The sequence below is a fragment of the Eulemur rufifrons genome, chromosome 29 (assembly GCF_041146395.1).
Source record: "Eulemur rufifrons isolate Redbay chromosome 29, OSU_ERuf_1, whole genome shotgun sequence".
NCBI classification, from domain to species: Eukaryota; Metazoa; Chordata; class Mammalia; order Primates; family Lemuridae; genus Eulemur; species Eulemur rufifrons.
The window spans coordinates 77493374-78590922 of record NC_091011.1 but is presented as its reverse complement, the minus strand read 5'-3'; the positions used below and the strand labels follow the sequence as shown (position 1 = coordinate 78590922).

Below are 1097549 nucleotides of genomic sequence, written 5' to 3'. Positions count from 1 at the left end.
AGGAACTCACATTTTAATATCAGAAACTCAGGATGGAATCATTATGATGGTTAAACTTTAAATTTGGATTAGAATTACTTGCAACCAAGGCAAAAGCAAAAAATACACATTAAGGTTATGTAAGTCTCACTGTCTGATCAAAGAAAGCATATTATTTAATGGGAAGAGACAAACATTTCCCTTGACATTGAATTCTAGAAGGCTTTCATTACATGACTCTTTATCTAAAGAACAATGAGTAATATAATGGGCAATGCTTTTAACAAAGGTTTGTAAGAGATGCAGAAGTGTGGCTATTTCTTATAAAAGATCACACAAAACCTCAAGGAATACTATTGGATTGTAATTCAGTGACAGCTTCCATGGTAGGAAACAGTGATCATTAAAAAAAAAAAAAAAAATGTACTTAAAAACAATAGGGCCAAAATACCTACTTCTCTCTTCCCAGGTACTGACAGTCAACCAAAACACGTAACAGAGGGAAAACAAGGCCTGGCCCAGTGGCTCACACCTGTAATCCTAACACTCTGGGAGACTAGGGCAGAAGAATCACTTGAGCTCAGGAGTTCAAGACCAGCCTGAACAAGAATGAGACCCCATCTCTACTAAAAATAGAAAAAGTTTGCTGGGAGTGGTGGTGCGTGCCTGTCATCCCAGCTACTCAGAAGGCTGAGGCAGGAGGATCCCTTGAGCCCAGGAGTTTGAGGTTGCAGTGAGCTATGATGATGCCACTGCACTCTACCTGTAAGACTCTGTCTCAAAAAAAAAAAAAAAAGAAAGAAAGAAAAGAAAGAAAGAAAGGAAAAGAAAAGAGAGAGGGGAAAACAAGACCTTCCAAAATATTTTAAGTGGGTCAAATGAAGAGGATAATATTTAGGCATTCACTAGCACACACCACCTTGGTGAGGGAAGCGGTACAGAGAAGCCCTAGAATTGGATTCCCTAAACTTGACGTGACTCTGGCCCTTCTAAACCCTCTTAATATCATTGTAAATTGGCTCAGAGTGGATGAAGAATAAACTGGAATATGCATAACAGTCTTCAAAACTTGTTCATGCCCTTTGACCTGGCAGTTTCACTTTGGGAAACTCCAAGGGAAAAAAAATGTCCAGGGCAGAATGGGAGGAGTTCAAAGCAAATATTATGGCATAGGGCTTGAGAGTAAGGGCACTGCAGTGTGATTGTCAGGGTGTCAATTATTTGTGAAATTTATTCTTTGTGAAACTTACAAGTTACTTAATCTCTGTAAGTCTCAATTTCCTCATCTTTAAAATGGGAATAAAAGTAGTACCTGCCTCACTGGGTTGTTCCGATATTAGATGAGATAATGAATGAAAAGTTCTACTTGTGCCTGGGATCTAGGAAGCTCTTAATAAGGTTAGTGATAATTATAAAGGTCTTGAGAATTTAAAACCACTCAAAGCTCAAGGATATGAAACTAAGAAAACTATGATATATAAACACAATGAAATACTAGATAGCTATTAAAATGACATGTATGTAAACTAACTTTATATAAATTAAGTGTAATATAAAATGTCAGAACACAAAACAGTTTTGCATATTGACTTCAACACAGTAATAAGACATGTGTACATTAAAAATAATCCAACAGAATGTTTAGAGGTAGGAACAGAATTTAATGCTCTGTTGGTTGCTAGGTAATGTTTCTAGGGTTCATAGTGAATTCTTTTTCAAATAAACTTTGTTCTCAGTGCCAGGAGATTAATTTCTTAACCTTTTTATTGTGAAGTATAAGACACACAAAAGTGCTCAAAACAAAAATGCACAGCTTAATGGATTTATCAAAAGCAAACACCACCCAAGTCAAGAAAATTAATGGCCAGCATCCCCAGAAACTACCTTCCTAATCACTGCCCTTTCTAGGCATGCATCTTGAAACATGAATTTTGCTTGCTTTTAAAACCTATAACTGGAATTAAACAATATATATTATCTTATGTAGCTGCTTTTTCTCAGCATTGTGTTTGTGAGATTCATCCATGTTGTTTCATGTAGCTGTTGTTCATCTTCATTGTTATATAGTATTCCACTGTAAGTAATATATCACAATATATTTATCCAATCTGTTGATGGACATTTGACTTATGGAAGAATGTATTTCCCAAAGAGGATTGCAGCAGTATCTCTCAAAACAAGTTCTTTTTACAACGTGACCTTGACATTCCTCCCATTAGGAGGTGGAATCTATGTCTTTCCCCCCTGAATTTGGGTGGGCCTTTGCTCTGCCTTAGCCAATAGAGTACAGCAAAAGTGACTTCTGAGGGTATGTTGTAAAAATGCCATGTACTTCCCCGTTGTTCTTCTAGGATGCTTACACTTGGAATCCACCACTTTGTTTTGAGAAAGCCCAAGCTACAACACGGAGAAGCTATGTACGTACGTACCCATGTTCTGGCTAACAGGCCTAGGTGAGTTCCTGGCCAATAGCTGGCATTAACAGCCAGATGTATGAGTGAATAAGCCCTTAGCTTATTTGCTTGTTATAAGCCCCTCACCATTGAGTTACAGCCTTTGAGTCTCCCCAGCAGAGGCCATACACATTGTGGAACTGAAACAAGCAATCCCTTCTAGGCCATTTCCCAACTCTGATCCACAGAATCTATAAACATAATAAATTGGGGTAGGTTTATGCCACTAAGTTTGAAGTAGTTTAATACACAGAAATAGTATCTGGAACAAGACTGTATACAGTTTTTAGTCATTACAAATAAATATTCATGTGCATGCATTTTTGGGGGGAATATATAGAGGTCATATGTTATGAATATTTTTAACTTAGGTAGATAATGCCAAACTTTCCCCAAAATTATTGTAGCAATTTTGACTCCCACCAGCAGTATATGAGAGTTCTAGTTCGGCATCCTCACTAACATTTGATATTGCTAGTCTTTTTAAATTTCAGCCATCTGGCGAATGTGTAGCAGTATCTCATTGTGGTCTTAATTTGCATTTCCCTGATTTCTAATGAGGTCAAGCATTTTATAATATGTGTATCTGGCATATGGTCATAAAGATATTCTCCTATATTATCTTCTAGGAGCTTTATTATTTTGCCTTTCACATTAGTAGCAACAATTCCAGAAAGTACTGTGATACCATTTCATTTGTTTTCCCTCAAATCATTTTCTTGTAGCCATTTATATCCTATCTAATCCAAAATGAGGTAAGAAAGGCAGAGAGGATCTAACCCTGGAATAGTCAGTCTCCTGTTTCCAGAATTTAGAATTTCCTAATTGCAAACCAAATAATAAAATCAAAATCCTAAGGCCCTAGAAGAGTGAAACTCTTTATTCTTCAAGCAGTCCAATCCAAGTCATTGGGGACCCAACCTCTGCAGAAGAGGTCACCTAGGTTGCCTACTTACTCTGGTCTCCCCATCTCAGCCCTCTCTCCCAAACCAAGTTCACTTGAAGCTGTGGCTTTCCACCTTTCTCACTGTGATAGCCAAACAAGCATAAACTTTTTCACTCCCATCTGGCCCTGGTGACTAAGACAAGGTGATTAAGTGGAGTGCCTCTTCTGAACACTGGATCCCCTGATTCAGAGACAAACACAAGATGTTAGTTCATTTTCACTGTAACTTTAGACATTTCCATCTTGGCATTTGAGTTACCATAGAAGGATTAGGATGGATTCTCTTCCTGGGGGTTGCTACCCGTGGAATTCCAAGGAAGTGAGATTTCTAACTTGTTCTTTTCTAAGATATGAGACCAATTTCTTCTTCCTAGCCAGGAAAGGCAAATGGGAAAATATGTTCCATTATCCTAATGTTTTCTGCTATACAGACTCTAACAGTCATTCACTTCCTTTCCCCTTCTTTTTTCTCTTCCTCCCATTCATGTTCCTTCTTGTTTATGACTTCATATTGTTAAATGGCTTTGTCTCTTCCTGAAAACTAAAAATAACCAAATTATAATTAAACAGCACCCCAAAAAATATTCCACCCTTATGCATTATTTACCTTAAAGATTTTTAGCCTCCATCTCATAATAGTGTAAAAACTTTCTAGGGCCAGGAAATGCAAGAGAGAGAAAAGGAGTCAGAACATAGTGGTAGCATAATAAAGCCTCCCAGAAAAGGTTGTAATTGGTTAGGAGGTGGTGGTACTGATGAACTTTTCTCCAACAAGATGGTCCCGAAGTGCTTTGGTGCTCACAGAGGCCCTCACCTCCCTCCGACTCCCAATCTCCATAAGGAGGGCATTTCTCAGGGTCAGTTCCCGATGGGGGTAGAAAGGGGGGATGCTTCTGGTTGTATAATGCTAGAGAAAAGCCCAGAAGTTCAGTTTTAATCACTCACTAAGGGAATAGTATTGCTGTTACTCTGCAGGACTTGGTCCTACCAGCCCTGGGCACTAGCCAATACAATATAGCGTGTACCCTAGAAGGAGAGCAAATTGCTTCTCTTCAGTGCCAGCATGATTGATAGCTATACTGTTCTAACCTCTAGACAGAATTCACCTAGGTGAGAAGAATGAATAGGAGTCAGTCCCAAGTGACTATAAAACAGCAGCCCAGAAAAACAGCAAAAGACTCTTTCCTATTTTTAGTTTTTTGCTTAGCTTTGTTTTGTTGTGCACCATTTCAGTATACCTGTATAATCCACATGCTTTTAAGTTCTGATGGCTAAGAAGTCTCTTGTTGCCTTCTATTGGTGCTTAAGTAAATTATAAAAGCTACCATTTATTCAACCTCTACAATGGGGCAGGCACAGTACTAGATACTTTATATGGATTATCATATTATCTCATGAAATTGCTATAATAATCCCATAGGGGACATGTTATTTCCATTTTAATGGCAATAAAACTGAGGCTCAGGAGGACAAGTTTCCAATCCAGTCTATTTGACTTCTAAATTCAAGCTCCTAGTCCTTCTACCAGTTAAACTATTCATGAGGCATTGTTTTTGAACGCCTCAGAGACCATCCCACCCTGCACAAAGGCTGGGATCATTGCCAAAGACCTCTTCCATTTCATAACATTCACTGTGCATGCCCATTGTTTCTTACTGCCCACTCATCTTTGTTTTCCCCATCAGATGAGCCCTTTTTTCCTCCAGTCTTAGAAACAAATGCTGGGTTGGATGAATCATTGCTTCAAGCTACTGTGGCAATTCTCTGTGTTCCTCCTACAGAAACTTTTATCCAGAACCTTAAGTAGTTTTTTCCCTTTTTTCCAACTTGATTGTCTGTCCTTTATCTGCCAAGAAAAGTTTTGTTCCTACAAATCAGAGATTAGAGGGAGTCTCCTCTAACCTCTTTACTGGGTTAAGACAGAGCTGACAATATCTGAGAAGTTTCAGAAGACCTGGGAATGATTTTTAAGAAGGAGATTTGCTTTAATAGACCTTGATTATCTCCAGCTCAGATTCATTGCAGGGCCTTTTCCCCCTTTTAGGGATTTCTTCCTCCCAGGTCCTTAATAGCCAAACACTGCCCAGAGGCAGCAAGTAACTTGAGGACTGTGTTTTCCAGATGGACCCTGGTCTTCTTCTTACCCTGAAGCCTCAAATTTTCAGTGAAAGATAGGATGAATTTAAACTGAGATCTAAAAGCACCGACAGGAATATGATGACCAGTAGAAAGTGGTGCTGGTTCCATGGAGTGGTCCCCAAAAAAGAGCTCGCAGTGAGGGTGAAAGGAGAAATGGCATGTTGGTGAGAGCCAGGAGAATTACTGCCTTGCTGGGCACTCCCTCTACAATCCCTGATCAGGAAGCAGGGTAGGGCCTCATCCTCAGGGCCAGGCAGGAAAGGACTGAGCAGAAGGTGCTTGTTTCTTAGGATGTGGCTTGGAAGGGGCCTGATTCTCCAGGTCTCAATGCTAAGGGAGTACCATAGCAGAGGTGCTAACGGAAACAATGGAATCATTCACGGTGTGGGTTGAATTGCGTCTTTCCAAAATTCATGTGTTGACCTCCTCATCCCCAGTACCTCAAAATGTGACTATCTTTGGAGATAAGGTCGTTATTGATGTAATTAGTTAAGATAAGGGCATACCAGCACAGGGTATGGCCCTAATTCCAATATGACTCGTGTCCTTAGGAAAAGAATGCAAAGATAGAGTGAAATGATATACAAACGCCTAGGATTTGAGTTATGCCGCCACAAGCCAAGGAACTATCAGGAGGGGGTAAAAGGACTGGAATAAATAATATCTTAATCACAGACTTCTAGCCTTCAGAACTGTGAGACGAGATAAATTTATGCTTTTAAGCCATTTAGTTACAGTAGCTTGTAGCAAACGAATACAATTCCCTATGATGAAAAGAAAAAGGTGAACTAGTGTTAGTTTATTCATTAGATAGCTGAGATCCCACTGCAAAAAAGTATCAGGGTTTGGCCCAAGTCTCAGTTTTTGTAGGCAATGTGCTCCCCTCCACACATTGGACAATGGTGTCTTCCTACTGTCCCTTGATGGGCAGGACAGAAGCAACCAGAAGTCCAGAGGATGGAGCTTCCTGTGCCTTCTCTTTCTCCATTCCCCTCCCACACACTCCTCCCTCCTACTTCAAATTTTCTCCCTTTGTCTCCTACTCCATGAATTTTTGAGATTGCAGCTTAAAGGTCTTCTAAAAGATGAGAATAGATTGGGAGAGGAAGAAATTAGAAACTAGGAGGCAGGACTCACTCTGGCATCTTAATTCCTGTTTTGCCCCTATCTCTTTGTTGCCTTTCTGACAACTCAGGGGTTCTTAGTCTTCAGTTCAGAGAAACCCAAGCATCTAGGGTGCAGGGTCCCTCAGCTCACCCGACTTTCTTTCTATGTTCGGACTGAGAATCACAGAGTACCCTGACCGCTTTGTCACCCAGCCAGCAGCAGGTTTTTTTCTAGCAGATTTGAACCCAACACGGGGCCTTGAACATTCCCCTAGGCGTTGATAAAGGTATCTAGGTTGTTGCTCAAAACACTGAAAGAAACTGGTCCTGGTCAGGAGCTAAATTCCTTAAACTCTCATATAAACTCCATACCCTGACCCCTTGCTGTGGACAGACCTAGGTGGAACATGCCTGTCCTCTTGCTGTCTGTCTTGAGGATACACTGCAGCCTATTCTGCATGCAAGTTCCCCTAATAAATGCTTTGGACTGATTGCTCAGACATTTAGTGCTTCTCTCTTTGGAATCCCAACTGGCCCCATCTCAGGACAGTTTGGGGCACTGCCCTGTGGGAACCCCCTTGCCCAGTTTGGTGGGAGGAAACATGGAGAGAGAGGCCAGGTACCATTTCCTATTTGAATTGTCTCTGTGGTTTTGCTGATGAATTTCTTTTGCCTTGTCTTTTCTCTCATGTGGGGCTCTCCCAAAGCTCTAGATATGTGAACTCTGAACGCTAAGGACATCTGTTCTTGCTTCATAGACTGAAACCTTTGCACACTTGCTTTGCTTTTACCATTCATCTTCATAGACTGACATCTCCATTCTTCTCCAGGGCTCCATCAATAGCTCTAAAAGCAGCTTTCATTTTTTCTTGAGACCAGGGTGTCAAAGAGGAGGAAAGTAAAAGCATATGTAAGAACTCTATCAGACCTGTAATCTCAGCACATTGGGAGGCTGAGGTGGGAGGATCACTTGAGGCCAGGAGTTCGAAACCAGCCTGGGCAACATAATGAGCCCCCGTCTCTACAAAACTAAAAAAAAATTAGCCAGGTGTGGTGGTGTGTGCTTGTAGTCCCAGCTACTCAGGAGGCTGAGGTGGGAGGATTGCTTCAGTCCAGGAGTTTGAGGCTTCAGTGAGCTAAGATTGTGCCACTGCACTCCAGCCTGGGCAACAGAGTGGGACCCAAACAAACAAACAAACAGCAATAACAAACCCCCCCCCCCCCATGATGCTACGTGAAATAAGCCAGACACAAAAGGACAAATACTGCATGATACCATTTATATGTGGTGTGTAGAATAGGCAAATCAAATTCATAGAGACAAAGAGTAGAGTAGAGTTTACTAAGGGCCAGGGGGGCTGGGGAGTTATGATTTAATGGGTACAGAGTTTTTGTTTGGGATGATGAAAAAGTTCTGGAGATGGATGTTGGTGATGGTTGTACAACATTGAGAATGCATCTAATGCCTCTGAATTATACGCTTAAAATTAGCTAAAATGGTAAGTTTTATTGTGATGTATATTTTACCACAATTAAAAAGAAAAAGAGAAGAAAAGAAAAGAAAATTCTAGAGGTAAAAATCAGCATTCTTTACTACCAATCCAACATAATTACCATTCTTTCTGAGTTACTAAGATCAGCACCTTTGGGCAATTGTGTTAGAGAATTTGATTGATCTTTTTACTTGTTGTTTTAAAATAAATTCCTTGTTTTTTCAAGGAGAAGAATAATTCCATTCTCAGACCCAGCTTCCTCTAACAGTGCCAATAACATCCAAAGGATTTCACTCTGTTAAGTTTGAGTCTGTCTTTTCCATCCCTAGAGAAAGTCCAACACATGGTACGGGTGCTGGCACCCCAAGGCGCTAGCAGCAGCTCTTTCCCAAGCCTGCATCTCCTTTTGCCCTTTCTGTTCTGTGCCAACTCCCCTTCCAGTCACATTCCAAGGCTCTCCGGAGAAGTGGAGAAGAGGGAGCCTGGGTTGCTGACAACAACCCTCCCGCTCAGTGTCCCTACAAAGTACAGAGCACTGGGCAGAATGCAGGGGGCACCCCGGTGCTGACCCAGGGGGCTATCGGGGTGTGCCAGCCTCCCACGTGACTGACCAAGGTGGTTGGGGCCGAGCAGCTCCAGTAAGCGTTCTCTCCAAACACTGGTTGTTGAAACAACTATAATTAAACATTCAATTATGAGAAATATTACATAAAGACAACTAAGAGAAAGAATTCAAAATACCAGAAACTGAAGAGAAGCCAGCATAGTAGGTGGAAAAAGTGTTGCCGTGAAAGGTCTAAATGCTGGAGAGTGGGAGAAGAAAAGAAAGAAAATGAGAGAGTAAAAAAGAGGTTTCCTCTAAAGATTAGTATTGGGCTGTCTTTCAGAAAAAAAAAAAAAAAAGAGAAAGAGAGAGAGAAAGAGAAAGAGAAATAAATTGGAGCCTCTCAGGGAAGGCTAACATCACTGATTTCAGGTAGTGGAGACTTCAGAGAGTAAGAGCTGTTTTGATCTAGAACCAAGAAGTGGACCTGAGGACCCGGAAGAGGAACTGGGTGAGCTGAGGGTTAGTGGTAGAGGAGAGGCCAGCTGGGGTGATCATAAAACCTGGGACAATGGATCAGTCAAAGTCTGGTTATTGTGTTTAATGGTGCCAAGCCAAAGACAGTAATGAGACTTGATTTATAATTATCTATCTTTACATAGCTTGTTCTCTGGGTAGTGTAGTGCCTCTGTTGGGCTGAGCAGGTGTTGCTTTGGGGGCCTTTGTGGGCACAGTAAAGATGAAGAGCTCTGGGACAGAGGTAGGATCCTTATTCTTAGGGAGTGAGTTTTCTTTCCCATTGCCTTTGGGTCTCGTTAAGCAGTAGAAAGGTACCCAAGCTGGAGTACTGAGTTTTCCTATGTGGGGTCTGTCATACACTTATTTTCAGGGATGGTTAGAAAAAACCACTATGGTCCGTCCCCTTTAACCTAGGACGGGACAAGTCTCCACAACCTCTTCAGAAAGCATACAGGTAAAGACCTTGGGTCACTGGTAACTTAAGATACTCATCCTCTTCCCTTTAAAACATGCAAAAGTTTTGGTGTATTTCAAAGGCAGCAGGAAGATAGCCACCCAACTATCTCCTGGGCAAGGTAATCCTAGGTCAGAGAAGGAATTTCATATTATAGGCTAGTGAACCTGCAGATCAAGAGGGCCAGCTGAAGAAGCAGAGAGACAGACATGACAGCAGCACAGAGTCAGGGCAGGGAGGATGGCCGGCGGTCTCCTAGACTGTAACTACTGAACTCAGTCCATAGATAATAATGGTAACTATTGGTGCATAGTAGCAGTAGTAATAATATCAAATACTTACATAGAGTGTTCTTACATATGTTAACTTATATAATTCAATAATTCCATGAGGTAGCTACTATCGTCATTTCTATTTTATAGATGTAGAAAACTGAAGTACAGAAAGTTAAAAAAATGTGAGCTTTACTAGCACTCTGGGAAGCCAAGGCGGGAGGATCGTTTGAGCTCAGGAGTTCGAGACCAGCCTGAGCAAGAGCAAGACCCCATCTCTACTAAAAATAGAAAGAAATTAGTCGGACAACTAAAAATATATAGAAAAAATTAGCCAGGCATGCTGGCGCATGACTGTAGTCCCAGCTACTTGGGAGGCTGAGGCAGGAGGATTGCTTGAGCCCAGGAGTTTGAGGTTGCTGTGAGCTAGGCTGACGCCATGGCACTCTAGCCTGGGCAAAAGAGTGAGACAATGTCTCAAAAAAAAAAAAAAGAAAAAAAGTAAGCTTTAAAAAAAGGATGTAGGGCCGGGCGCGGTGGCTCACGCCTGTAATCCTAGCACTCTGGGAGGCCGAGGCAGGTGGATCACTCGAGGTCAGGGGTTCGAGACCAGCCTGAGCAAGAGCTAGACCCCGTCTCTACTAAAAATAGAAAGAAATTATCTGGCCAACTAAAAATATATATAAAAAAAATTAGCCGGGCATGGTGGTGCATGCCTGTAGTCCCAGCTACTTGGGAGGCTGAGGCAGTAGGATTGCTTAAGCCCAGGAGTTTGAAGTTGCTGTGAGCTAGGCTGACGCCACGGCACTCACTCTAGCCCGGGCAACAGAGCGAGACTCTGTCTCAAAAAAAATAAATAAATAAAAATAAATAAATAAATAAATAAAAATTAAAAAAGGATGTAAGCTCAAAGAGGGCAAAGATTTGTCTTTTTTATTCGCTGCTGTTATCCCAATGCCTGGCACATGTTCAATAATTATTTGTTTAATTAACAGTTAACTGATCTAAGATCATGCAGATGGCATGGCAGGGCTGGGATAAGAAATGAGGTTTGATGTCTCTAGAAGTCCTACTGTTAATTACTGAGATGTACTGTCCTAGATGCTGTTATAGGAGATGAGCTTTGTGTGTCTCTCAGCCTGAGTTATATCTGCCTAATAAACCTTGTTCTCACCCTCAAAGCTGGCTATCTGAGGACACACTTCCTAACTCATTTTATGAGGCCAATATTACCCTAATATCAAGAGAAAAAGACATTACAAGAAAGGGAGACTATAATATCTCTCATGAACATAGATGCAAAAACCTTTAACAAAATATTAGCACATCGAATTCAACACTTATAAAAAGAATTATACCATCACCAAGTGGGATTTATTCCAGGTACACAAAGCTGGTTTAGTATTAAAAAAATCATTCATTGTAACCCATCACATCAACAAGCTAAAGAAGAAGAAATCATATAACCATATCAATTGATGTAGAAAAAGCATTTAACAAAATCCAGTACCCATTTGTGATAAAAACTGTCAGCAAGCTAGGAATGGAGGGAGAACTTCTTCAATTTGATAAAGAGCATCTACAGATATCCTACAGCTTAAGTTCATCAACTGTAACAAATGTATCACTCAGGTGGGGGATATCGATAATGTGGGAAGCTATGCATGTTTGGGGACAAGGGGTATATGGGAAATCTCAATTTTGCTGTGAACCTAAAACTGCTCTAAAAAAAAAAGTCTATTAAAAAATACATATTGCCTTGGATAGGGAGTCTTGATATTGTAAAGATGTCAATCTCTCTAAATTAATTATTTATAGAATCAAAACTTTTTAACTTCACAAAATACTAATGCTCAACTGAAAAACAAACTTAAGCAGGACAAATAAAAAATTCTGAACAAAGATTAATGTAAAGGGGACTAGCTCTTTCAGCTATTTAAAATATATTATAGCACAATTATAAGTTTGAAAGTGTAGTAGCCACATGGAAATAAACAATAAAGCTGAATAAAATTTCAGAAGATTTAAAAAAAACCCTACAACCAGATTCATACTTAATGGTGAAAAACTGAATACTTACCCAAGATAGGGAACAAGGCAAGGATGTTCTCTCTTACCACTTCTATTTAGCATCATACTGGAAATCCTAACAGGTACAATAAGACAAGAAAAGGAAATAAAAGATATATAGATTGGGAAGGAAGAAACAAAACTGTCTTTGTTCACAGAAGACATGATTGTTTATGTGTAAAATCCCAAATAATCAATCAAACAAACCTCCTGGAATTAATAAGTGAGTACAACAAATTCTCAAGATATAAAGTTAATTTACAAAAGGCAATTGCCTACCTTTATACCATCAGTAAACAATTGGAATGGAAATTTTAAAATGATGCCATTTACCAAAATGAACCACCAAAAAAAGTGAAATACTTAGGTATAAATCTATTAAAACATATAAGGCTTTATATGGGGAAAACTATAAAACTCTGATGAAAGAAATCAAAGAAAATCTAAATAAATAAAGAAATAGTCCATATTCATTGATTTGGAAAACTCAGTATTGTCAAATGTCAATTCTTTCCAACTTTATCTATAGATTCAATGAAATCCCAATCAAAATTCCAGCAAGTTATTTTATAGATATTGACAAAGTGATTCTAAAGTCTATATGAAAAGGCAAAGACATAGCTTAGCCAATGCAATACTGAAGAAGAATAAAGCTAGAGGACTCATATTACCCAATTTCAAGCCTTGGTATAAGGCTACATTATCAAGAAGACAGCATGATATTGACGAAAGAACAGACTCATAGAGCAAAGGAATAGAATAGAGAGCTCAGAAATTGATCAACACAAATATAGCCAATTAATCTTTGATAAAGGAGCAAAGGAAATTCAATGGATAAAGGATATATTTTAATAAAAAAATGAACCTAGACACAGATCTTATATATTTTATAAAATTAACTCAAAATGGATCATAAACGTAAATGTAAATTTTTTTTTTTTTTTTGAGACTCTGTTGTCTGAGCTAGAGTGCTGTGGCATCAGCCTAGCTCACAGCAACCTCAAACTCCTGGGCTCAAGCGATCCTCCTGCCTCAGCCTCCTGAGTAGCTGGGACGACAGGTGTGCACCATCACACCCGGCTAATTTTTTCTATATTTAATTGCCCAGCTAATTTTTTTCTGTTTTTAATAGAAACGAGGGTCTTGTTCTTGCTGAGGCTGGTCTCCAACTCCTGATCTCAAGCAATCCTCCTGCCTCAGCCTCTCAGAGTGTTAGGATTATAGGCGTGAACCACTGTGCCCAGCCCGTAATATAAAATATAAAACTATAAAACTTCTAGAAGAGAACATAGAAGAAAATCTAGAAGACCTTGGATTTGGTGACAAGTTTGTAGATACAAACCAAAAACATAATCAATAAAAAGTTGATAAATTGGACTTTATTAAAATTAAGTTTTCTTCTCTGCAAAACACACTGTTAAGAAAATCAAAAGACAAATCCCAGACTTAGAGAAAATATTTGCAAAACATATATCTGATAAAGGACTCATATCCAAAATATACAAGGAACTCTTAAAACTCAACAATGAGCAAGGCATGGTGGCACATACCTGTAGTCCCAGCTACTTGAGAGGCTGAGGTAGGAGGATTACTTGAATCCAGGAGTTTGAGTCCAGGCTGGGCAATATAGTGAGACTCTATCTCTTATAAAAAAATAAATAAAAATTAAAAAAAACAATAAAAAAATGAGCAATCCAATTTTTTAAAAATGGGCAAAAGTTCTGATCAGACACTTCACCAAAGAATATATACACATGGCAAATAAGCATATGAAAAGATACTCAATATTATTTGTTACTAGGGAATTGCAAATTAAAACAACCACCAGATCCCACTATACACCTAAGAGAACAGCTGACATACAAAAAAACTGAGGCAAGTATGCAAAGTAACCATTGTTGCTAGGAATGCAAAATGGTACAGTAACTTTGGAAGACAGTTAGACAGTTTCTTACAAAGTTGACATAGTGTCCGCATGCAATCTGCTCCTTGGTATTTACCCAAATGAGCTAAAAATTTATGTCTAAATGAAAACCTGCACATAAATGTTTATAGTAGCCTTATTTACAATTGCCAAAACTTGGAAGCACCCAAGATGTCCTTTGGTGTTCTTCAATACGTGAATGGATAAACTGTGGTACATTTGTGCAATAAAATATTATTCAGCAACAAAAAGAAATGAACTATCAAGCTATGAATAGACATGGATGAATGTTAAAGGGAAAGAAACCAGTCTGAAAAGGCTGTATACTCTGATTCCATTATATGACATTCTGGAGAAGGCAAAACCACAGCAATGGTAAATAAATCAATGGTTACCAGGAGGTTAGGGGGAAGGAGGAAGGGTTGAATAGGTGAATCAACAGGATTTCTTAGGGTGGTGAAACTATTCTGTATGATACTGTAATTGTGGATACATAACACTATATATTTGTCAAAACCTATAGAATTTTATAACACAAAGAGTGAACCTTAATGTATGCAAATTTTTAAAAAATCATGTAAGAGGTCAGGAGATTCTAAGAATGCAGAATGTGACAAAATAATCAAACTGTATTACAAATGTATAAAACCACCTGACTGAAGGGGGTGGGGGTAAAGGTGCTGATTTAAAGTAACTTTGGGAATGAGTGGAGTCTGTAAGATTAAAGATAAAAGAAATTGTACATAAGCATTATAATCTAGTTGATAAAGTTGTTTCCTATGAGGATTTGTGTTAACAATTCTGATGCTACAAAAATGTATACTGGAACTGAACGATTAAGTAGATATATGGTGGATTATGGGAGCCAGGTTTCTTACTGTTGGAGTGGGAGTTTATAGATAAGCAGAGAGGAAACTAGAATGATCCATGTAATAATGGATTAGAGCTGGAGACATCAGTATGAATTTATGTTTAGTTTAACATAGATAGAAATGGTTACAGATGGAAATATTTATAGATATGTGTATATACACAGGCTATACACACATATATTTCTTTGCTCTGTCAGCTGAGAGAACTAAGAAGCACTGACATCCCAGTAGCAACAAGCACAACCGGTACCCAGATGTTGGTTTCTTATACTACTTTTCAATAAAAGGAGCCAGGGCTCCTTATCGAAATGGCTGATAGTAGGACTGGGGCAGGAAATATACAAGGTGAACTTGGAGCATCTGGTAGTATCAGAAAGTAAGGAAGTGCTAAAAAAAAACAAAACACAACAACAACAAACAAATAAACCAAAGCCCACAGTAATGGAGGTATGCCAAAGGATAGAGTCAACTGAGTTTCAAAGTTGGAACAATTTGAGCAACAAAATAAAGTAGTATATTGGATTATAACCCCCCATATAAGTTTCCTTATAAATAAAATAAGTCCATACTGATATAAATAAATTATTGAATCAACAAATGAATGAATGAATACATAAATGAGAGAGAAGAGACAAATCTCCCCAGCAGAAGACATCCACATGATTTATGTAGATATTCCACTCTCAAGTAAATGGAGCAGAACTCCTTACTCCTTAAGTGTGAGTTGTGCATAATGACTTCCTTAGCAAAAGCACTGTTTGGAAATGGGGTGGGGGAGAGCAACTTTAGTGGACAGACCTAACAAACACTATGTCAGCCAGGTGATCAAGGTCAATATCAACAGTGATAAATCATGTTCACACTATATATACCCTTGATATGACATGGTAAAAATGATACTTTACCTCTTTGGTCTTCTTCCCCTGAATCCATAAGCCCAGTCTAATCATGAGAAAAGCATTAGACAGATCCCAATCAAGGGATATTACCTGACTCCTCAAAAGGGTCCAAGTCATAGAAAACAAGAAAAGTCCAAGACACTGTCACAGCCAAGAGGAGCCCAAGACCATGATTCATTGAAAGTGGTCTCCTGGAAAGGATTCTGGAACAGAAAAATGACATTAGGAAAAAACTGAGAAAATGTGAATAAAGTATGGGCTTTAGTTAATAATAACGTATTAATAGGAGTTTATTAATTATAACAAATGCACCATAGTAACGTAAAATGTTAGTAGTAGGGAAAACAGTGTGGGGTGCTGTGGGAACTATCTGTACTGTCTTTGAAATTTCTCTGTAAATCTAACATTATCCTAAAAAATAAAGCTCATTAAAATAAAGTTTACTTAAAAACAAACAAACAAACAAACGGCTGGCTATCTGCCTCCCCAGATCATCCGGTGCAAAGTAGGGCCGGTGGGGCGAGGAAAGCTTCCAGGAGAGCAGAGCCGGCAGTTCCCAGGGAACAGAACGGGTTTCCAACTTCCAGTTCCCAAACCTTCCCCACACGGTCAAGCTGGGTGCTCACGCGGACCCACGGAGGCACTCTCTGAGGGTGGCTGGCAGAGTGTCTTTGGACCGCCCTGGTCGGCTGTGGTCGGGGCATACAGTGCCTGCCTGTCCCGGTGACTGGCCTGGGCCCTTCACAGGCTGCGCTTCACATCCCGTGGGCTTCCTCCCCCAGCGTCTTTAGGCCCTTGGCTCCAGCCCCCGAACTCCGCAGCTCTGCGGGAGTTCACTTAGGGGTGTGCAACTCACCACCCCACTCGACTCACGGTAGTCTTGAGAGAAACAAGAGGCACGGTTGAGTGCAGAGGTTAGGAGCTTACGGTGAGAAAAGAAGGGCTTTTTTGTGCCCTAGTGCAAAGCCACGGCTAGGAGGGTGTGCTCTTCACTCCCTCTGGGAAGTTCAGAGCCAGGGAGCCGGTTGCCCGCTTTCCGGAACTGAGCTGAAAGCCGCGGGGATTTGCAGGGAGAGAGTTTTGGTGTTAGAGCAGAGTTTGGGCGGGGAGAGTAGGGTAACTGCATAAAGTTTGGGGTGGGGGTGTGTGCAACTTTAGGGTGAAGGTCCCAAGCTCAGGAATATCCGTGGAATATCCATGTTTTTGTAGCAAGAGCACCACTTTGACTTTAAAGTGGGAGGCGTCAGCTGCCTGAGAGTGGGTTTTTGGACAGGTGGCGCGTGCGCTCTGGATAGCTGAGGTTTGGCATGAGATGGGGCTCTCTGGAGAGAGGAAAGGGGGCCAGGACCCCACCGTCTACTAAAAGGCGCTATAGGAAGGGGTGGAGGAAGCCTGGAACTGGTGTCACCTCCCCAGCGGGTGCCAAGAGCCTGCGGCGAGGTGTCAGACCAAAGCCGGCGAGTCCCTGCGCTGGCCGCGCCCTCTCCTCTCCAGCTTTACGCACGGGCTTTGGGTCGCCTTCTGGCCCCGTCAGGAGGGCAAGGGAACTCCAGCCGCCTCTCCTGAGGATAGGACTTTTTCCACAGCCACAGGGCTTTGTACTAGGGGTTCCCAAAGACAGAAGAAGCCAGCGCTCAGGACTCTGCATCAGGGCAAGGGACAGGCTGGAATGGCCACGGCTGGCCCTGGAGAGGGGCGCACAGCCTGGTTGGCGGGTGGCAAGACCTATGAGTTAATGTATAATTGTGAGCAGATGGCGGGGGATGGCGGCAGCCTGGGGCCTGGGCCCAGCTAATGAGGGACAATTAGCCCTAGACCCGGTGGGGGTGGTTGAGAGAGTCAGACAGTGAAGGCAGATATTTGCTCCTCAAACAGTCTGGCGCGCTGGGCAGAGGGCTGAGTGGCTGAGCCTTTGGGCTCGCTAGGCCCCCCTGCCAGGGCCCTTTCCCCGTTTTCCCTCCCCTCATCACTTGTGGGTCGAAAGCCTCTGTTTGTTCAGACCTGAGAGCACGTAGTCATAAAGGCGGAGGGAGAGGGTAGTTTATGGGGGAAATCACTGCCACCACCATCTGCCAGGGCTTGTCCCTTCTCCCCCTGACACCCCTATCTCCGCCCCCATGCAGCTGTCTATGGGAATAGCTGGTCAGGGCATGAGCCATGAGCCCCCAGATGCAGGGGCAGATCCAGGGGGGAGGCATGAGGCAGGAAAGGGGGACTAAGAGCAGGGCCACCACAGGCCTTGCTGGGGACCTGCTCTCACCCCAGCATGGCTAAGCAGAGTGACCAGCAGTCCCCAGCTGCCCTGGGATGGAATGGGCTCTACTGCCTGGGGACATGTGCTGTCCTGCCTGCGGGTGCTGAAACCACTTGCTGCGGTCTCCCCTGTGCCCCGGGGCGCTGGCCCAGCCTGAGGAGGCTGGAGGAAGCTGGAAGAGGAAGGAAGTATGTGTCTGGGTAAAGTAGGAAACCCATTTTTGTGAGACATTTGGCTTTTGAGAACAAGAGTTCCTAACCCTAGGATCAAGCTAAATGTACAACACCCACTCCCACCCCCCCCAAACCCAAAGCATTTACCAGTGGAATCCAGTCTTCTTTCCTCTTACTTCTGGGTCTAGTCTTACTGTCCTACAGCCTGCTTACTTTCTGCCTGACTTCTGCAACAGTGTCACAGAATCTGAGATATAGAATGGACCCAAAGGCTTTCCATGTTGGCTTCTTCACACACCCCCCCACCAGGGATCTACCCAAGACCGTGCTGGCAACAAAGTTCCGTGCACTGGAGGTCGTGTTTCACTTCCAGCATCCCACTCTGCAGGAACCACCTACCCAGCAACTGGGGCCCCTCATCCCACAATGGCCCAGATAACCTGTGGTGTCTTTTGTGGGAACAGCAGTGCCATTAATAACTTAGAGTCTAAAAGCACCAAATCCCTAGTGGAACGGAGCCCAATAACATTTAGATATAGCAGAAGGAAAAACAGACTGCACGCCTCCTCATAAACACCCCACACGCATGTCTAACTACCCTCAGAGGCTCATTCCTACCACCACTACCATTTCAGTGTTCTGAAGTTCAGGATCTCCTTGCTTCCAGGCAAGAACTCAGCCTTGATGTCACCTTGATCACAGAGTCCATTGGAGAATTGGTGAGGATATTCCCTGGGGAGAACCAATGCTATGTGACATACATTCTTCTCCATTTACCCTCATTCTCTCAGAGTTTTAGGTACTAACTCAGTCAGTATTTAGATATCAGTCTATATACCCATCTATCTTTTAGAGTAATACACACATGACCCAGAAGTCGTCACCAAAGCTCAGGCATGTGTGTTCTGGTTAGGAAGCTGTGTTGGTGGTGGTGCTGGAAGGCTCCTTGTGCTCCTGTGCATTCAAAGCATTTGGGACACAGTCTGAAGTTCCCCATCTTCCACATCTCTGTTCCCTTCAGGAGTACTGGTCCCTGTGTGCGTGCTCTCTGGGTCCAGGGGGCCTGCATGAGAATGGTTCTGTCCCTGCTTCAGGGTGATAGGTGGATACAAAGTGGGCTCTGAGGACTCCCCATGGAAGGACACAATGGGTCATTGGCTGTGGTTTGCCCTGCCTCAGGGCTGGTGTCAGTCAGCCCATGCACACCTCCCTCCTCCTCTCTCCTCTGCTCATGGCCTGTGACATCACTGGCTGCTCCCAGAAGGCTGCCCTCTGTTCCAGAGCACAGGCTCTCTGTAGCTCTGGACCCCCTGGCAGGACTGAAGCAGGAGCAGAGTGGAGGCTGTCACCAGGACCAGAACACCACCACCCCTGGAGACTGCAGGGGTCTCAGGAGCCCAGCATAAGAGACTGAGACCTCCCACTGACGCTCCCACCTCATTTCCTATACACAGGTAGCTCACCTGCAGGCTCATTGTCTGCTCTGTCTCCCATGCTGTCTCCATGTCTTTGTGTGGCCAAGCCCAACTCCCCTCTGTCTTTGCAACTCTCCACCCTCCTTCCCCTTCCACCCCCATCCTGCTTTCCCATTTTGCCAGCTCTGGTTACTTTTTCAGACAAGTTGATGTGAATGTTGGGGATGTGTGGGATGGCTGTTGAAAATGGGGTTTCTGTTCGTGAGTTGGAGCATGATGATTTTAGGTTTGGAGATTATTCAGGATTTGATATTGAACCTGCATCCCCACTGCTCCTTTGAGTTCTGGTCACTTCGGAGGACTAATCCTATCAGGGATTCCGGGTTTGGCTGATACTCTCAGCTCCTTCTCCTTGTCCTGGCACAGCCCTTTACATTCCCAGCTCGACTCTCCTCTCCCCATTGTTTTGGTGACAATTACACAAACATAGAGCAGGGGTGGGGGCAGAGAATGACAGCCAAGGATTAGAAGCCAGAAATTTTGGCTTCTGGTGAGGAACTGGCTCCCAAACCTTGAATTTTACTCTCTGGGTGGCCCCCAACTTGTGGGAGCCCCAATCTGTGCCTCGGTTTTCTCTTTGGAAAAACCTCTGCCTTCCTTCCTACTTTCTGGAGAGATGAGAATTTAAAGGGGATTGTGTCTCTATCTGCCTAGAAAGGAGTGAGTAAAAGCCAATTTAGCTACTGAGCTGAAAAAGTAGGCTCTGGATTCCATATTTTTTGGAATTCAGCGTTGTTCCACCTGTGCTAGTCTCTTCTCCTGGGTGGATTTGTCATCTCTTGGAGAGCAAAGACCTTGTTCCTTTTCTTTTTACTCCCTTCATCCTGAACAACCAGCAGTGAGCAGATGCTTAATACTTTATTCAGTAAATAGTTGCAGGTGAATTAACTGAGCCAAGATGATGTGGTTATTATAAGAAAGTTCTATGCAAAAGCTGTTCCCTGGGTTGACCGTCAGCCCTGCTGGGGTTCCAGGCACGAAGGGAGGTAGAGTCCCATGAACTTCTGATGACAGCAGGAAAGACATGGGGGCCTGTGACCTGTGTCCCTTGCTACCCAGAGACTCTCTTGTGCTCATGATGGCTTCTGCGCCAGTCACAGATATCCCTCTTCTTCTTCCCATTCCCTCCCTTCAATACACTTTCAATAAATATTAGTTGAATGAATGAGTGTGGATCTGAGAAAGGTGGTCTTTGCAACAGAAGCTTAACTGTGAGATCTAGAACCCCTCAGAGTTAACAGGAACCAACAACCCCAGCAAGTTAGAGATGCCAAGAGGTGTGTCTTCTAGGAAAAGCCAGCACTTTAGGCTTGTTCATCTCTACCTCCAATGTGTGGGATCAGAGTCCCAATGCCTGGGGGGCAGAGCTGAGCCCCACATTTCCCCAGGGCTTCCTGGAGAGTATAAGAAACAGGCGCAAGCCCTTCCTCTGAAGTGCTCTGTACCATCCAGCTGGTGGTTTGGAGAACCTAACCCAGGACTGCCTGATAGTGAAGGTAGAGCCCTGAACTTGGGGACTCCAGAGTCTCTGGCTCCAGTGTGTCAGCCAGGACTGAGATGGCCCATGAGTGGTCAGAGACAACAGCTGCCCATTTGGAAAAGGGAAAGCGTGAGCATTCAGAAGCATCATCCCTTTCTACCTCCCCGACCTTTTGTCACGGATGTGTGGGAAATGAGAACCCTCCCAACGCTCCCAGCCCCTTGCCAGGATATTCAGAAAGATCCAGTCCTCCACCAACTTTGATGTTTTAGTTCATCACTTCAGAGTTTAAGTAAGAGGAATCCTAATTTGCTAATTTTAGCCAAACTCCTGGCAAATCTTAGAAACTTGACTATCACAAAACACTACATCTTAAGACCATTCCAAGCAAGAGATTTCATCCAAATAACCCCCTATTGTTGCAGACCCACCCCCAAACCAGAAAAGAAGCTCCTAGAAGGAACTCCCCTTTCCAGTCTTCCCAGTTAGTTTCCTGTCCCTCTGTGGAGGGCCAGCCTGGAGCATGCAACAGGACGGTAAGGAGCCTGGAGATGGGAAGGTCTCAAGGCTTGGCTTCCATCAACACAGTTGCATCTGCCATTGGCCAAAGTTCTGGGGGAAGCTTTTTCCAGACATTCCCTCTGCTCCACCCCACGTCTCCTAGATCAGGAGAGTCACCCAAGAGCCAGCTGCCAAAGAAAGTGGCAGGTTTTGAGAGCCTAGAAGTGGAAGGCGGGCATCCTCCTGGGGGAGGACTTTCTCCGTGGTGGGAAGCCAGCCTGGAGGGGCCTGAGTGACCCTCTCCACAGGTGGGCGGGGGAGTGGGGAGAGGTGGGGTGTGGATGTCTCTTTCTCATGCCCAGGGATCAGCAGCGTGAATCAGCTGGGTGGGCTCTTTGTGAATGGTCGGCCCCTGCCTTTGGACACCAGGCAGCAGATCGTGCAGCTGGCAGTCAGCGGAATGCGGCCCTGCGACATCTCACGGAGCCTTAAGGTAGAGTTCCAGGGCCTTAAGAAGCAGGGAGAAAAGGCCTCTCTGGAGGCAAGAGTCTGGGCTGTTGCAGACTCTGAGGGCCTTTGGGGCTTGGGCTACTGCCTAGAAGACCCTCTTGGAGGCTGGGAAGGGGAGCTTCAGGCTCTCACAGGTGAGGTTAAAGTCTCCCCTCCACAGCCTGTTCTAGGAAGTCTCACTTTGCCTTGTGGCCTCCTTCTGTCCCAGGGATATTCCCTTTCCTTCTGCCCATTGTGCCTCACCTGTCCCTGCTTCTCACCTGACTCAGGTATCTAATGGCTGTGTGAGCAAGATCTTAGGGCGTTACTACCGCACGGGTGCCTTGGAACCCAAAGGTATTGGGGGAAGCAAGCCTCGGCTGGCCACACCCCCTGTGGTGGCTCGAATTGCCCAGCTGAAGGGTGAGTGCCCAGCCCTCTTTGCCTGGGAGATCCAACGCCAGCTTTGTGCTGAAGGGCTTTGCACTCAGGACAAGACTCCCAGTGTAAGTATGCTCCCCTGCCTGCTCTGGGGCTGGCCAACAGGCTGTCTGGGGAGAATGGGAGCCCTTCTTACTTGGCAATGTGGGCTTGCCAGGCTGGGGAAAGGGCTCCTGGGCCCTTCTGGCCCATAAGTTTCTCTTCTCAAAAGTGATGGTGGAGAGAAGGTGCAAGCGTGGGGAGAGAGAAGAGGCTGCCCCTGGGAATGACGTGCGGGTGGAGATGGAGGGGAGAAAAGATAAAGGGGGGAATATCCTGAGGATGCAACCCTGGGCTGTGCACCACGCCCCCACTAACACCCTGACATCCCAGGTCTCCTCCATCAACCGAGTCCTGCGCACACTACAAGAGGACCAGGGACTGCCCTGGGCACAGCTCAGGTCACCAGGTGGGTCTTGGAGTTGCCCCCAAGGACTATCAGAGCCAAATCTTCAGCATTTTTACAGTTCTCAAAGCCCTTCTCATTCTTTCTTGGATCACCTGCATAACAACCCAGTAAGGAGGGCCAGACAGGGAGTCTCATTCCCACCTGGCAGAAGAAATCTGAGGCTCAGAGAAGTAAAGTGACTTGCTCAAAGTCACTTTGATGGCAGGGCCTGGAACTGAGCCCAGGTCCCCTAGCCCCTTGGTTCTGCTGAGAAAGAGGCAGGACTGATGTCTCAAATCCTCCCTGGGCCTCTTGCACAGCTTCTTAGAGTTCCTTCATGTTCTTTCGGATCACACAAACCTGGAGCAACCCTGCTGCTGTTTCCCCCCAAACACTAAGTGTGACCCCAGCAAGGTATTGAGTGCACTTCCCACCAAGTGTCCTTCTGGTGATCTCCAAGTTAACTGTGAATGCCCCACCAACTCAGCTCTGCACTTGCACCCATGCTGTCCCCTGGGCACAGGCACAGGAACTCAGTGACTCCATCTGACCAGAGGAATCACCGCCACAAACTGCCATAAGCCCGTGTCCTTCTTTGCAGCTGTTTTGGCTCCAGCTCTTCCCACTCCCCAAAGTGGCTTTGAGGCTCCCCGGGGACCCCACCCTGGGACCGGCCACCGGAATCGGACTATCTTCTCCCCAGGCCAAGCAGAGGCACTGGAGAAAGGTGCTGGGCTGGGGCAGATGGCAGATCAGAGGGTGCTCAGTGTGACACAGAGGCAGCAGCCTGAGGCCTGGGGGCAAAGGTGGAGAGGTGTAGGCTGTGGGTGGCCCTGCATGGGGAGGAAGGCAGTTTAAGGTTGTGGCAGGTAGGGAGTGAGGCCAGGGAAGACCCCTGCCTTCCTCCTCTCCCTGTGCCCTTACTGCGTGAGCCCTAATCTCTGCAGAGTTCCAGCGTGGGCAGTATCCTGATTCAGTGGCCCGTGGAAAGCTGGCTGCTGCCACCTCTCTGCCTGAGGACACTGTGAGGGTGAGTGAGCTCTGCCACAAGGTGTGCACAAACCACAAGGAGAAGGAGTCTCTGCCAGGAGTCTGTGCCACCAGGGATTTGGGTTCTGATGAGGTGGAGTGGGGACAAGGAGGTGGAAACAAATTTGGTGCAAAAACTGGAGATGAGAACCTCCTTGTTCCCCTTCTGCTGATTGCTCGCCTCTCTTCCCCACCCCAAGCCTCTGAGTTGAGGAAGGGGCCAGAGAGCAAGGGTTAGAGCAGGAGGAAGGACGTGAGGCCTGAGGAAGGGTCACGTTCTGAGCAGAGGCCAGGAACACATGGTGAGAGCAGCAGGTGCCAGGTGGCAGAAAGCACAGCCTGCTACATCGTCCTTGTCCTCCCTCAGGTCTGGTTTTCCAACAGAAGAGCCAAATGGCGCCGGCAAGAGAAGCTCAAGTGGGAAATGCAGCTGCCAGGTGATTTCTCTGCACATTCATCCTTCCAACATTTACCCAGCACCTCCCATGTGCCAGGCCCTGTGCCAGACACTGAGCACACACAGTACCTGTGTTTAAGGGCTGCACTGTTCTCTGCCATGGGGAGGAGGACAGTTTAGGGTTGTAACAGCCATCTCCTCCCAACTCTGCCAGAAGTTGCTGCCCTCCCTGGAACCTGCCTGCCTCTCACTGCACTCCCCAGCCCCACCCCCAAATCCTCCCTCTGAGCGGAGCTACCCTCCCCTTATAGGTGCTTCCCAGGGTCTGACTGTACCGAAGGTCTCCGCAGGGATCGTCTCTGCACAGGTACTCTGGAGGAGAGGGAATTTGTGTGCTGGGAGGACCCAAGGGCTCACTGCCTCTCCCATTTCTGGGGAAGGCCTGAGCTAAGATCCATGACTCCCCAGGGCCCCATAGTGCACACTTCTAGAAAGTTCCATCCCCATAGTCTACTATGTGAATGGTGCCCTCTGGAGTTGTGCAGGATACAGCTTGGGTGGCAGGCGGCCCTGGGGTCCCAGACCTTCTGAAGAGAAGTCGTCACTAGCAGCTAAGGATCTCCTCTCACTTTTTCCAGCAGTCCCCTGGCAGTGTGCTCACAGCAACCCTGCCTGCCCTGGAGCCACTGGGTCCCCCCTGCTGTCAGCTGTGCTGGGCAACGGCACCAGACAGGTTTCTGAGTGACGCTCAACCCCAAGCCCGACTCCAGCCCTGCTGGGGTAAGAATTCCGGCCTGGCCTCAATCCTGAAGGGTACAGGGAGGGCCCATGGACTCTTTGACCCCCAGAGGCATGGATCTCCAGTTGAGATCATTAAATGAACCTTTGTACAGCTTTCCTCATTCCTTGCATGGCCCACAAAGTTGGGGAAACTAGCACCCCCTGAGTCTGTAGCACCACTGATAGCCGCCACAGGTAAAGGGGGTAGAACCGAGATTTGAGTGTGTACATCTAGGGTAGGAAACTGAGGTCTCAGCCCCTTCCCTAAAGTCACTTTGAGGGGTAGAGCAGGAATGATAAGCCCAAGCTCCCTTCTCCTTCTCCCTGCAGGCTACTTGTCCCCACAGCCGAGTTCCCGGGACTCAGTACTACTTTGCCGTCCGCGTCCTTCCTCGCCACTCTTGGTGCCCCTCAGGCCCTGCCACGGCCTGGCTCCCTGCTACTGTAAGGCCTGGGAGGAGGCAAGAGGCCCCGAGAGGGAAGGAGATGGGCTAGGGGGCATCTAATACTGTCCTGCTCATGCAGACTGTGGCTCCTTCCTGTGGTCTCCCCCTCATGCGTGGGCCTTGCCTGGCCCTGCCTCGCTGCCCCCTACCCCATGCACCACCTGATTGGAGGGGCTGGAGGAGCGACACCCACCTGCTTCTCACATTGACCTTAAGAGGTCTTCACTCAGCAGTAATAAAAACATTTTTTGTTAGCAGTGTTCTTGTTGTCCATCATGTTGTCCCCATGAGTGTCCCTATGCCCACCCCTGTATTTAACAATTATAAACAGTTTTCCCTGTCATCTGTCTATATCTATCATCTAATCTATGTGTGTATGTATCTAATCGATGTATTTATCTATGTATCAATGCATCTATCATGCATGTATCTATATACAGATATATGTGTCTATCTGTCTTGGTGTTTGGGTGCTCATATGCCCACACATACGCGTGTGTGCACAGACACACACTAATATTATATCACGGCACTTCATCCCTAAGTCTTCCAGCACGCATTGCCAAAAAATAAGGAATTTTTCTCACATAACCACAATATCTCATCCACCTCTAAGAAAATTTACTGTAATTCCTTAATCTAAGAAAATAGACATCAGTTCCCTAATTGCTTATGTATTTTTTGCCACAGCAGGAAATAGAGTGAAAATCCACTTTTCATATTCTGCTTTTCATATTCTGCTTTTCTACATGCTCCAGGGTCACGTTTCCTTGGTTCTTCTTGGCAGCAAGTTGCAAATCGTTTCAATTCTTTCCTTCTGCAGAGGAAGCTCTAGGGCCCTCCTGGGAGGTCTTGGGATGCAGGGAAAGGGGGAAAGGAGGTGAAGAAGGGGATATTCGGAAAGGAGGATGGGCTCATCCCTCTAGATTCTTTTCCTTTTGAAGGGCAGGGGATGGATGATGATGGTGCAGGGGTGGGGGAGAGGGAGTTGGGGCACGTTTGTTTACTCCCATCTAGAACAGGCACTGACCCTGATGTCCTTCAAGAAGTCTCTTTATTACCAAATACTCTTGCGCTGTGCTGGTCAATAAGCAGTCGCCAACCACCTGTGGCTATTCAAAATGTAATTAAAGGCCGGGCGCAGTGGCTCACGCCTGTAATCCTAGCACTCTGGGAGGCCAAGGCGGGTGGATCGTTTGAGCTCAGGAGTTCGAGACCAGCCTGAGCAAGAGCGAGACCCCGTCTCTACTAAAAATAGAAAGAAATTATATGGACAACTAAAAATATATACAGAAAAAATTAGCCGGGCATGGTGGCGCATGCCTATAGTCCCAGCTACTCGGGAGGCTGAGGCAGGAGGATCGCTTGAGCCCAGGAGTCTGAGGTTGCTGTGAGCGAGGCTGATTTCAGCCACGGCACTCACTCTAGCCTGGGCAACAGAGTGAGACGCTGTCTCAAAAAAAAAAAAAAAAAAAAAAAGTAATGAACAATTCAGCTCCTTACTGGCCACATTAGCCACATTTCAAATGCCCAACAGTTACACGTGGCTCCTGGCTACTGTGTGGGATGGTGAGGATTTTTGAGCGTTTCCATCAGTGCAGAAAGTCCTATGGGACCACACAGCTCTGGAGTGAAATTTCCAGGGTAACAGGGCACACTCTGCTCCTGCCCTGCCTTCTCTATTTCAAGCTGGATGCTCTGCTGGGAAGAACTGTCCAGGGAAATAGTTGAGGTTTTATGGGGTGACAAAAATAAGACAGCACAGCCTGAGAATAAGCCAGGCACTTCAGCGACAGGGCTGATGTCGGCAACAGAAGGAGCTACTCAGTTGAGGCCCCATGGCTGGCCACTTGTGTGTATGTGTGTGTGTGTGTGTGTGTGCACACGTGCTTGTATATCCCCCACACGCACGTGCCCAGGCATCTGAGCGTGTGCAGTAGTCCCCCTTATTCATGGTTTGGCTTTCTGGGTTTCAGTTACCTGTGGTCAACAGCAGTCTAAAAATATCAAATGGAAAATTCCAGAAATTAACAACTCATAAGTTTTAAATCACACACCATTTTGAGTAGCATGATGAAATCTCACGTCTTTATCCTGTCTACTATGCTACCCACCTGCTAGTCACTCGAGTAGCAGTCCCGGTTATCAGATCAACTGTCATGGTATCTCAGTGCTTGTGTTCGAGTAACCCCTATTTGACTTAATAATGGCCCCAAAGCACAAGAGTGGTGATACGGGCATATTGTTATAATTGTTCTATTTTATTATTAATTATTGTTGTTAATATCTTACTGTGCCTAATTTATAAATTAAACTTTATCATAGGTATATATGTTTAGGAAAAAACCTAGTATATATAGCATTTTTGGTACTATCTGTGGTTTCAGCATCGGCTGGGGGTCTTGAAACGTACCCTCTGCAGATAAGGGGGGACTACAGTTTATGAATTTACAGAATGCTGAGGAAGAGATTCTGCATTAAATAACCTCCGAGGTCCTATCTCTATGAAGAGTGTATCCCAACTGTGCATCTTTGGTATGTTCTTACTAATCTCGAGGAAAAGAGATGCCTTAGTCTCTAGTATTTTCAACCTTTACTTATTGGATTAAAATTATTTAAAAAATTCTTTTCTATCTCTTGAGAAGCAATATACTTTAAAACTTTCGGCCGGGCGTGGTGGCTCACGCCTGTAATCCTAGCACTCTGGGAGGCCTAGGCGGGCGGATCGCTCAAGGTCAGGAGTTCGAGACCAGCCTGAGCAAGAGCGAGACCCTGTCTCTACTAAAAATAGAAAGAAATTGTATGGACAACTAAAATATATATAGAAAAAATTAGCCGGGCATGGTGGCGCGTGCCTGTAGTCCCAGCTACTCGGGAGGCTGAGACAGGAGGATTGCTTGAGCCCAGGAGTTTGAGGTTGCTGTGAGCTAGGCTGATGCCATGGCACTCACTCTAGCCCGGGCAACAAAGTGAGACTCTGTCTCAAAAAAAAAAAAAACTTTCCTCCATCCAAACCAAATCTCTCTCATGTTCCTGTTTCAGCCTTCTCTTCTTAATGGATTTAAAAATCAGGCATTTATTATGATATGCAGCAATTTTTCCAAAGTGGGGAACAGGCAACACTGTTGGTATCTGAGAACATTTTAGGAGGCAATGTGGATGCTACTTTAAATAACATTGAGTCAGAAGTGAGAAAATCATCCCCTTTTTAACTCCCTTTTAATTCTGGTTGCACCAAGGAGAAAGTTTCATTTTGGTCATAGTTTTTAGTGTCTCTTTCATGGTTGTTAATCTCCTTTAGTAACAAAGGGAAAGGGAGACTCAGGCTCTATGCCTTGGGCCAGGAATGAAAATCTTACTAGGATTTGATAACAGCACTCTGTTTTCATTATACAGGTATACCACGTTATATTCTTTTTTTTGTAAATTGAAGGTTTTTGGCAAGTCTATCGGCACCATTTTTCCAATAGCATGCACTCACTACCTGGCTCTGTATCACGTTTTGGTAATTCTTGCAACATTTCAAAACTTTTTCATTATTACTATGTCTGTTATGGTAATCTGTGATCAGTGATCTTTGATGTTACTGTTGTAATTGTTTTGGGGAGGCTACAACCCACGCCCATATAAAATGGTGAACTTAATGGATAAATGTCACATATATTCTGACTGCGCCACCAACTGTCTGTTCCCACTTCTCTCTCCCACTCCTTGGGCCTCCCTATTCCCTGAGATAAATGCAATTAGGTCAATTAATAACCCTAAAATGGTCTCTCAGTGTCCAAGTAAGAGTCACACTTCTCTCACTTTAAATCAAAAGCTAGAAATAATGAAGCTTGGTGAGGAAGACAGACTGAAAGCCAAGACGGGCTGAAAGCGAGGCCCCTTGTGCCAAACAGTTAGCCAAGTTGTGAATGCAAAGGAAGAGTTCTTGAAGGAAATAAACAGTGCTACTCCAGTGAACACATGAATGATAAGAAAGATAAACATTGCTTTTAGTGGTTTGGATAGAAGCTCAAACCAGTCACAACATTCCCTTAAGCCAAAGCTTAATCTGAGCAAGGCCCTAACTCTCCTCAACTCTACGAAGGCCGAGAGAGGTGAGGAAGCTGCAGAAGAAAAGTCTGAAGCTAGCAGAAGTTTAAGGAAAGAAGCCATCACCACAACATAAAAGTGCAAGGTGAAACACAAGTGCAGATGTAGAAGCTGCAGCAAGTTATCTAGAATATCTAGCTAAGATCATTGATAAAAGTGGCTACACTAAACAATGGATTTTCAGTGCAGACAAAATAGCCTTCTGTTGGAAGAAGATGCCATCTAGGACTTTTCATTGCCAGAGAGGAGAAGCCAATGCCTCACTTCAAAGCTTCAAAGGACAGGTGGACTCTCTTGTTAGGGCTAATGCAGCTGGTGACTTTAAATTGAAGCCAATGCTCATTTATCATTCTGAAAATCCTAGGGCCCTTAAGAATGATGCTAAATCTATTCTGCATGTGCTCTACAAAATGGAATAACAAAACCTGGATGACAGCACATCTGTTTACAGCATGGTTTATGGAATACTTTAAGCCTACTGTTGAAACCTACTGCTCAGAAAAAAAGATTTCTTTCAAAATATTACTGTTCATTGAAAATGTACCTGGTCACCCAAGAGATCTGATGGTGATATACAGGAGATTAATGTTATTTTCATGCCCGCTAACATAACATCCATTCTATAGCCTATGGATTGAGCAGTAATTTCAACTTTCAAGTCTCATTATTCAAGAAAGTCATTTTGTAAGGCTATAGCTGCCATAGAAAGTGATTCCTCTGGTGGATCTGAGCAAAGTAAATTGAAAACTTTCTGGAAAGGATTCACCATTTTAGATGCCATTAAGAAGATTTGTGATTCATGAGAGGAGGTCAAAATGTCAACCTTAACAGGAGTGTGGAGGAAGTTAATTTCAACCCTCATGGATGATTTTGAGGGTTCAAGACTTCAGTGGAGGAAGTAACTGCAAATGTGGTGGAAATAGGAAGAAAACTAGAATTAGAAGTGGATCCTGAAGATGTTACGGAATTGCTGCAATCTCATGATAAAACTTGAACAGATGAGGAGTTGCTTCTTATGAATGCGCAGAGAAAGTGGTTTCTTGAGATGAAATCTACTCTTGGTGAAGATGCTGTGAACATTGTTGAAATGACAACAAAGGATTTAGAATATTCCATAAACTCAGTTGATAAAGCAGCAGTACAGTTTGAGAGGATCTACTCCGATTTTGAAAGAAGTTCTACTGTGAGTCAAATGCTATCATTTTCTAAAAACAGCATCACATGCTACAGAGGAATCTTTAGTGTAAGGAAGAGTCAATCAGTGTGGTAAACTTCAGTGTTGTCTTATTTTAAGAAATTTCCACAGCCACCCCAACCTTCAGCAACCACCATCCTGATCAGGCAGCAGCCATCAACATCATGGCACGACCCTCCAACAGCAAAAGGATTACAACTCCCTGGAGGCTTAGATGATTGTTAACATTATTTAGCAATAAAGCATTCTTTTTTTTGAGACAGGGTCTTTCTCTGTTGCCTAGGCTAGAGTATAGTGCTGTTATCATAGCTCACCGCAACTTCAGCCTCCTGGGCTCAAGCAATCCTCCTGCCTCAGCCTCTTGAATATCTGGGACTATAGGCATGTGCCAATACACCCAACTAATTTTTAAAACTTTTTTGCAGAGACAGGGTCTCATTATGTCGCCTACCTGGTCTTGAACTCCTGGGCTCAAGCCATCCTCCCACTATGGCCTCCCAAAGTGCTAGGATTATAGGCATGAGCTACCACACCATACCCACTCTTCAAGTATTTTTAAATTAAGGTATGTGCATTGGTTTTTTAGACACAGTGCCATTGTATACTTAATAGACTACAGTATAGTGTAATCATAACTTTTATATGTACTGAGAAATCAAAAAATTTGTGTGACTCACTTTATTATGATATTTGCTTATTGCTGTGGCCTGGAACTGAACCCACAATATCTCTGAGGTATCCCTGTATTTATTTCTATAGTCACTTTCCATTTATGGCATGTGATTCTGGTTTTCCATTTTATGATAATGATAAAACTATGCCTTCCTAGAACTCTGGGAGGCCAAGGCAGGTGGATCCTCTGTGCTCAGGAGTTCAAGACCAGCCTGAACAAGAGCAAGACCCTGTCTCTACTAAAAAAAAATAGAAAGAAATTATATGGACAACTAAAAATACATATGGAAAAAATTAGCAGGGCATGGTGGTGCATGCCTGTAGCCCCAGCTACTTGGGAGGCTAAGGCAGGAGGATCGCTTGAGCCCAGGAGTTTGAGGGTGCTGTGAGCTAGGCTGATGCCACGGCACTCTAGCCTGGGCAACAGAGTGAGACTCTGTCTCAAAAACAAAAAACAAACAAACAAAAAAAAAAACAAAAAAAAACCTATGCCTTTCTAAATAAATATATTTAAGAGTCTATGTCAATAAAAACATTAATAAGGCAGGTGGTAGGTAGCTAAAGGCCAAAATCATGAGGACAGTGCAAAAATGACAGGCATTCTTTGATGGAAAGAATAATGGACATTAGAGTCAGAAGACATGGGTCTGAGGCCTAGCTCTGTTAATATTAGTCATGGAACCTTGGGCAAATCCCTCCAGCTCCCTGTAAAAGAGGAAATACCCACCTCACTGGGTCAAAGGTAACGACAATGTGGTGAAATGTGGTAGGGGAGGTGGGGGTGAGCTATACAGGCATAAGGTGTTATTGCCATTACCCTATGCCCACGGGATTAATAATCCTTCCTTCTTTCTAAACCAAAAAGACATTTAAACTCACAATTGGATTCTGACTCCTTCAGGACAAGGCTGGCTCCCTATGAAGTCCTTGGGAAAAGCCTAGTGGTTCTGGGTGAGGATGGGGAGGATCAGTGGAAGAAATGGGTACTATTTGGTGTCCCCTCTTCTGGACAGAACTTAAAGCTTTGGCCTGGGGCCTCAATGTCCACCCGCATCCAGACCCCTGCTCTATACTGAGTCAGATGCACACCAGGATCTTGGGGGTGGCCTGTTGTGATGTATTGTTCTTTGAAACAGGTGTTTTGCTAAACTGGGTAGGAAAAATGTAACAGATATTCTTCTCTTGGATCTTGACTCTGGGGTTCCTGCTCTGTTTGGTGCAGTAGTCTTTCCTGGAGGATTTGCATTTTGGTAGGTGGCCTCCCATTGACCTGGGGAGGAAACAGGAAATAGAATCCTTCAGTAATCAGTCATTTGCTGATCTATGGCTTTTAGAACACTGGGTAAGATCCTGTGGGAGGAGAGAAAATAAAGTGATTTGTCCTATCCTTGATGAACACCAGACATATGTCAAGTTAATTTATAGGAAAAGGCTTACTAGCTCTTTTGTTGTTGTTGTTGCTGTTTTGAGAGAGAGTCTCACTCTGTTGCTTAGCTTAGAGTGCTGTGGCATTTTCGTAGCTCACTGCAACCTCAAACTCCTGGACTCAAACCATCCTTCTGCCTCAGCCTCCCTAGTAGCTGGGACAATAGGCATGCACCAACACACCCTGCCAATTTTTTCTATTTTTAGTAGAGACGGGGTCTTTCTCTTGCTCAGGCTGGTCTTGAACTCCTGAGCTCAAGAGATTCTCCCATCTCGGCCTCCCAAAGTGCTAGGATTACAGGTGTGAGCCACCATGCTCGGCCACTTACTAGCTCTTGATTCCAGGTCTGTCTGATGTCAAAACTGAAGTGCCTTCCACAACAAGCAAGGAAAGCAAGGTTGTGAAGGGACAGGACTAAGAGCAAAGAGGTGCCCTGAAGAGTGTAAATAGGGAATGATGGAAGGGAAGAAGCATGTTAGGGAAGCAAACTTTATGTGAAGATGACTTTGGATGGGGACAGATCTGGTGGCCATGTGCTGCTAGGGAGCCCTGGAAGCCATACACATGCTGGTGAAGAGCCTGGAACCAAGTGGCAATGGTGCTAATCAGGAAGGAGCAGGCACTCAAGAGGCATTGTTAAGGAAGTACCCAAGAACCTCCAGCATCTGGTGAAGGGAGAGAAAGGGAGGATGGAGAGATGGTGCTGAGGTTTTGAGCCTGAGCATCTGGGAGGGTGGAATGCCTGGGTATGCCTGGGATGGCAGGAAGAAGAGAATCACCTTAGGAGGGGAGGATGAGGAGGCTGACTTCAGCTATGCAGATTTTGAGGGACTGGCAGGACGAAGTCAAGTCAACTGTCCATGAGGAAGTTGGAGAGAGATGACGTTAGGGCTCAGGAAGAGGGTCAGGGCTGGAGATAAATGTCTGAAATCCAGGGGTAGGGATAGAAAGCCCATAGGATAGAAATCACATTTTTTTTTCACTTATACACATAGTTAAAGTCACCTATATTCCCCGAAAATGGGGAAAAATTCTGCATCTTAGTGGAGAGACAGAGAGGCAAGAACACCTCACCCTGTCCCCTCCAGGCTTTCTTGCAAGCCTGAGTGCCAGTGCAGCATAATAGCAGGAGACTCAGATGCAATTTCTTCTCCTCTCTCTACCAAGTCTGGGTTTAGAAGCCCTCAAGGAATGGTACAGATTTGGAGTAAATGTCTGGAGTCAATCAAATTGTGGGACGGAAGTCATCCCATGCATGCATTTTGGTCTTCCCATCACATGTTCTCACCCACCTCCCTTCTCCTCTCACCCTCAGCTCCTGCCCCCCAGCCCCCAGCCCCCAGCCCTTTACCCTCTTTCCCTTACCTAAAATTCCCAGATACACTCTTTGGTAATGTCTTCGCTGTCTGCCAATAGGGTGCCACTGCGGTCCGCTCGCATGTAGAAGCCATTGGGTGCCAGCACGGTGAGCAAGTTGCTCCCCTGGAGCTCTACACAGAAGTTGAGGGCAAACTTTCCCCACGGGCGAAAGGTGCCAAAGGACGTTATTGACCAGAAGGATCCACCCTGGGCTGGGGAGGGAAGAGCTCAGGTTCATGGGCTGTTCTTCCGAAGGAATTGCTTGCTGCCTCGAGGGGGCTTCCTGGAGGCAGACCACCCTCCCCTGGTGCCCCATCCTGCCTGTTGGCAGGTCTGTTTATGGAAATGCAGGAGGGTCAGTAGGGTTCCACTGGTTTCTGTTCTGCTAACCCACTCTGGGGCTTTGAAGTCTGAAAACAAACAGAAGCCCTGTTTTTTCATTTTATGATGAGCAGGCTGAAGTCTGAGCTGGGGATAAGGCAGGGGCCAGATTGTGAACCCCAGGGGCAGGCAAGAGGAGCCACTCACCCTGGAAGTGGTAGATTCCCTGGCGACAGGGTAGTAAGTGAATGCAGTCGGGCTGGTCCATGTTGCACTGTATGAGGTCACGTTCTGACGAGGAGCCCACGTACCCATACCGACCCCGCAGTGCGAGGAAGCGGCGGTTAGCTAATCGAATCCCAAATTCCTCATTGGGGCCTGAAAGAAGTAGGAAGGAGTTATCTGGATGGGCTGCCTCTAGATGTTTTCTCAGATGGAAGCAGGAGGGGGAACACTAATTGCAGAAGGGTATTGTCAATATTTTAACATTTAACGAACACCTACTATGTGTCAGGTCTAATGTTAAGTGCTTGTGGAGTGTTTGTGAGAGCACTTAGCACAGTGTGGAGCCCAAGAAATTTTAATATTCTTCCTTCCTTGAGATGTGTTGATCTATTTAGTCCTCATGGCAACCGTGTGAAGCACCAGGATGAGTATCATCTCTGCTTTTATAGACAATGAAACTGAGGTTCAGAGATGGTTTGTTCAAGTGATAACAAAAATTCAGCAACTGAGAGAGTCTCCAGACCCAACTCTTCTGACCCAACTCCAGTGCTTTTTTTTTTTTTTTTTTTTAAATCATATTCCACTTCCCTCTGAAAGCATCCCTGACTTGGAACAACCTGGCAGCAGGGCTGCTCAGCTCACCTGGAAGGGTGGCACCGGCCATCAGCAGACCATTGGCTGCAACGCCCAGGAAGCGCCCACTGAGGGACTGCAGGATGATCCTGCCACAGTTCCACTGCACATGGAAGAAGGTGTCAGACTCCAGGGGGTGCCCGTCAGCCATCACTACCTTGTGGCGCCTCTGGAGAAAATATCAGGAACAGGGACAAGGAGTGAGGATTAACAATCTCAGCCTTCTTCCCATCCTTTGTATTCCCAGACCGTCTTCCCACAGCCCACCCCCCACCCCCCCGCCAGCCCTTTTCATTCTCCCAGAGTCTGCTTTGTGCCTTCATAAACATAAACATGTTTTTCGAAAAACATGTTGTGGCTCGCCCACTTCCCCCAGTCTGTGTCATGTCCCAGAGACAGCATAAAAAGGGGGTCAGGATATCTTATGGAGAGAAATGAACCTCAGCTCTGACTCCCAAATTATTTTGCAATGGATCATAGATGTAAAAAAGTGAGAGCTAAACTATAAAATGTCTAGAAGAAAGCATAAGAGTTCTTTGTAACTTTGGAGTAGGCTATGATTTCTTCGGGTAAGAAAAGCAGTAACTGTTTAAAAAGTTAACAAATTCAACTTCATTGAAATTAAAAATTTGCTTCTCAAAAGATACCATAAAGCAAGTAAAAAGGCAAGCCACAGATTGGGAGAAAACATTTACAATACATATATTTGGCAAAGGACTTGAATTGAGAACATGTAAAGAACTCTTACAACTCAAAACAAATGGCAAATAACAAATGGCAAAAGATCTGAACAGACACCTCACAGAGAAAACATACAAATGGGAAAGAAGCACATGAAAAGATACTAAAAATGACTAATTATAAGGTAAATGCAAATGAAAGCCATCAAAAGAGGCCATTACACCCCCACTAGAGTGGCTAAAATGAAAAAGACAGGCAATACCAAATGCTGGTGAGGATATGGAACACTTAGAAGAACCCTCATACATTACTGGTGAGAATGTAAAGTGGTATAGTCATTTTAGAAAACTGATTTTCTTATAAAGCTAAGCATGCATCTAAGATATGACTTAGTAATTCCATTCCTAGGTATTTACCCAAGATAAATGAAAATGTAGGCTCACAAAAAGATTTGTTCACAAATGCTCATAGCAATTTTATTCATAATAGCCCAAACTAGAAACAACCCAAGTGTACATCAACAAGTTAATGGGTAAACAAATTTTGTTTATGAGTAGTATTACAGAATACTACCCAGCAATAAAAAGGAATGAACTACTGATACATGCAATGTCACAGATGAATCTTAAAACCATTGTGCCAAGAAAAAGGAGGACATGTACCATACATACTGTATGTTTCTGTTTATATGAAATTCCAAAGTAGGCAAATCTAGTCTATAGTGCAGAACAGAGACCAGTGGTAGCAGGGTGGGGGTAAGGGTGGGAAGAAGGATGGAGGGAAACTGCAAACGGGCAAGATGGAATTTTTGTGGTGACAGAAATATTCTCTCTAACTTGTGGTATGGTTATGGCATTGTTGCACGAGTGTATATATTAATATTTGTCAAAACTTACAGAATTTTATACTTAAAATAGGTGTATTTATAAAACAAATATATGTACTATACATATTTGTACATAATACACATAATTTATAAATATGTATATTATATAATTTGCATATATTTAAATTATACCTCAATAAAGTTTTTTTTTTTTTAAAGATGCTCCATTGGGTGAAAATGCATGTGTATAGACAAGGGTCTCCCAGCTCACCTCACAATCTGGTCATCCGCCTTGAAGAAGGGGAAGCGTATCTAGAGAGGGAGAGCTCAAAGCTTAAGGTGTCTTTTGCTCAGAAAGCCAAGGTCTCACCTGGGCTAGGTAGTAGCCAGTGGCTGTACGAAGCTGCAAGGTGGGGCTCTCACTGTCACATTCAAACTGGAACAAGGACATCGGGGTCAAGCGCTCAGAGGTAGCACGTACCTCAGCATCTGCAGAGGAAGAACATGTCAGTAGGAGCCCGAGTCTGGCCTTGCCCGCAGTCTCAGCCCTTCCTCCATGCTTTATAACTGGGCTTCCTTCCCCCTACTTTTCCTCTCAACCTTCAGCACCTTATGTCAGACCATGGTAGTCTGCAGAAGACCCAGGTGACTTTCCCCTAAAGCCCGTATCCCTGCTTTTCTGTCCTTCTCCATGGCACAAAAGGTCCCCTTGGGACCCCAGAATCTTCATTATTAGCAGATTCAAAAATCCTTGCTGATCCCAAACACATTTTCCTCTTTTCGGCAGCCAGCCCTTCCTCCCTCCATGGCTGTGTTGGACCCAGCACTTGCCATAGGTGACTGAGATGAACCTCCGACTCTTTGTCCTGAGGGTGACCCAGGTGGGGCAGTGCTGTAGGACGAACCACTCCTCACCCCTCACGGGATTAGAACCGAGGCCCAGGAGCAGATGTGTGCCCTGTGCATACAACATTCCTCCTTCTCCATCGCACAGGGCCACAAGCCCTCCAGGCCGCACTTGCATGTGAAAAGCTGTCTGCGATGAGGGTTGGGAGACCAGCCGGTCTACGTGGGACAAGAAGTGGTGTGTCGAGGTCTCCAGGTGGTAGCATCCATCTCGGAAATGCAATAGGAATCCACATTCCTCCAGGCAGGGGACTGCTGCATCCACCCAGATGCGGCCCACGGTAGGGTCAGTCCGGGCATAGCAGCGGTGGATGGGGCTATAGAGGATCACATGGACATGCAGGGCTGGCCGGGGTGTCCACATGTGGTAAGCTGAGAGGACCCTGGAGTTGCAGAACACATCTTCACCATTGGACTCCAGATAACGACCAGAGATTAAGCACTGGAGTGTCCACTTGCTGTTACGGTGAAAACGGAGTAGGAAGCATCCATCGTGGCTATTCCTTGGCCGGCCGTAACACACAGTGCCATCCCCTTTACACAGCAGGTAGAAGCCCTGCAAGCTCTTTAGTCGTACCACGGCCTGTGTCTCATGCTCATTGCTCACCAGGAGCTCACAGGTCTGCAGGCATTGGGAGAAGAGGGAAATCAGTACTGTTGCGTGACTAGTTGAGGAGCACTGCAACCATCACCGCTATTGTCACCCCAGCACCTTCGTCAAGACCAACCACCTCCACCTCCACATCAGCCCTGGTGTCTCCTTGCTGTCAGCCCTTCCACCCACCCACCCAACAGTAATTAAAAGATCTCTGGGCCCTGCCACCACTGGAGACATAGGGCTTCTCAAGGTCCAAAGAGAAGTTCTAGATGCCCACTTCCTTCAGCTAACTGAAGGTAAACCTCCGTCTCCCTTCCTTGATCCCATCCTGTAATACCTAATCTTCCAAGAAATGCTGTGGTTTAAGAGTCTTACTTTTTTCTTTCCCACCGTTGCCCCTGGACAGCACACTCAGCCAACACCTCCATCCCCAAAGGCTGCTTCCCCAACATGGCAGGAGAAAAGCAAGAGCTCTCCTAGGCTCCAGGGAAAAAGACCGGAGCATGGACAGTTGAGATGCAATTGTCTGGTTCAGCTGATCAGCCTTGTTGTAAGTGAAAGGACTTTGCTTCTGCTGAACTCTGGCACCCATTCCAGAGGTGCCTATATTCCTCTCTCAAATGAAGACCAGTACTGCTAGGGCTTCCACAGTTCCCCATTTTCAACCAGAACAGAAACAGAGGCCTTGCAATAACTCCACTGGTCCAACTTCCCCTGGATGTCCAGAATTCTGCCTTCCAGCCTGGGCTTTCCACCTCTGCTCTTTGTGATGACACAACCATCCTGTGCTGAGACAGAAGGTAGGGAGCAGCCAGAGGGACAAGACAGCAAAGCCAGGGCTGAGGCTTCACCTTGTGGAATACGTTTAGAGGGGAGATGGAGCAATGGGGACCTGTGAGCAAAAGCCTGGAGTAGAAGGGTCTCGGACTGGCAATGACAGAGGCTAGGAAAGTGATTAGGTTGAGAGTGCACCCCTGCTGCCACACACACACACACAAAGAGCTTGGCCACTAAACTGATTCCAGTACAAGTTTGCCTTGTTACCTGTCTCCTGCCCAAACTCTTTGCAGTAGCAGTGACCGTATTCTTGTATGCCTCAAAGGTGAGGTAGGTTCCTGCCCAGCTGATGAGCCCAATCCTTAGGTCCTCAGCCTTGGGATGTCTGTGTATCCATTCCACCTCATCCATGGGGCCAGTGCCACAGGTGATGACTCTGTCCGGCCCAGCCTTCCCCCCAGGGGTGAGATTCTACAGGCCATAGGGCCTGGAATAAGGCCCGTAGTACTCACCACAAGACGTTCCCAGTGGGAACTTCCAGGTAGAGCCTGGCCGGGGGCCCAGAGCCTCTGTGACCCGGGAGCATTGTGACTGTGAGGGCTGCCTCTTATCCCACCACAGCGGGGAAAGGGCCCTGGCCCAGCAACGTCAATCCGTGGCCCTGAGGAATCGGGTCCAGAGGCTCCGGCATCTGCCCTCTTACACCACTTCGGGCACCAAGGTAGGCTGATCTGAGACTGGGAATCAGAACTTCAATTTGCAACCTTAGGCAAGTCCCTCCCTTTCTTTACCTCTGTTTCTCATTTTGATAACAAGATAGAAGTCAACTTCTTTCCTCCCTAGGAAATGGGTTCTGCCTGGCTCCCTTCTGGCTCAAGTATTTTTTTAAGTTCAATACCCAAGGAAAATCTATCAGCTTTTATGGCCCTTGGGAGGATGAGGCCAAAATGTCCAGAAGTTACTTTGCAGGAAATATGAGGAAACTCTAGATAGATAAGCAGTGAGGATCAAATTACCCATATTAATTGGGAAGGCTGGCTCAGAACCAGGTTAAGGAGTGGCTGAGGTGGAAAGAGCACGGAGCATCCCACCTCATCAACCCATAGCTGCACTTCTGGTGGGTAGGACAGCTGGCTGGGCAGACAGCCAGAGCTCCTGTAAGAATACCAGCCTTTCCCCTCCAAAGAGTCTCTGTTGTCTAGTAGTCTCTGGGACTCACTCCCTGCAAAGCTCAAGGGGAGAAAATCTAGCCCAGAACCTGAAGAAACTAACAACATAAAAAAACAGAGAAGGGCAAACATAAATAATGGGTTTTGTTTAAGCTTTTCTGGGATCCAAAGGCAAATGGGTAGAGTCAACCACACTTGGAAAATAGGCCACAGCCCTGGTCCCTTACGCATGCTTTCCTATTCCTCATAGATGGGGTCTTTCTGGGTAGAAAGAACCCCAGTGCTACACAGTAAGGAACTGTAACCCCCAGGCTTCACCAGTGTTTTGCAAAACAGGGCTAACAAACTGCTAGTGCCAGCATCATCTGCGTCATTTTAAGTATGCATATTGCTGGGCCTCATACTAGTCCTGATGAATCACATTTTCTGAAGCATACCTCAGGACCCGTATTTTAAACACACATTCCCTTCCCCTCAAATTTTAACATGCAAAGCAATCATTAAGAACTGTTGCTCTAAGTAGCTAGGGAATGATGGGGAGTGGAGCTATATGGTTTATGCAGCCACGAAGGTAGATACTGTTGCCTTCAGCAGAGGTTCCTTGGAATTGGGGAAGGAATGAGATTTCTGCCACTGGAAACCCTATAGTATTTCCAGCCCAAGAATAAGGAAGGAGAAGCTGAGCTGGATGAAGGTGTGTTTTTGTGTGGTGGGGGCTGGGGGTGGGTGGTCCTGCAGCTTTAGCTTCTTTGAGCCTCTCCCACATTGTCTCTCTGCACCCAACAACCCAGCCTCCCATTTCTAGGCTACAGACAACACCGTATACAAACCACAGCAAATTTATTACTCAATATCCAGTGCCACATCATAGCACCACCCGAGCGCTCACCTTCCCCCACCAACCTGGCCCCGAAGGTACACCCAAAACTGAAAAAACAAATGTAAATCCAGATCCCTGCTCCTCCTCTGAAAGAGGGGGCCTTGGCCAGGAAGCCCCTTCCACAGGTCCCAGCAGGCAGGAGAGTGGACCTCTCTGTGGCCAGAGAGAGAGGCTCCAGGCTCCAACAACAGAGAGAACATGCAGGCAGGAGCAGGAGCAGAGGCCTGTGTCTGTGGGGGTGGAAGAGTGGGAGGGAAGGGCACTGCCTGAGGAGTCCGGGAGTCTGGTCATCCCGGGGATGCACGCGGGAGCTTCTGGGCAGCAGGGGCCTGCCCCTGGCTGGTTAGCGCTTCGACAGCTCATGGGACAGCCAGTCCAGCCCATCGTACAAGCCTGTGCCTTGGGTGGCACAGGTGGCCTGGACGTACCACTGTGGGAGGAAGGAAAGAAAGAGGTCAGCAGCAGAGAAGAAAAGGGGATGCCTTTACATCTGTGCCCCAGCTCGTGGCTCCCCTGGGGAGGCAGGATCCAGCGTGAAGGGGGCAGGACCCTTACCGTGCGGCTGCGCAAGTGCTGTAGCCCCAGCTTATCAGTCAGCTCGCTCACGGGCATGGCGTTAGGCATGTCCTGCTTGTTAGCAAACACGAGCAGCACCGCATCCCGCAGCTCATCCTCTTGCAACTTAAAGGGGAGAAGAGAGGGTGGGACCTGTGGACTCAGCTCGCAGCAAGGTCCCCAGGCTCCCTTTTCCCTGCTGTGTTGGGGAGTCCCCCCTCCTACCTTCTAGCTTCTCTGTGGGAAAAATACAGTATCATGTAGTCTATTGCTAAACACAGACATAGAGTTATTAATGAGCTTGAGGTCACCTAAGCTTTAAGTCCAAAAAAGCTCTTTTTCTAATTTGAGTACTTGCCTTAGGTAAAATGACAAAATTTCCAAATGAAAAAGCAAGAATATAAGATGACATTTTTTCTACCACATATAATTCTCCTCTCCCCACCAACTTCTAAGACTCAAATGTAAAGGCATGAGAATTAAGGGGAAAAGTCAGTCCCATCCTTACCAGGTGAGATACACAACGTGTTTATGCCCACAAACACAAACTCGCATTCCTGGCCTTTGATGCCTCTTGGGGGTTCCCTGACTTCCATACCCACCGAGATCTGCCTGTCCCCAAGCCAACAGATCAGTTCCCAGGACTGTGGGTACTCACCATCTTCTGGAGTTCATCAGCAGATTCCTGGACCCGCTCCCGGTCATTACTGTCCACCACGAAGATGAGGCCCTGGGCAGGGAGGAAGGAAGGAGAGTCTATCACTCCCACCTGGGACAAACCCTAATCTGGCCCTTTCTCTCTTCTTCCCATTTTTAATTGTGCTGACCCTTCCCATCTGGTAAATTGCTACTGAGGCTCTGCAGAAATCCTAGCATAAACTAGAGATGCCACTGCAAAGGATACAGCCTTTACCCTCAAGGAGCAGTTTATCTAAAGATGTGCAAAGGAATAGAGAGATGTGTGATGACACTAAATCAGGCAGCGTGGCCCTAGAACCCTGCTTCTCAGGAGAAGTTCCAGGTGGCTAAGTCTAAGAAGACTAAGGCGAGTTCTGAAGGATGAGTAAAGGCAGGCCAACCAAAAGAAGCAAAAGCAGGGAAGGGTTTTTTCCTGGCTTGGGGGCCCAGCCTAGGCCAATATCTCAGTCCTCCCAGCCCTAACACCTCTTTCCCTGGAGTTGGGAAGTCCCCCACACACTCCACCTGAGTGTTCTGGAAGTAGTGCCGCCACAGAGGCCGAATCTTGTCCTGGCCTCCCACATCCCAGACTGTGAAACAGATGTTCTTATATTCCACTGTTTCTACATTGAAGCCTGCAGATAATTGGAAAAAAAAAATATGAGAAAAAGTCCCTAAAGGAAGGAGCTCACTAAAACTACTAGGATCTCAGCAGGAACACAGAACCAGAAAGCAACGATCAAGGCCCAGGAGAACAGAGCCCCAAGAGGACCAGCAGCCAACAGACAGGGCGGGGCTAGGTCACATCCACCCCGCAGGCACGTAGAGATACCTTGACCCACTTCTCAAGTAGCCGTATCTGATGTCAGGGTCGGCGCCAGGAAAGGGGCAGAACCCGCAGCGGACCCCGAGGAAGCCCGCCGCGGCGCTCCCGCTCCTCCCTGCCTCGTCCCTGGGCTCACCTATGGTCGGGATGGTGGTGACAATCTCCCCCAACTTGAGTTTGTACAGGATTGTGGTCTTGCCAGCCGCATCCAAACCAACTGCAACGGAGAGGGGCACAGGGATGGAGATGGGAGCGAGGGAGCCCCCTAGAGACCAGGGAAAGGGAGAGGCCAGGGCAGCTGATGGTGATCGGGGCGGAGAGCGGGAGCGCCTCCAGGTGCGCGCTCGTATCTACCTTCGGGGCCTTGAGGGCAGTCTGGGTGGCGTGCGCCAACTCCGGCCCCCAAAGTGGACGAGGGATGGGAGAGGACTGGGAGGTAAGGGGCACGGGAGGAAGGCCGCGCTCCTTTTAAAAGTCGTCTCCAAGGGCGGAATCCTCCCTTCTTACCAGCGGGGTTGGGGCGGAGGGAGCTTCACCCCACCCAGGCCCACAGCTCCGGGTCTCAGGCCCCGGGGGCAGCGCCGCGGACTGGGACCCGCCCGAGAGCAGAGGTACCGGGGAGTTAGGAGGTGGGTGAGTCGGGGTCAGAGACCCAGGTGAGCAGGGCTGGAGGGACGCGGGGGCGGGAGGGCTGCGCCGGGGCCGGCGCCCCGGTCCGGGCCGCGCTTGCTATGCCTCACCCATGAGAATCCGCATCTGCTTCTTCCCGAAGATCCGCGAAAAGAGCGCGGACACGGTGAGGCCCATGGCGGGGCCCGGGGGAGGGGGCGCGGGCGCGGACGCGGGGTGCGGGCTGGAACCGGCCGGCCGCGGGGGGATGGGGCGCAGCAGCAGAAGGCGGAGGCTCCGCCGCCGCCTCCGCGCGTCCCGGCCCGCCCGACGTCACCGCGGGCCCGCCCCCGCGGGCCCCGCCCCCAGCTCGGGCCCGGAGTCGCTGGAGCCGAGCCGTGCTCCGCAGCGCGGCCGCGTCCCGCGCGGCCTCCGGTAGGGAACGGGTCTGGGTCAGGCCTGTGGCCGCGACATCGGCGGCCCGAGCGGGGCTGAGGAAAGGCTTCATGGCTGCATACCGGCGGCCGGTCTCCGAGCTCTAGTTTGTTGCGTCCAGCCCCCTGTGGGCTCCGGTTTACCTCTTGGGAACCAGCAGCACCGAGCGTGTGCGCCACCCTCCTTAGGGGAGCGGAAGCTGAGTGCAGGGGGCTTAGTCCACCCTTTTGCCCTTTCGGCTTCCACCGAGGGCTTTTCGCGGAGTACGTGGTCGTGTGAGTGTGCCGGAGGTAGGGGAAGAAGATGCCCGAGAAGTCTCTGCTAGCTTTCATGGATCCTTAAAACGTCTACCTCATAGGTCCCCATCAGCGGAACCAGTGGAAGATTCCTAGCCTTGGGCGAGTGTCACAGACCCACTCCTGGACTAACTGGAGAACTCCGCCTTCCCTCGATCGCCCTGTGGACACCGTCTTTCAATCCAGGCGCAGGCTGCCTTTCTGAAGCTCCTTTTTCACTTTGCTACAGACTTGTGGACCTGGATTATTAATGCTCACCTATCTAGGATTTTGTGAGAATCTTGCCTCCCTAAAGCCAAAGAGCTTCACATGTAATTTTCCCCTTCATTTTAGCATCTAGAAGAATAGTAAAATAGGAATTAAATTTCTTCTATAGTGGGGACGAGCTCAATGTCAGGCATCTAACAAATATGCTTAACAGGTGCCTGTGGAGTTGAACTGGACTGACAGGTTGCTCAGTGGAGCAAGGCAGGCGTTATGCCTATTCCAGATTCCTACTGGGCTTCCAGGATCCATGGCTTATGGGCTAGAGGTGAAGCTGAGCTGAAAATCAGAAAACTTTCACTCATTCATTCACTTTTCCAACAAATATTTATTGACCATAAATAAATGTGAAAGCACTATTTCTGGCCTTAGTTCAAATCTCAATTCTGCCATTTCTTGAGGATTTGGCTTCAACAGTATTCACAACCCTTCCATTATTTTCTCAGGTATAAAAGAAGAGAAATTTGTTCTAACTCAAGGGGTCATGGTGAATATTAAGATGATGAAATAATGTAACTGCATGTTATGTATAGTGCAGCTGGATGTTATTTGGGTTACTAAATCTGAGTCTGAACACACCTCTGGGGCTTGCCCCATCCTACTTGCAAAGTCTGTAAGAACAGACTTTGGGAAACAGGTGTGAGTGAGGGCATGAATTTCCTCTTCTCTTCAGTCATAGACTTGCATTCATCAGAAGGCTTTTACAAGATTGAAGAGTACATCTTAAGGAGTCTCAGTATAATAAGAACTAGTGATCACCAAGTCAGGTCAATTCTATATTTGGCTGTCTTATCAGCCTCTTTCTCTCCATCTCTGTTGTCACTACTTTATTTCACTGCCTTCTCTTCCCCATGACTGAAAGAGCCTCCTTACAGGTCTCCTGCCCCTTGGTATCTGCATCCTGTCATAAAAGTCTTGACGGTGCCTCACTCTTCAGATTAAAATCCTTTCAGGCCTTAGTATCACCCAAGATAAAACCTAAATGCCGTAAGTTGGATCCCCACCTCTTGTGCCAGCCCCATCTGTTGTCACGTCCTTCACATACCCTAAGCTACTGCCTTGAGATGATTCTTAATGATTCCTGGGTGAGTCCCTTCTCCTAATTGTCATACCACTTTGAATATAACCATACACACTGGTGTGACAGCAGGACTTGTTTGCATGTCTGGTTCCTCACTAGATTGAGAACTCCTTGAGGGCAATGCCATGTCTCTTCATGGTGTTATGACTTGGCACAACACTTGGTATGTTCAGAATCAGACTAATTTGAATAGAATTCCTAAACTTACTAGCTGTGTGACCTCGGGCATGTTTACTTAGCCTCTCTGTGCCTCATGCTCCCGTATCTGTAAAATAGTGCTGAGGATACCCCCTGAGCAGAATTATTGTGAGGCTCCTGGCATGTAGTCAGCACTCAGGATAGACCTCATGGCTGTAGAGTGCTCTCTACAAATATTTATTGAATTAACTCACTAGAACTAAGGATGGGTGCTATTTTACCATATGCCGACCAGGTGCCAAGACTGCTAGAAAGGGCTGCAGTTTTCATAGTCTAAATGGGAGTCTTAATTGTTGCCCTTTAGGGCCACAGGTCCTGAGCCCCAAATAATTGGATACCTCCTTCACCTGGATGTTGGGTGAGAACGCAGTGCGACGTCGCCCTCTGTCGCTCGCTGATCGTAGCCCGAGGTCAAGCCCGAGCGCTCTCACCAAACCAATACCACTCCCGCGACCTCGACTTAGCTTGCTCAGCTCTTCCCAAGGCCGGTCCTCTTCTGTTCGCCGCCGGGTCGGGTACTCTACAGGCCACCTCCCACCTACAGGCCTAAGTGGCCCCACACAACTCGCGCCCGCTGACGTCACTTCCCGCGAACCCGGAAGCGCCGTTGTCGCTGGGTAGCTGTAGCTAGGAAGTCGCGATGGAGCCGCGCTCAGCGTAAGCCCTTGGCCGACCGCGGGCCGGGTGGGTCTGGCCCGGGCTGCTGTGGCCCTGACGAGCGGAGAGTGCGGAGCGGCTTTAGGGCCAGTGAGGACGAGCCCTGGCGGCGTTGCCCGCCTCCCGGGTAGGACCCGGTCCCGCCTTCCGGGCCTGGGACCCAGCGGGCGCCCTTGCCAGGCTGCCCCACCAACCTGCTTTTGGTCGCGGACAGCTGGGTACAGCGGGTGTGCGGCCCGTGGCCGGACAGCCCCCTTCCTGTCCTGTTAATTCCCCGCTCGCGTCTTCGCGACCCTTTCTCGGGCTACCGGAACGCTGACGTGGAGCTCTCCGCTCGGAACTCCCATGGAGAAGTTTGGGATGAATTTCGGGGGCGGCCCGAGCAAGAAGGACTTGCTGGAGACGATAGAGACGCAGAAGAAGCAGCTCTTCCAGTACCAGGCACGGCTCAAGGATGTGGTCCGCGCCTATAAAAGCCTGCTGAAAGAGAAAGAGGCGTTAGAGGCCAGCATAAAGGTGCTGTCGGTGTCCCATGAGGCAGATGTGGGCCTCGCAGGTGTCCAGTCGCCAGGCCTCCCCTTTCCTGACTCTGTGGATGACCGGTGCTCCACGCACAGCGAGGATAGCACTGGCACCGCCACCAGCTTGGATACTGCGGCCAGTCTCACCAGCACCAAGGGTGAGTTTGGACTGGAAGATGACAGAGCTGCCCGTGGTGGACCACCACCTCCGAAGTCCGAAGAGGCCAGTGGGTCGGAGAGTGGCGTTAGCAGTAGCAGTGGGGATGGGCCATTTGCAGGTGGGGAGGTGGACAAAAGACTGCACCAGCTGAAGACTCAGTTGGCTACTTTGACCAGCTCTTTGGCTACAGTCACCCAGGAGAAGTCCCGCATGGAGGCTTCTTACCTGGCTGACAAGAAGAAAATGAAACAGGACTTAGAGGATGCCAATAAAAAGGCAGAGGAGGAGAGGGGCCGTCTGGAGGGAGAGTTGAAGGGGCTGCAGGAACAGATAGCAGAAACCAAAGCCCGACTTATCACACAACAGCATGATCGGGCCCAAGAGCAGAGTGATCATGCAGTAATGCTTCGTGAGCTCCAGAAATTGCTGCAGGAGGAGAGGACCCAGCGCCAGGACTTGGAGCTTCGGTTAGAAGAGACCCGAGAAGCCCTGGCAGGGCGGGCATATGCAGCTGAACAGATGGAAGGGTTTGAATTGCAGACCAAGCAGCTGACCCGTGAGGTAGAGGAGCTGAAAGGTGAGCTGCAGGCCATTCGAGACGAGAAGAATCAGCCGGACCCCCAGCTGCAGGAACTTCAGGAAGAAGCCACCCGCCTTAGGAGCCATTTCCAGGCTCAGTTGCAGCAGGAAATGAGGAAGGTAATTATCCTCATCTCCTTTAAGTATTAGTCATTTGACTTAAAGTGGGAAATACTAGTTTTTATTTTTCTCTCTGGTAGTTAGAACTGAGTGGCTACACTGTCATTTTTGATGCTACCTGAAAAGTTCCACTAGTGAGTCCTGGGACATCCTGTTTTATATAGTGTCAATGACATACGCAGGGCGTGCCTCCAGCAGGATGTGGAGTTTCTGAGTGTGGGTTGGGTTGGAGCCAGACGACTCTGAGCTCTTGGGCATTGGCATCTTACCAGCTGTGCTCTACGAAGCAATATAGTGGCAGCTGTACAGTGAAAGGTGGTGTGTATGCCTATAGGTGTGTGCCCATAAGTAAGGTGGCTGAAGGCAAAGGAATTTTCTCAGAAGAAATAACCTCTTGTAATTGCTTTCAGTCAAGATTTGTTTGTTTTGGAAAAGTGCTATTTTAAGGTGCCTCCTTTCCATGGGGAGAGAGAGCTCCAACTCAGTTTTGAAATTCCAGGAATATTGGACTGGGAAAAGAATGTTGTATAATTTCTTATTCAGATTTGGGGAAGCACATGATAACCAAGAGCAATGCACTTTATGTGTGAGTTAGGGGGAAAGTGGAAGCTCTAAAGCAAAATAACAGCAGATATATAAAGGTGCTTAACATTGTTTGCTATAATATGTATCTTGGAGCAAAACCCAAGCAGATTATAGTAACTTTTGTTAGCTCCTGAATCAACAGAAAAATCGCCAGTTCCCATTCTTGCTAGGCCATCCCAATTCTGTGACCCTTTTGCTCCCCTCTCCTGCCTTCTCAAAGTTTGCTATGGGGTTTGTGGCTTTTCTGGGTGCATTTTTGTCTGTTCGAATGTTTTGCAGACAGCCCTTGCAGAGGATCAACTCCGTCAGCAATCTCAGGTGGAAGAGCAGAGGGTAGCAGCCCTAGAGAATCAAATATCTGAAGTGTCTGAGCTGCTGGGCACCTACGAGAAAGCCAAGCAGAAGGACCAGCTGGCCATCCAGAAGCTGAAGGAGCGCATTCTGCAGCTGGACCTGGAGAATAAGACGCTGGCTCTAGCAGCCTCCAGCCGGTCCTCTCTAGACAGCCATGGAGATGAGTCCAGTCTGGATGTCAATGTCCTGAAGGATAAGATGGAGAAGCTGAAGAGGCTGTTGCAAGTTGCAGCCAGGAAAAGCCAGGTGACCCTGGATGTGGAGAAGCTCTGTGACCTGGAGATAATGCCCAGCTCGGAGGCTGCCGATGGGGAGAAGGCTACTGCACTCTACTACCAACAGGAGCTGAAACAGCTGAAGGAAGAGTTTGAGAGGTACAAGATGAGGGCCCAGGTCGTTCTCAAGAGCAAGAATTCCAAAGATGGTAACCTGGCAAAGGAGCTGGAGGCAGCCCAGGAACAGCTTGTAGAGTTGAAGGAGAAATATATCTCCCTGCGGCTGTCCTGCGAGGAACTGGAACACCAGCACCAGCGGGAGGCTGAAGACTGGAAGCAGGAGCTGGCCCGCCTGCAGCAGCTCCACCGGCAGGAGCTAGAGCGAAGTCAGCTGGACTTCAGGGACCGCACACTGAAACTCGAGGAGGAGTTGCACAAGCAGCGGGACCGTGCCCTGGCTGTGCTTGCTGAGAAGGACTTGGAGCTGGAGCAACTGCGTTCTGTGGCCTTGTCCTCTGGGCTGCCAGGACGCAGAAGCCCTGTGGGTGGTGGGGTTCCTGGGGACCCGGCTGACACATCTTCCCCAGATAGCCTAAGTCAAGCGCTACAACTTGCTGCAGCCAATGAGCCCACTTTCTTCCTGTACGCTGAGCAGCTGGCCCGCAAGGAGGTGGAGATCACATCGCTGAAGAAGCAGAAGCACAGGCTGGAGGTGGAGGTGCATCAGCTGCAGGACCGGCTGCTGGAGGAGGGTGAGCGGCATCGTGAGGAGGTTGGAGCCCTGCAGAGCCGCATCGAAAAGAACATCAGGGACCAGAGCAGAGAGGGAGCCAACCTGGAGTACCTCAAAAACATCATCTACCGCTTCCTGACCTTACCTGACTCCCTGGGCCGCCAACAGACTCTCACAGCCATACTGACTATCTTACACTTTAGTCCAGAGGAGAAACAAGTGATAATGCGGCTCCCAACCAGTGGTAGCTGGTGGTCTTCTGGCAAGAGATGATGCCGTTTTCACTAACTCCTGAAATTTCTGTGCCTCTTTTATGTGGGAAGGGGCAGGCTCTGGTTTCTACTGCCTATTCTCTTGGATTATCATTTATTACTTTACGGTGTTGAAATCGGGAGGATGGGATGTTCTGCCAAATGCCATTAATGCTGCTTTGTCTTTGGGCCCTAGTGGTACTGAAAGTGTTGGGACAGCATCTTCTCGTGGGGTGTATGTGAGGGGAAGGGCGGGGGAAGAGGTTAGGACTGAGAGGTGCAAAAGTTGGGAAAGTAGTAAGAATCCTTTACAATTTTTTGTTTTTGTATTATGTTCCTAGCACAGATCTAGGAGTAAATGTGACTCCAAAGGGAGTTCAGGTAATTTCTGAATAGGCACAGTGACCAGCTGTTTTCTCCATCTCGTCACAATCTGAGTCTGGTCCATTGCTGCCCCAATTCTCTGGGGACATAAAGCCAGGCTGAAAAGGGACCAGGAAGTTTGAAATAGTGACAGATTGTCTACTAGTCCAAAGGGCCAAGGAATAGTGAATTCATTCTGGAACTGGAAAGCTTGGTCTAGTTAGGGCCTAGGGACAACCTGTGCTATCTAGACTAAACATACCACTTGGGACCATCCTAGAGAGGGCTCTGAGCATCAGTTTGATCTTAGAGACTTCTTGGGTGACCTCCTTTTGGTCTGGATAGGGTTAAAATAGACCTCTTGCTTGTCCCTGCCTTAACCTGTCTACCTAAGATTGGCCTGAGATTGTGAGTGAATGACTTTGCTATCTTTTCCACAAAGGTGGAACTTCATGAAGAAATAAGATCTTAGCTTCTTACAGAGAGGAGTCTGAATAGTAAGCTCTGGTCCCGTCTGGATATAAGGAGTTAGCTCAGAGATTTACTCCCAGCTGTTTCTGCCTTTGCAGGGACAGGGAAGAGGAGGAAGATTTGCTGCAGAAGATTCCAAAAGATTGCTGTTACTCTAGCCGGAAAGTGGTGAAAGTTCAGCTGAAGCTGGGCTGAGGTACTTTCTGCCCTCTGGGTCTTTACATAAGTAGGTTAACTCTGCTCTTTAAGGAAAGGCAGCTTGTTATTATGGCAGTCTGGAAAGGAGGTTCTCAAAAAACTTGGGTTCAAATATTATCAGTGCCTCTGTTCTTTCTCCTATCTGCTCTTACTGGTTATAGATGTTTCTGGACCCTAAAGACAAATGCTTGGCCATTAACTGAACTAATATGTATTTTTCTGTTATTTCATTTTAGAGGTCTGTTTTATGAGGGTTTAGAGTGCAGACAACTAAGTGTTCTGAACGAGAAACTAGGTGACCAGGTTTATCTACAGTGAGCAGACTTAAATGGAACAGAAGATGTGTTCAAATGATAATGATATAAACCATGGAATCATTAAACCTAAGTGACTTGACTTGTGTGTTTCCTTAATGGTATCTATATCTAGATAAAAATAGAGTGAATGTAAATGATGAATGAAAAGGATGGGCATATTTCCATATATTAATTCATGAGCTTAAACCCATCAGTGTTTTAACCACTTCAGTTACAACACAAGTTTCCTAGCCTGGAATTGTGTGTGTATGTGTTTGTGTGTAGGCAGCTATACTGGAAACAGCTTTTTCATGGGTTTAGTGGATGGGCTTCAAACTTCTGTAATTACTGCTTCAAGCTCCGGAAGTAATCTGCTTATGAAAACTTTATTATCCTTAAAATCAGGATTCATCATCTCTTGGAAAAGTATCTCAGGACATCAAGCTAAACTAGATAATGATAATAATAGACTTCCTTAGTTTTCTTGCCCTGTTCCCTCTAAATGTATTAATAGGATATCTTGTGATTTCTAGGTGGCTGTGGACAGAATCAAAAGATCCATCGTCCCAGTTACCTTCCTGGGAGTAATAATTCCTGTGCTTTTGACTTTTGAGAAGATACCAAATAGGCAAAGAAGCAAGTCAATTTCTGATTAATAATTTTAAGTATCTTCATATATAGCTGTGAGTGCTCCCAACTGAAAATAAAAGACTTGATCACCTCCTACCTCTAAGGACACTTAAAGCCTAGAAACAGGCAATGTTAATGCAGACATGCCAAATTCAACCTTCCTTGTCTCTACACCCTCTTCCCCCAAATAAGTTTTCCAGTTATTTGACTGGTTTGCCTATGATAGATACTTCATGAAAGGAAAAGGAGAGCGAGAGTGAAAAAATTGAGATCAGAAGCAGTCAGAGAAAAATAAATTTTCCTTGGGCCCTGGTCCCAGAATATTAGACAGTAGAAGAGGTGTGTTAGTGAGGTAATGAGACTGAGCCTTATTTATTTATTACCACACAGTTCAGAGAGGATCACTGTGAAGGAGATGGAGGGAGAAAGTGGAGGGAAGGCCATCTGACCACTCAGCTGTAAGGGTTTTCTGCTCTCTCTTTTTCTCCCTTTTTGGGTACCTCCCATCTAGGGAATAAACATGTCCGTATATCATGCCCTAGATGTTGTTATATTAAGTTCCTGTCCAATATCCAGAACTCCAAGGCTCTCAGTGTTGTCTCGTGAAGCTGCTAGTAAGGGTGGTTTTTGCTAATTCTTGTCAAGTATGCCAGCATCATGTTGAGCTATTTACACCCTTTTGTCATTTACTCCCCTAGGTGCTCTTATGTCCCATTTTACAGATGTTAAATTTGCCGAGGGTCATGTTTGAATCAGGTCTCTTTAGCCCCAAAGCCCACTTAATCTGAGTGTGCTCCTGCCTCCTTAGCACTGGGAGGGCCAGGGCATGTCTCCATAGATTTCTAGCGCGAGAGAGACTGATCTCTAGGCTGAACTGGGCTGGTGCAAGTGGAGAGAATGACTCCAGCTATAAATTTCAGCCAAGCAAAATTGCTACGCTGTAGATTTGAACAGGCCACAGTGCTTCATAACAGCCCTAAAGCTGCTCTGTTCCCAGTTTCTAGTTTGTTGCTAACTTTTGAACTCAAATAATTCTAACAAAATGAAGACTGGGTACTAGCTATTGCTTCAGTGCGTTCCAACTGTTACCTCTGGTAAAGCTGAGGAAACAGCGTTGGGAATTGGAAAGAATCCTCCAGGATGGATCATTTTACTCCCTTCCTCCCACCCTGGTTCCCCACTTCAGGCAGCTTGGTCATGTCAGATAGATGGTTTTTGGCACAAGGAACTAGTTGAAATCCAAGTCCAACCTCCCGCCAGCTGTGTGACCTTGGTAAATTTCTTAATCTCTCTGAGCTTAATTTTCCTTTTCTTAAAAATTCTTTCTTGTTTGTTTTTTGGAGACAAGGTCTCACTTTGTCACCCAGGCTGGAGTGCAGGGGCGTGATCATAGCTAACTGCAGCCTCAAGCTCCCACGCTCAAGTGATCCACCACAGCCTCCTGATTAGCTGAGACCAGAGGCGTGTACCACTACGCCTGGCTGATTTTTAAATTTTTTGTAAAGATGGGGTCTCCCTATGTTGCCCAGGCTAGTCTCTAATTCCTGGGCTCAAGTAATCCTCTTGCTTTGGCCCTCCAAAGTGCTGGAATTATAGGCATGAGCCACCATGTCTGGCTGTGAACTTAATTTTCTTGTAATGGGGGTACTATTAATAGTACCTGTTTCAGGGTTATATCCTCGGTCCTCAGATTAAAGAAAAGCTAAGTACATATAGAGCCAGCACAGTATTTGAAACAAAGTAGGGGCTAAAACACATTCACTTCCTTTTTTTTTTTCTTTTCTTTTCTTTTTTTTTTTTTTTTTTAGACAGAGTCTTGCGTTGTTGCCTGGGCAGTTTAGTGGTGTCATCATAGCTCACTGCAACCTCAAACTCCTGGGCTCAAGCAATCCTCATGGCTTACCCTCCCTAGTAGCTGGGACTCCAGGTGCATGCCAGCATGTGTGCTTAATTTTTCTATATTTTTGTAGAGATTGGGAAGGGGCTGTCTCACTATGTTGCTCAGGCTGGTCTCGAACTCCTGGCCTCAAGCGATCCTCCCATCTTGGCCTCCCAAAATGCTAGGATTACAAGCATGAGCCACTGTGCCCAGTCCACTTCTTTTTTTTCCCCCAAGAATGTTAAGTGACAGAATTGGAAACCAGACTGAGGTTGTCTGGATTTAAATCCAGTGTTTCTTAATTACAAATTTTTCTGTAAAGAAAAGGAAAAATAACCACTGTCTTTTATTAAGTGCCTACTATGAGGGAGACAGCATTTTCCCAATATTATTTTACTTGACTCTCACAACAGTCTTGTAAAGTTATCTGTTTTGCAGTTGAGGAAATGGAGGCTTGGTGAGATGATATGGATTGGCCAAAGCCCAGAGCCAGTCTTGGCAGAATCAGGAATCAAATACGTTTGTTTATGTGGACCAAATGGCCCAGGCCCTTTCTGCTGTCTGTGCTGTCTCCCAGCAGAGGGCAACATGGAATACTGAAAACACGTTGCTCGCTGAGAAACGAAGGGGGCTATGTTTCTGGCACGGGCCGGGGAAGAAGGGTCCTTGTCCAGGTAGTCCCCTCTTCAGAGGCAACTGACTGCCTCATAATTGCTCCGAAGCCTTCTGCTTCCCTAGCAGCAGAGCTATTTCACACCGAAAATTATGAAATGGACTCTTTTGTTGTAAGTCAGTTTTATGGCAGTTGAGTAGTGACAGCCTGTTTTTCCTGGGACCCAGATCGGGATAACCTAAGTATCCAAGGCGCTGACAAACTCACAGTGCAGGGAGCCCAGAAAAGCAAAGGACGCTTGGAGGCCAGTGACCCTTATAAGAAGGAAAACCCTGTCCCTTGACTTTAGCAAGGAGACCATCTCTGGTTCAGTGTAAATTCATCCAACGCCGTGGTCTACTGCCGAGGGACTAAAAGGTATCTCTTTCATATCTGAGAGAAGGAATCTGAATATTGATACCACCTTATACAAATGTGTTTTAAAATGTAGATTTACACATAAATTTTATATTAATTGAGGCTGTGCTGTCCAGTCAAAATATTCGGAGACTAGTATTTAGAGTAGGGTCTGTTGTCCTTCCCTTAGTTGAACAGCTACCAGGCCTTTGAAAATGAAGCCTCCTTCTAGGTAATTTCACAGGCCCTTTGGGGACATCCTGCCCTGCTGTCCTGTTTACTCCACTGGGGTAGGTGCCCAACAGGGAGCCTCAGCCAGCTGAGATGAGATTTGAGATGAGTTGGAAGACCAAACTTATTAATATTTGGTTTGGTGGTGTTTTTGAATGCCTGCATTTTATCACCTGGTGAGTGTACATTTTTCAAATCTAGGATCCTTAGGCGCACTGTTCCCTCCACCTTGAAAATCCCTCCCCCATCCTGACCCTTGTAGTATGATCCTATCCTTTAAGACTTGACTGAAATGTCACTTCCTCCATCAGTGTCTGTGGTACCCAGGGATGCTCAGGTGCTTCATCCTCTGAGGTCCCTCAGCACTTCGTTCATACTGACCTTGGACGCAGAAGTTATTTATTACACTTTCATTTTTCAGTTTACTTCCCTGTCTCCTTGAGTTCTCTATAACCCCCTCAAGGTCATGCCCATGCCCCATTCATCTTTGTGCTCTCAGGGCTTTTCATAACCTCACACACAGAGAGTGCTCCATAAACAGCTGAATGACCAAGAGACTGACAAAAATCAATACTGATCACGTCCTCTCAGAGCAAAAGCTTCAATCTTTGCTAGTATTGCTTTCTCCCCCTCGTCATCTCTTTAGCCATACTAGTGGATGTGCTTTGTTTCTTTAGGTCTCTGGGAATATGACTAGATTGGACTTTAGGTAAAATACCTTCCTTTGGTTGCTAGAGGAGTTGAGGGGCTAGTCTTAGTCCCATCAGGGAATTCTCTTCAGAGCTAATAGGAAGATCACTGAGAAAAGGACAGTATAAGATGTGACAAGTGCTTTAGGCTCAGGTACAAGGCCCAGCTTTGGGCTGCAGGTCTCACTCCTGATGAAGACTCCAGCAGGAAGCCTCCCGTCGGTGTGAACCTGTGCTTGGGAGGCCCTGTGCGTGAGGGCTGTATAGAGTAGGCACCTCCCCTACTCTAGGAGTAGGGGAGGGATTAGGAGTCTTCCTTTCCTCTCATGTCATGCTGTGGCTGTGGCAAATGGAATTTGTTCTTCCTCTCTCTGGTGCTTAGGCTTAGTCATGAACAAATGTTGCTCTTTTTCTGTGAGTTGACACTTGGTCCTTCAGACCAGCACCCAGCTTCTGGAGAGGGACCAGCCACGATATGCTTGCCTGGCGTGAGGTAAGAGTCGAGAGTGGCACAATCTTTCTCTTCTGACTCTTACCAGTGAGCTTTCTGGAAGCCCCTCGAACACCTTGGTCAGTACTTGTGAATGGCCAGTGGTCAGTGAGTCCCCTGGGTACGGAAGGAAACAGCATTTTCAGTGATTGGTGAACCATGCTTTGGAGACACCTGAGGCAAAAATCACTCAAGCCAGCAGCCCCTGGTCCTTCAGCCCTCAGGGTGACTCATCATATCTGGGTGTTATACGCACCAGAAGGATGACTCCTGTGATTGTTCCTATGATCCTTTCAGGTTGTGGTGGCCGACTTGGCTGGGAGGCCTAGGGAATCAGAGGCTGATCTACCAACCAGAGTGGATCCACTAACCTGGCATGGGTGACGCTGCTGCTGCACCTCACCTCACCTCACCTCCCCTCCCCTCCCCTCTCCTCTCCCCTCCCCTCTTCTCCTCTGTCCCTCTTCCCATCCCCTCTCCTCCCCTCTTCTCCTCTGTCCCTCTTCCCATCCCCTCCCCTCCCCTCTTCTCCTCTGTCCCTCTTCCCATCCCCTCCCCTCCCCTCTTCTCCTCTGTCCCTCTTCCCCATCCCCTCCCCTCCCCTCTTCTCCTCTGTCCCTCTTCCCATCCCCTCCCCTCCCCTCTTCTCCTCTGTCCCTCTTCCCATCCCTCTCTCCCTTTCAGCCCTGATGCTTCCCCAATATAAATCGTGATTCCTGCCATGAAGTTGCTCACAGCTTGTTGAGGTTCACACACATATTCATCCAAACTGCAACTGCAGGAGGACTCTGTACACCAAGAGCGGAATGATCAATGGCTCACATGGAGGGTGGGGGGCAGGAGTGATCCCGGGTGAGGAAGAAAGGCTGCAGGGTATGCGCCTGGCCGTGAATGATGATCTGACTTTCATAGGTGGCTTAGGTGGGGAAGAGCATCCCCCACGGAAGAAAAGCAAGCCCATGGCAGGTTTGATATCGAGGGAGGGTAACATTTATGAAATCACAGAATGTTAGACCTAGAAAGGATATTAGTGCTTGTTTGGGCATGCCCCTCTGTTAACAAAAGAGGGAACCAAGACCCACGCAGGACAAATTGGATCATTCACAAGTGGGGCTTAAGAGTAAAGTAGAAGCTCTTGTCCAGAGTGTTGCATAGTGGCTGGATGGCTGGCAGAGCAGGGTACCAGATGCATGGTGGGCTTGTGCACTGTCAGCCTGGGCTCTGAGGGAGGGCACAGTGAGGCTACAGCCACAGGGCTGCAGGCAGCAGCTCCATTGATGTCTCCTGCCCCTGCTCTTGGGTATGTTAGACGGCTACAACAAGGGAAAGAGAAGAGGCCAGAGGGATGGTGCTGTTGACTGGCCAACTAGCGATACCTTACCCAGGAACTCCCACCTGTGAGTGCTAGTGTTTAGGGACCAAAATTTTAACCCTACATGTGAAGCCTGGAACATTTAGCTTATGCATATAAGTTATACAGTCATTTGTCACTTAGCCACTGGGATGCATTCTGAGGATTGTGTCATTGTGTAAACATCATAAAATGTCCTTACACAAACCTAGGTGGTATAGCCTACTACACACCTGCACTCTATGGTATAGCCAGTTGCTCCTAGGCTACAAACCTGTACAGCATGTTACTGTACTGAATACTACAGGCAATTGTAACACAATGGTAACTATTTGCATCTCTAAACATATCTAAATATAGAAAAGGTACAGTAAAAATATGGTATAAAAGATAAAAAATGGTACATCTGGGCCGGTCATAGTGGCTCATGCTTGTAATCCTAGAACTTTGGGAGGCTAAGACAGGAGGATCACTTGAGGCCAGAACTTCGAGATCAGCCTGAGGAACATGGCAGGACTATATCAGTACAAAAAAATAGAAAAATTAGCCCGGCATGGTGTTGCACAACTGTAGTCCCAGCTACTTGGGAGGGTGAGGCAGGAGGATTGCTTGAACCCAGAAGTTTGAGGTTGCAGTGAGCTACCATGATGCCACTGCACTCTAGCTTGGGCAACAGAATGAGACCCTGTCTCAAAACAAACCAACCAAACAAATGGTACATCTGGAGAGGGTACTTACCATGAATGGAGCTTGCAGGACTGGGAGTTGCTCTGGGTGAATCAGTGAGTGAGTGGTGAGTGAGTGTGAAGGCCTAGGACATTACTGTACACTACTCTGGACTTTAATGCTGTATACTTCAGCTACACTAAATATGTAAGAAAATATTTTTCTCTCTTTAATAATAAATTAACCTTAGCTTGCTTTATAAACATTTACATTTTTAATTTAACTCTTTTGTAATACACTTAGCTTAAAACATAAACACATCATACAGCTAAACAAAAATATTTTCTGTCTTTATATCCTTAGTCTATAAGCTTTTTTCTGTTTTAAAAATTATTTTTTAACTTTGTACACTTTTTTGTTTAAAACTAAGACAAAAACACATTAGCCTCGGGCCTACGCCTACACAGGGTCAGGATCATCAATATCACTGTCTTCCACTTCCACATCTTGTTCCCTATAAGGTCTTCAGGGATGATAACACACACAGAGCTGTCATCTTCTATGATAACGATGCCTTCTTCGGGAATACCTCCTGAAGGAAGGACCTGCCTGAGGCTGTTTTACAGTTAACTATTTTTTTTTTTTTTTTTGAGATGGAGTCTCGCTTTGTCACCTGGATTAGAGTGCCGTGGTGTCATCCTAGCTCACAGTAACCCCAAAGTCCTGGGCTTAAGCGAGTCTCCTGCCTCAGCCTCCCAAGTAGCTGGGATTACAGGTGTACAACATCACACTTGGCTGATTTTTCTATTTTTAGTAGAGACGGGGTCTCGCTCTTGCTCAGGCTGGTCTCGAACTCCTGAGCTCAAGTGATCCTCCCGTCTCAGCCTCCCAGAGTGCTAGGATTAAGGCATGAGCCACTGTGCCTGCCCTTTAACTATTTTTAAATAAGTAGAAGGACTACACTCTAAAATAATGATAAAAAGTATAATGTAATATATAACTAAACTGGTACCGTAGTCAGATAAGTGTGTCCTGGTGACACTTCTTGAGTCATCAAGGATCAAGCTTAAAGCTAACTGTGGACTTTATTTTTACCTGAACCGATTTGGGCTGTCACTGGTGACCAAGATGATTTAGAACATAATTGAGTCAGGGAAGGTTTCCTTAGAGAAGGGACGTGAAACCTGAGACCTCAGAGATGCTAGGAATTAAGCTGGCCCAGAGCAGAGGAAGGCAAGGAGAGAAACAGAAGCAGAGGAGATGGCACCACGTGCCCAGGGGGCCTGCAGCAGGTGAAGCAGCAGGATGCTGGAGGAGCAGGGAGTGGGCCTGCATGCAGGGAGAGGATGGATTGGTGACAAACCTTTTTAACACAAAAACTTCAAATGTCTTAAAAATAAAGAGAACAGAATAACAAACACCCATGTATCCATCACCCAGCATCAACCATTATTAACTCAGGGCCAATGCTGTTTCATTGAAACCTACATCTCTGACTCCTCCCTCACTCCTGGCTCGATTATTTTTAAGCCCCAGGACTCCAGTTTCTCCGAAGTTCTGGCTTTGAAGATGATGTTTGTAGTCATTATGCTACAATGTCTCTTTAGAATGGCATCACTCAGCTTAAAATGACCAAATCCAATGTTTCTACAGGAGTGGGAGCCAGCCCTGCTGGGTACTGGTGCCCCTCGTTTACTTGCTGTTTAGAATCTGTTGTTTAATGGATGTGTGCGTTCCTCGACAGCTGTGAGCCTGTTCTTCACCACTATGTTCCTAGTGCCTTGTATTGTGTGTAAAATAAATATGCCCCTCAATAGTTACTGCAGGAAAAAAGAAGGAAGGAAGGTGGAAAGTGGAAGGCAGGAGGTGGGGTGCAGGTTGGGGACCAGAAAGGCAGGTCAGATAAATTGTCAAAATGTGTCTGTTTGATTTGTGTGTGGATGGGCTTTAAGAAGCCACAAACAGGGTGGTGTCTTCTATTTCAGGCGTCCAGAGTAGGACAGGCCAGAGGGATGAGCTCAAGCCAGAGATTCTTAGTGTCAGTCGACTGGTGAACCCCAGAGGGGATGGGGCTGGAGTTCAGAAGAGGGTGGAGGTGCCGTGGTAGGGGAGAACCTGAGATGTCTGAGGGCTCCCTTTGGCCCTGGGAAGCGTGTGTGGTAAAAGGTGTGTCTGGAACTTGTTAGACCTGCCTGCCTGCCTACCAGACTCCAGGTCATCGCCTGGAAGCCTGACGGTGGAAACCTCACATTAATTTGACGTGTTAGAATTCTTTTCTTAAGTGCTCAATATGGGGCAGAATGCCTGCAAACACACAAGTGTTCTCAGGAACTGTGGGCTTTTTGTTTCTAGCACTCTGGGAGTGCTAGAAAGTTCTTTGAAAGAGTCAAATAGAAAAGGCTAGGACAGCTCCTAAAAGAGATAAAAACAAGGTGCTGATTATGCCATTACCTATCTCTGGGACCTTCTTTGTGGCTCATTGTTTCTTACCTGTTGGAAAGGGAAGCTATGTGTTTACACAGCTTCTTGATGTTATTGAGGTAATCAAATCAAACAATGTGGTGAAAGTCCCCGGAAAGATATAAAGTACTGAAAAATGTAATTATTATTACTGCCTGTCATTGTATATGTTAGATAATGTAATAGAATGATAAATTAACTGTATGTTGGTGAACTGTTGCCTAAGCCTTCCTCCCTCATCCCAATGTCTTCCTAAGAAGTAGGTTCACACTTCCAAAATGAAGTGGGAAAAAACTTTATTAGTATATGTATTAATTTTCTATTGCCATCATAATAGATTACCACAAACTTAATGACTTTAAAACATACAAATTGACTATCTTACAGTGCTAGAGGTCAGAAGTGTGAAAGGGGTCTGTCTGGGCTAAAATCAAGGTGTTGACAGTGCTGCATTCCTTCTGGACGCTCAAGAGGAGAATCTGTTTTCTTCCCCTTTCCATCTTCTAGAGGCCACCTGTGTTCCTTTCTCATGGGTCCCTTCTTCCAAAGCTGGAGACGTTGCATTGCCACAGTCACACCCTCCTCTCTCTTCTTCTGCCTCTCTTCCACTCCTACGGACCCTTGTGATTACATTAGGATCACCCAGATAATCTGGGATAATCTCTTTACTTTAAGGTCAGCCAATTAGCAACTGTAAGTCCTCTTTGCCATGTAACATGCAGTCTAACGTAGTCACAGGTGCTGGGGATGAGGATGTGGCCCTCTGTCGGGGGTTATTAGTCTGACTGCCACAGTATATGTTTTGTAAATTTTCTATCTGAAAAGAACTTTGGAAAAAGCAAAAATGGAAAATCAAAATTCTTCCTAATTTGCTCCAGGAACTGCTGAATGAATCCTAGTAATATTCTCTTTCATGAGAAACCAGCAACACCTAGTGTCTCTTTGGATAAATTTCAACAGAAAACTTACTGAAAGTGTCCTGTAATTATGCTCAGTGACTGATGGAGGAGAGAGGAAATTCTCACTATGCAAAGAGGGAGAAGGCTGATGATTCTCCTTCTATATGTTCTTTAGATTTATTCTGAGCCCCCACATCTATGCTTCTGTCCAGAAGTATTTACATTAATTCTGTTTGGGGCATGGTACCGTACTGGGCTCTGTGGTAGATGCAGAAAGATAAGAATGTGATCCCTATCCTCAAATTGCTTATATTCTCATAGGGCAGATGAGACACATTCTGATTAAAGCACAGGTACTCGTTTAGAAAGCATGAAGACTTAAGGGCCAAGTGCACCAGTTATAATTAGGTTCAGTTGTACATAAAGTGAAACCCAAGAGAACAGTGAATTAAACAGCAGAGAAGTTTATTTCTTGCTCTTGGGAAAGAACTGGTTTAGCTACTTTGGAAACCACTTTGGCAGTTCCTCAAAAAGTTAAATATGGAGCTACTATATGACCAAGCAATTCTACTCCTAGAATTGAAAAATGTGTCCACACAAAAACTTGCACATGAATGTTCATCATAGCATTGTTCATAAAAGCCAAAAAGTGGAACCAACACAAATGCCCATCAACGATCAATGGATAAGCAAAATGTGATTATATCCATACAATGGAATATTTTTCAACCATCAAAAGGAATAAAGTATTGATACATGCTTCAACATGGACAAAACCTGGGCCACGTCCAAATGGCTGTTAGGGAAGGATCAATCCATGAGGACACCATCTTGGAGAGTTGCAGCAAGTTTTGCAGCCAGGACACAGAGCCAAATAAACATCAGGAACCAAAGGTGTAGCCACCCTTTCTGCCAAACCTGAGAGTTCAGCCTGAGAATAAACAGGGGCTAAGGCTTGCACTGATTGAAGGGGCTCTGGGTCCCGGGAATCTGATCACATGCACAAGGGGTTAGCATATTTCCTGCGATAGAACATTGAAGACAGGTAGTCAGGCTGAATGAGATACCCCCGAAACTACTGCCCCGCCCCTCCAGGGGCCCTGATGAAAAGAAAGAGGATTGATGAGGTGGAAGGAGGGAGGGAGATGCCCTGACAGCCACTCCTACTCTTCAAGCTGAGACTCATTTTCCCAGGAGCTGCTTCCACATTGAGTCTAGTAAGTTGAATAGTGTCTCCCACCAAATTTGTGTCTAACCTCAGAATATGACCTTATTTTGAATTAGGGTCTTACAGATATAATTAGTTAAGATGAGGTTATACTGTCCTTATAAGAGGAGAGGACACACAGGTACGACCGAGAAAAAGACCATGTGAAGATGGAGGCAGAGATTGGAGTGATGTGGCTACAAGCCAAGGAACACAAAGGATTGCCGGGGGCCACCAGTGCTAGGAAGAGGCAAGAGGATTCTTCCCCAGAGCCTTAAAGGGAGTGTGGCCCTGCTGACGCCTTGATCTTGGACTGACAACCTCCAGAACTGTGAGAGAATACGTTTCTGTTGTTTTAAGACCCCCAGTTTGTGGTACTTTGTTATGGCAGTCCTAGGAAATGAAACCCTTGCAAGCTGCATTTGGTGAGGACGATGCTGAGAGGGTATATGGTACTTAGCCACTTACATCCCTTTGAGGGCCTGGACTGTGGGGATTCCTGTTCCCTGGAAGATCTGAGGCCTGAAGTGGGTGCTTCATACTTGTGGGCTCCCACATGGTCCGAAAATTAATTAGTAATTAGTATAGGTGATAAAATGGGTTACTTCTTGCCTTCTACTCCCCATAGTGAAGGCTCCCTCAGAGGGATTTCTTTCAGAAATCCTGTTCTGAAGGAACCAAAAGGTGTAGAACCCTCCTGCAAAGACTGCCCCATCTTTCATGGTATGTGCCCACTTTTTCTTGTTTAGGGTTCCCTATCCTGCAGCTCCAAACCAAAGTACCTCTCTTTTTAGATCCTTGACCTACTTAATCACTGTGGCCTCTGATACTATTAACCATCCCTTTCTGAAATGTCTCCCCAATGCAGAAATACTTCTTTCTTCTTTCTCCTATGACTTCCTCTTTTCTTACTTTGGTGACTTAATTGTCTTTTCTTCCTCTACTCTGCTAAAAAATGATGATGTTCACTTGGGTTCTGTATTTGGTCTTCTTTTAACACTCTAAAACTGTCTTAGGTAACCACCCAGCTTCCTTACCTTAGTCCCCGCCCACCATGCGACTCCCGAGTCTCTGTTCCAGGCGGAGCGTTCCCTCGGCCCCAGCTTCACCTGGTCAGTGCAGCGCCTCCGCCTGGAGGTGCCCAGCACTGCAGATTCAGCGCATTCCAAGCTCTTTGCTGATTTATCTCTTCCCTCGGCTAGAATCACAGACTCTTCTCTTTCAAAATGAAGAATTCATGCAGTTTTTATTAAGTTTAAAAAGATAGATATTGAACAGTTTTGGGGGAAGTAAAAGGACAAAAACCAAAAAACCACACAAAGAAGTATGGTTGGTGGCAGTGCAGTTGCCCAATCGACAGACTCCCTTTTAATATGATACAATGGGATTTTAGGACACAAAATAAACATGGTTGAGGAAGTTATAGGCAAAGGTATAATGCATTTAATAGCTCCTCCCAGATCCTTTGGTCTCTCTCCTTTTCGGTTCTCAGACCTGACATAGGGGCTACTCTTCTTGGCCACCTTGTTTCGTCCTAAGGTCAGGCTGAGCCCTGTGGAGTCTCCTAAATGGATGGAAAAGGAGTCTTTTCTTGTCCCGCTCCTCAACTCTGCAGCTAGAGTCTTCCCTTCCTCTCTGTAATGTCACCTTCCTGGCCTTGCTCTTGGTATATTCCAGCAGGTGGATGAACCTAGAACCTCTGTTCTGATCTGCTATCCTGAGTCCTGTGCCTTGGGGCCATCACACTTCTATCTCCACCCCCCTGAGTAGTCCAGACCAGCAAACATGTCCATGAAATTGTAAGAAAGATTAAAAGGCTGCAACGGTCTAAGGATCCCTCTTTTTAACTTAAAGTGTTCATGGATCCAGAAGTGAGCTGGAGAGTTGAGAAGTGGGATGAGAACCCACATAAGATTTATTCCAAATGTGGTATAAAATTGTCTAATTCTAGCATTCTGTTGCTAACGATGTTGAAATCCTGACCCCAGAGGCTCAGGAATGTACTGAAGAAGATGCTCAGATGGATAATATTGGCTCTTTCCCCGGGTATATTAAAGCATGGTTTGTTTTTGAGACATCCAGCAATGATTAGAAGTGTGCCCCTAAGGAGCTCTGGGCATGGTTCTGGCACTCATGTCTTAATTAAGTGGGTTTTGACTCATCATTATTTAGTTACCCATTTTTCCTTAACAGAGCATTTTAGTTGTTTTGTGCAATTAGAAGGAAGAAGCTTACAAAAGTCATCACATTACAGAAGAGATATGACTGGAAAGATCATTAACTCTACCTTACTGTACAAATTTTAGAAGTAATTAGGGACTTATGTAAATAGCACAGCTTATATTATTTAGTTGACAATCTCTAACAACAATGCCAGCAGTGTGGTATATTTTATTCTTCATTAAAGCAAAAGTGATTAGTCTGCTATATAACCTAATCATCTGAAAAATGTAATTCCCATAACAACATTTGTTATTACTACATCGTGAAAGGGCAGATTAAAGACTGAATTTTGACATATCAAATAGCACTGCAGCACAAAAGTCAAAGTGTTTCCTCCACTAGGGGCTGGTGCCTGCACTTTCTTGGAAAATCCTTACTCTGGATGGTGGCAGGTGATGGAGTTGTGCAGAATCTAATTTTCAGCAAGTTTTAATTTTTTCACTACCTGGATGAATTCTAAGAATAAATATTGCATAAGTTAATTCTTTTGGGGGAGGAATGGTTCTTGAAAGATGATTGGTTTGATGAGATGATTTGGGGGCATTTTAAAACTTCCATTGAGCAAATAATTCTTCATTTACTGGGATCCTTAGATACAAAGGTAGTAAGACATTGTTTCTGACATCAAGGAACCTGGTACATTAGTCTTCAGTGTTTCCAGATCTCCTCCTGGGCACTTGGTCACCTGCTCGAAGTCAGGCATGGTCATGTTTCTTGCTTTGACTTACTAAAAGCAAGAAGATCTGAACTGGCACATAAAAGGTGCTGACACAATTCTCTCTCTTACATCATTCAAATTAGCTCTGCCCTCTCATTATGTCTGCCTCTCACACTATAACATGTGGCCTTTATTTTTGTGATACAAAGTTCTCTTTAGGTCTTCCCTTAGAAAGTAGGTACAAGTTCAATCATTCACAGAGTCATCTTCAAGATGGTTGCTAGCTACAATTTCTGAAAAGATTTATAGTAAGAGAGTTACCAAAATGAACTACAGTCCCTGATGCCACAGCTGGTCCTTTTGCCATATTAGATATTCATCATCTCTCTCTTCCACCACTCATTCCATATTTCCCTCTCCTTTGGTCAACACTTGGCTGGCCTATATTTCTTTACTGGTAGAGTGACCTGGACCTTCATCCTTGAGGGATCTATAGTTGCCTTAGCTCAGTCAGACACTGGTTGCTCAATTGTCCATTTATTGATATCATGGGGCATGGAAGCATCAAGAGACACTCCAGTGAGTCGCCTGGGGTTTCAGATATATTCCTTCTTGACCCCATTGCATAGCGTCACCTAGCTTTTCATGATGATTAGGAATAAAATCATATATTTGCTGTTGATCTACTAGAATGAAGAGATGAAAGTGAGCAAGGAGGAGTTGAGGCTTCAAGGCAGTAGAGCTCTTACTGTGTTCCCTGGTGGATGTATCCCCACCCAGGACCAGGACCCCTAATGCAGCAGAACCTAGACAGATTCTGTGAGTCACTAGAAGTGGTGGTGATAAGGGTTAATCCTACTTCCACTCATTGGTTCTTGGACATTAGTATTCTAGCTATTTCAGACATTGTCTGTAGGTTCAGTGCCTACATCACAAACTGGAAAAGAGCAAAATAACTTTCCAGAGTGTTATTCAAGCACCTTCAATGAGTCCTACCAGGTCATTACAGTGTTCTACTAGGCAGGATGTTTCAGGATGATGAAACATATGGTAAGACACTTGAGCCCCTGGTCATGTGTCTACTGTCACAGTTTTTTTGCTATCAAATGGATCCCTTTAAGCAGGCAATATTATTTGTGCTATAATGTCAAAAGAGTAGGCCTTTGTAAACCTTGGATGGCTTTGGATGTTTGAGGCATTTTGGAGAGGAAAGGCAAACCTTATTTAAAGCAGATATCAAATCTGGAAAGGACAGCTGCTGATCTGTCTAAGATGGAAGGTAATGTAAGTGTAATTACTTGAGGAGTATATCAGTGTCTTAGTGTCAGTCTCTGCTGTTGGAAGATTGGGCATTCAGCAGTGATATGAGCTATGCTGACCTTAGTGAGGGGATAGTTCATGCTATTTGGCTGTCCTCAGCCTGGTAACATGGATGGAGCCTATGCATGAGTCAAGTAGCATGGGTCTGTTGCAGCAGCGCTGGGCAATAGACCTAGGCTGGCTCATGCCTATAAGACAAGTCACCCTGTCCACCCAGTTTGTAAGAGCCTTATCCGGGAGGGACACTCTCTTGTGGGACACAAAGGTCTAAACACTTAGTGTCTACATGCACAGGTCCGTCTACATACCTCTTCCCCAGACCTCCTTATTCCCAATCTTCTAATCTTGCTCTTTTCAGGACCCTGACCAAACAGTTAAACCATTCTGCACTGCCCAAGAATGTACATATATTTGTATTCAAGCCACTCCATATGGAGTAGATGACCAAGTATACTGCTCAGGGCTATGCCTACAGGGAGAATTTTCCTTCATCACTGTCTTTTAAGCCCAATCCTGGGTAATGCAGCTGCAGTATAGCTTATTTTATTTTACCACCAATATATTATATTGACCCATCTAGGAATTGTGCCTGAGTTCTTCCTTCCTCTGTTAATTGGTGTTAAGGAATCCTTTAGGAGGCTAGGATTGAGTTCAGGAAGAGGTGTTAATTTAATAGAGATAGGTGAATAGGAATCTGGGCTGTCTGTTCATGTACAAATGCTCATACCTTCTGGACCTGTTCACATATAAATACTTGTACCTTCTGGACTTGTGCAGGCCCAGTCCTGAATATACCATTTCCATCTCACGGAGAATTGCTCCTGTACTTGCCTGAACTCATGATTCAGTGAATCTGCTCGTATCCAGCTTGATGGGCAATTCCAGTTGCCCAGCCATTTGGTGCCCCCAGGTTAGATTCTCAATCTCTACTAGGTCTTGGTGGTATACCAGAAGCTATTTTTCAAATGGAAAATAGTTCTTGACCACGAAGGTGTGGTCTTGCTCTATGACCATAGCATTTAGTCCTAACTCTCCTACTGAGGCTTTCCAGACCCTCCACGAATCATTCTTATCCACCACAGATACTTCTCGCACCAGGAGATGTGCTAAGTGATAAGATGGCAGAGCACCTGGCACTTCTGTTTGGGTGTCTGTCTTCCAAGTGCAATTGCGGGGGTGGGGGGAGGGAAAAGGGGAGTGAGGCAGGAGAGGAGAGTGGAAATATAAGCACGATATGATTCAACTGGCCACCACTTGGATTTAAGAATGACAGGTTTCTCAATCTTGTGGGATTGTTTTCTGACAGGCTTTGATTTTTTTTTCCTTCAGGGCAGGCCATATGGAGGTGGAAGGAGAAGAATTTATCTGTCAGCTGCCATCTTGCCTCAGTCAAAGATTCATGCTATGGGCATTAATTTCCTCACGCTTCCCAGATGTGCCCTGGGGGAAGCTGAGCAGGTCTGCCTCAGCTTTGGACATCTTTAGTATTAACAGGGAGGATCCCAGGAGAAATCTGGGGGGTGGATGTGAGAGATGTGGGATATGGGCACAAAGGTAGGTGCTATTGCGTTGGCAGCTGGGTGCAGAACAAGTGACCCAAATCCCTGGATTCAAGTGAGACCCAAGAGCCTCTGACTTATCTATCAACTACAGGTCTGAGATGAATTGGATCAGAGAGATTCGGCTGCATTTATCTCCGAGATGAATTGTCTTAATCTGAATTATTAACTATGACTGTCATTTACTTTATCTCAATGACTCAAAAATCTCATCTGCAGCTCTGGCCTATCCCTGTAGCTCCAAACTCATGTGCTCAACTGCCTCTTTGGTCTCTCCACAGGGAGCAGCATCTCAAATGTAACGTGTCCATAACAGAGCTCTTGTTCCTCCTGCCTCATCAGACTTGCTTCTCCCCTGAGTTGCTCAATTCCTAAGAAGTTCCACTTGTTCCTCTCTTTCCCTCAGTGACCACCCTCTCTAATCACCCCATTTACCCCAGTGATAAATCTTCCAAGACATATGTTGAATCTGTTTGCTTTTCTCCATCCCAGTTGAAGCCACTTTTACCTCTATTTGTACTGGTATGATAACTTCCTAGTAGTTCTCCCTTATTCTACACCTGCTCTACCTAGAGTCTATTGCTCACACAGCAGCAGGAGTAATTTAAAAAAAAAAAATGTAAAGTAGATCATGTCACTACACTGCTTAAAACTCTCTATATGCCTCCATCCTGTAGTTAGCAGAAAATCCAATGATGTGCGTGGTCTGGTTCCTGCTCGCCTATCTCATCCTATCTGACACCACTCACTTCCTCCACTACTGCATTCTAGCCATACTGGCTTTCTTTCTGTCCTAAGTTTTGAGGACTTTGCACTGGCTGTTACCTCAGCCCAGAATGCTTTTCTCCCTGATTTAGGCATGGCTGGTTCTTATGACTCACGGCTCAGCTCAAATGTCATCTCAAAGAATCTGCCCAGCTCAGTGTAGCCTACTTAGTTTCTGTCATATCTCCCTATTTCTAATTTTATCTTTGCTTGTTTATTGTCTCTGCCCTGTCCCCATTAGTGTGTGAGCTCCATGACAGCAGAGAACTTGTCACTCTTTTTCACTCTTGTATAATATTTACTGTACCTAGAATAGTACTTGGCACAAAGTGGGCACTTAATAAATATTTCTTGAATGAGTGCATGGATATTGATACTTACAATGGAAGTATTTATAACTAAAACGAGACTTCCTCTTTATAAATACAAAATGCCCAATAAATATATTTGTCGAATAATTTTTAAAAATAGCATGTAGTTTTCCCATTTGACTAAAGAAAATGTAGAGTCTATTTCCAGAGGACTAACAGTTTGAATCCATGGCCTAGATAGGAAATTTATGCTTTCTTAAGGAGGATTTGGATTTTGGATCAGTTGGTTTAGCTAGTCGTGACTAACATGGCTGAAAATTTTAAACTGAGCATGTTGAAGTTAGTTCATCTGTGTAGAATACAGATGACTAGAACCTCTAGGAGGCTAAGAGAAAATCTTGGAAACCACAGCCTGTACCGGTGAGGTTCTTTTGTGGAAAGCACACAACATCAAGGCATGTATTTTAGAACCCTTACATTACTATTGTACAAATTCTCCAGAGGAACGCTCTCATTGCTCTTTGGTGTTACTTTTGGGATGGCCCTTAGAAATCATCTAGTTTAGTATTCTCTCTTTATAGATGAGGAAAGTAAAGTCTAGAGAGAGAAAGTGACTAGTCTAAGATCATTCTGTTACCTAGAGGCAGAGCCAAGACCAGAACTCAGAGCTCCTAAAAAAGAGTGCAGACTTTTACAATATACTATGGTACCCATTCCTTTATTCTTCTATCCCCCTAAAAAAAACACTGAAAAAGAAAACAACAAACCTACCAGAATTTCCCTTAAACAACGTCCTTGTGAGTCCTGGCAGAATCACCACGGGTCTCTGAATCCTGCAGTGGTGGCAATGAGGAAGGTGCTGATCTTCCTTTCCAGTTTTGCATAGACTATTCTTGAGTCATCATCAAGCACATATTTATTATCAAAGGGAAGTCGCTGTATTTTCATGTAGGGCTCCAGTGAGACGTAAAAAGTCATAGTAAACATTCTCATTACAACTAGTTATTAGTCTACTGAAATTCACTAGAAAGAAATTACATTGGTTGTGTTTTCTCACAGTGACATAATTTGTCTCATAATGAATCAACAAATGTGGTTGTCTTTCCCCCTTTCCTTGACAGGTTTAGGTTTGCAAAATTTCAGAAGGTTTATACAGCTCTCAAAAAAATATCAAAACCATTTTTTGGATACTGTATTGCTGTAATTAATAGTTAGGACCATCAGGACTCCAAATAATTTGTTTGGAAGATTTGGGGGAAAACTGAATGTTTTTCTTCACTGAAAACAATTCAATTCTATTTTGCCTTTCCTGTGTATGTGTTTGCCATTTACTTCTTTCCCTTTTTCTGACCTTAGGGGTGGGAGGTGGGTAGCATTTCCAATTTGCAGAGTTTTGCTATCCATATTTGTTTTCTCTATATAATTCTCAGGATGGTTAGGTAAATTTGGTGGATGGAGGTGGTGGACACCTATATGCAATTTGAACAACTTATTAGCTCTGTAAATTTCTAGCTAAACATGTCACCAAGAAGTTTGGGACCAGTGTATTGTGGGTGGAGCCCCTTGGTAAGCGTGCGCTTTCTAAACATTGTTTTTGATGCTTAGAGCAGCATAATGGTCTTTTGTTTCCAGGATGGGTTTGGAGAAGAGCAGACAGCTCAGAACTTTGAGTTCATCTCTCCTGGAGCAAAATATTGAGCCCAAACAACTGGCTAAAATCACCCCTAGTTGCTTCCTCCTGTAGATGACTTTCATATTTACTGCTGTTGCCTGTTTCCAGAGCTCTCCCGGCCCTGCTCTGTCCCTGAAAAGGCAGTTGCACATCTTGCTGCACATGTCCTGTAGCTCTACCTTTGTGCAGCTGTTCCCTCCTCAGTAAAATGTTCTCAGCATACAAAAGCAGCGGCTGACGGGAAGATTTTCGGGCAGAGAGGAAGGGGAGCTTGCCGGCTGCAGTGCACCGCTGCACCATCTCCAGCGGTGACAGACGCTGCTAACCCTGCCTAGGAAACTAATGGAGTGTCCCTAAGAAACCCAAACTCCAGCTTGGCTCACCCAGCATTCTCCCCCACCTCCAGACCCCCAGGTGAGACTAAAACAAACCAACAAAGCACGCGACCAGCAGACGGCTCAGTCAGCATTCCTCTAAGAATGTAGGCTGGCAGCATGCTTGTAATCCCGGAATTCGACCTGAATCCTAGCATGTTTGGTTTTGTGAAAAGAAATGCTATCATCATCGTTTTCTTTTGTTTTCCAGCAATTTATTTTCTTGTGGTAACGTAAAACATTTCCTCGGGGATGGGGTGAAAAAAGTCAGCTATAAATTTTTACAAGTGCAAAATACTTTGGCTTGATTCAGTGTACGAGACTTCAGAAATGCCTCTTACTAACCAGGTTACCCATGCAAGGCTTCGAACTGCCTCCTGAGAAGGGTGGCTAAAAGCCCATGGTGCAAATGGGATGCTGCAATTTGTAGGGGTCTGTTTCAGCATTTATATTTAAATACATTTCCCTCAAAGAATTTTTAATTGGGGATTTCACCTTGAGATGCTCAAGTAAATCAGATAGGGAGCCAAACCTAGTTATTTCGCTTCATAACCAAGCTTTATTTCAGGGCTTTCTTTCCCCTGCGGTTCTTGCCCCGAAGCGATCTGTAAGGCGAACCCACTCTGATACAGTTTGAAAAGTGCATTTTGTACTTGGCTCTTTCTTTGATCGAATTAATCTGGGCTTTTTTGTAGTTCTAAATGAGGCCTATGGGCTGACAATGTAGCTGTTTAAAGGGGATTTTAGGGGATAATAGCCAATGCAAATAGTGCCATGAGAATGGCAACTTGCTTTTGCACTTTCAATCACATAATAACAGCAAAGAAAGCTTTTAAAATGAATTGAAATTTTGTGGCATGCCATCTGGGATTATTTGGGGAAACAGTTCTGAATACTGCAGTTGGGCAAAAGAATGGAGAGACGGTCTGCTCTTAAGCTGACACGTTTCAGATGGCAACCTTATGCTAACTGGTGCAAAGTTGCCTAGCATTTTTTTTTTTTATTTTCTTTCTCTTGGATTATCTGCAAAAATTCTCTTTGATTGCTGGTATTTGGGTCTGAAAAACTTTTCTATTGTTGAAGAATTCAATTCAACCCCTTGCAGCTGCTGATCCCCTCATTGTTCCACTCGTTATGTGTACGCGTCCCAGATGAATGTAGCCAAGCCTTTTAGGGCCTTAATAGGTGTCTACATAAAGGTCATTTATTCTGCCGTACTTGTTTTAACAAAAGTTTATACACAAACAACAACCACAGCTAAAACATTCACATTAATCAATTTCCTCCTGATGTAGAATGCAAAAACTGCCTCAAGCCATGGCTGAAGCATGAAAAATGTTTTCTGTATATGATGTCGCAAAGCAGTAAATAGTTTAAGCAATTTCATCAAGGGCAAAGCGTAATTGTTTCAGCACAGTCTCTAGCTGAGCTCACCCGTTCTGGTGCTTCTATGTCCGTGCTGCGCTACTCAGGTTAGAGTTGCGGGCAGAGAGGGGCGTCGGATGGAGTTTGTTGCGATTTTTAGCTGTCTCCCTGATAGTATGGGAGCTGTTCTCCATAAACTTCTGGTGGGCATCAACTATTGTCTCTGCAGGAAAGGATGCACAAGTGATACCGGAATCTAGAGAAAATTGCATAAAGAGGTACAATGAGGTATCTAGAATTCTCAAAAAATAAATAACTTCCTCGCAGGTATACGTTCCCCTGTAATACAAAAGAAAAGACAGACGACCTCAGCCATCCCTTATCGTCTTCAAATCCCAGAGAAGGCTGCTTTTAGAATGAAGTAAATGATGAAAATAAAAGCTACCAATCGTAAACGCTCGTGAGGATGCTGACGAGCTAACTACAATACAAAAGGGGACAGAAACAAGCAAAGGTTTCTAAGGGAACCTGGTGCAGTTCCTTGGTGCTGTGAGGGGACTGCCCAGCACGGTGGACGTCATGTGGGAATTACCAAACTCTGGCCACGTGGGGGAGGGAGTGAAGAGGCCCACCCACCCTGCCTCCCAGGAACAACCCCAAAGGGCTTGCCTCAGCCAGCGCGTAATTCAGGGACTTGGCCACATTCTCCGATCCATCTCAGGGTGACACTTAGTACCTGTACATGGCTCTGTTTTCACCCAAATCCTTCAGGAAGTAAAAACAAACATACTAAATGGTATTTGTAGGTTATTCTCCTCTGCTGTGTCGGTTTGCTTGCTCATTAATCTCCCAAGTTCAAGGCTTAGACTTGAAAGGTTAAGGATTCAAGTCGTAAAGTACCTTAAAGGTTTTGTGAAGGCTGAAACCTCTGTGATTTGACCTCTGTGTGTGGCTCCACCCCTTCCCCATCCTCATCTGCGGTCTCTTCCTGCACACCTGGGCTGCGTGGTGCAGGGGGAGTCATAGCTGTCCCAGGTGCTGAGGACCCTCCCCCAGTGGAGCTACCGGCTTCTGTCCCACAGTGCTCCCCAAGCTTCAGTGGGCATGTGGCTGACTTGGGGGTCTTGTTACTGTGCAGATTCTGATTTAGTTGGTTCGGAATGGGGCCTGACAATCTGCATTTCTAACATGCCCTCTGATGAGGCCAGTGCTGCCTGGGGCTCTGGGTTCTAGCTTGCCTGGGGATGAGGTACAGCTCTCAGTATCCCAGAGCCAGAGTATTAACATCTATTCAATGATGGGGATAAAAATACCTATTGATCTGATGGGAGATTTCTTGACTTTTCAACTCCAATAGCTTTTTGGGAGATGAGGAGGGGTTTGGGGACAGTCTAGTTTTAGGGAGGCTTATGTTATGGTTTATCTTGCACCTGATTTGGTTCTTCAGTTTCAAGCAGAGGGAAGAAAGTAAACAATATTTGGCCCAATCTTTGATCATTTCTGTATTATTCTCTCATTTTAAAAATTACCAGATAAACGTTGGAGGCCTACTGTATGCAGGCACTGTGCCGGGTGCTGCGGGTACAGTGGTGGCAGACAGATCTCATCCCTGTCCTTTAGTGGTTTGCACTCCTAGAGCCCAGAGCAGTGGGGCTCAGCCCTGGCCACACACTAGAATCACCTGGGGAGTTTTTATAACAGAAATGCCTGGGCCCCATTCCCACTCCTAGGGAATCAGATTTAATTAGTTTGGGAGGGGGCCTAATCACCAGCATTTTTGAAGAGCTCCCCAGTGGAGCCAGGACTGAGGACCCCTGGCCCAGAGGATTAAACTAGATGTGGGCGGATGTGGGTGGGAATTGCGAGAAAAGCTGCCTCAGGTCCAGACTCCAGAGCTGGGCAACAGTGGGAGGACCAAGCAAGGGACACCCTCTTTCCCTGTCTGCCCACCTCTCCAGAGCATCAGGCCCACATAGTGAGGGAGGAAAGGGCAAAGTTATCATGTGTGCACATCATAAGTCTGTAGCGTCACGACAGGTTCATGTGTGGTTACGTCACATCCTGATTCTAAGTCACAGGATATGGTGTCTCCCTGGCAGTAGCCCCATTTGTTCAGCTGAGTTTTCTTTGGTATAAAAGAGGGGCAGGTTCTACGTAGGGTGATTAACTGTCCTGGTTTCTCTGGAACTGAGGGATTTCCCAGGATGTGAGACTTACAGTGCTAAAACCAGGAAAGTCCCAGGGAAACTTGATGAGTTGGTCACCCTAGTTCTAGTGCAATGACTCTTACTGTGGGGTTCTCTTCCCCCCTTTTTTTTCTTGGTAATTGCATTAATTACTATGGGGTTCTCAAATTGACACCAAAACTATGATTCATAAAAAGACTAGATTTTTGGGTCTAGGCATCCTGAAGTATCAAGCTAAGGGGCTCGTTTGTGTTGGTCATGCTAAAGTGGCACCGCACCAGAGCTCCCACCTTTAGGACCATAGACATAAGAACAAGTGTTAGAAAGCTTAGCAGAGCAGAACTCAGTTCACTCTATGGCTCTGTAGGCTAGTCCCTTTCAAAAAACTATGTAAATGTATAGGCTTTATAATAGATCATCTATTTGAATGCCAAATATTTTTTTTAATATGTCCAAATTTTCTGGAATTTGTTTTGGTTCTTTTTACTGAATCAATTTATCCATTAAATGTCTATATCACAAAGCCTGTGGACCTACATGCAATATTCTGGTTTGACAAGACAGTAAAGTCACAGTAGGATGCATTAACTGTAGGGTCTTTCAGATGGCAAAACTAGATCAAGATGGAGTAATGTTATTCTAAATGTCATTGTGTATGTTATCTGTTTTGCTGAGGCCTGCATAATTTACTGGTACTAGAGAATAATTTGTTGAACTGTAACATTTTCATTTATTTGAGATTATGATCCAACATAATGTGTCATTTGTTTATATTCACTGGTTGTTATTTTCCCAAGAGACCTTTGAAGATGAAGGACAAGCTTGCTATAGAAACCCTAATGAGTTTTAGAGGAATTATCTGCAGCATATATCTGCTCTTCCCCCTTTCCCAGGTTAACAAATGCACTACAGATGGGCTGATCTATGAACACCAGAACATTTAAAATTTTATGGGATGTTCATAGGCTTGGAGGGATTTGAATGGCTCTACATTTAATCACTGGCTGCTGTTTCTTGGTGTGGCGTGTATTCATTTAAAATTAAAATATGGCCTCATTATCTCAAAACCAGGTCTAAGGGAGTCTTTTTTGCAGGAGTTAATTGTTATTGGCATTATTATTATTATTACTATTTAGAGACGAGGTCTCACTCTGGTCACCCAGGCTGGAGTGCAGTGCAATCATAGCTCATTGTAACCTCGAACTCCTGGGCTCAAGTGATTCTCCTGCCTCAGCATCCTGAGTAGCTGGGACTATAGGCAGGCACCACTATGCCCAGCTAATTTTCTTTATTTTTTGTAGAGATGGGGTCTCTCTGTGTTGTCCAGTTTGGTCTCAAATTCCTGGCCTCCCAAAGTACTGAGATTCCAGGCGTGAGCTTCCTCACCAGGCCGCATTATTATTATTAATGAGATTCTCCTCTAATCTTACTTCTGTTTCTCTGTTATCTGAGAAAAATCACTGGCTGCACTGGGGGTAAGTTATATGATTTTCACTTTTTCTTCACTCTCAACTTAGACTGCTAGCCTAGCTCTGTGGGGGAACTAATGGTTGGTAACTAGCTTTTAGATAAGTTACTGCCTAAAGGAAAGGGAAGACACCTAGAGAGCTAGAAGTCAGTCTGTCAAAACAGTCAGTGGAGACGTCCCTGTAATTTTGTTATTTTGCAAATGATTTCAATAATGTTTGCTTGGTGATCTAAGAAATAGCATCTCAAGCACACAGCCATCAACATTAGCAAGGAAAAAATCCTGAGCCATCATCAAAGTATCTTCTCTCTGACTCAGAACATAAAGGGCAGAGAACAGTATCTGTCGAGGTGGTTTGCCATAGACTTACACGTGCACATCTGCTGATTTTGTGACCCACCAGAGCAATCAGTCTTAACTATGATGAGAAAGTCATGGCCCAGAATTTAGCTGGATTATGGAAAGAAAATGCTTGTATATTCAGGAACAACTGAACTACCATATCAAACCTTATGGGACACTCTATTTTATCTGAGAAATCAGGAAACTGGCAGAAGATGGGAAAAAGTTATTTAAGTACATGCTGTTGTAACGGGAGTGTTTGTGCAGAATGACCAGAGGACGTCTACGTTTTCTTACTATTTTAAGCTCTGTGCCATGTCAACTTAAGCTATTATCCTATGTTCATGACAATTTTTGTAATATATATGACTTAAAATGTAATGCTGTTAGACGTCTGAGAGAATTTTAGAACTGGATGGAGGCTTTGAGATAACAGCTGCGATGATAGAGTGTTCACTCCCCATCAGGGACCCGAGTTGGTGCTATGTAGATTGTTTCATTCTCTACAATCTGTGAGGTGGGTATTATTGTCCCTCACTTTACAGTGAGGATAAATGAGGCCAACAAGGTTAATTAACATGATCGAAGTCTCCCAGCTGAGCTGGGATTAAAATAGTAGCCCTTCTGACTCCAATGTGTGAACTTAATGTCTAGATTCACACTCCCTTGGGTGAATACTTCAGGAAAATATTAAAGTCAGAAGATGTTAATTTATCTAAAGTAACATCAATATACCGCTGATTTTCTGAATTAAAAAGGGGGAAAGAGGCAAAGGCCAGGTTGAAGAAACTGGTGCTCTGGAATGGAGCTCTACCCCTGCCAGGGGTAGGACTCCACGCATTCTCTTCTCTCTGGGAACTCCTTCACCAATCAGAATGTAAACCTCTTCCTATCAATAAGCATTTACAGAGCAATAACAGCTCTATTGACAGATAATTTACATACCATAATGTTCACCCTTTTAAAGTACACAATTCAGTTGTTTTTAGTGTATTCACAGAGTTGTATAAACATCATCACTTGCTAATTCCAGAATATTTTAATCACTCCAGAAAGAACCCCATACCCATTAGCAGTCAATTCCAATCACCCTGCTTCCGTATCCCCTGGCAACCACTTACCTATTTTCTGTCTCTATGGGTTTGCCTACCCCGGACATTTCATATAAATGGAAGCACACAATATGTAGCTTTCTGTATCTGGCTTCTTTCACTTAGCATAATATTTTCAAGGTTCATCTATGTTGCAGAATAAATCAGTTGCTTTTTAGACTGAATAATATTCTATTGTATGGATTCCTTGTTTTTCCATGAACATTTTGTTTATCCATTCATCAATCAATGGACATTTGAGTTATTCCAATTTATACAATTGGATATTGTGAATAATGCGCTATGCACATTCATGTACAACTTTTTGTATGGATATATATTTTCACATTTTTTGTATATACCTAGGATTGGAATGGCTGGATCATATGGTAACTCTATGTTTAGCTTTTCCAGTCTCACTGGACTCCAAGCCTCTCAGGGGTTGATCTCTGCCCATATCTTGCTCCTTTTTGTTCTGCTCCGTAACTTCTTCCCATGTAATCTCTTGTAGGTTCTGGCACTTTCCCCTCAGAATTACACCTGATTATGTTTGTTTATTTGTTTTCTCTTTTTCACCTAAAATTTTTGCTTCTTTCTGAGACAATCTGACAGCTGATGTCTCTGGTCAGCCATCTTGCCTCCACTCTGAGCATTTTTTTCTATATAAATTTATGTCTGGGTGATGGGCACATTTTAACCCTGACTCAAGCATTACAAAAGTGATCCATGTAACCAAAAACATTTGCACCTCCATAATACTTTGAAATAAAAACAAAATTTATGGGGGTTAATCAAGTTGGCAGATATCACTTTGATTACTAATGTATATTAAACAATACAGTAAATTACTTGCAATTATGTTACTCTATTAATCTGATTGTGAAAAAAATAGAATTCTGGCTCCAAAGTTAAGATAGATTTTGTGTTTTCTCACTTTATTTTTCCTAGAGGTAATAATAGTAAATGTTCTATGACTCTTCAGTTCACATTTGTTAAGCCATTATAATGGGGTTGGGAAAGAATTTTATATTAAGGATCTTTTGCTAACTCCCAGTAAAAAAAAAGCAATTCAAGAGTACAATGTAACTTTATCATTTTAAAGAAAATAACAAGATTAAAGAAAAAGAGTCCACTAATCTAATTCTTGCATTAGGAACCTGCAACTGAAATCACTATTTAAGTACTTAAGTGTTTAAGTGTGCCACAGTTCTGTACGTTGACCAACTACTGAGCAAAAGAAAAAGATAGAAAGGATTGGAAGGGAGGATGAGATAAAATGAAGACAGGAGAGAGATGGATATTCAGAAAGCCACCCAGATGGCAGTTCACATGGCTTGGGAGGTAACGGGGTGGGGGCGGTGAGCAACAGGGAGTGAGGACTGCGGCAGAGTGGAGAGTTCCTGTGAGTGGCACTCAGTTACAAACATTGAGACACTCCTGGGCTGTTAAAAGTGCAAAGGTAGACAGAATAGAGGAGGAAAGAAAGAGACTGGAGTAAACATAGGCATTATACATAGTGATGAAGAGAAACCAAGTTTCATGAAGTGATACATATTTTGAGATACTGTAATTAAGTCATTTAAAGGAGGGTTCTCTTTATATGATCAAAAGCATAATTAAAGATGTCCTGTCTTAGTCCTGTCACTGTGAGTAGGATGATATTAACAGCCACGCCACACCATGTCTTTCTTTATCCTGGAAGGGTCTTTCTCTTGCATCACAGCTAGACCACAGGGCAGAGAGGATGGGATTTCTTTTAGATTTTAAGCATCATTGTTGTATATTATTTTGCTTATTTAATATATTTCATGTGACTTTAGCACATCAGGCACTTAGGATCATATATAAATAACTTCCTTTTATTTTATTTTATTTTATTGCTTTCAAGAAACTCACAGTTATAATTCAGGTCAGTAGGCAAAAGATTCTAGATCTTCAACACATGTACAGCATTAAACATGTAATATTACTATGGCAAACACTAATCCAGATTGTAAATATACAAGAATTCAGTTGTACTGAATTGGCATGGGCTACAGGCTCTGCAATTTGATAAAAGGGTCTGAAATGATTAAAATAAAATGTTGATAAATACCCAACAATGTGAGACTATCAATATGTGACAAGTTTTTAATTTAAGAACATTACATTCTTTTGTATCAAGTCCTTCGATAATATTAATTTTCAAGAACATTAAATTCTGTCTAGTGTACTGAAGCTGGTAATTATAATGCATAAAAATAGCTGAATAACCAGGGTAGTGCCAATTACTCTGTCACTCATGAGTAATCAATTATTTTTGTGCAGTACAATATAGATGATGCCTGCACGCAAAGTAATAATGTACAGCACATAAATGAAAAATAGTTTTTCAAAGGCAGGATGAAGCATGCCTGAAAGCTTTAACAAATTTACTGGTGAGCTAGGTTATGTCTCTTTGAGGAAGGCTAAGTTGAATGGCCTGAAGAGATTTGGGTCCTGGGCTGTCCTGTGTGTCGGTAACCCAGGAACGTGGGATGCGCAGCTTCTGTGTAGTAAGATGACTCATGACAATTGGGCAGAACAACTGTCGGACGTTGGTGTATAGAGTGGTGTGCAGAGTGGAACACAGGGGCAGGTGGCTTATGGTCATGATAACAGTGGCTCATGGTGGTGATAATGGTGGCTTACGGTATTAGGAATAGGCCTCTCACCTCCAGTATTTCCCTGCTGCTTCCCAGCAGCCACCCTGGTAAGACAGGAGAGTCTTCTCTGCAGCTAATCCCTGTGGTGTCTCTTCTTCAGCTGTGTTCTGGCACATTTACCAAACCCCTTGTCTTCGGAAGCCCTTGGCAATGAGCCTTTCAGATGTCTCAAGCGCAGCCCCTTCCCCAGTTATGGGCTTTCAAGAAAAGAAGTGCAGGAAAAAGCGGATAAAAATAAGAACAGCAAGAAGATCACTTTATAGGGTTGCTGTTGGGATTAAATGAGATGTTTATAGAGGACTTACTGTGTTCTAGGAACTGATTTAATAGACATTAAATTATTATTAATTGCTATTATTGTTAATAATTGTACTTTAGACCTACTTGCTTATTTCGTACTCTAACAATCCATTTTCCCTTTATGGAAAACTACATAGGCACAAAGGAGGTAATAGAAAGATACTTTTCTTTGTAAATATGGTGTTTCATTTTAGATTTATGTATAGATTTCCACTAAATTTCCTCACATTGATATATACTAAAAAAAAAAAAAAAAAAGGCTGGACCCAGAAACACCTCAGAAGATGCAAGGCAGAGTATTATACAAAGCAAATTGTTGTATTTGGTGGGTGACATTTATTGACCATTCACGGAAGAGCTCTATAAAAGAGTGAACCTAGATTCTTCCCTCAGCAAGCCTGTGATTAGCAAGGGAGACAGGAAGGAATACACACCAGACACAAAGGGTTTATAGAAAATGCAAGTGGAAGTTTAGGACAAGGTACCTAGGCAACAGGATAACTAAGTGTTAGAATAATCAGTCCTAGATGAAGTCAGGGAAAGGTTCATGGAAGCTCTGCTATGAGAAGCTTGAAAGAGGGAGGACCTTGGTAGGAAGGATGGGGGGAGGTTTGGGGGAGTTGTCAGCAATGGGGACTAGATGGAGGTCTCACATCAACCCTCCATGAGAGAGAGTGTGTGTGTGCACGTGTGCGCACACATGCACATGCACATACGTATGTTGGGATAAGAGACCAGAAGAGGAGCATTAGGTAATAAAAACCAGGAATGGAAGGTATGAACTAGGGAGTAATTGAGAAGAAAAGACCCTAGTTATTTTTATTGGATCCTAGTCACTGTGCTGTGTGATGGGGTGCCCCACAAACAAGGTAGAGCCAACCTCTGCCTTCATGGATATAGATAAGACCAAAGCACAGAGATCAGCTGGGAGCCACCCATAATAATCTGGGGAAGAAAGATGGTGGCCTGAACTAGGCAGTTTCAGAGAGTGCAATAGGTGCTGTAACAGATAAGCCCAGAATTCTCTGTGGCTTGACACAATAAATATTTGTTTCATGCTGTGTCACAGCCCAATACAGATATTCCTCGTAGATGGCCTTCCAAGGGCTCCTTTGCAGATCCAGGCTCCTTCTATCTTGTGCCCTCATGGTCCTTTAAGACCCAAGAGTCCACTCCATTCAGCTGGTGGATGAGGAAAGAGCCTGAGGAAGGCCCACCTGCTTTACTAGTACTAAGCAGTACAAGTAACATCAGCTTAAATTCCATAAGCAGGAAGTACTCATACGCCCTATTCTGCACCCCAGACACTAGGGCCTTGGAAGATACAGTTCCTGGCTGGACAGCTGTTTCCACGTAACAATTCCACACCACAGGAGAGGAGCATAAATCTTGGGTGATTGAATAGCAGTCTCTGCTATGGTCGGGTTGGTGAGACATCAATGAAATAAAGAATAACACAGGAGCCAGAATCAACAGACAAATTAATTAAGCTTCTGTGATTGATTGGGTATGATATCTGAAGGACAGGTAGGAGTTGTAGATGACACCCAGGTTTCTAGCTTGGACAGCAAAATCACTGGTCTTTCCATTTCCAGAGATAAGGAACAGAAGGGAGGGAGGCAGGTGTCAGGGAGAAAGAGAAGAACAGAAATGTGATTTTGGATGTGTGGTGTGTCATATACCTAAGGATATTCAAGAGAGGATGACCAATAGCCATTTGGATTATGTGGATCTGGAGGTTAGCTGAGATGTTTGGGCTGGAGACAGGGATTTGGGAGTCATCAGGCACAGAGAGTGATTGGTGTCATGGAGGAAAATGAAGCTCTGTTGTTTTTGCCCAGGTGAGAGGCAGTGGGCTTTAACATCAGAACTCTTGCTGCAGGAATGGATAGGGAATGTTCTATGGGAGAAAAGAGAGGAGCCAGCCACAACATCAGTGAAGGGGCTAGGAGGATTTGATGGAGAAGGGGAATTGGAAAAAGACGATTCAGCAGGGAGATAATTCTTGGTTTTTAGAATGCTAAAGCTATAGATGTCGATAGAGAATAAAATCATAGCATCAAAGAAGAGCTTTTGAAGGTAATCCCTCTTATTCTAAGTCTTTGAGACATCAGGAGATACAGAGTAGGAAAGAGAAGGGAAAGTCAGGGCTGAAGGTTTTGATTTGTGCATTCTTATTGTTAGAGATTAAACCATATGCCTAGATGCAGTCCCCTAGGTACTGAGTGTTGGAAGGAAAACTCTGGAGGGCTAGACAAGGAGTCTTTGTGGATCCCCCCAGTTAGTGGGCAGAGAGAAAAGGGGAATTTCAGTCACAGAGAAGAGAACACTTAGTGGAGGATGGGGCCAGGAAAGGGGGATTAAAGGAGAGTCAAGGAGGAGACAGTAGTTACCAGTGTGAATGGCAGGAAGCATTGTATGGGGACAAGTGATATGTCAATAAATATGTTTGTGTAATCTTCCTCAAAATTTAAATTTCACAATTTTATCAGGAAAATGACAGTTCTTATTTGTGTAGCTTGTGCTTGGATTAACGGGGCTATTGCATGAACAGGTGTTTGATTTTGGTTTAGAAAAGAATTACAATGGCATAAAATCTTGTTTCCTAAGAGAATTAAATGCTAACACAAGAAACCATGAACATTGAGTTTACAATCTATTAGGGATGAAGGATATAACATACCTTAAATGGTTTAGGGTAAGAGATTTAGTGATTTAGTAGGAGCTGTGAAAGCCACAGAGAAAGGAGGAACAGGACCAGACAAGGAGAATTCAGTACACTTGTAGCCAACAGATGTCAGTGTTGTGATACAATACACAGCAGGCTTTGGGAGTCTCCTCTCATGCCATACTTCAGGCTCTGATGTAATGCATCAATTTTGTCAGCTACCTCTCCCCCTTAAAAAATGTCAACACAAGTACATTATAATGAAAGCTCTTCTGTGTACAGAGAATAGCTTCTTACACCCTGGAAATTCCATCTGATTGTGAGAATGAAGGAGAGTTGATGCCATTTCAATGCATCTTTTTGCAACAAACTGCAAAATGATAACACCTAGGCTAAACTGTATCTGACAGTGAATGTCTTAAAAGGGACCAGGGTGGGGAGGAATGAATAGTTAATGGTAAGGACTAAGTTGGCTAAATGTTAGCACAGATCTTTTTGCTAAGAGCCACTGGCTCTTGAGAAGGCCATATTTACTCTTTTATTGGGCTTCATCATATCCTTTGAAAATTTATGCTGATTTAAGATATTCAACGGCTCTGTAGTTGCTTTGTCCTTCTTGCCTAATGCCTAGGTGTTATAGAGGCTTGGGCCCAGTTGTTTTGTGGGGTTTGAACAACCCGAGAGGACTAAGAGTGAGGTAAGCAGTTGATTTCGTTTTGTTCTTCAGACAGCCTGATTCTGTGACCAAAAGCACGTATTATTGTTAGAGGTTGAACTACACATCTCACCAGGCTGCTGTTTTTTAGGACTGTGGTCCCCAAACCCCGGGTACCAGTCCGTGGCATGTTAGGAACCGGGCAGCAGGAGGTGAGCGGCGTGTGAGCCAGCGAAGCTTCATCTGTATTTATGGCCTCTCCTCATCACTCACATCACCACATAAGCTCCACCTCCTGTCAGATCAGTGGATGCATTAGATTCTCACAGGAGCAAGAACTCTACTGTAAACTGCACATGAAAAGGATCTAGGTTGGTGCTCCTTATGAGAATCTAATGCCTGATGATCTGAGGTGAAGCTGAGGCAGTGATGCTAGCGCTGGGGAGTGGCTGCAAATACAGATTATCATTAGCAGAGAGGTTGGACTGCACAGTAAATGTAATGTGCTTGAATCATCCTGAAACCATCCCCTACCCTGGTCCGTAGAAAAATTGTTTTGCATAAAATTGGTCCCTGGTGCCAAAAAGGTTGGGGACTGCTGTTTTAGACCATTACCCAAAGTGGTGCCTTGGATATTAAACTTTGAATTGAATGAGGATAAGCTTGTAGACTTAATTCTTTTTGGCCTAGTCCAGTCTCTTTTAGGTCTTATTCCTGTGGCCCTGACAGAGTTGCTGACAATATAAGCAAGTGTCTGGTAGGAAAGCACAAGTGAGGAGAGGGGATGGCATGGGGCCAAGGTCACAGGAAGACAAGCCCCACCTCTGAGAACCAGCAGCACCCTAGCCACCCCGTATTCTCAAGTCTACACGGGGATTTGATCTTCCTGGTTGTCTGGCTTCCTAGATATGGCCAACTGTTCTTTTGAGTAAAATTCTGTCTGAAAGAAAGGAAACTTGGACTCTGATTGTTGGTACTGGAGAAAATAATCCTGATTTCCGTAACTCCATTTACCTAATTATAATATAGAAATAATACTGACTTTCTTAGCAGTTGCAAGAATTTGCACATAGTTACAACTTAGCCCTAATGACTATTAAACTACTTTGTGTATTAGTAGGATTCAACCTTAGAGTGTAGGAAGCTGATTCCATCAGCACACAAGATGGATGCTAATGACACCACGGTGCCTTCAGAGATATTTTACTGCCTGTGACATTGAGCCACACTGTGTCAGTCTCACTGTCAATGGCTGAGCCTAAGACAGAAACCAGAAGTCTGACAGGTGGATATTGAAGATAGATCTTAACGTTATAATAGCGCATATTTGGCACCAATAATTTTTCTAGGATAGTGCTAAGAAAGGCCAGTGGCTCACCAGAAATTGTAGAAGATGTGCCCAGATCTGATTATGACTCAGAAAGCCCAAACCAGGAGACACAAAGTAAAGAGAGCTCAGGTTGGATTCCAATAGTTGAAGGCCAGTTGTGAGGGGCGAAGTAGTCAATATTGCCCTGTTCCCTTTTGAGCACCAGTCAGGAACTGGGGTGGTGGTGTTCTGGGAAGTGAGAGTGGGGTAATCAAGGTTTATATATGATGGTTCCTGGAGTAGATTTGGGAGAAGAACTGACGACCATTTGCTCTTGTGCTTGCCAGTGTTATGGTCAGGTTCAGGGTCACAGTTGATGGCTGTCATGGCTGCCTAAGCACCATAGTCACTGAATTCAACTCACAAACTTTCTGTTGATCTAAGATCAGTATCATTGTTAATGTGGAATATATTGGGGGGGGGATAATATCAGGAATTCCAGCCTGAGGAAACAGTATTAGTAAATGTGGACTTTTGGGGTGCATGACCTGTGTAGGAGAAGGAAGGTTGTCTAGCCTGGCAAGGGGCAAGGTACTTAGTTGGAGGTACCCTCAGTTCAATTTAATCAAAGAGATCAGTTTGTATCATTAGAATGTGGGCAATGGACATCCAGACAGGAAGGGAGACAGCAAGTTGACTTCTTAGTGGAGAATACAAAGGAGATTTCCAGAAATTAGTCATTTGACTGGCCTCGAGGGGTTGCATTCATGCCATCACAAGGATGGATGCTTCCTCATGGAATGGGCTGCACGCTATAGTTTCTTCTCATAGAAACCATGGATCCTGTCTGTGTGCAATAATAGTATGCACTTTGGTGGTGATAAAATTGTGTGAATAGTGGTTTATACCAGAATTATAATTAACATTTGTTGAGTGCTTAACCTGTGTAAGACTCTGTCTTTATATGTATATACACATTAACTCATTTAATCACCATGATAACTCTTTCAGATAAGTATTAGTTTTTAATCAATTTCTCAGTTGAGGAAACTGAGTCATGGAGAACTTAATTACACACAAATCATAAATAGCGAAGCTTGGATATGACCCAAATAATCTGATTTTAGAACCAAAAACCTTAGCTACCATTCTACTGGAGATAGTAGAGATGAAGGATTTAGTAGAGTGAGGCATTTAGAAATGAATACGTGGCAAAAATAAAATCAAATATTTGGAGTATGAAATCAATCTGACTTAATAGTGGTTTTCTTCTGTTACTAAAAATTTCATATGTATCAGTATATGAATATTTGTAACAGATACAAAAAGTAGCTCCATTAAGATGCTCATAGTATTTGCTTATATGAGGGACATAAAATGCCTACTAAGGAGGAAGAGATTATTTTAGTATCCTATTAGCAATAAATGCCTTTAAAATTATCTATTTTTAAATAAAAAATAAAATTTATGTATATTTGTAGTATATTTATCAACATGATATTTCAAAATATGTATACATTGTGGAATGGCTAAATTGAGCTAATTAACATTTGCATTAGTCCACAGACATTTTTTGTGGTGAGAACACTTAAAATATACTCTCAGTGATTTTCTTTTCAAGTATTAATGCATTGTTATATTATTAAGTGTAGTCACCATGTTGTACAATGGATCTCTTGAACTTATTTCTACTGTCTAAAGGAAACTTCGTATCCTTTGACCAATATTCCCTCAACCCCTGGTAACCACCATTCTATTCTCTGCCTCTGTGAGTTTGTCTTTTTTAGATTCCACATATAGGTGAGATCACACCGTATTTGTCCTTCTATGCCTGGCTTATTTTACTTAAAATAATGTCCTCAGGCTTATCTGTGTCCCAGATGATGATAGGATTTCCTTCTTCAATAACTGCCTCTTTTAATTGAAATTTTATTGAGATAATTTAAATTCACATGTAGTTGTAAGATATAATACAGAGAAATCCTATGTACCCCCTCCTTAGTTTTCCCCAATGGTAGCATCCTGCACAACTATAGTACAATATCACAACCAGGATACTGACATTGATATAATCTACCTTCCTTATTCGGATTTCCCAGTTTTATATGTGTGTGCGTGTGTGTGTGTATTTTGTTCTCTATAATTTTATCACATGTGGGTTTGCATATCCACCACCACAGTCAAGATCCTGAATACTTTCATCACTACAAGGATCCCTTCTGTTGCCCTTTTATAACCATACCCACCTCCCTCTCTCCTGCCATGCTTTTTGTCCCTAATCTGTCTTCAATTATATAATTTTGAAATTTCATGAGTGAAAAATGGAATTATACATCTATAACCTTTTGAGATGGGCTGCTTCCACTCCGTGTAGCTTTCTGGAGAGTCATCCAAGTTGTTGCATGTATCAATAATTCATTCCTTTTTATTGCTGAGTAACAATTCTGCGGTATGTATGTATCACCGTTTGTTTAACCCACCTGTTAAAGGACATCTGGGCTGTTTGTAGTTTTGACTATTATTTAATACAAGTGAGGCTGCTGTAACTACTTGTGTACAAATTTTTGTGTGAACAAAAGTTTTTCATTTCTCTGGGATAAATGCCCAAGAGTGCAATTACTGTGTCACATGGCAGTTATGTATTTAGTTTTGTAAGCTACCGCCTGCATTACTTTCTTGTTGCTGCTACAAACTTAATGGCTTAAAGCAACACAAATTTGTTCTCTTATAGTTCTAGAGGTCAGAAGTCTGAAATAAGCCTTACAGGGTCAGCAGGAGCTGATTCCTTCTGGAGGCTCCAGAAGAAAATCTATTCCTTGTCTCCTCTAGCTTCTAGAGGCTGCTTGTTTAAAGCCAGCTTCGCAGCATCTTCTTTCTCTCTGACCTCCTTCCTTCCTCTTATAAGGACTCATGTTATTATATTGCACCCACCTAGATAATCTCGGATAATAGTCCCGTCTCAAGATTTTAACTTAATCACATCTGTTAAGTCTCTTTTGCCATATAAGGTAACACATTCAAAGCTTCCAGAGATTGGGACTTAGACATCTTTTGGGGGCCATAATTCAGCCTCCCATGCTGCCAAACCGTTTTCCAGAGTGATTGTACCATTTTACACTGTCACCAGCAATGTGAGAGTGATTCATTTTTTTTCCTGCATTCTCATCAGCACTTGATGCTGCCACTATTTTGCACTTTAGTCTTTCTGATTAAGTGTGTAGTGATATGTCATTGTGGTTGGTTCTCATTTGCGTTTCCCTGATGGCTAATGATGTTGAACATCTTTTCATGTGCTTATTTGCCACTGTATATCTTTTTCATTGAAATGTCCATTCATGGTTTTTGACCATTTTCTAATGGATTATTTTTTTACTATTGAACTTGGAGCATTCTTTATATATTTTTTAATATCAGCCTTTTGTTGGATATATGGTTTGCAAATATTTTCTCCCAGTCTGTAGTTTACTTCTCATCCTCTTCACATGGTCTTTTGCAAGGTAAAAGTTCTTAATTTTATGAAGTCCAATTTATCAATTTATCTTGCTTTTTGTGTCAAATCTGAGCACTTTTTGCCTAGCCCTAGACCTGAAGTTTTTCTCCAAAAATTTTAGTTTTCTGTTTACATTGATGTCTGTGATCCATTTTGACTTAATTTTTGGAGAAGGAATAAATGTTTTTGATAGAAAAAAATTGGGTGATATGAGCTGATTTCAGTGTCTTTGGCTCCTGAAGATGGTATTCCTGGTGTCTCTAGTTTAGTAAGACTGTCAGTTGGTGCTAAAACAGACATCTACTTTTCAGATAAACTCTGCCTGATGACAGGTTTTAATAGCAGAAAGAAATCTAAAATGTTTCTGATTCCCCCAGGCATAGCCCTGGGCTCTTTTCCATGTGTATGTATAATAAGGAATACCAGACTTTGTAGTTCTTTTCTGAAGAAAAATAATGAAAAAAGATTTTATGACATTTTGAATCTATGACATACTGCTCAATTTGTTTTGATATGGGTTTGAGTAATTTTAACTGATGCCTTATTAGTCAAGAGCTCTGTGAACTGGTTTAATTTTCTTGATACTGGTTGTTTTATTATCTATTCTTCTGGTTTTGGAAGTGGGAAGTGACCTTTTCAGTGGTTAAGCATCTAATTAAGTTCCATGTTATATTGTTGGACTATGGCTAGAGGGTAAGTGGTAGAGTGACTTTTGGAAAGGGATCAGGGAGAAACTTGTAAAAGCTTAAAACTATCATCTTGAAGGATGAGACAAAAACTAATATACATATGTTAATGTATATTAGTATTAATACTGCATGGTAATAACAGACCCATGGAAGGGAGAATCAGATGTCTTTGACTGCATCCCAAGTTATATACTGAAGAAGTAAACATAAACTTGAATCTCCCTCTGAAATATTTGGTAGTGTTCACTGTCAACAATTCAGATAAATAATCTTTGTTCTGGTTATTTTATATTACAAATTTCATGATGGATTTCATATTGCACACATGGAAGGAATAAATCCAATAGAATATAATGTATGCACTCTGAGTTTCAAAAAGTCAGTGTGGAAAGTACAGCGGCTTTTGTAATAAATATAGCAAGTAGATTGGTAAAGATAATTATGGAGTGGTTCTACCCTTGGCCCTTGAAGATAGATTCCACTGAAATCAATGAAATTACCTGCATGGATCAAAGATGGAATGTTGATTAATTTTCACATGTCAAATTAAATCAGCTCACAAACTAGTAGCTACATGTTCTGGAAGAGCTATTTTAAAATACTGTATATGATCAGATCTTTATACTTTTGCAAAAATTATTAGTTTTAAAGAGAATATTTTATACATGTTATTTTGTTGTCAAAAATGTGATAGAATAATATGAATATTATTACTGCACACAAACCTTGAAAATGATAAATGAATAATTTAAAGGACCTTGGTGGTGTATCTCCATAATTGTTGTTTTAAGGGAATAAATCTCCAAAAATAAAGATGATACTATTATGATTAGTCTTCTTTCTTTCAAAGCAAAGAGGGGAATAGAGATATTAGTGGAAAGCAGAAAACCCTGGGCTTCTTGAGCTAACAGTGCAGTTTCTTCCTTTCACTTCATCTCAATTTATATGCTAGTTCTTCCTCATTCTCAGTCTCAGAGAGAGCACAGAAATGTCCTGTGACATGCAGACTCCTTCCTTACATGACAGCTTCCTAACACTACATGTCTAGGTCCTGTGGGATCAGATTGCACTTTCTAAATATCCTATTTAAGACTTGAATCTAGAGCTAAAGAGGCCCAATGTAAAATATCATGTGTGAGGCTAATTACTTGATCAGGGTCTCTGCTTTTATCTTTTTGAATAACCTGATCACATTTTCTGACCTTGACTCACTATCTTCTGCTTTTAGACATTTCCAAGACAGTGATATCCTTATTATTAATATTTATTTTTGAGAGCTTGTTTGGAGGTTCTAGCAGGGGAGTGCAGCTACTCTATACCCTTGACCGAAGAGCCGTCCTCCTCTATCCGGGAAGGTCTTCCTCTTCAATACAGAGCGTGCAGCTTCAGGAGGGACTCACGTGGAGTGGTGAGGGAGGAAGGGGACACCCGCCTAGCCAGCCAGATCAGCCGAATCAACCCACGTGATCAATGGGGTAACAGATGTCGCAGCCAGATCACCCTCACATCCAATATTTATTTTTGTATAGTATGCAAACAGAGGTTGCATGAATGAAGTGGGACTGCATCCCTGCGCAGTGATTGAGTATGACAAAGTTCACTTTAGCCTGGAAGGGCCCTTCCTGAGGTCCATTCACTTCCATTGCATTATTTGGCCATTTGCTTGAAGGCAGTGTTTGGCTTCTCTGGTCCCTCCTTGCAAAAGTAATAGCCCCCTTCTGTGAATTTCCTCAGCATGTTGATTCTCTCTTAGGGATTTTCTGACTTTACTTTGACATAATAATCACCTGTGCCCCAGTCATTCTTCTTGATAGACTAGAAGCCTCTGGAGGGCTCATGCCTCGTCAGAGTCACTTTTGCATTCTCACATAGCATCCGGTTGGGGCTTGGGGCTGATTTGGCACAGGATAGCTGTGGACAGGTTGTGTTTATGTTTCCCACATACTCTGAAGTCTGAGTGAGGCATATCATGCTTAGCTGAGCTGTGTATGTTGTCACATTTTAATGATAAAGCTTTTGTTGGTCTGGATCATAGCTTTCAGATCAGTGGATCTGCTGTCCTTATGACCAAATTTTCTGCACTTATGTCTTAAAAAAGAGAAATGGCTATCTTCTCTTTTTACTCCCTGTTTTTATCTCCTAGGATACAAAGCATGCTTATACAAGCACTTCTTATTAATCACTACTTTGTGACTAATCATCAGAGACCTTAAATTTAGAAGAAAATGTATAAAATTCATGCCCTGAATTTGTTTTTGAGGATATCACTTTGGTGTTTTCCTGAAAAAAGACAATCACTCTCTTAATCCTCTTATTATTAATATTAGATGATCCTTGGAATCAACATATTATATGGTGAAGAAATAGCATAATATTCTTACAGAGGAATTAGCTTACATAAAATGCCTTTAGTCTTCATGCAGAAGTGTTGTATAAATCCAAAGTATAATTATTACTGTTTCATGTTTTTAATTATTATTAAAAGTAGGTCTATAAAACCTGGAATATTTATGTTTTCTAAGAAAATAGGAAACAAATCTGGTTTTACTAGTTATACCTAGTAGAAAGCTATTAATTTATTCCAAGAATAAAATAGGATTGCAAGTGGGTGTTTAAAAAATGCATTAAAATGGCAATGTGCACATAATTTAAATGAGCCAAGAGCTGCTAATTATTCTGGCAAGTGTTCAGTTACTTTTGTACTATTTCTCCTCTAATGTAAACAAGAGAATTCCTCCTAATTGCCCAAAATAGCTTTTAGTAGATATTGCTTTTTTCTATTTTTGTAAGAAAATTGTACAGTTTTCATATTTAGGAACTAGACATAATGTGTGATTATTTAAAATATTTTTTCTAAAAGGAATGCATTATTACTTATATTTTTCAGCCTTTAAAATCAAATTAAGGTGCTAATTAAGCTATTTATTTACTAGAGCGGAAAATAATTATACAATGTGTATCTGGAGGAATAAATGGCCTCATGTGCATCCAAATGAGGTAAAAGTGGGCTTGGTCATACTCACGTAACATGGTACACGAAGCACAATGTGTGGTGGAGAAGCCAGGCCCTTCAATAATTGATAATTATTGATAATTGTTTTCCAGAAATGACTTTGATTTATGGCTACACTATTCTTCACAGCTCAGGGACTTCAGCATATGACTAAATAAACATTGCAGCCTTATTTTTAAGTTGGTTTATCTTATATTTATGACATTTAAATGAGTTACTTTACATTAAGTTTATGAGAACAGGTTTCTGCTTCCTCTAGTATGGTGAACTAAACACACAGCTAGAGCTTGGATAAAACATTCTTTTGATGAGTCCAACAGGATGTTGGGTTGAAAGCCTTCCTCCTAAGTTTTGACTGAAACACCAACATGATGGGTACCAAAGACAACGTGAATATTCTGAGAACCAGCCCCATGACAATGATATGAAAAGAGGTTACTGCATGGAGAGAGGACAAGTATGTAGTAAGGAGGTATCTTTGGAGAAAACAGTGCTATAATTTCCACTTCTTCCCCTTGCACAGAGGAAGATACTTCCTTCTTTGTCTAAGGTCTAGTGAGGAGGATTACTATGGCACCTGGAGAGCTTTGATGTATGTAGGCTGCAGTTTGGCTCTCTGATGTTGGAAGTCTAGAGGGCAAAAGAAGAACTGACTAACCACTTTTTTGGCAGATGTGGGAAGGGATTGGCCTAGATTTTTTTTTTTTTAAAGCAAAGCTTGTCTCATTGTTTCAAAGTGACTACATGTGGGCACTTGGGAGAAAGAACCAGCATGAATTCTCTTAGGGTCTGCCATCTGGAAGGAGTGAGAAGATCTCAGAAGATAGGGGCTGGTTAAGTACTACTGGTATGCAAAGACTAAGTGAGGAATCATAAATGACCACTCAGGTTAGAAATGAACCCATGTGGGGCTAGAAGTCACAGGAGAAACACATCCTTTGAAGAGTTCATTACCCTCAGATCATGAGGATATCAGTTCATGTAAGATCATTTTCTCTTTGCCATCTTCCTGCTTTGATCCTAGGAACATCAAAACATCCTCTGGGGAGTGGGAAGAAGAAGGGAAAGAAGAGAAGCATAAGGCAACAAATCAAGGAAGAAGCCAAATAACCTCTCTTTCTCACTGTAGGCTTCCAGCCTGAAGAGAACCAAGGTGGGAGAGAAGATTCATTGCTAAGTCAAGCCCAGAGTTATTATTATTATACAGAATTGGACATTCTAGTTTTTAGATAAAGTCTGTTTTTCATCCAGGCTCAGGGAAACATTACCTCTACTATATTAAGCCTAATGGAACAGTAGGCAGCAAAAATAAAGTTGTATTTTGATTATATTATAATATGTGCTCAAATAACAGTGCAATTGCAAATGCAGTGGTAGGTTTGTAGGAAATGAGGGAAATGTCCAAGGGTTGGAAAAAATACTTTGTTGAAATATGAAAAGGAGATGCAGTGAGCAGTAAGCAAATGCAACCAGGAAACTAAGCTTTGGGCTCAATGCAAAGCCAGTCAATGGAACCCGGAAGGGGAATAAGGCAGCCCTAGGTCTAGCGCCCCCAGTGGAAGCAAGGGAAACCGGCTTTAGAGGAAGGCAACCTCAATTAGCCACTCAGGATAACTGTAGATTAAGATATATCAAATATAAACTCACAAAGAGCACCAAAATGACAGAAGAAAAAACCTCTGTCTCACATAAGGAGAGTCAGCAGAAACAATAAATGAAGGATCTTAGAACTCTAATGAATTCAGATTTTGGAATTATCAGATGTAGAATATCAAATGGTTATGTATAAAATTTAAAGAAATACCCAGGTATCTCAAAGAAATGAAAAAGCAATAATAAAATCTCCAAAATAATCAGTAATATATAAAATAAGCCAAATAGGATTTTCAGAATAGAAACATACTTGTTGGTGATAAATTCTCTTTCATATTTTCCATCTCTTGTCTTTCTATGCCGCCTTATGGGTAATTTCCTTTAATCTATATATCAATAATTCTCTTTTTAATTATTAAACCTGTTTCACCAAAACATTAATTTTAAAAATTTCAACAATTGTGTTTTTTTTTCTGTTTTGAAAATATTGTTTCACTGAGTTATGTAGATCTTCCAAACATTGTCACAAAAAGTACATTCATCAACATCATCAGTGATCTCATTAGGAAAGTCCAAATATTGGGAAGCTGTCAAGCTCATGGTGGCAAATACAAGTTTTCTAAAATTCTTATATTTGCTTGAAAACATAAATTTTATCATCGGCAACAAATTCTGTCAGTTGTTTTACTTAAAGTAACAGGCTTACTTTGTTCAATTTTGTGAAAATGTCTGCCAATTATCCAAGTCTGAATAGCCATAGTTCATCTGTCAGTCATTCTTTTAAGTAAAGATAGTGTTCCATGAAGAAAACGGTTACGTCAGCTTGCAGCTCAGTCACACAAGTGTTTTTCCTCGAGACAACCATCATACTTTGGTATTCAGCAGAAGTGCTTTTTGTACTTCCCATTTGGCCACAGAGAATATTTAAAAGACATTGTTCAAAGGTCAAGATTTAATAAAATTAATATATATTTTTCTGCTTCACCAAGCACATTGTTAAGAAAAACTGGCGTTTTAGAGATTTACTGTGAATGTGTGGCAGTGAAGAATACAATGACTACCAGTACCATTTGGTACCACTGCCTTGATTTGTGGTAAGGCACCAGAAGTTTCACCCACTATTGCTCTCGCACCATCAATGTATGTGTTAATACAGTGAAAAAGACAAATAATATCTTAGTATTATTATGAAAGTAATTTTAAACTTGTGAGCCCCTGAAAGGGTCTTGGGGTCCCTATAGGCTCATAAATCACACTTTGAGACTGAAATTCTAAAGGAATGAGAAAAAATGCCTCTAGAAGTAAAAGGTCTTGTGGGCAAAAATATTGGTAATCTAATGGATCTTATCTATCTAAAACAATAATGTCTTAGTTTGGGAAATTAAAAAATTAGAATTAAATGATAGACAACAGTAGCATATAAATTGCAAAGGGTGAAAATAGCATAGTGGGGAGGGTGTTTAGGAGGGAGGGGTCTGGCATTAACTTTAGAATTTAATTTCAATATGAAGGAAGAATTTTAAAGATGAGGAATGTCCAGTTAAAGATTATGGATTGAATGTATGTATTTATTTTCACTCCCTCCCCCTAAATCACAAAAATGACAACAAATGAATGTTTTTTAGAGATATAAACCTATAAGAACAAGTGAGGAGATAATAGCAGCCAAAATTAGGAAGGTGGAAAGTAGGTGAATGAGTGGTGACTGACTTAGAAAAACTGGGAAAACTGAGCTGCAAGCTTGCATGAGAAGTCAGCAGAAAACATGAGAAATTCAAAACCTATTTATGATTTTAAAAAGTTGCATGAAACTAAAAATTGAGGGACATTTTCTTAACCAGATAAAGGTTATCTAAACAAAACAAAACAAAGCAAAACAAAATCCTACAGTGAACATTATTTCTTAATGGAGAAAACTTAGCAGCATTCTTTTTAAGAACAGGAAAATGCAAGAACACTCATGATTGTCAGTTCTTACCAACATTTTATTGGATTTCCAGAAAGGCCATAAATAGACAAGAAGCAAACTAGTCATTATACACTCATCAGATAATATAATTGTCTACCTAGCAAGTTTAAAGACTTTACAGGCTTCCTATAGCATCAATAAGAAGGTGAAGCACAGACAAGATGGCTGACCAGAGACATCAGCTGCCAGATCGTCTCAGAAAGAAGGAAACGTTTTAGGTGAAAAAGAAAAAACTAACAATCATAAATTGGATACAATTCTGAGGGAAAAGTGGCAGAATCTACAAGAGATTCCATGGGAAGAGGTTGTGGAGCAGAACAAGAAGCAAGATACCGGCAGAGGACTACCTGAGAGAGGCTTGGAGTCCAGCACAAAGGGTAAGTGGAGCAGTTTTTCTCCCTACCCTGCATCTATGGCAGCCAGCAGGCTCCTGAGCTGGTGGAGAGCCTTTCTACCTTCATGAGCCCAAAATCTGCTGCCACCAGTGAACTGGGAGCTTCTTGAGGACAAAGCACCAGCCTGCCAGCCCTGTTGGGGTGCTTCCTATCACCAGAGACCCTAGCTGAGATGACAGGTGCCATATTGCTTCTCCACCTGCCATGTGCCATAGTCCTCCGTGGGGGCTTCAGCCCCTCAGTTTTCTTCTTGCTTATTCCCACACAAACATTTCCCAATTCCGACCCAGACTACAGGAGCCACAGGAGGCTGGTGGGTTCCAGGGGGATCTGCGTGACCCCAGAGCCTGGACATTCTGAGCAGGCTGCCTTCCAGAGAGAGGGACAGAGACGAACAGAGTGCCAGCTTTCACCACCCAGACTCTTTTCATCCCTTTTCCCTCCCCTGCCTGCAGCTACTGAGAGAGACAATAGAGCCAGGGCTCCCAAGAGTTGCTGCTTCCTGCCCTTGGTACATACACCACAGTGGGGCTTCCACAGAGAGTGAGGCTCAAGCCTTTCCTCTTAAAGAACTACAGAAGACCAAGGGGTGCTTGGGCTATGAGCTCCCTGCTCACTGGCCCTCCCCAGTGCTGCTTGCCTGGCTGCTCCATCAGAGCAGGGCACACCCTGAAGTGGAGGGACATCATACCTGCTTGCTAACCCCACAGGCAATTCAGTACTGGCATACTTCTCCCTGGCACAGGCAGGGATTGATCTTCAGGGACCTGGGGACAGGTCTGCAGGCCAGATCCTGTACCCCCAGGACTTGACTGTGTTGCCTGGAAACATGGAGGGGAGTTTGTGAATGAATCTCGGAGGGAGCCCTTATGGGCAGAACTGAAAAGAGAGCACAGTGTTGGTCCCAGCTACAGATCACTTGTGGAGCACCCCTTCCCCTACAGGAAGGCCACACTCTCAGCACAGGTTGGGATCCTGGACAGGAAGTCTCCCAGCCTGCAGGGCTATTGTGGGGGAGCTCAGCTAGTTTGAGCTCCTGCCTGCTGGCAGATGCCAGAGGGAGACTGTGGACAGGAGAGGGGATAGAAGAGCAAAACCCGCTCCTGACAGCCAGATTGTGAATCTCAAAAGGTCCTCCTTCCGTAAGCAGAATTTCTGGCTGGGTGGGGCTACTTCAGCCCCTCTCTGGTGGCATTCTCCAGAAGCTGGGAGCAGATCTTTGACCCCTGCTGAAACAGCTACCTTACAGCTGTTGTGGAGACTAAGGGCAAGCTCATCTGACCGAGCCCCACCCAGCCTCGCTCCCGACCTGCCTCTGCTGTGGTGGAGAATAAGAACTCACCTGGAAGTTCTAGGGCCCTGCCTACAACCTGGGGCATTCAAGTGCTTCTCCTGAGGGGCTAGAACTGGTCACAGGTCCCCAAAACAACACTGCAGCCTGTTCCTTCCAGCAAGTGCCACCTACTGAGAGGGAGGTCAATTTGCACAAACTTTACAGCATTTGCTTACTCAATCATACAAGGTGTGGTTGATTTTTACCCACAAGCACTACCTGCTGTCTCAGAGATTAAACTGGGCATGCCAATAAAATTCACACTGCTAAGAAGACCACAGGGCTGGGGAAAGAGGAAGAATTTCAAAGACCTCCATCCTACATCATCAAAGAGAGAGAGGGAATCTGCCCACACACATAGCTCAACACTTCTACAGCCTACAAACAACTAGCAACTGAGAAAACCACCAAACTAAGGATATCTATAACCAAGGCATCCATTGAGAACTTAGATCCCCCTCAAAGCACCCACAAGCAAAGCCAAATGTTCTTACCCAACATATGCTACAGACCAAACTTTACAAGTGTATGTGTGCGGGAAGCCCCATCTTAACAAAAGAAAACTCAAAAATAAGTGACAGCTGCCTCAGATAAGAAGGAATCAGTGAAAGGGCTCCAGAAGTATGAAAAATCAGAGAAAAAGGACACCCCCAAAAGGGAACAACCAGCTCTCTATCAACGGATACCAACCAAAATGAAAATATTGAAATGACAGAAAAAGAATTCCAATTATGGATTGTAAGGAAACTCAATGAAATCTAAGAGAAAATGGAAAGCTAAATCAAAGAAACCAGAAAAACATTTCAGGAAATGAATGAAAAATTGACTAAAGAGATCAACATATTAAAAAAAAAAAACAAATAGAAGTTCTGGAAATGAAAAATTCATTTAAAGAAATACAAAACACAGTGGAAAGTTTTAAGAATAGACTAGACAAGGCAGAAGAAAGAATCTCTTCCATTTCTGGAAGAGGCTGCTTTTACAGGGACTGCTATATGACACCAGAAGTGTGGGAAATGCGCTCTGGGATAGGAAAAACTTGGGGAAGCAGAGTTTGGTGCACATGTTCAGAGGAAGCATAGTACTTAAAGCCAAATTTTGAGGATCTTAATGGAGGAAATGTCTCCCTTAGCTGTCTAATTCCATAAAATCTAGAGTATTTCCCTAAGATGAACACCTTCCACCTAGAATGTAAGACGCCACAGGTCCTACAAAAATGGATGATATGCACAGAACGGTAAAGCTTTAGGTATTCAAGTGTTCCTCCATGTTTTCCCACAGGTGTAATCTATAAAGTGCAGCCATTCTTTCTATAGCTCAAGAGTTCCTGCCTGGAGAATACACCTTGTGTGATGTTTCATTGTATTTGAGAGCTCCAGACTTGGGAAGCAGTTGCCTGGTGAGCTATGGCTCAGTTCATCCTGAGATAATTTGATTCAAAGCCTGTGATAGCTTTTAATGATAGCTGAGTCTCCTAGAGTTGAAGGGAAAAACATAAGCCATATGGGAATAAGTAGAAAAATTTAACAGAAAAAGCTATGAATATGCAAATAAATCTTTATGAAAGTTGTTGAAGTATTTTAAAATTTCATCTTATATCCCTCTATGAATTCCTTCAGCCTCATTCCCACATCATTAACCTCCAAGCTCCCCAAAGTGTGTGACGGTGGTCATACAGAGCACCATTGGCTTACCACAGCCTTCACTGTCTTGGGGAATTCATCCACTCATTAGTTTACGCACCAGCTTATACAGATGAATTGTATGTCTACATTTCCTGCCTTAATAGCTTATATTTTCTGCAGAACAAGCATTCTGGGTCTGTAAACGACATTTCTGCATGCTTGAAATTCTGTTAAATAAAATAAAAAGGTTACATTGCTTTTTCCCATCAAAATAAATGGTGCCGTTAGGTCCCTGGTGCTTTAGACCCATCCCATTGTGGCAATATTAATTGACTGTATGTCTTCCTGATAATTTTTCATCTAGAACTGTACCGCCTTCTACCATAGCCACTAGCTGCATGTGGCTATTTAAATTTAAATTAATTGAAATCAATACAATGAAAATTTCAGTTTCTCAGTCACACTAGCCACATTTAAAATGTTTAATAGCCACATGTGGCTACTGGCTACTAAATTGGACAGAGCAGATATAGAACACTTCCATAATTAGAGGATTAGAGGAAGTTCCCTTGGTCAGTGCTGATTTAAAATTTAAAACATTTCTCATATCCTAGTTTTTTTTTTTTTTTCTTTCTTTTTTTATTTTTTGGAGACAGAGTCTCTCTCTATTGCCCGGACTAGAGTGCCATGGTGTCAGCCTAGCTCACAACAACCTCAGAGTCCTGGGCTCAAGCCATCCTCCTGTCTCAGGCTCCCAAGTAGCTGGGATTACAGGTGCTCACCACCATGCTGGGCTAATTTTTTGTTTTTATTTTTAGTTGCCCAGCTACTTTTTTCTATTTTTAGTAGAGACAGGGTCTCACTCTTGCTCAGGCTGGTCTCAAACTCCTGGCCTCAAGCAATCCTCCCACCTTGGCCTCCCAGAGTGCTAGGATTACAGGTGTGAGCCACCACATCCAGCCTCTCATATGTCTTGAGCTTTTAATTTTCTCTACCAACTAACCTAGGCAATATCCACAATATGCTTAGATGTCTGCACCAAACACTTTGTGATCTTCTCTCTCTGATTTCTCAGTCCTTGCAGTCTACTTCCCTGAATCACCCAGAATCTCAGGGTCATACCCAGGCCTTGTCATTGCCCAGAATCACTCAGCCTCTGACACTTTAAGTACTAGTTTTCAGCTGTTTTGCTCACTAGTACCCACACACCTATTCTTCAGGTACACCGAGACCTCCAATTCCTGGACCTCTCCATTTGTTCTCATATGACTTCTTTTTTATTCAGCCTAGTGTCTATACATTTTTATTGCCATTATCCTAGAATATAGCAACCCTTATCCTTCTAACATATCCCCTTTAACTTCTCCAGTTCCATAGGAGATTTTTAAAAATTAATTTTTAATTAAAAAATCACAATTGTATACCTCTATGGGTACAGTGTAGTGCTTTGATATATGTACACAATGTGGAATAATTAACTCAAGCTAATTAATATATCTATCACCTTGCTTACCTATCTTTTTTATGGTAAGGCATTTGAAATTTATTCTTAGTTATTTTGAAATATGTGATACATTGTTGACTATAGTCACCCTGTGTAATAGATCTCAAAACTTATTTTTCTTGTCTTTCTGAAACTTTGTGCCATTTATTCAACAATTATGCATTCCCCCCACCCCTAGCCTCTGGTGACCATCATTCTACTCTCTACTTCTATAAGTTCAACTTTTTAATATTCTATATATAAGTAAGATCATGTGGTATTTGTCTTTCTGTGACCAGCTTATTTCACTTAGCATAATGTCATCCAGGTTCATCCATGTTGTCACAAATGTCAGGATTTCCTTCTTTTTAAAGGCTGAATAGTATTCCATTGTGTATACATATCACATTTTTTTTTTTTTTTTTTTTTTTTTTTTTTGAGACAGAGTCTCACTCTGTTGCCCAGGCTAGAGTGAGTGCCGTGGCGTCAGCCTAGCTCACAGCAACCTCAAACTCCTGGGCTCAAGCGATCCTCCTGTCTCAGCCTCCCGAGTAGCTGGAACTACAGGCATGCACCACCATGCCCGGCTAATTTTTTCTATATATATTTTTAGCTGTCCATATAATTTCTTTCTATTTTTAGTAGAGATGGGGTCTCGCTCTTGCTCAGGCTGGTCTCGAACTCCTGAGCTCAAACGATCCGCCCACCTCGGCCTCCCAGAGTGCTAGGATTACAGGCGTGAGCCACCGCGCCCGGCCTCATTTTTTTATTTATTCATTTGTTGGTGAGCACTTAGGTTGATTCCATATCTTGGCCATTGTGAACAATGCTGCAATGAACATAAGAGCGCAGATATCTCTTTGATATATTGATTTCAATTCCTTTGGATATACACCCAGAAGAGGGATTACTGGATCATATGGTAGTTCTATTTTTAGTTTTTTGAAGAATCTCCATACTGTTTTTCATAATGGCTGTACTAACTTACATTTCCTCAACAATGTATAAGAGTTCCCTTTTCTCTGCATCCTTGCTAGCCCTGTCATCTTTCATCTCTTTAGCATAGCCATTTTAAGAGGTATGAGGCGATATCTCATTGTAGTTTTAATTTGCATTTCCCTAACGATTAGTGATGCTGAGTATTTTTTCATGTACCTGTTGGCTATTTGTATGTTTTCTTTTTGAGAAATATCTATTCAGGCCCTTCGTCCATTTTTAAAATGAGTTATTTGTTATTTTGCTATTGAATTGTTTGAATTCTTTATATGTTTTGGATATTAATCCCCTTATCAAATGTGTGGTTTGCAAATATTTTCTCCCATTTTCTTGGTTATCTCTTCACTTTGTTAATTGTTTCCTTTACTGTGCAGAAGCTTTTTAGTTTGATGCCATCCCATTTGTCTATTTTTGCTTTTGTTGCCCATGCCTTCAGGGTCATATTAAAAAAAAAATCACTCCCAAACCAATGCTGTGGAACTTTCCCCATGTTTTCTTCTGGCAGTTTTATAGCTTCAGGTCTTATATTTAAGTCTTTAATTCATTTTGAGTTGATTTTTGTATATGGTGTGAGATAGTATCCAATTTGTATATGGTGTGAGATAGGATCCAATTTTGTTTTTCTGCATGTGGATAGCCAGTTTTCCCAATACCATTTATTAAAGAAACTGTCCTTTTCCCATTGCATATTTGTGGCACCCTTGTCAAAAATAAATTGACCATAAATGTGTGAGTTTATTTCTGGGCTTTCTATCCTGTTCCATTGTTTGATGTGTCTGATTTGATGCCAGTACCATGCTGTTTTGTTTGCATTTGCTTTATAATATGTTTTGAAATCAGTAACTGTGATGCCTCTGGCTTTGTTCTTTTTGCTCAAGATTGTTTTAGGTTTTTGGGGTCTTTTGTGGTTCTGTATGAATTTGAAGAATGTTCTTTTTCTATTTCTGTGAAAAATGACATTGGAATTTTAGGGATTGCATTGAATCTGTAGATAGCTTTGAGTAGTATGGATATTTTCACAATATTAATTCTTCCAATCCATGAACATGCAATATCTTTCCATTTATTTGTGTTTTTTTCATTTGTGTTCATCAGTGTTATATAGTTTTAAGTATACAGGTCTTTCCCTCCTTGGTTAAATGTACACCTAGGTATTTTTGTTGTTGTCATTACTAATGTAAATGGGATTATTTTCTTGATTTTCTTTTTGCTCAATTTGTTATTAGTATATAGAAACACTACAGATTTTTGTGTGTTGATTTTGTATCCTACACCTTTACTGAATTCATTTATCAGTTCTAACAGTCTTTAGGATGATGTTATATATATATAAGATCATGTCATCCACAAATAGAGACAATTTTATCTCTTCCTTTTCTATTAGGATACCTTTTATTTCTTTCTCTTGCCTAGTTGGTAGGACTTCCCATACTATGTTGAAATGAAGTGTTGAGAGTGGGCTCTATTGTCTTGTCTCTTATTTTAGAGGAAAAGAAAAGCTTTCAACTTTTCACTGTTGAGAATGATGTTAATTATGGATTTGTCATATGTGGCCTTTATTGTATTAAGATACATTCCCTCTGTACCTAATCTATTGAAGTTTTAATCATGAGTAGTGCATTTTTTAAAGGTAAAATAGAATAGAGTAGAAAACATTCATCTCAGAAAGCAAGTGTAAGTATTATTTCATAAATCTTTTGTGTTAGTTATATACATATATATGTATGTGTGCTGGGCCATAATATAAAGTGTATTTCTTAATGTAGAATAAAAATGTTTGACAGTTACTGCTGTATACTGTTTAGCAATTCTTTAATGTGTCCAGTGTCTTCAGTAGCTATTTAAAACTTTATCTTCGGGCCGGGCGCGGTGGCTCACGCCTGTAATCCTAGCACTCTGGGAGGCCGAGGCGGGTGGATCGCTCAAGGTCAGGAGTTCGAGACCAGCCTGAGCAAGAGCGAGACCCCGTCTCTACTAAAAATAGAAAGAAATTATATGGACAACTAAAATATATATATATACAAAAAATTAGCCGGGCATGGTGGCGCATACCTGTAGTCCCAGCTACTCGGGAGGCTGAGGCAGTAGGATCACTTAAGCCCAGGAGTTTGAGGTTGCTGTGAGCTAGGCTGATGCCACGGCACTCACTCTAGCCCGGGCAACAGAGTGAGACTCTGTCTCAAAAAAAAAAAAAAAAACTTTATCTTCGGTCCTCAAGTCTGTTCTCTATTACCTCCGTCATGATTCTCTGAGAATTTGCCTTCACCTCACATTGCAAGTAGAGGCTATCTGGAGAAAACTGGAAAAGTTCTCCTCCTTGAAGAAAACACACCAATCTGCTCTGTTCTTTCCTCTTCTCTCCTGTCTTAATAAGAGAGATGGTACCCTTTTTATGTTAATTTGGAGCTCATCCTTTCCTTTTCCTTGGGGATTACTATGATTTGACCCTCAAAATTCATGTGTTGAAATCCTAACCCTCAAGGTGATGGTATTAGGAGGTGGGGCCTTGGGAAGTGATTAGGTCATGAGGGTGGAGCCCTGAAGAATGGGATTAGTGCCTTTGTAAAAGAGGCTTGAGAGAAACCCCTTGCTCCTTCTACCATGTGAGGACACAGCCAGAAGATGGCTATCTGTGAACAAGATGGCAAGCCCTCACTAGACACCAAATATTCCCAGCCCTCAGGACTGTGAATAATACATTTGTGTTGTTTATAAGCCACCCAGTCTAGAGTACTTTGTTGTAATATCCTGAACAGACTAAGACATGAATTCTGCCCTTCCTCAACAGCCATCCCCATGGAAGCCTCTGTGGCCTGGTGTCAGCTCCTCCCTTTCACTGAAGCTGTTCTTGTCCCTCAGCAGTGATTTCTACACTTTCTGGGTCTTTTTCTCTTGGTACTAGAAAAGCCTTGTTGACCATTTCTCCCTTCTCCAAGTTCTCTCCCCATTTAACTTCTATGTCACCCTTTTCCCTCGATTTTCCTCCCCTACCTCCCTGGTCATTCCTTCTCAGCCTTCCTCATGATTTTCTCTTCCTTTGGTCACCTGTTTAAAGGTCAGTGTTTTCTTGGGCATTCTCTTGAATTTCTGCTTTTCTCACTCTATATGCAGTTTCTAGGGGATCTCATTTAGACCTGTAAGTTCAGGCCCCATTTGTATACTGATTATTTGTGTTTATATCTTCAGCTTAATGTCAAAGAATATCTCTACTTGAGTGCTCCACAGCACCCCCAAAATATGACTAAACCTGAACACATATTTTCTCCAAACCTGCTTCTCTTCCCAGGCTCTCTATCTCAGTAAATGGTATCATCCATCTATTAAGTTGCCCCATAAACTTACATATTTTTAGTGTTCCTTCCTCTTTATGTCCACATCTGAACAATCACCAATTCCACTTCCCTGTCTTTCTTGAATGCATGTCTTCTTTATCCCAAGTGCCTCCCACTCTGGGCTCCCCTGCCTTCTTGTTTACATGATAACAGCCTCCTCCTCACTGTTTCTAACCTTGCTCCTCTTTAATTTTTCTGTATTTTGCCATTGGAATGATTTTTATTTTTTGAAAATTGTAGTAAAAGTGTACTAGACACTAGCACATTTTTGTTGTAAAAATTTAAAGCATAACAGTTGAGTAACAAATGAAAGTTTCTTTTCCCCAACTCTACTCCCTTCCCCAGAGGTAATTATCATGAACAATTTGGTTTGCATCTTTCTGGTTCTTTTCCTATGCATTTACATATACTTATAGGTTCATAAACAAAAATATAGGATTAGATTTTTACATAAATTGGATACTACTGTTGACTCAAGTTCACTTTTTCTCTTAGTATATCTTAGCACACTTTCCATATCAGTATATATGTCCATATAGTTCTTTCAAATGACTGCATAATTTTACACAGTATAGGTTTAATTTTCCTTTCTCTTACTAATGGACATTTACATTGTTTTTGCTTTCTGGCCATTACAGACAATGCTGCTATAAAAATCTTTGTACATATATTGTATCATAATTGAGGAAGTATTTCTGTTGGATAGATACTTAAAAGTGGAATTGCTGGGTGGAAGAACATATGCATCTAAAATTTCAACAGATACTACCAATTGTCTGCAAAAAGCCAGCCAATTTATATTTCCATAAAGACTGTTTCCTGGCATTCATATATCAATACTAAATATTTAAAATTTGGAAATCTGATTGTAAAAAACTCTAATTGTTGCTCTTATTTGCATTCTTTTGATCAATAGTAATACTAAGCATCCTTTCACAAGTGTAGTGTGAAATGTTTTGGTAAAATACTTATTTTATCCTTTGCCTGTTTTAAAATTGGTTGTTTGTCTTTTTCTTACTGATTTTTAGGAGCTCTTACAAATATTTTCTCACACTCTATTGCTTGTGTATTTTTTTTTTTTTTACCTTTTTGAAGGGACCTTTTTGTTATATAAAAGTTTAAAATTTTTATATAGTCAAACGGTCAGTATATGGCCTTTGGGTTGGATAAAAACCCCTTATCCAAAGATTAAGTTAAAATTATCTTGTATTTTCTTAAGATGCATTTACAGTTTTGATTTTACATTTAGCTCTTTAATCTATATGGATTTATTTTTGTGAAACACAGGTTGTAGGGATCTAATTTTGTTTCCAAATGGTCAGCCATTTTACCAGTTCTATTTGATCACAAGAGAAATTATGAATATATGACTTTCTAGAATCTCTTTTGTCCTCTGTTGGCTATACTACATGTTTAAATCATTAAAGCTTTATGAATTGAAACCTTGTATGGCAAATGCTCCCTCACTGTTCTTCTTTTTCACTGTATTCACATTTTCTCTTCTAGATGAACTTTGTAAAAAGCTTGTAAGTTCCATAAAAAAATCATGCTTTCATCTTGATTGGGATTGTATTGAATTTATAGATTGACTGAGTGGCTTTACAATGTTGAGTTTTCCCATTCAGGAGCATGGTATATTTCTTCATTTACTCAGGTCTGCTTTAGGGTATCCTTTGGAAAATTTTCATATTTGCATTTACGTGGGTTTTGTGCACTTCTTTTTAGGATTGTTCCTGGATATTTCCTAGGTTTTTCTATTCCTGGAAATGGATTTTTTCATTCTATTTCCTAATTGGTGATTGCTGGTATATATACAAATTATTAATTTATTTTTGATCTTGGATTCAGCCATTTTAGTGACCTTGCATTAACTATGTATATAATATACCAATAATTTTCAGTTGATTTTATTAAAGTTTCCAGCTTGACAATTATATTACCTCCAAATAATGAATGTTTAATTTATTCCCTTGGGATATTCACCCTTATTTTATTTTTCTTACGAATTTATTTTATTTATTTATTTATTTTACCTTATGGGACTGGCTAGGATGCTGTGGTGGAATTTTTATTTGTTTGTATCCCAGCATCCCTTTCTCCTTTTAACAGCAACTTGACTGATTATTTTTATAGTATTATCTTTCCTCCATTGTAGGCAGTCATGGACAAATGGTAGATGCAGGGACTCTATTTTCTCATTATGGAAGGAAGGGACCTTGGACATTTATTTCATTAGATCCTTCCCATCAGTGCCTCTGCATAGCCAAGGGGCAGGTCCAGGACCTAAGCTTAGCCAACTGGACGTACTGTCCTAAGACTTTGGTTCTTGAAGAAAGTGACGCAGGTGTGAGCTCAATTCATTGATTCCAGAGACCAAGTAATTCCATGTCTGTTTTTGAGCTAGGTTCTCCAGTCTTCTGGTTGATTTTGTGAGCTTTCTAAAAGCTTTCCAATAAAATTCTCCTTTTGGGGATGAAATTAATCAGAATTGGTTTCTGTTGCATGCAACCCAAGAACTCTTATCTCATACATTTTCTTGGTCCTGTCTTTAATTAGAATGCCTCTAATATTTCACCCTCAAAATGATTTGCATGTCTATGATTGTTAAATTTTATTTACAAAAGGAAATTTGTTTCTATTCCTACCTCATAAAAGGTTTTCTAAAATTTAGAATGTGATTTTTAGTTCAAAAAGTTTGCTGTATTCACAAAACATTTTGATATTTATTAAAATGGAGAAAATCCTAAAATTTTCTCTTTTGTTAATGAGATTTCCTAATATTGAATCGTCCTTGTGTTCCTGTGATAAGCCTTATTTGATCATAATGTATTTTTTTAATATAAAACTATATTTGATTTAGGATTTTTGCATCTAAACTTTTGAATAATATTGGTCAATAATTGTCTCATTTAGCATGTAATTTTTGCCCAATTTTGGTAACATGGTTATGATTAATTTGCAAAATGATTAGGAAACTTTCTACTTTTTCTGTGATCAAACTCGAATTGTTTGTATAAAATAGAGATCACTTTTTTCCCTCATATTTTTTCTAGAATTCATTTGTGAAGCCATCTGAATCTTCTTAATGCCTTCTCAGGATAGACTTTTAAAATTACATTTGTATTTTCTCCAGTGGTTATTGATCTCTTGGTGTTTTCTATCTTCTCTTGAACACATTATATTTCTTTAAAAACATCCATTTAATTTAGGTTTCAAATTTATTGATAATAATCTGCAGGTAATATTATTTTAAAGATAAGAACTCCATCTATAGTTATGTCCCCTTTCTCACTTTAAAGGTGTGTTTTTTTCTCTCTCTTTTTCTCTCTCCTTAATCTGTTTGTCTATCTTGTTGGTCTTTTAAAAAATCAAGTCTATCTGATTTTTGTTTTCCATTTTGTTAATATTTCTCTTTGTCTTCATTAATTGCTTTCTGCTACTTTCTTTGGGCTTATTTTGTTCTTGAGTTCATGAGTGGAGCAAAAGCCTGCTTTCTCTATAAAAGTTGAAAATGTCAGCCTCTCTTGCAAGCTAGCATACAGACATGTGATCTAAGCTCCATAGGTATACTATCTTGCTTTTGAATTGAGAGTTAGCAATGCACAAAAGCGACAGCAGTGGCATTTGCAGCAAGACTAAGTTCTCGTGACGGCACAGGTTAGTCAGGGGCAGTCTCAGCAACTGGGGTTGTCAGGATCAGTGGTACAAGATGCAACTGCTCGCACCTTGTGATAGCAGTAGCATTGTCCTTTCCTGGTTGGCTCTATGTCTCTCCAGATTGGCACTATGGTGGGCGCTGTCCTGTGTAGCTCTGAGCCTAGTTCTATTGCCAAGCCAGTGGTTCTGTGAGATAATCAATGTCCTGTTAATACTTTTTCTGTTTAAGTCAGACACAGTTGGTTTTTACTGCTTCCAACTAAGAATCTTAACTGAATACATGCTTTCGCTGTTGTTCCTTTCTAAATAGTGTGCAATTGCATTTTGATTGACTCTTTTATGCTGGGATTTCTTTAGAAAGGTGTTTACAATATTTCTAAGTTGATAAATACTTTGGTTCTCCCTTTGTTGTTCATTTTTTGTTGTTGTTGTGATATGGTCAGTTAATGTGGCTTGTAAGATTTCTAATTTTTGGAATTTATTGAAATTTTACCTGTGACCTAATATGTCATGTCTTGTTACTGATCCAAGAGTGTATTTTCTGTTTGTGAATATGAAGTTTCCTCTCTGGATGTAACCTTCCTGATTCATCAATTTTACTTTATATTTCTATGAGTTGTCAGTCGTTATGATTGATTATACCTTTTATTACTATAAAATGTTATTTTTTGTTCCATTTGCTGTTTTTAACCTTGAATCCTATTTTATTGAATAATGTATTAATATTGCTATACTTTATTTTTGTTAGCAATTGTATATATTCTTAACAGCTATTTAAAATTTTTCTTTGTAATTTCATTCCTTACGCCCTTTCCTTCCTTCCTTCCTTCCCTCCTTCCCTCCCTTATTCTTTCTTTCCTTCCTTCCTTCTCTCCTTCCTCCTTTTACCCAATGTGCAAATTTCTGTCTTTTAAAGGAGGAATTTAACATATTTGTGTTTATTATGATTATTGATACGGTTGAGTGATTCTATTACTTTATTTTATATTTATCATTATTTCTTCATGTTTTTTTTTTCCTTTGGATCTTTTATTGGGTCTTTTCTTCATTCAGTTTTTATTTCTATTTTCTTAGTCATTATCCTTAAAGTTTTTATCCCACATATTTAAACAAAAATTGCCTTCAACCTCTAGAACAGCATTGTCTGATAGAAATTTCTGTGATGATGGATATGTTCTAGATCTTTAACACCAGAGGTACAGTAACCCCTAGCTACATGTGGCTATTGAGTACTTGAAATGTGGCTAGTGTGACTGAGAAACTGGTTTTAATTTAATTTCAATTTTAATGTAAATAGAATAGCCACATGTAGTCACTGACTATTATTGTATTAGTTTTCTTGGGCTGCTATAACAAAATACCTTAGACCCAGTGGCTTAAACAATAAAAATCGATTTTCTCACAGTTCTGGAGACTGGAAGTACAAGATCAACCTGTTGGCAGGTCTGGTGTCTTCTGAGGTCTCTCTCCTTGGTTTGCAGATGGCCTCCTTCTCTCTGTCTTCACATGGTCTTTCCTCTGTGTGCTTGCTTCCTTGGTATCTCTTTCTGAGTCCTAATCTCTTCTTATAAAGACACCAGTCAGATTAGATTAGGGTCCATCCCAATGACCTCATTTTAATGTAATTACCTCTCTAAAGTCCCTATCTCCAAATATAGTCACCTTCTGAGGTGCTGGGGGTTAGGACTTCAACATATGAATTTTCTGGGGACATGGTTCATCTATAACTACCATATTGGACAGCACAGACCCAGAGTTAATTTGTATTTGTTTCTTCATCACTGAAAACACTGCTACTAATGTTCAGACACTTTGATGTTTTTCTCTTTCCCATTCCTCACCACCATCTGCCATACAATCATCTGGGATTTTAGTTTTCAATTTTTTCTTGCATTCTGCATTGTCAATTATTAGACTTAACTAGAAATTTTACGTGTTTCCTTGTTCATCATTTTTTCTTGTGTACCATGCATTCCTCTTTCTTGAATTCATTTATCTTGCTGCTACCGCATTGCCCTCAAGTAATTCTTTCAGAGGAGCTTGAGGGCCCGGTATGTGATTCTAAGTTCAAAATTAATGTCTCTTAGTAATTTTAAGACATTTTATACACTGCTGGTGCCCCACTGAGATCCCCTTTACCAGTCTAGGGCACTCATCACTCAGCTGGTGTGAGCATTGGCTACTAACAGCTCACTCATGCCCACTTGTCTGAAGAACTATGGTTTACTCAGTGAGCACTAACTCATTGGTAAATTACCCACTTCTCCTGGGGGCAGGCTACAGCCAATTTCTGGCCCATAGGGCAGTACAAGAGACTTTTCCCATTGCCTCAACATGGGAACAACTTTGGGGTAATGTTCATGCTCCAGAGCTCTCCATGGGATTGGGCTAACACTAGATTCCTGCTGATACCACTTAGTTCCTTCCTGTGCCCTATTCTGTTTCCCTTATTCCCTCTCTCTTAGAGCACTGCCTTAATAAATCATGTGCACCCAAATGCCTGTCTCAGGCTCTGCTTCTAGGGAACCTCACCCAAGACAAGATAATTTCAGTATTTTCTATTGTCCCATGCCCTCAAGCTTAGCCCAGGACCCAATGCCTAGTCCTTCAGAAAACGTTCATTGAATGAACAAACAAGGCCACCTTCTTTTGGCAGCAGACTGATCACATTACATTTTCTCTCCAAACCTAACTTCTAGTTATGAAAGTATATTTTTAAATAACTAAAAGAGTTGAATTGGAATGTTCCTAACACAAGGAAATGATAAATGCTTGAGGTGATGGATAACCCAGTTACCCTGATTTGATCATTACATACTTTATGCTTATATCAAAACATCATACGTACCAAATAAATATATACAACTATTATGTATCCATAATAATTAAAATAAAAAGTCCTGATTTTGGTTTTAAAACCTTGTTTTAGTGGCTCATTCATATAATCCCATCTTCTTTTGTTAGTACACTTGGATTTTTTTTCTGCTTTTATGATTCCAAACACATATTTTTACACTGAATCATATACAGTCCCATATTGCTTGTACATTGTGTTATGTACCTTATTTCCTTAGCTAGAACACAATTTTATGGACTTTATGTTCTCTGTATTGATTGAGACCTAGCACCTTAGCTACATAATGCTCAACTAATAATCATATAATTTTGTATGACAGCATAATTTAAAGGGATCATATTTGGACACAATTTTTCTCTTAGAAAGTACTTTTTCTATCTTTATTATTCCTGGATCATTAATCCCTGTTTGGAAACTCTATTGCCATAGCAACAGATTATCATAAGAGAAAGAGGATAATATGGTCTTTACTTTGAACAACCAGAAAGAGAAGGACTCTGAAAAGAAAACTTGTAATTGCAAAATTATAAATAAAATGAATGAATCAAGCAGAGGGAGACAGTACAGAGAAGGATAAATCATTCCTAACAGTGTTAATAGTATTATTGTACTTCAAGATGATTAAACTAGCCAGCCAGATTGAGAAGCTCAAACATTAGTAATGTGATAAACTTCAGAAGCTAAAGGCAAAAAGCGTTAGGTCAGTCCCAGGGGTTCTTGCTGGCTTCAAAGCAGTGCCTTCTATTTGATCAGCAGGGCAGGCGTAGGGAACCTAAGTTCTTTAATGATTTGCAGTATCATCAAGTCTCTAATAAGCCTGTATTTGAGAGTTGCCTGAGGTGACTTTCTCTTTAATTTGCAAAAAGTGTTCAATATCCAAGTAGTGACAAATTGAATCTGGCCCATAAGGAGCGGAGAAAATAATGTGACACAAAACAAGCTTCTCTTTTGGGAACATAAAGAAAGTGCAGGGCAACCTTCAGCGGCTGGAATTCAGTGGGTATTTCTTTAAGCTTTATGTGGCAAAATATTTAAAAATTTACTGGTTACCATCAAACAGACCCTCTTGTCATTAAGCATGCTCACCTTTTCTTGAAGTTTAGAATTTTTGTTTGGAAAAAACAGGAGTGCTGAAAAGATGAGATCACATCTGGAGCTCAATGCTGGACTGGTCTTGGGGGTGCAGAAGTTCAATCGAGGAAGCAACACGGTTGGGGCACGGGTGTGCTGCACAGCTAGCTCCAGGCTCCTGGGGTTTGATGTCTTCAGCTGTAAAATAAGGGGATTGAGCAGTCAGAATGATGACCTCTAAGGAAACTGAGCTCAGCAATTCCACAATTCTAAATAAAAACAAAAGCTATGGTTACTCTCTAGATGGCTAATTAGAATTTTTTTTAACTTCATTATTCTTTTGTCAACTGTGGTTCTTTGTATGTTCTGGATACTAGTCCTTTGCTGGTTACACATGTTGCAAATAGTTTCTCTTACTCTGTGGCTTGTCTTCATTTTTTATGGCATCTTTTGATGAACAGAAGTTCTTATTTAATATAGCATAGCTTATCAATCTCTACTGTTATGGTTTATGCTTTTTGTGTCTTGTTTAAAGAATATTTCTCTACCTTGAAATCATAAATATATTCTTTGTTGTTTTTAAGGTTTTATAATTTCCTCCCTAATGCATCTAGATCTTTTATCCATCTGGAATTGATTCTTCTATAGAGGTGCAATTTAATTTTTTTCATTTGAATATCTGTCTCTGCACCATTTACTGAAGACCTATTTGTCTTTTTTTTTTTTTTTTTTTTTAATATAGAGACAGGAATCTCACCCTGGCTCAGGCTGGTCTCAAACTCCTGAACTCAAGGGATCCTCCCCGCTCAGCCTCCCAGAGTGCTAGGATTACAGGTGTGAGCCACTGCACCCAGACATCTTTCAACTTTTTTGCATGAATTCTTTGAGACTGTGATAAAGCTAATATTCCAGAGCAGAACTGAATTTGGAGGAACTATTGGTCCAAGACAACTTTATACTGATTTCTTAGCTTGAGATTTACTGGACCTCCTAGGTAGTGTGAATTTGGCCTGCAAAACTGCATAAAGACTTGCTTATGGATAAGAATTTTTAAGGGAGAATTACACTGTTTCTAATGCTAAATTTCTAGATAGGTAATTTTGCTTTCAGTTTCTTGAGTGGCAGAATTGTTTTTCTGACCTCACTATTATGATGGAAGTATGGCCTTTTGCAGCATCAGCTTTGTGAAGGGGGATCGCCTAGTAAACTTCCCACCTTGGGTGAATTCTGGGCTTTGTTTTTTCTATACCATGGCTTGATAGGGTGGAGAAAACCAGAGTTCAAGTTTATTCAGTTTGATAAATGCCATCTAAGACAAAAGATGGCTTTATTTCCCCGATTACCTCTCTGGGTTCCTACTTTCCCTTTACTAATTAGCCAGAAAATTAATATATTAAAATATTTCATTGTATTTTATCCAGTATTTTAATTTGTTTTCTGCAGGAGAACCCAACAAGGTATTTTATTCATCATACTGCTGGAAAGGGAAGTCCAGATATCGATTTGAAATTCCGCTGGGGAAAACTTTGCTAATACTGAGCAACTGGATAGCATTTGACAATCGCAAAGTGAAATGTCTGACTGTGCTTTTTGTAGGATGCTAATAACGACTATAGCAAGCAAAAATATTGTAAATATGTAAGTAAAAGAGCAAATCAGTATTTGATCAGGATTTTAATGAGAACAGATACATTTGATTTTATCATTGAATTCATTATTTGTGTTAATGATTGTGTGATATAAAGAGCTGGGTTTTTGTGAGGGTAAAATATTTTATTTTCCTGCCTCCCATGCTTCAAAGCTCCTCTAACATTCTGAATGCTGGCTTGGCAATCAAGGATCTTCAAAATCAGAAGATCTTGCTTTGCTTTATCTTTCCACTGCTCCCCTGTAGGGCACGGCTACCCAGAACTCTAGCCAGTGTTCACCACCAGTGGATCCTCACTGTGGTCTCTGCTTGGCCTCCTCGAAGCCTTTGCACCTGTTATTTCCTTGGCTTGAGATGTCCTTCTTCTTTCTTCCATCCATGTATGAATTATTTTTGCACATAACATAGTTTTGGCAAGTTATGTATCTTTTCTTTTCTATCTCTACTTCCTCTTCAAGGTTCACTTAGAAAGCATCCTTTTGAAACTTCATACCGACAAGATGTGCTTTCTTTCTTTGCCACTCAGAGCCTTTTACACCTCTCTTAAGGCTCTTCTATTCTGCCTTGCATTTGCATTTTGCTTAATTTTGTTATCTTCTCTGTTAGAATGTAAGCTTCTTGGATACAGACTCTTATTCCTAAATGTGTTCCCCCAAAATGTCAAAACCAGTGTCAAATACATGTGTAGGCACAAGAAAAACACTAAATGTAATATAATTAAAAAAAACTCCATCTAGTTAATTAAATGAAATGCACCGACTTGAATATACAGCACCATTTTTTCAGTGTTAGCACATGTGAAATTGGGTATGGAGATAAAATTGTATGGGAAAACTGTTGTGTGGCTTGTGTGTAAACAGAATTTGGAAGCCTTGTACTATGCAGAAGAAAAAGAATCATTATTCAGAAAGTAGGTAAAAAAAGAAATGATTAATGCATTATTGTTAACCTTGTGCATAAGTCTTTGTAAATGGAGCTAAGTTGAATTTTATAGGATTATTGTCATGAAAAAGAATTAAAGGAATTCTTCTAGGATATAATTACTCATGGGCTAAATGCAAATTGCATAGTTTGAAGTCACCCAAGAGTAGCTTAAATTTAACATGACAATTTTTCAAAATATTATTTTCTTATGTGAGCGCCCCAGACCAAATGTGATCATTTTTACAAACAGTGTATCTTTTCATTTCTGCTCCCTGTTAGGTCTTTTGTGTTTTAAACTGTCTTTGCTTTCATGTGAGACATCACCAGCAGCCTCCTGGCTGAGTGGTAGATTGCTGCTGCTATATTGCAGTTCTACATTTTTATACTCTTCACCAGGTATAAAGCACCTTGTATTTGCACAGCACGTTTAACTTTTTCAAAGCCTGTTTATATCTTTTATGCTTATGACTCTGTGAAGTAGGAAGCATGGGTTTTTCTTCTCACTCTTCCAGAGGAGAGCCATGCAGAGGTTAAATGATGGGTTAAAGGCAGCAGCATCCCTCCACTAGCCCATACTCTTCCCTTTCCTGAGTGAAATTAAGTGGACACACAAGTTCTCTTGGAGCAAGCACAGAGCAAGGCTGTGTAGGGCTGATGGATACACCTGTGTGATTGTTCACTCTATGATGTGGAAAGACAGCTGCAGGCAAATTAATTTTTTCAGAGAAAGCTTGTGTATGAGTTCACATGTTTTATCTACCCTGTCATTTGAACCCTGTGGATGAGTCAGCTTTCATAGTGACTTCAGACTATCACACTAAGAATTACTTGTTTTTCAAACAATTTGATAATCTGTTCGCTTAATTTATGCCAGATGCTTTCTTGCTGTTTTATTACCATCTGCAAAGTGAACATTTAAATATGAAGATTTTAGTTTTAAAATTGTTTTGGGTTGTCAAGCCAAAAACTTGCACTACTGGTTAACTTGTCTTTTGTGAATAGCAAAGTAAACACATTTCTAACTGAGAAATAGAGACTTCTTTCAAATCCTTTTCTTCATCTGGAACTAAATCCATTAATTATTCCAATGGGTCTGATGATGTTATTCAAGAATCTGGGGAAGAAATGAAGAATAACCTGTGCACATCTTCTGATCCTTTTGGTAATTCCTGTATAAACTTCTCAAAAGGTGAGAGTTTTCACTGTACGTTTGGCAGAGCCTAATTTCTTCTATTCACCGGAGATTTCCATTTTAAAATTTTATCCAGTTTTGTGGCATGTTTTCACAGTTTTGTCACTTAAATCCATTTCATTCCTCAGTTTTGCATTAGGGAATTAACATAAATTGTAATGTTCTCTGTGAATAAAACCTTTGATTCTAAAATCTATTTTGAACTAAGAAATTTCTTTTAATCCTTAGATAATTCTTACTGTTTCCCACTAGACCAGATGAGTTTGTTTCCCCTTTTCTCCATTATGATGCCCTAACTTAGGACGCAAGCCAGGATATTCATTTTACATATAAAGTAGACCTCACATTTTTATGCTTCCACTAGTTGTATTCAAGTGATTCACTTAAAATGATTCCTGGCTTTTGTTTTTCCAGAAGGAAAGTAACAAAGATAAGTCACCAGGGAGCCAGGAGGGAGGACTCTTGTCTTCCGTAAAGGGGTGCTGGAGGTTGGTGACTAGTCAGCAAATGGGATCTGGGGAAGACTAGGATCACTGATGACCTTTTGCTAGTAGAATGGAGGTTGTGTAGATGCAGCCTGGGGTAGTGCAGAGGTGCTGGACTTGGGAAAGACTGAAGTTATAGGTCCTTTTCTGAGGCTCTCTAGCTCCAGGACCTTGGATCAATTTCTTCATCTCTGAACTTCACATTCCTAACTTTTATTCCTAAAATAGGAATAAAATTAATATCCCTTAGGTTCTTTCTGTGTATTGAGTTATCTTTTGCTAAGTAACACACTATCTCAAAAATTTGGTGGCTTGAAACACAATTATGGATTTGCTCACAGTTTGGGCTGGATTTAGCTGGGCAGTTCTTTTGCTGTTCTTTACTAGGGTTACTCACACAGATACAGTGGTCCAAGAGTTTGACTAGAACCGGATGATCCAAGATGGCCTTACCCTCATATGGTGCTCAGCTGGGACTGTCAGCAGAATACCTCAGTTCTCTATGTGGCTGCTTCTGCAGCTCTGCCAGGTTTCTTACGTGGCAATGACAATAATTCCAAGAAGGCAAATCCCAAAGTACAAGTGTTTACCAAGCCTCTGCTGGTGTCACAGTTGCTGATATCTTGTTTGACAAAGCAATTCACATGACCAAGCCCGGGATCAATGAAGGAAGGAACTATGCCAGGGGATGGAGGCCTGATTTATGCAGGACTATCAGTGTCATGATCTATACATTCTGTTAGTCAAATGTGACAATGCATGGGAAATGGTTTTTAAAGTGTCATATTAGTGTAAATTTTGTGTGGTGTGTCTGTGTGTATATGGGGGGTGGTGGTTGGGGGTGGTGATAGGGAGACATTGTGCCTGAAAATTTTAATAGACATTGAATTTATAGTCCTGTAAACAATAATTTAGTTTTAACCCTGACTTTCATTATTAAATTAAAAATATTTAACTCAGGTGGGCTCAGTGGTGTAGCGTGCTGGAACCTGGGTAATGTGATCAGTTGGGAGGGAAAGAGCATGGACCAGATGATGTGAAGCTTGGAGAAATGGACTCAGTTGCAGAGAATTAGTAGACCAAGGCTTGGTGTTTCAGGAATATGTCAAATGGATGGATGAATGAGTCATTTATCAGAACCTGGAGGTCCATTCTAAGTGAGGCCCATTCAAAAGTCAGAAGGGTAGTGGTCAATATCATGAGAGATTTTCACACATCCTAACTATGGAAGGAGATTGTGGAGATGAGGATCCACCTGAAGCAGAGTAATGCAAATTAGCTCTAGAACCAGCAGGGGTAAAGGTAAAGACAGGGGACCTAAAGAGGCAGAAAGTAAGGCAAATTACTATTTGTTTTGATTAGACAAAAATACAGGGGGAGGAGGACAAATAGTATAAGAATTTGGAAGTTCTGTGACTCAGGACAGGGTTAGACAAGTGCGTAGAGTTTACCTGTTATGAATGCCTTTAAAGTTGGTCCTTAAGGAATGTTGGGATGCAGGGGGAGGTTTTGGAACCTCAGCTTATCCTGAGCCACTGGGTCTGAGGTTTGAAGGCAGGGCTAAGAGTGAGGTCGAGACTATTAAACTTGCTAAGTCAGGACCAGCTGAAGGACTGAGGTGAAAGTGATAGGGATTAGTGGGCCCAGATAGTAATCTTCAGAAGGCTGACACAAATTCCTGGTAGGATAGTGGTTCTCAAATGTCAGTAAGTACAGGAATTTCTTGGTTAAAAATACACATCCTTGTCCTCACCCCAAAGATAGTGATTTTAGTACAACTGGCATGGTGCCTAGGAATTTGCATTTCCAGTAAACAGCTTAGTGCTGATGATCAAATCTCTACTGTCAAATATGGTACACAGGTAGCTATTTAAATTTAAATTAGCTAAAGTTAAATAAATTTAAAAGATTAGTTACTTGTCTATTAGCCACATTTCAAGTGCCCAATAGCCACATGTAGCTAGTGGCTATTGTATTAGTGCAGAATCAGAACATTACCATCATTGCAGAAAGTTCTATTGGACAATGCTGCTTAAGCCATGAACTCTGTGCTTCTTTTTCTTTGGACCACTGCTGGTTCCTCTAAGCCTTCCTGGTTTGGTGCCCCCATTCCAGATCCATAGCCACATGTCCTACTTCCCAGAGAAGCAACCCACAGTGTTCATGATGTTTCAGGACCATGGACAATGGCAGACATAGCAATCCCTACCCTCGAATAGTTTTAGTTACACTGTACTTAAGTCTAAGTGAGTGAGAAGCCAAGAATGAGTGGCTAAAGTAAGGAATCCAAGGCAGCAAGCCATGTAGACACCAGAGACTTTGACATATCCTGAAAACTTCACTCGATAAGCCCATGGCTCAGTTGCATTGACTTTGGTCTCAGCCCACATCAGCTCTTCTCCTCAAAGAGAAGCAGGAGGAAGAGAACCTTGAGCTGCTATTGAAAATACATCACTAAAAAACACCATACATATTGATGTAGGGCAGTGGGGTAGGAGATAAACATAGAGTCAAACAGGATTAAATTCTGAGCTGCCTCTTACTTGAGTGCAACCATGGGAATATTACTTAACCTGAGTCTCAGTTTTCCCATCTGGAGAATGATAATATGAAATAATCCAGGCACAGAAAGGCAAATATTGCATGTTACTACTCATATGTGGGAGCTTAAAAAGTTGATCTCATGGAGGTAGAGAGGTAGAGAGCAGAATGGTGGTTACCAGAGGCTGAGAAGGGGAGCAGGAGGGGGATGATGAAGAGAAGTTGGCTAATGGGTATAAAAATACCAGTTAGATAGAAAGAATAAATTCTAGTGTTCGATAGCACAATAGGCTGACCATCATTATCAATAATGTATTGTATATTTCAAAACATCCAGAAGAGAATATTTGGAATGTTCTCAATACTAAGAAATGATAAATATTTGAGGTGATGGATATCCCAATCGCCCTGATTTGATCATTGCATATTATATGCATGTATCAAAATATTACATGTACCCCATAAATTTGTAAAGTTATTAATGTTTCAATAAAATATGATGATAATTTAATAGTAATACAACTAATAAAATATATGTAAAGCACCTAATATAAGACTTAGAACCTAGTAGCCATTCAATAACTATTAGTTCCATTTCTACCCTTGGTGAGTTGGTTTTCATACTCTCCAATGTGGCCAGGCCCAACTTACTGTACTGAGTCTGCTCTCTGGTGGCAGTCTCTACATTTAGGAACACAAATGACTTTAGTTAATATTTTTGTCTGTCCCCAAGTAGGATTTAGTAGAGCTATGTAAATCGAGTACTCAGAAAAGCTTGGGGGTGTCCCAAAGATCTGTGAACAGAATTCCAAATAATCTGGAGTTGGACTATCATAACAGATTCTCCTCCTTCTCCGCTTCCTTCTCCTCTTCCTCCTCTTCCTCTCCCTCTTCTTCAATCTATTCCTTCTTTTTCTTCTTCTTCCTTTACTTCTTCATTTTCTTTCTTTCTTTTTTTTTTTTTTGAGACAGAGTCTCACTCTGTTGCCCAGGCTAGAGTGAGTGCTGTGGCATCTGCCTAGCTCACAGCAACCTCAAACTCCTGGGCTCAAGCGATCCTCCTGTCTCAGCCTCCCGAGTAGTTGGGACTACAGGCATGCACCACCATGCCCGGCTAATTTTTTCTATATATATTTTTAGCTGTCCATATAATTTCTTTCTATTTTTGGTAGAGATGGGGTCTCGCTCTTGCTCAGGCTGGTCTCGAACTCCTGAGCTCAAACGATCTGCCCACCTCGGCCTCCCAGAGTGCTAGGATTACAGGCGTGAGCCACTGCGCCCGGCCTTCATTTTCTTTTTTATTTTCCTTTTCTTCCTTCTCTTTGTCTTTCCTCTTTCTTCCCCTTTTTCCTCCTCCTTTTTTCCTCTTCCTTATTCATACCTTTTTTCTCTCTTCTTCCTATTCCCTTCTGCTGCTGCTGTATGTACAGAAACACAATCTTGTAAGTCGCTGAAGCTTAGTGAATTTTGTCAATGCAATGTTTTTCAAAATTTCAAACTGTAATGTGCTGATCTATTTGAGAATATAGGTGGTCATGTCATTTCTGAAAAATATCTCTTTTACATAGAATTCTGATAGTTTAAACTCATCAAGTAAAGATCAGTTTGAAATTATGCTTAGGTTCCTAGTGAATATTGCATCTCTAGTTAACTGTAAGCAATATGTACAAGTGACTGCAAGTCCAGAACATTGGCCTCCATTGATCTTTGTATTATTGTAAAGGTAGTAGCTATAGAGGATGAGTCTATGTTCTAATTAAGTTTCAAATAGAAAACACCTCTTTAGAGTAGAAACTTTTAAAATGATGGTCTTTGGAAACATTACAAATTGTCCCATCCATAGCAGGCATTGCTATGTTAAAGTTGTTATAATCCTAAAGCCATATTTTAGTTGACATAAATATAAATACAGCTTTTGGATTATAACAACTTAGAATGTTCCAGAACATAGAAGCAATGGAAGATGTGGATTCAAATCCCCATTAGGTCATTTACCAGCAATGCAGTGTTGAGCAAATTGCTCATCTCTAAGTCTCAATGTCCTCATGTATAAAGTGGGGATAATCCAACCTTGCGTGGATGTTGTAAGGATTATTATTATTATTTTTTTTTATTTAATTTTTATTTAATTTTTTTTTTTTTTTGAGACAGAGTCTCACTCTGTTGCCCGGGCTAGAGTGAGTGCCGTGGCGTCAGCCTAGCTCACAGCAACCTCAAACTGCTGGGCTTAAGCGATCCTACTGCCTCAGCCTCCCGAGTAGCTGGGACTACAGGCATGCGCCACCATGCCCAGCTAATTTTTTGTATATATATATTTTAGTTGTCCATATGATTTCTTTCTATTTTTAGTAGAGACGGGGTCTCGCTCTTGCTCAGGCTGGTCTAGAACTCCTGACCTCCAGCGATCCACCCGTCTCGGCCTCCCAGAGTGCTAGGATTACAGGCGTGAGCCACCGCGCCCGGCCATGTTGTAAGGATTAAACATAATATACAAGACTAAAACTTGGCATAAAAATAGCAGAATTTATTTTATATTTCTTATTGTCCAGGAAAGATTTAGGGAATCTAGTTTTATGTTAATAATGATAATTAGTGTTACTAGGGAATCCTACTAAATACTACTAAAAGCAAACATAAACTCACATCATATAATCTTGATTTCATTCTTTATCTTGAAGATAATTATTTTAAGCATATGTAATAGAAGATTACATGATTCAGGAATGTATTATTTATAAAATTAAAAAGAAGTAAAATATGTCAAACTACCAATTTTTTAAAGTTTTGAAAGTAGAGAAAAATACTTTCCTTTTAAATTGCTCTAAAAGCATAATTTTTCTTACCTGATGCACAATTTACTGTCTTATTTTAATCTAGTAAAAATGTGCCCTCCAGAGAATAAATTTTAATTTGCTTTGTTTTGACTTCATAATTACCTGTTAAAATAACTAAGAGTTATTAGGGCTTTGATATGAGGAGAGAAGGAATTATAAAGTGCTTTCTCTTCAGTTATTTTGACATTAACTTATTATTAAAGGAGAAGAAAAAAACCTAAGAAGTTTTTCTGCCTTGCTTTTATGCCACCAAGTAGAAAAAAATGTGTTTCACTTGGATTTTTCTAGTTGTTATATTTATTTCTTTTGAGGAGGTGGAAAACTGTGATAATTTGAAAGATCTCTATTTGCTCTGGCATGTCTATATAGCAAAACAGAATATATTATTTAGAAGCGTTGCTTACTTTTCTAATGATTTTGTCTTTCTACCCTGGGGCGGTGAAATTTCCCTTCCTCTTTCATCACATCTATCTGCAATATCCAGCTACAAACATGTTTTTGCTGTCCTTTGTACATGACAAATATAGACAAATTTGCTTACAATGGAGACTATGATTATTCTTTCTACACAGATATGATGAGTCTTTTGCTTCTAAAGTAATATATCTCATGGTGATATGTGGTGGTGATTAAAAAAATGAAATGCAAAGGAAAAGTTGAGAATAATGTATTTCACTATAAGTTAAAAATAACAATATTGTTTCATGGAGATTCATTAGAAAAACAATAACCTATCTTTTTGTGTTGCAGATTTTCAAACACTTATTAAAGTAGATTGCCCAAGCGCATTAATGGGCTTTCAGTGTTAGCTGGTCAGTGTAGGAGCAGAAACATCAATCAAGTTGGTTCACCCTGCCCAGTCAGGCTGGGATGAATGATGGGAAAGCAATTGACAGATAACTGCAGTGGCAAACTAGCTGTGGGTGTTGAAATGTGGGAGGACAACTGAGATAACTGTATAAAGGACACATTTTTAGTTAGAGGAAAAATAATGAAATAAACTTGTACCCAGGTCAAGAAATAGAAATTTGTCATATTCTGAATACCCCTTTTGTGTTCCTGCCAGATCACACTCCCCTTCCTCCTGGCTGAATTTTGTGTTATATTATCATACTTATTCCTAGTTTTATCACCTATGTTGTATTTTCATTAATATATTGTTCTTTTTCTGTTTTTTTTTTTTTTATTTCAGCTCATTATGGGGGTACAAACGTTCAGGTTATATATATTGCCCATGCCTCCCCATCCCCCTGAGTCTGAGCTTCAAGTGTGTCCATTCCCTAGACAGTGCACATCGCACTCATCATGTAGGTATGCACCCATCCCCTCCCCCCACCCCCATCCCCCCTAGTCAGAACTTCAAGTGTGTCCATTCGCCAGGCAGTGCGCATTGCAGTCATCAAATAGGTATACACCCATCCTTTCCCCCCAGCCCCCACCTCTGTCCGATACCCAATTGGTGTTATTCCCAAATGTGCACTCAGGGAAACCAGTTTGCTGGTGAGTACATGTGGTGCTTATTTTTCCATTCTTGGGATACTTCACTTAATAGAATGGGTTCCAACTCTCTCCAGGAGAACCAAAGAGATGCCATATCGCCATTATTTCTAATAGCTGAGTAATATTCCATGGTATACATATACCACATTTTGCTAATCCATTCATGAATTGATGGGCATTTGGGTTGTTTCCACATCTTTGCAATTGTGAATTGTGCTGCTATAAACATTCGGGTGCAGGTGTCTTTTTTATAGAATGACTTTTCCACCCTGAAGGTGCCTGATCTCGTCTTTTTCTGTTTTTAAGCTTTATATAAATGAAATTATCGTTAAGTATTCATCTGTGGCTTGCACCTTTGCTTTAATATTGGATTTTCAAGATTCATCCTTGTTGATCCATGTCATTCCAAGCCTTTCATTTTCACTACTGCATATTATTCCAGTATATACATTACCACTTAGCTATCTGTTCTACTATTGATTGACATTTGTGTTGCTGCCTGTTTCTTTGGTATTACTACTAACAGTGAGGTTACAAATACATTTACATGTCTCCTTGTGCACACGTGCATGAGTGTCTCTAGGGAATTTATCCGGTAATGGGAACACTAGGTCACACAAGACATGCTTTCCAATAAGTGTGCTCCAAATTGGCTGTAATAACTGTGACAACTTATACTCTTATCAGCTATGTAGGGGAGAGTTCTTGTTGCTTCACATCCTTGTCAATACTTACTTTTCTACTACATTTGTAGCGTGACTGACTATAGGCTTCAGAGCCACAATGAACCTGGCTTCAAATCTGTGTTGTAGCATGTGACCTTGGGCTAATAATCGCAGCTTGGAGAGTTCTTGTAATGATTAAACAATATAATGTATTAAAAGATCTATGTGTTAGTCCATTCAGGCTGCAGTAACAAAATAACATAGACTGGGTGGCTTATAAACAATGGAAATTTTTTTCTCATGGTTCTGGAGGCTATGAAGTCCAAGATCAAGGCAACAGCAGATTTTGCATCTGGTTACGTCCTGATTTCTGGCTCATACATAGGGCTTTATTGTTGTGTCCTTACGTAGCAGAAGAGGTGAGGGGTCTCTATCAGGCCTCTTTTATAAGGTTCTGATCCCATTCATGAAGGGTCTGCCCTCATGACCTAACCACCTCCTAAAGTCTCCACTTCCTAACACTACCACCTCAAGGGTGAGGATTTCAACATGTGAACTTGATGAATGTGTATTCCATAAGATGCATACATATTTTGCACATGCTTACCCACATATGGGCAAAATGAAGAACAGAATACTTACATATGTACCTAGGAATATTCTATCAGTCTGGTTAAGAACAGGAATATTAAGATATGTAAAACTATCTCTTTTATTGAATAAACATTTAGTCCAAGAAAATTCCTTTCTGGCTTTCCTTAAAGGCAGACAGGGATATCTTTCAGTTCTTGACAGCTTTCTGAGGGCATCTGTGATGACTTAAAGATGGCCTCTGCCAGGCATGGTGGCTCACACCTGTAATCTTAGCACTTTGGGAGGGTGAGGTGGGAGGATCACTTGAGGCCAGGAGTTCAAGTTCAAGCCTGAGCAACATGGTGAGGCCCCATCTCTACAAAAAATAGAAAAATTAGCTGGGCATGGTAGCTCACGCCTGTAATGCCAGCTACTCAGGGGCTGAGACAGGAGGATCATTTGAGCCCAGGAATTTGAGGTTGCAGTAGGCTATGATGATGCCACTGCACTCTAGCCTGGGCAGCAAAGTAAGACCCTGTCTCAGAAAAAAAAAAAAAAAGGGCCTCAAATTCTTTGACACTCCTCCCAGTGAGAGGTCCATTTCTACTGCCCTTGAATCTGAGCTGGCCTGGATTGCATTGATTAGCAGAGCACAACAGAAGTGACATGATGCCGATAGTGAGCCTAGACTTTAAGAGATCTGACAGCTTCCTCTGTTTTTGGCACCTTATCATAAGTCGGGTATCAAATAAGAAGCCTAATTACCCCACTGGAGGAAACACGTGGAAAGGCCCTGAGATTATACAACGAGGAAGAGGGGCTCAGCTGAACGCAACCTTTTACAATCTCCACTGAGACATCGGGTATGTGAAAGAAGCCATCTTGTACCCACCTGCCCAGCCCACTCACCAGCTGAATAGCACGACTGACCCCAGCTGATGACACACAGAGCAGAAGAATCATCTAGCCAAGCCCTTCTCAAATTTGCATCCTAAAGAATCATGAAATATAACAAAATGTATGCAGTCCACTAAGTTTTGGAGTAGTTGTTACACAGCAGTGGATAGCTGAAAGAGCATGTTTTCAAGGACGGTGCCTCAGAGAACTGAAGTCCCCATTATTCTGCTCCTGGCTGTGCCCAAGTGTGCTCTCATATCTAACTCTAGAAATGGAGACTCTTTGTATATGCAAGAACCAACAGTCATTTCGACAGTGATATGTGGGTTTTACTCACATCTTGAAATCCTAAGAACTGCAGTATTTAGCAATCCACGTGATCCGTCCAACTCAGCTTCTGAAGTAGCACCAAATGATAGACTATAAAAGGCTTAGATGATTTCCATGGTGTCAGCCTCAAAATATTTAGGATTTTTCTGTCATATGCCCTAGTTATATTGCATTATTTGCTATATCATATTGCATTATTTGCTGCATGAACATTTTCTTGTTTTTAGCAAAAACATTCTTATTAAGTAATAATTCCTTTTATTGGAATTAAAACTACATCTTCTAAGCTTCAAGTTGCATCTTCTAGTTCTAGTATACTAAAATTTAGTGAAAAAGTCCATATTACTATTTACACCTCTATGAATTTATAGCCCTCAAATCTCCAATATTATCTTTTGGTCTCATTTTCATAGATTTTCATGGAATTTCTAATAAAATAATTAGTTATCCTTCTCTAATATTTTAAAGTTGAGGCTTGGCAAGTAATGTATGGGATAGAATAATTTTGTGTTCCATATTCTGTCTGATCCTGTTGGGTTTATAATTCAGAGCAGCCTGTTGGGATGATGTGGTGATTCTTTGCCTTCCCACTGAGTATAGATCGTCCTCAAAGGATTTCTCATTGACAGGAATCCTAGAAGTCTACTGAGCCTTTTCCTTTCCCTCTCCCGAAGGGATTAAATACTGTCTCTTAAAGCCTCAGTTTCTGCCTTGTGTCCTAGTTCAAATAGCACAGAACCAAATTAGTTCAGAACTGTAAACCTGCATCCACCAGACTTTGGGCATCACCTCTGCCAAGTGATACCTGCTAAACTTGCTATCCAATCAAATCAAATCCTCCGGAGAGAGCCTTGGCATAGAATGGATGAGCACCCCTGGGATTCGGCTCTCCCCTTGACTTGAATATAACTCTTTTACAGAGCATAGTTTCAATTTATTTTCACTCTCTATGGAGCATATAGCTGAGTCCAGGGTGACTCCAAGCCAAACTCACTTAAGTTAAGACAAGTTTTATCTCAGGAAACTTAAAAAACAAGCAAACACAACCCTCTTTATTTTAGAAATGTTCAAACATACCCTCTCTTAGTCCATTTTCTGTTGCTTATAACAGAATACCTGAAACTGTGTAATTTATTTAAAAAAGGAATTTATTTCTTACAGTTATGGAGGCTGAGAAGTCCAAGGCTGAGGGTCCATATCTGTGAGGGCCATCTTCCTGGTGGGGACTCTCCACAGAGTCCTGAGGTGGGGCACCACATGGCAAGAGGACTGAGCATGTTGACGTGCTAGCCCAGGTCTCTCTTCCTTTTCTTGTAAGACCACCAGTTCCACTCCCATGTTAGCCCATTAATCCATTAACCCATTACTCCATTAATACATGAATGGATTAGTTCATTCATTAGGGAAGAGCCTTCACGATCCAGTCACCTCTTAAAGGCCCCACCTCTCAATACTGCCACATTAAGGATTAAATTTCAGCATGAATTTTGGAGGGTACAACTATTCAAACAGTAGGATACACAAAATAGAAAATAGAAAATTAAGTCCGCATACCCATCACTCAGCTTCAACAATTATCAATACATGTCCAATCGTGTTTCATCTGTATTCCTAGCCAATACCACCCCCAACTTCTCCCCCCACACCGCTGAATTATTTTAAAGCCGACCCCAGATATCATGTAACTTCATTTGTAAATCCTTCTGTGTTTACCTCTAAAATATAAAGACTTCTTTTTTAACCATAATACCATAGCATGTCTACAATAGTTATTAATAATTTCAGGAAACAATTTAAAGTATCCCAAGAAAATAACTCAAGCCCATATAAAATTATTAATGTAGATTTAAATTGTTTTTCCTGAAATGCATTACCTATGAAATCATGAACGAAGACGTATGAAATCACCCAATTCATCTTCATTCATTATTGAAAGAGGTTTAAAGCTCATCTACAAAGTCTGCTTTCTATGTATTCGCCTTCTTTATGTTAGCATTAAATAAGATTAATTTGAGCACTAATCTCTAGGAGAAGAAATCCTCTGGTCGACACATCTCCACCCAGGGAAAGGTGTACTCAATATCCACTCCTTCTTCTCCCATCTTTATGAAGCTGATTACCCAACCACATCAAAATACTCACATCAAAATATTCCTTTCAGTCCCTATTTTAAAAAATTATTAAAAACCATTATTATCAAAAGAGTTTTCAATCAGCTTTATTGAGGTATAATTTACATACAATAAAATCTACCATTTTTAAGTGGACAATTCAATAAGTTTTGAAATATATGCAGGCATATAACAGCCACCACACTCAAAATATAAAATAACATCATTCAAAAAAGTCCCCATGTCTCCACCAATACTCTACTATTTGGCTTTTGGTAATGACCAATCAGATTTCTACTACTATAATTTTGCCTGTTCTAGAATTTCATATAAATGAAATCTTTTATGTCTGGCTTCTTTCACTTAGCTTAATGCTTTTTCAATTCATTGCCTATATCAGTAATGTGTTCCTTTTCATTGTTGGGTATTATCCTATGAGCATACCACAATTTGTTTATGCATTCACCAGTTGATGACTACCCATATTTGGATTGTTTCCAGTTTTTGTCTATTATGAATATATTTTCTATGAACATTTGAGTATAAGTCTTGGTGTAGATCTGTACTTTCATTTCTCTTGGGTAAATACCGAAGAGTGGAAGTGCTGGGTCATATGGGAAGGATATGCTTCCCTCTATAAGAAACTGCCAAATGGTTTTCTACAGTAGCTGAACCAGTTTGAATTCCCAATAGAAAAGTATGAAAGGTCCACTTTCTCCACATCCTCGACAACTGTCAATATCTAACTTCAGCCATTCTAGGTATTTTTTTTCTTTTAAATTTTTTTTTCGGTGCCCGAAAGGTGGAAATGAACCATTCTAGGTATTTTGTATTAGCATCTCAAGGTTTTTCAATGAGTGATGATGTTGAGCACCTTTTCATATACTTATTTGCCACTTATATATTTTCTTTTATGAACTTGCTACTTGGATCTTTTGCTTCTTTTAAAAATCAGGTAGTTCATCTTCTTATTGTTGAGCTATATGAGTTATTTTTATTCTGGACACAGTCCCTTATCAGATATAAGTATTATGAACATTTTCCCCAAGTCTGTGGCTTACCTTTTCATTTTCCCAATAGTGATTTTTGAATAGCAAAAGGTTTAAATTTTGATAAACTCCAATTCATCAACTTTGTTTTTTAGAAATTGTGGGTTTTTTTTTTTTGTCCTATTAAAAAAAATCTTTGCCTAACTCAAGGTCATTAAGATTTTCTTTTGTTTCTTCTAGATATTTTATAGTTTTAGCTTTATAGTTAGGTCTATGATCAATTTTGAAATTACTTTTTTGTATATGATATGATGAAGAATTGAAGTTCATTTTTATGTTTACATAAGGCTATTCAATTTTTGCAGCACCATGTTTTTTTTTGAGATAGCATCTTGCTCTGTTGCCCAGGCTGGAGTGCAGTGGCATGATCATAGCTCACTGCATTGCAACCTCAAAATCCTGGGCTCAAGTGATCCTCCCACCTCAGTGTCCTGAGTAGCTAGGACTATAGGTGCATGCCACCCTGCATCCCAATTTTAGTTAATTTTTTTGTAGAGATGGGATCTCACTATGTTGTCCAGTCTGGTCTTGAACTCCTGGTTTCAAGTGATCCTCCCACCTCAACCTTCCAAAATGCTGGGATTATAGGCATGAGCCACCGTGCCTAGCCTATACTACCATTTTTGAAAATGTTATCATTTCCCTATTTAATTGTCTTGGTATCTTTGATGAAAATAAATTGATCATATTATGTGAGATCATATCTATTTCTGAAGTTTCCATTCTGTTTCATTGATCTATATGTCTATCATTAGTTAAGACGACACTGTCCTGATTACTGTAGCTTTACAATAAAATATATGCATTTCTACAAAAAAATCTTGCTAGGATAGTTATTCAAATTGCATTAAATCTATAGATCAAATTTGGGGCAATGAGAGTAGATTGGAGTGGCCATCTTGAAGGTTGTCATCACCAAGTTGTTGCTGTAATTCTGCTATCTCATGACCTAATTACCTTCCAAAGGTTCCACCTCCAGATATTAATATCATTGTATTGGGAACTAGAGCTTCAATGTATGAATTTTAGGATTCATTCAACATATGGATATTCAGTCCATAGCACCAATGATCTTTTTGTTGCTAAATACAATAAATGTTTTTCAGTTCTAGGCATACATGGAGGACACAGGCAAAAGGAAACAGGATGGCATGGTATCACCACAGCCATGGGAAGAGAAGAGTGGACTAGCAGACAGTGATACCTTCTGCCTCTGAGGTGTGCCTCTGTTCCTCCTTGCAAGTTAATTTTCTCTCCAGTTCTGGCCTTGCGTCACTTCTCTTCTTGTTTACAAATATTTCCAGGGTGATCTCAACTCGTTCAGTGACTCCTAAATCTCTGTAGTCCACATAACTCTGTTAAGCTACACATGCTGAAATGTTGATTAAGAAACTATATGGTTAGAAAGGAGGTGGTCAAGGGTTTTACTGGGATAAAATGAGATATTTTGGCTAAAATATTTATCTATTTAAATGTGAGAGTATAGTTCTGCTGTTATCCAAAATCCATGATAATCATGTGAAATTGTTCTAAAGGCTCTGGGAGTTATTTTTATTTATATAGGTAATCTATAAATACATTCTTCTTAGAAATCAGCCCCCTTCCAATTCAACACAATTTGCCAAAAGTAAATAACACTGGCAGTCGAATGTGTATTCTTCACAGATTTTTGTGTACATGCCCATCTATTCTATATGTACATATTGAATTTTATCATTTTGGTTTGTGTCCCCCCCCCCCGCCCCCCAAGAAGTGTGCATTTTAAACAGCTGTAACCAGTTGAGGAAGAATAGTAAGTAGCAGCAGCTGCAGGTGGGTTCTGATAGGTGTGGAGAAGAGGAGGAATACTTTTTTCCTTTCCTTTTAGACTGAAGGAGGGGGCCAGAGGAGAGCTGACAAAACAAAGCTCACTGGGAGGACTCATGCTGAGGGCTTCTTTTAGAGACCAGATAGCTGGTGGGACAGGAGACTTGACGTGGGTGGAAAAGAAGTAAGAATTGTTGTGGGAGTAAGGTACAGGGAGATTAAATGATTGTTGCTTAGCAGGAGCCCCACCTTCCTCCTCTCTGTAGTTAGAAAATATCAATTTGTGGAGGTGGAAAGGTATTCTTGGTATTTTGTTTTTCTGGTGTCCAGGGACAGGAGCACAAAAAGTAGACAGTGGGAATGAGCCAGTTGGGAATTAGCACAGTAGGCTTCGTAACACTTAAACCCAAGGGACACAGGCATTGAAGTTGGTGGGATGAAGTACTCTTAGAAAGGGGCTTAAATGTAGACGGAAGTAGAGACTTGATGAGGGAGAAGAAAACCAGGTTCGCTTGTAAGACAGTGTAAGAAAGTCGAGGACATCCATGAGGGCAGGACTCTGTGTGTCTTGGTTATTGCTACCCACCCCGTGCAGAGCACATACTTGGAGAATTCTGAGTTGTTAGATGTGTTTTAGTGCCATGTGATGATGAGGTCCAGGATGTGGACCACCTGAAGGTTGCAAGAGGTGGGAAACCATGAAATCCAGTGGAGTCAAGGGAAGGCAGGGGCTGAGATTAAGGAGTCAAATGGTTCATTGCCAGATGCTACAATTGCTGAGGGTATTAACATGATTATGGGTGTGGAGCAAAAATAAAACCCAAGTGCCAGCAGAAGTAAATGGCTTGAAGGGATAAATATTAGTAGGAATTATTTGGAAGTGATAGTAGAGATGATGCCATGGCTTTCAAATGAAGAGGCTTAGAAAGGGCTGTGGGCGAATGTGTCAGACTCAGCTCTGGGTTACTGGCAGCCACAGAAGAGGAACAGTTCTGGAAAGGAAGTTTCATTCCCATTTGTTTAATGGGTATGCAGCCCCGAGTCAGACCTGCTGGTTACCAGGAACCCTAAGACCTAACTAAGATCTGCCTTCCACTTCCCTAAGATAGATGAGGCTTAGCCACTGGTGGGAGACACTGATCTTACTCCTATCCCAATTAGGTGGCTATGTTTCCCCCATGGTCTGGGAAATTCCTTCTCCCTGAGAGGCAGGGACCTTAGAGAGAACAAGGGTGAAGAGGATTGGAGACAGACTGGTGGACATTGGGGTGGAGGTGGGGAAGGATGAATCAGCTTATCTTTTGATGCAGGAAAATATTTGAGAGAGAGGGAGAGGAGATAATCTTTGGCCTCTCAAATATATGTGCAAAAATTATAAATTTGCTTTCAAAACTCTAACTCAACACAATTTATTATAGGCTTTTCAAGTAAAATAAACTTTGTATGCTTTCCAAGTCACTTCTGAATTGAAACACCTAGATCACTTTATGTGCTTGTAAAAAAATTACAGTGATCCAAAAAACCCTCCAAATTATTACGTGGGGGATGCTAATAAACACTCTATCAGACAGAAAGCAAAAAGGAAATGAAAACTTTTCAAAATGGGTTTGATAATCTGAGATAAAACCAACATTGATTAGGGATGAAGAAATTTTAGATGCAATTGGTTTCATTTGGTAACATTATATAAACTCTTGATTGCTATACATGAAAACAGGGTGAAAAAAAGACTTTTCATTTATTTTTAGCTAGTATGGAATCGGTCCTTATGACATTCCAACAAGGGTTCCCCACCAAGCTGAAGCTATGGTACAATTTATCAGTTTTCTATTCCTGGTCATTGGCTCTCTCAGTTCTATACTTTTTTGCCTATAGTATCAAATTTCTGTCTCTTTCCAGGCAGAAGTTATATGATTTGACTGGGCTGTTAGCCCTTGTAGGGTAGGTGTTTTTTTTTTTTTTTTTTTAACGTATTTTTGTGAACATGAATTCTGTAATCCATACAGCTCCCAACATTTTCCTTTGCTCACTGTGCCAGTAGCTCCCAAACTTTGCTCCACATGGGAATCTCTTGCTGATCTTTAAAGTACACCGATGGCCAGCTCCCACTCCCAGGTATTTTGATTTAATTGGTATGGGATGTGACCTGAACATTGGGATTTTTAAGATTTCCCAGATGATTCTCATGTGCAGCAAAATATAGACACCACTGCACTATATAATCATTTAAGGAATTTAGCCCAAGTCACTCCCTGAACTATAAGGGAAGAGAATTAACCCATGTGAATCTCTGGGACAGAGAGAATGTAACTATTAAATTACACCGTAGCATGCGAAGGCAAATAGTAAGAGATGTTCCAATGACACTATTTAAATAATTTTTACAACAATTTTTTTTCAGTTTTTTTATTTATTTAATCGCATTATTGTTAGCTCTGAGCTACATGCTTTTCTTTCTTTTTGACATTAAGACCTTTTACATATTTTTGTAACTTTATCTCTTCATTCTGTCATCTCTTGGAAGATTCCGCATATTTAATTTCTTGATTTTTTTTAATGACTGAATCTCTGAAGGCTCCTATTTATATGCTTTGCTGGACCTACTGCTCATAGGTTTCTTGTGTCCCCAATTCGAGCATTATGTAGGACTGCATGGTCTTGGCAGGCAGTCTTTTGCCTGGATACCCAGTCCAAATCAGCTGACCTGTTTTTCACTTACGTCATTGGAAACTAATCTCTAATTTGTTTTCCATTATCATTCCCAGATCTCTCCCATTTCTCCACTGCAGTTCCTCCTTGTCATTTGTTGCTTTCCAGGCTTCTCTATTACTGAATAACTATGTAGAAAAGAATTTCTCCAGAGGTATTGGATTGCATTTTTTTAAGATTTAAAAAATGTCCGTGTTTATTAATGAACTATGTGGGCAGTTTGTTGGCTTGTTTTTGTAGTGCTCCCTATTTCTTTGCCAAGATACTATTTGAAATATGACTTAATATTCCTTGAATTCCCTTTTGGTAACTATTAATATGTTAAATAATGTTACAACCAAAGCAACAATAGCCCATATCACAATTGCCTAAAGTGGATAGGCTTAAGGCTTTTTAGTTTTTCATACACAATTCTACTCAATGCTTGTGTTTCTTTTCTCACTTTTTTTTGAGCCAATCTTATTGACCAAGACTCACTTTTTCTGATTATAAAAATAACATTATAATTAAGAAAAAATTGAAATTACAGAATATAAATTTGTAATCAACTTTCTGTCTCTTTCTAAGTGGAAGTTATATTATTTGACTGGGCTGTTAGCACTTGTAGGGTAGGTTTTTTTCTTAACATATTTTTGTGAGCATGAATTCTGTAATCAATATAGCTCCCAACATTTGCCTTTGCTCACTGTGCCAGTAGCTCCCAAACTTTGCTCCACATTGGAATCTCTTGATCTTTAAAGTATACCGATGGCCAGCTCCCACTTCCAGGTATTTTGATTTAATTGGTATGGGATGTGACCTGAACATTGGGATTTTTAAGATTTCCCACTTTTTAATGGGGTTGATCTTTTCTTGCTGATTTACTTGAGTTCTTTGTAGATTCTAGTTATTAGCCCTTTATTGGACATAAAGCAGATGAATATTTTCTCCCATTCTGTAAGTTGTCTTAGCTCACTTGGGTCTGTTCCTCCCGTTAAAAGTTTCTTTCATTTTGTGTGTGTAGTATGAGATTGTGGTGGGTGCTACTAATGTGTTCATAGATCAGTACCATGTACTGGATAAGATATTGTTAACCTTGGTGCTTGTAATTTTTTTATTTTAACACACCATCTATTGCATTTTCTGTGCAAATATGCTGGTGAGAGGTATTAGGTGTGGACCAATTATTGAGTAATGTGGCTGGATGTCACTCTCCATAGTGTGGCAGTATCTTCTCTTGGGAAGATTTCATTGGCAGACATGTCTGCACAATATGGGTTAACATGCATATTGGGACAGCCAAATTAGGGGACATAAAACCTTTATTACCTACAATGGTTGTTATTTATTTGCTATTAACAGACATTAATGATGAACTAGCCAACTACCTTATTGCCTTATTTTCATGAAATGAGGGCTGACTAGTGGTAAAACTTTCTCTTTGAAGATTCTTTGGTATTATTCCAATTTAATTAAAGTTGATATTTAATTCAACAGTATTACTTATAATCTATTAAATAAATTTTCTTCGTTATACTTCACATCTATGCTTTTTTAAAAGTTCAGTTTTTAAAATAATTTTTTTAGTTTGAAACATTTTATATTCAGGAATGTTTAGACCTGAAATTACGAATTATCTTTTGAACTGAAACTAGCAGATAATATCATTCTTCTCCATGAGCAAACAAATATATCTTGGCTGCATAGAGCACAGAAAGAACTTTGAAATGAATGATTACATTTTTATTTTTTATCATTTTAAAATGGAAGAGAATTGCTTTAATAGACATTATCTACATTGAGGGTAGGAATCATGTCTAATTAATAAATAGAATCCCCAAATAAGTGCTCAATAAAATTTTCTTGAGTCAATGAATGAATAATTCTCTGTTGCTATTGGTAGGGCCTAATGAAAGAATAAACACTCTATGAGTAATGTAAAATCTTTTGCATTCCTTAAAATAGATGATAGTAATACCTCCTTTTAACTTAAAAAAAAAGAAACATTTTAATGTTTATCTTTTAGGCCAAAAAAGTGGATATTGCTATTTTTCTTTAGAAGGTGAGAAATGTTCACAATACACACATACACAGCATCATGAAAAAACATAACAAAATTAATTAACCTTCAGTATTTTCAGTGTTTTATAAACATGAGCCTCATTCACCACTATAACATCCTTGTAAAATAAATATTATTTTCTGCACATAGGTAGATAAATTGAGGGACCATGTCCCAACATCACTGTGTTGAGTCATTTAGTGTTATAGGGGTTTTCTCATTCTTATATTAGGCACATAGAATCCATATATACTTTTGATGAAATACCATTTTCCATTATTACTAATTATAGTCAGTACAAGGTCTTTTAAGGGAATAGAAAGTAAATCAAGTATCTTCCAATGGACAAATGCTTTAATTAGTAGGAGGAAACAACACAATAAGAGAGACTAACTACTAAATTGCATCCCTTCCTGTATTTGCACTTATCACCAATCACCTTGTCATTGTAAAATCTGTTTCAAACTCCTATATTAGTGGCCTAGGACTATTACTTTTGTTCCTCTTCTCTAGTTACTCCACAATTCAGACCTCCCTACATATATGTTCTGATCTGACTTGTCAAACTCCTGGAGATTGCTCTGAGATCACAGCTTGCACACATTTCATAAAGTCCATTTGCTCCTTACCTTCCAATACTCCACTTGTCTCCATGAGACTAAGTGACCCTATATATATGTAAACGCACACCTGCGAAGTCATGTATCTATTTTTATCTATTTGGAATCCCTATCTGTCCCCAGCCTGGCTTGAGGAAAGAACGTGGCAGTGATTTCTGGGGTGGAAGAAGGGAACTAGATAGGTTGGACAGATGGCTGCAGTACTAGGGTGTCTGCAGATTTTGTTTTTTCCTAAGCTTTTTACCGTGCCCCCCGCCCCCAGAAACTCAGTTTAGAAACTCTTTCCAGGCCTGGTTTAAAACTTCCCCAACCAAACCACCTGAAAAAAAATGCAAGAGGAAAATAGATTGGGAGTCAGTTCAGGGTATATATGTGGAAATGAGAATGTGACAAGGACAAATTCTAAGTTCTGTTCTGAAGGGAGAATTTATTTCCTTTGAATCACATTCTTTCTATTCTCTTCTTTACTTATTTCATGCTACCTGGGGCACTTGAGTCTAGACAGAAAAAAATAAAAGTAATCACTGTAAAATTTTACAGCATTATTAGCATGTTATTTATTTTTATAACCTCTGTGATATAATTAATATTACTTCCATTTTACAGCTGACAAAAGTGGAGCTCAAGAAGTGATTTGTAGAACCAGTAAACTGTGGAACTTGAACTTGACTCTAATTCTGTGCCTTCTTCGTTAAGCCACAGTAGAAAGACAATAGCACAGTATTTGGGAAATGACAAAAATGAACATAAGAACAAAAGACTATCTTTGGCATTTCAAAAAGTTAGTCTAACAACATTACATACAGAGTCATTATTTGGGTAGGAAATTGTGGATAAATATAATGCCAAACTTTCTTTTAGCTCACTAGATTGGTACAAGCCAACCCTATAAAAGGCTGTGCTTCATCGATTTCAGAAATGACAACTACAGCAATAATAAGAATGGAGACTCATAAAATTCACAGGAAGTACCTAAAAGAATCTAAATGAACAACATTTAAAAATGAAAACAATAGATCTATGTTAAAGAAAACACATCTTAAAAATCAAAGTGAGGAAAATTAAAGAAAACTTCAATCTCAGCTGCTGCAATAAAGAGCAAGCAGCTACAATATGAACTCCTTTTTATTACAGCATAACTGCCAATCAACCAAGGAAAGTAGCAGCCCATGCATGACAAGGGATTATATACAGTGACTCTATGTATTATAACAACATTTTTTCTATAGATTCCAAAGCATATTTGTTATTTAGGATGGGAAACATTTCAATATTTTTAAAAACTCTGTTATCATTAAAATAAATCTATTTGAACTTCTTCCCTAGAATAATTCCCATTGAATTCTTACCTAATATAAAGTCCATCTGTCACATATTCGAAGGCAAAAAAAAAAAAGGTGATGGAAAAAATATCTCTGCTCAATCCAGTTTATTAAAAATGCTTTTTATGTCAATTAGAAAGAAACTTTTCTTCACCTATCATTAGTGGATCTGGCTATAGCCATTATGAATGATATCTTTCTATTGCATTTAATAGGACCTCATGTGCTTATTTAACCTTATCTTAATGCTTTCAAGAAGAAAACACTAATATAACAATATAAAGACAAGAATAAAATTTATCCGTAATTCCTCTGCACAGATATAATCATTGTTAACATTTTGGTGTATTCCTCAGATTTCAGCATACTTAATGTAATAGGTAATGCTTCAGAAGGATATTTTTGTAGGAACAGCACTTTTTTTAAAAAAAATAAAAAATCAAAACTTTGAAAAAGAGTAAAGTGTCAATGATTTGTAATCATGCAATTAATTAGTCAAGAGATTGTTCTCCCTCAATGCTCACAGACGCTTGGTGTTGAAATGTACCTAAGGGGTCAAAATGCAGGGATCACTTCACTAGGTGATGTGCATCTTTGATTTAATAATTGAACATGATTAGATAATCAAGTTGAGTCACTCTGACAACTTTCCCTTTTAAATCATTTTACTTATTAAAGGTTTTAGAGTTCAGTATTTAAAGACCTTTTCAAAAAAAAATTTAGTACTGATAGAGCAGTGGTTCTAAAACATATGTATGTATCAGAATCAACTGGAGGGCTTATTACAGTGCAGATTGCCGAGTTTCTGATTCGGTATGCCTAGGGGAGGGACTTGAGCCTTTTTTGCATGTCTAACAAGTTCCCATCCCAGGTGATGCTGGGGCTGCTGGCCTGGAGCCCACACTTTGAGAACCACTGATACATGAATGCGGGTAAAAGAGGCAATTTCTCCTAACACCGCAAAAATAATCTCATGCTTATAATTTAGCATCTTCCATTCATGATATTTCACACCAGAGTGATAAACTATAGGTTCTACTTCAGATTTTTAAAACGAACTTTTATAGTCTGGTTTTGATGAGAACGTCAGGAACAAGCTTAAGTGTAGACTAGAGGAAGTTATAAAGCTCTATAAGCATGAGAGAGGAAAAGCAGTTCCTTCAAAAGATAACCTCCTATTTATGTATGGATTGTCTATAAAAGCATTTAGGGTGTATGCGAGCTTATGAATCTGCAGATATGGTGAAAACTGTTCCCCATGTTCTTAACCCTACTAACCTGAGTTTTCTTTTTCAAACCTCTGTCATTATTGATGTGGCATCTTCACCTCTGTTACTCATGATCAGTATCCAGCCATTCTCACAGATGTCCTAGTCCTCGGAAGCCTCACACATATTCTAAAGTACTCAAATACTCTGATGCTTTATGAAAAGTTTGTAACTATATTGCAGAGCATGAGGCTGGTTCAGTAGGTCTCAGAGCTTTTCCAGGCAACATGTGCCAGCCCATTAACTTTATATGACTTTGTATTTTTTCTGAGCCCCTCTCTAGCATCCAAAAAAAAAAGAAAGAAAAGAAAAAAAACTTTTGTATTTTAAAATACCTTTACAGTAACGGAGGCAGGATGATACTGGTTTGGGAGTCAAGTGACCTCCATTCTAGCTCTAGCTCTGCTGTGACTTACTTGTTAATTTCATGCAAATTGCTTAACGCATTCCCAGGTAGTAGTCGAGAGTTCAGGACTTTGGTGCCAAGCAGACCTGAGTTTGAATCCTAGTTTCTGGTGTTCACTGGCTCTGGGAATCTGCAAAAATAGAGATAACAATACACAGAGCAGGGTTGACATAAATATCAAAATATCTATCTATCTATATTAATATATATAGACACTCACGTACATCTCTCACAGTGTCTGCCACACTGAGCACTCAACACTTCTAGTTTATTATTACTATACGTAAAATGATAGGTTTGGACTGAATAGTTGATGCTTGGGCACTTTCTAGCTCAACATTGCTATGATTTAAGTGAAATATATTGTTGAAAAATGATGGTTGTGTTAGTTTGCGAGAGCTGCTGTGGCTGAGTGGCTTAAATAAGAGAAATTAATTTTCTCACAGTTATGAAGGCTAGAAGTCTGGGGTCAGCATGTCAGCAGGGTTGGTTTCTGTGGAGGTCTATCCTTGGCCTATACATGGCTGTCTTCTTCCAGTGCCTTTACATAGTCTTTTCTCTGTGTGAGTCTGTGCCCAAATTTCTTCTTCTAACAAGGACACTGGTCTTACTGGATTAGGGCCCACCCTACTGGCCTCATTTAAACTTAATTACCTTTTTAAAGACCCTATCTCCAAATACAGGCATATCCTGGGGTGCTAGGGGTCAGGAATTCAACATATGAATTTTGGGAGGGGGAACATAGTTCAACCCATAACAATGGCTAAGCATGGAATTTTGGCTTTTTTCTTCCTACTGGGTTTGATGAATAATTATGGTGAATTTATGCTTCATTTTTGGTTTTCAGTTTCTGTTTTGGTGAGTCATTTCATGGTGAACTTTTGGCTACCCAAAAGCAAAAAATAAAATAAATCAAAAATACCACCACCACTACCACCAAAATCCAGAGGGAAGCAATTGGTTCTGACTCTAGCTGGTTGGTACTGGTAGTGATAGAGATGGTAGTGGTGGTGGGGGTGGGAATGGTGGTGGTGATGGTGGAGTTGGGCAGAGTGGTAGTGATGGCCATGGTGGTGGTAATGGTGGGGGTGGAGGTGGTGATTGTGGGGGGGTGGTGATGGTGGAGTTGGGGAGGGTGGTAGTGATGGCCGTGGTGGTGATGGTGGCAGTGGTGGAGATAATGATGGTGGGGGGTGCGTAGGATGGTGGGGGGTGCATAGTATGGTGGTGATGGTAGCGCTGGTAGTGGTGGTATTGTAGGGTGGGGTGGTTGTGATGGTGGCAGTGGTAGTGGTGGTGGTGGTGGTGGTGGTAGGAGCCGGAGCTGTGGTTTGTGGCCTGGCTGACTGGAGGGTGGAGAGAGCACATAGTGGGTACTCTCTGAGGCACCTCACTCTGCCCCTCCTTTCTCACTGCTTCCCTCCTGGTGCTGAGGTGGGAAGTGAGTAGGAAGGCACAGGCAGAGGTCTCCTTAGAGAATGACTCGTAGTAAGGTAGCAGTTATTACTCTGTTGTGATCAAGTAAGTGATTCTCTAACAGTGACTGGTGCTTACACATTTATATTTTGTGGTAGCAAGCACGTACTGATTCTCTCCAAGGTGTATTTGTTGGTTCTTCTAAGGGTGCTAATGGGGACCTTGTCTTTGCATAGTCCCTGGCATCAGGGATCTGTGTTGGACTCTGCCACTACCATGGCTGCAGACCCTGCCACAGGTGATCCACTCCGCTTGCCTCTTGCTGTTTGGGGTTCCATCAACTTCAGGGAGTAGAAGCAAGATGGCTTAGGATCAGACTCCTTCAACTGTGCCATCTTTGCCCACAAACACTCAAGAATCCTTGTTGCTGCCAGTAGTGGAAATGCAGGTTGCTCCTCCCAGATAAGCCTTCTCTCAGATCTCTCATCGATCTCTGAAGCAGCATCAGGCGGTTGGCTATTCCAGTTCCTGATTACTCTTAGAAAGATGCTATCTCTAGCCCCTAGTTTAGTTGGGGTGAGGGAGCTTGGGAATCCTTATTCTTTCTGATTGACTTTTTTTGGCTTTCCAGAGGTAAAAGAAGAGAATAGTCTCATTTCAATAAAAGTGTAGCCTCCTAAATTGTGACATCCTCTCTCCCAGATCTTCCCTCCATAGTTCTTCTGGAATGGTGGAAGCCCTGTGGGATGGTGGTTTACCCTCAATAGCTGTGGCTTAGACTCAAAATGTGGGGATTTTCTGGGCCTTCATTTTCAGAAGGAGCAGTTAGTTGTCAGGTCTTTCACTTAGAGCCCAAAGCCATACTATTGCTTTTGTTTTGTTCCCGAATCAGAAATAGAAAATGAAAGTGTTGGATTGGATGGCCTTGAACATCCCATCTAACTTTGAGATATGAAAATCACTTGAGGAAGAAGGAGGACTACATCTCAAGAAATATTTTTGCTAAAGAAAGTGTAATTCTAGATTTTACAGGGGTGGGACTACAGATATATTAGCTAATGCTCCAAATACAATCAGTGTAGGTGGCTACTTAAATAATAGTTCTTCATTTACTGGGTGCTCTAGGCTAAGATGAATATAGTCTCTCATTTTCGCAACATATTGCAAGGGGGATTATTGTCAATTCCATCCATTCCATGGGTGAAGAAACTGAAGTTCAGAGGCATTAAGTGGTTGTCCAAATTATGCAAACATCTTAAGTAACAGCATCAGGACTTAAACAGGAATATTTTCATTCCAACATTTGTATTATGTTGTACAAAATACTTTTCTAAATGTGTAAGAGTAGTCTAAGCTGCAGTAACAAATAGACCAAGCACACCAACTCAGTGCAATAGAAGTTGATTCCTCTCTCATGTGACTGCACTGGGCAGTTGCTAAGTGAGTGCATGGCTCTTCTCCATGCCGTCATGCTAGCTGTTTTAATCTTGTCACTCTCTTATCCCCTAGGAGGGTTCATTTATTTTTAAAGTCAGATTTACAGTATTTAGGTACAATAATTTAGATATAGTAAAAGACTCTCTTTTTAGGTTCATGAGTTTTGACAAATGTATACAGTGGTGTAACCACCATCACATTCAAGATATAGAACATTTCCATTGCTTCAAAAAGTACTCTTGTGCCTCTTTGTAGTCAGTTTCCTTCCTCCCTCACTTATATCTGTCCCGATAAGTTTGCCTCTTCCACCCTGTCACATAGATGGAAGCACAGAGTAAATAGCCTTTTCTGTCCATATTTTTTTCTCCTTTACATAATCCTATCAGGGTTTCTAAACGTTTTGTGTCATGGGCTACGTAGGCAATCTGGTCAAGCCTCAAATCTTGGAATAATGCTTACTTTTCATTAATGCGTTAAATAATAAGAGCTAGCAGTGGATCTAATAAGTATTACAGTATTAAAGTAGTGATGAGAATACATTGTATTTTGAGATGTCTGCAACAGTTGTAATAAAATACAACAACAGTGATGATTTTTATTGATTGAAGAGTCAGTTATTGCTCATAGTACTGTGTTTTGTTGCCTACATTAATAATAAAAGGAAATGCTGCATTTCAAATAGACGTTAGTGAAAATAAAGATTTAAAGGTTTTTCTCATCGAAAATCACAGACTCCCTGAATTCTTTCTATAGATCCTTTGGGGCTCCATGTGCCCTGGCTAAGAATTCCTATTTCTAGGACCTCATCGTGATCTACAACCAGTCTATAAGGGGCGCAGAGAAGCAGCTGCAGGAGATTTTTCTGGGCCTGGCCTGGAAGTGGCAGATGTCACTTCTGCTCACATTCTGTTGGAGAGAACTCAGTCATATGGCTCCACCTATCTGTAAGACAGACTAGGAAACTTGGTCTAGCTGTGTACCCAAAGATGAGGTGAATGGATTTTGGTGGCCAGCTTGTGGTCTCTTATCTCACTAACCTTATTTAATTTAACCCTTATAGGAGACCACCTAAAATGATACCACCCTAAGAAGATGAAAGCATGGTTTTGAAAAATTTAATGATAATATCATTATGTTTGTAAGGCTGAAACTCAGGACACAGCTCTGGATCTTCTCACACCAAATTCTACACTCTTTCTAGGAAGTTTTGGTGCCTTTTAGGATGCCATGTGATTGAAGGAACACTACTAAGGTCTACTTGCATGAAAATATTGCTCCCTTTTCTACAGAGCCCCTGTGCTTGGAGCTTCATGCTCTGTGGCTGCTGTCTTGCAACTTCTAATAATTTTACCTTTCAATTTGTGTTTTGTGAGTGAAGTCTGATGGGACAATGGAGCATTTACTAGGGATGTGGAGCCTTGACTCAGACGAAGTGCTGCCTCCCCACCTCCTGGACAGGTTCTCTGACTGCCTGCTTTCTGTCCTCTGGCGCCCTGGGCCTGCTTTGCTTCCCCCCAACCCCATCCCCAAGTCTCATCCTATGACCAGTGCCACCTTCTGCCTGGGCCAGCAACCAGGTCGCCTCAGCAGAAGGGGGAACCTTCATTCTGTTGCTACCTTCTGCCCCTCCCCCTGGCTGGGGTCCTGGGTTCAAGAAGGGTCAGAGTCAAGTGCATGACCACTGGTATCTCAGGGCAGGACAGGGTGGCAGCTGTCTCCATCCCAGGCTGACAGTGTCATGGCACATTTGGCAGGTAACTTGGGGAGGCCTCTTGAATGTACCTAGTCCAGGCAGTGAGCATGTATTGACATGGAGATTATAATACTTTGGGGACTGTTTGTCTCCCATGGGTTGGGGTGCTGGGTATGGGGCCCTGTATTTTCATTTTGCACTGGACCCTGCACATTATGTAGCTGGCCTTGCCTGAGATCCCCAGTATAAGCCACTGTGCTGAAGTATACAACAGAGACATCCCCATTGTTTCCAGAAGTTCTTTTCTTCGACACATGAATTTATCTAGTAGGTATGTAAGGATCCTAGGTAACTTTTTTATCTGTCTTCCACTGCCACATTAGCATGGGTCAATTCACTGGTTTTGCTAATTGTGATCAAAAAAGGCGTCTTAGAGAGGTTGATCCTGAGGAAATCCAGAATTGGCAGAGTTCAGTCAGTAAATACGTAAGAACAAATCCTGAGTGGTAAAGGCAGGATGGGGCAAACTGCGAGGCTCTACATTTTTGACACCAGGGACCAGTTTCATGGAAGACAATTTTTCCATAGGACCAGGGGTGGGGGTGGGGGGTTGGTTTTGCCATAATTCAAGTGCATTACATTTATTGTGCAGTCAAATCTGTCTGCTAACGATAATCTGTATTTGCAGCTGCTCTCCACAGTAGCATTGTCACCTCAGCTCCACCTCAGATCGTCAGGCATTAGATTCTCATAAGGAGCATCAACCTAGAACCTTTGCATGCTCAGTTTACTGTAGGGTTGGCGCTCCTATGAGAATCTGATGCTGCCACTGATCTGACAGGAGGCAGAGCTTATGTGGTGATGCGAGACTGATGAGGAGCGGCTATAAATACAGAAGAAACTTCCCTTGCCCACCTGCCACTTAGGCCCATTCTTAATAGGCCACTGACTGGTATTGGTCTGCTGCCCGGGGATTGGGGACTGCAGAGCTAGAGGACTCCGGAGGATCCCAGCCAGGAAAGGCAAATAAGACACAGTGAAGTGTCTTATCCTCAGGCACGCTGTGCAAGATGAGGCAGCAAGAAAAGGAAGGGGAAGGGAATAGCCAAAGAGGCAATTCTCCTTTACTTTGCGACTTTTCTTGGGTTGGGCTTTGCTTTGAAGATTCACAGTCTTGAAGAAAATGGCAGCAGGAAGCTGAGGTGTCTATCAGCAATGTTTATACACTCAAATCTAAAAGAAGTTATTTTTTGACACTTCGAAGTTTGGCTGGAAATTTTGCATGTTCTTCTATGACAAGTAGTTGTATCTCTACTGGTATTATATTATCTCTTGCAAAGAAACACTCAGAGTGACTTATGGACACCTATAATTGTTCAATACTTCTGGATTTATCAGAAGAAAAATAAGCAAAAGGACTAGAAATTGAAACTAGAAGTCGTGGTTGCTTACACCACTATTCAAAACCACTATTTTACTTCCTTTCACACAGCCATACTTTCACAGACGAAGCATTACTGCTTTTAGAAAAAAGGTAAGTATATGGGGGGTTGAATTGTGTCCCCCTGCACAATGGGAAATTTATATGTTGAGGTCCTAATCCCCAATACCTCAGAATGTGACCTTATTTAGAGTAGTTACTTAAAAGATGGGGTCATTCTGGAGCAGGACGGGTCCCTACTCCACTCTGACTGGTGTCCTTCTATAAAGGGGAAATTTGGACACAGATACACACACACACACACACACACACACACACACACGGAGGAGACCACGTGGAGGTTAGAGTTACGCTTCCATGGCCAAGGAACTACCAGAATCTCGGAGAGAAGCCTAGAGCAGATCATTCTCTCCGGCCTTCATAGGGTACAGAACCCTGCTGAGCCTTTGATTTTGTGATTTTAGTCTCTAGAACTATACAGACAATACATTTCTGTTGTTTAAGCCACTCAGTTTGTGGAATGTTGTAATGCAGCCCCAGAAAACTAATACAATAGGCAAAAGTATTTTTGAATCTGTAGAATAAAGTCATATTTCATAAAGAGCCTCCATTTTATTAAGAAGGGACTGATTCAAACAAGAGAAGAGCCACAGAAACATGTGTTGCTAAGGTATACAGAATAAATCAGCAATGTCAATAAAGCAATCAGCCAGCAGATAACACAAAGCACCTGAAATCCTTCTATTTTAGTTATACTTCTAAATGAATCCTGGACTCTGTCTGAAAGGGACAAAGAAATCCAGTACATTCAGTCCTTTCTGTTTATTTCCAATAGACACAGATGTATTTTTCCTTATTGACTATTTCCCATGCAAAGATTCTATGATCCTTCTCAGGAATTTCTTCCTGGTGGTCATTTTGATTTAGATATTTCATAATCTGCAATTTATACCCACCTCCTCCCCACAATAATTTGAGACAGTTGATGACTCTTTGTTCCTCTCCAGTCTGGAATGTCACAGCCACGTTGGTGGCTGGATCAATAACACAATGTTCATTAAACAATTCACATGGATCAATTTGACTCTCCTTGCTGTAAAACCATGTGATAATTATAGGAGATGTCTTGATATTGGATTTAATTCAAGTTTATTAAACTATTTATTAAAGCAAATGAAATGGGAGGATTCGGAGAGAGAAGGCAAGTTGCATGTAGCCTCCATATTTCCCAGTTCATGCAGCGCCACTAGACTCCCATTCTCGTCACTCTCTTTGTTAGTGAGAAGCTGCAGAGCCCCAGACCACAGCTGAACAACTATTGATTATCCTTGTAGATAATCAACACATAAAGTTAGGGTATAAAGGAGCTAGATTCTTCATATTATTAAGCCACTCCTGAACTATGTTTCAGGTCTTTGTAAGTGATACTACTATGCTCTTTACCTTGTGAATTCCCAAATTTCTTTTATCGATAAAGGATTAATTTAATGATACCTGGCACCATGGGGAAGCATGGGGTAATACTAGCTGCATTTACACTGGATTTCAGAGAAAATCATAAAGGCTATGTTTTTCTTGAGTCAATACACAAGCCTCTCCCAGTAAACTCTTTCACAGCAGCTGGAGTTTAAAGAACCCAGACATGATGGTGTTACTTCCTACCCTGCTTGAAACATTTATAATTAGCAAGTATTAAAATAACACAGTTTAAACTGTCCCTTAAATCATGAGTTTTATTGAAGTCCACCTCTGAAGTTGAGCCTCCAGGCTTACGAAACTGGGGAAGAGATAGTTATTCCCTGACTTTTTAAATCTTGAAACCAAGCCTGGGCTAGAGATGATTGTCTAAACTCCCTTAGCATATCCCAAGAACCAAGCCTACTCACCTGAGGTCACAGAGCCTGCCATTGTGCAGAGAAGATGCCCTTTCCTCCTGGGATATCCAGCCCATGAAGCTTGCTGCCCTGTAGTAGATGAGGATATAATGTAGACCAGTGGTTTTTAACCCAGGGTCCCATTTTCATAACTAATGTTTTGTAATGCTTCCTTTATAATCCTGAAATTAAAGTCACAGATAATATAAATTATCTCTACATATAATTTCCAAAAAATCAATATAATAACCTAAGCCTAATATCAAGGAGAAATAAAGGAAAAGCAATTTAATACAAAAAATAAATCTTTCAATGTGTAAATGCCTGGGCATGTCTAGACTAGAAGATATAATGAAGCAGTCGGATGCTTCTGTCTTGTTATAATGAAAAAGTTTGAATTTAAGGAGAAGTAAGAAACTCTTCTGTACAAGAAATACGAGAAAACGAAAGAGCAGAAGTACAAGTGGAAATGAAAATATGAACTGGAATTAGGATATGTAATAACAGATCAGACTTATTTGTATGTGATAAGAGAAAGAGAGGAAATAAGCATAATTGAAGTGTAGATAACATCTGAGACAAATTACAGATGGTTGAAAAGGAGAAAATGAGGAAGTATTATATTCATACAAATAAGTCTGGTCTTATTAGTACAATGTAAAGTAAATCCCTTTATTATGATATTGTAGAGATAGTGACAAAGTATCACACACAGAAAAACATATCTCCTTTCTTAAAATCCTACTGTGTCCAATCTTTGGTATTTAAAAAGACCTCGGATATTATATTCTTAGATAGGCAAAGAGGAACAAGGAAGATTGAAAAAGAAAACAGCGCTAGAAGAGGTTTCTAAAAGGGTTGACAGGCTTCTGGGACAGAATCAAAGTAAGATTGAAAACCAACAGATCATTAAAAATTACCTAATTTAATATCTACTTTTCACAGAATAACTTATTTTTAAACACCATTGAAATATGTAAGTTGGAAATTATATAAAGTATTTTAAAACAACCCTTATTGTTAACATTCAATTATAGCTCTGTGTTTCTAAGTTTGTTAAAAAGAGTCTCAAATTCCATCTGACACATACTTGCATGTCACAGCAACAAATCCAAACTGATAAAGGCATATTGAACCAGCAATTCAAATACTATGAGGGCACTGCTACTGGCGATGTGATATTCTGAAATAATGAACAAATCTTGCTTAGCTTCCAAATAAAATGAAGTATAATAGGCACTCAATTTACGTGGTGGTTGCATTTCTTGAATTCACTGTATATTAAAACCATCCAAAAATACTTCATGATTCTATGTAAACTGGAGTTAGATTCTAGGCTCAGAAAATAATAAGCAATTTTTTCACCTTTATGAAAGTCTAGTGGGATATCAAAAATTCAGACATGATATTTCTCAAGAAAAGATGTACAAATGGCCAATAAACACATGAATAGATGCTCAACATCTTAGTCATCAGGGAAATGTAAATCAAATCACAATAAGATACCACTTCACTCTACCTAGGATGGCTATATAAAAGACAAACAATAGTAAATGTTGACAAGGATGTGAAGAAATTGGAACCCTCCTACACAACTCCTGCTAGTGGCAGTGTACAGTGGTGCAGCTACTTTGAAAAACAGTCTGACTTTTCCTCAAAAGGTTAAACAGATACTGTATAACACACCATTACACTCCTAGGCATATACCCAAGAGAAAAGAAAACAAATTTCCATGCAGAAACCTGTACACTAATGTTCATAGCAGCATTATTCATAATGGCCAAAAGTGGAAACAACTCAAATGTCAATCAACAGATGAACGGATAACTAAAATGTGTTGTATCAATATAGCTGTATATTTTTCAGCCATGAAAACGGATGAAATACAAAATGGATAAATCTTAAAAACATTATGCTAAGTGAAAGAATCCAGACACAAAGGGCCACATATCATATGATTTCATTTATATGAAATGTCCAGAATAGGCAAATTCATAGAGACAGAAAGCACATTAATGGTTTCCAGTGACTGGAAGGAGAAGGGAATGGAAAGTAACCAGTAATGGGTACAGGATTTCTTTTTGGGGTGATTAAAAGGTTCTGAGATTAGATAGTGGTGATGGTTGCACAACTGTATAAATATACTAAAATCCACTGAAATGTTCCTTTTATAAGGTGAATTTTACCATATGTCAATGATATCTTAGTTAAAAAACATACACACATATGCACATTTTGTGTGCGTGTTTGAATGTAGTGAAAAAAACCTCTGATGTTTTTACTTTGCTGTTAAGATAAAGGACCTCTGTAGGTGGCCTACAAGGGTCTTCCTGACCTTCCACCCCATGTCCCCTGTGCAATAGTTACACTAGTCCTCATTCTTCCTTGAAGACCTTTGTGCTTGCCAGAACCTCTGCCTGGAATGTTCTTTCCATCTCACCTCATTTGGGTAATTCCTTATTGCTTCCTTAAGCAAGACTTTCCTCACTTCCCTGACAAGGGGAAATCCCTCTGTTATACCCTCTCACAGTAGAATATCTCTTATCCTACCATTGATCATATTATGTGTATTTGCATTTTAATGGTGAATTTGGATTAATAATATCTATTCCTTCAAATAGACTGTAAGTAGACTTTGAGGGCTAGTATGATCATGTCGGGTTCTGCTTAACCCTACATACCCTGAAACAGTATCTGACACACAGTGCCTAATCTATTTATAGAAACCAGGAAATATTTATTGAACGAGTTAATAAGTGTGTCATTTTCTCTTTAGTCCCTCTCTTCTGAGTTTCCTTCCACTTCTGCCCATTTTTTCATTGATTTAAAAATGTTCATTGAGTGCCTACTATGTGCCAGACTGTGTATGATTGTCTGTGACCTGTGAAATGATAATTGGTCTATCAGCTATGATTAGGGATAAGTAGTCATTTTACCTACAAAGAATTCTGAATGGGTCCCAGCAAGAATACAGGAATTCATCTCAGAACACGGCATTGTATATGGCAGGAACTTAAGGATTCATAGACTTTCCCTTTGGACTCTTCAATATATTATTCTTGATAATGTCAGTAAAATAAATCACATAACTTAACCTTGAATGTTTCTTTTCTAGCTCCTAATATAATCCTTCTACCAAACTTCCAGCTCAACTGCAAATTTAGTTTTATAGTAAATTAAACTACTAGGATATATAAGAACTAGACAGAACTGCAAAAATTTGAAATCCTGATCTAGACATATATTACCTACCTGAAAACTGCAAAAAGTCAGCTAATTAACTTTCACAAGTGATTTTTGATTATTCAAGTAATTGTATTCTCTTAATGAATCAGATTTATGCAAATTAACTTGTCTATATAAATTAATCGAAGCAAACATTCTTACATATTATGCGTATTTGGACTACCACCATAAGTGTAAGCAGTAATGTATTTTTGGTAGAAATATGGTTTCTCAGATTATGTAAACTGGGCACTTACTAAGTTGATAATCATGATTTTCCTGCTGGATATCTTTTTCTTTTTCTTATTAGTTAGGTATTTCTAGTCAGAAAGTAAATTAAGGAAAACCTATGCATGAAAACAGTAGACTCAGATAATCTGTGGGGAAGCAGCAATTATACTATAATAGAGTGTAAACTACACGAAGGTGGAGATCACTTTTTTGGTAGTTGTTAACCATTATATCCCCCAACCTCTAGTACTGTGATTGGCATATAATAAGTGCTCAATAACTCTAATTGCATACTTGATATTTATACAGGATAAATTAGCAATGCCCGATCCTGATGCTGGCATTAATAGGTCAAGTTGCTGATTTTTTTTCTCAACTTATGAAAGAAACCAGTGAGTAGAAAGTATATTTTAACTTTCCACTAGAAAGGTCAAGAATATCTAAGTCTGATTTCTTATTGCATGGTTCATGTTAGAAAAGTTTGCTCAGTTTTATTGTATTTCCACCTATATGAGTTCAGTGGCATGGAGCTTTGGTTGAATTACCAGTCATATCCCTTTCATTTTTGCACAGTGTCAGTGTTGGAGTTAACTTCAAAGCCATCTTTTAAATTCCAACCTTCCGTTGAATGTTTGAATCCCCTTCACAATATTTTTGCTGAGGTTCCAGCCAAAGTTTGAACATTTCCAAGTGATGGGGGACTTACCACCTCCTGAGGCAATCTATTCAATTTTAGGAGAATTTGGTTAGAAAATTCTTTATTCTGTTGCATTGAAATTGGCCTTTTTGTGCTTCTCACACCGCAGCAAGGATGGGTATATAGAACATATATAATTCCTCTTCCATCCGACACCTTCACATACATTTGAAGACTTCGCTGGCTAGGTGAAATCTCCCCACTTCCAGCAAACAAACCATGTAGGACCTGGTTTCATCTCTTCCCGATTCGGGCACTCTCCCAGTGAATGTGTATCCATTTGTTTATATCTCTTTTAAAAAGTGTGGTGTCCAGATAGATCTCAGTATTTTAGGTATGGTTTATGTGCAGTAACCATGATCCTTCTAAAACACTGGATTTGCAAATAGCCACCAATGTCTTCGACATTTTCTTCTGGGAGTGTAGTGACAATTCCTGAGTCAGCAACAACCTTTCATGTATCAGAGCTAAAGCATTTTAGATCAGTGGAAAGTGACTCTTTCCTAGGTTGCATAAAAAAACTGCTGGAGACAATATGTGCCTCCTTTTATCTCCATGCTCAGGGGACATATGAAGTCTAAAATAAAGCAGGTTGACGTTGCTCTTTTGCTAAGTAAGATAATGGAGGTGCAGGCCTTAGCCTCATGCCTGGTGAAGAGAAGTGACTCAACAAATTTTACTTAGCTTTTCCTTTCCCCCTGACACCTCTTTATATGTTTTCTTGGAATTTTCCTGCCTCTTTTTAATACAAGGATAATGCAGGGACAAATAAGTAGATGATGAAATATCTTCTGTAGACTCTTAATTCCCAGAAGACAGGAGTTGTTTCCGTTAAGTGAAATCCTAAGGAACAGTTATATGAAATGCAAATATAGATATGCTTCAAATATTTCCAAATGAAAGATAGCACTTATTTCAACAATCTTTAGAAAGTTATTTTATTTATATGGTTGCCTGGAGCATCATTTTGTATTTTCTTTTATCTGACTGGGTTTTGCCTGTTTAAAATGAGCGTCCTAAGGCTAGAAAGACAAGAGTGAAAAACATGAAGAATTTCAATGATATCTTTTCTCACTTTATTGAATTATAGTGGTCAGTTTAACAAGCAATTAAGAAAAGAGAACTAAAATTAGCTGGGCATGGTGGCACATGCCTGTAGTCCCAGCTACTCGGGAAGCTGAGGCAGTAGGATTGCTTAAGCCCAGGAGTTTGAGGTTGCTGTGAGCTAGGCTGATGCCACGGCACTCACTCTAGCCTGGGCAATAAAGTGAGACTCTGTCTCAAAAAAAAAAAAAAAAAACAAAAAAAGAAAAGAAAAGAGAACTAACATTGATGGGGGAATTTTTGAATATCCTATAGCCTTTGTTCCTTTTTTAAAACATCTTCTGAGAAATGTAAAACAATTTTGTTCTCATAAATGAAACTGCCACATGGTCTTTTCTAGCAATAAGATCACTAAAAACATGCTGAACTTTGTCCCACTTTTTTTCCAAAGGCATTTTAGAAAATAGTGACACTAGATTTAGGCATTTTCCCACAAAGTACCAGGTGTCATTCTATGCCACACTGGGTGATTTAGTACTGCCTGGCATCACAGGTTTTGCCAAGAACCTTGACACTGTGGATTCTGTGGGGGATTTCTCCAGACTAGAAATCTGCTTGAGTGGAAGGAGTAATGTCCCGATGACTTTTTTCAAAATGCTCACCAATGTAACCTTTTCCTTACTCTGCATATGACAATCACAACACTGAAATTGCTTTATAAACAGTCTGTTGGCTGTCAATGGCTGATAACTTGAAAGTGGAAGAAACACCCAGCAAGCTTCCTGAGTTTATGTAAAGCACCTTCATATGCTGATTCTAGAGATTTCTCAGATTCAAGATGCACAATTTTCATTTGAAAAAGTTAGAAAGTTTGAATCAGAGAAATTAACATCAGTTTAAAATGATTGAAAATGTGATCATTTTGTAGATCAGGGTACCATTTTTGAAATTACTTAAAATATCAGAGGAATACCACACCTGCAAACACCAGTCATCTAATTAAAATGTTCTATTAGTATAGTGTTTGGTTGTAGGTTATGGTCTGGTACACTGAGTCTATCTCTTCAACTGGAATTAAGACCTGAGGCACGGGTATGAATCTTAACTTTTGACTTAGTTCCTGTAAGCCAAAAGTGAACATTTTTTCTGATACTTTATCATCAGAGATGAGGCAGAAGCTCACTTTTCCAGAGAATATTTAGGATTTGGTAGCTCAGATAAAGATGCTAATGAAGTTAGAGTTATAGGTTCATACACATAAAAGAGCTACCTTCATTTTGTTCCACAGTCTTGAACTACAGCCTTGTTCTCAGTCCTGCAAATAAGTTTCCTTGGCCATAAGGAGGAGCAGTTGGGACAATCAATGAAAAACTCAAAATGCCTTTTGATGATATGATATCGAATACAAAGCTCTCCAATGATTACCTATTCAAATTGAATCACATAGCATTTACAACTTATGATTTAGGATGAATTTCCCTGCTAACATACAACAATAGATAATCTATTAGTCAGGTGTCTTTATGAAATAGGTCTTGGTAACATTATAATATTTACTTGGAAACAAACTCAAATTAGTATTCATCATCTATTATTATCTCTTCCTTAATTCAAGTAAATTGAAAAACTGATGCTGCAAACACTTCCTCTTCCCTGCTCAAATGCTGTTGTTGTCCACTTGACCTCTTAGATACCCTGTAAGTTCCATAGCTTCAATTATCTTGTGCCAGTCTTATGTGATCATTATGAAAAAAATACACCTTTTACATGCCTCCATTTTCAGACTGGGAGCTTCTCAATAATCACACTAGAAACTTCTGGAGCATAAAAATTTCTTACCTTATTCATGGACATATTCCTAGGACCTAGCACATAGGCAGTAAGTAAATCTTTGTTGACTAAAGGGATGAGATCTTGTCTTATTCATCAGAATAATTCTCAGTTTGGCATGATGTTTGGAATATAATAGATACTCAGTAAATATTTGAATGAGTTTACTGATAGTAAATTAGCACCCATGGTAATTATAAACTTTTTCTAACTTCCCATCATACAACAATATGCCAAAAAGCAGTTTCCAGTTACATAATTGATCATTAGTTTCTAATTATATAACAGATTCAATGCAATTAATTCTACTCTGTTTTACTTTTGCTTTGAAACTGATAATCTCTAAAACCTAAGTAGAATTATCAAGAATATTACTTAAAGGGAGTTTCTATAATAAAACCATTGTCATCTCCCCACAAATGACTTATTAATAACAAAAGTAAAGAGACTATAATGTTGAAAAACTAAATAACTCCTTAAGCCAGTGATCAAGACTAACATCAAACAGGCATCACATGCCTCTGGATGTGATATCCTGTGAAAGACACCAATTCTTTCATGTTGTTAATATTTCTTCCTTAGCCCAATAGAAATGGAAAGTCATTCACTCGAGCCCATCCAGTAACTTCTAATGATTGCCTGGTATGTGCCAGGCACTGTGCTAGATGATGGCAAAACAAAAGGGAATACCTTTCTTGAGGAAATTCAGACTAATGGGAGATCAGACACTTAATCAGAATCATGTACTACAGGAGCAGGAGGATGGAGCAATTAGTTGTCCAAGGGAGCTAGTTTCACAGAAGTGACGTCTGAGGTGGGTCTTGAAGGATGCAATGAGAGTTTTCCAGGTGGAGGGGAAGGATATTTCCAGGCATGAGGAGTAGCATGTGCAAAAGAACAAAGCCTTGAAAAGTTCAATAGTTATTTCTAATTTTATGCCAGATGTAGTTCAGAGGCATTAAAACCTAGTTCAGCTACTTTAAAAAATTTGTATTAAGAAATATTACACATAATCATAATAGTGTATAAAACACAACTATCGGCTTACTGGATTGTTATAAAGCAAATATACATGTAATAATCATTGAGGTCAAAATCTACATAATGTCCAGCAACCCCAAAATCAGCACCCCTCCATCCAATACCATTTCCCAACCCTCTTCTTTCCCCAAAGGTAACCAGTATTTTATTATTTTAATAGTTGCCTTAGAGTTTATAGTATATGTATTTACCTTATTACAGTCTACCTTCCAGTGATATACCACTTCACATATAGTATAAGACACTATTCTGATTTATTCACATCTTTTCTACTTAGAAATGTATTTCTAAGCACTATATAGTTTAAATTTTAACAGATGCAAAACATACACAGAGAATTAGCACAATCACACGTGACAGCTCAATGATTTACTATAATAGAAATATATAACCATCACACAGCTATTGCAGTAGAACATCACCAACTGCCCAGAAGCATTCCTTGTGATCTTTTCCAATCAATTACCACCACATCCTTCCTCCCCAAAGATAACCACTGATTAGTGTTCTGGGATCATATAGTCTGCCTACATTTTGTGCCTGATTTCTTTCACTCCACGTTGTTTTTCTGAGATTTACCCATTGTTGTGTGTAGTCATAAGTTTTTCATTTTCATTGATGGTATTCCATTATATAAACTTACCATAATTTATCCATCCTGTTGACAGACATTTGAATTGTTATTAGTTTTTGGATATCATGAATAAAGATGCTATGGAGGTTCTTGTACCTATTGTTTGGTGTTTATGTGCATGCATTTCTGGTGTGATATACCCTAGGAATAAAACTGCTGGCTCAAAGATAGGGACATCTTCAAATTTAGTAGATAATGTCAGAACAATTTTCCGAAATGATTGTTCCAGTGTACACTCTCCCCAGCAATTTATGAGTGTTCCCATTGCTCCACGTCCTCTCAGTGGGAATTCCAAATCAGCACTTGGAGTTGTCTTTTTAATTTTAGCCATTTTGGTGGGTATGTAGTGGTATTGCATTGTGTCTTTAATTTGCATTTCTTTATTAATAAGGTTGAACATATTTTCATATTTTTTAACTTACAGAAAAGTTGAAACACACACAAAATAAACAGAACAGTATAAAGAACCTCCTGTACTTATCACACAGTTTCAACAATTATCAACATTCTGCCATACTTGTATTATCTACATATCTACCCATATGCACTCCCACTTTATTACTTTTTACACTTTTTAAAGCTAAATTTATATACATTGAAAAATGTTCGTAGTACAATTTTAACAAACCTATACACCCATGTAACCCACACCTCTATCATCCTCTCCAAAATTCCCTTGTGTCCCACACTTCCTCCCTACGCAGTTTAATTTTTGCACTGTTGATTTCCCCAAAGGGTGAGAAATCAAGTGTGTTTGGAATATAAAGTGTGTGAGTTGTGGGAGGGCCAGGTATAATAGTATTTTTTGAGTACTGTGGTATAGGTCTTTCTGGGTACTTTCTTCATTAACTGATTCCTCACAACTCTGAAAGAAATGTACAGTTGGGGAAATTGAGGCTCAAGAGAGGTTCTCACTTGCTTGGGAGTCACAAAACTTAAGTGATGGAGATAGGACTCTCAGATTTTTTTTCTGACTTCCAAACATATGCTCTGTTTACTAATGCTTCTTGTTAAGATTTGGCTTATTCATCTATGCAATTGGCAGTCAAAAGGGGTTTTGACCTGGGGAGCAACATCGGAGTTGTTGGGACTATAATTTTATTGACAATGTAGAATACTGGAGTGAGGGAGAGATTGGTGTTAGGGGAGACCATAGAAGTGATTATTGCAGTGGTTCAGAAGTGAAGTTTGGGATTAGAAGATTGATGGTGCATATGGAGAAAGGAAATTATTTCCTAGACGTTTCTTAGTTATAACCAATAGCAAGAGGAGAAACCTTGTACACAGGTAATTTTCATTACTTTGCATCTTTGCCTATGCTGCTCCCTCTGACTCCAAGGCTTCTACCTTCAGTGTCTGAATGGATAGTGTTATTAAAATTTGGAAGAGGAAGAACAAGTTAGATGAGAAGATAAATTTAGTTTTGGTCCTGCCAATTTTGAGATTCCCTTGAGAAATTCAGATAGTCTGTCTTAAGGGCAGTTAGAAACATAACTTAGAGGTCTCAGAAACTAGGGTGACCAGGACATAAAATTTAAGAATCATTAGAATATATGTAACTTGAAGCACAGACTCTGGACTCAGAGATCTAGTTTTAAATCCTAGCTCAGACACTAATTATCTTCTTATTGGTAAAATGGGATGGTGTCTAACCTAGGATCTTTGTAAGGATTCAGTGAAAAAATATACAGCACTTAGCATGTTGTCTTAGTTTGGCAAGTGACAAAATTATTATTCATTATTATTATTAGATTACAATACAGACTTACTTGTTTAAAAAGCCCACTAAAATAAAAACCATTATTTTTTTTCATGGAATTCACTTACTGGCTGTATGAAATATATTTGAATGAAAGACCTGTAAGGTATAGGTTGTGCCCACACAACAGTATGGTGCTTTCATCATTATGTCACTTGGCCAGCAAGACATAAGTGTGCCTTTAGCACCAGGAATGATGGAAGATACAAGCCCATGTCAGAGGCTCCCCAGCAGGCAGCTTATCTCCAAGGCAGCAACCCAGTTACAGCCTACTTCCTACCCTCCTTAAAACAAGCATTTTAGGGAAAGCATTATCTTCTTTCTTCATCTTATGTTGTTTGCACAATATTGAGTGTTAAGCTGTATATAATTGATAATAGATCAACAGTTTCATATTTGTCCTTCTAAATCAATTTGTTCATGACCCTTTCTAAACTCTCAGCCCCTATCTTGGCCCTTAATTTTTCTAAATAATTTTGGATTTAATCATGTGTTGTACAATGCCACAACATAATCAAAGCTAGCAAACTATGGACCAGAGTATATAGGTCCTATATGAACTATAATTATTTCTACTTGATGTTAAGTCTTATGCTGTGTTTAGTGAAATTTGTTTAGAACAGATGAAAAACTAGGAATAGATCTTACAGAAAGCAACAGCATGATGAGAAAAACAAGTCCAGTGAGAAAAGCTACAGAATTACCAAAGTTTAATCATAGAAGGCCACCAAACTGATCCAGTCAGTTTAAGAATATAAACTGTTTAAGAATATATAACTGTTTTTTTTGTTTTGCTTTTCTTAAAGGCATCACCATGCATGAGAAAAAAATCAGCAACTTTAATGAGCTAGTATCATTCTTGAAATAATTATATATTGTGCTAGATTGTATTAAAAAATCATCACACTAATTCCTCCCATTCCTGTATGCATATCCCTTTGCAATGTGATTTTGCTGCTCCTCCCTGTAAGAGAGGAGTTTTAATCCACATTTCTGAATCTGTGCTGGTCTTTTGACTTGATTTGACCAATAAGATGTGGTGGAAATGATGTCACGTAACTTCTGAGCTTAAGGCCTCAAGAGGTCTTACAGCTTCCACTCTTTACTGGCTTGGCACACTTTCACCAGATGAGGAAGCCCAGGCTAGTCTCCTTGAGGATGAAAAGCTACAGGAGAGAGGTCCAGCCCAGAGGCAACACCAACTTCCAGCCATCTAAATACACCCAGTCAAGCCAACAGGTGACTGTAGAAGCTGCATGATTGACACCAGACAAGGCCAGCCCAGATTACTGATCTACAGAAATGAGAGCACATACAATGGCTTTAAGCCACTTATTCTGGCTGGTTTGTTATAGAGCAGTAATATACTTTATATGCATACATATATATGTGTCTGTGATATGTTCTTACCTTGAGGATAAGAGAATTTTAAACTATAAAATGGACTTAAGCATTAAGATGTGCTTCTAGGCTCTTAAGGATCAGAAAGTAATGCTTCAATGTGTTATCTACGTTGCTGCAGTGAAGGATGAAAGAAATGTAGAGATCATTTTTCTGGGATGGTTTGTGTGCATTGTTTTTAGAGGTAAGATAGGGTGGTAATTCTAGATGATGTCCAAAGTCCCTTTAAACTCTAAAGGCCTGTGAAATTTCAATTAAATTCTTGTGATTTAGCAACTCCCTTTTCCACTTCATGAACTTATACACAGCATTTTAATATGTAATACCTTTCACAACTGGCAGGATCTGCTGGCTCATCTTTCACGTACAATGTGATCCTAAACAGCTATGGTATAGTGAAGGCAACAAAGTATAGGTAATACAGCATGATGGCTAAGTTCATGAGTCAGAGCCAAATTGCTTGGGTTCAAATGCTGGCTCAGCTGCCTATCATCTGTAATCTTGATAAGTTATCTAACCTCTTTGCCTCAGTTTCCCCACCTATAGAATGGAAGGATAGCAAAACCACTTTGGACTACTAAAAGGATTAAATGAGTTAATAGTTTAGCTTATAACATATTAACTGCTCAATACATGTCAAATATTAGTATTGTTATTATAGTAGGGAGTAACTGGACCCAGTTCTAGCATGACCGACCTAGGGCCCATCACTTAATCTCTCTGGGTCTGTTTTCCCATCTATAACATAAGGTTGACTAGACCTCCATGGTTTATTTTTATCTTTAAAATTCTGTTACTCGGTATTTAATACTTGTTTTGCTGACATGCACACTTCAGTCTTGTCTCTAATTCTAGTTGTCTAGACAATCTAGCAAGCAATTCTGAGGACCCTCTAGTACTGACCATTTTGAACTGGAGTATAAATAACACTACATTTACTCACAAAATGTTAAAATTTTTTTTACTCACACCTGGTCAGCAAGCAACTCTCACATATCAGAAACAAAGCCTTTTCAGGTGTATGGAAATTTAGAACTGGATATTCACTTTTTAACCTGTGATAAATATTCTTATTATCTAAAAGTAGATCTTCTGCAAATGAAGAAAGTATTTCACTTCAAATTTTACTACTCAATGATCTCCAATGTTGTCATTACTTTTCCTTTCAGTCCTTTTTCACTGCATTTTTTGAGTGACATTCATAATGTATTTAATTTTGTGCTTTATTATTGTTCTATACCATTTTCATAGTATTACAGCCTTTTTGACTTTTAAAATTAGTTTTTCCTCTTGAAGTTTTTGTGCTTAATTTACAAATTTTGCAAAGTATACAAAAGCATAAAGAAAATAAAAATCATGTGCAATTCCACTGCTGTGGCCCCTAGTTAGCAAGTGTCATATTTCAAAAATAGTTTAAAATTTTTATTAGTTAAGCACATTCCATATAACTATTAAACAAAATGTGATTTTTATTGTCTGCATAATGAAGACCATCATATTGAAGTATCATAATATATTTTATGTTGACTTATAAACTGGCATTTCATTATACTTTAGTTTGATGTTGGGTGATGCTTGACAATGGGCCAGATAATACAATCACGCATATTACTCATGTGACTGGTTAGTGTTAATTTTTCTATCCCTTTCTTGTCACCCTCCATAATCAAGCTGCTACAGTCCTCCAAGACCTATGTAAATACTCCATTCAACGTTTTCACAGTAACAAATTTATCACTTTACAAACTTTCCTCTGGATTTTGAAAACGGATTTTGGTGACTCGTAGTTTCTCTTCCAAAGTACACGGAGCCTCTCTCCTAAACTTATTTTTTCAGGACCCTACAAGCTGGCAGCTTGTTAGACAACTGCGAAGATTTTCGGTGAATCTTGGGGAGACGGAGATAAGGCGAATCGGCTTTCTTCGCTCTTAAAATCTCCTGACCGACAGTGGACACATAATTGCTTGACATTACCAGGAGCAAGAATTCTATGTTTCAGGAGTTGGGGAAAAGGCAGCGGAGGCGGCTCCCCAGCCCCCAAGACGCAGCCCTGTTGCAGAATTTGACAGACGACTGTGATCTTCGGGGATTTTCCAAGCAGGACGCGTGCGCCGAAGAGGAGGGAAAGTGCGTACAGCCCACGTGACCCAACTTCACTTTCAGGTCTCAAGAGCTGAGCGCTGCTGAAATCAACACCCATCTGCTACCAATAGCTTGTTTTTTTCCCAAAGGCCTGATAAAGACCCCCCAAGTTCGGGGAGGCACACTTCGAAACTGTTGGCTTGAAAAACAAAGTTCGACTTTTTGCCACTTATAAATGCTCTGACAGCCTTTTCAGGTTCACCACTACTTACGGCTCATAGATCTGCCAACCTCTTCCTACAGTTCTCTCGCGTGCTTTTCCAACCCTCCCAGAGTTTCAGTCCCACTGGAAGGAGAACAGCGAGAGCAACAGTTTGGTGACTGAGGAGCCCGTCTCTATGGCGTGGACACCGCACCGCGTGCCTCACACCTCTCAGCGCGCGCAGCCCAGGGCTTCGGCTCTTGGTCTGCCGGCGGGAGGACGAGCCAGCCCGAGACCCCGCCGCGGTCCCCAGCCACCGGCCCTGACTCCCTCCCCCGCCCGGCCGCGCGCGTCGCCTCCCCACAGGCGGGGGCGCCGGCCGGGCGCATGCGCCGGGCGCTCCCGGGCGTGCCGGCCACACTCCCCCCACCCACTCTGTGAGCTTGTCACTTCCTGCCCTCGCCCCATCTCCGTCCGGGGTCAGTCAGTCGCTCCCTGTCGCTGCCGGAGAGTCTCTGCTTCCCCCTTCCTAGCCGCTTCACGGCGGTAGCTCGGGCTCTCCGGGGAAGGGGATACAGAGAAAGAGAAAGACTGACTTAATAAAGTTTCCTGAAACAACAACTACTACAAAAAGGCCCAAGGTGGGGGGAAACCCCCTTTCTTCCCCGCCCCTCTCCAAAAGCCTGAGGGACCGTTGCAGGTGGAGCGGCGCTGGGGGGAGCCGAACCGCGGCGGCAGCCGTTGCCCCGGCGAAGGGCGCCTCAGGTCTTGCCCGCTCGGGTTCTGGCTCCTTCGGTGGCGGCGGCGGCTACTGCCTGGCGGTTCCTCCTGTCAACTGCCTGCGCCCGCGCGCCGCCCGCCCAGCTCCACAGCGCGGAGGGACGCCGTGAGCCGCCGCCGCAGTCGCCTGGGTCGCGGAGGGACGTGGTGAGCTGTGGCGCTTCCGCGTCAGCGCCGGCGGGGACTCTGGGAGCGCGTCGGGCCCGCACCAGGTTGCCTTCGCGGGCTCTGCGGAGACTGCGCCAAGTGGGGCCCGCAGCCGCCTCCCACGCCAGGCTGTCTCCGCGGCCGCCCGGTCGGCCGGCCGGCCTTCCTTCCGCCTGCCCGCCCTAGGAGTTAAGTAAGTTGGGCGCACTTGGTTGTGGAGACCGGGGCTCCGCTGGGGAGACCCCAACGCACGTGCGTGGCGGGAGGGCGCGCCGTGGGCCAGCCTCGGGCGGGAGCGGCACCTCTGTCGCCCGTGAGCCCGGCTGTGACCGCCGCGCCCCGCGCTTTCCTCTCCGCGCGCTCGCCCGCCTGCCCGGGACGGCGAGGCCGCAGCCGCCCGCGCAGCCGGCCAGGCCTTCGCCCTGCGCTGCGCACCCGATGCGTTTCCGGGTAGGGTTGTGAACCTGTGCGCAGAGTTTGGGCTGGAGAAGGGTTCGTGCGTCTTTCTGCTTTCTTTTTGAGGGGAAGGTGCGGGTCCGTGGGGGAAAGCGGAGGGCGGGTGATGGGAACGCATCTGGAAAATGCAGCCAGAGCCCCCCAGGAAGTTCAGGGTGAGTGAACGGGTTTGTGCTTCTTTCAGCAGCCGCGCCGCAATGAAGAGCTTCTCACAGTGAAGGGAAAGTAGGTCGCGCCCACTGAAAATGCCTTTAAGGGACAAATACTGTCAGACTGACCACCATCATCACGGATGCTGTGAACCAGGTATACCCCTTTTCTTCCCCAGTTACTTTGACCTCCCTCAGAGCCACTCTGCCTTCTGTTTCCTTCTAGTTTCCTTCTCCTCCTGCCCCCGAAGTCATTCCTAAGTAAAGCAGGCTATAATTTTCCCCAGCATAAAACCAGTTATGAAGCTAAAAGCTTGTGCAAACAAGAGGTCTCCCCTGCTTGATCCCTTAAAAAAAGTACTACAAGTGTCACCTTGAATCATTTCCACGAGATCAACCACTCAGTCCTTTTCCCTTTTCTTTCAGGGGACCTGCAGTTAGTAGTATATGCTTTGTGAATGTTTAAAACGGAAGAGAAAGGAAAAGATAGGTAGTAGAATACTAACATTTATCTTCGTGAAGATTGTTTCATTTGAACTTTAAAAATTAAAGTTTCTTAATTTTTGTCAGAGAATAGTGCTGAAAGCCTAAAACTGAGTTTTGTTTGGATTTAAAAGGTTTGTTCAACTCATTGAGAGTGCTAAGTGCAATCTTTTAAAACTTCTTGGACGTAACATATTACAAAATAAAAGAAAAATCTGATTCTTTAGATTGAATACATAAGTATTTCTAGGGTATTTGATTCAGTGGAACTATTTTTTAGTTGAATTTATGAAATGAAAAAGTCGCTTAAAAGAGTCTCATGAAGAATATTAGCAAACTTTAGTTTGATAAATGTGATATGTAAACTCTTGACAGTTTTTGCCACTTAGAACTTTCACGTGATTTGTGACAAACATTTAGAGGTACAACTTAAAAGGGAATCATTGAATACATACTGTCACTAAATAAAGGCTGTGCTATGCTAGTTCAAAGGCAGATGTTTATCATTATTTTTGACTGAAAAGTTACTGGGATTTCTTTTATACTTTTGCTTGCTTTTTGTTGGAGTATTTTAACTGAACTTATATACTTGGGTGTTACCCACAGTAGAGTTCATTTTGGGCAATTTTCTGATTAATGAGAAAAAATGTCATCGGTAAAGGTGAAGAGCTTCTGTTTTTGGAAAACTTTACTATATATGAGAATAAAGTTTGTACTATCACCCTAACTCTACTGTACTTTGCTGAGATCAGTAATAACTTACCTGTACTAATAAAACAGGGAATCCTCTGAGGGATCCAGTTTGTATTCAACTGCCCCTGACCTGTCTAACTTTCAGTACCCTTTTATGGTGGGTATTTTGTGTATTTGAAGTGAAGACATACTGCTTATGTTTTACTGAACATTGGATAGAGTTTGCTTGTTTTGAACTATAAGAATGTGAATGCCTTTTATACTTGTTTTCCACTGACTTTTTAGTTCTAGTTTTTTTTTTCTGAGAACACTTCAACTCATTTAAGTTGAATTAAGTTAATGAAATCATCCTATTTAGGAAGAAGTTTATTTGTTCATTCATTTCTTTCACAAATTATTATTGAACACATCTTGGGTGCTAGGCACTGGCCAAAGCACTGGGGATATAAGTGGTGAACACGACAGTTAAGGTCCTTCCCTCGTAAAACTTTTGAATAGGAAGAGATAGACATAAGTAAGTAAACAAGATAATTTGTGACCGTACCTTATTTAGTACATTCTGGTAATTAAAGTTTTCTAGAGCATTTAATGTCTTTTTAAAGATGTTTTCTGGAGTTGAACTTTTTAATATGTATTGGAATGTTTTTTTTTCTTTTTTCTCCCTGATTAACAAGAAATCAGATAAATTGCATTAATTTAAAATTTTCATTGACTTTTACCAGAAACTTTTCCCATGTAGGTTAATTTTCACACTTACCAGGTCAACAGTAATTATTGTTTACTTGCTTGCTTAGCTAGAATTAAACACTTTCATAGGATTTAGTTCAATGGAAAGCTAGAAGTTTGTTAACTTACAGGGTAGTTCATTGTCATTATTTCAGGGGAAGGTGTGTGCAGAGTGGATGTTTCCAGGACTGAAAGAAATATGGTGTGATAGTTTTTATAAGAGGATGTCCTCAGATGGAGAGAAGATGACAGATATTTGAGAAATTCTTTTAATGGACTCTCTCAAGTGGTCTCTCCTCATTTGGATTATGAACAGTGAGTGGATAAGAACGGTGTATTTCTGAGGAGGCTATTGTGCCTTGATGAGATGGGCCAATTTATAGGGAAGGGTAGTGTTACAAGTCTGTCAGTGTATACAAAGTATTTTCTTAGTTATGTTTTAAGGATTTTTTTTTAATAGAAATTTTCAAATCTTTAAAAATAGATAGTATAAGGAACCCGGTGTAACCATCACACAACTCCATCAGTTATCAGTTTGTGGACAATCTCTTTTCTTCTGTATTCTCCCTTCCCCCCCCCAATTCCCTTCTCTATCCTCCAACTACTGTCTTACCCTCATTACTTATAAGCAAATCCTAGACATCATAAGTAGAAGGATCTTTTAAGGGGCTTGTTTTAAGGTAGGGTAGACCGCTGCAAAAGTGTATATTATATTCTGGAAAGTGTGTTCTTGGAAGGATGTAAGGAAAGATATATTCTGAGGGTTTGGGTTTTTTGGTTGGAGTGAGATCATGTTTTTTAAATGGTCATGTAACCTGGTTGCGTCTGTTCTTGGGAGGGATGATAGGATATGTAAGAAGAAATTTTATAAAGTAGTAATATATAAAGTTTTCTAGAGTTGAAAGTACATTTTCAAATGATCAAAGAATTGTTTCGTAGAGTGGGAGCCACATCAAGTGGATGTGTTCAGGCACAGCTAAGCCAACCCTGGACTTACTTTGAATGTTGTCTCAGGATGTATATCTGTTGTGGTAGCAGTGTTCTGGGGGTGATGGGTAAGAAAATTTTGCTCTAGCTTTAAAATCATGTGCTGTCATGCAGAAGTGGAAGTTGGTGTATTATAGAATGTTTTCTGGAACATATACTAAATGAGGAAAGGGGCTTCAAGGAGAAATCACTATTTTTCTGCATATCCCTCCGTTATTCATTTCTGTTTTTTCATTCTACAATTCTAGAATTCTTGCCACTTTCAGAGCCAGACCTTGAAACGTTTAGTTCTTTACAATTGTGTGGGGTTTCACCCTCTCTTTTGTAGTTATTAGTATTTCTTATAAACAGTTATCAGTTGCTATAATGTATACGTACTGAAAAGAGATCTATCTAATTCAAATAGATATTATCGATCTGTTTTCAAACTTCTATTTTTCTAAGAGGTTGAATTCTACTTCTCTTAGATTTTGAAAAAAGACTTTTCAGTTTTCAGTGTCAGGAAAGCAATTGATTTGTACATGATGATAATGATGATGATAGAATGCTTATTGAGCACTTATATATCCCAGGCTCTGTTTTAAGCACTTTACCTGCATTAGTTCATTTGATCCTTACATAACCCTATGATTTAGATAATTTCATTATCCCTGTTTTAGAGGTGAGAAAAGAGAGATTAGAGAGTTTAATTTGCCCTAGTTGTGTCTTGTAAATGGCAAAAAATAATGTAAATGTAGGTAGTCCAGATCTCGAGTCTTATGTTTTTAATCACTGCAGTTGGTGCCAATGTCAGATGTTCTCAAAATGAGTTTTGTGTCCATGTTCTTAATTCATTTAAAATACCCCTGCAGTGTCTCTTAAGATTAGGGAAATTTTGCTTAATGAAATAACTTGGTCCTAAGACATAGTTCCTCCTGTTTGTGTATAAGGAGCACTAGACTTGAAGCATAAGGGAGAATCTAAGGTTGCATCTATGTACATAGCATGGCAGGCTTTAGCCTCCTGATCAGAAAGCTAAAATGCTCCCCAAACCTAAGTCCTGAAGCAGTAGTGACACACATATTGATGTGACACTTTTCTCCTCACACTTGGTGGTTCTAGGTTATGATGGTAATAGTTGAATAGAACGTTATAGCATATTAAGAAAAGAGGTAATCAAGACGGCCAGCTTTTCTCCACCATAGCCTTCTCTCTTTATTTGATAACTGATGGAAAAACTCAGTTTTCCTTTTCAGTTACCTTGATTCATACTACGATAATCTAATTTATTATATATTTATATTGCTAATCTGAGAATTTTGAAAATAGGGATGATACAGAATTCTGTGTATGAAGATGAAAATTTTTTATTTTTAAAATGGAAAAATTATTTTTAGTTATTATAAAAAGGTATTCTTTCTAAAATGTACACTTCTAAAAGGCAGTAGCAGTAGTGAAGTGTGAAGCAGAAAGTAAATACCATCCTTGTAAACCCACCCATCACAGAACTTTTGTTAAATTTTGTTGTTATCCCTTTAAGATTTTTCTCTTTACATTAGTATTTATACATATACACATAAATATAAATTAAATTTAAGTATTTCAGTATCTAAATATGTATTCATGTAAATGGGATTATATTCTATAACCTGTTTTTGTTGCTTAACAATTATTGCCATACATTTTTTTGTCAATACATGTAGAATTAGCTCATGCTTTTTAACAGCCATGAGTGATTCTGTTATATGGGTATTTCATAGTATATTTAGTCTGGTCCCTATTGAGAGATTTTTAAGTTATTTAAAATTTCTCTCAGTTGTGTATAGTGCTGTGCAGAGTGCTACAGTGAACATTCTTGTACAACCATCATTGTGAACTCTTCCAGTTACTTTCTTGGGCATTGGTTTTTGAGTTTTGCTTTCATAACCGTCCAGAGAGCTGTACCAGATTATCCAGAGGATTTTGGAATGGTTTATGAGGTGTGGCTAGTCAACCATTGCCTTAGAATTTTGATTAAAAATAGTGTTTCCTCTTCGAGGGGAATAAAACGGCAAACATGAAGAATGTGTGCTAAATAATAACAAAATAATAAGGTTTTTGTATTTAAACATAATATCTAGCCTTAATTTAGCCTTTGAAAATAATTTTAGGTTTTTTTCCTCTATTGTTTCATTTTGCCTTAAAAAGATGCTGGTGCATTTTGTATATGTGTGGGTGTGTGTGTATACTCACACACGCAAGTGTGATTGTCCTTAACATAATTGTAGCAAACCATTGTTGTACTTCAAGAGTAAATGATTTAAATAACCCTTTTTTGTGGGGATTGGGGTGGGTGTTTGTTTTCCATGTAGTTTATATCCTGGAACCTGGAGATCCTCCTTTGTTACAGCAGCCACTACAGACATCCAAATCTGGTATTCAACAAATAATTGAGTGCTTTCGATCAGGTATGAATGTTTTAGGATGTATTTCTCAATCTTCATGTAGTAGTTAAAAACTATCTAGAAGTACTTAGAAATAATTTTTAAAAATATTATAATGTATATTTTTTTATACAATACCTTGAATTGTCATATTCTTAAAAAGTGGATGAATAACTATTGACTTGGTCTAGATATTCTTCTTAGTGCTGTGTATATTAATTTTAAAATAAATTTGTTTAGTATAGCTTAAAGAAATATGTGGTATATCTGTTGGCAAAGCACTTCTTAAAGATCCGTTGTTATCCTTTGGTGTGGTTTTTATAAATTCTCAAAAGACAGTAAATTATTCTGGAGCTTTATAAGCTTTGACACAGTAGATTGTTTACTCAGAATGTCTGAGATGTTGCTTGTTTTAGATTAATTACCTTATCATCTCTGCTTATGTGATTCATCTCCTGCCTAACACTAGAGTTTCTATATATTTAATAGAGCACAAGATAGAAAAAAGACATAGTCCAGCCCTGGTAACTTCAGATACATTTGTTTAGTTTTTATTTCCATTAGCTTATTAAAACAATTGGCTATATAATAAATAAATTTGTATAGTTGCAGTTCAGCAAATAGGTGTTATGACATATAAATGATTGAGAGCTGTTAAAACTCCTATGTTTTCAGTGAAATCTTAGGTTCCTGTGATTCTTATGATCCACTTGTCCACCTCTTGTAGATTTGGCTCTTCTGACATTACAGACTATTCAGTCAAATATGAGCAAACAAATAAACATGACTGATGATGCCTAACCAATGGACACTTAAGGGATTAGAATGTCTTGTCATTATTATTTTTTTTTTTTTTGAGACAAAGTCTCGCTCTGTTGCCCGGGCTAGAGTGCCGTGGCATCAGCCCAGCTCACAGCAACCTCAAACTCCTCCTGGGTTCAAGCGATCCTTCTGCCTCAGCCTCCCGAGTAGCTGGGACTACAGGCACGTGCCACCATGCCTGGCTAATTTTTTCTATATATATTTTTAGCTGTCCAAATCATTTCTTTCTGTTTTTTAGTAGAGATGGGGTCTCTCTCTCTCTTGCTCAGGCTGGTCTCGAACTCCTGACCTCGAGCGATCCTCCTGCCTCGGCCTCCCAGAGTGCTAGGATTACAGGGGTGAGCCACCGCGCCCAGCCTCTTGTCATTATTTTAAAGCTATTACCTTAATGAAAATTTTCTGAGTTTCAAAGGAAAAGATAATTTATGTGTAACTATTAATAGTTGTATTGATGAGAAATTTCTTTTTAAAATTATTTTTAAATTTGAAATTTTTAATGATTATGGGTACATCATAGTTGTATATACAGGGTACATGTGATGTTTTGATACAGCCATACAATATGTATTAACCAAATCAGGGTAATTGGGGTATCCATCAGAGAAATTTCTCAAGATGCTTGTTTTTAAATTGTAGTAAGGAGGGAAAGCATATATTTGCTTTACTTAAGGATTCTTAGAAATAAATTGGCCCTTAATCTAAATTAAAAATTTTTTCTCCTCTGACTTTTTAAGATCTGTTTCTTAGACTTTTCATCTTAGTCCTCATGACATTGCTTTTATATGTATTTAATTCAGTAAGTATTCAGTGTATACCATGTACGTATCCATGTGTTGGACAGTAGTATAATCTATTTTAGGGTATTTTTTTTTGTTTTTTACTTTTGATAATTGCCCTTGGTTAATAGAAATAATTTCTATGTCAAGTTCTCTTATGATAAATACAATTAAAATAAAATTTTACTTATTAAGGACAGTATTTATATTTCTGGCATAACAAGAATGGTGTCTGTTTATTTTAGCTACTTCTAGAATAGAGATTAAAGTTCTTTTTGTTTTTTTTCTCATACCATGGAAATGAGGGTAATAGCTTTTTTACATTGAGTCATATTACTTGTTATAAGTTTGTTTTTCAAAATTCATAATTTGGAGTTATTTCATACTGCTTTAGTTTATTATAGTGTTATTTGATGAAGAAGGTAGACTTGATTAATTCATAAATGCTTTGACTTATTAAAAAAATGCCTTCTTAATAAGATCTTGTACCCAAAATTAGTGTACAGAATTTTAAATTTTGGAAGATAAATATTTAAGGCTGAATTGTTTTCTTATTTCATTGTGGTCATAATTGGTTTTCTGTGTTTGCCATTTTTTTGCTATCTAAGCTAAAGAAGAGAGACAGTGAAACAGGTAATCTGAAATGGTACAATTCCAAAGCCATTTATGTTTATATTTTGAAATATGTTCTTTTTAAAATGTCCCTAGCAAATTTGCCTTTTGAGTTATTTTTTATATAGGCAAATTATGAAAATACTATTATTTTAATTGTCTAAGTACCCAACAGTGTAGAGATGATTTAGCAATATGCTGAGCAGCACAGAGGAACTAATTGGATTAAAGAAAGAATTCTTTACTACTGTGTCCTATAACTAAAAAGTTTTAATTTCCTCAAGATAGTAATCTCTTGCATATCTGGACAATCAAAAGTCTACTAAGGTGGTTGTTCTTTAGCACTAAAGTATTTAAGTTGAGACTGACTAAAACCTTGGGAGAATGGTTATGGAAATTTGGGCCACGTAACTTAGGAATTGAGATCTCTTCTAACACTGAGACTGTCAGTTCCTCCCTGTTCCACTCTGCTTCCAAGCACACCCTCAATGATTCATCTATTTCTAGTCCCTTTCCATTATAACTAGGTCACACACATTGCATTTAAAGAACTATCCTGGTGGTGCCAATATCTTCAACAGATATTTGAAGATAGAACTCTAAAGTCCATGCTTTTGTTCTTGTTAACCTACAGTGGCTAAATCAGGTTGGGCTGTAGTAATATGTTAGAATATCTACCTTTATCTTCAAGCTCAGATGGTTTCTTTAGCTACTGTATCATCTCTATTTGTCTCACCTTTTTCCACCTACACTGGGCTGTCCATGACCTGGTATTACTTCCTGTCCAAGCTGGAAGTTCATAAAAGGTTTCTGTCTGAGGAAAGAGTTGACTCATTTTTAAGGTCCACCAACTGTGTATGCTATACTGAGTGCTTGACCAATTTTAACCCATTCTCTTTGCCTTACACTTCAGTGTTTACTTTGTACTATCTTCTTGGCTTTAAATTGCAAATTCTTCTCAACCTCTGGTATCTCTTTATTTCTGGCTGCTTGACTTGGAAATTACGTTATATAGATTTTTTTATAATAAGTAATATGTACCTGTGGTTTTACAAAAATAATAAAGTATGAGAGGGTGTAGAGCAAAAAGTAAGTCTCTATCCTATTCTGTCTTCCTGCTCCTCTTTGCTCAGGCAACCACTGCTACGTGGTTTATGTGTCTTCTTCCAGAGACCTTTTATACATGTACACATATATATCTCTCATTTTCTTCCCAATATACATGGTAGCCGACTCTGCACACTCTTGTGTACATTTGCTTTATTAACTGTAGATTCGACTATTGTTTGACATCAGTCCTTAGATAGTGCCTCATATTTTTTTAGAAGACTGCCTGTTTTGCATCTGCAGATTTTCTGCTCTGAAATCTCTGATGATTGGCTGACTTGAGACCTGCTGTTTGCTCTGAATTCCTAGGTTCTGGTACTACCTGGACTATACCCTCCCCTTTGTGGAGCCTTGCGTTGGCTGTGTTAGGATCACATCTGTGATTTGGTATTTTCAGAGTTTCCTCCTTTCTGTTAACAATTTCAGTTTATCTTCCTTCCTCCTTGACTTCCCCTCCCAAACCAAATCAAAACAAAAATTTTGAATAATAAAAGGTATACTACCTTTGGATATTTGTTAAATATCTTTTATGTATTTATTAAATTGATTTAATTGAATTTAATGTTTTCTTAGTCTCTTAATCATCTGGTAGACGCAAAAGATCCGTGGAATGCCCTAAGGTTAGAAACAGAAAAATGGGGGGAAAAGAAAAGGATAATTATTTGGTCTAGTATTCAAAACTAGTCTTTAATGGGAAGTTGACATCATGTTTTTAAATTCTTGGTAATATTGTAAGAAGAGAAAATATATAATATTGTAGAAAAGAGATTCTTCATATAGAATATATTAGTCTACAAGGGATGCTATCTTTTTTGATTCTTAGGGAGGAATGAATTTTAACTTTTCTTTTATAGTATGATAATGAAAAATGAAAATGAGCTTTTTGTGATGTTTGTTCTTGTCATAATCTTCTTAAATTTAGGTTTGGTCATTTACCTTCTTAGACTTTTTTTTCCTTACTGCTTAAAGCCACGTTAATAGCAATTAGTGTAAACTGTGACTGAATGGTGATGTCTCAGTCCTGACTCTGTAGGCAAAAGCTTAGGATGGAAGTATGATTTATCTGAGATTCATAGGAGAGTACCATATTGTTTGATGGATTTTTTTTTTTTGGTTGTTGTAGGAAATTTAAAATGGGATAATTAAAAACATAAGTTTGTTTGATTTGTTTTCTTACATTAATCTTCAAAGTATATCATCTAGGGCTGTGTTCCTAGGAAGACAGCCATTGATATTAGTCTGTGAGTTTCTCAGAGGCACAGACCATATCCTTCACTTTCACATTTCTCTCAGTAACATTGTGCCTGGTATTTAAGAGATGCTCAATAAATGTTTGTTAGATTAAACTAAAAGATTCACCGAGTAGGCAGTGTTCTAAAATAATTTTATTCTACTTACAAATTTATTGTGGTATGTGGCAGTGTTCCATAATTAATCTAGTTATTTTTTTTTAGCCAACCCTTACAGGTGGTAGTTCTAAGATAACAGTTTCAATTTTCTTACGTTTTCTTTGTATCTTTGAATACTTATGTTAAGGGATGATCAGTTAGAAATTTCCTTCAGGAGTTTGGACCAGGAATATTGATTTGCTTGCAATGTTGGGATGATACTGTGGCCAGTCATTCTAAAGAAGATTGAGCTAATGTATGAGCCAGCAATCGGCAAGCGGTATACCATTTAAAAAGCATTCCTGCCATAGGTTACAATGGTCATTGACCAGAATGTCAGTGTGTTAAGGGAAAAAAATGAAAACTTATCTTTGTCTAGCACAGAAGAGTTAAAATATTATGTCATGTTATAAAGTGACTGCCATCTAACCTAATGTAAAATTGAATACTAATTCCTTTTTAAAAAATTGTTTAAACATTTTCATCAGTATATGCAATGTGTTTGCCATTAAAGAATAGCACAGGATAAACCCTTGGTGAAGTTAAACTAATTTTTATTGAGCATCTATTAATGTGTGAGAATCTGGGATACACACTAATTAATTAATCTTTAGCTATCAAAAGCTTTGCCCTTTGGAAAACTGGTTTTTTGAAAGGCACTGATGGATGATGAATGTAAATAGTAAATAGTGACTTCTAAGGTAATTTAAAAACCTAAGACAAGAAAGAGCAAAATAGGAAAATGAATAATTGGGAGGAAGGCAGCATGGCTCTCTGATTCTCAGGATGAAGAGCTAGGGAAGAACTTTATGTTGCTATCTAGATGACCACATCTGTTGTCTCAGGTGACAGGAAGTTTTAGGTATTGACAGAGGCACAGTAGATTGGCTGTGTCTAATTGTAAGTGAGCATAACAATCAGAAAATGGTAGCTGATTTTGAATAAAGCCATTCTATCCCCATGGGAAAAACATAACAAACCTTAAATGGTGACTGAAACTAACTTAGGGAAAAGCTTTTATTGTCTGTATTTATGAAGTGGGACACATCTTATTTTTCTCATTTGTAAAATGAGTAAGTAGAATTAGAAAATCTTTTAAGGTACCTTTTTTGATTCCCCAGTCGACTTCGCATAGATTGAAAAAATCTTATTTTTAGAGAAGGTTTTTTTTTTAAAACGTAGATCTCTCTATTTGTTATTTAACATATGCCAATCAAGCATTATCCTGAGGGCTGGGAATACAATGGTGAGGATCAAAGATATCTTTTTTGTTCTGGATCTTGCAGTTTAATGGGGATATAGAAAAGTAATTAATTACAAGATAGTGGGATAAGCTGGTGTAGATGTATTGGGTGCCATGGGAGAATAGGTGAAATATTTTTAACAACAACAACAAAAAAATAGGTCAGTGACATCTTCCTGGAGGAAGTAACATCTAACCTGGGATCTGAAGGATTACTAGAAGTAAGCCAGACCAGGAAACTGGGAGGATGTTATAGTCAGAGAGAATAAACATAGGTGAAGACCTGAAAAGTGAGGGATAGAGAACATTTGATATCCTGCATCAACAGTAACTGTGTGTTGTGTGGTGGGGTAGGGAAAACATTTGTGATTGATAATTAAGATTTGTTAGTTAAGGTTAGAGGCAAATACTTCTTTTTGGATGTTTATTGGGAATAAATATACATTATGAATAAAACTAACTGTATAACTAGGACTAATTAAGAAATTGATAATTTTTTTTTATTTTTCTGTGATTGAGAACCTGTCAGACAAAGAAATATCCCTGATTTAGGGATGCAGTCTTATATTTTTACACTTGGCTATTTTTTATGTATTAATATAACCTCATGTTGTTTACAGACTGATTATTTTATAATTTAAATCTACTACTATTTTGAATTCTTCAGTTGAATTCTTAAACCTAGTTCAGATTATTTTCTGTGTTCCTCATCAATCTTTTTTGACCATCATTAAAGGCAGAATTGAATCTATAGTATGGGTCTAGCAGGCCTTTTATTTTAGAATCAAAGTGAAAAAATTTCCTGTTTTCTCCCGACTGGTATTATATTCAACTACACTTTCTGAGAACTATATATAGATTAATTACAGAGGCTTAGCTAAAGCATTTATATAATCAGTCTGCCTCTCACAGTTTGTCAATCACTTATGTGGTTAACTGTGAACTAAATATATTAGCAGTCTATTGCCAAGTTATTTTGTAATATGAGCTGGCTTAGAGAAATATATATGAGAATTTACTTTCATATGAAGAATAATAAGTTACTCTCTGAATCTTTTTAAAGTTATGTTTTCTGATTTTGTGGTAATAAGATGTAGTAGAATAAACGTAAATTTGGATTTGGGAAATGGTGGAAATTATTTTATATATACATTTTTTCTAGTAGAAACCCAGGTGTATAATTTAATTTTCTAGGGATATAGGTTCATATTTTCTTTCATAAGTCTTCAAGATAGATTTGGTTAGTTCTGTTTTACAAGCTGGATAAACCAAAGTGAAAAGATCATATGGCTCTTTAAAATCACACAACTAGATATCAGATTTGGAATATCTAAAGATAGTGAAGTTCTGATAACTTGGTAATCAACTTTTTTTGCAGAATTTTTCAGGGCTAACCTATCTTCAAATTGATGATAAAATACACTTCAGAAATTAAATGTAATCAGATTGCAAAAGATTGAATCAGAGCTATTTAACTTTTACAGACCCTACAGTGTTATACTAGTAAGATAGTTTATACTCTTTAGTAGTCCCAGAGATTAATAGTCAAATGTTTGTTGAATGACAGAACACTTTGTACCTAAATAATCTTAAGGATGTTTTCTGAGGCACTTTGTTCTTTTCCTGTTTAAGTCAATATATTATCACTTTTATTTGAGGGAACTACAGGCACGTTATTTAGTAAAGCGCAGCAGATTAATTTTGTCAATTTAGCTGTGGCAAAGACCTGTAGAAAGTAGTTACAAAAGACCTTCCATTTGTTTTATTTCTGGTGGATGTTTTTATTTAAAGATTGATGCTTGTCATTTATTTTTCTCTGCCTAAAGATCTTCCGTCATAGTGGTTAAATTACCTAGATCAGTAGCATTTCTTCAACAGATTCTTAATTGAATATTATTAGAACACTTTGTACTTGTAAATAATACAGGCTTGGTCTTGGCTGCTTTGGGGTTTATAATCTAGTAGAGCAGACAGTCCTTAAACTAGTAATAATGTCAATAATTAATTACAATTGGGGTGTTTTAAGGGAGAAAGGCTTTGAATACATTTATAGTACTATCAAGAGGCCTAAGCAAAATTCAGAATTATCTCTCAGTATATGGACAAAGATTTTCTGCTATCACACTGAATAGCCATAATCCCATATTGACCCATAACCTGAAGTAGTTTGAGCTGAATTTAAAAAGAAAAGTCACAGGCAATGATATGATATAGTTTTCACCTTCTTTAAGGAGTCATTGGAAAATGTATTGTAAAACTTCTTCTTCATTTCCTAATGCAGAAAAGAGTTGAAAGAGCTAGCCAGAAAACTTGGCAGAGAGAGTGTTTCTGCCCTACTCTGGATCTATTGAATCGGAATCTCTAGGGGAGATTGCATACATCTTTGTTCTCAGCTCATTGTAATGATCAACCAGATGTTGGAACCACTGCCTTGGGATATCCTAAGAATTGATTGACTGCTGAAATGGAAAAAGGGCATCAATTTTAGCTGTCCTAATTTCCAAATGATAGTAAGATTCTGCTTAGAATTTAGTTTATAACTTAGTTCTAAATATACTGTGGTAGAAATTGGCAATACCTGTATTTTGTTTTCAAAGAGTAGCTGTGCTTTTGGATTGTCAGCAGGGGTTGCTGAGTATAAAAGTGCATGTTAAAGGTACCTCCTATGTTAAGTTTTTCTTTCTTTTTCCCCTCAGGAACTAAACAACTTAAACATATTTTATTAAAAGATGTGGACACTATTTTTGAATGTAAATTATGCCGCAGTCTCTTCAGAGGATTACCAAATTTAATTACCCATAAAAAATTCTACTGCCCACCAAGTCTCCAGATGGATGACAGTAAGTTTTATTCCTATATTTACTCATGCATTTTATAATTTTCTTATACTGTATCTATGCATTTTGCATTAAAATGGTGTGATATTTAGTTTAGAAAATTTAATGATGGAGAATAAAATTAAATACATGACTTAGTACTAATATTCAGTTTCTTAGGTAGACACTTTCATATCAATACTTTCCATTTGGATTTTCCTAAGGATATCATGTAAGAGGTTAGATTTAAGACTATATTTATTTGTATTAAAATATTGGATATTGTTTTTGAATGTTTATGTGGGCCATGTAGTTTATATTACTTTTTACTTCTTTCATAACTTGTTACCAGATTTAATTGATCACTTATGTAGATTGCCCTTAAGTAAATGAGAAGGCTGGAAATAAAGAGAACAAAGGATTAGTAAATTAGTTGATTTCTTGGGAATGGTGGAGAGCATTATAAAATCTTTATTAATCTCTGTAGCATTTTCTAGGTCTTGATTTGAAGATCAGTTTTGTTCTCAGAGAAATTGATTTAGATGAGTCATTTTATCAGAAATTAAAACAGATTTTGTCACAGGCTAATTTGAGATGCAAAATAGCTATATGTGACAAAGGCAGGTAGACTAATATAAAGTCTTTGTAGAACCAGATGTTTATTGAGTTAAGTGTATTGTCCCTGTATGATTAAGTTAGCAGTATATGTAATGGTATTCTTGCTCTAAAGAATTAATGTAGATTTTAAAAAGTATTTTAAGAACGTGTTACTTCATTATTTTTTTGTTTAGGGATTTAACTCTCTGTGGACTTAAAAAATATAGAACAACCTTTGTCAGTCTAATACCATAGGTGCATTATGGATTTTGTACATTTTTTAACTTAACCTTTTTGGGATGGGCATGAAATGCAATGTCCACATAACAAAGTATGGCTTTAATTATTATAATGAAGCTGGATTAAAGTATATTATATAGCATAGATGAAACAAAAATTTCATATTTGGAAACTTTTCCTACTGCTGTTTAATCTTACTATACTTCTTTTTACCATTGAGATATAAATTAAAAGGCAGTCCCTAGAGGTTAGTTTCTAATGTAACCTTTTAATTAAAGTACTGGTAGAAAATTAGTTTATTGGATAGGCATGGTGGCCAATAAACTAATCCTAGCACTCTCGGAGCCTGAGGTGGAAGGATCACTTGAGCTAATGAGTTCGAGACCAGCCTGAACAAGAATGAGACCCTGTCTCTACAAAAAACAGAAAAATTAGCCGGGGATGGTGGCATGCACCTATAGTCCCTGCTACTTGGGAGGCTGAGGCAGGAGGATCATTTGAGCCCAGGAGTTTGAGGTTGCAGTGAGCTGTGATGACACTGCTTACTCTAGCTGGGGTGATGGAGTGAGACTCTGTCTCAAAAAAAAATTATTTTTTGGTAGTTATTCTTTGTTATTTTTAGTTGTAGAGTAATTTATAGAGTAAAATAGATAAATGGATTTGCCTAGATTATGTACTCTTCTTGGCAATACTCATTCTAGAAATATGGAAGTTTTTCTTATATGTACTACTTTATTCATTTTAAAAAGAAAGATGACTAGTTTAGAAGAGCTATATATAATGAATCTCATTTCCTGGTTTCTAAATAGGTATCGGATTGGTGCTAGATTTGTAGCTAGATTTTAGAGTTTATGTGGAAGCATAACCAATATTGGACCACTCTTTTACAGTAGGATATTTGGTGGATGCCTATAGAGTGTATAATGATTATGCAAGTAAATAAAACTAGCTCTGTTCTTGGACTAAATCTATAGTTTGTAATCATTTATTTTAGTAAAATTGTGTCACATTAAGAAAGCATGTAATAGTACTGAATTTAGCAAATGCTTCTGTATATCATGTGCTTAATATTTATGTATTTGCTTATAAATCTTTGTTTTTTCATTTCCATAAAATGTTCAAATAGACTAGGTTAGATTATGGATTAAATTAATAGGAATGCTGTTATGTTTTCTAAAAAATATCATTTTTATTTATGTAGTGACATTCTTCATAATTTTTTGTCCATCCTGGGTTATGAGTTGCCATTTGCTTGCTAGTCTAGAGCTTTCAGACTAAAAATATGAAGTACTGTTTTTATTAAGATACCTAAGTGCTTATATATTTTATATTAAGGGCACTTAAAAGCATAAGTAGCTCTTCAGATTGCACCTATTTCTTAATATTTGTCTATCATGGTGAGAATTTAAAGGTAATTTTAGCTTAATTAATACTAGTTTTTCTCTTCATAAAATACTGAAAAGTAGATAATGTTCTTATAAAACTAAATTCTAACCAGGAATATAATAAAATTTAAGGTAGAGGTTCATAATATATTTAAAAATATTAGAGGGCTAGAGCAGGCTAATTATTTAAGATTAAAATGTTGTTTTCTTCTTAACAGACCTTCCTGATGCAAATGATAAGCAAAGCCAAGCCATAAATGATCTCCTAGAAGCCATATATCCAAGTGTGGACAAGCGAGAATATATTATTAAGCTAGAACCTATAGAAACTAATCAAAATGCAGTGTTTCAATATATTTCAAGGACTGATAATCCTGCTGAAGTCACAGAGTCAAGCAGTACTCCTGAACAAACCGAAGTTCAAATACAGGAAACTAGCACTGAACAGTCTAAAATAGCACCAGTTACAGATACAGAGGTGGAAACTGTAGAGCCCCCTCCTGTTGAGATTGTTGCAGATGAAGTTGTACCTGCATCTGATGAACAACCTCAGGAATCACAGGCTGACTTGGAAACTTCTGACAATTCTGATTTTGGTCACCAGTTGATATGTTGTCTTTGTAGAAAAGAATTCAATTCTAGACGAGGTGTTCGTCGTCACATTCGAAAAGTCCACAAGAAAAAGATGGAAGAACTAAAAAAGTACATCGAAACACGAAAGAATACAAACCAGTCCTCTAAAGGACGCAGTAAGAATGTTCTAGTTCCATTAAGTAGGAGTTGTCCTGTATGTTGTAAATCATTTGCTACAAAAGCGAATGTAAGGAGGCATTTTGATGAAGTTCATAGAGGACTAAGGAGGGATTCAATTACTCCTGATATAGCAACAAAGCCTGGGCAACCTTTGTTCCTGGATTCTATTTCTCCTAAAAAATCTTTTAAGACTCGAAAACAAAAGTCGTCTTCAAAGGCTGAATACAATTTAACTGCATGCAAATGCCTCCTTTGCAAGAGGAAATATAGTTCACAAATAATGCTTAAAAGGCATATGCAAATTGTCCACAAGATAACTCTTTCTGGAACAAACTCTAAAAGAGAGAAAGGCCCTAATAATACTGCCAACAGTTCAGAAATAAAAGTTAAAGTTGAACCAGCAGATTCTGTAGAATCTTCACCCCCTTCCATTACCCATTCTCCACAGAATGAATTAAAGGGAACAAATCATTCAAATGAAAAAAAGAACACACCGGCAGCACAGAAAAATAAAGTTAAACAAGACTCTGAAAGCCCTAAATCAACTAATCTGTCAGCTGCAGGTGGCCAGCAAAAAACCAGGAAACCAAAACTTTCAGCTGGCTTTGACTTTAAGCAACTTTACTGTAAACTTTGTAAACGTCAGTTTACTTCCAAACAGAACTTGACTAAACACATTGAGTTGCACACAGATGGAAATAACATTTATGTTAAATTCTACAAGTGTCCTCTTTGCACTTATGAAACTCGTCGGAAGCGCGATGTGATACGACATATAACTGTGGTTCATAAAAAGTCATCTCGCTATCTTGGGAAAATAACAGCCAGTTTAGAGATCAGAGCTATAAAAAAGCCGATTGATTTTGTTCTAAATAAAGTGGCAAAAAGAGGCCCTTCGAGAGACGAAGCAAAACATAGTGATTCAAAACATGATGGCACTTCTAACTCTCCTAGTAAAAAGTATGAAGTAGCTGACGTCGGTATTGAAGTAAAAGTCACAAAAAACTTTTCTCTTCACAGATGCAATAAATGTGGAAAGGCATTTGCCAAAAAGACTTATCTTGAACATCATAAGAAAACTCATAAGGCAAATGCTTCCAATTCACCTGAAGGAAACAAAACCAAAGGCCGAAGTACAAGATCTAAGGCTCTTGTCTGGTGAGGAACAGTTACAGAGTTTTGCTTTTTTGCCCCCATCGAACTAAAAAAAAAAAATCATTTGACCATAATTTATAGCTGGTTCCATTTTAACACGTTTACTTCCATATATCTTATGGCATTGGGAACTGCAAGGGTAATGTGCATATTGCATTTACCTCTTCAGTGACCTTTATTCCAGTGGCTTGGGAACAAAAGTTAACTTCAGAACTTATCTTCCACAGGACAATGCAATGTAGTTGTAGGTAGATGGCACAGGGTCAGTGCTTTCCTTTTAATGTTGTAAAATATATACATTTTTATTGGCTTATGTTTACAATAGAAGTCTTCTGTTTAACTAACTTTGCACAGGTTTAATTTAATTCAGTGACTTAGTCTACTAATTAATGCATTGTAGGAAAGTTAAATATATTAGAATGAATTTGTGAAGGTGATAATTATAGGAAAAAAATTTTTTGAGGGACTGTAATTATTGTAAAAATTAATCTGTGACGGCTAAATAAAGTGCTGCACTCAGAAAAAAAATTCCCAAATTGAATTTAGAATGATTAGCATTTATTATTTACTTTTAACATAGTGCTTCCAAGCAAAGGGGAAAAGTTGGTAAACAAATGTTTGGATTTTTTTCTCCTTGGGAGTGTGTGTTAGTTACTGTTGGAAACAATGATTACTTAGGTCCCAGTTACTCTTATTTTTTCCTTTCTGTTTAATGAACTCTTTGGTGATCATTTCAACATAGTTAATAGTATTATTAGGGATTTTTTGTGTGTGGTTATGTGTTACAAGAAAAGTAAAATTCTTGTTCGGAAGAAATAAAAAGATTACTTTTTTTTAGAAGGTTTTAGAACAAATGTAGACTTTTGAAATGCAATACAAAATAAGGAGTAGATCCCCTGTACTTGTTTTTGCAAGTCTACATCCATTTTAAAAGTTTACCTTCAGTACTATTGTTCGTTGCATTAAGACATTTAATGTATTTAATGAATATTAAATTAGTTTCAGATTCAGGTTCTAATGCAAAATACTTAGTTTTGAGTGCTGAGTAGGTTAAATGTTGTGGTTTGATTAGCACACATTTTTGTATTTGTGTGGAAAACTTGAGATGAAACCATCCTTTAGAAGTCATTTACTATTGATTGTTTAATTTAAAAACAAGGTTTTATTGGTAAACTCAAAAGTGTTCATTTATTCCTATTTCTCCTCAGATAACTTCAAGTGATGTACGAAAAGGTTTGGAGTTCATTTTTGTGGAAAGACTTTAAATTGGTGTTAGAACCACTAAACGCCTTCAAATGGTACTATGAGGAAAAAAAAGAAAAACATTTTCATAAATATTCAACTGTAACTGCTGTTTTCTGTCTAAAATAATAACCATCTAACCACTTGTTTCTAAGTCACTGCCTATTCCAGCACTTTGAAGTAGCTGTGACATTACATACCATCATTACAGTCCATCAGCTAACCACCCTTGACCTTGTGTATTTGGTCTACAGTTTCTACAAAAATGTTGCAAATTTTATTTTCCAAACAATTTGTTGATTAAAGGGATCAAGAACTTGGAGAAAATATCAATTTTTAATTGACAAAGACTATCTTAGTGACTTTAGTTTTGTTTCACTTTATTTGGCAAAATTTTCATCTGGATTGTATAGAAATATGATTTTCTAGTGAGTGTATGCTAGGAAAAAAAGATAAATTAGTACCAACATATTATAAATATTTAGCCTACTAAATATTTGTAATAATTTTTACATCCATTTATTTCTAACTTGTTCTCTGCAGCACATAAGTGTTTGAAAGTTTCATTCTAAAAGATATACTACAGGAAAGTTCCAGTTCATTTTCATGCATGGATCATTACATTTTTCATTTGTAAACATCTGAGGTTTTTATGAAAATTAAACATTCCCCTATTTTTCTTTGAATTTTATACAAAGCACTTTAATGATAGATACAACCTTATTTTTCAGTTTCTTTTTTTTTTTTTTTAAAAAGACCACACATTTGATATGCTAATATGAAGGTAGCAGATAGCTTACTGATATTTTATGGATGCAGACAATCCATGCACAACCACTTCTTATGATACTAGTTTATTTCTTTAAATATTGCTAAAAAAGGAAGATGCGGGTGTAAACCCTGATTTTTTTTCTCCCAAGAAAAATCTTAAATGACCACTTTAGATAATATTTGATTCCTACTGTAAAATTTAGAAAATAATGAATTCTTGTGCATTTTTGTAATCAAGATTTTAGGAAAAACAGAAGTACATCTATCTTTATGAAATTTTGGGCAGGTTTTTATGTATCAATATTTTGTACTTTTTAGGGACTATTTTATTTTTTAGATTTTGTGTCAAATTATAATTTTAAAAGGTACAGCAGAAAATATACCATGTTTTTATATAGATTTATACCTGTATTTAGGAGGGACCCTGTCCATCTATATACTTTTTGTATAAAATTTTAAAATGTTGAAGATCCACAAGGTCTTAATAAAATGATTCTATAGCTAGAAAAACATTTACCCTTCCCAGTGCTTTGCACTAAAATATACTGTGAAAGGAAACTAGAAAGACTGTAACTGTTGCTGGAAATGTTCTATATTGAATGTACATGCTCTTGTTGGAAAAATGTACTATATGTGATGGAAATAAACCAGACTCAAAGTTATTTCAGCTAAATGTGCTTCAACAAAGGTGCATTGGTTGAAACTTAAATGTTTTATTATCACATTTAAACTTATTTAGTGACTATGAGCAGCTACACTTGAATTATATCCTGATAGTTTTATTTTTAAGAAATAGAGTAATAATTTCTCTTTAATTTAAAAACAGATTTACTTTTTCCACATATGGAAAATTTGTACTTGTAGGTCTAACTTTAATGACTAATAGTATAATATATTTAGAGAACTAAATGTGTAGGTGGTATTTCATTTATAAACCATCTTCATTAGTTGCACATTATTAAACCTGTATGTTTGACTTTTGCAAGGTGTTATCTTTTATGCATTCCTACACACAAGACATATTCCAAAGATGTTTTCCAGACTGAGTACCTATAACTAGTGAAAAGATAGGAGGATTCCTAAAAAGCTTGGGGTAGCTCTTTCTGGCATCCTCTCATCTGTATGTCGGCCTTTTCCTTTCTGCTTACTTGTTAAATACTGTAGGAAAGAAAGAAAAATTGCCTGATGTTGGAGGAAGGGAGCCCAATTGGCTGAAATTCTCTTGCTCCAAACACCTGTTTCTACAGGATCATTCACAGTATGTCTTCTCTGTAATAATTCTAGGGCCAAAGAACAGGAGTTTAGAAGGAGGAGATGGAAATTCCAGGGACTTTCAAAAGATTTCATCTGGGTTATGTAGAAAAAATAACACTTTGTCGAGACTTGTCTCAATTAGAAGGGCCTAGAGAGATTGGGAACATTTTATCATAATAGCTGAATTAATGGATCATGGCAGACATAAGAATTAGAGGCTGAACTGGAACCAGTTTAGAAAAGTATAACAAACAAGAAGTTATTAGCAAGTGTTTGTTCTTCTTATTCCTTTCTGGTCTTCATCTTCCTTACTTTTTTGTTTTATTTTGACTTTTGACCTCTTGTCATTTCAGAGGCTTAGGCTTGAGGCTCGAAGAGGCCTAAGAAATTTGTGCCAGCAGCTTTTCTGCATGTAGGCTTTATAAGCAAATATTAAGATGACTTTTTATTGTTGTAGTGAGGAGTAATTAAGCAGATAAAGAGTCACCAGAAACTGCTTACTTTATATTAAGACCTATCTCTGGCTACAAATTATATCCACCTTTGCTGTTATTTGATCTATTAGAGTTTTTCTATAGAATTCAACTTATATGTCTTCCTAAAGGTACTTTCCATTCTTAAGTGTGGTGAAGGAGGAGAAACAATAATAGGTATAGCTTGCACTTCAACTTCATAAATTTGGATAGTACAAGTGAGAGCTAGATAAGGTATGGCTAACCAGGTGGGCAGGTGTTCATTAGAATGTGCCCTGAATACACAACAACCATTTTTTGGTGTATGTCTCTATTCCCATCTCCCCTGCCCCCACCCTTCTTTAAGGAGAAAACCTTTGAAGAATATATATATATATATATATATCCCATCCTTAGTTTTTTGCCTAGTTTTGTATATATGAGCTAAGTTTTTGGTTGACACAGATTGCTTTTATTTTTGAAAAGTACCTTCACGTTTTTTAGGAAAATGTATTTGTTATATTGTTTTATTGTCAGTAGACTGTTTTACTCACTTTAAAGAGCCTGTGGATACGTTAGCGGGGAGGTCTGTGATTTTGCTTGGCTTTGAGACTATGGGTATAAAAGGGGAATATCCTTATAGATATTATGGCAAATAAATATGGAGATGGTATAAGTGGCTGCCATTCCCTGTTGTGAAGTTGCAGAACATCTCTTCAAATAGCATGACCTCTGAAAATGAGATGGAAATGCTACTAAAAATTTTAGAAGTTAGGTTTCCAGGTTTCCTGCAGTGGCCCATGGAAGTATTCTAGGTCCTTAGTTTGCAGTTGTAGAAGTTACTTTTCTGATAGAAATCTGTAGACTACTAGGATTATGATTTAGCCATAACTCTTATAGTTGATCTGAAGCCAGTCTCTAAGATAAGTGCAGCGTGATGTTGGCTGTGCTGTTAGACAAAATCCTTCTGTACTCTATGCTATCCTTTCCCCTCTCTTTGACTTTAAGAGCGAGAGGGAACCTTGGGACTTAAAAGGAGTAAGGGTCAGCAATTTTAGGAACAGCTGTTAGTTTGATTTCTAAGACATTAGGCACAGGGTAGAATGCACAATAAAGACATGTTTCACTTAAATTTACCTACAATTATTTTGGCTTTTCTGACTTTCCAAATTCATTCCTCCTGTCATAATTTGTTTCTGTGCCCTTTTTCTCTGAGGTTCCAGCTCTTATCTTGCCTTTTTTCTTCTGGTTAATTAACAGAGATGATTAGTACCAAGGGTAGCTAAAATGTTTTTTAGGAAGATAAGATAAAGTGCAGCTCATTTCCTCCTGAATCTTTATTCCTCCACACTGTATTTGAGATGTTTATGGTTTTCAAGCTTTTTCCTCTACATATTTTCATCACTACAATACCACAAGCAGAGTGGGGGAAGATCATAGGTGCGTCTGGTTGGGAAAATGTCCAAAGTTGGAGGTTTTGCTATTTGTGCCCACTCAGCAGAATTAATTTGCTTTATTGTGTATTTTTGATGTCAGGGACTGTGTCTTGATAATTTTGTATAGTGCCTAGCACATTTTTATGTATACCCAGGCACTTTAAATAAATGTTTGATAATGGTATTAATGCAAGTAGTAAACTTTTCCATCTCAGAATTGTGCTATCATATACTTTGGGTCCTAATTTCATAAACTTTTATTCTCTCAGTGTTGATGGATTTCACTTCTTTTAGAAAATTCTACCAGTACTAAGATAAGTGTTTATGAAAATAAAGAAAATTCCTAGTAATGGCTATAATAATGAACATTTATGGAGTGCTTGCTGTATGCCAAGCACTCTGCTAACTCTACATGCAAAATGTCCCTAATCCTACCAAAAACCCTATGAAGTAAGACCTATTTCTTCATTATCCTTATTTTTATTGACAGAAAATTGAAGCTTAGAAGAGTTCAGTGATTTACTCAGGTTCACATAGTAAGGGACTTGACACTAGATACGACGACAAAGTCTGTGTCAGTACAACCTTAAATTTGTGCATTTTATCATTTGCAAAGCACGTTGACTACATTATCGGCAGCTTAATGTAATGATTTGCAGCTAGATTAGTTGGTGAAATTTTTGAGTCCACAAATTATTTCCCTTGTGACCTTGTGCAGGTTTACATAAACATTCTGTGCCTTAGTTACATAACCTATAAAATGGGGATAATATTTCTTACCTCGTAGGTTTGCTCTGAGGGTAAAATGAAAAATATATGTACTACACTTAGAAACAGTACCTGGCATGTTACACTAAATGTTAGATATTGTTGTAATGCATATTTAAATGTGGAATTTTTTATTACCTATTAAATTTAGATGGAAATTTGTGCATTAGAAGAGAGAACTTTAATGATACACACCAGATTTTATCTGCTGCTTTTGTATTTAATTGGAACAATGAAGACAACCAACTATATTATTTGCTATTGGTTCTCTTCTAGTCAGATGTTAGTTTATCATTCTTACGCAAAAATTTTTCATTTATTTTGAAGAAGATAGGGAGTTTAAAGCACATTCATTGTAAATTAGGCTTTGTTTTTATGGTTCCTCCCCAGAACAACCCATCTGTCTCAAAATTCTCATTAGTATTTGTCCTATCCCACAAATATTTTATTTCTGGCTGTGTGCAAAATATTGACATGAAACAAATATTAATTGAATAACATTGCTGAAATACTCTTAAAGAATAAAACTTGTAGATACGCAGTACTATTTGAAAGAAAGCATTCAATTATAGGAACAATAGATTCTTCAGGAGAGCACAATTTGGGCTGAGTTAGGAATTTCTTTGGTGAACATGTCATGAAAAGATAAAAAGAAATGGCAATCATCAAAAGTTGTGCCAATGGTAGTCATTAGTGGCAGTACTCCAAGTTTTAGCGAAAGCCCTAGTACTGTTAAATTATCTGCTGAGTTTACCCTCACACCTGACTGTTCTTGATCTTGCTTTTTAAATGATAAGGTGATGGTTTTAGAAATTTTAGTGTTTAGGGACTAGTATAATTTGCATCACCAGAAAGTGCTTTTCTTTAGGTTTGGATGAACTTCAGATCAAATGCTGGGATTTTTACATCTGAGTGGTTGCTTAATGCTTCTGATACTCAAATGCTTGTGTCGGGTATCTAGAGCATATTCCTGGCACACAAAACATTGTAATGTTTAAGCATTAGAATGCTGTGGTTGAAAAAATAGCCAAACCAAAATAAACAAAAGAACCTCACTTAGGATGCTTGAACAATAATAACTTGCATCCTATCCGGGTGTCCTGCTTTGTATAATTTGGTAACACTTTCAATACAAGAATATATAATGATGTTAAGTTCAGATGAGAAATTATGACACCAAAATGAATCTTAAGTGCATATAGCTTTCATTACAACTCTGGTTTCGAATATTAGATTTTAATCCCTTCTATCTGTGGGATTATCCTAAAAATAAATTAGTTCTGAGAAATGAAACTGGCTTTTAGACTTTCTTTCTCAGCTGTGCAAACGTGTCTTTAAAAACAGTTGAGTCTCTTGGGTAGAATGGGTGCTTTGGTAAACCTGAACCCCAAAGCATGTTCTAGTTGTGACTAGTAGCTTTTATTTTGAATAGAAAAAAGCAAGGAATACTTTTCTTCTATGAAAAAAATAGTGAAGCACTAGGAGCACAGTGTGCACAAGTGGTTGAATTACATGGGACCAAGTGGACTTTTAGGGAAGGGATTTTTATGTAATTTCTTTCAATTTTTGACATAGAAGTTGTTAGGAAGATATTAGGGTAGTTTTATATAAACTGCTTTAGGAGAGTAGCCATGTCATTTTCATGCCTTTTGCTTATTAGATAATTATTGTGTTCCCTAGGGTGCAATGCACTGGTCATTTGTAGATGTTTGAGAATTTCTGAGCTTCATTCTCCTTTCCTTTGTATGGGTAGGCTTTGAGGAGATAAGATAGGCTAATAGGGCTCATAAAGATAAACGACACATTTTGTGAAATTTATGAATAATTTTCAAGACTTACAAGTTATACTTTCTACAAAACATTCCTAATTTTCCAGTTTGTCCTTTTATTGCTTGATCATCTTGACTAGTCAGCTGTTGTTTATTGTGATTCTAAGAGAACAGATTCACTTATTTGACATGAAATTCAGACACAAACAGAGTTACATACATGACAGCAAGAAACTTTTAAAGAAGATGGTTTTGTTTTCTATAACTTCCCTGGATTTCTTTTTAATCTCTGAGTGTACAATTCTAATGATATGAGTTGTTAATTTTTAAGGTTTAGGATACTTTGATGGCTCTTCTTTCTAGCACAATTAACTAGGGCTAAGAAACACAGTGTCCAAACCAAAGATGCTACAAGATGGAAGTAAGGCTCACAATGCTTGGATTGACAGCCAACACCCAGCTTGCCATGTCATCTAATTACAGGTGTGTGAATGCATGTGCACCCATTCTGTGCAAATACTGTGTTAAGCTTTTTTTTTTTTTTTTTTTTTTTTTTGGTTGCAAGCACAAACTTTTACTTGCTCTATACCTATTAAGGGTAGGTTTATTAGAGGGCTTCGTGCGGGGAAATATGGGAGATAGGAGTTGCCAGGCCTTATATAGATCGGAGAATGATTTTACAACTTGGCTTTCTCATACAGATTTCAACTAGGTAAATGTTACAGAATCTAGAAAAATAATCAGTGCAACTCTAGTGACTAGGTGTTGCCCTCTTCACAGCGTAAGTATTGCTTCTCTGCTGCTGTTAGCCCTTTTTAGACTCTGCTTTTACTTTGTTGTAAATGAATTACCTCACTCTGTATCTTCTCAATGTGGTTGTAACTGCCTCATTACTTCTGCTACCTGCCTTTTGTGTCTTTCAGCTACTTTTCCTCTTCATATAGTTTGAGTTCAGACTCCTGTAAGAGAAAATCTGATTGGTTCAGTTATTAATAGATACATTGCCTGTTGGGCAAATCTCTCATGCCAGGCCTCTTCATAGGTTGCTGGCCAGTCTATAGGTTGGCACATCTTGGGACAGGTGCTCTCTGCTGGCCCTGTCATTTGTGATCATGGTGGCAGAGTCAGTGGCATAAAACATGGCCCTAGGCCCATTAGAAGGAATCTTTTGGTAGGAATATTTCTAAAAGAGGACAGTCCTAGAATGTAATAAGTTTTCTCGTATACATGCTTTTCTTCCTTTTTAAAAGTGATAGAATTAAAGACAAACTTAGATCTTGACTGTTGTGTCCATGCAGTATCAACAATCCTTTCCGTACCAAGAAAATGTGGGAAATAGTCTTCTGATCAGTATCTGCAGTTTCTTTTCTGAACTGCCTGATGTCATTTCCATCTTTGGCTTTGTAGATTCATACGCAGCCTAAAGTTTTCACTCAGAAAGAGTCATTACATTTGCTGTAGCAGCATATTAGGTCAGTATGTCAGTTGATGCTATTTTCCAGACACCCACAGTTATGCTTCAGAGTTTGAGTTGGTGATTTAGTGAATCCTTAAAGTAGTATTCCTGCCTTTCTACTTGTGCTTTCCACATTTGGGTTTACTGTGAAATAGCTGCTTTATGTCCTGTCATTCATTCATGCCTTCAATGACAGACACTATTGAGTGTTCATCCTGTGCTTGACATCATTCCATTCTTTTGGGGAAACGGAATCATACAGTGGTTGAAGCATGGATTTTTAAGTGTTTTGCAGACCTGAATTCAAGTCCTGGCTTCTTTGCTTACTAGCTGTGTAGTTTGGGCAGATAGATTACTTAATCTTTCTAAGCTTCAATTTTCTTATCTGTAAAATGATAATACTAGAAACTATAATACCTTATAAGCATGTTTGTTGTGGTAAACTATAAAACTTTAATGATATATATATGTGTGCATATATATATAAATATACTTAGCATAATGCCTGGCTCAAGGAAGAGCTCAATAAATATTTATTATTACTGTTGGGTGATCACTAGTATTTGCTTCAATTGGTTCCTAAAATACTTTCTAGCGCTTAGTTTCTGGTTATCTTGCTTTGCCATTTGATGTTCGTTGCCTTTTTGTTGGCATTAATCCAACCATTTAATGAAAAGTCAGATGTAACATCTGTGATAAAGCTAAAACACACAGCAGTTTATTAAGTTAGAGCATATCATTATTTTATGGGTCTTTGTGCTGGCGTTTGATGCCATTTTTGGCAGCATCTCTTGCTAATTTTTCAAGAATTTGCTGACCTTTTTGATATTATTTTGCTTCTTCCTGATTAATGTCTTCTTAAAAAATATGTAGTTTTAAGTAGTAAAACTCAGGGCAGCTTTCTTCTTTTTTAAACATTAGGCTGTGAACATTACATGAACATATTTTGAGTTTACAAGCAAGAATCATGTCTTGTCTTTGTATGACCAATGCCTTGAAGTATTCCTGGCACATAACAGGTGCTAAGAGAATGTCAAGGGAAGGCAGGAATATTACATCAGTTATCTTCAGGCTTGTTGTTAGTCCACAGTCTGTATTTGCTTTTCCTATGACCTCATCTTCTAATCTGTGTAGCTTCTTTACCTGTGAATTTTCTCTTCATTTCTGTTACTCATGGCTTCTGTTGCCTGTCTGCTTTGTGTGAGCCTTCTAGCTTCTGCCATTGTTACTAAGTAATAGTGACAAGTTCAAACTCTTGGGAGTGCCATATTGACTGTATTAATCCATAAATAATTATACACATATGAGTGTGCATTCAGTGATTTTTTTTGATAATTCTTAAGATTTTCCTGTTTAATTCATGCCTATTGAATTCAATGAAATGGAGCTCACTTTCTACTTCGTTCTACTTCCACATCCAAACAAAGCAAGCCTACAATTGTTGATTGCCTATTCTGTCATTTGTGTAATCTTAAGAATTAGAGTTGATTAGTTTTTATTTCATTTATCCAATTCTTACATTACGTGCTTCAAACCTTTTACCTATCCCATTTTTGTTTCCTTGATAAAAATCAATCTTGCCTATGTCATGGCAAAAGGTAGAGGACATTTCTTTATGTTTGCCTTTCACATCAGGATCATTTTTTGTCTTCTTTTCCTTCTTTGGAGGAGAGGTATTGTTTTCCAAGTCCAACACTTCCACCCTTGCCTGTCTACTTCCCTGGACCTTCCTCCAGCAACCCCCCTTTCCTTCCCCCTCCTCATCTTCTGACTCCCTGTCCACTAGTTCCTTTCCCTCAACCTGAAAACATACTCAAATTCCTTTCCGGTCTTCCATACTACCTTCAGACTGTCTAGATGACTGTCATCTATTCTGTCAAACTTCCATGTGCTCTCATATTATGTTTTAGCACTGATTCTACTACACTGTATTTGTTTATTTCCTTGTCTTCTTTCTCTTTCGGACTATAAGCTCTTTTTTTTTTTTTTTTTTTTTTTTTGAGACAGAGTCTCACTCTGTTGCCCGGGCTAGAGTGAGTGCCTTGGTGTCAGCCTAGCTCACAGCAACCTCAAACTCCTGGGCTCAAGTGATCCTACTGCCTCAGCCTCCCGAGTAGCTGGGACTACAGGCATGCGCCACCATGCCCGGCTAATTTTTTATATATATATTTTAGTTGGCCAGATAATTTCTGTCTATTTTTAATAGAGATGTGGTCTCGCTCTTGCTCAGGCTGGTCTCGAACTCCTGACCTCGAGCCATCCACCCGCTTCGGCCTCCCAGAGTGCTAGGATTACAGGCGTGAGCCACTGCGCCCAGCCCAGACTATAAGCTCTTAAGAGGTCTGTGTCTTGGTCACCATTGGCTCCCCAAGGCCTAAGATTGTTCCTAGTACATAGTAGGCATTCAATAAATATTTATTGAATGAATGAATGAGCAATACAGAGCCATGCCTATGCCATTCACTTGTGAACCATCTGTAATTTTTTTTCTACCTCTACATTTCTATTGAAAGTTCACTTGAAGGTCACCAATGACCACATAAATGGTAAATCTAGTGGCTTCTTGCTTTACATTATGTTTGACCTTTCTGCAACCATTAGTGCTTGCAAATTTACCTTTTCCAGACATTCATGGTCACTTATAACTGGGTCACTTTGGTCCATTCTCATCATAGTATTGCATTCAAAAGAAGGAGAGAAGCCCAAACACCTTTGGAAAGTAATAGACTTCTTTAATATTTTACTGAAATCTCCTAAGGAGATAGAAATATACAATTACATAAAGCTTAGTAAACTTCATACAAGTTCTCTTACCTTTCTTTCCAAATCCTCATACAGCTTGGCAGCTTCTCTCAAATCTCTCTTTTGTAACACTTCCTGAAAACCCTGTAAACTTTGTATCAAAAATCCCTTGTCCTCTTTTCACATCTTCTGGGTCTCTTATTTTCTTCTAAGAATAACTCTACCCTTTCCAGTTTAAATCGCTTTAGCCTCTCTTGGTTTCTTCCATTTTTTTCCTATGCTGGGTTATACTACCAGTATTCCAAAAGTCCAGGAACATCCTCTTGATTTCACTTGGTTTTCCCTTACCAACTTTCTTTGCATAATTTAATCTTAAAGCCTAACATCAGGTAGTATCCTCTGACCTCCTGGGTTTCCCCCTTCTTTGTCTCTATAGTGCTCTATAACTCTCTTGAAATAATCTATTTGTGTCTCTTCTCTAGGCTATATGTTTTTTTAAGGGTAGAGATCCTGTCTTTTCTTTATACCCCTAGTATCTAATATAGTACCTGGAACATGGTGGATGTTGATAAATGTTTATTGAACTGATGCTCCTGTGAACTTTGATACTTTCCTTCTTGCCACTGGCTTTTGTTTTGTTACTAGGCCTTCAAATATGGACTAAGGTTTACTTAATCCTTTTGCTCTTTTTATACTCTAGTGATTCCTTTATTCCCAAGGCATCACTTACCACTTTTGTGAAGATGACCCCAGACCTATTTTCTAGACTGGCTATTCTTACCATTTGTTTTCAAAGTTGCATGTGACACATCTCCACATGAATGTTTATCCAGTATCTTAAATGCAGCAAAAATATGTCAATAAACCAGACGTATCTTCCATTTCAAACTTGTTCCTGCCTTATGTGTTCACTGTCTCAGTTATTCTCACCTCCATCCTTCCAGTTACCTACACTAATTAGAATCCTGGCAAATACCTTGATTTCTGTCTCGTAACACTCTTCACCTAATCAGTGATCAATGCCTGTCCATCCTGCCTCAATGTTTTCCACATTTGGCTCCTTCTTGCCATCTCCACCTTTAGTAGTTTAGTTTGGACTCTTATCTCTTGCTTTCACTATTGCAATAGTCTCTTAACTGACCTCTTCTCTAATCTGTTTTCTATGCCCTTGGCAGAACTATCTTCCTAAAACACAGATCTGTTGTTAGCATATGTTTATCACTTGACTAATTTACTCATCTTGCAGGTCTCAGCTTAAATGTCACTTCTAAATAAAGATAATCAAAAGTATGTCCCCCTTGTATGTTTCATGTACCTTTCCTATTGTTACCTAATACAGTTTGTAATTATGCTTATGTTTGTGCATTGATTTGTTTAATGTCTGTCTTTCCACTGGAGAGATTGATGTAAGGGAATGGGGAGAGTTATATAGATCCTGTGCCTAGCACAATGCTCAGGATATAGTGATGCTTAACAAATATTGAATGACTATATGGATAAATGATAGCTTATCAGTACAAGCAAATAAATACCAGATAGCCAAGGCAGGGAAGTTACAGGGTCCTAGAATATTCCTACATTCTCACAGACCATGGCCTGTAGTTCTAGCCTGTCTAAAATAGTAATGGGCTTCTCCCTTTTGCCTTTTGCATCTATTTCCCAAAGGATGAGAGTCAACAGTTATGTTACACCACACTCATACTTCAGTGAAGGCACTGTGGACTCTTTCTAACCAGAAGATGGAACCAGGTTTGATGATGATTCAGTCAAAACAGTTTTAGTGTCACACTTGTCTTATGAAGGCTATTTGTATTTCTGAGGAAATTCCAATCAAGTAACGGATCACTAGACCTTTTTCCTAGTCTAAATATTGTTTCTGAGCATTTTCTCTAGGAAGCTTTTTGGGAAAGGTGGCTCTTACATTGGGACTTGAAATAATTGTGTCTGTATGCTTGGGTTTGGAATAATTGTTTCTGTATAGGAATTGTGTACTCCTTGAGGTCAGAGGCCTCATATAGGGTATTCAATATCTAGCTTCTCATTTATTCAGCATCTTAGGAGATAATCTCATCCAACATAGTTTTGTTTTAACCATTTTACCTCGTAACAGAAGTTTTCCCTTAAGTTCTAAAGCTTAAAAAACAAAACTGTGTTGAATGAGGACCTCTTCTTCATTAACTGAGTTTATTCATCCAGAGTCATCAAGAATAGGTTAAATTTAGAACATGTAGATTGAATAAATATTAATGAATGCATGAATTTAATTCATGGGCTAAACTCAGTTGGCCTTTTAAATTTCTTTATTTTTCCATTCACCCATTTATTCATCCCTCTATCCTTGAGCAACTATTTAATACTTTGTGCCAAGGACTATACTAGGCTTTTAGGATTTGAAGAAAAATAAAAATTGCTCACTCTCAAGAAGTGTATAGTCTAGACTTTTTTCATGTCTTTCACTTGGGCTATATATTCAGCTATCTATAGGATATTTTCATGTGAATGTTGGGACATGCCAAGATCAGTCTTCTTTGCACATTATTGAGGAGAAAAAATACTAATTTATGTCTTTATTCCTAAATTAAGTGATACTTTAACCACATATTTGAATGCTTGGATTATATGCCTGTAGTGATAATCAGTAAAGCTGATAAATTATTTTTTCATATTTTAGTTCTCATGTTTTTGACTTTTTATTTTAACTTTGCTGCTATCGATTGAATTGTGTATTTGGATTGCTGTTAGTATGAATAAAGTTGCCCTTGCGGGACTGTTAGCATGTTAATAAAAAAAAAATCACAAGTTTGTGCTGGTGGTACCTTGTGATTTCAAAGTATTTTGTTTCAACAAAGAACCCACGAGGGTCTCTTTGGAAAAGGACATACTTCTGGATTGACCTCAACTTTTCTGAAGAGGAGGTTATTGAATCTCCTATAAAGGATTATATGTAAATATACAAATTAACATTTGTCTTGATACAATAAAATAGAGTGCCTGAAATATTACGAATACATAAAATCTTATTTTCATTGTACTAGAGGAGTTTGGTATTTAAAAGAGTTCTGTACTTTGGTAAAGCCAAAACTTCTTTGATTACACTAGTGGTTGGTTGGTTAATCTGGATATGAATTTGTTTGTGAAATTTTGAAAACATACAGATGCCTGGGCTCACTCCACACCTATCAGATTGCAATTTCTGGTGGTAGGGTGTAAGAGTCTATATATTTTCTACCAGTTATCGAGGTGATTTGATGGGTTAGCCAGAACTACTCAGCTATATAAACCCGAGAATCTCAAACCTTAACATATGTACAGATCATGCAGGACCCATTAAAGTGCAGATTCTGACTCAGCCGGTCTGGGTGGGACCTGAGATTTTCCAGTTCCAGCAAGCTTCCGCGTGATGTCCCTGTTGTTGGTCTGTGATCCACCACTGTGAGCAATAAGGCTGTAAGTAATAAACCTCTGCCTTTTAAAAGATTTTCTTTTTTTTTCATTTAAGTGTGGTGTATCTGTACCTGCCCCTGTTAATTTCATAAGATGAGTTTCATGGGCATTAGATCTAGTCTAAAATTGTTGTGTGTGTGTGTGTGTGTTTCTTTTTTTTTTAATTTTCTCTTTCATTAAGGTTTCAATACACAGAGGATGAACCTTTGTCCTTCTTTTTCCTTTTTTTTAAATCCATATCAGGTGTATGATAAGCATGTGAATCTGAAAGTAATTTCTCATTTCCAATCCTGTCAGCTCTGGTCCTTTAAGGTCAAATAAAAGACAAATAGAGGTGGAAGCAAGTTGTCTGTTCAGAGACCCTGTTGCCTCTTAAAAATAAAACTCAATTGTCTGAAGACGGCATATGCTTTATTTTCAGTATGATGTTGTTAGGAGTGGATGTGTTTATTGGTTTTTAGGCATTAACTGGCAATTTTGGTTTTGATAAGCTCTATTTTTAAGATAACTTTATTTTTTCTTTCTTTAAAAAATTTTTGATTCTAGGTCCTCTTTATGATTTTTAATTTGGTATGTTACACATAGAGGTGGAAATAATTTTATAGCTTTTAAATAACTAAATTATATTTCCTGATGAGAATTAAGACTACCTCAGACCTTACTGGGATTGATCGTGGAAAGCTGAAGGGATGCTGGGGCTATGATACTTTACAAGAAGTTTGCTGATGTGACCACAGTTGATTTGGGGGCTGTGGGGTGGTGGCAGCTAGGTTTGTTTACCTATTACTGATGCATAGGTGGTGTCCTAGGCATGTAGGCAAACAGGTATTTGCTAGGCTGAATTAACCCAAATTCCTTTTTAGTCTGAGTGATGCAAGACTTTGTATCACAGGTTAATTAAAAAGTTTATTACTTGTAGGACTACTTGTGTTTGAAATGAAATATTTATTTGCCTTTTAAAGACTGCAGGTTTCAACTTAAACTTTATTGAATGGAAGATGAAAGAAATTGTTTCAAAATATGATCAGGGGACAGATTAGTAATAATAAGCAAATTAAACTTTTTTTTTCTTGTAGAGCTTGTTTAGGTTTCAAAAGTCAAAGAATTTCACGAGTGTTCTTTACATTTCACTGTCTTAGGTTGACTTCCTTCATTTATTCAGTAGACATATTGAGCTCCTGCTTTGTGTGAGGCACTGAGTTAGGTGCTAGGGGTACAGAGATAAGCAAGGCAGTTTCTCCTCTCAAGTACAGTGGAAGAGGAGGAATACAGTGTAAGGATACAGAAGTGGAACATTAAGGCACACTGATGGGTTAGGAAAGACTTCTTGTAATTCCTAAATTCATTCTTGAGTTTTGAAAGTGCTAGCTAGGCAGAAAGTTTCCAGGTAGGTATAGAGACATGAAACCACATGTAGATTAAGGGAAGGAATATGAGACAAGGCAATGGCCAAATCAAGAAGCATCTTATGTACCAAGTAAGTATTTTGTACTATATATTCAAGACTAGGAGTAGCTGTTAAAGGATTTTAAACAGGGACATCTGATAGCACTGAGGAGACTGAATTGGAGTAGAGGTGGGGAGGTAAGATTTGTGTTGGAGAAATCAGTTAGGAGCCAATTTCAGAAATCTAAGTGAGATTGATAGGGCCTAAATTTAGGTAATGGCAATGAGACTATAGAGAAAGATACAGACACAATAGTTATTTCAGAAATGAAATTTTCCAGGCAGTGGAGATGAAAAAAGAATCTGTGTGATTCATAGTTTTGGACATTCTGCTTGGGCAGGTGGGTGGTACCATTCTTCAAGGTAGGGAATGCAGAGGAGGAGCACTTTTCCAGGGGAAAATGCTGAATTAAATTGTAAATATGTTGAGTTTGAGATGTTTGTGGGACATCTAATTGGAGATGCTTAATGGGAGTAAGATACACAGGTTAGAGGTCAGGAGAGAAATTGCCCAGGGCCTAGAGATTTAGAAGTCGTTAGTGTTCATGTACTTGTTGAAGCCATAGGTTTGAGATTTACAGAAGAACAGAGTCAACATATACTTCTACTATTCGAATTCTTTTGGTTTATTATATAATTTAGGGCAATACCTATCTATTTCAGTTTTTCATTTGAGAAATGGTGTTTGGCTAGCACTGGTTCTCTCTCTGGGTGTCTCTCTATCTCCTCTTCCCCCATATAAAATGTGTAATATAACATGTATGTGATATTTGAGAAGCACTAGATAATGAACTTGTAATAGTATTAGGCAATGTGAATTAATTTATGTGTTGTATTCAGAGAGCTTTTGAGATAAAATCTTTAAGACCTATTCTAAAAGATTATTTCTTTAAAAAGGAAATATCTTATATTTTAAAAGAAAACAATTTATTAGTGTCCCTGGACTGAACAAGATCTGTTTGTTGAGTCTCATAGCTTTGATCTGTCTAGGAATTGTTCATAATTTAGTCTCTATGCTTCTGATCAAGGCAGGAACTGTGTAACCCTAAGCTAGGAGGACATCAGCTGGGTGATAAGATCCTGATAGAATCTGATGCAATCCATATAAAAAATTTAAGTAATTTAGTATTCACAGCCAGACTCTAAGGGAAAAAAAACATGTTATTGAAAGTTGAACAGGTGATTGAAATATATTAATTTTTCTTTGCAAAGCTGTACTTTTTGGACTGGTAATAATTAATAAAAGGTAGGCCCTGCATTGTCATGTGTTCCTGTAGTCGTCACTGGTTTCTCCCCTTTTCACCTCCTTTCCGAAGGAAGAACCTAATGATAAAACTTTTCTTGATCTTTCCATGTAGATAACCATTAGAGTTCAAGTGGAAATTTTTGTCCCCTTGAGATTGAAATGAAGCAGCTTATTTAAGCATCCTCTCCACACCCCTCCCTGCCCCAGGCCAATGGATACTTATGAGGGAATGCAAAATGACTTTTAATAAGTCAGCCCTGCTTGGGATTGAAACCAGTGATTTAATACAGAAAGCAACAGCCATTGGTCTGTACCTAACTTTTTTGGATTAATTTTTAAAATCTGCCTTTAAAGGGGAGAATTCCCAGCAGACTTTGTGTGTCAAATTTCAATAGAGTAAATTGTATGGATGAGTATGACCCCTAAAGACTGAAGTCAGTTATAAAAATGATGACAGACCTGAGCTAGAAGAGGATAGCTGTACTAAAACAACTCTTTGTTATTCCCATATGATCTATAGTGAAATGAAAAAAAAAAATAAAACCTTTCTGTTCTAATGCTTTGAAAATGGCTTATTTTTCTTGTTATTTATACTTTAAAGTAATCAATAATAGGTATTAGCATAAAAGTCTAATATCCACATCAGATAACATGAGGCACACTGTTGTTGCTCACAATTATATTAATCATAAATTCTAATCCCTGTTTCATGTCTTCCTTTTTAAATAAATTTGTTTAAACATTGACCTTTTTTTCCCCTGGCAAGCCCCTATATGCCCATTTGCATCTCAGTGAATCACTAAGAAATTATCAATAAAGGTAATATGTATATTTAGGTGTTTGAAAGATTGCAACAAAAATGAATAGTAGAATTTTAGAATATATGGTTTCTGCATTGAGAACTTCATTTGTTTTTTAGCCTCTTGCCCTATGCCAACATTTTAGATAAATTTTGTTTAGAAATTTCTTACAGGGTTTATCAGTATGTTACCAATGACAACTCTTGCTCTCTTTTTCTCTTTGTCCATGTGATAATGAATACCTTGAGTTTATATTGTGTATTTTGCCAAAAGTTAAGTGGTTGGTTATACGTTCAGTTTTACAAGATCACTAAATCACTGAGAGATAGAAGGTAGTTTTTGTTTTATTGTGTTTTAACATTTTTCCATGTAGTAAACCCTACAGCACTTTATTTCATCATCCAGGCCCAATTCACAAACTTAATCAATGGAAATGTAAAACTGGTACTTCTTGATTTCCTGGTTTTGTGTTTTTTGGTTGGAGCTGAGTATGAAGGTTGTGATAGGAAATAATATTAAGTACCTGATAAAAAATACTGGAAGATGGTTGCCAAACATCCTGCATAAATATGATTCTCTCATATCTCAGACCCTGCCCTATTATAAAGTTGGATCTAGATGCATGTTGATCTTGTATTTGAGCCTTGTCAATTTTGATATATTAGTAGTGTGTCACCACTTCTGTGTAGTATTTTATAAAGAAAATTTGGCAACCCAATATTTGAAAAATAATATCTAACATTTTTAGCCAAGTTACTATGTAGAATCAAACTATGACTAAAAATAAATTCATCATTCTACATCCTCCTTCTCCTACTACTACCATCCTACTAAAACTGACTCCCTTGCTAACTTCTTCGTTTTGTCCATGCTGACACCATCATTTTGCTTACTACGGAGACTTCAAAGTCCTGTTTCTTCTATGAATCTGTTCTTGACAGTTCCAGCTCATGGAGACCTCTTCTGATGAACTCACAGCATTTACCTTACCATTTATTTTTTCACTTTCATACTTTGTGTTGTTATTGCATTATTAATTACATTGTCCCCATGATTAAACTCTAAGCCCTTTGAGACCCAGGACTAGCATGTGGGGTTATGAATGCATGGGTCACCAGGCTTGTCCCCAGTCTCCCTATCCTGTAAGGTTTCAGTAAGTTTTGGTTTCTTTTGAGCGTCTTCTTCACATCCGACATTTACTGGTCTAAGTCTTCTATTGCTCTACTCTTGGCTACCTCTGGTTCTATTAGTATCTTCTGTTTATGAAAATTATGGATGGTTTTAGGATATTCTTGGGCTAATTTTATGAGAATACAGGGGTGATTTTTCCCATCTCAGGATACATTTTGAAACTCTACCACAAAAATTCTACCTCTTTATAGTTACATTTTGTATTATTCATTTATTGAAATGTTTTGAGAATATGTATCTTAGAAGCAATAGTTTGGATATGTAAAAAAGGAGGAATCACTTAACCACATTTTTACTTATGATACAAAATAAAAAGAAAGAAGAGAAACATTGTCCAATTAACAAACCTGAATTTTCTTCCCAGACTCTTGTGCTTACTATGCTGTGTTTATAGCCTGATTGGAATGCAGCAAGCAGAGGTGTAGATAATTATAATATCATGTTATGTAAGTCACTGTAAAGTAAGGTGTATAGTTATTTTATTTCACCACCTGGCATTTTGTATATACCTTCCATTGAGCCATCATTCTGTTGAATTGTAGTTGGGGAACCTAGAGATTTAGTATAACCTCATTTTAAAATGGAGAAAATTGAGGTAAGTGATTGCGCAAGGCCAGATATTTAATTAATGAAGTCAGGAATAGAAGCCAGCTATCTCTTAGAGATTATTTTAATAGATAATAACATTACAAATTTTTAAAAAGTACAAAAAGGTGTACTGTGAAAGGTAAGTTTTCTCCCTACCTCATCTCTCGGTTCTTCCATTCCCTTCCCCGGAAGCAAGAATTTACCATTTTCTTGGGCTTTCAAGAGCTGTTTCATGTATGTACAACTATATAAATGTATACATTCCCCTTCCCACAAGTGGTAGCATATTGCACCCACTTTTCTGTACTTTGCTTTTTTACACTTGTTTAGTAATTTGTCTGAAAATTATAGAAACCAGGTGTTTTTATCCCTTGGTCCCTGTACTTTCCATTTTACTATACTGCCTATCATTGGGACAACTGGTTTTTATTAATATTAATGGACAGAATATTATATTGTTATTTATTAGCATATACTGAGTGCCTTATGTGCAACGTAATATAGTATTTCACATTTCTTTCAGAAAGAGAGGGATCACAGTCATTGGTTTATTTTATGATAATGTTGAACTTAAAAATAATAAAGGAAATTTATAAATAGCTTTTACTGCTAGTTACCAAAAATGTCTAATTGGGTATTTACTTTTCTATTTGAGAAAGAAATGGCAGATGAAGTTTTCAGGGAAATAATTTACCTTTAGGCTTGTGTACAAGTATATATGAAAAAAAAATCTGTACGGTATGTACAAAATGGTCAGTTTATCTCAGGGCCAGTGAGAAGCAATGATGATATAAACATCAAACCACAAATGTTTGTTTCATTTTCTAAATTTTAAATCTCTAATCTCTTATACAAATTATAGAACTAGTTTTTCATTTGCTTCTCAAAACAGTTTGTAATTATATATTTTAATCTTTATATGACTTATGATCATCTGTTAAAAATATACCCTTAATTTTGATCATTCTGGGTTTGTTTTGGCCAACTTATCTATCAGTGCAATTATTGCTTTATTTTTCAGAGATTAATAGAACCTGTTAGAACTGTGTGGTTTTAGCTCTTATGGACCAAATTATATTACAAAAAGCAAATCCATTTAAAAAAATGTGTCCCATGCCAAATGTCCATAATAGGATGTATAGAAGTTAGATACTTGTAGTTGAACTTTGTTAGATAATTAGTAATTCTGCATTCTTCCTAAAGATGGCAGTACTTCTCAATGTATTATTTACTTGGTAATTCTGTTTGAAAGTAGTATTAATTAATTGATTGGAAAAGTGTTAGGCTAAAAGTATATTTTCATAACACCATCACAGTAGTTAAAATTCAGTAGTAAAACAAGTAAGATTGTATCCTTGAGGTTCATAGCATTAGTGCAACTTTTTTTGGTTTGTTTTGTTTTGTTTTTAGTGCAGCTTTTAAGTGTGTTATCCTCAACCCTAGACACAGGCTCTTAGTGGTTCTTATTGCATCCTGAGTTTGGAGTTCTTGGTATAAGATAATGAACTAAAAGTCTTGCCAAGCATTGTTAGGACTCTGTGATATTTATAGATCTCTTTAATAAAGGGATGAGATCAGAAAACTAAAACTGACCAACAAAATATTCCAAACAGAAACAAAACCCCTAAGTAGCCATGTATTGCATATATTTGTGGACATCTGAAATATTTTGATATTTATTCTCTGACAAAAGTTTATACGTCCAGGTTCTACTTGAACTTTTTCTTTCTTGCTTAGGTGACTGATTCTTTTGATAAAATAAATTACTTATTGGTGCCATTGAAAACAAATCCTTTTAGCCTTCTCTGCTATAAAAACTAAGCTCTAAATCTACAAGGTGCATGGAGAAACAACACTGTATTTTATTCCTCCTTTTCCCATCATTTCCATTTCTAATTAAAATGTGTGTGTGTGTGTGTGTGAGAGAGAGAGAGAGAGAGAAATCATATGGGACTTTTTTTTGCTGTTCAAGGAAGATGAACAGCAAGACTCAGGGAGTCTGGCCACCCTGCCATTCCTCACAGGTAACTTTGACATGGCCACTACTTTCTAAGGCTAGCCCTTATCATTAGTTCCTCTGGAGAGGTGACTGGGTACTAGAGGACTGTCACTCTAACTAGCCTTCTAGGTACTAGTGTATAAATACCACAGTGCCAGTTCTTTAACACATTGACTTTTACACTAGAAAAAAAATTTTTTTCCTTGGGATCATGGTGTTTTATTACAAAAGTAGAATAAAAACTTTGAAAACAAAATTATCCTTTCTAATTTAATGAAAAATTGTTTATTTTTCATTGTTTTCTGTGCATGAGTTATATGAGTTCTTGTGGCTCCCAAGGTGAAGAGACTTGTGAGTTACATATGCTTCACAAGGCCCCAGGCTCAAAACTAGCATGAGTTAAATACAACTCACATGGCAGTTAACGTGTTAATTTACATTGAGAAGTACCAGGCACAATAGCTTCTCATGTTTATGGTTCAGAGCATGTTCCCTGAGTAGGCAAATCTACATGGAAAAGTAAATTATAATCAGAAAGTTGCTTGATGAGCATAGAATCAGCTTACAGTGACCAGTGTCAGCAAGCTCTGGTAGTGTGACACATTCATTTTTCCCACAGGATACAATTGCCACTCAGACCAGATGTTGTTCAATTTTCAGAACACCCTTTCTACTAGACACATGGCCAGCTTTGCTTTCCTGATTTCTTTTCTTACAGAGGTATTATAGACTTTCTCCTTTAATGCTTTTCTCAATTAAAATTAAATAAATTGATCTTATTTAATTAAATTGAGCTAATGTATGTAAAACACTTAGCCCAATGCCTGGCATACAGTAAATAAATGATAAATATTATTAATAAGTGTAACTGGTGTTGAATCCAAGTCACCTGGCTACTTGTAATGTTAAAGACAGCCTTTTGGGCCATTTTTATAGATTACCGATCTAGCTCATCTTTTACATTTGAGTTATTTTCATTCTTCTTTACTATTTAATTCTTTCATTTCATCTGTCTTTAATGTTGAATCCATGAGCTAATACAATGCTTCTTGACTCTGAATGATTTTGCTACTATTTTGACTTTGAGATTTTAAATTTCAGTTTCTTGCTGTGAATCACCCCATTCTCCACAGTTCCCCCGTCTGTAATGTGAATTTGTTGGAAGAGATGATCTTGAAGTTACTGCTCAGCTCCAGAATACATTTGATTTTATATCTTATTTGAGTAGATGATGTCAGTTGTAGCCCTTTCCATCTAACCGTGCTCACCTGCATTTCAAGCTCTGCTGAAATTCTTTCTCATAGAGTGCGAAGTTATCTTGAAAATCGTAGCAGCATCTGCATTCTTAGAAGGATGGCCATGGCATAAGGAGGTAATGCTTGAAGATCCAGGGTTAGAGGCAGGATGATTGTGAATTCGGCAGTGAACAGTGACTTTATAGATCTGACACATACACGATAGACAAATCAAAACTTTTTTGTGTGTGTGAAAATGAAGGGGGAATGATTCAGATGAGTCATTTGGTCACCCCAGCAAAATTAAGCATTGTTAGCCTTCCTCTCTCCATCTACCTGGAGAGTTATTCTTCTAAGAGTGGCAAAATAGATTTGGGAAAACTGGAGAAATTGCCCTAGCTCTTTCCAATGTTTGTAAAAATATAGACTGTGGTGCATTTTTGAAGCTAGTGGTCTCAGAACCACACTTTGAGAACAGAGATAGGAACCATTGTAGGAATTCAGGAGAGAGAGAGATCATTTCAGACTACAGTAATCAGAGAAAGCTTAATGGAAGAGACTGGCTTTGGGCTGGATCTTGAGAGATGAACAGCATTTGAACAGATGAGAGGAAAAAACATTTTTTGATGTGTGAAATAAGAAAAGCACAGAGGTGGGAAATAGTAGTGTTATGTTAGGGGAGTGGAGTGTCAAAATGTTTGGCTCAAAGGTTCTTAAATACGGTCCATGAAAGAAAATTGAGGCAGGACTTCTGTCAAATGACACCACTCACTCCACCCTCGGAAGAAACAGGCAGCCATGCTATTTCTCTTCGGCATGAAACTGTATGAAACTATCGATGCCTGTCAGTCATCCAGCTTCACGTTTTCATGTACTTGCTGATGTCATCAAAGAAGAATTCCATTTTAGAACACCTTTTGGAAACTAGAAAGACAGTCGACATCTTCAAAATAATCTCTCTCAAAGAAATATTCAAATGGAAGAAAAATCACAGCACTGTGAGGGCAGATGGGCACTTGTGTGATGTCAGGAATACACCATGATTTTCCTTCTTGATGAGGAAAGGATTGCTGCACGCAATTGTGCCTCGTTACTTTCCATATCAGCAGCCGTCATCACCTTTCCAAGAAGTAGCACCAAAAAATAAGAACAGAGCATGATGTATGTTTCTACCAGAGAGAAATCTGCTAACTTCCAGAGGTCTTAACTAAACTTGAAGGCAGAGGAAATAATGTGACTTGACTCTAACTTGGAAGTCTTGGAGGAATTTGGTGTTCCAGTATACAGGACACCGTAACCTAGGAAAGCATTCTATGGAATTCTGATTTGGTACCATGAACCTTTGAGAGTCAAGGATTTCAGCATTTGTTGCCACAGGGAAAAAGTTGCAATTGATGATCAAAGATGAAGTATATGTTGCTATGTCAAAGACTGTACCACAATTTCAACTCATTTAAGTCAGATCTCATCGAGATTTACCACTGAGCAGTTAGGATTTTTAAAATTGTTTTTTTCAGGAAGTGGCTGTTTTTCTTTTTATCATGAAAAATAATAGTGTAAGGGAGGCATAATCCTTTGTAAATATTGTTTTTTACATATTGCTTATTTTCAGGAAATCAGTTTCCAGGAGAGTAAAATAAAGTATATGGTGTATGCATTTCTGTGTATGTTTCCAGAGGGGAAAGTCCATATCTTTATTCAGAATCTCAGAGTGGTCTTTGACTCCCAGGAAAGATTAAGAACTATTGATTTAGCTAGTGTGGAGATAATGGGATGCTCTGTATAAATTTGAGCAAAGGAATGACAGGAAATTAGAAACCTCATCTGAAGAATATGGGAAGGAAAGCTTTGGCAGGATTGTGGGGTGATTTAGGGATTCAGGTTAGCCCCAGGGTCTGAGTCTTCCTAACAATCTGAAGGTAATTTTCTAGATAGAGCTTCTCAAAGGTAGGAATCTTGTGTTATCTTGTTCTTAATGTCTGAGCACAGTGCTGGAGACATAATAGGCACTGCAAAAATGTTGAATTAAATTGAAATCTCACCATATGGATAATGAAAGCTGGACTGCAGCACTTATAATAAATGCTCTTCTGTCTTATCTGTATTTAATCCTATTTTGTTTAATCGTTTGGTGAATAATAAGGTTTCTGAGAGATAATGCTTATAAAAAGCTCCTACAATTGTACCTTCATTATGTTCAGGAGCAGTTGGTTAATACAAACTTTTGGCCTCTTAGGATTTGTTCTCTGTAAATTTTATTTATTTCTGGTAATTTTTACTAAAAGTATGCCTCAAGATGTGATAATTCTATCCAATACCTTCAGAGGGAAGGAAACTTGCAGGATGGTGTGATTAATTACATCATCATCTATTTAAGCAACAAAGCAACATTCCAATAAACATCTAATCTTGGATTTGCTCATCATTAAATAAAATCAACCTGACAACTTTGAGGTCACTTTGGCTTAAAATACCTTTGACTCTTACAATGGATGTTCTATAAATTTAATAACAAAGGCCTGGACCCCCTCTTCTGTGTTATAGTATTGCAATTTTATCACCTTTATGCATTTTCCTGGAACAAGGCTTAGCAAAACAGATTCCCTAGGTATTAACTTAAATTTTTTATGATTAGAAGACCAGGATGTTAAGTTTAGATTCTAGTTCATTGTAATATTTTAGTTTTGCTTCCACTGAATTCTTTCAAACTAAAGAGAAATTTATTGAATTACTATAAAACATTGGTATCATCTAAAACATTTGTTCTAAAAGTATGGGAAATTTTTCTGTTTTTGTTAAACTTTGTGTTCCCAAGTCTGTGGAAACTGCAAATCAAATTATGTTTGTCAGAAGCCCAGAAAAGTTTTTTGTGATGTAGAAATAATTAAGAGTAAAGTAAGGAATAACTTCACAAAAAACAGTGGTTTCGATTAACTGTGTAATGTTTAAGGGATAAATTACTTTGTAATATTGTGATTTACTCAGAACTTTTGAGAAAAAACAGCTACTTCTGTGGATTATCTATTAATTCTTTAAAATATTTTGATGTCCACCACTTTGCCACACAATATAAAATAATTATTTTAATAAATTGGAATTGGAATATAGAATGAGTACATAAGAATGGAGTAAAATTCCTTGCATTAACATTTTTATTATAAAAATAAAATATGCTTATTGTATAAAATTTGGGAAACATATAAATAAAAAAATGAAAGGTTAACTGCAGCTTTATCACCTGGAGACAACCGCTTAATATTTTGGTGTCCTCTCCAATTACATGTATGATGTGTGTGTATACGCATGTACAAATGGGGATGAAACTGATTTTTTCATTGCAAATAATATACTTTTCTATATCATTAGGTATTATTTCACAGCATTATTTTAATAGTAGGTTAGTATTCACTATAAGAAAAAGACTATAACCAATACCTTATTGTTGGATATAGGATATTTCCATTTTTTCTTTCGTTTTTGCCTTTTTCCAAACTATTTCGTTTTTTTCTGTTATAGATACTGCACTGAACACGTTATATGAAAATTTTGTACGTTTATAGTTTATTCCTTAAGAGAAAATTCTCAAATTAGAATTTCTTGGAAGAATATTTAAAAATTTGGATACATTTTCCTAAATCGCTAAAAAAATTGTTGTGTGAGACTTCCATTGGACGCTGTTTTCCTCTGACCGCTGCGGATTTATCTCATGCGCGTATATGACAGACAGCCTGTTGGGCCAAAGTGGCAACTCACTGCCCTTGGGTTGGCTGCTCTTGGAGGGGCTGAGAGGCGCCGACGCGTTTTCTCTCGTTTCTAACCCGCGTGTCTTTGTCTTTCCTCCCTGGGGACCGCTGCCACCCTTGCGGGCCGAAGCCTCGCGAAGCCGTCGCCTCGCAGCGCCACCGCCCTGCGCCCGGCTGTCCCCGGGAGCCGCTGCCCGCCCGCGGGCTCAGTCACCACGCGCCAGGCCGCCGCCAGCTGCCGCCCGGGAGCGCCAGCACGAGGCCCGGGGCCTGGGGACGCCCGCCGCCCCGTGAGCGCCGCCATCCGGCCGCCGGCGGGACCACGCCCTCGCCCCACACAGCCCGGACCTCAGGCGCCGCGCCCCGCTGCGCCCCGCCGGCGGCCAGCTCCCTGCATCCTCAGCCTGGTCTAGCTGAACCTGGTGTACCCCGAACTCCTTCCCACGAAGCCCCTCAAAAGGACCGTGTGCCTTAGGACCGGGGGTGGGGATGGCCTCCGTGCTAGTCGTTACTACTCGCAGAGCATCACTTGTTCATCCTTCCTGCCCAAATCCCGGCTTCTTTGAGAATCTTGTCACTGGACAATACCATCCCTTTTCCTTCCTCCTCGTGATTTACAGATTTCCTATTCCTAGTTAGTTTTTTTCATTATTAGTTCTTCAAAGACTAGTTTCTACTTGGGCCTTCACCTCAAATCTTGTCATCAAGCTAGTTACCACCTCGTCCCCCGCCTCCCCCCCCCCGCCACTGCTGCCATCTGCCAGAAGATTATTTTAATAACCATCCAAATCCCCAATGACTATGAGGTGAGTGACACAACCTGGAGTTGTGTAATGTACAACTGTGGTTGAACTTGAACTCTAACATCCAGTCCCTTCCTTCCTGTAACTTCATCTCCAATGACCCTTTGGAATCAGTCCTTGCTCCCACAGTTCTAGACCTTGTCATTAGAAACTGCATCCTCTCTAGAATTTTGTCTGTAGTGACCACGGGAATGCATCTCTCAGATGTCCTGCTCCCGGGAGCACAGTTGACTGACAACTCCCTCTGCCTTCCCAGGGGATCCACTACTGGGTTAGCATTGAGGCCATGCTTCTCCTGGGCTACTCTCAGTCAGTGGCGGAGCACAGCATGAGTTTGGTGATGGCCCTTTCATGTGAGAGGCAGGACTTCTCTAATGAGCAATTTTGGCTTGGGGGCTCCTCAGCAGCCTGTCTGAAACTTTCTCAGAACCTTGCAGAATGCAGTGTGAAGCTCTTGTGCACAGTCCCCCTTTCCTTTCATAGGTGTCAGATTTGCATTATGAAATGAAGGTTCCCTTCCCCCCATCCTGCTTCCTTCCCTTTATCCTTCACAGGTGTTCCCTCAATAAAACTCTTGCACGTTGAACCCTGTCTTGGTGTCTGCTTCTAGGAGGACCTGAACTAACACAATACCAGACATTCCACTCTCTGATCACCATCTTCCTATCCTGGATTCCTTGCTCACTGACAGCTAACCCATTAACTTCATTTTTTCCATTATTTATCAGCCCCTGTCTTGGATTCACATCCTTGTCTAGCCTCGATTCCACAGTCCATCATTATAATCAATCTCCTTGAAATACAATGCTTTCAGCACTCTTGAACTTCAATTTCTTCCAATTTGCCTTCCTGACAAAACCCAACCCTGGATAAACCTTACCATCTGCCTCACATGGGCCTGACAGGGACGATTGAACATTTTCTTTAAGATAATCACACAACTTAGCCAACTAGTTTTACTGTCAATCTGTTATCTCAAACCTCAAATTGGTGCTGTTATCCTAACATAATCTCAGTTTCTTTCCCACTTCTAAAACTACTGTTTATACCTTTTCATTTCTTCAAAATGTTCTGATCCCCTCCTCCCTGTTTACTTCACATTTCCCTGAGAAAACAGAAGTTACTACACACAAACTTCCTCATCTTCCCACCACAAGACCCTTCAACCCAGCTACCTTGGAAACCATCTTCCTTTTTGTAATGACGGAGGAAGCTTCAGGGCAGCTCCTCCTCTTGTGCTCTGAATCCCATCCCCTCTTGCCTTTGCAAGGATTTTCTCCCTTGGTTTTCCCCTTTCTGTCTTCTGCATCATCATTCTCACCCCCCTCAATGGATTGTTCTCATCAGCTTGCAAACATGCTCCTGTGTCTCGCATTTTAACCAAACCTTCCCTTGTGCACATCTCCATCTAATGGCCATTTCTTGGCTCTCCTTTATAACAAAACTTCTTTATGGAGTTGTCCTTATATGTTGCCTCAATTTTCTAATCTTCTGTTTACTTTTTAGTCCACAACAATGTGACTTCCCCACCACTGCCACTGAAAATGTTCTTGTTAAGGTCACCAGTCACTTCCATATTACCCAGACCAGGAGGGTACTTTCCTGTCCTCACCTTGGCCACTCTCTGCTTCTTTAAATGTTCTGTCTTCATGTCCAAGGTACTATTCTCTCCTGGTTTCCCTCCTGCTCCACTGATCACTCCTTGGTTTTGTACTCCACATTCTTCTGTCTAACTTGGATAAGTTGGGGTTTCACACCTATACCTTCATTCTGTTCCCTCTATTCTTTCCCAGGACCATCTTCTCAGTTTCCATAGATTTAAGTACCATCTCTATGCTAATGAGTTTTAATTTTGTTTTCCACCTAGATCTTTCTTCTGAATTCTAGACTCACATCTCTAATTACTTCCTTAATATCTTCCTTTGGATGGCTCATATTTTTCAAACTTAGCATTTCCAAAATCTAAGTCCTCATTCTAACCACAAATCTGTTTTCCCCATCTTTCATTACAATAAATGGTACCACCATTCAACCAGTTGCTCAAGTCGGAAACCTAGTAGTCAGCTTTGATTCTTTTCATGATCTGTTGCCTACATCAAGTAGACTAGCTTAATCTATTAGTTTTATCTACCAAATATATCTTTAATCTGTCTATCTGTCTGCTTCTTTCCATGTTCAGTGCCATCACTTAGTCCTGACTGATATTTTATCTCATCTCACTATTGTGACCTGTCCTATTTGGCTTCTCTGCTACTACTTTTAATCCACTTCAATAGATTTTTGATGCAGTGGCAACAATAACCTTTCTCATAAAATGAATCAAATAAATTGTTGCTTATAGGATACAATCTAAACCCTTACCATGGCTCACATAGGCCTGCGTAACTCCTTACTAATCTCTCCAGCCTCATCTATGCTCCTCCCTGTATTGTCCACTATAATGTAGCCACACTGGTTACTCCAACATGCCAAGATCCTTTCCGCACTTCAGGGGATTAGTAAATGCTGTTCTCTTTGCTTAAGCTGCTCTTCACTGCCACACTTTCTGCTACCACATTTGTACCCTTTAGATCTGTGGTCCCCAACCCCTGGGCTGCAGATGGGTACTGGTCTGTGGCCTGTTGGGAACCGGGCTGCACAGCAGGAGGTGAGTGGTGGGTGAGCCAGAGAAGCTTCATCTGTATTTCTAGCCTTTCCCCATCACTCACATCACCACATAAGCTTTGCCTCTTGTCAGGAGCGCAAACCCTACTGTAAACTGCGCATGTGAGGGATCTAGGTTGTGCACTCCTCATGAGAATGTAATGCCTGATGATCTGAGATGGAGCTGAGGTGGTGATGCTAGCGCTGGGGAGCAGCTGCAAATACAGATTATCATTAGCAGAGAGGTTTAACTGCACAATAAATGTAATGCACTCAAATCATCCTGAAGACATCCCTCCCACCCCCGTCTGTGGAAAAATTGTCTTCTATAAAACCAGTCCCTGGTGCCAAAAAGTTTGGGGACTTTAGATAATTGCTTAATTACAACATCTTGAGAAAGGTTTGCACCCTATTGAAAGTAGTTTCCCTTTGCTCTATCAGTCCTTTATTTACTTCCTTCTTTACTGAAATCTCTTATCTCAAACTTGTAACTTTATTTATTTATTTACTTTTGAGGAGGCTCTATTTTCTATATTAGAATGAATGAGGGAAAAGACTGTGTCTGGATATATAGATTCTTCAACATCATATTCTCAGCCCCTGGCACAATATTTGACACATATTAAGCTCATGGTAAACATCTGTTGAAGAAATGAATGAATGCATTTGTTAATTTTTCTGTTGGCGGTTCACTTTTTATTGATTAGTAACAGATCTTTATATATTAAAACCACTAATCATTTGTTTATTCTGTATGCTGCAGACATTTTTCCCCTTGTTGGATGTACCAATTTAATTCATGATGTCTTTGATATACAGAAATATTACATTTTTCATTTAGATAAATTTATCTTTCATGATTTCTGTGTTTGGTGATATGTTTAAAAATATCTTTTCTATCCCAATGTTATATAAATATCTATCTATGTTTCTTTTTATTTTAATTTTTTAGAGTTGAATCTTTGCTCCAAATGGATTTTATTTTTGATATAGGTGTGATTAAGGGCCTAAATATTTATTTAGCTGCATCATTATTATTGAAAATCCCATTTTCTACTGTTTTGAAAATTCTACATTTATCAAATATTAAATTCTTACATATACTTGGAGTGGTTTCTGGGTTTATTGTTTGTTTTTTGGTATCCTCTGTTCCTGAACCATGTTGTTTTAATTATTGCCATTTTATAATTTGCTTTACTGTGTGTTCAACTTCTCAGTGGAGTAAAGGTTACTCTTTTTTTTCAAGATTTTTTGGTTATATTTGTGCATTTATTCTTCCAGATAAGCTTTAGTTATATTTTGGTCAAGCTCCAAAAGAAATTTTATTGGCATTTTATTTAGAATTACTTTAACGTTGTAGATTAATATTGGGAAAATTTCCAACTTTGTAATATTAAGTTTCTCATTCAGGAACTTATCACATGTCAAGGTTGCTGAAGATATCCTATATGTTCTTCAGTAATTTTGTCTGTCTTACATATTTCTTTTCAGGTATATTATTAGATATTTCATAGCGTTGTTGCTATTTGAGTGGAATCATTTTTCCATAATTTTTATAAATGGTTGTTCCTTGTGGGGTCAAACTATTGATTTTTGTATCTGGTAACTTTTCTGAACTCTTTCATTAATCCTCCTAGTTAATTCTCTTCTAAATAACCAATCATTTTAAGTGTAATTAATGACAATTTTCTCTCTACTTTTATAATATTTATACCTCGGATATTAAATAAATGATGGTGATAACTTTGCTTTTATTCCCAACTTTTTAGGAATGCCATTAAATTTCACTGCCTTTTAATATTAGATGATGGACTGATACAGGTCTTTATCAGGTTTAGGAAGTGGTTTCCTGGTTCAAGTATACTAAGCATTTTATTACAAGTTGTTGAATTATATTAAACATACTCTAGGCAACTAGAAACCATCATATGGTTTTACTCCTATGTCTATTATCACAATAAGTTATATTAATAGATTTCTCAATATTGAATTATTTCTGTGTGAGATGCATTCTGTTTCATTGTGGTGGGTTTTTTCCCTTAGTATAAAAATGTTGAATTTAAGTCCGTGTTATTTAGGATTATTGTATTTATATTCATGAATGAGATTGGACTATGGTTTTACATTTTTGTATTCTACCTTTATCAACTTGAAAAAATGAATTTTCCATCTTGTTCTATGCTCTAGGCTAGTACATAGTATAGGAATTGCTTCTTCTTTGAAGCTTTGGAAGAATTCACCCATAACACTGCTTAGGCTTTAAGCTTTTTCAGGGTAAGTGAATGGAAGACAATTCTCTGAAAACTTAAAAAACTTCTTCTATGGTTTTGGTCTAGACAGGTTAACTACTACTTCTTGAGTATCAATTTTAAAAATTATATTTTTAAAGAAAATTATACATTTTCATAGAATTTAAAAATTTGTTAGCATATTTCTACATATTATATTACAATTAAAAATATTTTCCTCTATATCTGTGATGATACCTCCTTTCTCATTTCTAATCTATTTAGTTGCATTTTTTGTTTCTTTTATTAAACTTGCCAGTCTTGTTAAGGAACCAACACTTAAATATTTAATCAATTCTATTTTTTCTATTTTATATGTAATTAATATAACTTTTTATCTTTAATTTCTTTGTTAAGTTTATTTTATTTTATAAATGTTTCTTTGCAATTGATGGCTTAGTTCATTATTTTTATTTCTTTCTTATTTAATAATAGGACACATAAGACTATAAATTTACCTCTGGGCACAGCTTTGACTGCATCTCAAACGTTTTGGTATGTAGTCTCTTAATTGTTCCTATTTAAAAATAATGGATTGTATTTGTTGTTTTTATTTCATTTTTTATTGGTGTTATTTAGGGTAGTGTTGTAAAGTTTTTGTTATTGTTAATCCTGCTTTCTTTTAAATAAAGAATACATTTATTAATATTTATGTTTCTATTTTAATAAAGAACTAATTTTGTTTGGAAAAAGTGAAATAATCAGTGAAGTGGTCTTATCTGAAGTTGTATACAAGCACTACACAGAGTTCCTTGTTACAAGATTCTACCAATAGCACAGCTAGTGGCAACTATACTAAGTTCCGACAACAGGGATTTGGTATACCACTAATGCCAATAATTTACTGGAACTAGGATTTCTATAATGTCCTAGTTACTCATGTAAAAGTCAAGAAAGAGCTTTGAGCACATTTATTGCATCAGAAATCTTCAAGTAATATGAAACTTAAAAGATCTAACAACTAGGAAAACTCATCAAAAGTTTATGAAATCATGAAGGATTTGAATATTGTGAACATGGACTTTGTCTCAAATTTTGGCATTAGAACAATTTTTCTTTTAGACTTGGCAAAGTAGTTTTTAAAAATATTTATTTTTTTCTAATTACAAATGTAATTTTAACTCCAAACTCCAAATGATGGATTACTCCATCTACATAAATAAAACAAAAATTACCTGTAACTCCATTACCCACAGAAAAGCACTTTTAACATTTTGTGTGTTTCCTTCTAAAACTGTTCCTTTATATCTCTTACTCTTTCTTTTTGGTAGAATGGCACTCGTATTCCTTTGCATCTGTTTTGATTTTTTTCACTTATCAGTTGTGAGCATTTCCCTGAGACATAAGGAAATGGAGATAGGTGGGAATTAGTTTATCTCAGTAATAGTAATAAGGACAGCTTCCTGTTGTGGTTCCTACTGTCCAAGCTGCTTGCTTTCCAAGTTTGAGCCTTAAAGACTTTCTTTGCTTACCCTTCCACTTAATTTCTTTGTTCCTTAAACTAGCCATAAGTAGTTTCTATCACTTGTACTCAAGAACTCTGATACAGTGATTGTGTTTTATTTGATTGATAGCATTTTCAGAATTCTAGTACCAAGAGATAATTATAATTATGCATGCATGTGCAGACATACATGTGTGTACACATACACACACATCCATACAACTTTGGCATATATCGCTTACTTTATTTGCCAATTTGGAGATTCACAGACCACATTCATATATCAAAGTCTCTTTGAAGTTCTGCATTAAAGAAAAAAGTTTGCTTTAAAATATAAATATGTATTTCCAACATTTTGTTATGGAATACTTTCTTCTAATAAGTCTTGTTAATAATTTTTATACAACTTGTGGAAATGGTGACTTTGTTAATTGGCTTAGCATCATCCTCATGGCTCTTTAGCATGGCTTCCATATATCAGTATTGATTATGTTAGCATTAATAGTCAACTCTCAATTGATTTTGCATACAGAGGACATTTATTTTCTGGTGCCTCTTATTGTTGTGTACTGAGGAGTTAATCCCAGCAGCACTCTTGAGCTGGCCCCTGCAAATGTTAGGGGTGAGATTGGTTCTTGGAGGCTAGAAGCAAAATTGCAGTCCTAGGACAATGGAAAGTCTTGGGGCCTCAGAGGAAAGTGGCTACAGGGTGTCACTTAGGGGAGAACCTTGGGTGGCGTGACAGTCAACCTGATGGAGCCCTAAAGCTTGGCATGGAGCACCAGAGCCTTCTGTCTTTGAATGGACCACAAACTGAACAATGAATATTTTAGCAGGGACCACAGACCACAATGGACTGAAGATTAGAGGCCCTCAACCCAAGTCCTAGGCCTTCTAGAAGCCTCCACAATTCTTCCGTGCTCTAACAGGATCGCCAAAACATGACCTATTTTGATTTATTTCCCCGCACTGGTGAGTGGAAAGTTCAGAATCATATTTAATTTTATTTAGAAACTTAAAGTAATAGCACATCTCTTATACCTGAATGCAATGGTATGAGAGTCACACTAAATTGTAATAAGTGCAACATGGTACAACAAGAAGCACTGGGTGCCTTGGAAGGCTAAAACAGAGGGCCCTCTCTTGGTCCGGAAGTTCAGGGAAAGTTCCTGAAAGATGTAACATTTCCCTGAGAGGTGGAAAATGAGTAGTGTTTTCAAGGGACAGTGTTCAAAGGAAGAAAAGAGGAAGAGCATGGCAGACAGGAGAGAAGACCACATGGGAGGTTGGAGGTGGGAGAGAACAGGACTGACTAGAAGGGAGTGAAGCCCTGCGGGGTTTGGAGTTGAAAGCAAGACGGAGAGTGTGGCTGGGTAAGACAAAGAGTTATCACTTAGAGCTCTGTAGACTCGGTCGTGAACTTCTTCAGGAAAACAACCAGACCACAGTTTTTACCTTCAATGAGCTCATGGTCTAGTGGAGACAACAATCTAGTAAGAAAATAATTCAAACACAACGAGGTAAGTGCTACACTAAAGATCTGCTCACTGTTACCTGGAAGCATGGAAAAAGGAGCACTTTTAAATATTGCTGAGGGAATCAGAGAAAGAATCCCAAGGACTTGAGCGCTTGACTTGAGCCTGAAAGTTGAGTGGGAGTTTTCTGGTAAACAAAGGGTGGTAAAAGAAAGAGAAAGAGAAAAGGAACAGCAAAAGGCAAAGACTGGGGGATAGAAATAATAGAAATAATCCAGTATGAATGAAGGTTGGGGTGCACATCTGGCTAAAGAGCTCGGGTGTTTCACTGTGGATGATGGCAAGTTTTTAAACACTTCATGAGAAAGATCATTCTAAGATCAATGTGGAGGATGAGTTTGTGGGACATGAATCTGGTGCAAGAGGATACGGTAGAAGTTTATTGCCATAACATAGGTGAGAGGTGGAGCTACTGAAAGAGAGAATTGGTAGCAGGCGCTGGGGAGAAGATGGGCTCAGTGGATGTTTCAGGAATGGAAGAAACCAGCAGGCTTCCCCCAGATCTTGGCAACACTCTCATCTTGGCCACACTCTCATCTTGGCCTCAGATGACCAATAAATTAATAATGGGCCAATATGTAAAAGAGAAGTCCGATGATCCCGTTCACGCTAATGTATCGGTGACTGATAACAGCTCAATGTCTTTTCTCAGGGAAAGTTGAATTTAAGAGTATGCCTGGAATGGGCAATGAGAGTGTTGAATGACCCCTATCAAGATTGGATGCTTTGGGTCTTGATAGGGAGGTAAATACTGGGCGGGGGGAGGGCAGGAAGAAGAGACTTCCCTTAAATTACTGCTTTTCAACTGGGGGCAATTTTGTTCCTCAGGGGACATTGGAAGTCTGGAGACACTTCTGGCTGTCACAAATTAGGGTGAGAGTTCTAGAGGTTAGAGGTGAGGGATGCTGCTGAATACCTGCAGTGCACAGGACAGCCCTCACGGCAAGGATTTACCTAGCCCAATACTGCTGTAATATCGAGATTGACAAACGCCACGTGAAATCATTATATAAGTGGCTCTACATGAAGACTTGCCCTAACTCTGAGTTCTGTAATTATTAGATTGAACAATCTAACTGAGGGACGAAACCATAAAGTAACTTCTATTCTGGTCGTGAATTGTTACTTTAAAACTCTTCTGTGGTGCTTGTGTTTGCCCTGTTCTTTCCTGGATGAAAACTTGGGCAGGTCTCATGAATTTTCTGGTCAGTATTATACAATGAAAAAAAGTCCTATATTCATTTTAAACCACTGAGTACATTCTCAATTCAGTAATTAAAATGTCTAGTCCTCTATAATAATAATAAACTTGATTTAAAGCTGAGCCTCTCCCTTCCCCTGGCGTGGAGAAGCCTGTGTTGGGGGAAGAGGGTGTGGTGAGCTTCTTCCTCCTTTCCAGGCTTTGTGCTCCTGCTCCTAGCCCAGCTTGCCAAACCTCTGGGGTTGGAGCACAGGGCAGGGGAGGGAAAGGGGCCCGGAAAGTGCCCCTTTCCTGGACTGTAGTGAGTTGGCATGGACTCCCTGGGCCTGGAAGGTGTTTCAAGCTGATTCTGTCTTGGATACTTTTAGGGGAACCTTTCACCCAGAGTTCCCATGAGTGATATACTCTCTCCTAGCTCAGGGCTTTTTGAAAAACCATCTGTGGTAAAGAACTGGCTGAGAGGGGGGTGTTTGTTTGTCTGTTTTTGTTTTAATTTCCAATCTGCCATGGACTGATACTTTTGAAAATATGCAGTACAAATGCACTACTGGGAAGATGAAATGAGAAAAAGAGAAGACATACAAAATAGAAACCCACATTTTAAATCATCACATTTAACAGACATAAAATTACCCTGTCAAACTGCTATAAAATTTTCTAAAAGCTTACTTACAATTTCTGTACTTTTTCTATGGTAGACCCGTACCAAACCCTCCATGACCCAGCACCAATCCTTCTAGGCTGGGCGTGGTGGCTCACGTCTGTAATCCTAGCACTCTGGGAGGCCAAGGCGGGAGGATAGCTCGAGATCAGGAGTTTGAGACCAGCCTGAGCAAGAGCGAGACCCCCATCTCTACTAAAAAAATAGAAAGAAATGATTTGGACAGCTAAAAATATATAGAGAAAAAATTAGCCGGGCATGGTGGAACATGCCTGTAGTCCCAGCTACTTGGGAGGCTGAGGCAGAAGGATTGCTTGAGCCCAGGAGTTTGAGGTTGCTGTGAGCTAGGCAGACGCCACAGCACTCTAGTCCAGGCAACAGAGTGAGACTCTGTCTCAAAAAGAAAAAAAAAAGTCCTACTTTGACTTGTCGTAAGTCAGGTTTCAGTTTCATTTTTAAACTACACAGTGCTTGGATCTTTGGCATAACTCCCTTATAAGCTGCTTTATAGCTTGTTTGTGGGAAAAAAAGAATAAAGTCTTGACTTTAGCAGTCCTTAATGAATTTACCAATTTTGAACTAAATGAAAAAGATTCCCAAAGTTACAAGTCTTAAATTTGCAGTTTTATTTCTGTCATTCTTTCTTTATTGTTACATAATAGTTGTGCATATTTTGGGGGTACATGTGATATTTTCATACATGCACATGATGTGTGATGTAATGATCAAATCAGGGTCACTGGGATATCCATCACCTCAAACATTTATCTTTTCTTTATGTTGGGAACATTTAAATTTCTTCTATTCTAATTATTTTGAACTATGCCATACACTGTTGTTAACTATAGTCACCCTCCTGTACTATCGAACACTAGATCTTACTCTTTCTACCTAACTGCATTTTTGTACCCATTAAGCAACCTCACTTCATCCTTCCCAGCCCCCATACCTTTCCCAACCTCTGTTAATCACTAATCAACTCTATACCTCCATAAGAGCCACTTTTTTAGCTCCCACATGTGAGTGAGAACACTTGGTATTTGTCTTTCTGTGCCTGGCTTATTTCATTTAACATAACAACCTCCAGTTTCATTCATGCTGCTGCAAATGACAGGATTTAATTCTTTTTTTTATGGCTGAATAAATACCCCATTATGTATTTGTACCTCATTTTCTTTATCCATTCATCTGTTGATGGACACATAGTTTGATTCCATATCTTGGCTATTGTGAATAGTGCTGAAATAAACATGGGAGTAAAGATATCCCTTCACCTTCAGTATATTGATTTCCTTTCTTTTGGATATAACCTCAGCAGTGGGCTAGATCATATGGTAGTTCTATTTTTAGTCTTTGGAAGAACCTCCATACTATTTTCCATAGTGGCTGTACTAATTCACATTCCCACCAACAATGTACATGCCTTCTTCTTTATCCATATCCTTGCCAGCATCTATTATTTTTTGTCTTTTTGATAAAAGCCAGTTTAATTGGGGTGAGACAATATCTCATTGTGGTTTTGATTTGCACTTCTCTGATGATTACTGACGCTGAGCACTTTTTAATGTACTTGTTGGCTATTTGTATGTTTTCTATTGAGCAATATCTAGTCAGGTCTTTTGCCCATTTTTTAATCAGATTTTTTTTAGTTCCTTATATATTTTGGCTATTAATCCTTTGTCTAATGAATAGTTTGCAAATATTTTCTCCCATTCTGTAGGTTATCTGTTTACTTTGTTGATTACTTCCTTTGCTATGCAGAAGCTTTATTACATTGATATTAGGTTATTAAGTATGGAATGTGCGATTTCCAGTACTGAGTTTGGCAGTTGCTATCTCTGACATTTCACTTTGACACTTCTTGTTTTATTTTTATTGTGAAGGTACATCCTCAGTCTTTCAAATGCACATTTTGGCTTGTGATTATCTTTCAAATTTATTCTGACACTTTTTAAATCCAAATATTGTAAATTGCTTTGTAGAAATTAGATTTTATGCAATCAATTCCTCCTTGTAGGTTTTTTGTTTGTAGTATTAAATAGTAGCAGAAATCTGAAAATGATATATACAAACCCAAGTTTCTTGGGATAAAGCAACACTTAAAAGGAAATAGTTTGCTACTATTTTACTCACCCAACTCATTTCTCCATCATGTATGATTATTTATCATTGTGCATAATAAACCAAACACAATGGCCTAATGCTAATATTCTGAAAGTACTTTAGCTATCATATGACTCCAGCTTTTTTTTTTTTTAAGTCAGTAGAAGTTCTGTATTTAATAAAGGTAGGCTGAGGTTCAGAAAGAAAGAACAGTGAGGGCAAGACTAAAAGTTCACAGCTCTCAGAAATGTTCCTATTCATACTTCATAATGTAGTTATTTGCTGACTATTTAAAATGTAAGACAGGACATTAAATTCAATAGAATGTCAGAAGTTATTTCTCTTGATTAATTGCCCAGGAGATATCTCCAAGTAATTGAATGATCATCCTCTTGAATATACCTATTTCCAGTAGTTGCCCACATCAGCATTATATCATATGCATAAAATCAAAGAAACCAGAAGAGGAACGAGATATATGTAATCTGGGAAAATCCATTTTGAAAGGACTAATTTTCTGGCTGAAGCAGATGCTTTAGAATAATCAATTTTTTAAAAAATATTATGCTTTCTTTAAAATTTTTTTCTTTTAGACCTCTGCATTCTTGTGTAAAGTTGAAAAGATGATAAAGGAATTCAAAGAGGAGAAATGGTTTGCTTTTCAGCTGTCACTGTTCTGGAGCCTCTGTCAAAAGAACTCAGTTCATTTTGATTGAATAAATTAATAGAAATGAATGAAGAGAATTGAAGTACAAATGGAAAGAGAGTGTGATTTAATAGGATAAACAAAAGATTGTGACACAGATCCGGCATCTAATGGTTTTTGGCCACAGACGATAATTTTATCTTTCAATGCCAACTTCTTGGTTGTGAATAAAGTGGAATCCATGGAACTCATTTAAGTCAGTGGTCTTGAAAACATAAGCTAATAAAAATGAAACACTCTTAAAACACAATGAGGCATAGGAAGTCCAACTACTTTATATGTATGGTTAAAGCCCAAAAGGAGGCTAATGTTCACAGTGGGGGAAAACAAAATGAAAGCTTGAATCCATCAGTTAGGTTACTGTTTATATTTCTGTCTCAAGACTAATCTTTTATTTGTTTTAGGTAAGATCTTTTCCGCTTTAATTACTTGAAAACTTAGAGTAATGATGATGTATTTAAATATCTAGTAGTAGATTTGAATTTCACATCTTTGTATTGCAGAAATGCAAGTCATCAGTACTTTTCTAGGCTGACAATGGAAACCACATTTTAAGTTGTCACTTAGCTTAAAAAATCTTCTCTTCCTCAATGGAAGAATAAACAATAATTAGCAAATAATAAATAATTAAAGCCCACTGTTATTTGCAGCAATGTACATTGATATTAGTCTTTAAGCTTCAATCTATATTAAATTTATTCTCATTTTAGCTGCATAACAGAAAAGAAAAAAATTGAAAGATAATTTTCACTTACGTGTAAAAACGATCCCTGCAATGACAGCTGAATCCACTATTTTAAGAGAGTATGTAGGCTCAGAGGAGATAAGCTCAGGTACTTCCTGAAGTTAGGGCTGTTCCTTACTATAGTTTACCCATTTTTAGATGAGTCGGTTTCTATTTGTACATTGAAGATCCCGGACATTCGTGGCAGTGGTGCTGCAGTGTCATTGGCTGTACAGCACAAATACGATCACCACTTTTCATATAGTCCTCTTTCAATCCAGTGATGTACACTGTTGGCATTATGTGGTGAGTTTAATTTAAACAAAAGACATTTAAAACTATCTTCAAAAACCTTTTCCTTTGTTGCATTGCAAAGCCTGCAAGTCTGTATTAAGCCATAGACACGGAAGGATAGGGTTTGTTAAAGCTATTGAGAGTTACAATGTGATATTATAGAAATTACAGTATAACTAACAAAAATCAGGAGAGCAGAGAGAAGAGAGAAAGTAAGGGTATCAATATGTACTTTTTAAAGGTGTACAAATAACTCCTTTGAGGTTAACATTTAATGTACTGAGGAGGAACCTTAAGTGCATATTGCCAAGTGAAAGAAGCCAAGCTGAAAAGGCTGCATACTGTATGACTCCAATTATATGACATTCTTGTAAAGGCAAAATGACAGAAGGAGTAAAAAGATAAGTGGTTGCCAGGGGTTTTAGAGAAAGAGGAAGGGATGAATAGGTGGAGCACAGGGGATTTTTTAGGGCTGTAAAACTACTGTTCTGTTTTATATTATAATGGTGGATACATGTCAATACAGATTGACCCATAGAATGTACAACACAAAGAACCTTAATGTAAACTATGGACTTACTTAATAATAATGTACCAGTATTGGCTTATAAATTGTACCACACTAACACACTATGTTAAAAATTGGGGAAATGGGGAAGGGTGAGGGAGTAAATGGGAACTTCTGTACTTTTCCCTCGTTTTTTTCTATAAACCTAAAACTGTTCAAAGAAAAAAAAGAGAGATACAATGTGAAATTTAGAAGAAGGAGGAGAGTAAAAAAGTATGATTCCTGTACTTAGAGCACTTGGTAATCCAGGATAAGGATGAGTACATCTCACCCAGCTGCAGGGGAAAGTTTGTGTTTCCAAGAGCCTCTTACTCTTCCTGATGCCTTAGGCCAGAATGAAAGTGGATATGGTATCCGGTGCATCCTGCTCACAACTCCCCAGACACAACGCGAAGTTGGCTTCTAAGCCCTGCTGCAGCAGAGTGCACTGGTAAGGACGGGTTCTGTGAAGGTCAAGTCCAGAGTAGGTGGAGTGGGAGCAGGTGGAGGAGTGGGCTGTGGAAAGCACGGATGGGAAGCCTGGTGCCTTCACCTGCTGTCCCGATGCTGCCTTGCCCAGACCTTTTTAGGAACAAAAAGTTTGGCACTCTGAGGGGAGCCGAGGACCATCCCTCAAAAGTACCAGATGATTCTCTGGTTATATTTCAGAAGGGAATAAATTCCATTTAGAAGTACATAGTCAACACATTATGGGTTGGATGCTTATAAGAAATAATTATTTCAATACCCAAAGAAATATGTGACTTCAGACTTGATTGAAGAAGTGAATTAGAAAGCTCATGCTGCCACAAGAGAGAATCAAGTCTACAACAAGAATCTGACAGTTTAAAAGAAGGCGTAGAATTGTCCTAAAAATCTGTTTTGCCTGGAAGAAAGATCAGGTTGCTCAGAAGGTGGCCAGATTCCTCAGAGCTCAGGTACAGGCCTAAACTGACCAATACAGTCCCAATTCTCTGTGAAGATATTTTGAAGACAATACATTTATTGATTAAGATAAAAAGTGTTCAAAGATATTACTCTGTGGTTCAGTATTGAAAAGTTATGATGTACAAAGAAAGGCCCAGAAACAGCAGTAAGGCATACATTTGATACTGATGAATATGATGTTCATGGTTGGAGGAACAACCACGATTCTGTACTTTCAAAACCAAGTGCTCTAAGGTGCCTATGAAAGGAAGTCCCTGCAAGTATATGAAGCTGTGGTACATTTCGTTTCTGAGATACGTGCAAAAGTACTGCATCTTGTAGGCCAAGCAAAACCCCTGAAAGCAGAAGAAATTGCCACTCCTTCAGAACTTGCCACTCCTTCAGAACAGGGGATAGAATTTCACCAGAGAAGCTGGTGGGGTCAGTCCACGCCTGGTGCTGATCTATCATTAAGGTATCAAACATGAATTTATTGCAAACTTCCTGCTACCTTTGACTAGGAACTCCTTAGCTTAAAGTAACATGTGATTTCATTGAGGGAGAGAAAGTAAACTACGAGTTTAGTCAAAGTGGCAATGCTAGTAAAGCCCAGGTGTCTTGAAATTATCCTGTCAATCAAAGGTGCTAGAAAAGATCAAGATCAGGTGAGCACAGGTTACTTGAACACCTGTCTCTAAGTATAAAAATGATTGTTTTAATAAGTATAAAATAAAAATTCCAAATAAGGAAGCAGGTTATTTATTTCTTAGCAGTACATAAATCAATGGCACCCTTAGATGCCATGAAATATACAACTTGTTCTGGAATATTGAGACTAGCACAGCCCCATCCTGCTGGGGTGGGGAGTGGGGGGGCTCAGTAAGAGGTATTGAATGGCTGGCAGAATGAATGGCATAGTGGCCCCCAGAACTGCTCACATTTTTCATGGGCACACAGGCAGGTTATCTGTGGCTCTGCTGGATCCCTATTAAGTTCCAAATTTGCTCTACTTATTTTACATACTAAACAAAGAGAATGTGTGTGTCTTGTTGGAGGAGACTTAGTTATGCAGAAAAAAGAAGAAGTAGTTCCAAATGTGAAATCCTTTTCTGTCATAACGCTAGCCTTAGAATGTGGTATAGCAGAGAGGTTAAGACTGTGGGCTTTGAAGGAGTCAGGCAAAGACAGGTGGTACCACTGACTTGATGTGTAGCCTTGATGAAATTACTAAGTCTCAGTAGCTTCATCTGTGAAATGGCAGTAATAAAGGAGTTTCAATACAATGGGGAGTGTGTTTAGCACAGTATCTGGCACATAATATTAGTAAGTGCCCAATGCATGTTATCATGAGTATTGAAGAGGGAAGGACTTATTGTTTTCCTCTTCTAAATTATGGGAGACGAAAACAAATGGGAAATTATGTGAATGAATTTTAGCTAACAGAATGGCTCAAATTATAAAAATTGGCAATACCAAATATTGGTGAGCATATGGACCAACCAGAACTCTCTTATTTTCATTGCTGCTGGGAGTGTAAAGTGGTACAATTACTTTGAAAAAAATTCTGACAGTTTCTTATAAAATTAAAAACATGTCTACCTGATGACCCAGAAATTGCACTTCTAAATATTTACCTAAGGGAAATCAACATATATGTCCACCCAAAGACTTTACAAGAATATTCATATCAGCTTTATTCGTAATAGCTAGATACTAGAAACATCTGAGGTTTTTTTCAAGAGGATAATGGACAAACTGTGGTGTATACATACTATGAAATATGATTCACCAATAAAAAGGAATCAACCTCTGGCACTCACAGAAACATGGATCAATCTCAGAAACACCATGCTCAGTAGAAGAAGCTTTACACAAAAGAGTACATAATGTATGATTGCATTTAAACAAAGTGTTAGAACAGGAAAAATTGATCTATGGTTAAAAAAAAAATCACAGCAGTGGTTGCCTCTGGTATAGGGAATGGGGATTGACTGGAGAGGGGCCTGAGGGACCTTTATGGAATGATCATAATGTTCTACACCTCGGTAGGGGTTTGGGTTAGACAGCGTGTGCATTTGTCAAAACATAATGAATGACTTAAAGTGTGTGCATTTCACTGTACATTTAATCTCAAAAAGAGAAAAGAAATATAGACAAACACTGAACTCTGGTTGGTGATATGTATGCTGATGTGTTTAGGAGTGACATGTACAAATGTCTGCAACTCACTTTGAAATGTATCAAAAATAAGATGAATAGAGGGATGGTAGGTGGATAAATATTTTATAAAGCAAATGTCATAAAATGTAAGGTGTAAATGTGGTAAAATGTAAAAGATCAAAAAAAAAAAACGTGGATAGAGGGATGGATAAATATGTAGTAAAATGTTAACTGTCAGATTTAGGTGGGAGAATTCAGGCGTACACTGTACAATTCTTCTAACTTTCCTGTATATTCTAAAAGTTCTATAATAAAATAAGGGAAAATATGGCACATTTGCACTTGCCTAGTGCCATGTTCCTCTTCCTGAAGTTGAGAGGTCAGGGCAGGCATCTCCTTGTTAGGCCTGCTACCCTCAGTTTTCCTTCGGGAAAGTTCTATTCTACTTCCAGTTCTTTGCATGTGGGGTTTGATTTCTGAATACTTCCTACACACTCCACAGTACTTGAATGTTCTGGATGGCTTGGCCTCTCTGCTTCTCAGTTGTTACTGATGGCAGTCCCTTGGGCCACTCAAATTCCTGTCCTCAGCGATCTCACCTATGTTTCCTTAAGCCTTCTGAATTCTTGCACCGGTACCCTGCACAGGAGGGTTCTTGTCTCTACAGCCCACAGACATCACCTAAGATGGCAAGTGGAGGGAAGAACCAGGCACTCACCTGGTGGCTTGGTCTATTCAATGCTTCTAGATGGATCTTTGTATGTGTGTGCTTGATGGTGTTATATGTGGTGGCATCTCTTTTATTTTTACTCTAGGAATTGGAATATGAGATTTAACCCACAATGGATAAGGACTATCATATTGTCCTTGTGTAGTGTCAAGGACACTGATCCAGAAGTCAGGAGACCTGTCTTCTTGCCCTGCTCTTCCACTAGCTCTAGATGTACAACCCTAGATGGATCATTTGCACCCTAGGAGATGCCTGCCCCAACCTCTCAACTTCAGGAAGAGGAACCTGTCACTAGACAAGTGTGAATGTGCTGTATGTTCCCATCTTTTTATAAGAAAACTTTTCAAATATACAGACAAGTTGGAAGAATTGTGCAGTGTACACCTGAACTCTGGTCCCCTTAATCTATAAAATGAGAGATTGGATTAGAGACTCTGTAAAGTCTGTTTTAGTCCTAAAATTCTGGTGTGATGTCAAGTGTTTAGATCACTACATGGTTCCAATCCTGCTTTACCACTTTTTAATTATGTGGCCTTAGGCAAGTCACTTATATTTTTTGAAGACTTAGGTTTTTTTTTTAATCTGCAAAACGGAAATACTATTAATAATGATGACAGCATTTATGTCTTAGGGTTTTCTTATGGATTAAATGAAATAAAGCATGTAAAGGCTTAGCACAGATGTTGGCACATAGTGAGTAAGCCGCTCAACGTTAGCTGCCGCTGCTGACACTACTCCTGCCACGAGGATAAACTAGAAATCCATCACCAACGTATTTAGCTGCAAAAGTCCTCCAAGGGCTTCATGTTTCTTCTTCTCTCTCGGAGAGACCTTTATTGTTATTCCTTTTCAATTTAAATAAAGTTAACTTATATATTTCCTCTCAGATTTAGAATTGCTTAGATGTATTTGCAGTGACTTTAGGGGGTGTGCTTTTTTTTAACCATATTGATTTTTCAGAAAGGATATTATATTAAAAATAAGGATCCATTTTAATTCTACATTCTCTTCATGATCTTTCATCTTCTAAAGGCAAAAAAATCTTCATATTCTTTGTTCCGTAAATCATAAGGACTAAACTGAAAAATCAATTCTTCCTAAGAAAGGAGAGAAGAACTGTTATTAAGAAGTAAAGAATAGTCTGAGGATGGTGTGAGCAGAAGATCGATGGAACCATCGGAGATGTCGTTAGTTCCTTACTAAAAACTAAACCATCACCTCAGGCTGCTGATGATGAACGTCTGTCCCCGTGGGAGTCAATCCGCGGACATGTAGGCAAACACCCGTCAGCCTCAGCTCTCAGGATCTCTGCCTTCTGCTTTTCACTCTGAGAAAACAAAACAAAACAAAACAAAACACAACTCAGAATGTGAATCCAGTCAGATAAATGCAGTATTTAAAAAATAATTTTAGCATAAGACATGGAGTGCTTTCAGCTATACAATATTCAATACTAATTAGAAGCATTTAACTAGAACTTTTATAAGCCAGAGTACAACTTTTAACCCCAAAGTTGAATTGTGTCTATAACATAAACAGTAATAAAGTTTTCTAGAATGCTAGGGATCTAGAAACATGAGTGAAATAAGATAGTAGCAATTGATCAGAAGTCCCCAATACATGTAACCTTTTTTCTTGAAGCAACCTGCCATCTATTCCAGGGACTTGTGGGAAATATGGGTGCAGAGGACAGAAGGCTGCAAATGTACACTTGTTAACATGGTGGTTCCAAACCCTCATGTAGAAGCTTAGAGTGGAGGATTCCTTTGGCCGCCGCAAAAAGCAGCTTGTACCAAGGCAGGCTGAAAGATCACTGTTTCTTTCAAGCTCATTTCTAAGTCTCAGGTCTCACCACTGATGACAAGGAAGGCCAAGTTCAGAGAAAACCAGCCACTGGGCCCCTGATTAGGTCTCCTCAGGCTGGCACAGAAGTTCCTTGGTTGGGAGGGAGCTTGTGTTTCAACTCAGAAGATGCCCAGACCCCAAGGCTCCCTCAGCACACTAGATCCAGGTAAGTGGAAAGCAAGCACAGGGGTTGGGGTGGAGCTACATATGGCACCCAGGAGCCCAGCAGCTGTGGCTAGGCTGTTGGGTTCTGAACAAGACTGAATTCCATGCCCCAGAGGATGGAGAAGGGTTGCAGCTAATGCCGTGACTAACATACTTCCATGCAATCCCTGAGCTTACAGGTGAAGGCTCTCTGCGAGTCAGCTGCGGAAGGTATAGCAGAGAAAAGGAAGCAGGGGTGGATGGTTACAGGCCCGTTTTTGCTTTTTCCGTTTTCATGGCTCACCCAGGAACTTGAAAGTGAGGATGGCTGTGTTCTGAAAGGGACCCCAAGAAGAGCCTGCTAGAAGAAACTGCACAACTCCTCCAACAGTCAGTCCAAGGAGGCAATCTTCAGTTAGCCAAAGGTCTAACTGACTTGAGAAGACTGAACAAGGTCACCTTGTTAGGTTACTATCATTGCTAGGGAGTCAGACGGGGAACACCAGCATCTTTCTGGAGGAGGCTGACACAGGTGTAACTTAAATAGATTTACAAAAGTCACAAGTATGAGGGGTTTCTTTGGTTCTCATAAAAGGCTCAATATAGAGTACCTTTAAGAAAGAAACTTCCGAAGTGCAGTTTAAATTTGAGTCAATCACTCAGCTTCTCAGGAATAAATATATATCACATATAGCATGAATTATTCCTATCAGATACTTGTTTTGAAAGTAGACTTTAGGCCTTGGTAAAAACAAAAATCCTTCCAATAAATCAAAAGATAGTGTTAAAAAAAAAAAGCCAAACCAAAACAAAACAAAAACCAAAAGGTAGTGCTGATGTGTTTCAGAGAGGTCAAATCAAAGCTTTGGTTCTAACCAAAATATATATTTTATTTATGTATTATAAATAAATATATTTATAATTGTATTTTTATAATATCTAGACCGATTTTCCTAGAGACGTAGACCACCAGAAATCAGAATGAGATGGCCATAGTTAGATTCTTTTGTCAAACCAGTTATAAATTGAGAGGGTTTGTGTTAGATCCACAAAGAGGACAGGTGATGGCAGAATTCATATATTATTTCCATGTTATTTCTATCAGCCAAATTAAGTCAATAATCATTTATTTGTTGCCTATTCTTTGCCCACTATGCTAGGCAGTAGGGATAGAAGACAATCCCTAGCTTTAAAGAGTTTTACAGCTTATTAGAGACCAAACTTAAATATGAAATTAGTGTGGTTTAGAGATGGGCTCTAAACTCACAGCTGTGTGAACTTATTTAGTCTGTTGATGCCTCAGTTACTGCATCTGTATAATGAGAATAATAGTGGTAGTTTTCTCATAGGTTTGCAAGAATTAAATGAGCTAATTTATATAGAGTCATTACACTTGTTCCTGACATAAGTAGATGCTCAATAAATGTTAGCCATTATTATTATTATTATTATTATGAAACAGTCCCACAGAACGCTAGATGATGTAAAGGTGAAATGAAAGGCTCTAAATTGTGTTAAAGCCACTGCTTGGGTAGAGCAAGGGGTTAAACTACTCGTTTTCAGGAAGAATCTAAATTTTGAAGGTGTTAAGATTAAAGATAAGCCTGCAAAATGAAACATTTCATATTTTATTCCTCAAGTTAAACAGTACATACTATAAACTCCATACTTTATCCAAATCACTCTCACATTTGGAGCAGTGCATTCAATGGAGAATACCTTCATCTTTCCACCATTAAGATCTCCAGGATTTCAAGTCCCAGCGCTGGTGTGATAAAGGTGCCCTCCTTGCCGTGCCTGCCATTTCCTGACTGTCACATTGGACGCGTGCCTGGGAAAAGGTCCTCTGTTGTCCACTACAGGTTGGGAACACAATTTGGTTACTATTAATACTTCCTTTTAGTCCAATTTCTTAAACAACTATGTTGCTTCTAAAAATTTTTTACCACTACTTACTCTGTGAGAACAGACTAGATAAAAGAAATGGGAAAAGTCCACAGTTAAAAAGCAAAAATCTGAAGTTTTACAAAGTTAAATGTCCCTCTTGGGGCTGACTGTGAAATCTGAATTCCTAGCCCGCAGCAGCCAAGAGAGGTGAAAAGTGGAGAGGAGACACCTGAGAAATACATAATGAGTGTTTTGTGGCAGACGTGATATTCACATAGTTACAAGATTCAAATGGTCAAAAAATATATAATGGTCTTTAATCTAGAACAAAATAAATAGGGGAAAAGGTAATCTTGCCGATTCAAGGTCATTCAATCACTGTCAAAAACAGTCCTCCTTCTCGCTCCCCTTCACTGCTCTCAGCCCGTGGTCTAAGTCCTTGAGGGGCTTCTCCATCATCCTGGCATCCAGGGAGGGCATCTGGGCTGTCTTGCTCCCCTGTGGGCATCTGTTCTGTTAAGCACAGGCCTCACATGGCGTGTGTTCCCCAGAAGCTCAGCATTTTCCTCTCCAGATTTGGTCCCAGCTTGCTTGGAACCAAGCTACTCCATAGTAGCTTTGCCAGCTTGCAATCCTCAGCTGCCTTCATTGCCTCTCTAGATTTCTTGCAGGTCCCAAGAATCGAGGTGGGGGAGTGACATTCCTCGCAGACCTAGCTCTGCTTAGAGGGCTAGCTGCCAGCTTCCTCCTACTGCAGCTGTGTGCTGGTCGGGGGCACACAGAGGCTGCCAATTTCCAGAGATCTATGACAGGAAGCAGGAAACAGCTCCCCCCTATGCTCAGGTCCCAGGCCTACCGAAGAACTTCAGTTTTCTCCTGCCACACCTGAGCACTTACCCAAGGGAGCAGGCAAGGAATAGTGTGTGCCCCCCAGCCTTCATGCAATGGTTATGCACTGCACAACAGCAGCACACCTAAGGGAGCCCTATTCACACCATAGACATCATTGATCTGGACATTTATTATGATGATTTTCTGGAAAATTGAAGTCTTATGTCTTGAGGAAGAAGTGTTTTTTGTAATTCAGAGACACCCGAAGGACACATGGTAGCCCACATGCCCTGGCCAGTATGGAAACACTTCTCTCTCCAGACCCCTTTCCTCAGCCCATAATCTCCTCTGTGTGGTGGAAAATTGTCTGTTATATCAACACACATCCTTCCCCACTCTCTGGCTTATTGTTTAAATGCTACGCTCTTGGTATTCAAGCTAAGATCTTGAAACCCACTCCCTTCAACCCCTACGTATTTCTTTCACAAATACCTGGCTCTTAAAGTGAAAACTCAGTGCTATCAATTTGGAACTCAAAGCTGGAAATTTGACCCTTTATTCATGCTGCACATGATGTTGTAGCCCGGGCAAAAGAAATCTTGGTGATGGAAAGATGAGGAACCACAGCTCTTGGCTCAAGGTAGATAGATAAAGACACCATTGTGATTCTCCACACTTGTTGAGCTAGCAGAGCAGGGAGAGAGGCACTGAGGGAGACACTTTCTGGTGACAAAGGCAAGGTGCCATTGTCTGGTGGAATGCAGGGCAGGGGCTCCCTTGTGGATGTCTCACAAGAGCTCATTCAAAGTAGAACAGATCTGGACCCAGAATTGAGTCACCACAATGATCCTGTCTCAGTTCAAGTTCTGCTTAAGCCTGTCAGGCTTTGAGTCATGACCACTGGGTTCTGGGAAGCAGCTTATAGGAGAAACATGCCACAAGAAGCAGGCTTTTTCTGAGCACAGGTATGAGCAGTGTGAGATTCATGGAGGAACAGCTGTTTGCAGAAACAGACGGGGCTTGTTGCAGCTTCCCAGGCTGACTAAGGGACACGTGAAGTATGCAAACAGGATAGAGCAGGCAGCAGGCTACTTGTGACCTTTGATCTCCTTCTTACCTACTGGAAACCACATTGCCAGATGTTTCTTTCTCAAAGGAGAGCACGATGCGATATGATCACCTTTCTGTAACACAATATCTCTGTGAAAGCATCCAAGCTCCAGCGTTGCTCAGCTTGCAGTCTAGGTTTGTGAAAAGCACAGCCCTGCCTCCTTCATCTTTGTTTTCCCTGCTTTGTTCATCACCTCCACCAACTCCCACAGCTAAGCTGCATCCCCTGGCCATATCACCTCCACACCAGCCTGGGAGGGAAGTGAGGTTTCAGAGCTTCACTATTATCTATAATTTCAGAGAACTATAAAATCCTGCTGTGCTGAGACTAAGGTTTGCTGTGTGTACATAACAGTCTTTTTAAGAAGATAAAGATTAAAAAAAAAAAAAAGAAACAGCAGAAAACCTGCAATATTTTACCTATTGTTTCTACAATTAAAAAAATTTTTCTGCTAATCTATGGAAACCAACAACTAATAATATGGCTTTAAAGATATGTTTCTAAAAAACAGTAGCTAGAAAGTCAATGTTAACCTTCTCTTCTACTTTACTCAGGAATGCTAAGTGTATACCGAATCCTTTGCAAGGACAACTTCCATGTAGTGCTGTCCTCTGAGTTCATGTCAATGGAGTCCTTTATTTGAGAGATGCCCTCAATATAAAAAAATACATATTTTTTTTATTCTGGTAACTGTAGCTGCTTGCAAGAGAAGAGAGAAGAGAACTGATATGTATTGAGTGTCTAATATGTGTGAGCTGCTATGCTAGGTGCTTAACATTTGTTGTCTCATTGATTACCTCCAATAGTTTTGTAAAGTATGTATTAGCATGCCATTTTATAGGTAAGGAAAAGGAGATTTTGAGAAATTATGTAACTAGATTGAGGTAACACAGCTAGTGAGTAGAATTTGAATCCAGGACTGTCTGACTCCAAAGCCTATGATCTTTTTATTATGTATGTGGCCTTGAGTGGTCCAAATAGTCCAGCCTTGTAGCAGATTCCAATGCATAGAGATATTTTAGCATGTTTAGAAAAAAAACATGTCTCCCCAGTTCCACTTGGTTCACAAAATTCCTGTTAGCCCTGTTCTATCAGATGGTATTACCCATCCACCCTCTCAGACCTTCCCACCAATTCTTACTTTTTAAATATGAATCTAAGCCTCTGTTTGCAGCAAAGACAGTGTTCCCATCAAACAGGTTCATTCACTTATCTATAAACAGCACCAAAAGAAAGTGATTAACACTTCTTTCTAAGTTTGTTCTTTAATTAGGTCACTGATGTTTCTATATTAATGGTTAGAATTACTTCAATAATACTTGTTACACAGTAGAGACATATTTAGTTTTCTTAGTCCAACATTTATAATTATTCCCTCCCCTGACTCATTACTCACATCTTAATCCTGTCAATTTTTATCATCAGGAAATGGCCAGCTTTGAAACATTACATCATAAAGGGGACCCATGCTTATATTGCTCAGGAGACAAATGCTACCCAGGTAAATGAATTTTGATAATATCTTTTATTTTAACATGGATAATATCACTTGTAAACAACAGTACCTCCACAGATATCTGTAAAAGTGAATGGTAAATTGTGAGCTATTTTGATGCATGCTCTGTAAACTTTAAGTTCATTTCTTTGTTCATTCCTTATTTTATTCATTCAGTTAGTTGGTTATTTTGTTTTCCAAAGACAATCATTTTCTGGAACACTGGCCAGAAGTATAATATACATTTCAGTTGAACAAGCAAGCAAAATATTAGGACTTTTAAAACCAAGTGCACTGACCATTAAATGGCTGGTCATCTGAATGGGAATAAAATGCTGCCACTTAATACGGTGATGGGACCCAGGAGTCAGTTTTATAACAAGCATTTCCTCTGCCTCATGATCCTGAAGGCAAATACTTTGACCAACCTTGAAAAACACTGTTTTAAGTATTTAGTCTCCAAAGCTGGAGAAGTCCAGAGGTTGGTTTATTGAGGTCTAGATCCTGGTTCTTCCACTTTCCCTATGACTTTGAGCAGGTTATACAGCCATTCTTTGCCTCAGTTTCCCAAATAAAAAGGAATGAATCTAATTCATGGGGTGAAAACTAAATGTGTTAACCCATTTAAAGCACTTGGAATATAGCTTGGCATACAGCTGGTGCTCAATAGATGTTAGTTATTGTTAAGAACCATGAGGAGAATTCATTGCTCTGGGGCCTCTTCAAAACTTCTTTGGATTTCTGTTCTAGGACTTGTCAACCTCAAATAGACCAGAGACCCGGCCATATAATGAAGCCCATACTCACTCAGGGTGATGACTCTACTATCATTTGGATGTTTCTAAAGTTTGTTTTCCCTTAACTTAGGACTATCAGGGACAGAGGTAAAAAGTGGTAAGGTTGGCCTGCGGTGAAATGCCCTCCATGGAACTATCTGACTAGGAGACTTTTCCCAAATGTATTATTTGGGCAAAGTGAAACAACATTAAGCCAATAAGTGCAGAACAAGGTATTGCAAGGTGAATCTTAAAACAGAATGTTGGTTTAACACAATCTGAAGAAACACATTTCGTCTCTTCACCCTTCAGAGTCTTCTTTTATTTGTTTTATACATAATGTCTAGGTTTTTTATACATAATGTCTAGGTTTTTCTAGTGGAGGAATGGGGAAAAGTTTGTCTACTCCATATTTCTGGTAGCAGAAGTCTTCTAAAAACTATCTTTAAAACAAACAATTATTATATGTTTAATGCACTGAGTGACTAACACACTTCTTAAGCCATATGCTAGGGAATGAAAAGTCCTGTTTTCTGACAAGAAGGCCAATAATTACTCAGCTTTTCACAGAGCAATAGGATATCCATAACAAACCACTTAATTAAAAAATGTTAAATACTTACATTGTCTCTTGCTTTATTTAAATAGTCAACATATGGCTGTATTCCCTCTTGAACTCACTGATAGTAACTAATTTTAACATTATTATTATAATTTTTTTCTTGTAACAGAAGGAAGGAGCTTCTGCTCTTTGGGTTTCATGAATGTGAAGACCAAGAGCAGGGCACAGTCCCCACTTTGCTTGTTTGCATCCTCCCCTCTCATACTCCACATTCTGACTCTATCAGAGAGAGTCACAGTCCTACTCTGTCAAAGCCCCGTCACATGGAGGAGTGCCTCTTTAGCTTCCCCCACAACAGGAAACAAGAGCTTAAAAAGAATCCATCATTCTTGGCCTTCTTGTCCATCTGCATGGCAACAGAATTATGGAATCAATAGGTCCTAAATTTGCAACGTTCTGGGCAGAAACTTCTATCCTCTTACCACCCTCTGTCTCCTACAAAACTAAAAGTTAAAGGAGTATGGTTAAATTTTTCTGAAAACCTCTCAGAATACAGGATAGAGCTGAGAACTTGTAGGGAACCTGTTAATTTTTTTTAATGTTTCATTTGAAATGGTATACTGTGTCCTGTTCTTTCCCTCTCTATATTAACAAGTCTTGTTAATGGAAAGAGAACTGTTTTCCATGTTCCAAATTACATTGCCGTAATACAGAAAGTTCATTCAATAATATAGTCTTTTAAGATTGTAAACTTCTCAAGTCTTGTAGTTCAATTTAATCCTGTAAGCAACTATCCAGTATCTATAATGGGTTACAGGCTCAGGGTGATAAAAGATGAACAAGCTGTATCCTTACCTTCTATGGGTTCATAGTCTGGTAGGCAAGAGAGATGTGTAACTACTAAAATAATTCTAATACAAGGAAAGTTTTTGTAAATGCCATAAAAATTATAATACAAAAAATATATGATTTACTGTAAAAACAAATGTTTCCAAATGTTTCTGATTAATCCAAGATGCTATAATCTCAAAATTGTAAAGCTAGAAAGCTGTTTGGAAGTCATCTAGTTCAAATCCCTCATTTGAACAAGATGAGGAACCCGTGACCTATAGAGGCAGGGTGATTTGCCCAAGGTCACATGTCATGAGTCATTACTCTCAGATCTGCTTCTACACTCATGTTCCTCCCATGATGCTAAGTTGTTTTTGGAGTTAGTTTCCTAGTACAATGAGACACAAAAGAAGTGCTCCTTGGTGAGGATGATAATTTAACCCAGATGCTATATACCACCACTAACTTTTATTCATCTAGAAAAAAGATTTTATCCAGCAGAGATTGCAATTAAGATAAATTTTGCTGCATATTGGACAAATATATCTATCCTCACTCAGAGGAGATAGTCATTAAGAAAGAGAGACTCTGGGGTTTGTGTGTGTGTGTGGAGAGAGAGAGAGAGAGAGAGAGAGAGAGAATTTGTCTTTATTGTCTATTTCTTAGGCTTTGCTTCTTTTCAGATGTGGTTCTCTTCATATCCTTACATAATTCAGTGGAATCTGAAGGATTTATTTCCCTGTTGACATTGTAAGGTTAATTTCTTGGAGCATTGATAATGTGCTAGGCTCTATGTGGAAAGATAAGTAAATCAGTTAAAATACACTTGCTGAGGACCTATGGTATACCAGACACTATCTTAGGTGCTGGGAACCCAAGGGTGAAAAAAATGGGCAGAATTCCTTCTCCAAAGAGGCTTAAATTCTGATAGAGGAAGGCAGACAATAAATATGTAAGTAAGATAACCTCAGTTATGGTAGAGGCTATGGAGAAGATTGAACCAGATAGTGTGGTAGAGGGAGGGTGTGATTGGGGTTGCAGAGGTTTCAGCTAGAGTGATGGGGGCATGATGTGTGATATTTGAGTAATGAGGTGGCTGCAGCCATATGAAGATATAACAGAGAAGTATTCCCAGAAGAAGGATTGCAGATGGCAATGTGTTTTGCATGATCAAGGAACAGTAAGAAGGGGTTGGGCACTGTGGCCCAGCCTGTATCCCTGCACTTTGGGAGGCTGGCCAAGGCAAGAGGGATCAATTGAGGCCAGGACTTCGAGACCAGCCTGGGCAACATAGTGAGACCCCATCTCTACAGAAAATAATTAAAATTAGCAGGACATGGTGGCACACACCAGTAGTCTTAGCTACTTGGGAGGCTGAGGCAAGAGGATGGCTTAAACTCAGGAGTCTGAGGTTGCAGTGAGCTGTGATTGAACCATTGCATTCCAGCCTGGATGACAGAGAAAGACCCTGTATTTAAAAAAGAAACAGAAAAAGGAACAGCAAGAAAGGCTAGGTGGCTGGGGTGGAATGGACAAGAGAGAGTGGTAGCAGGAATGTGTAGAGGGGACAAATAGTATAGGAGCTTATATAAGATGCTGAAGATGTTGTTTTGTTTAAGTGTAATGAAAAACTTGCTTTGGAAAGATCACTTGCTTTTGCTGCTGCATGAGAGAAAGATTTTAGGGTTCAAAAGCCTGAAGAGAGATTATGGGGTGCATAGGTGAGAGATAATGTTGGCAAATGGACTCAGGTACAGCAATGAAGAGGTTGAGAAGTGGTCAGATGGGAGAAATACCTTGATGGAGGATTTAACAGGGCTTATTGATGGGTTAGGATATTGTTATTGGACTGCTAAAACACCTGAACTGACCACAAATCTCAGATATTGAGAGTAAGGGAAAGAAAGGTTGGATCTTAGGTTTATGGCTCAAGGAACTAGGGGGGATGGTGATGCAGGGGAAAGATTTGTGGGGAGAGGAGAACATTTGGTTTAGGTGAGGAAAAGGTAAAATCAATACTTCTGGCCATGTTAAAGCTGAGATGCCTATTAGACATCTAAGTGAAGCTGGTGAGCAAGAAGATAGTGCTGGGCTGGACAGTTGAAGTTGGAGAGAGAAATGTGGAAACCATCATCATATCGCAGGTACTGATGCCAGGGGATGGATGAAATTATTTAAAAGGAGAGTACTTAGGGAAGAGAAGAAAAGAGGGTTATGGAAGAAATTCTGAGTCACTTTACCATGTAGAAGTTTATATTAATAAGAAGAGGAGAAGCCAGCAAAGTAGACTGAGAAAAAGAAGCCACTGAGGTAGGAGAAAAACCAGGGGTCACAGAAGTCTAGAAAAGCAAGAGTTTCTAGCATGATGGAATGATCACCATGTCCAACAATCCCTCTCTTAAGATGCAGGTCTTTTATGACCTTGGTGAGAGCCATTTTCAGTGGTTCATTGAGGAAAAAACTATATATGAGTAGGTTGAGTGGAGAACTGGAGGCAAAGAAAACAAGCAGAGAGCTTGTTCTTGGAGTTTGGCTCTGAAGAGGAGCAGAGAATCAAGGTGGTAATTGTGGAGAAAGTTTTTTTTTTTCAGATGGATCGATATTGAGTCATATTTATATGGTGTTAGGAAAAACCTAGGAGAGAGACAGAAAATGATGATGCTGGAGAGAAAGAGGAAAATAGTAGGAGGGACATTTCTTGGGAGGTATGAAAGAATGAATCCAGGACATTTTTTACCACTTTTTATGACTAAATATTTTGTTCAATTTAATTGCTTTTAATTATTCATTTTTACTATAAAAGGGCTTTTTAAACAAGGTTCTTTTTAAAGAATTGAGAATGATAATATTTTATAAGGTCTTACTTTAATGTTTCAAGTGACTTATAGACCCTCATGAAATGTTGTATTATCGTAGGGGCATTCTGTGATGGAGAAGCTTGAGACCTGGCATTAAAAAGGGGCCAGAGATTTTGTAAGGTAAAAGCAAGCAAAGAGATATGCTAAAAGGGAAAAGAGGAAAAGAAGAAAAGACATTTCAAGGAGGAAAATTTAACACCTTTTTGGAGCCAAAATTATATTTGGTTCTGAATTTGGGGCTGAAAAGTAGGGAATGCAGTCTCAATATTTGATTAAATGACATAGTATTTGCGTTGGTGTGGTCTGGTTGGGTGAGGAGTTGCTCTGAAATCAGACCTAGGTTTAGCCCGAGTGCCACCACTCATGAACTGTGTGACCTTAGACAAGTTCCTGAACCTACCTGAGGCTAATGGAACATGGTAACGTTTGTGCCACCAAATTGTATAATACTGATAAAGAGCTTAGCGCAGTGAGCAGACCATAAAAAACCCTCTGCTAAGTGTGAGCTATTGCCATTAACTGAGACCAAACAATTGGGCAGTCATTTAATTATACATTTAATATCAGTCTAAGACTGTTAGAATGAAAGTGATGCCAATGAAAATGATCAATAGTTTTGTGGTTTTACAGAAACAAGGAACAGGCTCCATTTACATACATAAATAAATCTGAGATTTTAAAGGCTCCCTGCCTGGGGCATTCTCAAGGATCCTGCCTCTCATGTATCATAATTAACTCTGTTGTAACCACTGAGCTGAAGCTGTGGATTCATTAGTGCCTGAAAAGCTGACATTTAAAAAAGTGTGTATGGAGATGGTCTAAGGGTGGAAGAAGGTTATATTGAGGTAGAGCAAGACTGTTGAGAAAAAGGAGTTAGCTCTTCTCACACAAAATTTGACCCCTTGAAGTTCAAATGAATGTGGGTTGATTGAAAATGCCTAGTGGTGTCATTTAGCTGTTTCTCAAAAAGGGTTTTGAAGACTTGACTTTAAGCTGTAATGTTTGAGCCTGTGGATCCAGATGCTTTCGGGGACTCGGTGTGGATAATGTCCTCCTATAGCCCGGGTCATAACTCATCAAATATTGCTCTAGTGGCTTGGAAGAGGCAATAAATCTCTGAGTATGCACAGGGGATGTACTCTAATGCCGGAGGATCTAGTTCACTAACCAAAAACATATTTAGAGCTTAAAATGAAAATCCCAATAGGAAATCCATGATTTAGATAAATTTCTAGAGGATCTGTCTCAAATCAGCTAACCATCAGCTCCCAAGGTGTTGATGCTATTTGTGCTCAGAACAGAACAAAACTCTTGTGGGAACAGAATTATTGCTAATTTAAATTTTTCAGTATAACTATTAGCAGCTTTAATCATAGTGATAGCAGCCGAATCCTGGCGGTATGAGTTGTTTTTTGTGTTCTTGCAGATGACTATGTCACACATGTTTCAGTGTATTTTTGCATTTTTCCATGAATTGCCTCAAGTCATTAGTTTAGTGGGATATTGCCTTTGCTAGTATTTAGCTTCTCTTAGGATTTCTGGAAATATCTGAAGCATGGGACAGGTGTGGCCAGCCTGGCCACCTTTTTATTCTTCTCCCCACAAATGATCAGACTAACAGTTCAATTAAGAGGAAATGCTTCCTGAGAAACTACCCGCCTGCTTGCTGAATGGGGTACTGTTGTGTAGAAAACAGGGTCAGCCCTTGCGGTATTTCAGTTGAATTCACCTGCCTGATATTAAATAAAATCTCCACTTTTCACCATAGGAAGACAGTAGGAAGGAGAAGAGGGCAAAAGCAGAGGGATGTCAAGAACACACAAATAGCAAGCAACAGTCTCTAACCTCTGACCCAAGCACTACCACCTGCCTAAAAAGGCTTTTCAGGGGATTGCACCAGTCCTTCCCACTTGCCCTATTTTCTCTCTCTCTCTCTTCTGAAGGTTTCTGATGGTGGCTAAAAAGAAGCAAAAGAAAAAATAATGGGACAGAAACTTAATTTTCTCATTAAAAAAAAAAGAGAGGAAGTGCTAACTTTTTAACTCACAGTCTTTTCATCATATATACCTGATTGTGGAGCTCAGGGTTACTACCTTAGTGGGGAGACAAATGCAGATGACAAATTCTTGACTTTTAACTTCCAATAGTTCGACAGTTTCTTGATGTCCACGGCAGAGCCAAGGATTTAAATTGGAAAAGTTCAGGTTTTTGAAAGAGGACAGGTATTTTGAGTTCCAAAAGGCTAAGAGACTAAAGGATTCGGAGCACAAGATTTATGTAATAGACTTCAGATTTGGAAAGACAGCATAAGGTGACAGCTAATTCTTTCTCCCAAAAAAGGCTGGGAGGTAGATGCTGATATGGCTCTAGGAGAAGTGCCCCATGCCCAGCCTCTACCATGAACTAGCATCGATAATAATACCCAACCCATGTCATACTTCTATGTGCCATGCAACATCCTAAGTGCATTACGTATTTTAATCCATTTATTCTTTTCAACAACCGTATGAGATAGATCCCATTTTGCAGACGAGAAAGCCGAGGCACAGAAGAGTCAAGTCACTGGCCTAAAGCCCCATAGCTAGTAAGTGGCAGAGCCAGTATTTGCACTCAGGCAGTCTGACTCTAGAGTCCTTATGTAGCAGTGACCAAGCCCTGGGTGAGGATGAGAGAAAGCTCAGACTGGTTTGGAGAGTTCCAAGAGCAGAGAAGACCTGTGCCTTGCTTTGTGGGTGAAGCCTGAGGGTATAGAAAACCTCATGGGCACAATGATGCAGTTGGCAAAGCAGAGACGGCAATGCAGCAAGTTTAGGTGAGAAGGGCTGTAGCTATTCTGAGTCTCTTGCATCTCAGAGGAGAGCCCACAAGGATTTTCAGTGTCCCTGGGATGGTTGTGGATGTGGCTGACAGAGGCTGTAACAAGGGTTCACTGTCAGTAGGAGCAGCATGGAAAAGCCAGAGGTCATGGTGGACCCACACACTCTAGCAGGGGATACTGTGGAGATAGACCCCAATGACCAAAGACCAGCAGGTAGAGGTCCCCTCATCCCATGCCACTGGAGAAGCTGCCTCATTCTTCAACACCATGATACAGGCAAACCCACAGAACTTTGCTGCCATCCCAAGAGAATGAAAGGGAAAGCATGAAACCCTGAATTTGTCTAATTTTTATCCCTGAAATGACTGAAGAACCACTAATTTGAATTAATTTAAATTGGGCAGATTAACTTTCCTGCTACAGAGAAGATTGAGCACTTGAGATAGACATTAAATTCAATTATAGAAAAAGTAAAGGTTACATTTTTGCACCCCTGATTGTTGGCTTGTGAAAACTGTATTCAGTACATAATTTTACTGAAATAATACAAATTCACCATAGGAAGCCACCATATGAACTTTCTGTCAAGTTTTCAAATAGAAAAGTGCTCTGTCATTGGCCTAGAGAGAAGAGATGGACTCTCAATTCCTCACTTCTTGTTTCTAGTGAAGACACAGCTCCTTGAAAAGCAATTTCCACTCAATTGCATTTACTTTTCCATGGGTCGGGAGCAGTTAAGGGAAATGAAGGCCATTTCGGTGCCAATGTTGTATTGGTTACTGATACCAAATTATTTCTGGATTAGGAACACCGTGGTCCATATTGTGGCAGTAAAAGTACTTTATGCCCCGGCTATGGATGAGGCTAATGTATCGGTTTATAGACCTTGCATTCCCCAGGGTGCCTTATAGATCTGTGAGTTGTTCCCAAGTGCTCTATTTTACATTTGGATCCCTGAGTGAGCTGGAAAATCAAATGAATAAACACACACACATGCAAAGAGGTACTTGGTTAATTAAGCATTGCAGGAACTATACATGCTCTATTTCTTTTCTTCTGTTTCTTTCATAAAGTTTTTTAAAAAAAATTTTGTCAGAGAAACATTTTCTGATGCAAAAAGGGCTTCTATTTTTCTGAAAAGAGGTGAAAAAAATTCCTCAATAAGAATTTATTGGCCTTCAAAAGAAGTTTAAATGGCCAAAGTGGGTCTGGTATGGGCTCCAAAACAAAAACCAAGCAGATTCTTATTGTTGCTGCAGTCATTTAATATTTGTTGAGAATCATCAATGCAAAGAGCTCCATTTTGAACTTACCCCATAATTGTTTCTTAGTTTTGTTGCTAGTGAATAAATGTGCTTGGAGCCTTTTCCATCAAAATGTTCTTTGTTCAACTTCCATGCATGCTCCTTTGCTAAATCAACCTGCTGGCCGGGAGCCAGGGGAAGCGCTACATTGTTCTATGACTCTATGCTTCAATTTCTTCCTTATTGCTAAAATGGAGATAATATCTGCCGCAGACACATATCACAGAGGTGGTAGGGTAATTTGTGAGTTATTACCTGAAAAGTACTTTAAGTAGCTTAGGAGAAAAGTATAGTAAAATGTAGAACAGTATGACTTTCACGTTGCTAAGGAGAGATCTCACCACATAACAGGTCTTCCCAAGAATATCTACTTAGGGCAGGAAGTAGTGATTCACAGATCTCCAAATGCACCTCACATTTTTCAATATCTCCTTATCCCAACACAGGGAATTGCAGGATCCAAGAGGTGCTGGTCCTTAGCCTGTGACATAATCTCAGCATTTTAGTTCTCTTGTCTGTCAACTGAGAAAATGCCATTCATAGGATTGCCATATGGAGTAAGTCACTGAAGCAATTGGAAAGTCCTTTAAAAATAAAAAATGCTACATATAAATGAAGAATAATACTCAAGCACATGCATTTTGAGTGCAGAGATAGGGGTATTTGTCTGTTCAACCCTTTATTTGCAGGAAATGAGTATGTTGGCTGAACTAAAGCTGTCTACAGCTTTTAAGACGACAGCTGCGAGATACTTAAAAACATATGCTGCTCCACATTTTGTCTGCTTGACACTGCCAGATTGAAGATTTAAAATGAATTTCAAAGAATTTTCATGGTATTGCATATTCTGAAGAAGCTTTTTCATAAAAGACACAATTATTAACAGTCTATTATACTAAGCCACTTCCATGATGTGCCTGCCACAGAAAATCCTGCCAAAAGAAGTGTGTACAGTAGGTGACAGAGTTTCCTTGGACAAGAACTCCTTCAGTCTACAGCAGGGACTATGGTATTCTAAGATCAGCAACAAGCCCCCCAAAATTAGCACCAATCTGAACATTGTTAGTTGGCAGACCATGCTCATTTTCAATCTCTTTATGGTGTTAGAAACATGATCATATTTACTTCATTATGTTTCTTCAGAGTTGGGGGCACACAGTGTCTGCATTATGGATTGCTAGTCAATTCTAGAATGTTATGTTATGGATACGTAGTATATCCTGAAGAGCAGGACACCACCAATGAAGAACAGATATAAAGCAGCATTTTGTCTCTCTTGCATTTTCCAAATTCCCCTCATGTAAAGCTCAATGCAATTATGAAGATACTTTTTTCCCCCAATTCTGAATTAGGAGTATGTCTGACATATAATCAGGGTTCCAGGAGAATTATTATTATTTTTTGTTATGTGTTAGATGGAGGCTCCCTGACAGCAGATTCTGGGGAGCCAAAGGCTTTCCTGGAAAATTCAGACCATTTCTGCAGGATTGTCCTTGTTTGAGAGCTACAGCCCTGAGACTAGAAGCATGGGCACTGATCAGTTAGGAAACATCAAGCCAGCAGGTAAAAGAGCATGAAGAAGCAGAGGGGCAGGTAACCCAGGGTGCCAAAGCTGACATAAGGGCATGAGGATGGGGAGAAGACTCTAGAGAGTGGGTGCTGAGCTTGAGAGGGGGCTTGGGTACAGAGTAAGGGTGGTCTGATAAAAGAAAAATACATCAAACACATTAGACATGTGGCCAGTGGTGGGAGAGGGAGATGGAAAAGGAATGAGGGTAGGGACAAAATTCAAAAGTAAAATAAAAGAGAGACATTCCTGGCACCAAGGAACACAATGGGACATGAACTACAGAGTGTGATTAGCTCTATCTCCTGCTTTTGTTGTTCAACAAAGAAGAAGGGCAAAGACAGCCTCGAGGATACTAGATTTTGGCTCTGCATCCCATGTCTAAGCAACTAGGAGTGTTCCCCATGAATGGGGTTTAACATTCTACATTATCCTGATGTGCATGAGGAAGAAAGCAGACTCTCTTGGACTAGGTCTTATGTGCCACTTCTAAGATGAGATGGCCTGAGATAGTTACTCTTTTTTCTTCTATTAAATATTCTAAACTTAATACCCACCAGATCAACCCACTGGATGCCACTCTGTAACTGAACCAAAGGGACCAAGTGTAGGATTTAGACTAAGTTACTCATTAGAGTAACATTTCTATTACTTTGAGGTTTTAAAGCAATGCCCTCTTTGAAACTACCTCAGTTTTGGAAGTAGAAGTGTAAACATTAATTAAAATACACAAAACTAGACAGAGCAACTCTGTCAAAAGGATTTCAGATGGCAGTCAAAGACCCATTAAATAACATCTTATATTAATATAATGCATGGGAATAGAAATAATGCTTGCATTGGAGCAGAAACAGGGGATTCCATCCTGCCATTTCATTTGAGGGTCTCAATCCTTTTCCTTAATTTTTAGGTTCTCCCAAGATTCTTGGGGGACAATTTTATTCATACTCCAGCTTTTTTTCCTTGTACCTCTTCCTGTCATTCTTCTTAAAACAGTTTGTGTCATGGACAGAGTGGATGAGAGCCTGGGAGTCAGAATAAGATAAGCACTATTGAGATCAAGATGGCCAACTAGAGACATCACTTGCTGGACTGTCCTGGAGGGAAGAGAGGAATTATGACAAAGGAAAGAAGAGAAGAGATCCAGAGTGGGTGTGGATTATAGGGAGCAGTGCCAGAGTCTACTGGAGCTCTCATGGAAGAAAATTGCCAAGCAGAGAAGGTAGAACATAAAGGAAAAAAGATATTTTATGAGGATCAAACCCAGAGAAACTCTGAGCCCAGTGAAAGGGTAATGGGGAATAACTTTCACCCTTCCACAGGCATTCAGTGGCCAGCAGACTACCGGCTTTCTTGGAGGCTTTTCTACTCTCATGAGTCCAGACATGGCAGCAAACATGGTATAGTGTGGAGAATTTGTGTGATCCCAAAGCTTGGACACTCTGTGTGGAGCTCCCCACCAGGGAGAGGGTGGCAAGAGGCCAGAGAGCCAGCTTTCCTCCATCAAGATGCTTCCTTCCCTGCCCCTTCCTCTCCCCGCTGCTGCAATAGGGGAAGCAGTTTGGGTTGAAAATTTGGTGAGCAGCCACCCCCAGCCAACCCAGCGGGAGAGTGTAACAGAAAGTGGGACCCACACCTTTCCCTTTTGGGGCCTACAGAAGATCCAGAGTGCCTGATTCAGGAACTTCCTGCCTGGAGGTGTTTTGTAGAGTTGCACGCAGCAGGTCAGACGAGCAGGCTGGACCCTGTCCCCTCTGCACATGAACAAGTTGCTGGAGACACAGTGGGGAGGTCTATGAGTTTGTCTCAGGTGGTGAGGAAGCCCACGCGGACAGATCTGACAATAGAATATTGTGGGGACATTCCATCCACATGCATCCAGCTGATCCTTTGACAAAGCAGTCAACAATAAATACTGGGGAAAAGAACCCCTATTCAATATGTAGTGCTGGGAAAATTGGATAGCCACATACAGAAGGATGACACAGGACACATATCTCTCACCAATTACTAAAATTAATTCAAGATGGATAAAGGACTTAAATGTAAGGCATGAAACCATAAGAATTCTAGAAGGAAATGTGGGAAAAATTCTTTTGGATATCAGCCTAGGCAAATAATTTATGAAGAAGACCCCAAAGGCAATCCTGGCAACAACAAAAATAAATAAATGGGACTTGATTAAATTAAAAAGCTTCTGCACAGCCAAGGAAATAATTAACAGAGGAAAAAGACAACCTAGAGAATGGGAGAAACTATTTCCAGGCTATACATATGATAAAGGACTAATAACCAGAATCTACAAAGAACTCAAGCAAATCAGCAAGAAAAAAACAAAGAACCCCATTAAAAATGGGCAAAAGACATGAACATAAGTTTTTCAAAAGAAGATAAACAAGTGGCAACAAACATATGAAAAATGCTCAATATCACTAGTAATCAGGGAAATGCAAATTAAAACCACAATGAGATATCACCTTTCTCCAGTAGAACGGCCTTTATTAGAAAAGTCCAAAAACAACAGATGCTGGTGTGGATGTAGAGAGAAAGGGACACTCATACACTGTTGGTGAGACTGCAAATTAGTACAACCTGTATTGAAAACAGTATGGAGATTCCTCAAAGAACTAAAAGTAGACCTACCATTTGATCTAGCAATCCCACATCTGGGTATTTGCCCAAAGCAAAAGAAGATATTTTATCGAAAAGACACCTGCACACATGAATGTTTATTGCAGCACAATTCACAATTGCAAAGATGTGAAATCAACCCAAGTGCCTATCGATTCATGAGTGGATTAATAAAATGTGGCATATGTATTCTATGGAGTACTACTCAGCCATAAAAAAGGATGAATTAATGCCTTTTGCAGCAATTTGGATGGAACTGGAGACTGTTATCCTAAATGAAGTACCTAAAGAATGGAAAAACAAATACCACATGTACTCACTACTAAATTGGAACTAATCAATGAGCACACATGTACACGGAGGGAAGTAAAACTCAACAGAAATCAACCTGGGCGTGGGGGATGTGTAAAAACCTACCTAACGGGTACAATGAACAATATCTGGGTGACAGGTACTCTTATAACCATGACTCGAGCAATACAAAAGTGATTCATATAACCAAAGTAACAAAACTATTTGTACTCCATGATACTTTGAAAAAAAAGTTAAGAGCTATTTTTCTCCTTAAGTTAGCTTGTTTTAAAATTTCTTTCCATTTCATTTTTTTAAAACAAATAGTAATAACTACTTAGGTGGCACTTGGACAATATTATCTTTTCTTACTTATGTGACGGTCTCTTTGCTTTTAGGTTTTGTTCCATTGGAAAGTTGACATTTTAATACCAAGTGGTATTTCCTCCTACTCCCTGCCATACTACTGAAATAAGATATCCTTTTGTAAGCAGTGTGATATGCAAGATTTTATGAAAGGATATTGTATGTAATATAGCCACAAATTTTAGGTATGTATTCATGTTTTTCTAAATCTGTAAGAAGCTAAAAGTGGCAACATTTTTGTTTGAAAATCCTAAGAAATCAAACATTTAAACATAGAAACAGTGATTCATAATAATTTCTGTCCTGGGAAGATGGAAATAGATGCTTTAATCTTGAGAAGACCACCAGCGCAACTAATTAGGTTCAGTGGTAAGTCTGTTCCCAATGCTGTCTTCCTTCAGAGAAAGAATGAGGCGTAACATGCAGCAACCTCAGACTACTTGTTACAAAGCTCTCTTTGGGTGCAAGAGTTGGATAAGATGAGTTCATTTCTGTGCCTAATTTCTGTCATCTTTGTCTCATTAGACAGGTAGTAAATTTTACCAACTTATTACCTTGGTTAATTTTCTGATAAAAAGCCAAAAATCTAGTTGAATTGATTTTCATATCATGTATGAGAAGGGGTTTTGCAGAGCCTACAAGTGAATATTCAGTGGGAGCGGAAGGCTCCCCTCCTCCATCCGCAGGGGAGCTGGGATTTGGGTCAGCACTGTAAGACACAGATATGGATTAGTGAGAGGAGTAATGTAGGCAATGTAACCAAGATGTCTCAGGCCACATTTGTCATTAGGGACTATGTTATGGTGGTTTGAATCCCCATCTGTCTGACTCTACTGGCCTCTCAAGGTCACTGTGTTATTTGTGGGTGCTGCCCTTAGGGATGCTTTAGGCACATCTGCATGCTGGCTTGGCAGCGGTGGTCACTGCACCTTCCATTTGGATCTTCTCTACTCTAACTCCCATGTGGCAATGACACTTGGTGATCTCTCACTGCTGCCATGCCTAGCACAAGAATTTCAACACCATGTCCAGGCTGACTCCACATGTTTCTGATCCTTCCAGAGTTCAGGTGTTCCTGCCCTTCTTTAAGGGGCTGGGAGAATGGCCCCCACTGCTCTGCACTTCGTCTCCTGGGCTGCAACACAAGCTTTCTAGTCTGGCACTGCACCAAATCTCTCTTGAACTCTTCGACCAGTTTCTGGCCTTTTGTTTTACCTCAGAGCATGGAGGAAGGAGTTAGGGGCAGAGATGGAGCAGATACTTTACCCTTTGCCCCTTCCTCTTCTTTTCTGTTCTTAATCCTCCTCCCCTTTCACTCCCCTTCACACTCTAGTCCCTCCCAGGTAGAAGACAGTATGTTATGCATAATGCCCATGAGTGGAAGGACACAAGTGCTGGGGCGGGGAGACCGATTAACTAAGAGAAGCAGGAGTGGAGGTTTGGCTGTACTCAGTATTTGAGGCCCCACTCAGCCAGGTGAAAATCCAGTCAAAATTAATTGACACATAGTTGGAGAGAATTGCTGGATTCTATCATTCTCTCCTCTCTCTCTCTTTTTTTTTCTCTCCACCCCCTGCCTCTCTCTCCCTCTCTCCTTCTCTTTATTATATCTCTGATGACCTCTGTGCCAAGATGGGCCTGCAGGCTCCCCTTGCTTGGGTTCCCTTAAATTTTTGAAGTTGAGGGAAACCAGGGAAAAATCTGGCTGGCCGAGTGAGCCATCTTCTCACCAAACCCCAGAAAAGAAGAAGACCTGCATCTTTCTGCTCAGATGCAGACCTAGAGTGAGGAAGAGGGCTCTGAGGCCCTCACACAGTCCAGGGCAGCCCATAGGCAGCTACAGGGACTTGGGCTTTTGAGGAAACAGAGTGGACATTTGCCTTGTGGGTCTCTGGCAGCGCCTTACCCAGAGGCTGGTGGTTGAAGCAGTGTTCAAGGCACCTTGATGAGATCTGACAAATATAAATAATATTTTGGAGAGTATGTTGAAACTACTTAAATACATAAACTTCTCTGGCATCTAAGCAATGTTCATTTATAGAAAGTCAATAGGCTAATTATTCTTAGATATTTATAATAAGAAGTCTCCCAAGGACAGAGAGCTACTTGATGACATTTTGTTGGATTATTATATTTACTTAATGATAAGAAAACAAAATCTCTTTTAAAAATACCTTAGAGTTTTAATTGCCCTGCCCTCAATAAGAGAAAAACTGCATGGCTGGAATTAACAGCTATATCTTGACTTTTGTAGAAATGTACAGTTGGCAAAACACTTTCCAATACACAATCTTGTTTAATCTTTACAACAGCACTGTTTGATGAGGAGGAACAGGGCCACTTAGGGCTTTGTCCAGGGTTATACAGCCAGCAGGGAGCAAAGCAGGATCATCAGCTTTCAAATCTTATTTCATGGTTCTTTAGTGCATTTTAAACTTAGAGTGAACTTGAACAAGGTGAAGGTAAAGTCCTTGGCACTTCCAAGGCTCCTTAAGCCGCTACATGCACAAACTGTAGCTGTTTTAGCCCCTTCAAAGGTCTTTCCCTTTCTTAGGAAACCCTGTGACATCTCTCTCTCTCTCTCTCTCTCTCCACACACACATATACACACATATATAACATACACATATATATGTATATATATTTTATATATATAATTTTTTTCCTGTGAAAATTTTGAGAGTTTTTCATGACTTTATTTTTGAATTATTTGGCTATGAATACTCCTTTTATTTAAAGGTTGGCTATGAAGTCTTAGCAAGTACAGTGAATATTCAGGAATTCTTGAATATTCAAGTGAAAAAATCTATACTACAAGTTGTTTTCAGGTATAATAAATATTTTATATATATTAGATTCAATCACTAATAGAACCTATATAATGCTACACGTGGTAAACATTTTATTAAGTATTTGTTTTGATTTTACAGTTTGCTTTTCATGCCTTTTTAGGGATCACATATTTTCATAGGTATTCAAAAAGCACATTTTCAGTTTTCTCATCTATACATTGGATAAAAAATAGCACCTACCTCATAGAGTTTTTATGAAGATTAAATCCATTTCAATTAATAAGCTTAAAGCTCTCAGTGAGTACTACCTAGTATATGGTACATGATAATAATTATCTATTATTATTCCTAGTAGACAAAAGAGTTTTATTATACACCTCACCACAGAATAAATTTGTAGGGAGCCAGTAATTCAACAATTTAAGTCTTATTATAATTTATGACTACTAGTTTATGCTGAATATAGAAATAATTTTGCAATATAACTCTTAAGAAATGGTATAGTTTAAGAGACTATACAGTGTAATTATAGTCAACTATAGCAAGGACTTTGATGGGAATGTTTTGGTGAGAGGCAAAAATCAGTTCTTTCCAGTAGAATGGAATACGGTATCGTAGAGTAGAATACAGTATTGTAAAGTAAGATGGTTAAGAGCATTGATGTCCTGTTTCAAATCTTGGCTTTGAGTTTACTATCTTTGTGATTTTGGGTAAGTTACTTGAGCCCTCAAATCATCCATTTCTTCATCCATAAAATGAAGGTATCAATGACGTGTACACGTGAAGGTCAGGGAAGGATAAAATGCCTAGCACAGAGCGATGATCAAAAATGTTGGCTGTTAGAATCGTGACTGTGAACTCAGGGCCAGAACCCAAACAGACTGGTCTCTTCTTTAGCCCAAACAGTCTTAACATTCATTTACCCTCTTTCTATGCCTATGTTTTGAAACCTATGTTTCATATGCCTATGTTTTGAAACTCTTGAAATTCTTTGCCTACACTTGATAAAAAAAATTTGCATCTTTTTGAGATTCCAATACTCTCCTAGGGGTGAACCTCCATTTGAGAATCACTATATATTCCACATATTTCTTTCGGCCAAGAAAATGTTAAACATTGATTTGCTTTCTGTAGTTTTTATTATAAAAATACACATACATATTTATATTTTTGCATATGCACCTATAAACCTTCTGTAATATAAAAATATAATATTGAATAAATTTTAAAAAGTCTACAACTACATTTTCTCATTCCAAATCCAGTTTGTCTGTCTGAAGCATAGCCCATTTTGAGTAGAAGACAAAGTGCAAACGATACTATTCAGTTCAGTTGGCCACAGGTTGGGGAAAAGCCCAAGTTTTCCAAAGCAATTTATTGTTGTTTATGCCAAAAACAATATATGTGTGTGTATGTGTGTATACACATACACATGCTTTCATATTTAAATGCATAACTAATATTGTCATAAGTCACTTGTTTGAACCCATTTGTCAAAAGTAATCTATTTGCCTTTTAAGAGAAATATTGATCGTTAATTTAATTTCTATTAAGCATTTTTCTTTTTTCCTTGTGTAATAGCTTTCTATTTCAACCCCAACTTATTTTATTTAAATATGAAATTTGTGAGTCAAATATGGCAAATGATATACAAAGCAAAATTATCTTTAATTCATTACTCTGCAGTTTTATTCATTTACATAATAGGCTTCATGGTGGGAAATTAACTTCAGGTCAATTAATTTAGAAATGATTCTAAGACACAGCACTGGTCCTAACCTGTTCTATGGTTCATCACTTTTAGGCATGGGTGAACCTCAATGAGATTTTATGAGAAATGAAAATTTGAAAATGCAGATAAAATAAACAGGTAGATATTTATGTTGGGCAGAAATTTATATATCCCTCCTGGGAGGAGAGAGAAGACAAGTAAAAGAAGGTGTTCTGGAAAGGAGGAAAGGGAGAAGTCATGGCTTCATGCAGATGAGTGTGCAGAAAATAAAGGAATGTTAGCGTAAAAGGCCCAAACAGTATAATCAGATATGTTCACATAAGCCATTACAATTTCTAACCCATGTAAGTAGTTCTAAAAAACTATCAAAGTATAAAAGTGGTTACTTGGTAACAAGAAGCCCTCTGTGCTTAAAAATCATTTTCATATTTATGTTAAATATAAAAGTACCACACAGCTCAACATATATGTTCCTGAGCCTTCCCCTAATATGTTCCAGGCCATAGAAAGGTTACCTGCTTATGAACTTGTCTGTAGATTTCACATTTATTTGCTTTATGCAACATATAATTTTATGAAAAATGAGTGGCAAAATATATTTTTATAAACAAAATATTTTTAAAAACATTAGAGGAGCTCTCAATTTAAAAGAACTTGAATAATGATTTTTTGATAATTCTGTAAGTTCAACTATATACTATGTTTTATTTATTTATTTTTTGCCCCACCCCCCCATACTATGTTTTAAAAATAGGCAAAACACAAAGCAAAGACCAAAGAGTTCTGGGAAGAAATAGTGAGACATCAGAAGATTGTTTAAAACGGTCATAAATCGGGGAAGAGAAGGCAGATTATACATATACACACACACATATATATGTATATAGATGAATATACACATATACACATACATACAGATTGGTTGGAAAGTGGAAAGTATCTATGAAGGACACATAAGAAATCAATAACATCAGTTGCTTCTGGGAGAACAGGATGGCTTGGGGACAGAAATAAAGAAGGTTTTTCACTGTATAATCTTTTGTATTACTTGAATTTTGAACCATGTGTGTATGTTATTATAACTATTCCCTTCTCTCAAAAGAAAGCCTGTCTTTTTGTCTTTGTAGCTGTTTGACTTTGTGGAAAAACAGATTGCTTTTTCATCTATTTATAACTATTTATTGGATGTCTATCATGTGCCTGCTACTGTTTCAGGCACAGATTGATCACAGAAGATCTTTCTGAGGAGGTGACTTGAGCTGGACTAGCCTGTTCCAGACACAGGGAACAAATGCAGAACCCTCAGGAGGGAGATGGGTGGAAGGACAAACCATTTTTGAGTGAATGTTCACTGTGTGTGTGTGTGTGTGTGTGTGTGTGTGCACGCATGGGCCTGTATGTGTACATATGCACAAGCCCTGACTCTGGTCCTCTTCAACATTGATCCACACCCCTGGGAGAGAGCAGGATCAGCAATTCACCAGGGTTCCAGAGAGCTGTAGAGCTATAAAACCATTTCTGGATTCTATTATTCACACCCTCAGGGTTTGCCCTTCCATATAAACACCAGAAATAACCCAGAGAAGGAGTATGTTAGATCTTCCAACACAGAGACAAGCCCAAGGCATTCTTCCCCAATAAACAGAGAGAACTTTCAAAAAGGAAGAGAAGAAATGAGAGTTTTGATCTCATGCTCAGAATCACCTGTATGGATGCTACTTTACAAGGGGGAGGGCATGGGTCCCATGACTTGGACAATTTCTGAGAGATTTAATGAGACCAGGTGGGCTATGAAAATAGCTTGCAAAAATAGTTCTAGAGGTAGTGATTCACTTGCCCCTCCCACCAATTTTTCTTGAGTAGGTCATAAAGGAAGTAATTTGATTTTAAATATTTTTCCATTTATTTAGCAATTTATCACATATCAGGGACTGCTTTAAGTGCTTTCATATATTAATTCACTTTATCCTCTTAACATCCTATTGCTATTTCCTTGGCACTGATAATGAAACAGAGTTGCAGAGAGGTTAGATAACTTGCCCTTGTTCACAAAGCTCACTAGGGCTGGCCCTCAAACCCAGGCAGGCTGGTTCCAGGGTCCACCCTCTTATTGACTACATCGGCAAAGGAATACATTTAAACTTCTTTCACATTTTCCATCTCCAAAGATTTCCCATTCAATTTGAATATTGATGCAAACGCCCTTAGACAAACAATAATTTAACAGTAGTGAGTGCCAGCATTTAGATTACACAACAGTTAGAAAGGAGATAGAGAAGGAAGTTTATTAGCTTGTATGTTCAATCAGATTTGACCTAGCTTAATTCAATTTTCTAGATGAATTTAAAAAAAGAAGTTAATACAGGGTAATATTTTATTGCACTCATCTCTTATTAGATAAACATGTTTTTTTTTTTTTTGTTGTTGAGACAGAGTCTCACTTTGTTGCCCAGGCTAGAGTGAGTGCCGTGGCGTCAGCTTTAGCTCACAGCAACCTCAGACTCCTCGGCTTAAGCGATCCTACTGCCTCAGCCTCCCGAGTAGCTGGGACTACAGGCATGCGCCACCATGCCCGGCTAATTTTTTCTATATAGATTTTTAGTTGTCCATATAATGTCTTTCTATTTTTAGTAGAGACGGGGTCTCGCTCAGGCTGGTCTCGAACTCCTGACCTTGAGCGATCCACCCGCCTCGGCCTCCCAGAGTGCTAGGATTACAGGCGTGAGCCACCGCGCCCGGCCATAAACATGTTAATAGATTGCCATTTTCCTCCTTTTTGGATATGAAGGTTTAAATAGTTAAAGGACCCATTACACTCATCATATGGGTGCCGGGGAACAAAAGGTGGTGAGCTCAAGGTCCCTATTCAATAGCCTCACGTTTATCTGTTCCATGGGACAAATTTTACCTTATTGCACTATTACATTTTATTCAGGCAATATTAGCAAGTACAACGGCCTGTAAAGAAAAATTAACTTTCAATAAAGATATCAGGAATGAAGTAAAATATGAGAAGTTAATGCCCTTGCAGCTAGGATCCCTAAAATGTACCACAAAGTTATAGTAGTAAAATTTCTTTGAAACACGGGGTGCTTGGTGACAGGGCTTTTGTGGAAAAATAAAATGTGAAAGAATACCCTTTTGTCCTTGCTAGCTGTTTCCCAACCTATTGAAGATTATGTGGTTCTTCCTAAATGCCTGCACAGGATCTCACATTGTATCTATCATCTTTCATTTAACTACGCAGAATGGAGAAAATGCATAATTTATTAATCAAATCTTTCACTAGAATGTCAAATGGCCTGAGCTGTATGTATCTAGAGCTGAATTTTCATTTCTTGCACAGGTATAAAGGCCCATGACTAGAGGTCTGGGGCTGCTGCTTTTTCCTCAGACTCCGCTCCACACCCAGGAACACAAGTCTGAAACTTGGCATGAGATCCAGGTAGGGCGGCAGCAGCATTCAGGTATAAGCTTGGGAGTGTCTGAGCCAAGTGGGTGCCCACACACGTGTACACACACACCCATCCACACCCGTTCACACACACACCCCGCTCTCCAGAAACGTCATGTTTAAAGATGGTTATGTGATCATGGGAGAGCCCCTTGGCAAATTTAGTTCTATTTTAAAATCCTGTTGCAAAGAATAATCACCATAAGCCCAAGTAGAAAAGGACTCATCTAGTCAACGTTTTTTGGACTTAAAGCAATATTTTAGAATGTTTAATTGAGGCACATCATCTCTAATGATAGGTAAATAATCATAATGCTCATGTCACTCCTCTGTTCAGAACCCCACAATTACAGTTGACCCTTAAATAACACAGGGGTTGGGGCACTGACCCCTCATGCAATCAATCAAAAATTAACATGGGTTTTGACTCCCTAAAAACTTAACTACCGATAGCCAACTGTTGACCGAAAGCCTTACCAATAACATAAATTATCAATTAACACATATTTTGTATGTTGTATTATGTATTGTGTTATTACAATACAGTAAGCTAAAGGAAAGAAAATGCTATTAAGAAAATAATAATGAAGAGAACATATATTTACTATTCCTTAAGTGGAAATAGATCATCATAAAGATCTTCATCCTTGTCTTTATGTCGAATAGGCTGAGGAGAAGGAGGAGGAGTTGGCCTGACTGTATCATGTGTGGCAGAGGCAGAAGAGGTGGAGAAGGTGTAAGAGGAGGCAGGAGAGCCAGGCACACTGGGTGTAACTTTACAGAAATAAAGTCGTAATTTCTGTCTGACTTTTTTTGCCTTTTCATTTCTCTAAAAATGTTTATAATACCAATCCTTCCATTGTTTGCTTTAGTTTCATTACCTGTATCATAGAAAGGTTCATGTCATAAAAGAAGTCAAAAGCAGTCTTGAATAATCGGAACCCCTCTGTCATATTGTCTAATGTCAATTTGTTTTCTGGCACTGCTTCTTCTATGTCTTCCTCCTCATTATCTAGCACTGGTTCAGAAGCACTCATCTCCATCAAGTGCTCCTCTGGTGTGGTATCTGTTAGCTCTTGAATTTCTCCAAGATCCAAATCTTGAAACTCTTTACCACCCCCTCCACTTTTTTTTTTTTTTTTTGCCATAGCTACAATCTCTTTCATTATTTCCTTGATGGGCTCTGTCGTAAATCCTGCGAGGTCATGCACAATATCTGGGCATAGTTTTCTCCAGTAGGAATTTATTCTTTTGGGCTTGCTGGCTTTCACAGCTTTTTCTATAGCAATGATGCAATCCTTCCAGACTTTCATGATGTTCTATGAGGGTTCTCTTCCGTAGTGTTGACAATCCTTGCCATAGAGAACCATATGTAATGAGCTTTATGACCCCTCATCTAGAGGCTAAATTAGAGACATTGTGTTTGAGGGCAAGTAGACCACTTAGGTGCCTTTGGTGTTGAAATCATGGGTGGCTGGGGGCATTGACCAATTTCAAAAGAACTTTAAAAGGCAGCACCTTACTGCTAAGGTACTCCCTGACTTTAGGGACAAAACATTGATGGAACCAATCCAGAAAAAGTGTTCTTTTTGTCCAAGCCTTCTTGTTGTACAACCAAAAGACTGGCAGCTGGTATTTATTTTTTCCCTTTAAGGCTTGGAGGTTACCAGCTTCATCAATGAGGGCAGTCCTGATCATAAACCTGATTGCATTTGCACAAAACAGTAGAGTTAGCCTGTCCTTTCCTGCCTTAAATCCGGGAGCTTGCATCTCTTCCTTACTAATAAATGCTCCTTTGTGGAATTTCCTCCCCCAGAATAGGGCACTTTCATCTGCATTAAATACCTGTTCAGGCAGGTATACTTTTGCCTCAATGATTTTTTTTAATTTATACAATATTTGTTATATTTTTGTTCATAATTACAAGCCATCAGGTCAACAACACAATAAGCACAAAACAAAGGGAAAAGAGACCAAGCTGCTGATTGTCACTACCTTGTCTGTGGGGGTTAAGAGGCCCCAGCATTTGAGGAGTCTGAAGCAGGAGGAGGTAAGGGAATAACTAGGCATATATAGGTCCTCGTGGCTCACACACCCTCCTGCAGGATAGCAAAGTTGAGGAAGTGGGAGGGTCTGTGCATCTCATGGTAAACTCTTTGGGGTTTGGCAACTGTAGCTCATACTTCGTTAGGATCATGCCAGACACCCATAAAGTTGTAGTTCCACAAAGACTGGGCAGAGACCATAAAGAAGCCAAGGAAGCAGTCTGACAGCAACATTTGGACCCTCTCATAGTGTAAGGGTAGGTAGTCCTTGGGGTTTTTGCCCTTGTCTGTGTTCTGACAGTCCCATTCGTAGCCACTGGGGATCAGCTTGTAGGCCATCAGTATGCAGGAGCCTGGTGTGAGGCTGCAGGGGATGATAATGGTCTTCTTGCCATGCCAAGATGGGTTGTTGGCCATGATCTTGGCATGGGTGGTGACATCCAGGGGTGACAAATGGGGGACTCATTGGGCTGAGTGTGAATCCAACCTAAGGGCTCCATCTCCTTGAGGTACTCAAGCTGGGGCTTCTGGCTAGGCATGTGCACAGTCTGATGAGTGTCCCATTGTGGTACCATCATGATGCAGTGAATCTCCTTCACCTGGGGGTTATCTGGTGGGCTCACCCCATACAAGTATCCTGCAATTTGTGCCTGAAGGTCAGATATGAAGATGAATTTTTTAAGCACATTCTTGGGAAGGATATAGGTGTAACCAGTCTCCTTGATGTCATCAGATGAAACATAGATGTAATTGGTCCTTAAATACAGGTTAGCAGCAGAGATGGCCCTGACCCTCCATTCAGTCTTCAATGAGAAAGTCTAGGTCTTATAGTTGCCAGTGGTAGAGGTGATGATCTTGTCACCATGCTTGTTGACAGTGTGAATCTGTGTTGCAGTCAGCTGTGACTGTTCCATGGTCTGCTTCTCAATCTCAGTTATCTGCTGACACTGCTGTGATGGTGCTGAGATCTCCATACCTAAGATGATATCTTGAATTTCTGATTGTGTCAGTGATACTACGTTCACATTGTTTTTTTTTTGCCATAGTTGGCCAAGATAAGACCCTTGAGCTGCACCTCCACCTTGATCCACTCCTCATCAGTCCGAGTGGGCTAGACGTGGTGTGGTTCTGTAACAGTAGTCTTGTCTGGCTTCAGGATCACTTTCACACAGTCATTGTTCACATGCAGGGCACAAAAATCAGGATGAGACAAGAGAAAGCCATGTTAGATGAAATAGTCTTGAGCCAGTCATCATAGAGGTTGAAGAGAACCATCTGGGGCTCAGTGGCTTTGAGGATTGGATCCCCAAACTTTTCCACCTTGAGACAAGTCTGGAAGGGGAGCTGGAGCTCTGATCCTTTGATTATGATATTGGGAAAGTCTAGCAAGTGTACCTCCAATGGATCCAGCATTCCCTTCCTGGTGACAATGACCTCAGCCTTGGAGCCAGCCAGCCAAGCCACTGTAGCCAACAACTCGCAGAAGAGGACCTCAACCTCCAGGCCAGCTGCAGAGAACACCAAGAAGGAGGAGTACATGAAGAAGTGCACATGCAGGAGTGGGCTGTGGAGGAGATGATGCTGGCCATCAAGGCCTTCTACCAGAAGAGGGAGGTGGCCAAGGAGGAATACAAGGACATCCTGCACAAGGCTGTGCAGAAGATCTGCCACAGCAAGAGTGGCGAGATCAACCCTGTGAAAGTGGCCAACCTGGTGAAGGCCTATGTGGACAAGTACAGGCACATGCACAGGCGTAAAAAGGCCAAGGCTGAGGAGGAGCCACCTACCCATGGGGCCGGGGCCTGAGGCTGGGTGATGGTGGGCAATAACTCTGGGCTGGTGGAATTTCTGTGTCCCGAATGGCAGAAAACTGGGGACACCATCTCTCCTGCCTTCAGGTTCCCGTGATGATACCTGGTGTCCGCACCTGTCTTGCTCACAGTTTAAACTGGACCTTTTTATATGTGTATTATAGACACACAGTTTCTATTGTGTTCTAATTTATCAAAAATGCATTATCTTTAAAAAAAATGGGGTCTGGGAACTTGTCTGCTGCCTGTTGGTCAGAAGGAGTTGCTTTTCCTGTTATCTTGACATTTTTAAAAATCAAACTTCTTTCTAAAATTATCAAGCCATCTTTTGCTGGCATCAAATTGTTTAGCTTTGGATCCTTCACCTTCCTTTTGCTTTAAGTTGTCATGTAATGACTTCACTTTTTTTCAAATCATATTAGAGCCTATAGGTATGCCTTTCTCATAATAATCTTGCACCCACATAAGAGCTGCATTTTCAATATGAGATAAAAAGGTATTTCACAAAAAGTTCAAGGCTTCCACACCTGCTGACACAGCTGCAGTGATGGCTTCATGGATTTCCTTTTCTTTTTTTACATTTGTCCTTCTGCTGTATTCATTTATATTGAAATGGTGGGCAACTGTAGCTATAGATCTTAATCATATATCAATTCAACTTTTTCTTGTAATGTCATGACTTTTCTCTGCTTCTTGGGAGCACTTCCAGCATCACTAGTGGCACCTCTTATGGGTCCCATGATGTTATTCAAGGTTTACGGTATTGCAGTAAAAACAATGAAAAATATGTGAGAACTGCAAGAGATCACTTTCTACTGCCATCCACAATTTACTGGAGAGACTGCTCACGTGGAGATGATTAGCATCATGGAGTTTTAAGTGGATATGTGCAACACTTGAGCTCACTGCAATAGCAACAGGAGGTGGTTACGAAATTATTACAGCAGTATAATATGTACTACAGTTAATTTTATGCAATTATGATTTAACACTGCTTCTTTACATTTGTTTACATTTCTCTAGAGTGTGAATATTGCCTTGTATGGTCTGTTTGTGTGCATAAGTTTTAATAAATGTGAATTTTTTATAATAGACTTGTGTATATTTTATGGTAGTAATTAATAAAATAGACTAGTATCTACATATATTTTGTGCATTCATGACATACCTACCTTTTTCTTGTTTTTTTTGATATTTCTAGGCTATATGGTCCATCTGTGAGTTTTTAAAAATTGTCACAAATCTCCAAAAAATTTTTCAGTGTATTTATTGAAAAAAATTTACATATAAGTGGTCCCATGCAGTTCAAACCTGTGTTGTTTAAGGGTCAACTGTACTCCCCATTCCACCTCAAATAAAAGCCAAAGTCCTCACTGTACCTTACAGGCAACCCCCCCTACCACCTGGGCTTAGGGCCTTCGCCCCTGCCTGGGATGTTCTTCCTCTGGCTCATGCCCTCCCCACTCAAGACAGCTCCAATTTAACTTTCTCAAAGAGGCCCACCTCAATTCACTTCCCCACCCTGCTATCTTGATCCCATTTACTCTCCCTTTGTTTTTTCTTCCTTCCTTCATTCCTTTCTTTTTTTTGACATTGAGACAGAGTCTTGCTCTGTCACCCTGGCTATAGTGTAGTGTTGTCATCATAGCTCATTGCAACCTTGAACTCCAGGGTTCAAGCAATCCTCTTGCCTCAGCCTCCTGAGCAGCTGGAACTACAGGTGCATGCCATCATGCCCAGGTTATTTTTCTATTTTTATTAGAGACGGGGTCTCACTCTTGCTCAGGCAGGTCTGAACTCCTGAGCTCATCTTTTTCTTTTTTTCATTATATTTATCACTTCCAACCTATGTTATAATTTATTCATTTATTTAATTTATTGTTTACCATTTAGTTCCTCTTTCTAAAACTGCAAGCTCTGTGGGGGATAGGAATCTTTGTTTCTCTTGCTGATGGAAAGGGCCCAGAAAAAGCCCTAAGTGCATAGTAATACTCAGTACATATTGTGATTGAATTAATTGAATAACAATATGAAAAGAAATTATCTTTAATCCTTTTAACAATTCTGAGCATTATGATTCCCATTTTCTAGATAAGAAAACCGGAGCTCAGTGAGATTAAGTATCTCGTCCAAATCAAAAGGAGTTAGCAAGAGCCAGTGACAGGATTTGTATCCAGGTCTGTCTGTCACCAAAGCCAGTGTGTTTTCTTCAGTTCCAGTTTCACATACTCTGAAATAGTATTATAGTTGCTAAAAACAGACTGAGTTATGCTTTGTCATAATATGATAGAGGCAACCCCATACAAACCAAGGGAAGCTTGTATTTTTGTGTGTGACTGTGAACTTGAACATGTTCCTTCAGATGGTTTTGAGGTTTTAAGGTGGGGGCTTGAGGGTCTGAGAGAAGAAGCTATGGTTTGAATGTTTATGTTTCCCCCGAAATTCACATGTTGAAATTCTAATCCCTAAGGTGATGATATTTGGAGGTGGAGTCTTTGGGAGATGAGTAGGTCATGAGAGTAGGGCCCTTAAGAATGAGATCAGTGCCCTTATTGAAGAGGCCACCGAGCTCATTTGCCCTTTTACCATGTGAAGACACAGGTAGAAGGTGCAATCCATAAACCAGGAAGCCCTCACCAGATACTGTATTGATTCTGTGGCATCTTGATCTTGGACTTTTCAGCCTCCATAATGGGGGGAAATAAATTTCTACTGTTTACAAGAAGTTTATATCCAGTTTAGGGCATTTTGTTATAGCAGCCTGAAGGGACTAAAAGAGGAGATGATTCTAGAGAGCTGAATTACACACTCTTGAATTTGCATGTAAAATAAAATAATCTAGAGAAGAAGGGAGAGAGATTAAGCAGATGTTGTGGGTCCAAAAGGATTTGCAGAAAGGAATATGACATTCTTTTGGTTTTATTTTTAGGTCCCTATTCACCAAACATCTCTTAAGATAGTGTCCCTCAAACTTGAGTGTGTTTAGACATTTCCTGGGCAGAATATTAAAATATTAAAAATACATATTCCTAGGCTTCACTCCAGAAGTGCTTTTAGTAGGTCCGTGGACCCAGAAATCTGCATTCTCAACAAGCTCTTCAGTAGTTTTGAAGCAGGTGACCCAGAGAGGATAGCCAAAAACCTGGCCCTAAGTTTTGCAAGTAGAAAAAAAAGTAAATGAAAAAAGTGACTTTAGGAACTTGTCAAGTCCCTAAAATGTGCAATATTTCAGGTTTTATCTTTTTTTCCTAAAAAATGGAGTACTGTGTCATATTAAGACATTAAAATTGGCTTAACTGCTCCCTCTAAGGAAACTTTGCCATTTAGCTGCTTAGTGACTGGAACCCACTGACAGGGTTGACCATTGAAGTGCACAGTCGTTGGGTGCAACTTGCCTTCTGAGAATATTCATTGACTTAAAATACAAGTGCTCTGCAACTCCTCTCGAAGAGCTCTCTATAAATGAAATACAGCAATTATTCTCATGACTGTAGTTAAGTTTAAATGTTAACATCATAAGCGTCTATAACCCTAAGCTGCTCTCCCAAGTTCCACAATTTATGAGGAGTCTAGAGAGGAGGAAGCATTGAATCAATTCCTTTTGCTGTATAGAAAATTCCTCCTTTTTCTTGAAATCTCTTTGTTGTCAGCATGTAGTTGGGAGATGTGCCTAAAAAAAGATGTGATTAAAGGGAAGCCTAATCAATGAGTTTGCCAATAGCGTTTTCCTTATTTACAACTAAATTCTGATTAAAGCCCTACACATGCACTTTCATTGCAGGTAAGGGGAGAGCGGAGGGCCTGTTTTAGGTAGAACCTCATGGGTTGCAGTTTTGGAATGATATCTGCCCAGTGTGAGAGCCTCATTTTTTAAAGTCATGAAATTTAATTTGTTACTTTATGAAACTTATCTTGGGTTAATTAAATCAAAACAAATTCATAGGTTACTTTATTAACAAATAGGCACCATAGTTTACAGCTGCAATGGAAGGACCACCTCCCCTAGCTGGTTGAAGGAGCAGTCCATTCTTGGATGATATGGCAGCTGTTGCTGAGGATGCTGCTTGGTGAGCAGAGAGTCAGAATGAGGAAATAGGGTATTGCTAAAATGAGATTTGGTTTAAGCTAATGTTAATTGCCGTGTTAGCTTTCTCCAGCTCAGGGATATTTTTGTCTAAATAAGTCTTGATTATCTACATTTTAGGGCACTCTGTTCTTTCTTCTGAACTGAAGTTACATGTATGGTCATGAGCTGTGTAACAATGTTTCAGTCACCAATGAACAACATATATGATGATGTTCCTGTTAAGACTATAACGGAGCTGAAAAATTCCTATCACCTAGAGACATCGTAACATTGTAGTGTAATGCATTACTGATGTGTTTGTGGTGATGCTGTGTAAATAAACCTACAGCATTGCCGACTGTATAAAAGTATAGCACATACAATTATGTATACTATGTAACACTTGATAATAATAATAAATGACTGTGTTACTGGCTTATGTATTATACTATACTTTTTATCATTATTTTACAGTATACTTCTACTTAAAAAAAAAGAGTTAACTATAACATAGCCTCAGGCAGTTCCTTCAGGAGGTATTCCAGAAGTTATTCTTATCACAGGAGATGACAACTCCATTCCTGTTACTTGTCCCTGAAGACCTGCCAGTGGGACAAGATATGGAGGAGGAAGATAGTGATATTGATGATCCTGACTCTGTGTAAGCCTAGGCTAATGTGCATATTTGTGTCTTTGTTTTTTAAAAAAATTTAAAAAGTAAGAAAATTTTTTAATAAAATACCTTATAGAATAAGGATCTAAAGAGAGAAAATATTTTGTACAGCTGTTTAATGTGTTTCTGTTTTAAGCTAATTAAAAAATTTTTAAAAAGTAAAAAAGTTACAGTATGCTAAAATTAATTTATTATTGAAGAAAGAAAATTTATTTTATACATTTACTGTAGCCTAAGTATACTGCATTTATAAAGCCTACAGTAGTGTACAGTGATGTCCTAGGCCTTCATATTCATTCACCATCACTCACTGACTCACCCAGAGCAACTTCCAACCTGTACAGGTTTGTAGCCTAGGAGCTAGAGGCTAGGTGTGTAGTAGTAGGCTGTACCATCTAGGTTTATGTGAGGACACTCTCCGATGAAATCACCTAGTGACACATTTCTCAGAATGTATCCCTGTGGTTACATGTGTGATTGTATTTGTTTTGATTATCCTGTTGATTTTGACTCCTGTATCAGTTATGCCAAAATTTTATTATATCATCACTTCTTAACAACATTTAATAATCTGTCTCATGTTATATTTTATTGAGTTTCTTTCTGATTTCTAATTTCATCAGCAAACTCTGTCTAAATCAACTATAGTAACAATGACAACACATGCCTTCATTGGGGATCTCATCTTGCAGATTATTCTGAGGATGACAGTGGTTTATGACTTTTCTAAGGTCAGCTAGCCTATTAGTGATAGAATATAGACTAAAAGCCAGTCCTTCAGACTCTTAACTATGAACACTGCCCCACCTTGCTATGGCTAAACAACTGTGACTTCCCTTCTTGTCCACTAACGTTCTCCTCTTTTATTTCATCTACTCAACCAACCATCTTTCCATCCATTCATTTTTGTATTCATTTTTATTCATTTGTTCTTACATTTATTTAACAAGCATCTGCTGAACTCTGATAACAGGTAAGGCATGTATGGAGAATAAGTCCTTAACATATTGTATCCATACCTTATCTGAATTTTAACTTATAAAATATTTGGTGTGACATCCAATTATAAGAGTTATTTTGTTTGCTAAGACTAAAACAAAAATATTCTCATTATCACAATCCAAGATTTTTTTTTCAAATACCTCCCTGGTTAGCCAAGACTCCAGCACTCTCCCAAATAAATAATTATCAATAGAAAGACTTATCACTGTGAAAGCACTGCTCTAATGAAGGCTGAGTGTGATATGGAAATCTTTAATATTTCTCACTGAACCATATGCCAATTCAATTCAACAAAAATTTAAAAAGTCTATTGTGCCCTGGGAACTGGATGGGCACTGGGCATATGTCCTCACAGGACTTTGCTAAAAGGCAAATCCTCCCCTGAGAGATGTTATCTTTTTAAACGCTGGTAGTCACTTCAATTTTAGTGTAGGATTTTCAGTTTTACCTTGAGAGTAGATTTTGATTGGAATAGAGAATATGAGGGCATTTAAATGCTGAAGTGGTAAAAAGAGGAACCCCCCTGAAGCAATAGAATAAAAAAAAAGATGAGGGAATTTCAGTCATTTTAGGAATATATGATAGGGTTGAGGGAGTTAGTTGTGGAGTTGTTTGGTTTTGTATTTTGTTTGTTGTTTGGAGTGAAGAGGATTGGTTATTTGTTTGTTTGTTTGTTGGTTAAAGAGAGAGAGAAGGGAATAGAAAGGAGGTAAAGTAGGCATTGTGGTCTTCCTTCCTCTCTCACACTTTTGAACTTGTATGAAAGAAAATTTAGACCTTATATGTTTAATTTTAGCTTCAGAGATGTATGTGTGTTTGTTAGCCTGTTTAGTGTTGCTATAAAGGAATATCTGAGACTGTGTAGTTTGTAAAGAAAATAGGCTTATTTGTCTCACAGTTCTGTTGGCTGGAAGATTGGGCATCTGGTGAGAGCCTCAGGCTGTTTCCACTCAACATAGAAGGTGAAAGGGAGCCAGCGTGTGCAGAGGACACATGGTGAGAGAGGAAGCAAGAGAGAGTGAGAGCGGGGAGGTATCAGGCTCTTTCTAACAACCAGATCTCATGGGAACTAATAAGTGAGAACTTAGTCATTACTATGAGCACAGCACCAAGCCATTCATGAGGGATCCACAGCCATGACTCAACACCACCAGATGCCACACCACCACATGAGAAGGGGTCAAACAAACCATATCCAAACTATAGCAGCATGAGAATGTATTTGTCTGAAAACAGTTCCTCAGAGGGAACCACACTGCAAAATGGCTGATCTTGTCAGATGGTAAGATGACTGCTGACACTCTCTGCTGGTTGAGCACAGTACGGTCCCCGAAAACATGATAGGATTGTCTGTCTGTTTGTTTACTACGGAGTTTACAAAATCTTCACCTGATTTAGACTTCAACACAGTGAATTATCTAAATGTCTTTATGGCAGGACACTGGGTTTGCCTGAAATATTTACTAACTTGAAGGGAAGTTTTGGCCTTGCCTAGTGGTGGGGAAAAGCACATCCCCTCCTTCCTTGTGGCAGCTGCAGCACTATCCAGTGACATACAGGTATCTCTGGGAGTTTTCCCAGTCAAGGCACTGCTGTGGCACAGTTCTCCTTAAGCTGTCACAGTGACAGGATCACACCTCAGAGTGCAGCAGCTGGAGGCCCTATACATGCTGCTAAAACATCATCAGAATTGAGGTGAGAGGTTTAATTTTAGGCTTTTAAGAACTTGGCTTTTTCCCCTCCTAAAGTCTGAGATCAAATTGTTGCTTATTATCTTTTTTTCCCTTGCTAACAATAAAGCTCTTGACTGTCATTCGTCAGGATGCAGCAATATAGTTGCAATATAGGTGACTTCAACCAGTTTAACACTAAAAGTCTCTTTTGGACGGACTTTCTATTGTAATAAATCTCCAACCTACAGGTCATCTGCAGAGATTTTAAGTTTAGTTCAGTTTTGACCGGTCACTCTAGTTTCCAATTGGAAAGCTGGAATGATTTTTGGAAAATGACCCTTTCATCAAGGAAGGATTTACTAAAAGGGTGCTCTTTTATCCTGATAAACAAGCATGATATACAGAGACTTAATCCAATCATTACAGTTTCAGCAGGGACATGAAATCTTTTTTTCTATCAAGAGTCATAAGAGGGAAAAATCTACTGAGGGTCACACAAATTAAAAATAACTTAATGAAGTTAAAACATAAGGATTTATAACAAATAACCATCTGTCAAAGTTTTAAATTTAGGACGGAGAACAGGAAATTCTATTCTGGAAGTAAAACATATAATAAATATTTTATTCTGTAATTAGTTCACTTAAGGAGTGAGGGCTGAAAGAAGTGGAGAAAGGATGAAGGAAGAAAGGAAAATGGACAGAGAAAGGGCAGATTTAGGAGACAAAGGTAGAAAAGGCAGGGGTAGGAAACAGGAGAGAGAAGTGAGCCTGGTGCAGGATACGGGAATGAGGACTTTCTATGGGCCTGTCTAAAGACCCCTCCCAGTTTTAAACATAGAGTAACACGTCCTTGGGGGAAGATTACTCTTCCATCTCATGTCCAAGTTCTCATTTTTTATGACCCCTTACCTGGACCTGGACCTTCCCTCCAGCTACTGTTCTGGGTACAGTTCCCCCTCCTGCCCTTTCAGGCCAACTGCCCTCTGGTCTCGCTGTTCCCTGTGCTGCCTGGGCAGCTCTTCGTGCCTGCAGCAGCTCATGTTCCCACCAGCCTGACACCCGCCTCGGCTCTACCATCGCTTCCCCACTCAAAAAACTGCTCCCAGAACTTGCCCCTGGCAAGTCTCCTGGATTCTGCTTCTGTAGCTCAGAGAAGGGAGCTGGGGATTCCTCCCTTGCTTCTAATTTAAGGCAATAAAAACGCAGATGGCAAGAGTCTTTTCTGGAGCCTTCATTTTCTCTTTTCTCGCTCCTTCCTCCCCCCGCCTTTGATCCCTTTCCTTCTTCTCTTCCTCTCTCCTCTGAGCTTAAATTAGGGAGAAAAAATTAAGACGTGCAATGACTCTTCCAAATGATGATTATCTCTTTTATTCTTCCTTCCAATGAAGTCACCACTAAGTATCTGAACATGGAAGAAGTGAGAAGAATAAAGGGGAAAATAAGACTGATGTCAGGTATGGGCAGGGGAAATCAAAATCCTTTAGAGTGTTTTGCAACCATGCAGAAATAAAAGAATAAAATTAAATCTGTTAAAGAGCAATGGAATCCCTGTTCACTGTTATTTCTCTACCTCACACACTTCTTTTTCCCCTTTAAATGCAATAATGTATGAACCTTTTGTTAACTGGGGTGAGTTATAAATAGTATTTGCTATTCCTTGCTTACCAGCTGCTTTGAGTGTCTGATCTAGTGGTAGACAAGCATGTTTAAAACTTTGCGATTTCCCTTGTAACAGAATCTTCCAAGCACCAACTGTGGACCCACCTGTGGTAGGCAGACTTCTAAGCAATACTCCCTGCTTCTTGGTATTCATGCCCTTGTGTAATCTCCTCCTTTGCCTTCAGTGTGGGCTGGACCTAGAGACTCACTTCTAATGAATAGAATATGACCAATCTTCCAAGATTAGGTTACAAAAGGCTGTGACTTTCATCTTGCTGGCATTCCTTTGCTCTCTTTCTCACTTGCTCACTCAGATTAGGCCAGTTATCATGTTGTGAGCTGCCTTACAGAGAGGCCCATGTGGCAAGGAACTAGGGGTGACCTCCAGCCAACAGCCAACAAGGAACTGAGGCTTTCAGTCCAACAGCCCACAAGGAACTAAATCCTACCAACCACCACTGAGTGGGCTTGGAAGCAGATGCTACCCCAGACAACTTTCAAGACTCATCTTGAAATGACTGAGACTTTAAGTAACACCTTGATTGCAGCCTTCTGAGACAACCTGAGATGGAGACATAGAAAAGCCATGCCTGGATTCCTGACCAAAGGAAACCACAAGATAACAAATGTGTATTGTGCAAAACCATTAGTTTTGGGGTAATTTGTTATGCAGCAGTAGATAATTAATATGCTATCTTTTAAGTGAACTCTTCCTTTAATAGGGTCCTTTTTGTACCTCAATACCTTTGGGGGGGGTCCATGATTTGCTTAACTTAAGCCATATTTTGTACCTAGAAAATAATATTTTAGTAAGACTCTTTTTAACTACCTTGGAAGGGGAAGCTGTTTCTCATAAGCACTGGAGCATACTCATTATTTTTTCTCTACCAATCCTTCCTAGACGAGTTTGATTCTATTTTAACTTTCTCAAACTCCCAGAGCACCGTAATCTGACCTACATAATTTATCTTTTGCTCGTTTATTTTCCTACATTTTCTCCATATTATTGTACCTCTGTCAGGCTAGACTGGACTGTCTTATGGTATAGTGGCTGTGACTTCATTTGGGTCCCTGAGCCAAGGTAATCATGAGTTACTTGGTTATTAACCTGGAAAAGAATCAGATAGCTTATTTGGACTCAGTATTGAGCTTGTGCTCATTTATTAATATATTGTTTCATTTGGCTATTACTACCTGGTCAGTTGAAAGACAAGTAGTAAAGTAAGCCAAAATATTCTGTCACTGGAAGTCTCATGAAACTAATGCTCCTTTCTGACATCAAGATTACCCCAATAAGTTTTTGTTATGAACTCAAACCCATATGAAATGTTGTATAGATTGTTTTCTGGAAAACATCAGCTAGCAGCCAACATCTACATTCTTTCTATTTGCCAAACATTGTCCTAAGTGCTTTTCTTAACTCAGGTTTCTGAGATTCAGATGAAAAAATCTAATAAATAATTTAAAAATAATATAAGGTTTAAATAATTTTCAAACCTAAAGAGATGAAATATATGAATCAAAGTCACATTAGGGATTGAATTACATCCAGCAATTTTTACAAAGTGATTTTAAAATATGATATATATTAAACCTTTTTCTAGTGTCACCTTTTAGCCTTGAAGGGAGCTAAGTTGTGTGTGTGGCAGGGATGGTGGTGATGGTGGTGGTGGTAGTGTGGCTATTTGGTTCTTTCCAAGGTTAACAGGTAACTCATGATTATCTTCTATATGCCCAGGGACCCAAATGAAGTCACAGCCACTACACCATAAGACGGTCCAGTTCAGCCTGAAAGATGTACAATAATATAGACAAAATATAGAAAAATGAACAACCAACAGCTAACTTGTGTGGGCATTATTTGGGTGCTCTAGAAGTGTGGGAAGGTTTCTGAGGAGAAGATAGGACTGAACTGGTGTGAGAATTATCAGCACAGAAGAATGGTGAGTATGTTCTAGGGCTTGTGGGAAACACAGCTTCTTCTTAGTTGGTTCAGAAGAATCTTTTTTTGGATACTTGAAGTAGGTCATATAAGAAAAGGTGAAAGGCAATTCTTCCCCTTGGCCTGAAAATGGCCCTAGTACCTGTGAGTGACTGAGGTAGAGGAGCTGCACTCTTTTCTTTCTTCTCCCAGGTCAGGCTATGCCAGCGGTAGGGAGGGCTGGACTCGGGAAGGAAATGAATGTGGCCCTATGCCTCTGGGTGCATAAAGGTTGCCAAGGAAGGACAGGTGACCATGAACAGCTTGATCTCCAGTGGTTCTTTGAGAAGCAGGAGCATTTTCCCCAGTGTCTCCTAGGTTAGTGGGGACAGATGTTACCACGTCCACTTTATTATTAATAGTAAGAATAACTTCAGATGCTATGACAATTGAATTTCCAAATTCCAGTGACTCAACACAATGGAAGTGTCTCACTCACCTAATAATTCAATGTGGATGTTTCTGGTGGGCAGACAGCATTCCTCAGCTTGGAAATTCGAGGACTCAAGGCCCTTCCATCTTGGGCTGCCAATTCTAGGACCACAGAATTCTCTGTATCCACTGGCAGAAGGGGAAAGAAAGGGTGAGAAGGCATCTGCATCTTACCTTCCTTGGCCCAGAACTGACATGCATCACTTGTGTTCATTCTACAAGTTAGGACTAGATATTTGACCTTATCCTGAAGCAAGGGAGGTAAGGGAAATGTAGTCCCTGAGTGGGTGTGTGTGTTGTGGGGAGCAGCCCCTTTCCAGCAACAACTCTATGCTTTGGAAGCAGAATATGAATCTTAGTTGGACAGGTGTCTACGTCTTTGCCACACACACATTATAGATAAGGAATTGCAGTGCAGGAATGTTAAAAGTTCAAAATGATAAGACTTGCTAAAGTCAAAGTTAGGTCTGGAACTCAGCCTTTTTTTTCCCCCAGAAAATACTGACTGGATAGAACCTCAATTTTAAGCTCTATCTAAAGGGAGAGTGGTTTAAAAGAGAGGAATAGGAGCTTTTGTGGCCACAAACAGATCTTAGCAGCATTGGCATCCACTCCCTGGGCTCCTGATCACTAAGGTCTGCCTCCTTATGTTTGCAAGCAAGTTTTTATGTATTTAAATGGGCTGCCTGCTGGCTGCCTGTGAGTGAACAATTTCCTGAATGTAGTCGATTTCAAATTTTATTGAACATCATCAGAATCTCCTGGAATGTTTGCAAAACACACAGATTCCCAGTGTCCATCCCAGTGAGTCTGATTCAAACAGTTCTGGGGTAGGACCCAGGAATCTGTGCTTATAACCAGAACCCCAGTGAGTCTGAGGCAGGTGGTCCTTGGATCACACTGAAGAGGCATTATCTTGATTAGTATATGTTTTATGAGGTTTGCCTAAGAGCAGGTGTTGCAGATGCTCGCTATGACCTACCCAGACTTTCTCACTCTTGCCACTTGATTACATACCACCTGCCTATTAACTGTCAGCACCTGCATTTCTTTGCCAGTGGTCTTTACATGGCTTTTGGAGGCTGCTTTGCCACCCATGTGATAGGGTGGAATTGCTGGAGAATTTAACATCATCTGGGAGCAGTTCTTAATCAACAACTGATAGGTGTTGGTGTATAGATACCCCAGCACCCTCACTCCTTGGGTGAGACAATTCTCTGGTGTGTGTTCTACACTAGCTTCTAGAGTTCCCCACTGAGATTAAGTTTTAGTTGCCCACAGCGCGGTACCTAGCTTGATAATGTGCCCTTTATTGGCTCACTTTCCTACCTGACTCCTGGGGTTTCCTTCATCTGCCCTTGAATCCTCGTCTCAGGTTGTGCTTCTGGGGGAACCCAAATAAAGCCAGTAGAGATGCACATATATTGTACATGGCAGATTCTCAGGGAATCTTTCCCATGGCTCCTGTATGCAGGTGTGAGTTGACCATGGGAGCATGGAGCACATTGCTGTCATGAACCTCATTGGCCCTATCTGATTGTCAGTCAAACATGTCTGATCTTGCTCCCAGAAGCCAGTGTCTTAATAAACTGAGCAAAGCCCACATGGTACACTCCTGCCACATGCAGATGGTCTAGAAAGAAAAATATTGTCTTAGTTTCAAAAAGAAACAAATCCCATTTCCACTTTCCCCTGTCAGCTTTGCTCCATGTGGGAGCTTCATGCTGTTGGTATTTCTCCTGGGTGAGTAGCCTGAAAAAGGTTCCCAGCCTTAATAATTACCCCAAAGCAGGAATTGTGACTTAAATCTCCATGTGTGGAGTATATATTACAGCTTGAGTTAAATGGACCCCAAACATATGGCATTGTTTTTTGCATTTTCTAACACATGGGCAGTTTCTTACATTTTAAATCAACTGAAAATGAGAAGATTATAGGCAAATCTTCTTGGAGGATTAACTACCAGGAAACATATTTGGCTTGCATAAATATTTGGGGTGAGATGGATGATGAGGTCAGACACTTTCTGAAGTTTCTAGAAGGTGGGAGCCCAAGGGGAAGTGAGGTGGATGACTCTGGAATCACCTGCTTGTCTGGACTGCCTGTGCTTCAGACACTTTCCCCCAACTCATATTGCAGCAAGGAGCAAGCAGAGTCATGGTATTTGGGCTTGATAAATAGGGGTGTACAGCTGATGCCCTTTTCATGTGACCGTTACTGACAGGGACTAATCATGCTTGGAAACAATCTCTCTTCCTGTGCCCCAGTGTTGCTATCTGTCTGGGTGGATTATAACCCATGCATGAGCCTATGGCACTTGCTCAGGGGCTACTAGATAAAGTCATTGGAAACACTGAAGAATATATAGAAGAGCTGCATTCCTTATAGATCAGATTCTATGTAGGATTTGAGTGATGGCCCCATTCTGTGTATCAAGAGTTAAACATGATGCAAAACCAAGCATCAGAATTATAATTTGCCTGAGTATAAGTCTACTTATCTCTCAGAGAGCTGCACCAAAAAGGGCAGCAATGTGCCTGCCTGTAAGACACCAGTTCTCTGCAGGTAACGATCAATAAGGAAAGGGCATTTCTCTCCTGAGCATCTCTCTCAGCCTTGTCAGGTCACCAAAGCCACAGTCAGCTGTGCTGTCCTCATTATGAAAATGGTCCCACCAGAGCACCAGAGTACTGCCCGCTTGGCTCAGGCCAGGTACAACCCCACTGGGCCCAGTGCTGGGCTCTAGGAGGTGCTGAAGACCATGTATAGCTAGCAGCTCTGTGCGCTCAGGGTATTTGCAGGCTTTCTCTGCCTGTCCCCTCCTTCATGTCTCTATTTATCCCCCAAATGTATCAATGCACACACAGAAAAGGGTCTAGAGAGGGATTTATTCACACCTCTATGTTACCCATGATAACTCTGCTCAGACAGAGGTCACCAGTCTGGAGTTTGGGGTGGGGTGGGCTGCCTGCTAAGCGAACCAAGCCACGGAGCTTACCTTTACATTTCTGGGGGAGCAAGGAGCTCTTCCAGTCCCTAAGAATGTCCAAGCTTCATACACAGACATGGAAACAGTGAGACCACTCAGCCCCATCTCTGCATCAATTAGAGGAGGTTCTTCCTCTTTCTACCGTTCCTGCCCCAGGCTGTACTGGCCACTGGTCACCCCCTTCAGGGCTGCGTGGTACATTCACAGTGAATTGAGGTTCCCTCTGCAGAAAAGTTTGTGGACAGAGGACCCAGCCCATTTTATCTCTCTGAGTCCCCTTTCTCTCTCCAGGAGGTTGTGGCCATAAAAGAATGGTTTCACAACCAAACAGCCTCTCAATGCGGAGATGGGAGAGAGAAAGGCAGAAAATGGGAAGCAAAGGGAATGAAAGGGGAAGAGGTCCCCAGGGCTACAAACCTGTAGATTTTTCTAAGTGACAAAGGTCAAGGGTAGCTTTATGAAACGAGCAATGAGACAGCTGTCTGCTCAATTGAAACTTCACACACGAATGCCAGCCTTGGGAAAAGCCGACAACCTCAGGGAGGAGTGTGTATGGGGTTTTGAAGGCAAATAGCTCTGATTTCCGGCTCTAGTACTTTCCAGCCGTGCCTCCAAGCCTCGGTTTCCTCCTTCATCTGTAGGGTAGGTTTAACAATTTTGATCATCTCACAGAGTTTGATAGGAACATTAAAGAAACCTGAGCAGAATAAGTAATATATACAGCAATTAATGCAAGATACCTGTCATGATGCTTATGAAGTTCACGATGCTTAGGAAGTTGAAATTTGTTGTAGAGATGCCGCATGGGGGAAGAGGGCCTGCCTTTTGGGGGGGTCTATCCTCTCGTTCTCCATCCGTATATGCCGGAGCCGCCCCTCTCAGGAGGCGCCGCTCCCTCCTTGGCTCACCCCGGCCGGGGGCGCCGGCTGCAGTTGCGCGCGGCCGCCTCTAGATGGAACTTTCTCACCAACACACGGCCCGCCCGGCCGCAGCTCGGGGCGCGGGGCTGCGAGGGGGCTCCCTCTTTCTCTCGCCCCGGCGGGTGCGGGGTGCGGGTGCCTGGGCGGTAACTAGCGGAGAGGGCGCTGGACTGTGCACGTTTCTGTCAGCTGGGCGAGAAGGGAATCCCGAGGTTTCCTCACAGAAACCGAGGAGCCACGCTCCTCAGGAGATTCCCTCCTAGCGTCTGCGGCTCCTTGAATCATCTCAATAAAATGACTGTCTCCGTGACCACTTGCGCCCCCTGCTACGCAGTGGGACCGTATTGTGTGCAACCTTGAGCTCCCGGGCCTCCGGAGAAGGCACCACCCCCTATACCCTCGGCGCCGGTGAGCGGGGGAGACAGTCGCCTGCGCCGCGGGGCAGGACAAATGGCGGAACCGCCGCGCGGCGTGAGGCAAACTTTGCAGGGGACCCGCGCGCCTTGCGGGCTCTACTTTCAGCATCCCCGAAAAGATAACGTGGTGGGACACTTGTCATCTACCATGTGTTCTTCACGGCGACTCTTTTCGGAGCTGTGCTCATAAGGAGGGCCCCAGGCTCGCGGGTGCTAGCTGCCGTGCCCGGGTCGCGTCGTGCGGCGCCTTCCCGCGCCGGTCCCAGGCTCGCCAGGCAGTCGGAGCCGCTGGGCTCCTACACAGCCATATTCCTCCTACCCGCTCCCGCTTCTTCCCTCCCTACCTCCCTACCCCTCTCCCCTCAGTCGTTGGGTCCTCCCTTCTTTGTTGGGGGCGGGGCGGGTGGGGATGATTTTTAAAAATCAAAACTATTGACATTTCTGGTCTCCTCATCGCTTCGGGCTGAAGCACCGAGGGGGATCCGCCGCCCGCGTGTCCCTCTCCGTGTCCGCGCCAGGGCAGCTCGGTGACACCGAAATACTGGGCCTCCCGCCCCTCGGGGGTCCTCCGCCCGCTTCCCGAGGTGACTGGTTGGCGCGAAGCGATTGGCGATCCCGGGCTCGATCCCGGCCGCGGCTCCCCGCGCCGCACGGGGTGAATGGCCGCGGGCGGAGGATCGGGAGGCGCCGGGCGCAGACCAATCGCGGCCGCCGGTGGGAGTATTTGTTATTCACATGGAAGAGACTTGGCGCCGGCTCGGCCAGCTCAGCCCCCTCAGCCCAGAGACCAGCCACAAGTGCGGCCGCGGTGCTCGCCTCACGCGGCGGCGGCGGCCGCGTCGCTGACATGGAGCTGCGGCCCCCCGCGGGTTTCCTCACCGCGCCCTCTGCGGGGAGCAGGGTAAGACTCGCCGCCGCGCAGCAGAAAGAGAAGAGGAAAGCAAGTGTCGAATCACGGGATAAAAAGCCCCCAGCCCCCAAACTCCCTCCAAACGCAGTGCTTGCTGAAAAAGGAGAATTCCTCCTATTTTATTCCCCTTTCCGTTTTCTTCCCTAACACCGTTCAGCTGACAGCCAGGTGCACCGTTCCTTCTCAGATCACTTTAGTGATTTGCTTTTCCGGGGCACAAGTAGACGGCCTTGCACACCCGGAGTCTGTGAGAGAACTGGCAGGCGGAGGTGCCGGGAACGGGGGGAAGAGGGAGAGTGGGCGCCAGGGGGCGAGGGGCTGGCCAAGCATTGGAGCTTGATTGGGTGTCTGTTGATTTTACGTTGCAAAGAACAAGGCAGCCACCCCTCTTGTCTGCCCATGATTACATTCTAGTAAAGAGGGTCAGAAAAGAGGGAGGCTTCGCTCGGAACTCGCAAGGGTTGGAGATGTGATCCCCCAAAAGTTTAGTCAGAGAATGGGAGACTGAAGGGTGACGGGAAGGGGGCAGGCGCGCCCAGGATGCTCGGATGGGGCGTGAAGAGGCAGGATTTTAAAGCGCTCTGCCTAGGCTTGCCTGCCCCGGGTGACCTCCTGGACCTGCCCTGGCGGAATCCGGACTTGCCCCGCCGAGATGACGAGGTACCTTGGTTTTGCAAATGTAACGGGAGGGATTTCCGAAGTTAGCGGCTTCCGGCATGAGTTGGGGTAACCCCCGCCCGCCTGAGCGTGGGCTGGATGGATGTCTAACCAGGATCTAGGGAACATGCGGGTCGCGGGGGAAGCCGGGCGGTTTCGGGGTCCCGGATACGCGCATCTCCGCACAGTGCACTGCTGCCTTGAGTTTGTGTTCTCCGTGTTGGCCACGCGAGGTTGGGATTTCCGTGCCCCCCTCCCCTTTGTGGCTCTCTGGAAAACGCCGGAGTTCCCTGTCTTGTTGGGGTGGCGGGGGGAGGAAAGGTCTCGGGGATCTTGTTTAAAAAGCAAAGGCAAATACGCCCCGACAGCTCTTCAGCGGCTCCCGCGGCCAGCGTGGACCCAGTTGCGGGTGCGGGCGCTCGGGGCGGCAGGTGCGCCGGGGGCGGAAGCGCTCGTGGCCTGGCGGCGCGCGGAGGCTGAATCCCCGGAGCGCCAGGGGACCCGGGCGGCGCCGGAATGCCCCGGCGGGCGGCGCGGGAAAGGCGCGAGGAACCAGGTACTGCCCCCCGCGGCCCTGGGCTGTACCCAGCGCCCGGCTTCAACAGCCCAAGGAACTGAGAAGAAAAAGGAAGATGCGGGGGGGAAGAGACGACCCGGGGTGGGGTGAGTGGCTGCTGTCTGAGGTAGAGGTAGAGATAGATAGATAGAGAGAGATAAGAGAGAGATAAAGATAGAGACAGAGTTAGAGACCTCTCAGCCTCACCAAGCGCGAGCCCATCTGTTCAACCAAAGAACTGGGAGATCCCTTGAGGTTCGTACAGTTGGTGATAAAATGACAGAATCACCCCCCCCACACACACAACACCAAAATCAACAACAAAAAAATTCCGTCTGTCTGACACACTCCCTCGGTGCATATGAAATGCGGAGGGGCGTTGAGAGTCACCCAATTGCGCAAAGCGGCACCCCCGTGCTTCCCTGAGGGCTTGCTTCCCCCTTAACCCAAATTGTGAAGCCTGGGGTCACAGGGTGTCTGTGCGCTCAGGATGGCAGGGGTGAAAATAGACCCTCTAGCCGGTTGCAGAAGCCCCAAACCCCTCAGTTTTCCAAGAAAGTCCCGCCCCGGGAGGGAATGCCTATTTGCCGTTTGGGGGTGATCCCTTCCCACAGACCTGACGGTGTGGGAGTCTCGCGAACACCCAAGAATACACTATGGTCTCGGCCACTACAGCGATTGAATACAAATCCTGCCAACTGACAGAACTAGAAAACCAGGTTGGTGGTGCAGATACTTACAAGAAAAATCATGAACGGGAGATATGCATTCCAGTGATAGCTTGTATTTTGCTTGAAAGAAAAATAGAATAAGAGCCACCAGCAGGTAGATCTTGGATAAACAGCTTATTGCACTTGCCTGTAATTTCCATTTTCCTTTATGAAATTGTTTGTCAATAATTGCAAATGGCTACAGAACCACTTTAGTTTACCTTGGTCACTTCCTTGTGAATAATATCGTGAAAGATCTCTATAGGAGACAATCAGCAGCATGAAATTCATTCTCTGATTCTTGAAAATATGTGGTTTGATAATTTTGAAAAGAAAAGTCTTATCAGGGAAAATGAATCAAGATTTTTTAAAATGTAGTTTTCCCATTTTAGAGTCAACTACAGGTTGTACCGTGTCTAAGATAAAGACAGGTAATTTTTGCTTTTAAATAAGGGATGTGGGGAGAAATAGGTGAGGGGAGGCTCTGTAGGAGATGATTTACCCAGAATAAAGAAAAAGATGCTAACATAGCTCTGTACTGTTACTTAGGCTCAATTTGTTCTATTGGGTTTCTGCTAGCTAGTTCTGCCCTATTATGGTCCCTTTGCAAGTTATGGCTGCTTGAATAATTCTAAAAACATCTAAATCCAAAAGAAATAGAAAAAGAAATAGCTGGAGAGTGCAGGAGAAAGTTAGAGGTCTGGAGAGATGTGCTCTTTTCAAAGTTGGCTGGGCAGGTTGGAGCTGCTGTAGGGCTGGTTTAATTGGTATTTATGCAGCAAATAACCCGGCTGACATTCACATTGGCAATTCCGTGCCAATCTTTGTGTAAGAATGTTCCATTGTCTTCAGGGCATGAGGCACAGAACACACACACTGGTGATAGCACTGATGTTTTTCCTTCCAGGTTTCTTTCCTACCATCTTTCTCGGGTGGTTAGAATGCCCAACATAAAGAGGACCTTGCTTTAGTCTGGGGAGTAGAGTTGCTCTGTCCCAGTGTCTTAAAAGAAGATGCTGCACAGATTTATATCTCTTACATGACCCACAGCAAAGACCTGGCCACATCTCCTGTGAAGTAGGCTGGCTTGCAAAGGTTCCAGAAACTTGTTAGTTTCTTGTTAAACCCTGGTTGGGCATCACCAGACTCACACATGGCGGTTTGCTTAGCAGGGAAAGTCACTTCATGTTGTTCCAGGAGAAATTGTGAGCAGGGAGCCAGCTAGATCATATTGTTTCCATTTCAAGAGGGGGTTTGCTCTCTGGTAGGAGTTGGAATTTAGGCTTGGGCTTCCTTTCTCTCCCTTTTTCCTTCTTTCCTTTCCTCCTTTCCTTCCTTTCTTCCTCCTCCTTTTTTTTCTCCAAGAGGAGAGGTTTTCATTTTCTGCTTGGTGCTTTGACCAGTTGTAATGAACTCACCCACTGACTGGGAAGGACCTTGAGCATAATGTTCTCTCATCCCAGGATGTGCTTTGTAAGTGGTGGGCATTGCTGTTGGAGTGACCTGAGTGTCACCATTGAGAGGCTCCTGACTCATAGCTCCCTAATTGTGGCATGTTGCATCACCAGTCTTAATCACTATTAATGGTGATATTTCTTTGGTAAAGAAATCATAGCTTTCCTAGGAATCATCCTGGAAATGCAGATGTTCCGGTTGGGGAATCACAGTAATGCATCTTCAGGTTTTGTTACCTGCTAATAAATCCACTCACTCCCTGGGGAGGGCCAAAGTAGTGAGAGAACAAGGTCTTGAGGTTGTGACCTGGTAGGAAACATCTGCATCAGCCCTGAGGGAGGGAGGAGACCCAGCTCTAGGGAAGAGAGGGAAGGGTAGGGCTCGGCAGCAAGTGATCAGAAGCAGGAAGATCTAGGAAAGGCCCAAGAGGAGTACGTAGTGGTTGTTGAACACATGTGTTGCCAGTTTCCTCCTTTTCTGGGCAGGGTTCTGCCTCCAGCTAGAAATCTGGCTGTATATTGGCTGACTTGCCCAGTGGTAATGACCCAGTGGCAGAAGCCACTTACGACTTAGGAAGGTTTCCTATTGTCCTATTTTCACTGTAGAAGAATATCTTGTCACCACTTCCTTCAGAATAGCCCTTTGGAGGCTCCAAGTGTCCATGACCTTCAGTTCTCCAGGTCAGACATTGTACTACCATTGCTTTTTCCTCTTGCGTCCTTCTTTCCAGTTTTTCTTCAAGCTCTGTGCTCTCGATACAGGCTCTTTAGGGTTGATTCCTTGGACATATGACTATTGTTAAGATCTGACTAGCCCTGAGGGTCATGGGAAAGTGGTTTTCTTAGATTTTCCAAGTATAATACTCCAGGGAAATATTTTAGTTTTGGGACTGATTGTTAAACTAATAGTATCCCCTGTACATTCTTATATCACTTGGCAATTTATCAAGTACTTTTATATACATTATAATCATTTGGTTTAACAACATAGAAGGAAGGTAGAAATCATTTTTCATTTTAGGAACAAAGAAACTGAGACCAGGTGAAGTGACTTGTCCAATGCCATACAGTAAGTACCGGGGGAGTGAGACTAGAATCAGGGTCTCCTAGGACCCCAGGATGTCCCACTCACTCACGGTTCACATTGTCACATCAGGGTTAGCTTGATATCCACCATGGTCTCCTGCATCCAGGGAAAGTACCTAACAGTAGTCCTGCATGTTAATCCAGGTCCGAGACTTTAGACACAGTCATATATCTTTCTGTTTTCAGGTTCCTCATATCCCAAATGGGGGCTGTGATACCAACCTCATAGGTGTATTTTAAGAAGGAAATGAAATAATGTGTGTGAGGCTCAAGGCACACTGTAGGCATTAAGTAAGTGCTAGTGTCACCTCCTTTCCCTCTTATTTTCTGATATGTACCATAAAAGTGGCTTCTCATTACTTTAAATATGGTCTTTTTATGTAATAGCTGTGTTATTGGAAAAATAATCGTGCAAATTGAATTCTACCAAATCAGATTGTTTTTTAAATGCATGGGATTTAGCTATGTAAAGGAAACCTGTGGTGAATTCTTTTGTAATGCAAATAATCACTTTCATATTTGTCTGTTTAGTAAGTTCAGCTTCTCCTGTATCAGATTTTCTTAACATGGGACTTTCTCTCACTGATGGGAAAAAAGTCACTCAGCTTGCAAACAAAATCAGTTACTGTGTTCAGTTGGCAAAGCCTTGCTCTGATGTTTGAGCATATCACATATTCTCTTATTATTAAATAATAGAATCTCAGAATGAAAAACTGGAAGATATCTTAGAGATCATGTGGTCTAACTCACTCATTTCATAGATGAGGAAATGGAAGCACACAGATGTGAAGGGACATGTTCAGTGTCACCAGCCAGTGACTGTTAGACAAGGATCCAATTACAGGCCTCTGCTGTCAGGGGAGAACTCTGTGTCCCGTCCCCACTCTGCCCCACCAAGAATCCATGGCCACGCACACATGTTACAGTAAGGGAGATGATACAGAAATAGGATGCATTTTCAAAAACAACAAAAAGAGTTGCAAGTATGGGCAGTTTTATGAATTGATGACAATATGCAGCTTAACCTTTTTGTTAAGGAGCTGAATGGACTGCACCATAGGAATGCTGCTTTGGCCTTTTTATGAGAAAAAAATTACAGTTCTTGGCTAATGATATTCCTCAGCGAGGATTTAACCATATCATATCTTAATTTCACTTGCTAAGTGCCAGAGAAAGACATGACAGTAGGCCCTTGATAGACCCTATGTGTTTTGGTGAGTGTGTTCCCACTGCATTAGGAAACCTGATTTGAAGCAGAGGTGTTTGGACAAACTGCACTGGGTATGCTCAATCCCTTGAGAGATTCAGAAATCACCCTCTCGAAAATGCCCCCAGATTGTTAGTACATTATCGTGCTTTGAGAGCTAACCATTGAAGATGTACACATTTCTGGAAGATTTCAGTGGATGATCAGGGCCCTCCCCTTCACTGGTGTGGCCACAGCAAGCCCTTGCAGCACTGGGACTTTCTTCAAGGGAAGGACCCACTTTGAGGACTTTGGCAGCACTGCCGCTTGTTGGCTCAGGGCTTGGGGCCATACTCGACCCCTCAGGGTCTTCTTTTCTTATATATATAAAAGCTAATGATTGATATATGAAAATTCATGGAGATACTATGTTAGGTACTTGAGACTTTGGTACAGAGAAGACAGGTAGAAATAAAAAGAAGCAGAATTCTGGGCTCTGGCCCATGAGGAGGTGTCCTTACTACTGGCCTTTCAGAAAACAGCCAGAGCACTATTAGGGATCCACAGACTCAAGTTCTAGCCAGAGGGCCTGCACCCAGGAGCCCCAGGTCTTTGAGACTGCCAACGGAAAGGCTAATGATATATGATGTATGGTGTGCTCAGGATGGGCTGGGAGAGCATGTACAGGAAGGGCTCTGAGGTTCATGGTTAAGCTTCCCTACTAGGTTGCATGCCACCCACCTCTCCTCCCTGCCACAGGGCTCAGACATAGTCCAGGATGTCTGCTTCCCTGGGAAGTTGGTTTCTGGATTGCGGACCTCACACCTTGCAGAAGTCCATCAGCACAAGCAAGGTTTCTACCAAACCCCAGAGGAAGGTCAGTTTTAGAGAAAAAATGTTACACTTTAAATCAAACACAGAACACAAAGTAGAGGTATTTGGATCTATAGCACAGAAAGATTACGATTTCTTTAAAACCTAGTGACTCAAACTAGGATGAGTTTGGATTAGAGCTCACAAGAATTGTATAAGGACAAGATTAGGCAATTTAAGATTATACAGTGAAACCTAATTGATGTAGTTTTTCACAAACTTTCAGATATATTTTTCTTAGAATTTAAAAGGGAAACTAAACCTTCTAGCCATCAAGAGTCTGTGATTTTTATGACAATGTATCAGATTTTGAAATAACTGCAATATTTAAATATTTTGTAAGTAGCTCTGATTTTATTTTTAAAGTGACAAACAAAATTCAATAAAAATCTCACCAACTGGGCAAATACAGACAACGTTGCTCTGCTTTAGTAGAAAATGAATTACAGGCTAGATCAGCAACAATAGCTCCTGTCCACTGAGCATTCACCCTATACCAGGTACTGTGCTTTCCACGTATGCTGTGTGACAGGTTCTATCACCCTGTCACAGACAAGAAAAATCAAGCTTCGGAGAGGTTATGTGCAATTAATTCTGTGTTGCAGAGGAGGAAACTAAAGCAAAAATTCAAGTGAGCTGTTCAGTGTTCGATAAATGAAACTGAAATAAAACCAAAACTGAGCCTTTCGTTTTCCATTTCAGTGCATTCATCCCCAAACCTGTCCTTAAATTAAAGGTCCAAACAGACCTATGAGATATCAAAGAGACTAAACATTATTGCAAACACCAGTTATTTCAAAGGCTACTCAATTTTATTACTTTCAGAACTGTATAACAAGTGGAACTAGGTTAATGCCACATGAATAGATAGGTAAAGGATGCTTCGTGATTAAAAGATGGACTATTTGTGTATTTGTCTATAATTGAAGACCATTTATTCTCTTAAGTATTTTAAGTACTTGAGAGGTAGCTTGGTGTAATATAGAAAGGTTGGTCTTTGGAGAACAACAGGTCGCATTTGTTGCCCCGTTAAACATTTCTCGTTCACCTTATTTATCCATTAATTCTGTGCTCTGTCAGAGTAAGGGTCAACCCAGCCATGTGGACTTAGTCTCAAATTCTCAACTAGTGATCGGAGTTAATGAGGTTTAGCTATCATGTGACTGGTTTTCCTTGTGAAATTGTAAAACATAATCCTATCTTTAATGGGCCATCAGTGTAATTTACGGTCTATCACTTAAATGGCTTCATCCAGAAAGTCAAGTGGACTTTCCAAATATTTCCTTTTGTGGAATGCCTGAGGTCAGGCTGTTGTTGAATCACAGATTTTCTGAGGGAGAAGCAGCTGTCAGGAGAATTGAGTGTGAGGGAGTATCAGTTAAGTGGTGAGAAAAATCAGAAAAGGACTAAGTATTTTCGGGCAGCATAGAGGAAATCCAGGGCTTAGCATGTACCGGGAGCAGGGAATACTTGTCATAGGCAGCACAGAACTCTCTCAGCAGTATGGGATGTTGGCTGGCCAGGCCTCCAGCTGTACAATCAGACATATGGGGCATTGGGCTACTATGAGCTCCCTTTTCTAATCTAAAAGTGAAAAAAGTGCAGCTTTCTCTAAAGGTGTGTGGGCATATGTTCAGTTGTCCCCTAGAGAGGCCCCATGCTTTCTTTTGGGACAAGAAGGGCAGAAAGAAAATTTTATGAATTGGAACTTGAACAAGTGAATGGAAAATACAACCAGATGTTAATTGGCTAGGAGAGAGGAGAATTGTTCAAATTTCAGGTTCCAGACTCATATATAAATAGGTTAGAAATGAGCATTAGATTAACCATCCTGCAAAAGTAAATTGGTGTATTAATTAATTTTCTTAATTATGTGTGCATTTCAAATCTCAGATTCCCTATGTTAAGTCAGTTTTCATTTTTAGTTAAACATCTTCGAAAGTCCTTTGAAAGAATCTTATGGAATACTTTGAGGATGAAGGCGCTAGAAAAACTTTTTCTATAGATTTGCCTGTAGACTTTTTCACTCTAGGTTATTTCTAGTCTTGATGTAATAGCTGTTTTCCCCACTGAGTCAGACAAAATTAAGAAGCTCTTCAATTGATCGCCAGCTCTGATTTTCGTCTAGTGAGTCTAGGCATCAAGGTGTGTTTATTTCAGAACTGTAAGCATACCCATTGCTTCCACCCTGACAAATTAATTGGAAACCCTGACAATGGTGATAGGAATATCTTCACACGTAACCCTCCCTACATGTTTAATTTTCAAGTCTTTGTTTTGTTACCAGAGAGGAATAAGATAATTTATACGAAATAGCTGACATTTTGTGTTAAATTTTTTCATAAGCTACAAAACTTACACATTTTTGAGTTCTTTAGGTGGATTTCTTTCTTTCTTTTTTATTGTAATTGAGTAATCACTTATTCCCACTGGGAAAGCTGAGGCACCAAAAAATGTCATTAACAGATGACTGGCTTGTTGGATACATCACAGAAAATACCTTTCATTATGATTTTGTTGATAAAATTTAAGTGCTAAATTCAGATAACTGTAAAAAATAAAAACAGATTTGAAAAGAAATAATTCCATCAGTTCACAGGATTTTTACCTTCATGGAAATAGGATTTATTGAAATAAAATGATAAATAAAAATGCTTTCTGGCTTGGGAGAATCAACCTAGTTTCTGATAATTTTCTGTTTCCTTTGCTCCAAAAGTGTCATCAATCTCCCTGTTTAGATGCAGTGCAGCCAGGTGTTCAGAATCACTGGGGGACATAAAGAATTACTTTCTTACTGAATAGGAGAATTTTTTTTTAAAAAAGAGCTTGGTGTAAACAGGGCTTAAAAATGTGAAAAATGTAGACCCACTCAACTGAACCCTCCTTTTTTCCCCTCCTCCTGCCCCTCAGGAATAATTCTGCTACAAGGCTGACTTCAAGAACGTGAATTGTTGACCTCATCCCAACACTGGAACCTCAGATGTTATTCTCATTTTTGCACCATTCCAAGCAAGTTGACCTGATAAGGAAATAAAATTGAACCTTAGGGGTCTGATGGAAATTCACTGTGACGTTTAAATCAAGAAAACTTGCTGATGCCCACAGAGCCTTTTCCCCATGGGCCCTGATGGTAGCCTCCAGAAGGTGCAGCCTCAGGTGGTCCCCCTTCTTCTGTGGCAAGAATAAACTTCAGGTCTTGGATTGCAACACCACCTGTGGAGAAAATGGTATGCGAGGGAAAGAGGTCAGCCTCTTGCTCTTGTTTCTTCCTCTTGACCGCCAAGTTCTACTGGATCCTCACAATGATGCAAAGAACTCACAGCCAAGAGTATGCCCATTCCATACGGGTGGATGGGGACATCATTTTGGGGGGTCTCTTCCCTGTCCATGCAAAGGGCGAGAGAGGGGTGCCTTGTGGGGAGCTGAAGAAGGAAAAGGGGATCCACAGACTTGAGGCCATGCTTTATGCAATCGACCAGATTAACAAGGACCCTGATCTCCTTTCCAACATCACCCTGGGTGTCCGGATCCTTGACACGTGCTCCAGGGACACCTATGCTTTGGAGCAGTCTCTAACGTTTGTGCAGGCTTTAATAGAGAAAGATGCTTCTGATGTGAAGTGTGCTAATGGAGATCCACCCATTTTCACCAAGCCCGACAAGATTTCTGGCGTCATAGGTGCTGCAGCAAGCTCCGTGTCCATCATGGTTGCTAACATTTTAAGACTTTTTAAGGTAGGTAAAATCATTGTCTTTCTGACCATTGTGAAACGACAGTGAATCATTGTGAGTCCAACTGCAGGTTTAAGAAGAAAGTGAAGATGGGGAAGGTGCTCATAGACCCTCTCAGTGTCACCAGGTTCCTCAAATAGGGCGTTCTGAGTCTGGGTTTCTACATGAGTTGGTTTAGTTCTATTATTTAAAATCAATTGGATTAATTTTGACTGCTTTTTTTTTTCCCATAGAGAAAGGTGATAAGTTCTGTGACATATTGGGTCCTTGCCATCTTGGGATAATCTCCTTATTAGACTTACTTTAAATCAAAGCGAGCATTTTAAAAGAGCATAATGAACTCTTAGCACATTTATCATACAAAACGTCTCTAAGGTATTTGAACTATAAGATACTTGATGAAATTTCTTTAAGGTGGGATGCTCTGTTATGACAAAAGTTGCCTCATGAACCAATAGTATTTATTACTAATGTGTAGATGGCAGTGAGACTCTGGGTGATAAGATGGCCATAAAATTGTCAGGCTTATTATAACTACAATAGAGAAGAACCTCATTAATTGAGACTGCTCTGATATAGACTTGGAATAATTACATATAATTATTATTGAGTTAGAAGTTCAAATTTAGCAGGATAAATGAAGACTTTTTGATTTAGGTTTAATGACCTATTACCTATATATTGCATTTATATATTTAATGAAATTGGCAATATGAAATCATACAGGTAAAAACACTTTGAGAAGTATAAATTGCCATAAAAGTAAAGTTACTGTAACTCACTATTTTCACTAACTTTCTCATTTTATTTATTAAATAACCATTATGTAGTCTTTTGTAACAGACATAATTTAATTGAAAATTCTTTTCACTCTGATTTCTTACTCAGTGGAACATGACTTTTCCAACTTAATCTGAATTAATGAGCCTTTGTTTTATATTATGAAAAACTATTCCTATGCATATTAGATTTTAAAAATATTAAAAGAATATGGAGAAGTCCAACAGATGACAGATACTGTGACAAAAATGAATAAAGTGATGGAAAATTTTACACAAAAGATGAAAGGAATTGAATCAAAGGATTTCTGGTTTGGAAGATATCTTGTCCAGCCTACTTGTCGTACTATAATCCTCTCTTTAACCTCCCCTTGAATAGCTGTGCAGCCTTGGTATGAATTGCCTTAGTTTAGAGAAGAAAATGCTAAGAGGCAGCTTAATGGCTATTTTCAGACTGATGAAATTTTCTTAAATGAGGAGGCTGCTGAGCAGAAGCTCTCTGTGTCTAAGGAGTACTGAAGAGGCACAAACAGGCTTCAGGGAGTGCTGGAGACATTTGAGTAGGACATTAGGAAGAGCCTCTTGGCACTGAGAAGGACACAGAATTAAAACAGGCTGCCAAAGTTACCCTAATTTTCCATCTCTGAAAACCTTCAAGGCAAACTAGGTAGTTGTTAACAATTTCTCTTGGGGTAGCTGACTCCTTGCCTAGAGGCAAGATGCAGAACCAGATTTTCCAAGTTTCCTGCAATGTCCTGAGATCTAGGATTTGTCCCAGCAGTCCCAGCTCTGAGCCACGTGGCATTTTCCGCTCTGAGGTGGTGTCCATCACAGAAACTTTCCCAATTCCCCTCCCTGGTTCGAACTCCCTCCTGAACTGCTCCAAGGCATCTCTTTTCTGTTCTTAACTCAGTGGCTGTGGCTCAAAAGCACCCACTTTTGGAGAAGAGAAAAACCTTCATGAGAGTCTTTCCCCTTCCATTTCCCTCCGTTTGTACACCAATTCTGGTTCCCATCAATCCCATTAACTCCTGTGAATCCTGTCTTTTTCCTGGAGTCTGGTGCCCTGCCGAAAGTGCGATTTGAGGAGGAGGGTGGAGGAAGTTTTCAAAGCTTGTTTACATTAATTTTTGCTGCTTATCTGTAAAATAAGGGTCATGATAAGACTGTGTTAGGTTGTTGGGTGTATTTAATGAGAAAATGCAGGTGAAGTCTTCCATCCAGACTGGGCTGTGTCCTTTGGTTCCTTGGGCTGCTGAAGGAACCTTCAACCACCTGAAGGCAAGAAGAAGGTTTTGTTTTATGCAGGCTGGACTTGTCTTCTCTCTGCTCTGCTTTTCCCTCACGGACCAATTCTCTTACTCTCTTGGGTAATCCTGGAGGGACCTTATCTGGCTGGGTGATAGAATTATTATTGACCCCTTGGGGAGAGTCCAGTGCTCCAGGCCAATTCTTGAGGCACTCTTGGCTAGCACATGCAGGGGCTGCTCTCCCTATCCTTGGCCAAAGTGCAGGCAGTGGGTCACTTTTAGCCAGGCAGAGGTGCTAGTTATGGTAGATGTCATAACTAACATGATCAGTATGCTGGCCCACACAGCGAGCACTTAACATGTGGAAGCAAATATATTTATTAACCAAATTACTGGACTTGAAAAATTCATCTTGTTCAAAAGTCAGTCAGCGAAAGGGTGTAGGTGCTCAGCCTATCTTCTGGCTGACTTGGAACCGTTTGAATGTGAATTAGATAATATAGCAACTCATCATTGTTGTGCTACTTTAATTTCCTTTGGTGATTTATACTTGACCTTCAGCTAGCACTCCACAGTGATATTAATTACGAAATAATGATGGTCACTCTTGGGATAGAAAATTGTCCACTTTATGTATGGATGACTTCTGTTTATACACATACGCTAGGACTGACATGACATATTAGAAAGGCTATTACAGGAATGATAAGCAGTGAATGCATTGGGGATTGGCATACAGTTCCATTTTGAGAAATAATAATTTTCTTAAGCCAAGTGCTATGACTTGAGCAAAAATAAATTTTAGGACATCTTTATGGAGCTGGGGCCCCTGGAGGACAGCATAAGACACATAGAATCTAAAAAGATACACAGAAATCAATGTATTGCCACTTATTCCTGGATTAATGGAGTTAAAGAAGGTAGAACATCACCATTGTGGAAAACATACAAACAATTACTCTTGATCATAAGGGATACAAACCAAGTCTTAATTCATGAATTTGTTTATTGCCCTGCTCAGCAATAAACATGAATTGGGGTTTTAAGAATGTGGCTGGGACCTGATTAAAATTTTATAGAAAATATTATTATTTTTTTTTATTTCAGCTCATTATGGGGGTACAAAAGTTCAGGTTATATATATTGCCCATGCTCCCCCATCCCCCCAAGTCTGAGCTTCAAGCATGTCCATTCCCTAGACGGTGCAATATTTGGGACAAAATTGGAAGTAATCTCCAAATGTCTCACTTTTCTTTTTTTGGAAAACTTTGGGAAAGCCCCGTCTTTGCCTGCATGCTCTGCCTGAACTAAACTGTGAAGGAGACAAAGTCTTACAGGCATCCCCATCTACCGCCTTCTCCAGGCTTGTGCCTCCCATGGCAGCCTTTGTGTCTTTTTATTCCTCAGTGTTCTCCCAGTCAAAACTTGATACAAAGGATCTATGTATTATCAGTCATCTGCACGTTAGTGTGTCTGTGTTTAAGTCAGAGGAGGATTTAATTTCCCACAGGATCACTAATGGTGAATTAAATGATTTGTCTTTGTAAAGGAGATCATGGCATCAGTGGGGGAGGTTCATTTAGCCCCAGCATAGACTATACCTCCTAGATGGCCACCTTGTCTGCCTGGAGTGCAGGGGGCCCTACTCGTCTGATCTACAGGGAAGTGGTATCCTTTCTTTGTTTCTTTTCTTATCAAAGCTCAGAAGCAAATGAAAACATTGGCCCCTCTAACTTCAGGGGAGGGTTGGACAAGGGGCTGCAGCTGGACACAGCCCGGGAGCAGAAAGTGTTTTGTGGCCTTGGCTGGTATGATACTGACTGCCCTGCTAGACCAGTGGTGTGTAACCTCGATGTGGGATGGAGTTCATGCTGTTCTCACCTCACCGCCAAAGGAGTATGTGTTGGATTATCAAAACAACCCAGGAGGCTTTTCAAGTGGCAGGATCCAGTGACTGAGGTGTTTTGGGAGTGGAACCAGGTTTTAGAGCCACAGAACAAGGCTTTAATGATCTGAACTTTTTAGAAGCACTACTGTGCCTTAACACACATACACACATAAGCACATACATGCACATACATGTCATATATCTGCTAACATGGGGCAGAGTAGTCACCTGAGTGATTCTTTGACCCCTGTCGCATGTTAATGGCTTTAGATAACAGTAGTATCAATTAGGATAATGTGACATGTAACTGCAGAATAGCAAACCCAGGAAGGTCCCATCCTATATAAAGGTATAAAGGACACCTCAGGGGCTCCTGTATTGCAGAGAGCCTAGTGAAAAGAGGGCCCAACTTTCAGTGATTGTGCAGTTTGAAGAGAATTAAAAAAGAAAGAGGGAGCCTTTTGGAAATGTTGACTGGGAAGCACATAAATTAACTTTGTGTTTTATGAAAAGCTCATTTTTTTCCCTTTTCTAGAACATTTCCAGTCTTCTCCTTTAAACTAGAGAAGATCTATTTCTCCAAACACTAATCATATGTCTGACTTTAAGAAAAGATTGAACATTCTAAGTTAAAAAATAGCACGTTGATGCTGGAGGTAACTCACATTAATGTCCGCAAAGCTGCATTGGGTTATAAGAGGACAGTGTCAGATATAATTCCTCTCTCTTTTGTTTTTCTAGTTACACTTCACCTGGATTGTTGATTTTCTACTCTTGAAGGATAGGGGTTAGTCTGTAGTGTATCCTTCCCAAAGCAATCAAATGAGACTTTTAAATAGAAATCCATTTGTGGATGGGCTAGATAATTTCTCCCCGTGTGGAAGTGTGCTGGTTATAAATGGCTAAGATTGATCTTCATGTGAAGTCAATAAAGTACAGAGAAGCACCCCATTTCCCTGGAAGTCTTTGCCTACCCATGCTGTGTTTACCAAGATATATTTTCTTCCGAGAGACTCTACCAATTATGGTAACCACTTCCATAATAAAGCTAAGTGTTTTGCGAGTTATTTATTGCATACAATGGGCTTTATTAACTGTAAAACTATGAAAAGGTAAAGCTGCCATATCCAGGCTCATCAAGTTAGGTGGACAGACAAATGAATGCAACCAATAAACTCAGCAGGAAGTAACATTTCATGTTAAATCTTATTTGGTGGTAAATAGATAATGAAAATTGAAAGACTCTTTCAGTCAATCCTTTGGTACCGTAGCAAGCTCTAATTTAACTTTGAAAGAGCCTACTCTCCTTAGATGAGAGATGATGGGTACTCTTTCTTATAGTGACCCAAAGCAGTGGTATTGGGGGGGAAATGGCACTGCCCATGGTGAGCAGGATTTAAACTCACAGCCAGAGACATCTGTCAGAAATGCAGACTTGGTAATATCTCTCCCTTTCCTAAAACTCTTTTATGGCTACTGTTAGTGCCAGGATGAAGGTCCACCTCTACTTTCGGAAGTCTTTTCTCACTTTCCTTGACTAGATTAAGTTTCTTTGTTACATGTAACAAAGAAGCAGCCTGTACTTCTTAATGTTTATCCAACTCTGTTGTAGTTATTTACTTGTCTGTATCCCCACTAGCCCATAAGCAATGGGGCAGGATCCATGTATATCTAGTTTGTTGCTGTATTCCAAGCACCTGGCATGGACCTGTCTGGGAACCCAACTGATGTTTGTTAAGTAATGAATGAATGAATAAACCATCTCTCTTACTCCTTCCCTCATCCCAGTCTCAATAGTGGAAATAATATATATTGGGTGGTTAGGAAAAAAAATAGAATTTTTGTTTTACTTTTATCTTCTTTTAGAAAAAGGAACAGAAGGAAGGAGAAGGAGAGAAAGAAAGAAATATGATATATTTTGGGAGTTCCTATTTTCATGTGCTTTCTCATTTTCCTACAAATTCACATTTTCTCTAAACAGATTTTTTAACATTAAAAATTTGCATTGTATATTTCAAAATTGCTAAAAAAGTAGATTTTAAATTTTTCCACTACAAAAAGTATGTGGTGATGGATTTGTTAATTAACTTTTTTTAATCATACCACATTATAAATGTAAATCAAGACATCACATTGTACCCTGTAAGTATATACAATTATTATTCATCAAAAATAAAATTTAAAAAATTAAATAAGCAAAATACATAAGAACATTCTCATTTTGAAAGGCTTAAGCAGTAAATAAGTAAACAGTGTAAAATGAAGAGTCCACTTCCAAACATATGAACATATTAATAAAATTACACATATGATTTTATTAATAAATGTGTGTCTTACAACTTTCTTTTTCAATTAATAATATATCTGAGAGAGGTTTCCATGTTGGTTGATGTAGTTCTACCTCAGTAATTCTCAACCTTGGCTGCATGTTAGCATTACTTCCATAGCTTTTAAAAAATACAGATGCCCAAACCGTATCCAAGACAATGAAATTGGGGTGGACCCCTGCGCTGGTATTTTTTAAAAGATCACCAGGTGATTCTGATATTTGTCTAGGATTGAGAATTGCAAGACTTTATTTTTTTAATGGCTATTTGGTTTTTAATTATATGGATAGGCCATAATTTATTTTACCGATCCCTGATAGGTTACTTCTCTTTGATTTCTTTTTTTAAATTTCAAAATATTAAGGGGGTATTAATGTTTTGTTACATGGATAGTTTTTATAATGCTTAAGTCAGGGCTTATACACTGTTGGTGGGATTGCAAGTTAGTGCAACCTCCATGGAAAACAGTATGGAGATCCTCAAAGAACTAAAAGTAGACCTACCATTCCTTGATTTCTTAAAATCATTTCTTATTTGAAAAACTCATCCAGACACTATTAGCACTAGAGTGAATTTTGGTGTCATAAAACCTTTTCTTGGACCAACAAAGGGGCTGAATTAGCAAATTACCAAAAGCATCTTGCTATAAAGCAGGCTCATAAGACATGGGCAGACATCACAGGCCATAGCTCTTCATAACATACAGTAACTCAGAATGAGTGTCATGGTCATGTGCTCAGGCTGTTAAAGGAGAATTGTGACTCTTGTTGGGTGGAGCAGATTTTAAACTTGGTGAATTTAAATTAAATCTTTCTTACTTTCCTTTTCTCTAACTTTAAATGGCCTAAAATCTTACAGTGAATACTGAAGACATCTTAAGAACTTACTTAGAGATTAATGCTTATTTTTTGGGTGTTTTAAGTAATTAGGTGGTTTTAAAATTGTGAGAGGTCTTTCCAAGAGAATCGTTTATGATTGGATGCTATATATTTTTCTTTAGGAAGTTATCTGAAAACCTTTCTAGAACAAGTCAGGATACATGTAAATAAATAAATAAATAAATCTGCATAACTACTGTGCTCTTTGCCCTCATTTGCCCTATAGATTGCAGTTTTTAAAATCTTATTTTATAGACTTGATTTTTTAGAGCAGTTGTAAGTTCACAGCACAATTAGAAATTACAGTGGTTTTAGCATGACTTTCTTTCCAGACTCTTCTGAAGATTACTTTTTGCAACCAAAGGTTGTACCTTCCCAGGAAGACTGAAGGGTGTCCTGTGGCTCCAGTCTAGGCGCTCTCAAACTCTAGCTTGCATGAAAATCACCCAGAGGGCTTGTTGAAACACGGATTGCTGAGCCCACTTTCAGAGTTTCTGATTCAGTAGGTCCTGGTGGGGTCTGAGAATTGGCATTGCTAATGGTTCCCAGGTGATGCTGAGGTTGCTCTTTTGCAGACCACACTTTGAGAACCACTGCTCCATACAAATTGCTTGCTGGCTGACTAAGCAAGTCAAAGTGCACAAAACAAAAATGAGATTTAACAGTGTTCTGTCTGGCAACAGCCTTTTTTTCTTTTGACACATATCTGGTTGGATTTCTGTTCATATTGGTCATAATCACAGCAGCTGTTGTATGGATTTATTTTTAATTGTGTGTCTTTTTGAAAGTTGTGTTCCTTATTAAATAATGCAGAGCTCAGGAGTAATGATTAGTGTAATGGTCACTTGAACACGATTCCTAAAGTAGGGTCACCCAGAGTACCACTTTTACTCACTTCCACTACCTGAGACAGTACAGCAGACTGATTTAAGAAACTTAGACTGTAAGATACACATTAACTGGGAATTGAGAACAGTCAGAGACAAAGGAGGCTATGATTTGTCTCAACTACCAGCAATTTGTCTTCAGAAACCATGACAGCTGCCTCCTGATTTCCATTATGCAATGAGATTGCAAATAACATTCCACAGCAGTCTTAATCAATAGAGGGTCACAAGAGGCCCTTCTTTCCCCACAGTGGGGAGAGGGCCTATTTACCCATTTAATTGATATAACATATTTTCTGGCAAGGGACAGAGATATCTCTTTTAGCTATAATTGGGGACTTTTCCTATCCCCATGCACTCTTCAGAGCATAAAACTATACATGTAATCTTTAAGTATTTTAAATACATAAGGAATGCCAGTCTGGTGAGGTATAGGGGTCTAGCCATAGCGTGGTCCACAGCCACCTTTATCTGTTTCCAGAATGAGGCCAATCTCTGCTGCATTACTTCATTAGGCCCAGAATGCTAATAGACATGTGTTCTCAATGTTGGCTATTACTCTCCCTCCAAGACTCTTCCAGCCTCTCTCTCTGAGCATAGGGGAGCTGGTTTTCTTGGTATAATACAGCCCCAGACCTATTAGTCCCAGCTGCAGGGAAGTCATGGATCTGTCTTTCTGTATCTCCCACAGAGTCACATGAGGCTCCCTTTAGGGCATTTGGATGGTGACATATTCTTGCTCTAGCGCCTTACCTTACCCTTGCTTCTCACATGGATTAAAAGTGAACTCTAGTTTTGATTAGTGCTTGTACTATTTCTTGTATACGGTAAATCTAAGTATCTACATTGTGCGATTCTATTTATTAGAGTTCTCCGAGTGATTTATCATCTTAGCTCTGGGAATGTTTGCATTTGTTTTATTTATAGAACAAATGCCATGCCATACTCATGCAAATTTGGTAGAGATTTTTGACATAAAGATTTCATATTTATCATCAGGAGCTGTCTATTCAAATTATAAATTATTTTAATGTACTTATCTAGTGGTGCTGATACTCTTTTTTGAGTAAAACATTAATATGAATTATATGAAATAGGTCAGGCTCTGTAGTCAGACTGCCTAGGTTCAAATTCTGATATAATGCTTACTTATTAATTTTGTTATCTTAATCAATAGAATTTCTCTAAATCCTGCTTTCTTATCTGTAAAAAATAGATAATAGTAGTACCTCTTTTATAAGGTTTTTAATGAAAACCAATAAGATAAAGTGCATAGTATCCCAAGCAAAATCACTGGCCCATAGTAAGCACCGTAAATGTTTATTACATGATGATAATGAGGAGGAAGATATTTATGTCCACCATCAGTAGGATATTCATTTTGATAGGTAACTCTCCCCTAATTTCCCAGCCTTTCATAGTGACTTATCCTATTTTGTGAATAATGGCAGATTAATGTTAAAGTAGTCATTGGTTAAGAAGTAGAACAAAATGATAGGCTAAATAGGCTCTGGCAAAGGGCAAGGCTATCTAGCTTTCTGAAGGCCAAACTTGAGACCTGGGACCTCACTAGCCCCATGTTCTAGCCAACTGAGCTAAGAAAGTAGTATATTGCTATCCTTTCCAAATCCATGTGTTAGGTGGTAAGAGTCAGTTTTATTTAAAAAAAAAAATAGAAAACCAAGGAAAAGACTGGGTGACCAAAAGGTAAGTTGTGTAAAATTTTAATATTGGTTTAGCACCCAAGCAAAAGTGCCTTTAACATTCAGTTTTGCAAAAACAAACAAACAAACAAACAAACAACAAACCAAACTAATTCTGGCTCATCTAGACCCCAGGTTTTTTTTTTTTTTTTTTTTTTTAATTTTACAGAATCAAAGAGTCTAACAGTATATCTTGTTAGATACAGTATGTCCTCATAATGTATACATTATTTCTTGTACAATGATATGAAATAATATGGGACATATTCATGATAAATTATTAAGTAAACAGTGCAAGTTAAAAACAATAGTTTCATATTTTTTCCCCACCCCCCCTTTCCCGAGTCAGCACCTTCAAGTGTTACCACTCCCCAAGCGGTGCGCAATGCACTCATTGTGTAGGCATACCCCCATCCCCTCCCCCACCCCCACCTCAGTCTGATGTCCAATTGGTGTCGTTTCCAGATTTGTATTTAGGTGATGATCAAGGAAACCAATTTTCTGGTGAGTACATGTGATGCTTGTTTTTCCATTCTTGGGATACTTCACTTAATATAATGGGTTCCAACTCTCTCCAGGAGAACCATAGAGATGTTGTATCTTCATCATTCCTTATAGCTGAGTAGTATTCCATGGTATACATATACCACAGTTTACTAATCCAATCATGTATTGATGGGCATTTGGGTTGTTTCCACATCTTTGCTATTGTGAATTGTGCTGCTATAAACATTTGGGTACACGTGCCTTTGTTACAGAATGACCTTTTTTCCTTTGGGTATATGCCCAGTAATGGGATTGCCGGGTCAAATGGCAGGTCTACTTGAATCTGTTTAAGATACCTCCATAATGCTTTCCACAGAGGTTGCACTAGTTTGCAGTCCCACCAGCAGTGTATTAGTGTTCCTGTCTCTCCACACCCACGCCAACATGTGTTGTTTTGGGTTTTTTTGATAAAGGCCATTCTCACTGGTAGATCCCAGGTTTGATGGTGGAGTTGTGCTTGAAGGTGAGGAGCTGCCTACCTCCAAGGGTGGATGGAAGCCCTTAAGCTGTCCTTTGGGTTGGAATTCCCTTTCTTTTCTTCCATGGTTAGTATAATGACCCAACGACAGAAACACAGACCCACTGTGGATGAAGAACATTACCCTTTGTTGAGGGAAGAATTTTTTTTTTCCTCCCAGGGATGGTCTGCATGACACTAATTCCTATCATTTCTGATACAAATGTCAGAAACAAAAGCATGGAAAGAATTCAGAAGTACTTTCTCTAGAAGTCACATTCATTTTAAGGACAATCAGATAAACAGTGGAACTAAATGTATTCAATTTTGACTGGCACTATGATCTATCTTGCTCTACCTGTTTAAAATGTGAATAATTCAGACAAACATATCAATTATACCCCAGTAAATTTTCACTTTAATCAAATATGGGTAATTTACTCAAATGTAAAAGGACTTCACAGGGAAAGAAAAATTATATTAACACAATGTAGAGTTATGTGGTCTAGTTAGGAAGGACCTGTATAAGACAGAATCCTATCACAGCAATGTGAGATATGGTGACTAGTGCCTGGTATAGCTCTCTAAACTCAGTAAGTGCTAAATCTCTCTTTTTTTTTCCTATCAAGAAAAGTAGAATATGGTGAAGAGATGCTAGCATTTTATCCACCTATTCTCCTTCTTTAACTTAGTGGGTGAAATAGGTAAGCTGGTGATATTCAAGCACCTACCAACAGTTATTTATTCAGCATCTAGAGGATAATATGAAAGAGGTAGAAGATCCTAAGCTGTCATGTTGCTTATAATCTATTACTAGTTGAGGGAAATCATTAACACCTATAAAATAACCACTGAGAAACATAAAATGATATAATAAGGGCTATAGTGTGGTGCTGGGATTCAGAGGAAAGGCTAATTTCATCCAAGGAAGCTGTAGTTATTGGAATTATCAGCCAAGGTTATCTTAGCTTGAAATGCTATAACAGAATACCATAGACTGAGTGACTTAAACAGTAACTATTTCTCATAATTCTGGAGGCTGGAAATCCAAGATCAGGGTACAAGCATGGGTGTGTTTGGGTTCTTGGTGAAGGCTTTCTTCCTGGTTTACAATGGCTGTCTCCATGTTGTATCCTCACATGGTGAAGAAAGAGACCAAAAAACCCTCTCTCCTATCTCTTCTCATAAGACACTGATCCATCCAAGAGGGCTCTACTGTCAGGAGCTAATCACCTCCCAAAGATCCCTTCTCCTAATGCCATCACACTGGAGGTTAGGATTTCAACATATGCATTTTGGTGGGACACAAACATTCATTCCATAGCACAAGGCCTTGTGCAATGATGTGGGATTGGGCTGGGCTTAGAGGGATGGGAAGGGATGTATAAACTGATAGGCCAGGAGAGGAGGAAGGACCTTCCAAGCCTGGGAATCCCATGAACCTTTGGTCTGATGCCAGGTCATGTTCAGCTATGTGGGGATGGAAGTAGGTGAAAACCTCTTTCCCTTCTCACAGCATCTCTCTGCTATGACAAAACTTCAAAGGATTCCTTTAGGAGTCTACTAGGAGGATTCAAAATGGAGCACTATGTCCCACTGAGCACAAAACTGGGGGCTTCAGTTAAAATCCAAGTCAGTGAGCACAGAGCAACCAGAGGGTGTCGTGCCGTGCCCTCTGAATCAGGGTGTGGGTAGAGGTAAAGCGGGTAAATTGTTGTGGGATTTAAAGAAACAGCTATCAAACCTAGGAGAAGCCCTCTTCCTCCTTTCTCCCCATCCTTTGTACTCTGGAAATCCACATAACTTAAAATAAAAAATTTTGCCTTATTTTTCATTTGCCACATGCATATCTTTACTGTTTATATCATTAAAAGTAGGTACATAATTGCTGAAGGAGAAATTAAATGCATTACCAGTAAATTGATTTTATTTGCCTCATTCCAATAAGAAAAGCTACCATCCTTGAAGGATTCACAGTTCCTTCTCTCTGTTTTTTTGCCCCTTGAGTAAACTGGGAGTAATCATATCTGCACTGTCTCTGTTTCACAATGTGGTCATAGATCTCGGCAAGGTAAAAATTTGGAGAATTGGCAATATTCTAAGTGTAAAGGGTATTGAGTGACTTGGGAATAGGTTCTGTATTAAAAATGGCATTAATGATTGTTTTTTTTCTTATGCTGCAATGCTTTAACTTGTAATTTCTACCCTTATAACCCTACCTATTTTAAATGGGAGCTCAATGTGAGATGCTTTGTTTTCTTTGAAACCACTGGGACAGAATTTTAAATTCGTGGATGTTTTTTCTTTTGCCTGAGAAAAGAAGATACTGGAAATTTCATTTTTTAGTTTGGATTCCTTTATTTCATTTATATATTCATGCAGCTCAAGCATCTAGTGAGTTTTGCTGGTGTATAAATTAATATTTACAGGTAAAACCTTGCTGAAAATAGAATAGATTAAGTGGAGAATATTTTTCCCACAGCTTCCTTCTCTAAAGAAAATGAAATAACCCAGCACCACTCCTTTACTGAATGCTCCATCTGTCAGCTCCGTGCTGATCTGAGCCAACATCCGCTTGGGCATGTTAAGGACCAAAGGTCTACCTCTGAGGCAGGGTGGGTTTAGCACGTGTTGGGAACATTGGGATTTTTAAATTTAGACTTATATTTACCCTTAAATATTTCTCAGAATTATGGGAAACTAAAACAAAAACCTGTATTTTTGGAACTGTAATTACAATTAAATTTCAGCCTACACTGATCTGTATTATGCATAGCACATGGTAAACTTTTTCAGATATTAAATCAGTGATCTAAAATATCATAATAGTACAGAATTGATGAATAAATATTATTTTAACACTTTATTTTTAAAAATTTCTGATGTTTAAACTAATAGCATTCATATTTCATTTTAGTAAAGTGGTAAAAGTTTAGGTTTTGAAGTAAAATATCTACATGATGAAAATTACCCCCCAAAAATCTATGCCCATTTAGAAAATCATTCTTAAGAAGGAAAAATAAATAATTTTGCATTTTACTTTGTTTAAACAACTCAAAATTAAGTTCAGTAGTGGAGCTCCATGATTTTCAAACAGAATGGATAATACCCACTACGATCCATGGACATTTGGACATTTTAAAGATGTTTTAGGAAGCTTGGCATATAGTAGGTTTTATTTATTTATTTATTTATTTATTTATTTTTTTGAGACAGAGTCTCTCTCTGTTGCCCAGGCTAGAGTGAGTGCCGTGGCGTCAGCCTAGCTCACAGCAACCTCAAACTCCTGAGCTCAAGGGATCCTCCTGTCTCAGCCTCCCGAGTAGCTGGGACTACAGGCATGCACCACCATGCCCGGCTAATTTTTTCTATATATATTTTTAGCTGTCCATATAATTTCTTTCTATTTTTAGTAGAGATGGGGTCTTGCTCTTGCTCAGGCTGGTCTCGAACTCCTGAGCTCAAACGATCCGCCCACCTCGGCCTCCCAGAGTGCTAGGATTACAGGCGTGAGCCACCGCGCCCGGCCAGTAGGTTTTTTTTAAGTGATCATTTTTCCTAGTTCTCTAGATTCTTGGAATCATGAAATCTTTAGTTGACAGGGATTTTTTGAGGTTTTCTATTATGGCCTTTCATTCAAACGAAAATCTATTCAAGTAAGACCATTGATAGGTAGTGATTCAATGCTGTATTTTATTCCTCTTATTTGTGTTAAACATTCTCTCTCCACCCAATCCTCCTGTCTTCTGATGTGTTTCTTCTGATGTCTTCTGATGGCACAGTCCTTCAGATTTTTGAAGACCCCTGTTGTTCCTGAGCCTTGAATTCTCCATGCTAAACATCACCTGCTCCTAATAGAAATAGCATTAAGAGTTAATGTTTATTGACAGCTTCCTACACGGCAGACACTATGCTAAGCACATAATGTGCCTGATCTTATTTGATCCTTACCACAATTCGGTCAGTTGGGTATGGTTTTCAGATGAGGAAATGAGGCTTATCTAAGGTTACCCAGAAAGTAAGTGGCCAGGTGGTATTTGAACCTAGGTCTGATGGACCCAAAAGTACATACTTTCAGCCATTGCTTTGTATTGCCTTTCAGACAGTATGTTTTCAAATTCTTTCTGCATTGTTTCCTTTCTCTCCTGCTGTTAGTTTAACCTTATTCCAAGTTAAAATAATTTTCCCTTGCCATTCTAAAAGATTGCCTTCGAGCAGGAAAATTAAACCCTTAACAGAGAGGACTTCAGCTCTGTAAGCCTCATACTCTCAGTGTATAGGTGGCCAGAATGGGACATCCATGGTATGCAGTGGCCTCTATACAGGGATGGAGTCTGAATTCCCGTGACCCCATGTACCTTCCCTGCTGCTGGAATGGCCATAGGGTTCCCAGGAAATGTTGGGAAATTTATGCTCCTTTAGCAGCATTGATGGAGCTTTCTATTGTTTCAGATGTTTTGTGAGAAGGACACTGGATGGGAAGAGTTTGTATTACTACAGATGTTCATAGAAGTTTATGTATCAGGAAGTTTTCCATGGAAGGAAAAATATATCCAGAATTCTTTTTTTGAAGTTGATGGCAGGATGTGGTGAATTACTTGGACTTCAGGGAAACACTGAAAACATCAAAATAAGTACGTGTATTTTGTGCCTACTCCTTTCCCAAACTAAAACATGACCTATGACAATATTTCCTCATCATATGGGATCCAGTTCTAGATCAAACAGTGAGATGATAAAATGAACATGTTTGTATTAAGATTTCTTTCATTTACTTCTCGTTTCCATTAGAGTCTAGTGTAGAATGGGTGGATATATTGGGACCAGGGTTTGTCTGATATTGTCAATGTCAGAAAAACAGATCATTCGTTTTCACATATGCGGGGAGAAACCAGAGTTCTAACCTTATTTCCTGTGCTTTGGCAGAGAAAGAGAATTGGGTCCTTTCAGCCACTCTTTCGGGTAGACTGTTGAGCAGCCCCACCAGTGCACCGCTTGCTCAGCTTCAGGGCCTCCCAGTGGTGGGGCTGGGGCTGGGCTTTTCACTGTCACCACACAGCCCCCTCCTTCCTTTGTCAACCTACCTTGATATCTCCTTCTAAGGCTTCTTTGACATAAGTTATAATGTATTTGGTTATACCTTTACTTTCAAAACACTTTTGATCTTTTTTAGAGTTCCTCTAGGTTTTCCTATTAGATAAAAACAGCTTTTTATACCTTTTGTTTCCATGGTAATGAATTCCACGACTACTTTAGAAAACTACTAGCTTTGTGTGCCAGTGGAAAGTTGGAGCATTATAGAGTAATACAATAAACACCAGCCCACCTGTAAAAGGAGTGTGAGCCTGACAAAAACACTTTAGAATCATGGTCATGAAGTGATGTGAGCATATTTTTTTTTTACTGCAATCAGTAGAATTTGGAAAGTGAGTCCTGCGTTGCAGAAAAATGGCTTGTGAGAATTAGCAGGAATTTTAGTGTTCACTAATCAGCTCAAGGCAGAAAGAGCCTTATTAACTTGAGGCATTAATTTTTAAATTTAACAGTATATAAGAACCATGAAACCCCATTTCCAAATTTTCTGCAACCTTTCTGAGTTTTTTTATAAGTGTCAGTTCTGTTCTCGGGAAGTCACACGTGGAAGGAGAGACTTCTTTGGGCTATTTGCCTTTTGGTGAAAGGAAGATTGCTTCCAAAAATTCAGGGAAATCTAACTGGTATTATCTATAAATATACCTTATAGGAATTTAGGGTATAGATCAGAACTCAAAAACTTGGCTAAAGACAGGGCAAACATAGAAAGAAGAGCTTTTCTGGGAAAAGAGAACTATTTTTATAAAAAGCTTTAGGTTTCTGAGTTATGTGGAAGAAGAAGGAGTAATCAAATTTTTTTTGTCAACCCCAACTCTGCCCCTACCACCCTGTTCTTTGTTATATATCATGGCTGGGGGGAGTAAGAGAATAGAAAAAAGACAGAAAGAAGGAAAGGATGGGAGGTTGGAAAGGAAGATCAAGGTGTGTGCCAAGTTGATTGTGTTTATTTATTTGGAAGGAGACAATGATCAAAGCCCCTTTTTTCCCCAGTGTGGATTTTAATATTTAAAGTTACCAGTGCCATTATTGAGTATATTAGGATGCTTTTATGTTGATATGATTACAATTACCTTTGGAATAATGAATGACATGTAATGTACAAATACTCTCCCCAGACACCTTTTTTCTTTTTTTAAAGCATAAAAATGATAAACAACTGTAATGGAAAGTTTTCAGAAGCATTCTTCCAGGAGACACAACATTGAAGGTCCAGAAACCCAGGACCAGCACATGCTACGAAGTTGTTTACTACAAGACTTGGGGGGTCCCCACCTACCTGGAAGGATGCAGGACTCCCATCCCAATAAAATGAAAGGGAGGTTCAACTACCCTGGAACTCAGTATTTATTTTCTCTTAACATTTCTAAGACTGAAGATGCCTGTTAAAATAGATCGTTGTATGCGGTAGGTAGAGTTTACCAAGGCTGACTGAATTTGAACCCAGCTCATTTAAGCCTTTGGGGCACTCCTCCAAATTGTTGCACTTGCTTCTTCTCCTTGCCCAAGATGCACCTTTATTAAAGCCATCTTTGTTCCATTGTTCTCGAAGTGTAGGTTGCACAGAAAGCAGGGCTCTTGGCTTTTGTAATCAGAATGTAAATGTACTGACCTTTGGGTGGGGGGTTCCACCGTGCTAAAGGTCAGCGGAGGCCCAAGCCTTGACAGGAGCCCCTCTGGCTGTGCTGGCAGGTCAGCCTGCTGGCTTTGAGAAGAGCCTTCCCTGAGCACCAGTACAAACATTCCCTAAACTTCCACCCAAGGCAGAGCACTGCAGAAGAGCCTGGCATGTTCCTCCCCTTGTCCTACCCTAAATGTACCCGCAGAGCAGCAGATGGGCTGTGCTCCCCTGTGAAAAGGGTCTAGGTAGCTCTAGCATGACCATAGCATAAGAGGTGGAGATGCCTTCATTCTCCCTCTTCAGTCTCTCCTTGGACCTTTTCCTGCTTTCCTATGGGTTACTTGAACATTTTATAGAATTCCATTTTGATTTATCTATAGTGTTTTAGAGTGTATCTCTTTATATGGCTTTTTAACATATATACATACATGATTTATCACAGTTTACTGGTGTTGTGATTTTATTAGTTTCAGTGAAGTATAGACACTTATCTCCCTTTAACCATCTCTTTTATGATTTTCTTAGACGTTTCCTCTGCATACTTTGAGAACCCCATTAGACAGTGTTATGATTTTGCTTTAATCAACTGGATCTACAAAACTCAAGAGGAGAAGCAAGGTCTATTGTATTTACCCACATTTTTGCTCTATCTGTTGTTTTTTTTTTCTTCCTTCCTGGTGTTCCAAGATTCCTTCTTTTATCTTTACCTTTCTGTTTAGAGAACTTCCTTTTAGCCATTCTTCTAGGGTAGGTCTGCTAGTGATAAATTCTCTTAGTTTTCCTAGGAATGGAAATGTCACCCCTGAAGAATATTTTCTCTGGATGTAGAACTCTGGATTGACAGTTCCTTTCTTTCAGCATTTGAAAAACATTGCACTATTTCCTACTGGCCTCCTTGGTTTCTTATGCTAAATCCTCTGTCATTCGAATTGTTTTCTCCCTAAAGCTAATAATGCATCATTTTTCTCTGGCTACTTTCAAGGTTTTTTACTTTGTCTTTTTTGTGTGATTACGATGCATCTTGGTGTGGATTTCTTTGGGTTTATCCTGTTTGGTGTTCACTCAGATTCTTGATCCTGTCTTTTCCCAACGTTGGAAAGGTTTTAGTTGTTATTTCTTCAAATATGTTTTTTAGCTCCACCTTCTCTTTCCTCTCCTGGGAGTCAGATGACCTAAATTTTAGATCTTTTGTTATGGTCCCATAGGTCTCTGAGGCTCTGTTCTTTTCTTTCCCAGTCTAATTTATCTCTGTTGATTATGGGTGGTTTCTATTATTCTTTCCTCAAATTCACTAATTCTTTCCTCTATCCTCTCCATTCTGCTGTTGAATGAATCCATTGAGGGTTTTTTTGTTTGTTTCGGTTATGATATATTTTAGTTCCAAAATTCCTACTTGGTTCTTCTTTCTATCTTTTGTTTCTTTGCTGAGACTTCCCATTTCTTTGCTAAGTCTTTGTAATTTTTTATTTGTTTCAACAACGTTTGCACAGTGTTTCTTGAAGCTGACACCACTCTGGCTGTAAGCAGGAGGGGTACCTTGTTACTGCTCTCTGTGTGACCTCCACTGACACTGTGGGCTTCTGGCTTTAGAGTGGTGGTGGTAAAGTCCTGACTCTCCACCTGCCTCCTCAGTGAGGATTGGCACCAAGCAGAGATGAAAGTTCAGCCTCCACACTCAGTCTTCTCTGGAACCATCCTGGTGGGGGTGTTGGGGCACCTCACTACTATCTAGTGCTCCACTAGGCCTTTGCTGGTGTGGGTGGGGTGGGACCATAGGTTTTTTGTGGTATTTGGCTAGAGTAGAGGGATTGTTATCTAAAAGTTTTCTTTTTAATCTAAAAGGATCTAGGCTACCTCTTTCTTGGTTCTTTGGATAAGAAAAGAGTTTTTCGTTTGTTTTTGGTCTATGCCTATTGGTGTTTTCAAGTTGCTGGCTTCTCCAGTATAGATGAGGAAACATGAGGAAAAAAGAAAATCCAGAACTCACCACTATTATTATTCCTTGGGTTCTGAGGCCTTTAGCCTGCTTGACTACTTCTCTTCACTTTTTAGTCTTCTTATTCTTGTTTTAGAGATAATGTTCATGATTTTTAGGTATACCTGTGGGGGAGATAGAGAAGAGTATGTTTACTTTGTCTTCCTGTCGAAGCCCCTTTGGATCCTTATCTTTATGCATGCCAGATGCCCTTGCTATTGCTTCACTCTGTCAAGGTCAGAGAACATGCTATGCTTTTGAGAACATCCAATAATTCTTGTAGGCTATAGGAAGCTTAGCTTGGAACAAGAATCACCATAGGGCAGAGCCAGTCTCAAGCACTGGAGCAATAGAAAGGATAGGTGGTGAAATGGCCCACACACATGCTTCATGGTTAGACAAACTTGGGTTCAAATCTTGTTTCTACCATGTATTTATTACTGAACCTTGATCAAGTTATTTAACTTCTCTGACCTATATTGTCCCTACCTGTTATGAAGATTAGAAGTGACATATTTCTGGTGCCTGGCACATATCATTTTCTATAAAAGAATAGCCATTATTGTTACAAAGCAGATTATAAATTCTCCAGGTATTTTGTCAATAGTCTGACCTCTGCCAGGAAGGAAACCAGTCCAAATTCATTTTCTAAACAATAGTTCATTAATAGTTGAATAATAATCATAGTTAATAATAGTTAAATAATAATCCCCAGAAATGACAAGTTTCTCATTTCTAAAATTCTGCATCCAGATAAGCATATCAGTTAGAACAGGGAGCAAGAATGATTCAGTGATTCCTCTGAGAAAGTATTTTCAGAAGCGATGGGTGGCTTGTTGGTCATGTTAATGCTGTGATGAAATCCTCATTCTCTGTTTAAAAGATTACACCATGAAGAAGCAAATTAAGGGACATTCGGGGGTATTTCTCTGCTTCCTAAGGAGAACCGGAAGAGTAAGTATTTTAGGGAACATTCTGCTGTTGATAACTCCAGATTGACTGTTCACTGACTTCAGAATATGTCTTTCAGCTCTTAACTGCCAGTCAGTTGAGAGCTGAGAGGGCAGGGAGGAGGGACTTGCTGCTTTTCCCAGGAGGAAGAGTGGGCTTCTAAGCTGGAAGGGACAAGGGGGCTATTCCTGAGTGAGGGACTATATTTAATGTTGATGGCCTCTGGATGAAGATGATCATGGAGGCTGTTTGACCACTGTGGGGCCTAAGCCAGTATGCCAGCCTGGAATACTCATGGAGAAGCCCAGCATCGGGCTATGTTTCCTAGAAGCAGAGCTGAAGACAAGAGAATCTTAGGCAAGTGATTTATTAAAGACCATTCTCAGGAGATAGGTTGTGGTTTCAGGTGATGTCTAGCCTCAGCCTTATCCTGTGGGATAGTGTGGAGCATCAATCACATCAGAGTCTGTTTTGTCTTGAGGCAGGGAAGTGGGAATTTTTCATCCTTGCATCAATCAGTCCTGGCTAGTATCCTAAATTAGTGATAATTCCTAGAAACCCTTGGGCAAGGTGGCTCTCTCATCCAAGGGCAATTCTCTGGAGAAGATTATAGGTATGAGGTTAGCAGTAGCACTGGCAGCAGTTGGAAGAGGGAGTCTGGGAATGTGTGTAGTGTGAAACAGGATCTACAGCCCTAGGCTTCATCAGTGGTACCAGGTGAAAACCATTGGTCTGTGTAACAGGAGGCTGGGCTTATACTTCCTAATTTGCTGTATGATCTTGAGCAAGTCATTCAACCTCTTTGCCTTACATGGTAAAAAAGGATTGGCCTGGATGGACTCTTAGGGCCTGTTTGACTCAGATGAGTTGATTGAGAACACTGGCCTGTGGGCTGTGGAGAACTTCAAGAAGAGCAAAGGAGGCAAGAGAGAGGTTATTGTGATGCGGCCAGAAGCCCTGACAGCGTTTTTGGGAACCTGGAAGTGAAAAGGCGTCCTTACATCAGGGACTGGGGACTAGAATTAGACCTGCATGGGCCAGGGGTCGGGACGGAAGGCTTGGTGACCGAGGGGACAACAAGGAACTCCACATTGAGGAATGAGTCTAGAAAGCAGATTCTGACAGGAATCAAGGCTCCTCACTCCTTGTCTATGTGGTTACAATGGAATCTGCTCTGGTTAGAAGTTTGATTAAATGTGTTCAGTATCTGAACTTCAATTTCTTGTATTTTGTTAATTTTTTTTCTTGATTTTTCATTTCATCCATCTAATAAGAGCCTTTTCTGTACTTTGATTGCATCATTAGTAATATTTTGCAAGAATTCTTTGACTCATTCCTGCAGCTTGTGCCCTGTTCAGGAGAAGAGGCAGATATTCCCACACTTTCATATGTGCCCATATGCAGAAATTGGATGGCTCGAGGGAGGCCTTAGCTTTGTCAGTCCTGGAGCTCTCTGAAGATAGTCGAGCTCCTCCCTCTATTGCAGACAGTTTCCTTCTCTAGGATAGAGGTTTCTGATGAGTCTATTTCATTGTTATCTAACACAAGTGGTTGATGTTTTGCTCAGTTACCCTTGCTTAAATAGTGGTGTATATTCAATGCATTGAAGAGTTAGGAAGGTTCCAGCTTGGTGCAGCAAAAGCAAAGTCTTGCAAAAAGTGAGCTGCTTGTTTTCTGGGTCCTGCTGAGTTCAGGTGTTGGTTAGTTCATTGAGCTTTAAGAAGGAGTCAATTTGCTGTGTGGTCACCAGATGTGTGGTCTGCTGGGGCTTGTGTCCCTCAGATACCTCATCTCCCCTGAGTGAAGCTTTTGAATGGGTATAGAGGCTCACAGGCACATCACTGGATTTGTAGTAGGCTAGTGTGGCAATGCCACTTTTTCTGCTGACTCACCTTTTTCTGGGGTCTCAAAATCAATAGCAACGTATTTAAAATTTTATGCACAACTCTAAAAATAGTTTTATTTAGAAAGAAAAACTAATATTATGTACTTCCTTAGGATATTTAGCCAAAAAAGACTTACAGAATAATTTTTGTCATGGAAAACAAAAGTTCTTCATGGTATTTCTATATTTCAGTCTTGGGATAACCGCTGACATTCTCAGGAGAAAGCTTCCTTCCTTGGCTGATATGTCACTTGGACAGATATCACCATTCACTACTAATGATGACTGATGTTAGCCAGAAAAGTTCTTCTGTGTCAAGAGGGCACTTGGAAAGCAGGCCATAAAGAGCAGTTCTCACCATTAGAAAGCATTTGTTATCACTCATGCTTTGATGTGGCAAACACATTGCAGTTCTTGGCATAATGAGAGGCAGGTTTCCAGAGTTACTGCTGCAACCAACTCTTACCTGCCAAACTATGAAGACAAACTATTTTGAGGATTAAAGGATACAATCCCTTTGTGCAGAACTGAAAGGTTCATAATGACAGACAGAACCATTAGGAGGCATGAAAGAAAAAGAGGCAGCAAGGCTGAAATCGTTCTGTGCTAGAAAGGAGTTGATGCCCTTTGAACATTTAAGTTCAAATAATATGCCGTCCTTTATCTCCAAAGACAACACTACTGACCCACTCTCGGTACAGCATGTGCTGTGGGTTGTTTTCCAGCAGAGGGGATGGATTTTCCTCAAATCTGTCTTTTCATGCTTGCCAGAGACTGCCTTTGGGACCAGTGATGGACACTCAGAAGCCTGAAGCCTGGAGAAAGGGAGGCTGGATTGTCATGGCTAAGGCTTTTTGAGTGCTTGCCATGTGCCAGGTTCCCTTCTCAACACATTACCTGAGTCACCTCAATTATTCTGCATAACCAACCACCCTGTGAGGTAGGAATGCTTATTATGCCTACCTTACAAATGGGGAAACTGAGGCCTAAGGAGCCCAAAGGACCTGCCTACTCAAGGCCACACAGCTAGTAAATGGTGCAGCCGGGATTTGAACTCATTGAGTCTGATGCTAGAGCCGAAGCTCTTAAGTACTATGCACTGCTGTGGTCTAGGCAGCAGTTGAGAACATGGATGCTGGAGTCCAAGGAACATGGACTCAAATCCTGATTCCGCCAACTGACTGCTATGTGAACTTGGGCAAGTTATTTCACACTGTTGGGACAAGAAAGGAAGTTGGTCAGGGAAGCCTGGGACAGACTGTGGCACATCATAAGCAGTCAATAAATGCTAGCCACTGTTGTTAGTGTTTTGGTTATTGTTTTGTTTTGTTTTTGCCCCAGAACAGAGCAAAGCTAAGAAGTGATGGACCTTTCCTTAAGGATACATAAGAAAGAATTACCTGGGGCATTAACAATGTTGACAATGTAGATTTCTGGGCCCCACTCAAGAGATTTTCTAAATGAATGGCTCTGTGGGAGTGGTGGATGGCTGGACCCAGGAACCTGCATTTTAAACAAGGGCTTTGGGTGATATGGAGCCGGTGATCTGGAGATCCTACGTGAGAAGCCTTGTGGTGTGGGAATCACAGACAACTTTCCTGGCCAGGCTGACTGGCCACAGGTGGTGGGCACAAGGCTTTGGAATTTACCTGAATCCAGAGCTGCATTTTATAATTGTTTTGTATATTTAGCCATAATTGAGCAACAGAGTGGAACACAGATATTCTGTAGACTCTCCCTTAATCATTAAAAAACAAAAATAAACCAGCCAAAAAAAAAATAATCACCAAAAGAAATCAATAAGTTTCACAGTTTCAGTGTTGACCAATTTAGAATAAGTGCTGGAGCAAAAACAGGAGTACCTAATGGACTTTCAGAACTGGAAGGGATTTTAGAGACCCTTGAGTCAGATCCCGGTTTTACAGCTGCTGAACCTCAGGGCCTGAGAGGTGAAACGACTTGCTTAGAAATCACACAATTAGTTGGTGGCAAAGTCTGAAATATGACTTCGATATTTGGCTACCTGGCCACCTCCAGACAAGTAGCCCAAATTTAAATCCTTTGGGAAGTTCTATATTCCCTGAATTCAGGGTGATGGCATAAAGGAAGGAGGAGTCTCACACCTTCTTGTCTCTGCATGTGCTCTTTTTCTGTCTGGGTGCTTTTTTCCACCACATCCAGCTAGTAACTGCCTGCTCATTCTTTGGGGCTTTTTGTAATATGCTTTTCTGGGACAGTTTCTCTGCCGGTGTCCTACAGTTGCTCCCAACAGAGTTCATTACTCCTCCTTTGACTGCTATTGAACCTAATGACATTTATTGCACTGACTTGAAATTTTTTGCTACTTGTCACCTTTCCTGGGATGCAATTAGGTGGTACAAGTAGAGCCACCCTCCCATTTTGCACACTTGCAGACATCATTGACCATTTCTTCATGTATTTATTCATCCATTTGTATAAATGGAGCACCCACTATATATGCCAGGTACATTGGGACAATATAGAGAAAAGTAAAGTATGGATGTAATAAATGAAAAATACATATATAACTAGATAATTTAAGATACTTATATGGACTATGAAGAAAACTTAAAAAGGGTGATGTGATACATAAATGATCTGGTGGGGGAGCTCTTTTGACCAGGTCCTCATGGGAAGGCCCTCTCAAAGGGTCTCTCATTTGGGCTGAGACCCAGATGATGGGATGTGGGAGCCATATAAAGATTTGAGAGAATAATGTTCTAGATGGAAGGAAGAGTATGTGCAGAAGAGCTAAAGTGGGAATGAAAGAGACATCTTTGAAGAACAGAAGGAAGCCAGTGTGGATAGGATGGAGTGAGCAAGAGGAATGTTGGGAGATAGGCAGGGCCACCACATCTTGGAGGGCCCATGCGTAGGCCCCGGAGGAGTTTGGATTATAATCTAGGGGTCATGGCAAGCTATCAGAGGGGATTAAGTAGGGAAAAGGCATGGTGTGGTTCACACTTTTAACAGATCACTTTCATTTACGGAGCCTGGACTTGTCCTCAGATTTTTCATACAATGCTCCAGGCAATCTCTACTTATTGATCAGTTCATACTTAAGGCAAAACATGTTTTTGGGCATTATAGCTAAATTCTTTGAGGACTAAGTTCATGTTTTCATCACCTTTGTATGCCTAGCACTTTATACCTGGAAAAGAGTAAGTTCTTAGTGAATATTTGTTGTATAAATGAATGGTTTCTGAATTATTTTATCCTCTGGAATAAAGAAGTGGCAAGGTTCTCTCTGTTGGGTGACTTTTCAGCAAGTCCACTAAATGGTAGGTGGTAGCATACTGTGAAAATTGATTGGTTAACCCCCTAGCTTGCCTCTGCTCACTTTAAACATTTTTTAGTTCTAGAAAATTCAGGCATAGTTAAGCTAGAAGGTAATAGAATAGGACCTCTCCAAAGCCCCTGAAATTATAGTTATAATGTCTCACTAGCTTCAAACATCAGATAGAGAAGGCCTGGTGAACTTCTGCCTTTGGCATTATAGAGACTGGTTATTTTGAGAAATTCCCAATTACATATACCGAGAAATGCTGCATATAACACACACACACACACACACACACACACACAAACCAACCTTTTAAATGTGTAGCTAAGCTCATAAAATTTGCAAGTGAATTTACAGAGGCTAAAACTGAAGGGAGAACTGACACCAGGGTGATGAGTGAGCACTTCTGCTTTGCAGGTACTGTAGGTTAACAGAAACCCAAAGCTTTGGTTTTGACTGCCACACAACAGGTGGCCAGCAGGGGTGCGCTGTGGAATGGGAGACAAGATCTTAGGCACTGCAAGGTAGGCAGAACTGATTAAGAGTCTGCAAAAGCCAAGACTTTTGAAGATTTGCACTCTCTGTGAAAAGACGAACTAGAAAAATCCATCTGGCAAAGAAGGGTTTGGTGCTTAAACTTACATTATCCACATATGCTGTCCAGGAAACCTCAAACAAAAGAATTAAGATGATTCCAGTTTGAGAGAGACTCAGGATGTCTGGCAGATCAGAAGAGAATTGTCTTTGAAGGAATGGACCCACAGCTGGGGCTCTTTAGGATTCTCACAGATTAAAATCAGGCATATATAAGTTCACAATGAAAAGTTACCAGTTATATAGAGTAACCAAGGCATCAGTGGAAATAACAAACAGTAGAGTTAGACTTCCTAAGAACTTGAATATAAGAATTATGAGAGTCAGAATATAAACTAAGTGTCCTTAAAATGTTTACAGAAATTAAAGATGAAATTGGAAACATGAGCAAGGAACAAAAGGCTATTAAAAATCAGTAGAGAGAATTTTAAAATGAACAAAAATGAAATTCTGGTGAAAAAGATTATATTTGAAATTGAAAACTCAAAAGGGAGAAAACAAAGTTTTAAGCTTTAAATATTTTATTTTGAAAATCACTGACTGATAATGGTTGGAATTTACAATATTGTTAAAATATTGTATGCACAGAAAAGTGTAAAAATCACAAGCATATACCATGGTGAATTTCCACAAATTAATGCGCCATGTAACCAATATTCAGATCAAGGAATAGAATGTTATCAGAATCTCAGAAACTCCCTTCATGTCCCCTTCCAGATAATCTTCTCACTCCAAGGTCAACCACTGTCCTGAATTCTAATACCGTATTAGTTTTGCCTGTTTTTTAAAAAACATTCCTATGAATGGATTTATATACTATGTAATCTTTTGTATATGACCTTTGTCTCTCAACATAGGAAAATGATAAAAATATTAAATTCATTCATATTTTACCATATAGATATAGTTTTCTTCTTATTTAATGCAGTACTCCATTGTGTGAATATACTACAATTTCTTCCATTCTATGGCTGTTGGATATTTGGGTGATTTCCAGTTTGGGGCTATTAGTTATTTATTTCTGTTGGGTTTAGTCCTAGGAACGGAATTGCTGGTCACAGAGTATATATGTATTTAGCATTAGAAGAAATTGCCTGACAGTTTCCAACAGTTTTATAACCCAGGTAAGATTTTGTGTAAAAGTTTAACAAACAAAACCATATTCAAAATGTGAAAACAAAACAAACATACAAAGCCTAATGGAATGGATGGATTAACAACAGATTAGACCCAGTGAAGAATCAGTGATTTGGAAGATAAATATAAGATAGTATCTGGGATGAAACACAGAAAAACAAAAAGATTGGAAAAGAGAGAGATTTAGAAACATAAAAGATAAAATTAGAAGGTCCAATTTATGTGTAATTGAAGAATGCTCAGTGGAATTGAGTCAGGGAAAGAGAACCTAAAATTATCCAACTCAACATTAACCAATAGAAATATAATGTGAGTCACATGCATAATTTAAAAATTTCTAGTATATAATATATATGTATTATATACTATATAGTATTTAATCCAGCATATATAAAATATTCTTATTTCAACATGTCAATATAAAATTATTAATGGGATATTTTATGTTCTTTCTTCATACTAAGTCTTCAAAATTTAGTTTGTAATTTTACACTTACAGCACATCTCAGTTTAGACTAGCCACATTTCAAGTGCTCAGTCACTACATATGGCTAGTGACTCCATGTTAGACGGTGCAGATCTAACCAATTAAGGAGCATAAGGGAAGAGAAATTGATGGAAGGTCACTAGGTATCTGGAGAAGTGAGCCAGTTATCGTAGAGGGCTGTGTCATGAGGGTAGAAGGAATGTGTTAGTGAAATGCCACAGTGGCCAACACTGAGTTGACAACTCATTGGGCTTTGAGTTTACACACATTGAGATCCCTCAGTATGCTTATTATACCCTTTAACATCCAATGTATTGCAGAATTACAGCTGTTGTGTAGTTCAGAGTAATAGTAAACAATAGCTTAGTACAAGAAAAGAAATATATCATATCTGTTGAATTTGCAGAAGGGATTTGGAAGCTCAGAATTTAATTATCCTCATGCAAATTTGACCAGAAGCCTAAAGTGAGCATGTTTGACAGTTACATCGAAGTTCACAGTGTGTATTAATAGAAGCAGGCTGGTTGGAAGTGGTTTTCATTTCTTTGGCTGTAATGATGTGAAAACTTGACAATGAATACAAGTAGGTTGTTACTTTCATTTTTATGTTTCAGTTAAAAGATAGCATCATGTCCTAGTGTGCTTGTACAACACAAAAGATATATTATCAGGCTCTGGTTCAAATACCATATAAACTTGACCCAAATAACCTCAGACTTCCTGGGAAATTCTATGTTTGGGTTAGATACGTGACTGTAGTCAGTTGATTCACTTTTGCAATAGCTTCAAAAACAGTGAAGCAAGACACTTGGAATCTCTGTCTAGCCTCTGCTGTTTGAAAAGTAGTAATAGAATGGAAAGTATATTTTTGTCCTTAAAAACACCTCTAAAGTGCTGTATTTATTTGTGTAATGATAACACTTTTTATGCTAGCTCTGCTGGTCCAAAAATAGGGGTGTGACTATTATGCAAGGGAGATCATTATGTAAGGTTGTGCCCTTTATAAAGGAAAAATTCTTCTTTTGCCTATACTCTAAGTATGAGACTGACTCAGCCAAGTAAATGCTGCCATTATGTTTGATTATGGGGTTAATAGTGAAATTATTAGTTTAATCCAATTATCTCAAATACTGAAATATGGTGTTGTCTTAGTCTGTTCCTGATTCTATAACAAAATACCTTAGACTGTGTAATTTATAAGTAATAGAAATTTATTTCTCACAGTTTTGGAGATTGGGAAGTCCAAGACCAAGCTGCTAGTGGATTTGGTGTCTGGTAAGGGCTTCTCTGCTCCATAGATGGTGCCTTCTTGATCCATCCTTATGTGGTGGAAGGGGTCAAAGTGGGGTAAACTCACTCCCTTAAGCCCTTTTAAAAGGGCACTAATCCCATCCATGAGAGTAGAGTCTCCCAAACAGTCTGGGTCTAACATAGTGTCGATACAGCACCAAGTTGACCATCTTACAAAACATGTGAAAGCATATCCACAGACGTTGAGCCTTTCATTTGTGCCCATTATCTATGAAACCAAACAGAACTTTTCATAGCCATTGCCGGTGCTCCCTGGTGTCCTGGGATTGAGTTCGTAGGTGGTGCTGAATACCCTCTGGGGGAAAGGGCAGTAGGCTAGAAGTTGGAGTGTCTGCTTGTGTGACTAGGGAAAGTCACTGATCACTTTCTGTTTGGGTGCTTTTGCCATAAAAAAGATTCATCATATATGTTAGGATTGGAAGTTATCTTAGAGGTCATTCATTTTCACTTCAACCACATTATTAGATCTCTTTAAAGCATCTGCAACAAATGACCATCCAGTTTTGGCTTGAATGAGCCAGAGGTTACTCCCTTACAATACCATTCTCTCCATTGTGTGATGTTTCACAGGGTTAGAACATTCTTCTTTGTACTGAGACAAAACCTTTTTAGCCAATGCTCACCTCATAAGGGGCTTGGGAAGTAAAACATTATAAATGCGAAAGTTTTTATTTTTTAAACAATAGTATGTACATCTTTATCATTGTGTTTACTAGTGTGGACCTACATGAATGGATCTAGTCTGAATTGTAATAACTAAATTCCTGCTTTTCTTTGAGCAATTCCCCAAACTGAAAGAATCAGCATCTTTGTGGCGTGGCCTAATAATCCAAGCATCGAGCTACTGTGGGTTTATCTTGAAAGTACGGAAAAGAATCCTGTCTCTCTAGGTTAACTAGGGACTCTAACATTTTTTTTTTTTTTTTTTTTTTTCAGACAGAGTCTCACTCTGTTGCCCGGGCTAGAGTGAGTGCCATGGCGTCAGCCTGGCTCACAGCAACCTCAGACTCCTGGGCTTAAGTGATCCTACTGCCCCAGCCTCCCGGGTAGCTGGCACTACAGGCATGCCTGCCCGGCTAATTTTTCCTATATATATTTTTAGTTGGCCAGATAATTTCTTTCTATTTTTAGTAGAGATGGGGTCTCGCTCTTGCTCAGGCTGGTCTTGAACTCCTGACCTCGAGTGATCCACCCACCTCGGCCTCCCAGAGTGCTAGGATTACAGGCGTGAGCCACCTCGCCCGGCCCCAGGGACTCTAACATTTTTAAAAGCTGGTTCTTATTCTTATCCTCAGAGTTTAACATTAAAACCCTTAATAGGGTTAGGAATTCTGCTTCTATCAATGGCTTGCTCTCCAAGACACCAGCGCCTTCTAGCTTTCTCTAGTGTGGGGTAGTGGGTGAATTATTAATACATGTTGCAGGGATATCGCTGGTCTTTGAGCTATCATTGAACTATAGGATGTCCCTGATTTGTTGCCCTGTTTATATAGGGAGGCTGAGGCAAGAGGATCACTTGAGGTCAGGAGTTCGAGACCAGCCTGGGTAACATAGCGAAAGCCACCCCGTCTCTAAAAAATAATAATCAAAAAATAATATATAGGATAGTCACTCATTATTAATTCAATCAGCTAGGATTTGTTGAGAGTTCATGGTTAGTGCTTAGCACTGTCATGTCTTAGGAAGCCCTAAAATATCATCTTCAACCTAATGTAATATCACCAGAGAATCTTCAATGAAGATGGAGCTATTCCAGGCTAGCTGTGGAGGCCCAGAGGACCTGGATCTGGACCTCTGGGATTTCCCATTGTGTGAATTACAATCCTCAAATGACCTTACCCCTTTTTCCCTGCCAGTCTTAGTGCTTATAAGAGCCTTTGAGTAGGATGCTGGGATTCCCCTCTGTTTAATTTACTCCTGCCACCCTGAAAACCCTGATTGCACCTCTGAAAGTTTGGAGTTTGACCTGCGCAAGGAGAGGTGTGGCAAGTCATGGAGCAGCTGGCCAGGCAGAGGCTGCTGAATTCTCAGGGTTTTTGGGGTGGGTATCCTTCTGTCACCTCTGTGTTCCTCTTTCACTGAACAGTCAACAGCTGAGATCTTGGCTGGGCTTCATACTGGATGGTGTGTTCTTGACTTTGAAAAAGGTGGTGGGGTGTTAATGAGCTTCCCTTCTGATTGAGCACTTGAGTAATTTCTTTCCAACAGCTGCCGTGCATCTCTGCTCCGTATCCAATGAGATTTCCAGGTGAATTTATTTTCTTAGCAATTTCAGAGTGCAAACTGAAGGTGTAGTATCTTGTGCTAAGTGCTAAATCTTGTTGAGGTAGAGAGAGGGGAGAAACCTGAACTATATTTAAAAAAACTCATAAGGCCCTGGACTCACCATGGGCTGGCCCTGTGTTCTCCGCAGCAGTGTAGCAGCACCAAGCAGAACCTCCATTTTAGGTATTTATATCCTTGATTTTGAAACACACACACACTATTAGACCTTCCAGAATAAAACTTCTGTGGGAAATGGAATTGGGAACTGTGTATCCCTGAGGAAAAGCCAAGCATTCAAGGCAAAAACTCAAATAACAGGAAAAAAAAAAAAAAAGAAAAAGAAAAAAAGAAAGAAATTTGGGCTGCTTGCAAGCTGTAGAACTTGATGCTGCTCTGTAATGAAATGACTGAAAACAAGTGGTTGCTGCGATTGTAGGCAGAGTGAGGGAGAACAGAGGCTGGCGACACTAGATCATGCCAGGTGCACCAAATCAAGTGGTTAGATGCTTGAAGAAAGTGACAGATCTGGGAGATGTGAGATGAACAAGCAAGGTGATAATTATACAAGCTTTATAATGATTTGTTTATGGGTCTGCCTCCCAAGGGGATCTTGACTTCCTCAAGGGAGGTGGCACAGCAGAGACTGGCTCTGGGGTCTCAGAGTTTGGTACATATCCTGGTTTCCCATTCATTAGCTGAGTTATGCAACACGTTGCTATGTCAGTTTCATTGTCTGTGACGTAGCCATTGTAGTAACTCCTTCCTCTCAGTGTTGTGGTGGGGATTGCCAATGGCAGGACAAGTGCTTAGCGTGGTGGCTGGTGTTCCATATGTGTGAGGCATTGTTATTGTTATCTATATTTCTATAGCCCAGATCAGTACTTGGCTCATAGCTGACATTCAGTAAATGTTTGTTGAATAACTGTGAGTATTTATGATTAGTGTTTTAATAAAAGTTTCATTTTAATTTAATTATTTCTCTCCCTTGCTGGTTAATATTATTTGATAGATTACTGAGACGTATGGAAAACTGTGGAATACGGGTTCTGAAAATAATGAAGGATCAAATGCATAGGTAGTGAATACAAGTATTTTCTCTTAAGAATCTAATAAGCGTTTTTATAAAAATCAAAAATACATTCCCCTCCATATGCTTCATCATTTGGCAAATATACATTAGTGCGCAATTAACCATGTTTATCCCCAGGTCTGCTCCTCCTCCCGTGTTTAATAAAAAATGGCTATATCCCTTAACTGTCTAAGCCAGAAATCTGGGAATCATTGCTGCCTCCTATTTTCCCTTCATTCCTCACACACATTCATGTTTGTGGACATAAAAGCCATGTCCTGATTAGCTTCTGAACCTGTCTTGTGTGTCTATCTCTGCTGTTATTGCCTTCATCCAGCTACTGTCAATGCTTGTCTACATTAATGTCATAGTTCTCTGACTGAAAATTAAGAAAAAGTCTTCTAGGAATGTGCAAGGCAACCAGTGGTTGAACTTCTGGCTAACAAGCTCTCCAGTGTTCATGCACGTAGGATTTATGAAAGATTTAAGCAGTTGGATTTCCATAGGTCTGCAGAATGTTGGAGGTGCTTGCTTTATGAGAAGGCTGCTGTAGAAGCTTGTTGGACATGCATTTGAAGTACTTTGAAGTTGTTTTGACTTTTGCTGTTATCTTGGAGGCATATTAATTCTGAGGAAATCAAACTTCTCATGATTACAGAAGATCAAACTGGAAAAATCCAACATATAAAAATGGGAAAACCATTTTTATGCATATTTAGAAAAACATAACTTATTTAATCCAAGGTTATTTAGCAAAGCCCACGTGTATCTTGAGGCTAACCTACTTAGGGCAGTTGATAGCCAGGGACAGTAATACAGGAGTGTGGAATCAATCTTTCAGGATTCAGAGGCTAAAAGTTTCTCTATTGATTAGGAAAACGCAAGTTAAATGGATTAATAGATTCAAATCAGCTGTTATGAGAGATGACTTTACCACATTTGGGAAAGTGTATTGACAGCCTTGCCAGAATGATTAGAGAATCCAGGTTGGCAAGGAATCATAAAGTATGTGGTGGCATGGTATGACTGCACCTCCTCCACAATGTCTGATTATTCTAACTCCCCATAGGTAAAGGTTGAGGAAGATGCTAGGATGGAAAATTTGGGCGGAGAAGTACATTTGTCAGGAAATAAAATTTAACGGTTCAAAGACTGATTCCAGTGCTGGTATCCTTGGTGTCACTGGCCCTCAGTTCTGCCATCTGTACCTGGCAGGGCCTCCTAATGGAGTCCAAAATGGATTGTGTCTTTTGCAGCATCAGGTTAGTCATTCCTTTGGGGATATAATTGCATGCGATGATAGTCATAAACGTTTCTCCTTCTAAAGGAAAAAAGAAGGACCTATCTTGTGCATAGGTGCCTGTGAGAGAGTGGGGGGAAAGAGATGAATATAAAGGGGAATATGTGGAGTCTCCATGGAGAGAGAAGTAAAGGTCAGAAGGGAAAGGAGGAGTGTTTATGGAAGACCATGTGAAAGTTTGAACACAAACAGAACTGTAGGGCCCAGGTAACCAACGGTATCAGCCACTGTGAGTCTCCAGCTTTCTCTCCCCACCTTCCATAGACTCCAGGTGAGGTTTGACACCCTAGACACTCTTGGTGGCCCCAGCAGAGCAGTGGGTAGGTGCAGAACAGCAGTGGAGATGCTGACTCCCAACATCACAGGGCAGTGTACTAGGTCTCTTACCTGGCTTTAGCAAGGAGGCCAAAATAGGGGAATGTGAATGGTTGGTTTTGTGCTTATTAGATAGGACATCTGATAGTACCCTCAAATTGGTTGGGGGAAACTTCAAAGGAAGCTTGAGTCCTGGTAATTCAGGCATTCTTGGAAATGTGACTATATTTGTATTCATGGGCTGGTGAAACTCGGAATATTTGGAATGATAGGGCCTTAATTCTAAAATGCTATGATTATGCTATACTTAATAGTATTCACACATCATGAGACAAAAAACTACTTAGCACTAATTTACAAATGAATCACAGAATTTTTAGCCCAAGAAGGAACTTTAGGAATCATCTACTTCAACTCCCACCTTTTAGAAATTAGAGTCAAAGAGCAAAAGATGGGAAGTGACTAAGCTCTGTGACATTGGGCATGTTAGTGTCAGAATTAGGACTGAATCCAGACCTCCTGGGTTCTAGACTTGGCCAATTTAGAACAAAAAGGAGGAGGAAGGAGTGAGGTTTTAAAAAAATCAGTAAAAATGCCAAGTGCAACTTGGTTTCCACATCAAGTTAGAATTCTAAAAAATTACATTTTAACTATGGTTAGGTACCAAACCCATTGGTAGCTCTCTACTTCTTGGAATAATAGTGTATACTTAAGAAAAAGTTCTGAAATTTCAGTTCTGTGATTAGATATCAGCATAAATTGTGTCTTTGGTCATTCTGTCTTGCCAGCTCCTCCCTGGTAGCCTTTATTAGAAGAGAAGTTTCATGATGGTTTCATGGTGGAAGGAAACACAGGCCTCAAGCTTGTTGCTTACTCCCATCTCGGAGCCCTGCTCTGACTGTTTTCTCTGCCTCAAACACTCTTCTTCTAAATCATCCTGAAACTATCTCCTTCTCATCTTTGATGTCTCAACTCAATCGTCACCTCCTCAAGAGGCTGTCATTCATCACCCTCCCCTCCCCTTCCCAGGTCGATTACCTTTATCTTGGTGGCTCTAAACTAAGGGTGCTTTTGTCCCCCAGGGAACATTTGCCGTTGTCTGGAGGCACTTTAAATTTTTTAAAATTTTTATTTATTTTATTTTTTTAGGTTCTAAGAATGTTTTTATTTATTTTTTAATTTCAGAATTGTGGAAGTACAAATGTTTTGGTTACATGATTTGCTTTTGTGCAGTTTGAGTCAAAGTTATATGTATGCCCATCACCAAGATAGCATGCATCGTACCCATCAGGTGTGAATTTACCCATCTCCTCTTTCTCCCTCCCACCTATGTGGTTTCTGTTGAGTTTTACTATTATATGTGTACATGAGTGTTGATCGATTAGTTCCAATTTAATAGTGATTACATGTGGTATTTGTTTTTCCATTATTGCGATATTTCACTTAGAAGAATGGTCTCCAGTTCCATCCAGGTTGTTAACAAAAGATATTAGTTCACCTTTTTTATGGCTGAGTAGTATTGTATAGTATACATATATCACATTTTATTAATCCATTCACGATTGATGGGCACTTGGGTTGATTCCACATCTTTGTGATTGTGAATTGTGCTGCAATAAGCATTCGAGTGCACACAAAGGAAAAAAAAATAATTTTTTCTCCTTTGGGTAAATACCCAATAGTGGGATTGCTGGATCAAATGGTAGGTCTACTTTTAGTTCTTTGAGGTATCTCCATACTATTTTCCATAGAGGTTGTTCTAGTTTGCGGTCTTATTTTTAATTATTATGAGTACATAATAGTTACATATCTTTACAGGGTACATGTGATGTTGTGATACAGGCATACAACATGTATTAATCAAATGAGGGTAATTGGGATATGCATCACCTCAACCACTTATTATTTCCCTGTGTTAGGAACATTCCAATTCCACTCTTTTTGTTATTTCAAAGTATTTTCTAACTTGTTGATTATAATCACTTTGTTGTGCTATCAAATATTGTTCATTCTTTCTAATTATCTAACTATATTTTCACACCCATTAACCATCCCCACTTTATTCCCTATCCCCGCTACCCTTCCCAGCTTCTGCTAACCGTCATTCTACTCTGTCTTCATGAGATCGATGTTTTAATATTTAGTTCCCACATATGAGTGAGAACATGTGAGATTTGTCTTTCTATGCTTGGCTTATTTCACTTAACATAATGTTCCTTAGTTCCATCCATGTTGTCGCAAATGGCAGGATTTCATTCCGTTTTATGGCTGTCTAATACTCCATTGTGTATATGTACTTTAATTTCTTTATCCATTCATCTGTTGATGGACACTTAGGTTGATTCCAAACCTTGGCTACTGTGAATAGTGCTGAATAAACAAGGGAGTGTGGATATCTTTTCAGTATACTGATTTCCTTTCTTACATATTTCCCACATATACCCTACAGTGGGATTGCTGGGTCACATGGTAGTTCTACTTTTAGTTTTTTGAGGAACCTCCACACTGTTCCTCATAGTGGTTGCACTAATTTACATTCCCAGCAACAACGTACAAAGGTTCCCCTTTCATCTGGAGGCATTTTTTAACCATTATGACTAGAGTAGAGGATGATACTGAGTAGAGACCAGTGATTGTGTCAAATAGCCTATAATGCACAGGACAGTTCCTACAACAAAGAACTAGCTGACCAAAAATGCCAGTGGTGCCAGGACTGAGAAACTCTGCTTTAACGTATTGCCTTAGCTTTGCTTTTTTCCCCAGACTATGCCACAATCTGTCTTCTTCAATCCTACCTCAATGAGTGAAAGCTCTACGAAGCCAGGAACTTTGTTTTGTTCATTGTTGTATACACTGCCACAACAGTACTTGGCACTTAGTAGGGGCTCCATAAATATGGATTGAATTGATTGAATGAATGACCACTGCTAGAAAAAACATACAGGGCCAGCTGTACTAGTGGTGCATCATTCTCACTGATGAAAGAAACCAAGGCAAAAGGCCCAGGTAAAATAAAGTGGCTGGATTTTTTTTTTTTTTAGTTGGATCCATACAGTCAAGATCAACACAATTTTGTCTTTCAGAAAACCAACGAATGGAAAAGGTGAAGGTTTTTGAAACAAGTGGGTACTGCCTGTGTGACAGCTGTCAGCATGATACTGTAGCTCCTGTAAGTGTGGTTTTCTAGGCTCCCACTGCTAAGGGAAACGGAAACGAAGCCATTTGTATATAAGCTGCATTTGGCAAAGAGTAACAACTTAGTGATTTAGGCTGTCCAGGAAGGCCATGTTTCTTCTCCATGTCTTTTCATTCCTAGCATGTGTTGAACTGAGAACACAAATTCTACTCAAATGTATTAACAGCTTTCTAATGTAAGCTATTGGTCATGAAGAAATGAAAAGAATTATTTGAAGCACTAAAAAAGGCTAGAGTTTTAAGCTAGTTTATTTTACCTGATGTGTTATAAAAAAAAGAAAGAAAGAAAGAAAGAGCAATCTGGCACTAATGTCAAATCGGAGATGCCTCAGTATGGTTTTCTCAATAGAACTGAATAATATATTAGTGAGTGCATCTAACTAGCAAATGTGATCAGGAGCATCATGGAAATAAAGAAAGAAAAGTACTTTAGCAGCTTTAAAATTCACAGATGGCAAATCAAGTGAAAGATCTGTTTATCACCCTCCAAACACTGTAAAATGCACATCGGAGGGCTGGGAAGTTTCTAATGGCAAATGTTGAGCTTTTGGAAACCTCAGTGGAACCCTTGGCTCTCCAGCATTTAGCTGAGGCAGAGTGAGGAGGCTGCTCTCCTGACCACTCGGCCTCCGTACAATTGTGTAGCCATTGAGCTTTGCCAGGAGTGTCTGAAGGCAAAAGTTAGAGAGTCAGATATGTTTAATAATGCACTGGAGATCATTCTGCCATGTGCTATGTTTCATAAAGTCTGGCACAAACAGCTTGATACAGAGCATTACAGAATATTAAAGCTGCTTTTTAGTGTTTGGGCTCTTTGTGTCTACAATTCAGTAAATGTTGTATGTACATTCACTGCGTGGTTCGGGTACCACATTTTTATGCCATGAAGATGTAAATTAATTAATGAACTCTGCAGCCAATTAGAACTCTAATACATTTGACCACAATGCTTACATTTAGCATGTTTTTAAAACATTTCAGTTTAACTTTTCTTTATTTGCATTACATATATTTAAAAAAGTTCTGCAATGAATACATTCTCTTTCTCGTTAGAGTTTCTCCATTTTTTCTCTCTCCCTCTTCTGCCTCTCCCACTCCCTTTTTCTTCCTTCCTTAAACCAATTCATGTAAGATTCAACCTTCTAAAACCCAAAATTTAATCACCTGCTTTCTTAACCATTTGCTATCTAATAAAAATATAAATATATACTTGATAAATATGATAGTTTCATTTATAACATGGACTGCTATAAGATGTCCAGCAATAATGTGGATCAAACCACCTTCTCCTGAAACACAATTATGGTGAAAACCTGATATGTAGCATTTGGCCTTTAAGACAAGTCTTAGGTCTGTCTTCTAACTAAATGTGAGGAAATTGTCTAAATAGTATAGGCCCAAAAGCTCTGGCTTCGTTGAGTTAAAGAGATGAATGTATTCTGAAGATGACGATTCTTGATCCTACCTTTGTGAATCACCATTAGGTCAGAGGGATCTCAAAAGTTGAGAATGGCTGATTAATTTTTTAAGAGTGCCTGGATGAAGCCAGGCATATTTGGAGAGTTTCACAATCTTACGTAAATGAATAAGTGGATATTTTCCTTGTGCGGTGGCAGACTTTGCAGTTATGTGAACTTGAGTACAAATTCTGGCTCATTCATCTACTAGGTTGTAATGATATTAACTATTTAAACTTCTCAAAGTCTCTGAGCCTATAATGGTAAGATGGGAATTAGTAAGAGATACCTTATAGGATTATTGTAAGGAATGTGGATGGAAACTGCTTAGCTGCCTGGCACCCAGCAGGCATTCAATAGATGGTTTTTGTAGAGTCTTTTTCATAACCAGGCATACAAGTATGTGTCTCTCTTTGTGGCCATCTCCTGCTCTATTTGTCAGCATTTTCTTAACATTAGTGACTCCATTTTGATTCTGACAACTTTTACAAGGTAAAGGTTAAGGGAGGCCTGAAATCTGCCTATGAAATGAAGAGAACATGATCTTTTTAAGTGACATGAAAAGAATCAAGGATTATACTTGGGCCAGTGACATTTAGTTTGAAGTGACTCAAGAAGGTATCACTATATAGCCCCACTCACTGTGCACTGAGTGCATTAAGAATCTGAAAAGAAAGTTCTGCTTTTGTGGTAATGTTTATAATATTTATGAGATAGAGCTGATGGTGTTAAGTATAATATACACACACAACACATATGCACAATTGCACACATACACACACATTCTAAGCCAGAATTGGTTTCTGGGACAGATTCAAGAAGGCATCTGTTAGTAGTGAATTTTGGCTTCTCAGTGAATTTGCAACTCTTTAAAGGCAGGGTCAAAATTGTGCACTTTTCCAATGCTTCATCAGCTACATAGAGTATGCTTAACAAGTTTTGGCTGATTTGACAGATTAAGGTATATTCAAGTAGCTCACAATTGGGACAATTGTTCTTCCCACTTTTTATTTCTTAATGTTATGATAACTTCTTTTCCTTCCTTCTTAGGATTTGGGGTACAAAAGAATGATGTGCCTTGGGTAATCTTTCTCCACAGAATGGTAGAGCCATCTCCTGGCTTTACCCTCTTGGTACTTACAGGGAAGAAAGAATGAAAGTCTCAGAGGGTTACTGTATTTGAGGCTATTCAAAAAGTGTTTGGGTAAATTTTTGACTCTTCTTACTACCACAATGTTTCCTCTATTTTAAAAGTTAGGAAAATGTTTGTATTTTATTGCCAACATAAAGAATAACTACAAAAAGTAATAAAACCATAGTTCCCTATATATATCATGATAAGTGGCCTGGGTCCCTCTGGGTGGATCCTTTTATCAGATCACGGAATTTCTGCCTTGATTGTCAAGGGGGTCATGTGATAATGTCACTAACTATATTTTAGCAAATCCTGATCCTCAATGAGGTTAAAGACTTACAAGTAGGAAGGCTTAATTGAGAGGGAAGAATGGAAACATCATGGACTTAGAACACATTGGAATTGCAGTTGCAGATCTCTCACTTACTAGCTGTGTGATCTTTGGTAAATTATTTAATGCTATACTCAACTTTGGAATGGGAATAATACTACTTACTTACCTTAGGTTTTTTATATGGATCAAATGAGATAATTCACGAAGCACTAAGAACAGTATCTAGCACAGAGTAGATATTTGATAAAAGATAAGCTTCTTTCTCTTCTCCTTCACTTTATCTGTAGAAAGAGACTAGTCACCCTACCTGCCTGTCTGAGGGTATTTGTATTTGTAAGTATCAAACTAGGCAATGTGAAAACACTTTGTAAATATGAAGCACAATATCATCATAAGCAATTAAAATGACAGATTTTATGATCCTAGATATACCAAAGCTATATGCATCTGTTGAGTAGTTGGTGAAGGTTCCAAATTAACTTTGACTCCCTTAAAAATTCCTTGGTAATGGAGAGATGAGTTTTTGCACTCCATATGGACTGGGATGAATAGTGTCCCCCCAAATTTCTATCCATCTGGAATCTTAGAATGCAACTTTGCTTGCAAATAGGGTCTTTACATTTTTAATTATTAATAGTTAAGGATGAATCATACTAGCTTAAGATGGGCTCTAATCCAATGACTTGTGTCCTTATAAGAAGAAAAAATAGACAAAGACAGACACATACAAGAGAGAAAGCCATGTGAAGATGGAGGCAGAGATTGGAGAGATACATCTAATAGCCAAGGAGTGCCCATGATTGCCAGAAACCACTGGAAGCTGGAAGAAGCAAGGGAGGACCCTGCCCTGAAGCCTTTGGAGAGAATACGGCCTGCTGATACCTTGGTTTCAGACTTCTAGTCTCTAAAAATGTGAGAGAATAAATTTCTGTTGCTTTAATCCCCAATTTGTGGTACTTTGTTCTGGCAGCCCTAGGGAACTAATACACATCATACTGCCCCTCTTTTCATTGGTTAGAATTTTGCATAATTTAAAATGTACAGATGTTGCTTTCACTTGAAGATAAAGAGGTCTTAGAACTTTACTGAAATTCTGCCAGAAGTGGAAATTAAATCTGACATTATCTACATGTAAGAACTCCCAAAGTATTGTTGTTGTTTTTTTTTTTTTTTTTTTTTTTTTTTAATGTTTTGGAAATCCACCAAAGAAGGTGAGATGAACTCAGAGCTGGGGAAAAGCTTTGAGCTTAGTGCTTCCATTTAGTCAGTCTGCTCCATTGGTTAAATGAGTGAACTTAGACCAGAAAAGGTGTGTGTTGGGGGGGATGAGCCTAATGAAACTGGATTTTTATAATGGAATTCTCCCATATAAAATTAAAATCATGTTGGATGTCTTGATTATTGCCATGTAAATGATCTGAAAGTTCTATTTTGCCTCCCAAACAATTTTGGGCTAGTCCATAGCAAAGCTGTTTATTTCTTTTCTTTAAGAAAAATGTGCATATAATAAGTACTTCTACAAGTAACTTGAAGCGCTCCTGGTTATTTGACATACACCACTGCCCCATCCCCCCAAAAAAGTAAAGCTGAAGTTAAATATCCTAAAAATCAATACTGTAATGAACTGAACAGTATTTTGTCTGAAGCCTTTTTTGTTTTTCCCTTTATAGGATTTTTCTGCTTAAAATAGGCACTGCCATCATCATCGTGTTCCTCTGGCTAATTAAGGCCCTGTATAGTACTTGGACGGGAGGAAAGCAGAGGAATGGTTTGTGCTTTTCTGTATGGAGGCACAATTTGCATAATTTTTAACAATAGGCAGTGTGGTTTCAGACAAGGCTGCTGAAAAGTGAAATGAAAAGAAATCCTACCCTCATGTGTCCCTGATCACTCATGATTTGGCACAACCAATGTCTAGAACTGGGTGTGGCTGTCATCCTGAAGGGTAGTCAGCATTCAAGCCAGCAGAACCTGACTTTTATAACGTGCAGTCTCTGCAAAGACTTGAAAAGGTGTTCTTCTTGTGTTATAAAGATGTGGAAACAACCCAAATGCCCATCAATTCATGAATGCATTAGCAAAATGTGGTATATGTATACCATGGAATATTACTCAGCTATTAGAAATAATGGCGATATGGCATCTCTTTGGTTCTCCTGGAGAGAGCTGGAACCCATTCTATTAAGTGAAGTATCCCAAGAACGGAAAAATAAGCACCACATGTACTCACCAGCAAACTGGTTTCCCTAAGTGCACATTTGGGAATAACACCAATTGGGTATCGGACAGAGGTCGGGGCTGGGTGGAAGGGATGGGTGTATACCTACTTGATGAGTGCGATGCGAACTGCCTGGGGAATGGACACGCTTGAAGTTCTGACTGGGGGAGGGGCATGGGGTGGGGGGAGGGGAGGGGTGCACACCTACATGATGAATGCGATGTGCACTGTCTAGGGAATGGACACAATTGAAGCTCAGACTCGGGGGGATGGGGAGGCATGGGTAATGTATATAGCCTGATCTTTTGTACCCCCATAATGAGCTGAAAAACAAACAAACAAACAAACAAAAAAAACCCAAAAAAACAAAGAGGGGCACATCTGTAAAAAGAAGGGACTGTCTAACAAGGCACAGTGGTTTAAAGGTACTTTGTCTTTATTTGTAAACTTGCAGTAGGACCAACTCTTCATCTGTGACATATGTTCTCATTATTTGAAAGCAATTTTAATTTCTACTTAATAAGCATTCAATAGGATATTCATTAGCAATCATCTCTTTTTAATTATTATTATTTCAGCATATTATGGGGGTACATAAGTTTAGGTTATGTATATTGCCCTTACCTCCCTACCCTCCTCCTGCCCTGAGTCAGAGCTTCAAGCATTAGCAATCATCTTTAAACAGAGTTGAGTTGAAAATCCGTTATAGAGTATGGAATGAAAAATAGCATACTTCTTTAGCATTGGTCAGTGTAAGCCAGAGATCAAATTCTGACTACGATAATGGACAAAAAAACAAAACAAAGACAAAAAAAACAAAACAAAACAAGAAACCCCACATAGTATCTCAGTGAAAGAAACAATAACAACGATAGCTAGCATTTATTGAGGGCTTATCATGCCCAGGTGCTTTATAAGAATTAGCTCATTTAGTCTTCCCAGCAGCTATGCAAGGAGATGCACCACAATTGCTGTCATTGTCATTGCATAGGAGTCTGCTCCTCAAGTTATTTCAGTAACTTGACTAAGGCCACAGAACAGATATGGAATTCAAATTCAGGGCTGACTGTATACATCTGTGCTCGTTGTGACATAAAGACTTTTGTCCAGTTCCTATGCATCAGGGTGTGACTGGTGCCTAGTATTTGATAGTACTGTAGGAAAATTATAGTTAACAATAATTGATTGTATATTTCAAAATAGCTAGAAGAATTGACTAATGTTCCCAACACAAAGACAAGATGAATGTTTGAGGTGATGGATAGCCCAATTACCCCGATTTGATAATTATACATTATATACATGTGTCAAAATATCACATGTACCCCTAACATATGTATAATTATTTATCAATAAAAATACAAAAAAGCATAATATTAGTTAAACAAATGAACTATTTGGTGTCAAGAATCAAGGACAACCTCATCAGGCTTAGGTAAACAGAAAGATCTCTTTTGGTGATTTCATGTCTAGCAAGCAAAAGATACATAGTATGCACATGATTGGATTTGGATTTCAAATGCTTTCTGCTAGAGAAATGCCACTGGATCTACATGTATTATTGCCCAGAGGAAGTAAATTTATAGAGTTTAAATGTTTCCTTTGCCCACTTTCTATGCCCTACATATTTTAGTAGTAGATGCTCCTGAAATAGGAACAATAAAGAATGATGTTGTTCTTCCATTTACCTTATGCCAAGTTTATATTCAGTTCTTCATAAATGTTCAATACTTTGTTCCCACAAGTGCACGGGCAATATCAAAGAATTCCCTGCTATGTTTTATTGTTTACCTTTCTATTGTTTCTCCTTTCTCTGAGGGATGTTTTTGCTTTGCTATTTTTCCCCTTTTCTTTTTCTGACAGACATGTTGTGTTTCCTTTCTCATTAGAAGAGATAAAAGAAACTGTTTTTGTTTACTGACAACAAAATATAACAAACTAAAACAACATACACATATAAATAAATGAATTTTGATTATGTGAAGCACATTAGGAAAAAAGTATTGTTTCTTCGGTCACAATCCTCTCCCTCATGCTAGGATATGCATAGAGATAGCTAATTAGCAACTCCTCTGAAATGAAAAGTTTGAAGTAAAAATCAAAATTTTAGGCCCTTTCAATTTCTTTGAAAATTATCTATCTGCATAGGTTGTTGAGATGTTGTGAAAATATATTCTTAAAATAGTTTACAAGTAGCCATATAAGATTGAATAATTTTGCACATGAGCATTTAAAGATTGGGTTAGATTCTCTTTTGGAAATGGGCTAGAAATTTTGTCTTAAGGAAGTAATCCCATTGAAACAAAACCAAACAATGAACCAAATAACCATTCTCAAATCCATTGCTTAGAGGTGCTACTGTGATACAAATAAACAATCTAGAAATAACCTGAGTGACCAATAATAGTGAATTCATAATTACAATAATAATTATTATTGTAAAGTTAATATTTACAGAGTATATACCATGTATCAAGAACTCTTTTAATCACTTTAAATTTATTAACTCATTTAGTCTTCACAAAAGCCTCATAAAATAGCTACTTTTATTATCATGCCTGTGTTACCGCATGAGGAAATGGAGGTACAGCGAAGTTAAGTGATTTTATCCAAGGTCAGACAGTTGCAAAGTGATAGGACCCAGATTCAAACCCAGGTAGCCTTCAAATTATGATAAATTAATAGACATGTTATTAGGCAACACTAAAGGTGTTAATTACAAATAAAGTGTAACAATGTGGAAGCATGTACAAAATAATATTAGCCAAAGAATACTTGACTGGTATGTACATGTGCTCTTTTTTTTTTTTTTTTTTTTTTTTTTTTGAGACAGAGTCTCACTCTGTTGCCCAGGCTAGAGTGAGTGCCGTGGCATCAGCCTAGCTCACAGCAACCTCAAACTCCTGAGCTCGAGCGATCCTCCTGTCTCAGCCTCCCGAGTAGCTGGGACTACAGGCATGCACCACCATGCCCGGCTAATTTTTTCTATATATATTTTTAGCTGTCCATATAATTTCTTTCTATTTTTAGTAGAGATGGGGTCTCGCTCTTGCTCAGGCTGGTCTCGAACTCCTGAGCTCAAACGATCCGCCCACCTCGGCCTCCCAGAGTGCTAGGATTACAGGCGTGAGCCACCGCGCCCGGCCATGTACATGTGCTCTTGATACACAAACCTGTGTGGATAGAGATTGAAAAGTATTATGCAATAATAAAATGTCAGTTATTAAGGTGTAGGAATACTCCCTCCCCCCAAAATTTTAAATGTCATATTGTCTCTTCATAAGTAAATAAATTAAAGCAAATTAAATGATATTAAAGCACTCATTATCCATGCTTTTATTTATTTTGCCATTAATACCTGTAGGTGATGTCATTACATATATCCCCCACTAATTAAGAATTTATGATAATATAGAGAGAGACTTACCAAATAAGTATCTTTAATTGAAGTTTTTTTTATTTGCCATTCACTCGTTTATTTATTCAACATTTATTGAATGCTGATACTTTGCATCAGGCCCTATGAAGGTGCTGGGGAAGACAAAGATGTCTTTGGTGGGGGGAGTGGATAGGGAAGTACATAAACAGCCTCAAAACAGTGGCATGAGTGCAATGAAGAGAGATGCTCAGAGTTGGGCAGGAACATAGGGATCACCTTTTCTGGGTGGACTCACAAAGGAATCCAGGAGACTGCTTGAGTTAAGTCTGAAAGGAGGAGAGGGTGTGCGGCGAATGTGATAACCACTACACATATGGAATCAGCTTAAGGGTTTATCAAGGGACAAATGGATAAAAGAAGGTGTGGTTTATGTACACAATGGAATATTATTTACCCATGAAAAAGAAGGAAATTTTGTCATTTGCAGAAATGTAGATAGATCTGGAGGACATTATTTTAAGTGAAATAAACCAGGCAGAGAAAGACAAATATTTCATTTTCACACTCATATATGGGACCTAAAAAAAAATTGATCTCAAGGAAGTAGTGAATAGAATGGTGGCTACTAGAGATTGGTAAGTGTGGTGGGAAGGGGTAATGAAGAGATGTTGGTGAAAGGGTAATTCTGTTTAATAGAAGGAAGAAGTTCTGATGTTCAGTGGTACAATGGCACAACTATAGTTGACAATAGTTTATTGTATTTCAGAATAGCTAGAAGTTTTCAAATGCTCCCAACATAAAGCAATGATGAGTGTTTCAGGTGAATCATGTCCCAGTTACCCTGATTTGATCATTGTATGTTGTGTGCTTGTATCAAGATGTAACATGTACTCCATGAATATGTACAATTATTATGTATCAATAAAAAAAAAAGAAAGGAGGAGAGGGAAGTAGTCACAGGAAGAGGGTGGGGAGGGCCCTTCAGGGTAGGCAGGAGAAGAAGATGAAAGTGCAAACATCCAGAGGAGAGAGCACTGGCTACCCTGAGGACTGTTTATGTAATTTAGTAAGTCATTAGGATTACTGTATCCAAAAAAGTTTGTCTTCACAGGGCAGATTTCTGTGAGGTGTGCGATTTATCTAGTTTTCTGCTTTCTGAGCTCTAATGATTATTAAGTAATTGTTAACTAATAATTAGTTAAGATTTTCCCCAGTCCAGGTATTTATCTATAATAATATCTGGACTCTGGAATTTTTAAAGATGACAAAATTATGTGTCTTGAATGACTAATCTCATGCTCCATAATAAAATAACATGATATAAACATATATATGTCTACATTTTTATCTCTATATGTCATATTTAAATAGTAATAGAAGATAAACAAATTTTAAAGAATAGATAGGTTTAAAATTTTTAAAAATTATTTATTTTTAATTTAAAAAGCTCTACATAACTATGGGGTACAATGTGATATTTTGAAATATGTATATATTGTGGAATAATTAAATTAAGCAGTTTTTAAAATCAGTTTCTAGTCCCTTCTTGTTAAAGTATTGGTGGTAAGATTTCACCACTGTGGTTAAGAGAATATTTCTGTTATTGGCTCTATATTTGTTCTGATTTGCCATTTACTTCCTCTTCTGAATTTTTATTACCATGTTTGTTTTTTTTACTTAGTCAAACTTTCCTAAGTTTTTATCAGCTTATTTCTAGCAAAAGATTTGTTTTTTGAAGTTTATTTGGATTCATAAGCCACAGACAGTGGAATCATTAATGAGCTCTGTTGAAAATACTATAGTAGACAGATTAATGGCCCTCCCAGTGATGTCCACACCCTAATCCCTGGGACCTGTGAATATGTTATTTCATATGACAAAAGAGACTTTGCAGGTGTGATTAAAATTGAGGTCTTTGAGATGGGAAGATTATCCTGGATTATCCAGTGAGCCCAACCTAATCAGAGATGAGTCCTTAAAAGCACTTTTCTTGGTTGCAATAAGAGAGATTGAAGACAGAAGAATGAATAATGTAACATTGCTGGCTTTGAAGATGGAGGAAAGGGACCATAAACCAAGGAATGTGGCTGGCTGGCAGAAGATTGAAAAGGCAAGGACATGGACTTTCCATAGAGCCTCCAGAATGGAATGCAGCCCTGTGGACACTTGATTTTAGTTCACTGAGACCCATTTCAGACACAACTTTAAGATAATAAATTTTTGTTATTTTAAGCTATGAGATTTGTGATTAATCAGTTATGGCAACCTTAGAAAACTAATATATATACTGAAAATGAATAATATGAAGGTATTTTTGAAATCCTCTCTGCTCAAAGGAAGTACTCCATTGATTATCGATAGTAGGTCTTACATCATTTACAATTAATTTTATCAATAAAACAAATAAAAGAATGTTCCTGCTCTAGTACCTTAAGAATTAATTAAAAAATTGCCACTTTGTCTCTTCAGTCATCTACAAAAATAAAATCTGAACTGCACGTTATTAAGGGACTATTAATAGGCCCTCAGTATCACTATTAGCTAGTTTTAAAATGATGAAATTACATGCTACCAATCTGGATGATATAAAATATAATTTTAAACAATAGCTGGCCATTACTTTTACCCATTTACAAATTTGAATGACTATTTTTTCTTTTTAAAATTTTATTAGTTGACTTTTGTCTTTTTTTTCTGTTTAAGAAGTTATTTTCTTTCATATTTATCTCAATGCATTGACCATTTCAATTTTTGGGATAGTGGCCAGAACTTAAAACATCCACCTTGAAAGAGCACTTCTCTTTTTGTGGCAGGACCTTGGGGACCACATGGTGTTTGGTGATGGCTTTAGGACCCACCATATCCCAGAACCCCACATGGCCCTATGAAGGCTTTGGCTTTGGGGCAGTCAAGATTAATTCAGAAGTTGGTACATGGTACATGGTACATGGTAAACTTCTCTTGGATAGTCCATCAATTTAGCACATATAAGGAGATGTGCTCAATGACCATAGAGTTGACCTCTTTCCTTTCATCACTCATTATTACATGGAGTCTGATCAACCACAGATAAGAATGTATCTTTTCTCAAAAATAACCGTACATGGTAGGATTGCAGTTGAACATAGTTGTGCTACAAGGCAGGTGTTGATTCTGAACCCTCATGTTAACATCATAAAGGGCTTTTGTTAATTTTCTTTTGCGGAGACCAATATTTTACCTGAAGCTTGTCCTAGTTATTTCGGAGTTTTTGATTTTTGATCACTATTTGATCCCAGTAAATAGAAAGCCTGATAAAATTAGGGAAATCAAAGTGAAGCTTTATTTTGATGTGTTTATATTCCATTTGTCAATTCAACTGGGATCTTGGGTGGAGTGAGGGGGACTTAGACACCTGTGTACAAACTACCGTGTTACCTGGAAGTCCTTGGAAAACATGACTTGACTGGTGTTTATTAATCCTTTTGACATAAAGTCTCTTAAACTGATTTTCTTTGTGTTTAGTGTGATTAAGGAATAATTTATGATGATTTCCTTGTATGTCTTGCCAAAAGCAGTCTCATTACTTGGTATTCACATTTTCCATATCCCATATGATCAGTCTATCAGGAAAACTAGTTAAATGAGAGTTAAGATGACTTCTTATGGATTAACCATCAAGAGTTTTGTTGAAATGGGACCATTTTCCAAATATTATTTGTGTTCTCAATTTTAAAAATAAAATGTATTTCGTGCTTGAACAGAAATGCCACAGAGTCAACAGGGTGCCTTGCTTTTTCATTATGGTGTAGAAGGAGCAATTTAATCTTTAGGGTAATTAAAGTTAAAGGTTGAATGGAGGATTTCTTCAAATTCTTCTACTATTATTTCATGAACCTTAGATGTGGAATGGATATTTAGAAGATAACCTAGTCTGACTCCCTTATCATAACAATACTTGTAATGATAATAATAGCCAACATTTATTGCCACCTATATATTAGCTCATTTAATTTTCACCATAAACCCAAGAACATTGTTCTCATTTTACAGGTGAAGAAACCAAAGCTTAGAGAGATTAATGAACTTGTCCAGGGTCATACAGCAAGTTAGTGTCAGAGATGGTGTTTGAACCTCGGTTTGTTGGACTCTCCAACTCTAAAGCCCATGTTCTTCCATCATCCTCTACTGCTTCATTATACAACTGAGGAAACTGAAGCAAAGAAAACCTAGTTAAGTTACCAATAGCTCAGGACTAGTCACTTACAGAGCTACATCTTTTGACTCAGAATCTTTGGAGAAGCTCGGAGCCTGTGGGTCAGCTGAGGGTAAAAGAGAGTCCTACTCCTCTCTGGTGTCCTCTATCACCAGTTGGGCCTGCTCATCTTTGAGGTGGGACTGCATGTACGGCTTGCTCATGCTTCAAGTATAATTCACGTTATGACAAGGATTGGATGCTAATACCCTTGGGATCCTAAGTTGGATTTTTTTTCTGTTTCTGTTTTCTAATACTTGGATCAATGATGTAACTGTTTCTTGAAAACAGATAATTTCAGAAAGAGCTCTTTGAATGGGCTGGGCTTTAACTTTTAGAGATGCCAAAGCTTATGAGGAATGCTTCCTAAACCATGACAGTATTTTTTCCTCATCTTCCTCTATACGTTGCAAGACTCTAATATTTGAGAAGGTGATTATGAGGATATGCTCTGTAACTACTGTTCTTGACCCAAGGTATTAACAATTGCTCAGGAGAAGATACTACCTCACTCTTTAAGCCTCAGGAAGACTCAGAGGCTCTTGAATGCCCCAGGAGTGTTGCTGAAAATTAGAGTTGACATGAGAATTAACCTATCTCATGTTCACTTTGAAGTTTTGTGTTGTGGAGTTGACCTGCTTGGGGATCCACTTTGATAAGGAAAAGTAGGTTTTGACTGAATTAAGTCTTCCAACAAATGGTATGAAAATTTCAAGCTTCACCACAGCCTGAAACACCTGCCTGGGTCAATGGTGTAAACTCTTTCTCTTCTGTTGACTAGCACTCGGACTGGATATTGATGGGCATTATGGTTTTTACATTCTCATTCATGTTTGAAGGTAGTATGTATGATGAGGTTGTATTCTTTTTGTGAGAAGAAAAAAAATACAAACATGTGTTAAAAGCATAAAAAACAAGTTTGTGTTATGCATTTACTTTGAGTCTCAATGTTAGCCATTCAGGAGCATAATTGACATTCTAACATGGTTTTATCCTTACAAAATGTATAACCTATTAGGGAAACAGGGAATACTTAGGTAAATCATGTAGTAGATATATGGACGGTAGAGCAAATTAAAAAGTGTAATTTCTGTACAGAGATAGCACTGATTTGAATTAGAATACTCTGAGAAGGTGAGAAGGTGGGAAATTGGACCTTAAAAGATGAGTAAAATATAACATAGGTGTGGAGAAGCTTGAAGGTGGGAAACACAAGGTGCATTTAGGATATGAAGGTCAGTCTGGTCAGAGGGGTTGGAGTGTCAGATGTGCCTAGGGGAGGTGAGAGTGAAAGTAGGAGTGATACCTCTTCTCCAACACAATGCTTTGGGAAACTTCAGGCATGACTAGACATTTTGTTTTAATAACATGAACAACTGCCATCCTCAAATGGCAGCCTAGTCCTTGTACTTGTTCAGAACATGACCTTCATTTTCAGTGGTACTAGGGGTTCCTTTGCTGTATATAATATAAAATGCTCCCTGGCTTGAAATCAAATATTTTTTATGTCTCTCAGACTTCCTTTCCTTTGTAAGCCATTATGGGCTCCCTGAGACTTGTGATAAAGCTCAAAACTAGCTGGTGAAAGCAGATACGTCATAAATTAACGCACAGGAGTTCAGAGAGATTTCTTTGGAACAGTCTAGACTCTGAGACCACAATTTGCAGTATCTCCCAGAAACAGATTTTAGAGTTCAGCTCCCTAGAGAAGCCTGTTCCTCCACCCCCATCCCTGCCTTAGGAATTTGGAAAAAAAAAAATCTGCAAATGGACTAAAATTTAAATGAAGCTTTAGCATCTATAACATACTTTGGTTAGCTATTCAAAATAATGATGCATAATTTGGTAGCATAAAACATATGTTCCTCTTTTATGCATTTGTTCTATTTACTTCCTCCAAGTTTTCATTTGAAAGGTATTTCACATACATTCTATGCCCCAGGTAGTATTTCTTAATCAGAATATTTTGTGGATCTCTTCATGTCGAGTTTACTTATGATGTGGCTATACATTAACGAGAGCAGCAGTTGTTAAGCACCATTTTACAAAAAAAGGGGAGAAACGTGTTTCATCACTTTGCTACCACAAATTGAAACATACATGCGAAACCATGAGAGTTTTAATAAATGTGATATAAGTTAACAGAGCATGGAAGACAGAAGAATGGAAAATGGTGTTCCTAAATCAATTTAATGTGGTAACAACCCCAAATAAACAACAGATTGGGCCTCTTCAGCAGAACATACTAGAAAAACGAAGGTTGTCAGAAATTGTTCATAGTATATTCTTCATCAAATCGCAGTGGAGATTATCTGACAGAATTAAGTACAAAGTCAGTTATGAGAAATTTGTCCTCTTGGTAGCTAATGTTGAAAATATTATTTATATTAACAGGCAAAATAGGCTGGCAGTACACAAGCAATTATCTAAATTTTATGGAGTGGTTCTGCCCATAAATCTAAGTAATGATGGCATATCTCTTATGGGACTACATTAACTTACAGGTTACCATAATTGTATTGAATCAAGGGAATGTCCACTTGAAGATTAAGGCATCAGAGTGATAGCTACTAGCTAATAGATAGGCTAAATCCTGATCTTCAACAACAAAAGAAACTTTCCAATTAACTATAAATGAATATAATTTGAACACTGACCCCTTTTATATTCATTACATTCTTCAGAACTATTTCATTGCTAGAAGGTTAAGGGATGTGAAATTAAAGTACTCTAGTTTTTCATATGATGAAAACAATGGAGGTAGTTAAATAGTCAAATGCATTGAACCCAGAAATAGAGATTCTGATTTCTGTACAAATGTAATTTCAACATTCTTTCAATCTGAAGCTTCTTCTGATATTGCAGAGTGATTTAATCTTGGCTCTGATGTAAATGAGTTGGTATTTCCAAAATATAAACTTACATAATTGAATCGGATGAGAAATACAAATTTAGGAATAAGAATGTAACACTTTTTTGCTTTCATTTTGTCAAAACTGTTAAGTGACAGTATTTATTAAGTTTAAAATACTGAAACAAATTTTTAATCTGTTGATAATATTTGTTATATCAAGACAGGATATTTCAATTCTCCTTCTTTCTAAAAATTAGAAAAATTTACTCTTGTCATAGACTTACAAAAAAGTTCAAAGCTTTTATTAGCACATAAAAATGTTTTACCAGGCCACTTGACTAAAAAATACCCAGAGAGGAAAGAAATCAATTCACTCTCAATGTAAAAGTTTTTTTACCTCAAGCTAATATTTAACTAACTATAATAGTAAAACTGGAGTTCAAAAAGGTATGTCTGCGCTAGATTTTTTTTAGGAAGAAATAAATACCTTCTTTTAGTTTGGTTACTTAGTTCAGTACCTGCAAATGTGCCTGGGTTCTATCTTTGTAATTCAAAATACTATAGCTTTTATTTTTATGTAAATAGACTGTGGCAGACTGCATTGTTGGCCTCAATTCTCCATCTCTCCTGGTATCACTTCCCTTGCCATTTAACTTTACAGTCCATTTTCACAGAGGGCAGGACATAATTCTCTGTCCCTGGGCTTAGCCATGTGGTTTGCCTTTGCCAATAGAATGAGGTGGAGGTAAGGGTATGCCAGCTCTTAGGCCTCAAGAGCCCTTATGTATTTCTAATGACAAGCTCCTCTTCCATTGCCATGACAGTATATCCGGATAGCCTGCTGGAGGATGAGAGACATGTGGAACAGGGCTGAGGAATCCCAGTTGCCCCAGGCAAGCCAGCTGATATCAGCTGATAGCCAGCTGAGTGCAGACCTGTGAGCAAATTTGGCCAAGATTAGCAGAGCCATCTAGCCAATCCCCAGCTGTCCCAGACGTAAACAATAAATGCTTATTGCCAAATGCTACTGAGGTTTTTGTGGCTCTTTATTGTGCATTACTATTATGGAAGTAGATATCTGATACATTTCTTCTGCTGGTCTACCATCAGAGGTCAAAATATGTTGACTTGTATTTTTCCAGCAGTGGGGATGGGTTGCTGTAAGCTAGTTGCTTTCTTTCAAAAGATTCTCTCAGTAGTATAAATTCAAGAGGAGCCTGATTGGCTCTTGGGGGTCACAGAATGGTGTTTAACTCTGTGAGGCTCAATGGCTCATGCACCAGACAGCGATGTAGTCTTTGACCTTGAATTCTTTTCACCTACAATGAACAGTTTTACCTCTTTCTCTTTCTTGCTTCTATTTTTTTCTTTTCCTTTATTGCTTAGCAAATATTAACTAAACATTTCTTTAGTGTCTCCTATGTGTCAGACAGGCATTGTGGGACCACATAGACTAGACTGAGGGAGGGCTTGCAAAATTCACTTAATCTGAACCAATTAAGAAGAAATAATTTAGGTAAAACATCAATTTGGACATATTTGCTGAATATTGAGGCACATGGTTCTTATATTAGGAGACCAAAAAAGGAAGAAACTAGACCTGCTACACAAGGCAAATAAGACAGAATTCTGCAGATCCTCTATCAAACTGACTATAATGATGCCCTTCTCCTCTGGCCAGTCCTAAATAAGGCCACTTCTCTGCACTGGAGATGACTCATTCCATTCATGCTAAGGCACTTGAGAATTACTGTTGTTTACAGAAAGCATCGCCAGCAGCAAGGTTTAAGAATACCCCACAGTTAAAACACAAATACATTTGCAATGATGAGTGATGAAAAATAGCTCAAACTTGCTTAGGTCTGCAGATCTTCCTAATACTCTGTGTGAACTGGTGTTAAGATAGTAGGGGAGGAAATGCCACCACTGGAAAGAGGGTAGATATTTGACTGCAATCCAAATTCCTATAAAAGCACTTTTGAAGCTTCTAACTTTTATGGCAGTTTTGGATTTACAATACAATAGAAAAACCTGGGTGATAGAAACCATGAGAAAATAAAAGTTCCTTTTACTGCTTTGGAGGCTCAGTGTTTATATTATCATTTAATGCAAGATAAAAGTCACAGGGATGGTAGTGTAGAGAGCTGATTGGAGGAGAATTGCTGTCAACTCAGCCCTGGTGGATTGATGGGAGAGGCTCTGCCAGGTCAAGGTGAGTGAGTGTCCTCAGACTGGTCTGATGGTTTGGATTTGACTCCCTGGATAAAGTGAATTACTTGATTTATTAACAAACCTTGCTTGCTATTTGATAAGCACTGTACTGGGCTTGGCTGGAGGTGCCCTTGATAGATTTGTTGGGGAGATTAAACATGGCATGAGAACAAGTTAGAAAAAAATGATGTGAGATGTATAATATTATGTGTAAAAATTAACAAGCTTGTGTTCAAAATAATATTGCACAGATGGCAGTCAATTCATTGAAGATGGTCTTCTTGAGGTAAGTATTGGTCCTTTGCACCATTGTTGATATGGAAATGACTTGGCTGAGACTACATGATGAATGTTCCAGATGGGGCCATGATGTCTGCATGGGGTAGGGTTGGAAGGCATCTTGGAGCTCAAGTAGTCCCTCATCCTGGAAATCTATTCAGTATTTTATTAATGCCTTTAAGTAAGAACTTTTCACTGTTAATTATTTAAGAGACACTATCATTTAGAACTATTGGCTCAGCCACTTACTAGTTATATTACTTGGGTCAAGTTATTGACCTCTGTGTCTCAGTTTTCTTATCTATAAAATGGAGTCATCAGTAGTGCCTCTATCATAGGTTGTTGTGAAGATACAATGAGCCCTGCTAAATTACTCCATGGAGAAGTACTCAGAAATAATAACTGCTATCACATGTCAAAGGCAGGGACAGTTTTTTTGTGTTTCTAGAATCTAGCTCTGTGCTCTTCCCATTGCAGGCAGTCAGTAAATGTTATTAGATGGATGTGTGAAGAGTGGCTGACACCAAGGGGCCAACCTCAGAGAAGATTTTTACATGAGATCAAATAAGTTCAGCTGAGGAATAATGAAATCAGAGCTAAAAGAGACCTTTGATATTGCTTAGTCTCATTCTATTATCATTTTTATAGATGAAACAGGTCTGAGTACATTCCTGTTAATCTGAGCCATTTGAATGTGGTGAAAAGGAGAATGATCTGAAGATGCTGTATTGGAGAAAAATTGTGCATGGGTGTAAAGATGAAAGGAGTCAAGGATGTGCTCCGAGCCCTGTAACAGGTAGACCTGACACAGAAAAGGCTGTGAAGGAGGGACATGCCCCAAAATCACACAGAGGAAGGGCCAGGAATTCATGATTCCGAGGAAAGAAGATGAGAACACCAAATGCATATATATGTGACAAGGGAGTTAGTGCTAGTTATGGTCCATTAGCTGGTGGCCTTGAAGGTCATCTGGGTGAACTGCTGTTTTGCTATTTGTATGGAAAACCCTAAATATAACATTATGACTTTGGGGGTTGGAGACTCACTTTAATTATGCAGATAGACATGCAGTTCTTTAAAACTGGATGTTAGAAAACCATTCCAGCTAGCTTTGACATGAGCATTCTTATTTAAAAAATGCATCCTCTCTCAAAATAGTTTGGTCTTGGCAACAGAAACTACAGAAGTGTGTATGTATACCTTCACAAGGTACATGGTGTTGAGGTTATTATGACCTACATGTTTTGATAGTGAATGATATGCTTTAAAGCAGTTTGTACTTGTCTTTGTCAGGAAGTACAACTTGAAAGGCAGTTCTGGGTTTGTTAATGAATACTGATTGTGTCCTTATTGTGCATTTGCAACTAGAGTGGATCAACAGATGTGTATCTTGTGCTCATTGTCTGGCTGAGGAGACAGAAGTGTTAATGTGAGAGGGACCTCACTGAACTGTGCAACACTTGGTGTCTCTTGGTTGTGCACAACTGGGGAAACCAACTGAAGGTACCTGAGTTGACATCAACAGAACTTTAGGGAATCCTATACTTCTCAGATCTCTCATCTCATGAAGCTTTTCCCAAATGAGGTCCCCTTATCTAAGTTATTTCATGCCCACTACAATCCCATGATAATTATGTGCTATGTATAAAGAGCAAGGGGAACAAAGAGGAAGACATATTCAACTTTTGGGGTTGGGAGAAGGCTCCATAGGGAAAGTGAATACTATTTATACTTCTTTTGCAGAAGTAAGATATATATCATTAAGGCTGAAAGCCCTTATCAGCAAATTAATATAGTTCATATTCCTTTATGTATACATGTTTTATACTTGTTTCAGTTACAGTCTAGGCAGGAAACAGATGAGGAGAGGCAAACTAAGGGACAGTTTCGAAGATGTGGGCAAGGTCAAGAAAAACTAACAAAGGATGGTGCAAAAGCTGAAGGCTCTGGAGAAACAGCTGTCTGCCAGGAGCTGTGGCCTTGGATCCCTTTAATGTAAACTATAAAGGCCAGACTCCTGGGCAGGGTGGAGAAGGTGGAGAGTGTTATCTGGAGAGGCAGTAGAAAATATGTAGCACAATACCTGTTACATTTCTTGATTTGAATCTTCAGTGTGGTCATGTTTAGTCAAAACACAGAGTCATTTCCTCCTCTTCCCACCAAAACAATCAAAGTTAATCATATTTCTGATTTATAACTGATCTACTTTGTCTTTCTTGCCTGGATATCTGCTCTGGTTGTCTCTTTAGCCATGGTTAAATGGCTATTCTGTGTCTCTGTTCTTAACATCACCCCCCTCACCTGTTTGGCCCAGGGCTCTTTTTGTTTTATACTGTTACAGCATATTTATCATGATACTATGTTCTCCATAATACAAATATATACATAAGGCATTTTCTTTAGCTCTTTCCCTTGTTAAGGCTCAAATCAGTGCATATGATTAATTAAGCTGCAAAATACCCTAGTGAGATAGATAGTAATGCATACATAATGAGAAAGAGGATGAGACAGAAATTTATTAAGATGATTAAACGGGTAAAAGTTTTCATGTGTGCAGGAGTGAAAAATTAAAATACTCATACTATATTGTATACATAGATCCTTGTTGGGATCACCTATTCCCTAGACGCTACATTGCCAGGGATCCTCGAGCTCCTCCTTTTTGGTCGCCAAATACAACAAGGTCTCTTAAACAATGTTGACACATGAGCTGATGAACTTGGCTGAACCAAGCTCATGGGTGGCCATTTGGGTAAGGGAATAGGATGGGAAATGAACTTTTAAATAAAATCCAACTTATAAATTTTTTTCTTTCATGGATTGTGCTTTTGGTGTTATATCTAAAAATTCATTGTCAGGCTCAATCTGACTTAAATTTTCTTCTATGCTTTCTTCTACAAGTTTTCCTTTTAATTTCAGCTTATTATGTGGGTAGAAGTTTTATAGTTTTGCATTTTGCATTTAGGTCTATGGTCCATTTTGAGTCAATTTTTGTTAAAGGTGTAAGGTCTATGTCTAGGTTGTGTTGTTTTGTTCTGTTTTGTTTTTTGCATATAAACATCTAAATATTCCAGAGCCATTTGTTGAAAAGACTATTTCTCCATGGAACTGCCATTGCTCCTTTGCTCAAAGATCAGTTGTTTGTTTATATTTGTGTGGGTCTATTTCTGAGCTCTGTACTCTATTCCATTTATCTATGTCTATTTTTTTGCTAATACTACACTGTCTTGATTACTATGCCTTTATAGTAAGTCTTGCAATTGTGTATTGTAAGTCCTCCAAGCTTAGTGTTCTTTAGTATTTTGTTGATTATTCTAGGTCTTTTCCACATAAACTTTAGAATCAGTTTAGCTAATCTAGAAAATATCTAGCTGGGATTTTGATTGGGATTGCTTTGAATTTATAGACCAAACTGGGAAGAACTGAAATCCTAATAATATTGAGTCTTCCTATCTGTGAACATGGAATATCTTTTATTTATATTGTGTTTGATTTATTTAATCAGTTTTATGGTTTTTCTCATATAGATCTTGTACATAATTTGTTAGATTTATACCTAAGTATTTCATATTATTGCAAATAGTAAGTAGGAGTTCCAGTATGATGTTACTTAGGAATGGTGAGGGGAATATCCTTACCTTGTTCATGATCTTAGAGAGAAAATGGCCAGTTTTTCACCATTAAGTATATTGTATATTTTTTTGTAGATGTTCTTTATCAAATTGAGGAAGTTTCTCTGTATTCCTAGTTTTCTGTTCTTTATCAAATTGAGGAAGTTTCTCTGTATTCCTAGTTTGCTGATTTTTTTTTTATTATATATAAATATTGAACTTTGTCAGACGTTTTTTTCTGCACCAATTATTATAATCATGCAATTTTTCCTTTTTAGCCTGTTGATATGATGGATTATGTTGATTGGTTTTCAAATATTAAAACAGCCTTGCATACCCTAGAATAAATTCTACTTTGCCATGATGTATAATTATTTCTATACATTGTTGTATTTGATTTGCTAATATATTGTTGAAGATTTTTACATTTATGTTCATGAGAGATATTGATGTGTAGTTTTCCTTTCTTGTAATGTCTTTATCTGCTTTTGGTATTAGGGTAATACAAAAAGGACTCACAGAATTAGTTAAGAAGTATTACCATGCATGCATTTTTCTGAAAGAAATTGTGTAGAATTATATCATTTCTTCCTTAAATGTTTGTTAGAATTCATCAGTGAAAGCACCTGGGTTTGGTGCCCTTTCTGTACGGATGGTTGTTAATTATTAATTCAATTTTATCAGTAGGTATGGTCCTATTCAGATTATCTATTTTTCCTTTTGTGATTTTGGTAGTTTTTGTGTCTTTAAAGAATCAGTCCATTTCATCTAATTTATCGAATTTGTGGGCAGAGCGTTTATAGTATTTCTTTATTATCCTTTTAATGTCCATGTGATTGGTCTCTTTCATTTCTGGTATCAATAATTTTTGTCTTCTATTTTTTTTTTTTTTTGGTTAGCCTAGCTAGAGGTTTACAGATTTCATTGATCTTTTCAAAGAACCAGATTTTGATTTCATTGATTTTCTCTGTTGTTTTTCTGTTTTCAATTTCATTGATTTATGTTCTGATTTTTATTATTTTTCTTCTCTAACTTCTGGCTTTAAATTGTTCTTTTTCTCTAGTTTCTTATATTAGAAACTAAGACTATTGATTTTATATCTTCCTTCTTTTCTAATGTATGCATTTAATGCTATAAGTTTCCCTTTAGGACTACTTTTCACTCTCTTCTTCATGTCCTTCTTGGTCTTTCTGGAACAATTCAGGCATGCTTTCTCTCAATGGCCTTTGTACTGGCTGTTCTCTCTGCCCAGAATGCTCTTTTCCTAGATGTCCACATGGCTAATTCTCACCTTATTCAAGTCTTTGATCAAAAGTCATCTTCCCAATGACCAATAACCACCCTATTTAAAACTCCAATCTCCTGGCACTCTTTTATCACACTGAATTTATTATTTTTTCATAGCACTTACTGCCTTCTAACATACTTCGTGATTTACCTGCTCATTATGTTTATTATTTATTGTCTGTTTTTCCACTACAAGGTAAGCTCCCAGAGGGCATGGAGCTTATTCTAGCCTTATTCCTAGTGCCTATACCAGTGCTTGGCACAATACTTGATGCTTAATAGTTATTTGTTGAACGAATAAAGGAGTGAATACATGAATGAATGAATATGTATCTTTGTAGTTTTCCCTCAATTTTATCCTTTTGTAGGAGGTGTTTTCTTTTAGCTGTCCTAGAATCCATTACCCTAGGCCAGCTCACAATTTTGATGCAAACTTGCATTAGGCTTGAGACTCAGAAAAAAAGTTAGTAGGTCAAAAAGAATTGAAGAAAACTCCAGAAAGTCAGTGGTGCACAAAGCATGTTTACACTTAGAGCACATAATATTTTAACCCTCCCCTCCTCTAGGTGACAAAATTATCTTCAAAGTTATGTCATATGAAGTAAAATGTGTAATAATGGCCATAAAGGAAATGCAGATTGTGCAAATTTTTTTATTGGATTTCATATATATAATTATGCCAGTAAAAAGTTAAAAAAAAACATAAAATAAGTGATATGTACAAAAAGAAAGAAAGTAATGGATTAGTGCTTATTAATTAAATTAATGTAGATTTTTGAAAAAAGAAAAAACTTATTTATTGGTTTATGACAATAATGAATAATATTACATTTTAATATCAATTAAGTAACAATTATACAAGAATAAAAAAGAAATCTCAATTTTAAAGATTTTATTGAAATTCAGTAAAATCATATATGAGCTAAAATTTACACTAACCAATAAAAATATTACATCTTACATTCTGTACTCCATTTCATTGTTTTACTTTTTTTTAACATAAATAAAAATTTCATTGGCCATGTGGAATGATGAATTAACTCAAGTTTATTTATTTATTTTTTTGCAATATATATCCTATCACTGTTTATTTTGAATTTACTATTTAACTATAAGATTATGGAGTGTCAAAAGAGTTGTTCAGAGTAAGACGGAATGATTGTTGAACCTTCAAGAACTTACTTATGGAATAAATGTATGTCTGAGACTGCGTGTATCTGGAGTTAGCTGCATAACTAGGAGTTCTCCACCATTAACTTACTTGTAGACTGTGATATCTCAGAGATACTGTGGGTTCAGGTCAAGACCAATGTAATGAAGTAAATATCACAATAAAGTGAGTCACACAAATATTTTGGTTTCCCAGTGCATATAAAAGTTATGTTTACACTATATTGTAGTCCATTAAATGTGTAATAGCATATGTCTAAAAAATATACATACTTTAATCTAAAATATTTTATTGCTAAAAATGCTAATGATCATATGAGCCTTTGGTGAGTCATAACCTTTTTGCTGGTGGATGGTGTTACCTCGATGTTGATGGCTGCTGACTGATCAGAGTGGTCATTGCTGAAGGTTGGGGTGGCTGTGGCCATTTCTTAAAATAACACAACAATAAATTTTGCCACATCAATTGACTTTTTCTTTCATGAAAAATTTCTGCAACGCTATTTGATAGCATTTACCAACAGTAAAACTTTTTTTAAAAATTGGAGTCAATTCTCTCAAACCTTGCTGCTGCTTTATTAACTAAGTTTATGTAATATCCTAAATCCTTTATTATCATTTCAATAGTGTTCACAGCATCTTCACCAGGAGTGGATTCCATCTCAAGAAACCACTTTCTTTGCTCATCCATAAAAAGCAGCTCATCATCTATTCAAGTTTTATCATGAGATTGCAGCACTCATTCACATATTCAGGCTCTATTTGTAATTCTAGTTCTCTTGCTGTTTGCATCACATCTGCAATTATTTTCTCCGCTGAAGTCTTGGACCCCTCAAAGTCATCCATGACGGTTGGAATCAACTTAAACTCCTGTTAATGTTTGTATTTTGACCTCCTTCTGTGAACCACAAATGTTCTTAATAGCATCTAAAATGTTGAATCCTTTCCAGAAGGATTTCAGTGTACTTTGCCCACACCCATCAGAGGAATCACTATTTATGGCAGCTATGGCCTTATAAAATGTATTTCTTAATAATAAGACTTAAAAATTGAAATTACTCCTTGATCCATGGGTTGCAGAATGTATGTTGTGTTAGCAGCCATGAAAACAACATTAATCTCCTTGTACATCTCCATCAGAGCTCTTGGGTGACCAGGTGCAATGTCAATGAGCAATAATATTTTAAGGGCAATTTATTTTTCTGAGTAGTAGGTCTCAAAAGTAAGGCTTAAAATATTCAGTAAACCATGCTGTAAACAGATGTGCTGTTATTCAGGTTTTTTTTGTTCCAATTATAGAGCACAAGCAGAGTATATTAGCATCCTTCTTAAAGGCCCTAGGAATTTCAGAATGGTCAATGAGTATTGGCTTCAACTTCAAGTCACCGGCTGCATTAGCCCCTATCCTGACAGGACAAGAATCAGCCTGTCCTTTGAAGCTTTGAAGCCAGTCATTGCCATCTCTTATCTAGCTAGGAAAGTCCTAGATGGCACTTCTTCCAATAGAAGGCTGTTTCATCTACATTGAAAATCTGTTTTTTAGTGTAGCCACCTTTATCAATGATCTTAGTTAGATCTTCTGGATAACTTGTATTTTCTACATCAGCACTTGCTGTTTCATTTTACACTTTTATATTATAGAGATGGTTTCTTTCCTTCAACCTCATGAACCAATTTCTGCTAACTTCAGATTTTTCTTCTAAAGCTTTCTCACCTCTCTCAGCCTTCATAGAATTGAAGAGAGTTAGGGCCTTGCTCTGGATAGGCTTTGGCTTAAGGGAATATTGTGGCTGGTTTGATCTATCCAGGCCACTAAAACTTTCTCCATATCAGCAATAAGACTGTTTTACTTTCTTACCGTTTGTGTGTTCACTGGAGTAGCACTTTCAATTTCCTTGAAGAACTTTTTCTTTGCATCAACAACTTGGCTAACTGTTTGGCCCAAGAGGCCTAGCTTTTTTCTTATCTTGGCTTTCAACATGCCTTCCTCAGTAAGCTTCATCATTTATAGTTTTTGATTTAAAGCAAGAGACTTCCTTTCACTTGAATACTTATAGGCCATTGTAGGGTTATTAATTGCCTAATTTCAATATTGTTGTGTCTCAGGGAATAGGAAGGTCTGAGAAGAGGGAGGGAGATGGGGAAAGGGCTTTTTGGTCAGTGGAGCAATGAGAACACACACACCATTTATCAATTAAGTTCCCTGTCTTATATGGACGTGGTTCATGGTGCCCCAAAACAATTACAATAGTGACATCAAAGATCACTGATTATAGATCACCATAACAGATACAATAATAATGAACAAGTGTGAGATATTCTGAGAATTACCAAAATGTGACACAGGGACATGAAGTGAGTACATGCTGTTGGAAAAATGGTGCCAATAGACTTCCTTGATGGAGGGTTGCCACAAACCTTCAACGTGTGCAAAAGAAGTATCTGCAAAGCACAATCATGTGAAGCGTAATAAAACAATGTATGCCTGTGTTAAAGGATGGTAGTAAAAATGGACTAATTTAAAGTTTGCATATATATTATTACAACTCATCAGTAACCACAGCTACTGTTAGTACTTATACAAGAAAATTTTTGAGGGGTGGGGAGCAGTGTTTTATCACTTAGATTACTTAGAATTGTTGGCATGTGGTGATAAGCAGCAGACTGGTTTTTAGTCAGTTTCATTATTAAAACATTATTATTACTTATGTAAAACATTTGTTATGTTTCTAAATTCTCTACACGCAGGGTACTACATTTTTGCCTACATTTCAGGCAGACTGTCCCCTCCCTGGTACATTAGGCTCCACTAAAAACACCAGCCTCTTTCTAAACCTTCAGTGCCCAGATTTTGAAAGGATGTTTTAGAGTTAGTGATTTCCTTCTTTTAGTAAAGAAGTTTTCAATTTCGTTTAACTCATGCTTGCAGATCATAATTTTTAATCCAAACACAAAAGAAGCAAAAAACCCCCCTTTCCTTTGATCAGGGTAAAGTATTGTCTGGAAGATTAGAATAATTCACACCAGAGGGCATTTGAAGGTGATTCGATACTAGTTATAAGTTATTTAAAGAAGAAATATTAAGATCCTTTCAAAAAAAATTTAAACTAGGACAATACAGGATATTTTCATGAGGAAAATCACTCTATAAGGATGTGAGAGAGCAAAAGGCTAGAACTCTCAGATCTCTTTTCTTCTCTGTGATATTTTAGCTTGTGAGATCATAAAATTCCATTTTTATAATTATTACTGAGAAGAAATCAGTATTTTTTCTCATATTAATTCTTTGTTTCATATTTAAAACATTAAGTGTTGCACATATTAAAGAATTGCCTGTACAGTTCCACTGCCTCTTGTTCCAGTACCTGGAATGTTTTGTGTATGAGCCAGTCTTTAGATGGTGACTTGATCCCGGCACTCACGTGGGACATGCACCGAGATGAAAACCTGGCTGATTTTGTGTGGCCCTCATTTATCACAACTTCAGAAAGCAGTTTTATTAATCTGAGTCGTTGTGTTCCTGGCAAAGAAAGGCTCTAAATTTATGTGACTTAAATGAATTTCTTAGAAGTTAATCTTAAGAATTTAATTTCTAAGCCTTTTATGTTTTCTAATCTTGAGTGACTTTGGGCCCTGTGCATAAAAGAGAAGAAGGAAAAAATATCCCCAGAGCAAAAGAGCAAGAGATAAAGAGGAATGTTCAGCCAGCCAAGATATTTGCCTCTGTTTATTGTTCCACGTGGGGAAAAATGCAGGGGCTCCAGACTAAACTATCTGCTGTTATTTATATTTTATATAGCTTGATGTGTGTGAATGTGTGTGTGTGAGTATGCATGTTTTAAAATTATTCCATTAACCTACTTACAAAGGACTCATTGGTGACAAATTTCAATACTAGAAATTTTTTTCTCTTGGTGAAATAAGTATGATATTTTCTTCCTGAACCTATTGACACTTTGTAACTCAAATTCTTATTTTATTAACTCTCAAATCCTGAAATTATCAGAAAAATGATGACAGGCCTCTTGGATTATGTTATTTCTTCTCTGTTCCTATGTTCTTTCGTGCCCTGTTCCTCTGATTAGCAGCTTCTTTCAGGATCTCCTCTCACTTTGGCAATATATGGGAGCAAAGAGAATGAAGAAGAGAGAGTAAAAAAGTGGAAGAATTCAGTGACAGTGACTCTCATATAAAAGGAAAATAGGTGAACAGTGGCGTGAAAGCAGTTTAAAGGTGTGATTCAGACTGCAGGCAATCTCTTAGGAAATCATTAAATGCGAAGAAATTAAAAGGCCAAGTGTGTGAAATAGCACCAAGAGAAGAATCTGTCAACAGCGTGAAGTTGTGATGACAAAGCACTGTGTTTGAAAAACTAGGTCAGTATGAAAAAGACAATATAGAGAAGATGATAACATTTTAGAAGAAATGTAAAATACAGCTTTGGAATGCATACTGATGGTTTAGAGCATGAACTTGTCCATTGATGATGAGTCTACTAATCCAGGTTGGGATTCTGGATTATCATGGATATGGAGTTGGAAAACATAAGTTCCCAAATATTGGAAAGCCTTTGGTATCTATTTAAGAGGTTTTTCTTAGGCAGTAAAACAGGTTTAAAAACTTCAATATGTGTTTTATTATTAAAATGTCACCTTCTTAGAGAGGCCATCCCAGGCTACTTTATCAGAATTCATATCTTCCATCATGTTTACTCTGTTTTAGTTTCCATAGCACTTAGCACTATTTGAAACTCTAATATATATCTGTTTGTATGTTTATTACCTGCTTGTCCTGCTAGAAAAGAAGCTCCATAAGGGCAGGAGCTTTATTTTGTTTACTGTTGAATCCTTGGGACTTAGAAAAAAACAGACACATAGTGAAAGCTCAATATACATTTACTAAATAAATGGTAATAATTGTACTTACCATTGATTAAATCCTTAGTATCAGTGAATCTCAAATAGACTTACTCAAGACTCATAAAAATCCTAATAAATTCATACTGTTATTAATCTCATTTTGCAGGTGATAAAACTGAGGCCCCAAGAGGTTAAGTAACTTGGCCAAAGTCACCCAGTGATTGGTGAAGCTGAGATAGTAATTCCTAAGAAGGAGAGTTCATTTTGGGCCAATATAGTTAAGACAAACTTTAAAGGAGAGATAAAACAAGCTGAGTCTTGAGATGGGTGAGGTTTGAAGTGGAGAGGAGAGTGCCAGGTACTCTATGAAAAGCGTGTCTAAGATGGCTATAAAAGAAGTTTTCATAAAGATTTTCAGAAAGCTATGCTGTGATATAAGATTGGAACTCTCTCATGTATAAGTGCACAAAGGCCAGTCTGAGCTTGAAAGAGAATGGATTGTTTAATTTTTTAAAAAATCTAAGAAATAATTTATAACTTAGATATTTTCTGAATAAAATTGCATTGTTCTCCTAATTAAGGTGAATGAGTGAGATTTTACTGTCTAGTCCCAGTTCAGAAAGGATCACAAACACATTATTTGTAGCCATTGCCTTTTAGGCCTAGTTCCAAGTAAAATTATAGAGTAGTCCATGTTCATCTTGGTGAAGAATATTCATTCTTCTTGTTCCCCTGCATCAATCCAGGTCCCCACGGGAAACAGCATCCCCCAAAGGGGTGCTTAAAAAGGGTTGTCTTTTTTATTAAAAATATCTTTATGGTAGAAAATTTTAAATGTGCAAAAGTAGAGAGAATATTATAAAGAAGACCCTGTACCCATTTACTGACCTTTTAGCTTTGACATTTATCAACTCATGGACAAACACACTTCAACTAAATATCATTTTGTCCCTAAATATTTCAGAATGTATCTCTAAAAGATGAAGACCACTTGAAAAAGTGGTCATCATCACACACAAAGAAATAATAATTCTGAAGAAAGTTGTTACTGAAGGATTTATTTATAAAGGGTTAAGGGAATTCAACAAGGGATGATGAAGCCCCCAAGGGTTAGCTACAGGGGGAAGACCCTACCACCTCTATCTAGACTTGAAGAGGCTGATGAAATCTTTGGAGACCTGTCGCTGTGGGAGAGTTCTGCCTGGCAGGAGCAGTGGCTGCTGGCAGAGAAACAGCCACTGCCAACCCAGCAGGAAGAGAGTGGGTGCTATAAATATATCAACTTGACTCTCCTACTTTCTCATCCCTGGCAAGTCTTTTGCATCGACCAAACTCAATAGGAAGCCAGAGGGAAGGGCAGGCTGATATGGTTCATAGAAGTCAGCCTCCCAGGCACACAGCAGGATGGAGAAGGGTAGGGAATGGATTTGGAACTGCAACTCATTTGCACCTGGGATCACCCATATCCCTCTATGTTACCTATCTTCTAAGGATGCCTTTTGAAGATTGCATTCACCACACTGTACCCCAGACCCTGATCTATCACTTTGGTCCCCGCCTGTCATCCACATAATTAAAGAAAAGAAAATAATCTATTCTGTCAACACTGATAAGCCAGTGAAGTTAGATATTGTGGGAGAGAAAGCCTTTTCCCTTCCCAAAGCATTCCTATTCTCAGCCAATATTGATGCTCCAAAACAAGAGCTATATTTTAATATACTAGCCTCAGACATTAATAAATCAAGACATAAAGAAGCTATTCTAACTGCCTTTCGAACTTGCTTTGCTTTGCTGTGTTCCAATTAAGTTTAAAATATTTAGAAGAGAAAAAGTAGTTCTGCTTCATTTAAGACAAGCCTCCAGTAAGAGGCAGTTTGGAGTTTGCTGTTGGGAGCTGGCAGGGGTTATAAAATCCAGAGTCTAGTTAAATAAATCCTTTTACTATTAACTCCCTACTAAGACAGGAGGGAGAAACCAGAATGGTTAGTCTAGCAAAAAGAGAGAATAGGAGTTACTTACAGTTAATACTTGGTTACCCAGGCAACCATTCCCTGACTGTAAGAAAGCCATCCTGGAGTCTTGATTAGATGGAAGAAAAAGGCTTAGGGGTTTCCTTTCCATATCTTTTTCTTCTGGCCTTTCCTTTTTATTTCTGGGGGCCAAGAAATAGGTATCATAGGATAAAACAAGTGGGGAAAAGCCCTGAAGGGAGGTGCTAATGAGAGAGGGGCCCGAGGGAGGAAGGCTGCCTTTTCACTGATGTCTTTCCATTGGAGCTGAGGAGGGGATGCCCAAAAGGCTTGGAGCCCCCTGAGACTTTCCAAACAGCAGAACCCACCTGCAGCTCCTGCTTTTCACAGCCTGGAATACTCTAGGGCTCCAAAACATCTTAGTTCTGGGAGAAAACCATAGCCCTGCAAGCACAGAATTTTCAGAACATAAAGGGATCTTACAAATGATATATAGTCCAACAATATGTAACCAAGAGAGTTAAGGGACCCGTCAAGGATCATGTGTATAATGATGGTGTATGAGTGATAAGTAATGTTGCATTTCATCCACTCTAACATGGCTGTGATCAGAATGTGCCTTACAGTGGATGTGATGAGGAGGTACTGAGTTATAATTTACTTGGTAATATTTTTTTCTCTCATAGTGGCACATAAAATAATGGTGCATCATAAAATCAGTGATCCTTAGATCCACTGAAATAGCGTAAAGAGTGACAGAATAGTGCATCTTTCTGCGGTGCACCCTTTAAATCTCACTCATCATTATGCTTGGCTTGTTTATTCATGTCTTATATAGATTAGTTATTTGATTTAAATTATTAACAGATTTACTTTGGTAAAAATAGTACAGTCAAGAACAGTATATTTTCTTTCAGATATCAGCTCTTCATGTAGAATACGTCTATCTGTTCTGCTTAAGTGGCTCTACTACACACACACACACACACACACACACACACACAAACACACAGTAGTGGACGCATGGACACACATGCACTACAGCAGCCTAATTCTCACTTCAGCCCTCTGCAGTTGCCTTCCTGGTTATAGCTGACTGAGACTGGGTGTCTGGGTTTGGTGGTGATTAGGTGATGGGAGAGTTGACTTGCAGGAGTGTGGGTTGGGAGTGGAGGGGAAAGCTAGGACCAAGAGACAGATCCCATCTCTCCCAACTGCTCCAGTAGAGCTTGAACCTCCATGTCTCACAGATCAATTTCCTCCTTTGCTCTTGTTTTTTCTAAATCTTCATATTTCCCTCCTCTTTTTTTTTCTTTTCTCTCCTCCCCTCCAGGGTCAAAGTGCCAAACAGATTGGGTTTATTTGATGAAGACAGGAACATTATGTGGTTTGTTATCCCCCTAACTCAGGTTTATGGCTCTTAAAAATCTGTGTGGTCACATTTCTTTCTTTCAATAAATAAAACAAATGTTTCCTACAAAAATTTCAAGTTCATTATAAAGAATATTTAAGCAAATCAGAAAAGTACAGAGAAGAGAGTAAAAAAACTCCAAAAAACCTCTAATCCCATTGTCCAGAAATAACCACTGTCCTTGACTGTCTTCCTCCTTGAATCTGAGACCTGTCTTTTGTACTAAGAAAAGACAGCTGGGGCTCTGCTTTTTGGTGTTCTATCCACTTTTCTACTTCCTGAGAACATGACTGGGGGCTGGAGGGCTTAGCTGAATTGGGCGCTGTTCTTAGTTTGGGGTGTCACCTCTGAGTGAGGAGAGGCTACATGTCCACCTGAGTGGGGGGTGACTTCCATCCCATGAGGGGTCCCCACGTGCTTCTAACTCTCCTAAAATTCATCCTGTAGCCCAGAGGTATCCCTTTTGCCAGACAACTGTGTTTGCTTCCCAGCTGCCTTCCATAGCTCCCTAGAGGACAGAAAAGAGGCCATCCCACTACGTTTGCCTCTCTCCAGATTTATTATTGATGTGAGGGCTCAGGATTTTGCAGCTCCCCAGTGTAACTTGTGAGAGATGTATGAGTGTGGGGGTGTGTGTGTGTGTGTGCACATGCACTCTGCCCCTACTCCAGATCTTCTCTTTCCCTCCTCTCCAATTATTTTCTGGGGTGATGACATTGGGTTATGGCCTTTTCTTTGTTTGCCAGCTGTCGGTGAATTTTTGTTTTAATTTTTTTGACTAGTTTTTGTTTGTTTTGTTAAATTTGGATAGAGGGACATGACATGAGCCAGTTTATTCTATCCTCTAACCCTGGAAGTCCCATTGGCAGGTTTCCATGCCCAGTTTAGTGTGAATTTGGAAAACAGTATTTGATCATTCTTCTTCCTGCAACGAGGAACTGGAAGTATCTAGAGTGTGTATGATTGGCTGGGGTTTTGTCTAAGCAGGTGTATATATGCTGCCTCTCCTTTTCTATGGCATTAGATTAGTGTTTTCCTGAAAGAAATGTATGTTAATACTCTTTAAAATACCATTTTCTTGTTTTCTCATGCTTAAGCAATGCTTTTGTAAAATCTCTCTATTAAATTTGTTCTTTTACATTGCATTAGAGTATTTATTCTTTAGTTTGGCTTTCCTACTGTGGAAGCAAAGTCAATTTTCAGAATCATCTTTTATTTGTGAAAATAACAAAGTAGTATGCTTCAGTTTTTCAAGCCTGTTTTATTGCAATTTATATCAGTCTTTCAGGGAGGAGTCCAGCATTTGGATCATTTTGTTTAAATTCTAGAATGCTGTAATTTAATAGAAAGCAAGTATTCAGTCTTCTCTATCTTTGGTCTATTTGCCATTTAAATAACATTAACTCTTATGAAAAACAGTGTAAAGCTCAGTGGCTGTGCCCATGTACAGTTAGGGGAAAAAAGCCTGTGGCAAAGTGACTGTAAATCTGATTTACTAAATGAGGATTATGTTCAGAGATATACACAACTTAAAAATTACCAAAAAACATTTTTAAAGTCACTTTTCAATCTCATCCTTTCTTTTTTTTTCTCCTAGAGATGTAAGTGGTTTTCTGTCCTCATGTATTCATTGTGGCATGTTTGACAACTGTATCAAAATTATGCTATAAGCTTTCATAGAACTGCTTCTACAATGTTATACATTTAAAGTTAGTGGTGGGTTTGTCGAAAAACTTTGCCTGTGTTTCTTTTCTCTCCATCGTCTATGTAACAGTTAATTAGGTCATCTTTAAAAATACATGCTGACAGCTAAACTCAGCACACCCTTAGTGTTTCCTTTCTATTAATTTTCTGTGCTCACAAGTACTTTATCTTGCATCTTATTACCAAACAGTGACTAAAACACTTAACTTAGATAAGTAATTTTAGACAAGAGGACCTGTATGTAGATCAGATCTGTTATCATTAGTTCACAAAAAATGACTTGAAGAGTACCCAGGAGAGTCGAAAGCACTTTCCTTTTCCATGGCCAGCTCTAGATAAGCAGCTGCAGCCATGCACTTGCAAACTGTCTACTCTTACCAACCCTGAATGCAAGAAAGCATGCCTCAGCATTATTTCCATATGGACCTTTCCACTGTGGACTATGCTTTATGGCATGTTTGGAGAGTTTTGTATGCTGTCACTGTAGCTCAGGTTAGGGCCCTTCAAGAGATGGTGACACAAACACAGAGAGACAGAAGGGAGAGCAACTAGCTGTTTATGGGGGGGCAGTGTAAAGACCAGGAGAGTATACTCAGTCATTATTTTGGTATGGATGGTGCTATGTTCTAGAGTGTTGGTGTGTCCTCTTCAAATTCATTGGGAAGCTAATACCCAATGTAATAGCATTAAGAGGTGGGCTCTTTGGGAAATGATTAAGAGATTAGTGTCCTTATAAAAGAGGTTCAAGTGAGCTCCCTTGCTCCTTTTCTGCCATGTGAGGACACAGCAACAAGGCACCACCTTTGAAGCAAAGAGCAAGTACTCACCAGACGCTGAATCTACTGATGCCTTAATCTTGGACTTCCCAGTCTTCAGATCTGTGCAAAATAAATTTTTCTTTTTTATAAATTACCAGTGTATGGTATTTTTGTAATAGTAGCAGGAATGCACTAAGACAAATGGGATGTCATGTCTTCACCCAAATATCAGGACAATCATTGGATTCTTGAGTATGTGCTGGCCCCACTGACATGAGAGTGGACAGTGGGGATGTTCTTTGTCTGAAATGGAAAAGACAATTTCTGACTAGCCTTTCATACAGGACAATTGTGGATGCTGTCGCATATCCTTTCTAGTTTGCTAGGCTTTTGTCCCTAACATGGCCTCAGTGGTATCCACTCTTGAGAAAGGATAAGGCCATCTCTGAAAATGGCAGTTTTAGGGCCATTATAGCTCACAAAATCTGTGTTTATTTGTATAAAATCTTTAGTTGCTATCTTATCATTTTTTTCTATTTATTCTATCAAATGCTGATAACATCTCACTTTCAGCTTCCAAGTATCTGTAATGGTGCTGTTTGTTTGTTTGTTTTAATTAGATCTCTGGCACAAAGAGTTAAGTTAATCATTCTCCCTAGTTCAGAGCACATTGCCATCATTGACTGGTGCAAAGCCCTCTTCTCGTTTTTTTTTCTTTCTCTGTCATCTTCCCTGATCACTGCACCAATTCCCTTCTTCCCCTTAGCAATTCACTCTGGTGTCTTTGATGTATTGTTTTAAATATGTGCGTATCCTTGTTAAGTCTGTGGTATTGTTTTACATGTGAATGTGTTTTTAATTTTTATCAATGGTGTTGTCCTATAAATCTTGCTTTGTTTCCTACTTTTATAACTCAGTTCTATCCATGTAGCTGTGTGTTTCATTAATGCTTAATTAGGCTTTTTTACAACTGACCCCTTAAATTTCAGTGTTAGCAACAACATAGGTTTTTTCACTCATGCTACGCTCTTGTTTTGAGTTGGCTGTGGTTCTTCAAAATTACAGTAGTTATTAGACCTTCCACTACATCTTGTTGTGTAATGCATTAATAAAGGAAGACATATATTATTATATTGCAAGTTTGCTTTTTTATGTTTTGGTAACTGTACTTCAACATAAATGGTTTTATTTGTAATCCTTTGTACTTTGTGTTATACATTTAAAAACGATCTTTTAGAATAAATCCATAGGATCCACCAGACTGCCAAAGCGGTTCATGGCACTGAAAAAGATTAAGAATGTCCCCTATAGAATACTAGTCCTGTTTTTTATATATATTTTTTCCTCTCTCTTCTCCTGTCCTCTTCTGTCCTTTCCTCTCCTCCCCTCTCTTCTCTCTTCTCTTCCTTTTTTTCTCCCTTTTCTTATATTTTCTCTTTTTCTTTCTCCTCCTTCCCTCCCTCTCTCCTTCCTTCCTTCTTTTTCTTGGTTTGTTTCAGACTTTTAATCTATGGTCTTTCACCTTTATTTAATTCTTAGAAATTTTCAGTAATTATTTCTTCAACTATTATATTTTCTTCCATTTTTCCTCTTCTCTGAGACTCTTATTAAAAAGATGGGGGCACGTGTATATTCCACATGTCTTAACTACTGTGTTTTACATCTTTTTTCTTTCTAAATGCCTTAGGAGAGAATTCCTGGATCTTCTCTTCTGGTTCATGCAATCATTCTTTGGCTGTATCCATTCTGCTATTTATTCTATGAGGTTGTTTCACCTTTATATTTCTCATCTCTTGTCTTTCTATTTAGATCTTTTTGCTAACCTTTCTGCTCCTACTTCATGTCACCAATATTCTCTCTTTCCTCTTTGAGGCCATTTATTTTACTTATTTTAACTTCTTGATTTCTCTTTTCCATTAATTCTGGATTACTAGGTACAGGTTGCTCAGTGTATTGTCTCTCATCATGACTGTCTGTCTTGAGCCCTACCCTGCCTCTGCTGCTGTGCATATCAGTCATGTAGGGGACGAGCTAGAGCCAGATCCCAGCCTGTGTCCCTCCTGGTGGGTTTAAGGAGAGGAGAGTGATGGTATGTCCTAGGGTAGAGAGTTCATGGCACCAAAGCTTGGACTTGAGCTTAGCATTTGCTGCCCCTCTCAGAAACTGCCCTTGAGCAAAACTCTTTATGCCTCTGCTCTGAGTCTGCTCTTTTTTACATCTTGCTTTGTCACTTGGCTGTCAAGTCCTAAGCTTGGTCTGCGGAGGGGGACAGAGAGTTGGAGAGACCACTCAGGGGCAGGTGAATCAGGCTCATCTTCTCCCACACAGGCCAGACTCCAGCTCTGCTCCAAAGTTACCGCACAACTGCTGCCAAGGTGGGCTGGTGCTGCTGTTCTTCTGTCCCTATGGTAAGAGGGCAAGTTAAGTTCTGCAGAGTGCAGAGGACACAGCTCATACGCACATCTCCAGCCTCTAGGCTCACATACTGCCCCTCCCTCCTTCGTGCTGGCTGCTATGTTTCTTCCATACTTGGTTACTTTTAATACTGAGCCCTTTCTCCTGAGTTTCCTCATAATCTTTCTATTAGGTCTTCGGATCCATAGATTTTTCTTTTCCTTTATGGCTTCTCTAGTGTTGGGCTAAGGAAGAGATTCAATAGCTTTTGCATGCTGGAAGAAAAACCTTTAATGTTTAGATATAGCAATCATTATATATGAAGAAATATGTCGCAGAATTCCCAACATGTGTGTGCCAATACACGATTTTCTCAATAAAGGTGAAGGATCTTACTTTTTCTCATGCCTCTTATGACATGGAAACCCTGTAAACATAAGCAACCCCTGCTAGACTTAGCCACATCTTATATCAAGGGACACTTGGGGTTATAAAGCATCAGTGAGTCACCTGGAGTATCTCAGTTCCTAGTTTTCTACCAACTTCTCCTGTGCTAAGCCACACCTTCAGGCTTCTGTTATTTCCCATGTTATCCCATGTTGAGAAGTCTCTTGATTTTCTTCCATGAGCACAGATTCTTATAGACATGAAATCAAAATGAGCATAAGAAGGTCAGGACTAACTTCAGTGTCTTTCTCTGCTTCCATAAATAATGCTGACATGTGCTTCCAATGTTTGTATGCATATTTTATAAACACTATGTTTATTGAGTGGAATTTTGAGGTCTCTACATGACAAAACTTGTGAAGAAAACTTTGTGAACCAAATTTGCCATTTGGGTCTAGGTAAATTTTTTCTGCTTTTTTTCTTTTACTTCCTACACTGTTCTATATGGCTCATCATACCAAATATCTGCTTCAGTCCACTTGGTAACTTAGCTCTTTTCCCTTCCCAAGTGTAGATGGCTCAGAAAGACGTTCAGCTCGCAGCTGGAGTATATGCCTCTTTGAGCTCCCTCCTGTATTTGTTCAATGAAGTAACTATTCTGAAAGATACTTTTTTAAAAATGATTGATGGCAGTGAAGTTATGTAGGATGAATAAAAGAAAGACCTTCATCCCAGAAAGTAAATTTCCCCAAACAACAGAGCTATGATTTTAGAGAGTATTAAAAACACCAGAGAGGCCATGCTGAGTTAAATCGGACTGATTGGATATATCTTGCTCAGTTCTGTATCTATGACAAGGATACAAATGGCACTTTGTGGGTACGTGTGGAGTGGGTACACCCTGCTGACAAGGTAAATAGCTCTAATTTCTACTCAATGACATGTTGGAACCATCATCCTAGATTATAGCTAAGTCCTTTTTGGAACCTTCTTATATTTATTTTCAAGTCTATACCAATTCACAGAATAAAGAATTTCATGTTTGCCACCTGCTGTGTAAAGCAGCACTCTGTTTTATGTATTCTAAAACCACCTTCTTCAGGCTTCGAGGGATGCTTCTAATTCTAATATTTCTGAATTTGGAGAATGAGCAGAGTCTTATTTCTCTAACCCCCCATGTCTTTTGTGATATTTTATACATCTTTAAATCAACATCAACCTTCGTATTTCTAGACGGTTTGGACTAAAAACTAATAGAACCAAGAAAAGACACAAATATTCATTTAAATTATTTCTATCTTTCAGAAGTTTTATTCAAACTCCAGTAGTGCATACGTAGTATGTAGTTCTGAAATTAGTTTAAAAAAAAAGATTTAGTACATGAATTGGAAAAAGGAAATGTCAAAATGAATCTATACCTAAGAAATTGTCATTTGTTTGCAAGGTAGATGAAAGGTAAAACTCAATTCAGCAGAGACGCATTAAAAATCTTCAATGTGCAAGTCACTTTTCAAGTCACAAGGAGCATAGGTTAATGAAATGTGGTTTCTTCCATGCCTAAATGTATGTTTAAGGACACAGTAAGGATGGGCTCCTTTACTCCAGAAAAGGGGTAGGACAGGCTTTGTAGAAGAAGAGACACTTGAGATGGAAGAGTGGGAGTTTATAATGGATGGGGTGGGGAGAGAAAGACCTTCTGGTGAGAGAATATCCCATACAAAGCTTGGAACTTAAAACAATATATGATGTTTTAAGCCAGAAAATACTTTGGAATAGCTGGAGCATAAGGTGCTGAGATAGAAACAGCAAGAAGCATCTGGACAGAGCTGCAGGTGGGGAACAGGAGCTGGCTCCTGAGAAATAGAGCTAGGCACGTTGTATTATATTTCTACTCAAGTTCCAGGGAAGAATGCCCTTTGTAAAACCGGAAGGTTGGACTGTTGGAATGATGGGTTCCCGTGGACTCCTTTGATCCTGTTTCTGGAGCCCTGATGCACTCAAGGTGACTTTCACCAGAGGTGACTGGGCTGTCTTCCAGTCTTCACTGCCCATGCTCACCAGGCCCCCTGGGCTTGGGCCCCCCTCTGCCTGGCTTCCCCTGTAGGACTGACCTACCTTGAACACAAAGTCTAGGCCTTGGGTTTTTCTTTATGTGTATGTTGTACTTCACTATTAAACCAATTGTGTTTTGCAAACTTAAAAAATCCTAGTATTTAGGGTTTATGTTCAGACAATTCGGATTTTTGCCATTTCTCATTGAGTTCAAATAACATTTATGAGCATCTACTTTGTGCCAGAAGCTGTGCCAGGTGCTGGTGACACGAAGTGAATTAAGCCCTTCAGGAGTCCAGTCTAGGAGGAGAAATGGACAGACATGTTTTGAGAAGTTTTATGTGTCTCTAAGTTCCTAGTCACCAACTTTTCAAATTGCCTCACAGTCCTCTATTTCCCAATTAACTTGTTCTACCACATCCCACAGTGACTCTTTGAAATCACCACTCTCCCCACCTCCCGTTTCTCAACAAATGACTTTCTCCTACTTCACAGAGACAATAGAAGATATCTGAACCAGAATCCTGACAACTTCCACCAAACCTTTAAAACAGCCTACAGCCAAACTCACCAGGTGTCCCTCCTGTCAAGGCTCTAGCCGTGGTCTGGATTTGATCTCCCATATTCTTATACTCCCTGTGCTATCATGTTTTTAGAAAATAAATTTTTCTCTCCTTTATAATATTTCTGATTGTCAGGAACACCGGGATTGGATTTGCATTTGTTTTGCATGGCACTTGGATTAGCTGTAACTTCTTGCCTTCAGAAGTGTTTCTGATGGTGGTAAAATAGCCTTTCCCATGGACTATAAATAAAATGAACCTCACACTTCATTAATGAATACTTCCTCTTAATGTCCCAAGTGATCCAAATGCTAAAGATACAGTATTTCACAGCAGGTTGTGCAACCATTTATGTAATGTACCCTTTAAGTAAGTGGGTTATGGTCTTGTGATTTATGTGGCCTGATATTCACATTGAGTAAACGGGAAGGGTGCTAAATGCCTTAAGAAACTCAGGAGCTTAAGAAGATTTTTGTGATTCATGCAAATAAGATTGACTAATTTGTTATTCTACAAATGGAATGCCTATTATGTAACTTTGACTGACAAGTGGTTCCAAACTGTTAAGAACATAAGTAGTGAACAGCAGCTGAACTCTAGTTCTACAAAACGTGTCTGAAAATTAATTTTATTCATAGTTTTCCTTTTTGGTAAATTTCTTTGAGGATCTTTAAATTATTTTCTCCAAATGTCATCAGATATGCCTCCAATTTAAAGAAATAATCTCTGTAGCATAATACCTGAGCTCTTTTGTAAAAAGCTCAAAACAAATTTGCACAGGAAAAAACCACCTAAGGACACTTTGGACTGATTTTCCCCTGGGATCAATTATTGATTGCTGTGGAGTTTGAATGTGGAGATAAACTGAAGTGAGATTAGCTAGTATGCTGATCCTCATGGATTTTACAGTCTGGCTCAAGTGTATTTCAAAGCAGAAGGAAGTTGTTAATTAGGTTGGTGGAATATTTTCTTTGTCATAGGTGCTCAGTCATATTTGGATTTTAGGGTAAATTGTATCCAGTGCTACATTCTCATTTTGCTGTCTTCAACCCTCTTTGCCCCATTTTGCTACTTTTGCCTGCCATCACCACCACCTCCACTATCATCCTCTTTGTTACAATTTGGATTCACACACTGTGCCAAGTGCTTTACCTGCATTGCTGCTTACCTTTAGGCCAGCCCCTGCAAGGTGAGTATTAATTTGCAAATGAGGAAAAGAGGGTTCATAGAAGTTAATGAACTTGTAAGCAAATGGTTCAGTGAGTAGTAAAATCCTCATGGAAACTTAGGCCTGAAGGACTTAAAACATTTGCTCTGTCCCCTTCTCCCACCTCTGTGTGTCCTGCCAGTCTTTCCTGTTCCTGTAGTTTCTACGCTATCTTTGTTCACTTTTTCCCTAAGGTGACAGGCAGTGGAGGAGAGATAGCAGTTTCCCTCTTTTCAAGATTAAAAATAAACATGAAAATTCAACAATTAGCAAGTGAGAAATAGTAAGTAATTTTAAAGTGGCCTAGGAACATCTAATATTAAATTTTTTTTGACCTGCAGAATTAAAAAGCTATGGAATGCAAAAGAGAAACCTATAAAACTTCAGAATGTAAAATACGATCTATATTCAACATTGCTAAGAGAGGAAAAGTGTAGCATCTAGCTTTCTAAAGACCTCTCAAGGTACATGATATCCTTCTTTAGATTTGTACTCTATAAACAAAAGGAAGCAGCTTTTTCCCATATGTGCTTCCTAGGCCTTATATCATACTAAAGAGTCTTTTATCTGAGATTCTCTGTAAATACACTTGCTCAACTTTTGATAAGTCTCCATGTGTATTTCTTAAAAGCCCCATAGAAAGCCATGAACTCAGACTCAAGGACTATGTGAGGATGATGCTAATGAAGGGAAGAAGTTGCCATGTGACTGAATGGCTTCAGAAAACCATCTGATGTGTTTACTGTTGAAAATGTTGTTGATAATCCCCTTAGTTTATGTGGCTTTTCATAACCACCCATAATTGAGTTTTTAGTTGTTTTTTTCTCTTGTGACACAAGCAAATCTTTGAAAGAGAGAAGAGATCCTTAGATAAGAGATAGAAGAGATCTTTAGAAAACCCATGGAAGAAATAAGTTACTTCTTACTTGGGAGCGGGAGATTTGCTGCAAGTGGTTGGTCTATATACTCAGGGATCCTCGGGCGGTTGAGTTTATTGTAAAAGTGTATAAGATGTGATTTTCTTGAGGGAGGCCAAGGCTGGAGAAGGATCTGGGATAGTATAGCCTCTGAGGACTAAAATAGATGCCCCTCTAGCCCCAGCCAGGCTGAGACACCTTCAGAATATAAAGTCTCCACTGCTGTCCTAAGGAGACCTGACCTCCCACAAAGTCCTTGTGTACCAAGGAGCCAGGTGGCCGTACACTTAGTGATGCCAGCATATGTTATTCCCCAAGGAAGGAAAAGTGCTTCATTTTTGCTAAAACCTGATGTTAATTATAATGTATACCATATACCAACTGGGAAAAAAAAAACAACACTTTTATTAAGACAGCATTTCATAACGCCAACCTTCTTAGTCTGACTGTGATGGAGATTTTGTTTTTGAGGCAGGGCCTACCTGTTTCAGACATGAGTATGTAGTAACATCTGGAGGGCTCGTTAATTCTGGACTTTACAAAACCAACCAAAGAGTCAGTGGGAAACAATTGGGCCCACACTGTGTAAAGAGACCTATATACACTCTACTCTCCTTGGACAGAAGGAGGCAGCAGAGAATAGAGGAGGTTAAGGACAGGCTGGGAGCGGGTTGGTTTTGACTCCTGTGTCACCACTTTCAATGGTGTGTTTTGGATATAAGTTACACAATCTTTCCATTTTTTTGGTTGCCCCATTTATAAAATGGGAATAATAATACTTATTGTCTATTATAGTTGTTGTCAAATAAAATAGGTGGAGTGCTTAGTCTAGAGCCTGGCACACCAACACTGGGTGCAAAAAAGCCAGTGGGGTTTTGAGTTAAATTGCTAATTCTTCCCCATGAAGACCTCAGTCAGCCTGTTGCCTTTGTCTTCTGTGCTGGTCTGGTTCTGGTGACTTTCAGCCTCTGCTAAGCACTCTTATGTGTCCATGTTCTCCTGTTCCACTATCTGAGAACACTCCTTAGTTTCAGGGACCTGCCTACCTTTGCAGTCCCTGCTGCTGCAATGCCTTCAATGCTAAGTAGCAATTCTTCAGAAATTGTTTTCTCTCATCTGAGCCCTCCATTCTAAGTCTGTCTTCTTTCCTGTTTCACTGAGGCAATGAAGGAGAATTTATTTATTTATTTATAAAATAAATTTTATTGTGTGTATTTAACAGATACAATAGGCTGTTAAGGGATACATATATATGGTAAAAAGGTTACTAGAGGGAAGCAAATTAACATATTGATTGTCACACATAATTACCCATTTTTTTTTTGTTTTTATGGCAAGAGCAGCTAAAATCTACTCATTTAGCATCAATGCCATATACAGTACAATTTTATTGCCTATAGTCTTCATGTTGTATGTTAGATCTCTAGATTTGTTCATCCTACATATCTGCTATTTTGTATCCTCTGACCTACATCACCCTCCTCCCCTGTGACCACTGTTTTTTTCTCTATCTTTATGTATTTGAATTTTTAAAAAAATATTCCACATGTAAGTGAGATCATGCAATATTTTTCTCTATGTCTGGCTTATTTTACTTGGCATAGTGTCCTCCAGGCTTATCTATGTTGTGGCAGATGGCAAGGTCTCATTCTTTTTTAGGGCTGAATAACATTCCATTGTATATATGTACTACAGTTTCTTTCTTTCTTTCTTTTTTTAAATTCTTTAAAGAGTTTATTTAATTCTTTTTTTTTTGACAGAAAAGTCTTTTTAATAAATGATGCTGGAATACTGTTGAGTATGTGACTAAGAGTGGAATTTCTGTAACTGTATACGAAACTATCAAACAATTCTTCGAAGAGGTAACCTCAGGAGAATTTCCTAATGCCCCCATTAATAACCAATATTTGCCATTTGATATTGTCTACCTAGTTCTTTCCAGCCTTTCTGGTAGGGATGAGGTGTAGTAGTTTTTTTTTTTTTTTTTTTAATTTTTCTTTATCAATTTATCCATTGACTGACACTTAGGTTGTTTCCCTATCTTGGCTATTGTGAAAAATGTTGCAATGAACATGGGAGTGCAGATGTCTTTACAAGGAGGTAATTTCAATTCCTTTAGGATTCCTGTGTCATATGTAGCTCTATTTTTAATTTCTTTAGAAACCTGTATACTGTTTTCCATAATGGCTGTGCTAAGTTACTTTCCTACCAATAGTGTACAAGAGTTTCCTTTTCTCTACACTATTGCCACCATTTTTTATCTTTTGACTTTTTGATGATAGCCATCCTAATAGTTGGGATATCTCATAAGTGGTTTTGATTTGTACTTCTCTGCTAATTAAGGATGTTGAGCACCTTTTCATGTGTGTGTGTTGGCTATTTTTATGTCTTCTTTGGAGAAATGTCTATTCAGGTCTTTTGCTCATTTTTTAATTGGGTTATTTGTTTTTCCACTATTGAATTGTATGAATTCGTTATAAATTTTTGATATTAAGCCCTTATCAGATATCTGGTTTGCAAACATTTTTTTCTCAATCTGTAGGCTGTCATTTAATTTTGCTAATTGTTTTCTTTGCTGTGCAGGAACTTTTTAGTTTGATGTAGTCATATTTGTTTATTTTTGCTTTTGTGTTCTAAACTTTTGGTGTGGTATCCCAAAAAATCATTTTAAAGGCCAACGTGGAAGAACTTTTCTCTTATGTTCTCTTCTAGAAGTTTTATATTTTCTGGTCTTATTTCTAGGTCTTTCACTCATTTTAAGTTGATTTTTGTGTGTGGTGTAAGATAAGCGTTCAGTTTCATTTTTTTTTTTTGTATGTGAAAATGCAGTTTTCCCAGCACCATTTATTGAAAAGATTTTCCTTTGCCCATTGTGTCTCTTGGTGCCTTTGTCAAAAATTAGTATGCTGTGTTTCCTTTGTCATTTGTCTCAAATTATCTTTTAATTTTGCTTCTGAGTTTTTCTTTTATCTATTGTTTATTCAGGAGCATGTTGTTTAATTTCTACATATTTGGGATTTTCCAAGGTTCTGCCTATTATTTATTTATTTATTTTTGATATTTTTGTTTTGTTTTGTTTTGTTTTGTTTGAGACAGGGTCTTGCTCTGTCATCCAGGACTGGAGTGCAGTGGTGTCATCATAGCTCACTGCAACCTCAAACTCCTAAGCTCAAGCAATCCTCCTGCCTCAGCCTCCTGAGTAGCTGGGACTACAGGCATGGGCCACGACATCCAGCTAATTTTTCTATTTTTTATACAGATAGGGTCTTGCTCAGGCTAGTCTCGAACTCCTGGCCTCGATCCTCCTACCTCAGGCTCCCATCCACCTGTTATTGATTTCTAATTTCATACTATTGTGGTCTGAAACAATGCTAGATGTGATTTCAGTATTCTTAAGTTTGCTAAGACTTGTTTTTTGGCCTAACATATGGTCTATCCTGGATAATGTTCCATGTATGCTGGAGAAAAATATGTATGCATTCTGCTGTTGTTGGATAGAAAGTTCTGTTAGGTCCATTTGGTCAAAAGGGCTATTCAAGTCCAGTATTTTCTTATTAATTTTCTGTCTAGTTGATCTAGCTATTGTTGAAAGTGAGGTGTTGAAGTCCCCTACTATCATCGTAATGCTATCTATTTCTCCCTTCATATCCATTAGTATTTGCTTTATGTATTTAGGTGCTGTTGGGTGTATTTACAGTGGTTATGTGGTTTTGATGGATTGATCCTTCAAACTCATTTAGTGGAAAAGTTGCTTCCTAATTGTCAGATTTTATTGGCAAATCAAGGGATACCTGAAGTGACTGCTCTGTTGCAGCCATTTAAGAGATAATCCTTGTAGATTATTTCATGCCTAGTGTGGAGAAAGTCAGGGCTTCTCAAACTTTATTGAACATACAAATCACTTGGGGAATCTTGTTAAAATGCAGTCACCAACTTCGTGAGTCTGGGGTGGGGCCTGAGATTCTTTATCTCCAATGAGTTTCCAGATGATTCTAGTCCATGGACCATACTTCAGTTGCAAGAGGATAGGCTACGTTAATGTATTGAAGAGTTGAGTTCCAAGATGGACAATAGTAGACACATTATCTCTTGGAACAACAGAGCTTATCTGTGTTTCTCTGTACTAATTTTTATTTACTTAACCATTTTTAAAGCTGCATTTGGGGCACAGATAATATGCAAAGCTCTGATTCTCTTTCTATGAGTAAATAACATAAAAATATATTCTAAAGTCCTGATACATAAGTATATAAGGGTTCAGGAATTACAAATAAAAGAAGAAAACAGTAAAATTGGGTTGCATTAGTTAATTCTGAAGAACTTCTAAAAAGAGGTGTTGTGAACCTACCTTGAAAGATATGTGGATTGAAAGATATTAGAACTATTCTAAGTCTGTGCACTGGTAAGGGGTTGAAGGTGGAATTAACCCTTAGGGACAGCTGAAGAAAGATGAGCAGGGGGTGGGAGGGGACTTGTTTAAAGTAGAGACTAAGAGAAAACTACAGCTCACTTGCAGTTAACAGAGAAGTATAGCCAGCCAAGCTTGCACAGAGCGTTCTGAGAGAGTTTAACAGTATGTATTAGGAAACAAGACCTTTTAAAGTAAACATAACCTTCCCATTTTCTATTGGTGGGATCTGTCAGAGGACCCTCTTTCACAGCAGTAGGAGGGTAGTATCCTTACTCTCTACACTTCCCACGACATATTTACCTTCAGCTTTTTGTAGTGCGGGAGTGGTAGGAGGACTCTCAGTCCACGTGGAAAATACTGATTAGCTCTCTCTGAGGGTTTCTGTGGCTGCCCAACTTCCATTCATTTGTATGTTCAATATTGTTGAATTAAGTGCCTTGCATATTGAACCTCATACTAAAACTGTGCTAATTGCCTGTTTGCAATTAAATAGCCACAATAATGATAGCACACACGCACAAACACCATCTAACTTAGAGATAGATGCTTTGCTAGTGTCTGCTAAAGACCTTCTTACATTGCAGGTAGACAATGGTGTTAGGTGATTAGTTTCTATTCCACTTCAATTTCCCTAAGCAAACGCTTCTTTTTAAGTTGGAGACCCTTTCTTTGAGTTGTAGAGTAGCCAGAGCTCTTCTTTTAGGCCATGGAAGGTCCTCTGAAGAGGTGTGGGACTACAGAGGTATAGTGGTATGTACAGAGTTACTGAAAAAGGAGTGACCCCCAAATTATAATGGGACTTTTTAAGTAACTGGAGGTAAACAGAGACATGTGTTTGAAAGAGAAGGGATTAATAGCCCTAGTTATGTCCTATTATGGCTGATACTTCTCTTTAGTGAACTATCTGGATAATTGAACTAAATTATTCAGTTCTAATCCTGCAGATCAAAACACAGGGATTTCAAGAGGACCATACATCCTGATCATCATATCCTTAGAATTCTCAGCTGAGAAGAAACACTTGCACTTCCACAAGTTGGAATTTTTTCTCCCTCTCCTCTTTCTTGTCCCTGGATTTCTCTTTCTCCCTGTTCTTCTACCTCCCTGAGCCATAAGACCCTTACTCTTTTTTTCTGAGGCTCACTTTTACACTAGAGAGCAGTTGTGAGTCTCCTTAAGCCATAGCTCTGGGGACCACACTGTTTACTGGAATTTTCCCCTCTCCCCGCAAGAGACCATGGAGTGCCACAAGTGTTTCCTGCACTCTCTTCAGGGACAGAGTCTACCCCCATCCCCCATGTTGTGGGTTATGTTTCCCACAGGTCTGAATACCTTTTCTGCATCATTCTGTTTTTCTTTCTTTCCTTCTTTCCTTCCTTCCTTCCTTCCTTCCTTCCTTCCTTCCTTCCTTCCTTCTTTCTTTCTTTCTTTCTTTCTTTCTTTCTTTCTTCTTTCTTTCCTTTTTTTTTTTTTTGAGACAGGGTCTCACTCTGTTGCCCAGGCTAGAGTGAGTGCCATGGTGTCAGCCTAGCTCACAACAACCTCAAACTCCTGGGCTCAAGTGATCCTTCTGCCTCAGCCTCCCGAGTAGCTGGGACTGCAGGGGCATACCACCATGCCCGGCTAATTTTTTGTTTCTATTTTCAGTTGTCCAGCTAATTTTTTTCTATTTGTAGTAGAGACGTGGTCTCACTCTTGCTCAGGCTGGTCTTTTTTGGCACCATTCTGAAGGGCAAAAAATAACCAAAAGATGCTTGCTATCCTCTGAGATTTATCTATTACTCACAGTTAAAAATAATTAAAATGAACAGATTAAACAGTAGATCAATAACTTTTTAAACTTCAGATATGACTTACTAAATACACAGAGTGTTTGTCTCTGGGACATGCTCTCTTGCTACTGACTATATCTTGTCCTAATACTCTCTTAGGGCCTCAGAGATGCCCAGAGCATTGTCTACCACCAGATTTCTCCTATTTTGCTATAGCTCACCCTGCATCTGAGACCAAGAAAATGGTTCTCAAGATGAATTTATCTTATAGATATTGCTCTTTTAAAAGTAGGGTTGCCATGTAGAATATAAGACACCAGTTAAATTTGAATTTCAGGTAAATAATGAATAATCTTTTAGTGTATGTTCCATGCAATATGAAAAAAACCCAAAATCATTTGTGTTTTTGTTTGTTTGTTTGTTTTGCTAAATCCAGCAACTCTCAGAGCAGGGTTTGTTCTGCTTTCTTGACAATTCAATTACTGTTTATATCTTAGGCATCATTTTCCATACTGTCATGACACTGCTTCTAAGTGTTGAGTAGCCCATATTTATTTTCAAAAATAAAATGAATTATATCTAATTTTGCTTTGAGAAATTAATAATGCCATTTGATACAATTAGTTACCCCTAATGTGTTGCAAAATCAAAGGCAGGTATTACAGACCTATGGCAGTATGAAAATTGGATACCAAGGAATTAGGTTGCTAACCCTGGCAAAATTGTTTATTTGGATTTAACAATCAAACATAAATCTTTAATTGTAGAATTAAGCCTTTAAATACTCAGGTACTGTTTTTGAATAAGACATATGCAAGTGCCTTGAAACACGCAAAATTATTATGCAACTACGCTATTATTTGCATAATACATGAAGAGAATAAAGTACATAACATTGAGAAACTTAACTTAGGAAACTTATTTACAAATATGACATTATGACTATGTAAGTACATAAAAGGGAAGTGTTTCCAACCATGGGTAGTTTGAGGTCACTGTTTTGCAAGGAGAGCTATTTAACTAGAATCAGATTTAACAATATTTCCATCAGGCTATTTACAGTTGAGAAAATTAATTAAAATGTCATCTGTTTAATTACTATTTGTTATCCTTAATTAAAATGTTAATTGAGTACATTTGTGTGTGCAACATACTGAATGTGTTGACTTTCTGACAAAGGCCATGACAATGTTTTCTACCTTCTACATTCAAACATTTAATTGTTCACTTAAATATTTTGGAGAAAAGACAAATATATTTAAGAAACATAAGAGCATAGCTTGAAAGATCATTTTTCTGCTAGAGTTGTAGATAACAAATCTGTAGGAAATCAGCACTTTAATCAGCAGAAAGGAAATCTACCAGAAGTGTGCATTTTTGTCTTGTATTTGCATATGAGAAAAACAGGAAAAATTAATCAGTTGTAAAACGTCCATTCAGAATGACATTTGTAAGTAAAGAAATTGATTATGGGGAGATGCACTTTAAACATATTCTTGCCTCACTATCAGTTAGAATAAAGAATAATGAGAACCTTTATATTCTTTTATAATGATGTATACTTGACCTTTTCATTTGACTGACATTTGAAATAGTTGTTTAAAACAACATATGCAGCTATGCTGTAAAATTGGTTTGAATTTTCTTTTAACAACTGTCATGATTTCTCTTTTCCATGCAAACCTATGGTACTGACCTCTTTTCAGTAAATAAGCATACGCTGCCTATGTTTTGCAAAGTGATGATATTTCATATATCAGCATAAAAACAAAATGATTCCTTTTCAAATAATTTATGAAGTGTAATGCATTCCAAAAACAGCATTGCTTAGCAATAGTATCCATTGTGCCCTACTAGCAACCCAAGCAATTGGGGAATGAAGGGACAGATGATGGAATAGACATACTTCTCTGCTCTTACTGAGCTTTAAGTTTAAAGATTTCTTTTTTCCCCACCCCCATAACTTACTGTTTGTTTTTCTTCTTGATAACCTTTATGACTTTAATGTCTAGTAGAATGAGGTGAGTTAGGGCTTCTTAGCAAGTAATAATTATGAGAATAACAAATACATAGTTTTATTTAGTGCCTACACAGTTATATGTACATTTCTTATAATTTAATCTTCAAAACAGTCCTGTATGTACTATCATTATTCCAATTTTACAGGTGAGTAAACTGAGGCACACCTTTACCAAGGCCATACAGCTAATAATCAGTGGGGCTGAGAGTTGAGTCCAGATATTCTGGACCCAGAGCCTGTCCTCTTATTCTTATTCTCTTACTTTCCTTATGAATATTGAAAGGGTTTCATGCAAGAGATATCAAAATGTTTTGAGTAATCACACATTTAAACCTACTGCAACAATAATAAGAAAAAGTACTTGTGTTAACTCTTCAGTTTTAAACTTAATGGTTTGTTGATTTATAGTCTTTTAATGACCTTTAAATATTTAAAAATGATTAAAAGCAAACAAGGAAAGGATAGGCTTGTAAAGTAGGTTTTCTGAGAATAATTTATCATTGTTTTCATACACAATAAACCTTCATCCCTTAAAGGGAATACAATCAGTAATTTTGTGGAGCTGAATAGCATTACTTAAAATTTCAGTTCTTAGTTGGGGGTTGGGGGTGGGTAAACTCACAACTAATGGAGAGTTGTTGAGGGGAAAGGGCATGCCTCAAATCATGGTTTGGATGTGGCAAAGTCATAACATGTAACCAAAATGTTTGTACCCCCGTAATATCCTGAAATAAATAAAAAAAAACATATTGAACCAAAAACAAAATTTCAGTTCTGCCATTTACTAGCCAAGTGATCATGGGCAAATGATGTAACTTCTATAAGCTTTAATGTCTTCTTTTACAAAATGCAGATAATGACTGCTCTCTCACAGGGTCGTTGTGAAGATTAAAAATAAAATCCATAGCACAATATTGGGTTCATACTAGAGAATCACTAAATGTGAGCTACAGCTGCTACAAATTAAATAAGCAAATCATTATGTTGAGAAGTATCACATTGGGTATTAGTTAATGCTTATTAGGTTATCTCTGAAGAGATTTAGGAACAATATAGATAGATGTGTAGTTTAACTGGCCTAAGAGAATAGGCTATCATAATTTCAATGGTTTGCTCATTACTAGCAGTGAATAATTATTAAAGATTAAAATGAAACTTCTCCATCTGCTACACTACTAGGAAATATCTACCAAGAGCTGGTTCATTTTACTATTTTTATTCCCTTCATAAAGCCTTATCTGTTGGAACTGTGGGAAAGAGACGAAATTGCAAAACAGCAAAGAGAGGATGACTTCTAGAAGCCATGCCTAATCTTGAAGGCTGGCTTGGAAAGGGAGCCAAGAACTGGCTTGGACTGTTCTTTCCACTTCACTTCTCTCTAGGGCTTTCCACCATGGCAGGGTGATTATTGGTCAGGTCTCTCCTTGATGGAGTGGTGGAAAGAATGCATGAGCATTTTTTTACTCTCAAACATGCCTTACACTAAAAAGTACATTTCACATTGCAGTCTAGTCTACTAAGCATCATGAATGCTGGGATTTTTATCTGTTGTGGTCATTGATGTATCCAAGTGTCTAGAAAAGAACCTGCCACATGGTTGGCACTCAATAAATAGTTGTCAAATCTATTTCTCCTCCATCTATCTATCTATCTATCTATCTGGAAAAAAACATTTCCTCAAACATTCTTATACTTACTATTTGCTTGCAATGCAGTCTGAAATTTTCTGTTTCATTTCAGAAAAAATTGCAGTTAAAACCTACTAAATTAGTTTTAGTACATTCATGGGGGGGGGGTAAGAACCTATTAGGTAATTCTTTCCAATACTCTGGGTTATGATCTGTAATTTGATCTGCAATTTGAAAAGCACTGCTTGTCACTGGGAGCAATTGGTTTTGTGTGTAAATTGCCTTGTGTCTTTGGGACTTATCTTTCTTGCTGTAACAATGCCTCATTTAGGTTGTGTATTTCCCCAGTTTATGCATTAGCTAGAGCACTCACACTACCCTAACCATGTTACATGCTGGTAGAATAAGTCAACTGATACTGGGAGTTCTCCCTCAACTTCTAGGAAGTTCTGAAAACATTTGCTGCACTCTAATGTGTCTTGTTTTTGTGAAGCCCCAGTGTAATTATTAATTGTTGGGTAGTGCCATAGTATAGCCATGGTCTATACCTGGCTGGAATGGGGTGGGTGTAGCTCTCCATAAAGGCAGAGAATTGCAAAGAGTGACCTATCAAAGTTCTCTCCACAGTGAGCATATTTTTAGCCCATGTAGATGTTGAAATTATAATATATTATTAATGAATTTTAACACTTTCAAAGTCTTTATTTTTGTTTCTGATTTCCTTTTGAGGTATCTGTACTTAAATTTTATACTCACTGTAGGCATGAAGAAGAAAAGAGATGAGATAGAGAAATTGATGCAATTAAGTGTTTTCATAGGTGTGAGAATTACAAAAGTCCTTCATTTCCTGAGAAAATATGTGGAAGTAAGAAGGATAATGTATTCAAATATTGCATTCATTGTGAAGGAGAACTGGAGATCCTGTTTCTGTTAGTTTTCTAATCTTCACCTCTTTTTGGACCATCTAACTATAAAAAGCAATATTCTGGCTTATGTTTTAAGTCAAATTTGAGTGATCTATATAGAATAGTTAATTGAACATGAATTCTAGCATCCAGGATAGGTCTCAGTGCCATAGCCTAGTTAGGGTAACTATAATGTCATGAGCAAAGACCTGGATCTGGAACCCTCTCAACTGCATGCATGAGACAGGCACTGGGGAAGGGGCAGGGTTACAGAATGAGACTGGCAGAGTGAGAATGGCATCCTGAGCACTGGTGAGAAGGCAGATTGTAGCAGCCTAATATAGCCATTGGCATCTTGCAGGTGCAACAAGGTCTAATAAGCATGTTTTGATGAATAGTGGAAGCTCAGTGATGGTCAACTTTTGAAGCAGGTGATATTTGGAATTCCAAGGAGCAGACAAAATAACACTTACTGGGTTAAACATTCTGTCAGCATGCAGACAGTCACAAATTCTGATTTGGGACTGGTAAGAATAATTCAGGGTCCTAATCCTAGAGAATCATGGCATCATGAGACCAATTATAAAAGTATGGGAAAAAGACATGACTTACATTATCAACACTGATAATGTGACAAAGTGGGGACTTTGTCTCTAGTTCAAGGCACTTGCCCAGTTTTCAAAAAGGGGTCACAAGGATGTGGTTTAATGAGAAAAAAACAGGAGTAACTTGACACTGGCTATGTTCCTCCTTGCCAAATCTAGATTAGTTCTTGAGAGACAAAATTGGAGATGAGTCTAAAGCTGGGTGGAGTTCAAAGGGCCCAGGTGTTCAGGAAAGGAAATGGAGTAGAGGAAACCAGTCAGGGCCTGGCAGCAGGAGACCCCTCACATTTCATTCAAGGGCATTTTAAGTACAGTAACAACACCAGAATAAGAAAGGCAAGGCACTTGAAGTCAGAATAAGTCAGAATCCCTGAGGCTCACAGTAACATGGGATATGAAATATCTTTTAAATAGTTACATTGTAGCACAGACGTTATTATATTTGCCCTAAAAGACCATTGATATGTGACAGTTGAGAAAATAGAACAGTGATTCTCAGCTGGGGATGATTTCCTCTCCCATTTGTCACATTTGGCAATGTCTGGAGACATTTTCTGTGTGTCACAACTGTAGGGGTGGGGTTTGCTATTGGCATCTAGTAAATAAAGGCCAGAGATGCTGCCAAACTTCTTACAAAGCACAGGATGGCCCTTCACAACAAAGAATTAACCAGTCCAAGATGTCAACAGTGACAAGACTGAGAACATGTGAAATAGAGTGAGATGGCTATTACATAGTCTTGATTGAATAATGAATTTATATGAGCAATGTGATACATTTCTGGGTATTGCAGAAATACATTAGAACTAAATGTTAGGACATTAGTTTTAACTTTTTTGTTGGCAAAACATGACTCACTAGAGAGCAAATAGACTAGGTGTATACTGCCCTGGAGATGCAGAGGAATCCAACCAGCAAGCAGAGTGGAACTAGCCTAGATAGCATTTATTTATGGGTCTGGGAGGGAACTTGTTCTTCCAGCATGAGTGGCAGGCTGTCCCCAGTTATGACCTGGTGTCCATGGGATTTTTGTGCAGTGTTGACTTTTCCAGCTACTCTGACTTGTGCCCTTTTTGTAACTTCTGATGGAAAGAGCCTAAAGCTAAGGACTTGTGTATTTCTTTTGTTCTATGAATTTCTGCCCAGTACCCAGTTTTGGTCTATTCTGTCACAGGCTTTCCATGAGCTACAGAGATTTTGTGCAGGTAAAGGAAATTCATGGTGATGAAGTACTTGGTGAAAAAAGATTGGTAATTATCTTGAGAAGGTTTGGTGACTTTCAAAAAAGCAACTGATTCCAAAGCTGAAACTTAAAGTCATTGCTCTGGGGTAAGAGAATATTGCTTGAAAAATATATGCAAGGATTATTTTTCATTCAATAAGTCTACTTAGGCTTGATTATCAGGCAGTTTGCTCACTGCTATTTCCTTTCTGATATTGTTACTCTCATATGGCTCCATTATTCAAGATGGCACCATATTGATGTGACCACTCTTAGTTACAGCGACTGTTAAAGTTTGCCTTGAGGCCTCACTTATTGAGGTTATATTTTGTTGTCTTACTTCTATGGAAAGAAGAAAATGAGGCCCTCAATAGGTATGTGAGATGTTCAAGGTACTGTCAAACTTAGCATCCTAACTGTAGTGCCCTGGTTCATGGGAGAGGTTCCTTGATAACTCACAGTCATAAAACTATGAGAACACATTATTCTCTCCACTGTTCACCAGATCTGGCCTGATGAGCTGGAATTAGCACAGCAAAGTGGTTAGAGTTTGTGGGCTCAGAGATCAGACACACCTAAGTTGGAATCTCAGCTCTGCCACTTCTTATTATGTAAGACATTGGACATATTGCATAACATCTGTCTGCCTCAGTTTTCTTAATCTGTGAAATGGGGTAAATTGTTGTGAGGATTAAATAATATATATGGCTTATTTGACAGTGTCAATAAGGACAAAATAAATGTTAATTGTTTTTGTTATCATCACTGTTATTGTTGTTTGCTTTGAACCATCTATATTCTCTGTTCTGATTTTCTTAGAGAAGGTGAGCTAGAATTTAGGTTTCAGGTAGATGGTTCTATTGGATAATCTTCAGTGTCTTTTCTCACTAAAGATAGATGTTTTCTTTTTTTCTTTTGGGTTTTCCCTTTATATTGCCTTGTGTGTATATGTGTGTGTTACAAATAAAATTTTAAAATGTATAGTGATGCAGGTCAAATTCCAAGTGGCAAATGCTTTATTAACCTAAATATTAGTTATAATAAAATGGAAATGTGGTGACTCCATTCAGTATTGTGTTAAAAGACCAAGTCATTCAAATCCTGGCCGTGGGATCAGTCTGATGATTGGGAGCCTTTAACATGTTTATAAAAATGAAATTCCACGAAGAAAATATGCCTGACTGTCTTCCATCTTGAAGGTCTGGAGCAGTATTTTTTGCATCAGGATCACCTGGAGTGCATGTGAAAATACCAGTTTCTGAGCCCCATGTGGGGAATGTAAAGATTCTTCAGGTTGCTAACTGATTTGACTGTTTAATAGACGATGTATGGATATATGTAGGAAATATTTAAGCCTCTGGGTATACTGGATTGATTATATAAAATTAACAAAACAAAACAAAGAGAAAAATATTTCAAGAGGAGAATGGAATGGGTGGGAAGGAAGGTTAGATGATTAGATTACATGGTTTGCTTGTTTTGCTTTGCAGCTCTGCACTGAAGGTATTATAAAGATTAAAATTTAGGGTTAAGGAACCTCTTCTGTGCCACCTCCTTTTGGAACTTCTTGTGGAAAGGGAATTGGAGGTGCTCCTTATACTTCTGATTGGGACTGGAGTACTAGTTTTGGGGTGCAGTGGAGAGAAAGGTGTGTGTGTGGTGGAGGGGGAGAGAGAGAGGGAGAGAGAGAGAGAGAATGGAAACAATCTAATTTGTGCCAAATAGGCTGCTGTAATCTTGGCAAGTCTTTAAAAATTAAGATTCCGTTTTTAAAAAGGAAATGCATTTGAGCAAGTAGTACAGCTTCTAACTTGAAATTTTCCTATGGGTTTACAATCCAGCAAAAATATTTTCATTTCTTTACTTTTTAACAAAGAATTATAAATAAGGAAGATTTCCTCTAGGCAAAAGTCAGTGTTTAAATTTTTACCCAGAAAATTTATTGCATTTCAAATCAAAAAAGAAACTCACCTGGCATTCAGGACTCACAATTCTGTTATTATTATTATTTTTTATAGCAAAGCAAATTAGATTTTGGAAAGGGATCCAGAAAAACCCAAAGATAGTAAAACAATGGTAGAATTTTAAATTTCAAATTTTAAGTAGAAAAACAACAGCTGATTGCCATACCTAAATAAGTTTCCACCTATGTAAGTTTAAAAAATAGGAGAAAATTTGATAGATTAAGAGTGAATACTCTTCATTTTATGTTTGATTTACCTGATAAAATATATTACCATATAGGAGGAGCTACCAATAAGTAGCAGTTGATGAGTTTGTATTATATGCCATGTGTTGTGCTAGGTTCTGGGGTTATAGAACTGAATACAACATAGCTCTTGCTTGTAATGGCCCATAATGTAGGGAGGTGGCGAGAACATGAGCAGATGATGTCTATACAATCGAGGAACTGAGGCTGTAGAGATGTCCAATATTATTATGCATTTATAGCCACATTTCACAGAGTGCCTAATCTGTGGCACTGTGTTAGAGTTGACTATATGGGTGTGTGTGCGTGTGTGTGTGTGTGTGTGTGTGTATGTGTGTGTTTAAACCCAACTCCTACAATAGTCCTACTTTTATCCCCATTTTATAGATGAGGGAATCAAGGCTTAGAGAGATTTAGTCATCCAAGATCACAGAGCTACTTTTTAACAGAATTGGTTTGAACTAGGAGGTCTGAATAATATTGAAATCTATGCTCTTTTCATTATAATGTTGTGAATTTTACCCAATGATCTAATTCTTTTGTACATTCTGTTAAGCTAATACACAATTATTTGTGTTTCCCAGAAATATCTGGGAAGCTCCTTAGATTAAAAATATTTTAGAAGTTGCCTATATCTGTTGAAGAATTTTCTCAGGAGTGGAATATTAAAAAGGAGAGCTAGAACTCACAGCACTCTGAACTTGAGCCTTTGGTACACATTGCCATGGGAGGAAGAAGCATGAATGTCCAATACATTCTCAAGTGCTGACACAGCCTCCCTGTTAAATGAACACTAAATTTGCTTTGTAGAAACGTCTATTTCCTGTGCACATACATGTTTACAGAAATAGTGAGTTGAGTCTAAAAGCACACAGCAGAGGTTGATACATTTTTCCAGTCTTGAGTAAGTTTGTAGCTAATCGCTGGCACTAGAATTTGAAAGATTTCAATCAAAAAATATATCCCTTCAGTGGAAAGAGAGAAGTCTCTGATCTGCCACAACCTACTAAATTTATGTTTTAAGTATCAAAAGTTCTTTTGGGTCATGCTGTATAACACAGAGTTGACTGGTACTATTATGGATGCTAGTTTCCTTCCAGGGGTAGAATGAATACAACATAATCCATTCTGCCATAACATGAGCTATTAGAAGTGATGCTTCCTGCTATTAGGGGTAAGTCATATCTGTGGAATGAAGAGTTGGGCTGTTTGCAGTGTATTGGATTTTCCTGTTTCACAACTGTATTCATTAAATCCAAATTTGGTGAAAGCTGTTCATATTAAATTTGATAACCCCAATTCTAGCAGGTTACACATATAATAAAGCTCCTTTGAAAATTCTATGACATTTGTGTTATATTTGTCCTTTAATACCTAAGCCATTTTTAAATTAGGTACCTGTACGTAACCATCTATTAGTGGAAGTCTGTCATAATTTATGATGTCTATTGAATTAGTTCAGAATTCAGTGCTCTTATCTGATTTTATCTTAATTCTTTGGCATCGAAGAGTCTAAGATTAGTGAATAATTTCAGTCATTCAGTTGAACTCAATGAACTTTTGAGGAAGTCCTACAATGTGCAGAGCATCATACAAGGTATATTTATTGATAGTTGGTTTGAAGAGGAAAAATAAGAAATCCATAATCTCTAGAAATTACTGTATATTGAAAGAATAACAGGCAAAGTATCTGTATTGGGCATTTCCCTGTCATTTGCCAGAGAGGGACAACCTCCATGAAACAAGTCAAATAGGGAAAATGACTTATTTTATCATATTTAAATTCTCCTTAAGAATAATAACAATGTTTTAGATGAATTTAAATATAATCTCTCTGTCCAACTGTTCTAACAGTTTCATGCCTGGCTTATTTAAAAAAGTTACTCATTACTTTTTTATCTCTCAACTCTGACTTTCTAGGTGGTCTCTTCCTCATCCATTTTCATGGTGCAGTCACATCCAAAACTGCAGAACAAAGTTGTATCTGGAAGGAGAGGTGGGGAAAGATCAGTTGGAATTAGTAAAAAGTCTTTATTATAAATATTTAAATTTCAGTTTCATTATTTTCAGACAGCTATAATAGCTCAAACAATGCCTCAAAGGAATTTGCTTAGAATATTTTCAGTTAGAGGTTTCTATAGACCTGCCTTAGTGAATAGCAAAAAAATGATTTATAATTAGTTTTACATAATGCCCACATTTATTTATATAGAAATGAGTATTCTTAGATTTCTCAAAACAGTTTCTTTTGAATGGGTTAAATATTGTTCCTATTAATTTATTGAGTAAACTTCCCTTTTAAAAATGGATAATAAGAACATAAACCAGGACTCAACCCAACATCTCTAATTCCAAATTAGTGAAGTCTAAATCAGTGATTTAAAAAAATGAAGCAGATTTACCCCAAATGCTTTGACTTGATCATTACACAGTCTATGCATGTAACAAATATTCACATGTACCTCATAAATATGTAAAGTATTATTTATCAATAAAAATATATAATAGATAGTACCAATGATGTGTTAAATATAACAGTCTTGCCTATTATATTTTCATCATAAAACTTCTGTGTTGGCCATCCATTTAATATATTTTTAAAAATTGTTTATGTGTTACATGGGTGAATTCTGTAAAAATTCATACCCATGTTTATGGCTCAGAGGAAAACAATTTAAAAAATTGTTTGTGAAGTTTGCAGAAATGTTAGCCTTTTAAAACAGTGGTCCCTAACCTTTTTGGCACTAAGGACAGGTTTCATGGGAGATAGTTTTTCCATGGACTGGGGGTGCAGGGGTGGGGGAGTGGCTTGGAGATGATTTAAGCACACTACATTTATTGTGTACTTTATTTCTTTTATTATTACATTGTTATATATAATGAAATAATTATTCAACTCATTATAATGCAGAATCTAATGCTGCCGCTGATCTGACAGGAGGCGGAGCTCAGGCAGTGATGAGAGTGATGGGGATTGGCTGTAAATACAGATGAAGCTTCATTCGCTCCTGCTGTGTGGCCTGGTTCCTAACAGGCCATGGACCCGTACCAGTACCGATCTGCCTCCCGGGGTGGGGGGGTGTTGAAGACCGCAGTTTTAAAAGGTCTTTGTGAAAGCAGCATACCTCTGTTTATGGCCCAGAGGAAAGCTAGCTGAAATTTGGATAGACTCTTCACTTAGCTAAAATATTTTATATGTTCAGAAGATATATGTCTTGCCTACCTTTTATAGTGCAAAGCTTAAGTTTTTTTTTTTCTTTTTCCTGTATGTGAGAAAGTGCCTATAAGACCAGGAAATGGAATGGCCATTGCTCTGATATAAATTTATAATGTTTAATGTTATAAATGTTATGGTAGCAAGCTGGACAATATTGCATTTTTTTTTTTTTTTGAGACAGAGTCTCACTCTGTTGCCCAGGCTAGAGTGAGTGCCGTGGCGTCAGCCTAGCTCACAGCAACCTCAAACTCCTGAGCTCAAGGGATCCTCCTGTCTCAGCCTCCCGAGTAGCTGGGACTACAGGCATGCACCACCATGCCCGGCTAATTTTTTCTATATATATTTTTAGCTGTCCATATAATTTCTTTCTATTTTTAGTAGAGATGGGGTCTCGCTCTTGCTCAGGCTGGTCTCGAACTCCTGAGCTCAAACGATCCACCCACCTCGGCCTCCCAGAGTGCTAGGATTACAGGCGTGAACCACCTCACCTGGCCAATATTGCATTTTAATTTTAATTTTTGTGTATTTAAAATTGTTTTGACTTGCCTACCATTCAGATTATATTTTGGCCACGTTTACCTTTTATAGCTAAATGTTTTAGTTCATGCTTGAAATAATCTCATTTAGTTTTCACTCTTTCTTCATTGGATCGTAACAGGTTTAAGGGTAAATCAGGCCCACTAGAATCTATGTAATGGTGGTTTATCAAGTCAAGGTGATATTTCATGGAGGTGAGATGTATAGCAAGATGTGACTAGGTTTTAAATTGATATTTGAAGTGTTGAACAACTTTATCTATTGCAGCATTGTAGATATTTTCCCACCTTTCCTTTTTTTGTAATATCTGTCATGTTTTTCTCAAAGAAGAAAAATTTCTGAGCACAAATGTACTTAGCAACAAGTTCTTAATTTACCCACAAATTAAATCATTAATAGAGAGCCTGATAGAGTATATGATATTAAAATGAAAATTATAATTATAGCAGCTAATGCCAAGTCAGTACTTTTATGTACCAGACTCTGTATTAAATATTTTATATGTATTATTTTATTTAATCTTCATAGTTAAACCTTTTTTTGGAAGGGGAAGTTGAGGGATAAACCTGAGAGGATGAATGGAGATAATATCTAACTCACATAGATAAAATGAGGTGGAAATAGGATGCACACCCAGATTTTGCCTGACCCCAAAGTTCATGTGCTTAATGACTGAATCCACCTCAATAAAACTAATCTACTTGGAAGTCCACCTTCCTTGGCTAGCTAGAAATTTTAGCGAGTCTTATGTCCTCATCCATCACCTGGAATAGACCACAGAATGACTTCAATTCTTCCCAGCTTTGGAAGGTAATACTTTTTGACTACTTTGTTATTTATTAGCATACACATTAAAGAGAATTATGAAAAAAAAAAAAACCAGTAAAAACACAGTAAGACAAAATGCCAGTTTGTTATTCGCTTTCTTTTTTCTTTCTTTCTTTTTATTTTAAAGATGGGTCTTGCTATGTTGCCCAGGCTGGAATGCAGTAGCTATTCGCAAACACAAATAGTGCACTGCAGCCTTGAACACCTGGGCTCAAGTGAACCTCTTGTCTGCCTCAGCCTCCTGAGTAGCTGAGACTACAGGTGTGTGCCAACACACCTTGCTTGTTGTTTGCTTTTTTAAAAATCAGCAGAGATTTATGGGATTCATTCAATTTTTAAAACATCTCAGCTATTACTCTAAAAAAGGCCTTTCTTAGGGAATGTGGGCAAATCATGCTGTGTGTCTTACTTTCTCCAATGAACATCTAGAACTCATCTTGTCCACCCATCTACTCCAGCCATAGGGGCATGTCCTAAAGGACATAGACTTTTTTCTTCTGTAGGGCCTTCACATCAGCTCTTCCTGTGCTTGGAACCCTCTTCCTCCAGTACTTGCAAAGCCAGGATTCTTCCTGTTTTTCAAATTTCAACTTAAATCCTATCTCATCAGAAAGTCCCTGTCTGACCCACAAACTAGGATGTGACTACTCCTTGCTGTCACTTCTCCCACACACTCTTAATTTTGAGTGTAATGCTTTCATTAGCTGCTGTTGATTTGTTGTCTGTATCCCCTGCTAGATCCTAAGTTCCTTGAACCGTGTCTGTCTTATTGTGTCTCCAGCATTGAGCAGAATCATGTGTAATAGGTACTTAGTAAATATTTGAGAAAAGAATGAATGAAATGAAAGAATGAATGAATATGAGAGCTTTGAGAAGGAAAAGAAATAGTTAAAAGGAATAAAATATCGTAAAAGTAACTTTTTAATTTATAGTCTGAGCAGAGCTAATTGGGACAAGTAACAGCAAGGGGGAGGGGCAGCTATTCGATTTTGGCATGCAAATCCCAGATTTGAAACTGAACAAGTGTGTCCTAGCTTCATCCTTTAAGAAACAGCTGTGTCCCTAGTCACTTCTTTAAACAAGGCAAGACTGTGATTCAAAATCCAGGCCTCATATTTGCTGTGTTCCAGAGAAGGGTGATTGCACCTTGCCATAGCTAATGAAGACTGGTCTGTGGTGCTTAACGGATTCTAGTTTGTCCCTATTTCTTTTTCTCCAAGATTGAAGAATTCAAAATAAGTGACATGTTTTAAAGTACTGTTCTTTATTTTGAAAAATGTTATCATTAGAGTTAAAAATTAAGTTCACGCTGTTCAGATTACTCTTTTGCATTTAAGAGTTCAGAGCTATATAGGTTTAGGGAGGAAAACATAATTAAACATAAATAACAGATGCCAGGAAACAAAGGCTAAAAAGAGGAAATCTTAAATTATAACAGTAATAAAGCAAAAAATAATAGACATGAAGCAAATCTTCCACAAAATCATGGTGAATGGGATCCATCAATTATCTTTAAAGCCTAGGTTGAAAAAAACACAAAAATGAGAATTATGGAAAATTGATTGCCAAAAAATATGTAAGTCATATTATTATTTTAAGAAAATGATATAAGAAGAAAATTAGGAAGCTTGGGGAGGTGAGATTAAACCAGTGTCCCTACAGACAGGTAAGAACTGAGAAAGTGACAAAGTGACGTTAGGAAGACCTCCTTATCTGAAGGTCCCTAGCTTTGGTATATGGCATTTCCATATGAGTCTACTTAAAATGTGAACAAACTTTTCCAGGTAAATAGTTTTTTAAAAAAATATTTGACTGGGACTTTATGTTAAAAATCAAAACAAAATTATGAAACTTCTTTCCTCCGAAACCTTTATGTAGTCTGTTACTTGTTGCAACCGCTGCAAAAGTCATATGTCCATGGCTTTGCGTATGATTTTTGGCAGGTTTTTGATACTGCTTAAAGGGACTTTATACAATCCTGGATCTGTTATTAGATTTCCAATTTCATTTTGCAATTGATATGCATTGCTATCGTACTTTGGCTATTGTAAACAATTATCAAGGGGTTGATTAGAAAGATTTTGACTGGAACAAAACTGAAGGTTGTTGGAGGGGGGACTAACTTTCAGAGGTCAATGGATTAGTGAATATCTTCAGTTGTGACAACTTGCTTCTCTATGCGACCCCTTTACTGAGGGGACTTGGATAACACATGCCCAGACAATTAGGAACTTTTGTAATTCTGCTCCCAAACAAAACTGTCCTTTTTACCTGCCATAAATCCTCCTATTGAGAAATGACTGGGAGATTGGATAGCTTCAAAACCATCTTGATTGGCTACAACAGTCCAAATTCAGAAGATTATTGTTTGCTCCCATGTTTTAATTTCATAGAGCAAACTAAACTAGAAAAAGAAAACACTCTATCAATATTCTGCCATAGGGAAAAATAACTATTATACATGCACAATTCATCTGCCAAGGTCAGTCTTTTAGATTGATTCTCTCATTGGTTTAGCTTTCCACGGCCTAAGGATTAAATCCCCTGCTATGTGCAGTTTACACTTATGAGAAGGTTGGTTTCACTGTAAGCTGTTCTGTAGCACATCTGGATGAGGATGAAAAATAAAATTTTTAGTGGTTTAGCACATGTCTTTGGGAATTTGATTTTTGGTTATTTTTAATATTTAATTTACTTGAGTATATATATTTTTCAGTTTATAATAAAGTCATGGTTAAAATTATACTGAAGAACAAAGAACTTGGTTTTATGCCTAGCAGTTTAATTTCTCAAAGATATTGAGTACTTTTGCCTTGATGCAGGGAAAACAGTTCAAAGGAAATGATTATCTTTTCATAAAGTGAGGCTATTAGCTGATAGCCATAGCAGAAAATGGCAAATAAAGGTGTTCAGTCTTATTTATACATCAACTGAAAGGATAATAATTTTCTGGTTTATACCTTTGATTCTATAGATTTAATAAAATGTCAAGATATGCAAATGTTAACTTTACCTGGGTTCCTGCTATGAATTACATGATGTATGAAATTCTGACATACTTACAGACATTTATGCATATCATTTATTTGTAGGAAGAAATAATCCCAATTTATCAGGTTGGATATGGTGAAGAAGGATTTATTTTGAAGTCATATGATTAATATTGATAATGGATATACTATAGGACCTTAATTTTGTGTTTCTTTTCCTGTCAATTTTTTTCCTTGTTGTACTCAGATAGTAGCTATTGTTCAGTTCTTTGCTGGGTCATCTGTTGTGGCAGCTGCCATACACAAGCTGATTGGGGAAGAACAGATTCTGAATGTAGATGTATGACAGGGAACATTTTTTTTCCTGCTTGTTCCTAGGAAAGCTATGTAGTATCACAGAAAGAATGTGGTCCTTGGAATCTGACACAATCTGGCTTAAATCTTTCCCTTCATCACTAGCTGTGTGTAATCAAAGGAACTAGCTTTCTGAGTCTCAGTTTTCTTACCTAGGAAGTAGGGATAATGATATCTGCCTTACAAGATTGTTGTACAAGTTAGAGATAGTATGAGGGGTCTTCAAAAAGTTCATGGAAAATGTGTACTATGAAAAACCTACCCATGGAGTTTAAAATTTTTTTGTGCCAAAATAAACTTTTATTGATTTGTTATAACAAGTCTGCACAGCATCTAGTTTGAGGCACTAAGAAGGGTAAGACATCAGTTTGAAAAGAACCCCTATCAGAGAAACATGAATTCTGCTAAGATTGAAGCAAGAACAAACATCAAATTTATGACGACACATGGGTGGAAGAAAGGCGTGGATGCAGAGAGATAGGTACACTCGTACACAGCTGGTGGGATTGCAAACTAGTACAAACACTATGGAAAGTAATATGGAGACAGCTTGAAGAGCTACAAGTAGAACTACCATTTGATCCAGCAATCCCATTACTGGGCTTCTACACAAAAGAAAAAAAAAAAGACATCTGCACTCGAATGTTTATAGCAGCACAATTCACAATTGCAAACATGTGGAAACAACCCAAGTGCCCATCAATACATGAGTGGATTAATAAAATGTGGTATATGTAAACCATGGAGTACTACTCAGCCACAAAAAATAATGGTAATGTAGCACCTCTTGTATTATCCTGGATAGAGATGTAGCCCATTCTACCAAGTGAAGTATCACAAGAATGGAAAAACAAGCACCATCAAATTGGTATTAACTGATCAACACTTATGTGCACATATAGTAGTAACATTCATCGGGTGTTGGGCAGGTGGGAGGGGGAAGGAGGGGATGGGTATATTCACAGCTAATGGGTGCGGTGTGCACCATCTGGGGGATGGACACACTTGAAGCTCTGACTTGGGCAGGGCAAAGGCAATATATGTAACCTAAACATTTGTACCCCCGTAATATGCTGAAATAAAAAAAAGAAAGGTTAAACCATTGATGCTTTACAAAAAGATTATGAGGATGATGCCCCAAGGTCATCAGCAGTTTACAAATGGATAACTTGTTTTAATAAGAAATGGGTCAATGTTGAAGATGAAGCCTGCAGTGGCAGATCATCCTTGTCAATTTGTGAGGAAGAAAATTAATCTATTTCATGTCCTAATTGAAGAGGACCAATGATTAACAGCAAAAACAATAGGCAACACAATATACATCTCAACTTGTTCAGCTTTCACAATTCTGACTGAAAAATTAAAGTTGAGCAAACTTTCCACTCAATGGGTACCAAAATCATTGTGCCCAGATCAGAGACAGATTAGATTAGAGCTTTCAATGAACATTTTAAGCAAGTAAGATCAAGGTCTTGAAGCATTGCCTTGAAGAATTGTAACAGGAGATGAAACATGACTTTACCAGTGGATCCTGAAGACAAAGCACAATCAAATTAATGGCTACCAAGAGGTGGAAGTGGGCCAGTGAAAGCAAAAGAAGAATGGTCAAGAGCAAAGGTCATGGTACCAGTTTTTTGGAATGCTCAAAGCATTTTGCTTGTTAACTTTCTGGAGTGCTCAAGGACCATAGCATCTGCTTATTATGAGAGTGTTTTGAGGAAGCTAATGAAAGGTTTAGTAGAAAAATGCTTTGGAAAACTTCTCTAGAGAGTCCTTCTCCACCACAACAATGCTCTTGTTCATTCCTTTTATCAAACAAGAGCAATTTTGTGAGAGTTTTGATGGGAAATCATTAGGCATTCACCTTACAGTCTTGATTTGGTTCCTTCTGACTTCTTTTTGTTTCCTAATGTTAAAAACTCTTTAATAGGTACCCATTTTTACTTAGTTAATAATGTAAAAATGACTGCATTGGCATGGTTAAAATACCAGGACCCTCAGTTTTTTAGGGATGGACAAAATGGCTTGTATCATTGCTTAAAAAAATGTCTTAAACTTGATGGCACTCATGTTGAGAAATAAAATTTATATTTTTATCTTTTAATTCCATTTTCCATGAACTTTTTGAAATCCCCTTGTATATATAAAGTACTTAGAAAGTTTATATTAAATGGTGACTATTATTATTCTTACTTTGCTGAATTGAAAGGAGGTTTTAGAAAAAGACAAATCATTTTGGTATGAGTGAACGGTAAACTTGGTCCTTGGTGGGAAGGTTTTCTGGCTGATAGGTGCTAGGCTGCATAGAAACAGTGATATAATCAAAATGACTCAGCGTGGAGGTCTTGACATGGGACTTTCCTCCATATAATCCCACTGACTTCAGAGTGGTATGATTCTCAAATCTGGATGATTATCAGGATAGTTGGAAGAACTGTTTGGTATCATCTCAAAACTGAATTAGAATTTCCAGGTCCAAGGTTACCAATGAGACTGGGGAATCTGAATTTTAAAAGCTGTCCAGGTGATTCTGATACTCAGTCAGCTTTGGAAATCACTTCTTAAGATTCAGACCCAGATTTTCCAGGCCACCTCTGGTCATTGTTGGGTGAATAGCTATACCTTATTCTTAAGACTCTTTATCTTTTTTTGTTCTAACTATTATACTTTTTTACTCTGAACAAAATTAACATAATTTCTTAATATTATCTAAACTCCAATCCATATTTACATTGCTTAAATTGTCTCAAAAATGCTTTTTTACCATTGGTTTGTTTGAATCAGTATTCAAAAAAGGTCCATACATTGCATTTTGGTTGATATATTCCTTGTCTTTTTTCTTTTTTTATATCATTGATTTGTTTGAGACACTGTGTCATTTACACTGTAGAGTGTTCCATATTTTGAATTTGACTGCCTTCTCATTGTGTCATTTAACTTGTTGCTTTTTGTATTTTATGTAAACTGGTAATTTGATATAAAGACTTTATTAGATTAAGGTTTAATTTATTTTCAGATTATTATATTTTTAATGTGTCCCAATTCATTGCAGTAATTATTCTTTTCAATGCAAATTATCCCATCTTAAGTCAGTGGGAAATCCTTCATACTGGCTCTGGTATCCTGGGACACAATCTAGTGTCTTTGTTTTCTGGCACAATAAGGTGTCCCAGATTCATCTTACTATATATATAGAAGGCATGGGTTCTAGAAAGAGCCTTCCTTCATTTCCATGGGGAATGGTATTTAGAGGCCATAAACTGAGTGGTAGGAGAGTTCATTATTACTACTCATTGCATTTAGACTTTTCAGAAGGTAAAGTTAGGAAACACATACTTAAGAGTAAAATAAATCATGATTTAGACTGACATTTCCCATCCAAATTTAAGATTACGTAATTTTGCTTAATTTGCTTGATTTTATACTTGTAATTTTTTAGTCTTATGCTGAATATTTGAAACCATTCATTCTAACCTGTATAGTTGTGCTGGCCCTAGGTCTATCTGCTCTCATATCCATTCTTCACCCATCATCTGGTTTGCCCTATATTGCAGGGGGGATGACCCCTGAAGTCTGCATTTCTCTGGTTCCCTTGTCACTGGCTTCTAGTTGGTCTTTGTCACTGGGAAGAGATAAGCAGATGGGAAGGCAAAAAGTTTCGAATTATTTCTTCCCTTCCATTTTTGCCTTGGGAATCATCTCTGGCCGTGGCTATTTCTTCTCTGAAGCCTCAGCTCCGCTGTCCTGACTTGCCATGGTTTCAGCTTTCACTGGGTGACTATGGCGCTTGCTCTAATTATACTATCTTCTCACTTTCTCTCTGGCTTAGGCATGGTAGTGGCTTCCTTTTGGTCCTTATCTGTGGGTTGCCTCAATGTCCTGCAAGTTTTCAGCTCTTCTGCCACCCATGTAACTAATTCCTTACATTATAGTCTTTCTGTTTTAAATATTCAAGTGGTTTCTACTACTTGGCTAGATTCTGATGCAATAGTGTTGCTTAATCATTTGACATTTAACAGAATGTTGTGAGTTTTTAACTGCTTGGAGCTTGCAAACTGAATCCTGGCGGTCACTATCATTATCACAAGTCATTTATCAACCATCACACAGTGGATATCATGTCATACATTTATGCTTTTGTTTTTTAAAGTTCAACTGTTAGATTCTGTCTAATTATACTTCCCCTCTGGCTTCTGAATCTGCCATTTCCACTGCTATCACCCCACTTCAGGCCATTATGACAGCCTTCTTATATATTGCAATAACTTCACAACTCTTTCTCCACCTCCAGTCCCTCTATTCTACCATCTATTTTAATATGTGCCAGCAGAGTTATTTTTATAAAATACAGCTTTGATAATGTTGCACCATCACTAAGAAAGAAAATCTACCGTGGTTCTTCACCACCTACCAAATTAAGTACAAACTTTTTTGCACTGGCCTTCAACATGCTCCACAAAATATCCCAAACTCACCTCTATGCTGAGTCTCTCTTCACACAACCATACTTCAGCCTATTGATCCATTGATATGGACAATCCTTGGAAGCAAGAAAGATATCTCTACTTTTCCATACAGGCTGTGCTTTTTGGAATGTCTTGTGGAGAGATCAAGTTAAACTGGGCTTAAAGGTAGTAAGCAAATTTGAGTGTTATTATACCATCATAGAAATGATTCCTTCTGCATTTAGTAGAGGGAATTCTTCTATAAAGAACTTTCCCTCATTCACTATTTGATTACTCTGAACTACTGAAAGGGCATGTAGAATATTTGATTTTTCCCTGTTTATTATCAATTTTTCAGAGTAATAGATTGGTGCCCAAGCAAGTTCTAATAGTGACCAAAAGCATTTTTAGCACTGTTATGAATTCATAAATAATTATATATTTCATGTATTTATATTCATTTAAGTTATTCTTCTTCTAGATGTACATTGTCCCACCCTGGGTAGTGAGTCCATCTCTTTTAGATTTTAAAACAGATATTACAATGAATAAGTCCTTAAAGATAAAATGACATTCATATTTTATAGACTTGTTTATCCTAGTTTGAGTTCTGGGTCCCTCTGGACTCATTTTAGAAGGAAAATGTTAGTGATTAAAGAAGCTACTTACTCTCAGAGAAGGTCGTCGTTGACACTTTATTTTATTGTCACTGTGGGCTCACTTGGTTCTTTGTCATAGGCACTATTAATTCATTTATTCATGTTTGTCCAACCTTTTAATACTAGGTATGGGGGATATGGCAGTAAATAATACGAGCAGCACTACTGTTCTTATGAAGTTCAAATCCAATAGGAGATGTAGACATTAAACAATAAATTATGAAAATAATGATACAGTTCCCAATGGAAACAGGTATGAAGGAGGAGAAACTCAGAATGTTGTAAGAATCTGTGTCAGGGTACTCTGACTTCCTGGGGGAAGGAGCAGGGAAGGCTTTCTTGGGACACGATGTTTAAGCAGAAATCTTCAGGATGAGCTAGGATTTAGGTGAGGTGGGTATATGAGCAGAGAACACAGCAAGTAAGAAGGTCTTATAGAGAGAGGAAACATAGTATCTTTGAGGACTAAAAAAAGGCCACTGTGGCTGGAGTGTAGAGACCTAGAGGATGACTGACTAGATTGGAGAGGTATGTAGGAGCCAGGCCACGCAAGGCTATCTCTATCATACTAAGAACTGCACAGTTTTTAGAGGGCTGTTATAATCAGATCTGCACTCAGCTGGCATGAGGGAAAATACATTGGAAGGACACAGCAGTGCCTGCTGAGATGTCACAATAGATCTGGGTGAGAGGTAATGGGGTGTAGACCTATAGCGTGCAGGTGGAGATAAGATATGTCAAGACTCAGATATTTTGAAGGTAAAGAGAACATAGTGATTATATGGATGTGAGGGTGAAGGATATGGAAGTGGAAAAGCATGATACCAAGGTTTCAAATAACTTCAGAAGAACTTGGTTTTGGAGGGTTTGGCTGGGATAGAAGGAGAGACCAGGCATTGATTTTTTTAAATCAATTTTATTAAAGAATAATTTACATATAATAATGTGCATCCATTTAAAGTATAGATTTGATGAGTTTTGGCAAATGTATAAACTTGTATACTACCACCACAATCAAGATATAGCATTTTGCCATCATCTGAAAAGTTTCCTATGCCCTTTTGCAGTCCCCCTACCATGCCCTGGCCCCAGGAAATCACAGATCTGTTTTCTTACTAGAGATTAGATTTGCCTTTTCTAAAATGTCAATAAATGAAATCATACTGTATATACTTTTTTGGGACTAGGTTTTTTTTTTTTTTTTTTTTTTTGCTCAGTTTTGAGACGCATTCATATTATTGTGTGTCTCAATGGTTTGTTTCTTTTTATTGCTGAGTTGTATTTTATTTGCTGTACCACAATTTGTTTATCCATTTACCTATTGATGGATATTCAGGTTGTTTTTAATTTGGGGCTAGTATAAATAAAGCTGCAATGAGCATTTGAGTACAAGTCTTTGTGTGGACATATGTTTTATATCTCTTGGATAAATATACCTAGTAATGGAATTGATGGATTGTGTATATATTTAACTTTTATAATATATGTATGTATTTACATGTATTAGTGTGTATATTTATCTCTGTGTGTGTGTGTGTGTGTGTGCATATCTGCCAAATTATTGTCAAAAGTCGTTGTGCCAGTTTGCATTCTCATGGGCAAAGTATGAGAGTTTCAGTTGCTCCATGTTGTTGTCCACACTTGGTATTGTCAGTTTCTAACTTTAGCCATTCTAGTGGGCATATAATCATATCTCATTGATTGCAATTTTAATTTTAATTTCCTTGAAGATTAATATGGTTGAATATCTTTTTATTCTTGAATTATAAGAGTTCTTTAAGAATTCCCAGTAAAAAGCCCTTTGTCAGACATATGTTGCAAATATTTTCCATCCCAATTTGTGACTTGCCTTATATTTTATTAATAATGCTTTCTTTATAAAGAGCAGAGGTGTTTAATGTTGATGAGGTCCAATTTATTAATTTATTTTATGGACTGTGCTTTTTGTCTTTTCTAAACAGTTTTGCTTACCCTAATTTTGTGAAAATTTTCACTTTTCTTCTAGTAGTTTTGTGGCTTTATTATTTATGTTTGGGTCTATTGTCCACTTTAACTAATTTTTATGCATGATGTGAGAATGAAGGTTCATTTTCTTCCCCATGTGGATATTCAGTTGTTCTAGCACCATTTGTTGAAAAGCTAATCTTTTCCCCTTTGAGTTGTCTTGGCACCTTTATAGAAACTCAACCTACTGTTTCTGGACTCCTTACTTAATTCTATTGATCTGTATGTCTAGCTTTATGTCAATTCTTCACTTTGTTGATTACTGTAGTTTTATAGTTAGTTTTGAAATCATATAATGAGTTCTCCAACTTTGTTCTTATTTTTTGAAATTATTTTAGCTATTGTAAATCCTTTGCATTTCCATATAAATGAATCAGCTAGTCAATTTCTATCAAAAAAGCCTCCTGGAATTTCCACTGGGATTGCACTGAATCTCTAGATCAATTTGAGGATAATTGATATCACAATATTGAGTTTTCTGATCAAAGGACATATCATATCTCTCCATTTATTCATATCATCTTTAAATTTTCTGAGCAATATTTTATATTTTTCAGTACACATGTTTAGTATGTATTTTGTTAAATCTATTTCTGAATATTTTTTCAATGTTATTGTAAATATTTAAAATTTTTTTTATAGTGGCCTTAAATCCTGTCACATTGCTATATTTACCTATTAATTTTAGTAGTTTTATTGAAGATTCTTTAGAACGTCTATGTAGACAATTTTGTTGTCTGCAAGTAAGCATAGGTTTTACTTCTTCCTTTGCTGTCTATGTCATCTATCTACCTATCTATCCATTCATCCATTTATCCATCCATCTATTAATCTATCTACCTAGCTTCCTATCTACTTATTTATTCTTGGCTCACTCTCTTTCACTGGCTAGACTCTTTACCACATTGTTGAGTAGAAGTGGTGAGATGGACATTCTTGCCCTGTATAGACTTGCAGAGGAAAAGCATTGAGCCTTTCACCAGTAGCTATGATTTTTGTTGTATTTTTCCAGTAGATGTCCTTTATCATGTTGAGAAGATATCTGTATAGTCTTAATCTGCTGAGGGTGTTTTTGTTTGTTTATCTATTTCATGAATAAGTGTTGAATTTTTTCCAAATGCTTTTGCTACATCGATATGATTATATGTTTTTGTATTTATCCTGTTAATATGGTGAATTGATTGCATTCCTACAATAAATCCTGTTGGTCATTGTTTATTATCCTTTTTGTGTACTCTCAAGTTTGATTTGTCAATATTTTGTTAAGGGGTAAGGAGTACATGTGGTCCCAGTTATTCTACCATAGGCAGAAGCATAAGTCTATGCATTCAGTTTTGATCATGTTGAATTTAAGGTAAATTTAAAATTTGTAAGTTGAGGTCCATTATCTAGTTGTGTTAGATTTGCATTTTAGAGAAGTCTGGGTTGAATTATCAGGGATAAATTTGGGAATTGTAATTATATGGCTGGTAATCAAAGTCATAAGCGTGATTGGGTGTTATTACATTGTGAGGATGAAAGAATGCATAGAAAATTGGGCTTCAGATCAAGCCCCAGTGAATTTCATTTTTAACTTTCAGGCAAAGAAGGATGAACTAGAGGAGGTGACAAAAAAGGAATATCTAGAGAGGCAGGAGAAAATCAGGAGAGTATGTTGTAGAAGCCGGGGAAGATATTGTAAACAATTTAATGCTGCTGGTTCAAGTGAAATGAGAACTGAAAATTGGCCGTTGGATTTTGTCACTTGAGAAGTTTTACTGACTTTGCCCAGGGCAGTTTATGTAGGGTGTTGAGACAGAAGTTAGGTTCAATGCTGAGGGATGAGTGATGGGTAAGACAATGGAGAGAGTATTTAGATAATTTTCAACAGTTTGATTGTAAAGGGCAGACAGACAGAAGTTAGCTTGAGAGCTGGGGTTGGATGAGGGTTTAAATAATGGTTTCTTTTATTTTTAAAAAATGTTTTCTTTTTAAATTGGAGAGGCTTGAATATAGAAATGCCAGTGTGGAGGACCCAGTTGTGAGTATGAGGTTAATGATTTGAGAGAGGTGATAATTTCTAGTGTCAAGCTCAAAGAGGCTGCTGCACGTGCAATTCGGAGCAGAGTTGTGGCTTGACCTTAGGTAGTGAAAGAGACATTTCTTCTTGTAACAAAAAAAAGGAAGAAAGAGTGGGTGCCCAGGAAGCCAGGATTGTAGGGTTTGATGGTGGGAAATTGAGAGCTATCTTTAACTGATGGCTTCTATTTCTTATGGGGAAGAAAAAGATACAGTCTGCAAAATGTTTGAAAAATATTTGACCCATGTTGAAATAGGTCTGAAGAATTTTTGGAGAAAATTTGGTAATGCTGAATTAGAAGCCAGGGACAGAATAATACAATTAGGGTTGTTGTCTTTGTCTGTTTTGTGTTGCTATAAAGGAATACCTGAGACTGGGTAATTTATAAAGAAAAAAAGATTTATTTGGCTCACAATTCTAATGCCTGGAAAAGTTCAAGATTGAGCATCTGCATCTGGTGAGAGCCTCAGGCTGCTTCCACTCATGGTGGAAGATAAAAGGAGAGCTGATCTGCGCTAGGCTCTTTTTAACAAACAGCTGTCATGGAAACTAATAGAACAGGAACTCACTCACTGCCTCTTCTCCCAGAGACGGCATTAATCTATTCATGAGGGATCTACACCTGTGATCCAAACATCTTCCATTAGGCCTCACCTCCAACACTGGGGATCAAATTTCAACATGAGGTTTGGAGAGATCAAACATCCCAACCATAGCAGTTTTGCAGACACAGACATGTTTGATTGCAACATCTGGCTGATGATTAGTTGTGAAGGGACTCGGTGGCCCTGGAGACTGTAATATGGTTGGAATGAGATACCCGAATCAAGTGGGCAGTCCAGAATGATGATGGACAGATGATTAGTTCAAGGGGAGCCCCTTAGTGAGGATGGAAGACTGGAGGGAAAACAGTGGTTTCTTTGCCTATTTCATCTCCTGCTAAAGGGAATTAAAAGTCTTCCTTCTCCTTATTTCTGTCTTCTTTTCCTATTCCTGATGAATAATCATGACTCCAGCCACACTGCTCTCTCTCCTCATTCTCTTCTCCTCAATCCCTAGCCTTCTTTCTCTAATTCTGGTTTCTCATTCAGTATATTTAACCTACTTCTCACTCTTCTTGGCCTCTCTCCTGAAAAATATTTTTATTACTCATTGAAAATATTTTTTTTCCCTCGTCTTTCAGTATTTCCATTTCCTTCTTTTCTGGAGTTTTTCATCCTGTATGTTTTTAGCCACTTTGAATCCTATTCATTGTCCTACTTTCTATTAGTGTTTATAAAACAAAAATGTCTACATTTTTGATACTCTCAAATCTAATTTAAGATAGATTATATTCTTAAATGCCATCTTTAACTGCTTTAAATTTTCTCAAATTTTATTCAGTAGAATTAAAAAAAATTAAAGGGCATCTTTTTTTTAATTTAATTTAATTTTTTTTCCCCACCCGCCCCTAAAGGGCATCTTAAAAGCAATGTGTACATCTCATCAAGTTTGAGGTTGAAAAATAGTATTTTGTTAAGAGAGAAGTTTGTTTTGTTTTGATTTTTTTTAATAGAAAGCCCAATGACATTTATACACAGTCTCTGGCAAACCATTATGAAGACATTTACATATTTAGATTATTTAGAAAATTAGAGAGAATTGGAAAGACAATAAATGTCTTCATATATCTAAGTTATGGTCTATGAAAGGAGTCAGCTACTCATAAAAAAAGAAAAGTATATTTTCATTTGAGCACCAAAAATGTGGGAAGCTTTTGAGAAGCTGTTTTACTAGGTAGACTGTAGATATTAAAAGTCAGGAATCCTGAGTTGTTTTACTGTTGCTAGCAGGCAGTTAATCAACAATGCATGTGCATATCTACTATGTACCAAGTACTTTCCTAAGATCTGCTAAAGAATAACAGAATATCCCAGAGTCTTGGCTCACAAGCCTACTCTCTAATATAAAGCAACGAACCTGCTTGTTAAAATTTAGGAGCAAGAAACTTTTCTTCTATGTCAAATAACTCTGACACTGAACCACATTAATTAGGGTGACAAGATTTCAAACATAGTCATATTTTGGGGATCCAGCCTTCAGTTTCTAAGGATATGGAGATGTTCACCACAGAGATGCTCCCTGTGGCCCTAGTGGGCTATTAAAAGGAAGGGGATTCCATTTCTTCCATGACAAGCATAGGAAATGAGCTTCTTTAATGAGGTTCCTGGGTTCCCAGGACTTCGATAGGCCAAACTAAAGATTTCCATCATTCCCCACTTTCTCCCTACATTTCCATTTTTAATTCTTCCTCCTCAAACCTTGGGAGATACTCCTCCTCTAGTAATTCAGCTCTTTAGCCTCTGTAGGCCAAATGTTTTGAAAACCAGCTAATTCTCCAGGACACACAGCCTTGATTGCTTGTGTGGAGGACACAAAGGGAAAAAATTCTTTCATGGGTCTCTCAAAGCAGCAAGAATCAGACAGAAATGACTATCTCACAAAATTATCCTGTTGCATGTGAATGCTATGGAAAATTTATGATGATAAGGTACAATTCACCTTATATTTGGCATTTAATCATGCAGGCTTTGTCAAATTTTTATTTTTCAAAAACTTCATCTGTTATTTTCAAATAACTAAGAAATATATTTGAAAACCTCTTACTGACTCAATGATTGATATGATACATTTGCTAGTCTATAGATTTATCATGACATAAAAAATAAACTTCATGCCACCATTTGATGCAAGAATTGAACACAATACTCTTAAAAATATAACTTTGGAAGCAGGATATTTTTGAAAAGAATTTTCTAATTATCATGAGATGTTGTTCACCTTAGGGGAAGTGAACATCATGTTCAAAGCATCAACTTCTTCATAAAGTGAATTAGAGGGAGCTTTTATATCTCCTCATGATGACAACATCCAGATTTACCAAAATAATCCTTGCAATGAATACATTTAAATCCCTTTGAGCATGATATGGAAAATTTTCAAAAGAAAATACAGGGCTCTTGAGTACACATTCAATGTTTTATATTACAGCAGTGCCTTTCCAATTTTATTTTGCCCATGAATCACCTGGAGATCTTGTTAAAAAAATGTAGATTCTCATTTAATAGGTCTGGGGTGGGGCCTGAGATTCTGCATTTCTAAGAAGCTCCCAGGTGATGCTGATGCTATGGGTTTGCTGACAACACTTAGCAGCAAGATTGCAGTGAAAACTTAGCCAATGCCACAGTTACTATAGTCAATACTGGTAAATTGATCTTTTGCAATGTGAATACGTCTTTTATACCAAAACATATGAGTTTATTTTTTCCACTCAAGGAAATCTGGACCTTAAATTTAATATTTAAAAAGGCTTCATTTCTGGTGGCTAACCTGATCACTGAAAGATATAAAAACAGAGAGCTAAACAAGGCAGGCAGAAGTCAGGCCTTGCAATGATATAGGAAGGAAATAGCACAGCTGCATAGTTGAAAAGTGTCATGTACAATAAAGTCTGTGACACTCACATAAATTTGGGACCTGGCTGACTGACCAGCTATGACATGAGGCCCCCTGGTGCACCAGATGACCTCCAGTTTATGCTGGGGCACATGTGACAAGTTTTGGACATGTTATTTTAGATACCTGTGGGGCACTCAAGAGGAGACATCAAGTAAGACATGGGTTTGGAACTCAGTAAAGAGATTTAGACCAGATGCATAGATTTGGAGTGGGTATGAGGTGAAAAGAAAAGAGAGCCAAGGCCATGTCCTAAAGGACACTAACACTTAATGGACACTAACACTTAAAGGAGGAATAGGCAATAAAGTAGATAGATTTAAGAGGAAAATTGGAGAGTAGTTATCAGAAGCCAAGTAAGAGAATGTTGGCCTATAGTAGGTGCTTAACAAATACTTGTTGAAATGTAAAACAAAAACAAATGAACAAAAAAACAGACTGAACTGGGCTCATGAACACCTTTTGCCAAGACCACTGAGTTGTTTGCTTTTCCTACACTATCCATATTCTTTCCTATGTTTTTCTCTGTCAAATGCTGCCCCCTCTGCTTGGGATACACTTCTATCTTCTTCCGCCATTTCCTGGTCTCTGCCTCTGCTCCTCATGCTCTCTTCGGCCTTTGAAATTTGACTATCCTCTTTCACACATGGTTTCCCCTGCTGACCTAGGTGATTGCTGTCCAACCTTGTCTCTGGCATTTTGCTGGTACCCCACTGGGCCAGGAAGTCCCATTCTCAGGAGATACTATAGCAGTTGCTATTGACAGAAGTCGAAGCAAGCATATTATATTTGGCTGATAGTAGATGTTAGTATTTCCTTTTCACTGTGATGCCACATGTGGTGATCTCCAAGCTCTAGCTAAGTCATGACCTGTGACCCCAAGGAAGTTGTATATGTGACCAGAAGAGGTGGGAACAAGGAACTGTGGTAGCTAGCTCAGGAACTTTAGCACTTATGGGAAAGAAAGCTACTGAAGAATGAACAACAGATTTTAAAATGGACCCAATGTAGTGGAGGGTAGAGATAATGAAGGGATGAATCTAAAGTCAGACTGCCTGAGTTTCAATCCAACTTTGTCATTTACAAATTATTCAGTCTTGGGAAAATTACTTTTTTAGATTTCAGTTTTCTCATCCATAAAATAGGGAGAGAGCACTAACACAATTCTTGGCCAATATAATATGTTAAATAAACATTGGGGAAACCAAAATGTACACATGTCTGGGCACACACACAGCATTTCATGAGTTGGATGCGCAGAGGGAATATGACACATAAAGAAGGCTTGTCAAGAGTAGCAAGCTAGCCTTTTCATAAAGAGATTATGATGGGCTGAAGGGGCTAACCAGTTCACTTTTCGGAAACTTAATGTGCTGCCCTTGGAATACTAAGATGATGCTTGTCAAAGGAACCTATCCTTGGGGCATTCTCTAGCATGCAGTGGAATAATGGAATCTGAGTCATTTACATTCTTTTACCCACTTTTCCTATCACTCAATGATTGCCATTTATGAAATCAGCTATTTGGTCTTTGGAGTGGGGTTTTTTCCTATCTAAGTGGAGCTCTAATTAAGATCTTTAACTGCATATGTAACTTCTTCTAACCTACTGAGTTTACCAACTTAGATAATATAAAGGAAATGAAAATTTCCAGTGGCATTAGGTGTTCAGAATCACTACCTGAATGCCAGCTGGGAGATAATGACTTGAAGACCAGGATTTTAGTGAATATAGAAAATCACTAAAAATCCATGAAATTATCAACCAGGAAACTTATTTGCACAAAAAAATCCTTATCAACATTCTTCCTTATTTGCAGGATTCAAATCATGTTTTATTGAGTGGCAAAATGCCAGTCTAAATAGAATATTTGCCAGCTTAAGGTTTATTGACTTCAATTTGTTGGTTATAATTACTAACTTTTTATTTTTTAATATTCCAATGCTAACATGCTTGGGGGAAAAATTGAACCACAGCAGTGATTGCATGCAAGAAAATCAGCAGAAGAGGAAAATTAAATGCTAGGTGATAGTTTGAAGTCAGCAGTGATGGGCATGAGTGGGTGGGAGAGTTAAATTTTTAAGTGATTTAGCAAATGATGCTAAGAAAGTGCCATAGCATCATTTTGGTTCTTCTATTATAACAAATCATAAGTTATCATTTTTTTGATACTCATGTAAGAAAACCACTTTACAAAAAATTTTCACTGTTCTAAGCAACTCATTCCCCGATTTTTCCTACTTTTTATTTTAAAAAATACTGAGGGATAGAGTTCATTTTGAAATCCCAAACTGTTTGAAGGCTTTGCCGAGAAGATATCAAAGAAATATACTTTACTTCAGAATGCAGTAGATTCCTGGCAGTCATAGGTAGAAATAATAAAATAAGGGAATGGCGTTCTCCTTCTCTCCTTGGGCTTATGGGTCACTGAGTAGAGTTTTCAGAGGTGGACAGATCCATGTATTTCTCTTTCTCCCTCCTGGGAGGTGCAGAAAATATACATTATCATATTATCTTATAAGCATAAAAACAAAACAAAATAAAACAGAACAGCTAGATTATCTTCCAGGGTTAGCTCTAACCTGCTTCTCATGTAGTTTGAAATTCTATCCTCAAGCCTTCGCTGCCTGAGTGAAATGAAGAGAATTTCCTCCTACTTCTCAATCACTTCTTTACTTTCCTAAGGAAACAGATATTAGAGCTTATGGGTACTGTAAGTACACATTTATTTTCTTCCTGGGCTCTTGACTTAAAGTTGTGTCTCTTCTATGGGCTTAGTGCCTGCTGCAGCCATTCATCCATTCACTCTCCATCTATCCATTCATTCCATCCTTCTTTCCTTACCCTCACATGCCTCAGGACTGAGAGGTAGATGAGAATGTAACGTAATGAGGATTCCTGCTGATAATTACATAGCTATTTTCTTTTTTTTTTTTTTTTTTTTTTTGAGACAGAGTCTCACTCTGTTGCCCAGGCTAGAGTGAGTGCCGTGGCGTCAGCCTAGCTCACAGCAACCTCAAACTCCTGAACTCAAGCGATCCTCCTGTCTCAGCCTCCCGAGTAGCTGGGACTACAGGCATGCGCCACCATGCCCGGCTAATTTTTTCTATATATATTTTTAGCTGTCCATATAATTTCTTTCTATTTTTAGTAGAGGTGGGGTCTCGCTCTTGCTCAGGCTGGTCTCGAACTCCTGAGCTCAAACGATCCGCCCACCTCGGCCTCCCAGAGTGCTAGGATTACAGGCGTGAGCCACCGCGCCCGGCCCATAGCTATTTTCTTAATACTAAATAGTTCTGGTATAAGAACACCAATTATACATACAGTACTTGAAAATAGTATTTGTAAAAAGCATGGGAAATGGTGATCTTTAGTTAATAGTATTCAACCTATGGCAAGTTTTTTTTTTTTTTTTTTTTTAAATACCTGTCAACTTAATGCTCCTCCTCTTCACTTCTACAAATTGGGAGGTTTACGCAGCTGAAGGAGGTCTCCAGTGAGAGGCAATCTGCAGATGGTGCTCACTGCTCCTTATTCTTTCTTCCCCATTTTTCATGTGTCGTCTTAATGTCACTTCCGGGGAGCCCTCCCTGTCCCATCTAGACCAGATGATTGGCCCTGTAACTCTCAGTGGCTTTCACTCCACTTTCACAACACTCATTACAATTGTCACCAAATGTTTATTTGGTTGATTGTTTATTGAATGTCTGCTTTTTCCAGGTGACCATCTGCTCCATGGGGGTGGGAGGACCATGTGTCCTTTATTACCCTATCTGCAGGGCCTGTCAAGGTGTCTGGTAAAGAGTGGGAGCTAATTTGTTGAATGGATTTACCAAAAAATAACCATTCAAAAGACACTGAATTTAATTTAACAACTAATCAGAAAAAAATGCATGAATTGAATTAGCCTTTTAAATTTGTGTGTATATCGCATATGCACTAGTTATAATTTTCTAGAAATCACAGAGTTCTGAAATGTGTGGGAATTAGAAAAAAATACAATGTTCAGGTTTTTTTAAAAGGAAGAATTGAAGATCAGGAGAAGTTGTACACCAGAGACTATAAAATGATCTGGAATGTTGAAGTCCCTTTCTTAAAAAGTGGTGGTTTTAAATCCAACTTGCTATTAATACTTTTGCATAAATATATGTAGGGTGGTTAGGCTTAAAAATCCCAATACTCCTAGTGACTTGATAGATTATAGCAATTCTTTCCCTTAGGAGCACTTGTGGTTTCTCATTGTAAAATGTAATTAGCAGATATAAAAAAAGGTTTATTAATCTTATAGGGTATAATTATGGTTGTTTATATGTAAATTCTTTCATGTTCATGGGTTGCTTGTCTTTCATTTTAAATAAACAGGTTAGAAGTCAAATGGCATTACCAATTTTATTAAAATCATTGTACTGCTTTTTAAAACAGGGCATTAGTTATTTTATTTTCCAAAAGAAATTCAAACTTAATTGGCCTAGTTTTAGGGTTGGGATTTTCAATAGCCAAAACAAAATGTCTTAGTGTAGATTTTCTGTCAAAAGTATTTGATAGCATTAAGTTATGGAAAAGTGATAGAATATAGAAAACTGAAAGTCTGCACAGCCATCCATAAATGTGTTTCAAGTGTCCAGTGATCAATGATTAGTGATTCCTGGACCAGGTAGCTTCCGTTTGCCTCTTCACTTCCACCTTCTCTCTCTTGCCTTCTGTTCACAGCCCTGTGGGGCTCCTCTCTGCAAACAACATCAAGTTCTCTTGTTCTCTGGCTTCCAATGGGTTTGGTCAGGGGGAAACCCAGCAGGAGGTGTGAGGCAGGGAGAAGGTCAGGATATAATTTCCTTGTGGGGTTTGCAGAGGCTGGCTGTGTCCCTTCAGGAAGATCACTGCTTGTCCCAAGGTGGCTTCCATTCATGACTGTAACTGCTGTCTCCTGACCCTTAGGGCTCACAGGTGGCAGCTGCCACCCTCTGGCTCCTTCTAGATTGTAGCTTTCCACTGCCATTCCCAATACACTGCCCTTGCCTTGAAAATAGTCCCTTTATTTAGCCTCCTTGAGTTACTCTAATTTGAGTGTGCCATTTATTTTCTTGGCTTCCCTGATTCACACAATGAATGTCCTTGAAAAGAGGGTGAGAAAATATACTCTTTTGCAATTCAATAGACTATCCGCATGGAGTATCTGAAACCAACGCATTACTTTGTAAGTGTAATACATTTTTATACTTCCAGGCATACATAGATATAAAAACACACTTTTTATGTTTTGAAGAAAGCGTGCCTCCTATGATTTGATTTTCTTCATATCTGCTGCTGAAATTTTGGGTTCACCATCAGAAGCAAACCATCTTTGCATTATTCACCTAGCAGTGAAAATGGACTGGCCTTGTCTCTCCCATCTCTGGTTGACTTCGTTAGCATGCCATGCATTTGTGAAGAGGAAGGGTCTGGTGAGGGGTACAGCCTACATCCTGGCCCATAATGGAATTCAACCGGTGACCTTAAACCTACTGACATTGTGTTATACTCGGCTGTGTTAACGAACCACAGGCCCTTTTGTCGTGGGCATGTATGTAAAGCTTTGCTTAGTGTGAGTGAGCTCATGCTGGGGAGAAGGATAAAAATTTAGTACAGTGAACAATGAAATCTCTCTTGCTCTCCTTGACCTCCGCAATTTCCAATTTCAATAGGCTCCCTCTCCTTTTCTTTTCCTAAGCTCCATTGTGCATCAAAACCCAAAGGCTTATGTCCCCCTCTGAGTCAGCTGTAGGAACTCAACTGAGAAGAAAAGCAGAGACTGAATATTACATTTGGCACCAACCTGTACAAACAGAAATCTTAATAACTGTCCACCATGTGGGCAGGATTGTTTTGAGCAAATTTTGGTTTGGGAGGGGAATAGTACTCCTTCATGTTTTGGGATGCAAACTCAGAGTGGTCATCCATCTTCTTTACTGTTTCACTCTTTAGCTCTACTTTTCCTTTCTTTCTTTCCCTCTCCTTAGTCTGTTTTCATGGGGCTGGGAGGAGCATGAAAGCACAGGGCAGTGTCAGGAGCGTTGGGCCAGTGCTGGACATTGACTTCTAGCCCTGACTCCTCATTTTTATTTAATTTTTGATTATATTCTCATGTTTTGCCACAAGCAACTAGTAATTTTAGTACTAGAGATTAGTCAGGTCTGAAAAGATAAAGTTAATGGCTATAATCATTATGCTTTTCTGGACCAGAGTTTTGTAGCAAAAACAAATCCACCCCAAGGCCAGGTGGTGGGAAACTGTCATCCTGATGCACTGTTGCTAAGGCCACCATCCCTGGAAAAGAGCTCAGGCAGGCACTACCCCCTGAGGGCAGAGCATAGCTTCAAGCTGATCTTTCACTGGAGAAAACCAATGATACTATTGAGCAGCACAAAGAACCTACCCTGCCGGCCTGCTCAACTTGTTTGTCAGTCAATGGACAAGGTTGTTTGCAGAGATAAAAAGAACAAAAACCTTTTTTTTTTTTTTTTTTGGTGGGAACAAAAACTTTTCTTGACGGTGAAGGTGTATATGTCTCAGGTCTTAAATTGTCCTGTCTACAAACCTGTATTCAGATGTTTGTGAGTTCCCTTCGGGAAGACTTAAATTTCCTACAATTCTGAGGGCCTCCTCTGAGCTGTGCCTAATGTACAGCTTATTGCTAACCTTGTCAGGGTGTCTTGGTTTCTTTGGGATCTTTGACAAACCAGAAACTGTGGAGAACAGATACAGAACTCAGGCCATTCTGAGCAGACAAGGCAAGTTTCAAGAGTCAATATTTTGATATGAAAACAGGGGGAAACCTTAAAAAGGCAGCTGAAGTTGTAACTTTCTTGGACCAGGAAAGAGTAATTTATGGTGTCTAAAAGTCTCTGAGCTTCTTTGAGTTGTAGTAACCCCCATTTCACCCCTCAGTCATGTACAGTCAGACTCAGGGAAGGCAATGTGGAGAGACACAGTGAGTTTGAGGGAGATATAAGCACTTTTAGACTTGTCTAGAATATCCATTTTACAGATAAAGATAAACAAGAAGGGGTAAGTGATTAAATACTCTGTGACATTGGCCTTTGATTAGAAACGTAATTTTTTTCCTTCTTTAATGACAAATTGAAGTCCATGGGATGTCAAGGTGTTTGCCAAGATAGTTATGAAGTTTTCATGGCCATTTTTAGCATTTCAAAAAGCTTAATGGCAATTTGTGCTTCCTTATGAGTCTGCACAGTCTTACAACCGAAATGGCACTGATTTGATCTGAACTGAAATTCTATCACCTCGGCTTGGTACAAACAGATATCTCATGCCGATCAGAAGCTTTTGCAGCTGAATAGATATTTGATTAATGAAGAATATGGGAAATAGGTGACTTTTTGCTCAAATAGTTTTATAGAAAAATCTTTCAAAGTTAGAATACATGGAAGAAAATAATAAAAGGGTCCTTGATTAATCAATGGATGATTCATTTTTCTTTCAATGAATATTTATTGAACGCTTACTATGTGCTAGGAGCTCATGTTATATCTGTAAACAATACAGAGAAGCCACCTGTGGAATCTACATGATAGTAGGGGAAATAGAATACACAAATTAATACAGGTAGTTCTAAGAGTAAGGAAGGAAATATTAGGGTAATGAGGTGGGAAGACCATGCTAGATGGGGTGGTCAGGGATGTTCTGTTTCAGGAGGAGTCATTTGAGCTGAGGCTGAAGGATGAGAAAAGCCAGGAAGGACTTGGAAAAACGTTTGGAGTGATATTGTCAGGGTGGCCGTCTGCCCTCAGTTCTTGGTGTGTTCTTGGCTGAAGAATGACCAGACACACCGAAGTGTCAAGTCCAGACTATTATCCCGGTCCTCTGGCTCCTTTTTTGGAAAAATCACCACCAGGGCCAATGTGATGGAGTAACCTCAGGCGGGAAGCAGTTTCACATGAGCAGCTCTTTACTGTAAAACAAAACAGGTCTGTCTCTGCAAGCGGAGACTGACTGACTGACTGACCCACCCACCTGCTTACTCTCTCTTTGATTTTCTGACTTCTTGGATTGTTTCCTTTTACTAGTCTGGTCTGGAGGAGAGCTCTCGGGAGGTGTGGGATGTTAGATGATCAACAGGTGTCCTCAAAATTCCACCTGTGTATATATGAGCTCCCTCTAAGAAAGTCCACCTTTGTAGGGGGAGAGGTTAACCACAAGTAGATTCAAGCTTATGGTGTAATAACTACCCTTAGGTCACCCTAGGTCACTTTCCAAATCCTATTATGCCTGGGCTGGGAAATTCCCAGATTGATAAAGCATTCTCTCCTTCCCCAGGTGTAGCTGTTGCTCAGGATAGGATTAAGGGTGGGGCAACACCAAAATGGAGTGCCTGCTCTTATCCTTTTCCCAGGTGGAGCAATTGCTCGAACAGCACCAAAGCAGGGAACCCTTGTCTCAAGAAGAGCCGGAGAGATACTAACTATCTACTTAACAATGTGCATGAGTCTTGCAGGAGGAAAAAGTGCTTGGCCTGGTCAGGTCCACAAAAAGGAATCCAGTGTGGCTGGATCAGGTGAGTGAGGGGCAAAGGTGCTCAGATGCCAGATCAGAGGATCCCATGACAAGAGGTTTGGGCTTTATTCTAGGAGCAATGGGGAAATGATTGAAAGGCTCTGAGCAAGATTTTTTTTAAATATGTAATTTTTCTTTTTCTAAATATCAGTTTAGTTGTTAGTGCAGCATGAATTTGAGAAGGGCAAGCATGGAAACAGGAAGAGTCAGGTGGTTTTAGGGATCCAGATCCAGATATCACAATGCCTTGGACTAGGGTGTGGCTTTTTGTTCCACCATTGCCAGGGCATGTCTCGAGATGGCTAATAGAGCTCTAGATGTTATGTCCAAACTCTGGTAAGCAGGAAAGAGGCATTGGCATGAGAAAGGCATGCCCTTTCCCCTTTAAGAACACTTTTTGGAAGTTTTACTCACCACTACAAGGGAGGCTGGGAAATTCAGTCGTGTTCTGAGTGGCCAAGTGCCGAGGTAAAAAATCAGAGGTTAATCTAGAAGAAGGGAAGAATGGACACAAAGAGACAATAATGCCTGTTAACTTCTATTAAATATATACGTAAATGAATTTCTTTTGAAAGAGAACTTTGGTCTGCTTTAGCTCTAAGTCAAATTTTGGAATCTCTTTCAGTTTGTAAGTCCAAGATTCACAGAATAGCAAGTTAAATGTAGATTAAGTAATTAGCTTTATTAACAGCTGGGCAAACACCAAATAACTCCCCAGACACATGGCTGTCCCTTAAGAACTAAATTGGAGAGAATTCAGCTTGGATCTGATGCCAAAATAGTGCCTCCTACTCCCACACCACATCTCAACCTTGGGACCTACTTCTGCCTGAACAGAGGACTTGAAGTCTGCTTATTCAACTGGTAGCATGGGCTTTAGGCCTCTCTGACAGACCCGGTTGTCAGTGGAATAGGGAGATAAGGAGGATGGGCTTCTTCCCCCAAAAGGAAGGCCCTGTCTTGTCTTGACCTTATAGAGAAAAGAAGCCAGGGATGTGTGCAGGGAGGTCAGAGAACAAAGGCAGAGCCTGCTATCCACTCTTGCCCTATAAATGTAGAACTCTGGCCCGGTTCAGTTTCCCCTCTGTGTTTGGGACGATCAGTAAGGGGTGGAGAGCTACATAGGAAATACTCGTTCTAGAGCTCCCCAAGAGGAGTGGAGTTGGGAGTAGTAATCTGCTTTTCTGTGGGCTGAAGTAAGAATGTAATAGGAGAAGGAGAAAGACTTTTCCCTCACTAAAATAATTATCAGAAAAGTGCAAGCTAAAGAAAATTTTTTTAGGGAGGGTATGGTGATGATTGTCCTGAGTTGTGTAATTAATTACCTCAAATATGCTTTATTCAAGTAATAGAAAAATGGCCTTATTTTAAGCACAGATAATATTCTTATGAAACCTCAGCACAAAGAAAATAAGAAATGAAGAAAAGCAAAATGACAGGTGTTTTCAAGTATGCAATTGGATGCCCTAAGGAACTGGACAGGAAAGGAAAGGAAAAAGTCATGTGAGGACAGTGGTAGAAAAGGCTGGAAGGGAGAGTGGATGAAGAAGGGCTATGAGGTTAGGGCAGGGCTGAGGTGGGGAGCACAGCAGCACTGTCTTCTCTGCACCTGTCATAGGGGCGTATTAGTCAGGTTTCTGGCACACTCCAGGGTAATGGAAGAGAGGTTAACAAAAGAACTATTTACACGGTATGGGCACAGTTTAAGAAACCAAGGGGTGATGAAGTACTTAGGAACCAGCAACAGTGGGGACACTTGCAGGGCAGGGAGAAAGAGTGATCACCAGACTCTGGCAAGAGCTTCAGCTGTGGGGGGTGGGGGACTTAGGTAGAGAAGCACCGAGTCAGTGGGGCAAGAAACTGGGGAATAATTACTCTGCCTTCTCTCTTCTCCTGCCCTCTTGTGTCCTTCTGGTTTCTCCCGTTGGTCAAACTCGGAGGCAAGAAGGCTCTGGTGATACAGCCATAGAGAGCAGCCCCCAGTATGCAGGGCAGGGTGGAGAAGGACTGGGAGGGGCAAATGGAGAAAAGCCTGCACGATATTTTGGCAGAATGCAGGGGAGGAGATGGTGGGAGGGGGCTGTATTAAATTTCTTGCCATAGTTCAATTCATTAATTGCCTCCAAACATTCATTGAGCACTTTCTTTGTCAGTTGTTGGGGATACAAAATAAATAAACACAGACCTTTTTGGTCTTGAGAGGATCATAAGCTGGTATACCGTCGTGATGTTAATGTTCGGTGATGGGGACTGTGGGTGGGAGAAACAGCAGAAAATGACTCTGTCTGAGAGTTAGTGAGTGCTTCCCAGGGAGGAGATGACTTTTGAACTGGGTATTGAGTTTGTACAGAAGATCACCAGGTGAAGGAGGGCAGAAAGAGTCTCCTTGTGCAGGGAAAAGCATGGATGAGGGTGCAGGTACTGTCAGAATCTGGAGAAAAGATTTAAGGCTGAGAAGCAGGATGGGGCCAAGTCTGATGATCTTTGTGAGGCAGGCTGAAGAATTTAGATTTTATCCTTTAAACTGGCAAGTGAGAGTTAATAGAGACCTATAAAAGGCATTGCTTCTTTAAAAGGATGGGTGAACTGATGAAGGATGGGTTTCCTAACTCCCTTCTTAACTCCCTTTTGATACATTTTCCTTTCTTTTCCTCTCATTTCCCTCTCCGCTTCTCTCCTCCACCCATCACTTTTTTTTTTTTTCATGGGTGCTGTTTCTGGCAGATGAAACCTCCAGGGTTAAGGGGGTGGTTTGGGAGGATTTGATGTGGGGAAAAGAAAGAGAAAGATTCTAAGTCTTTAAAAAATTTCTACTTCAGTTGCTAGTAGAGGTTTCATTTGAGAATGGTGGAAATATTGGGAATTCTGGCACAGAAATTAAAATACTTAATGAGCCAATACTTAATGGTCCACCACAATAAAATAAAAATGAGATGTGGGTTTGTGAGAACTTGAAAAGTTGTCTTGAAATATTATCAGTATACCCTGATATGTATTATTGTAGACTGCAGACATGAACAAATGGAAAAATAAGCACGACTCTCACATTACTTTTCCACAGATTGATCTGCAGAAAGAAAACTCTTCAAGACTTTGGGGAGAAAGTCCATTACTGAATTAATCAAAAAACCATCTTCTATCTGCACTTTTATTTTATATACCCTTTACACCTGTTTAATTAATCCTAAACATGAGACTGACTGCTAATTAAACAGCCCGGGAAGTGACTGACTGAAGGTAGTAATTTGAGATAATTAGTTTTGGTTTCAAACACTCAATTTTCACACTTTGTGCTCATTTTTAGAAAAGGGTGGCTCATTATCATAGGCAGGGTGGGAGTTGTGTAAGGCATTTTACTGCTGGACTCTGAGTAGCTGAGGAAGTGGGAGGATTATGTATCTAAATAAGATGAGGAAATGGTATAATGCTATAGAATTTGCTATAGAATGCTCCCCTATTCCCCCCGCCACACACAGAATTCCTTCCAAAGTAAAGGTCAGTCTGCTGAATCTCTTTCATTAGAACATAGAAATGCACAAGCTTTTGCTCTTTAGAAAATTTTTACCTAGTTGGAGGTAGTTCTCACTGAGTCATCTATGGTCTCTTTCCCAGGCCCTCTGGAAGCAAACAAGACAAGGTGAAAATGGCCAAAGGGTGTGGTTTGATATTTGAAGGGGGTGCCCTTGCTGAGTAGTCATGTACTATGAAGGCACAAAGTCTGATTAAGGGAACAATCTGTTAAGGTAAGGCCAGTTTACCTGGGAGAGAAAGCAAAGGGCGGTAAGAGGCAGGTCAGCTAGATTCATGGTCCCACAATGTTAATAAGTAAGTTAAATGTTCTCTTAGTTCTCTACTAGAAGAACTGAACCAGAAAAATAATTGGGGTTAAGGTCGGGCGTGGTGGCTCATGCCTGTAATCCTAGCACTCTGGGAGGCTGAGGCGGGTGGATCATTTGAGCTCAGGAGTTCGAGACCAGCCTGAGCAAGAGTGAGACCCCGTCTCTACTAAAAATAGAAAGAAATTATCTGGACAGCTAAAAATACATATAGAAAAAATTAGCTGGGCATGGTGGCGCATGCTTGTAGTCCCAGATACTCGGGAGGCTGAGGCAGAAGGATCACTTGAGCCCAGGAGTTTGAGGTTTCTGTGAGCTAGGCTGACGCCACGGCACTGTAGCCTGGGCAACAGGGTGAGACTCTGTCTCAAAAAAAAAAAAAAAAAAAAATTGGGGTTAAATAGGCTAGAGTGCATCATTGTTATAGCCAAAAGAGGTAAATATGGGATACGCAGAAGCTGAATGGATCTTGCAGCACCCTGGAGAGCTCCAGGCACATTGTTCTGCTGCTTCTCCCTGGATTACTTTTTTTTCTTTTTCTTTTTTTTCTGTTTTTTTTCTAATACGATTTCAGGAGGAGACCTGGGTGACTTTTATATATTGGGAAGCTCACTGTCATTTCACTGGCTACCAATAGGGAGTAGAACTTGCTAGACTCAGAAACGTTATCCAAATGGTGAAGGCTTTTCAAAGATGTCAAGAATCAAGTTAGTTAAAACATCCATGTAGATTGGGTGTCATCTGGCCAGACAGTGGTGGGTGATGGTTGGATCCCAAGGTGTGAAGCCCTGTGTGGGTCCTTGGAATTGCAGCCTCTTTGACATCCTCTTTGAGCACTGACATTAGGTGCAGGATCTGATGTGAAGCAAAAGTTAATTGTTTTATGTACAGCTTAAACCTGCATCTTCAACCAAGCCACTTGAATTAGTGCATCTTGGAGTCATTTTGATCCCTGAACTTTCACTTATATACAGTATGGCAGCAGAAGAGTGATGAGATGCACAGACCGCATAGCTCACCCTCCCACATTATTGAGAAATGACATAGGATTCCTAACATTGAAAATCTTTTAGCAGTTCATTGTGTTTGTGTCAGAATGGTCTCTTTTTCTAAAGAATTTATTACCTGGATTCCTTTTTATGTCATTTTTTTTGGGGAGTTGGAAAGATATTTTTATTAGGGGATATGTGGTTGGCTATTCGTAAATCTTTTTGTGATACTCAATGATTCTATCAATCATCAGTGGATAGATTTGCAAAACTATATATTTAAAATAATTTACCAAAAATGAAATCTTAAGACTCAAATGGTTATCAGGTGTCAAAACATCTCATATTAAATTCCCTGTTAGTCATAGTTATGTCCTAAAGCAAGAGGCAATTTCAGAGGTGACCTTTCTGATGTGTATACCTTCATTTCTCTCTCATTTCTGCAGTAGAACTTACCATGTATAGAATAAAAACAACAAAAAAAAGCAAAAACAAAAAGCACAAATGTTTTGCTTTGGATTCAGAAACAATGGAACCTGAAGCAAAAACTAAATTCTTTCTTGCTGTTTAGAAATACTGTGCATTGAAAGAAAGTGAGCCCACAAACATTGTAAAATACTTTCTAATTAAATTGGTGGTCATAAAACTGTATTTTGGCTTCAGGCTGATATGTCTTGGTTTCTGGTATAGCTCTTGTGACAATCTATCATTCTACAAGATTCCTCATGGGTTAAAATGACCTGTCATTTGTTTTGCAGATACCTCAAATCAGCTATGCATCCACAGCCCCAGAGCTAAGTGATAACACCAGGTATGACTTTTTCTCTCGGGTGGTCCCACCTGATTCCTACCAAGCGCAAGCCATGGTGGACATTGTGACGGCACTGGGATGGAATTATGTATCAACACTGGCTTCCGAGGGGAACTATGGAGAGAGCGGTGTGGAGGCCTTCACCCAGATCTCAAGGGAAATTGGTAAGCATGTATTTATCAGACAATTGTATTTGGAGGTGACAGGCTGCTAAGGCTGGGCATCTCTGAACACTCTCCGATCTGTATGGAATAATTAGAACTCCTACAGATGCATGACCTAGGCTGTCCACTCTAGAGGGAAACAAGTTTGTTATAAATGATTTTGTTGTTCCTAGGTCTATCAAGGTGACACTTTGGTGCTAATTTAGGAAGTAGAGCTCCTGACTCAGGCGAACATTTTTTAAAGTTGTCTGTTTTGACGAGGGAGTTTGCTGGCACATTAGAGCCACTGTAAATTTAAATAAATGACATACTATTTGATTGTTCTAGATGGAAGTTTACATTAGCAAGTCATTAAATTAAAAAAAAAAGTTAGTGGAATTTAATATCCAACACTAGAGGGATTCAGAGTAGTTATCATCTTAAAACAATGCTAAAGTAGCCCCCAAGGCTGTACTTAAGCAATATTCTTATTGTCATATTTGACTTTTTGCATATTTCTTCTTACCTACAACTCTGAAGCTTACAGTGGGATGAAGGAAGAGATGTAATAACTTTGTTAGAACAAGGTGCTCATGACCTCCCTCCTGGGCTTTTTTCAAGGTGTTTATCCAAATCTCTGTAGGGATTTCACCATCATGTATGTATACTTATGCGGTGGTAAACCCATTCCACTACTTTGAAAAACAGAAAAAAAACAAAAAAAAAACTTAGAGCACAAATCTTTAGCCAACAAAGTATCTTTGTGGGTGAAAAGAGACATACTATTGTTACTTAAATACTATTATTCTTATTAAAAATGAATGAACTTTTCTATAAGAGTAATAATATTTTATGGAAAGATTAAAGTGTCTATTAGCTGTTTTTCAGCAATTTTTTTTTTATTTTTTTTTATTTTTTATTTATTTTTTTTTTTTGAGACAGAGTCTCACTCTGTTGCCCGGGCTAGAGTGAGTGCCGTGGCATCAGCCTAGCTCACAGCAACCTCAAACTCCTGGGCTCAAGCGATCCTCCTGTCTCAGCCTCCCGAGTAGCTGGGACTACAGGCATGCACCACCATGCCCGGCTAATTTTTTCTGTATATATTTTTAGCTGTCCATATAATTTCTTTCTATTTTTAGTAGAGATGGGGTCTCGCTCTTGCTCAGGCTGATCTCGAACTCCTGAGCTCAAACGATCCGCCCACCTCGGCCTCCCAGAGAGCTAGGATTACAGGCGTGAGCCACCGCGCCCGGCCCTGTTTTTCAGCAATTTTGAACCTGAAGGAAGAAATTATGTTAAAAAATTTATTCTTTTTCTTGAAAGCTTCCACTCAGGAAAAGATCATGGGAGTAATTTGGGCTTAACCATATTATCAAGAACAAGGATTTTAAAGTTATTGAAATAAGATTTTCACTTGAAAGACTTGCAGATGCCTGGGATCTTTCTTCTGTACATAGTAGGGCATGGAAATTTATTATACATAATATTTAGTATATTTAACATTTGTTCTACATTTGTGCTGTTGTAGAAAATGTAGAAAAGGCCTGGTCTTGTTGGACAGATTGGGTTAATTGATTTAGTTGGACAACTGTCACACCTGCTATAAGTGTCCATGATGCCATAATATTTGCTGTTTGGAATTTTACATTATATCAATATTGCTATAAAATGATTCAAGACATTCAATTGAACTTTAAATTATTACAATTTATATTATCTTCTTGGATAAAAGTCTCAAATTTATCCTTAGAGGAAATGCCCACTCAAATGAAAACAATAGCTTCTGAAAACAAGGTTAATGTATAATTTAAGCAGCTGATGTCAGTTCTTACCAGAGTGATAATTCAACAAGAGAGAGAAACTAATAGAATATGTACTGAAATAAGTTTTGTGTAGTGATCCTGGACATTCTTCAACTTCAGGACACATTTTGTGTGCATGAAACAGATTATTGTAAAAAATTTAATAAGGATGTAATTTGCCAATCACTGCAGAATGTGTTAAAATTCATTGTTCTAAAAGTTAAGTGAGAGCATAGTTTTATTCTTTTGACTAAAATAAGAAATAGTTTTTACTTTTTAGGAAGCATCACTACACTTTGGTAAAACTGTCACATAAAAGGATTCAGATGGTGCCATTCATTATTCCTGTTTCTATCTTAGTCATTAGTATGGGTGAAAATAATTTTAGTGCCTTGTATACACTTCTGATTAGAGCAATACATTTCTTCTATGTCGATCCTTTCAGTATTCTGCGACTTGATTGGCTGTCCATTCTATTTCAGTTCTCACTTATCTGGGGAATGGAGAGAGGGATGGATTGTCAATTAATATGCAGAATACTGAAAAGGCCAAATTAGTACCACGCTAGAGTATGCCATGGAATATATTAAATATCAAAATCATCCATTTTAATGACAAAGATTTTATCTAGAACAAAAATAGCTGAAAATTAAACCTTTTACATGACAATGATATTAATGGGAATGGCAAATGGTGGCAACTTAACCCATTCTGAAATTATCTGATGATTCTAATAAAAATTCATTAGTTCTGTAACATTTGCAGCCTCTTACTACAACATTGATGACATCTCTGTCACCATGTTAGTAGTGTGTTTTTAAAAACCTTAGTAACTTGTGTGAGAAGAAGATGTATAAATTTATTTTTTGGAGTGTCTGCTTATTAATACAATAATATATTTCCCCAACTGTCATAAATTTTCCTGTACTCTGTTCTGAATTTCTCTTTAGCAACATTGATTTCTACAGAATTTCAGTGTAAATTGAGGCTTCCTATGTCTTACCTCTGATTGATTCAGACAGATTATAGTGGAATGATGGCAAAATGAAAATTGGTTTAGTGATAAATTGCTTGTACAGTTTGATTAGAATGTTTTTTATTTTAACAAAATCAGACGTGGGGAAATGTCCTTTGTGAATCTGGGAGAATGAGGTTTATGAGTGAATGACGGTCATGAGCAAACATTAGTGATGGCTCTTTTCTAGTGGAGATCCTTTCGAAGGAGAGAGGGACAGGAGATATTTGATAAAGACAAACAGCCCCTTGATACCTACCTCTTACGGCATCAGCTCAAGGTATCTCTAGACTATAGGATTTTTACTGGAGAAGGGAAAAAAAAACCATATTTGGGATCAGCAAATAGCACAATTCGACTCAAGTATAGTTTGTATAATGAGGTAAGGGAGACAATATTTGAAGTCCTGATATGGACACATAATTGAGTATTTCAAATCATATTATTTTATCCTTAATTTTATAGACAATGGAGGAAGCTGCTGAGGAGAGAAGAGGGGGATCTATCAGGAGGTGTATTTAAGATTGTACTAATGAGAAGTGGAAGATGCGGAGGGAGACCAGTGGAGAGGCCATTGCAATATCAGTCTTGGCCTGATGTATGGCAGTGATGATAGACATAGAAGAGGAGACAGACTTGAGAGACATTTGTGAAGCGGAGGCTATAAAATTTGGTAACTAATTGGACATAGAGCTTGAAGATAAGAAAGAAATTAAAGTTGAAATTCCATACCAGGGCAACTAGGAGAAGGCAAGTATCATAAACAGAAAAGAGACAGGAAGATGGAGAGGTTGCTTTGGGGTAGGAAGCATGAGTTTGGTCATGCACTTTATGTACCAGTCCATATCTTTGTGGAGAAGAGTAGCAAGGAACATGATCTAGAGCCAGTGGTCTAGAGCAGGAACTGAGATGCAGACCTGAAGCTCATTCTCATGAAATTGATGGTTGAGGAGGGAAAGGTGGTTGATGAGGTAGAACATGTAAGTGAAGCAAAGGGGGCTGATCAAGGTGTGCTGGGAAGCTAAGAGAGTGGTAGAGCATCCTTTTGATGCATCTGTGGTCAGGAGAGGCCTCTCAGTCTCCTTTAAAGGAGGTTTCTACTATGGGAGATGGTGGGAGTTCTTTAGGAAAAATTCAAGTATATTAAGCAGTTTTTAAATAAGAAAACAGGAATTTCTGCCAGGAGGAATAGTTGAACATGTGTGACATGGTGGCAGAGAATGAAGCAGTGTCCTTGAGAGGGGGTGTTTCAGTTTCCTAGGGCTGCCATAGCAAAGTATCACAAACTGGATGGCTTAAAACAATAGAAATTTATTAGCTGAGTGTGGTGGCATGTGCTCGTAGTCCCAGCTACTTGGGAGGCTGAGGTGAGAGATCATATCAGGCCAGAAGTTCGAGGCTGCAGTGCACTGTGATAGCACCTGTGAATAGCGTGGACAATATAGCAAGACCTTGTCTCTTAAAAAAAAAGTAGAAATTTATCATCTCACAGTTCTGGAGGCTAGAAATACAAAATTAAGGTGTTGGCAGGGCCATGCTGCTTCTGAAACCTGAGGGGAAAATCCTTCCTTGCCTCTTGTATCTCCTGGTGTTTGCTGGAAGTCCTTGCTTTCCCTTGGCTTATAGATGTATCACTATAATCTCTGCCTCCCTCATCACATGACCGTCTTCTCCCTTCTTGTGTTTGCCTCTGTGTCTTCTCTTCTTATAAAGATGTTGATATACTGGATTAAAGGTCTGCCCTACTTCAGTATGACTTCATCTTAACTATTAATAATTACATTTGGAATGACCCCATTTCCAAATAAGGTCACATTCTGGTGGGGAACCTGTGGCCTCAAGTCCACATGTGGACCTACAGATCCTCAAGTGCAGCCCCTTGACCAAATCCAAACATCACAGAGCAAATCCTTTTAATAAAGGGTTTTAATAAAGGATTTGTTTTGTAAAATTTGGATTCAGTCAAAAGGCCACACTCAAGGATCCAGAAGGCCACATGTGGCCCCAAGGCTGCAGGTGTTCCACCCCTGGGAGGACAAAGGGTTAGCAAAAAGGATGAGAGGGGTCTAAGCAGACAGAATTTGGTTAATGGAGAAGCCTGCAGTGTGTAACTAGTTCAGAAGTTCTTTCTGGAGCATTATGGAATTTTATTCTGCCAGTCCTTACTACGTGGGTGGATTGGGTGACCTAATGGATAATTTGGGGTTCCAGATTGGGGTAGGTGGTATCTGTCTTTCCTAGGCTTCTGGGTAGTCAAGAGCTTCCCAGTAGGATAGCAATGGTTGCTGCCAATACAAGTGTGTACTGGCTGTTCAACTGCCCTGCTTTGTGTAATTTTAAGAAGCTCCTTTTTTGATGACACCTAGAAAATTATAGACATTCAGAGAATCCTTTCTGGCCTAATGTATTTTTGTTTCTCCCTTTGGTCTCTTTTGGCTTGAGGGAAGGGGATAGCTTTGTTGCTGCTGGTTAAGACTTGTCCATCACCCATGTTTCACACCCTCAGGTGTTAGGAACACAGTCCTCTATTTCTGCCTTATTTTAATTATTTAATATAATATTTCATTGATATTGTAATAAAGGGGTTGATAATATTTGTTCATGCTTTTCCATCATAAGCTCTGGGGCTTGTAGCTTTTGACTTAGTAAATGACTTCCTTGAGTCTTTAGACAGGTTCTTTCACTTCTTTGTCTTACCTTATTATATTATTTTTAAAAGAAGACAGGATAATAAATGTTAATGCTACTGCTATCATTATAAGGAGCAAGGAAGCTACAGCTTTATCTTTGAAGATAAAAGGAATATGTGAAAGCATTATATCTTTTCATTGTGGATTTTCACACTATGGCGACATACCTCCTTTAATCAGTCGTGGTGTTTATGAATGGCTTATTGAAGATGACAGGCATTCGAGTCCTTATCACATACATTACAGGGGGCAGAATGGACCTGATTCTGTCAAATGTTCTACTATATGTGACTTTTTTTTCCCTAATCTGCATATGCTGGAAGCTTCTATTATCTGACATGTGTTCAGAATCTTAAAATCTTAGAGTTGGAAGCAACCTCAGAGTTGTTGGATTGGCAGATTCTGTTTGAAATGTTAATGCAATAAACTAATTTAATTAATTCATTTTTATATAAAGTGACAGACACTTGCCAAAAAGTTTGACAGTGATTTACTTATTTATTTATTTATTTTTTTGGTGAGGGCCAAGCAATAAAGTAAGGAAAATTTCATTCCTAATATACAATTGAAAAATGCCCACTGATTATATTTTTAAAGTGTCTTAGTACAGTTTTAAAAGAAAGCATTTTCCCCTCTTGGGTTATAAACAAGAACCAAGTTTCTGTTAACTGAAATGGATTCACTTTAAGATTAAAATGAAGTATTTTCAATGACAGAAAGAAAGAAATACATAAAGAACAGTGTTTTTCCTCAGATGTTCATTGCTTTGGAAAAATGACTTCCAGCAGGCAAAAATCAATTTGACAAAAGTATTAATGTTGTAAAATACTATGAATGAAATGAAACATTTTAATTCAATTGAAAATTTTACTTTATATTCCTGCAGCTGAGTTCCATTGATAACACCACATTTCGAGTTACAAATCATATTTAATTAATATTAACACCAGGTAATTGGCAAGAATAACTTCAAAGGAGCGCTGAGGAAATTGCAAATTGGAACTGCAGGTGCAGCGATACTGCAGAAGCTTTATGGGGATCCGAAGAACGTTTATATGACTTCAACAATTACTGCAGAACCTGATCAAATAGAGCGTCATTTCAAAGCTGTTCTTCACCCTGGCCTTTCCTAATATTTAGGTCTTGGTAACTGCCAAGTAGCAACAGCTGCTGTTAATGTGAAATTGCAAATAGCATTCAAATTAGTTCTTTAAAATCTATGATTTTAATACTGTAGTTAAGTTTTTAGTAAGCAATGGCAATTTGATGCAGTGGAATCAATCTTGGAGTCAGAAGAAAATTCTTTAAATCCCTCTTTTTCAATTATGAGACTTTATTAACAAGCTTCTCTGAGGATTAATTTCTTTGTCTGTAAAATGGGGGCCCTCTGCTCAGTGATCATCAAATGTTAGAATTCTTGTGAATATTATAAACTCTAAAGCGCTGTTTGATATCAGATATTACTAGTGAAAGGAATAGAGAGAACAGATCCCCCGATGCCATGACAAAGCTGTACATTATTATAAGGATGGCAGGTGTATTGGCTGGTGCCTAGGATATTTGAAATACAGAGAGGTCTTTGCTTGGTTTGTTAATTACCTTCACTCTTAGTGATATTTGGTAATTCTGCCTAGAAGGTCAGAGAGGAGGATTTTGAATGGTTCCTGATTACTCACTCTCTCTTTTCTCCTTATTTGTTCTCAGTTCCCCCCATGATAAGTATTCTACCCTAAGTCTAATTCTTGTCACCCTTGGCTGTTGAATATTACTTGTCACGTTGTCACCTGACAGTTGTCTTTGCTTGGATCTGACTACTCAGTTATGACTTTAAAAGGGTTGAGATTGGGTGTGGTGGCTCACGCCTATAATCCTAGTATTCTGGGAGGCTGAGGCGGGAGGATCTCTAGAGGTCAGGAGTTCAAGACCAGCCTGAGCACCATAGTGAGAGCCCTGACTCTACAAAAAATATAAAAATTAGCTGAGCATGGCGGCACACACCTGTAGTCTTAGCTACTCAGGAGGCTGAGGCAGGAGGATCACTTGAGCCCAGGATTTGAGGTTACTGTGAGCTATGATGATGCTACTGCACTTCACCTGGGGTGACAGTATGAGACTGTCTCAAAAAAAAAAAAAAAAAGGGGTTGAGATTTGAGGACCAGTTTGGGGTATGTTGCCTTATCCTTGCCAGTGTGCTCCTGTACATCCCTGTCCTTAACACTGTAGCACCTACCACTTGCTGCTCTGATTGTAATGCTAATTTCCCTGTATGGCTCTTTCACCAGAATGTGTTTTACTTAGTGGAAGAATCCCTCAATACCCAGCAGAATGCCTGGCACATAACAGGAGCTTCATGAATGTCTGTTGAATGGCTGTTGTCATCAGATCCATGGCTGTGCTAGTAATGTGAGCCTGGAGATCAGATTTGCTTGGGATCTGGGAACTGAAAGGCAGAGATGTTTCCAACAATGGCTTATGTATTTTCCTTTATACTGTGTAACCCAAATGGGAAGCTTCAGAGGCTACCATACTATTACACCACTTAGAATTCAATTTTTTATTGCTGGCAAATGCCAAAACCTATAACCTGTAGGTTCAGCCCAACCCTAATTTCTTAGCCAAACAGCAGTGGGGAGTGGTTAAGAGCTTCTCACTGGCTGGGTTTGAGTTTTAGGTCTGTCATATTCTAGCAGAAGGACCTTGGATAAGTTAATCATATGCCCAATTTCATCATGTGCAGAATGGAGATAACAATTCTATGAGAATTGATTGAGATAATATATAACAATGTGCTCATGGCTGGTGCTTAACAACTGTCAATTTAAACCATTGTATCCAATTTGCTCAATGAGGAGACGACAGTGCAAAGGCCTAAGTAAGTGCTCAATTAAAGGCAGCCAACACTTATCATTCCTGAAACTTGCTCTGTACCTCCTACTGGTGACCAATCTTATTATTTCTTAGCATGACTAATAGTTACCTAGCATAGTGCTGGCATGCAGTTGGATATGTGAATTAATTAAATGCCAGTCAGGATTGGCTCACCAAATCTGCTTGCTCCTTTTCCATTTTGAAGCTTCTAAGTATTAATCAATTTGGTGGGCATTTGTAGTACAAGTATCAGGTTGTACTTGTGCTAGGCTTTGAAGATACAGAGATGAATCATGGTCTCTGCTTCCTAGCAGGTCACTGTGTATCAGAGGGAGCGAAGATGCAAACAGTTATAAATTAGTGTGATCTTTGTCTTAATGGAAGCGTCATTTAGAGGCATTGCCCAAAAATGCCGTGCCTGAGAGAGGGCATCCTGCAGTTCATGTAACAAAAAGATTTGATGTAAAGCATTGGAAGATGACAATTTGTGGACCTCAGACTCAAAGAGAGTACACAGTCTTATTTGAATTAAACTAACCTAGATAACTTAAATGGAAACATAGTTTCCGGAGGAAAAAAAGGCAGCACAAAAAGTTGAATGTAGAATATGATGCCAACTTAGGCTAAATTCCCATAGCCTAGAAAGATAGGAGACTAAAAGGACGTGTGAAATGGAAAGACCAGAGGGCAGGACACCACAAGGGAAGGAGCATGTCTGACTCATTCAGCACTGTATCCCCACCACCTAGAGTAGGGCACCAACACATAGTAGGGGCTCAAATATGTGTTGAATGAACTGTCACATCGGCTCACGTGAATAGTTCCATCTAACACAGGATTTCCTCTGGCAACCACATCAAGCAGCATTTTGAAGGGGGGCACAGTGGTTGCCCTCCATGTTAGGAAACACAAAAGCCTAGCAATGCACTCTGAATATCCCTATTTCCCTTAATAGCCCATTACGCACATGCCAGCCGTGATGCATGATGCAAATGTGACTCCAGAGTCGTATGGCCACGAGTACCACTGCCTTGGAAGTGTATCTGAGCTGCTACAAGAGGCATTATTTTTTTTTCTCTCACTGCTACAACTGCCAGAAGACATGTTTAAATCATTACTTGAAATTCCTCTCCCGACCAAACCTCTTCCCAGAGCTGTTAACGAGAAACAAAATGTGCTGACTTGAGTTTCACTTTCTCTCCTTTTCCCCTGCCTTTCCCTTGTGGGACCCCAATGAATCATGAAATAGCTTTGGTCAGGTAACAGTAAAAGGAGCAAAGAAAGAATCTGAGTATTCGCCAAACACACACAGAGACTGTGCAGCATAGTTTTGCCAAGGGACATGACCCTTGAAATAATTGGCATCTATTTCAATCAACTATGCATCTCATAGCCTTCTGACTTTATTATTCTTGAGCTATTCATTTTCAAAGAAACTATAATTGTTGCTTAGTTGATAAGTTATGAAGTAAACTGGGAAAACACACTTCTAATTCCCAAGCCAACTCTTTTAGGACCCACAAAAATGACATAAATGGATTCTGATGTTGCTTCATTTCTGCAGAAGGGTTTGTTTTATACTATGTTCTTCCATCAACATGGCAAGTACAGATTGCTCCTTAAAGCTCTCATCTAGTGCTGGAGTTTCCAAACAGAATGGCTTTCACAAGGAAATGACTTTAGAAAGGAAAATAAAAGAAAGTGATTTCTCTGGGGCTAAGCACAGGGAGAGAAGCATGCTTCTTTTTATCACTTGTGAGGCATGCAGAGGACAGCTGGCAAGGCCCTGATCACAGAAGCTGATCCCTCAGGGGAAACTGGATAGGCCTAGATCCAAAATTCATCCAAAGAACTGGGACAAAATGTGGTCTTGGGTCATACAGAACTCCATAAATCAGGGCTCAGTCCAGCAGCCATGATTGGTGTTACGGGTTGAATTGTGCCCTCCCCAAAATTCATGTTGAGGTCTTAACCCCTAGTACTTTAGAATGTGACCTTGTTTGGAAATAGGGTTGCAGATGTAATTAACTAAATTAAGATGAGGTCATTCTGGAGTAGGGTAGGCCCCTAATCCAATATGACTGGTGTCCTTAGGAATACAGGGAAATTTGGACACAGGCACACACCAACACAGAGAATACCGTGTGAAGATGAATGCAGAGAATGAGGTGATGCTGCTATGTGCCAAGGAATGCCAAAGATCTCCAGAAAACCACCAGAAGCTAAGGGAGAGCATGGAACATATTCCTCCTCACAGCCTCAGAAGGATCCAACCTTGCTAATGCCTTGATCTCAGGTTTCTAGCCTTCAGGACTGGGAGACAGTAAGTTTACGTTGTTTAAGCTGTCCTGTTTGTGGTACTTCGTTACAGCAGCCATAAGAAATGAATACAGTTGGCAATGGAGTTAGGTAGTGGGAAAAAAAACCAAACAAACAAACCTGAAAACAGGGACCCCATGGTTGATGTGACAAAGCATGTCTCTTTCTACGCATTTACACAGGATTCTCTGAGAGAGACACTTAAATCATCACCTGAGGCTGAATTCCCTTGTTCTAGGGAACTCATATCTATTCATTCATAGTATCATATCTCTGGATATGATCATAAAAAGACACGAGAAATGTAAAGACAACAAGCTAGAGGGGTCAGGACCCTAGCACAGAGCCAGGGTTTTACTTGATGGCTTCATACAGAAGCAGACCTTAGCAGCTGTGTGGGAGCACAGGCAAAGGACTGGACGCTTCCACCCAAGCAGGTAAAAGTGAATAAGAAATAGGTGGGGTGTCCTGGTCCAAACCCAGGAGGCCAGAGTCTGGGGCCAGATTCATCCCCAGGGACCTGAAATGCAAATCAACGGTGGGACAACACTGTACCTTTGCAGTGACAGAGAGGGGCTCAGGGCTCATACCAGGATAACCAGGTACAGGATCCATCATGGCAAAACCACTTCAAACCTTGGCCACTTGTGGGGTGAAGCTGGGTACAAACTGTTACCCTGGATCAGACTCAGGAACTGAGCCAAACTGAAACTGCTGTCAAGGGTATGAGCGCTGCTTGGTAGGAGTGATCTCAGAAAATAGGGACTAATGCTGTCAGGGCAAGTCACACACTGATTGTCTGTAGGAGAATACATCTGAGTCACCATCAGTAGATGAAGAAATATACTATATATATTTTATACATGTTAAACATTTCATAAACGTATATTATATTGTGAACACTTGGTCAGTTTTTAAGGTCCCATGCAAATATCTTATCACTTTGTGTTTTAATTACTCCCCTCTCTTCCTTCAGAGGCAGAGGGAATACCTCATTCATCTTTAGTGCTGTAGTTGCAACATCTAGAAGATGCTCTAAGAATGCTTACTGAATGAGCAATAAATGGACACATGGCAGGCAAGCATATCCCAGACACAGAAAGTCAGGAAGTAGGTAGTTTGGAGATAGGAAGATGAACAGGCTGGCAGTCCACGTGAAAGTGTTCTGTAGCAGAGAATGGGACCTTGCCTAGGGTCAGGGTTCAGTATCATGTCCTGCCTTGTGGCCCTTGGGAGACATGGGTCTGGGGTATGGCTGGGTCTGCAACAGGAAGGTACTTGGGAAGGAGGGAGAGGCAGGAAACTAGGGTTTCAGGGCCAGGGTTAAGTCATAAAGAGAAGCAGTAAATTAAGCAGATGGTAGCAAGTTTGACCCCCACATTGCTAAACTTGATTCTAAGAACCAGAACCAGATAGATGGTGGATCTATAATTCTGGTGAGACAAAGCTGAGTTAAGGACCAGAGATCTTCTATGTCTGACAAATAGGATGGATGAAAAATCAGAAAGTAAACAAACATGCTGAATGTATTATTCCTCTTTCAAATTTTTTAGAGTGTTCCAGGCATATAAGCCTGTGATGTGATTCATGACTGCAAGATGTTCCAAGGTCTAGAACTTCTGCTATTTATAGTCATGACTCCAGGCCCTGGGAAACTTACTTATTCACCATTCAACACACAATTGGTGCCCATTTGAAGTTCCAAAAACTGAACTAGGTGCTGGGAATTCATAGATCTGGTCTCTGGCCTCCAGAGACTTAGACTCTAATGAGTAGACTGATTTAAAAAAGGGTGAAAAAGTAAGCTAATAATTATAAATTCAAGATAATAATTACAAATTATGTCTTACTAAGAAAGAAACAAATGCACATTAAGGGTTTATTTGAAAGACACTGGAGAAGTCAGCATGGCTAGAACCCAACAATGGTGGCAACACGTAAGATGAGTAGTCAAGGAATTGATTGACTACAGTTGGATAGACCATGGCTGGAAGTGTGGATTTTATTTTCATGCAATGGAAAGCATTTGAAAGGGTTTGATTTGGAGAGTGGCATGGTATGACTGAGGCTTCAGGAAGATCCTGTGCAGAAACTGGATTACAGGGGCAAGATGGGAGCAGAAGATGAGTTAGAAATTTACTGCAGGTCTTTAGGTAAGGGCTGGGGTTAGCTTGGACCAGAGTGGGAGTGAGGGCAGGAAGTGAGTTGGCATTGGCACAAGTGGAGACAAAGTCCCAGGCTTGGAGGACAGAGGTCACTTGATGCTATGGAGATCTATGCCATTGAAACAAAGCATCTTGGCAAACAGCAGGATGTGTCCTGGTGCTCTTAGATTGGAGCAGGTGAGTTCAGAATGACTATGTGGCTTCCCTGGAAGGATGATGCAGGGGTGGGACATCATCCTGCAAAATTTCACTTTAATTAATGCCTCAGTTAAAAAGAGCTAAAAAAGTAAGTGCCTCCCTAGGTGGTTGTTAATTTTTTTTAACAAAATCCATTTAGAGATCTTTATTGCCATTTTTCCTGGGTACTAGGAGGATCTGAAATTTAGAATTTTCTTGTTAATAGTTCTAAACATTTTCCCCTTAACTCATATTTCTTGTTGCTTTTTTTTTCTTTACTCTCCTGTGTTTCTTATTCATTTTAAGGCTCATTAATCATTATGCAGTTTTCTGAACAATTTTGTGCTCTTATAATATGGTGGTGATTCTGGAAACACTTCTGGGTCCCCATAGTCAAGGGCTGTAGGAATGGGTGACTTGACACTTTCATCTCTAAAAATTAGGTTCAGTGTGTCTTTCATTTAAAGTATGTAAAATTATGATTTGATCTTACTTTTGATTTATAAATTCCAACATGAACCATATTATGCTAAATGTGAATTATTTACTTACCAAAGTCTTAGTAAAGGTTCAATGGAAGATGGAGGCTCTCTTGGGTCTCTTTGTTTCTCTGTCCTATTGTCCCCAAATCTGGGGTTCTCCTTAGATAATTTGTTGAAACAAGAAGGAACTGATATTTATTAGTGCTTACTTTACATGTACATTGAGTTTTTCTGTGCTCTGAGGCTGCTATTATCCCTATTTTTATAGAAGGGAAAACAAGGCTCAAGAAAAGTATGTAACAGCCTGAGATAACCTAGTCAGTACGTAGTAGCATCAGATACAAACCCAGGGCTCACTAACTCCAAAGTGCATGTTCCTTTCACCAGCTCTTGTTATTTTTCTTTTGAAGTTGCAGATTTTGGTTTCTGTAATCATGTTTCCCATCCTTGCTTTGTTGAGCTGCTGGGAGGACAAAGAGACAGTGCTCTGCACATAACCAGATTTCTTGCCTTTCCTTCCTCTCCCCTCACCCACTGTGCTCTTGCTCTATACCTTATGACCTGAGTGTCTCCTAACGTGCCTTGTTGACCCTCTTCCATCTGCCAGGAATGCTGCAGCCCCAGTGTCTGCCTGGAGTGGTTTTCATTCTTTAAGATTCAACATCAATGATACCTTTTTGGTGAAGCCTTCCTGGATTTCTTTAAGCACTGCTGGTTGAGCTCTTTTCTGCGATTGCAACCCTTTGTGAATACCTTTAGTAAAGAAAGTTTTATTTCACTGTCTCAGTCAGGACTCAAACTTAAGCCAATGAGGGAATTTAGGGGTCAGAAACTAAAAACAGTCTAGGAGTAAATCTGACTTCAGGTAGGCTTAGCTCCACATTTTAAACTGAAGTCTGTAGGACTGTGTCTTGCTCCAGCTCTGGGCTCTGCTTTCTGTGTGTTGGCTTTATTCTCGGGTTTTTCCCACGTGGTGGGAAGGTGGCCACCAGCAGCTGGAGGCTTGCACACTGCCAGCTTAGCAACTGTATTAGAGCTGCCTTAACAAATTACCACACACGGGTGGCTTAAGACAACAGAAATTTATTCTCTCACAGGTGTGAAGCCAAAAGTCTGAAATCAAGGTGTTGGCAGGGTTGGCTCCTTGTGGAGGCCCTAAGGGAGAATCTATTCCAGGCCTCCCTAGCTTTGGTGGCTGCCAGCAATGCTTGGCATTCCTTGGCTTGCAGCTGCATAACTCCAGTCCCTGTCTCCATCGTCACAACACCTTCCCCTCTGTGCATTTCTGTTTGTTCCTTTTCTGTTTCTTATGAGAACACTCATCATTGGATGTGGGGCTCACTCTCATCCAGGATTATCTCATGTTGAGTTCCCTACCTTAGTTATATTACAAAGACCCTTATTCCAGATAAGATCACATTCTGAGGTTCCAGGTGAATATATCTTCTGGGGGGATACCATCCAACCCACTATAGGAACTTCAGTGGAAAATGTGTGTTTTACTTCCATTTGTTCCAGCAGAAGTCCCAGGCTTGGCCCCCACTGTGCACCAGGTGACAGTTCATTACTCAAGCCAGCTCTGTGGCCTGGAGAAGGCTCTATTCACTTTGGCCATGCATGGGCTACGTGCCCATTTCTGGAGCTGGGGAGAAGAAGGTGGGCCCCACCTGAAACGTATGATCAAAGCCACAGAGAGGGGTCATTCCTCAAAGATAAAGTGAGGTGCTCTTGTAGAACAAGGAGAAAAGGCTTCCTGGCAGGCAAACCACACAGATGTTCACTGCACTCATTGTGTGGTGTGAGTCTGTTGACATTTCTACCTTCTACCTAGACTGTTACCTTCTCAGGGGTATTAGCAACCTGGTCTTATTCATCAGTGCCTGAGGCATGAAAAAGCTCTATCAATGTATGTTAAATCAAGTTACAGTGTTAAAATTCTCTTAAAAAATAGGATCTAAATGTAACCATGGATCATAATATTTGTCAAAAATAGTTTTGGCCTCCCTCTAAATGACAACAAGCACATTAGTTTAAAGGACAAAGGGAAACAAAAATGCTTCTGTTGGGGCATTCCCTAGGACTTTGAAAAGGCTCTGCATTCTGTCTTGCCTCTGCCAGCCCTACTTTGTTGGAAACCAAAGGAATTAACCCAGGGGCCTCATGTTTATTGAGGGAGTCATGTCTGCCTACGTGGGAGTAGGTAGATGTAGTGGTAGGTAGATCTATGGCAGGATGTAGACTCTGCCCAACAGCACCACCACCAATTGAGTCCAATTAATGAAAATAGCACAAATCACATAGCAGCCAGAGAGCTGCGCTAATAAGGCTTCTCAGCAATGGGCCAGCTCTGACCACCAGCTAATTGGACAGCAATCAGAAGAGCCCAGGCAAAGGAAAGAACTAGATATTTTGTTTGGATGTCATAAACATGGATGAATCCTCTATTTTTGAAGAAGATATTTTAATTCTTTTTATGGTTTCTAAATCAATGACTTTTTCATTTCTTCATTTAAAAAAATGGAATTCTCTGCGCGACTATGAGGAAGCACAGAAACCGTGTGTATTCTGTGAGTTTTGAAGGCGGAAAGGCACTCTGGGGAAGCCCTATTATTAAGAGCTGTCTTAGAAAATGTAAATGCAATTGGTATGTTGAATAGATGCTCCGTAGTACAACCTCTTTATTTTAAAATTGCAACTTCTTTATTTTATGTATGTCATTTTTGTTCTGATAAAAACTCTAAATATAAGATCTATCCTCAACGCATTTTTAAGTGCACAATACATTATTGTTGACTGTAGGTACAGTGTTGTAAAGCAGATGTCTAGAGCTTATTTATTTTGCTTCACTGAAACTTTATGTCCATTGGTTAGTAGCTCCCATTTCCCTCTATCCTAGTCCCTGGAAACCACCGTTCTGCATTTTTATTCTATGAATTTAACTTTTTTCGATACCTCGTATAGGTGGAATCACGCAGTATTTGTCTCTCTGTGACAGGTTTATTTCACTTAGCATAATGTCCTCAAGAGTCAACTTGTTTTTAGAAACTTCTTTATTTTTCTATTTCCTACTGATTCTCCACACGTGATGGTCTAAGACCACCCCCCTCCAATCTGGAAGATGTCTTGGTGTCATACTCTTAGTCCTCTAGTCACTTCTAAATATATGAAATTTATTAAAATGTCCAATCCTGTGTAATAAAACTTTGAAATTCAAACTGAAAGTTTCTTCCCTCCCTCAGCTTAGGGCTGCTTTAGGCTGGGACCTGCAGTGGAGAAGGGGTTGGGACGGAGCTGGCTTCTCCTCTGCTGCCCCTTCATGTTCTTTCTCCTCCTGCCTGGGCTGCAGGACCTGTATTAACATCCTGTGGCAGTTAAGGAAGCACCAGTGGCAGAAGTATTCCTGGTGTGGGGTGGCTACAGTACCTGTCCTTAACTGGAGGTGTTCTCTTCTCCACTTTATTTATTTTTTTCCTTGGAGAAACTTTGATTTTCTCCCTGGCTTTTGGCATTGGGCCCTCCACGTGAGCCAACATATGCTTCAGGTCTTGATCTCAGCAGCATGAACTTGTGGGTTCAGCTTTTCTCTCCCTTGCTTGTAAACAACAAGCTGGAGGTAGGAATTGATTAATGAAGGTGAACCATAACCCTGATTTCTTTTATTTATGCTACAATAGGAGATGTCCCTCGGTCACACTCAAGGAGATGTATTATACACTGGCTACAGGCACAGTGCTGTGATAGGCACTAGGGAGGGACAAAAGGTGATACAACAGTCACCCTTAAAGAGCTTAGAGCCAAGATGAGACAATAATTGCTGTACATACACGCCATGAGATATGCAGGTGCAGAGGAGGAAGTGATTGGTTCCAACCAGGGACATTACTGGAGGGCTTTCTGGAGGGACAGCCAGGCTAGGTACTGAAGGAAGAGGAGATGCATGTAGATGGAGACCTGGGAGACAGATAAAAGCATTTAAAGCAATGTGTGCTTCATAGAGTTAAAGACTTTCATTGATGAACACTAAAGATTTCTTTGGAATTTGAATACATAACTTTCTCAATTATAAAAAAATAATGTGCTTCTTCTGGCATGAATGCCTTTTGTTTTTTTCCCCCTCTCTTCAATTTTTTGATACAGAAGAACATTCTCCATTGACAAAATTTATATTTCTGGGTTCCCAGTGTCTTAGTATATGCACTTTCATCCCATGCCTTTTCCCAGTTCATGGTGATAGAGGTTGGTCACTCTGTTTTTACCCTGAAACAGTTAGCAGTCTGAATGTCATTGTCATTGGAGCTATGGTCTTCTTTCCACCAGCCTTTGGTAGCAGAGACTCCTAAACAGAGACCAGGATGGTGGGTAAGTTTATGATGGGACAGAAACACTTCTCCATATCCTCAGGCCTGGCCAAGGTAAATGAGGCCTGAAATCACTGTCTCCATCAACAGTGACCTTCTCTTCCTTTCTGTAGATGTGACACAATCATGCCATGGCTTTATTTTAATGACTGATAGAATCTAAGGCTTATTACAACCTCATGTCCCCCAGATTATAGATGGTTTTGTGTCCACAGAGAACCGTAAAGATAATCTATAATGAAGGTGCCCTGTGGTTTCATGTATAGTTCATCATAACAAACATGGTCTAGAGTGCATCTAACATCACCCAGTCTACTCCCACAGTTCAAGTACTCAAATGCACAGCTGCTGGAGACAGCAGAGAGACTACATTTTAGCTTATTTCCTTAAGATTCCAACTCCTACTTTGTTCTGTGTCAAAAAATTCTAGTGTTTGCAAGTATCTTGAAGGGACAGCACAGTCTAGCTCTGTCCATTTTTAATATTCTACCAATTCTTTCTTCGTTGATCACCAGCTCTTCTTAGGCATTGGAAAATGTCTTTTTAACTCTTGAAAGACCCAAAATACCTTATTATAACCCTTTCTCATGTCAGGTTTAAATCAGTCTAGTTGTGCTAACACTGATGGTGTGTTGTGGGGGAGGGTTCATAATGACCCAGTGGCCAAGAAAATGGTTACAAATTCATAGTTCATTGCAAGGCTTTCACACCAACAATCATGCAAATATATTCAACACACACAGGCAGTAATGAGAGAGAGGTGGAGCAACCGCAGACAGGAGCTCGGGAGACCAGCACACTCAGTGATGAACCCTCATGTCTGCTTTCCCTGGAACGACAATGGGGGTGGGGCGTGGGGAGAAGGTCACTGCTCTTCTCTAGCAGGACTTCTGGCAGCCACAGCCTGAACGGAGGCCTCAGAGTTCTCACAGGCAGAGCTTTTCCAGGCATCTCAGCCATGGTCAGTTTCCCTGTGGGTTTTATGGCCCTCCACAGGAGTGTCCATAGCCATTCTCTTCAGCTGCCTTTTGGCTTCACTTTCTTGTCAGGTGCTGGGGATGCTTGGCCATAGTAAGTATATCTTATCACCTCAGTTCACCATACATATACTCATCACTCTGAGGGACAACAATTTGACTGTAGGCTGAGTCACTTGTCATAAGTGGCTCCATTTTGAGGTATTTAGGATCACAGAACATTATTATATTATCACCCTTCCCAAGGAAAAATAGAGCTACTTGCTATTTTTAGGTATCTTCAGAGATTTTAAGCTCTGTATTATATTACGGGTTAATGAGTACTTTTTTTCACTAAGGGAGGAGAAAAACCACAAATGGATTCCCTAGGAGGTGGTGTCTCTGCTAAGGTCTCCAATATGTGTATAAAGTACTTGTTTTATAAAAAAAGACATCTGCACTCAACTGTTTATAGCAGCACAATTCACAATCACAAAGATTTGGAAACAACCCAAGTGCCCACCGATACATGAGTGGATTAATAAAATGTGACATATGTATACCATGGAGTATTACTCAGCCACAAAAAAAATGGTGATCTAGTATCTTTCGTAATGACCTGGATGGAACTGGAGACCATTCTTCTAAGTGAAGTATTGCAAGAATGGAAAAACAAACACCACATGTACTCAATACTAAATTGGTACTAATTGATCAACACTTATGTGCACATATGGAACAGAAATCAAGAAGGCGGGAGGGGGGAGCAATGGATGGGTAAATTCTGACTCAATCTGTACAAAAGCAAAATTTGTAACCCAAACATATATACCCCTGTAATATTCTGAAATAAAAAAAAATACAGTACTTGTTCTTATGTATCCAGGTACTATGTTGTTAGGTGTTCAGGTTACCAAAATGAACAGAACACAATACTCTCTCCTAGGGATTTACAGCTAGAGGGGGTGTTGCTTACAGTGGCTGGCAAATTCTTTACTGAGGTGCAGGGAGGGCAGGCATGAAAGTACTTTATTTTGCCCAGTGATATGAGGAAACATTTTCACAAAATGGTGTTTGAGCTGATTTTGGGAAAAAGATGCTGACATTTGAGGCAGAGGGGAACAGTGTTTGCAAAGTTTAGAACCAAGGTAGAGTATGACAATTTCAAGTGAGTGCAAATTATTTTGTAGGGTAGGGTGCAAGGAGTATGGAGGTTTATGGCGGGATGGCAGGAGATGAGACTGAAAAATAAATAAATACAGGACTGTGCAGGATCTTTTCACCAAACTAAGGAGATAGGGCCACTGAAAGATTTAAAACAAGGCAGCAGCATGACCAGATTTGTGTTTTAGGGAGATCCCTCTGACAGTGGGTTGAAAGATAGACGGAGAGACTCAATCCATCTGCAGGCAGCAGGATGAGTTAGTAGGTTATTGCAATAGTCCAGTCAACAAATGACAAGGCCCTAAATAAAGCTGTGGTTAGCGAGGATGGAGGTGAGTTGACAAATAGGAGCACCGTCAGGAAGTAGAATCAATAGATCTTTGCAAGCAATTGGGTGTACAGAGCATGGGGGAAGGAAGTCGAGGACAGCTCTCAAACTTTCAGCTTCGGCACCTGGGTGGATAATTCTCTTATTAATAAAAATGAGGGCAACAAAAGGAAATGTTTTGAGGTGAACTGCTATTTTTAAAATATTATTGAGCACCTAGTTCTGCTAAGTGCACCGGTATGATGGTTAATATATGTCAACTTGGCTGGGCGATGTTGCCCAGATACGTGGTCAAACATTATTCTGGATATTTCTGTGAGGGTGTTTTTGGATGAGATTAACAGTTAAATTAGTGGGTTTTGAATAAAGGAGATTGCCCTCCATAATGCGAGTGGGCCCTGTCAGATCAGTTGAAGGTCTGAAGAGAACAAAAGAATGACCTTCCCCTGAGCAAGAGGGAACTTCTGTTGGTTCTGTTTCTGTGGAGAACCCTGATAATGCCACAGACTTCGGGGCCATGCTGCCTGGTGGGAAGCCTGCTCTGGCACTTGCCACGTGATAGCACTGTGTGATGATGTTAGGCACGTGACCTCTCCAAGCCCCACCTGCCACATCTGTAAACCGAGGATAACAACGTTCTTTGCCTCATGTGTTTTTTGTGATGATTAAGAGAGAAACCCATGTAAAGTTTTAAGCTTAAGGTGTAGCATTCAGTGAGCTCTTAAGAAATGTTTGACATTATTATTATAATGAAGGAAACATTTACACATTAGTGTTAATGATTAATAACAGCTCAAATTGTTACCTTTCCCAGGAGAGATTTATGTTATAATAGGGATCAGCATTTTCCATTAGAAGAATTAGCCTCTTAGCTTAATGCTTTGCACATTGAACTAATAGGTAAATATTCTTTGAATGGTTGAATTATTTCCTGGAACTAGTGAATAGGATCAGAGAACCATAGCAGGTTAAAGGGAGAAACTGAGGCCCGGATTGATGAATGACTTAAATATCACAGAGTGAGTTATTGGGAAGGTTAGCACCAGGGACTCAGGCTTCCCGGCTCCTGGTCGAACTGAGAAAGGAAGCCCAGCCCTGAATCCACACTGTGCAGCCCATCTCTAGGCTGCATTTTATATCTTCTTTGGTAAAACATTTAAAGGGCTTATTCCTGAATAAACCAAAATATGGGAAGACATTCATATTTTTTAATTAAATAAAAATGTTTTCAGGATTATCAGCATATACATATATAGAATGAAAGAAGGCAGAGTTACATATTTTTTTCTTTTCCTTTTCTGGTGAGTGCCTGAGTGTGCAGTATGGGCTCAGTGTGTGCCCACTGACTCTGTTCTCTCTCCCCTTAATCCCCTGTCATTAGGCCTCCTCTCTATTCGCTCAAGTGAAATTACTTGCTTAGAGGTGGTTTCTCAGAGGCCCAGTCCTCAGCCTTTTCCAGGCCCCCTTACTTTTTGATTTCTTGGCATCCTCCAGCACTGCTGACATTTTCCTCTTCTAGAAACCATCTTCTTTATCAGCAGTCAGAATTCCTTCTTCTATGTTTCCCTCTCGGCACCTGTATCTCCTCCCACCACGGATGGCAAAAGTTCCTGAAGAATCTGTTCTTGGCAATCTCACCCAAGCTTTCAGTTTCAATCGTCATCTATATGCTGATGACTCCCAAACGGTATCTTCAGTCCTGATGTCTCATCCAGGCTCCAGACTCACACTCTCTCATCCATAGTCATCCTTCCTCCTCCTCCTCCCTTCCCTTCTGGGCCAGGCAAAGTATGGGGTGTGGGGGTGACCCATGAAGGCCACAGTTTCTACTTTCACATCCAGGTTGGTTGGGGAGAAACAGGTGTTGACTCACAATCACAGCAATTCTAACTATTTGAAAAATGCAGGATGAAGATGTGCCCAAGGTTCAGTGGAAACATAGGCACAGTAAGGTCATTAAAGTTTAATTCTCTCTGGGTAGAGGTGATGCCAGGCTCTGTGAAGACAATATCTGAGTTGCATTGTGAAGAACAAGAAGGTGTTAGAAGGTAAAAGGACTGTAGGGACCACCCCGCTCAATTGTACAAGCAGGGAGAAGGTAAGGCCTGTGTTTGAAATGGCAAGTTGTTTAGTGTAACTGAGACACCAGATACAGGAGTTCAGGGTAGGGGCTGGGCGGGGAGATGGGGTAAGAGAGAATAGGCTGGTAATGTGGGCAAAGGCCAGCTCAAAAGGGACCTTTTGTGCTATTTGAGGGATTTTTAACACTCTTTTAAACATCTCTAATTAGCATCTCATTCTTACAATCTCTCAGACTTGATCCTGAAATGATCTTTTATTTCAAATATTTCTATTGGCCATATTGTTTCAACTAATGAGGGGATACCTTGTGGTGAGTGTTTTGTTTATAGACTGAGTTCATTTTTGGTAAAGGGAAGAAAGGCTGCTTTTGATGGCAAGCAGTAGAAGATCCATCCCCAAACTGGCTTAAATAATAAGTACATTTTTTCTTCCTACATAACAAGAAGTCTGGAGATGCGTCAGTTCCAGGGTTGGTTACAAGAATCCAGCTTCTTCCCTTTATTCTGTTCTGCTGTCCTTATCATGTGGGCTTTCTTTTCATTGCTCTGCCCTCGTTGCTTCATTGTAGCAGGTCCAGGGATCATATGTAAGTGGCAACAGCTATAGAGAAACAAAGGGAAGTTTCTCTTTATGGAGCCCTTCATTTTTTTAAGAGCAAAAACACCTTTCCCAGAAACTTCCAGACGACTCCTTATTATATCTCCTTAGCTAAAATTCAATCACATGCCTACTTCTAAATAAGTACTTGGGAAAGGGAATGGAATTATAACAACTGAGTTAAACCATACTTGGTGGCAAAATCACTGCCATGATGACAAAAATTGGTTCTTGGGGGTGGGGGATATGTTAGTTTCTTATTCTGCTATTGCAGATTACCACAAATTTAGTGGCTTAAAACAACACAGATTTATTATCTCTCAGTTCTGCATGTTAGAAGCCCAAAACAGGTCTCACTGGGCTATAATTAAGGTGTGTTAATTATTCAGCAGGGCTGTGTTCCTTTCTGAATCTATTTCCCTGTGTTTTCCAGCTTTTAAAAGCTGCCAGCATTTCTTGGCTCATGGCCTCCTTCTGTTTCCAAAGCCAGCGTGACCAGTTGAGTCTTTTTCATGAAGACATTTCTAGTTTCTGACTCTTTTGTCTCCCTCTTCCCCATTTAAGGGAAATGAGTTCAGTTTTGGTAAAGGGAAGAAAGGACCCCTCTGGTTACATTGGACCCACCAGGATAATCTCTCTATCTCAAATTCAGCTGAATAGCAGCCTTAATTCCATCTGCAACCCTAATACCCCTTTGCCACATGACCTACCATAGTTCCAGGTTCCAGAGATTAGGACATGAATGTCTTTGTGGGGCTATTATTCTACTTACCACAGGGACAAGAATAATTCCTAGATGTAACAGGAGTTTTTGTGGTCCTCCAAACGGCAGTATATCTGTGGAGTTAAAATGTTATGGGATAGGGAGGGAGGTTCGATAGTACTCGAGGTAAAAGAATGTCTACAAAGGCTCCACAGAGGGACCTTTATGGTCGAGAAATACTGGGCTAGCCTAACTAAACCAAGATTCATCAGTGGGGCTCTGGAGGGCCAACATACCTTGAGGCAAATGGCCACTGCCACCTGAACAATCCACTGGGAAGGAGAAAGGGGAAACATCTGTTGGGTCTATAGTAGGGAAGGTCTGCTCCAGGGGAGTTGTTTGAAGCTGAGGCAAGAGGAAAGGTAAGCAGTTGGCTTGAACTTTGGCAGGGATGAAGTCATGAAAATCCAGATGGTTTCTGTCACTGTGTGCTCTTCCACACTACTGTTTTTGATTTGTTTTTAATTTATCTTTAAACAAAACAATGAAGTATCTATCCTTAGAAAGCATCAAAGTTTGATTGTCACTGACTTTTAAAAACATATATATAAATGACATTGCCTAATACCTTATTCGTGCTTAAATATGTCATGGTTGGATGGCTCAGTGTAACAATATCTGGAGTATGAGATCAAAATGGTTGATTAGAAATGTTATAATAAAATTTTCTATTTCTTCTATACATGCTTTCCCTTATATATGGGCATCCATTTTTCTTTTTCACTAACTGATTGTTTATGCAGAAGTTACCATTTGAAATTCCATTACTTCATGAAGTGCTCACAAAGCTTTGGAAAATTACTGCTAATTCTAAAATAATTGTACCACTTATCATTACTCAGTCAAGAAAAATGGGCATTTATGTGTGCTTTTTCAATATTTAGATAGGCTGTTACACCTCTTCCTTTAAAATAGTCCTGATTGCAATGCAAATTGCAAGCTGTGATACCATCCCTCAAGATTGGAATGGGGCTGATCTCGTCTGGTTGATATCCTCTGTTGACAGTGGTGCCTCTGAGAGAGGTGTTGAGTCATCTTTGGATCTCTTCATGAAGTGTAGTCTTTTCAACCAAGGCTGTGCCGTGCATCATCGTATAATCATTCCCATGGCATGTGTGCCTTCACTGTCTAACAGGAATTATGATTGCCCTCAGCTGCCAATATAATCTCCACTATTCTGCCAGGCTTGGTACTAAGATTGGGGGAGCTATTCTGTGAACATTCAGTACAATTCCACAAGCATGATTAAATGCCTCTTCTATGCCAGGGACTGTGCTTAGGGGAGCTGGAGGGAATGATCTGCGCTGTTTAGCGGCTGTGGTTTAACAAGGTGGGTGAATGGTAGAATGGTGGTGTGTAACAAGTGGCATGAAAGCACAGGAGGAGTGGAAAGAGGGATCAGGGGAGACTGCCAGGGGAGATGAAATTTGATCTGGATATTGTTAGTGCTCCTGAAGTAAGAAAATGCTATTTTGAACTATAGCCACTTTCTAAGGCAGGGTGGAAGGATTTTGGATAAGCCTAGAGCTGCATTTGGGAATAGAGATGGCTCTAGCCAAGTTTCTCTAGAGCAGGGTTTCCCAACTCTCTACCTTCTCAATCCCATGGCATTTGAAGCGATCATTTGTTGTTGTGGGAGCCTGTTCTGTGCATTGTAGGATGTTTAGCAGCGTCCCTACCCTCTACCTACTAGATGCCAGTCGCCAACACCCCTCTCCCTGGAATAACCCAAAATATCTCAAGATATTGTCAAATGTCCCCTCCTCCAGGGGTTGGGGGATGTGTGGACAAAGTCACCTCCAGTTGAGAGTCACTGTTCTAAATAGTAGAATGAAAATAATACAGAATTATAAGCAATCCTGAAAGGAAGAGAAAGAGGGAGCAAGAGAATGAATGGGAAAGAGGAGAAAAAAGGAGGTAGGGAAATGACAAAAAGTTGGGTTACTAAGGGGGGTTACCTGGTCAGTAAAAGATCCCTGGATGGAAGCACTTTTTAGTAACAGGCAAATCTACTGGCCATTTTGAAGCGGAAACTGCCTCCCCTCCTCACACTCTCGTATTCACAGCAGCCTTGTGTGGGTGGTATTTGTTTTGGGTAGGAGTGTTTGGAAGGGGTTTGACTTCCACATATGGTGTAGAAGAGAGAATGTCACCTTCACCCACTCCAGTAGTTAATCTATAACTGGAGCTATGTTAGGAAAGGAGTGGGAACCATACATAGGTAACCACAAAGCTGGAATCTGCTCTGGAAGTCACAGCAATTTGAGAGAATTCTATGAATGTACACAAAGAATAAAATGGAGGTATAGGCTAATGCAGTTTAGATCTCAAGGAGGGAGTAGAACCTCTCGTTGACTTGTAGGTTACAGGGGAAAAACATGGCTGTGAGAGGAATATGATTTATGAAAAGCCCTGGCATGAGGCCAAAAACCAGAGGGCTAGTGTGAGCACGTGGGCATTCCCAAGACCTCTTGAAGCTCTTCTTCCAGAACAGTTGCCCTGCTCAATACAGGACATTTACTGGTACAGACGCATACCCCTACTTACATACATCTTCACACACACTCCATGAAGGACCTCGACTTAGGGTAATAGTATGGAAACAGTAGGGAACACAATAACAAAGGTTGCCCAAAGGGAGAACAGCACATGCATAAGATGTACAGATAGTGGTTGGAGCACTGGACTGGGAGTTGGGAGACAGGGCTGCTGACCTGGCTCACCCTCCAGTTTTCTGTGTGACCCTCAGAATCATGCCACCTCTCTGGACTTTAGTTTCTTCCTCATTAAGTGCTTTGGTTGGCCTAAGTTGTCCACTGTCTAATTATAGACCATCCCAGCTCTAACATCCTGTCAATCCCAGAGAAACATAACCGATGTGACTCCTGTCTCCACTTGGGCTGGCCCTGCTTATAAGGACATTTGTTTGTAGTGTCTGGGCCAGACCAGCTCATTTGGAATGGACATGATGGCCAAGCATGGAGTGAATGGTCCTGTTACAGCTTGGGGCTTCCATCAGCCACCAGATCCTTGGGGAATTCCCGGGCAGATCTTGCTCTTCAGGGACTCCTTACAGGGCATTAAGATCTGGGCGTGGTCATTGGAGGAAACAGGAGGAACAAAAGAGAAGAATGAAAACCACAGCAGGTACTAAGCCTCCTGAGCAGGTTGTCCCAGAAGCTTCCTGTTTCATCCCAACCTTGTGGACTCTGTTCTTCCTGTTTTCCTGGATTCAAAGCCTCACTCCTTTTAGTAAGTATTCATTGTTGATAAAAATGACTCAAAATTGGTCTTCTCCCCCAGATTCTTTGGCTATTTGTTGTGCTCTCATGATAGATCTGAATGTGGCACAGAAATAGAGGGCTTCCATTGCTGTTGTACATTAAAGCATTAAAAGTCTATTTGCTTATTTTTTTTTCTTTTTCATCAGCTTTTCTATCCCTGTTTGGGACGCAGGGCTGCCTGAATAAATTTTTTTTTGCCATACTATTGCAAGTTGTTTACCAATTTCTGCCTCTAATGCAGCTGTCAGACACTCAAACTGTCTGTTAGCCAAATTGGCTTTCTACCAACCACATTTCCCAAGCTTCTGCCTCTTAAATACAATGTTTTTGACAAGACTAAGCATATCAAGTAGTCTTTTAACAATTTTAAAATATAGTATTTGCCACCGTACAATTCAGTTCAATAAACATGTTAGCACTTTCTCTGTGTAAGACTTTTCACTGGGTGCTATTGGGTTGTATAAAGATAAATAAGGTGTTATGTTGCCCTTGTCAATTTGAGCTCCAGTAGGCGCTTGGCAGGCAGGTGTGAGTGAGTAGGTTGTTCTGCCCTCCTTCTTTCAGGACCACAGTGAGCACTGGCCCAACCAGTTGGTTAGTGCTGGCTATATGCACTTCTTCTCCTACATCCCCCAATAATGGGAGGAGTCCCCTTGGCAACTGCCTCAGAAATAGGACTGAACTATGGTCATAAATTAGATTCAACAGATTCTTGGTGGGCTCCATAGATCATTGCTACCCTGTCCACATTATCCTATCCAAAACCCAAGAAGGTGGATTTATGTCATAGGTAATGAGACAAATGCCCTTATTTATTTCTCATTTCTCTGTTACTAGTTATACCTCCTCCTACGCCTACATACATCCCTCCCCCAAAGTTTTAAATTCCAACTAAATAAATTTATGAATGCATTTATCAAGCAAATATATTACTGTATTTCTATCAATTTTATTTTATACAATTAATCACTTCCATTTTACTAAACTATCAATGAAGCCACATTTTCTGTTGTGTGGTCCATTAGCTAAGTCATTGTAGGGGATCTCTAATTATAAAGGACTTAAGGCTTAACTCCAATTAATGCTACATTTTATTGTGGAAAACACTGTTTGTTACCCATGATTAACTGGGCAACCTATAGATTGAGCTTAAAGCCTCACCTGGTGAAACCGTAAGATCCTGGCAGCCACCATCCCATCCCCATTTCTAGCACTGAAACCTTTACTAGGAACTTGACTATGGCAATATGTCTTAGTCCAGACATCTTTGGGAAAATAAAATAAGCCTCCACGCAAAATTAGTAGGGACCCCTATGCTAGTGTGGCTATCTGTGGGGAGGAAACACATCTGTAATGCTGAGAGTGAAATGAATTTCAAGAATACTGCAAGGATGAGGCTGGTTTTCTGTTGGAACATCCTGCCCAGGAGAGTGCTTGTAAATGAGACACTAGTGAGCACCTGGGGAGTATGTCAAATTCCAGAATTTCTAATCAAGAGATCAGGGTATAGAACAGAGATTGACTGTATCAGTAGATTCAACTGTGGCAGGGATGATGGCACTAATGTATCCAAGAGCAGAAGGTGCCAACAGGAGATGGAATTGCTCTAACATGTAAAAGGGGTGGTGAGCATTTAGAAGGCAGTTGATGTGTATCCAACACTGTTAGGAGAGAGGGCCAGTAGACTGGATGGAGTCTCATGGTCCCATGGGCAAGGCAACTTGTGTATGGGGAAGGATGCTTTATGTTATCTAGAGAGGCATGACTCAAAATAGTCTTCTCATTTCAAATGATAATGAAGTGTTGTGACATGGGTTACTAGTGTGAGCTGGTTCCAACGTGTCTAATAAAATTGAGTTGCTGGAGGTACAAAGCTGAGAATTATCACCCAGAGCAGGGCAAATGGGGACATCTCAGAAGCTCTGTCCCCAGAGGAGGAACAGTGCCCTGCCTCATTCGCTTCCAATACACACATCTGTGACCCTCTGCTGTCCTTGTCCTTTGCCTATATTGCACAATTTCATGCTCGGATGTGATGTGTGAATGAAAATTGGAAATGTAAAAAATGGACTATGTGAATTAAATTTTCATGAATGGCAAAAAGACTGAGTTTTACACTAAAGTCCCAAAAGCTGCCCCCACCCCACTAATGGTGTCCATACTCTAGATTATAATTAATCAGAATACTATTTTATTGCTATCTTCTATTATTAAAAAAGTCCAGTTTAGTTTGGAATACCAGATTAATTCAGCATACTATTGTATTGCCATCTGGACTTATCAGTAACAACTACGTGCATTTCCAAGTCTTATTAAACCAAACACAGTACAGCAATTTGTATGTGAAACATTCCAGCATTACTAAAACTTCTATAATGCTGAAAACACGAGTTAAAATAAAGCATACTCCTTTGGTTACCTAAGGTTTTATTAATGTTACAGTCCTGTCTCTAGAAGAATTTTCTTTTCAAGGACAAAAATGCCGTACCAAAACTTCAAATTATTTAAGAGGCAGTGACTCATGCTCAGTGGGATTTTTTGTTTAGTTAGAGGAGTGCAGTCTTATTGTATGCATAAAATTGTCTTGGCAAAGACTGAGTGCCCTCAAGAGGTTCCTCTGGGGCTGGGTCTTTCCTCGTGTCCCTGATCTCGTGGGTCGCCCTCTCCTCATGACTCCTGAGAGGCTGAGTGGCTTGTAAAGCTTGAACTCAAAATGCTTTCATTCTGTCTCTACTAAAACTGAACTTTGTGGGGTCAGTGTCAGTTTCATAGCCTTTGGGAAAATCAAGCCATTAGCCTATGGAATCAGACAAAATAATAATCATCCCCAGTAACTAATGAAGGTCCCGTCAGGGGCTGATGAAGGAGGCTGTTGTGGGGATGCAGAAAACATAGCCCATACTTTCATTCTCCTGAAAAAGTACGTGGAAGCTTCTAAGCTAACAACAACCCCTGAACCTCTCTGCAAAAATCCATCTTCTCAAAACCTGTACCCCTTATAAATATCTGGAACAATATCTTTGGGGTTTTACTGATGGACTGTGGACCATCTTGCTTTGTACTACATCTTCACCCTCTGCAGTCACGGCTGGCTACTCCACTTTCCCTGCTCGTGTGGTCAGAACAACCCAGAAGCATTGGGCTTCCATTGTCGATGCCTTTTGTGTGGTTGATCCTCTTCAGATGTTCAGCAATCCCCTCTAGGCCCCCCACCCCCATTATAGGCCCTTAGAGCCTTCCAGTCTCCAGAAGTTTTATACCTTGCAAAGTTCTCAGTGGGCTGGAACGGAGTGACGTTTCTTCCTGCCCCTGGGCAGAGGAAGGCTGCCTACGTCCAGCTGTGGCAGCGGTGGCTGACTGATTCTCTCTTTCTTATTCCCCCTTCACCTTCTCTCCTCCCCTAGGAGTTGTTTCTGTAGAATACTACTTTTTGAAGAAGAAGAAAAAAAGAAAAAGGAAAGGTGGATGGCTTATTTGCAAGCAACTGGTGGGCTAGCTTTACCTCCCCTGATACCTTGCCAAAATAAAAGAAAAGAGCTAGAACAGCATCTGATCTTATTTTGCCCTTCTTCAAGAACTCCCTAAAAATAATGTTTAAGATTTATCATGTGGTCTGGAAAACACCTAGAGCTTTCTCTCCCAAAATTGTAATTTTTACCTCTCTATGAACATTCTTTTCATTTCTTTATGTTTCTAGGTAGCACTCATTCAATCTCCCTGACTTAATAATAGTTTTTCAGTGCCTACCATTATGTGGTGCTGAGCCAGATGCTATAAAATAAAATATAATATATGGGTTCAGCATTCAGTGCTGGTAGGACAGGTGAGAAACACCCATAAAACCCTTATGAAACAGTAGAAGGAAGCATATAACCAGTTTGAGAACAAATGACACAAATATAAATGCTAAAAAGTTTCAGAAAAGAGAAGATCAAGTCTACAAACACAGACTTTGGAGAGCCTTACATGCCAGGCTCAGGAGATTACGCTTTATTCTATAGATAATGGGCAACTTTTTGGAATTATGTTAGCACTCTCAAAGCCTCTTGTTGGAAGAGGTGAGCATACAAGGACTCTGTGTGGATGTGAAGGAAGTGGCTCAGTAAAATATGACTGAAGAGCTTGTTCAGACAAGGAGAGCTTTTTGAGACCCTCAAATGGAGTGTGATGAAAATGAAGGAAGGGAAATACTTGCTGAGTTGAGACTAGAGGGTTGTTAGGGTAGGCGTAGATTGTACAGAGTGATGTTTGGGTGAACCAGGTGTTGAGCAGGTGACTGTGGGCAGGGAGGCATGGTGCATGAGACAGGATGGTGAAAGTCCTGGAAACAGAGCACAGACCTCACTATGTCTCAGTGGGTGGAAGAGCAGCACAGAAGACAGCTTGAGTAAGAATTGAGTGATAGAGGGGAATGGAGAGCGATCAATGAGTTCAGGAGGTACTTAGCAGCACTATCAGTGGCATTACACATGGCAAAAGTGGGCACGTGGGAGTGGAGAGGAAAAATCCTGAAAGGAAAGGCAAATATTTGTATTTTTACCATATTGAATTTTAGTTGTGTTTGGGAGTCTGACATTTAATTTGAAAATCTCAAATAGAGAGGAGGCCAATTATATTTATTTCTGCCCAAACAAAAAAAATCTAGAAAAGCTCAACCATGAACTTCAGCTAGATCACCATATTTTTAATCTATTAATTTGATTTACATTCAGGGACAACATTCTCTTTTGAAATATAATGTTTCTCATTATCTCTGAACTGACCTCTACAAATAAGAAGAGGAATAGGAAAAATGTCTGAGTAGCAAGGAAGGGTTATTTCCACCTAGCTTTTGATCTGGTCCCGCTAACTAATGAAGTTAGTCCCTGTCAGGGGCTAATAAAGGAGGCTTGTTGTGGGTGATGCAGAGAATGTAGCTCTAAATGGTCTTAAATTAATATCTGTTCACCTTTGTGCTTGACTCTGAGCCTAATGACATCTACGCACAAAGAAGGCAGGATGAGGTGGTCTTAAATCATTATCTGAAAACCAAGTCAGTAGGAAAAAAAGTCCAGTTTTAAGCTCATTAAGGGATACTGCTGAATACTCTAGGATATCAAATTAACCATTTGAGAAAACCTTTGAAAGCTGAGTTGAAAAACTAGGACATTTTTTCAAATCTTTTGAGATTCAGTTTTTGAAGTGAATAAAACTCAGAGCTTTTTAGTTTTTTTTTTAATCCTAGCTAGGATGAAGAGAACATTAAAGGACATTTGCTTAAACTACTTGCGTCAAGTCTAAGAAGTTACTTTGGAGAAAGAACTTCTTTGGCAGTGATGTTATTTTCTGTAGAATAATAAAGAGATGATTCAGAACCTGAGACTCAGGAAATGCAGTCTGCAGACCCTGGTATGGGGACTCGCTAGAAGATTTGGAAAGTAAAATCAAGGTTCTTATTCTGGTACATCATTTAATGCTACTAAAAAGTAAGATTAAATTAATTGTTTCAAAATTTTTCTTAGGTAGAATTATAATGTTACCAAAAAGAAGAAGATTTCCCTTTCTTTTCTTACCCAGATTAATGGCTAAAGAGTACGGGTTTTGAAGTTAGAGGGACACAGGTTCAAGTCTCACTCCTGCTGTCACCAGTTCTGGGACCTTGGGCTATTTTCTAAGTCTTAGTTTTATCATCTTTAACATGAGAATAATCATAGTCCCTTAAGAACAGAATTATTGTTAAGAGTTAAATCAATTTATTTAGTACACATAAAATTCCTGGCATATGGTAATAGCCCTTAATTTTCACTAGTAATAAAAATCAAAATTGAAGAAAATAATCCCTGTGCTAGCTCACTTTTTTCAGCAAGCTCCTGGCTTATGGTGACTTAAAGGCTCTTTACACGGACACAGTGTGAGAAGAGTCATTGGCTGTATTGACTTCTATGCATTATTTCAGAAAGAACTCCTGATTTCTGTCATTTTTATTATTGTCCCCAAATGGCAGTGAACTTTATGTCACCTTCCATTTGATGCTTGTGTTTGTGATATGAGTAAAAATCAACTTCAGAGGTTTTTAAGTGTAATATTTATCCTTCTACCTGGAAATCATGATTTTTACTTTACAGCACAATTAAACACAGTGAGGTGCTCAGAATGGGGCTTGTATATAATGATCCTCGTGTAGAAACAAGCACACTTGTAGACAGACACACACTTAAGTAAGTAGATGAATCCATTGTCCAAGTGCATTTTAGAACTTTTCAAGTGCAAATACCAGGTTGTCTCTACCAGATATCCATTTATTCTGATGAATGATCTTTTAAAAGACATTGAGATTTTGAAGGCTAAGATAAATGAAAAAGACAAAGATGAACTGAATTCATTTCCATCATGCTGTTACTGAGATTGGTAATAAATGGTGAAAATGAATAATTTTTCAATTTTGGGAGTGACCTATTTGTTCATTTTCAGACAGGATACTGGCAGGGAAAAGGAAAGGAAAATAATTAACATTTGTTGAACATCTACTAGTGTCAGACATAGCATTCTACATTTGCTATCTCACGTAATTCTCATAAAATTCCTGCAAAGTGTGAGTTATGCTGCCCATTTTTCAGATGAAAGAGTTTGTCTCAGAGAGGTTACAAAACTGGTTAGGTCAAATATTCAACAAATGGAATAAATGAATACTCTTAATCATGACACCATATTGCTGCCCCATTTGTCAAGGAATGTCATCTCCTTTGAAAATTAAATCAGTGTATTGAATATCACTAATATTTAGTTCTGCAAGAGGAACCTTTTGGTGGGAAGAGTTGAATGTTGACAGTTTTACTTTCCACTTGAAGTTCTCTTATCTGTTTACCTTACTGTACAACTACCACCCTGGCAGCAAGTCAGAATCATGGGTCACCATCATCACAAAAAGAGAATTTCCTACACACAGGGGGAACGATTACTTTTTTTCTTTTTAAAAAATTTTAAGTATTAGTCATAACAGATACAGCAATATATACTGGCTGCCTGTGGAAAGAGTGGGGAAAAATTTGGGTTGTTTTCCATTAAAATTGCTAAAGTATAATAGAAACTCAAACTGAGTGCCATATATTATGTTTTTAATAACATGTAAAGACTTTTCCCTCACAAAATCAGGGAAGCTCTATAATTCTGCTGTGATCCTTATCTCCTTGTGTCAGTGTTGTAGTGAGAGCTCTATTCTGTTCACATGTGCTTAAGTATAAAGTACTGCATTCTGGTGTAAACAAAAGCAAGAGAACAGCTAACTGGTCAGGCTAATAGGCGAGCACAAAGGAAGGACAAGGCCAGGAAGATAAGGTCTTCTGAGTATTGTATTCCCACGTTGCTCCTTACGGTGTTACATGGCCATCTGTACCCCGACTACAGATCCAGCCTGTCTCCTGCTGTAGAGCCAATCTTGTCTTCAGTTGGTGGGGGTGGGGAGGAGGTGGTCAGTAAAAAGCCTTAATTGAATGTTCCTGTGCCCTAGCGTCAAGGCCTCCAGTCCAGCTCTGACCTTGTGTTCTGGTTCCAGCGAGGCAGCTTCTGCCCTGTTCCCAGGAGCAAATCCTCCATGTGTGCCTGAGTTCTAGCTGAAGGATTTCCCTCAACTGGAATCTAGAGTGACTAACCTGGTTTTTCTAAAACTGTTTTGGTTTTAGCATTGAAAGTCCCATGTCCCAGGAAATCCTGCTGTCCCACCCATCCCAGAATGGTCAGTCACCCTGCAGGTTCCCATCTTTTGATAATGTGCCTGGAATCCCCATAGCACTCGGCCTGGTCCTCTTATTGTCTCTTATTAAATAGAATGAATTGCTGAGTATGTTAATAAATTAAATTTGGGATGCTGGCTACAAGTTTCCCTAAATAAGGTGATTTTGACTATAAAACCACTCACATATTTTGAGTACAAATTCCAAATGATTAAAATTTCAATTAATAAAAGAACACTGTTAATACCAGGTATTTCAGGAAGTTATCTTTGACTAATATGAGAGATAGAGAAATGAGGAAAACTTAAGGCTGACCATATCAGGGTAAATGATTTACTTAGTGGGGAAGCATTCTGCTCTGTTGCTTGCTTTCACTCGTCTAATGGGATTGGGCACAGTTACCTAAATATATGCAGTTATGAACCATATTTCTCCTTGTTCTCCCTAAATCACAAGCTACCTTTGCTGGAGCTTTGTCTAAAAGTATGTTTTATGTAAACCTTGGAGTACTGTTATTCGTAAGTAAAAAAATTAAATAGTAATAATAACAATTAAAATGAAAATGAAGATTGTTGTAACAAAATGATTTATCTAACAAGTAATAATGGGACCTGACATAGTATTCTAAATTGGATTGAGTTTACTTTTGCTATAAAATAAATGTCAGTTTTATCTAATGACATTTTTAATTGCTTGCGTCTAATTCAGGATAATATCCTTTAAAGCAAAGGGGAGACATTTGAGCATAATGAAGAACTCCCAAGTGCAGATTGCACAAGTAAAGCATTGCTTTTATCCATCATAGGAAATCTTAGTTTGAGAGAGGGAGGGAGAGAGAGAGTGAAAACTAATAAAAAATATTCCAGATAGTTTCTCAAATCAAGCTAAATATTGAATGAGCAAAATAAACTTTCACAAAATTAGCTTACAGTGAGGCAAGTCTCCTTTAAGAATTTTAAATAAAGAGTAATTCTTGATTGGGTAGAATTCTGGGTGCTGTTTATATGAACTGTAACACTGAAAGAATCACTTAAAAAAGAATCCGGCACCTGTTACTACCAGATGTGTGGCTTCCTTTGCTACACGATGGCAGATACATGTTGCAGAAATGCTCACATGTGATTTGGTTCCTGAGAAAATCAGCATTTCTTCTCTAGAAGCTCATGATGCTTCTTGGACAGGGGCTCATATGAGAACCCTTGGCCAGCAGAGAGAGGTGGCCAAGAAAGATGAGGGAAGCAGAGCTGTCCATGGCCAGGCTGTTGGGGCTTGTGGTATGGACAGAGCCTGCTTTAGAGAGCCTGTCGGCATCCTGGCATTTATCAGACCAGAGAGAATCGTGGTACAGGAATCAGCACAGACTTCTGGGGGAGAATCTTAGCTTCACCACTTAATAGCTAGGCACTTTAGGCAAATCACTTAGCCTCTCTGAGCCTTGTTGTCCTTATAAAATAATCCTTCACTATTTTAAGTGAAATAAGCCAGGAACAGAAAGTTAAATATTGCATGTTCTCACTCATATGTGGAAGCTAAAAAGAGGTTGATCTCATAGAAGTGAAAAGTAGAACAGAGGATACTAGAGGCTAGAAAGGGTAGAAGGACAAGAGCCATAGGGAGAGATTTGCTAAAGGATACAAAATTACAGCTAAGCAGGAGGAATAAATTCTAGTGTTCTGTAGCACTGTAGGATGAGGTTAGTTAACAATAATATATTACATAGTTTCAAATATCTAGAAGGAGGATATTGAATGTTCTCAACACAAAGAAATGATAAATGTTTGAGATGATGGATATGTTAATTACCCCGATCTGATCACTATACATTACATGTATCACAACATGCCTATATACTCCATAAATATGTACAATTGTTACATGTTGATTAAAACAAAACACCTTTGTCACAGGGTTGATTTGAGCATCAGATGAGATAATGTCTGAGAAAGTACTTTGTAAACTCTTAAATTCTACACAAAGGTTAACTATTTTCCCATAATGTGGTTTATAATTGCATGTATTTAGGCATTCCAGGAGTCACAATGTTACCTCCAAAACCCAAGGCCTGATCTAAGTTATTCTGTGACACAGATATTGGTCCTCTCCCTGGATACAAGCATTATAAAAGGTTAGCACTACATTAAGTAATAGATCTATTCCTCTTTTAAATTATTCATGATTACATGTTCAGTGAATGATCGGTTTGATTGAAATAATCATCAGGTGTGCTCAGGGCCCTGGAGAGGAAGCTGATAAATGACATAAGATTTCTTCAGTGTGATGACTTTGCTACTATTAAACATTAAGAAAAGCCAATTAATCGAAATCACTGTGAACAAAAATGTCATCAAGTTCCAGTCTGGAGTGTTAATGGAATCATACCTTTTTTGAAGTAATTGTTCTTTTAACAAATCAAAGCTTTTCAGCAAAAGTTTCATAGTAGTGAGCAATTTCAACCATTTTCTGAAGATCAGTGTCTGAGTAAGAAAGAGAAAAAACCCATTTCTCTTTCACAAGGAAAGACATGTTACATTTTTTTGTTGTTGTAAAATGAATGAATTGGTTTGGTTCATTTTGGCCAGGAATTTTAGTAGTTGTTGAAAAGTTTGTGTTAAGCTTCTTCTTGGGAAGTAGATGCCCCTTCCCCACCCCCATCCTATCCCTAACTTCTCTGGTGAGCTCTGGAACCACAGCAATCACAATCAACATGAGAATTCCACTTGTGTACTCTGTTGTCATCTCAAACTGCTCACGTCTAAAATTAAACCAATTTCCTCCTCCACCAACCTCACCATCACAACCACTGGTACCCCCATTTCCATAAGTAGCCCAACATTCTTCCCGTCTCTCATGGTCAAACTCTTGGGAGTTATATTTGTCTTTTTGCCCCCCAGTATTTCTTATATACTATTTGTTCACAAGTCCTGACTTTTATTTTGTTGAAAATATCTCTGGTTGGCCCCTCACACCTCCCATGTTGCCTGCCACCAGCCTAACCCCAGCTGTCATGCTTGCAGTTTCATGGTGGCTGTGACTCCAGTGGTTTGTTTCCTCCAATTCCTCTTGAATCTTTGCATAGCATCACTTTCATTAGACTATTCCTTCTTTTATAAATAGCATTGACTCCCTATTGCATGGGGCATTAAACCCAATGCCTTTCCTGGTGTAGCCTTTTTTGTCATATATGTTTCCTCAGATTTGCTAGGATTTTCTGCTCCTATACCCCTGGCTTTACCAGCTCAGCCATCTGCCTGCTCCTTCCTGCAGCTCTCATTGTCTAAACTCCCTGGGATTGGTCTTTCCCCTTCAGGGAATTTAGGATAGTCCAGAATCAAGGAGGGCAACAAGCTGCTTTGAAACTTGAGATTCACCAACTTCAACTTCAGTTTGCAGTTCTGTAGTTAGTCACAGTTTGGGCTCCCACTTCTCTATTGTGGAAAGCAAGTATATCCAGTGTGGAAGTGCAGTAGAACATTTCCATCCTGGTGGGAAAAGCATCCTCCCTGACTTTATTTAGCATTTGCAACTCTGAATCTGGCAGTGACCAGGATAACTTTAAAAAAAGCCCTGTCATCAGTAAAGACAGAAGAGAGATGTCAGTCAAAACTCCAGATAGTAGAGAAGGGTCTGCAGGACAGCAGAACTTGAATGTCCACTAGGATTAGCACAATGAGAAAGGCTGTGGGGAGAGGAAGATGGTGTTGGGACTGAATATTCCAATGAAGGGGCCCCAAAGCAAAGATTATTAATCAGATCGATAACTGTATCTGGGCCCACTCACCTAGAAACTGTGGGAAAATGATAAGTTGGGTTAATTTTAAAATAATAATGCCCAGCTTGCAGAAGCACTTAAAAAATGTTTCTGCCTTTTTTATTTAAAAATTATGAGCTATTGGATTAATTTAAACAGCTGGAATTTGTAGTTTGTATTGGTTAATAATCATCTTCCTCTTCAAGATCACTACAGATGTGATGAACTAAATGAGATAACATATGTAAATCACCTAGCACAATTTCCAGTAGCTAGCAGGTCCTTAATAAATGTGAATGCTTTTACCCTTTCTTTTTTCTGAATTCAATAATTTAAAGAAAATTATTCACACAGGTAAATAAAATTTAAAGTCTCCCTGTGGACTTTTTTGCTACAGTTTGTGGGAATCTGAAAAGTCCTCAGAAAGTAAAAGAAAAGATATGAGGATAGAAAGACTAAATATAGGTGTTTGTTATACCCATCTCAGGTATACAAGTAGGTGTAGAATATGGAGGCAGACAAGTTCTACTTGAACACTTTCAGCCCCTACTCCCAGGCCACCCCATCACTATATAATTGGACATATTTGCACAAATGGGGTCCTATTTGAGAAAGCCAATATGTGGAACCATGAACTTGTGAATCAGGAAAATTATAGGTGATTATTCTACTACAAAAGATACTTTGCTCTGAAAGATATAAATTGAGTTAAAATTTTTTTGCCACATGCATCTGTTACATAAACTGAATTCTGTCTGGATGAAAAGTACTTTAATATATAGCTGAATAAATCTGCAAAAACTAGGAATTTCTGATGTTACTATTCTTGTTTTTCTTCTGGATTTAGAATTTAAACACAGACATAATTCTTAAAGAAACAGATCTTAAGAAGCTCACTAACTCCAGAGCCTACTTACTGTTGTATACCATTGGGTTCCCATCTTAGCAGATCTTTCCCCCTATATTCTTTGTATTCTATTTTCTAAAATTTATCACTTATTCAAGCAAATTTCTTATTACATCTTGTTTCTTTACTGTCCTATTCATGATAAAATTTTGTATACTCTGTATGTGGAAAAGAATTGTTGTTTGAAAATTTCTCTCTTCTCTTTCTCCAGTTATTACCTATCACATGTCTTGATGCTAGTACTCTTCCTTTTTATCATTTTATAAAATAGATATGCTAATAAATATGTGTGTGTGTGTGTATATATATTTAGTTATCATTTAGTTCATCACATCTTTAGTGATCTTGAAGAGGAACATACATATGATTGAGCTTAAAAGCTATACATTTCATCAAGTTTTAAATAATTGTTCTCCTGGATATGTGTATATCTAGCTTAGAAATGGCATTTTAGAAATTTGTTTGAAAACTTGCCTGTCAACATCATGTAATTCTCAGAAAGATGAAGGCAAGTCTTTTGGGGCTGAAATCCCCTAGAGTTCTTGCTCTCTTGTCATGCCTAGTATTTAATACCTCTCGAGGATTATGGTAGCAGTAGAAAATATCTACCAGTGGCTTTCTTGTGAGGCTGAATGTCAGAATACGTAACATAACTTACCATTGACTGGGCTGAAGTGTTTCTTTCACAGTAATTAAAAACAAATATTCTTCAATACATGCTTTAAAAGGTAAATCCTCAGTAGGGATTTTTCTAATCCATCTTTATGTACATATTAGAAAAGAAGTTACCAAGATTTCTGTGGCTAGTCAAATGCTTTCAAGAAAACACAAGTGGCTTTGATTTCCAATTTTTATTTGGCTATGTAGAGAGAAGGAGCATATTTAGCTTCATGGATAGAAAACTCTCTTAAAAGATAACTCCACTGCATTGATATAGTATGTTTAAGAGTCATCTAGAGGCTGTTTGTAATTATGATGAAGGATTATGGTAATATGAGTGTATGAGTCAATTTCCCCTCAAAATAGCATTTACACGAACAGATCATTTTGAGAAAACATTTATACAATGATGAAGTTAGTCTAATACTTTGAGGTCTCCCGCATGTCCAGATTTTTGCATTTGAATCTGAAATTATTTTCTCCTTTGCCTATTCATTTTTCAAGATATAAAAACATGTTATCTCCCTTACAGGATCTTCTTGGCAACTCTGGATCATCCTTTCCTTTTCCAAGTCCTCAGAACACTCTGTCTTGTCATTATTAGAGCCCTTAGCAGATTGTTTTGAAATCTGTTGCTCACCTGTCTCCCTTTTTGCTCTGTGAGCTCCTCAAGGTGACACTGTGTCTTCTGTTTGATCTGAGGCCTTGTACCTAGAACAGTGTCTGGCACATAGTGACTGAATTAATGAAAGAGAAGTCACACACTGACAGTATGCACAAACCACCCATTATGTTTAATGAACTGACAACTACATCTTTTTGGAAGAGTTCATAAGTTAATTCAGATACCTTCCAGATAAATGTCTCATCCAAATTCCCAGGTTTATAATGATTGCTAACATGGAGACTCTGCTTGTCACCAAGTCTGTGATGGCAAAAGGCTCTTTTTCATAGCTTTCAAGACCCCTTCCAACCTTCTATAAATGTCTCTAGGCAAAACTATTGACTGCATCTGCCTTCTGCCCTCTGTCACTTGCTATTTCAGAATGTTATGGAAGAGGGATGCCGAGGTGAAGGAAAAGAACTTGAAGAAGGTGGATGATGAGAGCTAGAAATGAGGAGCAGAAGGATTAGGTTTCTTTTTTCACCCAAATACCATCCTATTGTAGACCCTGAAAAAGGAGGAACTAACATTTGGAAATATTTATCTTTAAAATGGGATTCGAATGTCATTAGTTATTGGGCAAAGCAAGTAAAAGTTGTGAAAACTATCTCCATGAAAACTATCCCCTTGAACTCTTCTCGTAACCTTCAAATTCTCCTAATTTGAGATCCAGGAAGTTTTAGGAGACCAAGAAATGATTTATCCAGTTGCTGTCCTCATCTACCGACCAAGAGTGTTGACAAGAACAAAGAGAAACTTTTAATCTCTCTTGTCCTTCCCGGGGCCAGGCTGGGGAGTGCTGATGAATTTAATTTGATGATATTATGCCATGACATTGTGTCAATATGCGATGATGTGTTGTGATGGCACAGCGTCATCACGTGGTGACGCAACATCATGACGTAAGACGTCACAACGCCAGTTAAGACATAATTCCAGGAAAGCTTTAAAATTGAGCTACCGATCTACAGTTATTTATTAAGGGCTTGAGATTTAAGGTATTGAGGCAGCTGAACTGTAATTACAAGTTAGCAAATGTTTCATTGCATGATGATGGCCTTTTAAAAATTTGTGTATGGCTCCTTCTAGAAATTGTAAATTCTGTTCTTGCAAGGCAGGTGTAGAAATCAAAATATAATTTCATTTAATAGCCTGCTCCTATCACAGGTTGTTCCTATATTAGTTTTCTTTTGTCTGTAGACTATGAGCTGGTGCTAAATTGAAATATATTTTCACAATGAGATTTAGAAAATATAATCTACTTTTAATTTGCATATTTGTTAAAAATTATTTAGTACCTCATAGAGCTCCAGGTAAAATGATTTATAATTGAAATTACACTGTAACTAATATCTTTTGTAGGCCTACATTTTATAATAATAATCTTGCACTGAGATTTTAATATGAAAACTTTAAAAAGGAGAAATGATTTGCAAGTATGGTTTACTTTTTGTATGTGTGAAATTCTGGGAAAAACTTGTATCTCTTTTGTACTTCAGTTCTACCATCATTAAAATGAGGATAATGTATTTTTTTTCCTGATTTTTATAGGGATATTGTATGGACAAAATGTATGCTGGCTATAAATGTCCCTTGTGCTCATTGTAACAAATGTTGTTATATGAATCTAGGTTACTGCTAAATACCTTCTCCAAAGCTGTGTAGACTCTACTTGTGAACTTGAAATCAAATGGGGAAAAATGTGTTAAGTTAGCACTGAGATGGGTTTCATATTTGATACTTCATCCCGACTTTTTTCTCAATTGCTTCATTTCTAGATTTATCAGAAATGAATTAAATGCTGAAGTACAGAAGGCAGTGATATAACAAGATTTTATTTGTGATATTTAAAGTTTTGGTAACTCCTGTAAATGTGGATATAAAGGTATGTGTTTCTCACTGGTGAAAGGAACTTTACAATCCACATTAGGGAGAATATAATTTGAGCAAGAGTTCAAAATTCCCTCATTCATATGTCATTCTGTCAGTTTATAATCCAGGGAATTCTGGAAAAGCCTGAAGGGCTACAGGCATTCTTCTTTACTTCTAATTTTTGGTGGTGAAGTGAAGCGATTGCTTTGTTGTCTTAAAATTCGCTTTTGCTTCGTCACTCCTCTGCAAGCAACTCCAGTAAAAAATATACCAGAATTTCATGTCTCCTGAAGGTGAGACATGACTTTTTGATGGAGTTTGAAATGGTGGCTGATTACTTTTGAATACTCAAGCTCCCCTAGTTGACAGCTCACATCTGCAGCAGAGAAAAACAATTAGCAAATTTGTGAATTATCTTTGGTTTACACATTAAATAAGCAAAGTAATTCTTTATAACTTTAACCAACAGGCTGTGTCTTGATTACAGGATATTGTTGCTCATTAATTAATGGAGCTATTCTTAGGTTTTGCCAACGTGTATGCATTTTACTTGCTTGCCTTTCATACCTCAGTCACCATTATGATCCAGTGTCTGGGACCATCTACATAATCTATGGGACCCAGTGTTCAGAAACTATTAAGACTTTCAAGAAACTGACAGTAGAACATTAAATCAAGTGTGCAGCCTTCTGAACACAGAGCCCTATGCAGCTGCACAAGTTGTACCCCCATGCAAATCTGCCAGTCATGCATTTGGCAGCATTGGATCCTATATGTCTGTGTAATTTATGGCCAGTTTGTATGTGATCTCTAGCTCTGGTTGGGTCCTTTAAGGTAAGTTGTGGACTACTTATAATATTTACTTTTGTCTCTCTCTAGAGGATAATTACTTTGTTTTGTCTATTAATGATCTATGGCCATTTCTTGCTTATCTGTACCCAAGAAGAATTCAAAGCAACGTATCATCAAAAAGTCCCTTAAACTGGAGGATATAATATTAAGTGAAATAAGCCAGGCACAGAAAGATAAATATCATATGTTCTCACTAATATGTGGGAGCTAAAAAAGAAAAAATTGAACTCTTGGAGACAGAGAGTAGCATGATGGTTACCAGAGGCTGGGAATGGTGGTGGGGAAGCGGGGAACAAGGAGGAGATGGTTGATGGGTACAAAGGTACAGTTAGACAGAAGGAATAAGATCTAGTGTTCAGTAGCACAGTAAGACTACAGTTAGCAATAATTTATTGTATATTTAAATAACTAAAACTGGAATTAGAATGTTCCTAACACAAAGAAGTGATAAATGCTTGAGGTGATGGATACCCCAGTTACCCTGAGTTGATCATTACACATTGTATGCTTGTATCAAAATATCACGTGTACTCCATAAATATGTACAACTGTTACGGTCTCATAATAATTAAAAATTAGAAAACACTTTTTGATAGGGTTGTTCGATTTTTTCTTACTGATTTTCCTGAGTTCTAAATAGATTCTTGTTATCAGTCCTTTATCTGATGTGTAGTATGCGAAAATTTTTTCCCATTCTGTAGGTTGTCTATTTACTCTTGTGACTGTTTCTTTGGCTGTGCAGAAGCTTTTTAATTTGATCAGGTCCCATTTATTTATTTATTTTTATTTTATTTTATTTTTATTTTTTTTGAGACAGAGTCTCACTCTGTTGCCCAGGCTAGAGTGAGTGCCGTGGCGTCAGCCTAGCTCACAGCAACCTCAAACTCCTGAGCTCAAGCCATCCTCCTGTCTCAGCCTCCTGAGTAGCTGGGACTACAGGCATGCGCCACCATGCCCGGCTAATTTTTTCTATATATATTTTTAGCTGTCCATATAATTCCTTTCTATTTTTAGTAGAGGTGGGGTCTCGCTCTTGCTCAGGCTGGTCTCGAACTCCTGAGCTCAAATGATCCGCCCATCTCGGCCTCCCAGAGTGCTAGGATTACAGGCGTGAGCCACCGCGCCCGGCCAGGTCCCATTTATTTATTTTTGTTGCTGCTGTGATTGCCTTAGGGGTCTTCCTCATAAATTCTTTGCCTAGGCCAATGTCTGTAAGAGTCTTTCCTACGTTTTCTTCTAGAATTCTAATAGTTTCTGACCTAAGGTTTAAGTCTGTTAACCACCGTGATTTGATTTTTGTGAGGGGTGAGAGCTGTGTGTCCTGTTTTAGTCTTCTACATGTGGATATCCAGTTTTCCCAGCACCATTTATTAAATAAGAAATCTTTTCCCCAGAGTATGTTTTTTTCTGCTTTGTCAAAGATTAGATGGCTATATGAGAATGGTTTTATATTTGGATTTTCTGTTCTGTTCCACTGGTCTGTGTCTCGGCACTTGTGCCAGTACCAGGCTGTTTTTAGAACCACAGCCTTGTAGTAAAGTTTGAAGTCTGGCAAATTAATACCTCTCATTTTGTTTTTGTTGTTTAAGATTGCTTTTGCTAAACAGGGTCTTCTCTGGTTCCATACAAAGCGTAAAATTATTTTTTCTATATCTGTGAAAAAAGATGTTGGTAATTTAATAGGGATTGCATTGAATCTGTAGATAACTTTGGGCAGTATAGACATTGTAACAATGTTGATTCTACCGATCCATGAGCATGGTATGGTTTTCCACCTGTTTACATGTTCTGCGATTTCCTTCCTCAGAGTTTCATAGTTCTCCCTATAGAGGTCCTTTACCTCCTTAGTTAGATATATTCCTAGATATTTTATTTTCTTTGTTGCTATTTTGAAGGGTATTGAGTCCTTAATTTGGTTCTCCGTTTGAAATTTTTCAAAAGAAGATATAAAAATGGCTAACAAACATATGAAAAAGTGATCAACATCTCTAATCATCAGGGAAATGCAAATCAAAACCACAATGAGATATCACTTAACTCCAGTGAGAACGGCCTTTATCAAAAAGTCCCAAAACTATACATGTTGGCGTGGGTGTGGAGAGACAGGTACTCTCATACACTGCTGGTGGGACTGTAAACTAGTGCAGCCCCTGTGGAAAGCAATGTGGAGATACCTTAAACAGATTCAAGTAGACCTACCATTCGATCCAGCAATCCCATTACTGGGCATCTACCCAGAAGAACAAAAGTCATTCTATAAAAAAGACACCTGCACCCGAATGTTTATAGCAGCACAATTCACAATCGCAAAGATGTGGAAACAACCCAAATGCCCATCGATTCATGAATGGATTAGCAAAATGTGGTATATGTATACCATGGAATATTACTCAGCTATTAGAAATGATGGCGATATGGCATCTCTTTGGTTCTCCTGGAGTGAGCTGGAACCCATTCTATTAAGTGAAGTATCCCAAGAATGGAAAAACAAGCACCACATGTACTCACCAGCAAACTGGTTTCCCTGAGTGCACATTTGGGATTCACATCAATTGGGTATTGGACAGAGGTCGGGGCTGGGTGGAAGGGATGGGTGTATACCTACTTGATGAGTGCGATGCGCACTGCCTGGGGAATGGACACGGTTGAAGTTCTGACTGGGGGGGATGGGATGGGGGGAGGGGAGGAGTGCACACCTACATGATGAGAATGATGTGCACTGTCTAGGGAATGGACACAACTAAAGCTCAGACTCGGGGGGACGGGGAGGCATGGGCAATGTATATAGCCTGATCTTTTGTACCCCCTTAATGAGCTGAAAAACAAACAAATAATAAAAAAATAAAAAAAAAATAAAAAAAAAAATTAGAAAACAAAAAAACTCCTTAAATAACTTGAATTAATGAGACCTCATTTAAACTTGGGGAATACCTAGTTCAAACAAAAGCCGAATTTTTAAATAAAAAGACAAATATTATTTTCAAGTTTGTATAGTGTTCAGAATAAGTACTGCTAACAAGTACTTATAACTGTTCAGTCCAGCCTGACCTGAGATAAAGAATAAGGCATTAAGAAACTGGGAAGATGTATTTGTACAGAAATCATAAGCTAATTATTTTTAATGGTGTGTTTTCTTGACTTTAGATGTAAGGCCAAGATTCCTCCCAGAATCTTGTTTACAGTAACAATTTTATTCATATACATTTTTTTTCCTTACTGATAGCAAATTTTGACTATTCCCCTCTTAATTATTACAAATTTCAAATAGTAGAATCTCAGCATATGAGACTTAGGTGTTTATCCCACCTTGACAACATGTATGTGTATTTGTATATATATATTTTGGGGTGGGTGGATAGTAGATTGAACTTCAAACCATATCTTGCTGAGATCATTAGTAACATGATTAAGTCTCTTGCAATCACTTGTCTTTTAGGCAACTTGTAGATTGTGGATTTATTTTTCTTCAGGTTTGCAAGGGACCTCAAAATTCATTCAGACGAGACTCCCACTGGTGCCTTGGTCTCCTTATACAGCATTCTACTAACAAGTCGTTTAGCTGATTATCTCTCTGCCCAGTGGGGGACCTCACACTTCATAATTCGATACCATACCTTTCTTTATTGTGCCAAGTCACAATCTCCTTTCTTTGAACCTATTAATCCTCATTTGATCTCTTTGGGTCTTTCAGAGTACGACTATTTTCATTCCATAGACAACTTAAAAAATATTTAAAGATAGCTGTCATGTTCTTTCATTTTCCTTCCTCCAGACTAAAAACATCATTTGTTAAACATCCCTTTTTCTGTCATGGGGAAATTTGAATTTTCTTACCCTGCTGGTGTAAGGAGTTGAATGTCTAGCTTGTCTATTTCTTTAAGGTTCAACACCAAAACTCATCTGCAATATGAAGCTAACCAATGGCCTCACTTTTCTGAGATATTTTCTAATTTATATTATTGCAGAAATTTTTTATTTCTATTATTGTACCTAAAGGTGGCACCAGCTTGTGGGTAGCCATCCCCAATTGTTGGTTGATGCTGAATTCATTGTCAACCATAGTTTCCATCTCTCTTTTAAGGTAGCTGCAAAACCATTAAAAAAAACATTTTCTATTTGGGGAATTTGTTTTTTGGATCTCAAAATTATCTCTGTTAAATTTCAATTTGTTCAAACTGACCTATCTCTTTACCCTGCCAAATCTCTTTGGGTTTATACAACCTATTTATTATCTCACTCAACTTTTTGCCATCCTCACATTTCTAGAACCTTGCTATTTATCTAAGCCATTGATAATATTTTGGAACAGGAAAAGGTCAAGAACAGAATCCTGTGGCATGATTCCTTGTCCAGGTTAAGACTGTTTTCTTACCTTTTTGGTATAGCTTTTCAAATAGTTACTAATTGTCCTAGTATCCAGTCTGCATTTCTCCATTTTTTCTGTTTGGGTATAAAAGGCCCTGTCAGATGTTTTTCTGTAATCCAATGCACATTATTGGCTGCATTTTTTGACCAAACAGACTTATAGCTCCCTCAAAGAAAGTTATGAAGTTGATGTGCGTAACATGATATATTAATTAAGAGATAAAGTGAAGAGATAAGTGAAGCTAAAATAGGTGAAGATAAAATTTTGGTGAAGATAAAATAGGTACTACAGATAATTCTCAAAGTCAATCACCCACAGGTAGTAAATGTCAGCTGTATTTATCTAAATGAGAATAAGGTCTGGATGGATCCCACTGAGTAATTCTCATTTTAGGCTCTCATTATTTTAGTTTTGAGTCAGTTTTCCAATCACCAGAGAGGCACATCATCATTACAATGAATAATAGAAAATGTCAGGAGAGTACTTAAGTAAGAAGTATAAAGTTGTAGGTCAATGTTGAAGGGAGGCTAGAAGTTGTTAGAGAGACACACAAGGGTGAAGCTCCTAAAGTGTTCATTTACAAAGCATGTGTCTGTCTTTGGATATTAATACTGTCATTGAGATGGGCCAAGGCAGACTTAGAATCCTGATTGGTATTTAATACTACTGAGACCCTGTAGTATTAAATAAGAGGAAATATCTACCTCTTAGATTTACTGTAAGGATTAAATAAGAAATTGTCATAAGTACCTAGCATAGTCGGTGACAGTATGAATTTAATAATTAATCTCATTAATTAATTCAACAAGCATTAACTGTATGATGTTACGTGCCAGATACTGGGAATTTTTTTGTATAATAACTGAGAAGCAATGCACATTTTTTCCTTCTGTTAAATGAAATATATACATATATGTATGTAATCAATGTAAATAAGTATACATACACATATACACACACTTCATTGAATTTAGCTTGGATTTCATTAATGAGTTTATCATTTTTCAACCCAGAAAATTGAAAACTTAGATTGAGACTGGCCACAAGACCAGAACAATTGATTTATTCGGTCAATACACAGAACCAAAGGCATTCAGAGATGGGAGGGACTTTATAAATAACAAAGTCCAATTTGTACCTATTGTAGATTAGGAAACTGAGGCCAAGAGATGTTGAATTATTTCCTAAAACCATTTGGTCAGTGCATCTTAGAGCTAAAACCAGGTATTAAATATGTTTCCTACCATATTACACTGACCAAATGCCTAAAAAGGAGCCTGAAACCTTCAAACTTGTGATATGGTATCACAAATTACAAGGTGGAAAATGCCATCCTTACCTGGCCTGCTGGTATGATTCTGCAAATTAGTAAAACTTAAAAAGATATGAGAAACCTTGGTGGGTATCATTTTTTGTGCATTTGAAATATTTTTTAGTAAATAATAAATTAGCCAACATTGATCACCTTTTGTAGGTATACTTCATCAATACTATAATGTTCATGTCATAAAAATGACTGATTACATTCAAAGACAGAATCTACACACCAACCTATTTAGAAAGGAAATTTCCCATGTAAGGCATAACTTGTGGGAAGATCAAAAGAATCGATTCTTGGAAACGAGAAGCTGAGATTTCCTTCATGGAAAAAGTCAGCTAGTTAGTTGTGTTGAATCATATCTGATGTTGGGGTGGAGGATAAGGAGATAGAGGTGATTCCCAATGAGTAGAAATAAGGTAGTGAACATTACTGTAATGTTGATTTGAAATTCTCTTCCACTTAGTGAAATCCATTGCTAAGGGAAAGATTCTCCTTCAAAGAAAGGTTGCTTGCAAATTCAAGGTCATTCTCTAAATCCCACACAGCTTGTTGATGTGCCAAACTTTTCTTTTTCTTTTTATTCTTTTTGCCTTAAAATATATCTTAGAATATAGGTTCTACACTTCCTACTTTGTGATATGTTATTAGTTCCCATCACATTTGCCGAGGCCATTGTAAACAAGGGGGCTATTAGGGCGGACAGCTGGGCAAGGAACAACTACTGAGAAGGCTGCAGCCTATGTATGGACAGGAAAAAGGAAAGGGGCTGGGGATTTTTCTATTTGAGTGCCAAAATAGATAGTAGAGGATGCAAGAGGAAGAGAACTTCAGAGGTCCCTGAACTCAACCTCCTCTGTTTTGCAAATGAGGAAACGAGGCTCACAGAGAGAAAATAATCTGCCCAATACCAAAGAGCTGCTGTCAGAATTGAGCTTAAAACTCAGGTCATTTGATGGCAGATTCCAACTGATTTTCTTTCTTACCAAAAATTTTAATGAACATTTCAGCTATATGGAAAAATATTAAAAGTAATATAAGAAACACGTGTACCTATTCCCTCTCTCCCTGGGTCAAATATTAACCTATTGCTACATTTTCTTTAGATTTTTTTAAGAAATAAAATTGTTGAAGCCTCATTAATACACATCCCTGATCCTTTTTTCTCCCCTTTCCCCAGAGCTAACTACTTGCTAATATAATAACTGTTTGTCATCCTTATGCATGTCTTTATGATTTTACTACATATGGGCATGTCACATACAATATCCAGTATTCTTCAGCATGTTAAACATATAAACATTATTGAACTGTACATACTCTTCTACAACCTGCTGTTTTTGCTCAACATTATGTTTTTGAGATTTCTCTGTGTTGATACATGTAACTCCAGTTCATTCATTTTAACTGTGAATGGTATTTTAATGCACAAGTATACCACAATTTGTTCTTCTCTGTTGATTGGTATTCAGGGGATTTTTCATTATTACAAATGATGCCACAGTGAGCATTCATATATATATTTCATTTTGCACTGGTGTGAGTTTCTCCAGATCAGAACTTCTCTGCTGGTGGGCCATGAAAGGGTTATAGTGAGCTGCTCAGGCCAGCACTGTTGAGCTGGGCCTGGGGCAGTGTGGCTTCAGGCCTCTGGCAGCCTTATCCTCTTAACATGGGGGATTGTACAAATACTGTCATTTTCTCTTTTTGCAGGATGTGAAAAAGCTAAGAAGCACTGTTCTAAGTCAGTAGTTCTGAAGCTTAACATGCATCAGAATCACCTGGAGGGCTTATTAAAAAGATGGCCAAGCCCCACCTCCTGAATTTCTGATCCAAAACATCTGGAGTGGAGCCCAAGTATTTGTATTCTAACAAAATCTCAAGTAAGGGCCACTTTTGAGAACCATTAGGGTATCTAGGAGTTGAATTATGGGTTCCAATTACTTAAGTGCATTAGTATTACTCCAAAATATTGTATTATAGTTAGTATAGCACATAATCTAGAATATAATTTAAAAATAGAAATGATAGGATTCTATAATTTGCTAGGTTGGAATTTGCAAGCTTTGTGTGAGAGAAAAATGGAGAGCATTTTAATCATGCTCGGAAACAACTTCCTCATAATTGTAAATTCTGTGTTTCTTTTTGAGTGTCCAAACTAGGAAGAGGACCTTAAAAAGACAAATGAGAAAAGCAGTCCTCCCTTCCTTCCGTGTTATCTTTATGGTATATTCAATAGGTCTACCACCCATTCACCAAGGAAGGAAAGCAAAAAGGGAAATATTACAATTAGAGCATTGCTAGCCCAGAGCAAAGTTGCAAGGTAATCAGAATGTGTCTTTGCTGCATACCTCTTCTAGGTCAGCACATCTCTGTTGAAGTCTACTCCTGTTCCTGTCCTTCCCATTGCATCCCATTCTTGACTCAGGCTTGTCTGGATAGCTGTGCCTTCAGAACTTTTCTCTCCCTTCCTTCTGCCCTTCTCAAAGGGCATCTGTTTCTCTCTTTTTGCAAGGATGATACTCCATTTATATCTTCAGTAAAAAGAGGCCAATGAAATAAAATCTTCAGCAATCAACAATTCAGGTGGGCAGGTGCTGCCTGCCAGATGATGCTGAAATGGACCTTCACTTCTACCTCCACTGCTGAAACACACTTGAAATGGATGCATACCTGGTGTGAAGCAGTGCCCCTTTCCATTCCCATATTAGTGACCAGCCTTTGCACCTCCACTCCCCCATGTCAGAAAATGAGGGCTCCTCATCCCTCTTGCTTCTCAATCATTCATCCCCCATGTGGGATCAGTCCCCAGTGACTTGAATCTGCCCACCTTCCCCACCCCATGCCTCCGCCTCTGTCCACCTCACTGCACTTCTCATCTGGGTGATTGTGACAGCCTTCTGGGTGCTCTGCATTTTTATTCCCTCCAGCCCATTCTTCACATAGCGGCCACACTGACCTTTAAAAAATGAGAACTGGACATGTCGCTCCACTACTAAAAGTCCTCCCCCAAGTGGTGTTTCATTGCTATCAGAGTTAAATCCAAACCTTTCATCCTGACCTGACCTGGCCCCTGCCTGTCTCCAGCATCACTTTCCGTGGTACCGCCTTGTGCTGCTTCCCATCAGGCTCACCAGACCTCTACCTCTCTTGTTTTTCCCAAGGCATTGGATTCTCTCCTGTATCAAACACAGGCTCTTCCTTTGGTGTAAGAAGTCCTTTCCTCCTCGACCCCTTTGCTCCTCTCCTTGCTAACTTGTACCCCCCCTTCAAGTGGAGCTTGAGCATTGCTTCCCCAGGGTGGGCCTGCTTCCTTGCTTGTTCCCCAACCCCTCGACATAGAGTTAAAGTTCCAACAAAAGCCGTTTTATATGGCGTATATCAGGGTGGGCAAACTTTTTCTGTAAATTGACAGATGATACATATTTTAGGCTTTGTGAGCCATATGATCTCTGTGCCAGCTACTCAACTCTGTCCTTGTATTAATAGCTTGAAAGCAACCAGGGATAAAATGTTATTGAATGGGCCTGGCTGTGTTCCAATAAACTTTTTTTTTTTTTTTTTTAAACAAAAACAGGTTTTGTCAGCTGTAGTTTCCTGATCCCTGGCCAAATATATATTATTGCTAAATGTTGTTTAGGGTAAACTACAGTGTAGGGATTAAATTAAGGAAAATGTCTTCGTCAAGACCTATTGATAAAAACTCACACCAAACTGGGAATGTAATGGCCTTCCTTAACGTAAAAAGTAATTAACAAAAAACTATGGCAACCATAAATCTTAAAGATGAAATTTTAGAATATATCTTTTACAGAGAGTAGGTCAGGTATGTTGCTATTTTCTGCTCCATTTATCATGATGCTGTTAGTCTTGCAAAATATAGTAGGGCAAGAAAGAGAAATATTTATAAGATAAGGAAGAAGAAGGAAGAAAATAAATTTGTTCATACTTACAGATTATATGATTATTAAAAAAATCAAAGATAATTCATAAGTTTGCAAGGCTGTTAGATGCAAAATCAATTTACTCAAATTAATAACATTCCTATAATAATAAAAACTAACATATTTACATTTAATTACTATGTGTCAGGTACTTTGCATATGTTAATTTATCTCTCCTAACAAACCACTTTATGAGGTAGCAGTGTTATGATTCCCATTTGAAATTTGAGAAAACTGAGGCACAGAGAGAGGAAAGAGCTTGCCTGCAGTGGCATAGCTAGTAAGTAATGAGATGGATGAACTCAAGAATTGGTAATATTGCTTCTCTCTCTCTCATGCACCAGAACTGGCTCATTGGAAGTGTGATAGAAAAAATACTTTTCATAGCATCAACTAAAACTATGTGGTACTTAGGAAAAAGTACAAGAAAAACCATTATGGAGAACATATAAATATTACTGACAGTAAAGTCTCAAGTAATCAGAGAGAGAATACTATGCTTATTTAAATTCATATATTGGATGTTTCAATATTATAAAGTCTAGTCTTATCTAATCAATTTATAAATTCAGTAAAATTCTAATTAAACACCACTGGTTATTATGTGTGTGTGAGAGAGACTTGGCAGGTTCTAAAACTCATATAGAAATGTAAAATTATAAGAATAGCCAGACAATTCTGAAACCAACAAGTAACCAAGCAAAAAAACAAGGATTTGCCTGTATACTGATTTGTAAAAAAGCTTCAGTACATGACACAGTTTGGAGTTAGCATGGGGATAGACAAGTAGATCAAAGAAAACAGAATAGGTAGCTTGAGAAGTTACCCACGCACATGTGAGATCTGGGTGTATGTTGGAGGTGGGATTGCCAATCAGTGTGGAAAGAATGAACTCTTCATTATTTTTTTTGTTAAAAATAAAATGAACGGGGGGATGGGGAGGCATGGGCAATGTATATAGCCTGATCTTTTGTACCCCCATAATGAGCTGAAAAACAAACAAAAAATAAAAATAAAAAAAAAATAAAAATAAAAAATAAAATGAAGTCACTACCTTACACCATCTATAAAAATAATTTAAAGATGGATTAGAGACCAAATGTGGAAAAAAAACCTTTATAGCTGTATGTAGAAAATACGTTATAGGATAGATAGGTAGATAGGTAGACATAGATACAAAAGGATATCTCTATGAAATCAAGTGAGGCAAAACTAATAGATTGGTCTACTTGAAACTGGAAATCTCCTGAAAGACTAAAGACTAAAAATAAAGGTAAAGCTAGACCACATCCTGGTAGAAGGTATTGGCACAGACCACAGACCAAAGGCTCCTACAAGTTATTAAGAAAAAACCAAATAATCAAATAGAAAAATAGGCAAAGGATATGAACAGGCCACACATAGGAGTGGACTAAAAATATGAATAGGCTACACTATTTATACAGTATTGAATAAAACAGGAAAAAAAATCCCTCTGTTACATTCTATTCGGGAGACGGCAACATATAATAAACAAAATGGATGAGTAAACTTAGTGTATTCAAAGTGGATAAACACAATGGAACTGATTAATCAACAGTCATAGATTTTGAAGTCATACATTTGAGTTGATAAGAGAAGATTTCAGAAAAATAGAACAAAAATTGAAGATGATACTCTATAATATTTACAGTTACATATAAATGTTGGAAAATATGAACATATGACTGGATATGCACCACATTCATATGTAGTGACTGTCTCTGAAGAGAATCAGAGAGGGAAATGGAATTTGGGGAATATCAGTTACTTCATCTGTAACTTTTTAAATAAAAATTCTGAAACAAATATGACAATGTCATTTGTTGATATTGGATGATGGGTACATAGGTATTGCTTTATTTTCCTTTGTAGTTTTTTGACTACTGAAGAAAAAGACTGAATAAGAGAATGTACATAAAGCACTTAGCATGGTGCTGCCAACCCACTGGAAGTGGTCAGTAGACGTTAGCTGTTGCTGCCGTAATTGCTGTGATTGTGCCTATTTGATTCTCTGCCCGCAGCACCCTTATATAGCACTCAGCCTGCCTGACTCTGTGCCTGGCTGGACTATCCCACTGAATTAGCTCTGCTGCCCTACTTGACACAGAGGGATTTAGAGTTTCCAGCCAAACTTTTTTACTTAAATTAAATTCCTTGGTGATCGTTTGATTTCTAGCTAAACTCTAGTTCCAAAGAGTACCTACTGAGAGACATTGTATGCATAATTTAGATAAATTTCTAGTAAAAGATTTATTTTAGTTACTTTTAATATCCAAATTGTGCTGGAACTTTTAAATAGACTCCATTTGAAGTCTCACATGGAGTGGTATATATGTTTTTCCAAGCTTGATTACTCCAGGGTAAGGCATTTTAGCCACTCAGATCGATCTTCCTTCAATTCTGCAGGCAGGTGGAGTGGAGAGAGTGAGCTGCTGCTGCTGCTGGGTGGTGGGGAATGGGAAATCTCTTTCTTTTTTTTTTCTTCAAGACTGAGGTCTCACTATTTGTCAAGGGCTGGTATTATACTCCTGGACTCAAGCAGTCCTCCCGCCTCAGCCTCCTGAGTAGCTGGGACTACAGGCGTGAGCCAGTGCTCCCAGCTGGAAATCTCCAGCCCTTGAGCTTGCTTCTGTTTTTAGAAAGAGAGAGAGAGAGAGAGAGAGAGAGTGTGTGTGTGTGTACAACACTTGTGCTCACGCTAAAGAGCATGGCACCACTCGGGGGTGTTTTTGGAAGAGCATTAATGACTCTGGGAACAGTAGCTTCCTCTCAGACGCTCTCCTGTGCTGGCACTGTTGGCAGTGTCTGGCGAGTTCTGAGTTTCCCCTCCCTGCAGGTGCCCCCACATCCTCAGAGAGCCAGCTCAGTGCTTCTGGGAAGCTCTTCCTCTGCCCCTTCTGAGCAAGAGATCGGGCAGGGCTTGAGAAAGAAATTTAGGTCCTAAGAATAGGTTTAAAAAACAGCTTTACACAACCTACGTGAAAAGGGTAAAGAAAAAAATTGAATTTATCTTTGGTATTCTCCTGCTCTCTCTTTAGGACCCCTGTGCCCCTCCTCTCCCACAGCTTATCAGCTACTGTTCTCCTAGACTCCCATTGCCTCGCCCCAGGCTAGCCAGCACCTCCTACAGATGACTGCAGAGCCACCTATAAGCAAAGGCTTTCATCTTTAAAATTATTTCTTTTTCCTTTCATTCCCACAACCTTATCACCCACTGCACCTTCTCACTTTATCTTAATCAAAACTATTACCTCTCTGTGCCTGCTGTTTCTCTGCTCTTCCATCTAGATAGAACCCACTTCCTTTCTCTGGTGTCCCACTTGGTTCAGTTCAAATGGCAACCTATTGTAACCTGTTACTTGTTACCTACCCCACAGCCATGTATTCCTCCCTGTCTCTGTTCTGGAAGCCCTTTGTACGCACCCCCATCACCATATCTCACTTACTGTACTGCAATTGCCTGCTGGTGCATTTATCTTCTTTTTCAATAGTAGAGAGTACATTTTATTAATTTATCTTTCCCCAACACATAGCATAGTGTCCAATCATAGGCACTGAATGAATGAATGAGTGAATGAGTGAATGGAAACTTCTATTTTATCAGTATCAGGAAGACACTGATAGATTTTTTTTTTTTTTTTTTTTTGAGACAGAGTCTCGCTTTGTTGCCCGGGCTAGAGTGAGTGCCGTGCCGTGGCGTCAACCTAGCTCACAGCAACCTCAAACTCCTGGGCTTAAGCGATCCTACTATCTCAGCCTCCCAGATAGCTGGGACTACAGGCATGCGCCACCATGCCCGGCTAATTTTTTTTTTCTATATATATTTTAGTTGGCCAGATAATTTCTTTCTATTTTTAGTAGAGACGGGGTCTCCCTCTTGCTCAGGCTGGTCTCGAACTCCTGACCTTGAGTGATCCACCCGCCTCGGCCTCCCAGAGTGCTAGGATTACAGGCGTGAGCCACCGCGCCCGGCCCACTGATAGATTTTGAACTGAGATGATGCTGGTTTTGGGGAGCTCATATGTTTCAACACTCTCTGTTTAAATATCACACTGCACTTGTACTGTAAGAGAAGGAAAATGAAACACCTCAGCCTCCTCCCTCCTACACATGCAACTCTGCTGTAAAGCCTGCTGATCCCAGCCCACTATCTGTGTCCCATTTTGTTCCCTGCCTGCCTCCACCTTGGGGAGGGCTCTGGATGCACAGGACTTTAGAAGAGCCTCACTACCACTTTCTGTTCTCACCCCCTCCTCACCTGACCACAGACATGCTAATTACAGTCATTTACAGGAATTACTTTCATTTATTATTAATCACCATGTAATTCAATATGTGTGCCATTATTTATTCCTCAAACATGAATTGAGTCCCTGCTGTCAACCACTGTGCTATGTATTAGAAATGCAGGGATTGAATTTGCATGTCAGATTAATTTTGTTGTATTTTCTTTTTGACTTGAATCTGGGAAATTTTCTATTCATTCATACTTGTTTTTTCATGTTCTCCACCTCATGTAGCATGTTAGCTCAAAGCTTTAGAAAACAGGCATTTTAATTCTCCATCTGGAGGAAAGAAAGGCTCAAAAGGTGAGAGGCTGAATGAGTTTGTGTGGGACCTTGGGGCCAAGCCCCCAATACCACCTCTTCCCATTCCAGGGTGAGGGAACTGGATTTTACCCCCTGTAGCTCCTACTTTGGAAGCTCCTCAGCAGAGTCAACATTGTCCTCATTCACATTGCTAATTTGGGTAGCAGCCTCTCTTTTCATAGGGAATACAGAAGTAATTTGCAGGACAGTTATCTTCTACATGGCTAGAATTCTTCAGTCAGTGGGGTCTGACACAACTGGGTTTCACTTTTATAGAGCATGGAACAATATTTGTGCTTGAGGGGAAATGAGAATGTTCTGTAGTTTCACATTGGCAACCAAATAGGGAAAGTGGTTCATATAGGGGAAATTTGGATGGGCATTTGTGGCATCTGAATGTGAAGTCCTTCCTGGGCATGGTCTGGAGCTATGGAGGTCTTCCAGTGTGGTGGTCATGAGAATGAGCCTCTCAGATTTCCGAATGTAAGGGCTGTAATAAACTGACAAACCCAGGTGCTCTGACATCCATCACCAATGCTGCCCATGAGCTATTCTCAGCATGGCAAGGAGACTAAAGCAGCCCATTCCTGGAGATGTAGGACTCCCCTATGCCCCTGTCAAACTGGCCTTAGATCTGCACTACAGTCTGATACAGTTCCAGCCTTTCTCCCTCCCCTCTTCTCCTCTCCCCTTCACTCCCCTCTCCTTTTTTCTTCACTCAGGGTCAGACCAGCATCGTAGACTCATGGTTCTCCCAGCCTCCACCAGCATTCTCCTCGTTTCCTCTCACAAGAGCTTCCACTAATATATTAGTCTGCTTGGACTGCCGCAACAAATACCACCGCAGACTAGGTGGCTTAAATAACAGAAGTTTACTTTCTCATAATTCTGGAGCTCAGAATCAAGGCAGGTTGCTTTTTCTGAGGGCTCTCTTCTTGGCTTGTAGATGACTATCTTCTCCTTGTGTCTTCAGTTGGCCTTCCTTCTGTGTTTGTGTCCTAATTTCCTCTTCTTATGAGGAGACTAGTCCTATTGGATAGAGCCCATCCTAATAACCTTATTTTAACTTAACTACCTTTTAACTTTAAAGACCCTATTGTTAAATACAGTCACATTCTGAGATACTAGAGATTAGGACTTCAACACATGAATTTTTGGTGCCTAATAAACTTATTTCACATTTAATTCTGTATTTACCTTTGCTGTTTTGGAGGACATGGGCTAACACACCCAGCCTCCCTAAGGGGTTATGTTGAGTTTTGATTGCAATGCAGTGAGTTTGCTAAGCCTCAGGATCACCAGAGTGAGTGGGGTGTGAGCTCTCCTTGCCCTCCTGCCTGTTTTGGTGGGTTTCCAAAGTCTTTAGCTTTAACTCTGACTTTCAGACATTTCATGCGCTTTCACTGTATATGGTATAATAAGTTTTGCTATGGTTACCATGATTATATGAATTAACTAACAGTGTCAATAATGTTAGTTGTTATTTGGTCAAACATAGTCATTGTTTTATTAGGCTCAAACCAAAAAGATTAAGAAATATCTCTCCTTAACCTACCACTCCATTTAAGCAGAGAATATAAAGTTTTGTGTGTCATCCACTGTTGGTGATTTTATTATTCTATTTTTACAATAGATTATTTTTATTATTTAAGTTTTATAGGCAGCTTTCTGGCTTCTGGGTTTTTCATTTGCTTTTTTTTTTTTTTAACTGACAGCCAAGATATGAATATATATTTTTATAGGTAAATAAATTAAAAAATTATGTTTTAAAGTTCTTTATATGAGTTCATTCAAAGCTCGTCTTATTTCATCATAATGTAATAGGTACATTAAGATGAAATAAAGAGTTCTTTAAAATCTTGAATATCTTCTATATCACAGAAAACAATTTTTTTCTCTGGACTAGAATAGGCTTCTATCAAATTCATATCCTAGATTTTCTTTAAGGCTAACTCCAAAGCCCACTTTCTTCATGAGGCTTTTTTCTTTCACCCACTGTTGCAAATCCTCGTCTTTCCCATTTTCCTTTAAATCACATGTACTGTGACCTTCTTACATATTGTATTTTTCTCTAGTGGTTTCAGGTATGTATGCAAACTCTGGTCCTCATAGCTAGATGCCAGGCATCTCTTGCTGTGTTATTTAGATGCTAAGGGAAAAACAAAAGGCGTATAAGATATGGTTCCTGTCAATGTCTCCCTTAATGTTGAAAATTGTGAGCAGCAAATCTTGAGGCTCAACTGACAGAAAACAACTTTTAGCATGCAAAGCAAATGCAATTTATGATAAAATTAGTGATATATATGTATACTGCCATATTAGTTATTTTGCATCTGGTAATAGTTGTAAATGATAAATGTATTTCATATGTATCTGTAATTGGCATTCCTTTTATGTAGTCAAACCATGTTTTCAGTTTTTCTTCTCTTCATTAATTCTTAGGTATATATTGAAACCATAGGATTTGGCAGTTTTTTACTAAAACTATATATAGTGTAATTTTAAACACAGGCACACACACACACACACACACACACACAATCCCCTGGAATTCAGCATCTGACTGGCCATGGTTCCTTGTGATCCCTGTGTTCTGTAGGGCTGAAGTATCTTATGCTTTGGTTCCTGGTTCTGCAAACTCTGTGGTTTGCCTCTCTGTCCCCTCATTTGCAGGGCCCTGGTAGCTCTGCTCCTTGTTCCCTCTGTCTACCTTTGAAGTTGTGAGAAGCAAAACTTTGGGGCCTGAGGCTTGTGCTGGTGAATGCAGCAAGATGGTCACACTTTGAGAGAGAGGAAGCAGATGGGGTGTCTAGAATGCTGGTTAATGTTGTGGCATTAAGTGGGCAATGACATAGCAAGAAGGACCAGAATTTTACAGTCTGGGCAGAGAGGGAAGACGTAGGGTAGGGGGAGGGAAGGGGTGTAGACAGACGGGAGGACTGGACTCTGCTTTGGTGACAGTGGCTCAGAACAGTCAGTGAGCCCCAATTCTGCTGGGCTTGCATCAAGTTCTCTGGAATCCATGGATTTTGGCTCCAGCCTCAGAGATCCATGGGCTCCTGGAGATATACTCAAAGATTTTTGGACAGGGGTGTGTGTTTTTTCTACTGAGAAGTGTGCCTTTAGCAAAGGAATCTATGACTCAAAAAGTGGTGAAAAACCATTTTACCATCATGTAAAATGAATTTTTTAAAATCAATTTTTGAGCTGGTGATGTGGGGGAAGTGTAGGGCTGGGCACAAGGCACTGAGAGAAGCTGAGGAATGAGTAGTATTCTATCTCTTCTCTGATCCTTATCCTCTAGTTTATCTATTTTAAATTAAAAGCAAGGGAAAATTAAAAGGAAAAGTAAACGTGGGTCATTAAATAGAATCAGGAATAAGATTAAGATGACTATAAAACCTGTTCACTTGCTTGAGATAGGTCACAAATTTGGCTCTAACCAAAAAGTGAAACCTGGTTGGTTAAAAATGCCATCAGGTCCATACAAAGAGACAGAATGATTGCTTTGGACAATATCTGTCCTTTATACTAAGACCAGACAAGACTCTCCCCTAAGAATCTTAATGGAAGGGACCCTGTGCAATGTAACAGTCTCCTCACAACCTCCTAACTGTGGACCCACAGTGAAGTCCCACAGAGTGGGCTCTATTACTGACCAAACCAAATGGCAACTTTCTAAGTAGCAATTTAATAAAAGCAATTTTATAAAGGCCAATACTGTGGGGATCCAAGTGCTCAGTTCTCTGCTGCTCTTGCTTGCACAGTGGGCAGTAGATTTTTGAGTATTTGGAGAATATATGTGCTCCAGGCAGGCCACCAAATAAAGGATTCTTTCCATCTAGTTGATGATACATATTGGGCAACTATGAGTTTGCATTTAGATTGTGAATTTTATGGTAAGACTCACATGCCTTAACAATTATGCTGGAGAAATCTTTGTTTTTGTTAGGATATGTGTCTGAACAGAAAGCCACCCCACTTCACTAAGAGGGGCTCCAGGGAAGATTTACTAGTTGTGTCATCATAAGCAGGTTCCTTAACTACTTACTCTACACCTCAGTTTTCTAATATGTTAGATGTAAGCCTTAGAACTGCCCTTAAATTAACTGAGTAAAATAAAGCATAGAATATTGGGCAACTGATAGTTATCATTTATTATTTATTATTTAATTCTTTACGAAAAACAAAACAAAACAAAACAGCTGGACATGTAGTTTAAAAGCTGTACTGGTACAAATCTCAAAGAACTTAATACTCTTCGTGGTGGGTGATGCAAAATGTATACTACTAAACGTAGAGCAAGCCAGTAGTTTGTAATTAAATGCTCAGACATCTGGGGCCAGCAGCAGAGGAAGTCAGCAGAGAGAAATACCTGTCACATTGTCAGGGAATGTGTTGTGGAAGGTGTGATGTGAAATTGGAAGAGAGCAAGGCTCCAGTGGAGATGAAAGTGGAGAAAGCTGTGTGATAGGGATAACAGTATGGAGATGGAAACCCGTGCGGCCCCTTTGGGGGAAGCACTTAACTAACCTTTGTTTATAAGGCCCTCTGAACATGATGAAATAACATGTGGACATTAAGAAACGTGACAGATTCTCATGACACCAGAAAGGCAGCTTGTAATTAGCCATGTCATTGACTGACCTCCCACACTATACAGACGCCAGTGCTGAACAGGTGCTGAAGGTAGAAGATGGATAAGAAGCTGCCCCTGCCCTTTGAGGAGCTCAGTGTTTAGCAAGAGAGACAGGCTTGTAAACAGGTAATTACCCTGCAGAGTGTGGAAATGGGAAGTGACCACTCCAGGTGGCCGAAGGGGATGTGGGAGAGCAGTCAGGGTCCAGCCAAGTGTCTAGCCAATCAAGCAAGCCAGTCAATTACTGGGTTAATTGAGGCAAACAACACAGACTTGAGTACATGTTTCACTAAATTGACTGGTTGCATGAGTCTATCAACCTCATTAAGTGTTTGCTGGCATCATATAGACAGCCTTAACAATGCAAATATCATTATAATCTCTTGCCTTTGAAATGATTCTATGGGGCTTTCCTTAGATCTGGGCTACTGGTGTTGTCTAGCCATGTTTTGACTTTCTGGCCCATGGTGGGAAGAGAATTGTATTTTATGGAATATCATTCTTTGTATAAAATACAGCTCTGCAAATATTTCTATCATTGATGTTATTTCTATGATTTAAAAAGATATATTTGAAATCTTTTTTTGAAGGCTAAAGTTCTTTTCTTGGCTATTCACTGACAACTGATCTAAACTGAGTTGCTTTAGTTTATGACCATACCCACTTTCTAAGCTTTTTAAAAATATTTGCTTTTAAAGCTCTGCAGATATTTTTTTTCCATGTCTACCCTAACCAAGCACTTTTGAAATGACTTGAGTGAAAGTTCAGAGTTTTATGGGCTTTCCTATAGCAGTACTATTTTTAGGAAGAAAAGAAGGATATTTAGTTCTTTTCTTTTCCAAAAAAACAATTTTGTCTCTATGGTCCACTCTATAGCAGTGTTCAAGGTTATTCAAGGGACAGAGTGAGTGCAATTTTGCTTTTATCCCCTGGAGCTTGTACCGGTGAAAACACAGAATTCGTGGAAGGTTAGGGATGTACCTCTGTGACGTAGATTGTGTAACCAATTTTGAAATCTGGCTCTGCAGTTTCCCAGTCTGAGCTTGAATCAGCAACCAGCACAACTATAAACCTTACCATGTAGGGCTGGGTATGGAGACAGGAGAGGAAGGAGCAGGAGAATCAGGGTTAGCATTGCAGAGTGACTGTTGGCTGACTGTATAGTGGGATAGCTGCTTTACTTCTTGAGTTCATCTTGGGGCAATGCCCCTGTAGTAGCCTCAGATTGTAAGGTCTGTAGTACGGTCTTTTGTCCCACTGTCTTCACAATCATATGCTTTATTCAGGGGTCATACACTCAGAAGCCCATAGTTGTTGGGCCAAGTTATATAAATGTATTTCACCAGGCCAGCCACGATGCAATAGGGAATAGTATTGCCTGTGGCAAACTGGAGACTGTCCACATATTTGTGTAGGAAAATTAAGGCTTTTCTGGGGGCTGAAGTTGGCCACTGAGCAGTATCAGTTTGCAGCTTTTGAATTAAAGGGTATGAGAAGAAAATATATTTATATGCAACTGTTAAAGAGATGTATAAATTAATTATGTGGTAGTGTCCCTGTGTAGCTTGCCTTTTGTGCTCTTCTCCAATTTGATTAACAGGAGGATGAAACAGTGGATAGGGACATTTCATCTTGGAGTTCAGAATTTTCATTCTCTTAGAAAACTATTCCATTAGACCATGGCAATGAATCTTCCCTGCTTTAACTTTTGTGGTATGTCTTATAGACAGCATAATTTGTGATGCACAGTTAGTGCTTATGGAGAAATAATTGAATAGATTAAAAGCAATGTGTTTACACATGTGATTTTAGCTTTCATTATTAATGGAGTCTATTTTTTATAATGTACATGTCCAGAATTTATATGAGGGTGGATTGTTCTGTGGGTCATCAGTACTGTACCTCTTAAAACTTAGAAGTTATGGTTTAATGTTTAGCAAAGTCCCTTCTATCGAGAGGTTTGTGGGAGAAATGTATATAGTGTTTTTCATAGTCAATAAAATGTCATGATTATGTATATGGGTTTTGAAGACAGAAAACCCAAGTTCCCAAGTTTGAATTCTGGTTCTAACAAATATGACTTGTACAACCTTTAGCAAACTACTTAACCTCTTTAATCTTTAGTTTCCTCATCTGTAAAGTATAGTTTTTATAAGGCTTAAATGACATGGTACAGGTAAAGTCACCACATCAGTCCATGATACATAATAGGTGCTCTATAAATGACTAGATATTTCTATTACTACACTTATAAATAATGTTATTATTAGAGATATAGGTGTTCAAATATGAGATAGGGCCTTGGATATTATTTGGAATGAGTCTCAAGATTGATGTAAGGCTTAGCATGCAAAACATTGGGGAAAAATTGAAAAAAAATAACAGTTTAAGATTTTTAGGCCAAAGAAATGAAGCTGAAGAAAGAAAATACTGCTATTTAATCTGATTAAAGCTTATATTGCTTAGTTCTGTAGGATAAAAGAATTAGAAGTTGACATACAAGAATATTTTGATAATTTTTAAATGGAGAAGACATTGTAAATAAGGTCAATAAATAAGCAATGAACCAGGAGACAAAAATCACAATTACATATACTAAACAAAAGATTACTATATATAAGTAAATTTTTTCTACATTTAATTAAAAAACAAAATACAACTGATAAAAGTACAAAAATATAATGTGAAAAAATTCTTAACTCACTATGGTCAAGAAATTATAATTAAAACAAAATACCATATTGGCAAAAAAAAAAAAAAAAAAAAAAAACCAAGAAAGAAAGAAAGAAAGAAAGGCCTCAAGGTAATTTCTAGAGACCCACTGATTAAGAGTATATAGAATGGGCTTTGAGAGAAGTTTTAGATAAAAGCTCTTCTCTCTAGATTGTACAGCAAAAAATCATTTTCATTTCAGCTTTTAGCAGAAATAAGAAAACAACAAAAAGCAAAATCAAAATTTAAAAATAGAAAACTCTTATCCTCTTTATCTTGTAGAACAAAACCACAAGCTCTTTTTCTCATCCCCTCTCATACTCAAATCTGGAAACCACCCAGCTTGGGAAAATTTGGAGTTCTGAGAAGGGAATGGATGATTTGAGGGCTAAACGGTCTTTTAATATTTTCTTAAATTTCCTATGTTCATGCATAGTTAAAGACTTGGACTATTTATCTCCGATGGGAATTAAGATTGCTATTGATTTTTTTAAGTACCCCAAATTGAGGCAGTAAATGAACCTTTACGAAGTACAAGGCTTCAATTTTCTTTAAGGAGCACTGCTGGAAAGATGGAAGAGACAGTCTTCTTTGGTGGTAGATTGCACAACTTGGGTGTCCAGAGAGTGGTCCTGGGCAGGTGATGCACAGAGTGGAGCACAGTCCTCAGAAATGCTGCTAGAGGCCAGTCAACCAGTGGTGAAAGTGAGTTGAATGTTACAGGATTGTAGGGCTGCAGTCATGAAGGAAATTGTGATGCACAGTTAGAGGAAATGCCAAAGGAGAAAGTGCAAGAGCTGTTGGAACATGTCTGTAAGGATTAAGTTCCGGGGATGGGCACAGTAGTGTTAGCAGGGCTCATAAAGAGAACAAACTATAGCTCTGAAAAATGTTGGGCCACACAATGTATTTTAAATCGACATTTGGAATAAGAATAATAATAAAAGAATAGGCTCACTACTTGGAGATGATAGAGTAATAGGATAGATGATGGAGAAAAGAAATAACAATTCAAATCTTCATTTTCTTCTATTTTATCCTTTCCAGCAGAGCAAATAATTTTCAAGTTTGGAAAGGGCAGGGCAAGCAATGTGAATAATATGAACAACTAATTTATTTCCAAGATAGATGAGGAGATAATAGAAGGTCTAACCATTGTCAGTGCCCTAGGCACTTCTACGTTTAGGAAACTCCTCAGGTATTAAAGGAATGTGAAGATTTGGCCCTAGATATGGGGGGGTTCTGCAGACATTTATGGAGCTAAAGAGGAGTCTGAACAGATCTCCATATTTTCAACAAAAGTACAAAGGTTTTTGAAAATTTGGAACAATAATATTGACATTAGGGTAGTTTGTGGTGCTTTAAAAAATAATTCAATGATTTTTATGAAGAAAATAAGCTAATTAATTATACATATATCATACTAACTTAAAGATACCTTTGAGAATAATCTCATTATCAATGATCTTATTGATAAATATAGGATTATTATTGATGCATTGTATTTTTATTTCATCAAAATATTTCTCAAAAGCTCCAGAGTTTTGTAACGAGACAGAGAGAGAGAGAGACTGTGAACTGCATGAGGGCACTGTTATGTAGATTTAGGTTTATTTACACTTGGATGAACCATATTCAAAAAGTACTAATGCAGATGGAAGTCTCTAGAACATTCCAGGGCTTTGACGTGGCTCTATTCTCTGCAGATTGCAAATATATGTTGAAAATTGTGGCTTAAAAGAATATGAAAAAATACTTTTGTCAAATTTATGATAATGACAAATTGGATATCTCAATATGATACCAAAAATTTAAAAACTTCTGGAGACTGGAATAATAGGAAAAAAAAATAAAAACAAAAGGAAGAAATGTAATGGAGATAAATACAATATTCCACATTTGTATTTGAAAAAGCCACTTGGACCAGTGTAGGAGGTGAGGTCTGACTTGACAGTAGTCTATATAAAGAAAATCTAGGGTTTGTGTTGACCACACAGTTGGCTTGATGTGAGCCAACTCTGTGGTTCCTCTGCTGAAAAAATTAATCCCACATAACAAATGCCCAAGACCTAATGCAAAGTATAAGCTGTATTAACAGAAAAGGAGTGTCCAGCTCTCAGGAAGTAACAGTCTGACTGCTCTTTGCTGGTAGACCACATCTTAAAAGTAATATTAATGCTTCCAAGAGGGTCAGCCAAGATGGTCGGTGGGGCTGGAAACCATGTGACATTAGAAGCCTGGTGAAGAAAAGGAGTCAGGAACATCATTTCTATCTGAGAACATTTAAAAGGGATGTCATGTAGGAAAAAAACAGCTATCCTGTTGTTGTTTTGGGCAGAAATAAGATAAAATAGATGCACAATTTACCTAAATGGAAATAGTAGTCATTTGATTTAGAACTATTAGTGCTATTCAGCATTTAGGGGTTTCATTATGATGTAGTTAACTCCCTATTTTAGAAGGGTTCAAAACAATTCATTTAACAAATCTTTAATGTGCATCTCTTATGTGTCAAACACTGTTCTAGAGGCTGAGGATAGACTTGAGATGGTGGAGATTAAGAAAAGAATGAGTTGGCATTAACAGAAAGTAAACCAATACATGGAAAATGGTATTTTACCACTTAGTACTGGAATTGGGGCTTTGGGTCAAGGCTGAGGACAGAGGAATTAATTGCCCCTCTTTCTAAGTTCAAGATGCAGTAGCTGGCCACTGGAACAGCTCTCTTGTGTAACTCATGAAGAGGCATTGGGTAAGAACTAGCCTTACAATTAAACCTACTCACCAGTAAGTATAGGAAGATTGAGAATGGTGAGCCTTTTGTGGGGAGTGCATTTTCAGAGCCTGACTATTCTCTTCCCTTCCCATGACGGAGAAAAGGGAGGTCCTTTTACCTGCTTGGAGCCAAGTGAGCAGGGCTCTGAGGGAGCCAGTATTGGTGGTGTTGCCAGAATGGTAGACTAGCATCTCATTCCCTGGCAGAATCTGTAGGACTGTTTTGATGCTGGCACAGGAATAGAGTGAGAGAAGAGTTTGGAGAGTGTTCTTAGAGCCTACCAAGTAAGACTTGATGTTCTTTTCCATCCCCAGCTTCTCTCTAAAGAGAATAAGAAGTGGGTATTTGACTTGGACTCCCTGAAGATTAGAGAAGGTGTGTCTAAAGGTAGACCTAGGAGGTCCTTTCGCAGAGCCCAGGACAGAGGTGTGTTGTGGGACTGGGAAGAAGATGGGGTAATTCTTACCTCATCCAGGTTACTAGCAGCTTTCCAGGGGGTGAAAGGGATCTCCAGGTGTTAGCATGGTGCACTTGCAGGCATCTGGGGAGTAATCAAGATTTGGAGCTGGAGCAAAGTTTGGAGCCCTTGATTTGGAGAAAAGTCAAGGTATCGTGGCTGCACCCCTGGAAGGGTAGGAGAGAGGATGCTGTCCTCAGAAAACCTCACTCCTCATCTCCCCAGATTTCATTCTGTTTCCTGAATCAGAATGAAACAATGAAAACCTTTTATTGCAAGGCACATAAAAAGAATCTCTTTGATAATGGAGGAGGTTGTATGTGTATGTTTATGTGTATGGTGTGGGGAGACAGAGGGTATATAAAAACTCTTTGCACTTTTCACTCAATTTTGCTGTGAACCTAAAGCTCCTTTAAAAAATTGTAGCTTATCTGACAAGGAGGCTCCTTGTCTCTCAGAATCACGTAGGATTGATATGATTTTAATTGTTAAATTAAAGCAGCTCTAGCTGCTTCTACTGAGAGCAAGCCTAGCTCCTCTATTTTTCAGAATGACAAGGATTTAACTAAATAGAGATAATAGAGGCTGCTTTTGGCCAGCTCTCTTGTAGATTGTCTTTGGACAGGATGTTGACTGCCAGTGAGTTGTACCCAACTTACAAGAAAAAAAAGGAAGTAAATGTCACAGATATAGGAGACTTCAAGAAATATTTGCACACCTGTCTTCCACAGTGCCTGGCACATACCAAGCACCTGGTGCATATTTGTTGATATGAATGACAGCTCTTGATCCCTAAACTAGCATAGAGTGGCAAAGGTAACTCAGGGGCTAAGGCCCTGAGCTGGGATAGCCTCGGCCAAGGCCAAGGCCAGGAGTATAAAAAAAAGGCCCATGTGACTCAAAGGAAGGAAGATCTGTTCCTGGGAAGCCTTTTAGGCCACAGAAGAGAATTTGGATTTTACTCTCAGTGTTGTTAGAGCTCAAACTGGGTCCCTTGTCCACTGCCCAGTGAAGGCCAATATACTGAGACAGAAGGGGTCGCAGCAGAGAAAGAGTTTTATTTTGCAAGGTGCCAGGTAAGAACATGGGAGTCATTTCTCAAATCCATTTCTTAGTGAATTTGGAAGAAAGGGTTTTTAATGATAGTCTTCAGGCAAGGGGTTAGGTGATTTGGTCTGCTGATTGGCTGGGCATGAACTGATAGGGCTGGCAAGCAGAGATTATCTTCTTAGTTGGGAGATTTCCTGGGTAGGGGGTGTCTCAAGGCTGTTGGATCCGTTCCCATGCCTGTCCACAGGTCCCATTGGTATCAGTAAGCTTTCCCAGAAGGCAGAGTCCGAAAAATGCCTCAAAGACGGGTCTTAGGACTTATACCAATGTTATCTGTAGAGTCACAAATCTTGGGATTTATGACAGCAATGTTATCTATAGAGTCACAAGTCTTGGGATTTACAACAGCAATGCTATCTATGGAAGCAGTGGGGGGGATCACAAATCTTTCGGCCTGTCAGGGAGGATAGTGTCGTTCAACAGTAACCAGTTCCAATGGCAAGGAAGTTAGGAAACAATGGCGGGTTAACTTCTGGCTGTATCTATACGTCTATAAAAATTAGACTTTTAGTACTATCTATACCTTGTGGCTCTACATTATTTTAATATGGATGGTTTCAGTGGGAAGTCTTTGGAAGGTTTCAGTCAGGAGAGGGCTGTGGTCTCATGTATGACTAGAAAGATGATTTTGAGTGCAGAATAAAATAATTTAATAGCAATTATTTTACAATTGCTATGAAACTGAGGGAGAAAAAAAGTGGTGTGGAGAATGGAGAGGATGAGGGCAAGTATGGGAACAGGGGGACCAGTTCAACAGCAACTAGCTCTATTTTCTGACTAACATATTAAAATCTCAATTGTTTGTCATCATTAATGATGAATACAAAATAGCCCCAGAAAACAGTGGAAATTACTGATGGAGTTGTGCTTGTCCTGAATGCTGGTCAAGTCACTTTCTCTCTCCCTCAGTTTCATAGCAATTGTAAAATAATTGCCATTAAAATATTAACAGCTGCCATGTACTGAGTGCTTACTGAGTGCCGTGCCCTGGGCCAAGCGTGTTAATTAATCCTACCTTATTTAATCCTCATAAGAATATGCACCAGCAATGCTATAGAAGAGGTGGCAGCTGTTAATAGCCAAATTTAAGACTTGACAAGCTATCAATTTCATCAAGCAAATGATTAGCAGTGCAGTGATTTAAAACCAATTCCATATTTGACTAAATTCCATCTTTGTAAAAAACTACTTTATTTACAGGGGTAGCCTTGGAGAAAAGACTTTAATACCAAAAGGGACAGTTGAAATATTCTTCTCTAGATGCAGAGATATTTTGAAGTCACAGGCAATGTTAGGAATACATCTCAGAAAAATTACCAATCATTTTCTAAAATGCCCTTCAGATGGTATGGTTTTTTAATATTCTGAAATTTTATGTGATATAGAAAAACCACACTGGAACACACTATTTATGGAGGGCCTCACTTTAATGAGCAAACAAGTTTCCACAGAGCTGTGCAAACACTGAATGAAGGATGACCATGGATTTAAAATTGGAAATTTTTGTAAGCCAAGGAGATTTTTTGGCTCTGTCTCCATGAATTCAATTTTACAGTTTTTACATTATGAAATGATCAAAGCCTTGTGCTTCTAAGCTAACACCCCTTTGAAATGTAAAATTAATAGTTTAAACTTAAAGGAGATATAATCATGGTTTTAGGTTTCAGAATATGACTAGTTGTTGTGAATATCTGGAGAGAAAAATTTCTCTTTAAATACAAGCGTCTGATTTGGAAATTAACCTATCTTTCTTTTTTGTACAGATGGAAAGTATTCCAGTGGTTGTCCCTTTTGCATAGATGCTATATGGTTCTATGAACAGATTGAGGGTGTTGGCACTAATTATAACAAATACTTAAAACTATGTTTTGCCATATTACAAACTATAAATAATGGATGAATAAACAAAATTTATAAACATTTAAATTTCATTCTAAATAAAGAAAGAATGCCTGTGATAAAAGCAGAGAAAACCCGTTATGAAGAAAACAGCATGGAAAGCCAAAGTACTACTGAAAACATAAAAGAAACAGTATGTTTTCTGAGGATTAGAGAGAAAAAGGACCCTATAAGTAGAAGTGTGCAGCGACTTCACAAATGGTGTCACAAGGAGCATAGGTGGGTCCGTAGAAAGTCAGCTAATATTTTTATGTCTAATTTATTATGTATTACCATAAATTGAGCATTTTGCTAGGCATTTCAAAATGTTATCATAATATAGATATTATTCCCATTTTATAGATGGAGAAACTGAGGCTTAGAGAACTTAAGTGGAGAATTAGTTTTTGAACTCAGGTCACTATACTACACTGCCTTTTAGGTGTTATAAAAAGCTGTAAAATTTAGGTGATTAGTGAAACAGAATGTATAGAAAGGTATAATACTCTTGCATTAAAATAGCAAGAATATAATTCTTTTGTATTAAAATATTGATTAGTAAAAAATTCCCTTTCAGTTACTGATGTGGTTCTTTCCTGGTTCACATGCTTCTTCCTAGAAGATAGGGTCTTTGAAACTATGGACTCGACCTAATCTTACTTGCCTTTTTGCCTGTGACTACATCCCTTGCTCTCCCACCATCCTCTCTCCACACCCCCCACCACCCAGTGCCTCTTCATCTGTCTTCCCCTGCCAAGGTGGGTGGGTGAGCAATCTGTGGTGCTTTGGGTTGGGTAAAGAGTCATTATAGTCATTAATTTTTTTCATTTTTGTCTTTTATATTAGAAGTTGGCATTTGCAGTAGAAACTTGCCTATATATTTAAATACTTCTCCATTTTTAAATGAATTAAGTTTCAGACTCATCCTTCAAACATCTGGAAGATCCTTGTAGACCACAGTGGAAGTATACTTGAAGAATTCTTTCTTCCAAGATTATTTAGAAATCACATATTTACCATGCAGTGATCTGTGCAGCCAAAAAATAATTTATGCTGGGGGGAAAGAAAAAGAAACACCATCAATGCAGAGGAAGATAATAAGTGGTGTTATTCTAAGAAGATCTAAAGACAATTCTAACCATGACTTTCTGTCCTGTTTGGGCTGTGAGCCAGCTAGTTCCTAGGCAGAAAAGTTAGAACTGATAAGTGCAATTTTAATAGTGTTGCCAATTATTAAGTGCCTAAGCCATAAGACTTAGGTATTGATGAATATTGTTTTATCAGCATTCAACTCAATTATAAAACTGAAATAGAAGGAAACAAAAATAAAAAAAGAATCCTCCAAAAGTCAGAGAGGTAAAAATTGCTCATATCTTTTCATTATATTTTGTGGCTTCCTTTCCAATCTGAATCTAATGTTGTAATATATTTACCACCTTAAAAATAGTTGAATTTAGTTCAACAAACTTAATAACTGGCAGTTATTAATTGTGTGGCTAAATTAATCTTTTTTTCTAAAAATGGTTTTGTGTCAATAGCTGAGGTTCCTGTTTTAAAATACCATAGCAGGTAGGAGGTTTTCTAGTGACATCATAGATGTATGTTGTCTTTTTCTAAATAAAGTCTACTTAGAGATATTTAATTTAGGTTTAATTTTACAAAGTTAGAAAATCTATCACTGTCAGTCATTGATTGAAATGTCCAAACAACTGCATTAACTCACTTTTTTTCTTTTATACCTCCTATAATGACTAAATTGACCAGTATTAAAATATGTAATTTGCTGGAAGTTAGTATCACTTAGTTCCTACCTTTATTTCCAGAAAAATGAAAATTACCGAGGAGCGAAATTAACTTAACAGCTTAGGTTTGGGCTTATTATATTTCTTTAAACAATTTTCCCTTTGCAGTAGCTGTCTGGCTTGAGGTCCTTCAAGGAAGCAGCTGGGGAGGTGAGGGGCCCCCTCTGGAGCCTGAGCCTGGTGGTGAGGGCAGGGTTTTGGTAGAAAACATTCCTGGCCATAGCATTCTACAGTGTAGAAACCAAGACTTCAGTCTCTCTCTCTTTCTCTTAGTCTCTGTCTCTGTCTCTCTTCCTCTGTCTCTTCTTTAAATAATAATTGCTGCATTTGCAATACTTGTGAATGTGAGTGTAAGTGGCTTTCTCCTATAGCAGCTTTTATGAAAAATGTGAAGATGTTATTCCTTGTAAGCATTTAGAACTGAAGTTGAAAGACTAGACAGTGTTGGCAATTGTACATCACACAATTGCTTATCTCGTCTTCAGTAATGTACTGTTCGGCGCTGTATCCATTCCCTTAGGAAGCTCTGTGGAATTGCCCTTTCTTCCACTTAGAACGAGCTTTAATTTCCTTCCTGTATCTACTTGGAATGGTAATTGGACATTGAGATTCTTGTTTCCTGATTTATGATGATGATTAGGGCAACAGAAGAATAATACAAATTTGGCCACTCTAACATAAAATAAAATGAAACGTACTCTGAATAATTACAAGGCTACGTAATGACAGTTCTTTCCTCCCCCATCACCCCAGCTGCCTTCCTAGGAGGGAACCAAAGAGGCAATACATTTGTATTAACAAATAAACGAATTGACGATTTTGAGACTGGCCAAGAAAATGTTACTATTCATGGTTCCTGCAGGAAAAATATGAATTCTAAGTATCCATAAATGTTACTACTGTTTTATCACTGGGATTTTACTTATAAATGTTTTGTTCTCACTGTCCCTTGCCTGCCAGACTGCCTTAAAAGAAGTGAAATAGAAAGATGACTTATCGGGGAGGTGATGCTTGGTGAGGGGCTCCCCGCTGCTCTCCCAGGAGAGATGTTTGCTTTATTTCTGGGCTGGTTCAAGGTGAGGGAAACAGACAGCTCTGGGTTACAGGGCGGATTCATCAGGAACCATTGCCCCATCTTTACCCTTCTCTGTTCAGGGTTGCACCCATGCATATCCCCCACCCTGTGTCTTCAGGAAAAGGACATTCCTCAAAGTTCTTTTCTGGTGTAGCTTTGTGATACATAACACTCGCTTAGGCTTTTGAAAATGGAAACAATCCTTAAAATATTCTTGTTATGGCCTGTGTGCCATTCCAATAATGGGTGCAATTGAGTTTTATAATCCCTACTTGGGTTTCTGTATGTTCATATAATATTTGCCTCAGAATTTAAGAAGAAACCCTCTTTTCATGTTGCACTTAATTAGGTGGGGATCCATTCTGTAGGAACTAGCTTTTATTTCTCTTTCCTTTAACGAAAATTCCTCAAATGCAGTTCAGCATAGAGAAAGAGCAAAAGAGAAAGGAGATAATGTTTGTAGGGAGCTTATAGTATTGTAGGTAGACCTTTGTGCTCTCTGTGTTTGTTTATAAAGGATCTCATTTAATACTACAAAACATAGGTATTCAGGAAACCAAAGCTCAGATGGATTGGGTAACTTGTTTCAGGTAACACAATTGGCATGCAATAGAGACAGGATCCTGAGTTTAAGGTTTTTGGCTTCAAAACTATATCAGATTGGACAGACTTTACAGTGAAATTTGTGCCACAGTGGACAACATTATAGAATGTGCCAGTGTGATGATTCTTGATGTTTACAATACTTGTTCAAGCTGGCAAGAGCTGATTTTACATATCCTGCAAAATGGTAATGTCATGACAAATCAATGTGTATAATTAGGAAAAGGAAAATGTTGGAAATCTATTTATGCTTTAATAATTAAAAAGGTACTGGTCTCTTGCCAAACTGACATAAATTTTTGGAATCAGAGACTCTAACATATTCTTTTACATGTTACTTATGATAAATAACGCCATTTAATGTCCAACTACTCGCAGCACCTGACTGAGCTCTTGGAACAATACTCCCTTTACTTCCTCAGATTTACTTCCTTCAGTAATGTACAGTGATAAAGAAAGTCTTGTGTTTTTTTTTTTTTAAAGAAAATGTTATGATGTGACAACTAAATGTCTTTAAATATACTAGTTTTCAATAGTTTAATGTGAAAAAGCTTCCAAGGGATAACATTTACAGTTCCAAAGCATTATCCTAAATAAGGTAACACATTTCATTGTATAGCTTGACTGTTCCATGAGTTTGTGGCAATAACAGTGTCCATGTTGTAAAAAGGGACTTGCAATGATTTTCTATCCCTATTACCGTCTATATCATCACTACTTCGGTCACTCTCTTGATAATAACAGCTCATTCTCCCACCCCACTACAGTCTGGTATCAGTTGGGGATTGTATTTGACTTCAAGTAACAGAAACTGGCCTACATTGGCTTAACCAAAGGGGAGTTTGTTTTTCTCACACAATAAAAAGCACCCAGGTAGACAGTCTGGAGCTGATGCAGTGTCTCTAGGATGCCATCAAAGTTCCAGGTACCCTCTATTTTTCAGTTGTGTCTTCCTTAGTATGTGGCTTTCTTTCTTATGGTTGCTTCATATTCCAAGATGGCTGCTCCACTTCCAATCTGTCATTCAAGGCAGGAAAAAGAAAACCAGGTGTCAAGCAGGAAGGTGCTATGTTGCTATTGGGAAAGCAGAACTTCCCAGAAATCCCCAGCAGTCTCCTGCTTATGTCTTATTGATCAGAGTTGTCATAAAGTCACCCCTAGCTGCAAGGCAGGCTGGCAAAGTTAGTAATTTAGTTGGGCTGATGGCTACCCTAAAAAAGGTTAGGGTTCTGTTAGTAAGTAGAACTGGTGCAGAGGTATTGGGTAAACAGTTAGCAGTGTCCAACCCAACCCTAACCCCAACCCTGAACTGCCTACTTACACTTGGCTTCAGGACTACGGTAGAAAATGCTGGTGGAAAGAAAAAAAGGAGGCTTCTTACAGGTTACCAGCGGCCTCTTTATTGCTCCACACTCTGTATTTTCCTTTTTTCCTCGTTAGGGTTTTCATGTCTCTGCTGTCTCTGACTTTGGTGATCACTTTTTCTTCTTCTTCTTTTTGTCACTCATTTGCTAGGTAATGTCATTTTCTTAGGGTAACCTTACCTGACACTCCAGACAAGGTTAGGTAGCCCCCTTTTGTATGTTCCCAGAATCTCGACCTTGGTTTTGTTTTTTCTTCTTTTCTGAACATTTATCACAATTGTACTTATCAGGGGGGGTGTGTGTGTGTGTGTGTGCATGTGTGTATTATTTGTGCAATGTCACGCTCTCTTCTCCACTGGACTATCAACTCCACAGAGCAGAGGCCTGTTTATTTTGTACCTGGATATCCCTCCTGCCCTGGTGTCTAACACCAGTGCCTAGCACAGAGTGGATGCTTAATAAATACTTGTTGAATGAATTAATAATTAATGAATATATTTTGTTGGCTTGTCTCTCATCTGTTTTTCCTTTATTTTTAAATGCATGTCTTTTCATCTTCCTTCTCCATTCTCACTTTAAGCATTAAGTACTCGCATTCATATTCATCCATTCATTTATATTTCTTTTCCTCTCTCCCTGTCTCTCTGTTTCTCTCTCTCTGAGTGATTACTCTTCTCTCTCAGGTGGGTGGTATCTTTACTCACAACTCTGCATTTCCATCCCAGTTCTCTTACTCAGGTTTCAGTATCACACATCTTACTGTCTACTGCTTTTTAACAGGAATGCCTCTCTATCACCCCACATTCAACAAGTTCTAAATAACACTCAATGCCCCAGATCAATTTTCTGGTCTTTGAAAATGATGACACCTTCTTCTAGCTACTTAAGCTTGCAAACTTGGTGTCATTTGTGGCATCATATTTGTACCATTAAGAGCTATTTCTTTACCTTGGCAAATAGCTCTAGCTGTTCTCCATCCTCATTGCTGTCACCCAGGTACACAATGTGTGGATTTGTGGGTGCTGGTACATATGGGATATCAAGGTCAGGTGTGACGGAAGTCAACTTATCAATGTTCCCCATCAAGCATGGGGCAGAGACTTTGCCAGTTCACCATCCCAGTATTTTCATTTATACACGATGTTCAGGTGCTCATGACTCATGAAACAATCAATAGAGAATTTGGGATTACTCTTCAGTAAAATTTAAGAGAATTTGGCTACTTGAAATAGGTGGTGCAGTTATGCTGGTAGCTATGGACAAATTTGCATGACTGATGGATTTGAAAATGGTATTAAAAAACTGCAGAAGTATAGTTGCAGTAGTAAAGGGTTCTGTAAAGATAGATTAGATGCTCTCACTCAATCAATTTCATAATGCAGAAATTAGTGAAAATGTATTGAAATTAATAGGTATGAAATTTAGAAGTTAGCACAATTGCTTCACAGATTATGTCATTAATCAAGATGTGCATTTTTCTTTTGCAGAAAAATAGGGAATCATATGAATAGATTGAATGAATAAATGAATAAGGCAGTATCTCCATGATGCCAAAATGATTGGTTGAAAAGTGAAAAATTTTTAATAAACTTTCTATTTAGTATTTGTAGTTGAAAACTCATCCAGTTGTTGAAAAAAACTAGAGTTTGAGAAAACTATGAGCAAAGCCATGTTTAACATGAAACTTTTTAAGGCATCATGTGCATGCACAACTTTTGCATGGCTTTAGATTCATGACTCATGTAGTATTTCAGAAATTTGGGAAACACATTACACATTACCCTAGTTATTTCCTACAGAAAATGTAAGTTTCTTTAGAATTTGTTTTTTTCTATTTGAATTGAAAGAGAGCAATGGTTTATGATACAGTTCATTTTTTGGTTCAGTGCATTTGTCAAATTGAAATTTATCTCTGTCATCATATTCTTTGGGATAGATTCTTTTGATAGATAGATATTTGGATATATAGGGCACAGAGGCAAAGAAACATAGCTAGTATCAATAACATGCTCACATTACTCTTAATTTTTCTGATTTTATACCTTTTTCCTTGCTTTGTCATTCAAACATCCATTTGATTAAGAAGATTGCATATAGAGAAAAGTGTTATTTATGAGATCCATGAAACATTTGTTTCCTTTTAAATTTACACCTGCTAATTCTGGTTCTTTTAATGTATCTGGCATTAGAATGCAGGAATTAAGGGCATGTTTAGATTTCTGCCACAGTCTAACTCCCAAGGGAGGAATAGTGCCTCGAAAAGAAGACCGGAGACCAAGATTCTATTCCCCTTTATTGGTGGTTGTATTTCATTTATTATTTTTAGAGATCCTTCTCCTCTGGACATTTTTATGTTTTTTCCAATAGGATAGAGTAAATATTATCTGGGTTTTCATCCATCATAATAGAAAGATACTGTCATAAGGAGTAACTTGAGGCTTGAGAACTAGGGCAGTGTTAAGTAAAAATCTAAGCTTGTTTAGATGACAAAAACAGTTAGTAAAAGACATGCAAGAGATACAAAAAATATATGCTTTATCTTTTTCTTTGGATCTCCATGGATGTCTCAGTACAAATGGTTATAATTCAGTCAATCAAACCAAAATCATTCAAATTGGTTGTTATTATTTAGCAATAAAACTAAGTTCTTTCCTTTTCAGCTGGTTGGGCTGCTGTTTTTTCTTTATTAGCCTTCTGTGCCTTGATATATGTCACTCTAGTGAAACAGGAAAATCAGCTTTATCAAAAAAAATACAGTAACAACAAATGCTAGATCTGATGAGGTACAGGTATTCTGTTTATAAGGAACTTTCTCTTTATCATTCTATGGAGGTGGAAAAACCAAGAGCAGGAGTGGAAAGCAGCCCACTTCATGTTTTAAATGTAATAGGATAATGACCAGAATTGCAAGCAGTGAAAAGTTCAAACCATGTCTGTTGTTGAATGGGACTGTACCTTAAGGTTTAAAGTCAGCAGACGAATGGAGGAAATGGTTTTGAAACTATAGTGGCCATTTGTATGTTACCAGCCTGTGTATCCATTCTCTCACCTTTTCCTCTTCCCACCTGATCCTCTAATTTCCCAAACATGCCACTGTCATCCAAGCAACACATCTCAACCCTCTGGATGCAGGGATTGGTCTCAGGATGATTTTGTGCCCTAATAGGAGGGCACATGTATTGGAGGATCAGAAGGACTCTTCCTCTCTCTTCCTTGGTTGTCTTTCTCTCTCTTCTTTCTCCCAAGTTGGATGTGCATGAAGTATTAAGCAGCTCTTGCTACTGTTCAACCAACTTTCATTCACAAGAAGGCCAGACTTAAGGTGAAGTTGACACTTGAAGCAGCAAAAGGAAAGCATCCCAGCTAATTTAGAACAATCCTATAGAAAGACAGGTGGCTAAACTAATTGCCTACAGTTTCTTTTCCATTTAAAAATTTCAATCCAAATTTTGAATGGGATACTTAAAATCAACAATAATAGCATCATCCATCAGCTACTGAGTTCTTACTCTGTGCCTTTGTCCTATATAATTTATATTCCTTAGTTTGTTTGATCTGCAAAACCATGGCATGAGTTAAATATTACCATCTCCATTTACAGATGAGGAAACTGAGACACTGAGAATTTGTTACTTGCACAAGGTACACAGCCAGTGAGTGGCAGAATCAGAATTCAGTCCTAAAGACCATGCTTCTAACCTAGTAAGCTGTTATCAGACCTAGAATTTGTGGAGGGCTATTGTGAAGATCATTAAGGTCTTCATTCTGAATATCCCAAAAGTAGCCCTTTGAGGACAGTTTCACAGATGGAGGTTTTGAACATTAGAGAAGTTAAAGTCTTGATCATGATTATATAATAAATGGAATGAAAAAGGCAGTGGTGGTGTGGTAGGAAATAACTTGGCTCTGTGAACGCAGTTTACTCCACTGTCTTTGAGGTCAGTGGGGCCTTTTTGCTGCTCTGTCTCCATGGTGTCCCCAGGAATCCTGCCTTTTCATCTTTGATCTTGTCATCACCAATTACAGTATTCTGGGAACCCAGATGCTGCCTTGTTTGATTAGCCTCACTGCACTCTAAGAGGAATGATCCTTCACATTTCTGTCATGGCCTGGAACTCACTGAGAGTCTTCTCATCTACCGTCTCATTTGGGCCTTTCAACCACCCTATGGGATGGGCTGATGTTCTCTAATGCAGGTGCTTCCGTGTCAATTTGCTTTAAGTTAATTTGCACTTGTAAGTATGTTACCTTATAAGTGATTTTTGGTTCTGTCTTGCATATTGCTGAACTTGGAGCTAAACTATGAGCTCTTTGAAGAGAGAAATTGATAAGTTTTATGTGTTTGACATTTCTTCAACAATGCCCCCTCTAGGTTTGTTCAAAGTATTTTCTCAAAACAAAAGCAAACAAGCAAACAAACAAACAAAAAAACCAAACAAACAAAACCCAAAACTAATTAAATTAATATCTGAAACAAGGAAATATGGATTTCCATTTAGTAATGTGGAGCTGACACAAGCTTTCCAGAGTCAATAAATATTCAGGAACACTGTCAGCAGGTTATTAATCTGTTGGCAGTTTTACATCTAGATTGGAATTATTCATACCACACAAGTTGTGAAAGGCTACAAGTCAAAGCTATCCTTCATTCCCTTCTCCCCACTCCACCCACCACCAGAAAGCCAGTTTACCAAGACACACCTGTTTATGACATTTCCTCAGGAAACTTGGTCCATAGGCAACTGCCCTTCTTTCTCCTTTGTGGATTAGCTAATGGCTATGGCTCAATTGTCTACACTAGGGAAGAAGGTGGAGGTGAGGTCACTGTGTTTGTCTCCATGTCTTTGCTGTCCTGAGGCTCTGAGCAGAGGGTGACAGTTTATGTTCACTGTGAAAAATCAAACTACAGAATACTGGTCAGAGAAAACTAGATCAGGAAGTCCAGAATGGGCATCACCAAAGGTTGACCTCCTTCTCTGCCCAGCCTGGAGTCTTTTTAGTCCTCCTTGGTTGAAGCAGTGAACTTGTTGAGAGGCACATGTTGGGACCTTAGAGACTGTACCTTTGGGATGCAGGTAAAAGTATTCCTGATTTAAAGTGGTCTCAACCATAAAGGTCTTTATTGTTTAATTAATGAAAACTCTGGAAGCTAGATGCTCACAGTTGTTTCACTGTCTTAGCAATGGCCTCAATGACCCCAAGCTTTTTTTTTGTCCCCTCTCTGATTTCCTCAGTATGTAAATAGAGTTTCCCTTCTGGCTGCAAGAAGGCTGTGATAGACCTAAATGGTAGGAAACTAAGATGCCACCCAAACCCTCAAGAATATCCTGGATTTGTAATAGAAAGGATGGAATGTCCTCCCTTTTATTTCTTTTTCCTGAAGTAATAACATTATTTTCTCCTTAAATAAAGGGTAAAAGGCATAAAAGGGAAATGACACACCTTATGGAATATTAAATATAGCTTTATGGTAAAAATAATTTTGAGGTATTCATTTCCAATTAGCAGGAAACTCCAGTGATTCTATGTGATGAGGAACTAATTAAGGGAGCCAGCAGCCCAAGACCATCATAGAAGCTAAGCTGTAGTATGAACTAAAGGGGAAACATTGCAAGAAAAATAAGCAAAAGCTTTCATTATGGCATCCAAGGCAGTAAAATGCTATTTCAGTAGAGTTGAAGGCCCAAATGGCTATAATTATGGAGTCTTAAAATTTTTTCACATTAAGAAAAAAATTTACAATATTTTTACCTTTATGGGAAACAAAATTAAATAAAGCTACCAGTGGAGACAAGATATCTCAAATTGTAGGAATTAGTGAGCATCCCTGCTCTGAAAAACTTGTTTCTCTTTGTTTCTTATTGCTATCACAGTATCTGGCACACCGTGTGTGTTAAATGAAAAGGCAAGACAGTAAAGGATGCATGTAGTACCAGGTGAAGACTGGTCATGACAGAAGGAGGCCCAGGCCCAGGTTATTGGAATAGAGGTAGATTGGCTTCAGGCAGAGTTGAAGTGTTGTTGATGTTTGGATCCCATATTTTCCTCGTGTGCTGCAGAGGAAACAGGGTTGGCTCCAGAGTCCAGGTGAATTAACTGTGAAGGGTGGAGAGCCACAGGGCTAGGGTCACTTCACTCACGTTCCCTTGAATGGCCACTTTTCTGGTTTCATCTCTTTGATATCAAATATTACCTTTCCTTCCATACTGTTGGTTACAATTAAGTAATGAAACCACTACAGTTAATTTGCAAGTGGCTGATATTTGTATTTACCAGTTTCATTAACTGTTTGATACTCCTTTTTTGGGGGGCGGTGCACAGTCAATCCAAATGCAAAGCTGGATTAGAGGGCAGCTGTAGCATTCATGCCAGTTGCATCGTCAGCTTAAAATGCGTGGGGAGGGCACTTCTTGCCAAGATGGTAAGAAAATACCATCACACAAAGTTTAGGGTATGGAGGAAGTCTTAAACTCTTTCTTTAAGATTTTGATTTTTTAAGATAATGATGTGTGAGTACATATGGTATAAAGTTTTCTGTTGGAAATCTGTCTTCAGTAAATCAGAAATAAAAATTTCCTTTAAGTGTTAAACATCAAAATCCATTTTCATCTTAAAAAAAACTACCAACTCATTCTTAGAACACAATAGATTTTATCTTTTTCTGTAAAAGTCCTCATCAGACACAGAGTAAAGAGGAAGAAGAGAAGAAGACTATAAATGCAAGTAGTTTAATAAGGATAATATTATACAATCACAACTCTACATCTTAAGTGAGATGTATAAATTTAGTAAAAATTGGAAGCACTATATTTGTGAAGGATAGCAGCTTTCTTCTAACAATTTTACTTTATGTGGTTAAACTCAAGTCATGCTCTGCGTGTGGGTTTTCATATTAAATGCATATGTTCAAGTTAGCACTTTACTGAATTTGGAGTCCTTTCTCTGGGGCAGCATCAACCCCTTTCACAAAGAATATGTGAAAAGCCAAGGTGGTAGAATTTTATAAACATTGCTGTAAGTTTAAGGTTGTGCTATTCTGTATTCTATGAATTTGTTATTGAGTCTCACAGAATCTGACACTCAAAAGAAATGTCTCTTAAATATTACCTCTGACTGAATAATACATTGAATTTTTTTAAAAAAGATAATATGTGAGAAAATGAAATAATATCTACTACAATAAGTAAAATTCAAGGATAATAATAATAAGTAATAATGAACTAGATGTAATCTCTTTGAGCTCAGGATCCTTGCTTAATAATTATATTCCTCCTCTTCCCTTTCCCCTCCCCCTCTTCCTCCTCATCTCTTCCTCCCCCTCCTGCTTCTTTCCTTTCTTTTATTAAATTCTACACAGCAAATGGCTTTGAATATTATAGCTACTCAAAAAATAGCTTTTGAATTAATGAGTGGATACATAAATCTTTTTATCCGTCCTTGAATTTGGTTCACTATGTTGGGTATACTGATTGATAAGCATTTGTTGAGTAAAGTTTCTGAATTACAGACTTTTTCACTTTAAGGGGTTCAATTTTACAACTTTTGAGATTATATTGTACTGAAAGAGAAACTATCAAGGTGTTGTTGAGTAAAGGTTTTAATGGATCCACTTTAATAAATAGATCATTTATAATTAAACATGATGTTATGTAAATAAATACTGGGAAAGGGGTTGAAATTAATTTGTTCACCCAAGTAGAAGGTTTTCTTCACATAGTTTTGTATGTAATTTTTCATGTCTTGGTTTTATATGTAGTTACTTCCTAATATCTAGCCATTTTTACCACTTTCATGATTTTTTGACATACTTGCTTACCACCTGTACAGTTATTACTCAGTACTCTCTTTAAATTGATTCACTTTGTAATCCAAATTTATTTAAAGTGAAAACAAACATACTAGTACTGTGAATAGAAAATCAATATCCTTTGCCTTCAACAGAAGGTAACTATAAAAATAAATATAATGTGATGAAAATGACATTATTAAATTTTGTCTAGTTTCTGTTGTCTGGAGTAAAACTGAACCTGACATAAATTTTCTTAAAAAGCAAGTTTGGAAAACATTAGAGAAGTATAAAAGACAGACACTAAACTGATCCTTATAGAGATAAGGGTTATAAGGGTTGAGAAAGAATTCAAAGGAGATACCTTGTTTCTGTATGGTATCAAATAAAACTTCAACAAAGAAAAAAAATCTAGATTTTTCACAATTCCAAATCAGCAGGGTTATAATTTGGTAAAATTTTAGTACTCTATAATTTTTGTGATAAAGTAAAAACTTTCTTTTCATTGTTTATTTTCTTTAAAATACATACAAAATTAAGAACATAGGTTAGAGTGAAGCCTCCAATTTCCTGCAGTGAATTTATTTCCTCCCCAATGGGTCGCATGAGCAATGTTTAGGTTTTTTATGAAGGTATCACATGCTGAGTCAGGTTTATATTTTATGTATCATTAATGCTTCATAAAGAATATCATTCTAGGTAGTGCCCATGAAGTGATGGTATATGTATAAAGTGTATTATTAACCCTTTAGAGTCTTGTGGAACTAACTCAGCAGAGAATAGGTCTATATGATCAAAATTCCAAGTTAATGTATTCATAGATAATGAGTTTTTAGTATATCAGTTTTGAAATACTTTATTCTTTAGCTATTGTTTTGGACTGGTGATCTCAACATTGATAAAGATCATTTTAAGTCATACTTGAAACACAATCAATTTGACTCTCTCAACTGAAAGAATTGATTTCTTAACAAGTAAAGTAATAGTCTGTTAATTCAGTCAAACCCCCAGTGGTATCACTTTAATCAAAGTCAAACTGATTTTGTGCAGAGATGAAAAAGAAAACTTGAAGTTCTACATCATTGGTCTCCCCTGTCACTTCAGGAAAAGCTATGCGTCTCAAAACTCAGCCTGGCAAATTTAAACAAGAAAGAATGCAAATGAAAGGTATGATTTAGGAATTTTAGATAAGGTAGTAGCGTGTTTTATGCAATGCTTCTTAATGAGAGTTTCATAAGTCATTTATTACACTGATGCAGGTACAAATATGTTTGAAAGACTGAAAAGGCAAAGCAGTTAACATCTTCAATGATCAATGGATATACTTTACTTACACCTTATAGAAGGCAACCTGCAAATACATTTATGGGAAATATTCTCATGACCAATGATTGATGCTTTCTAATCACGAGGAACACAGCATGTTTTTCAAATGACGATGGAATTTTTGAATATTGTTTTTGCAGTACTAATTGACTTAAAAATAAATTTAAATTAAATTAAGCAGAAATGCTATTACAAGAAAAAACAAGGCTTAGGTAAATGTTTTACTTTTAATAGTTTATCTGAAAAAACCCTGAGAGATTAAATTTCAACATAAAAACATAACTAGTTTTAAATGATTTAGAGAACAGCACATACATTTCCTAAATGCATTGCAAACAATTTAGTACTCAGGTCCTGGGGCATGAGAGAGAATTTTAATAGTGGTGCATTTATAAGCATGAATTTGCTTTAAAATATAGATGGTTGAAATTTTGGCTTGTTTTTTTCTTCTTTCATGTCCTTATGCCCAAGTGTTTCTAAGATTTTTTAAAAGAAATCTCATTATTTGAATCAGTCAAATGTAAAGTGGAGCAACATGAGGATTATGGTTAAAATTCTTCCTATGTATCATTTTAATGTTAAAAAGATTATGCTCAACCCTGGCTAGATATTTGGGACTGCATGAGAAATTCCAGAAAGAACCATTTACTCTTTGTATCATACAATCAAATACACCTTTAAAGCCTCTGCCAGAAGGATAAAAATGGAGATGACTAGTAGGGGCTGTACCTCTTAGTCTGACTTTCTTTGCTTGCTTGTCTTTCTTTGTTTCATTGTCTTTATACTTTCATATCAAAGCTAAAGAAACAATTAATCCTGACAGGCAGTGTGGGTGATCTTCAAAATCTGGGTTCCTATTATAATTTTAAATGGATGTGGTAAAGTTCCTCCTTTAGGTGTAAATACATTGTTTTATGGCAATGTAGAAGCTTGGCAATGCTCTGGACAGTCTTTGTTAAATCTGCAGAAGCTACTGGAAGTTAGGAGCTTTAACAGTAGCTCTATTATAACGACTTCTAGATTGGGGTATCTTTGACCTTTGAGTCCTATAATCTTGTTGCGGTAGCTTAAGCAATAGCTATGGGTTTGGATTTAAGTTGAGGAGATACTTGATTACATATTTTAAGACAGAGTTTCATTTGGCATCTTTATAAAAACCATGAAAAAGCTTTTCCTAACTATGATTATGTGAAAATTGTCTTGGCCTTGAACTTTCAAAGAATGCAAAAAAGTTATTCTCCTTTATTAAGATGTTAATCCTTACCATATTACCCTACGGTGGTCTGAAAGCATTCACTAGTGATAAAACATTGCTAGAAGTCAAAAGTTAATAGTAAAATTAATAAAAGAAGTTATTAATATAAAGTAAAGCAGAATAATGGGACAAATCCTTGATTCTTTTCTAAGGGATAAAATGTATTAACATTTTTTAAGAAATACAGCATAAAATAGCACTAGATACCCTTATATTTTTACCACCCATATTAAGATAAAATCTCTCCTGCAGTCATGAGTTATCAATATATTCTCTATTTTTAAAAAGGTATGAGTGGTAATTAAACAAAAATGACAACCCATTCTTGTAAGTGAAAACAACTACTACATTCACTATACAGATCCACACTTTGTATTATTAATAATTTTTTATACAGTTTTGAGATATCTGGTGAAAATGTTGGTCCTGAAAAGAAGGGACAAAGACTTTGCATCTAGAGGGAGGGATTGGGATTATTTCTGTCCAGGACAGATTCTCAGAGAAGGGTAGGTTCTACTGTATGCCAAGGATCCCAGTGTCTATCCCGACTCTGGTTGACAGACTTAGGCTGGCTGCACAGAATGAAGGGCTGTTACCAAGAAAGAAGGAAACAATTGATGAGGATGAAACATCTCCCACACTGAGAGATTTTAATCCAGAGCTCCTTAGGAGGCAAAGAACAAAGGTTATTCTATTAGTCAGTGCTCTTTATAGAAACAAAACATAACATTTTCTGCTTCTATATATCATATATCTATATATCTATATCTATATATCTATCTATATATAAAATTATAAAAAATTAGCTCATGTGGTTATGGAGTCTGAGTCCTAAGACCTGTAGTCCAAAGGCCAGAGAAGCAGAAAGGGCTAATGGTATAAATTCCAGTCTGGATGGAAAGGCAGGAGACCAATGTCCCAGCTCAAAACATTCAGACACAGAAAATTCTCTCTTGCTCAGACTTTGTTCTATACAGGCCTTTAATGGATTGGATGATGGCCAATCTACTTTACTCAGTCTACCTATTCAAATGTTAACCTCATCCAGAAACAACCTCATAGACATAACCAGAATAATGTTTAACCAAATACCTGGACACCCCATGACCCAGTCAAATTGACATATAAAATTAACCATCACAGTTACGCTTTAATATTTATTTAAAACCATCATGAAGGTTTTTAGCACCTATAAGTTGCTGGAACTTTCCTTTAAAGGGGGAATGGGGGAGGAGTTGGGGCAGGCTGAATTGATGAGGTGCATTCTGGGCACTATGCCATCATGTCATTGCAATACCTTGCTCTATGGAGGAGGTGCCCTAGTGGTAACACAGGCCCTGGTGAGGTCATGTGTACATGTGGACAGCTACAGGGCAGCATGAACATGCTGAATGCTTATGGGTGGGGGAGAAGATACACTGGAAAATAGCAAAATGATTCCAAAGTTACCAAGTTGAGCATTGCCTAAGTTGAAATCTCACCTGGTTTACTTTTCCTATATAGAAGACAGAGTAATTGTCATATAACACTGTCACAAACTTGCCACCCCATGCCTGCAGTGAGATGAATAAGCCAGGTTGTTGCAGCAGGCAAAGGACATTCATTCATTCAGGAAGTATCTCTTGAGCACTTTCTGTAAGGCTGGTACTTGTTTTGGCATTGGGGATACAGCAGTAAATGCGGCAAGGTCCCTACTCTACGGGGTTACTTTCTAGTGGTGCAGACAGCTAATAAGAAGATAAAGAAAGAACAACTGAGTATATGAATTTTGGACATTATGAAGTGTTATTAAGAAAAGAAAGCAGAAGAAAGGAACAGAGAGTGATAGGAGGATGGGGTTGTTTACATAGGCTTGTCAGGCAGGTCTTCCCGGTTAACAGGGATGTTGGCATAACTCGTCCATTTATGTGAAGATTTGGGGGATAGAATTCAGGCAACTGCATGTGTAAATGCCCTGAGAGAGATGGAAACTCAGTGTCTTTGAGGAGCCAAGAAGTACTGTGTGTCTAGAAGAGAGTAAGCAGGAGCTGAGGTTGAAGGAGTGGGTAAAGGCTAATTCACGTGTGGCCTGAGGGCCATGCAGGAGCTAAGTTCTACCAGGAGTCAATGGATACCTATTACAGTTTTCACAAGGGGAAGGATACACCCTAATCCATGTTTTGATTGTTTAACGGAGAATAGATTATAGGGAAGCAAGAAGGGAAGCAGGGAGACTGGTTATTAGTCTATTGCAGTCATTTAGATAAGAGGTGATGTGGTTTGGACTGAGGCGATAGCATTGGAAGTGATGATAAACGGTGGACACAGGATATTTTGAAGGTAAAGCTCAGGATTTGTTGACGGTTTGGATTAGGGTCGAGGGAAAGGGAATAATCAATGATTATTTGTTAATAAAAATTATTAGTAATCAAAGATTACACATAGATGTTTGGTCTGAGAAACAGTGAATGGTGCTGCTGGTAACTGAGATGGGGTGATTGGAGGAGGTTCAAATTTATTGAAGATAGAAATGAAGAGTTTTTCTTTGGCATTAATTTAAGAGGCCTTTAACTTCCAAATAAAGATGATAAATAGGCAGTAGTGGGACATCAAGAGGTTTGAGATTAGGGCACAAGCAGGAGTCTGGAAATAGAATACATAGAGTAGAATATGAAACATATAGTCTGTGTAATATCTATATGGTTTGGGAACAATCAGCATATTGGTCATTATAGAATACCATGGAATTTGAGATTATCTGGAGAGAAATAAATATAAAGAAGAGAAGACAGCCAAAGACTGAACTCTGGACAATGTTAATGTTGAGAAGAGGAGGAGAAGCCAGCAATGGAAACTGAGGGAAAAAACTGCCAGAGAATTAAGAGGAAAACCAGTAAAGCACTCTTCCCTAGAAGTCAAGTGATGCAAGTATTTGAGAACAAAGCTATTATCCTAAGTTAACACTCATGAGAGTTTGAATCATTTAGAAACAGGTGTGGCAAGATGCAGGTTGTTAATGGCCTTGATCTGAGCAGTTCCCTGGACATGGTGACAGAAGTCTGATGAGAGTGGATCAAAGGATGAAGGGCATGGAGCAGGCGCTGTTATGCCCAGTGAGGAAGCAGGGAAATGGGGCAGAAGCTTGAGGGCAATTAGGGTCCAGGAAGTTTGTTTTGTTTATTTGTTTGCTTTTCAGGGTGAGAGACATTTTATAGCATGTTTACATGCTAAGGGAAATGATCCAATTGAGAGGGAAAAACTGAGGAGAAAGCAGAAAAAGAGAGGAAGAATTCCATTAGCAAATTTCTGAAATTTGGTACTAGAATCCAGTGCACTGTGGAGGGTTAGCTTAGATGGCCCAGGGAGGTTTCATCGATTGTATCAGGAGGGAATACAGAGTGCCTGGGTCAGATGCAACTAGCTTAGAAGATTTGGTGATGGTAAAATGAGACAGTTTTCTTCTGATTGTTTTAGCTTTTCAGTGAAATAGAAGTCAAGGTCATCAGCTGAGAGTGAAGGACATGGGGAGGAGAGAGTATTGAAGGTTTGGGGTGAGAGGAAAATATGTAAAATAAATTTGGGGGAGAGAGAGAAAATGGATTTACTATGGAAACATGGAAGGATACTGAGTGGTGATGAGGTCTTAAGATTTGTGGTCATTAATTTATTTTAAGAAAATGAAGGCTTTTCTTAAAATTGTTTCTTAAAAGTTTATATGAAACCAGGTAACTCAGATGAACGTTTTTCTTTTGCCACTTTCAGCTGCTGGGTGCAGTGGGGACAGGGGGATATAAGGTCAGGTTTTAACAGAATTTGACTTTGCTAGGTGAGCACAAAGGAGAAAAACAGGACAAGGAATATTAGAGTTACTAAAAATAGTGCATGGAGTAGTGGTGGAGAGATATACAGCGAACCAGTTGCTAAACCCTAAATGAAATGCAAGGGAGTGATTGGGAAGATAGTAGATAATTGTAAAAGACTCATTGTAAATAGAATCATGCTTGGCAGAGTCACTTAGATCTGCAACTTAATGGAAATTATATCTGGTTAAGATAGTTCACAGCCTGACCTTAGGGGGATTGAAACAATATCATCATAACCATCAATTAGCTTAAAATTTTATTTTTAGTATTTCTACCATACAGAGCCACATATTATCTGGAATAAGTAAAAGCATAGCCTGTCTTCAGGGAATTGACATTCTACCAGAGACCTGGTAGAAAAGATAATTAGATATAGAAAATGATCCACAATTGTTTTCTTGAGTTAAAGCCTGTTTGAGTGGGAAAGCAACAGGCACATCAAGTTGTTTCTCTGCTCTTGTAGAGCAGAATGTAAATATTTATGGAGTACATATCTCTTTTAATCAGTAGCACAGTTGGGCCTCTACAAATATGAAGTTCTATTCCAGATACTTCAAATTCGAGACAAATATCAGGCAACGTTACTGACAGTAAAATGATTTGTGATCAACATGAATGAATGATATTTTTTCTCTCTTTCTCTTCTTTTTCCTCCTCTTCCCCTCTTCCTCCTCCTCTTCTTCTTTTGTAATGATTAGGTAACCAGGAAAGTGATAAAATATTGTCTTGGCAAATCAGTAGTCTTTTTCCTTCCTACTTTCCTCCTTCATCCCTTCTTTTTTCCTTTCTTTTATATTAATAACGACTGTATTGTTTTTGTAAAAATAGCACATATTCATTATACATATACAAACAATAGAGGAAAGTACAAAGAAAAATACAATAATTCAACTCAAATTTTACCTCCCAGAAATAATAATTATAATTTTGATGATTATTATTCTGGAAATTTCTCTATGTTTATATGTATAGATAGGAGAATGGATAGCAAGAACTGATAACTAACTTAGTTTTCTTCATCCGTGAAGTTGGTGGAAAAAACTTAACCAAAGCACTTTCTTGCAGATGATCATTTATCAAATTTTCTTGGAATTTCATGTGCCCTTTCAGTCTACAGATTTGTTTTTTTCCTTAAAATCAGAGAAGTTTTGTTGTGCCATATCTTTTAATACTTTTTCTGTTGCATTTATTGTGTTATCTATCTTTTCTGTTTTCTCTATATATTCTTTTTAATAATTGTTTTAGTTTTCGTATTTTTAGTCAGCATTTTATCTGTTTTTCTCAAATGTTTCCTCTAGTGAGTAATTCAGTTTTCAAACTTACAGGCTCTGTTCTTTCTTTCTTTATTATTATTTTTTTATTATTCTTAATTTATTTATTATTTTGTTAATGGTATTCTTTTGATCCTCACTTTGTTTTCTTCTATAATTGTTCTGTTTCATTTTGTTGTTTCATCATCTGGTTCTTGAGCTTAATTGAATTCATATTCATATTGTTTATTTCATTAGAATAAAGTATTCATAGTACATTTTCTTTTTTTTTTTATATTCCATTGTGTATCTGCGCCACAATTTTTTTTAATTTCAACTTATTATGGGGCTACAAAAGTTCAGGTTATATATATTGCCCATGTACCACCCATCCCCCCCGAGTCAAAGCTTCAAGCGTGTCCATTCCCCAGACAGTGCGCACTGCACTCATCATGTAGTTATACCCCATCCCCTCCCCCCACCCCCATCCCAATCTTTCTTAAAAGTTAAGAGCCACTGGTAAAAAGAGGTGGTCTTATCTGATCATAATTGCAATTGTTGACTGGATTTACCTAGTTTGAGTACTTTTCTTAATAATGCATGTGGTTATAAAGGATTTACTGAGAATGAAGATCCTTATCTGACAAAGCGAACTGGTTAAATTGAACTAAACAATTAAACAAGGCATATATGAATAAAAATCTATAAACAAATGTGCATACAGATATACCTACATGTTGTTTTGGGGTTAACTGTCAAGGTGTTAGTGAAATCCTTAACCATGATAAGCTAAGAGCGTACCTCTGGCGGGTTGTGGTTGGATCCTTTCCCTGTTCTGGTCCTAGCTCCCTTTTGTTTACTGACCCTGTTCTGTATCCTGTGCTAGCCCATCCTGGCTCATGTTGGATTGGTCGTTTTCAAGATCAAAAGCAGATATAATTATAGAAAATTGTCAGTCTGTCTGCCATTGTTCAAGTTTAGACTTTGACATGTTACTTCTTCATCAACTCAGTTTCTATAGTTTAATACATGTTCTATTTGACACTATACAGTTATACATAATATCGAGGACTCCACAGAGTTGCAGTACTCTTCCAATGCACAAATTGCAAAAAGTTTTGGCACAAAACATCCTGCCTTTCTTCTGCTGTTGTGGAAGAGGTTTTATAGACTTTCTTTATGTGGGTGGGAAAGGATTAATTCTCCATCTGGATGCCACCTGTAAGAATTCACACCTTTTCTTAGAAGAAATTTAATCTATAGCAGCAAACTATGTCATGTTCTTTTAAGCAATCCTTGTCACTATTCTCTAGGAGTTAAGTATAAGGATTCTTCATGTATTGTTTTCCTAAGATGTTGCTATTTATATAATCAATACCACTTGTTTTTAAAACTTGTTTAATAAAAGCAAAGCTCAGCCATCAGTTATATATTGCCCTGTGCAAAAATAATCATGCAATGTCTTCATGAGGGACAATTTATAGAAAGTATAGAGTGGCACATTTGGCTTTGATTATGTATTTGATTATTATCTAGCCCATCAATCACTCCAACCAAGCTGGGGGACTAAAAAGTTAAGGGTCTCTGGCAGAACAATGAAACCGTAAACCCATTACAGTTCCTTAAACTGTGTTTGAAGGCTACCTGTGCTAGGACTGTCAGGGAGGTGTTAAAATGAAGATCTTAGACCCTAATTCCAGTCTCATCACAGACCTTTGAAGATTTTACTTCAGAACATGCTGTGTTTGAGAACCATAGTATTCATATTAATATTAGTATTAGTGATGGTTGTAGAAGTTGCCTGTAAGATCATCAGAGAACATGAACTTCCATTAAAAAATTTAGAAAAGCTACAGGATAAATTTATATCTGCACAAAGAATGCATAGACCACCACTTAGTTATGCTTTCAGTGTTTTAAAATCATTCCAGATTGAAATCTAGGGTTTCTGAACAAATTCCCAAAGGACTACCTTGGAGGTGGTGGATTGAGTAATTAGTGGGCTGTCCTGGCTAAGGAGGTGATGGGTAACAAAAATGCACAAACATCTTATTAGTACTCACAGATAAAGTAGCTTACTAAAGAATATACTTTTGGAGAGCTGGCCATGGCAGAGATTTCCTAAGTTCTGTCTCAGGTGCCCACTGCCAAGAAAAATTGTCTTCATTTAGGAGGAAGGTGCTGCCTATTCGTTCTCCCAGCTCTCAAGCTGTTTAAACTGGGATATGTACATTGCTGGTAGAAAAGTATGTGAATGCTTCCCACCTGGGCATGAGGGAGAGGTTTCTTCTGGTGCTGCCAGTTACCTGGAATTCTGCTTATCCTGAAACATAATTTACACCGACACTTCAGCTTACCTGTGGGTGAGCTTGGCTGTATTGCTTTGATGATTCATTTTGTCACAGCTTCAGCAAGTACATAATGTGGATTCAGTAATGGGTGTAGCTATTTCTACTCTTTGAATCTTCTTTATTGAAATATGATTTACATTTAATAAAATTCATCTAAGTATAGAGTTTGATAAATTTTGATAAATGTATACACCTTTGTAACCACCACCATCATCAAGATACAGAACATTTTTATTACCCAAAAGTGTTCCCTTCTCATGCCACTTTTAAGTCTCCCCTCTCTCTTGCCAGCCACAATCCCAGAACTGTGTTCTGTTGTTAAAAGTTAATTTTGGTTGTTTTAGAATTTCATATAACTGGAATGATGTAGTAAGCATGTCTTCTTTTGCTCAGCAAAATGTTTTTGAAATTCATTCATCTAATTTCATGTGACAATAGTAACAATACTCTGTTCTTTTTTATTGCCAGGTAGTATTCCATTGAATGAATGCATCACAATTTGGTTATCCATTCACATAAAGATGGATAATGTATTGTTTTCTGGTTTTGTGACTATAATGAATAAATCTGATATGGTTATTGTTGTAGGATAGGCATATGATTTTATTACTTTTGGGATTGTTGAATCATATGGCAGACATATGTTTAACTTTATAAGAATCTGTCACACTGCTATACAAAGTACTTGTACCATTTTAGTTCCTCACTAGCATTGTATGAGATTTCCACTTATTCTGATCTTCTTATTTGTAGCCATTCTAATGGGTTTGTGATAGTATCTAAATGTTGTTTAAATTTGCATTTTCCTGTTGACTCACATAGTCGAGTGTTTTTAATTTACAGTAGTGTCTATTGTATTTTTTAATGAAGTGTATGTTCAAATCTTTTTATAATGTTTTAAATGAGTTTTTGTCTCTTTTTTATTAAGCTTTAGGTCATTAAGTTCTGGATATGAGTCCTTTGTCTCATATATTTTTTATATATATAAAATTATAGCCTATATTTTTAAATTGATATAATTTATCACTTTTGGGTTTTTGCCAAGTTTTCTCCTTTTAGGAGATTTATAGTTTTAGTTTTTACTTTTAGATCTGTGATCCATTTTGGGTTAATTTTGTATGTGATTGAGGAAAGGTCTACATTTATTTATTCATGTGCATATCCAGATAGACCATACCATTCCTTGAAAAGGCTCCTCCCTATTGAATTACCTCGCTACTTTGTCAAATACTAGTTAGCCATATATGTGTCTATTTCTGAACACTCTATTCTACTGATCTATATATCTACCTTTACACCAATACTACACTGTTTTGATTATTGTGGCATTATAGTGAGTCTTCAGTTCAGACAATATAAGTCATCCAGCTTAGTTCTTCTTTTTAAAATAATTTGGGCTATTGTAGGTCCATTATATTTTCATGTATATTTTACAATCAACCTATAGATATCTATGAAAAAGGCTCCTAGGATTTTGTTTTGTAAATAAGGATTTTTTATTATGGTAAAATATATGTAACATAAAGTTTGCCATTTTAACCATTTTTAGGAATACGGTTTAGTGGCATTAATTACATTTGCAACTATCAGCATTTCCAAAATTTTCCATTACCCCAAACAGAAACTCTGTACCTATTGAACAATAACTCCTCATTCTTTCCAACCCATAGTAATCTCTAATCTGTTTTGTCTCTATGAATTAGCCTATTCTAATAAAATCTGTGTATTCTAGCACTTATATTTCCTTTCTCATTTGGCTTATATCACTTACCGTAATGTTTTCAAGATTCATCCATGTTATAGCATATATCAAAGCTCTATTCCTTTTTATGGCTTAATGATATTCCATTGTATATATACACCACATTTTATCCATTTATCTTTTGATTGACATCTGGGTTGTTTCCAACTTTTGGCTGTTGTGAATAATGCAGCAATGATACAATTATCTGTTCTAGTCTTTGTTTTTGAATATTTTGTATATATACCTAGGAGTGGAATTCCTGGGTCATATAGGCCTGATGGTATTTGAATTGTGATTATACTGAATTTAGAGAATAATTTGGAGTGAACTGATACCTTAAATCTTAGTCTTGAGTCTTCTGATCCATGAAGACTGTATATCTCTGTCTTAGTCAGCTTGGCTGCCATAACAAAATACCATAGACTGGGTAGCTTAAACAACAGAAATTTATTTTCTCACAGTTATGGATGCTGAGAATTCCAAGATCAAGATACTGGCAGGGTTTGTTTTATTCTGAAGCCTCTTTTGGCTTGTACGTGGCCACCATCTCATTGTGTACTCACAGGACCGCTTCTTTGTGCACACATGGAGAGAGAACAAGCTCTCTTGTGTTTCTTTTTATAGGGAAACAGTTCACTCTATTACGGTATCCTTATCCAAAGTCCTCTTTAATTTTCCTCGGTAATAATTTGTAGTTTTTATTGTACAGCTTGTGCTCACATTTTGTAAAATTTATTCCTTAGTATTTCATGCTTTTTATGCTATTGTGTACTTTATTTCCAATAGCCTATTATTAGTATATAGAAATATACTAGTGGATTTTTTTGTAGATGTTTAAGATTTTCTATATGCTTAATCATGTTTTGTGTGAATAAAGGTAGTTTTACTTCTTCCTTTCCTATCTGTATGCCTTATATTTTCTTTTTTCCCTTAGTGGTATTGCAGTGGCTGGGACCTCCAGTATAATGTTCAATAGAAGCGATAAGAGTAGACATCCTTGCTTCATCCCCAATCTTATAAGCTATAGGACATCTATTTGCATTTTTGTATTTGTAACTAAACAAAGCAATATGATCAGTTTATTGGCTACGTAGTCCTTTTACTTACCCAGATTCTATAATCAGTGGTTATAGTAGCTTCAGGTCCTTTAACTCTATTTCAATTAGGGGAGTTCTTATTTATCTATTTTTATATATTGAGCTGCTGTGTAAAATTTTTTTCCAGATCCCATAGCTGAAAATCATTTTAAAATTACTGGTATAATGTCATGCTATTGACTTTTATTGAAGTTCAAGGCAGCTACTGAACCTCACTGATGAAAACACTGTGTATTGTGACACTTAATTTTCCTTGAAGAAGGGCCACAAGATAAATTCCTACTGAAATTTAGTATTAAGACCACACTCTGTATATAAAAGTATTATAGACCTTCTCTATAAAATGAGAATTGCTTCTTCAACTCTATTTCCATTTTTGTTTTAGTTTAGCAGAAGCTCAGAGCTAAATGTTTTGCATAATCATGACCATGATGATTTTTTTATTTTCCTCCTCTTTTCCAGTATTTTGGTATGTTTTGATTCATTGTAACAATCTTAATCTATTTATGTCTTTTGTTGTAAGTCAACTCAAATCCTTTTTAAAAGGATTTAGAAGTATAAATTATAATCTATTTTTGAATTAATAAAAAAGCTATTTCATAAAAGGGCCTACCTTTTAAATATTTAATTGGTATAAATACCTACCTTTAAGAGGCTTAATGGAAAGCTATAAATGGAAAGTCTCTAGGCTTAGGAACACAGTCTTTTACTGGCCTTGTAAGATAAGCTTCTAAAGAGAAACAATTGGAATGATGATCTTGTTGAAATGAAGCTAAAATGCTTCTTACTATAATACAACAAAATAAAAACAGAGATTTGTTGTTTCCTTCAGGTTTAATGTCCTGAAAATAACTGAATAAATGAAATACAAAAGATTCACAGTGTATCAGGATTCTGCAAGGTGGGGGGAACGGGGTGGGGGATAACGCAAAGTTGTGGGGTTACTGGCAGCCATCTCGGTCTATCCTTGTGTTGGAGGAAATTGTGTATTTTCTGTGACAACAGTTAGAATAATATAAAAATTTATATAAACCATTATAACAATTATTAGCTGACATTTGTACCATCTGATTTAATCACACATTAGTATATATTTATATTTTAATGCTAATTATAAATTGTCTTGACCTAAAACACCTATATATAGTGAGAATTATTTTAGAAAGAATTGACTTTTCTACCATGCTAAATGTTTAATTTTTTATATGCAATTATTTTCGGGGAAAAGAAGCAACATTTATTTTAAAAACATTTCTAAGTATTTGTATTTTAGTATTAAAGTGAGCTTTTAATGTTGAGAGTAATACCATGTGCCAACTTCACTACCAAGTACTTTAAATGCAGGATCTCATATTTCTCACAAGGCTTTGATAGCAATTGTATTTATGCTCATTTTACAGATGAAAAACTGAAGCTTAGAGAAGTTTATTTACTCGTTCAAGGTCACACAGTTAGTAAAAGGCAGAACCAGGATTTCAACCATGACTGCCTTAACCAGCATCTCAGTTGGAAGGCATTGGCTTTAAGTAACAATAACTTGAACAAACAAAAAGTCTTTTATTCTCACATCAAGCCATCTGAAGATAGGAGATTGCTTGTATTGGTTTAGTTACTCAATAATTTTATTTTATCCTCTGTTGCATTGTCCCCAAATGAGTTAGCATTTCCTTTTCATGCTTTTTGCTTCATGGTTACAAAATGCATAATGCAGGCCCAGGTATTATTGTGCTCACGACAGGAAGAAGGGGGAAGATGCAATGCCAGCCATATTTCTCCTTTTTTGTCAAGAAATCAAAATTTTTCCAAGAAATCCTCTGCTGCATTTTGCTTATATCTCATCAGCCAGAACTGTTTCACAGAGCCACCTCCAGCTCAGGGAAAGAAAACGTTTAGTGCTCCTAGCCACAGAAGGAAGTAGCTGGGCCTGGGAATGATTCTTTAGTTGGCCAGACAACAGTGTCTGACACAATGAATATTATATAATGTTGATGCTATCAAGGTTAGCACTGGTGGAATTTATATATAAATTTTAAAGGCACTGACTGAGATGGAGAGAGTGAAGGAGAGCATTTCACTTCTCTTGGAAGCTTTAATTCATTTTTCCAGCAGAGGGCTTTGGGGTAGTCTTCTCTGCCTTTCTATCTGCCATTTTTGTAGTATTATATCGTCTTTCCTGAACGTGCCATTGGAGTGGATACAGTGGTGTGGATCCTGTCAGGATGTGAGGATGGCAGGAAAGAGGGACAAGAACCTGACCCCTGCTCTAGCTTAGAGTTTAGTCAGGAAACAAGGCAAACATATAGTTGAAAGGGTACAGGATAGTATGATTGGCAGTGCAGATTTCATCTTATCAAAGTTATATAAAGGAAATAAGATTGAATAATCATATATTATTAATATAATTTAAGTTGGTCAGCTTTGAAACAGAGTTATAATTTATTATTTTGTTAACCTCTAGTTTAATAATCAGAATAATCTAAAAGACAACAAAAAAGTAAAAAGAAAAGAACAAAAGACATTCTATAACAAAGATATCTGCACCCGAATGTTTATAGCAGCACAATTCACAATCGGAAAGATGTGGAAACAACCCAAATGCCCATCAATACATGAGTGGATTAGTAAAATATGGTATATGTATACCATGGAGTATTACTCAGCTATAAGAAATAACGGTGACATAGAATCTCTTATGTTCTCCTGGAAGGAGTTGGAACCCATTCTACTAAGTGAAGTATCCCAAGAATGGAAAAACAAGCACCACATGTACTCACTAGCAAATTGGTTTCCCTGATCATCACCTAAATGCATATTTGGGAATAACACCAATTGGATGTCGGGCAGATGTGGGGGGGCAGGGGGAGGGGATGGGTGTATACCTACATAATGAGTGCGATACGCACTGTCTGGGGAATGGACACGTTTGAAGCTTTGACTTGGGGCGGGGGCATGGGCAATATACATAACCTAAACTTTTGTACCCCCATAATAAGCTGAAAATTAAAAAAAATAAATATTATAGAATCAATGGATACATAAAAAAAAAGAAACCCCCAAACCCCAAACTAAAATAAAACCAGAATCAGTGAAGAAGGGTTAAAGGAATTTAGGAAATATAAATGAAATGAATAGCTGTTAGTCAAGTTGTAGCTTGTGTTGGTTAATTAATCTAGTTAGGCTCAAATTATTTTGCACTAACAGTCTCAGTAGGATTTCTGCATTTAGGAAAGGTTAATATTACAAGGGTAATGACCATGTCTGGTATTGCTGGAAATTTTTATAGATAGCATATAGCTTAGCTTCATGTGTTTGAGAGAGGTTTAATGGGGTCATTCATTCATTCAAACAATCACATATTGATGCACAATCTGTGCCGGGGAAAACATCAAGCCCCAGGCCACAGAAGTCATGGTTCTTATCCCCAGGAGCTTGTGGTCTAGGATTTTATGGACCTATCAGCCCTACCTAAGTGCCAATGCCAATTTGACTATTTGAGTGAATTGACTGGGGAAAGTAGGCAGAAATGCAAAATGAACAGTTAACAAGAACACTCAAACTATATCTATTAATAGTTTGTGTGTTCCTGCCATCCGGATAAAATATAGAATTATTTATGTCAACTAAAATTCTGCTCTTCCTTACTGTTTTTAGTAAGAACTCATTGCTTAATGCTGTTGAATTTGACAAAAATCTGGGAATTACTCACTCAATTAAAAAATATGGCTTTGCTGGCAGAATAATAATTTATACAAGAACACCCAATAGAATACCTAGCACATAATAGGCACATAATTAACAATTTGACAAGTGAGTGCTGCTGTATGAAAGCAAATGAATCATTATTTCTCTGTAGAATATTTTCCAAGAGTTAGTAGGACTTTTATAACTAAATTCTTCCACTTAGAAAAATAGGAGACATTTAAGAAAAGTTATAGTTTGTATTGGTTAATAAGTCTAGTTAGGTTCATATTATTGTGCCTTAAGAGCTTCTGTAGTAATTTTGCTAGCAATGCTTACTTAAAGTGGTACATGAAAGGTTTCTCATGGTATATTTAAATCCTCTGTTAAATTGACAAGTTGTTTTGGTGTGCTTTGCATAAAACTACATATGTCATTTCTCGTGGAGAGTGATGTGCTAGCTGGCCATTGTTTGCGTGCTGTGAGGTTTTGATAGAAGGTTTTTTTTTTTTTTTAGTAGCTTGGTATATATTCCTTGACTTTTATCTTGAAATGTTCAGTGTAGCTGTGCTAGCACTTCTTTAAATGAGGGACTTTAGTGTCCTTACATTTAAAATCCCCCAAATTTTGAAAGCTCTATGCCAAGATGGGGGGATGACCATTCATTAATGTATTTTTCTGCAGTATCTATCATTTTCTTTATTTTCTTTAAATCACAGCTTATTTTCATACACATGCTAATTTTAAAATTGGAATGCGTGCCTACTTCATTTTTAATTTATTTGTTATTTATTTATTTATTTATTTTGAATAAAGTTGCCCAGGCTAGAGTGCTGTCAGCCTAGCTCACAGCAACCTCAAATTCCTGGGCTCAAGTAATCCTTTTGCCTCAGCCTCTCGAGTAGTTGGGACTACAGGCATGCGCCACCATGCCTGGCTAATTTTTTCTATATATTTTTAGTTGTCCACCTAATTTCTTTCTATTTTTAGTAGAGACAGGGTCTCGCTCTTGCTCAGGCTGGTCTTGAACTCCAAAGCTCAAGCAATCCTCCCGCCTCAGACTCCCACGGTGCTAGGATTATAGGCATGAGCCACCATGCCCGGCCTGGTTGCCTACTTCAATGGGTAAAGAGAAGAAATCTATTTCCTATAGGTGGTATAATTTGATAAGAAATCAGTTTAAGTCTTTGGCTGGTGGATAGTTTATAATCATGCTTTATCTACTCAGGTATACATGTTAGAGACACAACTGTGAACAATTTATGCTCCCTGGCCTTAAAGAACTTAACATTTGATATGAAAAAATCATGGTAGGTTCCAGACCACCAAAATAAAGTGACTATCACAATAAAGCAAGTCACACAAATGTTTTGGTTTCCCAGTGCATATAAAAGTTATGTTTACACTATACTTAGTCTATTAAGTATACAATAGCATTATGTCTAATAAAATATACCCACCTTAATTTTAAAAATGCTTTACTGCTAAAACATGCTAATGATCATCTGAGCCTTCAGCAAGCAGTAGTCTTTTTGCTGGTAGCCTAGGTATGCCTGTATCCCTGAAAATATGAGTATTTTACATTCAGGTCATTATGATGAATCTGGAAACTGGTTAGTCACCGTGCTGTCTCTGGAAGTCATGCTTAGCATAACCCAGTGTAGCAGTGGCTCATATTGGGACACAGGTTCTGATGGGGTGTGGCCCTTAGTCTCTGATTTTAGCAAAGCTCCTCCCCAAAATAGGCACTCTAAAATGAGAGCTATGGTTGGAAAATTGCAAACTTTGCAGAACTTAAAAATCGTTGTAACCACACTCTAGTAGTAAAATCCTGCAAATTTGAAATCATTTATACTGCAAACTATGCTGCCTGTTATACTGACAGCACTGCATTATCCTATAATATTGCTAATTGTACACATCTAAAGGGTAACATATTTATTAAAACAATCTAAACTTGTCTGTCCTTTTAAAACAAAGAATATTTTGTGTGAGTGTGTGTATTGTTCTACAGTGGGAAAAATGACTCATACAAAAACAAAAATTCATTAAAACATGCAATTCATTAAAACATATAGTATATGCCCTAAACAGATCCTCCTTGAATCCACAAAATAGTCGAACTATAACTCAAAGTTTAAATAAATTACATTTTGTGAGAAAGAAAATCATGGTAGGTGCCGCTATGGGAGAAAGCACCCAGTTCCCCGGAAGCACAGCAGGAGGGTATGTGAGCCAGTGGGCTAGGGGTCAAGGAGACCTTGGGCATCTGTAGAAGCAGCTGCAAAGTGATTTCAGAACTCAAAGAAAAAAGTTTTTTACATGATTAAAATCTGTAACATCCTTATATTAAATGAAATTCTAAATATGGAAATAATTTTGAATATTGAGAGCTACCCTAAGAGAGTGCTTAAGACTCTGGAGTCAGACTCATAGGTTCACATTCTAACTCTGCCATTTTTTAGTTCTAGGGACTTAGGCAACCACTTAACCTCTCTTATGCTGTTTTCCCTTTTGTAAAATGAGAATAATGATACTACCTCACTCATAGAGTTGTTATGAGGATTGAAAGAATTAACATTTATAAAAGGCTTAGAACAATTTCTAGCATAGTGAGTGCTATGTCAGTGTTTTTGTTAAATAAATATTGTCATACAAATACAGAAGCATTTAAACATGATTAATCATTTGCCTGTTACCTGGGATATGACTTATGTCTTCTGTACTTTTCTAAGTCAGTGACAGTAATTCCAGTTCCCTGAAGCTCCTGTGAAATGGTCTTGAGAAATGGGCTAAACATTGATTGACTAGATCCCCATCATCTAGCAGGGGGGATACATTTATGTATATTAGTGTACATGGATATTTTATATACATATATGTATATTAATAATAGTGAACATTTTAAAAGGATGTGAGTAACAAATATAAAAGTGTATAGCTTCTCAGAATCCACTGCATTTATGATAATAGAAACAGAAATTATAATGAAGAACAGTAAAAGTAATTTGAGTTTTAGTAACTTTAAGTATCAGTTAACTTCTATAGTTGTATTTAGAATGTGCTATAAGAATTAATTCAACTGTGATAAAATATGACATAAAGATAATAAGAATTTCCTTTTCCTTGATTACTAAGGCAGGTTATGATAATTATAAAAGGGACTTGAATTTTCTTTTATACATTTAACCCTCATGAAAAAGGAATTAGATATTTTTGAAAAGGTGATTCGAACATTCTGACAAAGAATTTTTCAGTAGTTCTGGTTCAATTATTGCTATGATTTAAATGCCCCCTCCAAAACCCAGGCTGAAACTTATACTCCAATGTGGCAGTGTTGAGAGGTGGGGCCTTTAAGAGGTGATTGAGTCATGAGGGCTCTGCCCTCATGAATTGATTAACCCACTCCTGTATTCACAGATAAATGGGTTAATGGGTTAATGGGTTATCATGGGAGGGGAATTGGTGGCTTTGTCAGAAGATGAAGAGATAACATGAGATAACATATTAGCATGTTCAGCCCCCTCGCCATGTGATATCCTGTGTCATCTCGGGGACTCTGTACAGACAGTCCCCACCAGCTAGAAGGCTCTCACCAAAGAGCCCCTTAACCTTGGACTTCTCAGCTTTCATAACTGTAAGAAATAAATTCCTTTTTACATAAATTACCAAGTTTCAAGTATTCTGTTACAAGCAACAGAAAACAGACTAATACAGAGGGAAAAGCCCAGAATGGCATAGGAGAAGAGCTGTTGCTTCAGAGAGGATTCTTAGCATAACCAGTGATGAGGCTCCCAAACACAGTCCCAATCCCAGCCCCAGCGCCAGCTACCCTGACTGGGGCATCCCCAGCCCCAGTGAACTTGGCTGCTATATCAATGTCCCTTGAAATGGCACTGGTTTGGAAGCTGTGACTGGGGATAAGTGAGGTCAGGGGATGCAGGGCTGCCAAACTGCTGAGACCCTGGGACCTGTTAAGAGTTTTTGGTTGGTTGAGCACCACCGCAGACAGTAGTGGGCCCAGCACCCGAGAGATGCTCCTGACCGGGGAGGGCATGGGGACAAACCTGGCACAGGTATACATTTTAAGAGGGTAAGAAACTGTGGCAAAAGAGCTGCTCCAGGAAAGAGAAGATAGAGAGGGACAACAATGACAGGTCGTTTGAAGATTAATCATGACTTAGTGTGCATGGTCAATTGCAAGGAAAAGAAGTTGAGATATTAAGCCTTTTTGGGAGGTCGTTTTAGAAATTCTGGTATGAGAAATGACAGCCTAGATTGAATGGCCCACTGAGAATGGAAGAGATATTCTGAAGCTCTGACACCAAGGTTAAGAAACTGGGGTGTGGGATCTCCCAAGGGGGAATGTCTAGCAGTTTATTATGCTATTGGGGAATATAAATAGTTAAGACTTATACTTGAAATTGTGATGATTGAAACTATAGAGTCTAAAGGTCCTTTCAAGAGAGCATCAAGGACAGAGGCAAGAATTAAGCTGTGGGTAAAAGTTCTAAAGAAACAAAGGCTGAAGAAACGCCAGACTCAGGTAAATTCTAAAACCATCAGTGGCTGTTATCTGAAGAAAATCAGGAGAAGACAGGCCAACTGCTGTGAGGATGGACTCACTTGCATGTAATAAAAATGTCTTGTTACCATGAGGCTCTAAAGGAGATAATCTAGTATTGAAATTCATAACTGAAATAATCTTTTCTGTTAGCTGTTTATTGCTACTGTTCTGACTAGAATGTAAGCTCTGTGAGAGTAAGTACCATGTCTGTTTTACTCATGGGTATGATGTTCAGCAGCTAGACAAGGAATGGATCAATATTTGTTGAATGAATAAATGAATAAACATTTACACATTCTGATCTTTAGCAGGAGATAAAGTCTGCCCAAATCTAAGAACAAAGTTTGCCCAAATCAAGAACAAAATGGAATCCTAGGGTAGTGCTGCTAATGGAGATGATGAAAATGTTCTGTGTACTAGCTACTGGCCACATGTGGCTATGCAGTCCTGGAAACATGGCTAGTACAACAAAGGAACTAATTTTTATTTAATTTGAATTAACTTAAAATTAAATTTAAGTAGCCTCATGTGGCTTGGGGCTACTGTATTGGACAGTGCAGGTGTATAGAATGATGTCATCAGTTAGGAAAACTTGCCTCCTCTAGGCAGATATAACCTGTGCCAGGCCAGTGGCTTTGCCAGGGGCTTGAATCAGAGTGGGGCTTGGGAAAGAAAGAAAGGATTCTCTGCTGGGGCTTTTTTTGTTAATCCTTTGCCCAAGGGACTGGAACCATCTGTGAAGCTCACATGAAGTCCAGGTCACTTCACCAGGGAAGGAGACCAGAGAGGTGTTTGGGTCCAAAGTCTTAGTTAGCAATAAAGGTGAATTTACTCTGAGGGGCCTTGTGAGCATACCTGTTAGGGAACTAGAAGCCTTTACAGGTGACTAGAAAGAATTCAGAATTTAGGGATTCTGGTCACTTTTATTTGTACCACATTAACAATAATTGCATTTGATCATTAAAGGATGGACTAGGCACATAAAAACTCTCAACATAGTCAGACACCCAGCCAGAAATTCACAGTTCTGGAAAGCAACATCTTTGAATATTATACATATAACAGGTAATAAAAAATACTTACATATATTTAAATATTCATTAAATTATATAAATACTTATTATGTGTATCTAATTTATATTAGATTTTGGAATGCTCTACTGTGGTTTTTGTTTTAGCAGATTTACCTGGTTATTTATAGCTTGGGCAGGCAAATATTAGAATTATTCTGATTTCATTGAGCTTCCAGCAGCTGGGCCACAGGGGGAGGAAGGAATTGTTCAGGAGTGTGTTAAATTGGCCTCGTATTTAGAATTCACCCAACAATAACACATATCAATATCATGTATTGAACTGTGTGTAGCAGCAGATGTTTGGCATGTTTCAGGCTACTTTTGGGAATAGTCTCTATTGAAGAAAGGAAAGTATGCTTTAGATCCATTCACATAATCTATGAGAGTGAATAAGGGTTTCTCACAAAGGAAGAATGCTGGACAAGATAAAGCATGCTGTGTGCAAATTCCCAAAGTCGGGCAGTATAGCAGAGGACAAAGAGATATTAATACATTCCTGTGGAAGGAGATTAGTTCTCTAAAGAGCAAACAAGCAAGAAAATAGGGAGGAATCTCTTAGGATTTTTTGAATGCTTGATTTACTTCTCCTAGGCTATTTGTTTTCATCATCTTTTTTTTATTTCAAAATATTAAGGGGGTACAAATGTTTTAGGTTACATGGATTTCCTTTGTAATGCTTAAATCCCAGCCATAGGTGTGCCTATAATCCAAATAGTGTTCATTGTACCCATTAGGTAGGTTTTTGCCCCTCCCCTCCTACTCCCTCCCCCTGGCTTGATTTTCACTGTGTTTTACTTCCCTCTGTGCAAATGTGTGCTCATCGGTTAGTTCCAATTTAATAGTGAGTACATGTGGTGTTTGTTTTTCCATTCTTGAGATACTTCACTTAGGAGAATGATCTCTAGTTCCATCTAGATTGTTCCAAAAGGCATTAATTCGTATTTTTTGTGGCTGATGGTACTTCATGGTTTACATATACCACATTTTATTAATCCATTCATAAATTGATGGGCACTTGGGTTGATTCCACATCTTTGCAGCTGTGAATTGTGCTGCAATAAATATTCGAGTGCATGTGTATTTTGATGAAAAGTCTTCTTTTCCTTTGGGTAGATACCCAATAGTGGGATTGCTGGATTGAATGGTAGGTCTACTTTTAGTTATTTGAAGAATCTCCATACTGTTTTCTATAGGGGTTGTACTAATTGGCAGTTCCATCAACTGTGTATAAGCATGCCTTTCTCTCTGCATCAGTGCCAGCACCTATTGTTTTTGGACTTTTTAATGAAAGCCACTCTAACGTATTTATAAGAGAAAATATTTTTCAAGAATTTAATTTACACCGCAGGAAAATGTTTGAATATTGTATTCTTGGGGTTTGGAGGGACTTTCAAGAATCATTTAATCCTACCACCTATCTAATGCTTGAATTAGTTTTGCAAAAGTCTTACCAAAGGTCGTCCAATCAGGGCTTCAACATCTCCGGGAGAGAGTGGTCAGTAGCTCCTAAGCTGAGCCATTGCATCCTTAGACAACTTTGACACTAAGATTCTCCGATAGAGTCTAATTCATCTGTCCTACTTTTAACCACTGGGGTCAAACACAACACCTCCAATTCTTTTTCTCATCAAAGTTCTTAGGATATGCGAACATGCTTATCAGATCTCCAGGCTAAATATGCTCATTTACTTTGAGAAGTTCTTGGATATTATTAAGTTGACTGTTTGTACATCTCAGGTACTCCCGAATGTTCCCAGTTTGTCCATACGTGTATTGCAGTACTTCAGGGGTGGTCTGGGCTTCACAGAGACAAATGGGACTTTTGCTTCCTTTTATATAGATTCTCTCCTCCCATCCTTTCCCTCCTTCTACTCCCCCTACTTCTCTTCTCACTCCTCTCCTTCCCTGCCTCCTTTCCTGTCCTTTCCCATTAATACTACACTACATTTATTCATTCATGCAACAAAATATTCCATTTACTGTTGATTCACAATTACCTGTGTGTAGACTAAAATCTCTAAACCTTAGTTGTCTGTATTGCTACTATGCTGCATCTTTTCCATTCTGTAAAAAAGAGCTGTCTTTTTGGACTTAATCACCTCATTTTAAATTTATTTCTATTACTTTTAGATATAGCCCTTGTTTCCAACCTATCAGCTTCTCTTTCTAACCCCATTCAGGCATCCAATACGGCCACTCTCCCTCTTACAGATTTTATGACATCCTCGCTATATTCTCATCCATGATATTGTGTAAAATGTTAAAATAAATTGAACTCAGAAAACAATTCTCATGATGTTGGAAATCTAGAACCCGGTTGATGCTGATCCATTAGTTAGCACCTGCTGGATATAGCTGTTGAAACTGTTTGTTACTCATCTACCTCACTGTCCATGCGCTCAGCTTCTAAACTCTACTTTATCCACAAGGGTAAGTGGGAGGATCTTCTGAAGGTCTCTTTGGAGGTGATGTGTGCTAGACCATTTTCATTTTCTATGATCCTAGGGATTATCTTAAAGAATGAAATGGCATTTGACTATTTTTATTTCTTCCTGAAATTGTTGTATCCTTCTCTCCTTAGCACATTTCTTCTTAGGCAAGCAATACCTTTTGATTCCCTAACAGACACGTATGACTGAGAAAAGGATATTGGAAACACATTGAACATTCAGATAATTATTGGAAATGGTAATGCATTTTATATGAGTAGAAAACATAATAACAAGTTGCTTTGACATATCAGATGAAATCCACTACTTTCTAATCAGCAGAGGGCTTGAAATAATTGATGTTTTTGTTAAAACAAATCAGAACCTTTGAAACACTAATACTTATATCTTAAGGTTTTTATTGTACTTCCAAAACATGAAAATGTTTAAAATCATTAGCCACACCAATGTTATAAAACTTCAGTAGATTTATATATATTTTGGTCAAAACAGAAAAGGCACACAAAGAATCCCTCAGTAAAGATAAAACCCTCGTGGCAAGGTGTATACTAATCAGTCAGTTGAATACTACAGTGATGGACAGAACTGAAGAATTTTAAGACCAGTCTTTATCTTATGTGGAAAATGGGGATTGCATTCATTGTGCAGCTAAACCTCTTAAGATAAAATCTATAAAAAAGCAAAAATCCCTGTAATCTCTGTTTATAATAAAACAAAAACGAGTTTCCTGTAAAGACATGGTTGCTTTTCCTTCTTACTCAAGTGCACAGATACTCTCTAGGACCAGTGTGACTGTTTCTAAGTTGTCGTTTTTCAGGTGACTGATTTTTATATTAAATTATATTCCACATTGTTCTGTCACTTAAATTATGAAGCCATTTTTATATAATCTATGTTGTGTTTTCTTTTTGGAAACAGAAAGCAATTTTTTTGGTTAAGTGTCATGATATCTTATATTTTCTATTCTGTAATTAGAGACATGAACATTTAAGAACACAATAGTTTTAAAAAGATTATTATGATAAATCTTTAATAGATGATTATAGAAAGGAATTTAATATGGGCCAGAACCAAAAGAGGTTTCCAAGGTACAAAAATATATTTTTGGAAGTATAAAGTTCATTGATAGTATATGTGTGTGTTTCTAATACAGTGAGAAAATGAAAAAATCATCCATACATATTTTTCAACTTTAATTATTATTGTTATAATTTGTCACTATTTGGACCTTGCAGAAATGTCGTTGGCACTCCCTGACATAAACAACTCACATTTGTTTGTCCATCTAGGTTGAGTCCTAATTAGAAAATTAGTAGTTAGTGATCCTACCCATTGAAAGAGGGACTGAGTAGTCATGAGACAGGTGAGAGTTAAAATGAAATTTTCATAGTTGAAAATTTGCAAATATAGCTATGATATTATTTCAACATTTTGTTAGAGATTTATATTCTTAGAATTTTTAGAAGCCTAAATGAATATTATTTTATTTTCTTGCTATAATTAACTCATATACATGGAGACTAGAGAGACCATTTATTGAAGTTATTAGAAATTCTGAGCTCCCCAATAAAACTGTCAAAAGATATTGCCCTGTTCTATGATGCATTATAGAATGAATATATTTCCTATGGGTGAGAGCATTAGCATAAAGTTGAGGGTGGGCACATGCCTCCCCTACCTTCATCCAAGATTCCCAGAGTCAAGGGGAATTGCAATCGTCATAAACTTGATGAAACAATCAGATTATACAAAATTAGCTTTCTTTTTTTTGCAACACTTTACAAACTACAATTTAAAAATTAAGATGGAAAATAAAAACCTACTAGGGGTAAGTCCCAGTAATGTGTGTGACCTTCACCATCTTCCCTTCTCCCCAGAATATAAATCATATTTTGCTTCCCTTAAAAGTCTCCCTCAATAATCCTCAAATCTTGAGGTTGGAATTCATGTTCATGAAGAAAAACTACCATGGCCCAATACCTTGACACTCGCCTTCCTGCTGACTGCACTATACTCTCCCCTGATCTGACTGGCTGTGTCAATGGACTGATTTGTTCTCATGATGTGGGTAACTGCTATGCAGTGGGAGAAGCCCTCTTCCAAGTGTAGAGTGTGGATGCTATTGTGCCAAGAGGGAATATTTATGTTTCATAAACAGTCTATGGAATTATGTGGTATAAGATGATGTTGGGCTATATTACTGTCTGAGAACAGGACTTCCAATCTATGGGCTCTCTCAGCTTCAAGGCATCTGAACTTTGAATCCCCATTGTAGCTGTCACATTGCTTAAATCAGTGGTTTTTAAATCAGAATTGCACATCACAATAACCTGGGAAGCAAGCCCAGATTCATATCCCCACCTACTGTATTTCATTAATCCCAGGATGTTCATTTTTTCCCACTTTTTTTCGTTTCTGAAATCTGCATATGCTTTAGTTAGTTTAATCATTTTTAAAAAAAAATAAATCTTATTGTGTATATTTGAGGTTTACAACATGATGTTATTGGGACATATATAGATAGTAAAATGGTTACTATAGTGAAGCAAATTAACATATCTATCATCTCATATGGTTTTCTTATGACAAGAGTAGCTAAAAGCTACTTATTTAACAAAAATCCCTGATACAATACAATTTTATTAACTACAGATTGAATATCTCTTATCTGAAATGCTTGGGACCAGAACTGTTTTGGATTTTGAAATTTTTCAGATTTTGGAATATTTGCATATAAATAATGAGATATTTTAGGGATGGGATCCAAGTCTAAACATGAGCTACATTTATGTTTCATTATATCTTATACACATAGCCTGAAGATAATTTCATACAATATTTTTAATAATTTTGTGCACGAAACAAAGTTTGTATATATTGAATCATCAGAAAACAAAGGTATCACACTATCTGAGCCACCCATGTGATATCATGTTTGTGCTCAGAAAGCTTCAGATTTTGGAGCATTTCTGATTTTGGATCTTTGGATTAGAGATGCTCAACCTATATAGTCCTCATGTTGCACATTAGATTTCTGGACTTGTGCATCCCACATAGCAGCTACTTTGTATTCTTTAACCTACATCTCCCTGTTTCCTCTCCACAACCTGCCCTTGATAACTATTTGTTTTGATTCTCTATTTCTGTATATTTGATGCTTTTCTTTTTTCAGGTTCTACATATAAGTGAGATCATGCAATATTTTTCTTTCTGTATCTTGCTTATTTTACTTAGCATGATCATGGTTTAATTGCAGTATTTTCTTTCTTAGTGGTATATAAAATAATGGTGCATCTTACAATCAGTGGCATCTTAGAATCAATGAAATATCTATTACATCATCTGAGGGGGAGGGTGGCTCATTGTGTGAATTTTACTAAAGCACTCCAGGTGACATATTTCTCCAATTAACAACAATAATAAACTGATCACTGCCATTCATTGATTTCTCTCGTGCCAGGGCTAAGTACTTTCCATACTTTTATCTCATTTAATTCTCACAACAAACCTATTAGATAGGTATTATAATCAACACTATATGATTAAAAAACTGAGGCTTAGAGAGATGAAGTAACCTGTCTGAGGACATGTACATTGTGGTGCAAGAGCAAGGGTATGAACCCAAGTGGGTTTGACTCCAGAGCTCTAACCACTATGTCATATAGCAATGGCTCTTAAAATGTGCTTCGCAAACCATCAGCTTCAGCATTTCCTGAGGACATGTTAGAAATGCAACTATTAGGGCCCTACTGCAGAGGAATGAGAAACTCTGAGAGTGGGCCTCAGCGATGTGTTTTAACAAGATTTCCAGGTGATTCTGTGCATCCTAAAGTTTGAGGACCACTGTTGTGTAGCATACGAGGCTCCTACAACAGGAATAGGAAGTATGGCTAATAAAGATAGGACCTAATAAAGCTTATTGGATAGCTGGCTGGCTCATATTGTAATCTTAAGATAATGCCGTATTTGCAAGGTTGACTAAGCTTTTAGTTGCTTAATAACAAATAAAATTGCATTTGCTCAAATGTGCTTTAATTATAGTTCCCAGTAGGCAGAGCTATGGTAACGAAATATACTAGGCTCTAATGTTTTTTGCATAATGAGCATAGTCAAAGCATTTAGCACGAATGGATTACAATTCCCCATACTAGATGGGGAAGCTTCAGAAGGACCGCATACCTTTCTTTGGTGTGACATCCTCTTGTCCTCAGTCTTAGTCTAATCCTATTATTTCCTTTCTCTAAAAGTACAAAATACAGTATCTTTGTTTCTAAGGGGAAAGGATGAGCTGACAAGGTCCCTATTTGTATTATCCTGAGTTGATAGATTGGTTAAATCTAGCATTTATAATGCAGATAGAAATAAACAGTTTGTGAACAAAAGCTGATTAAAAAATTTAGTTAAAAACACAAAGAACCTGCTGGATTAGTTAAAAAAAAAAGATTGACATTAGGGAATTAAGCACCCCCAGAGGATAAATAAATTTGATTCCATGAAGAAAAGGCAGTTTAAAAAATAATATACCAAAGTGACAAAGTGCAGAGATGCCTGGTGAATATGATTATGTCTACCCAACATCAGTACAACTATTTGAAAAGCACAACATTGAAATAGTAATTTTTTTGCTCTGCATGATGCAAAATAAGCAATTTGATTTTTCTGTTTTTTACTAAGTTGACTGGTTCTTGAATGCATTATGTGACCCACAGTACTGCATTATCCACGGCATTTCCCAGATGACGGAACTAAGTAGATGTTTTATTGTTGTTTTTTTCCCTAATAGACATGTATGGGGATGAAGATAGTGATAATTGGAAAAGGGGAAAGCATAGCATTTGGAAATTGGGAGGGGATATTTTAGAAGCATGAGCCTCTTCAGCCTAGAGACCTGATATTCAGTTGCAGTGACCTGCAGACCATGTCTCTACCTCTACTGGCTTGTGTATGCTTATTAATGCAGATTGATATCTTATAAGGCAAAGGGGTTCAGGGCCTTGTTGCAGATCCTGAAATGCTTCCCTTTTGATACTTCTTCCTAACGTTTCTCTGATGTGTGGCTTGAATCTAGAAATGTTACTTGATTTATACTTCAGAGCTGTTTCCTCTTGGGTCTTTTTGCCTTGAATGAATCTTTGCATTTTTGCCCTACATACCCTGATCCTATTGCTGCCTGAGCCCCTGCCCAGCTTGGATCTCAGAACTGGGAGCCCAAAACACCTGTCCAAGCCTTGAATCTTGCCTACAACCTATAGTTTGACCAGCCTCTTGTAAATGGACATTAGCCCTCCTCATAGACTTATTGAGGGGGGCCTTGTAGTGTACTGGTTAAGTGCATTCATTAAGAGTGGCCTATAATTGAGGCCCCTATGAACAATTCAGTAATTATGAGATCTGGAGTAACCCTCTGGGCCTCAGTTTTCTCATCCTTACCTAATGAATGAAATATTGATGAAAATAAAATAGGATAATATGTTTAAGATTTAGCAAAGTTGAATGCATAGATGAGAGTTTAACATGTGCTTACCATTGTTATTTTTTCCCCCTATTCTTTGTTAGGTTAGGTTTTTTTTTAGCATTGTTACCTCTCAGTCCCTGTATATACAAACTGGCCCCTAGCCATGATCTAGATCCTGTTGGTTAGTCTTTTTTTTAAATTAAGTTTTTTAATTGACAAGTAAAAATTGTATACATTTATGATATACAACATAATGTTTTGATATATGTATGTGCAGGCATACCTCATTTTATTGCATTTTGCTTTATTGCACTTCAAAGATATTGGTTTTTCACAAATGGAAGGTTTGTGCCAGCCCTGTGTTGAGCAATTCTATCAGTGCCATTTTTCTATTATTAATAATAGCATCATGTTTTCCCTGCATATCTCAGTGTCACACTTTGGTAATTCTCACAATATTTCAAACTTTTATTATATCTGTTATGGTTATCTATGATCAGTGGTCTATGATGTTACTATTATTTGGGGGAACAATGAACCAAGCCCATATAAGAAAGTGACCTTAATCCATACATGTTGTGTATGTTCTGACTGTTCCACTAACTGGTTATTGCCCTGTCTCTCTTCCTCTCCTTAGGCCTTCTCTCCTCCTTGTTGTGTCTCTGAGACACAATAATATTGAAATTAGGCCAAATAATAACCCTACTGTTACCTCTAAGTATTCAAATGAAAGTAAGAGTTTCACATTTTTCACTTTAAGCCAAAAGCTAAAAATAATGAAGCTTAGTGAGGAAGACATGTCAAAAGCTGAGATAGGGTGAAGCTAGGCCTCTTGTGACAAACAATAAGAAAGCAAAACATCCTTATTGCTCAAATACATGAAGAAAGTTTTAGTGGTCTAGATAGAAGATCGAACTAGCTACGACATTTCATTAAGCAAAAGCTTAATCCAGAGCAAGACCCTAACTCTCTCCAATTCTACGAAGGCTGAGAGAGGTAAGGAACCTGCAGAGGAAAAGTTTGAAGCTAGCAGAGGTTGGTTCATGAGTTTTAAGGAAAGAAGCCATCTTTGTAATATAAAAAAGTGCAAGGTGAAGCAACAACTGCTAATATAGAAGTATCGTGTGGAAGTTATCCTCATGATGCTTCTTAAGGGCCCTAAATCTACCGTGCCTGTGCTGTGTTAGAGGAACAGCAAAGCCATATGACAGCACATCTATTTACAGCATGGTTTACTGAATATTTTTTATTTATTTTTTATTTCAGCATATTATGGGGGTACAAATGTTTAAGTTACATATATTGCCTTTGCCACACCTGAGTCAGAGCTTCAAGTGTGTCCATCCCTGAGATGGTGCGCACTGCACCCATTAGCTGTGAATATACCCATCCCCTCATCCCCACTCACCTACCCAACACCTGATAAATGTTACTACTGTATGTGCACATAAGTGTTGATCAGGTAATACCAATTTGATGGTGAGTACATGTGGTGCTTGTTTTTCCATTCTTGTGATACTTTACTTAGTAGAATGGGCTCCAGCTCTAACCAGGATAATACAAGAGGTGCTAGATTACCATTGTTTTTTTGTAGATGATACTCCATGGTATCCATATACCACATTTTATTAATCCACTCATGGATTGATGGGCACTTGGGTTGTTTCCACATCTTTGCAATTGTGAATTGTACCAAGGAAACTATCACAAGGGCAAACAGACAACCTACAGAATGGGAGAAAATATTTACTGAATATTTTAAGCTCATTTTTGAGACCTACTTCCAGATAAAAAGATTCTTTTCAAAATATTACTGATTATTGGCAGTGCACCTAACCTCCCAAGAGGTTAGACAGAGATGTACAAGGAAATGAATTCCGCTTTCATGCCTGCTAATACAACATCCATTCTACAGCCCATAAATCAAGGAGTAATTTCAACTTTCAAGTTGTATTATGTCGGAAATACATTTTGTAAGTTTATAGCTGCCATAGACAGTGATTCTTTTGATGGATCTGGGAAGAGTACATTGAAAACCTCCTGGAAAGGATTTACCATTCTAGATGCCATTACGAACATTCATTATTCATAGAAAGAGATCAAAATATTCTTGAAAGAAGTTGATTGTAACCCTCATGGATGACTTTGAAGGGTCCAAGATTTCTGTGGAGGAAGTAACCGCAGATGTGGTGGAACTAGCAATAGAACTAGAATTAGAAGTGGAGCCTGAAGATGCATTTGAATTGCTGCAATCTCATGATAAAACTTGAACAAATGAGGAGTTGCTTCTTATGGAATGAGCAAAGAAAGTGGTTTCCTGAAATAGAATCTACTTCTAGTGAAGATGCTGTGAACAGTGTTGAAATAACAACAATGAATTTAGAAAATTACGTAAACGTAGTTGATAAAGTGGTGGCAGGGTTGGAGAGGATTGATTTCAATTTTGAAGGATGTTCTACTGTGGATACAATACTATCAAATAGCATCACATGCTACAGAAAAATCTTTTGTGAAAAGGAAGAGTAAACTGATGTGATAAATGTCATTGTTATCTTATTTTAACAAATGGCCACAGCCACAGCCAACCATCAGCAACCACCACCCTTATCAGTCAGCAGCCTTCAACATTGACGCAAGACCCTCTACCAGCAAAAACATTATGACTTTTTGAAGGCTTAGATAATCATTAGCATTTTTAACAATAAACTTTTTAATTAAGGTATGTACATTTCTTTTTTAGATATAATGCTATTGCACACTTAATAGATAACATATAGTATAGACAAAAATTTTATATTCACTGGGAAAATAAAAAAAATCATGTGAGTTGCTTTATTGTAGTGGTATGAAACCAACCTGCAGTATCTCTGAGGTATGCCTGTATACATTGTGGAATGGCTAAATCAACCTATTTAACATACACACTACCTCACATACTTATCATTTTACTGTTGACTAGTCTTGGCTACCTCCATCCCACAATCATCCGTACCCTGCCATTGACAGGTCCAACACAAATTAGTATGCATTAAACTTTTTTTTTTATTTCAGCATCTTACAGGGGGCACAAATGTTTAGGTTACATATATTGCCCTAGCCCCATCCGAGTCAGAGCTTCAAGCGTGTCCATCCCCCAGACGGTGCTCATTAAACAATTTCTTTAGAGAAGTTTAGTGTTATTTACTAAAGCTCATCAGCATTGAGCCATGGAATCAAATGGTTTCTTCAATATGTGCAATAAGAAAAAGTATTTAGGATTTTTTCACTTAAAATTCTATGAGAATCAGCCGGGCACAGTGGCTCACGCCTGTAATCCTAGCAGTCTGGGAGGCCAACGCAGGAGGATCGCTCGAGGTCAGGAGTTTGAGACTAGCCTGAGCAAGAGTGAGACCCCGTCTCTACTAAAAAATAGAAAGAAATTATCTGGACAACTAAAAATATATAGAAAAAATTAGCCGGGTATGGTGGTGCATGCCTGTAGTCCCAGCTACTCAGGAGGCTGAGGCAGAAGGATTGTTTAAGCCCAGGAGTTTGAAGAGTTTGAGGTTGCTGTGAGCGAGGCTGATGCCACGGCACTCTAGTCCAGGCAACAGAGCAAGACTCTGTCTCCAAAAATAAAAAAATTCCCTGAGAATCAATGTCAGAGAAACTGTAACAAAGTTGAATTCATAGTTCTGGCTTCCTGGGTTGAGTAAATAGTAGAGCTCAAGACAAATTAAAGCTTAACCATTTAATGCTTAGGCTTGCCAACTGGTTAATTAGGGCAACTCTACAGATATAATCATAGGTTTTGGTTTCAGAGCTTGGCCTTGCAGCAGCAGTCCACCAATCTAAGAAATTTGTCATTCTTACCACCAAGATGCAGAGGAAGAGCCAAAGTGGTAAACGGTTTGGGAGTCTTTGTGGTTAAAACTTGACTGAGTTGGAGGATTAGATTATAATTGACACAGGAATGTTTTATTGACCATGATTTAATGGCCTCACAATTTCCTTTTCATTTTTGGAGCATTTACATATTTCTGAGTTGTCTAATAGATAAATCTTAGACAATGGCATTATAACATGATGATGATACAATGGTAAACTCATATATTATATCTAATGGATACCAAAGTGGTAGTTTCTCCAAGTCCAATATATGTCAATAAGACATTTTCATAAGCTGAAGTCATAAATCACTTTTATAGCTGCATATGTATCTTGTACATTTATAGGTGCACATTTAACTCTACATGAATATTTATATAGTCACACACATGAATTGGGATTTATTATTAGTGCTGAATATGGAATTGTAAAGTCATGGAGGCTTAAGGCAGTTTCCTCAAAACCTGCTTTTGCTTGATTATGATTTATTAGTTTAAACTTAACCAGTTGTATATTAATAGGACTTTTCTCTTTGAAGAGAGGACTATTATTCCCCAAATTTATTGGGACTATATATGAGTTTTGGATCTATTTAATACTTGACAAATTAGATTAAAGAAATTGCATATGAAGGTTGCTTTCTGCTTTTGTGATTGAACATTTCAAATTGCTTTTGAAGAAGCATTTGCATTTGGAGGCAAAAGGAAGAGATGATTTTCTAATGAAAGACAAAAATGAAGAAGCAAGGTCCATGTAATACATCTGAAAGTGCTGTTTTATTTTTTTCCTAGAAGAGGGTAGATTTAAGAGGTTTGCAGATAATCTGAATTTGTAGGATTCTTATTTTGGCAAAGATTACAGTTATTCATATTCATTGAACTTTACAGAAATAGTCTGGGTTATTTTCTCTTTGAAGGACTAATACCCAGAGTCTATAAGGAACTCAAACAAATTAGCAAGAAAAAACACGAATAACTCCATTTAAAAGGGGGCAAAATGCATGAACAGACATTTTCCAAAAGAAGATATACAAATGGCCAAAAAAATATGAAAAAGTGTTTAACATCACTAATCAATAGAGAAATGCAAATTAAAACCACTCTGAGATACCACTTTACCCCTGTCAGAATAGCCATTAATAAAAAAGTAAAAAAATATTAGATATTGGTGTGAATGTGGTGAAAAGGAAATGTTTATACATTGTTGGTGGGAATGGAAATTATTATAACCTCTATGGAAAACAGTGTGGAGATTCTGCAAAGAACTAAAAGTAGACCTACCATTCTATCCAGCAATCTTACTACTATGAATCTACTCAAAAGAAAAGAAGTCATTATATAAAAAAGACACCTGCACAGGTATGTTTATCACAGCACAATTCACAATTGCAAAGACATGGAATCAACCTAAGCGCCCATCAACTGATGAGTGGATAAAGAAAATGTGTACACACACACAAAAACACACACACACACACACACACACACACAGAGAGCTGTCTGGAAAGTATCCAGCCATTGTTAATATAATGAGAATGGTTATATGGCTGGATACTTTTCAGACAGCTGTTGTACACACACGCACACACACACACACACACACACAGGGAATACTACTGAGCCATAAAAAATGAAATAATGTTTTTTGCAACAACTTGTTGGAACTAGTGGCTATTATCTTAAGTGAAGTATCACAGGACCAGAAAAACAAATACTGCTTGTTCTTGCTACACAATGAGTATGCATGGTAATACAGAGTGGCATAATGGACAGTGGAGACTCAGAAGGGGGCACGGTGGCAGGGGAATAAAAAATTACCTGTTGGGTACAAAGTATACTATTCAGGTGATGAGTACAATAAAATCTCTGACTTGACCACTGTACATTCATCCATATAAAAAAAAAAAAACCATTTGTACCTCCTAAATCTATTAAAATAAATTTAGAAACATATGTTTATAATATAGCTTTGATGATGTGAGTCATAGGAGGAAAGCTTAATAATTCAGTGATATCTCTGAACTGATATTAACAAAGTAAAAAGTAGAATTCCATCCTCCATTGCTGCTGAATGGATTCCAAATGGGTTTAAGTCAAATTTATAAGTTTATCCAAGTTGTCCCTGGCCTAACCATACATTCGACTAAGTCCAGTTAGAGCAATCTTCACATGGTATACAAGGGGGGAAAGATCTGCCCCCCCCCACACACACACACACACTGTGAATAAACAAGGTGAATTACGAGAAACACATCTGTCACCCATGACCCTAATACAGGGCATACTATGGTCCAGGCATTCTGTCTCTCAGGATGAGTAGGTCTAACAACAGACACAGTGTGAGGGAGTCTCATGGAACAGGGGGATCCTGTAAGTCCTTAGAGGAGGTAGGGCTGGGCCTAAGGGTGACATCAAAATATTACAACACAAACCCATCAGGACCCATCTGAACAATGGGTGCTTCACCATTCCCCCATTCCTTCCTCCCTCATGACTCTTGTCCTTCAGAGCAGACCAGAATCACACTGGTCCATCTCTTTCAAAGACAATTCTATTTTTCATTGACTTATTTTTTTCTGAAGCTCTATGGAGAGCCTTGGTTAGCAAAGTATTATTCTTGTTGGCCCAATTGCTTTGTTTTATTAAGAAGCCAAGTTGGGGAAATCAAAAATTTTCTGACTGGGTCATGCTGACCAGTATAGCAGTATCTCCAATTGTTTTGCTATTAGAACAAAATATTTTCATTCCTTAAACCCTAAGTATAGAAATCATGATACATGTTTCTCTCTTTAATGGGCAGGTAATCATAATATTATTCTGTAGGAAAATTCCCAATGTGCAAGCTGATGCCTGCTATTGTTTTCCTACTATTGTTGTGAAATAATCACAAACAACTTTAAGAAATCTCTGTACCGTAACAAACTATAGAAATGATCCCTGAAAGAGAGCAAACAGACAACCTACAGAATGGGAGAAAATATTCGCATGTTACACATCTGATAAAGGGCTGATAACAAGAATCTATACAGAACTCAGGAAAATCAGCAAGAAAAAAATTAAACAACCTTATCAAAAAGTGGGCAAAGGATATGAACAGAAACATTTCAAAAGAAGACAGACTAATGGCCAAAAAACCTATGAAAAAATGTTCAACATCTCTAACCATCAGGGAAATGCAAAGCAAAACTACAATGAGATATCACTTATCTCCAGTGAGAATGGCCTTTATCAAAAAGTCCCAAAACAATAACTCTTGGTGTGGATGTGGAGAGATAGGAACACTCCTACACTGCTGGTGGGACTGCAAACTAGTACAATTTCTGTGGAAAGTAATATGGAGATACCTCAAAGAGCTACAAGTAGAACTACCATTTGATCCAGCAATCCCATTACTGGGCATCTACCCAAAGGAACAAAAGACATTCTGTAAAGACATCTGCACTCAAATGTTTATAGCAGCACAATTCACAATTGCAAAGATGTGGAAGCAACCCAAGTCCCCATCAATACATGAGTGGATTAATAAAATGTGGTATATGTATACCATGGAGTACTACTCAGCCACAAAAAAACAATGGTGATCTAGCACCTCTTGTATTATCCTGGATAGAGCTGGAGCCCATTCTACTAAATGAAGTATCACAAGGATGGAAAAACAAGCACCACATGTACTATCATCAAATTGGTATTAACTGATCAACACTTAAGTGCACATATAGTAGCAACATTCATCGGGTGTTGGGCAGATGGAGGGGGAGAAGGGAATGGGTATATACACACTTAATGGGTGTGGTACACACTGTCTGGGGGATGGACATGCTTGAAGCTCTGTCCCGGGTGGGGCAAAGGCAATATATGTAACCTAAACATTTGTACCCCCATAATATGCTGAAATAAAAAAAATAAAAAAAAGAAATCTCTGTACATACTTAGTGCATAAATACTTTCTTTTATTTTTATGGAAATATATTTTGGCTCTTACTTTGGTTTTATGAAGTGCTATTTTCTTTGTTTTCATGTAACTTGAATGGTATTTTTGAGTACTTACTACATGCCGCACATTGTGCTGGGGACTGGAGAGAGGAAGGTGAGAGGACATGAACTTACCTTTAAGTAGTCTTGCAAGAAAAACATTCATTCAGTTTTTAAATTTGTTTTTATGTATAAGTGTAATAAGAAGCTAATTACACTTATGTCTAATTGCCAATATCTATAGTGCGCCAGATGACATAGAAGGTGGCTCAGTGGGAGGCTAGTAGAAGGGGAAGACTTCATGGAGGAGGAGCATCCTGAATTCATTTTTGAGAAAATAAGGGAATAAGGACATATTAGCCAGAAAAAAATCTTTAAGGCAGGGATAGTGTGGGAAGCATAGTCTTATTGTGCAACACTAGTCAATAATAATTTTATTACATATTGAAATGATAATATTTCAGTTATTTTGGGTCAAATAAAATAAATTTGATTAGCTTAAAATTTCAATTAATAATAAAGATTTTAATTTAATCTGTTTCTTTTTGCTTTTTAAAAATGTAGTTGCTAGAAAATTTAAAATTACGTATGTGCTTTGCATTAGATTTCTATTCAGTAAAGCTGATCTAGATAAGTTTTTAAATGGAGGAGCCTCGGAGATGTTTAATTAATAGAATAAATGCCTAATAAATGCCTTCTGACAAATTAATTGATAGTGTCCATATTTTGTATAATACTTGGTACAAATGATTCTTCTTCTAGCCATCTATAGTTAAAATAATTCAGATTCAATTAATAGTTGTTGATTGAATGAGTTGTGGAAATTATTGTGCTGAGAAGAAAATTAATGCTTGTGATATTAACAGAAATGCAAACCAGTGATTGTGTGGTATCATATATGTAAAAATGAAATAGCAAATACTATGGGAAATGAATAGTCACTCGATGGTGACTGAAATAAGGAGGACTTGAGAATAGAGTGTTATTTTTGTCATTACAATCGCATGATAGCACAAGTAAAAATGTCCTTCCTAAATTAGAGTCTATCCTGTCTTAAAAAACAAACCCCAGCAAATTATTTGGCTTGTGTGCTGAAGAGAAAATAAATCCATTCATAGAAACACAGGTAACACATATATGCGTTTACAAAGGTTGGAAAGTGATATATGGGAAGAGAAGTTAAGGTCAAAGATGCCACAGTATTCACAAGTAGGGAGGTGACTGTAGTACTGAAGACTTCAGAGAACATAACTGTCTTGAATACTGAGCACAATACTTAGTTTTAGGGGAGAGTGCACAGGAACAATCTGACCTATAGGGCAAACTGCTGGGCAGAGCAAATATGTGGGTGGTAGTAGTAAAACATTTACTGCAGCCTCAGCTGATTAGGTTATCATGGTGGGCAACATTTGCTCTAACCACAGGTATTCAAAGAAAATGATGTTAAATGTTTTGAGCATGCTCTTATTGAAGGGGATTGGTTAAAATTGGAGATTGCTAACTGTGAGTTATTAAGAGACACAGTATCCATAAATCAATTAAGGTGCATTATATTCTATTCCATTACCAGTATTCATTTAAACATAAACTACTGTATGTTCTACTCACAGTAGTACAAATCAAAAGTTACAGTACTTTAATTATACAGTGTTTGACTTTTGTTGAAATAAAATGAAATACTTCTTTTCAGATCAGCTTGAAGGGAAACAAATTTGTATTCAACAAATTCGTGGTGCTATAATCTTATTTTTGCTTTGCTTCTCACATCTTGACTGTATGAAGTGGCATGGAGCCTTTGGGAAAAGCTGGGCTTTGGCATCTGAAGGCATCTGATTAGACCTGGTTTGAATATCGTCTCTATCACCCACTATGTTTGACAACTTGGTCAAGTCATTAAATCTACCTAAACCTCAATTTGCTTGGCTCTTGCAGCACTGTTTAGGGGAAGAAATGTTAAATGTATTGCTTAGTCTGTAGTGTCCATAAATATTATTGTTGTTGTTATTATTATTATGAGGTTGAAAAGCATTCTAAGCAGGGCAGTAAGTTTTTGTATAATAAATATTTATAATTAAAATGAGTATTTTATATGCGAACAATATTACTACTACTTCTAGTTTCCAGGGTCTGGAAGAAGGGGAGAAGTGTGATGGGGGAGAGGATTGGGGAAGTGAGAAAGGAGGGCCCATGGCATCATCAAACAAAGCTGCTCCATTTGTAGCTGGGGAGGTTAAATCTCCTTTATAGTGGATGCAGAGAAATACTTAGAAGCAGAGCAGATGATTGAGGAGGTGTAGCAGGAGCTGAGTGATCCTCCTGACCAGCAGATGTCCAAGCAAAAAGGACGTGGAGAAGGAAGCATTTCTTTCTCTCCTCCCCCCAAGCCTTGTGGTGAGAACAAGTGTTTTGATTTGTTTTTCACACTCCTGTGACTCTACTCCTGTGCTGCCCAATAAGTAGTTTGTGAACAGAATATGTACAGAGCATCCATCCTTGGGGTTTGCTGAGTCCGAGACATGTTGGAGAGCACCTCTTTGTGGTGTTCAGAGGCAGGAGTAGAGGCAGCACCAGCCTGCTCAACCAGGGCCTGGAACATAGTAGGGATGCTGTAAGTGTTGATAGGATTTGAATGAATGCAAACATCCCACAGCTTACAGGCCCTGTGAGTATCTGGAGCATAAATAGTTCAAGCTTTATTCTTGACAAATGAGAATCTTGTTATATTCCCTTACACATGGTGATGGTATAAGAGAAGAAAAGAGAATGGAAATCAATGATAAATTAAGCAAAAGGTATTAACTCCAAGACAAGCCGTTTAAATGCCTCTCAAAATTCTGCATTTGCTTGTTTAACAAAACACTTTGATCAATGAAATGCAGTAGGTGAGGAGTTTCACACTTAACAATTCTTTCTCCAAAGCCTATTTAGAATGAACCAGAAAATCTTTTACTTTTTTTTCTGAGCTTAACCTTTTTACATAAGAAAGGATTTCTGTTATCTTCATTTAAAGTAAGACTTAGATAACTAAGATCAATTGAGTTTTGAAAGCTATACACTTTGTCCTTTAGCTATGATAATATGGTCAGAGCTGTCTTTATGAAAATGAGGAAAGAGAATTGTTTGATGTATGAATATTTGCAAGAGCAGAACTGACTCCAGTTCTGGGCATCACATTTGTTTATGTGTCAGTCATCCATAATGATGAAGGAGAGGTATCTCCTGGAGGTGGGAATGTTCTTTGTTGAATTTTAAGTATTGCTAAACCATTTAGCAAGGGGATTTGGGATGTCACTTAATTCATATAGAAAGTGGGAGTAGCAAGAAAACAAAATTAAATGGTACTATTTTCAAAATAGGAATAGTCTGTAGTTAAAAAATTCATCTGCTTGAAAATGGCATAGTCCAGTGTGACTATGAATTCATGTATTTGAATTCAATTTCTTTTTCACATGTATCTGGGAAATAGTATGCAAAAATAATTTTTCTGCATCTAGAATTAAGCCAAATCTAGGTCTCAATCTAAGGCTCCAACATTATTTTGTTGGGTCTGCCCAAAATAAAGTTGATTGCCTCTCCTTTTCCCCTGACAGCATCTCATATGAACATATGACTTTATAAGCTATAAAATAAGTTCTTTAATTCTAAATCAACATTCTAAGAATAGTATAGTCTTTAGGCCATAGTGTTAATTTGTTACGTTTTTTTCATTCTTGTTATAATAAAACATTTTGTACCTTTTGATAACTAAAACTATTTTTCTGTGTTCAGCTTTTTTTCAAAAATCCAAGTCATCAGTTTTTAGGGGGAGTATTTTTTATCCTGGATCTTTGAGGAAGTATGAATGAAATAGCATTGCATTAGTATTAATAAGTGAGCCTCATTTATAAAGACTTCTGCTAATTGTGACATCACCTAAGTCTATTTTGATGACAAAGATGACATATATTTGCAGCAGGTATCTTTTTTCCCCTCAGCACCGGTTGCTAGCACCTTGTCAGAGTAGAAAAATTAGAAGATTGATTGGTGTCCTTTTCTTTTTCATTGATTTACCTGGGTTTCTGGCTGGCTGATGAATGTGTAGCATCAGGTACTATGGATTATGTGTGTGAGAAGAAAAAATAAAGAGCTCAATACTAAAAATAGTAAAGACTGTCATTTGTTAATGCTTACAATTTGGTGAGCATTGTGGTAAGTACTTCATACACATTATCTCTTTTAATTTGCATAACAACTGGATCTTATAGATGAGGAGGCTGAGTTTAGAGAGGATAATTAATTTATTCAATGCCACACAGCTAATAGGTTTATCTGACTTCAGAACCTAGAGCAGATGGCTTCTGATCAAATTATGACTTACAATCAAATTAAATTCAAGATAATCGAGCCAACCATTTTACTACACATCTTGAAGGATGCAAAGACCACAAAGAATTTAGAATCCTTTAAAGGAAAAAAAGACATGTACACAAATAGTTAAGTAATAATTATAAGCAAGCTTTACAGGTAAGCTTTAGATTTTCCCCTTGAAGGAAGCCCCTTTTGCTTGAAATCTCTGCATCTTTCAATCCCAGAAAGTATACATTTTCCCTACAAAATTTCATTGATTCAAGTCGAATATAATGAAGCTATAACTTTCTATGACTTTCTCCCAGTCCCATTATAATATTATCATCTCTGTAACAAGGAAACAAAAATAGTCTTTAACAAAATTATCTCCTTTATTCTTCAAGTTCACTGTTAATAAATTTTTGCTCTTTTCCTCTTTTCCAGTCCTCTGACATGGCCTTAGCTCAAGGACTTTTCATCCCTAGTTTGGTCCATTGTAGTCTTCCTCCTGCCAGCATCTGGCACTGCTCTCTGTAGACTGTCCTTACTACCTCTGTCGTGGTGGTATTTTTCTCTCAAAGGTTATAACAAGTTGGTCCTTAAAACTCTGTGGATTCGTAAGACCTTATGAGTTAGAGCTAACAGCCTTCACTCTCTGCTTCAGAGTCTTTCCCCAGGGTCATCATATAAGCTTACTGGCCTCATCTTTTATCTTCAAGCTTTCTCCTTCCACCTGACCACATTAAATGTCACCATGTTTCCGAAGCTTGTTAGGGAGTCGATAAAGTTAAATTTGAGTTTAAGTATATCCTCTATGCTGGTTACTCCCTCACAGTCTTGATGACATTGGAAACTTTACTGAATGTACTTCTTTATGAAATAAACTTGGTAGGATGTTGATTATTTGGTATTTCAACATATGGGGCTGAGGGTGGGGAACAGAAGAGAAAACCTTTACTATGATGGACATGGCTCTGTTCCATGTAGATTCTTCTTTAAGGGAAGAATCCCTATGGTTATCTAATTCTTTGGGGAAAGTGGAAATGACTCTTCTATTACAGATTTTCTACTTTTCTTCCAGCTAACATATTTTAATGCTTATTAACTTTTTTTCAACTTTCTGATTGAGAGCTTTCTTACCTTCCAAGCATAAGCTCCCTCTACATCAATGCAGTAGTCTAACTTTGTCAGGCTCCAGAATCAACTGTGGAACTTTAAAAAAGTGTTCATACAACAGCCTCACCCCTGCGCTTCTGATTCTGTGATTTTATCCAGGGTTGAGAAAATGCATGTATTATACTCATTAGAAAGTGTTCCATTGCATAGATTATTTTTCTAGGTCTGTCTTCTTGATTCATTTTTATGGTAAGAGTGGGGTCTGTCTTGGATGAAGAATTCCATTGTGAGAGAGATGAAAAGATACATTTTATAAGTTGAAAGAATAAACTTTGTTCTTGGTGTGTTCTGTGGTGACAAGATTTGTCCCTTCCCATCACATGTTATCATTCTCTTCCTATCACATGCTTGTTGTTTTCTTCCCTGTTCACATTCTATTCAGGTTAGTAACAAAAGTATTAGGAAGTAATAAAGAAATCAAGTTATGGCCTCTTCAGTTACATTTTCACTTCAAAAGGGAATGCTGAAAAAGAGCATATTGGGAATTAGCATTTACTGAACACCTACTAACTGTCAGACAGTATTCTTGTTGGTGTTATATACAATATTATGTTTAATCAAGCAACAGCCTCTGAGGTAGACATTGTTATGTACCTTTACAAATGAAACTGAGGTTCAGAGAGATAAAATAATAGTAAGGAATAGAGTGGAGTTCTTCTATAATAATTCCACAATGTATAGTCTTTCCTTCCATTATTGCCTTCTTAAGACTTTTAAACATCAAAGGTGGTCTTGTATGCATCTTTCTACTCCTTTTTCTTAAAATAAAACTAACAACATCCTAGTTTTAGAGTAATAACTCAGATTTTATAAAACATTTTTACATACACATTTTTGTTCCCAAAGTTTTAAAGTGCCATTTTTTTTAGGTAATTGATAATGTACCAAAATTGACTGAAGTTGGTCCTCTCTGCTGAGCATGTCACGCATACATGTGTAAAGGCTGCTATTTGATTTACTCAGCTTTCACCTTGACCACCCAAGTTTCTTTTGTAAAATTAAAAATGAAAATATGATGTTTAGAATCTAATTCTTATAATCACTGGGAAAATCCCCCACAACAAACACCAGCGTGTACTCATGCAATTGACAAAGTTGTTAGACTTCTATATTATTAAGGAAATTAGAAAAACAAATGAAAGCCCTGGAGAGATCCACATATTCTTTAGAGGCTACACAATTAAGCATCAATGTAATGCAGAAAAAAAAAAATCATTAAAATGTTGGAATCTGGAGTTTATCTGATTGAGTAGGGAAAAAGACCCATTGGGATTTGTTAACAGAAAGTTAGACTTGAATTGACAGGAATAATTAATCTCTTGAGGCCAGATAAAGAAAAAGAGCTCATTTGAGGGTATGGAATACCCTCAAATACCTATTAATACTAGTTATAAAGAAAATAAATCTTTTATGTTGATCCTGGCTCCTGGGAAAGAGGGAATGGTCTTTGAAAACTGCTGGTGTAACCGAAGACTTGGAGCCCCTTTTATTTATTTATTTTTTTACCCTTCTAGTCAGCAGAAAGAAGGAGTTGATAGTGATTCAAACAATTTTCATTGAGAACCTTTCTGCAGTTCTAGTTTTTGCATCCAGCCAAGAGGAAAATGTTATTTTACAGCCTTTGTATTGGTGTTGATGGGTTCTTAGGAGACTTCTTGAGGAAATGAAGGTGGAAGAGGTAGATAGGACACTTCTAAGAGAAGAGCTTAAACACTGGCTGTTATCCAGGCATGGGTAATTCTGCCTCTAGGTAGAAATGTTTTACTAGAGGTCACTGTCAATTCCCTATTTTAAAAGGGCTAGTAGTAAGTATGTTCTTAATTTACATATATACCTTTTCCTCATTTTTGTTAGGGCTTATCTTGGTTGTTTCACTCCAATTCTTTTGCCTTTTATTCTGAATTGAAATGAAAAATGAAATGTATAAAACATCACAAGAAAATTCTGTAAGCTTTCTTCATTCTGAAACTTTAGAATAATTATTATTAAGAGATTACAGGAAAATCTTACAGTGTAATTTAGGGATTCTCAATTTATTCACAGACTCTTCTACCTTGCTTAGCAAAGACACTGTCTATCTTTCTGATAAATTCCAAACTTTTCTTATTAACTTGTTTGCTCTTTCAACAAATATTTATTTAGTGTAAACAATAATAATAAAGTAATTATAATAAGAACAGGCATTTATTGAATACATAGTATATGCCAGGTACAGTGCTAGTGCTAAGCACTATATAGATTATTTGTCTTATTCCTCATGACCACCCCATGAGAAAGTTATCATTATCACATTTGACAGATGCGAAAATGGAAAGTTAGAGATGTTAAATAAATTTATTTGGCAGCATAGTTAGAAAGTAATGAATCTATACGGAAGTCCAGGTCTGGGAATTAAATTGTAGCATTACTTATCCATTTCTCAGAAGCGGAAGGGGAATTGTCGTATAAAATATAGGTCATACAATTAAATTTAAATTTGAGATAAATAAATAATTTTAGTACAAGTATTCCCCAAATATTGCACAGGACATGAATATCTTGTATTGTTATTTGCTAGATCTGACAACCCTAGGACCACTTGATTATTTGCAGAATCAATTTTGCAATCAAGTTCTTTTGAGGCTATCTAGCCCGACCTTCTTAGGATACAGGTGAGGAAATGTGCCGAAGTCTTAAGATTTTCATGTTCCTGTGACTGGCAACAAAGTGAGATCTAGGTCCTTGCCATCCTGCCCCTCCTAACTCTTTAACAGCTTTTCCTTTGACTATCAAGTAAGTTTGCCTTTGTTATTTTTAATGGGGTTTTATCTCCTGTTTATTTTCTGAATTGTTGTCTGGAAAGCAAATCTTGGCAAAGTTTACCAATAGCTATGTGAGGCTAAGCAGAGTGAGGAAAGTAGGAAGCAACAAGTAATAGTTACTGGCTGCTCTTGTGTGCCAGCAATGCACACCATTCTTTCCATATGGCATCTCATTTGTTAGAAACAAGAGCCATGAGTAAAATGGTATATACTAAATATCTTTTTGTCCTAGTCAGGTTTCTTTTAGACCTTGGCCAGGGGGTTCAATTAGAATGACTACTAATGTTATCAGAGGATGAATAAATAGGAATGCATTTTATAAAGTAGTCATCGCTTTAGCAGATAGTAAATTAAAATGTTGTATAATCCACTGGAGTTCAATATTGGGTCATTTTCTTCAAAGAAGAGAGAGATATTAATTAGTCTGTTGCTTGGAGGCTTCATTATCTATGCTTCATTCCCTTTGCTATTGTAACAAACAGTTCCTGGGCATTTGGGCCCTGACTGATTAACTTGCATGGCTTCCTCTTGATAGCTCTCCTTCTGACAGACACTGTTAAATAGGAGAGAATGGGGTGGAGTAGAAAAAGAAAAAAAAAAAAAAAAACGTGGCTTTTTTCATGATGTGAGAAAGCAAATAAAAGCAACACCTTGGCAGAAAAAAGTGAAATACACTGCCCGAATTGTCCATTTGGTGAGAGTTTCTTTAGGCCAAAAAATCAAATGAACTAGAGGCTTTTCCCAGATGGAGTTATGAACAGCTAAGAGATGACAGAAGTTTCTTAACCCTGCCCATCTTTGTGAAAGGGAAAGATGCCTGTCTGTCGAAACTGGAAAATTAAGATTGATATAGTTGAGGAATAAAAGCTCAATGTGTCAAATATAAACAACAGAATTGTTGATACAGGGTCTTGAGTTATAACTGTGTGAAGGTGGAAATTTGTAGCCAAATGTAGTTTTCCTTGGTATTATTCTCATATCAGGCTGGTTTTTTGCCCCAAATTTGATCTTTCCTCACAAAAGAGATTTACTTTTTCAAAAGCATTTTTAATTCTGTTTGAGTACACGCAATACCCTTTCTTCAACTTTTGATTTCCAACTATTTTTAGACTTACAGAAAAATTGCAAAAATGAACCGAGAGTTTCCATATATCCCTGCAGTGTTAAAATCTTAGTTAACTAGAATGCAATTATCAGAATCAATAAATTAACACTGATACGATATCAATAATTAAACTAAAGACTCTTTAAATTTCACCAGTTTTTCCTTATTGTTTTTCCAAGATTCCATTTAGGATCCCATATTGAATTTTGTTGTTATTTCTCCTTAACCTCCTGAAATCTATAACTGTCCCTTATCTTTCCTTAACCTTTATGACCTTGACTTTTTTGAAGAGTATAGATGAGTTATTTTGTAAAATATTCCTCAATTTGGGTTTGTATTGTGTTTTCTCATGGCTAGACTAAGGTTATGTATTTTTGCAAGAATTCCACAGAAACGATGTGTGTCCGTCTCAGTGCATCATATCATGGGGTTTGTGACTCCAGCTATGTTTTATTACTGTTGGTACTGAATGTGATCACTTTGGTTAAGGTGGTTTCTGATGGGTTTCCCCACTTTCCAGTTACTATCTTTTCCCTTATTGTTAACAAATATCTTGGGGGAATTCCTTTGAGACTATGCAAATTCTGTTTCTCTTTAAACTCTCACCCAATGATTTTAGCATACATCAGTGGACCTTTTTTCTAGTAATGGTTGTTACCATGTGTTGCTTAATGGTGATTTTTTTATTTCCCTCTTTCTTTTAACATTTATCAATTAGAATTCTATAGCAAGGAATAGCTGCCTTTCTCTCCTAGTTAGATAAGAGATTATTTACATTCATAAGTATGGACTCATGGGTATTTATTTGATTCTACAGGTCATACTCCAATATTATCATTAGTTAAGTTATTGTTCAACTTGTTCCACCTTTGGCCATCAGGGGATTCTTCATTTAGATGTTTTACTCTCTTGATAAGCTCTTATCTATTTTTTTTAAGCAATTCCTTACTTTTTTGCTTCATATTATATTCTGGGCTCATTTGTATTTTTCCTGTCCTACTCCTGGAATCAAGCACTTGTCCATTTTTTTTTTTTTTTAAATTGGAGAAGGATATTTAGAAACCAAGATCTTGCTTGGTGCTAGGTGTGCTTATTACTAGTGGGGTGTCATTGCTCTAAGCCCTCTCAGCAGATAGGAAATATATGTATGTATACCAACTTGCACATATACATACTTCTATATTTCTCTATCTACTTATCTACCTATCATCTATTTATCTCTCTGTCTACCTATTTTAAGCTATATGTGTATCCTGTAACCTCAAAGTTTATTTTTGGTTTCTCTCTTTATTCGTGACTTCTTTTTCAAATAGTGAGAAATCTGGTCCTTCTTTTCCAAAATATATGTACTTCTTTACTTAATTCTAGTGTATACCTAAAGTAGTTTCAGAATTGCTAAACTTTAACCCTGTGAGAAACACATTTACTGACTATACTATAGCATTTTTGCAGTTGTTTTATCTTTAGCCTTATAGTATCCAGTCAAGATACTGTTTTCTGCAGTTATTTAGGTTAGTTTTATTATTCACCACTTCTTCTGTGTGGTATTGTGATTCATTTGTGATAGGTTTATTTTTTAATTTTCGTATTGCATTTGAGGTCCTCATAGTAGGTTTTTTTGGGGAGGGGCAGGGTCTCACTCTGTCATCTGGGCTAGAATGCAGTGGTGTCATCATAGCTCACTACAACCTCAAACTCTCAAACTTCTGGCCTCAAGCGTTCCTCTTGCTTCTGCCCATAGTTAGTTTTAATAGTTTATTACTCAGGGTTATATGAGAAGTATGAGCCATAACTGTGGTTCTAAGAGACAGAGCTTTACAAAGTGACATATCCTGAGAAGTGTCACTCCATCCTGTCCTTAGTGCCCACATCTATTTCTCTCTTCTTTCCAGCCTTTCATGCCCACCCCTGATAGATAAATCTCTTTAGTTTGTAGTGAGTCCTTCCCATATTTCCTTTGTACAAATGGGCAATGACACACGCATTTTCTTATAATCATTTCTTTCTTACATGAAGAGTAGCATACTATGGATATTCTTTTGCACTTTGTTTTTTACCTTTAACAGTGTATCTTGGAAATCACTCCATATCAGTTCATAGAGATCTTCCTTGATCTTTTTTACAGCTGTATTGTACTCTATTGTATAGATGTATGACAATAGGTATGTACCACTTTCCCTAGGAGAAACACATGCCAATTGGCAGACTAAAGAAGTTTAATATTATCACAAGAAGAAAGAGAGACAAAAATACTTAAAACTGGGCAAAGTTGGTATATGTAGCTGCTGCATTTGGTATCAATCCACATGGAACCAATTAGAAGTAAATCATAATAATTTACTAGCTTAATATTTTTGGAGATAAGTCTTTGCCCATGTCTGTAGTTTTTCTGAAAACACCTTAGTGTGGTAGTAAAGAGCAGTTTCTGTCATTAGATTATTTGAACCATTGAAAGTTTTGGACTTTTACAATTTACTAGTGGTATGAATTTGGGAAAGTAATTTGACATCCTCTTACCCCAGTTTCTCTCATCTATAAAATAGGAATAATAAGAATACCTACCTCATAGGGTTAAAGGTAAGCCAGGGAAAACACTTAGTACAGTGTATGGAACATGGTAAGCTAAAAACTAGGTGTGATCATCATTATTTTGTTGCCAATCGCTCTTAACTGTTATACTAATTTTTACTCTAAGCTGAAGTTTTTGATGGTTTGATTTATATACACAATTGACAACACTGTGTATTTAAAAAATAGCTGTTTTTATATCAGAGCAATGGTTGGCAGGAGGAAGAGAGAGGGAGAGAGAAATAGAGAGAGAGAAATAGATGAAAAAAATGAAAATTATCCATAGTTTTACTAGCCAGAGAAAGTCACTGCTAATATATTAGCATAAATCCTTCCAGATAATTTTCTATTCTTATGTATGAAGTACATATCTTTTCACAAGAGATGCATAATTTAACCAAAATGTTATCATATTCCACATACCTATGTCATTCACCTAAAATGTTATTGTGACTATTTTTTTACAGTATTATTATTGGATAATGGTACCTACAAGAAAGCTCTACCAGATCATTTGATTATTTCAGTCTGAGGTCTGATCAGTCAAATGTGAAACAAAATTGAATAAGCAGATAGACAAACTAACCAAAAAACTCAGTAAATGTGGATGTTTGAATTATCTGGGTTCTCAACTCAACCAGCTATACATTTTTGTAAATGCAGATTTTGCCAAATACTTACCTAGAAAAGATATAGTTAAATTCAAGAAATAAATCCCTTGGTTTTAAACTTTTGTTTGTGATGTTCCTTTTTACATTAGTGTAAAGTGAGGGAATTAATCTCGACTTCAGACCTACGTCTTTGATCTAAAATGCTCGACAGGAGCCTCCAGGCTTCCTTTAATGCTGCAGTTCTAAAAGAAGCATTTTCATCATGACCATGGTGTTTAGAAATCATAAGTAAAGATTCACAGGTTTGAAGAAGAACTAGTTAGGTAGAAGTCCCCCAAAGGTCTCCTCTGTTCCCTTCCTCTTTCTCACCCTTCCTTATACCTTTGGCTCCATTATGCAAGAAGTATTGCTAGTCTCTTAACATTGACAAAATTTTGTATGATTCTGAGACTTATGAAAATTTCCAGCGATGTAAAAGATTTAGCTTTATTTTCATTTTTGAACTCATGAAGGCAAGAGAGAGTAGATGGAAATTCAGCAAAGTTTCCATCTAAGGATGCATTCTTAACCTCAATTCTTAACTCACAAAACCACCATGAAGTAGGGGGAATAGAGGTAGACATACTGATTTTTCCACATGAAACATAAACCTGTAATATATATTTTGATTATAGTACTCTTTGCACCTTTTAAAAGAAGGTCTTCTTGGAGGTAGAAGGAAGAAAATCATTTAAAAAATTTTTATTAGCCACTCCAATAGTAGATCTAATTTTTTTTTATTAATCTTAGTCTCAATTTGCTTCATAAAAATGTAAGAAACACTGCTATGGAGCTGAGGGGAGGCCTTTAAATGTTACATTTAGTCTCTGAGGTCTCTAGAGGGGGAAAACAGGGTGGCATACTGAGGAGTGTCCTAGGACCATGTCTCAGCTTCCAGTCTTCTTTAGAAATAGGCAAGGTGCTTGACTGCATGATACTAAATGTTAATAATCATAATTATGGATTATTGAGTGCTTGCCATGTGGCAGGACCTGTGCCAAGTGCCTCCTGTGTATCATTTCACTTAATATAATCATGATAAAAAGTAGGTGTTATTATTATCTCTGTGTTATAGATGAAGACCCTGAGGCTTGGAAAAGCAAAATAACCTTATTGAAGTCTCAGTTATTAACTTAATAAACCACCTGCTGAGGCTTAACCCAGGTCTGCTAGACTCTTTTTTTTTTTTTTTTAGGTATGTAAAATCTATATTACTATTTTTTTTTATTTCATCTTATTGTTATGGGGGATACAGAATTGCAAGTTACATACGTTGCCCATGTACTGCCTTTCCCCCCAAGTCAGAGCTCCAGGCGTGTCTGTTCCCTAGATAGTGTGCGTTGCACCCATCATGTAGGTATATATCCCTCCCTTCCCCACCCTCCCTTCCCGAGTCAGCACCTTCAAGCGTTACCATTCCCCAAAGGGTGCACAATGCACTCATTGGTAGACATACACCCATCCCCTCCCCCACCCCCCACCTCAGTCTGATATCCGATTGGTGTCATTCCCAGATGTGTATTTAGGTGATGATCAGGGAAACCAATTTTCTGGTGAGTACATGTGATGCTTGTTTTTCCATTCTTGGAATACTTCACTTAATATAATGGGTTCCAACTCTCTCCAGGAGAACCATAGAGATGTCGTATCTTCATTATTTCTTATAGCTGAGTAATATTCCATGGTATACATATACCACAGCTTACTAATCCAATCATGTATTGATGGGCATTTGGGTTGTTTCCACATCTTTGCTATTGTGAATTGTGCTGCTATAAACATTCGGGTACATGTGTCTTTGTTACAGAATGACCTTTTTTCCTTCAAGAACCGAAATTGAAACAGCAATAAAAAACCTTCCCAAAAAGAAAAGCCCTGGTCCAGATGGGTTCACACCTGAATTTTACCATACATACAAAGAAGAACTGGTGCCCATCCTACATAAACTATTCTCCAATATTGAGAAGGATGGAATTCTCCCTAACACGTTCTACCAAGCCAATATAACATTGATACCAAAACCAGGAAAGGACACAACAAAAATAGAGAACTACAGACCAATTTCTCTCATGAATATAGATGCAAAAATTTTCAATAAAATACTAGCAAATCGAATCCACGTACTTATCAAAAAAATAATCCACCACGACCAAGTGGGCTTCATCCCAGAGATGCAGGGGTGGTTCAACATACGTAAATCTATAAATGTAATTCACCACATAAATAGAAGCAAAAACAAAAACCATATGATACTCTCATTAGATGCAGAAAAAGCATTTGACAAAATTCAACACTCTTTTATGATAAAAACGCTTAACAAAATAGGCGTAGATGGAACCTACCTAAAAATGATACGAGCCATATATGACAAACCCACAGCCAACATCATTCTGAATGGGGAAAAATTGAAAGCACTCCCACTTAGAACTGGAACCAGACAGGGCTGCCCACTGTCCCCATTACTTTTCAACATAGTATTGGAAGTCCTTGTGAGAGCTATCAGGCAAGAGAGCAAAATCAAGGGAGTCCAAATAGGGAAGGAAGAGATCAAACTCTCAGTTTTTGCTGACGATATGATGCTATATCTGGAAAACCCCCAGGATTCAACCATGAGACTCCTGGAATTGATTAACGAATATAGCAAAGTCTCTGGCTACAAAATTAATATACACAAATCAGAGGCATTTATATATGCCAATAATAGTCAATCGGAAAACCAAATTAAAGACTCAATACCCTTCAAAATAGCAACAAAGAAAATAAAATATCTAGGTATATACCTAACTAAAGAGGTAAAGGACCTCTATAAGGAAAACTATGAAACACTGAGAAAAGAAATAGCAGAAGTTGCAAATAGATGGAAAAATATACCAGGTCTGCTAGACTCTTTACCACCTTGGTGTCACCTGTGGTTGAGTCTTGCTGCGGGTTTCTGGGATTCCTTGAGATCATCCTTCTCCTGGGACCAGCAGAGCCTGAGCCAGCTGTGGGCATCATTGGGCTCTGGTCCCAGGCTGGTCCCTTTGAGATCCTGAGCATCTCCAGTGCCTTCCCCATAGGATGAGATTAAGGATAGTGAATGACACTCCGAGGCTGGAGGGAAGGAAACACAGCAGAGACTAGTGGAAAGAACGGTCAGCATGAACTAGCTCTTGCTGCTCTCATTTCTTTCCTAATATTTTTTTTCTCTAAATCATTAACTGTGTCTTCTTTGTCTCCTCTTTTTTAGGTACCTACTCTTTGTTGAAAGCAAGGACAACCGTGCCCCTTACCTGTCTTTTAGTGGCTCATTCCTCATCTCATTAGACAAAAGTCCAAAGTCTTTTCCTTGACATAGTCTATTCTTCCTTATTTTTTCCTGGCATTCCCGACCTGCTTCCTAAATTTAAGCTTATCTCGCTGCTTAGGGTTTCCCAAATGTGTGTGTGTGTGTGTGTGTGTATGTGTGTGTATCTAAATGCCTTTGCATATGCTGTGTTCTCTGACCTTTCCACCCATGCCCTATATACCTTAAAAACTCCTTATTTTTCAGAATTCAGCTCAATTGTCTCCTCCTCCATGAAACTTTCTGTCTCTTCAAGCAGAGTGAGCTGTTCTCTGGGTTCTCAAAGCATCCTATCAATAACTCTGCCTTAACATGTGTGACATGGTTTGACAACTGTTGCCTTATCTTTCATTTCCACCAGACTGTGAGATCCGTGAAGGCAATGAGTTTGTCTTAGCATTCCTTATGTCTCTAGTGCCTAGCATAGTGTTCTGTAAATCTTATTCGAATGGATTAGTGGATGAAAAAGTAGCATTTACCCTACCTGCCAAGACACTATATGATATTTGATAAATTACAGGAGCTTTCAGGGCTTTAGTTTCCCCATCAGTGAGATGGAGATATTGACCATAATCTCTAATGTCTCATCCTTAGAGGACAATTAGCCCATTTAACAATGAGATATTAAAGAGTTTCTGATAGCAACTACTTGTTAGCTTACTTTTGGCTAAAATCTTCATTTCAGTCCAAGTTTTTCAAATGAGTGATTTGAACTGAGAGAAAGGACACCAAAATCTATGTAGGCTAAAGTGGGATGAAAAGGTTGATTTTATAATAGGAAGGCCTCAGGGCTTGTTTTACTGTCACAGGATCTTTGAATGTTCAAATTGAGAGGCACCTAAGAGATAAGTCATCTAGCCTCTTTATTTCATTTATATGTACAAAAATTAAGACCTGAAGAGTTTAAACATCTTGATCAAAGTCATAGCACTAATCTGAAGCAGAATGCAGCCCCTGGATTCCCAGCATTGTGCCCTTCTGCCACACCAAGCACTGGATCTTTATAACTCACGATATTGAATGATATTGTCTGATAATATGTACAAGGGCAAAGTATTAATGTTACTCTCCAAGCTTCTGTTTCACCACTGACTCAGTTTGGAGAAGACTTAATGATGCATTAGACACTTGTGATTTCCCTTTCTATTCATATTGTCTTGGACTTTACTGCCAAATGCAGCACAAGTTTATGAACAATTTGTTGTTTATTGTCTTTTTTTTTTTTTAACGTAAGTTAGAGAAGCATTGCAACAGACAAATGAAGGGCATATGAAGCCTCGTGAAGGGTACTTGAAACGACACACCGGGCTAGAAGGTATGCTAAAAATTTCCACGTAAGCCTAAGTTGGTGGGGCTGCAGCTTCATGGAAGATGAAGTAAACATCTTCTAGATAAGAAATTGGATAGAGCCTGGGCAAAATGAGCAAGCTCTGATGTCAAACCCTAATGATGACGTTAACCATAGAGGCTTGGAGTTGTTACTTGCTGTGTCTATGTGTGAATCAGCAGGTCACTGTTAGAATGGATGGACCTTTTTCCCACTCTTAAACATCATTTACATATGATGCATGTATGTGTCAGTTATCTGTTAAAGCATAACAAAACCACCCCAAAACTCAGTGGCTTAACACAATAAGCATTTACTATTGCTCATGAATAGTCTGCTGGACATTTCTTCTGATCTCAGTTTGGATCTGCAGTCACTGTGGGTCAGGTAGGCAGATCTCCTGATCATGACTAGGAGTTCTTGTATGTTTCAGAATTAAATGTCTGCAGGTTGGTGTAGAATAGCTTTGGCCAGGATAACTAGCCTCTCCTCCACATGGTTTTTCATTCTCCAGCAGGCTAACCCAGCATTTACCAGGAGTGTTTAAGTCTAACTGTGCAAGAGAGGGATCGAGGAGAAGCCCACCAGCCTCTTGAGACCCGGCCTTGTATCTGGCACGTCATCATTTCATTCGCATCCTATGGACCAAACCAAGTCACAGGGCCAATCAGGGTCAGAAAGAAGACTACAGAGTTATAGGGGAGAGGGTATGGATATAGAAAGGACTGTAATTGGGGCCTCAATGCAATTAGTCTACCACAATACATGTGTATATATTCATAAATATGTGAACAACTCAGAAATATTCCCCTTTGACCTTCTACCATTCTACTTTCTTCCCAAAGTTACAATATTTATAATTCTCTGTATTCTTTCAAGCCTTTATGTGTATATCTACACATAGGGATGTGGATATATATCCTCCCTTGACAATATGTATCACTCTGAATAGCCTTTATAATACATTTTTATTTAAATGTCAATTATAGGTTGACTATCCCTTATCTGAAATGCTTGGGGATGAGAAGCATTTTAGATTTCAGATTTTTTCAAATTTTGGAATATTTGCAAATACATAATGACATATGTTAGGGATAGGATACAAGTCTAAACACAAAATTCATTTATGTTTTATAACACCTTATATATATATAGCCCGGAGGTAATTTTATACACTATTTTAAAACAATTTTGTGCATGATGCAAAGTGTTGACTGTGTTTTGACCGCAACCTGTCACATGAGGCCAGGTGTGGAATTTTTCACTTATGGCATCATATCTGTGCTCAAAAAGTATTGAATTTTGGAGCATTTCAGATTTCAAACTTTTAGATTAGGGAAGCTCAACCTGTATAAAACAATTTAAAAAGTAGGAGCTGCGAGTGGTGGCTCACTCCTGTAATCCCAGTGCTTTGGGAGGCTGGGATGAGAGGATCACTTGAGGCCAGGAGTTCAAGACCAGCCTGGGCAACATAGTGAGACCCCACCTCTACAGAAAATTTAAAAATTAGCTAAGCTTGCACATGCCTGTAGCCACAGCTACTTGGGAGGCTAAGGTGGAAGGATCACTTGAGCTCAGGAGATTGAGGTTACAGTGGGTGATGATCATGCCACTGTACCCTAGCCTGGGCAACAGAGAGACACCCTGTCTTTAAAAAAAAAAAGTAATATATATATTTATTTTATATATAAATATAAAACACAGAAAAATAAAATAAAAACTTATATGCCTATCACCCTGGTTGATTAACCAGAATAGTTATAACTGCATCAGGTATTTTCCCTTCATAAAGAAACAAAATACTATAAATTGAATATATCAACATTTATTTATTAATTGCTCCTTGTTTATGAACATTTAGGTTTTCTATATTTTGCTATCACAAAATTTTCTGCAGGGGACATCCTTGTTATGTCTTCCTGTTCACATGTGAGAGCTTCTTTAGGATAAAAACCTGCATGTGTAATTTATTGATTTAGGGCCCGTGCAACTTAATCTTTATTAGATATTTCTAATTTGTTCCCCCAGAAGATTGGTACCAAATTTCTTGCCCACCAGCAGGGTATAAAAGTTTCCCCTCTATCTTAACTCACAATTAATATTCAACTCCTTACTATTCTTCAACCTGATGTATGTGAAATAATATTATATTGGTCATTTTGTATTTTTTTATTGTTGAAATTGAGCATCTTCTCATATACTTATTGGACCTAATATTATTTGCAGTGAAGTATCAATACATACACTTTGTTCATTTTTCTATGGGATTTTTTGACTTTTTCTTGCTGATTTTTATAAGTCCTTTGTATATTTTTATACTCATTCTCTGTGTCTTATTTACATTCACTTATTCTCTTTTAGTCTGTGGTTTTTGTCTTTTAGCTTTGTTCATGCTATCTTTTGTATTTTAAGATCATAATAAAAACTTTGGCTAATTTTTTTTTTATTTTCTGCAAAAGTGTGAGTTTAAGATTCATCCTGGCAATTCTCATGTCTATATTTCTTTCTTACTACTGTTTTAACATCTTTAATGATTTTTGTATTCAGGGTGGAAATTCACCTCTGCTTCAGCTCCCTGGGTTGGGGTGGGGTTTTTCCAATCCTCTCTTCAAGGCCTGGGTAGCCCTTGTGGTCCAGGTGTCCAGTTATAGTTCTTTGCCAGGCCTTGGCCCAAGGCCAGGACTTCAGGCCCGGCTTCTAGGGCCCATTTTCTTGAATAATATACCTTTGGGATGCCATATATAACCCAGGTCCAGCTCACACCTCTGACTTTTACTTCTCTATTTAATCATGGCATCTGAGAATCTCCTGTCTTTCTCTTAAGTTCAGATTACATTAAAATATTTATTTTGGTTACATTTGATCCAGTTTTCAAGTGTTGGTAGTCAGAGGAACACCCATGTGAGCTCAGTCTCTTATGCTGCTGGGGGTTCTCTGGAGAGGCTTAACATCTACATTTGTGATTTTGATGGGTACTATTAGTGTCTCTTGGGTATAGTACTGATCTAAGGACCTCCGTTTTGTTTGCATGTTAATAGATTTAGCACAGGAAGTGGGTCAGCTGAGCTATCTGGAAAGATACAGAAAATATTAATATACATTTTTAGCTCAGGCACTTTATATTTAAACTTTCATCAAACTCATGTGTGACATGAGTCCTTTAGAAAGAAAAATATTAAGAATATGCCTTCCTTAGACACGTGAAAAGCTCTTATGGCAAATATTTGACAAACGTCTAAATCAATCCATAAATGAATGTAAATTTGTCTATCTGTTTATTCTCAATTGAGCTCATGGCTGACTCACAGCCATTTGCAACACTTGTTCTGTGAACATGACTCTGTAGGTCTAATTTCAGCTGCCTCACCACCTTGGACATATACGACCTCAACTAGAATGAGGGAAAAATGGATAAGGTTTCACCTTGAATTACCTCTAGAGCTATTCCACCCTGTCAAAGTCAAATGGAGTTTGGGCCCATGATTTAATGTATTTGAGGTGGAGCAGTGAGTCCTGTCTTCACTATGCCTGTTTCTGACCTGGACCACATCTTAATTCTTCTGAACTCCCCCTAGTTGTGTTGGGGACTTGAACCAGAACATTCACATACTCCTCGTGGTCTGCACTTCCCAGCTGTATGCTGTGTGAGCACAGACCAAGGAATTGGGCTTATTGTCATGGAGCAGAGCAAATGTCCCCCCATGTCAGGTCCAGGACCTTGGCCTTGTTAGCACTGACCTCCAAACTGAGTTTGTTATTGCGATGTTCCTCGTCAGGTAATGAGTGCTTAAGCGCCCACTGCTTCCAATTATAATGAATTATTGGCAATATGGTCTCAGCCCTCCAGCAACTCTCGCAGTCTGCAATGGGGAAATGATATAAGGAAGAGAGGACAAAAGACATGCAGAATGGAAAAAATAATAGCATATAGGCTTACAAGGTGGTTATCTGGGACCACATGGTGACTACTTCATTATTAGGAAATTTTGTCATTAGAAAAAAATAGATTCTTAATATAGTAACGAAGGAACTCCATGTTATTACTTTATTGGAAGTGTGAATACTTGGGGATTTGTTTGCTCATGTAATCAAGCCATCCAGAGAGCAGTTTTCCAGCCTGAAAATTTTGAAAAGTCTGGAGAGGTAGTGCATGGTGGCTCACGCCTGTGATCCTAGCACTCTGGGAGGCCGAGACGGGAGGATTGCTTGAAGTCAGGAGTTCGAGACCAGCCTGAGCAAGAGCGAGACCCCGTCTCTACTAAAAAATAGAAAGAAATTAGCCGGACAACTAAAAATATATAGAAAAAATTAGCTGGGCATGGTGGCACATACCTGTAGTCCCAGCTACTCAGGAGGCTGAGGCAGTAGGATTGCTTGAGCCCAGGAGTTTGAGGTTGCTGTGAGCTAGGTTGACACCACCGCACTCACTCTAGCCCGGGCAACAGATCAAGACTCTGTCTCAAAAAAAAAAAAAAAAAAAAAGAAAAGTCTGGAGAAATCACCTTCTTAAATTCACTACCCAGAAAACAATTCATGAGGTTAACAGGTTTTACTTAATTCTCTCAAATATTTACTCCAACTCAGATGTGAAAAGTATTGCAGAAAGATATGCCAAAGTGCATTTTAATTATAAAAAAAGTTGTTTTTTAAAGAAAGAAACATTACTGTTTATCTTATATATTTGGAAGGAAATATTTATGCCCTACCTGATTTAAGTGTGGAAGGACTTGCCAACATATTTTTTTTTAAATAAACTTTCTAGGTATATGTGATTTTTGTTTTTAAAATTGATTATTTATAAATCCATGAAACTTTTGAATATAGAGCTTCTACAACCACTGTTGCATTTGAATATTATCTTTACTATTTTTCTAGAGGTAAAAATTAACTCTTTAAAATGACATGAACTTGTCCTGCTAATGGAAGTGATTCAACTAAATATAATTTGTTTTATTTCTAGGAAGGGCTTTATTTTGCTTTGATTATAGTAAGATTCTGTTTCAGAAGGTAAAGGATTAGAATTGTTCCTGCTGAGGTTCTAGAGATCCACTGGATGCTTTGTGTGTCCCCTGCCCCAGTGTTTCCTGAGAACGTGGAAAAGGCAGTGCAGAGTGGAGCCGGGAAGGCTCCACGAAAGAAGCAGGGTGAAGAATGTTCTCAAAGAGCTTATGGATGAGTAGGCAGACAAAACAAGAGGTGAACCATTTTCATACGTGGTTGAAAGTAATTGTCGCGGGAGATTTAAGAAGAAGTGCCATACCTGTTCACAGGAAGAGACAAGAGTGACCGGCAAGGGAAGGCTCAGTGGCTCAGAGGACAAATGAGCTCAGGTTGGATGGATAGGTAGGATTTGAACATAAATCACAGTCCCATATAAAAACCTGCTGTGGAGATGATGAACTAACGTGTGTAAAACTCTGTGCCTCATTATCATTGCCTTTATGTGAAAGTAGGTTGCCAATAAATAGCCAGAAAACTGGCCCAGCTAGCAACTAATGATATACAGAGTTCCCGTTTCAATAATGTAACCTGCAATGCTTCCACAGTGGGCACTGCTTCTAGGCTAGGCACTTAGCTGGGACCACTGGCCAAGCAGCAAACAATCCAACTGGACAAAGGTTGAAAGCATCCACAAAGGAAGAGAAACAACATAAAAAAAAAAATTGACCCAAAATGACAATCATAGAAGACAGCCAAAACTTTATAAGAGATATGACAGATAACCAGGAGTTGTGGAATAAGACTGTGCCTATTTGAGACCAACAGTAGCATACTTCAACTGGGAGTTTTTCTTTAATTTCTTTTCTGATTGATAGAGGATCAAGGGCCCTTGTCTGCATGGTGACAGAAAAGTTGATGGATTCTGGTCTTAGTTCTGACACCATTGAGCAGTGTGACTTGGGCTTACATACTCTTCTGGGTCCCCAGTGAAGAAGAGTGGCAATATGGACCATTCCATGGAGTGTTCAGAAGTGCCCACCAGATGCAGTTGAGATGATCCCAGGGGATATGGCACAGGGAATGAGAGCAGATGAACTGAGAAGTCACTCAGCAAGCAACTCCACAGCTGAGAAAAATCAACTTAGAAAACTGGGTCAGACTATAATCAGAAACCTACAAGAAGAAACGCTCTAAACATGTTAGCCTGGGCAAACTGATTGTTTTAAAAATAAAGATGAAACAATGGATTAAAAGAAGAAATGCTAAATATCTTCTGCCCTGATAGAAATGGGATGAGGAATCAGTACAGGTGGAGGAGGAAAGGTTCTATTTTAATCCTGAAAAGAAAAGGCTCATTTTTCCCTTCAGTTTCAAGCATGTTTTTAAATTGCAAGTTCATCTCCATGTTATAGGTGAAAGAGAAAGGCCCCTGATCCACCCTCCATGTTTGGTCAGCCGATGATGATATTAATTATCCCAATCAGCTCCCTGAAGGCTAAGAGAGCATTTTCTCTGCAAACTGAATTTTAGTTTTGTGAAATTGTTAAGTCGTGGAGGTTACTGGGTGACACACCCTGCTGTGATTATTACTTAGCCAAGCCTGGAGTGGTCAGCTTAGTTGCGTAGAATGTGGTGCTAATAAGAAACAACATTATGGATACAATCTCAGGTACATTATTTAGCTTAAGGTGGGGTAGTATATAATGCACAAATTTATCCCATCCCTGGACACCAGGTTTGCAAAAATAATGTTTTGGTATTGATGGATATTGGGAGAGAATGTATTTGGGTGGTCACTGCAGCCCACGAGTGTGATAAGATAAATAGCATAAAGCATGGGCCCTACAACCAGTAGGTCTTAAACTCATGCAGGCACCATTTTCTTATGATGAGGAGAGTATTTTAGTGTTTTATGTAATAACAGCTATACCAATAATCACACTTCCTTTGTCCATTATCTGAATACTTGCTGTGTCCAGGCATCATAGTAAGCACCTTGCATGCATTTATTTTCTCATTTAATATTCACAGCAGTCCATGAGGGAGTTTAGTTTTATGTTACAGATGAGGAAACCTAGCCTCAAAGATGTCTGGAGACTTGCCCAATATCACTCAATTAGGGAATGATAGTTAAAGACTTGCCATTCTTATTTAGGTGGACTCAGCATGGGGAAATGGGAATTGGCTTCCCAAATGTAGAAGTTGTGTTTTAAAGATTATCTTTTCTAGTATTTGTTCCTAATATTTGAGCATGTAACCATTTATTTCTCAAGTGAGTTACCTTTTCTTTATGGGATTTCTTTTTGAATAGATCGAGTGACCTTTTATTATTAGTGCTAAACTATTGAAAAAGAAGAAAAATGCCTTAATTTTATAATTTCTTTTATTTTTTTCCCATTTACTGCACCCTGCTGAGAGTTTAGGGTCTCGGGGAGATGTTCAGGCCTCTCAGTGAGGTCTGATGTGGCTCCAGTGACCTCTGCACCAAAAGATGAATTATCTGTTATAAAATCCCCATTTGGAAAGGGGGGAGAATAGGAAGCACACAGAAGAGTCTATGTGGTAGGAGTTACCACCTTTTTTTTGAGTTATCACATTTTACTGGGCAGGAACTGCTTGGCAATCCTTGTACGGCCTTCTTGGCCATTCCCAACTTCCTCTCTGGGTATAACTCCCTGTCCATTGTTCTTAGTGGCCCCTATCCTTTGTGGGCACCTCTGTGTGGCTATTGGAGAGTGCGCCCTTGTTGGGAGCTGTACCCACATACAGCTGGCTTTCTACTGGTGCAGGTTCGGGGACCTGAGATTTGGTTTAGTGATTGAGCAATCACTGGCTTTGTCAGACAGGCTTTTGTTTTCTTTGACAATTTAATATCCTAAAAAATTCCAGTCTATTTGCTTCCAGTCCATTCCATATTAAAGCAACCTTTGGCTATAGTTTCTAAGCTTACAGATTCCACCTTTTTATTTATTGGCTTCAGTGCACAGCCCACTCCTAACTCTCTCTCTCAGTTGAAGGGCTTCTTTCCCTATCATTTGAAGCAATAGGTTTAAACAGGAAAGCTAGGTCTGCCCCATCTGAATGTTTGTAGCTGAACCTGCTCCCATTGCGTGGCCTGGGAGGACACTCTACAGGAGGCTGTTGAAGTAGGCTCTGAGCAACAATCTTACCTTCCTGCTTGGGAAACAGAAGCGATTGGCTTTTCTAGTAGGGAACACCAGTCTTCCAGCCTTCAGTATGGACCTGTGACCTGGTCTCTAACCACTGCCAGATATTTTTGGTTTTGTTCTGGCAATGCCCACTTGTAGGTGGCAACTCTATATTAGAATATGGGCTAAGCTGCTGTAACAGAGACTTGTGTGAGTAGCTGAAATAAGCTAACGTTTATTTCTTTTTCACCTAATGGTCTCAAGGTGGGTAGGAAGCCCAGGATGGGTCAGCACTTCTGCTCTACAACATTGACAAGAGATTCTGCTGAGTCCTCAGAATTTGCTCCCAACTGCAGCTCTGAAACTGGCTCATACTATCGTGCTCACTTTCCCATCTGCAGGAGGTGGGATAGTGGGAGACAAAGTGGAGGGTGAACAATGTCCTTATGAAAACATGAGCTGAAAGTTACATATAGTCTTCTTAGTTACACCTTATTGCTCAAAACTTGGTCCTTTAGCCACACCTAGGTGCAAAGAAGACAGGTGAAAATAGGGAGGTATAGTTTCTAGGAGGATAGCCATGTACCAAATGAAATTCTACTGCTAAAAGGGAGAGTGAAGAGTGGATATTGAGGGGTCAGATAGTCTCTACCACAATCCTGCTGACTGAATATAAAATGAGATTAAAGCATGCCTGGACTCCTGGCAGGCCCTTAAATACTTTCTCCTTCTTAAGGAGCCTATCCATCATGAAAAGTGATAGGAAAGAAAAATGTCCTCTTGGTTCTGTTACTCATTCAGCTCTCTGCCTGTGTTCTTACAAATACAATGTGAATTGAGTTTTAAGAAAAAATATCGTGGGACAAGCAATCAAACGTTTTAAGTTAAAATATCCATCATTTTTTGAGTTCCTTTCAGCCAACCACATTATAATTGCATCACAGAAATATATCTGTGTGTCTGGAAAGGTGTGGTTATAACTAATTCCAAGCAGCATGATTTCGATGGTTTTCATCTTTTCTTAATACTGACATTGTTGCCGGCCCAGATGGAGTAATTCAGGCTTGGTGGCAGTGACGTGTGCCTGAAAGCAAACTTACTTAAATTGGTGAGTGAAGATGTAAAGATGATGAACTGGGTGGCCAGCTTACCCAGTCCAAGTCTGCATTGCCCCCGAAAACACTAAATATGTAGACAAAACTGCTTTCCAAGTTTATCCTGGGAAATGAGGTTTATTTAAGATGAGAGAAAAAGGAAAACACAGAAGAGTCGTCACACCTGGAAAAGTGAGTAGGATTGGGAAATGTAGTAGAAAGATATACATATACAATATGTTGTTTTCTGATATGGTAAACTCATCTGGACACCTATAAGCAATTTCTTCCTTATCCTGGTTGAATTCTGTCATCATCTCTAACACACGACTATCAAAGTTCATTTCTGAGCCTGTGTGAGTGTGCATGCATGTGCCTTTGCCTTCCTCTCCATTCGCAGGGTCAAGAAGTAGCTGTAGTTCTGATGGTCTGGCCCTTGTCCCATCCCGACCTTAAAATTGTTGCTCTTTTCCCCATGCCCACATAACATCTCCTTGGCTATAATGCTGTACTCCGCTAGTGTTTGTCAGCTGAAGTTGCTGCCTTTATGCTTGGGTGTTGAGGGTTGCTGGTTCCAGTATGTTTGAGTTTCCCAGACTCTGCCCTAGTATCTCTGCCACCTTTGCTGTTTACACTCTCATGCTTCTGAGCAGTTCTGGGTCTCAGCCAAATAATGAACTTTGCCTTTGTGCCGTTCTCTTCGTTTCCCTCTTCTTTCTGAATCTTTGCCATCAAAGTCTCCTTTCTCTGTCCAAACCCCTGTGTAGCTTAAAGTGATCTACCACAAACAACATGCTTCTTTGTAGTTTCATGCTTTGTTTTTAAAAAACACATGCAAATCTTGCATTCAACAGCAGTTATCCACTTGCTTAAATAAATAAATGTTTTAAATTACTATTGGTTAAAATACTCATCTCCCTCTGCTTCTAATGTTCAAGAAAAACTTAATTTATAGGAAAATAAGCCATGTTTATCCTGTGGCTTTGCACAATCTTTTGGCACATGACTCCAAACCTCCAGGGAGTCAAAGTATTACAGTCTGCGAAATGCATATTTTCATAGTCAAATAAATTGAGCTCTAACTGTTGGAATTTGTGCTAAGAGATGTTGTTTTTGAAGGGGAAGTCTCTCTCAGAAGCCTAGAAATCATATCACAGAAAAGATTACCTTCTTATAGGTGCAATCCAACCAACAATTCTAGTTTCTGCCCTTGCCTTGTTTGACCCATGTAAGTGTATATTGCCTCTCTCCTGACCCTAACTGCAGTCACGAAGAACCTTAGATTTCTATCTCTGACCCTTAAGTGTCACCTCATGCTATTTAATGGTTCTTTGACTTTAATATCTCTAGTCATTTGAAGGTACATTTTATTCATTTGCCTTTCAAATATTTTTTTGTATTGCTACTTTCTCTGGCCTAGAAATTACCAGTATATTCATTTTTAACTCTGTGGTTTAACCTCTGTGTGTACCATTATTAAAATCAATTTTAAAAAGTCATAAACATGCTGTAGAGAGCTATCACTAAATATTTTTATGAATGATTTAGAGTGGGCTAAATAATTACATTTTGTGGCCAAAAGACTCTTAATTGATAAGTTAGAGGAACAAAGCATATCTTTGTCTTTCTTAAATATATATTAGAATTATATATTCTTATATATATTTTATAATCTAAAAGCATTTTGATAGCACAGTTGAGAACTCTGGGGGATTTTTTCTCCACCCACATTTCTCTAAATTTGACTCCATAAGTATTGGAAAAGTACTTAGCTAAGTTTAAATAAGGTCATCTGAGTAGTTGTGCAAGGCATACAAAAGGAATGGTCTTGCCCCTAGTACTTGGAGAATAGGCAGACAGAGTAAACCTGTATCAACACACGTATAAAAGGCTTAGTGAATGAGTAGCGAAGTATGGAGAGATTATGTATGCGCTCATTCTACATGTACTCATTAAGCTGTGCTACTTCTCAAACACTGTGCTGTGACCCAGAAAGGTGGTGGAGAATGAAACAGACAGATTGTCTGGTCTCATGGATCCAGTGGAAGTTACCCCATATTTATTGAGCACTTATTACATGCCAGGCGTTTTTCTTCCTCCTTCACATGCACTAACTCTTAATCTTTACAGTGACATTATGAGACATGGAATATATTTATTTATAACTAGGAAGTTCTGGAACCAAGATTTGAACCCTAGCATCTCTCTCCATAGCACAGAGCCATGACTTCCATACTGTCCTCTTTCATAATCAACTAGCATGCACAGAGTTATCAACCTGTAAATTGTGATAAGTGCGAAGAAGGAAGAACACTGGATGCTGTGAGAAACTAATTGGAAGCAGTAAGGGATGTGGATTCAGAGAAGGCCACTTGGAGAAAACTTAAAAGTATCCAGTGAAGTGGGAACAGAAGGGAGAATGCCCCAAGTCACAGAGCTTGGTGTGTTCAGCTTTTACCTGGCTAGAGGAAATTTCCAGAAAACCTCCATCCAATCATTAATCTGTATGCTTTTGGCTCTTTCCAGGTTGCATTATTTGCCTGCCTTCCTCTTCACATCTATATGACTACATACAACTTAAATGAGCTCTCTACTTTCTGTCATTTAGTTTGAAGCGTGTCCCTTTCAAGATGCTTTCTAGAGAAGAGGTAGAGAAGTATGTTTCCATTCCTTGCATCCTTCTCGGGGCTGATCCACATTGCAGCTGTGCTTGGGATTCTGAGGGCCTCATCCTGGCAACCAAGAGAGGATGGGTCTTTCTAAGAGGTCACAACACAGGAAAAGAATCTTGGGCTGTTCACTGTCAGAGTCCCCCTCATCCTGGTTTTAGCCTTTCCTGGAGAGGGGTAGGGGCTCCAGCCAACAGAACTCTGACAGCCCTCTTAACTTATTGCTTCTTGATATTGTGTAATTCCACAACCTGAATTCTTCTTCTCTATTTCTAGCCAGTCAGGTCTTAGTCAAATATTTGAGAGAATCCATCTCTATCTCTCCTTGCCTGCCCAATCTGAACTGTCCAGATTCATTTCTGAGAGTCCTTATCAATTTTTCTTCTTTATATGACCTGATAATATTCACTCCTCCCTGAACATACAGCATTATTATTCATTTTTTTAATATATCCTAATTTGTAAGACAAATACCTCTCAAAGAAAGTCTTCTTTGATTAACTCAATTCATTAAATTTTATTCCAAGTCTTCAGGCATTTTTGTATGTTGTTTATATGATATCCTTTGAATTCAATATTATGCCTTAATAATTATACCTGTTTACTTTCCCTAAGCAGATTGTATAATCTTCAAGGGTGAACACTATGCCTTTTCTTTATAATTCTTCCACAGAATCCTGCATGTTGACCAACAGTGAATACTCAAGGTTTCTTAAATAACTAATGCTGTGTTAATTCTTTATTCATTTATCTGTGATTTTCTCTGTGTAGTGCCAACTTCCACTTTAATTTGTTAGCTAAAAATACACCCTTTATTTGATATTAACTCAGAATAAACAATTTGTTCATTGACCTTTCTTACTTTCTTACTCTGGGCATTGAACAGTGTTAGCCTTTACGTATTTTGGTTTCCATTGCCCTTAAAATAAATATCCAAAGGTTGCAATGAACATAATAGATTCTTAAGGAAAGGCTCATAGCAAAGGCAAACTAAAGTAGTCAATTTACCAACAAACAAACAAAACAGTGCTGGGGAAAATAGGAAAATGGTTTATAGCCATCCATTGGAGATGCTGGTGAGATTCCTACATTGGGAGGGTTGGCCCTGGATAACCTTTAAGTTTTTTCTTACTAAGATACTATTTCAAAATTTAGAGTAGAAATTAAAGAAGAAAGGAATATTAGTTTAGCAAAGTGAGTATAAAAATGAGGGCTTTGGAATTTGTTGTGAGGTCAATAGTTATTTTGAGTTAGATGCTAAGTGCTGTGTGATGCTCTCAAAGCAACCATGATAAATTATTAAGTATTTGTAATTTATTACACACATCAGAGAATATATTGCAATGTGAGCTGATGTCACTAAACAGTGCTGGCTGAAGAATTTGTCTAGATATTGTGTGCGATTGAGGAAGCAGTGGAGTCATTAGTAACTCAGATTGTTGCAGGAGACTGTGTTTTTCTTCTTACGAGGTTTTTTTTTTTTTTCCAATTTCAAACTAGAAAATGAAGAATTATAAAGATATGTTTACATTATTCAGTTGTCCTGGTGAGACTTCTGCCCTTTGAAATTATTGAGACAATCACCAGTATTTTCTAAAATATGAAGGACAGAACTTGGTTGGTTCCCTCTATTTGAAGAAGATGTTTTATGAATTCTTAGTGAATGTATATTTGTGCTTTTGACTTTTTAGTTATCTATGGCTGACATGAAATGCTATTAATCTATTGTTTGTTAACCTAGTTACAAGCTACATTTCCTGTTATTCTCAATATAATTTTATAAAGAATAATTTACACTAAGCATGCAAAAGCATGCCTCAGGTAAGGATTAATTCCTAAAGCCCCTAGGGATTACCATTTTTCATAGCATCATTGCAACCTGAGTGTTCTCATCTACTCATTCAAAGCACATTGTTAAATTTGTATTTGGAAGAGAATAAAAAAAAATTCTTGTATTTTATTTCCTAGTAATTATAGGCATTCTTATCATATGCTGTGACTCTGTAACACCTTGGAAATCTTTAATTTATTTCACATCACTCCTGAAAATGATTTTTAAAAAATCATTCTCTATTTTAACTAATGCTTTTTTTCTTAGCTATTCTAAATTTCACCTCCATGGCAATGCATTTAGTATCAGCTCTGCTTACAGAAAAATTATTTCACTGCCCTTGAGAACTTTTCCTAAAATCTTTAAAAGCTTCTATTCACCTGCACCAAGCAGTGAGCTGGCTGGAGAGAGGTGGAAGGAGAGGTGAGGGGATATTGTGAGTGCCAGATGGAAGGGGTGGGAGGAGGCTTGGAAAAGCAGAGAGAGAGATAGTTCAGAAATAGGCCAGGGTGTAACCAAGAACAAGGATTATGAATACAAAGTACACCCCAGTTGCAAGGTGAAAAGTAAGAAGCTTTGAGAATTCTGACTATGAATATCATTTATGATGCTTTGTTCTTATGAAAACATTTAATAATTTATAGGAATCATCAGCTGATAACCTTAACTATAGTTTGTAACCCATTAAAAGTTGGAAGGAAAAGCGGCCACGCAAATTAAGTAGAATAACCATTACACTGATGGGATGATGGAACTGGATTGTCAGAGGAAGTGAAAACTTGGTTTAAGACCTTCTATCATCGTTTGTTTAATATTGTGCTTTCCCTTGTCTGGGACGTTGTCTGAGACCTCATATGACATTCCTGAGGCAAAGACTTATCACAGTCAGAAGGAGAACTGGTTAAGACCAGAGCCATGTGTCCTCCCAAAAGAGGTTTCTGGTGCATTTGTAGAACTGCTGATCCCTTGGTTAATTGCTAACCCTTACTGAGAAATTCATTATGTATGCCAGGCACTGTTCTAGCTCTTTTGCATATGCTAACTCCTATCAATGCTATGAGGTCACTATTACTACTGTTCCCATTAAAATAAGGAGGAAACTGAGGCACAGAGAAGTAACTTGACTAAGGTTGGCCACACAGCTAGTAAATCAGAACAGAGTTTGAACACAGGCAGTCGGGCCCCAGAATCTGCATCCCTAGTCATTGCTCTCCCCTGCCTATCCACTATGGCTCAGTAAGGTCTTTATTCTTCAAGAACCACATTCTAATTAGGTGAGGACACAGGGCTCTGATTTCTTTCTCATCGCCTCTGTCCATGGAGACTCCACATTCATCTTTAGCTTCTATACTCCCATTAAATAAAATATATGAAAGTACAGTATAAATTACAAATACCAATAACAGTATTATTTAATTATTTCCCAAACAGGTGGGCTTGTCCCTTTAGTCCTCCTTCTTAAATTTAAATTTCCTTATATTTTAAATATTGTATGGGTATAAAATTCTGCTCTACCCAAAAAAGGTGGGCATTAACCACATATGGCTGTCTAAATTTAAATTTAAATAAAATAAAATTAACAATGAGGTTCCTTTGTCACTCTAGCCACATGTCATATGCTCAAGAGCCATGTGTTACTAGTGGCTACTGTCTCGGACAGCACAGCTATAGAACGTGTCCGTCATGGCAGAAAGTTCTATTGGGCAGCACTAGACAGATTGAAAAAGGTATTATTTCCTTTCAATGAAACAACATAGTAATTAAATCACTTTGGCATTGGGCAATTTTAATCTTTTTCTTTATGCTTATAGAATAAATATGATATAATATCTCTTCCCCTCAGTCCTCTTGCTTGCTAATTAATTCCTTTACTGAGCAAATAACACTTGTTCCACTTTTTTCTCCTTTTCTCTTGCTTCACCTCATTCTTCCATACTGAATATGTGTGAAAGCAGCTGCCAGAGCCCATTAAATGCATCAACACCTTTGCCTCTGGGCAGCTGGCTTCCAGATTTTCCTCCTGCAGACAACCTTTCGTGACCTGCAAGAGGATTCTCTGAGAAAGCCAGATTGGACCTGAGGTTCTGCCTCACCCTTGAAAATAATTTTTTTTCTTCAGTGTTCACACTTTCTTTCTTTTTCTTTTCTTTTTTCTTTTCTTTCTTTCCTTCCTTCCTTCCTTTTTTTCTTGGCAGTTCTTCCTATTATTCTTAGGGTAGACCTCACATTTAAAGCACATGTCAAAGATGGTATCCAGTATTCCATTTAGTAAGTCACCCAAGATGACCAATTTCATTTTCCTCCCAGGCCAGCAAATGCTTTAACAGTGCCTTGCACATTTGAATAGACCATTTGCCCCATCATAGTTAGTAGAAATTTAAAAGCAGCTCTCTACTTTTTAAAGGTCACAAAAACAAAGATGGACTGTTTGGTGAAGTACTATCACTAGATGACATTGAACAGAGACAGGACCATTCATTCATTCTGTTATCAACCCAACAAACATGTGTTTACCACTGCTAAGAAGTTACACTCTGCAAGACACTGAGGATACAGAGTTAAAAGCACATTTCTAACCTTAAAAAGCCAATAAGCTAGTTGGGAAAATGGGTAGCTAAATAGGCAGCCACAATACAATGGAATAAATGCTCTAATCAGAGACTTCTAATCTCTGTTGATGGAATTATGAATGACCAACCAATGCTGGGAGGATGTGGAGTTAAGACAGTCTTCTGGAGGAGTGGACCATTGAGATGAGTCTTACAGGATACGTCCAGATGAAGGTGTGTGAGAGCATGACCACAGTGGGTGTTGAATGGGTGAAGAGTTACTGGTGAGGAGTAACCGGAGATGAGACTAAAGGCTGAGCCAGATTATGAAGAGCTCTGTATGCTATGCCATGAAGTTCAAATTTTGTCCTGAAAAAAAATGGCATGCTATTGAAGTATTTAAGCAGAGGAGTAACATTCACCATCAGATGGATATTTTAGACCACATATAATGCCAACCACTGAACTGAAAGCAGAAATACTGGAGAATAGGTTATTTTGGTAATCGAGATGAGAGATAAGGAGGGCTTGAACTAACTAAGGCCATTGCAGGGGAGACAGAGTTGGATGGGATTGTTAGAGGGATTTTGGGTTTCAAACAGTAGGACTCAGTAACACATTGAATGAAGGCAATTAAGCACAGTGAGGAGCCTAGGATAATTACCAAATCTCTGTCAAAGATATTGCTGCAAAAATTTCTCCATGGGTGAAAGACTAGGTTAAATGATATCTATAGTCCTTTATAGGTCTATGAGTCATAATTTAAAATTTTATTAACTTTCAGGACTCCTGACAGCTTCCACTAATTATAAAATATAATAAAGCTAACACTTAACATCTACATAGTATGGTAGGATATTACCTTTCAGATATTCCATTAGGAAAACATAAAACATATAATATTGGCAAGGCTGCTGTGCGATCATATATTGCTGGTAACAGTATAAATTGGTATAAATCTTTTCAAAAACAATTTGTACTGAAAGCTATAAATGTATTCACCCTGCCATGAAGTTACATCACAGATATAGAAAATGTATATAAGAAAAGAGTTACATCATGGAAGTGTGTACTGCAGTGGTATTTAGAACTGTGAAATATTGGTCATAACTTAAATGTTCAAGAATAAGGAGAAAAGTAAGTAAAATTTGTTGCATCAATTCCATGGAAGATTAGGTAGCTAAGGAAATGATGACTATCAGGATTGCACAAGGAACTGATGTGTGCTAAAACTTAAACCACATCTTATGCTCAAAATCAAGTGTTCTTTCTGCTGCTCTTGTGATAACATGGAAGAATACTAATGATACGGTGCTCAGTGGGAAACCCAACACAAAAAAGTATATGCACATTAGTAATAACTGATAATTATGGATTTTTGTGGATAAAGACTAAAATAAATCATAAACTTTTAATGCTTAGATGCAAGATTATCAGCAACATTTTTCCCATTTTTCTTTAAAAATTTTTTTAGAACTTTATGTTTTTAGGTTATGATACCACAATGATATTTTAACAATTATAAAAGTAAAACATAACAAAAAGTTTTTATTTTGGTTTCAGAATTGTATTGTTTATATCTTCAGCTTTTCCACAGATTGCTTGTTATTATCCTTCCCAATTTAGAAGAGTTAGATAGTTAATAATAGAACACACGTGTAGCAATTCTAGTACTGCACTCTGCTTTCTAAAAATTCATTCAGCACAAATTTCACACAAGCCCACCTACACTTTTGAGCTATTTAATTTTCCACAGTTTTATGCCCATGTTGTGCTATCACACTCATGCAAAAATAAATTGAATGCTAACCATTCTGCAGAAAAATAGAATAAATGTTTGTTATAAGCTCTAAAAACAATGAATCAAGTGCTATTTTGGAGATGCTTTTCATGCATAATAATAATAAATGGAAAACATGAAGACAAAGTTTCTGCTTTGAGGTCTTGCTCTCTTCTATTGCCTGTCACCCGGAGTTATTACAAACCAGCTCCTTGTCCTCCAGATGCTGTAGCCTCATCTCTTTCCTTCTCTCTCCTCTTTGCCTCTTTTCTCACATAAATTCTGGTCTTGCCTGCCTGAGTCCCACAGACATTCACTGGAGACTTATTTTCCTGGAGTACTATGAAGTAGCATTTATTTGGCTGTTTGGTTCTTATAAAGAACGGTGACCTCTTTCTCTCTCTTGTTCCTCATTAAACTTCTCACATACATTGTAAGCTCCAAGAGGCTCCCTTGTACATTAATTTCCTTTGCACAATGCTGTGTACAATTGGAGCCTGATAAGAACATCATTTTTATTGATACCATCAATGTCTAAGAAGATAGTAGTTTTTTTGGCGGGGGGAGAAAGAAGTAAATGAAGGAAGGTAGGAAGAAAAGAGGGACAGGCATTATCACCCTTTTGAGGATTGTAGATATGAGCTGGTGGAGAGTGAGAAAAACCTGTTGCTGGAAGACAATGTGCTAACCTGATTTCACATGAGTTACTATATCTGGGGCACCCATGAGACTCAGAGGGTTACACTGTCTAATCCCTGTTGTTGAGTGACATAATGCCGGAAAAGAACTTAACACTTCTTGAGTTACATGATTGTTCCCAATTTTATGCCCAAGTGATGTTTCAAAATGAATATTTATTATTTGGTAATAAAATGAAGGAATGCCTTATGAATCCCATATGTTTTATTTCTTTCATCACTTGGTTCCCAAGTTCTCTGAAAATCAGGATCTGGTCTCTCATTCCCCTGCCTGGTACAGTGTTCAGCATGAAACATTTCCCCGTGTGGCTAATGTTTGGTTCTCCTTTCTCTATGTAAGTGCTGAGAAGGAAGGGGCCTCTTCATTCACTGTGTAGACTAGAGGTAGGTGCCCCATTTATGTTGGAAAAGAACCTATTGCAAATCCTTTCTGGAGAACTGTGAAGTAATTAAATCCCAGTGCCTTGATGTATAGTATATATTAAAAAATATATGTAGATGTATTTGAATCACAGATTAATGAAATCTGTGATTTATTTCTCACAAAAGGAGTCATCAAGTTTTAATCTGCACGAGTTAGCTAAAATTTTGCCAAGAAACTCCTTCAAACCTTCTCATCTCTTCCTAAAAGCACCCTTGCCAGGGTTTCAAACCCTCTCTGGAGGGGTTTGGATGACAGCCACTGGTATATTTCCCACTCCACTCCCTTTTCTTATGAAACATTACTGAACACCTACCAAAGTTATAAACTCGTGTACTTCATAGCTGGTATACTATAATAGCCTCCACCAACACACATGGCGGCAAATACCCGACTCTGGGTCCTCACGTGTTCCCCTCTACTCCGCAGCCATTTGGCCCATAGAACTTCATTATTTTGCGGCTTTGGAAATGTTTAAACAAAATTGCCCAGGTAATAATTACGCCTTTATGTGAGAGAGCTCTTACTTTCTTTATCATAACAACAAGCATAACATAATATCATATTGCAAATAGTATCCAGATTAGGTGTCAATTATGGTTTTGTTTAAATGATAGGTCTTTTATGTCATTAACACCAATTACTGATATATCTGAAAATAATCTTTGAAGTTTGAGTATTAAGCAACTTAGGGACACGTTAACATTGACTTACATGAAAAGCTGATGCTTTAAACCTTGGTGACATGGATTGTCATGTGGTTCTTATTATTATTTTAGTTAATATACATTATTGTCTGGGTTTTGTTCCCAAAAAGATTAAACAAGCATTTGTTATGCCATCAAAACAAACAAACAAATACAAACAGTGTAACATAATACAGGCACAGGTATAAAGGTATAGAAAAGTTTTTAAGAGAAACTTGGTTGCAGAAGATGCTTCTCAAACACATAGGATTGAAATCATCTTGCTATCTTTAAACTTCCACTTAATGACCTTAAAAAATAGGGCACCAAACATGTATTTTATCCAAGTGATGTCATATATAGCGCAACCAGGCTTAACAAAAACCCACTCCATCCTCCTACTTTTGAATCTTTATCCTCAAGAACAATTGTTTGCAACCCCTTTAGCTGTTTTTCTGGGATTTGTCTCCATATTTCCATATAACATGTTCATGCTGTTATTTCTTGATTTTTTTTAGCTTTTATCATTATTGTCTTTCTACTATGGAAAATGATGACTTAATTCTCCACAATATACAAATTACACATTCATGTGCATATGAACACACATGTACCTCCTCTCCGCCACTCCTTCCAATAGGATTGTATCATAATTTAGGTTTAATTAGTATTTAGTGTTTGTACTATCATAATTATGCACATGATGTGGCAGTTATTCTGGATAGTGTACTGAAATAACATTTCTCTTCTTATATATTTTGTTTTTCCTGGAATTAATCATTTCTTGCTTTGCCATATGCTTGGTTTTCTATAGAACTGATATTAATTCATCCTCAAACTCTGACAGAACTGCAAATATCCTTTCAGTATATCTAAACACATCAAACAGTCCATCAGTTCTGCTTTTTTTTCCTTCTTGGAGATATATCTGGGGTCTTCCGTTTTCCTGCTCTCATCTGGACTGGACGATCTATAGACCAGAAGCATGGTCGTTAACTCTGACTTCTTCTCGTCATCACTTTGGGAAAGTCCCATTCCTTCTCCTGTGTTGAATTACCTGTTACCTGGATTTTGGGTCTTCCTCTTTCTTGTTTCCTTCCTTGCTTGAATGACATACATCCTTTAGAAACTTCCTAAGTAGGGTGCATGGGAGGTAAAAACAAATTTTGAGATGTCTACATGTTTGAAATAGACTTTATTCTACCCACACACTTGATTTTATGGTTTGGCTGACTTTCTGTTCATCCAGAATAAAACTCATCTTTCCTCATAATTTTGAAGGTGTTGCCTCATTTTCCTCTGACGAGCAGTATTGCTGTGCACAATCCTGAAGCCATCCTGAACCCTAATCCTTTTGCTATAATCTCTTTTCACTTTCAAGTGTTTTAAAATTTTGTGCTAATGTTCCTTAATATGAGTCTTTCTTCATCCCTTTCCTTCTCTTTTCTGTTTGCTGGTATTTGATAGGTATTTTTAATCTAAAAACTCATATTTTTCAGTTCTCAGAAATATATAAATATGTGTTTTCCTTTGGTAATGGCTTCTCTTTATATATTTATTTATTTATTGTGGAGGGGGAGAATTCAAGATTTGAATGTTGAGCTTCCTGAACGAATCCTCTAATTGCATGATCATTTTTCATTTGTTTTATTTTCTGAACTATTTCCTCAACTTTCTCTTATATCTTATCTATTGAGATATTCTTATCTCTCTTATCCTTTTTAATTTCTAGGAGCCCTTTTTTGTTCTCTGAATGTTCCTTTTTTTAAGCCTCCTGTTCTTGTTGCATGTCTCATATATCTGTGAGGATATTAATATTCTTGAAGTCATCTTCTGGTTATAGATTGTTTCTGTGTCCTCTGAGTTCATCTCTTCTGTTTGTTTTGGTTTCTGATTTTCACAATAGAGACTCTTCTCAAATGTCTGCTGTGACATTAAGAGTGAGGTGCTCAGTTGCTATTTGAAAGCCCCGAAGTGTGGACAAGGTTCATTGGCCAGTGGGTTTTACTTTGGCTTGAGCAGGTAGAATTATTCATTTAGTAGGGAGATATTTGTATATGAATATCAGTATGTCATTACCCTTAGGCCAGTTTCTCTAGAGAAGACTTCCAATTTCCAGCATGGCGTTGGAGGAGGGGAGTGTGAGTTAGGCTGCTGCACTCTGGGTACTAAACAGGGAAAGTAGACCAGGGTCTACCCATTCAGTATGCAGAGTTTCACTTTATAGAAACTTGCTATGCCCTCAGCTGTGTCAGATGTCCTTGAATTTATCCTGTACAGAAAATGACCATCTGATCTTCTGTATAGAGTGACTAGAGTCAAGGGAAAGGATGTATAAAGATTTCCAACCAATTCTATTTTCAATTGCACCTTCTGGAGTCCCTGGCATTGCCACTTCTGGGGCCTTCCTGGTGTTAAGTGGAGTGACTGCTTTGTTTCTGTTGGTATCACCCCCACTCCCACTCCCTGTTGGCTCCATTTCCATCTTTTCTACTCTGATAAGTCAATTACAGCTTATCATCCACTTTTCAGCTTTCAAAATATTAGTGACATTTCTCTCCTATATTCCCTACTTTCTTTAACATGGTAATTTCGTTGTATGTTTGGAGAAAGTAGAATGTCTTAGTCAAATAAGGCTGTTAATACAAAATACCATAAACTGAGTGACTTAAACAAGAGACTGTTAAAAATCTGGGAAATCTGAGATCAGGGCACTGGCATGGTCAGGTTTTTTGTGAGGGCTCTCTTCCTGGCTTGTAGATGGTGGCCTTCTCACTATGTCCTCACATGTTGTAGAGAGAGGGAGAGATCTGGTCTCTCCTCTTCTACTAAGTACACTAATCCCATCTGTGGGTCCCACCCTCATGAATTCCTCTAAACCTTATTACTTCCCAAAGGCCTCATCTCAAATATGGTCACATTGGGGATTGGGGATTCAACACGTGAATTTTAGGGGTATACAAGCATTCAGACCATAACATAGAAATAAATGAATGTGTTCAATTTTTCATGCTTAACCAGAGGCCCAGCCATGCAGCTGTCCTTTTTGTTGCTGCTGTCCTGTTAGTGAGTCTCAGGGTAACAGGACTGAAGTAATTGGAAGGGTGCTGTATCAGATGATTCATCACCATTTTCAGGTTTTTGAAAGGGGAAAGGATAGAGTAAGAGAAGGGAAAAGGAAGGGAAGAAATGGAAAGCAGAGTAGGATAAAGGAATATGAGAGGGACATTGTAAGATGAGACAAGAAGGGAGGCTATTATTGAATAAGGAGATGGAAGCCATTTGCAAGCCAGCATGGAGATCTCTTCATCTTCAGCCTATCTCCCACCCTTGTTTCATTTTTACTGAACAGACAAGAGACTATACTGCTTCAATGAACTGGTCACCAGAACATAGCACCTGATCAAGGCTCTAATACTCTTGTAAAAATTAGTTTTTAAGTTATCCAGTCACGATCTGACTTGTGAAGCCAGGATTTATAATTTTGAATTGGACAAGTTCTTGTATGTATTCTCTAGTTTTTCTCTTGTAGGCTTTTAAAACAAGTAACTTATTATATTTTACATGATGTTCTATTCTCATATTAGAACTTACATAACCCACAGTACTCATGGGAGGCAGTGTATGTGATATATTCATAGAAGCACAAAATGTTGAAATTGAAAGGAATCTTGAGATCATCCTGTCAAGCACTCTTCTTTTTACAAATAAAGGAACTGATAGCCGGAGAGGTTATGTGTCTTGCCCAGGGTCATACAAAGGGAACATGGGCGTGCTCCAATGTAGGATGAGAAAATGATATCATGTAATGAGTGAACTTGTCGTTACAGTGATAAAGTTGGTGCTTCTGTTATGTCATTTATATTCCAGGATATTTTTTTTTTCACAAGCTGAACTGCTTTTCTTTTGTAGATATTCACATGTTATATATGGTTAAGATATAATGTATTTGTAAGGAGAATGAGTCTTATCTGGGAGTCACTGCATGAATGGAAACTGTGGAAATTATATCACAGAAATTTATAAGGTAACAAATTGTTATCCTTTTGTCATTTGCAGGTCTGTTCGGTTTTCCATTTTGTGCTTAGATGATGTTGTGATTGTTGAAAGCTTAATGTTCTTTTCTAAGAATCCCCTTAGATAAACGATATAATTTAATGCAAAATGTTATAACTTACCTGCTATATTTCCTATAACACTGAGGAGATAGAGGTTTTTTGATTTCAATAAATGACTGTTTGATAGGGCATCCCTAACTGATACAGTATTGATTGATCTGGCTTGCACATTTTCAGAATTTTAAATAATAGGAATAATTTTTTTAAAAACTATTCTAGGTTCTGATGTGTTTTAACATTATAATAAATAAAGCCATATAGATAGCTGTTTGATCAGTTGTGGTTAAAATTTATTGAGCCTAGCTGAACTCGTTGGTTCTTAGTATTGATATTTTGTTCTTTCCTCTTCAAGTGGCCATTCTGATGGTTATTTTAATTTTTTGCTTTGTGTTCCTTCCATACCAATGTGAGTTGTCTGTCTTTATTGTGGAAAAGTAAGATTAAATCTACTTTTATACATAATGCAGGATTTTTATTACATTATATTTAACATTTTAAATGGCAATCACATTTTCCTAGGAAATATCCTATATGTCTATTGACTGATGGTATCCATTAGAAATAGATTTTGCTGGCTAAATCAATCATAAGCTCACTTCTGAAATATTTTCTGACTTGTTGATCCTGGTACATATCAATATATCATACAGTTATTTTTGATGCCTCTCTGACCATGTATTTCCAATGTCACTGTCACGAGCCAGTGAATCTTACTCACAGTTAGCAGATTCCATTTTCTTGGTCCAGTGTCCCTAGGGTACACAGTTTTATAGCATTTGGTACATCAGATTGTCATATTTGCTTATATATTGTGTTATTTACTGTTATCTTCTTAAGACCAGGGACTGTGTCTTCTTATTCATTTTTATAACTGCAGATTCCAACAGAGAGCTCAGCGTGTAGTAAGAGCTCAGTTAATGCTCCGTGAGTGATGGCAGGCATGCCTGGGTTAATGTGGGAAAGAAGCCTGTAGGATGCTCTTTGGGAGGATGTTAGTCAGTAAAATTTCTGTTCAACATGAGCCAGACCAAAAACATTTTTCTAAACTATTCAGCCCTGGTGATGTAAACCTTTGGAATTCACATTTTGAATATACTACCTTACCTGTTGATGCTGTATTTAATTAGGTACATTAAGGAGATTTAATCACCAAGGAGATAATTATTGAGAGATAATAGAAAAGTATAATGATTGTTCTTGGCTATTAGGATTAGGTTCACAAGGTTTTCATTTGACTCCTTACTAGCTGTGTGACCTTGGGGACCATTTCTTCAATGTAAAAAGAAGTTTATAATGTGTACCCTACTTACCCAATAGCACTTGGATATTAGGAGACTGAATTAAATATTAAAGCATGGTGAACTAGTATGTTCTATTCAAATATATAATTATTTTCTATTTGTTCTAAAAATGCATCTTTCACTAAGGAAAAAATAATATAATTAATTTTTGTGTAGGGGGAGGGTCTTACATCTCGGGCTACTGAGTGTCTTCTATTTTGAATAAAATATAGCCTAAAATTTAACAAAAATCCTTTAAAGAATTAAATTGTAGATGGTTTGCTATCTAAAACATGTCTTTTCACTCTCCTCTCTTTGTAGTACTATTTTAATCCAAAAAATTAAATATATAACTGTAGTTTTAACCTTTTTGTATCCCAAACACACAGATCAAATCCTGCTGTGTAGAATGATCTTGCACTATCTAGAGAAACACTACAAGTTACTTGAATTTTCTTGAAAGATTGAGTTTTTAAATGATTTTTATTCCTATTTTTGTTCTCTGAAGTCCATTTCTTAGTTTGGTCACTACTATACACTAGTTAGAGTGCAACCCTTGTTCTGAAGGGTTATTTGGATAAAATAATAATGATCTTTCTTCTATCAGTTTCCTCTTCAATTGATAATGTCAATCCCCTTTGAGTATCTGTTGAAGATGCTTCTTTGAGCAAAGACCACTGACTGAAAGCCAATACATAGCAGAATTCAGATAATGCTGAGAAGTAGAATAAAATATTACTAGGTGCTGAATAGAAGAATGCTCATTGTTTGCAAGCTCTTCTACCTGCTGTTGAGATACTGTTGAGAATGCCCTATCTACAAAAGGTATTTGAAAATGACTATGTTATACACACCTAATATAGATGCAAAGATGCTGTGCCTTTTGCTGAATGGTGGTGATTTTAAAACACAGACATGCTTTTTTCTTTTTTAGATCATTCCACTATATTATGACATAGGGGCTTCTCATTTATTCACTTATTTACCACACATCCATGAAAGCCCACAGATATCAGGTTTCACTAGACCCTAGAAACACATTGGGATGTGAGCTCTATGAAGGCAGGGGCCTTCTGTATATTGTTCACTGCTGTCTCCCCTGTGTCTAAAAGCACCTGGCATGTAGTAGGTGCTCAAAAAATATCTATTTTATAATTGAAGAAGGATAGGTATCACAAATGTCCTCTCTCTCCCCTCACTCACTTAATTGGTACAATTCTGTAACAAATTCCTAATCTGTAACTGAATTACTAATTATGTAATAGGCTTAATTAAAAGTCCAATGCTATTTTTTTAATTTAGTCCAGAACAAGTAAGAAATTTAAACAGTGCTCACTTTGATTTCAGTACTGTCTTTGACATAATGGTTATTCCAGGCAATGGGCTGGAAAATATGGACTTTCTCTTTACTCAGAGAGTCTGTTCATATTGGGAATTTGAGCATTTAGAGGGAAATAGTTCTCTCTTTTGAGACCTTCCTGTCATATTGTTGGCTCTAGTATCTGGGAACCTACTTTGAAATGGCAAATACAAATCAACAGACAAAACAAAGTTGAGATCTCAAATCACCCTCCAAAAATAACCCAAATAAGTACAAATGCACACTACACATTAATGAAATTTATTTAAACCTAGTCAAGTGCCCCTTCTCTGTATGCTCCTAACCCCACATTTGCTGATTTGACCTTGTGGAGAATCCTCTTTGTTTTCTTTTCTTTTCTTTCTCAGTTCCAAACATACTTCTGGACTGGTGGTCTACTTGCATATATCCCTTCTTTTTACTTTTGTTCTCTTTCCTCTTCCTTTTCTTCCACATCTTTTCTCACTCTTCCCACTTTCTGGTTTTCCTCTTTTATATTTCTATCTTTCTTTGGCTGAATCTTTCCCATCTACTATACCTATGTCTCCTTAGGCATTTCCAGTTTACAGGAGTGGGAAGAGAAAACACTTCAGAAATTGACTTCTACCCTGTGGTGGGCTTGAGTTTCCCTCTACCTGGAGAGCCTTGTACAGCTGATTCAATGTTCCCCTTGACTGGAATCTCTAGTAAGAGTTATTATTCTATAAACATTGGGGAAGTGAAATTTGATCTTCCTAAAAATAATGTTGTATGTGAATATGACTTGATGAAAGGGAGTTAATTCTGTGTAGGATTTGACTTTAAACAATTTTGATTTTAAACAAATTGCAACTCACATGTATTTTTGAGGAAAAATAAATAATCTGTTGAGGCTCTATTTAATCCTTTCACAATGACCCATTTGGGCAACATTCTCTCAATCTTCAGATGAGGGACAGTGGTACAGAAAGAAAAGTCACATAACTTAGCCAGTGTCACATAGCTAACAGGAGAAGGACAAAGATTTGGAACTAGGAAGTTTGACTCCAGAGATGAGATTCATAATCACCACTTTTTCCTCTGAGAAGACCTTTGAATCTGTGGTGAGTTGTGGCTGAATTAGAGAGCCCAGTATGGATACTGACGCCATGAGTCTGTCCAGGCCCAATCTGCCTCCAGAGTATCAGCATCTCTCTGAGTATGTGTGGAGACAGGCAGGAGAGGGGCTCTCTGTGCCCGTCCTTTTCGTAGTGGATTGTCTCTATTGCCACCTGCAGGGGACATATCAGTTAGCGGCATCTGGCGCATGCCTCTTCTGTACCAGGGATTTCATTCCCTCATTGCATTCCTTTTCACAGTCCCTTTAAGAGTCCGCATGGCATTTGATAGGGGACAAAGTATAAAATGTTTGAGAATGTGAGTGAGAGAGAAAGTGAACATAGATTTAAGTGTGATTTTACTCTTTAATTCATGTTAGTAAAGATAACACTTTTTCTTTACAGTGATATGTGAGATAAATCTTCCCTTTTGCAAAGCACACTTTATGTTGATAAACTTACACAATCTCATCATGCACACTTTCCTGTTAAGTCTAAATTGTACACTACATGAGGAGTGAAAATATTGTTACAGGAGGCGTGATCACACTTTTTTGAACCCTACAACAAATTTTACTCAACTGCCACTAAAGGATCAATTACATTAGGTCAAATTGTTATTCTACTTATGTCTTCAGAAAGGTGGAAAGAAATGATGCCAAGGATATTTAGGGTGGAGAGTACATGTGTTTCTGTTAGCCTTAAAAAAAAAAAAAACACAGTTATTTTGTTTTAAAATTGCTATTACCTGAAGAGACATTCATAAGAAATAAACAATGGTTGACTGATTATATCACATTTTTATTAAATAAAAATAGTCAATTTTAGGCAGATTTACTATAAGCAATATATAATTTAAACCAATCATTTTTAACCAATAGTTTAGTAATTCTCTTTAACAATTGGTAAAATGATAATTTTGTTTGCTTATTTGTTTGTGCACCAAAACCAAAGTATGCCATATAGATCTCATAAGCTATACAACAGAGACTTGATCTGATTAATATAGAACTTAATTTGATAGAAATTATAAAACAACTTGAGTCACTAATAACACTGTAGTCATTTTTTTAAAATCACATTTACTATTCTATACATAGCTTTATAAGTAACTTCATTCTAATAAGTTAATCCTCAATTTCCATCACAGTTGGAAGTTGGTGCTGTGACATTGTTTCTTGTTTTGTTTTTCTCCTACTACATTATTGCCAGAGATTTTTGTCTTAAAAATAAGCAACAACTAAAAACAATTCTTTATCCTTTTAGATTGTTTTAACAAAACTTCTCTATTGAATTAGCATAAAGTTTTATGAGCCTAGCTCTCTTATCTGTGCTGTCTACAATTCCAGTTTTCTCCTGTTCACATAGATTGCCTTTCTTTGTGCAAGAAGATATTTTTGAAGAGTTTTAACTTTAAACAATAAAACCCTATTAATTACTTGAATTGTACTGTTATTTCAGAAAAAGCTATTTTAATTTCCCTATAAATTTTAATTTGTAAATATGGTGAATCACCCTTCAAGATCCTGTCAGTGAAGGACCTGTTGTCCCTACTTTTGGGATTGCTATAGGCAGAGAGCCTTCAGCTCTCAGCTCCTTGAGGGATTGCCCTAGCTACAAAGAGCTACCTTGCCCTAGATCACCTTCTCTCCTTCCCAGAATGGCCCCCTTCCAATGACTGATTGTATTGGTCAGGGTGAAGAGGTTTATTATAAGGTATTGGCTCACACAATCATTGAGCCTAAGAAGTCCCATGATCTGACATCTGCAAGCTGGACACCCAGGAAAGCTGGTGGTGTAGTTTGAAGGCCTGAGAACCAGAAGTACTAAAGGTCAATGTCCCAACTCAAGCAGTCAGGCTGAATTAATTCAACCTTACTCCACATTTTTGTTCTATTCAGGCCCTCAATGGATTGGATGATAACAGCCAACATTAGGGAGGGCCATCTGCTTTACTATTCTGCCAACTCAGGTGCTGATCTCTTCCATAAACACCCTCACAGACACACTCAGAAATGTTTAACCAGCTATCTGGGCAGCCCATGGCCCAGCCAAGTTGACACATAAAATTAACCATCACACTGATTGATGCGGAGGCATAATGGCCTGGACTTCATGACCTGTTTCAAAGCAATTATCAAGGCCATTCTAGCCTCAGAACTCCCTGTGGTGTTGGGAGCCTGTTATTGGGGAACAGCCAGCTAGACTTCTTCTCTGCCAAGTACTGCCTCCTCCTGAGTCCTCCACAGAGTAGATGCCAAGGGCAAATTTCATGCACTTCACATTCCTTCTGAGGGTCTGCTTCCTGGGGAGCCCAACTTGTGAGAGTATTACTTCAATGCTTTAGATTCCAGCTTCTTACTAAGGGAGAGCAAACTTTCAATGAAACAGAACATGTGGTTGTTTCCACATCAGCTTTTGTTTAATAATAGTTACCATTAATACTTTCATAGTTTTTACCATTCTACTAAAGAGTTAAATTCTAATTTCAACCCACATTGTCAAAATACTTATGGACTCCATTTGAAAGGAGACTTGGATTCTTAGGGTAGGAGTTGAAGGATCAGGAGGAACACATAAGTAACTTTTCCTATTCTCTCACCTTAAAATTGCCCCAATCACATTGTGATCATCAACATGAGATAAAAAATGAAATCTAGTCATTTCATTTATTGGTATAGGCAAGTGAGCAAGTATCACATTTCAGAATTTAGGATATTTGATAATATTACATAAGAATGGTAAAGGGTGAAGAACATGATCTGTTGAAAATCCCATGTTTTAGGTCTGCGTGTCAACTATCTCCCCTTTCAGTGTTGTGATGCTGCATGTCTGGTTATGATTATTACTGTTAACAGTGATAATGTGTCACATTTGTAAGGACTTGACCCTTTTTGATTAGATTCTCATAGCATCCCTGGGAGATGGTTATTGTAAACCTCATTATAGAGATGAGGAAACTGAGATATGAAAGACTTGTACAAGGTCACACAGCATCACCCTCAGGTATTCTGACACCAAGTCTCTTTCCTTCCCCACTCTACCACCTGTCTGCACTAGCAAACCAACACATACGAACCTATTACCTCTCATGCCTGAGACATTTGGCCACTCACCAATGAGTCTCAGCTTTCCAAAGGGGTAAACATTCTGAAAAGGCATTGCTTACAAATTTGCTCTTGTATCAGTAACAGCAAGTTATAATAAACTAAGGCTTAAGTGGTTTTCTAATTCATGGCACCCTGATAAAAACTATTTAGGGAGGCTGGTCCCATTTCAGAGACAACTTCCTCTCAATTATCATGGTCTCTCTCTTTGTTTTTTTACTTCTTTAATGACACTTATTTTTAAACATATTTTTAAAAGTCGAGGTTCAGTCATGGAGTTCTAGTTGAAGGAGAGGAACAAAGGTAACAACACAACAAAACAAATTACAATTATTGTTGTTGCAATGCAAAAGTGAATTGGAAGATGAGGGAACTCAGAAAAGTCTTCCTGAGGACATGCATTTACAGAAAAAAAAATGGAAAGTTTTGAAGATAGACTGGCTATATGCTGAAAAGGTTTAAGTCAGTTCTATAATCTGCATGGATTCTAAATACCTTAATTAGGTTCTTAATACTCAGTAGATATACTGTATTTATGTAGCTGTCAACTAGATATATAAAGAAAACCTGCTGGGCTTTTAAAATGTGTCTTTAAATTTGCTTTACCTTATTCATTAATCATTTGCAATCACTAAATTGTAAAGCTACAGGTATAGTCATTCATGTATGGGCAAACTGTTGGAAAAAGTCTTGACTTAGAGTCTGACAGATCTGGCTTTGAACCTGGGTTCCAGCCTCTTGACAGCTGTTGATACCCCTGGTTCTCAGTTTCTTCATAAGAAAGATGGTGATAATACTAACCTTAACCTTAGAGTGCTGCCATTAGGAATAGTAATGATATCATTTAGCAAATGAGACTGGAAAGGAGTAATCGCTTGTGTTGCAGAGTGTACATAAAATCCAATGCGACAAATGATTTTTAAATTATCATTAAATAGTTAATAATCAAAAGGAGAAAAATTACACAGGCTGCAAGGACACTAGACAGGAAATTCTAGAAAATATTCAATTATAAATTTCTTCACACAGCATTTATTAAGCTTTAAAAATTGTAGAACAGAAGCACACCTGCAGAATAGGAAAGTTAGTGTCCCTTCAGTTGTGCACAATTAGTAATCTTTCAGAGTGAGATATGGACAACTAGAAGCAATGGAAAAAATTCTTCGATGAAGGGCAATTCCCTGTTCTCTCACCCACACCAAGAGTTTAAATTAAGACAGAGAGAGGCTCTAAAAAGTAAAGCAACAGACGCTGAGTATTGTATGGAAAACATATTTTTGATTAGGCTTAAATGTTTGACTGGATGTTTTAACCAAATTCTAACAGTATGTAATGACCCTTTTCTTTTATGAAGTCATAGGACTATTTCGGGGGATGACTCATTTGTCATTTATTATTGCATTTTGATATATCTTATGCTATTATCTTTCATTGTTATCTAATTTTACACTCTTGTCAGACTTTCTTATGTGTACGTCTTATTGTTCAATTGTATCCCAACACTACTGAGGATAGGTGATCTTTGAATATCTGTAGCTTCTAAAACATAGTAGACCTGGAGTGCTTATGAACAGATTAACAGTCTGGCTTTTTGACTGATATGAAGATAGAAAGTGTGTATGAGCTTCAGGGCCAAGGAAAGAATTCTAATCTTCTAATTCCAATCACTTGAGAAGTAATCAGTCCACAATTTAATAAAATATCCATAAGGCATCAAATGGCAGAATGCCATGTGGAGCGGTTTCTCCATTAAGTATTTATTCAGCTGAAATAGATTAATTGTACAGTACCTTTTTCCAGGGAAATACAGATTGACCAGGCTGACAAATATGAGGTGAGGCAAAGGAACAGAAAAAAGTGAAATGCATTTGAACTATGTTAAAATCCAACCTAACCAACGCAGCTTTTTATAAACAAAAATGTTCAATAGGTCCTTAGTGAATAAATAAATCAATGAATTCAGAGTAAACTGTATGTTCGGATTGCCTGTTTGCCTCATCTGTAACAGTCTTAATAAAATTTTTCTGAACTTCATTTCTTCTGCCCAAGGAATAAGTAGTAGTCTCAGAATGAAACTCAGGATATAACATGTCTTTAATGGGATGCTTAAGTAATCATGGCAATTTAATTAAAAGGGCAGTCATATTGTGAAACAGCTCTTGTCCCCTAGAGAGTGTTATTTAGTGTGGCATTTCGACAGTTACCTAATGTTTCTACTCATCCATTTGTTTTTTGTTTGTTTGTTTGATTTTTAAAGAAATTATACAGTCTTCAACTTACCTCTATACCTTGTTGCAAAAGTTTTCTTAAAATATGATCACTCCTTTCCATTATCATTACATTTCCCTTCTCTCTCTTTAGATCCAGATTTGCTTTTTCAGTTTGATTTTCCATGTGTACTTTGAAGACAACCTGTCTTGAGTCAAAATTATTCTTTTCTTTCCCTCATCCTCCTGGACTTTCAACTTATTTAATGGTGTCATCATATAATTGGTCATAAAGACCAAATCCTTGCAGTCATACTTAGGAGTTTCCCATTGCTTTGCTGCTTACATCAAATTGGCACAAAGCCTCATTGATTCCAACTCAGATATTCTACCTTAACCCCATCTCCTCCTCCTAGCACTAGTAGCACTGCCTCAGTCAGCATTCCCCATGGCCTGTTCCAATAACCGCCCAGTTGGGCTCATTGCACCTTGTTCCCCCTACTTCAGGTTGCCCTCTACATCAACAGTCTTCACCCATTTTCTTTCCATGAGATGCAATGTTCATACATGAGACATATTCAGAAATAGAAACATTTAGCAAGAAAGTTAAGCACTTTCATTATTCACCATCTTCCACAGGACCAACAGAGTCATGCATGATCTGGCCCCGTCTCCCTCTCCTCTTTGTCTGCCACTCCTCTTTCCCTCATTTAGTGACTCTGCTGGCTCTTTCCTGCCCTCTCCCATGCTCCTCTCTCCCATGTTGTCATTCTTTTGACCTTGACTAAATCACACCACTTTAGTTAGGGCAGCTTTCTCTGAACACTCCTCAATCTAAATTAAATTCTTGTTACAATTATAATTACATTCATCTTCTTCCTCTTCTTCTTCTTCTTCTCCTCTTCCGCCTCTTCATTTATTTATTTTGCATTAAGCCTGGTTTTCCTGCAAGATTTCTATACTTTGTGAAGGCAGAGAGTTTCTTTTATTCACCCTTGTGTCCACAGCCTCTGCACAGTCTCTGGCAGATCCTGGACACTCAGTAAATATTTACTGAAGGAATGACTTGATCATCACAACTCATAGTGGTAGATCAGTAGGTCAGCTAACTCTAGGTAGCAGCATGGCTCAATTTGTGTATTACGGGCAACTCCCACCCCTGAAGAGCATATTGTAAGGTTAGTAAGAGTATTGCTGCTATATGGGGATAATTTTGAATGTTCTCTAACTTTTAAGAAAAATAAGCCTTCAGTACTCCAGCACTGGTTAGTCATATATAACTGTGGTACACATTAAGTCTGATCACAGCACATGGGAAACCTACTCTCTAGCTACCAGACATTTCTTCTTTGTGTGGCTACCTGAGTTCCCTTCCTAAAGCATTAAGCTCATCATGTAATTGTCCTGCTTATGAACTTTTAGTGGGTTCCCATTGTTTTCAGGATAAAGTTCAAATCATTTGATGTCTTAGTTCTTTAGGGCTGCTATAACAAATTATCATAGACTGGGTGGCTTATAAACAACAGAAATTTATTTCTCACAGTGTTGGAAGCTGAAAGTCTGAGATCATGGTGCTAGCATGGTTGGGTTCTGGTAACGACCCACTTCCTGGTTCACGGTGTCTTTGTGCTGTGTCCTCATATGGCAGACTGTGTAAGGGATCTCTCTGGCATCTATTTTATAAAGATACTAATCCCATTCATTAGGAATCCACTCTCATGACCTAATCACCTCCCAACGTGCCCCATCTCTTAATACCTTCACACTGGGGGTTAAGTTCCAACATGTGAACATTCAGCCTATAGAATTTGGCATGTCTAACAAGGTAATTCTCAAGCTGGACCTGGTCATTATTTCCAACTCCAACTTCAACCACCCTTCACCATAGGCCATGCTCAAGCTAGAGTTTCTTATACCTTGGCCTCTACCAGGAATGTCCCACTTTTGTACCCACATGGGAATATGTTTGCTCTTTAAAATCCAGCTCTCTCTGTGCTCCCATTGCATCACATGCCCTGTTAATTCTAAAATTTTATTAAATATTCCATGATAATTTATGAATACCTGTCTCCTAGACTAAATGGTAACTTCTGGATTAGACTGGGCATTCCCAGTGTTGAGCCTAATGGGTAGCATGTAATGGCATCCAATAATGGTTGAATGACAGAATGCATTGTCAATTGTTTGGAAGTAAAAATGCCTTTGCCTACTGAAGCAATGCTATATATGGTGATTTAATTCTCAGGGGACTAAAAAAAGCGTATTTAAACTGTTTGCGATTGAAATTTATTGCTAACAGTGTTTTCTCTTCTAATATCAGAATATGTTATCTGTGTACTTCACTGCAGTTGGGAGAACATTTTTCTTCTCCTCCTAACTCAGCCCAGAGGCAGAATCTTTTCTAAACTTTTCTCTTTCATCTTTCATTACTTTAAAACAGGGAAGGGTGAAAGAAGAGTTACTTCTTTTTTTGTGGTAGTGTTTGTAAAATGGGATTTCTGCCATTTTCATGGTAGAGACATATGTCAACGGAGGGTTTGTATCTTTGGGACTTGCCTGTGTCTCAAATAGTCTTGAAGCTACTTGTTTCATAACACATCATTATGTTGATACATGAGAATATTGTTGCAATAAAATTAACTTTAAAGAAGGACTACTAATAAATTAAAGTAGCAAAAGGACCTTGCTGCTTAATAGGGATCTCAACTATAAGATATACTCATACTTTTTATTAATTCTGTTGCTTGTTTTTTAGCTTGTATTATGTAAATCAAAACAGCCCTTCCTCCTTCCACTCCTTGACTCTTATCACACATTTTGTACACCTTGATTTTCTTCCATACATCCACAGAAATAATATTTAAAATTGGTAAAAAAAAAAAAAAAAAAAAAACAAACCAAAAAACCCAAATCCAGGTATGTTTAAGTAACTGATGTCATTGAGTTGGTGAATATATTATAATGCAAACAATGTGATTGCTTTTAATAGGTGACAGTGACATATATTTTGAGAAACAATATTCTGTACTGAATCATGTGCTTTTATGAAGTACTTAACCTCATTAAGTTTGTTAATTAAATAAGTGCTTTTTCTGAATCACCTTTTTTTTTTTTTTTTTAAATAGGTGGTGTTTGCATTGCTCAGTCACAAAAAATTCCACGTGAACCAAGACCTGGAGAATTTGAAAAAATTATCAAACGCCTGCTAGAAACACCTAATGCTCGAGCAGTAATTATGTTTGCCAACGAGGATGACATCAGGTGCTGATTACTTTTTTTCTGTATGTGGGATCATATTTGTGGCCCACATCCTTTTAAAAACATATTTCATGTTCAATGTAAAATCTTGTGAAATTTCACAGGAATTGCAAAATCCCCCTGCAATTACAGACTGCCTTCTGCTGCATAGACACAGCAGCGTTCTGCTAAATAGTTTCTAAATCTGAAATGCCTATAGAGTAAAACCTGGGGACTGAATGAGATGAGAAAAATAAGGGTGATCGACAGAATGATGTGAATGAGGTTAAGGATAAGGATAATTAACATGTGCTGGAGTCAGTCTCTGCTATATTTCCTTTAGGAGATGATAAGACTCAGGCAGTTAGAATGATTGTCTAATTGTTCAACAGTGACTTGCTGAATGTATGTAATAACTTCATAAAGCCAGTCATAACATTGATAATTGTGGTGTTTTTTAATAAATATAATATGCTTTACTTCATTTTATTCCTATAGGAGGATATTGGAAGCAGCAAAAAAATTAAACCAGAGTGGACATTTTCTCTGGATTGGCTCAGATAGTTGGGGATCTAAAATAGCACCTGTCTATCAGCAGGAGGAGATTGCAGAAGGGGCTGTGACAATTTTGCCCAAAAGAGCATCAATTGATGGTAAGGAAGCACCATAGAGAATTCCTTTTGTTCCAGTTGAATCAAAACTCAAACGTAAACTAGAGTATTGAATATGATGAAATGCAGCCATTATTGATGACTCTGGATAGAATTTTTAGCTTTGTTGTCAGAATTTTCAAGATCAGCCTATATTCCAGCATATTTTATATATATATATATGTACATATATATATTTGTGTGTGTATGTATAAGTATGTATGTGTATATATATATATGTGCATGAGTATGTGTATATATACTCTTTTCTATATAAATAGGAAAGAGTACCCATTTGATTTTTCTTTTAAGAAAGAGAACCACAGTTAGTCTTGGTAATTTGTATGATTTTAGTAATTGCACTTTGAGTTTCCATATTTTCATGGGCATACATGATATTTATAGCATTGTTGAGGGGAAAATGCTTGATTTATTGAAAATGAATACATGAGGCTGGGCTGATCCTATAGATAAATAAATGCATCAGAAAAGATTTGGAGCATTCCTATAAGGCAGTCTGTCTTCAAAGTATCTTTTCTAATGGTCTTGATGGTGACTGAAATTACTACCTTTAACATTATCCATTGAAGTAAGGCATTATTTCCAGGTGGTTTCCTTTCAATGAGGTGGTTACCTGAGCTGACTGACACTTTAACCTTATTACCCATGACTCCACATGATTACATTAACACTGATTGCTTTATTGAATTAGCTAAAAATGGAACATATAGGAGAGATAAATTTTGAGGCTGGTGGAAACATAATTAAGTCTGGGTCATTGATCCATGCCGGGAGAGAAAGAAAAGAATTATAAAAGTCTGAATTGGGTCCTGTATATTCAGGATTCAGCATGAGGTCACTGGTTGCTGCCCTGGGAGATGTTGATTAGAGGAGAAGTTATAAGCATGACACTGACACTAGGCCTTCCTGTTCTACTCATTCCTAGAGCCAGGTGCCTGAATGGTGGGGATGAGGATGGGGGAGATATTATCCACTCACTCTCCTTGGCTTTTGCCATAAGAGAAGCCTCATTTCTGTGCTGCTCTCTCTCCCTCATTTGTTACATGGTTTTTTTTTTTTTTTCTTTTATGAAATGATCCCCCATTCAAAAGTTCTGGCAGTATTTGGTTTTGATTTTGAAAGAATATTAAAATTATACCTTTCTTTTTAAAAATAGGATTTGATCGATACTTTAGAAGCCGGACTCTTGCCAATAATCGAAGAAATGTGTGGTTTGCAGAATTTTGGGAGGAGAATTTTGGATGCAAGTTAGGATCACATGGAAAAAGAAACAGTCATATAAAGAAATGCACAGGTAACCACTAAAATGTTTTCCTTGATGCATTTATTTAAGCATTACCTGATAAGTGACGTTTTTCTATGTGGATAATGATGAGGGTATCTTCTATTTTCTTGTGTCTCTTGTTATAGTTTTTCACTCACTAGGTCTGAGCATACACTGATCATTAAACAAACATAGATTTGTTCATTAGTTCTTACGATTGGATCAACAAGTATTTATTAAACATATACCATGTGAGCAGCCCTGGGGTATTTTAATTCTATTTGAAAATAATTTATTGAATGTTTACTTTGGGAAAAACACTATTAGGTTTGATGAATATAGACAAATAAGTAAGACATGATATTGTTCTCTGGAAGTTCAAAATGTAGTACCATAATAAGTTGCTATAAGACAGTATTTTTCAGCTATTTCGATCTATGTCTCCTATAATGCTGTTATTTTCTATATTCTGCATAGCAGCTGTCCTAGAACATCTATGATTTTTTTATGCTTTGCTTTCTATAGCTTGTGGTTAAAAATAATAATGGTTTTGAATGTGCATTTTTGAATGCATGGGTAAAACTGTATTTTTTTGGAGATAACATGATTGTGTATACAGAAAGAAACAACTATAAAGTTTATAAAATTACTTAGAACCTAAGGAGTAAATTTAGCAAGTTCACAGATATGAGGTCAATATAAACATCCATTTTTACTATATATATTAGAAAATAGCACATAGAAAATGGAATTTAAGAATACTGTTTATTGCAGGATCAAAAATCATAAAATATTAAGGCTAATTTTAATAAATATGCATAAATCCTCTACACTGAAGACTACACAACTTGAATGTGTGTTTTATAAGCGATTTACTCCTTCCTCGAGTGCCCCTCCTCCATTATTTTGATGTGTCCTCCTTTACCTCCACCTCACTGTTTTTGGAAATAGCTGCTCAAATAAAAGATTGAATACCCTAAATGCTAGCGCAGACATATAAACAGAGAGAGGATGAGGATGTGAAAATGGGTGTCCCACTCAGGAGAAATCTGCCTTCAGGTTTCCTGTGTGCCAGCCACCATTCCAGGAGCTGGGATGGGTGAAGAGAGACAGGATTCGCTTTCTCTGGGCTTACATTTGAGTGTGAGGAGACAGACACTGCATAAGTAAACCTGCAACTGAACAGACACGTCCAGACCCTGGGATGTGCTTAGGAGAAATGTAAGAGTGAAGATGAAGGAGTGACCGGGGGATTGAGAGGGAGAGCAGCGATTAGATTGTGTGATCCCTGGTACGCTTCACTGAGGAGGTGACATTTGAGATGAAACCTGGAAGACAAGAAGCTGTCAGCCATGTGAAGATATGACAGTCATTCATTCCAGGATCTAGGGCCAGGTGAGCCTCTTTTGTTCAGGGAGGCTGGTGCGAGGGTGAGCACTGTGAGTGAGAGGGAGATCCAGGACAGATAGGCTAAAGTATTATTAATAATATTCTGGAGTCAGGTCATGCATGATCTTGAAGTCCTTTCTAGAAGTTCCAGAGTTGAGGAATTTGGGCTGTATCCTTCCTGTGGGACAGACAAACTTGAGACTTTTCATCCAGAGACTTATGCACATACCTGGTTCAAGAAGATGATTCTGGCAGAAGTGTGAGAAGGATTGGGGTTCAAGGGAGAAAAAGGAGGCAGGTCAGTCAGGACTTGTCCAGTATCCTGAGGATGGATAGTCATGGCCTAAACAAGGGTGAGTTAGGGATGGTACACACTATATAGATGCTCTAGTAGGTAGTATTCATAGTATACTGAGTGGTTAATGTTGGGGGTGGGGAGGATAAGTGACAGAAGACTCTAAATGTTAGATTTCTATCTGTGAAGTCTAGGAGAATGGTGATGTATTAATAATTAATTAACAGAGGAAAAACAAAAGAATGGTAGATGTTTGGGGACTAACTTTAATTTGGTTCTGAGATAGCCCCCATGGAACAGTACAGCAGGTACAGCAGGTACAACTGTACAGCATAAAGCCTGGGACCTCACAGAGAGTTCACTAAAAATTCAAATTAGGGGTTCCTGGAAACTTGGAAGTTAAAGACAAAGGCAGAGATACAATTGCCATAGGAGACTGAGAAAAGATGAGGAGTGGTGACTCAGGACTCAAGGGGAGGAGCCAAGAAAGGACACTGAGAAGGATGGGTTTGGGGGAAGATGATGAACTCAGAGTCAAGCTGTCTCAGTCTCCAGGAGAGAAGACTGGTACCTGTGGTTCCCGTGCTACAGAGGTGTGGCTGAGGGACAAGAAGTGTGCCAGAGAGATCGAATTGTGAGAGGTTGAGAGAGAACAGAATAGAGGAAGAAGAGGAAAGGATGCTGTTCCAAGAAGTGTGGCAAAGAAAGAAAGTAGTTATGGTGGGAGAGCTTGAATAAGAATCAGGGGAGGAGATTTATTTAGGATAGGGCATGTGTACTAATATGTTTTCAGATAAAAGAGAAGGACTAACTAGAGAAAGAGAGATTAAATGTGAAGTAGGATCTTGATGGAAACTTTAAGGTGAGGCATTGAGAGAGCAGTGTTACCTTTAAATAATGTGATTTAGTTGGGGAAAAAAGATACTCACATATACATAATCAGAGGGAAAAGATCTGTGATTAAATGCTAAAATTGGATATAGAGATTAAGGAAGTTCAGCAAATATATGACTGTAAGTTCATGTTGTAAAATCCAAAGCTTGGTGGAGGAAGTGAGTATGATAACAAGAAGGATTTGGGAAATAACATTTAAAAAGAGGATTAGCAGGACAAAGGCATAGAGTAAGATGTGGCATGGTGAGGTGTGGACCGGTGGAAAAGTCCAGCTCAGTGTAGGGAAGGATACCTGTCAAGGAACAGTGGGAAATAGAGAGGGGCCGGTTTATAGAAGGGCTTGAAAGGACAGTTTATATGCAGAGCAACTTATGTGTTTTTCATTGAGGTATGTTTTATACTGAGCTTAACTCTGAGTGCTGAATGTTATTGTTTTGTCTTCTACAAATTCATATCCTGTTGTTTAGACTGTATTAGTGGAAATCTACCAATTAATGAAACGGATAAACTTGTAATATATATGTATATCATATATACATATGTATACACAGACACATACAAACACACATATATAAAACTGATAGGAAATTTGTTATCAAATAATCACATAACTCTTTAATGGACTGTTTTCAGAATAACTAGTTACTCTAAACTCATGTTTTCTTAGTAAGTTGAGGTATGTAGCTGTCCTTTTAGCTTCTATAGATGGTCTATATTAGACACTTATTTCAGCCATAAATACTGAACTGGTTTGCCATAGAATCCAGATTTGGTGGCATGTCTGCTTCAGACTCCTTTGATTTACTGGGTGTTGCTAAAATTGTAACAATTTGTCCAATTGGAGATATTTCTAGTGCAATGAAAATGGTGTTTACTCCAAGTGCTAGGGCAAATTCACCCTCTGGGAACCGGGTCAGTAAACAGATTTTCATTCAAATCCCGTTGTGGGTGATACCAAAATAACTTGTCTCTGGGAAGAAAACAAACAAATAATGAAATGTTCTAACTTAATTTTTTAAAAACAGTAACATATGAAAGTTTCCAGATGGTGAGAGAAGACTTTTGTGTTCCAAATTACCATAACACCCAGTTTTCATCTCTGTTTTAGGGGAGGAGGGAAGTTGATCTAGCATGTTTGTGGTCAGATGTACTTAGAAGGAAACATTTACAGGACATTCATGAGTAGAGGTGTTTGAACATTGTTTTAAACTTTGACCTTAAAAATTTCACGTTTTAACCATCTGCAAGTCAAAAAGTTAAGGAACTTTCTGAAAGCAGAATATCTACAAGGCTCTTTTTGCATGTTTAGAGCATCATTTATGGGTTATATGGTGTTGAGTAAAATTTTACATTAGGTGATGATAATCTATGAACATAATTATTTGCTTCCATTGGGGGCAATATTGGCATTGTATTTACATGGATAAAAGAGTGCTTCCCAGCAGGGTAGGGCTTCTATCTGATCAGTCTTCAAGCAGTGGGGGGCATCCTCTTCCTAAAATTTACTCAGTTCAAATAGTTTTCTGTGATAATTTTCCCCCTTAGAATCTCAGGAAAGCTTTCACAAAGATGTGATATTGCTGCTAACTTTTGATTTGCTGGCCGAATTCCAAGTGAGGTAATTCCTACCATGCACTTAGCTATTTATGTAGTTACTATTGCTTCTGAGAGCTGCTGAGTTCTGAAAGCTACTACTACTTAATCCTACTTAAAATTCTCTTTGTCCTTTCAAGTATAAAAAGGACTTTTATACTTGTTATCAGTGGTGATGGGTACTATTTTATAGGCATTTATCTGACCTTTCCCTCCGTTCCTCCCTCCCTCATTGTACTCTCAGCCTTAATGCCTTTCCACTCTCCAAAACCCAGACACCTAAAGACTCTCTTGAGAATTGCGTTTTCATCCTCTCCATGTCTTTACACGTTTTTCACACACCTATTTCCCCACTCCAGCCTCTGTCTCAATTCCTCTTCCACTGCTTCCGTTCATCACCCCTTTTTTTCACTTTTCTATCTTTCCTCTTATCAGTCCCTTACTTGATGTTGTTTTGTCCAGCAATATTCTAACTTGGCAGTGGAGAGCTTTTCTTCAGAGGTTTTGCTTGACTTTTTAAATGACTGTCATTCTGATTTCTTGTCTTCTATAGTGAGGACCCAGCAGTGAATATTGCAGGGAACCTCTTTGCTCATCCTGTCTTTGCCTTCATTTCTCCATCATGAATTGTAAATAGCTCCGCCCTTATCAAAATGGATCTCTTGACCAACCGAATAAATCCAATCGGTGGTTTGCTGTACTATCTTAAAGTCTACCTCTGTTTCATTCATCCATTTATTCATTCATCATTCACCCACTTGTTCATTCATTTTGAACAGCCCAGCATGTGCCAGGTACCGTGCCACACGTCCAGAGACAAACAGCAACCCTCAAGGAGCTCACAAAGGCATACACGCTATCTTATTGAATTTGAAATGCTTTCTTTGTCTATTGGGTTTTAATCCTCAGCCAGGAGGCTGGGGCACTGCTGCTTAGCCTGAATGCAGCTGACACTCAGATACTAAATGGTGGTGAGCATATGCTACACGAAATGGCCTATTGATTCTTATTTATGATGATAGAAATAGCGGTAATGGAAAAAGCAATGCACAAATATGTTTCTTCCCACAAACAAGCAATTCTGTCAGTGAACCAAATAGCAGGCTCAATAATTAGCTCCCTGAAAGGCCTGTCAGTTTATTTTGTAGTTCCAGAGTAACTAGGTAACTTCTCAGGTGTAACTACCTCTCAGCAGTCCTCTGTTGGTTTGGAGAGGCTGTGGCGGGTGGAAGCTCTGCCCCATTCACCCGGCCCAGGACTAAGGACTCAGGACTCATGGAGACCACATGAATGAATTAGGTAGTTATCAAGGAGGATGGATTTACACAATTTGATTTGGTGATTCAGAATGGAAGAAAACTGAGATAATCTTTCCTGAATTAAAATGTATCCTGCCATCCCCATTTGTCCCCTTGCCTTGAGTAAAACTCTGTCAGGGAGAATTTCTTGACATTTGCACTACGAGGTGCCCATTGGCCCATATGCTCCTGTTCTTGGCAAGTAAAATAGCAGAAATCCCAGAATGACTTATTTATGCCATTTCTGAGATTTCATATTGAATTTCAATAAATGAGATGACAAAACAAGCATTGATTTCAGGCATACTAGATTTCAGAATTTAGAGCTAGGGTGTAAAATCAAAATCATTTTCTTATTTTCTACATGAAGAAACTGGAACCCAGGGAAATAAAATGAATTGAAAAAAATCACAGTGTTAGTCTCATAGCTGCAACTGGAATCCTGGCCTTTTTATTTGAATTTGTCCTTGACATTTATAGCCTCCATTTATTTTATTATTTACTTATTTTAGAATTTTTACCACATAGATGAAAAGTATTTTTTTTTGCTCTTTATGATACTTTATGTATGATGAAATGTATTGTGGAATTTTAATCACCAGCTATAAAGTGAAACAAAAATAACATATTGGTTATTACCTAATCTTACATAAAGTAGTAAATATTTTAATATTCTTCATATTGATTTTTCCATGATATATGTAGTTTTTGCTAGTGGGTCTTGAAGAGCATAAACCTTTTTGTCCAGGTTCCTGCCCCCTTGCCATTGATAAGAGTAGACTTAGGACTACATTAACAAAACAAATAGGAGAAACTATCCACTAGAACCTTCTATAGCTTTAGGTCCAGTGACACTGAATTACAGCAATTTACTTTGCCAGATCACAGTTAGTTCACTCATTTAGTCATTCCCTTGAAGAAAAACAAATCCCACCTATTTTAAAGCAGTAAAGGAGGCACTATAATGTGTAACAGCATTTCTAGAGCTTTAGTGTGCACACGAATCACCTGAGCACCTTGTTAAAATGCAGATTTTAATTTTGTAGTTCTAGGGGAAAGCATTCTACATTTCTGACCAGTTCTGGGTGACACAGATGCTGGTGAGCTCTGGGCTACACTTTGAGTAACAGTGGATATAAGAGTTAGTTTATAGTGATAGCAACAGCACCTGAAGCTTAATTAGCAGAGTCAATATTCGACTGTGCTAAAGATTACTGATAAACTCAAGGTATCTTACAGAAGATTGTCTAAATTAGGCTTTAAATATAAATTTTCAAATGTAAAAATATGCAATCGCTAGCCTGTGTTTTACATACTAACTTCAATAAGCATTTAGATCAGTGAAGTGTGAAGACACAGTAATGTGTGTGTGTGTGTGTGTGTGTGTGTTTTCTCATTAGGAAATTTGAAAGTGGGAAGCTCAATTACTAAATTTAAAGAAATGTACACAGATGCACCTGTATCTGAAATCTGCAGAGCAGATTGCAAAGTTTGCTATGTCAGGAACCAAAAATATTCTGAAAACTTAAAAAACTGTACTGTCAGTCATAAATGCACAGAGTAAAGAAGCTGGAGAGGTCCATAGAGATTATTTAGCTCAATTCATTTTTCAGAAAAGGAGTTGAGGCCCATCTGGCCTAAGTTAGTTGTCTGAAGCCCTGTAGCTACCTAAAGATAATAGTAGTACTGAAATCTGATTTGATATTTGATTCTTCCTTGACCCTTGTCTGCTCTGAAGGCCTTTCCCAAAATGAGGCCGAGTTGCACTGACCCATTCCACAATTTTTCCTGGTATAGTGGCCTGAATGTTTTTTCAATGGGCATCTAAGGTTAAGTATTCCCTCTTTGTGAAGCTCCCTGACTACTAAAAGGGTCAAGTTGATGCTTTTGGTCTGAAACACTAGTTCTACTGAAATTGTGAAAGCAATTAGAGTAAACTTCAAGGACACGTAAATGCTCACATTTTTTCAGACAATAACTTAAAACAGAAAAATGCCCATCCTACAGAGCAAAAATGAATTCAGGAGTCTAGAAATCCTTTTCTGCAAAGCACACAATAGGCTTTGGCATTAGGTTGATTGATTAGAAGTTGAGTGTATCTGGATAAACATACTGTAGGACACAGAAATGGAAAAGAGAACATGGGAAAACAGGTGACAGTTCAGAATTTTTGAGAACTAATTATTTACAAAAACATAGTAAGGCTTGGTACAGTGAGGATGAGAGAGGGCATTAGAAAAGCACAGAAACATTAGAGGAAATTTTCTTCCCTTCAATCGTTATTAAACTTCAGTTGAGGTAACCAATTCATTTAAACCAAACCAAACAAAATAAACAAAGACTGTATAGATGGCTCGATATCAGGAAAATTTTATATTTCCTCCCTCCCCCACCAAAAAATACAAAGCAGATAAATATAAGGGGATAATTATTTATATTACAAAAGGAATATTTTCTAAGTTTTACCTTGGGATTCCTTTTAAACCCATGGGATTTGAAGGAATCCCATAGTTATTATGACTTGATGAAACCACCATGGCCCGGGGATTGGGGACTGCAGAGATAGAGGATTAAAAGGTCTGAGTGACTTTCTACTATCATGGGGCACCGATTCTGGAGTGGAGCAGAGTAGTTCTCAGTCCAAGGAAGCTCTTGAGGGCGTGGAGGACTGCAGATCTAGAGGAAGGCACAAAGACCAGTAGACGAGAGAAAGGATGGCAGTTTGACGAACTGAACAAGTTCAATACAGCTGTTGCTGAGATGAGGATAGAGGATAGGGGAATAGTAAGAAAGAAAGGATAGAGACCTAGGCAAAGGACAGATCATGTAAGATTTTATATGCCTCAGGAGGGAGTTGAAGTTTGTTTTGAAAGTCAATGATTGAGCACTAAAAGGTTTAAGCAGATCAGTGACATAATCGGATTTCCACTCCAGAAAGATTATTCTGGCTGTAGTGTGGAGAATATACTGCTGAGGCATAATATCTGAGGAAGGGAGACCAGTTGGATATAATAGTAACTCCTCCCGAGATGGCTGTGGCCCAGGTTATGATGGTTGCACTGCACTGGTAATAGACAGAAGTAGATGGATATAAAAGACATTTTAAGAGATATGTTTAGGACTTGGAAATTAATTGGGTGTTTAAGGAGAGGACAAATCATCTTAAACTTTCTTGATTCTCAGAATGGGAAATTGGGTCATTGGTTGAGAAAGCATTCCTGACATAATGAATGATTGGGGAAGGAGGGATAATGATGAATTCTGTGGTAAATATGGAATTTAAGGAACCTATGGGATACACAGCTATAAGTGTCTGGGAAGTGGTTAGTTGGTTATATGATTCTGAAGCTGAGGAGAGAGATATTCTTGTTGTTGAGAGAGAAAGTTGGGAGTCACTAGAGTATAAATGCAACTGAGTGAGATAGACCAGAGTATGTGGAGAGCGAATTGTAGAGGGGCTGAGACAGAGCTTTGAGGAATGTGTTGAAGGAGGGGACTGACACCAGAATTCCATTTTCTCTGACAATTGTCCTCAGTATCCATGAGTGGATTGCTTATGGCCATGTCTCTGTTTTACAACACCTAATCCGCTCCCCAGTGTCTCTTCTGTTACATCTGATTGATTTACTACTGGGACCTTGACCCAAGCTAGGCCATCAGAGTCTTTCTGAGGAATATTTAAAATTGGAATGAAAGAATGAATATCAGGCTCTCTTGGGTAGTGTGGTGGTAATTTGAGGATGTGAGTTGTAAGAATGGGGAGTTTCCACTGCAAGGAGGAAGCTGTTCTGGAAGAGTAATGTTGACATGCAGACACAGTAGAGATGACAGATGGAAAGAGCTCCGAAGGTGATTAAGATCTTAACCATGCCCTTCCTGCAGGTATGTGAAATGGTTCAAGATTCTTCTAATTAAATGTTCCCATTTTTAGCTAGCAGTCTAGAGTCCAGACTAATGTGATAATAATACTTGCCTCACAGAGCTGTTTCATGGGTCAGGGGGGCAGGAAGTTAAAGGAGCTAATATCATAAAGATTATTACCTGCTCCATAGGGAATATAGAAGATACTGTTGCTTACTGATCCAACAACAATTTCTCTTTCTTTGAGCACTAATAGAACTTTCTGAGGTGAAGATGATTTTCTATATCTGCATTGTCCAATAGACTAGCCACATATGGCTATTGGTCACTTGAAATACAGCTAGTGTAAACTGAGAAACTAAATTTTTATATTTTTTTTAGTTTTAATTGCTTTACATTAAATGTAAGAAGCCACATTGCTTTACATTAAATGTAAGTAAGACAGCTAGTGGCTGTCATACTGAATGGCACAAGTCTAGGCATCAGATCTACAGAACAACAATTTTGTTTTAGTGTTTACTTAGTGTAATTCAGTTAATCATGATGGGTCTGGTCTAACTGTGGTGGTCCAATCCTGCTTGCCAGTGTTTGATTGACAGGGTGGCTTATAATATACAGTTCTAGTCAATGAGATGGATGGAAAGTCTTCCAGGACCATCTGGGGGAAGTGTCTTTTTGTTCTTGTGGCTATTATTATGTCTGTAATTGGTGGCTAGACCTGTAGGAAAAGCATGTGCTGAGGATAGCACAATAGAAAAGTAGAGTAAACCTCAGTCATTGCTGACATCTTTGAACCTCTAAATTAACCAACCCTGGAATGCCCTCCAATTCTTATTGTATGAGATAACAATAAATTCTCTCAATTTTAAAACCATTTTGCATTGGATTGCCTATTATTTGCAGCTGAAAGCATCCTAATATAATGGATTATAAATAAGTAGAAATTATTTACTTAACATGGTGTGAACATGCCTCATTTTAAGAGAATAGTACAAATTAATTTTTTGTTTTCATATAAAAATTAAAATTCTAAAATAAGTCAGGTGAATATTTGCAATACAAATTGTTTATATTAAATGGATTTACTGTAAGTTTCTTAAACATTGACTTCTCAGTGAATATAAAATGTGATTTGATTTATTAAAACTAAAATGATATTCAGCTTTCAAGCAATATTTCATTCAGACATATTTCTACATAAGTTGCAGAATTATAGAACACAAATATTAGAGAATATTGCTTAATTTGTTAAAATAATTCTCCTTTGGGTTCATGTAAACAACATGTCCTCTTGTCTACCAAATATTATTTTACAGATGGTGTTGGTGTGGTATTTACCACCCAGATAGACAATAATTCAGCTAAGCATTTTTCTTTGCAGTGTAAGTGAAAACCTGTTCAAAGTGTTGGCAAGTTTATCAGCTAGATCATAAGATCTGAGAGGAACTAGGTGTTTCTATTATGTTTTCTGTGTCTAGTAAAATTCTCAGCCTCGTTGGTAGACACGCAAGTGCATTTTAGCTGTGGGATCTTGGGTGGATAACTTAGCCTCAAAGAATTCTTGTTAAATGAAAATATTTCCTGTTTTCACATTTTAGTGGTGAGGGTGGTGGTGATTATTAGTATGCCTGTTTTTCATAAAGGTCACTTAAATTCCTCTGGTTTCCCCTTATGTTACCAAAATGCTCTATGGCTAAAACATTGAGCTTAAATGTAGGATTTGCATTGCTTTTAGAAATGGTACTTATGTCTTTATGGACCTCTCCACTACACTCCAGTAGTGGGCTGACGTGGGACATGGTATTTATTGAGAGAGGACTTAGTTTTCTGGCAAATAGATGATGTCATTCTACTCATGTATTACCTTCCCTTAAACCGTTGACCCATATATAACTTTTTAGCTGCAAGTTTATTTGCTTATATCACTGTGGTCAAGTGGTTAGAATTGGAAATTTTCATTTGGGAAAATGATTAATATCTTTCATTAAGGACATTATTACTGGTTTGAATTCCCCTTTTGTTCACAGCTCATGAACACCCAAACTTCCCTTGCCTTCCTGTGGGAGGTGGGAATATGCTCTACATCTGTCTCCTGCTCAGATCTCTTTCAGAAAGAAAATAGGCAGTGCAAGCTAAGCTGTTGGATGGGAACAAGATTCAGTTCTTTGCCAGGAGAGATCCAGGACTCCAAATATGCCCATTCAGGAGCCCACAGTGAGATTAACCAAAACCTCAGGAATCCATGAGAATGGAATAATTTAAATAAAATTCAAATCCCACTAGCCAACAGAGAAGCAGAGGACATTAGAGGAGGAAGGAAACTTAGAGGTCATCATGTCCAATGTTTTGCTGAGCTTCACCTCTCAGGCTGGTGTAAAATGAGGACGGAATACACAGAAACATTTCAGTTTTACTGAGTCAGTAGAACTCTTGAGGCTTTTTTTGGTGCAAAATGAGGCTTTCTCATTGACTCTAAATAGGCTTATTAGCAGCACACAGAAGGATTTCCACTGTGATCTTTTCTTTGTCCCTCGTCAGAGTGAAGGCACAGGTCTGAAGCAGGCTGATAGCTGTGGAAGTGAAAAGTACCAGCAGCCTGAGAGCAGAGAACGGGCTGGCTGCCAGCTTTGGGTTCAGCACCCTGAGGAGTGTCGTTTGTCTGAGCCACTTTTATGAAACAGAAGTCCTCTTTTGTGTTTTTGTACCTGTGAAAGGAAGCAGCAGTGTAGCTGATCCAGAGTAGTGGAAAACAAATAATTCCTATTGATTTAGGATGCCCACCTACCCTCTCTTTTCAGGAGCATTAGCTTACATTTCAATACATGGCCAACATCCTTGGATTCTGGCATGATGCTTTCCAGAGGAGTTTCAATAATTGGTGTGAAGGTTTATTTCAGTAGAGTCCAGGAAGCTGTTTAGCTTTTTCTCCTCTGCCCAATGACGGAAAATGTCTCTGTTACTGACTTCCTTGTGGAATCAATCTGCATCATTCCTAAGACTGACATAAAGCCTGGCTTCAGCATGCCGCTGAATTGCATGACTCACACTCTTCCCCAGAGGGCCACAGGTTTGATTAAATGTTTAAATGACCTTTTAGGACAGATGATTATGAGGATGGGCAAACAATTTGTTCTTACAATTCTTAATAACTTCAGTGTATATTTGGGGGTATGTGTAGACAAAGTTGGGAGGAGTGTGAACAAGAGACTTGGGCAATCATTGGAGATGAGGGTGATGGTGATAATGCTGATAATTTTGATATAAATGAGCAGAGATTTGCCCAAGGAGGGGCACGCTCAACACAATTTCTCATTGCCGGCTCCCTGCTCTCACTCTCAACTGCAGAGACACACAGCAGGTTCTGTCACTGGCAACTTCCTAACCACACAGGAGCTCCAGTCCTTAAGGGCCACAACCCTGTGGCCAGGGAACTTTTCCTCTTGACTGCTTTCTGGGCATTTCAGTAGTATCATTAACATAGCAAATATTAATATAAAGACTAGAATTACTTCAAGGAAATCTCCAGAAAAATACTGTCTGCATTTGTAAACTACACACAGTCTCATTATTCAGTATGTCTTTATGGAACCTTTTTTTTTTTTTTTTTTATTTCATCTTATTGTTATGGGGGATACAGAATTGCAGGTTACATACATTGCCTATGTACCGCCTTTCCCCCCAAGTCAGAGCTCCAGGAATCTTTTAAGTTGGCTATGAGTTTCACTTGCTAGTTTTTATGTACCTATCTCTAGTTGATTCTTTCTCTTTAACTCTGGTTCTTGAAACAGCGGTCTCTCCTGGTTTGATTTTCAGGGGTATTCACTCTTCTTTCATGTTCCAGATTGAAAACTTCCTTTTTGAGCCACTCAGATGGGCCATGTCTTCCATAGTCCACCTGATTCTTGCCCACATTCCTTGAATGAGTTCACCTTGTCTGAACACATGCAGAGCTTCCCTCTTATGGCCCTGTATTCTGTTCTAGGACATGAATTCATTGGCACTCAGAATAAACACTAGATAGACATCTAAGGTTCAGCTTCACATGTTATACATTTTATTGTCTAGAAAACCAGCTACATATAAACTATAGTACTTAGGAATGGGGGTATTACTAAATAAAGTCTCAATATATACATATTTTGGATAATGAAATTTAGACTATATAAGATGAATTAGCTATGATTTTTAAATAAAAATATATATTCAATGATTTCATTTATATTACCATGTTATTAATCTGTAGGCATTAATGAATTTATGCAGCTTGCTGAGAAATTAACGAAGCCCGTTTATTCTGTGGATTTTCTCATTAGCTCCTTTCCTCTTCTCTTGTCTTCTTGGCATCACTGTTGACATCATAACGGATGTTGTGAATCCCACTGCTGCAGCCCTTGCAAGTTTTTTGGTGATTATTGAACACTTAGGGATCTGTGTAGTACTGGATCTCTGATCAAATTATTTTGAAATTTTAACATAAAATACACAAGAGAAAATTGAAAATGTGAGGCAAGATTTTCTTTGTAAAATGCAATCTAAATAGAATAAGAGATATAAAATATGTCAAGAATATTGCTGACACAAAATTTCTTCATTTGGCAGTTTGTGTACTAATTGGGTGATCTTAAGTACAGTTTATTTAATTCACTGGTGTAAATGGGTATGACACTAAAGTATACGTAATTCCTGGCAATAATGTTGGAAAGTTCAGATTTAATATTGTAGTGCATGTTAGTATGCAGAACGACCCTATCATCAATGCATCTGTGTCAGAACATTTGCTTTGACTTCACAATAGAGCCCTTATTTGGAACAAGGACACTTAAGTTAAACGGAACATCATTGTACCTGCAGAGAGTTACCTGGGTTACCTGTGGTTATAAAAAATTGGATGAAAATTACACCACCGTAATCACCCTGGGCCACTTATAAGTCACATTCACAGAAATGATACTGTGCCAAGGACCACAAAGAATATGAAAATGCAGTCCCCTGCCCTCAGAGCTTGTATTTCCAAGGGAAAAAACAAAACAAAACAAGCTTGCCTTTAGAGTCCGATAAGAACCTTTATTGTGATTACAAGTTAGATTTCCTCATTTTGGCCAGGCACAATGGCTCATGCCTGTAATCCCAGCAATTTGTGGGGCTGAGGTGGGAGGATCACTTGAGCGCAGAGGTTGTAGTGAGCTATGATTGCGCCACTGCACTCCAGCCTGGAGGACAGAGGGAGACCCTGTCTCTAAAAAGTAAAAAAAAGAAGATTTCCTCATTCTATTTCAGGAAAGTTATATTTGAAGGTAGAAGATAGCTAGAATTACCCTCCCTCCCACTCTCTGAGGGTTTGAAACCATTCTTGAATTAGTAAATGTATTCAAAAATTAAATCAGATTTGTTGTATAGAATCATCTAAACTTGATTTCTTGATTAAAGGTATTTTAAGTTCACTTTCTGATTTTAGGCTTACATGTCCTGTGATTTCATGCTGTGAAAAACAGCAGTGGATCCTTCTGTTAGTGTGAAAGCCTAGGGCTTTTATTCCATCTCCCTATCCCCTGGCCTACCATTGATAAAGAAAATGTGTACGTACACAGACACACACACACAAACATACCATGGAATACTACTCAGCCATAAAAAAGAATCAAATAATGTCTTTTGCAGAAACTTGGATGGAACTGGAGGCATTATCCTAAGTGAAGTATCTTAGGAATAGAAAAACAAACACTGCATGTTCTTACTGATAAGTAGGTGCTAAGTGATGTGTATGCGTGGTCATAAAGAGTGGTATAATGGATGTTGGAGACTCAGATGGCAGGGAGGGTGGGAGTGGGTGAAGGATAAAAAATTACCTATTGGGTACAGTGTAAACTATTTAGGTTATGTGTACACCAAAAGCCCAGATTTCATCATATATAATTCATCCATATGACAAAAAAATTTATACCCCTTAAATTTACTGAAATAAAAAAGAAAGAGTACTGAGTTAGAGAGGTATGGCTAAGGCACTCGCCTGATTCCTCTGATTACTCTGAGGGCACAGATGATGGGGAGGAGAGAGTGGGATGGGGATAATCTCGGGTTGATTTGATACTCCTTCTCAATGTGGATGGCCTTTTCTTGTTAGGGACTTCTATTTTTTAGAAGTCAGGACTTAGTTTGTGATCAGTTGTGTACTCCTCCCTGGAAGAAATTTCTGGGCTTATCCAGTTCTCCCTTTGATTTATTTACTGAGGCCCCTAAACATATAGTGTGTCACTGTAGGAATACACTGGGGGTGGGGGCAATGGGTCCTACCTGAGTCACTGTAAAGCCAAGTGTGGTGCTACAATTATCTCTCATGCATAAGGACCAAGGCTGAGCTGCTCTGGTTGAAGAAAGTGTTGGGTAATGTGGGGTTTATGTTAGATTGTTGTCAATTAATCTTCCATGGTGTGCTGGGCTCACTCTCAGCAAGGCCAGCTGCAAACAATGTCAGCTTTGGATGCAGAGGTACATAGTCAGTAACTGCACTGAGGACAGGACTTTGGGATGAGTCGAAGGACATGCTATTCTTACAGTACTTTTTTCACCTGTTTGCTGATAAGCAAAACTCTAGGTAGAACTTGTCTTACCTCCTCGGTTAGGTCACATTTCCCTGCTACATGCTCATAAAGTACCATACTCATGTGCTCTGTACAACTCTTGTTATAATCACAGTTGTACATTATTTGTGGGATTGTTTGATTGATATTTATCCTCTGTTAAATTGTAAGCTCCACGAGGACAAGCAGCATCTTTTCTTTGCTCAACTTTCTGTTTACTGTGCCTGTCACATAGAAGGCACTGGATAATTATTTGTTGAATAACTGGACCTAAAAATACTTCAGGGTAGGTGATGAAGTCATTAAGTTCACACTAAAATGAAAGAACGTTCTCCCCAATAGAACATTATATGCTGTCATTCATCCTCGATCTTTTCTCACTAAACTATCGGTATTGTCTTTAGTCTGATTTTTATTTTTTCATTGGATATACATATTTTATACATCTGATATTTTAGAAAATATGGTTTAAAAAATGTCTGTCATTTTTCCAATTCTTTATTGAGTATTTATCTATCTGTCTATCTGTGCATTGTCTATCTCTAAACCCAATTTTTTGGTACATATCCAACAAATGAGCATGGACTATACCAACAATATAATTGCATGATAGTCTTGGTTAAAGGGTTTGGTCTGTCTCTGTGAATTGGAGTCTTCAACTTTACATGATTCTGACTTAGTACTTCCTTTTTCTGGTGTTAGAGAATTTTTGAGTACATATATTTGGCTGCTTCAAATTTGCCTGAAATGCCGTCTCATGGGAACATAGGTCTGCAAAAAAACAATATCTTTTGTAGAGTTGAAAGAAATTTTAGGGATTATTTATCCTGTATCCCTTTTTTACAGATTAGAAAACTAGAATCAATTGGAATAAATAACTTGCATGAGGGCCAACAAAAAGAACCAGAAAGAGAAATTCCATATATAGCTTTATCATACAGTGAATTGTTGATAATTTGATCTATGAGTCTGAATGACTTGTGCATGCCATTTTATTTGTCTTTCTGGCATCAAAATAAAAGAAAGCCCACTTCTTTTTTCTTCTACCAGTTGCATAGTTGAAATGGAGCTCAACATTCTCTTGTAAATTTAGAATGTTTATCTGGTCTCCTAAAATCAGGCCTAAGCAGATGAAGGGAACTTTGAATGATTTATCTAATCCAAACACCTAAATTAGTTGTGTAATTATTTGCCTGTGAAGCTTCTTAAGTTTTGTTGTGCTACTCTGGATGGAGGCCAATCAGAAATGACCCTTGAGTTCTGACTTTGTCTAGTCAGTCTCCCCTTGACCAAGGAGAACATTTGGGCATGAATTGTAGTTTTCATTGTCCTGTGACTGCCTCACATTAGAAATAGCTACCTGAGGCCAGTCTTTAATTCTATTTTGACTTAACTGTCTTGTAGACACAGCCTTTAGTGTTCTCTTTGACCTTTGAAGACTGCCTCCGGGTAAAGGGAAATTACAAATACTATTGAGGTCGATAGTGTCTCAGTAATGAGGGTAAGATTTTATATGCTTAAGATAGATGCTTTTTCTTTGTGGGAGGGCTGAGTAGGAAATTTTGATGGCCTCAAACATGGCCACAACAGAGTCTCCTATTCTAGAGATTTCCCTGAAATTGAACTCTGGAGGATGAAACTGTTCGCTGTACAAACACTTGAATTTCTAAGAATAAAGCTGTATGTATGTATATATGTATGCATGTATGTATGTATTTTTACTCTCATAGCAGAGATTAATTAGTATTTAATTCCTTTTCAGTGAGCACAACATAACAATGCTTTTATAAATGTTCCCCTCTCAGCTTTTAAGTTCCTGTTTTCTAGTTGAGTCAAATTATCCTTATATTTTTATGTTATCCCTAGTAGTCTTATTTCTTGTTACTTAAAATATTCAGATGTTAACATAGTATAATACAAGGAAGCTCAAAAAGAGCAGAATACCCTCTTCCTTATCCTCCTCCTGACACAGAAATAATAGCTAGAATATATTTTCGTGTTTTCTTTGCCTTTTATTTTTAAATCAAGGAGGCAGAATTAGAGACACAGCAAAATAAGCAGAAACCTGAAGCTATAAAATTTCTGGGTCAATCCAAATACATAAAGCATTAAAAAATGTCAGATACGAAGCTAGATGCAATCTGACAGGGAGAAAAAAATCTGTTTGTATACTTAAAGCCCCAAACCAAAAGCAAAATTAAAATTTGTGCTGACCCTTCTCCCTTGGGGCTGCAGATGTCACTGCTGTCCAGGGCACCGTCTGTTACTGAGTGGAAAGAAGAGGAATGGCATCCAAGTCACTAGTGTAAAACAATAGTCTGCCTGCCAAGTCCTGAAGAGATGTCCTGCCATAATTTTTAAGGCCAAGGGATGGCGGGTAGAGGTGAGCAACAAAGGTGACTATTAACACTCATTGATTCTTGTCTCTGATGATTCATTCTTTTATTATAAGACATTTTATAAGAGCCTGTGTATATGTGTATAAAATTTTCATTTAGATAGTAACAACATTAGTTACCATACATTTAGTGCTCATTATACAAGACATTTTATACACAATTTTCATATAACATTCAGAACAATTCTACAAACTATCATTCTTATATTAAAGGTAAGGAAATTGAACCTGTAAGTAAAGTTGCTCAAAGTGACACATAGTGGGAGGTCTGTAGCTGTTCTCTTACTCCAGATACAGGGTGTCTCAGAAATCGCCACCCTGCAGAAGGCTACAATACAGTGTGATTCCATGCAAGTTGTTCTCCATTTGCTATGCCCCATCCATTCAACACCACTTTGTGCACCCCCTGTACTCTGGGAAGCTGACCCTTGTTAGTTGCACAATGAGGACTTTCTTCTTTCTGTCTTCATTTTGGGTTGGGCCAATGCGCGGCTCTAGCAGGATATCAGAAAGCAGGAGGAGAAAGAGATTGGGATAGTTCTTCTTCAGTTTCTGCTTTGATCCTGTGCCCTGGCTTTGGTGGTGTCCTTTCAGGTATAACTCCCTCCAGCCTGCCCTCCTCCTTACCTCTGCTTGTATTGGGCTCCTAAGGAAACACTACTCCTTGTTGTCTCTTCATCTCTAGGGGTAGTATCATCTTCTCACCATTGCTAGTCTTTGAGTGCCTTGCCATCTCATTTGCTCCTTAACTCTGTCTACAACTTGATATGTAATTCCTTGTTAAAATCTCTTTATCTGAACCCTTTGGAATGAATTCTGTTTCTTTCTGGGACTCTGACTGATACAGAGACTGATAATACACCCGTATGAAAATATGTCAAATATAATTTTAAAGCAAATTTGAAAGCTCTAATTTAGGATCTCTATCATGCCAAAAGGGCACAGATAAGAAAATGAGATAAGAAAATATAAGGCATAGCAGAAGATTGTTTCTTACTAATAGAGAATCTGGCTCAGGGAGAGACTAGGATGGTGAGAGGGGTAACGACTTTAAAAGTTCTTATGTACCAGGTGTTAGAGAATTGTGACAGGTTTTTGAGCTTGTGATAAAAGCTGTCTTTGGGGAAGATCTTTCTAGCAGCCATTTGTAGGAAGAGTAAAAGTGGGAAGAAAGGGTGATACTAGGGAGAACAGTTTGAAGGTTTTTAAAATAAGCCAGTGTAAAGTGATTGGAGATAGGTTCACATAGTGGCTGCAGGTATGAAAAATAAGGAATAATGTAAGTAGTGAAAGAAACATAGCTACTACTTGAGCTTGCATTCTTATCCATGTGATGCATTTGCTATAAATTGGTGTAAGCTTTTCACATGTGGAGCACCCATGTGCCTTGATGTAACATTAGATCAAACGACAGAAGCTAAATTTGGAATTAAGGCAATATTTGATTGTAGGGAACATCGTTCTCGTTTCTGTCTCTTGGACTTTATGTGGAAGCCCTTTAAGTCCTAAGAGGCTAATTTCAGTTCAATCTATTTATTTAACAATATTTCAGATCCTTAATTTCTGTTTCCAGATGATCAGACTCCTCATCTTGAAATCCAAGGGCATTATAGACTTCAAGCAAATTGCATGTGCATTAAGACTATTGAGCTTGAGAAGAGTAATCCCATAAAAGCCCCATCATTGCTGACACATTTTCCTAATTGTGTATTCCTCCTGAATGTTTGAAAATGTTCTCTTTTGGTGGTGAGGTAAATGAGCTGATGTGTATTGAACTCCATCCACCAATTTGTTTATTTATTTATCTAATAAACATTTTAGTGAATAGGTGTCAGGCACATTTCTGTTTTAGCCAGGAGACATTTCATTTAATATTTAGCATTCAATAACTTGGTCATTCGTGGTGATAAGGTCACAGGCTGTAGAATGAGGCATGCCTGGGTCTGAAACAGATCTTTGCCACCTTTGAAGGGTTGTCCTGGGAAAATTATATTTTAGACTCCTTTTCAGGTTAAATGAAAACATTTTTGTAAAGAATGAGCATTATGACTGCGAAAAGGCATTCAAAATAGCTGAGTTCAATCCTCTTATCTCTCATTCCTGACTAACTTTTTATATATTCATAAAAAACACACAATGCTCTAAGTTGGATGCAAAATAAAGGGAAGTATCATAGTCAACCTTAAATATAATTGCAGATACAAGACAAAATGAAAAACTATTTAAGGGTATGAGAAAATTAGTATAATGAAGAAAATACAGTATACCTTTTTCTTTACTTAAAATTTTTTGAATCTCACGTTTTTTCCAACAAGTATGATAATGTACATGGTGATATATTGCCTTGCTTTAAGAAGGAAAAAATAATTATAGCCATAAAATATTTAAGAAAATTCTGGAAAATAAGAGTAATGGAATTGATTTTTTCAAACATTTCCCAAATGTGTTTTAAATGGCTTTTCTGAAGGGGAAAGAGAGAAAGAAAAAAAAAAGGAGAACATTTAGATATAATTACAGATAAAACCCATGCATATTATTAGTGGACTTAAAAATAATCATACATATTCATAGCTAAATTGCTAATTAACATTCCCAGAATTTTGTTTAATATAAGCAAGTTATCTTAATGGGGTTAGGGCAAAAACAATACGATAAAGATTGAAATATGTGGCTATTTAACAGTCCTGAAAACTTGACTAAACTGCCTCTCCCTCTTCCATAGACATAAACAATTTAAGGCTCATCATGTTTTTTAAACAATTAAAAGGGCAAGTAGAAAACTGCATATTGGGATACAACACTTTGAGTCTTTCTTGATTGTTGATGAGTTTCAAATTCTCAGGGGACTTCTAAGAAAGGCTGATGGAACTTGAAGACACATGGGCTAAAGTCTGTCCTATACATCCCTTTCACTCAATAGCAGTGTGAACTTTAGGAGGTCTCTGATCTCTCTTGATCTCTGTGAAATGGAGACAACATTTCCTGTGGAGCTGCCTCAGGGATGTTGGGGAAATCTTATGGAAATAAATTATGGCTGTCAATAAGTTTCATGAACTGTAAATTACCTTTACGTATAAGGCATTAGTCATCTATTCACCAGTGGAGTGGTGCCTCATATTAGGAGGCATGTGGGGTGGGCATTAATATGGTGAATGAGATCAGGAAGCAATGATTAAGAGATGATTAAGGCCATGGGCTTTGGAGTTAGACCCACCTGGAATGATTTGCGGTTCACCTTTGTGTGACCTCCTGTCTTGAGACCTTAACTTGGCCAATCATTTCATCATTTTAAAACCCAGTTTCTTTAGTGTGAATGGGGTAAAACACCATATATTTCACAGGGTAGATATGAGAATGTGAGAACTATCACCAAGCACCCAATTTAGTGCATTGAAAGCATTCCATAATAGTTGGCAACTATCAGCTCTTCAGGTACTTTAAGAACAGGCATTCATACCAGTAACCACAGAACAAAGCAACATGGGGCAGAGTAGTACAAAAAACTTTGAGAGTCCATAGTAGGGCTGCTACACTTTAAGCTAGAGTGATCAGTAAAGACTTTGGAGACAGGTAAATATTTAGAATGAATCTTGAAGAAAGGGTCAGATTTCAATAGGAAGAGATAAAGTTGGTGGATAGCATTCCAGGTAGAGAGAATGGAATGAACTAAAGTGTAGAGGTGAGAAACTTGAGTAGTCTAGTTGTTTAGACTAGCAATGCCCAATTGAATTTTTTCCCATGAAGGCAATGTTCTATACATGTTCTGTCTGATATGGCAGCCACTAGCCACATGTGGCCATTGAGTACATGTGGATAATGTGACTGAGGAATTGGATTTTTTATTTTATTTTAATTAATACAAATTTAAAAGCCACATCTGACTAGTGCTTGCTCAGATCATAGGATACATGGAGAGGAGTTTGGTGGTGATAAAATCCAAACAGCTTGATAAATTTGGAAGAACTTAACTCCTAGACCAACAAGTTTAGATTCCAAAATGGAACTAAACATATTTAGAAGAAAGAGAAACAAAAAAATAAATTTGCAAAGATGACCAAAAAGTGGCAGAGAGAGAAGTAGGAAAGCCAGGAACCTAACAAAAATGAGTGTTGAAGAAAGACTTGCCTTGTATTGTAGTTAAGAGGCCAATAGGTATGGAAAAAATTTTGTTAGATTTGGCAATCCCGAGATTATTAGTGACCTTCAGAAAAACACATTTCCCTTGAGTGGTGGAGGTGAAAAGAATATAGCAAGAATGTAGGAGTAGGAGTAAGGTATGTTGAGTAGAGGCAACATGGAGCACAGTCTTCTTTTTGAATAAGTTTGTATTCCTAGAGTTATAGAATAAAACATTACACACTAAGTTAGTTTTCAGCAAGTACTGTATAATCGCCAAATAAGTAGAGTTCTTGCAGGCAAACTAGGTAGTTTCAATGCCAGGTGTGAAATTATAGTGGTTTAGATAAAATTTTGAAGCAATTCTACAAATAACTACTCTGAGTCATGACATTTTTAGGCCACATTGAAAACACTAGCTGAAAGAATACAAACAATGTTGAAATCATAACCAAGCCCCTTGCTGAGTTTATGTTCTGAGCTAAGGATAGATTATCCTCATGCCCTTATTTTTATATGACAGAAAACTGTTTTTTTTTTTTCTTCCATACCATAGATAGGTACTAGATAAAGGAGGAGGAGTATCTGCATGGTTACCTCAAGGAGAGGTAACTCACAGAGATAATTAGTGAAAAGACTTAGATTTTCCTGTCACTCATGATTAAATGACTGCAGTAATTCTCTCAGTTTCCTCATTAGGAAAATCATGTGGGACACTTGATAGACATAAAAATCTTTTGCCTCAATCCAAACTGGTCAATATGAATCTTAGCTTGGGGATCTACATTTTCAGTTAGCACCCAAGTGATTCTTGAGACCAGGCACTTTTAGGAAAAACTGATTTACTTCATTTATTTGCCTTCCTTTAAATAAACATCAGTTGAGCTTTTTCCATATTGCAGGCAGTCAGCTAGATACTAGGATGCAAAGATGATTAAGATATGGCCTCAAGAAATTGTTCTGGTAGAGAAGACAGTAAATGCCATTGTGGAATAAATGCCTTGGTAGATGTTGCAAAGGGAACAAAGAGGAGAGCAGCTTAGCCTGGAGGAAATGATGGAAAGTTTTGCTTGGGAGAGTTAAAGCTTGAGTAGGGTGTTTAAGGATAAGTGAACCAGATGATAGAGGGAAAGAGAAGCATCTTTCAGGGGAATCATCACATTAAAAGGAAGGAGAGATTATGTTGGTTCTGAGAATGATACTGAACTACACACAGTTAGAAAACAGGTTTTCCATGAGAGAGTGGCCAGCGTGGCTAGAGACAAAGGCACTGGCCATAGCACGAAAATAAGTTTCTAGTTATTTTCAAGGTAATCTGAAGTCATTAAAGGGTAATGTGGGGTTGGTGAGATTGGAAATAGGGAGACCCATTAAGAACTTAATACAATAATTCAGGTGAGAGATGATGGTGTCTGACCTAAGGCAATAGTCACAGAGGCAAAATGGAAAGGGCGTTTTTGAGAAATAGTTGGTGTTTTATTATGCATGACATAATCAAATGATAGTTCTTTTGATTCTTTTATTAAAGTTGTCTTAATGAAATGAATTGGATTGTTGAATAATTGATTGTGTTTATGGCTCACATGATGTATTTTGGCCATGATGGGGAACATATAATTGTTTGCTATTCATAGCTATAGTCACTGTTTAAATTGGATTGTTGGATGAGGTTTCCAGTATTATGCCATTGATTCAGGGAGACACCATCTCAGAGGATGATTTAGAGGTTTTCACAGTTGCTTCTGTGGGTAGTCCAAACTTTTTGATTTTATGTGGGTGAAGAAGTGTATATTGTTTACTCTCTATTCTTTCTAGTATTCTGACCCTATAATAAGTTGTTCTGTTTGTTTTTCCCTCTCTGATTACTTACAGTTGTAATACTATTTTAAAACTTATTTTGTATCTCTTCCTTGATTCATTCCAAATTCAAATTAATGTATACAATATACTGATTTCCAAAAGATAAGTGGACTAAATGAATTATTTTTGAGATTTTTTTGACACCTTCCAAAATATTTTAAGATATCTTGAGTTGTCATGAAACTAAGTTTAAAAGGTGCTGATTTAGAATAAAAATATTTGTGGTAATGTAGGAAAAGAGGCACTAGAAATTTTAATAAACAGTTTAATAGAATCTAAATACATGGCATCCAATTACTGACAAGTTGGAACCACTTGCGGATTCGTAGCATTTATGTAAAATATGTGATTGTTAACATATTTTAATACATTGATTATATTGTGAAAAGCCCTATGACATGAAGTGTTATACAGTTGAAATGGTATTTTTACATTTATACAACTTGCATTCATAGGAAGGGAGTGGGAGACCTAGAAGAAACATTGGCCTAAAGGAGATTACAAAACCAAGGGAATTTGGGATGAGACAGAAATGGTTTGGGATTCTAACTCTTCAGTATGTGAACCTGCATGAATGGGTTCACCTCCCAGAGCTTCACTTTCCTCAGTTGCAATATGGGATAATAACGCTAACTTTACAGGGTTGTGTTGAGGATTAAATGAAATAATGCCAGTCAATCAGTCAGTATGGTGGCTACCTTATAGGATGCCCTGTGTAAAAATAACTGCAATTATTTAAAAAGTCAGGATTTAAGATTCTAGTTGCAGCTCAGCTACAAATTCATGATGATCTTGGACACGTCACAATTTCTCTCAGAGTCTGAGCCTCTTTATCAGTAAAATGAAGCAGGCACATTGGATGAATTCTAAATTTGATGACTGGGGTTAGGATTCAGTGTCATATATGAGTCACATCTGAATTTGTGTCAGAAAATTTATTATTTAAAAAGTTTTCATTTGCCCCAAGTCAATGCATTTAATCTGAAAAGATTTAGAGGCTTTAGGAATGGTGACAGGGTGACTTTGAAAGCATGGTAGGTAGGGATCCCAGTGAAGAATTCCATCAGGCATTTAGAGATGAAACTCAAGGAAGAGGTCAGAGATTAAAAAATATGGTAATTTAACAATGATATTTAAAGAATGAGACTGACACTTTCTTAGAAACAGAAAAAGTATGCAGGTAAATTTCACATTTTTATATTTTTTCCTAATAATCATAGCAGGGGTAACCCATTAAGCAATTATTAATTGCAAAATTTTTACAAAATATTAACTTAGAATATGAAATTTTGAAAACAATTTGAATTTCCACATATTTGTCATGATAATTAGCAAATTTTTGGCATATTTGGAATAGTCAAGGCCACTTATTTTTTGAGATCACGGATTAATTTTGTATGTGTCTCAGTCAGATAGGTTGCCATTTTGAGAGCCTGAACATAGAATACTGCTCAAGACAAAAGAAAACTCTGGGAAAGGTGAGGCCTGGAACTGAGAGATTAATATTTTTGGCTTATTTGCCCTCAGTTACATCTAGTTAATTTGAACTAATGATATTTCTGTGCTTATCATCCTCTATGTGTGCTAGTTCTTAGGTTGTATAGTATAAGGTTTGGGCATTTGGAGCTAGACTTTCTAGGTTCAAGTAACCTAGGAAGCTCTGTAACTCTGGGGAAGTTATTTTACTCTCTGAATGTTAGTTTCCCCAGATAGGAAATTAAAATAGTACCCACCATACAAGGGTTTGTGAAAGTTAAATTAGATGATATATATGAAACACTTAAACCAAAACCTGATATATGTTTATAAGCATCAGCTGTTTTTTCCCCTCTGTTATTAAAATAAGTTTTGCTTTTATCAGGCCAAAATAAAAAATATTCTTTATTTTGCAAGATACTAATATGCTCAGTGGATTTGGTCATGTACAGAATTTAAAAAATGCAATGAATATATCATATTCGAATTTATCTGTCAATTTCTTTAGAAAGCCAAATTGAATGCATAATGAAGACACAATTCAGGTTGAAAAATACCCCTCAATGAAAGTTATGAAAGATGAAGCAATAGTGATGCATGCCAGAGAGGAAAAATACATCTGTAAAACTGTCCATGTGCGTATGCATGTGTGCTTGCATATGTGTGTGTACACGTGTATATTTTAAACTGTAGTAGAGTCTAAAATCTAGCATAATGCTGGGGACTTGTTAAATTCTTTTTAATAATATAAAATAAATTTCAAGTTATTTATAATCTGAGTGCTTTATAATTGTGTTTATAGAAAAAAGATATTTCATCAAAGTTATCTTAGTTTTCTCACTCTGAAACTATGACATATGCCTGATGGATATAGATTTTCATTTTAAAAATTAAAGAGGGGCTCAAATGAGTTTAGTTATTTTCTTCGATGATGAAATGCTCCCCGGAGGTGGACCAAGAGGAGTGATAAATCTTTGATGCACCTGTGTAATATATGCGGTACACTGCTGAGAATATCTGGTTTTGAGGTTTCAGTGGCAGAAAACCAACTGCAGGGAATCTGGATATTCTAGTATAGTTCTGACCTTAAACGTTTTATCTCCTGAAAAGAATAATGCACAGTTTCAAAAATATTAACATGGCCTCAAAAGAAAGTGAGGATTTTTTTTCTTTCCATACAACTTTAATAACACTGTACTAAACAGGTTAAAGTACTAATATCATTTTAATTTTAAAATAGAGGCTCCCTTTGTTTAGATTGCTGCTAGTATGGTCCCCTAAATGGCATCTTAGCAGCTGAAAGAATTCACGTTCCTAATATTCCATTTGGTACTGGGAAATGGCTTCCACTAAGATGAAGAAGGTCTGGACTGATGAAGCAATGGAAGGGAAATAGCTTTTTCCCCATGGTCCTAATCATGCGATCTCCAGCTTCCCAAACCTCCTTGGCATTTCAGAATAAAGAGGAAAAAAAAAAAAGGAAAAAATAGGAAAGAAGAGATAGAGCACAATAGCCCTTAGAAGAGTTTGCTCATCTTCAAAAGTAAAGACAGAGAACTGAAGTTCTCCCAAGAACAGCAGAGCCCCTTTCCTTCCTTCCCTCCTATGCAAACACAAATACCAAGAACACAGGCAGGTTTTCACGCCAAGCCACAGACCAAACACCCAGGTTACTTACAGATATACATAAGTTTACTCTATGAAGGTCAGTGGATGTGGGCTGGCAATGCCTGTGTGTGCTTCATATGAAGGACAAAATATAAAAGATAATATGGACCCATGAACATAAAGCATATCATGAATCAAATGTATTAGAAGTATTTTAGTTTATCATGATCCACCACAAAGTCGTCTCTTGTACACTTTTGTTTTTATTTAACACTTCTAGTGTTTACTATGTGCACAAGTATAAGTATCTACAATGCTTAGAGATGGGTTTCATTTCACTTCCACATGTTGTTTTCAGAAGATAGTCTTTCCTACATAACACAAAATGCACAAAATAGTTTACAGACTCCACTTTTGTCCTATACTGGTAACTTCTTTAATATCTGGAAAGACTAGATGTTGTAAAATTAAGACTCATTTGTCCATTATACACACTATATAAAAAGCAAAGTAAAACAAAATGCACAGAACATTCAGGATAAGATAGTTAATCTTGCCTAGCTATAAAACGGCTGGAATGGAACCCTTTACACTTTTTCTCCTCCTTTGTCCTCTGAACCAGTGCACACATATAATGTGTACTGCTCAAAGAATTGTTTGGTTATTCCATTTACAAAAGACAAATTTCATATGAATTTTAACAAAAGGATATTTACAAAATGAGCTATTTTACTATCACTACTTTCAACATATGTAAAGCACTTCAGAGCATCTATATAGATTGCTATTTCAAAAAAGTACTTAGCATTGGTAACCATTTATGCACCTATGAGGAATAAAATACACACACAGAATAACCATTTATGCACCTATGAGGAATAAAATACACACACAGAGCTATTTTACTATCACTACTTTCAACATATGTAAAGCACTTCAGAGCATCTATATAGATTGCTATTTCAAAAAAGTACTTAGCATTGGTAACCATTTATGCACCTATGAGGAATAAAATACACACACAGAATAAAATACACACACAGAATATGAAAATGTCTTCTAACTTTAAACAGTTTGGCATAGATGTAGAAAACCATTTCATTCCGCTTTGTGGATTTCTCTCCATCTCCTCTAAAATGCACTGAACAAACTTTGACCTGTGTGAAAACACAAATGATAGGAAAGTGAAACAACCTTACTGCTGATATGGAGAAATTTATAGTAGTTTGGACAGAAGATCAAACCAGCTACAACATTCCTTTAGCCAAAGCCTAACCCAGAGCAAGACTCTGACTCTCTTTAATTCTATGAAGGCTGAGAGAGTTGAAGAAGCTGCAGAAGAAAAGTTGGAAGCTAGCAGAGTTTGGTTCCAGGAGGTTTAAGGAAAGAAGCTGTCACTGTAGGTGAAGCAGCTAGTGCTATTGTAGAAGCTGCAGTAGGGTATTTGGAAGATCTAACTAAGATAACTGATGAAGGTGGCTACACTAAACCACAGGTTTTCAATGTAGATGAAACTGCCTTCTATTGGAAGATGATGCCATCTAGGACTTTCATAGCTAGAAAGAAGTCAATGCCTGCCTTCAAAGCTTCAAAGGACAGGATGACTCTCTAGTTAGGGGCTAACGCAGCTGCTGACTTTAAGTTGAAGCCAATGCTCATTTAACATTCTGAAAATCCTAGAGCCCTTAATTATGTGAAATCTACCCTGCCTATGCTCTAGAAATGGAAAACAAAGTCTGGATGATAGTATATCTTTTTACTGCGTGGTTTACTGAATATTTTAAGTTCACTTTTAAGATCTACTGCTCAGGAAAAGAGATTGCTTTCAAAATATTATTGCTCATTAACATTGCATCTGGTCACCCAAGAGATCTGATAGACACGTACAAGTAGATCAAAGTTGTTTTCATGCCTGCTAACACAACATCCATTCTGCAGCCCATGGATCAAGGAGTAATTTCAATTTTCAAGTCTTATTATTTGAGAAATACACTTTATAAGGCATAGGTGCCATAGATAGTGATTCCTCTGCTGGACCTGGGCAAAATACATTGAAAACCTTCTCGAATGGATTCATCATTCTAGGTGCCACTAAGAACAATCATGATTCATGGGAAGAGGTCAAAATAGCAACATTAATAGGAGTTTGGAAGAGGTTGATTCCAACACTATGCATGACTTTGAGGGGTCTAAGACTTCAGTGCAGAAAGTAACTGCAGATGTGGTGGAAATAGCAAGAAAACTGGAATTAGAAGTGGAGCCTGAGAATATGACTGAGTTGCTGTAATCTCATGATAAAACTTAAACAGTTGAGTAATTCCTTCTTATGCATGAGCAAAGAAAGTGGTTTCTTGAGACAGAATCTACTTCTGGTGAAGATGCTATGAACATTGTTAAAATGACAACAAAGGATTTAGAATATTCCATAAACTTAGTTGATAAAGCAGCACTACAGTTTGAGAGGATTGACTCCAATTCTGAAAGGCGTTCTACCATGAATTAAGTGCTATCAAACAGTGTCACATGCTATAGAAAAATATTTTGTGAAAGGAAGCATCAATTGATGCAGCAAACTTTAGTTTTGTCTTATTTTTAAAAATTTACACAGCCATCCCACCTATCAGCAACCAGATTAGTCAGCAGCCATCAACATTGAGGTAAGACCCTCTGCTAGCAAAAAGATTATGACCACTGAAGGCTCAGATGATTGTTAGCATGTTTTAATAATAAAGTATTTTTAAATTAAGATATATTCACAATTTTTTAGACACAATGCTATTATACACTTAATACACTATAGTGTAAACATAACCTTTATATGTCCTGAGGAACCAAAAAATTTGTTACTCCCTTTATTGCAGTGGTCTGGAACAGAACTCACAATACCTCTGAGGTATGCCTATATATGCAGGTCTTCTACTAAGGGCCAGTAAATCTTCCCACAGGGTATGGGCATTTACCGGTGTTCAAAAGTGGCACGTTGTTCTGCCATGTCTAGCATTTCTCTCTTTTAGTGTCAAAATCTTGTAGAAGGAAGACCACATAGAGATGGCTGCTGACAACTCTAAACTCTCTCTTCTGGACTCTGCTCCACAGGGTAGTGTATTGTTCACTAGGGACATAGGGGTCACCCCAGGCCCTGGATCTGTGTGGCTCTCTGCCTGAGGCTGAGGAGACTGAGCTTGTGTTCAAGTCTACAGTGACCCACCCTTTCAGGGTCCTAAGGCCGCTCTTGGCGTTCAGGTCACTGCCATAATTCTCATCCCGCCATGCCCTTCACCCAATGGTGCTGCTTCCTTAGGCCTGGTGGGGGGTTCAGCTGTGGCCCACAGAGCTGGGGCAGGAGGCAGAGTGGCCAGCACGTCTGGTTTGGGGAGGTCATAGGCAGAAGAGGGATTTCCACTGCCTCAGGCCTGGGCTCACCCACCACCTGAGGTCTAGAGAGCCCAAGGGTGCTGGCCACCCTCCCCACTTCTTACCATGCCATCTGTCAGAACTCACACCTTTATTTTCATATTTCATTTTTCCTCTGGTTAACATTTTATGGTGGATAAGTGTTCTTAGGTCCTGATTATATGATTTTTCTCTTGTAAACCGTTACTGATATTGAAGCACTTTATAAATACTTTTAGATTTATTGTTGATTGATTACTTCTCTTGAATTCCATGTAAGATCTTGGCCCTCATTCAAAAACTACATCCTTTTTAATACAAATTGATGATACTATCTTGTCCTCCTTGGTTTCTTATCCTTGACCCTCCTTATACCTCAGCTTCCACCTCTGTCCTCCCACCTCTGTTCTTCTCTGTCTCTCCTCTTTTCCTTTCACTCCTCTCATTTCTCTCATAGCGTTCTTATTAATCTTTGTTCCACTGACCCTTTTGATAGGATTTTTCTCTCTTCACCCTTTAATCTCTTATTTTTCTGATGTCACAATATAGAGAGGAATACTGACAAGAATTAATTACTGGGATTTACCATGTTATAAGGAATTTCTGTTTTTTCTCCTTTGCCAATGATTCATTACTGGAAAATATTGACATCAATTTCCAGAAATTTATAAAAGTCTCCAGTCAATACAACTAAACATCAAATAAACCTCCAGAGGTTTTGGTTAAGAAACTGCCCAATTTATTATTTTCCTTCATTTCTTATAAACCACAACAGTGAACATTTGGAACAAGGCTGCTTCAGGACACTACGTGAAATCAGCCTATGTAAATGAGTTTGTATTTCTTCAGAGTCCATCATACTAGTGACTGGAGTTGGTTAGAGCTCATTAAACTTTTTAATTCCTGGTGCTTTAGTTCTGCCTCCAAAATTGCAACAGCAAAGGCTCCTCTTAGTTCTGTTAACCATCAAAAAACACACACATCTGGGAACATGTAATAGAATCAATGTCTTTGAACTAAGAGTTTATAATTCCATGCTTTTTAAAGAGATCAAAGTATCAAGAAGGCTGATGTCTCAATATCTTCTAATATTGCTGTGATAGCAATTATGCATAGTATATCCAAAATCATGTCATTTTCTTGTCAGATCTTTAATATTTAGAGAAGATCTTTCCAGGTGATAACCACTTTAAAAATTACCACTGTGCCCAAACCATATAAAAATTAAGTAAAAATGTATCAAAGACTTAAATATAAGCTATAAAACTATAAATTTCATAGGGGAAAAAATAGGTGTAAATCTTTGTGACCTTGGATTAGGCAATATTTTTTTAAGATCCAACACCAAAAAGCACAAGAAACAAAAGAAAAAAATAGATAAATGAGACATCAAAATTAAAAACTTTCATGCTTAAAAGGACACCATTAAGAAAGTGCAACAAAAACCCACAGAATCAGAAAAAATATTAGCAAATCACGTCTGATAATAGATTTATAGTAGAATATATAAAGAACTATTACAACTCAATAATAAAAGACAAACAGCCCAATTAAAAATGGAAAAAGGCTCTGAATATACATTTCTCAAGAAAATATACAAATGTCCAATAATAACATGAAAAGATGTTCAACACTATTAGTGACCTGGGGAATACAAATCAAAACCATAATTAGATGCCACTTCACACCTACTGTGATGGCTGTAATAAAAAAAGGCAAATAAAAACAAGTGTTGGCAAGGTTGTGGAGAAATTAGAACCCTCACACGTTCTGGATGGGAATGTAAGACAGTGTAGCCACTTTGGAAAACAGTCTGGCAATTTCTCAAACAGTTAAGTTACTGTATATTTCACCAGTTCTACTCCTAGCTATATACCCAAGAGAAATGAAAACACACCTACACGCAAAAACTTGTACATGAATGTTTGTGGTGGCATTTTTCATAGGAGCTAAAAAGTAGAAGCAATTCATGTGTACATCAACTGATGATCAGGTAAATAAAACATGGCATATCCATACAATGGAATATTATTTGGCAATAAGAAGAAATGAGGCACTGATAGATGCTGCAACACTGATAAACTTTGAAAGTGTTATGCTAAGTGAAAGAAGCCAGTCACAAAGGAGCACCTATTATATGAGTACATTTACATGGGATGTCCAGAATAGGGAAATCTATGGAGAGAAAAAGTATATTAGTAGTTGCCTAGGGTTGAGGCTTGGAGGGAGAGGAATGGGATGATTGGAGAGTGATGGCTGAGGGTAACAGAGCTTCTTTTGGGGGGTAATAAAAATATTTTAAAATTGTATTGGTAGATGAGCAACACCAGGAATATACTCAAAGCCATTGAATTGTACATTTTAAATGGGTAAGTTGTGTGACATGTCAATTATATCTCAACAAAGTTGTTATCAAAACAAAACATGAAAACATTCCACCGTGGTCAGAGAGTTCTTTCTTGATGAAAGGAATATAAGCCTAAGGAGGGGCTCCCGCAGAGAGAAGGGGCAAGAAGTATCTTCGGAAACACACACACACACACACACACACACACAATATGAAGAACTGAGGTGACTTAGAAGACTCTTTGTTTCATACAAAAATCATCTAAACACTGGAAATAGTACAAAAAATTTCATACACCTAGAAAACCTCAAAACTCAGAGAAATCCCCACATTCCATAAACAAAGAAGAAACTCAGTGAAAAGAGATTGAGGAATATTAAAACTTGATGTAAGAAATCAATACTGGATGCTGAAGCTGTGCTTGGAATCGGAACCGAGCTCCTTAACAAATCCTGGAGCTGGGAGTCTGCTGGGCTCATGAACATGGTGCCAGAAAAACAGTCTCCACAGCCTTAGGAAGCAGAAAGAAAACTGGCTATTTGTCCAGGGCTATGGGTTGGAAAGACTACATCTATGCCATACACTGGAGTAGGGTCAGAATTCACATTACTCTTGTAGTGTAGGAATCCCAAGCTGAGAAAATAATTAAAAAAATAGTCTATAACTGATAAAATATAGAGGGTCCCAGTGGGTGGGATCTCTAACTGTCCTATAAAAATGGTTTCCTGTAGGGATGGTTTCATGTAAAACAACTGCCCCCCCAAAGAAAAAAAACCCATAAAATAATCCCCCAAAACCTAGGTCATAGTAAAAAAATTGCAAACAGTGTTAGAAAATGAATCACCCTGAGGTAAAATTTTTTAAAAAATCAAGTCTAGAAATGTAGAATAATCTGAGGCATTAAAAATTAAGGTTTAAATCCTAAGTATAGATTTAAAGGTATAAACTGTATGGCAGTTATGAAAAAGAACTGGAATGAATTTTCTAGAACTAAAATTATCAGTAGATTGGGTGAATGATGGACCAGATACAGTTAACAAGATAATTAGTCAGTTTGAACTAATTATAAAGAAATCACCCATGATGGAATACATAGAGATAGAAAAAAGGAAAGTATGAAAGAGAAGTACAGGATAGAATAAGAAAATCCAAGGCAGGCATTCTAGAATGAGAGACTAGAACGAATGAATGAGAGGCAATAACCAAACTGATAACTATTGTAGAGAATAATATAGATTTACATAAAGAAATGAACCCCCAGACTGAAGGAACCACCGGGCCCACTTAGAAACATCACAGTGAGACTGTGAAATGCACAGACAAAAGGAAATCTTTAAAGGTACTAATGAGAAAAGGCATATTACCCATGACTGTACAAGAAGAAAAATAGCAGAGTTCTAATCAGCCAAATAGATGCCAGGCGACATCACAAAAATATTTTTTTAAATGTTCAGGGAAAAATAACAATTGTTATAAAAGTGTACTCAAACTAGCATTTAAGAATAAAGGGAAACTAAGACTTTTATCATATAAATAATTAGGAAGTTTGCCTTTTACAGATACTTACTGAAGAAATTTATAACTTTAAAAAAAGAACATTGATAATAGAAATGCGCAATAGGATGTAAGAAGCAGTGGATTTTTAAAAAACAGTACTATTTGTTTTAAATAAGGTGGAAATAAAGTTCTAGACATCATCGATGTTTTGAGGGGCTAGAATGAAAGTGCCCTAAATTCCTTCATAGTTCAGAAGAAAGATAAAAGTATAAAAGTATAATCTATAGCTTAGAAATAACTAGAAGCAAAAAAAAAAAAGAGTAGACTATACTGAAGAGATGATGAATCTGAGGAAAGGGAGAAAAGGAGAAATAAAACCAGAAGCAACCAAAAGGATGGTAAATAGATAATACACAATAAATTGGTAGAAATTGGTATAAAATATCATACAGTAAAACTCAGCTACTAAAATGCAGAAACTCTCAGATTGGGTAAAATGCAAAATCCAGATTTAAAAGTACTACACACTATATATACACATGTTGGTATCTATTTGTATATGTATATGTATACATAAAAATAATTAAAAAAGTAAAATTATATACCAGGCAAACTTGAACAAAAAGAAAAAAGAGTGGTGGTAAACTAAATTTATGCCAGACAAAAATAGAATTTATTATAAAGCATTAGTGGAAATTAAAAAAAAATTAATAAAATATCATTCATCAAAAGATATGACAGTTATGGACTGACATGAATTTACAAAGCAAAAAATTAATGCAATAAGATGAAATTATCAAAATTATAATCCAAATGGGAGATGTTAATATATCATCTCAGAAATTAATATTAATAAATTAATCAGAAAAAAATATTTAGAAAAATATAGAAGACTTTAATAACTCCGTTGACAAAGTTGATCTGACAGATGTATGTACAACTGCACAGTCAATAAATGTACACATTTATTTTCTTCAGGCACGCTGAGTGCAGAGACAGTCTTTTATGGAGGTTATAAGGGCAAAAAGTTTGACTGACTAAATTTGAGTCTTGGCTCTATCACTTACTAGCTATGTTACTTGGTTAAGTTAATTTATTTTGCTATGGCTCAGATTCCTTATTTTTAAGTTATAGATAATAATATCTAAGGCTTTTGTGAGTTTTAACAAGTGAAAATATGTTAACTGTTTATAATAGTGCCTACCACATGCAAACACTTAACAAATATGTTGGTAGTATCACCATACAGGACTGCAAAAGTAGCACACAATCCCACGAAATAAATTTAATGAAATTAGGCACCAACTATAAAAAATGGCCCCATGTGCTGGAAATTAAAAAGTAGGGTTCTAAATAATTCATGAATTAGTGAAGAAAGTAAAATAGTTATCATACAATATTTATAATTAAATCAGTGAATGTAGTACATATAAAAATGTGTGGGATACAATAATCACTTACATGGAAGTTTCATATTATAAATGTGTATATTAGAAAATAAGTCACTTCGGAATAAATGAATGAGGGTTCAACACAAGCAATTAGGAAAGGAACAGCAGAGAACCTCCTAAGAAAGTAGGTGAAAGGAAAGCATATAAAAGAGGAGCACAAAGTAATAAAATAGCAAACAAAAACAAGGGAGAAATTACTAACAAAATAAAAGGATGGATTTTTACAAAAGGTTTCAAAATAGACAAGCTCAGGGCAAGACTAATTAAAAAAAAAAGCACACACTAACACATATAGGTAATATGAGAAATAAAAAAGGGATATCATCTCAGATCTAGTGAAGATTTTTAAATTCTGAGAGAATAATCTGAACATGTTATGTGAAGTAACCTGCAATCTTAGACTAACTGAACAATTTTCTAAATATAAATTTTCAGTATCAATACAGGAAGAGAAAATCTCAATGTACTAATAACTTAAAACATCGAATTGATAGTAAAAATGCCGCTTTCTTCCCCAAGGATGCACACTCTCAGTTAATATTTATTGTAGCTAGGTCCTAGCCTATGCAATAAGATAAGAAGAGCATATAGGGAACAGAAAATGAATAACAAAATTATTGGTTACAGAAGATGTGTATTTGTAGAAAATCTAAGAGCATCTACAGAGAGATTTTAAAAATTATAATTTGGTTGTATATAAGAATAATTTAACTAATCATTCTTCATTCTTTAACCTGAATCCCCTGGGAAAAAAGTAGAAAATTAATCAAGTAGAAAATGGTTAGTGAGGACCTGCTATATACCTAGTAGCTAAGGTGTTATGGGAACATGAAAAAGCATAAAACATTCTAATATTCAGAGGAGACAGATTAGCCCATAGGGCATTGGGAGAGCTGTCTTTGACTCAGTTGTCTTCAGAATAGGACTAGTATTGAATAAAATTCCAAAATTTGAAAAAAATCCTTTTTATAATATAGACAGAAATATTAATTTTTTTAGAAAAATTAAAGTATCATTAATAGCTATAAGATGCCTATATGATAGCTAGTTATTTATTTTTGTACTCTTATTACAAAACAGAATAGAGATCTCAGAAACTGACCATATGGAACATAAAATTAATAGGTGGTATTAAAAATCAGGAGAGGATAGGTTATTGATGATATTGAAGTAATTTGTTATATAAATAGAAAAATAAAAAAAAAGATTAGGTTTGTAGCTGACATTTACCACAAAATAAAAGACAAAAATGAGGAAAATAAAATTTTTAAAAAAATTTTGTAGGAAATATAGAGGAACATATACATACATATTCTGCCTTAGAGCAGCAAGTGATTTCTTTAAAAACTTACCCCCAAAAAATCATAAACCAAAAGGGAAAAAATTGAGAAGATTGATCAATTTGACTATACCACAACTATCTAAAAACTGGAGTACATCAAAAGAAAAAATTAAAAGGCTACCTGCAGACCAAGAAATGATAGTTGTATTATATATACTTAAGGATTTTCATACAACAACCAAAACAAAAAACAAACAAAAAGATTAGGTTCCAGGCTATATAAGTAATTCCAACAAACCAGTGAGACATTAAAAACAACTTATTGAGTAGAATAAAAATAAACACAGGAATAAGAACAATTTATAAAAGTAGATAAGAAAATGGCCAATAAAAATGAAATGCTCAAGCTCACAAGTAATCAAGATAGTATAAATTTTTAAAAAAATCAAGGGCATATAATTTTATGTCCCATCAGATAAGAAAATTTTTTTTTTTAAATATCTGGCAGTACCAAATATGGGAGAGGTTGTAGGGAATTGGAAACTCACAAATACTGTTGGTGGGAGAATAAATTGGTAAAACCACTTTAGATGGCAATTTAGCAATACCTAGTGATGCTGAAAATATGACATTCTATATTAGTAATTGCACTTTTAGGTCTACACTATAGGGAAATTCTCATATACATGCCATGGTTTTAATTGCTGCTTTTATTTTAGTAATGAAAAATTGGAAACAACATAAATGACCATTTGTAGAGGAAAGGATGAGTGAATTGTGATATATTATATAAAAGTTAAAAATAAATGAACTAGATCTTCATGTATCAACATTGGCCAAATTTTGAAAGCATAATGGTGATAGAATAGTAAAGGTGTGGTGTGTTACTTACATTCTTTATGAATAGATACATATGAGAGATAATAAAAATATGGATGGAGAAGGATACATAGCAACTTCAGTATTGCAATTATGTCTGGGGAGGAAGAAAGGGGAGGATTATTAATTTTTGTGAGTATTTCATATAACTTTCTCTCTATATTTTTACATGTTAGAAATATTAATAAAGTCTCTGACAGCATGGCATCTTTATAAACTGCTGAGATCAAACAGCAGAATAGTTGGCTAGTATGGAATGAGAAAGGTTTATCTGAGCATAGCTGATGGCTACAGAGAGAAATGCACCAAAAAAAGATTTACAGTAATTTCTATAGTCACAAACCATAGAACAATCTTAACATGTTCACCACATCAAATGGATTCTTTATTATTTATATATCTTCTCAGTTGTATACTAATATTCACAGATCATGAGAGTGACTTTATTTCCAGAAAGGCAAAAGAACATCAATATATAAAAAATGTATTAAAAAAAGCAGAAGGGCATAAATCTATTTCAAAAGTACAGTATTTTCCCAATGTTCTCAATTTAAAATATGTGTTTTGTCTTGTCCAGTTAATATGTTATCTAGAATGGAGTAGAACTCATTATGCTTGTAATTTCTAAAAATAAATCTGCTGCTATTTAAAAGAATTGGAGTTAATATCTACAAACTGGGTAAAATATTAGCACATTTTTAATGAGGTTATGTTTATGCTTTTATTATAAAACTATTTATTCTATAATCATTTTAATTAGTAATTGTTCCTCCATAATTGATAATATACTTTAATTTCACAAATGTATCTATATTACAAGTATCTTAGTAGAGGTAATCTTTTAAATAATATTTTTACCAAAACACATTACTTAAGTAGGCATAGATTCTTATTCATACACATAAATAATTATATTTCATGGACTCATTACCAAGAGTCTATTAATTGCTTTCATAGCAGATTTTTCCTTTAAGTTTTGTAGTTTAGGGAATAGTGAGGAAGCTCGTGTGGCTTGGATGACATGAGAAAAGGGAAGAGTAACAGAAGATGAAATCAGAGTTAAGGGGAGTGTTCAGATCATTAGTCAAATGAAAAACTGAATGAGCCACTTTTAAAATATGAATATATTGTACAATGTCAAGAGCATGAATTTATAATCTGGATATGAATCTAGGCTCCATTATGGACTTCTTATGTGTAGGTTATATATGAATTTATTTTCCTCAGTTTCCAGTCTGCAAAACTGGGACTCATAGCTTCACAGGATCATTTTGATAATTAAATGTGAGAGTTTAATTCTATGATGAATAAATATGAGAATTAATTTTGAGAATTAAATTCCACAGAAGTTGTATTACAGAGTGCTGGACACACATTAGTGTCCAACAAATATTAGTATTAACTTACACCCACTCCTCCCAATTAACATATTCTTTCTCTTCAATCTATAAGAGCAATGGGGGAAGTTAAAATTGCTTAATGAAGAATTATAAGAAAATCAATAACCCAAGATTTACCATGGAAAGTGGAATCTTGTTCATGTAGTAAAATGGGAGAATTATTTCTTTAGGATCTTCAGTGTGCATAATGGACAGGCTTCAGGGGGCCTATGCACTACTCAAATTGCATGTAAATTTTTGTATATGTGCATTTTATTTCAGATTCCAGTCCAGATTTGCATCAAACTGTTAAATTACCCATGACCTCTCAAAATATTAGTATGCACTGGCTCTCAAACATGAGTGACATATGTTTATAGAGTATTACTGAGGATCACCTGGGATAGCTTTCATATTTGGATAAACACATTTGGCTTTAATTCCAAAATGTTAATTACACCTATGCAAAAAATTGTTATACTTCTTTCTTCCCCCCTCCACTAAAGTGCAAATAGCTTGGGGAAAGTACGACCAATCTGATCTTGGTCAATAGAGCTTCAGTGTGTGTTAATTCACTGGCCATCTGAGGTTAGGTGATAAAGGACTTCTGTCATGGAGTTGACTTCACTTTGTCAAATTCGGTAGGGGCAAGCCTAGCTATTATTCATTCACATTTAATGAATTTTAATCAAAAACCTACTGTGTGCCAGAATCTCTGCTAGCTATTGGAGCTGCTATGGGGAACTAGAGAGAAAAGAAAACAAACAAAGAAAGTTTTAAATGATAGGGGCAGGGGGCTTGTGTGTGTGTGTGATGGTGGGTAGAAGGAAGTGTGTTGGGAGAGGTGGGTGTGCCCTTATGAAAACCGACAGTGCTGCCTCGGGGGAGACTACTTATGATGTGGTGATCTGGGAGGGCCATTCTCTAAGGACATGTGTGCGTGCATTGAGGGGGTTGCATTAGACTGAGCCTGCCAAGAAAAGACCCGGGAAGACCATCCGAGGCAGAGGCTTTGGGTAAGTGGGAAAGGTTATGGCATATTCAATGAACAGAAAGGAGTGCCAAAGGACAAAATTACAATACATTTAAAGATCTCCAATGACTTTATTTGTGATTCTAGAACCAGGCAACACTTCATTCCATAAAATAGAAAAGTGTCTCTATGAGTTGAGCAGAGGAGTTTGGTTTTATAGACAGAAAGGGCTGATAAAAGCAGTATCAAAGAACAAAAAGTAGATCGGTCATTTCAAAATTAATTTTCTTGTAAGGCAGGAATAGGGAGACAGAATGATAGAAAAATAACAGATTAGTTAACATCAGGTTACTTCAGGCTACCTTTTTTATGTAAAGATTAAAGCAGAGAGAATTTCATTATCAAGCCCATCGAAGATTGAAACTGGCCTGTTTGGGAAATTGGCTTTCATCTCTTTCTTCTGATATTTCTCTGAAGGTCAGTTAGCATAGGTGACTCCCTTTTGATTTTTAGTCATGCTGTTGGGGCCTAGTGCAGGAGCTTAGTCCAAAAAAATGGTCTTCTGTAATTTTTATTTAACAGGTGCTAGCGTGGCTTGAGCATCCTGCTTGAGAGGGAGACAGGTAAGAGGTAAGGTTAGAGGGGCAGGCAGGAGTCCAATAATACTCACTCATAAGCATTAGGAATTTGGGTTTTGCTGTAAGAGAAATAGGAATAGGTTAGGTGCAGTGGCTCACGCCTGTAATCCCAACACTTTGGGAGGTCAAGGCTGGAGGGTCGCTTGAGGTCAGGAGTTTGAGACCAGCCTGAGCACCATAACAAGACCACTGTCTCTACAAAAAATACGAAAATTAGCCAGGTGTGTTTGCTGCACCTACAGTCCCAGCTACTCAGGAGGCTGAGGCAGGAAGGACGCCTGTACTCTAGCTTGGGCAACAGAATGAGACTCTGTCTCAGAAAGAAGAAAAGAGAGAGAGAGAAATAAAATTGCATTTTAAAATTCTGAGTAGAGGAAGTGACATGATTTAAGTGTTTAAACTATGACACAAGGTGCTCCTTGGAAAATGGACTGTAAGAGCCAATAGTAGATGCAGGGAGACGCTCCCCTCATATCCACACCACCTAGATATCACATAAGTGCTATCACTTCCAAATATATATATATATCTGATCCAGCTCCAGCCTCTTTGGGCAGTGGGAGGTTGAGGGTCGAGGGAAAGAGTTAATTACTAAGGTTTTGGTTTGAATAACTAGGTGAGCGGGGTGGTTCAGAGTTTAGTGTGTAGAGAGTGGGTAATTCTGTTTTCAACATATCAAGTTTTAGGTGCCTAGTAAACATCTAGTAATAGAATTGCATATAGGAATCTAAAGTGCAGAGAAAATGTGTGGTCTTGAGATGAAAACTGAGAATCAACAATATACAAATGATATTTTAACCATGGGACAAATAAGACAGAGAAGCAAAGAGGACATGGATACATCTCACCTGATGAGTGTTGCTCTGAAGGAAAGCATACAAATGATTTTATAGGTAGAGCTGGGTGCTGGGTTAAGCCTAGGAGAGTTTCTTTTTTCAACAATGAGCTATTTTAGAACATATTTGTATATGGATGGAAATAATCCAGTTGTAGGGAGTAAATGATTATTCTAAGAGAAGATGGCTCATTATGATTGTAAATGTTAAGGGTTGAGGAATTTCTGCTATCAGTGGGTCACATATTCAATTTCTTTTCTTTATCTGGGTAACTCAGTGGAAAATCGTTGCTTATAAATGCAGCCGCCACCTCTGCTTGCAGAATCACAGGCAATAGCACCATTTGGTTAAGAGGTTTTATAAAGCTTACGCAGACTTCTCTAGGCACCAATAAAAGCAAAGATACCCTCCTGTGTAGTTGTGGTAGTGCACAGAATTTTCCCTGTTATTTGAATTTCTCCCTTGTCCCTTCTAGAATAGGTATAGTTTCTCTTTGGTGAGTAATTAGGTCAATTTTCAAGATCCTTTGAGTAAAGATCTTCCTACTCAGAGAAAGAAAGTTTATTTTGCTTTTGCCGCAAAGTAAATGTACCATGCAATTACAAAGAACTTCCTTATCATTAAGATCTTTGCATTAAGAATCTAGTCTCAGAGAACTTTCTCAAAGGACTGGAAGAAAGGCATACTATTTCCCTAAATACCACAAGACAAGAAGTAACAGACCCAGCCATTCTTGGGTCTGTTACAGGGCAGATCCTTCTTCTGCTACAGGGCAGAAGGAAAGACTGCATGAATCTTAGAGTAGATAGTATGTCACTTTGATGGATATTCCCCATAACAAGAATTAAATAGCAATATAGAACTTTTCCCTGATCTAAGGATTTCAAAATTTTATTATTGTTAGGTTTAGGTGCTGACTTAGCATTGTCGGATATTTGCTCCCATTTCCAAATCCTTGCATCAAGAAGCCACATCCAAATGAGTTAGCTAAAATGTTTCCCGTTCCATCTACATCATGAGACTAGATATTGTGAATTTATTCAGTGGTCTGATTGACTTCTAAACTTAGTTTTATAAAGGAAGATATCACCATATAACAGAACTCATCCCCGAAGCTACTCCAGACAAAATTAGGAGAATGACAAATAAATGCAAATGAAAGGCATATAGAATTAGTAGTTTCCCCTATAAATTCTAACCACTCAAGCTCCAAGTCCATATTTTAGCTTCATCTACTCAGATCCTTCACAACAGATTGTTGAAAAAAATATGGCAATGTTATTTTCTTTATTTGATTTTTAATTTACAGGCATTCCCCGCAGATATCACAGTGACAGCAAATTTATAGAGTGCTAATAAAAAGGAGATGCACTGGCTGGAAATATTTTAAGATATGATATTTCTTAAAGTAATTACTGGAAACAGTAAGGCCCATAGCTATAACATTCTTCATATAAACCTGATCTTTCATTAATTATTTCAGTTCAGGGAAAAAAAAACTGAAAGGGAATTTGCTTTTGGGAAAAACATGTAGATTTTAGCAATACTTGGGTACAAATAAAAAAAGCTTGTGAAAGTGCATGCTTCTTACTCATTGAGGTCATTTTACTTCCTTAAAGTAAGACTCTCCGCTCTATTCTGAAAGGTTTTGAATTTCTTGAGGTCATGCTGTACAACTTTAATTCAATTAAAATATTTAGTAAATATTTTTGACATACACTATGGGTGATGCAAAGATAGGTATCATCATTACTCATAAGGAATATTCAAATTGTTTTAACATAAACAAATTGTTTTAACACAAGGTAGGTAATGGTTCAAGAGAAGTCCATCTAGCTATAGTAGCACAGAGAACAGAGAAATTATTTTTGTTTTAACAACTAGGGAAGACTTGAAATAAGATATTGTAGTTAAGAATGAAGTAAGGTTAACAGCTGTATAAACATGGATGGGTAGAAGAGCATTCCTGGGCAATTAAACCAAGGATTCTCAAAGTGTGATCCTAGGACCAGCAAGCTCAGCATCACCTGGGAATTTGTGAAAAATGTAAAATTTTGGGCACCACCCGAGACCTAATGAATCAGAAACTCTGTGGATGGTTCCAGTGATGTGTGTTTTAACAAGCCCTCCAGGTGATTCTGATGCATACTAAAATTGAAAACCACTGATTAAGCTATTCAAGTGAAAGTAAGAAGATGGGAAAGATAAAGCTATTTCAGGGGATAGAAGATAGTTTTATTTTTCTGGACTTTATAGTATAAGAAAGATAGTAATGAAAGAAAAGGCAAGGTCAGTATAATCTAGATGAATGATTTTCACTTTATGCTTAATCTAGATTGAGGAGTTTTAGCTTTATTCCATCATCAGAGGGGAACCATGGAAGGCTGTTGAGGAAATGGGGACAAAGGCACCGAGAGAGGTTTTCAAATTTGGGAACTGTTAGGCAGGGATCAGATACAGGTGGCAGATACAGGCCAGGAGGGTGGTTCCCAGGGGTGAAGAAACTGGTACCAATCAAGGGAAGAGACTACAGGAAAACAGAACACCTGACAATCATGTATAGCAATCATCTGGTAACGTCCCACACCTCCTAAAAGCCCTTCCTGAGATGAGGACAATAAAAGGAACCCATCTGGGAGTCCTTAACATCTTTCTCCTCTAGAGGAAACTGATCCATTCTTCTCTCTGGAACATATTTTCACTTTGGGTAGCTTTCTTCTTTCTTCATTCTTTTCTACAATGAAAGCTGTTTGTGGCCGGGCGCGGTGGCTCACACCTGTAATCCTAGCACTCTGGGAGGCCGAGGCGGGTGGATCGCTCGAGGTCAGGAGTTCGAGACCAGCCTGAGCAAGAGCGAGACCCCTTCTCTACTAAAAATAGAAAGAAATTATCTGGCCAACTAAAACTATATATATAAAAAATTAGCTGGGCATGGTGGCGCATGCCTGTAGTCCCAGCTACTCGGGAGGCTGAGGCAGTAGGATCGCTTAAGCCCAGGAGTTTGAGGTTGCTGTGAGCTAGGCTGATACCACGGCACTCACTCTAGCCCGGGCAACAAAGCGAGACTCTGCCCCCCCCACCCCCCAAAAAAAGGCTGTTTGTGTGGCATTGGTTCCTGTCTGTGTTCACTCTGTGACACCAGCCCTGCTTGCAATTCTTCCAAGCAAGGAGCCAAAGAACCAGGATAACATTTCTGTTTCAAAAACACAACCCTGAGAGGAACATCTTATTTTCTGCCCACCAATAAGCTCACTGAACCAGAAAGGAATTATAACAGACATATTAAATTGGTTTCCCAGTTCCCTGCTCTGGGAAGTGTACACACTCCACTTCCAACCCTCTCACCCAATGTCCTCATATCATCTCAGTCTTTATGGCTGTGAGCCTCTTGACAGCTCCCTTTGCCCACTTGGATGCAACTTCAGTTGATGGGCAAGTGTGTGTACCCGACTCAACCAGAGACAATAAGAATCCATTCCTTTTTACTATAATAGGGAAAAAGAGATTTTATAATTGGGAGAAAGCAAAGGGGTGGGGAAGGGAAAAGGCAAATAATGGAGAAGTAGGAGAGCAGGTGAAGAGAAGGGCATGGGAGAGAACAGGAGTGCCACCTACAGGCAACAGCCTGTGGTTCCCGCCCAGTCCTGAGGCCCAGCTCCATCCTTAGAGTCAATCTACCACCACCATATTCTTTAAAGTCCCTGTTTTACTTAAGCTACTTGCTACTCATCAATGCACACTAATACCACATTTAAATATTTATGTATATATAATCTTATGTCAGATATTAGTTATATAGAATGGGCCATGCATGAATGGAGTTGGTTACCTTATGAGTTTTTCTGGGTCTAGAAAGAGGCCTAATTGTTTCATAGATCAAGTCAGAAACCAGGCTTCTTCCTGTGTCTAAAAAGGGGCTTCTGCAAGCCTGGCCCAGCAGAGTCAGAGACTCACCTTTTTTTTCTATGACCTGGGGCCTCTTAAAGTAAGTGCAAATCAGGTAGGCAGAAATTTAACACAGCAAAGTAAAGTGAACAAAGAGTTAAAATAAACAAACAAAAAAATAGCACGACCTCCATCATCTGTTATTACATTTTACAGATCAAACAAAACACCAGGTAACAGACGATGAAAAGAAAAGCTGGTGCCAAATCAACTCTTCTTTTGTCTCCAGTGATCTGATTCTTTCATCCTCTAAGGCCAGTCAAGTAACATCGCTGTTAACTTAAAACAGCTGAAACAAACAGAGGACGCAAGTAGTACTGGAGTAATCATTCCATGTGATGCATCCTTTTTCAAAATCCCAGGGTTGAGACCTATATTTATAAAACATTCCACCCATCAAAAAATTGTTTTCTGTGAACTTTGAAAATAATGCAGATGCTAGTAAAGTCACTCAATTTACTTCTAAACTGTTTGGAGCAATATTAGGTCATCTGATAAAAACTAAATTAAAAATGTTGATCAATCACTACTGAGGTCAACCCAAAACTTAAAAATACCAACAATGTGAAATGTTACCTAATTTTTATAAATATAATTATTTAAATATATAAACATAAATATAAGTATATAAAGTATACTTATATAACACACATATATCCTGATCAAAGATTAGATACACAGACTAGACTATGTGAGGGGTAAGTCATATATCACTAGATTTTGCAAATACAGCTGTTGAAAATTCTTATAAAGAAAATACTCTCAATACACTTTAAGATCTCTAAGAAGGTTTATTAAATGTTGCAATTTAGCACAAAAGAAATTTCTAATCTTTCTAGTTCAGTTTTATAAACCTTTTTACTCTCTGCTCTTTCTTTTTTTCCTTTTGTTAGTGAGTTCTAACATAATTTAATTGGGGGTAAATGATACAGGTAATGTTTACTGAATGCCGCCCTGCCATTGGAAACCATGGCCCTTCAAGCTACTGAAAGAAACTGCTACTATCTTAGATTTATTTTTTTCCCAGCAATACACTCTGCCAACTCCCTAGCTAAATTTTATCTAGTTTTATCTAAGAAAGGAAAAACAAAATGCTGATGTCCAGCTCAAAGAAAGGTGTGTGGGTCATGCAGGACCATGCTGCCTAAGTCTGAGATACTCAGAAACAAGCACACAGAATGGCTGGAGCCACCCACTCTCCAGGGCAGAGAGAGGTGACTCAGGTGGATTACAGCTCCACTGGCCTTCTAAGCATATGCTAGAGGTAGACATCTCCATCCACAAGTGAAGATGAAACCAGAAAGGGGATATGGTGTCACTCACAGCACCACACCTGTGAATGTTTAACATCAAGGCCTCCAGCCAATGGAGATGTGGATCAGCCTGCTCTGCCAGGCTGCCTTCCTCCTCTGACTCCCCCATTTGCCCCAGTATCTACTGGCTCTGGGATGGCAGTCCAGCACTCATGCAACAAATACTTATTGATCACTCTTCATACAACAGCAAGAATAACCAAACAAAAATCCTATTCCTATGGAGGTTAGGAGAGAAACAATTAATTAAAATTGATAAGTAAGATATATAATATATTAGAGAGTGATAATGCTAAGGGAATAAAAATAGAGCAAGAAATGTGGAGAGGAAATGTCAGATGTGGGAAATTACCATTTTAGATAGAAAGGCTAGGGAGGAACACCCTGAGATGACATCGGAGGAAAAACCTGAGGAAAGTGAAGAAGTAATACATGGAGATAGCTGGGAAAAGAGCATTCCAGGCCAAGGAGATGATTGTAAAGGCCCTGAACAGTCAATGGGTGATTTTCTAGGTGTTCAAAGGACAGCAAGGAGGCCAGTGTAGCTAAAACAGAGTGAGTAAGGGTGAGAGGGCAGCAGGAGATGAGGTCAGATAGAAGATCCAGATCAGACACAACACAGAGGGGTCTTGGCTTTGACTCTGAGTGAGATGGGAAGTCGCTGAAGGGTTTTCTTCCAATGGGCGGCATGATCTGACTTCTTTTCCACCAGGATCACTCTGGCTGCCTCGTTGAAAATTGACTCAAATGAAGAAAGAGCAGAAGCAGGGAGAACAGTTTGGAGCTATTCCAATAATCCAGGAGGGGGATGACAGTGACTTGGAACAAAAGGATAGCTCTGGAGAGGTGACAAATAGTCAGACACTGGACACATTTTTAAAATGCAGCCAACAGGATTTGCCAGATATCAGACATGGAATATAAGAGAAAGATAAGTTTATATAAGAGTCAAAAAAGGGAGTAGTTTGAGGTTTGAACAACTGAAAAGGATGGAGTTATCTAAACAAAGAGAGGGAAGTCTACCACAATAAGACCATTCCATAATCTTGTGTCTGAATATAAACAAAACATGAGTGTTGTTCAGAAATGACCAACTGTCTTCCTATCCTGTCTCATTAGTGACTCTTGCTTCATTACCAGTTTCAGGTTTAGCCTTGCTCTAGTCTACCCTTCCCTCATAGATAAGATTTATTGAGATAATAAAAGAATTTTCTGATAGCATTTAATCAAGAATGAACCTTTATTTCCTTTGACCCTCCACAAATCACCCAACCAAATTCCAAACCCTATAGTAATCCTTTCTAACATCATCTTCCTAAAACTCCCGTAGTTTTCTATGTATGAGTATGTGTTCTTCCTGCTGCAGCAAGCAATAAACCCAACCTATTCAGATACAGGTGTGTTCCAGGTGTATTTGGCTGGAAGGCATTGGCATGAGCAAATACATAAACAATGTAAGAGCTCTGAGGACTGGGCCCTGAAGCACTCCAACATGTAAAGGTCCAGGAGATGAAATGGGGCCAATCAAGGATACTGAGAAGAACAGCTAGGGATACAGAAGGTAAACCAGGAAGATATACTGTCCTGGAAGCCCAGGGGAGATGAGAATGATCAACTGCACCAAGTGATTTTGAGCAGTGGAGTAAGAAGAGGACTGAGAACTGACCTGGACACTCATTAAGTCATTTGTGACCTTGGTAATGACAGCTGAACTTTGGAAATATGATTGACATAGATACAGGAGAAAATAAGGAAGAGAAACTGGAGGCAGCATGCATAGGGAAGTCTTTCAAGATATTTTTATGTGAAGGAAAGAGCAGAAAATGAACAATAACTGGAGGGTGAAATGGATCAACAGTGGGCTTCATTAAGATGGGGGAAATGACAATTTTTCCATACTGATTAGAAGAACAATTTAGTAGCGAGGGGAAAATTATGATGTAAGAGAGAAAGTACTGCTGGAGCCATGTCCTTGTGTGAATGGGGCTGGGACCTATTATACAAGTGGAAAGGTTGGCTCAGGAGGGCATGTAAAGAAGAGATGAGTATGCAGGTATGCAGACTAGGTAAACTGGGTGGGGACAGAGCTTGAGGAAGAGATTCCTTTTCTTCTGATTGCTTCTAGTTCTCAGGGAAAGAGGATGCAAGATCACTAGCTGACAGCTGACAGTGAGGATGGGAGAGGAAGGAGTGGAGGTTAGAAGCTTGAGGAGACAGAAGGAAATAGCTGTCTAGGAAAATGAAAATAAATGGGGTCTAGGGAAATAAAGTATGATTGCTGAGCAGCATGTAGGCTCCATTTAGAGTAAGCAAACATTAATTAATTTATTCATTTTCCATGTACTTCCTCCTTCAGCAAATATTTACATAAACATAAAATATCATAATAGTAAATGTGAGAGATGAAGCTGTGAACTTGGCTGCCTCTCACCTTCCTACTTCTCTCCTCTCTAATTGTAAAAATTCCCTAAGGTTCTTTCCTCAGTTCCTCTTCTTTCCCTTTTTAAATTCTGTCCTTTTGAGATGTCATCTAATCACATGCTTTCAATTATAATGTACGGTTAAGGTAAAGTATTCCCAAATATATGCTTTCTCACCAAAACTTTAGGCCAATTGTCCAATAGAATTATAATGGAACAAGTATTTGTCATTATAAATTTTCTAGTAGCCACATTAAAAGTCAAAAGACACAAGATAAAATTAATTTTAATATTTTATTTAACCTAACATAGCTGAAATATTATCATTTCAAGAAATAATGTAAAAAAGTATCAAGATATTTTGCATTTTTTGTGCTAAATCTTCAAATTTCAATGTGTGTTTTACATTTAGAGCACTTCTCAATTTATATCAGCTACATTTCAAGTGCTCAATATGTGATTGTAATGGGCAGTGCAGCTCTAGACTCTCATTTTCAACTGACTGCTGGACATGTCTGACTCAATATCCTGCAAGGACAACTGAAAATTTCCAAAACCAAATCAATGATATTTACTCAAGTCTGTTCCTCATCTTGTCTTTATTTAATTTCTTTTTCACTTTCCCCTTTTCCTTATTCTCCATTGAGAAAAGGGTCAGAACAGGTGTTTCTTGAAGTCTCTTTCTGTTCCTGACATCGCACTAGTTCTTGCCATGATTAATTTTTGCCTGGACAATTGCAATAACCTCCTAAATGGTCTCTTCATTTGTAATCTCCTCTGTGTTTTGTACTCTTCTGTCAGATGACTCCTTCTTGAACTCAGGTTTGATGGTGTCACCTTAAAACTTATTGGAAGGTTATCTCCATAGATTGTAGTTTCCAAAAAGGATCCACCAATGTAGATACAATGTGTGTTTGATACTTCACACTGAGGTGAGGTTTATGTTCTCTCCCCTTGAACGGGGGAAGGTTGTAACCAAAATAGATGCAATGCTGCATAATTCTGAGGTAGGTCATAAAAGGCAGTATGGCTTCCACCTGGCTTTCTTCCTTGGACAAGTCTTGTGAGTCCTGAACCAACACTGTAAAAAGCCCAGCTACACTGAAGCTACCATGTAAGAGAAATCATTTGGAGAGACCACCGAGAGACAAATGTCTAAGGATCCTCCACTATTCCTGCCCTAGTTGTTTGAGGCTTCAGATGACTCCAGTCCCCACACTTCAAGGGGCACACACTGATGCCAAGTAGAATAGGAACTGGATCACTTCCACCTCTTGGCATCCATTGCTTTGGTTGTACTTTGTCTTCAGGGTCATACTATTGTAGTGAAGCCACGTTTCATCTCCTGTTACAGTTCTTCAAAGAAATGCTTCAGGATCTTGATCTTGCTTATTTAAAATTTCCATTGAAAGCTCTGCTCTTGACTACAGCTGATCTGGTCACAATGGTTTTAGCACCCATCAAGTGGAAAGTTTTCTCAACTTTAATTTTTCATTCAGAGTTGTGTAAGCTGACCCAACTGAGGTGTTCATGGTGTTGGCTATTATTTCTGGTGTTAACCATTGGTCCTCTTCAATTAGGGCACAAACAAGATGAATTTTTTTTTCTCACAAATTGATGTAGATGGTCTGCAACTATGAGCTTCATCTTTAACATTGTCTCGTCCCTTCTTTTAGTGAGTTATCCATTTGTAAACTCCTGATTTCTTTGGAGCATCATCTCCGTAAACTACAGAGCACCAATAATTTCACCACTCTTCCACTCAAGATTCACCATAAATTTGATGTTTATTCTTGCTTCAATTTTAGCAGAATTCATGTTGCTTTGATAGAGGCTCTTTTCAAACATATGTCTTATCCTTCTTAGTGCCTTGTACTAGAACCTGTTCAGATATGTTATATTAAGTTAGTACAAGTTTATTTTGGTGCAAAAAATTTGAAATTTGTCCAGTTTTTTGTAATATAAATTTTCCTTGAACTTTTGAAAACCCCTTATATGTCATAAATACATATATATATATTTTATAGTGCAGGACATTTAATAGGAGATAAATTAATAATTATTTCCATTTTTTCCATAGGGTGATAAGTATAACTGGTGATGATAATCTACCTTCCTCCCATACCTATCTACCCCACGGCACTTTCTTCCCATCTCTTTCCATACATTACCCTAAGAAACTTACCTTCAGCATAATTCCTTCTCTAACATATGCCTACCCTTTGTGATATCTAGACTTCAAACACAGGGAAAGGAGCTCATCCTTACAAAAAGATTTTGGTTTCTTCTTTTAATGGAGTTACCTTTCCTCCAATTACTTATGTGACTCATACAATTTTTATAATATAAGTTTATCATCTTTGAGTGTATAAGTTCCAAACAAAGACAAATGTTCATGAATTCAAAAGAAATCATTCTTTAAATATTTCCTTTTCTACTTGACTTTTCCTGGGTGTTGGTATGAGATTGTACAAATGTGTTTATGCTTTTCTTAAGGGCTTATTTGTTTTCTCATGAGACTATGGTGTGTAAAGGAAGTTTAGTAAAGAATGACTCATTTCTATGCAGATTGTGAATTAGAAAAATGCTGATGCATACTTCATTTTCACTACTCTGGGATAAGAAAGAAGATTAGACTAATATGCCCAGGTCAAGCTAAGGTGCCTAGTATTGGAAGAGAAGATGGATGAGAACTGCTCACAGAGGCAAATGCAACCACTTCACCCTTTTCCAATACCCTCTCTTAAACTGCTGAAAATTCCTCTCTGGAATGGATTTCTCCGTGAGTACAGATATTTCACTAGCAATAAAGTTGCAGGAATAAAATAGTCATAGTCAACAGATATAATGCAGTCCTCAAAGTTTAATGAAACAATCTGATTACATGAAAGTCAATTCTCAGTTAATGGAGAACTATATATTCATCCAGCCAACCTCCAGGCCTCTGTCGCTGAGCAGCCAATCACTATTCTTTGCCAATGGTCCATAAAGGAGGGTGGGGGTGAGGTGGGGTGGAAATGGTATGTGATTTGGAGTCAGATCAGTTAGGGTACAAACTAGTAAGGGACTCCACTTACTAGCTGTAACAGGCAATGATATGGACTGAATTGTATCCCCCTAAATTCATATGTCAAAGACTTAACCCCCACTGTGACTGTATTTGGACATAGAGTTTTTAGGAGGTAATTAAGATAAATGAGGTTGTAAAGATGAGGTCCTAATCCGATGGGATTGGTAACCTTGTAAGAGGAAGAGAAAGAGAGATCACTCTCTTTCTCCATGCACGCATTGAGGAAATGCCATGTGAGCACACAGCCAGAAGACAGCCATCTGTGAGCTAGAAAGAGAGCCCTCACCAGAACCTGACCATGCTGGCACCCTGATCTCAGATTTCCAGTCTCCAGAACTGTGAGAAAATACATTTCTCTTCTTAAGCCACCCAGTCTACGGCATTTTGTTATGGCAGCTGGAGCTGATTAGTATAGCAAGTGACTTAACTCTTTACCTCTTCATTATAATGGGGATAATAATATTGCCTACATCACAAGATTATTGTGAGGACTAAAAGAGATTATGGACATAAGGACTTGAAAATAAGAAGAAAAGGATTTGAGTAAAAATATTGTCCAGCTTTATATATGATTACAAATTAGGTTTAGTTACACACCCCTGACCCTAAGGATCAGAGTCTCCCAGAATGCTTTTTAAAAATATAGATTCCCAGATTCACATTAGACCTAAAATATTGGAATCTCTCTGAAAGGACTGAGAAATCTGGATTTTAACAAATTCCAGGTGATCTGTACTCTAAAATTTAGGAACACGTCCTCAAAGGAATGGTACATTAATCAGTGTCTCAAAATGTTGTTCTATAAATGCTTTATGCCAGGAACTCAAATTAAAGCAAATTATGTCAGTAGATGCCAATCAACAAGGAAAAGATTAACAGAAGTCCTTATCTGAAAGGTGCTATCATAGTCTGCCTTGGCTATTGTTACTCTGTATATGAATACTTTAGATATACTACAAAGGACAGTGGGTGGGTGCTGGTTGTAAAATTAATTAAGATAATAACAAGATTACTGTACAATTTTATAAATTGTCACCCTATTTAAATAGCACTTTATGATCAATAATATATGAGAACACAGTGTGTTCAGAAAAAAAAAATGAACGAAGGATGTTACTGCTTATGATTCTCTATCTGTACTGTCTTGTATAAATAAGTAGCAGGTGAAGTTGTCTTTCTGTAGGCGCATGTAACAGCTGAGCAGAAGGAAAACATCAGCGCTGTTCCTCCCTGGCTCACAGAAATATTGACTTCTTTTTTAGTGATACTAAGTCTCATCTAAATGATTAAATCTTTAAAAAGAATGCCAAATACCCAGCAAATGGTAATTACAATGCCTAATCCACCTCCTCACTTCTTCCTGCAAGACAATATTTACTCTGGGTTATGTGTTTGCCAGAACAATCATAGCCCCGCTTCAGCTGGTGGGTGTTCAGCTGTATCTTTGCCATGTATTTTTGCAAGATGTTATGAAGAACCAACTGAAACTAAGAAGCTTCGTCAATGGTTAAAAATGTCTCACTAGAAATGTATTAGCATTTTCCCTTGGATCTCAATTTGGTTTCTTTTTTTATTCCAAATAATTTTAGCTCCCTTCTCTCTTCCTTCCTTTGCTAATGTGCCTAATCTCACAAGCCATATGTGATAATGAGTTTTGTTATTTTATATCCCCATTTAGTTTATCTAATGGATTTATTCCTTACTGAGCTTCTACCCTGTACCAGGCACTGTGCTAGTTACTAAAGTCCAGATCTACCAAAATTGACCTGAACTAAAACAGGAGGTTGATACTCCAATCACTACATGGAGTACATTTGTGCTCCCTGACAGGGTTATGTCAAGCATTATGTGTCATGGTAGTTATCTTCTTTCAGGACATTTATCAGTTTTTATAATACATTTATAAGTCTCATTATCATTTTTTTTTTTTTTTTTTGAGACAGAGTCTCACTCTGTTGCCCAGGCTAGAGTGAGTGCCGTGGCGTCAGCCTAGCTCACAGCAACCTCAAACTCCTGAGCTCAAGGGATCCTCCTGTCTCAGCCTCCCGAGTAGCTGGGACTACAGGCATGCACCACCATGCCCGGCTAATTTTTTCTATATATATTTTTAGCTGTCCATATAATTTCTTTCTATTTTTTTAGTAGAGATGGGGTCTCGCTCTTGCTCAGGCTGGTCTCGAACTCCTGAGCTCAAACGATCCGCCCACCTCGGCCTCCCAGAGTGCTAGGATTACAGGCGTGAGCCACCTCGCCCGGCCTCATTATCATTTTTATCATCCTTGAACAACTGTGTGTAAATTAAATACTTTTTTTCCTTGCAATTTCCCTCATATGTTTTTCACAATTGTATTAGTTTTCTATTGCTGCTGTAACAAATTACCACAAACTTAGTGCTTTAAAGCAACACAAATATATTGTCTTATGGTTCTGGAGGTCAGAATCCTGAAATGGGTCTCATTAGACTAAAATCAAGGTGTCAGCAGGACAGCATTCCTTTCTGAAGGCTCCCAAGTAGAATCTGTTTTCTTGTCTTTTCTAGCTTCTTGAGGCTGCTTACATTTGTTGGTTGATGGCCACCTTCCGTGTCAAAGTCAGCGATGACCAATTGAGTCTTTCTCATGATGCCATGATGGCTCTTTTGCCTCCCTCTTCCCCATTTAAGGATCCTGTAATCATAGTGGATCTACTCAGATAATCTGGGATGATCTCCTTATTTTAAATTCAGCTGATTGGGAATCTTAATTACATCTTCAAACTTAATTATCCTGTGTAACATAATATATTCACAAGTTTCAGAGGATAAAATATGGATATATTTGGGGGGGGCATTATTCTTCCTACAACAAGTAACAAATACATGGTGATTCATTCTCTCTCTCTTTCTCTCTCTCTTTCTTTACCTCTCTCTCCCTCTTTCTCTTCTTTCAGAAACTAAATGTCATTTACTAAGTCTTTTTCTTCTTATTGCATTGCTTTCTTGATGGGAGTGTCTTATCTTTTCATCAGTTTCTGATTTATAAATCACCTGCATTCAGAATCAGATAAACAAGTTATAAAGACTCATCCTAATGTTCAGTATCCTATACCCTCTTAAACATCTCTTTCTGTTATCCTTCTGCACAAGGCTGTCCTGGTCTTCCTCCTGGGTCTACAGCTGGTTGTGCCTTTGTAGTTTCCCCTTGCCATTTAGAATCTTTGTTCTCTTTAGTGAATATTCTTTTCTTTATTCCATTTCAATATAGGCAGATAAACTACATTTAAAGTTTTTCTTTAAATTATTGTGTTTTTTCTTGTGTTATTTTTTGATGTGTTAATTTTTAAATTTTTAATTATTATGGGTACATGATAGTTGTATATCTTTATAATGTACATGTGATATTTTGAGACAGGCATACAATGTGAATTAATTAATCAAATCAGAGTAATTGGGGTATCCATCAACTTAGGCTTTTATCATTTCTTTGTGCTAGAAACATTACAATTCCACTCTTTTAGGTATTTTACAGTATGCCCTAACTTATTGTTGATTATAGTCACTTTGTTGTGCTATCAAATATGTTCATTTTATCTATCGAACTATACTTTTGCACTCATTAACCATCCCCACTTTATCCATTCCCCACCCCCACTGCCCTTCCCAGCCTCTGGTAACCTCATCCTACTTTCTATCTCCATCAGATCTATTGTTTTTAATATTTAGCTCTCACATATGAATGAGAACATGCAAGATTTGTCTTTCTGTGCTTGGCTCATTTCACTTAACATAATGTTCTCCAGTTCTATCCATGTTGTTGCCAATGGCAGGATTTCATTCTTTTTGTGGCCAAATAATATCCCATTGTGTATATGTACCACAATTTCTGTATTCATTCATCCACTGATAGATAGTTAGGCTGGTTCCAAATCTTGGCTGTTGTGAATAGTGTTGCAGTAAACATAAGAGTGCAGATATTTTTTCATTATACTGATTTCCCCTCCTTTGGATATATAACCAGCAGTGGGATTGCTGGGTCACATGGTAATTCTATTTTTAGTTTTTTGAGGAATCCATACTGTTCTCCATAGTGGGTGCACTAATTTACATTCCTGCCATAGTGTACAAGGGTTCCCCTTTCTCCACATCCTCTCCAGCATTTGTTATTGCCTGTCTTTTTGATAAAAGCCATTTTAACTGGGGTGAGATGATATCTCATGGTAGTTTTGATTTGTATTTCTCTGATGACTAATTATGTTGAGCATTTTTTCATATACATGTTGGCCATGTGTATGTCTTTTGAGAAATGTCTATTCAGATCCTTTGCCCATTTTTTAATCAGATTATTTTATTTTTTCCTATTGAGTGTTAAGGCTCCTTATATATTTTAGTTGTTAATCCCTTGTCAGATGGGTAGTTTGAAAATATTTTCTCCCATTCTGAAGTAGAAGTGACATTCTGGGACTTGTGATGCTAAGTCAGGAGAATCCTTTTACCTTCCATCTAGGTCTCTTAGATCATTTTCTCTGGGAACCCTCAGCTAGCAAGTAAGATACCCACGTCTCTGAGACCACTGTATTGGAGAGGCTGCAGTCAGATGTCCATCTGTGCTCATTTTTCTAGCCATTCCCACCAGGATTCCAGAAATATAGTAAAGCTGATTTGGACTCTCTGCAGCAGCCCAACCATCAGCTGAATACCAGCAAGTGACTCTGTCAATGCCATATGGCACAGAAGAATTTCTTAGACAGGCCCTTCCTGAATTCTTGACCCACACGTTTGTTATAAATAGTAAGATGGTGGTTGTTACAAGCCACAAAATTTGAGGGTAGTTTATTATGTAGCAAGAGATGACTAGAATATTACCCAATGGATTTCTGGGCTTGAAAGTGAATCATGAAGTGCAAGCTAAGGTTCATTCTATGAGACTTTAAAGCTGTCACAATGCCAATGCATGCATTATTCCAGTACAGAAAACAAAAGACTTCATTTTTAGGCACTACCAGAGTCTTTAATCTTCACATACACAGTTACTTATACAAAATGAAATATATCTTCTTTATTGACTTTTCAGATCTTCCTCTGATAAATGCTAGAGTAATCTAATGAATATAAATTACAAAAACAGAAGCTCTGACCTCATCTGTGACATAAAATTAGTGTATACTATTAAATAGTATTTAATAGTACACTACTTAATAGTGTACTACTAAAATGAAAGTTTGATGGGAAATTACCATCTTCCTTTCAAAAATGAGTTGCCCTGTATTCCCTTTTATTTATCTCAGAAACTTACGCAAAGCTCACTTTTTTCCCTCTGTGTAAATGTATTCATTAGCAAGTCATGTTAGGATGTAGAATTTGGAAAAGTTTACACAATGAAAAACACAGAGCCAAAAATTCATGTTTAAATAAAAAGAAGCTCAAAAACATATGTTTTGGCACAACATGAGTGTCTCCTTAAACCACGTGGTTATAATACACAATATAATGAATAGGAAAAAATATACTTCAAAGCATTAAATTCTCCCCCAAGAAAAGATGAAAATACTGTCTCATTAAAGTGTTTAAAAATTTTAAGTAGAAGCAATGAAAGTCAGTTACTAAAATACTCTAGTACATAAGGAAGAAAAAGTTGTAGTACCCAGTTAGTTTTTAATAAAAAGGCAATAAAGCTAAACCTAAATAATTATGATAACTTGATTTATGGATGACCTGCAGTTTGCCTTTCTATTCTGGGAACAAAAGATTTGCTTGGAAAATTTTATAGTGTAAATAAGACTGTAGGGAAAATGTTTAACTAATTTAAGGTTAAAGGAAACTGTTTTCATGATCAGATGCTAATTTGCATAAAAATAACATTTTAATTACTTATCAGGCTTGAATACCATCAAAGCAGCCCAGATGGATATTTGATGGATTAATATAGTTTGATTTATTATATATATAGGAAAAAACCCAGCTAGAATTGCATTTAAAAAAAATTTCACTCATACAAATATTTACATTTATCAGATTCAATGAAGTAGCTGATATCTCTAGAAAGCTCAATATTAGACTGGTTGTCTGATGTAAGAACCTGAATAATAAGTATGTACATTCAGCAAAGGAATGCCTCTGGGTCTTTTTTAATAGGGTGTGGAATGCTCGGTTCATGAGAAAGTGATCCTGTGCATTATTCAATTAAGTACTCTTGAGCTTCCCAGTAAGGTGGACTGATGTCAAGGACCACTTCAAGAAAGCTGGGACAGTTTTGGTAACAGAATCAGCCTTTAGTCTTTAGCCAAACTGAAATGGACAAAGTATGTTTTTCGTCCAATTTCTTTTCCCAGTGGTTCTCTCCTCCTCCCCTACCAGCTATCTATTCCTCTATGATTCCAAGGTCACTCTAGTCTCTTCTAAAATTTATAATTCTAGGTATCAGATTTTAACAGCTAATGAAAAACTTGTGCCTAAATATAAGTGTGCTCAACGTTTTTCATTCTTTAGATGTCATTGCACCATTAAGAAGAACTAAATATTTTTTCTTTTTTTTTATTATTTTATATCATCTTATTGTTATGGGGGATACAGAATTGCAAGTTACATACGTTGCCCATGTACTGCCTTTCCTCCCAAGTCAGAGCTCCAGGCGTGTCTGTTCCCCAGGTAGTGCTCGTTGCACCCATCATGTAGGTATATATCCCTCCCTTCCCCACCCCCCCTTCCTGAGTCAGCACCTTCAAGCATTACCATTCCCCAAACGGTGCGCAATGCACTCATTGTGTAGGCATACCCCATCCCCTCCCCTACCCCCCACCTCAGTCTGATATCCAATTGGTGTCGTTCCCAGATGTATATTTAGATGATGTTCAGGGAAACCAATTTTCTGGTGAGTACATGTGATGCTTGTTTTTCCATTCTTGGGATACTTCACTTAATATAATGGGTTCCAACTCTCTCCAGGAGAACCATAGAGATGTCGTATCTTCATTATTCCTTATAGCTGAGTAATATTCCATGATATACATATACCACAGCTTACTAATCCAATCATGTATTGATGGGCATCTGGGTTGTTTCCACATCCTTGCTATTGTGAATTGTGCTGCTATAAACATTCGGGTACATGTGTCTTTGTTACAGAATGACCTTTTTTCCTTTGGGTATATGCCCAGTAATGGGATTGCTGGGTCAAATGGCAGGTCTACTTGAATCTGTTTAAGATACCTCCATAATGCTTTCCACAGGGGTTGCACTAGTTTGCAGTCCCACCAGCAGTGTATGAGTGTTCCTGTCTCTCCACACCCACGCCAACATGTGTTGTTTTGGGTTTTTTTTGATAAAGGCCATTCTCATTGGGGTTAAGTGATATCTCATTGTGGTTTTGATTTGCATTTCTCTGATGATTAGGGATGTTGAGCATTTTTTCATATGTTTGTTAGCCATTCTTGTATCTTCTCTCGAGAAGTTTCTATTCATGTCATTTGCCTACTTTTTGGTAGGGTTGCTTGATTTTTTCTTGCTGATTTTCCTGAGTTCTAAATAGATTCTTGTTTTCAGTCCTTTATCTGATGTGTAGTATGCAAAAATTTTTTCCCATTCTGTAGGTGGTCTGTTTATTCTCGTGACTGTTTCTTTGGCTGTGCAGAAGCTTTTTAATTTAATCATGTCCCATTCATTTATTTTTATTGCTGCTGTGATTGCCTTGGGGGTCTTCTTCATAAATTCTTTGCCTAGGCCAATGTCTGTAAGAGTCTTTCCTACATTTTCTTCTAGAATTCTGATTGTATCATGCCTAAGGTTTAAGTCTGTTATCCACCGTGATTTGATTTTTGTGAGAGGTGAAAGCTGTGGGTCCTGTTTCAGTCTTCTACAAGTGGCTAACCAATTCTCCCAGCACCATTTATTGAATAGGGATTCTTGTCCCCAGAGTATATTCTTTCCCGCTTTGTCAAAAATTAGGTGACTATATGAGGATGGTTCTATATTTGGCTTTTCTGTTGTGTTCCACTGGTCTGTGTCCCTGGACTTGTGCCAATACCAGGCTGTTTTAAGAACCACAGCCTTGTAGTATAGTTTGAGGTCTGGCAAATTAATACCTCCCATTTTGTTTTTGTTGCTTAAAATTGCTTTTGCTATACGGGGTCAAGAAGAACTAAATATTTTAATATCTGGGTCTTTGAGCTAGGGACACCCAAGTTTGAATCTGAGTGTTTCCATTTGCCTAGAGCTGTGCTTCTCAATATTCACGTTCACAGAAATCACCTGGATGTGTTATTAAAATGCAGATTCTTATTCAGTCATCTGGAGATGGGCCTGAGATTCTGCATTTCTAACAAACACCCATGTGATGCTATAGATGCTATTCCATGGACTATGCTTTTTGTAGCAAAAACCTAAAACATCTTACCTGCCTCTGTTTCCTCACCTGTCAACTAAAAATAATAATGCCTATTCATACAGTTGTTGCAGGTGTTACATGAGTTGCCTTGCATAAAGTGCCTGGTACAGTGCCTGGCCAAGAATCATGCAACGTGTGCTGGGTGTGGTAGTGGTAGTAAGTAGTATGATGACAGTAAGAGTTTTATAATATTCATATATTAGGAAATTTCAGGATGAAGACCTTGGAAATAATTTTTAGGTGTAGGAACTTACTTGGATACCAAATGCTGTTCTTCAGATGCAGCCCACCCAACCACCTATACCTGGGGCTTTCCCTGATGGGCAAAACATATGCCTGGATAGTTCCTCAGTTGTCCTCCAGTAATTTAAGATTATGGAGGCTTCCAAGAGTCCATGGAAATGTTTTAGACTCTGTGATCCTGATGCTACAAGATACTATCGGTGAGTTAACATTTTCTTTCACAGCCCAACTTAGATGTTTTAAGTGGTGAATTCAGGAGGTGGGAACATGGAAAAGGATCTTTGTTTTGTTTTATTTTGTTTGTTATTATCTACAGGTCTGGAGGAATCTGCATTGAGTGTTTCAGAAAGGGGAGAATTCAAATGCAATGTTACAATGCCTCTTAGTGTTCATAAAATAGTATATAGAAGATAGAAGTAAGGTATGATGTTCATCTCACCTTTATCCCTAGGGGTCTTCAAGAACTTGAAATTAAACAGTTTCTCCTTGGTAAGGGATAGTAGCTGGGGAAGGAATACGAACCACTTCTTTAATGTCTTTAGTTGCTTACATTACTCTGTAATTCCAGGAAACTCTGCATATAAGTGCAAAATAACTGGAGTTTCTGTACTTCAATGCTGAACAAGCAGAACAGAGAAACAAAAGAAGAAAGGTGATATTACCAATACTTGGCTGTATCACTGGAGTCTTACTGTCCATATTTTATTGGGCCGATTTTTCAGAAAAACACATTTTTTCTCTTGAGTCTTTTTTTCAAGATGCTATTTCTAAAAGGTCAGTTATTTGTCATATCACTATTACTGCATATTAAAATGCAGAATACATCAAATTAGAATAAGCTAAAAATACTCCAGCAGTTCACTCAGTGCATATTTTAATGATAACATTTTTAAGATTAGTGTATTTAAGGGCACAGGTAGTATTTACCATTGAATATCTTTCAAGATTGTCCCTTTTGAGGCAATGGTTATCTTTCATAATCCATTTGAAATAGCCTTCACGGTCCCTTTAACTTTAAGAGGATATGTTTTCCTTCTCAGATTTTTTTAAGGGAAGCACTACAAGTCTTTGATTTTCTGCAGTACTGCCTGAAAGATGAAGATGTCAAGATGGATGACAGCTAATGAACTGAATGCTCAATAGTTCATCACCTTGATTTTTCCTGAAACCATTTCTTGTCCTTGCCTGGTAAATTGAAATCACTTGACTTTGTTGCAATACCTGACAGGAGTCAAATTCCTAAAATATCCGGGCAGAAGCAAATTCTTTTAGCATCACAAATCTTCTGCTGTCTGAGCCTGTTAGGTCAGTGGGTTAAGGTGAGAAAAGATGAGACCATGGTCATGTTCTCTCTGGCACTTGTTGGCTCCTTTGACTCTGATAAAAAGTGCTGTAGACATAGATCCTCTCACCTTACCATTGGAAGAGGGAATGAAGTGAGGATTGTACGTATCAACGCAAGTGGATTTCCACTCTTGGAAAAATAACTCAGACAGTAAGTCTACTCATGATTGGCCATTTATATCATCTTGACTTATAAAATATATTTACAGTTTTCATGTTCAAATAGTTGTTAATGTCAAGGCATATTTGAATTATAAAGTTGCATGTACTTAATATTGTTTTCTAAACACTGAAACAGTCCATATAAATAGAACAATTAAATAATACCAATTTCTTTTTAGGTGACATATTAGCATAAACTGTATTAAAGGAAATAGTCTTAATCAAGTTGATGTGGCATCAACTTTAGCTATAATTATAAGGAATAATTGTTATTCATGGTCGATAATATTCCTAAATACCAAGATTTATTAGTACTAAATGTGAAGCCTTTCTGGATACACCTATATCAACCAAGTAAAGAAAATAATGGCCAGTTAAACAGTTCTTTGGTTTATAATCTTGATGTAACTAAGATAGCTTAAGTTTGAGTGGCATTTTCCAGTTGAAAAATATTTTCTACAAATATAACCCTATTATGCTAAAATATATAGAATTATTGCCCATATTTATAGATAAGAAAATGAAGCTCAGAAAAGTTGGATGGTTTGTCTAAGATAACATAATTAGTAATTGTCAGACTGGGATTTTATCAATTTAATATCATTTATTTAGTTTTTACTATATGCTAGTTATCCTATATAAGCCCTCAGAAATCTTAGGGTCTAATGAGTGAAAAAGAAATCAAGTGAACAATTATACAAATATGTTAGCATCCATGTTGACAAATGTTTCAAAGGAAAAGTAGAGTATGCTTTGAAAGAGAAGGGGGCACCGGGTTAAGAATGTGGGTTGGGCAAGGATAAATTTAGGGAGTCACATGTAGGCTGAGGCTTGAAAGCTGAGGAGGCAGGTGACAGGCAGGTGAGTAGGAGCTAGGGTCAGAGTCAGAGAGTCCATGACAAGCAGAACAAAGCTTAGTGTCCTGGAGGGATGAAGGAGAGGACAGTGTGATTGAGGGGGAGACAAGGATGATGAGCATTGTAAGCCGTGTCACGGAATTTGAATTTTGTGTGACACGTGACATGGTGGGTAGGAGGATAGCATGATCTAACCGGAACCAGGCTTTCTAATTCCAAGTTTAGTGGCTGCTACCATCATGCATCATCATTCTTCTGGTAATGCTCCGATGGAGTTCTCATTTTCTTCATATACCTAATGCTTAAATGCTCGGTATTTCTTATATACAATGAATATATTTGATCTGTTGGCTGCCGTAAGTGGTGACTCAAGTGATTTTTTTGTCTTTTGACTTTTGAAAGGGCATAATTCTGGCCAGGAAATTAATACAAGGATCTAATAAAAAAACATATTTCAATCTCTGTGAGGTTCAGTAATGTGGAATTCAGCTTCAATTTTGACATGATTTCTTCATTATGTTAAACAAGTGGTTGCATGACATTTGTCTTAGTCTGTTTAGTGTTGGTATAAAGAAATACCTGAGGCTGGGTAATTTATAAAGAAAAGAGGTTTATTGGCTCACAGCTCTGCAGGCTGTACAAGAAGTATGGTGCCAGCATCTGTTTCTGGTGAGGCCTTCAGGGAGCTTCCACTTACGGTGGAAGGCGAAGGGGAGCTGGCTGTACAGGGATCACATGGCGAGGGAAGAAGCAATGAGGGGGGAGGGGCCAGGCCCCTTTTAACAACTGGCTTTCTCCCAAAACAATAAATGTTGGCGTGGATGTGGAGAGATAGGAACACTCATACACTGCTGGTGGGAGTGCAAACTAGTGCAACCTCTGTGGAAAGCAATATGGAGATACCTTAAACAGATCCAAGTAGACCTACCATTTGATTCAGCAATCCCATTATTGGGCATCTACCCAAAAGAACAAAAGAAATTCTATAAAAAAGACATCTGTACTCAAATGTTTATAGCAGCACAATTCACAATTGCAAAGATGTGGAAACAACCCAAGTGCCCATCAATACATAAGTAGATTAATAAAATATGGTATATGTATACCATGGAGTACTACTCAGCTATAAGAAGCAATGGTGATATAGCACCTCTTGTATTTTCCTGGATAGAGCTGGAACCCATTCTACTAAGTGAAGTATCCCAAGAATGGAAAAATAAGCACCACATGTACTCACCATCAAATTGTTTTCACTGATCATCACCTAAGAGCACATTTAGGAATAACATTAATCCGGTGTCGGGCAGATGTGTGTGTGTGGGGGGGGGATGGATATATACATACATAATGAGTGTGATGCGCACCGTCTAGGGGATGGACATGCTTGAAGCTCTGATTCGGGGGGGGAAAGGGGGGCAAGGGAAATATATATAACCTAAACTTTTGTACCCCCATAATATGCTGAAATAAAAAAAAAAAAACAGCTTTCACAGAAACTGATAGAGCAAGAACTCATTCACTCACCCTCCTTCCACCCCGACCCAGGGAAGGCATTAATCTATTCATAAGGGATGCACCCTCATGACCTAAAAGCCTCCCATTAGACCCTACCTCCAACACTGGAAATCCAATCTCAACATGAGGTTTGGGGAGACAAACATCCAAACTCTAGCAATGCTTTTTATCAAAACGGATGAGCTGACCAAGGAAGGAATATTTTAAGAATACAGAATGATGCCCTTGACTGATTGTCAGGATTTTCTCTTGTCTCTGCTCTCATTCATCAGTCTTAGCAGCCTATATCTAGATGTTGAACAAGTATTCTGCCCTTGAGGACAGCCTGACCCTTTTAGAGGTGAGTTTGTGTGCATGTTTTAAAGCAGAGAAATACATTCACTTTGAAGTTGTTTGCTTTAAAACAGGCTACACTTCTGTCCTTTGAATTAATCTTCTAAAGTTTTAGAGAGACAGTTAAGACACATAGATGGGATTATCCACGTAATTTTTGTTTTCCTGAGAGAATCAATTTGTGTGCCAAATGGCATTTTGAGGCCAGTCCTTACAAAGCGCCTGAGACCAAAATCCATAATGAACATCAACCTTTGGAAAACTTCATGTTTTCAAAGAAATTAAATGGATTTTAAAGGTATAAGTATTCAATTTAATTTCAATAATAGTTAATAATGTATCACTATAGATGTTTTTATGCTTATCAAATTTCTATGTAATGTACCAGTGCTAACAGGTTACTAGGCACTTGGAACTGGGCTGCTAGATTTTTTTTTTTTATATTTCCCGAGTCCTACATTTACCCAGGAACATTTCACCAGAATCATCTATAGGGACAATTTCAGTGTGTGTCAGGGAGATCCTTATCTTTAAACAGGAGTGGCCTGCAGGAATTATACTTTATTTTTACTTGTTTATTCTTTTACTATAACATAACTTGTGCAAATCCAGTGTAGAAATAATTTAGTAATAAACAGCACTATGAAGGCATTCATGTTTCTTCTACTTGAAAGAACATTAGTTTCATGCATTTGTATTTAAAGGACAACTTGAACTTTTGTAGGGAAATATTCCACATGCTAAAAGTAATTTTAATTTTCTCAGTAATATAGTCCTGCTTCTTTTGGTGCTTGTCTTTTATGCTTATAAATAATAATGGATTTAAAAATCATCAATATATGTGTGTTGCAAAATACTCAGAAGCTGTTAAAGCTTATAATTTTAGTGTTTTAAAAATTAAGCTCCAGAAGTTAATTCTATTAAAGCCTTGTCCATTCAGGGTTTTTATCTGACTATACTGTATTATTTTTAGGACAATTGGATGATCAGTTCTCCTTGCAACTTTTTTCTGAATGTTATTATGTTTTGTTAGTTTGACCCATTTACAACTATAAATTTTCCTTCATGTTTAGCACAGAAGACAAAATGAACCAATAAATTAAAAAATATTTATGTACTTGAATATAATCCTCATAGTTTTTGTTGTTATTATTACTATTGTTTCCTTCAAGAGACTTTTCCTTGGTATCGCATCATAAGGTAGGTGCTTCCTTTCTCGGGGTGAGCACTTATTGCCAGATTAACCCCACTGGGCTACACACAGTTGGATTCCCCCAATGGGCAGTCAGCTCCCATCTATTGTCCCTTTCCCAAATCCATCTTAAAAATTCATCTTTAAATTGGAAATGAAGATACTAGCCAGGTTTTGCTTTTTTTTTTTTCCTCATCAGCAAAGATAGTTTTCCAATTGGGGGTGGGGTTGGAAATTGAATAGTGAGAATATATACATTAGTTAGACCAAGCACCATTTGGCTGACATGGATATAGATGTGCCTCTGTTGGCACCTCCTGGTTCTGGCTTTTACCATCCATAGGACAGTATGATCTCTGAATATATTTATTCTCCTTCCTCCAGGTACATAGGGACATGTGAAAAATTCCTTCTACCCAAAGCTAACGTAGGGCAGAATCTCTCACAGAGTGGCTGGTGGGCTCCTTACATCAGAATTCCCTGGACTACTTTTGAAAGTGTTTTCTGGCCACCTCTCAGGCGGAATGAATCAGAATTGCAGGTGTTGCAGGATTGGTGATCTATCTGCATTTTTCCTCAAATCCTGCAAATCTCCCCAGTGTGGTTCATAGGCACACTAAAGTTGGGTGACCAGTGTTATATGGACTGAATGTTTGTGTCCCCCTCAAATTTATGTGTGGAAGCCATAATCCTCAATGTGACAGGATTGGAGGTGGAGCCTTTCAGAGGTAATTAGGTGTAACTGAAGTTATGAGGGCAGAGCTCCGTTATGGGACGAGTGTCCTTATAAGAAGAGAAAGAGATGCTAGAGCTTCCTCTCTCCCTCATGCGATATGACAAGAAGGCAGCCATCTGCAAGCCAGGAAGACAGCCCTCACCAGAAAGTTACCATACTGGCACCCTGATCATGAACTTCTCAGCTTCCAGAACAGGGAGAAATAAATGTCTGTTGTTTAAGCCATTCAGTCTATGGCATTTTGTTATAGCAGCTTGAACAGGCTAAGACAACTTGTGTCCCAGGGCAAACTACCCATGTCTAAATAAAGAGGTAGCTTCATCTGTTAGGATGAGAATGAAGACCTAGAGTGCAAAGAATGATTACTCAGAGATTATTAGTTCTTTTATATTGTTGTCTCAATTTTTCTACTACGATGACTGCTGCCTATTATCAGGTGTCTTTGTACCCCTCCTTTCTTACCCCTGGAACAGCTCCTTCCACCAGCTGCATTTGGCGTAGTAAAGTTTTCAAAGCATGCCTTAGGTGTTGGATTTAAATTCCTAAGTAGACAGATTCCTAATCTGCCCTTGGCTAGCCAAGAGACTGATTGTGCAAGAGTCCTTATGTTTCTGCAAAGTTAACTGAATTTACTTTACCATTAAATTTGAGAATATCATGTGGCCTCTCAGTACACATTAAAACTGACAACATCCCTTTAGTCTGCAATTTAAAATCATGTCATTTTTTTTGAGATTCTGAAAAATTCATGAACTGTCATTGAATTTTCTGAAATTAAAACAGCATGTTAACAAATGGCAGTAAATATGATTTATGAGGTGGTACAGCTATTCAACATATGCTGTAGCATTTAATTGTTGGTTATTAGTATTAGCCAGGGAATCACTGCAAAATGCTTGAGAAATGGAACTAATAGAAGATTATTTTATATAAAATGAAAATACCAAAGGCACATGTTTCTAAGTTTTATTGGGAAGGATAGTAACATGGTTTGTAAAATTGAAAGTCCACAGCCACTCTCTCATCCTTTCTAATAATAGAAGTTTCATACTGAAAATCTTCTTAGTATAATACTATGACTATATTTGATGACATAACACCTAAGTCTAGGTTAAAATATTTAAGATGTAGGCAAACAAATTATTTAATTATAAATAAAGGAAAAAATAAGTTGCTATTCTAACTCAGCTTTATAATGGTTTATTTATTTATTTATTTGCTTTAACTGAATGGAGAGTGAGTTTAGATACTGAATATACAAATAGGTTTAAGTGTGGTTTAAATGAATTCAAGGAAAAAGCGTTAACTATGAATTAAGATAAGTAGATATTTGGATGCATATTCCTAACGTTATGAAATTGATATCATAAAACAATCATTGCTTGCGATGTGTGCTGTTGTCACAATAGAACACAGACCTGAATGAAACAGAGATTTGATCCACTATGACATTTTTTTTGGAAGACAGCATGGTATTGTGTACCAGTTCCTGAACGAGAGAATGCAATGATCTGAGTTCTAGTCATGACTCTGCCCCAAGCTTGAGGTTCACTGGGCTTTTGGCACATAATAGGTACACAATAAATACTTGAACATAGATCTGTACAGTAAGTCTGCACTTACTGAGATGGCTTTCACACTGAAAAGGAAATAGGGAATATATTCTACCAAACTTTCAGAGATGTTAACTCTTAAAATGAAATAAAAACACAAGCTTAACAATTAAAATTGTTAACATTAAAAAAATTATTTTATCTATGGACAAGTAGTTGTGTGTAACAATTTTAAAGTTTTTTTTTTTTTTTAAATCAATGTTTAGGCTTCCATTTTATAAGTTGTAAATTAAAGTTAGCATTCTAGAGTTTGTTCTTGGTGTGGTTATCTTATTTGACCAGGTCCTATAACAATATTTAGATACACTTCCAAAAGCATAGTCTTTGTTATCTTCCGAGGCCGTTGTGGTGAGAAATCTGGACTTGAAAATGAGAAATCTAGGAAATCTGCCCCTTATTATCTTTGACTCTCGATAAGTCATTTAATGCCTCTAAACCTTAGGTTTCCTATTTATTATTTAGAAATAATAACAGTAGTAAAGAAAATAATACCTCATTGAATTTTTGTACATTTTAAAAGAGCTCATCTTTGGATAATTGCTCCGTAAACTCTTATGCAGCAACAGATACAAGATTGCCCCAAATGGTCTCCCCAAAATTTGCTGTTTTCAAACTACTCTGCTGAGGAAGAGATGTTCTTTGAAAGAGTTTTGAAGTATAGAGGCTTTCATGACTCTTTATTCCTAATGCTCATTCACCTGACTTTGCTGCCTTCTTTAATTTAACTACATATGAGTTAGGGAGGAACGAGCCAATGTAATGGGACTGCTAAAAGTTCATGAAGGCTGAAAGATTTCAAAGTATTTTTTAGTTATTAACCAAGAAAGTAATGAAAATAACAAAGCATCTTATATTCATGATTTTCCTTGAAAAGATAATCCCATTGGTACCTCAAGCTATATGTCATGAAGAATCACATACATTTGGGACAGATGCCATTAGTGATCATATTTGTGACCTAACAAATAGAGCAAATGACATACACCTTCCAGCATGCCAGAGGCTAAGCCACAATCTGTGTCCCAGGTGTAGCCCTTTAATGAGACGTAGACACGCCAATGAGCACAGTCCTTTAGGTGACATACCCTTTCCTCTGCTCACAAGGCACCCTTCCCCCATCAACAAGAATGGGCAGTGGAAGAGAAATCTGTCATCATTAAACAGTAATGACTTCCTGGGAAGTGGACCAGCAAACTTTTAGAGCAGAGTGAGTTTTATTTATTGATTTGTTATTTTCCACCAACTTTGACTCCTTTGATTTCTCATGTGTACTTGTGGTATTTATGTAAAAATACATATATTTTGTTTATGACACAATGCTAAGGCAGTGATTGAAACAAACTTGGCAACATCCCCTTGCTATTAATTCACGCAGGCTGTCTGCCACCAGAGAACATAAGGTGACTGACTAATTGAGAGATGAGCAATGGCTACCCCAACCTAAGAAATAATAACAAGAACAGTGATCATATTTTAATATGAATAACACTTTCTTCAGTTTTATGTAAAAATGAATAAAAGCATTTTCAGATATCCTATATTTTTTATCAAGAACATGCAATATAAACAATAAACAGTGTTCTTTTTATGCAAATATAGGTTCCAGACAGATTTCCTTGTATACCCCCCACCTTCTGACACACACATACACATGCACACACACAACACACAGGATATAACTATTTCCTGCATAGAAAGCCTAGCAATCCACCAGCTACTGAGTTTGCAGGCAGGAAGGAAGGCAAACTCAGGGCCTGGACTGAGGTTGCTTCTTCAATTCTGTGTAAGTTAGGTTAAGGTTTATGCTGCCATACCAGAAAATCAAAAATACAGGTAGTTTTCTTTTAAGTGTATAAAGTATAAGTTGCAAGAATAATGTCCATTCATGTTCCATTGTCAAGAACATTGGCTACACCTTGCTGGGACATGCAGTCTGTCTGCCTCTAAATTATCCAGGACAGTAGCCACTGACCATATGAGGCTATTGAGACCTTGACATGTGGCTGATCTTTTTTTTTTTTTTTTTAATTTCAGCTTATTATGGGGGTACAAAAGTTCAGGTTACATACATTGCCCATGTACCGCCTATCCCCCCGAGTCCGAGCTCCAAGCATGCCCATTCCCCAGACAGTGCGCATTGCACTCATCATGTAGGTATACAACCATCCCCTCCCCCCACCCCCCACCTCAGTCTGATATCCAATTGGTATCATTCCCAAATGTGCATTTAGGTGATGATCAGGGAAACCAATTTTCTGGTGAGTACATGTGATGCTTGTTTTTCCATTCTTGGTATACTTCACTTATTAGAATGGGTTCCAACTCTCTCCAGGAGAACCAAAGAGATGTCGTATCATCGTTATTTCTTATAGCTAAGTAATACTCCATGGTATACATATACCACAATTTACTAATCCATTCATGAATAGATGAGCATTTGGGTTGTTTCCACATCTTTGCGATTGTGAATTGTCTGCTATGAACATTCGGGTACAGGTGTCTTTGTCATAGAATGACTTTTGTTCCTTTGGGTAGATGCCCAATAATGGGATTGCTGGATCGAATGGTAGGTCTATTTGAATCTGTTTAAGGTATCTCCATAACTCTTACAGACATTGGCCTAGGCAAAGAATTTATGAAGAAGACCCCTAAGGCAATCACAGCAACAACAAAAATAAATGATCTTTTTTATTTATTTTTATTTTTGTATTATTTCAAAATATTACAGAGGTACAAATGTTTTTGGTTACATGAATCACTTTTGTTATGCTTGAGTCAGGGCTATAAGTGTGCCCGTCACCCAGATAGTGTTCATTGTACCCGTTAGGTAGGTTTGCGTCCATCCCCTTCTCCCCCCCTCCCCTGCTTGATTTCCACTCAGTTTTACTTCCATCTGTGCACACGTGTGCTCATCTGTTAGTTCTACTTTAATAGTGAGTACATGTAGTGTTTGTTTTTCCATTTTTCAGATACTTCACTTAGGATAATGGTCTCCAGTTTCATCCAAAGTGTTGCAAAAGGCCTTAATTCATCCTTCTTCATGACAGAGTAGTATTCATAGTATACATATACCACATTTTATTAATACACTCATGAATTGATGGGCACTTGGGTTGATTCCACATCTTTGCAGTTGTGAATTGTGTTGTAATAAACATTTGAGTGCAGGTGTCTTTTTGATGAAAAGTCATCTTTTCCTTTGGGTTGATACCCAGTAGTGGGATTGCTGGATCAAATGGTGGGTCTATTCTTAGTTCTTTGAGAAATGTCTGCAGTGTTTTCCATAAGGTTTATACTAATTTGCAATTTCACCAAAAGTGAATAATTGTTCCTTTCTCTCTGCATCCATACCAGTATCTGTTGTTTTTGGACTTTTAAATAAGAGCCATTGTAACTGGGGTAAGGTGATATCTCATTGTGCTTTTAATTTACATTTACCTGATGATTAGTGACATTGAGTATTTTTTCATATGTTTATTGGCCATTTGCCTATCTTCTTTTGAAAAGCTTCTGTTCATATCTTTTGTCTACTTTTTAATGGGGTTGTTTGTTTTTTTCTTGTTGATTTCCTTGAGTTCTTTGTAGGTTCTGGTTATTAGCCCTTTATCAGATATATAGCTTGAGAATATTCCTCTCATTCTGTAGGTTTTCTAATTCTTCTGTTGATTATTTCTGCAACTTGAGGAAACTTTTTAATTTAATCGAGTCCCCGTTATTTATTTTTGTTGTTGCTGTTTTTGTTGCTGGGCTCTTCCTCATAAATTCTTCACTAATATCTAGAAGAGTTTCTTTAACATTTTCTTCTCACATTCTTATGGTTTTTATGCCTTACATTTAAGTCTTTTATTTATCTTGAATTAACTTTTGTGAGTGGTGAGAAATATGTATCCTGTTTCATTCTTCTGCATGTGGCCATCCAGCTGTCCCAGCACCAGTTATTGAATAGTGCTTCTTTTCCCCAGTATATATTGTTGTCTGCTTTGTCAAAGATCAGTTAGCTGTATGTGGATAGTTTTATATCTGAGTTCTCTGTTCTGTTCCATTGGTCTATGTCTCTATTTTTGTTCCAATATCATGCTGTTTTGGTTACTATAGCCTTGTAGTATAGTTTGAAGTCTGGTAATGTGATACCTCCAGATTTGTTCCTTTTGCTTAAGATTGCTTTGGCTAATTAGGCTCTTTGCTGGTTGCAGACAAAGTATACAATTATTTTTTTCTAGATCTGTGAAATATGACATTGGTATTTTGATGGGGATTGCATTTGATCTGTAAATCACTTTGGGTAATATGGACATTTCAGCAATGTCGATTCTACCAATCCATGAGCATTATACATTTTTCCATTTTGTAGTGTCATCTATGATTTCTTTCCTTAGTGTTTTGTACTTCCCTTTGTAGAGATTTTTCACCTCCTTGGTTAAGTATATTACTAGGTATTTTATTTTCTTTGTGGCTACTGTGAATGGTATTGAGTCTTTGATTTGACTCTCAGCTTGACTGTTACTGGTGTAGATTTGTCGTACATTGATATTTGTAACCTGAGACTTTGCTGACTTTATTTATCAATTCCAGGACTCTCTTGGTGGAGTCTTTGGGGTTTTCTAGTTATAAAATCATATTGTTAGCAAAAAGAAACCTCCTCTTTCTTGATTTGGAAACATTTTATTTCTTTCTCTTGCCTGATTGCTCTGTCTAGGACTTCCAGCACTATGTTGAATAGAAATGGTGACATGGGCATCCTTGGCTTTTTATATTTCTTAATGGGAAAACTTTCAACTCTTCCCCATTCAGTATGATGTTAGCTGTGGGTTTGTCACATATGGCCTTCATAATATTGGGGTATGTTCCTTCTATGCCTAGTCTGTTGAGAGTTTTTATCAGGAAAGGGTGCTGAATTTTGTCAAATGCTTTTTCTGCATCTGTTGAGATGATTATATAGTCTTTGTTTTTGCTTCTGTTTATGTGGTGAATCACATTTATGGATTTCCATATGTTGAACCACCCTTGTGTTCCTGGAATGAAGCCCACTTAGTCATGGTGGATTGTTTCTTCATGTGCTGTTGAATTTGGTTTGCTAGTATTTTATTGAAGATTTTTGTATCTATGTTCATAGGAGGTACTGGTTGGTAGTTTTCTATTTTTGTTGTGTCTTTTTCTGGCTTTGGTGTCAAGGTGATATTGGCTTTACAGACTGAATTGGGGAGGATTCCCTCCTTCTCAATGTTATGGAATAATTTCTTCAGTATGGATACCAGCTTTTCTTTGTAGGTCTGGTAAAATTTGGCTATGAATCCATCTGGTCCATGGCTTTTTTTTGTTGGAAGCTTTTTTAATACTGCTTCAATCCCTTTTCTTGTTATTGGTCTCTTCAGGATATCTTATTTCTTCCTTATTGAACATTGGGAGGTTATTTGGTTCCAGGAATTTGTCCATTTCCTCTATGTTTTTAATTTATGTGTGTAGAGATTTTCATTGTATTCACAGATGATATGTTATGTGTCTGTGGTATCAGTTGTAATATCTCCTTTTTCATTTCTGACTGAGCTTATTTGTGTCTTTTAAGTTCTATTCCTGGTTAATCTAGCAAGAGGTCAATAAATTTTGTTTATCTTTTCAAAGAACCAACTTTTTGTTTCATTGAATTTTCATATATTTTTTTTTCTATTTGGTTTTCTTCTGCTCAGACTTTGGCTATTTCTTTTCTTCTGCTGGCTTTGGGTTTGGTTTGGTCTTCCTTTTCTGGTTCCTTGAGATGTGTCATTAGAATGTTAATTTGTGATCTTTCTGTCTTTTTGAAGGAGGAATTTAGGGCTATGTATTTCCCCCCTGCTTTTGCTGAATCCCATAGATTTTGCTAACTTGTGTACCCTTTATCATTCAGTTTGAAGACTCATTTGATTTCCATCTTAATTTCATTATTGACCCAATAATCATTCTACAGCATGTTGTTTAATTTCCATGAGTTTGGTTAGAATTGAGTGTTTCTCTTGAAGTTGATTTCTAGTTTTATCCCAGTGTGGTCTGAGAAGATACATGGTATTATTTTAACTTTTTTGAATTTATTGAGACATATTTTATGGCCTAAGATATGATCAATTTGGGGGAATGTTCCATGTGTTGGTGAAAAGAATGTATATTCAGTAGTTTTGGGGTAAAATGTTGTGTAAATTGCTGCTGGGCCCATTTGTTCTAGAGTCCTATTTAATTCCAGTGTTTCTGTATTTATTTTCTGTTTGAATGATCTGTCTAGTTCTGTCAATGGGGCATTGAATTCCCCGGCGTTTACACTTCTTTTTATCTCTTTGCTTAGTTCTAGTAGGGTTTACTTTATTAATCTGGGCACTCCTGTGTTAGGTGCACAAATATTTAGGATTGTCATGTCTCCTTGTTGAATTGTTCTCTTTACCATTATATAATGACCATCTTTGTCTTTCTTTACTGTTGATTAAAGTCAATTTTATCCAATACAAGAATGGCTATACTTGCTTTCTTTTGGTTTCCAGTTGCGTGGAATACTTTTTCCATCCCTTCACCTTGAATTTTTGTGAGTCCTTGTGGGTTAGATGTGTTTCCTGGAGACAGCAGATACTTGGCTTGTATTTTTTCATCCAGTCAGCCAGTGTATGTCTCTCAAGTGTAGCAATCAAACTGTTAACGTTGATTATTGGAACTGATGTGTGGAATGCTGTTCTGTTCATACTGTTGGGTAGCACCTTGATGCTTTGTTTTACCTATTGTGCTATTGTTTTATATGGGCTCTGACCTTTAGCTCTTGTATGGTTTTACATGGGTGGGTGTCTATTGTGCTGATCCATATATAATGCAATTCTGAGTTTTTCCTGCGGGGAATGTCTGGTCTAGACAAATTTCCTCAGTGTTTGCTTGTGTGGAAAATGCTTTATTTCTCCTTCATTTACTAAACTTAGGATACAGAATTCTAGGCTGGCAGTTGTTCTGTTTAGGAAGGCTGAAGATAGGGCCCCAAACCTTCTGGTTTGTAAGGTCTCATTGTGAAGTCTGCAGTTAACCTGATGGGTTTTCCTTTGTAAGTTACTTGACATTTTCCCCCTCATGATTCACAGGATTTCCTAATCTATGTTGATTTTGGCCAGTTTGATAACAATCTGTCTTGGTGATTGGCTCTTTGCAATGACTGTCCCAGCTGTTTGTTGAGCTTTTTGTACCTGGATGTCTAAATCTCTAGCATTAGCAGGGAAGTTTTACTTAATTTTTCCCTTAACTAGGTTTTCTAGCCCTTGTGCATTTTCTTTTTCATCCTCAGAGATGCCTATGATTCTAATATTTGGCCATTTTACATAATCCTATATTTCTTGCAGGTTTTATTCATTCCTCTTAATTCTCTGTTCTTCATTTCTGATCGACTGAGTTAATTAGAAAGGGTTGTCTTTGAGCTCTGAGATTCTTTCTTCTGCCTGGCCTAGTATATTATGAAAACTTTCCACTGTGTTTTGTATTTCTTTAAATGAATTTTTCATTTCCAGAAGCTTTGCTTTTTTTTAAAATATATAGATCTCTTTAGTGAATTTTTCATTCATTTTCTGAATTATTTTTCTGGTTTCTTTGAGTTGGTTTTCCATTTACTCTTGCATTTATTTTATTGAGCTTCCTTACAATCTATACTTGGAATTCTTTAGTTGTCATTTCAATATTTTAATTTTGGTTGGTATCCATTGCTAGAGAGCTGGTGTACCCTTTTGCAGATGTCCTTTGGCTTTGATTTTTCATACTTATAGAGTTCTTTCACTAATTTATTTTCATCTGGGGCAGTTGTCACTTCTTACTTTTGGATTTTCTTTTGTTTAGATGGGCTTTTCCCCCCACCTCACTTGTAAAGGAGTTTCTGTAGCATATGTTGGGTAAGAACCTTTGGCTTTGCTTGTGGGTGATGCCTTGGCTATAAATATCCTTAGTGTGGTGGTTTTCCCAGTTGCTAGCTGTTTGTAGGCTGCAGCAGTGGTGAGCTATGTATTTGGGTAGATTCTCTGTCTCTCTTTGATGAGGGAGGATGGAGGTCTTTAAAATCCTTTCTCTTTCTGTAGCCCTTTGGTTTTCTTAACAGTGTGAATTGTATTGGCACACCCAGTTTAATCTCTGAGTAGGTGGTGCTTGTGGGTAAGAATCAACCACACCCTGTATGATTTAGTCAGTCAATGCTGTAAAGGGCTATGCAAGTTGATCTCCCTGTCAGTAGGTGGTGACTGACACAAGGAACAAGTTGCAGTGTTTTTGGGGGGACCTGTGACTGGCTCTAGTCCCTCAGGAGAAGCATGTGAATGCCCCAGGTGGTGGGTGGGGCCCTTTGAATTTCCAGGTGAGTCCTTATTCTCTGCCACAGCACAGGTGGGGTGGGGAGCAAGACTGGTGGGGCTGGGTTGGGTGAGACAGCTCTCAGTCTCTTGGAGTTGAGCTAGCAAAGTAGCTGTATCAGCAGTGGTTAAGACACTACTCTCCACTTCTGGGGAAATCCATCAGGGAGAGGCTGACATGGCCCCACCCAGCCAGGAAGTCTGCTTATTCAGGTGGTGTTGTCTGAGATTCAAAATATGGCCGTCAGGAGCAAGTTTTACAGTTCTCCCCATTCCCCTGCTCTGCAGTCTCCCTCCAGTGTCTGCCAGCAGACAGGACCTCATACTGGCTGGGATCCCCCATGATAGTGCTGCAGGCTGGGAGATTCCCTGTCCAGAATACCAACCTGGGCTGAGAGCATGGCCTTCCTGTGGGGGGAGAATTGCTCCCCGAACGCACTATAGCTGGGACCCACACTGGCTCTCTTTTCATTTCTGCCCACACAGGCTCCCTCATCTCCCAAGATTAGTTCACAAATCTCCCCTCCATTCCCACAGGCAACATGATTGAATCCTAGAGGTATGGGATCTGCCCTGAGGTCCTGTTTCCAGGTCCTCAAAAATCAGTCCCTGACCATACTAGGGAGAAGCATGCTGGTCCCAAGTTGCTGATGGGGTACTTAAGCCAGTTTGATGTTCCTCTGCTTCAGGGTGTGCCCAGCTCTGATGGAGCAGCCAGACAAGCATCTCTGGTCAAGCACCAGGGAGCTCATAGTCTGAGCCCCTCTTAGTATGCTATAGGTCTTTGAGAGGATAAGTTTGAGCCCCTCTCTTCTTGGAAGCCCCAGTGTGGTGTATGCACCAGCAGCAGGGAAGCAGCAGTTCCTGAGTGCTTCAGCTCAATTGTCTCTCTGGGCAGCCACAGGTGATAGAAGGGAAGGGGAGGAAAAGTGTCTAGATGGAGGAAAGCTAAAACTCTTGTCATCTCTGTCCCTCTTTCCTGAAGGTGGCCCACCAGGAATGTCCAGGATCTGGGGTCATGCAGATCCCTCAGGACTCACCTGCCTCCTATGGCTCCTGCAGTCTGGGCCAGAGTTGGGAAATGTTTATGTGGGAATGAGAAAGACAAAAACCAAAGGGTGAAGCCCCTGAGGTGGAGAAAGGCACATGGTCGGTGGAGGAACAATATGGTGCCTTCTATCTCAGCTCAGGTCTCTAGGGATGGAAAGCACCCCAAGGGTGTGGCAGGCTGGTGCTTTGTCCTCAAGAAACTCCCAGTTCACTTGAAGCACCAACTTTTGGGATTGTGAGGGCAGAATGGCTCTCCAGCGGCTCGGAAGCATTATGACTGCCAGAGATGTGAGGGAGTGAGAAATAAACTGCTCCACCCACCCTTTTCACTGGATTCTAAGCCTCTAGGCAGGGTCTCCTCTGCTAATATCTCTTTTGTTCTTGTTCTCTGAAACTTTTTCCCATGTAATCTCTTGTAGGTTCTGGTACTTTTCCTTCAAAATTACATCCGATCTATGATTATCTGTTTGTTTGTTTTTTCTTTTTCATCTAAAACTTTTCCTTCTTTCTGAGATGATTGGGCAGCTGGTGTCTCTGGTCAGCCATTTTTCTTCTGTTATATTGGCAGATCTTGATTCAGATGTGCTCTAAGTGTAACATACACATCAATGTCAAAGACTTAGAATTAAAAAGATAATGTTCAATAGCTCATTAATATTCTTATACTGATTATGTTTTGAAATGATAATATAATATTTTGGATATATTGGGTAAACCTGATATGTCACTAAAGTTAATTTCACCTCTTTTTACATCATTTAATATGGCTACTAAAAAATCTAACATTAAGTACTTTGCCCCCATTATATTTCTGTTGGACAACAATACGTCTAGCTAATGTCCAGAAACCTAGATGAAACTGCAATACTATAGAAGAAGAGAAAATCGGATTGAGGGAACAACTAACAATCTCCACGCCCCACCCCCATATCTGCAGTGCCTCCTAGAGTGTCACATGCCTGGCACTTGCTTAGTGTATCTGGATTTAACAACTAATTGAATTATTACATTTGTATCCCAGAATATATCAGACTGGAGGGATGGGCCGAATTGAACAGAGTGGCATAGCGTGTTCTAAATTTTTTATTTATGTAACTACAGTAATGGGAAAACAGCTACAGCAATATATTTATAAAAAATGTAGACACTTTTCTTTTGTAGTCTTCTTATGTGTCAGTTATGTGATGTCACCATCACAAAATCTAATGCAATCTTAGACTGTATTAATTAAAAATTTATTTCAAAGAAAAAATGATATTCTTGACATTCTCTCTACTTTGTTGAGTTTATATTCATAGTGCCTTAGGTTTCAGGAGTCCTCCTGCAGTGTAAAATAAATCATATTTTACCAGGCTAAACTTTAAGGTTAGAGTAAGGTTGATTGGGGGCCCTGTTTCATTTGTGATTCCTATAGGATATCCCATAGAGATGTTTGGAATATAGGTTTATATATAGTTTAAAGATTAGGAGAGAGAAATGTGTTGAAGGTATTGATGTGGGAATTGTCTTATAGGGATGGAAAGTAAAACCAGAGATGTAGATGCATTTATCCAGGAAGTGTGCGGAGTTACAAATAAGCACTCTAATGTTTAGAGATAGTATATCAGAGAAGGAGCCAAGAAAGGGAACTAAGAAAAGCACTCAGAAAACTTAGTGTTAAGCCAGGCAATGTGGGGTTGTGGCAGCTAAGTATGTGTGCAAAGGAGAGAGGACTCAGCATAGTCAATGCTACCGTGTTGTCCAGGAGTAAAGGGCGAAGTGGTTTCCTTGACTGAATAACTAGAAGGTTCTTGGTGTCATTAACAAGAGCAGTTTCAATGGACTGATGGGGACTAAAGCCAATGAGCACTGGATTGAGATGCAAGGGAGCAAAGATGAAGTGGACTCAATATGAGAAGATAATTCTTACAAAAAGTTTTGCTCTAACATATTGATATCATGACTCTCTTGATATCAGGACCTGAAAAGGACACAATATCATTTCTGTGATATAATTATTAAAAATGCAAGAATTTTCCAAATATAATTTATGAAAAACATTTCAATAATGTCCAAACTAAAGGACATTCTCCAAAATAACTGATTAGTCCTCTTCAAAAATATTAAGATCATGACTAGTGAAGATGAAAAGACTGTCATAGATTACAGAAGACTAAGGAGACATAACAAATAATTACAATATGAGATTCTGGATTGTACCCTGGAACAGAAATTATATTGCTGGAAAAACTGGAGAAATTTGGAAAAGGTTTATAGTTTAATAGTATTGCACCAATGATAATTTCCTGATTTTGATAACTGTACTATGGTTATGAAATGTGTTAACTTTAGCGGATTCTGGATAAGGGGAATATGGGAACTCTCTGTACAATTTTGAAACTTTTCTGTAAGTCTAAAATTAGTTCAGAAAAATGTTTTGGTCTGAAGAAATGGAGAGACATAGGGGATGGCAGGAAAGAATATGAGGCCAAGGAAAGTTCGAAATTAGCAATAGTAGTGAAAATGATCAATAATATTTTCTAAGAGATTATCATATGTGAGGCATTATGCTAAGTGCTGTGTGGAAATTTTTTATTTTGTGTTCATAGCTGTACTATGGATGAAATGTTGTTGTTGTTTTTGTTTTTGTTATTCCACTTTTATAGATAAAGAAAGAGAGATGTGAAGGAGGCTAAATAGGATCCTGCAGGAATAAGTGGCAGCACTGAGATTTTGAAGCCGATTTCCTGAGCCACTGCATTATATGTTCTTTTCAAAACATGAGAGAATTGGGTGTATTTATATGCTTAAAGAATAGGCACTATTAGATGAAGAGAAGTAGAAAATACAGGCGAGTAAGGTAGGTCACCACATCCATGGTAATGGCATGGAAGCTTAAGGAATAAGTAGAACAGTGGTAACTGTGTAAGTTGTACTGGTTGGAGATTGAGAAAGTTCTTCTCAATGATCTTTAATTTCTTTGTGAAGTAGGAGCTGAGGCTTCTAGCTGATAATCAAGGTGAAGATGGTAGGGTTGGAAAATTGAGTAAGTGGAAAGGTTTTAAGTAGCCAATGTGGAGAAACAGAGAGAACTGGTACAAAATGCATAGAGGATAGCCAGGCTGTGCTGAGAATGGGGTGGCAAGACCAGAACTATCAATGGTTCCGCAGTCTCTGCAGTGGTTTGGCTTTCTATGGTGGGATCTGTAGCCCATGCTGTGGACTGCTGAATTTATCCAAGTTTAAATTTTTGCCAGCTGGGTGCCAGAAAATTAATTGATCAAGGAAAAGATAGATGTTGTTAAGAAATAGGTAGTAAAGATAGACTCTTATCTAACTGATAGGAATGAGGTGAAGATAGGAAAGGGCTGATAAGAGAGGTTAGAGCAGTTACTATATTGTTTGAATTTGCATTCCTTTGATTACCAGGGAGCTGTGAAGTGAATGCTTTTCATATATTTATTGGCCATTTGTATTTCTTCTCTTTCCCCAAAAGGGATTTTTAAAAATAATTTGTAAGAATAGTTAATATGTTAAGGATATAATTTATTTATTCAACAGATGTATTTCACAAATTTTCTTCTCAGTTATGTGGTTTGTATTTTTATTTTCTTTCTAGAAGATTTTATTTGATCCTATAGACCCACACTGTTCCAAGTAGCAATTTACTACAAGTAGATGGGAAATTTAAATGTAATTTGAATTGTATTTAAATTAAATAAAATTAAAAATTCAGTCACACAGTCTTGCTAGCTAAATATCAAATGCCCAGTAGTTATAGGTTCACAGAAGCTACTGTATTGAACACTGTAGCTATGAAATTTTTCTATCATTGCTGAAAGTTTATTGCTATAGCACTGCTATAGATTTTTTTAATTTGAAAATCTGACATTGCTTTCCTTATTGATGGTTACCTTTGGAGTCATGCTTAGAAAGGTCTTTTCCATCCCCTCAAATGATATAAATGTTTTATTTTCTTCTAGTATTTCTAGTTTTTTAAGCTATTTACATTGTTAATGTATTGGAATATATTTTGTTGTATTGAATGAGCTAAGATCTAATTCATATTTTAAAACAATTTTTGGCCACAAATCCAATAAAATTAAATGAAGTTGAAATGACATCTTTAACATTTAATGAATACTTAAATATTCATAGTTTATTCATTGAATATTTATTATATTACATTGATTTATCTGTTAGAATTAATTTCACTTTGACGAATATTTATCAAAGAGATAAATACAATGAAGATTAAGACACAATTATCTGCCCCATGAAGTTCATAGTTAAGCAGGGAGGCAATAGATGTTAGTGTATTTATAGGAATATGAACAAAATCCAGTGTGGTTTCAAAGATTATTTTAATGGGCTCTGTGTTTGGGAAGTTGTGAAGAGATTAGGGTTAATGTGGAGTATGTGTGCATGTGTGTCTGTCTGAGTAGAAAGGAAGGGTGTGGAGAAGAGGAGGAGGACTGAGGGGAGAGAATGTGATAAAGTGTGGTGAAACTAGATTGTGAGATATTTTGTGTGTGACCCCTCTAGCCTGTTAGCCATCCAAAGAGTTGTCCTCTGGGAGGACAGATCTGTTTGTTCAGTTAAGGATCAGTTACTGACTGGGTAGACACAGAAACAGAGAGATCCCTCTGATGGCTATTCTAGTTATAGTTCAGGTGAGAGCTGAAAAGGGCCTGAACTAGATGGATTAGAGAAACTAGAAGGTGCAGGTGACAGGAATTGGTAATAACTGGATTTGCAAGGAATCACTGATTGAGTGATATTCCAAAGTATATATGTAGACTAAAGAATGCTTCAGGTTCTGCCAAGAACGATCCAGGTTGCTGACATGGGAAATCTGATTATTAGGCAATATACCATTCACCTTATTACTATCATTTTCTTGTCAGAGTTCTGAATAAATAGACGTGATTTCCTTAGGTTTGGATACAGTTAGAATTTAGCTTACAAGAGCATCTTAATGCTGGAGAAAATTTTACTTACCTGGGTTCATCATGGTGCCGAGATTAATTCTGATAAGAGTGGTGTGGTTACACATTTTTAAATGTTAAATGCATGACTCAGCACATCTTCCCTTTTATAGAACTTACCTGAGCTGGACTGACTAAACAAAGAATGGAATTATTATAGTCGAAAGATTTGACATTTGATATTTTTTCACTGGCATTAAGGGTCTAAAACTGAGTTTAATGACAATAAGCAATGAGAGATTATCTTTGTATCCTGCTATTATATCTTTCAGCTTTTCTTCATGGAAAATATTTAACAGAACAGTTGATTTTATTCACTTAAAGAAGATAATCAAGCCCTAAGCCAACACTACAGAAAAATTAAATTTAGATTTAACTAGTTTTAGGATATGCCTCAACTAATGACCTCAAGTTATATTTCCTAAGATTTATAAGGGAAAATATCTCATCTAGAGGCCAATTTTATTATTTGACAAATGAAAATGAGATATTTCTGTTAATATTATATTGAGCTAATATATTTTTATTAAGAAGTTAAAAATGTCACAACTTTCTTAGAAGATTCATTTTTCTTTATCATTCGTCTTTTATTCCAGTTGGGAAAAAAAAATATCTTAAGTTTTTTTTTTTTTTTTGTATTATTTCATTGTTGTTACTATTCTCTAGAAATAGTTAAACAGTATGAAGTTTAAGACTTTTGTATAATAGTTCATGTGAAATAATTTACTAGTTGTATTACCTTTGATTCTAAGTAGGTTTTTTGGTATAAGGTTTGTGAAAAATTTTGATTTGCTCTGGTATTTACTATAGTTTGTGGAAATAAAGTGTGTCAAGAGGAAATAAAAGAAAAAGAACATCCAATGATAATAACTATATAGAATGAATGTTTGTTATTTTCTCTTTATCCTTTTAAAAGGACACTTTACTTACCTCCATGAAATTAAATCATTTTCATTGAGGTGAATTATTGACTCATAAAAACAGGAATGCTAAAACGACCTCCCCTTCAACCACTCCCCTCAAATGTCTGCTTCTGAAAATCAATTTCTTAAAACTGATGATGGCAAAAAGTGGTCAGGATGTGTTTAAGGATGATAAATGATAGGGACAGACTTTTCGTAAATATGTAACCTACAGGATGTTTTCTAAATTTACTGGTAACTGTACATCGATAATCCTCAGTAAATAAACTGAACCTTACAAATGAATCAGGCAAGCAAAAACTCATCATCCTTCAAGTAAATTATTTCTAAGGGAACTGGTGAATATTTTGAAAATAGTTAAAAGGATATTTATGACATTGATTAAGTAAAGCCTCATGCATATTTTCCATGGTATCATTTTATTTACTGTACTAAAATGAACTAAATGTAAATATTCCATTGCCTACTCTGGATTGTTTGGATAGTAAAATAGCAAGAAATTGTAAAGAAAACTCACTAAAGGTAGTGAAGATAGGTATTAAAGGAAATAAAATTTAGTTCTATTCCAAATTTTCTCCCTTGTCAAAAATATAGAAGTAATTCAGTTACTAACTATTCATTTTTATGAACATAATTAAAGAAAAATAAAAATGAAAAAAGGAGCCATAGATGTGTGGAAACAATTGAAGTATGAATGAATCAATTTTGAAATCCTTACCGCATTAGAGTCATAGAACAAGAAATTGGTAGTGGATAATATTAAGAATTTTTAAGGGATGTAATAGTATTGTGGTTATACTTTATAACACAGTTTTTATTTTTTAGGATACATAATGAAATATTAAAATGAAATAATAATGATGTTTGGGAGTTTGAGATTTGATTCAAATAAAATAAATAGGAGAGAGAATTGGGGCACTATGAATAAAAAATTTTGTCCATGAGTTGATAATTATTGAAACTAGATTTATCATACTATCTGTGCACTTCTGTATATGCTTGAAATTTTATATGAAATGTATACACTGCATACTATAGATGCGATTTTTTAACATCACTATGGGCCCTGTGAGGTAGCAAATAGCAAGCTATGATTACATCCAGATTGCAGAACATACCGAATATAAGAAGTCATCATCATCATTGTCATCATCATCGTCATGGCTTATTGGCCATATACGTGCCAGACAAGAGAATAAACATGTTCCGTATTTTATCACATTTAATTTATTCCACCTCATCTATTTAGGTAATATTATTACCCTTAATTTTCAGAAGAGAAAACTGAGACTTAGAGATCTTAACTATCTTTCCCAAGATTAGATATATACTGAATAGCAGAACTAGTAATTTTAAGATGCATGCCTTTTCTACATGATCACTACACTTGCACTTGCTAGAGGTTAATGTTCTGGGTTGCCTGTGGATAGTATACAAGTATGTGTGAAAATAAATGAAGACGGAAGATGGCTGACCCGAGACACCAGCTGCCAGATCATCTCAGCAACAAGGTATAGTTTTGGAGGAAAAAGAAAAAACAAACTAGCAAACAAATATAGATCGGGTGAAATTCCAAGGGAAAAGTGCCAGAATCTACAAGAGATTCCACGGGAAGAAGTTGTGAAGCAGAAAAAGAAAGAGCAAGATAATCAATAAAGGACAACCCCCTAGAGGTCTGGAGTCCTGTGGCAAGGGTAGGTGGAGCAGTTTGTTTCTCCCTCCCTCACATCTCTGGCAGTCAGTAGGCTAGTCCCTAGATTACTTGTAATACCTAATAATACAATGTAAATAGTTGTTATGCTGTATTGTTTTTTAATTTGTATTGTTTTTTGTTATTTTTTTCCAAATATTTTCAATTCATAATTGGTAGAATCTGTAGATGAGGAATCCTGTGGATATGGAAGGCTGTTTTCTAAAGTAGAGCTTAAATTGGTTGTAACATGTCTTGCTTGATAATCTCCAGTTTCCGTTTTGAGATATGATCCATCAACAAATAATATTAGGTCAGGGTTTTCAATAGAGTCTCTCATAAATATGAGTGAGGTACAAAACATTCCCTAATTTAAATAAGATAATTGTAAAGTTTTCCTTCTTCTGATAGGAGCTGGAGAGTGGCAGGATTTAGGGTACTATGGTGGTGAACAGTAATGTGAGGAGAGAGTAACAGAGTCTCATAAGAGGTTAATTGACTGGTTTAAAGTGTTTTTTGTCCTTAATCAGTAGTAGAGGAACCATGAGGTCAGTGGGGAGCAAGAACTAATTTAGCAGAAGCAAATGACAAGTTTTACAGCAGTAGCTGGTGCCCTGAGACAAGGAGGATAAGCCTTTGCAACCAGGTCAAGGGTGAGGTTAGTAAGCAATGGGTTTTTGATGTTTCTCATGAAGCTGAGTTTAAACCTCAACCTGTCCAGATCACTTACTCACGGATAGAAGAAAGGACTCTTTACAGTTATGCATGCCTAGGAAAGGACCTTTTAAAGAGCCTTCTTCAGATTACAGAAGCCCTGTTCATGTTAGTTCTCTCAGAGAAGAGTATCTCTTACTGAAGCCTCAGTCAATTCATAAAGAGATGTTGCAATCCCAGAAAAATTTGGCACTCATTACCTTTGATATCAATTAAACCTAGAACTCCTCTAAATAGGAATTTCATTAGAGGACTAGAATAAGTTTGGATAGTCTTTATCAGGACAGTGTGTTTTCCCCTCTATAGATAGGTCATACCCTAAATAATGGACTCCGTTTTGCCAAAATTATAAGTTAGTTTTTGAAACGTTATGTCTTTTTCTGATAAAGCCAAGAGCAAGTAAATGGGATCCTTTTTACAGGCTTCATTGTTCTCTGAACAGAATAGCTGGTCATCTATATACTGTAAGAAAAATGAATCAGGAGGGAAATTTATGTCTTTTAAGTTTTATTTGAGAATCTAGAAATCATAGAAGGAGCTTTAGTGAACCCCTAAGCCATGACTGTTCAGGTATATTGGTGTACACCCCAGGTGAAAGTATAAAGGTGCTGACTTCACTGGTCAAGAGGTACACTGGAAAAGGCAGAGCAGGGATCCACTACAGTGCAGCAAGTGACTTCACTTGGAATTGATGAGAGGATGGTATTTGGGTTAGGTACCACAGGGAAATGAACGATAGTACTTCTGTTGATGGCCCTGAGGTCTTGAATGAATCAATAGCCTCACTTGTTTTGTTTCTTTGCTGATAGGATGGGATGGGAGTGTTACAAAGACTAGTGCAGGATATGAGAAGGCTTTTGGATACGAGGCTTTCACTTACAGGTTTGAGTACTTCGCTTGCTTCTGGCTTCAACGGATATTGGGAAAGTTTGGATAACTGTTCGGTAGGAACTGTCTGAACTTTAATAGATTCTCCTTTAATTATTTTCCTATGTCAGTAGAAATTTTAGCCCATTGAATGTCAGGTACAATGTTGTGTTAAACAGAATAATAGTCCTCCAAAGATGTCCACATCCTACTCCCCAGAAACTATCACTATGATATGCTATATGGCAAGGTGGGAATAAAGTTTGTAGGTGAAATTAAGGTTACCAATTTGCTGACCTTGAGATTATCCAGGTGGGTGCAATGTAATCACAGGGGTCTTTATTAGTAGAAGAAAGTCAGAATTAGATTGCAAAATGCCCCACTACTCAATTTGAAGGTGGAGGAAGAGGCCAGGAACCAAGGAATTTAGGTGGCCTTTAAAAGCTATAAAATACTAAGGCAATAGATTCTCTCTATTCTTCCTTTGAGCCTCTAGAAGGAATACAGCTCTGATGACAGCTTGATTTTAGCCCAGCAAGACCCATTTTGCACTTATGACCTCCAGAACTATAAAATAATAAATGTGTGTCACTTTAAGCTACTGTTCCTGGTAATTTGTTACATTATCAACCAGAAACTAATCCATGTGTGGGGTTTGCATCAGATGTAATGAAGGAGGCAAGGATATATCAGAGCAGACACAACTTGATTATGAATAGAGGAGTCCTCTGGAACCTCCAGAAATAGTCCCTCTGGTTTGCATTTTATGTTACGATTTCATCTGCAAAGTAAGTCTCTTCCTATTAGATTTTCAGGAGTGTATCACAAATAGGGAAGGGATGTTTTTCACTTGAGGGCTCAAGGGTTACAGTTAAAAACTGAGAGATAGGAATAATCGGTGCCTTATTTGAAATACCTACCACCTATATGGTATGTTTTACTCTAAGGAAGGGACTGAGCAGAGGTGGGAGGGTTTAATGAAGAGAGAGTAGCTCTTTTACCTGCTAGGAGGTTGACTATCTATATTATAGTTAATTCATCTTGAGTGAATTATCTTTTATGGGTAAGGCAGAATATCTGGGTGCACTTTCCTTCCTCAGAGCACCTTCACTGATCTAAACTGAGGGATTTTTTTTTTGACTTGGTGTTTCTTTTTGTATGATGGGGCTACCTTTATTCCAGTGTCTTTTCTGTTTTTAATATTTACAATTGTCCTTGTCAGGAGGTGATCAATTAGAAAGTGAGCCATCTAGCTGTTTGATCTGCAGGACTGTAAGTTTATTTTGGATTTTGTCTTGTTTTTGTTGTAAAGCCCTTTCAAAATGTTCTGTAGGATGCTGAAATTCAGGTAAAGGGGTTATTTTCCATTCTCATTTCTGTTTTTAAATTGAGTCTCCAATTTCATATGTAACTCTGTTGACAAAATTGGATGGAAGGGTTGATGTTACACCAGCAGCTTTAACTCCTAAGTATTGCTGAAGGGTACAGTTGACCCTTGAACAACACAGTTTTGAACTTCATGGGTTCACTTATAAGAAGATGGTTTTCAATCCATTCAAAAATACGATAGTTTGGGGATGCAAGACCTATATAAGAAGAAGGGTTTTTTTGTATATGTGGCTCTGGCAGGGTGTATACACAGAAGGATGAGGAGGGTGAGGGGAGTGGGGATTGTCCTGCCCTATGTGTACTGAGGGTTGATTATATTTTCTAGTCTATCCTGAAAATGGCCTATGATTTCACATTTTTTCTGTTTGTATGATTGAATTATAACCCTAAATCAATTTTTATTGAAAATGTTTCAGGAATTGGCCGGGCGTGGTGGCTCACGCCTGTAATCCTAGCACTCTGGGAGGCCGAGGTGGGCGGATCGTTTGAGCTCAGGAGTTCGAGACCAGCCTGAGCAAGAGCGAGACCCCATCTCTACTAAAAATAGAAAGAAATTATATGGACAGCTAAAAATATATATAGAAAAAAAAAAAAAAAATTAGCCGGGCATGGTGGCGCATGCCTGTAGTCCCAGCTACTCGGGAGGCTGAGACAGGAGGATCGCTTGAGCTCAGGAGTTTGAGGTTGCTGTGAGCTAGGCTGACGCCATGGCACTCACTCTAGCCTGGGCAACAGAGTGAGACTCTGTCTCAAAAAAAAAAAAAAAAAAAAAAAAAGAAAATGTTTCAGGAATGGAATATTGCCTTACTTTTTGGTCCTTTTATGACACTCAGATTTATTGTGGAGAAAGGGATCCTGTAAGTCTTTTTTTTGGGGTCAGTCCAATCAGCTTCTGCCAATTAGGAATTAGTATCTGTGGTTCCAACCAACATGTGTTTAAGTTGATGTAGGCCAAGTGTCTATGGGTTGTATGCACTCAGAATAATTCTAAATTTTTTTTATAAGTACCTGCTGGTCTTGTGTGGCTTTAAGAAAATCCTTACAGCTTTTAATTCAGCTGAGATGAGGTTTAAATTCTAGAGTTGCCTGCATACCTGGGTCTAGGAAGGATAAGTCTTCAGAGCCAGCTGGCATTTTAGGGTTTTAGAAAAAGCATTGGGAAATGGTAGGGGGGTCTATGCAAGGAAAAGAAGAGGAAAGAGATGACCAAGGAGTAAGAGATAATAATGAAGGGAGAAGAGGGAAACTTGGATATAGTGAGGCAACTCAAGGACAAGGAAGGGAAGGATGTATTAGGGAAATGAGTCTTGCTTATTGTTGCTTAAGTTTATCAAATTGCTCATTAGTCTTGACCAAAGAATCTTTTAGTGAAGCAATTTTTTAATCAGAATTTTATTTGGATTCCTCTGCACACCAATAAAAAAAATGTTGCTCATTGAGCCTGAGAAATCTTATTCTCTTTTTTCCTGAGGCATCTCTCAAATGAACAATTTTTTTCCAGTCAAAGTAGACTTTGAAGTCTCAAATTTTCTTTGGTGAACTTGTGCCATTTAGAGAGAGATGATCAAGAATTAGGATTGCAATGAGAGTACATAAAAGAAGTTTTTCTTAGAGGAGACTTAGACTTGATGACTCCATGAGACCTGAAAAATATGGTCAAAAACAATTCTTATGTATTTCATGTCTCCGGTCCCCAACAAGTCAGTTGAGTATAAATGCAGACTTGACAATATACACCCCTTGGCAGGCAGAAAAGCAGAGAGAACATCAAAGCCAAGATCTCAGGACAAAAAAAAAAAAAAATGGAATAGAAGCAAGACCTTATCCATTTTACTGGTGACCTGCAGCAAAGTTTGTACAAATGAAAGCTGATCTGGTGAGAATCGAAAATTCACCAATCTGTGAGGCCAGTTTGAACAACATGCTCATAGCATTTATGCCTGTGTTCTACCCTGGGATTCTCCCTTTTATAATAAACAAAACTTTTAGACAGGTCAACACAAACAGAAGCACAAAAGAAAGCAAAAAGAGATGAATAGGAATGGCCTGCCAAGAATGTCAAACAAATGAGGACCAATAACAAAATTTGAGTTCCCAACAGAATAAATAGCTGAGGAACTCAGTGAAAAGAGAGCAGAATTTGGACTTCTTTCTGACTTATAACATCCATATGGACTCAAGAAGCCACAAGCAGCAAGGCACAAGGGATATCCATGGGTACTGCACCTGCTTGAAACCTGGGGACAGCAGCAATGGGCAAAGTAGACCATATTTCAGTGGAACTTCTAGGAATACTGTGGAAATAACACAGATTACTCAAATGAGAACAAATGGAGGTATTTACTCAGCTTGCTATAGCAAAGGAATCACCTACCATCACTTGCTTGGGTCAGAGACTCAAAGACAGGCAGGAGAAATGGGAAAGCTTAATTAAATAAATAAATAGCTCCAGGTATGCTCTGATTGGAAATTACTGACATGGGGAAGTTGAAGGTAGGCTAACCAGAGGTGGAGCATCTTATGTGATTGCATTGGGGGAACATATTAATATTTGGCTTTCTGTGACTAGACCTGAGTTGGAAGCGGAAGCTGGGACAAAAAATAGAGATGCTGACAATCATTGACAGGTCAAGTTCTGACCCTTCTGGGCCAGTTTCTACAGGCGTGATGGTTTGGCTTGCTAGGCTGATTACTATAGGGGTTGTGGGTTAGAGTTCTATTGTCATCTATGGTTTGGCCATTGGTGTTTGTATATTCAGCATCTCAGATGGAAGGAGAGTACCAGAATAGGTTCATGTAGAATATCCAGTGGAGAGAAGACCACAGTCTGGGGAAGGAATAAACCCCTGCCTTTTAATTATTTATTTGGGAGGGGATGTGGTTTCTGGTAGATCATTTCTAGCAGAGCATGACAGAGCTGGTTAATATTCTATTATTAAAAGATCTACAAATATTAAGAAGACTCAGCATAGGTGGGGTCAGTCTTAATAGAAACTAGATTCTGTTAGTTCCATCTCATCTCTCTTGTTAAAAACATACAGAGGCAATCCAGCTCCCACAACCAAGTTGCTGTAATGCAGCTCTATAAAAAGGGTCACTATTTCTAGTTCAGTCTGCAATATTTTTGGCTCATGAGACAGAAAAGCACATCAATAATGAGAATAAAATGCAGGTGTCTTTGTTGTGTGAATTTTGAAGTGGAATTATAACTAGGTTTCCTTTAAGCTGTGACTGTTTGATAAAGGCAGGGGCAGGGAGAAGGAAGGGGAGAAGAGAAAGGAGGGGAGGGAGCACTCAACCTCGGCTTTGCATGCAGAAGGTTCTGTGGTCAGTAGGTTAATGGCATGATGTTTGCTTCAACTGGCTGACAGACCTGGCCAATTATGGCAGGAGAATAAGAAAAGAGACAAATGAAATGGAATAGAGTTGGAGAGGATTTTGACAAAGTAAAATGATCATTTGTGGTCATTTCAGTATGTCTTGGTTATGTTTGGAATATTTTGGAAAGATAACTAAAAGAAGTGACCCTGCTAAGTAAGCGATTTCCTTGAAGTAGTAGATATGGAAGGGAGAAAAATGCTAAGCTGCCAGACAGCTGCAGGAAAAGCCATGGGACTGGGAAATCAGGTCAATGGAATACAACATTGATAAGAGCTGCAATTGCAAAGAGTGCAGACTGAGAGAACAGTTAGGAGAGAAGATTGAAATCAGTTGTAAAAGGGGAAATTCATTGCCACTTGCTAATGAGGCAACCTTGTCCTGCATCTTTTGCGATTAGGATAGGAAGCTATGGTAAGTTAGTTACTCCCATTTTTTTTTATCTGATCATTCAAACAGAAGAAAAGGTGCCCGATCAAGAACTCAGTTATAAGTCATGAGCATTAATAGCGTTAATGAGGGCTTACTATGTGCCAGGCACAGTGCCTCAAGCTTAGCATTTGAAATTTGTATTTTCTTATTTAATCCTATGAGGCAGGTGCATTAGCACTATGTTACAGATGAAGACACATAGGTTTAACAAGATTAATTAAAAGGCCCAGGTAAATGGTGAACAATTGAAACCCATGGATTTTTGACACCAGGCTCAGAGTGCTTGGGCACTGCAGTCAGCACCCTCACTTAGAGATAAGTAAGGACATTGTTTACTTGGTTGTGGGGAGTCATAGAACAATGATTAAATCGCACAATAACTAGAATATGCAGGACTGGAAGAAAGGCAACTAAGGCCATCTATGAGGATGTAGAAGAATATAAACTCAGATTATAGAGTTTGCCAAAAAAATTAACTGATAATAAGATAGCTAATTATGAGACTCTCAAATTACCTACAGATTTTTTTATTTTGATTTGTATTTGAAAATAGAACCTCACTTATAACTTTTCTGTAGTACTTATATACATATATTATTAGAGGTCCATCCTTTCCATTAAGCACTGGAGTCATTAATAGTTTTTATATTTTATTTCATCATATTATGGGGGTACAAAAGTTTAGGTTACGTATATGCCCTTGCCCTGCCCCCCTCGCCCCCTTCCCCCCCTCCTCCCCCTCCCCCCTCCCCGAATCAGAGCTTCAAGCGTGTCCATCCCCCTAGACGGTGCGCATCGCACTCATTATGTAATTAAACTAGACATCTTAGGAAGACTCTGCCTAGAGACAGGTACCTGTCATATTACCCAATAAGCCAATGTTGCCATCTGCTGGTTGCTTCTCTGAACTGCAGACACAAGGTTCCAGGGTCCTCACTAGTTACAGGTCTGTGCCTTGGGGATGGAATCTAAAGGGAAAGGAATCCTGACACCTCAAATATTACAATGAAAAGCCAAAATAATATTGGACCTTTTGGGCACCAAGAGAACCACCAATTTATTCAAAGAGTATTTTCATTTAATAGTAGGCTATTGACCATTTGGAAACCTATCTCTTCAACCTGCCTCTATAAAATCTGCCTGGATCTCTCAAGGTCAGTAAGTCCGGCTAAGAACTTCCTGAACATTTATGCCTATTCACCAGGTTTATGGCCCACAGTCTGTTAGTTTAATTCACATGATACTGTGATGATGTGAATGAACATCATTCTTCCTTGAAGCAAGTACCCATGATCTCCATTATATCTGCACATTTTGACCTTTTTGGTTTAAAATGATGAAGGTTTTTCTTTCCTAACTTAAAAATTTTAATTTTGTGATTTTATTTTGGTTTGTAGCATGGCTTCTAGTGATACTGTCATATTTTTGCAGCCCTCAAGAAAAATAGACATGGTTAGGATAGGTATCCTGAAGAGGCTGGCCAGAAAAATCACAGGGGCAGGGCTCACTCAATGGTTCTTCTAGCTTATTTCACTTAACACATCATCCTCCATGCTCATCTGTGTTGTCACAAATGACAAGAGTACCTTCTTTTTTTAAAGGCTGAATAGCATTCTTGTGTGTGTGTGTGTGTGTGTGTGTGCATGTGTGAGATCTTCTTTATCCATTCATCCATCAATGGACATTGAGATTAATAGAATAAGCAAGGCACAGAGAGATAAATACCACATGATCTTAATTTTATGTGGAATCTTAAAAAGTTGAGCTCATAGAAGCAGAGAATAGAATGGTGGTTACCAGAGTCTGTGGATAGGGGAACTGGGGAGATGTTGGTCAAAGGATACACAATTTCAGTTAGACAGGGAGAAATAAGTCCAAGAGAACTACTGTATGGCATTGTGATTGCAATATATTATATACTTGAAAATTTCCAAGGAAGCAGAGTAGTTTTAAGTGTTCTAATCACACACAAAAAATAAGTATGTGAGGTAATGCATGTGCTAATTAGCTTGATTTAGCCATTCCACAATGTGTACAAATATCAAAACATCAGGTTATATACCATAAGTATATACAATTTTTATTTGTTATTTTTTAAAGTAAAGTTCTTTTAACATAACAAGGGAAACATAGAGCTAACATGGTCCTTTGAAATCTCGCACAAATAGTATATTGACACGTTACTTATGTTAGCTAAATAAACCATTAGGAAACTCTCACTTGGTAGAAGTCCAATATAATCCATGTTGATGTTCAACTGTTTATATTTTCCCAAATAGTTAAGAAAGTGTACCAAGCAATGAACTCTGACTCAGAACACAGGAGACAGTAGTACTGCAGCCTCTCTTTCTTCCTTCTGTAACTAGTTTTTCTGAAGGAAAGAGTCCTTTCTACTTAGCTTTTTGCTACAAGAAGGAACCCCTTCTGAATATTTAGCATGCTGGCTCTCACTCTCCCTCCTCCACTCCAAACTGTAAATATTGATTTATTTTTAATTTTAATCGTCATGTATTACAATAACTAATACATAAATATTATAATTATGTGATGGGAAAATTTTAATTAATAACCTATCAAATAGCACCCAGTTAGTAATGTTGAATATTTTAGTATCTTATGCAAACATACCATTTTCATTTTACACAAAATAAATAAGAAAAATACCATGCATTAACCTGTTTTGTTTTACTATAGCAATATATCATAAACAATCTTTAAGTTAATAATTATAGATCTAGATCATAAATTTTCATGACCACAAAGTATTCTATTATACATATGTCCACTGTTGTTGGTTGCTTTTATAAACAACTTTACATCTAATTAAGATATACTTCCATAAGTGGCTTTGTTGATGAAGCATATACACATTTTTAAAGTTTTTTTTAATGTGGCAAATTGTTGTCTAGAAAATGTGAATCAATTTATACTATCACTAGTAGTTTAAGAGGTATTAATAGGTGAAAAATATAGTGTTATCGCATGGCTTTGATTTGTATTTGTTTAACACAAATAAGGTTGAACACTTTTCATATGCATATTGGTTGACTATATTTCTTTTTTAAATATCCTTTTTATAACCTTTGCCATTATAATTTTTAAACATTTATTTCAAATGTTTCTCATTTTTTCTTATTTACTTCAAGCAGATTTTTTTATATATAATATTATGTTTCCCGTTCATTATATGTTACAAATATTTACCCAAGATATTTGTCTTTTTATATTACTAATAATACATGACTTTTTTGCATTTTACAACTTTAATATTTTTATACAATTAAATATATCACTCATTCTTTTTAAGGTTTCTGACTTTGGTGTCAAGCTTTAAAAAGTTCTTAAGTCAGGGCAATACTAGCACTCTGTTTTCTTTTAAAGACTTTAATTTTTAAAATTGTTAATTCATCAAGAACTTGTTTTGGTGTACATTTGAGAAAAGGATTTAACAATTTTTCTCTCCAAATTACTGGCTGGGACACTACTTGAAAGATCCGAGAGAGCTGGATATTCTTTGAAACTTCGTGCCCTCCAAGTGTTTACTCTGGTAGCCGAGTTCCGATGATGTGAGCAGCAAGCTCACAGGCTGGTCAAAGAAACAAATCAGCATTAGTGAGAGAGACAACATTGACTCACTAATGTTCCACATTTCTCTGTCATTAAATATAAGGAGAATTACTATTGATGAACTGGGTCACGGCTGCATTACACATACAAATATTTACATGAGGAAAACAGAGTGGAGGGAAATCTACTAAAGACAGTGCTTTCATAGCAGAGGAGTGAGAAGGAAGCCTGACTGGCGTGCAGATGAGGGACTTTTACAGGGAACCTAGACTGCATTAGGAACGACACTGATGGATGATAGAGGCTGGTCTCCTTCCTGGGACTGTACAAAGCAATGCATTATGCTATGATAAGATTGTAGAGCATATGGTTTTTAAGGTACCACAAAGTAATTTGGCGAGGTAGAATATTTTCAGCAGCATTAGTCATTATTATCATCATTGTCATCATCTACACACACAGACAAAAAAAACTGAAAGTTAGAGCTTGTGTTTGAGGATGACCATGTCATTGAACTTGAGAAAAGAGGATGTCTATGTTTATACTTTCTGATTTTGTAAAGTAAGATGACTATATCAAACTGTCTTTTGAAAAGGCATTAGGTCTCATCAGCTCCTTTCCCTGGCTTCAGTTTCCTTGAGTTAGGAAGGTGGAGAAGACTAGATTCTGAGGTTTTAGGCTGGTTTGCCTCAAATCCAGGTTTATGTTATACTTTTTCTTTTTTTTTTTAGAGACAGAGTCTCCCTCTGTTGCCCATGCTAGAGTTCTATGGCATCAGCCTAGCTCACAGCAACCTCAAACTCCTAGGTTCAAGCGATCCTCCTGCCTCAGCCTCCCAAGTAGCTGAGATTATAGGTGGTACAAGCTGCTCGCCTAATTTTTTTCTATTTTCAGTAGAGACAGGGTTTCACTTTTGCTCAGGCTGGTCTCGAACTCCTGAGCTCAAGTGATCCTCCCACCTTGGCCTCCCAGAGTGCTAGGATTACAGGCGTGAGCTACCATGCCTGGGCACTTACCCAGGTTTTTAAAAGTCTAAGTGAATGAGTAAACCCAACCTAGATGGAGTAGATTGGGTAGGTGGGGAGGCACAGCCAAGTGATTAGTTTTAATTATTCTTATCATAACAACAATAGTAACCACCTTTATGGAATACTTACTGCACTCCAGACAATATCTCATGTACTTTACATGAGCAATACTCTAGTTACAAGTAGCTGAGTGCCCCCCCTTGGGGAATGCACCTCCTGCAGTCCAGGCATGGAGGAAGAAGGAATGGAAGTATTACCTTTGGAGTTAATTTCCTAAGTACAAGGAGAGATTTTTGATACTTAATCCATCCTATGTTCCTGTGTGTCAAGCTGGGAATCAAAGACGTTGATTAAGGTTAGTTTGTCGGACCCCCTCTCATAGATATAATCATGTCTACATTATTGTTACTGTCTTTTGAATGATTGCTGCCTGTCCCTTACATACATACTACTTACCTCCATCAGATTAATGTTTCTAACCACTGCTTGGTATTTGCCATCCTCTTATTTGTCTCACCTGGGATGTTTTTTGAAAAAAGAGACTCCTGAGCTCACCTTCAACTTTAGTACAAAGTGATTCAACTAAATACTGGAGCAGTGCTCCTCCAGCATCAGCGTGTTCAAATTCCTATGCGGTCCTCGTCAAAATACAGAATCTGATTCAAGAGGTCTGGGGGTCCCTGAGAGTCTGCTTTTCTATAAGTTCCCAGATGGTGTTGATGCTGCTGGTCCATAGATCACACTTTGGGGAGCAAGACACTAGAGTGTCTAAACTAGTTATTATGGCATTTGAGTCCTGTATTTTATTCCCCTTCTTAACTCTCCAAATGACTCCTCTAAGCTCCCTACCTAACACCTCTGAGGCAGTCAAATGAGTATCGGGAGTGTTCTTTTGGATCCCCATTTGTAGAAAACAGACCCTTCTTGAGAGGCCTTCCCAGTCTCACCTCCTAGGAAAGGCTTTTTCCAACAGCCCCAGCCTCCTAACACGCCTTCCTCTCTGATCTCCTGCACGACGCCAATCATCTGCCCTGGTAATGACTGAGGGGCAGCAAGCCCTGCAACTTTATCCTCTGAAATATGAGGAGTTCAGTTAGAAAAATTAGTCTTGTTAAAACTGTATTAAACTCCCTTTTGATTTTCTACGCAGGTGTGCTATTAGAAGACAAAGCTGACATGGAGATAGCTCAGCCCTATTCTAAAAGCTAAAACTCTCTTTACCATCCCTGTTGATGTGCAGGATGCTGTCTGTGGCCCATCCATGCAGTTATCTCTAACTTGCACTGATCATTCAAAATGATCCTGCGTGTGTCCATGGAGGGTGTATTGAAGCAACCCCATCCCTGTGAGGTGTGCTTGACCATATCTTCCTCCCCATCCCCAAAAGTAAAGGAAAATATTCATATTGTTACCCAGTTTTCTTGCCTTAAACTTCCAGACTAACTCATCTGGATCTGTATTTTCCCCATCAGGACCTTCCTTGATGTCTTTGTTCTATCTTGGTAAAATGCAAACGTCACAGCCTTTTATTTAATCCTTAGATATACACTTTGAATCTGCCCTTGGTCATTCTCTTTGCTGTCATGAAGGGGATACACGCTACACAGCAGAAGAAAATACTCTAAAATATTAATCCCAATATAATGCATAACACGTTGAAGACAGTGGACTTGGGAATGTGTAAATCTGGAAAAGAATTCTGATTTTTTTTTTTTAATGCAGAATGTATAGCATCATGATGTCATTTGGTTCTTCTCATAGAGACATTTTCTTCTTGCACTTTTTCTGGGGATGTAAATTTATCTCCAAAGGAGATGATCCCGAATCTTTGTCAAATGCTGTCAGTGGTTAGATATACTTCTGTGCATTAAATAGGCTTCTCCAATATTTATTGTCTCCTTAATCTTACTTTTAATGGGGACACACAAATGTATCTTTAGATAGTATCAGTCTCCAGCCAGACAAAAGTTCATGTCTCTATTAAATAGAGAAGAGAGAAGGCAGCAAATTTTGACTTCCTTTGTTGTTTTACACTATCTTAGTGCTAGTTATGGGTTTTGGAATAATATTTCATGTTCTAGGAATAGTTTTTATCCAGTGATTAGAACTTTCAATTTTTCAGCACTTTCCCCCTAAATCTTTTAAGGTCAAAAATCATGAATAAATCCATGCTTGATAGACTGAAAGGTTTTAGCTTCAGAGAGTTGTCAGTAGACTTCAAATTGGAGCAGTCTTTCAGTTCTGTTACTTGCGAGTTATTGATAAATTTGCACACCGCTGGCTGCAGTCTTAATGAATATATTCATGGACCATGGAGCATGGCTTGTATTTAGAGGAATCCAAAATATGATTTTTTAAAAAATTTAAATAGAGTTAGAACTGTTACTTGTGATTGAATATTTAAAAAAAATAACTTAAAAATTAAGAATATGTGTTACTATACTTTTAATTTCATATTAAATGTCAAAACATAAATATTAGGTGATACACCACAAATGATCTTCTTAGGCCATTCAGTTTAAGCCATCTTTCCTAATGCTAATCACAACACAGATGAAGTATTTATAAAAATTAAGAGGTTTAGCATGGTAACTCTGATTAAATTCTAACCTTTATAGTGATAGAAAAGCTAGGCTGTGAATATGTCAAGAATTAATGAACTGCAAGTCTGACAATAACTCATAGGGTGGAGGTAGGAAACTTTCACATTTAATGACCATTTCTATAGTCTAGAGTTCAGTTTGAACTTTTATTTTTATTTTCAGTAAATGAATTGTAATTTTAAAATGTCCATTAGACTATCTCACTCAAGGGGAGAGAACAGAGCACTTCTGTTCCTGAAATTTAAATGTAACTGGGTATCCTATATATTTATTTATTAAATCTGGCAACCCGGATTTAATTGTCCTGAAGAGAGACAGGGTGGTGAGCTCAGGGTAGGACTGGGTTTTATGATGCCCAGATTTGAGACAAACCTGAATGGGTCCTCCAGAAATGTTTCTGGGAATGAGGATATTTACTTGCTAATAATGAACACAATGTCCATGACAGGAAAGTTATTCTTTCTGAAGTGATTTAACCAAAGGATTTAGCCAGAAGAGTCTATGCCATGCATTCCCAGAAGACTAGTCCCCTCCTAGACCAAAATGAAAGCAATGGGCACACAGTGAACCTTAAATGAGGTGGCATCTTGTACATAGTTTGTTTTTAACTTATATTTAGCATGTAAACACTAAATTGGCAGGTTACTATTAGCCAGTGTACTATGATTATTAATGGGAAATAATTTTCAAGGACCCAAGATAAATGGTCATTCAGCCTGTCATGTCAAATACTGCCAAATCCTGGGAGACATGCAGATCATTGTGATGACTCGCTTGCCCATTGTATCATTATCGTCACCTTACTTAAGGTGAAATAAATCATCTGCTGGTCCTTTATGTTTCCATCTTTGGTAAATACTACATTTTGAAGAAGTGGATTACTTATCACCAAATCTGAAGCTATACTAATAGATATCAAAATAACTTTAAAGTTCCTTTTTTGTTTTGGGAAGCAAGATAATGGCTATGTTTGTTATGATATGATGTATTGATATCATACTGGGAATATACATTTTTAGAAAATTTCATGAAATTTGATATGTGGACAGAAATAAATTAAGTGAAAAAGTTTAAAATGGGCATGTGCCTTGCCCATGTTGATCAATTTGTCTGTGCTTTTTCTTCATTTACAAAGGTACATTACAAAGGTACATTCTTGTTAAAATGTGTTTAGTAACTTCTGAAGTTTTTCATCTAATTAGAATTCAGCTTTGTTTAAATTTCAATGCTTAAAATCTTAACTCTTTTATTTTGAGGAAACTTTCAAGCTGAATCTCTTTTTAAGAAAATGCTGTTAGTTTAATGATAATATATTGGTGTTCTATTTTACTGTAAATTATTGTCATTTATAGACTATGTTAATATTTTAAACATAGGGTGACTGTAATGGGGGAATTCTACATTTCTAGAAATTTTTGGACTGTTATTTATCAGTCTTATTTTAATGTTCTCACTTTACTGGCTGCAACAACATACGTTCAATAACCTTAATCTCCCCTACTGTGTAAATGTGTGGATGATTTTGTGCTTGTGTTCATTCCATCTGAATCCCCATTCATTGGGCACTTGGGTAATGTCTAAAGGCCCCCAACCTTTTCTGGAGGGGAAAATACCATTAATTTTCTGCTGCCTTATGAGTACTCCAAGGCTAAGAGTGAATGTCACTGAGAGAGGTGACTGTTATTCATGACTTCTCTCCTGCTGGGAATCCTGGTGATTTAGAGAGAGGGGTTTATGACTATGGAAGCCAATTGACTAGTTATGAAAGAATTTAGCTGATCATAGAAACCAACTATTTGGAAACCCTCATTTTATTTAGTGTTTTCTAAGAGAATATTTGATTTTAAAAAGACATTGTTTCACAAATAAAGCTTAAGTCCTATATAGATGGCTTTAATTTTTTACATGATTAATAAAAAATCAGTCAACTACTACGAAATTTTTGGGAAAACAAATAGCTGTATAGTTGTATTTGAAATAGTCAAAATATGACTGGTACTTCACTTTATTTACGTGCTTCCAAGCACGTAATAAAGCACGAGCTTCTCTCAACTTTGCCCTGAACACCTCAGTGTTTCTGTAGAGTCATACATTTCAATGTCTTTAGAGCTTATGTTTAGAATCAGTTGTTTTCAGTCACAACTGCCCAGTTGACTAAAAGAGGAAAGTTTTTAAAAAATTTTGTGCCTGGGCCCTATAACTTGGGTTGCCAAATTTAATAAATAAGAACACAGGATGTTGGTTCAGTTAAATTTAAATTTCAGATTAAACAATAACTATATTTTTAGTATAAGTATGTTAAAGAAGTATGTTCTGTATTTTATCTGACGATGTTGCCCAGGGCTCATAGATTCTGATTTAATTGTTCTGGGGTAAGGTCTGACCATTGGTGTTTTTACAAATTTCACAGGTGAATAAAATATGCAGCAGATTTGGGAATCACTGACTAGATTAACAGTGTTTCACAAACTGTAGCGTGCATAGGAGTCACCAGAAATGTTTGTGAAGATGAAACTTCCCACTTTCCCTCCAGTCTAATTCACCAGGATGGAGTTGAAGAAATTAACAAGCATCCCAGTTAATTCTCATGGCAGGTGTGTGGACCACACATTGATAAACACTGTTCTAGAGCGTATTAGTGAGAACTGCTGTTGCTTTTTTTAAAAAATTATTATTATGTTTTCATGTTACTTTTTAAAATCTGAGAATAGTAAAATCCCAGGGCACAGATAATACACTGGTTAAGAATGAATACCATTCATTTTCATACATTAGAAAAAATGATATGGATTAGGGAGATGTTTTTTAGAAGAAAAATAAAAGTTAATATGAATTTTGTCCTATTGTTTGCTGTCATTTCTTATGTAACAAATAAAAGACATTTATCTTCTGAATTGGAAAAAGGGTCTTTGCGATGACAATATGTTAACTTTAAGGACTCCATTTCTCTGAAGACTCTAATCTTCAGTAACTGGAGAAAGTGACCTTTGGAGACACTAAACATAGGGAATTGACATTACCAATTTGGGGTTGGTTGTAAACTCATGCTGAGCAAAATGTCTATGAGACTATACTCTACAAGGTTAATAGGCTGAATTTTTTTTCATGATTGTCTACCAGGAAAAATAATATAGATAATTAACACTGCTAGTGCCAAGGGCTCTTTTTTCATTTCTTATGTGGCTTCAGTAATAAAGACAGCAAAGAGATCCTGTCTTATTTTAGCCTCTTTGTTTTGGTGATTTCTGAGTTTCAAATCAATATTTTTCCTAAGACCTGGAGAAAACTTAGGGAAGTAAATATCATGCATTATTTTCAAGGGCCATTTAAATTGATGGAAATCTATACTACTGTTAATGATCTGGAGTAATTCCTTGTGGGCATGATTATTTCCCATAATCTATTAAGGCATTATCAATTAACCACAAAGCCTATTTTATAGTAGCAAACATTTCCACATGCCATCCTTGACACCAGATTCCTTTCCATGGTTCTTTTAGGTAGTGTGGTCTTTGGTGAATTTACTTTGGTATATTGTTCCAATTTTCCTCCACGTATGGAAATAACCTAGGCCATATTTTCTGTTTCTCTACTTAGAACTGTTTTAACAAAACTGAATAGTCACTATTTACTTTTTATTATTAACATTTACTAGCTAGTCAATTATATCAACCTATCTGGATTCATTGCGACATTGTAACTCTATTGATTAAAAGGCTACTGTTACCCTAAGGATACTTGTGATTGCTTTCAAGTTCTAGTTCTGTTTGTTCTGTAACTTTGAGTCTAGTAAGCTCTCTCACTGAAACTAGTAACTAAGGTTTATACAGCTGTTTACACGTGTTCACAATGACTTCACATGCAATTTTAAGTTTGGTCTTCTCAAGAGTGGTGTGGGGTATGCGAGGCAGGGCTAGTTATGAATCCCATTTTCCAGATCAGGAGACTCTGGCTCAGAGTTTTAAATATCCTGTGGTGACAAGTCTATAAATGTTGGACTTCTTCCTTGTACTTGGACCTTCTGCCCTGCAGTGCCCTTTCCACTCTATCATAACTGTTTCTTATTAGAACAGACCAAACCATACAAAATAATATAAAAGTATAGTGAGTGAGTAGCTGTTACCAAGGAAACTATTACTTTATTTTTTAAAGTATCAATCAGAAGGGAGGTTGAGAAAGCAGATGCTTTTTATCACAAGTAGAAAATGAAAAATAACCATGTAAAGATTTGAAAGTAAGCTGATAGGAAAACTGTCATGGAAAACTTGACGTAGCAGCATGATCATGTTCAACGCACTCTTCTAACTTTCTTCTGTTTCTGGGAGAGGAAAGCAGGTGCAAAGGGAATAAATAGCACAAACATATGAAAGAGAGGTCTGCAGTTTAAATTATATTGCAGGAAAGAATATGATGTAAATCCTATAGAGTGGACCTCAGGAGTGAAGGGGAAGATGAGAGAGGGAACGAGAAAGAAACTTATATCTTCTGTAGCTGAGCAGTAGTGCAGAAGGGGCCAAAGAAGACGTGGGAACACACTGTGGCCTGTTATCATCTTGATGGTTGGGATCTTGTTCAAAATGTTACAAAATCCAGCTATTTCTGTTTCTTATGGTCACTGAAACAGTTTAGACAGAGTATATATAGTATTCATGGCTGGGGTGCAAAATAAACACTGATAACCTACATGAAAGGCTTTTAAAAAATGGGAAAAGTGGCTTTATTTTCTAGAACTGTAGATGTGTTGCAGTTTGAAAGGGTTTGAATTGTAGGAACTGTGATAGTAAAGTCAGGGGAGACAACCAGTTTCAGATTAATTAATGATTGAAGCTAACAGTAATTTGGAGTAACTGCACCTAATTGCTTACAGTTTAAACCAGTGGGCCTCATAATTTAGGAGGCATCAGATTTACTTTGTTAAAATGCAGATTGCTGGGCCCCACCCAAGAGGTTCTAATTTAATAGAGCTGCGGTGAGACCTGCGAACTTACTTTTTCAACAAGTTCCCTGCCAAAGTGATGCTGCCGTTGCTGGTACAGGCACCACACAATTGCCAGCCACTGGTTTAAATAGTGCTTTGATTACTTTGGATTTCTAGGAGCAATGAATATTGTTGAAAAGAGAACACAGCCATTTACTGTGAAGTTCTTTTAAAATCCCATCAAGAAAACAGATACCGATCAGACCCAGAGAAGTCACCCTGGACTGGAGCAACCTGAGATCCTGTTCCTGGCCTTCCCTAGCTTTTGTTTCTGAAGGCCATTCTGGGACCATGAACCTTGCCCTGCCAGATACTGGAATAATAGCAGCGTTTTGCATTTCCCACACATCTTTTAAATCACTCTGGAACAAGTTCATTTACAAACTAGGAGTCTCTTTGAAAGGATTTTTACAAATACCAGGCACTTTTGATTTCTGAAGCAAACTTAGCATCAGCAAGCCCACCTCTTTGTTGAGGAAGCATGCAGAATGCTCAGGTATGTCTGATCAGTATCTCTGTCTCCAACTCTCCATCTTTCCAAAAAACCTGTTTCCCTGCAATTACATGTTCAATTTCAGCATAGAGATTAATAGCCTGATTAAAATTGATGTTTATCTGTTTTAGAGTTGCATTTTTTTTAAATGAAATTCAGTTAACCACTCCTGTAGTTCTTTTACCCACAGTCTGTGCCCAAGAGGTTATTTTTCACCTGATGACAACAAATAATAATTATGACCAAAATACTTTGAAAGATCATTTTTAAGGCATATGTTTTCGAATTCAGTCCTGTGTGCTGGCACTAGACATTAAAAGTCAGTTTCTCCTTCAGAGTTCCTAAACAAGGAGAAAAAAGAATGCCTCTTCCTGGACTGAATGTATGCAGAACTCAACGTGTGAGTCACCACCTCAAGTTGCCAGCCTCCTTGGTTACAGCAGGACTTTAAAAAAAAAACTTGTCTGGGAAAGCTGCTTCCTATGAAGCAATACAGACAATCATTTGCATTTAAAATATGAACACAGTGCGGAAGGTGGAAAGATAATAGTAACTCTAAAGAAGGTCTGTGTTGTAAATGCAAATCATAAAGTCAATGTAGGCAAAGAAAGCTAGTAGCAAGTGAAGATATTCAATTATCTAAGCATGACATCTCAAATTAAGTCTTTTTTTAAAAAGAAAGAACATAGTAATGTAATCTTCTTAAGAACTGTGTGCTATGCCTGAATGGGTCGGTTTCTCTCTCTCTCCTTCTCTTTTTTCCTCTGGTGCAAAAACTGCATGTACAAGATATACAAGTTGTTATTACACATTGTTTGGGTGGGGGTGACACTCTATTAATAAGCTGGATACTTTAGGATGTTCATTTATTGCAACAGACGCTTAGACTCCATTTAGAACACTGACAGTGTCGTTTATCAAATGGCACCCTAGTGGTCTCAAAGAGTTAATGAGAATCTCAAATTTCCTACTTACTCCCCCACAGGAAAGGCATCTGACTCACATTTTGCAGTCTAGCAGAGCAGTTGGCACCCCTTGACATTCATGCCAAGTCATCCTACTCGGAGCCCCAGATTCTTACCTACCGAGTTGCCAGCCATTCCTGTCTGCTTCCACCCTTTACCGGGCATCACTCTTGCTCTTCCTCATTCACCTTCACCTGTTTGGACTCTGGACCGCTCTTACCATATGTTCCTGCCACCATTAGTGCAGCCTTGGCTCCAGGGGTGGTCTCTGACTTGGCAAAAACCTCTTCACCCTCTGACTGCCTTGGCACAACCATCTGAAAACATAGCTGATTCACCTCTGTGATTTACACCGTAATCTTTAATGAAGAAAGTAAACTTTTAAATAAAATGCTAATACAATTGCTTTATATAATGGCTAATACAACGACATGAATAATTACAAATACAAAACTAACTTCCCAGCATTTAATTAAAAACGTCGGTGTGAATGGCTATATTATCTATTGCATCTTTATGAAGCTACATAAAGGTAAATTTCTTCTTAGGAAGTAGAGTATCTCTGTACTTATTAAATGAAAAGAAATTTCAACACACACTTACCATGCCAGTAATTTACATTCTTTGTTTTTGAAAAAAGTAGAATATTATTAAAAATGTCTTTAAGGTTATGTTCTCACATAGAAGAGTTTGGGAATTACACAAATAAAAGAGTTGGAGTCTATACTCCAAATTACCAGTTGGAAAACTGTTTAGTGATTCAACTATTTGAAAAAATTAAGAGTCTCCATCTTTTCCCTTTTCCAGATATATTGACCTCTGAGTGTATATGACATAACCTATATAACAAACCTTCTCTAGAAAGTTACTAAATGGAAAATATAAATGGCTGGAGTAGCAGAAGACAACTTGTCCTTTCTATTTCACTAGAATGAAATGATTTTAAGAAGTCATGATATCAGATAATATCTATATATTTTAGGGAGAGCATTTTTCATATTTCTTCAGGCTTGTTATTTATCACTGACAAGAAGATACTTTCTCTTGATGCTGAGTTTCAGATATTTATATTTGAAACCTGTGTTATTTGTCATGCTCTATGGGGTTTTAACATTTTTAAAAAATAAATTAGCTTCTGTGGAACATCAACCTGTATATCTGGTTGCTGGTACTGATGAAGGGAGCAGCTGCCTAAGAACTGCAGAGTCCCCATCATCTGTCAGGGCAGTGAAGATAAAAAGCTTGAAGATACCATAAATTTATAACATGGAAGCTTACTGGGAGTTTCTTGCTGTTTCTTTATGTGTTTCCTTGTTTGCAGGGCCATAATTATAAACTATTATAGCTAGAGAAAAAAATGCCTCCATTGTTCTTCCCACTGAATAGTAATTACTCTGTATTGTGTTTCATTGTGATTTTTTCTAGTAGTCTTTTGAACATTATTAGGCTATCTTAGATTTCAGTATGGCTTCTGGCAAGCAGGAAAAGCAAAATAAGTGTAATATATGTAAGATGTTTATAGTGATTACCTTATTGTGTGTTATGAATCATATTGTAGACAAACTAAGTATATACTAGAAAAAAAACTGTCTTGTTTTCCCATCTGTAGTCACTTGCAGTATGTTTGATGTGGTCCTCTTTGCTCTTTGTTCTGGTTCTCCTTCCTTTTTCTTGATAATGTATAGGTAGTTTGAAAAAGGCTATATCAAAGTTAGAATGCCATATGTTACGAGGTTTCAAATATACTCTGGACAATATGAAAAATCTATTTCTATGTGAGGAGTAGGTTATCTTTCATTAAGGCTAAATTTATACCAGCTGAAAAGAAGACAATGGACAGGTTTATTTTTTATTTCTATGAGTTGATTAATTATTTTTGTTTTTAAATTGATCAAACCGACCTGATTGCTATCTCATAGACATAATCTGTGAACTCATCTAGAGTCAAGGTCTAATTAGTCTAAATGCTTTCTTGGTTTGCTACTAATTGTATGTTTAACTATACAGTTACAATGAAGCCAATTTGTAGGGTAAATAGAATTCATTTTTTTATGTCCTTTAAAGTAATTGCATTTTATTTTATCATTTCAATAGATGAGGAAAAAATCAGTTTAGCTCAGGGCATAATATGAGTGACTCTGAAATAAGTGAAATATCAAGAAGATGTAGTCTAAGTAGGATGGGAAATGTTAAAAAGCACATTTGATTTTGGGTGAACAAGAAACACAATAAATATAAAGGATATCTGAAACATTTTTTAATGATAGAATAATTATACATTTTTGAGATGACTTTTCCTATTTTTGTTGGATATGACCAAAAATTTACTGAAGAAAGTAAGCTGACAATGTGAGTTTTCTAATCTGATATTTTTCAAATATTAATAGAAACAACTAGGTAGACATTTTCCCTCATTTTTAGTCATTTGTGATATATTTAATTTTCAGGTAATATCTTTCATCTAAGACAATGAAGTTGATCATAAACTAAAAGTTTTAGGCATTTCTCTGAATATCAGTAAAATTAACTAAAAATTGCATTCCAGTAGAATTTACCTTAAAGAAGTTGCATAATTGGGGCATGAAGATCTATAAATATGTAAGAAGATACTGAATATCCAAAAATAGAAATAAAAAGCCTATACCAAATTTTTGGACAGCGCAAGTATATGCCACAGCAAGTCAAGGCGAGGGAAGGTTATGAAGTCAAACAGAGCAAAACCAAAAAGTAGCAAACTAATTAATAAATAAAATGGGATATCAATTGGAAAAGTAATCAAAGAGAATAAAAAATTTTGTAAATATAATACAAATAGAGGAGTCTTGAGGGATATTTTCTTATAATTAGATTGGGAAAAAAGTTAATTGATTTGCCAATATTTTTTCTGTATCTACTTTTTAATAGTGAATTTTAACTTTTGAAGAAAGACTTTTCATTAATAGAGTAATACATAGAAAATTGTTTTAAAGTTAAATGTGTTTTCATATTTAATTCCAAATGACTAGTAACAAAAGGAACACTATAGGATCTGGCTGGAGTTATTATCACTTCCTCTCTTCATTTGTTGATTCCTAGAGATCTGAGAAGAGGATTATTTTGGGAATAGTTGAAATAAATGGCCATCTAAATTTAGTGCTTCTTTTCTATGTACAACTTGTTGAAGAAATAGATTCCAGAAGTGATGGCATGTTGACAGTATATACTCAGGGTAGTGATCTCTTGAGCATCAGCAGTTGTTAATATCTCCATGTGGGCAGGGATGAGGGGAAAGAATTATGGCTATTTAGAGGAGCAAAATGATCTAGAATTGCAAAATCAAGACATGTACTAAATATGGCAGAAAAGAGCCAATATTGTGACCAAAATAATTCACAAAATGGAAAGTATATGATGCTGAAAATAACTGTGAACCTAACTAAGAGTGAAAAATAGTCACACAGTTTAGAAGCCCTTTGTCAGATTCATCTGATCTTCTAAATTAGATCAACACATCCAACTGACTGACAGGCCATACATGGTAACTATAATAACTTTAGAGAGATTTTGAGTCTGTCTTATTTACTTATCACATTTATTATTAGGCTATAAGAGTATGGAATAGGATAAATAATTCTTATTAGGAAACATAATGGCCTATAGATTTGTACTTAGGAAATAAAGAACAAGGGGTTGTCATCATGTCCCTGTTAAGGTAGGACCATAATCAACTCCTAACTTTTTGTTACATAGCAGTGGGAAGGACCCTTCACTATAGGAATGACTAGCATGGAAGGATGGGTTAGAGCAATGGTCCCTAACCTTTTTGGCACATGGAAGACAATTTTTCCATGGACTGGGGGAAGGGGTAGATGTGCACTTTATTTCTATTATTATTACATTGTAATATATAATGAAATAATTATACAACTCACCATAGGTTGGGGACCCCTGGGTTAGAGGATACTAACATTTACTAGGCGTTATTAGGTGCATTGGAAATAAAATGAATGAAAATAAACATGCTTCCTGCTCTTGTGGACCATTAATAAAATAGTCATAAAATTAGATAGGATACAGATATAATTTTGGAAACAACAACTAGGAGAATGCCTTTAAAGGCTTTTATTTTTTTCCTGGTTTATTTTATAAACAGTAACTGATTTATTTGAAGAAAACCAGAATGTTCATTAATTTGGTGAATAGGTGAAACTAGAGAAGAAGTACTCAAGTTAAAAGGCATTTTAAAGTTAAATGTGTAAAAATATCTGATCTTTAATGACTTGTATCCTGTGAAAAAGGGCACAAGAATACTTAGAAACTGTAGTTTTTATTTGATTGATTACTTATGACACTTTGAAGTAGATCATTCTTCCCTCATTCACTACTGATGGAGACTCTGAAACCAAGAGAGGTTTTTATCTACCATAATAGAGCTAATAAGAGGAGGGATTTTTATTATAAATTTTGTGATTTTTTTCCTACTGCTCATTAAAAGTAAAAATGTGGTGGAGAGTGTGTTACTGTCCTTGGGTTAATACACAAAGAGATTATGGTCATATATCATTTAGTATTATGTCCATCTATAAGTAACAGAGAGTGAAAATAACACTTCTTTAAACAAGATAGAACCTTATTTTTTCTGTCTGGTAATATCTAGAGGGTCCAGAAATGATGTAGTGGCTTTACTTTACCTAGGCTTCAGGGACCTGGGCTTCTTTATTACTTTTTCATCTCTGGGGTATGGCTCTAATTCCTCCTGGTTACAGGTGCCAGATAGAGCTCCAATGGTCACATCTGCTGTTTAGGTGGCAGGATGGAGGAAAGGACGAAAACTGAAAAAGAAGCAGAGCATATGCCCAGGCCTTGTAAGAAAGGTTCCTAAAAGTTGCCACACTATACATTTGCTTACATCCTATTGACAACTAAATTTAGCTGCAAAGGAGGCTGGAAAGTAAAATCTTCATTCTGGTTGGCTCATGCCCTGCTAAAAATTGTGAGTTCTAATACTAAATAAGAAGTATCATAGTACTATAATACAATGTAAGAAGTGATGAATTGGTATGAGGTGGAACTAATGGTCTCTGCTTACGTAGCCTTGGTGTGTGGCAGGGGAGAAGCCAAATTGCAGGAGTCAAGATGTGCACTGCAATGAGGAAGCAGAAGCATAAATGCACATCTAACTAAGAATCTTGGCTCTGAAAGAGAGGCCGGTTTACCAGATGACTCCAGTATCTGAGTCTGTCTTATTCTTAAAACCATTTGATTGAAAGACTATCAGAAAATTCATATATTAAAAATGCCACTTCAAGCTGAGCTTGGAGTCCCACACCTGTAGTCCCAGCTACTCAGGCAGGAGAATCACTTGAAGCTAGGAGTTTGAGGCTGTAAGGCACTGTGAACCCACCTCTGGGTAGCCACTGCACTTCATCCTGGGCAATATAATGAGATTCTCATCTTTAAAAAAAGAGAAAAATGCCACTTCATACACAAGCTTAACACACAAGATTGTAATAGAAATCAAAGGCCAAATGGTTATTAGGTGCTTAGGGTGCTGATGTAAATTAGAAAGGTCTATCCAAGAACCTGGTAAACAGGACTTGAGTTATAATGAAAAAAGCAAGACCAGTTTGAATAGTCAGACACAGTTTGGATTCTTGGCTTTATAGCTTACTAAGTCTATGATAACGGGCAGGTATTTAATCTATTTGTGGCTCAGTTTTCTTATCTACAAATGGTAATAATAGTACTTACCTCACAGAGTGATTGCAAGCATTATGCAACAACATGTCCAATTTGTCTAGCATGGTGGTTGGCTCATAATAGATCCCAATAAATGTTAGGTTTCCTCTTTTCAGCTTCTAGGAAGAAGGCTATTTATAAACATTTGTACACTTGAGCCATTATGTCTAAATGTTCCCTTTATACCTGTTTTCTCTCCAAGTCCTTGGTGCCAGTAACATAATTTGGGGAGCAAAAATAAAACACTGAGAAAAGCAGATTTGTTAGAAATAAATTTAAAGTGCATCTTGGGCTATGATTTTCATATTGGTTCTAAATTTATCAAATTTCTATTTATAATTTTTCTCACAAAAATGTGTTTTGATATTCCAAGCATGCAATGAAAGTTTAAAGATGAAAATATTTTAAATTCTTTTTTGCATGTGCATGCATTGAAAGTTTAAAGATGAAAATATTTTCCTTTTGTTTTTTTTATAGCTGCATACAAGGATAATAATGCAAGATTCTAATAGGTCATGCTCTATCTCTTAAGGTGAAACCAGGGTTTATTGCCAGAACATATCCTTGGTGGTTAATTTAGTCCTTAATGGGCTAGAATTCCACTTTTGTTTTGGAATGTTTTCTAGGTCATGGTGAAACCACTAGAACCCACACAAACCATAAATTATAATTTAGTTTATATGTAATGTTGAAGGACACCACATTTTATATTAGTTAGGTTTTTTTTTTAAGAAAGCTTTGTCAAACAAATTTACTCCCTTTTAATTATAAGCTAAGTTCTTAGGCAAAAGCCACAGTTTTTGATCTAAGGCAACACTATGAATAAATTTGTCTTAATGAATGCTGATATTTTATTGATTATTTAGGAAGTGTTGAAATACAGCCATGAGTTCTTGATTTATGAGGGGTTTGGAATGAGCTGACATGTGAGCACTTACCTCATTTTGGATCTGTTGTTTCAACGTTGTCTAATGGAGTTAGTCTCACATGATCTATTTCCTCTCTTATGGAAATTATCCTACCAGTCCATTTGAGAAAAAACAAAAAACAAACACCTCTACTGACTCTATCTTTTATATACATTTATTTGAACATAGAAATGAAAGGCATAGATTTAGTTTATTTGACAAAAGTTTTCCCAGATGTATAATACTTTACTATATCCCATAATAGTTTCCTAGAGTGGCATTTCATAGAATACTAAAGTGAAAGGATTAGAGACCTCATGGATAGCTAATTGGGATTTTCTTATTTATATATCCTTCTTAAGAAAAAAACTCAGTTCAGGTTGGTTTAACAACATGGATATTAACCTAAGATTTATTTGGGCACTATACTAGCTAGGCCCAGTGAGAACCCAAAGGAGTTAGATTCAGCCCTTGTCCTCTAAGGGATTTTAGATTATTGGGGGAGAAAATAATACTTAGAAATAAGCTGTAAATCAGAAATGAATGAAAGATGGATCCTGCTTATTCATTAAACTCTGCAACCTCTATGTTTACTGATTCCTGGTGAGGACTTGGAGCAAGTTTACAGTTTGCATCCCTGAAGATGTCTGATAGAAGCAGAGGCTGATTGAATTAATTGGAAAGCAACAAGAGAGGTCATCTTGTCTGGTCCCTGTCCCTATGAAGGATGGCACAGAAACTCTCCCAGACAGATTTCGACCTGCTTTAATCAGCCACTGGCATTATAGCTACACCTGTGCTGTGACCCCTAAAATTGGGAAGAAAAGTGAAAATCCCAGTCAGTCAACCAGAGAATTGACCGCTTTGTACAGAGGCAACAATTGTTTTCGTTTTTGATCTTTGTGGTCTGGTACTACACACAGGCAACCTAAAATTTTCATTTAAAGGATATGTATCTTATACTTAAAGTACTTTTGGTCTTGTTTTTTTTAAATTTAAGTTTCTGTTATAAAATCCTTTGCTTTTATGTTTTTGCCATTTCAGCCAAAAAGCACAGTTCTTTGTTGTTGGTTTTCACTGACAGTTTCCCATTGGAGTAAGAGAGAACCTTCCTGTAACTCATTCCTTCTTATTATTCATTTCTTCCCATAATTCATTTCTTTCGAGGCTTTTAATTCATCGTAGGCAAACTCATTTAGTGATTTCCTTAAGTTTTACTTATCCTTGATGGAACTCAATTACAATGGGAGAGAAAATGTGGCTGAAAAGAGGCAACATGATACAAAAGGGGAATCATGGACTTAGGTGATTAGGGTTCTCTTGCTGGTTCTGTCTCTGCCTCTTCATGAGCTGTCAGATCTGAAAAAATCACTCAGTCCCTTGATCTCAGTTTCACCATTTGTAAAATAAGAGAATTGGACTAGGTCAGTGAGTTTCAAACTTTGTTTTGACTGCCATCCAGATTAATAATATATTGTTTATGGCAACTCAGTACACATACCCATCTCACAACTGAAAGAAAAGCTTCAAGAAGCAACACTCCTGTTACTATTTGGGATGCCCTAGATTTCTGTTTTCTTATGCTGTTTGTAACTCACTACATTGATTTCTAAACCGCTAATAGGTCATGTCATGAAGCTTAAACAAAGCAGATAGGATGATTTTTAAGGTCATTTTCATATGGACATTCCTATTTTATTAATTAAATGTTTCCAGGCTTATAACGTGTTCCTGTAGTAATATTACTTCATTGTTGACAAAATTCAAACAAAAGAGTGAAAATTCAGAAGAACAGGAAAGTGGAACTAGAGAGAGTGGGAAGGGGAAGGGTTTTACTTGTCTATGTTTATACTTAAAGCAGACTATCATATTTACTAATCCACTTATTGTTTCAAAGGGTATTCTATTAGTAACTTGCAAATAGAATTATTGAAGTCAGTTGTTGAATGCTAACACAATCTTGGAAACAATTCCTGTATCATCTCTTTTTCCAGTTCCTGGGTTGTAATTTATATTCTAGAGAGTTTGTAAATAATAATGAAAATAATGATAACCCAGGGTTGGAACATTGAACCTGAACATATTAATGCGAAAAATCAGGCAGGGTACATTCGATAGTGACAAAGTGAGCAGACAATTAGGAGTACAGGCTAGTGGGATTTTCCTGACCTGTCTTAAAAGAAATAAACTCACTATGTTCATCATGCATTAGGCCAATGTGTGGTTATCCAGTGGGGCATTATATTTATGATCTAGACAGTGTTGCCTATCTAATTGAATAGCACCAGAATCTGTCCACATACTTAAGCCAGGAACCTAGAAGTCACTTTTGGTATCACCCTTTGCTTTAGCTCCCATATCCTAATCCTGTTCATTTTATCTTCTAATACATCTCAAGTACATTCATATTTCTCCATCTTCATCACCATCTTAGCCCAGGCCACCATATGCTCCACTCCAAACTGTGAAGTCACCTCCCAATGGGACTACTCCATCCACTCTTTCCTTCTTCCTATCTGTTGCCTTGACTCAGTGCTCTTTGTAATTGGAAATCTGGTTATTTCTCCTTTCTGTGGCTTCCGACTGCTCTTAGAAAGGATGGCAAAGTGACTCCAGACAGTCTGCACGGTCCCATAACCTGGTCCCATGGCCCTCTCAGGCCTCCCCCATAGTCACCTCCTGCTTCCTTTGCCACAGCCTCACTGGCCTCATTTCAAACCCTGGTACGCTTCCACTTCCTTGTCTCTGGCCTTTGCCACTGCTGTCACCCTGCCCCTGTGCCACCTCCGCATCCCTGGCTCACCTGATGCACTCCTATTTATCTTTCAGATTCTAGCCTTAGTGGCCCTCCACGACTGCAGGGAGTAGGTCAGTTTTTGTTTATCATTGTATCCAACTTGGTGTTTAATATATCATACAAACTTAATAAGTGATAACAATGATAATAAGAATAAGAACATCCTCTTATATAGTACCTACTATTTTCAGATTGCCTAATATATATTAACTCATTTAATTATGACAGTGACCCTATGGAGGAGATACTTTTGTTATCCCCATTTTACAGATAAGAAAACTGAAGCATAGGTTTAGGGGTTAGTCAAAGCCCCATCACTAGTAAATGGTGATATTGAGATTTGTGATTTCTGTTGTTTGTGTAATTCGGAAAGTGTTCATTTACTTACTATGTAACGTGCCAAATGCCCCACATTATATCATTTAATCCTCACAACAACCATGTAATAGGTAGTAAATTCCCATTTTGTGCGTGAAGAATAAGAGACTTAGAGGCAGAGTAAATTTTACTCTGTCTGATCTCCCAACTCATCCTCTTTTGTATTTTTCCTTCTTGTGTAGAAGAGAGGGCTTAATCTGGGCCTTCTAGGATGCATTGCATTTAAATAAGAGTAGAGCAAGAAAATGCTAAGCATTAAAAATGAACTGAAATTTATGAATTGTACCAGTTAAAATAAAATGGAAAAACATCCTTATTTTATAGAGCTATAAAACATGAAATATTGAACATTTAACTTAAGCAGAAATATGTGAATGACATATCTTTACCAAGGATTCCTAAAGAAGATTTGGATAAATAAAAATTCCATGTTCTCAAATGGAGACAATATCGTAGCAAGGTCAAATCTTCCACAAGTTATTTAAAAAATGGATGCAATTCTAATAAAAGCTCCAATTTTTTGAAATAGTTTAAAGTAATTCTAAAGTTGATTAGTGAGACTTCTAAGAAATTTAGAAAAATAAGTGTATGATAGAATTTGCATGAATCAATGGTAACATTACAAAATCACAATAATGGTAAAAAATGTAGTATTGGCATATTGAGGGAAAAATGGCCTAGAGCAGAAAGTCTAGATATAAATCCAAGAATATACAGAAATTTGATGTTCTAAAAGTGACTTTATATAAATTAATGGGAAAATCAATATCTATTTAATAGCACTGGGGTAATTGATTCACAATTTGGAAAACATAAAATTAGAATCTCTCTCTTTATCCAAATATCACATTTAGTATCAAGAAAGAATTAAACACAAAAATCTGAATCCATTAAATGATTAAAGATTAGACAAAAATCTTAATTAAAGATTTAAGACAAGATTAAAAACCATGATTTTCTACAATATAGGAGAATTCTCATGATAGGTAACGTGAATATAGCATATTAAAAAGAGTACACATGTTAAAAAAGAGTATATCACCTTAATGTTTAAAAATAAAGAGGCAAAGAGAGAAATGCTATAAGCCACCAGACCAATAAATGGTGTTTAAGATGGGAGGCTAATAGAGGTTCTTTATTTTTCTTCTTTATGTGCTTTTATTTTCCACATTTCTACTATGACAATGTATTACTTTTGTAATTAGAGAAAATGTAATATATTTTTAGAAGGTAAATCGTGAGCCAAGTCATAGGGTCTGTAATAACTATAACATATTGTGTGAGTGGGTCGGGGGAGCATTAAAAGCCCTATCTGCTTTTAGGAGGTAGGATTTGTGATGGCAAAATTTGAATTCTATGGGGACAGAATGTCTTTAATATGTTTTAAAGAGAGAAACTTTAGTTTTACGCATTATTTGGAATCAAAATTTGTCTCTCTTGTGTAGGATCTGATAATTATGTAGAAAAATGTAAGTAATTCAACTTAATCAAACAGCTTTTTCTTTGATTAGGGGCTTAGGGATATCTATGAAATAACTTGCTTTTCTGAAAGTCTTTCTTTTAAACTGGTTGTTTTGCCTGAAGATACACTCTTAATCTTATTTGCCACTCACCTTAGGTTTTTCAATGTTATAGAAACCCTAGGGCATCGCATGGTAATTTTAACACCTGAAGGGGGACACCTGGCACCTGCCTGAAGCACTTTGTATTTCCTGCCTGGCACAAAGGAGTGAAGTTATTGTGAGCTGATCTAGAGCTCTTCAGTGGTTGATTTACAAGTGTCTCCTGATGTGTCCTCAGTCAGCTAAGAGCCTTCAGTGCTCACTACCACATTTAAATTACAGAAGAAGATAGAGAGCAGGTGATTTTCAGCAAAGGACCCTTATCTTCTAATTTTCTCTGCCCTTTGTAAATAGATAAGGCCAAGGCTCAAATTAGTTCATTAGTTCAATACATCCCTTTCTACCTTGACAAAACCTATTGTAGCATCCACATACCAGAATCTTAGGTGCGAAATTCTCTTCTGAGCTTTTTTTTTGTTTAAAGAAAAATGCTACAGATAAATAAATACATAATACCCTCCAAAGCTAAAGAACGCTAATAATTTTTATAAATATAAACTTATAAGCTTTATTACCTTTGGCTTTGATCACAAATATCTAGTCCTCTTGCTTGGGAATTTTATTATAAGTGGATGCCTGAAATTCACAAGCAATATAAATTTTTATAGATCAGAAAAATGCTTAAAATGTTACAGAAACAAATTTTCCCTTTTTTAGTACATTTCAATATGAATATTGACATTTGTTAATATTTGTTTATACTCACTAGTCATTATTTCTGCAAAAGTTTATATCATTTTACAATGTTCTTTAACTCTTGTTTCACTACTCTCTTTAAAGGATAACTTGTGCACAAACACACACATAACCTCCGTTTACAATTAATTTTAGGAGACAAGCCAATCATTGGGTCTAGTGGCTGTAAGTTAAACAGGAATTTGGAGAAGCAAATGTTAGACCCGGTTCCCCTTGGCCCCAGGAACAGAGAGGCAGAGTCACTGAGGCTGCAAAAAGGCAAAGGAGTTTATTGACTAGCCCCGGGCCAGGGTCCAAATTCCAGAGCACCAACGCAGTGGCCTCTCCAGAAACTAGGACCCCGCCCTGGGGTAAAGGTTAAGCTTTTATACTTTTCTGTATGCTAGTTTTCACACGACACGTTATTCTGCACACAGCACATTAGTCTGCACATGACATACTAGTCTGTACACTACACACTAGTCTGCACTTCATCCCCCTTCAGTTTATTTGTTCCTTTTTTTAGAAGTGGCTGATCGCGTTGGCTTCAGGTTTGTTGACTCTAAGCTTCGGGCTTTTCGCGCTGGCGCCAGTTGTAGTTAACATCATCCAGGGGAAGAGGAGGGTCTCCGATGGGGGCGGGGGGCTGTTGTTACATACCTTCTAGTTTTTGGTTACAAGCGATACTGGGAACACAAGCCCTGCACAAGCCGTTCATGCACTGATCATGTCTTGCTCTTCTTATCTACGTAGTTGGTTGGAGGGCACCTGGATTCTCCAGCCCTTTATCAGAAAGCAACTTGCAGTTACCTCCCCGGGGCTTTGTTTTCCCTTACTTTAATGAAGCCTGCCATATGCTAAGCACCAAGCCAGCAAGCCATATATACAGAAGCAGAACTAGGCTTCTCACATCCAGGAAGCCTAGCCTATCATGGAGTTACCTTTGTTCTTATCTCTGTTTTTCATTCTGATTAACTATATTTATTAAACAACTAAAAGCAAGCATAGTCACAGAAGCGAATAGCATCAGTTAGAATCAAAGAGAGCACACATTTTCCTACTATCAATTCCTGTTCTTCAGCAAAAGGTAAACCTGAGCTGGAAGAATCAAAGAAAATTTCACAGAGGAGGAGGAGGGATAGTACTTAAAGGCAGAGCTTTCGCGTCAAATAGACCTGATTTTAAATTACTGTTTACTACCATAACTTCGCAATCTGGGGTAAATTATTTGGCTTTTTGAGTCTTAGTTCCTTTGTTTGTAAGAAAGGAGTAATAATAATTTAGGATTAAAGAGATACTGTTTCCGAAGTGCTCTTACTATTTTTATTATTTGTGCCCACTCTCTTCCCTTTCACTTCTCTGACCTTATTTTCCATAATTGATTCTTTTAACCATTGTATCAGAATAAGAGGAGAACTAAAAACTTTTCCTATTGGTGAGATTTGGTAAATGGCTCTAAGTCTAAGAATAATAAAAATGTGGTGACATAGTTAACCAGAACTGAGAATGAACGAAAAAATAGCCCAGGCTGACATTTGGTATCTTTCTTAGTGCAGAATTTCCAGGTCTCAGCAGTAGCCCAGGTAACAAGATATTCCATACTGTTTTGGAGAATAGGTTTATTGATAATTGTTCAGACACACCCTTATGTTATCTTCAAGTGATCTTAGAGAATATAAGCAGGGAGCAGTAAGAAACAAGAGGACGTGCCCTAGTTCCAGAAATTTAGAGCTGAAGGGGCTCTGATAGATCATTTTGTTCAATTCTTTAATTTTTATTGAGATGCAAACAAATGCCAGAGAGATCATAATTTGCCCAAGGTAACAAAATCAGTTAGTCATAGTGTTAGAACTAGGATGCAAGTCTGACTTCTCAGGTCCTTGGTTTTACTGCCACACTGCATAAGGTACTCTACTCCAAAGTGGCTTAGATTTTTGCAATGTTACAAATAGATGATCAACCACATTATTGTTACATGATGACTCGAAACATTCGGACCTTATATTCTTTAAATAATTCAACAAATTTATATAATATTATGTTAGAGGATGTAATAAATGCCACAGAATATTAAAAACTGGGCCTTTTAATTGAGGTCTTGACACAGTTTGGGAGATATCATTGACTGAACCTTCTTCTTCACCTGCTTTTCCAAACTCTGTTCATGGTACCATTTTTCTACTACCTAGCTTCAAAACCCTGACCTTTAAAGCCATATTTAATCAGGTGGTTAGAATCTGTCCATTGGGCATCTCAAATATATTTTCTCTCATTCCTTTGTTTTCATTTCTACTGTTTCATCCTACTTCCACTCTCTGCGTGACCTGCCTCCCATCCTTTCTCTACCTTCAACCTATGTTTGCTTCAATTCACTTTCTACATCATGCTCCACCATAATTTTAAATATTGACCATGGCTCTCTGTTTCAAGTGAAAAATATTCAGTATTTAAGTATAGTGTTTATGATGTTCTATGATATAATCTAGGCTATTAAGTTGGGGAAAAAAATCATTAAACATTAACTGATTTAAGGTGACATCTTACCTGAGGCTTGAAAGCATTTAGGCCAAAAAGTAAAGAGCATGAACAGAGTGAAGAGCTGAGTGAAGACCTGCAGTTTGTCAGAAAGGACTTTTGTGCTAAAAAAAACAAAAACAAAAAGACAAAAAAAAAAAAACCAAAACCCTGAAGTTTGGAGACCTCATGCAATATTCAAGGACCTAAGAGTGGAGCAGTGTGAGGTGGGGAGTACCAGCAGATGAGATTGGAGAGTTGGGGGACCCCATCACAGAGGTCCCTTTCTCAGTTGAAGGCCCAGGAATGTGTCCACGGCCACTTGCCTTCTAAGTTGCCCAGCTAGGACCTGAATCCAGGCCTACCTGACTGTTCCATTTTCTTTCTTTCATAGCCAGCTGTTTCCATTAGTCAGTTTGACTTTCTACTTTATCTCAGGGCCTATGTTTTCATTCCTTTTCAATGTGGGAGGTGCACACTTTTCATGTCTGTATTCTAGTGCTCAGGAGATATTTCTATATAATTGAACATGCTCATGTTTTTTCCTTATGTTCCCTCTATTTTATCCTGGAACCCAAATCAATTTAAATTTGGTAAAAGATGACCTATGGTTGTCAACTTCATAGCAATTATTCTTTACTGCTCAGTGCAGTTCTTGACGTGGTTCCCACTGATTTAAAAGTCGCTGCACTATGCAGTTACAACATATTGGGAAAAACAATGTAGAGCATGACAGTCTTGTTCCTGGTTTATCAGTAGGGAGTCATATGGTGCTCTTGTGGAATTCAGAATGACTTTTACATCTGGCCCTATATGCATAAATGTATTTATTCATACCAGGTTCATAAATTCTCTTCTACCTTCTTGTCATTCTCTCTACAGCAACTCTAAGAAAATGACTTAATTACTTCAACTAGTTACTGCATACTCAAGAAAAACTTCAGGGGGAAACTAAAAAAATACTTCTTAATCTACACATTTAGAGTGTGGGATTATTTATACCCCAAGCTAAGGAGGTCATAAAAAAGGCAACCAACTTGGATGTTTGGTTTCCTGGAAATAAAACAACTGATATGACTTGCATTTTTTCTTGTTCTGAATTGACCAACTGTTTATTGGATCATCACTATAATAATATTGGAAGCTTGATATGCCTAATTTCAGGAAAACAAAAACAACCCTCTGACATTTCAATTTAGAAAACTGAATTCTATCCTGAGAAATGGGAAACTCTTAGAAAGCAAAGCTCTGCAACAATAATGTGTCAGTCAAATAATTTAAAATTCCTGTCAGGCTCATCTTAGGAAATCACACTGTAACGTACACAACGTTTTGCAAACTTAAGCCAATTTGCCTTGTTTACTAAGAAAGAGCAAAACCCAAGATGATACACTGTGGTGTGAAAAGACCTTAACTGAAGTCCATGTGGTATTTCTTGGACCAATAAGAATTTACTATGTTTTCCAGAAACATGAGATACAGTCAGAAGTTTTAGATTTCATTAATGAAAATGTAAAACAATCTTGCTATAAAATTTATGAGGCAGACTTCATCTCCCACAGTGCAAACACTTTGCTATATGTTGTTAATTTTAAGCTATACACTAAAACACATCGCAACTTTACAATCAATAATATTTTAAATAGATGGCTGACATTCAGCCTTTGATAATATTTAGTACTTTATAGCAATACGTTAACACTAACTTTAGAAACTATAGCATAATGAAATTTTACAGCCAATTAGGTTGATGAGTCACCGTCAGCTTCCTAAACTCCTATTTTAGATGAATGAGAGAATCAGATATAGGAAGTGAGGCCCGAGCTCTAGCTGCTGTAAAATCTTAAATGTCATCATGAAGTTGAAGTGTTAAGGAACAGAAAAATGTATTGTCTAAACACCATGAAAAGAAGTGATTTATTTTTAAATTTAGAAATGGTAATAGTGTTTAGGCTTTTAGTTTGTCACCATGTGGTTATATTGATTTATGGGAAAATCTTACAGTGCCCATCGAATCACATGTGACACCAGTCACCAGACAGACTTCTGAAATTATACTTTAAAAGAAAAAAATGTACAAAGTTGGATATATTTAATCTTCACTCAAAATAATTGTTCATAACTAGCCAAGAAAATAGTTTAAATAGTAAAAATGTAAATATTTTTTAAAATAAGATGGTACGGTATTTGAGAGCACATATAAATCTATTATATATGAAGTTGAATTTTTTTAAGAAAAGCCAGAGAAAAGTATGTCTATTAAGTTGGGGCATCTCTATTACAATTTATCAGGAAAATGTTGTATATAAATGTTGAGGAATATCTTTACAGATTAGGAGGTTACAGAAGCATTAAAATAAAATAATAATATGTTAAATACAGAATATTTTGGGATAGAGTAAATTTAAAAATATAAAATATTTACACATATCTAGCTTTTACTTTTCTAGCTATTCCATGGGTTGTGAAAAATTTCCAAATTCCCTAATGCTCTCATGGACATTGCTTCCTTTGAAACCATTTGGCTTAGGCACTTTCTGCCAAATATATGCCCATTGTCCACCCTTTACCCTGTAGTAATGGAAACATGGAAATTCCCCCTTTCCTTTAAAGCCCATAAAAGAAGATAAAATCAGATAAACCAACAGTAATATTTAAAGAAGAGGTGTGTGTGTGCGCTTATGTATGTGTGTGTTTTTCTACAGCAGAGGGATTTACAGAGCAGCAATACGAACAACTTAACCTGCAATGTTAGATATCTATGTTTTAAAAACTCTCTCTGTTGTTTTTGACCCTTGGGCTCAAGCCTTTCCTGTGTTGCTTCACCCTCTTTTCTCTCCATTATTTGTCTCTTCTTTTTCTACTCCTTTCCTATTTTCTGCTTCCACCCTCCCAGGAGGAAAACACTTAATTCCTTATACTTTATTTCCAGATCTTTCATGTCTTTTTGGCTTCTCTCAGTGTCAGCCATAGGCCTCCCTGTGCATCTAAGAATGTGGTAGAAGCTTTGAAATTTATAGATATTGAGAATTATATGTTCTTCGATTCTTCATCTGATGGGAAAAAGACAAGGATTTGATTAGGTTCTCTTTTAGTTGTGCATAAAAGAATTATTCTTATGTTGATACTTCAATGCCATAAAATTCTCTAAACAGCAGATCTATACTGATATTTAAAAAAAATTTTTTTATTTTTAATTATTATGGGTACATAATAGTTACACATATTATGGGTACATGTGATGTTTTGATACAGGCATACAATGTATATTAATCAAATCAGGGTAATTGGGGTATCTATCACCTCAAGCATTTATTGTTTCTTTGTGTTAGGAACATTCCAATTCTACTCTCTTGGTTACTTTAAAGCATATCCTAACTTATTGTTGACTGTAGCAAACTGAATTCAACAGTGCATTAAAAAGATTATATTGGTATTTTTAAGAATTGTATTGGAGACAAAGTGGCTTCCAAAAGCTTGTTCACAGACCAGGCTAGTTGTTATCAGAATTCCCTGGGGAGGTTTCGAAATGATAGATTCTTCATGTTCCCAAATCAGGAGATTTTGACCCAGCACATCTGGGGTAGTACTGAGGGATCTTGCTCAAGGAGATGATCACGTGTGGGGACAACAGCTCTGGGCATCATAGCCTTCCTTTTCAGTTATCAAGTTCAGTGATGAAAAACAAATGCAACACAGAGATATCCATCTAGACCTAGGGACTGATCCTAAAAGTAATTATTTCAGTCTTCTATCACTAAATTTCCTTGTCAATTACCTCTGCTTTCAAGCAATCATCCTGGTTTGCCCATGACTCTCCAGGCTTTGCTCCCATGTCCTGAGAGACCCCTCAGTCCTGGACTAACCAGAGGAGTTGGTCACCAGATAAGAGTCTATAAAGAAAAAATTTGGAATCTCTTTAGTTGCTATAACCATTCTTCAATATTTATGAACTTTGTACTTTATGGTTAAAACTATGGGAGAGAAATTTTAGGCAGAAACTGAAAGCGGTGTTTATCCAGGTAACTTGAGGTTCTGGGCACAAGCAGTGCCGTCCTAGGACTGAGGAAACAAAAGTGTGATAGAAAGATGTGGAGAGGATATTGTCCCCATATCTAGCTTAGGTCATGCAGGTAAGGTAGGTTGAAGGAAACAATATACCTTTTGGCACCTTGAAGATGCTATTTGTGAGAACTAGTCTCTTTGTGCTCCCAAAGCTGCAAAACCCTAAATAGGAAGTTTTAAAGAAATAATGATATGATTCCCTACAATGATAGCCTGGTTTTAGATATATTGTGTTTGGCACAGAAGCAGACTACATAGAGATATAATAGGCAATTAAAAATGGGGGCCTGGCAATTACATGACAACAAAGGCTTAGAAAGCTAATTTTCCAAAAAGTGAGCTTATAAAATGAATTAAATTGATTTCTATAAATTTATAGAAATTTAATCCAATATTTTGGACTCTATAACCAATATTTTAGATTCAAATTTATATTTCTAGACCATAGAGATAGTAATAGTTGACAGTGTTGAGAATGAATAGATTCTGAGGTTGGGGGAAAAGAGATTCATCCTTAGAGAATGGAAAGTTGAGACATGAGAAAAATCAGAAAAGCCATGCCAAAAGGGGAGGAGCAGAATTCAGCACCATGTCAGACTGCAGAAACTAGAACACCAACCAACAGCATCTAAAAGAGTAGAGTGTCACAAGTTATTGAGACCAGAGAAAACATTGTCCAGTGATTGGATGAATAAAAACGAATAAATTGATCACTACCTTTATCTAGGTAAGAAGGTCTGGTTTTATCATGCCATAGATACCCAAATATAAAACAACCATTTATTTAAATTTAACTCTCTAAATTTAGAGGTTATATGTATTGGTGTTAAGAAAATACAAATTTGTTGAATTTAAGATGATTTATTAAAGGTAACTCACATCCACAAGAAAACTTAAAGTACTTGCTTTTGGTCTATCCAAGTGTTACTGGTTGTGTAAGGTTTGGGGGTAGAGGGATGTGGAAATGATAGGAGTTCCTTCTTCACCCGCTTAATAAGCCCCTGATGTCCTTTTTGTAATTATTTCTTGTGTGACCAACATTCTTGACATCTACCAAATTGTTCTAAGAACTGAGATAATATTGGGCTTGCAGTTTGAGACCTAAGAATGCTTCCCAAATCTGCCCTGTGGGCATGGGAGATTATAATCTCCATGAGTCACAGTTTCTTCATCTTGAAAATGAGATTGTTGGATGATAGCTGATCTCTAATTTGTCTTCCATTTTTAAATTCTCAGCTCCTGTTACATATTAAATTATAAACACTAACCTAAAGATAATCTCCAATGCCAATTCTCAGCCCTAAATATGCTTTAAACAGAGGTGCAATTATTCTGAATGACATTCATTTTGAGAGATCTACGTCTTTTTAATAGACAATTTAAATAGAAAATTGAGTTCAAAAAGAAAATAAATTGAATGATTCTTTTAAAGATAACCAGAGTCACTTAAGGGAATGTTGTGATATAATAGTTACAAAAAGATTCCCAAATAGAGCACATTCAAAATAAGAACAGATTTGGAGGGTGGGGCTGGAGGTGAAAGACCTTACTTTGGGTCACTAATTAAATTATGCTCCTGGAACTGAGGTAGATGGAAAGAATGACATTCTACACATTTTATTTAAAAGATCAAGCCACTACCAAAATATTATGTAATTCATAGAATGTACATTATAATAGAACTCAACAAGGTAGAAATAAAGATAATGACAATACACTTATTTTATTTACTTTATATCTTTTCATTGCTAATGAAATAGTTTCTACTCTTTCCCAATAAAAAATTCAGTATCCAGTTTAAAAGCCTGACTCAATAAGTAGAGGACTGAAGTAATCAGAAGTAAAAGCAAATAGTTGTGTCTCATTAAGTGTGCCTCAAATGATGGAAATCTTAGCTCTAATGGCATATTTTAATGAAATCTAACATCAGTTGATGATTTTTCTTTTTCTTTTATAGGGCTGGAGCGAATTGCTCGGGATTCATCTTATGAGCAGGAAGGAAAGGTCCAATTTGTAATTGATGCAGTATATTCCATGGCATATGCCCTGCACAATATGCACAAAGATCTCTGCCCTGGATACATTGGCCTTTGTCCACGAATGAGTACCATTGATGGGAAAGAGCTACTTGGTTATATTCGGGCTGTAAATTTTAATGGTAAGTTACAACTTTTTTTTTTTTTTGGTCTCTAAATACTTTAGAAGTGACATGGTGTGTTTTTTCCCCCCTATATATAGAAGATACTCAGGCAGAGTAGAAAGCAAGCACAGGATTAGAAGCAGTTGTCCTTTTTAATCAGAAGTGTGAGTTTTTCCACCTGCTTTTAACTCTCAAACATATTTTTTGTGCTACCATTAATCTGCTCCTGAAAGAAGCAAAAGTTAAAAATAAGCCTCTATCAATCAAAATGTTCCTACTTAAATATCACTATTTCAGAAATAACTTAGAAGGCTTATTTGACACCATTGACAACAGATTAGATTTCTTTGAAATTTTTTGTGTGTATGTGTGCTGTTCTTAGAGAAGTGATTATAGATATCTTGTTTTGAAACTGATTTTAAGCTTTTTATTTATTTTTTTTTTTTTTATTTTTTTTTTTTTTTTGAGACAGAGTCTCACTTGTTGCCCAGGCTAGAGTGAGTGCCGTGGCGTTAGCCTAGCTCACAGCAACCTCAAACTCCTGAGCTCAAGGGATCCTCCTGTCTCAGCCTCCCGAGTAGCTGGGACTACAGGCATGCACCACCATGCCCGGCTAATTTTTTCTATATATATTTTTAGCTGTCCATATAATTTCTTTCTATTTTTAGTAGAGATGGGGTCTCGCTCTTGCTCAGGCTGGTCTCGAACTCCTGAGCTCAAACGATCCGCCCACCTCGGCCTCCCAGAGTGCTAGGATTACAGGCGTGAGCCACCACGCCCGGCCCTGATTTTAAGCTTTTTAAACAGTAAGTTGACTTGAAGAAAATGGATGGAGTTGCTACATATTTATACTTGAGAGTGTTAAGTTTCTGCGTCATCTTCTCTTTCCTTGTATTTTTCTCAATGATTTAGTCAACTGGAAGCAAAGAGCTGCATACAATGCAGCGTAGATGGGATTTTCCTACTGTAAAAGCAGAAATGTTGCTTCTGTGACTGTCACAAGAAACTGATACAGAATATGCTGGATTCATGGTATTCCACTGAGAATAGCCGAACTGCCTGTCTGAAGTGATGAAATTATTGAATGCTGCTGTTCTTTCATGAAAGTTGTAATGGTTGCTGCCCATGACTTTGACCATTATTTTCAAATGAAATGATAGAATGCTCTGAGCTGTCTAATTCTTTTGGTTTGGCTGTAATCCACGAAATGGACATGCCTCCAAGCCACACACAGCACTGCACTGTCCATCATAATACACTCCAGTGACCTCAGCTGCCAGCCTTTCTCAAAAAAGCACAAGGTCATCTTCAATTTAGAATTCAAGTGGAAACTTCTTTTTTCTTGCTTTTCTCAGGCAGCATAAGACAGAATTTGGTTTACATTCAACATACTGTATCCTTGTCTCCAGGATGATTTTTGTGAAACATTACATAACATTAATCCTTTTGTTAAAAATATGAACACTAAAGGGAGTTTGCAAATAATTTTCATGTGGTTATCAAATTGAACAAAAGAGTATTACAATATAAGGTTATTTACCCTAATGTGAGGTTGGGAAACACTTCCCTTATCCCATATTGTTCGTTGGGAGGTGGGAAGAAAAAGGCAAAATTTCTCCAGAACTGAAGCTCATTTCCAGAAGACAGGGAAAGCTTCTAAAGAAGTACTGGATGAAAGCATTTTAAAGGCAAATTACTAGTTTCTCTTTTATCTTAATCATAGATCAAAACCTGACCCTTCTGTGATGACTTCAATTATTATATCATACTGTAGTAATAATGATGCTATTAAAGCCTGGTAAAGAATGTCTTAATGTAATGGCTCTTAAGATGATTTGCCTCTAGATTCCAATGATTTCTGACTTCTTTTGTCCACTTTTTATAGGTTTTTTTCTCCCTTCTATATTATCAGACTGTTGTTTCTGTTGCTGTGGCTGTAGCTGTGCTTGTCTTTAGGGCAGGTGCTAATGATACCTTACTGGTGAAAATAGACAACGCAGTCATGGGATTTAGAATTTCCTGGAGAACTTAGATAATAATCAAATAATCATACAAAAGTATAATTATGTAATCTGCAACAAGTGCAGAGAAAGGAAGTATGCTGGACTTAGAGTTTATGATAGAGAATACTTCCCTAATCTAGGGAGGAAGGGGCAGAAGAAATCTGAAGGTGGTAGGTGTCTAAGATAAGGGTGGGGCAATAGGTAGGGTCAAATAGACCATGTAAGGTCATATAGGCCATTTGTAAAGTTTGTTCTTCATTATGAAAGCTACTGGAACGTATTGGAACATAGTAGAACTATGTCTGATAGTAACACAAGAGTAAGTACACCCCAGATGAGGGTCATGGAAAATAAATGAATTTTAATGTGCAAACTTAAAAGAGAATCTCTTTGAACTATTTGGAAATCTCCAAATTTTGCTGGGCTTGAGATGTGTCTGTGTTCCAATAGTTGATGTACAGGGTAAGAGACCTGAACATAAGCAAATTACCAGGGAATATACAATTCTCTTGATTTTTAGCAACTTTCAGGATATTCATCAATTTTTTTATTTCATTATTGGCTTATCTATTAGTGTTCATTCATTATTAATACCTTGCCTGTTTATGATAAAAAGACACATAGAGCTATCCCAATATAAGCATACAATCAAAACTATTAAAGGAGGAAGAAATAAATATGGTAACCAGATAAATGACTAAATTAAACTTTGAGCTTATTAAGCAGTCAAAATATAAAGATACCTGCCATGAGATTCATAATTTTCATTATACGATGGAAGCAAGCCTACCTATTTTTCAGGAGAGAATGAATTTTCTTAGAAATTATTTCGAAAAGAAAGGTGTCATATGGGACATTGACAGCCAAATGAGCAATGCTATTTAAAAAAATTTTACAGCAAAAACAGAAGCCCTTTCTGGCTGTTTTGCATATGTACCCACAATCAAAGTTAAGAAATGCAATGCTTGTTACACTGAAGGATATTTCATTAAAGGTGTTTTCAAGGAGGAGGATGCTAATCTTCCTTGATCCAGATTCATGACTCTTTTGAGGTCTGATGATATGGGTATGTACCACACTCTCTGAAGAGTAAGTGAAGAGTACCTCCTTTATACATTGCTTTTAAAATTCTGCCTTCAGAGACATTCTACTCAGACATATAACATTTCAATCAGTTAAAATAAGAATTGTTGGGTAGGAGGAATTGGCATAGTCCTGGCCAATCTAATTCTTCTGATCCTACTTTACCAGTCTCGGAGGTACCTTGAAGGGTCCCAGTGGCTTTATGAAGCACACTTCCAATCCACAGACTTACATAATCATTGCTCTTGGGGATTTAATAGAAACTATAAGTAGACTTCTGGAGTTTTTGTTCTCTGTTGGGAGCCTAGCAAACAACTATTTTATGTTGTTAATTGCATCCCAGTTGAGGGAGTTGTGTTGGTGATGGCCAGTGTTCTCACCCAGTGGGACAACCAACCCTTTTCCTAAGGCCTGGAAGTTCAAGGGGTCCCTTGGCCAAACCAAGATTTTCTCAGGACCAGTTTATAATCTCCTGAAGAACGTAGGTGTGATTGACTAGACTTAGAGCTGCTTACTTTACATGACAACAAAAAATATTATATACTGGAAGGTTTTTCGCATAGCTTCCACCAGTTGTCAAAGAATGAGCTTTATGAGGCAACTGCCAATTGTGGCCTTCCAGATTTTCTGTTGGGATCAGTGAGCTACAGAATGGACTCTCAAGTAACGAAAAAAAAAAAAAAATTGACCCATTGGATAGAATTATTTAGAAATGTCTATTTAGATATTGAATAGTTGCTGTCCCAAAGAGTACTTTTTGTATAGATAAAATTGTTGTTAAATTGGTTCTTTTTGACGTTAATAAGATATCAGGACATATTACTTTTTGTGGTACCTTTTAGTTTTGAATTAATAAAACTATGTCATCGGTGTGGAGGAAAATTTTTCCAATTTATAGTAGCAGGAAGTGAAGCAGAAGAGCAACTGGATACTGCACAGACCATTGGTATAAAATTAAAGGGAATTATGTTTAAAATTTAATCTTGCTGAGATTGTAACCAGGTATGTGGTATACCTACTTATGCAATTGTTTAAAGATACTTGGTTTAAAAGATCATGTTTATTCCACAGTATCATTTAATTGACAAAGTAAAGTACATATTAGAATTTAGAATTGTAAACAATTAGTATTTCAGTCCACATTTGTTCTATAAAAAACAAGGAGCTAAAGTTGAAATACTTAGTCAAACTTCTAAGCTACAAAGTACTATTTGGCATCAAAGACATAAGCTACAATGGTGGTTTAATTGAATTTAATCACTCAAACTGTTTTTCTTAATCACTGGAAAAATTTACCTGAACTATCTTCTACATCTGCATTTGAAGCATGTTCTGAATCATAGTGTATCCAGAATTACTAATGTTTTCCCTTAAAGTTTTCTCCACCTTTCCTTTCTACTTGGGAAGCCAGAGAGAAACAAAGACTTTCCTTTTGGTGTTACTTTATTTTTATTTGAACAAAATGCTATTTCTTTTTTTTTTTTTTTTTTTTTTGAGACAGAGTCTCACTCTGTTGCCCAGGCTAGAGTGAGTGCCGTGGCGTCAGCCGAGCTCACAGCAACCTCAAACTCCTGAGCTCAAGCGATCCTCCTGTCTCAGCCTCCCGAGTAGCTGGGACTACAGGCATGCACCACCATGCCCGGCTAATTTTTTCTATATATATTTTTAGCTGTCCATATAATTTCTTTCTATTTTTAGTAGAGATGGGGTCTCGCTCTTGCTCAGGCTGGTCTCGAACTCCTGAGCTCAAACGATCCGCCCACCTCGGCCTCCCAGAGTGCTAGGATTATAGGCGTGAGCCACCACGCCCGGCCCAAAATGCTATTTCTATATTTTTTTGAAATCCTAAGATTTATCAAAAGAAAACCATAAAGAAAAGTTGTTCAGATATTTCAGGAACTTAAGCAGCTATGTCAATTCCTTACTCCAGACTGGTCTATAGGCAATAAAATATTAATACTATACATCTTGTAATAGAATCAAAGATTTTTCTGTTGCTATGAGAACCTTATTTATCGTAAAGAAACAGTGTTGGATAGAATTTCAGAGATAGCTCCCTACTCCTTTTCCCTGTAGTCGAGCTCATGTCATTGCAGATCAAGCAAAATGGCATATCAATGGGGATTGTTTGATTGTATGTAACCAACTTAAGAAACCACGTTAAGCTTACTTAATTAGCCTAAAAAGAAGAATTTATGAACATACATCAGGAAGCCCTATGGCAGAATATAAAAGAGTATAAGAAAAGAACTGGTTCTAAGAAAGAAAAACCTGTCAGAAAGCCTAACATCACTCTCTGTCTGCTTCGTCTGGTTCTCTTTATATTGGTTTTCTCTACTTTTAGGTCCACAGGATATCAGAAGGTCTGCATTTATAGATTTATAGAATTAGGCTATTCTTGTTCAGGATACCTGCTAACAATAAGAATATATATATATATATAAATTCCAACTTCTTGGAAGCTTGAATCTCATTAGCCAAATTTAAATGTTTGTCAAACCTGTTCTAAATTATCAGTGGCCAGTTGGAAGTAGTATAAACTTGGCCACTTGGTTGTCCTTGGTTGTCATGAGTCACTGCCTGTGGATGAAAGGGATATTTAGAAAGTTTCTATAAGTGACTTATGAGGAAAGTTTAAAGGGTAAGCAGAGAGGTGGAAACCTGAGAGAGAAGTGATGCCTGGGTCTCTGAATCTCATTGCTTCTGTAGGTAGGTGACTTTTTTTTAGGCTGAAGGAGACATAATTATGAATCACGTAGCATAGAATCTTTTTTGTTTACTTTGTTTTATTTTTTTAATTAAAAAAAATTACAAGTTATAAGTGTTTTTTGTTACATGGATGGATTGTATCAAGTCAAGGCTTCAAGGCTTTCAGTGTACCTGTCACCAGAATAGTGTACATTGTACCTGATAGGCAGATTTTTATCCTTAATCCCTCTCCTATCTATCCCCTTCAAAAAAATAAAATAAAAGAATCAGTGAATCTGTGAGAAAAATCAATGCAATTGATTCTTGGAATTAGGTAATGCAAGCCCTCATATTGTAGTTGAATTCCCTGACACCAAGAGGAATGAAGCAGCTTCCCTAAATTTAGCAATGAGTAGAGATCTAAGTATTTTCAATGCTCGGTATTGTAAAGAAATATGGAAACATTTGTCAGATCATAGAGACTGGTATAGAGATGGAATTTTACTAGCATATTCTTTTCTTTAGAAACCTTATTGATTTCAAGGACTTAATGCAAAATTTCCAAATACACAATTTTGAGAGTCTCTGAACACTGTAGTCTGATTTTGATACAAATTTGTTTGCATAAAATACCTTTAATCTAAAAGAAATAATTACGGCTTAATATAAGGAAATGTACTACAATCATGGCAATAAGTCAAGTAAGACAATGATAAACATTTCATATGGTAATGTAAAACCATTTGATTGAAATATAATTTTCATTTCTGTTATGAGTACAAAACAATCTAGAAATGGAATAAATGTTTAACATGATAAAGTACATCTTTTTTAGTCTATAACCAATTATATATTTATAGTTATTCCTATCAAAGAGATGGATTAGACCTACTACCACTGTTAATAATATTCTATAAATTTTAACCAATGTGATAAAACGTGAAGCAAAGATGACAAAGATTACTATTAAAAAAGGAAAAAAAATAGTTTTACAGTTATTTCCAAATGATTTGATATCAAGATAAAAGTACTTATTTTAGAAAGATGATCTATTATAAAATTAATATTAAAACATTAAGAGCTTTCCTACATAGTAGAAAGAAATCAATAACTAATATATGGGAAATAGAACTTGATTTCCTTTGCAAAAAAAAATTTAAAATATCTTAGAATAAATTGAACCAAAAAGTATGAAAGACCTATATGAAGACAAATTTATTGAGAGATATACAACACATTTGAAAAAATGGAGAGACAGTCATTCCTTATTTATGGATAGAAGAGCTAATTATAGGAAAAAATGTTAATCATTTCTAAGTAAGTCTATATTCAGGCTTAGTTTTATTCCAATAGAAACAAAAAGACAATATTTCTGGAACATTAAATAATATTTTACATTTAAATTACGAAAATAAAAGTAAAAATAACTAAAATAATTTTGAAGAAAAAATTATTCCTATCAAACACTTAACATTTAAGCATAATTTTTTTATTTCAAAATATGGGCGTACAAATGTTTTGGTTACATTGACTACTTTTGTAATACTTGAGTCAGAGCTATAAATGAGCCCATCACCCAGATAGTGTTCATTGTACCCATTAGGTAGGTTTTTGCCCCTCTCCTTCTCCTCCCTCTCCTCTGCTTGAGTTTCACTGGATTTTACTTTCCTTTGTGCACATGTGTGCTCATTGGTTAGTTCCAATTTAATAGTGAGTATATGTGGTGTTTGTTTTTCCATTCTTCAGATACTTTACTTAGGATAATGTTCTTCAGTTCCATCCAAATTGTTGCAAAAGGCATTAATTTCTCCTTTTTTGTGGATGAGTAGAATTCCATGGGTATACATATACCACATTTTGTTAATCCACTCATGAACTGATGGACACTTGGGTTGATGCAACATCTTTGCAATTGTGAACTGTGCTGCAATAAACATTTGAGTGCAGGTGTCTTTTTGATAAAATGATTTCTTTTCCTTTGGGTAGATACCCAGTAGTGGGATTGCTGGATCAAATGGTAGGTCTACTTTTAGTTCTTTGAGGAATCTCCATATTGTTTTCTATAAAGGTTGTACTAATTTGCAGTTCCACCAAAAGTGTATAAGCATTCTTTGCTCTCTGCATCCAACAAAAGTCATTCTAACTGGGGAAATGTAGTACCTCATTGTGATTTTAATTTGCACTTCCTGGCTGGGCATGGTGGCTCATGCCTGTAATCCTAGCACTCTGGGAGGCCAAGGTGGGCAGATCATTTGAGCTCAGTAGTTCAAGACCAGCCTGAACAAGAGCGAGACTCCATCTCTACTAAAAAATATAGAAGGAAATTAACTGGACAACTAAAAATATAGAAAAAATTATCTGGGCATGGTGGTGCAAGCCTGTAGTCCCAGCTACTTGGGAAGCTGAAGCAGAAGGATTGCTTGAGCCCAGGAGTTTGAGGTTGCTGTGAGCTAGGGTGACACCATGGCACTCTAGCCCGGGCAACAAGGTGAGACTCTGTCTCAAAAGAAAAAAAAAAATGTGTATTGCCGTGATGATTAGTGATGTTGAGCATTTTCATATGTTTATTGACCATTAATCTATCTTATTTTGAAAAGTTTCTGTTCATGTCTTTTCCCCACTTTTTAATGGGGTTGTTTGTTTTTTTGTTCCTGGTGCTTGAGTTCTTTGTAGATTCTGGTTATAAGCCCTTTATCAGATGTATAGCTTGTGACTATTTCCTCCCATTCTGTAGGTTGTCTGTTTCCTCTGTTGATTCTTTTCTTAGCTATGCAGAAGCTTTTTAATTTAATCAAGCTCAATTTATTTATTTTTATTGTTGCTGTAATTGTCATTGGAATCTTAGTCATAAAGTCTTTGCCTAGGATGATATCTAGAAGAGTTTTTCCTACATTTTCTTCTAGAATTCTTATGGTTTCATGCCTTTCATTTAACTCTTTTATCCATTTTGAATTAATTTTTGTTCATGATGAGAAATATAGGTCCTATTTAATTCTTCTGCATGTGGCTATCCAATTTTCCCAGCACTATTACTGAATAGGGCTTCTTTTCCCCAGTTGTTGTCTGCTTTGTCAAAGATCAATTGGTGGATAGTTGTATATCTGGGTTCTCTGTTCTCTTCCTTTGGTCTATGTCTCTATTTTTGTGCCAGTAGGATGCTGTTTTTGTTACTATAGCCTTGTGGTAGTTTGAAGTCTGGTAATGTGATACCTCCAGATTTGTTCTTTTTGCTTAGGGTTGCTTTGTCTATTCCACCTCTTTTGTGGTTTCAAATGAAATGTAGAATCATTTTTTCTAGATCTGTGAAATATGACATTGGTATTTTGATGGGAATTTCATTTTATCTGTAAATCACTTTGGACAGTATGGACATTTCAACAATGTTGACTCTACTAATCCATGAACATGATATGTTTTTCCATTTGTTTGTGTCATCTGCAATTTCTTTCCTCAGTGTTTCATAGTTCTCTTTGTAGAGATCTTTCACCTCCTTGGTTAAGTATTATATATTCCTAGGTATTGTGTTTTTTTTTCTTTGACATTTTGTAATATTGACAACATTTTATCTATTGTCTTTAAAGTTAGCATAAGCAACAAGAATCAACCATCACAATTTACTTTTAATGAGCAACTTTTATTTTATTTTATTTTTTATTTTAGCATATTATGGGGGTACAAATATTTATGTTATGTATATTGGCTTTGTCCCCCTCCCCGTATTTTCTTTGTAGCTATTGTGAATGGTATTGTTTCTTTGCTTAGACTCTCAGCTTGACTGCTATTGGTGTATAGGAATTCTACTGATTTGTGTACATTGATTTTGTAACCTGAGACTTTGCTGATTTTTTTAATCAATTCCATGAGTCTCTTGGTGGAGTCTTTGGGTTTTCTAGATATGAGATCATATCTTCAGCAAAAAGTGATAGTTTGATCTCTTCTTTCCCAATTTGGATACCCTTAATTTCTTTCTCTTGCCTGATTGCTCTAGCTAGGACTTCTAGTACTATGTTGAATAGAAGTGGTGACAGTGGACACGCTTGTGTTTTTCCAGTTCTTAGTGGGAATGCTTTCAATTTTTCCCTATTCAGTATAATGTTGGCTCTGGGTTTGTGATATATAATATGGCTTTATAATTTTGAGGTATGTTCCTTCTATGCCTACTTTGTTGAGGGTTTTTATCATGAACGAGTGCTGAATTTTGTTGAATGTTTTTTCTGCGTCTGTTGAGATGATCATATGGTCTTTGCTTTTGCTTCTGTTTATGTTGCAAATCACATTTATTTATTTCCATTATGTTGAACCATCCCTGTATCCCTGGGATGAAGCCCACTTGGTCATGGTGGATCATTATTTTGATGTGCTGTTGAATTCAGTTTGCTAGTATTTGTTGAGGATTTTTGCACTATATTCATAAGGAATATTAATCTATTGTTTTCTGTTTTTGTTGTTTTCTTTTCTGGCTTTGGTGTAAAGGTTATACTGGCTTTGTAGAATAAGTTGGGGAGGGATACAATAAGTTGGGAAGGATATCCTCCTTCTTGACTTTATGGAATATTTTCTGCAGTGTGGGTACCAGCTCTTTTTTGAGATAATGTGTTATGTTTGTTTGTTTTTTATAGAGACAGTGTCTCATTCTTTCACCCAGGCTGGAGTGCAATGGCTTGATCATAGCTCACTGTAACCTTCATCTCCTGGACTCAAGCAATTCTGCTGCCCCATGCTCCAGAGTTGCTAGGACTACAGGTGTACCACCTCACCTGGCTGATTTTTTAAACCATTGTTTGTAGAGATTGGGTCTTGCTGTGTTGCGCAGGCTAGTCACGAATTCAATTCATAACCTCAAGCAATCTTTTTGCCTCTGCCTCCCAAAGTGTTGAGATTACAGTTGTGAACCACCATGCCTGGCCTACATCTAAGCATAATCTTAAACTACAATAATCAATCCAGTATGGAACTAGTACCAGAATATACATGTGATAAATGGAACTAGATAGAAATATAAATATATAATGATGGTATATTAATAAATAATTTTATACATGTGAACATAGATTTACATATATATGAATTTATCATAGGATAAAGGTGTCTTTAGAACTCAGTGAGAAAGGACATTTTTCCAGTTGATTACCAATTTGTAAGAGATTCAAATGAGATTATTTTCTTCACATAAGACAGTATTATACATTTGGGACTTATTTTAGAAGTAGATGAAAAAGAAGTAAAAGGAAATAAAGGAAATATAGGGTAAGGTTTATCTGATTTGAATGGGAAAGTTTGAAATCAATAAGAGAAATTATAATGGAAATATGGACATGTTTGTTTTGGTAAAACTTTTAACACTTGAATATTAAAGAACTATTATGAACACAGTTTCAAAACAGAAATTAAAGTAAGGAATATAATGGGATTGTTGTGTCGAAGGATTAAATTATTAAAGAAGCCACATAAATTAATATAAATTATGCCATTTCCAAGAGATCAATTAACAAAATTTATAAATGTTAACAAATATTTGGAAAAATGTTAAGAGTCACTAATTATCAAAGAAATGCCAATTAATACACGATGAGGGAAGATTTTCCCCTTTTCAAATTTACAAAGTCTTAAAATTTATAATTGTAATTGTTTAAAAGTAATTATATTGGTTTTCCCAAATATGTTTGGTGACAGTAGATATTGTTGTATATTTTTTGGAGGTCATTTGCTCAGTATATATCAAGTTCTTACTATCTTTTAGAAATGTTTCTAAAAATTATTTGAAATAATTATATTTATAGTAATTTACTTAAAAAACATGAAAGCAAAAATCACAATTTTGTTCTGTTTTTAACTAAAACCCACCAACAATATGTTGTACAGTGGTACAACATCTTCACTGGGTTTTGAGATCCAATGCTTTTATACTAGTTCTGCCAGTTTCCTGTGCTGTGAGCCCATCCCAACCTCTCTGCCTCATCTTTTACATGAAATTGTACCCCCATAATATGCTGAAATAAAAAATATATAAAAATATAAAAAAAGGATTATACCAAAACGATTTAATCTTTGAGGTCTCTTTCAGCTTTAAATTGTCTACATATTCTTTTAAATATAAAGGTGTGTTTTAAAAATATATATGCCTATAAATGTTCTTGTTGTTTATATTAATTTTTATCTCTCACAAATCATTAATTAATTTCACATACATTTTATTGGGAATCTTTACCTATTTTTAAAAGAGCTTTGTGCCCTTTTAAAACCGAGAATACAAAGACTAATAAAACATGATTCTATGACTTGTCAAATTTCAAGAAATATGTTACATGTTACTAACAATAATTCAATTTGATAAGTTATATGATAGAGGCATGGATATATATGAACACAACATGAGGTTGTGATTAGGACACAACATAAGGGAGGCTTAAAGAGTACAACACAGAGAGCAAGTGACATCTGATTTAAGTTACAAATAGAAGGTGACATTTTTTCTGGTGGACAAGTGTGGAAAAGATACTCATGGTAGAGAAAGCAGTCTAATAGCTGGGAGACAGGGAAGAGCAAGCACATTTTGAGAAAGCTGAGCATGCACAATGGAAGAATGCAAGAGAATGGCTGTGGGGACATTCAGACAACAAGACTGTGAGAAGAGCTTGGGCCTGGTTAGAAATCTCTGCCAAGCTCTGGTACTTGAAATTGACACAGCAGGCAAAAAGGAACTGAAGCGATCTGAGCAGGACAGTGAATTGCTAGGATAAACGTTTGAGAAAAATAACTATGGCAGCAATTTGAAGACTGAAGGAAGTGAGATTAAAGGCAGGGATGGTAAATTAAGAGACAGTTCCAATAGTCCCACAGAGAAAATAATATCTGAAATGGGAAAATGTAAGTACACATGAAATGGAGAGAAGTTGAAGATGGAGGAAGGAAGCACAGAGTCATTTGCATGCTGTCTCTGTTCTATGCACTGCACTTTGGCTAGAAGCTAAGAGATGTTGAGATGTATCTTAACTTCTCCAAATGACCTTTTTTGTAACCATGACAATCTTATTACTGGAGTTAATTCAGCATTTTAGTATATATACTATTGATGTAATTGACTTGACACTGCTTTCTGTTTGATCTACTTCCATCAGTAGAAAATGAGACATAGAAAGTCAATATATGGAAAAATTGATATAAAATGTCATTGCTTGAAGATATGATACACAGTTTCCTTATGATTAACTTTTACGTAGCTAGTAAATATAGATAAGGCAAAGACAAATGTGATGAAATTATTATCTATTGATCTTAAAAATAACATCCTTTTTGATAATTACCCCATTTGAAGTAAAATTGAGGAAATCATTATTAATAATTTAGAAGCACATTATATAATCGATTCTTGTAGTTTCTGTTTATGTATTTGATATTACTGTATATCACATTCACTTTTTAAAAATTTATAACTATTTCTGGAAGTAAACAGGTTGACTTGAAATTAAGTGATTTTTTTCAGTTCTGATTAAGGAAACTTCAAGTTGCTTGTAAAGTATTACTCTTACAAAATAAGTCATCATGAAATTTAGCAGTATAATTGTACCTGCCTCTGTTTTCTGAATGGATAAGATGATAAACTGTGGGGGGTTTTGTTTTGTGTTTTTTTTGAGACAGGGTCTTACTCTGTCATCCTAGGCTGTAGCAATCATAGCTCACTGCAGCCTCTAATTCCTGGGCTGGAGTGAGCCTCCTGCCTTAGCCTCTTGAGTAGCTAGGACTACAGAAACAAGCCACCACATCTGGCTAGTTTTTTGAAAAATTTATTTTGTACAGACAGGGTCTTGCTATATTCCCCAGGTTAATCTTGAACTCCTGGCCTCAAGTGATCCTCCTGCCTCGGCCTCCCAAAGTGCTGGGATTACAGGGGTGAACCACCATGCCCAGCCCAGGATGTTAAAGTATAATTTCTTTTATAGTCATGAAGGGCCATGTTTATTAATCTCTTTTTTCTCCCTTAAAACATAAAGCCTTATATGTGGGCCAAGATTGAGCCAGTATTGAAGAAAAACTTGAAGCAAATCAGTGGAGTTACTCTAGTTCTTCCTAGTGTCCTACTCAGCTTCACCCATGGTGTTGGGCTTCTCTCTCCAAGAGAGAGATGAAGTACTAGAAGCTCAATAATTGAGGGTTATGGGCTGACCCTAGCTCTAAACAGGGATGTCATTTAACCTTGGAAACATGAAGGGACACAGAAGATTTGAGGTGGTTGAGAAAGTTTCTGAAGGAGTTTATATTTAAGATGTGTATTTTTGATAGTGATGAGAAACACAAGGTTTATACTCAGACAGAGTTTGAATCCAGTTTCACAACTCCTTACTTTGTGATCTTGGCCAAGTAACAAAAACTCTTGAAATCTTTGTTCCCTATTTATAAAAAGGGAATATTAGTTTATATATTTTGGGTTCCTGTGAAGTTTAAATGTAAGGTAATCATGCATAGACAGTACTTGATAAAGAGATAAATAAACTGTACAATATATGGAGAATATTTTATCAATAGAGATTTAATGAAGTAGGAGGTTGGGTCATTTCACAAAGATGATTAGATGGGTGGGTTGGGACTGAGGACTTGAGAATCTTTAGAAAGATGCAGACTTAAAAAGCACTACGCATAGGGATCACTAGTGGAAGTGAAAACAAGGCAGAAATTAGAAAGGATGCTATTGTCATGGCACCAATTAACAAGGTTCTCCCAGCAGTGTAATTTCCTTGGATTTAGAAACAGACACAGGAATGTTTTTATAACATTTTCTAAGTAAATGGGGGAAGTTCTTTACTGCTGAGATGGATGTCTGATGAATATAGAGTAGATCAGATGAGGTTCATTCTCTGATTATTTCTTCTGGTTCCTTCAAAATTGCATACTTTTTTTTTTTTTAATGAAGGAAGGTATTTAATGGAATAGCTGCCATGTTATTAGGGTTAATTATTTTCTAGTGATATTTTGCTTCAGAAAGAATCTATCCAAAAATTATAATGGAGACATGATTATTTTCCTCTTTAAGGTTATTAACTCTTATAATTGCATTAAAGTTTAATCATAAAGTTGGTCTGAAAGTGAGGGATATGAATGAGAAAATTCCTTTGAGTTCTAGTGCCTAATTACTATACTTTTTTGGTTTTAGCTTTCTCAGTCTTGGCTGTGTTTAAAAACTATGACTATAACCTTTTCGAACCATAAAAACACCTTTTAATTTACAAAAATTAGTAAGTGCATATTTATGGTATTTATGTGTATATGTCATACACGTTCATTTAACAAACATTTATTGAATGGCTACTATGTGTCTGAACTGTGCCACTTGGTCTTTTTCTCCCTTTCATCTCACTTCTTCCTTTCCTTACTTCATCTTCCTTTCTATTTTATATTCTTCCTTTATATTCTTTTCCCTCTTCTTGTCCTCTTTCCTCTCAATATTTCTCTACTGGCTCTTGTGATCATTCAGTAACCAAGAGAGTGGCAAGTGACTAAGATAGTGAGCCTTTGAGGGACAGATGTGAGTTTAACTCCTATTTCTCCCATTTAGGTTGTGGGAGACCTTGGATGAGTCACTTAAATTTTATAAGCTTCTGTGTTTTCATCTTTGGATGGGAATAATAATAATACCTGCCTCATAGTATTATTGTGAGCATTTAATGAGAGAATTTATGCTTAAGAACTTAGCACAATACCTGACATATTGTGAATAATCCATAAATGGTAACTATTATTTTTTTCTGGTTCTCACTAGAATAAACCCTCTGTGTGTATGCATAGACTGAATTGCAAACATACACACATAAACACCCTCTAAATACACACCCATACACACAAATTCCCCTAGGTTTCAGAGCATCTGATAAACCTCTAATCAGTAATACTGTGTTGTCTGAAATTAATTTCCCATTTCTTCGTCATGTTATTCACCTGTTCTCAAAACTGCTTAGGCTTTTTAGTTTGCCCTTTCTCTTTTCTCTTGCAGTCACCTTCTGATTCCTTCGTTTTTTTATTAGAACCTTAGGGTAAGATATGGGAATAAGAAGACATAAAACTCATATGAATCCATTTGGCCTAAAGTGGAATGAGACAGGGTAGATAAGGAGGTGGAGGCTGTTGCTTGAGATGGTGTTTAAGGAAAATGTAGTGGAATACAGTACACGTCCTGTGTTAAGAACCTCATTGGAAACTCACTCAGTTGTAGGCTGTGAAAGAGACACCTATGGCCTGTGCAAAGAATTTAACTGGAGCTTACTTGTCAGACCCAACTCATCCAGAAAAAACACCTTGTGCCAGTGCCCAGCTGATTCAGTTGCCTGTGTTCACAGAGCAGAGTGGAATCCACAGCACAGAATTAGGTAAAAGTCATGTTCCTTATTCATTTCAAAAAGTAATTCAAATGGAAATGAAAATACACATTTTGGCAGTTCAATTTTACTCTTCATCCTACTTGAAACAGCTCAAAATTTTGCTAGATCTTGTATATTTTTTCTAGCTGTTTAGGTTATATAGGTAACCCTATCATTTATATTAGCTTGGAAGTAACACCGAGAAATTTTGACCTGTTTAACAATATATCTGAAAGCCCGTTCGTCTCAGCTCCTTGAAGAACTCTTAACTTCTTTTTGTTCTTCTCTAACCTTATATAAGCCTTAAGCTCATGTTAAAATTTATATACCCTTTTATCTATCCTGTCTTTGCTTTAATCAAAAATTAATGAAATGAAGAATAATGCTTAATAACTTTAACTTTAAAAAAGTATAAAATACATACAGAAAAGTGCATCAAGCTATAGCTTGATGAATTTTCATAATTTGAAAGCACCCAGACTAGAACAAGAACACCCACACCAGCATTCAGAACACCAAACCAAACCCCAAATCCTCAGCTGGCACCTTAAAAACCTCCTATGTTCCTTCCAGTCATAACACTCCTCTCCACAAAGTCACTCTCCTGACCATTAACAGCACAGACTAGGGGTGCCTGCTTTTATACTTCATAAGAATGAAATTGCATAATCTGTATTTTTTAATGTCTGGCTTCATTTTACTGCAATTTTTGATGAAGAGAAAGTAAAATATATTTCCACCATTATCTGTCTCTATTAATGTTAGAGTCAATTATTTAAATTTGCTTTGTTAGATATTCAATATTTAATTTTTAAAGCCCAATAAATTAAATTATTTTATAAAGTAAAAACATTTAGTATCTATTAATGAGGTTTAAATATATGAAGAATTAAATTTTTAGTACATTAACTATAATTTCTCTGAAAGTGGTAAAGAAATTACCTTCAAGAGCCTTCTCATCTTGGTCATGTCACAATTCTTTTAAATAATAAACTTTACTTTTTAGAACAGTTTTAGTTTCACAGCAAAACTGAGTGGAAAGTATAGGATGTCCACAGTTTTACATTAAGATTCATTCTCGATATGCATTCTATGGGTTTTAGAAAAAGTATAATTACATGTATTCACCAGTATAGTATTATAGAGAATAATTTCATTGACCTAAAAATCCTCTGTCTTCCACCTGTCTATCCCTCCCTCCCCCCCAACCCCTTGCACATATTGATCTTTTTACTATCTCTACAGTTTTACCTTTTCCAGAAGGTCATATAGTTGGAATTATACAATATGTAGCCTTTTCAGATTGGTTTCTTTCACTTAGTAATATGCATTTAGGCTTCCTCCATGTCTGTTTATGGCTTGGTAGTTCATTCATTTTTAGCACTGAATAATATTCCATTGTCTGCAAGTACCACAGTTTATTTATCAGTTCACCTAATGAAGGACATTATGGTTGCATCCAAGTTTTGGCAATTCTGAATGAAGCTGTACAGGTCTCTGTGTGGACATAAGTTTTCAACTACTTTTGGTAAACATCAATGAGCTTAATTGTTGAAGAATATAGTAAAAATATGTTTAGATTTTTAAGAAACTGCCACACTGTTTTCCAAAGTGGCTGTACCATTTTGCATTTCTACCAGCAGTGAATTAGAAATCCTGTTCCTTCACATCGTTGACAGCATTTGGTGTTGTCAATGTTTTGGATTCTGGACACTCTACTAGGTGTGTAGTAGTATCTCATTGTTGTTTAATTCTAAATTCCCTAATGGCATATCATGAGCATCTTTTTACATGTTTATTTTATGTCTGTGTATCTTTTTTGGTGAGATGCCTGTGTAGGTCTTTTGTCCATTTTTTAACAGGTCATTCATTTTACTATTATTGAGTTTTAAGGGTTCTTTATATATTTAGAATAACTGTCCTTTATTAGAAGTGTCCTTTGTAAATATTTTCTGCCAATCTATGGCTTGTCTTCTCCTTCTCTTGATAGTGTCTGTCACAGAGAATAATTTTCATTTTAATGAAGACCAGCTTATCAATTATTTCTTTCATAAAGCATGCCTTTGGTGGTATAGCTACATAAAAAGTCATCGCCATAGCCAAAGTCATCTAGACTTTCTCCGATGGTATCTTCTAGGAGTTTTGTAGCTTTACCTTTTATGTTTAGGTCTATGATCCATTTTGAATAAATTTTTGTGAAGGGTATAAGGTTTATGAATAGATTCATTTTTTTTTTTTTTTGCATGTGGATGTCCCATTGTTTCAGTACCATTTGTAGAACCCACCATTTTTTAAGTTGAAAGTTTTATCTCAGTTTTGGCATTGGCAGAAATTGAAATTCCCAAATAGTGTTTATTTTCCATAAATTTGAGAAAATGGTTTTAGATAACAGATTCAGGTAACTCTTCAAGAAATTTTGATTGTACTCAATTGTTCAAGCGTCATTAGAAATGAAGTTAAGCATTTTCTGAGTCAGAATACAATTGCATGTGTGTGTATGTCATTATTGTGGTTGTTTCTGTGATTGTTAGAACTGAAAAAGCATACAAATAATATTATCTAAGCAATGATGAAAGAAATAAAAACTAATAAGATGAAATTGAAAACCTACCTAGTGAAGATATTGGTACATAGGACTTACATACTGTCCAGATGTCTGATATCTGATTAACCCATATAGATGTTAAAATGAACTCCTGAAGTATATTTAACCTTCCAGGAAGCAGCATTCTCATGATTATTTTAGTTTAAATCAGCACCATGAAAAAATATTCCTTGATTGCCTAATCCCATTTGTCTTTGTCCTAGGCATTGAAGAGAAGAAAATTATACCGTTCCAGCTAGTCCTCTAGAATATTTCCCAAATACTCATAACATCAGTGTAAGATTTGCCAATTTTGTTTTCTTTTTTAGCATGTAATTCTTTCATATTACCAGGGAGGAAAACACATTTTCTTTTCTTGACTCAGCTATTAATGACAACATGTCAAGGGTTGTCACAAATTCTAGAAGCAATAAATTCTAGAGTGCTGAAAAGGCATTTGAGAAAACTTCAATATTCTTGATTGTGCATTACCCCCCTTTCCAGATATCAGTGCTGCTTTATTTTTCTATTTTCATGTTTATTCTGAAATGACACTGGACATCTGCAAAAAAAGCTTTCAATCAACATTTCAGAAATATTATTATGTTTTCAGGTAGTATTTAAATAAGGATTAGTTGGACATATCTTTCTGATCTTACTAGATAACCTTCAGTCAAAACCATAAAGAGAACTGCCAGTTCTTATACACAGATTCTAGTTAGGGTGAGGAATGGTATTTTTACTGTTAAAGCCTGTGATTAACTAGTATATTTAAGTGAGAAAGTTTTTCTTTTCTTCTTAAACATGGTCTATATGCATAGGCACAAAGTATCAGATACTGTTTAAAAATAATGAGGTTTTTATTGCAATGTTTGCATAATACTTTCTTTTTTATACCTTTACAGGTTATGCACCATCTGAGCCTTTCAAGTGGGCTGTAGATGCAAAATTTAAATGGTACTACTTTGGACAATCATATGCTAATATATGATAAACAAATACCATTTCATGTTGGATTTTTTTTCTTTTCAGCATTACTTGAAACCATCTTTTGGCTGTTGAGCATGATAGCAGTGTGCTTTACTGGTACTGAAGCAGAAAATAACCAGTCCATAAATTTTCTAGCAGTCTCCACACAAAATGTTTATGAAAATAAAATAACACATTTAGCAAACTCAAGGATGGTTTCAGCTGAGTAGCTTTAAGTCCTTCAACAGGTCTAACCAGAAAGTGAATTTCTAATACCCAGAGCCTTTAAGTTGTATGTGCTCAACACACACACATAGCTTTCTTTATATAGAAGTTGAGGAAATGAATAAAAATGAAAAAATGTGGAAAGGAAGGATATGTTTTCCTGCCAATGTCAAGATAAATTTTTCTATCTTCATAGAGATATTGGGTAAGAGTTTTTGAATTGCTTCGTATCTTTGAACAGTGACTTGGATAAACCAAATGACATTTGAGCTAGCTTGTGTTAACTTTTGGCTGGCATTTACGGAAAATGTTTCCAGAGCCAGTTCACTACCTATATTGTCGTTATTTTTTTAATCCTAAAAATTGAACAAGAATCAAAAATGTTCAGAGTATTGCAAATAACATGCATCTTCTTTACAACATTCTTAAAGCATTATAATTTAGGCATGATGTGGTTGCAGATTAATATAATGAGCAATTTTAAAATTTTCTCAATTTACTGCAGGTTTTTAGATACTTCATTCTAAAGGCCCCTCAGGAAACATGTTTAATTGACAGATGCAAGTTTAGGTGATTCTATTAGATAACACAAGGATCTATGCTTACAGATTCAACCTAACATAAAAAATTAACCCTGTGCATTTCAAGAGTTTCTTAAAATAATGATACCTGATTGGCCTGTCCATCTCTATTGTTTGGCTTGAATTAGGAATAAACTGTTAAATGCCACATCAATATCCAGTGATAATTCTCTAAGATTTTATATACTTCCCTTTGTGGGTAAGGGAATAAGATTACTTAATCATTGTGATTGAAAAAACTTTTTCATAGTTTCTTGGCAAAGACAACAATGTCACAAATATATAAAACTAATGTTTTCCAGTGTGGGCTCAGATCACTTGAATGTAGATTAGGAGGAGTAAAATAAAAGTAGCTAAATGGTATTTAGAACAAAAAAATTAAGTGCTTTAAACTACCTATTGTGTATTTTTTCCTATCCCATGTTTGAATTGTAAACATTCTATTAGTAATTGAGGTAAAAAATAATCTCATCATTCAGGATTTATATTCAAACAAATGTGTATGTACAAAGATGATAAGCCCCTATTAGTAGTGCCCTTGGTTTTCTTATTTCACACCCCAGGAAAGATTTCTTTGATGATAAATTTAAAATTTATCCATATTAAATCTTTTTATCTGCTAATCACCTTGAATTTTACCATATTACAATAATAACATCAGGCATTTTAATGCTTTTCATTTTCACGTGTGTGTGTGTGTGTGTGTGTGTACTTTTTTCCTCTCATTAGCCCTAACAGTCCTATGTGGTAGGGCAAGTAAGTGACTGTTAATATGCCATTTGACAACAGAGGTATATAAAAGTTAAATAATATATATACAATTCACAAATACTAAGTCAAGGCATTGGGACTAGACCCAGAATTTTCAATTCTATGTTCAATGCTCCAAGTATCAAAGGAGGACATTGCCCTGAAGGCAGACAATTAAAATTTTTAAATCTGCATTCATTCGTCAAGCTATTTTTTCAATAGGTTGCTAATAAACGCTGACTCTGTACAAGTCTTTGTTAGGAACTGGACAAGCAAAACACAGTCCCTACCCTTAGGATAATGCAGTTTAGTAAAATAAGCAATAAACAAACAACTACAAAATGTGCTAAAATAGAGAATATTGTGGGAGGAGGAGGCTTGGGCTGATTATGTAGGAAAGTCAGTAAAAGTGTCACCAAGATAATGATATTTGAACTGAGACCTGAATTATGAAAAGGATAAAAGCCTAGGAAAAAAACCTGGTACAAAAGCTTTATGTGCAACCACCGTACTAAATTCTTCTCTTCTGTCCCTGCAGTCAAAACCCTTTTTGCTAAAAAGTATGTTATTTCCTGAAATCTCAAATATGGTTTACTCTTCAGGGTTAAGATGGCACATCATCTAGGGAACACTTTGTAGAAGCCCATGGAAGTTCATGTACCTATTCGCGCAGTGTTTAGGGTCCAGGCATGTCTCCCACTCACATCCTGCACTACAGCCTGCTGTAGTTGGGGAGAGCTGATTTTCAAAATGTATTTTCTTTGATGTTTACTCTATTAACATGACACTACTGAACCCTGAATAAATACTTTGTCTTTCAAATACTTCCCAGATTATAATTGCAGCTGTTGGAAAGTATGGCATAGAAAACCACATCATATAACAGCTAGTCAAATTTTAATTAATTTTCACAGTCATTTTCTTTTCTTAGGGATGGGGTCTTGCTATATTGCCCAGGCTGGAATGCAGTGGCTATTCACCCAGGTGCAATCATGTGGACTGCAGGCTTGAATCCCTGGCTTCAAGCTATCTTCCTGCCTCAGCCTCCTGAGTAGCTGGGACTATAGGTGCACATTCCTGCACCTGGCATTACAGCCATCTGAATGACTGCTGTGAGCTTCTTGTGAAAGTAAATTCTCTTCACTCTGTATCTTCAATAAGTCCCATTTTCCCCTTGCTCCCTAACACCCAAGGAGGAAAAATGTTGATTTGGATGTGTCAAATTTGAGGTTTGACTACTGTGTTCTCAGATGGAGTTATCTTCTGGTTAAAAGCAAGTGATTAAGGTTCTCATTAGAGGATTCCCTAAAGGAACAGTGATGATGACATGCTGGGATGCCCTCTCTAAGCAAGCTGGATCATCTAGCTTCTTTTCTGAGGATGCCGTATGTTCTTATGTATGGCCACTGACCAAAGATTACTGTCCTGGCCTGAGAGCTTGGGGCAGATTGGTATAGTTCAGCTAAAAAGTAGGGCTTACTTTTGTAACTGATTCTTTTCCTAACCAAAACAGGGACAAGGAGCCCTCCATATTGTTTCCTTTAGTTTATAAATTTCCACCATGGAATTTGAGGCTAAAGTCACAGCTAATAATAAAGTACAATTGTGCCTTCTTCATCTCCTTTATGTGCATCTTTCCTTGGAGACCTGCATAGGAGGAGGATTGAAAAGCCACGGCAGGACTTGGTTATTCCTACTATTTTTTTAATCTAAATAATGCATATCCTTTATAGAGCCCCAATTAATGCAAGTCCTTTAAAGAGCCCCAGATTAAATTTAGGCTAAAGTAAATTAAAGTACACACACACACACACACACATGCACAATGCAAACACAAACACTATACAAAAGGTTTTAATAGGTATAAGAGATATCTTTCTAAGAGATAATGCTTAATTTGTCCTCTCCATTCTAATATAGACCATAGACTTGAGAATGCAATGATAACAACAAATAAAGAAGCCATACATAACGGAAAAGCAGAGAATGACTTCTGTTGACTATTGATGTTACAGTTGAGTATAATTCCTAAACGAAAATCTCCTTTTTGTGCCTTATTTAATCACACTGGTTCTATGTTTTTCTTCTGAAATTTCCAATGGAAAATGTGAAGGTGATACAAATGCTAGCATTATTGAGTCCTTATCATGGGCCAGGTAGATTTCTAAGCACCATTTATGTATTATCTCATTTAATCCTACAAATGGTATGATGAAGTAAGGATAATTTTTATAGCTATTTCTGCAGATGAGGAAACTAGTTCACTTACCTAGTTAAGCGGTGGAGTCAGGATCTGAGCCCTTGAAGAATTACTTAGCTCATAGTTGCAGTCTTAATTACTGCGGTGATTAAGGTAATTGCTATGGTAATTAAGGTATAACACCTCTAATGATAACTGCTATTGTAGAACCAAGGGGAAAACTTGTTAGTGAAAAAACCATGTGTCTAAAAGAGAAAACAAAGAACCTTCATAATATAGACAGAACACTGGGACTAATGGAATCTTGTTAAGTCTATATAACTATGCACATAATGTGAAGCAAAGTGAAAACAAGAGCTGAGCAGAAAAACCCAAAAAGTTGTTTCAATGAGTTGGAAGGTAATGGATAAAACAAATATGAAATCAAGTTAAAACTTTTGAAAGCTCATTACAGTCATAAATGAGACTTGGATATTAACATCCATGATTTTCTTGAGGCTGAGGAGTGGACATTTAGGTTCCTCCCAGCCCAGTACTTTTTTCTTAATCAGCTTCATTGAGTTAAAATATAGAAATAGTAAAACTCATCAGTGTCAAGTGTATGATTTGATGTGTTTTTACAAATATATACAGTTATAACCACCACCATCACGATTTAGCAGTGGTCCCCAACCTTTTTGGCACCAGGGACTGGTTTCATGGAAGACAATTTTTCCTTGGACGGGGGTGGGGTTGGGCAAAGCTCAGACCATGGTGAGAGTAATGGGGAGGAGAGCAGCTGTACAGATGAAGCTTCCCTGCTGGCTCACCTGCACTGCCCAGCCACTCACCTCCTGTGTGTATCCTCCTTAAGGACCATGGATTGGCAGGGTGGGCTGCCAGAGCTCTGTGATCTGTTCCCTAACAGGCCACAGACTGGGAGTTGGGGACCACAGTTAGAATATCTTAATTAAACATCAAACATTTAGACGTTTGTTTTTTAAAACAGTTAATATAAATGGAATCATACATTTGGTAATTTTTGTGTCTGGTTCCTTTTGCTTAGCACAAAGTTTTTGAAATTTGCCTGTGCTGTAGTGTCTATCTGTAGTTCTTCATTGCCTTCTTTTGTTTTTGGTATGAGTATATAACAATTTATTTATCCATTCATTAGTTGATAAACATTTGGATTGTTTCCAGTTTTCTCCATTATAAATAAAGCTTTTATTAATATTCAAGTAAAACTCTTTGTGAGGACATATACTTTTGTTTCTCTTGGGTAAAAACTTGAGAGTAGAATTTCTATATTGTATGATAAGGACATGTTTAACTTTATGAGAAACTGTCAAACTGCTTTCTAAAGTGGCTGTACCATTTTTGCATCCCTAACAGCAATATATGACAGTTCCAGTTGCTCCAATCTCCTCCAACACTTGATATTTTCAGTCTTTTTAATTTTAGCCCAAATGGGTAAATCTAGAAAACATAAGTGATAATGATATTATAAGCACAATGTAATATTATATAAAGGTTAATACATACTATACTATATGTTTTTATATATACAAATAGGCATACAAAATTAATACAAATGTACGTAGGGATGATAAATACCTAGATACTGTTTATCTCTGGAAAACAAAAGGGAGATGGAGAGGAATTGAATTTGGAGAAAGTTTATATTTTACAATTGTATTTGTATGGTTTTATTACTTGAAATCACACTGAAAGAAAGAGAAAATTGAGAGAGATGAAAGGGATTCTCCTATCTTCTCCTGTATTCAATCTGTTGCAATATTAAGTTCTGGCTGAAGAATATAAAGAAAATCTGGTCTCATGCAGATATGTAGTTGTGAAATAACTATGTTTAATAGCCTTTTCAGATAATCTGATGCTACACAAAAACCTGACAAATATTGTTTTATAAAGGTTAGTTCCAATATAGAATCTGAGACTATTCAATAAACTTAAAATCTACCTGTCTATGTTGTGCTTTGAATAGGTCTTTTAACTGTGGAAGCTTTTGAAATATTTGGAAAATATTGGTTTACTGAATTAGGTATCTCTTTAAAATGTTGGAACATTTTATTATGTAATAATAAAAACATTACATTTGTTAATATTACCACCAATGCAATCAGAAAAGTCTGATTAGAAAAGCCTTATTAGATTTGGGGAGGATATAAATTTCCAAATATTGATTTTAGTTGAAAGCTCAAATTTTATCATTTGCAAAATATTCTGTCAGTTTTTTCTTGAGCTAACAGCTTCACATAGTTCATTTTTGAGAAAAATATTCCAGATCCCCAAGTCTTAGTAACCATGGTTTATATGTCAGTAGTTTTTTCAAGTATAAATGATATTCCATTAACAAGGTATCTCATTCAGCTCACAACTTAAACGATACAAATATTCCTCCTCACACCACTGAGTCAACCTTCATGTTTTGACCTGTAACATGGTGCTTTATGTGTACTTTACATTTCATCATACAAAATATTAAGTTTTTTATTCAAGAATCAAGATTTTAATAATCAACAAATTTTACTGCTTCATCTAGGCCATTCTTAAGTGAAGATAGCAAGTTTCTTATTTACTGCATGTTTGTGGCAGTGAGGAATATAATGACTATTAGTACAGTTTGGCACCAGTGCCTGCTTCATTGTAAAATGTCAGCAATTTTCCCACTATTGCATCTTTTTTTTTTGTTTTTAGCATAAGTGCAATTATCAAAACAATGAAAAAGGCAACTACAATTTTAACATTATTATAAAAATGGATTTCACCTGCCTGATCACTTGAAAGGGTTTTAGGGACCCGCAGGGGTCTATGAACTACCTTGAGAACCACTATTCTTAAAGTATATCTCTTCATAAGTTCTGTTGTATGAAGGAGGACAAAAAAAAAAAAAAAAAAACAATTATAAAACACATAGGTAAGCTCTAATGTTAGAGAAACAGCCCCAAAATTATTTTATTTGAAAACTTCAATACCTCCTTTTGGTATAAGTTTTTTAAGGATACCAAGATAGAGAAAATATTATGTTTAGCCATGGTGGCATTTCCTCTCAATTTTCACTCCAGGTGCATATTCCTTTTTGATTGTTTTTAATTGCTGTAGGATTATGGTTGAAAGCTAATTTACTATAGTTTTAAAAATGTGTCAAAAGGGTCAGTGTAGGGTATGATGTGAAAAGTGGATCATTTTACTAGCACATGCACTGAAAATCAATCTCTGTTCTTGGGACATTACCTTGTATGTCTTCAAGTATTTAAAAATGAAAATGGTGGAGGTTTTATTGGGTCTGCATTATAGCACATTAAACTATAATATCTTTATGTGGGAGAATGACTTTTAAAACTGCCAATTAGTTGCATCCTTTCACTGAAATCTTACTACATATACCTCAGGCTCAGTAATGCACTAAGTCTCTTTTACACATATTAAATATTTTATGCTTTATTTTCCATAGCACACTTTTGTTTAGTATATCCTATACACTGAGTTAAAGGCATCATGACAGGTACCCAGTGATTGAGATGAGTTTGGGGCTCCATTCGTGGCTGTCTCCAGTGCATAAATATCTCAACAAATTTGTGTTGAATACCTACTATATGCAAGAAAGAAGGTCAACTTCTTAGGGGGAAAATGAAGATACATAAAATAGACTCTTCCCTGTGGAAACTTGAAATCTAGAGGAAAGCTAGCCCTATAAATAGGCAATTATCAAAATATGTCAGTGTGAATTAGTGACTAGAATTAATAATAGAAGGATTATTCTATTGAAGCTTGGTGGAAAGACTGATACATTCTGACTGAGAAATTTAGAGAAAAAATAAATAGCATTTGATCAGGTCTTACGGGAGAAAGTTTGATTTTGCTGGGTGGGGATGTGGTTTGTGGGTTATATTCCAGACAGAAGGACGGGTAAGAATCCAGGCACTGAGGGCAAAATACTTGTCAGGGTTGATTAACGGTGAGTTGGCAGTGGGGCAGAGAGAGGTGTCTGGGAAGGCTGGCCTTGTAAGTGGTGTCCTAGGTGGTTGGGGTGTCACTGTGATTATAAGCAGAGGTTAATCACTGAAGGGCTTGACCAGGTCTCTTTTAAGTCCCAAATGAAGGGAATCAGAACATTGTTTCAGGACTATTTTATAGTCCTAAAACATCCCTTCAAGTGGCTTTTTTTCCCCATGCTTTTTCAATCTCTCTGACGGTGTATGGCTTTTTGAGTATAGCCAGTGTGGATGGTTTTTCCTGCTGTTCCACCTGGATTAAAAGGTTAAAAAAATGAGAAAAATAAGACTTAAAAATCCTTTGTTCATCCAGTTTTATTCCAAAGGTTTAATTATTGTAGTAATTATAATAATAACACAATCGACCCTTGAACAACATGAGTTTGAACTGGGCAGACCCACTTATCGGTAGATTTTTGTCAACCTAATGGAGATGGAAAATACAGTGATCAATGATGTGAAACCTGCCTGCCTATATGGAGGGTCGACTTTTCCTACCCATGGGTTCTGCACAGCCAACTTTGGGAGTATTATAGATTTTGGTGTAGGGGTATGTGTCCTGGAATCAATACCAGAGTATATGGAGGGATGACAGTGAATGTGTGTGTTGTCTCATTTAATCCTTCTCCTCATCACTGTTTGAGATTGGCAATCTTGGAATCTCCATTTTACAGATGAGTAACTTAATCTTAAAAAGTAGGTGAGAGGTAGGATTTGAATCTACTCTTAAACACCATGCTGTACTGCCTCCCACAACCTTGTGGAAGTGGCTCCTATTATTGCCATTTTATAAATAAGGAAACTAAGGCTCAGGGAGATGAAATAACTTGCCTGTATTCTTATGCTGTCACAAATGGCAAAGCTAAGATTTGAGCCTCTATTTCTTGTGTTCCTTAAAACATTTGTTCTTTTCATGACATTATGCTGTCAGCTTATGTTGAACAGGTCTTCCTGAGAACATTTCAGTTCTTCTCCCACATTCAGCACTACTGTCGCAAGAAAAAATCCTGGCCTTTTCTCAGGGTAAGCAGAAAGGAGACCAATTGAGGCTTACAAAATTCTGTACTCTTCAGGCATGTTATATGCTTTCTGGCAACATGAAAAAACAAGCTATTTTGACACTCCCAAAGGATCACAATGTATCTACAGCAATGGACATCAACCAAAAGAAAATTGTGGAAATGTCAGCAATGGAATTTGGAATATTGATGGAAAATAAGATGAATGGGATTGAAGAAAAAGTTGAAAACCAACATAAAGAGGCCAAAAATAAATAAATAAATAAAATAATTCAGGACATGAATGAAAAAAATGAGAAAGTTACTAAAGTATAAAACACCAACAAGTTAAAGCTCACAGCTCTTATAAAACAATAGCACAAAACAAAACAACCAGGCACATCAAACATGAAGAACAGTTTCCCACATATCAATAATATCACTATACATGAATGACCTTAATGCCTCACTTAAAAGGCATACACCAGCTAAGTGGATGAAAAAACACCCCAAGTATGTGCTGTCTCTAAGAAACCCACTGAATTCTCAAGGACTTGCACAGACTCAAGGTAAAGGGGTGGAAAAAATATTCCATGCAAATGGAAAACAAAAGCAAGCAGGTATAGCCATTATCATATCAGATAAAATAGACTTTAAATCAACAATGGTAAGAAAAGATGAAGATGGTCATTATACAATATTAAATAGAGCAATTCAACAAGAGTACATAACAAACCTAAATATATGTACACTTAACAAAGGAGCTCCAAGATTCATAAAGCAAATTGTACTAGATCTAAGCAAAGAAATAAACAGTAGCATTGTATTTGCTGAAGATTTCAATACTCAGAGAGCCGAACAGATCAACGAGGCAGAAAATCAATAAAGAAACATTGGACTTAAACAGGACTCAAGAACAAATGGATCTAAAAGAAATTTACAGAACATTCTACCCCAAAATTACTGAACATAAATTATTCTCATCAGTACTTGGGACATTCTCCAAGATTGATTATATCTTAGGCCACAAAACAGGTCTCAGGCAATTAAAAACAATACAAAATCATACCATGTATCTTCTCAGAGTATAGTGGAATAAAACTAAAAATCAATTCCAAGAGTAACACTCTAAAATTATAGAAAGTCATGGAAATTAAATAACCTGCTGCTGAACAATCCTTGGGTAAATGATGAATTTAAGATAGAAATTAAAAAATTTCTCAAAATGAATTACAAAGGGAATACAACCTTTCAAAACCTGTGGGATACAGCAAAAGCAGTCATCAGGGGAAAATTCATACTTTTAAAAATCTACATTAAGAACACACAAAGATTATAAATTAACAACCTAATGTCACATCTCAAGGAACTAGAAAAATAAGAGCAAACCAAACCCCAAATCACAAGAAAAAAAAATAAATATCAAAGATCAGAGCAGAAATAAATGAATTGGAAACAAAAAAAATTATACAAAAGATCAATGAAACAGAAAGTTGATTCTTTGAAAAGACGAACAAAATTGATAGACCACTAGCCATATTACCCAGAAATAGAAGATAAAGGACTCAAATAAGCCAAATAAGAAATGAAAAAAGAGACATTTTGACTGATACCACAATAATACAAAATATCATCCATGAATATTAGGAAAACCCCTATGCACCCAAACTAGAAAATGTAGAAGAAATGGATAAATTGCTGGAAACACACAACCTCCCAACATTCAATCAGGAAGAAAAAGAAATCCTGAACAGACCAATAATTAGTAGTGAGATTGAAGAGTAATAAAAAGTCTCCGAACAAAACAAAGCCTGAGACCAGATGGATTCACAGCCAAATTCTACCAGACCTCCAAAGAAGAACTGGTATCTATCTTACAGAACTTATTCTGTAAAATCAAGAAGGAGGGAATCCTCCCTAACTCATTCTATTAACCCCAAATCACCTTGATATCAAAGCCAGGGAAGAATATAGCAAAACAAGAAAACTAGAGACCAATATCCCTTATGAATATAGATGCAAAAATCCTCAACAAAATATAAGCAAATCAAAGTCAACAGCATATCAAAAAGACAATTCACCATGATCAAATGGGTCTCATCCCAGGGATATAAAGACGGTTTAACATATGCCAATCAACAGAAGTGATTCATCACATAAACTGAAGCAAAAAGAAAGATCATATGATCATCTCATGAGATGCAGAAAAAGCATTTGATAAAATCCAATACTCTTTTATGATAAAAACCTTCAACAAACTAGACATAGAAGGAACATACCCCAAAACTACAAATGTCATATATGACAAACTCAATAGCCAACATCATACAGAATGGGAAAAAGTTGAAAGCATCCTCTGTAAGAACTGGAACAAGACGAGGGTGCCCACTACCAGCACTTCTATTCAATGCAGTGCTGGAAGTCCTAACCAGAGCAATCAGGCAAGAGAAAGAAACAAAGGGTATGCAAATTGGGAAAGAGAAGGTCAAACTATCTCCATTTCCTGATGATATGATCTTGTATTAAGAAAATCCTATGGACTCCACTAAAAAACTACTATAACTGTTAAATAAATTCAGCAAAGTCTCAGGTTACAAAATCAATATACACAAATCAGTAGCATTTCTACAATATGAACTAATAACAGTCAAGCTGAGAGTCAAATCAAGGCCTCAATATCATTTACCATAGCTACTAAGAAAATAAAATACCTAGGAATATACTTAACCAAGGAAGTGAAAGGTATGTACAAGGAGAACTCCAAAACACTGATGGAAGAAATCATAGATGACAGAAACAAATGAAAAAACATCTCAGGTACCCAATCCTACCCATCTATTCAATCCCTGCTCATGTAATGGTAAAATAATTAAAATATTCATACTACCCAAAGAGATTTACAGATTCAATGCAATCCTCATCAAAATATTGATGTCATATTTCACAGATCTAGAAAAAAACACAGATGTCCCTGGTCATGAATATAATTAGCGATGTTTTTATAGAGTCTTAGGACTTTGAAGCTCATTAAAACCTGAAAAATTATTAATTTTTGTAGATGAAGAAATTGAGTACCAGAAAGGTAAAGATGACTACCTAAAACCTCACAACTGGTTAGTTTCCATATCAGGACTAGAAGTCAGTTTTTAATTTTTTTTTGTTTTAATAAAAACTATAGTGAAACTAGTTTTTATTAAAGTCATTTCAAGAAATCAGACTATTTATTATGTCAGACTGGCCAGACTGGAGATGCTGTGTTGTAAAAGAAAAACTACAGGCTTTGTAGTTTTTCAGACTTTGGTTGATAATCATCCTCAATTACTGAATTTGTAGCTGGGGTATATTACTTAGCTTAACTGAGCTTCAGTTCCTCTTTTCGGTAAATGTAGATACAATAAAATTGACCCTTGTCATTCATGTATCTACACTCACAAATTTGTATATTTGAGAGCAACTTCCAAGTTCCATGATGTGTAGCCAGCCAAGTGCTTTACAGCAGTTGAATCCCTTAGCTAGCAAGTGAGCATAGTCGATTATCCAGATTTCTCTTAAAGCTATAGTAATCTCTATTTCTTTATAAATATATTTTATAAAGCCTGAAAAGAAAGCCAACTGCTGGTAATGGTGATGGAAAAGAAAAAAAAAATGGAAGAGAGCTAATAAAGTATTGATTCCTAGCAAATAGAAGTTGGGACAAATTAAAGAATAAAATGTCAAATTCTACACTGGTTTAGATCCAAGATATGACCAGTTCTGCCATAAGCTCCATATGCAGATACTGGAGAAAATTATCGCTGAAACTTTCAGTAAATGCTGTAGTCTTTGAAAAAAACTCAAAGAAAATTAAGCTTTAGTGCAAATTGAAATGTAGGAGATATATATGTACAGGAAATAATTGATTTAAACATGAATGCCAGAAGCCTGAATGAAAATTTCCATATTTGAAAATTTAGCAATTTGCAAACATATCTTAATATACTCCTAACAAATTTAAGACTCTACTGTAACTACTTAACATAGTAGTTATGAGGATCTTATAAGATAAACAATATATTAGTAATACATTTAGCACATTGTCTGGTATATATGTCCTCAGTAGTAATTATTATTCTCCATTTAATCTGTAGAAATAAAGTTTTACCATGTAAGCATCTACTAGCTTTACACTTGCTGTCATTTTCTACATAAAGGATTAATCAGTTGCCATTATTGATTTTATTATCACTAACTCATAAGTTCCCCAACTTTTCCACTTCTCATTTTCATAGTAAAATCGGTTTTGGATATGAAGATATATTTTGGGTTATTAGGTTACTAACATCTTTACTGCAGGAAGCTATCAATCATGTTTTCTCTGGTAGCAAATGCCTATCATTATCATTCAGTATTTTCTTGCAATTCTAAGTTACTGCCTATTATGACTGGTTGACATACATACCTGAAATAACATGAAGGTTTAGGACAAGATTATGCTGCAAAAGCCATCTGTGGCTAGGGGAATCTTTCAGCATACTTTCACAATCTTTCAAATCAAGAATTGCTGAGTTCAAGTCAGAAATAATAGAATTTTCTTTCCAGACCTGTGAAAGTAAGGTTGACAGTATAAATGGTTTGTTTAAGGTCAGTGAAGGAGTGCTTATTTGAGTCTCAATTTGTGACTTGGGGGCCACCTTTTGTGTCAGCTATTAGCATAGAATTCCCTGTTTAGCAGTAAAAGCTTATAGTATAAGAAAGAAAGATTTAATTTAAAGTATGCATAAAGTACCTGCATTTACTTAAGACTTTTTGAAATACCATTGATCTTTTTGGTGAAACTAATTCAATTTGACTTGATACAAGTTATTTGCCAGTGAACAAAAAAATGGCCCTGTGTTAATAATCAGAGGTCATATCAGCTTGTGGCATGTTTTTCAGTGGAGCATCTCCTGAAATTGATATTAACTTGAGTTTTGTGAAGCATCTTTATTGTTCAGGAACTAGATAAACAGCATGTTAATTCTGTGACTTGCTGTTTTTATCATCCTAGATGTCTCCTAGCATTTATTTATGTGAGAAGTGCATAGTTTGGAAAGGTCCTTTGGGATCTTTCAGGGTGAACAATGCTATATAAATGTAAACCATCATAATTATCAATAGAGTCATGTATCATTTACCACTGGGGACATGTTCTGAGAAATATGTCCTTAAATGATTTCAGCACTGTACAAACATCATAGAGGCACTTACACAAACCTAGATGGTATGTATAGCCAACTACACACATAGGCTATACGGTATATAGCCTATTGCTTCTAGGCTAAAACCCTGTGCAGCATGTTACTGTACTGAATACTGTAAGCAATTGTAACATGATACGTATTTGTGTATCTAAACATATCTAAACTAAAACAAATACAGTAAAAATTAGAAACTTACGGTACCACCATCACATATGTAGTCTGTCATTGACCAAAGTTGTTATATGGCACATGGTTGTAATTTATAGCCGATGTTAAATTAGAGTTAGAAACAAACATCATACGAAATAAAAATAATTATACAAAGGAGTAGTGGGAGGATTACTCATCTAAAAAAGGAATAGTGAGAGAAGATTACAGTAGAAAAGTTGAGAGCAATGAGTTAAATCTCTTGGGAAGAATTGATCTAAACTACTACTCTTAAATATCAATTGACTAAATAGAACATCATGGTCTTAAGGGAGATATAAGATGTAACAAATGAATATTATATATTTATTTACATTCTAATAAGATAACTTATGTTTTGTGTGTATGGCATACATGTGTACAAGCACAATTTTGAGTAACTTTGGAAGGAATCTCAAGGTGATTCACTCTAATTCCCAGCTGCTACTCCTGCTACTGCTGCTACTTTATTAGAACTTTTGGCATCAGAGTTGAGTGGAAAAAAACATATATCTTCTATTCCATTAAAATTGTTACCAAAATACATCATTTCTAATTCAAAAGGATCTGCCAAAATCTGTGTCTTGAAAGAATTAGATATGATAATAATTAGTCATTTTAAATTTAGTAGTGTTATGGGGGATGTCTGCATACTTTTTTGTCTTTTTTGATAAACTATTTGGAAAACTGGCCTATACTATATCCACATTGCCCATTTCCCTCCTTGGCCTCCTGGAATCTGGTTCCTTCTCCTTCTCTTTCTACCCTTACCGTTTCCTTCAGATCTGATTTGCACATTACTAAAGGCTCTGAAAATTTGTCTTGCTCATCTTAAGTGATCTCTCTGAAACATCTGAGACCCTTTCCCTTCTTGAAGTTTTTCATTAACTTCTGTGATTTGTCCCTGTCCCATATCCTCCTTCTCTTCCTCTTCTAGCAATTAAATATTCATAGCCTGTGTACTGCTCTCCCTTTAACTTGGAGTTTCCCAGATTTCTATGCTGGTTCTTCTTTTCTTCTTTATACATCCCCCACCCCATTCCCAGTAATGTTGACTACTACTATAGCTTCAAGTATTTCTTCAATACAGGTGATTTCCATATCTCTCACCTAGACCTTTCACTTATCCAACTGCATCCTGCACTGATCCACTTGGATGTTGAGCTCACCAAATTCAAAAGTAGGCTTATTAATTCTGATTCCATACCTATTCTTTTTCTTCAATTTCTCATCTTAGTGAGTTAAACAGCATCCACTTGGTTCTCCAAGTCAGAAAACTAGAACCAGTTCAGACTCTTAAACCTATTTACAGTATTTCACCAGTACTGAAATATATTCCAAATCCATTCTCCCCTCTAGATCACTCCTATATTAATTAAAGCTATTGAAATTTCTTGTCTGGATTATTGCAATAACATTTGTCTTCCCTCTCTCTAGTGGGCTCTTTTTCCAATGTGTCCTCTGTACAGCATCCAGAGGACTTGTTTTCAAAACACTTATATCGTCATATTTTCCTCTATTGCTGCAAGGCCATGAAATGGCTCCATATGGTTTTCAGCATCATATCCTAACTGCTTGGCTTAGTACATCACACCCTTCCTGAAAAGGTTCTTTTCTTCTGTCTTTCTACTGCCTGTACTCTTTTCTCTGGTTATGCTGGACGTGTGATTCTGTAAATGCATCATGCTATGTCCCATCTTTATGATAACTCGTAAGTTATTCCTTTTCCTGGATAATTATCCTATATTTGACATGCCACCTTTTACTCCTTATTTTTGAAAACTCAGATTAAGTTTAAAAAGCCTTCCCTGGCTTGAGATTATCCTCATTAATGTTAGTCTAATTTCATTGTTCCACCTGCACGCTTCTTAATCATTAGGTAGCACTTACCAGACTGCAATTGAATTGCTAGTTTACTTGTCTGCCTCGACCCCAGACTATAATTTTTTTGAGGGTAGAAGTCATGACCTATTTGACTTATATTCTCAGGGCTTAGTTCAGTGCTTAGCTAAGTAGTGTTCAATAAATGTTTGATGAATGAATGAAAAAATTAATTAATAGGCATTTAAAACAGCTTTTTGTAAATCTGGCCATTGCACAAAAAGAGAATGGAAACATTACACCCTGGTGAATTTTTAGTCTCGTGTTAAATTTAATATCATGTGAGAGGTTATCTTTGGGGAAATGAGAAAGACTATATTTTATAGAAATGGTACTGAGTTGGGACATAATTGTGAATCTTTAAGAAACTTGAAAGCATTGCTGATGCCAACACATTGACTTAAAGATTTTCCAGTGAGACAAATCTTTGGGCATTTAGAAACATAAGCATATTTGGTTTTGTATGGAAAAGCTATTTAGAGTAGTGACCGACTGCACTTTTCCATTTCTATTAAGATATTTTGGCATCACATAGCCTCAGAGGATATGCAGTAGCAAAGGTTAGAAATATTTAAAGCACTTTCTCCCCTATATATAATGAGAAGGATACAAAAACATCCAGTTTGCAATTAGAGACTCATAACATTGACACACATAATTAATGAATAACCTTGCCCAAATTATAGGATGGGCTGGATGTATCAAGCATGACAAATGGAAATGCTTTTGCTTGGTTCAGCAGGTTATGTTTACAAATTCTAGGACACTTTTGATCCCTATTTTGAGGGGTTATGTTTATACATAGCTTAACAAATTGAACATAAGCTAGGATTTCAATAGGTACATAATTGTAAAGGTGTTGCACATTTCCAGTTAGTGAGAAGAGACCATACATGCACATGTGTTGTAAGTTAAAGTTTCTGATTTAACACATCACATTTTGTAAGAGGATTTCCTGGCCCCTGGTTCTGGAATAGAACACAGAATTGCTGTTGATGTTGCCCATACTAAGTAGAGTGGTGGTTGATGTAGGAAAATGCTCAATTTGTGCTGAGCTATGAGTCTTTTGTACCCAGAGCTTACATCAGCCTTCTGGAAGAACTTATCATTAACAATCTGTGCACTTCTGTTTAAGGTATTGTATACAAATAGTGGGCTCTTCTGGTTCTTGAATCGAATTTAGCATTATCAAAGCTTCATACTCATCCAGGGAAAGATGGTTAGTGCCGAGGTGTCCTTGTTTCTGCTTCCAGCTTTGTAGTGTTCCAGAGAACCCATTCCCCACAGGTGCACAAATGGGACTCACATTGTCTCCATCTGCCTCTTTTATCTGTGTCTCTCTTTGTTCTTGTGATTAGAGCTTTTGAATTGTGGGTGCCATCTAAAAAAGAGTCTTTGTGTTTTCTTGATTTTAGTGTACTTTGAGGACAGGGTCTTTACAATAGTAAATAGCTTTTCATTCTGGAAAAATAAATAATTCATCAGAATCTTGGTAATAACATGGTATCCTTTGTATACAAAGAAGATGACAACAATTTACTTGTTTAATTATTTTCTTAGGAAAAATTTTTAGATATATGATTTCTGCCTTTAAGATTCTTGATAGATACTATCAAATTACCCTTCAAAGTTTTACACATAGTGGGTAAATTTACCTATCTTTTCATGAATCTACCAAAATGGGGTATTATTATTTTTCATCTTTATCAATATCAGAGGTAAACTTACTTTTATTATTATTTTAATTTGCATATCATTGATTCCTAATAAGCTGGAAAAATTTTATATACTAATTAGCCAATTGTATTTATTCTTTTGCAAATTGCTTGTTTATTTGCCTATTTCCCTTTTGGAGTTTTTCTCTGTCTCCTCTTAATTTGTAAGAAACTCTTTCAGACTAAGTACATCAACCATTGTCTGACATATGTTTTACAACCTTATTTCTGTAATTCATCCTTTCATGTTTGGTGTTACCTGTCCTATAGCAATTTAAACAAATTATGAGGACACATCCATCAAAGCTTTTCCTCTATACTTTCTGTTGTTATGGTATGCCTAGAAATATGAATTAACAGTCCTGTGGAAAATCTGTGAAAGGCCTTGATTAGCCAAAAGTATTATCTTTCAATAAGATTTTTCTTTTTCTGTACTACAAACTCGCCACTAAATAAATACAATTTAAATAAGCAATCTCAGCCTTGAGTACTTACTACCAAATATCTTTCTCTTTTTTGGTGCTGAAGATGCAGATGTCAATAAATTCTTTTGTTTTATTCTTATCTGATAAGTTTATGTTCTCCATTTGTCCTGTTTACACTTTGATCTTTGAACTAGGAAATTAATTTCAAACTGGAAAATAGATATAGTATGCTTTCAGAACTATTAAAATATATATTTTCTTGTAGTTTATTCATGATGTCATTTTTTATATTAAAACATTTAATTCATCTTCACTTTATACTGTAAGATCCAAAATAGATGTTTAACATTAATTTCTTTATAGCCATCATTCAATCTTATTTATAGAATAACCCATCAATTTTTTTAATGATTTGAAATGCCATTTAATCATACATTATATTATTATATTTTCTGGCTTTGTTTATGAGTTTTATATTTCATTGATATGACTGTATTTTGTGTTAGTTTATCACTATTTTAAATATTGCAATATATATGTTAACATCTACCAGGACAAGTCACCACCATTAGTATGGCTTTCAAAATTTTCTTGGCTTTATTCTTGTACATTTAGATACAATTTATAAAGTTTCCCTTCAAAATTAACAGAGATTTTCTTTAGAAATGGGTTCAATTTGAAGATCAACTTGGAGAGAATATTGTATCTATACAGGGCAGCAATGAATACATTTTTAATTCAACTCATGTGTGTCTTTCAGTAGTATATTATAAATTTTAATGTAGTTCTGGCAAATTCTCACTTAGTTTATGAGTATCTCATATTTGCATTGTAGGTATATTGGAAACTTATTAATATTTTAAAAATAAGAATGTTTAAGCAGCATTTTTATTTACTAACTGCTTCTAATGGAATTTCAAATGATTCAGTCTTTTTTTTAATTTCTTTTACTTAGTGCATTGGTTAGGACATTTGGAATGACATGGAACAATGATTATGATACTGGGCATTTTATTTTGACCCTAATGTTAATGAGAATGCCTCTAATACTGCAATTTTTTTGTAGTATAATTCTTGCTGTTGATCTCTGATGACTACTGTTGACCATGCTAAAAACTATTTTTTCCCCTATGCTGGATTCTAGAGTCCATAAATGCAGCCAGCCACACCAAGGATGGAAGCTACTCCAAAGGGCCATGCTCTAGGAGTCTCCTACTACATGGAAGTGGGAAATGAGAATTTGGTGAAGTTTCCTCTCTTTCATGGCACAGAAACAAACTCCTTACTACCATTAGAAAAACGTGGCCAAAGAATGTCCTAGGCTCCATCTAACAGACGAGTGCTCGCTTTTTTTGCAGGGAGCTATGGAGCAAATGAAGAAAGTAGAAATTACTCCTTAATAAGTTTTCTCATTTTTTTTTTCCTGCAGATACTTAGGACTTTAGATCTGCATCCCCCTCCCCCTCACTTTTAAATATTAAACCTATTCTTCCATTGGTTATTATTACTATTCCTAAAGAGAATTTTTGATTTCTGCCTCAGGAATTCCTAACGCTCTTAGGTTTGAATTTTGTTTTTTGTCCTCTACATTTATCATATTCATTCTGGTCACTTTTATATCTTTGTCTCCTTTCTGTATATTCTGGAGTACCCTATCAAGTCTGCTTTTATATTTGTAAAATGATTTTTTTCATGTCATTTCAGGCCTTTACTGTCCTCTAATTTGAATTATAATAGAACTACCACATAATTTTTTTCATTATGGTTTTTTATCTGTCTCATCTCCCTTTTCTCTCATACCACTGCCCTTTTATAAACATTTTTATAGCAAAAAAGTATTCATTAAGAGTGTACTTTTTACAAAGTATTGTTGTAGACACTAACATATATCTATGAGTGATAAAATTAATAGTTGCTAAATACTTACTGTGTCCCAGGTACTATTTTATGTACTTGCTTATATCAACTCATTTAATCTACCCCATTACCCTATAATGTAGATGTTGTAGGTTCATTCAGAGGCAAACCTTGAGACTAGCGTTTGAGTACAAGCAGTTTGAGTGGGAAGTGATCCTAGGAAGAGCTGGTAAGGGAGTAGAGAACTAAAACAGGGAAGGAAAGTAGAAGAAGGCTATTACAAGGTGTATGGGCTACAGGCAACTGGGGCTCAGTTCAATTGCAGACCTCTGGTCTAGAAGTGGCCTCAATTGTTCCACCCACGGGGTAAGGAAGCTGAGATATTTATCTTCAAACTCTCACTCATCCTAATGTAAAGGCTGTTCCCTGGAGTTTTAACTCCTTGGCACTTCTGGCCTGTCTAGCACAAAGGATAAGTATGTTTCTAGGGCCAGAGGACACCTTCTGGCTCAATATCACAGGTACTTGCAGTGTGAAGCCATCTGAGCGCACAGGAATGGCGAGTGCTGAGAGGGTGGGGCACTGATAATGTTGGCTACAGTTGGTACCAGATGAGAAAAATGAGGGTAAGTAGCTTGCTTAATGTCACACAGCCAGGAGGTAACAGAATCAGCCCTTAATCACTGTGATAGGCTGTCATTGCACTCAAAGGCTGTGAAGATTTTATGGCAGGGTGAGGCGATAAAAAGTGCAGAAAGCTGGTATTTAAGCAGGGTGGTCAGGGGAAAGTCTTTCTGAAGATGCTGTGTGTGAACAGAGGCCGGAATGAAATAAGTAGGAATTATCTCAGGAAAGAACTTTCCAGCTAGGAGGGTGTCTAGCATGTTTAAGGTACAGCGAGGAGATCAGGGTGGCTAGCACAGGCTGAGTACAGAGAAGAAGGATAGGCAGCTGGGGCCACCTCACATCGGGCCCAGGAGCTAGTGGGAAGCCTTCCTATGTCCTGTGCCTCTAGACTATTGATGCCGTTCCTTCTTGTGCCTGTTGAGTTGATTGATCAGTTTTCTAACATGTTTGTCTAGCTCCCCTATTGAAATATTTCCAAAGGTCTTCTCTTTCTATGACTTTTCAGAATCAAGTTATTTTTCCTTGGTTTGGGATGTTTTCTAAAGGTACTATGTGTTTTTCCTTTCTTTTTGTACATTTGTGTAAAAGGGGCAACTTCTCCAGAGCCAGTGTGGGTATGTTGCATTTCTGAGATTCCGTCTCTACTCCTTTGGTCTTTCACAGATTGAGAAGGCAATTGGAGCACGAAGTTAGTATCTAGGAAGCTTTCCTTTTCTGCATCATTACTGCTCTGCAGTGGGATCTTTTCTCCTACTCCCACTGCGAGCCAGCCAGCTGGGGTCTATATTTCTTCTGGAAGCAAAGGAAAATTAGTGGTTATGCACAGACAGCATCCCCAGCAGTGCTGTAGGCATAGCACTGTGAGAATGGCCTTGGTTCATGTATTTCTTCCCCTCTCGATTTGCTACCCACGTGCTGCAGTTCCCTAATGGATCTGTGAGGAGAGCACTAATGGCTGTGCGTGTGTGTGTGCGTGTGTGTGTGTGTGTATTTGTGTGTGTGCGCGCGCGCGCGCGTTCAGGGTGGGTATTGGTGGAGATAGATTACTCATGTTGCCTCAAAAAGCAGCAGCTGTGGAGTAGACAGGTTCTCAACAATTATTTTCTTCCTGGCATTTCTTTAAATGATGCTCACATGCACAACTCACTTCCCTTTGTGTCTACAGGGGTTTGTGCAATTCCCATTGTGCTAGATAGAGTTACCTCCATCTCTTTCTGAATGAGTAAATTGTATCAGAATGCTAGCCCTAATAATGTCATCTCAGATGTAATTGTGCTCAAATGTACATACTAGTACTATTCCATAATACTAGTGAGAAACTACTAACTAAACACTCACAGCTGGCTTCAATGCCCAGCTACTCAGTTTTCAAGTTGTTAGAAATTCAGCATGTCTTAAAAGTTGTGGGGTTAGATATGAGGTGTGAGGAGGGAAACAACAGGGGAGGACCTATGGGGTTTGGGGGCTTTTTTTGCATCATTTCAGGTGAGCGGGTGTTTTCTTTTCTGGGCACTCCACCAGGTATACTTTTAAATCCACTTTAAGTCATTTTAAAATTCTTTCCAGATCCTGGAATTAGGCTTGCTGTTCATACTTGCTTTAGATATTTATTTGTTTTTTATTGTTTCTTAGTGTTTATAGTTATTTTACAGGGAAATTGGAAAAGTTTGTATCAGAGACATCTACCTAAATGATAACTTATTTTATTAAGTTTTTAAAAAAATCATTGTACCACTTCAGTAAAGCTAGGTTTTTCATTTAAATTGCTATAAATTCAAACACTATGCTTAAAAATCTATATTATTCTGAAGTAATAAAACTCTGAATCAAATATTGCTTTTCTAAATTTATATGGATTTCATATATTAATTTATAAATATCAATGATTAGTTTTTTAAAGTGTATTCTTAATGCATTCACGTTTCATACCCAAACCCTCAAAAGTATATAGATTACTTAAATACTGTCTTATTGAATTTATATATTGATATATTAATATGCAAATGTATTCTATCTATGCGTCATGTATTTAACTATTTAAATATTTTGTTTGAATACATTTAGACAATAGTTTAAATTATTTGATTTTTATGATTAAATAATGATATATATTATATATTTGTAAAGTTATATGAAAATGTTTATATTATATAGTCATTGGAACATAGCCAGTCAAGTGCTGTGATATACTTTGGGGGGATTTTATTTCATTAAAGAGGAAAATGATACATAGATAATATATAAATTTATATTTTTAAGTGCTTGACAATATATTTTATGAACAGTGACACATTACTCATGCAAACCAGAGACTAGTTATTTCAAAACCCTCTTAGAGCAAATCCTGGGTGGCCAGTCTTGATTTCATTAGAATTTTCTTCAGAGTGGGAGGTTTGCTGGGCTTATATTTACAGATTTTTGAAAAACACTTCTTTCATCTTTGTATAGCTCTACAATAAGATCTACCAACTCTCATAAAAATCTGAGGGTTTTTCTAGGAAGGAGGGGCAGATAATTTCCAAATCCTCTTCCTTGTTGTAAGTTAGAATGGACTCAAGCTTGGTGGGAGGGAAAGGCCATCAGTTTCTGAATGGACTTTCAGGAAAGTAATGGCAATAGGACTGGGGTGTAAGCCTTGTTTCTGGGCCAGGAGAGGGAGTAAATGACAGAAACAACCGGTCACGTGGAGGATTGAGACCGCCCTGCCAGGGAGAATCTCCACAGCCCAGAGCAGTGGCCAGAGCAGGGACCCACCTGTCCACACAGGCACAGAGTTGTGACACCCTTGTTGGAGTCTGGATCCACCTGCCTGTGAAAGAGTCTGGGTGAGCCTATCAAAGAACCTTTGACTGGGAGTATCCTGGCCAGTCTGGCAGGCAAGCCGCTGAAGTGGGGGCTTGGCTACCCTCAAAGAATTACAGAATAAGGGATCTGTGATTGTCACTAAACCTGGGGACTGACCTACCCCCTACCATTTTTTTAAACCTGATCATGAGTGATGATGATGATGATGATGATAGCGGTCAGCACAAATTTGCTATGTATCACTCTTTTAAAAGAGATTAACATATATTAATTATATTTTTACAAAAATGCTATGAGAAAATATTATTGCCATTTAAGAGATGAAGGAAATGAATCGCAGAGGGGCACATTTAAATGTCAAACCTGGTAATTGGTTGAGTCTGCCTCATAAGTGTAGATTCTTGACTTGTAGATCATTCCTTCCCTGTCCCTATTGGGAGCCAGTGGACCTTCTGCTGCAGTCAGTGCATTAGACTAGGAGTGGTCTGAATTGGATTCTTCTGTATTGCCCACACCCCCAGCCTTACTATTAAGCAATGTAGAGATGGTGGGCCTGTAACCTGGGTGGGGTAAGTCTTAGAAGGAACAGACAGAGCCTCCTGCTGCTATTCATGAGGTCCTGAGCATCACAATCTGGGGCCTGACTGGGGAATGTTCTTTGCACCTCAAATTGTAAAGAGGGATGCCCTGCATTGAAATATGCATTTGTCATATATATTTATGTATGTGATTATTGACAATCTAAGTTAAAGGTGTCACAGAGAGCAGATAACTTTGTTTCGTTATTAAGTATAATGAGATTACCCTTGGAGCTGCCAACTTTGTCTGAAAATGCAAATATGAAGGCTGGACACAACCTACCTGTCTGTTGATAACTTGTAGACTATGCACTTTGATGCTTTCAGAAACATCTCTGGTCATCTTGAGTAAACATCTGCTCTTGTCATTTCCTTTGCAATTGTTTTTCACAGCATGTACTTCATCTGAGAGAACCCACAGATCAGGGGTGGGGAACATTTTCATGTTGGAAGGCCACATTAATTTAGCTGTAATCAAATAAGTCCATATTCAAAAAAGTTCCATTAGATAAAAATATACACTATTTTGTAAAAATCTAACTACTGTGTACTTAATAATTTCAAAAAATGAAAACCATTTGTCAATTTTAAAGTTAACTAACCTTTTAATGACTTTGTTATGTCTTCTTTTTATTGGCAAGCATTTGAATATTTGGTTGCAGCATGGAGGTCTGCAGTTTCAGTTGATCCTCCAGATGGGTATCAGTCATTTGTGACCTTAAGGGCATCTTTATTTGGGTTAGACAGGAGAATGTAGATTCACAGCAGTAAGTGGTTGGAAAGCAAGACAGCATTTTTTGGACATATTGACGAAGGCATGGGTATGCTACAGAATTATTCTGTATTTCAATTGGATCTTTCTTAGCATCGATGACTTAACAATGTCATCTACTGAGAGCTCAATCAATTGCATTTGTAGTTCTTTACCTTGGTGATATCAACTAGGTAAGGCTGAAATGGCACTTTGAGTGTGATGTCATGATTCTCAAAGTCAGTAAATTTTCAATGTATTCTCCAATTCATACTTGTATAACAGCTGCATATTTTTAACTGATTTGCATATATCATCCTGCTCATCTATGACCTTTGCTAAACAGGGAATATGTTCATCCAAATTTCCTTTTGAAGAAGTGTTTTGAAAAAAGATAGCTTTTTTTGAAATGCTTGTATTTTTTTGCCATATACCATATATAGACTTAGTTTTACTTTGCAAAGAAATATTCAAGTCATTTTGATTCGACATATCACACAGAAATGCTGCATTCCTGTAGAAATCTTCTTTCAATAATTCACATTGCTGATTCTGTTCTTCATAAAATTTATCTGTACTTGCAGAGATAAGATTTTGGCTAATACCTGTCCCTGCGATAGCCAACACACTTTAGAATGATAGGACAAGTCCACACTGAGTACCTCATCCTTCAGCTTGAGCATATCATGAACTTGATGGTGCTGTGTTGCATTTGCATGAATATTGTTAACAATACTTATAACCTATTGCAAAGTGTCACTTAAAATAGTAGCTTTAGCACAGAGATTTTGCTGGTGTAGGATACAATGAAGAGAAATGAGAGCATCTGAATCTGTTAATACATTTTTTTTAAATCTGTTCAATAAACCCTTTAGGTTTTCCTGTCATGGAAGGTGCACCTTCTGTACATACGCTCACTAAATTTACCAAATTCAGTCCAACTTCACAACATTTATCTTAAAAATTGTTGAAGATATCTGTTATTCATGTTCTGTTTGCAGGAGTGCCAGAAACGACTAACTCTTTGTAGCAAGGAAAATCTGTTACGACCTGAATGAAGTGTAAAACCTACACCAAGCCAGTATTATCAGTTGACTCATCCAAAGCAATTGAATAATATATATTTTCCTTTTGAAGTATTGCATGAAGTTGCTCTGTTAAGTTGAAGGCTAATTCATGCTGGCAGTCAGTTATGGTTCTCCTTGAAAGTAGCAGTTGTTTGTACTTTGAAATGTTATTGAGGTCTAAGCATCTTACAACTTCGACAGTGCATTCTTTCACAATTTCTACATCACTGAATGGCTTCCTTTTTTTCTTGAGGGAGTATAGAAGCTACTTTATCAGTTGCTTCAGTGGCATTACTTCCAGGTCTTATTGCTGCTTGAAAGAATTTACTTTGCTTTAGCTTTTCATCTTTTAATTTCTGCTTGAAAGAATTTACTTTGCTTTAGCTTTTCATCTTTTAATTTCTGCAATACAATCTTTTGTGCCTCTTCCCCTAATTTATAATATTTGTGGTCCTTATGAGTGTTATAATGCTGATGAACATTGAATTTCTTTAATGTTGATATTGTGGTATCACAAAGCAAACAAATCATCTTATCTTTAGCAGAAACAAGATGATATTGCAATTCCCAATCCTCATTAAAAAATCTGTTTTCTTCCTTTAGCGTTCTCTTGGTCTTGTTTGCTATGATGGGATGTTAAGCAGACAGAATTAAAAAGTACTGTCGAGCTTTGCAACTATTCACAAATTCCACTTCAAACAGAAACAGAGTGCACTGTTGTCAAAAGCTAACGGACAGGCATACTCAACCCCCATAAACTCTTGCCAACCAGCCTCATTTGGTAGTGGCACCAGTCAGGCGGGAGAAGTTAGAACTAAATCATGAGTGCAGCAGCTGTCTATTTAGCCTTTATGGCTTAGTAATGTTCTAATTGTGCCAGTCAATCTGGGAGGATTATTTCATTCCAACTTACTTTTCTTTGGTATTTTAAATATGTTAATTTTAAAAATAAAATAAAAACATAAAAGACAAAAAATTGTATTAATAAAAATAAAAAGATTTGTTCTGTAAAAGTTGGATTCAGTCAAAAGGCCACACTTACGGACCTAGAAGGCCACATGTGGCCTTAAGGCCGCAGGTTCCCCTGCCAAAGACTGTAAAGCCTGACATGAGGGACTGTTTGCTTCCAGCTACATATAAGAATGTGTATCTATTTAAGCAACTTTGGATATATTATTTATTTCATTTCCATATCTTCCCCAAACCAATGATTTTTCAATTCTTTTGAAAGTGCTACTTAAAATTAGTTTTGAAGATAATTAGAGGATATGTATTAAAGCAATCAAAATCCCCAAATCATTTTTTTTCTCAAATAGTTTATTTTACATATTTTCAGTTGCCACTTTTCAGGCACATAATTTAAAATGTGCTTCAAACAAAAGTGTTTTTAAGTTATACATTTTCACAACCATAAAGGAGACAACATTAGTGGATCACCATGAAGAATCCTTAAGATAACCATACGTATTTGTCAGGATAATCAATTGTTGTAATAAGCAATGCCAGAATATCAGTGGATTAGCATGAGAAAGTTTGACTTTTTAATGGATGTCACAGTCCCAGGTTAGTGAGGCTGAGAGAGGGCATTTTGCATTATGCAGTTATTCAGGGACTCAAGTTCCTTTCTCATGGTGATTTTGGCATTCTCTAAGGTCACGAGGTTCTCTACTGAATCTTTGCACCTGGTTAACCAATGAGGGAAGAGAGACAGCATGGGAAATTCAGCAGAAAGACTTTCAGAGCCAAACTTGAAAGTATCATGAAACACTTCTGCTCACATTCCATTGGCAGAACTCAGTCAGGGATGTACCTAATTACAAGGGATGCTGGGAAATATAGCTACCTGCCTAGGAGGAAAAGAGATACAGGTTAGTGACCAATTGGCTAGACTTATACATCTCATTAAAGAGAACTCTCACTGGTAGCTGAGGTGGATTCCTTCCTCTAACCCTTAAGAGTAGGACTCCAGAGAATGAAGATATCTCTAGCCTGAGAAATTATAAAAATATATTAACTTATTCACCTCACATGGACACCTGTCTAAACATGTATACCCTCTATGTGAATGCAAGCTCCTGGAGGCCAGGGGTGGCATCTGCCTTTACATAGGCCCTGACTTTAGTAAAATTAACAGTTTCTGGTGTTTTTCCTTCTTATTATTTCTGATCACTTGTGTTATTTATAACCTGACCTAAATTCTTCAGTTTTCTCACTTTTCACCCACAGTTTATAGTGGCTGAACTTAGGTAGATGTTAGGAGAAAGTAATTGCCTTAGATGACTCACACCAAGATACAATTAATTGTAAAAATTCTCTTAAAACCTCCCTGAGATTTACATTCTTACCTTTCACTGAGACATGCTCAAAGTCCTCTGCAGACCACTATGTTCAGCATAGTTGCACTTTGATTTGCCCACACCTATGGGTCCAAAGCTGCCCTAAGTGTTGCTGCTAACATGAACACTGATTCCCTTGATCTCTTTGACCTGTTATTGTCTTGCCTAAAGTGAAGCTTTTGTTGTTGTTGACCTCTGAGCATTAATAACTACAAATTCCTCAACCATTCTTCTGACTCCATCATGTTCTGAATTCTAGTACCAAGTGGGGTTCTTTAATTCTTGTCTTTCTCATTCTTTAAGCCAGATCAGTTTGGAAGGACCTCTATTTTCTACCTCTGGCCTGTTCTACTTGATGAAGGTCCAGATCTGGAGTAACTTTTCAATTGAAGTCAACAGTTACCAGCAAAAGGGAATCATCAGTTGACAGAATTTCTAAAAATGAGTGAAATGAAGAAATGAAGGAAGTTTCATGAAGGAGGCATAATTGTGAAGGTGTTTCCCGTACCCTTTCACGCCATATTCTTGACAGCCACCAGCAGTGCTGGATCTGCTCTCATCTAGATAAGGGGGCAGGCCAAGGAGAGTTCTTACAGCCCTTTAATTTCTATCTGTTCCTGAGGAAGCAGGGGGATCCGTTCTTTTAATAAAGGGAAAAGTACCCTCCAAGGAGGGCCTGCAAGATGGGCAGGCTGGCCTTACTTTGCTCATCTGTATATCATCCCAACTGCAGCTTCCACATCCATGGGGCATATTTTTGTGAAAAGGTGGCTGGACACATAATTTAGAGCCTTTTGCTGGAAAATGGAGGAAGTCCAGCCCCTAAATGCTCCAGGGATATGCAGATAGATGTCAGAGATGATTAGTCCTACCTCATTCTTCTTGAAACTAATTTCAGAAGTTCCTCCACTATTCAACGTTCTTTAGACTCTCACCTCCTTCTACCAATCCTGGTCTTTAACCTGTTCATTCACACTATGAGGCTGTGTCCAGCACCACTAGCTGTCTGCTAATTTATCCTTCTTCATGGACATTGGCTAGACTGGGTTTCTAAGCCTCCCTTGTGTGTAAGTGTGCCCGTGTCCCTCCAGAGGAAGCATAAAAACCTTCCACATACTTCTTCATGCTTCCCATCCTCTAGTGACTGACATCAGGACACCAAGGTGACCTTTGGAGTTACATATTTTAGAAGAGAAGCATCATGCTTGGTCCTTGAATGACTCTGTGGAGGAGAGCTGCCCCATTGTCCTGAACGCTAGCCCTGATTTTGATACCAGGAAATGTCCTAGATATTAACTGTGGTTCTTTCTTCTAGGGCTACTAATAACTGGTAAAGACAACTTTGGTTCAATCTTGTCTTAGATGGGCTTCGTGTCTGTAATGGATTTTCTGTTTAAGAATTGAAATGAGTGACTGGGAAGATCACAGGTGAATCATTTGTATGTCACTATTTATTCTTTCTTTGTGTTGCTCTGTTTTCTCTATCTGTTGTCTTTGCCGTAGGGCCATCTACTTACAACTTTTTAAAAAATCATTGAAAATTGTATTTGTAAGCATTTTCACCCTTAAATCTTATATCTATATCTTATCTTTCATATCTTATGCTTTATGTGTAACCTGAAATTAGCAAAATTACAAAGTTAAAGAGAATGTTGTTCATATAGAAATGTGTAATCGTTATGTGTAATGATATATATATAAATATATAGAGAGAGACACATATAATTTTTGGAACCAGTGGGATAATCAAATGAACACTGTATTCACTTTCTATGCCTGCTGTAACAAATTACCACAATCTTAGTGGCTACGAAATCACAAATTCTTATCTTACAGTTCCTAAGGTCAGAACTCCAAAATGGGTCTCACTGGTGTCAGCAGGTATGCATTACTTTCTGGAGGTTCTAGGGAAAAAATCTGTTTTCTTGCCTTTTCCAGCTCTTAGACACCACCCACATCACTTGGCCCATGGCCCTCTTCCTCAGTCTTCAAAGTCAGCAATGATGGAATCCCTCTTTCACATCTAAGTACCCCGTAATTACATTGGGCTCACCTAGATAATCCAAGATATACTGAATTAGCTACTGATTACAACCTTAATTCTATCTTCCATCTTAATTCTTCTCTCCTATGTGACATAACACATTCATGGGTTCTGGCAATTAGGACCAGGACATCTTTGAAGGGGCCGTTATTCTGCCTACCACAGCACCGAACCAAAAGTTGGGTGATTTCCTCTGTCTTTAAGGGTTATAAAGTTTATTCAGGAGAACAAATTACAGAGTGATAATGCTGTGATAGATGAACCACGAATTATTATTGTAATACATAAGAAGACTGATGAAAAAAGACAGAAGATGAGAAGAGAGAGATGTTCTCATGAATGCATTCTTAGTTGTGCTTGGTTAATTTAGTCATAAAAGGATAGAATTAGCTGGGATCAAAATATAAGCAATATAAAAGAGTTTAAAAATTACCTTGAAAGCTATAGGAAGCAACAAAGATATTTCAAGTTATAGAGTGACATGAATAGTTTATCTTTTAGAAAAATCATCTTCATTGTTCCTTGAAGGAATGATTGGAGAGAGATAATCCTGAAAATGCATTTAATTAAAATAAATACACTGCCAAGACGAGCCTTTAAAAAAATAAAAATAAAAATAAAATAAATATAAGAGGAAGGGCATTCCGTAGAGAGAAAATGCATTTAGTTTTGGATGTGTGGTTGAGTTCCCCATGGGGCATTCAGGTAGAGATCCAATTGGAAATAAGACAAAAAGCATGGTGCTCAGGAGCGAAGTTAAGGAAATGTGGTTTAAATGTAGATTTGATGGTACAGTATCTTCTGATGTTCATGTTACAAAGTCGGGGTCCTAATTTTATCAGATACATAAATATGTATCAATTAGCTAGCTCCCGATGTGCTTCCCCTAAGGTGTTCACTGGTACAACTCTGCCTTCAAATTCTGGGGTTAGGTCTGGTTCTAGCTTACTCTTCAAAAAAGCCTACAGCAATGACCAAAAAATCAGAACAGCACTGAGGTGAGGATTAGGGCTAGGAAAGAAAAGAGGCTCTATTAACAGTGTTTCTCCTTCAGAAGTAGGAGAATGGGGTAGAGAGAGATGGAGGAAGTTTTTGACAGTACAATTTAGCACAGTTGTAGGGAAAAGTCCTGTTCACAAACAGAGCTTGGTTTTCAATGAATGTTTGTTAAATAAAGGTGAATCACTAGGCAAAGGAGGGCAGCAGAGGTCAAGGCTAAGTAGACAGAAATAAAGAGAGAAAATAAGAGGAAGAATACATATTAGGCAAATTGAATGTCCTGTGAAAATAAATTGGTGATGTTGATCCTCTGATGAAACTCGGAAACTATCTTTGAAGTTAATTCCAAAGAAGAATTTAAAAATAAGTGTTTTGGGCAATGGCAACAAGACCAAGAAAGGGTTTAATCTTTGAGGGGTCACAGAAGGACATATTTCTTTAGATATGTGTATTATAGTACAATTGGTGAAAGAAATGTTTCCTTTCTTTATAACCTCATTATGTGCATTCTTTAAAAAGCTTAAAGGAGAAAGCAGTCCTTTAGTGATGGCTGGACTTTACTATTGTAAGACAAAGTGCAGGGTTTGAGTCTGAATTGAAAAGATTTTTGATTGTGTAGATTCAGGATCAGATCCAAAATTATGTGCCTTTGAGTTTGATCACCATTCAAGCCAAGCTCTGAGGTTTTTGACATTGTGAAGAAATGGTGACAGATCAAAGGATAAAAAGAAAAATCAGTGCAGATAAAATTCGGTTCACACATTTTAAAGGCAGGTATATCCTATCTACTGTTGGGGTGTGGGGTCAAGCTGTTAGTACTGATGAAATGGCAGCTCAAGGGAGCAGAAAGCATTTTATGTTGTGATGACGGTAGAATGACCAGCACACTGACCTTTATCCCTGTGTTTACCAGAAGAAAAAAGTGAAGGGAGGCGCATGGTAAACACTTTAAAAGCAGTTTCCTCAAAAGCCATCTGGAAGCTCTGAATCTCCCCAAATGCTTCTTAGCAATGCCAATGAAAATTCTACCCTGATCCAAGGAAAGTTTTCTTTTTTCTCATTTTCCTCCTTTGTAAAAATAAGGCAAGAATTGTAAAGAAATACCTTTGTTCAAGGAAGTACTACTATTAATATATTAAATTCAGTTTTGGATAACAGATCCGTAGTATAGTTTCATAATTTATTTATAAACACTAAACATTTTTATATTTTATCAGTATATTTCTTAGAATTAGAATTATGAAATCTTAGCATTGTAAAGGCAGTGTGTAGGGGGTCTTAGAAGTCATTTAGTTATTAAGCTTTCTATGTGATCCCTTTCAAATGAACACACAGCAACAGTTTTGATTAAAAATTAAATTTTGCTTTTATTATATTCACATGTAGTACACTTGTCAGGAAAGTAATCTGTCAGAAGAATGATGGCTTCTCTAATAAGCACCTATTCATTTAAGAGGCAACTTGTGAGGATCAAATGAGTTAAATATATATAACTAAGGAAGCGAGAAAGAAGGAAGAAAGAGAGGGAAAGCAGGAAAAGGAAGGGAGTAGAAGGAAGAAAGGGTATGTTTATGATGTATAGATATAACAGCTGCCTTTACTGGGGACATTGTAAATTAGGGATGCTGACAAAAGCTATGACTGTTGCTTTAAAAATTATATAACATTGGAATTAGAAGAAGTAAGAGAAGAGAAAAAAATAGAACTTGCTATAGAAATCAGTAAACACCTTGTATTTCTTGATTTTTTTTTCAAGACTCAAAATTGCCTTTTATCCTAACAGCTGCTGCTTTGAAGAAAAAAAAATCCACCCACTCCTTGAGTCTCTGTCTATTTGTAATTTCGCAGCTCCCCAGAGGCCTGGTGAATTGTGTGGCATTTTTCCAGAGAAAGATTGCCCAGCTAAGAACTAGAGTGGATCACAGCCCTGGGTAAACTTCAGCTATCAGAGGGCTTTCCAATAATACACCTCTGTAAGGTATCTTAGTGGTTCCAAGGCCCTTTATTGTCATTTTTCACGCATGTTGACTGTGATAGGCTACGATAGCATACCTTCATGGGAATGGACTGAAGCCTTGACAAAATCATTTACAACCTACTTTATGACTCCTTTTAGTACAATGCCTGAACCATACCTCCTCGGTTACTAGTATTTTATTGCAGCAGAATTGCTACGGGTTTAAAAACTTCATATTGATGAATACTTTATTGAGTAAACATTTCATTTTGACCACTTAATATTGTTTAGAAAGTGAAATCTATGTTTATGTTAGTAGCACTTTTAAAATATCCCTCTATATTGCTCAAGTTAAAAATGAGTAATGCATACTGTAACAATTTGATTATGTGCCAAGAATTATGAAACACTTTTTATATATTATCTAATTTATTAATTTATTTTTTACACTAACTTTGTAATGTATATATTATTATAATACCCACCTTATGGGTGAAATATTTGAAGATCACAGAGGTTAAATAACTTTCTAAAATATCCTGCCTCTTAAGTAGCTAATCTAGGACTTGAACTCTCATCTGTTTGATTCTGAAACCCAGGAATTTCCGTTCTTTCACAATGTACAATATTGATTATATATTCAAATTTTTTTGAGGCAGATAAAAGTAGCTACACAAAAGATGACAGTAGAAAGCCTAAATTTTTTTCTTAAAGAAGTAGGGAGTAAGGTTATTTGCTTAGGAAGTATAGTAGATTATGAAAAAGACTTCCAGCCTCCTTCATGAGAAACGCATTTGGGCACCTATAAGAAGGTCTTGACTGTGGTGAGATCCCAAGTGAATGTAGCTGGCACAAATGTATGATGGTGTAGTCACTGTAACTCTGTGGCCCTCAGGCAATTCTGGACAGGGAAGAGATACAAAACATGGACAATGGAGCTGATCCCAGAGGCAAATAATTCTAGAGGGCTGGAGCTGGAAAGCAAATGGAAAGTAAAACTCACATCTGGTTCCATCTACCTTTACTATCACTTGGCCACGATGCCCTTGCAAAGTAGCCAGTGGATGCTACCCTGATAAGTCCTGTCCTCCCCCTTAAGCCAGTAAAACAACTCACTAGCGTAGATGCAAAGCCCATCCACTGAAAATTCTTGTAACTCCTACTCACCCCAGTCTGTGGAAATTCTGAATGAAAAATCAAAACTTCCGTGAATCAAATATTTTGCCCTGTTCCAGAACTTGAGCCTGAAATTGTCAGGTATGAACACTCCTGGTCATTAAACAATCAATTTCTTTTAACCTCCTAATATGGAGCAAGCTTAGCCTTCCCTCTGGCAAACTGATCAAATGAACAGAGAAAAAACACTAAGGTTATGAAAGGCATCACTGTTTACACTGAGGGACCCACCTAACTATGTAGGTGTGAAAGATTTACTTCTAGAAACAGGCAAATAAATATAGATAATCTTAAAATGTATATCTCAGCATGATTTCTAAGTAAATATATTTTTCCATAAAATTATTTAGATATTAAAACACTGTTAATTTAAGCTGTTTTAATTTTGATTAAATAAGCAATTGCTTTAATTTTTATTTTTTTACAAATATATAAATTGATAATATGTAATATGGGGTAATATATATTTTCAAATATTAGATACCACAGTCCTTCGGAGTAGAAATATAGGTTACATTAAAAGGTATAACTCCTTGAAAATGTATGTGTAAATAATTCAGCAAAAAAAACCCCACATACATTAATATATATTAATAGATAAAGCAAATGTGGCGAATTTTGAATCAGTTGGTAATATCAGCTAATTCTCAGCCTATGTTCAAAATTTCCCCAATTGTCCTCAAAATGTCTTTATAGCTATTTTTTCAAACCTTGATGCAATCAAGAATCACATATTGTATATGATCATTATGTGTCTTTTGTCTCTTTTAATATGGAACAGTCCTTTTACCATTTTTTCCAGGCAGTTATCTTGGAGAATGTCTCTCTTTCTAGATTTGTCTGAGTGTTTCCTGATGGAGTTACATTAAACATTAAAACAAGCAAACAAAAAAAGAAACTGTATGTAGAGAAAGCATGGTTATTGACCTACATTATTTTTTCTAATTGTCTCCTTTTGGGGAAGATTAGCCATAGTTGTATGTCCCAGCCAAGTCTGACCTGCTCTCCTACTATAAAAGGAGGGCAAAGGATGGCTGTGTCTGCTGGGCCCTGTCACAGTTATCACTCATGTTCCTAGATGGCTCACACGCGTGTTCTGTGCAAACCCCACCGGTTCCTATTGGACCCTCCATGCTTCAAGCCTGGACCTATCAACCTATCAGTCAGTCAAACCAATTATTTCCACCTCCAGTCCTCTGGAGTTATTTGCCTCTGGGATCAGCTCCATTGCCCATGCTTTCTATCTCTCCCCTGTCCAGAATTGCCTAAGGGCCTCGGAGTTCCAGTGCCAACACCGTCATACGTTAGTTACGTTAGTGCCAATTACTTTCACTTGGGCTCCCAGCACAATTATGACCTTCCTACAGATGCCCAAATACAGTTCTCATAAAGATGGCCCCAAGTTGTTTTCCACATCTGCTGCACCTCTCAAGCAAATTGTCTTAGTCCTTATGTTTTTAAAGAAAATTTTAAAGAGGCTCTCAACGACCATCTTTTATGTAGGTACTTTTATCTATCTGCAAAAAATTTGAGAAACTTTTATCCTCTTTCTGCTCTTTTGGCATTATTATCCCTCTTCATTGCTGGAGGAAGAGCTCACTGGCCTCTTTTAGAGAATAACCCCTCCACTCATGTTCATAATCTTTCCTCTTCTCTCGTATTTTCCTCTCCCAATCACTCCCATTTCCTCAGTCTCTTATCTTCTGCCTGAAAAGGTTTTCAAATTCTCGCCATGCATTAGAGGGATCCTTATAAACATCCTTAAGGAGAATGAAAGTTCTTGGCTCATGAAGTTTCAGTGTTCAAGCACAGATATAATACACAGTACAGTAGAAGTTCTAGACAAAGGAGGGAGTACGAGAGGAGGATGGTTGTTGATGAGAACCAACATTTCCTAGGGGCATTTAGGAACGGATTACTGAAATATTTGGCCCATGATGCATCATGAAGTCGTACTTTCTAGCAGCACCCACCTTTAGGACCCTGGGAGAATGACATAGGCAAATGCCACAGAGGAGCAAAAGGTATTACAGAAAAATAGTAAATATTACAAGCCTAACTGATCCCTTTCTAAATTTCAGTGCATTTATGGAGAAAAATAACTTAGCTGTCAAATATACTTCTTTGGATAACTACTTCATAACTGCAGATAGTTACAGAAATTGTTGCTGCCAACATGATTTTTAAATTAGGCCAATTAGACTGCAAAGTCAGGAGTCTGAGACTCTGACTATATGTAAGGGAAATAAAAAAACTGTTTTGTAAAAGAAACCAGGTTAGCCTTTTGGAGAGGAAAAAATTATTCGATTTGTGCACCTGAATTTAAATGTTTCTTAATCCAATTGAATCATATCAAATAAAATATTATTAAGCACCTACTACATGTCTATTTATTTTTGAGGACACAAATATATTTATGACCAGGTGAAATAAAATGTTTTATGTGAAAGGATTTACTCATATGAAAAAATCAGAGAACAGAGTTCAATTTGTAAGCAACTGTGAAAATATATGCTCAGTTAATAACATATAAGGATGGTAAGAAAAGAGAAAATCAGTGTTTACTCGTAAAGGAAATGGAAAAGAAAAGCCATTGGAGGGAATAGAAAGAGTGTTTGAAAAGAGGGGAAATAGCATAGCTCAGCCTAGGAGAGCAAAATTTTAGCTGTAAGAATGTATATAGGAGCCTGAGGTGGTTATATTTGAATAGCGGTGTTGGGGGAGATAAGAATGGAGACAAATACAATGGACCCTTGAACATGATGGGTTTGAACTGTGTGGGTCCACTTCTATGCAGATTTTTTTTTCAATAAATACATTGAAAAATGTTTTGGAGATTTGTGACAGTTTGAAAAACTCACAGATGAACCATATAGCTTAGAAATATTTCAAAAATTAAGAAAAAGTTGGTATGTCATGAATGTATAAAATGTATGCAGATACTAGTCTATTTTATAATTTACTACCATAGAACATACACAAAACTATTATAAAAGTTAAATTTATCAGAATTTGCACACATAAACAATTACACAAACAATTTGTGCATGGTGCTATTCTCAGTCAAGAGAAACATAAACAAATGTAAAAATGCAGTATTAAATCATAATTGCATAAAATTAACTATAGTAATTCTGTACTACTATAATCATCTCCTAGCCACCTAACCACTTCCTGTTGCTATTGCAGTGAACTCAAGAGTCGTAAGTATCTGCTTAAAAGGCTATGATGCTAATCGTCTTGATGCCAGCAGTTCCTTTCTCTAGTAAATTGCATATTTCAGTAAAAAGTGATCTCTCACAGTACTCACATGTTTTGCATTATGTTTAGTGCAATACCATATACCTTGAATAACACCATGGAACCCATACAAAGTGTGAGTAGTGATGCTAGGAGCACTCCCGAGAAGCTGAGAAAAGTAACGACATTACAAGAAAAAGCTGAATTGTTTGATAAGTACTGTAGATTGAGGTCTACAGATGCTGTTGCCCATCATTTCAGACAAATGATTCATCTTGTAAACAGACACCATAAACTTAGGATATTGCTATATACGTGCAGTATTGTAAATATATTTTCTTTTCATTATGATTTTCTTAATGACATTTTCTTTTTTATAGCTTACTTTATTGTAAGACTACAGTATATAATATACATATAAAATATGTGTTAATTAACTGTTATCAGTAAGGTTTCTGGTCAACAGCCTATTAGTAGTTATGTTTTGGGGGAAATCAAAACTTATACAGGGGTTTCTGGCTACACAGTGGTCAGCGTCTCTAACTTTCACATCTTTCAGGGATCAGCTATGCATGAAAAAGAGGGAGTTATCTTTTCTATGAAGTCAGTCTCTGATGCACTTCATTTGGGCTCCCAGACACTTCTGGGCAACCTTTCTTTAATACATTTCACAGTAAAATTTTGTGGTTAAAAGCAACAGCTTTGAAGCCAGACTGTTGAGTTCAAAATCAGGTTACACCATTTAGTGAGTGACTTTGAGCAAATTGTTCAACTTTTCTGTCCCTTAGGTTTTTCTTCATGTGTAAAATGGAGAGCATAAGAGAACCTACTTGATAGGTTTATTGTGAAAATTAAATAACTTAAGTATATAAAATGCTGAGCACAATGTCTGGCACAAGTTTAGCCCTCTGTAAGTGGATACTGTCATTGAATTACACTTTTGTAGTTTCTGAGCTCCATAATGTTAGGGATGGTGCATTTATTTATTTAAAAATGTTTAATTAATAAATAAAGATCTAATATATTGATGGTATACACTGTGATGATTAGATATACATACACATTGTATAATGATTACCACAATCAAGTTGATTAACAAATTCCATCATCACTCATGCTGTACACTAGATCCCTAGGATTTGTTCATCATATAAAATGAAAATTTATACCCTTTGACTAACACATGTCCATCTCTCCTACCTACTGACCTTTAGCAAATATCATTCAATTCTCTACATCTATGAGTTCAACATTTTTTTGATTTCACATACAGATATAGTTTATTGTGCATGAAAAAAGTGCATTTTTTTTAACAAATTGAAGGTTTGTGATTAACTCTGAGTTGAGCCAAGTCTATAAGTGATGTTTTTCCAACATCTTGTGCTCAATTTTGGTCTCTGTGTCACATTTTGGTAATTCTTGAAATATTTAAAACTTTTCATTATTATGATATCTGTTATGGTGATCTATGATCAAACATCTATGACCTTTGATGTTACTAGTGTAATTGTTTTGGGGCACCATGAACTGCACTGATATAAGATGGCAGACTTAATCAATAAATGTAGTGTGTGTTCTGTTTAATCGACCTTCTATTTCCCTGTCTCTCTCCCTCTCCTCAGACTTCCCTAGTTCCTGAGGTGCAACAATATTGAAATTAGGCAAATTAATAACCCTACAGTGACCTCTAAGTGTTCAAGTGAAAGGAAGAATCACACATATTTCACTTTAAATCAAAAGTTAGAAATGATTAAGGTTAATGAGGAATGTATGTTGAAAGACAAGATAGGCCAAAAGCTAGGCCTCTTGTGTCAAACAATTAGCCAAGTTGGGAATGCAAAGGAAAAGTTCTTGAAAGAAATTAAAAGTACTACTCTAGTGAACACATGAATGATAAGAAAGAGAAACAGCCTTATTGCTGATATGAAGAAGATTTTAGTAGTCTGGATAGAAGATCAAACCAGCCACAGGATTCCCCTTAAGCCAAAGTCTAATCTAGAGCAAGACCCTAACTCTCTTCAATTCTATGAAGGCTGAGAGAGGTGAGGAAGCTGCAGAAGAAAAGTTGGAAGCTAGCAGAGGTGGGTTCATGAGGTTTAAGAAAGGAAGTCATCTCTGTAACAAGACAATGCAAGAGAAAGCAGCAATTGCTGATGTGGAAGCTGCAGCAGCTTATACAGAAGATCTAGCTAAGATAATTGATGAAGGTGGCTACACTAAACAAGAAATTTTCAATGAGTTGAAATAGGCTTCTATTGGAAGAAGATGCCATCTAGGACTTTCCTAGATAGGAAGTAATTTCCTAGCCAGCTAGTAAACGCTTGGCTTCAAATCTTCGAAGGACAGACTAGCATCTTAGAGGCTAATGAAACTGGTGATTTTAGGTTGAAGCTAATGCTCATTTATCATTCTGAAAATCTTGGGGCCCTTAAGAAGTATGCTAAATCTACTCTGATTGTGATCTATAAATGGAACAACAAAGGCGTGATGGATAGCACATCTATTTATGGCATGGTTTACTGAATATTTTAAACCAGCTGTTGAGACCTACTGCTCAGGAAAACAGATTCCTTTCAAAATATTACTACTTCTCATTGACAACGCATCTAGTCACCCAAGAGCTCTCATGGAGATGTACAAAGAGAGTAATATTATTTTCATGGCTACTAACACAACATCCATTCTGCAGCCCATGGATCAAGGAGTAATTTCAACTTTCCAATCTGATTATTTAAGAAATACATTTTATAAGGTTATGGCTGCCATGTACAGTGATTCTTCTAATGAAATCGGGCAAAGTGAATTGAAAATCTTCTGGAAAAGATTTGTTTATCCTAGTAAGACTTGAAGTGATGAGTTGCTTCCTGTGAATGAGCAAGAAGAATGGTTTCTTGAGATGGAATCTACTCCTGCTGAAGATGCTGTGAGCATTGTTGAAATGACAGCAAAGGATTTAGAATATTATAACACTTCAACTTAGTGGATAAAACAGTGACAGGGTTCAAGAGTATTGACTCCAATTTTGAAAGAAGTTCTGTGGGTAAAATGTTATCAAACCATATAATATGCTATAGAGAAATCTTTCATGAGAGGAAGATTCAATCTTAAGGCTGAATAGTATTCCACTGTGTACATATATGACACATTTTCTTCAATCATTCATTGATAGACACTTAGCTTTATTCCATATCTTGGCTGTTGTGAATAATTCTGCAATGACCATGAGAGTGCAGATATCTCTTCAATATAGTGATTTCATTTCCTTTGGATATACCTTGAGGTGGGATAGTTGGATCATATGATATAGTTTTTTTTTAATTTTATGAGGAACCTTCATGCTGTTTTCCATGATTGTATTAATTTTCATTTTCATCAACTATGTACAAGGTTACCTCTTCTCTACATTTTTGCCAACCCTTATCTTTCATCTTTTTTAAATTTAAAATCTTAAGGGACTACAAGTGTTTTTGATACATGGATACCTTGTATAATGCTTAAGTCAGAGCTTTTGGTGTGTTCATCACCAGAATAGTGTTCATTGTACCCAATAGGTAAGTTTTTATCATACATCTCCCCTCCCACTCTCTCCCCTTCTTGGTTTTCAATGACCTTTACATCTCTCTGTGCCTGTGTGTACCCATCATTTAGCTCCCACTGATAAGTGAGAACATATGGTATTTGGTTCTCCATTCCCGAGATGAGGTTGAAGCAGACAATGGTCTTCCAGGAGACCTCCCTCCATCCCACCTGTCCTGCCCATAAAATCCTGTTATATCACCCAGTTTACTCCCATAATAGCATTTATTATAACCTCTATCATTTTTTGTTAAGTTTTCATTTGTATATTATATGAGTCTCCCACCACTAGGCAGTAAAGTCATGAGGCAGAGGGATTTCCTTTGTTTATGCAGGGCTTAATGTCCTGCATAAACAGTAGCACAAATGTGTTACTGAATTGAATTGAATAAATGAATGGATAGAGCCTTCCTACCATTGCCCTGTTGTGTGGTAAGACACTTGTGAGTCTCTGACAAGATTCCCTTATGGTTAGGGTGACCATATAACTTATTGCCCAAATAGGGACACTCTTAAGAGAGAAATGAGTAGCAATATTATTAATTATACTGAGATAGCAGGCATGAAATGGGACTATCTAAAACAAACCAGGACATGGTCAATTACTTATCATGATCACTATTATTGGACAGACACATATTCTTAGGTTGCCTCAGAGGAATCCAGAACTTTCTACCCTGGCCAACTCCTTGTACTCTGTCATTTCTCAGTGGTTGGGCAAGGGTTTTGGCTACATGGACTATAATAACAATTTTTCTACTTCTTTCAGTATTTCTAAGACTAAAAAATTTCTCACAAAACCTTACTCTCTGAACTATTTGGACTTGAGCCTAGATTTTCTCATGATAAAATTCAAAAGCAGGGTTATAGTCTAAGATTTTCTAATAGCATTTTAAATAGGCTACTCAGTAATCACTTGGAGAATTTATTATTAATAGAAACATGAATTTTTTTTTAAAACATCTTTTCTGGAGATACTGATTTCCTTGGGGGAACTCAAGAATCCACTCCTTATAAAAAGTGACTCTGGGCCGGGCGCGGTGGCTCACGCCTGTAATCCTAGCACTCTGGGAGGCCGAGGTGGGCGGATCGTTTGAGCTCAGGAGTTCGAGACCAGCCTGAGCAAGAGCGAGACCCCATCTCTACTCAAAATAGAAAGAAATTATATGGACAGCTAAAAATATATATAGAAAAAATTAGCCGGGCATGGTGGTGCATTTCTGTAGTCCCAGCTACTCGGGAGGCTGAGACAGGAGGATCGCTTGAGCTCAGGAGTTTGAGGTTGCTGTGAGCTAGACTGACGCCACGGCACTCACTCTAGCCTGGGCAACAGAGTGAGACTCTGTCTCAAAAAAAAAAAAAAAAAAAAAAAAAAGTGACTCTGGTGCACAGTGATATTTGAGAACCATGAGACTAGAAGTCTCTGAGGTCCCCTCTGTATTTGGTACAAAGATTGATAAGTACCTCTAAAATATATAATCATTGACGTTTTAACTAAGATAAAAGCTATAAATGGTCCTGCAGTGTGAATTGACAGGATGCTATGCTCCTGTGTGCCGCATTGCATGTGATCGAACCGCACGGCAGCCCACCTTCCACATTCTGGGCCTGCAGCTGGGATCAACTGTGACTAATCTGATTCCAAAACTAGCTGATTCATTCCATTGCTTCCTGTTTCTCTTATGCTACTTTGAAATGTTTGCAATGGAGAGCCCAGAACACTGCCCAGTGCACTGTAAGCTTGGTAATTGCTGGTTATATATACATACTTATTAAAAGAAAAAAAAAAGAGGAAGAAGAGGGAGGGAGGGAGGAAAGGAGGGATCAAGTAATGAGAAAATGTGGAAAATATAGCAGAAAAACAAATTTCCTCTTCTTTTTCAGGACACAATTTTAGGAATTTAGCATTTAGGAGCATAAATACTTAAAATCTCTTGGGAAGCAGACAACCTTATGTCCTCCATTGTTTTATATGACTGGCTGAAAAATGAAATCTTGTTGGGCTGGTGGTTTTTAGGCACCTGAGAGCTAAAGTAACTGCTTGTTTGATTGAACATAACTTCATAATAAATGTAATTGGCATCTTTATTTCATTAACTGATGTAACAGGTTCATGTGAGATTGGCCTTGGGCAGGATGAACTACATTGGGACTGGAGTTCCAGAGGCCTCTTTACCACTCTCATCAAATTATGCAATTTATGTCTTTCAACTTTAGAAACTCTGAAATGTATTAACATCTTAATTTTAGGGTTATGAGACTATGAAAATCCTATGAGCTAATGAATGAGGAAATGCTAGGACATATTTAAAAGTGAGGTATAAAAACATTACGTGCCCTTCTTACAGAAGCTGGTTTCCTTAAAAATCGGTCATTAATAGCTGGAATGTGGAGGCCTGCTGTATTTAATACTGTTTCAGTGTTCTGCCTTATTTTCATTACATTGAATTCTTGATTTCTATATTTATTTAAGGTCCAAATGGTTTCTTTCAGATACTGGTACATGAAATAGCTTTTTATGTTCATTAGTTGTCTGGATATTATGAAATTCTTGTTCCATCTATTCTATACCAACCTCCCACATAATACAATCAGCAGTTACTAACGTGAGCTCTAAAGGATAAACTTCATTGTGTAAGGTTGAATCAGTGGTTAGAATAAAACTATTAGCTATCTGAACAATGTGTGCCTTGGTTCTGATTTTCTCCTATCTCGTGGTGGCCCCAATGCCAGTTCAGTTAACATCCTCCGTGCCCTTTGCAGCAATGCTTACTTACTCTGAACAGATGTTACAGTGTGCGGGGGAAAAAAATCAGCTTATCCATCAATAGGCCTGAGTATTATATCTTAGAGAAATGTACTTTCTGTTGCTCTCTTTTCAGCCAATATTTATTATTGTCTCAAAAAATGTGCATTGGAACTAGAGAGATGCAGCTCAGGCAAGCAAGCCCCTAGTGATCTTAGGGCATTTCTGGGGTACTCTGGCTCTTTATCTGGAGCCTGGAAATAATTGTTTGACACACACCAAAGGGAGAACTTCATCAGACACTGAAAATGGTAACTTGGAGCCTGGAAAAATACTTCCAAATCTTTTCAGGGAAAAAAAAAAAAAAAAAAAAAGCAAAGATGCAGAAACATAAAAGTCAAATTCAAAATGTAATAGAAAAATGAAAAAGAAAATAGAAGGTGATAAAAAGAAATGTATGAACTATTTTTTTTAATTTAGCAATCCTATCAAAATCATAGGGGGTACGTTTTGTCTATCAAAGTCCAGAGTCCTTCAGCATCTAACGGAAAACATCATGAATTTTCAACATGCTTTACGTTTTACATTTTGAAAACAAAAGAATTTTCTTACATGTGACATAAGTCCAGCAGATACAAACTAGCACTACAGAACTCTTATAAGCTTATTTTTATTGAATTAACTCCTCATAAAAGCAGTACAGTCACAATTTAGGGAAATAATGGAAAATGGCTTTGCTGTGAATTTCAATAGCGTTGTTGAATCTTTAATCCACCCTCATTCTGTCATTAGTCTTTTCCTTTCATGCCCTCTGATGGCAATCGTGTTTTACAGATGAACCCATTAATTCATTGGGAGGTTAAGTGATTAGCTCTGCCTGGCAGTCAGGTGCAGGGTTAAGATTAGATAAAAGTCCCTCAGGTTCTAGTGATTGCTAAACTTTGAGGACAGCAACCCTCCTTATTATAAAACCAGACATTCAGAAATTATCTATCAACTTCTTCCACCACATTCAAAAGAAAGTTTATTTACCTTACAGAGAAAGTGCCTTTGAAGATTTAAAAGATTAGGTTGCTGGAAAGATACACTTTCTCTTCAGAAGCTAACATAATTTAGGGAGAATTTCTTGAGATAAATATAAATGTATTTCAATTTATGCAGTGCATGTATAATTAATAATAAGGTAAGTATTTATCTGGCCTGATAATATTCCAGGCACTACAACAGGCTCTATTGGGGTCAAAAAGTATGTAGCTCATAGAATCTGTTCACATTGATTAATTCATTGTTTCATTGCCTCATTCACTTATGGCAGTCAATAACTGTAGTTAATGAAAAAATAACTTGATCAGGAAAGGGTTCATGGTCTAGGTTGTTTCAGATGGATAAAGTGTTAACACGCACAGAAATCTGGGTCATTCCAGCCATAGGAAATAACATGACGCTCTCCCTCCCAGATAAATCCCAGGTATCTCTAAGAGGTGCTGATTTCCATAAATCCCTGTGGTAGAAAGGCATAGTAATGTTTAGTGAGTAGCATATACTCTGATATGCCTGGAGTGTTTTGTGAAATTAGTGCAGCTGAAATATAATTTTAATATAAGTTAAATATTTATAAAACACATTATATTATAAAAGATAAGCATCCTCTTTCTTAATTTTCCTGAAATTGTATGATTTGTTTTTCTAGTTTTCCTTAAAAGGAGGAAAATAGAATAATTTTGTTATATTCCAATCATTCTTCCACAACCCTCTAAATAAAATTATAACAAAGAGCTGACCACTACATATACTTTAAAAATTCCCTTTCAACTTACTGTAGAAGAAAAACAACTCCTAAGATTAATTGTGAGGGTTTCTCCAGAGTATTGCCTAATTAAAGATGACCAGAGAAGCAGCAGCCTTGGAGACTCCTTAATTTGTCTGGCTGGCTACTTAGCATGTTTGAGAGGTAGTTCTCAGGGGTAGTTCTGCAATCTAATCTATTAGTATAAACCTCTGTAACTTCGCTCAAGCAATAGCAATGCACAAAGGAATAACTTACTTCCATGCACAACAAACATTTAGTGCATTTGCTTGCATGGTTTCTCACCTTTATTGTAGATATTTTATTACTGAAAGGAAAGAACTGTTTTACAGAAAAATTGCTCCAAGATGCAGATTTCAGTGAACTTGGGGATCCCGCCATTGCAGCCTTGAGTATAATTTCCACCTGAAGGTTGAGTAAGAGGATTTTTGAAGAGATGTGAGCAGCACTTAAGCACCACTTCTATTATTTTCAGCAAATAGTATTTCTAATGCTTCTTTGTTCTTTGCTTGTTAAAGCTTCACATTAGTAACTGCTGATTGACACTCAAAAGAAAGGGGATTACAGGAAGATAAGTATTGCATACTAATTTCTCTAAATTTAGGGATGGGGAGAAATACAGAAAGATGTGAGTAAATGTTATAAACATGTCAAAGGAAAAAAGAATGACCCACAGAGGGGAGATATGTTAACATGTTATTCAATCAATAAAAGCACTTTATTTCTTTTATTATATATATTTAAGGTATACAACATGATGTTTTGATACATATATAGTAAAATTATTACTACAGTCAAGCAAATTAACATATTCTTAATTTTTTGGTGGTAAGAGCACCTGAAATCTACTCTATTAGCAGATTTCCAGGATGTGATACAATATTATTAATTGCATTCTTCATGCTGTAGATAAGATCTCTGGACTTATTCTAACATAACTGCAACTTTGTACCCTTAGATGTACATCTCTCCATTCCCCCTTGTCCCTGGTAACCACTGTTGTACTCTCTGTTTCTGTAAGTCCTACTCTGTTTCTTAGATCCCACACATAAGTGAGAACATACAGTATTTGTCTTTCTGGGCCTAGGACATGGTGTCCTTCAGGTTTATGCATTTTGTCACAAATGACAATATTGCCCTCTTTTTTAAGGCTGAAGAATATTCCGTTATGTATATAGTCCACATTTTCTTTACCCGTTCATTCAGTGATGGACACTTAGGTTACCTTCATAAACTTGGCTATTGTGAATAGTGCTGCAATGAACACGAGAGTCCAGGTATCATCTCTAAGAGGTGCTGATTTAATTTCCTTTGGGTATATATCCAGAAGAGGGATTGTTGCATCATACAGTCATATGGTCTCACTTCCTAGGTGGAAGCTCTCTCAGGTCTGAAGGCCTTTATTCAGTGACTTATCTACACCAGTTCCCACCGGCACCTCCTTTTCTCCAGTCCCCTCCTTTTCCTGGGTTTGGGCCTCTATGGTCTCTGACTTCTTTATCCCCATGTCCCTTTTCCATGGCCAATCCTTTTTAACTTCAGCAAATAAACCTGTTCAAGTTTCTTACTTCATAAAAGTAAAAAAAATAAATAAATAAAAACAACTCTTTTAAACCTTCTGCCTCATTCTCAGTCTTAGCTTTCTTAAAGAGTAGGAGCTTCCAACTGTCATCACCACTGCGGTGTAACCCAGGATCAGTATTACTGATTTTCCTTTTGCTTGAATATGTCTTGGCATGGCACTGTGACTAATGCTGCCATTATTTAACATTTTGAATATTTTGTTCATGGATTTTTTTTTAATTTTGATTTTTTTAAAAAAATTTTTCATTAAAGTAGTATTTATCTTGGTTGCTGAGTTTTGCTCCTTAAATTTTGCACCCAATCGAATGCATCACTCACCTCACTCACCTCACCTAGTCCTGGCCCTGTGTATCCACTTGTACACTTCAGGGGTAACTCAAACTAATTATATCTACCTTCAGTCAAATCTTCTCTTACACTGTTGCTGCTTGTTTCTGTGACTGTCCTCACATTTTACCTGGTTGCCAAACCTAGAAACCTGGGGCTTCCTGGACATTTCTTTACATTTTATTTTTATCTATCCAATCATATAATCAACCATATTTTGCCTCTTTTTGCTTTTTAATATCTTTCTTTAGAAACACTGTCTCTTCTTAGGAAACTCCTCATTTCTTTCTTTTTTTTTTTATTTCAGCTCATTATGGGGGTACAAAAGTTCAGGTTATATATATTGTCCATGCCCCCCCATCCCCCCGAGTCTGAGCTTCAAGCGTGTCCATTCCCTAGACAGTGCACATTACACTCATCATGTAGGTATGCACCCATCCCCTCCCCCCACCCCCATCCCCCCCAGTCAGAACTTCAAGCATGTCCATTCGCCAGGCAGTGCGCATCACACTCATCAAGTAGGTATACACCCATCCCTTCCCTCCAGCCCCCACCTCTGTCGGATACCCAATTGGTGTTATTCCCAAATGTGCACTTAGGTGATGATCAGGGAAACCAGTTTGCTGGTGAGTACATGTGGTGCTTATTTTTCCATTCTTGGGATACTTCACTTAATAGAATGGGTTTCAACTCTCTCCAGGAGAACCAAAGAGATGCCATATCACTAAAATGTTCAACATCTCTAATCATCAGGGAAATGCAAATCAAAACCACAATGAGATATCACTTAACTCCAGTGAGAATGGCCTTTATCAAAAAGTCCCAAAACAATACATGTTGGCGTGGATGCAGAGAGACAGGAACACTCATACACTGCTGGTGGGACTGTAAACTAGTGCAACCCCTGTGGAAAACAATATGGAGATACCTTAAACAGATTCAAGTAGACCTACTATTCAATCCAGCAATCCCATTATTGGGCATCTACCCAGAAGAACAAAAGTCATTCTATAAAAAAGACACCTGCACCCGAATGTTTATAGCAGCACAATTCACAATTGCAAAGATGTGGAAACAACCCAAATGCCCATCAATTCATGAATGGATTAGCAAAATATGGTATATGTATACCATGGAATATTACTCATTTCTTTCCTGAATTGCTAAAAGTAGTCTTCTAACTATTCTTTTCTGTGCTAATATGTCTCCCTATTTTTCTGTATTATTTACACAATTGCAGCCAGAGAAATCTTTCTAAAATGCAAATCTGATTGTACTCTCCTGACTACTTAAAATACTTCAATACCTCTTTATTGGCATGGAATAAAATCTAAAACCCTTATCAAGATATATAAGAACCTTATCATTTGGTCCTGCTAATCCTTCATTTTCATCTCTTGCCACTGACCAGTTAAGACCTTTGCTGAAATACTTACAAGAAAGTAAATAGGCCATTTTCTCACAGCTTTGGGCCTTCTAATATGCTATTCCTTCTGCCTGAAATTTTCTTTCTTTAAAACTCAGTTCATAGGACACATTCTCCAGAATTCTTCCAGATGTTTACAGGCTGAGCTAGGCATCCATTCCATCTGCTCCCTGTTATTCAGTTCTTCCCTCCATAGCTCCAACACTGTTCCTAGTCAGCCTGCTCTCCATGCTACAAGCTACTTGGGAACAGGGATTGTATCTTTTAATCCCATGTCTTTAGTACATAATACAGTTTTGGCAGAAAGTAGGTGTTTCCCAAATTATCTAAAACATAAGTCTGGATATCACTTTTTTTCCCTTATTTTATTTATAATAAAACAGAATTTGCTTTAAAATGTTTTAATGTATTACTAATCTAGTATTTTGCTGGATCATGATTTGGCTATCTGCCTAGAAATTGTTATTCTTGAATGTAGGCATCTCAATCCCTCCCCTCTATGTCTCTTCTTTCTTGGGAAAGCTACCCCATCTAGGCAATCCTAGTACAAACAAAGATCCTTAAAAATCATGACTTTCTTTGCTTAGGATATCCATGATGCAAGACTAGGGGTGCTGGAAAAGAGTAGAGTTCAACATCAGACAGGACCATATACATTCTGTTTCAGCATTCTTAAACTCAGAACACCGTATACATGGCATTATCAAGGTAAGAGGCCATTGATGGCCAGATTAAATGTCTCTGACTGGACTTTGGAGCTGGAAAAGGATTCCATGGACATGTAGTCTAGGCAAGCAATCTAGAGCAATGAACATATCTCAAGGGTCTGACTGACCTAGACTAATATAATTTAATAGCAAATGCATGAAAGCATCATTAAATCTAACTAGTTTTGCCTAAGCAGAACCCAGATGAGAAACAGAGATCTAAAATAAGACTTTGTATATTTCAACACTCAAGAGCTTTCTTGATCACTTTAAGGCATGCTAACAATTTTCTATAGATATGACAGTTATGAGGCAATTAATGGAATACTTTGCAAATCAATTGCAAAAAAGGAGGAAAAAAACTGAGTAAGTAACAGCTGAAGTAAAAAATGAAACTGCTATAAATATAGATAATAGCTTCCATTAAAACTGTCTTCCAACATTGGAACGTTTAATCACAGTTACACTCAAATCATTGGTTACCCTCTATTTCACAGTTATCCAGCTTGGGAAAATCTATGCACTATTAAACATGATAGGTTCAATGTTTTTTATAATATCTGGTCTGCAATGGAAAATTTTGTTAGCTAATTTCATTAACAAGTTTCAGTTTCATTTAATTCTAACAATAATAATTAAAAAGCAAGTACTATATTTTTAGATAGTGCATGTCTAATCTGAAGAAGGGGAGGAATTTTTCTAAACTTAGAGGAATTGAGAAAAAATCACATAGAGAAATAAAAATAGATTTAACTAAATTAAAGTCTTAAGAACCATGAGATAAGTTAAGATAAAAGTAGCTGGGAGAAATATTTGCTTCAAATTTAAGAGAAACGTTTAATATATTGAATATTTATGATGGTCATACAAATTTTTAACAACCTCTCTTAAAATCCTAAAATATCAAACTACAAAGGGCATATTCCAACAATTCACCAAAGAAGTTACATTTTAAGAGCTGAGAGCTACAATGAAAAAAGAAAAATTAAAAAAAGAAAACCCAAGAAACTACATTTGGCTGATACATTTATGAAAACTATTAAGCCTTAGAATTAATGAAACATACTATAACTTAAGACATATTTTTCACCCATTAAATTAGAAAATACTTTCAGAAGAAATATTTTGGGTTGATAAGAGGGCACAAAGAGCAGAGTACTCTTTTATGTGACTGGCAAAAGAATAAATAAATTATAAAACAAACTGTCTAGAAAATTATTTGGTAGTTATTCTCTTTTTGCCCTTTGATTCAGAAACACTACTTCCAAGAATTTTACTCTAAGAATTGATGTAAAACTTTTTAAAAAACTTATTTGCACATAAAGATTTTTAAATATTTTTGTGTTGGGGGAAATGTCAATAAAATGGAATATAGGCATTAAGATTGATGCTTATAATAATTTAATGAAATAAAAACATGCTTATAAATACAAAATGCAAAGCACACACATGGTATAATATATAGTTCTTATATACACCAAAAGACTAAAAGAAGAATGCCAATCCATTACAATGATTATCTGTGGCAGTTTTACTTTTAATTTTTTTTCGTATTTTTTTATATCTCCTTGATTTTCCATAAGGGACATTTATTACTTTCATAATCAGGAAAAAGACCTTGCTAATGAAAGGAATTTGGTTTGAAATGAATCACAAGGGGATAATAATAATAGTAACACTGCCTATTATCCATATTAGTAGATTCTTTGCACCTATGTTGACAATTTGGTTTTCTGTCTTACCACTCATTTCAGTAAATGACTACTGTGATCTTTAGGGGAGGTGGTGTATCCAATTAATGTTAGTGAGGTTTGGGGAGATTATTATGTTATTTGCTTTTCCAGCCACTCTTTCCTATTGAGGGTTTGAAGGGTGGATGGAGTAGGGGGAGGGGAACACAATTTTTTATGCTGAAATAATTTATTGAAGACAGTTAAATAAACAAAACATTAGGTTGTGAAAAGAAATCACCCATAAAGTATGATCTACTACTTTTCTGATCTTGGCTGTTTTACAAGATGGATATTTGGAAGGTGATTATTTTAGTCTTTCAGGATTTGAACTTTGACTGTAATCAACTCCTGGACAAATAGCTCTGTTAAAGTGACCTTAACTGAATTCAAAATGAGTAAGGAACTCTTCCTCAATGGGGAAGAGAAAAAATTGCAAGGTTTTTTTTTCAGTCAGAACAGTATAACATTCTATATTCTGCAGTTAGGAGAAGCAATATTAGATGTAGTCTTTGGGATTCTGATATATTCTCAGTTTATTGCTTAGTGTCATAGTATTTTTCCATTATGTGCTGCTGAAAGAGTTCAATCTCCCCAGAATGGCATATTGAACACACCTTCCACCTGGAGACTAATGCCCTGTCCTGCAGAGAGTCACCTCTGTACTCAACATTTTTAACACACATCACCAAATGTTGACATCAAGGACATGGACTCTCGTTGGTGGGAGAAACTAGAGGTTTTGAGACTCAACCTGAGGCATTTACTCACCATTCTTTGTACTTCTCATTCTACAGCAAGTCTGCCTATCTGCTATTGTTCTGAAGTTTGATCCAATTATAGCAGAACTTCAAAGGCTACAGGGTAAAAATTAAAATTCTGTTCCTCAAAGGGTGTTTTTATGACTTCAGTGATACATGCAGGACTTTTGTCTAGAGAAAGTTTGTTAGCCTTCTCATTTCCATGTCAAACTCCTTATCATAGGATGAGCTTGACTCCCACCGTGATTAGGCAAAGTTGTATTTTTCATTCCTATCTTTAATTCCAGTCCCCTTTCCTCCCCACCTGTTGTTTCCTCCTCAGAATTCCAAAGCTCTAGTCTTCTCTCCATCCTACCCCACAATTGCCATTGAGAAAGAACTTGATACAGTGCTTTATACTAAGACCTAAATGTCAGTTAATTTTTAATTAGATTTCTATCATTCTTAGTTCCATTGATATTTTAAAGGACCAAAAATCTGAGTAGTCTGAAGGATTAAGTTCTGATTAAGTAAAATTCCTTGAGTTATCAAATCTGTAAGGAGTATTTTAGGGGATAATGCCTCTTCTACCTAGTCAGCTCTGTTTTTGATCCGAGGCCGGCACATTGAAGAAGTTGATCTGTCCCACTGTCACTCTCCTGATCAGTCTAGGCACATAAGAAAAAGTTTACTCATGCTTATGCACAGACTTCTCACATATTTGATATTAATATATATGTAAACTGTATATGTATACAGAAGCATAATTAAAATAGCTATTGGGTCATTATTACAAGTGAAAATGCAGTCTACTATTAGTGGGATAAATTGATTGATTAAAGTTAATCTGGTCAGTCCTTCCTGTTTTGAAATCTTTTTTCTAGCCATTCCCTAGACCCTCCCTGCTACCCCACCCCTGACACACAATTCAATTATATAGGAAATAATTTTGTTGAGGTCAGCACCATGGCATTATCGTTCAATCGGGAAATTGAGGCTACTTGGTTTTAATTATTTTAGCCATAACTAAATTTTCTTCTTCTTCTTTTTTTTTTTTTGAGACAGAGTCTTGTTCTGTGGCTCTGGCTACAGTGCAGTGGAGTCAGCATAGCTCACTGCAGCCTCAAACTCTCAAAGATCCTTCTGCCTCAGCTTCCTAGGTAGCTGGGACTAATTTTTCTATTTTTTTTTTTTTTTTTGTAGAGCTGGGGGTCTCGCTCTTACTCAGAGTAGTCTTGAACTCCTGACCTCAAGCAATGCTCCTGTCTTGGCCTCCCAGAGTACTAGGATTACAGGCACGAACCACCACTCATGGCCCTAATTTTTCTTCTATTAGCCATGTAAAATAGGCCCAGTGCTAAGCATCTTAAACACATCATCTTGCCCACTCTTTGCAATGACTCATTATTGTCATTGGCATAAGACCTATTTTACAAGTGAGGATACCAAGGCTAGGAATGGTTGTAACCTGGTTACCATGGTGCAATAGGGCTCAAGATGACCTCCATAGAATTATGAGGTTAAGGAACAGACTTTATTGGGAAACTTACAAGCTAGAGTCAGCAAGAAAGACACACATTCCTGGAGCCTCTCAACATCCCACAGAGAGGTGGGCCAGGGCCAGTCCTTTGCTAGATACATAGTGAGTTTATAGAGCAAGGGGAAGAGCAAACTGTAAAGATACTGCCAACAGATTATTTGGATGACTGATGTAGTTATCAACTGTTTTCCATAGTTTTCTGAGGAAGCCAGCTGCTCAGAACCTGGGAACCTTGGAACCCAGTGAGAAGATGCAGTCCCTCCTCTGTGGGTGAGGGGAACACTGTAGCATCAGCCCTTGGAAAAGTGAGAGATCCCATTGTTAGCTATTTTATTGTCCAGGGGACTGAGAGCATTTCCAGTCACTTTTTGAAAATTCTGCTTTACACACAATGGTCACATAAGATGTGTGTGTGTGGCAGAGGAGGAGACATCAGGGAAAGGAAATGCAAAATCTAAACCCAGATCTCCCTGATTCTGAAACTGATATGTTATCCATTGCCTGTAATACCTGCCAAACTTTTGTTTTCTTGTTTTCCATCTGCAACTCCCAAAATTCACTCTCACTGCCATCTAGCTCAGCTCCACTCCACCCCAAGACAACCATATTTCTGTTCTGTTTACTCCTTTTTTGAAACCACTGGGAATATTTATTTTAAGTGAAAATATGCCTCTGAATCTTAGAGACCTATTTTTACCTTCCCTTAATTATACTTAGGGCTCTATTCATCACCGACCTCCCTTGAAAAATTTCTCCAGGCAAGAGTAGTTCTCTCTCAGTCAGCTGCATAAATAGGGCCAGAGAGGAATCAGAATATCTGCTTGCATTGGGACTCCTGCTCCCTTAATTTCCAAAAAAAAAAAAAAAAAAAAAAAGTATGTTTTCAATATTTATTTTATATATGATATTTTTTGAGTTCTCATTCCTCCTAGGTTTAATTGACAACACCTCCTCTATATTTCATAGTACCCTGAACATATATATATGAGAGGACCTGCCACAAAGGCTTTGTTTACATGTATCTTCTCCCATTAGATATAAGAATCTTTAGGGCATTCAGAGAGTAAAAAATCAAGCCATAGAATGGGACAGAGTATTTGCAATATGTATAATGATTGAAGTGCTTGTATATAGTCTGGGATACCTATTTATTAAAAGAATTCCTACAAAGCATAAAGAAAAAGGAAGACAACTCAATAAAAAATATGAGCATGTGATTTGAATACATATTTCACTAATATGAAAAAGTAAAGTAAAACCGATTCTCAACCCCATTAATAATCTAGGAAATGAAAGTTAAAATCACAACAAAGTAGTAATATCTATCAATAAAAATATCTAAATTTAAAGAAAAAAGAACATCAGGTTTTGGCAAGGATTTTAAGCATATTATAAGGATCCTTAAATACTGCTGGGAAGAGTGCAATTGGCTCAACCACTCTGTAAAGCAGATAAGCATTGTGTACTATGTTTAAAAACAGGTATACCAGCTCCAGCATGGAACATTCACCAGTTCCAGTCTTAGTTATATACTTGATGCAAATACACATCCATTTGCAGCAGAGTGTCTATAAAAGAATGTTTACAGCAGTAATGTGCATAATAACCAAAATCAGAAATAAACCATATGTTTTATCAATACTAGAATAGATATATAAGTTATAGTGTGTCTATATAATAGAATACTGTTTAACAATGAAAATAAGTGAATTACAGGTAACTGTCACAATGAAGATGATTTTCACAAGCAAAGTCAAAAGTAGCCAAGCAGATAAACTGATTCTCAATATTCTATTATATAAAGTTCAAACGAAAAAAAGTTTGATTTATGTAAAGTTAAAAAAATACAGGTAAATTAAACTAAAATGTTTAGGAATGCACCATAAGGTATAAATGATTTAAAAAAATAAATCAAGAAAAAGATTGTCTTAAAGGTCAGAACGATTATCTTAGACAAGAGGGGAGATTTATGATTGGGGACAGATACAGCAGGGAGTGGGGAGTGGCCATCTGGAAGTGCCGACAGTGTTCTATCTCCTGACCTGCATGGGGCTTACAGAGGTGCTTGTGTTGTAATAATGCATTAATGTGTATGGTTTGGTTTTATTCAGTTTTCTGTATGTGTGTTATATTTTATATTTTTTTCCCATAAACCTACTCATATTTTATTTTTAGTTGAAAAATAATTGTATATATTATAGGGTACAGTGTTATGATACCTATATACATTGTGGGATGATTAAATCCAGCTAATTATTAATAACATCTATTACCTCATAATTATTTCTTTGTGGTGAGAACATGTAAAATATACTCTTCTAGTAATTTTGAAATATACAATAAATTATTATTAACCATAGCCAATATGCTGTGAAATAGATCACTAGAACTTATTTCTTCTTTCTAACTGAAACTTTCTATCTTTTGACTAACATCTTTTCTTTTCCTGTCCATCCCCCAAATCCCCAGCATTTGGTAACCATCATCCTACTCTCTATGGCTATAAGTTTGACTTTTTTAGATTCCACATATAAGTGAGATCATGCAGTATTTGTCTTCATGAATCTGGCTTATTTCGCTTAGCATAATGTCCTCTAGATTCATCCATGCTGTTACAAGTGACAGAATTTCCTTTTTTATGGCTGAATAGTATTCCATTGTGTGTATATACACCAAATCATCTTTATCCATTCATTCACTGATGAACACTTGTTTCTATATCTTAGAAATTGTGAATTATGTGGCAATGAACAGGGAGTATAGTTTCAAAATATTGATTTCTATATTTTATATTTTAAAAACATTATAAAAAGCTAAAAACAGATGGAGATGAACTACTAGAATGGTAGGGTGATGAGACAGGCCAATGATTTCTGGGCTGGATTTTCACATATCTTTGGGTGGAAGAAAATGGTAACACATTAGGCAAGATGTTGGTGCATTTTGTTCCTCTGAGATCACAGTGTGGAACATAATCAAGGGAGACATGAAAGTACAAAACTTTAAGATTTCAACAACCTGTAATTAACAAAATAAGGGTAACAAAATACACAGAATTTAAGGTATATGGAATCACAATTCCCAAAGTGGTAGAAAATCCAGGCTTTACCCGTGCTTTCCTTACCCAGATAATCCTGAGAATCTGCAGGGTTGGTCATATTTTACCATGAGCCCATCCCTCTTGCCACGTATTTGTTTCCATGTGCCGGAGAGCAGCAACCCCAATATACCCCTCCAAGCCAGACTCTCCAGAAGCTGCTCAGAGATAGGCCACTTACTGCACCCAGTGCCACTGAAGTGTGACAAGCCTACAGATATGGTGGATAACCAAGCCTCCTCCTCTGACTAACTTCCATGCATGGCTTGAGGACACCTCTGCTTCAAGTGCAGAGCTCTGCTACTTTCTCTATTATTTGGTCCATCAAAGTGAGGGAAGATATTTGCTTCCACAGTGATATGTTAGAAAGAAGCAAGTTACAGGAGAAATCACTGGAAGCCAGGTGTGAATAATACACAGAGAGGACCCTTTTCCCACCCTGAGCCTTGGTGCCAGGAGGGATCCCAGCATCAGCCACAGTCTGCTGTGACTGCATCAGCCTCCCCTCCAGCACTCAGGTGCTAGGTTCAGAGTATCAGCCTAGACCACCCACTTCATTACAGTGGTGTGCTCTCAAGAACTCTTTTTTTTTTTTTTTCTGGTATTCTCTTCATTTTCCTTTCCTCCATCTACTTCCCCAACTCTCATCCCATATCCTTCCCTCCCTCCTGCTCACTTTCCCTTTATCCACAAATATTTACATGCCAGGGACTGTGCTTGGCAATGTAGAATACAGTAGTGAAAAAAAATACAAGTTGCCATGAAAGAACATGGAGGTCACAATTTCCTGCCTGATTTGGGGTTATCTAAAAACTTCAGAAATGTTTTATAACTATCTCACAAAAAAGGGAATAGAGTCCAAATTTACTTTCTCTCAGGAGGCCTTTAATTTACTATGAACTCATCATTCATGGATGAAAAGAGCAGTGGACAGGAAGATCCGCCCATTGTCCAAACACTTTAAGTCTTTTCAAGAAAAGCAAACAGTATCTTGCCTGGAAAAAATATCTTGCTTATGTAATATATAACATATGTAACATATTTAAACCCTTGGTTGAATATTAAGAAAGGAGCATTGGATTTTGCTTAATGAGTACAATCAATACTTGACCTTTAATAAGGTCTACATATGAATAGTTAAGTAGAGATAGAGAAAGGTAGGGAGGGGAGAAAGACACTCCTAGGAGAATAGGAGAAGAGATTAAAGGAAAATAGGCCCACTAGGTCTGAAATACTCTCTCACTTTTTATTTCGAGCTGAAGAATGTGATTACCTTATCTCTGCCCCTAGAAAGGCTAATTAATTGTTCATACATGAGATTCAGCTCTTTAGCTGCTCTCAGCTTGAAATATCAGAGGCTTCACTGGGAATAAGTTAGCCACAGCACCAAGAAGGGAACAAAATGAGATGAGGCAGCAGCACAGACAAGATCAATGTTAATCTAAGGCTGATTAAGTTTAAATTAGGGCCTTGCTTGGATGTTTTTCAATTCCACAATAACCCAATTATGCTAGGGTTGGGAGTAGGAAAAAATTGTGGCCTCAGCAAATGTGGAGACCACATCCCTCAGTTGGGCAGGATTCCCTGCGTTTCCTTCACCATGCCTCTCACCACTGTGGTCAGCTCCTTCAGCACATCCCACCACAGAGATCTCCCACTTATTCTGTAAAGGGTTGTGTAATAAATACATTAAGCTTTGCAGGCTAGATCATTTCAGTTGCAACTACTCAACATTTCTGTTGTGGCCCCAAATAAGACACAGACAATGTGTAAATAAGTGGGCAAGGCTGAGTTGCCATAAAACTTTATTTGCTAAAACAGTAGGAAGCAAAAAACAGTGAAGAACATACTTTGCTGGCCCTTGACTTAGTGAATAAGAGTATAGGCTTTCAATAGGATAGGCTTGAGTTCAAATTAAAACTGTCATCTATGCAATTTGTAACCTTTACTTAGTCGCTAAACCTCTCTAAGCAGCTGTCTTCCCTTCTGTAAGTTGGGGATATTAATACCTATCTGTCAGTGTGATGTGAATTAAATCAGATCATTTATGAAAAGTGCCTAAGACGATGCCTGATATGTTTTATGTTTTTAATAGAGGGCAGCTATCATTATTAGTCTCTCATCCTCTATTCATTCTTCAGTTATTCAACACATATTTAGTGAGTGCTTGTGGTGTATCAGGCACTTGGTAGGTTAGGGGCACAACAATACATAGTGTCTATCTTGATCTGAGGGACCGCATAGTATAGGATGGGAAATAAACATATGTACAAGCATTTATAGGGCAGAAGATAAGTGCTAAAAAAGATACCATAATTCAGAAATACTTTGGGAACTAACAAGGGTATACATGTTTCCAGTTTAGTTTTGAAGCTTTCTGGCTTTGAATGATGTTCTTTATATTTAGAGGAGTTGCTAACTTATTTCTATATATCAGGTTTGGGATACCTCATAAAGTCCAACTAAAACACACTCATAAAGTGGGGGGATTACCCATGATAATTAACCAGAAATAATAAATATAGTAAGTAAAGTAGGAATGAAAAAAACAACTTCCAACATTTAAAAAAATGAATTTTGTTTTTGTGGAATACCTGCCTAGATACATAATCATTTTAATTTAAAAGTATGGATTTGTATGAAAGGAAATCATTGAAGCTATTGTGCCCTTGAACTTACTAGCTGAAAGAGATCCTTCCAACAGCTGCCTCTAAAAATATGTTTATCTAGCAACTGAAAGCAAATACATATCAGTGTGATGGCTGGAAGTCTGTATACTGGGGACTGAGACAAGGGCCCTGATCTGTCACTGCTAATTCATTCAGTTTGGAGAAAACCTCTCAAATCTCCAAATCTTAGAGTTTCAGCTTAAGTTTTCTTTTCTCTGATAAGGAATAGATGCGAGGATAAAATGCATGCCTGATACTTTCTGGCTGGTTTGCAATCTTATGTTAAAATGTCATTACTAGGAGGTGGCATGGGTAGCTTTGGGATGATCAGGAGAGCACCTTAGGTAGATTCAGCTCTCATGATGTGTACCGGCGGCTGTGGAGAGTGGAGCTGGACCACTCTCAGAAGGGGGCCAGAGCTGGTGAAGAGGACAGTGCTGCTGCCACAGAGCTATAGAGAACAACTTTTGTTCAATAATGAGATACCAGTTGAACAATCCTAAAATAATAGTGGGGAATGTGGTACGGGGGCTGGCTGTTCTGCATTAGTATATGGGGCAGAGTGAGAATGCAGAAGATGAAGCATAATAAATACTGGGATTAAAGAGTTAAAAGACTGGCTGCACATCCATTTATTTTTTCTACGGACTCACTGTTCCTTCAAATATTTTTAAAGTACTTATTTGTAAGTTCCAGAATCACTTCTCGTTAAACTCTAAAAATGATTTTTCTTGTTTTAAGCAATTATATAGTGGAAAGAGGGAAAAGGTGGTAGTGTCACTAAGGTGAACACACACACGCATGCGGTGTGAGTAGGAATTAACAGGGGAAAATTGATCACATAAAGAGCAACCAGACAAACACTTCAGGTGCTTCTGAAAAGGGCTGAGGGCTTTGCTTGTTAACACCAAAGGTATCCACCAAAAAGTTGGCAGCAGGAAATATTCCTGGTCAAACAGCACAAAATTTTTTATCCTTACATCCTCCTAAACAAAGCACACTGCTAATAATGTTAGTCAGCAGTGCACCAGGGCAGATAGACAGTGATAAAATGGGTATATTAGTGATAAATGGGTTACTTACAGGAGATATAAATCTAAAACTCTCCTTCCTTATTTTGCATTGTTAAATGGATTATATTTGTATGGCACTGAGGGCCAAGACCTATCTATCAGAAAGAAATAATTGGAAAAACACATACATACACATTTAATGTATGTGTATATGCTGCATTTTCTCCATTTCAATATTATCTATTGCAAACCAAACTTGATTTAATAATTTATCTGGTACATAAAAGGCATTAAGATACATAACTAAAAAGCAAGTGTCAGTTATTTGAAAACTTCAACATATGATAATAAGTGCTTCTTGATCAAAGAACTGTGGGTTATATGTTAATATATAGTCAACATTTGCATTGAAGGATGAGCAGGCTGACCAGGAAGAAGTAGAGGTGAGCTTATAGTCGTCTCTTCTTTACAGTCTTCTGGCAGTGAGAGTGGCAGTTTTCTGCTCACAATCTCATTGTCGGTGCACCCTTTGGGAACTTGCCATAGTAGAGACTATGCCACTTCTGCCTTAAGAAATGTTGGCTTCAGCTCCAGTTGTGCATCTGTGGTGAGCCTCCTATTCATTAAGTTCCATCATTAATGAGAACCTGTAAGAAAAATAGCTCTTAAATCTGCAGATTGGCTTTCATTACCCCATTTTATGTTCTTTCAACATCTTGACTTCTCAGGTATAGCAAGGATTATAATTATAATTTAATTACTTGTTAATTACAGCCTGTAATGTGGGTCCTATTCACCACTGTATTTCCAGCTTCTTCTACCTTAGTGACTGGCCTAGGGTTGATGCTCCAATTATAGGTGTTGAGTAAATAAAGTTGTTTCACTCTCTAGGCATTAGAGTTTCCATCAGTAAGATGAAAACATCACATTAAAATCTCTCTCTGTAGAGTCCTTCCCACCCTGAAATTCTATATTAATTTTCACTTAATATATCTTCATTTAAAATATTATAGCAGAGGAAATGCTAGCTTTCAATCATGAATTGTTTGTCCACGCATCCCAAAACAGTAACAGATAAAAACATTCATTTGGGAAAGATTTTCTGCAGTGTATACATTTTATGTGATAATTTTAGAGGTACAAAAATGAACATTGAACTAATAAAAAATGGGCTAGCAATGCATTCTCCATTGGAATATAAACCTCTTGAAGGGAAGGACTATGCTTACTCATCTTTGTAATTCTGGCTCTAGCACAGACTCTGGAAGCCGACACACAATCTTTACTGAATTGGCAAGGGAGGTTAAGTGAATAAAATGGTAGGAAAATAGGAAGAAATAAACAATGTACTGAAGAGTTTTCTTGGCAGAAGCCTCAGGAATTGCAGGAATTGAAGGAAAAACAGGACTAGATAAAGGTACTCAAGAAGGAAGTTTTAATTTCATGTTAATGATTTATAGAGTTTCAGACAAAGACATTTGTGAATTTAAAATATTTTCTAATCAGTAGTTACAATAGGATTTTTTATAATCTAAATTTAAAACAATGGAGAGGACCTAGTGCCTGATTGGAGCCCCCCCACCCCAATACCCCACAATTAGTCAATTTTAGAAAACTTTCTTCCTGAAATTGAGATATTATATGCAACCATTGCCACGACCCAGGTGTCCGTCAGAAAGAAGGAAGCAGCAAGCACAGTGGAGCTGCTAAGCCTCCAGGCAGCTGAGTACCACTCAATGAAAAATCGTTTACAAAATAAAATTTTTCTGGATAGAGTACTTCTAAGAAGTGCTCTTAGTTTATCAGAAAGAGGAGAGCTGCTGCTTCAAAAGTGCTTTAAGAAGATTGGATAAAGATATTTCCCTTTCAAAAAAATCTACTTTATTGTCATTTTCTTCCTCTCCTGGCTTAAAGAGTCTTTTAGCACCAACCCATTTTTCCTCCCAACTTCACACAAATATTACACTCAGTGGCCCTTGGTGGATGAAAATCTTGAGCTACTCAACAGTCACAACGTGACCAAAGGCACTTCAAGATCAGATTACTTCAAGGTGTTCTTTGATTGTTTTCTTTGAATTAAGAGCACTATATCTATTTACCAACTATTAAACATATAACATGTATGTCCTGGATATAAAAAAAATACAAAGAACAGAAGTATCTTTTTTTAGATCTATGTAAATCTTAACCCCCAGAATTAGATTATAAAAAGAAAGGATTAAATTCCAGTGCTAAATATAAAATCTTAATTTTGCTAACATTTGGGTTGCATCAATGTTACATCAAACCAAAGACAGCCACTAATATCTTGACCTACATGCTTCCCAAAGGGCCTACCTCCTAATACTATCACTTTCAAGGTTAAGACTCCAACATATGAATTTTGTTGGGGGGGAACAAACATTCAGTCTATAACAGGGTATTTGAGGCCTGAAGTGATTGGCTTGGAAGTTCCTTTCTCCTCTTCACACCACCCTCTGAAGACGACCGAAAGGGTCAATATTTTGGCCCATGGATCCCTGCATTTATGGCACATCTCTGTACTTTAGCTCCCTGCCTAGGAATGTGACCAGAATTCTGATTCTTTTTTTTTTTTCCCCCAATTATTTTTCCTTAACCAGATTTTGTGCTTGGTATGTATAAAGCTAATGACAATTATTAGTTGACTTTCATCTATGTAATTTGGCTACCTGGTCAGCAGCCTTTTTTGTTGCCATGGTTGCTCACTCAGAACAATTTTCTTTGTGTCTGAGGGCCGCACGACCTTCTTGGGCTGGCCAATTGCACTTTTTCCCTTTAATATACTCATTTCATTAAATTATAGTTATTTATTTTTATACTAGTAGTTCTTGGAAGCCAGGCCCTACATCTAATTATTTTTCCCGTACATAGCTTATGGTATGTATCCTAGAAACCTACGTTTGACCCAGTCAACAGTTGGACTGAACATGGTAACTAATGTGAAGTTGGCACCATTGAGATTCTTTGAGTATAGATACAAACTTAGTGTGTGTTTCCATAGATACAAATTTGGCGGCTTTAGTACTCATTGCAGGAAGACAACGTACCCTCTTATTAAGGAGAGAAAGAATCCCAAATAGATAACAGAAAATGTTATCACCTGCATTTAAGGATTATGACTAGGGAAAAGCATACTTCCTTTTATAGTCCTCAGTTGTTATGACACAGACAGCTATAAATCCACTCTGTTGCTATTTGGGGATTATTAAATCTCTGCTAAGTAGTACAGTGGAACTAGAGTATGGATTTTGTTGAGTCTGCAGCATGAGTAGGGGAAGGAAATAAATGGGAAGAGGCAAGCAGGTTAAGAGACGGAATAAGAATTGTAAGAGATTGAATTGTAGTGTTTGAGTTAGGTAGAAATGATGTTCAACTGGAATGTAGTTTATATTGTACTGAATCAGTTAATAGAATTGAGGAAAAAGTCTATATTGATACATTTAAGTTCTTGAGTCACTGTGCAGTATCAGTGAAGAAGGCTAATAAAATGCCAAAAAAGATTAGGAGAAATATTAATAATATACAATACTTCTCCAGAACGTCTCATAAAACCAGACTCCAAGTTGGAAAGTATGTTACAGGTCATATAGTCTACTTCTCCCACTAATGTCTCCCTAACCTTTTATGTTCAAGACATGCTTCTGAATGTTAGAATTTGGTGCAGCACATTTGGAGGGATTAAAACATTCAGAATAACAACTAAGTTAGCAGTTATGAAAACTCAGCATCTACCACGACACATTTGGCAGGCATAAACTTGCCCTTTAAAAGGAAAAGAGGAATAGCAGCCTCCACTGTACATCTGGCAGCTTGCTCAGTCTCCAAACACCTCTCTGTAAAGACAATGGGAGGATGGTGACCCAGGGCTTCTTTGCTTGCTGAACCTGTCTGTACATTTTCCCTTTCTCCGTAAAACCCATTCCCTGCGTGACATCACAGAATTTGTCCCTAACCATGATGTATAACACAGCTACCTCAAAGGGACCTACTTTGCAAGACATCTCTTTATATCCTGTAAGTTCATTATCCCCCATTTGAGGTCTTTTTTCCTAAATTGTCCAAGTATGTTGGAAGTGTACTCGGTCCACACAGGGCATGGTTTCTACTTCCAACAACAGGTGAAGAGGGAACCAAAGGTCTAACAGTCCACTCTTGCTGCTTTTCATGGCCTCACATTGTCTTGCATCCTGTCCTCTGCCATGGTGATCCCTTGTTGGTCTGGATGCTGTGGGACATCATGGTGGACCCTTGGTTTACACAAACATGCTCAGCTGTTGTGTCACAAAGTCCCCTTACAATGTCTTGCATCTAGAGATTTTTTAGCATTAGTCAGAAGCTGTGCGCAACAGCTTTGCCCTTAGATGCCTGACTTGGGCCTGGGTCACCAGCCTATACCTATTTCTCTATTTCTATTAGAGTTAAGTTGTACTTCCCTTCCACCATCTCTTTAACCTTGAATCCTGGAGGTCAGTTGTCAGGTTCTTATTCTCTTCTCCTCTGAAAGCCCCAGCTCTGCATTGTTGTGGTTTTAGGGAATTGTGGTTCGATCAATTGCAAAATAAATTATTTTCTGTTTTGATTCTCCCTCATCAACTGGCACCTTTTCATTCTAAAATTACAAAGGGAGACCACTCATGCAAAACAGACCTACTTTGAGGTATATTTCTGGAAGCTAGAACAAATTTTAAGAATATTCTGAAATGGCACTCCAATTAAGTTCTACCTTTTTAGGCTTCCTGTTACCTCCATGTATAATCTTTCAACCTGAAGACAACCATCAACTCTCATATTACCATTCAAATTGTATCTTTTCCCAGATAAGATTTGCACTTATTAGTATGGGGCTTTGGGCACATCTCTGTGCTTCAGTTTACTTAATTGTAAAGTGAGGATAATAATAATAATAGTACTTACATCCCGGGTTGTTGTGAGAATTAAATTAATTAATATATGTTGTATAAAATGCCTAGAACAGTGCTTGACAAATAGTAAGTGCTAATTTTGTGTTAGCTATTATTATTAGCATTATTATTAAGTCAAAATTCTTTACCCCAAACCCTTGAGACTGATGTATTTTAAAATTTCTACTGTTGGATTTTTATTTAAAAGGCAACACAAAGGTACACTGGCAGTATTATATAATGTCACCTGTGGAGCATAGGACAGATTCCCATAATCAAGTACATTGATATTTATACAAATTAACATGAATATGTGCTACTCTGAGAGTAACTGATGAAAGAGGCTGCCCAGCAGAGGCCCAAAAGGGCTAAGGAGCCACCTCCAGCCAGGATCTGGGGATGTGCAGGGGGGCAGGTGCCACCCTGGACTGCCCTCCATGGGTGGGTGGGCCTTGCTGGCCTCTTCCCCACCTTCGTAGGCACAGGCCTCCTGCTCCATGAGGCCCTGAGCAGGCAGCCCACCCCCTCCCACCGGAGAAGCACAGATCTTGGGGAACTATCCCACGAGCCCAGCTGGCCATCCTGAACTGCACTCACATGTGGCTGCAGGCTTCTCCCCACCACCCTGCCACCTCCACTGTGATGTACGTCAGGCCCCTTCTCTGTTCCCACAGGATTGTGAAGTGACTCGGGGACTAGCTGGGTGGGCACAACTGGGGTAAGGGGCCAGGTGATGACTCTCCTCAGGCTTTGGCCCTGCAAGTGAACCCACATATCTGTTCCGTTATGTAGTAAACGTCTTAACATTGTGAAAAAAAATATGAATATGTCCACTAAGTTGGAATAGATAAAGACTATAGACTCCTTCTCTGGGTTTATTTCATTGAATTAAATATCTTTTGGTTTTCAAACATTTGGGATTTCAGAACTGCAGAAAACAGATTGCAAGTCTGTGTTGTTTTTATTATCGTTATTTTTATTCTTTTTTTGTTTAAAACACTGTTAGAATTTGCTCACTAATTATTTTCTGTATAGTTCCCAGTTTGCCACTATCTTGCTTAAGCTGAGGTTCCCAGAGTGGAACATATTAGTTTGGGTGTGACATGCTGGGCTCAGAGTAGAATTGATATATCAGTCTCTTAATGTTGATATTAATGCTTTTGTGGCCAATTCACCAACTAAGATTTAAGTTAGCAAAACCTTTATTTCTTTTTCATAATCTCATGGCTTTTTTGTTTTTGTGTGACTAGTTTTTGGAAAATAATTTTTTCCCTATAAAATTGTTTTACCCCATGAAATTTAAGTTTTTAAGCTTGGTACATTTTCCCGATCTGATGAGATAATTTTGGATCCTGACTTTGTCATCTAAGTATCTGTTATTGCCATGCATCAGATGTAACTTTGATCAGCATGTCTTAATCTAATCTGATGAGAAAAATATTGAAAAGGACAGTGCCAAGGGCATAATTAACATTGCCCATCAGTGAACATAGTCAACACTATTTGGAATAGTCGTTCAACTAATTACAATACATCAAACTGCATGACAATTCATATTTCCATGCTTGACTCCAAGAATATTAAGAAGATCTTTGTCTGAGGTCTTCATAAAGTCCACTTCTGATCTATCTATAGAAATCCCATGACATGTACTGCAGTAACCCTAATGAAGAAGGAGTTAAGATGGCTGTCACTTAAGTTAACCATTACAAGCTCATGTTCCCTATTATTAGCTGCTTTTTCTCTCTCAGTCATCACAAACATCTATATGATAATCTGTTCCTCAGATTATCAAGTCTATATTCTTTAGTCTAGATATACCAACATATTCCTTCTTTCCACCTTTGAAAATTAGAATATCTGCTCATCTCCATGTTACAGAACCACTTCTATTTGGATTCTCAAAGATTGTTGAAAACAATAAAATGTGCAGTATTCTCAGAATGCTGATATATGTTAAAGATGACCATGTCATTTGTTATCCAAATAAAGATAGTTTTAAAAAGGCAAGGAGATCTATTAATAATTATGCCAGAAAGGCAGGCATAAACTGGGACTATCTCAGGCAAACCAGGACATGTGGCTATCTATAAGGGAACACGGCTGAGAATCGTAATTCCTTCAGAGTTAAGGTGCCTTTTACAGTCTCACCTGTCTAGCTTCAGGCCTAGCTTCATGCCAACATTAACCCCAATCATCTTTTAGTAACAGTTGTTCTCTATGACAGAAAAGATTGAGAAGTAGAGTAGCACCCATTCACCAACCCCAAACATTCATTAATCATTCCCTCTGTGATGAAACCACCAAGATATTTGCCTTTATGACTTCTTGCACTGAATGGCACTTTAAACAGAAAATCAAGGAGGAAGAGAAGGAGACTATATTTTTTTTCTGCCATATGTATATTTTTTGAGCCTTCGCTTATTATGCTTTTTAGCTTTACTGACTGTATTTTAACAAACATTCTCCTTTTTACTATTTGTCCTTCTTCTGTTTACACAAATCCTCATGAAATTTGAGGTTACCAGAGATTCCTATTGATCTCTTTAGATGTGTCTTCCTGCCCTTTTCTTTGTTTTCTGAATGATTTTCAGAAGAAAAATTGAAATTTCTTTCTGAATAGACTAATAAACCTCTTGAGCCTTCTTCCATTTCAGAGTCTCAGCTGTGGTTTCATCCTCTCCTTTATCAGGACTTTTTGAAGCTTCCTTTCCTGGCTTCTATACATCTGATTAAACTTAACATTCCTCTCACTAGCTCTCATGAGCCTTCACATGTTATAGACACTTTTTCCTATGGTTTCTGTCATTTTCACACTCCCAATCTACTTGATGGCCAGAATTAATTTGAAAAATAGCAGTTTTCTCGTTGCTTATTCTATTATCTTCAGCATAATTTACACATTTCTATTAAGAGATCCCTTTGCAGTTTTATTTTCCTTTAAGCCTCCCAATCCCTAGAGAAAGTAAAAGAACCCAAAGAACCTGTTAAAAAATGTAAATTTAGGGCAATTTGGAAAGTCTGAAGGTATTTATTATGAAATTAAAACTGAGCAGAGTAGGAACATGGGCATGGTATTGTAACAGTTAAGCACAATGCCTTTCCACTCATCTATCAAAACATGCTTTGCACACAGTGACTTAGCATTGTTAAATATGAGACAGGGTAGAAATCAGGCTACTGTGAAGACATGGGAGCTTTCTCTCATTAAAATGGCATGCTGATGTGGACAAGTTGCTATGGAGCTCCTTTTTTCCTTCTGTTTCTATGAGGGGATTTTGAATCTGCCCTCTTGCAACGAGAAGTATGTCAGTAACACTTCTGGTCCTCTGTATTTCCACTTCATTTTCTTCCTACTCAAAGGAGAGGTGACTGACCAACTGAGTGAGGCAGATAAGAACCCCACGACCCATTCTTTGCAGGGCAGAAGAGCTACAAGGAAGAGTTGGCTCTTGGGCTATCCATTCTCAGGCTCTGCAGGTGTTTGGTTTCTTGCTGATGAAGCAGGATCTCTTCAGACTGGCTGACCATCATCCTGGGACAAGTCGAGGTCCCGAGGATCCTCAGGGCTGGGTTTAGGGAGTGATTCAGAAGGCTCAATGTATTCTCTAATGTGGTCATTAAAGGCTTTGCAAGGATGCATTTTAAGGGGTTTTATGCTTGTTTGTTTGTTTTGTATAGTTGGTGCTGACCTTTATACTCTACTGGACAGAACCTAGGAAGTGATTAGGGGTGAGGTAGGATTTAGGCAGAAAAGTTCACCTTGGACTTTCCCTAAAAATATTTAGAGGTAGCACTTGGAGTGCTCTTTGGAGGAATGTCATTTTTGTATACTTTTGTTAATTCCCTCTTGGCACTTTAACCGGGGGTTTTGGCAGCCTGATTAGTCAAGGGTATTTTTTGAAAAAAGAATAATTATGTAGGGATAATTGCACTAAAAGTAATTAAAACATTATTCAGCCATACTGATTTTAATATTGTAGCAGAGTTACATTACTAGCCAGGAAGATCAATGGACTTCAATAAAAAGTCTAGAAGCGTATCCAAACACCTGTAATCATTTGGTATGTAATAGAGGTAGCATTTCAAATTAGTGGGACACAATATGTATTATTCAAAATATAGCATTAGCACACATTTGGAAAAACTAAATTTAGATTCATTTTTATCATATTCTCCAAAATAATGTTCATATGTATTAGAGAGTTAAGTAATCCCTAGGATTTATTATTTTATGTCCCAGACAGACATTATGCCATGCACTTTACATGGATTATCCCATCTATTACTTTTAACTGCCCTATGAAGCAATGTTAATATTAATCACATTTTATGATGAAGAAATTAAGGCATGTATCAAATTAACCCTCAGATCAATGGAGGCAGAATAGAGCCCAAGATTAAGGTGAGCACTAGGCATGGCTTCCAATCTCCATGCTCTCGACCGGTATGCCTGGAAAGAATTAAATGAAGCTACTGCTGACTATGTAGTTGTAGCATAGAGGAGATCTTTGAAAACTTGACAACTAAAACAAAAACCATGAAGGAAAATATTTAACTGCATAAAAACATAAATCCTCCTATACTGAAGACAATATCATAAATTATATGAGACAAATCAATGATAATTTAAATACATATGACAGAGGATGGATTACTATATTTAACATAGAGAGCTCTTATAAAAGCTTAATACTTCAGGAGGAAAATGGATAGTAATATGAAGGCAATACAAGAAAGAAGTATAAATGGCCCAAAATATGAAAAATGATTCATCTTACTAGTAATCAAATAAATGCAAATAAAATTAAGGACATTAATCCACAATTTTATTTGAAATAGTGGAAAGTTAGAGACCTAAGTTTTTAACTTTAAGGAATTGATTAAAAGCAGTAGAGTTTAATGTAGTCTTTAAAATAATATTTTAAAAATATAATGAAATGGCAAATTATACAATGTATACTTTGTATACTTGTTGCCAAGTAAAAAGAAAGTAAAAGGGTCCCAATTTTACTTATAAACAAGGCACAGATGTGCATATGAATAAAGACTGATGTGTTATGTACCAAACTGTCAGCAATTGTCATTTCTAAATGAAAGGTTTAAGGTTAAATATTTTTCTTCTTCTTTTTTTTTTAATCTTCTCCTCCTATCTTCCAAATATTCTATAATGCACATGTCACATTTATATTTAGCAAAAAAAATACATATATATGTATATGTATATATACACAAGCACTCAAATCCAAAGCCACTTTAGAATATTATTTCCCTTTTCTGGTTATTTCTAGTTTACAAAGTTCAATTACATATGCTTTCTCATTTAACAGAAACACTACCTCAGGCAGGTTCCTGCTGCCTGTTGTAATAGCTTAATTTTCTATTTCACAAATCTGGAGAGCCCACGTTTGAAGCATTAAGTAGTTTGTAGACAGTGCTAACAGGCAATATGTGTGCTTCAAATTTATCATCCCCAAACTTCTTGGATTTGATGCTCTCTTAGGTCCTTTCCAAGTCTGACCATTTCGGATCCTATTCTGTGTTCATCCAGTCCTGCTCATTGGTTCCAGTCACTAGTTCCTGTCCTTCTTTGTAATTCGTTTCACTTTCTCCCTCAAGTCCAAGGCCAGGCCATTTTCTTTATATTATCTTTGGTCTCTAGAGAAGCATGAACTTATCCTTTCTGGAATCTGAGTTCACCCACATTTAGCTTTTGTTCAGCACTGCTGTCAGCAACTCCATGAGCCATAACTGAGCCCGTGGCTCCTGGACCACCCTCAGAAATGGTGTGGCCTTGGCATACATTATGCCATCAACTTCACTCAACCAAATCTCACCTGTTCTTTCTGCCTGCTTCTCTTTATTTTTCTTTTTCTCCTTTGAACTCATATGCCCTTTCAAAGCTCTAGTTCCATTAAATTCTTTCTCAGTCGCTAAGCCCATTTTAGCCACCAGGTCATCAGCTTCAGGCTGTTGTTTCTTCTTAAAAAATTAATATAACCGTTAGCATCTCTTCACTTAATTTTGGTTTGTTGTTTCCTGCTTTGCAGAAGACATATCTATAATGAGGATTAGGGAGGAGTTTTTTTCCACATGCCACAGGCCTTCTTTCCTGTGCCCTTTATAGCACCCTGTGGAGGTTTCTCCTCTGTGGGTTTTCCCTGACATCTGAACAGGTTACTATACAGCTGAATTCCAGGGTTCAGGTGCATTCCCACCTTGCACACTATGGCATTATGTTTATACACACATGTCAGTTTTACTGAATTTATATTTTCTAACTATTAGGTTTTGGCAAACATTGTCCCCCTATAGCCAGTAATCTTATGGGCTCTGGAGTTCAGAAGTTCTGAAATCCACAGATGCTGAGTGATATAAGCCTAGAATTATTATCCATGGTCTCTCATTTAAAATTTTGTGTTCATAAAAATGTCGATTGCCCTAATAATTAGGAAATGTTAGAAATTTATATTTAGAATGTCTACTAATACAATGTAGTTGTTATTTATAAATTTGAATATTGTGTGTAACATTTTTTTGAGGTGGGGAGTTTTAATGCTAAAAAAATTTTAGTGCCACTGGTCTATTTAATGTCAAGCAAACATCTTAGGTTTATTTTTTCCTTTGCAAAAGTTTGTTTTTTTGTGTACAGGCACAATTTGACTCAATCTCTATGATTCCGTATTAACTACTCAATGTCTTATTTTCTTCACCTGAAAAAAAAAAATGGAGATAGTACCTCATGGATTTGTCTTGAAGAATAAATAATAGAAACCATTGTAGCACTCAGTAAATATAAGTTGCTGCATGAGCATTACTAAATCATAGCCATTGTGCCTTGTGCATAAGCACTTTTCATTTGGGTTCCCTGCTAATGCCTTAATCTATTGCCAGAGGGTAGACCCTGCAACTGATATCAGAAGTGGATGATTTTGTTTCCCTGAGTGCACATAGCCTTCAAAGGTAGTTGCTTACTGATGAGAGGCAGCACATTTTTATCTTTTTATTATTAATGACAAACACAGCTTGTCTGTGAAAGTAAGCATCTCCAAAATAGAGAGATTTTCCCTTTCTGCTCCAACTGTTAACTCTGACCCCTTTCTAATGGCTGCTGTTCTGCTTGGTAGACCTTGCTTTCAAAATAACATGAACAAGGGTCATAGCTGTTAGATCCCTCACCAATTTGCATACCCATCGGGTACCCCAGGCAGTCAAGTTTGGCTTTTGACTATTCCTTCCCTCATATTCCTCACTGGTTTGACTGCCAGAAGAAAACATGATGTGGTGCACAGTTCCTCAGCAATCAACTCTGGTCATCTTACCCTACTCTCCAAATCCCCCAAATTCTGGTATTTAATGTCTCTTTGTATCATTTTATGGTAATTATTTCTTGTCTACAATTTGTAACCTTTCCCCTCCCCCACAAAAGAAAGCCAGTACTAAAAGCTTAGTGAGAAATCCCCTGAATTTGATAATTGTTAGGCTATGTAAGATAGATTTTGTTATTTATGTTACATTGCCAACTATGACGAAATGGATGAACACAATATCTATTTCCCACAATTGGAGAGAGTGCTAAGGTTAACCAATTTTCTATGCATTTCTGTAAATATGGTTACCCTGGAACGTGATTTTAATGCTGTATTTTTCCCTTGTGTCATGCTTTGGAAATGCATCTATTTTGGGAGTCAGTTAAATCACATGTGGCTGGTTTAGTAATTCCTGTTGTGGCTGAGAAAATATAGTACCTTCTTTAGATTTGGACCAGCTATTTGGTTTCTAATATCATTTTGGACATTATTTGATAAAATAAAAGTCACACTGATTCAAATGCCTAATATGTTTGCAATCACATATCCAAGAAAATGCCATCTCATGTGCTTACTTATAAATAGTATCAGTCAGAGATAAGCTCAATTCAAGATGAATAACCCATTGGGACCAAGAAAGATGAGATGTTTTAAACTTTCTATTTCATTTTATAAGATTATGGGATGCAGTTGGGATCCAGGCTCATTGGAGAGTTGGGTGGAGAAGCTACTGGTACAGAACTCAATCAGATGATCTGAAAGGCTGAGTTTCAAGTGTAGTGTTGAAAGAATGAGTGCATGATGGAATGGTGAATGAATATAAAGAACTAAGTATATTATGATTGTCTTTATGATAATGTGAAAGTTATATAAAACATATTTAAGCAGAATCAATATTTTGCCAGAAAAGTAAAATCTACATTGTACCCTACCTTTTACAAATGTTCTTTTCTTTTACTTTTCTGGCCCCATTTCATCAGTTTTGTTTCTTTGGGTCACTCCCTGCATTTGCCAGAGTCAGTTCCTCAATCAATGATAATTAGTATTGGTTCCCTGTGGCTCTTCCTGGATTTTTTTCAACAGAATAGTAATTTTTTTCTTCAACATTTCCTACTGCTTTAATTTTCACTTCTATTTTAAATTCTTCATTAACTTTAATTAAGCTTTCTCAGGGCTTAAATACCTGTAAAACTTTTTTAAACTTAATCATTTGATTTGCCTGCTCAGCTTTCCTAATCTCACCAAGTTTTAAGACTGCTAAACCTAAAATTGTGCCTGGGAGATGGTGTGATCACAGAGGGGAAAAGAAATGATAGCATTGTTAGTGAAAGTTTAATGATGAATTTCACTGGAAAAATCTCACACTTCAGTGTTCATTGTGTTTCATGCTGATAAGCAGCTAATAATTTTAAATGCCTTCATTTTAGATTTAATTTATTAAAAACACTTATATTTTTCAAGTTCACACATAAATACTAGGTACAATTCATCCAGTCTAAAAGAAAATGAACCTTACATTGTCCTTTGCAAATTTTGTTGCTTACCTCAGCAAGTCTCTTTGATTTTAATTCTGTAGACCATTAATTACTTTCTTAAACCTGCCATAATTTTTCTGATTAAGAATTTGGAGCTGGAGGTTGACCTTAAGCATGAAGTATTCCATTTTTATTCAATTTTAAGATGAAGAAACAGAAGCCCAGAAAGTTTATGTTTGCAGAGCTGGATACTAGCAGAGTCAGAGCAGACTTCAGGGATTTAGCTGCTTTGGGATCTGTTTACACACCAGTCACTTAGGGATGTTCACTGTAACCATAAACCAGATAGATATGCCAATTGGTCTGAAAAACCACTCTTATCACTTCACCTCAACTCAGGTCCAGATGCAGAGAAAGGATAAGAATACACATGAACCTGCTTAGAGGTCTGGTTATTTCTAGAAATGGTTACAGAGTTAAGTTCAACTTAATTCTAACAGATAGCATTTTCTCTTGACTCTGGGGAAAGTTGTTACCCTCTTATGATCCCACTATATGAACTCTAGAACTATGCCTTTGCCACTTTTAAATACAGCAGTTGTTTATAGTCTGTCTTATAAGATCTACCACAAATTATCAAATGATATCTTTTGCATCATTTGAGATAGCCCTAGGTTTGATTATTTCCCCTTATTCTCCACAATGTGTACTGCCAGGGTAAGCTCTGTTACTACTTCTGAGGAAGATAAATAGAAATATAAATTGCTCTTTAATTAGAAAGAAAACAACCCTATTGAACTGAATGCATTAAAGTAAATGCCCAGAGTATTCATGGGTATTCTTTTTGCAGATTATTTGCCCTGCACTATTAGTTTTACTTGGAATTTATGGCTTTTGAGGTTTCCATATGTAACATAATCCCCTTTTTATTGTATGCCATAAAGGCAGCTGAAAAGTGAACGATTTTTATATGGATAAATATATCCTATGGTAAGATTTATGTGCTTTCAGAAACTGTAATTCTTGTCTATATAACCATGTAATTGTCTCCTTTTTTCTGTTGGCATCATATTATTTAATATAATTTGAAATTATATTATTTAATATAATTTGAAACCAAATTAGTTATTTTGGTACAGTTGGAAATATTTTTATCTTCTTATTAATAAGGCCATTTCAGTCAAATAAGTGGTTAGAATGATTCATCTTAATTGAATTGCCTGTGTTAGTGGGGATCACCCCTTCACTTCCCACACACCCACTCCCACCCCTTGAATGACTGCGTAGGGTTGGAGTGAAGAGATACGTTTTAAAACCACATTGACACTTGTCTCTGTTGACAACTTTTGCATTCTTGATCCTCGCACATTTTAGAGAGTTTTCTCTAAAACACATAACTCTCTATTCCTCTGGGAGTCCTTATTGTCCTTTAAATCCCTAAATTCTACAGGGATGAGGTCAGTGTTCCTGTGACTAATCACTGAGATGTATATGTCACTGAGGAAAACTGTTCTTCAAAGGTACACTGATTCCTGGTGTTGGAAAGAAGATTAATAGAATTAACCTTAAACCTGTAGAATAAAGAGTGTAAGCCCTCTAAAGTGGTTCTCTCTCCTTTGCCTCTGTTATCACATCTAGATAGTCATATTTGGGATCAGCATTTTTGGACATAGATGAAAATAGTACAATTTACTTAAATAAGAGGTACATCAAGCTAACGTGGCTACTGAAAGCCTGAGTCTATGATCCTGAGGCTGTCATCCCACAGCTGTTTCCTAAGTGATTTGCAAATGAAGCCCCCAAATTATATTGTCACTATAGGGATAGCACAGGAGTAAAGATAACTACTCCAGTAACTATAGTGGGAATAAGGTGTTTCCCTGTATTGTTCATCTAAGGATTACCTTGTTGTAGTAAACAGGTCTTAAACATCATTGTCATTGTTCAGCATTTGTTAGAGATATCGTTTAAATCATAGGAAATTTTTCTGTTTGAGATTAGGTATACGTTTGAGATAATGGAGTTTCTAAATACTCAATTTGTTGGTATTTACCAGAAAAATTCATTTCTGATCCAGAAGCATAATTGCATTTAGTCATCTGAGAAAGTAGCCAGATTTAGCCTTTGGTTTTCAATATTCAACTATTGAATTTGTCTTATCAGACAGTCTCATCATTCCTACCCTTCCCTTTAGAGCTCCTACAGGAACCACACAGAGAAAACACCACAGACTGAAAAGCAATCAAGTTTGTTATTGTTGAAAATGATTAATTCAAATGTTAGATAGATATTTTTGAACAGCAACCCTGTGTACCTGGTACTACATTCGGTATAAAATACTAGAGATAAACCAAACCACTTTCTATTCTTATGAAAATCAAATAGGGAAGATAGATAATAAACAATCACATCACAAAATAAGTAATTTCCAACTATGAGAGGTACTATAGGGGATGACTTGAGATCAAGAGTATGACAAGGATACTTTGCTTAGTAGGACGAAAAGGTCTCTCTAAAGTTTGGAAGGAGGGCATGTTAGGTGGGCAGAGCCTTTCTGGCAGTGGAAACAGCATGTGTAAAGGTCCTGAAACAGAAAAGCCCATTTATTTTCAGGAGGTGAAATTAAGTAGAATCCTAGAGAATTGAATGGGGAATAGGAATATATGATGCAGCTAAAGAGGCAGCCAGAATCTAAGTTGTTCTTTATTTCGGAAGTAATACTAAGGATTTTGGATTTTTCCCAATATGCAATGAGACACACTGAGGAATTTTGATTAAGGTAATAATATGAATTTTGTTTCTAGAAATTTATTTTGTTATGAGGAAATTGTATTGAAAGAACAAAGTGGAAAAAGGATGGGAAATTTTACAGGCAGATCTTTTGGTGCATTTGTGAGATAATGGTGGTAACAAATAAAGATAGAAAAGATTGGATGGATTCAAGTTGTATTTGGAAGGCAAACCTGACCACTTGGAAAGTGTGTTAGAGAGAGCATTCAATGACGGCTCCAGATTCTTTAAGTAACTGTGGATGGTATTACCACATGCTAAAATGCAAGTGGTTTGGGATGAAGGAGAAGGAGATCAATAGTTCAGTTTTGCACTTGTTAAATTTGAGGTGGTTGTGAAATGTCTGAATGGGAATGTTAAGGGAATAGTCGAATATATGAATCTGAAATTTGAAGAGAGGAATAATCCAAGTTAATATTTGACTGCTTTAACAGTTAGAATTTTTAGCTGTAGACAATAAAAGCCAAATATGGCTAATTAACACCAAAATAAATTTGTTTAGTTTTGTTTATTTTGTTTTTTCTTTGCTTGAGATGGGGTCTTGCTACACTGCCTCACCTGGTCTCAAACTCCTAGTCTCAATCAATCCTCTTGCTGTAGTCTCTGGAGTACAAGCACATGCCACTGCACCTGGCTCCAAAAAGAGATTTATTAAAGAATATTGAGAAGTTCACGGACTTTCCAGGAGTATGTATTGGGAACAAGGCCTCAGAATCACCCTACAAAAGGCATCTGGGAATGATGGCATTGCTGCAATCCCTGGGCAAAGTCACAGTAGCTTATATCAAATATAGCACTAGCCCTGGACATTGCATGCAGGAGATGGAGCAACCATCTATTTTCCTCTTGAGACTGTTGTTTCATGAAATACAAGATAAGAGAGCAATTACAGAGGAATAACACCAACAATATTACCAGTTATAAAAACTAACAACTATAGAATCTTTGCTATGTGCTAGGTAAAGATCAAGCACTTTACATGGATTATATCCTTTAGTCACTACAAAAAACTAATTGAGGGAAAGAATTGCTGTTCTCATTTTATAGATGAGGAAGTTTAAAAGTTTTTAAATGAATCCAGTATGTGGTGGGCCTTCAATTCACACTTACCTAAGCCTCCAGAATGAATCACATATCCCAGAGGCTGTAGAAAGTGAGAACTGATAAATGTCTCCTGGTTTGGTAACATGGACACAATTGGTAATCTTTGAAAAGGAAGCTACAATACTGAGGGAGGGAGGAAATTACAGAGGGCTGACGAGTAAAGGAAGACACGTTAGTGAGTGAAGAGAGCCTGTTAGGTAACTTTTTTCAGACCTGTGGCTGAAAAGAAAAGTAGAAAGGTAAGCTGGTAGTTGAGGAAAGATCAGGGTATCAAAGGAAGACCTCAGTCCGTCCATCCCTTCCTTCCCTCCATCCGTCCGTCCTTCCTTCCTTCCTTCCTTCCTTCCTTCCTTCCCTCGTTCTCTCCTTCCCTCCTTCTTTCCCTCTTCCCTCTCTTTCTCTCTCCTTCCCTCCCTGGAGTTATTTCTTCCTTCCCCTAATCCTAAAATAATGTGCATTTGAATGCAGTTGAGTAAGCCTTGGCGGTAGTGAAGAAGAGGGTAAGAAAGCAGTAACAACAACCTATGTAGAAAGGCCCCTGGGCATGTGGAGGGATGATGACCAGAGTGCAGTGGGATTGACCTTTAATGGAATACATGGTTTTTCTACTTTATCTGGACAGAAAGAGAGGGAGGGGTTGGATAAAAGACCTTGAAAATTCAGTTGTGGAATAAAGTAGGGGCTACACTTTATGACTTCTATTTTTCCAGGTAAAGTATAGGGTAAGATCATTAGCTGAGGCAAGTGGAAGGTGGGGATAGTGGAAGATTCAGCAAAGGGGAAAAGATGGGCAATATCTGTTGAGCACAGTGAGAGACAACCAGGTGACTGAGAAATGTAGTGAGATTGCTAGGCAGTGTTGAATATTAATGATAATGAAGTGAAAGTGATACTAATCATACAAGTCATATTTTTTTTCCTTTTCCCCTTTCCCCACCAAAACAATATTTTAACACTAAAATGCTAGGTAGAGTATTGAGAGTGAATTTCAGTGTGAATAAATCTCAGGGCAAGGAAACATTCACATCCTCCCAGAGAATAATTCTTCCCTTTGGGAACATGGGCATCTATCATGACATATTTTGGATGTTATTCCATGGACCCTGCTTGTGGCTATCATTGTAGATACTGACCAGCTGTTTGCCTTGAACACTGAATATTAAATTAAAATAATTGATTGTGTTGCCAAGTATACTTTCCCCACTGTAGGAGTTAGAAAGAATTTTGAAATTGGCCATAACATATCATACTTGCATGGTATACACAGTTTTACAGAACAAGGGAGATTCTGGCAACAACCTGCTACAAGGGAAGTGCAAGCTATACACAGAAAACTAGCCAATGTTTTCATGAGATTTTTGACTGAATAGGTTAATCTTCAATAGAAGGAAAATCATTCTCTTCTGCAGCATCACTTACGTGCTTGGGGATATGTCATTTCTGTCCATGGAAAACACTGCCATATGGCCATGGCATCACACACTTTTAATCCTTGAAAATTAGATCTTAAAGTAGAAAAGCCAGGCATGATGTGAGTTCTCACACTTTGTTTACATTCCTTCCAAAAACCCAACCAAATTGATGAAAAAGGGAACATTTATTAGTAAAGTATGAGGCTGTTGATATGAGGCACTTATGATTAGAGCTTTAAATTTAAGTTCACAATGTAAAATATATTTTAATATTAAAGTTCATTTTACAAATAAAGTTCAAACTGATGCATTCACTGTTAGCCCTTAAGGACAAATTTTGGAATTGTAACATTTTTTCAAGATGTCATTTAATATAAGATTCAACATTGACTTAATAAGCATACTTCTGGAAAGGAAGACGCATTACATTAAATGTACATGATTTTTTTAACCAAGCCCAGTTTTCTATACATTCATTCAAATGATTTCATTTGACTGACTTCTTCTGTATCTCAGTCAAAAGTTGAGTCTAAGCCTTCCTCACAGTCACAGGCCATGCATTCTGCATGACTTTTAGCCACACAGTGTTGAGCTGCTTTCCAAAGCCCATGCTATGATCTTGACCTCTTCACTTGCCTTAGGATTGAGAGAATAATTTTAAAGCATATGGAGGAACATAAGGTTTTATTTGCATTTCCTGTTTGGTTGAATTCACAATTTCTATTTTTCCATAATAGGAGTACATATTGCTGGATATTAAATGGTTTCTCTTGAATATCAGCTGGAAGCTTTTAGCAGTGACTGAGTTTTAGTCTCTAAGGAAATGCTATGAGTCTCGAACTTCCCTTAGTTTTTTAATTCTATGATATATTTGAAGATCTTTGACAATTTCTTTTGCTTTAATCATCCTTCCATATGTGCTTTAGGTGACTTTTTTATTTGAATAACTAGACATAGACACAGACACACATATATACATATACATGTATAGATATGCACAAAATTTTAATTACATATGTATATCCTCTTAGAAGTTGGAAAACACTGATTTTGGACTTAAAAGATATTTAATAATATGAAAGGGGGCCAAGATGGTGGACTAGAAGCGGTCTGCACAATGCCACTCTTAGGGAGAGGATCGAAAGTGGTGAATAGATACCCACCTTTAGATCAATCTTCTGAGTGAGAGCACTAGGAATTCATGGAGACCAGGTGAGAGTGAGACGAACAAGATAGAAATGGGATGAGCTGTTGAGCAGGTCCAGAGGTAATTAGGGAAGGCACCCACATGTAGGAAAGGGGCAGAGGAGAAAATCCTGGGCTCTATGCTTCCCTGAGGATACTGCAACCAGAGCGGCCAGAGGGCCCCTCCACTGTAGCAGGCCTCTGACTGATACAGAGACCTGACTGGAGGCTGTGCAGATGTATTGCTGTGGAGAGAAGGGATGGCTGGCTTGTGAGCACTGGGTGCTGTGGCTGTTGCCATTGGAACATTCCAACCATAGAATGCTACTTTTGCCCAGGGGTCAGATCTGTGAGTGCTACCTCCCTTTTCCCAGTGCCAAGTGGGGAGGGAGTGGAGAAATAAACAAATAACACCACCAAAACGTAGGCAGAAAACATGAACAGACTCTTCTCAAAAAAAGATAGGTACATGGCCAACAAACATTATTAATACTAATATTCTTCAACATTATTAATACTAATTATCTGGGAAATACAAATTAAAACCACAATGATATATCACCTTACCCCTGTCAGAATGGCCATTATTAAAAAGTCAAAAAATAATAGATACTGGCATGGTTGTGATGAAAAGGGAACACTTTTATTGGTGAGCATGTAAACTTGTATAGCCCTTGTGCAAAGCCGTATGGAGATTTCTCAGAGAACTATCTTAATAAAAGTAAACCTACCATTAGATCCAGCAATGCCACTACTCAGTATCTACCAAAAGAAAAAGAAGTCATTTTATAAAAAAGACACCTCTACTTCAGTGTTTATTGCAGCACAATTCACAATAGCAAAGATACAGAATCAACCTAAGTATCCATCAGCTGATGAATGGATAAAGAAAATATGGTGTGTGTGTGTGTGTGGGTGTGTGTGTGTATGGAATACTACTCAGCCATAAAAAGGAATGAAATAATGTCTTTTGCAGCAACTTGGATGGAACTGGAAGCCATTATCCTAAGTGAAGTATCTCAGGAATGGAAAAAATAGATGCCACATGTTCTCATGTGTAAGTAGGAGCTAAATGAAAGATATATATGGTCATAAAAAGTAGTAATGGACATTGGATACCCAAAAGCGGGGAGACTGGGAGGGGAGTGAGGGATAAAAGTACAACTATCAATTACAATGTACACTATTCTGGTGACAGGTACACTGAAAACCCCAACTTTGGCACAATACAATTTATCCAGATAACAAAAAAACACTTGTAGTCCCTAAATTTTTGAAAAAAAAAAAAAAAAAAAGGATAATGTTAAAGTGCATTTATTCCCCTATGGTGATACATTGCTTCAAACAATATTAATAAGGATAGTTAACTGTATTGAGTAATTCCTGTGTCCCAGACACAATTCTTATACTCCATTAATATAAACTCATAAGCCACAGGAGATAAAGCAACTTCCCCAAGGTCACACACTCTTAAGTGGCAGAACCACAATAAGCTTCTCATTCCAGCAGCCGTGTTCTTGACTACTTGTGGTACTGCCTCTTAAAGAAAATTTACTTCCTTCAACTCTATCTTTGTCTTTGGTGTAACAATCCTTTGCTTGAATGTTACATCATGATGTCATATTTTTGATGACATTTTAAATCACAACTAGAAATAAAAATTAAGTTTAATGTATGGTAGTACCAGGGAAAACAACTTCACTGTGGTGATCCATACGTGAGCATCAGATGCCTTTACCTCAAACCGAATTGTGCAAGTTTCTCCTGACATCCATTGTGAAGTATTATGTATACTGATTTAAAAAATGTTAGCATGTGAGAAATGTGGTTTTTTGACTTAGTGAAATACAATAATAATAATTAAGAGCTACCATTTATTCAGTGCTTCCTATGTGGCCAATACTTTATGACAGATCCAGTTAGTGCCTGCCCGATATCTATGCATCATGTCCAGTTTAATAAAATCTAGTTTGCCTTTGGGGTAGCAATGTGCCCACCCAACTTCTAGCTAGAGACTGGTCTTCTTGTCAATGAGGTATACCTGGAAGACAGGTGGTTAAAGTCTGGACAAGGTTTCTTTCCTTCAGACAAAAAGGAACAATTTTGCCCCACGAGGCACATATTCTATTCCCTGAACATGCCTTAGATTCTCCTACCTTTGTGCCGTAGCTCATGCTGTGTGCTCTGCCCATTTCACTTCCTCAGTCCCACCCACCTTTCAGGCTCAGCTGCAATACCCCATGGAGCAGTGGAACGAGGCTTTATGGACTAATGACCACAGGTGTTTTGTTTTTACCAAATTAATGAATTTTTCTAGGCTTTGTTTTCCTCATCATAATATAGTAAGACTAGTTGTAAGAGATGTGAGGATTAAATGGAATTGTACGCAAACTGCCTCACATGATACTCGACACAAAATAGTAGTTTCTCAAAGAAGCTTTCTCATGGGCTCAGTAGAAATGATACTGCTCTTCCTTCCCTGAATGCTACTCTGCACCATGCTTACTCCTTGTCACATACTATTTTTATTTACTTTGATTGATAGTATCTTTGTCTTCTTTACCAAATAAAGAAAAGCTTCTTGAAGTGACTGACCCTTGTTCATAGTCATTATTTGATTTTATTGGACTAAAGCTATGTGTTATTCTGGAGCATAAGCCAATCTAAATTTATCCCACATACTTGCAGACCTTTCCTTTGTTTTGGGTTCATAACAGGAGATGGTCAGTTTCAAAGTTTTTATTGAATAGTCTCAGATCATTGCACTAGGGACAAAGAGCAAGTAATTTGATATAGGCTAGAGAAACTTTGGAAAAATAAAATATTTCCATTGCTAACTGGTCACTTGAAGAGTATAATTCAAAATTAAATATAAGTTGATGTTGACTACACTGTCTTTTGGCAGTGAGCAAAGTAATAGGGTATAAAGCAGTTGATATGACATTTTATGGTGCATTTATGCCAATTTTCTTTAAACAGTCCTAGTAATAGTAGTAGAATATATTGATCCACATTAGAGAATGAAAAACCTTCTTGTTTAGAAGTAATTACACTTTGTGATGATACATTACCCAGCAGTATATTCTTTTAGTTATTTGGGGGTTAATATGGCAAGAAGGGTAGTAAAATATAATTCATTCAAGGCCTCCCTTCTCCTTGTAAGCCCTCCTTATCTGTACACACTTAAAACAAGGAGTGTGGGAGCAGGAGAAAGGGGAGAGAGCAAAAAGAAGGGAGGAAAGGTGGGTGCAGGGGTAGTCCAGAACAGCTCCAGTTTCAGGAGATGGCAGGGATGCAAGGAGGGGAGAATGGTGGGAAATCAAATTAGAGAGCTTTACTTCTGATTTCCTCTAGGCTCCAAAACTGCAGAAAATACATGTGCACACACCCTAATATGTATCTTACATGTCTACACCAAGAGAGAAAGATAGATAAAGAGACATATAGATATTGGTAATATATTACACACTCTGATACATACATTAATATGCATAGGTATTAGAGTAGTTGATTTACTCTCAAACATCAATCTCTCATTGATATCATTCTAGAAAATACCCCAGCTTGGTTTTCTTTCAGTGTGAAATAATATTTTCTCCTTAGTTACAATAGTTTATTCTCATAGAACACTTCCCACAGCCCATCGCAGATAGAATTCAATGACAATCACAAGTATCTTGACCTCTCCTCCTTACCATCCTGTAAAATAGAACTCTAGCCATTAATTGTGTTAAAGTCTATCATAGGTTCTGATTAATTATATTGATATGTTACAAAATTCTTAAAAAGTCCTCTTTTTTTCTATAGATGTATTCTTCTGAAAAATTAGGCTCTAAGTGAGATTATTGGAAAGATTTCATATCTCATATTCCTTCAATTGCTCTATTATGGCTTGTGTGTTCTGGTTATGTGTTAATAGTTTTCTGACATCTGAAATCACAGTCCCATTTAAGCCACATGGAGTGCCTTTATTTCAAAGGGATTCAGCCTTAAATACAGATGGGCTTGTCGGCATGGTATAGATGACATTTTTATAACCTGTAATGTTTTTCAGCAAGATGTGGTTAATGATCCTTCACATCATCCAACCAGAGAGTGTTTTGTGCTTTGTCTCATTCACACCAGAGCTTCTGCGCCTGCTGAACACAAAGTTATTACTGTTGGAATTGGCTAATGAAAATCTAGATATTCCTATATTATTCATTTTATCATGATTGGTATTAATCCCAATATTGCTGTCTCCTATTTGTACATTTGTCATGCTATTTTAGTTTAGTGTAATTTGACCTTTTGCTTTTGAAACAACACACTTCCTAAGCTTGGAGGGAAAGGAATTTCCTGACTGTGCCTCCTCTTGCTTGGCTGTAACTCCAAATGAGCTAGTCTTGCTGGAGACTGGCTTTCCAGAAGTGTTATGGACTCCCCTACTAAGGTAATGAGACTGACCACTCATAAAACTATCATGAATGGTACAAAGAAGCTGAAACAGTATCTGAGACACATTGGTACAAAGAAGACTATGGAATGCCTGAAACTTATTGTCTCCATGTCCCTTCTATTTGCCCCTTTGCAGTCTCAGGTCACTCCCGTCTGGGCCTTTGGACCCTACACTGCTGGAAATAAATTTAATGAACAGTTGTTAAGCATCTGCTTTGGGTAAGGCACTATGCTGTGTGATGACAGGATGCATCCTTACCTCATATAGTTCATAGTGTGAGATAGTAGATGGTCAGTAGATACACTTCTGTGCAAAATAAAATAGATGCTATAAAGAGAGATCCAAGCAAAGTGCTAAAGTTATTCCAAATGGCAGGAAAAGAGAATGCACCACAGAGGTGGCATTTGGAAAAGCACTTGAAAGGGATTCCAAGTTTGATAGCAGAAGAAAAGACAAGCATGCATTTTGGGCTGTTTGACTAACTTGAGCAATTTTGGGAGTGTGGATGCTGTCTCTGGGGAATCTAGTGTATAGCTCAGGTGGACCATGAGGCTAGAGTATATTGTGTAGTGAGATTCAGTGGCAAGTGAGGTAGGAAAGGCAGTGAGGCTAAAGTAGAGTACAAAGGTGGGGCTGGGGTGCCTGCAAAGCCATCTAAACAAGATTGACCTGTATCCCACTGGCAGTAGGAAAGAATCAGAGGTTTTTTAGCAATATGCTTCCACTGATGTTTTAGAACTAACACTCTGGTCAATGGAAGACAGTAGAGACCAATCAGAAAGCTTATATGTTATATCAGGATACAAGGCCCACAGTCATGGAAAAAAGGAAAGATACATGGGAGAATTTTCAGAAATTGAAGACCATACTTGGTAAAGAACCTGATATGAAGAATTGGGGGAAGAATGAGTGACTCCAGAGTATCTGGACTGGGATGCTGCTAACTTGTTCTGTAGTGTCTTAGCACCTATACCAAAGCAGAGAAGCAAGATAGACTAAGTTATGAAGCAGATAAATGCTGTCTTAGACACATACTAGTGAGCTATACTTGGCAATTACTCTTAAATCTGCTGGCGCTATTTATGGGGCTGCATCTCATTCCATAGTGCCTTCTGGCTGTCCTACAATACCGCTCACCCAGGATTCTCTTCCAATAGTCTGAGCTACCTTTCTAAAGAAACTTAATTTGTCCATATGCTTCCTGCTATCAAAATCCTGCACTAAGTAACAGATAAAATTTCCTGTGCTAATATATGAATAAGTTCGTGGATTAGCCTCCCAGAGCAATTCTGTTGCATTTTGCACATAACCTTCTGGTTAATTCAAATAGTTACACTAATAGTGGGAATTTCTCTGCCTTATGACAGAGCAGTAGGAAGCAATTTGAAGGCATCTGTGTCATATACGGTGCCTTGCTCCTGTTTATGCGTGGAGTTGGCTCTTTACAGAGACATAAGTGTGGAAAGGAAAGTGTTATTAAAACCAATTAGTGGGACAATCCATGATTACAAAATAAAACAAAAAATGTATTTTAGCACCTGATAAAAGTTTATCTTCAAAATGTAAATGTATTATGTCTTTAAAAATATCATATTAAACACACCCACAGTATAGAAAAGTATGGTATATAATGCTTCTATTTCTTTTTTCAAAGTGTATTTCCATCATGAGAAAGTATTTGTTAAAACAAATTTCACGAATTTCAGGAGATATGAGCAAGAGGAGACTAATATTATCAATGCGAACAATGACCTATCTTTATGAAGATTTTCCATTTCTTTCATAGGTACTTCCTGATAGATTTGCATCATTATACTTCAGGGGAATAATTATTTATGTTGAGTACTTTAATACAGGAATCATGTTCCCTTCTGCTGAAATGCAGCCGCCCTAGGGGTAGATGGTAATGACCACTTGAAAGAGCATAGACTGCTGTAAGCACATTAAGCTTAGAAGTGACATAGATTATGAGGTAACTAGAACATAATTACCCAAATAAAATTTGGCCTAAACAGCAGGCTAATGCTTCTTTTCTGACCACATGTTTCAGGGAGACATTAATGTTCTACGCTGTAATTTTTTTGTGCAAGGAGAAACAGGTATTTTCTAGAAAAGCAACAGTTTCTAAGCCATTTTTGTATTTTGGTTGTTTGGTATCTGGAAATGTCCAGAACTGTTATTTATTTATTTATGTATTAATTGTGATAAAGTGTACATAACAAAATTTATCATTTTAGTCATTTTTAAATTTGATGGCATTAAGTGCATTCACATTGTTGTGCAACCATCACCACTATTCATCTCCAGAACAGGAGTCCTTATTTTTTTCCTCATTTTTGTTTAAAGAAGCATGGTTTTCTTTTTCTCCCCCATTTAGGTCTATCATATCCTTTTCCACCCAAATCTTGAGACTATTTCAAAAATAGCTTTTCAATTTGAAATGTGTTTTTCCTCAGGAAGATAAATCACGTATTCTACTAATTGGGAACTGACACCGGATTTGAAAAACACAGGGAATTGGGAATGTTGGCCTCTCCAGGGCAAAGTTGTCACTCCTTTAACTAGGAGTCACTTTTAATTATGGGAATTCCTAATCAACAGTATTAAGTTGACATTCTCATGCTTCAAAGCAACTTCTGGGAGCTGCTTTAAGATAAGGACTTACATTCTCCTTTATTTGAGAAGTAAAACCTTGACTTCCAATTTTAATTCTTCTGCATGGCTTTAAAATTCATCATTCATTAAGCCAATAAATACCTATGATTATATTATCTGTGTTGTGCCACACAAATGCACTGGGAGAGAAGGCCACATGCCTACCTACATCAGCATGGACTAGGGCAGTGAGTAAACTAACATGTCTCCCTAGGAAAGACTTTTGGAGGAGTGATCTAGTGTGCAGATGGGAAAATGGAACACACCTTGATCAGTCTTTCTATTCATTCCATAAAGCACAATAATATATCACCAATATGCTTTTTGGTGTCATGACTCCTTTGAGTTTTGAATTAAAGTAATTATTCTCTCCAGCATATTTTACTTTGACGTGCCCACTGTCATATCTAATTGGATATGGGCCCTTGGATATAGTTTTCTTCTGTTGATATGCAATAGACTAGACAATGGACCAAGAAAGTGTAAACATTTAATTTTTTTCCTCTTCCCCAGTTGGATAATCTGATTGTTGGTTGTTGCAAGGTAACTTTGCAATCTATCCTTTAGATCTGATATAACTGTTTCAATAACATCATTGCTGCTGAGGTGGTGAATAACTTTAGAAACTAGTGTGACAAAAGTTAAATCTAGTGAAAAATGAATGAACATAAATATAGTTACAAAAGTTACATTATTATTGAAAGATCAAAAGTCATAAGTCACCCAATTTATTAAAAGTACTTTCAATTACTGTACTTTTGTTATTTTTCTAACTTCCTATTTTGCATTTGAATTCAGCTAGGGTGTGAGAATGAATTAATTAATTATGAAATAACTATGTAAAACTATGACTTCCAATTTTAAGTCTTCCAAGAGACTTAAGAGCTTGTAGATGAATTCCTATAAGCTTTCAGGTGACAGAAACAAACAAACAAACAAACAAACAAAAGAGACATAAGTATGCCCTCTGATTTTGTTTTTGCTTCAGATAAAAAGGACTTGCAGAATCTTGGTGCCTGGTAGTCTAGCATAGTTAGCCCACCATATCTCTGGATTCCAAATCTGTGGATTCAACAAACCATGGATGGAAAATATTTAAAAAATTGTGTCTATACTGTACATGTACAGACTTTTTTCTTGTCATTATTCCCTAAACTATACAGTATAGCAACTGTTTACATAACAGTTGCATTGTATTAGGTATTATAATCTAAAGTTGATTTAAAGTATACAGGGGGATGTGCATAGGTTATATGCAAAGACTACACCATTTTATATCAGGGGCTTAAGCATCCTCAGACTTTGGTATCCATGGGAGATCCTGGAACCAATACCTCATAATACTGAGGGACAACTATATATATTATATATGTTATTTTCCTAGGGTATTCTCAGAAATTAAAATGAAAAATATATATTTTACATACATTTCTGTGAGTTTGGTCATAAAGTTAAATGCTTCTATCAACTTCAGAGAACTCAATTTCAAAAGGCACTTAAATCAGAAAGCATAAAGCATTTAGCAATTTCAAAAGAAGAAAAATAGAGCTTCATAAAAATCCCAAAGAATAGTTTTGTTATTCTTTTCAGACACTTGTTTTGGAATGTATAGAACAGTACCTTATAAATTAACAAATATATATATTTGAATTGCCATCCCTATTAATCTGGGATATCAACTCTGCAAAAGAGGAATGGTTGTAGTTTCAGTGGTGAATTTATGACATATAAATGCTTGTATGTACTTAGGAAATCTAATATTGTTTCAATACAGCAATAAATTTATTATTTCATCATCTTATATTAACAGTGAGTGAAAAACTTATGGTTGAGCTGAATCATATTGCTCTAGTCCTCTGACAGGTGCATCTGTGTTCTCAGAGGCAGCCAGCACAAAGCAAGGGATCAGATTTCCCCTCCCATGTAAGGTAATGAGCAGTTCCTCCACAGGGATTATGGATAAGTGACTTGCCTACTGATGCTAATTCTAGTAATGTGCCAGAGTTCTTAGGTAGAGGTATTTAAAAAATGTGAGACTCATAACTGGAAATTAAAAAAAATTGACAAGAGTATCTTATATAAAAATCATTTCTATTTCTGAATGAATATATTTTGTGATGTACCGAATTTTAATTTAATTTTATTCACAGGAACAAATAATTGTGTTAAACTTAGGCCTCAACAGAAGGCAACAAAGCTCCAAGTAAAGAAAGAGTCATGTGGGTTTAATGCTTTTCATTATTATGTTTTCTTAAATTCAGTTGGATTCAGCAGATCAATTTCTCAATTAGCTAAATATAGAGGGAAATGCAGAAAGTTGATATTAATCACCAGTATGAGCAGAAAGAGCTCCAAGGCACTAACTCATTTCAAGTGGGAATTCATGTTGACAAAAACAAAATGTCAACTCGGTTATTCTCTTTTTTTATCTTCCTGATCTAATCAATGGGCATAAATGATAAAATTGGTTTTTTGAGTTAATTAGCTATTTGGGTGAACAAAATTATTGATTTATTCTACTTTCATAGACATGGCACTGAGGAATGGAGACTATAACAATTATAGACAACACATCACTTTTTAAAATGTTATATCATTTAATTCTCCAGTCGTCTTATGATGTGGGTGATATTCACTCCAGTAAGAGGAGGCAACATGCACAGCGATAGTTAATCAGAGATCTCACGGCCATGGCAGGTTTGATTCCAAAGCCTCTGTTCTTTCTACCATTACATCTTTCTCCCTTTGGATGGTTGTCTTGTCATGACCCTCATAGACATCATTTAGTATTTCATCATTAAAAGTCAACATTAACATCATTGCTTTGAAGGTAAAAATCACTATGATCTCCTGGATTATTTTAAGGAAAGGATAGCCTGATATTTCTGCATATCCACAATGTCCACAAATAATAAGGACTTAATAATGGCTGGATAATGTTGGTGATGATTTCAATGGACATAATGATAATGTACACTCTCCTTGAAAGGACAGGAAAGCTTGGGGAGAAAGCAGACAGGGGTCCTGGTCCTAGGCGTCTAGGAGGACAGGGCTGTATTAGAAAGTATTCTGGTACGCTTATTTTGAGCTTGCAGTCAGTAGCAAATATGAGAGGCAGATCCTGATAGGTGTTTAAGTCAACACTGAGATTAAATAGTCTAGAGCTAAGTTTTGAATGCAAATGGAGCAAGGAAAATGAGAAACCAAGATTCACTTGCCTCTGGGGTCAGGAAACCCATTCAGGTGATGAATGAGAAGTGGGAAATGGGCAAAGCCCAGAAATTCCCGAGGAGGAGTAAGATATTTCTTGTGACTTATTTTATGTGGTGCTGTGGACTCAGGTATGGTAATGCCAGAGCACTTGGCAAAATGGGCAGCTTATGATGGCCTAAGTAGAACTGACTTTTTATTTTTGAAGATGCATTTAAAAGCTACTTTAAAACACTTCTAATCAATCATAATTCCTTAGTTTTTTAATACAGTGTGTTTCCACAAAACAGAACTTTAAAATGGCAACAGGTTAATTTCCTTTAATGAACACGAATAATACAGCCCCTTCTCTTTTTAAAAGATGAAACCAAGGAATTTATTCCTAATTGAAACTAATTTCTATATAGCACTCCAGTGTAAACTATAATAAATAATATACTGAAAAAATATATAAAAATAAATTCAAAACGTACAACTCTGTTTTAAGATAAAATGGGCATTCTTTCCTTATACTTGTGTTAAACATACTAGAAAATATGAGAAATTGGCTGTTTTCTTTTAATTGACATAAATGCTACATTGAACTCATTAAATGGAGACTTACATTCCTGTTTAGTATGTACACTCTGTATGTACTATATCCATATATTTATTGAAAGGGAGAGGTTATTTTAACATATAAAATTATTATTTTGGATATGGATTTAAGAATTCCTAATGCTTTTCAAAGAGACAGATATATTTTTAACTAGTTAAAGGTCTTCAGAATTAAAGATTAAATTATATAAAAATATCAGTGGCAGGAAAACTATTCCCACCATTTGTTTTAGGACAAAGATTGTTTTCATTTTATCAAAAATATTTTGTCATCCAAGTGTTCCAAGTAGCTTATGTGTAAAGAGACAGACCAAGAGACCATTATCAAACACACGTATTTCCTTTTTTTTTTTTTCAGTTGCTAACATCTTTTAGACAAAAATACAGGAATATTATTTGGAGTCTTCTCAGAGATATGGTAACTGATTGGCCTGAACTGAACTCATTGACGAATTACACCTTTTTTTTTTTTTTTTTTTCACAGAAGCAAAGTAACTGAACTAGGCTCTCCCATGTTTCTTCTCAACTTTATGGGGGAAAACATTGCAGTCAGCAAGCTCTGAGAGCTACTTCTTCTATTTGCTAAACTCGGTATATTAGCCATTGATATACTGTGTATTATTTACCAAAAGATACCTTATTTCTTCCACATCTTCTGTCTTTCCTGCATTTTAAAGCAAATGCATTTTTGTTTATGTCCTTTTTTAAATATAAAAAGACATTTATTGCAGGAAATAAAGAAAACAATGAAGAAAATTTAGATCAGTTTTCATTTCACTAACAAAAATAACTTTATTTTGGTGCTTATCTTTCAAAAATATGTATCTATATCCTATCCTATTTATATATATATCATCTATCATTTTTCCCTCTATATTGCACATAGATAGTATAAAAATGATATCATGTTATGTTAACCTGTAATTTAAAAAAATGAGACATAATCCACATACTCCATAAAAGTCAACATTTTAAACTATACAATTAAGAAGTTTTTAGCATATCCACAGACTTGTGTAACAACCATCATCACCATGTAATTCCAGAATATTTTCATCATTCTAAAAAGAAACTACATCATGCCTATCTGCTCCTCCCCTTTCTCTCCCTACTCCAGCCTCTGGCAATGACTAATCTATTAATACTTTCTGTCTCTATGGATTTTCCTATTGTGAACATTTCATATAAATAGAATTATACAACATGTGGCCTTGAGCAACTGGTGTCTTCAATTAGAATAATGTTTTCAAGGTTCATTCATGCTGTAGTATGTATCAGTACTTCATTCACTTTTATGGTGAATAATATTCCACTGTCTGAATATATCATATTTCTTTATTCATTCATCATTTAATGGCCACTTGGGTTATTGTTTTCATCTCTTCTATAGGTCAACTTCTGAAAGGGGTAGCTAAAGTAAGACTATATTTTAATTATGCTCCAAATTATTATTCATGTGGTAAAGAATGGAAACACCTCAAATCACCATAGTAACATAGCCAATTGACATTTATCACAGTGACCTAATATATGCTGACAGTTCATATAGTTACAGAAAATCAGTTCCATTATAAATAAATTATTTGGTATCCTTTTTAATTCAATCCATAAATTATTGTCAGAGATGAGCAGACCTCTCCTTGTTTGATATTTTGTACACGTCTTTAGATATTTTGACATCTGTTCCCATAAAGTTCTCTATATTTGATTGGACCACAATAATTCTGCAAATGTTAATAAAATATTAATTCTGAAATACGTTGAAAGACTGTACCTTATTCAACCAATGAATTATTACAAAGGCATGCATAACCCAAGATAAAAGAACAATTTGAAACTCAGCAAGAAATGAAATAATGAGTCATCTGGGAAGTGGTGAATTTCAGCCTTATTTTACTCTTTAAAACATCTTCAAAATGAAAAAAAAATGAATTAAGCTTTTTGGCTTAAAAATGTAATGTGATTCTAATCCCAGACAGTTGTAGTTTATAAGCTGGAAATTGTAACAGAAGGTTGACTAATATAAAATCTAAAAATATACAGAAAAGCTGCTTTAGAGAATTGGGTGAAAGCAATTCTGTATGTGACCTATTTTGTCTGGGTCCATAGACCTCTAGAGAAGATTCATATTCTCCATGGGAATAATAAAAAGGCTAAGTATAGCATTCAGTTAATTCACAGAATTACCCAAAGTTAAAGCACTGTCTTTCAAAATACCCTTTCTTTTCCATGGTTTTAATGTGGATTTCTCTCTTTTTAAACTTTCATTGTTTGATTTGTTATTTCTACCTTTCTTTCATTTCCCTCCCTCACTCCTTTTCTTTTTTTTTTTTTTTTTTTTTTTTTTTTGAGACAGAGTCTCTCTTTGTTGCCCGGGCTAGAGTGAGTGCCGTGGCGTCAGCCTAGCTCACAGCAACCTCAAACTCCTGGGCTCAAGTGATCCTCCTGTCTCAGCCTCCCGAGTAGCTGGGACTACAGGCATGCACCACCATGCCCGGCTAATTTTTTCTCTATATATTTTTAGCTGTCCATATAATTTCTTTCTATTTTTTTTAGTAGAGATGGGGTCTCGCTCTTGCTCAGGCTGGTCTCGAACTCCTGAGCTCAAACGATCCGCCCACCTCGGCCTCCCAGAGAGCTAGGATTACAGGCGTGAGCCACCGCGCCCGGCCTCCTCACTCCTTTTCTTTTCACCTTCCTCCCTTTTTTATCCTCCCCTCCCATTTATCTTGCTCCTCCCTCTTTTGCTCTGTTTTTTTTTTCTCTTTACCTCTTGGCTCCTTGGCTTATGACACAAGTTTATCATTGATCCATGCAGAGTCCACTTTATTTACTTAGCGTTTGGTTATTTTAAAGAATGTAATATGCCCCTATGAAAATACTCTTCTGCCCAAAAAAGCTAGAATGTAAAAAACTGTATCCAAGCATATATCTTTATCACCATCCCATTTCTATTCCTCCTGAACAATCAAGAGTATTCACTTGCCTTTTAAAATACATTTGTCCTACATCTTTATGTATTCCAAAACAGAATGAAATTTTAAAAGAAATACTTTTTATAACTTAGTAAAATGTATTTTGTACACTTAATTTTTTCATTTTAATATTATGTTGCTAAGATGTGTCTGTCTCTATAGTTCATTCATTTTGAAGGTCATATAATATGCCATTTTATGAATATACCATATTCCACAATTGATTTATTTGTTCCCCTGTAGGCATCTTGCATGATTCCAGGTGAGTTCTGCAAAACTTTCAAGGAAGATATTATTACATTTTTACTCAAACTTTTGCAAACAATAGAAAAAGAAGGACTATTTTGCATTTCATTCTTTGATGTCAGTATAATCTAAAACCCAACAAGAACATTATAAGAAAGAAAAATTACAGATAGATCTCACTCGTGAGTACGAATGCAAATGTTCTAAACAAAATACTAGCAGGTTGAATTTAATAGTGCATGAAAATATGACATATTGAAATAAAGTTGGGTTCACCCCAAGTTTCCATGGTATAACATTTGAAAATGTATAAACATGATTCATTACAGTAATGGATTAAAGGGAAAAAGATTATCTGAATAGATGCAGAAAGAAAAACATTGCTACTATTCAGAATGTATTCATGGCAAAAATATTAGTGCATTTAGAATGGAAGGGACTTTCTTAAACTGATAAGAATTACTCATAAAAGGCTTAGATAAACATAATACTAAATGTAGAAATATGGGAGACCTTTTTTTAAAGTTAGGAAAAATGCAAGGATGTGTACTATTTCCCCTACATGTCAACATTGTATTGGAGGTACTAGATAGTGCAATAATAAAAGGAGAAAAATATTCAAAGTATTAATACAAGAATTGTTAAGAGAGAAATAGAAGTATAAGTATTGGCAGATAACATGATTATTTACATAGAAATAAAAAAATCACAGATAAATTATTAGTTATGTATATTAAGAATGTTTTGTAAGGGTTTCTTGACCGTGACACTATTGACATTTTGGACTAGAGAATTCTTTACCATAGGGGCCATCTATGCATTGTAGGATGTTTAGTAGCATCCCTGGCCTCTCCCACTAGTTGCCAGTAGCATCACTTTCCCAGTTGTGACAATCAAAAATACCTCTAGGCTGGATGTCTCCTGGGGAACAAAATCACCTCTAGTTGAGAACCACTCTACTAGATATAAGATTAATACAGAAAAATGTCAGCTGCATTCTGTATACTAGCAGCAAAGTAATAGGTAATGTAATTTAAGATACATTCACAATAGTATCAGATAATATTAAATATCTAGGAATAAATCTACAAGTAATGTTTAATTGCTGTGCAAAGGAAATTATAAAGCTGTTTTACGACTTATCAAAGAAAGTCTAAATAACTGAAAAGCAACTAATGCCCATCAATAGGAAGATAATATAAGGATATCAAATATTTCCCAATTGATTTTTAGATTTTTATCAATTTTCCACTGATAATCCAAACAGGATTGTTCAGAAAAATTATTAGGATGGTTCTAAATTTTATATGGAAAAGCATAAAGCAAAGAGAAGGTAGAACACTTCTGAGAAAGAAGAATTTGAAACTTGTTATACCACTTTCAGTCTTACTGTAAAACTTTAATAATTTATATAATATTTAACATAATATTGGGTCAAAGATGAACAAATGAGTAGATGGAATAGGACAGGCCTGAAAAAGACCCATTTCTCTACAGACTTTAGGTATAAAACAGAAGCATCTCTCCAATCAGTAGGAAAGGGAGAATTACTCAATAAAAAGAGCTAAAAAAAATGGTTATTAATATAGAAAAAAGAGTAAAATTTTATCCCTACCTCAACTACAGGTAGCTTAAAAATACAAATGTCAAAATAAAAATTAAAAAAAAACTCTTAGTAAAAAATATAAAGTAATAACTTTTAGACAGGGGGTACAAAAGAGATTCTTACACAAACCATGAAAGCATTCATTATAAAAACCAAAAAACATTGCTATATTAAATCCAGATGGCAAGAGCTTCTTTCTTTTTCCAGCAACACAGTGAACTAGTTGATCAAAGACCTTCTCTTAATATAGCAAATTTGAAAATGTTGGAATATATGTACATACAAACACACACACACACACACACACACACACACAAATTTATCCCATGTATGTACTCATCACTATTAGAGATACAATGATTAATAAAGCACAGTCCTGCTTATAACAGAAGTTAGATATATAAATTATTATGTATAATGTATCTAATGCCCTGAAAAAAATATAATAAAGGGCTTTAAGGTAAAGAGAGAATTTCTGTTAGGGAATGAAAATATATTAGATTCAGGGCATTGTAACATACTTTGGTTCGCTCCCAAATTCCTCTTTAGATATATTATGTAACCTTCCCTAATTGTTATATATTCTTTTTCATTTCTTTCCTTTAACCAAACATTTGATATTTTAATAGTCTCTTCAGTCACTTTTCTTACATGAGATTTTATTTAAACCACCTAATTCATCTGCTTCCCTGAGATGTGTATCACTAAATAATGGATCTTTTCTTATTTTAAAAGTTCAATCAGCTTATTTGAGTACTATAAATGCAATTATAGGTTGTATTTCTATTTCTCAAATGGCTCTATTCATTAATGATAATGACACTTGGCAATCTTAAAGCACCTTTAATCCAAGGATCATGAAGACATTTTCACAGGAGAAATTACTATTGTCAGTTCAGTTTCTTGATGGAAAAATCATGAAGGAGGGGTGGCACAGAGAATTAGAAATGCTTTTCAACTATATTCCTTGTCTTGTTGTTTTTCCCCATACACTAAAACAATAAGTTAAAGAAAGCCATTTTCAACTTAAAATTAAGCACATATTTTTAATACTATTATTTTGTGTTTTTATGAAAGTATCCAATTGTGGGTGCTTTAGCCAAGGTAAGTAAACATGTATACTTGTCCAGCGCAATTCTGGAGAATGATTACACATTCTCAGTGCCACCTTTTATTATGTATATCCACGTTGCAGTAATCAGTATTAACTCTTAAGGGGAATCTGAAACCAGTTATTGATCCATGCCAATATCTTTGATACTCAGTTATAAAACTCTATACTATTCTTAAAGCTTTATAATGTGGCATAAAGTGAAACATTCATTTCCAGATTTAATATGATTTCACTTATTCACTTAATAACTATTCACTGAGGACTCAATTTACTAGATACTCAGATGTTATGGTTGTCTGCTATTAAAAAGTAGACTCACAAGCTATAATGACTCAGAATGAAGTTTGTTTTTCACTCACATAATTATACTAGATGGTTGGTGGATGAACAGGTTAGTAGCACAGACCTTCTTCATGCACTTGTGCTGGAATCCAGGCTGATGTTAGCACTGACATTTTTAATAGTTTTTTTCAGGTTGTCCTACAGGCCATTTCTATTCTGGCCAGCAAGAAAGAGGAAAGAGCATTGACAACCACTTAGGAGTTTTTGTGCTCACATTTGTTTGGCTAGAACTAATCATTTGGCTGTGCCTAAATATAAGGAAGGCTAGAAATGTAGCCTAGCTATGTGCCCAGGAAAAAGAATATGGATTCAGATGCTCATGCAGCAGTCTGTGCTACATATGTGGTATAGAACGTGGTGGAAAAATTCTCCACAATCACAAGCCAATCAAAGAATCCAGGGGAAGAATACTGGAAAGAGAGAACAGGAAGCACAAACTCTCTAAGATGGAGCAAGCTTAATGCACTTGTGAACAGAAAGAAGACCAGGGTGGTCAGAGTCTGGAAAATGAGTAGGATCAGAGGACTAAGAAGGCTTTAAAGGCCATGATGAGCCTTTTGTGTTTTATGATAAGTGAAAGGGAAAGCCACTGAATGATTTTTGGGGGAAGAGTGATATGATTTGATTTGCATTTCACGGTATTACTCTGGCTTCAGGGTGGAGAGAATGGGCAAATTCTGGATGTTTTGGAGATAGAACCTGTTCATGCATTAGATGCGGGGTTTTGTTCGTTCATTGATTGGTTTGATTTTTACCGTTGGAGCAGTTTAGATTTCATTTCATGCTCTTATCCCCAGATATGGCATCTACTGAGCCCTGGGTCAGACTTGGTTGGATCCATACACCTATATGGGAGAAACTTGTTCAAGAGAGCTTCAGTCCAATTGAAGTGGAGGCCAGAGATGAGGCCAGATCAGAAAGGCTCAGCAGTGGGTCTTTCTTCCCAGTGCATGGAGGGTTGGAGTGAGGGAGCAGTGACTGCTCAAATAATTTGCCTTTTAGACTTGTGCTATTTTAATACAGTCACGACGAGCCATGAGTGGCTATTGAGCATTTAAAATGGGGCTAATCTGAATTGTGATAAGCTGTAGTATAAAGTATACATGAGATTTTGCAGACTTAACCAGAAAAAAGTATAAAATAGTTCATTAATATTTTATATTGATTACATTTTGATATGATACCATTTTGTATGTATTAGTTTACATGAAATATATTGCTAAAATTAATTTCACCTTTTTTTAACTTTGTAAGAAAAAATTTAGGTTTACAGAAAAACTGAGCAGATAGTACAGTTTCGATGTTATACCCCCCCCAACAACCATTTTTCCCCAATTGTCAACATCTCACATGATTGTGGTACATTTATGAAACCTAATGAATCAATATTGATACGTTATTATTAACTGAAGTTCATAGTTTAAATTAAGATTTACCCCTGTGTGTTGCTGTAGATGCATATGCAGGGTATTACTTTGGCTGTGACTTGATCAAAGGGATGGACAGTAGTCAGCTGCTTACTAAGAGGGGAAAGACTGTATGAAGCACATGTTGGTAAGTGTGAGGGAACCAAGCATTGTGTTTGGATATGTTAAGTGTGAGGTAATTGTGAAACAACAAAGTGGAGATACAGATAATTGGATAAGTCTGTGTTCAGGGCTGGGCATAAAGACTGGAGACTCATCAGTGGGGGCATGAGGTTAAATTTCAAATTAAAATAGGTTGAAGAGTAAGAAAGAAATAAGAAAATGGAGAGAGTGAACACAATTTTACTGTGGAGGAGAGTGGAAAATAAGGCAGTAGCTGGATGAGGGGCTGTGGGGTTAGAGTAATGAGATGAGAGCCTTTAGAACTGATTTGCAAATTGAAGGGGATACTTCTGCCAAAAGTCTAAATTTGTTGCAAAAAAAAGACTCGGGAAAGGGGGGGTGGGGAAAAAAATATGAAACTATTGTTTTTAACTTGCACTGTTCACTTAATAATTTATCATGAATATTTCCCATATTATTTCATATCATTGTACAAGAAATAATGTATACATTATGAGGACATACTGTATCTAACAAGATATACTGTTAGACTCTTTGATTCTGTAAAATTAAATAAAAAAAAAAAAAAAAAAAGAAGTGATAACTGTGAACTTGAAAGTACATGGAAAGTGAGAGTGAATGGCGAGCGAGCCGCAGAGAGGAGTATGCCTTTGATCAGATCCGGGACACGTGCTGTGATGGGGGGCAAAGAGACTATGAGTGTGGATGCAGGTAGGTGGTAGGCTTTGTGGTGGGATGATGTGGGTGTTTTTATCTTATTGATGCATTTTCTCTGTGAGAAAGTATGAGACAAGCTGGAACAATGACAGGGAAAGGAAGGTGTTAGATGTGTGAGGAGTGAGAATAAGAAACAGTTAAATACTATCTAGAAGGGATGGGGAATGGACCAACTGGGAAAGTGTGATGGGATTGCAGAAAATGTTGACTGTACATGTGAAATCTGTGAATTTGAAGTGCAACCAGACAGCTGGGTCAGGATGAGATAAGGCAAGTGAGACAGCCAGCGGGCAAAATTCAGGGAGAAAGACGCCCACTTCACTTGCCTCAGCCTAGTCTTGGCCTTGCCAGTTTATGATTTTCTCAAACCATGTTTAGCTGCTTGAGTACAGGCAAAGAAGATATACAATTGAGATAATCATGATTATGATTTGATACAAGAAGAAAATTGGACAGAGAGAAGCACAAGAGAACAGAAAGTATTTGCAAGGAAGATCATAGAACCTACCTAGGAATAGGAGGGAAGAGAAACTACCATGGGGGTGACAAAATGGGGTGATCAATGAATTGGTAAGTTTAGGGGGTCATAGAAATGTTGCAGAGAGGGTAGAAGATGGTACTCAAAGAGAAAAATCTTGGAGATGATATAGTTACTGGATAGGACAACTTCAAGAGGGTGATCATGATAGTAGATGCATGAATGAATTAAAAAACATGATAATTTGAAGTGAGGAAGTCAGCTAATCTGGAGGCCAGGATGTTGGGTCACCCAAGTAGATAATAAGGCCACCAGAAATAGTAACATAAATATGCATGGAGAAGAATACAGTGAGTAAAATGCTAAATTCTTCAACAAATGAAACTGAGTGTCTGAAAATGTGTAAGAACAATATGATTCCTAAATAATTACACTATAATATGATTTTAATTGAAATATGTTTCTATTTATTAATTGTAATAAATACTTGATAAAATAAATTGAAAGGAAAGAGAAAGCATGAAAAATTGAGATTCTGTTGAAAGTTACTAATTCCTATGGCTTCTTTGTCAATGACTTAAATCTCATGTATTTATTCTACATTTAAGAGTGCTTCATTAAGTAATTTAAAAATTACTAAATTAACTGATTTCATTTTTAGCTTTCTTTTCTTTCCTGCTCGTCCAATAGGGTGGGTGGTGATGAACAGGATAATAGATAAAGTTTTGGTGGCAGGAGGGAGGGAGAACAGTAATAAACTTGATAATATGCAAACTGAGAAAATTATATTTATAAATATATTTATTATTTTTTGCACATAAAGGTGAATGAATTATTCTTGCATTATTTTTTTGTATTGTGGAAACAAGAAACCATAGACCAAGGGAGCCCAAGTGTAGGCAAAGGAACAGATAATGATGAGGATGGTTTTTATTCATTGCATATCTATTGTGTGCCAGTTGTACAATAAGTGTTTTGCATACGTCATCTCATGTAACACTTGTAGTAGCTTAGGGAGGTTGGGGTATTATGTCTGTTTGACGGATGAGAAACCAGGCTTAAGGAGGGTAAGTTGCCCAGATCACACAGGTAATTGGCAGAGCCAGAAATCAAACTTTAGTTCCTGAATACCAAGCCCATACTTTCTTCCTCTTGCACAATTTTCAGAATAGCCAATATTTTCAAATAAAATCTTTCTTGGATATATCATTTTTCCTACAAAAAACATGCTTTGAATAGTTGAGATGCCTAAAAAATATTTTTGCCCACACATTTCTTATTGAACAAAAAATAATCAAGGAGATGTGTAAACTCAAGGTAGTACATGACTGGTAAAAAATACCTCACAACTACATATTGTTTGTTTTCATTTCTCCACTAGCACACGTGGATGAAAAAATATTTTTGAAAGTGTAATGTACTTTAAAATTTATGGAATAACTAAGCTGCCAGTTCTTCTATGGGTCACTGTGATCATGTAATGGTTAATGCTCTGTATTGTGAAATGCCTAAAATGTAGGATGAAAAGAAACAGAACAAGAAAATTTGATTGAACATATTTTATAGTGAAAAATATAGTCTGAATATTGCTTAATCAAATATATTTATATTTCTTACCTGTGTTGTTATTAAGCCATAATAAATTGATGAATATATTAAGAGACAATTCCCATTCATTTGGAATTTTTTTCTGGAAAAAATGCCACTTAATTCTATTTTTCAGAGTGGTCAGTTTCAGTATAAAATATGATCTTTTCAAAGATGACAAATCTTTAGAAATTATTAAATAGCTAATGTGTCCCTCATGGCTACTGAAGGATGTTTTTTAAAACATAAACCAGAATATCATTGCAATCATTTGAGACGAGTCAATACGCAATGAAGTGATTTCTTTCTGTGAGAGTGTTGAAGTAGTTCAACTGTAAGGCTAGCCCAAGACCAGAAATCAGAATAGGAAAACAAGTTGCAAGAGTGATCAGTAATGAAAACCACTTCAGCTGTCAGAATTTAACTCAAAGACCATTCAAAGGTATGTCAAAGTTTCACTGTGGTTTCTAATGTTGCACTAAGAGACTTATTTGATCTCTTCGTTTGTGAACATGAAAGATGAGAGGTGATATAAATGAAGTTCATAATGTTATAAGAGGAGAGCATGGAATTGCTTGGGATAATTAAGGGATGCCTCTTTCATGTTTTATTGTAATTTATTGATCACTCAGTCAATATTGAGCACTGTCTTTGGTACAATGCCTACAAAGACAACAGATATTATACATTTGCCCTGACCAAGGAGACCATACTATTGTGAGGCATGCAGAGGGTCCGCCCAGTATTGAGCACATAATACGCTCTCAATAAATATCTGTTGAATAAATGTTTTGGTTAGGTATAGGATGGATAGTAAATGTGTGCAGAGTATAGTGAGCGCTTTGATAGTGCCAGTTAGGACACGAAGAGGTACTTGGGTTCCTTCTCCAGGTTGAGAGGAGTATGCTTCTTTAAGTGCATGACCCTTGAGCCACATCTTGAAGGAATTTTATAGAGAAGAAGGATTAGGAGGAAAGAGGATGGGAACTTAGAGAAAATAGTATGTGAAAAGGCAGGATAGTGAGACCGATCATGGTGAATTTAGAGAACTGGATTTTACATATATGTGGCATATACAGAACAGAGATTAGTGAGAGTGACATCATGAAAACCTATATGCTCACTGAGAAGTTGATATATTCTCATATAGACAGTGGATCTCAAACACACCATTGCCATAAAACAACAAAATAAATAATAGTTAATGCTTATGTAATACTATGTGCTAAATGTTATCTATATATTGATTCATTTAATCTTCTTGTATCACTCTGAGGTGGAAATTATTATTTTCTCATCTTTAAAGATGAGAAAAGTTAGATACAGAAAAATTAATAAATGTACCAAGATAATAGATCTAATAAGTGACAGAGCTGGGGTTTGAATCTAATGATCTGGCTTCAGAACCCACACTCATCACTGCTTTAGAGTGTTGTCCCTTAATACAATGTCAAATTTAGAGTATCTTAATATTAATAATGACATTTGAAGTATCTAAGTTGGAAATTATTATTTTTGTGACAATGCATTTATAATTCACTTGCCTTCCAATATGCTTTCTTGAGTTGGAGAAAAGAGATGTAGAAACAGCTGGCACACTAGGAACTATGTGTAACTCAGGGTACATTCGTGGGAATGTGTTACACAAGTGACATTATTCTATCTTGGTACTGTATTGTAAAAAAGACTGGGAACTGCTGTTGTAGAAGATGAGGAGTCATTTAGTCAAGGAGGTGACAACTTTGGGGATTTTAGTTAGAGAAAATTAAATATTCTTTTATTCAAGAGAGAATATGTCATTAAAATTTTTCAAAGTGATATATAAATGTTAGGAATTGGTGATGTTAATGTGAAATTCATAATGTATATATTTTTCCAGCCAGAAAGATCTTTCCCATTTGAATTCCAATAATCCTTTGTCTAGTCATCACTTAAAGAATTTCCACTATCCTTTCTATTACTATATGTTGGTGTGCTCCGAAAATAAATATAGGGTGAATAATAATATTTAATTATCCCATGAACTGTTCTAAGCACTTAAGTATTAATTTATTTAATTCTTAAGTATTAATTTATTTAATTCTTATAACAACTCTATGTCTCACAACAACCCTCATTTGCCAGCTGAAGAAACTAAGGATTTAAGAGGTTAACGTGGCCAAGGTCACTAGGAGTTGGGAAAGGTTTCGTATGGCAAATGGGTTTATACTTGAGTACCTAAGGAGTAGCTAAGATAGTACTGGTTGATTTGAGAACTCCTATTTTATTCCACAAATATTTATTTTCTTACTGATTTACATATAAAGTCATTTTCCACGACTTAATAATAATAATTTACATGTTTACAGCTTTTTTAGGACTTAAAATATATTCAAACAATATTATACATATCTATATTAATACAAAAAAGGATTATGTTTGCTGCTATGTGACTCTGATTATACTTTTTGCAAGTTACTGTCTCTTTTGATAAAGTCATCCATTGTTTGATAAGTTAAATATCTTAGAATTGTGTGATTATTGGTATTTAAACAACTTTATAGATAGATTAAGAAACTCATTAAAAGGTGAACATATATACAGTTGACATATATAACTATTAGTAATATATATTTTCGGAGAGTATAATATGAAAACAGAAAGCAAGAAGGGGAAGCCTTCTAACACAGTATAGAAATTAAATCCAATATCCTGTGAGAAGGAAGGGGTCCTGCAGAGAGAAGATAGGCACCAAGAAAAGGGATTGGTGTCCAGTGAATTTTTCAGAATAGGAAAGAATAATCCAAGAAGATGAAGGGAAGTCTAAAGGCTGTTAGGGAAAAGGAAAGTCTATATAGACAGTGAGTCCAGATGGAACAAAAAATATAGGGGTGGTAATTCCCTTCAACTCTCATACCTGTAATTACCTAAAAGTTAATAAGAGGGAAAGTAAAAGTGAGCAGAGCTGTTAAGAGAAAAGACAAAAGCTTCCAAGAGGAATGGAGTTTAGAAAAGACTGTATTTCTTGCATCCTGCTGCTCTGTAGCTGTTATACTTGTCATAGTGAATTGGGGGGACGTCTATGATCTGATTAGAGTTGGAGCTTCTCATTTATCACTGATTCACCCATTGGGAGGCTCCCAACAGTAGACCACATTGATCTAATCTTGGGCAGAAGTAGCAGAGGCAGAGGAATTGAAAAGGGCAGCTGCTTCACAGTGGAGTGGAAGTTGGGATAAAGTAAAACTCCAGGGATTTGGGCAAGAAGTTCTCCTGTCATATCTTGAGTTGTCATTTGTAGTTCATATTGTGCAATAGCTATCATGCTTTAAGACATTTACATTTTTCTCTATTAACTGCCATTCTATGTAGCCAGTATTGAATATTCAGCCTATTAACTTTTATTTATTTAGCTGTTATATACATTCGCTAACTTGGATACTTATCATTTACTTTCTAATGTGCACAATAAAGCACGTCTTATTTCTGTATGTACAACTGTGCTTCATTTCAAGTAAAGGATATTATGCTATCAAGAATGACCTTGTATGGATTACGGTCTTTGTATCACTTACTACATACAATATATTTTTATCTACCATTCCTTCTAAGAGAAAAATAAGCCCAGTGTGCTATCTTACTAAAACTTCATTAACAGTGTTTTCTAAATCTTTATAGGCAGTGCTGGTACACCCGTCACTTTTAATGAGAACGGAGATGCTCCTGGACGTTATGATATCTTCCAGTATCAAATAACCAACAAAAGTACAGAATACAAAATCATTGGGCACTGGACCAATCAGCTTCATCTAAAAGCAAGTATCAATATAAATGTACATTAATGTATGCAACTCTCAAGCAGGAATGTTTTATGTTTAAGTATATAACCTACATTAGAATGGATTTTCCTCATAAATAAATATTCAGGAAATTGATGACATTATCTTTCCTTCAACTTAAAAATGTTTTGAACATTCTTAAACTTTTGTACAGAAATCTCCAAATATCTGTAAAGATTTGATGAAAGTTCTCATTTCCTTTTAATTGACTATATACACTTAGAGAAATTTTGCCCTTTTCTGGCAGACTCACTTACTCAAGTCTTTATACGTTTGTGTGCGTGTGTGTGTGTGTGTCTGTTGGGGATGGGGTGGAATTGATTGAATGTGCCCTGAATTATAAAGTTTGTGTTTTTTAAAAAGTGTGTATCACCTTTGCCACATCATAAGTTGAGACTTTATGGCTACATTGGATTGATAGAAGTGAATCATGCTCTGTATTTACACTGCCTCATTCAGTTGCAATACCAGGGAAAGTTGATGTATCCAAGGGTGGTGTTCAGGTGGTTTACCAGCCCTTAGGGCTGCCTCCTGTCCCTATCTGCCTCAGGCACTCACCAGGTCCATGGTCCATGAATTTTGCAGTTCCTATAAGTGGCTCTGTGAGGGCCACTTGGAGAACCCAGCCGGAAGCAGACTCCCAGGGCCTCGGGTTGGTGCTGAAGGTCCCAGGGCAGTTATCTGCTGAGTGCCACACCACCACCCAGGACTTCATCTCTTCCTGCTGGGATCTGGCAGGGAATGAGTGGGGTTAGCATGTAAGGATGGCCATGGGGAGGAGGAGCTTCACGAGGTGTGCCTGATGGTGGGCAGCTCCGCTAAGGAGATCTCCTAGGGCAAGGGCTTCAGGGGCTGCCCAGTAGAATCCACCAATTGTAAGGGGCTCTGGAGCAGGAAACCAATTCTGACCTTGATGGATAAGGGAGGTCCAGGAAATCACAGGGCACAAGGCTGGGGATGGCAGGATAAGGGAGATGTGAGGGAGGGGAAGGTGAGGAGGACAGTATCTGTTTACCACCGGGTAAAGAATGACTTCATATTTTAATAACCCTCAGTCCCATATTAGAGCACACTGGCTTCTTCAGCTATAGAGAAGGAAGGAGCATGCCTTGCAGGCTCAGCTGAGAATTAGAGTTCATTTATACAGCATCACTTCTACAGAAACACAGGACTATTTATAGGGATTTAGTGGCCAAGGAATCCCTACAGCAACAGCAATGTTTCTTCTGTAGGCAGTAAGATGCTTTTAAGGTGCTTCAAGTAAACTCTTCTGTTTTTCCCATGTGTAACTCACTCTTTCCTCTAATGAAAGTTATCTCCTTTTTTTGATTTTTAAAGCTATCATAATACTGTGGGAGTGTGCATGTGTTTTCTTGTATTTGAACACACTCAAAAGACATCATTTTGGTATTTTACATATATTTTTGCTTCTGTATATCCAAAAATGTCCCTCAAAGTGATAATGTTTATGCAGCATCAGTCACCCAAGTTCTCAGCAAAGAAGTAGATGATGATGAATAACATGACTAGAAAATGTATGATTTATTTTCTTTGAAATGACTTCCTGATAATTGTCACAGCTATTCATTTCATAATGCACAGCTTATGTTTCCAACTATTGCTGTGCTATGTAAGACCACATATCTAGAGTTTACTACATGTAGCTTCTTCATGAAGGCTTATGCGTTCGTCTGCAACTCAAATTGAGATTTATCAAAACATAGCTTTGATAACTCCCCATCTTATTGATAACAATCTGAAAATCAATAACTTTTTGACAAAAGCCCTTTTGAAAATGAACATATGTGGAATAATATAAGCAAGACAAAAAAGATTTGAGAAAGGTTAAAATAGGGAATCTACTTTTTATCTGACTGCTATTAATGCCAAACTGTCTATCATATTCTTATGATTAAGGATTTACATAGCAAAATTCAATGTTTGAGAAATATATGCAGTAATATATAATACCAAGATACCTAAAATAATTGTATACACAATTGCACATACATACACATCTATCCATATATGCATTATGTAGTTATAAAACTTCATATTGAATCTCAAGCTGCTCTTTTATGTACATTTAACGGTGCGTGAAAGTTTTATGTTTATGACTGTGTAATCATTCATAAAATATATCAAAACAATTTATAAGAATTATTTCTCATGTGTGATTATGAGCATTTATAACTAGATAGCAGTGATGGAAAATGCAACTCAGAAGAAAACAGTGCATTGGACTTTAGGGAGAGGATATATATCAAGGATTGAATTCTGAGGATTATCAGGACAAACTAAATGACTTTTCTCCTTAGGATCTGGATCAATCACCTGTTTGAAGGTGGAGTAGGGGGGTGCTTGGAAAGCTACCAGTCTGTAAATGTTCTGCTTAAATATTAGGCAAAGTACTAAACAAATTATTTGCCTCAGGTTCATCACCTCTAAAATGAAAACGTTAGTAGCACACACTTTACATGGTTGCAAAAAGAAATAAAAAAATAATTAAATGAAATAATATAATAAAGCACTTAGTGCAGTATCTGGTATACCTGAGATCCATAAGTATTACCTATTACTAATCCAGTATCTCATGATTTTATATGGTCGTGGGAGACCTGATAGACAATTATTACAGTGAGTGTCAGTGAAGGTCCTTTTAGAAGATGCAGCTGAGTTTGCTTTAGAAAGTTCAGAGAAAATCTCCGCATTTAAAATGCTACCATTTTCCCCCAGAGCCAGTCATTTATGCCTGTCTTTGATATTGGCTTTAATACTTTAGAAAATCTTTCCACACTTAAAAAGTAAACTTTCCATAAGATAAATACATATACAATTTATTTTCATATGATAGCATGGGGATAGGTATTGTTATTTTTGAATGGATTTTATAAATTCATTCTGTGCTCATACTCTGCTAAATACTGGGACTAGAGTGAATGTGTGTTCTCTGCTCTCAGGGCACTGACAGAATAGAAGGGGAGACATACAGTCAAATCAACCATTCTAGCACAATGAGGCAGGTGTACCGATGAAGGTGTGTTCATGGGTTTGCAATGGCAGTCTAGAGAGAGGTTCCTAATCTGGCCTGACCATTGGTGGGAATTGTTGTGGGAGCAAAGGAGAACAGTGAAAGGAAGATTTACTCCTGTCTATATACTCCATCTCTTCTTGTTCTATTAAACCAGATTTATGATAGGTTTCACACTCTCAATGGTAAGCATTTATCAGTCAGTTATTGGACTGAATTCTGCCTGTTTTCAAAAGTCAGTTTTTCTGGTTGAATTCAACCATGGGATAAATTTGTCCACAGAGAGTATGTGATAAGGCATATTCGAGTACAGCAAATTTGCCCTGAATATATCTTAGTGGAAGGAATGAATTTTATAAGCAACTAGATTATTCTTTTTTTTTCTGTTTCCTGGAAAACATAGAGGGATTTCATTTCCTCAAAAGCTTTGTCTTCATTGTTCCAAAACTTTCGTTTCTTGTTTCTTTTTTCTTTTTTTAATGAAACTAACCTATGTTCTTAATTTAGCAATTACAATCAGTTAGTATAATTTGTTTATTTTGATTTAAATTTTCTATTCAGTAATCTCAGTCCTCACGTGAAGGATGTATTATCTACCTGAGAGTGAATTTGAACAATTAGGTCTTTCTATTTTGTTAGGCTGCATGTCTCAAGAGGCAGGTGGTCCTTATTAGTGATTACAAAACATATTGTAAGCTAGAGGTTCAGAGTAAACAGAAGAGCCTGAACTGTGAAAATAACAGCCATATGCTGCTTTGAGTCCACAGGGAGAAGGTGTATTGGGGTTCCTGGATGGGCCAAAAATAACTAAGGGCTCACGTTTTTATGCTTCCAACCAGAGCCACTTTTTCTTGATTAGTGTAGGAATGAAGCATATGTTTTTGTTGGTTTCATTGTATTGTTTTCTTCTCTTTATATTCAAGCAAGTAATTTGAAGATAAATAAAAAATAGTAAACAATAGTAACGTCACAAGAATGTCTTACTCACAATTATTAATGGCACGGTGTCAACTGGAAGGGTGATTTGAGTGAGAAGGGTTTCGCTGAACCCGATAAAAGTTTTTCAGTGGATTACTCCATAGAAAGAAAACTTTTGACAAATTATTGAACTCCGAGCCTCAGTTTTCTCATCTGTTAAGTGGTGTAGTAGATAGGCTTATTATGAATATTAAATGCATTGTAATATGGTGATCAAGAATCATATCTCAAAGTCAGAAAGAAGATGTTTGAATTCTGACCTTCCATTCATGATTTGTGTAGCCTTGGGCATGATATTTTACTTTTCTTAGTCTCAGGTTCTTCATGTGTATGGAAACTATAATGTCTACTTCACAGATGGAGATAATAAAGGGAATTGTATATACAAAAATCCTAGAACATTGCCTGGCACATATTAAGTATTGAATGACTGTGATAATAATTTTTGTTTTTTGCTATAAGCAGCCTACCAAAGAGGACCTACAATGGGTGTTTCAGTATGGAATAAAATGGAAGCCATATATGCAAAGTGTTTTGTCTGCTTTATCCTGATGTTCAGAGTAGGGAGTAGCTGTAAAAAGATGTGTACGCACCATGGTGATATCTCTGTGCCTATTCAATAAGCCCACAATGATGTTTCCTTTGATACACACACACACACACACACACACACACACGTATGTGTTTATGTATATATATGAAGTAGGCTCTGTGACTCAAATGCTTTGGAAACAAACAGAAACTTAGGTAAACTTTCTGGTGGAATTTAGCCCCATTTCACAGTCTTTACTATTAATACATACCTGTAGCATAGTATTTATAACATGATATTTTAATTGAATGTATATCTTTTCCTATATATGATCAAATACATATATGCCATCTGTATTTATACAGTTGATTCTTTGCTTGCTTGGAATACAGAAAAAGAGAAGTCTTGGGCCTCCTCAACTGCCTCAGCGATTTATTATTCTGGATAAACATCAAGAGTTTTTCTTAAATGAAAATAAGTAATTTTATTAGTTTAATAGAGAAACAGCTTTTATATAATGAGAATATTAAAATAGTCTCAAGGTAATGATGGATTGAATGGAATTGAAACTGTTTGAGGCAAGACTTGACCCCTTGTTTGCTTTAACTCTTAGGAGTTGTGCACTTTCTCTTTGCCTCTGTTTCCCTGTTTTTGTAAAGTTGCCTACATTTGCAAATGCTCTTCCATATTATTGTCAATATACATATACATATACATATACATATATATATAAAATGTATTTTCACCCTATGAGATAAACACTACACAAGGCACTCCTTTTCCTACAAAACAGAAATGTTAATCAATTCCCTGAGACAATTTACATATTTTTATATTGCATTTCCTTAACAAATTATTCTATTATTGCGTTCAATAGTTTTATTTTTTAACCTTCTTATTGGAGATATATGTGATTACACACCACCTTTATAGTATTAGAGTATTCTGCATTTGACTCTGTACTTACTTTTCCAGTGAGTTTTATACTTGTGAGACAAATCTGGTGGTAGTGTACTCCCTCAGCTCTATTTTGTCAGGGAAATCTTTATCTTAACATCATTTCTGAAATAATACTTTGCTGGGTACAGTGTTATTGGCTGGCAGTTTTATTTTTCCTTCTTTAGCACTTTGAAGATACGATCCCCTGGCCCGTAAGGTTTCTGCTGATAGGTCTGCTGCTTGCTGTATTAGAACTCCCTTATATGGTATTTCCTTCTTTTCTCTTTCTGGTTTCAGGATCCTCTCTTTGTCTGTCACCTTTGACTGGTTATAATATGCCTTGGGATGGTCTTATTTGGATTGAATCTGACTAGGGACCTTTGACCTTCCTGCACGTGGATATTGACATCTTTTGTCATGGTGGAAACATTTTCTGATGCTATTTCCTTAAATAAGCTTTCTATCCCTTTATCTTTCTCTTCTTTCTCTTAAACTCAAACTTTATTGCTATAACACGCACTTTGGATTCTTTAAAACTGGCTTGGTGATACCTCAGTTACAATATACTTACTAAAGTTACAGCAAAATTACCTAAACCAAAAGTTCTCATTTAAAAGCAATAACATCTGGGTTTAGGTCCTGTTTTAGTTAGTAAAACAGACATACACTCTTTCTTCTCTTGCTTCACCTTTCCATCTTTTCTATCAATATTATGCTCTCTATGGCATTAGAACCAAACTCTTTTACTGAGTCTCCAAGACTTCTTTAAAGTTGTCCCTGCTCTATCTTTCTTGTGTTATTCTAACACTCTGCTAGGCTTTGCTGTAACCAGGTCTCATTTGACTGCTTTTCTAGCTGTCAGATCCATTGGTACATGCACATTTTTGCTTTCAGTCCATTTCATTAGATTACAAAAATCAGGTATGACTTTTTTACTAGCCACTATATGATCCTTGAGAACACTGATCTAACCTGTTTGTGAGATTTTTCTAAAGGGGACTGGAGGGCACTGTAGTTGTCATATGCTATCTAAATCTCCTGGTAAGAACATACTTTAAGCTTGGCAACTGTGGATTAAAGTTTTTAAATTTGAGTGACCAGTTATCTTGTTCTTAATGTTAGTTTATTGAAGAATCGGCTGATTTTTTATAAATGATCTTCATAAAATATGTAATAGGGGTTTAATTTCATGTTGTTTAAGGCACAAATGAACTTAACAGAGAGACCCTAGGAAGCATATGAGATGTAAAAAGCATAATTGGAAATTAGGAGACTTGCTTTTAACCTGAGTTCTCACTAATACTCAGATGAATTTGTGCTTTGTTGCTTAATATTTAGGGCCTCAATTTCCATGTTTGATCTTCTGTCCAGACCACTAAAATTTTCTTCACCATCAGCAATAAGGATGTATCAAGTCTCGGGCTTAGTTCTCTCTTTTGGCATCATGAATTTGGAGAGTCCTGAAATTTTTGTTTTTCCTTTACATATGTTTGTTGTCTTATATAGATGCAGTCCATGGAGCTGCCAAATAATTACAATAGTTACGTCAAAGGTAACTGATCACAGATCATCAAAATAGAATAATAATGAAAAAGTTTGAAATATAATAAAATGTGACACAGAGCATATGTAGTGAGCACATACTGTTGGAAAAATAGCACCAATAGAATTGCTCAACCTATAATTTGTAACAAACACGATATTGAGGAAGCACAATAAAATGAGGTGTGCCCCTATTGCCCTTTTATTTTGTACACAATAAGCAGATTTATGTTTGAAGGTAGGTGTATTAGAACTCAGCTATAGTGATCCCATCTCAGTTCTGCCTTCATCACAGGCAGAGCTTATCCATTTCCTGAGACTCCTGAGAGTTCTCACTCTTCATCAGCTCTTCATATATTTGTATGATAAACTTTTCTCCTGAAGATGAAGTTTTGAATCTGCTACTGGCTACATAAGCAATTACTGGGCATTATATGAAAAAATAGAACGTTTTCATATTCTTTAAGAGATTGTTAAGAAATAACTGGCCTTGAAAAGTTAATACCATTCTTCTACCCTTATGGAATATTTTCCCCAGGACAGAATTTGGCTCATTTCCCGAGAATTTGTGATGACTCTGAACATTAGGAGATCGTCTCTTTTATAGTTTTTTCTTTTTTCTAAAACTGTTGGAAACCTGAAGCTGAAATAAATTCCAAGATGATAACTGTGGTTCTTGTCCAAGTCAGCATTTTCCCAAAGCCTTCTTCAGAACGCTGGTTCCATAGCGGTCTTTTAAGTCGCTGTTATACTGCACACAGAGGCTTTCTGGTCAAACAAGTTTAGGGAATGTTAGGTAAACTGTTTTCGTTTTGTTTTGTTTTCCTGTAAGACTTCTTATAGTCTTTAATATGCTAATTTACATCATGGCTGACTGAGAAAGGGGCATTGGATATACTGTTTAATAAATTGATTTAAACATAAATTCCTTTTTATTTGAAGAATATTTTGTGGAACTAATAGTCCTTAAAACCTGCTCTGAGAAATATTGGCTTAAGTTGAAATTTCCATCGAAACTGAATTATATATGTATTAACTCATTTGATCTTTACTATAACACTGTGCGTTAGGTACTTTTAGAATGACCATTTTGTAGAAGAGGAAACTATGATTAACAATAAGTTTCTTATTTAAGTTCACTCAGCTAGTAGGAACATAGATAAAATTCAAGAGCATATATATCTGACTCTCATGTGCATGCTTTTAGGAACACAGAAGAATTAGAATCAAGCAGAAGTTGGTGACTGATTGAATATGGGAAACCAGAAGAAGGTGGAGCTCATGATTACTCTTAAGTATAATAGATAAGAATGCAGAAGAAAGAGATTTTAGGAAGAAGAAAGCTTCAGGAAGAAAGTAACATTTAAGCTAGATGGACCTAGAATGTTCTGGATAAGAGACAGGAAGACAAGGTATATCACAGGGGATTCCACCAAGGCAAAAAGAGGGAGTTGTGGAATTTTCATGAAGAACAGAGGGAATAGGAAGAGAAATCATAGCAGATCTATTTGAAAAGCAAACTGTGGAATTTGGATTTCAACTTTGAGTGTGGATTTTATCCTAAATGTAGCAACAGTTACCACTCTAAGGAAATAACCTGATGCCAACTGGACATTAGGGAGATTAACTCTATCAGTCTATAAAAAAGATGGCCCTCAGAGACAATCATGACTTAACAGTGCTAATTAACGATTCAAATTATTAGTGATTAGACATGTCTTTCACTTATGATTTATTTACTAAAAAATGTTTTTAATTAAACAAAATCACCCTTTATCCTAACCATAAGTTTTTTTCATACGGGGCAAGCAAGTTTTCTTTTTGCAAAACATCCAAATCTATTCTGTAATATTTTTTCTAAACTTAATGTTGATCTTATTTTATTTTAAAGAATTTAGGGACCTTTTCGACAACATTTCAAAATGTATTTAGTAACATTTCTGTAATATTGATTAAGTAACAACGCTAAATAGATATCTTATTGTTTAAATTAATTAATTTTACTAATCCCTTTTTTTCTATGTCCCAAGTCATCAAGCAATATTAATCCCTTAAATGCCACAGTTTTACATAAGTGAATTAGTTAGTAGACAAATTCAGGAGACTTTGGGGCTGAGTGTTAGTTCGGTTGACAAATTAATGGACCCTCTTGGTGCACTCCAGAAGACAAGCAAGTAAAATTTCTTTTTCTGCAATACCAACTACTTTTGCCCTTCCCATAAAAACTTTATAAAACTAGTTGGACAAGGGTGAAATGTTTCACCAGCATCAGAGAAAAGCATGGTCATAATGTCCATTGCCTGCCGTAGACTTATTAAAATGTCACTACTCTAGTATTGAGGCTAACTCTAGTCAGCATACTATTGCACTGAAATCCTTCCTCATCTGTGAATGGAAAATTCTTATTGTATAGGGATTCTTATTTTATAGAATTTTTTAAAGATCAAAAGAATTTTGTAAGGGAAAATACTTTGTAAACTGCTGTTGAATTGTTAGCTATTATTTGTGAGGGCCATAATCATTTTGTCTAGAGAATACCAGCCACACAAAACCACATTAAAAAAAAGACCAAAAAAACAAACACAAAACTCAGCTTTGTCCTTTTTTCTCCTTTAAGAGAATTTTTGACATATTTTGAAGTATAAATTTAGTCAGAATTGAATTTGCATACATTTAAACAGAACTGAACTTCTAATGTTTTGTTTCCACTGACTTTTGTGTCTTTCCTTTCCTTTTCTTCCTTTGTTTTTGGGGTGGGGGGGCAAAGTGGAATCTTTTACCATTACTTAGAAAAAGACCTTTTCATACCTCACATAAGATAATGCCCATGACAAAGTCTGGTATTATAATTGGCACACAGAATAGGTTCTCAGTAAATGTGGTTTGAATCTCCAAAATTTCCTTGAAGATTTGTTACTTAACCATTACCCATTGCTTCAAATGGATAAGGCCAGAATGGGAAGAGAAAAATATATTTTTTAAAACAATTTTCCCCTTTAAGTTTAATAATGGTCCTATGACTGACATATAATACAAAATATAACTAAAATTAGAGAACTGAATTAAAGACCAAAATTAAAAATGGTAATTTTCCATGAATGCGCCTTTTTGAAACCTTCTAATAGACTTTAAAGCATATAAAAGAGCTGCTTTTTGTTACTGGAGCCCTCACCATTCAAGAGTACACCTCCACAGCATGGCAGCCATCTGCTGCTGCTCCCTAGTGGCTGCCTCTAAACTGCCTGGATTCTCTAAATGTTGAGTGGAAGAAGAGAAAGGAACAGCTGTTCTGGAGCTTTGTGGCTGCCTCTGCCCTCCCCACCACCTGGCAAAAGCACAGCTCAGCTCATGGAGCAAGCAGACACACTAAGCCAGGCTGTATTCCTCTTCACACCACTTGCTCATTCCTCACACAAACCACTAATCTCTTTTCTGCCATCCCTTATCCTTCTTTCTCTTATTTCCATTCTGTCTTCAGGATGCTAAGTGGAAATTGAATAGGGAAACTGAGTGGCTATATCCAGAGAGATACAGGATTCTGGCCAAATTGTGTCCTGTTTCCCATCTTACTACTTTTATTTCTTTAACCAAAGATTCTTTTTAAAAAAAGTTTATGTGTCAGGAATATATATAAATACATTATTTCATTTAGTTTCTAATAGAGCCTTTATGATGAGTATTGCTATTTATATGTAACAGGAAAACATGAATATAAGACTATTAAAAGTTTTTCACTGTAATCTTCTCTTTAGGGAGAAACATCTTTGCTGCCCATAATCAGGTTGATGAATGAGAGAATCAGGAATCTTTTAAATCAGTTTGATTGATTTTACACTGAAGAGATCAGAGAAAGAAATGAATATATCTGTGGGATGAGAAGGATAGGGATAGAGAAAGGAGCAGGGGGGTTGTGTTTGTTGGGAGATTTTCAGAGTTGCAAAAGAAGAAAGAGAGAGAGTACATCTTTGGTACAGCTGCAAAACGAGAAAGATGCATATTCAGACAGAGAGAGAAAAAACGAATGCTTGAGTTTGAGAGCTCTTCCATGAGAAAAAGCATGCTCAAGAGGGGTGCAAAAGTATTTTAACAAATTATACTGGGTTACAGAGATTTACCTTTTGGCATTGCTGAGAAATTTTAATGAATATTTAAGTTGCTTCCAAATTAGATTTTGATATTTAGACGTTATGCTATAGTTCCATGAGACCGCAGAGTTTTCTGTGGTCACAGTATTGGAATATACAATGTTGTATCTATTTTTTTTTTTTTTTTTGGAGTAAATCATCACCTAGAATATAGGTTGGAGTAGAATTTCATAGTGTCTTACAGTCTGGAAATTTCAAGATAACTAGATTTTTCCTGTGGTTGTCCCTGGAATACTACTATACCAAAGCTAAAGGGAAACTTTGCTACTACTCTGTGAGTAATGCTTTGGGGTAATAATCTACTATTTGGTTTTGGATTATTAGATATGTATTACTTTTTTTAAATTTAATGTTAAATGAATGCACTAAATTAAGACTTCCTAGGAAGTTCTTTTAGGTAACTGCAGATTGGAAATTAGCTTTTTAACTTTATTTCCCAGGAAAAGAGAGACCATTCAGAATGGAGGAAAGAAGTGTTACACCCATGCCTAGATTGGGTGATGGCTTAAAGCTCTGCTCTCCTGACTGAGGTTCTATTCCTAGAGGTTAAGCTTGGAAACCACTAGGTTAAACTACTAGGAATTTAAAGAATTAATGATGAAGAACAGAAAAATAGGGCTGTGAGTTATGGATAGAATTTCTCACTTAAGCAGGACAGCTATGAGTAGCCTTGGAGGCCGTAGGGTCAGCAGTGAAGTGAGTAATTGCAGGGTTTGGCTCTAGGGTGTTTCCCTGGAGTCAAGGACTCAGTAAACTGTGCTTCTGAAGAAGACTGCCTCACTGACCTAGAAAGAGAATAACAGAGTCAATGGGGTTGACAGTGTAAGTTTGATCTATAATTAGACCTTAATAATAAATGGAGAAGTATCCACCTTTGCATTCAGACTGGCGGGAATTCATACCCTGGGCCTGTGAGGTCAGAATCCTCATTGAGTTTTTGAGGAACAGTACAGGAAAATATCTAAAAGATGGGAGGAAATAAAAAAGGGATAAGAGACAGTCTGGGCTGATATTGGAGGAATTTCTGTAGTTTTAAAAAAGAAAGAGGCCTGAGGACAGTTGCAAGTATTAGAGATATTAAAAGATGGGAAAAGAGGACTTTTCATTTGCTCTGTGGTGTGCATTGAGTCCTCTTTCAATATTTTGGAGTGACATCAAGAAGTATTTTAATCACTTCTCAAAATTTTGGTGGAAGTTTGGCTTTTAAATATTACAAAATGCTTGGCCCAGTTCACCTCATGCATTGACTTTGCAAGTGTTAAATGTATTTATAGATGAGGAAACCAAAGTTCAGAAAATAGAAATGGTTTACTCATAACTGTCCAGCTGCAGCACTTGACCAAGACCCAAGCTGCTTGCATTGCATAGTGGCTGTCTCCATCAGCCTCCGTCATGTTTCTTAATATTAACCACTCTAGGAAAAGAGGGGATGGGCAGCTAATTATTAGGTGATGGAAGAAATAGATTCGGGTTCAAGACCAAAAACTCCACATGTAAGTTGAGAGTGAGAGAGACATAAATATAAGAAAAGAAAATAAAGCTCATAGTAGTGCCTTAGGACATGGAATATTCTTTTAAAGAATTGTAAAGTCCTTGTAAAGATAAGAGCAACACAGGCTTACAAAGTCAACAAATATGGTGTATGTAAACAAATATAATGTTCCTGAGTTCCACATTGACATCTGATTATTCAATTATGGTGGTTTGGTTAATAATATTCTTCCTTTCTTCAGGTTTGAAAATGAGACTCATGGGTCAAGTAACAAATTTTATTTTACTCCCTAAAGGATCTGCTGTCTACCCTTACAGTGTATGGTATCTCAAAGTTAACTGAGGGACAAAGAACCACCAGAGAATTTAAGAGTACAGCAAGCCAGTTCTGAGACAGCTTGGAATTCAATAGGGCTGACAGAAAACTGTGAGTCATGTTATGCTATCCTTGCCTAATAGAGTCAGTATTCATCAGGGAACTTCTTCACAGGAAGTGCCAATTCCACGCCTTAACAGCCAGGTCAATAGTATCAGACAACAGACACAGACTCCAGGCCAGTCTGCAAAACAGTCCAAAAAAAAAGGAGCCCGTTTAAAAAAAATAGTACACCGCACTTTTGCACTTTGTGAATGCCTAATTAAAATGGAAAAAAAAAAAAAAAAGAAAAAAAAGAAGTGGAACTCTAGTTGCCTTGAGGTATTTCAGCTCACAAAGCACTTAAATACTTAACTTTATAGGAGAAAAAAGCAAAGTGAAAAGAGAGTTGGAACACACATCTGACGATTCAGATAGTTAAGACTTCAAACAAAGGCCAGTCCTGAAGATGTAGCTTCATCACTGATCATATAATAGGTGGGAAAAATCCCTAACTTCTAAGAAATGACACTTTTATGTCTAGCATTGAAATGTGTTTATGATGAATATGTGGTTTTCCAAATTCATCACATCCTTTTCTAATATCCCCTTCGGTCTGTGCTCACAGATGTACTTGACTACTTTTCAAGGGTTCACTCAATCATGCTAGAACTCTCTATAGTTATCTGTTAAAAAGCTATAATATTTCAGCCAAAATCAATGGATTTGCTTATGTCCAGCATTTATGAGGAGTTTAGTGTGCTGCCAGTAACAATAGTAATGATGGCTTTGATTTAATGGTTTATTTACTAAACCAATGGCTGCAGTTCAGTGCTGGCACATTAAACAAGCATAACTGACTGAACCAGAAATGTGCATTTAGTCTCCAGGTTAATTGGCAATGGTAGAAGTGTCACTTAAAATGGTGTTTTAAGTTTTATTTTTTAATTTCTTTTGAAGTTTTTATTTTAAAAAATTGCTTAGAATGGAAAGCAAGAATATCTGATCCCACCTCTCCAGACCTTTGGACCCACCTGGAGAGGCAACTTCTTTTAAATGTTTGTAATTTTTCTGGTGATAAGTTATTACTTTTAAATCTCATTCTTCATCTATCAAGTTACTTACTGAGATTATGATAAGAAAGGTAGGATTTTGTTCACTTTTGCTATCATTCATACTCTTTTCTCTTCCCAAAAGCTTGCTTTTTACGGTAACTCTTGTTATGAATTCTGGTTTTTCTTCTAGTACATTTTGTGACCCCAGAAAAATATACTTAAGCCTCCATTCTAGAGTTTTGACATATATCTTGACTTCCTGTTTTATAATAAAAATGTATTAAAAGATACAGATTTTGTTCTGCCTTTTCTTCCCATATATACAACCCATTTTTATTTGTTTGTTTTGAGTAACACTTTTACATCATCACATTGTCCATATTGATATTCTGCCTTGTAAGGACAACCATGTCTTCCCTTTTATTGTTTCTGGGTTGACTCTAAAAGTAGGAAACAAACATTTTCATTATTATCACTTTGTTAGCATTGTTTAAGTTCTGGGATGAGGCTCCATTTCCTTCTCCAGAAGATCTGATGACGTAAACCTGGGGCCACTCAGAATGTTGCTGGCATTGAGGTCAGATGGGTTCTCTTTTCTTATACAATCTATTGCTTAACATTCTAATGCATTTTTACTCGCTTTAGATTAAAAAAAATTACTGATGCTTCCAATCATTTTTTTGTTTGTTTTTCCTTGCACAGTTTGTAGTTCTCTCCCCCATCCCCCAATTATCTTTATAGTCTTCCTTCAACCCACTTAGAGATGTTTCTTCTGTACCTCTCTGTCTCCCTGTTCCCAGCTTTGCTGGTTTCTTCCTAAGTTGCTGCACAACTGCCCTCTTGTGAATTCTCTTCACTGCTCTTTTGGGATGGGCTATTATCTCATGGATTCCATGTTTTCCTCTTTCTTAGTTTACTTCCTCCATTTTTGAAGTACATTATCAAATAAATTCCCATGATAGGGTGCAAGGAGATAAACTATCTCAGAACATGTTTTAAAAATAGCTTTATTCTGGCTTACACTTAAATGCAAGTTTGGTTGGATTTGGAAACATTGATAGAAAATTTTCCATCAGTACTTTAAAAGAATTACTTGGTTTTTAATATCCAGTATTGGCATAAGAAGTCAAATACCTCTGTAAGAAACTGGGGCGGGGGGAGGGTTTGACCTCCTCTGGCATTCCCCATGCAGAGGACCCAGGGGGCCCTTTCAGTGTGGAGATTCAGCCTTTAGCCCTGGAACATTTCTTTGCATTATTTATTAGATATTATACCACCCCTCAGTCTTCTCTAATCTTTCTTTTTTTGTAATTCTTTTAACCAAATATACTCTGTGGGATGATTCTTGATCTCACACTTTCTCTCATATTTATCTTTTAGATTTATACATTCTGCATGTTCTCAATTTTATTTACTGAACTTCCCAACTTTTATTTCAGCAGTTGTATTATGAATCTCTAATAGTAACATTTTTGGTCCCATTCAGTTTCAGTAGCATCTTATTTTATATGTATGTGTACATTTTCTTCTTGAATCTCTGTATTATTTATAATTTTTAAAAGTTTCTTTTCATCCTGTGGACTACTTCAGTTTCTTCACAGACCAGAGAGTTTTCGGTTTGTTTATCTTCTGGTCTCTCTTTCCTGCTGTTTAGTGACACTTGGTTTAAGAAATTCCAGTGTCTTTGGAATTAGTTTCCTCCACTGCTGTGAAAGAGGATGGACTTTTCTGTCTTGGATCTTTGATCTGAAGGGGAGGTCAGGCCAGGGACTCTGTGCAGGTCAAAGGAGAGTGGGACATACCTGTTGGCAGGTAAAGAGGATTTTTTCTTATGGGACGGGCCAGCATGCACACTAGAAATATTAGTATCCGAGAATTTTGTTCAATTACTTAAATAAGAACGCTCTGGTTTCTTGCCAAGGGGCAAATGCCAGTTCAGGGGCATAGGTCTCCCATCCAGGTCCTGTACATAGGACCATTTATTTTCAGTACAGTGTTTAATCTCATGAAATCAAAATTACTTGCTGTCTCTGAATGCTGTGTCTCCACAGGGGTTCCCTTTGGGAAAATTTGTTTCCTTTGAAGCCCCCTTGCATTATATTTTAGGTTGTAAATTTTCTACTTGTTTTTATCTATCAAGTCATGAGCCCCACTTTCTATATTTCTGGCATTTATTAAAAATCTCTTGTGTTGGTAACAATTGCCTATACATTTTGTGTAATGACATAGTCTTTAATGACTTTATTTTCTCTTGCATACCTAGATTTTTCTGCAGAAGGGTCCTGAAATGATGGACAGCAAATTCCTGAGCTGCGCCCTCATCCTAGACTAGCTGTGGCAATGTGATCTTGAAAGCAACCTCATGAAATGTTGTTCCATCTGTGAAAAGGGTAGTTATCTATTGGTTGTACAGATCATTAGATTTTGAAAAAAAGTGACAAACATGAAAGAAATTGTATTTGAATCTAATCACAGCCCATGCTGCTGATATTCTGAATACCTGTTCTCAAGAGCTAAGATTTGGGGAACTCAACTTTTTGGAATATTTATGAATTGCTATGTGAATCAACTAGATACCTATTTTCTAGAAAGAGTCCTGGATTGTGTTTTTGCTCATCCTCATGTCTGTTATTTTTTAAGATGGAGTAGCCAGGGAAAATGTCATGGTGATTCTTATGGATGAGGATCTTGGGGGGGAATGTCAGAGAATGCTCCTGGAATTTTTAATAGTTTTATCATTTAGCATCAGTGGCATTCAAGTAAAGGAAGATGTTTTTCAAGAGCTCTCTAACCTTTGGTAATAGAAATAATGCTAAGCTAAATTATTCATTGTTACCACTTATGAAAACTTCTTTAGAGACTTCTAGTCCTTGTCAGTGGGCGGATTGCTGCCTAGGAGTATAGGAGATATTTTGAATTTCTAATTTCTAGTTTATTTTATATTCATACAATGAAGTTGGCTATTGCAGCTGAAGTGGCTTAATGCTTTGAGCCCTAAAGTTATAATTTTAGAAATATCCTTCCTGACAGATGTCTAGGACCTATATCCCACTTCATGCTCACTGATGCAAGGATTTTTCATCCAACACTATTCTGTACTGTCTCCCAGTGGGGGACTGCAGGTGAACTGAAATCAAATATAAAATAACTGAAGGCCAGAAAATATGAATACGTGATATAGAGAGTGTGCATGTGGCAAAGTACTGATTGAGAAGAAATGAAATGAGGAAGAAGCAGCTGGGGAAAATAAAAAGGCAATAGATGCCAAAAGAAAATATCAAGTTAGCTTTAGGAATCAAGGAATTTGGAAAACTTGATGTAGTCTGGAGCTAGGGAAGGGTTAAGAGGAAAATCAGAGTGTTCTGGTCATGATATCCAAGTGGGTAAACAACAAACTCATAGTTTAGGTGACTACAGAGCAAGAAAATTTTATCTAAGTTGTTCTTCAAGCCCTGATTGATAACCCTAAGCATTTTTAAGGACTGGAGTTTAAAAAGGATAATTTCTAAGATTGATATTTTTTATATCTGAAAAACTGGCAGATCTGGGTTGACTTGGGTGACAATTTGCTTTTCTGTATTCAGCTTAGAGTTCTAACACCTTGCAACCAATAATAGAGTAGATTTCCTTTCTAAATGGATGAGACTGAATTTTTGGATAATTTATGTTGTCAGCAGGACGTGGGAGAAGACACACTTTACCAAACATTATTGAGAGAAATCTCTTAGCCCTTCCATCCTCAGAAAGGTTCCTCCTTGGAGTTCTCTGCACGGTTTCATTCCAATTTTAGTGATAATGTACTAACATCGTCTGAGAAGTACTGGTCTGTTAGTATTTGACTGGCTGCTCTGATTCAGATACAAAGTATCCTTTTCTTCCTGCAGTAGAATAAAATTAAAAATAAAATTCACTTTCAGCATTTTTGTTTCTTTTTGAAGAAGTTTCAGCATATTTTGAGAGAACAAAAATTCAGTTCCCTGGAGCCTGTCATGATGGTTTAAATACCCAGGTTGGAAAGAACTTCTTTGCAAACAATAGTTACTTGGCACTTTTTCCAGCTTCAGCATTGAGAGCAAATTAGAGAAACATTGTCTTGTGGCTACATTAGGTAAAAGCCAAAATAAAAGTAGATTAAGAAACTACCCAGTCTTTAGACAGCTCACTGTTTTGAGAGGAGAAACAAAGTTTTCCTTGTTAGATAGTTGTGGATCTTTTGTGTGTTGATTTGGAGCAGCTAAACTTTGCAAATTTAAAATTTGCAGCATAAATTTTTTAAAAAATCATAATTTTAAGAAGTATGATGGAGTAGAATTTTGAAAAATCTTCAGAGTATAGAGCTGAATCCTTGTTGTTTAGCAGTTAATTTGCAAAGGAATTGTTATTCTCTGGTTTACTTTTTCAGCGATTACATATCCTGAGTTGTTTTTTCTTCTCCTTGATTTTCCTATCAACCTTAATAGTGATTTTACAGTTGCTTAGGATGTTTCCATCCTAGCTCGATTTCAAATCCATTTGAAATGATTTCTAGCTCATTATAGAGCTACAAATAATTGTCACAATACTGAAGCCACCAGGCTCTAGCAGCATCCTTTATTTTGGTTTAATTTAATGTTATAGAAATATTATGGAAGAATTGTTCCATTTATTTTGTAACCTGATTAACATTTTTAAATTTTAGTGGGGTTATTTATAACTAAAATGAGGGAAAGTGTAAATTTTTTTAAATATTTTTCATCGGACAACAGATTAGTGATCTGCATATAAATGTAGGAGAATAATCATTTACTCCAAAGTCAGTCATTTTTAAAATCTAAAATTCTCAATTATATGAAGTTAAAATAGTAGTTTCACAGAGGGACAAAAGGAAGAAAGAGATAGAGAAAGGGAGGTGGGGAGAGAGAGAGAGAAGAGCCAGGCAATTTTCTTGGACATATGTAAACCAGAGACCCAGATGTTTTTGAATACTAATAAGATAACTCTAAATTGTTTAGATTTAAAGATTTATATCAACTCTGAATTACTTATTTTAATAGAAAATAGTTGTAAAATAAAACTAATGGATCATTTGGAAATATTTTATTTTTGGAATATATCTGTGAATAACTGTGAATAAATTTGATGTCTTAAAAATTCACTTTAAACAGTAATAAATGCATGTTGGAAGGGGCTAAGAGGCATTATAGACTTTTGAAGCTCCCTCTTTGTTTGCCTTCTCCTTCTGTTTTGTTCTTAATTCACATTTTGATACCCTCAAACTGATAGAACAGCCAAATTTCCCTTTTTTGTTGTAATTTTAACTAGTTTGCTAAATAATTTTGCTTTATTGGAGGTATAAAGAAGACATTGTTTATTTCTTCTTTTCTTGTCCTTTAAAAAAGTTGAGTGCAGATTCTGTATCTTTTTGATAATTTTTGGCTATTAAAATTAATCCGACACCATTTAGGACTGTAACCTCATATCTTGTTTATTTATAAGAGATGTGGCATAGGCTGTGTTACCCAGGCTGGCCTCATACACCTGGGCTCAAGCAGTGGGACTACAGGCATGTACCACCATGCCTGGATTTCATATCCTGTGTAAAGATTACCCCTCACGTCTCCCAGTGTAGGCAAGCACTTTTATTTTGGCCAACCAAGGAGTGAGAGCTTGTGGGCAACCATTGTGGTGAGTCCAAGGCTGATGTTTTCTTTCTGCACATCTTATTATATCTTATTTCTCTCTCTCTGTGGCTGTTTGTGAGAAAGAAGGATTCATAGGTGAGACTAAGTACTTCTTACCTAGTGGAGGTTTGTTAGTAATGAAGAGATATCTTTTTCTTTAATTTAATTTTTTATACTAGAGAACAAATTTATTTAGTACTTAAAGTCTATATGATTTTTAAAATTATTTTATTGTAGTAAGAACACTTAACATGGAATCTACCTTCTTAATTAAAAAAAATCAAAAATAGAAATTTTTAAGTGGACAATACATTATTATTGACTAGAGGTACAATGTCATGCAATAGCTCTCTAGACTTTGTTTATCTTGCTCAATGAAACTTTATTTATTTTGATTAATAATTTCCCATTTTCCCCTGTCCCCGGCTCCTAGCAATGACCATTCTACTTTTTTATTCTATGAATTTGACTATTTTATGATTCTACTCATGTAGGTGGAATCATGCAGTATTTGTCTTTCTGTGACTGACTTATTTCACTTAGCATAATTTTCTTAAGGTTCATTCATGTCACACATTACCGAATTTCCTTCCTTTTTAAAGCTAAATAGTATTTCATGGTATGTATGTACCACATTTTTTTCTGTTTCATCTGTTGATGGATATTTAAGTTGTTTTCATATTTTGGCTATTATGACTAGTGTTGCAATGAAGATGGGAGTGCTAAAACCTGTTTGTGATCCTGATTTCAATTCTTTTGGATAAATACTCATAAATGAGATTGATGGATCATGTGGTAGTTCTATTTTTACTTTTTGAGGAGTCTCCATACCGCTTTCCTATCAACTGCACCATTTCTCATTCCTACCAACAGTGTATAAGAGTTCCAATCTCTCTATATCCTTGCCAACTTGTCTTTTTTTTTTTATAATATCCCATCTGACAGGTGTGAGGTGATATTCCATTGTGGTTTTTTTTTAAATTTTATTTTATTTCATCATATTATGGGGGTACAAATGTTTAGGTTGCTTATATTGCCTTTGCCCCACCTGAGTCAGATCTTCAAGTGTGTCCATCCCCCAGATGGTGCACACCACACCCGTTAGGTGTGATATCCCCGTCCCCTCCTCCCCTCCACGTCTGCCCAACACTGGATGAATGTTACAATTATATGTGCACTTAAGTGTTAATTAGTTAATACATGAGTGGATTAATAAAATGTGGTGTATGTATACCATGGAGTTCTACCCATTGCAGTTTTGATTTTGCATTTCCCTGATAACTACTGATGTTGAACATTTTTTCACATACATGTTGGCCATTTGTATGTCTTCTCTGGGAAAATATCTATTCAATTCTTTTGCCTATTTTTTAAATTGGGTTAGGTTTTTTGCTATTGAGTTGTAAGAATTTGTTATAGATTCTGAAGACTAACCCCTTATCAAATACATGGTTTGAAGCTTTTTTCCCACTCCATAAATTGCCATTTACCATTTTCTTTGCTGTGCAGAAGCTTTTGAGATGATGTAGTCCCACTTGTTTATTTGTAGTTTTTTTGCCTGTGCTTTGGATATTATATTCATCAAATCATTGCCTACATGCATATCATGACGATTTCCTCCTATGTTTTCTTCTAAGAGTTTTACAATTCCATGTCTTACATTTAGTTCTTTAATCTATTTTGAGTTTATTTTTGTGTATGGCATTAAAAAGGGCCAATTTTCTTGGTATCCTTGTTGAAGATCAGTTGACAAAATATTCATGGATTTATTTCTGGGCTCTCTATTCTGTTCTATTGGTTTATATATCTGTATTTATGCCAGTACCATACTGTTTTGATTATTGCAGGTTTGTTATATATTAATATTTTGAAATCAGGAAGAGAGACGCCTCCAGCTTTGTTCTTCTTGCTCAAAATTGCTTTTGCTACTTGGGGTCTGTTGTGGTTCATATGAATTTTAGGATTTTTTCTATTTCTGTAAAATTTTTTTTGGAATTTTGATAGAGATTGCATTGAATTTATAGATCACTTTGGGTAGTATGGATATTTTAACAATACAGAATTGTCTAATCCATGAATACAGGTTGTTATTCCCTTTGTGTCTTATTTAATTTCTTTCATCAATATTCCATAGTTTTCAGTGCACAAATCTTTTACATCCTTAGTTAAGTTTGTTCCGAGGTATTATTCTTTTTGGTGTTATTGTAAATAAAATTTTTTCCCCTAATTTTGTTTTCAGATAGTTAATTGGTAATATATAGAAATGCAATTAATTTTTGTATGTTGATTTTATATCCTCTAACTTTACTGAGTTTGTTTACTCATATTGTTAAAACTATTCAATACTATGAGAAGACTTATAGTTCTAACTTTTTTTTCCTAATGGAGTCTTTATAGTTTTCTATATATAAGATCATGTCATTTGCAAATAGAGATTATTATACTTTTCCTTTCAAATGCATGCCTTTTATTTCTTTTTCTTGTCTAATTGCTCTGGCTAGAACTTCCAGTACTGTGTTGAATAAAAGTGGCAAGAGTGAGCATCCTTGTCTTTTTCCTGATCTTTCAACTTTTCACTAGTGAGTACAATGTTAGCTGTAGGCTTTTCATATATGTCCTTTATTATGTTGAGATATTTTTCTTCAGTTCCTAGGTTGTTGAGGGTTTTTATCAGGAAAGTTTGTTGAATTTTGTCAAATGCTTTTTCTGCTTCTTTTGAGATGATTATGGGACTATAATCCTTTATTCTATTCATGTAGTATATCCCATTAATTTATTTTTATATGTTGGACCATCCTTGCATCCCAGGAATAAATCCCATTTGGTCATAGTGTATGATCATTTCAATGTGTTGTTGAATTTGGCTTGCTAGTATTTTTTTTTTTTGAGGTTTTTTTGCTTTTATTTTCATTCGTATTAGCTTCTAGTTTTCTTTTATTTCATTGTTTTTGTCTGGCTTTGATATCAGGGTATTGCTGGGCTCAAAAATGATTTTTAGAAGTGCTCTCTAAAGAGTTTGAGAAGGATTAGCATTAATTCTTCTTTAAATGTCTGGTAGAATTCACCATCGGGTCCTACCCTTTCCTATGTAGGCACATTTTTTATTACTGGTTCAATCTCCATACCAGTTACAGATCTGTTCTGACTTTATATTTCTTCATGATTCAGTCTTGGTAGGTTGTATATTTCTAATGATTTTTCTATTTCTTTTAGATTACTCAGTTTGTTGACATATAATTATTTATGATAGTTTCTTATTATCCTTTTAATTTCATTTGCATCAGTTGTAATGCTGAAATATCTTTGATCTCACTCTGGTTAAGTCTGGTTCCATCTACTAGTAACCATGGCTGACAGGTAGTTTCCAAATCAGTGGTATGTATGATTTCCTTGAGTTGACTTTAGCTTTAACCCACATTTTCTTTGATGAGGAACTCTTCAGAAAACAACAGCCATAGAATCCTTTGGCCCTTGCTTTTGATCAAAATCCTCAATCAAAATTTTTTCACTCAGAAAGACGTTGGCTCAGCGGCTGCTGGAAAAGTCTAGGGCAGTTGTCTGTTATCTGAATTCTGTTTTTCTTCACATAGATGTGGAGCCATTTGCACTGCTAAATCCTCTTCTCCATCTCCAGGCGGTCTTAGAAGCCATCTACTAGCTCTAAACATAACCATAGCCATCACCCTAACTTTTTGCCTTGGACCAGATGAGTCTTTATTATCATAATTTTTTATACCATTGGTAGATTTCTCCAGCAAGTCTTCAACCTTCAGAAATCTCTGGCAATAAGCACTCTGTGTATTGATGTACACTTTCACACATGTTAGGACATAGATCACAAAATTCTAAAAACCTATATCATCATCTTTCTCTGTAGTGGTAGCCCCTAGTGCACTTGTAGGTTCTTTTGCTCAGCAAATATCTACCTAGAATATCTTTTTATGCAGATACCAGCCATCTCCAGAAGTGGTTTAGTTGGAGAACCTTCATTCTTAGGAAAAGAGCCAAAAGCCTCTGCCATAAATGTGACCCTTCCCTGGAGGCTGACAAGCCTCAAATGGATGCTTTTGACCCCAATTCCCATCAATTCTGTGCCCATATAGATGAAGGGTGAGAGTAAGGGTGTGGCAGGGAATCATTGAAATATGGCTGGTTCTGGAGCATCTTGGTTGGTCCTCAGGATAGCTCTCTGATGCCTCTCTAGAATGTAAATCAAAGATGGTTTGGGGACAGCTCTTCTTGGACCTTTCAGCTTTAGAACTTACCTGGATTTCTGAATAAAGGAAAAGTTCTACTTAACATTCTGTTACACTGATTTCTTAGTGTTTCACTGGTGGCATGAGAGGTAATGAATGTTTACGGTTAAGTATATTATACTTCTTTTTACTTCATTGGGCAAGCAGAAATTCTGATATAAACAGAGGTATTAAGAAAAATGGTTCAAAATATCAAGAATTTAAAAATACTATTGATGTCATAATTAACTGAGGGTAGAATGTAAGGTCTGTGTATTCTACAGGGCCAGGTGACTTACTGAGTGCAATGTCACAAGGGAGAGCACACATAAGTGCCAAGGGGGCATGGGATTGCCACATTCATTATAATGGGCTTTTAAGCAATTCCTTGTTCTAGTCCTCTTTTTGACATTTAGAGCTCACTGGTTTAAAAGTTTTCTTATTTTTAAAATGTTATACGTGAATTCCACTTCCTAATTTACATTCTTAAATTACATTCCACATTGAAACTTCTTGTTTAGTTATATTAACTTAGCATTTCTTCAACAATAAACACTTAGTGTTGCATTTATTTGAATGGATGAAGCTTGGTATATTAATAATAAACTTCCCTGATACTAGGATTCCCTGGTCAAGTAAAACTCAGAGAAATTAACTCAGATGCCAACCGGCCATTGTTAGTTACATGTGGTAAATAGTTTGGGATAAATTTGTAGTGTGCCTGTTCCTTTCACCACAAGAAAATTATAAGGTTTTGGTGTTGCCTTTGATGAATGTAAATCTTTTCTCATTTCTCTTTATTTTTGCTCAAATACTCCTATATAAAGCTTTGAACAGCAAGACATTTTACCTCTCCTATCTTAGTTCACTCTTTTTAATGACTCATCCAGCTTGGCAGTTTATGGTTTCATTATCTCTAATTTTTTACATTTCCTCATGAATCATATTTTCAAATTTCAGGGTTTGGAGAAATAACTTTTTGTGAGCCTGAATCAATTGGATTTTATTTATAAAGCTTAAAAAAAAATGCCTTCTACATCACACACCCATCTTAAAATGAAAGAAATGAATACATGAATTATAAAACTAATAAAATGAAAGGTATTCCATAGATAAAGGAGAATCTACAGATGTTGCTGTTGATACAACTATTATATTATCATTTTGGTCATAATATAGTATAACATCCTGAATTATTATTTTTTTTTATCATTTTTTGTATTTTTTCACCTAAGGGGGTACAAGATGGAAGGTACTAGTAATTATAATTGTGGTGGACACAAGTGAAATAAAGATTTGGGTAGGAATGTATATTTGAGGGTGTACACAGCTGGTAAAATCAGTAGACCATGTAGTATGTCTATCACAAGGAGGAAAAGTTAAACAATAAAGTCTTAGATAAAAGAACTGATTTCAAGTATTGAACTTCCATCTTTCAATAAATTCAAATTAAGGAGCAGATTTAGAGAAACTCATAGGATTTCACAGGCTGCTATGCTAATGAAATTAATCATAAGATTATCATTTATATGTTTATTTCATTAACATTCGTAAATATACATTTGATTCATTTTTATTGAATATCAATACTATACTTATCCCATTCCTAAATGTCATCAATCCCAGAATTGTTTAATCCTATCTTAAAATTATAATATTACTTCTTCAAAATCATGTTTTGCAATGCTGCTTTATAACATTTTTTATATTCTTGGAGAAACCTATTGCAGAGAGTAATCTATTTACTATATAAGACCTAACTATTTATCCTGCTGTGTTTTTATCCAAAAGGGACATATTTTGACCCATAAATCTCATCTGTCGTGTTAGTTTGCCTTTTACATTGTACTCTTTGATATTTTGCTGGCTCATTTCATCTCTATACAGAGATTTTCATTTATTTATTGAGTCATTTATAAGTAACAATAGACGGCTAACTAATAGCTCTTCCCCCTGCTGTTTGAAATCTCAAAATGTAAACATCTTCCTAAAAATTCTGAATCAAAAATACAGTAATGTTTACATAATTCTTTTCTCTATTCCTTTCTGCCTTTCCATTAAGTAAATCAATGTTATTTTTGTTTTTTTAAAGCCATATGAAATATTAGCAATGAGTTATAATTAGAAATCTTACTGATAACTTGACTTCCAATTTTAAAAAGGCAATGACTTATATAATCACTAATATAGACGAAAAACTATTTGGGTTTAAAAAGCTTGCTGCCGAAATTTTTATATTCTTTCATCTGAAATAGAAGTTCAGTCATGCCTTTAACAAATGAAGCAAAGGCAGTGCAGGGTATAAGTGTTGCTGCTGATGCATAAGTACAGATTAGCCTTCCCCTCTGACAATGCAGCCTTCTATCTTTGGGTTTGATTTCAAGTGGCAATACATTTGTTGCTCCAGCTTTCTCAGATTATAAAATGATCATGTCTGTTGACACAATTACTGATGCTGCTATTCAAGACTGGAGAGTGATTGAAAAGAATTTCAAAGAGAAAATATAATATGTCCAGTTGCAAATGCAGACACGGATCACTTTCAAAGGCAGTAAACTCACTACTCTTATACTGAGCCTACAAAACAGAAAACATAAGATTGAAATTTTCAGTTCCAATTTAAAATAATAGTTTACATTCATGCCAAGAGGGCTCCTGAAAGTTCCGATTTACACTCTATAAATATACAGTTGGAAGGACTTACCGTATCAACTGAGCATTTTTTAGTTCTGATTCTAAACACATTTCCTGCTACTCTTGCCCCAGTATAAGTTGTTAAACCATGTTAATGGCATGTTAGAAGGAACTGTGACACAAGACAATGTGCAATATTCAAAAATTATCTAGCATGATGGTAATTGAGATGCGGTTTGAATCATATCAAAGTTGAAGCACTCTAGCAGCTCGTCAACTGTTGTCAAAATTACCAGTAGTTGACACATCCTTCAGATCAATACCAAACTTGTTCTGAATTTCCAGCTATTTGCAACCCATTTCCCTTTGGCACATTTCTCACACCACTTACATGCCATGATTTGCTCTGGCAAAATACCCGTGAGGGTGCCTTGCATCAGTATCTGTTTATCTCTCTTCACTAATTATTGATTCTATCACTGCACTTAGTTTGATTCTTGAAATTCCTGATTCTTAACCTATTCCTGATCTCTGATTAAGTTCATCACTTTGCCTTTTGCTATATATCTTTGTTTTCTGGGTTTTTACTATTTCTTGATATAGAACAATGATTTATTGCTCTTCGTATTGGCCGTTTAGGTACAGTAGGCCCCGGGTATCCATGGTTTCCACATCCTTGGATCCAATAAACCACAGATGGAAAATATTCAGGAAAAAAAGAGAATGATTGCATCTGTGCTAAACATGTACAGATTCTTTTCTTGTCATTATTCCCTAAATAATACAACTACTTACATAGCATTTACATTGTATAGGTATTATAAGTAATTTAGAGATGATTTAACGTACATGGGAAGATGTGCTTAGATTATCTGCACATAAATGCCATTTTATATATGGGAAATTGCATGAATTTTGGAATCGGTGGAAGGTCTTGGAACAAATTCCTCATGGATACCAAGGATGACTGTATTTTCTATAATCTTTATTTGAAATATGTTACTTGGAACACAGAATACAGAGGTTGAGAGGGTGGCTTTGTGATCTCTTATCTAGGGGAGCAGCTTGCCTACAGGTGGCTCATTTTTTTCAGAGCAAGAACAGGGCTCTATCTTTTCTTTTTCTTTGTGTTTCTTCTTCATGCCATCCTCTGACCCTTCCCTTTAAAACATTGCTTATTATTATATCCATATTTTAAGTAGTTTTATGGATTCTAAATAAAACTTAAAGACACCAATGAAGAAGCCTTCACATTTATCCTTGATTAGGAAAAGAAACTAAGGACCAAGGAATGAAACTAACATTCTCATTAGAGGCAAAACTCATTTGTGGAAAAAAATACATTAAATTTAGAGTCTTTTGTTTTTTTTTTTTTTTTTTTTTTTTTTTTTTGAGACAGAGTCTCACTCTGTTGCCCAGGCTAGAGTGAGTGCCGTGGCGTCAGCCTAACTCACAGCAACCTCAAACTCCTGAGCTCAAGGGATCCTCCTGTCTCAGCCTCCCAAGTAGCTGGGACTACAGGCATGTGCCACCATGCCCGGCTAGTTTTTTCTATATATATTTTTAGCTGTCTATATAATTTCTTTCTATTTTTAGTAGAGATGGGGTCTCGCTCTTGCTCAGGCGGGTCTCGAACTCCTGAGCTCAAACGATCCGCCCACCTCGGCCTCCCAGAGTGCTAGGATTACAGGTGTGAGCCACTGCGCCCGGCCTAGAGTCTTTTGTTCACATCTCTTTTTTAAATAGTATCCACCATGATTGATGTTTCTAAGACTGGAGGTTCCCTCTGAAAAAGAGGAAAGTTTTCTAACTAAAACTTATAAAAGCATGTACACTTTTTTTTTTTTTTTTGTAAAGAGAAGGACTCTTCTCCATTGTAATTTTAGCTGCATTGTCATCCCTGAGCCCTGGTTTGAGGTTTTACAATAAAGGTGCCAATCTGAAAAGCACAAGTCAAACTGCTGGCTTTGACTGCTTGCCTCACGTTTGGAACTGAAATTATTCAAACATGCATCTGCTCTCATGAGTCATTTCATTTCATAAATTCAAGGTGTTTTGTCTCTTGATCAAGTAACTTTAAACAAAGGGGGATTATTCTTAAACCGTATGTATCTAACCCCCAAAGAATTCATTATTTGGGGAAGTAAGGGTAAGAACGTGCTCAAGGTGGGTTTTTGGCTTTTCAGAGTGGGAGCATGTTCCCTTTCGATTGCATGTTTATGGTGCCTTATAGATGTAGCCATTTTACTTTATTTTAGTATTCTGAGACATGAGTTTTCCTTGGCATGTCCTTTTACAGCAAATCAAATTGTTTTTCATGGCCATTACCAAATTTTAAGCAGAGAATATTCAAATGTAGTGTTCAAAATGGAATTCATTCTGAGAGCATTCATATTCCACACTTAATTTTATCTTAGGAAGAATGAAGTATCTGGGCATTTGCATCTATACAAGTAAACAAATACTAAAGAAAAAAAAAGACTAACCCAAAACAAAGCCATAAAAGCTGAACAACAGTAACAAAATCTTATAGGGCCTTTATTTAATGATCTGAGGTGTCAAAAACCAGAAACCCCCAGAATAAATTATTTTGCTTTCAAATTAGTTTAATAGTAATTATAATTATAATATTATAAGAACAATTATTATTGGCCGGGCGCGGTGGCTCACGCCTGTAATCCTAGCACTCTGGGAGGCCGAGGTGGGCGGATCGTTTGAGCTCAGGAGTTCGAGACCAGCCTGAGCAAGAGCGAGACCCCACCTCTACTAAAAATAGAAAGAAATTATATGGACAGCTAAAAATATATATAGAAAAAATTAGCCGGGCATGGTGGCGCATGCCTGTAGTCCCAGCTACTTGGGAGGCTGAGACAGGAGGATCGCTTGAGCTCAGGAGTTTGAGGTTGCTGTGAGCTAGGCTGACGCCACGGCACTCACTCTAGCCTGGGCAACAGAGTGAGACTCTGTCTCAAAAAAAAAAAAAAGAACAATTATTATAAATAAGTAATAAATTAGTAACTGGAGCACTCAACAAGAATATGGAATATAACAAGTACAGTAAAAACAGGTATTTGTCACAATTGTTCATTTCTAATAATTAATGAATTGGCCTTATGGGTGAATGGTATTTATGTGTGACAAGGCAAGGATTCTTGTTTATAGCTGTTCCCAGCATTGTCTACTAGTGAAGCAAGATAAATTTAACCAGATCCTGTTAGTTTCTGCCTAGCTCTTAGCCCAGGCTAAGAAGATAGTCTCTTGGTCTGAACAATTCATCTGAATTCATTGTTTGCATGCTTAGCTTCTTCACATCCAGCTACGGACGCTCTATTTGCAGCCTAACTTGTCAGTGTGCCATGGGATCAGGCTATAAATTGTACCTTACTCTCCTCTATTCACATGGCCAGATTAAGCTTCCCATGAATCTATCAAAAAGATAAACTGCATCTGTTTTGTTCCACTGGTGTTTCTGTTCTAAATAATTTTATTTATGTTTTTTATATTTGTTTTGTTTTTAAGTGTTTCCTTGAGTTTCGAGATCATAATTTATTTTAACTGCTTTCATCCCCTCATTTTGAGTTATAGGCAACACATTCATCATTTACATTCTAAAAATAAGAGGGATCTCTGTCCCACAAACTAGAATCTCAAATTCTAACTTTTGTCTTCTTGTGTTTACTCTATTATTAGACAAACTGGGAATAAGGAGTTCTTTAATAATGATAAATATTAACCATGTGATGTTCTAAATGTACGTTAAACAAAGGTATATAATTTAGTGCCCTAGAAAATAACATGTGACAATAAAGTTGGTGGCTGAAAACAAAAACAGAAAACAAAGAAAAAAACTATGTCTAAAACCTTTTATAAAAATAATTTGAGGTAATTATACTTTCTATCTGGATTTCTTCTTAAAAGCCTAAAACTATTTCTAGGTTTTGCTATATCATGTGCTTTGCCTTTTGTTCTTTTCTCCTACCTTATTCTTTTGCTTAGTTTATTGTTTAGTTGATTTCTCCAAAACTTATCTTTAGGTTTTGATATTTATCACAAATTTTTTTTTGATATTCTGTGTCTGCATTCACATATTTACTGATTACAGATATGGGACTTTGCATTTCTTTAAACTGAAACCAAAAACTTAAAACAATTTTAGAAAGCTCCCTCTAATTCAACTCATTCTAAATCTGATTCTTTTGAGAAAAAAAAAATGGATATATGGTATAGTTCTACAAATATAAAACATTGATAAATTATTATTTATGCAAATGGAAAAGACAGACTTCGAAATGGAAAAACGTCAAGTATGAAAGACCATTGGAAACGGAAGAAATCCCATTTCATGTTATCTGTGGTTTGGTGAGTAATGAAACTAACTGCCCTGCCATCAGGGAAATGCATTCCGCTTTCATCTGAGTTTACATGTACTCTTATGTTTTGATTGATGAGCTGTCATTGATTTGCTTTCCAGGTATATCTGTAGTAATGTGTGCAATTTTCACAAACATCATCACCTAGCAAATCTCTGGAAACAGTAAAAAGAGCTCAGGTGCTCAAATGCAACAGAGTCATATTTACATATTGTAATTAGTACAGTTGGGTTATAATCCATACAAAGCTGAGTATTACATTCAGTTTCATTCATTCATATGACAAACTCACTTTTCAGAACTGCTCTTGGTCAAACAAAATATTGTTTCAGAGAACTTAAGGTAACAAATCTGGCATTTCAATTTTCGATTTCCATTTTTAAAATGAAAAAAATGATACATTTTCAGAGCTGCATCATTGTACTTGTTCAATTAAAATAACCCAAAAGAATATAGCACATAGATTATGTCAGTTATACAGTAATGAAACTATAGCAATGATGCACCAGAGATATATACTTTCTGAAATAAATTTTATACAGAGAATAGAATATTTAGGATTTTTTTCAAATAATTTATGCGCTGTTTATCATAGTTATTTTAAAATAGGAAATAGAAACTAGAAACTCTATTTTTTACTGCTCTGCATTTTATTTTTTATCTTTTTTTTTTTTGAGACAGAGTCTCACTCTGTTGCCCAGGCTAGAGTGAGTGCCGTGGCGTCAGCCTACCTCACAGCAACCTCAAACTCCTGAGCTCAAGTGATCCTCCTGTCTCAGCCTCCCGAGTAGCTGGGACTACAGGCATGCACCACCATGCCCGGCTAATTTTTTCTATGTATATTTTTTTTAGCTGTCCATATAATTTCTTTCTATTTTTAGTAGAGATGGGGTCTCGCTCTTGCTCAGGCTGGTCTCGAACTCCTGAGCTCAAACGATCCGCCCACCTCGGCCTCCCAGAGTGCTAGGATTACAGGCGTGAGCCACCGCGCCCGGCCTGCATTTTAAATTTATTTATTATTGAGGTAAAATATACACATATAATTTACCATCTTTACCATTTTGAAGTGTACAGTTCAGTGGTAATAAATATATTTATATTTTTTCCCATTCCTTGGAGGAAAGGCCTTTAATTTTTCCCTATTCAGTACAATGTTAGCAATGTGTTTGACATAGATGGTCTTTATTAGATTGAGGTATGTTCCCTGTATAGCCATTTTGATGTGGGTTTGATTATGAAGGGGTGTTGAATTTTGTCAAATGATTTTTGGTATCTATTCAAATAACCATATGGTTTTTGTTCTTGATTGTTTCAATATGATGAACTATGTTTATTCATTTGCATATCATCCTTGTGTCCCTGGGATGAATCCTACTTGATCATAGTGAATGATCTCTTTAATGTGTTGTTGAATTCACTTTGCTAGTGTTTTGTTGAAGATTTTTGCATCTGTATTCATCAGTGATATTGGCCTTTGTTTTCTTTTTTTGTTGTTTACTTGGCTGGTTTTGATATCAGGGTAATTCTATCCTCATAGAATGAGTTTGGAAGTATCCTCTCTTCTTTAATTTTGTTTAAATAATTTGAGTAGGGTTGGTGTTAGTTCTTCTTTAAATGTTTGTGAAAATTCAGCAGTGAATTGATCATGTTCTGGGCTTTTCTTTCATGGGAGACTTTTATTTAATATTATACCTTTGATGCCTTACTCATCATTGGTTTGTTGAGGTTTTCTATTTCTTCATGATTTAATCTTGGTAAGTATTACTTTTCCAGGAATTTATGTATTTCTTCTAAGTTTTTGAATTTGTTGGTGTATAGTTGTTCTTAATAGTCTCCAATGATTCTTTGTATTTCTGAGGTTTCAGTTGTTTTGGCTGCTGTTTTATTTCAAATTATATTTATTTGGGCCTTCTCTCTTTTTTACTAAGCTAGACTAGCTAAAGGTTTGTAAATTTTGTTTATCTTTTCCAAAAACCAACCTTACATTCATTGATATTCTGTATTTTTTTAGTCTCGATTTAATTTATTTCTGCTGTGATCTTTAATGTTTCTTTTCTTCTACTAATTTGGAGTTGGGTTTGTTTTTGCTTTTCTAGTTTCTTGAAGTGCAACACTAAGTTGTTTTTTGAAATCTTTCTATATTTTTTGATATAGATGTTTATTGCTATATACTTCCTTCTTGCTTTTGCCATATTTCATAGATTTTGGTGTGTTGTGTTTCCATTTTCATTTGTTTCAATAAATTTTTTATTATCCTCCTTAATTTTTTCATTGACCCAGTGGTTGTTCAGAAGCATGTTGTTTAATTTCCATGTGTTTGTGTATTTTCTGAGGTTCTTCCTGTTATTGATATCTAGTTTTATTGCATTGTGGTTAGAAAAAATAATTGATATGATTTTTATTTTTGTTTTACCTTGTTCAGATTTGATTTAGTCTGAGGTATAGTCTATTCTGAAGAATGTCTCATGGATTGCTGATAAGAATATGTATTCTACAGCAGTTGGATGAAATGCTCTATAAATGTCAGTTAGGCCTGTTAGATCTAGTGCACAATTTAACTCTGCTGTTTCTTGTTGATTTTCTGTCTGGATGATCTGTCCATTACTGAGAGTGGGATGTTAAAGTCCCTTACTATTATTGTATTACAGTCTCTCTCTCTTTATATGTATTAATGTTTGTTTTATAAACATGAGAGGGAGCTCCAGTGTTCAGTACATAGATATTTTAATTGTTATACCCTCTTGCTGAATTGACCCCTTTATCATTATATAGTTACCTTCTTTGTCTCTTTTTACAGTCTTCAATTTGCAGTCTATTTTATCTGATAGAAGTATAGCTATTTCTACTTTTTTTTTTAGCTTCCAGTTGCATAAAATATCTTTTTCCACCCATTCACTTTCAGTCTATGTGTGTCTTTACATGTGAAGTGGATTTCTTAAAGACAGTTGAAACTTGTTTCTTTCCCCATTCAGCTGCTCTTTGCCTTTTAATTGGAGCATTCAAACCATTTACCTTCAATGTTATTATTGATAAATAAGCACTTACTACTGCTGTTTTGTTGCTTGTTTTCTAGTTGTTTTGAGACTTCTCTCTTTCTTCTTTTCTTACTGTCTTTCTTTGTGATTAAGTGTTTATCTCTGGTAGCATGTTCTAATTTGTTGCATTTTATTTTTAGTGAATCTGTTATAGGTTTTTGTACTGTGGTTACCATGAGGTTTACAAAAAAACATCTTATAGATGAAACAAGTTATTTTAAACTTAATATCTCATATCACAAAGAAAATATAGAAAAAAAAAACAAAAGCAAAAATAACCACACAAAAAATCTACACTTTACCTACCCTCCCTACAATTTGACTTTTAGTTGTCTCAATTTACATATTTTTATATTACCTATCTTTTATTAGATTACTGTGTAGCTTTTTTATATAGATTTCTCTTTTGGGCTTCAAACTAGAGTTATGAGTTGATTGTACACCACAAATACAGCATTATGAGTTGATTACACACCACAAATACAGTAGTAGAATATTCTGGGTTTGTCTGTGTACTTAATTTTACCAGTGGGTTTTGTACCTTGAAAAGTTTTCTTTTGCATGTTAGTATTTTTTTTTCTTTAACATTGAAAAACTCTCTTTGGCATTTCTTGCAAGATGGGTCTGGTTGTGGTGAAATCTTTCAGCTTCTGTTGGGAAAAGACTTTATGTCTTCATGTTTGAATGAAAATTTTTCTGGATTTAATATTCTTGGTTGAGAGTTATTTTTCTTTGGGCACTTGAAAATATCATTCTATTCTCTCCTGTCCCATATTGCTTCTGTTGGGAAGTCTGTTGTCAGACTAGTTGGAGCTCCTTTATATGTTATTCACTTCTTTCTTTTTCCTTGCTGGTTTTAAGATCCTCTCTTTTTCCTTGACCTTGGGGGTTTAATTATTATATGCCTTAGGGTAGTCTTATTTGGGTTGAATCTTTCTGGTGTTCTAAGACCTTCCTGTACCTCAATATTTATATCTTTCTCAAGTTTGGAAAGTTTTCAGTTATTCTTTCTTTGAATAAGCTTTCTACCCTTTGCTCTTGCTCAGCCCTTTCTCAAACACCAATAATTCTTAGACTTGGTCTTTTGAAATAATTTTGTATATCTTGTTGGCAGTCTATATCATTTAAGCAGGAAGTAGGGGATACATTAAATTTATTCTGGGAAGAGGAAGAGCAGCAGTTATAATGTTGGGTAAAAATAAGTAGATGAGCAAGGAGGAGGAGAGATTGGTGGTAGTTGTTGATAATGATGCTAACTATTGTTAACTATGCCCATTATGCATACCCTGTTTGTTTGTTATATGGATTTGTTATATGGATTCATCCATGCAATCCTCAGAAAATCATTTAAAGTGAGGTGTTCTTGGTCTATTTTCTCAGATGGAGAAACTGAAGCTGAGAAATATATTCAGTAAGTTATAAATCAGAGACTTAGATCCTGATCTGATTCCAAACCCTAATATCGATTGATAGATGGAAATTTTCAAAATGCCCAAGTCAAATATGACTTTTAAGTTATTTAGGATGGTTTTATTAGAAATTAGAAAATTATAGCAACAAAAATACAGATACATTTTTATATTTAAAAATAAACCAAACCAACAACATACGTAACCATTTAAAATATGTGCAATCAGCTAAAATACTTTGACTGACACCTGACATATAGTAAGTCCTCTGAAATTTTGTTACTATACACTTTATTTTATATTTCAGAGTAAGGTTCACTGGATATTCAGGGCAGGAAAGCATTTATGATAAAGAGAAAGTGTATAGAAATGAATATTGGAGGATTAGCTTATGTTGAGTAATTCTCACAACTGCCCTAAGGATGATAGTGCATATTTGCTTTATTACATTTACAATATTATTTCTTAATGCCTACAAAATTGAGTTAGATTATATTATCTCAAGATTGTACATTAAAAATATTATTAGCACCAGTTTTTTGTGGACAGCTAGGTTAAGTAATGCAATATGAAGCCAAATTATAAGGCCTATTTAAGGCACATATTGGACACCATCCCTGACTTAAAGGGGATTAAAAGCTAATAAAAGAGTTAATTATAATATAAAAGCATAATAAAATTATCATACAAATGATACAAACAAAATTGCATGAGATGAGAGGAGGAATAGGCCACTTATGAATCAAGTGTTCAGGGGCAGATTAATAGAGGAGGCATTCAAAATCATTCTTGAAAAAATAGTAGTGTTTTGATATCTAGGAATTAAAGAATGGTCTTCAAGGCAGAGATAAAATAGGAATAAACAATCAGAAAGACAGCCAAGAGACATATAAGAAAAGATGGAAACAAAAATTGAGGAAAGCATATGATTTCTGTATGGATATTTTATGTGATGATTAAAAGGTAAATTGAGTTGGAGTGTTTGAGGGCTTAAAGTCAGGTTACCACTTATTTTTTTTTTAGAATTTTTGAAAACTTATATTCAAAACTTATATTCTTATATTATATTCTTAAAACTTATATTCACCCCCATGAATTTGACAACTTTTTAGTTATTGAAAACTTTTCTGATGAGATAAGTGTTGACAATAATGAATGTGATTTTTTGATATCTCAAAATGAATGTGCATTTGGAAGATATGCACAACTCAATGAACCACTATTTTCCAAATAACTATATGCATGATGTTACAAAATGATACATGGGTAAAAGTTCCATTAAAAGTTCAAGATATACCAATGGATTTTAACGTAACAATGTACAAAATGTACATTCATATGATTTCAGATTCCATGTTGCTACTAATCTTTTTTGCTTTGTAATTAGTGTGTAGTCATTGTAAATTTCCATCAGAAAAGTAAACAAGTAAAAGAAGATCTTTAGAATATTTTTATCTAGACATGATTTATATATGTAGGATGGATTAGAAGAAAAAGAATGACCAGTTACAATTCCTTTATGGTAGTCAAGGAATGGCATTATATCATCTCTGTATTTTTTATTACACTAGGGCTGGACAAAATCATGTATGGATAAAAGACAAATTCTATATGGTGACTAATATAAAGTATGAAATTAAGTTGAAAATTAGAGAAATCAAGAAGAAAATTTCTTAGGCAAGATGATGAATCCATTTTCAGACATGATGAGTTTTATGTCTGTCTCATGCTTTGGTTCTGTCTCACAGAGCTTGGTCAGCAGGCCATTGGAAATATTGTTCTAGTTCATAAGTAACAAGATCAGGACTGAAGTACAGCAATGATGTTTGAAGCCAGGGAATGGTTGAGACCTTTGGCAGAGAAAAACAAGTCAGAAATTGTTAAAGATAAAAATCATAGAGCATTAGGGAAACCACCAAGGAAGAGAGAAAGAGAGAGATTCATGACAATAGGAGAGACATAAGAGTGATAGTGTTCAGATGGCAAGAAAGGAGGGCTTCAGAGAAGGGGTTATTGGATTTGAATGCCGATACCTTTCTCATGAGTATTTCACACGAATAGATTGCAAAAGCTACTTTGCATGGGGATGATGGTATGTATGATACAAAACATTGTTTTGAAATGATTGATCAAGAAGGAGAGAAGAGAAATAATGCTGAAGCTAAAGAATACAACTATGTCACAGGCTATTTTCAAGGTCTGGGAGATCAGGGTATGTTTAAAAAGCAACACAGAAAAAAAAACAACACAGCACATTATGTTACATTATATTATATTATATAGTATTTTCTTATTTTTTCCCTTTTGTGCGTCTGTAATTATTTCTGTATCTCAAAATAAAGGCTGTGTAATTGAGTTTTTTTCCTCTTTTTGTCCTCAGTTAGACTTGCCAGCTATCTGTAATTTTTATTGGCTATTCCCTAGTGAGTGTTAGTGGATTTTGTTTTTAATTAATTTACTATTATTCTGGTCTTCTAAGTCTTTTATTATTAATTTTCCCTCTACTTTTCTTAGTTTTATGTATTATTTTATCTAGCTTCTAGAGTTGAATACCAAGTTCATTTATTTTTAATATTTCCTATTTTATAATAAAAGCATTGAAGAACACAAAATTTTGTTCTAAGTACAGATTTGTCTGTACCATATAAGTTTATATGCAGCATTCTCATTATCTTTTATTTCTAAATGGTCCTAATTGCAGTTTTGACCTGACTTATTGAAAAAAGTTATTATTTCATTCTAAGTTGTTGCATTTTATGTTTATGATCATAATTGATTTATTTCTAGTTTTACTAGAAACTGTTATCAGAAAATGTAACCTCAAAAAGTTTTTTAAAAGAATTAACCTATTAAGAATTTCTTTATGATCCATTTTGAAATACATTTTCACTGAGCATAGAATTTTTCAATTTATCATTTCTCTAACAGTTATTTTTTTTCCTATTATATGCTTTGCTTCCCCTAAAAGCACATACAATTTCTATTTTAATTGAGATCTGGGGGTTTGAATTCAGATTATTGTAATTGTATTCTTTGGATTACATTTTATATCCTTTTACACTATTCTTGTTAGTTTAATCCAGTTTTGTAACTAGGTTTACTCACATTACGGTAGAGTTCTCACATGCTTCAATGGTCATGGTCACATCTTTTGCATTATGTTTCCCTTTCTGAACTTCTCAAGTTTGCTTTAACTTTTAGTAGACTGCATTACATATGCAGACATTTTTTCCAACAAAATGTTTTTTAAATGTTATCTTTTCTCAATGATTACATATCTGACAAGGTTTCCTCCATTCCTCAAATGTAAAAGAAAGCTTGGCAGATTATTAACTATGTATTCATAAGAGTTTCTCATAAAAAATGTTGTGCTTCTTTTTATTCTGCATTTGTATTGTAGTAGAAATGTTTATCTTTTAAAAAAAATTTTGCTAGGTAACCATTTTTCTGGTCTTATTTAAATTTTATTGAAATTTTGTTTAACTCATCAACCCCTACAAAAAAATCTTGCTTTGTCAGTCCCTTCAATTGATTTTTAACTTTCCATCTATGTGCATACATGTTTTTTAAGCAAAGAAATGCTTTCTTTTGTAATACCTTTGATTATATTATATTTTTCTATGACAATTTTTTTGATTTCTCCTTCAGAAATGTTAGTTATCCATAATTTTCTCAATAGTCTGTCTTCTATTTTTTTCCATATTTTCTATTTTTTCATCTCTGTATTTTTTATTCAATGGTTTGAAAAGTTTTATAAATTGGTTCCTATATGAATAATTTGATTGTATGTGAATTCTATCCTGTACTTCAATGTCTCCTGTGTAGATTTTACTTTGTCATTTCATTTTTAGCTCTCTCTACTCTTCTCTTTCTTATCTGTCTTCCTTTTCAATTAGGCTTCATTTAAACCTGTTCCTGTTTAAAATATTTATTAAATTTATGTGTACATATGATTTTAAAAATCCACTGCTCCCACAAGGCTTATTTGGAAAAGGGCAACCCCCCAATATTTCTGCCTCTATTTTCAAATGCTCAATATCAACTACATTCAACTTTTTAAATTAATGGTTCCTTGATGTGTTTTACCCCTTGCTTCTGAATAACTTGCTTACACTTACTTTCTATTTTTTTTTTTTGCTCTGTCAGTTTACATTGACTTCTCACTATGGAAAATGAGGACTTATCTTCTTATCTTCTTTATTCCTGTCCTCCCCTGCTGTTTACACTTCCTATCCTATCATCGTCCCAATATAGCTACACTATAACTTATATTATCATGGTCATATAGATAGAATCTGTGCCTAAGTAGGTCATCTGCTATGCTTTGATTACTTTTGCTTTCTTGGAAATTATTTTTGATGTTCCCATAGCTAATAATCACCATTTTTAAAGTTATTTATTTGGTTTCTTATTATTTCTGTTCTGTTTTTTATGTACATAATAATTTACTCCCAAACTTTTCCCCAGAGGACATCTGTTTAGCTAACAAATTTATGTTTTTAAAGCCTCTCTACAGCTTTTCCAATTTAGATTGGCACCTCCCTAGCTGTACAGAACAGCTTAGATCCTATGATCTCCCTAGACTATTGTTCTGAGGATGTTCTTCACGTCTCTGTAACCAACTCCCCCTTTTCTTTCATTTATTCTCTTACTCAGGTGCAGCATATCAACAAATGGCTTCCTGAGACTAAAGAATGGGTGATACATTTTTCTTTAGAACTTGAATATTTGAAAATGTTTCATTTTACTATTATGTTTAAAAAATGCATTACCAAGGTCTAGGTTAGAAATCATTTTTCTTTAGGATATAAAAGTACTAAATTGTTTCCTAGTTCTCAGGTTGTGGATATTTCATTCTTTGTAACATTTTTTTATTTTATTTTTACTCTCTAGAACCTTTTAAGATTGTCTATTTGAACATAGCATTTTTAAAACTTCAGCATGATACAGCCTAGTATTTGTACATTTTTATATAGTGTTCTGAGATCTCAGTGGACCTTTTTAATTTAGAATTTCATATCCCTATATTCTGGAAAAATTTTGAATTTTTTGTTTGATAATTCAAATTTCCTAATTTCTTTTTTTGAAAATTCTTTGTGTGTGTATGTGTGTGTATACACGCACACATTTTGTGTGTGTGTGTCTGTGTGTGTGTATATATATATATATATATATATGTATATTAGACCTCCTGTACTGCTCTTTTAAATCTCTCCTATCTTTTTTTCTCCTGCTTTATTTTTCTATGTTTTTTTGCTCTAATTTCTGGGAGATTACCTCAACTTTATCTTCTAATTCTTCTATTGAGTTTCCATTTCTGAAATTATAATTCAGAATTATAATTAATTATTTTATCTAGAATTATCATTAACTATTAGTAATAGTTAACAATAATTAATGTAACTATAAATATATTATTGACCCTAATAATTATAATTAATTTATAACTTATTTTATGCTTTCTGAGTGTTCTTTTTTATAGCGAATTCTTATTTTATGCATGTATTTTTAAGATTCTCTCAAGTTATTAATAATTTTAGCTGCTTTCCTCTCCATGCATGGACTCTATTTTCTTCAAAGTGCTTTTTTCCCCCCATTTGTTTGATTCAGTGTCAATTTGGCATGGCAGAAAATTTCTTCAAATGCTCAATGATCTTTGGACTTCGACTCATATTTAAGGGTATACTAAAAAGCTAATTTAAAAGTTTCTGTAGATGGATGTGTTTGTTGACAGTGAGCTTCACTGAGAAAATCACCTGATGTCAAAATATTTAGATCTTTTCTTTTAGGTGGCTGAATCTAAAAATTCCCAAAGATAAATCTTGAAATCCCCTGCCTGGAGTCTATAAACCAGGCTGATAATATTCTATGACCCAGACAGGGAAAACAGACTGGAAAACTCAAAACTCATTATCCAGATTTTTTGCTTGGTGCAACTAATTTCAATGTGGTACCTCAATTTCAACTGTTCCAGGTGTTTTACAGCCAAGAGACCCCTTGTTTTACCTTACAGAAAGATTATCATTTACAGTTACTTTGAATAAAACATGTAAACTGATACAATAAACTCTATGATGATTTCACGTGGAATACAATGGCCAGAACAATCCTAACTGGGGACAGTGTTTCACCCCAATGGTTGTGAGTGAAAAGGAATCACTAGGGTGCAGCATTCTGAAACCATGAAACAAATGTTTACATTATTCTAAGGTATCCTATGTGAGCAAATCCTTTACATAAATTATCACTACATTATTCTGATTCTTCTTTATAAATCTGTTTTAGACTCACTCTTTCTTTTCCATTCTCATTGAACTGAACCCCTGACCAGACTCATTTTCTCCTACTCCTGTCTAGGGCCACACTCCCTTCACCTGGGCTATTATTTTAAGTGCCTTATACCTACTCTGCAGTCTCCTATCTCCTCTGCTTCCCATTCTGGGTGTTTCTAATGCAGCAGGTTTTCAAAACTTTTTTCCTTTCTACTATGTGTCATGCACTGCCCTGGGAACATTGTGAAGAGGCCATAAAATGTGATTCAGAGCCCCTGCACTTGAACCTATTAGCCATCATTTAATAGCTGTGTGATATGAGGCATGTGAACTACTGCTCTGTGACTCTTTAAACCAAATAGGAGGAAAATACCTAACTCACAGAGTTGCTATAAGTATTTGAACACTCAGGTACACAGTATATCCCCAATAAAGGTCAGTAGCAATTATCATTATTGTTATCTTTATGCTTTGTTTGTTCAGCAATCTAAGGTGATTTGCCACTGAAAATATTCATTCCAAACCCATTCGTCTATCTTTTTATATTCTGACAATATCTACATCCTGTAACCTTCTATGGATTGAGTTAAATGTCCATGGGCTAATATTGGATTGGAGAAATGTTTTGCACTGAACAAAACATCTATTGTGTTGTTTAAAATACCAAAAAAAATCACAGAATGTTTTATAATGACTTATCTTTGTTAGAGAGTAATAGTCCTGAGCCAATTTTCATATTATTAATATCTACTTAATATTAGCAATGAAGGATCCATTTAATAAAATTTAGTTATAAGCACTGGCACTATGTATTTGATGTAATTATTCATGTATGACATTTAAGTTATATTTTAATATTTAGCTGACTTTAAGTTAAAATATGAATATTATGAATACTTTCAAATACTATTCAGAAAATATACAACATTAAAATATTTAAAATAGTCATTTTTATAGCAAACATTCAAATGAATTAATCCTACATGAAAAAAATTTAAGGAAATTATTTGAAACTCTAATTTTGTTCATCTAGACTATAATCATAAACATGGTAACATAATCATAACTCCATGGCTTTTGATTAAAAATGATCACTTAAAAGTATCTAAATTAGACTTATCATAAATTTAAAATATTAAGAGATTATTCTGCTTCAATACCATTGCAACAAATACCACACACTACATGGATATTTGCACATGTACCATTCTGTGTTGGGGTGAAAACTCTATCGTTGGATTGCTACATCCATTTCACAAAAATATTGCAGGTCTGACTTCCTGCACTCTTCCCTTAAACTATCCATTACACGATGCATACCTCAATACTCACACCCAAGATGCTACCTACCATCGTGGAACTCAGAGTCGGGGGCAGAGGCATTCTTCTGCATGGCTTTCTCTGCATAAAACTGGTGTGAAAGTTAGGGGACCTTATGTGGCATTTACCAGAAACAGGCATTAAGGGCTGAGATTGTGGAAAGATAAAAGCAGGAAATAGCAAATCTGGATGAAATCCAGACAGTGGGCTTTTGACTTCTTGCTGCTGACAGAATTTTTGGACAGATCAGCTATATTTAACTATGGGTAGAGAGTATCTTACCTATCTTTACAGTGCTGCCTCTCAGTTTTAAATCAAGGGATATACAGAGTGTTCACAAAACACTTTCAAAATATTAATATTAACTTGTTAGAGCTTCCCAACATCTCTGTGAGCTATTTGCCAGGGTGCTTAGTCTCCTCAAAATTAGCTTTTCCAAACCTATGGATGAAATAATCTAGATATCATGTGCATAGATTTAAGAAACAGTAAGTTTAATACTCCCATCTGCCTACTGCCTAACGCCTACTCAAAACACTAAACAGAGAACAGTTAAGAATTTGTAGTCATAGACAAGTTTATTACACATTCTATTTATTAATCAATTTATATATTTATCAAACATTGAATTTCTACTAAATCCTAAATCTTAATATAGGTGATGGGGGTGGGAAAATATCTGGTCCCTGAGATTAATGTGCTTTCAGTCTTGCGGGGAGATAAACACATCAACAGATAATCATCTTATGGTGCCAAAGAGTTAAAATAAAGGTATGTATTGGAGGCTGTTGGAACACAGGAGAGAAACACACTTACCTATCTGGGGTAAAGTGGGTTAGAGAAGATTTCACAAAAAGGGTAAATTTTATCTCATGATGGTAACCAGGGACTCAAAATTTTCAAATCCTATGCTCATGAAATTTGACTGTCTTTGGACATTTCTAATCACATCCTTATTCCTGAAATTATTTATATGGCTTCTTGGACCTCTACCTAGATTTTTCCCTAGTTTACATTTGACTGTGTTCTTTCATCCTTCTTTGATTTTCCTGAGTCTGCTCCTTAAATTTTACTTTTTCCAAGGCTCCATTTGTGCCATCTTCCCTTCATACTTTCCATCATTTCTGTGGGTGAGAATTATCTTATAAATATTCATGGCCTCAGTTACCTTGCATATGACTATGCCTCTAGGCAAACATGATTCATAAACTCATGAACCAGGTCATAATCTGTCTTTTAAAATGAGTTGTTTCCTTCTATGTCCCTTTTCAGTGAAGGACATCATCATCTATTCACTTATTCTCTTATTCCTTTATCATTCATTAAAAAAAAAAACCAACTGTTGGCTGGTGCAAAGGTAGTGAATTATCTCACTTGATTGTTCAAAGTTACAGATTGAATTCCTTGCTCTACTACCTCCCCCTTCCCTTCACTACTGCACTTGACTAGTCTAAAAAACATTTTTTTTTAAATGTTTATTGATGACTATTAGGTCTTAGTCAGCATATTAGGCTCTGGCATGCAATGGTGGAAAATTAGACCTGACCCCTACTCTTTTGAGGAAAATAAACTTTAGTACTTAGCAAAATATGCTTCACTAACGTGTTGGAATTACTAGAGGAATAAAGAATTCTTTTTTTAAAATGCCAACTTGGTGTCCCTTCTCAGACCTATTAAGTTACAATCTCCATGAACTGGGAACATGTATTTTTAAGTAAACTTCTCAAGTGATTCTTAGAAACATAACCTAAAATTTACAAATAATTTCTTTAAATAGAAATAAAATCAAACAAATAAGCATGTAATTACATAAGTGCCATGGAAGAACACTACAAGGACGAAGAAGGATTGATGGATAATGGTCATCCATTGCCTGGGAGTTAGGCAGAGACAGGATCATGCATGGACATGTAGGTCTGTGATTGATTGGACATGAAAGGTGGAAGTATGTGAAATGCTAAGGATGAATGTCAAATCAGGAATCTGGTTGCCATTTGTTCGTTCATCTCTTGCCCTCACTCTTACCTTATTTCTGTTGTCTTTAACATATCTCAAATCCATACTATCTTCTTCACCACCACCAATCTGACATAGTTCACAAGCTCTTGTCTTGCCTGGAATTGACAGTATTCCCCTAATTCTTATCCTTGCTTCTATTATCACCCTTCTCCCTGATCTATCACCACAGTGATCTCTCCAAAATTTAAAAAAAAATGATATCATCATGTGACATATTTGCTTAAAATGCTTTAATCACTCCCTATGGCTTTGAGAATAAAGTCTAAATAGCTGGTGCTACTCACAAAGCCCTTCATGATATGGCAACTGGCTCTCTTCTTCTTTGTATTCATGCATATCATGCTCTAATTATGCCAGATTGTTTACAGCAATTATACATTTGCTTGTAGGATTCATCATACCTAAAACACATTTCTCTGCTTTCTCCAGCTCCTTTGTACCTTTCAAGACAGCTCTCTCCTCCCCTGAAAAACTTCCTTTTCACCTCTGTGCCCAGGCTGAAGTGCCCCAGCTCTGTGTTTCCCTAGTTTCCTTTGAATAACTTTTTAACATCACTTATTATTTTATTATCAGCTTTGGTTAATTATCTTTCTGTCCCAAGGACTGTGACTGTATGAGGGAAGAAACTATCTTATTTTTTTCTGTATGAGCATCCCCTAGTACAAAGCCTTGTTTATTAGTTGATAAATGAGCTATCTTATATCTATACTTTATCAACAAGAATGCCTACCCTTTAGAGTCTATGGTGGCTTAAACAAGAATTTATTTACTTTCAGTACTGGAGGCTTAGAAGTCCAAGATTATGGTGTTGGCAGAGTCGTCTTTTTCTCCCTGTGTCTTCATATGGTCTTCCCTCTATAACTATGTCCTAATTTCCTTTTCTTATAAAGACATCATTCATATTGGATAATAGCCCACCCTAGTGACCTTATTCAACCTTAATTACCTCTTTAGAAACCCTATCGCCAAATACAGTGACATTCTGAGATACTTAGGGATAGGACTTCAACACATTAATTTGGTGGAGGCACAATTCAGCCCGTAACAGGATCCCTTAGCACTGTTAAGGTATTTAGTGATGAGAGTGCTATAATTTCAAGTAGCTCTTGGTTCTGGGAATCTTCCTCTTATGCCTGAAATTCCACAAGGAGTGGAATTGCTAGGTCATGCGGCAACTCTATGGTTAACTTTTCAAGGAATTGCCAACTGTTTTTCAAAGCTACTGTAGCATTTTACATTGCCACCAGAAATTCAAAAGGTCCCAATTTTTTCACATCTTCAACACTTATTATTTTCTTTATTTTTTTATTATAATCATCCTAGTGGGTGCTGTGGATTTGTATTTCCCTAATAATATTTGGTATACTTTCATGTATTATTGGCCATTTGTATATCTTTGAAGAGATGTCTGTTTATTAAATTCATTCAATTCAGGTCATTTTAAATTGGGTTATGTGTCTTTTAACTGTTGAATTCTAAGAGTTTTAAATATGTATATATTCTGGCTACAAATCCTTTATCAAATATATGATTTGAAAGTATTTTTGCTCATCCTGTAGGTTATCTTTTAACAATCTTGATGGTGTCTGTTGAAGTACAAAAGTATTTAATGTTGATGAAGTCCAATTTATTTTTCTTTTTGTTGCTTCCACTTTTGGTGTCTTATCTATAAAACCACTGCCTAACCCAAGGTCACAAAGAGTTACTCCTCTTTTTTTGTAAGAGGAGGTTTTTTTTTTTTTTTCAGTTTTAGCAATTACATTAAGTCTTTGATCTATTTTGATTTAATTTTTCTTTTTTTTGCTTTTGCTTTTTTTTTTTTTTTTTTTTTTTTTTGGTTGAGACAGAGTCTCACTTTGTTGCCCAGGCTAGAGTGAGTACCGTGGCATCAGCTTAGCTCACAGCAACCTCAGACTCCTCGGCTTAAGCGATCCTACCGCCTCAGCCTCCCGAGTAGCTGGGACTACAGGCATGTGCCACTATGCCCGGCTAATTTTTTCTATATAGATTTTTAGTTGTCCGTATAATATCTTTCTATTTTTAGTAGAGATGGGGTCTCGCTCTTGCTCAGGCTGGTCTCGAACTCCTGACCTCGAGCGATCCACCCTCCTTGGCCTCCCAGAGTGCTAGGATTACAGGCGTGAGCTACCGCGCCCGGCCTGTTTTAATTTTTATATATAGTGTGAGGTAGGGGTCTAACTTCATTATTTTGCATATGAATATCAAGTTGTTTTGGCACCACTTGTTGAAAAGACTATTCTTTCTCCATTTAATTTTTTTAGTATCCCTGTCAAAAATCAATTGACTATACATGTAAGGATTTACTTCTGAACCCTCAATTACATTCCATTAATTTGTCTATCATTATGCTAGTATGATATCATGATTATTACATTTTGTAAAGTAAGTTTTCAAATCAGAAAATGTGAGTATTCCACCTTTGTTCTTCACTTTTAAAATTATTTTTCTATTATGCATCCCTCATATTTCCATGTGAATTTTAGAATCATCTTCTCAATTTCTGCAGAAAAGCCAGCTGGAATTTTGGTATGGATGTGTTGCAACTGTATGCAGATCCACTTGGAGAATATTACCATTTTAGCAATAGTAAGTCTTTGACACATAAGCATAGGATCTCTTTTCATTTATTTAAATCGTTTTTAATTTTTTTATGAGGTTTCATAGTTTTTACTGACTGAATAAATCTTGTGCTCTTTTGCTAAGTGTATTTCTAAGTACTTTATTTTTCAGTGCTACTGTAAATGAAATTGTTTTTATTAATTTCATTTTAAAATGCCTTAAAATAGAGGCATTACATCTTAAAATGCTTCTTTTAAAGATTATGTAGATCTGAAGCATCACAAAAAACCAGAACTTCAATCTGGAGATATCTCAAGTATATTTGATTTTCAAAGGACACTTTACCACTTTGAAGAAGAGGAAAACATTGTCTTCTCTGTGGTAATTTAAAGCTGTGCATGATTAAAAGGAAATATTTAAATATTAAGAAATATATGTATATAATACGTATAATATATATCTATAATTTGGTGTCGTATTATCAAATTAAGTGTACAACATGTACTCATTCATATGTATGTCAATCATGTGATATGCTAAATGTGACACCACGTTTTGAAATTTTCAATATACATGCAGATTGAGTGTATTTTTAAGCCTATTGATTATATGGAATTTAATGAATAAAGATCTAAAAATAATCTTTGATGTTTGATGTCACTAGAAATGTTTCATATGCAATCTTCCATTACATAAGTCAGATGAAGAGTTGAGTTTTGCATACTAGGTGTCAAACTAGTCACCAAAATAATTATTAATATAATACTTATTTATATAGCAAGATAAAAAGAATTAAGAATTGTATGACTAGATATCAATTATCTGTATTATATTTAACATTTTCCCACACACTATATATGGCAATTACATTAATGAAGAAAAACACACGGCCGGGCGCGGTGGCTCACGCCTGTAATCCTAGCACTCTGGGAGGCCGAGGCGGGTGGATCGCTCAAGGTCAGGAGTTCGAGACCAGCCTGAGCGAGACCCCGTCTCTACTAAAAATAGAAAGACATTATATGGACACCTAAAAAAATCTATATAGAAAAAATTAGCCGGGCATGGTGGCGCATGCCTGTAGTCCCAGCTACTCGGGAGGCTGAGGCAGTAGGATCACTTGAGCCCAGGAGTTTGAGGTTGCTGTGAGCTAAGCTGATGCCACGGCACTCACTCTAGCCTGGGCAACAAAGTGAGACTCTGTCTCAACAAAAAAAAAAAAAAAAAAAAAGAAAAACACATAATATCTTGGCAAAAACACTGTAATAGAGGTATTAAATTGAGAGTTTTATAAAGAGTGCTATAAATTATTGATTATTAATTATTAATGAGGTTTTTAATTGTGCAACTTTTTTGTAATCCTGTTTTCAGGAGTTACTAAACTACACAGAAGAAAATTATTCTATAAAAATGATGTTCTCTTTAAAGAGTTTATGAAACATTATGCTAGGTTGACTGTTTCAGAAAGATTAAAGATTAAAAAATGAAAGTACATTTACCCAGAAACTTTTGTTTTTGTGATTGTTGGTGTACTTGTCTGCAGTAACAACAGGATTTGACAGTAGAAACCAGCAGATACTTTACGTTTTATGGAACGCACTGGATTGAAACCTACTGAATGGATCACTATTGGTAAACATTGTCAAGACAGGAATGGACTATCATTTTGTCCCTGGAAGCTCTATCTATATAACTATCATCTGTTTGTTAGACTACATATTTTAGACACAAAACATCGTAATATCAGAATAATACCAAGGGTGAGGAAGACATATTTCAAAAATAATTAAATAAAGCTTCTCTTTATACTCATTATAAAAAATGATATAATTTTTAAACATTTTTTATTTTAATTATTATGGGTATATAATAGTTGTATAGATTTATAGGGTACATGTGATGTTTTGATACGGGCATACAATGTGAATTAATCAAATCAGGGTAATGGGGTATCCATCACCTCAGGCATTTATCATTTCTTTGTCTTAGGAATATTCCAATTCTACTCTTTCAGTTATTTAAAAGTATAACCTAACATTGTTGATTATAGTCACTTTATTGTGCTATCAAATATTGTTCATTCTAACTGTATTTTTATGCCCATTAACCATCCCCACTTTATCGCTTAATATAGCAATACAAAAGAGTTGAATGATCTTTGTTGATACTTTGTAACATAGTTGTGGAAATTAGGCAGTTTAATTTGTTTTCAAGTAGTATAGTTCTAAATTATTATTTAGCAACTAAGTAAAATAAGTATTGGTCTCAAATGTTAATGTATTTGTAAGATCCTTATTCAAACATTGTTCGTTTGTCCTTCCTTGAGATGGATATTGGTTGGTTTTCAGACTTTAACAATGATATCAGTGCACCATATAGTTATACATAAATAGAGTCCTTGAGGAAAATGAAGTCATGTATACTTATCATGTATTGATATATTTAACATGTTCACTAAAACATAGTTAATACATGGACTGCCACACTAGAAAAAAAAAATTTTCCTTGTGGCCATGGTGTTTTATTATAAAAATAGAATAAAAACTTCGAAAACAAAACCATCCTTTCTAATTTAATGAAAAATTTGTTATTTTTTATTGTTTTCTGTGCGTGAGTTATATGCAACTTGAAAAATAGTTCATGTGGCTCCTAAAGTAAAGAGATGTGTGAATTACATATGCTTCACAAGGCCGTGGGCTCAAAACTAGCGTGGGTTAAATACAACTCACATGGCAGTTAATGTGTTAATCTCCATTATAATAAAAAAATCACATATATTTCTTAAATATATTGTTTTTTTACTTACAGAAAATCTACAGCTATTAAAAAAGCTGTGGTATTTTCCATAATTTTATAACTTTATTTTTAATTTATGAAAAACATTTTGTATTGATTCAATACATATTTATCAAGAGAAATTTTATATTTAGCTTATAATGATAAATATTTATCCTTTGTAATGAGACATACCCAGTATAGGTATATTTCTTTGTTAATACATCTTATTTCCTTCTGGAAAATAAAACATATTGAGAATTAAAGCATCAGATATGTGGCTAGAGATGCTGACTTTTAAGATTTCTTGAAATTTAATGTTTATGATATTTTTTTCTGCCTTTATTTTCTGTTGGATAGTAACATTATAAACTTATAGACGTCCCAGTCAAAATGCAATTTTGGTTTTACAATAATTAGCTTTGAAACATAACCTTCAAAAAAGTATTTTATTATCTTATAAGAGTCCATTAGGGTATACAATCAATACTTCAGCCACACAGTGGAGCATTTCATTTTCTCCTCAATATTTTTTGGGAAAAGCCACTATATACTTCCCATTTAACTTTTTTTCTTTCTTATATTGCAATCTTATAAGTAAATGAAATAATCTTTCTATGTCAATAAAACCTAATAAAAATTATCAGGGTTAGGATAGATTATATTTTCTTTGTGGTGAGCTGACAGGATGGATCTACTAGTCTTGAGTGCCCTTATGACACATGAAGTAGCATCTGCTTTCTTAAGGGAGGATGTTTGAAATTAAAGACACATGAAGTGTCAACTCCCCCTTGTGGAGATTAGACAGTTCTCTTCAAGCATTGAGCTTGAGGACCACAATTCTCTGGCCTCAACCATACCCCCCAGATTCAAAAATGAAAAGCATTCTTAAATAATTGCTTATGAGAACAATCTCAGCCACCTGGTTGCCAAAGAGAAGGCATCTTTAAAAGTGATGAAGGAATATTGCTGAAACTGCACACTTTGAGGCATTTTTAAGGTGTTTGGTAGCTGTCACTGGGTAAGCCTTCTCAGTAGATTACTACATTGATGTTAGAATGACGGTGACCACAGAACAGGTAAGCTTTATTTGAATTGCATTAGTTTTCTATTGCTGCAGAACAAATAACTCCAAAATTTAGCAGCTTAGAACAAGAAACATTTATTATCTTATATATTTTCTGTAGATCAGAAATTCAGAAGCAATTTAGCTGGGTTGATCTGGCTCAGGGTCTTTCATGAGGTTGTAGTTAAGATGTCAATCAGGGCTGCAGTCATCTGAAGGCTTGACTGGGGCCAGAGATTACTTTCTAGTTGGTTTCCTTGCATGCATGGCAACTTGGTGCTGGCTATTGGCAGCAGGCTTCCGTGCCTTACCACAGGGTTGTTTGAGAGTTTTCATGACACTGGTGCTTCCATGAGTGAGTGATCCAAGAGTGAGCAAAGCAGAAGGCAAATGTCTTTTATGTCCTGGTCTCAAAATCACTTGGAGTATACTATTGTTTATATAGATCAGCACTATTCAATATCGGAGGGGACTACATGACTCCATGAGTGCATGAATTTTAGGAGGAGAGGTTATCAGGGGCCATCTTTGAGGCTCAGAGCAGAGTAATTCTTTTGGGTTGTTAGTAAACCTGGGTCTTGGGAATATGGTTATTTTCCACAAGCATTCCTTCATCTCCCTTTTCTGTATTGTTCGAGCAACGTTCTGTTTCCAAATCCCAGTGCTTTTAAGTTGGCCCTTATTCCTCAGGGCTCTGCTGTGCTGCCTTTCCCATCCTTCCTCCCTCATGAATTCAACAAATATTTGTTGAGGGAAAATTGTGTGTCAGTCACTGCTTGTTTTCATACCAGTGAACAAATAACTCCCTTCATAGGGTTTACCTTTTATAGTAGTTGCTTTTAATAATAAGTGGTCTCCTATCATCCATAATGTTCAGTTTTGTCCTATTAACATTCTGCTAAAATTACTGTATATCTAATATGAAGAACAAATTCAAGGTAAGAGATCAATGATTGACACTATCCCCTTCAAAAACTATTTTTATTTCAATGGAGGTATTCTGTGATTTAACCCAAAAGCATAAGGTGGAACTTTAATGTCCTGAGGCAAATACTAAGCACAGTTAAAAAAACAAAACAAAACTCTCATTTGTACTAATTTTACTGCTTTAAATCATCACAGAACTGCTTTTGTTCAATAGAAAACATTGCCATCAAGTTATTTTATTCAGCATAGTGTTTTTCACAGTATAGAAATGCAAGACTGAGAAAAAAGCTTATTTCAAGTCTAAACAGGGCAAAACATATTAATATAGTTATCTCCATAAACACAAGGAGAGCCAGAAATTAAATTAACTCATTTTTCCATTTCCTTTCAAAATTGACACAGTATGATTTGAATTTCCCTCAGTATGGTAGAAAGATATGGATCATTTTTTATATAGGTTTATATCCTAATCCAATGTTAAAGGAATTCTGACATTTATACTTGTGATTAGCTCTAAAACATCTTTCTATGGGGCTTTTTATTTTTTTAATTTTATTTTTTTTAGTTTTAAAACTGTTTGGGCCAATAAATCTTACTCCAGATGTCAGACTGGTCAGCACTGAGGAGGTAAATGGAAACTAATGACACTCATCAAGTTGATGATGTGAATGAGTCATTGGAGCCAATCACTTAACACTTACAAAGTCAATACAGGGAAAGAAACTGGGCTGTTATTATGGTAAACTGTATTTGTACTGCCACCATTCAGTGATTTATTACTAACTTGTGGCTAGGATTAGGATATTATAAATGGGGGAAAAATGGAAGGCTCATTAATTTTTTATACCCACAGGTGGAAGACATGCAGTGGGCTAACAGAGAACACACTCACCCGGCGTCTGTCTGCAGCCTGCCCTGTAAGCCCGGCGAGAGGAAGAAGACAGTGAAAGGGGTCCCTTGCTGCTGGCATTGTGAGCGCTGTGAAGGTTACAACTATCAGGTGGATGAGCTCTCCTGTGAACTTTGCCCTTTGGATCAGAGACCAAACATCAACCGCACAGGCTGCCAGCTTATCCCAATCATTAAATTGGAATGGCATTCTCCTTGGGCCATGGTTCCTGTGTTCATTGCAATATTGGGAATCATTGCCACCACCTTTGTGATTGTGACTTTTGTCCGCTATAATGACACACCTATTGTTAGGGCTTCAGGACGTGAACTTAGTTACGTGCTCCTAACAGGGATCTTTCTCTGTTATGCAATCACTTTTTTAATGATTGCAGCACCAGATACAATCATATGCTCCTTCCGACGGATCTTCCTGGGACTTGGCATGTGTTTCAGCTATGCAGCCCTTCTGACCAAAACAAACCGTATCCACCGAATATTTGAGCAGGGGAAGAAATCGGTCACAGCACCCAAGTTTATTAGTCCAGCATCCCAGCTGGTGATCACCTTCAGCCTCATCTCCGTACAGCTCCTTGGAGTGTTTGTCTGGTTTGTTGTGGATCCCCCACACATCATCATTGACTATGGAGAACAGCGGACACTAGATCCAGAGAAGGCCAGGGGAGTGCTCAAGTGTGACATTTCTGATCTCTCGCTCATTTGTTCACTTGGATACAGTATCCTCTTGATGGTCACTTGTACTGTTTATGCCATTAAAACGAGAGGTGTCCCAGAGACTTTCAATGAAGCCAAACCTATTGGATTTACCATGTATACCACCTGCATCATTTGGTTAGCTTTCATTCCCATCTTTTTTGGTACAGCCCAGTCAGCAGAAAAGGTAAGTGGCAGGAAATGCACTTGATAACTTTTTTCCGGAATTTAACTTCTTCCTTTAGGATGTTTTTCCTCCTTTCCTTTTGGTTCATTTATATTCTCTCAAGATGCTTCAGCCTGTGCTATTCTTATTTAGAAATGTGTATATCTCTCAAGGTCACATTGCTTTGAATATGTGTTGACTAAGCCTGATTTTCCATGAAAAACACTTTAATGTGTCCTCTTTGGCAAAGTTGAAGATCGACAGAGCTCACGTCACTTTCTGGGTCTCTCTTACTGGCTCTGTTATCTACTAACATCACTGTTCTTTTCTAAAGGTTAATTAAAAGAGAGAGGAAGAAAGGGCAGGCATAGTTCACAGGGGTGAGCTGTCCCAGAGATAATTCACTGCATGACAAATGCCTCCTTTTCTGTTCTAATGTAACTCTGGGAAAAAGCCATTTCTTGATAATTATGATGATTTTAGTCATGGAAGGAAAGTTTACAATAAGACAATCACAACAAAAAGAAACTGAAATGGTTTTTTTCAGTCTGAACAATCTTACTATTTCTTCTCAGCCCCATTCTTATTACTTTCCATATGTGGAAGATGGTGGTGATAGAAAAAGAAGACAGCCATGGACAATTATATAAATCAGTTTATAATTTTTTGGAATGGGAAGATCAATAGAGCCTCCCGAAGTGACTTGCTTTATCACTGATCTCCCATTAACTTTTTTCACTTACGACGCTGCAAGTAAATAATATCTGTATTTGAAAGTGAGTATTTGATAAACTGGATGTCTGTAGTTCTGTGTACAGAAAAGCAGAAAACTAAAGTTAACCCTGAATTCCATGGTTTGGGTAGTGGGATAGAGATAAACCAGACTAAAAAAAGGGAGGCCAATGCTATCTTTTCATAATGACAGTGCTTCAGCCCTGATGTGCATGTGAGAAAATTCTCCTTAAAGATGGTTCCATCCTCCATCCTTAGAAGTTTCCAGAAAATCAAACATCCTGGGGGTGATTACATTGCCTAGGCTATAACGTTCCAAGGAGGTTCCACATGACTTAAAATCCCAGCAAATTAAGAGAAAAAGTCCTGAACAAGGGGGATGGCAAGCTCATTAGTATGGGTATTCATCCCTTCCTCCATCAATGTGGCCTTCAACCACGTTTGGACAAAATATATATTTCAGCAAACTTGCTGCCAAAATATAGTAAACTTGTTACTCTTTTAAATAGGTTGTTTTAAGGTAATCCAAAAAATAGTCATTTTCTCTCGGAACAATAATGTTGCAGATTTGTAGCTGTCCCCTAAGGAGCAGTGATGGAGACAATAAGTATTTCAGGGGGAAATGAACACACAAATATGCCAGAAGGTGGAGGTTGCCCTGGGCTGCTGAGACTATGGGAGCTATATAACCATTTGAAAAGCTGGAAGTTATGCATACTTTTATGGGAAAGGGTATATCCATGCCTCTAGAATTGTAATTGTATGTGACTAGCAAAATTTCCTTTTCTTTCTGAGCTTTCTGAAATCAAAGTCAGTTTAAGAAGCACATTTTAGGATAAACCATAATATATGTTAATTGGAATTTATGTTTTACTTATGATATGATTAAATGTGGAATAGACTGAAGAAATCAATAAGAAACACTAACTCTAGGAATTTTCAGAACATTGTAGTCTTGGAGCTGTTAACTTTAGATTAGCTCTCCATCAAGGACTATCGTATAAATAGCTAAGATTGTGCTAATGAGATACTTTATATAATACAATCATGTGTTATCCTAAAACTTCACCTTAAAATTTTCTACCTGCTGTTCTCTGTCCAAGTATCTCTTATTATTCAAATTAATACATGAAATGCTTGATAATGTTTATTTTTTCACATTGCTAAAATTATTGACATAGATATAGAAAATAAATAAAACTTTTGTATTTCTACAAGAAAGCATTAAATAAGTTTTATTGACTTTGGAGGACCAAAGAGCTGGTCAGGCCTCCATTTTCATTTATAATGGTCAGCTAATTAGCCCCTCGTTATGAACTTGAAGCATGTACAACACCTAGGCAGCATACACATCCATTAACTCAGTAGATCCTTATTGAGCACTGTGTCCGGCATTGTGCAAATTATTGAACCCATGTCAGTCTGCTTTCCTGAGCCTTCTTCATAAGGCTCAGTCTGGCTCCCAGCCCGTGGCTTCCTGACGCCTGCCAGCATCAGCAAGGGGCCTGCTGGCTCAAGGGCAGGGGAAGCTGGTGAGGGATCAGATCTGAGAAAGCAGAGAAGAGAACTACGAATATTCACACAGAATTTATGACATGGGAGAGCAAAATTTCTTCCAGTCTATATTTAATTTTTGCTTTCCAGAATAATGTCTATAGCAGAGAACTCATTTAACCATACGAGTCTCTAAGAAATTATAAGAAGAGGGAATAAAAAGTAAAATTAGTTGAATAACTTAGACAGATGTTTTGGAAACCATTTGGGTAAAATCAAGTTATAAAGGGACACTTGTAGCAGAGTCATGAAGACAGACAGCTTTCCGGAGTGTGTCTTCATTCAATGATAAAATACCATTTAATATCCCGATGTTACTTTTTTTTCAGTTTTTGAAATCAAGATGGATCGTTTTTCCTGATAGATTTTAATAACATCATTTGTGCCTACTGCTGAATTCTACAAAATCAAGGCATAAATTTACATTTTGCTTCCCTATAGAAGAGTAGCATGAAGGAAGGGCAGGCACACTGAGGCACCGCCACAGACCAACACACACTCACATAATTGTCCTGAAAAGACAAAAAATTAAAATGTGATTAACTTAATAGTCATGAAAAGATTCCTTAGGGATGGTTAGGGGCTGCTAGGATGGCAAAAATCTCTTAAATACATATTTTATCATCCTTAATTGGGCTCATAAAATCTAAATAACCAGACAAGGGTTATGACACTGCCAAGCTCCAAAGAGCACACTGCTTCAACCAGGGTATCAGAAGGAAACAAAACAAGACACCTTCAAAGCAGAAAAGAAAATAAAACCCCAAAATGGCAAAAACCCAATAGATTGTGAGCCAGCTTTTCTTCTTTCACACTCTGGATGCATAATGCAACATCTATCTAGCAGGTCAAGTGAGAAACCTGGGGATCATCTGAGACTCATCCTTCTACTCACTCCTACCCCTTTATCTCCTCCTGTCACCATTAAATGTCAACTTTTATATATTTGTGGAAGGTAAGCAGTGTCTGTGTGTTGTATATCTGAATGAATATGTCTCATAACATAGAGCCCTTCATATAATATCTTCTCAGTAAATGCCTACGGAATAAGTAAATGGAGTCTCTTGCACAATAATGATCTAATAATATAAATGCTTATTTGTAACTTAAGTTAGCTGTGGCATAATGGGAATCTTCTATATGCATTGTATTGTGATGCATTCCAGCAACTTTTTTTCTTGGAAAAAATAGTTCCTCATTTAATGATAAGCCATATAGATTTCTTTTAAAACATTTGTCACTGTCACTTATTCTGGAATTGGGCTACTAAATATTGAGGGAGAAAGGCAAGAAATAATTATTATAGTTGTCCTTTGTTCTATCTAACATTCACAAAGCAAAGGGGAATTGATGGAACTTTTCAGATACCTTTGCCATGTCAACTCTCCCTTGCTCTTTCCCTGTATTTATCTATTGCAGAGAGAGAAGAATGTAGGGGTGCAGGGGTGCACCACTGGAGGAAGGCAGAACATGAGCCCTGGAGTGTGAGGACTTGAGTTCAAATCCTGGATCTGCTAAACTAGCTGAGAAACCATAGGCAAATGGCTATACTTCTGCAGATATTAATAATGCAAATTCAAATATAAAACAATGTAGAGTAATCCCCTGCTATCTACACCCAGCCCTATTCTCAAACTAGAGCAGACGTGAGTTCATATATTCTGGGAAAGGTAGGAAAATGGTTGACTTAACAAAAAAAAAAAAAACAACAGAAAAAAACTTTTTGTCTCTTTATGGTATATTTTTTATACTAATAGATACATCATGATAGATTAGCTGAGAGTTACATGATGTAAGTCATGAAAACTGTTTAGCACATAGTAAGCAGTGAATAAATGTTGGCTATTATTACTATTAGGCTATTACCCATGAGGGCAAGGACCTTATTTAGTTTTGCTAACCATTATATCCTCAGCACTTAGCATAATAGCAGGTCTTAAATAGGTTCTTAAACAAATATATGTTTAATGACTGAATATATACAAATGAATTGAGTGGGAGGATGTGATTTAATTGTCTTACTTTCTCCAGCCATTGATACTATGTTTGTACAGCCCCCCAACTTAAACACAGAAGCTTGCCTGAGGGTACAGATCATGCAGATTGCAGGAGTTAAAGAGGGCTGCAAGGGAAAGAAGAATCTGTAGGATTAGGAGAAAGAGTAGAGGGAATTGTTCCTGGGGCAATATGTAACTGCCTTCAAATATTTAGCAGAACATTCTGGAGGAAAGCAAAATATCATCAGAAAGCAGTTATTGAAATCTTTACATTATAATTTGCAGTGTAAATAACTCTAATAAGAATTGTGAGAGGTAGTTGTGCTATCAGTAATAAAATTCCTGCTCTCATGAATAGGACAGAGGAGAAAAGAACATCCTGTGGTAGGAGTGTTGATATAACTTGGACAATGATGGAAGAAATCTGCAGAATAGATCAGACCAGAGGAAATTCTCCAACCATACCTGTCTCCTGACATTTCTCCATTTCCTAGAAAGGAGGGAAGTGGAAATGATTATCAGTATTCACTGTATGTGTTTGTATTTGTTGCATATATGCTGAGCTGTCTATTGGTAAATTGTAGTGTTTGCCTTCCTTGTCAGCTTATAGTCATTTGAAGTGGATCCCTGGGAAGGCTTCAGTGATGTCCCAAGTTATAGAGCTAGTTCGTGTATTGTGGTAGATTGTTTCTGGAAAAGATCAATTATACCAGATTGTTGCAGTCAGCTGTGAAAGGAAGAAACAAATTTTTAAAAAATGTAAAAGAAAGCATTTGTATGGTCTCATTTGTGCACTTAGTTAAACTGAGAGGCTTGTGAAGATTTAGAAGAAAAAAATTAGACAAGTAGATTCTGGGGCACATGCAGGCAGGCCTGTTAAGTAGCTCTCCTAGGGAATGCTGCCTTATCCAGGTTTTTATTTTTGTTTTTCTGGTTGTGTTACATATTATTGCTGTAGAAATTACCAATTTTACACATTTAGGACAATTCTTTTTGAGGATGCCATATTATTTGGCAACACAAAGCGTATTTTCTCCATGAATCTTGTTTAGATTCCATATTTGACTTTCTTGGGCTCTGAGAAAGGCGTGGGGCCTAGAACTACTTAATTTAAGCATTTGGTTGTGAGTGAAATTGTGGTATTTTCACATTCATCCTTTTTTTTTTTAATTGAAATTGAGTTTACAAAGTGTTTGAATTTTCTATACCCCAATTAGAATAACTTAATCAACTAGATCATTAGGTAGTGAACCTGGGAACTTAGTCCTAAAGCTAACATGTCTCGTCAAAATGGTTTAGCTTTCTTAATATGATCGGGATTTGATTAAGACTAAAATGTGAATATTTTCAGCCACAGTGACTACAGCTTCATTTCCAAATGGTTAGGGGAATGTCATATAAATAGACTTAATCTTTTCTATATAGACAGAACCTTAATGACATCTCAGACTGTTCAGACTGTTGATAGGTCAGAGTATAGTGACTAATTTACTTATTGTAACTTTGAAATGCATTTTCTATGATTCAGTAGATGCTTATATTTCATGGAACACACAGGGTGCCAGGAAGAGCAGATTGCAGGCAAATAGTTCCTTTGGCTATAACCATATATACATTTTTATGTTAAGAAATTTAAAAGAAAAAATCTAAATGTAGCATCATATGGGTTAGTACCACACCTTAAAGTGTGGTAAAAGTGTTTAACCAAGTATTAATATAAATTCCAATCTATTTGAGATGAGTTTAAAACAGATTTATTGGCCAGGAATGGTGACTAAAGCCTGTAATCCTAGCACTCTGGGAGGCTAAGTTGGGAGGATCACTTGAGCTCAGGAGTTCAAACCAGCCTGAGCAAAAGCAAGACTCCATCTCTACTAAAAATAGAAAAAATTGGGTTGGTGGTACACTCCTATAGTCTCAGCTACTCAGGAGGCTGAGGCAGGGGGAATCACTTGAGCCCAGGTGTTTGAGGTTGCTCTGAGCTAGGCTGATGCCATGGCACTCTAGCCCAGGAGACAGAGCGAGACTCTGTCTCAAAAAAAAAAAAAAAAAGAAAGAAAGAAAGAAAAGGAAACAAACAAACAAACAGATTTATTTGAATCGTTAACGAGATATACAAAAAGAAACATAATCTGGTTTCTGGTTCAATATAAGGGCTGGCACAAATATATATGTGTGTGTGTGTGTGTGTGTGTATCTCCTCCCTCTAATGTAACAATGAAATGAAAAAAAATGACAGAAATGAGAAAAGAGGAAAGAAAGAAAGACAAAGAAAGAAGGAAAGAGAGAGGGAGGGAGGAGGGGTGAGAGGAGCTATTATATAGTTAAAATCAACATTTGATTAAACAGTTTGAGAAAATCTTGAAAATTAAAAGTTGGTTGGGTCTGTTCTATGGAGAAATGAAAAGAGGGAAAGCACAACCCAAGAGGCATAAATGGTTCTTACTATAGGAGTCCCAAACAATTTCAAAGCTGGAAGTCAGCATAAAGACCAGAAGCGGATAGTGGATGTTGCAGTGAACACCAGAGAAGTATTTAAAGAACTGCATTTCAGAAGACTTGAGCCAGTTGCCCCCCACTCCCCACTTTCCCTTTCTGCTCCCATCTTAATGGAGAGAGAGTGCAGGTTAAAATTAAGAACTCTAAAGAATGGGAATTATCTGATGATATGGGGCTTCTAGTGTGGGTATAAGACACTGAAAGAGAAAGAGCAGAATTTGAAGTAATTTTATTTCAGATATGGACAGGAGACAATAGGAAATACAGCTCTATCCAGGATAAAAATATGATAAATTTCTCAACTCTTTGAACAAGTTCTTCCTTGAGCGAGTCACCAGTCTGCTTGTTTGTCAGTGTCCTTGTATCTTTTAAAAAATTTTTTAAATTGATGTATACTTGTACATATTTTGGTGATACATGTGATATTTTTATACATGTTTATAATATGTAATGATCAAATCAAGGTAATGGGAGTATCCATCTCCCCAAACATTTATCTTTTCTTTGTGTTGGAAACATTACAATTCTTCTTGTCTACCTATTTTGAAATATACAATAAACTACTGTTAATTATAATTTCCCTGCTGTACTATTCTACATTCTACTCTCTACCTCCAAAAGATCCACTTTTTTAGCTCCCAAATGTGAGCAGGAATATGTCTTTGTCTTTCTGTGCTTGGCTTATTTCACTTAACTTAATGACCTCCAGTTCCACCCATGTTGCTGCAAGTGACAAGATTTCATTCTTTTTTATGGCCTAATAATATTCCATTGTGTATATACACCACCTTTTCTTTATCCATTCATCTGTTGGTGAATACTTAGGTTGATTCCATATCTTCCCTGTTGTGAACAGTGCTGCAAGAAATACGGGAGTGCAGATATCTCTTTGATACCCTGAGTTCCTTTCTTTTGGATATATACCCAGCAGTGGGATTGCTGGAGCACATGGCAGTTCTATTTTTAGTTTTTGGAGGAAACTCCATATTGTTTTCTGTAATGGTGGTACTACTTTACATTCCCACCAATAATGTACAGTATACGAGTGTCCCCTTTCTCTTCATCCTCACGAGCGTTTGTATTTCTTTCTTTTTGATCATAGCCATTTTCATTAAGGTGAGATGATATCTCAGTATGGTTTTGATTTGCATTCCCCTGATGGTTAATGATTTTGAGCATTTTTCTTATACCTGTTAGTCATCTGTATGTCTTCTTTTGAGAAATGTCCATAAAAGACTTTTGCCCTTTTTTAAATTGAGTCATTTTTTTTGTTATTAAATTGAGTTCTTTCGTGAATCTTTAAGAGAAGACAATAAGGTAAAATAATCACTCACAAGTCCATAGTTAGCCCTCTCAAACAAAGAAAACAGGCCTCTGTTTATTATTGAGCCTGGCCCCTCAAACACAATTATACATCAATAGCCAAGGATCATAGGATAACTCAACAAAACCAAGAGCATAATTTTAAAAGACTGAAAAACAAACAAACAAGCAAAACAGAATAACTGACTCCAGAAAACATCCCAGAGGTAATTCGGGAAATATAAGAGAACTTTTTAAACAACAGAATTTTAGTTAGCATTCTAAGAGAATCAAGAGAATATTAACCGACACACATACGCTCGCATGCAGGTTGCTATGGAAAGTATCAATCAGGGAATAAACAGATGATCCTGGAAATTAAAGTTATGAATGTGAAAATAAAAAGCTGAACAGATGGACTGACACATGGACCTGGAGTGGGGATCTGGAAGGTAAAGTAAGAGGCAGAATCATAATGAAAAGTGAAAAAAAGAAAAATATGAGGGAAAGTTAAAACCTGTTGAGCATAGATGCAGGATCCCAACATATAGCTAATAAATATCATAGAAGTGGAAGCAGAGACAAAGAAGGAGAAGAAATAATTTCATAAAAAAGAAGAAAAGCTTTACAAACTGAAGACATACCATTATTAAAATTGAAAGAACCACACATCTTAGTAAAACTTATTAGTTGACAGAAAATTATAAGAACTTTGAGAGAGTAAAAAAGAATTAAAATCAGATCTCATCTCCCTCCCTGGATTCTAGAATAAAGTGAGCAAAACCTTTCTTGAAGGAAAAGTATTTTAAACTTAAAATTATATAGCTAGCCAAACTATCAATCAATGTAAATGGCTCAGAAAATCTGGTGCCTACATATCTTATGTGTGAATTGTTCTAGATGTAATCTAACAAAATAAAAAAGGCATATCACATGTAAGACAGGTAACAGTGTTACTCATGTCAGACCTAGAAGACATGAAGACATTTTAAAGAGAATTATAAAAAGATATTAGATCCTATTGGCTAATTACCCTGTCAAAGTCAGGATTTTACTAATTACATTTACCTCTTCTCTGCAAGTCCAGTTATGTTACTTGGGTGAATCTGAAGGGAATAATATTTATTATAATACAGCAATTGCTTTTTGTATTGGGCTTACATTGGTAGAAGGTACATAGACTCAAAACATAGAAATATTAATTTATCTATTAAAATACATGTAAGTATTATAAACCCTGTAAATTAAAAATATTAATAGTAATATAACTTAAAAAATTAGGAGGTCTGTAAAACAGGGCAGTAGAGAGGGAACTTGTGCAGACACACTAAATCACTCACCTTTTACCGTGAATAGTCAACAGATACAATCTAAAAGTGATAACTCAAGAGATATAAGTGTATTATTTAAATGGTAGCAAAAACAAAAACTGTTCAGATGCTTTAATTCTATACAATAGCATCAGGAGATGGGGAGATAAGTAATGGAGGGTTTCTGTTTTATCAATTAAATATAAGCTGATGGCTCATGATTACAGGTCATCGAAATATTGAGTGTTTGCTATATGCAAAGTCCTTTGCATGATGTGCAGGGAAGTATAAAAATGAGTAAGAAGTTGTTAGCAAGTTTTTTAGGGTCAAGTGGGGGGCTAAAACCAAGCACATAGGAGACTGGTACAAGGCAAGGTAAGATAAGGGAGGTGAAGGGCGCAATGTGAGGTCTTGGTGCGAGGGATGGCAAAAGGAAGAAGATATCACGTCCTTTTGGGAGATGAAGAAAGTCTTGCTGAAGAAGGTGGGAATTCAAATAGGCCTTGAAGGGTGGAAAGAAACAGATGGAATCAGCCTTCTAAACAATAGTAACAATGGTTTTAAACTTTCAGAAAAGGGAAGGTGAGGCATTGTTTGCAAAACCTGTGACCAAAAAACTGTTTCAAGTTTAGGATAGCCACAAGGAGACCTCGGTGACTATATATTTCTATTTACCCTATTAATAGCCCTCTTTTTATTCTGAAAAAATAGTTCCCAGTGTGAGCAATAAATTATATAATTTACCAACAAAATAAAGCTAGTCAAATAATTGGGAACCATTTTACGGAAGGACTTATACCAAGTTTGTACTTCATTTCCTAGGGATTTGAGTATATTTGAATCTTTCTGAGCATGGATCTATTCTCTCTCACCACAATTACATTTTGTGAGATTTCTCTGACAGTAGTGAGTCAGATGAATTGTAGTGCACAAAGATAAGAAAAAAGACAATAACAAGTTTATTGAGGAAATCCAGGCAAGAAATATTGGGGGCTTGACATGTGGTAGTGGAAGTGGAAAAAAGAGGACTCATTTCTGATTGAACTGGGAAGACAGTGGGAGGTGAGGTGCTTGCAGTATGTGGCTTGTCATTGTGCGCGTGATGCAGAACCTTCTTTGTAGTGGCTACAAGGGTTTTGCCCAATTGGGCTTTAAGGAAAAGTCATAGCTTTTTTTTCTGGTCTGGGCTAAAGGAGGTAGCAGTTCTTTTAAATTGCTGATCACTGAATCTAGCCAAATAAGGAGAAGGATATTTGGGCCCAAAATAGTGAGTTGGGTAAAACTCAAGTTTTGTGAGTTGGGTAAAACTCAATTTTTGTGGATAAAAACAAATGTTTAGTAAACAAATGTGCCAAATAATATTGAAATAAATTTTGATAATTGAAATAAAAAGTCAAACTCTAGAAATAAAAGCCAAATCATATCTAAATGATGGAACCAATTTAAACATATAATCACTATTTTGTTATATAAACTTGAATGCTAAATGGACTTTGTATTCCAATGAACTTGGGCAAATATTAAGGTAATATTGATTTTCTCAGTAGAGAAAATTTGACTTCTCATGGTCATGACAAAATTCATTCATTATTTTCTTCACTGTGTATCTCATTTTTGTGTAATTTTGAATTCCTTACATATAAAATCTGAATGAATCAATTTTCAATTCCTTTGACGTTTTTATTTACAATTTTTTTTTTAAAGTCATGTATTGATTCTGTAAGATAATTTGCAGGGTTCTGCCTTTTGGCAGACTTCTGAATTCTGTTAAACAGGGACCAGTTTTGAACCAATCTAATAGCATCAACACTATTTGTAGGTTTTTGTGGATTTTTTTTTTTTTTAAAGATGAATGAAGGTTATTCTTATTTGGTAAAGAGAATCTTTTTAGTTCAAAAATTGCAATCAGCTGAATGTTTTCATCTTGCAGTTTTAGGCTCACTGAGTTCTTTGTTCAATCAAGTGTATCTTGGGAAAAATACCAAGAAATGTAATATTTTCTGCTGTTTGCCCAAATCCTATAGAATATAGCTCTTTCTATAACTTTTGTGAGCATATACAAACACACACACATTGCACACGCATATATGCATATAGCTTCTGTAGAATATTTCATGTTCTCAGGCAAGATTAAATGTCATATGTTTCCCCTTCCAGCTGTTTTCTCTAAAATCCTCATCTACGCAAATTGAACTGAATAGAAAATTGTATTGGTAGATTGTGAGCCTGTCATAAACCCTTAAAGTGTTTACATCAGCAGGCAGCTTATCAGTGTAGCCTTGTCCTTTCTTCAACAAAATGCTTTTCCAATGCTAAAATGTCCAATCAAACTGTAATTTATCGAACATTTGGTTACATTGCCTACTTATTGTTAAGAACTGACAATGACAAGCATGAAATAATTACATTCGGAATGCAAGAGAATACATGTGGCAAGAAGAAGGGCAATGAGCAGAAGCAGTCAGTGCCGTAGGATTTTAAAGTACCTGTCTTCAAAGAAGGCCCTCAAATTACTTATTTCCATCTCTCTTATTATTTTATCATATTTTTATGTATAGTGCAGGCATACATTTGTGACTGCTGTGACTCTCATTTTGTATCTTCCCCTCCCCTGAACTCTGGGAAACCACATCGCTTTGAATCTCTATTTGTTTCTTTGTCTCCTTTATCTCATCCTCCTTATGCTCAAGTTGCCCCTAATTTTGGCCTTTCTCCCAGGCACCATTCCCTTGAAGTGCTCATCATTCACATGGCTTCTGCTAGAAAAGCTGCGTTCATGCTTTCCTAACTGCTTTCTTAATCTCTGCCCTTTCACATGTTCAAAAATGTGAAATAAAACAATCTAAACCTGAACTCTGAAAGCAATTCAAATTATAAATTATGCTATATAAAAAACAAAATTTATCATATTTAAAATGGTTACTATTTATTGAATGCCTCCTATGTGTCAAAAACCAGGCTAAATTCTTTATATTTAAACAATCTCCTTTCATCTCTAAGACATGACCCCTCAAAGAGACTCTAATTCTCTGAAGTGAATTTTACAGATACAGGGAACTCGGGTCAAGAATTTTTACATTCCTACTATAAGTAGACTGGGGGTTTAACTTATTCCCTTTGTCCATAGGTCTCTCAGGCTTAAAGCTCCAACTTTTAATTTTTCCATTATGCTCAATCTCTACTTTATTTCCTCTTTTCCATCAACATTATCTCTGTTTTTCAGAGATATGGACTTGGGAGTTAACACTGACTTCTCCTTCCTTTGTACTCCTGTTTAAACACTGTTAACAAATTATATTGTTCATTTGAAATTTCTATTAGATCCATTTTTTCCTTCCTATATTCAAGGTCAAACCCCTAGTTCAAGCCTGGGCTACCATGGTGATAGAAGCGCTTATCTCCTAAACTCACTCCTTGAAAGCAACTTTCAGATAGCTGCCCTAAAGTCATTCCATGACACTTCTACTTTGTCACTTCTTTTATAGTTACTCAATCAACCAATTTTTATTTAACACCTTCACTCTGCTGAATACTGACAGCACTGTTTGAGCCAGAAATAGCCTGCCTTCATGGAGCTTGAATTCTAGTAGGGGAGATTGATTTAAATGGACATAGAATCATTAACCCAGTAAAAATTGATATATGTGTCATCAATGGTACCAGGAAGTGTTTTTAAACTATTAATAACATTAATTCCTATTAACCATTAGCTCAAACCTAAACTTTCTAAACTTTGGCTCTCTGATATCACTCTTCATTTCAGTGAAATCAATTTCCTTACCAAATGAACCAATCCATGAAATCTTCTCTAACTTAGAAAACATTACAAATCCAGAGCACATATGTGCTCTATCTGGAAATTCATTATTTTACATTTCCAGATTTGTGTTCTGTGTTGTTGTTGGGTTTTTTATGTAACCATGGTTGTATTCCCATTCAGTAACTCCTCAGAAAGAGAAAATTATATTTATTTTGCATTATTCCCAATTCTCACTTCTTGCCAGCCCCACAGTGCTTGTCGAAGTGCTTTGCACATAGTTTTCAGGTAAAAAGTGTTTGTTGAATTGGACAAAGAAAAAGTAGTAAACACTGTCAAGCCAATTCTGAGTCAATGTGATTCAAAAAGTGAGTTAAAGATAAAAGTGGGGAAAATATTTGGTCTGACAGGTAAGAAATTAAGATTCTTGTCTCATTAACATTTCTGTAACCTTGATCTAGCAAGTTAATCTTCTCTCAATCTTAATCTCCTCACCTCAAGTAAAATGAGAACTTGCCTTGATAGTTTCTAAGGCTCTAATTCTAAAATGCCCTTAATCTAGAGAAAATTGCTAGCTACACAAGAAATGGTCAGCTACATAGAGGCATGACCTAATTTTTAAGCAAATGCACGTGAAGATTTTTATGCATGTGCAATGAAGAATGCAAATGAATGAAGGAAGCATTTTAGGAGATAAATGTATTTAACATAGATTATTGGTCTCATAAACCTTAATCAAGTGCATTCATACCAACATAGCATGATATAAACGTGTGATCCAGAATCTGAATTACTTTTCTAATAGCCCTCTGGGACATCTACTCACACCATATGTTTCTTAAAGTTTTATGAGTTATCTTAGGCAGGAAAATGAAACAGGCACTACTTTACATTAATTTATAAATTTATTTGTCTTCCGGTGGCAAAAAAAAAAAAAAAAGAACTATAGCTGACAGCAGACACTTCCAAGTTCATCAGATTTTGCTGGTTTAACATTACCTAACTTTTCTTTGGCATATTCTACTCATCATTACTCCTTGTTTATCATTCAAATTATTTTTTCTCTACTAAAAATGCATGAGCCACTGGCTGGAAGACTTTGATATGACCCCAGAGACATTAATGTGTAAAGTAATCTTTTGTTAGAAATTGATTTTGATTTCACCTCACATTAGTGAATTCCTTATCCCCTTCTTCCACATTTTCCTTGTACTTCCAGTTAATTCAGTATCATAAATCGCTCTGCCCCAATGCCTAAAGGAAGAGAAAAGGAAATTATGTTTGTTACGCAGTCCTCTCATGATAAATTGTAGAGTATTGGTAACATGAACCAGTTAAGTTCCCTTGTATACCTTTAACTTTCTATCTTGATTTTTTTTTTCTTTCTAATTTCAATCATCCTGTGTACCCTGGGGGAAAGCCAATGCTTTAAAGTCCTTTTGTAACAGAAAAAAGAAAAGCTGTTATGTTCTTAAAAGGAAATTCATGATGGTTTAAGGCTTAATTCAAGCATGGAAACCATGTAGGTGACAAGAATTCTCTTCCCTTTTTTGCAAACCATGTAGGGCAACTACCTATCTTTATATCTACATATCTACCTAGCTAGCTGAAATAATTCTTTCCTTTAGATTTGAAACTATCAAAAGCAGTTGCTTTTCTCTAGAATCTTAATTCCTCAAACTTTCATATTATTATATAAATGTTCTATGCAAATGTTAGTGAACATTGTATATAAATTTTAGTTTATTTTGAAAAATTAAGACCATATTTCCAACACATAGAATATTTTAGGATTAATTCTAACTGATCATGATGTGTGATAGTTACAAACTTCACTCTATTTTAAATAACACCCTGAACAATTAAATTGCATTGAGATTAATTGCATGGAGGCAGCATGTACAGTAGTTATAAGTGCGGATATCAAGTCTGGATGCTCAATACAAATTGTGGTTTGGCCATGTAATAAGTAATGCTGCATATATTACCACTCTAAGCCTAAGCTCTTCTCTGTAAAATGAAGATAGAAACAGTGTTTAGCACACAAGATTGGCTAGAGTATTAAATAATACTACTGTTCCTTCTTATCCTAGGGCTCACAATTATAATAAAACTGAAATAATGACCTTTCATTTCCCATAGCTACTTAGTATGAATGCCTTTGGCATTCTCTAATACCTGTGTTCCCTCCTTCTAGACTAATGCATTTGAATACTTCAGACATTTTAAGTTTATTCTTAAGTAAGTCTGCACTATGTATAGCACTGTATTCTTTTAGTGTAAAACTGGCCCTAAACAGACACAAAATATTACACATTTTTGAAGATAAAACCCACATAATGGGAGAAAATATTAATAGTTGCAAACTACCCATCTGACAAAGGATTAATAGCTAGAATATGTAAGGAGCTCCAACAACTCAATAGGAAAAAATAAAATAATCCAATTAAAATGGGCAAAAGATCTGAATAGACATTTCTTTAAAAGAAGACATACAATAGCCAGTAGGCATGTGAAAATATATTCATCATCATTAGTCATCAGAGAAATGCAAATCAAAATTACAAGCTGATACCATCTCACCCCCAGTTAAAATGGCTTTTACCAAAAAGACAGGCAATAACAACTGCTGGCGAGGATGTGGAGAAAGGGGGATCTTCGTACACTGTTCTTGGGAATGTGAATTAGTGCAACCACTATGGAGAACAGTATAGAGGTTCCTCAAAAAACTAAAAATAGAACTATTGATACCATCTGACCCAGCAATCCCACTGCTAAGTATATATCCAAGAGAAAGAAAATTAGTATATTGAAAAGATATCTGCACTCCCATGTTTATTGCAGCATTATTCACAACAACCAAGATTTGAAATCAACCTAAGTGCCCATCAATGGATGAATGGATAAATAAATTGTGGTACATATGCACAATAGAATATAACATAGCCATAAAAAAGAATGAAATCCTGCCATTTGCAACAACATGGATGGAACTGAATAGCATTATGTTGTATGAAATAAGCCAAGCACAGAAAGACAAATCTCAAATATTCTCATATGTATGTGGGAGCTAAATATTAAAACAATTGATCTCATGGAGACAGAGGGTAGAATGATGGTTACCAAGGGCTGGGAAGGGTAGCAAGGAGTGGGGCATAATGGGCACAAAAATATAGTTAAATAGTTAGATAGAATGAACAATATTTGATAGCACAACAAAATGACTATAGTCAACAATAAGTTAGCATATACTTTAAAATAACTAAAAAAGTAGAATTGGAAAATTCCTAACACAAAGAAATGATAAATGCTTAAGGGGATGGATACCCCAATTACCCTGATTTGATTAACTCACATTGTATGCCTGTATCAAAATATCATACATGCCCTACAAATATATATAACTATTATGTACCCATAATAATTAAAAATAAAACAATTAAAATATGTAAAAATCACATTTTATGTGGCTTAATAGAGTCTAATTATTTAATATCAGTTATCACATGATTCTGTATTTAAGGTAAAAGTATTTTTATGACTGTAATATGACTCTAAACAGAAAGATACATGCTATAATATAGTTTGCTTAAAAGATTTTTTCCTATTCCTCACACTCTAATATAGTCTTCGAGAAATAATCTTTAACTGTGTTTTTTAAACAATTCTCAGATTTGTAATATTTGATTAAAAAGCATAAAAATTTCCTGGAGGAAAATTGGCTTGGTTATTTAATGTCAGTCAGTACAAAAATACATTTCTATGCAGTGAAATTCACTTTAAAATAATTTTGGAACATATCTTAGATAAAGTAATTTATATATCATATATTATTATATATAAAACATATGTATTATTTTATATATTTGATCCACTTATTCTATAAATTCCTCAAGCATGTCTTCTTGCTCAAATTGTTTTACATGTTCTATTTCTTAGAATATTACACTCCTTTAAAGCTGTTCTGGATTAACAGTTATTATACCAAAGGGGTCTCTTTCTTGCTCTTCTGTGACCAGATTCACAGTCTGTATTAGGAAGGCATAGATGCTTACTTAATCTCACATGCCGCAGCAGCATGATTCCTTCTGATTCCTGTTAACCAAATATTTATTTTCAGTCATTTAAAATTCTGAACAAACTTCAGCTTCTATTTGAAACCATTCTAGCATCAGTTGCATTTGTATTTGGGTCTCAGCTCCCCATACAAGATCTTACCAGATGATCCCAAAAAGTCTCTTTCAGTTCTCCAGAGGAACAGTATTTGGAGTTTCCTAGGTAAGGGGTTGCCCGATTTATTGAACAAAAATACAGCCTGGGTGTGGTGGCTCATGCCTGTAATCCCAGCACTTTGGGAGGCTGAGGCAGGGAGATTTGTTGAGGCCAAGAATTCAAGACAGCCTGAGTAACATAGCAAGACCCAATCGCTACAAAAAAAAAAAAAAAAAAATAGCAAGGCGTGGTGGTGCATGCCAGTAGGTAGTCCCAGATAATTGGGAAGCAGAGGCAGGAGGATGGCCTGAGCCTGGAAATTTGAGTTTGCAGTGAGCTGTGGTGATGCCATTGCACTCCCACCTGAGCAACAGAGCAAGACCCTGTCTCAAAAATAAATAAATAAATTTTTAAAATTTAAAAAATACTGTTATTAAGTTTAATTTAATTTCAGATAAACAGGCCGGGCGCGGTGGCTCACGCCTGTAATCCTAGCACTCTGGGAGGCCGAGGTGGGCGGATCGTTTTGAGCTCAGGAGTTCGAGACCAGCCTGAGCAAGAGCGAGACCCCACCTCTACTAAAAATAGAAAGAAATTATATGGACAGCTAAAAATATATATAGAAAAAATTAGCCGGGCATGGTGGCACATGCCTGTAGTCCCAGCTACTCGGGAGGCTGAGACAGGAGGATCGCTTGAGCTCAGGAGTTTGAGGTTGCTGTGAGCTAGGCTGACGCCACGGCACTCACTCTAGCCTGGGCAACAGAGTGAGACTCTGTCTCAAAAAAAAAAAAAAAAAAAAAAAAAATAATTTCAGATAAACAATAGATAATTATTTTGTGTAAGTATATCCAGTACAATATTTGTGACATCCCAAAATCATCTTTGTTGTTTATCCAAAATTAAAATTTAACAAGATGTCCTGTATTTTATCAGGCGGCCCTATTCTAGGTTGATGAGACTAGATTAATGAGGTGAATGTAAATAATAAACAAAAAGTTTGAAACCTCAAATTACTTGCTATAAGAATTTAATAAAACTTTAAGGCAAAACATTAATTAATAGCGCAAATATAAGTTTAAATTACAAGAAAAAATTATAAAATAGACCAATGTCCCTTGAATAGGTGGCATAAAATTCAAAGGTAAGCAGTTATGGTAATCAAAATCAAAGCTTCTCAAAGATGTGAGAGCATTCTAGGCCAGGCACAGTGGCTCATGCCTGTAATCCCAGCACTTTCTGAGGCCCAGGCAGGAGGATCGCTTAGACCAGGAGTTCGAGACCAGCCTGAGCACGAGTGAGACTTTATCTCTGCAAAATAGAAAAATTTATCGGGTATGATGGTGCATGCCTGTAGTCCCAGCTACTCAGGAGGCTGAGGCGGGAGGATCGCTTGAGCCCAGTTGAAGGTTGCAATGAGCTGTGATGACACCGCTGCACTCTAGCCCAGGCAACAGAGTGAGAACCTGTCTCAAAAATAAATAAATAAATAACAGGTAAGCATTCTAATTAACGGAACTTATGAATATGTTACATTACTTGGTGAAAGGGAATTTAGGAAGCAGATAGAGTCAAGGTTGCTAATCAACCTCCCTTAAAATAGCGAAGTTATCCTAGAATATCTGGGTGGGTCCAATGTAACCATTAAGGACCTTAAAGGTAGAATAGGGAGGCAAAAGATTCAGTGATGAGATTGGAGAAAGCCTCAACTGGCCTTTGCTGGCTTTGAAGATGGAAGGGAGCCCTGAGCCAAGGAATGCAGCAGGCAGCCTCTAAAAGCTGAAAAAGCTAAGAAAAGGGATTCTCCCCTAGATATGTATAGTAAGAACCTTCATGAAGGTAAGAATACCTCATATGGGTCTTTACCTGTCTCCTTCACCAACACTCTTTCACCATGGCAATGTAATAGCCAAGTTTGGAGGGGATGGTGCTGATGAGTCCACGGCCACAGGTTAAATCTCCATGTAGACTCTAATGCAAAGCCTCAAGCTAGTTATTTCTAAAGACCGATTTCTAATTTTGGTCAAAATATAACACAAATGTATGCCAATGTGACAAGAGGGACTATGAAGGAATATGTGAAGATCACAGTTTCAGTACTGAGAGAGATCTTAAAGGACACTGGGTCTGATTACCCATCAAGAACTGATGCTGACCAATATGTATTCAGAGGATAACTAGAAGCTCTTTATCTTCCAAGCTAGCCTATAACATAGTTGCCAGTAATGACTGTAAGTTCTTCCTTAGGTTGAATTAAAATAGATCTCTTAACTTATATCAATGGGGCTATAAAAAAAAAGACAAAAAAAAAACAAAGCTAACCCTCTTCCACATGAGCAATCAATCAATCCTTTACATATCTAAGGACAGCCACCATTGCTCCTTTGAATCTTGTTTTTACTTTAAACGTGCTTGTTTCCTTCAAAAGTCCTTCAGGTAGTCTGATTTTTCCATTTCAAATGTTCAGTAAATTTTTCTCGAAGTCTTTAACAAGAATGAAGCAGCTTGTGCCAAGAGAGACTGGAATAGCACAGGTCATTTTTATCAGGGAACTAGATTCAACAGATCTCTTAATGAATGCTAAGATCACATCACCTTTCATTTGGAAGCCATATGAACTCTTGAATTGCATTGGACTTACTATTGCTAAAATCCATGTCTTTTTAATTGTATTTCTGCTGAGCCATGGATAATGTCCAATGTCATTTGTGCATTTCTTTACAGATTATAAAGTGCTGCTGTACGTCTTAGGAAAGAACGTAGAAGAGTTTCTGCTTTCTCCTGAAAGAGACATAGCAATAGATAAATACATGCTGCTGTGCCAACTTTGTTATTTAGTAAGGGACACCTTATCTATGTGCTTCTATCGCCCAGGGGGAGCTCAATATTACTACAGGTGCATGTCATCTGGACTTACAATTTCACCTTTCCCTTTTCTAATGACATTGTGTATGTGTGTGTGTATGTGTGTATGTGTGTGTGTGTGTGTTTAAAACTTCCTCTACTAGTATGGTCAGCATGACAAGAATGCAAATAACTGACCCATTTTTCCCAGTCTTATTTGCACCTATGAAGTTATACTTCTCATCTGTATTATCATCACAATTTTATTTTATTTATTACCTGTGTCCTATGTATAGAGGTGTCTGAGGTCACTTAGGACTTTTTCTGCTTGTTTCCCCAAATGCTTTCTCCTTAAATGTCTAGGTACAGTGGTGAACTGTGCAGTTAGATGGTCCTGATTTCAAATACTATCTCTACCATTTACTGGCTCTGAAATTTTAGCAAGATTTAAATCAATTAAACTTCATTTTTTTTTAAAAAAAATAGTGTATTGAAAGTAATAATTACCTACCTCAAAGAGAAATTGGAGCATTTGAATCAGATATCCTTCAAGTGCCTGGGAAATAGTAAGCATTCAATGAATGGTAATAATACTTACTTTGATTATAACTTTGTTATATTGTGGTTTCTACACTGCATTCATCTTCATAATGTGCTCAATTTGTAATTGATTTCACAACTTAATGTGGGCTTTTATACATCTCCCCTTCCATGTTCAATTTATTTATGGGCATATCAGCTATTCTCTGGACAAATATATACTTTCTGAATCTCATGAAATAATGTACTTTATCTCTTTAAGGGTCTATCTTTCTGGTATCATAAGGTATATCCCAGAAATAAAAATCCCATTATATGATATTAGTTATTCACCCAATCATTCTCTGCTAGGAATTACCTATGACAATATTTTAACCATAAATTAGAAGAAAAAATATTAAAAATCTTTATCCTAACATAATATATTCACTTTTCTACCCCTGTCTTCAAAGTTCCAATATGATTCTGAAATTTATTTTGTAGTTATCATTTGTCCTCTTTGCCCCTGTAATAATTAGGAATCAGTAGTAATTAGGGGTTTAAGTTACTACATTCAGGTAATGTTATGGAGAGACAACCTATGTATAGATCACCTTGGTCAGGTCTGGGCAGAACCACTTCCATTGATGTCCTCCATTTTTTAGGATGTTGTTCCTTGCAGACACAATTGCTATCTGATGTGTATTTACTAACAGTCCTGATTTATACAGTGGAATGGAGCTTCATATATTTTATGTCATTCTAGGGTATCAAAGCTCCTTTGAGCTTTTCTTTATATATGTTACTCATTCTTCAAAACACATGCTAGATCATTTATTTGAGAGGCAACTCATTTTACTTAACCGGCATACCTTTTAAGTCTTAGTTGATGGCTGCACTTGATAATAGTGAGTCTGAATTGTTTGGAAAGATCATTAATAACATTTACTGCATCTGTTGAAATAAACTTTTCTTTAAATATTACTGAAACATATAACTAAAATAATTACTTGCAGTTAAACAAATCTAATTCATCTATAATTGTTATGGTTTGAATGTTTGTCCCCTCCAAAACTCATGTTGAAATTTAATTACTAATGTAACAGTATTGGCAGGTGGGGCCTAAGGGAGGTATTTAGGTCATGAGGACTTCATCCTCATGAATGGATGAATGTCATTATGAAAAGGGCTTTCTCTCTCTTGTGGGATCTCTCTCTTGTCATTCTTCTTTCTGCCATGTGATGACACACCAGGAGGGCCCTTGCAAGATGCCGGTGTCTTGATCTTGAATTTCTCCGTCTCCAGAACTGTGACAAAGGTGTTTATAGATTACCCAGTCTGTGATATTCTGTTATAGCATCACAAAATGAACTAAGACAATAATATCAAAAATATATATACTATACAAAGACATTTAAGAAAACATGTAAGTTGGAAGTGAGTTTTCTCCTTCAGTCATAATTAATGAATACTCTAAGAAGAGGGTTTACTAAACATGCTCATGTGTCTCCATCCTGTACCTGTCCTGCTAGTACAGGTACTTTTCAGCATCACTATGAGTAAAACAATGGCAACATAGAGGAATTTAAAATGAAGAGAGTGGATGGAGAGAGGAAGAACCCCAGAGTAGAGGTTTGTATTGACAGAGATGGAGTTGTTGTTGGACAAACCTAAATCATGGAAAACTTGGGGGAGAGTCATACAGGACAGTGGGTGAAAAATGAAGTGGGGCATGGAGGGTGTGGTAGAATAATGTTGCTTTAAAAGAAGAAACAAGCTCAGAGAAGAAGGAACTGTTAATAGGAGTAAATGCTCCATTCAGGCTCTAGACATCAGTCTGGACCTCGGTCAAAGATAAGCTGGTACTTTAATATTGCAGAAGTGGAGGATAAATACAAACAAATTAGATTTCAGAAAAAGAAAAGGATTCGGTAGTCTAGACAGAAAAAAGCATAAGTCAAGAATCAGTTATTGAATCCTTGCTTTCTGCAATTCAGCAATATGGATAAGTTCCCCCAAAGAAATTATGATTTATGAAGGGTTATAGTTATACTGGTAGCAAACTCTAATTGGTTGTAGAAGAGGAAAAATGACTAGTAGCCAATATTTATCGAGTGTCAGACACTGCCATAACAGTGTTCTAATTGTATTGAACCCGCTAATCCTCAGAGGAGCACTATGAGACATATGCTGTCTTTATTTAATTTTACAAATGAGATAGATGAAGAAATTGATGTCTAGAGGGGGGAAGTTACTTGCCTGATGTCAGAAAGATAGGTGAGTGACAGACCTGGGATTTGAAGCCACGCTGTCTGGCTTAAGAAGTAATTCAGAATTAATTTCTTAATCACAATACCCACTGCTCCCAGGAAAGTTATGTGGGGAAAATAGATGAGGGGGGAATACTTATTTGGCTGTGAGTAATTTGGAAGATTTAATTGAGAATCTCTTTAGATTGGATTAACTCCCTTTCCTTGTAATGCTATGAAATATTTTGTACGTCATGCCCATGTAATTTACTGTATTATATTTTACATGCTGTCTGCATCTGTGTCTTCCCAGTAGATTGTGATTTCCTTGAAGGGAAGAGTTGACTTTCATGTATGTATCCTGTGGCCTAGCAGAAGTAACACAGTGAGACAGTCGGAAAATGCTTCTTGAATAAGTTCATTAGTGAGGCTTTACATGATGAGTACGATTTTCAGAGTTAGAAAGGGTTTTCTGGGGAAAAAGGAGTCTCCTCTGGGAGTTTTCAGTCGGAATAGGCAGAAGATTTGAAATCCGCATTGTCAAGGTAAGAGTTTTGCAAGGAACACATTTGAAAGAAGTGCCATAAAATTGGGTAGGGAAATCCTAAATTTTCATAGAAGGATGAATGGATAAAGAAAATATGGTGTCTATATGCACATACAAACATATACACACAGCAGTGGAATATTATTCAGCCCTAAAAAGGGAGAGATTCCTGCCATTTGTAACACCATGGATGACACCAGTGGATAGTATGCTAAGTGAAATAAGCCAGACACAGAAAGACAAATACTGCATCATCTCACTTACATGTGGAATGGAAAATAGTCAAATTCATAAAAGTAGACAGAGATTAGAATGGTGGTTGCCAGGAGCTAGAAGGGGGAATGGGGAGGCATAGGTCAAAACGTACAAAGTTTCAGTTATGCAAGAGGAGTAAGTTCTGGAGATCTAATGTGTTGCATGGTGACTGTAGTTAACAATACCATAGTATATACTTGAAATTTGATAAGAGTATAGATCTTAATTCTCATCACAAAAATAAAAAGAGAAAATAGTAATTATGTGAAGTGATGTATATGTTAATTAGTTTGATTGTGATGAGTGTTTTACAATGTATATGCATGTAAAGACATCAAGTTGTACACCTTAAATATATACAATTTTTATTTGTCAATTATACCTCAATAAGCTGTTTTTAAAAAGCAGATTAAAACTTAATAAATAAAATAAAGTGGGGCAGGAGACACATAGGAAGAGCAGGCTGAGCCTGAGCTTTTTTTAGTTAATTTTTCCTTGTTTGACTTTATTTACTGTCAACTGTGTACAATAAAAGTAGATTACAGAGCAAAGCAATTACTCCTTTTTTGTTCCATTTACTTTGGGGAACACTTTTTCTTGTCCCAGACTCTGAGGAATTCCCAAGCCACCATGGCTCTGAACTGGCCTTCATCGAATAAAGACCATCTTTAGATTAGCGATGTGTGATTGGGGGAACTACTTATCAACCTATTCATTCTATAAGACACCCCATAGAAAGATCTGAAGTTGATGGTCTATTTAAGATACTTAAGGTATTAAATTGGGGCCACTCAGTGTTCATGATAATTAGTGGTTAGGTTAATTAGTAAGCCTACACAATTTAGACGCTAAAGGAAATTTGGGTGATGAGAGAAAGAAAACAGAATGGTTCTGGTTTTATATGTCTATAAGTCTGCTTATACAACAAATAAACTTTAGTCCCAGTGAAGGTTTGCTTGCATCCATCAATCTGCAACCTAATTGGTGACAACAGTTGCTTCTCTTGTTCAGTGTATCCTTTTGGACACTTGAAACTGAAAAATGACTCCAACTGCACCACTAAAGACCTTCGTTTGTCCTTCTTGATATGAAAGATCTCTATGTAATAATTTGGCTCCAATACTAGCTATTACTACTTGCCTACTTGTGAATTTGATATTTGCACTAACGCTAGTAAAAAAAAACCTTAGTTATTTGGAAATTAGTGGGCAAGAAACACTTTTGTAAAATTTCAGGCTCACAACAATTTCCCTTATGTAAATAATGGTAAAGAGTTTACTGAAAAAAATGAAATTGAGGAGAATTAATTTGATACTATATATTAGTTGATTTTATTAGCAACATGTATGATTTTAGCAGGATAATTGGAAAATAATTGAATTGATTCGTTAAAGATGTAATAGTTTATATGTCTATTGAGACATAAAAAACAAAAACAGCTGCAAAAGCATCAGTACACAGATGCTATACATACATATCATCATTGTAAGTATAGGAAATAGGAAAAAAATATATTTCAGTAGGAAAAAGTTCACATTATCAATGAAGGAAAATTTTAACTTACTTTACCAAAAGAAAAACTGAATTAATATGAGAATAGAAAACTTATAATGAATGTTAAAATGTTTTATTTTAAATTTGTTAAGGCTGTATCTTATTTAAATGTAATATGCATAGCTTGACTAATCATTAATCATGAAACATTTAATAATTGTAAAGACATATGATGCCTTGAAAATATAATTTCCATAAATCACACCTACATGTCCAAAATGGTACTTATGTGGAAAGTTTCTGGATCTATTTTTTTGAAAATGTCTTACTCGGATATTGTCAAACTAAACCCTATAAGGAAAATGAAATGGGAAACAAAAAAGGAAAATATTAGTGAAGATAGACTAAGTGTTATGATGACAAAACAACTCCCAAATCTCAGTGGCTCATAAGAACAGAGGTTTATTTTTCATCCATGCAAAACCTGCTGTGAGTTAGGTGACTTTCCAGAGCCACTGTCCTCCATGTGGTCACTCAGCAACAAGAAATGCTTCCATATGGAAGATGAAAGCAGAGAGTTGGAGAATGAAACACTGGCTCTTAAATGCCTGAGCCCAGAAGTATTAGATGCCACTTCTGCTTGTATGTCATGGGTCTGGCCTAGTCACCCGGCTCTCCTATCTACATAGGGCCTGAGGAAGGTGAGTCCGACACACACTGTGATTTGGTGAGTGTGACCGTCTCTGCCATGGTGGTTAACATTACAACGTCTTAATGCATAGACTGCTTTTTAAAATGTAATATATAATGAATATTTCTGAAGTACATGTTAAGCCAAAAGATCTTAACTTCTGGTTTTTAAATATGCCATAATTAAATACTTATTGATAAATACCACCGTATCTGGTTGCTTAAAAAAAAAATCTTATATTAAAAAAAAAAAAAAAAATCTGTGTCATGATCTGTTTCCTTGCTAGATTTCCCTATCTTTCTAGTACTGGGCCCATGTCAACATTTTATAAAGTATTTAGGCCAAGTGCAGTGGCTCATGCTTGTAATCCTAGTACTCTGGGAGGCTGAGGCAGGAGGATCACTTGAGCCCAGGAGTCTGAGGTTGCAGTGAGCTATGATGATGCCACTGCACTCTAGCCTGGGTGACAGAGCAAGACTCTGTCTCAAAAAAAAAAAAAAAGATATATATTCAGTCAGCAGCATTTTTATGTATCTAATTTTTTAAATGGATTAAATAGGCTATTAAATAAGTATTAAGCTGGAGTTAAGAGTATTTCCAAATCACTTACCAAGAATAACTCATAAGGAATAAGAATCAGACTATATAATAACTTTCAAACACTAGGAATCTGCGAAGAGTTTTACTAAACCAGTCTCAGTACATGAACCAATGTTTTCTTTTTCTGTCACTATTTTACCAAACTTTCTTTTCAAGTATAAATATTCATATATTCCTTGTAAAATTAGTATTTTTGTATCTGCTATAGTAGATATTTTGTGTATTAAAAAGAGAATGTCTATAATTGATTCTATCTCTAACACTTTAAGCAGATATTTTTGAAAACTTCTTTCTCTCTTCTCCTGAAAACAGATCCTGTAGGAGGGCTTCTATACTGCATTTGTTTGTTTGTTTGTTTTTATTTCAGAATATTTGATTTGATTGTACTGCCCTTGCATACCTGTCAAAGAGGCTGCCATACTGTGCTGTTACTGAGCTTGTAACTATAGAGATTGACCATGCCTTTAGCTAGCATAGCGTTAAAGGGCAGGTAGATGTTTTCCATTTTCTTCTATTCCCAAGTAATAACCAAATTAGAAATCTGTTTTACTTTTTCATTCCTAGAATGAACATTACAAGCCTTTGCTGCCCAAATATTTAAAGATAAAGTCTTACAATGGCGGGTTCTTTTTCATTAAGACAAAGAGTTTATAACAAATTCCAACAGGCCATATGGTAACCGTAATCAATCCAACTTGCTGCAGGTTTTGCTCTATAAAGTAAATGGTATCTAGTCATCAACCCCTGAAAACACTTTATGAGCACCTGAATCTTCAAGGCATTAATCCTTCCTATAACAGGCACTCTGCCACTGTACCCAAGTCCTCCTGGCTGATGAAAATCCATACTATTGTGACCCGCCCAGACCTTCTATCAACTCTTCCTGGACCACACTGACACTCATTATCCCTCCTTGTAGCATCTTTCATTGCTTGTCATATTCTCAGACACCAAGTGCCAGCCTGCTTGAACCTGCTCTCTAACTTGGGATTTGGATCTCCTGATAAGTTTGCCAGGTCTTTAGAACATGCCCAGCCAGATCCAAGGTTATCTAAGCCCCTTGATGACAAGTGCTTGCCCTGTTATTTAATCTGTCTTTTACTCACTGTTATTTCTAATAAGTGCCACTGATGCTGACCTGCCAGCCTTCCCCTTTTCCTTTTATTTACTTTTCCTTTTTCAGTTCCACTGGCTGCCACTTTGCCTATGCTTTTTAGGCTTTACCTGGTTAACTAATCTCAGTGCATCAGGTGTCTTTTGGAGTCTTGGTTCTTCTCGGCTATGATCGTATGAGTAGTCTGATATGTGAGGAATACTTTTGTTTCCCTTACCAACCATACCCTTGTCTGAAAATTCTGGAAATGTGATGGTGCTGGAAAGTTGATTTCTGGATAGTCAATGTTTCAATGCACCGTCATAATAAAGCTGTGATCCTTTGGTTATTCTATGAGTTTTAAAAAACTGTTTTCCAGTTCTATATTTATTTTTTAAAAATCTGTAGAAGTGCTAGTATTTCCTTTGTAACTATTCTGGCAGTTACAAATAAGTAATCCATGCAGAACTTTAAGAGATCCTTCGTAAGTATGTGATGTGAGAACATAGTCTTACCATTATTCAAATAAGTACATTATTACTAGTTAGATGTAAACAGAATAGGAAACATTCAAAAATTATAAGAATAAAGAACAGTACTAAAATGGTTTCTTTTTAAAGGGTCAGAAAAATTAAATATTATGGATGAATAAAGAGTAAGGGAAAGCATAACAGATGACAAATAATTTAATGGGCTACAAAATATGCAAACATTTATACCATGGTATTGTGACACAATGCAATTAAAATTGAGTCAAATCCCCTTTGGGTTGATACAGTACCTCATAATTTATCTTATAACGCATTAAAAGCTATATAAGAAAGACCTCCTGAAATGACTAGCAGAAACTGAGCCTCTGATAGAAAATAATTGGTCACACTTGTTCACACTTATTACTATGTGCCACTCTTCTGAGTACTTTGCATGCATAAACTTATTGAATATTTTAACTGAATGTTTTTCATGCATTATCTCCCTTGCTACTTTTATTTCCCAAACATAATCTTTTGATCCCTGACCTTTCCTCTAAGCACCAGACCTAGAGCTAATTTTCTGAGGAAGAGTGCTGCCCAAGTATGCTAGATCTTATCAGTAGGTACATGCCACTCCTCTAGAAATGATAATAGGAACTGGAGACCAGAAGCAAATGTTGAGTGGGGATAAGGGTCATTGCTGGGTGATTCTCAGGAAGGCACGTCCCTTCTCCTCTCCTCTTGTCTTTCATCTCCCTTCAGGACTTTCTATTCACAGAACAAAGTGGAAATCTCGCTAACAAGAAGAAACATCTATGTGGAATATAGCAAAGCCAAACTCATAGAAATAGAGAGTAGAATAATGGTAGTTACCAGAGGCTGGGGAGGCAGGGGTAGAGGGGAGAGGGGAAATGGTGGTCAGAGGGTACAAAGTTTCATTTAGACAGGAGGAATAGGTTCTGTAGGTTCTAGTGTTCTATTGCACAGCAAGGTGGCGATAGTTAACAGTAATGTATTGAATATTTCAAAGTAGCTAAAAGAGTGAATTTTAAATGTCTTCATCACAAAGAAATGATAAGTGATGGATATGTTAATTAGCCTGATTTGATCATTCCACAATGTAACACATGTATCAAAACATCATTTGTACCCCCAAATATATGTAATTAGTATTTTTAGTTTGATTTTATTTTAATCAACAAATAATAGTTGTCTACTAAAACACCAGAACCTATTCCTCCAATCTAACTGACGGATGTTTCCTCTTTCCTGGGCCACTTCCCTTTCCCCAGCCTCTGGTAACCATCATTCTACTGTCCACTTCCATGAGTTCTGAGTTCAACTTTTTTAGATTCCACGTGTAAGTGAGATCATATGGTATTTATCTCTCTGTGCCTGGCTTATTTCACTTAACTTAATGTCCTCTAGGTTCATCAATGTTGTTGAAAATGACAGAAATTCCTGGATTTTTTTTAAGGCTAAATAGTATTCCATCATGTATATAAACTACATTTTTTAATTCATTCATCTAGACAGGTTGATTCCTTATCTTGGCTATGGTGAATAATGAACATGGGAGTGCAGACATCCATTCAGCATACTGGAATATACCTAGTAGTGGGGTTGCTGGGTCATATGAGAATTCTGTTTTATTTTTTTGAGGAACCTCTATATTGTTTTCCAAAATTTCTATAGTAATTTATAATACCACCAACAATGTACATGGGTCCCTTTTCCTCCATACCATCATCAACATTTATCTTTCATCTTTTTGACAATAGCTAATCTAACAAGTATGAGGGGATATCTTATTAGAAATAGAGTAAAACTTAAAAAAAAAAAAAAAAGAAGACATGTAGTTCAGGGACCCTGCCCAAGCATCACAAACCAGAGTATGTGTCATAGAAGGTTGGACTTGTAGAGATTCAAATTTGGAAAGAGTTGCTAAGTGACAACAACTTCATAACCTGAAAAGATATACATCAGAGTTCTGAGTAAATCTCTCATAAATTCTCCCAAAGAGGAGCAGTCTACATTTGTTTTTCCAGGACCTAAAAAAAAAAGTATATATCTAGTAACAAAAGAAACATGAATTTGTATTCTTGTCATGATATTCTGTTTTATGGCAACAGTAAATGTAGGAGAGATTCACTATAGGTCAATAACTTTGATTTCTTCTAATTAACAGGTTACTTTCATCAGTTAATGCAAGATAAATACCTAATTTATGACCCATGATCAAATTTCACATGATAAAAGGCTTAATTTGACACTGCAGCTACATCATGTCCATTAGAGCTGATCTTTACAGGTACTGCCTGTGAAGCTCGTATATATTGGTATAGAACAGAGCAGAAGTAAGGTGGAAAGAGTGAAGAAGTCAATTATGCTATAAAATACTTAATATCAATTGCCAGTTCATTAATCCAACAAAAACAATAGAGACAGACAGCAGTTCCACTTGCCCCTGCTTTTCTGGAGACATAGTGTCTCCGTGTGGGTGAGTGTGTTCTGCAAAGCCTGTGGTGGTTTGCCAGAAAGGAGCTTCCTGTGCTGAGGTCTTTCAAGTGGAGCCCTGGAAACCAGGTACTTCTCCTGGAAGCTGACTCTCCTGAGGCCTCCACCAAGTCTCAGGGGTCAAAGGCTGATACCCCTGCTTTTATGGTCCTTACGGCTTCTTTTTGGCATCTTCCTTTACTTAATCCAACACAGTGCAGCATGCATGGCCGATCAAGTTTTTTTTCTTTTATTTATAATAAAAAATATTCTAGATACAAATATAACATCAGAACAATTGGGCTTCTTAAAGTTGCTGCAGCTTCAATATGCAAAACTGTCCTTCCCTATGCACAGCTCTCCCCATGTCTTTTGGTAAATTCTGAGAATTTTTATGATCTCATAGCTTACCTGTCATCATGAAATCCTCTAACCCTTAGAGACCTGGGCCTGACTTCCTTAACTTTCCAGAATCTGTCTCCTGCCGTCTCTATGAGACTTTTCGAAGTCAAAGGATTTCTTTGTCTTAGGCTTGATTTTCTGGTCCTCATCTAGAAGTGTATTGTTGTTGCACTCGGATCATTCCTTGAACTTTGCTTTCCATTCAGGCAGGAGGCCCCCACCTGCACTCTACTGACAAATGCCCCTTGGTGCTTCTCTTTCACAGAGGATACACTGATTGCCCACTCTTCCCTCCCTTCTATAATAGGGTCCTCCCAGCATCATAGTGCTGTTGTCTATCATTTAAGACTCACATTTGTATGTTAGTACATACAGCTTTAACACAACATCATGGTGGAAACTCTTAAACTTCACATCTACCAATTACAAAAATATTGTAATCTCTTCAGTGGGAATAAAAATCATTCCATCCAGAATAATTTTAAGTGATTAAACCAATTCTTGAGTTGTTACAATGACAGAAGTGGGGCAAGGGCATCAACAGGCCAAGGAGAATGTCCAGGCAGGGCACTTCCAAGTGGGCCTAATATTATTTCTAATATAGCTACACACACAGCTGGTCATTTGATAAGGATATCCAATTAATCCCTCTTTAGAAATGAGTAACTTCAGCCAGATGAAGCTTAAAATGCCAAATTAGATGTCAGTGTGCTAATCAGAAGAGGCTGGATTTGGGAGAGAGATGTACCCAGGGTTGAAGGATGGCCCTCCATCCACTGTTGTACCATAAGCAGCTTGTATAGACTTGCTATACCCATGTTTCTTCATATTTAAAGAGCTCTTCAAGGTTCTTATGGAAATAAATAAAATAGCAAATGTAAATTTAAAAGCATAGTATAGAACATAATTATATTATAATTAGTAACATTTTCCACATGCGCCTCCATTGTCTTTCTATAGACTGCCGCATCCTTTATTTGTTGGGGTGGATGTTGACTCTATGCTACTCTGCACTCTATCCACATGCTGAAATTGGCCCATAATCACTATGCCCAACAGTTAAAAATTCCTTCTATGTATATGGTATTTAATATAATATTACTTATTTCATGCCTTTTCAATGAAGATAATATTGTTGCCAAGGGGATGAAAATTTGGGCACCAGAAAAAAATAAAACACTCTCTTCATGAATAAAGCACAGATATGCATTCAGTATGTAAAGAGATATGCAGTATATCTGTGGTGTCTAAATTTCATTGGGAGGAGATTAGGAAAAATGTTTAAAAAGGTTTTTTGGAGGGCAGTATGAAAAAGCAGTCGAGAAACACTGCTCTCTTTAATTGTACTACCCCAACTTCTCCTGCAACCATCCTACTAGGTCTACAACCAAAAGATTAGAGGTGAAACAACTTGTCCAAGTCCACAGAATTAGTGAATGATAATCACATAATATAAGTGAAACATCCCTCTGGTTGATTTTACTTTTGGAGGGAGATGCTGACAAATTACAGATACTACAGTAAAAAACAATGGCAAAAATTGGCTTCACTGAAACTTTCCTCATTCAGAAAAGTCTATTATCATCTAAGTGGAATGAACAGATATGCCTTGGTTTCACAGTAGTGGAACTATTGAAACCTTTGGATCAAAAAATCTGATGACTCTTCTCCTCAAAGTACAATGGAGCTACCAATACTTCCTGTCATGGAAGAATCAGGAGGCCTGAGATTTTTATGGTTCTCTCTGTGCCAAGAAAGTGTGAAATGTTACTTACTGTTTCTAGACCTCATTTCTCTAATCTATAAAATCTATAGATTTTCTCTCCTTCCTTCCTTCTTCCTTTTTTTTTATAGGTAGCAAAATTCCTTTTCAAAATAAAATCTCTTTGAGGCTCTAAGTATAAAATAGAAGAGACAGGGCTCTGGCCACGGTAGTTTTGGGTGTAAGAGTAACCCCACCCCAGCTTTCATTAAGTACCTAAGAACTCTAGGGCCCTGTGCAATCCAGACAGAAGACCACTGAATTCAGTCCTTTCAGCTTTGAAGTCTTTGGCTTTCGACTTCTCTGAAATAGTAGTTTGAGTTTACCAAAAGTTATTGTGCACACAATTTTGCCATCACGCACATATGCCTAGTCAGAGATGGGATATTTTAATCAGTAGCCACCTCACCAATGAGTTTTTATTGATACACACATGCACACACACACACATTTATGCATATTTAAATCTGGGCTGAAAAAGCAAAAAGATATTATTGAATTTATTAATTAATGGGTAATCATCAACAATTATCACATGAATAGGCTGGAATGATCTTCACACTAATGTTCTCAGTATACTAATGTACCCAAATTGTTATTCTCTTTACTAATATACCCTTTGGTACTTTAAGAACTCCAAATAAAGAAGACTGAATGAAAAAATAATTTAAAACATATCACTGGGCAGGCAGTGTTCATTCATATACTTCTTTCTTCAAATTGGAAATACCAAATAGTATTCTACTTTTAAGTCCCTGGGTTTCTACTCCAAGGTCAAGCCAAATATCAAACTTAAAATGAAAAATTGTCAAAGCCTCGTGATGCTTTTAGATGTGTCAAATCTATTCTGATTGCTCTACTACCATCACTGTGGTTTTAGTGGCATCCCTCAATTAATGGATTTTAGTCTATTTACCTCAATTAGTTCTAAAATATTTGGGTCTTCCTCATTACCATTTACATTTCTGGTCTCTGACCTTACCAGTTAGGTAAGAGCAAACTTCAGCTTGCTAAGCTGGCTCTAACCCAAATTTCTGTTCTAAACCCTTGCTTCAGTGATCTCTGCTTTGGAGCACAGGTGTTTTCAGACAACTCACTGAGTCGTGCTGTAGGATTGTCATATTCTTCTTTCCTGACCTCTCAGCCTTGGACCACAATCTCTGCCCTACTGCTGCAGCACAATTTGCAAATATTTTTATTATTAATGGGCTATAGCCACTTGAAAGAATAAACAGTTTTTTTAATATATAAAGTTTTCATTCTTGTTAGTTTAATTGATTTTTAATTTAATGTTTTTGTTATTATAAAAAGTCCATTAGTAAGTGCTCATAGGGAATTCTTTATGCTGTGAACTTAATTGAGCATATTTTTCATCAGCAGTCATCTATTTTAAACAAGTACATAGTATTTCCCAGTGTTCAGTTTCCTTGAAAAGGAATATGTTTTATACATTCTTAAGCATTTAATTTTGTGATTTTAGTAACTTAGGCAAGCAGAGTATCAACATGTTGTCAAGAAAAGTGCAACTTGAAATTCTGCATTTTTAATCAGTGACAGTGGCATTCAAATGTACAACAATTCTATTTTTGAAGATTTGAAGTATTATTTTATTTTATTTCTCTCTTTTTTGTGATGCATGAGGAAATGCATGAGGGGCTCTTTGAAATAAAAAGAAAACAAAATAGAGTATCATGCATTTACCTGTCTTCCCCAAGCATTTTCTTCAGGAGAGTTCATTTAAGTGCTTGCAAGCGATTACTAGGCTACTTCTTTGTACTATGGGTTTATAGTTTACTGATGCTGTTTATTTAAAGGGACAAATACATAAATTATGAACACAAATACTTGAGTGTTTTGCTAAGTTTTTATGACGCGATATATGATGGGACTATTATTAAAGGTGGCCTAAAATCATTAGAAGCCAGTGTGTGACATTGACAATTAAGCCACATATGATTTGCACATATCCTCTAAGTCTGTTTGAAATGATGTTTAGTTTACATGATAGTAAGTATTATATTCATCTATTTGAGCTAATGGTGAGAGTCCGTCTTTAAAAAATGATGACAACTTACACTCCTTACATCAAAAGCCCTGTTAGTGTATGAGAAGTACAACTATAGAGTTATAAATAAATGAGAAAATGATCATCTTCTTTACTGGTAAATACGTGTTGGAATGTACAGCTTGGATTGGAGAGCTGAACTCTAGCTTCCTAACACTCCATGCTTCCCCAGCTGCCGTAGAGTCTGGTTCTTGGGTCTGATTACAGGAGAGAGAGGGAGCAGCTCTGCAGAGCTGAGACTTCGCTGCCAGTTATGCCAAGGGAAGCTGCCCCTCAGGACAGCAGTAACGGAGAGAAGAAGTGCCTCCTACAGCCAGCCCATTCCAAAAAGAGAGGCTGGGAGGAGCTGAGTCGTGTGTTCTTAGTGCCTTTGTCTAATCTTACCAATCAGATAAATCACTTCCCCTTCCAGAGAGAACCAAAGAGGAGGTGTCTGGGTAGGAGATAGATAAGGGAGACCTCCTTACAGGGTTGGTAGTTGAAAACTCTAAAGTAGCCATTATTATTCCGACTTAGAAAATGAGAAAGCAGCCTGATAGAGGTCAGAGACTCTGTCAAGGTCACAGCTAGCAACTGATGGAGCAAAGCTTCAGATGTTCTACTCAGTGAGGCTGCCTTAGTCAAAGGCAGCACAGCTATAAACCTGCACTACTGCACACATCTGCTCATTTCCTTCTCACAGAGAGGCTGCCATAGAATTTTTCAACAGCTCAGACCCATTTTGTGCTAAAATCTGTTGTGCAGGGAATGATGATAATTATTCTCTTAGCACATCCCTATTACACTTTTGGTACATGCTAATCGTTTCTTTGTCTAGGAGAAATTTCACTCAGTTGCTTGGAGCCAGGATCTCCTTTGCCTCGTGGTCACTGTCCTCCGCTCTGCTTCTCCTCTCTAACTTTGCCCTTTCTCACTACATGGGAGACACTCTGTGCTCTGCATTTGGACAATGACTTCCTGTCTCTCCTGCTGTTAGTCCTGCTGTTGCATTTTGTAACATAGCCCCTGGCTCTGAAAGTTGAATGCTTTTTAACCTCCATTTTTTTCCTTAAATATATTAAGATCAATTAAGATCATTAACCAGAGAAAGGGAAAGGGGATTTCACAATGCAACAATTTTATTAGATGAAAATATTTTATGCACTCCACCCTCTAATAAAAACAAACAAGCAAACAAAACTGAACAAACAAAAAAATCCTCAACAACCCTCTCTAGCAAAATCATTGAATAAACCTTCCCAATGACCTTTTCCCCTCCACACGTGTGCTGGTGCCCATTCTGATATGTTTTACATTTGTCCTAGCAAAAATTATTTAATGGATTTGGAGAAGCTTTCCAGGGAATATCCAAATGTGTTTATCATGTGTTCATTTGTGATGTCTGCTTATGTTACTATTTTGATTGTGTATTAACTCTGCCAAGGAAAAGAGGTTCACCTGACAGAATTACTTAATTTTGAGGTTTATGTATAAGGAATACCTGTCTATAAATTTACCTACATCTTTATCTATTCAGTCAATGATTGTGATATAATAAAAATACCTACGTTCAAAATATGGGTTAAATCTAATTTTTATGAAAATAATTCCATTTAGTTAAATGTTACCATATATTTGTTGTGATCTAACCATGTTAATAAAGAACTGGCCTGAGATGAAGTAGGAGGAACAAGGCTTTAGGAGACAGAAAGCCTGCGATGGAGGCCAGCTTGAACATTCGCTGTGTGACCATGGCTTTGCACAAGTTAGTAATCTCTTTTCTATCAAATTTCTTCATGTTTAAAGTGTGAATAATATGACTGAACTCATTGGTTGTATTGGGATTAATTTAAGATAATAAATGTAAAGTTCTCAGCACAGTCCCTGGCACATAAAAAGTTCTTCATCAATGTTAATATATAATTATTGTATTATTAAGGTCTAATTAACACCATACAATGAAAGAAAGGATGGCTTATTTTATTATTCCTCTCTGAAGTCCACTTCCCTATTTAGACACTGATTCAGGAGACAAGCAAATGAGGAAACAGGTCTTGTGAAAACACATATAATCGGTATGAATGATTAAAATATGTTAAAATTTATTGAAGGCTAGGCTGGAAACAGTGAGATCTTTTCCACACCCACAGATTTATCATCTTATATTGCTAAATGTATTTCCAAATACTATCTCATTTTATTCTTTTAACAGGCCTTCCTATTGTTAACCTTATATTAAAAATAAGACACCTGTGGCTAAGAAAGATAAAATAAATCAGCTAAAGTTTCACAGAAACTATAGGAAAAACAAAAATGGAAGGAGAATTCACATGCTCTTCACATCCAGTCCATTGTTGTTTCCATGAGGCCCCATTACTTCTAACGGTATGAAACTTTGTAAAAGTTCTCTACATATACATACTTATAAAATGCAAGCACTGTAAATTTGTGAATAATCCATTGCTTAAACTGAAGCTCTTTGAGGAAGCACATAAAGTTTTTATGAAAAAGTAAATGACAAAAAACAATATCCATTTCATTGTACTTGCCTGTAAAATGAAGATAATAGGAACACTATTTTAAAACTTGGTTAGTTTTTGAACATTTATAATAGTGCTGGATTAAGTTTCATTAAAATAGAAGAAGATGATGAGCTATACTGAGAAAATTGTCTAGGGTCTATGGAGAGGAAAATTATGTTTCTGTGAAATAGTATATAACTTTGTGAAACCCGTGAGATGGTACTAGTGCTTATAAAAGCAATGCTTACTTTTGAAATTCAAGATAAGCCTATCTGTTTAGAAAATTCCAATCTCAGACTTCACAGTAGATAGGGTAAATATAGATTAAGCAAACTTTCCTAACCATTTGACATAGTCTTCCCAAGGGTATGCCTCATAGAAGGTATTCAATTCATGTTTGCAATGCTTGACAAAAGTACTATAATGTAGAAGAAGTATAACTTTGAAGTTGAATGATCCAAAGATATACTTACATCTTGATTCTGTTATGAATTAACTGTATATCCTTGGAAATATTACTTAACCTCTTTAAATTACTATTACATTTTCTTCTTCTTAAATTGGGGGCCTACAGAATCATCCCAGAATTAGAGAACACCTACAGTTAGAGTCTACAATGCAGTGCAGGCTGCATAAAAGATGGTGGTTATCTGAGTTTGAGTTTCCTTGAAAGCAGAAGTCTGAGACAAAGACTCTAGTGCAGGCAGTGTATTTGGGAAGAAATACCAGGAAGTAGTAGTAAAGGAATATGATGACTGAGACAGGGAAGAAAGAGGAGTTGTATTTGGGTATGAGCAGAGCCCATGGGGACTCCACTCTACCAAGACCTCTGCAAATATAGAGATTGCCTCCTCTATTTATCCACCTGAATAATGGGAGGCCAGAGCATTTGTCCATTGCCATAGTTTCTATTCTATAAGGATTTCTTTCTTCCAATTTCATTGTAAGACATAAGTAGCATGCTTATTTATACCCTCTGTTGTTATATTGATTGCCAAAGCTCCCTGAGGTTTGTCCTTCCACTGTTAAGAATTCAGGATTTATATACAAGATGGAAGACTTTGTTCAGCAGAATATGCTACCATTTTCAAGAGAATAGTGGTCAGTGTGGGAGAAGAATGTCCTTCCCAGGGGCCTAGCCAAAGTGAAGAGAGTGGTTACATTAGGGAACTTGGATAGGAGAAAGAAGAGGAATTAAACAGGATGTTGGTAACACAGAATTTTGTTAAAGGTGTAATGTATTAGTCAGAATTCTACACCAAAACAGAGCCAGTAAGATATAGATATAGATGATATAGATATAGATATATAAGAGGATATTTATTATGAGAGACTGAGAAGTCCCATCATCTATTGTCTGCAAGCTGGAGAGCCAGGAAAACCAATGACCAATGGTGTAACTCCCAGTCTGCAGCCAAAGGCCTGAGAACCACAGGGGTTGGAGGAGCACTGGTGTAAGTCCCAAAGTCCAAAGACCTGAGATACCCAGGAGGTCTGATGTGTAAGGCAGGAGAAGATAGATGTCCTGTCTCAGAGAGAGAGAGAGAGAGAGAGAGAGAGAATATGAATGAATGAATTTGTCCTTCCTCCACCTTTTTGTTCTATTTGGGCCCTCAGTGGGTTGGATGGTGCCCAGCCACACTGGTGAGGGTGGATTTTCTTTTTTCAGTCTACTGATTCAAGTGCTAATCTCTTGTGGAAACATCCTCACAGACACACTCAGAAATAATGTTTTACCAGCTATTTAGGCGCCTCTTAACCTAGTCAAGTTGGTGTGTGAAATAGCCATCACAAGTAACTTCCAGAGAGATGAGGGTTGCAGTAGCTGATGTTAAAATTTTAAAGGAAGAAAGAAAAGTCTAAACATTTTTATGAGATCTTTCTGTGTAAATCTGTGTCACCTCTTCAAAGCTTGTTATTCTTTAAGGCTTTCAGAGTTAGGCTGCTAATACTGGGTCATAAGGCCTCTGTGCTTTATGTAGGTTACATAGGAAATATACGCACACATAGTCCTTTTCCAATACTCAAATCATCCTCTAAATGAAGTATCGTGTACCTAAAGCTATTTGGATTTAATGCTCTAAGATGTCTCAGTTGTGTGCTTTAATGCCTCCTAATTGTCTTGCTGTGTACCTAGTCATCTTATACCTGATATTGGTTTGCAAATTAATGTACAAATCTCAGGGCAATAGTTATACCAAAAGATTGTATTTGATTACTATTTTGTTTTGAAGAAAAACTTTTCCATAAAATTTATCATTTAAATATCAGAGCAGAAATAAGCATTTCACTTTTACAAGCACTGGGACCCAGATAAGTTTTGTGGCTGCTCTAAGTCTATGTGGTTCTCTAAGTCTATACTGTGTGGACACTTAAGTTTAGATTTTCTATATCCTAGTCCAGTTTTCTTTCCACTATAAATAGCTGAATTATCATAATATTTGTATGCTTTAGTAACCAAAAACATTTGTACCCCCATAATATTTTGAAATGAAAAAAATGTAGCAGTTAGATGCACAGGTTTTGAAGTTTTGCTGCTCAGGTAAAAATTCATGCTTCATAATTACTGAGAGTAGGACCTAGGACACTTTTGCTATTATCCTGTGTATCTAATGTTTGTTATCTATTAAAATGGCAAAATAAGAATATACATTATAGTGTTGATGATTTATTTGAATAAAACAATGAGATGAAAGTTGTTAAAGAAAAAGATTGCTATAGAATGTATTTCCCCAGAAAATGTTGGCTGGCATTATAAAAGCTTTTATAAAAACTAAAAGAGAAAGACATTAAAAAAAATTATGTGCTTTAAATTATGCATTGCTTTATAAATTGATGTTCTGTAGTAAGTATATATTTGATATATGTTGATTACCCAAAACATAAGACATTACAAAATAATTCATAATATTAAAATATTTTCTTTATAAGGACATTTACACATACAGAGGCACATGTGTATTTGTGAAATACTCTAAAATTATTAAGGTTTATAAAATTCAGGATTCATAATCATTATTATATGCCCAGCTCCATGCAGAATACTATAGTAAATTCAGAGCAACTATATGACAGTCCTCACCTGTGGAGATATGATAATCTAGTTTGGGTGATAATTCTAATTCTCAAAGAAAAACTAATTAATAAATAACATATAATTTGGTACCTATCCAATAATATAGAAAATAGTTCAGAGATGTGGAATGAAGATAAACTGAGTTGTATCCTGAAAGATGGAAGAGTTTATATATTGTGAAGACTGGGAAGGATATGAAATTAGAAGATGAAGACAAAATGTTTGTTTTTCAAAACTGAGAAAATTGTTTTAATTCAAGACTGTCAGCCGAGTGGAACCAGATTACGGATGGATCTTAGTCATAAGTATTTAGACTTTAGGTTTTAGTCTAGCATTTTTCCAAGTGTGACATTGACATCAAAACTGTTGTCTTAGTCCATTTGTGTTGCTGTAAAGGTATACCCAATGCTGGATTATTTATTAAAAAAGAAATTTATTTGGCTCCAGGTTCTGCACCATCATCTGTTCAGTTTCTGGTCTCAGACCAAAGGTGAAGGGGAGCTGGCTTGCAGAGATCATATGGTGAGAGTGGAAGCAAGAGAGAGAACAGAAGGAGATACCAAGCTCTTTTTAACAACTAGATCTTGGGGTGGGGAGGGAACTCTCTCAGACATTAATAGAGCTAGAACTCAAACACTCCTCTTCCCCCAAGGAGGGCATTAGTCTATTCATGAGGGATCACACTCATGACCCAAATGCCTCCATGGCACCACCTCCAATATTGGGAGTCAAGTTTCAATAGGAGATTTGGAGGAGTCAAATATCCAAATCACAGCAACTGTGTGTATTAGTCACTGTGTTTTCCACCACCATGCACTTGCCGTTTGAAAAAATCCAGTTTCAGTTGAGTGCTATTGATGAAGCAGAATTATTAATTTTATTAAATCTCAATTCACCCAATTGCTATGTGATGAAAAAAGCACTCCTAAGACTTACCAAAGTTTGGTGGTTACTTCAAGGAAAAGCTCTCAGGAGGTTGAGTTGTAAGCCCATCTAGTGGCTTTTTTCATGAAATGCCATTTTTACTTGAAGGAATGACTGACAGATAAATTATGATTATTCAAACTCAGATATATGACAGATATTTCCTTGGAAATGAATGGAGTAAGCTTGTCACTTCAAGGGAAACAACTGACAGCATTTGTTGCCAATGATAAAATTTGAGCTTTCAGGCAAAAAGTAAAATTTTGAAAAACTTATTTCATCACCATGATCTTAATAGCTTTTTAGTTCTTAGAAAATTTTCTGGTGAGATCAGTGATAATAGTAACAAACAAAGTTAATATAACATTAACTTTTTGGTATTATATAATAAATGTATCAATATGAAAGGCTTATATAGCTCAGTAAACCCATATTTACTGGATGATAAATGCATGATATTATAAAATCATCATGAATGCATAGTTGCATAGACAAAAGATTCAAAGTGCAAAATAGACCAATAAATTTTAATGTATTATAATAATAGTATAGGGAAGGTCATTGATATTGTTGTGGATTGTGCATTGCAACTAACCTTTAAGAAACAATCAAGTAACAGGGCAATATCAAAAAAAGAATATCTATAAAAAGTTAGTAAAATACTCCTCCAAACCAGGTGTGGTAGCAAGCACTTGTAGTCCTAGTTATTTGGGAGGCTGAAGTGGGAGAATCACTTAAGCCCAGGAGTTCAAGTCTCACCTGGGCAACATAGTAAGACCCTATCTCTTAAAAAAAAATCTAAAATAACTAAAATACTCCTGCATTTTCCAACCATATTACTTGTGGGAGGCTAGATTTTCATTAAATACTTCAATGAAACAGCTTATAGATAGAATCTAGAAGACAATATGAAAATTCAATTGTTTTCTATTAAAGCAGAAATTAAAGATATTTGCAAAAATGTTAAAAAAAAAGCCACTCCTCAATAATGATTTGCTTGGAAAAACTACAGTTATTTTTCATCAGGTGTATTACTTTTAAAACATATAATGGATTTACTATTGTTGTTTTTAAATTCTTAAAGAAATATTTTTTAAATTTCTTAGTTTTAATTTTGAATACAGTAAATATCAACAGACATAACCCACATAAACCAAGCACTCAGCTATCCTCAGTAATTTGTAAGAGTGTGAAGGAGTCTTGGGGCCAAAAAGATTGACAACTGCTAATTTGGCAGAAGAGTAACCAGTAAAGATTTTTGAGTCTTCAATTTTGTCTCCCGTGCACATTGCCTCTATACTACAATTGAGAGTTCTGGTTTTAATTCCTTTTTAAATCTCCTCAAAGTCCAAGCTCTTTAACGTTCTTTAACACTTCTTATGAAGGCCCCTATAGCTTTCTTCCTGGACACACTCATCATTTCACATATTGCGGCTACTTATGGGGAATGAGGATGCACTTCACTATGCTATTTTGTTTTTGTGCCTTTAAGCCTTAGCTTGTGTTCTTCCCCTTGCTGGAAAACTCCTTATGCCTTTTTTTTTTTGGCCTGCCTATATCTGACTTGTCTATCATGACCTAGGTTAGGGAAGTTTCTCTTGGGAAAGCATAGCTGAACTCTCAATCATGTGTTACCGCATATTATGACATTTCTTGCTGTTTTCTCTAGTGGCTGGTTAGTTTCTTGAGTACAGAAACTTTGTTCCTAATACAGAATTGCACTTAAAAATGCTTGTTTTTTTTTTAAATTTTCTTGCTTAATAATGCTTACATAATAAATGATAATAAATGTTTGCTTAGTAAATGATATAATAAAAATACTTGTTAGGAGAGTTATTCTAGTCAAAAAGGTCGATAGTATGACTAAAGAACAATTCTGGTAACAAAAGGACAAAATAAATATGTAAATCAAACTCACTTTTTCCTCCTAGTTGACATGCAGATTGAATGACAATAAAAAGTTTTAACAAAAACATTTAGCCATAGATCCATGCAAACACAACCTTATTCAGCTTTCCAAAAAGGTAGGCAATCATTTAACATTTTTAATAGCATGTTTGTATTATGTAGGTGAACTCTCATGCTGTAAGTCATTGTTGCAAATCTGATTGCATGAATATCTGTTCAAGAGGCTTTAATAAAATAAAATTTAGATTGTTTTAAAATAAAGGTTTAGCATAACTTTCTAAAAATATTACTTTGCTAATATTAAAACAACAAATAAATTGAATTTAATTTCTTGTTTGGATTAAATACGGCCTTTAAGTAGTAGTTGCGTTTTAAAATGAGATCACTTTCTTATAAATGTGTGCATTGCCCTGCAATGACTAACTTTAAATTTATCCGGACATAAGAAACACATTTGCCCACAGGAATGATAGATAAGCACTTATTACTAATATTTCTGCATATTACTGCTATTGAAATGCATGCTAAGGGTTCCAAGGATTTGTTTTGTTTGATTGTTTGTTTTTCTAGGTGTCATTCCATTTCAGCTATTTCCATAGTCATAATGCAAGTCTATTAGCATACCGCGTGGGTTGAGTTTGCACAGCTTGTCCTTGCCAAGGGCTGCCCTGCAGTTGCTCCATTGTTGGGGTAACCAGCTGTTACTTATTTAAAGCCTCCATCATTTCCTATGACAGAGTAACTTAATTATGCCCTGCTTTGGAGATGTTAAATGAAATTATCTTCAAAACAAGTGCACTTCATTTAATATTTTTCTCCATCAAGTACTTGAACTGTGACATTTACGTCACGAACACTAAGTAACCAAATGCTTTATAAATTGAGGCTTTCTGATAGGGTAATTATTATTGAAGCAGAGCACTACTCTAAAGTACCTGTGATAATTGTAGTGACTAATGCTCAATCTAGTTACAAGAGTTTTGGAAAAATAAAAATTTGATAAACAGTCAACACCTTGTATTAATAGTTATCTACACTCTAAAGTTTGGTTTTCAAATTTTGGATATGGACACATTAGTGGTTTTTTGTAAGCCCTTCAGTAGATCATAACAGTTTCTTTATTGAGTTATGACCAGTGAAGGCAGACAGGCAGGGAGGGAGGGAGGAAGGTATTTAAGGAAGGAAGGAAGGAAGGAGGAAGGGAGTGGGCTTGGGAGAGAATAAGAGGAAGGCAAGTGGGTTTGGCAAATATAGATAATTTCACTATTTTTACTGTAAATGATGAAGATGCTTTTATTTTTTATTTTAAATTATGGGTACATAATTGTTGTATATCTTTATAGGATACATATGATGTTTTGATACAGTCAAACAATGTGAATTAATTAAATCAAGGTAATTAGGGTATTTATCACCTCAGTAATTTTTCATTTCTTTATGTTAGGAACATTACAATTCTTTTAGTTATATTAAAGTGTACCCTAACTTATTGTTGATTATAGTCATTTTGTTGTGCTATCAAATATTGTTCATTCTATCTATCTAAATATATTTTTGCACCTATTAACCATCCCCACTTTATCTTCCCCTCCCTGCTACCTTTCCCAACCCCTGGTAACCATCATTCTACACTCTGTCTCTATGAGATCAATTGTTTTTAATATTTAGCTCTCACAGATAGATGAGAACATGCCGGATTTGTCTTCCTGTACTTGGCTTACCTAACATAATATTCTGTAGTTCCGTCCATGTTGTTGCAAATGGAAGAATTTCATTCCTTTTTTGTGTCTATATAATATCTCATTGTATATATGTGCCACAATTTCTTTATCCATTCATTCATTAATGGACACTTAGGGTGATTCCACATCTTGGCTATTGTGGAATAGTGCTGCAATAAATGTGGGCATGCAGGTATCTTTTCAATATACTGAATTCCCCTTGTTTGGATATATACCAAGCAGTGGGATTGCTGAGTCATGTAGTAGTTCTATTTTTAGCTTTTTGAGGGACCTCCATAATGTTCTCCATAGTGGCTGCACTAATTTACATTCCCACCAACAGTGTACGAGGGTTCCCTCTTCTCCACATTCTCGCCAGCATATGTTTTTTAATGTTTGCGAATTAGTTGAATCACGGAAGGCTTTTCATAAGATGGGATATGATGAGAATGTTTCTAGTATGATGAGAATAACACAGTAGAAATGCTAAAATTAAAAATATAGGTGAGAGGGGAAACATGTCACAAGTGCTGCCCTTTAATAGGTAAAGGAATGGGATCTTATGCACAGGTAGTGTGTTGGCCTTATTTAGTAATAGGAGCTAAGGCTGAAATAAAGATTACAGAAACCAGTAGGTTATTGGAAGTGGTATAGAAGCTTGTGGAACTTCTCTAATTATAGTTTCTGTTTTTTAGTGAAATAAGAACTAGTTATCAGATAAAAGTAAAGAGAAGAATGGGTATTGCAGTTTTGGGGAAAGAGATATGAATTAGTCATGTTCTTATAGGGTAAGATAGTGAATTGAGGAGGCCAATCTAATACAATAGCATGCTGCCTGAGGTTCAGTTGAAGCTTGTCATTAACCATTTAAAATAAGGCTAATCTACAACTATCTAGCTTTTAGCTTTCTGGTAGATAACACTCACAGAAGCAGTAGTTAGATTTAAACAGCATAGGAATTCTAATTTCTGCAGGCAATGGCAAGAGATAGGAACAAGGAAGTAAAGGGTGTTTGCGAAGCATTTTTTTATTATTATTATTTCAACATATTATGGGGGTACAAAAGTTTAGGTTACGTATATTGCCCTTGCCCCCTCACCCCCGATTCAGAGCTTCAAGCGTGTCCATCCCCTAGACGGTGCGCATCGTACTCATTATGTATCATCTGCACTTGAATGTTTATAGCAGCACAAGTCACAATTGCAAAGATGTGGAAACAACCCAAGTGCCCATCAATACATGAGTGGATTAATAAAATGTGGTATATGTATACCATGGAGTACTACTCAGCTATGGGAAACAATGGTGATATAGCACCTCTAGTATTTTCCTGGATAGAGCTGGAGCCCATTCTACTAAGTGAAGTATCCCAAGAATGGGGGAAAAAAAAAAGCATTGTTTTTAATGTAGATAATAAAATATAAGACAGATGAGGAAGGAATAGAAAGATAGGAGTTGGCTTAATCTGAGGAAATTGTAGGGTTGAAGAATTGTTGATGTTGGTACGGGAAGGAATAGGCTTGAAAGAGTAGGCTAGTGGTCTGAGCTTAAGTGCTTGAAGCTGAGAGTTTGCATGATGTGCAGTTATTAAGACAAATGGGTTGAAGGATGCAATTATTGCGAGTAAGATATGAAGAGAATTGAGAGGCTAAGAAATTGGGTGGATTCTCAATGTAGATGTTGATATCGATAAGAATAGTGGCGGGTAGAGAGAGATATAGCTATATACTAACACCTTCAATATTATATCAATTGTATCAATTTTGTCCTTTTTCTTGTTATTCAACATTTTATTTATTTATTTATTTTACACCAATTGTCTCTCTTGAATTGTAGGCAAGTGACAAGGGCAGATATTGAAATTTTATGGTCAACGCCAGATATTCAACATGTTCTACAGCACTTGATGGTCTTCATGGTTTATGAGGCAATTTCACATGCATTATCTTATTTTATTTTTATAGTTATCTAGTGATACAATTAGAGATGATATTGTTATAAAAGCTTTATAGATGAGGAAATTGAAGTTTGATTATATTAAATCATTTGTCAGTGTATCTATGGCTAGAAAATGATATGGTTTTTCCATAAGAACACATTCCACATGGATATATTTTGAAAATGATAAATATTTAATAGAAGAAACTTTTAAGTATCACAACCAAATATATTGAGCCTTGTCTTTGCATGAACATTTTTATGCAATGAAATTTTTTAAAATTCTGAAACACATTTCAGTTTGTTTTCAGAATATATTTTAATTTTTTTCTGCTCTTTCTTTACATAAACACTGTTTTCTTTCAAGTACACATAGCAATTTGTATTAATAGCATGTCTTAGTTATTATAAGGTAATATGTTATTAAGAATTTACACTTCATTTAAAAGAAGCTAAACTAACTGTACTTATGAATATAGATTTAAAAGAGTAAATAAAATACTGGGAGCAACATCACCTCAACAGGGTATTAAAGTACTTCCACAATGAGCCGATAATAAATATACCAGGATACCTAATTAATTTGTCTAATTATAAAAGCCTTAGGGTCTATTGATGGATTATGAAAAAAGCATGAAACTTAAAATATCTATTTTTTAAAGAAAAAAATCTGTGGGAAAACTAGTAATAGAAAAAAAGCTCTCATTTTATAATGAAGCATACCTGTCTTCAACAGAGAACTAAAACTATCAGGTTTCAGTCTCAAATGTCAGTTCTTTACGCACTTATGGCCAGTGACCAGATGCACCAAAGTAAGGCAAGCACAAAAATGAAGTTTATTGAGGAGAGAAAGATAGGATTGTAGGGCAAGAGCAAGATAGAGTTTTACAGAGCATGATACATATGCCACAGATGACGACCAGACCCATTGTTGCAGCAAAGGTAGAGCAAAAGGAAGGAGCCAAAAAGGGCTGGTTATGATCTGCATCTGTTTTATAGTTCCCAGATTGGGACCTCCCTAGTGGCTCAGACATCACCATGGAATCCCTTTGAATGGACATTTGGGAGTTGTATTACTAGACATGCATTTTGTCTAGGTCAATTTCCGGACCCTATGATACCTATGTTGTTTGGCCAGTGGGCTAGGGAGTCCTCTGCATTTTCTTGCAGTTGGTGCGCTAAGTTTTGATTGGCAGATTTGTGGAGTATTCCCTCTTCCCCCAGGTATGGCAGTCACTAGGGAGAGGATTAGGGTGGAGCAGGACCAAGATGGGGGCCTGGGGCCCCTCCCTTGTCCTTCTTCCCAGGTGGGGCAATTGCTCAAGGCAACACCCATTTTCATCCCTAGGGGACCTGAGATCCCTCGCTATCTACCTAAAAAAAACATTCATAATGATGAGATACTAGAGGCATTCTTTACAAAATCAGCAACAAAATAATAATGTTTATTCATCAATGAATAATTTTCCTGTGTAATTTTCTTTTATATTCTTATCTCATTGAGTCAAATGTTTTCTTGAAACTTGTGGAACTTTGCTCTCTTTCCTGTGCTAGAGCCATGGGATCACTGATCCAGTCAAACGGAAATATGAGGTCCACAGACTTTAGAGCCAGATAACCTGGCTCTGCGCTTACCAGCCCTATAACCTTGGGCCAGTGACCTTTCATTTCTTTGCCTCAGTTTCTTCATCTGCAAAGTGGGATAAACATAGTACTTTTTCCTCAAACAGTTGTATGAATTCATATACAGTAAGAATACATATGAAAGGCTCACAAAGAGCCTGATATATAATAAACACACTTGCAAATACTGTTTATTATTACTTTAGGTTTTTAGGAACTTTCCTCCCTTCTGGTATTTTGTCTCATTGGTTTTGCTCCATCTGTAAGACAGAAAAGTCTTACTTTTCTTACCCTGACCAGGGTTTTTTGAGTTCCTTGGTGGATTACGGTCTTGGCCGGATGATTTGATCTTTATCTCTAGCTACTTCTGTGTCTTGGATCTGTTGTTTCAGCCTTCTTGCACCCTGATCAACATTTAGTGAAAAGAAAACATTCCTAAATCCCTTTTTGACAGAAAAGCTGGAGGCAGAAACACTTCAGGGAAGATAGTAATACTGAACATTCATACTCAACAGTTGTGTGTTATTTCAGTATTTTCAAGACACTTTTTTATGCATTATTCACTGCCAACCCTGGGAGTTTACCAGGTCAGGAATAACATTTTCTGTTTTATAAATGAAGAGCAAGACTCAGAGAAGTTAAGTTACTGGCCTGGAGTTACCATACTAGGGGTGACAAAGACAAGCATTTAATTTTGGCTTCCTAACTCTCTCAGTAAAATAGCCTTCCAAGTGCACCAGTCTCCAAAATATGTTAGCCATCCTTTACTATTGTGTACTGCTATAATAAGCAACCCGAAAATCAGTGGCTTGCAAAAGCAACAATGCTTTATTTCCATTCCATTGTATTACATTTCCATTCCATTGTGGAATGACAGCCCCAATCTGCAATATACCTTCTCTTGATAGAAGTAAAAAGCAAGGACCAGCCATTCAGTGATGTTTAAAGCTTCTGTTTAGGTATCATATATATTATACACTCATGACTCATAGCATAAAGTATACCACATGATGAACCCAGACATGAATGGGATGGAGAAGAATGCTTTTCCCCAAAGCATGGTTCTGAAAATCATATGATAATTTGCAAAGATGTGTAACTAACCATATTAAAGGGAAGGGTAAGTAAATAATTGACAGTAAAATGACATACAATAGAAATTCATGAAGTGATAAAGACACACATGAAAGTCTTTATAGTAGAAATAACAAGGAAGTATCAATACTCAAAGAAAGAAATAAGAAATTATAGATCTTGGCAAAAATTTACTGTGTGAGAAGAGTTATCAAGGATAATTCTGTAGCTTTATTATTTTTTTCAGATATTCAGAGATTGGCAATAGTTGTATCCAGTGACAAAGAAGCTGGTTAGAGGCAGTGTCAGATTTGAACTAGCTGAGGGAAAGAGGTCAGAGGAGAAAGCTATACATCAGGCACGAGTGCAAAGCTGCTGACTTTGGAATTTCAGACTATTAATTTGACAGCTCTACTTCCTTTCGGAAGTGCTGAGTTATAGAGGCTTCCTTTCCTATAAACTCCCTCAGGTACTGAAGCCCATATGAAGTGCCTGAAATGATTCTTCCTTGAAAATTTAATAGAAAACCTAGCTTAGTACTTTCTTTCCCTAACCGAAGACCCAGGTCACTGAACCCAGGAATAAATTTAATGGCTTGGGATTGTATTTGATAGACGAGACGTTTTGTTAGAACACGGTAATGATGGGAACAAGGTCAATCGTTACAATCCATCTGAGGATACTGTAACTTCATTTTTCTGTCATAGCCATGGAAATTATCCCTCTTCTTGTTCAGTCATCATGCATTAGACGGGGCTGACTAACCAGTTGTCTGAGACGTATCTACCACATGTAGAAAAGTAATTTAAAGTATATGCTCTGAGTATACAATTTTATTTACACTCACATACAGTCTGAGGTGGTTTCTGGTTAGCTGGCAACTCTCTTTTATCTAATAAGTCAGAACCCCCGTCCCTTCCCTCCTATGGCTTTGCCATCTTCTAAGGCCTCATTATCGTAACTATAGAGTCAGCAAAAAAAGGAAAGCATTTGTAGGGAAAGTGCACACATTTCTTGGTTTCTTGTAATATATTTTATAAAACCCTTTTATGATATTTATAATTTTGTTCACATTATATTGGTTCAAAACTAGTCAAATAGCCACACTACATCGGCCGCCCACGACTGGCCAGGCTCCTCAGAAACAATTCCATGCAATGGAAGGAGGCACACAGATTCCAGTGGACTGTTAGCTGCCTATGCTGCAATCCTTTTCTCTATTAAAAATGTCTGTCTTTTAATCATGATTTTCTCCTTGGTAAGCTGCTGCATTTATAAGATTGCTTTGTGAATGTAATAAAAGGAAAAAAAAAAAGTATAGGACCAATTTTTCCATAACATTAAAAAAAGAGTACTCAATGATATTTACTCCTTAGCAATTAAAATTTTCACTTAGGTGCAATTATTCTGAAAACTGAAGCATCAATAGTTTGAACATACTTGGGAGTAAATCTATCAGATTTACCAATGGAATAATTTATTCACATAATTCTTTACCCCTCCTCTTAGGAATACAGTTTTAATAATAGCATCCAGATGGTACTGCAACTTAAAAATAGTTAATGTTCCAAAATTCTGTTTGTAAATTGATTTGTAGCATTTGAGATATGATTTTATACATATAATATTACTTATGGTAATCTTTATGCTATCCATAAAAATTCATTTAACTAATCATCTAACTGAAATACAGGAACTTTGCAATGACAACTGTAGTAAATATTATTGTGATGTAGGTAATTACCATAAAAATCCTAGAAATAAAGAGTCACTTTTGAATATAAAATATTTAATTAAAAATGATGACATTATAATATATAAAACAGCTATGATAACTTCACATACTTTATTTGGTAATAGCTGGGTTTACTTTTTTATTATTGAGGAAAATACAAATTACACTACTTAATACTTGTATTTTCACACTTGGAAAACTCCACATTCTATCACAGTGAAGGATGGTCAAACTTAACAGCCCCAATTTTAAAATACTTGGAACAAGTCATAAACAGTTTTATTGCAAAAGATCCCTGTACACATTTACATTAATTTTGGTACCTTAATGGGCTGCCTGGCTAGCCATTTCGGTACAGATAATAGGCATGATGAGAAATGAGAAATACCCATCCCTTCCACATATTATTAGCTACTTGTCACTCCTGGGCATCAATGCTCACATACTGAAGCTTGTGAACGTAACTCCTTACATTTATTCTATGTGAAAAATAGAATGAATCAAAGAAAAATATGACATCATGTAAACAACCCCCTACCCCCCAAACAAAGTATTAAGCCAAAAGTATTTTCCAGAATGTATTATAGGAAACTAAGCACAGTATTGAAGATCCAGGCTGTGATGGTGAGAATGAGGAGATGGCATGCAGAGCAAGGTGGTTCGGGCAATGAGCGGTCATATCCTAAGAAAGCTGTAGATCTCAAATAACAACCAGTGAAAGGTGGAGGATGTGTTGACCAGTGCTGACACTTCTAGATCACAGCTAAAAGTCCTATTCCTGCACGTTATGCCACAAGCTCTGTGATACAAAAAGATAGCTTGGTTGTTCCACAATCCTATTTAAAGCTGAAAAACCTCATCCAGCTTTAGTAGAGGCATGCCTTCTGAATGAAGTGTCTAAAGGGCTTTAAGACTATTACTATGACCAGGTACTTTGAAGAGTTAAATGCAAGAGACTGAAGGAGAGAAGGTTATCTTATCTTTTGTTATTTATGTCTACCCTAAGTCTACTCTACTCTAATTTGACATTAATTAGATAGCATAGTCCATATTTCAGTCCTTCAAAATGTATTAGTGCCTGGTGTCGTGGCTCACATCTGTAATCCTAGCACTCTGGGAGGCTGAGAGGGGAGGATCCCTTGAGCTCAGGAGTTACAGATTAGCCTGAGCAAGAGCAAGAGACCCCTTCTCTACTAAAATAAAAGTGGAAAGTTTAGCTGGGCATCATGGTGTGCGCCTGTAGTCCCAGCTACTCAGGAGACTGAGGCAAGAGGATCACTTGAGCCCAGGAATTTGAGGTTACTGTGAGCTAGGCTGATACCACTGCACTCTACCCAGGGCTATAGACTGATGATCTGTCTCAAAAAAAAAAATACTAGGACTTCCAAGGATGTGGTCATCTCTTAAATTTTCTCTGTTCAATTTAATAGATGAGACTATCTTTCGCAAAGTTTGGAAAATTATTGATCAGTATCTTTTTAAGTGTTTCTTTTTATCTATTGTATCTCTTCTTTCATAGGCTCCAAATTCACATATATTCAAATTTTGTATCATGTTTCATATATCTTTAATGATTCTTTCTGGGCTGGGTGCAGTGGCTCATGCCTGTCACAATCCTAGCACTCTGGGAAGCCAAGGCAGGGAGATTACTTGAGCTCTGGAGTTCCAGACCAAACCTGAGCAAGAGTAAGACCCTGTCTCTACTAAAAATAGAAAAATTAGCCAGGTGTGGTGGTGTATGCCTGCAGTCCCAGCTACTTGGGAAGCTGAGGATCACTGGAGCCCAGGAGTTTGAGGTTGCAGTGAGCTATGATAGTGCCACTGCACTCTAGCTAGGGTGTAAGTTTTTGTCTCAATAATAATAATAATTATTATGATAAATTTTTTCTGTATTTTTAAATTGTTCATTATCTCTATGCTTCACTCTAGATATTTTCTACAGATCTGTCTTCTTATTCATTAGTTATTTCCTACACTGTATTTAATCTATTGTTAAACGCATTTGTTGAATACAATTATTACATCATTATTTAGTCCTATAGTTTTTAATTTTAAATGTATATATAAATTCTCTTATATATTTTCTTCGATATATTTACATTCACATTTTTCTGGGAAGCCCGGTGTGTGATCATCTGTGGCACCATTTCTATCACCTGTTAGATATTTTTGTTGTTATTATTTTTCCTTGGCTTTTGATCATTTGTTTTGTGTCCTGGAACGCCTGGCTGGTAATCTTTTATTGAATACCTCACACTGTACATTTTAAAAAACATACATATGTTATAGATGTTGTTATATTTCCCTCCAGAGAAGCTCCTATTTTCTACTAGTCAACAATTGAAGTAGAGGCATGTAAACTTGATATAATCTGGGATTGGGATAATTTGAGGATAGGTTTCAGGCTTTCTGTGGGCTTGTCTAATTTTAATTTACCTTTTCTCCTAGAGGATATCCCTTCAGATATATCAGCTGAAATATTTATGAGTTCCTATCCTCCCTAAAGGACCCGAATTCTAACTGAATTCTCTCTGAATCTAGGTTATGTTAGATTTATATTTTAGCCAATTGCTCTCTTACACTTAGGATTCAGTAAAGTCTCAAAGAAAACATTGGTGTAAAATATCAGGACCATGAATAAAAGAAGCAGAGAATGTCAGAATTACATCAACATGCTTTTAAAATTTAATTTGTTTATTTTTAGAGACAGGGTCTCTCTCTGTCACCTAGTCTGGAGTGCAGTGGCCTGATCATATCTCACTGTAACCTCCAGCTCCTGGCCTCAAGTAATCCTCCTGTTTTGGCCTCCCAAGATGCTGGGATTATAGGCTTGAGCCACCACACCTGACCAATGTGCTTTTCTTATTTCTTTTTAGGATCTTGGCCCCCTGAGTCTTGGTTATGTTGGTTCTCCTTTCATGTCCAAATAGTCTCTTTTTCTAAACTTTGTTATTCTTTTATAGTTATTCTCTGTGGTTGGATGGGTTTGATTATGACTACTCCACCAGAGCTAGAATCAGAAATCTTTCATTTATTGAGATTTTAATGATACAAATGTTAGCTTTTATAATATTTATTTGATACTTTTTGTGGATGTGTTATTCTTTCAAAACTTTCCAAAGATGATAATTATTTTTATTTCTAATATTTTCTTCCCTTAGCTCTATTGAATCTATTCTCTTTGTAAGGTTTCTTGGTTCTCTTTAAGCATATGCTAATTCTTGGTTGTCTGTTCATGTGTATTTGAATCCCAGTTTGTCTGCCTGCTTTGTTGTCAATAGCCTGTCTTTGGTGACTGCAGAGAGAGAGTGGTGCTATTCAGGAATAACGTGCTGGCAATTTGCCTTCTGATTGTAGGGAATCCCCATTCCTTTTGGTGGTCAGCAGTTCATCAGGTACTAAATACTTCTCTGCTCTGATCCATTGCAAACTCAATGATAAACATTTTTTTTTTAAAGATTAACTTAGCCAGCTCTCTGGGCCCATGCTTTCAGCTAGATCATTCTGTCAAGCTTTAGAAGTTATAGTTTTAAGAAAGTTAAAGCTGCTCCAGGATCCCCATTGAGTTTTTTTGGTTTTTTAAAATGGAGAAAGTAGCTGATTAATAACAGCAAAAACCTCTAAATTCTCAATTAAATATCAATTTAAGTGCTTTAACTGAGTTTTTGTTATTTTGAAGACATTTGGCCCAACTCTATTAGAAAAAGGATGACTTTCTGATCTGGAGAAGATTCAAGTCATATTAATACTGCTCTTTCACATCTTTCTATATCTATGGGGACCATATGGTGTGTGGTAAGGATATAGGCTTTCAAGTCAGAAAAATCTCAGTTTGAATCTATGCTTTACTTCATGTATGACTTTTCAAAAATGATTGTATCTCAAAGATGACTTCTACATGATCATGTGATTCTCAAAAATTGACCCATTCCTACCTTATAGGATCATTGTCAGGGGTTAAATAAGTACAGAAAAGACTTGACATAATGCTGTACCTGATCCTCAATGATTGATAAATATTATGGTTGTAGTTATTAACAGCATCTAAACTCATCTCTTTAATCAGAGATCTTTGAGATTCTATTAATGTGTTTAACCAAAAACCAACTGCACTAACAGAACTTTCCCACGTATATTAGTTTGCTAGAACTGCCATAACTAAGTACCACAGACTGGGTGGTTTAAACAACATAAATTTATTTTCTTATGGTTCTGGTGACTAGAAGTCTGAGATGGAGGTGTCAACAGGGTCGATTTCTTCCGAGTCCTCTCTCCTTGGCTTGTAGATGACTATCATCTCCCTGTGTCTTCACATGGTCCTCCCTCTGTGGGTCTGTGTCCTAATTTCCTCTTCTTATAAGGATACCAGTCATATTGGATTAGGGCCCACCAAAATGATCTCATTGTAATTTAATTTTGTCTTTGAAGACCCTGTATCTAAATGCAGTCACGTTCTGAGGTACCAGGGGTTAGGACTTCAAAATATGAATTTTGGAGGAGACACAGTTCAGCCCATAACATCATTCTTCTTGGTTCTTCCTACATTAAGTAATATCAACAGGAAACAGTAGTATTGATATAACATCTTATGCCTCCATAAAAGCACCTGCGGAGTTACTGATCTAATTATTTTGTCTTTAAAAAGGGTTATAGGTGGAGTATCTATTTGAACATGATTTGGTGCCTTTTACAAAACTCTAGTTGAAACCATTTCCATAATGTTGTCAAATTTCCTTAAATAATACAACCTAAATAATACATTTCTCCTAAAATTTAAATTTTAGCAAAGCTTCCATCTCTAGACAGAGATAAATATAAGATTTAAAACATTTTCTTTTTGCACTAGCTGCTAGATAGATAGATGATAGGAGATACAGATAAATGGATTTAGATAGATATATTATAAAATACATTTCAGAAATGAATTTAATTCCTGCAATAATTGTTTCCTTTTCCTTCTTTCTAAAAATGTTCAAATTTTTGTTTTTGTCATGAAAATATTTTTTGTTATATTTTTATATCTGCTCAGATGTTAATTAAAGACATCATCATAACTCTCATTCTCAGTTCTAATCATGCTGCTGCAATAATAAAGGACTAAAAGGTATCAGGGAAGTAGGAGTTCATGGAGGAAAAGATGGAGAAAACTACCTGTAAAGGAGAAAGTGATGAGCACTGAGAAAGTAGATACCTCATATTCATTTTATTATACCCCAGTAGAAAATGCAATAACACTGTTTGGTAGATTATCTTTACTGTTTCTATACATAAATCTTATATAGAATAATCAAAAATTAAAGATTGCATTTTATATAAAAATGCTGTACTTTAAAAAAATTACTTTGTTTATAAAATTTTTGTCAGTCTTTAATAAAAATAATTTACTAATCCAAACATTAAATATCACATATTTAATTGTAATTGGTCACTATAAATATGATATCTATTCTTTGTTCTTTACAAGATTTTGAGTTTCCTTACAATTTTCCTTTCCTATCCTTAGAAAAGCTGATATTCTACATGTTGGTTGATGCTATATCATTCTCTGCAGCTGGTTACCACCATTCTCAATAAGCCTATGGTTGAAGATTCAGATCTTATATGTGAATCAGTGCAGTTCTGCATCCTTGGTCTTTATTCACAATTCTGCATTCATAGCCTTTGATTTGACTCTTCATTTTGCAAATGTGTTTTCAGCCAAAAGGGGATGTGATGAGAGACTGTGAAAGGATCAGAGACAGTTCCTCCCTGTCTCCACTAATGATAACACAACGTAATGTCTCTGACCTGCTGATGGGTCAGCAACACTACGATTTCTCCCTGACAGGAGAAACACAACACTCAGGACAGTGATTTTTCCCAGAGTGAAACTGGACTATGATTCTTTGAATGTGCTGACTCTATAGTCTTCCATAAACATGAAGTATATTTCCTTATGAATAAATAATTTTTTGCTTACATTTGTGTGTGTGTGTTCCTATTAGAAGGGATAAAAAACTTGAAGCTGATTTTGAGAGAGCACTTCTGTTGAGTGTTTGTGGTGTAAGAAATGAAGGAAAATGAATAGAGAACAGGATCAAGGTTAATTAGTGACAATGAGCGCTATCGTTTATTGATTACTAAATGCCAGGCTCTGTGCCAGTGTTACATATGTTGCCTCATTAAATCCTTTGAGTTAGGTCTATGGACACCTAGAAATAGTAGGAGTGCATTACCCTCAGTTATGCCATTCAGTAGGAGTGGGCTCCAGAGCTGAGCCTGGAGCTCTCATATTCCCAAAGTGGAGACCATTGACTTTTGGTTTATACTATCAATTGCTCCATTGAGAGCAAAGTGGCCCATTACTATCATATTTCCAGTTCAAAAGGGCATTATGTTTATCTGTGCAAGACTAATTTTCTCTTCCAGCCTAGAAGTCAATATGAGAGGGGATGGGCCTTCCAATTTTCCTATATTTTCTAGTTAGTATCTGATATGTTTTCTGTTTGAAACTACATGGGTTACTTCCTTTAAATGCCAAATTTGGGAGTAAGAACCCACACCATTTCAAAAAAATATAGAAAATGTATTTTATCTAGGCAATGTTCTAGGTGCTGAGTTTTCGATAGTGAACAACCAGGTAAAAATCCCTGGATTCATGGAAAGTCTATTCTAGCTAAGGGAGGTAGACAATACATGAATTAAATAAGTAAAATATACAGACTTTTATGATCAAAAATTTTAGTTTATAAGGAGTGAAATAAAGCTGGGGAATGCTGGTAGGAGGCTAGGGATTACAATTTTTAACGATGTGTTCAGGAAAGGTTTCACTGAGAAGGGGCATATCAGCAAAGACATGAAGGAAGTGAAGAGGCAAGCTGTCAAATAGAAAAGGCTGAAAGTGGAAGCATTCTTAGGATGTTCTGGGATCAGCCTGGCAGCCAGTGTGACTGGAAGAGAATGAGTCAAGGAAAGAATAATGCCAGATGATTCCAGGAGACCTGGTGGACCACTGTAAGATACCATCAACAGGAAGTCAATGCAGAGTTTAGAGAGTAAGAGTGACCTCATCTGCTTTATGAATAATGAGATTATTCTAGCTCCTGTGTTACGATTAACTGAATGATCAGATCAGAAAAGAACATGAGCAGCAGAAGAGAGATCGCTAGGACAGCTATAGCACTGATCAAAATGAGAGATGATGGTGGCTCTGGGCAATGCAATACCAGTGGAAAAATTATAAAATGACCTGTCTGAGCAAATTTTGAAGGTAGAATCAATAGGATTTTGTCATAGGCAGGGTGGGAATATAAAGGAGAAGGAAAGGACAATGTCAAGGTTTTTATCCCAAGAACTACAACAATGAAATAAATGAGACACGGGAGACATGGGAGACCACTGGAAGAGCAAGTGTAGGGATGAAGGTGGGGAAGCAGAGGCTCGTTAGTTTCAGATGCTGTCAGACATCCAGGGGAGCCATCCATCCAGAAGGCAATTGAATTTCCTGAGAAAATCTTAGAATTTGTCAGCATGTAAATGACTTTTTAAAGAGGACTAGCTACATATTATAATTTATAGAGCCCAGTAAAAAGTGAAAATGCAGGCCTCTTTGTTAAAAAATTATTACAAATTTCAAAACAGTGACAGCAGAGCATTAAACTAGTCACGGGTCCCTTCTGAGTACAGGGACCTGTGTACAAGTGTGCACCCATGAAGCCGTTCCTGGTTTAAGGCTGTAATTCCAACTGTGATCAACAAGAGAATAATGTAGCTAGATAGATGGATAGATAGTTATCCAAGGACTAAGCTCTGGGTATTTCAATGGAAGATGCTAAAGAGATGAGGAGGATACTTGAGGATTGACTGACAGGGAGATACGAGGATGGTAGTTGTTCCAAACAAAACAGAAACAATAATAAAAGATTTGATATCGGCTTGGTGAGGGTTCATCAGTTTCTAGGGTCAGCCGAAAGAACTGAGTGGTTGCCTGTGATTTTTGCAACTTCCCAATTGCTAGAGGAATTTCCTAAGAGTTCGGATTATTGTATGATGGGTTGATTGGGGCTTTTACCACCCACAAGGCAATTCCAGTTTCTCCATAAACTTCTTTATCTTTAAAAGAATTAATCATTTCTAGTAATAAATGATATTTTGAAGTCCATTACCTGCTTAAAATCAAAGAAAATCCATTTTTTGATGCAAGTGCCACTGGCAGACACCCAGATGAGGAAACAGATAACAGAAGCATAGGAAGGCAGGCTGTAAGTGTTAATGTAGCAGAGGTGAGGTTTAACCATCCAAGACAAGACAGAAATATTCAAGAATAAACAATAAACTGTTTCTTATCACATGTTATAAAGTTGCTTTGAGTGTTAGGCCTCAGAATAGGTCATCTTAGTTACTAAGGGGTTGAAACCATACCAGGTTGGATGTCAGAGTCTATGGAGTTCTCTGTGCAGGCAATGGGTTGAAAGTGAAAGACTAATCGTTTTTATCCTGAAGAAATATAATACCCTCCTTCTCACTCGTCCTGGAGTCTTTGGATTCCAGGTCATGACCTACATTTAGTCGAGCCTGGATGTGTACAAATGACCTATTCAGAGGATGAAGAGGAAGCTCTAACAGGTCCCAGAAAAGACATCATGTTAGTGTGCTCTATTGTGCCAACTCCTCCTGCCTTATCCACAGATTGCTTAACTCGTCAGTGCATCTGAGTGCTTCAGGTTCAAAATGTCTGTGCGGCATAGAGGCAGAGGCAGTGACAGGCCATCAGTGGATGTGATAGAAATGATACTCCTTTGCCTCTGGGTATTAGTATTTTAAAGTGACAGGGCAGGAAGGAGCACATAAAAGAAGCATGGGAAAGAGAAAAGTATTATTAACATATCCAATAACACCTCCAGTATCTCTTGATGAATTTTTGTGGGTTAGAGGGAGTTAATATAGTCCCCTTCTGCATTCTGGTGAACTGTAACTCACTCTGAGACAGAGAGCTGTTGTGTTATTCTAGGAATGTAGCCTAGACAGTGAATATGGCCTTGACATCAGCAAATAGAGTTGGCATTTGGACAAAATTTTATCCCGCCTACTTTGCAGTGAGATTACAAAGACCTTTTCCTAGACACCATGTAGGCAGAGCATGGCTATCAGCTCTTCATTAACAAAAGTGTCTAGTTTGGATAATTGTCTAATAGGTACTTCTCTTGTGCTGTACATCTGAAAGGATACTTTGTTAGCATCCTTTTAGATTCAAAGTTGTAGGGTGAATAATCTTTCTTCAGCTGTTCTGTACTTATAAGACATTTTATAAAGATTATATCATTCTACCCTGTAACTTCTCTGTGAGAAAGATATTATTTCTCCCCCATTACACAGATACGAAATTAAAGGCCAGAGAGGAAAATAAGATCACACATTTGTCCAATTACCAAGTTAATTTTATGGGTTTGGATTGTTGCCTGGTAGGTTGACGTGGGGGCTTTTATCACCAACAAAGCAATTCAAGAGTTTCTCCATAAACCTCATCTTTTAAAAAAAATGTAAGTAGTGGTTCTGGAATTTAAACCCAGGTCTGCTAGAACATATTGCCTCTCTACATGGCTCAAGTAATTAGAATTTTCTATAGACATACAAAAATCCATGAGCTTTTTACAATCAAGTGCTCATTTTCAATCTTTTAATATAATCTCTCCATTTCTTCTTAAATATCAGAGATATTCAGAATCTTATAATCTATGGTACTACAGATTTAGTTTCTCTAGAATGACAGTAGGTGGCATTTATTTATTTGTTTTGTTTTGCCATTGTTGCGTTCACTGAGGTTATGACATATATGGCTTTTTTTCATTTCAATAAAAATTTAAAGATGAAGTTCAAAAACTCACTCTATTTGTAGTCCAAGGACCTGTAACAAATGCTAGGCCTCTGTCAGGTTGTGGATTTTAGGGCGTGATTTTTATAGATGCTTTTCCTGTATCAAACTCACATTAAAGTTTTTCAGAAGCTGTTTAAAGAGAGCACATAATTAAGATCAGCATTTTTGTGTAATTTGAAAGTATAGAGTCTAATGAAGAGCTTGGTACACTAAGCATAGTACTATTTAATTCTAATGTCTATGTTTATTACATCTTTCATTGAGTCGACTTGGCAAAGGAGAGACTACAGTAATGTCTTTAATGAAGAAGCTCACATTACAGAATCTTCTTCATGACTAATATTTAGCCAGATTAAATTTCCAATATATTGCAGAAACTATTCTGATTAAGGGAAGAAAAATATCATTTATATTTTTGGTAGTGAAGAAAATTTACAAGATTTTAAAAACATAAAGGTATTTTTGTACTATTTAGACTAGTACTATATATTTTAGCAAGAGTACCAGATTAAGACATTAAAAAAAATCCAACTAATCAGTATGGGTATTCTCATAATTTCATGACTGTTTGATCTCTGGATTTTGGCATTTGTTTATTTTTAAGCTAAATTCACTTTCCAGGGTCTGGCTGAGACAAAACTGATGGTTGTCTATTTGTGTGGTTTTGGATATTTATGTGTATGGTTTGGACTTTTACATATTCCTTTTTTACCTTTATGTCCTCTCTTTGCAGCCGATTTTCTGAATAGGTTTTTGCAGCAATGCTACCTTAAAAATAAGTAGGAATTCAAAGATTAACCAACACATGAGAGTCTTAGGAGTACTCATAATAATAGGTTGCTTAAAAGTAGATAGTAAAGCTTGGGGAGATTTATGAGGTTTAAAGGCACATACCCACATTTCACAGGAACCTTCTTAACTGTAGCAAATCTTGTCAACTTGGCTAAAGGGTTTTCCCACATTTACGATGAGGTCTTATGCAAGGATAGCCTTAGCAGTAGATGGATTGAACAATAAACTCAGTAATCTGCACAGTATGATTTTACATGCAAGGACAGTCCCTTTACTTGTATCTGAAGTTCTCTATATGGTTTGGACACTTCTTCACGTCAAAGCTTTGCCATCTGTTAAGAGAAACTATCTCCTCTAGTAAAAGACAACACTAACGCTGATTCAGATATTTGCTGTTGGTGAATGTTTTTTGATCCTTCATCAAAAAGGACAGAATTAGCTTGGCTCCAGAGGATTGCCACAGGAAGTTTGATGAGTACTATACATTTTGTCAAGACTAATAGATTAAAACATAAAATTTGAACTAATCAGGATCATTTTCAGAGGCATTACTACAGTGAACAGATCTATTAATGGGGCTTATAGATGTAACAAAGGAGATGTCTTCACAATCCTTAGATGCAATTTCTCTGTGGCCTCAGTGTCCTAAGTTATTTGGGGAAATTATATTTAGCACTCAGGACATGAAAAATGGAAGCAGATCAAAGGTTTTTGATTTTCAAGATTAAAATATTGTGTCTGCTTCTATACCATGACAAAAAAGCCAAAGCAGTGCAGTTAACTATGTTTGGTTTTATTGAATTCTTAACCTCTAGGTAATAAAAGGAAAAATCTTCCAGAGAGACTTCTCTCTGTAAGTACCAGAATAGTCGATTTTATTAGGATGAGGATAAGGAATGAGCACAGGAGGAGAATTTTCTTAATGCAGAGGCCAGCACCCTATCTCCAGAGGATCATAATCTTGGAGGAAAGAGGTCTTACATATTTTGTAAAAGCACCTGCATTTATTTTGATTTGATGTGACCATTGAGAACCCTCTAGAAGTGATCTTTAGAGGGGCTGTCAAAAAAAAAAAAAAATCAAGCCCTGATGGCATGCCTGTGATTTCTCAGGTTTGATAGAATCATATAAGGATGTGAAGATGCAAATACTACCATTATTCAAGCAATGGTGTGCAATAGTGATGTTCTGGAATGTTTCATTCCCACTCTAGTTCCACTACATATAAAATTTACCTTCTAGGTTAAGCTTACTGCTAAAATAATTCTTAACCCACTGGTACCTTTTGAAGAAGGTCTTTGTGACATAAAATGTAAATGTTTTGCCAGACTGACTTTGTCCTCTTCCTTATGAATGTTTATATATAATCCTAAAAGGAAAGTAAGCTCTGCCACCATCTTTTTAAAAAAAATTTCAAAATATTAAGGGAGTACAAATGTTTTTGTTACATGGCTTGAGTCAGGACTATAAATGTGCCCATCACTTGAATAGTGTTCATTGTACCCCTTAGGTGGATTTTTTCCCCTCCCCTTCTCCCTCCTCCCACCTGCTTGATTTTCAATGACATTTACTTCTGTCTGGGTACTTGTGTGCCCATCAGTTAGTTCCAATTTATTAAACAGTACATGTGGTGTTTTTTTTTCCATTCTTGAGATAGTTCACTTAGGATGATGGTCTCCAATTCTTTCCAAATGCAATTACAAAGATCTGGAATCAACCCAAGTGCTCATCAATCTCCCACCATCTTAGTTGTTTATCTTTTTATTTTAAGGAATTGAACTTAATAAAAAATACAACCTTACTCATCCACACTTGCATGTTGGGATATAGGAATGCTTGACTATAAGTAAGGACAATTTCAATAAGTGCCTTTTAATGCACCTTTAGCAGAGGACCTGGAGCAATTTTAAAACTAGTATGTTATTTGCTTTATCTCCTACTAGTCAAATTTACCAACAGTGATTCTTTTTTTTTTCCTTCCCTCAGATGTACATCCAGACAACAACACTTACTGTCTCCATGAGTTTAAGTGCTTCTGTGTCTCTGGGCATGCTCTACATGCCCAAGGTTTATATTATAATTTTTCATCCAGAGCAGAATGTTCAAAAACGCAAGAGGAGCTTCAAGGCTGTGGTGACAGCTGCCACCATGCAAAGCAAACTGATCCAAAAAGGAAATGACAGACCAAATGGCGAGGTGAAAAGTGAACTCTGTGAGAGTCTTGAAACCAACAGTAAGTCATCTGTAGACTTTCCGATGGTCAAGAGCGGGAGCACTTCCTAAAAATAGATGTACGTTGAACATTCTTCTCCTAGTCTTGGGGATTGTGCTACATGTGTCCAGGGCATGGCGGTACCCACATCGCACGAGGCCATCACAAGAGTTAGAACCATTTGGTTAGAACCGAATGATCTCAAGATGAGTGGCTGTTCTACAGAGTACAAGCATGCACACAAAATCTCTTTACAATGATTGACAGGTCTTTCTTTTGAGGCATTACAGAACTTGAGGTTTGGAAGTATCTTCCATCTATAAAATTATCTTTTAGCATTTAGAAACTATTCCCCAATTTTTGTTGGTTCAATGCTGGCTGCTTTTTATAGTATTAACACTTTACTAATATTTATGGAATATGCTACCACAGATCTTATACAAATAATTGATATGTTATTTGGGTCTTTAAGAAAATAAGAAAACTAGTTAGCCAGTCTGTTTAGTTAAGTCACAATTAATACTTGTTTCTTTCAAGTGGTCTCCTTCCCTTGGGCTTTCCAAAAGCTTCCATTTACTTTCCATATTGGATATAGTATAGCCCTTCTCTGAAAGCCTCATGACCCTGAAAATAGAATCCTTTTCACAATCATCATCCTATTTTTCTTTTCTTCACCTATTTTGCTCTCCTCTATAGTCCACTCCAGGAGAAGCACGTGATAACAATACACTGAAACCTAAGCCCATCCAGTAGACCTTACCTGATCTATTAAAGTCCATCTTGGTATCTATGGAAGAGTAGAAAATAGATTGAAGATTTGTATGGTAAAATACCAGAAAGCTGAATATAGTAAAAATTATATCCTTTCCATTACTAGGTTCTATAAATTGATCAAAAAGATATAAAAGCTAAGATACTTACATTAGAGTGGCTTCTAGTCTTTTGGGAATACAACATAGGTATTCAATAATTAAGGATAAAAGCCTATGCAAAAATAGTCTCTTCCTCTCAGATTTCTCCAACAGTTTGTATCCCCTATTCTTTATACTTTTGACACTAAATATAGGGGAAAACTGAGAATTGATTTTATGTCCTTTAATTATTTATAGCAACTCATAGTCTTCACTAGATTTACAAAACTTCTTTGGTATCCAGATTTCCAGGTGAACATTGTCAACTCTAATTCCCCATACACAGAACTATCCTTAGATGATTAGCATTGCTTAAACTTATTGGCTTCAATGACAATCAGACTAGCTGGAATTATTGGCTGGATTGTCTCTAAGAATATTACCTTCAGATCACTAATACCAAATTTAGTAACTTTTAGAGAAATGAACCTTATAAGAATTTCATAAACACTCCCCCTATATTCACCTTTCTGCAAACATGAAATCTTGAGAAACTATAAGAGAAGATGCAGAATGGATGGATTTTAGTAACAAATCATTATATAATCTTCTCCAATTATAAGTAAGCAATTTATTAGTAATAGGCCTATTTTGGCTCTTAGCAAAATGTGTACTATAAAATACTATTGCAGGCATTAGAGTAGAATGCTTGTGATTTGAGAACAGAATTTTACCTCTGTTTTTGTACCTTGAAAGCATTAGTGTAAGAAGACAAAACTTATTGCAGGATGTCAATAAACTACTGTTGGCCAATGATACACTTTAAACACTGGGGCTTCTCAGTATGACGCACCAGAGTCTATTGTTGTCCTATTTTTTAATAGCAATACAGGAAACATTATAAAATATGGCTACTAAATGTGACAACCAAACTTACAATGAAATAAATACCAGTCATCCCAGACTCACCTATGGAAAGTGGTAGATAAGAAAATTAATAGCCTTTATCACCCTTTTAAAGAATAAATAGGTTCCCTTTAAAGAATAAAAGGAAAATTCTCAGTATTGGTAAGAATTAATCTCATGTTATTGAAATAAATCTCATACATCTACTATTTTCCTTCTATTATTTTCTGTTAATGTTGAAATGTAAATTATATAGCACGTATATATTTCTCTATTTTCTCTAAAATAAGAATGAAAGATTATAAACACAAGGGCTATTTGGAGAGGAAGCCTGTAATAATATTTGGCAGGAGTCCAATGCTCACTTTTGGAAGGTGAAGGAAAGTAAAAAAGGTAAATCAAGATAAACAATTTAACTGCTTGATAGAAACTTAAATTGTACTTTGGAGATTTTAGTATATTCATCTTTTACATGAGTAGTATAGGTTTGAATAAATTGGGTCCAAATAAAGTGATTAGTTTACACATTCAAGAGAGACAGTATATGAGAGACAGTATATGAAATCTTCATACACCCTTCCACAATCACACTCCAGGTTACCATTTTTAACCTTTATTCACCTACATGACCATCTTACAATGAAAAAGTAGATTTTTGTACTTTTGAAAATTTAATATATAGGAGTCCAAGTGAGGAACCTGGCATAGGTATCACAGGCTCCCATGTCCCTGTTACCTTTACTAGGTGTACCAGTGGTTTCAAATTAGTCTAAAGTCTTCTAAAATCACAAACCTTCGAAAGTATTTCTACAATTAATAAGTTAAATGTAATCTTTTTCTCCTAAAAATATGTTGTTTCTTTAGAAATATAATTGAATATGGGAAAAACCTTTGCCATCCAACTATCTGTAACATGCACAACACCTCTTCAGATTTAAAACACCTCTTCTCAAAATGGGTAGAGTCTAATTCTCAATAAATCCAGGGCTGCTTAATCCACTGGGGCGGTGACTATATTGCTACATTCTCATACTTTCTGCCACCAAGACTTTTGATAAATTACCATTAATACAATGAAAATGATATACAAAAAAGTGTTTTTTAAACCATAAGTCACAGTATAAAGGTAAAGGTACTATTAATACCTTGAAAATATAGATTGGTCTGTGTTTAATAGAAAAGAGAAGACTTGAAATTCAGGGACTATAGTTTCAGCATCCCTCTTTATTTGTTTAAATATATGGAGGATTTTAATAATTATGGCTACTATTCCATTGGTTAGAATTTTTTTTTTCCTTGATCAATTTGTTGTGTATTTGTAACATACATGCAATGCTTTTTCTTCATGGCCATGGAGCTTTGCAAGTCCTCACATTTAGAAGTTTCATCTTAAAGGTGATTTTTTAATGCCAGAAACTCTGGTCACGGGTTCAAGATTTTCAAAGCTACACAGAATAAATTTAAGTAATATGAAGCTGGATGAGAAATCAATGAGTGCCTGTTAATCACTGAATTTGCAAACTACATTTCACATTTAAAAAAGGTCCATAATAGGGTGAGAGGAGAATTAGTTGGTATATATGAATTTTGCCAACTGTACCCAATTAACAAATGCTGTATATAGTATTCTTTAAGCTATGTTCGTGAATAATCCATGAATACAGGTGCTGCTGGAGGTAGATTTGCTTTCTCTAGCTTATGAACACAGTGTGGTGCACACATGGAAATTTACCATTACTGAACTCAAAGACTGATTTTCACATAAGCATATTCATCACCACTGTGAAAAAAATATCCCTACTATCTTATTTGTATATCCCTGATCCATTTTACTCTGTAATACTTCTGGGATAAAGATTCTGGCAAGATGTTTGCCACCCAGAAAGCTTGTCCTGTATTACTGCATTCCTGTTGACTAAATCATTTGTTTCCAGAGCCTTATACTTCTATAGCTAACCATTAGAAAAATAAATGTTATGTCCTTCTGTGAATTACATTCTCAATTCTCAATAGAATTCTACCATTTTTATTCCTGGAGATCACTTTAAGAGTTCAAAAAATGAAGTGTGAATGTTCAATTAAATATAGAGCCTTAAAATTGGAATGATCTTTAGAGATGATCTGATCCAGATCACCATCTTTTGAATGAATATCTTCTGAATATTATCTTTTTTAAATTTTCATGTATTCCTAGCAACCTGAGGTGAATGAATGTTATCTTCTTCAAGGTCTTTTTGGTTCTTGTTCCTCTATTTCAACTATAATTTTTCTTTCTTGTTATATATAAATTTGATAAATATTTCCTACACTCTTAGTTGTTGAAAATATTGAATAGTGCAGGAAGTTGGATGACCCTGTTAATGGTCATTTTTATAACCTTTATGACAATTATTTTTTGTCCCTCTTGCCTACAAAGATTATATTTTTATTTTCTTGGAGGAAATTTAGAGGCATGTGAGAATATTATATAAATAACAAATAAAAGTAAACAATCATAAAAAAAATCATTGTGTTTCACCTCACACCAAACCAAATGTAATAAATATGTTACCTTTTGGAAAGATTAAGTAGAACATAGCACTCCATATTGGTTTTTCCAGACTACAGCTATTCCCTCCCTTCCACCCCAATCTACTCTGGCTCCATCCTCACAAAAACCCAGTATTGTAGGTTTTGGACCAGTTATGATACTGAGGCTCATTGACCTGGTTCAGTTACCTTTGTTTACTCATTTTGTAGGAAATAGAATATAATTTAAAACCAGGTCGGAAGTCTACTTTCTTTCCACTGTGGCATAATAGTTATTTAGAAGTGTGAGCAATGTAGATGAGATATGTCACGTAATTTTGGCCTGAAGCTCATAACAAATGAAATAAAAAATAGCAAAAACATTTACAAATAGCACTTCCTTGGGCTATCTGTGTTAATTTTAGTGATCGTGAACTTTGTATAGTTTCGGTCTTTGGTAAGAACTTGTCTGGTCCCTCAGCGGTGCCACATACTAAAATGGAATGAGTCTGATTGTCAATTATTTCAGAGGAGGAATTTTATAATTTCTAGTCTTATTCAATATTCAATAACTAAATTATTCTCTAAAAATCCGTTTCATCCTGAATTGGATTTATATATTGAAACACATACGTGTTTTGCTTTTTTATATCTTTTTTTCTTATGATTATTCATTCCAAAATTGCACTGAAAAATAGGACATCATATTTGAATTTTAGGGCAGAGATTTATTTCATCACATCTTTCAAAAACCCAAAGGAGTTATTTGGATTTTGATTTATATTCTCTGGAATGTTAAGCATAAGGATAAATTTGACACAGAATATTTTGTTATTCATATATCTCTAATAGTCTTACAGTAATGAGTTTTACTTCACAGTAAGTTGGTAACAGAAAATTAAATATTCATTACTTTCTTTGAGTCTTTATTTATTTTCTAAACATCTTTATTTGTATCCTTTGAATGAAACCAAAACAAAACATAAATATGCACTGGCAATGCACATTTTTACTTTAATATTTATAATTATTCTATGGACTTGATATTTTACCATGGTCACCTCTCAAGTATAAAATATCATTTATTTTTACATGAAAGATATATTCATTCTCATAGTACAACTAATTATAATTACTTAACCCTTTTTTGGTCACAGACTGAAAGAATTGAGATCTCTCACGTTGTAAAAAATATTTTTTTGTATTTTGTGGGAAAGATAATTTATCTGTTCTTTTATTTTACATATATGTAAATCTTAGAAAAAATACACATTTAAATTGAAATTTACCTAAATTTATTAAAATTAACACTTTTATGTTTTTAGTTTTCTGCTAAATATCTATATACTATAAATGAGACTATTAGTTTTTATAGATTAAAATTGCTGCTGCATTTTGATTTCTACTGTCATTGAATTCTTACTACAGTTTTGTGTTGCTTAATAACAAAGAAACATTCTGAGAAATGCATCATGAGATGATTTTGTCTTTGTGTGAACATCATAGAGTACACTTACACAAACAATGGTACAATCTACTACACACCTAGGCTATATATATATATATATATATATATGATATAGACTATTGCTTATAGGCTACAAACCTATACAGCATGTTACTGTATGAATTTTGTAGGCAATTGTAACACAATGGTAAACATTTGTGTCTCTAAACATATTTAAACATAGAAAAGGTACAGCAAAAGGTACAGTAAAAGTACAATATAAAATATAACAAATTACACCCTGTATAGGGCACTCACCATGAATGGAGCTAGTAAGACTGTGAAGTTACTCTGGGTGAGTCAGTGAGTGAATGGTGAATGAACGTGAAGGCCTAGAACATTACTGTAACACTATTGTTGATTTTATAAACATTGTACACTTAGACTACACTAAATTTATTAAAAAATTTCCTTCTTTAATAACTATTTACTTTATAATTTTTTTAGCTTTTTGGCACTTTTGCAATAACACATAGCTTAAAACACAAACACTTTGTATAGCTATGCAAAAATATTTTTATTTTTATATTCTATATCCTAAAAGCTATATTCTATAAGCTTTTTCTTATTTTTAAATTTTCTTTTTACATTTTAAACTTTTTTGCTAAAAGCTAAGACACAAACACACACATTAGCCTAGACCTACACAGGGTCAGGATCATCAGTATCACTGTCTTCCACCTCCACATCTTGTTCCACTGGAAGGTTTCCAGGGGCAATAACATGTATGAAGATGTCATCTCTTATGATAACAATGCCTTCGTGTGGAATACCTCATGAAGGATCCGCCTGAGGTTGTTTTACAGTTAACTTTTTTTTTTTTTTTTTTTTTTTTGAGACAGAGTCTCACTCTGTTGCCCAGGTAGAGTGCCATGGCATCAGCCTAGCTCACAGCAATTCAAACTCTTGAGTTCAAGCAATCCTCCTGCCTCAGTCTCCCAAGTAGCTGGGACTACAGGCATGTGCCACCATGCCCGGCTAATTTTTTCTATATATTTTTAGTTGTTTGGCTAATTTCTTTCTATTTTTTTATTAGAGACGGGTTCTCACTCTTGCTCAGGCTGGTCTCGAACTCTTGAGCTCAAACGATCTGCCCACCTCAGCATCCCAGAGTGCTAGGATTACAGGTGTGAGCCACCGCGCCCGGCCTAATTTATTTAATATATAAGTAAAAGGACCATAAAATAATGATAAAACGTATAGCATAATAAATACATAAATCAGTACCATAGTCATTTACTATCATTATCAAGTATCATGTACGATATATAATTGTATGAGCTACACTTTTATACGACTGGCAGCACAGTAGGTTTGTTTACAACAGCATCATCACAAACGTGAGTAATCTAGTGGTGCATTAGGACAGCTATAACTTCACTGGGCAATTTTTCAGCTCCATTATAATCTGACAGGACCCCCTTTGTATAGGTGATCTGTCATTGAGGAAATGTCATTATGCTATACATGACTGTACATGCATGGTTTAAAAATAATGAGTAATGTGTTGTAAAAGCTGACTGTCATAGAGCAGTCATTACAGATTTTGAATTTTAAAATCATATTAACAGAATAATTTATTATTATATGCTCTTAATTTTTCCTAATTTGTCTTAACAGCTTCCTCTACCAAGACAACATATATCAGCTACAGCAATCATTCCATCTGAAACAGGAAAATGATTCAATCTGAAGAAATGTGGTATGTGATCTTAAACAATGAACATGAGACCGCAAAAACTCACTCCTGGAGATCTCCGTAGACTACAATCAATCAAATCAATAGTCAGTCTCGTAAGGAACAAAATTAGCCATGAGCCAAAAGTATCAATAACAGGAGTGAAGAAACCCATTTTATACAATACAACCAATGAGTGTCAAGCTAAAATATTGCTTACTCATGAGCAGTTAAAAAAAAAAAAATCACAAAAGGAAAACTAACGTTAGCTTGTGAAAAAAAAAAAATGCTGTTGAAATAAACCATGTCTGATGTTAATCTTGTAAGTATTTTTCTGTGATTGTGAGAACTCTCGTTCCTGTCCCACATTGTTCAACTTGTATAAGACAATGAGTCTGTTTCTTGTAATGGCTGACCGGATTGAAGCCCTGGGTTGTGCTAAAAATAAATGCAATGATTGATGCATGCAAATTTTTATACAAATAATTTATTTCTAATAATAAAGGAATGTTTTGCAAATGTTGAGAGTTGTTTCGTTCCAGTTTTAAAGCTAGGGAACACTTCTTTCTAGTTGGCACTTCTGCTGTTATTTAGCTCCTTCTGTAAAAGCCCTGGTGTTCTGAGGAAATATTATTTCTTCAAGGAATGTGTTTTTGTACATTCATGTGTATATGAGGAAAATTGTCTTTTAGTCTCATATTAAAAGGCATTATTTGTGTAAAATTTTGTGAATATTTCACCATTTTTCTGTGGTAGCTTTTCATAGTAATAGCTTCTTTTATGAACAATCAAGCAATAGTTTGAGGTAAATTGCTTCAAGTATTATAATTAACAAATGATAAGTTAAACTTTACTTCAGAGAATGTAATATGAAAATTACCATTTAAAAGCACATCAAAGTGTCACTGAAATTTTCCATTACACATTTACATCAAAAGTTTTGCATAACAAAATATCCTGTGGTGTGTAGTATTAACCTTTTCTCATGTGGGCCTAGTATTCGCTGAAATCAGTGAAGTAATGGGCCTTACCCGGTACATTCTTCAAAGCACAGAATTAGCATATTTATTCCCTTGGCATCACTAAAGAAACCACTGTTCAGATAACATGTCAATGCTTTCTTATTTTCCAAATGAAAACATTCATTGGTTCATAGAACAGTATCATTAAAGAGAGAGAAAACAGGGAGCCTGTCTCATACTAATACGCCATGCCAGAATGGATAAAGGAGCCTGTTAATGGCCTTCAAATCTGTTACCATTTTTGTCATGGGCTCCTCTATGCCATACAATTCATACATCTATCAATTCAATGGGTCTCTACAATCATTTGGTTAGTGAATGTTCTCTCTGCTGTGTTAGCTTGGATGGCTCATTGCACTTCTTATAGATATAAAGAGCTATCTGTGCTCTGTAGCTTCAACCCAGTTACTGACAGTCACTTTATTTAATAGAGAAGGTTGAAGTAGCACAGCACAGGCTCCTTCAACAGACGGTAACATTTCCTAGATACCTAAGAAGACAGATTGCTGCATATAGAAGGAAATGTGTATTTATAGGCCTTCAGTTGAGTTTATCCTAATAGTACTATTTGTTTGGAGATACTGTTTAACTTAAGGAGTAAGAGCATTATTTTCAAGTTTTCAAATAATCTGATTGCTGATAATATAATCCTGTAATCAGGATCCTAAACCCACCTCTAGGTGTGCCTTTCTAGATAAGACCTAGAATAAGTAAAATAAACCCATAACTACATATTTAGTATATTTTATTGTGCCATGTAGTTTAATACCAATAGCCATACCAAGAATTAATTATAATTATATTTTTATATTTAAGTTGAGTTTCCTTTGTATTAGAGATTAGTGGTTTATAAGATTTTTTGACTTGATTTCAACTAAGTATCCATATGTTTGGTTGAAAAAAGTGCTTGCATTATACAAGCTCTGCATGTCTTTCAGAGAGTAAAACTCAAGTATATTTTCATTTACTAATGTCATTTACTAATTGACTCTAATCAGGTTAACTGGATATGACAGGGTGATTATGAGAGCGAAGCTGGCTCTCAAGACAAATGTGGATTTTTATTGTTACTACTTTTTGTTTTTCACTTTAAGGCTTTAGAAAGAAAAATAAAGCATAGTTCTTGACATTTTAGAACTTTTCTTCCTATTACAAACTTACCAATGAGTTATTTTTCCTAAGAATTTTTATAAATAATTGATACTTGTTTGTTGTTATCCACAATCTTGTTTAACTCATAATAGAGTTGAATAATAGTTCTTGTGGATTATAACATTGTCTCAATGGGAAGATTTCTGCTAATGAAACTACGACCCTTCCCAGATGGTGGGAGGTTAAACTCCCTGAACCTCTTACAATAGAAGCTGGAGAATTCTGTTCTCCACCGTGGTTATTTTCTCAGGGATTTTGCTGAGAGTTCGGGAGGTAGTCGTATTGGCCGGGGCAATGGTGGTGAGGAGGCATCCTGTAAGAAGGATTTAGCGTGTGCTAGTAGTGGTTCATAAGTCCAATGTTTAAAAATGAACAGTCTGTGTACCATAGATAAGCAAATGCAAAGTTGCACGGAAAAGATACAGTATTATATTCTTTAGAATTGACCTTGTGTTTCATTCTGACCAAGAAATGTCATATCTAATCTCAGCATGCCAGAGGGAATGCTAAAAATGTAGCCTAAGGTAATATTCAGCAAATGTCACTAGTAGACAATGAGAGATATATTAGTGTGACCTTGGGCCAAATCTGACCTCAGTTTTTTTTTTTTTAAATGAGTTTATAATAGTTAATATTTAAAGGTGTCTAAATCAATGACAGTTGATCTGTTACAAATTTTATTTTTAAACAAAACTACTCATAAATTTAAACTTGAAGGATGACTATTTCAACATGAATAGGAACTGAATGACTAATAATTTTTAGTATTTATTAGAAATTTTAACAGAAAATTTGTCATTTCAGATGAAAAGGATTTTATTTTTTTATTTATAGTAAATACCATATTATAGGAAATCTCACTAGGAACAGAAGTTTTTGCCATTTATGTTTTCTTCCCCTTTTAAGTCAACATTCTATATTATTTTTCAATATTTCTTGACAGTATAGAAAGGATATTAACAATTTTCTAAACTATATTAGCTAACATTGATATTTTATTCATTCAGCCAAGTAGAAGAAATAGCATCTTAAATTCTATTATGCAATATTACCAATTTTTCTCATTTCATTTATTTAGTTTAATATTTTAATACAAGTATTTTCATACATCTTCTAAAATGAAATGGTAACAGTGAGGCTGTATAAAAGGATAAGTAAGAAATAATACCAAATTATAGACTATTCATATATAACAATCTTTAGAAATGTTTCTTTTTGCTTCATTATGCTTCTCCTTTAACGAGGATGAAAATAATGAAGAAAAATTTGACCATAGATAGAAAGAAAGGTTTCTTTAAGTCTTAAAGATGAAATTATTATGTTTATGAATGCTCAGAGACTTGCTGATTGCCACTTGGAAAGTGTAATATTACAAGGATACTGGGAGAAACAGTACATAATTTTATTTAAAAAAAACCTATTTTCTATGACTGTTCTATTACAGGTTTTTTCTTTTTGAAAACTTTTGTAGCATAACCTTCAATGGTGGTATAACTTTTGGGTGCCATCATTTTTCATTTAACTTAATCTTCCATAGGGCATTCAGAATATTTTCTCTTTGTTGAACTCAGTTTACTATCACTGTAAAGTCCCATATCCCATTTTGATTTACATATCTGCTTTAAAAGTCATAAGGATGGGAAAAATAAATTTGACCTATCGAATGTTTTCTTCTAGTTACTTACTGCTTATGTAGTTTAGGTGAAGTTCATTTTGACAGACATCTTGTTACAAAGTCATAATACCAAGCAGGTTTGGGGCCTATGAAAAACCAAGAATTAATCATGTAATGACTTGGATGGGAGGTGGAGGTGTTGTGGTTGTAGAAAACAGGAAAGACAAATGATAAGTGTAATGTTTCAGGTTGTGAAGTAAGCATATGAAGTGATTTACCAATAAACTAAATCTCATTACGTAAATTCACTAGAACATAGGATGATTTTGAGAGGAATTTTAACTCATTACCTAATGAGGAAACTAGTAAGATGTTAAAACTAGTCCAAAGAGCATTTGAGAAACTAGTAATATATATGTATTATATATTAAAAAATATTCGGATAAGTCAGAGATTTGTATATACAAAACTGGTTTAGCATCTTCCAATATAATAAACCATAACCTTTTAGCTTGTTCATTGCACAGACATTGTTCACATTCTGGATAAAACTCTACTAATTAACCATAAAGTAGCTGTTTTGATAGAAATTCAAATGTAGCCCTCTAATGAAAGACCAGCCATTAATATCTTTTGCCTATTTCCAAATTTTAGATAATTTTTGTAGTAAGAGTGATACGTCATTACTTTATTTTCCCTAATTATAAGCATTACATTAGCAACATATGAATAATAAGGATCATAAACATACTTAAAATACATGAAGATGACCAAAGTTAGTAATAGAAGAGGTCTGGAATGGGCTCTGTTTTAATTATTCTTTCCTATCTCAACTAACTATATCTCCAATTCAGAAGTGAATTGTATAATATGACATGGAGAATAAATGTTAATAAATGTATAGCTGCTTTCAGATAACAGATCTGACAGTTCCACAAATAATCTGTGAAAGTGCGACTTCTTCCTTTTGTCCCTGAGGTAATTTCATCTCTAGTGGATATTTTTCTCTACATTTTTGTAGTATGTTACCCTAAAAGGGGAAATTAGCTTTTCGAGAGTGTTCCTAAAGATGACAAATCATGGAAAATTTACCCTATGTCCATGAGTTTCTTCTATTTGTCATTGGCTATTAACTCTGGCCCTTCCCAACAAAGGACTTTTTAGAATCCTTCCCCTAGCATCTTCTAGGCAAGAGAAGCAAGAATGAAGGAAGCCTTCTTAATCAAAGATGGGAAGAGAAAACAGGTATGATAAGTGGAACTCTGCTTTTCCACAAACATCCTAGAATTTAATATCTCCCATCTACTCCTCACTCTGTCTGGCACTCTAAGCTCTTCAGAACAGGTTAATAGTGACTATAGGGCAAGGGACTCCTTTCCTGTATGGAAAGATTGTGTGAATGGAATACTAGCAGCTCTGGAGTTCAGTGGTCCCTTTGAGGATCTTTACTAATCTCTTGGAAGAAGGAAGTAGAGGCAGCCTGCATGAGGCAAAATTATAAGGCAGATGAAATGTGATTTCTTCACTTTTCTGTTTTGTTTTGTTTTTTCCTCATGATGGTCTCCAACTTCTTTGTACTCCTTGCCAATGTCTCCCAGGTGACCAATATCCTTAATGTACATTCTAAGTACTCAGAGATCCACTTTTCCAACTTTCCATCTTCTGACTCACTAGTACTTTGCTCTGTTCCAATAACTTAACCCAAAATTACTTTTCTATGTGAAACTTTCCTCCACTCCAAACACACACAATATCAAAAAGGCATATCAAAGGCCCCAAGGGAAGCGACTGCGGCTGGATTTTAAGTAATAAATTATATAACTAAAGTAGCTTAATCATTCATTTTATTCAGAAACTACTGAGTACCTGCTATGTAGAAGACATTGTGTAGGTGCTGAGAATATGACAGTGGGCAAGAAAAAAAACCCCTGCTGTCATGACATTTATATTCCTGTAGGAGACACAAATAGTAAAGTAAATAGATAAATATAGAGTGTGTAGGAGACAGGCCCTGAGCGAGGAGATCGACTAGACCAGGGAAAGGCTGAAGGAAGTTGGGGGTGGAGTATAAGATCTTGCGGGGTCTGGTAAGCCAGTGGAAGACCTTTACCTTTTCCTCTTAGTGTTGGAAAACCACTAGAAGGTTTTGAGCAAAGGAGTGACATGATGGGTCTTAATTTTAACTGTCTTTCTGACCTCTATAATGAGATGAGATTACCCTCAAGGAAGCAATAAATAACAGGAGCACGTACTACTGTTAGAAGAGTCTTGATTATCTCTGTTAGAAGGATCATGATTTGGACTGGGTAAAGCAGTGGAGGCAATGAGAAATGATTAGACCATGTAAATTTTCACAGAAGATCCTAGCAGGATCTTCTTGAGTTATTAGGTTGTCTTCTAGTATACGAGCTCCCTGTCTTACAAGGCCTTGCCTTTTTTTTTTTTTTTTTTTTTTTTTTGTTGAGACAGAGTCTCACTTTGTTGCCCAGGCTAGAGTGAGTGCCGTGGCGTCAGCTTAGCTCACAGCAACCTCAGACTCCTCGGCTTAAGCGATCCTACTGCCTCAGCCTCCCGAGTAGCTGGGACTACAGGCATGCGCCACTATGCCCGGCTAACTTTTTCTATATAGATTTTTAGTTGTCCATATAATGTCTTTCTATTTTTAGTAGAGACGGGGTCTCGCTCAGCTGGTCTCGAACTCCTGACCTTGAGCAATCCACCCGCCTCGGCCTCCCAGAGTGCTAGGATTACAGGCGTGAGCCACCGCGCCCGGCCTGGCCTTGCCTTTTTATTCATTTATTATTTCTTCCGTTTGAGCTTTTGCTTTTTCATTCTTACAATAAAAGCAATGTGAAAAATCATATATTAATTGTTATATGGGGATATGAAGAATTTACTGAGATTGATGATAAGATACTTAATAATAATAATTACAGTAAGAACAATTATAATAGTTAAGATTATTAGGTGCTTACTGTATGCCAGACACCTTGCTAAGTGCAGCACTGGAGTAACTCTTGCTGTAGCCTCTGGGATAGGTATTATTATTGCCCCTATTTATAGATGATGAAATAGAGGCAATGATTGATTAGCTAACTTGCTGGAGAGTATATAGATGCCGAGCTGGTGCAAAGCTACAGTATCAGACAGAAGGTGTCAGCTGAGAGTGAGGACAAAATGCTATAGGGGCGAAAAAAGAGACATTCATGCTCATCTGGAAAAATCAGATACAAGTCCATGAAAGAAATTCCTGGAGTTCTTCAATTTGATATCAGTGCATCGTACATTACAACCCAACTTATTTCTAAGAGAGTTATCTAACCTTCTTGGCTTTAGAAAATATATTTAGGTCAAGGGATATTCTTTGGATTAATTCAAGTTAGTGCCAATTTTTTATTTGCTTGAGAGTTTTCATTTTTATTGAATTGCCACTAATGTGCAGTTTTTAGAATTCTCCATGCAGATCACAAGACCAGATGCAGAATGTAGGCCTCTTTCTTCATGGCTCATGATTTGTTATATTACATTTGAAATTTTTCAAGTATTATGAAAGAAACTAGAAAAAAATGACAAGACTACTTGAGGGACTTATTTATAACTTAAAGTTGGGTTCACAAAAGTTATATATTATATAACCCAATTATCTAATTTGTTTTATTTAAGATAACTTTATTGAGAAGTTTATCCAAATTGTTTGTAAATGTGCTTTTGTTATACCCATAGTATGGCAAGCTACGATTGTTTCTTTCATGTACAAGTAGTTTCTAAGGTAACTAGTGCATGAACTCCTTCATAAGATAGAGCATGTTATTATTATAATGTCTTCCAGACAGAAAGAGCAGGGCCGAAGATTATTAAAGCTCAATGACAAATCATCCACCACAAATTGAGTCAAGAATAGAACTTACAATCCACCTTCTCTCCTAGAGGACACTGCCCCAGCCATTAACATTTTGTCTTAAACACGGTTATTACCTAATGACTGTTTGCTGGACCCACAGACTTAGCATTGTTGTTAATAGAAGCTGTCTACATTCCCAAAATCTATTGCAGTGGAAACTCTTGGCAGAGAAAAAAAAACAGAATTGTCAGTAATCTTGCTGAATTTTTCTGGCAGATTCAAATCTTCTAGATCAGAGGGGAGAAGAAGGTGTGTGAATACTCACCTTTCTTGTTGCTATACTGGATCCAGCAAACAATTTAGCAAAAAAGTTTTCTAGGTGTTTTAAAGTTGAAACATTCTGGGTCCTATCCAGTCATCTCCCCTTCCAACACATGTGAGGGTGTGCGCACGTAAACACACATACACATACCAACACGGGTGATGATTTTTAAGACACAAAACTAGACCCAGTTTGAGTTATGTAAAATGAAAAGTTCCTGTTTGAAAACTGTTATGCCCATTCGTTTATTGTAGCTGGGATTTCAGAATATGCATCTTCTATTAATATCAGCAGAGATCTGAGATATGAAATAGATATTTAATGGGGCCCTGGCACTGCTGGACAAATGCAGTAGTCCATAATGATTTTATGGAGTGGGTCACTGAACCAGAGCTCGGAAGGTTTTATGTGTTAGGCCTTAACTATTACGAAGAAGTTGTAATAGCCTATTGTAGCAAAAACCTCACTTTTCAGGAAGTACCTAAACACCAATTTACACAGTAGGAATTTTTTTAATTAACAGTGATAGCTGTCTCCCATTGATGAGCTTTTCGTTTTACTAGTAACCAATAAGAGAAGCGTTAGGCTGCTTCAACATATTTAATTTCTAAGTATGTTGACTGCACAGTATTCAAATACAATTACCATATTTGTGGGTCTCATTCTGTCTACAGAATATAACAGTGGCATATTTAATATGAATAGTAAAGAGAAAATGTCTTCTTAGTACATTCCTTATTGCTGTCAGCTTTAGAAATTCACGTGTGTTAAAATATATTTTAACTTAATTTTCACCATTAATACATAATAATGATTCCTTCTTTCAACCATTATATATTCTGAGGTCAGCATTAAAATCCAGGATAAAATGACTCATGCCAAATTAAGCTAAATAAATATTTAAAATTGTTTTAAACATGCAGTAATGACAAAGTTCAGCCATAGTACGGAATTGAAATATTTAATGGAGGCATTTTGTTTAAAGGTTATGCACAGGTCACTTGCATACCCACATGTTAAAAATTTGTTTTTTAACTTTTCATAGCTGAATAAAATCCATTTATGATTGTACAGACTACAGATACTTCTTTTCAATGGAAAAGTTCACAGCAAATATTCAAGATATATTCTAAAATTTCACAATTTTAAGGCTTAATATAAGTGCTATAGGTTTGGTATGGTCTGTCCACCTACTAAGCTGACTGGCATCATATTTGAAGCATAAAATACAAAAAAAAAAAAAGAATATATGCAATATATCAATAAATAGTGATGATTTTCTAGGCTAAAATATTAGAAGCCTATATAAATATATGTTGACAAGTCATTTTACAAGACAGATAAGAAGCAAACAGGGAGCTCAGTTCTCATTTTTCTGTTGCACATATACAATATCCTTTCACCATGCTCAGCATTATAGTAGACTACATTCTTTTAAGATATTCCCTAATTCTATAAGTGTAAAATTAGTTAAAAATAAAAAGTTTAAAAAAAATCCTTAAGCATGCCTTTCCTCTCCTCTCTGATTAGTACTCAGTGGCTCTAGCAGTTCACTTCAAGGATAAAATAAGACACAAATATTTCAGAAACCACATAAAATGGAAACACTTTAAAGATAGTTTTAATCCAGTGTTTCTGCAAGAGTGGTCTGACCACCACTCGCATTAGGATCAATAGGGTTGTGGTTTTATAAGGTAGATTATGAAGCCCTGCTGAATTAGATCTATTTAATTAGAATTCAGAGTATTGGACTCTGAATTTTTAAATAGTACCTATGAGAGTTCGGTACTCAATAAGTTTGAAAACCACTAGATTGGAGGGATAATTTGAAGGAACTCTCTCCTATAAATGGTCCATGATACACAGTGCCATGTAAGTACAGTTTTTGCTGTCAAACCTTATTATTTTAGCCCTACTTCAATCAGTTCTTTACACTGCATTATGATTACTTACAAGTATATGAATATTTTAACTGACTATGAAATTATAGTGAAGTGTTTCAAAGGGCCAAGACCATTTATAGTTCCTATATGATACAAAGACTTTATCTTGGCTTTTCTCTCAATCTAAATGAAAAGCCTTTTCCACACGATAGTGATTTCCCTATTTATTAAGTCCTAGGGCCAATGACATTTACTTCTCAGTCTGATCAACTAGAAAAGACTTTCCTCTGATCTCACTCTCCCTACTCCATCTGCCCCCATCAATAGCATTGCATTTAAACATGCACGTGAATAACAGGGATCATCCTCCTACTAATACTTTGGTCTTGTATCTCAAACAAGGAGTAAAAATTAGATAGACATAGTCTGTCATGTCGTGGGTTCCTAATGAGTAATTATGACATGCAAAATCTGTTAAATTCTATCAGTGATACAGTAATATGTAGTCAGTATATTTTGTGGAACTTACAAATTATTCTTCAAGAATTCTTAAAATGTTGACCTGTGTGCACATCTAAGTTTAATGTCATCTCTCTCCTGATCCACGTTATTTTCCTTGTGTTACCAAACTTGTTTTTTTTCCTTTTTAAAAAATGATCTATGGAATGCATTTTTGCACAAATAAAAAATACTTATGTACTCATGATGTGTTTTGATCAGCACCTTGCCTCTCTGTGACACGGAGGAGAGGCTACTGAGACAATAGACAGTCTCTCTAGTGAGAAGTCAGACCTCAATAAACCCCCTCTGAGAGAGACCTCTGCCCTACTTGAATAATTGGATAATGGTGTGTGGTTTGGCATGCCACTGTCATTGTTTTCTCTAAAATGGTAGCAGTTGTCTTTTCATTTCGATCAGTATGATGCAATAACTCACTCTTTGAAAGCAGTGAAACTCATTCAGTGTTAAAATATTAAATAAGCGTAGTATTCAGCCATGAGAGAAGTTTGTCACATCCTATAGTAATCTGACCAAACCTGAAGTTTTATAGTTGGAGTCACAGTTGAAGAGAGATAGTAACAAATTGGATAATAATCAGATGAACATGAAATGAAATCATGATACTGTAGGAAGTTTTGTAGGAAAAATAAAAAGAATGAAGTGTGTTAAAGTAGAAGAAAAGACTTAGGTAAAGAGAAAATTGACACCAGATACTCAGGTTTGGAAGAAGGATTAACTTTGGGCAAGTTTTAAGGCAGATTTAAACCTCCTTGCAATGTAACATGGTTTCAGACAGAAGCTATATGACCGTGTCTTGGAAACATGCAGAAGTTTTTTTGCTTTAAACCATAAGGTGTGATTAGATGACCCCTTAGTTTATTCCAGCAATCGTGTTCTGTGTCAATCACCCTGCCAAGGGCTGCAAGGGGAGTAGTAAAGTCATCATCTGTGTTCTCAACTGTGATAGATGTTAGAAGAAAATCCAGGCCGGGCGCGGTGGCTCACGCCTGTAATCCTAGCACTCTGGGAGGCCGAGGTGGGCGGATCGTTTGAGCTCAGGAGTTCGAGACCAGCCTGAGCAAGAGCGAGACCCCATCTCTACTAAAAATAGAAAGAAATTATATGGACAGCTAAAAATATATATAGAAAAAATTAGCTGGGCATGGTGGCACATGCCTGTAGTCCCAGCTACTCGGGAGGCTGAGACAGGAGGATCCCTTGAGCTCAGGAGTTTGAGGTTGCTGTGAGCTAGGCTGACGCCACGGCACTCATTCTAGCCTGGGCAACAGAGTGAGACTCTGTCTCAAAAAAAAAAAAAAAAAGAAAAAGAAAATCCAAAGAATCCTATGGGATTTCCAAGTAGGGATCCATTTTATCTCTAAGATTCGCTGATTTGTGAGTGCCTTTTGAGATTCATCATGCAGTTATTAATGTGACATAGAGTAAGATTCAAAAAATCTATCAATTTGTACTAACCTGAAAGAAAATCACCCAAGACAGCAAAGAAACCCCTGTGACTCTAACAAGGATGCCACGACCACAGAGACTGGTATGGATAAATGGGGAAAATTGTAGGGTGTTTCTAAAAATCAATTTAAAAACTATTCTCAGAAGGACTAATCAGATATCTACAGGTCTTTCAGGTATAGATGTATATCATCTATATCCAATGATAAATGAAAGTAAACATCATGAAAATGCAAATATCACATTAAAATGTATTTAAAAATGCAATTTCATTGATCCTTATTTTAGCAGCAAACCATGTAAATCATCTTAAATAGTTTTGACGTTCAGCCTAATATAAATTTCAGGTTGCTGGAAAGAATATCATTTCAGTTATTTTTTTGTTTTGTTTTGTTTGTTTTCTTCTTGTTTTTTAAGTTCATGGCTGTCATTTCTGAACAAGGCTTCATGAAATGCTTTTGAACATTGTCTTGTGGCTTTTCCTAGATGGATAACGCTAACCCCTGGTCACCTCACAAGGAGGGAGTTAGGGGAAGGTCTACCTCAACTCAATCTCCTTCTGCCCTCAAATCTCCTAAGGATGCTACTGGTTGAACCCAAGGAGCTTCTGTTGGCTTCCATGTGAGTCAGCCTAGCAGGCACGGAATAAATAGAGTGTGTTGAGCTAGAGAGTAGATCAGGCACACATGCGTATTACCCGCAAGGCTCTCTTCTGTGCATTTGGGATACAATGATACTGAGAACAGTTTCTGCCCTCCAGGAACTCAGACAAGTAAATAGGTAACTTCAAAGTGTTCTGATGAGCATTGTGTTAGAAGTCAGCATAGGAATCTCTGAGAACAAATAGGAGGGAACTAACCTATAGTTGCTAATTCCTCCTATGGACTGTATTTAAATGTCACCACAGCTGCTGTGAAGCTAGAACAGAATGAAGAGGAAATAGAATAGCACAGAGATTCTAAGTTCCCTCTATGCTTTCATAAAGCTCCAAATCTAGGGAGATTTTTCTGAATCAAGGTGATTAGTTACACAGGCATACCTCATTTTATTGCACTTTATTGTGCTGTGCAGATATTTTGTTTTTTATAAATTGAAGGTTTGTAGCAAGCCTGTGTCAAGCAATTCTATCTGCATAATTTTACCAACAGCATGTGCTCACTTTCTGTTTCTGTGCCATATTTTGGGAATTCTCACAATATTTGAAACTTTTTCATTATTATTATATCTGTTATGGTGATCTGGGATCAGGGATTTTTGATGTTACTATTGTAATTTTTGTGGGGTGCCATAAACCATGCCTACATAAGACAGTGAATTTAATAAATGTGTGTGTTTTCACTGTTCCACCAACTGGCTGTTCCCCACTCTGTCTCCTCTCCTTGGGCCTCCTTGTTCCCTGAGACAAAACAATATTGAAACTAGGCCAATTAATAACTTACAATGACCTCTAAGTATTTAAGTAAAAGGAAGAGTCACATGTCTCTCAGTATAAAAGCTAAAAATGATTCAGCTTAGTGAGGAAGGTCTATGAAAAACTCAGATAGGCCAAAACATAGGCCTCTTGTGCCAAACAATGAGTCAAGTTGTGAATGCAAAGGAAAAGTTCTTAAAGGAAATAAAAAGTGTTACTCCAGGCATCACACAAATAATAAGAAAGCAAAGCAGCCTTACCACTGATATGGAGAAAGTTTTAGTGACCAGGATAGAAGATCAAACCAGCCACAACACTCCCTTTAGTCAAAGCCTAATCCAGAGCAAGGCCCTAATTTTATTAATTCTGTGAAGGCTGAGAGATGTGAGAAAGCTGCAGAAGAAATGTTTGAAGCTAGCAGAGGTTGGCTCATGAGGTTTAAGTAAAGAAGCTGTCTCGGTAACATAAAAGTGCAAGGGGAAGCAACAAGTGCTGATGTAGAAGCTGCCATAAGTGATCCAGAAGATCTAGCTAAGATCACTGATGAAGGTGGATACACTAAACAAAAGATTTAGTGCAAATAAAACAGCCTCTATTGGAAGAAGTTACCATCTAGAACTTTCCTAGCTAGAGAGGAGACGTCAATGCCTGGCTTCAAAGCATATGCTGACTCTCTTGTTAGGTGCTAATGCAGCTGATGACTTTAAGTTGAAGCCAATGTTCATTTACCATTCTGAAAATCCTAAGGCCCTTAAGAATTATGCTAAATCTACTCTGCATATCCTTTGTACATGGAACAACAAAGTTTGGATGACAACACATCTGTTTGCAGCATGGTTTACTGAATATTTTAAGCCCACTATTGAGATGTATTGCTCAGAAAAAAAGAACCCTTACAAAATATTACTGCTTGTTGATGATGTACTTGGTCACCCCAGACTCTGATGGAAATGTTCAAGGAGATGAATGATGTTTTCATGTCTGGTAACACAATATCCATTATGCAACCTAAGGATCAAGGATTTCAGCTTTCAAGTCCTATTATTTAAGAAATACATTTAATAAAGCCATAGATAGTGATTCCTCTGATGAATCTGAGCAAAGTAAATTGAAAACTTTCTAGGAAAGATCCACCGTTCTAGATACCATTAAGAACATTCTTGATTCATGGGAGGAGCTCAAAATATCAACATTAACAGGAGTTTGGAGGAAGTTAATTCCAATCCTTATGGATGACTTTGAGAAGTTCAAGACTTCAGTGGAGAAAGTAACTGCAGATGTAGTGGAAATAGCAATCAAACTAGAATTAGAAGGAAAGCCTAAAGATGTGATTGAATTGCTGACATCTCATGATAAAACTTCAATGTATGAGGAATTGTATTTTATGGATGTTCAAATAAAGTGGTTTCTTGAGATGAAATCTACTGATGATATGTTGAACATTGTTGAAATGACAACAAAGGATTTAGAATACTTCATCAACTTCGTTGATACAGCAGAGGCAGGATTTGAGAGGACTGACTCCAATTTTGAAAGTTCTACTGTGGGTCAAATGCTATCATACAGCATTGCATTCTATAGAAAAATATTTCATGAGAGAAAGAGTCAATCTATGTGGCAAACTTCATTGTTATCTTATTTTAAAAAATTGACACAGCTACCCCAACCTTCAGCAGCCACTACCCTGTTCAGTTAGTTTCCATCAACATTGAGGCAAGAACTTCCACCAGCAAAAAGGTGACTTGCTGAGGGCTGAGATGATTGTCAGCATTTTTTAACAATGAAGTATTTTTTTTTTTTAAGACAAAGTCTCACTCTGTTGCCCTGGCTAGCGTGCCATGGCATCAGCCTAGCTCACAGCAACTTCAAACTCCTGGGCTCAAGCCATCCTCCTGCCTCAGCCTCCCAAGTAGCTGGGACTACAGGCATGCACCATCATGCCTGGCTAATTTTTTTTTTCTATATATATTTTTAGATGCCCAGATAATTTCTTTCTATTTTTAGTAGAGATGGGGTCTCGCTCTTGCTCAGGCTGGTCTTGAACTCCTGAGCTCAAAAGATCCACCTGCCTCGGCCTCTCAGAGTGCTAGGATTGCAGGCGTGAACCACCGTGCTTGGCCGGTGAAGTATTTTTTAATTCAGGTATGTACATTGTTTTTCAGACATAATGCTATTGCACACTTAATAGACTACAGTATTATATAAATGTAACTTTTATATGCATTGGGAAACAAAAAAATTTGTGCAAATCACTTAATTGAAATATTTGCCTTATTACAGCAGTCTAGAACCAAACCTGCAATATCTCCAAGCTATGTCTGTACAAAAGAAAAATATGGGTTAAACTTTTTAAAATTTGATATTTAATATTCTCATGACTAAACCAACCCAACAACAAAAAATGATAGAGGAAAGAAAAATATTTTGTTGCTCCATGAATCAAATGTAAGTTATGACAAATTTGCCAGAAAGATCTACTCCCTTTTAGGCTATGAGATGACAATATAGATATTTTATACAGCAAGATTCTGGTTTTGTTTTTATTTCTACATCTTAGACTCCTGACCTGAGAAATACAAGGGCTTTGGATTCTGTGAGGGTGCAAAACAATCAGTTAGCCTTTGGGCCTTTACTACTTTATCTGTAAAATGGAAGTAATAAAGCCTTTCTATTTCCTTCAGAAAAATCTCAATTTTGATAACTAATAAGAACCAAATAAAAAATGTTTTGAGCTTCCTGGAGGTCAACTACTAGCTGGGATAAAGTGGGTTATTATAACAGCACTTCTTGAGCTATTGGTATTTACAGCAACCCAAAACAAAATATATCATATCCTGTTGAAACTGCCCTTGGATAAAAAGAGTGCAATTATCCAAGGTTGAAATTGATTGCAGAGTGTCTGTGAACATCTGGACTTTTATAAAGTGTGTCTTTGGAGCCCTAAGATATGTGTGCTCTTTGCAGAAGTGGACTGCTCTCATAGAAGAGGTAAGCATGACACACTCTTCCTGTTTTAGAGATTTTTAGTATCCTGGTAGGGACACAAAAGAAATAAAATTATTTTTCCCTTGCAGTCTCAACCACAAACAATACTGCCATTTTTAAGTGAGGGGATGGAGGTAGATTTTTCTCTCTACTGGGAGAATCATTAGCGTAACCATTAAAGAGAGGCAGCAGATGTGGAAACAGCACAGGTTGTTTCAGGCAACTGAATTTCAAATCCAACTATGCCGGTATGTGTGATATTAAATAAATCTTCTCAGGTCCCTTATTTAGGAAGCAAGACCCCAGATCTGCTGAACTGGACCTTCTATGAGTGAGATCAGGTTTGCGTCTTTTGAGAAAGCCCCATAAGGGACTCTGGTGAGCAGCCCACTCACAGATGAGCTCCAGTGGAGCAGGCGGCCTTCCCAGCATAATTCTGTTTAAGAAATGGTGTTCGGCAGCCTCATATTATTTCTCTATAACCTCTTAAGAACTCCTCTTCAGCCCTAACTCTTCCATGCCAAAAACAGTTTAGCTGTGTAGACTAATCATGGACACAACAACCACCCTCTCAGTTTGCCTGTCCCACAGGCAATGGAAAAGAAATGGGGATGTCATGGGGCACAGTTATGTTTTCTTATCTCTTATGGTTATGTTAAAACAGAAGCTGTTGGTTAGCTAGTTTCTATTTTAGCCAACATCCCTGGCTAATCATTTTAGCCAACATCCCTTCTGAGTTGAAATACAACTTGGAAAATAAAAAGTCATAGGATCAGCACGATAGAATAGGGTTAACAAAAAAATGGCAACATAGAAATAGAGAGAATAGAAAATAGAAGTACTATTTGGGCCCTGTTCTTGGATGCCTTTACGTTATTATTTTCAAGGTGGCATTTGTTCAGGGGATTCAAAGATGCTGGATTCTGTCCTTAGCCACAACTGCCCCTCTGAGAGTTCCCTGGGAATGCATATACACAAACATAGACACACACACACACTCACACAGACACACACATCCATGATGGAGCTGGCAAAGGAGGCAAAATAACTTATTACTACCAGCTGGAGTTTGGAACCTAAATTCCAAAACATCACCTAAAGCACTTATTCTCAAAATATGGTCCTCAGACCAATATCGTACGTGTTTGTTAGAAATGCAGATTTTCAGGCTCTATCCCAGACTCCCTAAATCTAGAATGGAGCCTAGCTGTCTGTATTTCTGACAAACCCTCCAGGGAACTACGATATGCTGCTCAAGTGTAAGAACCAGTGACTTTAAAGAACAACATAAACTATGGCCACAAGGTCTACCTACTTTTTCCAAAGTCTATCCCAGGCCTTTAGTTGTTAATTCAGAATAGGGGAAGAGACAGATCCAAATTTAGAGGAAAGAAGTGAGAGACAGAATAAGAGAAAGCATTTACTTCAATGCCCCAGAGCGTTGTTGGTTTGGGATATCTGCTCTTGAACAGTTCAGCTGCTGGACTGACAAAAAAAGCACTGGAGATGGAGGCAGGGAAGTCCCTGATTACCCAAAAGGTACACTCATCATTGTGCTTAGGGAAATAGCATTCACCTAGAATGGAGGTGAGAGGAAAAATTAAAAAGATGGAGAGTGTGCACTCAGGGGGTGTTTGAGAGCCAGCCAGCAAGCCTTCCCATTCTGGTCATCAGATATCCTCCTTACCATTGACTGCCTCCTCGCCATTCAGGTTCTGTGGACATTAACAAAGATATAAACTGTTACTATTGTCCTTGTCCTCCACATTCACTGGTTGGTGCTTTGAGTCTGTATTCTCTACCTTGAGTAGCACTTGATCTCACTGGGTAGTGGGGGCTGGACTTAGGATTGGTCTTACCTTCGGGGAGGAGAGAGGGACATGAGGGGAGGTCTTCAAACTCCCCTAGAGGTTGACAATTTTTGTGTACTTGGGATTTCAGTTCACAGGCTGCACCTCTTACTGTCCTTCTTGCACAGGAGAGGAAGGTGGGGTTAATACACCCTTATTAAATTGTTCAAAGTAACATAGTTTGTAACATTTGCTAAAGCAATGCTGTTTCCAAGCACAGCCACAGGGGTCTATTCAATTTTAAATTATTAAAATTAAATAAAATTTAAAACTCAGTTCCTCAGTCACACTGGCCACATTTGAAGTCCTCAGTAGCCACATGCTGCCACAGCTGCCACACCGAGCAGTGCACATGTAGAGCACAAGCACACAGGCGGAGGTGTTGGAGGGAGTTAGAGGGAGGGCGTGGTGATAATATTAATGAGAATAAGTCAAATACTATGGAAGTGACACTGTGACATATAGATTCCAATTAGTGTCTCTGCACACAGGACTAATGCTTCTGAGTTGAAGGTCAATTAGAAGGAAACAGTATCCTGTATCCTAGGCCATTAAGTATTTCAGGATCACAGCTTTATAATCACAGAATCTCTTCGTGACCAACTGCTTCTTCATGGGGCAGAGTTTTGTCGTATCATCACCCAAAAAAGCCATTGACTCTGTTTCCCAACAACGCTATTCCCTATGCTACTCTCTACATACTTTCTTCCTTTACTTTGCAATCAAGACTCCCATCACAGACAAACTCAAATAAGTAAGCACAGCTAAGTAACAGCCTGAAATTCCTATCTACCCCAGCCTTACTGTATTTACAGCACTGTCTCTTTGTTTTCCCAATCATTGCACCATGAGCCATTTGCCTGATAGGCATGGAAGGTCAGCATTTCTTCCAAGTTTCATTCAAGCGCTTTTCTTGAAAGTCTTTAGGGTCAGAGTAATTTGAACACAATGGGCAATAAGAACCAACCAAGGCACGAGCAGCACCCTCTCCTCTGTATAAGATAGTTGCATTTTTTCACTAATCTTCTTTTTGCCTGGTGTTGCAAGATAATAACTCGTAAAAATAGGATTAGTATAAAGAGAGAAATTTCTAGATTCCCATTAATATTTGTGTCTTTCCATGGTCAAGGAGCAGGTGATTGTTTTGTACAACTGCCCGATGAGTACAGGAGAAGGAAAGTTAATTGAGTAATTTTACATGTAGAATAGCAAGCGAACATCATTTAGCAAGTATCACTAGATACTCCTGGCAGCTGTGACAGAGAGAGAGAGAGAGAGAAAGTGTGTGTGTGTACATTTCCTTTCCTTATGTGACTTGAAAGCCTTTCATGAGCTCTACCCGTCCAGTCTAATTTACGTGATTCTCTCCTGGAATAGGATGATTGTAAAGCATTATGCAGTGCTATACTTCTGAATTTACTTACCAGCAACTCTGTTACTGAAAAGGTTGAGAGGTAGTTTTCCCTGCAAATATTAACATTTTTGAGGAAAAATAAATCAATAATCATATAAGGGGTGGCGATAAAATTATAAAACTGAATTCTCAACTCACACACCCAATCATTCTCATTAACTTAGAGTTACATCTTATAAATAGATATTTTCCATGTCAGATTTATGCTACTTGCCGTTTACATGGAGTACAATATAATTTAACAGCATGGTCCAAGAATATATCAGATAAAAATTAAAACGTCTTGATCATTTATACAACAAAAGCCGACTACAATTTTTAAATGTAATAGACAAAATAGAGCAATGATGACTTATACAAGTTACAGTCTAATTCTGTATATACAAATTGAGTAAAAGCAGACACATGCATAGTAAGACTCTTCCCAGTTATACTAATTGGGAGATGGGATAATCAAATTTGGGAAAATATCCAAATTACAGAATATGTTTGATGAAGAATGCAGTCTTACTATTCTCAGAGAAACAATGACGACAACAAAAGTAATTACTGACAAGATATTTCCAGGTACTGGCTGAGTTCTTTTAATCAGCATATTTTACTACAAAATAAGTATTAGAATGTTTCTGGAATGGTTAGCAGGCAGACTGTTAAACCAGATGAACTTTCAGCATCTTTCCAGATAATGACCTATGATTCCTTGGTCTGTAAATAGCAGCAAGTTACATAAAACTAATTAATGTGATAAAGCTGTTAAACCACTTCTTTCAAATAGTTTAAACATATTTTCTAAAATATTCTTTATGTTTTGCTTTTTAAGAAATAGCATCAAACAACTACATAAATAGTAGGTCAAATTATAACATATTTCACATTAACAGAATCTGAATTATTAATAATAATATTCTTGTCTGATAAACATCTTCAGTACGTATACTTGAGAGGGAAGAAGTGGTTGAGTCCCAGCTCTGCCACAGGTGACTGTTTTACAACTTCCCTGACCTACAGGAAGGAATTTAAAGCCTGTCCCCTCTGAGAATCCTTCCTCGTCTACCTTCCGCTGGTATACGTACAGTTTTAGTTTTCTCTCAATCTATACACAATACATGACATTGATGCAAAGGAATTCAGGCATCAGAGTTCATTTCTTATTGAATTGAATTATTATTTCTTTAACCTCAAAAGAGAGCAAGCTCATTTGCAAAATTCTTATGTTTTGCCATCACTGAAGTAACAGAACATCTCTGTGATAATGATTACTTTTATATCTAATCTGAAAAGTGCTTTCGTATTGTTTTTTTTTAAGATTTTTTACCTCAAGAACACAGCACACAAAAAGATTGTGTTATGCTCTCAATTCCAGTTGTCCTACTGATGAGCTAGAAGTAGTTCACGGCAAGAACAAGAAGAAACACCAAAGACCTGTCAGCAAGCATTTTGGTGAGGTTGAATGTCCTTAAACATGCATTTCCTGGGAAAACCTTAGTAACAGGGGATCAGGCAGAACTTGTTCTACCTGTCATAACTTTGAGTTTCTTCAATATTAGTAGGAAGTTGTCTTAGTCTGCTCTGGCTGCTATAAAAAAATCTCATAAACTTGGGGCATAACAAGAGACATTAATTTCTCACAATTCTAGAGGCTAGGAAGTCCAACATCAAGACGTTGTCCGATAAATGGTTTCTAGTGAGGGCCCTCATCATGGTTGCATGTGGCTGTCTTCTTGCTGTGTCCTCACATGGTTAGGGGGGAGTTAGGGGAGGAGTTAGGGGAGGGGCTGGGGTTTGGTTTCTTTTTATAATGGCACTAATTCCAACATGAGGGCCCTACCCTCATGACCACATCTAAATCTAATTACTTCCTTACATTCCTATCTCCAAATACCGTCATGCAGGGGGTTAGGGCTTCAACATAGGAATTTTAGGGGAACACAGTTCAGTCTATAGAAGAGGGAAAGTTCTTGTGATGCCCAGTAGCAGGGCATAGTCACAAACAAAAGTCAGAGAGTAGAGACGCAGCATTTTGATTAATTTCCAGATTCAGTTGGCTTCTCTAGAGCTTATATACTTTAAGATTATATTAAATTTTGCTTCATTTTATAAAATAGGCAAGATAAGGAAGAAATCCTGAGAATTATACTCTAAACATTAAGATTGAAAAAGTTATATACTCAATGTATATCCTGAAAGTCAGGCGACTATTTCATTTTGAGGAAAATGAAATAGTATATGCAGAAAATAAATTTATTTTAGGTAAAAATTGAAAGTATACCCTCTGTCTATCAAGTGTTATGCATCCATGTGTCACTCAGTTGCCAGATTTGGGAAAAGACTGGATCTAATTCACAAAGGCTGACGTCCCCATTTTGATCTTCGATCTGACTACCAGATGGTCAGTTCAGTCAGATTAGTCAAAATATCCACTTAATTTATACGTTTAGATACAGAGTACAATCCTCAAAATGCAAAACAGTATTTTTAGTGATTTTATGACTTCTTATCTGACATTCATCATTCCAGGACACTTCAGTGTATCTTGTTAACATGATTGCAAAGCTCTGGGAATCCTGACTTAATAACAGTATCAGCTAGCCAATAATAAAACTTGCTCTATTTGGAAAGTTTGAAAATGGTTTTAGCTCAATATGGATGATCCCTCCTTGATATACACTTTATTTCAATAATATTTCTCTTTTCCAATATGCTTGACAATTTTATAGTAACTCTGACCGACAACTTCGTCAAGGTTTATGTTTAACTGGACCAGTAAAGAAAGCATGCCATGCCAAAGCATGGGGAAGAAAAAATAACAACAACATGTCTTTGGGGAGGAACAAATACCCTATTGATATTCAGCTAAGACTTCTGAAAATGCTCACAGGATGTTTGGAAATTGCATTTCTAAATGTTATGGGCTCTGGGTCTTTCAACCATGTAATGAATATATATTTTTTCTCCATTTATTTATTATTGGTAGAAATTGAGTGATGGACTTTTCCACTGATGGCCCTGTCTGTGTTTATTTTTTCATCGCTCCAGTCAGCATTGTTATCTGACAATGCAAAACAAGTTACGTGTGGGTTGATATACAGAGGCAATCCTTCTTTCAAAAGAATTTTCATCTGTCACCATCATCTCCACTAAGATGCAGAACGGGGAATGACAGAATGGTTTTATCTACATTTTGGTATATTTTTCTTTGAATGGCAGTCCCAGAGAACACAATTTTCAAGATAAAATAACAAAACTGTGATTATTTCAAATGGCAGGGTCTGATGGAGGATTATAAATTATTGCCTAAAAGTGCCAAGTACTTCAGACCAGTAGCTAGAAATTGTGTTCTGGAGATTGCTTGGACTCGCTACTTCTCAGAATCTCTTTCTCCCTTTAAGAAAATGAACTGTTTCTTAAAAATGGCAGGTGGCCAAAAAAGAAAAATAAAGAAGCATGGAACAAAATAGCAAGGTCAAAACAAATTCTGGTAAAATTGGCTATATGTTTCTTTCACATTAGTTGCATTTGCCAATAGTACTTTTCAAAAGTATGCTCTTTTGTTTTCAAAAAAGACAAAGATTTTTAAAGCCCATTTTAGCTTCATTTTTTTAATTATGCAGATTCAAACACAAATGCATTAATCTAATAAACTTAAAATGTATTTATTATCAACTCCTAACTGCAGGCTCATTACAATATTAAATACTTGATATTTACAAAGAAGAGCTAGCTGTATGGTGGATGCCAGCAAAGTTGAGACTCAGCAACTCAAATATGATGAACTCACCAAACAAGATACCTGTTTCCCAGGCTTGGGGTTGAACTGAGCAGTGACAAAAGGAGACTATTTGGCAAAAGATGGTCACAGTGACTCAAATGTTTTGGTTGACATTCTCCTTTGGCTGTCACTTACAGTAGAACGATAACAATATTTTCAAACCTAAATGAGAATATTTCTGTGCTGGATCATCTCTATGTTAAAATGCAACAGTGGGCTATCTCAGCATTTTCCTTCTAAGTGGGTTTCTAGATTAAGAAAGGAGCCTAGAATGCTGACAGCAGCTTTGGTTTCATAACCCACAAAATCTGACCTAATGAGGTCTCGATCAAATTCGTCAAATTATTCCCTGGGGATCTGTGCCAGTGGGAAATATCTAAGAATGTTGGTGTGGCTGATTTAATACTAAATTATCTCATTTCAGTGAAAATATTCTAGCAATCCCTATGAACATAACATCACTGATCCCCCATCCCTTCTGCCATTTACCAAAATAAAACAATTTAGGACTATCAGCAATGCTAATGCTTATCAATATTTACTCTGTCCAAACAGAGGGCTGCCTAGTTTCCTAGCCACCTCTGAGCTATGGATACAGCCAATCCAGATGGTCCAGGTTAAAAAAAAATCTTCAGAACAAAAGTATCTGAATTAGTAATTTGAATTTTTGTGAATTGATTTTGCTTTGCTAGTGAAAGGCAAAATCTTATATTGTTTTGAGGAACCATAATATGATTATTTAAGCCATCGCTGGAGAAATGGATGTGCAAATTAATTATGAATATGTAGTAGGTGGTCTTTGTGTTGAATAACATGTCATTAAGATAGAAAAAATTAAACAGATGAGTAGTTTACAAAGCAATTCTAAAATTGGCAGTCACAGATATGTCTGCTTTATGGGGCCTGAGATAAAAGGAAAGTGAAACTCTCCGCTGATTACCACCTTTACCTAAGTGTGCCTAACTCTTTATTTCATATTATATTTGGAAGGGTGGGCAGTGAGGGGGCAATGGAAAGGGAAGAAAGAAAAATTCTGTGAGAAGAATAGATGGGGGAAGAAGATAAGCTGAAGTGAGGATCATCTTTGAATGATTTTCAATCCGAAGAAATTAACACATTACGATAAGACCTCAGCAGTCTTCTCCGTAGTTTTTACCAACCGTATCTCAAAGTATGTGTGCAGCTCTGGAACCATGATAGAGAGGGATCTTCTGGCAAATATTTTGATCACTTCAATGGGTCATTGAAACTTTTCATGAAGAATGACAACGATTAAAGGTGTGCTGAATCTTATGTTAACACATTAAAGTTATAGTGATAAAATGAATGTCTTTATTCTTTATAGAAAAGTTGAGTATTTACATATGTTAAAAGGGAAACTAAGACGGTGTGATAGAAATCAAAGTCCTATAGAGTTGCTAGATTTTGCCAGTAAAATTGAGTAGCTCTAGAAAAGACTTGTGTCTATCAAAAATAAAACAATATATATACAGTTTTCTATAAAAAACAGGTCACTTGAAGGACAAGTGTTATATATAGTTAATGCTGCACATTTGAGAGCTTTTAATCTTATTCTTTTGTAAGTGACCTTTGTTCTTAAATTTTTTAAGAAAAGTACAAGCTTATGTACTCTCATCCAGCATGAGATAAATGACAGAATGGAATGAGACTTGTGACATGTTGTCCTCGTCTCTTTAAAAATCTGCTGAAAAAAGAAATGAGTTATAGCCAGGCCAAGGGCTGAGGAATGAAACTTGGTGATACTAACTGTGTCTGTCAAAACTCACAGAGACAATCCTTCTTCTGAAGGACTTCATTTTTGTTGTTGTATTCTTTTAATTTATTTTACTTTAGTGTTTTATTTATTGTTTTAATTGATAAATAAAATTATATATATTTATAGTACACAGCATGATGTTTTGATATGTGTTATACATTGTAGAATGGCTATATCAAGCTAATTAAAATATGCATCACCTCATATACTCATGATTTGGTATAAAATAGAAAACCTATTATCTTAGCGATTTTTGAGTATACAATATACACAGGTCTTCTTTTGTAAGAGGGGTGTTTTCCTACTAAATCAACTCAGTAAGAGAATTGAGACTAACTTCTCTGGATTATCTCTGAAGAGACAAAACTTCTATTAGAATTAGTAATAGTGTGTGAGTTGAAGCATAAATGTTTCAGAGGCAATAAAAATAAGCCATTTCAAAATAAATCAATCAAGCAAAAATTTCAGATGTACAGTGTAATGTTAAACATAAAAAAAACCTTCCCAAGGGCAAAGACTTTCTTCTATTTATTCACTAATAAATTCTAAGCTATGAACAATAAGTACATGGTGGGTACTTAAGTATTTAAATTTTTGTTGAATGAGTAAATGAATGTAAAAGTTCTTAAGAAATATTGGCGTATGTGATATAAATAAAATGCTCAACAATTATTCAAACAATTTATATGGATTATCTTCTTTACTATAACTACTTCACATGGTATTTAGTAATACTGTCCTCATTTACATTTGAAGAAACTGAGGCACAGAGAGATGAAGTAATTCATCTGAGGTCATTATCTATTAGACAGTGTTGTCAAGATTAGTACTTAGTCCATCTGATTTCAAAGCCCACTCTCTTAACCACTGACCACCCCACAAGTACAGCGCTTATGTTGTTTCCCTTTACCTAACACTCATCTTTTTAGTGCAGTGAAATGCAAGTCAAAGTTGACTGTTAAACACCCTCTCAAGATATATGCCAAAGCTCAATGATAAATGTGTCAAAATGCATCTGCCATTAATGATAAGATTTAATATCTGATGCCGGTAGGCATGTGAGTTTTTTGACATATTCATATAAACCAGCATTGAAGCTGACAAAGTTATTATCGGTTGATCTAATTTTCCAGTTATCTGTAATTTAAAGAGGATTTGGGACCTTAAATATGCATATTTGCAATCCTAAAAAAAGAGCTACAATCAACTTTCCAGGGCACCCTTGAAAATTCTAAGTGTCAGTCTACCTCTCTATTTGTCACTCATGTGAAAGCCTAGTTCATATTTACGAAATTTAACATTTTTAGAAGGAAAAAACTTAATAAAGCAACGAGAATGTCAAGTTTTTGCACAGTGAGTCTCAGGCAATCTGATCCATTTTTCGACTGTTTATTCCCTGTTCTAGCCAAGTTCCTATTCCAGCTGCAACTTGATGCCAAGTCAACTGGATATTGACCAGCCTAATCCTCCCATGAAACTAGAAAGGGCTAAGCATGTAATTAAACAGGACAGATTTTCTAAAAATGTTTAGTTGACCCTCACCTAAGGGAAGAATATCACGGCCTCCTTAGGCACCATTTAAACATCAAGTGATATGCCACCACTCCCAACAAAGATGAGAGAGGGCAAGTCCATAGTCTCTCAACTTTCCTAATGGGTTTGGTTTGAGGTTTCCTGGTGTGAATGTGTGCTTGCCCTGAAATTGAGTCCAGCTCCACTTTCTGATTCTATCAGTCATTTCTCCCTTGTAACTTTCAATGTGCAAGAAAAGGGGCTGCACCCTTCCTTGTTAGCAGCTTTATCATGTTTTACTTGAATCAAGATAATTTCAAGATCCCAAAATATTGACATTTAGAGACAAACGGTTAGCTAATAAATCATCTAAAATTTACCAGATTTCAGTCAGAAATAGATAACACATGATCAATAAAGCAGAGGCCTCTAAAAGAAATCAAGGGTAGTTTACCAGGCTGAGTCTAGGACACTTGGGTTAGCATCTAATTAAGAAGGGAGAGAGACAAAGGGTTGGCCTTAAATATCAAAGCTTGCATAGAGAGACAGGCAGAAATGACATGGGGACCTTGAGCACCCGGAGATGTTAGCTATGTCACTTCTCTGCCAGAACTTGACAAGAAGGAAAATCTGCCAAGCTGCTGAATCATGTTTTTGTTTTTTTGAAATGATGTCTGCTCTGGTAGAGACTTCTTATTGTGTCTGAATATTTATTAATCTCTTCTTGTATAGTAGCAGACACCTCAATTTTTAGCTGCACACATGCCTATCTGTAATGAATATCCTATTTCATCTTTCCCCTGATATGCTGATATGACCATGAACCTTCTCTTCTCTTTTCACCTTCCTGCTGGTTAAAACACAGATGTGCATGGACATGACCAGCTGATTTCTGGCAAAGGAGAAACACGAATTTGATGGAAGAAAGAGATCCTTTTAAACAAATGGTGCTAGAACTATTGGCATCAATTTCCAAAAAAAAAAAAAAAAAATGAACCTTGACCTAAAGTCCACACTTTATAAAAAAAATTAACTCAAAATGGATTATAGATATAAATTTAAAACTATGAAATTTTAAAAAAAGAATGTAGGAGAAAATTTTCATGACCTAGAGTTAAGCAACAAATTCTTAGGCATGACACCAAAGCCATGATCTGTAAGAGTAAAACTTAATTATTGAACTCCATCAAAGCTAAATACCTTTGCTCTGGAAAAGATGATGTTAAGAAAATGAAAAGAGGCTGGGCGTGGTGGCTCACGCCTGTAATCCTAGCACTCTGGGAGGCCAAGGTGGGTGGATAGCTCAAGGTCAGGAGTTCGAGACCAGCCTGAGCAAGAGCGAGACCCCATCTCTACTAAAAATAGAAAGAAATTATCTGGCCAACCAAAATATATATAGAAAAATTAGCCGGGCATGGTGGTGCATGCCTGTAGTCCCAGCTACCTGGGAGGCTGAGGCGGAGGATTGCTTAAGCCCAGGAGTTTGAGGTTGCTGTGAGCTAGGCTGATGCCACGGCACTCACTCTAGCCTGGGCAACAGAGTGAGACTCTGTCTCAAAAAAAAAAAAAAAAAAAAAAAGAAAATGAAAAGAAAGCCAGTGATTTGGAGAAAACACCTGCAAATCACATATAGGACATAGTACTTATATCCAGAACATAAAAAACTCTCCAAACTCAACAGTAAGAAAATAAACAATCCCATTAGAAAATCAGCACTTCAGTGGATGTATCTTCAAAGGCTATACACAGGGGACAAATAAACATAGGAAAAGATGTTCAACAACATTAGCCAATTAGAAATACAAATTAAAATCATCATGAAACACCACTACATACTTATTAAAATGGCTAAAATAAAAAAAATATGGATAATATCAAATGCTGGGAAGGTTATAAAGAAACAGGATATCTTATATATTGCTGGTGAAAATGTAAATGATACAGCCACTCAGGAAATTAATTTGGCAGATTCTTACAAAGTTAAAACATATGCTTATCATATGAACATATGTACTTTTGGGTATTTATCTTAGAGAAATTAAAACTTATATTTATACAAAAATCTATACATGAATATTTGTACAACTTTATTTGTAATAGCCAAAAACTGGAAATGACCCAAACATCCTTCTACGTGAATGGTTAAACGAACTGTAATGCATCTGGACAATGGAATATTGTGCAGCAATAAAAAGGAATGCACTATTGATACATGCAATGACTTGGTTCAATCTTTTTTTTTTTCTTTTCTTTTCTTTTTTTTTATTTTTTTGAGACAGGGTCTCACTCTGTTGCCTAGGCTAGAGTGCAGTGGCCTCATCATAGCTCACTGCAACTTCAGACTCCTGGGCTCAAGTGATCCTCCTGAGTAGCTGAGACTACAGGTGTGCAATATCACACCCAGCTAATTTTATTACTTTTTGTAAAGACAGAGTCTCACTATGTTGCTCAGGCTTGCCTTCAACTCCTGGCCTCAAGAGATCCTCCTGCCTCAGCCTCCCAAAGTGCTAGGATGATAGGCCTGAGCCACCAGGCTCTGTCCAATCTTAAGGGCATTATGCATAGAAGAAAAAATTCCAGTCTCAAAATATTGTATGCTCTATGGTTTCATTCATATAGCATTCTTGAAATGGCAAAATTATAGAGATGGAGAACACATTAGTGGTTGCCAGGAGTTAGGAAGGAGGAGATAGAGTGTGAATATACAGGGGCAGGATGAGGTAAGCACTTTGTAGTGATAGAACAATTCAGTATCTTCATTATAATGGTGGTTATATGAATCCATGTATGTTATAACTGTCATATAATTAATTACAAAAACATAAAAAATAGTTCATGCAAAAATGGTGAAACCTGAGTAAGTTCTACAGTCTAAATAATTATACTGTTATAATTAATTTCCTGAATTTGATGATGATCTATAGTTATGGAAGATGTCACCCTTGAGAGGACCTAGGTGATGGGTACATAAGACTTGGCTGTACTACTTTTGCAACTTTTTGTGAGTCTGAGTCTATAACTATTTCAAAGCAGAGGATATTGCTAAGAAATTCATTTCAAAGGCAAAAAAAAACAAAAGCAAAAACAAAAACGCAAAATCCAGATGTAATGATGAGATCGAGAGCTGCTTTCTTGGACTAGAGAGTGAAGCTGCCTTTAAAGAATAGCATGGTGAGAGAGAGAGAGAGAGTCTATGTCCTTGGGAAGTTTGGGGTCAGCCTAGAAACCCTGGAATGCCTATGTTTACAAGTAGTCTTATATACATCTTGTTCAGGCCACATTTCATTTTTAATTTCTATATCTCACAAACTTAATCTGAATAGATCTACTTATAAGTATATAACTATATTTTAGTATAATATATAAGAATAATTTAATCAAATCTAATTACATTTGATGTATTATATAAATATAAATAAAATATATTAGTAAATTAGTCAAATATAATTAGCATTTATTGTCAAGGTTATGATGAATCAAACAGCAAAAAGTAGAATCCAGTTTTACAATTTTGCTTGTTTATTGTAATTCCATCTGAAGTGCTTTGTGTCTACCCATGGTGTCAGCAGCCTTTATCTCATCTGAACATATGAAAATAACACTATCAAAACTTTTATGGCATTAAAGACGGTATTGAATGTGATCACTATCTTTTCTTCTCTCTTTCTTTGCCATGAGAGTGTAATATAGGAAGAGAAGATTTAATTTCAAGAGCTCATAGATTCTTAGCCGCACTGTGGAAACCCAACTCCCCTTGAGGATAATTATCTGAACCCCGAGATAATGTTTTTGACAGCTAAGTGACTTATATTTGATATTGCACCCAGATTCCAGAGCATCCTTTTTCATACATTTAACTTTAAACATTTAATATTTTGTCAGTTTATGATTGATACTCTACCCTTTTTACTTTATTAGAATGTAATTTAGACAACTTCAAAAGACTATCATATCAATATGGTAGCATTTGGGGTAAAATTCTTTGTGTCCACCTTTCATTAAGAAGTGGCTGATCTCAGTGAGTGCTGCTGGTCATTGGAAAGCTGCCTGTAGCATCCTCCTCCCACTGACACTCTACATTACCTTCATTCATGGTACATGGATGTGGGGTTTGTGAGCCTGATCTTTTTACACTGAGCATATTTTATCCTTTTATTTCACATTTCATCCTTCTAATTAAACTTAGATATGACTCTCAAGTTAAGGTTTTTACATTATTATCTTAAATACCTTTTAAGTGTATGTCATGTAGTCCACCTTACAGGACATTATACTTCACCCCTATTTCCATCTTAATTCTGGTTACATTTTTGACCTAATAGAGAATTTTCATTAGAAATCCTAAAAATCAGAGATGTAAACCATTCGAATTAGTGGGTTAATATGATGTCTTCACAGCAAAAGACAGCTTGATTACCCTAATTAAGTACTGAATTTTTCACCTGTCATAAAAGAATACAATTACCTAGTAGTCATGTCTGTCCATTTTTTAACCTATTTTAGATATGCCCAAATGCCAGAGAACCATAATAATTTCTGGAAAGATCAGAGAGAAATAACTTAATTTGTCCCATTAACTAGTTTTAGCACCTTTAATGACTGCCATGTCAATATTGTCTGCCCAATTAATACATCAATATTTCAACATTTAGGCCAGTAAGAATCACTTGGTTAATGATGATTCACATCAAGTAGATACCATCTTATTCTTTTCATATTTATTTTCTGAGTACATCATTGACATTCATTAAACTTTTGTTGAGTGAATAAATAAATATGCATGAAGAAAATGAATGGTAGAGGCAGAAGCTTGCTCCCTGTCACCAAGCTACCTATAATCCCAGCACATATTATGTAGAATAATAAACTATTTATTATGGCAAAGGGTTTGGGTAGTGTTGGATAATTATTTTCCAGGGAAAATTGGGTTTGAGGAGATGAAAGGACTAGCCATAGAGAGAAAAATTATAAATCTATAACACATTGCTGAAAGAGAAATATTTGACTTGGGCTACATTTAAACATAAACTAGTTTAAAGGAGGAAAATCAATTAAAACAAATAATTGGGCATTTAGAAAGTACATAATTGTATTTGGTAAATAAGTAATCTCTTCATTGTTAAATTGTTCTTTGTAGAGTTTTGCCTCTTGTTATTAATATCTTATTCTCTTTACTTTCCCAATCTGATTCATAAGAAATTTCTAATACTCATGATACACAAAACAACTGTTCTATAAATATTGTCCCATTATTTTTGCCCCTGACCCTTTCAGGGCTCTCACAAATCATGGATATTTCATTTAGGGGTATTGAGGGCTTGGCCATCATGTTCTACACTAATTGTAAAAAAAATTCCAACCAAACGTTATTTTCAAATTTAAGATTAGGACCCAATTAAATTCTGCCTTTTGCCACTGAATAATCCATACTTCATTTTCATGTAAATTGGAAAATTTAATACTGCATGAGATGGGTGCTATTTCCAAGAAACAAGATGACATATTTGGCTTTTTTCCAAAAGTACCTAAGGTTTTAGACCAATTGCACTTCCTCATTTTATACAGGAAGTTGCTGATGATTTTTCTTTTTCTTTCTGAAGGAAAGGAAATTAAGTAAACAATTCAATATCTTGTGTGTATAGGACTCTTTTTAATTCTTTCCTTAAAATAATTAAGGCGCTTTGCACAATTCCCGCATGGTGCTTTAAAGGTGAAAATCAGATAATAGATGATCTGAATAATAACTGAATTTATTCTAGATATATTCAACTAAAGCTAATTTATATATCCTGTGTTTTTCAAGTTTCAGACACATGGGGCTAGAAACAACATTGTCAAAACATCCATAGACTCAGACTTATTACTAAACTTCCCATGCAAATTGGTTTAGAAATTCTCTGTTAATTTTGTTCACACAATCATTAATTTAGGAATAACTAGATACTAACTAGCTAGTAAACGACATTAATGTGTAAGAGTACTCTAGCTGAGACAGGATCAAAGTAGTTATTGAAGCCTAAATGGTTAGTTGTAGAAGAAAAACAGTAGCTGTAGAGTTGCCAATTTTTGTTGCATATTCTCTAGAATACAACATTTTGAATTCAGTTTTGAGAGCAAGTTGCACCTTATCTTTGAGGAAGAAGGCAATGGCTTTCATAGTTTTTTTTTTTTTTAATTTTTCTAACATAAAGGCAAATATCCTAATCTGGAAGGGAATATTTGGAGGTCATGATAAGATAAATATCGGTGCATAATAATGAAAAAATTGTTTTCTTTTAGATGAATTTGCATCTTTGAGACGGTTTACTTTCAGGGAAATAAAGACAATGAGATAACATAAAATTAACAGAAGGAAACTTTTGTTTCTTCCTTAGGAACTTCAGAAAAGGTGAGGGCCTAGACTTCTAGACTTCAGACAGCGGAATCCGAGGGAGGGGTCCCTCCTATGTGTTGCTGAAATGGCCTCTTGAGATGACAATAGGCTGGGGGTGGGAGGCACCTCCCTCCACTGGGATAACCTGTGGAGGTACATGACTGGGAGTGTCTGTTTTTCTCTTCTTAACCTACTTTTTAAAATTTTTTTATCTTTCTATTATTCTCGAGATTTTGGTGAATTTTTACCAAAAGTAATAGCCAAGTTTGTGTTGTTCTTTAGGATGAAACATTTGGGAGAGAGGCAGTGTCTGAACTAGACTTGAACAGTAGAACAGAGGACTATCAGAGAAGAGGGGAATAAGTGACCACCAGGCTACAAGTACAAATGTATTTATTGCTGTTTCCAAAAATAGAAAGGGGCAAAGACTTGGCTTCTTCTCACCAAATATGCTAGAGACAATCTGGATATTAAAGAATGATCCCTAAAGTCTGGAGAAATTGAAGATGGGTTACACAGGAATATCTGGCTAAGTAGACAAATTATTTAGATTGAACCGAACAGTTTCTAATGAATGCCATTACTTAAATAAATAAAGAGCTGGTGTATCGTTATTTGATGGTGAGTAAACATGTCATTGTTTATTGAGATACTTTTTTTTTGAAAACTAAATAATCATGCTGAGTTTTGGTATACTGAATTATGTGAAAAAATGCGTTTAATCACAAATTATATTATTTGTGAGACATAGCTACATGCAGCACAATCCGTAAGCATCCTATGATTAATTGATTCGAAGATTTGCTTTGAAGGGGATGACATTAAAGTACACCCCACAGGGCTTAAGGCTTTAGGACACCAAGGCTGTGCTTATAAAACAAAGCTCAGTGATTAATCAATCCAATAAATTAGATTAATGCAGCCATTCAACCTGTATAATATGGGGAAAATATTCTTGTTTTCTTCAACAAGTATTTTTGTCTGTAATTATTCTTAATCATTCAAATACTTGAATTAGCTATTTTACTCTGCTTGCAAAAATGATTTTTCTTGACTTATTCAGTTTACTGTCTGTAAGTTACAATTTCATTTCTTAAGGTTTTTTTTACCATATGCCCTGCCTTTGTTGGTGGTCATCCAAAAAGTATCCCTGTGATGTGATTTTCCCATAAAATATGTATTATTTTAGTTATCTAATGTTTTTTTCCCTTTCTTCATTTTATTAGTGTAAGTGAATTTGATGATAACCACTCATCTTGTGATCTTGACTTTCCTTTTTAAATACTTCTTTATCTTCTCCATAAAATTTTCATTTACTTTGTCTATACATTTATCTTAATTAGACTTCAGTGCCTTCAATTAAGTATATCTCTATCAATGTTTGCTGTGACCAGGACAAGTGGTGGATAACAATGCTATTTTAAGTAAGTATGAGTCAGATAACTGTAGCCCCGGGAAAACTATGTCTTTTTCTGCTCCTTGAAATTCCAAGGACCAAATAAGAACAAATGAAGTTATTAGAATGAGAGTCATACCTTCATGGTAGAGACAGGGTTTAGAGCTATTCCTCAAGTTCATTTGAGTGACCATCAAGACAGTCATTCGTTGCTGTAATGAAAATGTCAAGTACTTACATAACATTAAATGAAAATCAAATATTTACAGGCTAATCTTTTAGATTTTGGTGAAATATATCACTTATTTTGAATAGATTAGGAGGTAGACTTATGACAATTTAATTTTGTACAAATTTAAGAAAAAAAGAGAGTTGCTGCTCCAGCTAAGACAATGTATTAGATGGGGGAAAAATAACCCAGCACCTAATAGTATTTGATTTTCATATTTCTCATGTTTGCATGGAAATGGAAAGAGTAATACTGAGAAAATGTAGAAACTTAATCTGTTTTTTTTCCGCACTATGGTCAAAAAGCTCTTGTAATATAAATTTTCCTCAAAATGGAAAGAACATGTAATTTATTGAGAAAAACCATTCCTGATGGTAAGACATAAATATGTTTAGACAAGAATATTTATAACATTTTTCTTAATCTATATAATTTTTGCTCAGATCCAATTTTATTTGCTCTGCAACTTATGTGATTTGTTGACTCATCTGTACTTTTATACTTTATAAGATTCTTGAAGAAATATTATTTGCTTTATTTGAATTGTGATACTATAACCTTTATAAATCTTTTCTTTTTTACAAAAGGAAACCGTATTTCAATATATTCTGCTAACTCCCATTGTTTGTTAAAAGATAAGTACAAGTAATAGAAGGAAACAAAAGAAAAGAAATATATAGGTTTAGCAGAAACATTTTTTTTGAATAGCAAACTAAGGTCACAGAATTTTTTAAATAAACCCATCATCAGATTTTAAAGTTGTAGTGCATATTAAAATGGATTTCACCCAATCTCTTTATTTTATTAATGTAAAAGTTAAAGCCTAGAGTTTTCTTGTTTTTTTTTTTTTTAGACAGAGTCTTACTCTGTCATCCCAGCTAGAGTGTAGTGGCATCATCATTGCTCACTGCAACCTCAGATCCCGGGGCTCAAGCAACCCTCCTGCCTCAGCCCCCCGAGTAGCTGGGACTACAGGTGCATGCCACCATTAGTAGAGATGGGGTCTTGCTCTTGTTTAGGGTGGTCTCGAACTCCTGAGCTCAAGTGATCCTCTCGCCTTGGCCTCCCAGAGTGCTAGGATTACAGGCATGAGACACTGCACTGGCCCAGAGATCTTAAAATATCTGCTCCAAGGTGTTTGATAAGACTACAATCAGCTACAGGATGTTTGCCTGATCTGAGGCTTAGCTGGAGAAGAGTGAAGAAGACAAGGATAGAACTTACTTCACCTTAAACCTAAATCTGAACCTCTAGTCCTAGGTTGATGAAGATAGCATCATCTACCGGTTCCACATGGGGAGTTTGGTCAAGAGTCCTCATTTTCCCCAGATATTTAATTGTCCAATCCAAAGCCGGGTGTTTGTGATAAGCCTAGACCCTCGCATCTGCCTTTTTAATCCCTGAGTGCCAGGCAAATGATAGGCTGCTTCATCCTTTTCGCACTGCCTTTCGCCCGCACCTTTGCCTCCTTTTCTGTTTGCTCAGCAGGGCTTGCGACCTCGTGGTCCCAGCCCACCACTTTGCTGGAGAGAGAGCTCTGTGAATTGAGTCGTAGCCCTTAATGTATTAATACAATAAAGGAATGGGAAAATTTTCTCTCAAGAAAATGGCCTTGTTTTCAGGGCCATTGTCTCACTGCAAAAATCCTATTTTCCACGCCCAAAGCAAAATATGACTTTATTTCTTACTCTTGATATTCTTAGTGAAACCCAACGAAGCCCCAGGAAGACAGATGCCTGAGGGGAAGGTCAAAGACAAATGCAGGAAAGAGAGTACATTAATAATTTTCAGAATAGAATTCTGATCACTTTTATTTTGTATGTAAACAAATAATTCAGGAAGAAATCACTAGGGAGAGGTCTATATCTGATGCAGTATTGCTAGTAGTTCCTAAATTGTGACAAAAATCATGCAGAATCTCTAAATGCCATCAATCAGAAGTTCCAGTATTCCCACTGAGGATACATTTGAACACAAATTACATTGCCACTGGAGTTATGCCTGTCAGGTATCAGAAAAATTGAGATTCTAATAGATTTGAAACAGAGGTTGGGTATCTCGGGTGTCTGAGGGGCAGCTTTCTACCTAGTAAGTTTCATAACCTTGTACAGACTGCTAAAACCTACCAAATGGATCAGTCATCCAGAGGGGACTTGAATGATTCTTTCCAGTTCTGTCATCCTGTGTTTATTCTGTCGAGGACACTTGTTGTGGAGATCAGCTGTAAGAGAAAGTTCACTTGAAACTAAAAAATCAAAGGTTGGCAACACCTCAGAGAGAAGTCGTAGTCTTATCCTCACTCCTCCCTGGCCTCTGAGTCATTTGAAGGCTTTTATGTATGCTTTAATTATTTTCCTATGCTGTGTACTTTTCACTGTGGAAAGCGAGATTTATTTTCCTGATCTGTGGACTGACATGGTAGCCAGTATCTAAACACAAATTGGAAGAATAAGGACAGGTTTAATGGGTTAGGATTACTCAACCTGTAGGGGTTTATTCTCCTTTAATGTTTGGATACCCTTATCCTCATGGGATGCCATCTGCTATAATTGTTTTTTGAATAGCTCTAGTGATTTTAACAACCTTGCCTGTTAGGTTTTTTCTTTTTTTTCTATTTTTTTTCAAGTGTTTCTAATCTTTTATGAAAAGATGCTTTCTGACATTTGCTTTGATTTTTTTTTTCATATAATTTCCATTTATGTCCTTGTTCCATTATTTCTAGGAGGTGGGAAATGGAAACTTCGGATAGGATCAAGGCTATTGAAGAGTGTATGTACTTCACATGAAGCCTCTTACCATTTTGTTCTGGGTGTAGGCTTCAGTGTGGGAATGTAAAGGAAAAAGGTTAATATTTATCAGTGTATACTGCCCTTTTTAAATGCACTTTTAATAGAGGATGAATAATGGCTATAATCCTAATGCCTTTTGGGTAAGAAAACTCACATCCAGGTATATGTTTTAGATGTGAAATTGTATTGGAAACTGATAAAAAAAAATAATGATTTGACTCTGAATCTTTCCATGATAAAAATGGCAATAAATAAGACCTTTTCACTTTTTAAAATTAGGCAATTACATATCATCAATCATTGGCTTAATAATGTTTAGTGACCCCATGGTGTGTATATTTGCCAGGATTTCAGCTATAATTTGTTTAGCTTTGATTCGGGGACTTTTTTTGCTGTAATTCCTTTGATACACCTAAATTTTACAAAAGCAATGATTTAGACATTTTCACCAATGTAAGCAAAAGATAACATAATAAAGATTATTTGGAAATGCCAGGAAAATAGGAACTGCACATTCATGAAAGCATCTCAGTGGATATCTTGTGACGAAGAGTTCAAATTACAGGACCAGATCTTAAATCTTGCAAAGAAGTTTTCCTCAATTGGTAGGAAAAGAGCATCTCTTTTTAGATTTAAAAATTTACAGATGCATGAAAACTTTGAACTTGGATTTTAATTCATTCCACAAATATTTATTGAGTACCTACTATGTGCTAGTCTCTGTTTTGATCATTAGAGATACAGTGAGAAAGCAAAAGCGAAAAATAAGTCAGGGAATGAGAGCTCAGTTCCAGGCAGCTGCACGGGGATCATGTCACCCAGGACAGAAAGGTCAGGGGAACAAAAATGGCAGTTTTCTGCTTGATTTCTGGATCTGGCCATAAAGTTACTTTTCCCTAGTGTATTAAGTTTCTTTAAGCTTTAATTTTTAAAATGTAAATAAATACAGATATAGAAAAATATACAAAACAGACATGTAGCTTAATGAAGTATCATGAGACCTCTTGTGTTGAGAAACAGATTTATGCCCAGATATCTGTGGTCAGCTAAATAGTCTAGAGACTAAAACAGAGCCCTGAAAATAGCACATACTCAATAAGTTTCTAAACAAGTTAAGTCATTGATGTTGCATTTTCAAGTGCTCATCTTTAGAAACTATATTTGATCTTGCCCATTTTCAGTTTTTAAAAAATTTTTTTTGTGTTTTGGTAGATTTGGGATATCTTTTAAGTCACTGTTACTCTATAGTTTCTCCTTCCATCCCTTATTTTTTATTAGTATTTATTAATTGAAGAACTAGGTCCGTTTAACCTGAAATTATAATAATATTCTTCTGCCCTCTGTACTTCCCTCAATTTGGCAGCTGAAGCAGAGGTTTGATTAGACTCAGGCTCAGTCCGTTTGGCAACATTACAAGTTGCATTGTGTTCTTTTATTAGGAGGCACATGTTGTTTGGTTGTCTTTCTTTTTGTGGTATTAGCAGATGTGAATGTTATGACGGAACCCATTAATTTGATAGGAGTTGTGAAATGGTGATGTTGTCTTGTTGTCACTTGTTTTTCATTTCTTGGCTGGCATAATTTTATAAATAGAGGCTCTTCCTCAACTATTAATTTAGTATCCAACAATATTGGTAAGGCAGGATAAATGTTTTATTCTTTCCTTTTATTTCCTATTTCTCACAATAATAATTTTGTCCTCAATCACGTTCTAAAAGTAACTAACCAGTTCTTTTTTCTTTTTTGCAGCATTATGAACTCATGGATTTAAACACATTTGATGGGTTTCAATCCATTGCTATTTTTATCATTATTGGAATTAAAACGGTCCCATATTTTGCCAGTGGAGGCCTCACTCATGTGTCTGGCTGTTGGTGCTAGCTGTCAACTCCAGTGATGAGGGTCATTGAGCTACATGTCTGTCATCACCCAGTAGACTAGCTCAGACTTCATCACAGTGGTTGCAGGTTCCAAAGAGCAGCAAGAAGTGGGAAGCCTCAATATACAGGTATTTATTTAGTTTCTGCTTAAGTCATGTTTGCTTTTGCCTGATTAGCTAAAACAAGTTGCATCGCCAAGCCCAGCCTCAGGATGGGAGAAAACTACCTGAGCGGGATACGGAGACAAAAATTACTGGGCCATTTTTGCAATTTACCACGTGACCTAATTTTCTGTCTCTAATACTGTACTCTTTTTGCTTAGATTCCTAAAGCATTTTTTTGTCTTTCCTCTAAAATCCAGTAATTTTACTAGATTATGTCTAAATGTTAGTCATTTGGGTCAATATTGTTCAGTATGCAGAGAATGTGTAGTTTGAAATCTTTTTTTTAAATTTCAGAGAAGTTTTCTTCAATTATAATTTTCAGTGTTTTTTTTTTTTAATTTCTCTTGCTTTGGTTTTCTTCTTCAGATACTCCTGTTATCCACATGTTGAATAGTTTTTCTTTTCTTTTTTGTTAATCTATCTTCCATTTATGTTGTTTGTTCTTGAATCATTTCTTTCTATTTAGTTCATTATAATTTATAAGATTTTGTTTCTTTTCATGGTTTTATTTCTCTGAAGTTATCTGTTATGTTCATTTGCTCTTATATTCTAATTTATCCTTCATTTCTGAATATTTTCCTCTATTTCTTTCGTTTTTGTTTCCTTATTTCTGAGTTTTCTTAGAAATGATTATTTAATTCATGTGAATCTTTTATATTTTGTATCATTTCTTAACATTTTTAACTCATTTTGAAAAATATTAGGTCACTATTTTATTTTGTGAGTGTGTTCCTTGTCTTTTTTCTTATAATAACTTTGTATGCAATTTGACTTCAAATTGATCATTTTTTTGTGAAAAAGTAAAGTTTTCATAAGCTGTTACAGAAAAGTGTTTTTCAGAATAGCTTTCTGAGATCTACTGCCTCTCTGAGATTTTTCCCTTCTCAAATTTTACTTGGATCTTCTCTTCCTTCCTCTCTATTGTCCCTATTCTGCTTAATTTAATCATATTCCCAGAAATCTACTCCCAGTGTGCAGGCCTGTGTGGGAAGGGAGCCCAGGTGGGTCAGTTTTGTGAGTTCATGGGACCTGGACGGTTGCAGCTTTCATGCGCTATGGGGAGCCCCATGCATACGAGCTACTGGACTTTTCCAAACCCTCCTAGTTTCACCTGCTGTTCTTTTTGGCCTGTTGTACTTTCCAACGCAGGCTATTGGCTCTACGGTGTTCTCTTGTTATGTCCCTCACTACACTTGCTTCTTGCAGCTCCTTCCCACACAGGTGCTAACACAATGCACGTCTTGCGGTTATTGGTGTTTTTTTCTTTCCACTTGTGTTTTGGAGTTCATGGATGATATAACGTCACCTAGTTAATTGTAAATGCTGTACATTTGTTTTGGGGCTTTGCTATTTGATTACTCTGTTTTTACAAAGGGTTTGGAGGAGATTTACAAACTATATAGCACTGCTGCCATGCTCTTTCCAGATTCCCTGGTTCCCTAATCTTTTTATTTTCCCAACTTCTTCATTCCCTCCCTTGTCCTAAGCTCAAAGTCATCTAAAACTCCTATTTTCCTTCTCATACTTTAATTCTTAATACCAGCATCACAAGCTTTCCTTTTTAGGTTCTATTCTATTGTCTTGATTTTTAAAACAAGCATGAATGTATTGATTACAGGTACATCAATTACAGATATTTCTCCCACTAGCCTAAAGCTGTATGTACTAAATGTCCAATACAAATTACTCTGGATGATTACTGACACTGTACATGTCCCTTTGGCATTTGAGAGTATCATAAAAGGAGATAAAAATTGGTTTGGATAACAGCATCTCAGGAAATTATGGGCATTATATTTACCCAATGGAGAAAATAGGAACTGGGGCATGGCTTTCTCTAACCTAACTTCAAAGTATTCATCATGATTAAAGAACACACAGGAAAGAAAAAATGATCCTCTCCTAATGCAGCATTTTCGAATGTTCTCCCAGTTAAAGACTCATTCCAATACAAACATTCAAAACATGATAAGGCAATAGAAGAATTTTATCTGGCTAAGGGACATAAACTGGTTTTCCATAGTGAACTTTGTTCTTTTTCATTTTTATAGCATTGAGTTTGCACTAAAGGATGTAAAGTTTCTGCCCCATCCTCCTTGGGACCCGTGGTAATTATTTGTAATAACAAGTCAGGTTTAGGCACATCATCTATAACCACTAAGCAGAGGGAAATTAACTGGTTCATACTGGGTGCCTGACTCTCATGAACAACATTATTTCAATAACTGAATTCATTGAAATACAAACAATTTCTAAAAGAGTAATCAGCATGTTTTCTTTAATGCAAGGACTAAGTTACCAAAGTCATGTTTATTCATTTAAAAGTAAGTGACACATTTCTATATTCACCAGGAGAAAGTGGTCCATGTTGAATTCAAATTAAGTATTGCAAGCCTCATGTTTATAGATATTTTCTTAATTACAAAAATTGCCAGGAACCAGTCTTTGATCTAAAACCTGTCAGGCTGCATTGAATTACAATGTTATTTGCTTCCCCATCCCAATATGACAAGATTGTGCTGTAACATGATCGTTTAATAATGTGATACTGAAGTGCCTGATCAAACAAAATATGATTTGTTTGATGAGCAGATATAAAAATAGTGCTGCAAAACTTTTGTCTTGGAAAGAGACTTAAAATGACCAAGAGCTGACCAAGTTGTTTAGATGTACCTGCATTTCAAGTGTTCCAAATCCAGGCAGTTGATGGTAATGAGAATCAAAGGCCCAAAGAAACAGTACAAAGTTATGATTTTTTTTTGTAAGGAACAAAGTCAAGGCAAAGTTATCAAATACTTTTGGACTCCATTTGAAATATGCATTGATAAACTATTTTTTAGTCAGTGTATGTTCACCTCAGTGCAATTATAGCACTTAGGATTTTTCTTGCTAACGGTGGGATGTGCGTGTGTGTGTGTGTGTGTAAGAATGTGCAGATGGGGAGTCAGATTGCTGCAAACAATAACTGGCACTTTCCCTCATGCCACTGTCATTTTTGCCTCCCCAGATAGATATTTATGACCACTCCCTGGATTTATTCAGAATGAGTGGAATTGCAGATTATGAAAAAGCTCATTTTGCACTATAGAAAGAAGGGTTCATGACTCATTGTAATGTCAAAATGCACTGGACAGAAAACAATGCAAAAGGCTTAGGTATAAATCATAATACACTTATTTACATTAGTACAGCTTATATGTTCTCAGTAATCTGTACTCTCCTCATGTATTCAAAACTTCCTGTGCAGCTAATTTACCGAATTCTATGGTTTGCTCTGCTCTTCTGAAGTGACCGAGACGTTTTCATAGAGTCAGTCAATTATCATTGGTGACTATACTCTCTCCTTCATTAAAGGAAAAGCAACATGTTAAATATCTCTATAGTATTCTAAGGGCAAGGACGCCTATGTAATATGTTTCTAAGAACCTAACAGTTTCTATCTTGGATTAGTGTCCAAACTTACACTGAAGAAAAGCTTATAATGATATTCTCACTTAAAAAAAAATTGACTCGGATGTGAAATATTCAATATGTTTGTTTATCTCAAGTTTTAATGTGTTCTTGTTACTTATGTAATATTCCTGTATGGCAAAAACCATACTAATTACAAATTAAATTAAATTAAACAAATTATGGAATTCACTTTTTTCAAATTATCTTTTATCCTATCTAAAATAGTTTATTTAGGTTCCTCAAAATTATACACTCATCCTCCAAGTATTTGGGAACATGTTCACTAAAATACCTTCAATCTCTCTTAATTTCTTCCTTTATTACACCACTGCCCTCTCTGAAGACATCAAAGACCTCTTGTCAATCAAAGGGTGTGACCTATTTTCATTTCATCTTTTCTATTAATTCACACTATTGGTAATACTCTTTTGTTCATTCATTTTTTTCCAACAAATATTTGAATGCCCTCTCTGTGGCAGACATCATTCTGGGTAAATTAGTGATAAAATGTCGGCCAAAACAAGAAATTCTCTGCCCTCATGATGCTTAAAGCCTGGAAGACAGGACAAAATGATTCATAATAAAATGTCAGATATTGATAAGTGCTCTGAAGAAAAATAAAGCAGATGGGGGGAGGATACAGATGATGTGCTATTCATAGTAGGACTTTTTCTGGTGCTGTAATCTCCTGTGGGACCGAATTAAGTGAGGGAACGAGCAGTGCAGATAACCGAGGGAAGATATTTTTAGGCAACAAGACAAAGGCTTAAAATAAGACTGTAGATTTACATTTTTGGAAAGCTAGTTACGGTGGTGGGAGAGAGTGGTTGAAAATTAGGTTTAGATGATATAGGGCTTTGAGGCCATATATAAGTACGTTCTTTGCTTTTATGCTAAATTCTATGGGAAAATTTTTTTGCAGAGAGTGTCATGGTCATCAAAAGAGATGTTTTAGAAGGGTCTTTATGGCTGTTATGTAGAGTCAACTCCGTGTGTGTGTGTGCGCGTGTGTGTACGTGTGTAATAAATGTGGCAAGAATAGAGGCTGAGACACAAGGTAGAATATAATATCAGTAATCCAGGTTAGTTATGCTAATGACGTAGGCTAGGGTACAAGCAAGAAATTTGGTAAGAAAATTAGATTTGGGACCATAATTTTAGATGCATAGCTAAAGGACTTTAACGGAGTAGAAGATGAATATGATAAAATAGGCAAGAGTGATGATTCCACTGCTTTTGACCCAAGCAACTGGGTTAATGCTGGTAACACCTGTTCATACAGAGTTTTATCGAGAAACAGGATAACGTGTGTGTATCGTCAGAGAGAATAAAGTGTTTGGATTCATATATGCTAGAGCTTTTTAGACAGATGAGTGAAAATATTAAATAGTGTATTAGATAAAAGCCTTGAGTTATGGAGGAATTTGGGTCTGTAATTGTAAAAATGAAAGTTATCAGTTTATAAATAACATTTAAAGCTATAGGTTTATCATTCATGTGCACATAGAGGTGGTTTAGAAATAGGAAGGACACTGCTTTTAGCAAATTGTTTTCCTAAAAGTTCTCATCCACTATTTTAGTAATCCACTATCTTAGTCTTAAATGTTGCTTTTTTAATGATCTGTCTCAAATTTAAAACCATGTTTCTAATTCATTTTCTCCACAGCAGACCTCAGTTAACAACTGCATATCTACAAATGGATGTCCACTGATGCCTCCAGTTGAGCAGGCTTAGAATCAAAATCGTCTTCCTGAAATCTGCCTTTGCCCTTGTCATCTCTCTTTCATATAATAGTGTCACCATTTTTGCTAACATACTGGTTGTAAACTTGACTGTTTTGTCTTTGATATCCCCACATTTATCATTCACCAAACTGCCTGTACATTATCTCCTACTTTTACATTCTCCTTTCCATTTTTAGTGCCAGGCCCTCAATCCACGCCCTTCCTTCATGGTCAGTGCTCAAAGTGACCATGCAATGGATTCTTATCTGAGCTCTGTATTGTCTTGTAATCTAGCCTTTCACATTGTTAAGTTATTTTTATCATCCATATGTAGAACCACATCATTTTCATTCTTTTCAGTCTTCGTGAATGTCATATGTAAGGAAACTAACTCCTTAGGGTAACTTCCCAGGTGTTTTGTCATTCGCTTTCATTCTGATTTTGAAGGTAAATAATTTTCTGGAAGTTTGGACAGACAGCTGGGAAGTGAAGAAAGGAAACAAATGATACCAGACACTGAATTTGCTTTTTCCCTAGAGTAGAATATGGTTTTGTTGATGTTGAGTTGAGCACGAGGTAAGAAAGACCAGCTGCCTGTAATTTTTTCTATTGAAAGTATAATCGAATGCATTTCTCCTGAAAACTGATGAGAATCCTAATTATCAAAGTACTGGAGTATGGCAAAAAAGTAAGCCTCTTCAATCCGAAAGAACCTAGTTTTCTCGGACAGAGTCATTAGCAAGTGAGTGTCATTCTCCACCACACCGTAGGGACAAGAGTGACATTCTAAAAAGGAAATAAAACCATTGTTAAGGTATTCGGAGTTTTTAACTTAACAATTATGGTACTAATAATAAGAATGAACTTAATCTAAATTTGTTTTGTTAGTGTTTCTTCGCCCATTAATTTATAATCCTTTCTGAGAAGTGGCACCCATCCTGCTTCATCTCAGTATGTGGTCTCTGTATCACATTCTTCATCACACTGTCAATCGTCCATGCTTGTTCATGCTGTTGTCTCCACTTTCAATGTCCTTCTCTCCTTATCTCAAACTGACATTTCACTCAAATTTCAAGGTCCTTTAAAATGAAGGATCCCCACTACAAAGCCTTCTCTCTGTAGTGCTTTGATTTTGTCTTAATTGCTGCATTTATTTAATTTTTTCCAGAGGTTAAATGATTATGTGTCTAGGACTAACCACATCTTCATTTCTCTACACTCACAGCAGACACTCTGTGTCACAGGGCTATATTACTTCAGGCAGTTAATTAGTTATATTTGCAATGGTGGGACTTAATGAATCAGCATGCATAGGAAGATCATTCATGGTAACGGTATAACTTCTACAGAGGTATGTCAAAGAGACTGTGAGAATGCACTTCAGGGGATTTTAGACCCTAATAGGGTAAAGAGGACATTTTTTAAAAAGCATTTTATAATGTACAATTCAGCGACTTTTATTATAGTCACAATTTTGTGCAGTCACCACCACTGTCAAATTCCAGAACCCTTTCAACATCCCCCCAAAAGCCCCTGAACCTTTTAATCAATCCATCACCCCTTTTCCTGGCAAGAACTAATCTACTTTCTGTCTGTATGGACAAGTGTAGCTGGGCATTTCACATAAATGGAATCTTATAATATGTGGCCTTTTGTATCTAGTTTTATTTTTTTTTTACTTAGCATAATTTTTCAAAGTTAATTTATGCCATAGAATATATATCAATATTTCCTTTATTCCTTTTTTGTGAATAAATAATATTCAACTGTATGGATAGACCTCATTTTGTTAATCCATTTGACAAAATTTTGGTATTTTATTTAAAAAACAGTTCCCTAATGTAAAGTCTACTATATGTTACCTTCTAAGTGTTTTGTAATTTTAGCTCTTATATGTAAGCATTTAATTCATTTTTAGTTACTTTATATATATATATATGTGTGTAAGATAGAGATCCAAATTCTTTATTTTAAATATGATTATCCAGTTCCAGTACTATTTGTTAAAGAGACTATTCCTTCTCCATTAAACAGTCTTAGCGCCTTTGTCTAAAATCAATACAACATAGATATATGGTTTATTTCTGGTATCTAAATTTTATTCCATTGATCTATACATCTGTGCTTATGTCAGTAATTCACTGTTATGATTACTGTGGCCTTGTATTAATGTTGAAATTGGGAAATGTGAGTCCTCCAACTTTGTTCCTCTATTTCAAGATCATTTTTGTCTATTTTGGAGGCCTTGAATTTCCATATGACTTTTAGAAGCTTGTCCCTTATCCCCTCCTTCTGAAAAGACAAGGTGGAATTCTGATAGAAGTTGCATTGAATCTGTAGATCAACTTGCCAAGGTACCAAGAGTAAGCCTTCTAATCCATTTTCATTTATTTAGGTATTTCATTACTTTCAGTAATGTTTTATAGTTTTCAGTTTATAAGTCTTACACTTCTTTGATTAAATTACCCCTAAATACTATATCCTTTTTGATATTATAAATAGTTTTTTTCTTAATTCCACTTTTGGATTTTTTATTCCCAGTCTATGAAAATACAACTGATTTTCTCTATTGACCTTGTTTCCTGCAATTTTTATAACTTGTTCATAAACTATAAATTTATTTTTGTGAATTATTTAGAATTTTATTTATATAAGATCATGCCATCTATAAATAAAGTAGTTTACTTCTCCTTTTTATTTTGATTATCTTTATTTCAATTTCTTGTCTAATAGTCCTGGCCATAATTTCCAGTACAATGTTAACTAGAAGTGGTGAGCACAGACGTCTTTTTTATTTCTCATCAAGGGGAACACTTTAGTCTTTCACCATAAAGTTTGATGTTAGCTATAGATTTTTCACAGATGCCCTTCATCACATTGAGGAATTTTCTTTCTACTCATAGTTTGTTGAATATTCTTACCATTTTGTCAAAATCTTTTTGTGTCCATTGTGATAATTGTGTGTGTTTTTCTCTTTATACTATTAATAAAGTTTATTACATTGATTGATTTTCATATGTTGAACCACCCTTGCATTCTTGGGATAAATCCTACTTGATTATGGTGAATAACACTTTTAATATTCTGCTGAATTCAGTTTGCTAGTATTTTCTTGGAAGTGTTGCTTACTCTTCTATTTTTTGGAAGAGTTTAAAAGTTTCATCAAATTTGGGAAGTATTTGGCCATGATCTTTTCAAGTATTATTTCTGACTCTTTCTCTTTTCTCCTTTGGGATTCCCATTCTGTATCTGTTGGAATGCTTGATAGTGTTCTAGAGGTCTCTTACGTCCAGTTCATTTTTCTTACTTTCTGTTTCTCACACTGGATGTCAGTTGGCCAATCCTCATGACTTCTTTCTTCTGTCTGTTAAATTTTTAGTTGAGAACTCCTACTGAATGCTTCTTTCCTGTTATTGTGATTTCAACTTCAGAATTGAAATGTGGCTACATTTATATCCCTTTATTAATATTCTCTTTATTTTTGAGACATCATTGTCATGCTTTCCTTTAACTCTTTAGACATCATTTGTTCTGGCCCTATGAACAAATTAAAATAGCCAATTTAAAGTTTACAACTCTGCCTTAGCCATCACTTCCTGCTTGTGTAGAACCTCAAGATGAACCAGAGGTGAGTGCTTAGTGCCATCCTGTATGCACAGCTCTATGCATGCGTATACATTGCTTTCTAAGTTCCTAGGAATGTGTCAAAGCTTTTCAAAGTTCTTATTCCAAAAGCATTTCATTTCCCAAACATTCCTGCCAAGTGGTTTTGTTAGTTTATTGTTTGTTCCAACTGTTATACATTGCCTCAGGCATAGCCAACTAAAATATTTGTCTGTAAATGTATGCAAAAAAATGCTGCCAAGGTAATGGCTTTAGTGCTGGGTGAATTCCAAGCTAGATAAGATAAAACAAGCCCTTTGAGTGTATATTCTAAAGAGCCACCAGAAAAGTCAAAACAAATTATTTCAATTCTTTGTGAATAAGATCTCTTTTGCTCTGCACTGGGAATACAGGCTGTTATTTCCAAGCCTGCCACTGTGCTGGTATTGGGGGAATGCAGCCAGGGTAAGTTAAAATGCCACGAAACTTGCTGTTTTTACTGAGATTCAGCTGTTTTTCTTAAATGAATGTTCCCAGTGTTGCTGCAAGCTTTTGGTTAGTTTCCAAAGTTCTAAACATGTTCTTTATGACTATATTTGTCAGTGTTTAAGTTACTTTTATGAAGGGATAGGCATCTGGAGTTTCTTACTCTGCCATTTCCTTAACGTCACTCTTGATAGTTTTTGACTGAAAGTCTTTTGGTGCTCTACTCTGCCCTGCATCAGATCTATAACACGGAGGCCAGGGGCTCTTCAGTGAGATCGTGTTTAAATACATGTGCCAAATACTAACAATCCTTAGCTTTGCCTCCCACAGTCTTTGAAAATTCTACAAGGATAAGAAAAGAATTGAGAGCATAGAAACCAAGGTTTAGAGATCTTCTGAACAAAAATTGACTGTAAATTTTTGAACATAATACCACGAAGGAAATGTTAGGTTTTATGTAATCCTATATGTTTCACATTTTAAAGTGTATTATCGATCACCTGGGGATCTTCTTAAAATGCAGATTCTGATTCATTAATTTTGGTGTGTGACTGAGAGTCTGCATTTTAACAAGGTCCCAGGTGATACTAATATTGCTGGTCTGGGAACCTATTATTTTCCTCTGCCTATAGGAAAGAATACCTTTAATATCTTTAAGAATATTCATAGTTTGGCTAGCCTATTCTCTACAAAGAAGCATTTTAAAGAATACAATGAAGTACAGAAAAAAACATTATAACTACTTTGATATTTACTTTTATCTAATAATGAGAAAGAACTTAAATTTTATTAATATTTACTGTACAGATTTTCACTAGGATTCTCACTTAATCTATATGTCAGATTATCACAGATCACTTAAGTTGATTTGAAGGAAGGGTGTGATGGCCCCTATGTCAAGGGGTTGACAAGCTCAGCTTACAGGGCCCAGTACACTGGACCCTGGACTTAAACATCATGGTAATTATTTAGGTCACTGGACCTAAATAATTACCTAAATTACATGATGGTAATTATTTAGAAGGCTTTTTTGAGAATCTTATCATTGAAACAGAACAATCAGATATCATTGGAGAAACACTCATTATTCCTTCTACATTAAAACTTGCTGAAATAATGCATGAAAAACAATATGATCATATACTAACGTTCATTCTTTCCTCAGCAAATACTGTTATCAGCAAAAGATACATAGAAAATATTGATGAAGATTTGAAAAAACAACTAATAGATCAAATTATTTAGTATGGGAATTTGCCATATAGTTGAATTCAAGTACATATTTCCAACAATTCTTGCCTTAGGAAATTTGGTAGATGGTGAAATACGAAAGCTAATTTTCTGTGAACCACTTAAAAGATGCATTGGATACAATTTCAACAGTAGATGATTCTTTTAGTTAAAAAAAGCTTTCAGAAAAAAAGTATGTAAATATAACCACAGTAGATTGGTTGCATTGACTGCATTTTTAAAAATGAATGGAGTAAAAAGTAGTATATTGCATCATACATGAACTCCACTTATTGCATTATTTTTAGGCAAGCTATTATAGAAAGGAAAATAAAGCAACAGTGTCCAAAATGCTTTATTATGTCAATATAATTATTTTTTTAAAAAGAAAATCTTTAAACATAATGATATTTAAAATGCCTTATTTTAAGAAGGGGTGTGACCTTGAAGATTACATGTATTATTAAAAAATATACTGGCTACTTTGAGATGAAATATTAATACCTTAGAGTTGAACTTAGATATGAGCTACACACTTTTCATGTTACAAATTTTTTTTAAATATGTGGAAATTGATTTCAGGCAAATATTAAAGAAAATCTGACCCTTCAAAGTATAATAGCATTTTAACAGTGAGTGAGGAAGTTAGTGAGTTTTTAAAAGAAGCTTGTGCTATGGAGTGAGAATTTTTGGTATATTTCTTTGATATGTTTCCAGTAAGGGACTTGGTTGCTGAAAAGAAAAGTATGTCACCTATATAAGAAAAACCCTCATATTTTCAAATTTAGAAAAAAAATTTCCTAACATATTTAAAGATCTTCTATATGAATGTTCCCATGGTTGCTCAATCTACTTTTTAAAAATAATAAAAGGCAGAATTTTTTGATTAAATAAGTAATTAGCATTAGGAAATATGAAATTTTACAAATTGATTTCAATAAAAACATTGAAAGAATTTTTGGATGTGATTGAAATATTAGTATCATGATCTGGTAAACACAGTTGACAATATTTCTTCAGTTTGGAGATAATCTCATTATGAGGTATCCTTTTCACCTACTTTAGGCTATTAAAACCAATTATTTAAATAAACTGAACTTAGAATCAAGCTTTTAATTTTTATACAAAGTGTTTTACTAGATTTTCAAAATAATCAGAGCATTTTCGATCAGTGTCTATGAGGGAAAAAATCTCTTTAACATCATTAATAAACAAATGCATGTTAAAATATTAATCTTTCCCTTTGTAATTTCTATTTTCTATATATTTTATAATATATTAAATCATTCATACCATAGCATATGGCTTATAAATATATTTCAGTGTATAGTTTCTTAATAATTATGTAAACCTATGAACTGTTAATAACCATTGATAGAACTTTTTTGTGTTAGGTATTAATACTATAAATCAGCAACTAAAATAGTGGGTCCTCTGCCTTGATTTGATCTTTTTCTTTCTTTCTTATTTTTTCTTTCTTTTTATTTACTATTTTTAAAAGATGGGGTCTCACTATATTGCCTAGGCTGGGCTTGAACTCCTGGGCTCAAGGGATCCTCCTGCCTCAGCCTCCCAAGTAACTGGGACCACAGGCATGTGCCACCATGCCCAGCTCTTAATATACATTAAAGATGTTACAAGGAATATTTGTAATCTTACCTTTATTTTAAATTATTTATTTCTAGAAGAATGTGGAACATTATTTTGAATCAGATCACATTTGTTTTTGAAATTTTTAAAAACTTTATTTAAGATATTGAAAATTTTCTTTTTTTTATTTTTTTTATCATTAATAACAATTTAATTTTACAGAATCAAAGAGTCTAACAGTATATCTTGTTAGATACAGTATGTCCTCATAATGTATACATTATTTCTTGTACAATGATATGAAATAATATGGGAAATATTCATGATAAATTATTAAGTGAACAGTGCAAGTTAAAAACAACAGTTTCATATTTTTTTTCCCCACCCCCCCCTTTCCCGAGTCAGCACCTTCAAGTGTTACCACTCCCCAAACGGTGCGCAATGCACTCATTGTGTAGGCATACCCCCATCCCCTCCCCCACCCGAAAATTTTCTTTTATCCCCTCAGATTAGTCCCTCTTTTTCATTTTAAGATATCCAGAATTTTTCCCTCCGAAAATGGAGTTGAGTTATAAACGATGCTGGAAATAGAGATATGATAGTCTAGGATGGATTTTGTGCATAAGCGAAAGAGACTTTAATGTGCCACAGTTAAGAAGACAAAGCTGAGACACATTTTAGTTTTTTGCTAGAGTAATTGAGTTTGAATGGTAATTTCCTTTCAAAATGTAACTTTACTTGAATTTAAAATGTCAGTGGCAAATTATTCCATAAAATACAGGTTGGTGTCAGAGTGAAGTCAGTTATCATATGCATGAACTTCAACAAAGACTACTGTGAACATTTCTTACATATTTATTAAGATTAATATAGATTAATCTATACTAATGATTGTGGTAGTTGTAGTAGTTGTAGTAGTGGTAGAACAGTAATAGAAGCAATAGTAGCAGCAATAGAAGTGTTGGTGATGGCAGTTGTAATAAATAATAATAGTAGCTATTTGGGCACAATTCTAAACACTTTACATATAATTATTCATTTAATCCTCATAACTTCCTGAGGTTGACACTATAATGGCTCTTGTTATATTGATGAGCTCAGAAATTTAAACAACTGGCCTTCAAAAATCACATGTAGTAAGTGAAACATATGTATTTAAAAGAAGAAGTTAGGGTCTGAGTCCATGCTGTTAACCACAGCGCTATATTCAGTAGTTCAGTCAGGAAAAAGCATCTATGACTCAGGATCGGATGAAGGAAAAGACTCACAAGACTCTATAGAGTAGCTTCATGTAAGGCTTTTGTAAAATGAAAGGTTAGGAAAGGAAAGTATTTCCAACCAAAGGTGGTATTACAGCTGGTTACCCATATGGAAAACAATGACTCTGGGTACAATTTCATACCATCTAATAAAGCACAATAGGAGAATAAAAGCAAAGACAACCCTAGAGAGATCTTAAAATGTATGGTTGTGGTCCTGCATGTCTTTTTCCTCTTTGTATTATGAACCACCAAGATATGCATGAGGTATCTCAGTTTCATGGGAGTCCAGACATAAATATGCTGTGCAGTCTTGCATACTTCACTTGCCAAGTAGCCAAAGCCAGATGGTGTAACTGATTAAACCATCAATGCATACATTTGTAAACTACATAAACAAGCTAGTATGGAATACCTCCAGAGGTATTTCAAGCTTTAAATAGTGCATTATAATTCACTTGCCAGTACATCTCATCTTTATCTTGACAAGGGTCAGTACCAGACGATTATGCACCCCAGGTATAAACATAGAGATGTCCTAATACAGCTGTAAGATATCCTTGTCCTTACTTAGGCAAGATGATCATATCTGTTTTTTGATGATCAAGAGTTTTAAACTTTTATCAAGTTCATTGTATTTATTTTTTCTTTTTATGGTTAGTACATTTTTTATTCTCTAAAAAACCTAGTGCTATTTCAATGTTGTGAAGACATTCTCTGATATTTTTTTTCTGGAAACTTACAATTTAGCATTTATAAATTAAATCTATCTATATAGAATTTAAATTTGGGGATAGTATAAAATATAGGCCAGAGGCCACATTTTCCATATAATTAACCAGTTATAGCACTTTTTGTTGAAAAGATTTCACTTTCCCATTTAATTGACTGGGCTCTTTTGATAAAATCAGTTGACAATATAAAAATGGGTCTACGTCTGGACTTTCCATCTTATTTATTTATCTTTACATCAATACCACACTATCTTGATCCCATATGTTAGGTCCTGACATAAGCTGTTATAAGTCCTCAAACTTTGCTCTTCTTGAAGATTGTTTTGGATATTGTAGACCCTTTGTATTTCCATAAAAAGTTTAGAATCAAATTGTCAATTGTCCCCTTGCCAAAAATAGCCTGTTAGGATTGCAATGAAAATACAGAACTATTTTAGAGGAATGAATATCTTAATAATATTGTGTCTATCCATCTATGAACAAGTTGAATCACCATTTATGTAGGATTTGGTTTTGTTTTTTACATTTATTTTAACAACATTTTTGTGTTTTAGGGTAGAAGACTTGCATATCTCTCATTAAGTTTCTTTGTATTAATTTTATGCTTTTAATGGCATTGCAAAGGACAGATTTATACTTTCATTTTACAATTACATATTACTAGTTTATAAATATTCAATTACTCATAGAAGTGAAGAGTAGAACGATTGGGTGGTTGCCAGAGGCTAGAATATATAAATCTGGAGCTGTTGTTCAACTGGAATAAAGTTTCAATTATACAAAATGAAGTAGTTCTAGAGATTCGATGCATAGCATAGTGTCTCTAGTCAACAGTACTTTATTCTGCACTTAAAATTTTGTTAAGAGGGTAGAATTTCATGCTAACCATAAAATCAAAGCAAAAGAAACCAAACCAAACCAAAGCAAACCAAAGGGATACAAGGAAACTTTTGGATATGATGGACATGCCTGTTACCCCAAGTTTGGTGATGGTTTCATGAGTGTTGCACACGTACAACTCATCCAATTGTATGCATTAAATATGCGCAGTACATGTACCTCAATAAATCTGTTAAAAAAGAAGAAATATACATACAATTGAATTTGCATTATATATTGACCTATATTCTGAAAACTTGTTAAATCACTTATAATTTTGAGTAATTTATTGGTAGAATCCTTAGGGTTTTCTACCTACACAATCCTCTGTCTGTGAACAAAGACATTTTATTACTTTCTTTTCCATCTGTATGCTATATATATAAAATGAACATTGATCTGATATCATCTCTTTTAAAATGTAAATATTAGGATGAGATCCTAAAGAAATTCAAAGCCAGTTACTTTTCCTAAACATGATGGTTATGTAGAAGCATCATGTGGAAGAGGGGTAGGTGGAGCTGAAATCTGCCATATGCTCTGGCTAGTGAGCCATGTATCCCGGAAAGTGTTTAGAGTGGAGCTGGATTACCCCGGTTGAAATGGAAACTTTTTCTAATTTGTGGAAGTCAACCTGGAAAAAGGCTTTCATGGGCATAGGGAAGCTGTGTAGAAAGTAGAACAGGGGGAGGAGGCATTCAGAAAAAAACAGAAAAATGTGATGAAGACAAGTTTTCAGTTTTTTTTTAATCAATCTACTTTCAGTGGTATGTCCTTTACCCATTTTTCTTTCTTTGCATAATTTAAACCTATTAGTACAGTATAAAAGATAAACAACTACAATTCTTTCCCTCCTCAAATCTTTATTGGACATCTGCAAATACTAGAGAGTAAGACACAAAAGTGACTAATATGTAGTTCCTGTATTTTTATTACCTTTGGTGAAATTCCTGTCCTCATCCTCAGCCACGATGTTAAGGTGGACCTGACCTCAGTCACCCCCATTCTTTGTTCCTGACAGTGACTTTTATGGGATAGAGCCAAACTCCCATGTTCCCATCACAGCCAATAGTTTAGATATAAACATGTGGTCCAGTTTGGATAAAATAAACCAAAGATGTTTTCTGGATATTTGGCTTATACAAGCTTTATTTCTTTTCTATAGGAGCTATTGGAGGCGATATTTTTCTTGTGGATGGTATGTTACAAAGCTACATGGTAGCACATGAGAAGGTATAGTTTGATTAGAATATCCAAGGGGAAGATATTGCTAAAAGGATAATGGAGAAACAAAACGGAAGTACTAATAACACTCTGAACTTATTTGTTTGTTTAAGTATAGTGTAATTGAAATTAAGAGAGTGTGTATATGGGCATGTGTCTGTCTGTGTGATGATTTGAGAGAAAATAAGGCTAGACAGTGAGATTTGAGCTAAGAAAACATAAAAAAATTGAATTTACTTAACGTTTTGGTCTTTATTCTCTAAGCGTTATGAAGACATCTATGATTTTTTATAGGTGGAACAAATATTTTTTATGACAAATGTCAAATTATATACCTCTGCAGTTGGAGATAAAGGAGACCTAGATTTTGAATTGCTAACATCCTGAAAATTTTAATATGTGATACAGTCTCTCTATAATCACAATGCAAGGTGTAATTAATTGAACACTGCCAAAGTTAATTGCAAACTGAATGGTCCAGGATGCCATACTTCACGTCAAACTTAATTTGAATCTTTTAAAATTATAAGTTGGTTTTTAATTGGTTTAAAGTCTTCCCCAAAGCATGCTTTTCTATCTGAAATCTTTTCATTGTGAACAGGAATAAAGTAATGTGCTTGACACAGCAGATGAAACACATCGCCATTGTACCTGACAGTGAAAAAATTTAAAATGGCAAGAGCTTCTTAAAGGAGTCATAGAAAAAGTGGACTTTGAGGTAGGAGTATAACCAATAGACACTGGTGTGACCCTTGTCACATTGGGGAAGTTTTCCTTTTTAACACGTTTTCTTTCTCATATGCCTATCTAAGGAACTAGGATTTCCCCTCTTATTTATAGCTTATTAGAAAGCTTTGGTATCCAAACTACTAAAAGCAGATGCAATGAATTGAAAATATGCATAGAGTTATATAACCCATTATTTTAGCTTTACTTCCTATATTTAAAGATGAATCTGATTCCCTCTTTGCCTCAAGGAATAAAAAAGAATAAAAAATAGATATAGGGTGATGTATCGCATTGTTTTAACTTTATTTTCTATATTTAAAGAGTAAATTTATTCTATACCTGGGAATAAAATTTGTTTCTCCCCACTCATCTACATAACTGCAATCAACTCTATTACCCAGTCAGTTGGTCATGTTGCAAGAGTCATTTATTTCATTATCTAATTACACAGAAAATTCTGTTGCTTGTATATGCAAATATGTGAAAATACACTTATATCTATCTCTGCCACTTCCTTAGTCAATACAGTCATTATTTCTTAACTAATGCACTAATAAATAGTTCTTCTTACTAAATATTTTGAGCTTTCTGCTTCCTGATTTAGGTCACAGATGTATTTTCCTATCCCATTTGATGTTAGGCATGGTCATGTGACCTCCTTTGGCCAGTAAAATGTGAATGGAAATGATGTGTATTATTTCCAGGTGAAAGCTTTAAAAGTCAGTATATGATTTGCTATCTTTATCTTTTTATGTCTTCACAATTAAAGAAGATCAGAGGTGGAGCTTCTCTCTGTCTTTCTCAGGGAGAACGACATGGAGCAGGGCTCTCCACTTGACCCTCAATAGCCGTGTGATGTGTTCTGTCCAGTGAAATATGAAAAGAAATGGTATGAATCCCTTCCAGGATGAGACCACTGAGCCTCCTCTTTCCTTCTCTGCTACCCCTTTAAAGAATGACAATAATGCCATATATTGAGAAGTTACTACCATATTTTAATGATTTAGATCTCCAAGTCACTATACATTCAAGCATGTGGCCTAATTAGCCATGGACTTTGTATGAGTAAGAGACAAACCACTTAATAAAATGTTCAACTCACTAGGTATAAAAACTGTAAACTTGAATACATCTAATAAAATTAAAATATATAAAGCTGACATTGATAAAACTACAAAGATAAATTGCTAAATTAATTATAATAGTAATGCCAAGAATCACCTTAAAAACTACAGCACACATTACTGAAGACATTGAACGATTGGGGAGGACAACTAGTAAGCTTGATGTAATAAACCTATGTAGAATCTTACTTGTAACAATTAAAGAATGAACCCATATTCTTTTCAAACATGTAAGAAACACATACAAAACTTGAGCATATACCTGACGATAAAGCAAAGCTCAAGAAATCTCAGAAATTAGTATCATATAGATTCTTCCAGAGCATGGAAAGAAAAGGAAACATTCTTCTACTCAGTGTACGAGCTGGCTTACCCTAAAACCTTAAAAACAGGCAAGAATGATATATGAAAGCTAAAAAATAGAACACATTGACTTATTTGTAAACTGCTTAGCAAAATATGAAAAAAATAATTCTAGGAACTTACAGAAAACAAGATCACGTATCATGACTGAGTTGGATATTTTCCATGAATATAAAGATGGTTGTTTAAAAAAAAATCTATTAATATCAACCATGATATTAACAAAGAAGAGAAAAATAATATGATACCTCAAAAGGTGTAGAAAATATTTACTAGATTTTAGCATTAATTCATCATAAAAATGCTTAGTAATTTAGAAAGAAAAGAATCTCCTTAATCTCTAAAATTATTTACTGATATTCTACACCAAAAATCTGTTTACTGTTTAAATTCTTTCTCATTTAATCAGAGAACAAAGTTTCCCACTGTCACCACACCTACCTCATTTTTCACTAAAGACACCAGCCAACAACAGTAACGTAAGTTCAACAAATAAACAAAAGAAGATGTACAGTTAGTCAAGGAAAAAACAAGACTGCCAAAACTATTATTATCACATGTGATTGGCTTATTTTCATAGAAGACAAAATATTAGTTACAGAACGTTATTCAAATTAATGTGTATGGCAAAGTAGGTAGATGTAAGATCAAAATACAAAAATAAATTGTATTTATACTTAGTAGCAAAGTGATCATCCTCGCATTCTCACCCAAATCTTGGACTTGCTACCTAGTATCTATTGATGAAAACTGACCCACCTTACAATTCTATATTAGGTTATCCATTGTTTCTCTGACTCTCACATCATGACAGATATTTAAAAAAATAATAGTATTTGTTTAGCAACCTATGGTAAATGAGCAAGGCTGTTTTTGGCCAGAGGGAACCAGCTCAGAATCATCTGTTCCATATGCTCTTCCATAATGATAAACCAATCTGAAGCTCACAAAGGACTTTCATAAACAATTTTTAAACGTTTGATCTAGCAAGTAGAAATATGCAATTATTCCCAAGGAAGCTATTTTTTAAATAGACCTGATTAAAATAGTGATTCTGCATATGTGTAACAGTCATTTGATATACTTTCTGGTAACACAGCCTACTTAGAATGGGTTGAAAAAGCTTATAGCTTATTTCTATTGTAATACTGAATTGACTCATAAAACCATTCATTCCCACTTTTTCCCAACTATCTTTTTTTTGCCATGTATATGAGAGACAATGTTCTGATCAGGTATAATAGTCAGTTCAATAGGAATCAGGTTTGAAATGCTCTTTTAATCTCAAGACCTATAAAATAAGATTTCTACAGCATTTTGTCAACATTAAGTAGTTTCAGGGTGGAGTGAGAAATAACATTCACAATTGCCAGTTATTTTGAAACCTTTGCTATAAAACTTGTTTTAAAAATATGACTGAACAATTTATCTTTCAAACTAGCTTTTGTCTACAAGTTTATGATTCCAAATATTCTTCTTCTAAGAAAAGTATATAATTTGGATTTTAATTCCACTTCAGCCACAGCTTTAGGCAGAAGTAGATAGCTAAAATGATAATGTGGAAACAGTACATACACTTAGAATTCAAACTCATGAGATCTGTAAATTAGTTTCCTACATTTCCCCACCCCTACCCCATTTCTTACCATTCAAACGATTTCAACCCATGTCAGAGCTTTTTGTCATCTATTAGGAGCTCAGCGACTTTGGTTTGCTTGCTTCATTTACCTGCTTATTTTTGGTCTCCATTTATCATTATTTTTAACAGTTGTCAGCATTAAATGTGATTTGCCACATCAGCCAACTTACACAGCAAATGCAAATCCTTTTGAATTTCACTTGCAATTTCTGGACTTCCCCAGTCCTTTCAGTTTTGCTGTTTCAGCACTATTTGATTTTTTGCCATTGGGGACAGTGAGTTTTATTGTTTTCAAGGCAACAGAGACTAAAACAGGCATGTTCAATTAGACATGGTCCTTCAGAGCTGTATACAAACTGCAGCACTTATATATCAACAGCCACAATCTAGAAACGAATAAAACATTACTATCCTGTGACAGATAATACAAAATAATTGAAATTTTTCATCTCATTTGGGGAAGACAACAGGAGGAAAGAACGTATATGCACACCCTTTAGGTTCTCCTTATTCTGCTCCATTATAGTGTTCAACTTTGTTTTTTGCTTTTAGTTCACTATTGTTTGATTTTATTCTGAAAATGACAAGAGCCCATTTCTCTGTGAATATTCAAACAGTATATCATTATTTAGAAATTCAGTTTTCTGTTTGGACAGTATGTAATTTTTTAGCACCACTTACAGATTTTAAATAGGATTTGTAAGAGCTAATATTTTAAAAATTCTTTGAGCATAAAAATCAAACTGCTTCATCTCTTTTATCATAGATCCCAGTTATATGTGTTCATATAGGCACATTCCCAAAGCTTGATGAAATGCAAAACCATACAGATATACATTTTTTTTTGCCCTCAATCTAAAAGACTAGCAAACACATGTAATTAAAATCAAAGCAGACTATTCTGGCTAAATGTGGAGGTATAAAGCTAAGATCATAAATTATCTTAATTTGAATACCTAATAAAACTAATGTCAATTAGAAAAAGTAGCCAAATAAATTCACTGGTGGTAACTTGATCATATACACCTAACCATAAACTTCAAAATAAATTTCAAAAGGGTTGATTAGTGAAAAGCAGCAAATTGAGTTGACATGATTCAACTTCAGACCCTTCCCCCTTTGCCTACCTGTTGTCTTCCCTATCCCCACTGGTACATTCAGAGCTTGAACTTTTAATTAGGAAAGCACAAGCCTCTCGTGGTGTGACCATCACAGACTTGCTCATGTCACTGGTCATGTGTGGCTGCATGAAGTCTGGGGAAGAACGAGGTAAGTGGCACTGTAGTTGGCTCAGACAAACCATGGTTCATTGTCTGGGCCCAGGTCCATCATCTCCACAACCAAACTGGGGCTCTTCCAGAGATCATGTATCAGGTATGTGACTCTGTGTCTGTTACACTTATTTTCTACTAATTGGAGAAAAAGACTAAGGTGGTGCCTTTATCTCTTCCCTCTTTACACTAGAAGAAATAGGAATGGCTGCTGTGGAGAGACAGCTAAAATGGGAGAAATAAACAACTAAGATTCTGTTGCAGAAAGCTGGAGCCTATGGTTCCACATTTAAGTGAGAGAATACTCTGAATATGTATCTCTGTGGTGAGCTGAAAAATGGACCCCCACAAAAAACCCTAAAGGATATTCATATCCTAATCTCTGGAAACTTACATGTCAAAAAAAGGATCTTTGCCCATGGGGTTACATCAAGAATCTTGAAATGGAGAGATTATTCTGTATTATCCAAGTGGGCCCTAAATGCACTAACTTGTATCCTTATAAAAGTGAGGTAGAGGGAGATTGCATACATAAACACACACACACAAACACACACACACACAAGATGGGGGTGGAGGAAGGAAGTGAAGAACACAGTGTTACTACCCAGGTAGAGATGTGAGTGATGTGGCCACAAACTGATGAATGACAGCCACCAGAAGCTAAGAAGCAAAGGAATAGATGCTCCCCCTGGGATCTCCAGAGGGAATGTGGTCCTGCTGACACCTGGATTTCAGCCCAATAATAACTCATTTCAGACTTCTGTCCTTCAGAACTACGAGAGAACAAATTATGTTGTTTTAAGCCAAGTTTGTGATGATTTGTTATAGCAGTCACAAGACACTAACACAATCCCCTATGGGAATATGACATAATCCTCCTTTCACAACTCCTTCCTGCCCTTAGCTGAGCTAGGGAAAATCTCTTCTCCAACCTGGAATCCTCCTACCATCTTATTTTTTTTTAAGTTTCTGGAAAAAGTAGATAGTTTATGAAATCATTTCCTCAAGCTCCAATCTTTCTGCAACCATGTTTTCCCCCACCCATTGAAATTGCCTTCAATGAACAGGCTAATGACTGCCTAATACAAAAAATCCCAAAGAACTTTTGGATTTTTAATCTTTATCTTGAATTTGCTGAATTTGGCAAGGTTTATCTCTCATTCCATATTAAAACTTTTTCTATGCCATGGTGATTTCACAGACAAGTCGTATTCATTTTTGTTCTGCCTCTAGCAAATATTAAGGTTTTTCAGGGGCCTTTTTCCTCTACCCAAACTTTAATGTTATTTTTATAGGTTTCTATATTTGGTCGATTTCACTTACCCTAGAGTTTACCCTGGAATTTTTCCTACACACCCATGAAAGCAATCTGAAATGAATTAGCAATATTGACTCAGACACATGTTAAAAAATATGCTATATCAGTAAAGAAGCATAAATTCATTAATTATCTTTTAATTTCATTATTTCCCATCTGTCGTCATAGAAATTTTTGCTTTAATCTTACTGAGAACATGCTGCTACTTTATGAAAATCTTCCTTGTAGTAATAAAAAGAATTTATGAAATAAAGAAAACTTTTTAAATTAAGCAAATAAACATTAGGCTAATAAGATGCTTAATTCAGGTGAATAAAACTTGTTATCATTTATTCAAAATGGCACTTTAAATTCACTTATGAAATGTCTGTAACACCAGAATATATACTTTATGCCTGTATGTTTACCCTTATTTTACAAATGAAAAATTTGACATTATGTGAAATTGAAAGAATTAAAATCCATGACGTGGTTTAATGATCTATATCTTTTCATGACATGTGAAAAATGGAGTGAAATAATTTCCCTCAAATGTCATTATAATAGAGTCTTTGTGTCCAAGGTTGTAGGATTAAGATTGGCTTCAGGTATTAATATACATGTATTGGAGTTCCTTATTTCAAGGATGTAGGGAAATTCCTTTATTTCCTACCCTAGCCTCAAATCCCTTTTCTAAAACCTAGATTTCTCTCTTGGAGCTTCCTTACTAGAGTAAGTCAGTTTTGGTCATATGTTAAATTCAATAGCCTATAGTAGAAGGTAGCATATTGACTATTAATATATCAAAGAGCATTTAAAACTTCACAAAGTTTCTGAATAAAGAAATATGTATAAATCCATGGGTCCTGACTGCATTGAAAGTGTTTGTGGAAGGAAGAAATAGAGAAGGGATGTCTTGGTAATGACTGGCCAAGGGAGAAAAACACAGATAATGAAGAATGCTAATGCTAAACACAATCTTCATCTCTTCTAAAATTTTAACGGAGGGATGAATTATACAGGCTATCCTGTCTAGGTTGATAAACATCTTTAAGCAGCATACCACCTTTAACTGAATTTCATTCAACAGACAAACTACATAACACAAACCTCAAACTATGGATCAAACAAAGCAAAAAGTTAGCTTTACAGTGTGAGAATTATCAGAATCAAAATAAAGTCAATTGTATTAAAGACCCTGACAAACAGAGCCGAGGAAGGCCATGAAGGGGGGGTTGTCATGCACAAGTGCTTGATAACAAGAACTATCACAAAAGATTGCAAATATTGTAACCTTGTACAAAGGTCATCACACCCTCACACACATGCACAAATACTTCTGTAGGAACATCTGTCCAGAACTGCCTGTCCAATCTCAAAATGGTGTTATTGTTTTCTAGCCAAGGGTATTGTTATTGTTATTGTTTTCTAGCCAAGGGTAATTATCTCAAAACAATTATGTAATCCTCCTCAGTTTTCCTTTATAAGCCTTTGTCTTCATTTACCTCCCTAAATATGCGCATAGTATACTATGGCACACATATTCCCTTTGCCATGTGGAATCCCCAATAAGTACGATTTTCTTTTAGAGAGTTTTCCTCCTTGTTTGTTATTTAGATTCACAATAGTTTCCATTCTTTTCTATAAGAAAGAACTCCGTATTTTAAACACTTGCTCTGCTTCCTCAGACTTAATCTTTGCAACACATATATCTGTAAGAAGCTTGGACTCTTAATCAATTGCATAAACTTGGAAATTAGGAAATGGGTAAGAATACTAGAGCACATTTGACAAAGTGGTTTTAGCATTAATATCTAGTTAGATACTCGGAGAGATGCCTGAATAACCAATCATATTATTCAAGTATATGTATGTGACGTATGGATTTTTTCAAAATAAATGAAGGACTTTGCCTTGAATGTAATGTTTTTGGTTTAGCCAACTGCTGCTTTTATAAAAAATACATTTGATATTTTTAGTCCTGTGTACTCCCAGTGTCTGTCAAAGACTAAATAGATATGAAAGGGATTTTAAGATACTTGGGAAGCTGAAGTGGGAGCATCCCTTGAGCCCAGGAGTTCAAGTCTGTGACAAGCTATGATTGTGTCACTGCACTCTAGCCTGGGTGACAGAGGGAGACCCTGTCTCTAAAAAAAATAAAGTAAAATAAAATAAATAGAAAAAAAGAAAGGGATTTTATACTTATGTATTGTATAAATTTCTAGCATAATATTTATAGAAGATAGAATATGGTATTTAGAAGTTGATATTTCAAAATGAGCACATAGTTTCCCTAAAATTTGGAGGATACATTAAATTGTCAATTATCTATAAACGAGTGAAAGAGTTTGAATGTTTTTAACTATTCTTCACTGAAAATTTATACCAAAAACTTTGTTCAGAGAAGCTAGTACCTGACTAAAAGTCAGAAGACTTCAAACATAAAACTGCTGAAATGACTAGAAATCAATGAAATAATTTAAATGGGCTTGCGTGCTGGTCCAACCACAATAGGACTGCAGAGGGCACAATTCAGCTTTCAAGGTGTATGGAAGCAATTATTAAATAATTGCAAAAGACAACCCACTACTGGGAATTAAATATAGGAAAAGAATTATGCTCGTGGTCAAAACTTTTGTGCAGTCAATGAGAAACACTGCTAAATCTAGTGGGAAGGGACTCTCCTGAGGGAGGAAGTGTACGAGATTAGTGTGAAGAATTTAGTTTAAGGAGATTATTGATGACTTTGGCCATCTTAAAGCAGTTGACTTAAAGGAAAGAATAGAGATGGTAGATACAGAAGAGTGATTCTTGTATAAGAGGCACAGTTGTCTAATGGACTGTATCAGAAATTCTCTGGAGGGCAGGACAAAGAATAAAATAATCTACATGGATTGATAAATAATATTTAATAAAATTTCCTATGATAAAAAGCTGAATAAAATTGATATTGAGAATATATTGGACATGCTTAAAAATTAAGGCACTAAATGAGATGGGTAATCACTAGAGAGGCTGTGTATGTAAAATAATTACGTTGAGCAATGCAGTGTTGATGATATTGGCTTTTTAGCTACTTCTGAGCAAATCTTTTGCTGACATGCTTTTCAATGAAAGTGAAATGCATTGTGCTTCTCCACTAAAAGGATCTATATCAAGTTCCTGATACTGCAGTGGATTTATTGTTATTAATGGTCTGAACAGGAATAGAGTTCACTTGAACTCCCATTTGCTACTGAGTGAGACAGCCAGTCTATTTAAAACTATATTATGATTGAGTGGACATAGCTAAGAGAACTGATTAGGAGCTACTTCAACATGGAAAATGAAGAACTCATTAGCTTAATTTTTAGCTAACAAGTCTTTTGAGCCCTTTTAACCAGCACTAAGTTGTCATGGTGATGGCAAAAGTTAATAGTGGAGTGGATGAGGATTCTGACCTGGCTCTCTGAAGCAGCTAACAAGGTTATTCTGCCATAGAATTGGATCCACAGCTTACTGGAGCTTGAAAGGAAAGGGATAATTTTTAATATTAGCGACTTAAAACGGAAGCATCTCCTTAGCCTTTCTGAAAACTCTGACTTGTAGTGATCTTGGTTGCGTAGGTCTTTTGATTGAGGAATTTGCTGTTTTCTTTTGTGAAGATTGTGCTATGGTTTATTCAGTATCATGCTATAACATAAACTGTAGCAAATACTATTTTTTTTTACTTGTTAAATCTCAAGTTTATTTTGCATTTTACATACAAATGACATAAACATATTCACGAATGATTTTTTTTCCCTTTCTTCTGTTTCTTTCTTCTTTTCTCTCTCCTCTCTGCCTCATAGAATAATGTAAAAAAATATCTTGGAACAAGAGTAAAATTTGAACTATGTGCTCTTTTGGGTTAAACATTCTTGCTTGTTTGACTAGAACCTTTGCTTTCACATATTTTAACCTTGAAAATAATTTAGTAAAGTGATAGATTAAGATGGGTTTTTAGTGTGATTCATATATTCTGTACCTGGCCCTACATTGTAAATGTGGTTTATATAACTCACTGGGAATACTTCAAAAAGAGTGATTTTTCTTACAAGATCACTAAAGTATAGGAGATCAAGAAGGCTAAAGTAAAATCTCAAAGGATTTTCCCTAGAAGATGGACATTGGCATTTACCTAAGGAAAATTAGAAAGAGATACATCCTAATATATACAATCTCACCATCCCATTGTTAGTGTTAAACTGAAGGTCACTGTATAAGCTTTGTGTATACAAAATATGTATTTCGTTTATGGGAAACTTATCATTGCATTTGTGATCCTTGACCCATATCACCAGCACAACAGAAGGGCTTTATTGCAAATAAAAAAATAGCATTTAATTTAATCCCTGGCTTATTGTATCCTAAAATTGCTATTTTTTTTAAGTTGGGTAGGGGATGAGCTTGTATGCACGTGTTGACACGTAGGGGAATGTAGACTTCCACGTCTAAAGGAGATCTTTAGGCTTTATTAATTTCAGTGACTTTAGTAGTGGTTGCTTCAATATCCAAAAGATTGTCAAACAGATTCTCAACATTCTTCCCCTGCTCTGGTGCCGTCACAGGTTTTTTTTTTTTTTTTTCCGAATATTATGGGGGTACAAACATTTTGGCCAACCTAGAAGCCATCACAGGTTTTTATAAGGGTCTTACAGAGTCATCACACTCAGTTTTTTTAGTGCCGGGCCTCAAGAATCTCCATCGGCTGTTTCCTTCTACCTGTACACACTTTTTCGCTCACTCTAAATTGTCCCGCAGACCTCCTTAATGTCCTTTCCCAGTTCTCTGCTCATTTCTGCCTCTTGTTATCTTTAATAATAGTCTCCACACTTCAAAAGGATTTTTCCCTTTTATTTTTCACTAAAAAGACATAATGATATTTTACTCATCTAAAAATTGGAGTCAGCGCAGCCAGCAATAGCTACCAAAATGGGCTATAAATAAAACAGTGTCTATTCAAGCCTAGCAGAGCTTACATTTGTTTAAGGTCAAACTCATGACACCATGAAATTCTTCTGAACTAAAACCTGTGGTCTTTTTTTCTGTTATTTATTTATTTATATAACCTATATTACATTATCACATAATTGCTTCTGTATTATCGTCTTAGAAATATTTCCTTACTACTTCATTGACATAGGTCTAAAAGTTATTTAACAAAATGTGTTTTAAATCTCATTCAACTGTAAAAAATGGGATCATTACTAGCAATGGCACCTATTAAAATTTCATCTCCAAGACTAAAAGGAGCCATTAAGCTTCAACAATGATCTATGATTTTAAACCATATACCTTTTTTTTTCAAATTGTACTCTTAAAATCCCTCAGCAAAAACATAAGAATAGACACTTACTTTTTCACATTATCGATTATCAATGTGGCCCAAAAATCTTTATATTACAAAAATGTATGTAATTTTAGAGTATAAGAAATGTAGAAAATAAAAATGACCTGTTTTATTACAATCCATAAGGAACCACTATTAAAATTTGATGTCTATCCTTCCAAACGATAGACAGAAATTAAGCTAAAGAAGTGTTTCTATGAAACTATTTACATATATTATTTACATTGTATAAAATGTTTAATAATATGATGTTATATGTACTTGCTGTTTGATAATCAGCTTCTCTAACTTAATAGTTCATGACTACCCTAACATATTGATACACATACATTTATAATTTTAATGACTTCCTAGCATTTCATTGTATGAATATACCATAATTAATTTAATGTCTTCTCTATTTGGGAACATTTATTTTGATTCTATTTTAAATAAGTTGCAATAAACATGTTTTTTTATGATATTTATTTCTGCATTATATAATTCTACTGCAAAATTACTTGATAAATAAGCTCGTGTTTTAGTTTTTTGTTATATATTCCCAAAAATATTCTTCCAGAAAGTGTTCTAATATACATTCCCAATAGAATTGTATCAGTCTTCATTTCTCACAGGTTTAATAATACTTCTTTGCCTATAAGGATGGCTTTAAATCAGAATATATAATCATTTCAATATGTAATCAATATAAAAATTGAGATATTTTATGGCTTTTTTTGGCACTAAATCTTCATTATCCAGTGTGTATTACTTCCACCACATAATTTTGACACTGAATTTTTATTAAAAATACTTGATTCATGTTAAGATTTCATTCAATTTGCAATTGAAAAAGTACATTGACATACCCACGTTCTTTGAAAGATGCTTAAAAGTTTCTAGTAACTTCATCAAATATCAATGTTTAAATTTAATTAAAATTAATGTAAATCAAATAAAATTAAAAATTCAGTCACACTAGCCACATTTCAAGCTACATTTGGCCAGTGTGGCGCACATCTAAAGTCCTTACTAGGACCGACAAGACCCTACACAATCTGGCCTCTCATGAACTGTGACCTCCTTTCTTGCCATTCTGCTCATTTACTCTGCTCTAGCACTCCAGCTTTCCTGCTCTTTCTGGAGCACTGCAGGCACCTCGGGATCTTTACACCAGCTCTTTTCTCTGTCTGGAATGCGCTCTCCTCACGTATCTTCATGGGTGGTTATTACAACTTCATGCCTTTGCTTCTATGTCTCTTTATCAGAAAGAGCTTCCACCTCTATGACCTTTTTTTTTCTCATAATACTAATTTCCTCCTGTTATGGTCTGTTTCCCTCCACTAGAATATAAGCTCTACGAAGGCAGGGACATACGTTCACTGCTGTGTCCACAGTGCCTGGAAAAAAGCAGATGCTCAACTATTTGCTTCATATGAAATGTCATTTGTAGTTCCTAATTATTAATAGGTCCTCTATGTGGGCAGAGGTTGTGTGTGTGCGCTACTGCTTTCCCTCTTCCTCTTTCTCTTTTTTCTTTACTTTTCATTCTGATTATCCATTTTAAGAACCACTTTCCCCTACCCTAATTTTTACTATGTATCCTATGTACCCTATTAGCTCTCTTATCAAACCCTAATTTTTACTGATTGATCAGTGTGTGAGAAACACTTCCACTTCATATATAGGCCATGTCAATCTCATTCTCATAAGTATTCGTAGGATTTAAAAACTCTTGGCAAGAACTGTTTAGGACTAAGATTAAGCAATCGTATGACCCACAAATAAGTTTCACCCTACAGGCCGGGCGCGGTGGCTCACGCCTGTAATCCTAGCACTCTGGGAGGCCGAGGTGGGCGGATCGTTTGAGCTCAGGAGTTCGAGACCAGCCTGAGCAAGAGCGAGACCCCATCTCTACTAAAAAAAAAAATAGAAAGAAATTATATGGACAGCTAAAAATATATATAGAAAAAATTAGCCGGGCATGGTGGTGCATGCCTGTAGTCCCAGCTACTCGGGAGGCTGAGACAGGAGGATCGCTTAAGCCCAGGAGTTTGAGGTTGCTGTGAGCTAGGCTGACGCCACGGCACTCACTCTAGCCTGGGCAACAGAGTGAGACTCTGTCTCAAAAAAAAAAAAAAAAAAAAAAAAGTTTCACCCTACAAATAAGGATAAGTGATTTAGACAATTAATTACCTCTCATTTCTACTGTTAGATAAAAATCAGTTTTTCCCAAAATAGAGCTTATCTATGATTCTGTAATAGATAGTAATTACAACCTCATGCATATATGTATTTTAGAGCTATTTGTATAATGCATATTTGGCTCTGAAGACATCATATAAGCTTAGAAAATTATATCAACAGTCTTAAAATGATAGAGTCATCAATAGCTGTATCAGCTATTCATAAATCAAAAAACTTAGATCACATTTATAAATATTTATTATAAACACTGGTGATTTAATATAATATAATTTTTAAATTATAATAAATTACCTATAATTACAGAAAGAGCAGTCATCATTTTCAGAGAGCTCTCTTCTGTTTTACTATATATTCTACAATCTTCTTTCTGATGCATTTCCACACATAATACAAAAACTAATAAAACTGTTTTTGTAAGTAAAACTAATCTTAGAAATATTCATCATGCTAAGGTAAGTTTGCATATTCCAATACGTCTTGTGATATTGCAAGATTACTGCCCTTGAGGAGGTAACTTTCTCATTTGTCCATTTACTTAATAGTACCTGCAGTTAATCCTCCAAGTTCTCAACAGGATAATGCCTTCCCATGGCTACCACTGCCTTTGTTATTTCAGGATGGGTTTCTCTAATGCTTTCTAATTAAATCTCTATTTGAAGACTCTCGAGGGAGTCAGGTCATAAAGCTGCTCATTTGTAGTGAAATTGAACATATGGGATGCGTAATGTTCGTCTCATAGTTCCTGGATTAGCTCACTACTTGGTTTGGGTTTGAATTTAAGATCCAACTAAACCCCATGTTAACATAGCTCACGAATAACCAGATTAAACAGAAAATTACAATTATGTAGGGAACCGATACCTTGCATTACAATCCTTAGCATTACCCAGTTGGTTTCTAATGCATCCTTCCCCCACTTCTGTGCCTGGTAAGCTTCTAGTGACTCTTCAAGAACCAGAGATATTTCCATCTCTTCTGGGAAAACTTTTGCAATTTTCATAGGCAGGCAGTTGTTTTTTACTCTGACATACCACAGCCTTTTGCTGATAGCTCTCGGTATAGCATTTTAGACGCTTGTAATAGCCCACTTACCTATTTCTACAAGCTAAAAATCTAGGAGTCATCCTTGACTCTTTTTCCTCCCTCCTTCCTCATCTAATCAGTCACCAAATACTTTTTGCATTTTATCTGCAGTATGTGTGGTAGATAGAAGAATGGCTCCCTAAAGATGCCCTCTTTCTAATTCTTACTATTCGATAAATACTATAATCCTTTGTGCTTCAGGTTTTTTGTATGTAAATGAGGATTATAAAAGTTCAGGAGTACCTACTTCACAGGGCTGTGAGGATTAAATGAATATATACCCATAGAAGAGTGCCTGGCAGGTAGTAAGCACTCAAAAATATAATTAGCATGAGTTACAATTCTTTACCTGCATTATCTTCTTCTGAGACTTGCAAAAGTCTATGAAGTAAGTACTAACATAATTTCTAATTGCAGATATGGAAATTGAGGTTTAGAGATCATAAATAACTGTGTGAAGGAAAAGTCAGAGGTTGAGTTCCCAGCAATCTGGCTCCAAGACATACTGGTTTACAATATTTATTTAGATGATACATTATTTTTATTTAGTCAACTTAGAAAGAATTTTTGCCAAAATTTGAGATAAATTTTGCATATCAATCTGCTAAACATTTATATCTGTAACAAACAAAGATCTCTTAAGGAACATTTAAGGAGAGTTAGACTCAGATTAAAAAGCTTCTCTTGCTGGGCATGGTGGTACACGCCTGCAGTCCCAGCTATTCAGGAGGCTGAGGCAGGAGGATCGCCTGAGCCCAGGATTTCAAGGCTGCATTGAGCTATGATTGCACCACTGCACTCCAGCCTGGGTGACAGAGTGAAGCCTGTCTTTACAAACAAAAACAAAAACATTCTCTTAAATATGGGTTCAAATTAAATATTATAATAAGTCTGACATTCTTCTTCAAGTCTATCTTAAATTTATAGCATAAAAGGATCATGTGCATTAAGAAATTAGCATCTTATATATGTTAAATAAATTTTGCAAGAACCAGCTAAATGTATTTCTTTTAACTAACAAGTAGCTGAACAGAGTTTTAAGTAAGAAACTGATATTGAAGTAAAATTATTCCAAGAAAAAAAGATGTAGTGCCTTGGGCCTATTATTTCTCAAAATTTGAATTTGTTAACTAGGACATTTTGCTCTATCTTTATGAACTTTCATTTAGACACATTTACACAAATGTTCTAAACTTCAAAGTTATGAGTTAAGGCTAATACGAGGCCCAGCAGGTCAAGGACTATAAACTCTGTTTATATCCTCAGTACCCTGCTGGCCCATTCATTTATTTATTTCACAAATACTCAGCTCACTATGAGCCAAGAACTGTCCTTAGGTCTTGGGATATAGAACATGCCAAGATAGCAAGAGACAGAGTTTAGATTCCAGTCAGGGAAGCTAAGCTCTAAGCAGGTAAATAAACACATTGGTACGTAATGGCACTTAGAGATATCTGAAATAAATGATCATTGAGTCAACACTTCTGGCTTGCATTTGTTAACTACTTTTTACTTTCTCTATGTTTTGTGTGATAACAATTTTGAAAAATAATTTTGAAAGCTATTTTTATTTTTCAGAGGGAGAAACTGAAGAATTTGTAAATAATTTTTCCAAGTTTACAGCATATCTAGTTGCTGATAAAACCAGAGTGAAAACAGATATCTTCAGATTATTCAGTGTAAGTCTCATGCAAGTGTTATGATTACTAAAATTCTCTTTATATAGGGCATACATATACATATAAGACATATGCATACATACAGACAAGACATATACATGTAAGACTGGCATGCAGCAACAATTTTTGTCAGGTATATCTATACTTATGGTACTCTAAAAATCAGTAGCACTTTCAACATGATATTATATCCTAGGCCATATTCAAAGTCTTCCTTTTGAGGATACAGTTTTAGGAGCCAAGTGTAATTTAAATAAAAATTGGAGGTAATAAGGAGAAAGAATTATATATTGTATATAATTTTTCTTTGTCCAGCACAAATAACATTGTTTTTATGCAAGATTTTTAGTTCAATTCCTTTTAAAATGATATCTAATTAACATACCTTGGCCTTTGTTTGAAAGCCCTCAAATTTTTATTTGAAATCCAAGAAAAAGATAAAGAAAACAAAAATCATATATCAACTAACTCTGTAAATCCACCAAATGCCTACAGTTTCAGAAGAATTTTACTAATTGTAAGTGTTGAAAGTCTTTGCAGAAAAATAATCTGTGGCCTGCCTATTCTTTACCCATCTGCAAAGAATATGGAAAAGATAATTTAGCTTTCTCCTGCTTTCTACCCAGTAATTTGGAGAAACAGATTTGTCCAGATGAGAAGGCTGGGTAGTCATCTTTCTATTACGTGGGGAATGTTTCCATGTTGCTCTCAAAATTTTCCACTTTTAGGTCAACACCTTGATGCCTAAGATTGCTAAACTTGTTTCTCCTCTTTCCTGCACCATGGTGGAAAACTGCAGCTCCCAGAAAGACTCCATTAAGGTCCAGCAGATCTGCAGGAGATAAAGCTGACTAGGTACTAGAAATTGGCTAGACATTGGGAATAATACCTATGCTCCAGCTGTAAATCTAAGAAGAGGATTTGATAAACTCCCAAGTGGTTAGGGAGCAGGGCTACTGACAATCCATATTTTCTCTCAGTTGGAAAATTTTGAGTATGGTCAAATCACTCAAAACAGGAAACAACAACAGCAAAATGTGTGAAGTTTTGAAAGGAAATTACATAGTAAAAGGGAACAACATAATACAAAAAAATTAATAAATAATTAGAAGAAACTTTAAAACCTGGTATCCATAAGTTAATTAATATGAGGCATCTATGAAACTGGAGCAGAAAGTCATAGGGGAAGAATTACTGAGATAAAGTATTATGGGAAGATCTTTTTACAAATCCACAAAATAAGATGCAAAGGTGACAAAACTGAGATAAAAAGGCAAGGATGAGGGGGAAAAAAGTAAAGTGATCTGAAAGGAATTGAAAACATGATAAAATAGAAATCTTTATTGGCAGCTGTAAGCAACAGAGTTGATTCTACAAAGAAATTCATCAAACATGGAAAGAAGAAAATAATGAGGACACATGGTTTTGGAGGAAGAAGAATACGAATCAAAACTTAAGAATAATATTAGTACATTTTCTTGAGGCAGAAAGTCAAAGGTTTGGAATAAAAACTACAATCAAGTTATAATTGAAAAAGTCCTAATGCAAATCACAAAAAGACAAAACCCAAAACCATTCAAATACTTTTTAAAACTCTTCTGTGGTTTCCATGTTAAATCAATGGAAAAACTCATCCATCTCTTGCATTCCCCTCCCGCAACCTGACCCCAAATGTTATGTTCTCTGACACAAGAAAATAAAAAGTTTTAAAAATGTAGGGCATAGGAATAAATTAAGAGCAGAGGTCTTTTTGCCTGGGGGTCATGTGTGTGCTTGTGTGTATGTGTATGTGCACCCACGAAGTATGGATAGGGAGGGGAAGACTTGTCAGAATCCAATGGAAGAAGCACATCACTTCCACATCCACCACCAGAGCTGCAGCGCAGGAGCTTCTAGATCAATGCTGGTGGAGATGAACAGAGTAATTTAAACTGATATATTTAGAAGGTCAGAAAGTTATAGGACAATTATGTAATGTATTCTCTTCATCTGCAGAGACCACTTGTGAGGGGTTTCTTACAAAATGTCTCATTCTACCATGACTCCACTCACCTGCCCTCATGAGATTGGATCAGGGGTGACTTACTGTTTCCCATATTAGCCATTTGTAGGCTGGTGGGGGACAGGAAGTCATCCCATGCTAGGTGTTGACTTCCACTTCTAGTCCTCCCTTATGAGACACGTGGAGGAATAAGCAGGACGGGTAGAAGCTAAAAGACAAAGAAAATGCAGTAAGTAGAAACCACATAGTAGGCAGAAGACACTAAGAAGCAGAAATCATGAGAGAGAGAGAAGAATCAGGGGAATCTGTTGGTTATATTAGTCATCTCTGGTCCAGAGGAAAGGGAGAAAGTGATTATCAGAACGTAGAGAAAGTGGCTGTCTGACGAGGGGCCTCTGTCCAGAGCTGGGGGCCACGGTGGCGGGACCCAGCCAACCTTCAGCAACACAGCATGGAGGTGAGAGCCTGTGAAATGAACTCCTGGAGTCATTCCCTTTTGCGCCCCCATCTCCTAATGATGCCTTCCTTAGGTAGAATCCAGGTTAAAATCAGAGGGAAAGAGAGTCACTAATATGGTTCATATAAGTTAGGTCAGTTTTCCAGGGCTCAGGGTACTAGGAATTAAAAACAAACAAACTGAACTGTAACTTCAGCTCAATGTAAGCAAGGAAAAAATCTGAATTATGATGAAAAGAAAATCTCGCAAGTAAATATTTAGGTAGATAAAATATTTAACCTAACAGGAATGGAAGGTTATTTTCATATGTACCACAGAAATGTCTTTATAGAAATTATTAACTTAAAGATTAATGCATGGACTTCAGGCAATTATTAAATTATAAAAGCCCATGTATAATTTTGTTGCTATTTGAAATACAAGAATACTTATTTTCTATGTAGAATCCCTTTCATTGAATTCTTAAAGATATTTGAAACCAAAAAAGTTTCAGAACCACAGACCAGTACAAATTCATGATGAAAAGATTATCAACAAAAAATTTTATATTCTTGTGGATTGCTTTCATGTAGGGTAGAAATAGAAGACAATCCTAGACATAAAGTATTTTAGAAATATATCCCTTCAGTGACCTTGGAAAAACTTACTTCAGCCAACAAAATCATGAACCAAGAATAAAAACACAATAATAAGAATACTGGGAGATACAGGGCAGATAGGGGATATCGAAACTCATCAAATATAAGGTTAAAGTAATTGCTGTAATTATAGTTATAAAAATGTGATAACTAAAAATAAATGTATAATTTAATATAATTTAAGAGCAATTATCTGTGTACAAATGAATAGTCTATTAGTCTACTAGAAAGACTTGTGAGAGGGAGAAAAGTGGCAGGTAGAAAGTAGAAGGTAAAAATTAAGGGACCTAATTTTATAGTCTTGTATAGATAATAAGCAAAAGATGACTTATTACTGATTGGTTAACTTGAGAAGTATATATTGAATAATGTTTCTAAGAAGCTTAAAAGGAAATCCTTTGAAGATTACAAGTCCATGAATTCCCAGCCAATGTGAAATGAAAACATAGTTCATACAGTGAAAGAGAGAAAACAAATGAAATAGTAAGAAATAAAATTAGGTGAGAGAAGTATAACCAACCACATAAGTTATGGAAATATCTATATAAATGAAAATATTTTCATATTAAAAAATCATATCCAATTATACACTTCTTTTAAAAAACACATCTAGAAAAATTAGAGGTTGGAAATGAAAAAATACAGAAAGATTAATCAGAAACCTATACACCAAGCACATAGGCAATGATCATAATTTATGAAAAAATTGAATTCAAGGCAAAATGTATTAAAAACAACAAAGAGGTTTGTTTCACATTTATAAAAAATTCATTTAATAAATTATATGTGCTAAAATCAAATTATATAGATCAAATATAAGAAATTTACAAAAATATAACTGTGGGATAGGGAAACCAGCATGTTTTTAGGCTTTAACAGATGTTATACAAAAATTAACAAGGATATAGAAAGTGTTAATGTTTTTCTAAAGTTGAAAAGAAGATATCAAATGCTTTTATAAAATACTATCTTTTCTGAGTTATATTTATGTATTTTAATAGATACAGAGCTATGTCATCTAAGACATATGATGCAGAAACTGAATCCCAAAATATTATATGTGATTACTCAAATTATATGGGGATTAGTGAGGAGGCTTGGGAGGAAGGAATTGTAATCTGATTGTAAATTTGTCTAAAAGAATGATACATATTTAACATGAAGATAGAAATGTGTTATTATGTATTTAAATGTATTATGCATTTGCAACATACTACAGTGTTATAATCTTAAAAATCATATTGTTCTGTGCTAGAATCAATAAGCAGATTAGTATTGACCTCTAATATTCTTTTGTCTAATAATAAAAAATATTTTTATAAAATTTATATGAACAACAGCAATCAACATTTGCAAAAAATGTGCATGGCTACCTTGAATAGAAATTTGCCTAGTTTTCTATTCAATTATTTGTCATTTTTATAAATGAGTAAACTATTTCTCAACCTTGTGATTAGGCATAACCATGTGACAGTTCTGGCCAATGGGACACAAGCCAAAATAGTATGCTCAAATTTCTTCTGCGTGAACATTGAGGGAAATGGCATGCCTTTCTCCTCTTTTTTTTCTAATAGTATGCTGAAATATAGATGTTATGACTGAAGCTGGATCAGCCAACCTAGGTCAAGAAGTGGAAGCCATGTTTTGAGGATGGAGGAGGGAAAAAAAAAACAATAGAAGGAACTTGACCTTGTAAAGATTATGAACTCACCACCTTTCCTTCCGTAACGTAAGAGACATAAACTGCTATCCTGGTCTTTGGTAAGTCAACATTTGCGGATTTTCTGTCACTGAAAGATATAGTGTATCTCAATATAGTTGCTTTACTTTCTTTTTTTAGTGCCACAACTGTGTTTGCTCCCATAGATTTCTACTAAAATCAGAATGTTAGATGAAGCATTATATAAATAATAGAAAACTTTGTGGCTTTTAACATTTTAGGTATTTTAGATATTAACAATAACATAACAAATACTCAAGATCACCAAACTTAGAGAATAAGATATCTTAAATATTTTGCATTTTTTGATATGCCCCTTTTTAATCTCTTTTTCCTCTTCCATCTACCATGACCCTGATCTCCACAGGGAATAACTATTTTGAATTTAGTGTTCATCATTTCTATGTTCATCTTTTACTACAAAGCTTGCTAGTATGTTATTTAATATTTAAAAAATGTAATATGTATGTATCATGCTGTATGTAGTCCCTCTCCAGGCTGCTTATACTACAATTATTATTGTTTTTGAGATCAATCCCTGCTGATACATTTCCACTGTGATATAGTACTCTTTTAGAGATTATATTATAATTCATTTCTCTATTTTCTCTCTGACGGTCATTTGCATTGTTTCTATTATTTTCCTATAAAAATCAATGCTGTTATGAACAATCTCGTATGTCTTCTTGTGGACAAGTGACAGTTTCGTTGGAGCATAGCTGGTGTTAGAATTTCTATGTCATAATGTGTGTTCACCTTTAGTAGTTGTTGCCAAATTGGACTGCAAAGCTAAAGGTTCTAAAAATCCATGTCAATACTTAGCATTATCAAATTTTAAAAATTGCCCATCTATTAAGTGTGAAATGATATTTCTTTTTACGTTAATTTGTGTTTCATTTTCACTAAAAGTGTGGCTGAGACTTTTCTGTGTTTTTAAGCCATTTAGGTATTCACATCTGTGAGTTTCCTGTTGGCATCTTTACCCAATTGCCTATTCAGTTATTTATCATTTTCTTAACAATTTGTTGGATGGAACTGCAGTCTTTACTTTAAAAATATCTCCAGTTAATTTTAATTAATTAAATCCCCATAAGAAAAATTGTTGCTTCTATATCAGTGGTATTTATCCTCCTATATCAAATTCCATGTCCCCAAGTCACAGTTTCAATTATAAAAACTTGAGAGAGGAATGGACTTTTCTAATTTTGCCTCTATGTTCTGTCTTTCATGATTAGAGAATCCACCAGCTCAGAGTTCAAAAGAAATAATGTTAATAGAACAAGCAGAATTTTCCCCACTCCTTTTAATTTCTCTCCTGTGGGTGGTTGTACTGTAAGATTCACTACAGGCCCTTGTGGAACTGCTGACATAAAAATGCAGGGAGACCTTAGCAGCAGGAGCAGATCAATGAGGCAGCCCTGCTATTCCTGCCCTGTGTTGGTGACCACATTCTAGCTCTCTTCCTTATCTCTCTCCCCACTGTGTGTTCCTCTACGTGGCCCGTGGGGTGTTCCTAAGCCACATGTATTATTCATCAAACACTAGGGTTCACAGTCCCTGACTGGAATGAAATCAATTTACACCTATCTTCATTTTATATGTTTTAAAGAGACTTGCTTTTATCCTTTAAACATTCGGGTTTGTATAATGTTTAAATGATTCGAAGTTCAAAATGTACAAAAGAAAACAGAAGAAAAACTCTCCCTCTCGCTTATGGGTCTTCTCTCTTCCACTCAGACAAGCAATATTAACAATTTTAGAAGGCAGAATAATGGTCAGCAAACATATAAAAAAGTGCTCAACAAATCTAATCATTAGGCAAATGCAAATCAAAAGCACAATGAGGTATCACCTAACTCCTGTGAGAGTGGCCTTTATCAAAAAGTCCCAAAGCAAAACATGCTGGCGTGGATATAGAGAGATTGGAACATTCTTACACTGCTGGTGGGACTGCAAATTAGTACCACCCTGTGGAAAGTAATTTGGAGATACCTCAAAGAGCTAAAAATAGAAATACCATTTGATCCAGCAATCCCACCACTAGGCATCTACCTAGAGGAAAAGAAGACATTCTGTAATAAAGACATCTGCACTAGAATGTTTATGGCAGCACAATGCACATTTGCAAAGATGTGGAAACAACCTAAGTGCCCAATACAGGAGTGGATTTATAAAATGTGGTATATGGATACCATGGAATACTACTCAACTACAAAAAACAATGGTGATCTAGCACCTCTTATATTATCCTGGATAGAGCTTGAGCCCATCCTTTGAAGTGAGGTATCACAAGAATGGAAAAACAAGCACCAAATGTACTCGCCATCAAATTGGTACTAAATGATCAACACTAATGTGCACATATGGGAAGTAACATTCATAGTGTGTCGGGAAAATGGGAGGAGTAAAGAGGGAATGGGTAAATCCACACCTAACAGATGTGGTGTGAGCTGTCTGGGAAATGGACACATTGTTGGGAGGTGCAAAGGCAATTTATGTAATCAAAGTGTTTGTACCGCCATAATGCCTTGAAATAAATACAATAAAATAATTATATTGGTGAAGATTTTTTAAAAATATGAAATAAAACCCAAAATCCAAAAAGATAAAATATTGATAAATTTGACGACATATATATTTAGTGAAATCTACATTAATAAAGTTTCCAAAAGCAAAGCCAAAAGGAAAAGAGATATAAAGTATTACACATTCATAAGAAAATGTCCATAAACCAAGCATAAACAAACATGGACAAACCATGTGAAGGGAGGAAAGAAGGAAGGAAAGAAAAAGAGGGAGAAAAATTTACAGAATAAAAAATACGTATTACTTTTAAACATAAGTAATACCTCATTGTGGTTTTGATTTGCATTTCCCTGACGATTAGAGAGATGTTGAGCATTTTTTCATATGTTTCTTGGTCATTAGTCTATCTTGTTTTGAAAAGTTTCTGTTCACGTACTTTGCCCACTTTTTAATGGGGTTGTTTGATTTTTTTCTTGTCTTGCTGATTTTCCTGAGTTCTATATAGATTCTAGTTATCAGCTCTTTATCAAATGTATAGCATGCAAATAGTTTCTCCCGTTCTATTTTTATACTTCCATAGATTATTTAGTATTTTTATGATTTTAAGATTTATATCTTTGATCCATTTTCTTCTACTGAAAGTTTTGAATAATCTTTACTTCTACATTTTTTGCAGAAAGTTACCTAGTTGTTCTAGAACCAGTTTTAAAATATTTCACATCTACTTTTTTATTGTTTTTTAGAGACAAGGTCTTGCTCTGTTACCCAGGCTGGAGTGCAGTGGAGTGATCATTAGCTCACTATAATCTTGCATTCTTGTGCTCAAATGATTCTCCCGCTTCAGCTTCCTGACTAGCTGGAACTACGGGCATGTATTCCTAATGAATTAAAAATTTTTTTTGTAGAGATGGACTTTGCTGTGTTGCCCATTGCTGATCTTGAACTCCTGGCCTCAAACGACCCTTCTGCCTTAGCCTCCCAAAGTGCTAGAATTATAGGCATGAGCCACCACACCTGGCTCCAGATCCACTTTTAATATGTTTTTCCACAATAATTTTCTTTAAAACCAAAGTTTCCAAATTATTATCCTTAGTGTTTAACAATGGACATATTATGTATGTCTGAAAGTTTTCAACTTCAATTCACATTAATTGTATTTATATTTATTAAGCTCTTATAAAGGACTAATATGTTTTCTGTATTTTTATTAAAGGATTGATAATTTAATATAACTTGGCAGGAGAGGCACTAGAACCTGATTGTGTAGACTCTCCAGTATACAGCATTTTATCCAGTGCTAACACCAGTCTTACAGGCCTTTCATTTGGAAACCACTCCTCTTGCCCCATTCTAGTCATGGTATGATTGTACTGACAGCCACAATGTCCTGCTACCCCAGACACAGAGCTGAAAATGCTATTTACCCTGACCTAGTCATGGAAAATAATTCGTCCTCCTGGCAAGCCATATCTAAACTTGTCCCTGTTTGCTTGTTTGTGTGTTTGTGTATTTATTTTACCTTTGCTAGAGGAAAAGAACCTTTTCCCTCACTGGTCGTGATACGGAGGAAATATGATAGTGGAAGCTGCCAGAGTGCCTTGTTTTCAGTTGGCTGAAAAATGTGTCCTGAGGGAAGAAGTTGACTGACAGAGAGAAAAGATGAGGCAAGAAAATGTCCTGGATGATTCTGAGTCTGTGGTTTAAATCACTGTGGTGTAGATTCTTGCTCTATTCAAAACTCTTTTTTTTTTTTTTTTTGAAATCTGTGATCTATATTAGTATCTTTCCAGAGCAAAGTCTATACCTTCCTTTTTGTTGTCATAATCTTGATTGATATGAATCTTTAACACTTATATAACCAAGACTAAAACAAGAACACTGTTCTTAAAAGTAAAACATTCTCTCTTCTAGAAGTTATTTATAAAACAGCTTTATTATTAATAACGATACACATGGTCTATGTTAAATACTTTAATTTAAATGTATTATGCCTAATAATTATATAAATGTTGCCAGATGCCTAGTGTGAAGGATCTGGTTCCATTCTGAAGGTATATCTTCTTTAGACTTTAGAGTAGATGGAAATCTGGGCAAATTATTACCTAGTGAATAAACAGCAGACTAGCACCAGTTTACTTTCCAGATTCCAATATTTAACAATCAATTGCCAAGTGACTATAAGAATTGTATAAATTAAATAGAATAACATGTGTAAAGTACATAGTGCTTTGCCTGGTATGTAATAGGACATAAAATATAGTAATCATTCTATATCTTAAATGACAATGGCAGGCTCATTACAGTGATCTCAAAGAGTTTCAATCATGTTTTACAGTCTTTCAATGTCTCATCAAGTCTAATTAGTATTTGATTGAAATGATTCTTGTCACTACTGAGAATTTAAAATATTTTTGTTGGGTTTTTAGTGAGTGAATATTTCCCAGGTAGCTACAACTGAACTGCTGCTGCCGCCCTGGTTCGTGCTCCTGCTGCATCTGGAGCCGCTCAGCTCAGCACTCTTCTAACTCATCTCCTTGCATACACTTATCCCTTCAAATCTTCTGGAATCATGTTTAATACAAAACAATTAACAATTTGCCACTCTTCAATGATTTCTAAATTCTAACAAGATAGAGTACAACCTATTTAGTATAGCTTCAATGGACCGAAATAATCTCAACATGTTTTCCCTTACTTCATAGGCCTTGCCGTGCCTATTGTTTGTATCTTCGACTGCTGCCTGCTGTAAATTGCATAGTGTTGTCAGACATTAAGCACCTTCTAATAAATTATATTGTGGAATGTTCTATATTAGATAATTTTTCATAAAGTTACTAGAATAAACAAGCACGATGGGAATCAAAAGTTCCTATTTCAGCTAAATTGAATAAAGGCAGTTGTTGGACAAACATAAAGAATCACTGAATTATTATAAAACCAAAGAGTTAGAAGATTTATGAATTAAACCCTCTACAGCAGCTCCCTGACTGGACAGCTGATTTTTCCGAACTGTGAACTCCAAGGGTTGAACATTAATAAAGTGCGTGAAGTGAGAGAAGCAGCAATCACACAAATTCTTGCAGACAGACTTAAGGCTAACATATCTTCACCAAATATGTTGCCACAGTATTTTCCATTTGAGTAGCATACAGGATTCTTGTACTAGAAAACAGAAACCGTTATCATGAATTGCTAATGCACATTCTTTGCTAGCATGAGTCCTGTTTTGGGGAAGCACTTACTTAAGAAACTAAAATTTCTTTCACTAGAGATTTATTTGATTGTAAATTATAACTCTGAAGTAGTTTTTTCTTTACATATTGTATTTATTTTAGCTAAAAAGAAAATTGGAAACAGAAAAAATTGTAAACCTAGACCACAGAAAATTAAAACCCTGTGAATACCTCAAGTGTCCATACACTCATTGCTAATGATCGAATGTTGTCTTCTCCCCAAATTCATATGTTGAAGCCGTAAGCTCTAATGTGTTTCTGTTTGGAGATAGGGCCTGTGAAAAGGTGATAAAGGTTAAATGAGGTCATAAGAGTGGGGCCTTGGTCCGATGGTATTAGTGCCCTTATAAGAGGAGACATGCAAAAACTTGCTCTCTTTCTCTTTCTTTCTTTGTCACGTGAGGACACAGTGAGAAGGTGATTCTCTTGGTCAGCCAAGAGAATCTTTGCCAGAAACCAAATTGTCTGGCACCTTGATCTAGCCTCTGGAACTGTGGCTGTTTAATTAATTTTTGCTGTTTAAGCCACCTATTCTTTGGTGCTTTGTTCTTGCACCCTGATCTGACCACGAAACTCTGTAGTAGAGGAAAGTGATCTTTAAAAAATTACTGATATTGGGGTTATATCTATATCTCACAGGTATCCACTACTTTATGTCCCTTCCCTCGTTCTTGTACTACCTAATTTGGCCCTAAAATACAGGTTCAAAAACATCTCCTTCTTATCCTGGTTTTGGGAGTCTCCTTGCGCGGAACCACTTTCACCAGGTGTTCAGAGATTGAGCCATGGCCAGGATAGTGTTTCTGCTCACGTGATCAGATCATCTGTGAGTGAGGCCACTGTTGTCATATGGTGAGCCAGCCTGAAGCCATCCCAAGCTGTCATCTAGATCCTGGGCACTCACTTCTTCTTGGGACTCCTGCCAGACTTTCTGAGTTCTCATCAGGATTGAATTCAAACATTTAAACTCTAGGACCCAGTACCTTTCTTCCATAATTTGGTTCCTTCCGTAATTTGGTTCATTCCCTTCCTTTAATTGGGCTTGATGATCCATCCAAAAAGAAAAAAAAAAAACCTTGATCAATCATCAAAAAGAGGCTTTAGAACACAAAATGTAATCATCCAGTTTGGAGAGGCAGAAGAATTTGCCTCCCATCTTGGACAGGAGTGAACACTATTTTGTTACTTCCTGATTCATTTCCCACCTCCAGGAATGGGCAGAACAAAGTGCAAGATAAATTATCAGCAATTCAATGAGGCCACACTCATTTATTTGAAGGCTTTTTTCACTCCCTACATTACCCTTCTATGAGAACCGGGATGATTAATCAACTTTGCATCCCAGGACCTAGTATAAGTACAGCAGAAATACTTCATAAATATTTGTTTAATAAATGAATAAATATATAAATAGCCTCTGGTTGGAATTGTTTCCTCTGGGAGTAACTACCAGAGAGACTAACCAGAGCCTTTTGCTTATGCAATTTTTCATACCATCCCTTTGCTATGAGCAGTACACACCTGGACATTTCAACTGCATGGCTCTTCCTGTGATGATTCAGTACCTTCTTCTAGGTGGTGTCTCCTCTCCAGTGCTCAGGGCATCAGCAGTCATCCAGGACCATATTATTCAAGCCATCCTGGGCCATTTTAATTAACAGCCATGGTTTCAGGAAGAAACTACCAGACTAGTTAAGGGTTGCAGAATATGACACCCTCAAACAAACCAATTTTCATAAGGATAATTTTGAGCTAAAAGTACTTGACAAACATCAGATGTAAAAAAAAAATAAATTCTGACCTTCCTTTTTTTTTGGTCTTAGAAGCAGATGAAATTTTCATGAAAAGTAACATTTTTGTCATCGAGGATGAGAAGTTAAGGCTGAAGAAATTCTATACAAACAGGCACTATTAAAATAATTCATATCCTCCTTTAGTCCTCACATAGTTTAGTTACTTTCCCACAATGGTCTCTCTTTTTCTTACATTTAGGTTTTGCCATATTTTGGGGTCCTCATTTTCTTCTAGGGTTCCAATGTCATGTAAAACTTGTATAAATGTTTGCTTTTCTCCTGTTAATCTGTCTTACATAAATTTAACTCTCAGCTCCAGCCCAAAGAGAATAGAGGTAAAGTTTTGCCTCCTTTATACTAGAATTTTCTGATCTCCTAAAACTTTATCCAAGAAAATGACCTCATATTGCTTCCAAAAAAAAAAAAAAAGAAAAGGACTTTCCCAATCCCTTTGGATCTTTCCTTTAGCCCTGGCCTGTTGGTTCCCTTTGTGGATAGAGTGAATAAAACTTTGTCCCAACACTTTTGTTCTGCCCACTCCTTAGTGATAAGGTTAATGAGCTCTTAAGTTACATTTATTAGATGCTAAGCAGTGATATCGCAAGTAGAACCCTAGTTGAGGGCCCTGTCATGCCGTAGTGTGTGCTACGTGACTATGCATGGCCTGGAGGGCTACCTACATCACTCTTTGTGAATGGGGACAGTGGAGGGATGGATTCCTCAGCTGGACCTGAAGTTTTTAGCTACACATGGAGCAAAAGTGCAACTGTCCCGTTCCTAAGTAAATCTGTGGTGTTGCCTGAGCTACGTGTTTTAGACAAAATCTCATGTGACTCTGATGTACATGCCTGGTTAAATCTTACTCAAAGTCCTAATCACCTAATCAAACAGTCCTAACTTTGAGCATTAGATTTGCCACAAACAAGTTTTCTTGGCACAGGCAAGTCCCATAACCTTTATGACCCTCATTGCCTCTTTCCCACAATGTTTGTGAAGATTAAAAGATAAAATGTATCTAGAGTGCATAGCACATGTGCATACAATAAATAAAATTATTATCATGAGTCCAGGTAGTGTGATCTTGTTCCCATGGAGTAGATGAAGAACGTTATCTATTCATTATGGTAGTGAACAGGAATAGACATCTTTCAGAGAAAGGTAGAGCTGACGCTACTTTGAAATATTTTATTTTGGAAAAGCTCATTTGGTCAAAAGATGGTCTTAGAATGAAATACAATAAAATATAGGCTAAGTTCATGGAAAGAGCTATCACAGAACTCAATGAAATGCAATTTAATTCTTTACCTAAGCTTATAAATAAGTGCTAAAGTTGCCTTTCTCCATTTAAAGTGCTTTCAGCCAAGACAAACAACTCAAATCCTTTTATTTTCCCTTAGTTGCCCTTAAATGAACACCTTAGTTATTTCTGACATCTCTAATCCAACCTAAAGTCCTCCATATATTCTATAGCTGCTATTTATTTTCTCCAAAGCTAATAGTTCCTGTCCTTCTAAAAGATGAATTTGGAAGCCCCTTCCAGATTTCTTACTCGTGTTTGCTTCAGGTTGGAGAATTTACTTCAAAACCCATCATATTACCCAGCAATAGACCCAAGCCCCTTCATTCATGAAAGGGATATGGGACTGGAAAGAAAATCTGCCTCACTATTTTCCAACTAAGGGATGAAGCTACAATTGTGGAATCCACACCTGGTGATTAATTGCAAATTTCTGGACTGCAACACAGAAGCTACGTTTCACAGTGTGACACAGGAAACATTATAGAAGCAATAACTTCAGGGGGATTCAGACATAGAAATCACTTAATGTCACAACTCAAGGAAGCCTATATTCCCCACCCCATTGCTGCGGCTCAGAGTAGAAACATGTTGTTCAGAGATGGCACTCACGGATGAGAATTGAAGCCTAGAAAGAAAGAGATTCTTCTTCTGACAGGTGCTTGCACTAAGTTTTCTCTTCCTTTCTGAAGACTCATGACTTTTTTTAGTATATACCGCATCAATTAATTAGTAATAAATTCAAAACCAAGATAGATAAATTGACAGACATACAATTTGATAAAGATTATAATTTAAATTTGCTTTTCAATCAATAATGAAAAGTTACAAATCAAAGAAGTGATTTTGCTGTAGATTAAATGGAATATAAACAATACAGTGCATGGCTGAGGAAGAAAGCAAAATGAGAAGATATCCCTTTAGTCACTTTTGTTTAAAGATTTCAATAATTCTCAATTAATGAGAAATTTCACTGATGCTATATAATAGCTCAAATTTTATTGTGTGCATATTTGTGTATGGTATCTATGTAGTCATACTTAATCCTTTTTAATTCTGTAGCATGAATTCAGGTATTCTCAATTAAATATTGCTGCTTTAAAATGTTCCCCCCCAAAATAACTTCCTTAAGTATTGATTGTATTCTAAAAATTGAAAGAATTTATAATTTAATTTACAAATAGCTCAAATTCTTACCTTGAACACCCAAATTATATGCTATCTATAGCAACATCTTTTTTAACCTTTTAATTTTTCTCCTTTTTAAAAATTATTCCTTTCTATTTATTTGGGATATTATGGGGGAACAAACATTTTGGTTACATGTAATGCATTTGCACTGACCAAGCCAGGGCTACCAATGTGTCCCTCCACCTTAATTATTCTTAAAATCAAAGTAATGCATCACATAAACATAGACTAAAATGTTCACTTCTTTTAATTTTTTAAATAAACATTTGAGTTTCTACTATGAGTCAGGCATTTTTCTAGATACTGGGAAATTTAATAATAAACAAAATAAAAACATAAATACTCCTATTCTGATGGAGCTTATATTCTAGTTGGGATTCAGATGCTAAGGTTGTAAGATCGTTAAAGAACAATGAAATGAAGGAAGAAGATAAGAACTTTAGAGCGTGGGAACAGGGGCAATAATTCTGATTTAAATAGTATGGTCAAGGAAGGCCGAGCAAGCTGACGTTTCAAAGAATATCTGAAGGAGGTAAGAAATGAGCTAGGAGAATATCTAGAAAGAGTATTCTTGGTGGGGTTTAGAAAAGGTAATAAAAAGGTGCTGAGGAAGGAGTGTTTTTGGCATGTTTTAAAAATGACTTACAGGCTTGTATTGCTGGAGCTACAGAGAAATAGCAGAAGAGAAATGGGAGGGTGGGAGGATGTAGGAGCCAAGCCCAGAGAGCCAATGGGGTGGGGGGAGGGGCACAGCCTTGCCAGGATTGTAAGGACTTCAGCTTTCACTGTGAGTGGGGTGGGGCAGGTGGGGAATCAATGGAAGAAATTGATGGCTACAACTTATATTTTGAATGAGCTCTGGTGTCTTCACTGAAAATAGGGTGAAGAATTGAGAGGAGAGACCAGTTAAGAGGCTACTGTAAAAATTTCCATCATAGTGTCCTTTAATGGCATGCCCCACAGCACTAAAAAACTTAAACATGTTCTTACTCATTTCCTAATTCTTCTTCCCTGAAAGGACCTCTGTCTATTCTTCTGGCTCTTTCTCCTAATGAACATTTCTTGATGATATTTTGTTTCTTGATTTGCAAAGGTTAGGCATTATCCATTCACGTCCTATCTTGGGAGAGGAAGATTTAGATCTCTCACGACATGACTTTCCATCAAGGTACTCCCAAATATCAATGATCAGAGATCTTGTCTCTTGAATAATTTTGGTTTTTTTGTCTCAGTAAAGACTGTTTCAACATTCTACTTGCAGAGCATATTTCTGGCTACCAATGTCCTGGGAGCAGGTGTGATAAAGAAAGGAAAACTCGCACAAATCAGAATGCAGACTGGAACGTCCATGATTTTACCCCTGACCTGTACGCTGTGTGCCTTATGTCCTGACCACGGAGTGCTCAGTTTAATTACTACGGAAAATAAACCATACACCTGTGATCATGTTATTTGTATGGGGAGGGGCTGTGGGGAGTCAGCCACCTAATATATAGCGTTAGCATGGGTCAAATTTTTCCAGGCTCTGCAGGGTAACCTGGCTCACTTCTTGTCAATATCACCGCAGGGATTTTAGATTCTTATTTTCTCTACTCTGTTGAGTGATTCGCTGCCATTATATGTCCTTTATCTCTTCCTGATTTCATATCCTTTCTGTTCTTATTCCCCTTTTAAGTTTAAACATTTTAAAATTAACTTATTGCCATTTAAATGGAGTTTCTGAAGGAAAAAAAAAAAACGCTATGGATGATGGTGATGGTTAACTTTAGGCATCGACTGGGTTGAGCCAAAGTGCCCAGGTATTTGTTCAAACGTTATTGTGGATGTTTCTGTGAAGATGTCGTTTTTGATGAGATTAACATTTAAAGCAGAGGACTTGAGTAAAGCAGACTATCCTCCATGATGTGGTGGGCCTTACCCAATCAGTTAAAGGTCTTAATAGAAAAAACACTGACGTCCCATGAGCAGGATGGAATTCTGCCAGCAGACTGCCTTCAAACTCGAACTGAAGTTCCTCCTTTTGTCTCCAGCCTGCCGGATTACCCTGCAGATTTTGGATTTAGCAAGCCCCCACAATCACGTGGGCCAATTGCTTAAAATAAATCTCCCTCTCTCTCTTTCTCTTTCTCTCTCTCTCTATCCCCCTTCTCTGTCTCTCTGGACACACACACACATCCTGATTGTTTAGTTTCTCTGTAAAACCTTATACATCCCTGACCAGTCCACCATTTTAAAATCTCCTTTTCCTACCTATTCATTTCCCTTACAGATGTTTTTGCAGTTCTTTCTTATGAACACCAGCTCCAGATATTTTTAATTATATGTATCTGAACATACTAAAGACTTTAGTATTTAGAATTATGCAGTTAGGGAAGCAATTTCTTCATCCTAATGGTTCCTTAATAAGGCTTATTCCTGCTTGTTTTGCCAGATATGACAGCTACATTTCACATTTCACTTGAAAAGCCACTATTTTATAATTCTCCACCTATTAGAAATATAGTATTAATAATAACAGTTACTATCAAGTAATTTAATTAATTATATCTTTTTTTAAAAGGCCAAACCCACAAGTACATTGGTCTGGAGCTAAATTTGCTTGTGAATTTTCCTCTCAATAAACCAATTCTATATTTTTCTTTGTAATTTGATTTCTAAATAAAATTGCAGAGAATATTATGATGAATTAGCAAATGTCTTCTAATAAAATCAACTTCTTCTTGCTTGTGGATCAAACCTGCTTTTTCATATTTTTATTAATGTACCTAAACCAAAGGGAAAAAAAGCCACATTTCTTAAGGTTAATGGATTTCTTTAATTCACAATGCAACTGTCCAGTATACATCAGACATTAGGCTAACCTATGACAAGTAAGGCCATAAAAAACCTCCTGGCATAGCTGGGAAGACACACTGGGTTACAACACAATGTGATATGAACCATAAGATAGAGAAGCATAACAGTCCATCAAAGTAGAAAGGTAAAAGTGACTTATGGAAACAGATAATGTTCTAGAGAAGAGGGGAAATCTAAACTCTCAGGGATGATGAATAGTTTTCCAGGCTGGGAATCAGAGGAGAACATGCTGGCACACACCAAGTATAAAAACATGGAGCGAATAATTCGATGGAGGCAGCAGTGAAATTCTAAAAGTTATTTTTTTTAGTTTGAAACAAAGAGTCCATGAAATTCAAGAGTTTGTTGTGAGAGAGGCTGATTAATAAGGGGAAAATATCTTGAAAACTTCCAAATTTCCAGGCTTGGCTATAATAGCAGGTGCTGTTGGTCCCCTGCCCATATCCACTGCTCTATTCACTGAAAGGGGGCAGCTGCCAGCACCTGCCTTTGAGGGCTTTCTTTGATCTCTAAAGCCTGCTTTGCCAGTGAGTATGGCAGTCCAAAAGGCCTGGAGAATTACTACTCCCTGAGTGCATCCCTTAACCATTGATCTTAGAGGCTGGTGTTTAAATACTCTTGCTTTCTTGCTTATTCGGTGAGACAACCCTGAAGAGCATGGCTCTTAGAGCTCTTCTAGCCATCGTAAGCTCCAGTCTCCCTTATTGAGATGATCGGCATGGGATGCCCAGGCGCTGGCAGCAGTGATGGCAAGTGGGCATGCTGTAGTATCACTGTTATTAAGAGACTCCCCCAGGCTGAACTGTGTTGACATATTTGTAGAAAGAAATGCATTGCTTATATAATACCTCTAGTATCTGAGAGATCAATGGTAATGGTAAGGTTTGCGTAATCAGTTAGTTGTTGTTAATTGTCATTTTAAAACATTGAAACATTTGATAAATAAATGAGAGTTTCAGGTCAGTTAACTACCAACTTAAGGCACAGTGTGAAAGTCAGAAGATCTTTGGACAGCATTTAAAGTGACCCTTATCTTTTTAACCAGAGGGAAGAATGGGTTGAAACCTAGGTTTCAGGTAGGATTGTGAGATTAGTGGATTTTCCAACAAGTCTTTTTTAGTCTTTTGAGCTAAAATCAAGGCTCTGAGACCTGGAATGAGGACCTTGGATAGATGTGGTTCAAAACAGGCTTTAGTCCTAAGATTAGGTTCCAAGGGCCATTTACTATGTTACCTGGTGGAAACATTTTCATCTCTGAATCTCTAATCTGGTAAACACTAAAGTTGTAGGAAAGGAAAACACAAATTCCTCGGGATAATCACTAGGAAGGATATTGAGAAGATTTCTTTCTACCTCCACACTTTGGTTCCAGACCCATGTCTTCTAGTTACCAGGGACATGGTCCCTCATAATCACAAATGGTATATGCTACATCTTGACTGGTTGCATGCAATCCCCAAGCTAGTGCCTCAACTGGGCTTTTAAGGGGCCACTCCAAATGTTCTTCTAGGCTGGAAGCTTCTGAGAGCTGGAAAATACAGTAGGACTAGTGGATTCTATGGTCATATATTCACTGTCATGCTCAGCCACCCCAATTATACAGTGGGCTCCTTGGTCCAAGGCAACACTATTTAAAATCTAACATAACTGGAATAAACATGAATCAGACAGTCTGTGAATCTTGGGGAGTGGTGGTGACTGAGGTCCTGAGATAAACCCCTTGCACTGTTCAGATCCGCTTTTGACCCATGTTAAATTTAATCTGTCCTGTCAGTGGTTCTTTAAGTTGGTGATCACAATTTCTGGGAAGAAAGAAAGGGAGGACGGAAGAAAGGAAGGCAGGCAGGCAATCTTACAAAAAGAATTTACCGGGATAAGACATTACATCTACAGCTCTAGTTTTTCCTGAGGAATTGATGTTTATCCTCTTCCTTCTTTACTAATCATTGTTAAGTTCCACTTGTCCTTAGATATTTATCCCTGAGGAATCAGAGCCCTTGGTGAGTTGTTGCTATGATTGACCAGTTATGTTTATTACTAGATATGAAAGCACCAAGAGGCTCTGCAGTGGATCAATCTCTGACTTCTATACTCCATATGGCCTTTGTTATATAGCAGCAAGTCTATCTCCTCATGCAAATCACAGTCAATTGCCACTTCCAGTAATTCCTTTCTTCCTCTGCTGGTCTGTTGGCATGATGAGCCCACAATGATAGGAATGATGTTGTCTCTTTAAGTTGAATTTGTGTATCTCTGCTCTTTTCCATTGTGGTATGGCTTTACAGTTTAACTATGAGAGGATTATTTTATTTTATTTTATTTATTTTTAACTACTTAATTAGTGCCCTGTTGTCACCTTTATGTGCAAACTACAATTCAATATCGCTGAGGATTAGTGCACATGAGAAAGAGCTGGCACAAAGATAATTCTGGAAAGATAATTAGAGATCAATTTGTGAAGGAGTTTAGAGTTCACACAGTAGGCAATGGGATGTCATTGAAGGATTTTTAAGCAGTGGAGAGATGGGTCCAGATACATGATTTTGAAAACTAATTAAAATGGCTTGGGGGGTTGAGACTAGAGGAAGATAAAATGTTGAATAGGATCTTAGCGATCCAGCTGAATGCCTGAAGAAGGGTAATGGCAGCTGGATAAAGAGGAATAGGACAAATTTAATAAACATACACCAGAAAGAGAGATTCAGCTTTGGTAACTAATCAGGTATGGAGCCTGAGGAAGGAGGGGGAGTCCTAACTGAATTAGGCTTGCTCTGCTCTCTCAGCTCCTTATGTCATAGACTTATCTCTCAGCCTCTGCTTCCTGCCACTCATTAAGCATTAAAAAGTCAGAAAAGGCCCAGGACTATAAAAACACACAAAAACTTTGGCTTTATAAAACAGGACACAGAAGAATGTTAAAGGCAAATGTTTGCCGAGGTACTGACATACAATAAAGAGCATCTTCCAAAAACAGTGCTCAGGTCCAGCACCTCCAAATGGACATGTTTAGTACCTGGATTGTGGCAATGGTACCACAGTTGCATACCTATGTTCACACTCATCAAACTGTATACATTAAATATGTGTAATTTTTTGCAATCAATTATACCTCAATAAAGTTTTAAAAAAATGCCAAAGTGTCACATTTTCTAAGGCTTTAGTTAAAAATGATTTCATAGCTTTTGAGCACTTTCTCCATATCTCAGGTATACAAGCTACACAGATTTTTATAGAGCTTATATCTTGATATTTACATTTGGTTTACAAATTTCATTTTATATAATTATATAATGTACTACACATAAGATATGTAACATACAGATTTCATATGTGTATGAAAGCTGTCATATGTGTGTGTGTGTATGTGTGTGTGTGTGTGTGTGTGTGTATGGAAAGAGAGAGAGATAAGCTCTGAGAGAGATAAGCCGGCTAACTGCAACCAATGGGACAAAGGAGAAATTGCTGAGGTGGGAAAGAATCTTCATTCCACTTCCAGGATTTGTCAGGACAAAGGATTTAAGTGTTTTTTGTGGGCAAGAGAAGGACCACACAAAAGAGAGAGCCAGTGTGAGACTGCCTTGAGATAGTTGTTACCTCTGAGAGGCTTGTAAGACTTTTGTATTCAGAAGAAAGGAGACAGCTGGAGGTAAGTGTGTGAATTAAGTGTATGAATGCATCAAGGCAATCAAAATGAGGGAAATCAGTTACGAAGAGTCTTCAAACGAAATGCTCAAGAGCACCAGCCAGGAAGTGATAACAGAAGAAAGCTTAGGTATGATTAGGAGGGCAAAAAATATCTAACTCTAAGGGGGTATATTAACAATGACACAACTCCCTCTGGTTTCCACCCTGTTTTATTTTCTCTCCACAGAAACACATTTTGGAAGAGTTGCCTGCAGTTGCTGCTCGTGTTGACTCATCTCTTAGTCTCTCCTCCACCTGCTTTGATCAGACTTTCTTTGCCCTGCTCCACCGAGAGTGTACCAATGGGAAGAGCATCAATGTAGGTACTAATCAAGGCTACCAAGAGTCTGGGTGGTGCCAAATTCAATGGCTACTTTTCTGTTATCTCTTATTTGAATTTTCACTGGCCTTTGACACAGGTGGCTACTTCTTTCTTCTCTTGGCTTCTGTGATCCTATATTCTTCTTAGTTCTCCTACTTTACTGGCTGCTTTTTCTTGACTTGTTTATTGGATCTATCTCCTCTATTTGAACTATAAATAAGAATGAAACCAGAAGCTGTTCTTGGTCTTTTTCCAATTTCTGTCTACTCCTTAACCCCAGATAATATAGTCTAGTACCTTGGGGTTAAGTGTTGTTGACATGCTGAGGACTACCAGATTGTATCTCCATTCCCCTCTCTCACCCTCGCCCTTTATTTCCTTCCTCCTTTCTTTATTCTTTTCATTCTTCTTTCTACAATTGCTGCCTTAGTACTTGTGTAGTATCAGGTGCTGTGAGATAGACACAAGGGATTTAATTTGAATGAACAAGGATCTGACAAACAATAGGGAAAAGAAATTGCCTTTGTGGCAAGCAAATCAGCAGCAGCATCCCTAATGGGTTTACTATAGCTACTCCATTAATCACAGATAACAAAAAGGACTCTGATTGACTTAAACATAGAAGACGTTTGTTGGATGTGTGGAGGATACCTTATAGAACTTACAGGAGAGCCACAGGCTACATGGCAAGAGTCAGGCAGCGCAGAGCAAAGACAACTGAGACACCTCCAATGGCTGGCAGTTGCTTCTGCAACTGGCATCATCTCTCGTCATCCTCTTGCTGCTGGACTCCAGCACTCTGGATCCCTGCCCCCACCATTGGACTCTCCACTCCTCTTCAAAAGTCATAAAATATCCTTCATTAATCCTTCGCTTTGCTCCACTCTCTCAAGAATCAGACAGAGTCATCCTACTGGTCATTCATAGACCACATCGCAGGTGGAGAAAGAAATTGCACCTCCTTTCAGCTTCTGCAATGGCAGTGGGGTTACTTGTTGTCTTTCTTTGGATTCCTACAAACAAGCACAAATGCTGATCATGCCAAAAGTCAAATACTCACTAGAGGCAGTTCCAGAAGAGGGACACTGTATGGCACAGTGGAGGTGGAAGTGACTTTGGCTCCCTGGGCTTCCCATTCTTAGATCTGCTTTGAATCACTATGTGAATTTATATAAATCATTCATCCTCTCCAGGCCATTCATTGTTCACATCTCTATAAAATGAGGCTGTCGTTTCAGAATGTTTTCTAGCCCTTTCCAGTGCTAAGATTCTCTAGGCAGCATCTTATAGCTAAAAAAAAATATATCAGTAAACCAAGTCATACTCAAGTTTGCAGCATTTTATCACTTATGACCCTTCTTGGCAAGCTCTTAGGGGGAACATAGATCAGAATATCTTCACTAGGTGTTATAAAGGTAGAAGAATACAAATGAGAAATAGTAAAGGTCAGACATACATACACTGGTAAGGTGAACTGAAGTGAGATTCAGAGAGACAATATGCCAACACTGTGGTTGTGTTTATGCTACTGAATAAAAGGGGAAAAAACTGCCAGGGAGCAAGATTTCCCTCTTAATAAACAGCTCAATAGAAACATAGAAAACATCACAGTATAAAAAGCAGGATATGACAAGTCAACACAAAAATCAGCTAGAGGTAACAGGCTAAATTCGATTCAGCTTTCTGCTCAGCAGAGATGTCTCCAGAGCCAGGAAGTTCTGTAAAGACTGCCAGAGACTATAGATGATACAGGACTCATGACTCATCTTCTGTGACATTATCCTAGGAGGCCATAGAGTAAGGCATCAGTAACACTGAGAGTTGAAATACCCAGTATGTATTGGAATAATAAGTGTTAGGTCTTTGATGGTCTAATAAATACACTAGAGAAAACAGTTAAGTTAAACCTGAAAGGCAGCAGACGGAAATGATTTAAAATTGTATTTGTTGGTGGTACCCGAAAATGTAATCAATCATTTTGGCTGACAGACAAGTTAAGTAAATTCGAATTGCAACCTTAAATTTATTTGAGATCTTATTGATATTTCCCAATGTAATGAATACTGATATCTAGAGGGAGAATCTTTCTTCTGACACCAATTATTTAGGGTAGGGTATTTAGTTCAGGAATCAATGAATAGAAAGAGAAAACTAGTTAATGGTGTACCGGGAGATAATTTTTTAGAGAAGCACCTACAACCTCAATTTTCTTACAAAATACTTATTTGATTTACAACCTGACAAGAGTGCTTTATTTTTATATATGAAGAGGGAAAAATCTTACTAAATACAAAGAGATAGGCATTTCGGGCAGTGTTCATTTTTGTGGCCTCTATTTTTTCTTACTATTTTTCCTTTCACCATTGTGTAATAGCTAATGCATTGTGTGTTTTTACTCATTAATATTTGCTATGACACTGAATTCTAGTGGTAAGAAAGAAAATTTTTTTTGATAAAATGACATTTAATGATTGGACTAATATAACTGAGACTTGGGGAAATATCCTGATATTCAAGAGTACAGAAAGAGTAAAAATAAGGAACTAAAGCTTTCATGGCATGCCCTTCCTGCTGGGGAGTCCAAAGAGAAACAGGACCACATGTGTCCTTCGATCATGACAGTCTAATGGAAAAGAGCTGTGTCCAAAAACCATGAGAAGTATTGTGATTTCCCTAAGGGAAGGTGCCTTGAGACTGACATGGTAGGGGCACCTCCCACAGTGGAAGTGGTCGACATGGTTTTCCCAGAGGGAGTTAAACCTCTAGGAGAATTTGACTTTAACATACCAGTGAAAAAAGGAACCAGTGTTTACCATTTCGTAATTTGTATCAAATGGCCAATTACATTTCTGGATCCTGTCTACCTTTCCAGCCATCTTGACACTCCTTCCTTCAAACTGTATACTCCAATTATGCACAACCACTGACATTTCTCCTAAAACACTACAAGCTCTCACATCTCTGTACTTTTGCCCATGCCAATGTCTTACCCTTGAATACCTTCCCACCTCATGACTATGTTTCTCATGAAGGTATGAGTTTTCCCAGGACCAGGATTAGGCATATGATTAGCACACACAAGAGCACACACATATGCACTACTGGTTTTGGTAAGTATTCATGAAATGAATGAAAGATGAAAAAGGAAGTGTGGAATAGTGAGTAAAGTTAGGTGCTTTGGAGGCACACTGCTGGATTTGGATTCCTATATCTTCCACTTACTATCTAGACAATACTGAACAAGTCATATAACCCCTCTGTGATTGAAATATCAAATTTATGATAGGATTTCCATGATGTTTAAAAAGATGGTGCATGCTAACCATAACTGTGAGGTATTCTTATCTTAAAAAAATTTGTTGGACAGATGTTTATGGCAAAGGCAATAATCATTCTCAAATGTTACATTTGATTGTCTGAATTTCCTAGTACTTTTTCCATTAAGCAGGTATATATGATACATTCTAACAATCAGCTATAACTAACTAGCTGAAGTTTGAGTCTCCATGCTCTCTGTTGCCCTGTCACAGAGATCAACAGGCACACATCAAGATGGAAGAACTGTGAAACGCAAGCAGCCAGAATAAACTTTGTGCTTTCTAACAATTGAGATTTTCAGGGTTATTGTTACTGAAGCACAAGCTAACCTAGCCTGACTAATTAAAGATTACCCTAAAGTCATACTACAGAAATAACTGTCCACTTATCTTACCATTGATGGAAACAAAGGAGTCGGTGGAGGGAGCAAGAGGAGCATCGCCTACCCTGGCTAGAGGAGTACAAGGATGGTTGTGAAGAGAGTCTACGGTAGGGATACAGGAGAGGTGAGAGAGAGAACAATGCTGGTGATGCCATCCTGAGTCAGGTATTGTTGGAATCAGTAAGGGATTTTCTAAGCTTTTAAAAAATCTTATATAATAATCAAAATGATGTTACATTATTTTATTTGGGTTGTGCTTTTTTTCTCTACCAGTAAAATTAAAAACTTAAACATTTAGAAAAAAATAAGACTTAGTTATTTCATAATTAGATTAATTTTGTGGGTGCAAATAAATCAATTGATTGAATTTCTTTAACTTTTTCTGGAAATAGAGCTTTGTGGGTATAGGTAGGAGTGGGTCACAGACTTTTTTGAAAATATGATTAAAAAATATGAACTTTTTCCCGAGGAAAAAAATGAAGATGCCCACATAAGCATAGTTTCAAGGAAACCTGGACTCAGAATTACAAACCTTAGATTATGAGTTTCTCTATCAAATCCTGATTTAAACTATTCAGAAATCTCTTGAAAGATATTTACTAATTATTTTCATTTATCAGTTGGGCAATAGTTAATAACAATATGAACGCTGTGGGGCATATAGAGGTACTATGAACACTTAATGTAACTGTTGAGGGCAACTAGTCAATATTCATCAAACTGAAAAGTGGCACATTCTCTGAGCCATTAATTTATACATAAGAATTATTCCTATAGATATATTTGCAAATTTCTGTCATGATGTACATTAAAGGATCTTCAGATAGCTTTGTTTGTAATAGCAAACATACCTATAAATAATGTCCATTGATAGAAACTTGTAAATATGTTACAGTACATTTGTACAATATGATTGTCTTCAGCCATTAAAGAGAGTGAATTTGATGTGTACGTATTAACATGGGAAAATGACTTGTTTATTTAGGTCAAGAAAAAACTGTGTATTAAATGGTTGTTAGATAATTTTTTACTCAGTTGTGTATGTGTGTATATTTGCAAACAAGAAAATGTATGAATCATACAATTCACATAGGAAAAACTCAGGAAAGCACACCTTTAATTCCAAAGTGCTAAATATACATATACATACATACATGCACACAGACACATACAAACACACACTTCTTATAGAGATATCACAAACTTCTTTCTTACAATTTTGGTTTATTGAAGGTAGAGCAAGCTCTGAAAATACAACTTATTTACCAAGAATCAGATGGGGAAACACTAAGTTTAATTAACATACCATGTGAAATTCCCCTAATTGTTTCTAGATGTGTAACCCGAGTCCTTTTACGACTTTAACTTCTCAAACACCAGCAAGCTATAATTGGCTATATTGGCAGCTTTATTAAGATACCTGTTAGTGATGCTAAGAAAGTATACTTACTTCCAGCTGAGCCTGACAACATTTGATACATAGGCCATGTTGACAATTGCACCAGCTGGATCATTTCTGGATCCTTACGGTAGACAAATCCATCAAAAAAGACAACTTGTCAGTGTGTGTATCTACACAGTCACAGGAGCGACTGACATTTTTTCAGTGATGCTAGGATCATATCTCTTTGGGAGAGAAGGTTGATATTTATAGTAGACTTAAAAAGAAATTCCAGTCAAAATATCCTAAAACCCAGTAATATTTCTATGAAAAAAAATGCAGTCAAATTATGGGAAAATCTACAATGAATTGCTATTTCTATTAAGGTAAGTTTGTTTCAAACGGTATTTCCTTTATATGTTGCGTGTGCAATTGCAATAATTGTGGTACTGACTGTTGCATGTTGTTCTAAAATAATTCTGAAATTTTCTTAGTAAACAGATGCTCTAAGTAGCATTGAGGTTAGTTGGACAGCGTTGAGGGGCACAGGCATGGAGCCCTCCGTGTGGGCCTGCAGTGTTCCCAGATGCACAGTCATTGACAAGAGATGGGGTGTCAGACCTGTGGTGAGATCTAAAGGCAAGGTTCACACTTACATGTGAAGAGCAGGGAAGCTTCCTCTGTTGGTCCTCACACCATAGTCCCACCTCTGTAAAATTTCTCCTCATGGCTTCATTTGCTGGACTGATTTGAGTACAAATTGGGCTGGGAGGTAAAGACAGCAAAAAAGACACTTTATTTTACACATGAGTGATTTGCTGGACCGTGATTGAGTTGAAAGCTTTCTGCATCAGTTGCCCAGAAAGTCTGAGAGGGAACTTGTGATAGTTAAGTTGCATGCTTTAGGATTGCCTCAATTACCAATTTTACCCCTCCCGGCTTAAGTTCTAACGTTTCTTATTTAATAATTTTCATTTCTACCATTTATCTTAAAAAGTAAAGAACTATGATGTAGGTTATTAATTTAGGTGAGAAATATCTCAGAGTTTCTGAGAATGTATTGCTTATTTAGAAAAAAACTGTCCACTATACTTACCAGGAAGAGTTAAGGACAAAAGGGACACAAATTTAAAAAAAAAAATACTATGCTGTTTAAAATGCTGTTGATCCCTATGATATTTGTCTTCCAGGATAAATTGGAAGCTCCTCAGGAAGTACACAGATAAACAAATCTGGGAACTTCAGATTGCTCATGGTGTGCACAAAAATGTGCATTGTGGCTAAGCGAAAAGATAACTCTTTGTTCCTGCACCTGGAGGTGCCTATTAATAGCAGTCACCTAGATGTTGGTAATACATAATTTTAAAATAGGAATACAAATTACTGGGTTAGATAGGTCTCCTGCAGAAATCAGCAGGTGATAAAAGAGAAAAGAGTTTTATTAAATACAGATTCTTAGTCCATATCCAGTGGAGGGTAAAATTGACATGATTCAAGAATTAATTAAACCATTCCTGAAGTTCTATTTTAGTTGCTAACTACAAAAAATAATCAACCTAATCGTAGGCAAACACTCTAAGAAATAGAATTATCTTGTGCTAACTCACCTCTCTCACTTAACATCCAGCTACTACCTAGCAACTGCCAAACATGGACTTTGAATGATGGGGTCTGCTCTAAGGAAAGAATTGTGTCTTTCCTAAGTCACTCAAAATATATTAGATATACATACCTTGGAAAATTATGAAACATTTGAAATTCAATCTGTATGTATACCATAAGATTTTGGATAGGATGAGACTATGAAGAGGATTCCAGAGCTTTTCCCAAGTTTTGTCGAGGTCTGAGTTCAGGCATTAGTAGGGGGTAATGACACATCCTACAGTATAAGCCTTTTGCCTAGTCATTAGGGAATGAAACCTCACCTTAAGCTAAGTTGGGTGAGATAGCTCAGAATTCAGAAAAACAGCCAAGGCATACATGATATACATGGACATTGATTCCATGAAATAATACAAACTGAGAGAATATGATATCAATAAAAATATAATTTCATGTAAAAGTGCTATATATTTAGAATTTAGATGCATCATCTTGTTAATCCTAATAGTACTCTTAAGAGTCATATGAATTATTATTGTTACTATTATTATTTCATCTACTTTATTACTGAGGAAACTGAAGTTTTACACAAGTTAAGAAAATTGCCTAAGATCACTTTGCATTTCAATGGCAGTGCCCAGGCTTTTAGCAACTGTGTGGTCCTGAGCTGTCCACTTGCTGAAAGGAACTTTCCAAAGAGGCAAGAGACATGAGGAAACAGACTAAAAAAGCCTGTAATAGGGTCTACTGTAGGGAGACTAAACTGTTGAGAACCATCAATAATAGACGTTACCTGGTGGGAGGCATTGTTAATGGAAGACCTTAAAAAAAGCATTACTCTTTACTCAGAGATGATGCTAGTCACAAAGCTCCTTAACACTTGCTACTCGAAATGTGTTCTCTGGACTAACATCATGTTTGTTATAAATGTGGAATATCAGGGCCAGTCCAGTCCCATTGAATCTGTATTACAACAGATCATATTAATATGCATAAAATTACTAGATAATTCACATACAAATTAAAGTTTCAGAAGCACTGCCAACATATCACTCAGGAGAATACAGTAGGGTGCCACGTCGGATGGAAAGTTACAACTTTGTTTTCCATTTAACAGTATGATGTGGGGTCGGAATTGCCTAGATGGGGGGTTATTCTTTACTGAAAGGTAATTGCATTCGTATGAAGATAGGGCAGTCAAATATGGGACAAGCCAGTCATTTCTACTATCTTTGACAAGAATTTATTAGACCATATGTGTGGGGTTAGCTGACAATCCATCAAGTTCTATTCTGTCTATAGAAAAGCTTCTCAAAGGCAGCTGATACTGTGCCATTTTAAGACAACTTAGATTCATCTCCAAGTAGCCAACCTAAAATGTAATCGATGAAAAATAATCTGTTCACTTGGGGATTGCAGGCTGAAATGTGAAAAGGATAATGCCATAATAACAAATGCAAACTGAAAGTTGATGGTCTCCATGGGGCTGGAAAACTGAAAGTTAGACAGTAAGAATCTGTCATTGTCTTTTTAGCACCATTCAGAGGAAAAGGCCTCCTCACCAGTCACCAAAAATATTACTCCAGTGGACAGCTACATCTATTTACAACAGACAGCCTCTCATCAAACTCCACGACTTGATGAACGATTGCTTAAGGACACTCAGCTTCCTATGTTCTGATTCCAAGTTCATCAGGCAAAGTTTTCTGATTTTAATTCACTCCCTTAGGTCAGTTTCCTAACTGGCAAGAAGATGTATTTACCAGATGCTGCATATATCCAATCCTTGTTATAAATTATTTAAATGTCTTTCCATTGCAAATCTCGTTACAAATTTGGGTGGTGTTACCTCTGTCAAGTTGACCTAAAACATTCAAAAATTGCTAAAGTGAGACATTAGACCTTGGATGAAGAGTAGCTGTGATTGAACTCAACATTCTGAAAGGGCTGGCCTAAAATAATTTATCAACATTAATTTTTTAATCTATTCAACTATTTTTAATCTTTGAATTGCTAACTACTGCACTTGATCTGTGCAGTCTTTAGGAGAAAAAAAACAGTGTATTGTGCATGCTCAGAGTAAAACGAGGCCTTCTCATTTCCACCTTGCCCTTGGCGATGGTGAGGTGGGAGCTGAGTGCTCTGGGTGTTGCGGAGGAAGCCATTCCTCTACTGTTTCTATGGCACAGTAAAGAAGGTCTTGTGCTCTGGGCCTGCGGGTGGGACAGATGTCCTTTTTGCTCCCATTCTAGTTTGCCTAGGACTTAAGTGTTTCCTGGGACCTGGGATTTTCAGTGTTAAATTTGGGAACGTCCAAGGCAAACCAGAATGAGTTGATTATCCTACTTCCCTGCCATTTTTGAATCATTCTCTATTCTTTCTTTATATAATCCTCCAGCTTTCTCATTTCATCTTAGAATATTACTCCTAACCTCTTCTAGCTGCAATCAACTGCAGCAATGCTGGTCAAACTATCTGTGGAAAAGGACCAATCTTTTTCTTTTGCTTAATCTGTTTTGGATCAATAAATATAATAAAAATAAATAATAGACAATGAAAAATGGTCATAAAATTTTTTTATTATTAGATTAAGTGATTAAGTAGACAAAAAAATGCTATAAAGTGTGTAAATGGTTACTCTCAATTTCTGTACTTATCTCACTGTGAATGAGGACCAAGAACCATCACTAATGTGAACTATCACTAATTGTGAACCATCACTAATCATTAGAGAAATACAAATTAATGCTACAATGAGATATCATCTCAACTAGTTAAAATGGCTTTTATTCAAGAGACAGGCAATAATGAATGTTGGTGAAGTTGTAGATAAAGTAGAAAACTAGTACACTGTTGGTGAGAATGTAAATTAGTACAGCCGCTATCAAGAACACTATGGAGGTTCCTCAAGAAACTAAAAATAGAACTATCATGTGATCCAGCAATCCCACTGCTAGGTATATATTGAAGAGAAAGGAAATTGGTATATCAAAGAGATATCTGCACTCTCATGTTTATTACAGACCTATTCACAATAGCCAAGATATGGAATCAACCCATGTGTCCAGCAATGGATGAATAGATATGCTTATTTGATGGTGGTAATTTGAGATATTCAAGTGAAGAGAGAGATGATTGAGGGTGTATTCTAGGAAGAAATGGGAGGGTGAGAAGTTCAAAGTACAGAGAAAGAAACTTCAGGGAGCCCGGTTTGGTATTTATGGGATATCACATATGAAATAGAAAAGTAAGGACTGAGAGGCACTTCAGCGGGTTTAAGAAACCTAGATTTTTTGCCTTATGTATGTTATAGGAAACCACCAAAGAATTTTAAATACATAAATGGACTGTGCAGATTTCTGCTTTAGTAAAGAATGAAATTGAGCATGACATAGTCCAGGGAATACGTGATAGCAAGTTTGGATTTGGCATGGTCTATAGCAATAGAGAATAAAGAACAGATTTGAACTTTAATGCCATTTGGGAGGCATTTATGAGAGAACTGACAAATGCATGAATTTGGGAGATAAGAGAAAAATATGGAGTTAATGAAGGTCATTAGCTAAAAATAATCATTACTGTGAGCCAGTCAAATTTAATGTTAACCAAAAAAATAGCTTCTGTATATAGAAAAAATGCCTCTTAAAATAAACAAAGCACACAAAATACTTAGAAATAAACCTGACAAGATATTCTCGGGATGTGTGTAATCATAATTTAAGATTTTATTGATACATAAAATAAAACTTTAATAACTAGAGAGTGATATCTTGTGCTTGTATGGAAATAGTCATATCAATTAATTGTAAATTCAAACAAATCCCACATGTTTAAATAAAAATACCATCGTAATTTTCCATCTCCCCCCTCTATTTCTTAATTTAGATCTTGGAAAACAAACTTATGTGTATATATAAATGTGGAAAAATAAGAATAAAAAGGTAAAGAAAAAATTTTTAATGGTAGAAAATTACTTCTAAGTATATACTCAGCTGTACTAATTAAAACCATGTAATAATGGCTTGGGGAATGACAAATCAATGGAACAGAATAGAGTACAAAAATAGTCATTTATATGGAATATCTAGTACATGATAGTATAGGTTTTCAAAAATCCCTGATGAAAAAACAGAGTATTCAATAAACTTGATTAGGATAGCTAGCAATGTTTTGAGGGGAAAAAAAGCTTGACTCATGTTTCTTAACAAAATAAATTGTAAATGGTACAACTATTATAAATGACTCACTGTCAATAAAATTAAAAAAATACTAAACTCCAAAAAATGTTTGCATATGGCATGGATATAATTTTGGTAATATATAAAAAATAATTTATCGATAAAGCAAGGAAAAACTACATAAAATGGGCAAAGGACTGGGAAAGCCGGTTTCTCTCTGTCTCTGTCTCTCTCTGTCCTCCTCATAAATATACACATAACATATAAATGACTAATAATATGCAGAAAAAGCTCATTTTGCTAATGAAATTATGCCAATTAAAACAAAATTTGACTGATATTTCACCCACTAGACTGGTGGATATTGAAAACATTTATAAAATCCTGTGTTATTTAAAATGTGGGAAAACCAGTACTGTCATCTCCATTTGCTGGAAATGTACGCAATGTCTGTGGGTAAATTTGCAAACTTTCAAAATATAAAATATATATATCATTTGGAATTTAATATACAATAAGGTTTACTGAACAAATGCTTATTAAGTGTATAAGGATTTTCATCATGATAGGAGTGATATTGCATTGGATACATAAATTAGGCTACATACTTACAATGCAGTACTATGGAGCCATTAATAGAGAATGAGTTATAACTGTGAGTTTGTCATGGAAAGATATGCATAGTTATATTTTGAAGTGAAAGTAACAAGTTGGAGATCAGTATATATAGTTTGACTACATTAAAAATAGCATATGCACATGCTTTTATATTTGCACATGCATGCAAAGAAGTGCTGGAAAAATACACTCCAAACTACCAACAGTAGCAACAGCTGAGATGAAGAATTAAGGGAGTAGTGGGCAGAAGGAGTATTTCTTTTTTTTTTTATTTTGAATGCTTTAACATTTTTCTGAATTTTTTCTATTATGGCCATATATTACTTTTTAATGAAGACTACTTAATATAGAGTGGTGAATTAAATGCTTTAATTCCCTTTAGTCCTAACTAGATTTCCTAGCAATATGAAATCTGGAATAAAATTAGACATGTTTCCTCTCCAATAAAGCATGTGTTTCAGTAGGCAGTTGAGCAGACCTGTTGTGGAGGCATAGATAAAGAGAACCTAGTAAAACAACTGTTAATATAACCCACCCATACTACTGCACGAGCAGCCCCTCCATATGACTTGACCTGCAAACTCAGTGACTCAGTTAACTTTGTCAGGAATATATTTATTCTGGAGATGGAGGTATGTGATTACCAGAACCCTGTGTTAGATATTTAACAAAATCTTCTGGTATTCTTGCTCCTCAGGAAAACTTCCTAAATTGGCTTCCCAAGAACTTCTGCTTGTATTATAAATTAATAAACTGAGATGCTCATTTATACTTCAGGCTTTGTAAACTTGATTAATGTGAGTCTCATATTCAGCAACTGACCCACTCTGGGAATGCTGACGAAATCAAACTTCTGAGCATGGGAAACCAACCCTACATCTTAGACTCTTGTGTCATCTCCAAGGTAAATACTACTTTTAGAAGCCTTCATTCAAATTAAACAGCTTTTTGCTGAAAACAGTCCCTCTAATTAAAGTGCCCCATTTCTATAAAATTATAATTATTATTCAAAATTTTATCTAATCCTTACCTCCTACATAAAATCTTCTATCATCATAACAGGTGACCTTTCTTTACTCAATTTTTATAGAAATTATTTTCCTTGTATTCTTTAAATATTTCTCTCACATTGTATTTTTGTCCACTTATATGGATTATATCTCATATAGAATTAACCTTACCGATACCTTTTCTATAACCAATGTTATCTCTCATAATCCTTTACACACTCACTGTGGTTAAAATTTAATATATATTTGTTGATTTAAGCTTTCTTGATTACCCTCTTCTGCTGTAACCACTCCTCTGAACTTATTTCCCATACTAGCATTTAAACATATACTTTGTTATGTCTTTAATTTTTATTTTACATTGTTAACTGTAAAAAGTGCCTATTTTTTGTTTATACACTCATTGGTAGTGAAAATCATTTACTAGTTCATGTGAAATAAATGCTTACTGAATGAACTGAAACACATTATATGCCTTTAGAAAACTGTAATGATTAGTGCCATGCTTTTACTAAAGTAGAACCTCTTTATGTGAGTGTTAAATAAACAGATACTTACATGAAGTTATACGAGCTTCTAATATAACACATGAATTAAAGTGATCAAGAAATCTTTTCAGATAATAATTCTTAGATTTGTTTGAAAAGAAACAGAAAAATCCAATCATGATTTGGGGATTGGGTTCACTTGGCACTAAGTAAGTGATAAGCAAAGAGACATTCACTCATCAGCTGTGCAGTAACTGCTGTATTTATCTCCTCCCCATCTGCTTCCAGGGTGAAGGAAAATATCCTGTGAGTTAAAACATCCTTTTTACATATTTGAAAGGCTACATTAGCTTTTGTTAATTATTTTAATTACTGTGACCCCAAACAACCTAGTTTTGCCTGAATTGTTAGTCAGGCCTTGGAACAGAGCAGGTAATGCCTTATGGAAACAATGCCCCCTATCTGTATAGTATTCTGTATTGGTATTTGTTCACCCTGCTTTAAAGAGTTTGATAATCTTTGACCATATGGTAAGCAGGTTATAAAAGTATAAATGTGATGCACTGAACCTGCATAAAGAAAACATTTCTATGGTAAGTGCAGATCAGTTACTTCTAAAATTCTATTCAGGCAATTAGTTCTCATATTCATTGCCACTTACCTTGAGGGTATTAATTATCAGAGGGTATTATTAATAATTACTGTATCTACAAAGGTTACATTTCCTGTTTATACTTGTATCTGTGATCTTTGTATTTCCATCCCTCTTTTAGGCTAAAATATCAACTTATTTCTCAAGAAAGATTCCTCTATTTTACAGGCTCAAAAACTGAGTATTGTCCTATCCTGTTCTGAGACATTTCTGTCACTATTTTTTTCAGAAATGGTAGCCAAACTCTGAACATGCTTTCCTGCTGTTGCTATAACAACTTGTCCTTTGGAATGTCAGCATGCCAAGGAATTGAGAAGCACATGGCTGTTTTCTCTTCCTTGGAGAGGAGGGTTAAATGAATGAATCAAACAATAGGTGAGGTACCAATGCATATGGGTTATAGTGGTATCACTCATGGCCACCTACTGGCAGTCTGCTACTCAGGGCTTTGTGGAAGACAGGGGTGGAAGAAGAAAGGAGGTGGATGGGAAGCGAGAAGTGAAGACTTTGGCAAACAGGCAATAGGTTCTAGATCAGTATATACCATTCAAAGTGGAATTAATGTCCCCAAAAAGGAACCCAAACACCTTTTCACTCCTCTCTTTTTTCTGTCTCTGCACAGATATCAGAGTGATGAATTGGGTGAACTGTACTTGAAAAATATTAAGTGCGTCAAATATAGCTCTTATATCGAGCATCAACTCTCTGACTGGATTTAAATTTTGTTTTTATTTATACATTTGCTAATATATTTATACATATATGTTTCCCCAATTCAAGTCTGTATTTAGCTATCTTGACATTTAGATGTACAGATGCATGCAGGCTTCTATTATGCTAATTTTATCAGGAACTATATCTGCTCTTCATTTGACAATAAAGTATCCACTGAAACCAGGGATTTGTTGCAACTCTCCATGGTACTGCAAACTAACAGTATCAGTGGAGGCTTTAAGATATGCTTAGTTTATGTATCAAGAGTTGTACTCCAGCGGTTTTTTGGCTCAGCCTATGTAGGAAGTAAGACCACATAATCATTATTCAAAGAAGGTTCTAAGTTTGTTTGCATTAATAATTATACTAACAGTGCGCAGGACTTTGGGAAGTAATTTAAAGGTGACAGAAAGTATATTTCCATATTAAAATATTAAAACCTAAATATTTGTGTAAAGCAAACTATAGGAATTACTTTAACAGAGACTGAGGAAAAGATTTAAATTATAATAAGGGACATAGAAGATGATCTGAATAAATGGAGAAGCATGTCATATTCTCAGATGGTACAATTTAATTTTATAAAGATGTCAAGTTTCAGAAAATGGTTTTTCAGTTTTCAGTTATATTGTTTTGTGAAATTTGATAAGCTTAAAGTGTACATGGGAAATTTAAGGCACATGAGTAGTTACCTAAAAATTGAAAGCAGGAGAGTTTAGATGTTAATGGGGAACTGGCTCACTAAACATTACTAGTTTCCTGTCCTAAACTATAACAGAAGTGGACTTTAGAATAAAGTAAATAAACTTTAAGTCCAAATATAGGTAAACTTAAGATAAAACTGAAGCTAGTAGAAGAAAATATAAGAAATATATTCATGACCCTCATCTCTTCTTCCTCCTTTTCTCTCCTTCTCATTTTGATTCTTTTCTTCCTCCTTCAGCAATTGATTTAGGCCATTTAAAAGAAGAACTAAAACACTTCCTCAATCCAGTAGCAATGTCAATGTTGACTGTGTTGTTGAATGTGTATGTTAGATGATCCTAGAGTCAGAAGCAATATAGTATTCATAAATACCTATATATTTATTTAGTTTCATTATAATGTTAAAAACTAAAATATGATTTGTTTCTTTTAATTATTGCAGGCAAATATTAATAAGTTGAGTGTCTAAATTTTAGTGAAACTAAGCCATCCTGTTCACATGAGTTTTGGTATAAATAAAAAAATTATTTAGAAAAAAATTAATATCTTGTCAATATGTAGTTTATTGTATGCTTGTTCTGACAGAAGAGCACAGTCTCAAGTTATTTTTCCAGTGGTAGAAAGCAACCCTAGTTCCCTTAGAGCCACAGTAGTTTGCAGTCAGCAACTATAAACGGAATGACATTAAACTTGTCCTCATCCTCAGAAGAATAGGCTATAGACTTGTGACCTCAGCCTCATTAATTGTGTGTCGTGCTCTGAGTTAATAAGTTGTAGCCTAAATAATTCAGAATTGTATTTACATACTCTGAGATTTTGTTTTTGTTTTGTTTTGTTTTGTTTGTCCTTTGCATGTCAGGAAAAATAAACAGTCCTGAGCTCTCGTTGCTCACTCTTATGCCTAGGAAGGGTTCACTGCCATTCTTTGTGTCCAGGGAATTCATGGGCTTTTGTCCCCAGTTCCAACCTATCTTCAATATCCTCTTCACTCTCTAGGAACTTGACCTTGGTTTCTCATCCCCTATATTTCTTGGTCACAGAGAGAGTTCAAGGTATTGATTCTGTTGAAAATTCAAACTCTGAAATGTCTTCTTCATTGTATAGCCTAAAGTAATGCCAGTGACAATACAACCCAGGCCAGTAGTAAAGCTTTAGCTCATAGGTGACTTGTTAGTCACCAACAATGTTTATGCTAACAGCATTCAAATTTATTTTAGCAACTACGCAGACATTGTTTAATGCTCTGTATTTAAATCATATGTTTTATATTCTTCCTACATTTAAGAAAGGCATGGAAGAGAGATTAGGAGTTTAAGAATCATTCTGTTAAGAAATTTCTGTGCCATGTGTAAGTCATCTAACCTATCTGGGTCTCAAGTTCTACAACTGTCAAATTAAAGGATTGGACTAGATGGCCTTGAAGTTGTCTTCAAGCTCTTAGATTTATGATTTCAAATTCAGGGGAAAATCCCACCAATATCCTTTAAAACCAAAATTTGTTCATGATCTCTGTCAAGAGTTTAAACTGGGGGAAAAATAAAAACAACTTCAAGGAAGGACCTACTGCAGTGGTTGCTAAGGAGACCAGCTGCATAGTGGTTCGGGTTATTAGTCAATAATATCTTGCTAAGTAGTCAACCATCGTGGCAGAAATACCAACATTAGAGCAAAATTTCTTTTGATTGAATTGTATATACAGAGGTTTCTTATTAAAATTCAAACATCCATAGAAACATTTATCTATTGTTAGCTATTAACAACTTATTACATCAGTTTTCAAGTTTTAGGCAAACCAGCAGCATTTTGAGGAGAGGAAACAAAGAAAGGAAGACATAGGATATGTCAGGGCTCCTGGAGTAGATGTAGCTTCACAGAAAGGAATCTCAGATTAGGGGGAAGGTGATAAAGATCTTAGGGAATCCAGGGAAAAAAGACACCAGGATGAGGGAAAAGGGGTGGTAAAACCAGAGATAGAAGGATACTGAGAACAACATGTATGACAATGGTGCCCAGAATCAACATGTTCCACAAGTGGAGTGGATAGGCAGAAACAATAATGAAGTTCATTGTCTAAAAACCCATCATTTTTTTTCTAATTCAAAGTTTTACATAGCATATTCTAGATGTATTCTGATCCTTAATATTAAGTTATAAAAATCAAAACTCAGCATATTTCTTAGTGTGAGGATAAGGATATATTTCTACTTTTATTTCATAAAGAAACCATCAGAGCTCAGTATAATGCCTAAAGGGGTTTTACTTTTTAAAAAATTATTAATGTTAGTTCTAATTATATGATTATATACATTTATGGGCTACATGGGATGTTTTAGTATATGTCTACAATGTAGCATAATTAAATCAAGCTAATGAACGTATCCATCACTTTGTATACCTATCATTTTTGTTTTGTTTTGCTTTTTAGAGACAGGGGTTTTGCTTTGTTGCCCACCTTGGCCTCAAACTCCTGGGTTCAAATTCAAACTCCTCAGTCTCCAGAGTAGCTGTCCTTTGTTATGGTGAGATATTTGAAATTCACTCTGTTCATTATTTGGAAATATAGAATACATTATTATTGACTGTGGTCACCCTGCTTTTAATTTTTGAAGCAGAGAATACTAATGGGGAGCTTTAAGTAGCTGCAACCATCAGTTATTAAGGCAAAGTAGTTTGTTAGATTCTGTTTAGCTCTTTCCTAAATTTTACATTAAATATTTCTGATGAAAATGATTATGTATATTTAGATAGCTTAGGCACAATTTGGGGGTTCATGTTTCTTGAAACTAATATATTATGAAGATTTGAAGATTTTCCTATTTGTGACATATTTGGACAAGTGTTTTTATAGCATTTCAGTAAGTTCTTGGCTTTTCTTTGGCTGCATAAACTAAATTGAATTTCTTAAAATGAAATGGTATACCAAAGAATTAAGTGATGAAATACATGTTAATACTTACTTCGTACCCACATCATCCTGGACAATTGTAGGGTGCTCTACTGTCTAATCAATTTATAAGGTATAAATAAGTCAAGGGCTGGGAGATTCACCGCTGACTACATGACTGGAAACCATTAACTGCTCTATAGAAAATGATAGGTCTCAAGTGAGACCTATATCTAATATCTAATGTTGGGATTAAGAAAAAGAAAAAAAAGGGCCGGGCGCAGTGGCTCATGCCTGTAATCCTAGCACTCTGGAAGGCCAAGGTGGGTGGATTGTTTGAGCTCAGGAGTTCGAGACCAGCCTGAGCAAGAGCAAGATCCCGTCTCTACTAAAAATACAAAGAAATTATCTGGCCAAGTAAAATATATATATAGAAACAATTAGCTGGGCATGGTGGCGCATGCCTGTAGTCCCAGCTATTTGGGAGGCTGAGGCAGGAGGATCGCTTAAGCCCAGGAGTTTGAGGTTGCTGTGAGCTAGGCTGACGCCACGGCACTCACTCTAGCCTGGGCAACAAAGCGAGACTCTGTCTCAAAAAAAAAAAAAAAAAGAAAAAGAAAAAGAAAAAAAAGACAGGGGAGATAGAATGCTATGCAAGCTGCTATGGAAAACAGCATGGAGTTTCCTCACAAAATTACAACTAGAACTACCATATGATCCAGCAACCCCACTTTTGGTATTTATCCAAAGGAATTGAAATCAGGGTTTCAAAGAGATATTAGCACTTCCATGTTCATTGCAGCATTATTCACAAAAGCCAGGGCATGTAAGCAACCTAAAGATTCGTGGATGGATGAATGAATAAAGAAAATGTGGTATATGCATACGATGGACTGTTCTCCAACCTTAGAAAAGAAGGAAATTCTGCAATATGTGACAGCATGGATGAATCTTGAAATTATTATGCTAAGCGAAATACATCAGACACGGAAAGATAAACACTTCCACTTTATGAAGTATCTGAAATAGTCAAACTCACAGAAGCCCCTATTGGTTGCTAGGGGCTGGGAGAGGGCAAATGAGGAGTTGCTAATCAACAGGTACAAAGTTTCAGTTATGTAAGATGAGTAAATCCTGGAGATGAGCTGTGCCTACAGCTGACAATATTGTATTGTACACTTAAAAATCCGTTAGGAGGGTGGAGTTCATGTTAGGTGTTCTTACCACAGTACAAATAAAAATTTAAAAAGAAAGAAATAAAAAAGAATGTTTTGTACTCCAAGAGCATTTTCTTCGTAACCCACCTCAAGAGTTTTCAAAGCAAATGTTACTAATGGCTGTGAAAAGAAGTAGACTCCCAGGTAAGTGGGTGGGTAAAAGTGGTTTGCCAGCAGGAGACTGATTATCGTGAGATAAACAGTCTGAACAGAAGGAGAAGGGCTCTCACCAAGGAGCTGAGTGTTAAGAACTGTGCGCTTACAGGTGCGGGCAAGGAAGGAGAGCATATGAGAACAGCGCGTCTTAGCAGTGCTGAAAGGAGACATTAAGAGTAATTTTAAGCAGCTACTAGCGGGCAATAGTTGGAGAGGGAGACATGTCTAAAGAGGAATTTTCAGAAGTTTTCTTGTCAAGTACGTGATGCTACTTTGGGAAAATCTACATCGGCAGTTGACATTATTTTCTCACAAATTGTTTAGAATTGTGTAGGAGTCAGTAAACTTTTCTGTCCTTGTTACAAAACCATGATGTCCTAGGCCAGGACAGAGCTCAATAGTGCTTTTATTTTGTTCACAATCACAGAATCACAAACTACATCTTTATCCAGAGCTTCCTTCTCTCCTTTTGCCTGATCAGTATTTTCCCAGTGGCGTCTATGCTCTCTGAAATGGGCAAGCCACATATTAGCCAGCCTAAGAGAAGTGAAAAGGAGCAAGATTATTCATTGACTTAAGGAAAGTGCGGACATGATATTTTATAGCTTAGTGGAAGATAGAAAAACTTGTGCATATTAAAAAATGATCTATTTAACTTAAAATTTATTATCCACTTATTTGGAATCCCTGATTTTGCTTGAGAATATTATTTAGCATCATTAAATAAATGTCTGTGTAGCCACAAAGTTTGGAGCACAACATACCGAGTTGCCCATGTGAGGAGCAGCTCAATTACAAATCGGCAGTGGAGTTGGGAGGATCCGTCATTGAGGCTTTCAATTTGGAGCTCATAGTTGGAACCAGTTAGTTTTAGCTGCTTGTGATGCGGTGATTTATATGGATGTCACTCTGGGTTAGAAGGTGCACCTCCATAGCACATTTCTTGTCTTCTGAAAAATGACTGCTTATTCCTCTGAGGTGCCTGCCAGGATAACTTGAAATAGAATTATGAGCTCCCTATATGTCTTTTTCTGGAAAGATATCATGAAATTTGGTAATTATCCATCCGGATGTTTCAAGTTGATTCAGCAACAACAAAAAAAGACAAAAACTTAATTTTGTTTTTGTATTTGGCATATATTTCACTCTACTTAAAAACCAAAACAAATTACAAAGAATTTTTCAGAATACCATTCCAGTTTGTATTGTTCTGAGAAAAAAAATCTCATATAATCATTAAAAATACACACAAATATACCTTATTTAATGCTTTCTTAGTGTATGCATGTGTATGCATGTGTATGCATGTTGTATGTGTGTTTGAGTATACAGTCACAAAACACATCAATTATTTCACTCATTGTTTATTCCACTAACCGTATAAAGAGCTCACTGCTGATAGATGGATGGGAGGCCAGCAAGAGCCACCTGTCCATGCTGGAGATCCAGGTTACTGAGAAGATGGTTGGGGCATTCTCAAGGGCGTGGAAGTTCAGATGAGTGTAATGCTTTACTGAGGCTGTACAGGATAGAGCAGCTTCATAAACCATTTTTATCACGAAATTTCTTGAGGAGAGTTCTACCATCCAATCCTCTGTCCAGCAGCCCAGAATTTTCTGGCATCCAGCTACCCCTGGTGAAGTTTGACTTTCTCCAACACAACCCAGAGTAAGCAACAGAATCTGTATCCTTCATTTTACCTGCTATCCATTCTGTATTTCTTATTTTAATTTATTTTCCCCATCTTTCCTGTGGGTTTTTTTTTTTCTGGAAGAAAAAGGGTGATAAGGAGCAGATAATAATGACCCCTTCAAGTTGCCACAACTCATCTGTCTTGGATTTTTATTATATCTTAATTGACTCATCAGGTACAATTGTCTGCCATGGAGAAGAAAAACCATATTTATGACTTTGAAATTCATATCCAAGAAATCATGACACTTAAATATTCTCAGTCCATGGTAGTTTCATTCCCCACCACAAACATAATTTGAAAGATAATGTGAACTGTAGAAGGGGTTTTGCTATGTGAAAGACCTGGCCCTGCAATCTCATTGGTCTACCATGCTCTGTGTTACTTTGACAGATTTGTGACTCCACAGTCACCAGTTTCGTCATCTGTATTAAGGAGCTAATGAATCCTTAATGTAGAAGAGACAGAGGCAGAGTTAAAAATACAGTGGCTTCTCAATAATTATCTGTTCCTTCCCATTAAATAGATGTGAACATGATCTTTAATCTTCACATTCTTCGAACAGAGGGATGAATGATAATAACAACATTTATTGAACATTTACTATCTTCCAGGCACTGGGCTAAGTGCTTTAATACATTAGGCCGTTTAATTCTTATAACAACTTTAAAAATAAAGAACTATTATGATCTCTTTTATAGTTAAGGAAAATGAGGCATGTAGAGTTGTGGTAATTTGCCCAAGGTTGTGTGACCAGCGGTCTGGTCTTTCCGTCTTACCTGTGCTCTTATCCACTAGACTACAAATCTCTTCACTAAAGCATCAAATCAAAAAATTTCTTTCAAATCATTATTATGTAAAATTTTCAGACTATATTTACAACTAAATGATGAAACAGTTAATTAAAATATTCCCATCCTGTTCATGTTTTTGTTTTTGAATGGACGGTAGGAAAAAGGTAATTCAAGAGATAGATGAGAAATCCTGAGTTCAGAGGACAGTGCTAAAACTGGGTTTATGTTCAGGCTACCATATGTAATCTACTCTTACAATTCCCTGCGAAACAGGCAATGTGGACATCTCTGGGATTGAACATGCTTGATTACTTAAGTTACTCTCAATATTCCCAAATTATTTTGATATAAATACATTAGGGATTTCATTTAGAAAAATGCTAAGCAGATATCTATCTCATTAAGACTTAAAGATACTTACATGTCATGTCCTTTTAGGTAGAAGGACACAATTCCTAACAACAAGAAATTTAAATATAATATATTGGAGAATATAACTCAAGGAAGATGACAATTTTAATGTATCATCAAGTCTTTAGCAATGGAGGACAGATGATTATTTACTCTGAATGGTTTGAGCTCCACCTTCCTGCAGCTGTAGGAGTGTGTTGTGGGGGCGGTGTGTATAATTGTTGGAAGTGAGAGGAGTGTTATGAAGCTTGTTAAACCCAGTTAGATCTGATAATTCTCTCAAGCTTATCCAGCCACTGGCCTGAAGACGTATCTCTCTGGCCTAAGGCTGATCAATCTGATGACTGATTATACTTCTGCCCAGTAAGCTGCCAGAGGTGAGAGAGATGAGTCTCCCTGAATCCCTTATCGCCTTATACTCTGTAGCTTTCCTTTATTTCTGGCACTATCATTGTACCTTGGCCCTTCAATCATCACCTCCACTTTCACATTCAAAGCTCTTACTGATGGGTTCCAAAATGTCACAAAGGTAAGATACATGAATATGTGGAAGAAAAGGAGAATCTTCAGTTCTATTTGTATTCACTCTAATCCTTCCGTTAAGAAGACATTGACACATATCAATTTCATCCTGGAAAACTACAGCAAAGGGGAAATTTACCACAGGAACACTTTTTTGTTTGTTTGTTTTCTCAGAAAAATAACTGATTTAAGCTCTTAAGAAACACCTTCTTTGTGTGTGCACAGGGATGTGTGAAATAAATTCTGATTCAAACAGAATATTGGCTTGTTGGTTGATTATCTGATTTACCAAAGAATTCTTAATGTACTCTACTTATAAGTAAATATTATTTTTAAGACAGTGGTTGATTTTGTTTCACTATAACACATGTATCTCAGAATAGGTAGTACTTTCTAACTTTATCGTCAAGTAGATGCTCAGTAACACTTTTTCATGATGTATATAAAGTAGTTTGGACTAAATTATCTCCAAATTGCCTTTCCAGGATTCATGCATCTTTGTGTATTTGGGCAACCCAAAAGAAGAAAAGTCAGTTTGGCTTGGTTTTCCCATTGTCTGTCAAGGCAATTATGGCATTTCCTCTTCATTTGCTGTGGCCATTGCTTTCTTCAATCTTCCAGGAGCCATGCTCAAAACATGTGTGCAATGTTTTCTAGGGTGTTTTTCAGAATGTAAAATTCTGCACCCTGGGAAAATGCTTCCATCTTGATAAACTCTTCCTTGTCTAACGTTATACTCTTCCCTGACCTATTGATCCATAACCTTTGGAATTCTGCACCATCAGTACTCTCATGATTTCTTCCCTAACAAGTTGATTGGGTACCGCAGCTCCTTCAGCACCTAATCCTATTTCTCCCTGAGCAGATTCTGCTCACCTCTGGACACTTTATATTTTTTCCCAACCATCTGATATATTTTACCCACCAATGTATTGTATTTCATTCATATTCCATCCCAGTGTACCATTACGGAAAACTGTTAAGAGTTAGATCACTACTTGTTCTAGGATGTATTCATACTCCAGCAATGGGGTCTTCATTGCTTGGCAGGCTACGGGTGATTCAACTCCAAAATTCTATCTTAACACTTTTGGTACCAACTACTGCAGCTTGGGTTTCCAGAAAAAGACTCCAAGACACACATTAGCATGCAAGAGGTTTATTGCTGAGTGCTCTTAGAATCAATACCTATGGAAAAATGGAAGACAGTGGGAATGGGAAGATTAGAAATTGGGTGGCTGTGCAGTACCAACAAGGCCTCAGCTGACTCTCGGGAAGTTTGAAGCTGAATTAGTCCTTAAGAGTTGACCCATGAGAGGGCAAGAAGGCCAAATCAACCAGTCATGAATGCAGCCTGCCCTAGATAAAGCAAGTTTCTTTGAGGAAGGTGCCTCTCTTCAGCAGAGGGGAATTAGCTAACAGGACTGACATCTGTGATCTATTATCTGGCAGCTGAGGGGATATGTCCTTTGGTTTTAAAGGAGGATCTGGGTGGCACAGCACAGCATCTGATGATCTGTGCTGCTTAGGTAGGGAATATGTAATCAACTTCTATAATTTGGATTGTTGCTTCTACAAAGACTCCCCTTCTTTTTATTCCCGTGTTGCAAACTTCATTATTTTCACATACTGCCATGCATTCTCTGCATTGAAAAGTACCAAAAACATTTCCCCACTTCAGTCATCCTATGAGCCCATGCATAACTTCAGGGAGGCTTCACATCTGTATGAGCATACATATTGAGAACTGATGGCATACTTGGAGCAGGGAGCAGCGTGTCAGTTCTACAATTTTCTCTGTGGAAATTATAAGTATAGACACACTCTGGCTACTTGAGAGTGGCCTTAGTTAGGATTGAAGGAGTCTTTTTGCACTCCCCAGAAATCTGGAGCCAAGTTTTCTTTTGTGTGTATTTCTTCTGTGTTATCTTTCTTTAGATTATGCTGTTTAGCAAATAATGTGCTGATCAAAATTTGTCATCTCTTTTTCTTACACAATTTTAGCTTCTCCCTTTTTCTATTTTGTTTCTAATTTATGCAATTTTGATAGTTATGTTTTGTGGATGTCAGACATGAGAAAAACTCCTAGTTACATCTCCATGGTGCCAAGATATTGCTGAAAGCTTAAAGTATAAAAGCTCAGAAAGCAAAGACAAAAGATAAATGCTATGACTTAGTCACAAGGTCTTTGTCTCTATTACACTCAATACAACAACATACACACACAAAATCACCTACGTCTATATAAGCTTATTGATTAAAGATTAGCTTGCTAGTTAGGATATTGATTTATGTGAGCATAATTATCAATAGTAGATTTTCATTTGAATTTATTAATTTAATAACTATTTTTAGAGTTTATACCTTTTTAGAATTTATAATTATTTACCTATAGTTTTTATTTATTAATTCATTGATTAAAACTTAGACTACAACAGTAACAATGCTATAATGTATATTTTTGGCTGAGATAATGAATGAAGGTAATTTGTTTCAAATGCCCCAAAATAAATGATTTTAAGAAAATATATTTTTGCAGTTCTACCAACAGTGTATGAGTGTTCCTATCTCTCTGCATCCAAGCCGACATTTGTTGTATTCTTAAATAAATATATATATACAAATATTTTTTTTAGGACTACCACTTGAAGTTCATATTTTCAAAACTTTTCATTTTCAGATATCACACTTATAGAAAGTTACTGGATTACAAAGAATTCTCATGGATCTTTTATCAGAATTTCCCAAATGTTAGCATTTTATAGCATTTGCAGTATCCTCATTTCTCCCCTTTTCTCTTTTCCTTTATAATGTATATCTGTTTGTTTTTGAATTGTTTCAGAGTACGTTGCAGCCATGATGCTCCCTTTACACATAAATACTTCAATATCTCTTCCTATAAACTAGCACATTCTTTCATACAACCTCAGTGTAATTATCAAAGTTAGGAAGTTAATATGAGCACACCCACAGCAGAGGCAAAGGGTACATTCTCATGATTGTCACACAGGTGAGTTCATCTGTTTCTCCTGTGTCTGCCTGAGGTATCTTGAGCACGCTAGTAGTTGATGTGGTAACAGTATAGTCAAGCAAATAAAGGGTACAAGGCCTCACTCAGGAGACTTCACAAACTACAAGTGTTAGATAAATTATGTTTGAATAAATGATACCAGTATCATCATTGTTATTCCATGTGGGTTTGCATTTGGTACAGAAAATATCTAAATAACTTCTATTTATGTTAAAACATTTGAGGTGATATGCAATTGCAATTACACGAACAGGAATACAAAATGTCAAGGAAAACTACAAAACACTGATGATAGAAAATGTAGATGGCATAAGCAAATGGAAAAACATCCCATGCTCATGGATCAGAAGACTTAATGTGGTTAAAATGGCTATACTGCTCAAAACAATTTACAGATTCAATGTAATCCCTATCAAAATACCAACATCATTTTTCACAGAATTAGCAAAAACAATTATAAAATTTCAAATGGAACCAAAAAAGGCCTGAATAGCCAAAGCAATCCCAAGCAAAAAGAATAAAGCTGGAGGCATCACAATATCTGATTTCAAATTATGCTGCAAGTCTATAGGAATCAAAACAGCATGGCACTGGCATAAAAATAGACACATAGATCAATGGAACAAGATAGAGAACTTAGAAACAAAGCCACATATCTACAGTCAATTGGTCTTTGACAAGGTTGGCAAAAACATCTGCTGGGGAAAGGACACCCTTGGCAATAAGTGGTACTGGGAAAATTGGATTGCCATATGCAGAAGAATGAAACTGATGCCCATCTCTCACCATGTACAAAAATCGACTCAAGATAGATCAAAGACTTAAATTTAAGACCTCAAACTATAAAATTACTTGGAAAAAACCTAGGGAAAACTTTTCTGGACATTGATCTCAGAAAAGAATTCATGAATAAGACCTCAAAACCACAGAAAACAAAGATAAAAATAGACAATTGGGACTTGATTGAACTAAGAAGTTTCTGCACAGCCAGAGAAATGATAAAGAGAGTGATCAGACAACCTACAGAAAGGGAGAAAATATTTGCAAACTATTCATCCAATAGGAAACAATTAAGGTCATTAAGTATGAAATGTCTGATTTCCTTAAGTACCAAGTTTGACAGTTGACATCTCTGACATTTCACTTTGACACTTCTTGCTTTATGTTTATTGTGAAGGTACATCCTCAGTCTTTCAAATGCATGTTTTGGTTTGTGATTATCTTTCAAATATTGTTTTTTAGAGCAGTTTTTGGGAAATCATGGATAAATCAAAAATTCATGCTATTTTCGAATATGAGTTATGTTGTGGAATCAATGCAGCTCAGATAGCTCAAAATATCAATGAAGTGTTTGGGAAGGATGTAGCTAATGAACACACAGTACATCAATGGTTTGAGAAATTTTATTCCGGTGATTTTATTCTTGAAAATGAGCCACATGGGCTACCTGAGACCAAGGTGGATAATGATGAGCTGAAAGCCATAGCAGAAGCGAATCCATCTCAACCTACACGTAAATTAGCAGCAAGGTTTGACATTACTATTGCAACAATATCAGGCCATTTGAAACAAATGGGCAAGGTAAAGAGGCTGGATAAATGGGTTCCACATGAATTAAATGAGCTTGCCTTTCTTTGCTGTCACAACATAAAGGTGAAACATTTCTACATGGTATTGTTACATGTGATGAAAAATGGATTCTTTTTGACAATTGCAATCTTCAGCACAATGATTAGATAAAGATGAAGAGCCGAAACACAGTCCCAAACTGACTATTCATCAAAAAAAGTTAATGGTTTCTGTTTGGTGGTCCAGTGCTGATATTATCCACTACAGTTTCATGAAACCTGGTCAATCAATTACAGTGAATGTCTACTGCAATCAGTTGGACTAAATGATGATGCTTGCTATTAAGCAGCCAAGATTGATCAATAGAGACAGTCCAGTCCTCTTGCAAGACAATGGCTCAACCACATGTTGTACAAACAGTGCTGCTCCAACTACAGAAGCTGGACTTGGAAACTCTCTGTCATCCACCATATTCACCAGATCTTGTACCAACTGACTTCTTCCAGGCTTTGCAGCACTTCTTGCGAAGAAAAATATTCAATTCTCAGCAAGCTGTGGAAAACGTCTTTTGCGATTTCATCGCCACTTGCTCTCCAGGCTTCATTGCTGCTGGCATAAACAAGCTACTCTTAAATGGCAAAACTGTGTCGATAGTTTAGGCACATACTTTGATTAATTGTACTGCTTTGTTTGATATATAATCAACTACACTTTTGATTCTAAGTCAGATATTTCATATTTAATGATGTAATAATATTCAGAATTTACAAGGAACTCAAACAGCTAAACAACAGCAATAAGAACAAGCATTTTAAAATCAGACAAAAGACATGAATAGACATTTTTCAAAAGAAGACATACAAATGGCCATCAAGTAAATTAAAAAAATGAATAGTCAACATCACTATTCATCAGCGAAATGCAAATTAAAGCCACAATGAGATATCTTACCCCAGTCAGAGTGGCTATTAATAAAAACTAAAAAAAAAAAAAAAAAAGAAAAAGAAAAAGAAAACCTAGACATTATAGAGTTGACCTCAATATTTATTAAAAAAAATTCTCAGGATGGCTTTTTCTATTTTTTGTTAATTTCTTTACATCAACAGAAACTTTATTTTTGCTTTTGTCACAACTTACATTAAAGTGAGAATACACATTGTGAATCTGTGATCTGCATGCAAACACAGACTTCTCTCAGATTTTGTGAATATTTTCCAGCTGCTTTGTGATAGGAAGCCAATTATGTACAATATATCATAAAGAGGAAGAAATTACATTCATTTTCTTGGGCACTGAGAAATTTGATAAGGTTGACACTTGCCACATTGAGCTGTGATAACAGTTAATTTTTTAAAAGGCATAAAATATAGGCCAGTTGAATTGAAGTCATTTGTTTTTAAATTGTTGGAAATTGTGTTACCTCTGATGCTTTTAGATGACAAAGGGAGTGAAAAAAAATTAATTTGGAATTCTATTCTAAATGCAGAATGAGTGTTAGGCTCATTCAATTAAAACAAAATAGTCCAAGAATAAAACAATTCCTAGAACCTTATGATTAGCTTCAGCTGGGGCTGGACCTTTGAAAAACTATGAAGTCTTCTCCTTGAGCATAATGTTTTACTGAACTCTTTTTTAATCAATTTTTTTTATTGATAATTGACACAAAATAGTACATATTTATGGGTACACTGTGATGTTTCAATGCATGTATACATTGTATCGAGAACAAATTAGGGTAAATACCACATCCATCACTTTCAACATTTATCATTTCTTCACAATGATACATTCAAAGTCTTCTCTTCTAGCTATTTTGAAACATAAACTACATTGTAATTTGCTATAATCAACCTACAGTGCAAATAGAACACCAGAATTTATTCTTCCTGTCTACATATAACTTTATATCCACTGACCAACCTCTCTTG

At 37.3% G+C, this 1097549-nt stretch overlaps 6 protein-coding genes and 1 pseudogene across 11 annotated transcripts; 4 read left to right on the top strand and 3 right to left on the bottom strand.

Moving 5' to 3' along the window:
- Nucleotides 1-21482: 21482 nt before the first annotated feature.
- Nucleotides 21483-25622, top strand: PAX4 (paired box 4). Its single transcript, XM_069461662.1, has 10 exons — nt 21483-21588; nt 21916-22046; nt 22333-22548; nt 22856-22931; nt 23512-23637; nt 23858-23940; nt 24307-24376; nt 24648-24703; nt 24975-25116; nt 25447-25622. The coding sequence occupies exons 1-10, from the start codon at nt 21576-21578 to the stop codon at nt 25620-25622; spliced, it is 1089 nt and encodes a 362-aa protein (XP_069317763.1). The 5' UTR covers nt 21483-21575.
- Nucleotides 25623-32283: 6661 nt separating this feature from the next.
- Nucleotides 32284-39804, bottom strand: FSCN3 (fascin actin-bundling protein 3). Its single transcript, XM_069462242.1, has 7 exons — nt 39544-39804; nt 37827-38523; nt 37366-37484; nt 35498-35657; nt 34838-35008; nt 34316-34521; nt 32284-32794 (listed from the first exon to the last, which is right to left on the bottom strand). The coding sequence occupies exons 1-6, from the start codon at nt 39685-39687 to the stop codon at nt 34316-34318; spliced, it is 1497 nt and encodes a 498-aa protein (XP_069318343.1). The 5' UTR covers nt 39688-39804; the 3' UTR covers nt 32284-32794.
- Nucleotides 39805-41268: 1464 nt separating this feature from the next.
- Nucleotides 41269-44281, bottom strand: ARF5 (ARF GTPase 5). Its single transcript, XM_069461809.1, has 6 exons — nt 44125-44281; nt 43521-43601; nt 43084-43193; nt 42539-42610; nt 41881-42006; nt 41269-41755 (listed from the first exon to the last, which is right to left on the bottom strand). Exons 1-6 carry the CDS (start codon nt 44189-44191, stop codon nt 41669-41671), a joined length of 543 nt encoding a protein of 180 aa, XP_069317910.1. The 5' UTR covers nt 44192-44281; the 3' UTR covers nt 41269-41668.
- Nucleotides 44282-46873: 2592 nt separating this feature from the next.
- Nucleotides 46874-51870, top strand: GCC1 (GRIP and coiled-coil domain containing 1). The gene is made up of 2 exons (XM_069461270.1): nt 46874-48304; nt 49169-51870. Exons 1-2 carry the CDS (start codon nt 47270-47272, stop codon nt 50462-50464), a joined length of 2331 nt encoding a protein of 776 aa, XP_069317371.1. The 5' UTR covers nt 46874-47269; the 3' UTR covers nt 50465-51870.
- A 111275-nt stretch (nt 51871-163145) lies between these two features.
- ZNF800 (zinc finger protein 800) lies at nt 163146-185374 on the top strand. The gene is made up of 6 exons (XM_069461877.1): nt 163146-163783; nt 164234-164352; nt 169415-169510; nt 178131-178274; nt 180691-182383; nt 183589-185374. Coding segments are annotated over exons 2-6 (1995 nt in total). The 5' UTR covers nt 163146-163783; nt 164234-164291; the 3' UTR covers nt 183590-185374.
- Nucleotides 185375-260110: 74736 nt separating this feature from the next.
- Nucleotides 260111-261607, bottom strand: LOC138377007 (pre-mRNA-processing-splicing factor 8 pseudogene; annotated as a pseudogene).
- A 16848-nt stretch (nt 261608-278455) lies between these two features.
- GRM8 (glutamate metabotropic receptor 8) lies at nt 278456-974819 on the top strand. 6 transcript variants are annotated; one of them, XM_069461393.1, is made up of 12 exons: nt 278456-278593; nt 283252-283356; nt 288035-288858; nt 417955-418171; nt 593348-593483; nt 593958-594112; nt 595287-595424; nt 722541-722741; nt 848341-848477; nt 901722-902657; nt 966621-966867; nt 974239-974819. In XM_069461393.1, the coding sequence occupies exons 3-12, from the start codon at nt 288349-288351 to the stop codon at nt 974286-974288; spliced, it is 2727 nt and encodes a 908-aa protein (XP_069317494.1). In that variant the 5' UTR covers nt 278456-278593; nt 283252-283356; nt 288035-288348; the 3' UTR covers nt 974289-974819. The 6 variants fall into 6 exon arrangements, with proteins under 6 accessions (XP_069317494.1, XP_069317496.1, XP_069317498.1 ...); XM_069461395.1 differs by lacking the exon at nt 283252-283356; XM_069461397.1 differs by lacking the exon at nt 283252-283356 and having other exon boundaries at nt 966621-966925.
- The last annotated feature ends 122730 nt before the right edge of the window (nt 974820-1097549 follow it).

What these genes read in the sequence shown, in the direction of transcription:
- ZNF800 (XM_069461877.1), top strand. Translation starts at nt 164,292, where the DNA reads ATGCCTTTAAGGGACAAATACTGTCAGACTGACCACCATCATCACGGA. An exon ending in TCACGGATGCTGTGAACCAG is followed by an intron (nt 164,353 to 169,414) that starts GTATACCCCTTT and finishes TTTTCCATGTAG; the next exon opens with TTTATATCCTGGAACCTGGA. An exon ending in AATTGAGTGCTTTCGATCAG is followed by an intron (nt 169,511 to 178,130) that starts GTATGAATGTTT and finishes TTTTCCCCTCAG; the next exon opens with GAACTAAACAACTTAAACAT.
- GCC1 (XM_069461270.1), top strand. Translation starts at nt 47,270, where the DNA reads ATGGAGAAGTTTGGGATGAATTTCGGGGGCGGCCCGAGCAAGAAGGAC. An exon ending in TGCAGCAGGAAATGAGGAAG is followed by an intron (nt 48,305 to 49,168) that starts GTAATTATCCTC and finishes AATGTTTTGCAG; the next exon opens with ACAGCCCTTGCAGAGGATCA.
- GRM8 (XM_069461395.1), top strand. Translation starts at nt 288,349, where the DNA reads ATGGTATGCGAGGGAAAGAGGTCAGCCTCTTGCTCTTGTTTCTTCCTC. An exon ending in CCAGATCTCAAGGGAAATTG is followed by an intron (nt 418,172 to 593,347) that starts GTAAGCATGTAT and finishes TTTTTTAAATAG; the next exon opens with GTGGTGTTTGCATTGCTCAG. An exon ending in TCGGGCTGTAAATTTTAATG is followed by an intron (nt 722,742 to 848,340) that starts GTAAGTTACAAC and finishes AAATCTTTATAG; the next exon opens with GCAGTGCTGGTACACCCGTC.
- ARF5 (XM_069461809.1), bottom strand. Translation starts at nt 44,191, where the DNA reads ATGGGCCTCACCGTGTCCGCGCTCTTTTCGCGGATCTTCGGGAAGAAG. An exon ending in GCAGATGCGGATTCTCATGG is followed by an intron (nt 43,602 to 44,124) that starts GTGAGGCATAGC and finishes TCTCCGTTGCAG; the next exon opens with TTGGTTTGGATGCGGCTGGC. An exon ending in CACCACCATCCCGACCATAG is followed by an intron (nt 43,194 to 43,520) that starts GTGAGCCCAGGG and finishes AATTATCTGCAG; the next exon opens with GCTTCAATGTAGAAACAGTG.
- FSCN3 (XM_069462242.1), bottom strand. Translation starts at nt 39,687, where the DNA reads ATGGATGAGGTGGAATGGATACACAGACATCCCAAGGCTGAGGACCTA. An exon ending in GGCCGGTGCCACCCTTCCAG is followed by an intron (nt 35,009 to 35,497) that starts GTGAGCTGAGCA and finishes TACTTCTTTCAG; the next exon opens with GCCCCAATGAGGAATTTGGG. An exon ending in GGGAATCTACCACTTCCAGG is followed by an intron (nt 34,522 to 34,837) that starts GTGAGTGGCTCC and finishes TTCCCTCCCCAG; the next exon opens with CCCAGGGTGGATCCTTCTGG.
- PAX4 (XM_069461662.1), top strand. An exon ending in GGCACAGCTCAGGTCACCAG is followed by an intron (nt 22,932 to 23,511) that starts GTGGGTCTTGGA and finishes CCTTCTTTGCAG; the next exon opens with CTGTTTTGGCTCCAGCTCTT. An exon ending in CCGACTCCAGCCCTGCTGGG is followed by an intron (nt 25,117 to 25,446) that starts GTAAGAATTCCG and finishes TTCTCCCTGCAG; the next exon opens with GCTACTTGTCCCCACAGCCG.